Here is a 1,153,433-nt window from a genome sequence, read left to right as displayed (position 1 = left end):
GCTGTAACTTTCGATGCGTTGATCGCAGCGTATTGGGACTGCGCCCAATCGATTCCTCTCGCAAAATTACGTCAGAATAGTGCCTGAAAGAATTGATTCCAGCACTTTTCAAAATCGCGAAAATTTTCGCCAAAAATACAAAGGAGTTAACCTTCCTTTTTTTTTACCAAAAAATTTTTCGTCTCAGAATTGATTCGTATGACTCTTTCCCGACCAATTGGACCCCAAGGAACTCAGAAAACGCAGCGAAAAAAGCGTGAGATCGACAGAAGAGAAATGGCGAGCGAAAAAGCACCTGCTGAAAAATGTCGAAAATTCAGGTTTTCGTTTTTAGGCTGTAACTTTCGATGCGTTGATCGCAGCGTATTGGGACTGCGCCCAATCGATTCCTCTCGCTAAATTACGTCGGAATAGTGCCTGAAAGAATTGATTCCAGCACTTTTCGAAATCACGAAAATTTTAGCCAAAAATACAAAGGGGTTAACCTTCCTTTTTTTTTTACCAAAAAATTTTGAGTCTCAGAATTGATTCGTATGACTTTTTTCCGACCAATTGGACCCCAAGGAACTCAGAAAACGCAGCGAAAAGAGCGTGAGATCGACAGGAGAGAAGAAGCGAGCGAAAAAGCACCTGCTGAAAAATGTCGAAAATTTAGGTTTTCGTTTTTTGGCTGTAACTTTCGATGCGTTGATCGCAGCGTATTGGGACTGCGCCCAATCGATTTCTCTCGCAAAATTGCGTCCAAATAGTGCCTGAAAGAATTGATTCCAGCACTTTTCAAAATCGCGAAAATTTTCGCCAAAAATACAAAGGGGTTAACCTTCCTTTTTTTTTACCAAAAAATTTTTTGTCTCAGAATTGATTCGTATGACTCTTTCCCGACCAATTGGACCCCAAGGAACTCAGAAAACGCAGCGAAAAGAGCGGGAGATCGACAGGAGAGAAATGGCGAGCGAAAAAGCACCTGCTGAAAAATGTCGAAAATTCAGGTTTTCGTTTTAAGGCTGTAACTTTCGATGCGTTGATCGCAGCGTATTGGGACTGCGCCCAATCGATTCCTCTCGCAAAATTACGTCGGAATAGTGCCTGAAAGAATTGATTCCAGCACTTTTCAAAATCGCGAAAATTTTAGCCACAAATACAAAGGGGTTAACCTTCCTTTTTTTTTACCAAAAAATTTTGAGTCTCAGAATTGATTCGTATGACTTTTTTCCGACCAATTGGACCCCAAGGAACTCAGAAAACGCAGCGAAAAGAGCGTGAGATCGACAGGAGAGAAATGGCGAGCGAAAAAGCACCTGCTGAAAAATGTCGAAAATTCAGGTTTTCGTTTTTTGGCTGTAACTTTCGATGCGTTGATCGCAGCGTATTGGGACTGCGCCCAATCGATTTCTCTCGCAAAATTACGTCGGAATAGTGCCTGAAAGAATTGATTTCAGCACTTTTCAAAAACGCGGAAATTTTAGCCAAAAATACAAAGAAGTTAACCTTCCTTTTTTTTTCACCAAAAAATTTTTCGTCTCAGAATTGATTCGTATGACTCTTTCCCGACCAATTGGACCCCAAGGAACTCAGAAAACGCAGCGAAAAGAGCGTGAGATCGACAGGAGAGAAATGGCGAGCGAAAAAGCACCTGCTGAAAAATGTCGAAAATTCAGGTTTTCGTTTTTAGGCTGTAACTTTCGATGCGTTGATCGCAGCGTATTGGGACTGCGCCCAATCGATTCCTCTCGCAAAATTACGTCGGAGTAGTGCCTGAAAGAATTGATTCCAGCACTTTTCAAAATCACGAAAATTTTAGCCAAAAATACAAAGGGGTTAACCTTCCTTTTTTTTTTACCAAAAAACTTTTCGTCTCAGAATTGATTCGTATGACTCTTTCCCGACCAATTGGACCCCAAGGAACTCAGAAAACGCAGCGAAAAGAGCGTGAGATCGACAGGAGAGAAATGGCGAGCGAAAAAGCACCTGCTGAAAAATGTCGAAAATTCAGGTTTTCGTTTTAAGGCTGTAACTTTCGATGCGTTGATCGCAGCGTATTGGGACTGCGCCCAATCGATTCCTCTCGCAAAATTACGTCGGAATAGTGCCTGAAAGAATTGATTCCAGCACTTTTCAAAATCGCGAAAATTTTAGCCACAAATACAAAGGGGTTAACCTTCCTTTTTTTTTACCAAAAAATTTTGAGTCTCAGAATTGATTCGTATGACTTTTTTCCGACCAATTGGACCCCAAGGAACTCAGAAAACGCAGCGAAAAGAGCGTGAGATCGACAGGAGAGAAATGGCGAGCGAAAAAGCACCTGCTGAAAAATGTCGAAAATTCAGGTTTTCGTTTTTTGGCTGTAACTTTCGATGCGTTGATCGCAGCGTATTGGGACTGCGCCCAATCGATTTCTCTCGCAAAATTACGTCGGAATAGTGCCTGAAAGAATTGATTTCAGCACTTTTCAAAAACGCGGAAATTTTAGCCAAAAATACAAAGAAGTTAACCTTCCTTTTTTTTTCACCAAAAAATTTTTCGTCTCAGAATTGATTCGTATGACTCTTTCCCGACCAATTGGACCCCAAGGAACTCAGAAAACGCAGCGAAAAGAGCGTGAGATCGACAGGAGAGAAATGGCGAGCGAAAAAGCACCTGCTGAAAAATGTCGAAAATTCAGGTTTTCGTTTTTAGGCTGTAACTTTCGATGCGTTGATCGCAGCGTATTGGGACTGCGCCCAATCGATTCCTCTCGCAAAATTACGTCGGAGTAGTGCCTGAAAGAATTGATTCCAGCACTTTTCAAAATCACGAAAATTTTAGCCAAAAATACAAAGGGGTTAACCTTCCTTTTTTTTTTACCAAAAAACTTTTCGTCTCAGAATTGATTCGTATGACTCTTTCCCGACCAATTGGACCCCAAGGAACTCAGAAAACGCAGCGAAAAGAGCGTGAGATCGACAGGAGAGAAATGGCGAGCGAAAAAGCACCTGCTGAAAAATGTCGAAAATTCAGGTTTTCGTTTTTTGGCTGTAACTTTCGATGCGTTGATCGCAGCGTATTGGAACTGCGCCCAATCGATTTTTCTCGCAAAATTACGTCGGAATAGTGCCTGAAAGAATTGATTTCAGCACTTTTCAAAATCGCGGAAATTTTAGCCAAAAATACAAAGGGGTTAACCTTCCTTTTTTTTTCACCAAAAAATTTTTCGTCTCAGAATTGATTCGTATGACTCTTTCCCGACCAATTGGACCCCAAGGAACTCAGAAAACGCAGCGAAAAGAGCGTGAGATCGACAGGAGAGAAATGGCGAGCGAAAAAGCACCTGCTGAAAAATGTCGAAAATTCAGGTTTTCGTTTTTAGGCTGTAACTTTCGATGCGTTGATCGCAGCGTATTGGGACTGCGCCCAATCGATTCCTCTCGCAAAATTACGTCGGAATAGTGCCTGAAAGAATTGATTCCAGCACTTTTCAAAATCACGAAAATTTTAGCCAAAAATACAAAGGGGTTAACCTTCCTTTTTTTTTTACCAAAAAACTTTTCGTCTCAGAATTGATTCGTATGACTCTTTCCCGACCAATTGGACCCCAAGGAACTCAGAAAACGCAGCGAAAAGAGCGTGAGATCGACAGGAGAGAAATGGCGAGCGAAAAAGCACCTGCTGAAAAATGTCGAAAATTCAGGTTTTCGTTTTTTGGCTGTAACTTTCGATGCGTTGATCGCAGCGTATTGGAACTGCGCCCAATCGATTTTTCTCGCAAAATTACGTCGGAATAGTGCCTGAAAGAATTGATTTCAGCACTTTTCAAAATCGCGGAAATTTTAGCCAAAAATACAAAGGGGTTAACCTTCCTTTTTTTTTCACCAAAAAATTTTTCGTCTCAGAATTGATTCGTATGACTCTTTCCCGACCAATTGGACCCCAAGGAACTCAGAAAACGCAGCGAAAAGAGCGTGAGATCGACAGGAGAGAAATGGCGAGCGAAAAAGCACCTGCTGAAAAATGTCGAAAATTCAGGTTTTCGTTTTTTGGCTGTAACTTTCGATGCGTTGATCGCAGCGTATTGGGACTGCGCCCAATCGATTTCTCTCGCAAAATTACGTCGGAATAGTGCCTGAAAGAATTGATTCCAGCACTTTTCAAAATCGCGAAAATTTTAGCCAAAAATACAAAGGGGTTAACCTTCCTTTTTTTTTTACCAAAAAATTTTTCGTCTCAGAATTGATTCGTATGACACTTTCCCGACCAATTGGACCCCAAGGAACTCAGAAAACGCAGCGAAAAGAGCGTGAGATCGACAGGAGAGAAATGGCGAGCGAAAAAGCACCTGCTGAAAAATGTCGAAAATTCAGGTTTTCGTTTTTAGGCTGTAACTTTCGATGCGTTGATCGCAGCGTATTGGGACTGCGCCCAATCGATTCCTCTCGCAAAATTACGTCGGAATAGTGCCTGAAAGAATTGATTCCAGCACTTTTCAAAATCGCGAAAATTTTCGCCAAAAATACAAAGGGGTTAACCTTCCTTTTTTTTTACCAAAAAATTTTTCGTCTCAGAATTGATTCGTATGACTCTTTCCCGACCAATTGGACCCCAAGGAACTCAGAAAACGCAGCGAAAAGAGCGTGAGATCGACAGGAGAGAAATGGCGAGCGAAAAAGCACCTGCTGAAAAATGTCGAAAATTCAGGTTTTCGTTTTTAGGCTGTAACTTTCGATGCGTTGATCGCAGCGTATTGGGACTGCGCCCAATCGATTCCTCTCGCAAAATTACGTCGGAATAGTGCCTGAAAGAATTGATTCCAGCACTTTTCAAAATCACGAAAATTTTAGCCAAAAATACAAAGGGGTTAACCTTCCTTTTTTTTTTACCAAAAAATTTTGAGTCTCAGAATTGATTCGTATGACTTTTTTCCGACCAATTGGACCCCAAGGAACTCAGAAAACGCAGCGAAAAGAGCGTGAGATCGACAGGAGAGAAAAAGCGAGCGAAAAAGCACCTGCTGAAAAATGTCGAAAATTCAGGTTTTCGTTTTTTGGCTGTAACTTTCGATGCGTTGATCGCAGCGTATTGGGACTGCGCCCAATCGATTCCTCTTGCAAAATTACGTCGGAATAGTGCCTGAAAGAATTGATTCCAGCACTTTTCAAAATCGCGAAAATTTTCGCCAAAAATACAAAGGGGTTAACCTTCCTTTTTTTTTACCAAAAAATTTTGTGTCTCAGAATTGATTCGTATGACTCTTTCCCGACCAATTGGACCCCAAGGAACTCAGAAAACGCAGCGAAAAGAGCGTGAGATCGACAGGAGAGAAATGGCGAGCGAAAAAGCACCTGCTGGAAAATGTCGAAAATTCAGGTTTTCGTTTTTAGGCTGTAACTTTCGATGCGTTGATCGCAGCGTATTGGGACTGCGCCCAATCGATTCCTCTGGCAAAATTACGTCGGAATAGTGCCTGAAAGAATTGATTCCAGCACTTTTCAAAATCGCGAAAATTTTAGCCACAAATACAAAGGGGTTAACCTTCCTTTTTTTTTTACCAAAAAATTTTTCGTCTCAGAATTGATTCGTATGACACTTTCCCGACCAATTGGACCCCAAGGAACTCAGAAAACGCAGCGAAAAAAGCGTGAGATCGACAGGAGAGAAATGGCGAGCGAAAAAGCACCTGCTGAAAAATGTCGAAAATTCAGGTTTTCGTTTTTTGGCTGTAACTTTTGATGCGTTGATCGCAGCGTATTGGGACTGTGCACAACCGATTCCTCTCGCAAAATTACGTCGGAATAGTGCCTGAAAGAATTGATTCCAGCACTTTTCAAAATCGCGAAAATTTTCGCCAAAAATACAAAGGGGTTAACCTTCCTTTTTTTTTACCAAAAAATTTTTCGTCTCAGAATTGATTCGTATGACTGTTTCCCGACCAATTGGACCCCAAGGAACTCAGAAAACGCAGCGAAAAGAGCGTGAGATCGACAGGAGAGAAATGGCGAGCGAAAAAGCACCTGCTGAAAAATGTCGAAAATTCAGGTTTTCGTTTTCAGGCTGTAACTTTCGATGCGTTGATCGCAGCGTATTGGGACTGCGCCCAATCGATTCCTCTCGCAAAATTACGTCGGAATAGTGCCTGAAAGAATTGATTCCAGCACTTTTCAAAATCACGAAAATTTTAGCCAAAAATACAAAGGGTTTAACCTTCCTTTTTTTTTTACCAAAAAATTTTGAGTCTCAGAATTGATTCGTATGACTTTTTTCCGACCAATTGGACCCCAAGGAACTCAGAAAACGCAGCGAAAAGAGCGTGAGATCGACAGGAGAGAAATGGCGAGCGAAAAAGCACCTGCTGAAAAATGTCGAAAATTCAGGTTTTCGTTATTTGGCTGTAACTTTCGATGCGTTGATCGCAGCGTATTGGGACTGTGCCCAACCGATTCCTTTCGCAAAATTACGTCGGAATAGTGCCTGAAAGAATTGATTCCAGCACTTTTCAAAATCGCGAAAATTTTCGCCAATAATACAAAGGGGTTAACCTTCCTTTTTTTTTACCAAAAAATTTTTCGTCTCAGAATTGAAACCCTTTGTATTTTTGGCTAAAATTTTCGTGATTTTGAAAAGTGCTGGAATCAATTAACCTTCCTTTTTTTTTTACCAAAAAATTTTGAGTCTCAGAATTGATTCGTATGACTTTTTTCCGACCAATTGGACCCCAAGGAACTCAGAAAACGCAGCGAAAAGAGCGTGAGATCGACAGGAGAGAAATGGCGAGCGAAAAAGCACCTGCTGAAAAATGTCGAAAATTCAGGTTTTCGTTATTTGGCTGTAACTTTCGATGCGTTGATCGCAGCGTATTGGGACTGCGCCCAATCGATTTCTCTCGCAAAATTACGTCGGAATAGTGCCTGAAAGAATTGATTCCAGCACTTTTCAAAATCGCGAAAATTTTAGCCAAAAATACAAAGGGGTTAACCTTCCTTTTTTTTTTACCAAAAAATTTTGAGTCTCAGAATTGATTCGTATGACTTTTTTCCGACCAATTGGACCCCAAGGAACTCAGAAAACGCAGCGAAAAGAGCGTGAGATCGACAGGAGAGAAATGGCGAGCGAAAAAGCACCTGCTGAAAAATGTCGAAAATTCAGGTTTTCGTTTTTTGGCTGTAACTTTCGATGCGTTGATCGCAGCGTATTGGGACTGCGCCCAATCGATTTCTCTCGCAAAATTACGTCGGAATAGTGCCTGAAAGAATTGATTCCAGCACTTTTCAAAATCGCGAAAATTTTAGCCAAAAATACAAAGGGGTTAACCTTCCTTTTTTTTTTACCAAAAAATTTTTCGTCTCAGAATTGATTCGTATGACACTTTCCCGACCAATTGGACCCCAAGGAACTCAGAAAACGCAGCGAAAAGAGCGTGAGATCGACAGGAGAGAAATGGCGAGCGAAAAAGCACCTGCTGAAAAATGTCGAAAATTCAGGTTTTCGTTTTTAGGCTGTAACTTTCGATGCGTTGATCGCAGCGTATTGGGACTGCGCCCAATCGATTCCTCTCGCAAAATTACGTCGGAATAGTGCCTGAAAGAATTGATTCCAGCACTTTTCAAAATCGCGAAAATTTTCGCCAAAAATACAAAGGGGTTAACCTTCCTTTATTTTTACCAAAAAATTTTTCGTCTCAGAATTGATTCGTATGACTCTTTCCCGACCAATTGGACCCCAAGGAACTCAGAAAACGCAGCGAAAAGAGCGTGAGATCGACAGGAGAGAAATGGCGAGCGAAAAAGCACCTGCTGAAAAATGTCGAAAATTCAGGTTTTCGTTTTTAGGCTGTAACTTTCGATGCGTTGATCGCAGCGTATTGGGACTGCGCCCAATCGATTCCTCTCGCAAAATTACGTCGGAATAGTGCCTGAAAGAATTGATTCCAGCACTTTTCAAAATCGCGAAAATTTTAGCCAAAAATACAAAGGGGTTAACCTTCCTTTTTTTTTTACCAAAAAATTTTTCGTCTCAGAATTGATTCGTATGACTCTTTCCCGACCAATTGGACCCCAAGGAACTCAGAAAACGCAGCGAAAAGAGCGTGAGATCGACAGGAGAGAAATGGCGAGCGAAAAAGCACCTGCTGAAAAATGTCGAAAATTCAGGTTTTCGTTTTTAGGCTGTAACTTTCGATGCGTTGATCGCAGCGTATTGGGACTGCGCCCAATCGATTCCTCTCGCAAAATTACGTCGGAATAGTGCCTGAAAGAATGGATTCCAGCACTTTTCAAAATCGCGAAAATTTTAGCCAACAATACAAAGGGGTTAACCTTCCTTTTTTTTTTACCAAAAAATTTTGAGTCTCAGAATTGATTCGTATGACTTTTTTCCGACCAATTGGACCCCAAGGAACTCAGAAAACGCAGCGAAAAGAGCGTGAGATCGACAGGAGAGAAATGGCGAGCGAAAAAGCACCTGCTGAAAAATGTCTAAAATTCGGGTTTTCGTTTTTTGGCTGTAACTTTCGATGCGTTGATCGCAGCGTATTGGGACTGCGCCCAATCGATTTTTCTCGCAAAATTACTTCGGAATAGTGCCTGAAAGAATTGATTTCAGCACTTTTCAAAATCGCGGAAATTTTAGCCAAAAATACAAAGGGGTTAACCTTCCTTTTTTTTTCACCAAAAAATTTTTCGTCTCAGAATTGATTCGTATGACTCTTTCCCGACCAATTGGACCCCAAGGAACTCAGAAAACGCAGCAAAAAGAGCGTGAGATCGACAGGAGAGAAATGGCGAGCGAAAAAGCACCTGCTGAAAAATGTCGAAAATTCAGGTTTTCGTTTTTTGGCTGTAACTTTCGATGCGTTGATCGCAGCGTATTGGGACTGCGCCCAATCGATTTCTCTGGCAAAATTACGTCGGAATAGTGCCTGAAAGAATTGATTCCAGCACTTTTCAAAATCGCGAAAATTTTAGCCAAAAATACAAAGGGGTTAACCTTCCTTTTTTTTTTACCAAAAAATTTTTCGTCTCAGAATTGATTCGTATGACACTTTCCCGACCAATTGGACCCCAAGGAACTCAGAAAACGCAGCGAAAAGAGCGTGAGATCGACAGGAGAGAAATGGCGAGCGAAAAAGCACCTGCTGAAAAATGTCGAAAATTCAGGTTTTCGTTTTTAGGCTGTAACTTTCGATGCGTTGATCGCAGCGTATTGGGACTGCGCCCAATCGATTCCTCTCGCAAAATTACGTCGGAATAGTGCCTGAAAGAATTGATTCCAGCACTTTTCAAAATCGCGAAAATTTTCGCCAAAAATACAAAGGGGTTAACCTTCCTTTTTTTTTACCAAAAAATTTTTCGTCTCAGAATTGATTCGTATGACTCTTTCCCGACCAATTGGACCCCAAGGAACTCAGAAAACGCAGCGAAAAGAGCGTGAGATCGACAGGAGAGAAATGGCGAGCGAAAAAGCACCTGCTGAAAAATGTCGAAAATTCAGGTTTTCGTTTTTAGGCTGTAACTTTCGATGCGTTGATCGCAGCGTATTGGGACTGCGCCCAATCGATTTCTCTCGCAAAATTACGTCGGAATAGTGCCTGAAAGAATTGATTCCAGCACTTTTCAAAATCGCGAAAATTTTAGCCAAAAATACAAAGGGGTTAACCTTCCTTTTTTTTACCAAAAAATTTTTCGTCTCAGAATTGATTCGTATGACTCTTTCCCGACCAATTGGACCCCAAGGAACTCAGAAAACGCAGCGAAAAGAGCGTGAGATCGACAGGAGAGAAATGGCGAGCGAAAAAGCACCTGCTGAAAAATGTCGAAAATTCAGGTTTTCGTTTTTAGGCTGTAACTTTCGATGCGTTGATCGCAGCGTATTGGGACTGCGCCCAATCGATTCCTCTCGCAAAATTACGTCGGAATAGTGCCTGAAAGAATGGATTCCAGCACTTTTCAAAATCGCGAAAATTTTAGCCAACAATACAAAGGGGTTAACCTTCCTTTTTTTTTTACCAAAAAATTTTGAGTCTCAGAATTGATTCGTATGACTTTTTTCCGACCAATTGGACCCCAAGGAACTCAGAAAACGCAGCGAAAAGAGCGTGAGATCGACAGGAGAGAAATGGCGAGCGAAAAAGCACCTGCTGAAAAATGTCGAAAATTCAGGTTTTCGTTTTTAGGCTGTAACTTTCGATGCGTTGATCGCAGCGTATTGGGACTGCGCCCAATCGATTCCTCTCGCAAAATTACGTCGGAATAGTGCCTGAAAGAATGGATTCCAGCACTTTTCAAAATCGCGAAAATTTTAGCCAACAATACAAAGGGGTTAACCTTCCTTTTTTTTTTACCAAAAAATTTTGAGTCTCAGAATTGATTCGTATGACTTTTTTCCGACCAATTGGACCCCAAGGAACTCAGAAAACGCAGCGAAAAGAGCGTGAGATCGACAGGAGAGAAATGGCGAGCGAAAAAGCACCTGCTGAAAAATGTCGAAAATTCGGGTTTTCGTTTTTTGGCTGTAACTTTCGATGCGTTGATCGCAGCGTATTGGGACTGCGCCCAATCGATTTTTCTCGCAAAATTACTTCGGAATAGTGCCTGAAAGAATTGATTTCAGCACTTTTCAAAATCGCGGAAATTTTAGCCAAAAATACAAAGGGGTTAACCTTCCTTTTTTTTTCACCAAAAAATTTTTCGTCTCAGAATTGATTCGTATGACTCTTTCCCGACCAATTGGACCCCAAGGAACTCAGAAAACGCAGCAAAAAGAGCGTGAGATCGACAGGAGAGAAATGGCGAGCGAAAAAGCACCTGCTGAAAAATGTCGAAAATTCAGGTTTTCGTTTTTTGGCTGTAACTTTCGATGCGTTGATCGCAGCGTATTGGGACTGCGCCCAATCGATTTCTCTGGCAAAATTACGTCGGAATAGTGCCTGAAAGAATTGATTCCAGCACTTTTCAAAATCGCGAAAATTTTAGCCAAAAATACAAAGGGGTTAACCTTCCTTTTTTTTTTACCAAAAAATTTTTCGTCTCAGAATTGATTCGTATGACACTTTCCCGACCAATTGGACCCCAAGGAACTCAGAAAACGCAGCGAAAAGAGCGTGAGATCGACAGGAGAGAAATGGCGAGCGAAAAAGCACCTGCTGAAAAATGTCGAAAATTCAGGTTTTCGTTTTTAGGCTGTAACTTTCGATGCGTTGATCGCAGCGTATTGGGACTGCGCCCAATCGATTCCTCTCGCAAAATTACGTCGGAATAGTGCCTGAAAGAATTGATTCCAGCACTTTTCAAAATCGCGAAAATTTTCGCCAAAAATACAAAGGGGTTAACCTTCCTTTTTTTTTACCAAAAAATTTTTCGTCTCAGAATTGATTCGTATGACTCTTTCCCGACCAATTGGACCCCAAGGAACTCAGAAAACGCAGCGAAAAGAGCGTGAGATCGACAGGAGAGAAATGGCGAGCGAAAAAGCACCTGCTGAAAAATGTCGAAAATTCAGGTTTTCGTTTTTTGGCTGTAACTTTTGATGCGTTGATCGCAGCGTATTGGGACTGTGCACAACCGATTCCTCTCGCAAAATTACGTCGGAATAGTGCCTGAAAGAATTGATTCCAGCACTTTTCAAAATCGCGAAAATTTTCGCCAAAAATACAAAGGGGTTAACCTTCCTTTTTTTTTACCAAAAAATTTTTCGTCTCAGAATTGATTCGTATGACTGTTTCCCGACCAATTGGACCCCAAGGAACTCAGAAAACGCAGCGAAAAGAGCGTGAGATCGACAGGAGAGAAATGGCGAGCGAAAAAGCACCTGCTGAAAAATGTCGAAAATTCAGGTTTTCGTTTTCAGGCTGTAACTTTCGATGCGTTGATCGCAGCGTATTGGGACTGCGCCCAATCGATTCCTCTCGCAAAATTACGTCGGAATAGTGCCTGAAAGAATTGATTCCAGCACTTTTCAAAATCACGAAAATTTTAGCCAAAAATACAAAGGGTTTAACCTTCCTTTTTTTTTTACCAAAAAATTTTGAGTCTCAGAATTGATTCGTATGACTTTTTTCCGACCAATTGGACCCCAAGGAACTCAGAAAACGCAGCGAAAAGAGCGTGAGATCGACAGGAGAGAAATGGCGAGCGAAAAAGCACCTGCTGAAAAATGTCGAAAATTCAGGTTTTCGTTATTTGGCTGTAACTTTCGATGCGTTGATCGCAGCGTATTGGGACTGTGCCCAACCGATTCCTTTCGCAAAATTACGTCGGAATAGTGCCTGAAAGAATTGATTCCAGCACTTTTCAAAATCGCGAAAATTTTCGCCAATAATACAAAGGGGTTAACCTTCCTTTTTTTTTACCAAAAAATTTTTCGTCTCAGAATTGAAACCCTTTGTATTTTTGGCTAAAATTTTCGTGATTTTGAAAAGTGCTGGAATCAATTAACCTTCCTTTTTTTTTTACCAAAAAATTTTGAGTCTCAGAATTGATTCGTATGACTTTTTTCCGACCAATTGGACCCCAAGGAACTCAGAAAACGCAGCGAAAAGAGCGTGAGATCGACAGGAGAGAAATGGCGAGCGAAAAAGCACCTGCTGAAAAATGTCGAAAATTCAGGTTTTCGTTATTTGGCTGTAACTTTCGATGCGTTGATCGCAGCGTATTGGGACTGCGCCCAATCGATTTCTCTCGCAAAATTACGTCGGAATAGTGCCTGAAAGAATTGATTCCAGCACTTTTCAAAATCGCGAAAATTTTAGCCAAAAATACAAAGGGGTTAACCTTCCTTTTTTTTTTACCAAAAAATTTTGAGTCTCAGAATTGATTCGTATGACTTTTTTCCGACCAATTGGACCCCAAGGAACTCAGAAAACGCAGCGAAAAGAGCGTGAGATCGACAGGAGAGAAATGGCGAGCGAAAAAGCACCTGCTGAAAAATGTCGAAAATTCAGGTTTTCGTTTTTTGGCTGTAACTTTCGATGCGTTGATCGCAGCGTATTGGGACTGCGCCCATTCGATTTTTCTCGCAAAATTACTTCGGAATAGTGCCTGAAAGAATTGATTTCAGCACTTTTCAAAATCGCGGAAATTTTAGCCAAAAATACAAAGGGGTTAACCTTCCTTTTTTTTTCACCAAAAAATTTTTCGTCTCAGAATTGATTCGTATGACTCTTTCCCGACCAATTGGACCCCAAGGAACTCAGAAAACGCAGCGAAAAGAGCGTGAGATCGACAGGAGAGAAATGGCGAGCGAAAAAGCACCTGCTGAAAAATGTCGAAAATTCAGGTTTTCGTTTTTTGGCTGTAACTTTCGATGCGTTGATCGCAGCGTATTGGGACTGCGCCCAATCGATTTCTCTCGCAAAATTACGTCGGAATAGTGCCTGAAAGAATTGATTCCAGCACTTTTCAAAATCGCGAAAATTTTAGCCAAAAATACAAAGGGGTTAACCTTCCTTTTTTTTTTACCAAAAAATTTTTCGTCTCAGAATTGATTCGTATGACACTTTCCCGACCAATTGGACCCCAAGGAACTCAGAAAACGCAGCGAAAAGAGCGTGAGATCGACAGGAGAGAAATGGCGAGCGAAAAAGCACCTGCTGAAAAATGTCGAAAATTCAGGTTTTCGTTTTTAGGCTGTAACTTTCGATGCGTTGATCGCAGCGTATTGGGACTGCGCCCAATCGATTCCTCTCGCAAAATTACGTCGGAATAGTGCCTGAAAGAATTGATTCCAGCACTTTTCAAAATCGCGAAAATTTTCGCCAAAAATACAAAGGGGTTAACCTTCCTTTATTTTTACCAAAAAATTTTTCGTCTCAGAATTGATTCGTATGACTCTTTCCCGACCAATTGGACCCCAAGGAACTCAGAAAACGCAGCGAAAAGAGCGTGAGATCGACAGGAGAGAAATGGCGAGCGAAAAAGCACCTGCTGAAAAATGTCGAAAATTCAGGTTTTCGTTTTTAGGCTGTAACTTTCGATGCGTTGATCGCAGCGTATTGGGACTGCGCCCAATCGATTCCTCTCGCAAAATTACGTCGGAATAGTGCCTGAAAGAATTGATTCCAGCACTTTTCAAAATCGCGAAAATTTTAGCCAAAAATACAAAGGGGTTAACCTTCCTTTTTTTTTTACCAAAAAATTTTTCGTCTCAGAATTGATTCGTATGACTCTTTCCCGACCAATTGGACCCCAAGGAACTCAGAAAACGCAGCGAAAAGAGCGTGAGATCGACAGGAGAGAAATGGCGAGCGAAAAAGCACCTGCTGAAAAATGTCGAAAATTCAGGTTTTCGTTTTTAGGCTGTAACTTTCGATGCGTTGATCGCAGCGTATTGGGACTGCGCCCAATCGATTCCTCTCGCAAAATTACGTCGGAATAGTGCCTGAAAGAATGGATTCCAGCACTTTTCAAAATCGCGAAAATTTTAGCCAACAATACAAAGGGGTTAACCTTCCTTTTTTTTTTACCAAAAAATTTTGAGTCTCAGAATTGATTCGTATGACTTTTTTCCGACCAATTGGACCCCAAGGAACTCAGAAAACGCAGCGAAAAGAGCGTGAGATCGACAGGAGAGAAATGGCGAGCGAAAAAGCACCTGCTGAAAAATGTCGAAAATTCGGGTTTTCGTTTTTTGGCTGTAACTTTCGATGCGTTGATCGCAGCGTATTGGGACTGCGCCCAATCGATTTTTCTCGCAAAATTACTTCGGAATAGTGCCTGAAAGAATTGATTTCAGCACTTTTCAAAATCGCGGAAATTTTAGCCAAAAATACAAAGGGGTTAACCTTCCTTTTTTTTTCACCAAAAAATTTTTCGTCTCAGAATTGATTCGTATGACTCTTTCCCGACCAATTGGACCCCAAGGAACTCAGAAAACGCAGCAAAAAGAGCGTGAGATCGACAGGAGAGAAATGGCGAGCGAAAAAGCACCTGCTGAAAAATGTCGAAAATTCAGGTTTTCGTTTTTTGGCTGTAACTTTCGATGCGTTGATCGCAGCGTATTGGGACTGCGCCCAATCGATTTCTCTGGCAAAATTACGTCGGAATAGTGCCTGAAAGAATTGATTCCAGCACTTTTCAAAATCGCGAAAATTTTAGCCAAAAATACAAAGGGGTTAACCTTCCTTTTTTTTTTACCAAAAAATTTTTCGTCTCAGAATTGATTCGTATGACACTTTCCCGACCAATTGGACCCCAAGGAACTCAGAAAACGCAGCGAAAAGAGCGTGAGATCGACAGGAGAGAAATGGCGAGCGAAAAAGCACCTGCTGAAAAATGTCGAAAATTCAGGTTTTCGTTTTTAGGCTGTAACTTTCGATGCGTTGATCGCAGCGTATTGGGACTGCGCCCAATCGATTCCTCTCGCAAAATTACGTCGGAATAGTGCCTGAAAGAATTGATTCCAGCACTTTTCAAAATCGCGAAAATTTTCGCCAAAAATACAAAGGGGTTAACCTTCCTTTTTTTTTACCAAAAAATTTTTCGTCTCAGAATTGATTCGTATGACTCTTTCCCGACCAATTGGACCCCAAGGAACTCAGAAAACGCAGCGAAAAGAGCGTGAGATCGACAGGAGAGAAATGGCGAGCGAAAAAGCACCTGCTGAAAAATGTCGAAAATTCAGGTTTTCGTTTTTAGGCTGTAACTTTCGATGCGTTGATCGCAGCGTATTGGGACTGCGCCCAATCGATTTCTCTCGCAAAATTACGTCGGAATAGTGCCTGAAAGAATTGATTCCAGCACTTTTCAAAATCGCGAAAATTTTAGCCAAAAATACAAAGGGGTTAACCTTCCTTTTTTTTACCAAAAAATTTTTCGTCTCAGAATTGATTCGTATGACTCTTTCCCGACCAATTGGACCCCAAGGAACTCAGAAAACGCAGCGAAAAGAGCGTGAGATCGACAGGAGAGAAATGGCGAGCGAAAAAGCACCTGCTGAAAAATGTCGAAAATTCAGGTTTTCGTTTTTAGGCTGTAACTTTCGATGCGTTGATCGCAGCGTATTGGGACTGCGCCCAATCGATTCCTCTCGCAAAATTACGTCGGAATAGTGCCTGAAAGAATGGATTCCAGCACTTTTCAAAATCGCGAAAATTTTAGCCAACAATACAAAGGGGTTAACCTTCCTTTTTTTTTTACCAAAAAATTTTGAGTCTCAGAATTGATTCGTATGACTTTTTTCCGACCAATTGGACCCCAAGGAACTCAGAAAACGCAGCGAAAAGAGCGTGAGATCGACAGGAGAGAAATGGCGAGCGAAAAAGCACCTGCTGAAAAATGTCGAAAATTCAGGTTTTCGTTTTTTGGCTGTAACTTTCGATGCGTTGATCGCAGCGTATTGGGACTGCGCCCAATCGATTTTTCTCGCAAAATTACTTCGGAATAGTGCCTGAAAGAATTGATTTCAGCACTTTTCAAAATCGCGGAAATTTTAGCCAAAAATACAAAGGGGTTAACCTTCCTTTTTTTTTCACCAAAAAATTTTTCGTCTCAGAATTGATTCGTATGACTCTTTCCCGACCAATTGGACCCCAAGGAACTCAGAAAACGCAGCGAAAAGAGCGTGAGATCGACAGGAGAGAAATGGCGAGCGAAAAAGCACCTGCTGAAAAATGTCGAAAATTCAGGTTTTCGTTTTTTGGCTGTAACTTTCGATGCGTTGATCGCAGCGTATTGGGACTGCGCCCAATCGATTTCTCTGGCAAAATTACGTCGGAATAGTGCCTGAAAGAATTGATTCCAGCACTTTTCAAAATCGCGAAAATTTTAGCCAAAAATACAAAGGGGTTAACCTTCCTTTTTTTTTTACCAAAAAATTTTTCGTCTCAGAATTGATTCGTATGACACTTTCCCGACCAATTGGACCCCAAGGAACTCAGAAAACGCAGCGAAAAGAGCGTGAGATCGACAGGAGAGAAATGGCGAGCGAAAAAGCACCTGCTGAAAAATGTCGAAAATTCAGGTTTTCGTTTTTAGGCTGTAACTTTCGATGCGTTGATCGCAGCGTATTGGGACTGCGCCCAATCGATTCCTCTCGCAAAATTACGTCGGAATAGTGCCTGAAAGAATTGATTCCAGCACTTTTCAAAATCGCGAAAATTTTCGCCAAAAATACAAAGGGGTTAACCTTCCTTTTTTTTTACCAAAAAATTTTTCGTCTCAGAATTGATTCGTATGACTCTTTCCCGACCAATTGGACCCCAAGGAACTCAGAAAACGCAGCGAAAAGAGCGTGAGATCGACAGGAGAGAAATGGCGAGCGAAAAAGCACCTGCTGAAAAATGTCGAAAATTCAGGTTTTCGTTTTTAGGCTGTAACTTTCGATGCGTTGATCGCAGCGTATTGGGACTGCGCCCAATCGATTCCTCTCGCAAAATTACGTCGGAATAGTGCCTGAAAGAATTGATTCCAGCACTTTTCAAAATCACGAAAATTTTAGCCAAAAATACAAAGGGGTTAACCTTCCTTTTTTTTTTACCAAAAAATTTTGAGTCTCAGAATTGATTCGTATGACTTTTTTCCGACCAATTGGACCCCAAGGAACTCAGAAAACGCAGCGAAAAGAGCGTGAGATCGACAGGAGAGAAAAAGCGAGCGAAAAAGCACCTGCTGAAAAATGTCGAAAATTCAGGTTTTCGTTTTTTGGCTGTAACTTTCGATGCGTTGATCGCAGCGTATTGGGACTGCGCCCAATCGATTTCTCTCGCAAAATTACGTCGGAATAGTGCCTAAAAGAATTGATTCCAGCACTTTTCAAAATCGCGAAAATTTTAGCCAAAAATACAAAGGGGTTAACCTTCCTTTTTTTTTTACCAAAAAATTTTTCGTCTCAGAATTGATTCGTATGACTCTTTCCCGACCAATTGGACCCCAAGGAACTCAGAAAACGCAGCGAAAAGAGCGTGAGATCGACAGGAGAGAAATGGCGAGCGAAAAAGCACCTGCTGAAAAATGTCGAAAATTCAGGTTTTCGTTTTTTGACTGTAACTTTTGATGCGTTGATCGCAGCGTATTGGGACTGTGCCCAATCGATTCCTCTCGCAAAATTACGTCGGAATAATGCCTGAAAGAATTGATTCCAGCACTTTTCAAAATCGCGAAAATTTTAGCCAAAAATACAAAGGGGTTAACCTTCCTTTTTTTTTTACCAAAAAATTTTGAGTCTCAGAATTGATTCGTATGACTTTTTTCCGACCAATTGGACCCCAAGGAACTCAGAAAACGCAGCGAAAAGAGCGTGAGATCGACAGGAGAGAAATGGCGAGCGAAAAAGCACCTGCTGAAAAATGTCGAAAATTCAGGTTTTCGTTTTTTGGCTGTAACTTTCGATGCGTTGATCGCAGCGTATTGGGACTGCGCCCAATCGATTTTTCTCGCAAAATTACTTCGGAATAGTGCCTGAAAGAATTGATTTCAGCACTTTTCAAAATCGCGGAAATTTTAGCCAAAAATACAAAGGGGTTAACCTTCCTTTTTTTTTTACCAAAAAATTTTTCGTCTCAGAATTGATTCGTATGACTCTTTCCCGACCAATTGGACCCCAAGGAACTCAGAAAACGCAGCGAAAAGAGCGTGAGATCGACAGGAGAGAAATGGCGAGCGAAAAAGCACCTGCTGAAAAATGTCGAAAATTCAGGTTTTCGTTTTTTGACTGTAACTTTTGATGCGTTGATCGCAGCGTATTGGGACTGTGCCCAATCGATTCCTCTCGCAAAATTACGTCGGAATAGTGCCTGAAAGAATTGATTCCAGCACTTTTCAAAATCGCGAAAATTTTAGCCAAAAATACAAAGGGGTTAACCTTCCTTTTTTTTTTACCAAAAAATTTTGAGTCTCAGAATTGATTCGTATGACTTTTTTCCGACCAATTGGACCCCAAGGAACTCAGAAAACGCAGCGAAAAGAGCGTGAGATCGACAGGAGAGAAATGGCGAGCGAAAAAGCACCTGCTGAAAAATGTCGAAAATTCAGGTTTTCGTTTTTTGGCTGTAACTTTCGATGCGTTGATCGCAGCGTATTGGGACTGCGCCCATTCGATTTTTCTCGCAAAATTACTTCGGAATAGTGCCTGAAAGAATTGATTTCAGCACTTTTCAAAATCGCGGAAATTTTAGCCAAAAATACAAAGGGGTTAACCTTCCTTTTTTTTTCACCAAAAAATTTTTCGTCTCAGAATTGATTCGTATGACTCTTTCCCGACCAATTGGACCCCAAGGAACTCAGAAAACGCAGCGAAAAGAGCGTGAGATCGACAGGAGAGAAATGGCGAGCGAAAAAGCACCTGCTGAAAAATGTCGAAAATTCAGGTTTTCGTTTTTTGGCTGTAACTTTCGATGCGTTGATCGCAGCGTATTGGGACTGCGCCCAATCGATTTCTCTGGCAAAATTACGTCGGAATAGTGCCTGAAAGAATTGATTCCAGCACTTTTCAAAATCGCGAAAATTTTAGCCAAAAATACAAAGGGGTTAACCTTCCTTTTTTTTTTACCAAAAAATTTTTCGTCTCAGAATTGATTCGTATGACACTTTCCCGACCAATTGGACCCCAAGGAACTCAGAAAACGCAGCGAAAAGAGCGTGAGATCGACAGGAGAGAAATGGCGAGCGAAAAAGCACCTGCTGAAAAATGTCGAAAATTCAGGTTTTCGTTTTTTGGCTGTAACTTTCGATGCGTTGATCGCAGCGTATTGGGACTGCGCCCAATCGATTTCTCTCGCAAAATTACGTCGGAATAGTGCCTGAAAGAATTGATTCCAGCACTTTTCAAAATCGCGAAAATTTCCGCCAAAAATACAAAGGGGTTAACCTTTCTTTTTTTTTTACCAAAAAATTTTGAGTCTCAGAATTGATTGGTATGACTCTTTGCCGAACAATTGGACCCCAAGGAACTCAGAAAACGCAGCGAAAAGAGCGTGAGATCGACAGGAGAGAAATGGCGAGCGAAAAAGCACCTGCTGAAAAATGTCGAAAATTCAGGTTTTCGTTTTTTGGCTGTAACTTTCGATGCGTTGATCGCAGCGTATTGGGACTGCGCCCAATCGATTTCTCTCGCAAAATTACGTCGGAATAGTGCCTGAAAGAATTGATTCCAGCACTTTCCAAAATCGCGAAAAATTTCGCCAAAAATACAAAGGGGTTAACCTTCCTTTTTGTTTTACCAAAAAATTTTGAGTCTCAGAATTGATTCGTATGACTCTTTCCCGACCAATTGGACCCCAAGGAACTCAGAAAATGCAGCGAAAAGAGCGTGAGATCGACAGGAGAGAAATGGCGAGCGAAAAAGCACCTGCTGAAAAATGCCGAAAATTCAGGTTCTCGTTTTTTGGCTGTACGGGTAGGATAGGGTGGGGTGGGGTGGGGTGGGGTGGGGTGGGGTGGGGTGGGGCCGGGTTGGATGGGGTAGGGTAGGGTCCTACCCCACTCCATCACCCCACTGCCCCATGACCCGAACACCTTATAACCCCATCACCCCATCACCCCATCACCCCACTATCCCATCACCCCATTATGCCATAACCCCATCACCCCATGACCCCATGACCACTTCACACACCACCCCATCACCCCATCACCTCACCATGCGACTACCTTCTATCACCTCCGACTACCTCCAACTACCGCCAACCACCTCCAACAACCACCCGTAACCACCTCAGGTTATACCTTGAATAGTTATCAATATTTTCAGCATAAGAACACATCAAAAATATTGTGTAAGGATTGGTATAATCAATTAATTAATTAATAATATCAAATTTTATCAGCACATTTATAGCTACTGAATTTGTGCTTGCGCGAAAAATGAATTCAAATAATTTATTGTAAACCAGACAAGTTTGAAAAATTCCAGATGAAATATAATTACAATTGCCATTAAATATTATCAAAATGTTAAACTCAACGAGCACAAATCCTCGTTCTCCTCCTCGATAACCTCTGACCATCTCCAACCACCGCCAACCACCTTCAACAACCACCAATAATCACCTCGGGTTGTACCTTGCATAGTAATAAATATTTTTAGTATAAGAACACATTACGAATATTGTGTAAAGACTGGTATAATTATTTAATTAATTATTAATATAATAAATTTTATCAGTGCATTCATAGCCACTGAATTTGTGCTTGCGCGAATAATGAATTGAAATAATTGATTGTAAACATGACGAGTTTGAAAAATTTTAGATGAAATATAATTACAATTGCCATTAAATATTATCAAAAAGTTAAACTCACCGAGCACAAATCCTCATCCTCCCCCTCGTCCACCTCCGACCACCTCCAGCCACCGCCAACCACCTCCAACAACCACTGATAACCAGCTCGGGTTATACCTTGAATAATAATAAATTTTTCCAGCATAAGAACACATCAGAAATATCATGTAAGGATTGGTATAATTAATTAATTAATTAATTAATTAGCTAATAATATAATAAATTTTATCAGCGCATGTATAGCTACTGAATTTGTGCTTGCGCGAAAAATGAATTGAAATAATTCATTGTAAACATGATAAGTTTGAAAAATTTCAGATGAAATATAATTGCAATTGCCATTGAATATTATAAAAATATTTAACTCACCGAGCACAAATCCTCGTCCTCCTCGTCTTCTCCTTGAAGTCGAGTTTCGCTGGGTAGCGGACCTGGAGTGCAGGAACGATGGAGCGCTTGTCCCTGAAGTCGAGTTTCTCCAGGTAGTGGACCTTGAGCGCAGAAACTACGGAGCGCTGGGTCAAAAGTCACCAGATCAAAAACCTGGACACCCAGAACTACGGAGCGCTTGTCCTGGAACTCGAGTTTCACGAGGTAGTGGACCTGGAGCGCAGGAACCACGGAGCGTTTGTCCTGGAAGTCGAGTTCCTGCAGGTAGTGGAACTTGACCGCAGAAACTACGGAGCGCTTGTCGTGGAAGTCGAATTTCACCAGGTAGCGGACCTGGAGCTTAGAACTACGGAGCGCTTGCCCTGGAAGTCGAATTTCACCAGGTAGCGGACCTGGAGCGCAGAAACTACGGAACGCTCGTCCTGGAAGTCGAGCTTCACCAGGTAGTGAGCCTGGAGCGCAGAAACCACGGAGCGCGAGTTGCACCAGAAAGTGGACCCGGATCGCAGGATCCAGGAGGTTGAGAACCCGGTACTCGAAATTTCCGGAGCTCGATTTTCATATGTCCGCTCTACTGCGCGGTTGTTTCCAGACTGAGGAATTCGACTAGCTTATTTTCGTCTATACATATAGATTGATGACGTCAAGTGAAAAAAAATTTTGGGTGACGTCACTTTCTGAACATCCGACATCCAAACTCTGGTTTCGAACTTTAATACGATGTATGTATGATGATGTATGGATATATGATGTGTGATAATATGATATGATGTATAATGATTTCAGTTTTTACGTTTCAGACAAGAAATACGCACTATATCTTTCCTGCCGATTCCAGACTCAAGCGGCTACGCTATTGAAAACGGCAAGATTAGTTCAATTCAGTCTCTTTTATTGCCGCGTTTTTTTAACAGTTTTGTTCGGCGATTTTTAAGACGTACGTATACTTCCTGCTTCTATTCCGGAATATGTCAATATCTTATGTTTTACATTCTTTACCTGTTACTGTTTTCCTACCTATGAGATTTATTACCTTCACAAGGGCATGTTTACACATGACTCGCGCGTGAAGAGTGTTCGTTTGGTATTCACTGAATTCCCTGTATTTTTTGTAGTGTCTTTTTTTCCTGGTGTATTTGTGTTATTCTTTTCTGTGTCAGTAGTTGTTTTTCTTCATCTTCTTTACGTCCAAGTCTTCTGCATTGTTTTGTTATATTCTTTTCCTTGTTGAATTATCAACCTCTGAATTTTATTCTTTTCATTCTCTGTTGCGTTCTATACGTACTGTGTTCATCACATCTTCTCATCAAATATTACTCCAAGGTATTTCATGCTTGGTGTATTTCCTATTTTTGCCCATTGGCATTCGTCTGTCATCTTAACACTCTTATGCAGTCACAGATTCAAGTCCATCACTTCTTTCATTTCGCTTTTGATATTGCTTCCGGATCAGATGTATTATTAATTTTCCCAGAGAAGGAAGTATGTCAGCCTTTTTCACTCATCTTTCGAGTACCTTACCTTTATTGCTAGTTATCGAGACTGGCCACTAGTTTCTGACGTCTGTCTTTTCTTCGTCTTAGAGGAAAAGGAAAATCAAAGAAAGACCCTATGGATTTATACCGCGACTAAGTTTTGTCCCTAGGCAAAAAGGTAAAGACTAATTTCTCATTTCCATAAAAATGAGACACAAAAGCCATGACTACAAACGGTTTCTAATAATTTTCACTGGAAGCTCCATTACAGATTAATATTTTCATTCCAAACATAAGGTGAAAGATCGATTGCCATTGCGCACAAGGACCGAACAATAATCAATAAGTACTTGATAAGAAACCTAGTTATTTTACATTTTGTCAGTACTACAGAACGGAAAATCGATTTCAAACATTTGTTTTGTAAAAGTTTTATTCATGAGTAATGTCATTCTACTACGTATATACATATCTTGTTGTACCACTTTGTAAAATCATTGAATATATTCATGTATGATACCGATGCGTGTATAAGTTGATACATACATATACCTACATAAATGAACTATTTACGAAGTAATACCGTTTCATATGTACGATGCATCTCAAGTGTTTAATATCGGATTATGAGAGTTATACATATTGTAGCACGCTGCCGTTCTCAGATCTCACCGTCAATTTGAATCTAATATCATCGTCGTGATAAATCTTTCTTGGAGTACAGCGGGAACACCGAAATATTAGTCTATCGAGATATAAGTGTAATTGTAGCAAAACGAACTAACCACTATTTGAACAGCAATAAGCTTACGTATAATATGTATGTATATAATAATCAATTATTAAATATACAACAATTTAAAATATTACCAACTTCAAAATGGGAATTATATGAACGATATCGTAAATGAATTTGGCCAAATATTTGGACTTGGGTATGATGAGAGCGAAGAAAACAAACTCACAAATAATTAGCTAACAAATTGCATATCTTTGGATATATTAAATATACACACTACATAAATGCTATCCTCGGAAAGAAATCTCGCCGAAGCAATTCACGCAAACTGGCCAGTAGACGTTTTCGAGTATTCTCAATATTCGAATAATGGTAAGATTTGATGATGCAGCATGGGATCTGAGGTTGCTTGCGTTACAAGTTTCAGCTCACACTTTGGACTAGAACATTGTGACATCACAAGTCACCATAGAGACAAGGTATCCAGCAGTCTTGGCAGTACTCGCTAAACTAATTATGGTCTTTCATGCCAAAAATTTTTATCAATTAAACTATTAAAATAACAAATAAGTCCAGATTCTGGGCTGCCAGAAAAAAAATTAGAAAAAGAGTATACAATTGCGAACAAAACCAACATTCCATACATTCACAACTTTGTTAAATATTATACCTCCATTATTCTATATTCGGTAGCCTGCAGTGGTCAGCAGTGCGCCTGGTATCGGGTAGCTCGATGAAAATAACAATGCATGTACAGGTATTGCATTTAATCCAAGCTCTGCATATATGACCATGTCATGCAGACTCAAGCGACGGGCTATGAGGTGGTAATATATTTTACATGATAATGGGCACCATTTTTAACTCTAAATTTTCTAAATCGTAGGAATCTCTTCATCCGCTGAATAGACAACTGTCGATAAATAGAAAATAACACATAAAACACCGTTTGGAAATTAACTGAATAGTCAATAACCTTGTATAACTCCTTGTATAATAACAATATATTCAAAATCAACGTACGAAATAAACTACGGTTGTAAAATTAATATGCTAAATAAGAGGGACTTTCCACGGTTTCGTGCATCGGTGATACCGATATTTTGGTGAAATAATCAAGCAAATTTCAACACTTATAATTATTTAGTATTATATACAAGTCGAATCAGTTAATATACACTCGTACATGAACGTGATATCCAACGACTGGTTTACCATGACGAAAAATTTTGTTTATGTTTTCATCACCTTGCCAAGTCGATAATTAAACCACGTACATGGTGTTAACTTATGTGCGGTAAACGCAACTACAAGGTTGACGATGAGTCGATTTGAAAGTCAACTGACATTAATTTCGTAGAAATTGATAAGTCAACACTTCTAACGACTTTCGGAGTAATATAATAAGTATGGGTTATAATAATACCGGCAAATGCAAACAGATCGAATTCAAGAAAATAAAATTCTGATCCCATAGCATTTGAATTTTTTCAACATTAGAATTCTATGACATGTATATGCTTTAACATTCAATCACATTCTTCTGCAATATTTCATTAATTTCTCGATTAATATTGTAAAGTGATAAACGTATCGCCTATCCCCGTCGTAATAATTAACGGTGATAAAAGTGATGGACATTCATTTCACTGTACGAAAATCAAGAGAACATGCAATCCGCAATAAACCGCAGAATGAATCAGTTTATACTTCTTGAAATTCGTACTCGACCACTGGGGTATTCATAAAAATAGGTGCGGTACGATCTCATTTCGTCCGCAATCGATTTCAGGTAAAAATGAAATTATCTTATCGGATAACATTCTAGTCGTCACTGTCCACGTAATCATCGCTATCTCCGCTATCATAGGGCATTGTTTTCAAACCTTGACGGATCAAAGACGCCTGAATTTCGTCGGTGAATCCCTGGTGCCCGGTAACGTCAGAGACGAGAGAATCGACGTCTGCATCCACAGTTTCTCTGCCAAGTGTATCAAGATTCGGTGATGGCACATCTTCGTTTGAGGACTCATATAACCTGTAATAGGAGAAAAAGTCAGATTTGTTGCAAAAGTAGTATGTATGCATTTCACTGATAAGTCTATATAGAACAAGCGATGGGTTGATTTTGCTGGTAAAATAAATTCAATATTAAATAAATTAAAGTAATCTTTGAGTGAGATGTTTTATAAGCATCATTATTGAGTAATGTATTACAGAAGCTGAAAAACGAGGAACAACAAAACCAAAAAGAAATGCTAATAAAATGTCAACGTGCGGTTAGCGCTTTACATAATATATAGGATTGTATAACTGCGGCATTGCTATGTGTTTGATCACGTGCATCTTTTGCAAAAGAACATGCACATTTCGTTTACTTACTCAGCTGCAGATGATGGTTACATTTCATCATCACACAGCCTGGAACAAAGGCATCGCATATCGTCATCATAAAAGGTTAAAACCAATCCGATATCATGACATCCGTTTACAACATATTAACCAATCATATCCTCGCAAAAAAAACTACCATCATGCCCCAGGATAAAATCACTCGAAACAAAATATCGCGTACATTATACCTGTCTGTATAACGTTTATTTATTCGTATTGCGATCAAATAAAATTGAATAATCTGCCGAGTTGTACAGCAGGGGTTTTCTCTTTACGCCAAATAACAGTGGAACGGGATATAAACGGTTAACCCCGCTAGGTATACGATTACAAACATTGCAATCATCAAATGTATCAACAACACACATAGGTATGTGTAATATCACAGTTATACCTATGCATGTATAACACAAGTTGCGGGTACCAACAAAAATTGTTGCAACGATAAGCGAATCAAATACTCACATCTGTTCATTTTGGTCATTCCCACTTTCCTCGGCAACCAAAAGCTCGTACTCCTCGGCTGCGAATCGATCCCAATCGGACAGCTATTGTGGGGTAGTTGAATTTTATTAATAGAGTGGTAAAAAAATAAAGAAGCGATTTATTACAGCAAATGATACGTACCTCATGGCCGTCAGCATCGTGATCGCGAGTCGAGGCGAACGGATCCCTTTGTTCGTGATCCAAATATTTCTCCAGGTTGAAGAATGTGTCGAAAAATATTGACGTCATTTTACACCTCTTGAGATCACTCAGGGATATTTTACCAGGAATCGTAGGATGTATCATATCCAGCATCTGATTAAAGTAACGAATAAATAAACATGAGTACATAAGATGGGCACTTTCCGAATTACATTTATTTAGGAATATAGGATTTTTGCATATGCCTGTTTTTGTCACAAAATAATATGCGCTCACAATCGATGGTTCTGCAGAAAAAAAATGAATTTTCATTTATTTACCCATTTTGAACAGAACGCGAAATCTAAACCCATCGTACCTGGCAGAGACAATCTTCAAAGGGCAACGTTTCGATGCCGATTGCTTCCATCCGATGAAGCTGCTCTTCGTAAAAGTATTCTAATTCGTACATTGAGAGATATCCATCCCCGTCTAGATCCATACACCTGTGTGTCAAGTCAAGATTTTTATGGTTTCCAGTTACTGTTTTCTCCCGTTTTTCCATCAACAGGCGATCCATTTACGTATTGCATTTGTGACAAGAATTTACTCTATTAGGATACAAACGAATTACCTAAACCAATACTCTATCGCAGTCGGATGGTTCTTGTCCTCTTCGCTGAGCAAAAACCATACAAATTCCGTATAGCTCATCTTGTTTTCACCGGGCTGCTGCTGCGACTGTTGATAATTATGATGCTCATCATTCTCATCATCGTGGAGGTCATGGTTATGCTTATGATACTGTTGAATGTGCTGCGATCCAGAAGTCCGTACACCACCGCGAGTTACGGCACCGCTGAATATTCGTTCAATCATTCTCGTTGACAGAGCTAGAAAATTGGACAACGACATTAGAAATTGGCGGTTGAAGATAAATTAACTCGTAAGTTCGATACAACGATATAAAATCCTTTGACTCATGCCTTATGTGATACCGGTAAGCTGATGTAGAAAAAAAATTTTTGCAAGTTTGGATAAGAAAAAAGTCGAGCATAATAATTCACAATAGAAGATTTCCGAAACATCTTCATATGAAATAATATCACGCAAGTTTTACTTATTACTTATAAAAAAAGACCCGTTCGAATTGTAGTTCCTTTGCGCGATGCGAATAGTGGTCACAGAATTGCTCCAATACTTTTCTGCTCTTTGTCACGCAGCGAAGTGAAGCTGAATTTGGAAAAGAAAAAAATCGAACAAAAAACTATCGATTACGTTTAATCACGTCCGCGTATCTTGTGTGACAACTTTTTCACTCGATGAAGCAAAAAGCTTTCGCATGTGGTTCACTCGATGTGAAATTCTTTGGACTTTCGATAAGCTGTTTCACCCATGCTTGGAATACTTCTCTTTCTAAAGTTATACAAGTGGAAATTAACAGGTGACCTTTAATTTGCATCGATAATCGTGGCGACAATGATCAGTTCATTCGCTAATATGCTGTCACTTATGAAAGATCTTATCGCGTCCCTGCTCACACTCTCACCATTGTCGTTGTGCCTTGTAAGATCCAATTTGTCGATAAAGAGGTCATGGTCTCTATCAAGTTCCCAAAACTTGCAATATATAACGTAAAAATGCTCGTAGCTGAAGTACGCTGTGACGTGATTAATGTCCTCCTCGTGTTCCAGGACCGATATCACTGCCAGTAAATTACTTCGTCTCAGCTCAGAGACAGATATTTTTCCACTCCAACTTCGATTTACGGAATAAAAAATTCTGGCCACAACCTGCAACAAACAGAATCGATTTTTCATACTCGAAATATTGCAGTGAAACATTTACGCAATAAATCGTGAATACATTCGTCCACATAACTGATACTACAGTACAGATTGTCGGTCGTCGCGATTTTCAACATTTTCCGATCGAAAAATGTTCCGAATAACTCCTAGTTCAGCAAATTTCATTCCGTTCAGTTTTCTCTAAAATGAAACTTCGTACGATACTTTTTTCAATACATGCTGAAGTAACTTCTACGACAGTTTTATACGATTGGCAACGGTATATTTCTGACCCGATTTCTCGCCTGCGCGAAGACATTTCACCCAGACGATGGGTGTGTTGTAAAGTCAAAAGACGTCCAAAAGACTGTCTCTCGTGGTACAAAAATAGTTGTCCGTCCAGAAGATGCCTTTCAGTTCTAAATACGTCTTTTAGAGAATCATTTAACGATGCAAGAGAGGTCCCGACCAGCACGGCTTCGCTGGGGTCTGCAATTCTTTTGGAGTGTTCAACCGGTCGGTAAATTTCGAACTTATGGTAGGTGAGCTTCTCATTTCAAGAAAGTAATTGATAGATAAAAAAAATTGGAATCAATTTACTACGCTTCAAATCAAAATTGCTGAGAAATCACGTTGACCTGCAAGTGAAGTATCAACGCCGGTTAGCCCATAATTACCGTGTGAACGTATCGAGAATGAAATTCGGTGGCTTCCTTGAGGAACGTCAGTCCAGGATGCGTTTCAACGACGTCTTGAACCAGAGGTATCAAATCCTCAGGAATAATGGAATCCCTCAGTCCGCGTGTCGTCATTCTAACAAATCTACTAGCTGCGTCGTGATACGAGTTCGACCATCTGTGGAATCAGGATAAAATCGCCGTTTATAGAAATGTATAATTGTGACTTTTTATCTACGTGCGGTAATTACATCGAATCTGCAGGATGTTATTTAATTACAATGACATTGCGTCAACCCTTTTTTATACTCGTCGATATACATATTATAAGCTGTCGGTTTAGCATTTCGCAACTCACTCTTTCCAGAATTCTAAGAACATATTCTGGTCGACGTAGGCATTCTTATCACCCCCAGACGCAAGGAAGAGCGGCACTTTCCAATACAGAGGACAGTCGCAAGCCTGAAGCAAGTCGATAATATTTGTTATAACAAATACTGTACTGTTATAACAATACGATACAAATATTCGATTTTTTTATTGAAAATAATATCAATGCACTTCTGAGTGAAAAAACGTTTCTTCTGTATCGAAATCTGTGGAATGATTTCCTTCAGAGTACACTCTGTAAGGTGTACGTTAAAATATCGCACCTTGGTGATTATGTGAAACTGAGTTTTGGCAGCTCGGTGTCCAGGAAGACTCTGAAATGCGGCAGATATTCGAACTAGCGTAGCATCCAGCTGAGACGTCGGTATCGGTTTTCCACCAGGAAAGTAGAATCTAATCAAAATTAGTCGTGACAAGATTAAAGATAGATAAATAACCCTCAATAAATAGACAAATTTTGTACTTAAATTATATTGATGTATAGTGTTCGTAACGTAGACAGAAAGTCGCAATAAATTCTCCGAGCGACAAAAGTGAAGACGTAAGCGTGCAATCTTAACATCGCATAAAGCGAATAGTTCAAGACTTTCAAGCTGTAGGATACTAATTTATTGTGATTTCCATCAAATCTTCCGTTCCTCCTCTTGTCATTATTATACGATACACGTATCCAGGTAGGGAAAGAAGATGAGTCGACTGACACGAACGAGAAGCCCCGGGTATGTGCAAACTTATACGTTAGATATACGTATACCTATACGTGATTAAATATCTCATTACCTTGGTATGTGTACATTCCGATTTGCCTTAACGTGCCTCTGTAGCGTTGTGTGAGGCGGCAGGTTCTTCTGCGTCTGTGTCTTTTCCCTTGCGTAAGTCTGTAATTATGCAAAATACGTGAAAAACAAGGAAAAACAAAAGATAAAAAATAATGAACACAGATATTATAAGTAGACAGGTAGGTAGATATATAGATGAAACCAAAGCAGCCTACGAGCCATGATAGAATATGTTTATTCAAAGTTTTGTAATCGTCTATCATAGGAATCTCGTAACTTATTCGTGAATCCTTTTCTTTTTTTCTCCTTCTGTCTGAACGAGTGAATATTTGTCAAACTTTGACATGTTCTGTATAAAAACACACACACACATACACACATGAAACTTACGCTATTAAACGCGCATGAATTTCTTTCCTACTGTCAACCTATCGGATATGCAAAAAAGAAAAAAAAACAACTAATCATCCTAATATCTCGCTACCTAACCAGATGTAATTATACATTCCAAATCTTGTCGCGATAAATCAATCATCCACTTACACAACATACTAAGCCTATTGTAGTAATTTTGATAACAAAGCTCGAAAGCTATAGAATAATTTTTGTATTTAGGCATCGTCATATATGGATATAGGTATAATATATATTAGCAGTGTACCGCACCCACCGTAATATGATTATCGGAATTGAGTTATGAGATCGCGGTCCGCTTCCTGCGACCGCATGTAATGGCATAACGCGGCATTATGACGATACGTTGTTACTTGTATGTATGTCATAGGTATAATATCGTAGTGTAAACATATTACGGTCAAGGGTCAAGACCTGGCACGAGTTGCGAGTACAATTCATTCACGGCTGAACGAGCAGCGCAGCGCATGACAGCGCGGATACGCCAATCACATTGCCAATTGCCAATTGACATTGCGAATTTGACCGCGCCCTTATACACGGACGATTGTTCGAGGTTGCTGCTTATTACGATTCCGTTGCGTGAGGCACACCTAGGTGGGTGCGTATGCGGGTCCTTGATACACGCCGATGCACGCATACGCGTGTGAAGGAAAAAAGGATGAAGGGAAAGCGAATAGGTGGGAAAAAGATAAAACAGTCACGTAGGTATAGAAGAGGAGTCCGATTTAAGACGGTTTCTCGACCGCGTGCGTGGCCTGGCTGTAATGCCAAGCATATACGAGTACATATATTCAATCGTACCCAAAAATTATATTGCCAGTAATGAAACAACGTCGTAGCTTCCTCGCAATAATTTAACGTAATTTTATATTGAAGGTAAAGGTAATTCGCCAAGTGTTTAATTTGTATGATGACTTTGCACGTTGGCGCTTCGGATACGTAACAGGATTTTTTCAATCGATTAAAAATTGTCGAGCTCTGACAGCAAACTGGAGTTTCGGCTTTTAATGATTTTAAAACTCGCGATAGTTGGTACATCAACAACATAATAATGATGGTCGATTATATGTATATAACTACTCGAGAATAAAATTTTGCGTCCATAAAATATGCTAAAAAAGTAATCTTCTACTGCGGAACATGTACATATGGCACGTTGCGAATATCGTTAGGTAAGTGTTTTTTGGAAAGGTCATTTCTGTACATTTGACTGCAGTATATTATGCATAGTTATAATAGTGACAAGCGACGATTTCGCGAGTAAAAGATAGGCAGGTTAGAAACAATTTTTCTTATAAATACCCAAAGTTCACATTTAAAGAATGTCTTGCGTACAAACGTTCGATACGCGATTCGCCGGCTCGTTCTATTTTTTCACCGCAGCTTTCCGAAGAGTTTTCACTGTGAACTGTTCTCCATGCGTTGCTTGCCATGTACATGCTACCCGCTAACGATACTTTTGACCCGAGACACAGTTCTCAAGCTTTGTCATCGAGGTCGAATTTTATGATTACGCGTTCAATATTAATATTGATTTTAATATCCCCCCTTCGATATAAACATATCAACGTATAAATTTATCCAGAACTGACAATTTATAAAGACATTTGTTTTTGCTTCGAATTGTTCTCAAAAAAGCCTTCCGAAACAAAGTAAACAATTTTGATCGCAAGTCGCAACTTTGCCAAAATGGTATCGGTGGCCAGAAAAATCAACAAGTAACGCGTCGCGCAAGCACCGGATGATATCTAGTTATTTAGACTTTGTTGAATCTGATTGAAAAATTGCTTATGCGAACGGAGGTGTTCCTCTATAACGGAACAATGAAAGTAGTTGAACGTGTGTACGAGAATCCATAAATAAATTTATGTAACCATAGAGAGAAAAATATTTTGAAAAGCAGTGGAATTGATAAAACCAGGATCGAATATGGTAATTTGTACAAGCAAAAAGGTATAATTACAGTGTAAAATTGGAGCGTATTATCTGGCTGCATGATACCGTGATACTGTAGATGTTAAAGAAACTGATCTTATTTATTCATGGATGCAGTCGCATATCGTGTATCGATAATATACGTACACAGTCATCATCATTACTGATCGTGGGAGTCAGCGTAGCCGATTTTCCGTAATAACTTGCGAGCTTCGCGTGACGAATGAATCGAGTCTGTGTAAACTTTCGTTTTACAAAGAAAATTCGCTTTTGGCTCTCCGTGGAGAACTTGACGTAGGCATGCAGAGAAAGAACTGCACGAGTCGCGTTTTATAGTTGTTGTTGGTGCAAGTTAGCTTAACGGGGCAGAGAGTTGGAAGAAGGCAACGGAAGGCTGTCGAGCGAGGCTATATTTGGTGCATCCAGAAATATCGCCTATCTATACATATGCGCGTATGTGCATAGATGTAACCACGTCAGATGTGTACGTAGGTACATACATACGCGTATAACGTGTAACGTACACGCGGCCGATGTGGGAACGTCGTGTAAGCCCGACGCTTTCTTCATCGTTGCACCTTGTATAGTGTGAACCCGCCTCTTGAGCTGCAACACTGTTATACACGATTTTGGAATTCGATAACGGGAAATTATGTCGCGCTCGTCAAAGTTGGAATCAATTTATTTGAAATAAACGATCGTTGGTCAAGTTAATCCATGAAAATTGAAGTGCCGCTAAAAAGATCTCAAATTTACTACGAAATGTGTATATGAATTCAACTATCCCGAATTGTGTGTAAATTTTTTAAAAACGGCATCCGACAAAGAGTCGAAACATTTATACGGTTGAATGAACTTTCAAACGTTTCCTGGTCATCTACATACAATAATGACGATATGATTGAATCTCATTTGAATGGCACAAAAGTTCTGCATCAATTGCCCGAATTGACAATTGATTCGTAAAGTTTTCGAATATATTATAACAAGCTTATATAAATCATGTGTACGTATAGTTGATAATCCATAGCAGACTGTAATTTATTTTGTAAGTTCATTCGCACCAATAACACGTGCCGCGTGAACTTCCATACGTATGTACAGATATATCATGCAGGTTTCGGTAATTTGGCTGGCTCATACGTTGCACGCGATTGATTTTATGGTGGCAACAATATCGATAATATCTACAAACCACTTTTTTCATATCCGAAAATCCCGTTACAGCGTCGCAGATTATATCGCATCGAGTAACATTCTATGATTTTTAAACACAAGATCAAAATTACCATATATTTGAATAATACACCTGTAGCTGCTCATACTGGTACTGATATACACGCAAATTTTCTGCAAGCATAATTTAATTAATTTACCTAAAGCTTGAAACCGTCGTAAAATAACCATGATTTTGTTCCAAAACCATTCTCCGCGATATCTTCTCATAAGTTAGTCTGAATCCTAAAATCGATTACCTAAATTCAAATTTATCTCTGTAATAATTCCATTTTCGTATGAGCTCGAAAAATAAGTGTCAATATAAAAAACATTTTTCTCAGGCATATTAAGTAGAGAGGAGCAATTTTTACTACAGGATCTCTTTTTCCTTCAGGAATATCACATCCAGGGATTTTTCATCAATTACAACGTAAATCATCGGTAAATCTAAAAACCTGCTGTACACATATCTACACCATCATAGAAGTATGAGAAGACAAAATTCACTTGTATCTGATGTAACAATTTATCCAAAATCTTGAAGTGTCACAAAATCTTTGTATGATTAGCAATTGTTCTTGCATTGTCATCGTAAACAGAAAAGCTTCTAAACCATTATATCGGCCCAGTAACTCACTATGTCATTGTCGGTATGCGTTGAAAACAATAGAAGGTTTCACTACGAGTATACCTAGTACGTTAACATACGCAAGAAAGATACTACGCGGTGTATGAGCGTACACGTGGTAATTCACGGTGACGTGGAAAGTGCGACGAGACGTTACTATACAAGTCCATAAAACCTACACCGTCGTAGCCGTGCGTAGTCGACCTACATCCATGCATTACTCAGCGTAATACATACATACATACATGTATATATAATCGGTATATAAAGACGGCGTGACAATTATCGCGAGAAAACAAAGGGATCGAGAAAGAGAGATGAGATCTCGAAGGTAAAGATGAAGAGAAGAGAAGTGGAAACAAACCATCACAAGGTGGTACGTATTATAATACCAAACGTATGAGCAAACATGTACCTGCGCTTTGCTCTGGACCTCGTGCCCCGTTCGCCAAGTGACAATAGCCGGTTGTCTGGGTCCTCGTTTGTCCAGTAGCAGTTCGCTGGGGCATTTTTCGAATATGAGGACTCTCTCGGCGACCGAGCCCCTCGTTAAAAATGGCCGGACCGGGTTGTTTCCGGTCCCGGTTGCCGCGGCTCTGATGTGCTGCCTCTGTTGGGTGGTTAGCTCGGGATGAGGTACCAGTTGTTCAAGTCGAGGCCTAGATGGTGTGCCGACTCTAGGACCCCAACGCGACGTACTCGCGAGGTCCTTTTCGTCCTTGGACTCCCTGTCCTTCGCATCCTCGACGTCCCTCTCCTTACCGCCATCAACATCCTTGCCCTGTGCGGCAGGTTCGAACTTGGTCCTCGCCGCGGAAACCAGCTGTTCCGCATGGTTCGCCGCCGCACCGTCAATGTCGTCCTTGCTGCTGATGGTGTTGTTGTTGTTGTTGTTCGTATTTTCATTATTGTTGTTGTTATTCATACTGCGACGATGGTGATGATGGTGATGGTGGTGATGGTGGTGATGGTGGAGCGGATGACCCGCGTTGTTGTTCAAACTGCCAGCGTCCCGCTGTTCCTCGAGCCGTTTCTGAGTCGGTGGATTTTGCTGGGCTGCCCTGTACCTGACCTTCGCGTAATCCACCATCGACATTGTCGACAGGTCGTCCTTGCTGAGGGACTTAGGTTCCAGGGTAGCGTTGGCCTGGACAGGGACGCCGATCCCCGATGCTGCGAGACTCGAGCTGTGTGCCAGGATGATTGGCTTGATCGGGTCGACCTTCGGCTTCTCCTTCTTGATGGCCGGCTTCTGCTTGGCGACCGCATGATGTTCGACTGGCCGGAGTTCGAGGGGTTCCTCGGGGATGATGACGCCGGTCATCAGAGCGTTTATCAGCCGTTCTTCCTCCCTGGCAACCTCATCAGCGAGGCAGTTCTTCGCGTTGGAATCGCCGAGGGTTGGAACAGCGTCCGAAATAATGCTCGCCGATTCTCTGGGTGGTGACTTCGGAGATTTCTCATCCGCGACGGAGACCGCAGCCCGATTACCGCTTTCGAAGACCTTGGCGGAGGTCTTCGCACCCCTCTTCGCCTCGCCGTTCGAAATTTTATTCTTCAACGGCCAGGTGGTGAGTCCCGACATGTTGGCCGCGGCTGAGCCGGTCGATCCGTTGCCCAAGGCTCGGTCCTGCACCCTGCAGGACACTACGCTGGACGGCCTCTTCTGCTGGACGACGATCCTAGCGGGCGTCAAATCTGCCGGAAATGTCGTCTCGATGGTCTCGAGGAAAACCTCATTGTGATGTGCCGGGGTTGATTTTGTGCTCGGCGATGCCTGCGGCCGCGTTATCTCCGCGGGTTTGTTAGCGTAGGGTGCGGGCGACGGGGACGGCGACGCGGAGCCGCTCTTCGGCTGAACCTGAAGAGGTTTGACGGCCGGCGTGGTCGCTGCGGTTGCAATCTTGACGGGCGATGATTGGGACGTGGAACTGTTGCGTTCGAACTTCTGGAGTGCGAACTGAATCGAGGAGGGCAGCACCTTAGACGGTGATTTCTGCCGTGAGGCAGCCAGCCTCGCCTTGTCCTCCACGACGAAGTTGTTGACCAATTTTTCAAGCTTGTTATTGTCCAAGGTCGGAGCCTGGGCCAGCAGCTCAGCGGCTGTTGAGGGATTCTTATTCGGGTTATTCTGCACCCCGGGCGTCAGGACCGAGTCGAACTTATCAGCGGCGGTAGCGTTGCTGTGACAATTGAGAATCTCGGTTGGTGCAAGACCGCGGCTCTTCCAGGTCTGGTAAATCGCCTCGGCGTGGTCGCTTATCTGCTTTGCTATCGCCGCTATGTCCTCCTCGCCCGTTGAATCCGTCGGAAACTTTTGTCTCAGATCGTGTTTGGCTGTTGCCGCCATTATACAACCCGGTAAACCTCAGTGTTAAGTACTATACACTTCGCGTGCCTATGCATATACCTGGAATGCAATACTGTCGTTATCACGGGATGCGACTCCCAATCTGCAGTCGTCGTCTTCCTCGGTGTTCAGCCTGCGGGGCGTCGATGATGCCGTCCTCGGCATCGTTGCACCGCTGACACTTTCAGCCCTCGGCTAGTTTAATCTCCTCCGGTTATCCCCTTGCTCGGAAACACAAATTACTATTATCATCACTCGATATCACACTAAAAAATCACCCGACCTGCACACCGTCGATTATTACTGTTATTATATTTTTATGCGATTATCCGAACCAGCTGGTAGACCAGTCAATCGTGCACCCCTACATGTTCACTGTTTCCCAACGTAAGACGCGCACTTGAAGACTGTTTTTGTTTTCTTCAACACGAGGTGACTCTAGATGCACCGCAGTATCCCAGCTGGAAAAGTAATACAGCTGTTGGGGATTTTCTCAGCTTCGGTGTTCAATTCTCGACGAACGAACGACACCTGCAACGTGAGAAATGAAGAGAATTGGTACATAAACGTGACAAAGTGACGACGACAAACATGACTTCAGAATTACGTAACGACTGTAACCTTTTTATACGTGCTAGTATAACGGACTGAATAAATCCTCTTTCCTATAAATCAGCTGAAACAATAATTATAAAATTATTCCGGTAACTTTTCCCTGGTAACGGTGCTGTCTGTTTCATACTAGACTGCGTCAAAGCGCGACAGCTTATCGTTCGCGTACAACATTTTGGAAGTTTTCGTTGTGCGCAAGCAGTCATCGAGGTGCATTGACAGCAGCAGAGACAGTGAAGTTACGTGTATTTATAAATCGTATTGAAATTTATGCGGCAACTTCAAGTCACAAGTTCCCGACACGTGACTGTGCTGCATCTTTGGAGACTTTTGAAGATTAGTGATTACAATCACGTAAGTAACGACAGCGTTTCAAGTTGGGCTTAGAATTCTTATACTCAAGTATACGAAAGTGCATAAAGCGATATAAGAATCGCTTTATCTTTTCGCGTTTATCTTGTCAACCGAAATCTGACCGTAAAAATTTTTCAATTAGATAGAAAAACTGGGAACGTACACGTATAACAATTACTCACATGTGTATCGTAATTGAGTAAAGAATAAAAATGCTCATATATTCATCGCGCACTTGATCTACTGGTCGAATAGAGAAAAGCAATCAGCATATCCACGTACGCAATGAAGACGCATAATTATGGCTGATTATGATGGTGGAATTCACTAGATATAATTAATATGTACTTTCAACAGCCTATTAATTTTCCCACCGCGTGTATGAGAGTATCTATTATAATCGACACTCTTCCGTGAAGGCTAACTAACTATCTCGTCCCATATTTGAGGATTCGTGAAACACGACGAATCGAAAGCTATAATTGAAGTCAGTCAAGAATTGAGTTTAATCAAAACCATATCCCCTTGACGTAAAGAAAAAAAAATTTTTAACCCAGAAACCCTACTTAGAAAATAACGATTGTGAATAAATTTAGATCAATTTCGTTGTTGTATAATTATTTCATGTTAAAAATGCACGTCCGACCACTTTTTGTATGAATGAATGCTCCCACATGTTGACGACAGAAACGTTGTACGTATACAGAAATGTGTTAGGTTGTAACCTTGGTTGTACAAAAACAAAGCAGCTATATTAAAAGTTATTTTCAAGAAATAATTTCAAGATAATCAGTTTTAAATAGAAAGAGAAAATTAGTCAGATAATACGATTTTGACATTAAAAGAATGGAATAGTAGTCTGTTGGTTTTTGTAAAATGCTTAGCTAGAGAACTGTTGTTATTATAATTCCTGCTATTTACACGTAACCGATATCGTTGAGTAGAGATTTTTCTAAAAAATAACTGAACTTTTCATTGACAAGTAGCACCGTATAGCACAGTGGTAAATAATTTTCCAACATATCCTGGAGCAATGTTATGCGTTTAAAATTGAATGTGAGTAATCCTTGCTGCGTATAGACGTCGGTTTGCGTTGCGGATGCGTGGATGGACTAATTAAATCGGAAGCACGTGCGTGCGGGCACGTTTCTATATTCCATGCCGCGTTTAAACCACGCAGTCGTCTTCTCTTCCGTTCTGTGTCTTTCACTCGATCCTTATCCTAGTTTCCCTTTGGTGGACACTTCACAGATCCCGACACGCGTTGTGCGTTACAATTATACGTAGGTACCGAAGTTACAAGTCACATACCTGTACGGAACTCGGGTGTATTGTAATTACGACCAAGCATATATAACACCATCGCAACTCGAACTATAATATTCACGCATAGACGTGTCGCTGTCGTAGATATTGGTCACTGATTTCGCCCACGCGTAATTCCTATACCTGTCGAAAGCGTGCGGAACGTGAAACCTCCGCCCTCTTAGCTATGCATACCTGCAGCTACGCGAGACAAACAACTGGCACAACGGCACCGATTATTGCAAGTGAAACCGGCCACCGTTCGTCTGATACATGCGGACTTCTGCACGATGCTAATATGTATCAGAGTAGAATAATCCATCTGCGTTATTCCAGTGAACATTGAAATCGTGTATACGTATAATCGAAGGTCTGAACTGCAGCGAAAAGGAAGGAATTGAATAACTGCGCGTAATAATGTATGGTGGGTGTATCAATGTTGCGGATATTGAAAAGATAATTTGTGTTTTCTTTTTTTATTTTTTCTACTTTTTTTGCCCGTGCCCTTTTTTCACCGCGTGATTACGGATGTGTGGGTAAACTTGCATTATGATATATACCTGTCAACGTTTGCGAAAGAGATAGATACGGGGGCTTGGTTGGCCTACGCTGGCCTACGCTCGACAAATTGCTATATACATATATTATGCATATGGAAAGGAAGTAAAGCGTAGGCCAGATTTTAGCCAACGAGCAATAAACACACCAACACAAACAGCGAATGCTAATATACCCCTGTTGTACGTGATAATAATATCACAGATGTACAAAATTGATCGCGGTATGCGGATAGTTGGAAGATAATTACGGATGTAGGTGGAAAAAATATTCGCGTTACAAGTCATAATGTTTATAATCGTGAAGATATACCTCGTTGTGTATGTAATATATTTATCTCGTCATGCAAGTTTACAGTTGGATCCGCGAAATCAACCTACGACATGAATATATTCAGATGATTCTTGCGATTCTTGCATGTCTTACAACATTAAAGATTCAGACGACAACGGATTGTTTGTCAGATTTTGCACGTCTCACAAGATCGTCATAATCGTTATAACCGGTCAGCAGCAGCTTGATCATGCTGCAGGTTAGTTAAACTCAAATAAAAACGTCGTTGAATCGACCAAATTTACAGTCACGAGCGACGAAATGAATATTTTAATTGTGTAGTCAGTTCAAGATCTGTCGGTTTAACAAAATGTTTAATTGGACTATTTAGATCAACTAAACATTTTGTTACACTGCAACCGATCATGAATTGACATATATATATATATATTAAATTTGTAGCAAAGACTCGTAACTTGACGAGTCGCCGGTTCGACACCTTACGACGATATTTGAGAACACAAATTCCACACAAACTGAATCCCACGTATCTGGGACACACCCTGTACAAATGGTGCAGAGGCATAGAAGATTGCCAGCACCATCGTCATCTCGCTTTTCTGTCGTTGGAAGTTCGGGAGTTAAGCTGTATTTAGCTCCGACCGTTTCATTTCCCCCTGAATGTCTTAATATAGGTACGCAGGGGATGCCATGCCGCACGGTATGCCCTATGTATACAATGAGAGAGAGAGAGAGAGAGAGAGAGAGATGTGGTAGACACCACCAGGCGGTCGGATGAAGGAGAGAAATCTAAAGTGAAATGGATAGGAGAGAAGAGATGCGAATAGGAATAATAGCCGTACACTGTACAGGCGAACGGGATGCGGAAATAGGCGATGAGGAGGAAGAGAAAAGCGGAACCATCGCATGCCCCAGAATCTCGTATCACTGAACAAATCGTACATCCTTATATACTAGAGATAATCTCTGCTAGAGTTAAACGTATACTTTATATACTGTAATTTTCGTAATCACAAATGGTAATGCAAGCCGTGGGAAATATTATAGGTAGTATAAATAATTACATTTCATCGAAATAGTTTACGTAATAATATGTATTTTGTCGTCATTACGAATGACTCGTATTATGTAATTATTCGAAATGACCTGCGGTCACGACATCGGGAAATTCTATGTACATGGAATCATCGTTACGTCGTTTCTAAAATATAGATCACAACCAAGTCGAAGGATAACTTAATACCGAGATGTTGAAAAGAATATTTAATAACGTTTGAAATTTTTTCACAACATGCTGACATGCACTTTGCTTGAATCGCGAGAACACAGAGTAATAAAAAAATAAATGCAGTCCAATGCAAGGAGAAGTTTGTTTAGACAAGGACAAGTTTAATAGCACTATACTATGTTTCTAGGTTCCTTAAAATCATTTCATAGGTATATGTGCATGTATCAAGTTACGCACGTTATATCTATGCCTAAAATAAGGAGGTCGTGTTAATCGGGAAATTAACTGCAGATTAATATTGTCGGCTTACAGTTTTCGGACATATTCATCAAAAATCTTGATACAAATATTTTATAGTCTGAAACTCTAAACAATGTAAATACACACATACGTACATACACTCCGAATTTATCCGTAGTGAAAACAAATATTCTGCAGGAAATTAATCGTTCTTACGAGAAATCTTATTCCAAGTTATCCATGGTGCACAGATGCGGCATACATATACCTATGTAGTAAATACATGACGTATACATTCATATACGGCGTGCCTATAAAATGTTATACATGTATAGTCGTCGTCGTTCGACGAATTGGATAACGATTGTACTTTTAAAGACCTATATTATGCCATGTCTATTCGTGCGCGGACGAGTCTTGCAAAGGCAACCGCAACCTGAGTACACAATACATGACAATCACACAAGAACGTGGTTGTCGAATTGCGTCAGATAAATTTTTCACCGATGTCTCGCAAACGAGTTATGTTCTTTATTTGCTCTACTACACTTTGAACATCTCTTCTTCACTCCTTTGAGAAGTATCAAATTTATAGGCTGCGTTCCGAAACTAGATGGCAGTTCTAAAACACCGTAGGAGAGAGGAAGATCTGAAAAGATAAAATAATAATTTCTAAAGGCACCCTTAGTCGGCACAACTGCGAGAAATTCTCGTTGATAAGACACAATCTCTAGCAATTTGTTTGTTTTCCTTCCTTTTTTTATTCAAGTTGGTACGCGTATTAATATGCAATGCGCGTTTGTGCACAAGTGCAATGTACCCAATGCGGTGTGTGAACCCACTAGTGTTAAAGCACGTGATATGCAACGTCCAGGGGGTCAAAAGATGTTAAATATCGCGGTTACAGAATAAACGCGAAATTCACGAATGGTGTTAAACTGACGCGACGTTCTGACCTTAATTCAACGGAGTTTATATTAGGTACGGTACTAAATTAATTACAGCCGTAATTGATGTTAAGATGACATTAGACGTTCCCCAGTACCGCCTATATTCTATGTATATATGTATACGAGCCGGTGAATCCCGTTCGCTACGATGCAGGGTTTAATAATCTTTTCACGCCACGCCTCTGTCCGCATCCGGCCTGCATCGCTCATCCGCGCGTCTTAAAAATATCATATCACATATTTCAATTAATGCTTCGACATTTTTTTGCGCCTTTGAGGGCATTTAGAAATGGCGATAATACCACGATCAGCCTGAGGAATTTAAAGCTAGCAACCAGAATTGGCAGGCAAACGGTCTAATATTCATTCGCATAAGGCAATGAAGTTCGAAAATCAAAATTTTGTGAAATACCTTGAACCCCCGATACGTTTATACAATTATGAGAATAAAATTGAACTACATTTTTCTATTTCCAAAAAGTTTAACACGTTTTGCTGCTAACTCTGGCTGCTAGCTTCAGTTTCATGATAATTAACCGTATAAGACGATATTCCGATGAGCGAACAACTTCCCGTCGAGACAACTCGTTGTCAGATAAGTGCAAATGCAGTAATTGTTGTACAAATATGTTGATGTTCGTGAGGTCAACGCAATTATGTGGTTTTATGATAAATCGTTAAGTAAGAAGTCTAGGATTGTCTGAAGTTCGCTAAAGCGTAATGGAGCATCAATATAGTCGTAATTTGTAAAATTAACTACTTAAAAATTATTATAAAGTCGTAAAATAGTGATTTTTCTTGTAAAATTTTGATGTGAATTATAAATAAGATTCTGAATCATTAAATTGAAATTCATTTGTTTTTCAAAAGAGTTTATCTGCGTCAGATGAACGGTTCGATTTACACGTAACGCATATTGGCTAAAATTGCGAAACCCAATATCGTGAACATGGTGGGAAATAAAAAAAAAAAAAAAAGAAAATAAATAATCAAGATTATTTTTACAGCTTGAAAAAATGTTTATTGAAATACAGATATTGAAAGTTGTTAAAAATTCAAAACGATACAGCTGATAATTTACTTTCACGATTACTCGTGACGGGAAGCTATCAACTTTTCCTCTACAGTCAATGCGTATAACCTACTATTATTACACATATTTCATCGTGAATTTCAAACAAAATGCATTAAATCGAATTTCATCCATACGTACACCTAAGAGATTTTCGTGAATTTTTACGACCCGAATTTCGTCGGCTTACATTTGCGGGAGAGGTATTATGATCATAAAAATGAGTACAACAGTGAGTAAATCAGAAATGGGCGAAAGGGATGGGGGGGGGAGATAAAAATAAAGAACGGGATAGAAACGAAGGAATAAGATCCTTTGTTATACATTGTGGGGATTGGTGCCGGCTTCGCCATTGGTATTACATACGTATACATACAGTATATAATATGTATAATACAACGTGTGTACGAGAGAAGAAAATAACGGACGGTGAGGACAGAACGGAGGAAAGGCGCGTGGCTCATTCGGCGTCGTTCGGATAGACAAATGGATAGTGGGGCAAATAGACAGAGAGTCGCCGAGGTATATGTCTAATACGTGAAGGACCGCGGTGGAGGAGATGGTGAAGGAGAAAGAGCAGAATGAGAGGAAGAAGAAGATAGTGTCGCCCGGTCGAAATGATTTACCGTTTCTTCGGCCGATTCCGGCGGTATTCGGGTGCGTTCGGTTATCCAAGAATAACGCGAGCCGCCATATTTGGTAATGCAAGGCGAGCGGCGCTCGCGCTCGACAAAACGAACGCGCGGGAAATCGACGTAAAGATTTCGAATTTCAATTGAGAAAGGTTAAGAACACGCGCTGCTCTCCCACGCCCCCGTCTCACGTACGTGCGCCACACTCGTTATTACAACTCGTACATTCGCTCCTGCCAATTACACGTTTTTTCATCATCATTTTTATACATTAGGCTTGAAATCAAAGTCAATTATTCCGCATCTCAATTATTTTTATATATTCGCCAAGAGGTGAATTCTACAGAAATTTGCCAATTTATCAAATTACAACTTATATCTGGTGTCCGTTGTTTCATCGATATGATACTAAAACCATAATTTGCTACTGTTACGCCGGATGGCCACCAGATGCTGCTGCGCTCTGCGCGCTCCCACGGCAAAAGTAACGCGGCCGACCGGGTTGTCAAGATCACTAATTTTATAACTGATTAACGACTTTGTCGTATTCTTAGCGTCAGTTTAACGATAAATAAATTTTGTTCAATGTGTTTTGAATTTTGTTTTTTTTTACGTACTCACAGGCTCGACCCTAACACTCAATTTAATGCATTTCAATTTACGGAAATCTTTTTGACATTATTACAACGTTCAAATGTCAAAACAACTGCCACAATCTGAGTAACCAACGCGAACGAAGGAATTAAAAAGTTCGACGTGATAATTCATTTCTACTTTCCATGTCATCAAAAACTGTGAACACGTAATACAACAAAAATACTAACATGTAACTAAATACATTCATATATGCATATTGTTATAACGATGATTGTTATTTTGATGTATCGATTTAATGCATATGGGCTTGTCCCATTTGCTACTTAATAACTAAATTAATTAAAATTCTCTAAACATTTTCAGAATTTCTGCTGCCATGGCCACGCTGCGTGGCGAACGTAATGAATATTCGGAAGAACGGCGACAAATGACGATGCGATGACTGATAACGAAGTGGTCGTAAGCACAGAAAGCCACGATAAAACTTCGCAATTTAATTGTGAGAAAATCCTTGCAGGCAAGAATAAAACGCAAGGAACGCACCGCAAGTGAGAGTGACCGAGCGGATCAATGCAAGTAGTGAGCGTTGCGACGTCGCGACGCGATGTTTCTCTGGGCGCCGCGACGGTACAAAAACATCTCAGCCTAGGCTGTGCGCTCGTGCGTAAGGAACCAGCCTCACCAGCCGAATACCTAGTGCGAACATACATCGAACAGCGAAAGCGTTTCGCACAGATCATGTCTGAGCGAGCGAAGACGGTTGTTTGTCAAATCCGAAGCATCTGCGGCACGGAATCGATAATAATTTTTAAGGCTCATCAAATATGCGGTTTTTCTTATACCCATCAGGTTTCGATGTGAAATATGTAATGAAGATTCGTACCTAGACGCGAGGGCCGTTGAACCTCAAATTCCAGGGCCGGTTCTCTGCTCGCATGATTTGCATTGAGGACCGTCGAATACGATATTACAGGTGGTACGTTGTTGCATATTTAAATAAATTCTCAGTCTCTCGAATTACGTGTAAAATAAGCATACGGTATAAAATTGTACATGACTCGGGAATGTCATGAAGAAAATTATCGCGGTTTGCTCGAACCGTTTCGTGTATAAGTCTGTAAGCCCTCCACCGCATGCACACTTCGTCGAAAAGGTAGAGCATGAGAGAAAAGGCAACAGGAAAACGCATTCGGCTCGACGGTTAAAATCAAAGGCTGCAACTTGAGAAGTCTGTCTAACGAAAATCTCGTAAATATTTGCAGTGTCTCACTTTTGGAATTTTATAACAAGTGCTACTTTGTATACCTATATCTAAATTTCACACCATTGCAGACTGCACGAATGCAGCACATATTTTTGGAAGGGTGCGGTGTGCAGTTCCACGACGGACTACAACGCCGATAAAATAACTCTATAAAGTTTGGTTTTAAATGTTTATGAACTTTCCGTCTAGAGTTAGCGAGCAGCTGACCAAAGATGAAACGAAAATTCAATGAAAATTAACTGTGTTTTAGTCTATGACTCCGGCAAAGCTGCGTAAATCAAGTGGCTAAATTTAGTCTCGAATGTGGTTTACGATGCACTTTTCAAAATTGGCAAGGGGTTAAATTTAATGATGTTCCGTTACAGAGCACGATTAAACCAGCACTATTTATTGAGAAGTAATTATCCTCGAAATAATGTATTTTAAATCAAGCTGCAGAATGATATTTAATCGTGTTAATAATAGGTAATTACCAAATTAACTAACAAAACTTTGTGAAGGTTATACCTAAGGTTGAAATTTATAATCCTGATACTTGTTTTCGATTTTGCATTTATTCGATGTGATGTGTCTCATTGAACACTCACAAGAACCGTTTTTGGAGATTTTAACTATGTTATTGATGATATTTAATTTATTGACGCTCGATCAAAAGTATCATGTACAATACTGGCATTAAATATGTAAGATGATGCTGCAAAGCAGTAATGATCATTGGTTATTTGCCCGTCTCCTCGACTTTTTCACACAGGATAAATGAATTTCTAGATCTCGACTCTTGCGACTTTTTCTAGACTTCGCATCTCTTCGTGTAGAGCTCCTGATAAGAAAGGTATTATCTACAAACGGACTCCACACATCCGTTTCCCTGTTCGTGATAATTTCAAAATCGTGCCCTCATTTCTCTCGTTGTTTCACTGTCAACGAATTTCTTCAATTGTCACGTTGTGATCAGTAGAAATTCGAAAATTCGTCGAGTTTAGACAATTGGACATCCTGATATTCAAACATTCAACAATTAAAATTTTTTAAACATCATTTCTGCATATATATTTGGCCAAACTTCGACAAGAACGTTGGAGTCTACGTTGTACGCTGCATAGATACATGACATACATACATAAGGTACATGCACGTGAGTATATGACCAACGCGCCCGGTGGCTGGGTGATCCTAGAATAGCTAGTGACCTAAAGGAAAAAGAATATATACTTGGGGGACTGTACGAACAACGAGACGAATGAAAAAAGGGATCAAAGCGAGAGAAACGACGATGCCAGCTTTTGCTCGTAAGTTGTAGATAAAGGTGTAAGTATATTCCAGTAGGTATACGAATAATTCTATCTCGGATACCCAATGAGCACTGAATAGTACTCACATAAAGTATCCATGGTTAATTCCTCACTGATATCCTACGCATTCACCCTGTTCGACCTAAACGAATCGAATAATTCTAATCGATGCGAATTGATGGGCAAATCTTGATCTCTGACTTCGACGTCTTTAAGATCCCGAATCGACTGATTTATTTTTGTTTTGTATGTTATCTGATTAAATTAATTCATATTCGAGTAAGCCTATTATATGATTACCGCTATAGTTGAACAAGATGCCAGCCTGCAACATTAAAGCGATAAAAATGCGAACGTTTCACAATCGAGAAAATCGTTCCAAGCTATGTGCTTGGAATCTCCAAAATAATTACATGGTTGAAAAATTAACAAATTATAAACGGGATTTAGTAACGGGACAGTACCGCAACATTTGACCCTTGCCATGGAAAGAAGCTAAGGTGGGGATCACACGGAGACCAAACCTGTCAAGGGACCTAGACACAGCCAGTCAATGAAGGACATAAACGCACGCAATCATCGAGAACGATTGTATCGCAGACTGTCAGCTGCATATTTCTCTCCTTACGTAGGAGGTGTATTACACCGGCTGCACGCGAAACAACAAAGAAGTTCAATTAATCAGGAAAGCCTGTATGATAGGCAGTTGGCTCACGAACAGGGAAAGGCTACGAAACGTGCAAGCTGATTGTCAATCACGTTGTGAGAAATCATTTTTTTGTAAACTCCAATTTTCTTCAGACCAGACACAACAATTCATTCGTACAAATTAAAGGGCCACGTTTCGTGAAGGTTTTGGTTTATCGATCAAAGATAGCTGCGAGCAGTACACAGTTGCATCGAAATGACCAAATTCGCAGATTTTGTATTATATTAGCCACTCCGCTTGGGATGCACTGGAGACATTTTCGTCTTTGAGCGCCGAATCCTGTTACGAAAAATGGATTACAAAACACAGTCAGTGCAGCCGGTGTGTCTGAATAAAAAAGTCACCGCTTTAGTGGAGCGAATCTTGTGCCATGTTGGTATCAAGCGTGCATATCAGCTGTGATGAAAGTAACAGGTTAAAGATCCAAGATACCCGTTGACCAAATCCTGTATCACTTAATCGGATGAACGCAGCTCGTAACGCCCACGGAACGGACATTCGCTGACAAGGTAGAGACACGCGGTAACAAGAGCGTAAGCATGTAAAAATGTGAGTTATAATAAGCGCATTATACATAACATCGTATGTTGCATGAAATTAATAATGATATCATTCCCGCTCGAGGTTCGAAATCTCGGATGTATACGTATCAGGCGCTGCGTAGTGCAATTGCATCTTCAGCTAACGCGAACATTTCGATGATGTATGAAATTCAAACTTGCAGCTTGGCACGGAAGACAATCTGCAATATGCGTAGATATAAATTGAGAGTTTAGAGACACGGAATGGAAATGGGATTTAGCATGAAAACATGACCAATAGCATGTTTACATCTAAAGTAGCTACCTGCAGTTGTGGTTATATCGATTCTCCACGATTATAATAGGCGTGTATAAGCATATCGATCGCAGATGCAGCCCTCCGAGATATCGGGGATGAGTTATTTTAGTTTACCACGACGTGTCAGGCGCCGAGACTATCGATAAATAAATTATAATGAAAGGAACGGGGCAGGGCGAGACTCACCAGCTCGAGTTGCAGATCGGTGCACAGGAGGATTCACGCCTCCGGTCACGGACTCTGGATAAACTTCGGGTCACCCACTGCCGAAAACGAGCACCACACAGACAGCGAGAGCACCTTACGCGTTGTACGGGGAATAATAATAACGTTGACGGTGGATGTATCGTTCATCGAGGAGCCTAATTTTTAAGCAGCGAAATCGTGCGTTACCCGAAGACCGGTACGTTTACGGCTATAAATAATCCTGCAGCATCCGGCACCGTGACATATAAAAACATTCGGAACGATCTGGTTTCACGAGAATAAGAACGGGAGCGAGACCAGCGACAACGTCGACGGAGACGTGCATTGACGATAATCTCGCTCTTTTCCACCCTCCAAGAATCAATCTCCTGTCTTCTGTCTCTTCGGAGCACCAAATCGCGTCGAGCACAATTATAGGAATTCGGGGATTCCCGGTTACCGCGATATCGACGTCAGAGCCGTGTTTTCATTTATTCCGGTGTAAATAATAGCACCGACGGAATCGAGGAACGAACGACGAACCCCGCGAGTGGTAATGTCGTTCACTGAACACTCCTAATAGCACCCGACATTGTCGAAATGTCGACAACGACTGAGCTGGCGGCTGCGCAGTCAAAACATACTCGGCCGAAATGTCAAGACGGAACGACGAGGTCTGCGCGCGCCACCCCGAAGCCGTACGCCGAACCAATAAGCCAGTGTTTCTACACCTACTCGTAGCTTATAATTATTTTATTGCATGTTTTTTACTCATGATGTCTTCCTGCGTACCGATGACCCAGTCTATCTCTTCAATATGCTTACCGCTTTCCTCTAGTTTACAGCAATGATGTGTATTTGCGAGGAAAAGTTTACCAGCGCGACACAGATGTTACTTTGGTTGCTAGCCTTTAGGCGAAGGTGACGCTATCAATCGGGCCGAATTATCTAGCTTCAGTTTAAAAAAAATACTATTTCCACAATACTTAGGATGCATTCCGAAATTAGCTCCTAGTGCTGACAGCAAGATTTTATCACTTTTGCGCAGCCGAGTTCGTGACTAGCTCTGCTTGTGTCCTAGGGGGTTTTTAACACTGCTAGCCAGTTTCGGAACGCACCCTTAGCATTTTAAAGATTTTCTTAGTTTTCGAACTTCCATCGTCAAATCAAGTATATAGTTTCAACAACCGATCATTCACTTTAGTATGCGCGTGGGTGAGTAAATCACGATCTACCTTTGATTATTCGAATTTTATATGCGACGACTACGCGTTGCAGGAATACATAAAGCAGAAGGTAAATATTAATGTGTACCGCATAAAACTTATTGAATTGCGGTTAGTGATGAAAACAGAGGAGGTATCGTTTCTAATAATATATTTCAATAAAATCAAGTACTTATTGTTGTATGACGTACTAAACTAGATACGCCTTCGACTTACGTATATTTCTTTGAAACGCCTTTTGTCTCACGAATTTCATATAGATCCATGGCCACAGCTAATTGTACTGTTCACCTTGAAGGATATAGCAGGGATATGAGTAAAGTTTTTTTTTAAAGTCGACTATATACAGATTCGTGAACAACCATGGATGGTTTTATATCCCTCGTCTTTGCGCAACCTGAAATTTATATATAAATATAATTAATGGGATGGCAAAAAAAGAACAAAGTATTACAATCAAAGGACCCTGCGATATCGTACCTGAAAGCGCGTAGGCCTTATCGATTTCTGATCTAAGTATGTCTAGTACGGAACTCGCCCCTTCTTCGCCGTTACACGTAAGACCCCACAACATGGGACGACCGACGAATACCTGAAAACAACGCGAATGAAGCGATGATATGTATTTGTTAAAAATGCATTTTAGCCGGTGTCCTGGCGATTTAATTTACCATTTTAGCGCCGAGTGCGAGTGCTTTGAATACGTCGATTCCTTGCCTAACGCCGCCGTCCAAATACACCTCGGCTTTGCTTCCCACAGCTTTTACAATTTCCGGCAACGCCTCGATCTGTTGAAGATTACGATAACACTGTTATTATATTATTCATTTTTTAATGAGGTTAGCGGCAAATGTGAAATCGATTAGCTAACTCGTTGGTCGTTAATCGTGATTAAAGAAAAAGCATCAACACCGACCGATGCTGGAGCTCCGTCGATTTGCCGCGCCCCGTGATTAGAAACCAATATCGCGCTTGCTCCGTGTTCTAGTCCCAGAATTGCATCCTCGGCCGTGAGCACACCTTTCAACACAATTGGCAAATGGGTGATGCTAGAAATAAAGAAGAACGTCCATGAATAATTTACACGTCAAATGTATTAGGTATGTATGTACATGTATGCATTAGTACAGCAATAAATAGTTGAGATAATTGACTGTTGAGAAGCAAGCATAACGAATTCATGCGTCGACTAACTGACCTTCTTAACCAGTCAACATCTTCCCAAGATAATGAAGCATCAAACAGACTCAAGCTGTACTCAGATAGTCCTGATTCTTGGTCAGCAGAATTGATTTTATCTGATTTTATTCCTACGAAATTGGCCAGTCTGGAAAAGGAAAATGTGTTTTCAAAATGGGGATTAGTTAAGGCTCAAATAAAACTAATGTGACCCGAATATATATAGATATATCTCTCGATTTGGTAAAATTTTGCTGAGTACTCCAGATTTTTATTGTGCATACTTTGCCGTTTCAAAATACTTGTGTGGAGCTAATCTAGCTAATGAAATAGGATTACCAACTCCGGCGCTATATATTTATAACAAACTAAGGAAAATATCATATTCAACAATGCGATTTAAATTGAAATAAATTTAAAAATGAAAAAAGTTAAGACAAAGTTTGCCTACATTTCAATTGTGCATTGCTGATCACATCCATTCTTTTTCAGAAGAGATCAGCCAATATAGATCGAAAAGTATATGTGGTTGCTAATTATAGATTTTGTTCAAACTTATCGCTTGATTTTACGAGAAATCTCACTGAATAATCATCACATAACCTTAGATGATTAGGGAGAGAAAATTTGTTTCGACGATCAGCTCTTCTTTCACCAAACATTGGTGTGTCGACCGTAAGAACGAGGGCTTTGAATCCTGCAGCCTCAGCTCTTCGCACCAGATTAACAGTGACATTCCGATCTTTGTAAACGTAAAGCTGAAACCATTTTACTGCTTTCGGAGCTGCCTCTGCAACTTCTTCTATACTGCTCGTCGATAGAGTCGACAGAATGAATATTGTCCCCGCAGCAGCAGCGGCTACATGAAAAAAATAGACCAAACATTTCAAATTAGTAAAACATGTAAAATTACTAGCACGAAGTGTTGTGTGTTGACATTTCACACATCTTCCATCTCCCTAACCTCTCCTTACGTTTTTCCCCTTGCCGCACGGCCATATGATATCTAGGGTTTTTTTGTATGATTGTTTTGTCAAACTGCAAGCGACACGCGATGCCGAATATCGGCCAATCAGAGCGCTGCGTTTCGCTCGAGCATACTAGAAACCAGCTCGCTGATTGGCCAACCTTTGTCGATCATCGCGTGCGGTATTTTCATTATAAAGTGCGCCCATGGTTCAGAAAGAAACTCACGTCGTTGATCCTGCCAAATATGCCTCTTATAGGTTATGCGACCGACAATAGTGTACATTTATTTTAAATTTGCTGTAAACGAGCCTGAGCGTCTGTGGTACTAGTTTTGAGCCGAATAATTGACGCACAGTTCTTAAATATATGCGTATATGGTGTAAGCGAAATAAGATTGTTACGGAATTGCGGTACGTCGGTGACGGCCGGCAATTGACAACCAAAACGAAGAGGTCAACGACAGGGAGTTCCTTTGTCGAGATAGTGATTAGTATTTTCGGAGTGATAGGCCGAAGTAATAAGATATCGTAAGACCGCGAAGAGGCGCGAGTGGCTGGGTGGGGGAGGGGTGCGACGGGAGAGACACGTGGACCGCCTGACAGGAAGTTTATATCACCAAGTCGTATCTTGGAACATTTAAATAACGTTCAGAAACGGTTCGAACGACATGTCCGAGACACGATGCGACGCAACATAGTGAGTCTGGTTAAATTCCTCTTCCTTGCATTAGTCACGATCTTCCTCACCGTCGTCGTATTCCGATACGTACGACATCCACAGTTCCGCACCGAATCTTTACCCCTTGAGGACCTTGTTCACGATCGTAGGGTTGTAGGTAGTGATAAACGCGAATTTCTTCCCCATCCCGATGAACTTATTGGGGGTTCTGCACTCGCAGCTCGCGGCCAAAGCGATGACAACGAGCGAGGAATGGTGAGCATTATTACTTGTTATAATTTCATAATGCTTACAAAGTATCCATCAATTATATGATATTGAGACTAATTCTCATTTACAAGCTTAAAATTAGATACTTTATAAAAACTCGTAGTTTTGCTTGATATCTTACATTTACATATCATCATGAATTTTGGAAATTGAGTATAGAGACCGTAATAGAATGAATAAATGCAAACTTCCTTCGTGTTTGACTACGTTTACTCTGGCAATATAGAACCGAATTAGACCGGATGCAGAAAAATTGATAGTAAAAAAAGATTAGCGTATATAAAGTCAAATCAGAACTACTCTTTTCCCGTTTATCAATCCCTCCCAACATACGTACGAACCTAACATGTTGAATTTTTTTTTGTACTTTTTCCGCAGCAGGATGTTATCGAAGAGAACGTTAAGATCGACTGGCACGACTACGAGCAAATATTGCAAGAGAAGAAGAGGGTTGGCCTGGGAGAGCACGGGCTGCCCGCATTTCTATCGGGAAGCGACGACGTGGTGAAGGCATCGCTGTACAAAGTGAACGGATTCAACGCTGCACTAAGCGACAAAATATCGTTGAACCGTTCGGTCCCGGACATCCGGAACGCCGGATGCAAGGCGAAGAAGTACCTAAAGAATCTCGATCCAGTCTCGGTAATAGTCTCGTTCCACAACGAGCATCTCAGCACACTCATGCGAACCTGCTGGAGCGTCATAAATCGTTCGCCAGCCTCGCTTTTGCAGGAAATAATATTGGTCGACGACGCGAGCACGAAACCAGAGCTGGCCGGTGAACTGGACAGATATGTGGCCGCAAATCTGCCAAAGGTCAAAGTTATCAGACTGCCATCGAGGTCGGGTCTGATACGGGGCAGGCTGGCCGGTGCCAAGGCCGCGACGGCCAAGGTCCTCGTGTTCCTCGATTCCCACACCGAGGCCAACGTCAACTGGCTACCCCCGCTGCTCGAGCCCATCGCCCTCGACTATAGGGTTTGCGTCTGTCCGTTCATAGACGTGATCGCCTTCGAGACATTCGAGTACCGGGCCCAGGACGAGGGGGCCCGGGGCGCCTTCGACTGGGAGCTTTACTATAAGCGGCTACCACTGCTACCTGAGAGCGCGAAGCACCCGACCGAACCGTTCGAGAGCCCCGTGATGGCCGGGGGACTCTTCGCGATGAGTGCCAAGTTCTTCTGGGAACTTGGGGGGTACGATACCGGGCTCGATATTTGGGGCGGCGAACAATACGAGTTGTCCTTCAAGATCTGGCAATGCGGGGGACGGATGTACGACGCCCCGTGCTCGCGGGTAGGTCACATTTACCGCAAATTTCCACCCTTTCCGAATCCCGGTCGCGGTGACTTTCTGGGAAAGAATTACAAGCGCGTTGCCGAGGTTTGGATGGACGAGTACGCGGAGTATATATACCGCCGTAAGCCGCACCTGCGGTCCCTGGATCCCGGGAATTTGACCGAACAACGGGCTCTCAGATCTAAACTCGGCTGCAAGTCGTTCAAGTGGTTCATGGAGACGGTCGCGTTTGACCTCGCCGACGTCTATCCACCCATCGAACCTGATGATTTTGCCTACGGGGAGATAAGGAACATCGGAGCCCCGGAGTTGTGCCTCGATTCGAAGAACAAGCACCGGGACGAGGATATTGCCGTTGACTTTTGCAAAAAGGACAACGCCAAGTTGGCCGGTGAACAGGAGTTCCGGTTAACGTGGCACAAAGATATACGCCCGAAGGGGAAAACCGACTGTCTGGACGTTTCGCGGGGCGACGGAAAAGCCCCCGTTACTCTCTACCCTTGCCACGGGAAGCAAGGAAATCAATTGTGGCGTTACGACGTCGGGAAACAGTGGCTCGTCCACGGGTACAATAACAGGTGCATGGACCTGGACCCTGCCAGAAAAAAGGTGTTAGTTACAACGTGCGACGCTTCGGCATCGACCCAAAAGTGGCGAATTGAGACCGTCGATATGAAGGCTATGAACAATTGGGAAAATTCGGGTCCTAAAGGAAGCAATTGACGTTGATAACAATGAACAAGTTTCATGTTTGATACGAAGTTGAGAATCCTATACAATAGACCTTGGTGTCAAAATAGTCACACTGGTTTGTCGTAAAAATGATAATGTAGGAATGCGCAGTTGGCTATACATGGAACATAGACATTAGTATACTGACAATGAGCTGTATAAATACAGGCCACCTGCGTGTTTATATGTATATATAAACAGGTGAAATCTTTGAATACGTTTGCAACTACGTGACGTTCTATGCAAGAGATAAAGATAACACTTTTTTAATCTGCAAAACATTGCTTCATATTTTTCGCGTGACATTGTATTGGTTTACGAATCGTTTCATTTCCAAACAGTACAACAAATAACGCGATGACGAAGCATCGCGTTAGCGTTGAAATCGTTAAATGTAAAGTGATTTTGAATTTTATTAATCAATCACAATTATGTGTACATACGTATATAACACATGCTCAATTACCCCCAATTGTACCAGAGGTGCGCGGCTATATCGTTGATTTTTCACTAAATATTTATTGACAGTAGTTTCGCGCGGGTCAAGGGTATAATATGTATACTATATCTATTAATCAGTTAACCCCGTATCCTTACGAGTGGTTTTCCGTACGTATGTATTAGTAAAATTTTCACTGTAAGTTAACGTATGTATGACATTTCATAAAATTTCTACGTATCTATTACATATATAGGTATGTTGGAAATATGGTGCAATAAGGCGCAGAAAAAACATATCACCCTTCACAATTCTCGTGAAAACGATATATTGTTGAAGATGTAGATAGTTTTTGAATAGTGCCTTGCTATTTGATTTATCTTTGAGACTATGTAACAACGTAGAAAGTTCTTTGAGTGAACGAATTCAAGCTGTAAGTCTTGATAAACCAAATAAAAAAAAAAAAAATTGGATGGATGATAAATATGAGTTAGAAACCAAACGCGTTACAATCAGCTTAGGAAAATCGTATTATACATCTAGGTGTTCCTAAAAATACGTATGTATGTCATTATATTTAAATAAGAAAGTTTAACTTTCAATCCTGGTGAGTAAATTATGTCAATAAAGTAATTGCAATTATTTTTATATGTACACGATTGTCGTAAAGAGTCAATAGATTCTTACATGTTACGATTTAATAAAAATTTTACGTTTTGTGCCGATAGTGATGCATTTTCTTTTATCTTCCTATTACGTTACGGGTTTTTATGACACGCTTTCAAGATTACTGGAGACCCATTACTTTTCTTCGTATAATAAATATCGTTCAGGGTCACGAAAAAATTAAAACCCGTTATTTTCCGCGCCTTTGCTTTCAAGCAACTTAACCGAGGAGCTGACCAATATTTTTATACCTATAAGATCGCTTTGTTTACATCGAGATGAGAAAAATTAAATTGAACGAGTTATACAAGCATACCTCTATCAACAATGAAAGAAGATTATGATATATACAAAATTACCGATTATATTTCCATATCAAGAAATAAGGTTTCAGACTCAAATTGATTGCATAAGATTTGAAAATTGATCATTTTCTGCAGCAATTGCACCGATGGCGGTGCAGTGAGCACAATTTGAATTGACAGCTTTCAACGTCTTTCGTATAAAAATGCAACACTCGTTATCGAAGTCAGCGGTATCTAAATGTAAATAAATGAATGGATGGCACTTATTGGCACATAATAATAATTACGACTCATAGACACGGTTGCAGGACGATAAAACACAAGGCATATACAATGATCAATTACTGCCGTACCTGCAAATTGAACCAATAAAACTCACCCCTGACGTTTGCGCATTCTCCGTCTGGATGCGCCATCCGTTGCATAGCCGTTGGTGAAACCCCCAAAGGCATAGAAACCTTGTGTCCCAGTACCACAGTACTTATATCACGATTTGCGACATTCACCAATACTCTTGGCTTAATTCGGTACCTGCAGAAAATCGCGATGTATTACTGAAATATAGGTATGTACATCTACAGAAAAATATTACGTAAGATGCAGACGCGTGGCCGTATTGGCGAAATGAAATCAGTTGCACGGCTCGTGAAGCTTCGATCAACTATGTAGAATCTGGGGAAACCCAATAAGAATAAAATTTTCCTCCGATTCTTATTCAACATACTTCAAATAATCGTTCCAAAAAATTATGGCCTAATCCATCCGGTGTGTTATCATAATTTTCATCATGCGTAGTTACGACCAATGCAAGTGTACGTTGTACAGTGTGGATGAAATTTTACCACCATTTCATACATACGATCGGTACTTTGACAAAGATATACATAATCCAGTGACTTACTTTTGAAATGCGTCGACGTTCAACCTAAGGGTAAATTCTTCTCCAGCACCACTTTTGTAGTAGTCACGCACGATCGACGGCAATCTCTTCAAAGCTTCTCTCTCGTAGTCTTCAATGCATACCAGTTTCCCAGCCATTTTTTCCCACACTCTGTACACATTTAGGCATCCGTGAAATTAATTTTGTATAGTATTGTGAAATGTCAGTACTCAATGCGTCTCGTATATATCCTCTCAAATTCATCCGAATCTCGATGACCATGATTATGCAAGCAAGCGACAGATTATACTGCACATGTTACATTTATGCAGCGCAGTTCAGCACCCGGTACATAATAATACCTCAACGAATAAAAGATTACCTCACACAGAAACCATTAATAGTTAAGAACTTCATTACGCACACGGCGTCTTACATTATACAAACACAGGCGCGCGCGCGATCATCTCGGATTATCGAAGGAGGTGGAAAAAAAAATTTTGAAAGATTTTTATTCAACTACGCGACACACGGAATACCTGGATACATACATGTCACTGGATAATTCCGTGGCTTTCTTCTCCGTATCGTGATTTGATCCGACTGTGGTTCTACTCAATCGACGGTGCTGGCCGTTTGATTCTTTACAAGTAATTATATGACTATTATAATGCGTTTAAGACGTGCCATCCAACCACGGAAATCGGAGGGGAGCATGTTGCTTATCTATTACCAATAGTGTACGTACGCCGTTACAGGGAGGTCAACGATTATCGGGTAGAATGGATGACGGGTTGCAACATAGAATATACATAATGTCGCCGTTGCTGTGTAAACGTTTTCAAATATACCGGTGGGATGAAGGAGTATGACGACTTGTCGCAGCAATTGTGTAACAATCACGTAATGCGTGTATTCACTGTACATACATACATCGATTACATATGATACCAACAGTCATGTACGTACATGTGTGATAAAGTATGCTGCATAAAAATCTTGTCGCTCTTTCATATAACTAGTAGAAACGAAACGGTAAAATTTATCTGAACTATATTTTCCGCACCTGAATATTACATTTTTATTATATGAATACCAAATTGGTATTGTATTGTCGTTGAAAAAGATGAATGAAAAAATTTAAACAGATTAAGAGCATAATGTATGTACATTATAACAATGAAATAGTGCGACATGGGCTGATCAATTGACAATCGAAGATTGCAATAAAAAAAAAACAGCATTGTGTCGGACAAAAGTAAATTGATAATCGAAATAACTGCAAGAATTCCCGCCCGATGATGACCTTTTTAATTTGTTTACAATAGTTATAGGTTCGTATTTGAAAGCATGTGATAAACACGCATCAATTTTCATATAACGATATGTAAATGCCTGCGGTGAACCGTAAAATGTTGGTGAGGCCTATTCAACGTTGACGTAAGCAAAAAATACCAATTTCTCCAAAGAAAAGACACACCGCATCGGGACTGCAGCTACGCAAAAATATCAAAGTTCGAAGACTTGTATTATCAACAGAATTAAAAACGTCATCTACACGATCATGATCGATTGACCGAAAGATTGGAAGCATAAAGCAAAAAAAATTTATGATATATTTGGGAAAAATTGTTCCGATACTGCAGATGTATACATGTTTAAATATTCATTCGACTTGTTACGCCTGAAAATGCGACTATACCAATTGAATACAATATTTTCTTCGCTAGATAAATTTGTACCTTACATAGCTAAATTATCATTTCTCTCCTAATTGCTAACATTTTTTTTTTCTTTCCATGACATGCAAAATAAAGTTTAAAAATTTGTAATATTTAACATTTTATTACATTTGTTAGAAATAATACACAAACACTAAGGTTTTATTTCTATAAAATAAATATAGCCTTCCTTATCATATTTAGAAGTAAAACCTTGTTACATATGCCGACGCGCACAACCTCCACAATTCGTTTGCGATCATGGCACGCTGCCCACCGCGAGGGTAGCGTCGGTGCAAAAACTTCATGTTATAGGTATACCTACCCTAGATAAGTATGTAAATTATACTATTTATATGTATATTGGTTCATATGTATACCTATAATAGACATGAGTGTATACAGACAAATATACTGCAGGAGTTGTAACGTCGGGCGGCCATATAGGTAATTATATACGGGAAAATAAAATGCGTTGATAAATGCGCTATTAACAAATATTACACAAGTTACGTCACTGCTATCTTTACACATTTCTTTTTACTTGAGAGGAGAGGTAAAAGGCAAATGAGGAAGAGGTGAAGAAAAGAACAAGGAGAGGATTGAAAATCGAAGGTAGGATCAAAGTAATGTAAGAAAAATAGGGATGATACTAAATATGATTCGCACACAATTAATGATGGTATTCAAGTACACCTTGTAAATAAATACTTTCGATTCCGTTGCTTTCGGTTCAATTTCTCGGAGGTCCAGTGAACCGTTCATCTCAAATGAAGTTAGTTACATGAATAAAACGCACCACGATTCGAACAAATAAGTAGGTATGTCTTTCGCTTTACCGAATTATAATTGCCAGTTACAAGTTAGATAAGTCAACTATGATCAGTTTAACTTAGTCGTCTCGTTTGAAACGATCTCCAAAAATGACAGATATGACCCAGAATTACGATGTAATTTAGGTATATCATATTTCATACACTTTAATGCAGAAGATCGCGTCGCAAATGCACATTGAATTCTTTGTAAAATAGTAATTGTAAGCGCCGACATCACACTCACCGAATTGGTAATAGAAAATTATTACAATCACGTTCATCAGACACGCATCACACATCGCGTAAAGTAATTGTCCTTTATAAGAAAGTTTAAAAATAAATTAAAACAAAGAAAATATGAATTAATAAATAAAAACTCTGTCCACGTTCAAGTACCGTGATTTCTAGCAATTTAACCCGTTAATTTAAATTTTCATCGATCTTGATTTTATGACAAGGAATAAGTGCGCGTCCGTTTTTCAGTACTCCGTCTGTGCATGTATGCATAGGACCATCAAGGAGCCAATACGCGAATGTTCACTAACGAGCTTATAACTCACGCGTAGGTAATGTAGATGTGTATGTTCAATATGTGCTGCAGCAAAAGTGAGCGTGTAATTAATAAATGGTGAACTATGGTTTGCGCGGCTATATTTAATTTTTCCGCGTGTTTCGGTTATTCATTATTATTGTTATTATTATTCCGTTGTATTTCCAAGTGGAAAGGGTTACAATTACCTATGTGGCTTAAAAATCACATTTGAATCTTGAACTTCCCGAACTAATTATACAATTAAAACACGCGCTCATTAATAGTAATAATCATAGTAGTCGTCATAGTAGTATTAGGAGGAGAAGGAGGAGTAGTAGTTGTAGTTGTAGTTGTAGTTGTAGTACTAATAATCATAATAGTAATAATAATAATAATATTGATAACAACAATGACGGGATCATTGTCAGCAATAAATACAATAATGATAATAATAACTATAATAATTATAATAACGAGTAACAATAGTAATCAGTAAGACCACTCCATGCAATGACAACCATAATAACATATACGTAGATCAGTGAGAATAGTTATTGGTGCAACCTAAACACCACCATCATCATCATCATCATCATGGTTATCGTCGTTGTTCTCGTTATTATCATTACTATAATGCACGGTTATCATACTACATGTATTGTTAATCGGCGTTATCACAATATTAACGTGTATTCATATAATTATGTATTGATTTCAATATTTTCTTATTTCCTTTTTAAAAATGTCATATCTTCTATGTATGTACACATGTATTTGATTAGTTAGAAAAACGACACTCTTCCGGTGTTTCATAACAATACCTTATATAATTATTATATCATTGGTACAGGATTATAAACTGGTAAGCGCGCAATAATAATTTCTATTTTATTTTATACTTTTGTTTTTATTCTTTAATTTGTTTGTTTATTCGCCATCGGTTTTTTTCTATTCACACAGCAAAGTCTAGGTACCACGTAATCATGATGCACAATCCTTTACGCACTTACCTACCAGAATCAAACCCCTCCTAACTCTGTAACTGCGAGTGATTTTATATACACGTGTATATTTATACATATATGTATATATATAAACATAATATATGTATATATATAAACATAATATATGTATATCATACATACATACATATACATGTATAAATTTTACTGTATTACGAAAAGGAAGAAGTAGAGAGTAGTAAGTACGGTGTTCTTTGTTGATTTGCCGGGGTATGGTAAAAGTATATACATATATACTGTATATAATCGTATGTTTATACGATTACTATAAATAGCTACTGCAAAATTGGGTCCTTCGTCGGTAAGCAATGGGTGTGAGAATGCAAATTAATAATTATTACGCGTGTGTGACACCCCCACGAATAATACGTGTATATTATATTTTCACAAAAAATCGAAAAGCTAATCGAATCACGCAGCTTTTTCAGTGTTTGACGGTGTTGGAAATCATTTAATGCTCTTTCAGTCAATTTGTAACTTGGACATGTTCAATGAACACATGATAACGTGCGCCATTGGTCATAGAGAAATTTTTAAACTTTTGTTGAATTGAATCCTACGAATTCGTTTCGTTTTTTTTTTTAATCTCATACAGTACATAGGAATTATTCCACAGCAGGCCAACACTCTTGATTATTACCATCATTATACTCGATAATATGTATGTGATGGATATATGGATATCTCTGATGTAACACTACGTTTGAGACTGATATTTTGGTACATTCTATCCACCTGACACACCCTAGTTGCAATGTAGTCATTAAAAATATGGTGTCTCACATCACTTATGCAGCACACGGATTCTCGTATAATACTTACACCAATTAATTGAAGAATACTAAGAAGTCAATGTATCATAGAGCTCCAATGGAACATCTTGGAAATATATTCGTATGAAGACATATCATATAAATCAGTTTTGGTTGCAATTGTTAATCTTCGTTGGAGATAAAATTGAATAAAATGGTAATTACACCTATCTACGTAATATTCCAAACTACTTTAACGAGCTGCAGAATTGAATATCATTAACAACGATACTTTATAGCGGGACCAGGAGTTAAACAAAACATGACAGGAAAGAATCGAATGGGGGAGAGGGAACGTGGAATCGAAGAGAAAGTTAGGAGGTATGGAAATTGAAAATCTACGTAGCGTGCGAACTGTGTACGAAAACTGGCATTTACCACAATTCTTTCATTGTCAAGGCGAAACTGAAAACATAATAATATAATGACATTTACAGAAAGCAGTTGCGTATTTACATATCGTGAAAGATTTAGGTGTTATGCCACTCTTTACCTATAAACGATCCGGGTGGAACACATTATTTATTTACGTCGCATGTGTGCATACACCTGCGTCATTCAATGGCCGATTTGTCATTGGAGAGAAAAAAAAACAAATATTATTATTTGCTGGTAACTCGATGAAATAGATGAATTCTACACGCGCCTAGCATACAGCATAATGATGTATAGTCTGTAGTACACACGCACAGATTTTACACATATCCAAATACCTTGCGTGCAGCACATAGCTTGCCTCTCTGCATAGGTGTTGAGGTTTTACATCGTTGACCGTTTCATGGCGGCGGATGTAATGATTTGGTTAGATTCATAGTAATTAATAATATTATCTGTGCAATAATTATGTATAACGTATGCTGTTAATTCAGAACAGTTCCCGATATCTCCACGGCATTTATATATATATCTACCTATAACTCGGTATTTTTTCCCCGAGGCAGAGCCATGCAGCGATTGTCTCAAATCGTTTATCAATCCATTTGATTATACATTATATCCTGTATACATACATGTATGCAGGTGCTTACTATCTAATTCGAGTCAAGAGCGAGATCTGTGTACCAAACAAGGGATCGTGGAGACGAGAGACGAAAGCTCTGATAAAACCAATTCATGCTTTACAACAATACAACTACGCCTCATATATACTGGTTCAAAGTTCTTAAATTGCTACCACTGCAGCATTCCGTTTCAATTCCTTAATACAATAGTAGGAGACATTTTCCCTCTTGACCGTACTCATTTCATGACCTTCTATACCTTTTTTATATAATATTATTCTACAATAATCCGTGGGTTTTAGCGTTGTGTCATCTAATATTGATACCCCGCAGGGCATGAGTATTTCTGAAAAATTAAGGCTCGATGTCACATCGCTATACCGTACAAGCCGACAAATATATTCGCAACCGGCTATGTTATGTATTATCCTTAATGAATTTTTATGATTTACTAGTCTTTGACACAAAACCGACCTGTATAATAATATGGCAACAACATTTTACGGCAATGCTGTGTGTAGTGCAGCTGATTTAGCCTGATTATAGAACCGTTGTAAATTTAGTTTCAAAGTGTTTATTAATAAGTTGAAATATGTTCAAATTTACATCGTAGGTAAATATTACACTATATGGAAAATTGCGTTCGCTTACTTTCGTTTACATTTACTTTTGTTTTTGTTTGCTTGTCTGCTTTTGTATTCATATTTTTACTTTTTTTAAATTAATGAATTTTTCTAATTTTAATAACTTTTCCGCTCTTCGCCCTTTCTTCCTTTTTATCTCATTGTTACTATTTCTTTCGCTCCTTATTTCTGATTCTCGATATCTTCCTTTCCCTTTTTTCCTCCACATTCTCTTTCTGTTTTTTTTCCACTTGCCGTTTCATCATTCTATCATGTCTTTGTATTCTTGATGGTTAGAAACGGGATCCAACAATATTAACCGCACTATACATTTATACAAACTTGTCAATCTCTTGACCACGATACATCCCTCGTTTTTAACTACCAATGTATTGTAATTATTATTGGTATAGTTGATTACTGGAATCGGTCGTATTGTGGACTTGTCCCAGCTTGACATACGACGCTTTCCATGCACGTATCAAAATGTCCGAGAACAATGTAACTTGGTATAAACAACATCAACCAACACTCCATTCGGAAAAGCAGACTTATAAGGTTTGCTTCAACTATATGTAATAATGAAGTGATTCTATTCATTCGGCACTGTGCATCTGGTGCAAGATTAATGCAATATCGAAGCGTTCGTAAATGAATGGATCCACCGCCGTCACTAATGGTCCATTATGGATCCTGGCTTGAGCCTTGGGGAGGGTCACCATTCTGGGGGATCGGTGACGCCGACCTCACAATCGATACAGTACTTCGAAGTGAATGAGTTGGTGATGAAGATTCTGATTCTGGATGGAGTGGCTGAGGGTCATGTTGTGGCTGTTGCTGCTGCTGCTGCAGTAGTTGTTGTTGCTGGTCTTGTTGTGGTAGTTGTTGTTGCTGCTGTTGTTGTGGTTGTTGTTGCTGCAGTGGCTGCTGTTGTCGTTGTCGCAGAACACATTGCCTCAACTCATCATCCAGTTCACGTTCAGTTTCAGGTTCATAGTGACGGCTACACACACACACACACATATGCACATAAAGATATGAAATTGTAGTTCAAAACATTTGAAAAACGAATAAAGCATGCAAGTGTAAGTATGAAAGATGTATCGTATAGTGGAATGTGTATTGACATCTGTGTATATTTGGCTCTAGTCGAATGCAATCAGTAATGCAGGAATGCAATGGCTTTACATCAAAAGTTGAGTTAAAATTGTGCTGAAATCGAAGAACTAAGTGGTGAAATGATAAAGCCACATTTTCTTCAGTACACGTATCTGTATGTATTTACTATTCGAGTACTTATTCAGTTTTTAGCTCTACTAAGCTAGAATTTGCCTTTACAAAAAAATATGCAGCACAAGTAACTCCGCGTTAAGCAAGTTGTTTGCACCAGATGTAAAGTGGTTCTTAGGTGTTACACTACAAGTTGCCGTTCAAACAATGTTTAATAAACACATACGTCTCCTGAATACATCTTGAGATGCGAGTTTTGGTATGATAGATGAGACAATGAGGTTGCAAAAAGCGAGTACTTCCAGTTACTTGCTCATAGATGTATTGTGAAGTACTTTAAAAGTCGACTCACGCCCAATTCAATTTTTTTCCATGCCTCCTTCTAACAGCATTTCTTGGAGTTTGCAAGTCATGCGATAGTTGTGCCAGTTGTGATAGTTGCACGTACTGCTGTTGCTGTTGCTGCTGCTGTTGCTGCTGCTGTTGCTGCTGCTGTTGCTGCTGCTGCTGCTGCTGCTGCTGCTGCTGTTGCTGTTGCTGCTGCTGCTGCTGCTGCTGCTGTTGTGCATATCTTTCTGCATCATCAGTGGCTTCTTCGCTTGCATCTTCAACCTCTTGTCCGTCATCAGGGCACAATTCGTATGCTTGCTCAAGTGTCTTCTTAGCGCTATTGCTACGCTCCAAAAAGTAACCATTCGTTGATTCATTGGACTGGGCAGGTGGTGACCAATTATTATAAGCATACTGCGCATTTGATGTATACGGTCTCTGCGAAATTTCACAAGATAAAACGGGAAAAAATTAATTATAGTGAGCAACTTAATTGATAAGACCCACAAGTGAGCCAATAAGTGGAAAATGATATTGTGTCTACCATCATTTTTAACTGGTCTCACTGAGTGCGATTTTCCAAATTCAACCAGTAGAAAGGTTGAGGTATAATCAGTTGTACCTTCTTTCACACAAATTGAAGTTGTCAATATGACCCTTTGAGTTAGTCAGTTATGTACGTAAAGGACAACACGTATCTCTCGTGGATGCATAACCATGATTACCACGAATACAACTGAATGTACTCACATAACATTGTCATAGATTATATCCGAAATTCCTTACTTCTAGTAATCAGATAAAAAATAGAAATGTAATTATTTCAATCTATCAAAACCTTGTCAAGTTCTTCTTGTAACCATCTGATAGCAAGCGTCCACTTTCGTTTCAATTCTGGATTAAGGTGTAAGAGCTGATGTGCTGGTCCGCATTTACTGAACAACTGAACCATACATTTAATGCATTGGTAAGCTCGTTTTTGATAATGATTCTTGCTACGTTGTATGGTCTCGAAAAGGCCCTCTCTTTCTTCAGGTACTCCTGTAAGAAGTAATCTTTTACATACAAACTGTTTCGTGGATGTTGCACAAAAAAGTGTAAATGTTCACATGCATCAATGGTAGATCCTCATACTCAACCATGCTTTACATAGTTTTGTAGCTTGTTATTGACAGAAAAAATTGAGGATACCCTGACATAATTCTTGTCATAGTATAAATAAGCATTTCTGTAACTAACTCTCTATACATGGATAAATACCGTCAATACCTTTCAAAGCATTGTGAACACGATGAGTTTGCCATGAGTCTTCAATGAGTAACATGGCAAGTAAAAGATCTGTGTGATGCCTCAACTCGTGAGTGTAGGCAAAGCCAATTTGCCATAACAATTCGCTGAGTACAGTCCTAGAAAGATGTGGATTTTCCCAGCAACAGTACTGTAGAAGTTTTACTGTATCTTCGGTAACATTTGCATCCTCAATAAGTTTCTTCATGTAACTGTAAGGATGATGAATATCATAACACATGAAACATTTAAGTTGATATTTGTATGAAATCGGATAGTATTTTAACATTCAGAAAGAAAAACGTTCGTCGCTCATTACTTTGAACTCGTTAATTTGAAACAATTACTAATAATCATTAATTTTTCATAGAGTAATAATAGTTTCGATTTATTATTAACCAAGACAATGCTTCATTACCTTGTTCTGACGAAGAGTATCTCGGCCGCCTGTGGCTGTATTGGCATAAGGTAGTCTGGCTGGCACGATGGCTCACCATATGGATTTGGCAATGGAGCTGCAGTATAACTCGACTGCGTCCTGGATGATACATCACAGCATCGTAGTAACATACTTACAACTTGATGCAGCTTTGTCAGTTCGGGATACTGATATTTTATTGTAGGTCCAGGTCCTTCATCTATTGCCACCAACATGAACGTTACCGGCACGTTCAGCTATAATATATCAATAACAGATGCATCATTATTATGATTTAAAAATATAAGAGTAAACGCTAAGTTCAATCACTAAAGTGATCCTAAAATTATTACACACTGGAGTTGATCCCCATTTTCTTCAAGTCGTTTGTAAGTCAATTTTTTTCATAAATGCGGATAGTATTCTATAATTCAGTTAGGGATAAGATTTCTATTCCTAGTTTATGATTACCTTAAGCAGCTGTGCTTTTTCCGCAAGACCCAGGCTTGCATACATATGAAATAGAGAGAAATAATGGGGTAGATAACGGCCATGATCAGAGACCTCGCGATGAAGTAATGATAAAACTGCGTGTAAGAGGTGGTCGCTGAGAGTTGCCGTAGGATCCAACAGTATCGCTACAAATAAAATAGTGCATAAAATGGCGATACGTACTATTCATAAAGTTAAACACAAGATATAAAACGGAATAAAAGCTTACTTGGCGCATTAAGACTAGGTGGCACGCAGGGACCATCCTGCAGTGAAAAATGAGCGAGAAATACCAATATCTTCAGGAAAGCTGTTCGTACCTCAGTACTAGGACAGCTTAGAAGGTATTCACAGAATCTATAATTCAATTAAACGAAGACATTATTAAAGCTATCGATATATAGGTCAATGACTTGCATAACTGTATAAGTGTATGCATTGAATCATCAAATATAATATATTCAAAATCCTCATAAAGACGGTTAAAATCTTAAGTTGCCAAAGGAGCAAGACCAGAAGCAAAAATACACAGGGACAATATTGGTTTAGGAAATAGCTTTTGCATAGTAGTGGTGGAAAGAAAAACTTGTTTAAACCTGTGGGGGTGGTTGAAGAGGACGTTGTGGGCAAACCACGAACGAACTGCCTTACTACCACGCAGATGATGACAGAGAATGTCATACCAGTCCGTGGCAGCTCCTCTAAGAGTTTTCTTTGTGTGAAAACCGGTATAAAATAAAAATCGTGATGCTAACTGCACAGAGAGCATCGCCAGTTCCTCTGATTCAGGGCTCTGTAAAAAGCAACACATTTATCTTATTTGACAAGCACTGATGATATGCAGTATGTACATAACACACACGCACAGTCCTCATTGAACATTGCCACATGGCACTAGTAAAAACTTACAAGTCTGTCATTCATGTTCAGCCGATTTACTGTGTGTGGATTGCAGAATACCAACTTTCTTATGAATTGAAAATATTCAGCACTAAATTGATTCCGATTGTGCATGAACTTAATGTTCTGCTTCCTGACACTATATTCAATCGCAGGTGGCATCTTCATCACACCGAGCTTTGTATCTGTGAATAAAAAAAAAGTATTTGCACCACTGAAAAGGTTATTTATCCTTTCCCATATTTGTTATAACATCTGTGTCCTTGTGGACCAAAGGTAGGAATTTGACAAGGTGGACGAATATAGAATTATACAAACAGCGGACCACTCACAGAGGGACAACTCGTTGACGCTTTTCATCAGAGAATTTTCTTCAACATCCAGTCTTGTGTAAAAAAGCATATATGCATTCCACCATCGTTTTTGTCTTCTGTAACTCATTCGTTTGAGCATATGATCAAACACTTCACCCATGTAATCACCACCAAAACACTGAGTTTTCATCTCTTCTTCTTCTTCCATTTTGCATTCAGTTACTTCACCATCATCAAATTTGTACCATTTTGCAGTCCCATCATTTTGCCTGGATATGGAATCAAAATTATGCTCAGTATAAAATGACCACATTTACGATGCAGAAAAGAAAGATCTGTTTAATATTTCTTTGATATACGTAACTCAATAAAACACACCTGTGTAAAACGTATGAGTAGTAATGACCACCGCTTGCCTGCCCACTGTGAACAACTATTCCACTCAACTGATACTTGGTACAAGTTCCTCTATTTGCTTCCTCAAAGTCGCAATCAATTACCTCACCCTCTAACTTAGCAAGTCCCGAAACCGTATATGGCTCCATATCTAAATCTCTTGGGAACTCAAAGTAGTCGTTGAACTTGATCGCACAAACCCTTTCGAAGTCATATTCGAATCTCTTCAATTGAATTGCCAATATTGGTGGAAGCTTTTTTACGCATAACCGTTTGACAGTTACAACCTGCAACAGCAGTGATGGTTTTAGGTACTGAACTATGATATAACTGGAATGCTTACTGAGGTGGTAGGGTTTCAGCCGAAAATGATAACTCAGAGGTGAAGTGCTGTCTCTTTCTACTAGCTACTGTGCATGCATGGCATAGTCTAAACAAAAATGTTTTGTTGAAAGTTGAGACTGTACCGGAGCAAGAGAGACAGCACTTCTCCTCCGAGCGATCTCTGTCGGCTGAAAGTCAACCATATACCAAGCCATGCAGTGAGCGTTCTAGTTGAATTATAGTTCAATGGCTTTAGTAATGGGTATAAATGAGATGCATAGATCCGAATGGGACAAATGTGGAAGAGAAAAAACGTTTAAGTAAACCATAGGCACACGTTACAGAATATTCATCCAAAATGTACCTTTTTGTTGCATTTGTCACAATGGTATGCGTCAGCTCCCTCAAGAAGCTCACCTTTAACATACTGTTCTAAAGAGTCGAGCAAATTGCTATGATTTCTGATATCTACGCTAATCACACTGAACGGCTCCTCTTTTGAGTACCTTAAATAGAATTGTCCATATTCAATAGTTAGCGAGGATAATAAGAAACTGATGATATCAATTCATAGGATTGACACCATACCTGTGAGGACAACCCTTGCAGATCTTCTGATCACTGTACGAACCACCTAATATTTTGCCCATGATCTGTTCGTGTCCGAGTGCTTTAAGCGCTTCGTCTAAACTCTCTACTAAACTCATAAAGAACTCGACTGCATCTTGCTGTTCCCTCAGATTGACAGGCTCACCCTGAAGTCTAAAAATGTAGTGAAACTTAGAATATCTAAAATATGATATGACAACCAACAAAACTGATACAGTAATAAATAGTCACTATAGTGTACTGCACTTATAAGATTTATATATACAGTGCAACCTCCGAATAAGACCGGACTCGGGCGGTTAGGGGCATATAATTCCGAGAAATGAGTTACCCCCACCCGCGGACCGAATTCTGACCGAAAATTGAGACCAAAACACAATTTCCACGGGCGGACTTATTCAGAGGTTCGCCGCCGATTCTGCGATGTGCGACGATGCGTGAAGTAGTGGGGGCAACTCTCGAGCGAAGATTAGTGGAAGCGGACTTATTTGGAGAGGGATTATTCAGAGGTTGCACTGTATGTATATATGTGTATGTGTATGGTGTGTTTTACTTGAAATGTTTCCATAGGCCACGGGGTATATAGTACTGAAGTTTGCTGTAAGCCAGATGACCAAATATTGCTTGGACATGTTTGAGAATGCCAACGTTGTACTCTTTCCTGGACTCATCGGCACCGCATTTCTCCTCATTTGTGTCATTGTCATTTGCCTCAACAGTTTGTTCCCCTTCTGTCCTCTCCTCGCCAGAAAAGTCTTCATTTACGTCGGTCGCAGCGCCTTCAGCCGCCAAAAGACCCACCCTTATGCTTTCTACCATGTACAACTGTTGTAGCACTGAATTCATGTAGCATGTAGCCCCAGCGTTTTTCAAGCCTACAAACCCCTTAGTGGGCCTTGGCCCTACTGGTGGCAGGTAGTCCCATTCAACGAGTGGCTCGTCTCTTTCCGAATAAAACATGTCTGTAAGCATAGTGACTAGAAGTTTCATGTTTGGCACACAGCCTACACAGAGACCGACGAGCAGATCCAACGCAGCACTTGTAGACAGTGGACTTGAGCAAACAGGTGATGTCTGTGGTGAACAAAGTTCACCCGTACCGCAGAGCTGAAGCATCAGCCTTGAAGCCGGAAATACAAAGTCTTCCACCAACTCCTACGTTAAGGGTTAACAAATGAGTAAGTGTGAAATACACAAGTGTCAGGCATGATATGCAATAATTCAACATTTGACGAAGTGTCTAATGGCGAATTCGATTTGCAGAAAAAGTGCGCCCTAAGTGCAGTATTCTGAGATTTCTAACTTTTCTATTACCTGAAGAATAGGGAATTTGCACTCAGTATGCACTTTTTCTGAGAGTCAAGTTCGTCCTAAAATAAGAAAAATACCTTTATTAGATTAACGCCACGTTTCTCATCCGAGCCCAACTCGTACTTTTTACCTGGTGGTAAAAAAGACAGTAATTCCTTGGCCAGGCCAAGATGACCTTCAAGAACAGCTTCTTCAGTCTGACTTTCCCCGGTCTCCCTAACTTTGTCCCTTACTTTCTTTAACCAAGTAATTTCGTCATTCAGCAGGGTTTCGGCGGTAGCTAATGGACACCCCGCCACATGGGCATAGTTCAACAATCTGCAGAGAAGCTGAAAATGAAACAGGGAACAGATTATTTCAAATATATGTAACGTGATACCTGTGCAGATTCAAAATTTGTACCAACTCAATCAATTTGAAATACAGCAACATAAAATTTAAAAAAATGCCCATAAACTAATTGTTTCCTGTGATACCAGTCGCCCCACACGTACAGACTTACATAAGTGCAGAACACGAACAGATGTACACTTACGTTACCGGAATCTAACAATCTCTCAAATGGTAAACGCCAACTTTGGAGAGTTAGAACCCAGCAGCCGAAGTATGCATGATAAATATCACAATAACTACCTGAAAGTATTCGTGGCTTTGTTTTGCATATTCTACCACCGTTGTATTGAGAACACTAAAGAGGAGAGTGATGGTAAATTGGAGTTGTTGGTGACCAACGCTGCACCAGGTGGATATCAGTAGAAATTGATCAGCAGCAGCTACCCTCACTTCCCGCGATACGCTCAGCAGAACAAGATCTATCAAGAACGTTTGCCACATCTCATGTCTTGTGAGATTTTCGAGTGCACTGGGATTAAGCACCAACGCTATTGCTAATACTTCCAGTGCTTCCTTACATACTGTGGACAATTACTTAACGTTAATTAAAGATTATGATGCAGCTAGTTAGTTAGTACATGGTTTTTGTATGCAACATTAATTGAAGAAGAAGCAGATGACTTGGGAGGATAAGGTTTTTACCTAGTTCATCCTCAACATCTGGTTTCCTCTGCTCTTTCTGACAGGTCTCATGCACTGCATGTAATACCTCTGTGGAGGCATTAACATTGGTCAAATTTCCGGTAGACGAAGCCCAAGCCAACCGTACAATTGCACGTATAGTTGCAATGTCTGGTAAGTCCCAAGATAACGCCTGAACAAAAAGCTGCCGACACCTATCAGACTCAGTTCCCCCTGATAACATCTGGTCAGCGAGATGCTGAGCTAACTTTGCTGCAACACTTCGCAACATATGCTCTGTATTTTGATTTGGAACACTGTGCAGTGCCTGTTTCAGTACAGCTATTGGCCCGCGAACGCCACTGTTGTGATTATCGTTATTTTCATGATTTTCCGGGCTAGACGATTGTTGCTGCACTACTTCATCGATAACACGCACCATCACATTTCCTACTACAGTCAGTAATAACTTGCACAATTTCAAAACAGTGAGATATGCGGCTCGTTTCGTTGACTCATCAGCATTCGGAAGAAATTTGTTCTTGGTGAGCATGTCTAGAATGACGCTAGCTTCACCACTTTTAATGAAATTGTATTGAAATTCGAAAGCTCTATCCGACATTGGGTCTAGTGCAGGCATCAGAAGTGCGTACAGTACCTGAATAAAATTGATAATATTGATATACATACATTCATACATTTGTATTACTGTGCAGCACTGCCGTGAAGTATGATGTTATGAGACAAAATGCATACCATCATATTGTATAAGACTTGGCTAGGACTGGCAGCAAAAAATAGGCATTCAACATTGGTGTTTTCTTCATTGCAGTGTTGACTCTGAGAGACATCGTCTTCGGAGCCTCTGTAACGGCCGAAAAACCATTGAAGACGAGCTACTGTTAACGTGTCAGGGGGTACCAGTGCCAATATATTACGAGCACCATCACGAAGCTGGGGATATTGCAAGCTACACCCAAGGTCAGAAAGTTGGAAGAAAAATACAGCATGTTGAGGGCGCTGCGAGATTACCTACACAAATAGGGTAAAACCAAATTTTACATGAAATATCCAAATATGTGTATTCACTTATACATTTTTTCAGGACGAATATAAATACTCACCACACCAGGTAGATTATTTTCTGCTTCCAAATTTGGCCCATCATACGGATGATGAGGCGAACTGGTTGAGCTATCGGAACTACTTTCAGGGGAACTAGGTATGTTGCTATTGACCTGACTCAATTTAGCTGACAACAACTGTAATGATGAAAAACAGAGCTTACTTATGATATACGTCGCATATTGGGATCTAAAGTAGAAGCATGACTAGAGCAATGGCAACGTAACTGGGCTAACGGCTGATCAAATTAACTACAATATGCGAAAGGAAAGAGACAGAAAACTTCTTGTAAGTGATTCGACTTATGCTTAGGTATGTTGAGTTAACACAGAGTGAAATATACGTTGAAAAACGATTTTTATAAATAAATGCGATCCGGTTACTGTAGTATATTTTCTTGCCACAAGATAGCATTCTGCGAGATTTCCCCTCACGTAAAAAAAGCCCAAATTGGGTGTAAATTCGTACCCCTAACTTTTTTCTTATCGGAAATTAGCATTATCTATGAGTTGGGGGTATGAATTTACCCCACCCAAGTGGGGTTTTTTTTGCGTGAAGGTCAGATCCCAATTTCTTAACGAGTATTATTTCAATCAGAAATTTAATAGAATTTTAATCGATGAATTATACCAGTGACTATTTTACCAGACACTAAACTTTTTATGAAAATAAGTAAACAAAAAGGTTACAACAGTAAACAAATATAGTAGTTATAAAAAAAGTCATTATGTGCACACAAACCATTTTGTCTCTTAGCGGCAGTTGACAAAGTAATTTTCTGTCATCGGCTTGCTCAAGAGGTTCTCCGTTGATAAACAAATCTAGTTTAACGTTGGTACCACTAGCTTTGATTCTTCGTAGCACTTGGCGCCTTAAGGATGCAAGTGTATCTTTGGTATGTGTATAAATATCTATGTCATCAACATTACGACCAGGACTAGCGAATCGAATTACCAAAGATAAATGCTTCCCACGAACTGCTCTGTAAACATATATACAATAATTCGTGTATTCTCTGTTTCTCTGTAATGTTGAAAACTTTTTGCAACACAGAATACACAACTCGTATTCGAAACGCTTGTGTTTGATGGTGATGCAACAAATATACTTGTCATGTGGCTTATAAGCAGTCTGACTCAAAATTCAAGTGCTTCGCTTTAAACGTTGCTAATCGCTCAATTTTGCTTAGGCACGCAAAAATTGGCCTGAATAAACACTGAAGGTCTGATCATGACAATAAACGAACTGACAAGTATGATATTAAGACTGTATATTGGAGTGGAGTGCTTACGTTGATGCAAGGGTTGGGAATACCATATTGTTCGGAATATAACTCAAGGTTTCTGGTGCTGGATATGCTTAACTTGTGTACAGAATTGAGTTCACAGGTATGTTTAAAGAATAATTACTGAAATACAGTCAAACACTCAGAATTTGCCTTATTTTCAAGGTCCATTCATACTCAGAACAATACACTATCTAGTATGTGCAGTGACAAAAAAACAAGTACTCCGCTACCAACTGTTAGTTGGTATTTGAAAAATAACCAGACTCACCGATGCAGCGGTAGAATTTTCCTCTCCCCTGGAAAGGCGGCATCACACTCGTTTAGATACTCTTGAAGTACCATCATCACCCGGCACATTTTCACCGCTTCCATTTGTATTGTATTAGCCACTTGGTCTTCCCGTTCTTCTTTACTGTCAAGGTATACCTTACTTAATACAGATACGGTATCGTAATGAGCCTTTAACCTGTCTAAACACTCGGCGATGTAAGTTTCGTGAAATGCTAAAACAGAAGCTTGCAGCCGTGGCCCCAAATTCGTGTTTACTTCTTTGAGCAGTTCAATGCCACGATTTGCAATCTCGTCGGGACTGTTTGTAACTACCTGCAGATTAAGAATTTATCATGAGTATGTTCTGTGAATTTTCTATTGATTTGGTCGTTGAGTTAATTAGTAACAACAATATTGAAGTACAATGCATACTGTCAGTGTTGGGATGAAAAAGAAAGCATGAATCAATGATTATGTGCTTTTGATAATTGCAGGAATCGCAAATAAAAAGAGCTGAAATTCTCTTCAGAGTTTAACTTACCCGCCACAAATAATCTGTGCCGATGAGATCAACATCATCCATCAAAAATGTCCGCCTTTTTAGTTTCAATTTACCCTCCTTAGAGTTGACAGCTTTGAAAAATCTTTCGTAACACTTTATACCACTCTCTGTTAAGAGAGCAGGATCCAACTGAAGTATGTTGTTTTCAAAAAAGTCTTTGTTTATTGCTGGGTCAAGATCAGGCTCTTCACCCATTAACTTTGAAAACCATTTGAAACAAGCTTCCCGATCAGAAACAAATACTGCTTGCTCCGCCAAACATTGCCATATTTGCTTAGCCTGTTCCGCGCATAACCACAACTGGCCATCCTGTACAATGAACAGAATATTAGCACAGTCGTTCATCAATGAGTGTATTTAAGTGTTCACGATTCATTGATTACATACCTTAAGTAAGAACCTCAAAAAATTCAGTCTTTCTTGGACTTGAACAATATGATTGTAACGACGATCCGGCATAAACGTAGTGGCATCGATTTCTGAATTCTCCTTTACTATGCGCCGTACTTTGTCCATATAATTCGTTAAGCTATTTGTAACAAGTATCACAACGGAGTGTTGATTTTGCAAACGCTCTATAACTTCTTGTCTGGAGAGAAAATGTTATTATTATTCCATAATTTTTATAACGTCAGCAGTGTATATTATTGTATTGTTCCGAACATAAACCAAGGTTATTTGCCATTGACAGCCATCAAAATCGTCCTCGTCTTATACGCGGAACTGTCTTATGTGTAGATAACTAAGAAAACCACCCTAAAATACTGTCTCAGAATCAGGGGTCATCTTATATGCGAGTTTGGTTTATATTTGGAATATGATAATTCAAAAAACTTCCACCAAAACAGAAGTGACGGTTTCTCATATTTACTACGCATAATTGTATCATGTAATAATTATTTAGGTGTCAGCACATCCATAGTTACCTGTAATATACGTGGTGACTACGCTGACTAACGCCCATATTTGGGTTTGGCTCATAGAGACAACATATTTCACGTATCTGTTTTAAAGCAGGTAGAGCCCATTTGTCCCCGCTCTTTAACTCCTCAACACACTTGTCAAGCCATATTGTTTTTTGGGCATCCCGCTCTTGGGAGCAAGAGTAATCTAAAATTTTGACATGAGCATTCAATGCCTGGTCCATTATTTCCGTTGGTACCTCGTCAGAGTGCGCAAGGTTCCAGAAAAGAGTGAGCACCTAAAAATTTTTCAAAGAGCAAGGAGTTATAAGTAACAAAATGGTTTCATAATGACAAATCGAATATTTTCCATCGGGTTACTAAATACAGGCATCTAAGGCCAACAAAAAATTTAATTGATTCATATGTTATGTACTTCGAACCTTATGTGCCATTACGCCATCCTTGTCATCCTCAGCAAGTCGTCTTATTAGTTCTAATAGCTTTTCACGTTGCTTCTTGTTCGCGGTCTTCCAACTCGACTGAAAAATGTGTACATGCAATGTTCAGACAAGTTATTGAAGTCATGCGGTCACGTAAATGTAGATACATTATACATTATACTGTAAAATACCTAAAGTGAACGCTTGGAAATATGATTGTAATAGATAAATTCACCTACCTGAAAACACTCAAATAAGTGGTCCAGTTGATCAGCACTAAAGTCCCATGCCAATTTGGCAAGTAAATCATGAACATTTTTCACTATGGCCTCGTGCTTGCCAGCCTGAGCAGCCCATACTGCATCCAAATCTTGGACAGTCAATGCACGCTCCTTGATGATAAATCGAAGAATCTTTTCCAGTTTTTCTACATACTGAGGTTGATGGAGAGAATCTCTTAGAACAATTTCCAACACTCCGTTGTCTTTGATCCATTTCTGAAATTACGATAATTAAAACGAATAGGACAAATGCAGCTGTAATAACATGAAAATAGAATTCAGAGCAAATTGGGACTATAATTATATGATGCAAGGAAACCATATAGGATTAAGTAAGCAAATAAAGAGTAAAAACAAAACATACCGCCATTCTCTCTGCTGTAAGCCATTCTTCTTCGTCAAGGCCTGGATTCCGATGGGGATAGTAGCTTACACTGGCAATTACTTTATTAACCTCGTTTAAAGCGTTCATTTTTCCATTGAAGGAAGATATTTGCAGAAGTCTCAGTATCATCTTTAGTCTTAATATTTCTAAATTCTTTATCATTTCATCTGGCTGAGGCACACGTGACACCAAACACTTAGTGGCCTTGATTATTGCCGAGATGGCATCATTTTTTGATTCGTTCTTGGCTTCCTTTTTCAACTCTTCGTCTGTTAAATTATCCAATATAACTGGAACCATTTCCTGTGTAATTTACAGAAAACGTATTATAACATTTGGAGTAATAATTCCAGCGATTCAATTTTTCATGCAAAGAGGAGCAAGTATTTATTTATCTCAATATTGTGAATGAAGTTATATTAAAAACATTTACCCAAATGTAAGCACTATTTCAAGGTTTTTAGAATTTGATATTTTTCCAGTTGTACAATTATAGGTATACAAATTACATGTTGAAACGACCATCTAGATATTTTCCTTTTTCTCTATTTTAAAGCTGCAATATACAGAACTACGAATGTATTGCTCAGAACCATAAGGCATGCTCACCACTATGGGCATCAGGTACTTGATAATTGTATGAACAGTCAAAAGTTCGTAACATTGTCCGAAAGGTTTGATCAAAGCGTGGATCACAGGCACTGTCAAATTCCGCCCACTTTGAAACCTCGAGAGTAATATTTCAAATCCATTCAGGCTTCCAAACCTATGAAATATTTTCATTTTTTTTACGTATATACAAATTATCTGCTCAAAAACAGAGTGAACATCCAAGTTTTCAATTTATGAATGATCTGGTTTACTTTTTTTGATTAATTAGCAAGGAAATCAACAAATTAGATAGATGCACGATTCATTAAAATCAGTGAACAAGGAATACAATACTAAGGGATTCTTACTGTGAGGTGGCGTTAGATGGCCCAAACATTCTACTATTGCTTACAACATATAAAATGACAAAAACTGACATCTTTTCAGATCTATATAATCTTTCAAAAAGCGTAATATCTTGTGCAAGTTGGAATATGAAAAGGTTATCGATTAATATTTCAATAACAACTTACCTATTTATAAGATCTACAAGCCAACCACGAGGGCTTCTGGGGTCGGATGTAGGCCGAGCATATAGTTCTTCATCTGGGATATTACTACCTTGTGGTACAGTCTCAGAAGCTCTGGCTGCATTGAATGTGTGAAATCTGAAAATATCAATGCTACTATCAGCAACTCCACATTCAACATTTGAAATACCTCATATGTCCATGAGAATGTTTGATATTCAAAGCACAAACTACTCGCTAATTATGTGTTTAGTTTATTTTATAATGAAAGAATAACATACTTGTTGTTGGGATTAAACACCATTGCGAGTAAGTCCAGAAGAGGAAACCAGTCTTCGTCCAGCTTGAGAACACAAAGTTCCACCAGACGTTCGCAGCTCGCATTTATACAGTTATGTATATTCAGCTTCCAGCTATTCACAGCGTCGTCAGTCAAGATTTTGGTGAATGATATTGTCAAGCCTTCACGAAAAAAGCGCTGGCACGCTTCACTTTGGACATCTAATTCTAAAAATTACAAATAGCATCACAATGGTGACACAAAAGGCAAATATTAAATAAATTATAGTTAATCAATATTCGCATACTTTTGCGGCATAAATCAATGCTGGCTTGCATCAAGCATTCTAATTCTTGTTCGGGTAACACGGGAACCACCCAACGAGGGCTAGATATTTTCTCATCCAGCATTGCTAGCTTAGAACGGGGAAAGTCAGGCTCGCCGTTACGTCTTTCATTACTGTCATCTGCAGGGTTAAGAGGTTCGGTAGATATTTCACTCTGTCCGACATTCTCTGTCAACTGAAGCCCAGACATGGCATCGACCAATTGCTGAGGCCCTGGTGGGCTATGGATCTATCGGTAATATTCTCAGTTAAAATTTCCATATAAATATCACATCAACCAACTGCTTTCAAGCATCGTTTGTCAATTACTTGTAAAATTAGTATTTCTGATTAAACTCTGAACTGGAAGTCTGTATGAGGATGAAGTTATTAACGTTACTAAAACGATGCATGTTTAAAAAAATTCGATAATTCGCAGCTTTGTGACTTTCCAGAACTTAGTAAACCGTTATATACAAAATGTACACTGATCCTAAAAAACCAACGCCTTGACAGTCATCTTAAAATTGCCCAATAATAATTTTTTCTCCTGATGTGTCATTACATTAACGTTACTAACTTCAGCCTCGTAAATCGCAAAAAAAAAACATAAGAGTAATAATAGACAACATAATACTTTTTCTATACCCTTGTACATCATAGCCATATAGGATTGTGATTCAATGAGGCAATGAGGCTGGTTGATAAGATGAGGATGAAATTAGTAAAGTTACCGTAACGATGTATGTTTAGGAAAAATACCTATTCCGCATTTTTACAACATTCACAAATTTAGTACATCATGATGAACAAAATATACACTAATTCTGAAAAGTGAACTCCTTGAAAGTCATACTAAAATTTCCCAACAATAAATTTTTCTCCTGATGTATTGTTATGTTAACGTTATCAACGTCAGCCTTATGTGATGAGAACTTATGGAACGTATCAGCTCATTGGTCAATTAGCATACCTGAGCAGTTTGCTGCTGACCTTCGGGAGGGTCTACCCCGACTCCCTGTCCCCTTGTGGCAATCGTCATTTTGCAGCCTTTACTCTGCCCCAATTATTCTATGATCCTTTGGTCCTTTGGATGCCACCACGACAATGAGCATCCGACACATTCAATGGCATTAAATATTATTTCCTAAAGGCCTTGTTCCACTAGCTGTACATCTACATTATCTAAAATAAGATTACAAAGAAGGGGTGATTTTCAGTACTTTGAAAAGGTTCAAACAAACTTGTGGATCTCTGTGTGTACCTGAGAATCAATTGCATGCAATGCAATTGGTTACTACTCAATTAAATACGATACTTTTGAGTACCAAATGAGACACTGATCATTAAATGCACATTATGAAACCAGAGTTTACGAGTATATCAAGGGAAGAAAAAGGGTAGTAAGAACACATCCCCATCGTTATAGTGACCAAGAAGTCGTAGCAACTTGAGCCAGGAGTCTACGTACCCGGGCCCGTTGTGTGTCACCGCGACGCGGCTGTCACGCGAGGGTATGAACCGTGAAATCGTCGTGAAGTAAGATACTCTTCAACATCGTTACTGGGAACGTTAAAAGTCGGTGTCTACGTCAAACGGATGATTTAGATTATGGAAATCGAACTGGCGAATTGCGGAGACTGACCGTTCACTATGACGTTGCAAAAACATGAATATAGGATAGTATTATGAATTAACAAAGAAACTTTGTCAAAATTTGTTCGCCTAGCCTCGCCACCGGACGACTTCGCTCGCAACTTCTTCGTCAGGCTGTCGGGCCTCGTAACGCGTCACAGTAACATGAAACTAACCACTAACGCCTAGTGAAGCTATCTCAGAATCCCGACATTTCATCAATTCATCCGTGATGACAAACTTGCCGAGGGTGAACGGCGGTACAATATTTTTCGCCCTATTCACCCGACCGGGTATCCAGACAAAATGGCGACTTTCTTAATGATTGGCACTACGGTGATGAATATCAAACGTGGTATAACGCGTATCTTTTCACCCTTCTACTTCCAAGTTTCCGGATTACAATCACCCCCTGTATCGCGGACGGTTCACCGTACCATATTATGTGGTGATAACCAACCTTTACATAATAATTGTTGTATAAATTAGTCCTGGCAGTTTTGACGTGACGTTACGAACTCACTGCAAATCTGTAAACACTAAACACGACCGTAGCGCTGCGTTCGCCTTACCCCGCCCTGCCCCGACCCGCGGCGTCGTCGCTTGTCTAGCATTGGCGTCACAACTGCCGCCACCATCGCATTATCGCCGGCCGCAAGTCTGTTCTGTGCTAGATCTATTACTTGATGTTTCTGCTTTTCAGCAATATTTTGCCAAGTCCCGGAATTGCTAGAACTCACCCGTACGTCACCGATTAAATCTTTCAAGGTGTATGTACTTCCAAAGCAAGTATTTATCTACGAAAGACACGATTACATTTCTATCAATAACGCAATTTAAATTGCAGTCAGAGTCAAAGAGAATCTAAAGAGAGCTATCACCTGCGTACCTGCACAAGCAGCCCGCGAAACTTTAAATCATCTATTTCGAGCGACTTGGGACAATTTGCTTTCTCTCTCCGTTGACCGAAGATATTTCGGTTCTCTGCTCTCGTGGTTTGATATTCAAGGAACACATATACGTATACTACACGAAAAGATTTCTGTCAGCTGTAGATACTAGTCATACACATTGGACATCACCTTCAAAAATAACTGGACGAAATTAAATGTTCGATCCAAGGATTTTCCCGAATAATTTGCCACGTTTAGATGACGCTTAAAATAGTTTTAACAAATCAGGAAAATTTCACGATCGAAATGAGACATACGACGGTGCGAGATTCGGATGATCATGAAAAGAAAATGTTACCCTATTAACACAATACCTACTATTACGTATCTATGATAGGATTGCGTTTAATAATTTATTTCTGATAAATCTCATTAAACTGTACATAACATTATGAGCAATTGGTAGGCTCACAAGCATAGTATATATATTCGTGTGTATAAATGTGTGTGCACATTGTGTACAATATTTATTCTTCGGATTGATACATGCAATCCAACTGTTTTGTTGAGATACTTTTGGAAAAAGGTTGGCATCATAAAACAAGTTGTTCAAGTTCTTTTAAAAGCTCAGCTTCCTTTTTAATTTTATCCAACTGATTTATCTCCAAGTGCTTGCCTGCCTCCAACTGTTCTTTCAACTTTGTTATCTGATCCAGCTTCTGCAAAACAAAAGTACAAAAAATAAGTTTTTCTTCCTAAAAATAATTACATCCTCTCTATTCGCTGAATCACGCAATAGCATTGGTTTACTTACGCTTTTAACTTTCTTTATTTTTTTGTTTTTCTCTGGATCATCTGTGAGGCAAGAATCCGAGTCTACAACGTTATTGCACGAAGGTCCATTGAAACTCGAATTGCTCGGCCTAGTCTGTTGGCACGTTGTTGTTATACCTGTTATAGGCGCTGTCAACGTTGTTGTTGCCACAGCCTCCACTCCGGCTGCTGCCTCCAATTCTTTCTTTGCTTTCTTTGCTTCCCGCTTTTTTTTTAGCTTCAAAGCAGCTTTAGAGGGATTAGCTGTAAATTAGTCAAATTGCATTAGGTATCCAGATTTAGTTGTGACAAATATCACAGTCTGCAGCATTGAAAAATTCTCTACAGTTCGGTATTCTAATAATTGATTGTATGAAACAATAATTCAAGTCATAGTCCAAACCTAATACTTACATTCCGAACTGTACCTAGGGCCTGGTTCGTCTATATCATCATGTAGTTTGAAATTAATAATCTGCCCCCTCGCCGAAGGTGGCCGATATGCTTGTTTCGAAGCTGTTTATAATGGGCAGATAAAATAGAGTTAGTACATCGCTAACCACAAATTACCGTGATGTTATCGTCAGGGTAAAATTTCAAGTTTATTACCATATTCTGAGTATCAAATATATTAAGATATTTCTTTGAGATCTCTCTCTACCAACCTTGAGGTTGACTGGAGGTAATCCCTTCCACAGCCCGATAACTGATCGGTTTTTCCATAAACGTATTACGAGGGTAGGTCTGCCACAGTACCTCCCACAACTCTTCTTGCTTGTTCCATGGCCTCTCATAGAGCAGGGTTCCCGTATAGTGCCAAATCTTGAATCTGTGATAGGGTATATTATTTACTTACAATTACTTGATGGTTAATATGTGTTACAGTATGTCAGTTGTAGGGGAAAACTTCTTTGTCTGTATCTTACCCATTTCCCATACGAAGTCTTGGAGCGGTAGTTGCGGTCACAAAATGCTCACCGTCAGGTGACCAACGAAGCAAAGTCGTATCCGGAGCCTCAATTTTGGCAATAAGTTTCCTGCTTCCAACATCCCAGAGCTCGACACCACCATTCAGATTGCCGAACCCAGCCAAGATCAAAATTTCACAGCAGTCAAGGAATTTTGATTAGTTCATTGAACAAGATTGTACTTTATCATAAACGTGAAAAAGAATGGATTTTGTTTACACTGAAGCAATGTTAGTAAGTTTCTTGATTATATGTGAATTGTAGAGTCTCATTACAATCAGTCTAAACCACAGTGAAAATAGTTGCAAAAAGTTAGATTATTACATAGTCCTACAAGAAAAATCTGCAGATTATCTGACATTACCAGCAATTTTTCCTCAATTGCGTAGAAAAAAAAGGATATTGTTCCCCTGTGGATTGTAGTATATGCTGTTCCGGTGTTTTGTGCCAAATTCAAAGACTGGTTCACACTTGAGGTTGAACAAAGTAGTTTTAGCTGGCATGAATCCATAAATTACACAAAATTCCACATGCTTTGGTGACCATTCAACACTATGAATTGGACCTTCCTTCCCTGCAAATAATCTTATTGAATCAGGTTTTCAAATGAAAAAAAATCGTTACAGGAATCTAGTCATTTGGACTTGAAATTCGATAAAAGTGTTGCTTACCAAGCATTACCATTGCAGTTTGACCTTTGGTATCAAGGTAATGCAATGTTTGTTTCCCGTAGTATGACGCACCTGTTTTGTCTACCTCTGTGCTTGTCATCAATAGTGCACTAGTTCCTCGTTTGTTCCAATATATATCCACTCTATCAGACTGTAACACGGTAAAATGCAATTCACATGTAAGTAAATATTTACATTGTAGAAATGTCTACCTTGCAGGCACTGATATTTACCTGAAAAAAACTTTTATTAGCCAAAGACTGTGATGCTTCAAATTTAGGATATTGAAATAGTCTGCCAAAAGAGGGCTGGCCAGATGATCCTGCAAATATATGCATAAAATTACCAAAATTATTGCAGAGAAATTCGGACAATGGTTGGAAAATATCATGAATTTACGGTGAACAAGGAAGATCAAGTACACATATGTTAAGATGAGGACAGATTTTAGATGAATGAACACAGTACAGCGCATGCTATGAACTGTTGCCAATCTATTGAAAAAAATCATATCTAATCTCTTGTATGACATCTGTTATGCCGTTGATGAGCTATGGGCATGACTCCTTTTTTCCAAACATTATGTCCACAGCGATTTGTGGTGTGCACTGTGCTACATTCATTTATATAAAATCTATGCATGGGTTGAAGCATGTGCACTCAACCTTCCCTGTGTACCATAAACTCAGAGTATATGGAAATATAACTTATTTACCTGGCATGTTGCAAAGGATATGATAGGGGGGATTGCCTGTCGCTACACTAAATTTTGCAACCTTAGCCATGTTTATCCTATTCACAACCTTAGAAAAATCGGCATCTTCATAGAAGTTGACAGTGCTATTAACCAGCATACCACATATCCTTTCATCACTGGACCACTGAAGCTCCCTGGCATTATTTACAGCAATGAATTATCATCAAATCTTGAAATGTGTGGCAAACCAATTTGAAATTGTATGTATCTTCCCACCCTTACCAGTCCATTTGTTTCTTATGAATAAAATCCTTGACCAGCTCTCCATTTTCAGATTTCCATATACAGAGGTTTGGACAGCCCTGAGGATTAGCCTGCGATACTGAAACATGGATTTTGTGGTAGAGCAAAAGGGCCTTAAGCATTTGCTATAACATATCAGCGGAATGTCAAGTTTGCACATTAATTTGATCGAATCATATTTTCAAAGTATTTTAATCATTAATCATTAGAATTGCGGAATTTATGTCAATTTCTGAATAATCAATATCCTATACGCATGGAAATGAGAATTATGAAATATACAATGTACTTATAAATGGTTCCCAAGTTGCTAGGTAGGTTCCCTTGGGTGAAAAATCTATGGCAGAGATCTTAGGCCGTTTAATTTCAGCAACTATTTGCCAATTTTCGGTAGCAGCTATCTTCAACGATACTCCATTTGTCCAGACGTAGTATCTTCCCTCAGGGCTGAAAGCCATGAGTTTACAAGATCTACTGGCATCGCGGGGGAAACCACTGACTGGCTCATAGGTTGGTGGACCCTGGCCCAGACTCGTTCCTGTCGAACCTCGCACTGTAGATAAATACGTTTAACCATATAAATATTATGTATATATTAATTCATGACTCAGTGACTTCAATCTTTCCACCTTCTGCATTGCACGGTGAAATCTCTCGAGCAGTACGCTCGTGAACATGTTCTGCAGATATAGCCTTCGTACGTGTTACGCAGGATTATCTGGGGAAGCGTGAGCTGAAAACACTAACGAAACAACGGAAAACGCCGGCGAGAATTATCGTAAAAATTAACTGACTTACCAGCGATACAAGGAACGGTCGTGGCCATTTTGTAACTTATATTTCTGCCCCTTGCAGAATCCGAGTTAATCCGACATTTTCAGATATGAATTTGTGCTTGCAGAGGGTTCCTAAATTTTTGTAGATCTTTCTTCTTCCTATCCAATTTGATAAACAAGGATGCCACGATTACGTGCATTCATGTACGTACGATACACAATTCGTAGCTTCACAAATACTGTTGTACTCTACCGGGCTTGAATTATAACTGGAAATGCGATCGCAGCGATCGCAGCGGACAAGACTAGATACGTGTGCGTTTATACTAGCTGCTAGTGGCAGCTTCGCTCACATACTGGCATGTATGCAACGGTAGTGTGGTCAGGAGTGAGATATATATACATATATATATATATATATATATATATATATATATATCCGTATAATATAATGTTTTTGTCGTTGTACATTTGGTTAGGCGAAACGTATGGAAGATGAAACAACCATACCGAATATATATGTATTTTTCTCTCTCTCTCTCTCTCTCTCTCTCATCACTACGGCTTTAGTTTTCGCAGTTTTCGCGAGGTTGACAGAATGAGTAACTGCCTCCAGTAGTATACGCTCTAAAGTTTATATAGATTTGAGATAGCATAGCCATATATCTTTATACATAAGCCATTTTATACAAGATGCGCTTACCGGCCAAATACGTCACGAATCAGTTCTAAAATATATGGTTCTAAACCTCTATTTCGTGTCAAAGAGCGGTACTAAACCACGAACACGAAAACACGAGCGTGTAGGCTCGCTCTGGCTTCCCTCTAGTTACGGATTTCTATGTCATAGAGTGAGACCATACAGAGCGGGTGACTTTGGAACGTATATTGAGGGAATCCACTGGTGTTCGGTGGGAACTCCCACGACTATAAGAGAGCTAGTAAAGTGTTAATATAAAGTGAAAGAGATCATGAGCATTCTCAGTTCTGATTTTGATACTTACAGATACGTGAAGATAATTGTTACGTTGTGCTGTCTGGTACAGAAGAAAAGTGTTACTTAATTAAAAAGCATTGATGTATTAACATTTGAAATCTGGTAGAACTCTTCAATATTGAGCTAGATCACGAGACTGGACAGCTTAGAGCCCCCATAAACACGGTCCAACATCAACGTGCTGTACTGTACGCGTAGGTACTCAATGATGCAGTGAGCTATACCATCCTAAGCACTGCTGAGTATTTTATCAACCGTAATAATTAATTTCACAGAAGCAAATGAAGATATCAATATTTGCCATCGTAGCCGTAACAATGATCCTTATTTCGGCTGAGGTAATTAATGTTGAAGCTGGACTGGTGGGTGTTGGACTTTGCTACGCCGGCTGCGCGACGCTCGCCGTCGCATGCTTTAGTGCAGCTGGTGCCATATTCGGCGTCGCAAAAATTGCCCAGATCAATGCATCACCAGCCCTAGGAAAATGCAATTCGGCATTCAGTTCTTGCGAATCTGCCTGTGTTGGAGCATTTGGTTGATCTAGACGTGTCATCTAGATGTATCGTAGTCCGAAGGTCGTTGCTGACCAAATCATGAATGAAAGCTGCAATAAAAACTCGTAAAATATCTCACTGTTGAATGTATTTCACCGTTGTTTGCCGCCTTATCGATATTCACTTTTCACGCTCGATATCATTCACCACTTGCCGTCCTGTTCCGTTCCAAGTTCCATTTGTCCCGTTGTAACCTAACCTGATTCAACCCAATTCAACCTAGCTGATAATAATGTATGCCTATGCATAAGTATGTATGCACATGGTAATACGGAGAGTACCAATATAGACTTATTGTCAGTCAACTGAAGAACATAGTCTTTAATCAACACATCAGGATTTATGTACTAGGGTTATACACAATTACCATGTATGGCTTTATTCTGTTATTGGTTAATTATCACGTTTACTTATTAACATAAAATTAAGTAGCTGTGATTTAAAAATATCGAGACAAACAGTTTTCGATATGGATATCGGTGAACTATTATCATACAAGGTAATTATTCAAGTATTTTTAAAGGTTACCAAAGTTAGGTGATGTTTAGTTTTCAATCTGAACAGTAAAGTTTCTTACGCTTTTGTATTACTTTCGTTACTATACTTAAGCTACTTATTAACGATATTCACACCACAAGTGTGTGTCAGTAACATAACCTGCCAATCTCTGAGACACTGGTGGTTATTGTCGTTAGATAAGGGTGCGCTCACTGCATTACTGTCATTAGCTGATAAACCTGCAAGTTATGATGATTTCTGTTGGAGTAGGTTGGGTTTTATGTAAGGAATTAACTTTTAGCCACCCAATACACCGAAACGACCAGTACATGGAGATGAAGAAGATGAGGATAACTGGGAAAATGCTAAACGATCAAAGCGTGTGATTAAAACGCCATATCATCCTCGTCAGCGACAGATTAATGAGGGTGATCTCACTCCAGCTGTTAGCAAAGAACCTCCTACACCAATCAGAGCTGCACTTCCAGCTCCAGCCAATGATGTTGTCGAACCTCAGTTGACAGAAAAAGAAAAACAAGAGATTATCAAGTATGTAGAGACGGAAGCAGCAGAGGTTGAAGCTTTAGATGAAGCCACGCTAAAGCGAATGATTCTGTTGTTTGAAAAACGAGCTCTTCGGAATCAAGAGATGCGGGTGAAATTTCCAGATCAACCAGAAAAGTGAGTTAGCATTTACCCAATTATTTGTGAAAACAAACTACCAAATGTCATTTTACCATTCTGTCTTTTCTAGGTTCATGGAATCTGAGTTGGAGCTACATGAAACATTGCAAGAACTAAATGTAGTAGCAACAGCCCCAGATCTCTACCCGATAATGGTAGAACTTGGTGCTGTGGCTTCCATGCTAGAGCTTCTGTCTCATGAAAATACAGACATTGCTGTTGGGGTGGCTGATCTGCTGCAAGAGCTTACAGATGTTGATATTTTGCATGAAAGCCAGGAGGGTGCAGATATCCTTATAGATTCGTTGCTGGAACAGCAAGTATGTGCCCTTTTAGTGCAAAATTTAGAAAGGCTTGATGAGAGTGTAAAGGAAGAAAGCGACGGAGTTCACAATACTTTGGGTAATATTCAATAAGACAGCAAGATGATTATTACAATATGGACGTATAAAGTTGATCTAAGTTCAATTAGGACATGAAATTATTAGGGATATTTATTTTTGATCTTAGTTGTCACCTTTACCTAAAGGGTTATTCCTTAATTTTTTTCAAGCCATATTCGAAAATCTGCTCGAGTTCAGACCAGACCTCTGCGTAGATGCAGGTAAACAAGGACTCCTCCAGTGGCTACTACGAAGAATTAAGGTGAAGGCTCCATTTGATGGAAATAAGCTATATGCCAGTGAACTGCTGTCCATACTTGTTCAACAAACACCTGAGAATAGGTTGCTGCTTGGAGATTTGGATGGAATAGATGCTCTTTTACAACAACTCGCTGTAAGGGTTTTGCTGTTTTCTAACTATATTGGAATTAATCTCGATGAAAGAATAACAGATGCAAACCCGTTCACTGTAATCCTTTAGTTCTACAAGCGTCACGATCCTCGAACAGCGGAGGAACAAGAAATGATGGAGAATCTTTTCAATGTTTTGTGCTCCAGTCTAATGGCAACGATAAATCGAGAACGCTTCCTCCGTGGCGAAGGACTCCAGCTCATGAATCTAATGTTACGTGAGAAGAAAATGTCTCGTAATGGATCTCTAAAGGTACCACGTATATTGAGAAATTTATGGAAAGTTGTCACAGCCATTGACGTAGATTTCCGGTTTCTAGACAGGGGTTTATATTACAGGTACTGGACCACGCTATGAATGGGCCAGATGGAAAGGACAATTGCATGAAATTCGTAGATATACTGGGATTAAGAACAATTTTTCCATTGTTCATGAAAACACCAACTAAGAATCGAAAGAAAATACTCACAACGGAAGAGCATGAAGGTAGTTACATCATTTTTATTTACTACTGTTCCCCTCCTGCTGAACTCACCATTCTGTCTTGTTCCCACCACCATGTATTTATTCAGAGCACGTCGTTTCCATTATCGCAAGTATGCTGAGGAATTGTAAAGGAGCACAGAGACAGCGTCTGATAAGCAAATTCACAGAAAACGATTTTGAAAAAGTCGACAGACTGATGGAGCTTCATTTTAAATACCTAGAAAAAGTAGAGGAGGTCGAAAGAGATACAAAGGCAAGTCGTAACTATAACTAGCTATTAGTCACTTTTGTAATAATCTATAAATTAATATCAAAACTGACATTACTTACCGTGATTATACCAATTTTTAATCGCTACAAATTTGTGTATGTGTGGGATTTAATCAGTGGATATTTTCTATTCCTGATATTATTTAAAATTTCTAATTTACAGGATGACGAAGAAGAGGAAGAATCTTACATGAGGAGACTGGACGGAGGATTATTCATTCTCCAGTTAGTAGATTACGTTTTATTGGAAGCCTGTACTGGCTGTCCACCAACAGTGAAACAACGTGTAACGAGAATTCTCGCACAAAGACGAGCATCTCTCAAAACCATAAGGCACATTATGAGAGGTAGAATAGACAGCTCATATTGTGAATTCGCACTCCCAATACCCTTTTCTCTCTTTCTACAATATGAAGGAGACAACATAGAAATCGTTTCTTTTCTTAATTTCTACAGAATATGCGGGTAATCTTGGTGATGCTGGTGACAATGAGTGGAGAGAGGCGGAACAGCAACATATTTTGCAATTGATCGACAAGTTCTGATGTCTACCTGCCTCGCGATTTTCACCCTTTACATTCATCAGAGGATTCTCACACATTACCCAATCGTGTTCACACGTAATTAGAGATGTAGAAAAATCCACTGTACATCGGCTAAAATCGAAAAATTTACAGATTATTGCAATCACGTAGTATTAATCACATTTGCATTTAATTTACATTGTTAATAAGAATGAATTGTCAGTAAACGTGATGCGCTGTTTTTGTAGGTAGTTTTGTTGCGATTCTATCAGTGTAACTCCTACTGACCAGCTTATCTTGCATCTTAATGCCAATAAAATCGAAGTGAGTCATAATATGTCTACATACATAATCTTGCCATATATTATTCTTATAATTTTTACGTCATTTTCTGTTCCCTACAGTTCGTTACTTCATCATTAATCAGGATTAAAGAATGGTATGTATAACATACTTACATTTACAGCTTTGGTAGTTCTGTATTTTTCTCGAATAAGCCACAAAAATTGAAAAGAAGCGTCGCTTCATCAGTTGACAGTCATCCGTACTATGAGTTGTAGTCAACATTTGTTGTAATGCCTTTCTGCTTTGTTCTTCACTGTTGCTGCAACTTATATTTTTTAACATTTTGAATCATTATTTGTGAGAGGATGGATTTGGTTCGATGATGAAAGAATGACAAGGCTTCTATACAATTTAATTATAATTGTCTTCAGAAGGTCTGCAATTTGCTACTGCAAATCTACCGAGTGAAAAAAAAGTCGAAAATTTTCGTTAATCATATCAGACCATTTTTTAAAGTTTTAAACGAATATGATTTTATTTACATTTGAGCGGAGTACACAGTAGGTGCTATGCAATCACAACAATAATATTATCATTGTAAGATGATAAAAAATAAACAATTATGTATTACAATCTAATATGGATGAGTCGCGTCTTGTATTTTCCCTGATACGCTAAAATGTAAAGTCTCGTGCTCTGCAAACCTAATGGCGTAATGAGATAATGAAAATATGATTAAAAAAAAATTAAAAAACATGTTTTATGTACAATGTGAGAATTCGACGTAAAGTCAGTCACGCCTTTTTTGCGCCCCGTCAGTTCCGTCACTTTTCAGGATCAGTCCAGTTCGTTGACTCGATATAACGAACATCCGTCGCAGATTTATCTAACAATAAGCATTGGATCACAGCTAATCTACATGAAAATCTTACCTCTAATGATAATTAATATGTCGCTAATGCTAAATAGGTCACTCGTTAATGACTCGATAAGACATGCCTTAGACGAACGAGTTTCCTAAATACATCGCGTGTGAGGAGACGCGGCAGAATGATTCCAAGGCGTTAAACTGTATCGAAATACATGAGTCAAGCTCATTAAACTCTCTTCTCACTGTATGTTTTACGCTAATCTGTTGCCGCATCTCATCGCATTTTTTTCAATAAGAATGTCCTTTGCAATAACGTGGGTGATGAATTGAAAACTGTGGGAATAAATAAATAGCGATATCACGAACGATTGCGTGTGATGTTAGTGGAAGACAATAACGGTGTCGGACTGCAATGCAATTTTAGCCCTTATTTAACACTGAAAGTAATGGGGACTCAATAAATCACCAGGCCTGGATATGCCTCTGATTGTACGTAGCATTAAAAGTATCGAAATAAAATACACGAGATAACACGGATGATGGCAAGTTGCTTTGATTGTTTACGCTTCACGCGTTATTTTTCTTATTTATACTTTGTTTCATCACTCACCAGCCTTAGAGTGATGGTTATGGGAGGGTTTCACAAAGGAAGGTAGTTTTTTGAATGTCAAGTACATGTCAATTCAATAAACATAACAACGTCCCCACTACGCCCATGTTCATCTACTTGTAAGAATATTGAATGAACGATAACCGGGTGGATAATAAACAGGTACTGGCCGTGGTGAAAAAATTTCCAAAAATCTCATATTAAGGGAAGTTTTTTCAAAACAGTACCACCAAATTCACCAACAAATGAGCTAGCAGCAAAGAAACGATAGTTGAAACCTATTTCCGGCAATCAAAGATATGAAAACTATGTCAAGCCTAACAGCCGCTCAGCCTTCTCATGCTTTGTTATCCAACGCTAGCCCTCTCTAGCTTGATCTATGGGTTTCATCTATCTGGCTACTTGATTTATCATTAACCACCGATCAACGTATGAGGCAGGTGGCGCAAATCCGTTGAGGTCCAATACAGTCATCATGGCAAAAGGCTCCGCATTGACGACATATGACCATGGCACCTCTCATATTGCATTCACATGGTGGTGGAGGATCACCACCCATAATAACACCGGGAGCACCAGGCTCAGCACCACCACCACCTCTCCCATCTGAGGCACCCCTTGCCTTCAGAGTTACAGCTTGATGAGAACCCTCCCCGGCGCTCGCTGGCCTTCCTCTGACCAGATGAAGTCCCACTCCCATTCCAGCTATTTGGGGGGGTAGCGGCGGTGCCGATGAAGCCCGAGGTGCACTGTCACCAACTCCAGTTCTTTGTACCAAGATGTATTGCCCCAGGCCATTTGTTCCATTGGGACCCAGCTGAGCCACTGCCCCACTTTCAGTCACCTGAAACATAATTTATGTAAGTTATTTTAAACAAAAAGATCATAAAGTTCCTACAGAATAACCAAATCACATTTCACATTTACCTCTGCAGGTATGGCTTGCCGTGTGGTAGCAAATACGTGTCTAAGCATCACTGCTTGACCCTTATTCTGCGTATGTTTTACATGCTGCAAGGCTTGCTGAGCCTTCTGGGTTTTGACACTGGTTAGTGTACGTCCTCCAGGCTTGCTAGTGGTGAAAGTTCCATCAGCACGGGCTAGTAAACTTGGGGGTGGTTTCAAATGAGCCTTGAGTTGATCCCTATTCGGCGAGCTTTGAATCACCTGTAGATTGACAAAGGATTTAAACTATTTCAAACAATACTTCTTCCAAGAAATCCCTCTACAGTCCGTGTACTAATACTGAATTCGAGTCAAATTTTGAACCTTTCAGATGAAAAAAAAAAAGAAATCCTAAAGCATTCAACGTTTCAATTAAATCAACCAACCGCCTGGCAAATCTGGTAGCTTCGTTCCAAATTTACGGCACCAGGGGGTTCTTTTGTGGAACTCCTAGACCTTCCCCCGCCTTGTTCCTTATTGCCACTTCGTGAACCTCTCGGGCCACCTTGGCTGGTAGAACGGGCCAATCGCGAAGGAGCAGTAACGACACTTGTAGCATATTGTTGCTGGACAGTAGCAGTTACAATCTGTCGAGGTTGCGCAACAATTGGCGTCTGTTGCTGGACGACGATTGTGCTTTGACCTCGACCTTGATTCGGGGACGGAACACATATAGGGTTGCTCTGCGCCTGATTACGTGGAAGAACGTTGCTAGTTGCAACATTCGTTTGTCCAACAACATTTGCCGACGATATTTGAACAATGGTCTCTTCTTGAGTACTGACCACGCTGAGCTGGGGGGACGGATTGGGCTGGTTTTGAATCTGTATCGGGACAGAGTTTGAGTTTGTTTGTCCTGTGTGAAAATTCGTTTGTACAAATCTGATTGACTGTAATGGAGGAAATGCAATTATCGGTGGGCTATTCGACTGAATGTTGTTCAATAGGCAGCTTGTTACAGGGGTACCAACAGTCAATGTGTCAGCTCTTTCATAGGAAGGGCTTTGGTCAACGGGAATTTGCACAGAGTTCATCACTTCCGCAATACTAGTCTTTGTGTTGTTTTGTTTGGGAATGCTCTCAATTTCGTTGGATGTTGATGAATCATTGCAGTCATCCTGTGTCGTCACAGTTATGTTTGCGGCAACGGAACCATCTAAGGCTGCGGTTACTAGGGGCCAGGGTACTTGGAGCTCCTCATGTGTCTGCAAGTGGGAATTGATTATTAGACTATTATCTCAAAATAAAAATATTTTGAAAATAAATTAGATTCAAAGATCATGATTTTAAAGCATCCTATAAAAGTTGCCTGCAAAAACACATGTTACAGGTTTTAATCATTATCTACTCACACTGGTTACTCCAACATTATTTACTGTGGGATCAACGGTCCAGTTGCATTCGAGCATCCCGGTACTAATCTCTCGTGATTCGAGAACATAATTATTGGCGTCAATGAAAGCATCTTCTTCATTTCCAGTGGTCATCTCGCAAGAGGCCGCATTGACTGGCCCTTGTACAGGTACCACAGGATTGTCGTCCCCTCCTCCTGTACTTGAACCAATTTCTATATCCGCCAAAATAGGATAAATATTTTCTGGGCAACCTGATATCTCTTCATAAGCTTCTATCATTTCACCACGTACCTACGATCGTAAGAATTCATTTCATTGGAATATGTAAATACCAAATATCTGATGATTATTCAACAAATCTATGTAATGCTGATTATCAATATGATTCTTGAATTTTTTCACCTCTAATTCGTGTATGCGTTGTAATGTTTCACTATCTATCTCCATCTCTTCTGGAATCTGTGGTTCACCATCTACAGTTGTAGTTGTAGTTGATTCTTCTACTTCTGGTTGACTATTGATTATAGACTGATTCTCTGATATTGGTTCTGATAGAGGGGCACCATCACAAGATGACAAATTCTCTGTCGTTACATTACTTTCGATTTTACATATCTCGGAATCATGATTATCCGATTGACGGGAAATCTCTTCATCAGGTACATCGGAAACTGGTTCCTCAGATTTGTGTATTTCTTCGTTAATAATTTCAGCAGCTACTCCATTGGCTATTTCTAACATTAACTCTCCTGGAGTTTCAGACACACGAAGTTCCGATGACTTCGTGGTTTCATCATTAGTGACAATGACAGGTGTTTCTTCTATGAATGGATCAGGGTCAGACTTAATTATGACATTGGATGAATTTAGTTTTTGCTGTGTTAGTACTTCTTTGCAACTATTACTCGGCACCATTTCCTTATCATCCTCACATTCTTGCGTTGATTTAAGGGACACTGCTTGACTCTCCGTTGTCAAGCTTGACGCCATTATATGACCTTTAGAAACGTAACTTGCTATCGCCACTTTTTCTTCTGTGACTGCTGCTGAACAAGGTAAAAGATCAGGTGCTGTTTGATCGTGTATAGATTCTGAGCGCAATCGCAAACTTGAACGTGTGACTGCTCCAATCGGCCTTGGTTCCACTGCAGAGTGCGGTCCTGTAACAATACATTACTCATAATGGGAAAAAGCAAAACTGTATAGAAATGTTGTACATACGTTTTCGAGATGTTTGACTTACCGGATCTCAACTTAGGTTCTCGTTTCTCACCCCATATTGGTTCAAAATGCTTAAGCTTCCAAGGATCTAATTTATTCTTATCTCTCTCAGCTTCCATTTTCAGTCTCTGTTGATTTTCGGGGGTGAATTCACCCTCAGCCAGACGTTTTTTCCACTCAAGGCAGGCACGTGCAAAGAACTCATTGTTTAATCCAGACGTTGCAGCATCCTAAAAAAGCAATGATTACGCACAAGAGAAAACATACTACAATAAGTGTTAAGCTAAGAGATTAAATATTATTTGTTTTATAACAGGCTCTTGTATTCAAAGAGTCAAACTCTTGATCATACGAGGCTGAAGCTAGCTGGCAGAATGAGCAACCAAACGTTCTAATGTTCATTCAATTAAGATAGTAAAATCTGAAAATAAAGTTTTGTGAAATACCTTGAACCCCCAATACTTTTATAGAATTATGAAGATTTACCTAAACTGCATTTTTCTATTTCCAAAAAGTTCGAAACATCTGGGTATAAACTCTGGCTGCTAGCTTTAGCTTCATTTTTGTCATAACCAATGATCATTTGAATTTCCAATACGATCATCAATGGCATACCTGTCTATCAACAGCTGGTAAAAGCTGAGCGAGCTTCCTTTGATAAAGAGGAGGAAGTCCCTGGAAGGTGTACCGATTAAGTAAAGCCCTAAGACTGGTGCTGGCCAAAATGCTGGCTGGGGATTCCAAATCTACTAACCCAGCTTCTAACTGAGCAGCAGCTGAAAGCCTTTTCGTCGATCTTCTACGACTAGACTTCAAACTAAAACCAGGTAGACTTGCCAGCACTTCCCTCATTGTAGCTGCTGGTTCCTCGGCTATTATTATGGAAATATGATTACTTTCATTGGTATAGGAATAGTAACAATCCAAAAATAGTCCTGAACGTTAACAGATAGTATAAAATGCATTATAAATACATTTGAATCTTAAAAAAAAAATTATTGCCTTTCTGCATATCCTGCGCAATATGTGTGCCACAATTCTTGATATTACACATTGCTTATCCAAAGAGTCTCAGCAGACCTGTTAGTTACAAGTGGAAAAAAAACCTAAATGATTTTCATAATCAAATATGAAAACCAACATAGAAGCAACAATCCAACAATTTTGAGTCACAGATGACACAACTGAAAATAATCAAGATTTGTATACAGACAATGAAATTCGGAGCTGTTGATAGTTTAAAGAAGTTTTGCAAATTAATAAACTTACTTGTGGGAGTTCGTGGGACATTAGCAACATTCAAGGGAATATCATCCGGAGGAGGTGGCGGAAGAGGCTTCACAACAATCCTTGGAAGAGTGCGAGAGTTGCCAGCAGCTATCGTAGTGTTTTTTCTCCTCCTCTTGGCCTGCTGGCGAAGCGCGTGTTTGATAACTTTTTTACTGTGAACCATACTGGAGTAACCAGAACATCCAGGGCTGCTTTCTCCGCCTCCTTCGCACTTCGTGCCATCCAAATCCATCTCCATTGTCATACAAGTAGTGCCCTACCTCATTGCCACGATAAAACTACACGTGTACACATGGTTGAGTTGACAAGATACCACAAGTTCTTAAATATTAACATAACAATCGTTACATCTTTGATTGGTATATTATGCGAACTCCGACGAATGTCAACTGGGGTATAAAAAATAAAAACAACATTTCTTCAAACCGACTGACCAACCACTTCCTGCTAAATTAGGTTAAAATTTTTGACAATTTTCAGCACAAAATTGTTAATAAACTATTGTCACACGTTGCAAACGCGTTGTAACTATTAAAATAGAGAGTTTTCACTCAGTGAAGCATGAAATATCGAACAGAAAAACTCTGACGACGTTTCACTTCAACCAGCCATATTGTATTTACGTATTTATTCCGTCCAGGCTAGCCAACTGCAGCAAATTCTTTCAAATTCTTATATCTCTTCATACTATATTTTCATTCGCCGATTCACACATATCAATTTACGAAGAGAATCATTACGAATTCAAAATCATTAACATAATGTTCGTCTCGCTTTGAATGTAGCATTTCGAATTAGTTGTGACGCATTAAATTCATCAGCATGAAAGCGAAAAGAAACTATAAAAACCTCCCAGACCATAGAGCTTAAATGGAGCGGTCACGGTGTCTCATGGTCCCAAACGTGTCCCAAACAGATTGAGAAAGAAAGCTTACATCCTGTCCTAACTTGATAGCATACTTCTAATGCGATTGAGAGAGACGGCGATATGTATTTGTCTTAATTTTTTTGCGCAAAGCACAATGTAATCTGGGACCTGAAAGATCAGAGGAAAACATCGGCATGTCCACTCCACGTTTATAAGCTTATATTTCAGTGCTCTGTGCGCACGACCCTCTAGAAACGTATTACTCACAATTATATGGATATGTATCATATCTTTCCTTCATCTCTTGTGTATATTGAACGTATGATTGAACGCACGGACTTATAATGATAGACTGCACGACTGTGCACCGAGCTGAGGCCGTGATTAGAAAGAGAGAGTACAGCTGGAGCCAGACCTCTCTACTAAGATTCTGCATGCCTAGAATCCGTAGGGCTTGCGCGATCGCAGCGCTGGCTGATAGCGAAATAAACAGGGAGCGTTTGAGTAACGAAAGATTTCACTATCTAATCCTCCGTGACCGTGAGTCGACTGCACTCTCTGAGTTGACTATTGTCGTCCGTTGCCGAAATTTGCAAAACTGTCGCGTGAGCTCGTGAGAGGTTAACTTTATTGATTGTTGATTTACTTAGAAGTTAGCTTTATTATGTACGGTCTAAAGTTAGGTTTGTCGTGTCTGATAATAATCTGTGCCTTGAGTACACATGCAGGTGCAAACAGCGATGGCGATGGCGACATCCCGCTGTCCAGGATTCGGGGCAGCGCCGGACCAACGCTAAAATTTTTCTACTGGCAAGTCAAGTTCTTTTTGTGGAATGGTGAAATATTTTATCTGCTACCTTAATTGACAATGCATTCATGACGTAGATATGGTCTGAATTACAATGACGAACTGTTATTAGTTTTGTTACAATTCTTTCAGTTACTCATGTGGCTACAGAAAGGTGTTTGACGACTATGTCAATATTCTGCAACAGAAATATCCTGGGCTAAATATCGATGGAGAGAATTTCAATCCAGCTGGTTACAAGCTATTTTTGGCAAAATTTTTGGTTAGTCTAAAAGATCTGCTTCAATTTAAAGTAAAAGGCTCTCCCAAACAATGAAACCAGCATATCGAAATCATAAAAATCAGATTTTCTTTACAAACTTTCAATATGGAGATGATTAGTTTTTTCATCACTATGTAGTTGTAATATCGATCCTTCAACTTTACTATATAAATAATATATTTAATTTTTAGAGCGTTGAATCATTATTCCTAGTATTGATTAATTCTTTTTGCAGGGCATGTCTAAAATCCTGGTGATCATCATAATATTATGCGGCATAAACGTATTTGCCCCGTTAGGCATTCGTCAGCCATCTTGGTGGCAATGGTGCACTGATAATCGTCTCTATGCCTGCATGATGCTCTTCTTTCTCTGCAATGCAATTGAAGGACAGTTAATTGCATCTGGGGCTTTCGAGATCCTACTCAATGGTTACTAAACCCTTGCAAAATCAATCACCAGCATAAGCAAGCAGAACGAAATAACTCTTGAACCATTTCTATCACACTTTCATCTTACAGATGTTCCTGTATGGTCTAAGCTAGAAACTGGACGAATACCGCAGCCTCCAGAACTCTTTCAGATCATAGACAGTCACATGCAATTTGGAACAATGGATGTTGAACATGACGGGTTCGGTAAATAATGATAAGCCTGATAACCACTATTGTCAAAGAAAAACTAAAAATGTTTTTTATAATTACGTATCTAGATAATAATGGAAAGTACAACGTGTGCCGTTTGCTTTACCACATGTTATACTACTTTGCAGAAGCGATAGTGGAATATGTATGATTTATCTTTAAATGATTTTAATATCGTTGTGCGAATTGAAGTTCACTTTGCATTTACTGTTGTTCCGGAACAGTAATTCCTATTGAATCTAAAGACAGTTTATCGGTATGTCATTGACGGAATTTTTGATGTCTCGAGTGTATCAGGGCAGCCTTTTTTGGTTTAAAGATGATTTACCAGAGGTTTCAGGTGGTAGATGACTGTATTATATTTGTACTACAAGACAAATGAATTTGTAATTGTCATGTTGTAAATCTTGAGTAATTCATTTATGGTCTTTAGGTGGATAAGATTCCATGTACATATACGTATGTTCGTTAACGAACACTTGTCAAATGTTGTATTATATTTCTTATCAACTACGTGTTTGTTACCTTTTATTTATCGGCAAGGTGATAAGCTTGGAAGAATAGCACGCCAACTTATTGTCAGTACTGCAACAGTGCTTACAGTAGAAAATTAATCCTAAGACCCTCACATAGATGCCCCTAACCCAACATTCTTACGGCCTACTAAAATCAATTTTCTTACTTTGCCGAATCGCATTTTTTACAGTGAAAAATTCGTATTAGGTTTTTCTCGCATATACTATTCTATTCTTCAGTCTTTCAGCTTTCGAATGAAAAAACCCTTTTACGCCAAACAGTTCGTTAGTAGTGTTGATTAGAAGTTTATGGTTACGCATAACCCCTGGGTAGCTTATTTGTTTCATAAGGATGGAAATAATTTTCGCAGACATTTAGTTCAGGTACGTACTCCCATATTACACGTTTTCTTAACATTCATTTGATTGTGACTTCCCAACCAAAAATTTCTCCATCTTCGGCATGGTATCAAAAGTTTCATATTCTTACAAAAAAAAATTATGGTGAAAATTTTATGAAAATCGCGATTTTACTGTTAAAAAAAAAATAGTTGCCTTCAAAATCGGCAAAAAATATTTCCTTCCACATGTCATCGCGAAGATTTTCAGTATCAATGATTTTTTTGTACGACTGACGGATGTCGATATAAATTTGTGCGAAAATCAGACTGCTCTTTAACCAGTAGTTAATAAAATCTCAAATAGTTCAGGGGTTACTTTGTAACTCCCGAAATTTTACACTAACGTTCAAGCAAAATCTGAGATTGTGAGGATTGGCGACAGGTCAAGTTAGTATGAAAAGCCCCATATGCAGGAAAAAGACATACCGGAAGTACCCTTCTCTCTTTCAAACGCTGTGATGGTGGGAGACAAGGGAACAGTGGAAGTGTAATAACCATAGATGCAGAGATGTAAGCACATGATACGGTCATATCTTCGCTGCCGCCTCGATCGTCAACACAAATATCGTCATGCAAAGAGAGGAGTACTCTCGGCATATTTCGGTAAGAACGCTCAATCCATCTATGCAACGGTCTTCTACACAGATCTGGCCACTCCTGTCCCTTAATCGTAGAACGCCATATTGAAAACGCTGCAACATTTGTCTTTTTTAGTGCGCTGCAATCTTGGAGGCCGGTGTATAGCAAAGAGCTGCAATCTCGAAGGCGGGGGTGTGCAGGGTGTGCAACAAAGAGGAATATATAAAGGCCTCCCCCTCACTAGTATCGTCTGCCACATTTTTAGGTCACGTTTTTCGAGACGAAGTGCTCAGACCTGTGTAGAAGACTACGATCTATGCTTATATTATAAGTCTATGTTTACGATATCGCAACACCAACATGGTGAACTGACGTACCGACATCAATGTCTTTATTCTTACCCAGATAGCGCTTCAGCCACTACAAAACTTGGAGGCCCTTTAAAGCTCTTGCTGTAGATCATGGTGGAAGGAATAAAGGCTGCTGGCACTAATCTGCTGTGGGTCGTATGAATTGGTATGTGGTAGAGTTCCTGTAAAATATGTAAAACCCTAACCAAAGTGGCCCAGAAGTGCTTCACTCTCGCAATTAGTGAAGATTCGGCTGCGTGTTTGTAATTTAAAGAATCATCATTCATTATAAGTCTTACTGGGTCGTAAGGATAACAGCGAGGGTCTAACCAAATGCAACCAATAAATAAACCCTGCGATCTGAATTTAAAAGTAACTACCTCTCCAATTCCTCTAAAGTGGAGAAGTGTTCGTGACCTAAAGTCGAAATGATGGAAGTAATACTATTTCTTGCACGTGGTCAGTACTGGCCTGAAAAATACGGTCGACTTATGCAGGAGTGTCGACAATATTGGATACTGCAGGTGATTCCGTACTACCAGATCATCGGGCGTTCACCAAAACTATCATGTATTCTGCCTACAACAACACAACTAATACCGCAACAGTTGTCATGGTGGAATTCCTTCAGGAGACCTCGTCTTAGGTATCACGATCTTGTCGCTGTGAACATTCCATTGACAGTTGAAGCTAAGAGCCACCATAAAATCGTCAACACCTCTTGCGAAGTTGAGAATACTACTTTGGCTTTAAATGATAGCGACACCCACATTTTTGATTTTAAATGCAGAACAGCTAACGAGATCCGAGCCTCAAGCTGCCTCCAGAAACTACTCTGCATTGATATTGAAAAGGCTGATATTTGGGTCAAAGCTAATAGAAGTTTTAGTCTCATCAATCCAGCTGATATATCGCTTAATTATAAAGCATGCCTGGACGCTGACATATCTGAGGCAACTATCAGAGAAAATGCATGGTTACTGTCTTATCCACACAATATATTCAAGACAAAGATGAAGCTGATTAAGAACATGTTTTTTACTAACTTTCAAAATGGTATTCCACTCTTTCGCTTAGGCATATTCCGTTTGCTGGCACTTTCGAAACAGCTCATATACGATGTCAAATGGTATGGTGGAAGTAACAGAATACAGTATCTAGCTGAACAACTTCAGGTAATTTCTGTTTACTTATGCCTGTCAACACAAATATATGTTGTCGTGATGTATCTCTAATTAGATATTATATAATTCCAGTGTTCCATGTTTGAGGTGTGCCAACTTATAGTCAAGTACCAATTTATGCAGAATCATCCGTTCGATAAGCTCCGCGATACCTTGAAAATACTGCTACGTATGATCCATTCTGCATATCAATCTCATTGAGTTCTGTGATCGATTTAAACTGCCGATCAAGGTTGTCAATATTAACATCTCGATGTTGTAAAAATTTACAGACTACAGGATAGAACGGGAAGCTATTATGAACGACTGTTGGGCATTTAGACAGAATCCTGAAACCATTATTGACAGATTGGAGAGAATTAGAGAAGCTGGAATTTTTCCTGTCAAACCTTGGATGGTTCGTTGTATAGAACCTGTTATTGCCAGGTATATTTCATCACATATTCATTACTGCTTTCTTGCATTACTATAAAAACTTTTTTGACAAAACAAAGATGTGAACATATTTATATAGACTTAATATATCATTCTCCTTTCCAGGAGGATCAATAAAGAGTCTCATCGACGTGCAATACTAGGAGAAAATGGGACAATAATTTATTATCTTTCAGAAAGATTTCAATGTGATGAAAATAAAGTAGCTGTTATTCTCTCTAAGTTACCACAAATCAAGCATGTAAGTGGGCCCAAAACAAAGAAAGTTGTCGATTTTCTGATAGAAAACGAATATACCATAGAGCATGTGATACGGGTGCCACGAATTCTTTTTCATGGAGTAGAAAAAGCACAGAAACGACTGAATGAACTACTCGAATATGGACACAAGCCCAAAAGTCTCATAGTATTCTGTAAAACAGAAAAAGAATATAATGAATATTTGGAAAGAATTAAAAAGAAATGGCTGAAAAATGAGAAGAAGTGAATTATTGACCGGCTATTTATTCATTATTTATTTTCATAAACGAAAGAGTTAAAAGTTATTGCACGTCATCTTCATTTGACACAAAACGCAATATGTGAAGGCCTATACTTGAAGAAACTACTCCGCCATCTCACCATTTCTTATTTGTGTTGGAGTTGATGAATTAGTGCTACTCCTGAACGGTCAATATTAAAATTCACCAAAATATGTATATATATAAATAAATTTACAGAGAAGCTTTCTTGACACTGATCCTTCACACCAATGATGCAAGCAAACACGCAATAGTAAAAGCAAGGCATGAGGTCATGTCTATTGGTCAGAGAAACCTGATTCAAGGGATCATTGTTGTACGTGAAGTTGTTCATGAGTTTATTATCTCAAGAGTCGATAGCGGTATGGTAGTAACTATTAGCTCATTCACCCCAGCTTGGGTGACATCTAATCGACAAACTTTTGTTGTGTTTCAAGGGGGTGCTCTAGTCGATTTTCACGTTGTCTATATCGCCAAATATCAAAATCCAGGTATCTCAAATGCAAAAAAGGGCCCAACAGCCCCATTTTGTACGCAATTATGAACAAAAACGCTCAAATAGATTTTCATTTGACGCAGAAATAAAGAAATGACATGAATTATACGAAAATACAATTGCAATTTCGTAGAAACCATGCCATTTCTTTGTTGCTGCGTCAAATGAAATTTATTGGAGTGTTCTTGTTCAGAATTGCACATAGAATGGGGCTGTTAGGCTCTTTCTCGTGTTTGAGATACGTGGATTCCGATATTTGGAGATATATACATCAAGGTCAAAATCGATCAGAGCACCTCTTTGAAGAAATAATTAGAATGCACATGATACATCATAGAAAATACATGCCTGTACCATTGTTTTACTGTAAGGTATTTATTTTATCACGAATGATGAGTGATGGGTTTGAAGTTGCATTTGGTAACTTGGAATAAATACTACATACCTATCATGTATATACTCATTTATTTCTTACCCATGGAGCAAGATTGTTCAAATTACTAACTAAATTATATTATTAATTGCTTACTTCGCTAGTTCTACAAAGGGCGAGTAGATTCTTGATGTGCTCTTCATTCTTCATGGCGCACTTATTGCTAATCAATGTGTTTTTCAATGATGCATCAATTAAATCTGGATAACCATTGGCCAATTTATCCCTAACTTCTAAGGGATCGATCCATAGGATATGACTTAGGTGAAGCAATACCTGAAACGTTGAATAATTAACACACAATGATACTCAATCTTAACTGTGAGACATTGCTAAACAATTGCACAAGACTGACGGACCTTTCCAAAAACGGATGATGTCGAATGGGTCACCGTTTCATGTAGCCAAGTATAAGCCATTCGATCAGCGCATGGACTCCAAGTAGGCTCCTCATCGAATGGAATAATGCCTGTCAGATAGATGTCTACAAAATGAGATGGCCATTCCGCAAGTTCGTCTGGAACTTCGAGTAGCTGAGAGATCTGAAGCAAATAATTTTAATTCTGCAAGCTTGGCGGCAAGTGATTACCGTAAAATAACATACGCTTACTTTAACAAAAGATATGTCTCCATCATCTATGCAACGCACTTCCACATCTTGGATGTTGGATGATTCTTTGTCTACCAGCGACAAAACCTTCACTCTTTTGTAATTTCCTGGAGCCTCTTCCACAGCACAAATGTGACCAACACTCACCGTTCTAGCTGATCTCCTGCAAACGAAACAGACAACATTTTTATGAACATTAGCTACATGGAATTGGAAAGACTTTAATTCACTGCCAATTGTGAAGGATAAAGTTTTTCATGTAGGGGATTTTAGTATATGAATAGCTACAATGTAACACAGATTGTTCTCAACACCAGAGTTGGTTTCTCACCTTCTAGTTGGATCTGCATAATGATTCTGTAACTCAACTGAAAGTTTAGCAAGTTCCTCAAATGAAAATGTTACTTTTTCATTTGTGTTTGCCCTTGTGTATTCTACTACCCTGGCTGAATAGTGATTGGCACTATGGATAGATGTGATAACGAATTTTACATAATCGCCACTGAAAAACAAATAACAATGATTACATGTAACTATCTTAAGTGTACCTATACATGTTCAAAAACTCACGTTTTTATCTGTGTGGATGGTTGATCAATCTCAGGGATAATACAATGTCTACTTGTGCAGGCATCCCTGTAAGGGCAGCACCCAAAGGCTTTCAGATTTTCACATAATTGTCGATCAGTCTTAGCCATTTCCGTTGATATAAATATTTTCTGTGGATTAAAAATATACATTCAGCATCGTGAGAGAAAAACAGTATATGAGAATTTTACCTCGAAATAAGCTTTCATTTCTGGTCTTATTTTAGTTTTTAGCCTTCTCATAATAGTAATAATTCCGTATAACTGGGTGTCATTGCTTTCATCAGCAATCATAATGAACCTGGGCTTTGGTCGGTCCTGCAAACACGAAAAAACTTTTGAACAATATAGGAACAAGGTGAAATTGATCCAGCTTTATCTCACGACAAGATAAGATCTCACCTTTCCACGCGTTTGCGGAGAAAAATTATTAGCCAGTGTTGAAAACCTGTAGAAGAACTGAGTCTTCGTGTTTGAGGCAAGCGAATAGTGGATCAGTAATTCTGCATCCCTGATATTCAAGTCTGAGAGCACCTGGTCTGTGCAAACGAGCACAGAATACATACCTGATACTTTCACCATCCAGGACTCTCTGATGCCTATGCTAACAAATAGGTCGTGTTTATATTTCACATGATTTGTTAATTATTGCGAACAGGTATATTTGGTATTACATTCCAATACTTTGGGATTTAAAGTAGCAATATCATACCTCGTATATCAGTGAAAATCATCTCATCATGAGCGATAAGGGTATCTATAGAAGCTGATTTAAGAAATTCTGAGAGTTCCCTCGCTTCATGCGGAGTTGTGCATACTATTACTGTCTTGAGCATCGACCATTGCGATCCAAGTAACTCTATTATACGGGGAAAGATGTGATGTTAATAAATACAGTTGACAAATCCCTAAGCACATTTAAGCATCTAATGACGAGTGGGATTCAATAAAAATACAGTAGCATAACAATCTGGGCTTGCAAAAGGGGAAAAAATGACTAAATTATAATTTGTCAAACATTTAAACACATATGGCATCAACATGTTGTACTCATTTTGAACTCTTACCAACCACTTTCGCAGCCTTTTCTTGTTTGGGATTGATATAGAGCTTTGTTTTAAAAGATGCATACACCACTGCTTCCATATATGATCCAATACAGACATATGGGTCTTTGATGAATGCATCAACAAAGTTCCTCATCAAAGGTGTCCAGTGCTGTGCAATTGTTATCAATTGCAGTGGCATTGAGCCAGGTAACTTGCAATGTCCATGTTGGACTTCCTTTATAACTCTGAATATTTCTCCTAACTGATGAGCAGAAATGCAACCACCAGTATGAAACAGAAAATACATCATTTTCCATTTTACGGTGTTAGTGTAATTCATATAGCAATAAGACATGTTGACATACGTAAACTGGTCGTTTGCTGAAATTGATGCATGCAAGGTTGTTGATACATCTCTTACCGATTTGCGATACTTATCAAGTATCACGTCTGCTCCATCGAAGATCATGTGAAATAGTCGGTTCAAGTTTAACAGCTTCCTATTGTTCTTGATCAATCTCTTCAGGCACGGAGGTGTAGAAATGAGAATTTCACAACCATTGTATAGTTTCATCTGGTAAAAAGTTTGAGATTTTATTTCTGTAGCATCTTATAATTTTTTTAGTGACTTAGTTATATTAGTTATCGCATATGGATGTGGGAAAAAACTCATAAAGGTATCGGTAAGAACAGATATGAATTACCATAAGGTTTTTTTCTGGCATCCCATTAAAAGCCGTTAAAATTCGTATTTTGGGATACTCCTTTAATATTTGCTTACATTTCTCGTGGACATGAAAAACATCAGTGGAAGATACACATAGTATTATTACCAGTGGCCCATTGACTCCAGATGAGAACTATAACATGAATCACAAAAATAAAATCAGGCTTTAGTTTATTCAAATTTGGGTACAGCCAACACTAATACGATTATTTACTATTATTAAAGTATTGGTATGTATATAAGTTGAACCCCATTTGACCACTTAAGTTCAGGGATTATTTTTGATAAACCGAATAGAAGTTGAATTTTATGAGAAATTGATCTATCATTACAGGTGTATTTTCTGTTTATTGCATTTTTTTTCATACAGTGCATCAATAAGATTTCAGCTCTTTAGTGTGTTATATAAACACCTTACTTTTAATTTGTTTATACTTAAAATTGATGCTATTCGAAAAAATTGAAGTTTGAGATTTCAATATTTACCATTTCATTGGTCAAATCTCGCAACAATTGGTCGATAATAAAGTTTTTCTAGTTGATTAAGGGGATTTCTAAAAAAACCCAAGTATAAGTCGACCCCTTGTATAAGTCACGTACGGATTTTGAGAGGGAAATCGGCTAACAATATTATTATACGCTATTCGGATTAATAAGGTATTGATTTGCAGTAATACCTTTGGGTATATTTCGTTGGCAGCAACCAAGCTGGTTATTGGTATAAGATACGATAATGTTTTTCCAGATCTCGGAGAATTAACTGCTACCACATTCAAGCCTTTGCATATTGCAGGCCAGACATATCCTTGGAGGCGCATTGGCCTCACAAGTGTCATTGAGCGCAGTGTCTTATGTATTTTCTCAGGGAATCCAGCTTCAGCCACTGAGTTAAGTTGCTCACACAGAAGTTTGCTGCATACTAATATTTCATGACTGGAATTGACACAGGAATTGCCTTTTGGTGATCCATTGAATGCATGTGCATAAACAGCATTATTTTTGTTACGTCTGAAACGAAATCTTTCTGACTAATCTTAAAAATTGTTATTTACCTAACTAATATTTAGAACTGCAATTTTGGAAGAAAGACAAATAAGAAAAATTATACCCACCCTTTATTATAGTCAGTTGTATCTAAATTTTTTCTACTCAATTCCAATGTAGTTTCTTTGGTTGTTTTTATTGGAGAGTTCTCAACTGATACTCTACTAGATATATCGGTGTTTTCAATTATCTCGATCAAACCTATGTCATTATTGTCATTAGTTCAGCTATTGAAAGAATTGTTGCTGCAACCATTATTATTATTTACAGAACTACTTACTGGAATTTATAGCTGTTGCAAATTGATTGTAAATCAGTGCTTCGCTGAGAACAATGATCTCATTATCTACGATCAAATACAGCTCACCAAATTTATTTCCAGACTTATCAAAGGAGAGATAATCAAAGTATGTCTGAGTAGATGCACTCAAGATTTCTTTAGTAAATCGTATAGCACTGTTGCTCCAAAATTCTGAAATACTTTGCATCAATGTATAAGAAACACATGTCATGGATTGCTGCGTCAAACTCCAAACAATACATACAACTTTGAACAAATAAGAAGACATACCAGGCACTTTCATCTCCCGTAGTGATTGGCAATATATCGTGGATGCCAATGGATGATGTTAAAAAATCATCAGATATGGAAAAAGGCGGTAAGATTTTTAAATCTTCCATCCAGAATTCCAATGCTATACCATGATCAGGCAAGAATACTCTATATTTTGTATTGATGGTATTGAACAATCCAACAATTCCCCTACAACACCATCCTGGTAATTCAGCGTTGAAACTGCTCCTGTTGTCAATGATCACCATCTGTAGAAAAATTCCACGATGAAAAAAATTGTCCTTTTTAGGTTTCAAAGCAAATTTTTACACACAATAAAATAGTGAGCAAATAACAGTGTAATGCTTACATCTCCAATTTGGGGGTGCAAGTGGTCTCCATACTTCTGTAAATTGGTTTTGGCTATCCTGTGTAATTCTCCCTCTAGCCGAACAATCTCTGTGGCATAATTTTCTGTTCGACGAATCCTTATGTGAAAGGGATCGATGACATTCGTCACTTTAACCGATTCAGCAGTATTCGGAATGTAGATACTATCTTCTGAAAGTTAAAATCGAATTATCCATTGAAGAATTGTCAATCACCTGTGCAAATTATGAACATTGTACGTGCAAAAATATATCTTGAACACAGTTTAGCGATTGACTTACCCATGTCGAAGATTTAATTAGAAGAAAAAAATTATTTTGAAACATTAGATTTGTGTCATCACAACACAGTTTTCTTATGTTTTTATTCTATTTTGTTGTTCTATCACATTTATCTATCCGAAATTTTCCAACGAGTGGCCGACACATTCGCTGACCACGAGTGCCGCTGACTGAGCGTTGTCGGAAGAATGTATAGACGGTTCACTTCTGGGGGCCTGCTTCTGATTCGGCTTTCACGGTTCCAGCCAATGAGAGGCGAGATTGGACAAGAAATTATTTTTTTCCCATTGAATCTCGTTTCTCATTGGCTGTAATTTGAACCAAGCCGCCTCTCGTCGTTTTCACATGTGGAAAGCATAGAGATATTATACGTAGCGTAGGCAAGGTATAGGAATAAAGTATAAGTGGAAAGGTTAGACGGACAGAAACAGAATATTGCTGCATATGCTGAATTTTGCTTATGCGGAATCTTTTGTTGGTCATTGGTTGGTACTTATTAGTGCTTGTCCAACCTTTAATTGTCCGCCGATTATCTGTAAAATTTGAAAAACAAATACCCTCCCAAATAAAAAAAAAAGTAAGACTGTAGTTATGCGCTAGTCCCGTGAATTTGTTAATCCGTTCAATCCGAGCACATTTTAATTGCAATGTATGTACAATTCAATTTTCCGTGTTGACAGTTTGTGGGTCGTTTGAAGATGATTGATAACGCAATCCCGACATTTAATATATTAATCACCTATAAACGATCAACAAACAACTGCCAAGTACGGGTAATTGAATTTCATTGCAATTTACAGTTAAATGAGGAGCTGTCGTAGGTTAGATGCGCTGGAATTGGACAAATTCAAATGACTAACTACAGTCGTTTTAGTTTGATTTTTTTTTTTTTTTTGGAGAGTATTTTTTCTTTCAAATTTTACAGGTAATCGAGGAGTATTGAATGAAGGCTGGACAAGCGATTAAATACCAACAAACGATTCCGCGCAAGCAGAACTCAATTCGATCCTAAAGTACAAGTAAGGGGCTAACGTCACTTGAATTCCCTAGCAAATTTTGTTTTATTAGTAACGACCAAACTATTAACTATGAAACGTCGGGAATTCACTATCAAACACCAAACAATGATTTTAAAGCAATCAACTCATTCGGGTGTTAATGAGGGGCTATACTTTTTCCAACGGAGTAAAAAGTTACGAACATCCATCTAAGTTCTTCTTCTGGTACAACCCAAGTAGTCCGTGTCAAATTAGTTCTGATAAAGTGCGTGCAATAACGTAAACAGAGCAGAGGGCGAGGGTCAATGGGTGAGGTACTAGTAAGTGAAGTGCAGACAGAATCGGGCTTGCTGCCCGGGCGCGCATGTCGGTTTACTCGAGTGCGGCATTAGTGGTTATTTTTTTGTGTTTAGATGATATACGGATCAAGAAATAAATAATGATGTCGATTTTCAATGTGAAAAATATGATCGGGCAATTCAACTCCAAATTTGTCATTACTCTGCCGTCGATCAATTTATCTCGAACGCAAAAGGTGGGTGCGTGATCGTAGTCTGGCTCAAAGAGTTGGGTTAATTTTCTTGCGGTTGCTCGTTTTCTTACATAAGTATTGAAGTTGGGGCAATATAATTTTCAATTCTGCCAGTATGTTTAAATTATTGCTATTCTATTGCCTTTGCAGATTTTAATTATTTGCCTAACAAGTGGAACGCTCCTGTTGGGCGGGTTAGCCCAATTTTTGAAAAGGCGCAGACGACATCCAGCTTCTTTTGCTAGAAGATATCCCAGAGACGTGAGACATAAATACATAAATGGAAAGAGTTCAAACTTGGGTAAGATATTCAACCTTATTTCATTGAAATCACATTTGAATTACGACAGTCGGTTTATTTAAAAAATGCGTTATATATACTATTCTTCAAAGAATTTTCACCTTTGAATTTTACAAAGATGCTATATCCCAAGTATCCTGGGCAAGGCGAAGCGAAGCCAGTACTCGGAGTCACGTCAGTGACCGAGCCTCCCTGATCTCGTCAGTTCCAGGTGGCCCCGACGGTGATGTCAAGCTCACGCCACAACAATACGGAGTACTCGGTAAGTGGTACGCAATTGCAATATATAGAGTTGGAACAATTTTTTTCCCATTCAGGGATTTAAAATTAATTTCAGCATGAACAATGACTCTTAGAACAATTATCGTATTGGTCTGATTATAAGTCGACCCGCAAGTTTACGACATTGGGAATTTTTTTCTATAGATTAAATATAAGTCAAATCTTATGAGAAAATGAGCTATTATCACAGGTGTATTTGTTGATTAATATTGCATTTTTTTTGCCTACATTGCATCAATAAAACTTCAATGTATTGTATAAATGTCTCATTTTGATCGTGTTGATACTTCAGACTGATGCTATTCGAAAAAACTGCAGTTTGAATCTTCATGATTTGTGATTTTATTGGTCAAAATCCTCTACTTATATTCAGACCAGTATAGTATATCACTTATGCGAGTCAACCTTATCCTCTGAGAAACTACTTAGTATGGCACGATTCTACTTGAAAAATATACACTATATAGATGAAAGGCCATGGGCATGAGTCATTATGGAAAAATGAAAGATGTATTTTAAAATAGAATCTTCGGTGGGCAACATCCTAGTCGTTTCTCTTACTGAATTTATTGCAAAAACATAAAATCATAAACGCTGTACAGTCGTAAATCTTGCAAATATATTGACCCAAGTTGGAAGGAAATTAAAAAAAACCTTCGACTTTTTTGTATAGATATATACATTGCAATTATATATACACAGTAATGTACAATACAGCAAAGAAGCCGGGAACGATTACTTAAATAAATATACATAACTGAATACAAATCGCCCTTGGCGTTCTTATATGAAGCAGCACTTTTATTATTGATATTATTATTATTATAATATTATCAGATTGGTACTGCTGGTATTCCCATTTTTGATTGAAAATGAAATACAGAAAAGACGTTATGTTGGTTTCAAGATTCAGAGCCAACAATACTTAGAAATAAGTATGTGCGGTCACACCATACCTGCCATCAGGTATCCAATGCTTTGAGTATAATGCTTACACAAAAACTATATTAGCTGGATTTGACGCCACACACGCTGTACAAAAATGCTCACCAATATTAAACAAGTGATAACATAATAAATTACATCCTACCAAGCAGGGCTTGGCAGCTGAAAAGACAAGTATATATTACTACATGCTACAGATATATAGAATATCTCAGGTAAGTTCATTACACTCGAACTCACGTTGCTCTTTTACAAACCTTAGCTTAGAAACTTGTGTAAAATTATACGGCCATCTCAAAAATATAGCATAGCTGATTAAGATTTCTATTCATCTTTTCCTTTCTTCCTATCTTCAAATTATTATTATTTACGCCTTTTATTCGTACTCTCTCCCTCATTTACGAGCGTAGTGGGAGTAGTGGAATGTCAAGAATATTTGTCGGAAGTTGAACGGCACACGTTCATCTTTTCTTTTCTCCATTCCTCATCATTAACCGCTGTTGAAAGCTAATTTATACATAATCATAATCCATTGGACTGAAGTTGCTTGTACTTGGTAAACTATGAGGCTAGCTCATGATGGATATAGATAATCATTTTATCTTCCTAATAAGCTAAATAATGATGTATTATTATCATACATATTGAATATCAAGATTTTCTTTTCTTTGTGTTTTTTCTCTCTTTTTTTTTTTGAAGGCAAGCGTATGTCAGCACCGAGATCCCGTCATCAGAAGGAACCATCTTGTAACATAGCCAAATAGAATAATTTATTTTTAAGATTTTCATATTTTTTTTCTTTTTCTTACTCCCATTTTCCACGAAATTTCCGTCATCGTATGTATATTCGGTACACTTGGAGCGATATAAAATTAATTCGTTCCCACGTATTAACGAGTGATATATATACTACATATTGCGTTAACGAGAATTTAAATGGTATTTTATACTGACAATAAAGGTCGTCGCAATAATCATGTCGCCCATGTATGGGACCAGTCGCTGAGGGCGAACAGGATTCCTCCGGCGAGGATTAACAGCTCGGGATAAAGAATGCGAGGAGCGCTGCTTCCCTCCGCTGGACCGAGCTTATTTTTTAGGGATTGTGGGCTGCGGTCGTCGGCCTGCATCTCCGTTGTGCCTTTTCCGCCTGGTGGAATAACCAGATTAAAATTCGGGTCATCGGTATCTTTTTCACCGTGATTTCGTCGCCCCTCGGTATCGGATCGCGAACGCGGTCGTTCCGTTGTCGTCGTCGTCGTCGTTGTCGTTGTCGTAGTCGTCGTCGGGACCAGGGTATAGTTACTCAGATAGTAAATAGGTCCAAAATCAGGATTGACATCGATCATGCTTTCTTCGCGATAAAAACCGTTTATCGTGCGTGGTGTCTTGACTTTGTCCTTATAATGCGAGATCAACTGCGCCGTGTAGGAAAGTTCCTTGTCTGTGTAGTTCGCCCTGAGTGTCACGTTCACCGCGGTACCCGACTCGAGGTACATCTTCACTCTGTAAAATACAGAAACGTGTGTTAACTTGTTATATATTCCATTTGAGAAACTGAATAACTAATAGAGCCTTGAACCAGCGAGGTAGGTCGATTCCAGAAGGGGTTAAAAAAACTCACGTGTGAACGCTTTCGCGATGTTCGTTCACCTGGCTGCCCCATTGTACGTCTGGTAATTTCGTATTATTAGCAAGGGTGATCGTGGTATTCAGTCCTTTGAGCATCGCTTGTCCTTGTCCCCAGTATGCGGAATAGTTGTAAGAGTAGGCGAAAGCGTTTGCGACGGTCACCGCATACGAGCCAACGTTACTGAGAGTTGCCTCGCCGAGTACCCGAGACTGCCGTTTTATAATTCGGTCTTTGAACTTTTTGAACTTGACCGATTTCAGTTCGTAAGAAACTGGCTCCCATTCGACGAGGACCTCGCCGGAGTCTGCCGAGTCTTGGACACCGTTCTGAAATAAGAGTGACATGGATAATCGTGCTCGTTTCTTACAATCATACGCCTTCTTACCTCTTTTACGTAAGTGATGCTGCCGAGATTGTCGCTCGGGTCGTACGTCCCTATGTAGTGGGTATAGCCGACGATCTGTTCTGTAAGGTCGGTTTCTTGCTTTGGTCCCTCGTGCCGCGCTACGTAGGTTACTTCAGCTGAGGCATCCGCGGTTGCGACGGAACCTATCTCGGGTACCTGTTTGAATTTATCCCAGTAGCGCCAATCGAGGCGCGCTGCTTTCTCAACGTTTTGAAGAAGTTCGTACCGCTGGTATGAATGTACGTTGCCGAGAAGCGTGACGACGCACCGTTTCTCACCTTCAACCTGGCCTCCGGCCACCCAAATAGCGTTGTGAATTGCCCGACAGACAAATATCGGTCTCGATTCGGTTTGACTCGAGCCTGTGCTGGGATCAACTGTATGGAAAAATTCATATGAAAAAACGATGACTGACGATACACGGGACTTGAATATGTCGACGTTACAAAAGGCGCGTCGCACCTTCCAATCCAGAGACAAATTTGATGCCCCCGATAACGAGGTCGTTGTTCCCTTCGGTTTCGGCCTGGTTCTGAGGCAACCATCTGAGGATGCTAGAAGTGACAAGCTGGTTGAACGACGATAGAACGTGTACGCTATTGTCGCCGAGTGCGAGGGTGGCCAGGAATATCAGCTGTACTAGGGTAAACGCTACCGGTTTCACCGGTCCGCGTGTATTTCTGCATGTGATAATCATCTGCAAAATGGCAAGAATGAGCACACCGACACATATGACATTTGTGATGTGACACCGAGTGGAACGGCATTCACATCGAGTGGCATGTGTGTACCATACATATTCGCACGGTATAGGTATTGATATATACTCAGCTAACGCCGGACATGCGACATTGTGGCGCTAGGAGTTATCGATCGCCTGGCAACTTTTCAGTGCACCGCCATTGGCGTGGAGGTACGCGGGGCGCCCTGGCGTTACCATGATAACGCCCCGCACCTACCTTGGGAAGAAGGAGAAGTTGAAAAGATGCAGCCGGCGCTCTCTCGTCTTTACCCATGTCTTATACCACTCCAATCACCACGGGGTTCTCTCCCCTGAATGCACGCATGAACGACGGGTTGCAGTCTCGCGGTGCTTCAGGAGTAATCGCGGCGCGCTTAAGCGGATGTCGCGTATTTCTATAGAGCCATGGGTAGATTATATGCGTACACACGTACGCGATTGCAGGTTATTTACACGTATCTATAGGGCCGGTGGGTTACGACATTTGCGAAGCGAGGAGCCAATTTTGTCCAAACATTTCCTGCGATTACGTACGATTCTTATAGGGCATAAATAGGTATGCATAGGTATTAATGTATAACCGGTGGTCCGAGCGAAGTTGACTCACGTTATACGCCCTGCTTCTTAGAATTTGTCAGTGGTGTGGAAAAGAGATACGACATCATGCGCATTGCCTATAGATATAGATGTATGCGGTATAATACTACCAATTGTCGAAGAGAAAAAAATGTGGAGTACAGAAAGGCGAGAGATGCTGATAATTCCGTACGTCGCCTTGCTTATGCCCGGTGGCGCAGTGTTTTGAAACAAAACACGCCCGCTGGCAAAATTTACTCACTATATGCGCAGTCCTTTCGCATAGCTATGAGCAGCGTTTCTCACGACGTGCTGCAGCAGCAACTTTCTTCTTTATACAAACGCGTACCTACCTAAAATTCGTCATCGCACGATGTATGTACCTGATTCCGAAAATCTGTTATAATTCATCAAATTCACTAGCCCGTGACTTACCGCTTCCGGTGAAGCAAACTATACGCTCATATGACTCTCTTTCTTGCTCTATACCCCTCGCGTTCGCTCGAATATCGACCGAATCAAACCCCCGCACACACATACACGCACAGACGTCTACATGCTTGTAATACGAACAAGGTCGGCGACGGGTTAAATTATCAGTTGATTTGATAACTTTCTTCAAAAAGTCGAGTAATTCACCACGGAGCGAGCCGTCGCAACATTCAAGGGCGATGATGCAGCAGCCAATTGAATTATATTTATCTACCGCATAAATCGCTATGAGCACGAGTGGTCAGAGGGCAAATTGTGACTCTCCGGTATAGGCGTTAGGTGTACATAGATACGGACACGTTTAAAAGTGAACTTGTATAAATGCAGGTCCGTTCTCCTCCTCCTCCTCCCGCTCACTGGATTCACAGCTATGACGAAATAGAAAGTACATATATCGACTGACAGAGTTCTTCTGCACTAAACCGCGATTTTTTATCCAACTTTTAAACTGTCATCATTGAATATGGAGAATCGTTAACGCAGGTGTAATTCAAACTGAGGGCATTCTTCGCATGTAGGACGGCCCTGGATTTCGATGTTATTGACATACCCTGCAAGTATACGTCATCACCTTTTCAGACTAATTTAGAGCTGGCTCGCTACAAAATGCCATGGGTGATAGCCCTGCCTCGTTAATGCGGCAATTTGTGTTTAATTGCGTTTCAACTTTTTACCTATACGTATTAGACTATCACCTAACGAAGCACAGAGCTTTGCCCCGTACGATAGTCTTTACGAAACGGAGCTTCTAATTCTCTCACCCAGTCGTTTCTAACGCTACAATGGGGCTGATTTTTCGGAAGGCTACGAGTAATTAACTAATTAACGTTATACGTGGCTGAGCCGTTGTGGTATAGTATATACCCTCATCACGCAACCACGTCAACTACAAACGACAATAACCATGAGCCGAGCTCAACTCGTGATTAAAGTTTTACAGGAGCGGCCGCGAACTACAATCTGCGAATGACTCGGCCCTTAGGGACGGATTTTCCAAGTGAAGTATGACTGAATTATGGGAATGAAATGGTTCGAGTGCGAAGAGCAGGTCATCTAGGAAGGGTGATGGAATGAGAGCATTAATATATGAATTCCTTCTACCGCGAACGTGGACATTACAGTGATTAAGGTTGAACGTTAGCTGCCACGAATACCAATTTGTAAATGACTCGGTATTTAGTGGCGGATTTTCCCCCATTGAATTATGACCGCATTTTGAGGATGATAAATCAAACGGGGTTACCAATTCTGAAAACGGTGGTTGATTGAAACTATTAATGTTCTCCGTTTCCTACCGTGTACTACGCGGACATTACGTAGGCTGTGCTTAGAACCCGAATTTGTATCGAAACTGCGATTACGTAGTCCATCGATTCAAGGTCGGCGGCATACGCGAGGCTATAATGCGACGATAATTATTTTTTCTCCTCATTGGATTCCCTCGCTTAACCAACCGAAATTTCGAGATCTAAGTGTCGCCTTGAAGTTTCCATAATTCATGAGACGAAAGAGAACGCCGGCAGACCGAAGTCGCGCGGGCTCAGAAGAATTGAAGATGAAGGAGTACAAGAAGCGCGCAGGCGATTCCGATCTTCGCGTTACATTCGTTGTATACATACTTACTTTGAGTGATCCGTCGTCAGCATATGAGTTATAATCCGGATTGTTCTTCAGAGCCTAATGGGACACTGAAAGACTTCTTCGACGCGTTTCCTCTAAGCGGAAATGAACACAGCTCATAATTCGTCACTCCGCAATAACGTACCGGGTATTTTGGCAATTCCGCAAATTATTCCGAATTGAGGTACAAGTCAAGAGAGCCGTGTGGAAATAACGGTGTAACACAAACTGTGCCGATTGGCACTTGGCCCGGCGATTGGGTATGTAAGGTATGGCCGGGCAAAAAGTGCAACGAAAAAAAAAACAACGAAAACTCGAGAGTAGAACAACGCCGGGTGAAAAAGCGCAACTATTATTCTTGGTACAGTACGCACTGTACTGTTACAGCAAACGTCTTCGGGACCAGAAGCCAGTCGACTGAGGACCAAGGTGCACCACTCTGAAACAAACGGCTAGACCTCGACACTGCCACCGTCACCGCTATTCTCTCTCCCCCCCATTGGCCACTCTCTCTCTCTCTCTCTCTCGCTCTCTCCCTCTCTCCCTATACCTTCTTGCTCTCCTTCTCCCTCCGCGTTTCGGCTCTGGCCTCAGCTGCCGCCAACATCCCCTCTCCATTGGATGACACATCCTCCAATAACAAACCTGGGGAGGATTACGTCACGCGAACGCGCGTTATTGACGCAGATCGAGTTCCCCTGCAGCACCAGCATCAGCACTAGCATCAGCATCAGCAGCAGCAGGAGGGGGAGGAGAATGGGAAATGTTGGTCACAAAACCAGAACCAAGGAACAAGGGACAAGGGCGCACAGGCACACGGAATTCCCACCCTCTCCTACCCTCTCCTCCTGATTCAGCATCGAACGTTTTCACCTTCTTACCAGGTTCACGTGCACGAAAGGCATGCCAGAATATTTCTGCAGGGGATGCAACCCCCTGTCAGCCATACGTCTACACGTTGTTGCGTAGCTGCGTATACCGTATACATCATATACATGTGTAGTAATTCATCATGCGTATGGATGTAGCAGTAGCATGGGATGCATTCAATGCACTTATTGTTAGAACGTTGCATATAAGCTCCGCCGCACCCGCGGCGTCAATTGGATATTATGTTTCGGACGGTCTGATTGCCGCGAAGGATTCCGCATCCGGCCCGCGTGCCTTTAATTAGAGATTCAACGCCGTCGTTGTCTTACGTTACGTTGGACCTTGACGTCGATTCCCGATTCCCGATCTTCCCAATCAAGGTATTTTCCACGCATATATATATATATAGGTATGTATATATATATATACACGTATAAGGTATTCACGTGTACAGATTATAATGTGACACGGCGAGTTATACGCGAAACGGCGGAGAAGGAACGAGCGTTGAATACAACAGCGAACGGAATGCATCGTGTAACGTAACGTATAACATTCACAACCGGTTGGCGTCGACCTGCTAATAAAACGACAGCAGATAATACGCCGAGATGATTACGTCAGCTAGGTACATATGTACGTTTTGCCCTCCACGGATAGAATCGCGCACCGTTTCACGTTCGCACGCCGGAATAAATCCCTCTGTCTCTGGTTACCGTCATAGTTGTTACGGGAGTACGAGAGACGAGATTCACGGGTCACAGTAGTTGTAGCTATACCTATATATTGTACCGTTATAACTCTCATGACGAGTTTGTAAAAACTGTAATATTGTGTTCAACCATCGTCGACTGGTCCGCCGATCGCCTCTGCTTATTTCTTACACTTGTTCTTATGTACATACTTATATATACTACAGAGGCCCGGAACGCAAGTACACTTATCTTCCAGGGTATAACGGGACTGCAGGGAAACGAACTAGGTATACGTCGATGTGTAACACCGCAACTCCGCAAAGTGTTACGATCATCTCTGAAACAGTATCCCCGGTCCTGAAATCATTTTTCAGCATACCCGTATTAATATAACGCGTATCATGGCACATTGTGTAATAAGGGAATAATAGACTTTTATTCCCGTGTTGCATATTGGACTTTAGTCCAGAGTTTAGCTGTAGTCACTTTATTGACTTGAGAAGTGGGACCAATATGGAAAGAAACTGAAAGCTGCATTTGCTGAAGGCAAATGCTACTTATTCCCCGTTTTTCAGATCAATAAAATTGAGTAAATGATGGTTTAAGTTCGTGACTGTGTTTGGTGTATGATTAAATTTTCGTTGATTAAAGTTATTCTTGGATATGAAGGTCACAAATCAAAACACTTGTTATCGTGTTAACGTTTCGGCCCTGGTGGGGGCCCTCCTCAGAACAATTTTATTTAAATATCTGTCACGAACAAAATAAAAAATGATATACAAATAGGTTTGACAAAGTAAGACATATTGATGTAAATAATATGCAAGGTGTTGAAGCAAATATAAAAGAGAGATTACCTCATATGCGATAACACTTCCAATTACATAAATGCGTGTAGATGATTGAAGAATAAATAGAACAAAAAGGCAAAAACGACAAAATACGAAACACACTACGTTAGCGACACGTAACTCCCACGAATTCATAATTATAGTTGGTTTGTTAAAAGAATTAAAATACACAGCCGTTATGGTTGAGTCAGAGCACATGAGCACAGTGGAACGTCTAGTGTGTAGTGGGAAGAGGTCGAGCTCAATAGTTATCAGAGCAACGCAGAGTCAACGGGTTAAACGGAAAACAATTTTTTTTTTTTTTGATTAAATTTTCATTGGTTGAAACAGTCAATGATGACAAGATGCAATTCATAGAATGATGCTTTTATTACGACGTTTCGCAGGACCCCGTTAAGAAACCTGATGATGGCAGGCGGGGTCCTGCCGAAACGTCGTAATAAAAGCATCATTCTATGAATTGCATCTTGTCATCATTGACTGTTTCAACCAACGAAAATTTAATCAAAATTGAGTAAGGAATAAAGTACTTTGTACGAACGCTACATGAAGCGTGAACTTATGTCGGACGAAACAAACTTAAAATCAGAAAGGTTTAAGAGACGTTAAGCCCATTCGTGAAATCGAGTAGTGATTCGAAGTTTGCGGTCTTTCGACAACGCGTATGCGATTCGTGAGAAGAATGGTCGCCGAGCTTCACAACTATCCCATGGCACTCCAATTTAAGTAACGAATTGTCCCATTTTTCCCAGTTTATTCCCTATTGAGACTTGATACCTTGGCGCGTTTCCAGGACTCGAGGCACTCGAGCGCGCCATATACTGCTGGGAGGATGCCCTTACAGCTTTCAGCTCCTCATTGAATTGCGGAGACGCCCTTGCTCTACCCTCCAAGGCCGACGCCGCGTTCACTCACGATGTCCAGGAGCTGCTTGACCTCGGTTACCACATACAAAACACCGCCGAGCTCCTCTTTATAGATCAGGTGAGCTCGTCGTAATTCGAATTTCATTCAATCGGCACACTACACTACTCATTATGGGCACCTTGAGTGCAGTTGCTACTATCAGTTCACTGCGTCGTTACACATGGTCCTGTTTTGTATTCCACAGCACTCCGTACTATTCCGTAACGAAAGTGACGCGGGCAGCGAGGAGAGCCGGAAGCGCTCCGTATCAGGAACTCGAGCGTCTTCCACCCACAGGGATAAACAGGACGCGGCGTCATCCCCAGAGTCATTTGAATCGGCCCGCGACGGGGTAAGCGCCGCCCATCAGCGAAGATGTATACGTAAGAATTGTGCAGTTGATATTTGAATAATAGTTGTTTCATGTCCCTGCGACAAATTGCTCGGATTGTAGGTGGCCGATCTTCGGGAGTTTGAGGAGTTCTCGGAGTTTTTTCCGCACTTTGAAAAGCAGAAGTTGTACCATACGGCGCTGAAGCAACACGAGGACAAGGGCATACCTTGCAGGTAAATTAACGCTCTCACCTCGTCATGATGTCTCATTTCCGCCTTTCTGTAATCGTTTCGCGTTTTCACTCATCTCCGTCGCTGCCACATAGGAAGTTACACACGGAGTTGGTTAAGTGTGGTTCCGATGTCGAGTACCTGGCCAAGGTCCATTGCCTGCGGCAGGCTTTCTCCAGGTTATTCGCCTGGCCCGCCGCCGCCTCGTGGATAGCTGACATGGGAAGGCAGCTGATCAGTGATCTGATCGTATACGCGGATAGGGTCGGTATTGTTGTATATTCATGAAAGCCGCATATACCTACTTCCAGCCTCGAATATCAACGGAAAGCGTTTCTTTTTCTTGTTCCACAGGACCCTAAGGACTATCTAACGCACTACGAAGCCATGCTCGACTTTCTTCAGGATCCAAGTAAGCGTAGTATGATGCAGGAGGAACTTTCGGGGCGAAATGTAAAGTGCATCAATTTCTACGACGTGCTGATCGACTTTATACTACTTGATGCTTTCGACGAGGTCGAGAAACCACCGTCGTCGATAAAGGCGATACTCCAAAACCGATGGATTTCAGCGAGTTTCCGTGAAACGGTATAATACCTTCTAGCCACAGTTGATTACCCCGCGTTTCCCCATTAAAATAATTATTGTGTACGCGACGCGTAACGGCATCCGCCGAGCGAAAACCGAGGATGGAAACACTGTTCGAATACGATTGTGTATACGAGCGGTGCCTTTAATCTATCTGGATATGGTGCATCCATATTAACATTGTGCATTTACTAACGGGAAAATCAATTTACAGGCCATAGGTACAGCGGTGTGGTCCGTGCTAATGGGAAAGCGCCAGATGCTCAAATACAACAAGGGTTTTCTAGCGCATTTCTATTCTATTTCGGAACAAATATCACCGGTCTTGGTCTGGGGTTTCCTAGGACCCGAGGGAAGCCTTCGTGCTACTTGTTACTACTTCCGGGAGCAGGTCGTCGAATTTCTTGTTGATATATTCAATTTTTTCAAAGTTCGCTATACCACGGTCGATGAGCTGGCCGAGGACATCCTCAAGGAAATAAAAACTAGGGTGGGAAACATAAATCAAAGACTTTCACTGGAAGGTTGTTAAAAAATGCTGTATTATAGAAATTTAACATTTGTAATTGATTAGACTAACCGGAACGAGTTATCGTTCAAATAACTGGGCTGACCGCCTTAATAGTGAAGGTACAACGACTATACGATTAACGGGTAATTCGCTTTACCCGTAAACGTTTAACCGTGTGTTCAAATTTACGTACATCTAAGGTATAGACGAATTCGTAGACAGTGGTAGATATGATCTGTGCCGTTCTTCTCGTTAGCTTTATGTAGCAATAATTAATTCGACGGTGATTGCCGTTCGTTGCTGTGGGTACGCTAAAAGATTCACTATTTCAGAACGAAGGAAGAAAATTTCATTATCGTTTTATTCGTGATGTACAGAGTGCTGGTGAATTAAGCAAGGTGCCGACTAGTCTGCAGGTGATTTGTAAGACAAGTAAACTGCGTAGAGTTCGCTTTAATCTTGTAAATAATAGTCAAAAACGAAGCAGACGATATTCTGTAAAATACTAATAATATTTCACACAAAGCGCATCAAACTGATTAATATCTCAATTTCTATTCAACGCGTATAATTAATACGTGCATAGATGTATATAGGTCTGAGTAAATCGTATGTACATACGTAATTCGTACGAACATGATTGAATCACGCGTACGGCAAAATCTTGACTTTATATTACAAAATACACTTTTGTACTTTTTCCTTTTTTTTTAAACAAAGATCGCCCTAGGTTGATTTATTTTTCATCACTATTCTTTGCATGAGATTTCACATGCAATGACGTTAGATTTTAATCGAACAGACAATTTCAACATTCCAGATTTTATTTCTATTTGATGTAGTAGCAATGATACCTAAATACGTGTATCACCCAATATTTTAACCCTTTCGCCATCATGAGACTGAACAGATCAACGAGAACAGCAAATTAAGGGTTCTCTATAATTAGCGTTGCTTTCAGAGAATGCACAATATGCATCTAGTTCTACTGACAAAAGATTCAAATTATTGAAAAATCAAGCGTTCCTCGAGTTGTGCAAAAGGATGAAGGCAAAGAGTAAAGCGGGTGGTTCATGATGTGCAGTTCCGCCTGATATACAGGCATGTAAACATTTCAATCAAATCGATATTTAACCCCTTGCCCTACAATTTAAGTTCTGATCGCCTATGCTATAATAAACAGCAAGGTCGGTTGCACGTTGAGCCATTTTACAGTTTGGATAAATGTTCGAAGTTATGCCAATTGCATACGTCTCATGATATGTAAACATGTGTAAGATACAACCGGTTTAATTTCTTAAGGTGTTTGATAAATAATTACAAACAATTCATCAGTGAAAAAGAAAGATTAATAAATCAACAACATTTTATTTAAATTCCTGAATAAATGCTTATATTAAATTATAAACATTTTAAAAAACATGTAACAGAAAGTTATTAAGCTTCAATTGTATGGTAACTTTCGAAGCATATTGGTACATCCAATGTAACTTTAAATCTTTTGCACTCCTATGTTGTTTCGCTACGTTTTTTTACTTATATCTTGTACAAACTTTACAGGCTCTTTATGGCTTTGTTTTCGATGGTGTTGGGTCTATATTCTTGAAAAAATGACCCCAATGTTGCGTGTGGAGTCTCTGGGGTAAAACTCCATTCAAAAATCACCCTCATCGTTTATATTCTGGTAACGGCACATTTTTCATTAATGACTCGACTATTTCAATTTCATACTTAGCATGAGTGGCTCTGTTTTTCTCTAGTATTTACTTTGTTGGACAAAATGTAAGAGTTCAAAAGTTCAATATCAAGCATGTAAAAAAAAACTGTTCAGTATCCTTTTGCATATTCCTTCATAACAGAGAAGCACACTAGCATTTGGTCTTGTCGATCAAGTCCAATCATTCCTTTGTTGTACTCAATGACACCTTTTGGTTTTGAAGTAGGATTGAATTGATTTTTGCCTTATGCAGCCATTTCTGCTGTTTCGTGTTTCGTAGAAATAATATAAATGTCTCGTTTATATTTATATTTTTATGTCAGTATTCCATTGCAGCTTTTCGTTCTGCATTCTTCTTTTTTTAATTTTGCTTCAACCAAATCATTTGGCATATTCTTTCTGTTCAAATCTACTGTTCCGACAGCATTAGTTTTACTGTTAATTAGTTATAACCAGTTTTGGTGCAGTGTACCAATTGTCTAAGTATAAAATATGTCCTTTACGTAACACTGACTGTGATAGCTCTTTAACAACATTTTCAGAATCACTGTCATTAGAATTTATTTTATCACTACCTGAGTATTTTTTTAGAGTCACAGCAATAACCCGATTCTGAATCACATAATTTATAAAATTTAATACCATATCTAACTAGTTTTCTTGGATTAAATTGTTTATAAGATAAGCGTCTCTGGTATTATTGTCCCTTATCTGTTTTCTTAGTTATTTTCATTGTCGATTCACTGATAGCAATGTCTTCTTGCATCGATACACTTTTTTAGATCACAGATTAAAAACATTCGTCACAAGTTTTATTTTGCGTAATTTATCTGTAATGTAAGCCGTAATGTTCGTGATAACCGTATGATTCTATTTTTCTTTTTACCTTAATATTCCTGCCTTTAGATTTTTCGTTATTTTATTTCTTGTTACTGCTCTATATGAGGTATTCCACACCATTTCACCTAATCGGTGAAGGTCACCGACGCCGATCTTGGTGTCAATTTTTTTCTCAATTCGTCTATCGAAAAAAAAAGAACATGTGTTCAGCCGTTTTTCGATTAGGCCACCTGTGTCGATTTTATGAATTTTCCAATTTTTCGGCACTTATGATGGTGTAACTCCTGAACGAATCGGAAGTCCATAATTTCCTTTGGAGGAAAACTTGATTGTAACTGGTCGAATGCAAGTAAAAAGTTTCAGGAAAATCAAAGGTGTCGCAATTCAAAAAATTTTAGAATTGTGTGGTTGGAAAAATTTCCAATTTTTTTTTCAGAAAGCTTGGACTTATTGACACATTTTATACTTGTATCATTTTTTAAAAAGAATGAAAGCTCTTGAAGATAGAGCCAGTTGAAAAAAGTCTGTTTCGAAAAAGTTGAAAAATCGGAAAATTCATAAAATCGACACAGGTGGCCTAATCGAAAAACGGTCGAACACGTGTTCTTTTTTTTCGATAGACGAATTGAGAAAAAAATTGACACCAAGATCGGCGTCGGTGACCTTCACCGATTAGGTGAAATGGTGTGGAATACCTCATATGTTACTGATTCTTGTCCAACATTGCCATGAACATGATAAATCCTATCTATCTATGTACCTATCTATCTGTCTGTTTATGATTATTTGCAAAATGCAAACATCTACAGTGAAACTTCTCTTAACGGACGCCTGTTCATAACGGACAAGTTAAAAATCCCAGGCAGAAAAGCCTAATGGAAAATATATACCGCGTAGTAACAGACACTTCTCTATAAGGGAGAAGATTTCCAGTCCTGAAGATGTCCACTATTGGGAAGTTTCAGTGTAGTTATTTGCAGAAATCTTTTCATTCGCATTGTTCTCTCAATATTAGGCTTTCTGTCAAGGCCCATTTACAATTAGACCAGTTGATTTAAATTTTTGGTTTCCTAACTTGAGCCACCATTATACATAATACAAAATATATTTTTATTTCACCATAATCTACAGGAAACCAAGTTTCTTCTATTTTTCGTCTTTTTTTTTCATTGTTTATTCTTTATTGCTGTTACAATATTTTCCCAAAACATATTATCAAATATTATATTTCGAATTTCTATTTATTTTTTGTTTGCACCTAATTGCAGTAATATCGCCACTTTCATAAATATCACCACTGTTACTATTGCTATTAAAAATATCTATCAAATCATTATTCACAATGCTAGCACAACTATGACTGTCCTCATCAACACTAAATTTTCTTTCTAAAGACATCTGTTAATATGTTTAAGAAAACATATTTGAATGTTTGAAAGAGCACAAGAGTAACACATAACTGAGACTATATGACATGGGTGAAAATTATCCACGAACCTGACACGTTGTGTATCACATTTGGCCAGATCGACGTGCCACAGCTATTACACAATATTATAGGTGAACGGTCCAATAAAACTTTTCGTTCTGAAAACTCATGTGTGTGCTGATCATGTCACTGATATTACCACACATACACATGTTTCTTGTCTATAAAATCCATTAAAACTTCCAATTTCTCAACCTCCAATTATAATGATTTGAGATAAATTCTCCAATTTTGAACGGGCGAGGGGGGGGGGGGGGGGGGGGGTCGTAAAAACTCACATCACGTAATTTATGGGCAAGCCTACCATGCATACAGCTATTGATAATAATTTTCATTTATTCGTAGAAACAATGTAAAAAAAAAAAAAAAAAAAATACAACAGCTGGGCTGTATTCTTAACTTTTAACTAGGTAAAAAATCTTACTTACGGGATGAACAGAGAATATCACAAATTAACTCGGAGAAAAGAAAGGCCGAAAGTTGACCGAATCTACCTAATTTATAACGGTTTCAGAGTTTCACAATTCATCGGGCTGAAGCTGGTGGCCACAATTAATGAACAGCCACCCTAAGTTAATAAAGGTAAGGTATGACAATGTTGACAGGATAAGATTATAAGTGTTAAAATTTACCACATTATTCTATTTGAAAGAAGTTGAGTCCGCCGGCTACTAATTCCCCCCTAATAACCTCAGATCGATCAGAAAACGTATAGGTTAGATATAACTGTGAACTGTAAATAAAGCTTTGCTGTATTAGTAACAGCCGAACGTCATATACAAGTAAAAGAATTTAGCTAGGTAATTAATGAAACATTTCATTTACCCATGGAAATTCGTTAATTACACTTTGGTACCTTTTAATAGTTTGCTTCAATGAATCCAAGTAGATTGCTCTTCACACCTCATTAGAATGAGATTTGGAACCTAGTTCTATTAATCCACTTCAAGAGATGTTAAAAATCGAAAATCATATTGTTTTCCTCTCCAGCAGATTCATCTTCATCCGAAGATGGTACATCTGGCCTTATATAGGATATATTATGTCTTCGTTTGAAGGTAGCAAAGTCTTCTCTCTCTGGAAATATATTGAACAGTCAATTCTTGATCTTTGCAATGTATAGGGTTTTCTTTGTGCATATATATATATACTTGTGCATGTATAAAATTTGGTTATTTGCTAGGCTAAGAAAGATTGTTCATTAAATATAATATCGAATCAATCATACCATTCCAATCAATCTCTTTTTTGGGTTTGATTGAGGCAAGGTGATCAAGGTCCACAAAAATATGTGGACATGCTTTGCTTGAATAAATTAACCTTGGCCAGGGAGTCCCTGGAAACAGAATAAAATACTAGCTTTTAGATGATATCGACTCCGGAATAGCTACATTTAGTAATGGATTATGTACATGCTTACACTTTTGAACTTTTGGAAGGTAAACTGTGACTTCTCTTCCAGTTGTTTTATGGATAGTTTTCTCGGCAGTGATTGCACCAAAAAGATGCAGGTAAATATAGTAATCGACGCCGTCTACAGACGTGCTGAAAAGATCAAACATTGATCAATGCAATCCTGGCAATTATTAAGAGATGCACGGTAAACCCACCAAAATTGTTTAGCAGCGTTCATACCTGAATTCAAACTCGTCTGTTCTTACGCTAAGAAAGTAATCGTCCACGTCGTGAAGCATTATACGAATCACGATTTCCGCATCCGTCTGATACCAATAAATTCTTGGCTTTCTCAAATTGCCAATTAACATTGGACAATCCATCTAAATGCAACAAGGTTTGATCACGTGTCCCGTTATCCGCAGAAGCAGAACTGTCAATATATTTGAATTAAAAATGATGATGATGATGGTATCAGGGTATTGTTTACAATTCCCAACATCAATCACACTTGTTGACAGCCTGCGGCTGGGCTGATGTATCTAATATTTTTTGCTTTTTTTTGTCTATGATACTGATATCTATAAAGAGATGGACACACGATGGAAGTAGATAGGTGGAAACGTTGACCCGACCAGTAACTAAAAATTACATAAAGGACTGTCAACCATGGGGACAGTATGCCCCATACTTCCCGACTTACCGACTCGGCACTACACGCCGCTATCTGCATCGGTACCGGGGGTACCGGGTCTGCTTCCCCCTGCCGCCCCTGCCCATTCCAGAGAGAAGTGGGAGAAACATATATGGAAGCTACTTCTGTCCAGTCGTATATGAAGCCCCGACATTCCCTCGACACCATGAGCACATCTTGCGGCGTAAATCGATACTACGAGTTTTAGACACTAAGCGGGTCTACCCGCACCACCGTCTTTGCAAGACCTGTATGTAAGACCGTGGCCGTGACCAATATGGAAGAATGGTGCCCGCAGCTGTCAAGGCGTGTCTGAGGAACCCTAACCTAAACTGACCGCGAACGTTAACGTCGTGACTAATCGTGTACGAGTGACAGTTACAATGTCAAAAAACACTTCGAGCTCAGCTTTTCGAAAAATTGATGTCGACCAGTACAATGAAGATAATTTCAAAGAGGAAGAGGGTGACGGCGGAACTGCTGGCCCTGATGAGAATGAAATCATTACACTTCTTGGACAATATCCTTTACATCCACTTTAATCTGTGCTTAAATTTGCAATCTTTCAGTTCAAAAATAAATATTTTCCTTATCAAAGACTCAAGGGGAAAAACGTGGAAGCTCTGATATCCGTACTCAAGTCTGCACCTCTCGGATGCAAGAATCAACAAGTAAAGGTAAATTGCAAAGGGTTGCTACGTTTTTGACCAACCTATTGATTCTGATCAACAACGATTTTTATAGGACAATGCTTTGAACCTTACACTTAAGGTTCTATTGAGCATAAAATCAAATCAAATTGAAGACGCCGTAGCAAAATTGGACAGAGATCTGGTTGATGTATTGATGAAGTACATATATAGAGGTTTCGAAATTCCCTCTGAAGGGAGCAGCGGACATTTGTTGCTCTGGCATGAAAAAGTTTACAACGTTGGAGGTGTTGGAAGTATTGTCAGAGTTTTATCGGATAGCAAACAAGCGTAAATGGAACAAGATGGAAATGAATTGCAAGAAATATGTTATCAATAAACTGTTTTAAACTTGGTAAATGTGGCCAAGCAAATAGACAATTTCACCCTGTTAAACTAGTTTATTTTTATTTAAATCTATGATAAAGGGGAATGGGACAGTAATTCAGACAGGTAACATAGGTGGGTGTATACAATATTTGATTAGTCAACAACACGGTGCAGTTGGGCACTACGTAACATTAGTCGCGAGTTTGCAAGAAACTGCTTTGCCCCATCGATTTTCTGCTTATCTCAGTATTACATTAATCAATAACATTTTTCCCAAGAAAATCTGCCATTCTTCTTTGCACTAATTCATTCGCACTTATTCTTGACTGTAACCATTATCATATTCGTCTGATGAATCAAGTAGAGCGCACTCACAAAGACTGCGTTTGCTCTGAAAAGAATGTCGAAAACTGCAGGTAAAGATGGTAAATATTGCTCATTCCACGACTTGATTAGTAACAAAAAAAAAACACTTACTGCCCTTCCTTGAAATATTCTTTTAATGTGTTGCTGAATCTTTTACTGTACTTCACAAACTCTCGTTTGCGCTGTTCCAAAGCCTGCTTTCCTGCTGATCCTGGTATGAACCCAGCAACCTCATTTACAGCATCCAGGAGCTTCTTGATTGCGCTAGCAATCTCTCTGCACAGAAACGATTGAGCAACTAAGCACATATTTCTTGAATAATTTCCAGTTAATATACCTGGAGATCACTCACTTAATCGTTTCGAGAAATGTTTTCCGATCAGTTATTTCATCAGGGATCCTACTCAAAATTTTCTTCAGCGAAGCAGACTTCCGGTTTAATTCTTGGAAGGCATCCTCTGACCGAGCTAAGCGATACTCAACTACTGAAAACAATTTATAATATTGTGTATAATTAAGAATATATGGATGTGTCATGGCGAAGTTATAAATTTATTATGTTTATTCACACACCATCAATGTCAGAAGCAACCCCTTGTAGTCGTAGAATGCTTTCATTCATATTGAGGTTGAGATCAGCTCGGCGCACAATCCCCAAGACGAGATCATGCGTAATTCCAGGGTGTGAACTCTCTGCCTTTGAGAGAGCCGCACGTAAAGTCTGTGCAGCGCTTACATTTTGCCGTTCCAGCTGTACGTAAAAAAGTAATGCGATCACTTTGGAATCCCTTGATTAGAAATTGCAAAATAGATAGTCTTTGCAGGTATATCCAGACGCAATTGTGGCGAGAATGATTAACGTGTTATTATACGATTTAGAGGTTAACAGGTTGACCCTTGAAAGGCAAAAATAAAAAGGTCACAGTAAATACCTTCGATAATATCGGACGTAATATTACGGGAAGGACGAGTGATGTAACTGGGGTCTCATCGCCCATTGTCATCCTTCACAAATTTGAGGTTCTCAAGGATATACGGAAGGAAGGCTACGCGCACTACTTAGTCCTCTACCCGATTGCACCCAGGAGAGATATACATCAACAGCAAGACAGAGATTAGATAAAGTTTTCAAATTCTCATCGTGCAATAATTGCGCCCCGACTTATTCCGACAGCTGTCAACAAACTCTACGTTAAATAAAACAAGGTTAACGAGTCCAGGGAAGACTTGTCGGATTTGTGGCAATGAAAACGGACATGACACGGAGAGAGTTACCTTCTATGAATAAAACGGTATACAGCAGGCTCGTGGGTTTTGTCCAAGTGCTGCGGCCGACAAACTGAAAGAATACGAAGTCTCACTAATGGTTATATACTTATATCAATGGTCTCAGTGAGTTTCGTATCTCAATAGGTCATCATCCATGTTTATGCGGGAGCATTTATTTTACTCGTCACATGCCTTCTACTGGGCCAGGTGAGCTTGTGTTTTGTGACGAAAATCGATCGATCGTCGTCAAAACACAGATGAGTCGTTCACCCATCGACGTCGGCATGAATAAATTCATCCGGCATTAGTCCAGCCTGGTCGCGAGTACGCATAAAAATACCAGACGGACCTGTAGATAACTTGATAAAATCGCGACTCCTGTGTCCATCGTTACAATGCAGAGCGTTATCAATTCTGTCAAAGGAACAGCGCTCGGGGTTGCCGAGTATCTGACCCCGGTTCTAAAGGTACAATTGTCGTACTACAATGTCCCCTTTATTTCCACCTGCTCTGTTATACCTCTGTCCTTACTAATTCACAGTATGCAATTCGCAGGAGAGCAAGTTCCGAGAAACCGGAGTTTTAACTCCTGAAGAGTTTGTCGCTGCCGGTGATCACCTTGTTCATCATTGCCCTACGTGGCAATGGGCTACTGGAGACCAAGACAGGGTCAAATCATACCTACCAAAGAACAAACAGTTTTTATTGACTCGTAACGTGCCATGTTCACGGAGATGTAAACAAGTTAGTGAAACTTGGGCTATGCTCTGATATGAGTTGAACCGTCAAATTCTCGGTAAACATTTTACATTTGATATTTCTAGATAGAGTACTGTGAAGATCAGGAACGTGTTATTGAGGTTGATGATCCTGAAGGTGGATGGGTCGATACCCATCATTATGACTCAAGCATTGGAGGAATAGATGAGAAAGTTACAGAAATGACATTGGAGGAGGGACAGCCCAAGGGTGCTACGGGAGCTGCAGATACAGATGATGATGATGAGGATGATGAGGAGCCAGCAGATATGGAAGCGTTCGAGGTCAGCGGTCTTTTGGATGAAGATGACAAGGTACAGATGAAAATCTTGGTTGCACAATGATGCACAATCTGTTTTTTTTTTTTTTAATGATCTTGACCTTGTAGTATAAGTGATGTTGTGGATCTTGGAAATGTAAGTCATTATTTAACAACAAGTTTGTTTGTTTGATCTATTTCCCTTTAGTATACTTCGGAATCGACGCGAAAACCTGTTAATGAAGAACGCGATTCTTGTACCGATGGAGAAATTATACACACACGCACATACGATCTTCATATCACTTATGACAAATATTACCAAACCCCTCGGCTCTGGCTCTTTGGGTATGATGAGGTATGTAGTTTGAGGATAATGGGCTGCTGTCTAAATTGAAAGTTGGGAAAAGAAGAAAAACTGTTTAAAAAGTCTAGCAATATTATTTGCGCCAATGATAGTGAACTCGAATACAGCAACGTCCTTGCTATGTATATAATATAAATGATTCCAAACAAATTAGAGTACCTAAAGTTAGCATATCAATAATCGAAAAAAAAGTTCTATAAATAAGAATGTTTAAAACAAATGATCTCTGGCGTTTGTGACTCAATGGGCATTCGTTTGAGCTTATCTTGTTTATCATTGAGATTTTTAGAGATAGTCTGAAAAAATTTTACACATAATTATCTCCAGATTGGATAAAAATAGATTTGTGCAAGTACAGTAGGATGGATGATTGTCAACAATCATTATTGCACGTTATGACTATAGTGCAATGTAAGATTTCTTGAATGTTTTTTAACCAATTTGTGAAACAGGGCACTGAGCAAAATATGATCACAGATATTAGATTCGGATTGAAAACACCAGATTTTAGGCCGGGATTGATCAGGAAATTACGTTGTTTTACGGGAAAAAATGTATCATTTCCTCATTTTTTCTAAACATTATTTGAAGACCCCAACTGTGCTTCGTATACTCAGCCAAATTTACTTTTGAAATAGTACATTATGCAACTTGTGTGCAAATATTTGCATATACTATTTTTCCTAACGAGATGTGCACAATTTGACAGCATTAATAACTCGTACGTAATATTAATATATTAATAATATTATAGTTTGTGATTCATAACATTCTGTCGTTAGCCTTGTTAAGGAAATTTTACTTAAAAAATAATCGGTCCTTTTACAACTGTATTAATTGTATAATGTATGAGGCAGGTCGAAGGGGTAAGCCACAAATGCTCGTGACATGACCGAATCATTTATGACCGGTCGTTTTACATCACTAGTTGCACTACAAGAAAGGGACATTCCGATTGTCTTCCCACACTAGTGCGGGAATGTATTATCTCGTGTACCCATTTGAGTTTGAAAAATTGAATTCTGCACACTCAGTTAGGAAAATAGGATTATTCGATCTTCATTTCTCTTTGCCCATCTCATATATAATGTAGCGTACCATTCATTGTAAAAGCCATTCAACATTTTGCTAATTTGGTGGCAAAAGATGAGGGAATACTGAAATTTCTGCCAGGAAAAGTCAGGGGCTATTCAAATAGTATGTTATGCTTGGGGAAAAGGAGATACCTTAAAAATTGTTACGTTGCCTTTAATGGAGGCAGGAATGTATGTAAACGATTTTCAAATTTATTCATTCCCATCAGTTGTTTTGATTGGAACTTTTTTTTGTTAGGTAAAATGGGGGGAGAGAGGGGGTTTAAGTTTGTTATGTATCTTTTTGGGGCGAGTTGGAGATCATTAAAAGTTGTGTGGGGTGCAACAATTTTGAAATTTCACGTTATGTGTACCTATGGGAAAGTCAGGGAATTTTATTTCAATAAAAGTGTTGCCACCCTGTTGATATCATAGCTTGCGCTACTCGAATTTCATTTCTATTGTATAGTAGGAACATTGTTTCATTCATGTTTACCATCATTGGTACAAATAACACTGCTGATTTGTGGGCGGATTTTTCTTTTCGGCATTTTGATTCAGATAAAACGGCTCATCCATCCTTAAATTTTAGAGAAATCAAGTTTAAGCTGCTACCTTACAGATATATACAGTACCATTTTGTACATATAATACTTTCAGAGTCGCAAGCCACTGAGTGTTGAGGAGATGTATGAAGATGTAAGCCAGGACCACGCAAAAAAGACTGTCACAATGGAAACTCATCCACATCTTCCTGGTCCACCTATGGCATCTGTGCACCCTTGCAGGTATTAGACATGGGCTGGCACCCTATATGTATTTACTTTTACAGGCACAGTTTTTGTACTGAGAGATGAAATATTTTTTTAGGCATGCTGAGGTGATGAAGAAGATCATAGAGACAGTAATGGAGGGTGGGAGAGAGCTGGGCGTTCACATGTACCTAATTATATTTCTCAAGTTTGTTCAGTCTGTCATTCCCACAATTGAGTACGATTATACACAGAATTTTATGCTTACCACTTCTGGCTAGGTGGATGCAATAGTCAGGTGAAAGTAATGCTACTTAATAATTTAGCAATTTCATTTTTAATGGCGTGCACCATCCAGAAAACGCTAGGAAACAAATAGCGTGTTGCCATGAAAATGGAAACCAAGTCAACAAGCGTACCATGATAAGTTTACAATTACAATCCTGGAACCATAATCAGCTATATAAATCTAATTAATTAATACTCACAACGGTAATGCGACGCCTAAGTAATTAGCTTCTGATATATTGCCTACTGCAATGAGTTACTTCTTGCCATTTTTAGATTAAAAAAGGACAGATTCTTTTATCAAACTGATTTTTCCAAGCATAGCTAATTACTTATATTGCCTGTTATTATAAAGATGATGCCAATTTTTAAGAACATCATCGATACTACTGATTATTACCGGATGATTGTTATGAATACTCCGGTTTGTCTTCGCAGGTGGTAAAGTTCTGTTCAAAATCGATGTTTTGTAGTCTAACGAAAACTACACGCGCACTAACGAATATGTCGGATTTCAGTACTAGATTTATCTTCAGGTTTAATTAAATGTGCAGAAAACAACACAAAATAATATTAATCAATCTTTTGCATCTGCAAATAAACTGATTTAAAAATACTAACCCAAAAATGGATGTTTCATGTGCACTTCGAATTATCATGTAACGCATAATTCATCCCCGATCCTAATCAGATTTCTCAACTTGAAATAAGGAATTGTCAGTCACATAAAACACTGTGAAGTACATGGAACTTTTCTGTCAGCGTGTCGTTATTTATTTACTATCATCTTACACTGGTAAAGAATTGATACATTATTTCCACTCTATACATAGACAATTGGATACTTATAAACTGTAATTAGATACTCGAGGTAATGTGCTTGCCAAACACATCAGCTTGTGATTCGATTTTCATAATTTCTGCAAGTCACTATAATTATAAAGTAGAAAGGTACCGCTCCCAATTTTACAGGTTCATTGTAATGTGTTAATATTGCAGCATGCGAATGTATTTTTTTCGGCACCTTAAATTTGAACTTTGTCATCTACACAATAGTCAAGTATTCGGAGGCAAGTTGCATTGGGTCGACGTGGTAGGACGTTACAAGTCGCACTTTCTGACCATCTTGAGTTGTGAATTCTATCGTTTGCTCACCATCCATTATGTCTTCAGTCTGTTCCTCGGTTTCCATCTGATTAACGGCAGCAACAGCTGTCGCATCAGTATCCTCATCCTGGTATAAAAATTAATTGTTAACAAAAACAATTAAATCAATTTTTCATATAGGCACAACTGGAAGACAATACTGAAAGTATACCTCCAACGCCTTGACAATGTCTTCAGCGTCAGTGTGAGTTGTCGAAGTCAAGGCTACGGTGCTACTTGGATCCTCTGTTACGGTTTCGTTTGGATCCTCGATCGGCATGGAACCTTGATCTTCAACTTCTAGTTGTTGCGCCAATTCTTGAGTTAAGACTCCTGAGTGAACTCTAATTGTCTGACAGTCACCCAATTGACTGACAAACTGACCTTCTGACAGTAATTGTCGTGCATCTTGTATTGAAAGTGGAATAGGATTTCCTTCCTCATCGGTAATCTGAGACATGAAAGATTTGTAAGGGGGGTAAAATCACGCATACACGCCGCACCATGCATATTGAACATAATTTTAATCATTTCACACCTGCAGTTGTAAGTCAGACTCGGCTAATTCCATGTTAATTCTCTCATCTGGCTCGAGATTCTCTTCATCTTGTACAGGCTGTTGGGTTGTCTCATCTTCATCTTCGACGTCCAAAGACGGCAATGATTGGCTCCCTGCTACTGCAGCTACCTCCTTATTCTCCATCATTCCAGCATCAACTGCATGGCAAGATGTCAGAATATATTATTTTTTTCCTGGTGTAAATAAAACATTGTATAAATGCTCTTTCATTATGAATTTGCCTACCAAAGTGTAATGTTCTCGACTGATTCGGATCGTCTGGATCTTGATACGACACATATATAATTTGCTGTATGCCATCACCCGATGCCTCATCAGTTCCAATAACTTGAGTCACTTGATCTCCAAGTGAATTCTCGTCGCCCTGTTGTGCACCAGGTAATATCTGCCATACCTCGCCGATGGGAGAATTTTCTGCAAGCTCCCCGACATCAACCACTTTATTTTCTCTGTGCACCTGCCGAAAAATAAATGTTCAATTCCGTTCTATCATTTTTAATAATGGTCATTGTACACAGTACCTTTTTGTGTTTAGTGAGGTTCGAGCAATCAGCGAAAGCTTTACCACAGATATTACATGAGTATGGCTTTTCCCCTAAACAACATAAAGGCAAAAATCGGATTACTTATATATTGAAGATTCTTGTGACCTTCGACAACCCTTCTACACCAAAATGGCTCTTCAATAATGTGAATACCTGTGTGTAATCGTAGATGTTTTTTGAGAGCCCACTGCTCAGTAAACCCCCGATTGCAGTGGGCACATTGGAAGGGGCGTTCACCCTTATGCCGTCTGACGTGACACTTCCACGTATCCTTGTGCAGGAAGCATTTTGCGCAAAATTCACATTTCCAGGGACGCTCGCCCGTATGTCGTTTGACGTGAAGTTTGAACTGCGAGGAGGTGGTAAACTTTCGACCGCAGTAATCACAACAGTAAGGCTTTTCTCCTGTGTGAATTCTCATATGTTCCTGCAGATTGCCGTTCTGTGAAAAACTTTTACTACACACTTCACATGTGTAAGGTTTGTGACCTGTATGCCATCTGCAAATAAGAACAGGAAATCTTTAATAATCATAAGTAATCGTATATAAAATTTTTTCCTCAGCTATCTTAGAAAATATGAACCAGTACCTATAATGCAGGGTGAGACTGGTCTTGTGTGCAAATTGCTGTCCACATAATTCGCAGAAATACTTTTTCTCTCCAGTGTGGATGGATTGGTGATTTATCAGATTGGCTTTAGTCTTGAAAGTAGCACCACAAGACTTGCAAACATATGGGCGATCATCCGAGTGTACCAGCTGGTGACGCTGCAACAGCTGTTTGTGCTTGAAGCTTTTTCCACACTTATTGCATACGAAACGACGGCCATTATTGTGCTCAGCCTCCTTGTGGTACACAACTGAGCTAGGATGATTTAGAACCTTTCCACATATGTCACAAGGAAATCCCTTGTCAGATTTATTAGCCTGGAAAAAATGTCTTCTAAAGTAAGTAAGTAATTCAATAGCTCATTTTCCAGAACATTGAAATCCTCACCTCATGTGCAAGCATGTGCCCTTTTAGGCTTGTGTGATAGGCAAAGGTCTTGTTACATATGTTGCACGTATAAGGTTTTTCCCCTTGGTGAACAACCTTTGCATGAACCTCATAGCTCTGCTTTGACTGGAATTGTTTTTGGCAGAGTTCACACTCTATCATTTTTCCACCAACTTCACGCGGTTTTTCTTCTGCCACAGAAGCTTCTCCAGGTACATCTTGCGTCTCTTTGGGTGACGCAGCTGCTGCATTTTCCGTTCCCTGGATAAAAAAACTGGTGAAATGTTGCAAATAATACTAGCCTATAAGAAATGATTGAGTATACCTCAGTTGTTGGAGGCTCTTGATTGCGAACCTCGTTTTCCTCTGGATTTTCTATTATTCCTTCGCCAGTGTGTCCTGTAGTTTTCTGATGAAGACCAAAATTGTCTCTATTCGTAAACTGCTTCTTACACTCGAGGCATTCGTACTTGACGCCTTTGTGAAAGCTCCTAATATAAAAATGTCAAATAGATTCCATAACAGTGAAAATAGTGGGCCAAACATTTCTAGACGACCATACTAGTGCGGGATGTTTCGGAAACAAACATCACAGCAAATATTTTTATTTTATGTGCCTGGTCACAATGGCTATACCGAAATTACTCCTATCAAAACAGCTGCACTGAAACGTGCCGTGCCACTGAAAATATGATAACGTATGTTATAACTGTCAACTTACTTGTGCATAATATATCTGCTACGCTGCAGAAATCCTCGTCCACACAAATTACATGTGAATTTGGTCTTACGTCGCCGAAGCCGTGGCCTGCCTCTGCCTCTTCCACGATTTACTATCACTAGTTCACCAAGATCTTTCCCCTCTTGAGTCTCCAGATGCCCGATAATTTCTATTATTTGAAGTACATCAAGTAAAATTAATAATTCATTCTTGTTCCAAAAATCCAATAAGACCTTCGATTATTCCTGCTACCTCATTGGTACGAAATATTAAAGTAATAAATATTTTAATGGGGGACAAAATATTAAAATTAATCTTAGTCTAATGACCTATAGGTTGTTTACTCCTGAGGGGTAAGGAATAGACTGGTTTGGCTTCGCTGTTACGTTCTATGACAACCGGAGGTTAGGATGGTGGTTGAATAACTTTAGGTATGTTTAGAATATCAATTATATGTTTATTGTAAGTTAACGGAATAGTAGAAACGAAATGTGCAGTTCAGAGGGTAGGTGAATAGTGTCTTGGGACAAGCGGAATAAAGTTGGTGAGTGTAGAAAGCAGAGTGCAGGATCAGAGTTCTGGGAATAGAGGGCAATAGTCAGATGAAATGGAGAGTCCATTAGATAGGAGAGACGGAAAATGAGTCTTCAGTGTAAAGAAAGACTGAGCATGCAACATTAGCGATACTTTCAAACTTGCTGACAACAAGACAGTACAAACTACAAACCTTCATGACCGTCCGTTGTTGGCAAATTCAGTCGTTCTTCCGGATCATCAAAGTCATCTCCAGGCTCATCATCATCTTCTTCATCGATTACTCCTTCTTCTTTAAATATCCTCTCTAGTTCCTTTCCCTGCACAGCTTCCATGAATCTATAGAGGAATGTGTAGGTTGCAGTAGAGTAGCAATTTAAATTACGCTAAAACAAGTCGCTGAATACCAACAGCCGAATAACTGAAAACACATCTGGAAATCATCCAGCAAATTTTGTGATCACAATGCCTTTGCGACCACTCTTGCTTTTAGTTATACATTGTTGAAATTCAGTGGCTAGTTTCAGCATCATACAGTCTCAGTAATAAATTAATAATGCATAAAAAAATTAAGAAGAACATAATTCTGTTATGTATATCATCCTTACTGCAATGCTAGATCACCTAGTTAATTACCTTTTGGGCACTTTTCGTTTTCGGCGACGTCTACCATCACCATCTACTTCCTCAAGTTCCTCCTCTTGCTTATCTTCTTCCCCTTGACTGCCGACTTCTTGTTTCAATTCCTTTACATTCTCCTGCATGAATTCAATTGACTAAAATTATGCACAGTAGACAATGCATCTTTTGAGCTTGTGATGTTTACGTTTCACAAAGAAATGTAACCTGATTGGAAACAGAAAAAATTATATAAATCGCCAGCACATTACCTTAGTCTCAGCCTCAGTATGGGCCTTCGGGGGTCGGCCTCGTTTTCTTCTAGGCTTATCCAACCCTTCCATTTGTAAACTCATCTCATGTTCCGCCGTATACAGAGTTCCATCTGGCATGACTGAAAGATGCATAATATTTCAATTCCTTCATAACGAGGTTGGGGGTTCAATTGCAATAAGTATTAAACAAGGTAATGAATCAGAACCCCTGTTTGCTTGCGAATACAATTATGAAAAATTTACTAGACTTTCAAAACTTTTGTGATCAAGAGAAGAGATGCCAGGGTCGCCCCATTTACCAGCTTACTTTTAATAACAATTTGCCGTTCAATGTGATCGCCCTCAGCTTGTAATCCAAAATGATCAAGTTCAGGAGTGACAATTTCCAACTCAGTGTGTTCCCTTTCAGCACGAAGGCGCTCCCTCTCAGCCTTGCGATGTTGTTCGACTTGTGATTTCCACATCTCACGAATTTTCTTTTGCCCTTCGACGAGTAATTCGAAGAACTGTACAGTTGCCTCCAGCTGGATGTTGCATCCTGGGCAGATAGTGCGAGGTAGTTTACCGTCATCTCGTATCTATGGGGAGTGAGAAATTGGATTTTCAGAAACAAATCTTGATAAAAAAAAAGAAAAGTGAGTGTCTACAGAAAATATTCTATTATCATTACTTGCACCTATCAGCCAGCTTTTAGCTCTAGCAGGATTTAACGATTATTGTACTCGATCATATGTTTTTAATTGTTTGACGATGGTTGATATAATCGTGAGTAATTTTTTTGCTTGTGAAATAATCAGTGCCCTCGGGTTTGGCGGTGTCAGAGATGTTGAAGTAGAAGTAGAAAATAATATCTTGATTCGTGTAGTAGGTGAATTTGAGGTTGTGCAACGAAAATCAGTGGAGCCTCCATATTGGGGTAATAGGAAGTCAAGTTGCTGTCTGATATCAGAGGATAGCTTGCAAATTCTCATACCTTCAGTGGCAAGTAGCGGTTCACCATGGAGCTTAAATCCGACTCTTCGCCGTCGGCTGCGTACAAGAATTCTCCGTTGCCATTGTCTTCGGCACATAATCGACAAACCGCTGAATCATAAAGCGGGACCTCCATAATGGCGGCAAATATTATTAGAGGCCCTGCTTACGGCCCCTGCCCGCAGTACAACGGGTGACCGGTAACTAACTCGTTCCTGTAGCTTGTTAGTCCGGTCATCCACTCTCGTTTCACCGCAAGAGAATATTTTCATCCGTTGATCGAACTTCTATCCAGCGTTCTCGACAAAAGATTTTCCAAAGCTGCACTCAGTAATTTAAAAATGTCGGGACTACGTTGCTTCGCGTTAAGACATACATTCGTAGATCATAAGAAATTATTTACAACACCCTGTATGAGCTCCAGTTTGCAACGCTGCGATAGTGGAAAAGGAAGAGTCAGGTGCTACGACATTTTGGGTTAACCTCCAAAAACAGAAATTTCACGTTATATATTTGGTCTTAATTCCTTGGAATCTGAAGTAAGCCAGAAACCGATGATTTATTTGTCAAATCGTTTTTTATCTGTGGCCGTGTATACTCTTTTTTATAAATACTATTTTCAAATAGATCTAAAAGCGTACTGACAGGAATGCTGTTTACTACGTAAAATGAGGTTGTTTTGTTTCACTGTGATCAACGTCAAAAGTTGCGATGGTCGTATCAATTTCGTTTCGTTAATTAGCGGGTCCCCACAGCTTTCTTTATCTTACGGGATTCTTTTATTTGTTGGTTTTAACTAGACTGCGAACGGAACCAATATTATCGAATATGTACAAGCATAACTTGGTATAACCTGGCGGGCATAACCTTGATTAGACCGTGACGTGTGCGGCATCTGCGAAATCGTACGTATATGAACGTCATGGACGTACTTGCAGCAATCCATGTTAATAGAGTACTTGGTACTTACCGCGAAGGGATACGTCCAAAAGAGCAAATAAAAAATAAGAACAATCTATGTGAATAAAAGATGCTAATCGTAGCAAGTTTATTGTTAATTTTTATTGTGGCAAAAATGTGTTTAATTTCAAACAATTCCATTTCTATTCAATTGTGTACAATACTACAACCTTCCTAAAACTAAATTGAGGTCCTAGTTCTAGCTTCATGTATTCATTCAATCGTAGGTTGCTCCAAATGCTACAAAGTCAGGCTTTTTGAAAATGTTATCGCTCCATGCTGTTAATAGAAATAATATACTAGTGGTTCCAAAGCGCTGATTGAAATGAAACTGATACGTATCTGCCAGAAATCTTACAATGGCAAGGTAAGTGTTTGTTTATATATTCATCTTTTTGTTTTGATGTTTAATCACAAGGTTGATTTATAAAATTTCAGAAACAAATTGTATATAAATTGTGAATAGTATACCAAAATCTAGAAAAACTTAGTTGTAATGTATGTAATGTGTAACGTAACGTAACTGAGCTTTTTATTTTTCATTACAGTGGAGATGTGACTAATTATCTTAAGGAAACTGAATTGCTTGTCCGATTGGTTCGTGAAAGACCAGCACTCTATGATAGATCAAGAACAGACTTCAAAGATCCTGCGTATAAACAATTCATGTGGCAGGAAATTGGAGATCTAATGGGATGCACATGTAAATATGCTAGTTTTATATCACTCACATTAGCAATTCCAAAGTTACAGGGTGAATCAAGTTGAACAACAAAAAACTTTACGGATTAATTTTAACATATAGTGTGGCAAATATGTAATCACTTGTATATCAGCACAGGAAATTTATAAGAAATGGATAAGTTTGCGTGATCGTTACACAGCGGAACATCGGAAACTCAAAAAAAATCCTGGCCTTGCGCAGTCAGGCTGGCCTTTTTACGAATCTATGAGGTTCTTGGAAAAACATATCATAGAGCGAAGGTGAAACAGAGAATAAAACTAAGCTCATATTGAATGCTGAAGCCGGTTCAATCTTCATTCGTATCTTCTTTTATTTATAGAAGAATCCTTCCTCATATATATGGCTCACTGAGGGACACTGAGCTTATAAAAGAGACAACTAATGTCAAACTTGAATCTTTTGATTCTGGTGTGTTGGGCGACTCTCCGTGGGATGGGGGGATCGATAATTCTTTACCAGTAGAAATTGGTTACGTTGAAAACCCTGGAACAGATCAAGTTGTCACACCTGATGCTGTAACGATCGTTCCGCCGAGCAAGAGATACAGAAGCATATCTCCCAGTACTTCCCCAATCTCTATAAAGAGAGACAAGTTGAAACTAGAAGAAGGGCTTCTAGATAGTCTTCGTGATATAGGGAATGCTACCAAGCAGATAGCATCAGCAGTGTCAGATGCAGAAAACGCAGATAAACTGTTTGGAAAGATGGTTGGTGTGATGGTTGGAGAATTGAATAGTGATGATAAGAATAGAGCAAAAATCCATATAATGTCTTACCTATGCACGCACGGATATAAAAACAATGAATCGAATTGAATAGGTACAATTCTGGTGTCTAAATTCCAAAGTATGGTTTCACTCCTCTAAATTTGGAAACAATTAGTGTTACATTTGTCAACGTGTATTTATTTCTATTTAAATATATATACAACAACTAACGTTATTAATATGGAAGAGAACGTAGCTTTTTCCAGAACAGTATTATCGGTAATAGGGCACTCCTGTGTTGGAGGCTTGGATGATAGATATCAAAGTCCATTCGCCTGAGCCGTTCTAGATAGAAGTCAATTGTGATAGCTGGGAGGAAAATTGCACTTGCTTTCTTTGGCACGTCATTGCGCAGTGAACGAGCCTAAAAAAACAAAGTATAAAATATCTTAAGACGGAAAGGTCCGACATATTTTATATCTCGGCATGTACTTTATAAACACATTTACCTTTTCCAGGTGTAGCTTAGCTCTTGAGGAAACATCGAAAACAGCATCACCAATCTCTTTTCGTGACTTTCCTCGAAGTACCTCTTCTGTAGAAAGGTTATGCTTCATCATTATGTCCTGAGGAATAACGATAGACCGTCTCTGAGCATTGTAGAGAATCGAACGAATTAGATTTGTAATTCCGTGTGCTTTGCCTAAGTGACTGGCCGCATGATCGACACGGACATGTTTTATGTCGCTTGCTTCCAGTAGCAAGTAATAAACTGGTGAAGCTGTATTTTCGGCATATGCTTCCAGAGATTCAAGGCTCGGGAACACGGAGAGAGTTAGTTTTTCTGAACGGGCAACTATAAGGCGTTTCAAATAGTGTTTCGAAAGCTTATGCTTTCTAACAATCTGTAAAAATATTAACTTGTGTTAAATGCTTCAAATACTACGAGCCTAATATCAGATAGCTTTGTTATTTAGCCTTTAGTATAAGCACTTGATAGATCTTCATGCGATAGCCTGATACGTAATAGTTCTACCCGATGTAGCTCCAAGGCAACTGGATTTCTAGGTGGAGTGTCATTGTAGATTTTATCCACTGTATCCTCCCAAAATTTCAATCTCATCTTTCCAATGGTGGTGTCACTTGCTTGTTCCTCCACTCTTGCTACTTCGATGTTGAAAGCTCTGATAGCAAGTGCTGCGGACCGCACTGTGTTTGGAAGAAGTAAAGCACAGAGGTAATTCTCGTAGTCATATTTCCTAAAAAATGAAAGCTCCAGGACTAACAAATCGTGATGTGAGTTGGGTTTTCGGATTACACAGCATCGATAGGTACCTAACCAAATCCAAGCAGTACTCTGCCGGCGTTTGCTTTGCTGATGTAGCCTTAAAGCGCGTAAGTAGTGGAGTGCAGAAATGTTCGATAAGTAAGGAGCACTTGTTAATTGTCGCCGACCGGCTATTTACTAAGATCGATGCCATAATACTTTTACGGACTAAAATTCAGGGAATTTCAAGAATGTTCGTTTCATCCCGCGACAACCTGGCAATCATATCTAATAGTACTGTCATAACATTATCTGATATAAATTCGTAGACCTGCACAGTGTACTCGAGGTTTCAAATGATTTTTAGGTTATGTTGTAAGAGTTTGTAGGCTGCTGTAAGCCGCGGAGTATTAACGATAGTAGATGTGTGACCAGTGCATTGAGAATAGACATCAATCATTTTGTCCAATTGTGCATCGTGCAAGGCATCTCAGGATGACTGCCTAATCTTTCCGTTTGCTATACTCTTTGGTTCTGGCAAGAATCAAGAACCGAGCAGACGACGTGAAAATAGACCCAGCACAACCCGGGCTGTGTCAAAAGCAGAGTTAAACAGAGTTACGTTGGGGTCACCTAATTGTACATATTTGTCGTAACGTTGTCAGATTTGAAGATTTTTAGTCAAAATGTTGCGATTTTTGGTGGGTAGATTCAGTCGCTTTGCAGTCAATCCGATTTTAACTTTGAAATCGAAACCTTCTTTACAGGTTACTCTAGGGGTTGGTGTCTACGCGGGTATATACATAAGTCAGAATTATCAGGTATACTGTTTACACAGCATATAGTTATCTAGCAGTGAAATGTATGAGATATATCAATTGCATAAATGAAATATTTTCATACTTATATTTCAGGTGCCCCGAGTTGATGAGCCTGCACAAATACTTCAGAAATTGAAAGCATTTGCAGACGAGTATAAGAAAGATAAATGACGAATTATGCGACAATGAGATACATTTCTGCAATACTTGCAGTGATAATTCAACTGCATTATTTTAATCAATGATGATTTCGATCTATTAGTCTAATTGGAGGTTTTTATATATTAAGTTTAAATCTGAACGAGCCAACAAAGAGGCTTGGTTAAATAGTGTAATGATTTATTTGCCGCAAGTTTTTGCCCTGTAATAACAGTTAAATATAATTATACAATTACACGTATATAATTCCTCCACCGCCATATTCGACCCTTGTTTGTGGTTCGACAAATGCTAACCAGTCTGAGGCATGTGTCGGCAGCAGACCCATGGACTGGCATTTGTAAAGCGCCAGGGCAATGTTCACCAGTTGACCAAGGAAAAACACAAACTTCTGTCCAAAAGCATGTGTTCCTTCTATAACTTTGAAGGCTAAAAAGAGCACAAGAAAACGCAATGTCATTCTATGAAAAGAAAATGATAAAATGATAAGTATCTGGATAAGGTTACTAACTCTGTTGTAGTGTGAATAAGGCCTTTACGGGTCTTATGATCAGCATGCCAACCATCATTATTGGGAAAATCGATATCGAGTTACCAGCCATGTACATAATGAAGAGATTCATTGGAACCTGCTTCAGTGGACCAAGTGCCAGGTCCCATGATTTCTTTATTATCAGATGATTAGAGTCTGATTCTCTAAGGGCTTCTGTGTTATGTGCTAGGGCTACCGACGGATTGTAGCCTGGAGGTGCTGCCACATCCACGCTCTTTTCCTGTTTATTTCTGTTGAGAGAAATCGTTTTCTAGTTACACATTTGCGATATCATCAACCAAGAAGATCCAGGCATTATCTGGTTAATAGATAGCAGTTCTATTTCCGGGTGAATTGATTGCTCGGGATTAAAAGTAGGAGGTTGAATTTATGTAAACAAAAATGACGAAGCAGCTACAACCACGGACAGTGTCAAAAAGTTTAAAAAACGATTTTCAAAGGTTTGTCGTACTTGTGAGCGAAATCCAGGGACCACTTCAATTTCCTTGTATTTGGCTTCGATGTAGCCATCGCACTGCAGTGTAGTATTAAATTATCTAATTAAATAATTATATTTGGTAAATAAAGCAGACACCTCGGCCGGATTTCGTAGGTTAAAAATTGATAATTACTTCGTATCACTTTAGTCTTGCTAAATTATACAATATGTTGATACGCAAGCGTCGATGATTGACTCCAGCAACGTAGTGCTGCGATCTTTCGGTGAAATGTAGTAGTAGAATTGGACAATTTTGCATGTTCATTTTGTATCTGTAGCGATGTGAATGCGCCTAGATACTTTCTCGTCTTGAGGATTTTACTACTTCTCTGTACCGTAACCGGAATGATGAGAGTGCAGCAAAGTAGCCCGAAAAAGCTTGTCACCCAACCCGTTATCCAAATTTAGGATTAAGATTTCGAAGGATTTTCCGCTGTTTTACGTCTGGATTTGTGCTCTCTGAGAACTGCCATCTGAGAATATAAGGTATGCACAACTCCATCATTATCTCGCTCTTCATTTTAGTCCGTAAATCATACCAACGTTCATTTTTTGGTTATATTGCTCAGCTCGAGTCAGAACAATGGGAGTTCCTGGAGGTAGAGGTGTTGAGGCGATGGAAGTCGAAGTTCCTGGAGGTGCAGATGCGCCTGCTGGTGATGGGGACGTGGGTGAGAAAAAGGATGTAGATCTTCTGACAATCCATGACCTCCGTGAGCACACTAGGCAAATAGAAAAGGCTGTTCAAAACAAGGAGCCACGCTTCATTCTACGTGTTCTTCGGGCCCTTCCTAACACCAGGCGTAAACTAAATCCCGTTGTCCTGCGTGGTATAATTGGAGGCTTTTACACTCGTTCAGCAGTAGAAAAAGATGCTCTTCTTGCCTGGGTAGAGGAGCCGATGGACACTGAGGGTGCGCAGGCAGCCATTCAGCGATTCCGCAGCTCTGCTTTGCCGTTGCTACCTGAAATCGATGCATACGTTCATCTGCTAGTCCTTGTCAGGCTCATAGACACCCATAAACACGAGGATGCTGTGCGTTGTTCCGAGGCCCTCGTTCAGAAGATTACTGCGCAGAATCGAAGAACAATCGATCTCATCGCAGCAAAGTGTTACTTTTACCATACCAGAGCATACGAACTTACTAATCAACTGGACAAGATCAGAGGTTTTTTGCACTCAAGATTGAGGACTGCTACCCTGCGCAACGATTATGAGGGCCAAGCTGTACTGATAAACTGCCTGCTACGTAACTACTTACATTATAATTTGTACGACCAGGCAGACAAGCTGGTCCTTAAATCCACATTTCCAGAAACAGCTAGCAATAATGAATGGGCTAGATTTCTGTACTACTTAGGTAGAATAAAGGCTGCTCGGCTTGAGTACTCAGCTGCCCACAAGTATTTGGTACAGGCCATGCGAAAAGCACCTCAAACCACTGCTGTTGGATTTCGACAAACTGTTCAGAAGCTGGCCGTTACCGTCGAGCTTTTACTAGGAGATATTCCAGAACGGCAGATATTTAGGCAGGCAGCATTACGTCGCTCGCTTGCTCCTTACTTTCAGTTAACTCAGGCAGTTAGACTTGGAAACTTGCAACGCTTCGGGGAGGTGTTGGAAAATTTCGGTCCCCAGTTTCGCTCGGACCACACTTTCACTCTGATTCTCCGGCTGAGACACAACGTTATCAAGACTGCTATTCGATCCATAGGGTTGTCCTACTCCCGTATATCCCCTGCAGATATTGCCAGAAAACTTGGTCTTGATTCTGGTGTTGATGCAGAATTTATTGTGGCAAAGGCAATACGTGATGGAGTTATCGAGGCAACGCTTGATCCAGAGAATGGATACATGCGCAGCAAGGAAACGACTGATATATACTGTACTAGGGAGCCACTGCTCGCTTTCCATCAGCGTATCACCTTCTGCTTAGACCTACACAATCAGAGTGTTAAGGCAATGCGCTATCCTCCAAAATCGTATGGAAAAGATTTGGAGTCTGCGGAGGAACGTAGAGAGCGTGAACAGCAGGATTTGGAACTTGCCAAGGAAATGGCAGAAGAGGACGATGATGGATTCCCATAAATAATTTATCATCTTCGACAGTGTGCGCGATTATTATAAATAAAATTATTCATTTTCTGTAACGATTAAATTAATAAAACAATGTTTCGACAACTCATAATATCTCATAGTATGGAAGCACAACCGACGACATACTTTTATAATAAATTGAGATGTATTATCATCACAAAGTACCTGGTTTTCACATGGTGCTTAAGGAAAATATGAAGGAGTTTATTTAACGCCCCGTCGACCCCGTTTGCTTTAAGACAGCTGTAAGAAAACTGGCTCAAAGTGAGCCCTGAAAGTAGGTATTCGTAAAAAAAAAATTGCGACATTATTTATGTCATGACCGAGTCAAGAGCTTTTGAAATTTGAAATTTCGCGGTTGAGCGGCATTCGCTGAAATTGGACAGTTTCTATCGCCCACGTGGCAATAGTGGCAAAAGGTGGCGTGCGCATCGCCAACAGTCGAGCGCCAGAATATCGCGCGATGATTGCGGCATCGTAACCTTAAATAATGAAAAAGATGCACCGCGGCGACATAACCGTTCCAAACAATGACAACTGACAATAATACAGAGGTAAACAATAAAAGTTGCGGATGAAACCTACTCTCTTTAGAAACGTCTTTAGTCCGAGTGCGCAAATGGTTATAAACAAGCCCTTGAGTTTAACTGCATTAACGATGGCAAAAAGTAAGTACGAGTACGTTAAGGACTTCGAGGTAGAGGATAAGTGCTTGCCGAACTGTTGGATCGTCGTTCGTATTGATGGACGAGGCTTCTCCAAGTTTGCTGAAGCCCACCAGTTCGTCAAACCGAATGACATTGCTGCTTTGGAGCTGATGAACCGAGCCGCCGTTACTGTTATGGACGATTTCAGAGAGATCGTACTCTCTTACGGACAAAGTGACGAGTACTCCTTCGTTTTCAGAAAAGATACTCAACTCTTTAAGCGCAGAGGTATGTATACGCGGGTTCGCATGTTCCTTCCTACTACCACTCTACCACAAATCGTACCATTGCATAATAAGCCATTTGTATCATTTATCTCTTGCTGCTCTACTTAGGCTCCAAGCTGATGTCCAATGTCAACTCGCTTTTCACCTCTGCCTACGTCTATCACTGGCCAAGATTCTTTCGTGGCAGAGAACTCCACTACCCACCCTCTTTTGATGCCAGAGTTGTTCTTTATCCAACGGATAAAAATCTGCGGGATTATCTTGCTTGGCGCCAAGCTGATGTCCATGTCAACAATTTATACAATACCTGTTTCTGGAATCTTGTCCTGAAGAGAAAAATGACTGCAACTCAAGTGATTATTATCAAATCAATTTATCGTTGTATAAAATTGGTTTTGTAGCTCGGTTCTTAATGTATCTTTTTATTTATTCATCACAGGCGGAAGAAAAATTAAGAGGCACTTTAGCTGCTCATAAAAATGAATTACTTTTCCAAGAGTTTGGCATCAACTACAACAACGAACCACCCACATTCAGGAAAGGAACCACACTGGTCCGAAAGCTGGTTCCTGACGGTAATGGCAGACTGAAGCCCTTGGTCGTAGCCTTGGTTGATGACATTATTGGGGATCGATTTTGGAAGGAAAATCCAGAAGTTATAGGATTGAAAAGCTTGGCCACTTTTCAGCCCTCTGGTCTTCCAAGCAACCCCCCACTTCCTCAGCCTTCAGCAGTCCATGTGGTGCACCCAGGTCATGCCACTCATCACCAAGTAAACAATAAAACTCCGGCTGTAACTGGTCGTCCTAATACCCTAAATGCACTGAATACGTTGAATACGTCGAACGAGGATGGAAATACTGAGAGAAACCCAGAAGCGGACAAACACAAAATGCAGTGTGAACCATCTGAGAGTGATAGAGCCCGATGTAAGCCATAAGTTATTTAATCGAAAACAGGAAAATCTGCACTAATTTAAAACCAATGGAAGATGCTCTAGTTCTCTGTGAAAGGAAAACGATGTGGGACCCTCTATCTTTGCCTCACATAATGTTATTAGTAATTGAAATATTTTGCCAAGTTTTATAATTCAGTACCCTGCCAATGTCGAGTGACGGCTGGTGAGCCATTCGATAGGGGGACACATATTGCAGCTATATCTTTTGACTGGAGCACATTCCGTGAGTTAAAATTTAGTGGATATCTGTTCATATGCGTGGTGTGAGATTTTCATGAATGTTCCTCACCCTGTTCTCGAGCTAATGAATGAAACTGCAAATGCTGCACAATTTTGAGCTCAAGGCACACAGCTTACCATAAATTATTCAAAGCCGCAGATCTGTTCTTACTTACGTAGACGTAAAAAGTAAAGAATAATTGTGCGAGAGATTGGAGAGATATTTTCAACATTGACTAAGAAAACAAGAAGCAGAAATAAATTGGAAAAAAAAATCACAGTCTGAAGACTATTGACGTGGAATGCGTTACAATTTTATTACTTACGAGTTTATACAATATGTAGTTATTATTAAATTAACAATCACACCGTGAAATAATACTATATGTATAAGACAATGGTAAGTGGTTAATTTTATACCGATAAAATACACTATATACATGAAATAATTCTCTAACCAGAAGTAAATATTTGTTTATTCTAACTGAGAGGCACGGAAGTAATAACGAAATGATGCTGCAAACGAAATCATGGCATATTTCGTGTAATATCTAGGTCTAGTTGTTGGTTGCAAAGACTGTAGCGATGCAGTAAACTGATCAGAATTCAGAGTGTGTAAGTTGTGAAACTAGCTTGGAATTGAATTGCAGACTGAAGATTACATTGATCTGCCTCCATTGATTGGTATTTCGAAGATACGGAATATTACGTTTTCTTGGTGGCAGTTTGTGAATTAAAAAATTGGGATGTAATTGTCGATCTTAGCACGATGTTTCTGCGCTACGCACTCTGAAATCCACACAATGTTGCGGCATTCTTGCTCTTTCAGCTTCAAGTAGCTGTAGAACACTCCGAAGTGGAACTGCTGTAGAAATGCTTGCATGTTGAGGCGAACCTGTTGCACGAGGCAAAAGAAAAGCGAAGTGAAACACCCAGGAAAATCAAAAAATCCTAAAAATCTTACATATGACAAAACTGTTCCAGTACCTCATGTTCAAAGAACTTATCCTCCAAAGTCTTGTCTCCTGGATTGTTTCCGGCACCTTCAAACAATGCGCTGTACTCCTTTGGATACAACATTGTTGATTAAAGTCAATATTCTCAGGAAATTCCAATCAATGTGAGCAGGGAATTTATAGCACTTACCGCATAATATTCCGCAACTGCTTTAACCTGCTCATAATCATCTGCACGGGCCAGTGCAGCCAGTCCATCAGGGTTTAAACGACCACATCGTGGATACAGTTTAGCACGGTCATCCTTTCCTAACTCTGTGCCAAATGAGTTGATTGTTATGATAATGGCTCGGCGATCAGCTTCAAACTGTTGTAATCAGAAAACAACAGATTACTAATATGAAAAAGGGATTGAAGTAAAAGAAAGCGAGGAACGTACTGCTAGAATTTCGCACATGGTATCAGCAGTAGTTCCGCCAATGGCAAGGCAAAACTTGTAAAAAGCCTCCAAGTAAGCTTTGTAAAGTGTGTTCCTGATTATTTCAATGTTCATCTCATCAAGATCCTGCTCGGAGATACAGTCGACGAAGAATGGAGCTGTGGATGCAATAAAACCATTAAAAACACATCCTTTAATGGATCATAAATGCAAGTAGATCGCAAACTGACCTAGTGGCGTATCGACAAGCACGGCATTGTAAAGTTCAGCAGGAGTAGCTGCTACATGGATAGCTTCCATCTGTTCGAAGCTTCCCAAAGGATGACACTTGGGAATCAGCTCGGAAATGGGTCTTTGATGCAGGGTCCCAGTGATCAGGAGGATAATATTATCGATCATGTAGCTGTAGGTAATGAAATCCAGAAAAGTGGACAATGGCTGAACCGAATGATTCCTCAAATGCTGGAACTCAATGACCAATTTCTCTCGTAGCTTGTCGTCGATCACGCTCACTGATAGAGGGGATGGTTCATTGGCCAAGAAACTACCATAGTCAGTTCCAGCCAAGTGTAGCTTCAAATCTAAATACGAGCACATTAGGTGAATGAACAATTCATTCTCGTATTTACAAGAACATTGGAAAACAGGTCCAGTTATTGGGCAAAGTTCTCCTCAGAGATATATTTCGCCATTATTTTTTGCTCCAAGGTCGCGGGAGTGCCCAAGAGGTAAGAAGCAGAAGTAAAGGTGGGCGTAACCTTGATCAAGAGGGAATAGGGGTGCATCGGATCCCGTGGGACGTCAAATATCGCGGAAACCGGATCGATTTTGCCAGTGAATTTGGACTGCGCGTTTCAACATCGGAAAATATGCAACTATTACGATAGCCAGTCAGTTATTACGTACCCTCCAAGGTTTCGCATTGAATTAAGTTTAGGTAGTCACTCTGCTGGAGGATACCGCACTTGAAGCCGCGGCACAAGCCCTCCAAATATCCACCGTCGATGTTGAACATACACCCGTTCATTTTGGTGATTCTTCTTTTCCACGAATATATTAGATGGATATCGCGACTTAATCGGCGCGCGGAACTAATGAAACGACGTGATTATGGTAGCGACGTGAACGACACTTCGGAGCTCGGGCTAGACTCGCCCACTTTTTCTCTCGTCGATCATATGACCAGCTGATAACGTGACGTTGGCGACCGTACGCGAGTGTGCGAGTTACGAGGAGTCGCGGAACCAGCGAATCTTGTCCAACAGTCGATAAGACCGTTATTCAGACTGCTTACTTCATACGGTTCAAAGTTACTAACGCTATCGCAGCACTATGCCGACGTTCGGTTTATTTAGTTTAATGTCAAGTTGTGGAACTGGGCCTAAATGTTGACTTCAAGCGGCTGATAAGAGCGTTCCAACGATCTAAATATTTTATAAGGCTGGATTTTTACGGATGTCAAACTGACGCAGCCCCACGCCGCTGGCGGCAAAAAGACGTTCATGAAAATAGGTACCGGTGCAACGGCAAAATGCCACGCGTTGAAACTTGCGTGGTTAGGTCAGTGAATCCCAAATACATTCTCGTGCAACGGCAATTTTTCGAAAATCTGACGGCGCTGTGTGCAGCTCGCATTGCGTTTCCGACCGTTCGGGAATTGCTTCTGAGCGCAGTGCGGTGTCACTCGCTTCCGAGCAATCGTAGTGAAGTTACGTGAGCCGTATATCGAGAATTCAGATTGCTGTGTACAGGCTTTGACTATTCGGGACATAGTCAAGCACCGATATCTTATGGTTAAAAAAAGGCTGTGTAATGTAGTTTGATCATTGAACTTCCCCGAAACTCACTGTGAATAATGTGCGAATGACGTGCAGTGTATGGTCCATAAAAGAACCGAGTTACTAATTAAAAACAGCCGGGGACATCGAAGGTGAGTTTTGTGTATCAAATTTTCATTCTCTCGTGCAACTTCTTAACGATTTCAATTCTCGATTCTCTGCATCGGGTGTCGTTTGTTATTGTTTGTTATTGTTTGTGCCCCTGACTTTCGGTAAATGCGTAGTTTTATTGTTTAGCAAGTTTAACTCAGTCCGTTTATAAGCCAGCTACAACACAAAAAGTGTGAATGGGCTTGGAATCGAGTGCAATTATTACGCCGCATAGTCACAATCGTTTCATGACAAGAAAATTCCACGATAATCTTTCGTTGTGGTTTTGCTTTGAAAACTTTCAATTTGAAAAATTTGTCAGTTAGTTGAAATTGATTGGTATTCAGTCCTTCATTATATGTACAAAAATCAGTCATTTTTCCACATCTTATATATTAATTTTGCAAAACAAATACTAATAAAATGTTGTTATTTTTTACCTGTTAACAGGGGCACACTGTACTACAGCACTATCAACCACATTTAGTCATGATCTGAATGACGTAACCCAATCAATCTATCTCTGACAACAAACTAAAAATTAAGTCACACGCTATGCAGTGAATAAAACTGAAAGGTACATATTCAGTATGATTTTTAAATTCCATGTTCCGTTTTATCGTAAATAATTTTAACTGCTCCCTAATTTTATGCATTTATTCAATATCTGTGCTTACTTTATTAGCCCTCTAGTGTTAATTAATTTCTGCAGTTCATTTACAAATAAACCAGGAATCACTGAAATATCATGCAAATATCCTATTTCGACATAGTCTGTACTGACATGAAATTTGATCCAAACATATTGTGCAACTAATATTTTGTCATCTTCTTATTGTAGTGTAAAAAGTGTGTCACCACCATACAACGTGAGATGCTACGAGAACTACTACATTTAAAGTGTGGAGCAACCCGGAGGAGGTAAGACAACTTATTTTAATTATTGTTTGATAATTCAATGTGGTACATTTGAAATCTAATTTTTGTCACTGTGTAACACGCAGTGACTAAATATGGAAGTAGACCACAGTAATAATTTATCTGACAACTGAAAATCCAGCTTGCTAAATTAATTCGAGGTTCCTTTTTCGCTTTTTCAGAGTTAAGCAGAGACATCCGAGTAACTTCTCCATTACTCAGCAACGTTGGTGAGTTTGCATGTGTTAGGTTACGGGTATTTCCCTGGGACTCCTTTATCATGTGGCGTGGCGGTAACAATTGTTACACATATCTTCAATTTTTTAGCTGTATAGATAGGCTCATTTGTGATCACAACAGTGCTCGACTTTAAGTTGGACCGTTTCCTTTTTTTTTGTTACGGTTGACCTATTTTACTGTGTTTACTCAAAGTTAAAAATTTTGCATGTTGTTGAAAGTGGAATGAGCATCGCGACAGTTTATCATTACTTACTCGACAACAAATCGTGTTTAGCTACAGATATAATAATCTAACTATGTTTGAATCTTTGAATGATGTCGTTTAAGTGGTGGATCAATCAGAGGCTTAAACATATTCCAATGATTGTTTAATCGATAGTATTTCAAAGTTTGGTAGATCGTAACGTAATCAAATTATGTGATATATCTTGAATCATTTTCAATTTTTTTTATACCCAGCAACTATCGAACAACTGCAGGCTTAGCTCGCTTAGAAAAATGCTAATTAGCATTCAGGATGTTTTTAATTGATCTTACAAAAGGTTGATATACCGATAGTCAGGCAGCAATCACTAAAATATTATTTTCGCTGACTACGGTATAAAAACATTTTGGTCCCCACAGATAACCAATGAAAAAGTAAGTCACAGTGACCACGGCGCAAATGAAGAAGAATGATGTGTGTTGGAAAGAATGGAGAATCGTTTAGAGCGAATATAGGTAATCGGGTAGGTAGGTGGTCGTTTTGGGATCCGTCGCGGCGTTTAATGCAGATTGTACGTGTGAATCTCTTTTTAACATTTCCATTGGGTGGTTCCGTTGGGAATAAGGCGAGGTTAAGAAGGTCGCGATGTTACTAACTTTTGCAATCCACAGCGTCAAATGACCACAGTGATTTTCCTCCAGAAACACGTAAAAGACTTGAATATAAGAGTCTTCGAAGTATTAGTGAGCTTTCAAATTTTACCGAGGTTCAATTCCTCATTTCTGGTCGCTCTGCAATCATTTTCTAGCCGTCATTCAATTTAATTATTTAGTCATTATCGACAATTATTTCATTCAATTCATCTCTGTGATCGTCTGAATGGGCAAAACGCATCTCTCGACTATCTATCGCGTTCCGTGGTACGCCGGATGGGGAGAGATGCTGAGCTTGAAGACGTCGCGTCGAAGAGGACCACCGACTGTCACGCCACACAATAATGCATGTCCTCCAACCCCCCTCCCAGACTTGACTCGCATCTAAGAACAACAATTCGCATCGCAACGTGTCGCATTCAAAAAGACGCAGATGCGGATTGGATTTCTCCAGAATTTTGTGACAAGTCCTAGATACTTAAGGTTTTTTGACAGGTTAATCGGTCGCGCCAATTTACGCGTAGATTAATCACGGGAATCAGATACGCCTTTTGGGCGATGATTGATAATCAGGGTCGCGACAGACCGCGAAAACCGGGAAAACCGCGCAAATGTCAGGTAATTCTGAATTTTTTAACTGGAAAATTCACAAAAAAGTCAAGCAATTATATGTGAGCAAAATTGTTGCACCCTGATGACGCGAATCGATCGCTCATGCCTTTTGCTTAGCACTTTTGTTAATAATATATGAAAAAGTAAAGCACTCTCGATGTGTTAAGCCTCCAGCTTTTCAATCAATTTTCTCAACAACAATATTTTCAAATATAAATTGAACGCGCCTTTTGCGCGTTGACTTGCTACTGTATAGTTCTAAGAGAAAGCGCGGTATTCGCAAGCTGGCGGTCAATTCATGGGTGGTTCATGAATCTTTTCATAAGTATTTATAAAACATATCTGAAGTGTACAAAAGTATTTTTTAGTGATTGTATTGTCTTTTGTTTCATGACGACAAACTAATTGTTTTTACAAGCATACCGAGAAATATTGAATCTTAACTTGAACAAAATATTTATTTTAGGAATTCCAGGTAAAAAGTTAATTTTCATTCGAAAACTTCATAATTTTTTATCAATCATAGAAATGATAGAGTAGAAAACTGTTTTCGCGAATGTTGACTTTGAGCACGACATCGTTTTTGTCGGTGCACGCACTTTTGTCATTGTACTGATCGAACTTCGTCTGTTTTAGCTAGTCACATGTTTTGTCTGTTTCAGCTAACCAAACTTTTAAAATGTTTCAGTTAATCATGCCTTTTGTCTGTTTCAGTTAATCACACCTTTTAATGTTTCAGCAAATCAAAGCTTTTGTCTGTTTCAGCTAACCAAAACTTTTGTCTATTCCAGCTAATCAAATCTATCGTATTTTCGATGAAACTTTTTTCACCAACATCTGAAGCGATTTCTGCTATGATTTCCGAAATCTTCAATGAAGCCCTGATAAATTGTGCTAAAATCGAATTAAAATGTGTCAAATTTCTGATCAGAGAAGTATTTCATCTGAGGCAGCTTGGCAGAGTATCTTTTTTGAGGCAAGACATTTCTCCGATCAGTAATTTACAGAACTTATCAAGGGTCTGTTGACAATTATGAGGATTGTACCAGAAATTGATTTCGATGTTGGTAACAAAATTTACGTCGGAATTACTTCAGTTCGTATTTCCGATACTTGCCAAGTATTTCCGACGTAACTTCTGTTGCCAACATTAGTTTAAGTGTTTTGAGTATTATTGTATAAGAATAATGCGATTGTTTTATTCGTCGCATGTGAAAAAGCGTTTGTATGAATGTGTGCACACTGATAACCAATGAAAATTTTGCAGTTAAATTTGTTTTCCATCATTCTTGCTGCAATAACATCATATGTTAACATATTTGTAATTTATTTCGTTACTTCCAATTAACAATCCTAGGTTTTTTAATTCTTAGGATGAAAACGCAACTCAGAACCACTGATGCATCCACACGCAGTTTTGACATGCGGCAATTTGACGCCCTTGAAAATCCAGCCTAGTCTATTCAAGTCTGTGCTCTGGCCACCGTCAGTCACTGCCTCTAGCGGCGATACCTCGAATCGAGTTGACAAGTTATTAGTAATGGTGTTGATACGCATAGCTGCGCTGTTGTGAACGAGTTTTTGTCGGATTTTCTACCGTGTAAAGATTCGTAACAAGCTTGTAAAATGTTTGGTGCTAAGAAGGAAACTAAACGGAGAACGAGACCTGCCGGTCGTGACGGAGGCCTAGCTCAGGTAATTAAGTATTCCGAATTAAACCGCCTGAAACTCTGGCCGTTGTTTAGTAACGACGATTGTTGGAGTATTTTATGACTAATAAGTCATGTTTTGCGCGTAGTATGGACTTTTTGACGTGCCCGGTCAAATCGACAGCTTCGACGGTATGAATGACTTAGGCGACGACGATGACGAGGATTTTGAAGCAGAGTTGGCCGCTTTGACTTCAGGCAATGACAAAACACCAAAACGTCGCAAAGGTATGTATTTATTTGTCCAGTAACTCCATTTCGTGTGGAGTAATTTTTTCATTGATTTCATTAATGCCTGCAAAAATCACTTTCACATGTGTACGTGTATTGCTAAATAAACACGTTTAATTGCTATTTGTCAACAAGTTAATCTATTAGCGCCACGCCTCTGATTCGCTTTAAATTCTGTTGTTTTTTTTTTTTTCTACCACGAATCATGCTCTATTGTTCTTTTATTTCTCAGCACTAAATTTTTAAATGATATTTGCATTTGTTTGTCAACATGTCATTCATTTCCTCAGATGCGCCAAAAGTGCTACCAAGTGCACGGCTGGATGTCATGGTTGCAGAAAGTATGAAGGATATTGGTGATGATGAGGAGCTATCAGGAGATGATGATGACCCTGATCTTCTGGTAAATTTTCTTATACTTCTTAAATTATGTATAAACTTTTTTTTAACTGTAATTGGGCCTGGCAGTGTTCAGCCATCATCAATTTTTTTTTAAATCATTTTGGTACAGAACGAGTTGCACGAGCTGACAGGCGAAGACCCTACAGCACTATCAACCCCTGAGCATGAGCAGGAGCGCCCTGTTGCTGAGGCTAACGAGACAGAGACTGAAGCAACAGTGAAACTCCTAGAAGAGCGCTTAGCGAGTTACAAACTAGCTGTAATAAAGGCTAAAGCTGAAAATGAGCCTGGTCGTGTTCGAAGATTTAGTAGAGGGTTAAAAACCTTAGAGGAAATGCTCGTGGGTGCCAAACATGGACACCCAATTAACACTGCAGATGTACCACCGCTACTTCCTCCTTCCGCCACTGGCCCTATTACTAAAGGTAATTTTGTCAACCTGAATTTTTTTTAGATATACTTCTTATCCGTTCCCATTTTTACAGAGCTTAAACTTTATTTCTCTTTATATTGTAGAAGAACTGCCAGCTGATTCCACGCCTATTCCAGAAGCAACTCCTGTTGCACCTGATGCTGCACCTGCTGCTGTGCCCGCACCACCTGCTGAAAAAGCTGAGGAAACTTTGCGATTACTGAAAGAGCGCCAGCGCGAGTATCAGCTCGCTGCAGTTGCCTGGAAGAAAGCAGGCAACACTGATGAGGCTATCAAGCTAGTTCGTATCTCTAAACAATTTGATATTGTTGTCGAGGCTCTTGGCGCGGGGGATCCAATTGATTTGTCAGACATGCCACCTACCCCAACACTTCCTACAAAGACTGCTCCAGATAGTGCACCTCCTGCTACTGCTGGAAAGGAAGACAGCGAGGCCCAAAATGATCCTCCACCAAAGGCGTCCTCTCCTGGTATTTATATAGATGACTGTGTTTCCTATAAAAGATCTGAAGCTGCTTTTCCACGTACAGCAAACAGTTAGATACAGTAACAGCAAAATGCTCTCATTGGCTGCTTGCTACGTATGTACGTGGGAGGGGGCTTCTGCTGTATGCAGCAAAACCAAGTGCTGTAGACTGTCAGGTTATTACTACTATGAATATCAATTTTCATGTACAGCAAAATGCTAAAGAAAACACCAGAATTCATGACCGATCAGAGCATTTTTGCTGCTGCTGCATCCAGCTGTTTGCTGCATGAGAAAAAACAGCTTTACTGCTGTTCTGCCAGAATCAGGGTTTATTTATTAACTGAAAAAATTTCCGAAACAGTAAGTGTCTCAAGTGGTGGTGATGTCCTTGGCTCGGCTCTGAAAGAACGCTTGGAGGTCTACAGGCGCATGAAAGTTACAGCTGAAACAGATGGAAAGGGTGCAAAAGTACGAATGTATGGACGTCTGTGCAAGCAGTTTGAAGAAGCTATTAAGATACATGAGCGTGGAAAGCCAATCGATTTGGAAGACTTGCCCACACCTCCTGGTTTTCCCCCACTAGGTACTTTAGTAGGAAACACATCTCCACCCAAAGCAGCTGCTGAACCAGGACCAGGATCAGAACCGATTCCTGAGCCTGAGCCCTCTGAGGAGGCGGATCCCACATCTACACCACAGAGGAAAGCCCCAGCTCCACCCCCACGAACAAAGCCAGGTAAAATTTTTAAAGCACCAAGTTTAAAGATAAAACAGTTCATTTACTTCTACAGTCTTCATAAACTTTATTAGTTTCTCTATTCTTGTTGTAATACGAATAAACTATCGACAGCGATGCCGCAAAGGCAGGGTCGTACGCGAGCTGATAAGCAGTTATCAGAACTTCAAATGCGTCAGCACGAACTTAAACAAGCTGCACTAACTGCGAAAAAGGATGGAGATTTAGAATTGGCAAGAACATATTTAAGGCAGGCGAAAGGGATGGAGCCCTTAATACAGGCCAGTATAGGCGGTCTCCCAGTCGACATGAATTCTGTACCATTATCACCACTCGCAAAGCTGCGCTTGAATGAGCTTAATGATCCAGACAGCTTTGTCGTTGTCGCAAGCGAAGATTCCGTAGCCATTGAGGGAGATGGTGACGACCAGCAGATATACGAAAACATGGAAAAGCAGCTGGTGAAACATATAAAGGTACAGTGACAAAGATACAAGTTCAGATATGTTGAATAACCTTTGACAACGAAACTAGATAATTGTACCTGCTAATTTATGGAACGATTATTCGCAACTATTTACAGACTTGTCTAGCATCGCGAGATCATTCCAAAGCTATTGGTGATGTTGCCGGTTACAATAGGTGGGAGCGTATGGCTCTTGGCTATACCCGTGATCTCGACATGCTAAGGGTGAAACGTCGTGACGGTCTTCCACCTCCGGTGCATCATTACGAGACCAAGTCGTTTGCCATTGTGCAGTAAGTCATAGTCACTTATCTCGTTCACAATTACGTATCCTGGAATACTAGTATACAGATTTGTGGATCACGATAATTCATACTTATTTTTCTAAATGGCACTCATTGTGACGTAGGTGCTGTACAGACCTCGGTGACAACGACATAGAGATTACTATAGCGAGGGGGGTCAATTATCCACGTGAAGCGGATACCTATGTCATGTTTAAGTTCCCGTATCCCTCAGAAAATCCACCATCAGATAGAACATCGACTGTCAGGGATAGCAACAACCCGGAATATGAAGCAGTGTTTCCATTGAGCGGGGCTCTCGATCGTACGGCAAGACAATGCCAGCGAGTTTTCAAAAGACACAGTCTGAAATGCGAAGTCTGGGCGAAAGGGTAATTCAATGTTCAATTTGTACATTTATCTCTTTTTTCAGTCGTTGCCCTTTTTTTACTGTTGGATATTCTGTAACATTTGTAACCCTGTGTTACGTCAACGCAGTTCATAGTCTTGCATCGGAATCGTTAGATAAATTCCAGTTATATTAGTAAAGTTAAGTTACGAATGGAAAATTTTCCAACGTTAATGCAAATCAATTTAAACGTATACTTGAACCCTGGCGCATGACTTAATTCATTGTATATTGGGTTTTATTGAGTCGTTGATGACAATTTATTGATTCAAACTAGTAAAAGTAAATATTGTTTCTCACCTATAATAAACATTGCACATTCGGTTTAGAATTAGATTATCTTAGTAAATAGAATAGGATGTTGCTTGCAGATGCTCGTTGAATCCCGTCCTGTGTTGCACTCACCCAAGGTAGGAAATCTTCCTACATTATGTATGAAACAAGCTTTGTCGTATACATGTCGCATGTAACATAAAATGTCCAAATTCCAAATTCCAAGTTCTCCTCAAGCCTGCGAGATCGTCGTAAGAGCAACTTGTTTTTTTTTTTCTAAGTATCAGTTGAAATGTCATCTAAAGTTATGAAAGGAATATGATGAATGTAGAGCAGCCCAACCAAAATGTTGATTATGCTTTTACTTCTGATTTCAGAGGGTTTTTCCGAAGTGATAGTCTTTTGGGTACCGTGACGGTAAAGTTGCACCCTTTGGAAACAAAGTGCATTCTTCACGACACCTTTCCGGTAAGTTTCCAGAAGCAGTATCGCAGTGATACAATGAACATTTAACAAGCAAGATCGCGTAGGAAAAAGAATAAATATCAGAAATTTTTTCAAAACTTTATCTTGGCGACAACCGTAATGTTACCGTATGTATGTATAAAACTACCTTTATCAGGAGAGCACGAAAATTTGGTGGATTATTTTAACTGTTAGTCGAACATTTCTCACTCTATCGGTATTTGCTGATTTATTTCAGCTAATGGATGGAAGAAAACCTGCGGGAGGCAAGTTGGAAGTAAAGATACGGGTGAGAAATCCAATTCTCACAAAACAGGTCGAACAAGTTACAGACAAGTGGTTGGTGATCGATCATTAATCGATAAGTAAGTTTGGGATCAAAATGCCTTTGGGACTGGTGATAATCATTTGCAATGACAGACGAATTTTGGTAGTAGTAATAATGAATTGCACAACGTTTAATTACTAATTACTTATTGCCAATGCCACAAACTATTTCCTCCGCATACCGTGTCTCTTAGCATTACAAATTATATATTTTAATATCACTTATATAATATGTATTTATGTATATATGTATGTATATCTATGAGCAAAGTGATGTACCATGATATCTGGAGAGATTTTTATTTTTGCCGCAACGAATATTATATGTAATAGCTTACCGCTGAATATATTTAATAACAGAATGATTAAACCCGTTACTCGTTATCAACTCTACGCATATATAAATACAACAGTAACGTATTTTACGTGTACGGTCTATTTGCTATAATTACGTGTATGCACTACAGATACAGTGCAATCAATTGCATCCTGCCCGCTGCAGAGCGGGATAGATATATAAGCGCGATGTGATGTAGCTGTATCTACGATTCCTAGATAAGAACAATAGACGGGATGAATTCAGCTAACAACGCATTGTTCGATAATAGCTTCCCCCTCGTTCCTGGCGACCATACCAGACCGGGGTTGCCTTAAGCGCCTAGCCGGCTATGTTCGAATAAACGATTTCGGGAAGTTTTCAACCGCCGACAGGTGCTTCACTCGCACGGAGGAACTCAACTGAAATCGTACTTGAACCCGAATATCCTACCATTGAATTCTATGCCAATCAATGAATCACTGGACCATGAGTGCGACGAGGAGAGTAAATCATTCATCGCGCCTTGTTATCGTGTTATTGTTAAAATGATGATTGCGCAACTGTGATGTCGGATCTCCGTTAAATACTGTTAATCGTATTTTACAATTCTTACATATTCCAAATAATGAAATCTCTTTCAACTTCAGGACATGATAGCAACCACAAGCACAATCTTAAACCCTATCGCATCCCAAGTTCCGAAGAAACTTCATTACTTGATAAAAGAATGCAAAACTGCCGTGTCTGACGGCTGTCCGACATCCCATCAAGTCGATGCTTTGTGTTACCCTGAAATCCCTTCGGCCTGCTGTCGGTGAGATCGGAGCTGTGAAGAGCGATCGATTGCGCGACAGGTCAATATCGAGTCGAAAGTTGGTGCAGGTTGAATGCAGGCAAAACCGACCCCCGGTGACTCGAACACTCTATGCCAACTGGGCACAGCGGGTATCTCTTCGGTACCAGTTGAAAGAGAGTGAGAGATAGAGAGATAGAGGGGAAATGGTGCCGATCGCTGCACTTCCCCGTTAGTTTTCTATTGTGTGCGTAAACTCGTCTATGTGGACGCGTATACCCAAACCGCGGATCGGGACAGCCGAGATCGTCGGGAAACAAAGCGATTTATTTGCCAATTAGACAATTGGCGCTACGCGGTCCCTCGGAAAGGGCATCGAACAGCGAAGGGTTGCCTAAAGTGCGGCAGCTCCTACTGCCACACGTTCGTTGCAGGCCGATGTTCGCAAGAACGCGAATTACACGATTCGCCGACGAATATTTGCCGAGTTGCCGAGTAGTAGGTACGTACCACGTACCTACAACCCACCGACCCGGTGTTGACCTTTTGGTCCACGGGAGGCAGGCCGCGTGCAAATTAACGATGTTTACGCTCAACCCTTGCCCCCCCACCTCGCCCTTTTCGCCGTAACCCTTTTTACCCTCTTTCTACATCGCGGAGTATGAATATGTGCGTAAATGTACTATGTACGCGTTACGCATACACAGGCGTATCGTCGCATCAAGAGACTCTCGGTAGTCTCTCGTACGTATCAAGTAGTCGCAGTAAAATTATGTATACGGTACGTGAAACGCCGCGCGCTCACGCGCCTCTCGCATTTTAAAATATAAAATAAAGCGAGGGGAGAAATATGGATGGATGGACGGCAGAGAAAAAGGCGCCGATGAAAGTATAATATACATGCGAGTGTGCGTATGTATTATGTGTGTATATATATATATATATATATATATATATATATATATATATATATATATATCTCATACTGCCGCGGTCCGATCTTATTTCGCCTGTACTAAGTAAAATTTTTGCATCTCTCATATATCGTCGTTCGCAGCGATATTATTTCATATACGGTATAGGTATATTAGACTGGTCGTTCATGAAAATGTTTATGCTCCAAGTTGAAAAAGCTTAACTGTTAACATTGAAAAAAGAAGATCCTCAAAGTTACAATGTTGTTTTCTCACAATTAAGGGGTGCCGATAATTTAGTTTGAATTTTTTATTTTTTTTCTTATAAGCTTTTATTTGTTTTCAGAGCTTCATCTTTTTGAATTTTGTAACGATCCAAAAATAAAAAAAAAATCAAACTTTAAGACAGATAAATCTGGGATTGAAAATACTTTTTTACTCACATATTTTCAATTTTTCATGATGGAATATTCAACATGGCGTTAAAAAAAATATACCCTATAAATAAGTCTATGAGAAAAAAAAAAAAATTATAGGCGCCTCTCAATAGTGGGAAAAGAGCATCGAAACTTTGAGGATCTTTTTCTTTTTTCAAGCTTAACTCGATTTTTAACAAGATTTTTCAACTCGGAGAATAAACATTTTTTTCAACCGCCTGTCCAAGATATGTATATAAGATATGTGTAATGTGTGAATATTCTTAACGCGAGTCGTTGGACGAGGTTTCATCGATGCAAGGATCGGAAATATTGTTACAACTGCTAGGCGGAGAAATCGTAGGATGAGAATCGCGTAAATATTGACTAACCGCGTGTGTATATACTTATTAATGAGGTACCGAACGCGCAACAATTAGGGAGCAAGTACATGTATACCTACAATCATAACAGTGTATATTTTGATCGTCGAAGAGAGCATCGGCTCGGGGGGGTGGATGACGGGGTGGGAAAAGGTTAGCGGGTCCGACGTGTCTGATAACCTCATCTCGCGGCGAACGCGCGATTCGATATATTTTAATCTTTATCTTACTCGTACGTCCGTGCACTTGTTACAAAGTGCAACATTGTCGCGCAAGGGTCGCGACCACCGATGATCGTAAATCAGATCTAGTCGCATATGTTGTATCCATGTTAATTGAACGCGACAACAGCGTCCAAACTCCAAACACCATATTATATACGTACACAATTTTTAACTCATTCGGTCAAATACGATAAGCAAAATTCTTTACAATATTTCGATACGTATGTTCGCATAGCAACTATGTATTGTAATATTCAGGTTGAATTATATCCATAAATGAACCGTTTTTGTTCGACCCCGTTTGAAGAAACGCATTTTTGCGCATGTGAAGCGGGCCCGAAATTGTTGCTAAATTCGCATGAAAACAGAAATTTCTTGCATCAGCTTCATACTTGCGAAAGATGAAAAAAAATCGTACGGACGACGGGCGTATAATATTATATTCGACTTCGTATCACCCTTGATACACGTTGTACTATTTTCAATATTTTACCGCACTCCCGGCCATGCATAATGCACGAAAACAGAATCATCACGTCTATTGATACACGAGTAAAATCTTGGGAAATTAACCTGCGGTAAAATTCACGCTGAGAATAAAAATAGCCCCGCTTTATACCTCACGATTTCAATAATATTACAATCTTTGTTTGCAGCACCGATTATACACAAGTTGACGCAGGTTTGCGGCATAATTGTGTTACGTAAATTTCCGCATCGGACGTTGATTAAAAATTAATACCGGTCAGTCTAGGGAGGCGGAGAAGGAAGGGTGGAGGACGGGACGTCGGCGTCGACCGTGACTTTTCACATGATTTTCATTATAACGTTAATATACTTGATATGTAACTGCGAAGCGTGTATGCGACGCTCGACGCTCGACACCTCGGCGCAGTTTTTGCTAACGCGGCATTTCTCGGCCGGATGTGACGTCAGTGGTTGCAACGTGCCCGTGCAAATGGCAGATGGCTGGAGATGCGACCCGACACCGACTGCCCCCGTCGTCCCTCTCCACTTATCCTCGTCTTCGTCGCTGCCCAACTTATTATATACACGTAGGCAGTTCATGTGTACCGTGATGCGTGTCGTATATGTTAATCCTACTGCGGCTATACGATATTACGTATGTATGTACGATACTTTTATACCTTGTATCCCTAGAGTCGCGAAGTGCAGCAAGCTTCAAAAGGAGAGTCCAACCGCCGAGACGAGGAATCACGTTCAGACTCTACGCACGGTTTCAAAAAGGCCAGAGGGCATCCGCAGGCCCGATAGAGACAGTAAAATGCGGTTAACGTCTTATCGGCAATTAATTATTTACGCGATCGCAGCTGCAGTATTAACGAGTTCGAGGGTAGGTGCGTATTGCACATATGTTAGTCGTACTTGATTGCGCACCGCGAAATTCGTCCAAGTATAGTAATTGAGAAGAAATTTTCAGTAAATTACCGAAGTAGGTGTTTCTCTTCATTGTCAACGTGGAACTAAAACACTTTGCATTAGGTATTACGATCGAAATTATTATTTACATTTTACGATTCCAAATACATCCTAGGTCAATTGATACACTCACAATCAGCTGCGAGCAGCTAAACGCGATAAAAGGATTCAGTTTTCGTTACCGGGTCACGTACCTGTCGTTACTTTTATCCTTTTATATTGCTCGTGAATTTCGAATATTCTAATACCATTAAAAACGCGGGATAGCTGTTATCGCGACCGCAGACTGAACATCCGGCTAATTGGCCGCTTCCGGAGCTGATGCGAATTTTTGCAAGATCGTATGTTTCCGACTATTAGTTTAATTTGAAAGCAAATATTTGCGAAGGGTACACAAAACCCTCCGGATTACCACTTTTTAATAAATGAAAGAGAAACTTCAATTTTTTATTCTCAGCAGAATTCTTACCAGTACACGGCTCGTGTATGTGAACATAAACCATCTTACAAAGTAATACGCAAACGGTAAAGCGTGAAAAAAACATTCCGCAATCATTTTTCTACATCGCATTAAACATAGCACGTATTATGGTGGATTTCATGGAAATCCTGTTTGACACTTGGTTTTCTACTTGTATTCGATATCGTGTCTTCCGGTCGTCAGAAACAATGGATCCAGATATACGGCCGCTGATAAAGTACACGAGTGACAAATATGGCGGGACTTCCGTCATTGGCCGGAAACCGCAAAATACCCGATATCCGGAAGAGTCCTGCAGGACTCCTCCTTTTCGGCGGCCCTTCCATTTATATATCATTTCTTCCCTCCACTTTCCGCGATATTTCAAAGCTAGAGATGATTGCGTCCTGCGTTTCGCTCGCCCCTCGCTGCGGTCACTCGACACAGATTTTTATCTGCAATAATTCTAAGCCAGAATTGTACGAAAGCTATGTAAACTCGTCTAGGACCTCATGCCGTGCAAACGCTATTTGCATAATATATCGTGCAAATTATCGTACGTCTGCATATTGTTTGTTGTGCCACGTTTCATTCGGTACACGTATGGGTAGAATTTCATAATTTTTCACCGAAGTACTCCGTTGCAGTCAGGTACTATTTTACGAACGAATCAGATCGGATCAGAAGTCAGTGTTGACGGATGGCTGGGCGCACAAATGTCCCAGGGTAAATTTGACATCCTCCTAGATTCTCGTAATCCATAAAGAAAATCCTCATAAATTTCGTCCTAAAATTTTTAACTGACAAAACGATCTTGAACCAAGTTTGTACGATATTACGTATATAATTGACATGTAAAAATACAAGTCCACCTTTTAGAGTAAGCTGTCTCTATATTTGAAATGATCTATATTTCACCAGCAATTCAGGAACCTGGCTTACCGATAGAATCTCGAGCGAAGCGTAAATCATTGACAACTCCTGAAACTTCTCCTCAAAAAACTTGTGCATATTTTTTCTCCAGAAGCTTCAATTTCTTACTAAATTTATGAGGAACTCTCTTGATCCGGCAACACGGAGTATCAGAACACAGTTGCGTAACGTATAGAAATGTGTCGAAATCTTGAGGTAAACGTATACAACTGCACACAGCGATCGAATGACATCGCAGCCATATATCCCGTGGGTATATGTATACGTATAACGAACGAGAGAGAATGAGTCCGATTTAATTGTCATTTCTGGGAAATTAATTCGCAAGTCAAATGCACGAGTTATGAAATGTCCATTGTACACAGCACGTACACACGTAAAGAGGGACGTATTCCTATAGAGTCGATCAGCGACGACGATTGTTTCAATCCCTGCGACCGCGGTGATACAGAGATCATCCGAAGCCAATATTATACCGCATATCCGCGAATCCCCTCGAGGGTGAACCGAGGGTGAAACAGCAAACAGATCAGTCTCCGTGCGCCCGTTGTCATCCGTCGTTGCCCGAGTACCCGGACTACAATCGTGAACAATTGGACGTCTGAGCAGCTGACAAATAATTCGCGGCTCATCCGCGCCCCTCTTCGCTGATTGATATATGCGACGATTTCGCGGTCTTTTTACTATACCGATGGATTCTGCAGTTTCATGCGAAGTAGGTATACTTACGGTCAGAGGAAATCGATGTGTTATATTGTATGTAATAATATTTTCTGTTTGTACGAAACAGAATAGATTTTTCTGTGGTTATTAATGGGAATGGAAAAGTCGCGCGAGAAGTTGAAAGTCGGTTGTCAATGTTTCAACTTGCGAAATCGACAACAAGGGAAAGGAATTATCGAACCAACGAACTAGATTTTGTTGGGAGTCAATTCACTTGAATCTGGTATCCGTTATTTGTTGCAAATACGATGACTGCGATTCAACGATTTCTGTTTAGTTAGTTTGTCAAGATGATTTAGCCAAGCGAATTCGTTGATTCTACTGCAAAAGCTTCTCTTGTCGCGATCGAGCAAAGCCTTTCACGTATTTCCAAAATTTAGTCGACTAAATATCATTTTATTTGAAGTTTATGGATCGTACCTCCGAGTCCTATGTTCATTGACGGAAACGATTAGTTGCTATACAAATGTCCAAATTTCGCGTAGGTATATTAATAATACTATCAAAGTCCCTAAAATTAAGTTTCAATCGATATTATAAGTGCACCTTAATGTACGAACATGATTATTTTCATTATCGTTATTATTAATATTAATTGTCGTTATCCGAAAGACTTTGTAATTCATTCAAGAATCGTGCGGCGATGTATTCGATGTATTCGAGCGTGAAACAGGAGTCATCGAGTCATGTGACAGTCCGTTACAGGTCCACGTGTCACACACGTACGCACATCGCATCCACAGGTCCTACACAACGGCAGCTCGGCTTTATCCTGAATCTTGGATAGAATTAGGCTGGCTGGCGGCTGGCTGGTTGGTATCGATGCGGCTGGCACACGGCTCCTGGTTGCTGGCTCAGCGTTCTCGTAGTTTCCTCCGTCCTCTTTACTTCCCCAGCTCGCCCTGCGAGCCTAAAGCTGTCTGCATCGTCCACGAGGCCCGGGGAGAATTCGTCGGTACAAGTATCTACCTGGACCCCCTCATCTCACGGAGGAGAATGTGTGGGATCCTTTGTAATCGTCGACCTTGACCTACGCGGAAGTCGTTTGTAACCATAATGCAAATTGTTTTTCAGAAAAAACAGGTATCGGTAAAGAAACTGTTTGAATATTGTTGGAATTACGAAAAACGAGGTACGCCTAACCATTTTGCGTTATCGTCGATCAAGCATTAAATTTTCGCAACAGTTACAAGAAAATATAGCAACAGTGATCGTAACGAGAAAGAATAGCAACGGATACTAGACTTTCCGGTAACAGCTAGAAAACTAATTTTCATTTTCTACCTATAACTATATTTTTCGATTGTGGTAACAAATAAAAATAGTCAAGGACCGAGCGGTAACCGAAACAAAAAATTTCTCTCAGTGTACCGTGGAATTAAAAGTTGTGTACCCAATTCCTACAGAGAGCAGATCGCAGCTCTGTTCGGTTAGAAAATTTACTTCCCATTTGTCCGTTAATTGCGACTGACTGTTAATAAGGAATGAAATTGGGGGAGGGGGGATTGCGCGTAATTCAATAATAATAAATAATTATACGTTTCGTTCGCTTGGAATTAATATGTCGGCCGATGGGTATTGAAACAAGTATAACAACGGACGACGGGTGCACGTGGACGTGTGTAGGTGTAGTTCGTCGCGGATCGAGCAGCGTCTGCAAATTCCTTATACCTCGTCCCCCGCGCACCTTCCCCGGGCCTTTCCGAATCTACGAGACTCTCGACCTCGAGACGCGACCGACGTTGAGTCGTATCCACGTCCGGGCGGATAGACCTTAAAGCGCCCTGACATACCCTTCACGCGACTTCGTATTCAACAATTCACCGGAAGCTTGGTTAAATAAATATGGATTCGTTTGCGTAAAGGGCGCAGGTGAGATACCGCCTTCGGAATTTCAGGCGAGAACAACCGGGTATAAGGAATGTATATATTTCTGAAGGGTAGCTTGGGGGGTGAATTTCAACCCCGTGCGATTTTCAAATTCTTCGTAGAGTTTCTTAGTCGTGGAAACGGGCCTCGTGACCCCATTCTTGATATGCGAAACAGAGACCTTTTTTTTCAACATTTTTGGCATTTTCTTCAACTTTGCTGCCGGTGTTTTACGAATACTTGAAACAATCAATTTTGGTTACGAAAACTGGGAGAGATTTTTATGCGAACCTTAAATAATACCTGGATATTTTTATTTTTATTCTAGATTTTTAGTACTCATTTTTTTAAACTAAATATCACGTTTCGGGTGAATTTCACCACGCGTGACCGTTTCGCGATTCTGCTAAGATGTGACCAATGCTAAGGTTAATTGTTATTTTCCATATATCGCGTAAAACTGCGTTTTCAATTCCTGAAATTTTATCATATTCATTCCTGTCAGATTTATAGAGTGAAATGTAATAGTTTACTCGGTACATGGGTAAAACATTGATATAAACGCAAATTTGAAAATCGGTACAAACTGTAAACCGAATTTAATTTTACATCAATTTTTATTTAAACGGAGAACTTTTTTACTTTCCCCTGAGCTGCACCGAATTAAACACATATAAAATAAAGATTGATGCCGTGTGCAGTTGTTATACCGTACGTATATATACCCGCGGCAATTTACGCGGGGTGAAAAAAAAACGTGGAATTCCGGGAAATATACTATTTAGGTATATCTACAACGTACACGTATATGTAACACACCTACGCATACGTATACGCCAAATATGTATAAGCGAGTCGCGGGACAACTTTTCATATCTAGAATTGAGATCTACACATGGTCTATATATAGTAACACCCTGGATTTATATCTTTATTTTCTCGTCGAGCCTGCTGGCGCGCGATTTCACGCGACGAACAAATTTTAAATTACCTATTCCCTCTTTCGGGGACGAAATTCACGATTTTTTACGACCCCCTCCCCGCCCTCCGTACGATCCCGTTTTCCCATGGTGCCGAATTTCGCTTCATATATTCCCCGCCTCTTCCTATTGTATCCTCCATATCATGCACTGATAACGTTCAGACTTTCTTCCCGAATACGAAAGTTTCCGTCTACCTCGATTATACCCTCGTATCTTGCACCGCGTTGCTTGAGTTTAACTCCTTCGAAAGCCGTGCAGCCTTGCTGCTCAATAGAGGTCGATGACACGACGCGGCGATGGTATAATGTAAAAAGAAAATTTCCGCACAGTCGAAATTGGAGGAGAGACCTACCTTATCGTTTTCGCAGGTGCGGGTAAACCGTGTCTTAATATGTAGAGGCATATATTATGTGTACCGTAATAAGGATACGAACGTACGTCGGTTTGCACAGCTGCTTGTGCATATTTCAACAAATGATCCCGAGGCGTCGCGGGGATCAATTATTCATTACTTATAAATTATCCAAGTTTAATTTTTTCACCGATTGGTATTGCGGATAATTATCGCGCGGTGTGGCAGCCGAGTTATGAGAATTTTCGCGCCCGCTGAGCGTACAAGAATAGCGGTCTATATTCCTGTCCCCCTGTAAATTGAAATCCGTGCAGAAGAGAGCGAAGAGTAAAAAGAATAGGAAAGACAAAAGAAAAAAACAAGGAAGAGAGAGTGAGAAAAAAAAAAAAAAAAATAATAATAATAATAAAAATGCGAATCCAGGGAACGATGAGGGGGTTGGCACGGGTGAGGGGAAGGTTGAAGGGCGCGACGGGGTGAAAAATTATAATAACGACTTTAAATATTAATGCGTTTTTCACTCGCGGTCTGCACGGGCTCTCTCGAACCAATGGCGGACCAGTCGACTCTCCGCCAATCCTCGAACTCCCCGACGAAGGATTGGCCCGGGACGGCGACGCCCCCGCGCTACGTCACCGACGTCGTCGTCGTCCCTGCGCACCCCCGGATTCGGCGAGCGTCGCGGCGCCGTTCCCGCTCCCGCACACCCGCAACTGCGGCCCGTCGTACGTCCTCAGTCGGCGATAATACCGCGGGTCGCCCTGAGCTCGTGGCCGAGAAGTTCGCAGCGCCGTTCGTACCCCAGATAAGAGAACGAAGCGAGCGTCGACGATATTAAGCAGAACGCACCGACGTACGTAGTACATCGGAATTGCTAATCTGCATTCGAAGCGATTACACCGCGAAACGCGAGGCGCGAATTAAGTATATAACTATCATTATTGCAGACGATCTGCAACGCGGTGGGCTTCGGATGCTGGAGTAGCGCGAGAGCTGTATAATATTTAATAATTGAGTGTGCGGAACATCGCGCTCGGTGATTTATTGCAAATCCTCGATACGGTCGAGGCGAGGTTTTCTTTAGTGTGCCGCAGTGCTGTTGTGGATCGTATATGGGATCGTTGTGCGGGGTGCGGTGGCGTTTTTGGTTTTTTTTAAATACGGTATATGCAGAGTATATGTATACTTGTCGTTAAACCGTGTGATAAACACTGCAGTGGGAAATAATATTTTTATCGCACGTACATGTGGACACCCTTTGCACCGCTGCCGGAAGGAGTTGATCCCAATTCCTGGCCTTTCGCTAGGGCGGAATTATATCGTCGTCGCAACCCCCGCCGTCGGGGGAAAAACGGCCCCTTACACGCCGAAATACGCGACTCCTGAGGTCGCTCTTGAACAAGAACCGCGGCCTTCCGCATGCGGTCGAATCGCCAATAGCACCGCGGCGGTAACAGCGGCCGCTAATCCTGCACTGAGGTGGAGAGCCAGAGCAGGTACCTCGTTCCCAAGCCAAGGTGGAGTCCGAGGCCGACGGTGTCAAGATGGAAGCGGAGGACCACCTCGCCAGGGAATATGTCCAGGAGTTTGTTCTCGACCACTTGGACCCCGCCGACGTCAAGCGCGAGGTGAGACGCACTACGATTTTTCGCGACGATGATAATCTACGCGTTCGCCGATTCGTGAATCCGATACGTCTGCAACCGGATTGATTTTTTTTTTAGATACACTAACATTCCTAGGGAAAATTTACGCACGAACGAAAGTTCGATCTTTTTGTATAATATCGTGGTGAAAAATAGCTAAGGGTGGAATTCTGATTTACGAACGTGTCATTTTTTGCATAAATTTTTACCAAAAATTTTCCATCTACTTCCGATTTGTCCATGTGCACGTAAAAGAACGATTTCTCATCTGCGAGAAGAGAGGTGGTGATATATAAATATATAGATTAATTACGTGTGAAAAAATTTCTAGTATGATTCAATTGAATGTATTTCACTCTCGATTTTATACCTTGTACCTATATTGCCAATTACAAGACTACTTGGACTATTGCACTGGGAACGTTTGAATGATCGAAAGATCGCTGCAGGAAAAATCGGAGAAATCGACAATCCTGATCCTGGCTAAATACGATTTCAGTAGAGTTTTCAAAACGATTCTTGACGTCCAAAACGAGCAGTTCAATCGTCTTTAGTAGATTATCCGTAACCTATACTTTAATAGTTGTCCTCGACGTTATTTCCCGACTTTCATAACTAATCTAGCTGTAAAAGTCTTGCTAAAGCTGAAATTCAGTTGCGTCTTGCATCGCGATATTCTTCACGTGTTATCGTTATTCACCGCTGATTATTACAGCTGTAATAAGAAAGAATTAAAAGCCGAAAGAACGAGTGAAATTTATTCCAGATTAAATACATAATCTTCTTCTCACGCGAATACGAGCTGCAATATCGCTAACTTTATTCATAATGCCAACGCAGGCAGTGTCGCTATAACCTAAAAAAAAATTCTTCAAAAATCTCTTCAGCCTTGATCGATATTGAAGTAAACGAAACTGTGCACGTATGCAAACATCACGAATCATCGGTGTCTGATTATTACTCGTTAAAGATTCATTCGGAGGTTCTATAGTCCGGTGGCCGCCTTCTATAACTTGCGAAACGCGAATCGCGCGGATGTTGCAGGTGCGTTTGGGTTCGCCGACGGTGACGGTGAGCGGGAGCGTTCTCCAGCTCCAGGGTCAAGTGGGTCAGGGTATCGCGTTGGCCCCGCTCACCCCGCCGGCCCACGAACTAGAACAGCCCCATCCGCTCTACGGGCAGCCCCACATCCAGGTGCAGCACGGAGTCCTGGTCAAGGCGCCGCCGGGCGTCGCGCCCCAGCTGACGACGCTTTCGCACCCTGGAACGCCGCCGGACACGCCGCCGGTTTCGGCGTCGCCACCGCCGATTCACCTCCACCGCGTCGGCGATCGGGACCTCCGGGACCCGAGGGATACGCGGGACCGTTCGACCCTCGGGATCGGCCTTGGACTTCACCTCCCACAGGGTCCTGGGGGACCGCTGGGCCAGGAGGATATGCAGGTCGTAGGCGGGGGTGGAATGGGATGGCCCCCGCACTCGCTGAGACAGGAGCCCCTGGATCTGAGGCCCCACTGTCCCCAGGATCAGACCCCGGAACCTCCGCCCGAATCTTGGCCGTCGCATCACCACTTTCAGGAGCTTCAGCATATCCCGCGTCACGCGAGACATCCCGGTGAGTTTTACGAATATTGTTATAATTACCACGAGGAACTCGTTTTTGATTTTACAATAGTCGTTTCAGTATTTGTTGTTGTTTTTGTTGTTGTTGTATTGATTCTTGGCGCTATTTATACATCGTATGTTATTATAATAATATACACCGTCTTGCTGATCAAGGTGACGACGTGCTGAATTCCATCCGGATGATATTTTTGTGTATAGAATTGGCTTACGTATTTCTCGTATGTTAATGTAGTTTTCACGTTGTAAGTGTTGATTTCCTCTCTGTGTTTGCTATTTTCAGCTTGGAACATACTGGTGTTTTAGTTAACGAAGCTTTGCTGTTCGTTCTATTTTTTTTTACACCTGCATAACGCAGTCCAGTTTGTATTTTTATTTACCTGCTGCAACTGTGCATCTTTTGTACTTGGACATGATATTTCTGATAATTCTCTAGATATCAGATATTTTCATACTATTATACATACGTAACGAATATTATAAACTCTATAAACTACGATATTTTAAGAATAAAACATTTTGTGTATGAAATATTAAATATTCAATATTTTATAACCAAAGTGGAGAGCGGATTTTTCCTCTTTATTTTCCAATTGATCTTTTCATGAGTATCTTTTGATATATGAATGGTACTATTGTACGTACAAAATCAACGTATAGACCGGTTATTTTGAATATGTACGTTAAAGTAACAACATTTGTGGTCGAAAATGTTTCAATATTTCTTATGTGACTTTGTACCTATAACGTAAGGCTTTACGAATTTTACGTAAACTTAGACTGCTTGAAAAATGCTACTTTTGTATAATTTATATGAATTCTACACTGAGAAATGACAGCTTTATCATGCTATAGAAGATTACGTTGGTTGGAAATTCTTAAATTTTCGAAAGTATAAATCACACCTTGCAAGCTACTTTACCTTAATTGAATGTCTTTATAATTGTCAATATAATATTTATCGTGCAGGAAATACAAGTTCAAATACTTTGGTAAAAGAGTACACGCACCATTCTAGAAACAGAGCAAAGCAATAACTTGTATTAAAATTGGATTAACATTCACTCGAAAGCTTACCTAGGTTGAATAATTTTTCGTCAAATAGTTGAACTATTGGTATTCCGTACGATCAACCATTGTCACCCATTGTCTAGTAATCGGTTCAAGCTGATTCATTTCGTTAAAACCTATATTATCGCCACTGTCGTTTTCTACTAATTTTCGGCAATTGCAACAAATTGCAACGTTTCTTGACGAATCGTGCACGACGTACGAAGCATAGGACAATATCAAGGACACATACGAGAGCTGTTTATAAAACGCATTATTTCACATCATCGTTGCGTTTGACGGCTGCAAGTTCTGATAATTAAGCCGCACTGTTCCGAGGCTTGCGCATACACGTATGAACCAAGAAGGCTTATTTTTTTACAGACGACGAGGAGTGTGCAGGTGGTTGTCTGGTTGCAGGCGGCTACATCACGGTCTCCGGTCACATCGAGTACTACGGTGGTGTCGGAGGCGGTGGAGGCGGTGGTCCAGGAATGGGACTCGGCGGAGGTGGCGGCGTTATGCAGGGTATGGACGACAGCATGCAGGGGATGCCGATGCAGCCCGGTCGGCCGATGAGCGTCTGCTCCGTAAGTTCCTGCGGAGGGCCGAGTCCTCACCGAGGTCCCGGAGGACTTTATTCGAACTGCGGAAGCGGAACGGCCGACGAGCTGATGAACGACGAACTTCTGATGTCCCTCTCCGTCCGGGAATTGAACAAGCGCCTCCACGGCTGCCCCAGGGAGGAGGTGAGTCAGGTCTCTTCTTGCTACACGTATTGGTGAGGCGCGGGAGCGCGCCCGAGGCGACCATCTCCCGAAAAGATCATCAACGGGATGCGAGAACGGCCATTTCTCGATACGTTCGGACCTGGTGTACACGGCGAGCGATTTTCGACGGTGTTGGTAAAAATTTCGAATTTTCGAATCCTTCGGGCTTACCGTTACGGAGAATGACACTAGGTCGAATGGTCCAATTCCCCTATACGGTAAGTAATTTCGAAGCGTTAAAGAAGTGAGGAAGATCCGAATTATAGGCATTTCATCGAAACTTGAAACGGGCGAGTAGTCGAAGTACGTTATTTCCAGTTGCTCAAAACCCCGAATGGCGGTTGGTACAGCGAACATCTCCCAACAACGGATTCCTCTTTACAACGGACAGTCTAAACATCTCTAATGTTGTTCTGAATAGCGGAGACTCCTCAATAACGGACAATATTTTTAGTCCCGAAGATGTCCGCCATTGGGAAGTTTCACCGTATCGTTCGGAATTCTGAACTCTCGGAGATTCGTCGATTCGAAATAACGTATTTCGAATACTCGTACCAACTGCGCTGCAATGCCTCCTATGTTCGGATCTATTTCGAACACTCCCGAATTCAACATCTCGGAACCGCCTGCTTACCGTTCGAGAATTCGACCATTCGAACAGACGACATCCGACTTAACGGTCAGTCCGAACTTTGAGAATTGGGAATTTCAATCCACACCCATCGAGTGACCAGGCGCGTCGTTTTGCGGTTTGATTTTTGATTACACGAGGTGCGTCGCCTCGGGCGCGCGCTTTGCTCGCCCCCAGCTCTGCAGGTCGCGAGTCGGACGATTGACTTACGTAAGGCTCCCCGGGGTTCTTGTGTCTGTGCGAAGGTGGTGCGGCTCAAGCAGAAGCGTCGGACCCTGAAAAATCGCGGTTACGCGCAGAACTGCAGGAGTAAACGACTCCAGCAGCGACACGATCTCGAGACTACCAACAGAAATCTACAGAACGAAATGCAGCGGCTTAAAATCGAATTGTCGCGCGTTCAGCAGGAACGCGACGTGTACAAACAACGGTGCGAGATACTCAGGGCCAGGCAGCACCATCATCACCATCACCACCATCAACAGCAACAACAGCAACAGCAACAGCAACAGCAACAGCAACAGCAGCAGCAGCAGCAACCTCAACCCCCCTCACAGTCTCAACAGCAGCCACCCCCTCAGCAACCCCCCCAATCCCAACCTCAACCCCCTCCTCCTAATCAACCGACTCCAGGAGCGAGTCCCGAGGTATACCTGTGACATCGACAACGTCGCGGCGGAACCTGCTGGACTTAGAAGTCCGTACTGTCGGGGATCAAGACGCAGGTCCGTTCCGCCCTGAGACACGGTTTTTTTTTCGGTTCGATAATTAAACTTGTTACATTAGCGATCGCTTTGAATTGAAGAATGGTGTATAATGGTTCTGCGAGGCGGAGAGAGTTCCACATTCCTATACGTATGGGATGTAGGTGATCGAGACGAGGTCGATATATACCTGCATACATGTTTGTATTATATCTATATATACACGGGCGAAGTGCAAGTGGGTGGGCGAGTGAGTGGCGGCCATTTTGCGTCACCTGCTCGTTCGCCGCCATCGCGGAAAACACCCACGCAGGTAGACGTGCATTGTAACTATTATACTGCATAGGAGAAGCGAGACGTCTGTGGAACCCTGATTTTTTCATTTCAGCATCCATCGCGGTCGGCGATTTCGAGTTCACTTTTTGTTTTCTCGATTAGTTTGGTGCAAGCCCCGTTTTGAAAGGCAATCGTCTCTGGATTTCGATGATACTAAGCTTAAGCAACCTTTTATAAGGCACATCTTAATTTTACATGAAATATCTGGTGACACGAAAACTAATGAATGATTGCAATCAACAATAATTTCATAGTTGGACCCTGCTATTTTACATATTCAGAGTCGTGCAGATGTTGTTTGAATTTCAATGCTAATTATATAAATTCGAACCAAGCATTTTGACGTCGCGTTGTGCTGAAACAACCCATGAACTTTACATGATTTCATTGTGGATATTTGGTTCAATTTAGTTTTGTACAACTGTTTCAAGATTGTTATTTTGCTTTTCAGAATATTGCCTACACTTTAAAACATAGATGGATTTCTGACTATCCGACTGCAGATTTTTGTCGCAATTTCACTTTGATCAGTTCCATATTTGTCTCGTTTGGTGTATCATGTATATACGACAGATGCCCGTAGATAATTGGAAATGGATGGATGGAATGTTTTAGAGGGTAGATACGGAATTTTCATCAAAATCTTTATTCTTCCTTCTAATTCAGGTTTTGAGGTGTAACAGAATTGAGTTAACTATAGAAAGCTTAAGCATTTGAATGTTGGAAGTGAGAAAAATAAAAATTGAACTCAATAATGTTATACGAGTGAATGCAAAGAGTATACATGAATAAATGTTCCATCATATCTGCGTCACTTTGTGTATGGTATAACTTGTAGGTAGGTACATACATACATACGTAAGGGAGGGGTCTACAAGAATTTTCCTTTCGAACTGTACAAATATTAAAAATTTTATTCATTATTATCATGATACATATACATGGTATATACCTATATATATATATATATATATATCCAAACTTATATAGGTATATCGTTACGTGTACAAAAGTTGGTCGTCCTCCAATTTCTTTTATGTATAAAAGTTTTTTCTATACGCGTATATATAAATATAATAATATACTTGGTTTGTTAGGTATAGTTTGTTAGTCAATTAGCCTGTTGGTTTTTTTAGTTTATTATATAAGTTGGTTGGTTGGTTGGTTGGTTGGTTAGTTGAATTAATTCGTTATCAATACCATGAGTTTATACCTATATAACGTATATACGTATAGGTATATACCCGTAAGTGTTATAATATATACGTTAAAATAAAGTAAGGGTGCGACGCGTGATAGGCTGTGCGTTATTCAGAATAATCTGAATCAGATCATCTTTATAATTCCGCGATATTTCGTCGAATCAGGCTTTGAAATCACGTGCTATAAAACGATGAATTTTCATCACTGATATTCGCGATAAATTCACTATCGCTTGACGAAAAGAAACATTAAACATGCAGATATACGTTGCTAGTTAATTAATTATTTGCAGGAAAATTTGCTAAAAATAACTGAAAAAAATGACACAGATATAATTAGGGCTCAAGGTTCATTGGCTGAAAAATAAGATGATCGAAAAGTGTGAATTAAATAATATTTCAATTATAATTGGTGCAAATTTTCATATTATACATACCTAATAAATTTACGAAAAATTATTATGATTGCTGCTGCAGATTGATATTGTAATAATGTATAATTCATTATTTATAGAATTTGACTCGCACAATATAGATCCGCCGAACGTGGTCTAATTTGCGTTCATTTTGCGAATTGTAATTCATATGTGTATAGGTATACACCACACGGGTAAAAGTGCAGGTCGGGTATAAATTTCCTCGTGTCTGGTTGCCTCGATTCGCTTTGAGCCGCGGACTCTGAGGTCGTATTGAATTTTCTCTAAGGTATCACTAGATTAAGCGAGGGTAGGTTAAGGGTAGGTGCGTACGAGTGATTAGGCAGCGCTGCAGGTGAGAGGGACGCGGTAGATCGAACGAGATTTGAATACCACGTTGTAGGAAACAAAATTGAAATGTCGTATAGCACAAATTTTAACTATACATAATATGTATAGAGGTATATATGTATATATATGTGCGCGCGCGTGTCTGTATAAGTATAAAATATTAATTGCACACACTAGAGATCAGTGGCAAGAAATCATCCACGATATATAACAGGTTGATGTAAATGATCGAGGTTATTTCTTATAATACATGTATATATGTATTTATATATACCTATACGTATATCGAATTCTCTCGTCTGTTATTTAATTTTAGATCAGAGGCTTTAATTAAATTCATATTATACCATACGATATATTTTTCATGTATATATATATATATCTATATACACATCGTACCTATACATAGGTAATAATATACATATGCATAGATCATCGATATTGTGTGTTTATAATATTATAGGTATATATATATATTTTTGTTCCGATCAATCTCTGTACCTATACTATATACATATACACCTATTATATGTATACGGTTGCGACGATTATAGATATATAAAAATATATCTTTCCATGGATGTCATCTTACAGCGCATGCAGGTTTCGTACGGTTTCCCACGGTTTTTTTTATACCTGCACACCCGACGCACATCGTCGACGTACGTAATGTCTCTCCGGTGTCGCGCGCACAGACGCATAATACCACTCCACGGTTTCCTATACGGTTTCCCTCACACCGTATGTGCATGTATGCATGTACACACGTACATACCGTACACGTGAATACCAATAATATACCTATATCTCCGTTAGGGGTCCTTCTTTTCTCGTAAACTGGGTTTGATTTGTGGTTTTTTATAATTGTCCACTTCAATGTCAACATTGAAAAAACGTGCAGACTTGTATCTACGTAACGTACCTTATTACCCTAGATCTAACTAGCACGCATGAACCCTCGTACCTTGCAGGGAATGAAAAATTGTTATGCGCGTGACGCAATTATATGTATCAGTTTTTTTTTTTTTTTTCCTCTTTTTTGTGTAATTTTTTCATCATACACATTGAAATTATCCGATGGATGAGAATGACTACTACTACTACTACTACTACTACTACTATTATTATTATTATTATTATTATTATTATTATTATTATTATAACGCCGGCAGTGCAACGTGTACATAAAAATTATTATATAACTGATACACATACCTATAAAATAAACGTCGCTTGCAGCGACACTTTCGCATAATATCATAGCCTCTTTCTACATTTATTATTCGATTATAATTTCACAATTTATTATACCTATTCTACGTTTATATTATTATAGGATTTGGCATCCTATTTGTACAGTCTTCTCGTATGTGGTAAATCGGTCAACGCCGTTCGCTTGCACGTTGACAACCTGGGCAGTGAACAGCTAATTTCTGACCTGACGTATAACGACAGGTATGTAAATCGACTTTTGATGAAATTTTTCGGAATAAAAGAAAATTGCCGACGATCTCAACCTACGCGCTTGTTAAGATTTGTAAAAACGATCATATATGGTGTTTTAAACGTCATGAATTCAGCTAGTACGTTATACACATAATATAAACGAGATTTACTCAATTAACACTTCCCGGGTGAGGCTGGGCGTCGAGAGGTGTCGAGATAGTGAGACGTCGACGGGACATCGCGATCCTAATGAGAGTTTAACTGACTCGTTCTCCAGGGGTGGTTCTGACGCCGACGGAGGGTTCCTCCGGCACAGCTCGTCGACGCCAGCTTGCGACAGTTTGACTGATCGCCCCCGACCTTTCGCTGCCAGTACACGTTGCGGAGGGATGTTAGGGGAGAATTTTGGCGGGACGATCATATATCCAACAGGTATACCGGGTTGTTTACGAGGAGAGCCTCGTAGGCACCCCTAATTATAGGCAAATCAGGGTACGAGTCGATTCCGAGCGGTTACGATACTCATTTGTTCAGCACGAGGCTGAAACTCTGAGCTGCTCAGAGTCGACTTGTACCCCGATTTGCCTGTAATCAGGAGTACCCACGAGGGTGAATCGCGGAAATAACTCGGTATAATCGTCGCGCACTCGCATCCGCGGTCGTTAATTACCTTCATTCTCGTCATTTTCTATTTTTATAATAATTATTTTTTCTTCTTTCTTTATAATCAACTTTTCTATGGATTTCCTCCGCTATATCGATTCGCCGCCGGCGTATAAAAGTCGGTGGGGCCGAGAGGCGAACTTGAGGACGATCGGGGCCCCGGCCCCGCTCTCTGGGTCTAGTTTCGAGGCGTGGTGAGCCGTATTGTCGAGTCACGGTGCAGCCGTGTACTATCTCTTCTCATCACCCTCGTCGAGGCCTCGAGAATCGAGCACCGTTCACCCAGTCCACTTTACGCCTACGCGCGCCACCCCATCCGGCACGAAATTGTTACCCGTTCCTTTACCGCCCCCCTGCAGTTAGGTTCGTCAGATTCGAGGATTAGACGTCATCGATGTGATTTTAATTTTATTATAGGTGTATTCGATTCAACCTTACAATCATGCGGGTTTCGTAATACACGCTCGTGATGTTGCCTTTGTGGACTATTGTAACGGATATGTTATTGTACCAACGTGAATGTAATAGTGGATTTTTAACGTCAATATTCCCGTTCACCGTGGCGGTGCCGATCCGAATATTATAATAAAACTAACAACAAGAATAATGAAAATTGAACTGGCCTTCTTGCCTGCATGACGTCATGATCGTTCTTTAATACAGTAGAATTCAAATTGTTTTTATCGCGTCACCCGACTCCTGTATTATATGATATTATAACCAGTGCAACCGCTTGATTGTAAACGAGTAGCCACATCACATACAAAATATTATACAGTCTAATTGTATACAATGTGCGTATATAATATCAGTTACCGACTACTTACACGGTATTCGTACACCTTATGTGTACAACGAACCTCCTCGCAGCAGTTCCTAACTCTGTTCACAACGCATACGGCGTATTTACAGGGCTTGCCCTATCCGTCAATGCTTTTGTTGAATTTTACAACTGTATAAATTATTCTTTCTTCGCCGATACATAGACCCAAGTTGTGCGATATTTCGCCAGTGATCTTTGAAAGGGCCGACGCGACGGTCGCCTGTCGTCAACACTTGCGCTCTGCATCCAGCCGGCTCTATCTTTACCTGTACATCTAAATCCAGGCGTAGCCGACTCGGTCGTCGGGTCGTCCGTCCGAAGGATCGATGCTCCCTAATCAGATCAGCGGTTGTTATACCCGGAACCCCGACGCGTCCTTATCAGGGTGCAGTTTCGTCGCTTCGTGGCGTAACGCACGCTCGAACTGTCACCGATCGAACACTCGTCCCTGAGCATTCGGTTTCAAGGTCATTCCGATACTGCATTCCCGTAGGTGCAACGAAGCGTAAACATTATATTTGTGTACGTACAATAACGTAATTGTATGGACCGCGCACGAGGAAACATTGATTGCACTAACTGACCGTAAAGTACATTATGTACCACACGCTTAATTATCGCGTTAAACTTAAACGGTTATGTTCGTTTATTTGTTGCCACGGATAGCGATATTGACCGCGGAACAATAATAGGATTGTATCGGCGACCGATCGTTTAACGTGCACGTGTGGTTCTTGATGTGGATGTTTAATAATCACAATTTATGATAAGGTCATGCATGTCATGCATAGATTTTCGTAACGTTAATTACAATGCATATATCATTTCTGGTGTATAATCGAAACTGCTGCAATGTAACTGTGCGGTTTTAATTATACATACAAATCATTAATATCACCTTGTTATGTACGACAATGAATAGCGAGTAGAGAAAAAAAAATCAGTTGTTATTTCACTTGAAATTTTCGGGTGTAAAGTGGAACCGTATTTTAGTTTCATCCAAAAACCGGAAGTTTCAGGTATAAACAATGTTCGAGAGTGGAAATTCCCGAATTATACGTTACGCACAGCCGTCTGTAAACAGTACATGCACGTATGTATGTATGAAATAACTTTGAAGTCACGCGATCTGCAATTGATAAACAGGCAGTCATGCAATCGCGATCTTGCCTAACGTTGACGGCGCGTAACGAACCCAGCTGACTCGGGTTTTTCATTCATTGGCATATCTCCCGAAGTTGCATTGAAGAAGTTGAGTCATTAAGACCTTGGTGTATATAATATAAAACTCTGAATAAATAAGAGGAAGCTCATCAATATTAAGTGCGGTGACCTCGACGCATTGCATCTCTGGATGTTGAAACGAATCTTTGTTGATAATGATAAGATTCGTGATTTTGTTGCAATTGCGCGCCATGTCGGTAATAATTGTGACACGTACAGCGACGTTCAAGTCAGGCGTAACAAAAAGATCCTTCCAGGATTCACGTCCACGACACTAATTTTTCTTCACGTATATTTCATCGGAGCTATTGGAGAATCGAATTATCGAAGAGTGAAGAGAGGGGTGAAGTCACGGGTTGACTTGACCGAGCAATCGGAGAAATGTCATTTCGTACGCAAGACGTAATTCGGCCTATGGATGAACGTGAAGCCATGGGGGGGAGGGGGGTCGGAACGAGACGAGGGGATCGAATCGATTTTCGAAAATCAGCTGATGCGGTTCTCGACTGTATACAAGTTGTCCAGTCTCTGGAGTTTTTAACCACGTTTACGTGTGTTTCACAATGCCGATCGATGCGATGTTTGGTCCATTGTTATAATTATGGATTATGCGTAACTGGCGGACGAAAATTTAACGGTGATACGTATAACGCGGCCTCTGCGTAAAATTTATAACGGATACACACATGGCTACAAATACCCCGTAAAAATTTCGTTTTTCAGACGTTTTTACGGTACGGTTATCACCAGCCAATCACTTAACTCACCGCTAGTCCTGGGTATTGTTTTACCTATACATCAACTATCCGTAAATCTGTGTAGGTTTATATATAGATAGGTATACCTATAATGTAGAGGCAGGGATATCGGCCCGTGTTCTCCTGAGACCACAACTCACATCGATCGAATATATTTGGTCGCTGACACGTACAATATAATTCTCTCGTTTAATAGCGGATCCAGTCTCGTGTAATTAAGATCTTGATTTATTAATGAAATCGAGATAATGTCTATCGAATAAATATTATTGATCCTAAGGTGAATTTTTTATTGCAAGGCTCAAAGACCGGAAACAATTATTCATATACTTGTTCATAATTTTTCGACAAAAATGACATTATATTGATGAATTTTTAATTCAGAGCTCCGACTCGTCCGACAGCAGTCTCCTTTTTTTGTCTTCCGCTTTTCCAATGTCATTTTACAGTAGAATAGAAGCAGTGGGATATCGTTGCACTGCAGGCAGTTTGAATCGAGTCAGAGTGCTTCGTACGTATAGGTGGAGTTTCAAGGGTTATATGGTTCACAGTACTGGTGCAGGTCATATAATAGAAACAGGATATCCTCCGATTCCGCGGCGTAACCTCGGCGGGGAAGAGGGTACCTTGCGGCAGAAAGGCGGAGGGGAGTTTAACGTTTTTATTTCGCCGAGTTGAGAATTCGAGGGACTCGTCAACCGCGTAATTCAATCCCTTACAGCTCCTGGATAAAGGACTCGCTCGCATACCTCCTTCTTTCGCCTCTCTATGATACCTTCGCATATACGATAACGTACGTATGATGTCGCGTCATAACGTATATCTGTAAAAAAACATATACATATATATACATGCCAAGTAATTATACCGATTGGTCCATCTCTTATGGTATACTCGGACACCGCATTCGTTCATCCCTGTCCGTTACGTGTAAGTGGTATTATACTGTAACTCTCGGCGGAATTACGCAATGAAATGTGGGTTCTTGAGCTTATGAAGCAAGTATAAGTGGCGAAAATTAATATGCTGATAAAACAATGTTTTATTGCAAAATGTGGTGTTGTTCGTTTAAAGTCTGAAACAGGACTGTTTTTACGCAGCAACCTTGTTCATTTTTAAGACAGAAGAACTCTCAAGTTTCTCTTATCTATGTCGGCAACTAGATCTTTAGAAAAATGGGGTAGAACGGGTGATTTGACTCTTTGTAACAATATGTATCCGGCCATCCGGAGCCTCCTGTTCTTCCGTACAGACTTTTATAGCGGTTCTCGACTTTATAAAGGGATAATTTTTATCCGTTTTAAGGCTCGGCGGTAGATTCGCGTCCCCCCTCTTCTCCGCCCCATCACCGCGCCGGTCGGCAGCCACCATGCGCCCATCCTCGTCGTAAAATTAAGTCAAACAGTTCCCGAGCGTCGCGGTACTCACTCGCCTCTGCAGCATCCCGCGCGTTCACCCGGCTCGAGAACGAGATCTGGTTGAGGGTAGGGGGTGAACCATTTTATATATATCTGTATATATATATATATACACGGGACGAGATTGAGAGGGGTTGAAACTGCAGGGTGACGTTGACGACGCCTCACACTCCTCGCGGCGTTCTTGGTCGCGGAAGCTGCAAGGTGGAGCCGGTACACAGATTATACCTTATACGCGTCGCGCAACGCGGCGAGGATCAAGAGGCTTCGGTACGGGGGATAAATTAATTCACTTTTCTCGTCCCGCATATATACCGGAGCAGCCAAAGAGAGGGGGTTGATCGTTGGTGTAAAGCTGTAAGCGCGCGAGGCATTGAACCATCGAAAATCGGTTGATCGCGAAAGACTCTCAACTGCATCGCAGCCGCAACACACACACATATATATATATATATATATATATGACGGAGACAAATCTACTCCGAAAGAAGGGGCAACGAGCCGACGATAACTGACTTTGTTAGGACCCCCGCGGAGCAGCGACGATGATCTAGTTACCCACAGACCGGGGACCGACGACGGACCCACCCGCCCCTGTGGATGACGGGACCCGATGGACGGATCAATACTCCGCGACGACGACGACGACGACAGGATTCGAGGAGGCAGACAGCGCACGGAGGTACGTATCCAGCACCTTCAATCACTCTGTGCAGTGATCCTCGTTCTTTCTCTCTTTCCCTCTCTCTCTCTCTCTCTGTCTCTCGAGTGATCGGAAGTAGCGGGTATATTTGCACCTCGGAGAAGCGGTCGTCGAGTCTCCTTCGGTACCCGGAATCATCCCTCGACGGGCATATTGACGAGGATGGGGTTGCGTTCCTCCGCGTCAGGGGTGAGGAGCTACCGCTGCGGCGGCGGAGAGAGGACGAGAGAATGAGGGATGAGCCGAGGTGGATGTGGATGTGGATGAGGATGAGGAGGAGGGCCGTCTCGACGCCTCGCGCGCCGCGCCGTCGCGGTCCTCTCGAAAGTCGTCCTATAACGGAGAACCCGCTAGGCGCCGCCTACCGCGATACAATACCCCGCCAGTGGACGAACGTTATTAACCCTGTATCGCGGCCCTCGATTCGCCGCGTTATATGCCTACCTGCCGCGCGTCGTCTACCCGTCTTTAGACCCCCAACGCGCATCCGTGATCCCTCGAAAATTCTCTCTGGCTGATACAAGCGGTGATCAAGTACCCACACGCACGATATACGCGTGGCCCGCACGTTTAATCGCTAAGTCTGTACCGCACGTGTGATATTATGCGAAGGGAATTATTCTCCAGCTATTCAAAGCTCGCGCCGATTAATTGGCTCAATTTGTTGAACATCGAGGATTATTATACCGGCGTTCGACGATGTACGCTTGGACTCACAACTTTGCTTCAAAGCTCGTGTGTCTGTTCCTGGTAGCCGCGTATACTCGTTTTCGTTGATAACAGATTCCGTGTAGTTCTGCTTCGAGACGGGCGCTATGGTAGCGCGGTTTAATGTATCGGCAATGATTTACGCCGCTACCAAGATACGATCGGTTCGACTGGACACCGGCAGGTTCACTGTACTGATCCATCGAATGTTATACCGACTATGGGTTTGTCCTGGTCATTGCATGGTCACTGCGCCGTTATTCATGCCTTCTACCCCCGATTGTACAGCCCATGCAGTCAATCCGCATACCACAATACACTTTCAGACATTATACCTGAATGGTGGGTTATGGTAATGATGAAATATAAATAATGATTGACCTCGCCGACTTTTGTTTGCTGGAATAGTAGCTGCAACGGTTTTCCGGTGTCGGTTCTGAGTTTCCTCAATGTCTTAGACTTCGGTACTGTATGATACGGCATCGTGTGTCATTATACACTCTACGAAAAAGAAGATTTTCAAACAGAGCGCATGTGTGCTGAAATGCATCTCGTTACACATAGTATGTGAAAAAGTTCAGCGCACGCGGCATTGTAAGTTGACCTTCTGAAAAGTTTCAATATAAATTTCGCATAGCACTGGAGATTATGTGGAAACGAAACAGCTATCCGCCTCTGCCAAATGAAGGCAACCCAAGTGATAGCTCGTACAAGGGTCCCGAAAGATGCATTGCGTGGTATGGCTATTCGAGTACGAAGAAATATATGCATCGGCGCGCATGTAGTGATAGCGGGTATCAATAATATGCGGGTCCTGGGGCGGTCATCCCCGGTCGTAATCGTCCGATCCGGACGTAGGGCGCCCCCTTGAGTGGGGGCCCTCGGCACGTTATAACCTCCGCACGTACCCACACAACGCCGTTTCCGCACATGTGTTCACCACATATACAAATATAGCGCGGTCCAGTGAAGCCTGGCACAATACGGTCCACCGTCCAGCTTCTTAGCATTTTTATGCTCGCTGCCGCTGACAGTTTATTTTATTAGGTACGGGAGTCGATGCGCGGCTATTTCCCGTACTGAACACGCGGTCATCGCGTACCGATTCCCTCCGATTCACGAATTTCGCGCTAAATTCCGGAAGACCGGCGCCTGCAGGACGGCAACGTTTCGCCTTGGATACGGTGATTAACGCCTGCAGACAGGCAACAAAATATCACAGGTACGCGTCTAGGCTCTTCTTGGGTCAATCGCCCCATCATTAGGGTGATTAACGCCTCCGGGCAGGCGACAAAACGGCACGAGAACGCATCTTCGCGGGTCACTCGAGGAGGGGGACGTCCACGTTCCTCCCTGCGAATCGGTCAGGTTGTCGGCTCGATTAGCATGACAACGCGGGTGGCGCAGGGCTCTGCAAACGGGCTGAAGGGCGAACGGATGGACTACGGCCCTCGGAGACGGCAGTATTTTTTATCTAGTCACGGTCAACTGGCTTACGAGCCTCCCTCCCTGCCGTCCGTTATTAGCGCAGGCCGGTATAGTCACGGCCGTGATCGGGTATCGGGAAACTGACTGCGGCGTCGCGTGTATGCGGCCACATAGACACACGCGTGCAGGCGTGTCAGCCTCGCCAGAGGAAGCGGCGACGGTGCTGCAGGGGGAGTTGACTCGATCGGGTGGTTTTATCTTTTTAGTATTATTGCGTGCTGCTGGACGCTGCGGGCTGTAGCTCGACTGCCCTGCCCCAAAGGATTTCTTCGATACTACCCCCGATTCAACCCCCTAAGCCAAAAGACTCCACGGCTCGGGTTCGGCAGGGTGGAGATCTTGGCTTCGATCGCGGTACACACGTTCGCGTGTGTGTGTACATCGGGACTTTGTTATACATGCCTCGAAAATCGGGGAAATTGGGAACAGTTTGAGAACTTGTGAGCCATCCAACTCCGGTGCAAAGGCAAAGGCAGGCATTCTTATTGAGATTAATCTGGTGTTCAGGATTTTTTAGGTATGGCATGTTATGAATGATTAAAGTCCGAATTTACGTTTCGGGTCTTCTGTTTATGATTTTCGCACAGTTGGATTTATAAGTTGAATGATGAAGCGGAGGATTGAAAAAATTGATTTATGTGTGTACCTGCATATCGGACCGTACGTAAACGTCACGCTGTGTCTACTATGCAGTCGAACTCACAGATAGTCGTCGTATGTGACGAATTTCCATGTCTGCAACAAATACAAATGCATTGATATGTACGTGTATGTATGTGATTTGAGCAGCGCACGTAGCACTTTTCCGGTTTCGTCGTGGCTTCGGGACCGAGTAACCTACCTATACCGTTACCCACCTTCCTATCTATCATTTCCGGCTCACACTCATGCAGATTCGCCAAAATATTTACTTCTGGAGAATGCACACGAATACCAAATACCCACAATATACCTGCCAGTTAACTTTACTTTGCGAAAACCTCTTTCACCAGATTTTCTTAACGATGATTCAAATTCCACAAACATATACCTAGAATCGTTCGAAATATGGAATATTGAACAAACCCGTTACGCATACTCAAGAGATGATGTATTCCACGGGTATCAATATAGGCTTCGACAATATATCGGAATGATCTGATATACCTACTATAAGCATATATATGATACTGAAAGGGGTGCGCGTTTGTGATTTCACATCGTATAGGTACATCTATGGACTATGCGTCTTACGTATGTATATGTCGATCGCGTTCATGGCTCCTCCATAAAGATAACACGAAGCCATCAGATAAGTCTCATACGGAGAGACTAGAGGAAGTCAAAGACAAAGAGATAGAAAGAAAGAAAGCGATATACAAGATTGAATGTATAGGCATATACATACAACCATGTATCTTCGTGTATAAGGACATTGCAGAAATAATCGATGCTCCAGTTTTGCTTTTCTTTTCTACTTTTCCAATTTCCATTCGCAATTTCGCGTTTTGACACAAAGTCCGAAAATCTCGACATTGATCTTTAATCTACGTTCCACGTGCGTGTGAAACATCTCAAGTAGACGAGACTGACTCGATGAAAAAAAAAATTAGTGACTTGGTTGAATTTTTTTTCATGTGCATGTAACGTTCGATTGAACTTGATGCTTTTATTCAACGGGATGGATTTCAGCAATTCATTCTCAATGCTATGATGCAACTATCGCAAGTTATAAGTGGACTGATTGAAAGTCGGCAAAGAGAGAGTTCGTACCCTCATCACCTACAAGTGTGTTGCAAAATATTTAAAAAATGTTTATTCGCAATAAAAGCTGGTAGTAATGTGTTAAAAGCAAAATCACGGCTCAGAGTCTTTCTCACACTCTTGAGTTACTTGAAAATATAGCCGTTCTGTGACTTATCAGTCGATACTTGCTAATAGTGTGTATACACGCAGAAGCACAAGCAAATTCCCGAAGGCAGCGCATTGCCGATGGTCTCCTGGGTTTGCCCTTAAGTTTAGACACCAAGCTGCATAGAATCTTGAAGTCGTCAACAAAACTAGCCGGGCATCACGCGAGGGTAGTTTTAAGTCAGCACCATAAGGAGGATGTCTCAACTATTTTCTGCCAATCACAGACAGTTGTGTCATACCTTTCCTGAATCTCTGCCAATGGCAGTAGTTTCATTTTTATCAACCAATAAAAAGTAATCAGTAGCGAAATGATCGTCAAGACATTTAAGAAATTGAAGAAATTTAATACAATTTCGTCACGGCGGCAATACGTTTACAACTGCAAATCGTCAAGACGATTTATACGTAAAATATAAAAAGCTAAAAGGAACAAATTACCTCGACCAAATGTTACATACTGCGCGAGACGGCGCGTGCCACACTTACTAATTGGCGTATGAATGACCGTCGCCGGATCCACATGGACAATTTATATAATAATGCGGAGGGGTCTGTGTATTATGGTGTATATACGAAGTTGAGCGTTTACGCGATTCATAAAATAAAGTCACCCATGCAGCTTGGGCGGCCGCGTCGGAGGACCTTGTTCCGGGCAAGAAAGATGGTCCGGAGTTTTTATGGGTGTCGATGATGTTACAGATTCGGGCCGTAAAAGAAAATTTACTGTGACCCATCCTGGCTGCGCGGTGTCGCCCCCATCCTCCAAACCCTAACGCCCCTTCTCCACCCAGTCATCCACCCATCCATCCATCCATCCATCCATCCATCCGCTTCCCTTGATCGCGCATTGCGAGGCAGCTATAAGCCACGCCAGTGTCGAGGTCTGATATCGGCGACCCTGCGTGCAGGATCGTTTCTCGGACGAATTCTGTACGAACAACGTATGATATGTGATGATAGATGTATATCTAGACTTTGGAATATGTAAAACGAATGTGGAACTAAATTTTACTCTTTTATACCTACGTACGTCGAATACTCTTTTGTTGGCTTAAAGCAGAGTTCAAGACTGTGCCTACACAGTGACGTTCATTGATGATTATAAGCGTTATCCTTTTCTGTTTATTTGCAGGTTTCATTTTTATTTACAATAAGCTTAGATTTTTAATTTTTTCAATTGCGCCCAAATACCGAAATCAAATTTCATCCAGTATACATTTTTTATTGCAACTTATTTAACATTTGGCTGTGTTATTGCTGGCCTCGAAATTACAGTTACAGCGTTAGAATTCCTTTTCATTTTGTGTGATATATTGTATACCTCTTGCCAATATTTTCCAGTAAGCTTAAACCTCGCGATCTGCATATTTGTGCCAGTACAAGGGAAGTGTGAAAAGCAATTACGGGGATTCAGTTGTTGAACGAGGTCAACTAGCTGCATGCAAATACACGGACGTATGTATCGCCAACCGGAGTCCAGCCGAGCTTTATTTTCCATGTAACTACGCATAGTTTACGTGTAAAGCTCGCCGGAGATCAACCGTGTCTGTCCGTTTTGCCTCCTCGTTTTTCTTTTCTAATTCTTCTCGCTTCCTCTCGGTGTCTTAGTCCCTCGGGCAAACAAGTACAGAGATGAAGCCCCACACGCGTGAGCCTCGCGACTCCCAGAAGCCCCGGTGATGTGGTATTAGATCGCACCGATAGACATGTATATATAACCATACGTACAGACCTGACATACACAGCCTTGCGAACCGGACTGCACCGACCGTACGAGTATCGGTATTCATGTGCAAAAGTGACTGAGTAACACCTCGAAGAGTTTAGGAAAATCTCAGCAAAAAGTGTAATTTTCCATACACTATTACACATATATTATGAGCTGGTATAAGGGAAATGTATGGGGAGAGATGGTATAAAGTTTCATTATAAATGTATGAGAAAAAGGTGGAGCAAAATAAGTTGCTAAATCTGCAAGATAGAACTGCTTGACGGTAAGAAGCTAAAAAATGCGAAAGTTGTGAGAAGATTGGATTCTTCGTTTAAAATCGTGAAAACAGAGTGGAGGTCACGCTTTTCAAAAATTTAGTCGACACACCGGAGTTCGTGTCACTGTGTCGAGTACAGGGCTCGTGTCACGGAGTTGTAGAACCGGCGACGTTTAATTGGATCATACTTGACTCGAGTCTCGACAATAAGCTCTCCTCGCGCCTGCCTCCTCGATCGGGACACGCGCGAGGAGTTAGCAATCCCTGCAGCAGCTCCTGCGCCCTGGAGTGTGCGTGAAACTGCACGGCAAAGGACGGAGCGTTATGGATGGATACGGCGCGAGCGAGGGTCACGGGTCAGAAGCTCCGTCGCCTCAATAAATCGTCCCGTGCCTTATCACGAGAAAGAGAGAGAGAGAGAGAGAGGGAGAGGGTGAGAGGGAAAGGGGCGCGCTCGACGGAGGGTGGCTTAAAAATTGTTTAAAATAGGCAGTAAAGGGCATTTAAACGGTCCCAGGACGGCGAACGCCGAGGGGCACGTATAGAGATCTGGGCATCGGCGTCGGCGACGGGCGTACAAAGTGAATCGAATTCTCGGCGTGTATACGGGGTAACAAGAGGTCGGGGGTGAACCCGGCGTCCCGGTAACGACGCTAATCCGGTCGTCACCCGTCAACATCGGCCGCCCGTTAGCGCGAGAATCGGTCCAGCTCAACTGTTGAATGTCACGCCACCCGCGACCCGCCGTGTTACCAGAGAGCGACACCCCCTTATTTCCACCCCCGCCACCCTCCCTCCCTCAGAGAGGTGTAACCCGCGGAGTGTGCTGGTTGTAGAAACGCGATACATTCGGAGGCTGTAGGCGTCTGTACGAAGCCTGTTACGCGATCCCCAAATCCAGCTGCTGCGGGAACAAGGCTCGTTAGAACGGCACAATCGGACTGATGTAGCTCCTTTGAATTAAAATTTAATACAATATATATATATATATATATATATGTATGCGGTGTACCTACCTACGAGCTTGTTCCGAGGCCGGTTATCATCCGCGTGTGAGGGAGAGACTTGCAGTGTGATCTGTGAGGTTGATTTTTTATTTTACGGTGTGTGATAAGACCACACAATGCCAGCGCACCCGGGTGCAGGTTCAATAACAAGATTGGCCGCATGCAGATATATAACGGGGGGAATATCCACGCCTGCAATATCCACAAGGCATAAATGTTTTACATGCAATAAGGCGATCGGCCACCGGTGGACAGAACTGCCCGCAGGCCAGTTTTATTGCCCCACATTTATGCCGTCGGGGTGCAAGCGAGACGCCGCACGTCGTCGTCGAAATCTTTCTTCCCGATCAAAGAAAACCACCCTAAGGGGAGTGAAAAAAAAAAAAAAAAACGATCATATTAATTCCTCCACGTTCGAGCTGCACCTAATATATTAGTCTAGTATAGCGATAGTAAAAATACAAGAATGATATTTCAATTTTCGCGACAATTTTATTCACTCTTATTTTCTGAGCTTTTTGCCGATTTTGTTCAACGTAAATTTCTTCAACTATTCGATCCTTTTCCCTTGCGATATAATCTATACTCTTCAAAACTATTCGTTAATCATCTACAGGTGTGTTCAGAATATAATTTTGAAGAGATAGTATCAAATAATATAACATAAAACTTCACGTATTTCCGAAGTTTAAAATCCAATAAAAAAAAAAAAAAAATGAATAAATAAATAAATGAAATTGCTAACCCTGCAGTAAATACATTCTTAAAGTGTTTCTGTATATGTACAATCCCCATGCCTATATTATGTACGTTATTCCTCCTACACATAGTATTTCGGACATCGGAGACGTTCGCAGGATTTATGGCGGTCAATTTATTGAATTCGGGTATATATGTATATGTATAGCCGATGCGGAGTTGCTCCCGTAGGATTCATGGGACGAGGCCTGTTGTCTCCTGCTAAATCTTTGACATTCTATATATTTAATATGTGTCTGCTGTCCGGAGGGGGGGTCGAGGGCCCCCCTCGTATCCTCGCGACGCGCCGCGACGCGGTCCGGCGCCTCTCGGTGTAAATCAAACCAGAGATATTAGCCGTTTTTGTTGAGCGGGCAGCCACGCCGCGGGGACCGTAATTGTTTTTACGGATTATAAATTTCAATTTTGGAACACGCCCGCGTTTCTTGCCGGATATAAACTTTTTTCCTACTTTCACCATCCCCGTCTACCCGCGAACCGTGCAGTTCGATCTTATTCTCTCTCTCTCTCTCTCTCTCTCTCTTCGGCTCCTCGGATCCGAAAAATTTATTGTACATTAATACCGCGAGAACTGATTTAGATTAGTTGATGCGAGCGATGTTATTCACGTGCGGCGTGTATCAACGCGTAACTCTGTTACATTGTACACCGGCGGATGTATCGCGTGGGCGTATAGATAACGAGCTGGGTACGAGTGTACGGTTGAGCAGAATCAGAAGCAGCCGGCTAGAGGGGGGGGGGGGGGGGGGGGGGGGAACTTAAGCAGCGTGGCAACCACTTATCTCAGTTTGGCAACAAGGATGCAAGTCACCGCGTTACGGCCCTCACTACGCGATAGGAAGACGTTGACGTGAATTAATGGCAGCTTAAAGTCCTGGGTCGCCTTAAATATTAATTAAGTCGACCCCAAAATATCTTCTTAACCCGCCCTCGATTCACCCTCCCGCGAACTTCCCCGCCTTTCGACTTCCCTCCTTATATTCGATATTTCTCCCCCCACCGCAGCATCATTGCGATCCTCCGTCGAGCAATTATACAATATACTCCGATATTCGCGCCCCATCCTGCCTGGCAGTTCGTATCTGTGTGCCGGTGTATTAACACTACCGCAATCTCACCCCTCGTTCTTTATCGTATCTAATTCTCAAGGTATAGCAATCGTGTGCAATTACAGCTATGCGTCTGTGCGTATGCGCGAATGTATATTGTACGTATAGGGATTGCAGATTTTCATGTCAATTTAATCACGCGTTCCATGTTCCACGTACAATCTGTCGCAGGTCACCGTCAGCTCACAGCGTAGCTCTAATTAACAGATCAGTTTTTTTACTCCATTCATTGTAATATTGCTATGGTTATTCGACACGTGGTTGACTTGCGAGGAAAGATATGCTAGAGTATAATTGTTTTTGAGTTCTATACGGATATTTTTGCCACAAACTATATTTTATCCCTTTATAAGTATCGAAACTTTTCATTGAAAAAGATCGATTTTTCTCGTAGTTCTGACATTTTCAAATTATATGAGATCTTTCTTTTTCTGTAGTTTCTAAATTTGTACTAAAAAATTAGGGTGTCATTATGCGCTGGCGTTTAAAATTGATGCCAGTATAAAACACTTATCAAGTCATTTTCTATACCCCAGTCATAGAGAAATTTTGATTACAGTGTGGTTTGAAAGGTTATTTTCAATTCAGTAATTAGTTGATAAAATATGAAAAATGCAATAAATATTTGTCGATGAATTCAGTCAGAGAAAAATACCAAGTTTTTTTCTTTCTAATCTGTTTATTTATAAGAACGAATCGTTAGTCTACAAATGAATAAAAATTCGTGCGAAAAATGATGATAACAATAATAATAACAATTATCTCGCAATACTTAGTATTAATTTCATGTCTTTGTTTCTCCGAGTACCTATATATAATGTCCAGCCATGCCGCGGTACCTCCGTGTAGAACGTACATTATAATACGCGTCGTACACTACGTGTAACGTGCAAGAACCGAGATATCAAGAGTATGGAGTTACAGACGGATTCTGATGAACCGTCTGCATATTATTACACTGTTGTATAAAGTATAAGGTGCACAAGTGTAACGTATACATATACCTATAAGTATACAACACATCGGGAAGACCGGTACCCGGTAGCCGGAGGATTATCGGGTGAGGGTCGGTCTACGGTGCAGGGCAAACAGTGATCGTGGCACAGCAACGCGGCTGTGCGAATCAAGTTGCGGTCTGGGTCCCGTGTCGGGTCCCCGGGGATCGTTTCTCGAGGTTAAAAATACAGCGCGATAATGTCCGGTCGTCGAGGGCATCGGATTCCGATTCATCGCGTCTCTCCCGCGGGCTGCGGAGCGAGGGCGATGCGGGGGCTCCAGGCTGAATTGGGGATGAGGCGACCAGGGCGGGTCCGTCCGCGCCGAACGCACCGACCGACGGCATCCCCGAGGAGTAACTAACCGAATGAGAGTCGGGACGGCCGGACCGCGTTAAGGTAATGTCCCATTAGTATGTGGCCTTCGTCGCCACCCTGGACAACCCCCGTTCACGCACCCTGCCGACGACCTGTCAATAGACGGCTTGTTACCGCGACAATGATCGGATGGATACCCCGCCAACCCTCCAGGTACACGCTCTCGCCTATCTTCAGCTATACTTGTGTAGGTGTTTTTGTCCGTCGTGTGAGGTATGTATGAACCTCTCTTGCAGGACGAGGCGGGGATGAAGTATGAAACACGTTTCCAACGTCGCATGGTTGTAGGCTTGGTTTTTAGTGAAAGAAGGGTTATTATAGAAATGGATTGCGCGAGATTGTTGTTGGAAATTTACAGTTCGATATGATAACCAGTTATAGGCAATAACAATGCATGTGCGGTATAACATTTATTTCGACGAGTATTTCATTCGTTCCCTTTTCTGTACACTTTAGTGTCTGCGGGTCATTTCTTACGATTAGGATATGTCCAGCTTTGCGAGTTCATTACTGACAATGAACTCGGGTTCAAACCGATGAGTCACGAGTATCTGGGTACTCGTAAGCTGCTACTTTTTATTCAATGCAATTGAAGTTGAAGTCTAGTTCTAAACTTTAGAATTTCAAAGATTGGAATCTATAAAAATGGTCTAATGAACTGTATTTAGTTCCATAGTCTGTAGTATAAAGTAATTCGCAAAGATTGCACTACTGTCACGTGATCTTGTCGTAACTGGAACATCGAACTTAAATCCTCTTCGCACAAAGTTGATACTTGCCGCAGTCAGAAGCTGTAGTCAGTTCATCACAGTTTCATCTATACTTGACCTCATGTCTCGGGAAATTCAGACTGTCACCAAGTACGCCAGCTCTAAGTGAGCGCCATCGGTGAACAGAGAAAAAAAAAATCAGGAATGAATAAAGAGTTTAGTCACGCTGCAGAAAATTATCATACGACATAGAATAGAACGGGAAAAGATACGGATATTCAGTTTTCAATCCACCCTCGACATTCTACATTTCTGTCGGGTTATATCGACTTTTCACAAACTGTTCCATATTTATACTGTACTGCGCGGTTGTACCTGCATTTGACCAAATAATAATGTATTTTCTTGTACACTTATAGATGTGGATACAAGTTTACACGTTGGTGTTTAGCGACGGGTGGAATAGCCGCGGGGCGATCGCCGAGCATCTGAGTCTTATCGTACTCGCGGGGCTATCCAGAGATCTTCAAGTGTCGGCCGGATCGTGATCAAGTGGGCCGTCATGGCGACGACAATAAAGCCGAGCCTGACGAGCGACAATACATCGAACCCAAGTGAAGTAAGTAGCGCTGCGCTTTTGTCCGAGAACGCGCTCTGAGCCACCGACACCAGTGCACGTTCGTCCGGAGAATCGTGCTCGAGGTTAAGGTACGCTGTAATACACGTAGTCCTGGTTCGAGGACGATGAGGACCTGCAGGAGTGCGCACTATCCATTGGCATCGAACCAGCGGGTGAAACCCTCCGAATGCAGGTTTAATCCGTTTTCATTCGTTCCGGCTGAACAATCCAGGGTCAAAATTATGAAGACGTACCGGGTTATTTTCCTGATTATAGGCAAATCGGGGTACAAATCCACTCTGAGCAACTCCGAGTTTTATCCGCGTGCTAACAAAAGAAGAGCGGAGTTGCTCAGAGTGGACTTGTACCGTGATTTGCCTATAATTAGGGGTCCCTACGGAGCGCATCGAAGTTCATGTTCGCTGACTTCGATTACCTTCAAGACGCAACCTGTGTATAACGCTTATTATTATTAAAAAATTTCCATTCCAGGACGAACCGTACTATGATATACATCGGTCCCCTTGTAGGTAATATACCTATAATAAGACTGAGCGACACTCTCGGCTGCTTTGCCTCTATAGTTTCCTCGACGTAAAGTAGTCCTCGTAGTCGTCCATCTCACGTACATATAGCCCCTGCAATTGGGGGAGACGGAGGTAGAGTGGTTATGAGTTAGTGGCGGATCGGTGCGGATTGACTCCCGCCGTATTAAACCCGTCCGAAACTATATAATACTACGATCCGTAAATTTATACGGCGAAGTCTATCGCGCGTGTACGATATAACATGGTATACAGTTATACGGGCACGCGTGCAGTGAGCGAGAGTATATATAAAGTCCCCAAGCCGATCCCCGTGATCTCGATCCAGCGATTCCGCGCGGGGATTTACCACCCTCGACCTGCCTATCTCATATATTTCATAAACTGATAGATTGTTTCCGCGTTCCTCGCGTGGGCGACACTACCGCGGCACCCCGAACCGTTCGCTCACCGATATTCGATCCATTCTCAGCGTCTTCTATACCGGAGGCGCTGATCGTTAGCGGGACAATTAGGTGATGCACCTCTGGGATCCTGGGCCCCTAAAAAAATCGTGTTCCCTGAGACAAATGGCGCCAGGGATTCTGGAACCAATAACGCTTAACACGGGACGCGAGATGCCCAACGCCTGGGTTCATCGTTTGTTGATGGCCGAAGAAAAGTGCTGCAGGAACCGAGGTAGATGATGTGAACGCCGAGGAAGCGACCCGTTGCTGATTAATAACCCGAGCCTGAAAAATCACGAGGAGAATTCGGCGAGCGAGAAAATGGTGTCGGACCGAGATCTCGCCGAGATTGAATATCCCTAGAAATCAGTGGGCGATTGTCCGGGGCTACTAATCAGCCGGGCTCGTCCGCCCCCCGGTCCTCATCCTAGTCCTCGTCTTCGAGGCGGGGGCGGACAGACCGGCCGTTAGCTCGGAAGCGGCGCTAACTTGACTTCACTAACTGGCAATCAGATCGCCTCTGTTGGGACAACAAACCCCCCCCCCCCCCCCCTCCCGCGTTTCCACCGCGTCTTCCCGACCCGCAGTGAGCTCTTTATTTATCGAAGAACTTTCTCGGGGTTAAACAGCACTAAATCCTCCCGCCCCTTTGCTACGGCGACGCTTCTCGGGAGAGGAAAAAACAGAAGCTTAATTGCCTGAAGTTTGCTCGCTCGTGCCCTATTGATTGGATAACGATGTCGTATAAATTATATCGCGCACACGATTTCAGTCCGTGTTTTACACTGCGTGTTACTTCATGGGTATAATCGGTATATGGACGGGAAATTAAATTGGAGCTATTGTACAAGTGATACTCGAAAATGATGAAACTATCTTTTAAGCCTGTTTGCCGAAATGATTTCTTGATTCCAAACGTCTGGCTTGAAATAGTTATAAAATCTGCATTCTCAAGCTTTGCTAATATACAGTAACACAAGCTTGTGAAGTATTCGCAGAACTCCGAGTTCAAAGGCATGCACAGAATCGACATAGCCGTCATTGACACGCTTCAGATTGTATTTTGAGTAAAATATCGTATTGAGCAATAGTCAGCTATCAAGCGTGATTTCACGCCCAAGAAATTACAGCCAAGAATAGTTCAGCCGTGATTTTATCCTCAACAAATAACCAAGCACTGAAAATTTATCGTGTAAAATAAATTACCAAAAAAATGTAGCCACAGTCGCCTATACGCATCGGCGTATATGAGTAATCGAGATTTCGGTCAAATCTAATCTTAGTTCAAGAAATCTTCTATGACTCCGTACCACCGGTCCCGGGCAGAGTATGTTCGTTGATTCCCAGGGAAAAATTAGAGAAACTCGACACCGGACGGGGTGATATTACTATTCCAGAAACGTTCTAGGAAGGCGCGGCGGGGGGGAAATAAGGAAAGAAGGAAAGAACGGACGGTGTATCTGTCCATCTGATCGGAAGGCGAGGGTATCGAAGATGCGAATCGTACCGAATCGTCGTCGATGTATGCCTGTGTACGTCCGTAGCGTTTTCAGTAGTAAACAGAACGGCTGGGCCGCCACTCGCCTGTTCTCCGTCTTATGTCGTCCCATTTACACCGGGCGGTCGTTTCGTCACGGACTGTTCCGTATAGCGTAACCTAAGGGTAGATGCCTGTGTGGCGGGCGGCCAGCATGCCGGACAAAGAAAGCTCGGCCCTCCTTGTCCCCAGCAGTCCGGGGGAACCCCAGGGATGAGAATGGGATTCGGAATGGGAATCGGAACGCGGGGAACGGGGACGATTCTTTACGCGTCTAATTGACCGCGGAGATAACGGGCTCCCCGCGCTCTGCAGGTATAATAATACTTCTTTCGCCTTCCGCCGCTAATGACCCCACTAATCGCCGATCGCTGCTGGTATTTCTATGTCATAGGTACGTACGTACATACATGTAGGTATGTAGAGATGAACGAATAGCTTAAATTATACTTTTCATTACCGGAATCGGTTTTTTTAGTTTCACCCATGGATTTTTAAGTAACGGATCGACACATCGCATGTACGGTGTCATTCGATAGCATAAAAATAATATATATTTTTTTCATCGTGTGGATAAAATCGGTAAATCAGAAGTTATCGAATCAATGATAAACGGCAACCATAGATTTATTTATAGATATCCTGTAGAATATCGCATGCAGGGTCGTTACTGGATGATGAAAAAGGTTTGCGGTAGTTTGTTTCAGGGTGCAGAGACAATGGCCCTTCAGCGACTGAAGTGTGGCAGATGCGAGGATTGTGTTCCATACCGCCTGATGCATCAGAGACACACCAAAAAAGGAATATAAACGTAGGAAAAAAACGTGGACACAAAAAATAAGAGCATAACCACCCGCAGCGCGAGACCTAATCTAAACTGTCCCATAAAGTATCACCACTACAGCTTACGGGTGAGGGATATAACTGCAGCGAATCCTTACTGAATTGGAAAACTTTATAGCAGTTAGTCCAACCGGTCAATTCGAAGCGGGTAATCGGTCGAGGTTGCATCCGTCAATTACGATCGACTCCCACTTCTAGCAGGTGTATACGGTACACCTGCTTTATTATTACACGTACACACAAAACCTGGCGATGATGTCGCTGCTGTGTGATGCGGGAAGAGAGTTTCGGGAATCGGGGGGTAGCTGGGTGAAGAGTCCGATCGACGGTATACGAGTATAAGTATTCCCGAAGGCAAGGGGCAATTTGTCCCGGTCATTTGGCGAGTCCGCGGGGACTGCCCGACTGTAATCCAATCACTAGCCACACTATCCCTCCTTCTCTCTCTCTCTCTCTCGCTATCCTCTCCGCCGCTTCTTGCCCGGCGGGACGAGAGAACCAACGCGACCCTTCGTCAGTCGTCCTTGTCCTCGTCTTCGTCTTCGGACGCAACGTTCTTCAGGAGTCGGACTTCTCGCACTCAACGACCAATGCGAACCCCAATCAAGAAATCGTTCAAAGAATCTCTAGTAGATGTAGAAATTGCATAACCATGCGCAGACCACACTCACGTTTCTATTGGGTAGTTAGATAAGTAGGTAAATAGATAGATCGATCGACCAACCGATTGGGATTTTACTGACCATGAGCGAAAATTTGTTTTCAGTAAAGAATATTTTATTGGAATCCTCGTACTGTCCTGAGGTCCACACTTGCGGGGCTGTATTTTCATCAATTTTCTTTATACCCATAGGCGCCAGAAATCTGTACATGAAAAGATCATCAATTCATCAGAGACGGTCTCACGGTCAATGGACACTTTTACGGAAAAAGAATCGACTTGAATAACCATTGGTTTGGCTTACTTCATCCTCGAGGGAAGATACCGGTAACCAGAAATACATGAAGAGATCGAGTGAAGAGCGAATTTCGGAAAAAATTCTCAACCTCCTGCATCTGTTACGAAAGAAATTTGTTTCTTCGCTAACGGGTTTTAGCCACAAAATGGAAGCTATCGGTGGATAATTGAAAAACAGATATTCAAGAAATTTCTTTACTCGTCCGAATGCGGTATAATGTGATTTTGGCAGTGCTGACTTTGTAAAAGTATTCATGTTACAGGTATAGGTACGTACGTGTGTTTCTCTCGTCCGGATATATTTAAAAATTTTCCGATGGTGAAAATTGTGCCCCCAGGCAAAACGGCATACGTGATCTTTGAGCGCGTTGAGAGGGTCCATATTGGCCTAGTTGCAGTTCTCACCCTTGCTTCGTTCGCCTCGCTCCTTAAGCCTGCAGTGGCCTGGTTCCATCGTCGTTGCAGCATCCCGGAACCCAGGAATCCAGAGATCACGATCCGTCGATCGGAAAACGGTGAGTACGCTGCTGTTAATAATTACCGAGCGTAGAAATGATCGCAGTTATATCGGTTCTCGGGCGATTGTTTCGGTACGCGAGAACCGCGACACCCTACCGCGATCCATTATACACGTAACGCTGGTCTCGGGGCAATTACAAGCCTATGATTTAGGGCGCAACGCGACACGGTGCGCAGCACTGACTATATGTACGTGATATACGTATATAAGTTATACATGGGTGCAGGGGAGTTCTAGTCGTACGTATAACACTGCGTGAAGGTGGACAAGTCATGGTGCAAACCTCTTGATTTATTGCTCTGGCTACAAATTAATACAAAACCCTTATATGTAATTGTACGCGTTCTACACGATATTCCCGCGCTGTTGTTCATGGTGCACCGTGTTATTATACGCGTTTATTAAATCGGTCACGGGGATCTACTCGAATAATCGCCACCCCTGCGATGATCCATCCTTAACAAAGTCTCGAGAGCTCTCCCTTCGATTTCTATTGTTGTCGGCAATTAAGCGGCAGACTACGTGTGACAAATACAGAGCGCAGTCTTACCGTTTCTTTCCAGAGTCAGATGTTTCTTATTATGCCGTGCGGAAAGAAAAAACTCCGTTCACCCGAATAAAAATGAACCTTTAAAATCAGCGGAAAAGTTTCGGGATTCTCAATTCAGTCTCATTTCACTGTCATTCTGAAAATGTTACAAAGTGATCGAAGCTTAAAAAACAAACTTACTTATGATGTATAGGAATTATGTTTGAAGCTGAAAATCTGACGAAGATCCGTTTCCTCTAAATGTACAATACACGGTTTTGCGGGTGACTAAACAGGACGTCATGCGAGGTGCGTTCGTCTGATCCCTCGCTACCTATACCCGGGTACAATATAGAGCGTGAACAAATACTTACTAGAGTAAAATTAAAAACTGCGGGTTGCTCCTGTATCGATCGGCCCCGTCGGTGTTTGTACTTATCGGAGCTGCCCGCCACGCGAGGGCGCAAGCCGGGTTGCCTACCGGTTGGCGCCTTTCAAAAAATACGCAGCTCACGGTTCGGTTCGGAGTCCGAGCGGTCAATAACTGACGACGAGGGACACCTGAAATCCTCGAATTTGTTTATGTGGATTGTGGATAGACGGAATACGTCAAGTTTCCATCTGCGGGATTATAATTCTCTATAGAGGGTGAGCGAGACGGGGGTTGGCGATCATCAAACACGGAAAACATTTGAGGTATCTCTGTACAGCGGGATAGAAATTAATTTCAATTTCAAACGTTTCGGGTATAAGACGTACGTCACATGCTTCGACGATTTTGAATAGCGGCGAAGATTGACTCGAAGACGGGATACCCTCGTCCTTCTCAGCGCAACTCCGGTTCAGTTTTAACTCGGTATATTGGACAAGAAGTTGGAGGACTATACATCTATACACCCTCCAGAGCGGTGGGCCACCCCCACACATCCGAAGAATTATTCTCGAGTGTTATGCGGTATTCTTAATTGACCGAGCGTTAGCTCCGGGATTATTTTAAAACCTTTATTGTTACGTTTATGTACCTCTTAAGTTGAGCCCGAGTTAAGACCGCCGTGCCTATAAAGACCCCGCGAGCAGGGAGGGGGACGAACCGTCTCGCTATATTCACGTCTTTATCTTACATCGCCAGCGAGTTACCTGCCACCCGACGTTATAACTACATTGCAGCGTTTCGGGGAATTTTATATTATCTTCTTTGAGCCACGCCTCATCGTCATTCTCTCACTCCCTCCGACGTGCTTTACTGTACAGTGCGTATAGCTCTCCCTCTATTATACCTACCATTCGCGCAAAAGATGTTACGATCCGCGATTCTTTTACCCTCCGGGTGCTTTACGAAGCCGTTGCTTTTTACCTCGAATTCTGAAGTCATATTTTGAACTGACCTCCTCGGATGACCTTTACTATACTTACTACTTACATAACGGTTAATGCGATTGTTTTTATTAAGTCAACTGTCTATCGTTGTGTTTACAATTTGATATATTGTAACTAAACGCCTTGTGGAATTCAACTTTCATCCGAAAACCTATCCTGTCTTAGATTATTACGGGTCGGGTAGAAAAATGTGCAAAGTTTGGCTGGGAGAATGGGCTTACGAAAGTTTTACACTTTCTTATGTACGAACTTTTTCACGCCAACTTTTTAAAAAGACTTTTTGAATACGCTAACCGTGCGTTTTTGCTGCAATGGTATGACGGGTTTTAAAAATAAGTGAAACAATTGAAAATCGTACGACTGGTACCGGTTTTGACATAAAGAAACTAAATTCCATTGTTAAGAAAGTCTTCACGCTCAGATCGCGAGCTAATTCCGTTAATCGTGTTTCTCTCGCCCGCAGAGCTTTCTTAGCCAGCGACGGTCAAGTGATTTATCCACAGGGGTTCTCCTCCCTTCGGCAGATACACCAGGGGAAAATCGCTAATGAATTTTTACCCGCAAGGCGACTAACTAAGACCGAGATCGCGGTCGGCGGAGGGTGGGAAGAATGTAAAAGCCGTAGATGGAAAAAGTGAGAGGAGGAAAGCTCTCGATCAGCGTGCACGGAGAGCAGCTCACGTGTGCGATGGGGCTTGACTGCGTGCAGATGCGTGGAATATATGTATTCCCCGTTGAATTCAGGTGAAATTATGCGTGAAATACACCGCGAAAAATCGTTCGAATCTCCCCCTTATTTCGAAATTCGAACGAACACCTGATTTCGTATGCGCCAACCGTACCATGCCGCATCACGATATCTCCTCGTAAATTTCAACGCGCAGGGATGGGTATTCAGATAGACACTTGGCCAGCCCCGACGCCGCGTTTGATCGCCTTCGCATATAGCCTCCGATACCAGCCACGCTAACTGCCACTGACCGCTCAACGTTCGTCCAGGACGAGGAGCCACTTTACCCGTCAATCTCAATAAAACCTAGAACCGTGCCGGAAGAGTGAACCATAGACGATGCATGCAACGCTGTACACACGTACGAATTCCGCCAACTGAATTCTCAGTTCTCCTCCTTGCAGGATTTCGACAAAGGTGAAATCATACGTTAAAACTATTCTTGCCGTCATATTATTCGACGTGAAATATCGCCGAGTAACTCGATATCGTCGTACAGCTGAAATGAACTTCGAAGCGTAATACTCAATTCGGTGTCCATTTTGATTTTGTGCTAGATTCGCTGATAAATATGACATAGTGCTTGAAACTTAGAAAAAAAAAAAACAACGGGAAACTGTTCTATTTATTTTTGATTAGTATGCCATTATGTGAAACATGTAACAACAAAAATCAGTCAATACAAGCACGATGACCTAGCTGAGTCAACGATATGAGCTAAAAACTGCTCTTCGTAATCTTCTTCATCCCGGGCTCATAGTACCTTATACTTGTCGAATGTGTCGAAAAGGCCTCCCACGCTTATAGGGACAGGTACATGCAGTTATACGATATCTTATGTGGAAGGGCGTGTACGTGGGCGGTATTGCTACGATACCCAATCTGTGTTCCCACTGCACGTGTGTATGGGTGTCCGTTCAGCAGCGTTCCGCAGCTATCGCATTATTATAATTCGCGGTCTCGAGCGACGTGCTGTATCTGCGGTTCGGATGGCCGAGCGGCTCTCGCGGGGTCGAGATTACAAGCCCGCGAAGGTAAAGCGGGAGTAGAAAGCGCCGTTAGGTGCTTGACCAGTGTTATAGATATCATAAACAAGGACCCTCTGAGGTGACCAGGGTGCAGTCCCGCTCTCACGCCCCATGGCATCCGCTATCTGGAATCCGCACAAGTGACAACAACCCTATCCTGCCACCGAGTACCCGAGGTATATTTGCTGTTAATGAATATTCATACGGTGCTCGGCCCTCGACCGTAGCCACCGTAGAAAAGTCGACCGCTTAAAACGAGACCGACAACCGCGAACGTGCCTCCAATGTTAGCTCTTTCAACAAGACGGGGGAACGTGTCGCGGTGATCTACATTTTTTATCCAAAAATCAATCCCGTCAAATTTCGAGAAAAGTGAGTGAAATCGTGTGAAATTTACCGCCCAACACCTGCGGATGGACAACCGAAACTACACTTGAAATACGTAGCAATAAAAAGCGAAGTTGATAAAAAAAAGAGCTGACGTTGATCGGTAAGTTTCACAGAAAAACAACGCAAGTTTTACGAGCATGATTGTCGATTAACGAGTTATTCCTACTTTTCAGTGCCGTCAGAGGTCAGATAAATTTGACTTTGTATTCTATTACAATACAGCGCTACCGTGCGTTCCGAATTCGAAGTAGCGATTGTCCAAAGCTACGCTTTTTAGACCCAGTTTTGAAACGAAGTTCGGTCGTCGTTTCCTTCACGGTTTCCCAACACACACGTAGGCATGTATACCGTATTGGGCACATATACGCGGCAACGAATCGCGGATCTTGGAATCGGGGAATCGCGCGGTTCGGAGTCCGTAAATCTTACGGGGCGAGTACGTTTTCCGGGGAATACAGACGCGGGGCGAAGCGGCTCGCAGCTCCCTCCCGGCGAGTATCCGCAGCCGGAGTCCGATGTTTTGATTCTGGTTGTTATAGGGAACGCATAGATCACTTCCCCCCGAAGCTATAGACGGCAGCAGTTAGGGCGACGGCGACGGCGACGGCGACGGAGGCACCGAGGGTGACCCGGTGGACACAGACGATTTATTGGACGGTCAGATATATATGATTATTTAAATCTTCCGGCGAGGTTAGCGCCTCATCGTTCGCCGTTCGATTACTTGTACACGTAATACCATGCGGTTTTATAAGGGCTAGTCCCGAGACTCCTGAATACCGAGACTGAAATTCCGTCATTCCCTATTTCGCGAAGGAGTCGCACGATCGTAATTCGTGACGCTGGGGCAGGGCAGGCTTTCTAGGTATGTAAATACCGAGCAGTAAGACTTAGGACTCGTAGGAATCGACTTATATAGGGACGAGTCCGAGCCGCGACACGTCCTGGGCGGGGGCTGGTTTCATCTTATACGCGATCCTTGCGCGAATCGTAACTCTGCGGGCTCTTCCTCAGGGCCGCCAGTCGGTCCCAAGCCCATCTCGTATCTGTATCGTCGGAAGGATTTGCTTCACCCTGCACGAAACGAGTGAAACGAGTTCGCGAGATCAAACTGCGCCGTCTCTACGCAAGCTCATTTATTCCTTTTTACCTTCAATTTTCGAGGAAAATCACCGCCTCGTTATCACACTTGAAATTTCCATTACCTATGACCCAGGTATAATTTGACAACCCACATGCACCTCGTACGCTCAGCTGCACGGAGAGTGGAAATCCGATAGACTCGATAAGGTATTGCGCTTTACGTGCATGTGCAATAATATGGGAATGTGTCGGTGCAATGTGGGGATGTAGAATGCCCGTGAGTTCTGAGACGCGGCTAACAACTATGAAGGGAATCTTGGTTCCTCCCTTCCCGGAGCGATTCAACCTCGTCGATAAAACTCCTTTGCGTGGATTAGTTCGCTCAATCAGGAAATATACTCGGGGCCCCCATAAAATCTCTTCCGTCTCTTCTTCATCTCCTCCCGTAGTCTTTTTCTTCTTCTTCTCCTTCTTCTTCTTCTTCTTCTTCTTCTACTTCGCGTTCTGCCCTGCGATCGGAGCCCCTATCCCTCTGCAAGAGTATATCTGTGCATCAGCCAGCTCGCGTACTTCCCCCATTCCCAAACCGAGGCCGGAACATGTCTCACGTCCCACTACCCTCAAACCCTCGTCTCTATCAGGGAATATCCTGCACGCGTAACTCGCTTCGTAGGTATATATGAACGTAGACGCGCTTACGGCTTATACGCGATACTATTATATAATGCGGGAGAAACGGGGAACTTTTTTTTTTCAGCAAAATTGGATGTGGGTAGCACGTATTTAGAGGGTATTAATGCATAATATACCGCGCGTCGCAAGATTTATCTTGACCCTGGAGATAACAGAAAATTATGATATATATCTATTTATGTTTGTAGAATTCGAAAGCAATTGCGATGAGAATTTCCTTGAACTTGAACTTTTCGACTACTCAATTTATGCGGTTCATGGCTCTTCCGCAGTTCTCAATCATCCGATCGGAACTCGGGGTATCAAGCTTGAAATCTGCCTATAATTATTCGCACTTCACCTGAATGGTCATACTTGTATTGTATGAAATAAGTACTTTCTTTAAAACCAACGTCAACAGTTTTGCCAGAGATTTAGATTAAGCGAAAGACGCCTCCGTCACGCAATGAACACACCGATAAAGAATAATTCCTCTCGCTACGAGGGACGCTTCTCGACACGTACAAAGAGGAGGAAATTCTCAAATAGGTTCACAGAGAGGAGTAAGAGTAGGTATATGTATCAACGCGTATAAAGAGACGCACGTGAGTCGTAGTCAATTCTCCGGCAGTTAACAAATTGTTGCAGCAGGGTGCGGGGGTTGACGGGTACCTACGGGGGTGCTTGCGGTTGGCAGGATAATACGTCGTTACCCCACCCACGCTCCGTTTGCCCCGAATCCGGCGTGCCGCACGCGTCGGGGTGGCCGACCGAGTCGTTCCGTAATTAAAATCGTCCCATCATTACAATGCCCTGTGCGGTACGGGACTCGATCGTATAAACCGGGGTTGTTCTGCACCCGGGACGAATTCACTCGAAATTTCGCGTCTCGCCTGGACGCGGAAGTGACCCTTCCCTTCCGGTCGTCGGTCATTCCGTATATGTCAACATCCTGCACAGGTGGAAAAGATAAATAATTGTGTTTTTTATTTATATATTTGAATTGTTTATCTATCAAGTGTGTAGAAATATTGCTACGAGTTTCATCAGTTTTGTTTTAAAACACTTTGCAGTTAATAGATATTAGAATACTTGTATTCATATTAGAGAGGTTGGTGAGAATCAATACCTTTTCACTTATTTTATTTATATGAGATAGACGAAAATTAAGTATTCATCAAAATCGTCGTCAATATTTGTGAGCTCCGAATATTTTCCAAAAAAATACAAGAAACAGCAACAATTTATACATTCTAAACCGTATGCATAGAGCCCAAATATCGACTTTTCGGTTCAAATCACATTAAAATTGTAAAGACTATAATATAATCGTGAAGATTTCATTCCGTGATGGAACGTTTCGTCGAGAAGGTAATGATTCTATGTAATCCTACTACTACGCTTTTTCTTTCGTCACATTGTTATCGGCAAATATTAAACTTATCAAAACAGCACTGATATTGGATTTTGATAAAAACATAGTGGTCTTAAATTTACCCACCTATGTAAAATTGTATATAGCGTACTAAATAACAGTCTTCGCGAAAGAATGTAAAATGATAGTGGAGTGAGATCGAAGATTTAAAAAAATCGTAGCAATCCCACGCATGAATTTGACAAAATGTGACCAAGAATCAATTATGAACACATTAATTATTCCCAGTCGTGTAGCGTCGCACGTGTTTATTCGCCTGCGTGACATAGGTGGGTATATATATTATCGTACTTATAGGTGCGACGTTTTTCTCACGGCGCGGCGTTTCGCCCGACGCCGGTCGTCGGGGTGGGTAGAGGGCGAGCCGTTGGAACCCCACAGTCGTGATTTCACGCCGTTTAAAGTACAAAGCTGAACCTTGTCCGTACGCGGGGCGCTGCGCCATATATTCCCTCTTTAACCCCGGCGCGATCCTTCACCTCTAGCCCTCGCCCTCGGCCTGCCACCCCCGGGGGTTTGAGGACCGGATCGCGAAGGTCGCCGGACGTCGAGAGGCCGACGGCTTCTGTCTAATGACGTGTGCCGGAGGACGCCGCGGCACTTTGCTGGCCTATCTTACATGCCGTCGTGGTACTCGGGCGTTATTAATGACAAACGCCTGCTGAGTCAGTGAAGAGAGCGCCTCCGCGGCATCTTGAAACTTTAATATCGCGCGAGACCCAATAACGCGAGGCACGAGGATCCCGGACGAAAACCACCAGCTTGTACGTCTGCAAAGATAGTGCGTTGTGAACCCCCAACACTGTCTGGTGGATGAGCCTCTTCTCCTCGATACGAACCTCTTTTCACGCCCGTCAATTTAATGGAAATTCTATTCGTCGTGCACGATTTGCCGGATTTTGGTAGTATGCAAAGAAACTCGCAGGCATCTATGTTTACAGGTTTTTAAACCTAACTTAAATTCAATTTCGGTGCAATCTTGGGAAAATTTATAGAATTTGCGGTGAGATTTATCGAGCGGCGGTTTTCGAGAGTTTTGGAATGAGAAAATAATTTCGGTACTACTGAAATTGTTGAAGATGTATTTATGGAGTTGTATTACGAACTTTTTTTGCAATTTAAAGTCTGTCACATTTTCTCTTAAATCAAAACTGTTGGAGCTCTCGAATTTATGCAAACTTTCCCGAAAGTTCTGCATGCTGGGTAAAACTATATTCAATAGTGTAAGTTTCGAATTTTTATGATAATAATGCTCCAATATCGTCGATATAATCACGACCAGAATTGTACTAAACACGCACACAGCAGACTTGATTTTGTTTACACGTGTGTTATTTTGATAACATTATGAAGAAGAAGAAAACTTTTTTAAATATATCGCAGTCCCTGATAATAATTTGTCGACTGATCGAAGGCTACAATTTAACGAATGATGAAAAACGGCCGGTCGATGGAAAAATACCCCCTGTTGACAAAGTATATAGCTGTATTTAAGCTTTGCAGGAATCGTTAATCGCCGGCGAGTCAAGCGCACGCGGCGTGATTATAATCAGTGCGCGACGCAAACCGGAAGGCCGAGTGAATATTTAATAACGTGTGACAACGGGGGATGGAGGCGTTGGGTGGTGCTAGTATCGCCTCAAAGGTGTACCGTGCACAGTTACCAGATCGCCGGACATTACGATGGTCGAATTACAACGCGAGAAAACCCCGGCTCGAAGAAGCTCCGCGTGGCGACGCGTTCTCACGAAACAAGCACGGGAATTTTGTCTCTCAACCGGACTCCACGGCTACAAGTACATCGCTCAGAGTCAACGCTCCGTTTACGAGAGGTAAGGTGGGATGCGATTGGATGGCAGTACCAGCTGCTCAAGTTCTCCCTCGTCAAGTGCGCTTTTCTCCATCTCTCCGGTCCACACTGAGAGAAATTTTTAGTTCCGGTTACCGCTCAGTCCTTAACTATTTTCATTTTTCACCACAATCGAAAGATATAGTTACAGGTAGAAAATGAAAATTAGTTTTCTAGCTGTTACCGGAAAGTCTGGTATCCGTTACTATATTTTCTTGCAACTGTTGCGAAAATTTAATGCTTCTGCAACAATAAATTGACGTTAAAGCTTTATTTAACTAAAAAAGTACAGTAAACCGAACAAACTGATTTTGCATTGCAATTACCAAAAAATGATCGACGATAGTGCAAAATGGTTAGGCGTACCTCGTTTTTCGTGATTTCAACAATATCCAAACAGTTTTTTTTAACGATACCCGTTTTACTCAATTTTTCTAGTTACTATAACAAATGAAATTTTTACAGAAATTGCAAAATTTCGTATTGTTTCGTACTAAATTGTAAATGCGCATTGTTTTTTCACAAAGAATTGTTAATTTTCTTAAAAAATTGTAGCGTTTTGTAGATTTTTTACAGAAAAAATACAAAGTTTCACCCGAAATCTACAAGTTTTTTTACGAAAACGATTTGTCGTAAAAGATTGTACGAAATATCCCGATACGTAGAAAATCGTATAGAAATGATTTTTTTCGCCAGGGCTTCTAATATGGTAATTATATGTGTAATCTTGCACAGGGGGATTTGGGCCGTAGGCGTTGTCGTTTCTCTCTGCTGTGCCATTGCTCTGATGCAAATTGCATGGGAGTACAACGCGGCGCATCCAACTCTCACTGTGATCGAGTCCACTCATCACGGTATTTGGAACTACAGATTTCCCGCCGTCACCATCTGCGATCTCAACCGTGTATCGCTCCGCCGGGCTCAGGACTTGGTTAATTCTCTGCAGTAGGTTGCGTTGCGATGTACATCTCAATCGAGCGAACGATACACTATATGTACTTATAAATACACTTTTACTTTTTATTACGGGCATTACTTCGGTATGCATAGACATAAATCAAACACCCATTAAAATGCAGTCACATTGAACTGTTGCGAGGTGAAATACTAAATAATAGAGTTGAGGGTGAAGTAAGTCGAATTAGATGCGAAACGCTTCTATTATTGATCCTTTTTAATTAAAAATGCACATTGAGCGTACGCTCGCATTGTACGTTGTATAACTGATTCTTAGCGTACTTTACGAGTCGTCTGAGAACTGATTTATAATTGCAATATTTTTAATTACATACTTTTATATTTGATTTATTATATCGCAGTGGACCACGGTTGGCGAATGAATCTGAAACGGTTCTGTTAGCCGAGATGCGACTCCTGAACAAGCTTCTTGACCCAGATATTTCTAGCCAAAAAGTTTACACCAACCTGACCCGGCTACAGGAGATATTCGACGATAACGACTTGACGATTCCTGACGTCATGAAATTGGTATACAACGTTCACGTATCATATGAACAATACTTGCCGAAGGGACTCGCGATACTTTCTTGTTACTCAATGTGGTAAAAATAAAGTATGTCGACCATGCAGGTAACGAGAAACTGCTCCGAGATAACAGTGAGATGCAAATGGAAGGGAAACATCATCTCCTGTGACTCGATATTTGAGTCATCCCTGAGCCGTGATGGTATCTGCTGCAGTTTCAACTATATCGGAGTCCCAGATCGTGAAAAATCCCGGTAAGCATAATAAGATCAAAGTTAAGTACGCCCGAGGGTGATGTATACCTACCGAAAATACCCTGAGAATTATTGATATCATCGCAAAATTATCACGACCTCTTGCGCCCAGAAGCAATCAGTATTTTCAGCTTTGATTGAGAACCAAGGGTCCAACTGTGTTAGTACTAATTCAGGTACAATAATATTTCCAATGAGAAACTAGTCACTAGTATTTTTGATCTAGTATATCCAACGATTCATTCTTTGGTGATTTACTGTGTGATTTCTTATATATTTTACCAAATTCACAAAATAAATCACTTGACTTGTGATTGAAACCTGAAAAAAATTGTTAAAACTATTCGATACCGCAGGCGCATACCTAAGAGGGTGACGGCTTGTGGCTATCAGACCGGATTGACGGTGCTGTTAAACATGGCACCCTTAGATTACCACGCGGCACTTCTCGGAGGTTACGGTCTTAAGGTAAATTTACCTCCGCGTCTGTGAATATCGTGCATTCGGCTTTGTGCAACGGTGTGTAACTTACATTATATGATTGTTATTATACGCAGGTGATTCTTCACGATCCATACGACTATCCGGACCGTAACGCTAAGAACAAACTGATCCGCATCGACAAAGAAGTGTTCCTCAGCGTTACACCGGAAGTTACATACTCAACGGATGATGTGCGCAGTCTTCCCGTGTCGAAACGAAGTTGCATATTCTCGGACGAGGGGCAAGACCTGACAGCATTGATGGGAAATTACTCCTACAACAATTGCCTTGCCGTATGCCGTATGCAAACGATATTTGAGAAATGCGAATGCATTCCCTATTATCAGGAATACCTACGTTTTGCCTCTGTTGACCTTTCAGAAAACGGTATATGTATACGATGTTTGCATTTTTCTTACAATCATTCGTCAAGCGAATATGATTGCAATTTCTTCTCCCTATGCTTCCAAGATCCAGACACAAACACCAGCGTAAGAATCTGTAACCTTACCGACGTGAAGTGTGTCTACGATTTCCAGGGTTCGTAATCAGGATTTTTCATATCGTAAATAAAGTAACAATAAGATACGCGTGCTTTCGAGAATACTCACCGTAGGACAGTTAACACAGGCCCGTATAAGCAAATACGTCGAGACAAAAGTAGAACGATAAAAAATAGACCAAATTGACTACCTACTCGCAAACATGCTTATACATTCAAATTGGTATATTCATGTTTTAACAAAGAAAAAAGAACCGGTCGGATATCAATTATTTTTATTATTCAATTACCGTACAATATTTGCCGAGTGCATTAGTCAAGAAAACAATAAATGCATCAGGGAGAAACTTGACTGACAATGAGATGTTTAAATTCACGCTGATTCTCGAGTCACTCCTGTTAATATAATCGAAGGCAATTAGGGGATTTCCTAATATCAACGTTAAAATTATCTGCATAGATTGGTACGAAACTTCATGGCCGGGGACCAAGGTAACGAACAGACACCTGCCGTCGATAGAGGTGTTGGATTACGAAAGCGGACCGTGTAAATGCATTCCCGATTGCAGCCTCTTTCGCTACCCCCTTCAAAGCTCCGCTGGAATATTGGATCGCAGCAATGCCTATCACGATCTTGAATTCTAGCGAGTATCAATTGCTATACGTTATTTTGCCATCGTTTCTTTTTTTTTTTTTTATCAAGACTCCTGACTCTACCGCTGTCTATCCACCTCGTCTAATTACTCTCTTTATCTTCGCAGTAAGGGTGTTGACGTCAAGAATCATAGCCTTTTACACGTATTCTTCAGTGACCTGGTGTCAACTCAATACCGTCGCGATGTTTATTACGACTGGCACAACCTGTTCGGTAAAAATTTTTCCTCTACCTTGAAATGATCAAGAATATCGAATCTGACGGCTTAACAAAAATTGTTTCAGCCTCGTTCGGTGGACTGCTCGGGCTCTTCGCAGGATTCAGTCTGATGTCTGCGTTTGAACTGATATATTTCTTCTCCATTCGATTGATAGCGGACTTGTGGACTGGTAACAAAAAAGGGCGGATATGATCGAAGCACGAGTCATTTATTAATCGATCTTGTTAACATTGTCATGCTTGAAATTTTTAATTGCGGGCGTTTTGTTTCTTATCGCGACTTACACTACTATTTTACGTACATTATTAATTTGAAACACATACCTGTTTCTGGTAATCGTTACTGATCGAAGTCCTCCCTGTTTCAATATTGCTTGTCTACTTGTTCTTATCATACACACGTTCCGCCGAACAAATATTAGTATTTTTCACGGTACATTCCATCACTGAGAAAACCAGTTCAATTATTGGAAGTACCTTCAGGTGTGATGAAAATCTTTTGTCGCTAATACTCTTTTTTCTCATAAAAAGATCTCTTTTTCGTGAAATTGTTTACTATTACGCCGAAGAATAAACAAGACGTAGCAATTTTCCAAAACCATCATGATCTGCATGTAGGGTCGTGCAAAATTCAGATTTTTTCATCAAGTTGTTTCCGAGGTCATCACAGGAAGTTTGTAAAAAAATTGACTTATCAATTCTTTCCAATAGAAGCACATGTTAGAAAAAAATGGGACACGGCAATTTTTCGTACCCATCGTTTGGATGTGATGTCCTGTAAATTTCAGATTTTTTTCATCAAGCCGTTTATGAGATCATCATGGGAATTTGTCGAGACAGGTGAACGACCGGCAGACCAACAAATCGAGAGATCTGTTTTTCGGATACTAGAGGTCCAAAAATGTGAAGATTCATTTAAATTAGAAAAATTCATTTTTGACCGAAATCAATACTTTTCCTGTATCAATATAGTGATGTAACGTAATAAAAGTAGATCAAAATCGAATAGGGAACGTGACAAAAATATCTCGCGTGTTGAGTTTTACCATGCGGATTTATTGTTTAAAAACAGACGTTAACGATTCGTAAACATGCAAATAAATACTTAGTACGAAAACAAATGAAAACTTAATCGAATATATAAAATAACTTGAAATTCTTATTTGATCATGTCATCGTGTATAAGTATGATACACACGTTATCGCTATATCTAATTACGGACAGTTTAATTTCATCAATGCTTGAAAACGCTTGTCCTGTTTTTCAATTGCTGGGAGCTGTTGGATTATACGGGAGAATCAATTTTTTGCTGAGCGTCTGGCACATTATATTCGGTACCTGCCTGTACAAATTTTTATTAATAATACCCTCTTTTTCATCAAATCGTCTCTGCACTTCTATAGGGATTTCGCCTCCGATACATTTACCCCGCATATTTTCCAGTACGTCGCAGAGAACTTGAATGTACCAAGTGCCTACGTAAAGATACATTATGATCATTTTTGTGGAAAAAACCAGCTGTTTGAAGTATTCAGCCAGACTCACCGTCACGTGGGTGCCTGGCTGATGGTTGACCCGATATCGTTGAACATAATAGAATGAAGTCGCGATTGTTGTCAACCTCGTTTCGTGAATATGTTGGGCCATCGAGCTTGATATCTGTAAAAAGTAAAGTGTCATGCATTTATAAATTGGGGTTCAAAGAAGATCTACAAGTACTCAAAAAGTAAAATAAAGTTGTCACCTTCGATTGTTTGGCATGCCTGGATAACTAGAATTTTTGGTTTAGTTTGTAAAGCATCGATGCAAATGTGTTTTTTAATTTTTTCTATGGTACAGCTCTTACCATCAGATGCGATTATGTGTCCTGCAACAAGTGAATAATCGTAAATAAATTACCGGAGTACCCAAATATTTTTGATTTCATTTTTTAATTGCACTTTATCGGATAATCACAGAGACTTCATAAAACAAAGCTTACCAGATGTGCCATGAGACAAAATAAAGACTGCAACACAGTCATATTTTTCTTTGGCGTCACACAATTTCTCATCCAGGGTTTGGTAAATTTCGTCTCTGGACAAGTCAAGGTACACGTGTGTGTCAAATCCAAATGTATTTTTGAACACTTCTTCTATTCTGTCACAGTCCACCTGTGAGCCTTCTCTATACTCATACTTTAGAATAACGCATTCATAATTAAAATTATTTTTATCAAATTAGAAAATATATTATTAAATTCCTGGACATAATTACTTCTATAGGACCAGTGAACTGCATTTGGTTGAAAATTATGGCCAGGCCTTTATTTATTACATATGAATTCGTCTTTAGATTTGATGAACCACGATTGATATCTAATTGATCGTGAACACATAGGTTTTTTTTCCTTTCTCCCTCATACATTTGTAATGCTAGGTAGGCACTACTACTCGACATATTCAGCAGTTTTAAGATTTCTAATATCCGTAACAATTCCCAATTATCTGTGAAAATGATAGATCAATAAATTTATCACGAAATCAATAATCTGATTGATATTCTGGTTAAATTGAAAATTTCCGGATGCACCATTCTAGTAAGTTCTTGGCCTCAAGATTTTGTGTCTAGAACGATGCTAATTCAATTTGTAATTGTTTTGATTATTGACAGCTATGGTTTATTTGCACATTGTTCTAAGAAGTCACAGCTTGTTTTCTGTACTTCAATATCAAAAATAAGCCACTAGGTACCTCCTGAAATGGTGATTAACCCCTTTTTAATCCACCATAGCAAGTGTATTTCTAGAAAATTTTCATCCATCCAAGCACTGCACCTGGGTGGATCTATTTGTTGATATATGCGCTGCTGGAGTTTGACAGCATCGTCTTTTGAAAGATTTTCAAACAAGTTATAAAAAGTTTTAGCATACTTATTAATTTTACAAGACATTCTTGTTATGTTTGCATGAAAAAAAGTTTGCGCGTCGTCAGGATTCACGCCTAACTTTAAAAGAACTTCGTTATTCTGTAGAAGGCATAACGCTTCCATGACCTTGTCGGGCCAATCCGTCACGTTGTTTTCGACCACAAACCGTGATATGCTAGGAATTCTTTCATCCACAGCACCGAGAAGGGTTTGGTAACCCGTCTGGTAGTGTTCAATCATCAAAAACACACAATGGACTTTCTCGTAAATGTCTAAATCATTATCAATCCTCTTCAACACTTGTATATTAAGCAAGTTTTTTGTTATTATTGGCAGCCTATCTTTCCGTGCAGCATCAAGCGTTGTCATCTTGAACAGGGTAGGATTCCAGAAAACTCTGATCCTTGATTAAAGTCGCAATAATTTTAGAACGGAGTTGCGATCTTAAAAAAGAAGAGAATAGAGGTAAGAAAGTCGGGCTTAAAAATTCCTATGTGCATACCTTAGACGTTTTAGATCTCATTGTCAATAGCGACTTGACATACCATGACATTCAACTGACACGGAATTCCAGGAAATTTTATCAGAAATGACTCATGTTATGTACGCTGTGGTTTATGTTTAATATGTTACGTATCCTGCCGATGACGCCTTTTTCGAATAAGAACACAATACATCCATGGAGAACCGCTGCATATGTTGGAACAGAAGAGCAGAAATCTGCTATAAATGTTGGGCAACCCTTTATTGTTATCACTTTGTCATGAATGGATTTTCGGAATCAAAACAGTAGTTAGTACTCACCGGTAGATCGTACATTATACCATCGACATATAGTATGTCGATAACATATACCACGTACGCGTTGCTAATTGACCGCCAATTGTAGCAGATCAGAAAGTATATTGTACTACTAGAGATAGTTTCGCATGTACAAAAAGTGTAGTAGAGGAATGAGAGAGAGAGAGAGAGAGGTATATGTCCGTCGTAAGACGTCTCTCTTGCTCTACACCTGATTGGCCGATATGTTTCCTCTCAGCCAATCAAATGCAGAATAAGAGAAACTGAGTATCCCGGGTATATATTTCGCTCCTCATCACTTCGGCTGCAGTTTCGCGAGGGACACGGTACGGGTAGCTACTTCCAGTATTATACGCATGGAGTCTATATAAGAAGACTGAACTCTTGTGGTGAAATTTTAGTAAGCAGATTCTGTCAATTCACCTGTCTCCCTAGAATTACACTCCACTAGTATATGATCCAAGGAGATCATTGATTGGAGACCGTTAAAGAGCAGGGTTGCCAGATAGATGGTACCGCAAGTCGTCAAAAGAGGGCGTACAAGTAGCTAAATGTAGCTAGCCTTTTACAATTTTACTATTTTATTTACGGTTTTATTGGCGAAAGATAAATTTTATTCGAGATTTACTCGGGTTGTAAATATATTGTACAGAACAAAGATCAGAACGTCTTCGTGTAATTTTGAGGGAATGTCGGTAATAACTTAAGTACATTTAATTGGCATTCGTTATCAATGCTTTGTCAACGTCTTACTTCATGGCTAATGGATTTTGGCGGGATTCGTGCCTTATACAGTGGTATTCGGCTACAAACAACTGACGATCGGTAGCATATTTTTCTTCTTGCCTCCAATTGAACGGATGGATCTTGGCGTGTCGGTATCGTATGGTTTTTATTTCTCGTTATTGCAGTGAAAAAAATGTGAAAAGTAGCCGCGAATATTCTGTTTTACATCTGCAATTTGTCGTGGATAGGAATGCAGGCCGCAGAGGTATGAATATAGCAGTCAAGTGGCACCACAAAGTTGTTTAGGCTATGAAAAATTCACCGAGTCAATTTTTATTCGTTGCGAGCTAAAGTCAGGTAACATTCGAAATTATTCACACAAGTCCCAATCCTCTCTCTGTACTCAATTTTCTAATTAAAATGTAGTCACCTTGAATCTTAGCAAGTGCAGTGCGTATTTAAGAGAGGGAGTTTTCTATATTTCCGAGGTGAAAAATTATGATTGGTTCTCCATCGGTGTTATTCTTTGCCGTGACAAGCAGTGATCATCTTTTCAGTGAACAAGTGCCGTTAAGGATCAAGCAATTTTGGTTCTACGATAGTCATCAATACTGATCATGTTGCGAATCGTTTAGTGCTAAATTTGTTCAGTGATAATTCCGAACGGAATATAAAATTTGTTGAGTGTTCTTCACAGGTATTTAAAATTTATTCATTGTTCTCCAGAGGCATATAAAATTTATTCAGTGTTCTCCAGAGGAATATAAAATTTATTCAGTGTTCTCAAGAGGAATATAAAATTTATTCAGTGTTCTCCATAGGAATATTTAATTCACGACAGAAAGGATTCACTTTACATGGTGAGGCTGGATTGATTGTCAAGATGCAGCATGAGTAAGTCACATGAATTTAAAATCAGTGATTATTTCTGACTGTCCACTATTTGAAAATGTCCAGTTATACCATGATAAAAGTATTCAAAACTTATACTTGGAATTTAGTTACTAATGGTCAAATAGCTCAATCTCATTGGTCGGTGAAATCTTCCCACAGTGATATTTTTGTTTGCGATGCTGGGGGCCAATGGACACAAAATGTGTACGTTTGAATTTTCAAAGAGCACAAGCATTAAAATCCGACCGTTCTTTGAAGAATCAACTTTCCGACCCAATAACAAATGCTTTCGAAACCTTTCCGAGTCACTGTCTCGATTATATGAAGAGTCTAACCTCGAAAATTCGTATCAACTACATCGCCGCCAGAAACAGTGACAGCTGAAAACTCGGGATGGTCAGCCTGCGCGAATAGCCGCTAAAACTCGCGCGTGCGCAGTTAATTTTCAAGTTTCAAGAGATCGTCCCGGCATAGGTAACAGCAAAATGTATTTGACGAATGAAATTTTTCTATTTTCTTAAAAAACCAACAAAACCCTGTTTCTATAAAAACATTTACGTGCTGTAGTTCTGTCACTGCCACGTGACCCGTTAGTTCCATTTAAGCTATTGGGGCGCTAGTGTCGATTTCGTCTGCTTCTAATCGACTCGCCGAGGATGCTAGTCAGCCATCCAGTTTAGTCTATGACCGCCCGGCTAGCGAACTTGACGGTTGACGTATCGCTCTGGCTTGAACCACGTGACACTTATGCCAGCCAATCCTGGGACAAGTTTACGGTCTAAACCACGGTTTTCTAGACTTATGGTCTAATTGTAAGTCGAATTTGCTGTAATTGTTGAGCTGAAATCGGGGCACAATGATTGAAATTCACACAATCAGTGGCGCGAAGCGATATGCTAGTGTCGAATGAAGTAGAAGGAATTCATATTATTACTGATTGAAAAATAATTCACGCCTCGTCACGTGGTTTATTTGTTCATTATTATTTACAACTGCACATTTATATGTATAACTATAGGTATAATATATGTATGAATGTATATTCCTCATTATATTTACATCGTCATTTAAAGGTCATTATTATATGATTATAGATAGAAATTTTATTACCAATTACGATTATGGCGCGTTTATGAATGGTTTTAACAATAAAAGCTCGACCTATGTAAACTACCATTGATTATCACTCACTGGCACGTATAAAATATACAACTGTATATTATACGTAATCGCGATGCTTACAATGTAGTATGATATATTACCTGAAAATCTACTACGACGTATAACATTCTTTCGATAAAAAACGATCCAGTTAATAAAATTATCGAATTAACATGCGCGTGATTTATGCCCGATATTCCCGATTAATTAGTGACTTCAGTCTTGGACTATAATTCTATAAATGATTACACAGTATAACGTATTAGGGTCTTTTCAAGTAAAAATCGGAAATACTAATTTTTCCTTTTGACACGAGTACGAATAAAATTTCAAGCAAGTTATGTATTGTTAAGTCAAATCTACACTGGCTTGAAATACAATATTTTCATTCATTGCTTTCCTATTTTAATTTTCAATTAATTCTGACCGGAAGTTGATGTTTCAGATGACATACTTCTAATAATCTCGGCTTAAGCCCATGTTACGCATTAAAAGCATAATATCAGACTAAAAGGAAGAGATTTGGTGGATCACATGACGAAAAACTGATACCGATTTTTTTCATTAAAATACCCTAATTATATATATATCCTCCTATACTTATATATTACGTATAATATGGCAAAATGTAATATGTATAAATATTCTCATCGCGTGTATAGCAAGTTTAGAAGGTATATCGATAAACTCAACTATAGGTATAAAAACAGAAATTCTCTGAATCAATTCCTAAATTTGAACAAAGTTACATCTATTATATTAAAATTGTATATTTATTTACCTACGCGAACGAATGGTGTAGTATTCTGCGAAATCCGCCTATTGGCAACTTCAAATATATATATATACGATGATATCCCTGGCTGCTTTTATGGCAATTTGAGGAAAACACGTCGATAAATTACAAGTCAAAAAAAAAAAAAGAAAAATTGCCAACGTACGCGTCAATATTTAGCTTCTTAATTGCATGAATATAAATGAGAGGAGACGACAAAAAAAACAAAGTCTGTAAAAGAAGACACTATCAAAAGTATGTTTTTTATCATTTGATCGTGCGATTTGACGGGGTATAATGTGAAAGTTAGTGGCAACCGCAGCTTTTAACGACCATATTTTTATACTTCTTTAGGATGACGTTGTTGTCATCCAAAAAGTAGAGAACCGATATCGCCGAAAGTTTTGTCGGCGCGCAACACGGCTTTGGAACTTTTCCCGGGGTTACCAGATGCACCAGGGTCTGCACTATTGCATGGTTGGTTGCATTCATGTGGGCGTTTAAAGGAAAGTTACATTCACCGCTGCAGTAGTAGGCATCGTAGCCATCCGGCGCAATGATCCAATCCTAGAAGAAAAGGAAAAATAGAAAATAAATAAAATATCCCACCTCCGAACGCGATTAACTATCTTATCGTCACGTAGAATAACCACTTGCTTGAGGCTGATTTCTGATTAATTACATGTTGTTTACCTGCCACTTCAGATCTCTGAAGTTCACGTAAAGCGTCTGTATCTTGCACGTTCTCGCGTTCGATTGAATCGAAGGATCTGAAATCAACAAGCACAAAATGAGAGGCGTGTTTTTTCACAAATTTCCACTTTGGTTTCATTGCTTCTTTTTGATTTACCTCAAACCTTTCATACATGAAATGTAGCAGTAGAGGGTGAGCAGACTGTTTTACAATTTTCGTTGTTCGTATGGAAATTGATATTGGATAGAAATTATTTAAAACATGGTTGGTAGGTCATGATGAATCTTTAGTACCAGTGTAAGGGTTACTTCTGTAGTCAACACTCGATGTGTCACTCTTCTTTCGCCGTCGAGCATCTCGTTTCCGTCTTACTCTCGCCTCGCGGATGCCCGAGCTTTTGAAAAACGCAACCATGAAGGGCTGCTTGTCAACATCACCCCTCGAGCCAACGATCCCAACATCCTCAGGTCTCATTTCGTGCACTAAATGAAACGGTAACAATAAGTAAATTAATTATTGCGGTGTAATCGTGCAAAGTTCAGCATTGTTTTTCCCCTTCCTGATCCGAACATTTATCCTGTTCTTCCAGGTGTAATAGAGGATTCAAAATAATGACGCACCGCGGTTGCTCGCAGCTGCGGCTAGTGTGTTTATTGGAATGGCTTAGGCGAACTACTTGTCGTGGCAGAATTTATTAATAGCCCAACCTTCATGAATATTTACTATTTATGAATCTGTACGATCAGCGCAAGTTTATCGCATGTATCTATCATGCCATTCACTTCGGAGTTATAGACAGACAGCCTGGCCACAATTTTTCAAATAACTATAATTATCACGATGTCGTACACGAACAACAAGCTAATCGGACTTCGCGCTGTACGAGTAACAATTTAGTTTCGTGCAGATTCTTGCACCCTTTGAGAATCGAGCCTTTCCATCTACGTGAAAAAATTGAATCACTACTTTGTTCAACGAATAAAATAATTCTGACCACTTTTTTTCAACCATCAATCCGAATCCCTTGAGAAAAGGTGAGAAAACAAACGTACCTACTCATGCGCAATTAGGCCGGTGATCGGCGATCGGCAAACCTGTAAGATTGATCTGAATCTTTACACGCGAGTGGAACCAGTTGTGGCAATTTGAGAAAGCTGGTAAATTGAGCAGAGAGGAATGCACGTTAGCGGTTTAACGATCGTGTGCAATGTATTAAAACGACACCTGCGACAACGATCGGTATTCCCGCAATTTGAACGAATTCCAAGCCAAAGCCATGCAAACGATGTTTCACACGTTCTCGTCGGTTTTGTTATTAAATCGCAGAACGTGGCGATTAATGTCTTTCCGCTGTCTTTTCTCCGCACGAGTATGGTCGCGGATTTAATCTATATGTGCAGCGATGCTGCAGGATCCAGTGGTCGTTAAACGTGTGCGTGAATACAAGAGCGCATACAAGCAACAAGTTTGTCTTTGCGCCGCGCCTAGATCCAGGAGTTCGTCTCTCCGGCTCTTCGGCTCGTTCGTCGTCTCCTCTCCTCGCCGCTATCGCACAACCGGTTTACAACTTTGATCATTCAATATAAAACACAGGATCTCAGCTTTCCGCATCATGGCTATACACAGTATTATACCTACACCTTTATTAATGCACGCATGCAGCAACAGCTACGACGGTGCAGGATGTCGCTTATGCTTGAACATTAACGCTATTCGCGTCAAGATGCGCATGATTCCATTCGTCTCTATCTATGTTTCAAACCACGCGGCTTTAACTATTCGCAATGAAGTAAAAACCGAATCGTAGACCGATCATTACTCATTGGATGGAAATTGTTCTCTTTTTTAAAACTTCTTAATCGAATATTACGAACAATTTTTACCTTCAAATTCTTGACAACTGGACTATGCACTGGATCATATCGATTTGTAAAGGCAAAAAAACGTATCCAAAAACGATGCAAATATTGTGGGATTTTTTATTTTTGACCATTGTCTCCACGTAATTTCGTATGCATAAAAGCTACGCTGAAAAAACAAATTGAAAGACAAAACTGCGTTACGCGCAGAAGCTTTCGAGAGAATTTCGAGGTGGGTGCGAAGTGCAGTCGTTGTAAACTTATATTTGCCCGGCAGCTGGGAGGTGTGATCGGTTTTATATTTAGACATATCGATAGCAAGAATTTAAAGCCAATCGCCGTTGGCCATAATAATTCGACCGGCGTTACGTATACGTTAATATATCCAATGGGCTTATTACATGCCTTTGCATAATGATATACAACGCTCACGAATGGCGGTAAAAGACCGGGCCGGACTTCCATTGATCTCTTATTTAATACACGTATTTTTACTCACCGGATCGATCGGCTGGATGTACAGACAGGTACAGCCCTCGATTCGCCTCAGGATCGTTAACCCAGTGCTGGAGAGGCTCGCTAACGTTTAGAGTCAACCAGCCTTCACGACCGGTTGATGTATTCATCGCATCTACGTACTGCAATTCCCGTTCCCTGCAGCGTGCAAACCATCGATACGTGAAAAAAAGATGCGGTAAACACGCTTATGATAAACGTTTACTTTTCAAGAACAGTTTTTGGATTTTGTAACAAGAAAAAAACATGTCGGCCTCTTCTCGTTTTACCCTTGAATTAATCCGAACAAATAAAAGGTAGAAGGAAAAAAAGGTGGAATCAGGAAACCCGTAGTAAATTAGGAGAGAGTCAGAACTTTGTAATATCTGAAAATTAGAGATATTTTTTCAATACTTTGAAATTTTGTGAAATTTTATTTGTCCCAGATCGTCAGCAAGAAAATAAATAAATTTTTACCCGCCGAAAATATCGTAGCTGCCGTAGTTTTTGAAAATTAACTTGTTTTTACGTGTCAAGTGTTTGGATATTGAAACCGAGGATACGTAGGCTGCACGTTTCAATTGAGCCCTAGCGTCTCTAAAATACAGAGTGGCTGGTTCATCTCCTCGCGAGTAATTTGCCTCAATTACGGAATAGCGTTTCCTGTGTCTACCCGTAACTTACTGACCACCGTAGCTTTTCACCGAACACGATACAAGTGATAATACAAAGTAGACAACAAGAGACGGTCATCCGCTCGAAAAGTCGTGTTGAATCGTCCAGCTGTTTAAGTGAATAATTTCGTTATACTGGAATTAGCAAATGAATCGTGAAATATTGGAACCATCCAGACAAATTGCAGTGATTTCGAAACGACAATGAAATCCTGCAGGTAGGTAGACGAAGGCTCAAGGTATACCGAAGCGACTGTTGATGCCCTGTGTTTTCGGACCCAAAAATCTTCTGTTTTAAACCTCGGGTCCCCCTAATTAGGGTCAGAATGACGTGGCTTGGAGAAACGGTACGAATTCCACATTGCAAGGCCACACAGGTATAGGATAACAATGCGCGGGATCGGGAATACTCATCGTTAGCGCACAAATTACACTGGTACAATGTATGTCTAATGATAAAAATTTTTGCACTTTACCCGTCTTCGGTGCGCAGCACTCTGTACGCCGTCACAACGTAGGAACCTTGTTTTTTTTTATTTTTCAAATCCGGACTCTGGTAGAGCCTCAATTCAGCGCCTATTATGGATTCTCCCGGCGGTACTTCCGACACGTCGAACCACAGCCTCTTTCCACGCTCGTGACGAACCCCGGCCACGTGGTGATCTGCAAAATCGTTATTTATACAGGCGGTGTCGGATAATTGACGAGAAATTTTTACCTTTCAACGAACAAAACGCAGCTCGTCGTTCATCGGTTGCTTAATTTTCTCTTCATTTGCTCAAGCGGCACTGGGTATAATAAGTCAAAATACACTGGTCGGTTCTCTTTGTGAAAAGAGCATAACTGCCTCAAGATGTGCGAGATTGAAGTTAGTAATGTTGATAAAATCATCCATTATTACGAAAAATTTTGGGATTATCTGAAATTTAGTAAACTGCGTACTTCGTAAAGCAAAACGCGCTTAAATTTCGAAAGCTCGGTTACTCTGAAATGATTCCTTAGCTGCAAAGTGGTAATTTTTTTTTGTTTTTTTTTTTCTTTAATCAATTTTTTGTTACGTTAATTTTACCAACTTCAATCTCGTGACAAATCACCGTTTTACAATTTCATGAGATTTCGAGTTTGTAAAATATGAGTACGTTTCACTTTATCGCGATTCAATCGTGTATCTCAACGGATCCTCAAGTTGCCAAAGGACAATTTCTGTTAGACTAAAAATTTGTCAATTGTAAAAATCGTTCGTTAATTTAAGTGAGAAATACACTTCTATAACATTGTTATCTTCTGAAAATTTTCTCAATTCTTTCTTGTTTCTCTTCCATTTTTCCAATCCTACAACGGACAATATTTCCGTAGGGCATTAAAAATGTTTTTTATAAAAGCTGCATCTCCGACTGTGAGATGTTCATCTATCCACACGCTTATACCCGATTAACCCATAGAGATGGACTTACAGCCGATGGGATAGCGATGCAGGAGCGTTACTAACAAGCACCGTATCCACATAATACACACATCTACCAATTTCGTGCAGCGTATAACGCGAGGATTGTTTTAAGATGCTCCGGCAGCATTTTCCCGTTAATCTTGGTAGCCTGTTTCTCTTCTTTTTTTCTCTCCTTTTCCTCTCTCCGTTCGTCTTTCTCACAAGACAAGATGAGTCAATATAATCTAAATTCTAAGTAGGACAGCGGGAGGGACCGCAGGGGACCGAGGGCCGTACAGGGCCCAGGTAAGAAACCTCCCTCGAGGCCTCATCGACCCTCACCCTCCTCGGAATTGTTCGATGCCGCATGTTAAAAACAAGCGTTTCAACTCCCCCGTCTTTGCCGTCATTTACAAAATATTCGGACCACCCGGCCGGGACGACTCGATTACTAAAAGTTATATCGCTGCTCATTGTCTCAGAAATCTATTATTAGTAGGAGGCACGAGAGCGGTGAAAAAACAAGAGGAGTTACAAAAAGTAAGAAACGATGCGTAATAAACTGTCCGATATATTTACAAGCTACGATCAACTCGACGTCAGACTTCCAGTTCATGTTGCATAATTCATTGGGAAATTATTGTCAATGCATCGAGTATAGGTATAAGGCACAAGATTGCATGGTGATTATTTTTCAGGACCTACTTTCGAGGCACCTACGGTGTTAGATGAAATACTATTATTATTCCGCTGCTGCTGATAGTGGTCAGAATTCCCTTCCGGCGTTATTCTACGCTCAGGTATAACAAATTGTAACAAACACGTGAATACGTCGAATTAAACCGTTTCTAAGATTGCTGTTATACCAAACGTGAGAAATACTTTTGACTCGTCGCTGTTTTATCGTTTGAAAATTTTCATGCCTAGCTCACGATAGGGAACGTGACTACGTGCAGTGTGCGTGTAAAGTATAATGGTGAAAAATATCCTGTTAATCTATATTAAATGAACTATACGAGTATATTTCTATAACATTTTACTTTCTGTCTTCATTGATTTCTGGACGATATCGAATTTCTCAATGCGTACAAATCATAGGGCAGAAATTTTGCAAACAAGATTCAAAAGCTTTTTACTGATTTCGAGGAGAAACGATGTTTCAGCGCATCACGCGGAATGTCAATTATAAATTCTTACTCGGTGACGCGAAAAGAGACAGAAAGAGAGAGAGAGAGAGACAGATAGGAATGTGAAGACGGAGAGAAAAAAAAATTGACAAACATGGCCATCACGCGCTGACATTTTTTAAACGTAGGTACTGGACGACGATCTTTCCCATCATTCTCGTCTCGCCAGATTATCATAAATTGATGAATACTTCTTTTCGCATGGAATGAAGTTTACAGAAAAATCTGAACATTAAGTAGAAATCTGTTTATTAAATATTGCCGAGAGTCGAACAAGGCAGCCGGAGAGTTTGGTGTTAAAAATATGCAAATTCGTATTTCTCGCTAACGAAATGTCACAGGAGTGTTATGTATGATGTACGTCCATGATTGCGTATTTATCAGGGCCGTGAGCATCTGCATGATTTAAAAACACTTACTCGACGTGTACGGCGTAACCTAATGAACACGTCAAATTAACGGGGCTGTCGAACAATTTCGAAACGAAGAAACGCTACTTTTTATGTCTACAATATTGTTAAACTATCTCAAAAATCCCATAGGAACAAACTAGTTAGTTTAATGTTGTTATATTCGAATTTGGTCAATCATGTATTCAAGTTCAACGATGTTTCGACTGACAGGAAATTAATGTAACTTAGACCGTGTTCAAATCACTCAATGACCAGACCCATCATCATGTGCAATCTGCGTTGTAACGATTCTGAAGTAACGCAACTTTCTTCTATATATAATAATTTTCCCAGTTTTTGTTTTTCTCGCGTTGATTTTCGATTGTTGAAACATCCCCTAATATACGTAAAACACTTTCAGTATTCCGATTTTAATATCGGGTGCAATTGACGGACTAATCAAATCGACAAATCGTTGAAACTGATTGTAGGAAAATACAGAAACGCGGCGGGAAATACAAGTAATTTTAAATTTAAAATTAAACAAGGGCTTTGACGCGAATTGATTGACAAAAAAAAAAAAATTTCCTTCCTGCCAAATTTTGCCGCTGTTCCTGTTTTTTTTTTTTTTTTTTTTTCTTATACTCACTGTGCGCAGCAAAGCTCATTATAACATCGCTCTGGTCAATTGCTCTGAGGTCTTGTCCGCTGAGATCAAAGTGCCCGCGGTCTCCTTCGGGTTTTACGGTAGACGACAAGTCCTGATCCTCCCCCTCGCCGAGGGTGTTCCTGTATATGTCGAGGAGAAACTTGGGCGCCGATCGTTTCACCTGTGGCGGATGTCCACCGAGTCCTCTGGGCCGATCGGGTAGCCCCAGGAGGTTCAATATCTCGTGTTCAACTTCCTGTCTTTCGCGCTGCGTAACTACCCGATGTATAACCGTCTGGTCGAGACCATTGTCGACGTAAAGTCCGCTCAGACGTCCCTCCGAGTCGCCGATTTCGGTGAAGAACAACAACAACAACGACGAGTACAACGCGACGATTGACAATTTACCAAAACGGAGCATCTTCGATCTCGTATGAAGAAACAAGGTCGACTCCCTCGGCAGAGTTGCGCCCTGCGCCGGAATTTGAATTTCTCCCGCCAATTTTCACACCGCTAATCAGTATTATCACTCGATATTTTTCTCTCTCTTCTCTTATGCACTGCGGGAAACGTGCCGTTGATGTTTATGTTTATCTTTATCCGGTCCGTTTTACTGTCGTTTTATCCCCGTTGATTCGCTTTGTTTCTCAATGATTTTTCGCCTTTCGCTTTTATCGAACTTGTTATACTATAAACAATTTTTCCAACTCTCACTTGCACGTATTTATTTACTTAATTTCACGCGTCTCTTTTTTCCGTACAGAGCGAAAGCAGTGGTGCAGCGTTTCCTCGTTCGTTCGTTCACCATTTAATTCCTCGTGATCACTCCGCAGGCAATGCTAGTGCCAGTCTGCTTGTCTGGCCCGATCGCCAACCTGCCTCTCCGTATAACTTCTCGCAAGGCCTCGGGCTCAGGGACGAAATAAGAGGTGGGGTTCCCCCTACGCCTAATGCTCAATGGCGTTGCAGCTACCCTGGAACCCGACTTCGGTCTCAAGCGAACGAAAATGAATCACAGAAACTGACGAAAAAGACAAAAGACGTGTTGAATTTTTCAAATATTGAACGTGTTTGTCATTCGTTGACATTCGCAATCAGGTCGGTTTTTATAGGACCATTTTTCTTCAGTATCCGACGCTGGTAGACCAAGATTTAACTAATTTTTGACACCCGAGGTGCTTGCACGTCGATCATGTCCTTTCAAATCACGACAAATTATGCTTCTGGAAGCTTTCTGATTTTTCCTGAACGCAGATTCCGGTTCGCTCAAAGTTAATTATTACGCGTATACATTCAAATATCATATTCTCCGAAATGTAGAATACTAATCAAATTTGATTATAGCTGAAACACGCGCGCTTCTGAAACACCATTTTTATGTCTTAACGCTACATTTTGGACATCGGTGTTTTTCTTCTCCTTTTTTTTTAGCATAGTTCAGACCTGCTTCCGAACCTACTTTTACACCGCTCATCTTAAAGTTCAAATTTTCGTACGCTTATATTTCCGCATAAATTTGAATGGTTTCTATCTGGGTTTCTGTTTACTGTTTCATTATGAATAACGTGTAGCGCAAATCAGAGCAATTAGAGCTAAAAAGAGAGCTTTAAGATTATTTTGAACATGTTTCTGGTTGCATATTTACGCGTGTTTTGTTGTTGATGTTGTTGTTGTTGTTGTTATTGGTGTAGGACCGTTTCTCGAAGAGCAGGACGGAGAGCGAAAGATAGAGAGAGTAATGTTTGAGTGAAAGTATTTATTGCGGTACGGGATATGCCGGGGTTCGATCAAAAATTCAAGACATCGTGCAGAATGGCACAAAAACGGCGGTTATAATTGAAGCCATCAAATGGCACTGATCAGTTATAAAGCTGACAACTTCTTCGAATTCCATCTCGTAACTTGCTTATACCAGAAGTACAGTAGCGTATGCCGTAGTAGCGGAAATGTTGTGAAATATAATATCCTTTTAATGAAGAACGCATACAAATGCAATTTTTCAAATATTTGATGCTGAATTGGGACAATATATAGATAATTGATATTTATTCAGTCTCTTGTGAATCATCGTGTAAAAATTGATATGTATTTTTTACCAGAACGGTAGATCTAAAGAAGGCTGTTACCACCGATCGTTGAATGAATAACATTTTTACTGACGGGGACAACTAATTAGACTGATGTAGCCAAAGTGTGTGTATGTGAAAAAAGCGGACTCGATAAAATACATAAGCAACGTTTCATTATTAATTATGAAATGATTTATTGAGTCATCATTTAAATCGTTGGAAAACTTGCGATGGGGTCTAAAACCGTGATTGCTTTGGATTACTGAACCGTTCTAATGATCGCCGGAAGCGGCAAATTGAATGTAAATCACGAAAATATTGATTTGAACGATATTACGAGAAACGCGGGCTGTACAAGCTGTCGTCGGTGTTCAAACACCGTGATAACATTGTAAAAAACAATAATTGTACGGCCCTGTCGAGTCGACACCGACGTGGATGCTAGGTAATACGGGATGAGAAGATTCTCCTGCCGAAGAGGAGGCTCGCGGAGGAGAGAGAGAAAGAGCGAGAGGAGAGGGGCAGGAGGATGAGAACGGAGAAAAGAGAGGCGCGGAGAGGCAGGTAGGGAGGCACGAGGTAAAGCAGGGAGCACCGTCTGTTCACGTGTAAGAAATAACTAATAAGATAAACAAGTATGTACGTATATACATACGTACCTACGCACTTATACACGTAAGTATGCACGAGAGCTGGAGAAAAGCCCGCGGGCAAATTCCCGACTACGAGTATTACATACGTATGGAATTCCATGTCGCGTATATGCATGCGTGTATTCGGCATATTTGAACGAACGTTTCGTACATATGCGAGAAATCGACGTAACTGCTCTGCACGGTGCTGCACGTTCGCCTCGCCTTGGGGTGATCGTTATTAAATCTTGATTAACGATACTCGGAGTCACCGATTTTCCTCAGCGGCAGCGCGCCTGCTTGCGCACAAAAACGGTGCCGCAAAGTCTGCGCCAACCAACAATTCCCAACTCGCATGTCTCTTGTAATAAATTTCTCGCTCTTCGAACGGCCGCACCAGACTGCTTGCCTCTGCCGCAGCCCGACAACGGCGACGATGCACGTATAGTACGTACGTACACGTAACACCATACCAATGGTCATAACTCGGACCGGTTATACTTGACCCATGCGTTTGCTGGACCAACTCCTACCGAAATCAAGTCTTGACTCTCGTTCACGGCGATCTAGGCCCTCCTTTACCGCATTCTTTTCTCCGTGATTAATATTGGTTTTCTTATTGTAGCTGATGGGAAGCAAAGAATTCTTGTCCCGTACCTCTTACTCGTATGTCTTCGTTGTCTTCCATTAGAGATATCCTATCATCGTTCGAACAAATTCCAGGAAATATAACATTCGGCGTAGATAAGAATCGGTGAAACATTTCAACATTTTCCATAATTCCCGCGCTTTTCTTTTATTCATCTAGTTACATTGCATAAACTTCTTTACATACTATAAAAGAAAATGGAAAATAAATGGGCTGGTCACAATGCCAGATGACAAAAATTTCGGAATAGTTTCACAAAAAATCCAAGATATTTTTTTACTAAAAACAAGAAGAAACTTAAATTATTCGATTAGAACACTGTTTATCGTTTTCACTTTTTGTAAGTAGAAAATGTGTTTGGGTCAAGAAATATTTTTATACAAACACAACTTGGTTTACCTATATGTATAGTTTAATGAAAATAGTTTTTTTTTGCAATCGCAAACATTGTACAAGTTATACAATGAATCAACTTTAACATACTCCAGCTTCTTAATTTATAGTTGGAGAAGAACAAAGAATATGGCGATAGTTAACGAAAGTTTATAGCACTTACGCTAGTTTTATTCAAAATGAAATTGATTCGAATTATCAGATTGTAATTTGTCAAGTGCATATGATAACTGTAGTCTAGTTTGTTTATTACACAACACGAGATTGTCATCAATTCAAATTCTTCAGCTAGACACAACGTTCATTTCACATACTTTTCCATAAACTTTCGATGGAATTCACTTCTTAACGAGTCATTTATGAACACATCCCGCTTTTTCTCAGGTTCTGAGCGTGCACAATTCTTGAAAACCACATCATCGTCCCACCTCCTTCTCACTTTCATGTCTGTACGGCCAGGCTGAGCTGAATAATTGAGAAGTGGGTTACCGGAAAGGATGTTTTCCATGCGTATCCGCTCCTCCTCTTGTCTCTTTTCTATTTCCTGGTAAAAAAAAAAATGACAATTTATAAATCAACAAATCAGTGATCGCAGGGAGAGAGAATTTATCTCTATCCAGGTGCGTTACTTTTTTGGCTTGATCGGCGGCACGTTCTTTCTTTATGCGCTGAAGTTCAGCAAGTAATGCGACTGTGTCATCCTCATCGCTGTCAGAATCGGAATCGTCTTCGTCCAATGGATCGTCGGCATCCAAACTAGCTGCTGGTACTTGATCGATTTTCTGTCTTTTCGCTGCGACAGCCGAACCATCACGATTTGCAGGTTCAATCATGCGACGGTTCGACGCCTTCTCTTTTTCCCGCTCACGTTCATCCAACTCTTTGCGGAAATCACGGCTTCTCAACTCATCTGTTGTTCCCTGTCCGTACTCTCTGTGAAGACAATTTTTAGGTTATGTGAACTTTCTGGTTATGACGCGATATATTGAAAAAGCACACGAGGACAGAGATAAGACACGCGAAAATGGTATCTTTGCACTTGTACTGTTACCTGTATTTCAATTTCGTGTGAGACGGCAGATCTCTGCTCGAGTATTGTTTAGAAATTGCGCTCAAATCCTTCTCTCCGCGTCCCTGACCTCCGCGCGCTGGCTCGAACGTCGGCCTCGCAGCTGTAGTCATTTTGAAACCAGAGTATAACGAGCCTGCGAATCCCTCGGGACGATGATAAAAACTACTTTAAAACACTACTCAGATTCTAGTTTACACTTGGCTATTTTTTCGCATACGCTATTGACGTATGTACTTGCTGTGACGGGAGCAGTAAATTTTGGTTTGGATTTTGTGCCATGAACTATGAAAAACGACTAACGTAACACAGAGGGGGCAGTCAACAACCACCGTCTCCGCTACCTGCACTCGTGTGAAGTTGGCGCTGGTCAATTTGTCAGATATTACCATGGAGCATATACTACTGGAGATAGCTTCGCGTGTACAGAAAGTGTGGCGAAGGAGTGAGATAGAGCAGTTATGCCGTGTACAGCCTGTCTCTCTCGCTCTGCAACCTGGTAGGCCGATACGTGTCCTCTTGACCGAAATTCGAATTTTAAATTTATTTCTAGGTGACTGGTTGGACGGATCCCGAAAAATTTTTTATATCCGAACTCAGTAAATGGCGCATGTTCAGAAAATATGAACATTTATTTTGAGTCACGGACGCAAAATCGCTTGCTTTTATAAAAATTTCGTCCTCGCTATCGGACAGTTCGTCGTATTTCCTTCAGAAATCATGCAAAAAATTTCTCAGAACATCACGGGGCTGGATTTTGGAGGGGGGTGGCCACCTTATCATGGTCACCGAAAATACTTAGTAGTAGTCTTTTTCTTACTCCCTTTACAGTAAGTTTAATTGTGAATTTATCATACCTATGTTGACCGTGTCTTCAACTACTTGGTTTTACAAGTATCTCTGGTGTATGTGCATGTATATACGCAAACATATCTATAAGATATGTGATCAATGAACCAATGAATCGATAAAGAATATATCCCATGGTGAAATCATTGATAATGCATTTATTTAATTTTTATCGATAGACGGAAAAGGAAAGTGTTTTTGTTCATCCGGTGGACACAGATCGTATCTCGATTGTTTCTTCGTAAAATAAATGAATAAACAATCTTGTTCAGTAACGTTCACTGACAACTTACAGTGGTAACGTTCCGATACACGGATATACACCTCACCTATGCATTCACACGTTTATCTCGTCCGTACGGGAATGTGAATATAAACCATATGACACCGTTGTGACTGCTTGTAAACAAATGTCGTGACAAGGCAAGCAAAGGTGAAAAAATCAAACAATTTGGATGTCACGTGTCAAGTTGAGCGTACGCTATTGGCTAAAAGTTCTCGATTCAAACATTAAAATCCGTTGCCCGTTCAACACGAAACCGCAGCCAGTTGAGCACGAGTGATCAAGAGAAGTGGCGTTGGGTGTACTACGTGCCTTATAACTGTGATTTTAGGTGATTTCTAAGTGTTATAACTTTACCGGACTGTGGCTCGAATTACCCGGAACAATAGAGATGTCTAAACATGACAAAAACAACTTTACTCCCAATGTGATCTACGATGAAAATATGTACAGGAAGGAGCTACATAAAGGGTCGTTTCTTTGGGAAGGTGAGTCTCGATGAATATCAATCAACGTTTCTCTCTGCTCTCATATCTCTTGCATCCTTTGCAAGACGAAAAATAATTTAATCATCGATCGCCGACTTCGAAGGCGAAGTAAAAAATGGGTAGATCCTAAAGCCATTTTAAGTTATTGGGGATCAGTGGATTGAAGGCGAATTGATCAACCCAGGTTTTGAACAACCACTCTCGGCTGTTATTTGACCTAAGATTGACAGAAATTCTCATTAATTCTTTCGAACAGTATTGCGGGATAACCAATTTATCGTCATTTTTTTTCTAAACTGATCGTTCTTTCGTATTACACGTCAATTTAAATCTTGTGTTCATGCTTTCTCTGTTCCATACAGCTAATTACACTACGTTTTGTACGTACCGTCAATAGTCCTGATTCGGCATTTAGCAATGTCAAATTTTCGAACACAGTTGAGAGGTCATATGTCACCATAAAGTATGTTGTTGATTTTCTGATGTGCCCAGAAATAGACGCTCTAAGAAATTGATGTTATTGCCGGTGGATTAAGCCCCGCAAAAGGTGACTTATCATACAGCTCTCAGTCCAGCGCCGCGCTTTTACACGTGTGTGTGTCAGTGTGTGTGTGTGTGTGAAGACGGCATTCACATAAATTTTGTTTTTTTTTCGGAAAATCAAAAAATGTGGTATCTACAATAAACTTGAGAATGGTTCTCTTTGCGCATGTGTCATGGTTTCGCTGTCACGAGCGTAACAGAAATTTGTGTGAAAATGAAAATGCTAAATGTTTGTATACGTGTAATTATTTTTTTTCGATTTTGAAACAAATCAAGTCTTCAAATGTTAAGGCTCATTTTGATAAACCAATATTGCGACAAATATTCTTCTACTAATCTAATATTACCGAAAAATATTACTCGCCAATAAAATAACGGCCATATAGGGGGGATAAACAGGGTAGAAATGCATTTTACGAATATCTGAATGATATTTTATGGATAACTAGGTACGTATACGAAAATGCATGTATTACCTAATTTTTCACAAGAATATTAGATTTTTCATTTAAATAACTAATTAATTGAGTAAAATAAAACATTGCTTGTAATATACTGCTTTATAAAAACGAGCCTTCTGAAATTGATTTTATAAAATCGTTGTTCAATTTACATCACTTTGAAAAACTTTCACGAAATCAATAAGAACCTTGAATATTCGAAATTTGTTAACGGATTACGGAATTGCAATAATTTTTACTGTAAATTAGCGATGCTTAGTAATCTCACAAAGGCTAATTAAACAGTATCAAAGATTGAGGCGCACTCGAGGCGAGTTAGTACACAACGCATGTAATTAAACCGTGGTTTTCAGGAAAAACAAGTATCGGAGAAACTTTGTATCTTGATGTCCAGCGGTATCAGAATTCAAAATTCCCGTGTATGCACGGTTATTTTTTTCAAAACTCCCGTATATTCGTATATAATGATTTCTACGGCGTTAGTGTGTTCGGATGATATGATCAACATTCGACGGTGTGTAAAACTGATGAATTCAGGTAGAGTCAAAAATATAGAAAAATCAGAAAATAAAATATTCACAATATCGAATTTTTCAAATACGCGAAAATGTATTTCATAGAATTTCAAAATGTAGGAAGCCGAAGTACAGAAAAGTCAAAACGAAAAGTAAAGTATAGAAAATCAGAATACAGAACCGTCAGAATACGGATGTATTCTTATTCGTTGTGATAACTTTACCGTACAGCTCTCTATACTCTAACCTTCCTACATTTTGACTTTGCTTTGTGTCAACTTTCTATGTATTTTGAAAATTCTAAAACTGCAGTGATATTCCGAAGAAATATTCATTTTTAACACTTCGTTTTTCACCGAGTGAATATAGAAACGGCAATTTCGTTGCGAATTTCCGGCTGCTTTGGGAAATTCTCGTATTTTCAAGAGCCCTTCAAAATTCTCGTATAATTCCCGGTTTTCCAGGAATTTCATGCTGCCGTATGGGCCATTCCGCGTCAACCGGATCAGTCATCTCTCAGATATTTTTTTAATTTGGCATGTGGATTGTGTGGGAGGAGTTAGATTTTTGTGCCAAAGCGCGAATCTCATAATGCAAAATTCGATTTTTTATTAACAATAACAAATTAGACTCCCATTTTTTTCAAAAACTCATAACTTTGGCAAAAAATTAGATACAATATATTTTTTTTTTTCAAATTACGCGGAAAGCTCCATAGAATTTAAAAAAAAATACGAAATGGTAAAAAAACGTTGTTATCAATTGTTATCACATTCCTGAAACTTCACTTATCGCTTTGAGCAGGCCTTGTGAAGGTACAGTATTTTTTTCAGATTCTTCAATCATGTCCTACATCGTGAAAATGACTCTAAAATAACGCTGCGACGCCACCGCAGGGTAGCGGTGGACGGCAACCGGCCGCCCGCCATTACGTAGAGACTCGGCGCGCCGCAATTTCATGCGCATCGACACCTTTAATGATTTTTTACTCGAAAACGAAGAAAAACACCCCTCTGGAATTAATTCACAGGTTGTAGTACAGTTCAAGGAACATGTCAGAATTTAAAAAAAATTTTTGGATCGTGTCAGTCACTGTTTTAAAAATCTTTGAAAAATTAATTGTCAAATAAACAATTGATAACAACGTTTTTTTACCATTTCGTATTTTTTTTTAAATTCTATGGAGCTTTCCGCGTAATTTGAAAAAAAAAAATATATTGTATCTAATTTTTTGCCAAAGTTATGAGTTTTTGAAAAAAATGGGAGTCTAATTTGTTATTGTTAATAAAAAATCGAATTTTGCATTATGAGATTCGCGCTTTGGCACAAAAATCTAACTCCTCCCACACAATCCACATGCCAAATTAAAAAAATATCTGAGAGATGACTGATCCGGTTGACGCGGAATAGCCCGTATACTCTGATTTTGTGCGGCACTCCAAATTACATAACTTCAGAAATTCTGGCGAAATCTGGACATTCCTAACAAGTTGACATCTGGAGCATTGAATGTATAACACACGCTCTTCTGGAAATACCACCTTTCGAAACATCAAGCCTCAGGGAAACATATGCCAGGATAAAGCAAGCGCAATACTAAACTCGAGCTTTTATGAGCAAAATTGTACAGAATGTGCTATGATAATAATATGAAACACATCCTTGACGGCTTGGCATACAATGTGTTTGTGTTCATTAATCAATGCTTTTATTGCTGTCTCCCGTTATTAAACACACATTGTAGATTAATGTGTACGATACTAGATGTGTTCTTTTTTTTCCAATACCTTAGATGAGATGACAAATCCAGATGCACAACCGTTAGTTTGGATCAGTAAATGGGTGGACTACTGATGAAGGAGTTGGTGTGATGTACACCTACAGAATATAGCTAATGATGGTTGCGAATCATAAGAAATATTCTGTCGTCGTAAATCATACCAAATGTCAGTCAAGAAGGTGAAGCTGTTGAACTATTTCCAACGATACCTGAATGAACAGCAAATGAAAGCTGGCGGATCGGTGGCTGTTAAGTAAAGCGATCGCGTATAGTCAACGAATATCCACCTATATGTTGCCTTTTTCTTTCCTGTAGGATGGCTTAAAGAGGACTTTACGATACGCAGGTAACTGGACGTTGTCTTTAAATTGTGAGGTATTAGATGCGCGTTTTTTATATTTACATAGAACAATTTTCAAGCTCACAAGACAATTAAATCATACATATTAATTTGTAGTTAATGATGAACGGAACAATATTATGTCTTGTCTAAATATAAAATTCATTACCTTTTCATACTTCATCACAACATAAAGCTGTTATAACTTTAAACATATAAAATATACATCACTTTTTAATAATTCAATCTGTAAGCCATATCAATAATTAAAACTTATTATTAACATGAAGGTGAAGGAAGACAGGCGAGGACAGGCAGGAAAAGCAATACAAGCGGGGAGGTATATTTGTATACGGCTAGGGTTTCACGGGCAGCAAAAAGCATCAGCAGCAGCAGGAATTCATTGAAAATTTTGATGCTTGAAGGTCATTTATCCAAAGAGCAGAGCGACAAACGCAAGACATTTAATTAATGAGCAGCGCTGCTGTTGCGTCAAATCATTAGACAGATGTTACTAAGATCTAGTAAGTTACTAGACTGCTTTAAGCCTTCCGTGTGTTTCCCCCGCCAAGTCACCGATTAGAGTGAGAGATCGGTCTACTGCTGTTCCCTTTTCTTTCTAATCAGGGCTTCAGTTCGGTGCACGGACCGCGTAGCATATCTCTTCTATAAGTCTATGGTTTATTGAAGCCAAAGCATAAGACCACATAAGAACGACATGGCTCCCGTTGACAGTTCCCCGGCTAGTAACATGGCTGGTTTTGAGTTAATATGTTCATTGAAATCGAACGATTTAATACCCGTGCATAAATATAAATCGTCAAACACTGGACTCACCATTGTTATAGCGGAGGTGGACGGCCCCGTCGTCAACGGATACTTTTGTCTCGGTAAATACGCGTCATCAAACAACCTAACCCTACTTATGTTCAGCCATTATGGCCATCATTTGCTCCTCCGTTCGCCAATCAACGTTGGTGGACATAACAATTAATTAACCGAGCTGTGGGCGAGAATTAAAAATGCACGGAATGTACGGTTTGGTCGAAAATTTGTTGAATCAAAAACATGATAGAACAAACTTCCAAAAAGTCTAACTGAAGCTTATTAACATGTATTCAACTGTAAAAGTCCCTCTGATAGTGAAAGTACTGTTAAAGTATTAAATTTGAACCTTGAAAGACCTGATCACGCACATCAAGGGAATCACTTTATTTTACTCTTCTTTTATTGAAAAATTCGTATAGTTTTATGATTCTTAAAAAAAGAAAATAGCCCAACTTATTTACCAATAAATCTGATGATAATAGTTTGAGACTGATTTTATTATAAGTTAGAGATAATGAACTATTGATTTGGCATGAGAATACATTATTGTCATCCAAATTTTACTTGAACTATTTCTGAGGAATTCATTCGTAAATGAAATGAGTTATTCTTCATTGGAATCCGACAAATAAGACGAATTATTTTCGCAAAGCTATTTTTCAATTTAATTTCTCCAATGTTAATAATGGTGATTATAACGTGTTCTCAGTTGACATTCTGTATTTTAAAGCCTTTTCTAATATCACAGGACCTTTTCTCTGATAAGCTTCAGTTACACCTTTCAAACATTTATTTTCTCAAATTTTTGTTCAAATACTTGTTTTACCCACCTATACGTCTCATATACCTCAAACATTGCGTCACATCCCTGAAAAGATAACACGATCATCTGCTTCAATTTATTCAGAATCCATGTTCTATCAACTTGCACTACCCTTTTTTGCAGCCACTGAGGCCTACGACGATGACGGTCTCCCTCACACCTTGGAGCACCTGATTTTTTTAGGGAGTGAAAAATATCCTTACAAAGGTGTTCTAGACTTGTTAGCTAACAGATGTTTAGCATCAGGTACAAACGCATGGACGGATACCGACCATACTTGTTACACCATGACGACTGCTGGGAGCGAAGGATTTCTCTCACTGATGCCCATATTTCTTGAGCACATTCTGTATCCAACATTAACGGTAAAACTTAACAGTAGTTTCAATCAGCATCACAAATATCACAACATATACTAACATTAAGTAAGCTATCCTACAATCGTGTGCAGAGTATTGGTTTCATTCTTATTGAATTCAACAATATTCCACCATATTCGTATTCCGTATTGTTGAATTTCATACCATAGCGTACAGGGAACCTAAAAATTTATAGTATTAATTGTATTGAGTGAATTCAACCTTGGCGTCATGATCAGTTTGATCTCAGGAATAACTCAGCGATATATAGTAGTCTACTGATAGAGTTTGATGGAAACTCGAGAGTTCCAATCATATGCTCTATTAATTAATATAATGACGTCCAAAATTTTTGTCATAAATCATCATCAGGATTCTGGATTTATAACTGAAGTTCATCATGTAACTGGAGAAGGGGAAGACGCGGGTGTAGTCTATTGCGAAATGCAGGGAGGAGAAAATAGTGGAGAATCTTTGGTCCACAATGCTTTAACAAGAGCTATCTACCCGGGACGTTGTGGATATAAATCAGAAACTGGAGGTATTCAGTTATGCACTTGAAATCATCTGAAACTAGATTTAGAATTTATTCCAGATGCTTGCTTGTTGCTAATACAAAACTTTTTCTTCACTAATTATGATCAATTTAATCAGGTATGATGAAAAACTTGCGAGAAAGTACAAACAATGATAAAGTAAGAAAGTATCATAAGGAGTTTTACAGGCCGGAAAATTTGACCGTTATTATAACTGGGCAAGTGAAACATGCCGACGTTTTTAAAGCTGTGCAACCACTTGAACAAAAGATAATATCAAAGGTGACTGGATTCTCTTTAATATCTAAGCATGAAACAGAAATTGATACCTAACCTTATCATTTAAGTCAAATGGAAAGTTGACAATTGACTTCTACATAAATTCAGACTGTACATATATATGGTTATATCGCTTCTCTTTGATAATTCAGGGAGACAGAGGGCCATATGTAAGGCCTTGGCAAAGCCCAGTCCCGCCATTAACAGAGAGTATTGATTTGGATATACATTATCCTTGCGACGACGAGGATAACGGACTAATAAACATAGGTTGGCGTGGTCCGTCAGCAGTTACAGAACTGTACCAATTAACAGGGTGTTCGATACTACTTAAATATTTGACAGACAACTCAGTCAGTCCTTTACAGCGAGAGTTTGTTGAAATAAATGATCCTTATGCGAGTAAAGTCGCATATTCTCTTGCCGAAAATTCAGAAGCCATGTTGTACTTGATATTTGAAAATGTACCAAAGGCGAAGATACCGTTGGTAAAGGATCACCTAGTTAAAACGCTGAAAGATATAGCCGATGGAGAAAATGGTATTGATATGAAAAGATTGAACACAGTCATTCAAAGACACATATTAGAAACTTTGAGCAACTTGGAAAACAGTCCACATGATTCGGTAGCATTCATGGTAATTGGCGATATTCTTTACGGCCAGACTAAAGAAGATGTGAGTAAAATAATTTAATATTTTCATAATCAGTTGCCACTGCTGAGAAGATATTTTTTTATATGATACTTATGTTTTAAACACACTAGCTGGACCACAGATTAAACCAAGTAGAGGATTTGAAGAAGCTTGGTAAGGAACCAGCTTCATATTGGCATAATATTTTAAAGAAATACTTTATCGATGGACCTATGGTAGTTGTGAGAGGATTTCCTAGCCAGGAGAGGCAACGGGAGATAGGTAAAAGCGAACGGCAAAGAGTAGAGAAGCAAGTAGAAGCACTGGGAGCAGAGGGTCTTAAGAAAAAAGCACAAGAACTACAGGAAGCAATGATTTTGAATGAGGTTTGAGAATCTGTGAACAGATTTTTGGCTATCATAAGTACTCCCAATGCATTTTCTGGTTTTAATCTGGTCATTGAAAATTGTTTATTTTACTATCATAGAGACCAATTCCTGATGAGATGTTAACATGTGTCCCAATACCCAGCACAGATTCTATAAACTTTCACCATATTAAGAGTTTCACATCGGATATAGCTGAGCAGCATCCCAAATTGAATTTGAACAATTTGCCATTGTTCACGTATTTAGATCATGTCAATACAAACTTTGTCTATGTAAGTAAACGTTGATATAGAAGCCTTTTTCTGAACACGTCCACATTAGCCATGTAGGATGTAATAAATAATTCACTTTGTTCACTCAAGATGTCCGTTATTATGGACTCAGCTGGTATACCACAGGAGTTGAGGCCCTATCTTCCGCTTCTTCTCGAAGCAATATTGGAAAGCCCTGTCAAAAGAGGTGACACGTTGATACCGTATGAACAAGTTGTTGCCGAACTTGAAGCGGACACTGTAGCAACTAGCATTGGAATAGGATTCGATGGAACATCTAGGTTTTCATGTGGAGCTTACAGTCACAGTGTGAACTTCATGTTACAAGTATGAGATTCGTGTTGTCAAAATTCGGAATAATGATAACAGGATATTAGTTATAGAAACAGATTCATTGTTGTTTGGTATTTATGTAATCTAGCTTGAGCCGACTAAATATGAGAAAGGAATACAGTGGATCAGGGAACTTCTTTACGAGACTGAACTCACTCCTGAGAGACTAAGAATCATTGCTGCTAAAATAGTCAACGAAGTTGCTCAGGTTAAAAGAAAGGGAAATAAAGTCGTGGGTGATCTTATGAAAGGTCTTATATACAGTAAGGGTAAGTAGATGGGTGTTTCAACTTCCTTACAGTGACTACTATCAATAGTATCAAGAAGTTATTCGTTTACTAACGAAATAAATGAATTAATTGTCGTAATGGTCGGACCTGAAATATAATAAAAGATTATGATTATGTCTTTAGATGCATATAATTTATAAAATTTTATTTTATTACAGACAGCAATCACTTTTCATCTAGCATGTTGAGGCAGCATAAATTTTTGACTGAAATAATTGAACGTTTGAATAATAGTGCGACCCAAGATGAAGTATTGAAAGAGATTGAATCTGTTAGGAAAATGTTAACAACGTCTGAGAACATGGTCTTTCATATGGCGGTAAATGTTGATAAGTTGGCTGGTCAAATTTCCAACGTTTACCAACCTTGGGAAGTACTATTACCTCAAGGAAATAACCCTAACAAATCGAAGTGAGTAAAGTACAATAGAACCTCGATTATCCGGACTTTGTTTACCGATCAACGGATTATGTTATCCAAATTAAAGTTTAATATTTTGGAATGAATAAATAGTAAACACGCTGTTAGAAGAAAAGATATCAGAGAAGGTCTATTCACAGTCTTGCGTTAAAATTAATGATATATAACTTGACTTCACACATAAAGGCAGTTAAAATGAAACGTATCGTCTCTTAAAGTAACATATCATGTGTGTTAAAAAAACATAAAAATATGTGCATTATGTTATTAATATTTTTTATCATGCAGGACCGTTTTATCTACCGTTACTGTTTCATTATCCATATTAGCCAATGCGAATTAGGCCCAGTCTCAATTGATTCAAATAATCAAGGTTCTATTGTATGAATTTATCAGACTTCCCAGCGTAAAAACTTGAGCAATCAACGTTTAGATTGTTTTCTGGTATGGTAAACTCCATCTTTTTTTGAAAATGTTTTACAGATTACATGTTACACAGGATTGGGCGCTGATGATTCCGCCAGCTGATGAACCAGCTAACAGCTGTGTTACAGGTCTCGGGTGTATTGAGTCCGCATTTTTCTGTCAATGTAGTCCTTGTATAAAAGATTTCCTCAGTCCTGATTTAGTGCCGTTACTTGTATTTCTACAATATCTAACACAACTCGAGGTAATAAGTTCAGCAGACTTAAAACTGGCTTATATTTTACAAAGAATGTACAGCCTTATGGAGAACGGGGGATATTTTTTCATATGAAAAGATAAAAACTTGTTCGATTTAATTTATATGAACAGGGTCCAATGTGGAGACAGATCAGAGGTCAGGGCTTATCTTACGGATACAGTGTTCTCCCTCACCTAAACGAGGGCTTTTTGTACTTGACGTTTTACAGAGCAACGAACATCCTGGCTGCTTACAAGGAGGCTAAAACCATAATGGTAAAAAACTTCTGAATATGCATAAATGTACATCTGCTGGGCGCAATTTTTACTTCACTTTATATTTTTGATTCAGGAAAGTCATTTCGAGGGTGGGAAATGGGAACAGGCTCTGTTCGAATCAGCTAAGTCCTCTTTGATATTCGAAGTAATTGAGAGACATAAAAGTGTCGGTGATGTGGTAGCTCAGTCACTTTTTTCTTACCTAAAAAATGTTCCTCATGACTATGACAGACGCATGGTTCAACACATATCGGCAGTAACTATTGAGGATATAAATCGTGTCGGACCTAAATATGTAAAACAATTATTCGACCCCAAGGAATGCAAAACAACTATAGTTTGTCATCCCTCAAAGGCGACCGAAGTCGCTGAGGGTTTTGGAGAGTGAGTAGAACCGTAATATATGCGCACAAAATGAAATTGATTTTTTATCATATCTTCTGTATATGTTTCGTTTCAGGCTAGGCCATAATTTGAAAGTATACAATTCGTTGGAAGAAAGTTATCTAAATGTTTGGTAAATCGTTAATCATGTTTAAAAATGTATTATCGTTCCGCTTTGCGATGGCAACTAAAAGGATGAGTGACTGAAAAAAGAAGAGTTTTAATATACATTGCTACTATTAAAAAGGAAGCATACCGTCGTTGCAAAAAAAAAATTTACAAAATAACTACACTGTACGCGTTGATGATTGACTATGGACATTTGCTTTGATGTAATATTTTTTATATTCACTAAACTTTCTATTCATTGTTTTACTTTTCTTTTCATTTATCGTATTTATGCATTATTATTATTATTATTATTACTGGGAAATTGAAGATTGAAAAAAGAAAAAATAATCTATAAAAATGATCGCACTGCATTTTAAACTATTACATTACGACAGATAACAATAATGTATGAATATTGTGTCCTTAAATGAATTGCTCTTTACACATTTGCATTAATTATGTGACTCGGTTATCTTTTAATCTGTGTACACGTGCATAAATGTTAAATATATTTAAATATTAAGTATAAAGTTCAATAATAAATCAATTGGCACACCATTTTCGGGTTACTTTCAAGCAAAGAAACGGAAAACCTAATGATCGTCACAAAAAATTTCGCCAGTTTTTCTACGGAATATGATTCGACGAGATTACGAATGGAAAAAAAGTATTTAAACCAGTATTTTCACGTTATCTTGTCAGCAATATCTTCTGGATTACGAATACCGGATATTCTAATCGAATGTAAGTTCCTAACCTCGCAACACAGCTTCGTAGTCATAAACATACTACGAAGCTAGACGCAGAAATATTTCATAGATAGTGAAATGGCAACTAACGAACAGCGTCTCGAATTCGAATTCATGGAGAAGAAATCAAATCTGATGAGCATGGTACGTCAAATAAGCCTCAACTCCTTTTTTAATATGACACAATGTTACAGATATTTTCCAAGCTATTGAAAAGCTATAAATGTATCGACGGATACTTTATCATCGGAATTTTGCAGACACATTAAGACTGAGAAATAAAAAAAAAGAAAAAAACAACGTCAAAATTTGGATTAGTCTAATCATTACAGACTAATTGCTGATACCGTTCCATTTTAAAGAAGTTTAGTCGTCAATTGAATGAGCAGCAAATGATATACCAAATATACGATAAGCAATTATAATCAATTCTTTTATTTGATTCGCAGGCATACGAATTGTCGGTAATTGGAAACACCCAGGTTTTAGTTTTTGTGCATCACGATGGGGGGAAGTCGGCATGTTTTTGCACGATAGATTTCCAACCTGTTGTTACCAGTGACTCTGGAAAGCAATTAATTCAATCATGCCTCGATAATAACAAATTTACGTTATCGGAAAATGAGGGCTATACGGTTGTGAATAATATTTCAAACGGAACTAACTCGTCGTAAGTTTTCGATTCGATCGTCGGCTCAATACTACATAATTTGTAACAATGTTCATTAACCCTTTTCACTTTTGGTGACGGTTACGCACATTACAAAATTCTGAGTTAAAATTAACCGTCAATTGCAATAACGATAAGACTTAATTGAGATATCTAATGTAAAGGTATTGAATTTATAATACACGTGGATTTCAATCCAAAACTAAAAGTGAAAGGCATCGTAAAGAATATGTTAATGCCGTGATATTTATAGTCATTATATGGATATATTACATACAGGATATCTCAGGGCTATTATTCTTCGCAAAAATTTGCGACCGATACGTTTTTTACTTTTGATAGGGAATGTGTCGTTTGCGAATTACAGCCGTTTGAAATACAGCCGCTGATGGCTCGCAAACGACAAATGTCCAATGACAAATAACAAACGTGCAAATTTTCACGAGGAATATATTATAGTGGCCTATGGAGGTGTAGGTCTGAGTCACCCTATATTGTAGCGACTTATTTTCCCGATTTGATCATTACATCGAAATTGTTATAGAACACCAAATAGAGAAGAAGCTAATCCAGAATTTACGGAAAGGAAATCCCAATTACTGAGCGAGGTACGGAAAAAATTTCTGCAAAATTCTTGTCTCACTTACTCGGGAAAAGCGTAATAATAGCTAATGATAGAAGTTTGAAGATTATAAAATTTATTTATTCATTTAAACGGCCAATTACGCATTCCTATATTTATTCCTATTCCTTGCAAATTCGCAGGATACGACAAATAATATAAAACAACCTTTTTTATGGTAAATATGAATTGTAGGTTGAGGAGGTATCGGCTATCTGTAACACGCATGGTTTGGCACTTATAATGAATTACGATACCGGAGAATTGACGAGTTTTTTTACCAAAAGTTTTGAACCCGTAGTCGCAAGTGAAGCTGGAAAAAAATTACTCAAACTGTGTATAAAGGAAAAGAATTAGGAGTCAACGTGATTCGAAAAAAAAAATTGCAAGAAAAAGAAGAAGACCGTCAAACAGACGAGATTTGTGAAAAGTATATTAAAAAAATAATATGTCATGTTTGGAGATTATTGCTAAGCACGTCTTGACGTCCTATACATGTATACGCGCAAAAATATATAATTACGAGATGCGCGATACATTTGATTAAGTGAAGACTGTAAATTAGAATATTCGAAAATACGATGTAAACTGAAACGTGAAAGGTTCCCGACCGAAGCTTCGCGATGTATAATTTCGTATACTATTTATCCACAGTGTACAATACCGTCTAATAAATCGAGCTGAATAAGTATACGTGTATAAAAAAGAAAACAAAAGATGAAAAAAAATATATATATCCGGTTCCTGAAAATTTTTACATTTGTCAAAAATCTGTCATAAGCTTGGTTTCGTTAACCGCGACTGCTGCAGAGGTTGCAATTTTTTCGGCATAAATCCCCAATTAATCAAATTTCCATGCATACGCCGTCACATTGAACACTGTATCATCTGAATATCCGCGGACTTCATTATCAAGAACAAATATCCCAAGTAAACAAATAAATAAGAAACCTCGCAAAAATCATCGGCACATGGCGACGCAGCACTGCGCAGCGATGCAATCGTACAATTCGGAGCTGATGAAATGTTCGTTAATTTTGATTATCGTACGTAGTTTGAAAGAAAAGAAACACGTTAAATCCACGCAATAAAAATCACTTCTAAATTACTCGAAGGTGTGGAGGAATTGAAGGTGACTCGGAACAATATTCAATCACAAATCGAGGCTGAAGAGGAGGAAAAAAATAATCTGCAAAAGGAAGTTGAGAGAATGACATATCGCATAGGACAGCTGAACGAGAGTTTGACAAAAAAGGCTGCCGCGAGGACTGACTACGATAGAACAATTCAGGAAACCGAATCTGCGTACACCAAGGTGCAAATTGCACAAATTTTACATTACTATAAGTGAGCTTTGTAACTCGGAAAGGGTACAACGAACGAATATTTTCGAGTTTTCATTTCCTCCATCGTTGCCCATCCATCGGTCAGCCAGGCCGATACAATCGCGTGTAGTTATAATCCTTGCGTCTACGTTTTCTTCGGGGCTAGGACGAGTTTTACTTCCTGCGAGATGAAAGTTTGAGTCTCAAAACCTGTTTGATGTAGAAGGCTCACCTTGTATTGTAAGTAGGTGAGTATGTGCTGCGGTAATTAATGCTGCAAGTTGTCGTTCTCTCAAATTGGTAAAACAACGCATTTTTACGGAGAGTACCTTGGCGCTCTATGCCTTCCCTACATAGAAATTTTTTCCTCGTTGAAACGACCTGTCGAAAGAATTTATTTTCGACGGCAATTCATTAATCGTATATTTTCACACGTCGTTAGTGTATAAATTAATTCATTTCTTTTTTCTAACAAACGTTCTCTAAGTAATTAGAAATTTCGAAAAGTTGTGAAACTTCAACAATTGCAATCTGAAGCCTTCGGATCTTGAAGCGATTTCGTACCTATCATACAACAGTTTACATATTTCACTTGATCTTTCGTCCTGGAAAAAAAAATGATTCGATACATTCTTTATACATATCGTTACAAAAAAAAATAAAACATTATTTTTTTGGATAAACTTCTGAGCGTAGTCTCAGAAATTTAATTAGGTCCAGTGTATAATTTTTCCGAAAGTGAACGATCGCACTGCATAGTAAAGTATTGAATTTCATTATAAACTGTATTCCAGATTTTAGAGAGCTCTCAGCTTCTGTTGAACATGGTCAAGAGAGAAGCCACTTGCCTTGATCAAACGCTCCACGCAGTTCAGGAAAGAGCGGGCTCATAGAGAATGTATACCGTTATAACACAAAGGAATAATCACGAGCTTAAATAAAACGGCGAAGATTTCGAGAGATTGAAAAACATGATAAAAGTGAGACATCGATCATCGTATGTTATTCGCGTGTAACGAATGTGCTGCAGAATTGTTAAGTGGCGTAAAAAAAAACATGCAACTCACGTTTTACAAAAATTACATACATCACGTGAATCAAAACAAGATGCAAAACAAGCGTAAAATATGAACGATCCTGCGAAAAATATTAACACGAGTAGACGAAAGGAGAAAATAAAATAGAAAATTGTTTACGTCTGTGGAAATAATGCGAATGATAAATATTTTATCAAAACAAAAGTGAAATCTGTATGATGTACACACGAAAGTTATGACTAATCTATTTGCGCGTCGTACATATATGTTTATACTTTTTCTGAGATCGTGATTTCGTCTCGGTTCGTTCGTCGCTCTGTCTCCATATTCAGCGTGCAGCCTACTTATTGCAGACGGCAATACAGTTATAGCCAGGCGTGAGATAATCGTACGAGCACAAAGGTTTGAGGAGGTCTTAAATTAGGTGTGCAGATGCGACGAAGGATCGATCTGCTAAGCCGGCGACATTAATAATTCCCGAAATTTGTCCCTAGATGACTAAACAACTCGTTGATTAATTATACAACGGATTATCCACGAATAATTGAAATATTCTATCCGGTATCTGCATTCGTATACGTCTTCACCTGTTCGCAGTGATATCTACTACATCATGCATAGATGCAGTGTTAATTGAAGTTACGACAGTCGGATGGTGTACGTGAATAAATTGCGCTTGCTGCGTGAAAAAAATAAGCGGTATAATAAACGAGCAGACGTTAATTATCACACTTATTTAAAAAAAAAACCGAGTCCAACTCCGCACTTTGTACTCGCTTAGCCAAGACGCTAAATTCGGTTGAGGATTAATCTTAAGGATTGATTACGAGGGTCTTGTAAGGTAATTGCAGGTGCGATAGTTTGAACGAACGTTGGAGTTTTTAATTTTCAATTTTTTTTTTTTTTCCACACAACTTGGACCATAATTTCTCAACATTTCGGAACAATCGTAAAACAAGGATCAACGCCTTCTTTCCACAAATAGTACTATAGCAGTGTAGTGTATTTATATAGAAACGTTATTTTTATAAATGAAAATGACGGAACGATACATTGCTTCGTTTATTACTCATACACATGCGGATGAGGAAATAAGTGTGACTGTATAAATTAATTGCGTACAATTTGCAGAATGACCGTGAACCGAAGATACATACATATATATATACATAAATTATTTTTTGTACGTGAGTGTCTAACTCGACACGTGAGAAGCGTTACTGTTGTAATTATTTATATCTGTAGACGTCGTAAAACTAATAAGCGTGAAAAGCGTCGAAATAGTCACGGGATTACCGCAAGTAGATAAAAATTCTGTCTGTGATAGTTTGTTGGTACGGTGATGAGGAATTGCACAGTGTTGGAGAACCACAGAGAATCAGTCTTGACTCTTGGGTCATTCAACTGTCGCAGGTGTAATCATGAATGTCCTCGATATTCATCGTGCAAAGCCGCTACACTCACCTGCGTCTTGTTCTAGTTCTGCACTTTGAAAGCTTGAACATCGCCTGCAGCCGTGCAGCGTACTTCTGTTACACCTTGTCAGTTGAATCTCGAGCAACGCTGACAAAATAAAATTTGCTGACAAATTTTATGTCGAAATTATAAGATTCGACGTGATAATGAGAAACTTGGCCGAAACAAATTCGGTCCACTTTCTACAACCTTTATTTTATTTTTGCCTCTCTCCGCCTGTCAATCGCTGCTTTTAAGTAGAACGGAAGATGAATGAATACGAAGGGCAACGGGATTTTATTGTAACACGCCCTTTTTACTTTCGCCCAATTTTCATTTCGTTTTTCTTTTTCTTATTTCATTTGGGTCATGTAAAACAGTCTCCAACGCGCGCTATATACCTATAATATACAAAGTGCATTCCTAACGACTGCATGGCCCGTCGTCTTCTAAAATTTAATGCGTATGCGGTCGTTAGGAATTCACTCTGTACACATCATGTGGTTGAAAAAACTTGTTTGAAAGTACTTATCGCAAACTATAGCGTACCTGCGACTCAATATACATCGTATAATTTAGAATTTTTTAATCGCCGTATCGTAAACAAATTTTTTATATCGTTTAATACAGCAAGATCCTGTCATGCTGGGATTTCCTGTTCTCAGTTCAAGCTCATCGAATGTCCGTATAATAAATACTGCTATGTATAAAACGACCGGCACGGTTCAATAAATTATCATACTTTTCACGCAACGTTTTCATTCCGAAAAATTTCAAGTCATTGTGTTAATAAATGATTATACAAATCGGTTCGAGATCAATACAATCTTAAATTATGTAACTAAACCGTAATGCTGTATCATCGGCATTCGTGTGTTTCACGTATACGTTTAATGTTATTAAACGTAAATTACGTAGAAAATTTTTTATATCCTTGCGTTAATTGCTCTTGGGGGTTTCACGGAGTTCAACGTATGACTTTCAGGATTTTTTTTCTCCGATCCAAGACCTCCGTTCGTCGTATTAAAATTAATTGTTTATACGGTCTGTCAAGCTAATCGTAAGCCGCGAACTCGCCAATCGAAAACTGCTGATGCGATTCCCGCTCAATTGATTCGTGTGTAAATCATTTATTCTTCTCTATCGTTTTAAAATATGCCTTGGAAAAATTATCTTCTAATACCGATGAACACCCGGTTCACTCGCCGCAAGCCTGCAGAGCTACCTTTCACATCTTGTAACACATTCTTTGCGTACAATTAAGACGAGGGGATAGACCGTTAATGTTATTACCGTACTGACTACCAAGGCGCTTGCTTGTTTTCCAATTTTTTTTTTTCTCTTCTTTATCTTCTACTTTTACCATTCTTTCATTTTTCTCTCATACTTATCGGTCAGTGGGTCGCGTGAATTGTTAATGCACCGCCTGTGTACATACTCACTGCAATATGTGATCAGTAATGAACGGTATTATAGCGTGTTTCATATATTGCATGCGCGCATTTGTCACAGACTTATAGCAGAGAGGTTGACCTGGCTAAATAGAAACGGTCAGAAATTCGGTACAGACGCATGAGACGAAAATTAAATTCACATCACAAGAAAGTACGAAAGAAAAGGAACGAACGTATAACTTGAAAATTTACGAACACTCGATTCTTTCTCTATGTACATCACGTACGTCAAGATGTAAAATATGCAACGACTGAATTCGTTATATTTTGAGGAAAAATATGTTTAAAAGCAATGAAAACTGCTGCGGGGAATTTATTACATGGACATACGTGCCTGCAGGTGCATTTTGAATACGGCATGACTGCATCAGATTGCAGCTGCTGCGGTTGTAGATATTTTCTTTCGGTGATTAAGCAACCAATTAAATCGTGACAATGGGGGTACGTGCCTGGCGTACGTGTGAATTTCACATATACATACGTATATCCTTGGTCCATTTTTAAGCCAACCTTAATCCCACGTATGGTCTGGCAAAGTCGCGTTATAACAGCTTATTTGTATAGGTATGCGAACACGCAATTGACGGACTTGAAGACGTAGCTGCCATGCAGGGTACAACCGAAGAGGAGAATTATCCATTGCTATCCCACTTTTAAGGAGATTCAAAATTACCACAACACGATTATCATTCTACCGACGGTTTCCGAAATTGCACAACCGCCATGCCTCCGTAAATAAACGTAATGACGACGAACAATGAAGAGAGGAAAGCGATACTAATAACTAAATCTAATGCGGTTAATCTGCGGTAAGCGTATAACAAGCTGAAAGACTCGATTTGAATGGTAAAGTGGATCGGGTTTCTTTTGCAACTACGTGCGCGTTAAAGGAAGAACTTCTGCACGCTGGTAACAGCTTGTATTATGTAATAATCGTCAATATTGTTCGCTGCTCAATTATTTGCACTATTTTGTTATAAAACGGTGAAAATCTTATCGCATTATAGGAACAAATTTTTTACACATACTCATTGCACGTTATCTATCGCGTATCCTTTCCCTTTCGCATAACAGTGTTTATAAAGAATCAGAAGAAAAGTAGCCCACTTTTTCATCGATATTTGTTAGCGATCACGGTCGACCGTTTCGGTCTACTTAAGATCACTGTTTAGATCAATGTGCGTTGATTTCTTGCAATTTACAGTTACATACTTGGCAATTGTGATGAATAATTTTGTAAATAATCGTACGGGATAACTTGATCATACGTAGAAAAGTAAATGCTGCTGAATTAACTGCAGAAAAACAGGATTGGGATACAATAATATGACGCAAAACTTATTCGGAGAATAAAAAAGCGAGTTCCATGCTCTGTAGATTTCCTTCGTTGTAAACGGATCGGGAATACCGTGTGGTTTGTTCGAAACGCAAATAAAAACTTTCGTATTTTTGTGTTCCTGGATTTGCAGCCAAAAAAAAAAGAACGATGTACGTGCACGGAAAACAATTTCGCACAGGTATGCAAACTGGCGAATAAATATTCAAATCGCCATTTTTAAGGTCACGTATAACGATATCGTAATCAAGTTTGAGGAAAAGTAAAATGTTCTCTCAGGTTGATCTTCATTGACGGTAGTTTCAATATTTTTAAACCTGAATAATATCTTAATCATTCAAGATATCTATAATGAATAAATATCATCAGCTCGGTCATTTATCGGAAGACCCGTTAAAAGCATTAATTAAATTCTTTATTCCCATCTGAATTTTACAACGTTTCAGTAGCGTTCACTGCAAGCCTTTGCCTTCGTTACTGGCTTCGTGACCATGCATTTATTTACAACGTTTATAAAGGTGAATATCATTACTGGGATTCGCCATTATAAAATCTGGTTGAATCTACTCATATTTATACCCACGCGGGGGTTCATAATGAATGTTAGTTCGTTAGTGATCAGGTATATTAATAAATCGTACATATTTAATTATGTATGTGAATAGGATGTAAGTTACGTGTAGTTTATATAAGTACAAAAAAGAAAATCCGTAAGAACATACAAGTTTAAACTATTTTTGTCCGTGTATTTTGTTTTAGATTATTTATACATATGTATAGTAGTCGCAGAGAATGACTAGTCATTCGCACACAAGGTGATGCGAACGAATCGTTTTTATAGGCGAGGATTAGGCGACAAAATAAAAAATTTTACAAAAACGTTTCGATAATCAATACTAGAGAGGAAGGAAGGGAGAAACAGAGAGAGAGAGAGGAAAGAAAATAATTATTATAATTATGATGATGATGATGATTCTTGCGTGCATGAAGGAGAGAATTTTATAATCATATACAATTTGACAACTCGTCGTTAGGTTGGGAAAATCGTTCTAGTTTCTAATCTTTTACAATAAATCGTACGCGTATATTATCTCAAAGATACACGCTGTTCGCAGTATACGACAGAATTTTTTTTTTTTTCACTCTTTTTACAAGTCTTCTTGTTTGCATATAATGGCATTTCGATTTGAATTTCCAGTAAGAGAATGTAGTAAAACAGGTGATAATGAGACACCTATATTGCGAATTAATTATACGACGCTTGCAGATCGGTATATTCAATGAACGTCGTGCGAAGAAATTCGCACACAAGTATAATTATATCGTGCACGCAATGCCGGCGGATAAACCGGCAATTATGTTTTTCACCCGTCTACGAATAATGAGCATTTAGGTTTATACGTACATAAGTATATCCTTTTTATAATATATGCATAGATACTTCGCTGGGCGCGTTAACTAGGCGACAGTGACGTTCGGCATCGCTGATGACTTTTATCGTGACATTAAAACATGGCTCTACGGATTGCGAAAGGAAAAAACTATATAAACGCTCTCAACGTGTCAAGGCAGACCTAATGCTAAATACCAAGTTATACACGTACTTCCACTCAGTCTTCTTCTTCTCTCTCCCTCTCTCCCTCTCTCCGATTAATGATTTTCGAAATATTTCGAATACGAGTTAAACGAAAATTTGTCACAACTCGTTTTCAGCAATGCGATGCTGGTCAATCCAAGACGTTAAATTATTGCCCACCTAACAATGAGGGGAAAGAGTAAAGAATATATTTCATCCATGACAAGATGTGATTTCATTGACGATTTTTGTAGTAACGTTAAAAATACTAAGCAGCTAAAATTAGATATTCAAATGATAGCTGCTGATATTACAACGCTCCATTGAAAATGCGCCGTGATTTTATCACCCACAGTCGAAACTAATATCGCGGCAGGGTCTGGCTGATATTATACCGGATGTATTTGCAAGCCCTCGATTAATTTATATTAAAATGCTGCAGCTGCACTGTGTTCAAACGCAATTGCCACTCACACGGATTCAAATTTAATCTGGAACATATGTATATATAATAAGGAAAAATGAATGAGTTAAGGTATTGAAACGAAGTCGATATTTTTTGTAAAAACATCCGCTGACGTGACGTTAAAGATACAGTTACGAAATCAGATTAAATTTAATTTCAGATCGACTCATTTTTTATTACCATATAATACTCGGCTTCCTTGAAACCAAATTTTTGTTCATTTTGCACATCAAGTTTTTCGCCAAAATATATCTGTCCTCGTTAAGTTATCCTTACGTGATTGTTAGGAAATTAAATAAAAGTAAATAATTACAGCTATTAAAAACCAGCGTTTTGTGTGTAATTACATACGTTCTAACGACCACGAGTACAAGGATTTAGTGCAGATTTTGAAACCAGGATATACTCAGCTATGTAATTCAATAACTTACAAAAAAAAAATCATTTAAAAAAATTGTATTCGCGGTAAAGGTTGTCTAACATTAGATTTCATGTAGTTAAATTTGACTAATGACTTATACCTGAAAGGCAAAATTGTCGGAGCTGTGTCGGCAGGCATACGAATTTATATACGTCGAATAAAATATCGGATTTATTACAGATACATTCACGGCGCCGGATTACGCGTGTAATGCAATCATAACATAACAGATGAGCTTATTTTTATCGGTATCGCACCAACGATACTATATTTTCAAACCGATATACAATCGTAATGTAATGCTTTGTAATTTGGGAATCCATCATCAAGATGTCATGCAGTAATACCTTTGCCAAGGGTAATGAATCAACGGAATGTGAAAATATTCATGCACACGGATTCGCTTTCTTAGACACATTAAACTGAGCAGATCTATTGACTTACCTACTTACGAAACAGTATTTTTTTGTTTCCAAGGGTAAATCGAAATGAAATATAAGTGATATTGCCGCAGTGTGTGTGCGATGTTGTGATAAATCTTAACATATCGTTCTGTGTATTTGAACATCAATACACAAGTTCAAAGTTGATGACAAGATTTAAATAATAATCAACGAATTCATTTTCTGCATAATCACGATGTAATTTATAATTGCGGGTTAACTCTGCGCCGAAATAACATTTTTTTCAACCGTTCAAAAAAGTTCATGTTTGGTTAACCGCATCTCTTATTCATTTTATATAATTACCAATTTGTTTGAGTCGTGTATTCAGTGATTTCCCTTTTACAGAAGGCAAAGGTCAACTGTGCAATCAACTTAAAGTAGATACAAAATATCTAAATTGGTTAACCTTCCAGCTAACTTCTTTTCGGTCCGAAACAAAATGCGAGTCCAATTATATACGAATTACGTGACAATGAGTGGCGATGCAGCAGACGTGGGAAAACCGGATGCATTGTCACATGATTCGTATAGAATTGAAGTCGCATTTTGTTTCGGACCGAAAACAAGTTACGGAATTTATGCATTTTTCCAGGATGCTCATTTTTCAACTATTTTTTTTCAAGGTGCTACTCGAAAAATTTGTGAAAAATTTTGTGGAAAAAAAAAATTACCTTAAAACCTGGAGGAGGTAGGAAAATATTTAGAGGTCGTAACCAATTATTGAAATAGTTTTCATCTATTTTTATGTGTACGGACTCATTATATATATTAGTTTATGTTTTTCGTACCGTAGTCCAATTAATCATTATTCATAAAAATCAGTAGTGAAAACGAAATAGAGACATTAAGGTGATGCGATACTCTTCTTTCGAATAAATGACGAGAAGAGCCAACTACGGAATTGTTAGACTCATTTTGCCGTTGATTGCTGAATTATTAATCCGACCACGGTACGAAAAAAAATAATACATGTACAAGTCCGTAAGGTATAAACATAAAAACTGATAAATAATATTTCAACACTCGGTCGCGACGTATAAATATTTTCCTGCCTTCTCCAGGTTTGACGGCAATTTTCTTCCACTATTTATCACAAATTTTTCGAGCAGCACCTTAAAAAGAAAAAGTTCAAAAATCAGCCAACCCAATTTACATACATCAATTGTATGCTGTCCATATTTAATTATTCACCTTCTAACGCTTGAAATTACGTATTATCCAAGTTATACCGCAGCCTGCACGATTGTCGTTAACAGCTTGATCGTTGCGTGCATGGAAGCAGGACATGCGTGATCTTAGGGTCAAATAAAAGACCTTGTTACGTGTCATATATGTCTACGTAATTTCTGGTAAAGAAGCTCGGCGGCACATGAGAGGCAGCGAGTAGGTGAGCATTGCTCGCAGAAATGGGCTCCAGATGTGGTTACAAGGTAAGGATTGGGAGGGAGGTTTCGTTAAAGTCTTGCCTCGCCGATTCTGAGGTACATGGATGGAATCAGTTCTGTATAGTCCGTACCGAGAACTTGTACGAGCAAGAGGCTGCGGCAGCAACAACATCGCCATACCCTTCTAGTTTGAAAGTTTTTTATCGTCGAGGATGACTAGCGTGAAAATGTGAAACGATGTGATTGATTCAGATGTGCGAATAACTATTCTATCATTTTTAACGAATTTTTTGTTAATTGTCGATGGTTTATTTTGATGGTAAATTTATTTTTTCCCCTCGATATATTTATAGCTTGTAAATCAAGTATATTATTATATACGTTAGGTCAATTTTGATTCCTCAAGCATAATCAAATTACTTGTCTCTACTTATAGTAGGAAGCGATTGATTGTACTTCAGTTTTCAAAATGCTGCGATCTATAGACTCTCGGGAAATTTAAATCTAACCTCTTCCCAGTTTAAATTATTCCCTGCTTTCCATGCTCTCGGTTATTATACGTACATACATATGGTGTATATGAGGTGTATTCTTTTTACTTTACGATCACTGATCGAACTGACCACGGTCGAATAGTTCGAGTTTTTGAAACGCATGTACATGCTGTTAGAAAAAGTAGCTAGTGATCATAATCTTTACTTTTATCAGTAATCGCGAAACTTAAGAAATATTTCCCCTTTCAATAAGAAAATGAAAGTCTGCGGCCGATGAGCGGTATTATTATTATTATAAATCGTTTTGGTCGTGTCAAAAGACGTGATTTAACATCAGTTATAAAATGTGATCGGTCAAGTTGAATTTTCATTCTTTCGTTTACTTGCATTCCAGCCATCCCGCATATCGGTTCTCTTGCAATCAAAGTGGATGGGGAATAGTGAATGTCATTCAAATTCAGTCACTGCCAATCAGAGTTGTAACTTATACTCCTTGAGGAATAAAATGAAAGTTGCTGTAATAAGTATATAGCAATAACTTTGCAAAATCAGTGGTGAATTAATGCACGTATATGCAAATGTATACGCAGTGAGTTGAATTATATTTAAAACCTGTTTCATCGTAAACCATAAATCAGCACAACAGCATGTCGGATTCAATTTCGAAAAGTCCACCAACACACGGCACGATGAACGGTACCGCAATGGCAATTATTCCAAATTTGGTTCCAAACAAGGATAAGGTGAGTGCAAAAAAGACCACGTCTCTTTAAGACTATGCTCGAACGATTGATCCTTTTCAATATAATTCTTCGGTTATTGGAAGCTTCGATTTTCAAATATCCCTGTCTCTTCTACTTCTTCTTCTTCTTTAAGCGCTCAACTTTTTTCTCTGACCCTCTTCGTGTTTATTCGTACATCAATGACGTAACGTGAGTTTTTGAATAACGGGAAGAAGTGAATTCCAATGAACCAGATTTGAAAATAAATAACTAACTGTGCGCTCTTGAATAAAATATATTCTCCGGAAGTTTGACGGGGAAATTTCACTTCTTCTTTTTATACAACTTTCGATTTTCACGCGAACGCGTTCTGTTCTAATAATTCACACCGACGCTACGAGCCCGCCGGAAAAAGTTTCGATTTTATCCTAGAGAGAGCAGCACACGCGAAGTTATTGATCGAAAACATTTGAGCAGCCGGTTTTCCAGTCTTGCAAATCGCGTGGTTGATGACAATAGCGATGCGCTGCATTTCCGTATTTACAAACACACTGGCCTTGATACCTAAACTTGAGCGTTAATCGAGAGTCGCGTGGTTTTCATCCGCTTGTCGGAAATTCGGATCTGACAGAACTGACAATGAGAAAGCGATCGAGTGAGAAAGCCGAGAGGTAAAAAGTTGAAAAATAGTAACAATCACGAGGCCTGTAATATCTAGAGATACGTCTATTTTTATATCGCCTCTAAATTAGCCGCGTTACTTCACGCAACGATCATTGGCAAAATCTGAAAGTGACTCCGTGGAGATTGGACATTTGATTATTATAAAAAGACCCAACCGTGTTGCTAAAACGAAACTTCCTCAAACTATGCGTTGGTCGTCCGATTTACCGTTTTTTTAACGCACGTCGCCCACGGTTTTTTTTCAACAAGGTAAGTCGTAGCAATTATTTTACAAAAACTTACCTCTGCTGTATACGTAGAAGAATGATGACTACAGATGGCTTTCCAAATTTCTCAAACGATCAAACGCTTGCAAATTTTGATATTTTTTAATAAGCTGAGCTCATAGAAAGTTGTATACACTTATATTTATATCATTGCCAATTATTTTAACTTTCAAATACACTAATCTGAAATTTCTCGATCCGTTATTTATATTCTGACATCGAAAACTGACAGCGAAAGTCTCTAAAATTGTTTTTCAATCTTGTTTATGATTTAAAACGGCTTGTCACACGGCTACGGCTAACTAGCTATTATTGAATATACTTGTTTGCAATTTACGTTATTACACCTTCAAATTTACGACGCAAAGAGTTTACCAACAATAAAGTTTTCGGCACATCAGTTTATTTCCCATTCCAAGAATAAAACTTAGGATGATAATTTAAGACATTATATTATGTAGTTAATTGAATTGTTGGGCGTGTGATCGGTGATAAAAATTTTGTGAACTAATGTACCTACATGTAGTTTTAAGTTGTGAACGCGATTAATAACAAATATTATTTATTACATTACATATTAGTAATGATTATTGTACGTGTCTATGTATAACATGAGAGATGGGCTATGAAATCTAAAAACCCGATTGATGTATCCCGCGCATTTCTCTACAAATGAACAGGTATATGTATACGTATGCGAATTACAAGTAATAACTGCAATTAAATATATGAATATATTAAATTTTCGCAAGAGTTTTTTTCTACTTTATTTTGTTAATAAAAACAATTTCAAGTGCTGAAATGGTTCCGAATAATTTGAAAAAATTTTCAAAAATTCGACGTGACATAATATGAAAGTATTTCAGCGACCATCCATAGTAAAATGACTACCGCTTCTAATTTTTTAAACGTGTTTTTTTTCTGATAAAGCTCGAAAACAGTAAGAAGAAAAAATTAGCCCGCTCAGGCTCTAAGTTTAAAAATTTTGATATCCGTCACGCAATTTTTCAGATTTTTAAATTGTGCCGATCGGTAAAATTGTTTTAAAAGGTTTTAGAAAATTCAAATCGAGTCAAAGAAGTCTTTAAAAAAAAACCTAGTTCCTCTCAAAGTGAGAACAATCATATAAAAAATCGCGAACCCAATCCGAGAAGTCAAAGGTCAGATCCAGGTCGAAAAGGTATGGACTGCCATATATATATGTATATATACAGCTGGTTACAATTGCACAAGTAGCAACGCGATGTAACCGAATATCATCTAGGAACATAATTAAAAGCGTTAAATAAGAATAACGAGGCGAGAGGGAATTAATGAGTAGTTAAAAAGGAAAAGAAAATTGATGCACAAGAGTCGTTGCTAGCCTGAGTTGCGAGGACGTGCAGGTTCCAATTTAAACATTCGCATATTTGTGGAAACTTTTATTTCCAAAAAAGTAGGAGCATCAAAATCGTTGAGCATAAAGTACACCGAATTGTCTGACACGGCAATGACGCGGCGGTTTCAAATTTCTCCAGCAGAATTAACCCATTTTCAAGGCGTCACTCTCTTCCTCGTATAGTGAGCAGTCGGTGCTCTCAGCTGTCTTTAGTAATACACCCATTAAACTCGTCAAAATTCGACAAATCTAATGGTTTTGCGGTTTTAAACAATCACTAAATTAAAACTCATATCTCGTACCTATAACATGTTATGTCATTCGTCGAGGTTGATGGTTTTTCGAAAACGCTTACGAATACCTTTTGTAATTGTTACACCACACATGGGAATTCTGTCTAATCATTAAAATGATTAGATTGTCGTCACGCATCAATAATTTCCAATAGCTCATCTCGTGCTTTATTTAAAATGCCCCGATTTCTCATTCTTTTTACTACAGTTTGCAACATATGTAATATCATATTATATACACGCATCGCTGTGGGAGAAGAAACCGCGAAAGTTTTGTACGTCAAATCTGAATAGCGGAACGGTACACATTGTGTAGGTACGTAAACGTGGAGTACAGATAAGGATACTTGATTTACCTGTGTTATTTTTGTTATGATTCTTTCACCTACTTTTCACGCTTTCCACGTCTGAATATGCACGGTGCTGTATTAACTATGCAAGTATATGTAGGAACGTATCGCATCATACGCATGAAACTGCACAACATGATAGATAGCAGGCGGCGACGTGAAAGCACGCTTTTCTTACCACGCGGTTTTTTTTCTTTATTATTATTATTATTATTATTATTTTTATGCCATACATCGTTCAGAATCGGAATGAATATTCACAGTATACAAGGCTTCAGGCTAATTCATAATTTTGTGACTGGAATAGCGAATGTGAACTGATTAAATATATACAAAAGTTTAACGGATAATTTGAGTATACTATACTGATGAAAATTCGGCGTATAACGGAGATTAAAAAAAAGTGAGATTCTGTTTAAGGCATTGCTGTTGCTCTGGCTTATCTAATTCGTGATTTTTTTGTGTCTATGGGTAGCTGATATTACAGCCTTCCGCTGATATCCAACTTCCTCGAATATTCTTACGATGTGTTGTTCACATTTTTGGCGCCTGCTGTGAGTTTGATGATAATTGGTATCATTAACATTATGATTACTTAATGATTTAAAACTTTTGCTAACTTCTTAGTTTTTGCCTGCAAACCCGCTTAATTACCGGAGACAAATTTACGTGCATCTGTCGTATCGGTGCTCAAATATTCAAGTCTAGATATGTAACAGATATAAATTTACGTTCGACAAATTCTTGAGCTCGAATCGTTGCGCCAGACTCAACCTTTTTAAATTCCTAAGTGACATTCTTAGAGATTTATTGAACTGCAAGTAAAATCCCATTGTTTCAAATCGTCTCGTGATTATATCCATGTACGCATTGCAAAAATTAATGTATTACTGTTAGTCGGTGTAAGCACAGATTGTTTCTTTTTTTTTTTTTTTTGTTTTCCTCTGCTATCAAATTAGGTCAGTCAACAGAAGTTCACGATATATCCGCATTGACTCGTTTGTTCTTCGTCGTATTTTTCAGGCCGCTTTTTTTACGAGGATTCCCGTTTTCTGTTTATCCGACGAGTTTTCATACTCATCGACAAAAAACAAATGCACATCGAGATTGATTTATGGCCAGATCTAAATCCGGCAATGAGTCAAAGCTCCATATCAGCCTTAATTGCGTGTTCCAATTTATCGTAACAAATGACGATTAATATGAAATTTTATTACCTATTTTGACGTATAATTACCGGAGTCAAACTTGTGGAATCAAAAACGAATACTAAAGCATTGAAAGCCGCGGAATACCTCATTCATGAGCCAAAGTAAAATTATACCAGCTGAATAACAAGATATTGAGAAGCGATGATACGATGCGATAAGGTATATTTCTATTCATATCATTCCGATTTGACTCACATATTTGTGGCAGCTTCGTTTTAAGTTCAAAGACGTAAGCAGTCGCATGTTCGTAAGAAAAAACGAAAGGGAAAAAAATGACAGATCATGCTTTTCGTTATCGTTGATAACTGACGTGACTCCTAAATGAAAACAAGTTAAGCCCAATAAATAAAAAAGATATAAAATAACACGTATACAGGTTCAACATCCTCTTGTGACAGTTATTGATATGCTCAGCGATTAATCAAATGAGTTGCTCACTCAATGGAAAGTATGAAAAACAAGTAAATTTTCCTTCCGGCATCCAATAATTTACAACCATTAGAATGTCGCCTCTTTCGTACGATCGATCAAGATTTGAAAAAACCTGTTTGCCCTGTCGGTAAAATGACAAAAGAAGCAACTATTCACAGATTCTAATCGATATATAGCAAGAGTCATTGTATTTTAATTGTCGCGTCGTAAAAGGAAATTCTTAAGCTTAATCGGAAAAGCTGCATTCTATATTCAATGTAGCCTCGCTTTCAGGGAACGTCGAACCTCCTTCATTGTCCTATTCACTAGGTACTTATTTGATATAATAAATGAAAGGTAAATTAATATTTTTACCTGAAATTGAAAAATATTTTCAATGAAACCATAAGTTATGAAAAGGATTTCCGCTATTAAGACAACACGCTGAAATTTCCGAAATTTCTTTTTCAAATGCACCGTTCTAAAAATCTACAAAAAAATTGATTAATCGAGTAATTTTTACCAATTCAGTCAAGTCGTGTTCGATTATTTTATTGAACTCGATTAATCGATTCATTGATTATTTTTAGCTTACGATTAGCGGCCATCGTTATTTACAGATAATACCTAGAATTGCACTAGCTAAAGACTTTTTCGGTTCAACCATACACAGGCTCTGACAATAGCCGAACGTTTCACTCGGTCGGTAAAGCCTGACTACACACGCCCTCCAATCCCGTTTCCAGTCTTCCAGTCTCGTCTCTGATCTACAAGAAATCAGTGATTCTAGTCGGTCAGATTTCCTAACCGACGCGACGTCGTCGGGACGGGAAAAGTATGAGCACGGACGAGCGTAGAAATGAGTGAAAAAAACAAAGGAAAAACGAAATAAAAACACACAGCGGGTAAAGAAGGCACCGAAGTTACAGAGATTTTCGACATGTGCGCAGGACGTGGAACGCGGCGAGATCGAGGATCCGTCGGGACGGGGAGCCGAGGCCAACGAAGGTGGCGGGATAATCCCCCCTCCAGGGGCGCCCGACTCACGTGTCCGCGAGTTGGGGGGCCGACGGAGCCCAGTTGTGCGTCTGCTGGGTCGCCTGGCGCTAGCCACGATGATAGCAGCGATCCTGATCGTGCTCTCGGCAGCGGTATGGATGTTCATGGGGCCGATGTTCCTGCTTCAGCTCTTCCTCGTCGCCGTTGTCGCCTACTTCGCGTCCGGAGGAAGGCTCAGGTGGTTCTACGTCGCCGTAAGAACACTGCCGAGGGATATCACGTGAGTTGTTGTTGTTGTTCTTATTTTTCGTCACTAGAAGTAATTCGTTGTTGTTGGTGCCAGGTATATCTGGTCACTGACTCAAGGAGGCGTTTTCGGTCTCTGTAAGATTTAGAAAATTATATTGTTCACTTAACGCCACTGTTTGTTAACCTTCGTTTCGCAATCATTAGCGGCGGTCGCTTACTCCGGATCAAAAACACGCTAGACTGCTTTCTCTCTCTTTCTCGAGAGAGGGAGAGAGTTAAATTGTAACGGTTCGGATGCGTTAACTCTTGGTTGGTAAAACAATCATTCTTACGTGCTGTGGTGATCGGTACAACGGAAGCAAGCGTCATGTAAACTAACTCGTTATCTTTCTATATATTCGTTCCTTAGACATACTTCCTATTGTCAGAGGCTTGCCGGATGCTTCATAGCGGTAGTTTCTTCCGACGACATAAGAACACTGTCCGCCGGTATGCGGGTTAACGAAACTGCGCGTCCCTTGCACGCAAAGAGGGCAGTAAATAAAGATGAATCGATGTCGGGATCTTCTTGGATTCGATATTATGCTCCAGATTTTTTTACTCGATATATTTTTGCAGAATTATAGAAGGTGACGATCGTCTGACCAAAGTAACGATCGGTCGCCTAATGCAATAACGAAAATTCATAGACATTTGTAACGCAGATCACGCTGATCTGAGCTGTAATAAGTGCCGATAAATATTTAATGAATGCGTACCTCGGGCCCTTTGACCTCGTGACACGACCCTGAACATCCGGTGTATGATATACAGGGCGGGAGATTTCAATCGTCGATTCATTTTGGCCGCGTGAAAGAGTGAGAAAAAGCTTGAAATGGATGTGAGAGAATATTACCAATCTTCCAATTCACCGTTATGTTGATTACTTTTATTTACTATGGTTATGTGTAAGATCGGCGTGCAGTGGTCCGAAAGGTCGAGCTTAAACAGGTTGGACCAGGCTGTTGCTGTACGTGTGCACTGTCCTAGAATTGAGAGAAATCGCTTTCGAGTATCACTAAGAGAAATTCCACTTCGTTGTTTATTTTTCGGTTCTTCTTATTTGTTTGTTTGTCGTAGCGGTGACATTTGCGTTAACGCTATTGCCTTCCTTTCAACGTTTCGTGTTTTTCTTGACTTTTTTAGTACAATCTGATACGTTGTTTTGAAATAATCTTTAAACATATTGCCAATCTTTACATGGTGGATGCTTCAAATTGCGAATACCAAATTGTTAAAGAAAAACTTGAAAATACGAAAATTAATCTAGCAAGTTATACCGGTTTTAACATGATCACAAAAGGCCATGCGGCCATGCAAGGAAATCGCTGTTAGCTTGCGCCATAAAACGAGCCTCGAAATGATACAACGGTTGAAACGAGCGAAGACGGATAGCGTAATAATATAAATATCCGTATGGTGACATCCCTTTGCGCTTTTTTATTCATTTTTTTTCCACAAGGCTGAAGTTTGTCACGTTATTGTAATGATGCATCTTTAGAAAAACTCGTTATTTTGCATCTTTAGACGACTTTCGGAAATTCGAGAAACCGTTGATAAACCGTGAACAGACTCAGATCTTGTCAATTCAACTTCTTCAGTTATTCTAAAGGTACAAAATAGTAATTTTTGTTTCAACATTTCGATGCGGTTACATTAATATCTTCAGGCTCGCCTTTTTTCGTTATGCTCTTGGAATATAAGTATATAGGTATATATATATTACAAAGAGATATACCGTGATGTTTTTTTTGAGTTTCACAGCTGGATTTAGTGAAATTGTATATCATGACGAGTAACTGTAACACAGCTGCGTTAATTGTCCACACTGTAAAATCGTTTTACGCTTTTGAACGAGGGAAAGGTTTATCAAATCAGGCGCCAGTTTTTGTAACTTTCGCTATCTGCCAATAATGCGTGTTATGATCATCGTTTTTACTATTATTTACTACACAATATGTAGATCCCTGTTGCGTAATTACAACCGCACGGGGTTCACTCGCAATCCTTTTTAATTGGGTGCATAATGTTCGAGTGTAAAGCTCCTTATAACTTGTTTCAACGACTACCTTAGAATATCAACAAGCCGAGATTATATGATTATCTTGTTTGAAACATGGATAGGAGAGATTGCCGATGCGTGTTGATTTGATCTGTATAACGGCATCAAAACGCGTTTCTTGATATGGTACATTTATACCGTGTTTAACTAGGCTGCAATATATCGGTATACGTGTAAAATTTGTTTGTATTGCATGTAACGTGAGTAGCATATTTTATGACCGGCAAGTTACCGGTCAAACGTATAACGAGCACGGATTATTATATTATTATAGGTGTGTGTAATTATTAGACCACTCATGCGAGAATTAATTACGGTTAATGACTATTCAGATTTGATATAAAGTACTCCACGATTGTTATGGAAAATATCGGTGGCAAGAATGAATCATGGTTCGGACTTTACGAAACTCATTTTAACCAGGAAACCCATTTGATTTTTGAAAATCACTTTTCGTGGAATACGATTAGAAAATACGGCTGTATTGGAGCTTCTTTTCCGTTTGCAATTGAATTCAGATTAAGGATGAACTTGGAACTCTTATGCTTACGACAACTTGCGAACGATACGGTTGCTGAATAACGCTCATTTGCATTAATTTCTATGTAAATGTTTTTCAGAAAATAAGTTTAATCTTCGTCATTGCCTTATCTTATTAGTAGTCTTATTATCATACACGTGTCTTTTGTTATATTTTCTACAGGATATTCTTAACGCTTGCGTAATTTGTAACTTATTCAAACGGCCAGTTTTCATCTGATCATTAAATCAAACAGGAAGTGTTACATTGAGGAAAAACTGTTTTTCGTTTTTCTTTTGCCCTCTTATTATTACAACACTTTTTTACCCACATGCGAACAACCAAGCGATGTTGAAAAGTTTTGTTCCGCGGTTTAACAATGCAGCGTCGGTTAACGCGTGACCTCAGTTATCACCTTGAATTTTTAACGGCTTGATTTTGTATCCGATGATGACTCGGCACGGTTCAGCTGTATACCTGCATATGTAATATATTACATGTATAGCACTACAATGATCAAAGCACCGAATAATTAACGTCAACAACCTGATGTCGTGTCAATCCATGTAAAGTACTTGATGCGAAGTTATCGCATGTAAGTTCGATTTTCGTTTTGAGATGTAAAGCTATTAATGCTGGTTTTTCAAATATCATACGCAAAAAAGTAGGATTCCGACGACTTTTTTTTTTTATCGCAACGAGTAAATACACTTATAGATACCTCATAAAAAAGAACACACAACGTATTTAAAATTCTTCTCTCGCTAAGAGAATGCTAGATTTTTGCATACCTTGGCCACTTCTGTACACGGCAATTTAGGATGAAACTTTATTCAATATATGTATTCCTGCATGTAATGAATTTTCATAGTTAATTATTTCATTTGAAATTGATTTAAAATACAAAAAGTTAATCCTATTTCTGTAATTTTTTGATTGAACAGGGCAGTTTTGAGATACATAACTTTACTGTGGTCAATCCGATCACACGAGAAGAAGAATCGATGCGTCGCAGATATCTTCGCGCAATACGTGACGAAACATCCGAACAAAACTTGCTTCATTTACGAAGATCAAGAATGGACCTTCCAGCAGGTATATTATTTGCGCTTCATCGCCTTTAGTGTATAAAAATGTGAAGATTATAACGAGAACAGAGATTCTTACATTTCTTCTCTGTAAATTGCCGAGTTACCGCTAATACGCATTTGCCATTATTTGCAGATTGAGGATTTTAGTAATAAAGTAGCGACGGTGTTCAAGACGCATGGATATCACAAAGGAGACGCCGTTGCTCTGTTTTTGGAAAATCGGCCGGAGTTCGTTGGAATTTGGCTAGGGTTGAGCAAACTCGGTGTTATAGTACCGTTGATAAATACTAATCTCCGAAAAGCATCGCTTCTCCACAGCATCAACGTTGCCAATTGCCAAGCGATAATATACGGCGCTGATTTAGGCGACGGTAAGTTGCTTTGACTTTTGTAATTATAGACCGAGAGAAATGGAGGAGAATAACATGAAAAATGATTACTCATTCCTCCGTACTTTATGATGTATATGCGAAATTAAATTATGGTTTTTCTCCCTCCAGCCGTTAAAGATATATCTTCGTCTATAAACGCGAAGACAGCATTATACAGATTTTCGGAAACGACAAATTCACCTTCTAATGGACTGAAGGAAAAAGATCTCACCGCTATTCTCGTTGATGCCCCAACCACACCGCCTGTAATCAAAGACAAGGGCGGATACAGTGATAAACTCCTTTATATTTACACTAGCGGTACAACCGGCCTGCCAAAAGCTGCCGTGATCACAAACTCCAGGTGAGATGAGCAGTTTCCTCTCTTTTTTTTTCACTATATTCCTGACGTGGGAGTAAAAAAATTCGTTACAATTGAACATTGTATTCATTATATACAATACAATTACACTGAATAATTGAGTAATAAGGAAAATTGACAAAAAAAATTTATAAAGATTTGAAACTGTAATTTCCGTTCTTAATTCAACAATAACGGCCAAATGTTCGAAAAGCGTATTCGTCAACCAATTATATTCACAAATTAGGAACTTTAATTAATGTAAATGCATTTATATTTTTCAACGCCACATCGCGATCTGGTCAATTCTTCTTAAAAACTTTTTCTCTCTTTTTTATATTCGTTCATTCGTTTATTCGTTCATTCATTCATTTATTCATTTGACCAGTTTTACGTAATTGAATTTACAGCGGTTACAAACGTTGTATTTTATGCATGACTTCCGAAGTGATGAAAAGTATATTTAATTAATTACACGTATCATCTCGTCAAACGAAGTTTCAAAGTCGTCATGTACACTGTATATATAATAATGCTCTTTGCGGGACATAAACTATTCGATGTTTTTTTTTCTTCTTTTCGATAACAGTTTAAATGCCATAAATTTATCGAAAAATTATTTTTTATTATTTCTCAGCATTATATTACATGCGTATAGCTTATCTCACTATTTTCGTCAAATCGCGTCTAATCACAACCGGATATTCGACTCAGGTTGGCGCAGTAAAAGCGGTAACAAATTTTACGAAAAATTAAAAATCAAATCATGTATTATGTAAAATATCTATGTGTTAAGTACTTTGTACTTTGGCTTGAAATTTAAACCATTGCCTTTATCATTGAAGAACATGACATTTTTACATCATTTGATGAAAAGAATTTTGCAAAGGACCCTGCAGAATCCTTATGATAATTGGCTCTTGATTGAATTGCCTGAAATTTTAGTACTAGGTAGTATATACCCTCTCGATCAAAATTTTTCCACGGGCACAAGTCCCAAAGATCAGTAGTTTCAAAAATACAGGCCTTGAGAAGGGGGGCACGCAGATTTTTTGCTATCTTTGAATTACACGATTGTGACGAGTTACAAAGCTTCAAGGGGACTTGAAATGAAACAAATCACTCAAAAAACCGCACGGTCGATTCTCAAACATAGGCAGAAAGCTGCGATTGATTTCATCCATGAACTCGTTGGTATACTATAAGGAAGTGCAACGTCAGATTTCGCTTGAACGAGACCTTCCGATTCATGCAGCAATCGACTTGTCTTGTTTTTCACGCGCATGCGGAGTCTCTGCGAATTGGCTGTGCAGTTTTTGAGTGATATATTTCATTTCAAGCCCCCTTGAAGCTTTGTAATTCATCAAACTCGCGTAATCCAGAGATACTAAAAAATCTGCGCTCCCCCCTTCCGAAGCTTGTATCTTGGAAACCACTGATGTTTGACACTTGTGCCCGTGAGAACTTTTGATTGGGAGGGTATGTACTACAACATATGAAAATTTCAGTCAATTCGACCGAGAGTCAATTCCCATAAGGGTTCTGCGGATTCCTTTATTTGGTTACCAGAAAAATCGTCGCAAGTGTTGTAATAATAAAATGACGTTGCCGGAAAAGAGACAAGCGTGAAATTTTCTCTCGCCAATTATCTTAACGATTTTCTGGTTACAGGTACTTATTCATCGCTAGCGGTATCCACTATGTCGCAGGTTTTCGAAACAGTGATAGATTTTACACTCCACTACCATTGTACCACACGGCTGGCGGTATCATGTCGATAGGTCAAGCTTTACTACACGGTTCAACGGTTGTGATTAGGAAAAAGTTTTCGGCCAGCTCGTATTTTACCGATTGTGCTAAATACCAGTGTACTGTAAGTTGAAAAACAAGTTGTGTATTATATATTCTTATATTTGTTCCAACATGTTTTATTTTTATTCTCTTTGTGGTTATCGTTATTATTACTACTATCATATTATTTTCGAGATATCACAGGTCGTTAAATTTTCCCTACGTTAATCACATTCGTCCTTGTACCATATTCTATTTACTAAATGTCTGGTTCTACCTCTTTCCATAATTACACAGAAAGAAATTTGTATTACATTGTTTGAAATTGAAAACTTTTAAATGGCTTGATTCTTCCTGCAAATCTCACAGTTTTCAAATTATTAGGATACCGAATCCAACTACCTTTGTTATAACACGTTTGCATGTAATTCTACCTATATTACAGTGAACGAAAACAGGTTGAAACACCCATCATTTATCATATTGAAAATACTTTTAAAATATCGATCCTTCTGCAAAACAAATTCTTCGTCATGCGACGTAATTTACGATTGGTGCTACTACTGAACTCGTTTTAGCTGGCGGTGATGTAATATTTACAAATTTTTCTCATTCCAGATAGCTCAATATATTGGGGAAATGTGTCGCTATGTACTGGCAGTACCGCCAAAACCAGAAGACAAGCAACACAATGTTCGAATGATTTTTGGTAATGGGCTAAGGCCGCAAATTTGGAGTGATTTCGTTAATCGTTTCAAAATAGCAAAAGTTGCCGAATTTTACGGAGCTACCGAAGGAAATGCTAACATTGGTAGGCAAATTGTCGTACAAGAAATTTAATGCAATAGAGCGAACATAAGCATAATTATTTACTTTCCACAGTAAACATCGACAACACCGTTGGAGCTATCGGTTTCGTCTCAAGAATCATTCCAGCAGTGTACCCGATTTCTATAATTAAGGTAGATGCAAATGGAGAGCCAATCAGAAATTCTAAGGGACTTTGTATGACCTGCGAGCCAAGTAATTACGTTTCTTCAATCGTATATAATAATAATTCTTGATTCTAAAATTGTGTACGTTGAAAGCTGAACAAATTTGTTGCTAATTAGCAAAAACTACTCTAACTTGTCAAGTTCGTTTTCAGATGAACCTGGCGTTTTCATCGGTAAAATCATGCCGAATAATCCAACAAGAGCATTCCTGGGTTACGTCGACTCTAAGGCATCCAAAAGCAAAATCGTTCATGATGTCTTCGCCAAGGGTGATTCTGCCTTCATTTCTGGTGAGCAAAGCAAACACTAACCTGTAACGATTATCAAATGTCTCATGAGTGAATATTAAACAAGAAAAGTACTAAATTTTCAGAATATTCGATAACTGAAATAAAAACATCATTCCCATACGATATTTACAAATTAAGATATTCAAATTTTTTTAATTCAGTTGAACCACTTTTCGATCTATAACATGTCAAAAGAACAAAACAAAAGCAAAAAAACTAATGTATATAATTTAGGTTTAGAGCATTTCTTGATAACGAGCCCAAAACTACGTGTGAAATGCAGCATTAATTTCATATTATAGGTGACATCTTGGTAGCCGATGAGTTGGGATACCTGTTCTTTAAAGATCGCACCGGTGATACATACAGATGGAAAGGTGAAAATGTATCGACATCAGAAGTCGAGGCGATTGTCAGCAACCTTGCTAATTACAAGGATTGCGTCGTTTACGGTGTTGAGGTGATAAAGAGCATTAATTCATAGTTTAAAAGTAAAAATTTAAAGCATGAATTCCAAACCGATTCATAGCCCTAATTTGAAGTCATATCTCCAAGATAGTTGAGAAGAACCCACGAAATTATCAAAGGATACTAATAGATACGGTAACTAATGATTCAATATTTCTATAGATTCAAGGAGCTGAAGGAAGGGCTGGAATGGCAGCTATTTACGACCCAGATGACACACTAAACCTAGAGCAGCTAGTGTTGGGGATGAAAGAGCAACTGCCAACATATGCTATACCTCAATTCATCAGAGCTTTGAGAAAGATTGATATGACTGGTAAGTTATCATCACAGATATTGTACGTAAAATTTTTAAGAAATCGAATACCAGACAAAGCGAAATAAAAGTACACTGTCTATTGGGCCTGGAAATTCTGAAAGACTGAAATCGGCCTGAAGTCCTTCAACGGCTACCAGAGCCGGGAAATAATCTATGTTTTGGAATATGAAATTTAATACGAAACTGCACTCCCTTATTTTCGCTCCACTTCTTTCTTAGGTACATTCAAAATAAAGAAGAAAGATCTGCAGAACGAAGGTTACGATCCAACTAAGATTCAGGACAAATTATATTACTTGGATCCAAAGTCTGGCTACAACGTTTTAACACCTGAAGCGTTTGAACAGATACAACAAGGCAAGATTCGTTTGTAAATAGAAAAACGTTGGCATAAATCAATTGTCTAGGAGCAGTAAGAATGCTATTTTATTTGAACCGCGTGAGAAGCCGACGTGCAATATAAACACGGGTAAAAATAAAAAAACAACTTTCAAGTACCCTAACTAAAATATGAGAAGAATGTGTTGTAAAAGATGAAAGGGAAAAAAGTGATAATGATTTGAAGCCTCGGTGATCTGATTTAAGGCAGTCGACAATTTTTTTTTTCACTGCCGGAAGTGTAGCTTAATACCTATACGGATTTGTCACATGTGTTTAAACGCGCATAATTTTTTCCTCATATTTATTTATTTTTTATCCCCATGTGTGTTGTTTTTACCTACATACCTGATTCATTTTTTTTCAATTGGATAAAGCTATGATAATAATATAGCCTGATTGAATAAATAATTAAATGTAATAATTGATTAACTAAATCGGTGAAATACTCTATACGGCGGTAAACGTCAGGGTTGTGATTTGTAACCGGTTATTTTTTTACGGATATTACATGTAACGCACAATGAAGAATTCCGAATTGCATTGTTGTTGACATATGAATGATTGAGGTAACTCAAAACGCAATGTATTGCTACGACTGACTTGAACGGTGTCAATGTAAATGAAAGATTGATGAAAAAAAAATATATACATATAAGGAAAAAAATGACAACATTCAATCTTAATAAAGTGAAATTGTATAGATTTACCGAATGTAAAGTATCGATGCAACATCTACAGAATTCTTGTATTACTTGTTAATACGGCTCTGGATGACCCGGCTGCATCGATTTAGAACTTAACTATACGCTCGCGCTTCAATCATACAATAACAAATTTCGTGTACACGAGGTTTGTAAAGACGGAAACTTGACCTTACAAATAGATCGTGTGTACCATGCTCTGAAGTCATAATCTGTATAGAGATGAATTTTGTTTTATATTATAATTCTATAGCCCGAGATATAACGCAACTCTAGCTTTCGACTAAAGAATAAAGGAGACATCACCGTTATCATCCCAACCATTTCATGAGGTGTATGTTTTTATAATATTGCCACTAAAATTTAGCAAAGATTGTTACTTGTTATTTTTTTAGAATAAAAAAATGTTCATTATTTTCTAAATCGGGAGTACCTCACTCAACATCATTAACAATTCCTGGACTCATAATTTTCTAACATTATATATCACAAAGAAAAAAAAATGTCCGAAACAAAGAGATGATTCAAATTTCCCGGTAAGTTGAAAATCCGCACGTTGATTTCACTGCTACCAACGTTTCTGACGTGACTCCTAAATTCTGCCCCTCAGCATGGTTAATTTTTTTTATGGGAAATTCCCACGACTCTTAAATCGAGACACTAAAAGAAAGGGGAAAAAAACGAGCAGTCTCATACTACGAAAGGCGAGCAGTTGCCATAGCTTTCAATCGGCTTGAGATCGCGAATTGTGAAAACTGTTCGAAAATTTGAATCGCTAGTCGCGTCCGTTGAGAGAACGGAATGTGATTGAATGTTGCAGTTGAGACAAAGGCAAGCGAGCCGGGCAAGCAGCGGTACGCTTCCGGAATTTCTTTCTGCAGCTGGTTCGTTCCGGTTCGTTCATCACTGCCCGTGGCAGCTCGCTAATTTATATCGACCGTGTTTGTATCGTACTTCAACCGAAAACGGACCCACGTGTTACCTTCAAAATACAGTAACGCAGTCGCATGATATCACACATGTAACGCACGCGGAACGTAAAGCAGTTTACTAGCGCGGCAAATTAAATGTAGATAGAGCCAAATAAATCCGGTAGAACGTACCGAGTTCATGAATCACAGTATAGCCGCGTATCACGGCATTTCCTTCAAAAAAAAATGACGAGCATAGATACAAACAAATTGTCTAGACAGTAACAGCTGAGCAGTGAGTGAATACGAGATATTCACACCCGACACTTTTACCGCATAACGCGGAAATACCCATATTTTGTCAGCTATTCTACATGCGTACATGTAGAAAACTCTGTTTCTCGACACTGTGCGCACCAAACTCGAAACTCGCATAGTCGGTCGGTTTTGTTATCGGCGCGTTCAAATGCTGTGATTTCAATAAAAACAACGGATATATTGTGTGGACAGAAGACTATCGCATAAACCGTAGGTCTGTATAAGATAAATTTATTACTCATTTTATTTATTTTTAATCATTAGACCCATTTTTCCTTTAACCGCACAGGGTTGTGCGTAATCATGTGTGCATGGCTTTCGTATTTCTAAGGTGATTGTTTTAACATTTTACCGTTTCACGTGTGCGACTGTCGTAGCTTATGCGACTTTGTTAATGGAAGTCAACTTTAATGCGATACGCACGTGTTTCCAGCCGAATGATGATTCAATCATAACACAGCATTCTCGTTTCTTTCCTCGAAACATTTATAATATTCTTATTAAGATCACCATCTTTCAACGTATACTCAAACAAACAATAATTATTCTACAGAATACATTATTAACCCTGGGTTTTATTGTTGTAACTATTGCGCGATGCGTGTGTCCGTCTGTTACGTGCTTTTGTTGTTCCAATTGGCACAGATTGCACCGAGCTTATTTTATTTTATTTTATTTTTTTATGTTCATTCAGTGGACAACATGATAAAACAGTACAGTAATTTCATAATAATTGCAAAACAAATCGATCGAAAAATTTAAATCAATTCCCAGGAAATACTTACATCAGTTATACGCTTTACGGGGTTTTAACCAGTTTATGGAAAAATATATTGATTTTAAGCGAGTATATGATATACTGTTACATATATCATGCGTCATACTCATTGTTGAACATTGTGACGATATAGTCGGGAGAATCAACAATTCAATTGTTAATCAACAAGCAACAACATACTGACAATCAGTGAGCGGTGCAAAGTGCCTGCGAACGATGTATTTATGTATACAATTGTAGATAAATAAGAAGATATATGTATAGTTTGGACGCGTACGTTAAATCGTCATCTGAACAAAGTTCGAATTTACGCATGCGATACGTGTGCTTCATTTTTCAGTGGACTGAAAAAAGTTTGATGTATAACAGAAAGAAAAAAAAGTTGATGTTTATTGCCCTTGAGATATCCTTTTGTTTGTACGGTACACGGAAACTTGCGCAAATTTTTACCCGAATGAAAAGAAATGATACTTTTTCATGCGGATTTCGCAATAATTGAGATCGAATAATTCATTATTCGATGTATTATAGTTTCAATAGATGATATTTCACGGGGTGAAGAAGCGTCGACGTTTCAGTTTTCACAATTATTAACTATACTTGTATGCATCTATTATTATTGTGCAATTTAATTATTTTTTTGCACATATATGCTTAAATGCCACGTACGATAATAATCTTATTGTTTACGTTTGAATTTTTTTAATACGCCTGCTCTTAATTATCTCGCAATCATCGATGAACCGCTATAGTCGAATCTTATTCGCATCGGTTCCAGATCAAACAAATCAGAAACAACGCATATTTATTCACGAGTTAGCCAGTGGTCCCGAAAATTCATTATTCTGGGGAACGGTTAATTTCTGTCATCTATCTTTATACGTGTTCCAAAATCATCACGAACTGGTTCGACATTATAGGCACTCTGACCGTTGAAAAACGTGTGTTGATACGTAAAATGTATGGCAGTATAATTCGTATTACAGTATACAGTGCTCCCCCCCTAAGATTTCAGACTCGGGGCTCTGGTTCCAGGAAAAATATCTTAGAGAGGTATCCCCTCTACTCTTAAAAGGTGGGGTGTATATGTAGACAGCTGACTTATAGTAGCGGCTTACGCGCATGCGCAAGTAAACAACACTGAGTATAGTGGGGAAGCCGAATTGCGGGGAAATGATAGTAAAATGAGGGGAAGTAATATCTTACAGAGGGATATCTTAGGGGGGGAGCACTGTAATGAGATTTTGTCAACGCCAAAGGTCAATGCTCTACGATAGCCCTTACATTGGTATATAAATCGAGGGATAACCAATGGCACATAATAAAAAGTGGGAAACTCGAAGTAAACAGAATGATATGCTAAAACATGTTACAATTTTCTCTCAGGTTCTGGTTTATCCAGATAATTCAATGAGGCTGAAGTCAGTAACGTTAACGTGGCGAAACATCAGGGAAAAATTATTATTGCGCAATTTTAGAACGACGTTTGTAAGCAGTTAGCTTTTAAAAATAAAAATATCTCGCGATTATCACGGTTTACTAAATTTCAAATATCCCTAAAAGCCCGAAGTAATGATTTTTCCTAAACCGGCATTGTTACAGCAACGCAACGTGACCAACTTCATCCTCACACGTATTTGTAGCTCAGAACTATTTCTTCATGACTCGTCGTTTTTCATTTCGTACGATCGTCTCGGGGGTGAAAATAGGCGTTCCTTACACGTAACGTATGTACACACGAATCCAATATACGTGTGATATCGGAATCGATGTGTTACGACGGGAAGGGATGATAAGGAACAGAAAGATTGTCGTGGTGGTCGTTCGGTCGGTCGGCTAGTTGTGTCAGAGTCAGAGAAATTTCCATATTACTTACAGTAATTGTGCGACGCTCGAACAGCTCGAGTCGTTCAATGATATCTATCACCAACAGTTAAATTTTTGTTCATCTATTTTGCTTCATGCATGCATCGAAAGTGATAAGTTAGAAATAGCAATCAACTAGTGATACGGTTTTCCACGTTTCTCCAGGTTAGATTTTTTTATTTATTCTTATTGCTATTATAACGTAGGTGTTAAACTAATTGCATCTCCCTGTATTTCGGTTTTTTTTTTTCTTGAATTTTTACGTCCTAGAAATCGAAACTCTATTACTTATAAATAATATATTAATAATAAGTAAATTATACGCTCATTTCTAACACAGGGACTGAATATCATAGATCATATAGCAAAAAAGAAATATCCAACTTCACCTTCCGATTGTGAGAAACGTTTACGCTTGGAAAGCAAATAAAATTTAGTATTCGTAATGATTTGATTTTTTTCACGTGAGATTGTTTTCCACCGCGATGCAATATGCTAATAGATTCAGTACAATGTGTTATATTGACCAATTTATATCTTGATTTATACATGGCACACTATATTTTTTCGATTGCTGCAGTAATGTAAGTATACGTAGGAGTGTAACTAAACATAATCAGGTCTGAATATCGGTTCGAAAGTTAAATACGGAGAATTTTTGTCCCCGCGAAATCGGTACCTCTTATACGCACCTTCAGCTACGTAAGGTAAAATTAAAACGTTATAAACGCTCGAAAAAATTCCGATATTTCCTCCATCTTCGTAGAGGAGCAACACAAGGAATTAAAAAAATAATGTAAATATCTGTAATAATAATGAAGGCTAAGGCGCGTGTCATGTGACGAGAATGCAATTTGCATAAAGGGAATCGTCGACTTTTCGAATTGCCTATCCGTTGTAATTATCGTTTAATCGAAGATTCAATTTCTCAGATAAAATCAATCAGCCGCGCAGTGTACTAAGAAAAGTTGAGACTTTCTAAAATTCCCTTAACAAATATTGTAAAAACGATTTGTCAATTATTTTACATCATACAGTAAAACGTACATTATTGCAATCCCTTTAGTAGCAAAGTCTGTAATCCTTATCTAAAGCGACGAGTCAATTCCGCAGATCCCGACAATTGAAATCCGCCTCGAAATGGTCAAACGAAAACCGATCGGTACTCGAATTGCCCGACCTAATTATAACTACAACAGCCGTAAAGATGCAACGATCTTATTAAAAAAAAACGAGCGATAAAACGTGCAGAAACAACACCGTAAATATTAACTTAGCCTTGCGTTTTTCACACATTGCGTGCATAAAATTAAACTCAACCCTCGCATCGTGTTCGGGTATGAAATAGAGAGACACGTTTCATATACATCCGACACGCCGTTGTGTGTTCGTAAGGTAAAAGGAAAGCAAGCGTGTTGGTGCGACGATGTGCGGTAGTTGGTTTTTGGCGCGTGCGCGAATCGTTACGAATTACGCACCCTTGTCGGCAGGTCCGTCGTCATCCCCGTTCTTTCGGCGCAACTCTACGTCCACCTGGCAACCCCCGTTTTCTGTTGCTCGGTAGTGCAGGGTAGCCGTGCCGGGCCTCCGAAGCGAAGCGATGGACGTCAGATTCGTGGTTTTGGTCCTGGCGCTGGTTGGCCTGATGGCTGCGGGTGTTGGAACTCGGATCCAGGGTGCCGCTGCTCGGATCGCCCAGATAGCCTTCGCCGTTGCTCTTTTGCCCCTCGTTTATCGGTACCACAGGAGGATTTATGTTATCGTCAAGACGCTGCCTCGGGACGTCAAGTGAGTATGCCCAGGAAGTTATATTTTATCTCGTAAAATCGCGTGTCATCATCCGGAAACCAATATGACCCGCTGCGCGGATTTTCTTTCATTTCTTTTTTTTTTTTTTTATTTTTATTTTTTATTCTTATCCATTATTGTATGTTGTTTTTTGCAAAATATTATGTTCCACGCGTCGTCGCAGAGCGTACACAGCTGAAACTAGCAGCCAGAATTAACAGCCGAACGTTCCAACGAGGTAGCGAAGTCCCAAAATCAAAAGTTTGTGAAATACCTCGAACCCAAGATACTTTTATAGAATTACGACGATAAGATTGAACTGCATTTTTCTATTTCCAAAAAGGTTAAACACGTTTGCCTGCCAACTCCGGCTGCTAGTTTCAGCTTCATGCAGGTCATAGAAATCTTTTTTCGTCACCTCGTCGAGTTCGTGCATATTTTTTACTATGTTGAAGTTAGCAACGTTATCGTAACGAAACTATGGGGAAAAAATCACTATATTCTTAAATCTTAAAGGCAATGAGAGTATCGCTAACGATTTGATAGATAGCAGTATTCAAAATCTTAAGGAAAGATTAGAATACCGAAATTCTCCACTCAAGTTAACGATTCGTGTTCGTTTTTTCTTATCATTGTAGAAATAAATTTCGAGGAAAAGATTCTATTTTCCTTGTGGAAAACCTGACGGAAGGTCTTTGAAAACTTTCAACCTTCACCTTAACGGTCACACTGGAGAGCAACTAGTTTTCATCACGAATATTTTCCATCTTTTATTTTTCGTTAACGGTCATTTGAAAAGATCATTGGCGTAACTAGGACTTTACTTGGGGGGGGGGGGAGCTGACCTCCATCCTTCGCTTCGCTTCACGCAAGTATGCCATGTGCCTGAATGTTACGATGCATGAAACAAAAGTACATGCATATTATATTATATATGTTGAGAGAAAAAATCACCAGACTTTGCAAAAATATTTTTATTTTTTCTTCAAAGAACAAAAAAAAAAAAAAAGTATGTATTGGGACAAGTAATTTTTCATTAAATAACCAAGCATGATTACAGAAATTCTAATTTTCGGTCTTTTTTCCAAAAACATTTAACATATCATGGGCTGTAATTTCTTTTTTAAAGACAGAAAAGTAGGTATCTAAAACGATTTAATTTAAAAAAAAAATAATATTGTTCTATAATCATACGAATTTTGCGATCCATATCTACATGCATGAATATAATGTACATATAATGTACCACTTCGTATATATGTAGATGTATACGTAAGAGAAGTTATAGAAGTGCAGCATTTTCTATGTCCTATGATTATATAATGACCAGGGTGTACTGTATACACCATATACATTACGTATCCACTATTATACATACATACGTATTACGTATATTACAGTCCTCCACTGTTCTCATATATGTAGAATCGCTGATTATACATATACATAAAGGAAAGTATGAAAAGACGATATAATACATAATTACGTGTTCTTCGATGTACGGTGGAAATTTGTGTCTCCGTATATTTTTTGCATTCCCGCACATACGAGCAGTATAGGTATAGGTATCACATTTCGTTAACCCCTTGTCGCAATTTTGTCAGTACAATTTTTAGAATTAGCCATGAAATTTAAAAAACTTCCAGCGTGTTTTCAACAGACTTTGTACTCGAAAGTTTTGCATGAAAAAATACTATGCTAATCTAATTTCACGCTTGCATATTGCCCGATGTGAAAATCATTGGAGGAACGTATTACAGTAAAGAGTTTTGAAAAATTGTCTCGAATATCAAAAAATTTTATACGCGCCTATACGAATTGTACAATTATTTATTAATTTTTCATGAAAGTGTCACTTACCTGTATGTATAAGACAGCGGCTCTTGGCTTTCGGTAATTAAATATGTACAGCTTTCGATCCGCGTGATAGGGTATACTTATAGCTCGACATGCGTAAGACGGGAGAAAGGTCAGAGTTACGAGATATGGGTATGTGTAGAGCATTGTACAGTGCTTGTTCGTTGCGGACGACCCCCAAGTTTCAACTCTGATAAGGGTCCGACCAAAAGCCAGGAACATTAAACTTTCCATGAACCACAGCCTCGGAAAAATCTTCACTTTTCTCTGTATTTTTAACATTTTCTTTTTCACAATCATTAAACAAACGTTGAATTTCGTTCCATTAATATTTCTCGTACCGTTAGTATCATATAAATATCGCACGAGACGGTGTATATAACGTGAATGATGAGACTAAGATAAAAAGCAAAAAATGCATGTCGTGTAATTATACATAATAATTCAATTGATTATCAAAGTTGAATTCAGACGCCGTGTAATTGCGGCGATAATGAGCAAATTTACTGTATCATTCCTTGTAACAGTATAAATGATTATACCGAAATACAAGAACGGTATAATAATTAGAGAGAATGTTTATTGATCATCTGTATAATTGCTATAATTTTGGAGAAATTATTCTCATTATAATTTTCTCACACGTATAAGTTATATAAGACAGGTAATGATTGAGGAAATTGAATCGGAGTGGCGGTGGGGGGCATAAAATTTAATGAACCGATACGATCTCGTTTTCAACGATGGATGAGAGTTAATGGATAATTAATTAATTTTGTAGGCGATTTTGTCGTTTTAGAATAAAAAAATTTATGGGTATTCGGACAGTTTTTGTTGACTCCGAAGCGATGAGGTTTGTAATGCATTATTGATAAACCGTACGACCGATGCAGCTGACCTGGTTTCGTTTATTTAATACCGCGTCTCGTTTTCGATCCTTACGGATCGTAAGTAAAATCGAATACTTCTGGGGTGAAACTTGTAGTGAAATTATAATGAGAGCTGAAAAAATTAGTAGACTGAAGGAATATAATAAAAATAAAAATTATCGAATAACGCAGCACTAATCGTGTATAACAAATTTTATATCATAAACATGTATATTACATATATATAGCCGAGTTTTGCATATTACAGCTGATTTATTTATCGCTTCTCCTCGATCGTGAGAAAAGTTAGCACCGACGTAACGTTTCCGCGTTCAAAGAGTTCAAACTGCACAAATTGACTATATTTACGAATGCGCACTTTGCATTTATCGTAATAATAATGTTGGTCATTGGTAAAAGTTATAATGACGACAGTAGTTGTGCTGTACCAGACAAAAAAGAACTTCATCCATAATGAAGAAATCAGCATTTTTATATCGCTTGAAATTTTATATGTAAACCTTTATCATGACTGCAGAGAGAAAATAATTCTGTTGTTTCTTTCGTTCTTCCATATCGGGAGACTTACGATTAGTAAAGTGTCGTGCTAATCGGATTATTACGTTGCATATTGCTTTTTGTTAACTTTCTACACGTTATTTTTACACCAAGCGTATCACATTGACTTGGGGATTATAACCGAGAAATATTGTTCTAATCATAATTTGATGGAGGGCGTCATGATGCAAAATAAAAATTGTTTCAAATTTTGTAAACTTTATTCTTTTTTGTGAAAGATGAAAAATGTGACATTGATTACTAAATTATACAGCATGAAATCTCAGAGCCATATCCTTAATCGAGGAACATGTGAAGATTCAAATTATTAATAGGACACCAAAATCTCAGGCACATTTGAAAGAGACGTTTTACATCCGGCTACGATTAGAGTGTAAGGAATATTTTTATCATGTTATTCCATAAAGAGAGATACAGAGGAAGGAGAAAAAACTTCGAATACACAATGGAATTCATAATTAGCACCGTTTAACTGGACGATCGTACTCTGTTTTTAATTTCATCTCGTAAAGGTCAAAATAAATAACGGATAATGCCTGGCGTTATCAATGCCGCTAAAAACTGTCTGAGGGTAACGGTCATGTCTGATTTACTCTTTCATCCAACTCGTATTGTATTGAATAAATGCGACCCAACAATCGGAAAAGAATAGAAACGGAACGATTAGCAGAATTACGAATCCCATTTCTTTAAGTTTCCGAATTAAGCATCAGTTATTCCAATGAGACACTGTTCGTTTTAATCTGTTTATTCGTTTATATTCGATTTTATCTGTTCTTTCCTATCCAGTCATATTCGCAACAAGGCCACCTCTAATAGCTTGTTCGTTTCAATTATTTATTTAGAATAAGGGATGGCAATTATCAATCCGATTCAATTCTATCTATCCGAATTAATTCTTTTCATAGAATACGAAACATCCGTTTGGATAAAGAAATCGGAATAGATCGTATTGAAATTCTCAATCCATTTCTATTCTTTTCCGATTGCTGGGGACTTTATTATCGCACTTATAGATCGCTAGTATTGTTTTTATAAACAACGCAGAGTCTGCGTTTACTGGTAATTGTACGTAATTACGACATTCGCTTATCACTAATTTACTACGTACTTTGCAACCTACACTAATTATTTATACTTGCGCAAGTATGAGAAATAGATAAGCCAAAAGCTTCCTTATTACACGTATGCACTGTTCATTCAATACTCAACGGCAATCTACCCGCGTTTCTTACCTTATCTCCTGCGTGTTTTTCCGTTACATTATATGCTGAAACCGCACGTCAAGACCATTAATAGTAACTGCAATAGTTCATTCGATATTCATAGATCAACCTTATGACAATGGTTTTTACTCAAAGACAGATGCTCGGCTCGCACATAATATTCGGCTCATCTATTTTTCCCGGGGATTCGATTCTACCGCGCTATATCGGGAAACAATTTATGTGTCCTTTGGATCTTGAACTATTATAACAATATCTGTATATACTATGCGTTAAACATCTAAGAGACTCTTTTTGCTGATCAATAGTCAAATAAGTACTTTCTGAATGGTAGGGTAAGCTCACCCGAATGATCCATTCGCATTGACAACGCATTATATATTAACCAAGTGATTATCGCTTATTTTTTAATTTCTCTTTGCAGGTTTTTATACCGATACATCAACGCTGATATTGAGACAAAGGGTTTCGTACGTAACAACACAACGGTGATAAAAATCTTCACAGAACGTGCTCGAATTTACCCCAATAAACCATGCTTCATTTTCGAGGGTCGGATCTGGACAAACCTGGATGTAAGTGATTTATTTGTCAGTTTCAATGCAGAATGTATGACTTTTTATTATAAATAATAAATTACAAACTAATTTTCAATCGGTCACCCAGTTTTTCAACAGAAACAAGAAGATCCCTGATTTCACATAGCTGATTTGTTGTTTCACAGATAGAGAAACTTAGCAACCAAGTAGCCTCTGTCTTCCAGAAGGCTGGATACGTCAAAGGAGACGCGGTTGCATTGCTGATGCACAACAGGCCCGAATATATTGCGATATGGCTGGGACTAGGAAAGTTAGGGGTGGTAACAGCTCTGATCAACACCAATTTGCGTATGCAGCCTCTTGTGCATTGTTTACTTGCAGCAAAAGTGAAGGCAATTATTTATACACAAGAATTGGGTACAGGTACGTCGATTAAATAATTGTTGTGGTTGAAGGTTGTTGCTTTGTACTGATACGATTTTTGGATGAGTGCGCAAGTGATTTTCACTACTGTAATCTATTTATTTACAGCAATAAATGAGATCACAGATACTATACAAGGAATCGACAGATACGAGTGGGGCAGCCCTTTGGGAGAGGAATTAGACGATGCTAAAAACGTTGATCAGCTTCTCACTGAAGCTAGTACTGCGCCTCCAGTAGTTGACCATATTCCAGGTTACAGGGATAATTTACTCTATATCTACACAAGCGGCACGACTGGACTACCCAAAGCTGCTCTGATGCCACATTCGAGGTACAATTCTTTTTATTTTCCAGTTATAGGTTTTCAAATTTTGTCTAATTTTATGTTAACAATTATTTTCACCCCTCCTGAGGACTCTCTTGTAAGAACTATTACGTCGGTTGACATATTTTCCCAGTGGAAATAGAAGAATTGCAGTTTTTGAAGAATTTCAGACAAGCTTCATTAATAGATATGTACTTTATATCCCTGAAACGTGAGAAGCAGTGTTGCTTATTTTTTATTGCAAAAATGAGAACTGAGTCGTGCCTGCCTCAAGTCTAGGATTTCAAATAAGAGCGAGAAGCAATTGAATCACCAATTTCCATCCTTCTGTATTGATTATAATTCTATTCTTGTACTGTACATACATGTACCTGTCTGCAAGTAACGATGTTTCACCATCTATGTCCCTCTTAGTTGGTTGTTGCGGGATATGTGGGTTCAACGAATTATTAATGAGTATTGAGTGACAAAATGTAGGTCGTAGTCTAGTGTAGTAAGAAATATAGTGGATATGGTAGCAAGTTATATCTACAAATGTAATAATTCATAACGGGAAAGTTTACACCAGCTATTGGTGCGTTAGATCCTAATCAATTATGGTATATTACAAAGGAACAACGGCGCAAGTGCGTATGAATATCGGATTAAATTCTACGAATAAATAAAATTCCAATTTTTCACTCAAGAACCACACGTTACATATCACTACAAACATCATACTATTTGTCTACTACATTATATTATATACCTAATCTTGTCAGAGAGACCCTACAACTTTACCAGAATGAGATTAGTCGAACAATGACGCTGTATTTTACTGCTTTAAAGCAAAGGGGTCGTAAATCCCCTCCTGAAATGTGTCAGTCTCTGTATATTAACGCTAAAAATGAGGCGAATATTTTTTGATTAATGCAGTATAAAAATAAATTGCTTTATTCAATTGTCATACTAAAATTTTTTTTCATCTAATTGACGAAAAGTACGTTCAATACCTGATATTATTTCCAACGTTCCAACCGCACTGATTCGTCCTTTTTAGGTATCTGCTCATCACTATGGCCACTTATCATATGCTGGGTCTTCGAGCAAACAGTGATATTATGTACAATCCACTTCCGCTCTATCATACAGCTGGAGGTCTAGTTGGTACTGGTTGCGCTCTAGTGAAAGGAATCCCAAGCGTTTTGAGAACAAAATTCTCCGTGTCTGCCTACTGGACGGATTGCATAAAACACAATTGTACTGTAAGTTGGATAATGATTTTGTCAAGTAGAGATTAAGGACGTATGGAGTTACATACAAAATTCTTCTAACTCTCAACGAGCTCCTTAATTTACTCGAAATTGATTCATGCATATTTGCTTTCAGCTTGCCCAATATATTGGCGAAATGTGCCGGTATTTATTATCGGCACCACCTCGACCTGAAGATTCTGCCCACTCGGTTAGATTGATGGTTGGCAATGGTATGAGACCTCAGCTTTGGCAAGAGTTTGTTAATCGCTTTAAGATCGAACAGATAACAGAAGTTTATGGGTCTAGTGAAGGAAATGCCAACATTGGTAACTATCGTTAATTTTTAACTAATATTTTCCTAAGTTCGAAATGTAAGATTTAATTCTTTTCCTCCTGTTGTTTATAGTGAACGTTGATAATCAAGTTGGAGCTGTCGGTTTCATTCCATCGATAATACCAAAGTCTTTGCATCCAGTAGCTCTCATACGGGTTACTCCAGACACTTGCGAGCCCATCAGAGGACCAGACGGATTTTGTATAAGGGCAAAGACAAGTATGGCGATGAATTCTCCTATGTTATGGGTCATAACAGAATTAGCATATTGTTTGATAATTCAAAATGTCTTTTTTAATATCACTGTTACAGACGAGCCTGGAATGTTTATAGGACTAATAAAGCAGGGAAATGCTTCAAGAGAATTCAATGGATACTTGGACAAAGAAGCATCAAGGAGTAAAACAATACAAAACGTGTTTAGCAAAGGCGACAAAGCATTCTTATCTGGTGAGTTGAACATTGCCATAAATTCTTCACCACAGAAAATTCGGTTCCTCGATTGAGGAAAAATATGAGTGTCATCCACTTCTTCTCCAGGTGATATATTGGTCCAGGACGAATATGGATATTTTTACTTCAAGGACAGAACTGGCGACACTTACAGATGGAAAGGGGAAAATGTAGCGACTGCAGAAGTCGAAGGTGTCGTAAGCAACGTAGCTGGTCACAGAGACGCCACTGTCTATGGAGTACAGGTACGTGAAGATTCAAAAGTCGGGGAAAAATCAACGGGAACAGCCACTGAATTAGTCTATGCATATGTTTTATTTATAGGTACCTGGAATGGAGGGAAAGGCAGGAATGGCAGCTATAGTCGATCCCGATAGTCTGCTTGACTTTAAAGCGTTAGCTGAGGGCCTTGACAAAGCTCTTCCCTCTTATGCCAGGCCGATTTTCCTGCGCATTGTAAAAGAACTCGAAATGACGGGTACATTTAAATTGAAAAAAATAAATCTACAAAAGGAGGGATTTGATCCTAACAAAATTCAGGATAAAGTATACTTTAGGTCGGGTAATAAGGAATACGTACAAGTTACACCGGAGTTGTACGAAGAAATTATTTCTGGGACAGCAAAATTGTAAGGTGCGTAGTACACCAGGTCGCATATTTGCCCCTGTACAAAATAAGTAAAAAAAATTAACATCAAAATTTACTTGGCAAAGAATCTACCAAATCAGAAATCTTACAATCGAACAAAGGTAGAAGGGCAGTGAAATACAAGGAATAAATTAGTCCAAATATTCACTCAATGATACAAACATCGTAAAACGTTATGTGAAATCGAATACATTAACCCTTTGCGGTCACACTTATTTTTCATCCCATGAGAAATAAGTGGTTGCCGGGGATGAAATCGTGCTAGTGTAACCACTCAGGGTTAATTTCTACTAACATTTTCATTGAGTATTAAAACCAAAATATAAATGAATGGAAGATTAAAAAAAAGGGTCATAAAAAATGATTTTTTTTTAATTAACATTCCAATAACGATGGACTAAGAAATGTAAATTGAAAGTGAAAACGTTAGGAGAATATTATAATTCATGAGCAAATGTAAGGACAAATGATTGGGTTACAAAAATTTTGGCTCATCAAACTACTTTAGATATGAGCAATAGTATATGTAAATTAAGAACATTTTTAAAGTAGGTCTCATTCAGCTCAAACTGCACCCACCATCAGATTTCCTACTGAATTCAAAACCTATTACGTTGTTAATTGAAAGGTAGACGCTGGTGGAAGAGGTGAAACGACGATGTTAAGAAAGATGGTGTAATTATTTGGAGGTACCAAGAAATACCTCTAATTGAATAATTTAACTTGAATTTGTGTTACTAGTTAATTAATATAATATACGACCGTTGTTTCCTGGTTATTTGTAGTCAATTATACTTATTTGAGTGGCAGGTATCAATTTCTTCAAAGTATATCCGCTCCCTTGGATAATAAACGTAATATGATACATAATTCTAGTGCATGGTACAGGAATAATAGATACAATACCTGCATTCATTGCCTGCTGAGTATGAAGAAAGGAAACAATAAACCGATTCTGCAGATAAGGATCCCAATTCTTTTGGGAGTGTTCTTGGTATGTATGTATAAAATGCTAGTTTTTGATGCCATAACAATTTTTTACGATGCCATAACAAGCACTACAATATTCAAGTATACATGTATCATTACATACCTATGTAGTATGTACATTATATATATGTATAATACGATTAAAATGTAGTGCTATTACTTGGATTGGGATTTTTGAAAAATTATTCGACCATTCTTAGTGTATTTGGAAATGAATTTCATACAAAATCGATTATTGATACTGTAGTACAACGGTGGGGACAATTTTTCTCAACATGCAGCGAACTAAAATGCAGATTTATTTGTTTGGACTAAATATATTTATTTTGAAAAGTGTTTGTAAGAAACTGTTATTTTAAACATGGTGTACTTATCTTCGTTTCATTGCTATTGACCAATGTAAATGTTAATGTAGTGATTTTGAGTTTTTAAAATATTCAATCGAGCAGTTAAATTAGTGGCAATTTTTATACAACTCTTGATATTAAAGATGAAAAATATTCAAAATGATAATCAGGTATGTGTAACGCATGTAGCTAGAAAATTGGGGAAGCGTTTAAATTAATTTATCATGTGTTTGATCACATTATAAACATGGCTCAAAATCTTTCATCTTTGTTAAAAATAATTAATGCTATATTATAAATAACTGCACCACCAACTATCAAGTTACTGTAGATTTGAATTAGCTGGGTAAAGAATAATAATAATTAGACTGATAAACTCTACACATCATTTCTTTCTATTTTGAAATGTTTATAACTGATGGTTGAGGTAAGAAGGAATAGTTGTATATGTATATTTTAATTGAAGTGCATTTCGAACTGGACACTGTGGAAAGTTGAACATATAGTAATAATAATGATGATGATGATAATAATAATATTAATAACAACAATAATAATAACATAGTTCAAACGTACGATTTTTATTGTTTGCGCATTTTTAATAATCTGTATATTGCTCGGGGGTCACAATTATTATCATTCTCGTTACATTTTATAAGGTACAATAATGACAATTTGACAGTCTAGCATTTCTGCAGGATATCTGTTCATTGTTATTGGCATATTGAAGAATTATACGCGTAAATTAAAATCGTATACACATATAGGCATTTAATAATTTACAATTTTTTTCTATCATAAATCTTTAACTGTGGTAACATCACATGCTACACGCACGATTGAATATCACATTACATATTAAATAAACTACAAAATATAAACAGTGTAATGTGCCTTTTTCGCGATTACCTAAACTTAGTTGAAAACTGATAGTGGGATTCAATCAATTATTATGTGTATCTTATAATTTGTAAGTAGATAAAGAAAAGAGGGTGATAAAGATTTCTAAATTAACCGTATACCTAATTCCTCACCACACTGTACGCAAGGTAATTTGATCGAGAGTCAATGTTATGAATGAAGTATGTATCCGTAGTTTTGTTGGATGTAAATAAATAGAGCTGAAACACTAACTATTCGTATACAATATATACGTATAATTACTTATAATACTTGGTTATTTTCCACGACCAGATTTTCTTGATTCATTATGCGTAATACTATGATTGATTATTTTTAATATAATATCTTTACACACTTTTGAAACACTATCTTCAATTTTTTTTCTGTACAAAATTATTGAATGCAAGTTGCGCACCACGTGAGGTAACGTCAAGTACGGTTGATCGTGTAATTGTCTTTTTTTTTTTATTTAAGCTAAAGAACTGATTGTTTGCACAATCAAAATGAGAAAAATCGTAGTCTCCAGTTCTTATTATGTAATGCATACCAATTGTTATTCTAATTAATTAATAATACTCTTTTGACTCATTACGGTAGATCTGTATAAAAACGGGTTTTATTGCACATAAAATGAAATACAGCAAGGAATATGTGTTCATCGCAAATGTGTTGATAACAGTGGCTGCAACACAAATGGAGTGTCAAGACGCGTAGGAGTCAATGGCAAATAAAGACATGAATAATAAACTCTAGTATGGTATGGAATGTATTATTCTATCAACGATAATTCATTCATACTTCACATCGTAACTGGAAAAAGTTTTCTTGAACTAGCTAGGCACTGTCATAATCGCAAAAGTTATGAAAAGTTAGGCACGATCAGCGCACCTGCTCACTAATAATATATCAAATAATTGAAATGTTTCACATTAAGTGTTGAATGAAGTGATTGAAATTCATCATTGTGAACTTTAAACCAATTCATACTCAGCATATTAATGTCAATTATTTAATTTATAATTTACAAGCGTATTAAGTACCTAAATTCAAAACGTGAAGTCCCAAACACGCCTTCGTGAACTACAAAGATACAATTTAGAACAATATAATCCTTCGATTATAATTCGTTGTTTGAAATCCATGTTTTTCTACTTAAGCCTTTTGTTAATTTTTTGAGTGAATATTGTTGTCAAACAATATAATATCAGAATGAATGCACTTACAAAATGTAATGATATTCTTCTTTGAAGATTCTAGGTATCCACAATGACATTCACTATTTAAACAGTGCTTGAAGTTAAAAATTTTCCCTCAGTTCATCAACCATCTAGAAACCCTCAATTATTTAAAATTAACACAGGGTTGTGTGCCTCTTATAGTTCAACTGTGTTAAGGTGTGAGTGGCGATGGATGACAGGTCTTCATTTTGAATTGATTATACTAAAGAATTCTAACAAACTGATGTAATATGTAAGTAAAAATTCTCTACAATCACACATTTGCTAAAAATATTCTGGATTGAGATGTATAATACCGTCTTGACTAAGCTAGTGAAGGTAATTCTGTCCCATCGACATCTTGAGTTTCCTTTATTTTTAACGCAGCACCCCTTTATGTACCGTGAATAATTTTTAATTTGAATATATATAGAGCATTAGTGTCAGTGATTTGTTCAAGATAATATAATACCTATAATCATGCTGCATTGAGGTAAATTCTCGTTGACACTCTTTTTCTCAATTTATAAAACTAGTTACAATACATCGTAATTAAATGCATTTAAAGATAAATTACCCCTCCCTTTGTGTAATTTTATTACCATCAGTGTTGTTATTTCATGTTTTATATCGAGATCTGAGTAAATGTCACCGGGGTCTCATAATATTGTAGATTTTCAAGGATTTCTTGTATCGCTGTAGACGACATGAATAATTATAGATTTTCAACTATTCAGTCCAACTATCAACTTGGTGGTATCGCTTTTGCTGTTTGGCCGATCCCCAAGTTTGGACGATTTCCAAACCACGACATTTTCCATTCCAAAGTTTCCTGTAGCAGTTTTTCTTCCTCTGGAGAAAAATGGAGTAGAGTCGCAACTGCTCTTGTCAAGTGCAAAGCCTAAGGTAAATAAATAAATATTCAAATGTATTTCATCAGATCAAACTTAGTAAATCGACTTTCGTTCATTTACACATCTCGTTTTGAGACTCAAACAAGTCTTGCTATGTACCTCGTATTCCCGGCTTGTTAGGAACTTTATCAAAACGTGCTTCAGGTATTTGAAGTTCACATCTTCTTCCCTTGAATTATCTTGACGTGGTGTAACAGTTTTCGTAGAACTTGGATTTATCACTGCAGTTGCTGTTGCTGTAGGTTCTGCGTCGCTATCCAATGAAGAAGACGGAATTCTCAACTCCCGCTGAAGAGTTTTTTTCATATCTGCCAGCCGCTGTTGTAGAACTTTGATTGTCTGTAAGGTGAACTCAATTAGTCATTATATTAGTTGAATTATACTTATATTTACCTTCGATTTTTCACTGAGCTGATCTTCTAAGTCAAGTATACTATTCTTCAACATTTTTTCGTTACTCTCAGCCAATTCTCTACTGTGTTCCATTGTCTCCAGTTCTTCGAGCCTCAGTCTAGTCTCAGCGAGTTGCGTCTGGCATTTCTCGAATTCAGTGTTAGTTGTCTTTATTGTTTTTTCCAAGGTGTTAACACGACTTTGTAACTCATTGTTCTCAGTTTCTTGCTGTCTACATTCTTGCCTAACCATTTCAACATCTTGCGATACTTGTGCGTTCCTTAGTAAAGCTACATCCTTTTCTTCTCGTTCTTTTTCAAGAGTTATTCGTATCTTCGCTGTAGTAGTTCTTTCAGTTTCTAACGTTTCCCTCAACCGTGCTACTTCCAGATGTAGCGAAGCATTGCTTGTCTTTTCTCCATCCAATGATAACTTCAGTTGTGCTAGTTCCGTTGTTGCAAGAGAGTGCTTTGATGTTACTTCTTGCAAATCTTTTTTGAGTTGCTTGATTTCCTTCGAAGATGATTCCTAAAATTTTTCAAATATTCGATATCATTCTCAAAGACCTGTCATTCAAAAGCAATTAATAATATTTTGTTCCTTTTGTAAGCAATAAGGCATCAGTATTAAAGCATAAAGAAATAAATCTTTCACAAAGAAGTTGTGAGGACATAATCAATTAAAAATTTGTAAACATTCATATCCCAATTTACTAATTCCAATAACACTTAATAGTGAAATATAAATAAAAAATAGAAATAGGCCTGTAAAAATTTTAATAAATAACTGCGTGCAGAAAAAACGGATCACATAATTGAATAATTTGAAAATTAATTCAAAAGCTGTTTTCCACCACACATTTTTATGTATATATGTGGCACAGAAATTATACATACATATATATTATTACTTGTGAATTACTATGGGTTAGTGGTATTTACAGCTAAACGGAGGTGTAACAGTCTATTGACCATTACTTCTGAGAAAAATGTGTCTGTATGTGTGCAAAAATAAAAAAAAAATCCACGGGAAAACAGAGAAGTTGCCATAATGGAAGGAAAATTGGAATTCGGGGTTGTATAAAATCGAAAATAATAACGAGGGAAGTTGAATTTTTTTTTTCATAGTAGTTTTATTCCATAAATAAAGGTGTACATAATATTTCTTTCACACACAAAACGTAGTGTATAAGTCGCGTAATATAGGGTACAGGTGTATGTTTAATGTATGTATGTAAACAATACCAGATAGCTAAGATAAAATATATTTTGCTCCCACTGTTAATTGTCATGCAGCGAGAAAAATCTTCCCAAGTAACAATTACTTGAGTAATTAAACTATTGCAACGAAATTATAGATATAAATTGTCATGCATGCATGCTGGTAAAACTAGAGAAAAAAAATGAGATAATATTGAGAAACAGTTGTCAAAAATAATAATAAGACCTAAAGCTCGCGAGCGATTTACGATTATAAATGGTGCAAAAGCGATAAGCATATTTTTAACTAGAACATGCAAATAGTAGTAAAAAGTGCCCAAATACTTATTTAAATCTCTTAGCTGCCATTGAAATAATTTTTCTAGTTTCGATATTGATTACTTGTAAATCAGAGGGAGAAAATATTCTAGGATATTAATTTGCAAATCTAACATTTTCCATTGTCAGTAAAAATCACAATTTCAAATACTAAAATAAATGCAAGAATATTGGTGGTAAAGACCAGACTCAATGTTTTTGGTACAGCTAATTCTCTCGAACAATTGTTCCTAACACGTATGGAAATAATATTCTTATAGAAATTGTTTAGTTTATTTCTGAAAGGGGAGAATATTTTTCCAATTATCTACTGTGCTCGACTCTCGTGCATCATCACTGCGTATTGTGAAAACTCACAATCTGACGCTTAAACTCTTCAACCTCGTCATCGACATTGGCCCGAAGCTCTTTAAGTTCCGTGGCCATTTCATCGATGTCTTCGGCCATTCGCAGAAGTTTTGCATCTTTAGTTTGCATCACAACTTTGTTTACCTCTATTTCAGCTTCGAGCTGTTTCACTTTTTGATGAAGTTCTTCTTTCTCCTGTTCGACTCTCCTTCTTTCCAAACCTTCCTCACCAGCTTGTCTACTCAGTCTTCCGACCTGAGTTTCAAGACTTGAAATTTTTCCTGACCAGCTTGTTTTAATATCTGACAAATGGAGATGAGCTTCTTCAAGTTTTCTTTCAAGCAAAGTTCGTTCTCTCATCAAATCCGCTACTCGTTCATCTATAGTTTGATCATTTGTTTCCAAAGAAACTCTTTGCTCAAGTACAAAAACTTTGTCTTTCAGATGACGTACTACTTCTTCAGTTTGTGCCAGCTGACTTGACAGTTGAGCTCTCTCACGCTGTGTTGAATGTCTCAGTGTTTCCATTTCGTCCTGAAATTAATGTTACATTTATTAGAAGGTAGGAAAGTCTATACATTTACGATAATTTCACGTATTTTTCGTATCAAGGTACTTTAAGACACAGTTGTGTTTGTAGTAAAAAAAATATCCTCTTTCAACATGAATATTTATACTAAAAAACCCAAGTTCAGTGTAAAATCATACCCAGTATTTGTCAATTCTTTCTTGCTTACGATATTTCGGTTGTGACGAAAGAGCGAAAAACTAGTAGTGACAATATACTAAGAAGATCTTTCGGTTAGTACCCAGTTAATCTATATCACAACTTCAATATTATTAATGACCATAAATCCATAACCAATAGCAGGAAGATATAAAGAAGAAAGATTAATAAAACAGTTGAAGAATATAAGCTAAGCTGTAAGACGTACCTCTAGCAGCGACGGTAGCAGCAGGGATTAGCAGGTATACTGCATAATCTGTTCTCCATTGTGGTAGTGATTAAAGTTTGAATTCCTTGTTTTTTTTTTTTAACTCTATTTATTTTTAATACATTTTTACTCGAATAAATTTTTTATTCTTTCATTGGTAGAGTAATAAAAGACTTCACAGTTCACAATCAGGAGAAGATAGAATTACCACTGATCAATGTGTAGATAATAAGTTTTTAAAGAATTTTAGGAAAACATAATAGTTTCAAAATAATGTGTAAAACCAGTTGCATATACATACTTATGTATCTACACACATAAGTAAATATTTTTCAAACGGATGCAAACAAAGAAGAATATTATGACCGTAGGAGCAAAGCAAAACTTTTTTTTAACTTTGTATAAAATAAATGTATGTACCTAATTAAATCGTAAACAGCCCAGGCTTGAAACACTGGAAATTAACGGAACTAATTTAGCAGCAATAAAGATCCCATTTCTCGACAATCACACCGAGTATAAATAGGGCATGAACATAAATTTAACAAATGAATGAAAAACTAAAGATAAAAAATAGATTTAAATAAAGGGGAGAACAATAAAATGCAAAAATTATCACAAAACAAAAAGCAAAATCATTACAGTATAGAAGAATGCCTATGAACTGGCTGACTAAAAATTATAACTATTACTATCGATAGTAATAATGTGGAAAATTCCAGCTATTTGAGGAATCAGGTTTTAATAATTGAGGTTTAAGGTGCGAAAGAACTGTAAAACATACATATTTGTCGGATTATTATTATTTAAAACCTTGCGACTCGTTGTGCTGTTGAAATATATATCAAGACCGCAAGCACAAGATGGTAAGATTTTTACCTGATAAAATATTCAACAGTGTAAATCAGAGAACAATTAGCATTATGAATCGTCTGTGATATGTGTTAGACGATAATCTCCTTCTGTCGCAAGACATTAGGCAACACTTGTTAAATCGAATTGGCATACGGATATTAAAATTAGGTTCTTACAACTTATTCAGCTGTACAGAAGACACAGAATTTACACTGTTAATAAGACCGTGATAATTCTTTTCGAGTCATAGTAATATCGTGAACAATATCAATTTAGTGTAGTCAACTTTAATTACATTCGTTCCATCGATATTTCACATCATCGTGTTTACACGCTTTGAAAAGTTTGAAAAAGAAGTAGTTCAACATTTCTTTGTACTCACCTGTACGTTATTCAACTCGTCTTCGTAACGCCTGAGCCTCGATACCTCAGTTTTGAGACTCTCTACCTCAGCGGTTGCATGCTTCAGATGATGCACTTTTTCGTCTACCTCCTGCTCTTTAGCCAGTAGCTGTTAATCAGATGAATATGTTTTTGAGATAATTCTTTGATACTCCGAACACAGTTCCATTTAACACGATAATTAATATAAACTTACAAGATGTTTGATCTTTGCCATTTCTTGTGTTTGAAAACCTTCCAACTGTTCAGCATCTTCTTGAAAGCTGTACAGTTTTTTTTTGTACTCTGCCAAAGAAAATTACACAAGAAATTATAACTGAGCAAAATGTGAATTTTGATTACAATTCAAATTGCATATCGCATTTTTTAGAAAAAATTTCTTCTAGCACTGATATTACATCTGATTTTTTCGAAGTACTATTTGTTAGTCAATATTTCTGTACAGTGAGAATGAGAGTACTAAAAATTGACAAATTAATATATGACAAACACAAGAAAACATAATTTTTTTGCTATCAATCATTGCATGCCGGTTGCATTTGTACAGAACTATGTAATGGATTGTTCAGATTATCTCATATAAATATCAAAGTGACATTTTTCAACATATGTAACATCTTTCTCCACATACCTTCAGCATTTTTTAAAGCAAGTTCAGTCACTCGTCTGGCATCCTCGGCTTTTCTTCTTTCATCCTCAAGCTTTAATTTCTCCTTCTCCTGTTTATCCAATAATTTTTTCCACTCCTTCTCTCTCTCCTGCAGCCTGACTTTCCATTCTTCGTCTTTCTTTTCCAACTTTTTTACAAGCTCGCTTTCTCTCCTCGCCAGTCTTTTCCTCCACTCATCTTCTCTGCTCTCAATTCTTTTTATATCCTTAGATGATAATTGCATTCCATCACTTAGTTTATATTCAAAACTATTCTCTCTTTTCAGCTGTATCGGTGGCGTCGGCGAAACTGTATTCTCTTCTCTCGAACCATCCAGTGATACCATAGAGCCGCTAATACTGCTCGTTGAACCGGTCTGCAAGAAATAATCAGACAGAGGGTAAGAAAGATATAAAATTACAAAATTACAAAATTAGTTGGCAAGGTCATCATATGAGCCAAAAATTTTATAAATTCACTTGTTTTCTAAAATCTGATTTGGTTTTCTTTGAGATAATAAGGTGAGAGTACGATTGCGAAACATTTACCTGAGACGTGTGCCGTGTGCCAACGTTACGAACGTTTCCAGCTTTTCTGACAACCGTGGAAACGTCGCTGCCAGTTTCCTCGCGTATTTTGTTTTTCAAGCTCACAAACATCTTAACAAACTATATTTTCTTTGATTTTCCGGATATTGCTAAGAGGGTGGTATCAAAGTTGAAGTCTACGATATATCGTAGTTTTATACAAGCTGGTTGTCAACGTCACGTCACCTGCCTGCCGGCATCTACTGATAACGAATGATAACTACCTACTATTATTATTTCTGTTTTTTATTGTAGCTGCGATTTAATCATTTCTTCTATTAAGTTCCAATTAATTCCAGCTGACAAAAATCCATTACACATATCACTTTAGAATAAAAATGTAGTCTTTGATTTTTATATTATTACTAACACTGTTGCCGAGCGACGTTTAGTGAAAATATTTTGCATGACGGAGACCACTGTACGATTTCTACCACATTAAAAAAAAGCAAATAGTAAGAAAGAAAACAATACTTCCACAATTGCAACCCGCGACATATCTCTGGTCATAATTATTCACCGACGACACCGCTGTGATGACGTAATTCACAAAGCGCTTATAATCGAGTGAACCACTTCGGTGAAATTTTCTTCATGCAATAGCGGGACTTTTGAAATTTTAGGTTCGAGCGACTACACCATGTTCATGTTGCAAAAAAAGTTAGTTACGTAAAGGATAATTAACCCACAAATTATTAAATACATGCATTTGAATGCCAAGAGGTTTGACAGGCTAAAAATAACGAGCCCGAGGAAAATTTTAATAGCAACTTCGACTGACTCCTGCATGTTGGTAACCGTGAATTTTGTCGCCATTATTAAAATGCCCTATAGAGAGAACCAATAGAAATCGCGATGCGAGCGACCTCATGTTTGCATTCCGAACCACGTATCTTTCAAATGTTTCGGTAGAATTTTCGGTTAGACGAGTGCATTGTGAGTGGGTTGTAAGGGCGTGTGAATTCTGTCAAGTTTTTATCGGTGTTTTGAATGGAATAGTAATGCCGTAAGGAGTGACGTACCTTCTCAAACATGATTCGTACATCTCCAGACGATACAGAGGCATCGATCAACTATTTTGAGACGTAAGTTTTACACCCTTTATTCTACGCTACTTGTGTGTATATTTACGTAGTCGAGCACGGGTGTACGAAGCGTCAGTCAATGCTTGGCCGACCGGTTCGTTCGTCAGTAGACTGCAATGTTCGTTTACTTGCAGCCGGCAGCTTAGCTATTTTTAACTCACCCCGTTCGTTACTTGTAAATAAAGACAGGATTCTTTTGATAAGTAACCAAAAGTCAGATCGAAACTGGTAAACCACAGCATTTTGACACAATCTTTGTTCTAATGTTAAGCGTGTGTAATACACCGGAAAACTTGTAATAAATTATCATTATTGCTGTGGGATAAAAATACACTATCGGGTGTATGCGACGAGTCAATTAATTCCGGATCTGCCGATGCACTTAGGCTGAAGTGAAATATGACTCAGCCAATAATTGTATTATTTCGGGGTAAGGTTTTTGTTTCGTACCACAAGTTCAGCGCCTGATTTACGCAGTCCCGTGCTACACGTGTAGTGCGAATTGCAACTCTCGCAGGCGCTGTATGCTGTATTTTTCCCTATTTACAATATATCAACAGTCTATGATGGTATTATTAAAGAGGGACGATAGAATTGTTTCAAAAATATAGGAAGACCGATTCTAACTAAGCAGTCATTCTTTTTCACCAAATTCTCTGTTTTCGAAAACTCTCTACATCCTGTATGCAAGCTCGGAAAGGTTTCGATTTTGTCGCCCCAGATTTTCGTACTTCACAACTCTTTGTACGATCAAGTGGATATACGAAACTCCTTTCACAATTTTTTCTTAAGTATAGGGGTGCGTGCTGTGTAACGGAAGTATATGCCATGGTTTGGTATAAAATTTCATACTCATGAATGAAAAATTATCGGTGGATAAAACGAGCCACCCTCATCGTCTGTTATTCGACAACTTTCGTATGATTTGTACCTTATCTTTCTATATGTATACAAAAAGTGAGAAAAAACGATACACGTAACATGTAGAAATTTTCATATTTGTCGTCCAAATTACCGATATATCATGTATATAACTTACATTTGTTTTTAACAAATATACGGTAGAACGTTACCCGGTTCTACGCAGTTCGGATAATCCACGCTTTACTGTATTCAAATTTTATTACAATGGTACGGAGGTCAATTTCTTCTTGATTTTACCTGTTCGAGGATTTGCATGCAAATCTACACCCACCACTGAGGGGGAATCACGACCCCGTTTCCCGGTTCACAAATTTATGCCTGCAGGTATGAAAATTTACTACGTACAGGTATAATAGATCACCATTAATCTGGCAACACCGCGTGTTATACCGAATACGGCATTTATATCTACTCTGGAAACAATTGTCAGGGTAATAAATTTGCCGAGCGATACCATGGAAACCAAAGAACTCTAAAAATAGTGAGTAACGTGCAAAGCCGAGAAATTCCTGAACTTCAACAGAATGAAAGGAGAGAAATTAAAAGTGGAACCCAAACTGGCATCGCAATATGATGAAGTTCGCAACGAAAATGACAAAAATAATCAAGCATCACTCCTTCTTTTTTCTCTCATAACTGTGTAATTATAAATTAAAATACAGTTTCAACAATTCGACGTTACACAATTTCAGCTCAGTACATATCATCATTATTTAATTATATCATTCAGGTGTCGTTCAGAGAGTGCCGTTAAAATCAGGCAACTGCAGCCATAATCGACACGAGTTGAGAGGAGAAAAACGTGGGCGCAACGTTTCCTATGAAGATAAACATATGCAACGCACGTGTTGGTTTCTAGCCTTTATTCTAACGCCTTGCAGCCAATACGTGTGAGCGAGTGTGTCTATACGCACGCTTGCACGACAATCGGGACAGGAAGTGTTTCGTGGCCCTTAAGGGGAAACATGGGTTTTGAAGGGCAAAAAAAAGCCATATTTTCTCTAGTTTGTTTTTTTAATATACTAAATAATTTTATTCGAATTTGAAGCATGTAAAGAAACAACATTTGAATAATATTTTACAGAATTTTCTTGCTAAGATTTTGCAAGTTCGGCCGTTAAGAACTGGTTTATGGAAAAACAAGTATACTCGTGGTGGCAGGAATAACTCATGATAGCTTTAGCTGAAATAAAAAAACGATTTATATTCTCTCAGTAGGTGAGTATAGCTAGTGATTGAATAAAGGATTTTTTTTAAATTGAATATCGAATTTTTGGCAGAGATATATGCAAAACAGCACAACTTTCGGTAAAATCTAGACCACGTATTGCCCTGTAAAATAAATTGTGACCAAAGAAAAAAAATTTCTTACATATAATACATGTATGCACGATGCACATACATACGAGCAATCCATTTTGGACCATGCAGAATTGCGTTAGTAACGGTAAAAATGCGACACGATTTGATTTTTGAGACTTTCGTTTCCGCCGATTCAAAAACCGCAGATATCTTGTTTGTTTGCTAAAACAATTTTTACATTTCAACATTGTACAATTGTACAGTATGAAGATGTCGATTTCCAAGCTCGAGTTCAGCCGCTGTAGCAGCGCGCATCCTCTTTAAACCGCTGCAGCTCAACACTCGCATAATATAATCAGAGCACAAAGGTCACCGCGTCTTAATCGATGCCTCCCTAACTGCGGGCCTCAATATATGTACGATAACAGCGACGTTAAAAGTCATGTGCTCAAAACAGCCTGTCATTTTCCACACCACGAGAATCCATTCCCCTCAAAAGCGTAGCATCTTTTAAATCATTCTACAGTAACCAAATCCACCTTTTGTACACAGGTATACAAGGACCCAACTGATCTGTTACCAGATCAAACTTGAAAAATGAATAAAAAAAAAACGTCTCGAAAGTTTTTTCAAAACGTTTTATATCAGCTCTATCGATCCGCGGAAGTAAAACGCAAAATGCCGAAATGGCATGGAAATTTGTTAGTAAAACAGATTGGAGACAACTCCTGGTAGCGGTACGAGTTAGAGTTTATCCCTCATTACGTAGTTTACTCATCTTCTATGTGTAGAGTATTTTGTTTCTCGCTTTTGCACAGAGATAAACAACTGGTGGGATCAGCGGAGGATATCGACGTCTAAGCGTGTTTTTTTTTTTCTTCTTCTTTATTCCTAATCGTCATTTCTTCTCCGACTGCAGAAAACACGCGTAGAGTGTTCTCCGTTTCAACCAGATTTAACCATGCCGATTGCCGGGGGCGCGTCGACACGGCGCATTCTGACCAATGCGGAGCGTCAGCTCATCGTTCTCGTCAGTCTCGTCAGTTCTCGTCAGTTCTCGTCGAGACGGTAAGCGGTGAGGATGTAGTTGTGTCGGTGCTTGGTTAGTTACACACACGCGTCGATTTCGTATCGGAATATACCCTGTTCGTTGTAGTAATAAATAAAACAGAAAAAAGTACGATAATTTCAATGGAAATGAACGAGCAACGACGTCAAACGATTAGCGTTTGAGGAACGATCGGTGCGGAATATTATTTCCGGTAAAAACTCTGTGCGTTCGCTGTTTCGTCCGGCCCTTAAAGTGTTGTGGTTGGTTTTTAACTACAGGATAAATAATCGCAGACAAAATGGGATATATTGGACCGTTTGTGGCTAATAAGAGATTCATATTCCTCAAGACTGTGATTAGAAAGAATAAATTGCTTCTACAACGTCAATGACAAAGTCGTGACATATCTGCCCGCTACTTTCTGCTTGTTGAAGTTTTTTATCTTAAGAAAAATAGACTCATCGTGTGTTTTACGCAACGTGCATGCCTGCACGTTAGTTAGTTTGTTAACCATATTTTGTGATAATCCTGACAAGGATAATATCCGCCTTCGTAAACGTCTATATACTTTGTCTGACAAACAAAATTGGACAGACGTCAATCTGACCCCCGGACAATTGTTTGAATATAACTTAAACCTCGACCTCTGTTCCGTAATTTTATAAAATATCCATTAGTGCGTACAACAAGCTTTAAACTTTCTTAACACGGAATTTAACTGATAAATTGATTTTAACACCGGCAAGTGATCATAACAATTGCATTGATTGGTCGTGAACTGAATTGAACTATATGAACATTTTTTCCTCGGTTCTCAATCTGTACTAATAATATTAACCGAAAGTGGTTGGATGATTAAAGTTGGATATAAATGCGTAATACTTAATCGTGACAAAACAGGTTTTGAAACAAAAAACAAAAAATAGAACCTTAATATCCTTTTATAAGTAAAGTAATATTTTAATACATTGTTATCATCCGAGTTGTTTGAAGCGTATGTATAATAAAATAAAGTATAAATAATAAAGTCTGATACTTAGTGCCAAAGACTGCAGTGAAGCCAAAAAATATACACTATAATATTATGTAACCAAACAACGTATGTCTATATATATATACACGTATATATATTTCTTGTTATTAATGATAATTGACTATTGATACGAGGAGATACTTGGAACAGTATTAAAGACAAAACTATATACTCATCCACGCGTGATCGGGGAACAACGAAACAAACTCACACTGTGAAAAAAATACAAACATATATACATAGTTTTGTTTCTTTTTTTTTTTTATTTATTTTTTTGAATTTCAAACTGCTACGCGCTTTAACCAAAGAAGGAAGATGTCGTTTCTCAATGGATACTCAACGTACAATTCCCAGTCGCAGAGTGCTACCTCTCCACCGAGAACCAGTATCTGGGGTAGTTCTCACAGCCCATTTCGAAGGTAAGATAACGCTGTTGATAAAGGAAATCATTTGGGGTATCATCATTCGGCCAATTTTATCACGGGTTTCGCTTCGGTACTACAGCGACGAAGAAACGTTTCAATCTTTGACGCGAATTTTTTTTTACTTACAACTTCAAATGATCTTCGTTACTTCGTATGACTATTGAAATATGAACGTAACAAAAAAAAAAATAAAAGTTCGAAATTATCAAATTCCGACTACGGATTCGCGATCAGCGAGCCCAAAAACCCACGAGTAACGAAATCGAGGCGAAAATATTGAGTGGAAAAATGTATGACTGAAAGGGGATATCGTGTGGATTTTCTCCAATTTCGACATTCATCTCCTGATCGAATCATCTCCGTCACATCGTGAACCGATGATACCCTATGACGATATAAACAAAGCGGAGTTATACTCATCCACCCTTGAATATGTGCGCGAACATGTGACACGAACGTGTGACCGTAAAAGTTGCGCAGAGTGAGAAGAGAAGCAGAAGGTAATTGTTTATAACAGGCATTTAACGCAGTTAACAGCTGGTTAATTAATGCTGAGCCTCCTACGCCTGTAATTTACTGTTACAACTGCGACGTATTCCTTCTGCACAGTCCGCGTTCTCTATGTCGGAATCTGCTTTATGCATACGTGATGTAAAACGTCGCAGCGATGTCAGGGACCGATGAAAATTGGACAGCCCCGGTCGAAAATAACCGTAGCTACGCATTTTTATCCGCTAAAAATCCCGTCTGCGTACAAATTGGAATGTTTCAACCCTCCTTATATCCCAAATCAAAAAAACATGACACATCTCTTGTCTGACGGAATTACGCTTTGGATTCTATCTGGCTTTTAAGGAAGAACCGTTGAATTTTTGTCGGTAATCTGGCACGTAGATTAGCTCGTTGTCAAACCGCCTGGCGAGGTGTGGTGTTGTTTCATCGTCAAAAGTGAATCACGATGCATAAGTATTCCCTGAAGTTTCTTCCGCAGGTGTAAACAGGAACGCCTTATCTAAACTGACAAACGTTTACCTTGTTGGAATCATCGTCGTCGTCTGTTCCCCTTAATTGTACATTAATAGGTAATCACGTATTATTTTCTACATCCTGTATTCGAAGGCGCGTGCAGGACATTGACGAAAATGTTGTTGTTGTTGTTGTGTGGCGTTTTCTATTCACCGAATTTTCACCCAATTCTATTGTATACCTAGGTAGGAGTTGGAAATTCTTATTCGATCAACGTGTCGACGCATTTCTGACACCCTGTGTCTAGCTTCAATGCACTTACTCACCGTGATGATTCAGAACCCGAAACTCAATCTTTTACCCCACTGCAATGACAGTCGATTATTGCAAAGAACGTGACGGCGAGACACGCGAAATTGTTTATCGGAAGTGAATTTTAGTAACTCGTAAGCTTGAAATATTTTTGGCAGGATTTTCGATACTTGGAACTTGTCGGGTTCTCACGTCCCTCTTCATTAACGTTTTACGATATAATTGCTTGCTCGATGAACGCATTTTCAAACGAAACACACGTATTTCGTCACGTCTTTTTACATGTACTCGATATCACAAAGAATCCTTCGTCGTATGAAAAGAGAAAAAAATCTCTCGATGCGATGCTGTTGCTCATCAGCATATTATTGAAATTATTTCACGGCAAAATTTCCCACCGTTAGCTTCTACATTACAGAGGCAATACTTTCCCGATGAATCGAATAGGCTTACAATTGAAATCAGACCGACGAATTAACTACACGATGATAAATTGGTGTTACGACAAGGAATAGAATTGTTTCGTTGAAAAATAAATTTCTCATCAATCTCTTCTTTTTAAATCATTTCCACGTAGCTCTTGTCACTTGCTCGTAATCGGTGAATCAAGATAAGTTCCGGGGCATGGAACTCGGGATAAAATATTCGAAAAGATCAGATATCGTGTAGCGAAATTCGTTTCTTCGTTTATCACACGTATTCAATACATATACCTGTAATACTACAGCGCGACGGTGACGTAAGATAACGTGACGTCATTGACGTACGCGCAGAAAGAGGCTCGGAGCACAAACAGAGCAGAGTAAAAAGCAGAGCAGAGCAGAGCAGAGTAGAGACCCAGATCAATACTTGCCAAGGAGAGTTGATGCGGGGAGGAGGGAGCGATGGACCAATTTCTCCCAGCTGCTCTGCTCCGACATTTCACACGTCTTTGTTTTTTTTTTCTTTCTAACTCTGCTGATTATTTTGTGAAACCAATTGAATTTTCGCTTCTTTTTTTTTTTATTTTTTGTTACGTTTCTTTGTATTCGCATGCGCGATGAGGTTAGATTTAAACGTTTCTCGGTTGATCCCTCAACGTCATATGCCTGTCTTATCGATTCTAATTACATAAGTTCATCGCAGTATCGTTTGACGACAGTTCGCGACATAAATTATTGGATCGTTAAAAAATCGCCAACTGTGATGCGAGAGATCGCGTTACACGCTGTATCAAGCTTGGTTAGTGACGGAACAAGGCTAAACATTTTTTTTTTTTTTCGGGGGTAACCGAAACACAAATACGTCTTTGTATCATTACACTGGCGTCGATTACTCGGAATTAAGACGCATCGCAACTCAGCTCAATATTTACACAATGATACGTTACGCGTCTCTGGAGGTTTCGCCGAAAATCAATGCCCGATTTTTTGTTTTGATCTCAGCGATACGCGATTCTTGTTATATACGTTTTATACTCATTGTTAGTATAAGTAACCGTCAATATTCGACTCACGCTTATTTTAATAAGCTTGGATGTTACTGGATGGTGATTTTGGGTGGGTCGCATATATCGGGAGTGAAGAGCACGAGGGTTCTGAACATTGTATATATATATATATAAGTGGTTAAAATCAATGTTCGAATGTCGAACTAAGACTAAGCAAAAAGATCGGATGCGAGGGATGTGCGAACATCGTCGACTTTTACTCTTTCGCTTACAATTAGTATATGATAAGTAGTGAATTGAGTTGTCGATTTTAAAATTGTTCCGGACCATGAATGAACATGGATTAACTCGAATTACTCGTTAGGCGTGATGAGAGATATCGCCAGATTATTTTTTCAATAAATTTTCGGTGTTTTACGTTTCGGTAATTTGAGATTTCAACACTTGCCACTATAGCTGCGAAATATATTTTGCAATTTCAATACTTCATTTTTACGACCTCTTTGAACACCCGATTATTATGTGTGATCACGGATCTCCGGTATTTTTCCATTTTAAGAGATTCAATCACCGACGAAGGACATCATTAGCATGATACGTATGTGATGTACGGCGATCCGGAAATTCAGAGGCAGGATTTAACGAGCACAAAGAGCAAACTATGCGTTTTGATATAAACGATCATTGCTGGTTGCTGGCTTGCATCAACGGTCGGTCCTTTATATTCGTTGAAACTTGGCTGGGATCCGACGTTGGGAACAAGATTCATCAGAAGCCAAGAAACGCTCTCTCTTGCATATCTCTTCCTGGTTAGACTGCAGTTTGTTTCTCCGTAGTCAGAGATAATTATCGTTCGTGAATCTTTCAGCTGAACAATAAGGAAAATGCTAGTATAGCGTCAACTCGTCGAACGCTTCCCGGTTAATCGTTGGTCTCTATGTTCAATTTGTCGTCCAGGGTTGTGTATTTTCATCGTTGAGATAAAGGAAATTTACATGAAATACTTTTATCGCCCAATCGGGATGCTAAAAGCTTGGTTGAAAATTAACGAGGATGTAGAAGTTCGTAAAATAGTTCGATATTCCGTAATTTTACGATCCTTTGACATTCTATCAACCATAATAAAGCAAAATAGATTAATATTTTGCAAACTTGAACCATTCGGAGCCAACGTAAAGTTTTAAAGTAGTTTCTTTTTTTGTTTACAACGTTTCGTTAACATAAACTTTGGTGACTAAAACCTCACAATTACAATTTCCTCTGTTAATCGATGCAAATTACGTTTAAATATTTTCCGAATGGTAAGTTTGTTGGTTACTTTCGTATACATAACAATCTTGAATTAATCATAAATTCCCTATAAAAAATCGAAACGTTTATTGAAATCATTGAATATTTTTTTCATCTATCTAGAGCATAAAATTACAATCTGCATAACTGAAACCGTACAATTTTGCCGTGATAATTTTTCAAAGTTATAACTCGTTACGTTGACAAACCTCGAGTGAAGTAACGAACCCTTAAACGTGTCCGAAGATCGAAACAACATCGTCGATTCGTATTTATTGTTTCGTATGATGTTTGTAATAATCGTTGTTCACAATTTTTGTATTTACTCAATTTTTCAAAAGCACGTTTGTCAGGCGGACGTTTTACTATACGAAGGTTCCTCGTCTGTTGGTGTCTGTTTCTATTTTCGGTTTCCGAGCGTCGCGGCGCCCCCGTGTGTCTTTTAGTATCTCGTCGCTGCCGATGCTCACCTAAATAGAACCGGAGGAAGTTTCTCAGAACTCTCGATTGGGAAGGGATTAAAACGAAGTGAGAGTTGTCCCTGCACTCCGCCACGTCCATGCCCTATAATTAATTATCTTTGCTTCACCGCGAAAATTTCCGCACCCTTCCTCTTGCCCATTTTTTACGTACATCTATTTTGACTTATACCGATAGCTCGATCATTTCTATGGTTCCTATGTTTACTCGCGCTGACTTACGATCAGGCATCGTCGTCATCGTCATCCGCACGTTGACATAACGGGGGGTCAAACTTTTTCTGCCCATCTTATTTCCATTCGTTTATTTACAAAGATCGTACGGTCGTACTGCTGCTGTTTTCACTGGTACAATAAATAATTAAAACAACCGTTATTGTTAGACAACCGAGTGTTGGAATTACGTCAGCTGGGTCTCAGTGTTTACAAATTTCGAATTAAGCACCGAAAACACACGGCTACGACTCAACAAGTCATTTATACAGCTTCCACGAATAGATTTTGCAATAAAATTTTCAACCACACAACAATTCGAGATATAGAAATACAGAGAGAAAAATTTTTCCTCCATCTTCTCTACGCGCAGCTGCTGTTAGAAGTTTGAGAAACAGAGTTGATTTCGTTTCCGATGTTGCGAAACGCGATTAGTAGTTTATTAAAAGGAAAAAATAAATACAGAAAAAAAATTCCCCTATATCATTTGGGTTTTCTCGTTTTCCTGTAAAGAAAAATTAATCACTTCCTCTTGTTTCACAATATCTTGGTCGTGTAGTAAACTCCACTATATAATTATACCTATGTATACGTATAACCGTAGGTTTACGTTTCTGGCAGGTTTCCAATTTTTTAACGCGTCAAAATTAACCTGGCCAATCGCCAGGGCAGTAGTACACCTATAGGGAATAGGTATACAGTCGTATACTTTGTTTTCCTAAAATCGAAAATGAAAGCGGGCGATAAAAGGGCCCTCTGTATGCGCAAATTGCGCTGCGTATAATATTAATACGTGTAGGTAACGAACGAGCTCGAATGCGTTCAACGATTTTTTTTATTTCCCATCTCTTTCCCTTCACCTTCAAAGCTATCACGTGTCGCCGATGCGTCTAGCGCGGCATCTGCATAGCTGCATCTGTATCAGCTTGAGAAGCGAGCTTTCCACCGCTATCGTAACGAAATTATTTCAAGCTTGAAACGGCGGGATATTTTCAGTTTTAATCGTCACAGTCTGCAGTTGAGGGTAAAACCGGCGTTGATTTAACCTCGTTTTTAGCCAATTATTCCGCTTGTATAATCTAACGAGATTCCATCTTCGTTTATCGCTTTTCTTTTTCTTCTTTCTTTTCGCATCGCTTCGGATATGTATATACACGTATATAATATGTATATGTGTTTCAGAAAAGGGTGCGATTGTTTATTAGTTCGAAATCTGTTGATGAAAAATCTCCTCTGATTCTACCTGGCGTTAATAAATCTCATCCATTTGTTTACGCGTTTATAATACCGCCTATGTCGAGAGGGTCCAGCCAACCAGTCACGCAGTTAGCTTTTCTCGAGCTTGCGCGATGCTTTTTGGCACGGAGAGAGGCTGCACGGTTATATCTGTCTTACTTCAGGTATAATTTCACACGAAAAAACTGTGCCTCTGGCCCTTTTTTACACGAAGGAAAGAATCTCCCGTTTTTGAAAATACATATTCAAAATGCAGTAGGTGAAGAAAATTTTTACAATCTAAATGAAAGAGGAGGCCTTCCGTTTGACCCGTGATTAATTTCACAGTAATGATGATGACATCTGGTTAATGCTTTGAGTTACACGTTATTGTGCTGTGTCAATTTTTTTTTAACAAGTTAGTAATCTATAGTTTTCTTGGGATCGCTGATTACGAATCTGAAATCAGATTTCAAAAATTGAATATGCCGGACAAAAATTTGACACTTGATCGAATCTGGTACAAAAAACTCTATGCAGGGGTTTGCGGATTCGCTTATTGAATTCGCTACACTGAATTTTCAAAATCTGATTTCAGATTCGTAATCAGCGACCCAGAAAAATAATAATTTGTGTAAAACATATATACATATGCGTAGAGGGGTAACTTTCTCGGAAATGTATTATTCCTTCAATTTTCACGATTTTTTTCAATCAATTTCTTTCCAGCAACAATAACTCACATTATATCGCAATAATTACTCTCGAGTATTGAAAAGCTATTAGTGTACTGTCAGAAATAGCATAAAACCGCAAAGAATTATGTTTTCAAAGTTCTCTGAAAATACAAAAAATGGATATAAAATAGGTGGTAAGGATACTTACCGCTATGACTCAAAGGGTTAGTAACTTTTACGGTGAAATTGCTCCTAGTGCTAGACTTGATCGATCACACAGATCATTCCAAGCCTCGACTTCCCAGCCTGCAGTTCTGGCTATTGCTGGCTGTTACACCGACTTCCTTCCTTACAGGAGGGTGTTTGTTGTTGGCTATCGTGTTTGATAAATGACCACGATATCGTCGGCCATCAACGGGCTATTCCGCCTCCTTTTATACGTCCGTATCTGCTCTCTGACACGAATGAGTATCCTCGTATTATACACATGACACGCGATTATGCTCCTCCGGCAATCTCTCGTCGTTTCTCCCTATCGTGTGTATTCGTGTAGGTTTGGATGGGTATTTTTGTTTGTCGTGCGCGTTGAGCACAGTGTGTAAAAGTCGTAGAAAAGGGTTTCCTTTCCAACGGTATGATCAAAGCGTTTCCGCATTTCTTCAGTCTTGTTTTCCATCGAAAGCGCATTAGAGCCAAATTTACGACACTCGATTAATTCCTTCCTTCCTCACGTACCAGCCTTAACTTTCAGTTTATTCCATACCGTCTTCGCTCTCTTAGCAATTTTCCTACCGTTGCAACGATTGAAACTCGAAGATTGAACGGTAATCTAATTGTAAATGATTTTTCAATTGTTATATCTTTATATGTAAAACCGATTTCTTTCCTAGTTCCAAATATAATGTGTCGTTGATTTTGTGCTGATTGTGAATCCGCTGTAAATCAGTTACGAACTATGCAAAACAATGTTTTTTTTTTTTGATATTCTCCTATAAGAAAATTCCTTTTCCCCTAATTGTAAGCACAGTTCCAATTATCAGATCCAATTTTCGTTCAAACTGAGTTTGAACTCTGTACAGAAACGCAGCGATAGGTGTTCGTACCTGAAATTGAAGGCAGGATCGAAAATTTGCGTGACTGTAATTTATTTGTATTATTGTATTTGAAATTTTGACGGTAACATTTAGCTGCGATTCTCATTTCATCTACATGTGCTGTGCAAGGTACTGCACTACAGTCCACGGTGCACGCTTACGAAAATAACTTTTCGGACGTTTTTCTGGCCAGAAACTATTTTCAGGAGATACGCTTCCTGTGGCGGGTACCCTCAAAGGGTCGGCCCTTCTTTCTTTCTGTGCAGGGATTTTGTTTTGTCGCGTTTTCCTCGATTGTTTGGACTTTTCCACGAACTTGAGATGGAAGCAAGAAAAAGATATCTTTCTTTTTCGCGTCAAAAATGGTTTAATCTTGATATTACCTTGGATTTCTTACCGTTACATCCTTAAAAATTGTATACAAATTCAAGTTGCGCTATTTCCATTAATATTTTTTTACAACGATACGATATGAAAAATTACGATACCATTGTACACTTGTAACGCAGTTGATTAAATTGGTTGTGTCTTTTTTTTTTTGTTCCAGCACGAATTTGACCCTTCAGGATATCACGATAGATCACACGCTTCCTTGTATAAATGGTAAGTTATTATTTTAACCCGCGCCCAAGACGCGTTGATACTTATATTGAATCCACACTTTTTCTATGTGTGTTTGATGATTTCCGTGTGAAGTACCGATAAACTCCGCATACGGTTGAACGATGATGCAAGGTCGGGCGACATTATTGATACATAAATAAGTTATTTTCGCTCTCTCTTTCTCTCTCTCTCTCTCTCTCTCTCTTCCTCTTTTTTTCGACGTAACGTCGCTCATCTAGATCATTTATCGACTTACACGACCTCGCCGCGTAATTGAAGTCTGATGGAGACAATGAAACAACCATCCGCACCCTTATTGCTTCGTATATTCAATATAATTGGCTCGTTATTGACTATACGAACGGATCTCAGGGTGATATGTGATCCTCGATTTTATATACGCGTATACATGCAGCGCGATGCAATGTGTATGGTAATTTATTCTTGACCCGATAAAATTGCAAGTCACCGGAGGACGAATGAACCCCAAGCAATTCCAACGTATGTCGCGGGAATATTGAAAGGAAATATTCGTGTCCGGTGTAAAACCTTTATTACTTTTCACCTTCTTCTTTCGTTTATTGACTCATTCCTTATCCACAGAAATGTAGTCCACCCTTTAAATACAACTTGAATGAAACATCGACTACTCCATAAACTACGTACATTATACGTAACTCACCTACTCCATTGATGAGATGGCAAAAATCGTTTCGGATTTAAAACCGAGTTCACAGTTGCATCCACCTATGTGACTAACGAGTAACAACCTTATCTCACGCATGTCTGTGATCCCGTGCTTCACCTCTGCCCCTCTCTCTCTCTCTGTCTCTCTCTCTCTCTGTAACATCTCGTTCTAAATATACTGTAGAACCCATACATAGCTGTAGTATAACTACCAGTGAGACTTATACCGGTAAATGTTTGTTTTAACGCATCTAGACCATGCGAGATGGTGCAGGCGTAGAAGGATTTATGTCAGGATTTACGTTGGATGGTATAGTACGCACGGTTGTAGTATAACACCGCAGACAGTGAACTTCCGAGAAACATCCCATACTTTGCTAGTAGAATTTTTTCTTTTTTTTTTTTTTTTTACATTCATTTACTTCTTTTATGGCTGAGAGATTTTTTCTCGTAACAGCATGTGCGAAATCGTGATTTATAACACCCTAGTGCAAAGTCAGATTACGAAGGAATCTTTTTCTTTACTCTTTATAATCGAGTAATGTCATTTCGTTAATCAAGATGTATGTGAAGCTTTTTTTTTTTTTTTTTTAAGGAAGCGGGAATGTGTATTTTCTTATCGGTTGCCTCGAACTTTCAGAAATACGCAATTGTCCTCTTAAGATTGTCCCCGTAGAAAATTCGAACTCGCGTGATGTTTCACCAATCTCCGCTGGTACAGACGCTAGTGTGTTGTTTTACCTGTTGCATGTACATTACGGTGTTTCAGAAAATAATAATTTAGGATCTTCCACCGTAGCATTCCCTAAAACGTTTGATTAGGTCTGAAGAAGGATTCTGTTAAAAGATGAACGTTCTACGTTAGTGCAAGATATTTTTTTGAATTTATAAAGAAATACGTTGCAGCACTTCAATTATTATTTTTTTTTTCACGATCCATGACACAACAATATATCAAACATAATTTTATTCTCCTTAATTAAAAGTTCATATTAAATTATAACTATTTTATGAGATTGAATTAATGAAGAAAAACTCGTCGTCGGATACAATTGTCAAAACAGCAACCCGAGACTTAATATATCAAGTGTATTTCTTATTTGCGATGATAAATTGATACTATGATTGATGTAAGCAATGAAATAAAAAATTTGTCCACGATACTTGATAAATTTTTAAAAAAAATGTCAAATAGTGGAAAATCAACCGAACGCGATCTTCCACAAAGTTTAAAACGCTCATCTTTTAATTTGTAAATTCCTAATTATTTTTTTCTGAAACACCATGATGCACTAACGTGTTGAAGCTATTATGCGCGTGTGTGCAACTGCACGTATACTGCAGGGATATAGTTGCAGTCTATTGGCTCGCAGAGAGCTGAGTATTATTTATAGATGACACATTTAAGCGGTGGCGAAGGAGACTCGTCTCTTCGGTATACCTACTAGGTGTACCCTCTTCGTTTTGTTTTTTTTTTTTTTTTTGTTTTTTGTTTTACCGCATCTATGTACGTACCATGTGCCGTCGTGGCAGACTGTCTTCGTCTCGGTTATATATCTATGTATACTTATGTCTTATCTCTGTACCTTCTCTGCAGACTCGCGACACTCTGCCACGCCATTCGCCCTAGTCTCATGCACCGTAGCGACAGTATTATATTGCTAGGCTTCAAAATTAGCCTGTGGCTAATTGCTTTCGGGAAATCTCTAGCCTCACCTCTTGGGAGAATTTGAATACATATCACCTTCGTCACTACTCTGCTTTACGGTGTACTAGATCATCGTTCGCTGTTTCGGCGCAGCGTGACTTGGTTTGGTTCGATAAGGAAAGGAAAGGATGATAATATTGTACAAGGAAAGCGAGTGAGTCCTGAACGAATGGATATACGGTGATTGCAGACTAATTAATCAGGGGAAAATCATGGTCAAACGGTTCTTATTTTCCTTCGAAATAAAGAAACATTAACAAACACGTGTTATTGGAAAGTAAAAAATCTTTACTACCGGCATCGTCGACATCTACTAAGCGTCGTGGCGAGACGTTGGGGCTATTTTATAAATAGAAAAATATCTTGGACACAGAGACGAGGTTTTGGCTTTTGGGTTTTGGCAGTTATACCAGTTGCCACCAACCGTCGTATGGCTCCTCTACTAACACGAGGAGCAAGATATACTATCGCTTTTCTCAACGACGCTGAGAGTAGGTCTATATTCGTACCACCCTGCTGCTGCTGTTGCTGTTGCTGTTGTGTCGTACCTTATAACCAGGGACAACTGATGGCCAGACCGCCAACTCGAGTTTTGCAGAGCCGTCGTAGGGCCTTTAAATTATAACGCATCTTTCGTACCTTTTTCACTTTTGCATCCGGTGAATGGAAACTGCGATACGTACATGCTGGAGAGTCGTCTCGTGTAAAGTTATAAAACTTGGTTTGATCTTATTTCCAAATTTTTCAGTGGCTCATTATACGTGAGGACGTATTTTCGCGTGAGCTCATTTCTTCGATATTTGTAACCAGTATATCGGAACCAGCCACCATCTGGTGACAACGGAAAGTTTTACTATCTCTGGCGAGTCGTATTTCATCTTAAGAGTAGTTTTGTAGCCTGTTTTTTTCTGTACCATTCATGAAAACCGCAACCCTTGCAACTTGTGCAAAGTCTAGATTATCCTTTGATTTATTGAGAATTTTGCAAGTCTTGCGAAGTAAAAACTCTGTCATTCAGCATCTTGCAAAATAATGTCAATACTGAATACGTTTAAAAAAAAAAATGATAAACAATTTTATCCATCATTCAATTTAGTTTCATGTTATATTATGTCCGCAACGTGACATCTTATTACTACAATATACCGTTTCTCAATGTACATACATGACATGACAATCTGCTCACGTGTAGTTTTGAACATGTATGCGTAGCGAATAGTCAGACGAAGTTTCATACCTATACATCACGGGTAACTCTGCATGCAATAGCAATATTTTGCAACTCTAATTCGATCACAGCCAGAGATAGCGGCTGTTCACAGTTGCTTGCCTGAACTCAAGTGTCTAAGATCTGTTTAAGCGGAGTATAAAAACAAAAATGATATAATGTTAGACGAATTTTTTGAAACCGTTGCTTCTTTTTCCTCCTTTCTTCTCCTCTTCCATTCCATCGCTCCCAGTTCGTTCTCGCTTGTAAAAAATGTTCGATTGATTCGTGATATAATGCGGTATGGGATGTGCTAAATCGAGGATCGACCAACTAGGCATTACCGATAAGCCGATCCGAGTTGAAATAATGTTTGGTAATGTGGAGTAATGTGTTGCTGTAATAATGTATTTAAAATTTGGAATTTCTTCTCGCCCAGACTTCGGTCATAATCGCGATGATCAAGATCTCTTTTATAGCTCTTCTCTCCGCGTGATCGTATATCTTGCCCAGTTATTCTTCAGCCGATTGTTGGTTAAGTGGTAAATTAATGTATAAAGAAGTAGAGAAGCTACGGTTATTTGAATTTAAATTGATGTGGGCGCAATTTAAAAATCTCTCCAAATTTGTCGTTCATTGTGATAACCAACCTTCGTTTACAATCTAGCAAATTGCACTGTCCGCCTACAGGGATATTTCTTTTTCTCTTTCTTTAATCCCGTCTTGCGCTCATTGTCTCAATGATATTTATATATGACAATAAAATATCTGACTTGCGCTACAAGAATTTTTGGGTACCGGCTAAATTGTGGGTTTACCTATTACCTAAATTACTGAAGAACGACCGTGAAACTTTTCAAAACGTATCCTACGCAGCAGTGGAAAGTTGAAATAGAATCAAACAGAGAAAATTGTTTAAAATTGTCGTAATGCGCAGAAAACTTTTGGGCCTTTGCCAAAATTGTAAAATGTCACTCGTAATTATCCGAGGTTTTCTTTTTTCTTCTTCATTATTTACTCGTGTATTCTTTCACTTAACGCTGATCACTTCAGTCTGGACGTTTAATTTATTTTCGATCCTTTTAATTGTTATTCGCAGTAGAAACGGCATTAATTGTCACAATCATGATATTCATTCACGACCGATATTTATAGAACAACCTGCAGACAAAAATAATAATAACAATAGTTGATCAATTTCTTTGATGACAATAGAATAATGATGAGTTGCCAAGAGGGACGGTTTCTTTTGATTTATTTCCGCGCATGTAACATAAACAAATGGGTAATAAATATTGTTAAGGAAATAGGGTGAGTTAAACAAGGAGGCTTTGAGATTTCGAAAAGCCATTACATAAATCGTGTCATTTTACATAGGGGGATATGAAATTATGCAACTAAAGATTAAAACGAAACGTAGGGGGGATTCGGTAAAAATTTTTATCATCGCGGTCAAAAATTTATTCACAGACACTGCATGTATTTAACAAATCTCATAACTTGACGATAATAATTAACGCAAATAATTCACCACCTCAAAGCTTTGACGAATCAGAATGGAAATAAAATTATGATAAAAGTGGTAATGAAAATGTGATCAAGGAAAGTACCGGTGTACAGATAATGATATTGTGAAGAGATAGGGCTAAGCTTTCTCTCTACATTTTTTATAATCTCTCTTTTTCTTCCAATCGTTCGGAAACTCAGCCAAAAAGCATTCTCGCGGGTTATTATCGCGTCAGAGGACATGACTCAGAAATTTCGAAAATGGTCTAAAAGGGTATTCACTCTATTCAACAACCAAAACTGACAAACCAACATGCATAGTAAGATAAAGGCATACCACGTACTGCCTCCACTGCCTAAATTTATTACCGAAGGATTTGACATCTTCAATTTTAATCTTGCAGGCACACATGGAAGGTCTCCAGGTAAGGCGGCGACCACAGGGCCTGGACTCGGCGCAATCAGAGGCGTACCGGGCACCGTCCAAGGGACCGGAGGCAGAACAATGAAGGAATACGAGGATCAGCTTGGCATGCTGAAGAAGGAGAACTTCAACCTTAAGCTGCGGATATATTTTCTTGAGGAAAGGATGGGCATCACATCTGCGGATGAAGATGCGATCAAAAAAAATATCGAACTTAAGGTGAGGCGATCCTTTGTTCAAGACTGTTTCTGTATTCCTCTTTGCCACGATTATTGATAATTTCAACTTTGTTGTACATATCTCTTACTGTTTCGACATGTGGCTAATGACATTGTTTTTAGGTCGAGGTCGAGTCACTGAGAAAAGAACTGATTGAGAAGCAGGATCTTCTCAGCCAGGCAGCCAAGGCTTTTGAACTTATCGAAAAACAGAAAGAAACGTCATCGCGTAACCAGACTCAGTATCAACGGTCGCTTGATTTAGAAAGGGAGAGAATTGCCGAACTTGAAAAAGGTTGGGATAAATAAATATCATTTGTCCGATTATCCCTTAAACAAAGTACCAGAGAAAACTACTTACGTAAATCGGGACTTTTGGTTGGTCAGAATTTGTCGTCCTGGACAGTGAGACTGATGGATAATATTTTTCGTACAGAACTAAGTTAATAGGCTGCAATTTTTCTAATAAATAAAAATATTTATTTGCACCATCGTCGTTATAAATATCGTTTTTTTTTTTTTTACCCGTTTTACAGAACTTGAAGAGTACAAAGAAAAACTTGCCGATACCTCAGCATACTATAAAGAAGAATATGGCATCACGCCAGAAGAATCGATAGAGAATAAAGAAAAATTACACCAGATGGAAGAGCTTGTCGTGGCCTTGGAAGTGGAGGTAAAAACTAGTAATATACTCAATATCGTTAGACTTTTATTAGTTCTTTTGCAGTTAGTGGAAAAATATTGTGATTTCGGAATGTGAGACATGCTTAATATCTTTATCATCGTTACCATAATTTCTCAACTGACACACAATGGGTATTCACAATTTATTTTATATTGGCTTTTAGTTGCTGACATATATATTTCCTTTTTTTTTTTATCTGAATTGCTCATTTCCTTCACGCTGCCGGAAGCAAGTTGCCTTTATCAGATTTGTCACTGTTCAGTCAGTTAGTTTCTTATTATTCCAGCCGGGCGACGTGAGAGCTGTACTGGCGATGGTGGAGTGAATATTTGTTGAGACTTTAATCTTTAATTTTGGTATAGTACTATTTTCCAACTTCCTACTAGCGGCGTAAAATTCAGTTGAGAAATTTACACAATAGTTTTGATTATAAACAAGAGAATACTAGAGGGCGTACTCTAATGAACCAATTCTTGCAGCAGACAAATATTCTACTGTTTATTCAGGTTTGGCCCTTTAGATTTGTGCTCGTGTAAATAGACAGTTCTCTGTAGCCGGAATGTTTACAAAAGATAGCAGAACAGAGGTCAAAGGTGATTAGTAGTGGGGCTCCTTCCCTTACTGGTGAAGTTCTAACTGACACGCATTGTGTCAGTACAAATATGGAGTCTTGAAAGAAACATTACCTCATGTGCTTAAATAAACTTGTCTACATATTTATGTTTACTTGTAAATAGTAAAATATTTGTAATATCAGTAATGAAAATATCCAGTGAAATTAGGTGAAGATGTGATTGATATAAAAGCTGAAAATACTTAATTAATAATTAAGCATTTTAATATCCCACTCCAAACAATCAACGTCACCAGTCATTTCAATTGAAATAACTATAACTTGTTCTTTAATTTTCAAAAGGTGAAGCAAATAACTAGTAGCCTTGAAGAAGAACGTAATTGGGGTTTGGAATTGGAGAGTGAGAGAGATCAGTTGAAGGAGCGTCTTGAAGCTGAGGTTCAACTTAGGGAAGGTTCTATCGAACAGAGAAATCAGGAGATCGATCAACTGAGGGAAAGAGTCAAACAGTTGGAAGAGCAGATATTTAAGTGGGAAAGCCTGTCACAGCAACAGAAGAGTGAGTTGTTAGAAAAGGACAGAATCATTAAAGAAAAAAGTCTCCAGCTTGAGGAAAGACTTCGTTCGTGTGATGAGCTGACCAATGACTGCGAGAAGAGAAAGAAACAAGTTGATTCGTTGAGGGCTTCAGTCAAGACGAGAGACGATGCTCTGATAGAACTTACAAACAAGCACAAATCTCTTTTGTCGCAGGTGTGTTATCAGCTTTAAGGAATACTGGTTATCCAGATATCTAAGTCAACCATATTTTCATTGTTTTTTCAGTTTGAATGCAATTCCACAAAACTTAAAACTTGTTCGCCGCCAAGGAGCCCGACGACACCAAACTCTGTTGATGATTTTCATCTGCAAACGACGATGGGCCAAAGATTGAGCTGCGTACGGAGTCTAGATAAGAAAAACACTTCTGTCGACTGGGAGCCAAACAAAGAAAAGTCTTCGAGGCACAGTTCACAGGTATAGAAAACAGCTCTGCTGTCATAAACGATTCGTCTAAATTTAATGCTGGAGATTTTGCATCAACATGTGAGTACAATTTTCTACTTTTGGTGTTATTGAGTTATTTAATTTCTCAGGATTTGGAGGAACGTGATAGTGAGATGAAGCGACACCAAGAAGCCAACAAGCAGTTAACTTTGAAGCTTTGTAATACTCAGAAGACTGTTGAGGCTGCTGATCAAAAATACAAGAAGCTAACTATGGATCACGAAAAGGCACTTAAAACGATTCAAGGTTTTTTCGAAAGGCAACAGCAATTGGAGGACAAATTAGTGAAAAAAGATCGCAAACTTATGGAATTAGAAGTTGAACTGAGCAGACTGAGGAGTCAGGATTGCACAAAGTCTAATCGCAGAGTCCCATCAGCTAGACGTGATCTAACCAGTGAGATGTCTGACGACCCGGAACGGGACCCATGCAATCAGGTCTTTATGAAATCCTTTTATTATACTCTAGTCCAATATGTCTAGATTCGCGAGAGTAGGTTATCTTGTTTATTTTGATACATTTTTTCATTCATCAAGGATTGAATTAATCAATTGTGACTTATTGGTAGATTATGCCGTTTCGTCATTAATATCTTGACTTTTTCAATACTTCAAGTCTCGTATAATGTAGATATTGCGTGATGCACATACTTCATACAGAAAGATGATTTGTTAAAAAATGTTTTTCTAATTTATTAGCTGGTATATTTCGTTTTTTTTTTTTCTATTTCTTTCAGAAACACTGATTTCATTTCATCTCTTCTTCTTCACCGCTATCTTCTACCTCTTCCACCACTGCAAATATTTGCATGCTCTGTGCTTTTCTACTTTTGTGCTTCTTGCTGTTTACTTTTTTTTTTATGTCTATGATTCTAAGAAATCAGTTGTACAGCTATACACATAACTTGAAAGAGCGTATTGATGAAGGATTTATGTTCCTCAAACAAAGTGTTCAACCCCTCAATTTTATTACAGTTTTGTTTCTTCCCAGTATATGTATGCTGTTGAAAGTGAGACTCTGTGCCATTATGTAGATTCTTATAGCACAGTGGAAGTGAAAGCAACTGACATAAGCTGTAGGCTTGCCATTCATTGAATAACTTTGAAAACTGATACTATTTAATATTGTCTATAAAAATTTTATGACAAACATTTAATAAAAAGGTGCTTTCATTACATTCTTAGGCAGTGATGTTTATCACATTCTAGGCAATAGAATTTGGAACAATAGAATATTTTCATAAAGTATTTTTAGACAGTTTTTTGACGATATATTCAATGGGAATAGTGACGTTAGAAGTGGACTGAAGAGGGCAATGCTGTAGTTTTGTAAATGACATGGACAAGCATTGCGTTATTGTATTGCGTAGGGATCACTGAACTCTGAAATGACATCAAATGTTCTTTCTGAATACAATTTTCTTCCAGATTTTTGCAACAAAATGTTACATCTAGTGGCAGCACTTTTTAAATTGCACATAATGCCGTTTTGTCATCGGTATCGCCATCTCGAGATCGAAATAATACTACTGCTATTACAGCAACAATTTGCACTCATATTCCTCATTCAAATATCATAATTTTACTCTGACCTGATTTGCGTATGAGAAGTAACATTTCAAAGATCTTGAGCTTATAATCTTTTCAAGGATTAGACAAGTTTGGTAATGAGGTTCCGCTCGATCTCTCTTGTGAAAAAATTTGCTTGAGACAGATTAGTGTTAAATTAAAAATATGCCTTGCGAAAATATTTGCCCACTTGAGAAATATTGTCAGCACTACATGTCCTATTGCAGGAACGTGGCTCAATATTTATCTTTTAGCAGGCTACATGCAAATTGTTACTGAAAACTCTAATGAGGAGTAATTAATCTTTGAAAACAAATTATACTTTCTAAATAAAATTTATCGATCATAAAAATGAATACTAAATCAAAATGGGTAAAAAATCAATAAATATTTTATCAACTGTACAGTAGAATCTGTTGATGTACACTTTCTTTAAGGGGAGCTGTGTAATTGATAGTTGAATTGTATGAAGAATTAACGTTAGACTTTCCTCCATAGGGTAAAGTGCACTCTGCCTCGTTGCTGCGCAGTTTTGTCTACGGTATGAGTACAATAAAAACCCCGTGATGATCTAAATCATTTAGTTGTGATACAAATTTTATTAACGTGTTGATATAAATTGATAAAAATTGACTCATGCTTGGAATAAATTTTATTGTGTATATAGGTAATTTATTTCAATTAAAGTCAATTTAAATAAATTACATGTGTGTTGAATTTTTTTTTTTTGTTTTACCAAATATTACAACATCGTTTATGAATCGTAAGCAGAATGTGTTTTTTTTCTCTCTTGTCGCGTTAATTTATTTCTATTGATTTCGAGTCTGCATCTATGGTGTTTAAGTGTGTGTCTTTCTTTTCCTCTAATGATGTTTACTCAAAAATAATAAGTTTGGCGCAAAGCTATCAAATATCACCTTATATATTTTACTTTATTCGGATCAGATAGTGACACATTTTGATGAAGTCGCTAAATACTATTTTTAGATATTTTATTATAGCTTGCGAGATAAATTCCAGGATAATCTTCAACTGAATTATATCTAAATTGCAATTATTCTTTGTTTGCATCTGAGAAATATGCAAACTTAGCTGATATTACGTTAACTTAACAGAAGTTCGACTCTTGGAATCCGGAGATAGTTACAGCAAAGCTTAAAGAAGAGACGCCTTTTGTCTAATTATAGAATCCAACTGCTCATTCCCTGCAGTCCATGCCGCTGGCTTTTAAAGATCACTCTAGTCAGCCAGCAGCAGGCTACTCCTAGGTTTATACTCGTCCTATAAGAAAATCTCAGTGGCAGTTTCTCAACTAGAATGTACAAGTTTCAAATAATCACTGTTACAAAATTGTACAAATCTTGACAAGTTATTTCTACGTATTTTCTACGAGAAAATGCGTACCGAAGTAAATGAGAGAAAAAACAACTTGTAATAATGTATAACTTCTATATCAATTACCAATATTTATAATTATGGTGATTTCTTCACAAGTGCTACAATTCATTACTTTTTCGATTCCATATTTTAAACTTCGTATGTATTCCTCGATATACTAATATATACAAAGTTGTATTTGTATTTAATCTTTTGATTCGACCCAATAAGCAATAATGTTTTCCTGTTTGTGTGCCTCGGTCAGAATGGAGGTAGGTAATCAGCACCAAAAATTGCAGCATGTATAAAACGATGCGATGATATTTACTTTCTGCCAAGTTTCTGTCTATTAGGTTTTACGAAAATTTTGTTCTTGCTTTTTTGTCACCTGCAACAGCCTCTAACCCTGATCTTGATTGGTGGACATCTAAAATACTCTTATTCACTATATCCAACGTCCAGTCTATTTGTGTTCAAAATTGAATTTTTATTCCAAATTACTAAAGCAGACTTACATCAAAGTTTATTTATTCTCGCATGCTAACATGGAAATAGGACTATCACAACACAGCATAACTCGAGAGAATGAAAACTCACACAAAGGAGGGTAGCAAATCTTATTAAGTCAAATCTGATTTTGAAATACAAAAATCTTTCAGGAACCAGTTATTGTCACGCTTGTACCACCGAGACGTTGGCCAAAGAAAACTAAAAACTAGACTTGTTGACACACGAATAAATTCTTTAATTAGCCTTAGACCATTGCGCAGTATTCAAATCGTGCATGTTCTATTGTAATACATTTCTAGTATTGTAAATTGAATTTTCTGAATAAAGTTCGAATTATTTACATTTTATGAGAAATTACTTCCGAGTTTCATTTGATCAGGGAAAATACGTTTTTTCTTTTTTCTGTATTACAGCAACGCTTTGAGGAAATGGAGAGCAAGATTAACGACCTGAGAGTACAAATCGATACTATTAAGGCTGAGAAGAGTAAACTGGAAATGCAAATTCAAGCTGAATCCCAGGTAAATAGCAATACCAACAAATACAGAATTTATCATAGAGTAAAGCAGATTTATGGTCGTTTTTTTTCCACGTTAAGATAGGATAATTTTAAGTTTGAAATTGTGTAAGTAATGTTTGAAATAGAAGTTTTTTCACTTTATAGGAAGTACAAGAACAACTGAAAGATCGAGAACAGAAAATAGTGTCTTTAGAATCTGAGAAAAACACAATACGCGTTGAGTTAACAGAGAAAGTTGTCGAACTGGATAAATTAAAGGAAGCCTATAATCAGGCAAGTCTTAAAATCGAAGAAAGCTGCCGAACAAACGAGTTAGGCGACGAGTATAGTCTGCGAGAAGAGCTGCTGTTGAAAAATGCATTGATTGAGGAGAAGGATAAAAAAATTGAACAATTGAGCAAAGAGTTACAAATTCGAACGCAGAATCTACAAAAACTTGTCAACACAGAATTATGGAGCAAGAATAAAGAGATTGCCAAATTACATAATCACATGACTGCAACCCATAGTCATGAAAGGAGCAGAAACAGGTCTGAATCAGCCTTGGATAATTCTGGATTGCAAGTAACAACTTTGATCAAAGAACTGTCAGACCTTGGTATACAAGTCAAAATTGTAAATGACGCTGTACAATTGAATTACGTCAATGGAAATGAGTCAATAGACTTAAAAGTGACAAAAAATTACTTAGAAACCCTTTTAGAACAACGAAACGAGTTGGAAAAGGAAATAGATTACCTCAAATGGTTGAAGCTTATTACTAAACCTGATATAACTAATGAAATTGAAAGCTCTGGGTCAGAAACCGAGAGAGCTCGAAAGTATTGTGAATTATTGCGAACGCATCTTAAAGAGTTGGTCAGATTTATGAAAGAAATGTTGAGAAAAGCTAATCATTCGGAAATAATTAGTATGGAACATAAAAAAATAGTGCTGGACGTATTTTTGGATTCTAAAATTTTACCCGATGATTTTATACACTCTTTTGAAGAAATACCCGGTGGTGATGCAGTTGGAGATCACTCTTCTCGACGTCATTTCGCCGAAGAACATTTAGTTGATAGTGTTGGGAAGAAGAGTAACACCGAAAATTTACTGGGAGTGCGAAAGAATCAAAATTCGATTCACTCAGATTCAGAGGCATTTTCAGAGCCAGACAGAACAGTTTCGCTCGCTAGAATCGGACTACAAGAGCTGAATCATAAAACTAGCAACAAACATAGATTCTCTAAGTATACAAAGACGTTTAGTGACTCTGAGGATTCTATGGATTATGTTCCTTACCATAAGACTTACCAGAGCGACTTGAATGACACAGATGAGACAAGTAATATACAGGAGCTAAAAGAAACCAACAATCAGCTATACTCGGAACTGAATGCTCTCAGGAATGAGCTTGCAAGGAAAACTTTATTCGATGATGTGAGTTCTGTTGAAGTGTAAACAAAATTAAGACTTTCAGACTATTGCAAGTTTCGTAACTCTGACTCTGATTCCCATTTTGACCCAGTTTTTTTTCAGGCCTTTTCAACTTCTCTATTTTCAATTTGATTGCTCAATAAATTCATCTATATTTATCTCTACTTCCTGTAGATTAAGCACAGGGATGTTTTTCCCAATATATTTGAGGGAATATTAGGCGTTTTTGATAATTTACTTATAGAATTTGGCCATCCCTTGATTTTCGACATAATTTTCCTAACCAATAAAATAATATATTCCTTGTTTTTCAACAGAGATTCGACGAAAAATTGGCACCTTTAATCGCAAAGCTGGAACATTCACAGAGATTTTGTGAAAAATTGCAGGCGTCGCTAGAAAAAAGAATGAATGAATGCTACACACTGAAAAAAGAAAGCAAACAAAACAGCATACGAAAAGCACAGTTGGAGAAAAAGATATCGGAGGTTGAAGATATGGCTATTGAATTAACTAAACAAAAGGCGGATCTTTTACATTCTAAAGAAAGCGCTGAGAGACAAACCTGTGAAATGCTAACAGCGCTCAATAGAGAAAATGACACGGTAATAATTAAATATTATAAATAATGACTATTACCACTTAGTTGAGACAGTTCATTAATATAAGGTTTATTTTATCCTGAATATTTTTAATTGAACAGCTGCGAACAAAGATTAAAAAAATGGAAGATGAAATGGAGGTAACTAAAACGAATTTGGCAACAATAACGAAAGAAATCGATCAATTGACACTTTCTCACTCCCAAGTTCTTGTTGAAAATACAAAACTGATCAATGAAAAGCTGAGGCTGGAACAAGATGCGCGAAAAAACGACAGTCGATATGATATTGCACTACGGTCTCTGCACGAGAAATATACCAAAGAGGTATGTACACAAAAAATTTACTTTACGGTTTTTAAATATTTTAGTATGACAAGCGTTATTGTTTCCAAAAATTTTAGATAGCAGACCTGAATCAAGTCAACGATTCGCAGCGATCACGTATGCAGGAATTGGAAATGGTAAACAAAGAGTTACGAAGACATGTCGTAACTTGCGAGGCCAGTGATTCCGCGCCAAGTTCGAGTGGTATTTCATCCATTCCAACTGACACAACGATTAAACAAAGTTGTGACGATATAATCCAAGAATATCATTCCTACAACGTAAGTTTACATGTATTAATTAGATTAACCTCTCGTTTATTCAGTCATATTCCACGTTTGTAAAATTAATTCCTCTTTTTTTTGTATCAGGGCTCTCAGTATTGGTTGCCAATAAATTATCCGAATCTTACGGGTCGTAGTAAGTCTAGCTGTTCGCCTGACTTAGGAATCGAGAGCGATGCGGCACTAACGACTACAACACGACCTTTGAAAGATACTTTGAAAATAACCGAATCTATGACAAATCTTCTCAGCGAGGATGAGAATTGTAATACAAGCCGAGAACTCAGAGATTTAGACAGTGAAAGCCCGCTGCCTACAGAAGGTAGTCTAATTGTATTATTTATTAAAGTTCACAGATACATATGAGTTGATTCAATTTTTATCTCGCTTACATAATTATTACAATTCTTCATATAAATATGTAATTTAACTCTTTGACTACATGTGTGGATATAATATTTTATTACTGAAGTATGCCGCGGATTCATGTGTTAGACAGGTTAATAGATTTACATTTTTTATTGCATTGTTTAATTATTTTAATTTTAATTTTATAGGTGGGCATACATATAGTAGTATGTATTCTGAACAGTTAAGTTCAACGTTATGCTTTTGGCACTGATTATAACATATTTTATCCCTCCCAATTAATTGTGAATTACGTACACAATTCTTTTAACGTGAAACGTGCAATCAGAAACGTTAACGTTCATAGGTATCATTTTACACAAAATATTTCTTTGTTGATTGATCATCAGTGAAGAGGAGAGTAATAGACCGGTGGACCACCGATTCTGCTGAAACTTTTATGGATGTCGTAAAATATAGAGCTTTTAATGTGTAGTTGTATCCATTGGGTCTTCCTTCGTTTGGTTTGAATCAGATTGTACGAAAATCGGCAGTTCATACTTTGCTACGGCTCTGAATTCATAGTATATACATTTACACTTGTAAATCTATGAGAACCTGTTGACGAAACTTCAAGCAAGGACAATGGAAATTAATATATTGGGCAAAAATACACAACAGGATTTCTTTGTAAGGGCATTCCACTCATTAAACGGCTACTATAATGAATTTGAATTGGAGCGAAGAACGACCAAATGGATTAAGCTACACATAAGAAGCGCTATATTTTGGAACAAAGAAATACCTCTGGAAGTTCCAGCGAAATCCATGTTCCGGAGGTCTTATACCCTCCTTTCAAGTATACCCACACGTAATTTTTATTATTTATGTATTTATTATCGCCACTGGTCAACCATTACATACCTAATATTATAAAGCTTGCATCAATCATATATATTTTTCCATTACTAAGCATTCTGAAATCTCACTTGCAGTTGTGCATATAAAATTGCTTTATATGTATATAATATGCATGATAACTAATTAAAGATCACAAAAAATTTGTTAAATTTAGGAAAATCTCTTTGTAATAAGAACTAGTTCTCTGTATGTGGCTAGGTCAGAGAGCATTATTTTTTGCTTTTATGTCAACTAGGCTGCTTTCTTCTTTTCTCTTTTTCTTTTACTTCTTTACCACACGGTTATGATTTTCCTGAAACTCAAGTATGTTACAGAGATTTTTTTGTCAATCTACGTGATTGGGGAACCAATGCATCAGTTTTGATCCAAGCAAACTTATCTCGAGAATGGTTCATCTGACAACAAATATGCATATCAATGGTACTGTGGTGGTTTTCTACGATTCTCAAATCAACAATTTTTACTCTCAGAGAGGAGTTTTAAAGCAATTTCATGAAACGTACAATGTAAAACTGCTTTGTATATCTCATACAGTTCAGTGAATTCAACAATAGTCGTCGAGCTTTACAAGGCACTTACATTTTTCGATGACCAGGCAAGAAAGTAGCCGGGTTGACTTACAAAGCTTTATTTATTGATAAAAGTACTGAGAATTTGAATGAATACGGAAATGCCTGTTTAAATCGGTACTAACACTTTAAGTTAATACTTATTCATCTGAAATTGAAGTAGCCTGGTGATACTTGTATTTACAAAAATGAAAAAAGAAAACATTCCACAGTGATACTCTCTATAGCTTAGCCAGCCAAATATGAAGTAACCCATTAATGTTGAAAATATACGGATAGAATTGAGAATGAAACAAAATGAATGAACATTGTATTAATGCGCAGGTCTGAACGAAATGGAAGTGTTGAAGCAGGAAAACGAGGCACTGAAGCGACGACTGATGAAAACTAGAAGAGCTTTGGAAGATACATTTCAGCATCTTTCGGCATCGAATAAAAATAAAAAAAATGTTGAAAAGGCTATAACTAAGCAGCTCATGATAACAAAAACAATATTAAAAAAAACTAGGACTTACGAAGAGTCGTTTGAAAATTGAAAATTGAAAGTTGAATATCAAGTAATGAAAAATCTAACGAAGCGTGATGTTACTCGTATATTGTTGTTTGTTTGTTACTATACATACGTTGCATTGTTGCCTGCTAGAGCATGCAATGATCTCTTTTTTTTTTCATATCTAAACTGAAGCGACTGAGATGAATGATGATTATTACTACGTATTGTATTGTATGTAATGAAACATATTTTCTTATCGTGCCACTATTAGGCAATGTTTTTCCTTTTCTTTTTTGTAAAGAAGACATTTTTCTTCAATATATGTATGTGATGTGCGGTGTATGTATTGAGATTTGTAAATAGGTATTTTTTTCTAATTAGTTAAATTAGTAAGGATTCATAATAAAAGATTTTGAAAACATTGCGTGATTGCTTATAACTGCATCTCAGAGTTAAAAAATGTGAATAAATATATAACTGTATATATTACTACATCTATACATCTCATTATAGCATCTGTAAATAGCCCATGTAATAAAATATCTGACATTTGCATTTTATAATATATTTCTCCTATTATACTGCTTCATTTTGAAATATAAAATCAATTCTATAAGTATCAAGTACGAGAAAGGAACGAATTCGGTGTTGGAGCTCAAGAACTATCCGGAACATACCATCAAACTGTTCGTATTGAAATTCGATGAACAGCTAGGATTAAAATGAATGAAAATTTACTATGTTGGAAAATTAAACGGATTAAGAAGACTCGAAATCTCAGACAATAGAATCATCTAACTGACGCAGAACGGCAGCGTTATTAGCTGACCCGTTGACCGACGAATATATCTTCAGTCTGAAATGTAAAAACTGAAATAATTATATATCATATCATATCATACATCATATCATACATCATACATCATACATCATACATAGTATTAAAGGTCGAAACCAAAGTTTGGATGTTCAATTGTTCTGACGTTCAGAAAGTGACGTCACCCAAAATTTTTTTTCCCCTAACGGCACCAATCTAAAATCAGCTAGCCGAATTCCTAAGTCTGGAAACAACCGCGCAGTAGAGCGGACGTATGAAAATCGCGCTCCGGAAATTTCCAGTACCGGGTTCTCTACTTCATGGATCCTGCGCTCCGAGTCCGCTTCCTGGTGCAACTCGAGTTCCAGAACAAGAGGTCCGTAGTTTCTACGCTCTAGGTCCGCTACCTGGTGAAACTCGACTTCAGGAACAAGCGCTCCGTAGTTTATGCGCTCAAGGTCCGCTACCTCGTGAAGCTCAACTTCAGGAACAAGCGCTCCGTAATTTCTGCACTCCAGGTCCGCTACCTGATAAAGCTCGACATCCAGGACAAGCGCTCCGTAGTTTCTGCGTTCAAGGTCCGCTACGTGGTGAAACTTAACTTCCAGGACAAGCGCTCCGTGGTTCCTACGCTCCAGTTCCGCTACCTGGAGAAACGCCTCTTGAGGGACGAGCGCTCCTACCTCCTACCACCTTCAAACACCTCCTACCATCTCCGTCCACCTCCTACTACCTCCAAACATCCCTTAACATCTTCTACCAGCTCCTACCACGCCCTTTCTTGTACTGCCCAAATGTGAGTTGAAATACACTCGCAATTTCAAAAACTTCGTTAGTTATTTCCCATTCGAAAAATATAGCCGACAACCAAAAAAAAAAAATATATGTGTACTGTTCCCGATTTTTCATGTTGCAGCATTTAAAGAACCTGGTTTCCACTTTGAACCGACATGAAAGATATTTTTTCGCCATTATCTGATTTTGTTATTGAAGTTTTTTCCGTGTTACTTGAATATTTAGCTATATTATTATTCATTGCTTTCAGTTTTATATATAATCAACTATTTTCATGTGGACAAATAACAAAAAGCTATGTTACTATTCGTGCTCGGTGAGTATAACATTTTTATAATATTTAATGGGGATTGTAATTATATTTTATCTGAAATTTTTCAAACTTGTCATGTTTACAATAAATTATTTCGATTCATTTTTCGCGCACGCCCAAATTCAGCAGCTATCAATGCGCTAATATTATTGCTATAATATTTTACAATTTTTGGATAATCTTCTTGGTCAAATCTGTCAATAAAAAAATGACATTACTCCTCACATAATATTTTTGATGTGTTCTAATACTTGAATTATTTATTAGTATTCGAGGTATGACCCAAGGTGGTCAGCAGTGGTAGTTGGAGGTGGTCGAAGGTGATTGTGGGTGATCGAGGTGAACGACGAGGAGGACAAGAACTTCTGCACTGTGAGTATAAAATTTTTAAAATAGTTAATGGAGTAGCAGTAGGAGTGAAGGTAGGAATGGGAGTAGGAATAGGATCTCGAGTAGGACCAGAAGTGGAAGTAGGATCAGTAGGAGGAGTAGGATCAGGAGTAGCAGTAGGAGTAAAATCGGCCGTAGGATCAGGTGTAGAAGTGGTAGAATGAGAAGTAAAATCAGGAGTGCACGTAGAAGTAGGATCAGGCGTGGAAGTAAGAGAAAAAGTTGGAGTAGGATAAGAAGCAGAATCAGTACCCTACCCTACCCTACGCCTTTGTATTTTTGGCGAAAATTTTCGCGATTTTGAAGAGTGCTGGAATCGATTCTTTCAGGCTCTATTCCGACGTAATTTTGCGGAAAAAATCGATTGGGCGCAGTCCCAATAAGCTGCGATCAACGCATCGAAAGTTACGGCCAAAAAACGAAAACCTGAATTTTTGACATTTTTCAGCAGGTGCTTTTTCCTTCATAATTTCTCTCCTGTTGACCCCACGCTCTTTTCGCTGCGTTTTCTGAGTTCCTTGGGGTCCGATTGGTCGGGTAAGAGTCAAACGAATCAATTCTGAGACGAAAAATTTTTTGGTAAGAAAAAAAGGAAGGTTAACCCCTTTGTATTTTTGGCGAAAATTTTCGCGATTTTGAAAAGTGCTGGAATCGATTCTTTCAGGCACTATTCCGACGTAATTTTGCGAGTGAAATCGATTGGGTGCAGTCCCAATACGCTACGATCAACGCATCGAAAGTTACGGCCAAAAAACGAAAACCTGAATTTTAGTCATTTTTCAGCAGGTGCTTTTTCCTTCATAATTTCTCTTCTGTTGATCCCACGCTCTTTTCGCTGCGTTTTCTGAGTTCCTTGGGGTCCGATTGGTCGGGTAAGAGTCAAACAAATCAATTCTGAGACGGAAAATTTTTTGGTAAAAAAAAAAGGAAGGTTAACCCCTTTGTATTTTTGGCGAAAATTTTCGCGATTTTGAAAAGTGCTGGAATCGATTCTTTCAGGCACTATTCCGAAGTAATTTTGCGAGAGAAATCGATTGGGCGCAGTCCCAATACGCTGCGATCAACGCGTCGAAAGTTACGGCCAAAAAACGAAAACCTGAATTTTCGACATTTTTCAGCAGGTGCTTTTTCCTTCATAATTTCTCTTCTGTTGATCCCACGCTCTTTTCGCTGCGTTTTCTGAGTTCCTTGGGGTCCGATTGGTCGGGTAAGAGTCAAACAAATCAATTCTGAGACGAAAAATTTTTTGGTAAAAAAAAAAGGAAGGTTAACCCCTTTGTATTTTTGGCGAAAATTTTCGCGATTTTGAAAAGTGCTGGAATCAATTCTTTCAGGCACTATTCCGACGTAATTTTGCGAGTGAAATCGATTGGGTGCAGTCCCAATACGCTACGATCAACGCATCGAAAGTTACGGCCAAGAAACGAAAACCTGAATTTTAGTCATTTTTCAGCAGGTGCTTTTTCCTTCATAATTTCTCTTCTGTTGATCCCACGCTCTTTTCGCTGCGTTTTCTGAGTTCCTTGGGGTCCGATTGGTCGGGTAAGAGTCAAACAAATCAATTCTGAGACGAAAAATTTTTTGGTAAAAAAAAAAGGAAGGTTAACCCCTTTGTATTTTTGGCGAAAATTTTCGCGATTTTGAAAAGTGCTGGAATCGATTCTTTCAGGCACTATTCCGAAGTAATTTTGCGAGGGAAATCGATTGTGCGCAGTCCCAATACGCTGCGATCAACGCGTCGAAAGTTACGGCCAAAAAACGTAAACCTGAATTTTCGACATTTTTCAGCAGGTGCTTTTTCCTTCATAATTTCTCTTCTGTTGATCCCACGCTCTTTTCGCTGCGTTTTCTGAGTTCCTTGGGGTCCGATTGGTCGGGTAAGAGTCAAACAAATCAATTCTGAGACGAAAAATTTTTTGGTAAAAAAAAAAGGAAGGTTAACCCCTTTGTATTTTTGGCGAAAATTTTCGCGATTTTGAAAAGTGCTGGAATCGATTCTTTCAGGCACTATTCCGAAGTAATTTTGCGAGGGAAATCGATTGGGCGCAGTCCCAATACGCTGCGATCAACGCGTCGAAAGTTACGGCCAAAAAACGAAAACCTGAATTTTCGACATTTTTCAGCAGGTGCTTTTTCCTTCATAATTTCTCTCCTGTTGATCCCACGCTCTTTTCGCTGCGTTTTCTGAGTTCCTTGGGGTCCGATTGGTCGGGTAAGAGTCAAACAAATCAATTCTGAGACGAAAAATTTTTTGGTAAAAAAAAAAGGAAGGTTAACCCCTTTGTATTTTTGGCGAAAATTTTCGCGATTTTGAAAAGTGCTGGAATCGATTCTTTCAGGCACTATTCCGAAGTAATTTTGCGAGAGAAATCGATTGGGCGCAGTCCCAATACGCTGCGATCAACGCGTCGAAAGTTACGGCCAAAAAACGAAAACCTGAATTTTCGACATTTTTCAGCAGGTGCTTTTTCCTTCATAATTTCTCTTCTGTTGATCCCACGCTCTTTTCGCTGCGTTTTCTGAGTTCCTTGGGGTCCGATTGGTCGGGTAAGAGTCAAACAAATCAATTCTGAGACGAAAAATTTTTTGGTAAAAAAAAAAGGAAGGTTAACCCCTTTGTATTTTTGGCGAAAATTTTCGCGATTTTGAAAAGTGCTGGAATCGATTCTTTCAGGCACTATTCCGACGTAATTTTGCGAGTGAAATCGATTGGGTGCAGTCCCAATACGCTACGATCAACGCATCGAAAGTTACGGCCAAAAAACGAAAACCTGAATTTTAGTCATTTTTCAGCAGGTGCTTTTTCCTTCATAATTTCTCTTCTGTTGATCCCACGCTCTTTTCGCTGCGTTTTCTGAGTTCCTTGGGGTCCGATTGGTCGGGTAAGAGTCAAACGAATCAATTCTGAGACGAAAAATTTTTTGGTGAAAAAAAAGGAAGGTTAACCCCTTTGTATTTTTGGCGAAAATTTTCGCGATTTTGAAAAGTGCTGGAATCGATTCTTTCAGGCACTATTCCGAAGTAATTTTGCGAGAGAAATCGATTGGGCGCAGTCCCAATACGCTGCGATCAACGCGTCGAAAGTTACGGCCAAAAAACGGAAACCTGAATTTTCGACATTTTTCAGCAGGTGCTTTTTCCTTCATAATTTCTCTTCTGTTGATCCCACGCTCTTTTCGCTGCGTTTTCTGAGTTCCTTGGGGTCCGATTGGTCGGGTAAGAGTCAAACAAATCAATTCTGAGACGAAAAATTTTTTGGTAAAAAAAAAAGGAAGGTTAACCCCTTTGTATTTTTGGCGAAAATTTTCGCGATTTTGAAAAGTGCTGGAATCGATTCTTTCAGGCACTATTCCGAAGTAATTTTGCGAGAGAAATCGATTGGGCGCAGTCCCAATACGCTGCGATCAACGCGTCGAAAGTTACGGCCAAAAAACGAAAACCTGAATTTTCGACATTTTTCAGCAGGTGCTTTTTCCTTCATAATTTCTCTCCTGTTGATCCCACGCTCTTTTCGCTGCGTTTTCTGAGTTCCTTGGGGTCCGATTGGTCGGGTAAGAGTCAAACAAATCAATTCTGAGACGAAAAATTTTTTGGTAAAAAAAAAAGGAAGGTTAACCCCTTTGTATTTTTGGCGAAAATTTTCGCGATTTTGAAAAGTGCTGGAATCGATTCTTTCAGGCACTATTCCGAAGTAATTTTGCGAGAGAAATCGATTGGGCGCAGTCCCAATACGCTGCGATCAACGCGTCGAAAGTTACGGCCAAAAAACGAAAACCTGAATTTTCGACATTTTTCAGCAGGTGCTTTTTCCTTCATAATTTCTCTTCTGTTGATCCCACGCTCTTTTCGCTGCGTTTTCTGAGTTCCTTGGGGTCCGATTGGTCGGGTAAGAGTCAAACAAATCAATTCTGAGACGAAAAATTTTTTGGTAAAAAAAAAAGGAAGGTTAACCCCTTTGTATTTTTGGCGAAAATTTTCGCGATTTTGAAAAGTGCTGGAATCGATTCTTTCAGGCACTATTCCGACGTAATTTTGCGAGTGAAATCGATTGGGTGCAGTCCCAATACGCTACGATCAACGCATCGAAAGTTACGGCCAAAAAACGAAAACCTGAATTTTAGTCATTTTTCAGCAGGTGCTTTTTCCTTCATAATTTCTCTTCTGTTGATCCCACGCTCTTTTCGCTGCGTTTTCTGAGTTCCTTGGGGTCCGATTGGTCGGGTAAGAGTCAAACGAATCAATTCTGAGACGAAAAATTTTTTGGTGAAAAAAAAGGAAGGTTAACCCCTTTGTATTTTTGGCGAAAATTTTCGCGATTTTGAAAAGTGCTGGAATCGATTCTTTCAGGCACTATTCCGAAGTAATTTTGCGAGAGAAATCGATTGGGCGCAGTCCCAATACGCTGCGATCAACGCGTCGAAAGTTACGGCCAAAAAACGGAAACCTGAATTTTCGACATTTTTCAGCAGGTGCTTTTTCCTTCATAATTTCTCTTCTGTTGATCCCACGCTCTTTTCGCTGCGTTTTCTGAGTTCCTTGGGGTCCGATTGGTCGGGTAAGAGTCAAACAAATCAATTCTGAGACGAAAAATTTTTTGGTAAAAAAAAAAGGAAGGTTAACCCCTATGTATTTTTGGCGAAAATTTTCGCGATTTTGAAAAGTGCTGGAATCGATTCTTCCAGGCACTATTCCGAAGTAATTTTGCGAGAGAAATCGATTGGGCGCAGTCCCAATACGCTGCGATCAACGCGTCGAAAGTTACGGCCAAAAAACGAAAACCTGAATTTTTGACATTTTTCAGCCGGTGCTTTTTCCTTCATAATTTCTCTCCTGTTGATCCCACGTTCTTATCGCTGCGTTTTCTGAGTTCCTTGGGGTCCGATTGGTCGGGTAAGAGTCAAACGAATCAATTCTGAGACGAAAAATTTTTTGGCGAAAAAAAAAGGAAGGTTAACCCCTTTGTATTTTTGGCGAAAATTTTCGCGATTTTGAAAAATGCTGGAATCGATTCTTTCAGGCACTATTCCGACGTAATTTTGCGAGAGAAATCGATTGGGCGCAGTCCCAATACGCTGCGATCAACGCATCGAAAGTTACGGCCAAAAAACGAAAACCTGAATTTCAGACATTTTTCAGCAGGTGCTTTTTTCTTCATAATTTCTCTTCTGTTGATCCCACGCTCTTGTCGCTGCGTTTTCTGAGTTCCTTGGGGTCCGATTGGTCGGGTCAGAGTCAAACAAATCAATTCTGGGACGAAAAATTTTTTGGTAAAAAAAAAGGAAGGTTAACCCCTTTGTATTTTTGGCGAAAATTTTCGCGATTTTGAAAAGTGCTGGAATCGATTCTTTCAGGCACTATTCCGAAGTAATTTTGCGAGAGAAATCGATTGGGCGCAGTCCCAATACGCTGCGATCAACGCGTCGAAAGTTACGGCCAAAAAACGAAAACCTGAATTTTCGACATTTTTCAGCAGGTGCTTTTTCCTTCATAATTTCTCTTCTGTTGATCCCACGCTCTTTTCGCTGCGTTTTCTGAGTTCCTTGGGGTCCGATTGGTCGGGTAAGAGTCAAACAAATCAATTCTGAGACGAAAAATTTTTTGGTAAAAAAAAAAGGAAGGTTAACCCCTTTGTATTTTTGGCGAAAATTTTCGCGATTTTGAAAAGTGCTGGAATCGATTCTTTCAGGCACTATTCCGAAGTAATTTTGCGAGAGAAATCGATTGGGCGCAGTCTCAATACGCTGCGATCAACGCATCAAAAGTTACGGCCAAAAAACGAAAACCCGAATTTTTGATATGTTTCAGCAGGTGCTTTTTCCTTCATAATTTCTCTCCTGTTGATCCCACGCTCTTTTCGCTGCGTTTTTTGAGTTCCTTGGGGTCCGATTGGTCGGATAAGAGTCAAAGAAATCAATTCTGGGACGAAAAATTTTTTGGTGAAAAAAAAAGGAAGGTTAACCCCTTTGTATTTTTGGCGAAAATTTTCGCGATTTTGAAAAGTGCTGGAATCAATTCTTTCAGGCACTATTCCGACGTAATTTTGCGAGAGAAATCGATTGGGCGCAGTCCCAATACGCTGCGATCAACGCGTCGAAAGTTACGGCCAAAAAACGAAAACCTGAATTTCAGACATTTTTCAGCAGGTGCTTTTTTCTTCATAATTTCTCTTCTGTTGATCCCACGCTCTTGTCGCTGCGTTTTCTGAGTTCCTTGGGGTCCGATTGGTCGGGTCAGAGTCAAACAAATCAATTCTGGGACGAAAAATTTTTTGGTAAAAAAAAAGGAAGGTTAACCCCTTTGTATTTTTGGCGAAAATTTTCGCGATTTTGAAAAGTGCTGGAATCGATTCTTTCAGGCACTATTCCGAAGTAATATTGCGAGAGAAATCGATTGGGCGCAGTCCCAATACGCTGCGATCAACGCGTCGAAAGTTACGGCCAAAAAACGAAAACTTGAATTTTCGACATTTTTCAGCCGGTGCTTTTTCCTTCATAATTTCTCTCCTGTTGATCCCACGTTCTTATCGCTGCGTTTTCTGAGTTCCTTGGGGTCCGATTGGTCGGGTAAGAGTCAAACAAATCAATTCTGAGACGAAAAATTTTTTGGCGAAAAAAAAAGGAAGGTTAACCCCTTTGTATTTTTGGCGAAAATTTTCGCGATTTTGAAAAGTGCTGGAATCGATTCTTTCAGGCACTATTCCGAAGTAATTTTGCGAGAGAAATCGATTGGGCGCAGTCTCAATACGCTGCGATCAACGCATCAAAAGTTACGGCCAAAAAACGAAAACCTGAATTTTCGACATTTTTCAGCAGGTGCTTTTTCCTTCATAATTTCTCTCCTGTTGATCCCACGCTCTTTTCGCTACGTTTTCTGAGTTCCTAGGGGTTCGATTGGTCGGGTAAGAGTCAAACAAATCAATTCTGAGACGAAAAATTTTTTGGTAAAAAAAAAAGGAAGGTTAACCCCTTTGTATTTTTGGCGAAAATTTTCGCGATTTTGAAAAGTGCTGGAATCAATTCTTTCAGGCACTATTCCGACGTAATTTTGCGAGTGAAATCGATTGGGTGCAGTCCCAATACGCTACGATCAACGCATCGAAACTTACGGCCAAGAAACGAAAACCTGAATTTTAGTCATTTTTCAGCAGGTGCTTTTTCCTTCATAATTTCTCTTCTGTTGATCCCACGCTCTTTTCGCTGCGTTTTCTGAGTTCCTTGGGGTCCGATTGGTCGGGTAAGAGTCAAACAAATCAATTCTGAGACGAAAAATTTTTTGGTAAAAAAAAAAGGAAGGTTAACCCCTTTGTATTTTTGGCGAAAATTTTCGCGATTTTGAAAAGTGCTGGAATCGATTCTTTCAGGCACTATTCCGAAGTAATTTTGCGAGGGAAATCGATTGTGCGCAGTCCCAATACGCTGCGATCAACGCGTCGAAAGTTACGGCCAAAAAACGTAAACCTGAATTTTCGACATTTTTCAGCAGGTGCTTTGTCCTTCATAATTTCTCTTCTGTTGATCCCACGCTCTTTTCGCTGCGTTTTCTGAGTTCCTTGGGGTCCGATTGGTCGGGTAAGAGTCAAACAAATCAATTCTGAGACGAAAAATTTTTTGGTAAAAAAAAAAGGAAGGTTAACCCCTTTGTATTTTTGGCGAAAATTTTCGCGATTTTGAAAAGTGCTGGAATCGATTCTTTCAGGCACTATTCCGAAGTAATTTTGCGAGGGAAATCGATTGGGCGCAGTCCCAATACGCTGCGATCAACGCGTCGAAAGTTACGGCCAAAAAACGAAAACCTGAATTTTCGACATTTTTCAGCAGGTGCTTTTTCCTTCATAATTTCTCTCCTGTTGATCCCACGCTCTTTTCGCTGCGTTTTCTGAGTTCCTTGGGGTCCGATTGGTCGGGTAAGAGTCAAACAAATCAATTCTGAGACGAAAAATTTTTTGGTAAAAAAAAAAGGAAGGTTAACCCCTTTGTATTTTTGGCGAAAATTTTCGCGATTTTGAAAAGTGCTGGAATCGATTCTTTCAGGCACTATTCCGAAGTAATTTTGCGAGAGAAATCGATTGGGCGCAGTCCCAATACGCTGCGATCAACGCGTCGAAAGTTACGGCCAAAAAACGAAAACCTGAATTTTCGACATTTTTCAGCAGGTGCTTTTTCCTTCATAATTTCTCTTCTGTTGATCCCACGCTCTTTTCGCTGCGTTTTCTGAGTTCCTTGGGGTCCGATTGGTCGGGTAAGAGTCAAACAAATCAATTCTGAGACGAAAAATTTTTTGGTAAAAAAAAAAGGAAGGTTAACCCCTTTGTATTTTTGGCGAAAATTTTCGCGATTTTGAAAAGTGCTGGAATCGATTCTTTCAGGCACTATTCCGACGTAATTTTGCGAGTGAAATCGATTGGGTGCAGTCCCAATACGCTACGATCAACGCATCGAAAGTTACGGCCAAAAAACGAAAACCTGAATTTTAGTCATTTTTCAGCAGGTGCTTTTTCCTTCATAATTTCTCTTCTGTTGATCCCACGCTCTTTTCGCTGCGTTTTCTGAGTTCCTTGGGGTCCGATTGGTCGGGTAAGAGTCAAACGAATCAATTCTGAGACGAAAAATTTTTTGGTGAAAAAAAAGGAAGGTTAACCCCTTTGTATTTTTGGCGAAAATTTTCGCGATTTTGAAAAGTGCTGGAATCGATTCTTTCAGGCACTATTCCGAAGTAATTTTGCGAGAGAAATCGATTGGGCGCAGTCCCAATACGCTGCGATCAACGCGTCGAAAGTTACGGCCAAAAAACGGAAACCTGAATTTTCGACATTTTTCAGCAGGTGCTTTTTCCTTCATAATTTCTCTTCTGTTGATCCCACGCTCTTTTCGCTGCGTTTTCTGAGTTCCTTGGGGTCCGATTGGTCGGGTAAGAGTCAAACAAATCAATTCTGAGACGAAAAATTTTTTGGTAAAAAAAAAAGGAAGGTTAACCCCTATGTATTTTTGGCGAAAATTTTCGCGATTTTGAAAAGTGCTGGAATCGATTCTTCCAGGCACTATTCCGACGTAATTTTGCGAGAGAAATCGATTGGGCGCAGTCCCAATACGCTGCGATCAACGCATCGAAAGTTACGGCCAAAAAACGAAAACCTGAATTTCAGACATTTTTCAGCAGGTGCTTTTTTCTTCATAATTTCTCTTCTGTTGATCCCACGCTCTTGTCGCTGCGTTTTCTGAGTTCCTTGGGGTCCGATTGGTCGGGTCAGAGTCAAACAAATCAATTCTGGGACGAAAAATTTTTTGGTAAAAAAAAAGGAAGGTTAACCCCTTTGTATTTTTGGCGAAAATTTTCGCGATTTTGAAAAGTGCTGGAATCGATTCTTTCAGGCACTATTCCGAAGTAATTTTGCGAGAGAAATCGATTGGGCGCAGTCCCAATACGCTGCGATCAACGCGTCGAAAGTTACGGCCAAAAAACGAAAACCTGAATATTCGACATTTTTCAGCAGGTGCTTTTTTCCTTCATAATTTCTCTCCTGTTGATCCCACGCTCTTTTCGCTGCGTTTTCTGAGTTCCTAGGGGTCCGATTGGTCGGGTAAGAGTCAAACGAATCAATTCCGAGACGAAAAATTTTTTGGTAAAAAAAAAGGAAGGTTAACCCCTTTGTATTTTTGGCGAAAATTTTCGCGATTTTGAAAAGTGCTGGAATCAATTCTTTCAGGCACTATTCCGACGTAATTTTGCGAGAGAAATCGATTGGGCGCAGTCCCAATGCGCTGCGATTAACGCATCGAAAGTTACGGCCAAAAAACGAAAACCTGAATTTTAGACATTTTTCAGCAGGTGCTTTTTCCTTCATAATTTCTCTCCTGTTGATCCCACGCTCTTTTCGCTGCGTTTTCTGAGTTCCTTGGGGTCCGATTGGTCGGGTAAGAGTCAAACAAATCAATTCTGAGACGAAAAATTTTTTGGTAAAAAAAAAAGGAAGGTTAACCCCTTTGTATTTTTGGCGAAAATTTTCGCGATTTTGAAAAGTGCTGGAATCGATTCTTTCAGGCACTATTCCGAAGTAATTTTGCGAGAGAAATCGATTGGGCGCAGTCCCAATACGCTGCGATCAACGCGTCGAAAGTTACGGCCAAAAAACGAAAACCTGAATTTTCGACATTTTTCAGCAGGTGCTTTTTCCTTCATAATTTCTCTCCTGTTGATCCCACGCTCTTTTCGCTGCGTTTTTTGAGTTCCTTGGGGTCCGATTGGTCGGATAAGAGTCAAACAAATCAATTCTGGGACGAAAAATTTTTTGGTGAAAAAAAAAGGAAGGTTAACCCCTTTGTATTTTTGGCGAAAATTTTCGCGATTTTGAAAAGTGCTGGAATCGATTCTTTCAGGCACTATTCCGAAGTAATATTGCGAGAGAAATCGATTGGGCGCAGTCCCAATACGCTGCGATCAACGCGTCGAAAGTTACGGCCAAAAAACGAAAACTTGAATTTTCGACATTTTTCAGCCGGTGCTTTTTCCTTCATAATTTCTCTCCTGTTGATCCCACGTTCTTATCGCTGCGTTTTCTGAGTTCCTTGGGGTCCGATTGGTCGGGTAAGAGTCAAACAACCAATTCTGAGACGAAAAATTTTTTGGCGAAAAAAAAAGGAAGGTTAACCCCTTTGTATTTTTGGCGAAAATTTTCGCGATTTTGAAAAGTGCTGGAATCGATTCTTTCAGGCACTATTCCGAAGTAATTTTGCGAGAGAAATCGATTGGGCGCAGTCTCAATACGCTGCGATCAACGCATCAAAAGTTACGGCCAAAAAACGAAAACCTGAATTTTCGACATTTTTCAGCAGGTGCTTTTTCCTTCATAATTTCTCTCCTGTTGATCCCACGCTCTTTTCGCTGCGTTTTTTGAGTTCCTTGGGGTCCGATTGGTCGGATAAGAGTCAAACAAATCAATTCTGGGACGAAAAATTTTTTGGTGAAAAAAAAAGGAAGGTTAACCCCTTTGTATTTTTGGCGAAAATTTTCGCGATTTTGAAAAGTGCTGGAATCGATTCTTTCAGGCACTATTCCGAAGTAATATTGCGAGAGAAATCGATTGGGCGCAGTCCCAATACGCTGCGATCAACGCGTCGAAAGTTACGGCCAAAAAACGAAAACTTGAATTTTCGACATTTTTCAGCCGGTGCTTTTTCCTTCATAATTTCTCTCCTGTTGATCCCACGTTCTTATCGCTGCGTTTTCTGAGTTCCTTGGGGTCCGATTGGTCGGGTAAGAGTCAAACAACCAATTCTGAGACGAAAAATTTTTTGGCGAAAAAAAAAGGAAGGTTAACCCCTTTGTATTTTTGGCGAAAATTTTCGCGATTTTGAAAAGTGCTGGAATCGATTCTTTCAGGCACTATTCCGAAGTAATTTTGCGAGAGAAATCGATTGGGCGCAGTCTCAATACGCTGCGATCAACGCATCAAAAGTTACGGCCAAAAAACGAAAACCTGAATTTTCGACATTTTTCAGCAGGTGCTTTTTCCTTCATAATTTCTCTCCTGTTGATCCCACGCTCTTTTCGCTACGTTTTCTGAGTTCCTAGGGGTTCGATTGGTCGGGTAAGAGTCAAACAAATCAATTCTGAGACGAAAAATTTTTTGGTAAAAAAAAAAGGAAGGTTAACCCCTTTGTATTTTTGGCGAAAATTTTCGCGATTTTGAAAAGTGCTGGAATCGATTCTTTCAGGCACTATTCCGAAGTAATTTTGCGAGAGAAATCGATTGGGCGCAGTCCCAATACGCTGCGATCAACGCATCGAAAGTTACGGCCAAAAAACGAAAACCTGAATTTTAGTCATTTTTCAGCAGGTGCTTTTTCCTTCATAATTTCTCTTCTGTTGATCCCACGCTCTTTTCGCTGCGTTTTCTGAGTTCCTTGGGGTCCGATTGGTCGGGTAAGAGTCAAACAAATCAATTCTGAGACGAAAAATTTTTTGGTAAAAAAAAAAGGAAGGTTAACCCCTTTGTATTTTTGGCGAAAATTTTCGCGATTTTGAAAAGTGCTGGAATCGATTCTTTCAGGCACTATTCCGAAGTAATTCTGCGAGAGAAATCGATTGGGCGCAGTCCCAATACGCTGCGATCAACGCGTCGAAAGTTACGGCCAATAAACGAAAACCTGAATATTCGACATTTTTCAGCAGGTGCTTTTTTCCTTCATAATTTCTCTCCTGTTGATCCCACGCTCTTTTCGCTGCGTTTTCTGAGTTCCTAGGGGTCCGATTGGTCGGGTAAGAGTCAAACGAATCAATTCCGAGACGAAAAATTTTTTGGTAAAAAAAAAGGAAGGTTAACCCCTTTGTATTTTTGGCGAAAATTTTCGCGATTTTGAAAAGTGCTGGAATCAATTCTTTCAGGCACTATTCCGACGTAATTTTGCGAGAGAAATCGATTGGGCGCAGTCCCAATGCGCTGCGATTAACGCATCGAAAGTTACGGCCAAAAAACGAAAACCTGAATTTTAGACATTTTTCAGCAGGTGCTTTTTCCTTCATAATTTCTCTCCTGTTGATCCCACGCTCTTTTCGCTGCGTTTTCTGAGTTCCTTGGGGTCCGATTGGTCGGGTAAGAGTCAAACAAATCAATTCTGAGACGAAAAATTTTTTGGTAAAAAAAAAAGGAAGGTTAACCCCTTTGTATTTTTGGCGAAAATTTTCGCGATTTTGAAATGTGCTGGAATCGATTCTTTCAGGCACTATTCCGAAGTAATTTTGCGAGAGAAATCGATTGGGCGCGGTCCCAATGCGCTGCGATTAACGCATCGAAAGTTACGGCCAAAAAACGAAAACCTGAATTTCAGACATTTTTCAGCAGGTGCTTTTTTCTTCATAATTTCTCTTCTGTTGATCCCACGCTCTTGTCGCTGCGTTTTCTGAGTTCCTTGGGGTCCGATTGGTCGGGTCAGAGTCAAACAAATCAATTCTGGGACGAAAAATTTTTTGGTAAAAAAAAAGGAAGGTTAACCCCTTTGTATTTTTGGCGAAAATTTTCGCGATTTTGAAAAGTGCTGGAATCGATTCTTTCAGGCACTATTCCGAAGTAATTTTGCGAGAGAAATCGATTGGGCGCAGTCCCAATACGCTGCGATCAACGCGTCGAAAGTTACGGCCAAAAAACGAAAACTTGAATTTTCGACATTTTTCAGCAGGTGCTTTTTCCTTCATAATTTCTCTTCTGTTGATCCCACGCTCTTTTCGCTGCGTTTTCTGAGTTCCTTGGGGTCCGATTGGTCGGGTAAGAGTCAAACAAATCAATTCTGAGACGAAAAATTTTTTGGTAAAAAAAAAAGGAAGGTTAACCCCTTTGTATTTTTGGCGAAAATTTTCGCGATTTTGAAAAGTGCTGGAATCGATTCTTTCAGGCACTATTCCGAAGTAATTTCGCGAGAGAAATCGATTGGGCGCAGTCTCAATACGCTGCGATCAACGCATCAAAAGTTACGGCCAAAAAACGAAAACCTGAATTTTCGACATTTTTCAGCAGGTGCTTTTTCCTTCATAATTTCTCTCCTGTTGATCCCACGCTCTTTTCGCTACGTTTTCTGAGTTCCTAGGGGTTCGATTGGTCGGGTAAGAGTCAAACAAATCAATTCTGAGACGAAAAATTTTTTGGTAAAAAAAAAAGGAAGGTTAACCCCTTTGTATTTTTGGCGAAAATTTTCGCGATTTTGAAAAGTGCTGGAATCGATTCTTTTAGGCACTATTCCGAAGTAATTTTGCGAGAGAAATCGATTGGGCGCAGTCCCAATACGCTGCGATCAACGCGTCGAAAGTTACGGCCAAAAAACGAAAACCTGAATATTCGACATTTTTCAGCAGGTGCTTTTTTCCTTCATAATTTCTCTCCTGTTGATCCCACGCTCTTTTCGCTGCGTTTTCTGAGTTCCTAGGGGTCCGATTGGTCGGGTAAGAGTCAAACGAATCAATTCCGAGACGAAAAATTTTTTGGTAAAAAAAAAGGAAGGTTAACCCCTTTGTATTTTTGGCGAAAATTTTCGCGATTTTGAAAAGTGCTGGAATCAATTCTTTCAGGCACTATTCCGACGTAATTTTGCGAGAGAAATCGATTGGGCGCAGTCCCAATGCGCTGCGATTAACGCATCGAAAGTTACGGCCAAAAAACGAAAACCTGAATTTTAGACATTTTTCAGCAGGTGCTTTTTCCTTCATAATTTCTCTCCTGTTGATCCCACGCTCTTTTCGCTGCGTTTTCTGAGTTCCTAGGGGTCCGATTGGTCGGGTAAGCGTCAAACAAATCAATTCTGAGACGAAAAATTTTTTGGTGAAAAAAAAAGGAAGGTTAACCCCTTTGTATTTTTGGCGAAAATTTTCGCGATTTTGAAAAGTGCTGGAATCAATTCTTTCAGCCACTATTCCGACGTAATTATGCGAGAGAAATCGATTGGGCGCAGTCCCAATACGCTGCGATCAACGCGTCAAAAGTTACGGCCAAAAAACGAAAACCTGAATTTTCGACATTTTTCAGCAGGTGCTTTTTCCTTCATAATTTTTCTCCTGTTGATCCCACGCTCTTTTCGCTGCGTTTTCTGAGTTCCTAGGGGTCCGATTGGTCGGGTAAGAGTCAAACGAATCAATTCCGAGACGAAAAATTTTTTGGTAAAAAAAAAAGGAAGGTTAACCCCTTTGTATTTTTGGCGAAAATTTTCGCGATTTTTAAAAGTGCTGAAATCAATTCTGTCAGGCACTATTCCGACGTAATTTTGCGAGAAAAATCGATTGGGCGCAGTCCCAATACGCTGCGATCAACGCATCGAAAGTTACGGCCAAAAAACGAAAACCTGAATTTTAGACATTTTTCAGCAGGTGCTTTTTCCTTCATAATTTCTCTCCTGTTGATCCCACGCTCTTTTCGCTGCGTTTTCTGAGTTCCTTGGGGTCCGATTGGTCGGGTAAGAGTCAAACGAATCAATTCTGAGACGAAAAATTTTTTGGTAAAAAAAAAAGGAAGGTTAACCCCTTTGTATTTTTGGCGAAAATTTTCGCGATTTTGAAAAGTGCTGAAATCAATTCTTTCAGGCACTATTCCGACGTAATTTTGCGAGAGAAATCGATTGGGCGCAGTCCCAATACGCTGCGATCAACGCATCGAAAGTTACGGCCAAAAAACGAAAACCCGAATCTTAGACATTTTTCAGCAGGGGCTTTTTCCTTCATAATTTCTCTTCTGTTGATCCCACGCTCTTTTCGCTGCGTTTTCTGAGTTCCTTGGGGTCCGATTGGTCGGGTAAGAGTCAAACAAATCAATTCTGAGACGAAAAATTTTTTGGTAAAAAAAAAAGGAAGGTTAACCCCTTTGTATTTTTGGCGAAAATTTTCGCGATTTTGAAAAGTGCTGGAATCGATTCTTTCAGGCACTATTCCGAAGTAATTTTGCGAGAGAAATCGATTGGGCGCAGTCCCAATACGCTGCGATCAACGCGTCGAAAGTTACGGCCAAAAAACGAAAACCTGAATTTTCGACATTTTTCAGCAGGTGCTTTTTCCTTCATAATTTCTCTCCTGTTGAACCCACGCTCTTTTCGCTGCGTTTTCTGAGTTCCTTGGGGTCCGATTGGTCGGGTAAGAGTCAAACGAATCAATTCTGAGACGAAAAATTTTGCGGTAAAAAAAAAAGGAAGGTTAACCCCTTTGTATTTTTGGCGAAAATTTTCGCGATTTTGAAAAGTGCTGGAATCCATTCTTTCAGGCACTATTCCGACGTAATTTTGCGAGAGAAATCGATTGGGCGCAGTCCCAATACGCTGCGATCAACGCATCGAAAGTTACGGCCAAAAAACGAAAACCTGAATTTTTGACATTTTTCAGCCGGTGCTTTTTCCTTCATAATTTCTCTCCTGTTGATCCCACGTTCTTATCGCTGCGTTTTCTGAGTTCCTTGGGGTCCGATTGGTCGGGTAAGAGTCAAACGAATCAATTCTGAGACGAAAAATTTTTTGGCGAAAAAAAAAGGAAGGTTAACCCCTTTGTATTTTTGGTGAAAATTTTCGCGATTTTGAAAAGTGCTGGAATCGATTCTTTCAGGCACTATTCCGAAGTAATTTTGCGAGAGAAATCGATTGGGCGCAGTCTCAATACGCTGCGATCAACGCATCAAAAGTTACGGCCAAAAAACGAAAACCCGAATTTTTGATATTTTTCAGCGGGTGCTTTTTCCTTCATAATTTCTCTCCTGTTGATCCCACGCTCTTTTCGCTGCGTTTTTTGAGTTCCTTGGGGTCCGATTGGTCGGATAAGAGTCAAACAAATCAATTCTGAGACGAAAAATTTTTGGGTGAAAAAAAAAGGAAGGTTAACCCCTTTGTATTTTTGGCGAAAATTTTCGCGATTTTGAAAAGTGCTGAAATCAATTCTTTCAGGCACTATTCCGACGTAATTTTGCGAGAGAAATCGATTGGGCGCAGTCTCAATACGCTGCGATCAACGCATCAAAAGTTACGGCCAAAAAACGAAAACCTGAATTTTCGACATTTTTCAGCAGGTGCTTTTTCCTTCATAATTTCTCTCCTGTTGATCCCACGCTCTTTTCGCTACGTTTTCTGAGTTCCTAGGGGTTCGATTGGTCGGGTAAGAGTCAAACAAATCAATTCTGAGACGAAAAATTTTTTGGTAAAAAAAAAAGGAAGGTTAACCCCTTTGTATTTTTGGCGAAAATTTTCGCGATTTTGAAAAGTGCTGGAATCGATTCTTTCAGGCACTATTCCGAAGTAATTTTGCGAGAGAAATCGATTGGGCGCAGTCCCAATACGCTGCGATCAACGCGTCGAAAGTTACGGCCAAAAAACGAAAACCAGAATATTCGACATTTTTCAGCAGGTGCTTTTTTCCTTCATAATTTCTCTCCTGTTGATCCCACGCTCTTTTCGCTGCGTTTTCTGAGTTCCTTGGGGTCCGATTGGTCGGGTAAGAGTCAAACGAATCAATTCCGAGACGAAAAATTTTTTGGTAAAAAAAAAGGAAGGTTAACCCCTTTGTATTTTTGGCGAAAATTTTCGCGATTTTGAAAAGTGCTGGAATCAATTCTTTCAGGCACTATTCCGACGTAATTTTGCGAGAGAAATCGATTGGGCGCAGTCCCAATGCGCTGCGATTAACGCATCGAAAGTTACAGCCAAAAAACGAAAACCTGAATTTTAGACATTTTTCAGCAGGTGCTTTTTCCTTCATAATTTCTCTCCTGTTGATCCCACGCTCTTTTCGCTGCGTTTTCTGAGTTCCTTGGGGTCCGATTGGTCGGGTAAGAGTCAAACGAATCAATTCTGAGACGAAAAATTTTTTGGTAAAAAAAAAAGGAAGGTTAACCCCTTTGTATTTTTGGCGAAAATTTTCGCGATTTTGAAAAGTGCTGAAATCAATTCTTTCAGGCACTATTCCGACGTAATTTTGCGAGAGAAATCGATTGGGCGCAGTCCCAATACGCTGCGATCAACGCATCGAAAGTTACGGCCAAAAAACGAAAACCCGAATTTTAGACATTTTTCAGCAGGGGCTTTTTCCTTCATAATTTCTCTCCTGTTGATCCCACGCTCTTTTCGCTGCGTTTTTTGAGTTCCTTGGGGTCCGATTGGTCGGATAAGAGTCAAACAAATCAATTCTGAGACGAAAAATTTTTTGGCGAAAAAAAAAGGAAGGTTAACCCCTTTGTATTTTTGGCGAAAATTTTCGCGATTTTGAAAAGTGCTGGAATCAATTCTTTCAGGCACTATTCCGACGTAATTTTGCGAGAGAAATCGATTGGGCGCAGTCCCAATACGCTGCGATCAACGCATCGAAAGTTGCGGCCAAAAAACGAAAACCTGAATTTCAGACATTTTCCAGCAGGTGCTTTTTTCTTCATAATTTCTCTTCTGTTGATCCCACGCTCTTGTCGCTGCGTTTTCTGAGTTCCTTGGGGTCCGATTGGTCGGGTCAGAGTCAAACAAATCAATTCTGGGACGAAAAATTTTTTGGTAAAAAAAAAGGAAGGTTAACCCCTTTGTATTTTTGGCGAAAATTTTCGCGATTTTGAAAAGTGCTGGAATCGATTCTTTCAGGCACTATTCTGAAGTAATTTTGCGAGAGAAATCGATTGGGCGCAGTCTTAATACGCTGCGATCAACGCGTCGAAAGTTACGGCCAAAAAACGAAAACTTGAATTTTCGACATTTTTCAGCAGGTGCTTTTTCCTTCATAATTTCCCTCCTGTTGATCCCACGCTCTTTTCGCTGCGTTTTCTGAGTTCCTTGGGGTCCGATTGGTCGGGTAAGAGTCAATCGAATCACTTCTGAGACGAAAAATTTTTTGGAAAAAAAAAAGGAAGGTTATCCCCTCTGTATTTTTGGCGAAAATTTTCGCGATTTTGAAAAGTGCTGGAATCAATTCTTTCAGGCACTATTCCGACGTAATTTTGCGAGAGAAATCGATTGGGCGCAGTCCCAATACGCTGCGATCAACGCATCGAAAGTTACGGCCAAAAAACGAAAACCTGAATTTTAGACATTTTTCAGCAGGTGCTTTTTCCTTCATAATTTCTCTTCTGTTGATCCCACGCTCTTGTCGCTGCGTTTTCTGAGTTCCTTGGGGTCCGATTGGTCGGTTAAGAGTCAAACGAATCAATTCTGAGACGAAAAATTTTTTGGCGAAAAAAAAAGGAAGGTTAACCCCTTTGTATTTTTGGCGAAAATTTTCGCGATTTTGAAAAGTGCTGGAATCGATTCTTTCAGGCACTATTCCGAAGTAATTTTGCGAGAGAAATCGATTGGGCGCAGTCCCAATACGCTGCGATCGACGCATCGAAAGTTACGGCCAAAAAACGAAAACCTGAATCTGAAATCGATTAAGGGGGAAGTCCATGTAAAAGCCGCAAAATCGGTAATTTTATCAACATATTTTTCAAGGTGATTAAATAATACCATTGTTTTTAAACTTCAACATGACTTTATTAAAGCTTTTCAGAGTACATATGTAATTTTTTTTTTTCATCTAAAATGGCGGCTTAGCATAATGTTTTGTTTGCTGCCTCCGACGCGAGTTCCCAAACTGCTCTTTTCATCACCCATCAACCATTGATCTGAAACAAAAAAAATCAAAGTATCTTTTTTTAGGACATATCAACGGAATGGAGTAACCTATAAAATTAAAAAAAAGTATAAAATTCAGTGTAGAATAAGCCTATGAAAAAAAAGTCAGAATTTAGGGCTTTTTTTTGACGTATGTGACCCCAAAAAAGTATTTTATCAACGCGAAATATCTGAAATTTTAGCTTTATCCTTCCGATAGTAATGCAGAGAAAGGCCTTTCCAAATTCCAGACAAATCAGTCTATAACTTTTTGATTTACAACACGAGCAGTTTTTAAAAATCGAGATAATCGCGTTGAATTTTTCAGTACAAGAAAATGACCACTTTTAGTTACTTACCGATTAATCTGCAATCCCAGTTCCATACAATAGTCCTTCAGTCTTTCCATACTCTTCTCTCATATTTTCACTACAACTCAGGTAGACAACTCAGGTAGCATTCACTCAGTGGACCGACCCTCCTACTTACTTTGGCGCCGACCTTCAATGGGCTGTAAAACTTGAAATACTGTGAATATCATTAGCAAATTTTCACAGTATATTCTTAAGATACTGTACTTTCGAAATATGGAGAAAAAAAATTTTTTTTCAATCAATCAAAATACGATAAATTTTAAGCGAAACCTCGATTGTCGGCTATTGTTTTTAATGGGAGATAACTAACGAAGTTGTTAAAAATTTCAACTGTATTTTCACTCAGATTTGGGCAGTACAAAAAAGGGGGTGGTAGGAGCTGGTAGAAGGTGCTAGGGGGTGGTTGGAGGTGGTAGGAGGTGGTAGGAGGTAGGACCGCTTGTTCCTCAAGTGGCTGTCTTCCAGGTAGCTGAACTGAAGCATAGGAACCACGGAGCGCTTGTCCTGGCAGTTAAGTTTCACCACGTAGTGGACCTTGAACGCAGAATCTTCGGAGCGCTTGTCCCTGAAGTCGAGTTCTACCAGGCTGCGGACCTGGAGCGCAGGAACCACGAAGCTCTTTTCTCGAATGTCAAGATCCACCAGGTGGAGGACCTGGACAGCCAGAACTACGGAAAATTAATCCTGAAGGCCGAAAGTCACCAGAACAAAGACCTGGATAGCCAGAACTACGGAGCGCTTGTCTTGAAAGTTGATTTTCACCAGGTAGCGGACCTAGAGCGCAGAAATTACGGAGCGCTTGTCCCTGATGTCGAGTTTCAACAGGTAGCGGACCTGGAGCGCAGAAACTACGGAGCGCTTGTTCCTGAAGTCGAGTTTCACCAGGTAGCGGACCTGGAGCGTAGAAACTACGGAGCTCTTGTTCTGGAACTCGAGTCGCACCAGGAAGCGGACTCGGAGCGCAGGATCCATGAAGTAGAGAACCCGGTACTCAAAATTTCCGGAGCGCGATTTTCATACGTCCGCTCTACTGCGCGGTTGTTTCCAGACTGAGGAATTCGGCTAGCTGATTTTAGATTGGTGCCGTCAGGAGAAAAAAATTTTGGGTGACAACACTTTCTGAACGTCCGAACAATAGAACATCCAAACTTTGATTTCGACCTTTAATACTATGTATGATGTTTGAGGTATGATGTATGATGTAGGATGATATGATATGATGTATAATGATTGCAGTTTTTACATTTCAGACAAGAAATACGCACTTCATCTTTCCTGCCGATTTCAAACTCAATTGGCTAGGCCCTTCGATGGTCAGCCGTTGACCAAAGATATGTTCTCCAGTCAATGGGTCAGCCAATAACGCTGCCGTTCCGTGGCAGTTGGATGATAAAAATCCTTGCTTGTACCTTTCAAATGTGTTTTAAAATACACACGAAACTTCAAGAAGCTTCGTCCCAACTGTCCCTATCAAAAAATAAATAAAAATCGCCGACAATTAACTTTTCAGGTCTTCAAAGTAGGACACTGCGTTAAATACGGTCTCATATACGGAGCATCTGTTTCATCTCGACCAAAATTAGCGCATCCGCGATGTATTACAGGTACTCTGAATTTTTTTCCATACGCGCACGTTTCGAAACCAATTCTGCTTCTCTACCCAACGTCGATACTTCACTTGTGACTAGCTAAAACAGCGCTCCGATTCTATGCCTACGAAAATTCAAGATCGAGAGAGCAAATGAAAAGTTGTTGAAACAATTATGAATATTAATGTTATGGAATACATCAAGCGCGTGTCGAATAGAATCCCATTTCGAAATGTATAATTCTTATTTCATATTATAGCCGGTTATCGTAGAAAATCTCGTTTGTCTCCTGGAAAATCATGATATTTACAGTATGCATCACGTATTAATCGTAAATGGATCATATATATTCATACCGTACATGGAACGCTTATACATATATACTTTTTGGTCTCTGCATCATTATTACATCTGATCTATTATTACCTATGATCTATGTATACAATCTTTTCTCGGGTACCTACAATTCAATTAAATCACTGTTCATCTATGAATTTTGGAAGAATTTTATTCTCACTATTAATTTTTTGTATCGCCGACAAGTCGGTAAGTACACACAGGCTAAGTACTGGCTTGGGCTTACCATTGCAAAGACTGAGTTACTCGGAAGGTGAATGCAGCCAGCATCATGTCGAAATCGGTAACTCTGATGTTCTGCAACAAGCTCGCAACTTTACCGTAGGAACATCTGAGGAGGCGCAAGCGCACGATGGTTTTCGGTTGTCGTACCAAAAACCCATAAGGGCAACTGTCTTTATATTCTTCAGTCAACGACCTAATCCACTACGGTGTGGGTGTATACTATATAATACACATTACTCGAAAAGGTACCTTGGGTATTGGACTCGTAGTGATTTATCTTTATGATTCGACTGCAAATAAAGAAATGGCAAGGGATAGGGAAATTCCCCAAGCCGGTATACAATGGACACAGCGGTCAAGGGGACGACTACCTTACGCTCCCCAACGCACCGCTGTCTTAATGCCTCTGTGACCATTGGAGTTCTATGAATTTCAAATTATCCCAAACTATAAAGAAATGCAAGTGAACATCGAATTTCTGATGTTTCTAGATGTTAATACCCCCATAAGCCTATGATTTTCATGAGCGATATTACTTAATCGCCGACGCTTGTCTCTACCCAAAGGTCAAATCGTGACCGCGACCGCTAGAGGCCGCTACCATACACCGCATAAGCTATTCTTTGTCAATACCACGCTAATTCGCAACAATTCATTCGTGCTCAAGCGTTTGATAATAAAAGATAGTAATCATGTATTCCGAGACTGCGCAGCGGCGTGAGGCGTGTCGAACAAACGGCAGCGATCACATGGTTCCACTGGAAATTGCCACGTCCGTTTATCAAAAATATATTCATATTTCATTAGAAGATTGACGTGAACTGATAGGCGCGAGTCTGATGACTAGCCATCAGTTTGTCGATGATCCTCTGAGCGCGTTCATAACAGCTATTCGCTGCTATTGTTTTACTGGCAGGTGTTGATTTTACATTCGGCAGAAGTTGACAACAACTGCCAATGTGCGCCCTTACTGATCAAAATGTACGGTAGTTTAAGAATCAAATATTCTTGTACACCGTTACTTATACCTACTATCTACAGTTATGTTTACCCAAGGTTTATGATCTTACCCTCACCGCGTCACCGTCGGCTTAAGTATTTACGGAACAATAGAGTTCTAGATAATTACTTAACGGGATACTGCTTCGAAAAATAAAGTCTTTAGATCAATGTTATCAGTTCAAGCAGTATCAACTCCAACTTCAAATTTATACTTTTCTTGACACAGTGCTTCTCTGTTTGACATAATTACCAAATTGCGAGAATACGATAATCATCAAGATTTCATTACCAATCAAGTATCAGAGACTAATGGTATTGGAATAATGCATTAATTAAATTAGAATATTGCAATTAGAACACCTTTCATATTGTCATATAATGGCTTAGAAGCAATACATGTATACATTTATAATTTAGTGCACTAAGATTCTGTTTTAGATTCAATTTGAAGATGACTTATTGAAAAGAAATCATGAATATACACCTTATGTTATACATTATTCACGGAACTGTAATAAAAGATATTGTAACTACACGGTAATTGTTACACAAACAGTCTGATAGTGTTTTATAATCTATCATTATACATGTATATCAAGATATTGCATTGTTGTCATTACATAGTAGAGGTTGATCTAAATTTTACAGAATTCTACAAAATGCATGGTATAACACGAATTGTTATATTTTGCACACTGACTACTGTACTGCCCGTCATGTTACTGGTAATTCCGTTGTATCTGCGTCACAGCTTATATGCCAGCGTTGTGTACACAGTAGCAGAGTCCGATGTAATCGAAATTGAAGATGGAATTTCCACAATATTTTGCTCTGTAAGATGATGAAGAAGAATTGTTTCAGACAGTGAATATGTCATTTTATGAAATTGGAATAAATAGAAAATAAGACAAATATAGTTTTCTTTTTATGCAAACAGAATATTTTAATTACTCAGAGTTATTTTTTCACTTACAGGAGCACACTTTGACGATGAACACACCTTTTCATGCATTCCAAGTACCTGAGCGACCAGAGGTAACATCGTACCGAAAGCATTTGAGACTTAAAAAGAGCATGACATTGCCTGATGACACCTTGGAGTATTGGGGCTTCTATCTTCTCAAAGGAGCAACCGTAGTTCTATCTGTTTGTTCCAGGTACTATGAAAAAAAAAACAAAAAACTATCAACTTATATGATCACTTAATGTACATGCAATTAATAGTTTCGACATCATGAGAGCTTCCAGTTTTAATTTGTACCTAATTCTATCGTTTTCAGATTCCCAGGTGGATCTATACTTGTTGTCAAAGGAGAAAGAAGTCTGCGAACTTGTGGTGTGATGGAACACGCTGATCAAAAAGTTTTAAATGAAGAAAATTACTTAATCATGTCGAAACAAGTTCACGTTACGGTTGAATCAAATACTCAAAAAATGAGTAGGCAATCATCAATGAAGAATAAGAAACCTAATCAAACTGTATCAATACCTCATTCCAACAGTCTACTTGATTCAAAGAATGAAAATCAGTCAACATTTCGTGGAAAAACCAATATGGGCAAAAGTAATGATCATGACCAAATGAATCCAACGAATCATCCAATTCGCAATAGTGTCTCCAGCTTAAACTTATCTCAAATTTCAAACAATACAGATCTTCAAATAGCATTGTTACAAAAGGCAGCTATTAGTCATATACAAAAACATTCTACCGTTCGTGAAAGTTCAACCCAAAAAGGTATCGATAAGCTTAGGCACATGAGAAAAAAAATGAATTATAGCAACAGCAAGTGGGATAGCAAGAATGAAACTAAAATTTCAACTTCTGATGGTCAAAAAAGAAAAGAAAATGAATTACACCCAGTAGATATTGATCGCAAGAGTGTAGAGAAACGTGAAACCCATTCCCTTAATAAAGAATTGTTCTCAGAGCGTGAAGAACGTATACGCAAGCTGGAAACTGAGTTAAACTCTTATTCGCAAGGTATAAATATTGAGGATGATGGAATGGACATTGAAAACAATAATCATCATGTAAATAAAAGACAGCCAAAGGCCATCGAGCCTTCGGTATTATTAGATAGAGGAGTAGAACATGGTGGTAATGCTTTCAATTTTACGAGTACAGGCGAAGATTCATCCATTTCAAGTTTTGAAAATGATTTGCTAACGTGCTACAATGGACAAATATTGCTTACTCAGGAATTTGATCCCTCTGAATTATGTACGAACATCAGTTTCTTAGTGAACAGCAAACGGATCCATACTCAACACAATGTTGTAGAAAGTGGCTACTACTACTACATATTCTACAGTGACAATGATTATGTTTCGAACGATATGCATGCCATTTTTGATATATACAAGCCAACTTATCAATTCGAAAATGTCACTGAGTCATGTATTAACCAAACCGAATGTTCATTTAGCATTGAATTGCTTTCTGGAGATCGTGTTATTGTAGAAATACCAACTAGGAATGGAATCGATCGCGAAGACAACAACATGACGCTGCTCACTTCAACGTGTTACCCCAGAGTGGGCATGTATACCGTGTTTCCAATTGCTGTTCTACTGTTAATACTGGGGTGTGCTTTTCTATGAAACTGTATTCAAATCTTCTTTAAGGAGCTCAATACTTATGTTGATACAACAATTGACTAATTGTTAGTTTCTCGTGCCACGAGCATGTGAAAAATTTTTAAATCAATATTTTCTATGCAGTCTAAGGATAAAATATCTAGGAACAATATCTTTTCCTGAATTCAGCAATTTTCGTAAACATATTCGTATGTTGGTATTTATTTTTTGAAGTTGTAACTTTGCAGAGTCACTCTGTATTTTGATAGATTCACCAAAACTATTTTAATACAACGAATTTGATACATTTTTTCCATCACAAAGGTATGCAGTGATCAAAAAATGAGAACGAGAATTTATTAATTCTGAAACGATTGAAATCCAACAATATGTGTGTGGCAGGTTGTGATAAAAGCCGTGAGCAAAGACGATGTTATATTTATAAATATTTCTGTCATTTTTAAGCTATGTATACACTTGTTGAATAAAGATAATTATTTTACACACAGTCTCAAATCTATTGAAAATTTTCAGTCACACATTATCCATTAATTGTAAACTGCGAGATAAAAAGTCATTTGAATTCAAGTATACTATTCGACAAGAATCGGTATCATTAAATTCAGATTTGTTGAGTTGGAGCAGGGCAGCGATGGTTAAAAATATGTTTCTTCACATGTTGTACCCACAATAAAAACAAAACTGAATCTGTTGCCAAAGGCTTCTATGCCTAGCTTGTACCTCTTGAACGTAATCGATCGTTCCAGTTCTGTGACAAATAAATAAATATATAGTAGAACATTTTGGCCTCAATATTTACATCGTGAAATATCGTGTGATAATTAATTCATATACTAGCTAAAAACTGAAAAGTGAAACAAACATCTTTTAAAAGTGTACGAGTGATGTGTCTGTTGGTTTTGTGAAACGTTTAAGCATATTATTTATAAAGTGAAACAAATTATTATTCCGCATGTACGCATATATAACCATGACATCACGTAGGAAAGTTTACTGTGATATAACAACGAATGAATAACGCATAAAATGAAAATTTCTTTATCAAATTTAAAACCAACAGTTTCCGTCGAGTGAAATTGGTGGTGAGAAATTTTGAGTCTAGCGCTATTCGGTATCGTTCGTCCTCTCCCGCGCAAGGAGACCTGGGTAATGACGTATTTCCTTTTATGCGCAGAAACATTAAAGTATTATAAAAATAATCTAAAATAATAATACTCGGTATAACATATACTGAATATTTTTCAAAAATTAATCAATAAACAAATTTATTGAACCTCTAAACGGTACCACGAACGATTTTAAAGAAATTTATTAAACACAACATTGACTAGCTACAGTATCAGTACCGTTAGTTGGCGGACGGCGTGCGTGAGTAGGAAATTCCCTGTGACGCATTAAGCCTTCGTCCTTTCCGTCGCGCTACTGTGAGTGGAACATGTCGTATACGTCCGAAAGAAGGTAAGTTAAAGTTTTCAAACCGTTTCAACCCCCTGAAATCAGCACCGAATCGATTAACAATACGAAGCTAACGGGAGTGGATAAATATCTGGTTAAAATTAACACGATTCTAACCGTATTGTGCTCGATATTGTATTTTTGCAAAATGAAACTGGTGGCGGCGGCGATGATGATGCACGAGCGCAGGCCGCCTGACAACATGGCGTGCGATCAAGCTTTGGCATATTTGGATAATTTCGCTCATTAATGCCGCATTCTATTTCGACTATTTTCACAAAATATTATTTTCGTTCGCACCTTCAAATATCAAATCATTATAGTCGATCCACCGTGCTTCGAGTCACAACGATATCCCCGTTGTTAATTTCGACAATTGTCTTACTCACGTGTCAATCGTATTTTTCCCTGCCACTTCTTTTCGCATTTATTAACAAAAGACGGTTAGCCACGCTATTGCAGTTTACCTTTTAATTTATTCTTCTATTCGTATCTTGTCACTAAATCGCGTCTTAGTTGCACGACTTTTCCAATATCTTTCGAATACCTGCCGTTTTTCATCTGGCATACCTATGGATGAGTTTTCATTATCTGGGGTTCATGATTCATTTGACCTTAGGTAGCAGTTGTCTGCTAGACGTGACTAATTCTTTCTTTATGCACCATTGCTAAAGAGGAAAAATTATTTTATAGAAACGAGGATCAATGGTCGGGCGACTCTAAAAATGGTCCGAGCGAAAGCGAGCAGCCCGCCTATGATGGCCCTCCGGGAATGGATCCCGATGGCATTATTGAGTCAAACTGGGAAGTCGTAAGTTTATCAGTATTTGATTTATCTTGGAAAACTTTGTTAACAAGTTATTATTTTCATGAGCCTGTCATTTGACTATTATTTGGACAACTCAACAGGTTGTTGATAACTTTGATGACATGAATTTAAAAGAAGAGTTATTGCGTGGAATATATGCTTATGGATTCGAAAAACCATCCGCTATCCAACAGCGTGCTATCCTTCCTTGTGTTAAAGGTCATGATGTTATTGCCCAAGCCCAGTCTGGTAAGAACGAAAATTGCTTATCTGTCGAAGCAGGCGTTGGATTAATAAGTCACTGTTAAACTTGAGCATAGATAATCAAGGTCCAATCAATCAAAAATTTCAGAGCTCATTCTTTTGCAATTTTACTAACTCATTGTACCGAATTTATTCTCATTCCAAAAGCCATTGATAGGTGTACGAAATGAGTATATTCTTGCTAATTCAACATGGTTGTACAGTTAATTATGATGTCATGTTTGTGCATACAGATCAATTAGCCAAGTTGATAGAAACATGATCACTCGTTCATTTCTGACCTCTCGTATATCCTTTTGATTCATGATTGTTACTTTTTCATATCTTTTTACCAAGCAGTTGAATTTGGCCTTGCGATTCAAAAAATTGTGAATGTTGATAAACAAGATGAACACATTAATTACATCATATCTCATTTCACAGGAACTGGGAAAACGGCAACCTTTTCTATATCTATTTTACAGCAAATAGATACCAGTATTCGCGAATGCCAAGCTTTGATTCTGGCACCAACTCGAGAGCTTGCTCAACAGGTATGTAGATTTGGGAGGGTTTGTGGCCATATTCAACGTGTCGAATCTAATTACTCTATTTCATCATTGACATTTCATCATCTTTCGTTACAGATTCAGAAGGTAGTTATTGCCCTGGGCGATTTTATGCAAGCGCAATGCCATGCCTGTATTGGAGGAACGAATGTACGTGATGATATGCGTAAATTGGAGCAGGGCATTCACGTTGTTGTTGGCACTCCAGGTCGCGTCTACGACATGATCAGTCGACATTCATTGCGCGCAAACAGCATTAAGTTGTTCGTATTGGATGAAGCCGACGAGATGCTTTCCCGTGGGTTTAAAGATCAAATTCACGATGTATTCAAGCTACTCCCTACCGAAGTTCAGGTACATATTGAAAATATTTTGCTCCTTAGAAAATATCAAAGCTGTCCATAATAATCCACTCTTATTTCATTGAGTAAATATGAATAATATGTTATGCTTATCATTTCAAGTATTTTAGGATTTCTTTGATTTATATTTTCTTAGCCATTATTTCTGACAAAATTAAACGCTATCAAATCTGAAGCTCCAAACCTGTTTACACACGGATATCATGAACACAAAATGAATTCGTCATTTTTACTTATCATTCCAGGTGATACTGCTTTCGGCAACAATGCCTGCGGATGTGCTTGATGTGTCAAAGTGTTTCATGAGAAACCCAATTCGTATATTGGTGAAAAAGGAAGAATTAACACTGGAGGGTATTAAACAATTCTTCATTTATGTAGAGCGTGAAGATTGGAAATTGGAAACACTCTGCGATTTGTACGATACGTTAAGTATTACACAGGCCGTTATTTTCTGCAACACGCGGCGCAAGGTAGACTGGCTTACAGACAATATGCATCACCGTGATTTCACGGTATCTGCCATGCATGGCGATATGGAACAGAAAGAGCGTGACGTCATCATGAGACAATTCCGTACTGGATCTTCCAGAGTTCTCATTACCACTGATTTGCTAGCTCGTGGTATTGACGTCCAGCAAGTTTCCCTTGTCATTAACTACGATCTACCTTCCAACAGAGAAAACTATATTCACAGGTAATTTTGAATTCAAACATCAGTGTAAGACTTACAACCCCATATGAACTGTAACTTGATGTGCATAATTTGTTTAGTGATCAATCATATTGTTACTTGTTTCACGCATTTACAGAGTCTAAATAACTTCAAATATTTTATATACAAATAATTTTTCAGAAAAATCGGAATCCTCGAAGACTTATGTTTTACATTGAATATATTGATTCCAGAGTTTGAATATACACTAGAAAATTATTGTGGTGGTTTGAGTGTAATTGAGAATTTTAGCCAAATGCTGTCATAAGCATCAGTCACTAACAAAGTGACCGTTCAGTGTAACAACCAAAAGTTTCCTATGTCATCTACTGCAATTGAAATAATTTTCTTTTCTCATAGAATTGGACGCGGTGGACGATTTGGCCGTAAGGGAGTAGCTATAAACTTTGTCACAGAGGATGACAAGCGTACTCTAAAGGATATCGAGCAATTCTATAACACCCATATCGACGAGATGCCAATGAACGTTGCAGATTTGATCTAAAAAGAACAAAATCCGACTAATTATTGGCTATAATCAATAATAATTCATTATAATACAAATAAAAAGTGGCAAAATAAGAGCTCTCAACCTTGATCTCTCTGATGGTGTGAGTATTCAGAAGCGAGTGCTTGTCTACCTGTTCATTACGGGATTTCGAGCGACTTTACATATACATAATATTGATATTTATACATTGTACGGTTTGCCGGCATTGAAAAAATAATCAATTGCAAGTAATAATAATAATAATATTGATTTAAAAAAAGAAAGAAAGAAAGTGAATTAAAAGGAGAAGAGGGATTCTGTACGCGCGCGCGCATCCGACATCCCGGCATCTCGCGATTTTTACTTTAGGGTCTGAGATAAAGTCCAATAAATAATATTCAACGTTTGTTATCTGTAATAATTGTAGAATCGTTCTTCTATATCTAGAATAGCTCTGCCAATAACTTGTGTTCTTTAACCTATTATTGGTGAGTGAATAATAATATATAAAATAATTGTTGTTTGATTTTTTTTTTTCTTTTGTTTTTATTTTCTCTTACATTCTGATTCTATTATATGCGTTTAAAAAAAAAAAAAAAAAGAAACTTTCAACCTGCGCGCGTGATCTGCTTAACAGTGAATTGTTCTTCACTTAATTCTTATCATTGTTATAAATTTATTTCGAATAGTATCGTGAAAGGTTACCTAATTCTACACTTGTAAACTTTAAGGATATTGAATATTAGGTGTTCACAGTAATCGCTAAATTAATCGTTCTCGCAGTTATCAACGCTGAAGTAAAATTTTAGAGCATTCAATTTTACATAGGCCAAAAATATTTTGTTCGCTATTGTCGTTGGTCCTGCTCTTGTCACAAAGTGTTTTCACTGTATTTGTTGGAGTGAGATATTTGACGAAATGTTCCCTACCTCCGAAAACCGATTTTTTTCCAATGCTACCCCCATAAATCGATTCCTTCTAATTTTTCCGCTCTTCGTCTCTTCTGTCAAGCGATTCACTCGCTGCAATTGGGACGGCAGTTTATATTACTGTAAAATGATATCTTCCTATCACTACGTCATTTCAATGAACCTGCTACCGCGACTCCGACTTGTTTGTCTGGGCAGAGGTTTAGTTGGGTATTGGAAAGGCTATTTTAATCACAAACGCTGCAGAAGGAGAACTTTTTTTTGAGAATGCTTAGAATCGTATATGAATTTTTTGTATAATTCTATCTATATTAGCAATACGATATTTCAAATAAAGTACAATAAATACTTTAATCTGAATCTTTATTACGTTTACGGCAATTTTCTCATTTCTTATTTTGTGTCGTGGCTGTTCCAATAATACCATGATGAAACCCTGAATGGACAAACTGAAACTGCTGGGAATTTTTATTATATTACTCTACGATTTGTTACATATTACTATAAAACGCAAGAAGAAAACAAATTTCACAAATATTATTAACTGTATTTCCAGGCGGTTTTGGACAGTCCACCAGCGGAGAGATATTTTTGGAAATAAAGACCAAATTTCCAAATCAATATACTATTTATATTAAATTTTATTGTATTTGATACCTCCTAAACTTCCGCCCTCCATACAGATATCACACACTAATTTCTGTACATTTCAAATGAACTTATACGCGTCATTTTATTTTTCTATTATCAATTATGTTATATACAGTTTCTCTTATATTTGTACAAATTTAATTTTTTGTTCTTTGCTTGGTTAGATCAAGTTTTACCTTATCTCCTGACAATGTGTAAAAAAATTCTGCAGATCGTAATTATTTTATATTTTGTCAATAAAGTTTTGTGCAAATTCCTACATACTATATTCAATTCATTTTTCCTTTTTTCATTCTTGCGTAATATTTCTTTCATAGTATTTTCCTTTAGGAAAAAAGATTTAGAAATAAGTAAAACTGGCAGTCATTTCGATCTGATGTAAGCTACAGACTGCCTAAAACCGCCAACACTTATTTGTCAATTTGCAGGTCGCGTTCTACTATATTGTACTAAATTAGTGAATCATGTTGTTACAGTCAAGTTCAGAAATCATTTGCTTACTATCTGCAGGTTCGTCCAAGATGAATTGTTTCATTAATTTATCAGGAGATAGATTGCGAAACACACGGAGTAAAACTAGCATGCGTAACTTCTGATTTTTGTTTGAATCATATGGGTTGTAATTGAATGGAATTTAAATAAAATCGATACCGAATTCTAAAAGGTGTACAAATTGAATTCTATCAATTGGAGGATTGAATTCAACTGCGACTACACTCGGCGATCTTTCACGGGACCATCGGTCATGGTGATGATCTAAGCGTAAGTTACGGACAGTAAAAAAACTCAATTGACTGATCGGGGTCGTTCTATTTTTGGAAATTTTCTAAAACGATCGACCATCGTTGAAGAGAGCGACGTGTCCGACGGATCAGTTAGTCTACAGGAGCGCTCGGTTTTTAAAGAATGGTACGTACACATAACTTCCCTTCTGAGAAAGTCGATTTCATACGGCTATTCCGTAACATAAACGAGGCTTAACGAAACTGATGCGCCACCTGGCGTGTAGACGCGACGTGTCATGCCTGGAGGGAAGTAAGTCCGCGCAAAAAATCTAGTCCCCGGTATCGAACGTTAGGATATGAAAACCGTCCTTACAGGTGTGAATTGGTCACGAAGAGAAGCGATTTTTATACATCGATACGATAATCCAACCCCCGTGTCAGCAAATCCCGAATTGTACGGGCAAAAATCGAGGGTGAAACGAGCCGGCGGCATTGTGCTGCGGCCGCGTATGAATACAGATGTAAAAAGTACGCCGTTGGGGGACAAGGGCGTGAACGTGCGTGTGTGCGCGCATCCGAGTAAAGTGTGAGTCAGAAAGCCGCGTATCGCGACAAAGCTAGGGGAGGCCGTAGTCCGACTGCAAGGTCTGTACCGCACCAGCCAACGACAGAGTAGTCGAAGTTGAGTTTGAGTCAGTGACGGGTTGTGTCTCTCTAGTGACGTAGCGAATAGTTTTCTTTCCCCCCGTTGTGTTCAAAAATGAGCTGGCAGGATTACGTTGACAAGCAATTGCTCGCTTCGAGATGTGTTACGAAAGCAGCTATAGCTGGACACGATGGAAATCTATGGGCGAAATCGGAAGGTTTTGAAGTGAGTACAAAATTAATCCATCACATCGTTACCGCTCGTTGTCTCTCTCTCGCTCTCTCTCGTTTTTTTTTCTCTTTTCTATCTCCCTCTTTCCTTCTCTCTCTCTCCACAACCGCTGCATGATCATAGCCTGCGTGCGTGTACACGACTTTTTACTATACTCTAATAACACACGCTAATATTTACTGCCGCCGCTGGTACATCTGCGTCTTACATCCTTTGGGGTTAGTCCGTACAACAGAACTAAAATGATCAGGAATAAAAAATCCCGTTCCTTCTCGACGTTTCCAATTGATTTTCATTCAATCCCATCCCGGCTATCCCGAAGGCAGACAGTTTTATTCAAATTATTCCTACATTCTTGATGAAGTAGTCACAATCGATCCGTCGCGCCTTTAACCGTGTGCGAAAGAGAAATGAAACGATCCACGATTTACTGAGGTATTTTCAAGTTATCCTCGATACATCGGAACAAAGGGTGTGGACTCGGTTCTACCAATTTATATTTTCGTTAGTAACGATGTTGCCTGAGGTTACGATTTCGCCAGATAGTTATCCGTGCCTATCCTCTACATCTGAGTTTCGTAATCGACCGTTAACCGAACGCTTTTAAGTGAAAGCCCAAGTCGTGTTCCTCGGCCGAATCGTCCTCAGAGTCAGCCGACTGCTGCTGCACTTTCCCGTAACCGAATGTCAAAATGGCGACCGCCGGCTACGTGGGATTTGTGCACGGGCGAAAGCGCGAATTATCGTTTATACCTAAAGCCGTTTCAGCAATCGATCGACGTTAATTATCATTCCATTTTTTCGTTTCATTTTCAAACGTTATTAATCAACAGGAATATTTATTCATTAAAAACTTCCAATTTCTGGTAATCCATACCTGGTGTACGTGTTCTGTAACGCATAGTTCTTTGTATACCAGCAAATTCCTTAGATCGATCGTTCTTCGATTCACTACTGTTATAATTACTTCCAAACATGTTAAATAATCAAATCACCGTGGTAAAGCGAGTGCCTGTGCACGGCACGTGGATTATTTTCCACCACGATGATGCTGCATGGCCATGTGAATAGCATACGTGATCGAGAAGTCAAGATTCGAAATAAACGTTAGGTTGGTATTTTTCTCTCTTTGTATTCCACGTTTTATTTCAACGAAAAAACCTGCCACCCTTGCGGCAGCCAAAGTCATTCCCTTTCATGTCTTTTTACCTTTTGTTTCTCTTTCTTTTTCAAATATGCATCCACCCAGGTCGCAGGATAACGTCGACTCCCGATTTCCCGCATGGCGACAGTCGGGGGGGCGCCTTGAGCACCGGCCGGCAGGTTGGCTCGACGGCACTGTAGTCGGTTGGCTAGGCTCCCGGAGCTAGTGAGCGGGATGCCAGACAAGAGATTAGGGCGACTGAATGTGTGATTCATACAACACGGTCAGGACTGCACACCACTCGTCGCTCGGGTGACTCATTTTCCAGGCAGCTTACCCAGTTACCCCGGTCCTCGTATTATCACTTTCCAAGTATCTTCCGTATCGCGAAGACTTTACTCGAAATCAAAATTGTATGTTACTGGAATATTCCCCTTTTGAGTTACAGACACTCAATTTATTATCCAACCTTGAACGTGTAGTTCGGGAAAAATTATGTGGAAAATGGGTGCATCGGTTTCCAAGCCATTAAAGCAACAAACATTTCGTGTAGACACTCGTAATTTTTTTTAACTACCGGCATTCTAGATCTGCCGGTGACCGTTACGATAAACAAGTAGGAAATTATCATTATTCTCTGCAGTGAAACAATTTTTCTTATCGATCATTTATCACTCTTGCGCGGTATACGTACCTATATGTATGTATATATTACCGACTGTACAGGTGCAATCTCAGACTGCGCGAACAATGAGATCGTTTGACTAACTGTCCTTGAACCGTATATCAGAAAACGAACTATTGTACAAAGCTGAGACTGGGATAAATTTAAAACTAAGGCGATTACGTGTACAGGTATGTCACATTTTGGTGTCATGCGCAAAAAGTAAGAAATAATATTAAAAAAATTGAACATCATGCGCATAATTATAATTATTTTATATGTGAGGTATATTAACGTACTTGCTTTTGTCTTTGCCAAATCACATGGAGAGGACAAAAAGCTATCAATGTTGAAAAATCGCGGAAGGATAGGGACCTGGGCGGTTTTCCTCTTTCAGCGAATAGTAACAACATTGAGGAATTAAGATTACATACTTTCGCCGTATCTGTTTGATGATAAGAGAAAATAATTTAGCGCACACTTTTTTATCTGCGAAATCCGCGTCCATTAAACTGAGTATGTGTTTGTTCGATACGTTCTGCGAGGCACGTTCATGATTATTTCTACATAATTGTCTGTTAATCAGATGATTGAAAAGATTGCATTATATTTTTGAAGTTCTTTTACTACTCCATCCGCATTGAACGCGAATGCTTCTATAAAACCGATGGTAATCTTTGCAATGTATGTATCCTGCATGCATTAATTGAAGTGGTTTCCATGAGTTGTACGAAATAGGATAAAAAGATGGAACCGAATCCAATCGGCATCGTAAACGCGAAAGAAAAAACTCAGCGACTAACATCATATTGAAGATGAGAGTATAAGCGGTGGATGAGAGGACAAGGAACGTATGACGTACGTATGAAGGCGTAGAAATCGCCGAGGCTGAGTGACGAACGATACATCCTAACAGTCATTGCATATTTTGGTATATAATGCGCGTGTGACGCTACGCGCCTAACGACTCTGACAGTGAGATCACTTGGAAAAATGTGTACAAATTAGCTGTTCAGGTATGCCTTTTGGGTATTCGTGACTGACGTCACCTTATACCTACTAACGAGAAAGTAACAACGGTTCTTTGAAAGTGATAAATTATTCACCCGCGCGCGCCCCACACCGTGATGTTATACATGACGGAAAGTAAGTTGCGAGATTCCTGATGTCAGATGAAAAAAAAAAATGACAAATCAAAAATATGAATCGAAAGAGACAATTGGTATGAAATTCTTTTTTCTTATCCCTTTTTTTGTTTCAAACACCTATTCGCTCACGTATTTTAATTCGTATGTTAATTAATCCACATTCCCTTTGTAATGTTTTTCTATTTACGGGACGAGGAAATGAGAGACATTAGGTCGATCATAAGTTTTAATACAATTTAATAACCCAAGATTTTTCGCGCAAGTTGCGAATTAAGAAGAGACTGTATCTAAAATTAGTACCATATGTGAAAATCTTACAGTTGATAAAAGTGAAGGAACTTAACTTTGTTGCAAATAGAAGGGTACCTGCGATTATTTCCGCTGGGACTGAATGTTGTTGCCTGGTGATGGCATTGATGAACCACTCGCCTGATAAATTGACAAAGACGAAAATTACGTTAAATCGGGCCTGTTATTCAAAAATTACAAATTGAAATTGACCTCTGTGATATTCGGTTCGCTGCTTCTCGCGATTCGAAGTTAGATTCGGGTGTGGGGAGTGGGGTGAAAAATACTCTGTATGCTTATTAGAAGGTGGGATGACCTATACCTAACTGTAACAGCTGATGATCGTTCCGAGCTGACATTAATAAGCCGTATTCATATATACACGTGGAATAGGTTGTATCGCGCACCTTTGACAGATGTTACCGCACCATTATAATTCTGGCCAGATTTTTCATGGCAATCGAGAATGAAAACAAAACGCACGGTTCCCTCCTCGTATCAGTTCAAAACAGCTCTTCCTCTTCCTCTTCCTCTGAGTAATCGATTAATGCCGGCCTGTCTATCGTCTTTCAGTCAAGGCCAGCGGCTTACAGGGTCGAAATACACGCTGATAGTATAACAAGCGTAAATTATTACGTATAGGTATAGATGCTGCTCGGACGGCGGTCGGTTGTGGACTGATTTGTCAGACTGCTTTGACTAGATTACGATAGTTGGTGGTTCCGTTTGGCTCGTTGCATTATGTGCGCATACACACATACCTATAACGTACGAAAAAATATTGCAGATTTATCGGCCGACAAGTTGCCAGCACCGTTATAACCAAGTCCAAACAAATATTGAACCACGCGATAATCGCTTTGATCATATGCCATTTTTCAATCTTTAGTTTGTAATTATTGTACTTAAATTGTATCAATGATGTCGTTCACTTTTGGTGAATTTGGGCGCAATTGTAGATTGTTTACAATTTTCCGGTGATAAAAAGTACGAGGTCAGAAATTCTAAATTCATTATCAGTAAAAGGATGAAATATTATTTTCGTATGCGCGCGGTAGTCTGCATTCAATTCGAATGGTCGCGCTATTTTTGCGTATGTGATTCTTACATCCGGAGTCGTGATTTTACTTAATAGCCTTTGATGTCTTCCGAACTCAAATTACAAGCATACTAATATGCAGTTGCAGCACAGAAATAACGAGTTAGGTATAAAATTAGGCAAATACAATTCTTGCAAAATTGTTACGTATATCGAAGTTCATTTCTCAGCACGGTGGTTGTGTTCTGACTTATTGGACATACAGAGTCTTCGACTAACGGAATAATTCGTAGTTGCGAAAATGTTAATTAATCAGTTGATTGACTTTTTTCATTGGCATCGCCGTTATAATATCATGTAAATAATAATAATAATTATCATCATCATCATCGTCGTCGTCGTGGAGATATTTCCCTCATTTACTGGAGAGTATTTTTATAATACGGTTATTCCATCGACTCTCAGATAACGAATCTATTGTTTATATAAACTAAAGTATACGCGCTGTCTGATGAGATTGCTGTGATTAATTATAATTGATGGATTGCGCATTTATTTGTAATTTAAAGAATTGGTTGTAAATTCTTAAAATAGTCTGATCGGACAAACGAATAATTGTTATGAATAATGAAATTAAATGTGTATAAATTTCTTGTGTTCCAGGTGAGTAAAGACGAGCTGCTCAGGCTGGTTCAGGGCTTTGACAAACAAGACATTTTGACGTCATCGGGTGTTACCTTGGCGGGCAACAGATATATCTACTTGTCCGGCACGGACCGGGTGATCAGGGCGAAATTGAACAAGGTCGGTGTCCACTGCATGAAGACGACGCAGGCGGTTGTAGTTTCGCTATATGAAGATCCAATCCAGCCGCAACAAGCTGCCTCAGTCGTCGAGAAACTTGGCGACTACCTTGTGTCCTGTGGCTATTAGGTTCGTTGCTCTAATTAACATTTTTTTCGACGAGTGATTTTTGACAGTTATCGAAATCGAACGGAAGAAATGGCAAACATTTTTCATCAAAGTAATTAATAAACTACAGTAGTCGATGACTCAAGTTATGAAGTATATTATAAACTCACAGTCGGGGCGTAAAGCATTCGAAAATTTGAATTGTAACTTTAACCGAATTTTCCTTTTTGTACAGATGTGAAAATCGATTATTTCTGTCCACCGGAATATTTTCATCACATCGATTTAATACGTGCGGTTTCTATGTTAACTGAAAAATGAAAAGCAACATTTAAAATTAAATATTCAAGCGCCCTGTGAGGGTTGCTTGAATTTGTCTGTAACGTCCCTCACATGAAATAGATGTCTTTATAACACTTTGGTCGGTTATTAAATTCCAGAAACCGGAACCTGACGACTGGCGTCAGCTGTTCGCTCTATACGGATCTAGTTCTGCAATTTCTGTCAAATCAGCAGTGACGCGAGACACTTTAGATTTACGCGATGCACTTTATACTTAATGCAATAACGAAAAGAAATATAAATTGTGTTAGATTTTAGTTCTAACAGTTATAAATTAAAAGAACGCACACAACAATGATACAAATCAATTTCTTAAACTTACTCATAGTCGTCGGATAAACTCGCTAAATAAATTCACGCAATGCATAATTTCGTTCTTCAGTTTTATACGTATGTTGCATTGTAAGAAATTACAAGGAAAAAAAAAACGAAGAAAAAAACACCGATGAAACGTATGAGAAAATTTGTTGTATGTGTCTTTTTTTTTTGGTTTTATGTTTCAGTAACCTCTGGGACCCCAACAAAATATCTAATATTAATAATAATGATACGGTCGATTATTTTAATGACAGTGAATGAGATGCGCCAAAAGCCGTACGGTCCGCCACGAGACTGCTGCCCAGTCTGCCTCTTGATGTGACGAACAAACAGCGAGAAAAACAGCGCGAGAAAGGGGGAAAAAAAAAATCTAAGAAGAAGAAAAAGAAGAAAAATGAGTAGGAAAAAAGATGCTGCATTACGAACTGATAGCCAAAATAATAATATTAATATTAATAATAATAATAATGATGATGATGGAAAAAAAGTTTTTAATAAATAAATGATAAAAAAAAAATATGTAGAATAAAAGAAAATGCATCGCGAGTAATTTGCGTTAGCGAGTAATTACATTTTGGAGAAATATTGACGTACGCAAGCACACACGTGTCCGCGTCTGCTGCGGTATTCGGTGATTACTGTAGAAAACGTTAAGAGAAGAAGAGTCGAAGTCCCGAAATGGAAAGAGTAAAGAAAAAATTAAATGAAATGAATATGAATATCGTGTTAAGCTTGCCCTTGTTTGTATACTCCACACACCGACACATCCGGATCAAATGTCAAGCAGCAAAAGTTTATACATACCTATATAACAACACACGTATAAATGAATAAATAAATAAATGTATACTGAAACAGAAGAAGTAACAAGAACAGAAATCAATTTACCATCACTGCAATAATATTGCGACAGAATATGATGAGACACACACGACTGATTAACCGTAACCCCTTTCCCCATCCGGCCTCTTCGTATTATACACGTATAAGGTGGCAAATAATAATATCCACAGGTTTATACACGAAACTCGTAACTTTACACATGTAAGCGGCGCTTGTTTGTTGCTTTTCATTATATATATATAAGCGTGCGAATGAAGTTTAAATGCACAACGCAGAGACGAGAGAAAAGTTCTGCAATACAAATCTCCATTGCCGAGAGACATGTGCGCACTTACGTAAAATCCATACTCCGAATTTCATTCGTCTACTCCATCATTAAATAAAGTAACTAACAATCGCATACAGCTAAATCATCAATTTTACACCGCCTGTATTTTGTGCGTACGGCGCTTTTTTGCTAACCACATACACACACCTTAATTATAAACCTAATAATAACAATAATGATAAGTTAATGATGATAATAATAACAGTAATAACCACGATATTGAATAATGGTAATAATAATAATAATAATAATAATGTATTGCAGTCAGTCCGATAGAGTAGAGGATACGGAAAGAGAGAAAGAGAGAGCGAATGTATAGTGAATCGGGCGACTCGGTTAAAGGTACGTCGAATCCTGAATCCGTTTCCGCCGTTTCATCACCAATATCATCTGTTCCTCTCCTTCGATGGATTAATCATATTTGTTTATTTATTTATTTTTTTTTTTGGGGTAAGCGCTTTCGGATGCTTCAAAGTGATTATTACTATCATTATTATTATTATTATTAATAATAATTTTGATTTTATTACTACTATTATGATCGATATTTTATAATTATTCCATTATTATCATTATTAAGAAGGTTACAGATATGCTTGTGCTGCGATGGTTCTTTTAATATATACAATAGAATGAATTTCACCAAGAGCGTTATCGCGGCGCGGTAAGAGAGGATGTTGCGCAACGGGGATAAGCTTTGCGTGTGATTGTGGTTATTTTTGTTATTTATAACTTTTAATTTTAATTTTTAATCTTTAACTTTCAACTTTTCTTTAAATGTTCAATTTTATATAGATGAAAGAAAAGTAGAAGGAAAGAAATGAACAAAACTGACAATATGAGGCAGAAATTTACAAAGGAAACTGTTAATTATCAAACGAAAGAAAAGTGTCAAAGAGCTGCGCGCTATCCGATCGTGTCACGTGTGCGTATGTATGTGCATCTAGAGCGTCTTGAGTGGTCTTAAGAAAGGGTGGCGCGAAACAAGATAGACTGCGGAGATATTTTAAAATCTGCGCCGAGCGTGTAATAAAACAATGCTTATACGTATCCACGCTTTGATGTAGGGTTGCGAATGAAAAGCGATCGGACATAAGAGAAATTACGTCTTCGGAGTAAAGGGTAAGGGCAGGGAAGGCGAGCGAGCTTATTTTTAAGCTTGTTCGGAAAATCAATAAGTATATTATTATTCTCAAATGCTGAAATGAAAATAAGTTCACACGTATAACTTTTTTCACCCTAACCCTTGCAGCTTCGCTAAACCTCTCTTCACGCCTGCAATGCTTTGTTCTTTTTCTTCTCCTTTCTTCTTTTCTTCCTTTATTTCGTTCTTTCTTTCCCTCGAGCTGAACACGTAGTAGGGGGTTTTGGTATGTTATATACATATATTGTAATAATAATAATAACAATAATAATAATTGATTATAAATATACGAATCATTATGTATGTATAACAATGCCTCACTGCACTCTGTTTGTTTGATACGGTAAGCAAGAGGAGCAGCAGTACATTAGCGGTGAGAAAAATGAAAAGTGAAAAAAAAAAAGGAATAACATCAAAGCAGCAGCAGCAGCAGCAGCAGTAGCACCTCAACTATTATGTAACGATTTTTATTGATAATTGCTAATTAATGATAAATAAAAATAATTAATGATTGATGATTGCTAATACAAGGATTAATGAATGGAGAATAAAATTCAAGTAATTGTATAACTCTCGTTGTCAGGCAACCATTATTTGTCCCTTCGGATGCGCAATCTGTGTCTTGAACTTGAAACGTGGATATTAGATATATTAGCTTTGTAAAACGTATAATTCCTTTTAAGCGTAGTGTTGTTTCTTTTTTTTTCTTCTTTTTCTTTCTATTTCCTCGATTTGCATACATCAAAATTAAGAATGTGTTAAGAATAATAATAATAATAATAATAAATTTGTATAAAGTGGTGTACGTACGTGTGTTCATCATTCGATTCAATCCCCAGTTTCTTTTACTTTTTATCCTTGGGTAGAATAACAAAAGACTGAGATTGAAGGAGCAAGTCAGCGAAAATTCCGATTGCAAACTAGAATTCGGGGAAATTAGAGCGATTTTGGTTTCAATTTGTGGCGAATGTTTGAACAAAGAGTTATATTTGATTTTCACTCATGGCCATTTTGGCAATCATGAACAATATTGTTTCTTATGTTACTTGTTCCGTTAGAAAAAATCATTTGCACAGTCCCTGAAATGTTGGAAGTACGAAGCTAAATTTTGACTCGCTTTATTTTTTCGCAACCTGGACTAATGCTTCCGACGAATATCGTTGAAAGTATTCTGCTAATCAGACAAACACTGTGCGAAAACGTTTTTAATTTTCATATGTCGAGTAGAACTATGATGAAAAAGTTTTCATTTCACCGTGAGATGTATAATTGGTTCCCCATAATGGGGAAACGACTTGCTCCTATAGAACACAATCGACCTACGATAATACAAATCGAAGGTAAGTATCTGTAGTTTATCGTGAATTATTATTTGTCAAACTACGAAAATATTGGTGAATATTTATTTTAATATGGCAAAAAAAATTGATCGGTCAGCGAATATCATCGACGGTTTGATGCTGTACGGATTTAATGTACATACGTACCTCATTTCACGATCGGCACACTGAGATCATTGACCGATTTTAGAACGGGTAAACCGGTTGTATACTAAGCATACGCATAGGCATACGTACGTATGTGGAGATACTTATATAGGTTTTGTCTCGTCATATCGACTTCAATCGAGCTTGGCGCAGCCTTCTTTCAGACCAATCCGTGAAATTTAATATCGCAACGTTCACGGAACGATATAAAAGAACTGTTTTTTTAGATTTCCTAAAATTTATTCCAATTCATCGATCACGAGAAATTCATGGTGGTTACAGAGAAATCAACGAATACAACAATTTCTGATAAAACTACCTAATCGTCGTAAGATTCAGAAATGAGAATATGAGTTTCACTTCGATTGTAAGGCTCTCGTAACTTTTCACGAAAGAGAATTCTCGTGCAATGAACGGGGGACTGATTTTCACAAAGAGTTAGTTGCACCATGCACCGATTATTCTCAAAATGACACGATGTTCGACAAAATTTTCAAACTTTACAGATAACCAAGAATTTCACATCCGACAGAGTATAATTCGAAACAAGTCTCTCGATCTCGTTGATTGGTAAAAATAACAAGAAAAGAAATAAGGATCAAATCAAACACGAATAATTTTCATTCAAAAATCCGAAAAAATATTTATCAATAATTCGAGGAATTTTGATGTGCCGTGCGAGTATCTGTAAACATACAACGAATTAATTCCTTCATAGATTATTGATTTATTTATTTTATTTTTGTTTCATTCTTATAAAATATCTATGCAGCATTTTAACGGCTCTACTACGGTAGGTATACAAAATTGCATAATGTGCGTATGTATTTTTTTAAATGTCTTTTCTTTGTTAATAAAGTAGTATAATGAATCTATATATCGTCTGATTGTGTGTCTGCAGTGAATTATTATAATAATACGTATTTATGCACGTGTGTTATTACATAACTACCTAGATTTTCATGATAGAAAGTGTTATTATTTTAGTGTTAATACTTTGTCCCTAAACACCAAATATACATGCAAAAGTCTAGGTCCTACTTTTATAACAATTGATTGAGTTAACGATAATTATCAGTTATTAATATTAATATTATTATTATCATTATCGTTATAATTATTATCTTGACTATTACCTCATGGGAACTTAAAAATTGCAATCTACAAACTCGTTCGTCTTCTGTCCCGTACCTATGAAGTTACTTACGCCCAACGTATAATACTATACAACATTATATAATTATCAATGTTACTGTTATCATAATATTAGACAATAATTATACACATATATTTCTTCTTTTTTTTTTTTTTCACCTCCGATTCACAAACTCACTTGGGCAGTAGTAAAAACGGTGCTAAACATATTGATATACACGTGATGTAGTATGGCATATGAATTGTTTTTAGTTGTTCACTTCTCCCTTATATTTTTAAACTAGATCATTCGTTTTTTTTTTCAAATTAATCTCTTTATCCGTTGGATAATTTATTTTTAAATTCGAAGAAACGCAGCTATGCGCCCAAATTCACGAAACGCCGCAGCATAATGATATAACCGGATTAAAGTGGGCTTGTTGCAATTGTTAGATAAACGTCAATTAAAACTCGTAGGTTCCATATGAAGTTGACACTGCCCGATAATTTGACAGTTTTTGTAATATGTAATGATATTAATAATAATAGTAATAGTGACAATATCATAAAGGTATATCAATGGATTTTGTACTAAATTTTTCGCGTAAAATCAATTAAATCCACGAAAAAGTCATTTGGAATTGTTCATTTTTTTCAATCTTAGCACGTTTTATTCAAATTTTTTTTATCTTATGTCAAATGGTGCCGAGAACTAAATTCGAAACTTCGCAGTTCAATGGATAATTGACCATATATTCGTAAAAGTCACGTTTTCTAACTAAAAATATAATATATGCATATAAATGCGAAAAAACAGGTTACGTCGCGGTTTCAATATTGCTTCTGCCTGGTACGTATATTATTGTTATTATTAGTATCATTATTATTAGCATTATCATTATTATTGTCGATATCGTGGTAGTCGTTACTATTCTTTGTAAGCGAATGAACAGCCTTGCAATAATTTTCGCTACAACGTCACACATCAGTTTGCTGCATGTTAAACAAGCTTATAAAAAATGCAGATAAAGGATAATTACTGTAAAACAATATTACAAGAATTTTATACGCCTGGCTGTTGCTTTACTACATCTCGTATGATTCAATTCTTACGTTTTGTTATACTAAAGTTTGAAACTATTCGATGGTTGTTCGTTCGCGAGTTTGGGCACACGGTTTAATTTTTATTCTTTACGTCGTGCAAAGTAATTTTGTTTCTCTTCGAATTGTAAACAATGATTATACAAACTATTTTCGCATAATATTAAATATACATTAGAGTGGTTATCGCATGGTTTGTAAATGCCGATGATAAAGTTTAGCTACATGTGTGAAAAAAATTATTCGAATAACTTCGAAAATAAATTGTATGCATTCTATATTACAACCATAAATACCTAGGATCTATAATGATTAAGATTTGTTATGCAAGTATATCGTGTCAAGAATCATTGTGAATGATTTTCTTTCGTTTTTCCCCCCTCTCATCTAATGTTTCTTTCTTTATTTATTTATTTTTTTCATTTGATCTACAACCTGAGGCTGAAACGGTGTTTAGTATCTAGGAAGAATTATAGATGATGTCTATAGGTTATTCTAATGTATGATACGTGGATTAAATATATAGTATTTATTTATAAGGCATGTAGTGAAGGTGATTTTGAATTGGCTACTATTTGAGGTATTCTATATACTATAACACGACGATTGTGATTTTTTAAATAGGTAACAAGAATGAGCTCAATAAAATTTCTCTCTCTTTTGTTATCGTGTCGCCTGAAATCGGAGCAGCGTTTTTCAATGACAATTTTCCCCCCTGAAAATAAACAAGTCGTTTTTCAAGTTGTTGCTATTATTTTCTCTCTTCGCGTTTCGGCAGCCTTCAACATGTGTGTAATATTAAACTTTGCTTCTTATTTTGTTTGTTTGGATTTCATTTGGAAATTTGAATAGATGACAAAACTTCGCGAAAAATTCTATACTGTAATTCAATCTTAATAGAATACACGCAGCATATAAGTATACAATTCTTAAATGAAAATCTTTCGGCGTATTATGCAATTCACGTTTTACCTATTTGCATTTATATACTCGACTGAAGTTTACTCTAAAACTGATGTATCGATCTAGTACATCGTCAAAGTTGTAAGAGCTACTCCTCCAGTTTCCGGATAATTATCTCATTGTTGACAAAAAATAGTAAACTCGAAAAACTATTTAATCGTAATGCCCATTGGATAAATTCAACTGAATTTGGATTTAAAAAAGAACTTAATAAAGCATAACAGTAATTATAACGATTGGAATTAATTTAATGAAGTAAGAGTTGGCTGGCAACAACAATAGCGAAAAATGAACAAAAATAATAATATAATACTAATAGAATAAGTGTCAATAATTCATAAAAATAACTTTGGTATTTAGCTATTTACCTTGAATGTATAATGTTTAATTCCGAGACAGTATATTCGCAATTAGTGGAAGTAACGAATGTTACGAAAGTAAGCGTTGTGTTAATGAAAGTACGTGGCGCAGTACAAATTAAAATTTGAAAGCTGTTTTCAAGTTGACTACACAGTGAGTAGATTATGAGTTTGCAAAGTGCGCGGTAATTTATGAAAAAATTAAAAAAAAAAAAATACAAATATAACAACACATTTATTCTCATACGCGCGTAAAATATAAAATTGATCATTTGGAATTTTCGAAAATAGGTGGGTATATTTCACGTATTTCAATTGTTCGAAGTTCGTAATAACGTAATATGAATTGTAATATACGAAGTCTAATCTTCATCACGGTTGTTTTACTGCATTCGACCAATTAAAACGAAAATAATATAATATTACTGCGCGAAAGTTATGTATTGATGAGGATGCATGAAGAAAATTGAAGAGAAAAAAAAAAATCCAAAATTGAGAAATCGGGTCAAGGAATTATATACACAGACATAAATTACCATAAACGGGACGACGGAATGTTCAGATGATAATAATAGATAAATGTATTACAGTAAAAGTGTATGTATAATGTAACATACACACGTAATTCGCGGATAACATTTTGCAATGAGCGCGGTATAAATAACTAGACAAAATCGTAACTTACCTCCTATATACATACATATAATGCGTGGATGTGAAATTTTTCCGAATTATACATATCACGTGTTACATGTGACCGGTAATTTAATTTCATTTGAAATGTCTGATATACTTAAATGGTGCGACGAGAAATGATCCGGTAAAACAAATTCTATACTTGAACAAAAAAAAAAAAAAAAAGAAGATTTGAATTATCCGTTGTACACACGGGAAAAACAGAAAAAATGACACCAACTGGTTTCGCATAATTCTGAAGCACTCCGCAGCGTACATGCATTATACGTACACATATAATATGCACACATGTCTTATACGTATATATCGATTATCGATTAGTATTTGGTATTTAATATTTAATATTCAATGGTTTTTAGTATTCAAATTTGTATGTGTAATATGTATATATGTATGGTATGTAAATAAATATACCTACGATTTAGATTTTAGCGCGCGTGCTAAAAAGATATCAAGGTGATTGGTGCCAGCGTCACACCACCACCTCTATTCGTTCCTTCAGCAGTGCAGAGCCTATGTCAATGATTTAATGCAACATGATATACATCTCCTTAATACGCTTATACGAGCAATTTCACGAGCGTATGTATAATAGATAATCGATTAATTCAGCAATTAATTCATTAAATCTATATTAAGTATGTCGTTATGTAACGTTGTAACTTTAAATCTCGCACGTCATTGTATCGGTATATTTCATTGCGTTATACTGAATATTGTATTATAATTTATTATATAATGTACCATATTGTTCATTAGTAATATTACAACATGTCAATGATTCTATCAACTTATATATCATAGTAATATCAATATAGATATATATTATCGTTAATAACGCTCTCTTCATTCGTCCATATTCGTGTATATATATTAAATATTTCACGTATTCTACGTATAATATATATATACATGTATGTATGTATATATGTATATATATGTATATGTATGAATGTATATATATACACATATATATATACATTCACATATTATACGCGTCTATATCTCCGTTAAACATATCCTATACAAATATATATATAATACACCGCAAGTATATATTCACTTGTACGAGTTATTAATTACAAAGAAAGAAAAAAAAAATACGAAAATGAATAGAAATATCTTAGAAGAAATTTGGATTAGATTCTTTGCGAAAATTTCACCGCAACTTAGAGTGATTCAGAATCATTTTACACCAACTTTTTACTAGGTTCACGTAGGCGGTGAGTGTTGAGGAAAAAAGGTATTACACAACGGAAAACATTAAGTTGAAATTTGTATTAATACTTTTTTCCATCACACCGTATAATTTTTAGATCAATCGTTTGCTTTATTTTATTACAGTTTGAAAAAAAAAAAAAGATAGAAACGAGAATTCATTTATTCGTCAAAATCGGTCGATAAATTACCTGATCCAACTTTTTTTCTTCTCTAGCATGGTAACGATCTTTAATACGTGCGACATTTTTGTAGAAATTGTCGCAATCTTGTTAAATCTTTCGGTTTGTATACACGAAAAAGAAGGGGAGAAAAAACTGCAGTACATCGTGATTTAATATACAACATTATAACGCACTCGCGACATTTTATGCAAATGCGATATTAAATTCGATTTGCGTCAGTATAATTATGTAAGAAGGTGATTACTAACTTTGCAGTTTAGAACACTTTCAATTTTTTCTATTTCATCACATTACCATAGATACAATATATAATTCGGTATAGCGTTAATACTCACGTAAATGAAAACAAAATGTCATCCCAAAAGACAAAAATCTTTCCTTCACCCCCCCCCCCCCCCCCCCCCCCCCCCCCCGAATAACATAGCTTGGCATAAAAACCTTTGGCAATTCTAACTTTTCCTTTCATATTCTTCAAGCTTCGAATGATAAGATAGATTTCAAAGTTTTAACAATCATTAAATCTTTCAAATCCTTAATAATATCCAGCAGTAGGATTATTACGTAAAATAGAAGTCAATCGGATAAACAAACGACGAAAATATCTAAACAGTGTTGTATAATATAAAAAATCGTATCGATTCGTAAGATATTTGACGTTTGTTCGTGGTATAAAAAGGTATAAAAAAAACTCCCGTTCACTTGCACCGTTCGTCGTTTAGGGCACAACAAGAATACAATACGATATTTGTAAATTTCGCATATTCTGAGCCGATCTAATGATAAGTACAGATGGATCGATGGCGAGATAATAGAAGAGAAACGAAACTCAACATTTGTATCCACCGTATCTTGAAGAAGGTCCGATGTATAGACACCTTGCAAGTCACGTCAGTTTAAGATCGATCGAGTCCCTCCCTCATTTGTCCGATAATGCGATGTAGGTGCTTACAAGAAACTTCCTACGAGGAACGAAGGAGCTAGGAAATTTGAAAAGGCTGAAAGACGATTGCCAAAGTATATTATACGTAAAGTCGAGGAACCGGTTTACAATCGCAGACGCGATAAAAACCTAAATAAAACCTTTCTCCACAATCGCGTTCTTCGCGGGGACAAAAACAGGTACGTTACTTTCGCGTTAGAAAAAGCAAGATAAATTATTCCTATTACCACCAAGGCGCTCTTCTCTCTGACAAGAATTTAAAAATAAGAAGAAATAAAACAAACAACAATAGCCCTTACCAATACCGCGTGACGGTATAAATTGTTGTTGAAATTTGACGAAAGGGTGACATTTCGCTAAACTTGTGTTTCTGCGACGAGAAGGGACACAATTTCAACAACAACAACAATAATAATCATGATTATAATAATAACAACAACGGTAATTATGACAATATGAAATACCGTGGAATTGTCGTGGGAAATAACGTAATTCTGTACAGCGCGGGAAATTGGGCAACGTTTTTCATTCGAATCTTCTCGCCGCAATTCTCCTCTATGCCAGAGAGAAATTCTTTCCCCTTTACTGTACGATACAACAGCACGGATTCGAGAGAGTAGTTGCGGTATTGGCGACGTGTCCACTGCCGCGATGGTGATGATGAAGATTATTATTGGTTTGACGGCTCGTCAACCGGCCGCACCTGGGCTATTGGTTTTCAAGAGAATAATGCCTCGAACGTTTCCAGAAGCTTTTGAAAAAGCCTTTCTTTTTCGGCGCGTCGCTACTTTCGCCCCCTGGAACAAAGAAAGGGAAGAAAAAAAAGATGATAACAATCACACGCTTCAGGTTATAACGAGGACAATTGTCGTCGACGAGGATCGATCGCCAGACGTAAGGATTCGAAACTTTGAAACACTCCAGTGCGGTAATCTATCAGAATTATTCCAACTAACGAGAAGAGCAAATAAAAAAAAAAAAAAAAAAGAAACTTGTTTCGTTTCGTTGATAATAATCATTTATTTCCGACAATCGTTATTTAACTGTAAATATTAATACTCACAATCGGTGTCCGTCAAATTCGGAGATGATTAATTTTTCTCGCCAGTTCTCTGCGAGATTAAGTCTTTCTAATGGGATATTTAAACTACAATCGAATCTGTGTATTTTTCGTATTTTTCGTTATGACCGGTATGAGAAACTGGACTAGAAATTTTTCTGATTAAATGTGAAAAATTCTCCGACAGGAGTTTGTTCAAAATTGCAGCATCAGAGAATGAAAGCTCCGTGTAACGAAATTGCAGGGTGTGTGTGTTCGTGTGTGTGTGCCTATAGCCATCAAGTTCCTCCCTTCCGGTTTCGCGACACGTAAAAGTACAGGCATAAGTATGTTTGTGTGCAAATTTACCTGCCAGTGTGTAAGTATCGGATCAATACGCCTATAGGTTGGTAGTCTCTGGTGTGTATATAGGTGGCCGCACGGTATATACGTATACCTATAGTGAATGGGTAGGCAGTCTGAGCAGCCCTTGCGTCAAATTATCTCGTTTAAAAAGAAAGAAAGAAAGAAAGAAAGAAATAAAGAAAGAAAGAGGTAGCGCAACTAAAGCGGGGTCCACTTCTCCCTTGAATGCATCTTTCCCCGACTCGAATATTTAAGCTTATTTCACTTCCTCGTTATACTTTTTTACAGCCGTTCTTTACGTTCCTACGTTAACGAGGTACGATGATATTTTCACCAAGGCAGCGACCATTCAACGTCTCCGTGTGTTCGGAAATCGCGTTGCAGAGAGACTTGCATTTTTTTTCTTTCTTGCCAGAGAGGCAAGGTACTTTACGCCAGTGCATTCTTGTGATAAAGTAATTTTCTAATCTACTACGATTTCGGACTTTCGTCTTACGTGAAAAAAGCTGCGCGTGTATTGTTACGCTAATCGAGAATTGGCGTAGCGATAATTTCTACACACAAGTATATAAACGGTTACAATCTACACCATGACCGCAGGAAAATATCATGTCTTATCGTGTAAGGGAAACCACCGGTTTCCTTGAATGTGGTAAAAAAAATACTTTCCCTTCATCCTTGCAGCTCTCACATAATTGCAAAGAACCGTATCCTGGTTTTTAAAACCACCTATTGAGAAACGGCAAACAGTCCGGCCGCAGGAAAAAGTTTCCACCGGATATGAGTGGTCAGTTAGAAAAAAAAAAAAAAAAAAAATAGCCTTCCCGACGGTTTTGTTACTATTAAATGCAATAATCTGAAATTTTTCGTTTCAAATTGAATTTATATTGAAAATGTGTTTTATTCTTTTTTGTAACTTTTTCGTAACAGTAGGCGTAATATAAAAAATCAAACGAAAATCGTCGAATAGTCTAAACTTTGAAAGTCCGCAATTTTTACCATTAACATTATAGAGATACCGATTCTTTGACTATAACGAGTAAATTAGGGTAACCATTACGGTTACATCACATCACGCTATTGTGCAGTCATATTTTTCTTTGTTACATTGAAACGCGAGGTGCTTGATACATGGAATTGATACCGATAAAACGATATCAGAGCGGCTGCCATAATCATTGAATTTACGTCACTGCGATACATTCGCGTGGGGGGGGGGGGGGGGGGGGGGGGGGGAGGGGGGTGGTGATAAAAAAGTGAATAATACGGCACCAATAACATTGTTATTCACCGCTGTACATGTGTAATACTCACTGTTACGTCATTAGAGCACAATTCGTATCATTTGTCTTAATTGGAGTATGTATTATAAAATAAAGAAACGCCGAATTCTTTAAATCTATCCTTTACATAACTAGAACATTAATGATTTGGTTTGCTGTCACGTAAGAAAACGTATTTTCTCTCTATTATTTTTCTTCTCTTTTAGTCAAACTGTTGCGTTTTCACAAATACTTGAACTTTCGTTGAGACTGCTTTATATGTACATTTATAAATTCCGTCGAATAAAACATGAATAAAAATAACGAATGGTTAGAGCACTGTTATTTTCAATTAGACTTTCAATCGGCATAAGTGAGAAAATTTAGCATAGCAGCACCTCGAATAAACATGTACCGGTATAAATAAGTGAAAAAAAAAAAAAAAAACATTCATCTATGAAAAAAAAATTTTTCATCATTTTTCAATTTCGAAAGTATAATACCAAAAATTGGCCAACTTATGATAGTAGACGCGAGGTGCGAGCGCGTAAAGCTTGAAGGAACACGTTGGCGTTCCTAGTAAGAGGTCCGTTACAGAAATAACTATGTAATATTAATAGTTTAGGAATTTGAGGAGGCAACTCTGTGCAGCCGGCTTCTTACCGAGAGAGAACGACGGCGGCGTCGCGTCGCGTCGCAACATTCGAGAGAAGTCAGAGACGACCCCGAGGGGAGGATTTCAAAGATATTTTCAAACGCACCAATGCCTCGTCGTCCTCGCCTTAGATGTAAATCTAATCTCTCTAACACTTACCGAGAATATGCCATCGGATTAAGAAAAAACAACGTTTCTTTTTTTTTCTTTTCTTTTTTTGTTCTATCCTTTTTTTTTGTTTTTACAAGCACCCTCGTACATCCGTACGAGAAATTATAGAGTACCTACGTGCATACGAACAATGCAGGAGTAGTATATGTCGGAAGACGAAGAAGTACGATCGATATGAATTAATCGATGCGATATGTCTACGGAGCGAGATTTGAGTGAATGAAAATTGATTACACGCGAAAGAGAGAACCGTGAAATTATGTAGTGCCGACTAACGCCGAGAAAGATGCGTAGGCATTTAACGATCTTCCAAACGGATATAGAACGCCCCGCAAACATCGGAGAGGTTTTTAACATACTAATTTTAACTCACGCATTTTTATTCCACGAATGACGTAACGACGTTCTTTCGAATTTTCAATTCAAAACTAAATCACGTATTCGTAACGTCAATAATGAAACAATTATTTCGCACGATTAATGAGGATCGTTAGGAAGAAAATTAATCGTGTAGCACGAGAATGACACGATTTTGGTTCTTTTGTCTTCTTCAAACAACGCATACGCCATACGACTATGTCATTGACTCTTAGATCTCTGAGTGCAGGGTGTTGAGAATGTGAAAACTTTACCAAATTTCCACATCTCCCAAACATAAATAGATATATATATATACATATATACATATAATATATTAGGTTGATTCTCGTTCTCTCTCTGGGGTGCACTGGACTAAAAATACTAATATTATCACAGGAAATTCTCAAGGCACCGCACAGTCACCTTTATACAAACACGCACACGCGCACATATGCATATATATAGTGTTACGAAGTAGCGATAATAATTTCCGACGCAGTGCATAAATTCATAATGGTTTTTTTCCGTCCTGCAGTAACCGGGCGTGTCTTATCAAATGAATCCATATTAAACTTAAACTTACCAGGATAATGTCCCGACGGTGAGATATCCTTGGCTACCTTGTTGTCCTTGCTGTTACCTCCTGTAACATCGAAGAGAAAGAAACGTCGTGTTGTTCTGTAATACTTGTTACTTTTTTCAATTTTTTTTTTCTTCCTTCCATTCAAAGAAAACTATATAAACTTTTCTTTTGTTACGTGATAGAATGTTAGCTTATGGTTATTAGAGATAGTTGAAATCGAGCAATGCAATTTTATTATTAGACAGTATGCGAAGGAGAGAAGAACCTTGACTGAAAGACGCGATAAGAACAAGAGAGAGAAAAAAAGAATAATATGAAAATCACTGCATTAGATCGTAATTCTGCCGCACTCTCGATAACGTTATACATATGTCTACGAACTGTATACCTATATATAAACGAATGAGTAAATAATAATAAGGAGAGAATAAAATGAAATAAAAACAGACGGATAAGAAGGAGTAAAAAGATTAGACTCGGGGTCCGGCGATAAGGATCAGCTTTTCGCCCGATTAAGGTATGTATATGAATTATATCTAATCGTCAGTTAATCGTTACTCTTCGTTATCTTCACATACAGACATTCCGGTTTTCAAAGATTACATTTTTACGCCCGAACGTTTATCGAGTCCAAGTATTGAACTTTGGCGAAACTCTACGGCGATCTGACTCAACAATCGGGGCAATTCATATTTTGTCGCTGTTTGTTGTTTTCCGGAACGGTTCTGCGTTAATTTTTTCAACCGCGTATAGTCGTATGTACACAAAGTTACGTATGTACAAAACGTGCAACAAAACACTGGCTTGTTTTTATCATATCAGAGAGCTGCCTCAGCTGAAGCGTCTCGCGGAAGCTGGCAGCGCGTCCCCCCGACTCTGATAGCAACACCAAAGTGTAATTATTTATGAACATGTGTACGCATGACGTATGAGTATACATGTATAACCGCAACTGATAACGGTAAGAAAGAAAACATGTAAAAATGCGTCTAAACGAGAACACGCAACAGACGATCAGGCGTCACCGCGTTACCGATTACTGTATTGAAGCGTGTGTGTATATATATATATATATATATGATGTATATTATAAATGTGTACACACAGGCATGTACACATTGTGCATATTGATTTGAGGCGACGAAATTTCATTTCAATTGCAGCTTTATATACGTAGACGAAATCTAAATCAAGTATTTAAACGAGAAAAAGATAAGGATGTTCGTCATATTTATACCCGAGACGATATTTTTGGACGTCCAATTTTAGAATGTTACGGATCTGGTATGTCGGAGAGTTTTTTGAAAATGAGATGCTGATACTTGATTCATTTATTTATTTTTATTTTCTTTTTTTTTTTGTCGTTCGCCAACTTGGCAAGCGATACTGCTGTTTAATAGGACAATGATTGGACGTAGTTTAATTCGTGTAATCTTAATTAACCGTATTATAGTTGACCAATTTGTCGCCGCTATTCGTTCTTCGCTTTTAACTTTGTTTTTTGTCTTATTTTTTCTCCGCAGATGTAACCATTTACATTTTTTTTTACCCGCCAGTAAACGAATTATTTTCCAATATACGTAAGAGCCTGACGATTTTCAGCTAGTACGAAATTATAACAAGTCCTTTTTCATCTCTTTCCGCATCTTAATTATCGTGTTATAGCTTTGAAAAATGAATCACAGCAGTTTTGAATACGCTAAGTTATCGTTATTTCCGCTCTATCGCGGGACGATGCATCAACTGAGAATAATACATGTACTAGAAACTTAGCATCCGGTGTATTCGGGGAAGTACACTTGTATAACGAAATTACAACAACAACACGACCAGTAATTGTATACGGAATGATAAGAAAAGTAGATAATTGATAAAATGTCGTTATCCAAACGTTAAAACATCAATAGAAGCAGACGATATTACACAGTCATGCGATTAACGATGACAGTTTTTCAAACATTATTTTTAATATATCGTAAGAAAAAAATTATCTGCTAATTTTCTGAATTTTTTCACAATCTCATCTCGTTTGTATACCTTGGCTTATTGTTAGGTCATCGCCCGGCAGTCTGCAGTCAGTCGTTCGATTAAATGGTAATAAGCACCTTTCGATCTCACACGCTAAAACGTTGACCGTCAATTGTAAAGCCATTAATTTTCCATCGATATTACATGTATTTTCCCCGACGTGATATCGAATCGACGAAAAGTGCAATGCAGGGAACATTTGATTGATTGATGATCGGTAAAAAGGGAGAGAATTTGGCAAATTCGAAAGAAATTCCATAAGTATGAAATAACGAAGAGAAAATGCATTCCGGATCGGTTCTTTCTTTCGGCGTTAAACGGTTTGTTGAAATAATTTTTCAACCTTACGATTAACTTGTGTTCAATATTATATTCGGAGATTCATAATTCTTGATGTTTAACTAGCACGAATCATAGACTGCAACAGGTATAGAGATATACACATACAACCGGGGTACATATATACAGGTATATACGTATATCGTACACGAATGATGGAATCGTTTCAGTTACAAATACCGGTCTACCCGATTACCTACATAACGTTTTATGGAAGTATACCGAGTAACATTCATCCGCCATAAGTATGCCTATGTGTGTTCACAGTCCGTTGATCGTCGAAGAAAAAACTAAAGTCTTGATCGGTAAAACTTTTGATTCGAATATCGGATTTTGGAATTGAATGTAGAGAGCTGCTTTTACGAGTCAAGGTAAAAAAGTATTTCAATTCGTTCGCGCTGTAATTTAAATTGTATTTCAAGAATACAGAAGCATATTTTAGAAAGTAAAAAATCAATCAAAAAGTAAACCTAATATATAATCGTTGTAAAATTCGATCTAGTTTATCGCTTACTGCAGATAATTACGGATAAAATGTACATTATATAGAAATGGAAAAACTGCGTTTTTCCTGCTTGATTTCAACGGTTAAGAAATCGAATTATTTGAATTTGAGCGTGATGGGGAAATTGAAAAAAAATTTCACACCCATTGCACAACTGCGGTAACGAGATTCGCCTAATTTGGAAGGAAATGATTGACCGAATGACTGAATCATTGTCAGTTTAAAACGGAAAGCCCCGCAGCTATATTCGAATGTCTCTGACTTGCATACCTATTTATGTGTACATACGCATACATATACATATATACCTGTGTGCATAGCTGCGGATATCGCGAAACCGAACCATTTCTGTCAAGTCATTAGTATAGATGTGGAAAGAGATTGTTTTAGGCCAAGGACTCTACTATAGCCGAGAATACAACACGGTAGTAAACTCTTCGCGTTACTACAATATTTCTATGACCGGTTTTTCTTTTTTCGAATTTCCAAGTGGGCAGAAATTACAATTATATCACAGTTAATACAAAAAAGGGGTATATAAATCGATGTTTGTCGTGAATCGAGAAACTATACGCGGCTCTGCCACAAAGCAGACTCTGCCGAATTATATATGTATACGTATACGTATAATACAAATATTTTTAGATTACGGTAGAAACACGGGATTTCGAAGTCGTACCATTACGTTATACTCTCGACCTCACCTCTATTCATAGATTCGACAACGAAGCTGCCCCGAAACTTCTTCCGGAGGAACTTTATTCAAATCCCTGGAGCCGTGTAAAAACGAATTTCTACATCTTGCTGCACGCTTCGTTCATCCGTTGTGTATAATAAAAACACTAACAATAATACAAGTATTTAAATGATAATGCAGCGATTTGGGAAGTTAACGATTTAATCGACCGACGACATGCACGAATTTCCAACTTCCTGCGATACTTTCACCATTAATCGTATAGTATTATGAATAAATATGAGATAAAAAAAAAAAAAAAAAAAAAACATACTATTTTCGATTCAACACGGTGAATTTTCTACAGACATCCTTACGGATCGTTGGAGAAATAAAAATACCTATGTTTTATTTACGTCGAGGGTTCGGCGAAACCTTAACGCCACCCAAGGGCTGCTGGGGCTCCTGTTGCCCTCGACGCAAATCAATAAGATTTAACCCGGCAGCTCAACCACCAGAGGGTGTGGTTCGCCCTTAGAATAAGGGTGCCATCAAAAAGTAGGGAAATCTTGAAATTCTCACTGCTCGAAATCGTTATAGCGTATCGCAGACGTACATGTATACGTTCGATGGGTTATGCCGAATGAAAGAAACGTGAAATCATGATTTTATCTTCCACTTAATTACCCCGTGTCAAATTATTTTCGATAAAATTCAAGTATAGAAGAATTTTGTCCCGTGTCGAAAATTATATATTTCTCTTTTTGTCTTCCTCGATTTAACTTTGATACGAGATTGCGTGCAGTTGAAAAGAAAGATTTAAAAATGCTTCACTTATAGAAAGTGTGCTCGGAGCAAAACTCGACCTCCTTAAAACGTAGCGAAGAATTTTGTCGAAAGAATTGACCGAATTTGATTCATTCAGCTGAGTGAAATAGGAACGGCGGCAGGTGATGTGCGATAATGTGTATTTATGTACGTGTTCAAAGTGGAACAGTAAGTATCAGCGTCACTGATTCACGGTTCGAAAGAAGGACAAGGTCGGTGAACACGTTATGCTTATAAGTATGTGTTATGTGCCAAAGTAAGCAGATCCTTTGAAGCCATGATAAATTGATCGATTTCAAGATAGAGAGTTAGAGGAATTAAAAATCTCCAAGAGTGTGCACGGCGCGCGGATTCAACGCAACTCGAAAACCCGTAATTACCATTATAATGTCGCTGATACACGAACATGTGCGTTTAACAAAAATCCGCCCATTTTGGTAGATTTTAATCGAGCGAAAACACGCAAATTTCTCATGTGAAAGTATCAGTAGTAAATGGTTTTCTCAGATTTTTACTTTTCACTAACTCTTCGTCACAACTGCACTGAGAAAAATTTCATTTGCTATAGTAACTAGAAAAATTCTAGAATTACGAAAAACGAGGTACGCCTAACCATTTTGCGCTATCGTTGATCCTTATTTGGTAATTGCAACGCAAAATCAGTTTTTGTGGTTTACTCTACTTTTTTAGTTAAACAAGGCTTTAACGTCAATTTATTATTGCAAAAGCATAAAATTTTCGCAACGGTTGCAAGAAAATATAGCAACAGCGATCGTAATGAGAAAGAATAGTAACGGATACTAGAAGACTAATTTTCATTTTCTACCAAGAACTATATTTTTCAATTGTGGTAAGAAATAAAAATAGTCAAGGACTGAGCGGTAACCGGAACTAAAAATTTCTGTCAGTGTACCGTCCGTACATATTTGAATGTTTTTCAATTTTCCAAGTCATCGCCGCAGGTCGGAAACGCCCCCTTGCTTCATACACTATATATCGTTCAAAACTCTAATCGCTGTCCGTAGAATAACGGAAACTCGTTAAAAAAAAAAAAAAAATACGGTAAGAAATAAGTTGTCAGATAATCGTCAGTGTTTAACAGCTAACTGATTAAACGTTAGTCACGAGTCGAATCATTTCGAAACATTATTGTTTGTTCTCGACGATTCCGGGACATGGTTTCGGGACGCTAATGAATTCTACAAAAATCCTTATCTCTATTACACAGAGTTGTCCAAACTGTGAATAAATCTGTACGATTTCAGGAAGTTTCGTTCTCGTCATTTACTCCGAAGATTCCGGTGTTTCAGAAAATAATAATTTTCCAGCAGAAGCCGCACATGGTTCAGGACCGATAGTACATTCCCATTTACGCGTGATAATTTAACGTCGTCTGATCGGTCCAGACTGCGTATAACTGTAAACTTACAGACGTAAGTACGAGAGTGTGAGAATCGCGGAGACGTAAACTGGTGGTAAACGACGATTGCATCTCCTGGCCGTGTACAACACGTATACGAGGTTCTTATAACCGGCGGGCACTGGTCAGCCTTATCGAGGAGTGAACGGCTGCGGCACATATATCGCGTCATATGTAAACGTTCACCTCTCGCCGCCGACAAGAACAAACTATTTGCAATTGATGTTATTCGCATCGAGACGAGGAGGTTAACGTTATACGTATGATAAACACGTGCATCATGTGTCTGCAGGCACGCGTTATACGCGCGAACAAAGTGCAAAACGATTTGTAAAAATCATTTCAATCATTTCCCACGCCCTCATGTAAATTTGAATTTCATTGAAATTAATTCTCCGTCAGATGTACGTATACCCCCGTTGACACTGACGCGAGATTTGATTTTCGTCTCGTGCACACTGTTGAAAAAAGATTCTTATGATTGGTGAAAAAGTGTAGAATTCTTCGATCACCCTCGTCGAGGTGAAAAAATTTCATATCGAACAAAGCCTTCGAAGGAAATTTTCCATGTTGAAAAAAAACATCGATGCATTAAAGCGTTCGGCAATACGTAAAAATCAAAGTGTCGCGTTAGTTAATTGATGATTTCGATTTCGTGAAAAATGTCATATCATTTTCACGATAAAGACAAAATTGTTGATAATCTTCAAACCAGCTTGTAGCTCAGTATTTGTAAAAGCCTTCGTATTCCGGACTCTGTATGACACGTACTTTCTACATTCACGTGCCATATTAAATCTGTTTTCGGTAGGGTACAAAGTGCGCAGTAGCAGGACAGATACTTGAAAAGAACGATATCCAGGCTTATCCTTGCCTCTCTCCAAGAAACCTCCGGTATATAACGTACATTTCGCTTGGAAAATCCCTGCGTATCCGTAGACATCTGAGCACCGAGTATTCGTCGAGAGTTGGAATCCTCGAGAAAGATTGTGAGTTTGAAATCGAGTCTCCGAATGAACGCGCAAAAGCGAGAATCGGTCAGCACGGACGGCACGGACAGCCTTGTCGCCTGCATTTCGTCGTTTTAACGTCTGCTGCATGTAAGCGTCGTACGGCGCGAACAAGGAGACATATTAATGCATGCAGGAAACGTCCGCGTGTGTCGATTGCGGGTAAAACGCGTGGACGCATGCGTGTGCGTGTATGTACGTACAACGCGAGTTCCGAGAATCGATATCACGTACAACGCGGGAGAACCTAGCCCGTGACGTTGGAGACGCCGCGCCGGAGGCGTCGCGACGTCCGGAGCATCGTGAACTACGCCAAGCCGTCACCTGTTGTCGTAAAACGGATGTCCGAAGGGCAAAAAGACATGGACGAATACATGTAGATGATAAATGAATAAATGCGTTAGGGAAGGGAAGAATATCGAATATTAATTGGGACGTTAACGCTCCGAAGTTCGTTAAAATGTCGTCTTTAATCGGCGCTAATAGTTGACCGAGAATGGTTTTCAGAGAAAATGAAAATGACTGTTGATAGGGAAATGACATGGTATATAGAATAAGCTTTATAGAGAGCCCGAATCTCTTTTTTGTGTTTTCCACACAAAGAAAATAACAATATAGATATATCATATATCTATTATATTTAATGATATATTTGATTTGTCTGCAAACTGATTACAGTCAAGTTACAAGTACGTTAAACGTATATAATGCATAACGTTAATGCTTCTAACAATACTCAAGTAACAAAAATGATTGAAATTTGGAGAAATCAATGACGTGCCTTACGAAAATAAAAAATAAAAGATATCGTTTCAGATCAGTTAATCCATTGTCCGGAGGTGTTGATCGATTGCCGCGAATTAAAAAGAAATAAATGAACAAATCGAAGATTAGAAAAAGAAAGAGAAAAAAAAGAAAAACTAAAATTATGATGTGTCCGTAGGTGACCGCAAGATGGCAAGTTTCGAGAGCGAGTATTAGATATCGTTCTGACATTCTATAAATAAAACGTTGATAAGACAAGCGCATTGTGTGGTTGAAAAATATTGTTCGTACGAACAATTATGTATATAATAATACAATACGATACGATACATAGTGCAGCGGCGAACGGTATAAATCTACATATCGATAGTACAAAAGAGACACAGAGAATCCTCCGTCTATTCTTCGCGACGTAAATTTTATTGCTACTAATCCGTAGGGACTCGTCTTTCGGCGATTTTTGTACACGAACAAAAATACCCCTTACGTTACACGTTACACATTCGTATACGATTCGTTAGGTTTGTCGATCAAACGAGCCAAGAATCTAACGAATTCAAAAAATCTTCAAATCAAAATGGAAGCAGAAAAACCCACAATATACATTTCTATAAATTATTGTCAAACTTTACTTTTTTTTTCTCGTGATTATACACGTAGCCACAGTTATATTGGGGGAAAAAATAACGGAAATAACAAATCAAATACAAAGATAAAAAAGCACGATGCGTATTGCTTCGAACTAGGTTCAAAAACCTTGATTTGCACATGAGTACATACGACATAGGTATATTCATACACACAATCTAACGTAAGATGTTGTCAATATTTCTAAAGTCGTTTCAAAACACAGGTTCGTGTGGTGTTGTTTTTTCTACTTTTTCTTTTTTTGTGCTTCTACTTCGTAGCTTTTTTTTCCATCCGACGACCAACAAATATACCGGTATTTCAACTTGAGTGCCGCTATTCGCCGAAGTCGTCGTCAAGTCGGTACTTGCACAAAGTATAATACGCATACACACGGGGAGTGAGTACCTTGGCATGCAAGAGTAACGGAGGTACCATTAAAATACAATATACCATACCAATACCAATTCTCGTCGACGAGAAAAGGACAGTTATTTACACAGCGTATGGCTTGTGTTCAATGGATACCTCAGGAACCATAAAACCGTTGTAGATACTTTTAAACGTACAACGATAAAAAACATTCCCAACATTTTTCTACCGCGGCAGGCTCTCGTCAGGATGTGTTAACTTCCACCCGTTCCACGGGACCACGCGTTTTTCTTTCCCTTTCTGTTTTTTATCCGTTTTTATTTATTTATTTTTTTTTACTTCTCTACGACGACGCGTCAAGTACTTATTTTTCTCGTCTACTCTCTCGTGTTTTCTTCCTTTTCGTTTGCGTCGAGATAAAATTAATTCCATCGTACGGCGAGAGACCCTCGGCAGCAGCATACTGCGAAAGAGTCCTTGTCCGCTGTCGCTGTTTCAAGGTCGCTCACGGTCAGCGGAGGTTAGTTCAACAAACGATCGTCCAGATGTCACCACCCGACGGTGGTGATAATTTCACACTGACGTCACGATAACTGCATACAAGTTAGACATTCCTAGTATAGGAATTATGCGTCATGCGGGGGATTAGATGACAAAAGTCGAAGCGACGTGTTAAGCGTTGCAAAGGGTGATAACCTAAATCTAATTAGCAACGATTAATGAGTAGTGAAAAAGGTAAGAAGGACGTGTGGGTAGATCGTTGAAATACCGACTGAAAACTTGTGGCCCAGAGTAGTTTCAGGTAGATTCGTAGTACGGTGATAAGTCAGATCATTGAGTTCATTCTACGAGCTACTGTCGATAAAAAAGATTGTTACATCATTCTTGTAGACATCTATTGTTGATAATTGAAAAGAAAAAAACACATGCGGCAAGTAAGGAATTATTATCGTCATTACCTCACAAGATTTAAATATAATTCGAAAGGCCTTCTTCCGCTGTGAATCTCTTTTCAAGAAAAATAACCATCAAGTTATTAATCTTCACTTACTTTTACCAAAAATTTTACTTTTAGCATGCAAAGTCCCGAGACCGAGCGAAATTTCCTTTCATTGTAAATACAGAAAGAAAAAGGAGGGGAAACTTACTGAATAATCAGAGGTCATGATAGCTAGAAAACTTAGTAGAGGTGAAACTGTCAGAAATTTTATAGGATAGAAAGTTGCAAAAAATAATGTAGAAATGCTGTAGCGTCGTAAGTAGTCCCGAACTTATAATCGGTGTAATAAAGCTTCATGCAGTAAATTTGTGAGTAACTGGTCCGATTACTGATGCAGAACCTTGTTTCAAATTGAAAGTGAGAAGAGGCCTGTCATAGATGTTGTTAGCTCATTATCATGGGAGGCGAAAGTTCTTATTTGTTTACTGATAGTTAAATGAGTGAAGAATTAGTACAGTTATGTATACTATGCATATGCCTACATATCCGTATACGTAAAGTAAGATTATGCCACGAAAGGTCACATAGGAGATAGCGAGATAGACTTATTTGTTTTTACTCATTGTCAAGAATTTACATTACGATTTGAAAATGGTCGGAAAGAGAAAAAAAAGCACACGCGCATACACGCAAAGAAACAATTTATAGTTGGAATCGATATGTGACGGCTGGAATTTCGTCAGGGTCAATTTATTTCGCGGAATTGAATGTTCATATGGAAAATATGAAGTAAAGAGGAAAGCGCTGATTGAAAAAATCTTAATGTTTCGAGATATTACAGAATTACTTTTGTTTCGTAAGTAAGAATCCCATACGAAATACCCAATGATTACCTATTAAAAAAGAAGTGTTGGTAAGTTTTTTTCTTCATACTCGTATCTCTTCGAGAGCTTGTGAATGTTATACAATTTCCAAATGAATTCAGGTCCCGAACTGACTCTGGTGTCGTAAGAAATGATTGTATGACATTCAAGTATCTCGCTTACGGTTCAGTATTGCGAAATATCGATTAGCGGAAAACTGATACATTTCACCCTGTACGAATTTCCTCAACGTCGTGATACAAGAATTGAACGAACGAATAAACGAACGAACGAACGAGACACTCAATAATAGCGTAGACGTGTAAATAATTTCTTCGCTTTTCCTGTGTTGGGAAAGAGTTCAAAAATTTATTCTAACCCATATATTGAGAAAAAGTTTCTGATTTTCTTTGTTCAGTTCGTTTTCTTTTTCATTTTTTGCTTCTTTTTTCTTCTTGTGACGGAAAATGGAAACACTGATTCAGACTGAGAATTTACAATAGTTTAGGAATAACTATAGTCTTAAAATTCGTCGGAATACAGTGGTATTTGAATAAAATATTAAATCAAGGAGGAAGCCTTGATAAATCCAGAAAAATACTAGAAATCTCTGAGGATTGGTAGTAAAATCCTCGAAAATTGAAGTTTCAATATCAATACTTGTAAGATTCTGAAGAATTCAATCAACCGTCGACGTGATTCGTAGATCAAAAAAGATCAGACGCAATTCTGTAAACTTGAATAAAGTTTCATGTAAATTAAGGGAATTCGAAGTTAAACAAATCCTGTGATTTTATTGAAACAGGAAAAGGTTCACGAACTCACGGTGAGTTTTTTTCAACGAAAACATATCAGCGATATTGAATTTTTGAAATGCTCACCGACGAGAAGTTGAAAATTCCAGAAACTGTGGTTCAATGTGGCGGGTGTAAAATGATCGCCATGTAAAAGCATAGCTCTCCGATGTTTGAACAATTTCCGGATAAAGCGATACAAGCGAGAACAAGTCGTAACGTCTAAAATAATATTGAGTATCAGATAGTAGACACGAGTCGCGAAGTTCAAATATTACTTTATACTCTTCGACTCCCGTTGAATATTTGCAACGTATACAAGTATAAAAAGAAATCGATATGATGTTCGTAAATCTTCTTTGTTTCTTTCCGTATAACTTTGAAGAGCGCACAAATATCGGCGCTTACCTTTCTTGATGAGCAAGCTAGTGACCCTCCGTAAAGCTTCGCGGGTGCTGGAGGCAGAGCTGTGCTTACTTTGGCCGAAGTATTTATTTGGCGTAATGTTCGTCGGCAGAGTAAGAGGCTTCCTCTGCTGTTCTCCACCACCCGGCAAACGAGCGTCGTAGAGGTTGTTCAGCCTTTCGAGATGCTCGATGGACGCGGGTCGCGGCTGATTTCCCTTCCTCGTAGGATACCAGCCTCTGTTCGGTCCTCCGGCCAGTCTCAGCAGCTCCGTACCGATTATGGCCTGTTCGAGGCCAACGTTGTTTCTCCTGTACCTTAGAATCGAATTCCCCAATGAAATTTAGCTCACCTCTGCGTCGTAAATATAGTCAAAATCTTCGAATTTTTCCGCATCTCACCCAGTAGTCGCGGTCGTTGGGGCGTACCATCCGGGCTGACGACGCGTTTGTTGCCCAGGGTTTCCGGCGTGCTGCGGAGTCCGAGGAATGTCGCTGCCTCTGGCGAAAACCGGAGTTTCCGGGAGGGAGCACGACGTCTGCATACCGGAAACCGTCGTTCCGGCACTCGGGGAAGGACAAGACGGTTCCGCGGACGGTGAATGCCACTTTGCAAAGGGTCTCCGCCTCGACGGACCCGGCAAATCGGTGGGCAGAGTTCTCCGCTCCACAGGAACCTTCGTAAAGAAAGAAAGAAAAGGACGGAAATTAGTGAAGAAAATATCGAGCAAGTCATCTTTCGTATCTTCGTTGCGCTTATTTTCTTCCATTCGCAAGATAAATTCGATCGAACCGGCAAGAAAGAATAAGTCTCAATCATTCTAAATTCGTCCCCGATTCTAATACTATTTTTCACGGTAGTTAATACTGATTTACTTAAATTACTCACACCAGTATAATCTCGGTAATTACGTCGACGAGATAATTATTAAGTTAGAATAGTGAAAACAGACTTGAAGATTCTTATTCGATGAGTACAACAATTACTCCAAAATTTCGAATTTTCCAACAAATCTCAACGAATAAATTTTTGAATGATGGTAATAATGATAATATAGTCACGAGATCAGTTCGAAGGTAAAAAAGTAGAGAAATCCACAAGTTATCTTTTGGACGGAGAAAAAGGTGTACTCGATTCGAGTCGATTTTCCAAGTGAAATAACTCGGTGGAAATGCACAGCGGTGCGGCTTCAACTATCGACAAACTCTGGCTAGAGGTTCTGAGCCACGAAGCCGGTTTAATGTAAGCCCTGCAGTATAGTGGCTGATACAACCTCTTTCTGTAAATCTGCGACAGTTTAAACTATCAGTTTTTAACACGAGATTTTCCTCTCTTCGGTTTATTTATTCGTCCGCATCATTTCGCATAATGTACAGTATATTTGTATATCTTTATTCACGTGCCTACATTACTCGCTATTCGCGGCAAGGCAATCCCCACCTTTACGTTGCCATTAAAATTAGAAAAATAGAGCCATACTTCACGCGGATAAGCCAGGAAAATCCTCCACAGATGACAGTATTACAGCTATACATGCCCGGGCGTATCATTGCTCTTCCTCTTTATACGCGGGATGCAGAAATGCATTTCTACCGTATACACTGCACGTTGCGCGTATGGTCAATGGGCTATTCAATGTGTGTAATACGTATATGTATATATTACGTATATATACGTATATCAGTTTCATTTTGGCAAAGTTTTCCCCAGCTCGGACGGCTTTCCGTTTCTGTGTACAAGTATGGCTGTGCGTATAGCTCGTTCGCTCGCTCGGTTGGTTTAACATCAAGTTAGTACGAATTTGGTACGGGAAAAGCTTCGCCGCGCCTTGACGTAAGCGTAACTTCCATTATTGGATTAAAAATGTTAACCGAGCTCTTTGCAATATCCGATATTGCGAATGAAATAGGTGCAGCACTACCATCGCCGTCGGTAGTCGGTACGTGCATCAATATCGATTATGTATGGTTATAATGGATGGTGATGTATTATTTGCACGAGTGCGTGAGTGTGTGTGGAGGTGCAGAGGTCGAGTATAGTCAACCTATTTTTTCCATCGTTTTTCAATATTCTTTCCATTTCAATTGAACTACCATGTGCAGAGCTTTTATCCTTTTTTTTCCCTCCCGTTTCCTCGATGCTTCACGTTTCACTGAAATCAACAGATGTTATTTCTGTGCGTATGATATCTCTCTTTGAGAAAGAGATACAGTATACGAATTCTATATGTTGAAACGCGCTCTTACGCGTGAATTTGTTTTCTTTTTCTTTTTTGCACACTCGTAAATTATCATATGAAATGGCTTAATCCGGCGGTAAATCGTAAAAGACCAACAAAATTCTCACGGAGGTTTTATTCTTACTTGAACAATTTTCAGAAGTAGGAAAAATCCGCATTTCCATAGCAAGGTATCGTATAATAAGTACGCCAAATTTTGAAATCGATTTAACTCCAACCAAGAGAACATTTTTCTGTTTCCTTTTTCTTAAATGTTTTCCGTGTGTATTGAATGATACAATATTAGACTTCTACATGTAGCTAATAATTGTATTTTCAACAACACATATGTCGAAACTGAGTCAATATTACTTTCACATCTTCTAACTAATCTGCAACGCGATATCGAAATATAAATTTATACCCTTATACCCTTGAATAAACTACAAGGTAAATATCGCAAGTCAAATATCACTGGCAATTTTTCCAGACATCGAAAGAGAAAATGTAACTCCGTTTCCCGTTCCATAAGTTTTTTCTAAGGTAAACGTTTTGGACGCTCATAAAAGTGAAAAATATAATATTGAACGGGTAAAAAGAAATGAAAAAGAAAGAAACAATGTGCGCCGAAATAAAAAAAAACTTACTGCAGAGCTGTTAAACTTTTCAATACAACCAATCACTCGATTTGGTATTCGTCGCAGTATGGATAATCAATGAACAACTTATAGAACGATTTTATTCTTTGTTCCAATTTGCTCTCCCGAAATCTCCTACGTTTCATTTCATTGGATATATTAGTTATAATAATAATAATAACAATAATAATTTACTACAAATGAAACGAGCCATTTTAACGAACTTACGAAAGCTTTTATACCTTTCAATACATACTATACAAAAGGGTAGACAAGGATAAAAGTTTAGCAAAAAGGTAAAGTGGAATAGGTATAACGAGAATTGTATAATAAAAGTTTATCTTTGTTAATTTGATTCGAAGGTACGTACGAGTACGACGATCTCTTTACGTACATACCTATATGTGTACAGAGAGAGAGAGAGAGAGAGAGATATTCAATCTATTTAATTTTCTTTCGGCGCAATCTATATCTACTTATATATCTCACCCGTACACGTATAAAATCCGCTCAAGTTTACCCCCACGACAAACGATATGAATTTGATAGATTACTCAATAATTCCATCAATCTATAAAACAAACTTCAAGACATATTTAATCGAGTTTCCCAAATCTCGGGATTAAACTTGTACCTCGAGTTTCTGAACAGTTGTAACGTTATACCCCCAAGAAGTCGGGGTTTTTTCTTTCTTTATTCTTTTCATTGGAAAATTTTTATTCGACGAATCAATAAAATGCTTTAATATAAACGTAAAAACTCTGAAGATTACTCTCGGAGATATTTATACTGCACTTTTATATCTCTTTATACGCGAAAAATGAAGACAACAGGCGCGTCAAAACAGCAGCAGCAGCAGCAGCAGCAGCAACGACGACGACGCGATGGTGAAACATGGATAAGTATTACATGCGTGTAGAGGGTGTATCGTAGAGGTACGATGCTAATTCATAATTTAGAAGATAGGGTGGCGTGTAGACGCAGGGCAATGTTTTATTTATCATTACAGCCAAGCACACTCGTATCCCCCGCCCCGCTGTTTTTATCCCTCCCGAGACAATCAAGCACGCGAGCCTTCGATGCGATTTCATGTTACACGATAATGTTCGTGAATGCATTTCCCTACCGGCTAACTTGTTTTCGGGGTCCCGAACAATCAAAATGCGAGTTAAATTCTGTACGAATTGTGTGACGATGCATCCTACTCTCTCACGTCAGATGCATAGCCGGTCATTGTCACATAACTCGTATAGAATCGAACTCGCGTTTTGTTTCGTACCTAAAACAAGTTAGTCCGAAGGGGAGTGCATTAGTGAACAATACCGTACATAAATAGGTATATAAATCCGATCTAATACGACACGGGAATTTCCTAACGTCTTTCCAGGACATTTGTAGTTTATTTTTATTCTGATTTTTTCTTCACGTTAGAAAAATGAGAATGATAAGAAAAAGAAAAAGAAAATTAGATTTCCGAATGGGTCGATATATGCGACATCTTTTAGATGTGTTTTATTCAGTTGCGGACGTTTCCCTTGAGCCAGCACATACATACATATATCTCTCTTCCCCTTTCTTTTTCCCAGTGTCCTACTTTGAACGTCCCTTTTCCTTCCGACTTCTGATTTAGACTCCTGCACCGAATCTCTTTTTTTGTATTCATCTCTTTTTTTATTCCCTTTCCCATGTATACACGTATATTCTCGGGCGTGTAAAAGTGGATCGGGGAATTGGAGAGACGGCCGTTTTGTTGCTGTATCTAGATGGCAGATACCGAGAGAAGGATCCTTCGTCGTATATACGGTACGGGAAGACTATACCCGCCGTCACACATCCAAGGGGGACGAAAAATAAATTGCCGAGGAATGATTTCTGCCTTGGTATCTACACATACACACGTACGTACGTAGGTATGTACACAACTGTGCGTACACATAAATTTATTTATTTTTCAAAACAAATCTCACTCGGCGTCGTCTTTAATTCTCGGTATTTTTGTTCTCTGTCCATTCCCGTACAACGTACGATAAATCGGAATTTCAATTTCATCATAAATAACTATGACGGTATAATAAATTTTACGAAAATTTGCGACATCTGTCACGTTTATTAGATTCAATATTACCCACGCTGAAGAATATGATTGTTATCACAAAAAATTAATAATTTTGATAGATTTGGTGAAGAAAATCAATCGGTGTATAAATTTTCGAAAAACTATGTCGGATTCGGTATTCGGTTTATAACTTCGATCTCCCGCGAACTTCCAGACCTTGTATAATCGATCCGCGTGAATTTTTCACGACCGTAATAATCGCCGCGTTGAAATCGTGACTCACCTCTCTCCTCGATCCGCTACCGGCGGCAGTGCGTCTTCCTCTGGAGAATCCGGCGTCCATTGACCTGGTATTAAGGGACGAGACGTGGCCATCCTTAGCATCGATTGCGGCGCGATGAGGAGGAACTCTGGGTCGATAGTCGACCGTTTTGGTACCGTGGCTCTTGGCCTTGTTGATGTTGTTGTTGCTGCTGTTGCTGCTGCTACCGTTTCCGAGAGTTTTGCTGGACTTGGTTGTCACCGAGACGCCGACACCGACACCCACGTCGGAGCTCTCCTCGTCGGCTTCCTCGACCGGAGACGGAGGAAGCGGCGGAAATTCGAGAACTTCGACGCTGACCTGCGTGTCGAGGAAGAATTGATATGCAACATACGGGCGAGGAGGACGAAGGTTTAGGTGCTTCGAGGGTGAAAACATAATAATAATAAATATAAGTAACGAGTTGTAATAAAATCTTACCTGAAATTCAGGATTCTTGGAATCCTCGAGTATGGCGTCTATCACGTTCTCGATTTGTTTCTGATCGTTACCATTCTGCCTGATCCGTCTTCCGGCACTGTAAACATCGCTGCCATTTGTTTTTCGACGATCGAACTCCGCAGCTTCCGACGAGCTAGTCTTCGACGTCTCGGAATCGGAACTATTCTGTTTCCTCGGTCTATTATCGAAGGGATTGTCGATGACTTTCTTATCATCGTTACTGCTCTCGTAGCTGTTACGCTTCGAATTAGATTTAGTGTCTGAAGAAGCGGCGGCGTTTCTTCGCCTCTTTTCATACGACTCGCTGTTCCTAACATTTTCAATTTCCTTTATAGCATCGCTAACTTTTTCCAACTGTCTTCTATTCTCGTTCAGCGCCTTCTTCACTATCTGATCCTCAATAAGTAGATTCACCGGTATTTTGGCGTCCATACTTTTCGACATCGATATCGCGGATGCCGGACCGTTGCACCGTTGATCTGTTTCCAACGCGTCCAGGGTAACCAGAACGGGTCTGATTTCACCACCGAAATTACCGACGCCCAATGATTTCTTCTTAATCTCCGATTTATCCTTGTCCGATATATCGGACGACGTCTCCTCCTCCTCTACGGTCATTTCCAATTGTGCCCGACTTCCCGACTCGTTATTTATCACCGGCAATGAGACGACCCTAACTAATTCCGGGGGTAACGGCGGTGTGAAATCCGGCGGCGGTTCGTCCAGTCCTTCCAGTCTTCCTTCTATGAATAATGAAACAACAATGAACGTTAATAAAAAGGAGAAAAAGGGGCAAACAATGATCACGATGATAAAAATGCTCGGTAAGTACCCTTAAGGAGACTCTTGATGTTGTCGAAGGTACTGGAGTATCTTTTTGCGTCAGGAAGCCGAGCCTCCTCGCAGTTATCAAATGACAGACTCTTCGTTTTTGTCGGTGTTTTGGGCAAGAGTTTTCGTTCCTTTTTACGACCTCGTCTAATAACGTAAGTACCATTTTTGGTAAGATCCTGCGGGCGTATTTGATCGAGATCGTTTGTCGAAGAGTCGGAATACGGTGATACCAAATCATCCTCAGTCGCTGACAGCGGTGGGTCAGGCCAGTCGTCAAAATCACGCATTTTAGAAGCGGATCCGACGCCTGAAGCAAAGAAACTTCCGGTAAAGAACAAAGAATAAATAGCTGAGAAAAACACCAACGTTAATAAACAAAAAATACACCTAATGCATATCACGGAGCGCGAGGGCATAGAGTTTATCATAAATGAACATTTATGCGCAAAGTTTTCATACAACAATAATATTTTCGCTGGAAATTTTTTAAAACGTATAATCAAAATTGGCAAATACGTGTTAAAAATCGAATATTGCAAGTAATGAAACATGATATGTACCCAAATTACAGAATAAAATCAATTCCATTTGCAAATCTAAGTGATAGGTTGTTTCCCTTTGCCTTGAGGAGTGCGATAAAATGAGCGATAAAATTCAACGTCAACAGAGGCAATAAATAAGAGAGGACATCGCGGGAAGTATGTAGTAATAAATAAATAAATAAATTGAAGGTAACCATTTGACGAATGAAAGTGTGTAGAATCACGGTTTTACGTACTGGAGACGTCGCTGCTTTTTCTTCGTCTTCTACCAACGACCTTAGTGCTCCCCGGAGCGTAAAGAGGATCATCTTCGAGTGAGACCTCCCACGCGATGGAGTGTCTCTTACCGATCGGAGGTGGCGGTGGTAAAAGTTCCTCGAGCGAATCGTCGGAGAAATGTTCCTCCTCTGACTGAGTTCTAAAGTCGGTAGAATTCCTTGTCGAGAAGTCAGAGTTCCTTGTTGAGAACATGTCCGAGTATCTCTCCTGATCCGAGCATCGGTCCGATGTCCGTCCCGAGAACCTCTCGTCGCCGGCCGATTCGGCCCTTGGCAGGGAGAATGAGAAGTCCAAATTCCTAATGGAAAACGGATCCGACGTAGGTACGGACGCGTGATCGTTCGAACTTACGCTGGCAACGGCTATAGAGAAGTCGGAGTGAAACCGTTCGTTGGACGTCGAATTGGCGCGTGAAAAATCTGAGGAATCACAATTCGCCCTGACCGAGAACCTCTCTATGCTTACGGAACTTGATCTGGGTATCGAGGATCTCTCGGACTCCGAGTTCCTCGAAAATCTTCCCTCGCTCGAGTCCGAGTTGTTCCTGCGTCTCGCCTCGCTTTCCGATCTGTTCCGGTTCATCAGAAGTCTGTCCTCGACGCTGCTGGATTTCACTATCTCGTTTTGTCGTTGTTTCCGCAACATCGACGCCCGGTCCTTGTCCTGACTACCGTGGTGGATGTTGTGCCGATTGTTCGTCAGCTGCTGGTTCAGAACCTCCTCCGACGATCGACGCCTCACTTCCCGGTGCTTTTCTATCGCCCCGGGATTCGTCCGCGGTGGTATCCAGTTGAAGGACACTTTTCCGTCGTACGGAAGACTGGCGAATTTACTCGGCGGACTCGGCGGTTCCGCAAGACGAAACGGCTCCGCGATACCGTTTTCCCATCCGTATGGCCGCTGGTGACGAGTCTTTGGCTGAAAATATATCAAAATTCAAATACCGAGTGAAATTTCATTCTGAAATGATCCTTTCGCAAGGACGTACAACGAGGAAAACGTTGGAACTGCAGAAAAAGTTGCGGTAAAGTGATGTGAAAGAAAACTAGTACTGGGACCGGTACCTGGTATAAGGATAAACCAAGTCAAAATTTGACATTAAATTTTCGTCAAATTCGACATTTCCAAAGAATCAAACTTGCACCTAAACACTCTAAACCGCAATCACATGGCTAACGAGAATATTCAAATTTCAAACTAATGGTAGCCGGTTCGTATTCTCGAAGAGCGAGTAACTAAAAGGAATTAAGATCTCAAGCTCAAGGTATTTGTTCAATGGATGTGATGATCACTGTTATTATTCACTCCAACGACAAGAGAGAGACAGAGAGAGAGAGAGAGAGGGAGAGATCAAAATGCTCGGCAAATGTTTGAACGATTCAAGATGTGATTTCTGCAGTGGAGATACGGCTTCAGGATTCGAAGGTACGAATTTGGCGAGGGCGTGATGATGATGACGATGATAGTCCTGCGGATTGAAGAGATTGTTTTAGGAGAGATTTGCATGCATTTACTACATACCAGAGTAGTTTGCGTCGTAGCAACGTGTCCGTGCCGTTTGTGATCTTCCATGGCAGCCATCCATTGTTGTCTTCCGTTCTTCCGGGAAGACGACTGCGAGTTCCTCTTTGCCGAGTTACTCGGTGAAACCCTGGGGGCATGGAAATACCGCGCGCGGCATGAAAATCTAGCTAGGTATGCGTCAAAAAAAAAAAATTTAAGAAAGGGAAAGGGGCCGGGGAAGAAAAATCCTTTGAAATGTGTAAAGCAACATCCGCGACACACCCGAGTCTAGGAAGAAATAAAAAATAAACTCTTTTGACGTGACGCGTCGTACTTCGTTAAAATAATGACAAGTAGATAGTTATGTACAGGCAAGAAGAAGAAAAACAATATATTCATTGATTGTATTATGTATTAACATCCTGTATAACATGTTATAAAACATTGATTATTATTGAGTTTAACAATACAAACAGTTTCTTTTTAAATTTTCAGGAAAGATTATTCAAGTGAATAAACGTTACATGCCTACCCGCTTCCAAATATAGAATTTCGTTCGAGCGAAAAACTTATCAGAAGGATATAAGAGAGCAAAGTTTTCGGTCGCTATAAATACACGATGAGAAATATAATCGAAGTAGAAATTATCGGGATATCAAAGTTTCGTCGGATGAACATCCCCTTCACGCGTCAAAATTTTTTGCAGAGTCGATACGACGCTGACGTTCAAGTTTTCTGGTACATAAGAAATCGATGAGCTTTGGATTAATAATTGATGGATTACGGCATCACGGTATCTCTACTATACGCGGTGGTTTTGTGTATGAATAATCCAACATCCTCGAAACTCGAGTAACCGCAGACGCACGCTTTTCCCGGCAGAGAGACAATCAATACCCTGAAACTTATACAGAAGCAGAATATGTATCGCAAAATTTCATGCGGCAAGGAATAATTTGTTCCGATTCAACACCGCGAAGTGGTAGAAAAAAGTTACCCAGACTCGTTCTATCGGTGTTATAATATCGCAAGCGAGTAACTAGCATCGAATATTATTTACAAGTCACGATTCTGTGATCTGACAATGAAAGAGCATTCGACAAAAGCACGATTTCGTCTCTGCCAAATTTACACCGTTCGCATGTAAATCTCGTGTAAAAAAGAAAAGTGCTCCCGGCAGCGTCTCTTTTGCGTAATTGAAATAAGGAAATAACGAAAGGGGACACTTCCGATGGACTTGACTCTCGGCGTTTAAAGTGGAAAGAGGATCGAGCAGCAGAATTTGAACTTACATCGGAAGTAGAGTCGATATGAGACGTTCAGCTTCCTCCGGTGGTGGAGGAAATTCGGAAACGAACGATTCCCCGTTGTCCTGTGGTTCAGGGCAGTCCGGAACCGGACGCAGTGCTACAAGTGCCATTTTCGCCTTTCGTCCATTCATACTCATGTACCCGTCGTCCTCGGACTGATGCCCTGTTTCCATAGGTATACAATCCGGTTACAATTAATATATAGGTTAACTAGAGAAATTTCTCTAATAACACATTATTATTACTATTATTATTATTATATATAATCGCATTGCGTTTAACGTGCTGTTGGAGATAATTCTTCACGGAGTCGTGATTACAAGCAAGCAATTATAAAGCATACGTAGGTATATGTTTTACACACTAATTCGCAAGCCCGAGGAAAGACAATTTTTTTTACTTTTTTTTTTTTTTTTGTTCTAGAAGAGCTCGAAACAGTTTTTTCTTTGCAATATCGACTGAATGTTGACGACTTTTCTTTTCTTTCCAATTTATCTCATCGTCAGTGAAAATGAAAACTTCCAAGAAGATCTTGAAAAACAAACCGTGAGGAAAAAAAAAAAATTCATTTTAGACTAAATGTAATTATGCATCAAGATCTATTATAAACCAGGCAAACATACCATTGAAATGATTTTGCACAACAATTTGAAATTTGTTTTCAACAATAATGGTGTAGCAACAAAACGTTAGAAGTGAGTTCTTTTCCTGAAATATCACATTGTTCACATCGCGTTTAGAGAAAAGAAGAATGTGGTAGATTTGGAATACAAGACTGTCAAGGGTAAGGCAAGAATTTTTCATTTTCCGATAGCTTCTGATCTTAGAGCAGTAAAATCTTTATCATGTACCGGATCTACGGTGGTTATCGTTGTAATTATTATAAATCGTTCACCTCGATGTGTCGTATTGACATTAATAAATACAACGATATGACAGATCCTTCTCAATTCTCTCTCGTATTTATAAAGTCTTAGTGGAATAAATAAATTATTTACGATCAAACTTACACGTATAATATGAAAAGTATTCGTTCCAGGTTAATCGCAGAGAGAGAAAGACAGGGAGGGAGAAAAAGACAGACAGTGAAATAAAGCCAAAGTACTACTTGAGAATATGCATAAAAATTTCTCCATCATTCGTTGCGAGTTGTTGCGTTATTTTCGACACCCTTCGAATATTCATGGTATCGCACGTTTTCCAATGTACACCCTTCTACGTGAATAATTTCATATCAAAAAGTATGAAGTACCAATTCAAGATTCGATACATACAAGCTGACCTTGTTCGCGCGAATGTGGAATGGTAAAAGAAAGGTAAAAAACTAGAGAGAAAAAAAAAAAATGTTGAAGTAATTAAAATCAGGCGGAAAAAGATATTACGAATGAGGCTGGAGTTACTAACATTCACGTAACGATACGTCAGGATAAAAAAAAACAAAAATTTATTGGGTAATTTTAGGATGACTCTCAAGGAGTTGGCCTTTCCGAATCAGTGTATAACATATTTTGTTTACAATGATTGGCTAAATTTTGGAAAATCACAAAGGTGGAAATAAGCGATTTTTTCAAAACATGCATCGTTACGCTAACTTCATCCTCACTATTATGAAATACTAAGTTAAATTTTACAACAAATGTTAAAATGTCGAACCTAGAGATGGGCTTTCGTCGTCTGGTGTGAGGCCGATACTCGGTTCTGTGCTGCTTCCACAATTTCCTCCACCGCTCCCGGCGCCTCCGTCGCCCTCGGCCTCGTTCTCGTCGTACTCTGAGAGTACCTTGTCCAGCAGTTCAATCGACCGTTGAACATCGTCACCTCTGGAACAAACGCATTGTTCAATTCTATAGAGATTGCGGTACGATACTCCTCGTCCGAAACCGGCACGTCGTGAATAAAAGACACTCCCGCCTTCTCCAAAAATGCATCGAGCGCAGCAAACGTAACGAAAAAAAAAAAGAAAAGAAGAAGAAGGAACGAAAACAATAAAATGAACCGAAGGAGAATCTAATCGGGGAAAAAAGGAACAAGCCAAATATAGCAAAAAAGTGAATCGTGGGTCGAAAGCTCGCATATCGTAAAAGGGAATCAATCCGTAGAAGGTTCATTTTTATTTCCGTATTTTCTATTCCCGATGCTTCACAGGATCAAAGGAAGTAGCATGGGCATTAAATCGAGCGTGCATGGAAACCAATCGCGACTACTTTCTTTTATACCTTACAGGTAACGTCTTCTCACAGACACGCTTGTATATAAATACAGCTACGTTGTATATACATATGTGCATAGCTACGTTGATATACACATATCGTATACCTTGTGCCAAAGCCGAGACGTGTATTTGAACATCACGTAGAAAATCAATCCTGTAACCCATCAAATATCAATACGACCCTATACTCAATTCGAAGATCAATAGTTCGGTATTGGTTTTTTCCTACTGCCGCTGCAGATTCAATTTCTTCCGGATTATAACCGAAATATCAGATTACAAACAGATGGTGGGAATCCGGGTATAACCTACCTATGATATATACCCGGCAGCAGGTAAGGGATAATGAATATGATACGATTTTGGTGATCAAATTATCAGCGAAAATCAATTTGGTACCGGACGAGATAATACAATTTTTTACCAATTTCTAAATTCTTATAATCATAACGAGGATTAAGTACATTCCTTTTTCAACAAAAAATACCATTTTTTCAATTCATCCTTTAATAATAATAACAATAATTTCACAGGGTAGATTGAAATGCCCGGGAATGAGACTGAATTCGGTAGAGACATTTCAAAGCCGTAAGTATTTCATAATTTGATAAAAATCGTCGCCAGCCTAACTAACAATACACTGAAAAAAATTTCATTTGTTATAGTAACTAGAAAAATTCGGTAAGACAGGTATCGGTAAAAAAACTGTTTGAATATTGTTGGAATTAGGAAAAACGAGGTACGCCTAACCATTTTGCGCTATCGTCGATCCTTTTTTGGTAATTGCAAAGCAAAATCAATTTCTTCGGTTTACTCTACTTTTTTAGTTAAACAAGGCTTTAAGGTGAATTTATTCTTGCACAAGCATTAAATTTTCGCAAAAGTTACAAGAAAATATAGCAACAGTGATCGTAACGAGAAAGAATAGCAAGGGATACTAGACTTTCCGGTAACAGTTAGAAAACTAATCTTCATTTTCTGTCTAGAACAATATTTTTCGATTGTGGTAAAAATTGAAAATAGTCAAGGACTAAGCGGTAACCGGAACTAAAAATTTCTCTCAGTGTAAGACGGGGTCGCTCGAAACTTTACAATGAGCAAAAAGCAACAAATTAGAAACGGTGCTGACCACGTTTAATATCTTCGTGACCGTGAAGTCTTGTATAATTTCTATATTATACCAAGCGCGTTTTGATATTATCGTTACTATACTTACCATACACAGCTAGGTCAATATCAACGACAAATTCAACATCGCTTATTTTCATTTGTTTATTTTATTTGTCAACCTTGGTAGAATCTGGGTTAGTCCGCGGTGCTTGCCTAGCGTTAAGAAAACGTCACGTTACGCGACGAAAACTCTGCGAGGTGGAGAATTTTCAGCTTCCATCATCGGTGCGGTAAGACAACTGGAAAGGAAACTTGCTCACCCATTTTCAAACACGCTTATAACGCATACTTACGCGATCCTCCTTTAAACGGGTATCGATAATCGAATCGCTATCGACAATATTTCCCCAACGTGATCTCGATTTTCGCACAAGTCGGCTACACGGGATGCAGACCCGGGATTATCGCCTCATGCGTGTATTCCTCGTGACAATCTACGACTGGAACGTTTTAACAGGTTGAAGCTGGTAACGTTATCGTAACGAAATTTTGGGAAAAAAAATAACTATTTTCTTAATTTTACAACGATTGTAAAGGAACTAAAATTTCGAAATACGAGTGTGGTTTGGTTTATTACGATTTACCAAATTTCCGACAATTCCAAAATCACGAAACAACGATTTTTCCTCATCATGAATCGTTACGGTAATATTTCTAACTTCAATATGATAACGTTTTTATTACTTACTTTCCTCGCTCTGTTCTAAGCCAACAGCTGCTTAACGTATTGGCCAATTTCAAACGTCTATAATTCGCAAACGACAAATTTTTAATGAGAAATAAAAAAACGTTCCAGTTGCAGATATCGCGATAAATACCCTACCCTTGGGTAGCCTATGGAGTGACCCCACGTATAATTACAAATTCCGATACTTAGGATTGTTTATAAAATCACGAAAGGATCGAATTAAAGGTCGGTAAATGAGCGAATGAACGACGCTTTATAACGAGTTACAGTTACGAGAGGAACCCGTATTCGGTTTGCTTGATGGCCTGCCAGTCGGCATAGCGTGTTTTAGTCACGAGAGAATAAAATAAAGACGAAGAAAGAGTAAAAAAATAAAATAAAAAATATAAAGAAGAAGAAAACTCTGCTGCATGCCTCGAGGGTAATGATTAGCTCGCATCAAACTTCTTTTCTTCGTCTCGTCAGGTATAACTCGTCGGGTAAACGGCAGCGCAATAAGTACATACATATATGCATACATATATATATATATATATATATATATATATATATATATATATATATATATATGTACACACACACACACACACACACACACACACACAAAAACTGTTCCCATAATAGTCTCGGCTCTCATCGCCGGGATGAAAAGCTGCATCTTTTTGACCGAGGAAATCGACTAATCAACTGATAAGCTGATCTCTATTCCCGGGATTATATTTAGGTACCTACGTTATATGTACATAAGTATACAATATACATACATATAAATATATTCCTAACCATTTGCATTCTACGAATGAAACGTGCAAACGTCGGAATAATTTCCGTTCCAAATGGAATTGAGTCGCTGATTGGTAAGATTGCGTGGACGTGTGTATGTCAGACTGTTTTAAATTAATTTTCAATTAGTATCAATTAGGCAGTTGAATTAACAGAATACGTTTCTTGACTTTTGCACACGATTTAAATTTACTTGAAATTACTTGCCTTCTCATCTTCTCATCTCTGTAATATTACGAATATTTCCGTACAAATGATATCAAAATTTCACCGCGTAAATTGGAAGAAAAAACGAGAGAGAGAGAGAGAGAGAGAGGGAGAGAGGGAGAGAGAGAGAGAGAGAGAGAGAGAGAGAGAGAGAGAGAGAGAGAGAGAGAGAGAGAGAGAGAGAGAGAGAGAGAGAGAGAGAAAGTAAATATAAATCATTCAGCGCAGAAATGAAAATGTAAGAAAAAATCTGGAATGTATCGACAAACAAACACTGGTTTTTTTATTCTTCTTTCTCCTTTTTCTTTCAAACATTGAATTTCGCACTGGCAACTTTAAAAAATAAGTCGGTATTCCGTAATGAGAAAAAATAAAAAATAAAAAAATAAACAATCTCCGACTCCCATTATTATATCCTAATTACAGATCCTTGCGTAGGAAGCACTTGAGAAATAACTGTTACATCATACAAGTACAAGACAATAATATTCTTCCGGTGAGATTCAGTCACTGTTACACAGTTATGTCCGACGTACGCATACACGGTGTGTTGCAATAATTTCGCTGAATCGAGGCGCGTCTATACATGCTTATATATATATATATTATATATATATATTTTTTTTTTTCTTGGGTTAATTTTAGATTCAATATAAAATCGGATGCATATAGAATACGCTCGGAGGCACAGCGTTCACTATCTTCTTCGTGCATGTAGGACGTGGGATAGGCGAATATATATTATACATATATGCATACGCGCATGCTGGAATTAGATTTTAGCGGAGCTTTTACCGGGTCAGTTCAATTCATCAAATATCGGACGTATCCATCCCTCTATCCCAGTTCATCGGAGTTTCGCACGAATTGGGTCGTCGCCACTTCTGTTACCACCTCGAAACTATATATGCCGGAAATTGAGTTATAGTATATCGATCCTGATCAACGCCGAATACGTGTGCAGGTATACACTGTTAGAAATATTTGACTAAAAAAAATGTTTCAGTAGATCGATTTTATATTTGTGGTATTTTTTTTTTTTTTTTACACTTCTGTCAGTGAGTACGACGCAAATTTTTTCATTTTTAACAAACAACATGTCATATCAATATTTAATTTCTAGTATTTACTTAATAATATATGTAAAAAATTTTAAAAACGCTTCAAACGGAAAAATTTTAGCGTACTTGCCGGGGAACTTCGACCGGTTAATTATTTATAAATACTGAGATTGATTTTGAAGAGGACAATTTTTTTCTGGACCAGGCCCACAATGGCCGAATTTTCTTTCTATTCTTTTTCAGTACTTGTAATTTTTTTCATCGACTAAAAAATTGTTTAAACGGTCTGAAAATTTCCCAAAAGTTCTCGAAACTTTTATTTTTCACTTGGAACATTTCTAGACCGGTTTCATAATGATGAATGTATATGTACATCGTTTGCATATATATATATATATATATATATATATATATATATATATACATATATAGGTAACGCATACCGTATGCTTTTAATGACATGCGCCGTTCGCAAGGCAACCGATTCAACTGTGCATACACATGTATAACGCGTTTTCGGAAAGCTAATCGTGTAAATATAAACCGTTGACTCATTCTACGTTTTTTTCTCCCCCCCCCCTTCCTATTTTTCTTCTTCGATTTTTTTTTTCTTTCCTTTAAAGACACAGGCCGCATTAGCGCAGATATAAATATAGGGTATGACGCAATGAGCACGAATCTATGATGTGAGTAGTTTTTTGGTACCGTTGATAGTGCAATCGCACGATCGCGTCGCGGAAAAATACTACCCGAGTAAGTACAAGAGACCTTAGTTACGTGGTAAAAGAAGATAGAAAAAAAAAAGTTTCTCTACTATCTTTCGCTGATCGCTCTCTCGTGTCTCCGAATGATCAACCTCTCAAAATAATATACCTTTTTCTTTTCTTCGACGATAGCAACGATACGTTGCAACGGCACGAATTTCCGCACTGCGAGCCAACGATACCTGGTTATAATTACTCGCGTATCGTAAATTATAGGAAATAAAAATAAATTGCGGTATCTCTTTCTGTAAAAAAAAAAAGTAAAATAAAAACAAAAAAAAAAAAAGATTCTTAGTCACGATCAACGTTTCACGCTTATAGTTTTCAAATTCGTAAAGCTTGAAATCTCGGAATCTGGTATTGGAAGCAACGGTTGCTGGTTTGCATGCAGTTGTTCCGCTGAAAATTCGTGTGAAATTTCACGTCTCCGCGGGCGCACTTGAATCTCGAGTGTCAGACGTAAGGTAAATTTGGGTGAGTACCCAACCGGTCGTATCTATATGGTTCACAGAAGCTAATTGGACAAGGACAAATTGGCACGTTGTTTATACCGATGTGGAGAGATGGCCTTAATTTCACACCCCTGTTCCGGGGGGGCGGGTTTGAAGTTCCGAATTTGAAAAGTTCCGGAGGGGAATAACCCCGAATTATTTGATGGCGAAACTTGAAGTAAAGATATCAAACGTTGAAGAAACGACAATGTTTCGAATGGTCGGAAAAACCGACGGTTCAAAGATGATTCATTAAAGTTTGATTTCTTTATTTTAACTTTCGGTAGCGAAAAATTCGGAATTTCGTGCTTTCCCAACTTTTCACATTGGTAATTTCAACCCCACCTCCTGCTCTGCCGGGTTAACTCGATTCAAACGATAAAAGTGACGCGAGTATTACAAGGTATTGTAAATATATAGGAGGTGCGATAGCATGTGACAATAGTGACAACAATAACAATAACAATAGAACTACACATACATTCATACGACGCCTCTCGCGCATACAGTTTGTTTAAAGATGAGCGAGAAGAGAAAAAAAAATTTTTCACAACGACGAAAGAGAGAGTTTCCGCGATATTTAATCCGCGTTTTTGTAAATATATTTTGATAAATTACCCAGCGACTTTACTTTACGCGTACGACTAACGGGGGACAAAAGTTGTATGGAAACTCGGTGTGCAGGTTCCGTTTCTTTATACTCTGCAGCAGCTTTCTTCACGCTGCCGTCCGTGATGCGGAAGAAGAAGGTCGCCACTGTGCATGGTAGGGTATATAGTGGTATACAGGTATGTAGAAGAAGCAGCTCGGCGGCTTGGAAGCCTGCAACAATTTTCTTCTACTTCTTCTTCTTCTTCTTCTTCTTCGAGAGTTTTCCCGCGAAGATTTTTTGGCAGAAAAAAAAGGGGGGCGGGGGGGGAGAGGGACGGTGATTTATCATAAAATAAACTTTTCCCACGCCGCCTCTGCATCGGGTGGGGGTATGAAATCAGAAAAACCGAAAATCAGAATGGCCAGAATTCCGAATTTAATAAACTCGAATAACAAATATGAGGGAACAGATACTGTCAGACATTTCAAGTCCCGAATTGCGCCCAATAAAAAGCTGCAGTTTAACTAAAATGTATTTAGCAGAGGGTTCTATTATCCGAACCCACTTACTTCAGAAAACGTTGATCCAAGAATTCAGAGATGCGGAATTTAATAACGTACAGAGTCAATATTCTAGAGAATGAATTTGTAGAATGTTTCATATTCTCAAATGTCCAAATATTATAAAAATAAAAGTTAGAGCTTGATCGTGCTAGAAACGGCGGAAAACAGATATCCAGAATGTAGAAGGGTCATTATTCAGAATCGTACAATTTGGAAAGATCGGTATTCCGAAAGTAACCGTATGGATGGCTTAACACCAGAATTTCACATTCCGAGTCTATCCAACTAATCTATTTTGACTTGTAAAATGTTTTACATACAGAATCAAACAAATTTTGCAATATTTTTGTCTCATTAAATACCGCATCTCCGTAACGAGATCATCGTCGAAAAAATTACACGGACGAAAAAAAGAAACCAAAAAAAAAAAAATATATTTCAATTAAATTTCGTGAATTAACGGAGACAACTCGACTCTGTTCTCTGTACTTCAAGTTCAAATTTTCCTCGATTACGATTAATCGATGCTCATGTACATTGTGCATGTATAACAATGTGATTAAGATCGTCGTTAAGATTGAAATTATCTCATAGGTACAGAGTACGTGTCTCTAATTATATCCCGCCTCTCGACGCCAATAGCCAAGTAACGTACGAATGTCTGTGTCGTTATAATCAACGACTCGCGTATCTTGTACGCCGCAGACGCTAGGCTCGGATGCCTTTTACACGGGACAAGATAATAGAGTGTCTCAATTCACGGTTCACCCGGGCGCTTCCTACGGAAACAATACGAAGAAAGGATAGCGATAAGTCGAGTACGTTATACCTGCCGCACAATAGCCGTTACAACAAGGATCATTATTCGTAGTGCGGATACGGGGAGAGAATGAAAGAAAATGAAAGGAAAAGTAAGGCGAGATTGAAAAGATATTTTGCACCTTCTCACCCTGGTACAAATTCGTTCGAAAGCTTGAAAGAAATCGAGAAAAATCATCGACGATCGAAAGAGACACCTTGACTCTTCTACGCCGAGAGAACGTTTGTGCGAATAAAGAGTGCGATGAAAATGTAAAGATGTATCAAAGTTTGAAACTAAGGAAAACTAGATAAAAGTCATAATTGTTCGTACAGTTTTATCCAAGTTTGATATTGCCACGTTAGAATTTATCAAAACGATACGCAAAAAATTAGTACAGTGAATATGCGATACCATGATTCTTCGTTTGGTAAATTGATCGTAGAAAAAAAAAAAAAAAATGATATTCTCCTTAATAAATTTGAGAAAATATTATTATTTCAATAACGAGCACGGTGCATAATCGAAAAATTGACACGGTGCAACATCAACCGTTAGAGAAACTAGAAATTGAAGTCTGTGTAAGTCTCGGGTTCTTCGTACTCGCGGATTCTCTTCGAGTAAAATAATGCAGGGAAATTCTTGAAAAAAAAAAAAAAAAAAAAATGCAATTAAAAATATTTTCAACGTCAGTCACAACATATTAAACTTCGATGCATTTCTACCGTTTATTCCGTTGTCGGTATACCCAATTCCATTCCTGCACTATCGTCGATGCGATAAATAATCGAGACGTCTCCTCTCTCCGTGCGCGATTGCATCGATATTTCTTCGTTACTCCCCCGTCGAATGGCTAACTTAAGTGAGGAATATTAGTCTCTGTCCGTCCGAATCTCGCCCCGGGATCTTAGTTTGCTGCTTGCAGTTTGGCCGGCGCTTTTGGCAGGCCGTGCGGGAACTCGGGACGGCGGTATGCTTGTCGGTGCAATTTCGCAAGGTGGATGGATAGGGAACCCTTATCATCAGCGGCATTGTTTACCCACTCATTGAGACGCGCTAGCTGGCAATGCCGTTTTGTAATCAGATCATACACCATCGGTGAAACGAAGAGACGAGAAGATGGGAAGAGAGGGGGGAAGGGAAGGTTTCGTTCGTTCGCCAATTCTAGTTCGAAGCTAGTTAGCAGAGCTGCTGCCTCCCAAGCCTTGCTTCCGCATTTCGTCATTGTGCGTTTGACTAGCGCATTGCCTTTGCAGAGTGTCCCCCAATGTTTGTTCACTCTTTGGAACATGACGCGAGCTTTTCTCCTCTCCTCTCTCCTCGTCGCGCCACCGATCCATCCTGGTTGAATGAAAATTGGTTTAACGAAGCTCCGGGAAGATAATTACCCATCCACACATCTCGATTCGTTAGAAATTCATTCGCGCAGTCCCAACTTTCTATTTCCGTAACGTTGTATGAGGTGGAAAATTTATCTGTACACTTCGCATCTTGTCGAGGGTGTTCAAAGCTTTATTATAAAACACTGCGCGATGCCAGACTAATGAAAATGATCATTTTTCTTCGACATAATATATATAATATATATATATATATATAGATACGTATTCTTCCCACCCCGATTTGGGTGTAAGTTTAACGAATCATCTTATATATCGTAGCCCATCGCCCCTCTTAACTCGGTGAAGAATTTATGTATAAAGATCGTGAAAAGATCAAGACAAGAAGATTGCGTAACGTTGCCAACTTTTCGCCTTACGCATCCTGAAAGATAAAAGAGCAGGGGGGAGGCTTTATTAACGCTCTCCGATTTTCAGCGTTGCGAATTCATCTCCGCCCTCGACGCTCGAACCAGTTATTCGGTAAATCATTTCAGAGCAGACAAATGTAAATAAACGCAAATAAGATACGGATAAATAAATTGACGAATACAGACAAACGAGAGAGTAAAGTTTCCTTCTTTTCACATTAGGCGCGTCACACCCAACTCGTTGCACATTGTATACGTATATATATATATATACATATTATACATAGATATTGTATTTACAGTCGATATTCCGTTTAAAACAAGAATTCTTTCAAAGTTAAACGTTGCAAGAAAAAGAATAAGTTCGAGAGATATTTACGAGGCATTTCAATTTTTTTTTTTTTTTTACAAACTTTTCCAATATTTTTATACTGCCAGTATGAATTCTTGGCATCGGTATCTTTTATTCTCCGAATCGGAAGTATGAATAATTTTTACAGGCGCTATAAAACGAGGAGAATTTTTACATTTCTTGCGATCGTATCGAATAAAAATTAAACATCTGAAATAGAATCTTACCAGGTATAATATATATATATATATATAATTATGTTTAATTATATATATAACAAAGATCGATATTTAGATCCGGTTAAACGCCAAGTTTTCAACAAGTTTGATAAAAGAAAAAATCCTTTTGAATAGTCGATAAGTTCGGGAACGTTGTTATATAGCAAAAGAACGAGTGGCGTGGAACCCTTCATTTTCCCCAATAAGAAAAATGGTATTCCTCTCGACCCTGAGTCAACTTACGATGCTGCAACTCTTTTCGAGCAGATAGTGGAAATTCATTTTCTTTCTTACTTTTGCAGACGCGTCAAAACAATCAAACAATTTCCCCCCGAACAGAGAGAATAGAATGAAGCAGCGTGGGTAAGAAAAGGGAAGAAAACAAAAATAAACCGTGAAGGAAAGAAAGACAGGCGGAATGATTTGGTCCAGAGCCAAGCCAATTTCATTTTTGAAATAGATAAGAAATATTTACAACAAGTATATATATATAGCGACGTATATACATATATTACATATATATATATATATATATATATATACATGAGTGCCGGGAACGAAGAAGCGGAGGTTAGGTAAAGAGAGAAAGAGAGAGAGAAAGAGAGAGAGTGAAAAGAGGGACAAGAATAATAGGAGGGCGACGAGGGAGACAAACAGTATGAACAATTCCAGGAGGAATCTTCGAACTAAAAGTTTACCGAGGCCTCTCCCTTTCTTTCCATCTCACTCGTTTTCGGGGCTATTTGCAAGTCATAGTTTTGAAACTTGTACCACGGTCATAAAAGCTGAGGGTAAATTTTATTAATTAAATATGATACCTACACCAGGGCAAAAACTCCTCTCCCTTATCTATCTATCTATCTCTCTCTCACTCCCCTTATATTATACTATACATCAGACGCACCCGTATATAATATCCACGGTGGGTATTATTATACGCGAAAAGTTATTAAGAAAGTTTTCCTCCCCCCTCCCCCCCCCTAAGTTCATTCGTTGACGATACGCGATTATAAAAACAGAACGTTCGAATCCGACCCTCGAGCTGCACGCTCATCTCTCCCATACTCGTCGGGGCAAATTCTTCGATGCTGAGAATAATTCGTCCGAAAGATAATAATAAAATTTCTCCGCCTCCACCCCGTTCGGTTGCAAGAAAGAAAAAAAAAATAAATAAAAAATTCTTTTACCACGCCCCATCTTATTCTTCTTCACACATGATTATCAAATTGAGCAGGGAAAAAAAAAAAACAAAAAATTCCATTTCTTTCTACTATAACCGCGACTTTTTCTCGTATTGTTTAATCATCACGATTACAAGGGTGTTAAATTCCGTCGTCGTTCATTACCGTCAATCCGATTATCTTACAAATCAATTCCTTGCTGGTAAAGCAACAAGAACAAAAAAAAAAAAAAAACAAAGACACACGAAGATTATTCAAATACATACGCGAAAAGAAACTAAGCAATTTGTTAACACACTTTCATATTACAACGCTTCTTTAATATCATAATGCATATTACGAGCAAACGAAGATGAAACTTGAATTACCGGAGGATTTAGGAAAGCCGAGTTTATTTATCGAGGGTTGCACGCAGCAGGGAAAGCAGGAGAGCCGAGAAATGACGAAGCTGGGATTTGGATTGCTTCTTTTCATCGCTTATACAAATCTGATCTCCCATTCCTACCTCTATATTCCTATTCAATTTTCACGAGTTTACAGATAATCCGCGGGTGAAGAAAAAAAAAAAAAGAAAAAAGTTTATCGCGGGCCAAAGGATATATTTCATATAAATACCGTATACCTACGCGCGTGTGTGTGTGTGTGCGTGTGTGTATAGGTATACAGCTTTATATACACGTGTCATTACGTATTAGAGCGTTGAAGAGCAGCCGAAGGTTTTCAATGTAAATTCCTCCTCTCATCTCGCGCGCTTCGCTATCTCTTCAGGCTTTTGGTTCGTTAACTACGAACCATACGGGCTCGTTTGTATAAAGGTGAAATTTGTAACAAACACCCCTTCATTATAGTATCTATACCTATAACACATAACGTTGTGTGTATCTTTGATACTTTGATTCGCAGTGTCAAAATTCTACAAACGTATACGTTTGTAGAGATGAATCTTTAATTTTGTTTTTTTTTTTAGCGATCGTAAATTATTCGTTTCGTTCCGTAACTGTAAAGTAACGAATTATTGAACACAATTTTTTTTTATCGTGTCGCACGATATTGATTTTTCGTTTATATATCCAATTAAATAAACGTTCGGTTATACATTTACACGAAAAAAATGAGAAAACAATCCCTCTTGGAAGAAGCTTAAATGTTTTATTTTTACAAGTTACGTTATGTCAAGCGATCAAACAATATGAAAATTGGTCACGTGTTCGATTACATCGTGCAACGCAGGTATAACCGCATTTTAAATCCACATTCTTTCGACGATACTCACAATTATAATAGAATCATAGCGTGGGAGCAGAGTTTCGTAAAATGGGGCAAAAACTGAGAAGTAAATCGAATCAAGAAACGACTAAAGCGAAGTGGCAGCCGTGAAGCGGAGTAAAAAGTTTCATCGAAAGGTAAAACGTTGCGAGGTCCTTTTCCTCGATGGATAAAGGTCGACCAACCGAGCTTCAGTCTCATCCCAGTTCGTTCGGCTCGATTCTAAGATGACGGTTGTTCAATCTTATAAGCCGAGTAATGGATTTTCTCTGCTAATACCGGTATCAACGTAAATTAATATTAAAATGACTATACCGTCATTGCCTTGATTGTAATCACGGTAATTATTATGCTTGACAATTACTCGGTGTGTAGTTAATTGGAGAAAGAATTAATAAACATCTGAATACGAAATTAAAACAAGGCGTAGTACAGAGATTGTAAAAAGCGTTTCGAAAAGATCGCTGGGGAATTTGGTATTAACAATATTCGCAGCGATAGATTAACGTGAATAAGAAACGAGAAAAATTTCTGAATTCCGGTACTGCTGGTTTGCAGGCTGTGAGGAGCTCGTTAAACGATATAAATTTTTTATTTTTTTTTCTACCAAAATACCGTTAATGATTCAGATTGCTGTGCCGCGCTTAGCTCCAACCGTACATACATGAATTTAAGCATATTCAAAACCGTGTTGAAAAAAAAAATCATCACCGGTTTTCAAATCACCGCTAAAGCCGAAGTGAAGCTGACGGGAGGAAAAAAAGACGAAGAAAAAAAAAACTCTTTCGTATATTCGGATTTTAATTGGCATCTGTACGTGCTTATCTACGAGGTTGTTACCCGAGACTGCAATCGAGTAACGGAGAGAGAATGAAAAAAAAAAAAAACATAGTTTGCGATTTGCGATATGCTGCGGCAATCACATCTTATGTGATTTCACCGATATCGTCAATCTAAAGACGAATAATAAAAATCTCAAGTCTTCTTTGTAATTGTGTATTTACCTATTTATACATACGTTGAAACTTGTCTGTACATATACAGGATTTAAGAAAAATTTATATATTTCGATAAAAGTGTGAAGAAAAATCGAGTGCGCTTTCCAAGTATAACACGCATCAACCGTCAGCGTCGAAATACGGAATAATAGTGAAAGACAGGTGAAAAGAGTAAGTGAAAGGGGGATGGAAAGGCTGAAGGGTATAAGATTTTCTCAAGTCGTTGCTGGGGCGGTGGAGTTATACGCAATGTGTGTTGTGTGAAAGAATTCGCGATAACTCTAGAAGAGCTTTTCGACCTATAAGAGTGTAAAAGTGCAAAAGCAAAGTCGAACGAACCAACCAGGGTAGGTGGAAGAGAGGCGATAACAAAGTGAAAAAGACGAGACGTGATCGTTACTTCGACTATAAATTTCGACAATGTTTAAAAAAAAAACCAGTTTAGGCAACACAATTTCCGTATTTTTTTTTCTTTTCCAAGTATACGCGTAGCGACAAAATCCTCCCAAGAAAAACGAAACAAAAAAAAAAAAAAAGAAAAATTAATCACCCGACAAAGTTCAGTCAGAGTTCGGTGAACACAAGCATCCGGGAAACCGTGTCAGGGTCGTTCGGATCCTGTGTCCAGGGTTTTCGATCGCGCCCAACGGCGGTTGCGTGGTTATTAAGGTACGTGCGGTGAAGGACGCAAAGCTGCAAGGACCATGTGGAGGATGGCAGGCAGGCGGCAAGGAAGGAAGGAAGGAGGGAAGGAAGGAAGGAAGGAAGGAAGGACGGGATGAAACCAGGAACTGGGTCACGCTCAGCCAAATTCAAATTCATTGCAGTCGGGACCGCTGCTTGTCACGCCGCGACGTCCATGAGAGGAGAGGAGAGGAGAGGAGAGGAGGGCGCAGTTTAGGTTGGCGTGAAAGTGCACCATACCGAATTACGCGCGGAAACCAATTAACACTCGGCACAGTCGGCTATTTTAGATCCGTGTGTTGAAATACTGGGACAAAAAATGTGCACGGTGTGACATCCGATGCATCCTACACCTGCTTCACGGTGTGCAAGAACAGGAGGGTGACTTTCGGGGTTTCCGATGGGAAACTTTTTCAAGGGTTCCGTTCCTGCCTTTGTCCGACATGAGACCGAGTCTGTTGTTCTTTTTCCTTCTGTCGTGCAAGGAGAGAAAAAGCGAAAGAAAGCGAGAGAGAGAGAGAAAGAATTTTCAACTTACACAGCAAATTCGAGCCGCTCTTCAGGCGCACATCGAGTTTCAACTTTTAAGGTCACGCTTGGTCTGCAACCCGATGCTTGAACGCACTCAAACCGAGTGTATCAACTGGACCGTACTAGTTGAAAAAAAAAAAAAACGAGTCCGTTTTTCTTACACTATCGCAACGTCGAACGATTAATTTTCTTTTTTCACTCTCGACAACTAGGTCAATGGTTTTGACTATGTTATGGTTTTAGACTAGTGTCCCCCCGTACTCTCTAATTGGTAGATTTGATACTCCGTGTTCATAGTACAAGACCGAAGAAGAAACTATATCTACCTACACGTATACTTCGGTCAAAGTTTTTGATCTCTCTTCTGAAGAAAAAAAAAAAAAAAAAAACAACTTTGTATTACATTATTGTTATTATTATTATTATTATTATTTCGACGTCGAAACTTTTGCCTCGTATTATCCGAACGGCGTCTGATTCGCCCTCTAACCGACATAGTTAACATTCCTACGCACACACACCCTCGATGCTTCCTTCCTTCGTAAAAAGGAGGGGGAAACTAACTTCTCAAACTGAAAACACTTCCGCAATTCTAGGGTCAATCCTTATTTTTATTTTCTTTTTTCTTTTTTTTTTTTGCTTCCTTTTCCTACTCGGATAGATTAGATATATATATATATATATATATACATGCTCTTTATGATAAGACGCGCGCTGATCGTGAGCCACAATTTGAAAAGAAGTTAACGATTGAAAATTATTCGTCGTGATCGGTCAGTTTCTCATACGTGATATTTTGATTCGACAGACTCGTTCTGAACCACAATTTATTTTCATACGACGCGCGATGGAAAATATTCGTTCAATTTTCCATCCATACATATTATCTCGATCTGTCAATCGCTAGTTTACATTTATAAATAAAGGTACTTCTTTAATAATCATTGGACAACAGTTAGAAATCAGTTACTTTTTTTTTTTTTTTTAAACAAACAGCAATTTGCGATTGAAACTCGTTATCCATCAAACCATTATTTCTCTACAACCGTTGACTTCTGTAAACCTAAAAATAAAAACAATAACATTTTATGGAGCAGATAAAATACATTTTCGGCAAACAATTTACCCGTCTGACTATACGGTATGTATTTTGTAACATAGGATATGAAAATGTCCTGTTAGTTGCCAGCGCCGAAATCCCCTTTCGGACAATTTATCGTGTGGCCTAAATTCGCCCGCGGCACGATCGAGCGACGGTTTACAAATTGATTTTCGTTAAAAAGAAGCATAACAACAAGCATCTAGGCGTATATACGTTACAGACTATACACAGTAACACTGATATCGCATGAAAGTAAAGTACATTAGCGCCGCAAAACTGGGCTAGATTCCCATCTGCACGAGGCGTGTCTATTACGGACTACGTCTGCGGTTTTATACAAACATCTATGTATATCCATGTATATATGTACATATATATGTACACATGTTTATATACCTCTATATATTGGTATGTTCGAAGTTAAGATCGTCAGCGTGGAAAAAAGTCATCTTTTGCATCGCGAAAAAAAAAAAAAATATTCAATATTTATTGTTAATTGGAAACTTCTCGTCGAATGACCAAATAATTATTGCTGGTAATTGCTGGAAAAACAAAAAGAAAACAAACCTCGTGCTATAAAATTTAGGTTCACCGTTGCAATTTCGTTCTGCGTAATTAATATGCGTAAGAAAAAATACCATTGCAATTGCGATCGACAACAACTCTAAATGAGAATATATTTAAAAGCGATATTTTGAAAATTAATTAGACAGGAGTGCGTACGGTATAGCAGAAAAAGAATAATAAAGGGGGAAGAAAAACGAAAAACCAAAACGGTCAAGAGGTGCTTTTCATTACACGTTTTTTGTTCCAACAAAAATTTCATTCCTCCAGATTTCGTTCCTCGTACATGAATACATATATATATGTATATATGTATATACACACGCACGTTTATACATGTTTCATACACGATGAAATGGTATGAATTTTCGTGTATAAAAAGGCTCTAAGGAAGGCGCGTCATTCATAGTCGAGGGTCGGCGATGGCAAAAAAAAAGGAGAGAAGGTATATAAATATGTATACCTACGTGTACCTAAATATATATACATATATACATAAAGGGTTACGCGAAGCATTTCCCAGCTGTTTTTAGGTTTACACATAACACCCGTATACCGGTATAACATAAACACGTTATTACAGGGTTTACAAATTGCGGCGAGGCAGAGAAACGCCCCAATGAATTTAAATAGTCATCGTTGCGGGTGGGCGATTCCGATTTCCTAATTTTCCTTCCTCCTCAAGCACAAGCAAGAGGAAAAGAAGCAGCAGCGGCTGATTATGAGCTGAGTAATGGGCTCGCGGCGATCCAGATGCGATGTTTACTAAATAAACTCGGGGTTCGCAAATCAGCTGCTACCGTTAACCCTTTGAGTCATAGCGGTAATTATTCTTACCACCTATTTTATATCAATTTTTCGTATACTTGGAGAACTTTGAAAATATATTTGTTTGCGGTCTTGCGCTAGTTCCGATAGTATACTAATTCTTAGAGCTTTTCAATACTCGAGAGGAATTATTGCGATATAATGTGAGTTATTGTTGTCGGAAACAAACTGATTGACAAATATCGTGAAAATTGAAGGGATGATTCATTTCCGAGAAATTTACCCCTCTACGCGTATACATTTTTTACATAAATTATAAGTTTTCTGGGTGGCTGATTACGAGTCTAAAAGTGGAATTAAAAAATTCAAGTTGGCGGATCAAACACGATCGACGAAAATTTCAAATTCGATCGAATCCGAAGAACGAACTCTGTCCACTGGTTTTTGGGGACGCTGATTCCGAATCTGAAATCAGATTTTGATAATTCAGTACGAAGAATTCAATCATCAACCCCGCAAACATCTGCATAGAATTTTTTGACCGGATTCGATCCTCGAACTTTTCCTTCGTCACGTTGTATCCGTCGTGTTGAATTTTTGTAATCTGATATCAAATTCGTAATCAACGACCCCATAAACCATGGAATACTATCTTGTTGCAAAACTTGACTCAGCACAAAAATGTGTGACTCAAAGTGTTATGCCTCCCTCTGTGTCGTTCTCTGCGCAAATGCGTGTACCTGCAATAAAACATTCCTAATTTCGTTTAGTAATTTATACACAGCCAAAGGATATTGAACCTTGAAATCACAAAACCAGCGGCGAAAGTTAACTCGAAGCCCTTAAACGCGCGGGTAAAAACAAATTTCCGCAAGTCACTCGGCACGGAGTAACGCTGACGATGAGAGCTTTTTCTCGCGATCGTTTCCTCCTCCTCCTCCTCCTCCTCCTCCTCCTCCTCCTCCTCCTCCTCCTGCATCAATTTTCACACGCGTTTACATATTTTTTTGTGCATAGTTCTCTTGTTTTTCCGCGATTGCTGATTACACTATAGGTAGGTGGTACGTTCTACGATTAATGTCATCCTGCGTCACATTGCAGAATTATAACGAATCGATAACTTTTAAGGTACAAACTGTTTACACGCGGTGAAAACACAAAAATTTCATCCAATCGCAATCACGGTGAAATAATTCGTACCAAAGAATTGAGGAAATTTACTCTCTCAATTCTTAATTCTTCTGTGCAATGCGAAGCAGACTTTATATTTTGTATATATACATACATACATATATATATACGAGTATGCACACAGAAGAAATTATTCAAGCGCAAGTCGGCGAGACAAGAACCTATGGTTAAGAAATGAGAAAAGGAGCAAGAAAAGAAGAAAAAAAAAAAAGAAACTGAAGCCAGGAAGTAAAACTGCAGTCAGAATTCTCTGTCGCATTGTGCTCGATTTCTAGACGGAACAGGGTTTACTTTCATTACATCCTATAACTCTTCTGGTTGCAAAAATTGGGCACTCGAAAAATTGGCTAAATGGGTTGCAGAGAGAAAAAAAAAGAAAAAATATAATAAAAATAAAAAAAAAAAAAAACAACGAAGAGAAAAACACGACAGACAGAAAAGGAACTTGTAAAAAATAATGAAACGACCTGGAAGAATTTGAAAATAAGGGGCACAGTGTTTGAGAATAAGGTTTATTCAGTTCGACGTGAATATAAGCCATTAAATAAAGACCTCAGGGACCGGCAGCAGTTTACCGTGTTTATAGACGTTAATGAATAAAGTATACAGAGTGAAAAATAATGAGCGAATTTACAGCAGCCGAGCAGATACGATATATAATATACAATTAAATTACACGCACGCGCACGCACAAAACGGAAAATATTAATTTTACACCATGGTAACCGGATGATGTTGTTACATATCTAAAAATGATGTACGAAGACTAAGTGAGAGGGAGAAGAGAAATGAAGAGAAGATAAAAAGAGGTGCGAGTATACCTCACACACACACACATGCACACGCGCACACACACACACACACACACACACACACACACACACACACACACACACACACACACACACACACACACACACATATATATATATATATATATATATATACACACACATATATACACTACCCGAAAAGAGAAATAATATACAGAAAGAATTCGCTAGAGAGATGGAATAAGAACGGACAAAAGCAGATCATAAATCAGAACCGAAAATTTATTTTTCCCCAGCAAACCCTCTCGCGCGAAGGTATAGAGGGAGAAAAAATAAAATGGACATAGAGGGAGTAAGAGAGAAATGTAAAAGGGTTTATACGGCTGAAATTTCAGTTAACCCTGAGTCAGCTAATTAGGTAGAAGCAAAAGCGTATAAAAAGAATGCGAGAAAGCAGGAGACAAAAAAAAAAAACTAAATAAATAAATTAAAAAAAAAAATTAAAATAAATAAATAAACCTTGTTATTAATCCTCGGTTAAACACGAGCCATTATTTATTCATAAAAATCTTCCACCCTCATTAAGTCTGCAGTCATTTCCAGTCCTACGCGGTGTTTGCAACAAGTGAAAAACGTCTGATACACGATAGTTGCAATTACTGTGTCGGTTGAAAATTGCGGAACTTTTAAAAAGACGAGACGAAATTTAGATCGAGTGAAAATAATGAAATAAAAATTAAATTAAATTACCTAGCAGGAAGGTTTTTGAGTTTTTTCACCGTATTTGTATTCGTAGTTTTTGGGTCGCGGTAGAAGAGACGTGTGCGTTTTTATCAAGGGGAAAAAAAAAAAAAAAAAAAAAAAAAAAAAAAAAAAAAAAAAACAGCGAGAATGACGCTGGTTTTTTTACGATAACGATAGCTGCGAACTCGCCTCGCCTTGAAAGTTTACGGTTATAACCCTGTACACCAGCAACCAGATGATCCTCCTGCAGGCGACGTCTGCGAAAAGTCTTTTTCACGCATACACAGCGGGTGTTTACGAATTACACGCGACGTTTCACGGCTCCGCTTTGTTGCAGCAAAAATACAATCGCAATTTAAAGTCCGTAAATAACCTGTACCTTAAAACATCGTGGAAAAAAAAAACGTCGTCAAAGAATCGTTTTCACCCTTAGGTCAGGTAACCTAATTCACATTTTGCACGGATTTTCAACTTTGCGTAATAGCAATGTATACGTGGCTCGTTGAAGAACTTTTCTGCTTGTCCCTGTCTTCAATTCAGTCGAGGTTTAACGAAGTAATTATTATTTTTTAATCGCCTCTTCCTTCTCCTTTTTATATGCTAACAGACGTAAAAAAAAAAAAATAAAAAATAAAAAAAAATAAAAAAATTCGTGCTGTCGTCACACATGTTAAAAATGTACATACACGGAAATTATAACATCGATAGAATCATATATCTCTACGGAGCTTTACAGGCTGAACACTGCAATTTTCGAGAGAGTGTTCATACAATGGTTAAAATTGAAGAGAGCACGGAGTGCCGGAGTCCAGACAAACGTCGTCATCACAGATCGAAAGCCTGAGTGGCAAAAGGTGGATGGTGTCCAAGGTATACCCGGAGGTAGGTCGTATTATAGTACCTAGCAATTCAATAAGGGAGCTGGAGTCGAGGGGATGGCAAACAGTCCGGTCGGACTGTCGAGTACGAGACCTGCGGAACCGACTCGACGACGCCTCGAGGTTAACTGTAATTTTCGAGGGGGTAGGAAAACTCGGATGAGATTCGCGAAAACACTCACGCAAAATGGCGTGTGGCGGGGAAATGATTGACGATTGACCATTGACTGCGTCAGAGATAAGGGAAAAGTTGACGACGATGAGAAATATCGATATCGATCGGTATTGAGGACCAAATTTCAATCAATCGATTAAAAATAAATCATTGATTTCTAATTGAAAGGACAAATAATACGGTAATTTGTAAATCGCGTCATTTTCACCGTAATTGATAACGTAATTGCACGAAAATGAAACGTGGTTAATGAAAAATGGTTAATCAGTGCAGAAATCGATAGACGAAGATAACGCATTGCGTAAAAAATTAGAAAGTAACGAATACCGACAATTGAAAATTGAACAATTATTTCGTAGCCGCAATAACGTTTTTCTGTAATCCTGACTTATAAATATGTATAAACACGAAACGAAATAAACGACTGGATTGATGTCAAATATGTATATATTAATCAACCGTACCCCTGCGGGAACGACAATTTCCACGATATTTTTATTTTAATCGCAAAGGTAGACGAAACGGTTTTAACGAATCCTGCAGGCTTGATGGGATATTATAATTAATCTATCAAGTCTGGCGGGATTCTGGTGGTGGTGCACCACGAGGGAAATTACGAAGGGTGACTAATAATTTTCTCGCAAGCCGCGTTGACGTTCTGCTTTTACCCCGCGGAGTCGCAAGGTCCTCCTCTCTCTCGTTTCGCATGGGATTATAAAAATTGGAAACATTTCAAAATTAAAAATTTTTCCAAACGGGTGGTTTATTTGACTTTGGAGGTGGAGGAGATGCGTCGACGTTATTTGCGAAACACCCTCGTGATTCCACCCCCTACTCCTCCTCCTCCTCCTCATCCAGCTTCGCGTCTTCGTCGCCTCGTCGTCGGAAGGCGGGAAACGACGACGTCGACGACGGTGATTACGACACCCAACTCCTTGGAATATTGTTACCTACGAATGAGCGAGCTTTGCTCGGGTGTCGGGATTCGATGTCGCTGCACTCAATTCCTGCAGGCAGGGGATGACTAATTGACTGTCGTTTATACGCCCGAGGACGATTTTATAATTACAGTTAATTAACCTAATTTATAATTACCACCAGGCCGATAACAGCCGCCAGTCGTTCCCCGTATCCCGACTTATCAGCGATAAAGCCAAACTTGCTTTATCTGTGAAAATTCGTTTTTTACACGCCACCACAATTTTTTCAATAATCTTTACTCCGTACTTTGTAATGTATATCATTTATTTTTATATTTTTCAATTCTCAATTGATCTTGATCGCAACTTTTGCATATTCGACGTTTAATTTCTTCTGCACAATTCGACGAAACTTGTATTCTCAAAGTAAAGTAGTAATCTGTTTTTGTTTTTTTTTTTTTTTTATTAATTAACCAAGGATTTTTCTTTTCACAAGTTCTCGAAACTTGACATGTTTTTGCGGGAAGAACATGAATTGTGACGACGACGACGATGAAGAAAGAAAGAAAAACAAAACAGAGGTACGAATCAGTTGCCGTCGCAATTTCAATGTTTTGTTTAAAATACAAACTGCAAGAACGACAACGACAGCAAAAACAGAAATAATGTTATCAAAACTTGAGGAAGGCCAAAAAACTGTACCCATTGGAAAATTTGGATGTTTCGGTTTAGCAATGTTTTGAAAAATTCTCAACGTATCGTCAAGTCAAAGAGAAGTAAAGACAAATACATAATATAACGAAGGTTTAAAAGTACGACTGCAATTGATCGAGTTAAAAACTTGAAACAATACTCCCATATTCCTACAGCTTTGACAGAAAAATGATTGATTACTTCGAACGGGATCCCATTACAATGAACAAATCGCATGGTTTAATTGACGGTAAAATAATTTCTTACAAATCTGCAAAATCAGATTTTGGATAACGGTAGAGTATTTTATCTTTTTCTCAACTCATTAATTTACATCACTTGTAATGCTTATTCATGCTTTTTCGATCAACTGAGAAGCCAAATAAAAAATATGGTTTTCATGATTTGTAGAGAATTTATTCACGATCAAACTGACCCCTAATTTGTTCAAGTTGTTCAAGCAATGCGATTTTTTCACCGTAGGAAATATTTAATCCTAGGTGTATTTTTAAATTTATCGATAGTTACGTTATTGTTTCTAAAACGTATGATTTCCAAGAAAAAATTTGTTTAAATTCAGTAGCACTTTCATATCTTCGCTATACGAATATTTGGTAAATCTTTGTAACGCTGTTTCATACACAAAGATTTCGCCCAAGAAGTTGAAAAATTTTCTTTCCCGATACTTCTTCAAAGTATCTCAATTTTCAACAAAACTCTGAGAATCCCGTTAAAAACGACGATACTCAACGTCATGTTTTTTCGAATTATTTGAACCGGAACCAATTATATACGGTTACCACAATCTGAAAGATTCGAGTGTTGTTACGATAATACGGAAGAAAACTGAGAGAAGAGTCGTTGATTAACAAGATACTCACCGCAAAAGTTCGTTACACGATATATGTATAAAAAATTTTGATGACAATCTGGCTAAGAGATTCTGTGGACAATGCGACTTGAAAAGTAAGCCAAAGGGAGAACGCGGCGTACAAAACGCGGGGAAGACTTGCCAATTTGAAACGGTTGCCGATGAATTATACAGGGTTGCCCAAAAGTCAGCACCCAGTTTTTATATTCCCGCATCCCCGATATTTACTCCAGTCAAAATAGATCTAAATTAAAAACATTCGGAGTTATGGCTGTATTTTTGTACATAAAGATTTTTCGACCCTCGGAAACTCAAATCTGAAGTCATTTTTGAACCAACGCGACAGCGGTTCGATAAAACAGCAAAATTTGACGTTTTTTGCGTTTTCCTCAAAAACCGCTATCAATCGATGGATATATGACTCGACCATCGTCGTGTAGAGCGAAATAAATATTCTACATCAAATTATGTCGTCGTACGTCGGAAACAAAGTCGGGTTAACAAATTAAGAAATGATAAATTATTTCACAAAAATTCCTCACCAACCTAAGATATTAAAGTAAAATTTCTTTGTTCTTAATTTGTTGATCCGACTCCGTTACCGACATACGAGGACCATAATTCGATGTAAAATTTCCCGCTCTACTCGATCAAACTTTTCAACGAAAACGCAAAAACCGTCAATTTTTCATATTCCCTCGAAACGCGGTTCAAAAATGACACCAGACCTGAGTTCCTGAGGTTCGAAGACCCCTTTGCACGCAAAAATCCACCCGTATACCGAATATTTTTATTTCGTGTCTATTTCGACTCAACTAATTGTAAAGCGCAGGCGTCGGACAATGTCGGAACAATAATCAACTCGGCTGTAGCCTTCATAAACAGAACAGAGAGGTTGGGGGTTGGCGGCTCGACACTGTGTAACTGGGTAAAGCGTGTCCCCGCGTCACACGATTAATCACTCGTCCTTCTCACACCCCGTCAACCCCAAAATTCTGATCCATGGGAGGCAAGCCGCGTTAAAGGGTGGAGCATGTTTCCATTCTGTGCGTGCACGCGCGTTTTTTTTTCCGTGTTTCGTCCGTTTCGATGCGCATACCGAGTATTTTATTACCCTCATCAGCGCGCAACCGCGGCCGTTTATTCGTTATGGGTAGACCGTTTGTTGTAACAAAATATTAATTATAATACCGAATTTTTACCTAGTTATTCAGCGTTAAACTCGCTTTTGCGTCTGTCGTTACATATTTTTATATCCTATCTATCAGTTCGATATATTTTACGTTTCATTTTTTGTTGTTTCTTTGAGAATATCACGCACACATATATATATATTTTCGTAAGAAATCATTAACTTGAAATTGCATCAATAATACGGATAATCTTTCAATCCTTTTTATTGAAATGATATATTAATTTGCAATATCATATTTGTAAAAAAAAAAAAAAAAAAAAAAAAAAAAAAAAAAAAAAAAAAAAAAAAAAAAACAATCGAAACGATAGATTGTTTGAAATTTATACCATTCCCGTAAATCTTTTGTAAAAGTACTGTTTGTGAAAAATTGTTGTTATTCGAATGATGGAAAATTTTTAAAAATAAAAAAGAAACGAATCCGGCTTCTACAATTTAATTCCCCAGCCTTAACCAGGATTCGAGTGAACTCAACGGCGGTAACGCGATAGATATTCAATACAACGTTCGTCAGCGTTCCCACAATACAAGTATTGTACCAAAACCACGGAGATGCTAAGTTTTTTCATCCTCTCTCTCTCTCTCTCTCTCTCTCTGTATTTTTCCCTCTCTTTCCCTCCTCTATGATACACATATGAATGCACGTACAAAACCTACTGAAAGTTATTTTACAACGTCTATTCTGAACAGCTGTAGCCCGCCTCACCGCGCTTCTTCGCAGTGTTTATTCTCAGCATGGGTTTTAGACGTTGTCTGCACAGTGTTTTTCAGCCTGCAAGCAGGTGTTACGACGACCGCAGCACGAAGTTTGTCTTCGAGTATCGTGAAAAGTACACGAAGGTGAGAAATAAAAAGAATAGGGATAAAAAAAAAAAAAAAAAAAAAAAAAATAGAAATGAAAAACGTGATCAAACGACAGAAGAACGAATGAAATGACCTAATCTAATTGCATCGAAGGACACGTATTATTATACGTACGTACCGAAGGAATTGAAAAAGAAAAACAAAGGTACTGTAAAAAAATTGTTTCAAAATAATTTTCACCTGCAACTTTCTAGCGCGTAATTATCTATAGGTGTACACATATATATATATATATATACACACATATATATACCTTACTTAACTTACTTCTTGGCCCAAACTTTGATATGTGTGTAACATATTTTGTATCAAGAGTAGCGAGAGGAGTAATTAGCACATCATACAGGACGTTTCTTGACCCCAAGTATGTAACCAGAGTAACTAACAGCTTCGTATTGCGCAGAGAGACGGAAGAAGAAGAAGAAGAAGGAGGAGGAGGAGGAGGAGGAGGAGACAAGGCAGGTAGGTAGATAGGTGTGTAAAACAGCAGCGTCGAGGTGGGCAGACGGCGCGGCGAGGCCTTGCAAGATAAGTAATTCTACCGAAGAAGGCTTCTCCTTCTGTTGCGCTATGATACTTCAGGTAAGTGATCGTACCTAACTTGTACGCAGGAGAGAGTGAGAGAGTTAAAAATCATTCGGCCGTAAATTTCACATTAGATCGTGTAGACTTCGGTGCCTGTTAATAAGTACGTTTATGGTATACGTCGTGAAGTTAAGAAAACCTTGCGTGATCGTCCGCGTTCTCGCCTATTGAATAAATTGACCCACATTGTACAAAATTAGATTTTCATTTGAATTGAAGAGAGTGAGAGAGGGAGAGAGAGGGAAACGTGAAAAGGGAGAAAATAAACATTCGTAACATTAAATAATGATTCGCGGACTTGATTGATAATAAATTATAAGCAAAACGGTATGGTAATAAATAACCGTATTCAATTATACCTCGAATAAATTAGCATACATATATACCTATACATACGGGCTTTATTTCGTGTTTAAATTTTTAATTACACAGGTATAAAAACTTGTATAGTAATTAAATATGAATTAATTAAAACCTGTGGAAACACCGGCACCAGCGAGAAGAAGGATTGATTGGTTCAATTATAAGACGGACGGTTTATGTACAACAAAAGAATCGATACTGGTATGTAGATAGTTCCGTTGAACGAATCCTATGAGCGATCCGGACTGAGTAAGTAATAAAGAAACTAAAACAGAGGAAAAAAATAAATAAATAAAATAAATAACAAAACAACGGAAAAGAAAAGAATAAAAACCAATTAGGCAGCAATTGAAGTGAGCGTAACGCGATCGAACGAACAATTACATATCTCAATGACCGCGCAATGTGTTCGTCTGTCCGCATCTAGAGATTTGAATGCAACAGTTCAAATGCAGGTAATTAATCGCGTGTATTATATCTTCTAATTAAACTTTAACAAAAATTGAAGAACAAAAACAATTTACTTTGCTAGTGGTGCAATTACATCGCCAGCAATATCTTGATTGTAACAAAGTTTTATCAACGATTAAAAAGTATATTTATGTTTAAAAGTTCAATAAAAAATAAATAAATGAGTCAAAATTATACTCCATTGACGGATCCATTTTATAAACAACATTATTTCACACACCTCGTTTCATTTTAGTTCAAGTTGTTTCATTTAGCATGGATATTTTCAATCGTAGAGCCCTAAAACTGCATATATCTGCTTTTCTTCGACTTTCACGGCCCGTAAGTAGGCGAATTTTTGAGTCTAGAAAATCAACTCGCAGGTCTTATTTTTGGAGAATTTAACGCCCTGCAAGAATATGCCTTGACATTTTTTTTTATCTCGAACGGTTCAAAAGTTATACCATTTTTAATAAAAAATAAATTTGTTTGCTTGTTATTTAAATGGGAAATTTAAAATGGCCAGGGACACCTTTTAAAATTGAGTTAAAAATTTTTCCAAACGGGAGAATTTTATTCTCGGTAAACAGGCCCTTTTGAAACCATAGGTTCGATAGGTCAATTTATTTAGCTCACCCATGTATACCCATGTTCATGCGGTACTCGTATAATGCGACGTTTACGTTAAACTATAAAAGGTACATCGTAATGTATATATTGTATAATAAAAGAAGGAGAGCGTCCCGTTTCGTTGCCGCAACTTGCTACGAGGATAATACTACGCCGCTGTATTATACCTATACAGACACAGCGTATATACGTACAATCATGCACATACAATCCTTATTGCATGCTCGGGGTAATTAGAAATAATATATTTCCTATATTAAAAGACATTAATTATATCGTCCGCCTTTGCCAAGAAGGATCAACGTATAAATCTACGACTATATGAGGTAGGCGTAATACCGTTGCACATAGATATCGTACATATGTATGATATGTACGTATCTACGATACCAGGGCAGTATATCACTCGGCGCACTCTGCGAGCACCCCGCGCAACATTGCTTGCACCTTTCAACTTCAATTTGGATCGTGTAACAACATTAGTTACTTGGTTTAATTCGGGGAAGGTATTTACACAGACGCGCTACAAGGTACACACGCATACAAGTTATGCTCGACGTGAAAATCGTGGGTAAATTATACACACACCAAAGTGCAACGCATGCGTCGAATAATATCGTTTTATCGAACACAACCGAGGACTGTCGGGTGCGCATTGTCTGGTCAAAAGTTGAAATTAACGCGTCGAGTTGTTGCGTTCCGATCGAGAAAAGTGAGGGGAAAAATATGTTTAACAAATAATCGACTGTGCTGTTCGCGTCAATGATCGTGAAATCGAATGAGACAACATCCCTTACTTACATACGATGTGATGGAAAACGCGAAATTGCGTAAATTCGATTAACACAAGTTACGTGTTACCGACAATTTGAAAAATGCTTTTATAATTGAAACTTAGTGTTTTTGATCAGTTGGGTTTTTTTTTTTCCCCCCTTTTCAAGCAGAACTTTTAGATTCGACGGCCGATCAATTTTTAAGCGTAAAAAATCGAAAAGCGATATCACCAATCAGCAAATACGGATCCGATCGATCGAACGCAAAAATCGTACTTTAAGCTTGCTCGGTTCAGCTAATTCCTCGATAAATAAAAATTGAAAGAAAAGATTCAGCCTAACGGCAAACGTTTTTTGTCGTCAACAAAATTTTCGTTATATTACGTATAACAACAAGACATCATCAACGACTACACGTGACTATATATATATATATATAATAATCGACAAGCGTGCGACACTGATATCAACGGTATAAAAGCGACTCACGTTATTTTTTTTCTCGTTTTTTTGTCTTTTGTGTTCGTTTGTTTGTTTGTTTTTTTTTTTTCAAGTGATAGTGGATCCTAGATGGCAGACAACCAATTTTCCCGTATCCTGGCTTTCTTCGCTACAGGAGAACCGAGAGGCCGCAGGATCTCCAGCGAAGACATCCGGAACAGGTTACCACGAGAGCACGACGATCCTTTGGCAGGAAGCGTCCAGGACGATGACTCAATGCGCTGTTATGCAGGATCGATCTGACTAGTTTTCGGTGTACGTACAAAAAGACAAGAAGACAGTCCTACATAGGTTTAGTCGAAAAACCGCGAGTAACATTTTTTTTCTACCGTTGACATTCAGTGCCTCAAAATTTATCGACCAGTAGATTTGTTTAATTTATTTAATATATCGAAAGTCAATTTGTTCGATCACCTGCAGTTTTTTCTTTTTTCTTTTTTTTTTTTTTACGCTCTTGATTCAGCGCGACAGGCAGCAACAAATATTCGCCAAGGTTCCTGAAGATTTGTAAAATCAGATCTCTTCTTCTCACCGATTCCCCTGATAATAATTTACCTCGATGGATATTTTTTTTTATCCATATAACCATTCGTCTGTCTCTCGTCAGGCTTGTGCCAATAAATTTATTTTCACCGAACCGAGCAAGTTATACGAGATTTGTTTCTTTCTCGAATTCGTGATTCCTTTTTTCTTTTTTTTTTTAAATTAACGAATCATCGTCATTAATCTGTTATATACCTGCACACCGTCAATTGAATTAATAATGTTTGAATAAAAGTATGATTCTATACGCGTGTGTTTTATTATTAATATGGTGTGACGGTAAGAAACCCTATTCATGGCATTTTCAAATTCTAATCAACGAGTGATTGTAAATTTAAAGAAATTAAAATTACCACAGTGTTATTATCATCCACAATTGTAAGATATTCTACTTGCCAACGTAGGTATGAGTTTAATTTCGGTAAAACGTAAATTTGTTGAAAAGTAATGTTTCAACGGATGTGGGGACTAAAAAAAAAATAACCACAAAAAATTTGCGGTCAATGGTAGCACGTTTCATTTCCGGTGTATACTTTTTCTTTCTAAATCAATGTCGAGTATACAAATTTAAGTTAAAATTTATCCTGTCAATGTGTAGCCGTATACACTATAAAAATTGACCCGGTTATTAAACTTCCTGATACGTACGTAAAATCCGGCTTGAATTTATCGCTCGAAACGATAAATCTGTACAATAAATATCTATATTGTACTATATATGAAATTCGCAATGAAGGCAAGTTGAATAAATTGATTCGTGAAAGTTTCTCTCGGCATCGAACTCGTTCATTTCTATACCGTACCGACTACCTTGTTGTTCTTATTACGAATATTGATATTAGACACAGTGTGAATTCAGGTACAGTCTACGGTTTGTGCATGCGCAGCTGTTGTTGCAGTTATTATAAGAGTGTCGGCATAATTGCATCGGAAATGAAAGGGGAAAAAGAAAAATGAACACAAATTGGGGGGGGGGCCTCGAGAAGACGAGAATTATAAACGGGTTAGAATATTATTAAAAAACAAGGAGAGTTGCAAAAACTGTGCCAAAGTTTTTCCCCGTCATTCTCTCGCTGCTCTTTTACAATATTCAATCGGTGTGGTAACCTTACGAAGGCAATAACTAGCAAGATGGACGGAGATTTTCAAATTTCTAAAGAGACGAAGAAAAGGAGAAAAAAAAAAAGAAATCGAAACCCAAATCGTTGCAATACTTACTCCGATGTGGGATTTCTCCAACGCTGTGTTCCAGCACGCGCCATCAGGCATGAAAAATCCTGTCTGCAACAGTTACAATGAAAAACGAAAAATTAAAATCAGTCCGACTCATTACATAATTATACGAAGTGAAATTAAAGGAACTGAAATTTCACCTTTAATCGTAGATTTTTCAAGAGTTGTACAAAATTCATGAACGTTACGAAGATAATGGACGGTAAAATTTTTTTCTCATTCCATTTAATATTGAAACGATTATCTATATCAATTGCACATCGATAAGTAGATTACGATTGACATGAGTAGAAATTATTACAAAACGAATAAACTGTATCGCGCATGAATAATAAAAAAAAACAATAAATAAATAAATAAAAAAACAGAAACACTTGATAAATCACCGCGACATATCGATACCTATAAGTACACTCGGATTACAATATTCATAAATAATCCGTGTCTTAGAATTATTCCGGGGAGAGATCGTGGCAGAGCTGCTGCTGTTTGCGTAATAAGCTCGTTGATTCGTGTCAAGTATCGAGATCGAAAGACACGCATCGATAAGTCTGTTAACCATCGACTGTCCGTTCGTCCCCTCGAAGCTGCTGTCTTATGTATAAATAATAACCGATCGCTACTTCGTGAAACTAAATATATATGTACATCGATCTCTGAAATTTAACGATTATCTAACAGCCACCTATATACATATAATACATATACGTATGTACCTACTATATACATGGGAAAACCCTGAGGTGTAATAAAATTCCTGATAAAATAAGAGAAGAAAGACAGACCGGATAAATAAAACCACCACCACCACCACCATCGCCGATTTGGTAATACCAATCTGTAAAATTATATCTACGATCAGAGTTTACGTTTATTTCCGAGGAGGGGAAAAAGAAGATGAGGAGATGGAGAAATAGAGAGGGAGAAAGAGAAAAGAAACGATTCCGGCAAAGAAATGAAATGTGAATTATACCCACGCAAGCGTAGAAGAGATTTATTTGACACATGATTTCTGTGATCCTGTGACAAGGTAATTTTTTAAATTTATTTATTCACCGCCGACGAAAAATCTTTGTAATACAAAATAATCGTTGTTAATCGTTGTCTGACAAGCTTACATACATGTATATTACATTTCGTAAATTTTTGCATTAAGAAATCGCGTCTTCGCAATTGCGAATAATCACCTCGAATTTGGTGAATAATTCAACACCTCTTCAAGTTACGTTTCACGCGGCATCGAATAAGAGTTTCGAGTGACTGCTGCAGTACAAACACGTATATTTTGTATCTACTCTCACACTGTTCAATTTCCGCTGTAGTTGTACATAAATCATGAGATCGAGTGAAACGAAGCGCGTCCGGAAAGGTGTTCGGGGAATAAGCAGTGCGCACAAGCACCGTAGCCTGGTGGAATGAGAAAAAAAAAAAAAAAAAAAGAAAAGAGAGAGAAAAAACAAAAAGAAATGCATACTAGTTGGCGAAAATGTGGGAAAGATAAAGAAATGAGAAAGCGGAAAAAGAATCTTCCCCAGAGTATTCTTTTGCATGGATAACGACATGTAAACAGTGCGATTCAAGATACGACGTCATAAAATTTACGATACAAAGTTTTTTATTTTCACACGCAAAATGTTGGCAAAATTATAATATTTACACTGTTCTCATCGCTATACAAATCAATGCTTGTCGATGCAAAGAAAACAACAAACGAATTTTAATACCATCGAAACGACGAAAGTTGAAAGAAAAAATAAGCAAAACGAGTGTTTTTATTCCGCGGCAAATTACCTAAAAATGTTGAAATAAAATTTGTTGTAAAATCCCGAATGACATATAATCCGCGAGTTAGGACAGACAGAACGCCTGAAACTTACATTACACAACGATACTCGTATTATAACCTGACTGTAACATCCGTCGAGTTTTGACTTATTTTATTTTCTCCATTTTACTCGAGTGTGATAATAACGAACCCAAAGAGTCTCAAGGGATCGGCTAACAAACCCGTGCCCTGTAAAATATAAAACAGCAACAGCAGCACCGAGAGAAACGTAACTCAGTAGATATAGAGAGGTGAATGAGAAGAATAAGAATAAATGTTTAGCTGTATGTGACCAGGTATAACAATATCCCCGTACGTGCGGAAAAGTTTATGATTTTTTTCAATCCAGGTAAATCCCCACGTTGGCTTCTCTCTCTCTCTCTCTCTCTTTCTTTCTTTTTTTTTCTCTTCTCCACCACCGCGTAGACGTGAATTTTTCCCCCGTCGTCACCCTCGCTCGTTCCGCACCAGACCCTGTACAAATATAGACATCTATCTATGCGCGGAAATGGTGAGAAGGGGGGGTAGGGGGAAGAGAATTTATAGCGTAGCGTTGCGAAGCGTTGGCAATAGTACAGCTGGCAATGTCGACGTGCATTACGGGGGTGGCCAGAGCCAGAGGGATGCAGGGGAACGGAGTGGTAAGAGAGACGAGTTCTCCTATTGGTAGGTACGGAAGGTTTCCCGACCCCGGAGTCGAGAGGATTCCGTGTTCAAATACTCCAAAGTATAAACTCAAATTCAAGTATCGCAATTACTAATTTTTATCCGTTACGCAATGGCCAAGTTGAGACGTTTACGTTGTTGCACTGAATTTTTTAAAAGGTATCATACGTCATTGCTCAAGGTTTACGAGATAGCTGATGATTTGTCGTTGCGATTGAACCTGAGTCAAAAATTGATATTCTTTTTTACCGGTGACTCAACAGCACGACAAATAAATTCGATTCGTTTTCAAATCGTAGCAATTATTTAAAAATCGAATCATCGCTATTCGTAACTTTAATCCTTGCAGGTCGACATATTTCTGTAGAATCACACGCTTGACACACCGGGGTCGTTTTTACCCCAGCGACAAAAATCGTTGTAAAAAGTAAACTGTTCAATATTTTCACTTGAAATTTTTTTTCACGAAATTCTCAAAAGGTTACTTTTTGAAACTATTTTTTTTATATATACGGCAAAACATCAAACTACCAGATGGGGCCACAGACCAGATTGCTTTAGATTTAGGTGCCTTAAATTAACGTAGAAAAGGCTCGGGGTCTTGATTATTATACCTGTAGAAAAATTTGTTTAAATTGCGCCAACAAATAACGGCAAAAGGGTTGTTGTTCGTTCATCTATTTTTGAATCCTACGACCCCGCTTGTTATTCCCAGACGTTAATATCGTAATACCACCGAAAGTGAGACGCCTTGATTTAACGTGTCGACAAATACAGCTTGTCAACAATTTAGCAGCCTTGACAATGAGATCCCGAATAAGTGAGATGAAAGTATTCTCCAGCTTCAGTCAACTCGACGCCTGCCAGATGTCAAGGACAAGAGAGACTGGATGGGAGATTGTTACGTATGCAGGGTAATTAGGTGCGAGAGGGGAAACAAGGAAGGAGGCAAGGAGTATCAGCAACACGACTTGGGGCCCCAGGTTGTGTGACCAAGACGTCTTTGTTCCCGGCTTTTCGAGTCTCCGTTGCTAGGGTCGGGCTGGTTTGGGTATAAGATCGACCGAGTACCTAAGAGGCGTTAACGTTTCAAACTTACTTAGTACCCAACGGCTGTGGAAGCTCGTAAACCTGACTAATAAAGGCGAGGGAAAGGGAAACAGAGTCTGATAGTTTATTATTGCACACTCTCTCTCTCTCTCTATAAATTTCCCCAAAAACTATAAAAAAGGAACGACTGAACGGCGGCATTGGTTCTGGGTTATTTTAAATGAAGCCGAAGCTATATAGCAGCCAGAGTTAGCAGTCAAAAGTGTAAAATTTTTCGGAAATACAAAAATGCAGTTCAGTTTTATCCTTGTAATTCTATAAAAGTATCGAAGATTCGAGATATTTCACAAAATTTTAATTTTTCGACTTCATTACCTTCATGCGAATGAACATTACAACGTTTGACGTTGAAATCTCTAATGCGAACATTTCGAACGCGCTAGTTTTCGTTTCGTATCTTCATCTTGATTGCAAGTTGAATTTCAACCACATTCCTTGCTTTCGTTCAACCCTGCAATTACAAACCATCGATATGTAAAATAATCCTAGAGAAATTTCATCAAGTCAGAAGAAGGTGTGATATTTGTCTTTGATTTTTGTTCTGTACGGGCAATGGCAGAGGCATCAACAGCCGTGTGGCAGCCCTCTTCTTGCAGTGAGAAGAAGCGCGTCCAGATTCCAGATGTTGTAGTTTCTCATAAAATATGCGGGAGGCAATCACGTTTCGTAAATGACGAGAAGCAGAGAGAGTGAGAGAGAGAAGAGAAGATAGAGAGAGAGAGAGAGAGAGAGAGTGACCCGGGGGTAAAAGGGATAGACGAGGGGGTGGAAGATGATGGTGGGATAGTCACGCAAGCCTTGAATAATGCTGAATAGACATCAGAGAGAAGCTACTGTGATATTCGGCATGCTGAATTTGCAAAAAAAAAGTTCATAACTAGCTGACTACCGTATAACGTATAACGTATAAACCGGGCATTGCGGCGGTGTTTGGCAGGTATGTCTGCATATTCTGCTGAATACATCGCGCGCATAGTATTCCATACCACAAAAGTTGTAAACCTGTACACGCTCGTGGTGACCGGTGAAAAAAAAAAAAGTCGAAAAAAAAATTCCCTGACTAAAACGATAAGTAATATCGCCAATAGGAGTAACTAATTAATAAAGTTACAAATTGATCGGTATTTAAAAATATTGTCACAATCTATTCAATGGTGAGGGAAAGTAATTTGTATATACAAGGGTGTGTTCGGGTCGTCTAGTTTTGATTAGAAATTCTCCCTTCCTGCCCGCAAACACCGTCTTTAGACAGGCAGTTCGATGAATGTAAAATATGATGATCGTACAGATACTTGAATGTATTTTTATGGCTTTATGAGTATGAATTTATTTTACATCGCTTTGTATATTTGTTACCCCCGTATCGGACTTGCATTTTCCATAGATTTCGTAGGTCTTTTTTTTTTTTTTTTTTTGGCGTGGAATTTGGTTAACCCATACTTGCAGGGGATGCCTGAGAATTATTTTCTCATGACCACCACGTTCCCACGAGTCCCGCATCGCCGGCCGAACTCTTGGAAGGTACTCAAGAGTCGGTCTGGACAGTTTCTAGAAGGACAAATGGCAAATCCAAGAGGCCTCAGGTTTGCCTGTAACTTAGCCTAGGTCTGTAGAATCTCAAAAATAGCTTATGGTTAATATTATGTCAGAAGGGCAGGATTAGTCACATAAAAAAAAAAAATCGGGTTAAAATATAAAGAAACGTGACTTGACACGGAGCAGGGTGAACGATAATTTCTAATATATATATATATATACACATACTTCTCACCTCTGGAATCGATAGATGAGGACGAAAAAGCAGTGCGAATGATTTCAGATTTTTAGCTTGATTGCAAAGGGTGCTGAAATCGATTGGAAATTGAAAAAAAAAAGAGAAAAACTCATTCGCCGAGTAAACAAGAAGTGAGTTCAATTCATTTTCATCTGTAGTGCAAAAGTTAATTAAACATATCATACTACGCGCCATTGATAGGTTTAAAAATAGTTACGGTAAAATAAAAAAAAAAAGTAAATAAAAAATGCAGCATGGTGGGCTCCGGAACGCTTTTCGATAGTCAAATTGATTTCGACACACTTTTTAACGACCGCCCTACTTACATCCGATCTTAAGCACGGAAATATTTATTATTTCGTGACTTTTTTAACCAGCGCTGACAACGAAAATTCTCCAACTTATTATTTCCCTGACCAATTTTAGAATTCCTTCATTTTTTCCTGATTTCCAGATTTTCCCTGACGAGTGAGGGCCGTGTAAGTACATACTGATTGATTCGACATTCCATCGTTATTCATCATCTACTGTAAAATGGATTAGATGTTTGACTTGCTGAAAAGCATGGAAAACACGATAAAACTGAACATTTGTGAACAGAGTAATATTTAAAGGTGTGAAAATTAATTTCTTGTTTACTTTTCCGCCAATATAATCGACAACCATTTTGAATAGGAATGTCTGTAAGCGATACTTTTGTGATTTAACAATACTGAACCTCCAAACCAAGATTCATTATACAAGATGGCCTCTGGAAGAGCAGAGGAAGGTATTCGGCACTACAATCTTTTCACTACCCGGCTAAAAAATAATGGCCTCAACAACCAAAACGTCAATTTGTACCCCTAATATAACGATGAAAAATCTTCGACCGAGAGATTGATCGAATGATTGATTAATTGATTAATGGGAGAAAGAAAGATAGAGAGAGAAAGTGAAAATTTGAAACGGTTGATTAATTTTCCCCTCTTTTTTTCTCGCATATTCATAATTCGTGAAATGATTATAACAACGACAAGGTGTTTAAAATCTATACATCGATCCTCGACAACCCGACCACCGTCACGACACGAGCAGGGAGATGAGGGTGCGGAAGTCCGGCATCGTGCGACATGATGGATTTAAGCCCGAAGGTTATGCAAGGGATGAAGAGAGGAGAGACCCTCTTTCCCGGTCAGACCTTTACGCCCATCCGTGTGGCGACCACTTGCTAACAAGATTGCCCAGCAGCCAGCGGCCAACGGCCAACTTTGCAGGCAAGATGGACAAGAGACGGCGGAGCGTAGGGCAAAACCGTTGGACAGCAGGAGAGGCGTGAGTTTATATTATATGCGCGGATAGTTACATGTACGGACATACTACGGTGTCGCGTGTGTGTGCAACGATAGGATAGCGGCAGTCGCCCGTCAATGGTTCTGCAAATTTCACCTTCTTCGATTTTTACCTGCATAAATAATCTCGCAGGATTGATATAGGTATAAATTTTCAGATCGGATGTTATAATATAGCGTGTCTGATGGTACAAGAACGTTTGCGCCATTATAAGACCTTTTACCACGCGTAAAGGTGAAGAGGCGGATGTTTTTCCCCTTTGTATTTACGCGAAAGACGTGAGGATACGTTAGAAAACGTTGAAATTGAAAATTGGATCAATTAACGGTAAAAGGTGGCAAGTGTCGTCGATTATGCTCTTTCGTCGCGGATTTTTTGAAAAATAATCACGTTCAATAACGGTGTGTAAGGTCGCATGTACCGGGATACGAGCTTATACCCTTACGGTTCGTATTATTTTTTGCGAAAATAAACAAATTCTGAACATTATTCCCGAAATCGTCGAATATTTACGTTTCAAAGCTGTTTAAAGCGTTTGCGAAATAAAATAAAAATTGCCGGTTATGAAATACAAAACTTTGAAAATTCTTCTCGAAATCGATAAATCTTTACGTTTCGAAGGTATTGTGCGTCCTTTACGCAAAAACCAAAAAATAGCGGAAGCGACCTTATCTCATTTATAAATCTGACAAATAAAAATATATTTTGGTGCAGACAGGTAATTTCCACCAAAAGTCAGGCCTTTTCACCTTCGCTTATTTTATCGGCTAATTTAGTGTAGATATGCGATTAGAGCGCTTTTGTAGCGTTAGCCTAAAAAAAAAAAAAAAAAATTATACGCGTTTTACCCACCAAATTCGCCTTTTTGGCGTATAAGTCCTTATACCATCAGACAGGCGATTTATCGTCCCCGTTCTCAATAATCCAACTTGACGGGTAATAATTCCCTCATCTTGAACCAGATTCTTCTTCAATTCGTTTCAAATGCAGAACTTATCGTACGGTACGTACGTATCCAATAATCGTTAAAACGAAATAGTTGAAAGACGAGACAAAAAAAAGATTCTCCAATTCTGATTGTTTCAGCTAATACAATTTCGACGAGAAGAGGGATGTACATCAAATCCTTGTCACAAACTTCCTTTTGCCGAAACTTTCGAACTTAATTCGACTAACTGCAGCAGCTCGACGTGTACGAATTGGGTTTTTCTTTCATCTTCTCAACCTATAATTTGTTTCTTTCTGTATGCCTGTATATGTATATTGTACATGTATAGGTATACATACAGGCACGCAGTATTACATCAACAACACCGCACCTATCTATCTATTCCGTCTATTCGCGGACCGGCAAGATTGCAGTATAGCGTGGAGCTGAGGCTAAAAACAAGGCAATATCTTAAATTACACTTCCGGGTCGTTGATTTCATCGAGTCGAATGTGCTCACCGGCAGATGTATACCCCCCGCGAATGGATGGATGAACGGAAGCGAAAAGAGGGGGTGAAAAAACGAGGCACAAAGAAGACAGAGAGAGAGAGGAGAGAGAGAGAGAGAGAGAGAGAGAGAGAGAGAGAGAGAGAGAGAGAGAGAAGACAGAAGAGAAAAGAGAGAAAATGGACGTGAAAAGAAAGGAAAAGGAGGAGCGGATCTTTTACCGCCTTTCTACAAATGGAGCCGCCGACTGATTTCTCTTATTTGTTTCGAGTTCGCTATAAGTATCCTTCCCTCCCTCATCCCTCCCCCATCTTTGCGTTCTTTCAATTCTTCTCTCACATGTCATACGCTTTCTCATCTGTGTTCACAGTTCGGCTATGTAATCACAATATCTATGGTATTATACGTATTAATTACCCATTTCTTTCTAATAATAAAAACAAAAGAATTTCTTGTCACTTCGATGATGCGTTCAGAGTACATGATATTATACCTATGCTAAATAACGTTTCGATAAAAGAAATAACAATTTCTGCGGCACGAAGGGAAATTTATGAAAGAAAATAAAAAAGAATAGACAAAAATTCGCAAAGGTTTGCGATTTCTCACGAAAACTTTCGTGCCTCTGTATACACACACATATATATATATATATGTGTATATTATAGTATACTGTATAAAACGTGTTATTACGAGTATTATATCATCTTTCAAGCACGATTCACTGTGACGTCATCGGAATACCGTTAGAGTCGCTCACCTTTAAAGAGCTCGAGCAATAATCGATCGTCATTTATTCTCGAGGCAGGTAAGAAGGAAAAAAAAATAGAAAAAAAAAAAATAAATAAATAATTGAACAAAAAAATATAACGCCCAATTTATCGCTCCTCGAGGGCAAGCAAAAAAACTTGTGCGTATGCGTATATGTGTACGCATATACGTATATTATTCGTACAAACGTTCGTATAATTCGTGAAAAGACGGCAATATACTTTTGTCAAATTATTATTTTTCACTAATCGCAACGAAAACCTCGAAATTTTTGCAAATACGTTGTAAGCTTGGATATTCGAAGGACGAAGAGTATCGAGAAACGTGCCAAAAGAAACGAGATTTCAAATATCGACCTCAAAAGTTCTATCGGCATAATTTCCACGTTCAGAAGACGATCCGCGATTTTATCGTGCAACGATACATATTATCGGTGAAAAGCAAAACAATGTATGAAATCGTGAAAATCCTCATCGAAAGCACACCGTGATAAACGAAACTTTCCTCATCCAGAGTAACATTTTTATCATCCTACACGGTATACGTACACCGTTATACTTTCCCACGAATGATTTTCAGGACACAAATTGAGGGCTCCGCTGGTTTATCCCCGAAAAATTAATGCGACAAACGGCGCTCGTCGTCACGGCGGCGTGACGTATGGATATTATAAATGACCGAGGGGTGGCTGCAGCAAAAGCTTATTGGACGAACGTGTATAGAGGAGCCAAACAGGGACGTGGAGAATTTAAGAGTGGCCTCCACGGCACTCGGGTGAAAAGTTACAAACCCTGAACGCGTGTTATGCCTTTACCTACAAAATATAGGTGCGTATGTATATAACGCAAAGTCATGCATACCTATGCATTGTACACATACATGTTGTGTATATATAACAACACACACGCACATATGCATACATACACGTACAGACATGCGGGGTAAGGAAGGGATGCGTCCGTTTGTTACACCTACGCACACGCCGCGGATGAAAATAGAACTGATCTCGTAAGCACATACGGACAGATCACCGCCTAAATGCTATCGCCGTCAGCAGGGTGAAGGAAGAGCTTAGGGTACCCTGGGGGACACGCGTTGGCTGGCTGACGCCGTGGAGTCTTTGTAACTCGGGAAAATACACGGTGCGTAATATGCCCGCATGCATGGATATACAAACGCACGCACACACGCACACACGCGTGGAGGGGTGCGAGGAGAACAACGGGAATTCGACCCTGGAAAAGTGCAAGGAAACAGGGAGGGATTCGTACATCCCGTCGCGTCGTCGTCGTCGTCCTCGACGCCAAAAGCTGCTCGTGCGAAAAACGACTCTTTCAAATTTCCTCTCCCTCTTTTTATTTTTATTTTTATTTCGATCATTTATAATAATAACAACAACAACAGCTGTTGATATTATTATCATTATCGTTATTAACGAGAGAAAATCTCGACACTGATTTCCTTCAAGAGTGCAATGAGTAAAATTCTCATTAGAGTGGCAAAAATTGAACAAGTATGTTTTGTGTTTTCGTTCAATCGTAAGAATTAAATATTCTTAAATATATTTCGTAACACGGTAATTGAAGTTGATTTTGAGTAAAAGGTTTCCGTTATATAATTCGAGAGAAAACTTTTCTGCGGCTAACCTTCAGAGGGTCGACATTTTTCCCTTGATATTCGATATTTTTTACAGGCATGATTTATGTGTATAAATAGTCAAAACGTACAGTGGAGTTTCCGAGTTACCTGCCGACTGTCAAAGAGCCAGGACGGCCGGTTCTCTAAGGGTTGATTAAAATAAATCGTCGTTATTATTCCGATATACCACAATTGACATTTTTTGTTAGATTTTCTTCTTGTCTTCAGTTTGACTAAAAACAAAAGAAATTACTTGACAATTTTTTCAAAATTTCTCGACAAAGATAGTGTAATCAATGACGAGACTTTTTTAATCATTTAATCGTTATCAGCAATGTCTATATAGGAATAACGTAACAGGTGTGTCTAAATATTCCGTTGAATGATGTGTAAAAAATTGATTAAACAAGTTTTATTTCTATCCCTAAAATCTGGAAAGCAGACTTCAAGTTTCGACGATTGTTTCGCGAAATTACATGATTACGAGGGAGAAAAAGAAAACGATACATAAAACTTATAATTATCAAAATCATTATCCGCAACAACGTGTCAAAGTTTCTTATATAACGACGAAAATCTTCCGTATCCGTGACAAAAGAGAAGAGAAGAGAAGAGAAAAGAAACGAAAAGAAAAACGAAGAAATCTTGTCAGTGAACTGTAAACTGATTTGGGCACTGAACTCGTTATTTTATAACTGACAATTACAACTTTGTTTTTTTTCTTTTTTAATTTTATTTCACCACTTATTCCCTCGCAATAGCAATTACGCGCATGGCAGCAAAGAATCACTTACAATTAAGTAAACTCGTTATATGTATATATATATTAATATAGGTATTATATACAAATGTCTCAAAAGAAATTGTGGTTATTATTCTTCATTCTACCTAATATTATTTTTCATAATTTTTTTTCCTTTTCCTTTTCCTTTTCTTTTTTTTTTTATTTTTTGTTCCATGTCCGCCCCTAACCTCATTATCCGAACGTTGCGGACGGTTAAGTATTTTATTTATATTTTAAGATCGGAGAGGCGATTTCTTAGTGCATGCGCATATAATGGAGGGAGGGCGGAACGACGACGTCGACGCCAACGTGTTTATAACAAGCGTCACGTTTTTGACTCTTTTTAAGCATGATGTATACATCGTGTATATATATATATATATATATATATATATATAAAAGTATAGACGGGCCGACGCTGATGCAGATCGTTATAAATACGTTTGTCAGGCGAATATTCGTCAAGTGATGTGAAAAAATCGGATACAACTTAGCCCGTTGTACGTGAATAACACAAATTGACATATAATGACGGCATGAGAGAGGAGGTAAAAAGGAAGAAAGGAAACAAAATAAAAAATTAAAAAAAAAAAAAAAAAAGAAGCATACGTACGTATATGACATACACGTGTACCTGTATGCGTATAAAGGAAAGGAAATCGCGTGCTACGTCGAGATAATAATAATACGTGGGTACGACAATGAAACTCGACGTGCGCGCGAACGATTTCGCTGGTATTATATCTGTAATCTAAAGATCGCACCTCGCGGCATCCCCATTCTTTGTATTTTTTTTTTTTTGTTTTTTATTTCCGCCACGCTAACAGTCGTTGATCGAGACACGGAGAAAGGCGAGGAGAAGAAAGAAAGAGAGAGAGAGAGAGAGAGAAAGAATGGGAGGAAATAATAATTTTCAGATGTAAATCGGATGCGAAATAACGTTTTCGTAGGATACGAGAGAACGGCGCGATCCCTGAAATTTCCCGTTTCTCGAGAGCATCTAGCGAGGGGTAGAAAGAGAAAATGTAGGAAGCAGGATCAGGGGGAGAAGGACGACGAGTCATGGGATATGAAATGGGAACTAATTTCAACCCTGCATCGCATCCGCTGGGGTGGATATATTATATAATCTGTATATATATATATATATGTGTGTGTGCGTGTGTGTACGTATGTATATACAGACGATTCCCGAAGGCATATAAAAGACATTTTTCAAATTCTTTATCATCTTTCGTTGTTTCTATTACTGGGTATCAATCATTTTCTTTCTCGATGCTCGTTGTTTTTTTTTGTTTCGTTTTGGTTATTTTTTTTTTTTGACCTCGCAAGTCTCACGGTATTATATCAGACATCGTTTTCGAAGTCTCACGTTTTTCTTTTTTTACAAAAATTTATATACACATGGTAAAAATGTTATCGTTACCGAAAAAAAAAGGAAAAGAATCACGAAAATAAAAATTAATTGCACTTTTTCAGGCGAAGGTTGCAAAGATGAAAATAAAGGCAGAGATGAAAAAAAAAAAAAAAATAAAAAAAATAAATAAATAAAAATGACTTGAAAAATTGTCCTTGCCCTCGCGAATGGTGAAGAGACTTGTGAGGTTTGAGGATGAGACAGTTAAGCGCTTTCCCGTCTGACAGCCTCCGGAATGCCTTATCTCTTCTTTGCTCGGCGGTTTCTCTCTCAATTACCAAAAAATCGGCTTTTTTTTGTTTTTATTTTTTTAATCCCGACAATTTCTCTGCAGCGGCGAGATATTTCTTCAATGATCTGCAGTTTTTGTAAAGAAACCCGTCGTCGTGACGTATGGATAACCTTATACCACCTACGCAATTATTGTAAATTTTATACGCATATATTACCCACGTATGGATATCCGATTATGTGCATGCATAATTTGTCTGCTATTCGATTGGCGACTCGGTGGAAAGATAATTCGTGTATTGTTATACGTGTATGTAAATTCGAAACTTGACGCAGGTACGTATCGCATGCGTACTTTTTTTTTCATCACGATTATCAAAGTATTTTGCTTATCAGCTCCGTATAAATTTTATCGAACCCTTCATTCGGAACTTGAAATTTCGAATTTTAATCCATACCTCTATACCTGTAAGATTGAAAGAGATTACAAACGGCGTGTCTGATGGTACAAGGACGTTTGCGATATTACAATACCTTTCACCACGCGTAAAGGTGAAGAGGCGGATGTTTTTCCCCTTTGTATTTACGGGAAAGACGTGAGGATACGTTAGAAAACGTTGAAATTGAAAATTGGATCAATTAACGGTAAAAGGTCGCAAGTGTCGTCGATTATGCTCTTTCGTCGCGGATTTTTTGAAAAATAATCACGTTCAATAACGGTGTGTAAGGTCGCATGTACCGAGATACGAGCTTATACCCTTACGGTTCGTATTATTTTTTGCGAAAATAAACAAATTCTAAACATTATTCCCGAAATCGTCGAATATTTACGTTTCACGGCTGTTTAAAGCGTTTGCGAAATAAAATAAAAATTGCCGGTTATGAAATACAAAACTTTGAAAATTCTTCTCGAAATCGATAAATCTTTACGTTTCGAAGGTATTGTGCGTCCTTTACGCAAAAACCAAAAAATAGCGGAAGCGACCTTATCTCATTTATAAATCTGACAAATAAAAATATATTTCGGCGCCGACTGGTTCTATCCACCAAACGTCAGGCCTTTCACCTTCGATTATTTTTTCTACTAATTTTAGTGTAGACATGCGCCTTGAGTGCTTTTGTAGCAAATGCGGCAGAAAAAAAAATATATTATACGCGCTTTAACCTAGAAATTCGCCTTTTCGTTGAATACGTCCTCATATACCATCAGACACGCGATGATTTCAACATACAAAGTCAAGTTATAGACTCTCCTCTCTCAAATCGATTGAATTTCAAATGTAATATCTGTAGAATTGTGCCGTTCAGAGGACAGAGAGATTTTCGTCAAAGCGAACGAAGATTCCAAAAGTTCGACGCACGGATCACATCTGGTGGGGTTCAAAATTTTCGAGATGGCAAATACGTGGATTCATTATATCCCCGGACAACACACGAAACGATAGATCGAGTACGGTAACGAGTAAAAGAAAGATGATCCTAAACTCTTTTTCCTTCGACTCCGTCGTCGTATATCAAGCTTCGCAGTTCATCTCACGCCGCGGAAAATTGTGAGTGAGCGCAGGAAGAAGGAAGAAGGAAGAAGGAAGAAGGAGCGGCGTGGATGCAGACGGACGAGGATGGACGCGGCTAGGGTGAGACACGGATAGGTCAAGCACGAAATTGTCTAACGGTAACGTTCGAGTTAATCACGTACCGTAAAACTTGGAGAAAGTATGATTATACGAAACCGGAAACGAGAGTTCGGCCGGGTTGGGTGTCGGTGAGGATGCGATGGTATACGATAGGATAGGATAGGATGGGATAGGATAGAATGGGATGAGATGGGATATCGCACGTCCAGACGATGATTAAAGAGCTGGAACATCGCTGCCGCGTTCAATCGAGTTCCTCAAGCGATCACTGTAATTTAACAACGATGAACTTCACGGTACGAAAGAAGGCTAACTAATACTCGAGGAATTCATGGAAGTAAGTTCGACGGTTTGTTTAAATATAAACGTGACGTAACAAGGATTTAACAAGTGAAATTGAAGCTAATCCTGCAGTTAAATCTACCGTTGTAAGAAGACAAAAAAAAAATGTCACGCAACGATTTTAAAACATCAGGCTGGAGTTGGTAACGTAACCGTATCGAAACGTTGAAACAAATAATCCAGGAAATTGAATTGAAAAATTCCGAGTACTTACATGCTTTATTAACGATTTCCCTAATTTCACGTAATCCTCCACAGTTCCAAAATAACGACTTTTTCTAAAGCCGCATTATCACAATAACGTTTACAAACTTCAGCCTGATTTAAAAGAAAACACCAAATTTCAATTCCAGACACTTAATTGCTGTATATATATATTACCAACGTCGGAAAAATCATTACATTATTTTACTATTTATTCACCAAGATATGTAAACAAAGTTTGACCGAACTAAAACTATCTAGTTTACGAGACAAATATATAATAAAAAAAAAAAAAAAATCACCATCGAAATGTAAATTCCGCAGCTATAACGGTAAGCAATAAATCCAACCCCGAACGCGACATTTTTCACAGATTAATTATTTCGTCAATGAATTTCTCTCAGATTCTCGACGTGTTTCGACAGTAGCAAATGAAAAAAAAAAAAAAAAGAAAATGAAACCGGCGTACCTCTTTCGCTGCTCGTGTATCAGCGATACCTCACCATGCGACGTAATAGGAAAATATTTACTTTCCATGAAAGTCTGCACCATCTTAAACTGACTGCATAAGCGGTGCGATGCTGCAGATACGATGTCTTTGCAGCAGCAGCATCACGATTAGATGATACACGCGGCTATTGAATTATTCATCTAGGTGGCTACCTCTCGCTCTCAAAGTTGATATCCCCCCCCTTCTTTGGCGGGTACATTTAGCTTTGAGGTGAAAATTTATCGAAGGTACGCCGAAGGCGTGTATAACGTTACATACATTGAACAAAGTCCGCAACGTTTCGCGCCAATTTCTTACTTCGGTATTATATTATACTAGAATTACATGTCATTGTTGGTGCTATGTAGCAACCCTTTAAATTTATCATAATTAGAAATTTTTATACTATCCGGAATTTTACTATTTACTGCTAATTATTTCGGCGTTATGCAAGGTGTAATATTTATATGATTCAAAAAATAATTCCACGCACACATGCAACAGGTTGTGCAAAGCGTTATCGATTAATTTACAGCTGAGCTGAAATATAATATGATCGTAACCGTGGTCTCGCGTATAAATGACACGGAGTGAAAAATGAATTGATAAACCAGTTGTTATAAGTTTGTACCAATTTTCGAATTCTTTGACGAAACGTGTCACTAAAATGAATTTCTATAGTAGTTTAAAAAAACAAAACTGTCCATCGTTTGTGCCGCATAGTTGTACGAATAAAACAATATTTAATTAGGGCTGCTTACACGTATTTCCTTTTCTTTACGAAGGGAGATATTATTTACAGATTCATCGTCACACGATTAAAAGAATAATGGATCGTTACACCATTTTTACTCCAAATGACCATAAAAATGAGTTCCATGATAATGATAATAGCAACAACAAAAACAAGAATAAAACGCGACAAAATGAGATCAAACAAAAATAGGTCTCGAGTACAACGCGCTACTTAACGATCCTTTAGGTATGTGCATAATGCATCGTATACGTATAATGCGAGCGAACGTGCATCTCCTTGAGCACGTGTGCGTATAGAATGACGTACAGATTAAAAGTATAAAGTGTGTATGTACGATACAGGTGTGTGTGTGTGTATATATACATACAACATTGGAATAAAGAAGGGTTTTTTTTTTTTGAAGCGGTTCGTCGGAGATGCGATAGCTGCAGGAGCTTCAAGGAGTAAAATAATGGAAGAAAATGGAATAGAGAGCATCGCGTTCTCACCAAACCGCCGACATCCGCATTTCACCGAGTGAATAAGCGAGTGAGTGAGTAGAGTCTAGGTTAGTGTCTGTTTGTTACGGTCATAGACGTAGATTATACACAGAGATATAATACCGAGCTGAATATGCTGACATTACTGCCTGAGTAACGCGGATGTTTTTGCAATCCCTCTCCGATTTTCATGCTATTTATACTGCCGCACCAACTTTTCTCCCAGAAATTATATACACGCATACTTATGCAGATATTACATATATACATATATATATATATATATATATAGTTGTCTTTTTGATACTTTCTAACATATAACATATATATTAGGATATTTTAGAAAAAAACATGATTTGTCTGTTTTCTTCTGTGACACCCGCTAAAAAAATTGTCTAGGTTAAAAGAAACTTTCCGTCATATACATATGTATGGAAAATCGCGCTCAGTTGATTTTTCACTTTTTTACGTAAAAAAAAAATAAACAAATAAAAAATAATCATAATAATGATAATAATAATAAACAAAAAACAACTTCCGCGACCACTGCAACGGTTCAATATCCAAACTTGCGGCCCTCGAGTCGTAATGAAAAAAATTCTACCGCTCAAAAGTAAAACAAAAAGATGGGAGGTCGAGAAAAAAAACAAAAAAAAAAAGCCAAAAACAAAGTGACATACATTGCACGTATCGTCCGATGATACCTAAAAATTGCCAACATCTGGATTTGAAAACTTGCACACGATCCAGGGGTTCATCCATCCTGCGGTAGCTGACAAGTGAAATTTATACGACGCTACGCGCACTTTGCTCTGTACAAAAACTCATGTCGTGCGGTTATAGATTTGCAGAGGGAAAAAAAAGAAAAAAAAAAAAAAATTAAAAAAAAAAAGTAAATTTTATATATTATACAGATACCTGTCATACATTCTCACGTACACCAAAACGTGACGTATATATATACACACACACACGTGTACGTGGTGTTTTTATTTAACCCAAGTCGATGCAGCTGGGGGGGAATGTATATGTTACATAATATCGGTCAGCGTGGAACTACAGTCTAAAAATATATCGGGTTATTAACGAAGTCATACGTGCAGGGAGAAGCAAGCATTCGTAACCATAAATTGGTACGGATACATGTAAGCGGATACGTGCATTCCTTTGCGAATTTCAATTCCCTTCCTTACAACCTTTGTCGTTCGAAAAATTATAAAATTCTCCAATTATTCACCATCGCAGCCAGAGGGAATAATTACACAAACGATTTTACTTCTGCGGAAGGTATTCATTCATTTTTCTATTATTTTATTTTTTTTATTTTTTTTTTTTTCCTCTTCCAATGCTGGCAAAGTTCAAGTGGTCTTATTTTTTTATATTATTTTACGTACAACCGCTGGATACAGGGTAAATCTACATGTAAATAAACAAAGATTTATTTACACGCGATTTTTTTTTATTGCATATTATTACACTCCAACCGCAAGCGCGAATATCGTATTGTATAAAAAAAATTTTGCATCTCGTTATTCTTTATTATTACCAAGACTGTTTTTTAAGGCAGGAGCGTACTTTTACGTATAAATACATATCTTTGTTTAGATGTGAAAAAAACCGCGAAGAGCTCTTTACTGTATATATATAGTATTCAGAGCATGTTATTATAAAATAAATTTTTACCAAGATGAAAAGAAAGAGAGAGAGAGAGAGAGAGAGAGAGAGATATATACAAGAATGAAGCACAATTTTTTGCCGTCCCTTATACTACTTTTCATATTTCATTTCTTACTTGTATACGTGCAACGTAAAAAAGAATAAGACGTAAGTGGATAGAGAGAAAAAACATCATACCCCCCCCGGCACATATTGTTTCATTTTTCACACGCATACAAACTGCGCGGAAGAGAGAGAAAAAAAAATGAAAAAATGCAATAAAAAAAAATGCAAAAAAAAATCGTGATGAGATATATACACAAACGGTAATTTTTTGCAAATACACGGCAATACAATACCTGTCTTATATAATGAAAAAAAAATATGCATATACTTGTAAGAATTTTTCCCTCCCCCTTCTGCAGAGTATACGATGAAAAATGTCGCATGTACGTACCCAACTTGTCTTCTTTGGTTTTTTTTTTTTTTCTCACCCTCTTTCGATTATCAAACAAACAAATGCGTTAGTGCCTGCAGCGTATCATATAATATATATTTACTGGTATGATGCACAGAGTAGGTAATATACGAAGCAGTAAATTCAAATTTTTTCCCGAGCACACTTTAACAGCAAATAACTATAACCACGCACATGTTTCGCAAAACTTAAACATCTTAGAGTCAGGTGAGAGCGAAGCTGCGGCGTGTCGGTCGTATCTCATATTATATATATATGTATATAACATACACAAAAATGTACATTACATTATTGCATAATACAAAAAACACGGTAAAATTAGATACGTATACCTGTAACGTATGTTTTATGCGGATTAATGTATGTGTGTGTCAAACTATAAGATGAAATTGTGCAAATGAGATACAAAAAATATAGTCTATACATATTATCGAACAACGCTAGTAGACTTTAATCATTTTTAACCCTTACGCTATACAATGCATGTTCCTCGCAAATTCTATATAAAAAAAAAAACATCCCAACTAATTTGATTTTATCCACAATAAATAATGAAAGAAGTGAAAAGTTGTCGAAAAACATGCGACATAAAATGGAAGTGGAAAGCAAAAGAAAGAGTATAAAAATGAAGAGAGCCATACGCGACGACATTCATGTCCATTCCACTTGTGAGTGAAAATTTCGCAGATGTAGATTTTCGCGAGACGAGACAAGGTTTATAGGAGACTCTCTTGACTCTCACCGACCAGACATTACTCAGTCGGTTCTCTAGAGTCTGGACAACGAAAGGAAACAAAAGTCTAGAGGGAGAGAGAGAGAGAGAGAGAGAGTTTTGTTATATTTTATTTACGTTAATTTTGTACGAAGCATAAACGCTAACAATAAGTGAGACGACTTTGCTGGTGCTGTAACATCTCACTCGCGCTTCTGCGTCATCGTTATTTGGTCCGACCGAACGAAAGAATGAAAGAACGCATGAGATGACCGTGGGCAAAAAATGATTTGGAGAAAAAGAATAAAAAATAGCAGTAACAAAAAGAAGAGGAAAGAAGATAAGCGCGTAAAAAGTGTTATAACCTTGACCTTCAACCGAGCAACTGCGAAATAAAGATGGAGGTGAAAAGAGAAGAAGAAAAAAAAACACATACAAGCAAAAAAATTAAATTCGACACCGATGGTCAAGTGCGCAGGTTATGCGTAATTGGCTTAACGTTAAAGCCACGCAAGTCAAAGAGACAATTAACGAAAAACGACAAAGCAGAGATATAAAGAAATTGGGGATTTATGAGGCGTACAGTCGGATCAAAGAAGCTATGATTAAACGTAATCGTGATATAAAATTGTAATTGACAAAGTAAAACCGAAAGACCTCGTGGCAGAAGGAAAGAAATTTTGAAACATTGGACCAAATTAGATACGCTCGTAGATATGTCTAAAATTTTTCAGAGAGATGACGTTATTCTTTAAGTGAATATTTTTTTTCACCAAAAACTTTACGTTGCTTGTTCGATTTTTATTTCTTTACACCTCTCTTTTTACACCTTTTTACACCTCTCTTTTACACTATTTGTCTGACTGTACATTCTTAAGAATAATTATATTCGTTTAAATTAATATAAGAAGACAGAGAGAGAGAGAGAGAAAATACAAGGAAGTATATTAAATGAAACAGAGAGAGAATAGAAGACGATGTGTGATTTAATAATTTTCATTCATCTGTAATTGCTGCGCGTATAAATTCTATTCACGAATTTACACATCGTATTCACGTTTCGAAACAGTGTGAAATTGGGAAAGAGTTAGATGCGAGGAGGAAACATAAAAAGAACGAATCCAAAATAAATATTCCGTTTACGTACAGAATACATGAAATTATGAAAATAAATACTAAACAAAATTTCATACGATAACGATGATGATGGTTCAAATGGAGAGAAACGTTTTACGACATAACGATGAAGAGCGGAAACGAAGCGATGCGGTTACAACTACGCGCATCGAAGAGATGTGATATCTACATCGTTTAATTTCTTCAAACGTTTATTTTCGTAATAAATTTCGTTGAAATTGGACCGATCGTCCAACAGAACACAGGGAGTCCGACCTAAATTCTAAAAACCCTGTTTCTTCTCTCGCTTTCGGTTGCGAGAAAATTTACAATATTTGGAAGAATATATATATATATATATATAATATGTATTTATCGTATATATATCATGTAATATATCATACATTCATTCGGATTTATACAGGATTACGTAATAATCGCTTAAACTTTACATAGAACACGATTATGTACGATTTATGTACCTACCAAGCGTGCGTTCACAATAGTAGAAACGTATTTCAACACCGAGGTCGGGACGATATAAAAATATCCAATATCCGCTTTGCACCATTCGTATATATCTAATAAAACTACAAAAATTTATCGTCTTATCAATTTGGAATTCATATCGTGCTAATGTATTTTAATCCTTTTATCAAGCTTTGCAAAGTTCTTCACCCCGTACATAGTGAATTACTTTCACATCGCTACACCTTGTATGTTTTCATCAAATAAAAAATGTCGATTTTTCCTTCGGAAGAAAAAGATGACACATGTATACATATAACCGGAAACATTTCTTTAAACAATACGCGTCGTGTTAAAGCGACGTTGTGTAATAATAACGCGTACGTTAGTTTGAAAATTAACACGTTATCGAAACGAAATATTATAATATCGGGCGGAATAATAATGTTAAATACTTTTCAAGGTAGCTATGTGCAGATAAAAGAAAACAGTGGAATGGGTTAGAATAAATCTCGGTCATTTCTCACTTTTTTACATCTTCTTTCTCTATTCCTTTCGATTTTTTATCTTCTTTTCTTCTTCAAACAGGATACGTATTGGGTATAAGGTAAACCTGAAACGTATATTACCTTTGCGATAGTTCGGCCTCTTTTCGTTAAAGTAAAAAAAAAAAACTCCCTACTGTAACGAGCAAGCAAGTAGGCTGCAGGTAGCCATGCTTTTCTTATTTAAATCATTGTGTTTATAACAAACCGACACTATACGGTAAAAAATTTACACCGTAATTTGCACGAAAAAGGCAACAGCGGTTGGTACTGATTGATTTGGAACACGTGGGATCAATTTTTTCTATCCGAATAAATGGCATTTCACGCCAGAACGACATTCGTATGATTTTTCGGGCAAAGGATTTGATTTTCACTGCATTTTCAATTATCGAATCAACAGCCCTGGTCAATTGGCTTTAAATTTTTCTCATGAATTCTTTGTTAAACAATGAAAGTTTTGAGACCAAGATGAAAGTGGTCAAGCTTTTGGTTTAAAAGCTACAGGCGAGACAAGTAATTATAAAATGAGAGATATCGAATTAAATATAAATTTAAAACGTACAAATTTATATTTTACACATTGTTTCTCATTTTTCACTTACTTGTTTCACTTGTACCTTAGAAACCAAAAGCTTGCCCGCTTTCATCCTGGTCTCAAAATTTACATCTTTTAACAAAGATGTTCAGGACAAATAATTGAAGCCAACAATTTGGGGCTGTTGATTCATCGTATATCGCTATGACTTGATTATAATACACGTAGATAGATGCATACATATACATGTAGTAATGTTTGTGTATAAAAACCATTTATCACAGCAGTTTTGTTTCCCCGAAGAATATAATAGGTACGTACAAAAATCCACGTCAACTTTGGGACTGATGGAAAATAAAAAGAAAAAAAAAAAAAAAAAAAACAGGGAGAACCGTGACAATTTTTTACTCACTTCCAGGGGGCGGTTTTTCAGGTTGCGCGTTCACGATTTTATCACCCACGAACCCACGAAAGCTTTTTTTTCGGGTATCGCGAGCAGTTTGCAGTCGAATGAACATCGCACACTCCGTCTAACATACATGCATACATGCATACATAAATAACATACATAAATACTTTATACACCAAGAGTCGTTGCGTTTATGGGCGCCTAAATGTAAACGGGGTTTAAGGTCGTGAATAAGTGTTAATAAATAAATAAAAGCGTTACACCGGAAAAAGGAGTCGGTTGTTGTAACGCGGCTAAAAAAAATAAAACAAAAGAAAAAAGAAGCGATAAGTATGTATATGCATGGAGTGCGAGCGGCGTCGACGGCACGAGGAGAGAAAAGTAAGTGTGACCCAAAAGTCAATCTACGTTATATATATAAAAATAATAATAATAAAGTATGCAGAGTGAATTGTTACGACGGTTGACTAGTCCGTCGTCCGCTACAATTTATTACGCATGCGCTAAAATTCGAGCGCACTTGTTGTTTGGCAGGGCGACCAACCGTCGTGAACATAACCTGAAAAATTCTAAAAATTGACAACTCGCTCTTAACTTTCGACTGAATTGATAATGACGGTTGGTCGCCCTGCCTAGAATTTTTGCGCATGCGTATTAAATTTTAGCAGACGTCGGATCATTCAATCGTTACAAACTTACTCTGCGCAATTTGATGATAAGTGCATGCGATATGTGTAGACACGTTACGGTAAATGTGTAGAAGCAAGACAGTAGCTGTACATTGATTAACGATTATACATGCAGATATTCGCTTGTTGTTCACCTTGGGTTATAGATTTGCAGCATCTCTCTACGCTTACAGGAACGAAAGAATTTCGTACGCATACGTGTATATATATGTGTGTACGTGTTCATTGGCTCGTACAGAGGTGTACGGTACTACGTCTGTACAAGAAAATGACGAAAGACGTCTGTGCGACTACGGTATGACGCGGCATACGTTGACGGCTAAAAATAATACGAGAAATGGTAGGAAAATACGCAGCGAGAGGAGAAGGAGAGACAAGAGACGTCGCTTATAGATTCTCTGACAGAGGAATAAGAAGAAGAAGAAGAAGGAGAAGAAGAAGAAGAAGAAGAAGAAGAAGAAGAAGAAGAAGGAGAAGAGAGCGAGCAAAGCGAGCGAATGAACGCAGCAGGCAAGGCTGCTTGCTTCTTGGCTTTCCGATGTGAGGATGAGTCTCCTCTCCTCTCCTCTCCTCTCCACTCCACTCCACTCCACTCCTCTCCTCTCCTCTCCGCTGCTCTCCTCTCCCATCCGTCTCATCTCGTCTCGTCTCGTCACGCACGCAACGCTGATGCACGTACATAATCAAATTTAACAGATCCGTCTCGGCGTCGACGACGACGACACCACGCTTTTTCTCTCTCCTTCTTAAATTTTTTTTTCACTCACTTTAGAATCGCATCGTATCTGTACTCAAAGTAGGTGGGTTATAAATGTGTCTCGCCACTCCGAAAAGACACGAATACAACATGTCGTGTACAGTTTATCGCATGCTCAGCATTGCGAAATTCAAGGATTCCAACTTCAATCTCTGCGTTCGCACGACACTTGAATTATCGACAACGTAGAGGACGATTGTTCTACACACACGTATACATACATAAACACACATATATATTTACATATATATTTACATATATAAAAAATATGATTTTTGTCCTTACACTATAGAAACTTCCACGTTACTTAGACGGGATTACACAAAATCCAGCCAACTTTGGAACGTTATTACCGTACACAACATCACGTTATGCAGCAGTTACGACTTCAACAAAATTCCGAGTAAAAATTTAACAATTTCGAAATAGACTCCAATCTTAGTTTTGGAGAAAAACGATGGAGGATGTCGGAGAAATTCTTGAAGCAAAAAAAGTTAAATAATACGCAATGCGCACATGGGGTTTTTGAGGCCTTCATTTTGCTTGGAGAAACAACCCTGATTCAAGCACGCCTGACTTAAAAATCGTACGTGAAAGTCGGTTCTGGGGTCAACTGGACCCTGTGTTAGCAGCTAAGGTTAACTGCGTTGTTTTTTTTTTTATTCTTTCATATTTTTTTCATATAACATGCAATCGTTTGTCTCTCCAATTTTCGTAAAAGAAAAGCGGTCGCATTTAATAAACGAAACGGTCTAACCGCAGTGCTGATAGTCGTAAAGATTAGCCACATTCTACATATTGTTCCATGTGCCTATGCGTATATACTTGTATTTATAGTGTGACGGCTGGTACAATGTTGGTTTGGGTTTGGCGCGAATCGGGGTCATTACAAAACGCGGCTAACGCGTCTATAATAGTATAAGGAAGAGTAGTAAGCGTGGCCCAGCGACTCAGAGAGCTGTCTCAAAAACGAACTGATTTATTCATCCTTTCGTTTCTCTGTCATTCGTATCACTTGTAGAAAGGAACAAAAAAAAAACAGTCTAAGATCGATACGACGACGGTATTATTTTTCTAACAATAAGATAAATGGTAACCACGGACATTGCATGTGTTGTACGCTTATACGGAAGTTAAATAAACATGTAATATAATTCGTGTACGCTGTACACATATGCATTTATAAACGCGTCGTGACTAATTGAACAATTAAATTAGTCATCAACGTCCGCTCAATGCTCAATTCTTACTACCGCTGCAGGTGAAGAGGAGAAAAATGAACGAATAGTGTCTGGTGAAGTCGCAGGAGGATCTTCTGGCTGAATTTAGAAAACGAAACAACTAGTGTGAATAATTGTGACGTGTTGAGATTGATGAAAATAATGCGGAAGAGAAGGAAAGATTGTAATGTTACGTACGTTGTTTGATAAGTTATTTTATTTTCGTCGAAGAAAGAGCAAAGAACTACGCTATCGTGGTTGTAACTAATTGTGGTGAAGAACAATTTCGGCAAACGTAACAACATTATCTCGTCTCTCTTTCGATTAACGAGTCGAAATCTGACGCCAATATTTAAAAAAAACATCAAACAAATTATGTGAATTTGTCGGGAACTGAATTCCGAGATAAGAGTCAGTTTTATAATGAGAAAAAAATCTGCGTCATTTTGAAGTTACACCGTTTTTTTTTTTTTTTCGTGAATAAAATAATGAATGATTCTCTTTAAAGTCGAAAAAACTCAAGAGTCTATACTCGGTGTCAGGATTAAGTTGAAGTAAGTTTAGCAACTTTACGATCACTGCCTGACTTGAGATTCGTCAAGCGGTGCCGACAAATAAAAAGCAACATCTACCGATATTCTAAAACCTTTGGAAGTTTCAAGTTTGTTTTAGTACGCAATAAATGAGCGTGATTTGTTTGGTAAGTTACGTTGCGTTACGTTACGTGAACGTAGCTAACTGTCTTAACCTTAGTATCCAGGTAGTTGTAAGGTTCCGTTCGAAACAAATGAGAATCGGCGCAAAAAAATACACCGTGTTTTGTTTTTCGTTTCGTCTTGTTGCGCGGGCAGGCGAGAGGCGTAGGTCGGGCCTCGAGTACGCACGAAACTATACGCAGCTGCAAGACGTATGTATCAACAAACGAGAACAAGACGTGTACAATACGGAACACGTAAAACCTCAAGTTTACAGGAGCGAAAACACTCGGCTAACTTCGCGTGGGCGCGATTCTTAAAAATCGTGCGCAGTTGCTTACCGAGCGGAAAAGAAAAAGGAACGAGAGAAGAGAAGAATGAAAAAAAAAAGGAACCGAGTCCTCTTACCTGACAGACGAATCCCTCCTCGTCGAATAACGCTTCGCTGCTTTGAAAAAGAATCGTTTTCGTGCTCGTCGTCGTCGTCGTCGTCGTCGTTGTCCGGACGATGCGTTAGTAATCCAATATGGCGACGCTGCTGTTTACACATGTCAAAACAAAACACTGAATCCGAACACCGCGCGCGTTATTAGCATCGTCAAGGATAGCGATAACAACGAGAAACGTTTACAACAAATTGAATTTTTTTTTCACGAATAACAGTTAAAAGAAAAAAAAACCACCGACGCGTATCCGCCACGCACTTTCTGACAACAATCGTCGATGCGTACGAGTGCGGACCGTTGAGATTGCACCCGAATTCACTCGATGTCGACAATCGGCAGCAACGACACAAGATTCGCGTCCGCGAATCGAGTAAAACGTAAACCGACGCGAACTTGCCGACGGCCGGTGGCAGAAAAGCTGTGAGGAGGAACGACAGAAGCACACCTCCGTCGGATAAAAGCCCCGGGCGGGGTGGAGGGGGAGTGAATAAAAGGGAAGGAAAGGTTGAAAGTACAGAGAGAAAAAGAGAGAGTGAGAGACGGGAAATAAAAGAAGAAGAAATACAGGCCCACGCTACGTGCGACGGGCGAAAAAGAGCGACGCGGCGACTGTCGACGCGACGTACGAATGTCAACGTTCAAATCTGGCCAAACCACAAGAGATTCACGAAACGAACACCGCGAGCGTTCCTCGCCGACTGTCGCTGCCAGCCAACCGCCAGGCCAGCGCACGAGAGTCGTTTCGAGGTGGGGGAGGGGGGGGGGGATCACTGGCCGCAGGGGGGGGGATACGAGGGCGGGGGATCGAGCAGCGGTTCTCAACCGTGCGCCACGCGACTTTTCGATGTGACTCTCAATTCCGGAGACGCGTTCAACGCCACGGATATCGGTGTTTACCTGCCACGCCATGGGTGATAATAATTCATTATTCATATGGAGAATTTATATTTTCACACGATCGCAAGACAGTTTCGTTTCACAGATATAAAACGTGATATACGTGTATGTGTATTGCAATCGATTTTGATAAAACGTGAGATTGTGCAGTTGTAATAAACGAAATTCGTTTAGCTTACAGGGGAGATCAATTTTTTTTTTCAAATGATCTTTATCGTCTTCCCGGGAACTGTGGGTGAAAAGCGGATGAAAACGCCTTTTGAGTTTCGTGTGTATTGTACACACCTATACTGTTTTGTATTGCGCGTGCGGTTATGATTCGGTTTAAGAATGTGTTGTACTATGTGAATTAAGAGATCGTTTTTGATTGATGTATGGTTGAGTTTGTAAATTTGAGATTATGGATGCGCGATGGTTGAAATAAATTTATGCGATTTGACTACATTTACCAGATCATTACACCGGTCGACGAGAATTTTGAATCTGGTATGTAGATGTCAAATTTTGATTTCTTCCACGTAACTGGTAATAGAAAAAATAACTTTATTAGATTAAGTTTGATTATTATTTCAACGTGCTGCTACCTGCTGCTTATACTATATCAATCGAAAACTTCGATATTTATTTATCACGGTAAAAAAAGAGAAAAATAAACTTTATAGATCTCAAATGAAGATTTTGGTTATTATACGATACATAGAATGAAAATTTATTCATCTAAATATAAGCGCGAGTCATTTTTTGTTTTTTTTTTTTTTTAGTGATCCGTGTTATGTGTAATAACGGGGTATATCGAACCATACAAACCCATGTCTGTATACTTTCAGTGTATATAATCATAACGCATTTTGACCTCCGATGTACGTGTTTATAAAATTCAAATGCATCACGCGTGACGTGATTCGTGTCGGTGTCTCCCGAACGCGGCATGCGGCACACCATTAGATAACACACACCCCGTATAAATACCTGTGTGCATAATGTGATCACGTATCCTATAAAATGCTGCGAGCTGTGACGTTAGAAAATTACACGAATGGTATGGTCAGCGGTGCGTCCGTCAGCCGTCGGATCGATTTGTCCGACAAAGTGACATATATACCTACCAATCTTACAATAATTTCAAACCACGACGAGCCACTGCAATGATTCAGAATGATATCATAAGTATTGTGCAATAGGATTAAGAGTAACGTGACTCTAGTTAGACTCCTGGAAGGTTAGTCGGTGCGCTTGCTTATAATTATCCACTCGATAGCCTCTTGTGCCTGAGTGTGCCATGTGCATGTGTATCTGCACGTAATGTTCCGCACACATACATATATATGTCGGCTATATCACTTTATACGTGACGACGACGGCAATGAAGTCGAGTTAAAATGTGAGGAGGCGGTCCAGGCACAGGTACGATGCGGTTAGGTGCGGTACAACTTCCGACTCGTTAATACCTAGGTACAAAGTATAACAGTGCAGAACCATTGATGCCGGAGAGAGCCCAACGCCCTTCTACAAGATCTAAGTCACGCAGCCCGCGGGTGCGTTAGCTTTACTTTTAAAAACGTCGATATTTTCAACGCTTCTCTCGAGCGTTGCAGACAGACTCGCCTCCTCGCGTGGATTAAGAGAGAGAGAGATAAAGGGGGGATGAGGACGGGAGAGGGACAAAGGGAGAGATTGAGATTGAGAGAGAGAGAGGGAGAGAGAGAGAGAGCAACGCCAGACGGACACTGTCTCTTGTGTGGGTGCGTGTACGTATGTGTGCATAGACATCAAGTTTAAGGGTGATTTTAGCTGCCGTGCGATTCTCCAAGGTAAGAGGGTGACTCTGCACGTTACACGAGTACAAGTATGTGTGTGTGTGTACTAAACCACTTGGAAAAGCCGACGTGTGTATGAACTGTTGCTTTACGACGATTTAAATCTTTCATTAGGTACCTGCGGTATGTGTAAAGTATACGTATGCATGTATAACTTTTTATAGGATATATATATATATATATTCTTTGCATGAGGTACGATCGATGATGCACAACGTTAAATTAGCGATAGAGAAATATCGCGCGCCTTATTAATAAACTAGAATTTTTCATATCCATCACGTGGAATATCGAATCTGCAGCCTGATCGAAATACGATGATCGGTTGATTTTTTTGTACATCCGTGTATATACCTCTCTGTACCGGCCGTTTTTTATACGGCATTTCGAAACAACGCCTATTTTTAAATATGTCAATTTTTCGATTTACGGACGACAATGTTTCCCTATACGGCAATAAAAAAAAAAAAAAATCATTATACTTATACAGACTTAAATAGGAAATTAAACGAATACAATCCCATACGAATGACTAAAAACTATATTATACGATATTATAAATAATCGGTACAGATCCAATCGAATATCTATGCGTTTGTGTAAAAATGATTGATTCGTTACACGGCTTTTCGCTTTTGCGGCCAACTTTTCCGGAACGTATCCAGGCCGTAAATCGATGTATGGGAGTATTTCGTTTATTCCGGAAGCATAATGATAGATTGGATATGGATTGAATGAAAAATTTCCACTCGTACACAAATTGTGAGACGATGAATGTGTATTTAGAAATTAAAAGAGCGCAGCCTGAATGCAGGCAGAGGTACAGATATAAGCCTAGGTAACTGTGTAAAAGGGGCAGGAATCCCTTAACAGGGTTCTGATTAATGCAGCTACCTACCTAGCCGGGGATACAGCGGGCATGGAACTCGAGACAGATCGTTGCTCACCGCGCATTTGTCGTCCATTGAAACTCCCGGGGTTGCAGGCGCGTGCGTTCGAAATGAAAAACGAACTCGAGTGAGTTCAAGCAGTCTGCCGTGGCTTCGCTCCCTCGCTGACTCCATCGTCCTGCATCCCCCGCCGGCAGGGATTCTACAATAACGCACGTTTTGCGGAAAAGCCGATAAATTGCAGCGTATGCCAACCTGCGGCCTATATCCGTATATAATACCCACGCCATTGCCGCATTGCCGACTGAAATGCCAATAAAGGTGAGCGATACGTGCGGTATGTAACGCAAAAATTAATCCCCGTCCTACCCTAGAAAATGGAAAAGACAAAATCGTCAATTCAGACGTTTCTTCAATTCTTACTATATATATTGTACCCGATTTCTTTTTTTTTTTTTTGCGAAACTCACCGCTCAACGTTTTCAGCACTCGTATAGACAAGCGAATTTACATTCTACATCGTTGTGTTTAAATAAATATTCGTACATAAAAGAAAATAAATAAAAAATCAATTTTCTCACATCGCCTGTACCTATCGAAGTTTTTGAAAACATTTCGCAACGCAGTTTTATCCGAAATAAAGGGATTCAACTTTGTGATTCAAATAATCCTTGACCAATTTAGATTACAAAGGCAGCAAGGGTGTAACGAATACCTTACGGACGATGTACGGCATATGTCGTCGGTCGGCAGGGGATTCAAGTCACGAAGAATCGAATGTCGGCCACGCTGGCTCGGTTACGTATACAGGTTCGATTATTTCCCGTAAAGGGTGTTTTCGAAATAATAATAGTTAGGTGTACAGGCGGCACGGCATGCACCAGGTGCTCGGTAGGCCTCGTTCATTAATGGCTCGATATTATACGGCGAGGCCTCGCTTGGCTTTACGGAAACTCCTAATAACAATAAGCTTCGCGATTAACAATAAAAACAATCGGTAGGAAAACTCGAGCCTCCGCGTTTACACACCGATACTAAATACCCACGGCGTATTATACACGCAACGCGACCGTATGTACACGGGTGGATTACATAAACTACAATGCGGACCCTGAAACAAAAGAAATCCACGTAGGTTCGGATGATGAATTAATTTGTAAAGCGCGCCAATTGCACCCGTTACTGCAACCCCCTGACGCCGATCGTAACTTCACGAAGCACAGTTCTGTTCCTCGCATATTATACGGATGTACGCGTGATGCGTATGATCCGCGCGTTTGACGAGCCATATGGAGCAGAGCGAATACAAGGGAATAAAAGAAATCAATATACGATATGCGCGTGTAACACGTAGAGATGTGTACAAGGCGCGTTTGCGTGTAACGCGAGTTCTACATATACGTATGTGTAATGCATATGGAGAACCTAGGCAAGGCTACGTCACGGATATTTATGTGTAATTTATATATACCTCCGTTGCACACAACGAAATGCATGTATGCATGTATGTATGTACGTGTGAATGTTACACGTTGCAGACGTCGGGGTGTAGAGGGTATCCGGTTTGAATTTATTCCCTCGACGGTGAAAAATACGAGATCATTGTTTTTACCGTTATCGCATCGGTCAGATTTTTCGATCGATTCTCGTTTCATCCACGATCTAGTACATTTATTATTAAGAATTACGAAGATCGCATGGCGAAGTATGAAAGCGAGCTGCACGCGAACGGTATGTTTGAAATTGAAGTGACACGGCAAGTCGAAACAAACGAATCGAATTGGTATGTTCATCCTTCGTGTGCTTCGTTCTGTAAAAGTTGAGAACTGAGAAATCGAAAATTAATATCACTTTTTGGATTTGTATAAGATTATCCCTGAAACATATTTGCAAAGTGAAAATTTTCACTAAAAGGGGGATATGAAAATTTAGTCGAGGATCGCACGTTATTTTTACGACCGAATTCAATAATAAAATCGTGACACGTCGATGTGAATTGAATAAACAAAGTCCCGAGCTGTGTGCTCGACGCGTAGAATCGAGTCATTATCAGCGATATAACAGTTTGGGATGTGGAGAGATGAATGGTCTTACTGTTGGTAAATTACTTCGGGTCAGAGGGGGGTCGAGTCGTTTAGAATTCTCATCTACACGATCGATCAGGTTCACTGACAAGGTCAGGAAGAATCCGGAGCAGCCGATTGTGCCTCACCACATATTATATTATACTCGTACGTTGCGTGTAAGCGTGTAGAGGGACGTTAAATTGTTACACACATAGAATACGGGGTGATGCAGCTGTCGTCGAGTAAATGCGGCAAACGTTCGAAATCACAATCATAGAACAAAGACGGGCGACACGCGATCAGACCTGATGTGATATCGCTGGTAAAAAGAAGGAGAAGATAAGCTTTAAGGCGATGTAGCAGTCCTACCCTTACCGACCGAGCAAACTCACCCTATTTTCTTCCTAAATTGAATAAACAAATGAACCGGAAGAGTTCCAATTTTGTAATACCTGGTTCTTGTTTAGCAGCCTCACATATTGTACGAACAGAGTCTCACGATCGCTCATTTGACGCCTAATTCTTTCCGGAATTACGCAAAGTATCTCAACATTGCACTTTTTGGTCCCTGAAATGCGTGAAATTTGGGAATAGTAACACGTGTCAAAAACCGCACTGAATTCCTGTACGATGGAGCGACGCATCGTCGTAATATAGAGTGAAAAAGGGGTGAGTTTGCTCGGTCGATAAAGGTAGGACTACCGCGTGACCTTAACTTAACTACAAGATGAATCTCCTCCTCGAAAAGGGAAGTAAAAGCGTTAATTCTACTTGTCGTGTGACTTTTTTTTTCGCCAATTCACTCACACGATATTTCTCACCGAGTATCACGACCCTTTTTCCTCCGAATATATCACCGTGATCCGAATTATATCCTCCCGCATCCATTGACCCAGCTTTTTTTTTCAATTTTAACCTCCTGCCCCGGGTTATGCGGAATGAATTGTCGAGTTGCGGGACTCGGCAGTGTGTGGAAATGGGATTAAAGAGACGCGAAACTACGGTTAAGCCCATGGAGATGGGGCGTTGCAGACACCGAGGGAGGTCCGAGTTTTTAAAGGGTTAACGAACCTGGTGTTACTAACTACAGGTAATCGATTAACGAAGCCCCTCGAGCATCGCGCAGCGTCAGAAACCCAAGAAGGGAGGGTTTCACCCTCTCGCAAATTCGGCGCTGTTTCGGACACTGACTTTTTTTTTTTGTTTTTTTTTTGGCAATTCAGGCGCGTTCACTGACGTGCGCGGAATGTCGTCCGTGCTTCGAGCCGTCTGGTTTGAATGATTTTCGTTGATCCTAGTTCTGCAATTCTGCGCGATTTTGTATGACTCTCGTATTATGATGAAAATATAATGAAGAAAATCGAGACGATTTGAAGAGGCCACCTCTCCTCGTAGGTTCGATGCGTCGTCACTCGTTTCATGCACGAGGTTTCACTCTGCGTATATAATATTATACCTAGGCACACACGCATATATATATGGGGCATTCCATGACACCTCGATCAAGAATTCACGTCAATGTGTCAGATTGGCTTTATAATTTTTTGTATGATAGTACGTGACGAAAAAAGCAAACGCAATTTTTTTTAAATCTGATTCTGCTTACCAGCGTATCTCAAGTATGATTTAAAAACTGGAAAAAAAAAAACACTTTTTACAATCTGAAAAAATTCAGAAAATTCCTACAAAATATTTAAAAAAATGTTGACACCTATTAGAAGATGGAAATTTCATAACTTTAAAAAATAACTACATATATGCATTTTTGACATAAGAATGAACATAAAAGCTCACTGTAATATCTCGCCGAATGAATATTTATCGGTACGTATAATAATGAGCTTCGATGTTCATTCTTATGTCAAAAATACAACTAACTAATAATAATTTCTTTATTTTTTCATTTTTCTTAGTCATCTTTCGTAATTATGAAACCTCCATCTTCTAATGGGTGTAAAAAATTTCGATATATTTTATAAGATTTTTCGGAATTTGTTCAGATTTTAGAAAGTGGGTTCATTTGAAACTTTTCAAATCGTGCTTCGTATAAATTAGGTGGGAAAATTTTGAAAAAAATTGCGATTGCGTTTTTCGTCACGTACCTACTTTCATACAAAAAAAAAAAAAAAAAAAAAACTATAAAGCTAATCTGACAGATCGACGTAAAATCTTGATCGAGATGTCATGGAATGCCCCATATACGTGTATGCCTGCAATTGCAGATGCTTATTATATCTTCGTGCCACAGTCTCGCAATTCCGAGGACCGACTGATTGAAAGCTCGTGTTCAAGAGGTGTTCCGAGTTCGCGTCAATTCCCTCTCAAGCTTTCCTCCACCGGTGAATACCGTGAGACGGAAACGGAAGAGGAAAAATTATCGCATTTGACGAACAGAGGAAAGAAATGATATCACACTTATGCGGCTTGTATTATTAATCATATCACAGGTACAATAGCTTTAGAAACAAAAAATGAGATGATCGTACGTTACACGTTATCATATCTTACACAACGGGTTAATTCTGGGATTCGTCTGCAACTCGAATGTATGAAACAGAAATTCACGAGGGGTTTCGAGCATTAAACCGGTAGTGTATATTTGTTGTACACATGCTGATAATAATTCGCGGTTCCGTATCTGGATGAGCCGAGGAGAGGCAGCGCGGCTTGTTTGAGAGATAGAGAGAGAGATATAGCGTACGCAGGTATATAACACCGCACATACATATATGTATCAGGATTCGAGCGCACTAGGCAAGTAACGAGAGAGCCAAATTGACGACTAAAATCATAATAATTTCGCGTCGAGAGTAGGTAAACAGCTTGACTGAGAGAGGAAGGATTGCGTACCTTAAGACGTATAGACAAGCCTCCCTTCTCGCACTTGGCAATTTCAATCTCACCCGTTTGTTTTTCACTTCTGTTTGAAACAGAGAGTGAAATTTGAATGGAAATGGCAAGAAACAGGAATACGATTTATAAGAAAATTGAAATCTTGACCTCGCTGGTATCAGTGGAGTATGTAATTGATGTTGGAACCGTAGGCCGCTGAAGTACTACTGAAAGAAGATCATCGTGAGAGAAAAAATAAAAAAAATTGTTCGTGCTGTATCCATATATATCCAAAATTGGATTTTAGTTCCAACTTCATTCTGTCCCTGACAGCGTAACTCGGGTCGAAACGTAAACGACAAAAATCATGCGAGGTACTTCAACGACCTACAGTTCGAGTATCGATTACTTCTATCGAATTATAAGAGTTTAAGAAACTGGCTGACTGCGACGCGAGAGAAAGTGAGATTTTATTCGGACGTAGTTGACGATTTTTCATCTCTTTCCTGCGTATTGCGTATCGCATGTAAGACACATACATACGTACCTCTGCGTAGATACATGTTGAAAATAAACCGCAGTCCACGCGAATGCGGGCAAAGACTGTGTAATGCTGTACAAGCTGAGTATTATTGCGGGAATTAAGAAGTCTGTAGGAGAGCCGGCGACCGCGGATACCGGAGTAGCGAAATTAACCGCCAAGTCCGCAAACTTGCGGTTGCCGGAGGCCTGAAGTCGCGGGGGGTTGAAAGAGGCAGCGGTAATTCGCCTTTCGCCAACTTTCATCCGATCCGCGATATTCTACGTGCCAATTGGAGTTTTTATCGATCCAGCAGAACGCCCACTCGAATTCAATCCACTCGCAATTAGCTACTTCCTATTTGCATGATCAGTCTCTGCACAACGCTACCGTTGCACCATCGATGATGTCCATTTGCATGACCGTGATCCGATTCGAGGAGTAGGTTAAACTCGTTTGAATCATGTAGTTTGTAAGACGCGATTCGTAGGAAGCTTGTAGAAATTAAAAGTCTCCAACGATTGAACGAAAAACGTGAGGTTTTCCTTGTTAGTTTTTCAACTTTTACTCCAGATACGTATTTAAACGTTGATACCTTTGATACGAACTTGCAAGCTGCACAGCGGTGTGGGAAATTTTTTAACCGCTCGAATGAATAGCTGCATGAGAATTAGAACAAGGGTAAAATTGCATTTTTGACAGAAAAGAAGACAATGCGATTCGGGGGTGAGATATTTTTCGAAATCTGAAATTTTGTCACTTTTTCAGATGGTAGACGTAACCTTCAAAATGATACACCCCTGAATATAACAAATGATTTTTTTTACATGACAGTAATTTTAACACCGTCCAAAACGTTATGTTATATATTTATTATCGACGGAATATAATTCTCAATATACAAGCACCGAGAAGAAGTTTCGGTGTTAAATATACGTATAATATGTACATTCTATTCAAATTAACATAAAACTTGCAGCTGATCCATTTGTGCCAGGCTATAAAAGCAAGCAAACTTCCTTCCAAGGATACAAGATTCCGGTCTTATTTGCGAAATTCTTTAACTTTTCCAGGCTTTCCCTGCTCGTAATAACCACCCCTTAACCCCTTGAGCCACACATTATTATATTTTATTGTGCTGAGTAAATTTTAATCACAAGATGATATTCTATGCTTTTTTGGTTCACTGATTACAAATCCGTAATCAGATTTCATAAATTCCATATGGTGGATCCAAAATGGCGGACGAAAATTTCAAATTTGATCGAATCCGTTCAAAAAACTGTAGGCAGGGGTTTTCGAGGTCGCTCATTGAATTCGCCGTACTGAATTGTCAAAATATGATTTCGGATTCGTAATCGGCGACCTCAAAATCCCTGGACAGAGTTATTTCGATCAAAGTTGAAAGTTTCGTCCTTTATATTCGATCCGCCATCTTGAAATTTTTTAATCCGAATTTAAATTCGTAATCAGCGACTCGAAAAACATAACTTATGTAAAACGTGTGCAGCAGGATGAGCCAAAAAAACTAACCTATCGAATCTACGGTCTTAAAAGGACCTATTTACCGAGAAAAAAATTCTCCCGTTTGGAAAAATTTATGGCTCAATTTTAAAAGGTGTCGCTGGCCATTTGAAATTTGTCATTTAAATAACACGAAAAAAAAATTTGTTTTTTAACACCCTAACAACTTAATGTATAGGTATGCGTAGAGGGGTAACTTTTTCGGAAATGAATTGTTCCTACAATTTTCACGATTCTTGTCAATCAATTTGTTTCCAACAACAATAACTTACACTGTATCACAGTAATTACCCTCAAGTATAGAAAAGCTATTATCGTACCGTCAGAACTAGCGTAAAATGGCAAAGAAATATGTTTTCAAACTTCTCTAAGCATGCAAAAAATGGATATAAAATATGTGGTGAGGATACCTATCACTACGACTCAAAGGGTTGACACGCTGAGAGGGATGAATAAAAATCCAGTTTTATTTTCATCGGAGTGTGAATACGGGGGGAAGGGGGTTAACATTGATCATCCCCGTACACGTAGCGGAATCGGGGGAGTATAAAGGAATGGGGGGGGGGGGGTTCTCTCTGTGAAATTGGGACAAAGTTGTAATATAGTTGTATAAATAACTGGCGGCTCTCGAGCTAGACGCTGTCAGATATTGCGACAGGCGGGTATAGAAGAGGTACGAGGCGAGAAATAGGAAGGAGGCGAGGGAAGGAGCGTATAACGAGAGTAATGAGGCCTGGCAAAATGCGGAGTGGCAGGTGAGGCGGGGTATTTAAAATGACGAGGGAGGTCAAAGGGGAAACAAAGGACGGCATACTCTCCGTCTTTAACAATAAGATTAGAGGCAAACTCGAAACTCCTCCTCGAATGAAAATTCGGCTTGACGCTCTTTCAATTACAACCTCAGTAAAAGCACTTACGATCAATTAACGCTTCTAGAATCCCGTCGGATCCGATGAGGAAATACAATGAATTTTCATCGCGCCCGACGGGTTACTTTTTTCACGCCCGGTCGCTTTGCAGTTACGACGAAAAAAATTTAAACGACAAAAAAAAGTAAGGAGATACGATAAAAAACACGTTTGAAAAAGGCCCGATCAGAAATTTACGTCGATTCAGCACGGCTCGTGACTTATTGAGCATTGAGGAGGAAAATCGTGTTATCAGGTCGGCAGAGACTCGATATTTCACGTTCGTTACAACCGGCAGTTGCGTGTCATGCGACGCGTTTTGCAAATTCTTCGATATTTTCATTTCATATTTATACAAAATATTAATCTAGAAATACGATTAATGCACCGAGTTGAATATTTCACTGTGAACGTCGATCCTCGTGATTACACGAAACAATTCAATCGGATTACGGACAGAAATATCTTTATTAAAATCAAGCAAATCGTTTGTTTCTTCGATGCAGAAAGTATGCGCGGTGGATAATCTTATGAAATTAAATGGAGAATTCGATCAAATTATTTCGCGTTTAACGGTGCCAAAGTAATTGCGTTACTGTATAATACAGATATCATTTTAAACGCGTGACACAATTTTATAAAATCAGTATATCTACATGTATAAATTATACATACATATAAGAGTGATGTGAAGTACTTTTCACGTCAAACAAGACTAAACACTCGAGTAGATGTGCAATCAAAGAACGAGGGCCAAAACGGATAGTTTTTTCCTCATCTGTATGCAAAGAAAAAAGATGTTCAATCATCGCGTACGATTACAGAAAATATCCAATAATCATCACCAGCTCCCGTATCAACATGCAGACACATATTTTTTATTCAAATCATTTTCATTCCTCATTTGGTTTTCAACGTGAAGTATAATGTTTGAAGCCAGAAAATACAATTCCTATATTCCATATTTTAGATTTTTAAGTCACCAGTATACCTGAACATTTTATAATTTTTAACACACATTCATGCATCCCGTATTCGTACACAATATCGTTCGAAATGAAACATCGTCGTAAAGAGAATCGCCACATGGGCGGCTTTTATTCAACAAACGTTTTGTTTTTACTGCAACTTCTGGGATGGTGGGATGGCGGAGGGGAAGGGGGGGGGGGGGGGCGTTAATCGCGGCGTAAAAAGGTGGGGTGGATTAAATTCATCTGAAATCTCGCGCGTGTTCTTCTCCCCCCCAACCCCACCCCTTCGCCCTCAGATTTCGTTGTTACGCCCGCTCTTCTCGTACTTTTACTCCTGCAGAAAACGAGCCGCCGCCTCCTCCACGCTTCTCTGTGTGTTCACCCAGGGTTTTTATACCTACGGCAACCAAGTTCGCAGAAACAGTGATATCGACCCAACGACTCGACGCAGTCAGGCTCCACCTCCGGTATAACGTTCTCTACTCTATTCCTGCGTTCAGCCACCTTAGCGCAGTCATGTATTTTCCTCTTCTCTCCTCTGCTCTCTCTTCTCCCCTCTCACCTCTGTATCGTCGTTACAAATACGTAAACTCTCCGTTTGCACGATCATTTTTTCATCCGCTCCACTCTTTTCTTCCAGTTTGCCGCATGTCTGTTTTATTTTCTCCTTTCGTTCGTTCGTTTGTCGTCGTTGTTGTTGTTGTTGTCTTTTTTTTTTTTATTTTATTTTTTTAATTTTTGTTGCAATTTTCATTACAACCGCGATTACACGCTACGAGCTTTCGCGTTCTTAAGCAGCCCCTGGCAATCCGCGTACTTGATATACGTATGCATCGTCGTAGGTAGTCGACGTTCAATTACTCTCGATAACTCTCCTTGATTCCCCTTTAGATTTACCTACTTATATTTATCGGTATATTAGAGAGCTTGAAATAATATTGCAGAAAAGTGACGAGAAGGTAACAAGTCATTCCATTTACTCGATCCATCAGAGCTCTACCTTGTTTTGTTTAAAGTTGATGGAATCACCGGTGATTTAAACGTAGAACTTAATTTTAATAAATCAAATATTCAATTTCTCATGAACAACCATCTGTTATACATACCTAATTCAAGTTCTCGAATCAAAAAAGAATTTTCACTCGATTCATTGCGAAAGAAACGTTTCATAAGTATTGAAACTGCATTGGGAGTTCACAGATCGAATTAATTATTCGAATTATTTAACTAGTTATTCATGTCGGTCTGTCGGTTGATCGAAAGTAATATTTGATCGATCCAATTCCATTAGAAATGTATATAGGTAAGTTTTTAATGAATTCGCTTCAATCAAATAAACTTCACACGAATCGGAAATACTTGCAGCGGATAGTGAAATATGAAAGGAAAAGGAGACTGTATTTACTGTCGCGAGAACTTTTCAAAGCGCCACGAAATAAGTTTAAAAAATCAAACAATCCTCGCGTGTATACTTATAATTATACAAGTTATACCTATAACATAAAACATAAAACACTTGACAATCATCGAGATTTAATAAAACACGAACGTCTTGAGACGTCTCTGAGAATGTGCAAAATGTTGTCGTTCAGGGTGGCTCGGAAAATTCACTTCTTGGGAAAATTCCAAAACGCTACGCATTGGCGGTGAAAAAAATTTGAAACTTTGCAGTTGGATGGGTATGTGGTAAAGATACCGCGAGATTTTCATTCTTCCCAATGTATCGCAACGCATGTAGCTATCTGCATGAACACACAGATGCGGAATAAAGATATGTGAGAACTGTTGAAAGTTTATATCGAAGCGATTCGTTGCAGGAGTGGTTTTTGGCAAGGTTGATAGATACGAACATGCATATAGTGTGCCCATGAAATATGTATACATCGGTATGTATCGTTGCAGCGAATGCAGGCTGCAGCATACGTTTTTACATGTATATACCACAGTTGAAAGATTTTCGGTTATAAATATTTCCGCCACGAATCCCTCAAGTTCGGTATAAATAGTGATGAATAACATTGGTCAGCAAAATTTTGTAACAAGGAAGATGCTTACTAATTTTTAAATACCTATAATTTACGCTCGTTAAAAGACTTTATTTATTTTGATTCGATCGTGTCTAGTTTTTTGTTACAACTACTACAAGTAAAATTTAATGTTTATCGTTTTAGACTTGTCTTTTTTGATTCAGGGTGTTTTCTTATTTACAATTAATACCAGTTAGTTGATTACAATAAATAACAAAACGCTCCGAACCAAAAAAGGTAAGTCAAAACGACAAACATTTAATTTTACTCGCAGCGGTTGTAACGCAAAAACTAGACCTGATCGAATGGAAATAAATTTCGATTTATGATAACGGTAGACGGGTATTTGAAAATTAGTAAGCACCTTCGTTGCTGCAAAACTTTGTTGACCAGTGTACCGTAACATTGAATATAACCTCATTTTTGTTCATAAAAACTATATTTTTGGCAAAACTAAAAAAATCGTAGTACAACAAAGCTATTCGTATCTAAAATATTCCAATATTAATTCGATTATACTAAACCTTGTTCCTAACATAATCAGTTAAAAGTTTTTCACATTGTATACGAAAAGTGAACTTTTATTGACCAATGTAATTGGAAGAAAATTTGGAATCACGGAAAATGAGACTAGCCGCAGGCTCTGTGCGCTGTTCTTATTCATATTATTTAAATAATGGCGAATTACAGACAGGTATTTCGGGATTTAATACGTCAGCGTTATTGCCAAGAAGCAACAGCAGCATTTATCACGCATTCCTGAGATGTCCGCACACGTTATAGTCGTAACAAGAATTACTCCTGCATACATCCATGCTTGGTAGAAAATTCCTACATATTTTATTCTATGTTGTTTTTCTTTCTCTTCTTTGCCCTCTTCTTTTTTCTCTTCGTCTTATTCTTATTCTCCGTCTTTGCTACTTTCGAGGGAAATTCTTGCCGAAAAGAAGAAAATTGCGTACATTGAAGAAAAAAAAAAAAACAAAAAAAAACAAGAAAAATATGTACAAGAAGTTCGTAAAGTGAGTAGGTAAGGCGAGAGGTGTGTATACGTATAGCGTTACACGTTATAAGCCCGTGAAATAAATACATTTGAATAAAAGTAAAAGAAAGTTATGCATAATGTGTAATTACAAAAATCCCCATCGCCCAGGTATAAAAGCTAAGGGTAAAATACCTGCAGAAAAAAGTAGATGAAAATTCGAAATGGAAAATCCTATGAATGTAGAAAAGATATGCTAATACGGCACGTGTAAAAGCGTTTTCAGGGAAGGAAGAGGAAAAAATATTCAAGAATGCAGGCGGAAGTGCGTCGTAACAAAAATATGCTCTGACTTGGTTTGCAGATAATGGAAACCGCGATTGTTGCGCCGAGTGGTAACAATACTGAAACTGGAAAGTACGAAAATGGCAAATAAATGAACGGACAATTTATAGGGCTGTACAAATATATTTCATTATAAAAAGGTAAGTAATTTTTACGTCGCTCGGCATGGTTTTATGAAAACGTAAAAAAAAGAAAATACTAATAATAATAATGTAGGTATACCTTTATCTAGATCGCAACTTTCTCTTTTTCCTCTCCCTAGTTACGTTTCGCGTTATTTTTGAAAAATACACTCCGGGTCAGAATTGTATGTTAATTATCGCACAGTATTTTGTCACCTTCGATATATATATATTATATATACCATACCGTACGCAGATTGAATTTTTTGTTGAAATACTGACCGAACCGCGGCACAAAATGTCGCGTTGACATTTGGAAAAATATAAGATATACTTCATGGCTGTATTCGCGTGTAATAATATTTGGAATAATAATTATCCCATAAACTTTTTTTTTACGAGCCCGCAGCTATATTCGTTTTAAAATTTATGTCTGGGGTTATGGATTTTAATCGCCGAACTCATCGCGGAGCTTCATTAATTAGGAACATTATGAATCTATTAATTATGACGTTTTTATCAGGCGTGGGTCGTCGTGTACATAAATTGTGTTAACAAGGATTCAAATCAACAATCCGTGTTGTTTAATAATTTTTCACTCCCTCAGACGAGTGCAGGTACGATTATAGAATAAAAATTTTTTAAGCATCATCCTTTTTTTTTCCAAAACTTCGAGCTGCATTCTGAATTAACAAACAGACACGGCAATTAACGCTATTTCGGCATAGGAGGAATGCTCGTGCGTGAAATTTAAACCAGCGTGGGAGAACTGGCCACATTTATACACCATAACACAATTCTATTTACCTCGATAAATACATTTAGTGAAAGTAAACACATCGGGTTTGTTGCTGTCCCACAAGTCGGTCGTACGTTGACATTTAGAGCGCAATTTTTTACCTCCATCTATGCCTCAGCCAGCTCCATTATCACGTATGATACGATTCAGTCTTCGTTTACTCGCATGAAGTAGGTGTTTGTTTTTTTTTATACCAGGAATGAATTTCATGCGCAGACACCGGGGAAAAACGGCCTGTAGGTACAATAAATTATGCAACGATTTTTCACATCGTTCATTTTGTGAAGCTGGATGAAATGTTTGAAAAAATTTGAGAAGTGCATATCGCGAAATTTCAATTCCGTAATGCACAGACCATGAAGAAAGGAGAAATAAAAGTGACTGAAATTTTTCAACCGCCATAGCTTTTAATCACGCTGCAGCCGTTGCCCGGAAGCTGGATGTTTAATGCCGGTGCACAACAACGGTCTGCAATCAGCCAGGCCTGATCTAATCCACCCCGACCCGACAACTACTTGTTGGTTTAATTAATACAAATTGAACTTAGCGCCTAGTCCGCAAACCCCGTGCCGTTCACAGTGTACATAATACGGTATATTATTAACAGAACTGTCATTTATGTACCTACCGCGAGACGAAGCTTCGTGTATAACGATTATACGGATCCGTATATGGTTTGTCCCCGCTAATGGTGCACCACTCGCACAAACTTTCTATTTAGGTGCTTATAATACTAATAACAAGCGAAACGAACCTGTTTTAATGGGATACGCAGTGCCGTGGGTGAGTATCGTAATTAAAAATGTAAAAAAATAAATAAAAAATATGTAGTTATTCTGTGTGGGATAAAACGAATACAACGAACAAGTGAACAGACGGAATCTAGGCTGTCTAGACAAGTGCATATAGGTATGCGAAGGAAAGGAGATATCGCAGACTTGCGAAGGAATACGAGAGGCGAAAATTTTTTTATAAGAAAATGTGACAGGAAATTGAAAAAGTACGATTTATATCATATTTATCAAATTATTCTTCTATCGCTTTGAAGTGAATACAATCTTGATAAGACGGCGATGGCTTGCGCATGTATCTTCGTGACTTGGAAATCAGCTGAGTCTTTTTTTTTTTTTTTTATCAAGAAACAACTTTTCTCACTGGGTTTGATGTCGCTGATTATTTAGCCACAGGACACGATACCGAGTCGTTGTAACTGACGAATTCAATATGGTTGTAAGTATAGTATATAGAGAATAAGTGAAATAATGTAAAAAGTCTTTCGATTTTTTTCGAAGCGAAATTCAGCTTCTGGAATTATATAACAAGAAGTGGAATTGACCGACATTAATATCGAGACAACGTTGTACGATTAAACATCTAACGCGTTTATTATAAATATTTACTAATGGTCATAAAAACAAAGTGTATCGGTGAATTTGTTGACAATAGTCGTCTGAATAAAACGTATCCATCGCGGAATGGAATCTAACGAATATATGCAAGGTTCTCAGCTATTTTATGGGAATTTGAAACGAATCGTCGATATGTCTGAGTTTCTCTTTACACAATTCCGTTATTTCCTATTTTCCTGTATATAAACAGATCTTTACAGTTCACAAATATGATAATTTCATAAGTAACAAACGTGCGATTATCTTGTAACAAAATGAATGACAACTATCGACTATTGGTTAAAATTTTTTTTTAAATATCACACGAAGAGGAGAAACGTTTGCAAGTATCTTGATGCTGTTGAAAACTGACAAGGTCCAGTCTAATATCCCTAGTATACTGCTAGTTTTAAGTAATTAACTCATGGTCGTCGAGCCGAGAGTAACTTACAGAATACAAGACAGCGTCTCTAAAGGTTATCGGAAGACCTTTTCCTCTTTTCGAGAAGAGGGACGTACTTACGTCAACAGGGAGTGATCAAACAAACGTCGAGAGAATCGCAAGACTGCGGAGCAGACATGGATGCTTGCACTTGCAGAAAGACCGTGTGGATTCAGAAGTGCAGAGATCAATTGTCCCAGAAACCAGGCATGTGATCGTATTTATACCAGGCTTAACAGCGTGGCCACGAATTTGTGGGAGAGAAAAAAATCCATGACTTTTCCAGGATCAAAAACCTAGTTTCTCCTGACATTTTCCCAGTTCTATTAATTTACTAAAATCCTATGTAAATCTTTGAGCTTATTAACTCTATATTCGGTTCAAATTCGATTCGAGTTGTAGAAAATTATGACGTACAAAAACGTCAGCTTGAGCCGATTTCTATCCTCCACAAAAAAAAAAAAAAAAAAGAGTAAACTTGTTACCTCAAAAAATCACGTCTAATTCCCATGATAGAAAATTGATATCTTCACTTTTTTCCATGACCAAATTAAAAATCCCCCGACATTTCCAGATCTGTGACCACCCTGTTGTATCCACCTATCCACCCACACGTACCCTAAATCCGCATGGTGGACGACACCACGTCGTCTGTAGTTGAAAATGTAGCGTCAGTGCCACGCTTTGCCAATTTATTTACCGAGCGACCGACAGCAAAGAGATTTTTATCGCTAGCGTAGCGGATATGCGTACGTGGAACACATCGCAGAAGCATTAGTTTCGCTCTGTTTTATCGTAACACGAGTATGTGATAAGAGTGGAATTAACAGCGTTAACTGGCACGAAATTCGACTGATTCGAGTCATTCCTCCATCTCAGGCTAATTGTCTCGCCGGGCAATTAGCGACACGTGGAACAATCAAGAATCCGGAGAATAATTTCGCCGCTAGTTTAACCGCGTGCACTCGTTTCGTTCGCGACATGACACCTTCTGTTTATACCGAAGAAATTGTTACGGATATAATCACGGATAAAATTTTGTCGAAGAAAGAAAATTAATCGCTGCGCGTGCGATTTTTATTTTCTTTTTCCTTCTTTTTGTACCTTTTATTTCACACCGAGTACAATCGTCTATCCGTTACGGTTCTGCGGAGGTAAAATTGCAGCAGGTTATTTCCAGCAAGTAAACTGGAGTACTTGTTGAGAGATTGGTTAATTTATTATTCATTACCTGTGACACGCGTATCGTGTGTATACGACCTTGTACCTGATTACTTATGCAAAGATCATGAAAATATTTTACTACTTTTGTTTTACCGTCCCTTCGATAGAGACCGCAATCTTCTGCGCTCGCTTGGATTTAGGTGACACGTCTTCGTTCTGCTTAGACTTTATTATTACACCCAGCTGCGTAATTTAAGCCAAACGATTGGACGGGAAACTTTCGTCGTGTGGATACAGGCATTATAATAAAACACTAAGTTACAAGTTTTTGCAAACAGTTTTTAACTCACATCGTTTTTTGCACTAATTTTATGTGTGAAATTGCCAAAATTCTCTGTATTATATTTGTAAAAATATATAATTGGACGTCTAAAGCCATTCGGATGGATATACATTATGCTAGTTTTTTAAAAACTTTCTTGTTTTCCCACGTAACCTTCGAAAACTTAGTTTTTAGTTTCAAACGAAGTCTCGTAAAACCGGAACTCGGTAGTAAAGTTCTAAAAGGTGACTCAGCTGCTTTGAATTTTTCAAAGACTCTAACCGAAATACCTCGAAAACTGTACAAGTCGGGAAGCTGTTTTTGATTCAATTTTGTAGCTAATCAAATTTTTTATAAAAAAAAGGTCGAGACTACTATAGACCTAAATATTCATTTTGTATTCGATACAAACGTTTAGACTTGAATGCATTGAATAAATGAATGAAGACGCTCGTTGACTTGTCAATTTTTAACTCACCCGTGTTCTAGGCTGATACAAATAATATCACGTGGCAATGACGATCTTCATTAAATAAAATTTGACTGTCGACAAAATGAGACCATGTACAGCTTCCCAATTTGTATAGTTTTCGAAATATTTCGATTAGAGTGTTTGAAAAATCCAAATCGGCTGAGGTACCTTATAGAATTTCACTACCGAGTTCCGATTTCACGAGACTTTGTTTGAGGCTAAAAACTAAGTTTTCGAAAAAAATCCGTTCTAACATACATTGAATGAAAAATTGAAGCCAATGTATAAACGACATTCGTTAAGATTCTTTTCCTCGACTGGTGCTTGATTATAATCGTGACGAATACCTCAATGGAAGAAGGTTTTTCTATCTCTGTTGTGAAAATGATTTTCGTGTAAAATTATTCAGTCATTACGAAGTGCAAGAAGAAAAAAAGCAGAGTGATTCTCGGTGAAGACACCTTCGCAAAGCGGAGGCGAAGGTCTGTTTAACAGCGTCTGCACGTAGACCAAGGTGAAAAATAAAAGCGACGTGGAAATAGACGCAGGTACCCAGACTACCTGGGCTGCAAAAGCTGGGAGCTGCGGCGCGGCTGCAGCCAAGCGGTGAAAGTCATCCCAGGAGAAGACATCGCACGGACGTCAGCGTCTCTCCGCACCAGCACCGTGACGACGCCTCGTAGCGTAGGCGGCAGCCTGCACAGGATGCTTGGAGGAACGGACCGAGATATAACCAGAGCCCCTTGTGCTTGTATCCCCATAATCGTGTGGGCCTGGAGGCACCACGGGTACATATGCATATTGCATGTGTGACTCGCGTATAAGGCCACGTTCGATGCCCCGGCTCTAATCATCGTTTTGCGACAGTCGAGAGAGATTGCTACCATGACACGCCGACGAAGCGGACGAAGCGGACGAAGAGGAAGAGGCCGAGTCAATGATCATCGGGATCCTGTGATTAGTGCGTAGGAATTGCTCACGCGTTCACTGTGGACAATGCATGGTTGACCCTTTGAGTCACGGCGGTACGTTTTCTCAACAACTATTTTATATCCATTTTTTGTATGCTCAGAGAACTTTGAAAACATACTTCTTTGCGGTTTTTTACTATTTCTGATGGCATGCTTAGAGGTTTTCAATACGCGAGTGTAATTGTTGCGATATAACGTTAATTATTATTGTTAGAAACAAATTGATTGACAAAAATCGTGACAATTGAAGGAATAGTTCATCTCTACACGTATACATGTTTTGCACAAATCATAAGGTTTTAGGGTCACTGATCGTGAATCTGAAATTGGATTTCGAAAATTCAAGAAAATTTGAAATTTGATCGAATCCTGAGAAAAAAAACTCTGTACAGGGGTTTTTGGGTTCGACGATTACGAATCTGACATCAGATTATGAAAATTCAGTACGGCGAATTCCATTAGCGACCTTGAAAACCTTTGCGTAGAGTTTTGTGACCGGATGCGATTAAATTTGAAATTTTCGTCCGCTATTCTGGAACCACCGTATTGAACTTTTGAAATCTGATTTCAGATTCGTAATCAGCTAGCCCAAAAACCGTAGAGTACTATCTTGTAATAAAAATCGACTCAGCACAATAATTTGTGACTCAAAGGGTTAAAACGTTCACATCTGTTGCGAGTGCAGTTTTAAGTCGGCGCCGAATTAAGGAAAGACGTTTCTTCACAGTCTCGTTCGAATGTAATTTTTGCGATTAGCCCAAGATGTAGCAGTTTCAGTACACGACTTGTCGTCCGATGACGTCGACAAGTACTCGAACAAGTACAAGAAAAGATCGACTAACTGCAATCTGACGGGAACACTCCTAGAAATCCCAGTTATTTAAATACCAATATTGGGTAAAAAACAATTTCAGTTCCGCAAACAACTCGGAAGCGGTTACTAGTCAGGAATAACCGGATCAATTGAGACCACGATCATCGAAATCAGTTAATTCGTCCTCGAGATATCGTCTTACGACGAAAAATCGGTGAGGTACATAAAAATGGTCGGAGACGATTCCGTACATAGGCCTCGAAGCATCGAAATCCAGTGAAAAATTACCTTCCATTTCCCGGATCATTGATACATCAAGCCAACCTCTGCTAATATTTTCTACCGCGTGACTAACGGAGACTGAAACGCGTGCTGCGGAGATTCAAATGACCAAGTGTTAATACGTATGTGTTCAAGTATTACATATTGTGCAGGTGCTAAAAGGGAAGAGGAAGTTGTTCACTGATCTAAGAGCAGACCCGTGTGTTGGACAAGCTTCTACGTGTCACCGAGTATACGAGGTATACTTCTCGTGCCAGATCGATGATTCACCAACACTCAAGTGTGACGCAGTTATAAGTACTCCACGTGTATAATACCAACCGCGTCACGCCTAGTAGAGGAGCGTATTCGACGCACCTCTTAAAATTGGCACGAGCTCACCTTGGGCCATTACTCGAATCACGTATACGAGTATAAACGTACCTGGAACGTACGTTTCCAACGTTGTTCATATTCATCCAGGTGCAGATGTACCCGCGCGTGCAACGATCCAAGACCGATCGTCGTAACTGATTGCAGAACGGATATAAAGAAGCAGTGGTGGAATGAGAAAAGCAATATCCTCATACAGCTGCAGGCGTAGGAGATTGAGAAAAGCGTCTTTTTCTTCTACGGGTGGATTGATTTTTGTGCGATATTTTGGCGACATTCGAAACCCGCGAGGCGCCGGTTCCATCTTTTCATCGATTTCACTTAACGATTTTCAAACATCCACCAGCTAAGCACGTTTCTCGGTTCTCATTCACCGCCGTCGTAATCGGCTTCATTCGTTCCAACGCGTGATGTTGGATACGTGGATTAAGCCACGAGACCCGGGCTGCTCCGTATACCGGAACTGCCATAATCGAGTGTGAAATTGTCGTGGGTGGGCAGTTTAAGCGCGAGGATGAACTCTTGACTAATCGTAACCTGCACGACGTACCTTTTATCACACCGTGGCCATTAGCGTCGCGCTACGACGAAAGCTGGACGAGGAAACGAAATCCTCGGACTCGTTCCGCAAGTTAAAAACGTAACGCGATGTTATTGCAATCGTGACCAGAGCCTCCCAGTATTCATTCGCACTCTTCCGGTCCGCCTTACGCGTTTTATTCAAGCGCGGAATGGGAATGGATAATCGTCTTTTCATTGTCAGTTCGTGCCCCGTGACTGCTTCGGCACACTTCAGCTTTCCGGGCACGCGAGAATGCCGAGAGAAAATCATAGACTTGAACGTGTAAACAATAGGCCGAGTCATCTGCATGTGATACGGCAGTCCGCTGACATTGTTGTTCGCTCGGTAAAGAAGTTATTCCGCGTTATAGGCGACGGCGGCGGCTCGGAGTTTATAACACACTGTTAAAAATTTTTGTACGGAACTTCCTACACTGTATTGGAAGTTTTACCAGGATGCGGAACAGCGAATCCGCCCTACATTTACCGCTCATTCAATTTACAAATCACTTCTTTCTGTGTTTGCCATAAATTCTAGAAAAATTTCATTTCACTATTAAGACAAATATATTGTAACTTACCACGCTGCACCGAATTTTTTAATTTCTAGCCTGAATTCGTAAATTGACAACTCTTTTTTACAGTAAATATGTAGTAAATTGACAATCATATTTAACGGCGTATCGTTGGTGAATGTTACAGACGTCTCGAATGTTGCAGCGCCAGTGTTACACGTAAGTGCGGGTACGCGTCATTTTATACCCGTGTGTAGGTTCAGGGCGTGGTAGAACGGAGAGTTATTATCGAAGCGAATGGATTCGTTCTACCCTTGTTGTCGTAATTAGTAGATAATTATTAATCCGGCCAACTCCCTTCAGTCAGCGCAAACATCAATTAGGCGAAAATGTATGCGTGCAAAATATTTCCGCGCCACTCGAACCGGCGCTGCGACCGCCTCATTATCGATACACCTACTCGAATTAACACCGGCATGCCGCGAATGATGACCCGGATATAATACGCGCAGCAAGCAAGCCGATGTTTACGTATCAAATCCAATGCTGCGAATTGTGGGATTTAATGCGAACGCGAATTTTATACCTCGCCGACGCTATAGCGCAATTTTTGGCTCTATTTGTACGACCTCGATTTTCATCGCTAAATTACTCGCGCCGAAACAACAACGTTCGACGAATAAGCACAATCCATCCGACAGCTTTTACTTTTCAAAATAATATTTGTTAAACCTGCATAAAGATCGATTAACCACGTAAGTTTGAAGTTGGGGAAATGATTGTTGAAATCTTTCGCTTTCGATGGAGACGGTAGATTAGCATTTAAATAAGGCATGCCTGTGCCTTTTGTTCGTACAGTCTATCCGCGTCATGTATTTCCAGTTTCTTCAGTCGGATGGTTGGGAGGGTGCCGCCGGTACAGAGCGCGATTAAATCGAAACAATTCGCAACTCCGGGATAGGTGGAGTATTTCATCAGCAGCGTTTGAAATCGTAATTGAAATCAAAGTGTCTCGTTCCCTCCCTTTCCTGCAGCCTGCGTATTCCGGACAAACAAAGAGCGGATATCTCGAGATACAGCGATAAACCTCAAAGCTGTTCGTTTACTGACCGAATTAACGATTCATCTGTGGCAGGGTAATGATAATTGCGTTGAAAATTGAAACGGAGAAGCGTTGAATAAGAAATGACGGAAAGAACGAACTCGACGAATTAATCAACAAACAAAACGATTGTATAAATAAGCTTGAATCACATTAGCGAAAAGTAATACAAGTGGGTAATAATCTCGGTCAATATTCCCTTGGAAATTACTGTTATATTAAAATGTGGTCAAGACGAACCTAGCGAGGTTTCAATATCCGCCGGAAGAAGGTGACGTCGTGTCGTCAAGATGCCATAATTTCGTATCAGCTTCAGGGGTTGTCGGTCTGAAATTTAAAATGATTAGGAAAAATTTAATACAAAGATAAAAATCCTCATTAAGCATGGAACAAAACCGACATTAACATTGCCACACTTTGATAGGTATTCATTTATTTTTAACTTGAAAATCCGAAAATACCGTATAACGAGTGAAAGAATTTGAATCAAATTTAGAATCGTAGGCATAAAAAATTATGAGAGAATTTCAGAATGTTCTTAGGCTTGTAAGATTTTCCACTCCCGACATTCTAAGCCTCGGGGTTTTCGGTTCGTAGGTTTGAAATAGTGAAAAAAACATAAATAAAAATTCATTCGATGATAAGCTAGCTCAGATACACTTCGTGAAGTTTTAACTTTGAATAAGATATTTCCAAAAATTTCAGATTCGTTGATCCGTTCATTTTTAGAACTTTAAGTCCTACGTCAACTCGTCGTTGAAATTTCGAAACATCACCAGAGGCGTGCAATAAACGTTACAGAGGAATCGTTGACGATTTGAAAGCGACCCCACCCCCAAAAATAATCCCTATAAGGATTAATACCCCGGCAATCTCGAGTCCTGCAAGCACAGCCTGCGGTAACAGCTGGCAATTAGAACGAGAATCGTTCACATTTACGGTCCGACTAACGCGCCGTACTTTAGTCTAGACTCGAAAAGGTCTCGGAAATATTTGCAATAAACCCGACGCAGTGCAGCGTACCTCTAGAGTAATTTTCCAAGCCTACACGCATTTAGCGGGAAACAAAAGAGCCCATTGTCTCGATCCAACCCCTGCTTGTCGCAGAGTCCGCGTTCCTACATCGCGGGTTGCGGAAGACGCGGAGCTCGACCGGCCGATTCGACACGGATTTTATCACCGACTCGCAGTGAAAATGGAATACTGGGTTACAGTTAGGGCGTCGCAAAAGTCGGCGAAACAATTCGTCGCGCGGGGGAGTAAAAAAGACAACGCGGAATTTTTATTTCCGGATAGGAAAATGTCTCCTCGTTTGTGTGCGGCAAATACGATACAGGGTGAAAAAAATTATAAGTAAGATAAAGAAAAAAAAAAAAAAGAAAAAGCACGACTCGACAGAATTCTGCGGTGAAATTCTGTTTTGAGAAAGTCGATAATTTATAGAGAAAAAGGAGGGATCGCTCGGCGTTAAGAGTATCTGTGATCAAGATTCATACTTTTTTACACGTCTTCCGAAAATTTCCCGTTCTTTCGGATTCTGGTACCAAAAATGGGGGTACCCTACTGGAACAATCAAAATTCAAGTAAAAATGGCCTTGAATATGAGGTTCAAGATGAAATGAAAGGTCACTGTTGGAATACCTTGTTAAAAATTACCCAAGATTTTTTAATACCTTGATGATTTTTTTCATTTTTTTTTTTTTTCACCGAACTCCGCGAGATTCTTAGGGGTTTTTCATACGTTTTCCTCAGCCCGTGTAATACGCTTCGAGAAGAATTTGCGGAATGAGAGCGAAGTGGAATCGAGGGTTGAAATTTTTGCGAATCTAACCGCGATGTTTCTCGTTCGCTTTTGTAGGTAACAAACGGCGCGTGACGTTGCGAAATTGAAGAAATAAAAAAAAAATAAAAATAAAAACACAGGATATCTGGAGTGAGAGCGGAGGCTCGAAAAGATGTAAGAATCATACGATAGACTGGATTGGTATTCCGGAATGGTTGCTCGTGAGTTTGCTGAGGATAATTAATAAAGTTATACCGGATCAGTCCGTCGAAGGGGTTAGAGCAAGGCGAAACAGGGCGAATACGTGTAGGGGGGAAGAGAGGGAGCCGAGGGAGGATGAAAGAAACACTTGAGGCTGGAAGATCTAACGAAAGCGATTCTGTAGTTACCATGACGACGACCCACATTCCCGCCGAAACTTATCAAGTTCGTGCCGCGTTATTGGTCCGTGAGATTCACGTGTGAATTTCCGGAAATCGTTACGCAGATACACCGGAACTTCCCTCCTTCATTGAGCTCCGCGAGCTCCTTCGGTGACAAAAATATGAACGTGATAAATAAGCTCTCTAATCATTATTTCGGAGCTGTGTCAATCCAACCGTTTCACTAGTCACCGATCTGCGATCGAAATCAGAAACTTTAATATTTTCATAACCGTTTTTCCGCTTTCAACATGCAAGGTCCCAGCTTTGCAATTATACGCGTGGATCTTGAAACGTAACGAAAGATTTTGATAAAATTTCTTCGTTATAGATTTTAAGAGCGAGAATTATCAAATGATGTGATAAGAAACGAAACGTGTACAACTGTTTTTTTTTTTTTTTTTCAACACTTGATCGTACGAAAAATTGATGTATAAACCTCAAGGCAGGTAAAAATGGCTGCACCGAGTTTTGAATATTATAAGTTATACGTGTATACCGTATATCGATGATTCTAAAGCCGAAGATGCTTGAGAGAAGGACAAGACTGCTTACTGAGAAAATCTCAAGGGGATTCTCGTGGGTTCAGGACTCAGGAGGGTTTCGTGAGGTACGAAAAGATGCAAAAAAAAGAGGAAAAAAAAAAGAAGAAGAAGAAGAAGAAGAAAAGAATCCCACCCTGGTCAAAAAAAGGAGGGAAAAAAAGGGGTGGCGGGGTGGTGGGAGGAAAAAAAAAGCTACGAAGAAAAAGAGAGGCGAAGTAGCGGCGAGGGGGCGAGAGTGAAGACGAAGAGGGTGAAGAAGGAAGGAGAAAAGTAGATGGGAAAAGTTGGTGCCAAGGCTGCACGACACTCGACGGACGGTGAATCGCCTTAAAGATGCGTACAGGACCTGCAGGGATATCGATATTCCATTGCCTTTGCTGCGTTCAACGTGCTCTCCGTATTATGCATATGGGCTATTCCGCGTCAACCGGATCAGTCATCTCTCAGATATTTTTTTAATTTGGCATGTGGATTGTGTGGGACGAGTTAGATTTTTGTGCCAAAGCGCGAATCTCATAATGCAAAATTCGATTTTTTATTAACAATAACAAATTAGACTCCCATTTTTTTCAAAAATTCATAACTTCGGCAAAAAATTAGATACAATATATTTTTTTTTTTCAAATTACGCGGAAAGCTCCATAGAATTTAAAAAAAAATACGAAATGGTAAAAACAAGTTGTTATCAATTGTTTATTTAACAATTAATTTTTCAAAGATTTTCAAAACAGTGACTGACACGATCAAAAAATTTTTTTAAAATTCTGACATGTTCCTTGAACTGTACTACAACCTGTGAATTAATTCCAGAGGGGTGTTTTTCTTCGTTTTCGAGTAAAAAATCATTAAAGGTGTCGATGCGCATGAAATTGCGGCCCGCCGAGTCTCTACGTAATGGCGGGCGGCCGGTTGCCGTCCACCGCTACACCGCGGTGGCGTCGCAGCGTTATTTTAGAGTCATTTTCACGATGTAGGACATGATTGAAGAATCTGAAAAAAATACTGTACCTTCACAAGGCCTGCTCAAAGCGATAAGTGAAGTTTCAGGAATGTGTTTTTCACCGTTTTTTTATTACAGAGATTCAAAATAACGGTTACACACCATGAGAGTGCACATAAATGATAATAATTACATAACTTGCTACTTATTTTAAAATAAAAACACATTCTTGAAACTTCACTTATCGCTTTGAGCAGGCCTTGTGAAGGTACAGTATTTTTTTCAGATTCTTCAATCATGTCCTACATCGTGAAAATGACTCTAAAATAACGCTGCGACGCCACCGCGGTGTAGCGGTGGACGGCAACCGGCCGCCCGCCATTACGTAGAGACTCGGCGGGCCGCAATTTCATGCGCATCGACACCTTTAATGATTTTTTACTCGAAAACGAAGAAAAACACCCCTCTGGAATTAATTCACAGGTTGTAGTACAGTTCAAGGAACATGTCAGAATTTTAAAAAAATTTTTTGATCGTGTCAGTCACTGTTTTGAAAATCTTTGAAAAATTAATTGTTAAATAAACAATTGATAACAACTTGTTTTTACCATTTCGTATTTTTTTTTAAATTCTATGGAGCTTTCCGCGTAATTTGAAAAAAAAAAATATATTGTATCTAATTTTTTGCCGAAGTTATGAATTTTTGAAAAAAATGGGAGTCTAATTTGTTATTGTTAATAAAAAATCGAATTTTGCATTATGAGATTCGCGCTTTGGCACAAAAATCTAACTCGTCCCACACAATCCACATGCCAAATTAAAAAAATATCTGAGAGATGACTGATCCGGTTGACGCGGAATAGCCCATATACCTTACACCCACGCGCCTTTATCCGCAGAAGCGTACCGAAAAAGCATTGTGTCTACAGACACTGACGCGAGGGTACGGAAGAAGATACGAACCGTCAATTCCACAATTGAAATCGTTTCGATCGAATCACCGGGTATAATCCCTTTAACAATAAGTAGCCTTGAAGTGTCAGAGTCAAAAATTGAAAGTGATCTAAGATTTTGGCAAATTTCTTTATTTTATTTTTTTTCTCTTTCTTTTCTCAAAGACGGGGGAAGACCTTCCGTAAAGTGGTTAAAAGACGCGTTGCAATTCCCACGTTTTTCTTTCGTGAAATTGCAATTTTCCTCCTTTCGTTTTGCATTGTACGTAGACGTATGCTGGGGTGGTTATTAAGAAGGTTATTTTTCAATTTCACCCCCCAAATCGACCCCGAATAATTCAAAAATGACTGTTTAATTTTTCAGATTCTTATCTCAACTTTAACCTGTGCCGACAACAGGGTGGATTTCCTCACTTGATATCGCCACACTGGGCCCGTTATTTTAAATGAAAAAATTTCGAGTCCAGATTCGTAATCAGCGACCCAAGAATGGAATTGAAAAATCAACTGTTCGACGGCACGAGTTATGAGTCGAGATAAAAATCTGAAAAAATGTGGTATTTATTTTAGAATTATTTGAAGCCGAGTCGGGGGGTGAGAAATTCGAAATTGAAAAATAACATTTTCAAGATCCACCCTAACGTATACTCTGCCTATATTAGGAACTCGGGCGATATCTCCATCCGGCAAGTTTATCAGGCGTAGCTGCAGCGTGGCCACGGACGCCCTTCTACGCCGACGAAGGCACGAAACACAAACGAAGGAAGACCCTGTGCGAATTTCAATACATGCCTACGTGTAGGATGGGGTAGCGATACAGACGCGTGGAATAAATAGCAACGTATAACGCGGCAGACTGTCTGCCACCCCGAGTTCTCCCCTCTGTGTTCGCCCTCCTCGCAATCCCCATTGCCCAAACTATTCTCCGATCCTTTCCTTCAGCCCCGGCTGGCACATGCGGCGCTATAAGGGAACGCTGCTTTCTGCTTCGCAATCCTTTGTCGTATACTGTTAACAGCCATCCAGTCAGCCAGCCAGCCAGCCAGCCAGCCAGCCAGCCAAGCCCCTCTCGCAACTCCGAAGTTAGTTTTAAGTGAAATATGTCAAAAACGCAAATCCTGGGTCGTTCCGCGTAACGTACCTACTCGGTAGAAATGTGCTTAAGGTTGTTATGTCCTTGCTATACGCGGGGCGATCAACGTCTACGAAATCACGGCGGAGCTGCAATGCGAAAAACAATGTGGACCCTTGCTTGCCACACTGGGGTCCACTGGGTCCGTTTGAACGCCAGTGACAAATATCGTTGCAAAAAAAAAAAAAACCTATCGATCGTTTTTAATTGAAAATTTTTTGCAGAACTTATTAAAAGCTTACTTTGAAGGATCGTGTAGGTTATATAGTCAAAAATTAAATTCAAGTATACTATATAAATACAAAAATAAAAAAAATGAAAAAATGAGACCATTTTTAGAGAGAAATTCATAATGTTTTTATTTTTTTAATGTCAAGGGCTAAAATTTGAGCTGAGTCTTCTACCGACGTATCGCTACAAGTAAGAACACAGTAGTTAAGTGGCTTTTTAAAAAAAGCTATTTGTCTTGAGAAATAAAGAAGGAAATTTTGGGAAAAAATGTACCATGTGTTTATGTCAAAATGTTTTTTCTCATTAATTATTTGAAGGATATTTGTTTAAGACTTAATGAAAAAATTGGCCTGGGTTCCTTTGGACCCCAGTGTAGCAGGTAAGGGTTAATTGTTTATAGGAAAAGGGTCATAAATACTCTGCAAACTTGACGCTTTTCATGCGTGTTGCGAATATTTGTATAAGCGTATGATCAAGGGAAAATTGAGTTCTAAATGAATCACATACCTACATCTAATTGCAAACTGAATAAAAAATTTTCGCAGGAGTATTTGTTCCACCAACTAAAGAGTTTAATTATCGAGTTTGACTACCAACGCTGTGGTATATTTAGCCGATATTAAAAAGTCGAAATCGAACTATGGCAACTGTGGGTGGAAAAAAAAATTGGAAACATCGCATCGAGATGTTTTAAAGTTGAGTTATTAGCGTGGAAATTGGATCAAACTAATAAAACGTCCGGGAAAGTAACGTGAAAAGTTTCGATCACGTTTGATTTTTCAGTCCCGCATGCGGTGGATGAGGGGGAACTATTATCGGATATACAGATCTGGAGTTATCGAGCGATCTGTGATAAACTAGCGTGAAACGCGCTTAGAACGGGCGGTGCATGAATCCTGGAAATCAATCCTGTCCGCGTCGCGGGATATCCTATCCGACGAGGGAGGATTAAAAAATATAGACGCAGGTATTCCGAGGCCGCGGGATTATCAGGTCGGATGGAAATCGGGCGGAAAAATCTGATCGATAACGCGGGTGAATTCGAGTAGATACGTTGGAAAATATTGTGCGGTAAAAAGAGTCCGTCTGCGGTTGATTGGAAAGGCAGTGATCGAAATTTGAATCGACGCAGAGAGATTGCAGGAGTTGTTCACCTTTGCCGATACATTTCTCTCGCCGACTAACTTTTTCTCGCTTCCGAGTAGCCGCTTTGTCTAGCCAATTAAACGAGCATGCACCGCGGAACACTTCCACTGCCGAACATAAAAAGCTCGAGATCCAAGAACTCCGTGAATGACATCTAATTGTGAGACTTTCCGACTACCTACTACGGACTCGTTTGTGCCTTGGCTCTACGCCGTGTCTCGAGGAGTCGAGGCTAAGTGTTTGCAATTTCTTCCTGGAAAATTCTTACAATTAGTCGATAAGGAATTAGGAACGAGCTACACAATTTCGGAATTAACCACACCGAGTCTTTAAAAATTAGTTGAGAAATTCGAGATCGAAGAACGTTGCGAAGTGAAGAATCAACGTTATCAAAGAAATATATTATTTTTTAATCAGATCTGTAAAAACTTCAATATTATTATTACATTTTTTTATGGAATTTCGCCCCCCCCCCCCCCTAAAAGTGCAAATTTTTCACCACGTTTAACCCTTGGTTACTTACGATATTTCAAACGTTGTCCGTATGAAGACTCTTCAAATTTTGTACAAATTATTGGCAAGTTCATTTGGTTGAATAAAAATCAAAGATTTAGCACAAAGATATCAAGGTATATGGAATCCCCAATCATTTTCACTCCTCAGCCCACAAAATTAGAGAAATTTTTCTTTTTGTTCTAGAATCAATAATACAAGTAATATTGCGAAAAATCTCGAATGTGAATCGCTATAAACATTTTACTTCCCATGTAACATGTACCCTGTATATGTACTTGTACATTTTTTCCTCTGGTGGCAAAAAAATGAATCACATGTATCGAACGAGGAACTGACGGCAAAAAGAAAAAAAACTTGTGCAGAAACGCGCGAAAATAAAAATCGTTCCCGCGAGAGTAAAAAATTCTTGTCACCCACCTGCGGACCTTCGAAGAGGTGGTTATTTTCTTCTCTTCGCCCGTCTTGGAAAGAGATGTACTTCGGACATGCGTGCCGTGTATGGTACGTATGTGTGTGAATTGGTATACCCAACGTTACGACTAGAGTTAGCTGCGGTTGCCCTCGGCACGGTTCATGGTCCATGGTCGACGGGTTCAGGGGGAAAAAGCGAGGAGTAGGAAAAGAGCAGGCCAGAAGCCGCAATTTATGATTTGCTGTTATTACGAAAATGTCTGCGGCAACAACACCGGAAGACCTGCTACCACGGGAGTCCCTTAACCCTCCTGAAATTGTTATAGCAACGGTGTGATCCCTTACTTTTATTTATCACATGAAGTGAGACGTTACAGTACCTCCTCCTCCTCCTCTTCCTCCTCCTTCTCATTTTCCTCCATACAGACCGGCAGACATTTCACTCGGAAGGTACGAGGGTGTAACAATAAGCAAACTCAGAGTTATCCTGCAGTTTGACCAACAATCATATCCGGATAATAATAAAAATAATAATAAGAATGATAACGATGACGATGACCACAATAGGGAGAAAAGAAGTCGAGGAATAATGGAATCTTGTGTACTAATATGTCCCCCTTATTACCCCATTGACGTTGAAGTTCCTGCAGCGGCCCTGCGGATATATACAAGGGCGAGTGAAATAGTTGTTGTTTGTGGGTCACCATTAGGAAACGAGAAATATCGACGGATCGGGAGTTTCGAAAGAAAGATGGCTCAAAGTCATTCTTGAAGTATATTGTTAAACAGAATATCCTTAATCGTGACGTCGTTACAGCGATGAGATTTTTCATGACACTTTACTCGTAGTGATTTAGTCCAAACTCAGAAAAGTTCCGCGAAAATCAAAGTTCTTAGACAATTCTACTGTTTTGTTTAATTTGGACATTAAAGTCATCATTGGCACGAATGTTTTTTCATCATCGTTACCAGTAAAGACGGCACATCCTTGTTTCGTTACGTTTGTTCTTCGAAGAACTCTGAGTCGCGATAGATCCGTTCGTTCCCAATCAGACTCACGGCTAAAAATCGTAAGTATAATCTAGAGATCATATGAGCACGAAACGTTTTGTATCCAGAACGTCTTCCTAGCAGCGAACGTTCGACACGACTAAAACTGATCGACTTGGTGCTTGTACCTGGGGAGATCTGAAGAGCATCTGATGGTTTTTAGTACAGTCCGGAGTCGTATAAGGGGAGGTAACTGAAAATGGCAGCAGTTCGTGAAATGCGACCTTCGCAATCTCTCTGCAAGGGAAAAAGTTGAAGATTTATTGTGAGAGGGTCTTTCACTCCTGCTATACGATATCCCCGGACACAATGCGGAAGTCAATAATCGGAGTGAGCCTGCGGAGCTTTCGTTCAAATCTGGATCTCGCTACCCGAACCATGAAAAACTTCTAGCGAAGGTTAAGAAATGATTCCAAACTCACAAGAATCTCGTGTATAATCGTCTCGCCCATGACGGTGGTAGGACAATATGCAATGGATATATTGTACATGATACATATCGCGGATGAATGACACTCGTCAAACGTTCTCCAAAATTTCTTGAAACTTATCGAAGATCTATTCTCGAGGAATCTGCCAGGCACGTACAAGTGGGCAAATCTTTCGGGTGAAGTGCAGGTCTACGAAGTTCAGATTTAGGCGACGGGATCAAACTGTCGATTGTCTGCGTGACTAGCGGTGTGATAAGAGGAGGAGAATTGAGATTGATTAAACTAAGAATAAGCAGATGCGAGGAGAAGCTGCGATCGGAGAACAATCGAGGGATGTCGTGTCCACATCGCGTGGATTATCGAGGCGTGTGAGATAATCAAATCTAGCTTATGAATCGGCCTTCGATTCGAATCGAACACCGTGTGACCTCAACCCGAAACGATTACCATAATAATTAGCAGCTTCTATTACCACAAATTTGCAAACAGTTCCGTAGAACCATGGAGGTAAATTTGCGTAGGTCTAATTGCATAAGGTTACGCCGACCCTCGGTAAAAGGGACGGGTTATTTTTCAACACCTACGAATTGGAAGTTTGTTTTTAAGCGTTAGAAACCCAGAGGGATGAAAATTTAGGCATGTCGTTTAAAAATTTGAACTATTTAATTTATCAATACCGCGAACATCGCGATCGTTCGTCCTTTATTCTAATCCTCGTATGCTGAGTTTTTCACAGCAAGTTTGATAAAACGTTGAAATTGGTGCTTCGTCGTTTTCTTTTCTCCATTTTCATCCACTACGGCAAAAACGCAAGACGGACTCGGTGCGAAATTACGGCGAAGCTCGCGACCTTTCGCCAAAAATATCGGAAGCAATATGACAAGTGGAAAGAAAAAGTCGAGGGAAGAGTTCAGCGAGTTTGAGGAACGTGACGTGACTTAAGTCAGTGCCATTGAGAGTCTCGTCTGTGGCGACTGGCATTGCGGACTATGCGACGGTGACGAGGGGCAGACGAGAAACGTCGGTTGACAGTCTGGCGCTAGGCTCGGTAACGGCGTTAACGTAATGGAATTGCGTAGCGCTCGCTGATTGGTCCGGGTCAGATGGAGCGCGTAATAAGGACGCGGGCGCTTCCGGCATTTCCTGTTTACCCCCGCCACCCTTGCCGACCCGTTTAACCCCTACTTCGCATCCCCGGATCCGGCAGCAGCGAACCAACCGCGGCTGATCCTGCGTCGCGGAAAAAACCCCGCAGGAAGAGAAGCTCGGAGGGTATCGTCGGAGGCTGCGGAATCCTTGGAAAAGATGAATAGGACTTATTTCGGATGTAATCTGCCACTAGGTATCTCGGATGAGTGGTTTGAAAATGGCGTAGCTATTGTGCCGCGTGCGGTTACGGTGACCATTGATTCTCGAGGACGCGGCGAAGACACTCGTAATGAGAGAACGAGGAGATACGAGATGACAACCCTCTTACACCCTCGTTATCTGGTCTTGATTCAGGAAGCAATCTCACCCTCCGCACGCATATTGCTTCCCACCTCATTGCACCCTAATTACCTGTTCCCTCCTGCCGCATAACCGCCAAACCGCCCCCCCCCCCCCCCCCCCCCGCGTTATTACGTAACCGAAAATGTTATTACCTCGGTGAGTTGGGCGACCATGCCTGCAGTGCGCTCCGTACCTACCCCTGCAATTAAAATCTCAAAAATACGTACGTATAAAGGTAGAGGCAAGAAAAGAGGGAGAGGAGAATAAATTTCAGCATCGTAATAATTTCCCATTTGTTTCTCCCATTTTCTTTTCTTTACTTTCTTTTATACGACTTCGGCTCTGTTGAATGGGATTTAGTCATTTTTAACGCCTTCCCGATTTTCCAGAAGAGAAGTTCATTAGAAGAAAAACGATAAAGAAGAGGGAGGAAAAAAGGTGGGTTGTAAAGTTTTTCGCATTGCTTTTGGTAAATTCCTATCAACTCCGGTTACCGAACGGTGGTCTCGTGAAAGTTTTAAGAAAATAAACAATAACAACTCTTGGACAAATTTTTATACACCTTCGTAGAATATAGTTGAATTTCCACATTTTATCAATAGATTCCAAGTTATGTACAGAAATTTTCTTCATTCGTGGAATTCAGGGTGGCATATATACATGTATGTAATTCCGTAACTTGTGACACGAGCAAGCTTCGAAAACTTTCGTTACTGCGGATCTGAGAATTTCGACCCTTGAGAGTGAAAAAATTAATAACTTGTGCGATCTTGGGCGCAATGTTGGACGAGAACTTTCCGTTTCTCTTCACTCGTTAGTTTCTTTTCATTTTTGTCATTTTCAATTTTTTTTTTTTCCACAGCAGCTTGTAAAGTTTGTTTCAACCACGTCGACGGCTGTCTCGAGAGAATTCCTCCGTCGTAGATAGGATGCGAGGTCGGTTCAGAGGTCGACATTTGTTTCTTTAGCAGTCTCCGAGCGAGCAGCCAGCTTCTTAAGCGTTTGGTTAGATCAACTAAATCTCCCGGGCGGCCGAGCTCGCGGCTTTTATATATACGAGGATCAGTTATCGAGCGAATCTATTCTATAATACGGCCGCTGGAATCAATTGATCCAGGGTTAGATCTGCAGTCGCAGACTCACAGCTCGGTCCATCGATGGGTAGGTATAATAAGTGTGAAATTCAATGTCACGCAGATGAGCCGTAGGTATACAAGTAACAGTCCTTGCCTCGTCTCTGTTCTACGCATTGCGATAGGCGAATAATTTCAGGGTCGAAATATGAAAAATTTGTTGCCGATAAAAGGCGAGAGGCAAAACGCTGCAATAATAAACACAGTTTTCAGTATAAAGAGAGGAATCGGTGTAAAAAAAATTGGGCCAGTTAATTTATTATCGTCAATTATTTCACGCCGATCGGCTTGCCGCGCGGCGAAGGCGATAGTTTTTACACCCAGATGCTGATTACCTATCGATTGGCCGACGCGCGATGCAACCTCTTGACATCTTAATGACCCTTTTGAATTTTCCCGCCACGACACTATCGAGACGGTATAATATTACAAGCACCCTTGAAACCTAATTCAGTCGCGTCTTTCCTGCCGTCCCAAGTCTCGAGTTTTAAAGTTAACGACAAGTCTGCAACGACGATCATCTTGTACGTAATCGTTGCAGGTTTCTTTCCATTAATTCTCTGTAAAAGATACGGAACATTCAACGGACAAGGTTTCAACGATATCGATAAAAATCAGCCGAATTTACGTCTCCTTTCGGCCATCTGAATACCCGCCAGCTTTTCGTTCAATGGTTCTACAAAATCGTCGATCACTATTAGTGTCTGATCGTCCGCGCAGTGAGACGTGGTAATTAAGACAGCTATTAAATACAGAGATCCCCGCACAAAACTCACTCTTCTTCTCCTTCTTCTTCTCCTACTCTTTCTTCATTTCGACGTTTTTTGTTGCTTTTTTTTTTCCTTCGCAACCTTGTCCGAGATACGCTCCGTAGATTTCAGCCTCTCCGGTTAACTTCGAGTCATCTTTTAACTCGGTCCGCACCCCCTCGAAACGTCTACCGTCGTCTAGCCTTTCCCTCCGTCTCCTAATTCTCGGAGGTCTAATTATTGCCCGCGGTTAACTACCGTCACTCCGCTCCTGCTAATTCTTTAATATTTTTAGATTTGTGTTTTGCATACAGATAATATACGTCTGCGAGGAAAGTCAACTTTCATTTCGATAAATTATAACCCAAGCTTCACAGCAGCTTGCTATTTATCCCTTTTTTCTCTAACTTACATTTAATTTCATTATTTGTTAAAGAAGAAGAAGAAGAAGAAGAAAAAATTCGGGAATGAATTTACCCTCGCAGTCGTATCGTTAACCCCCGTGGACCCGGGGCGACAGCTAATTGCCCTGCGTTTGTACCTTCGCTAGTCACCGAGTGTGCGAAACTGGTCTCCGTTGTTGAGAAATCGGGTCCCCGATAGCCTCTCGTCGATCGACCTGTGCCTATACTCACGTGAAATATTTAATCGCTACGTCAAAGTCGAGATACGGGTCGACCTGAAAACCCTTTCACACAAAAACTTTCGACTGTCTGCGTATCTGCCCGTCTGTCTGGCTGTCTGTCTGCCCCTTTTTCTTCTATCGAACCATCCTGCTTCAATATTCCAACAGATATCATCAGTGCTGAATTTAGTTCACGTTATATAAATAAATCTTGAACTATATCAAACCTGAATTCTTACGGGTGCCGTAAGAATAATTTATATATACTAGGCCGGTATTTTTTAAAACTTTTCTTCTCCTTCTTACATACCTTTCGAAAAGTTAGTTTTTAGCCTCAAGCGAAGCCTCGTGAAACCGGAACTCGGTAGCGAAATTCTAAAAGGTGACTCTAATCGAAATATCTCGAAAACTATACAAGTTGGGGAGCTGTTTTTGGTTTCATTTTGTAGATAATCAAATTTTCTTCAATAAAGGTCCCGGCTATTACGATGATTCGATGTTCGGTGCAACGATGAGTTATTTCAATGAAAAAATGTGTCCAACTATTACAAACACATTAATATCGCAATTGGTATAAAAATTGCAATAGACAAGTATATAATTACACACACTAAATAGTTACTTGTACAATTGATTGTTCTCTTCGCGTAATCCCAATAAGTATACTTAAACGCTACTGTTGTAATATAATATTCATACTCTTGTACTGTGACTGACTAGCAACTATAATCGAAATGAACTCTGTATCTGCGTATTCAAACGGTAACAAACTTTGCTGTCCATCCTGGGATAGTCTCAATATTTCATTAATCACATCGACAATATTCTTTAATAAGGTTGTTACAAATTAGAAAAATTCAGTCGGCTCTGTTCTGACTCTTTTCGAATTTTATCCAAATAATCAATCGATTTGTGTACACAATTACGGTTAAAAAGTTAGCATTTTTCGAATGGGGGTGAAAGCTTAGAAGGGTCAATATTTCGGGTGGCCGATACAACGAAATTTCAATCATGCGAAAATCAACGTTTCGAACAATTCATCTTTCGTTATTTTATCGGCCACTCGAAATATTGACCGTTCCAATTTTTTTGACTCCCACCCCGTTTCTCAACACGCAGACGGAATTTACAAGCTGGTAAAGAGTGGCGGGTCCGTCTGACCGCGAGGTGTCTTTGACTACTTTGCGCCGTCTGACCCAACTCCCGGCGTTATCACCGACTGCGGTTTGAAATAGGTGTAAGCTCAACGTAGGTGGTCTGCAGTCGCAGCTCGTCGCGAAGCGAGGATTACCGGTGAAGGAAAAAAAGGAAAACAGTCCACAAAGCGAACGAAGCGTTAAGGCTTTGCAGATACTTGGGTAGGTGAAAAAAACATTGATATTTAAAAAAGGTGCTCATTCGAAAGTACCATCCTTTGAGTGCTTACCCTGACAATTTCATAAAGAAATTCGCAGTAATGACGAAGTCGTAGCGTTTTGTAACCGACCGTGTAAGCAACGACTAACGTTTGGTCCGACGAAGGTATCAAAAGAAGAAAGAATGAGGTTGACACGGCAAAAAAAAAAAAAAAAAGATTTAATGGAAGCGCCGACATCTCAGGAAGATCCGTCATATGGCCCAGGAATCAACGATTTCATCTAAGTTTGAAATAAACTCGTTATTTCAGGGTGAACTGTCCTTAAAACTTTAAACGCGTTTTTCTCGAAACGGTATTTTCAAAATCGATACCAGAAATATCTTCGCGACACGTTAAATGATGTGTAATGGTTGTTAAATGAAATTCAATTTTATACACGAAAGAAACTCTTAAACATAACCTTAGTTTCAGCCGTCCCAGGTATATCTAACCCTTTAATAAACAGTTTGAAATCAGGCTTATCGAAGAGCCATCCGGATGTAGCTGTACGAGAAACAATGGCGGCTGACTAGCCACGCGGAGAAAGTCGACTCGTACCCAACTGCATCCCTCCGAATAATTATCAAAGTTTAAAGGAAGAAGGACGGATAACGGGAGCGAGGAGAATTTAGATTTCCCGCAAGTTAATCTCGAGTCTGGAGCTTAACTTTTCACTCCGGTGTCATCCGCGAGCTGTCTGAATCGTAGGTAAGTATAATAAGAGAAGAGGAGATATCAGGCACTGATCTTGTCGCGTGTTTTGACGATAACTTTTATCCCACCACGAGCGGGATGATTAAGAGACCGCCGAATGAAGAACGGGAACTGAGAAGACGAAGAGATTGATGATAATCGATTCGAAACGCGTGATACAAAGTGACGATATCCAAACTACTTAGCAATGGAAAATGAGAGGGTGTAAATGTAGCTGAACAATTCGTATCGGGCTTAAGGATGTAGAAAATTTCGACACGCATCTCAATCCTACTGCAATAAAATTTCACGGCTGATTTCTCTCCGTTAGGATTTACGAATCGTTCTAAATCCGTCATATTTTGTGCCATTTTTCTTATTTTCCTCAGTTTTCCGTCGGGCTCGAGTCCGAGTGCGTCTCAGAGCCGCGTCTTCCGGTAACCATGGCAACCGGGCGGAAGCTACCCAGTCCCGGAATTGCTCGAGGGATAACAGGTTAGCCTCGATCCTTCAGGATTGAGGAGGCTGGCTCGAGCTGTTTCTCTCACTTTTTAACCATTTGTCCGGAGCTCTTGACTCTCGGTTTTAAATCGTGTCAACTTGTTGCCACGAATAAGAGACTCTTGACCGAGTGTCAAACACACGCGGCGCCCCGATTGAGACGAACGGAAATCATTCGGCGTAAAATCGATCCAGCGGTCCGATTGCAGAGTGAAGAAACAGGCAGAGAAACGCAGGGCAAGAATTTGCGGACACTCGACGAAACGGATAATTTGAACTTCAACGACCAGCGTTGCCAACCTATCAAATGAATATTTCTTTAAATGGCGCCAAAACAAATCTTTAAATTTTTCATTTACATCACAGCACGATAATTCTTTAGATGTTTCAATGGAGCCACAACAACTCTTCATATCTATTTCTTATTTTCGGAAGTAATCTATAAATACAGGAATACATGATATATTTCATTTTCATAGAAATATATAATGATAATTACCGAACGAGGTAACACAGACAGATTTATATCCTACAATCTGAAGTGTACGTACAGAGGTATTAGGAACTTGTACTTACACGTATATTATGCTTTTATTTTTAATATTTAAGAGAATCGACTTGTCACGCAAATTTCAGACACAATCTACTTGGTGCACATTTTCTCAGAAAACCTCATAATTGGTTGATTTTTGGTCCGTTGTATCGATTTCACAGACAATTTTCAAAGATTTGGTAATCAGTCTTGAGTATTCGTCTAAGATCTTCAGATTTTTATCAAATTTCCGCCTAAACGACAGTATTTCACTTTAAGAAAACTACATTTTTTTTTTTTTTTTTATTTCAACGGTCTCTAATTTTTTTAGGGTTGACAACATCGGAACTTTTATCTTCGTTTCAGGACGATTACAACCGCGTGAATTCCGTTCTCATTTACGTGCTGTCGGATGATTACTTACAAGTCGACTGCAGGGTCGCGAATTTAAGAGAAAATTGGTTAGAACGCGGTCTAGATACGAGACCCTCCGTGAATCCCGCGGAAGCCCGGTAAAATTATGAGACTTGATGGAAAACAAATTGAACGAAATAACGATATGAAATTCTACAGCGACATGATACATATCCATATGAATTGGGAATGGAATGATGAATTTATTGATGAAATAAAAAATGTCCAAGAGCTGATTGCGATGCGATTTCACTGTTCGGTTTATTGGAAGGAATAAAATCGAAGGCAGCGTCAATTACTTTCATACAAATCGACGTTCGAAACGTATTTTTTCATTTTTTTTTTCCCTTCCTTTCGTTGCATAAATTGTTTTTAATTCTGCAGAGCCGGCGGAACGGCGTCTCTTATACGCTCGACAAGGGAATTTCGAGGGCCGAGATCGCGATATGACGAAGCGGGTACTTTTCGGTTGTGAGACTCGGAAATGGGGGAGATCAGTATGCTGCGGCCCAAACTCGTAAATAATTTACCAGCCAACTTCCCGTTGGCAATAATTATTATAAATCACAAAATTTTTATCTACCGCATCGCATGTACGCGTCTACGCGTGGTGTGTTATCGTGTTTGGAAAAAAAAAAATAAAAAATGTCTTCCAAATAGGTTCGAAATTACCATTGCGTATAAAAATATGCCCGTTTAAATTTGAGCTCTTAATATTAACATTAAGAGGTTGCGCATCGCGGTTTTCTATTTTCCGTAAGAATAACATGGGAAAAATTGTTTTTACTCCTCCTAATTTTTATAACTAGGTAACGTACGTAATGCGACGTACAGAAAACTTACGGATATTTTGATGGGAAATTGAACACTCTATAAAAATGTCGCAAGAATAGCAAAAACCATTTTTCCCATGCATTATTCTTGCGGAAAATAGAAAAGTGCGACGATTAACCTTTAAATGTTAATATTAAGAGCTCAAATTTTAACGAGCGTATTTTTATACCTATTTTTATATAGAACTTTTGAACCTATTTGGAAGAGAAAAAATGATTATTTTTTGTTGGAAACAACCTAATGTGTATACCTACATGCATACATAAATACATGTCTAAAGTGAGTCAAGATTTTCAAGGCGAACCTCGTGTTTATAACTGCATCGTTTAACACTGGCGAAACCACCGAGGCTTCTTGCCCAGGATGAAGGTCGTCTTCATCGATCTTCCGGAATCTCTTTCTCTCTCTTCCTCTCTCTCTCTCTCTCTCTCTCTCTCTCTCACACGAATTCCCAGAGATCAGATTTCATGGTTCCCTTCCTGTGACAGAGCCTTCGAATCTCAATTTGCTTTACGATATGGCGATCGGAGCAAATTTTAAATAAATACACTATCAACCAGACGCCGTGTTCGTGCCTGGAACGGGCTCTCGTGGATATAGATTTTTATTTCTTTTTTTTCTTTCTCGTTATTTCCGTTCCCTCAAAAACATCATAGCCAAGAGGAAATTGAACAACTGGAAAATTTTACTTGCTAATTTTCCACAAAGTTGAATTAGAATTTTATGTATACATGAGAAATGAAACGGTCGATGAAAAAGTACATGATATCCTGTGAAGAAATAGGTCGACATATATGTACATGGACATATCGAACATTCGAACATACACAGGTATATAAATATCTGTAGAAGCTGTGTCGCGTAGCATAAAAGAATTTTCGGAGTGCGCGCGAGGGTGAAAGAAAAAATGAGAAAAATGGAGGGAAAAAAATACCTCCAATAATTTGCATCTCATTCGAAGACGCGAATTTCGGTGAAAAAGAAGAGAGAAAAACACACGCACACACGCGCGCGCGATAAATAAAACGAGAAAGAAAAATAAAATGGACGGGAAAATAAAAGTGAAAAAGAACGAAAAAGAATAAAGAAAAAAAAAACTTCAGGGCGAAGAGACGGAAAGGATGAAGAAGAAAGGAAAAGTGCGAGAAGGAGAAAACGATATGAAATAAAAGAGAGCTGTGGGATAAAACCGACTTCATCAGTACAAAAGCTGTTTATACCAGAGGAAAAAAGGTATAAAAAAAAAAAAAATTCCACCCCGATCTCTGAGCTTTCCGAACCGCTGCCATTCATCATCTCGGATTGATTTCGGCGAATTTTTCACGTACTTGAATAATTACCCGAGGGGTTGTTATTGACCTTGTATTTCGAATCGTGTTCAAGTCGTTGCGAATTATAAATTCGAGAACGAAGAGGAGGTGAAAAAAGTAAACGTGGATTGAAAACAGAGGGATTCTTTCTAGCGTCATTTCAATTTGGTAGTAACAAAGTGTCTGATTACGATGGCTTCAAGTTCGGAATCGGTCAGGCGAAAAGCCTTTTGGACTTTCGAAGACTTAGCAGATACTCGCTGGAACGTTACATTTATCGAATCGTCACGACTCGATCTCTCTGATCCAATTTCTGCTGATTTTCACTCCCTTTCCCCGTTTTTCTTCTCCGATTTTTTCCTTATCTTTTCTAATCCCGACTTTCTCACTTGTCTCGCGAAGAGTTGTTCATGTATCGGAAGATTTATCGATGCCGGCTACCCGGATCAGAGTCTAATTCCGTCTGGGAGCTATAAATAACAAATCAGAATCTTAATCGGACATTTCTAGATCCGCCGGCGCCATTTCACCCTGGCGTTTCTCACCCCCGCATAAACAAAATACTTTTCTCCCATGCAATTGCTGCAAGGAAAAACAGCGAGGTCGTTATATATTTCCAAACTCTACGTATATGTGTAACGATTTGACAAAATTCTCATCCGAGATTAATGTGCTGGATCAATTTATTCGGAGTACATTTCACTTATTACTGATTGCGAGCTAACGAATTGTCTTGAATTCAATTTACGCGGTGATCGCGAAGAAATTGAAATTTTTCATCAATTTTCAGCGTGATTCGTATAATACAGATTACCTACCGTCCCGGGATTAGAACGAGTATTCTCAAGGTGTGTGAAAGGATCAATGAACTCGGATGGCTGGTGCAAGAGAGAGAGAGAGAGAGAGAGAGAGAGAGAGAGAGAGAGAGAGAGAGAGAGAGAGAGAGAGAGAGAGAGAGAGAGAGAGAGAGAGAGAGAGAGAGAGAGAGAGAGAGAGAGAGAGAGAGAGAGAGAGAGAGAGAGAGAGAGAGAGAGAGAGAGAGAGAGAGAGAGAGCTTTTAACTTATAGATGCCGGTAGGTATGTAAGCCTCGATATAAAGCCTGCTGTAAACGCGGCAAGTTTCTATTTGTTGCTTAACATTTATCCCGGTGTATTCGACGGTTGAAATTGTCTTAGTTTGATGAATTAGATGTCTACAGAATATTTTAATCATACAGATTATAGGAGAAAGATGGCTTGTACTTAAAAAGTCGGAGCGGGATTTAAATTCCGAATTTCAAGAGTTCCGAAAGCGACTGATTCCGAATTTTTTGGTGGCGAAACTTAAAGTGGAGAAATGAAAATTTGACGAAACATCAAAGTTTCGAAAGGACAAAATCCAGAGAGGGGATAACTCCGATAGGTCAAAAATTCCGAAAATGCGAGTAAGTGAAAATTTAAAAATCTGAAACATCAAAATTCCGAATGACCCAAGATTTTCAGTCCTGTGAATTTTTGGCTTGATAAAATTTCACCACTTTGATCTTTCTTGGTTTCAGATTTTCGATATTTTTACGTTCGTCATTCCGATGGTTCTGATCTTCGGTTTTTCTGATTTTTCACACCCACTCGTTGAGTAAACTACGCTGTGTTGGTGTGTTTTAATTTTCGGAATTTTACTCTATCGTGAATTCAATTTTCGGAATCCTGCACTTCGGAACATTGAGCCGTCGGGTTTCCAGTCATTCCAAACTTTGCAGTTTCGTAAAAGTAGTATTTCGTTATATCTTTCAAACAATTTGAAATTAGGCGTTTTCGGAACTTCAACCCCGCCCCCAAAACGTCTGTATTGCCTTCTATCGCAGAGAGAAAATGACAGAATCTAATACTGATGCTGTTCAGTCATGTTTCGTTTAAAGATGGAGGAAGGCAAATGGAAAGAAAACAAGTGGACAACGTGCGATACGACGGAATTGTGCCGAACCAGGCCTCCTGGCGTAATTAAGAGAATCCCGCGGACTCTCGAGATGAATAAAATTGCCTGCGGATCAAAGATCTGGCAATTCCCGCAGAGCGTGTCTACGGATATAACGGACGTAATTTATTCCCAAGAAATTAGAAATCAGCCTCGGAGTCACTGCTCATCGGAACCGTGAAACGCGGATAGACGAGCGTAGACAATACGCTTCCAATTTCAACAACTTGAGAGCCGGCGAAGCTTAGTTGAATCCAATTTTACGCCAAACGAATGAAATCAGGTAAAAACAAAAATATACGTATATGTACGTATATTGCATGCGCATTGCCTCAAATCGGATAATTCTTTATTCTTTTCTGGTTTTTAGGATATTTTGCGTATCACGAGACATGATGTCGAATTTTTCATAACGTTAATGAAAAATTGTTATTTCACAAGTTCGGGGTGTTTAAAATGAATATTTTCAATGATTCATTTCAAATCCGATCACCATTTTTAGTTAAAAAATATAAAAAACATCCGCAGAACTTGAAACGATAGCCAATCGTCGCTTCAAAATTATCTTACAATTTTTATAAAATTTTTGTACAAGATTGCCCGTAAGTTTTCCCGTCGTCGATTTACAGATTTTTCAAGTATTCCACAGTTTTTCGATTTCCCAAATAGCAAAAATAACCTGATTTATTTCGGTAAAATTGGGACGAAAATTAAAGATGAGGATATAATCGAGATGAACACGTGATTAAAAAAAAGATTTCTCAAACCTAACAACAAGACACTTTGGGATTCAAGAAACTTTTCAGCCCGGGTATTTTAGTAACAAATTTACTAATGATTTCAATTATTTAGCCCGAATGATTCAGCTTGATCGATATCCCAGTTATAGCTACTGAATGCAAAAACCCGAATCTTTAATTACGTCACGATTTCAGAATTCTTACCTAGGCAATTCTTATCACAAAATATGTGATTCGTGATTTCATCCCTTGGCTCGTTCTCAGTTTATAATTTTTCGAGGAAAAACCGCGGGCATTTCCTTAACAATGGGGCGAACCTCTCTTCAGTTTTTCGCCTCCGCCCGATCAGCTGTGAAACCGAGTCACAAGGGGCGAGAATTTTTTGGTTTTTCGATAAAAATCCAATCCTGGTGAAAAAGTCCGGGGATCGGGTCGGCGAAACGCGTGCTAAGCATCCTCGAACCTCGAGGAGCGGCACTTCTTTTCTTCATCAGGGCCTTCCGGGCCAGTGAAAACGAGTCTTTGAACGGCTCCGAAGCGCTCCTCATCCCCCGCAACACGGGATATAAATCCCAACCCATTTCTGAGAATTAATTAATTAAAACTTAAAACCTGCTTCGTCAACTCGACGGAAACCGCGCTCCGATAGTTGCGACTGCGTTGAAGATATTTCGCTAGTTTTATCGGTGCGGGAAGGATTGTCGCGATTTATAGAAAAATTTCACAGTTTCAATGACTCGGTCATTTTTCAATCGGTCGTCGACTTTGCTCGGTCCGTAATCATCGATTTCAAATTATGTACATTGTGCAAAGATCTGATCAGACATAAGGATTTTCGTGAGACGAAATTGAATCGATACGAAAAAGATATTGTTTTATTTTCTCTGGTTAATAAATATTTCCTTTTGCTGCCATGGATATAATCGATATCGGTGCACTGTGGTAAGATTAAATATTCAACGATGATACCATGATTAAAATAAAGTGCATCACCGAATTTGCAGAAACAAGTATTCCGAATATAATAGAGCCGTCGTGGTGTTAAATCGAATGAATCCTCAAGATTTTTCAACAATTTCGAAGGGATTTTATCTCATTTTCATTTTTAACCATAACCGAAGAATACGTTAGTGCATAAAAAATGATAATAATTACTCTCGTATCTCCGGCCTGAAAATCTAATACGTATAACACAGCTTTATGAAATAAATACTCTTTTTTGTTGCTCTGATTTTTTCTGTGAATTCTGGTGTTTGAGTACGTAAAACTTACGAATATAATTATGATTATATTAGATTGGCTCTGGTTTTTATGTTATTGTAGTATTGTATTCGAGATGACTCATTGTTTATAGGCGAATTTCTCGTGAACGGTTGAAGTTAGGAAAATTCTATATCAGTAGTTTTTTATAGAGCGTGAAATTTCCTATAAGAATCTGTTAATACAGATAGTTTATTAGATGTACGTTTAGATGGTTTATACGTCAGATGTTTATGAGAAAAAAAAATTCAAAAATTTTCCTACATTTTTTTACGTGTTATTTAAATGGAAAATAGTAAAAAACCAATATTAAGAGCTCGTATTTGGCTGAGATATTCTATTTAAGATGCTCGACAGAAATTTTGGTGCGTGTTTGAGGGAAATTTTTTAATTTTCTAACACCCCAATACACCCCCTTTCGAAGAAACTTGTCGTGCCCTCTTTTTCATGGCGAGAACAACAAAGTATTATATTTCTTATATTTTTTATACTACTGTCCGAATAAAGTAAGTAGAAATAAAGTTATTGTTAGTATTTTTTTGATAAACTTTAGATATTAAAAAAAAGAAATCGAATTTTTCACCTAACATTGCTTTTTTGAGACACATATGAAAATGTCGATAAAATAAATAACTAGAGCCAATTTCGAAAGACTACGCATCCTCCTAAGGTCGTTGACATCGAATCTTTCTAAGTAGACGACTCAAATATCAAGAGCAACAAAACCGCCGTTGACCAGTGTAATGTATCAAAACTATTAATCCAACAATCACGCGTCAATAACGTGAATTCAATACTTTATCTCACTAAAAAAAAAAACATAATACACACATTGAACAAACAGATAAACAGTGTCCAAACGTTACAACGATAAATAATATAAAAACATTCCGATTTTATAATCCAATTTTAAATTCAACGACCGCAGCTTTTCCGACGAAAGTAGACTCGCCCTAATTATAATACCTATAGGTACAAGACTCGTCGGGTGTGTCACCGCATATTATCCGGAACGAACAAGAGAAGTGCAAATGAGAAAGAAGTATCAAGAATCAAGTCCCGGCGCTGTTCTCGAGTGCACGAAACCCACGAACCCCAAAGATCATGGTCTATCATTGGCTGGTCTTGCGATATTCGAGGGTGTCGAGGAAAGGGAGGCGGGGGCAGGGGGGCGGCAGGAGCTAAAGAAGGAAGAAGATACTCGCGTGTATACGCCTACGCACGCACATCCGCGATACTCGTGTCAGTATTGCACGCATAAGGGGGGGTGGGGGTGTGGAGGGCGCGTGACAAGCCGGGGAACACTCTCGAGGTGGAAGGGCCGGCGTCCTCCCACATCACCGTCTCGTTACTCAAATACCTCCCCCACCTCTCAGCGCACCCCCTTGCAGCATTCATCCTCCCCTACCACAGCCCTTAAGGCTTCGCGCTAAGGACGGAATTACTCGTTAGGTTACCGATGTTTTTGACTGCTTTTCTTCAACCCCTCTTCCCTATTCAACGCACCTACCTGTACATGGGTGGGCGTGTACAGAGAGAGAGAGAGAGAGTTTTTTGGTTGCCTGAAACACTCGCAACTCGTGTTCACTTATTGCATATTAATCACATATAATATATATATATATATTATATATATATATATATATAACTTGCAAACTTGACTATACCTATATTATACTTTATAAAGCAATTTTAAAGTTTCGAAATACTGATTTAAACAGAAAAATGTTACGTCACTTTATTGCGCATAATATTTACTTTTGTGCGGTGCGTTCAATTTTTTTTTTTTTTTTTCTGCTCCTCCATCTTCACAGCAGACTGCTTAATTTTTATTAATTCCGGAATCTCGAGCAATTGACAAAAACCTTACAACGGGAGACAAATTTCAGTGAAATAGGGTACCTCAGACGACTTACCGCGACGTTTTGCAATTTAAATAGCACGTGAAACGTCGCGCTGTTTTTTTCCCGCTTCAATCTCGCGTAACTTTAAGTGAGAAAAGAACCGTGAAGATATTTGAAAGTCGGAGCATTCGAAAAGTTCCAGATTTTACCTTGAAAATATAACCATTTTCATTCGTTGTATTTTCTCCCCCCTTGCTTCTTGCGTCAAAGTATTTTTACTCCCTTATCGTATATACTATAAGTATATAACATACGTAACTTTGTTGGGTGAATAATTCTTTCGGTAAGAAGAATTAAAACTTGCGGGGTAAGAACGGAAAAACTTGAAGATTCGAGTTTGCTCGCAATATCTTTGGATCAGCCTTCGTGATTTTTCGTCTCACACGTCGAAGATTAATAAAAAAAAAAAAACGAGGCAGATCGGATATTGAAAAATATTTTCACGACCAAGTTTGTCCGGTTGAAAGTTTGCAGTTAACGCTATCGAAGTTCAGCTAGACGTGCAGGCTGTTATATCCAACGCTAATTACCCCGTAGCTTAACGTACATAAATTATAAATTCACAGCATCAGTGGTACTGCGGTAGGTCGAGCGTAACTATAATCTAGACTCTAGACTCCAGACTTCCAGAGGCAGGTATACCAACCTGCCTTCGGTTAAATTAATGAATACAGTATACGAAAATGGAAAATAAAAATTACGGAGAAATGTTATTTCATTTTTACTTTCATTTCTAGCCTTCCAAATAAATCTCGTTGCGTTTATATACAATTGGTTCTAGTCACGTATATTTTTTGGAGTCTTACTATCGTCCAGTTTGAAAAACATGAACGACAATGTGACGATACGAAAAAACGAAATAACAAATTTTTTTATCACGTTCTTCCGCATTTAAGCATCGCTGGGACGATGACTAGCGATTTTTTCGTTCTGCCAACAAACGACGAAAACTTATAACCCGCAAACCGCAGCGCGGTATAATCGAGTGACCATGACGAAGGTAGAAACGGGTGTTAAAAACGAGATCAGGGGTGGAGAAAATCTGACGAAAGGGTGATAATTAACGTCAAATAACGAGAATTGATTCACGATCAATACCCGTCATTGCAGAGCCGCAGCCTCCGTCAGTTGTTGTCTTTCTCACATATTTGACGATGGTCTAGCCGTAATTTATAAGTACACCATACCATACGCGTGCAGGAATGAATATACCGCACATATACACCGGGGACCAGAACCAAATTCGCGAATCTGCCGCCCATCAAATCCGGCTCGCTGCGCGCGCAGACGCGGTTTTCCCATTGCGTTGAGTATCCCGGTATGTACGCATGCATGTACGCATGTATGGGTGCATGTACATAGTCACGTACACGCGCGACAAGGCAGGTAGTTACGGTTAAAACGTATACAAACGCAAAACTTTGTGTACAGAGCGACGCAATTATGAGGCGAGCCTTAACTGAATTTCACCCCGTGAGAGCACGCCGAGCGTGAAATGTTGGTTTTTGCTTTTTTTTTTTTTTTTTTTGTTTTTTTTTTTTAATAAAAATGACCAAATACGCGTCGATTGACGTGCGAAAACCGTGGGACGAAATTTCAGGACATCCGCGAGAGAGTGGCGGTCGCACAACACCCGCTAAAATACGTTTCGACGCGTTGTCACGCGAATGCAGTGATGTCAAGGTAACCGAAATCGCCCCGACCGCGGTTACTTTTTAACGAAATTTACGAGTACGCGAAGAGTCGCCTTTTCCTCCACCAAAAAAAATTCACTCATTTTCCCCACACGCTTCCTTCCCAATTCTCTGAATATATTCCAGGAATGAACGTAATAATAACGCGCGTTTATAGCTGTGCGTATACGTACGTATATCACTGCGGACGTCGATCGTGTTCGACGATTTTTCTTGACAGTTAGGCCGAGGGTTCCGGACTACCGAGTGTAGAAGTGGGTAATAATTGAGGGGCTCGATTTATGTACAACCGTGAAATTCTGAACACACCGAATACATGAATTGCTTACTGAACAAGGATTCGTTCGGATTTTGTATTTTGATTTGATATTTTGCAGATAGGGTCGCTGGTGAATGAAGGAATAAAAAATAAGTAAATAAAAAAGAAGAAATCAATGCACGCTATACTGATAAAAAAAAATCGTCTATCTTTAAAAGAAATTATGCTTCTCGGAATAAAAAAGGTGCTTTCAAAGTGGAATTACATACGTTACATATCGTTACTCGTAATAATTACAAAATAAATTTGCTCAAGTTGAAAATTAATTGAACGACATGATTTTATAGCGGTTGAAATGCCTTAGAAAAATAAACCGACAATATTTCGCGATAAGTCTCAGTAATTTCTCTGTTATTCTCGAAAAAAAATGAATTTTTACATGATCTCAACTTTAACCTACGAATAACTTTTGAACGAGTTTAGTTATCAAAAAATTATAAGAGACCTTTTTTGTAGAGCATCAGGTTTCGTACAACAATATGTGTCGGAAAAATTTATCTATACAGCCTTGTTACCGACACTGAGCTACAAAATTCAGAAATAACTAAACTTATTTTCTCGTGTTAATTAAATAAATGGAAAACGGAAAATTGAGTTTAGGAACCACTAAATATTAACATCAAGAGCTCAAATTATAAAAGGATTCTTATTTTCTCTTCCTGCAACTATTAACCATGTGACCTTGAAAAAAGTAAAAATAATCAATTTTCTTTGGACCAGTCCAACATGCCCCAGATAAAAAACCGAGTACACCCGTTATTTTCAGTCACCTACGCATGTCTTCGTAGCGCAGCAACGTGGCGTTAAATTCCTCGTCACTCTGGTAGAAAGATTTGGAATTGAAACGGACAAGCTTATACCAGCGGTGGCATCGGAGAACGGAGTGACAGCTCGCAGCGGAGCAAGGCACCATTATCTACTACCTTAACGCTCGAGTGTATCGAGTAGCTGTCACTGTCTATACAAATCGAACTTTTATGCCCGAAAAAATCCCGCGGCACGTCAGGTTTCCCAAACCGTTTTCGATAGCTGCAAGAATCGGCTAGAATGAATAGGAGAACGAGACGATGAAGAGGAGAGGGCGAATGTCGTTTCAAGATTTTCGACTCGGTGTTGGCGGGTACGGGGTTCGCCTTCCAAAAACCGGTGCCGAAGAGATCGAAGAAGGGAAACGTGAGCCAGAAAAAGAGAAACGATTACCCTCTGTCTACACCGCCGGCTGCGGCTTGTAATTGGCCAGAATGGTTCTTCGAATCGATCCTAGCTACAAGTTGCACCCCTGTAAGCCCAGGAGGTCTGGCTGGGGCTTCGCTTTGGGTTACAATTTGGTCGGCTTAGTTTCTCCCCCGCCAATATATATATACGATATATATACGAGTGTATACGATATATGTACATATACCCGTACCCAATACCCATACATGTGCAATTGTACGTACATGCACAGGAAAATTTCCAGAGAGTGTCCGGCTCGTTGAATAGATATTTTCTCCCTCTTCCTCGGATCCTGCATCTATCTGCAGATTTACTTTTAACGATTATTTAACCCTTTGATTTACGCCGAAAAGCTCAGCGTCCCATCTTTATTCCAGTTTTTTATTCATTCAACTAATTTTCTGGTACTAACCGCCGAGTTTTTTCGTTCCACATGATCTCTGATATAATTCTAAGTGTAAAAAGATTAGAAAATTTATTTATTCATTCGTTTATTGCAAAAATAGCAGTTGTAAACAAAGGGTTGAAATTCCTACTTTTTCACGAAAAAAAAACGATTTCTGCTAATCTATCGTGAAAATTCGAACGCCAATTTTTGCACAAACTTATTAGACACCGAAAAATTATTTTTCTTGTCGATTTTGTCTGTCCAGTATATTGGAATACTCGAATTGCGAGTTCAGATTCGTAATCGGTGATCCCAAAAGCCCATGTGTGGAAAATTTCAAGTGAATAATTTATGCACAAAAGGGTTTAATAATCATCGATATTCATCGTTTCTGGCCTTTTCCCTTTTCATATGTACAATGCAAACATGTTTCCGAATAACAAGATTTTATCTTCAAGAGAATAATAATTCTATATTGCAATTAAATACGAAGTAAAAATGTAACCTCCTGAAAACGGTGTTTCCATTTGTTTGCCCGTTTCTTCTCTTCTTTCCGAGCGAGAAGGAGCGCGTATCGAAAAATCCAGCAACGTACCGTCACTTTTTACAATATAAAAAATAAAATAAATAAAAAAGACTCCACAGCTCCTGTTCCTCTCTTACTTTTTTCGTCCTCTCGTGTATACGTATAGCGGAGCAGAGTTAAACGGCGGGTAAAATGAGGACCTGGGCTGAATTGAGACACTCTGTACGTTGGGTACAGAAGCGGGACGTGCCGCTTCTTAGCAGCTACGTGTAGTTGATCAATTATTTATACAGTTTTATCCACGTCGAGGAAAATACCGATTCACCTGGGCCTTCGAGGCGAGGGAAGCACGACGGCGGTGGAGGCGCCACCAGGTGCCTCGGTTATTCCTTCTTTCTTCGTCTCCTCCTTCCTCCTTCCTCCTTTCCCTTTATTCTTCATCCTCCTAAGTAAGGAAACGTGCTCGGCTCAAGACTACGTGCATCTTCCGATATTCCTATTCAATCGAAACGGCCAATTCTTCCTCACCCGAATCGACAAGATAAAATCTATCAACACCGAAGCGTCTGCACTTCAGGTTTATTCTCCTTTTACCTCGATTTTAAAAAATCTCGTTCCGTGCTTTACAGGGTAAACTATTTCTATACCTAATTTAAAGTTAAATTTTGACTTTGCGCCGTTCTGCGTGAATCACGGTAAATCGGATGAAAAAATATCGGTAGACGTATTACGTACGAAGTTGAGATATGCGGACGAACACGAAGGAGAAAACGACTACTGTAGCAATAATAATAACGCGAGAAGGAGAGAATGGAAAGAGATAGAAAAAAAAAGATACACCACGTAAACCGACCCTCGGTATCAAGTTTTTGTTTCCACAGATACAGACCCAGAGCCCTCGTTATCCGCTAGGTAGTTGTACAAATTAAAGCGAATTCCTCTCGACTCCGACCCTCGTGATAAAGTCTTTCAATCGATTTCTCCGTCCCTTTTCTATCGCAGAAGGCTCGTTGATACCTAGATTTGTTTTTTTTTTTTTGTTTTTTCCACTCCTTTCCATTTCACGCTATCAAAATAAGCGGGGAAAAAATTTCAACGACACATTTCCAACCGTAATTGGTTTCTTCGCGCACATAGACGTATGCCGACTACTACAGTCGGTGTGAGTTGAGAATTTCAAGTGCCTGTTACAGGTGTACGGTACGTAAACCACCGTTCATAGGTACAGTCGTTAATTATAGCCAAAAAGATTAATCTACAAGCCTCTGTGGTGGGCCAAAGCTAGTCGAGAGAAAATTAATTATTACTGGAACAGAAAGTGAATAGTGAAGTGAGTAGTTACGTACCCGTCGACGTAATAGAATCGAGTTTATAACCCGAGTCTCTGTCGGGAAATCCGTACCCGTGTATAACGTTAGTCCAGTAATAATATCCGCGCAGACACGAAGCTTGAGTTTTAATATCGTTTGTCAATCAATGAGAAGGTTCGTTACCCCCAAATTCACTCGTCCGACTTACTCCGAACCCAATAATTCTTCAGCGGTGGTAACGATCGGCTGTAATATCGTCACGCCGATTGAACTGCACTCGCCTTTCACAGAAAATTAGCAGTCCGATCTTACGTACCTGCAACAATTCCTGGTCAACTTTCGACCGATCGAGACGTTAAAAGTAAATAATATCACTGTACCCAGCTGACGTGATATTCCCAATTTAAGGTTAAAAAAATCCGTTTCACCATTGGAAGAAAAATAATGCCTTCCGTTCGTTTTCACGTTTATATTTCTTTGCAGCCTCTCGGCAAATTTCTTTGCCTTGTATTAGATCAAGTTTATTTTACTTTTTATTTTCGAAAAAATGACGAAGTAAAAAATCCACCCCACCTCCGTAAAAGTAAGCTCTGCTTTTCTTCGATTTTCACGGAACGTAAGTATACGAATATTTGAGTCAATCAACGTTGGGGTCTTTTTTTTTTGGAGAATTTAATGCCCTACAAGAATATGCCTTGAAAACTTTTTCATCTCAAACGGTTCAAAAGTCGGGCATTTTTGACGAAAGAAAAATTTTTTGCGTGTTATTTAAATGAGAAATTTCAAATGGCCAGCGACACCTTTTAAAATTAAGCTAAAAATTTTTCCAAACGGGAGAATTTTTTTTTCAGTAAATAGGTCCTTTTAAGATCATAGATTCGATAGGTTAGTTTTCTTGGCTCACCCTAATATATATATATATATATATATGTATGTATACAGAGTACAGATTAAACAAGTTGACTGATTAAAGTGAAATAAAGTCGGGAAAGCAATTCTCTCGCGTATTCGCGAATTGCTGTACGCAGTAGACGTTCGGATGAAAAAGAAAGAGAAAAGAATGAAATAAGAAAGAAACGTCATCGCTCACATTCGATTTTGAAAGGTGTTTACTTTCAGCAGAGGTATTTTCCTCCACATCCACCTGATCCCCTCCCCTTCATATCTCTCTCTCTCTCTCTCTCTCTCTCTCTCTCTCTCTCTCTCTCTCTCTCTCTCTCTCCGTTCTCAATTACCCCTGGTTCTGGTCTCAGGGATCGAGTGACGCCAATACATCACTCTCGACATTCTAAATATGATTTTGAAGCATACGTCGCAGCCGAGACTCGACGTCTAGCCGAGGGATACAGCAGCCAAGCCCTGATGCGGAGTGTCGTCGTACGGGGTTGAAGATGGTGGATGCCACCAGGTACCTACCCGTATACCCATGTTTACATACCCACGTAGCCGACATGACGCACGTATATGCGCGTTAGGTGTGGACGAAATTGCGGGTTGAATTCTGCAGGCCTCGGGGTCGGTTATTTCAAGGCGTTTCTACGGGGTAAACATCCCCGTATATACACATTGCCGTGTACACAGAGGCTAGGTACGTAATGTTACATACGCCAGGGGTTTCACCAATTTTTCCACATTCTATTCGTTTTCCATAACGTTCGCTTTTTTTACGATAGCAAATTATTACGATACAAGTTATACATTTCCTCGTTATTTCCGACGCGTCCGTGTTATTTTAATCAATTTGCAATGTTTATCACGATCGTCGAATAACGTTATAACGAAATATAGTGATAATAATAATAATAATAAAAAGGAGAAGAAGCCAAATTAGATTCGACGATAGTTTTACCTTCAAGCTTTGGATCGATACTCAATGAGAGTTCGGCTGTAGTAGAAGCGAAGCGTTTGTTTCTTATCGCATTTCAGTTTCTTCCTCAACCTTTTCTCTAGTTCTGTTCTTTATTTTTTTTTTTTTTTTTATTTTTTTCTTTTATTCGTCTTTTTCCCTGTTAGTTTTCTTACCTTCGCTTCGTTATTCGACTTCTTTAACTTTTTTCACATTACGCTTTGTTTTAATTAACGGTGCAGGTTCTTTTTAGTTGATTTTCCTAGAGCTCAAGATCCGTCGAATCAAAGTATCGAGCCGCGGTGGCAATTCGAGGCGACGAGTCATTGCGCTATGATTGTAAACACTGGATTCAAACGAGCAACGCACTGTAACATTTCAACCGTGCGGTATAGGAATAAAAAAAAAAAAAAAAAAATCAAGTTCAACTGTCGAAATATAACAGCTGCTATTATTAATTATAGTCCAACGGAAATTGTATCATCGGTACTTTTATCTATCTGCGGTTCGTCAGACAGACAGTGACGAAAATCCATACTGTGTTAAGCATGTGAAACGAACATCTTCAACGTTAGATTAGAAGAAACACGGTTCAGTTTTACACTATTTTTTTAACAACTGAATGCCGTTGTAATTTCTAATCTCCTGAGTGTGTCCATTTGCAGTAAAATCAATTTTTGAAAATCAAGAAACTATTACTAGTCTTGCGTACATATAACAGGCGACCATGTAAATCTTTCGAAACATTTCGATCTAGTACAGAACCATCTTCTGCAATAACCGTCCAATTAAAATTTCATTATAAAAATATGATTAATTTTAGGTTAATTTCCATGCAAGTATAACGTGAACATCGTTTACCTGTCCGCTGATTCAGCTGACTCCGTATTGAGACAGTGGTGGTATTCCAATGAACGAAAGTGCAGAAAAATTATTGCAGAATCTCATAGAAATTACAGTTCGTACACAAGTTGTGATCGATGAAGCGAAAAAATAAAAAAAAATAAAAATTATTCGAATTGTGAAAAAAGAAAAAAATAACAGCAACAAAAACACGTTTCTGAAACTGAAATTTGGCGTGCAATCGCTCCCGTTTTTACGCCGTTCACTTACACGCGAACTGCGCAGCAGTCTGAATTAAAATCGATTTGGCGTTTGCTTAAACGACGATTAAGCCAGGATCGAAAGCGCTTCGACACGCATCCTCCAGCTTCAAGGTTTTTCCTCCCGAATTCGCGTCTGCAGACGGAAACCTGCGACTGCGGCAAAGACTCTTCGCAGACTGAATAATGCGGGGGGTTTGAATCGAGGCGAAGAGGTTCACGGGGGTGACGGAGGTCGGGGGTGAAGAAGAGACGAGGGAGGGAGGGAGGGCACAAAGAGGGATGGACGGAGGGACGCAGCGCGCGCATTACTTCAAATAGTTGTACGGATACCCACCGAGATTAGACCTTTTGCAGGCCAATCGATACGTATTAACGATTAGATTAATTGGCTCGCGAGTTTGTCCGCAGGATTTTATTTACTTTAATTTACCCCGCGAATATCTCCGTCTGATCGTAAAATCCACGCGCTTCGAAATCCGCGTCACTGTGCGTATAAGTGCAATTTATTATTTCGAGAAATTGCCATTTTTCTCGCAACTTTTCCATTCCGGCATTTCCTCGAGACGTCAGATTTACGCGGATACCCATCAAATACCAATCTTTCACGTAGTTTTCGGTAACACGCTTACGTATATTTTATACATATATTTTATGCAACGTCTCGCGCATAATATCCTGAAAAGGTGTTTTTTCCGGGCGACAAGTTACGGGATCTCCTTTCACCCGATAAGATTTAAGCTAAACGAGCGTAAAACAAGTCTGACCTTTGACAGACGACAGTTTTTCACAAAACTCACTGCTATTTGAACGGACTTTGAACGCCGACGGGAAACGAATACCTACGTATAATATGTATGTTAATGCAGCTTTTATCTAATTACTTTGAGGAATGAGGTCGCACTGCAGAGGCTGGCGAAAGGAGGAATCGTTGTAAATTGAAGCAAAACACTGTGAAATGTGGAGTAATCGATTGTCTGAAAAGATAATAACGGAACGAATAATAAATTGATTGAAAACATTAAACATGCAGATATACGTACAGTGCCTCGTTACCTTTGAATCTATACTGTATATTCTGTTGTATAATCATGCTACGCTCTTAATCATTACACAACTAAACAATGGTGGGTATTGCGACCGAAAAGATGGTGGGGGGGGAATAGATTTATTTCAGTGTATGATGATTAATCCTTGAATCATTCTTTAACCGTGTTACGAAATGGAAATTATTTCTCACCAACTTTCATGTTTCACGAATGAGGTTGATGTGTTGTTCGCGTTTGTGTACATCGACTTGATTAGCTCTGAAGCTGGCGAGCCGATCAGAAGAAAGAAACGGGATGAAACGTCCTCCGCAAAAAGAAGAACAAAATTCATGTACGTATTCGAAATGTATATTACTAATTCGGTCGAGGGTTTCGACTCTGCCAAACGAAATCTCTGACAAATTTTTGAACAGTTCGAGTGTCTGATTTCTTCGTTTGAACTCTCTTGGTCTGAGTAGGCAAACTTCAAACTTTAGTATGATTAAAATCACGCTTGGTAAGATTTGATTACAGCAAGAATTGTCGTTCACTGAAGGATACGAGGAGCAGCTAAATATAGGAATTTCTGTGTTGTTGGTATGACAGTGAGCAAAGAGGAGGAGAACCGTGAAAGATAAATTGGCGAAAGGTAAGCCGCAAGAATATATGTATCGTTTTATTGTAGTTTTTTTTACTCAGCGTTGACAATTTTTTCCAACATTTCAAACCCCCGTCCAAGGAAGGAAAGAAAGGAAGGAAGAGGGTGTGAAAAATTGCCAAGATTTTCTCAACGACGAGAATGAAATTATTGTTGTTATACTTCAAAGTTGTTTTGCAACCGTACGTTCAAAATTGCCCCACTTCTTGCAACACTTATTCATATTTATCGCCGATATAAAACCCCATAAAACATACCAATAATCCAATCCCGTTATCCTTCAACATTCTCATTATGCATGCATGTACACATTTCAAACTTTGTGTTCCACAGCTTGTACAACGTACACGAAACGAAACTAAATAACCGTTCGTTCCACTTTTGTTTTGAATTTCGGCAACGGCTTAGGGAAGGATTTTATTTTAATTTTTTTAGGATACCAAAACAAGTTTGTTCCCTTCGACAAATAATGAGAAAAATGAACGTTCAAGGGCTGATGTAAATAATTATTTTCGCAAGTTTCTGTTACGTTATATCAACATGAAAGAATGATCGCAATGATCTTATTATCGCGACTAATGATTTTCACTCACTGAAATCATCGTCGCCAGTTTGAGCAAATCTGCATATAACACAGGACTGCAAAAACAAAAAAACATTTGCTTTCAGCTGCATGGCATGTTTTTGGTAAATATTATGTTTTCGAGCGTGCTGAATCCAAAAGTCACTTGAATTTCCCTCCATCGCGTACGGTATTTTTGCAAAAAAAAAAAAAAAAATACAAGGTGTTTGCGTAAAAAAAGCATAAGAATAATGAAAAGACCACCATTTTAATACAACGATCTAAACAATATTTCTTATAACATTAAGCAAACAATTTCTTTACGAAATGTATTTAACATTCCGTGTTCATTCTTTTCGCTTATGAAACCTTTTCCGCTTCTCTTTGATACAACTACGAACACGCTTCCGCTTTCCATTTTCAGTTACCCTGTTTGTATTTCTTCTCGAGTCTCACTCTAATACATATTAAATAAAAGTAAGAAATCACATTTGCATAAGATTTTTATAGTCAAAAATATGATACCAGATTTCTAATTAAACGAGATTTTCACTCTAAACGAAACCACGAACACGAATTCAAGAAAAAACCTGACGTGATGGAACTCTTCGAGTATTTTTCCCGGTCTCAGCGAGTGAAAATCAGTAAAAGACGGTACAAAAAACCTGAGCAGGTTTTTGATTGCAAACCTGTGTAATCGTCCGCGGTGGTAAGGTGAATTCATCCCGATTCCCCCCAAGACTGCAAAGACGAGAATTAATCGAATCACAAATCAGAACTCAAACATGATTGAGAAGTGGATAAAAAAAAAATACATATATATATCTCGAAGAAAATTCTGCGCCGCGAGACGGTTGAGAATTTCAATTCACTCATGCAGTCGAAAACTATAAACTCAAACAGCCGGCTGCCGAAGGTGAGTCGAACTTCATGGGTTTACTCAAGTTTATGTGCGAGTTTTATCGATTAGGCACAATATCTCCAGGGTGGCTACCAGTTCGTAGATTACAGTGTTCTGTGGGCTTGATTTTTCGGCTTTGTAACCGTCGAGTAGCCTTATTACTCCGTATTAGGAACAAGTGACTCTCCCGTGCCTTCCAATTATCGTTAGTACCATTTAATTAGGGAGAGTTTCGCCTTTCGGATAGTTTAACGATGAACATTGATGCCTAAAAGGTTCTTAATTAACCACCCTCACGACTCGTGACTGTAATATCATACCGTAGAAAATTTGAAGAGAAAAAATATCTAGATCAATGAAAAAAAAAAAAAGAAAACAAAGGTTAAACGATACAAGAGTCTGGGTTGAATATTTTTCGCACAAGTATGATTAGATTATCGAATTGCCGAACCATGACAGCCAAATTCAAATCATCGTTAAAGAAAAAAAAGGTTAATTGGTCTACGTAAAACTGAACGAAAATGTCAGCAAAGGTCAAGATTCGTCGAATATTCCGTCGAAAACTCGGACCAATTTTGTATGTAAGGAAACTTTTTATACACTGCTTTAACAATCCAATATTGGATTATTAACTGAAAGTATGTTACGGACAAACGTAAAGCATTGAATCAAAATGTTAACTGCCATGATTTCAAGCTGGAACTAAGACCTTTTTAAACAAGAATGACAATGAAAAAAATTGAGGGTAAAGTCTGCAATTGATGAGCACGTTTTCCACATTTTCTTTCTTATGCCGCCACCATTTCGGGCATGTGAAAACGCATAACTCGGAATTTTTTTTTCGATGTATCGCCCCGATTTTTGGAACAACGCTGAAAAGAGGATCAATGTTGTACATTCTCCCTTTCTAAAAAAGACGTGTGAAATATCTCTGACTCCAAGTCACTTTTCATCCTCGTATCGTACATCGAATATATCGAATATCGAATTCAATTAAAAAAACCGGCATCGTTGCTGTTTCATAAAACCTGACGGGTATGCAGCTATTTCAAATCATATCACAGACAATATTTACAAATTTCAGAACGTTGTGAACCACCGATAGATTCAGATATCGTATAATATACATATAAAAGAAGCTTTCAAAGATAAGCGATATAAAAAAAAAAAATTAACAAAGTTTCATTACTATGTTTGTTATCATTATAATCATTTGTAAAAAAGTAACGAATTATCGAATAGAAAGGAAGTCATTGAGGAAAATGACGAGAAGCATTCGTAAATTTTCCAAAGCAAGTACCCTCGTTGGTCTGTCTGCTATGAAATATTTCATCGAACCGAAAATGGTGGCCTGCAGGAATTATTCAATATCTCAGGAATTCTTTGAAGCTTCACTCCGACTCAGCCTCTTCAGGTGTATATATATATATATATATGTCTATTTCGCTCGTCTCAGCTCGGCACGGCGCGAATCCCATATTATCTTCACTTTTAACGGCTTGAGTGATTCCGTTTTATTAAAAAATGAAAAGTTATTCCAACCGATCCAGGCTGCACCGGCGGCTACCTCAGAAGACGAGCGAATATTTTCCCACCTGCACAGCGGAAACTTGCCGCGATTCGCAATCTCGATATTGAGTGGTCCACTTGTTTTTTTTTTTTTTTTTATTATTATTCTCATCATTTTCACAATTCCTTCGTTTTCCTCTGTCTTTACGTCTCTTCGTTTTCTTCCACCCGACATTATAACCGTTAGGTATTCCGTCAAGTTTGACAGTTATAACAAATTTCCTCGGCAAGCTCATCGCAATGAGATTATTAGCTAATTTATAACTCAAGCAAGACGTAACTTTTTAGCACTAGTTTCTCCGGGTGTGATGATTGTTGAATTTTTAATCCGCACACTGGTTAGAAATGAAATCTGCATCGTCTGTGAATATCCGTCGTCTCTAACCTCGGAAGGTGGATTTGAAATACATGTATCGAATCCGAGGAATCCTTTACCATCTATAAACAACCACTGCGAGGCAGATCTCTCATCGTCATGAAGTCCGGCTCAAACGCAACACCACAAATCCCGGCAACTTCAACCGACCAAGAGGATAATGAAGCAGGTCCAACCAGGTAACGAATTAACTTCGGTAAATCTTCATACGTTTCTTCTTCGACACAAAGGCTTCTAATTCGCAGGGATTTTTCTCTAGGAATTATAAATAACAACCCTCGAAACGAACGAATACGTATTCTGCTATGTATAAACTTTGTTCAGTTCGGAAATTAGCTACGAGGATTTGGCATGCTGCGGCAAGGCAACGTGCTGCGTTTGCTTCCGTGACGTATCGGTGACGTCGCCGTTGGTAAAAAGATGCGAGGCGGTAACGTGGGGCACGATATTCTGGTACGTAACGAACTCAGCAACGGTCCTTCTCTCCTGGGCACTCTTGTACTTCCTTACCGGGGACCTGGCCGTGCCAGGAGGTGCGATTTTCAATCTCCTGGTCCTCGTCGTCTGCGCCTACTGCTTGGGCTGGGGTTTGGCTTACATACCGCACCTTCACCTGCCACCGGTTTTCGGAATGCTCGTCGCCGGGGTGATCGCGCGGAACACTGGCGCCTACAACATCCGAGATACCATAAGCTCGAAGGCTATGAGCACCATAAGGAACTTCTGCCTGACCTTCGTAATGGTCAGATCCGGCGTTCAGATAAACACGACGCCCCTCCGCAATTATCCGTTATTCCTTTTGGTCCTCGCCTTGGTTCCCTGCACCGTGGAGATGGTCATCGTCACCTTGTGCTTCAAGGGATTCCTCGACTTTCCCTGGGACTGGGCCTTTCTGGGGGGGTAATATACCCGATTTCACATTTCCGAGCCACTTGATAAAAAAGTTACACGATTCGCAGGAGCGTCATTGCCTGCATGTCGCCGGTCGTTACGGTCAATTGCCTTTTGGCGCTCGCTGATCAGGGATTCGGCGAAGACAAGGACATTTCGGGGACATTGTGCGCGGCCTGTTCGATAGACGGTGTTCACATCGTGGCCATATTTTCAATAGCATTTTCGGTTGTTTTTGACGGTGAGTGGTTACCCTCGACAACGTTCGCAAGATCAAGGCGCTGACCGTACACTCGAGTTTTCAGTAGGTGATAAAATGATCGTCGAATCAACCTTCCGTTCCATTTTCATCGCAGATTTCGAAGGCGCCAAATGGTGGTCTTACCTGCCTCGGGGGCTTCGCGACATGGCCTTTGGAATTTTTGTCGGAAGCAGTTTGGGCCTGTTTTTGGTATTTTTTCCTCACCAAAGCCACGTGAGTACTTCACCACGAAACATTTTTTAAATTTCCGGTAAAATTATCAGCGGAAAATTAGCAATTTACGATAACGAGCTGACGATAATCTCACGAATAATACTCTGACGATTTTAATTGCGTTTAAATGAATGTTTTTAACAGAAATACGCGACGTTCTATCGCATATTGAATCTATCCCTCGGTGCGCTGTGCTTCAGCGTTGGAGCAAGCTCGTTCGTCATAACTGGCGGTGGATTTTTGGCCACGGTCATCATGAGCTTTATCGTATGCACTGGGTGGAAGATTATAGTTAATAAATTCGACGTGAGTCCCAAAAGAGATTGTATACCTGCTTAGCCCCCCTTTTCTTTTTCGTTTTATTATATTGTAGTTCGGCAAAGAGAATATCCGCATTTAAGGAACGAATGAACAAGGGGCAGGGATCAATGTTATAATCCTTTCAACGAAAGTGCAGGTTGCTCCGATACGGAAAGTGGTGGGAATTATTTGGCACATATTGCAGCCAGTGTTATGCGGCGTGATTGGAGCTGATGTGAATTTTTCACATTGGACGGCAATCCGAACTGGTCTCTACGCAGCCTGCATTTTAACGGGTCTTTTGGTAAGTCGATATAACGAATGGTCAGGGATAAAAAATAGCAACGAACTTTCCACGACGTTGAAAAAACTCCCGTTCATAACGGTTACTCATTTTTTCAGGCTCGCCTGACTTGCGCCATATTGTCAACTATCAAAATGCCGTTCACCATCGGCGAGAGGATTTTCGTCGCCGTATCTTGGCTGCCGAAGGGCACGGTTCAGGTAATTTTGCAATGTTCAGAGATTTTCAGGTTTCAATTAGGAACGAAAATTTCCAAGCTTCGCCCTCCTGCTCTATAAATATAATTCTCTAATACGAGTAAATGCATAGATCCAAGAAAGAAGAATCGAAATTTTTGCGTCATTTGACTGCCACAGTTCATTTTTTCGAATTTACAATCGATACTATCCACCTCAAATTAATTGATCAAGTATTTTCACTTCGGTTACCGTGATCTTCGTCTTCCCAGATCAAAATCCAAATTTAAGCCGCTTGAATTTTGGTATTTAGGCTGCCCTGGCTCCGATGGCTTACGAGCACGCTTTGGCGAAGAATAACACGAGGGAATTGGAGCTCGCTGAAGACGTTTTGAAGGTGTCCGTGCTGGCGATTTTGTTCTTGGCCCCGATCGGCGCGATGATTATGATGATGACCGGTCCTCACTTGCTCAGTCGAATTTCATCGGATGCAATGGAGGAGCGCAGATTACAGAGTTTGAGGACGTTGAGCATGAAAGTTAAAGTGAAAAAGCCGGACACTTGAAGCTCGTCGAGTGGTGCAAATAAGTTTTTTTTCTTTTTCTTTCTTTTTTTTTCTCAATCGCGTTCTCCAAAAAATGTACTGCTTCTTCGACTTCTTTCACGATTGGTCTACATAGATTCAATTTCTTACGTAACAATCGTGGCTTTTCTTTTTTTACCATTCAAGTTTCCCTCATAAAAATATCTCCGCATTTCCTGACGTACTATACCACATTATATCTGTAATGTGAAACACAAGAGCGGTTCTCAGGCATTGAGCCTTGGGTTTCCCTTGAACTACCCTGATGGTTTCGTTACACTCGGATATTCTCTTGACGTTTCAAAGGAAATCCTTAGCCCCGGCTTTAGCCCACTTTCAGCCGGAAGAGCAGCGAGTCTTGAAGCCAACCTCCTTTCCGCATTTTTGCATTCACATCTCGCCTGCACCTCAGCGCCGTTTCAGGTCTGCGTAATTCACAAAGCCCCTAGTCGGAACGGGAGAAAATTGATAACGGTGTATAAATCTTTTCTGGTCAAACCGAAGAAAAGAGAGGAAGGAAGCCACTTCAAGAAACACAGGAAATCCTTTGTACAACAAACAGCTTTCGATAAATTCCGTGCAACTCGACTGTATTACGTCATCGTTGTTCACCGCGATCCGCGTCGGGTGAAACAAGGTCAAAACTGGCGAACGAATCAGGAAAAAAAGAGACGAGAGAAACGTTTCGAAATAGAAAAAAAAAACAAAAAAAAAAATACACCCTCGAGTGGTACAAAGAGAGAAAATAAAAAATTTCTTCTCGCGCTATTGTCTCATCGATTTTTCGTTAGTCGATATAATTTCCCCGAGTTATTTTCGTATCGCGCCGCTGTATTATGTAAGGTAGAGAAATGGTGAAATGAATGGGAAGAGACAGGCAGCTACGTGTAATATGTACGAGGCGGAATAGACCGGTTGACGACGACGCCGAAAACTTGTCGCCCCGCGTATGAAATAATAATTATTGGTAAACTGAAACTGGGGCGCGTGTAATATAAAAGCAGGTTTGCCTCCTAGCGAGGTGCTGGCGGCATTGTGCTGAAATTGAATCGATATGTGTGAACATTGAACAAAGATAAGGAAATCGCATCGTCGCGTTCGTCTTCGCTACTTGCTGCGAGACGTCGCTATCGACGAGAAACAACTAATCGGAATTCTTATGCCAGTATAAACTGTGCGATTGTTACGGATAAATACGTCTGTTTCGCTCGAGTCACTGCAGTAAATTTGAAAAATTTCCTTAACAAAAATATCCATAAACGTATTTGAGGCATCCAATGTTATCTGATCCAAAATGCGTATAATCGGAAGGTGATAAAATCATGCGTCAAGAATGATAGTAGAGGTATACGGCCTTCGGCTGACCAAAAAAATAAAAAGATAACTCGAAAGCTTACGGAACGTCTACTGCGTGCAGAGTATTAACTAAACGGGAAGTGGAGAGAAAAAAATATTTGTACGGCATTCCATGCGAACCTGACCAATGTTTGACACTCGTCATTTCTGATTTTGTTTAGAAAATTTTCTGTGATCGTCCCAACTCTGAAACAGTACCCCGAATTTTTTCAGATTTCTTATTCGAGTGCTCAGTTATTCATAAATATTTAAAGTGATTTTAGAAAGATTTTTTTGACTGGGCCTACTTTCAATTTTTGTCGAAAACCAAAACATCGTTTGCACCGTCTGAAAATTCCCAAAAAATTCTCAATACTTCTATTTTTTTTGGCATATTCAACTTTTCTCATCAACTTCATAATGAAACTGGTCTATAAATATTCTAAGTGAAAAATATAAGGTTTGAGAATTTTTTGTAACTTTCAGACCGTTTAAACAATGTTTTAATTGATCAAAAAATTCAGTGCTAAAAAGAAATGAAAACAAAGATCGACCCATCATGGGCCAGGTTTCGAAATGTTTGGAACAGAAATTTCTGAGAAGTTTAAAAAGCGTCCTTTTCAAAGTCACTCTTAATATTTATAAATAATAAACCAGTTGGTTGAAAAATCTGAAAAAACTCAAGGTACTATTTCAGAGTTGGGACAATTGCAGAAAAAAAAATTCTGAACTTAAAAAATGGTGAGCGTCAGACGTTGGTTGGGTTTGCATGAAATTGGAGATAAAAGTGGAGATTTTTTGAATAGTATCCGTGCGCAAACATCTCCCGTAACACGTTCTCTGTAAATTTGATCACATCCGATCGCTGTCGAAATCGACCGATCTAATATTACACACTAGATTTAGCAACACGTTAAAATTTTTCCACGCTAAGGATTTTATCAGGGATTATTTTTTTTACCATAGTTTCAATTTCAGAAGGTTAGCAGAGTGGTAAAAAAGTGAAATCGCGATACCTACCGTACCAAATGGAGTTTTACGGCATGGATATAGGCGATAAAGACAAAGATTGAAAGTCTTATTTTCGTGCCGGACACGGAGATTGAATCTCGTACGTTCACGTCTACTTCGCAGGCATACGAGTAATATTTTATTAATCATTTTGCTAGCGGTGTTGATCAACACAAGGTTGTTAAAAGATGACGAGGTGCAGCGTACTTAGGCGAAAGAACAAAGCCCGGGTGAAGAAGGGTGGCTCACAAAGGATTAGTGAGAGGTTCTCGCTGGTTGGCCCTCGGGTTTGTTTCCCGTTGAGCTTTAGCCCTAACTAGTACATACCCACCTGCCTGCACGTGTGGATGTGCGATACGAAACATTCCTCCTTCGGCGAATCCCAGCGTCTCTACACACGTATGTTATACATACAATATAAGCTGAATGCGGCAGCTACCCTTCGCTGCAAATCTCACCCTTCCCGATCCCCGTTTTGCTAAAAGTGCTGCACCACTTCGGGAGGCGAACATTCTGCAGCCCTGATTCTTACGGAACAATGAAAGATCTGAATCAAAGGTCGGGGAGATTAGCGTTATGACTGGAAAACTTGTCCGGGAAATAAAGATGCCTGTTGGGAAAACCGGGTCTGAAAGTTTCCACTTGATTTCTTTGAGGAAAGGACATTTCGGCGTTCCGTACATAAATTTTTTCAATTAAATTTTACAGCGAAAGGCGAAGTGCTATCAATGGGACAGTTCAGACGGTAGAGACATTCTTACTGTGAAGAGGATTCGGAATGGCGGGTACATTTGAGGTGTCCACGGGGAGGAGGACTATCTTATCTCTGTCGTCAAGTTTCGTGTTACAGGATCGTAAAATCTCATAGCGGAACATTTATTTGCCATTCGGTGTCTCGAATGATTTATTCCGAGCGTTTTATCGCCCGGATTTGATCTAGCAAAGATGCGAACGTAAAGAAGTGCGCATCGTATTTACACGGCGTCATGTGCTCCTGTGCTTCGCATTATCTGTCTATGTATATGTATATGTTAAAGGTTGGAAGGCATCCAAGTCCGAAATCCCAACCATAGAAAACCTGTCGATGTCCTCTCGACTAAACATTTCCCCGAGGTCGAGAAAACTCCCGAGACTGATGCAGCGCACCGGAAGTCTACGTATAACAAAAGACAATCAGACCTGCGATTTTCCTGACACGTGACTGAATTTTTATTACTCACGAATTGCGTGAGCCAGACAGACGTGAAACGGAAAAGAGAAGAAAAAAAGTCAAAGGGAAGAATAAATAAACGAACGGAAGAACCTACAGAGAGCTTTTCCGTATGCAGCACGGTTTCTTGTCCGTTTCTTCTTGGCCTTTTCTCAGTTTCCGCAAAAATATTCCACGGTGCGAGTCTGGTGAAAAATCGAAACACACATATATAGGGTATGCATTACGGGTATGGCTGTAACACGCGTAAATACGCACACATATCTACGTAGGGAATTATCGGTTATTCGAAACAAGTTTTCTGCCGAGAAGATTTCCAATTTCAGAAAATGAGATTCGGGTTAAGCTTTTCCACGTAAATGCTCTGCATATCGCTTACGGTGCAGAAAATCCAACGCTGCGCGCACGTCGCGTACAAACGCACGAGCAAATTCGAATTGACCGAAGCTATTTTTGGAAGCCACGTCCCACTCATTCGTTATACAAAAGCTCGGGAGACTCGCCTTTTTGCTCTTTCAATTAATGAGTTATACGCTCGTAAACATTCTATTCGAATCAAAATGTCATCATGATTCTCAAGTCATTCAAATCGTTTCCAGATAATTTTTGGAATGCATAAGATTGATGAGAAAAATTGGTCATCCAAATTTCGTAAAGATTCATTAAAGATTGTATAAATTATGAATATGTCGTAATTTTGAAAAGCAAGGCTTTTCACGATGATTGCGCACACCTCAAATACGCTCGAGATTCGCGACATTTTAATTAAAAATCGTGGAATTAATTTGATAGTACTCAAATTAAATGGACACGGTGTGCCGCCGGAAAAGAAAAACAGACAGTTCTGTCAGTTTCCGGTTTTTGTTCTCTATATAATAATTTTTCAACGTCAAGTATGAAGAGGAAAAAGTTGCGAGAGAAAGGAATCGGTGTACATTTGCGATACAAAGATTTCATGACCGTGAAGAAGAGAATGGTGAAAGTAGGTACATGCAACTATATATGCGCTGGCAATGAGAATCGTAGAAATTCACATATTTCAGCACGGTATTATGGTTTAGGTCGATAAGTTGGCTCGTCGCCAGCCAGACGCCTATCGTTTGCGTTTCCCTTTAACCGTAGTACGAACCCGCTAGTCTCAGACTAGTTTACAATGCAGTATGTAAATAGAAGATAAACACAGCAGCATCCAATCGCAGCACTCGCAGAAAACATATATATTTACCGCTTTGTTCGAGGGATCTGTATCGCATGGTCAAATAAATCTCCGGTCAACAACGGATGCAATGAAATCAAACTCGCGTCAAAAACAGCCCATTATACCTATCTCGCCCTTGTTAATGCCCCATAATTATCTAATGGTTCCGCTAATTGTCGAATTTTTTGCTTTAGGGTTGCGCACCTTACTTGCTCTGCATTTAATTGTATAAATCGACAGGTTAGCACGTGAAACATGCAACCGAGTAAAAATAGTTCGAATCCTGTTATTGAACGGGCTTGACGGGTCGGTGTTCGATGCGCCGATGAGGTATGCAACCTGGCGTACATTCCAGCCTTGCGGTAGGCTGGTTGAGATGAAAAAGTGAAGCGCTCGCGTGAATCTATCGCGGAGCTTCGTTGTACTTAACCTAAATGTGCCAATCGAAGTCCTGCGATTTTGTAACGAACAAAGAGATGTGACTAGTGGCTTTGTTGGTCAAAATTACGAGACCTAGCTGCGATAGTGAGATGTAAGATTCAATACTCACCCCGACATCTGTTGTCGATAATGCGAAGCCCTCTTGTTGTTCCTGAAACATCGTCTACAACAATCTTCAGTCAGCTTCGATAACATTGTTAATGGCGTGACTTCCATCGGTAGAATAGATCGCGATATTTCAATGTGACACAGGTTTGGTTTGTTATCTGAAACTGAGATGACAATTTTTTTGATAATCTGAAACAGATTTATGCCGTTCGTTTTTTTTCTGGGGAAAATGCGACTTAAAGTAGGGTTGTTCGTCGAAGTACGAAATCGATTACTCTTATCACACTGCGATACCGGCAATTTACAATTTTTCGATACTGCGTCATTATATGCACGCGAATTATAGTGAAATGAATATTTCCATGTTGCAAAGGAAGCGCAGAGATGCTGAGCAATCGGCTTTTTTCGATTTAATAATCGTCAACGATCGTTTAGTAATGGGCGAAATATTTACCACGCCACGCAGCCGCCATGTTTGTGCTCGAGGCATTGCTGATATTTGGAAAATAATAATTTCTATTTCGGTCAACTTGTTCAACCCCTCGACGAGCTGCGGTAGTCCTACTCTTCATGGAGAATCTGGGCAAGGATAAACGTAAATTTCACATCTGTGTTTACAAGTTATTAGAAAACCTGTGACGAGGGTAATACCAGTCGGTCAAACGTAAGCGGGACATCGCTTTAATCGGTTCAGAAGATAGCCGAGAAGCTGTTCTGGTGACATCTGCGCGGTGCCGGAGGTACCAGTTGGAGTGAACGACTATCTCGCCTTGCCAAACAGTGACCGGCTGTTTGCCCGAAGCCCAAACGTGGATATCGTACGCGAGGAAACGTACGAGTCAAGAGCACGACACACAGCAAGGAACACGCAACACAGGGGCAGCCGAGCCGAGAGCAAAAAGTTTGCGGAATGGTTGCTAATACGATGCGTTAACTCGGACTAAACTTAATTGTAATGAAATATAACTGGCTGTTTAAAACCGTGGAACGAATTCACCTTGACCCAAAGAAGCAGGTAAAGAGTAGCTATAGATCGATCAGAAGCGGTTCTTCTGTCCTTCCCGTTTACCGATATTCCGCCGGGCACGTAATATCTCGCAAATCCAAACGTATTATGTATCTTTATAAGTCTATAACGCTCCGCGACGTCTCGCCCGTCTCTCTGCTGCCAATTTCACAACGCACGTAGGTGATAATAAAAATAAGGGACGTCGCAGCAGATCATTCGTCCATCGCGGCCAAACCTTCTACATTAACGGTCTGTCCGTTGGATTAAATAATTTGGATGACAAACCTCGTACGATACAACCGACACGACGTATATGTATGTAGTAGCCGCGGTGTCAAATTTACGTGTTATACGTTCACTATCGACGGACGAATGTCCGAATGTCTTTTATCACTTTCCCCCACTTACCCCGCCGCGCCTCACCGCAAAACGTTAAATCAGTCGTAGAACGGTGCACGCAATAGCTGAGAAAATTATCTAAAAATAATAAATAAATCAAACAAATTTCGGCAATGTGAATCGAATCGGTAAACCAGAAGAAAAAAAAGATGTGCGTGGAATTACGCTGGGGTATAATTTACGAATTGTCTCGTGCTAAAATCCCATTTCTCGACCTTTTCATCCCTCCCACGACAGCAGAGACCGTGCTAATAAAATATAAATCGAAATTTAGGTATGTAATTCACGTTTTACGCAACCAGATCTTATACAATCCCAACTGGCTATGTGACCTACGACAATTCGATTATTTGTTGCCGTCTTCGTTCGTCGATCCGTTAAAAATGCAATAACATTTTATTCTGGAATTCTAGAGCTAGATTGAACGGCCTTGATTTTCGTCAATAATCTTCGGTTTCTTCCCCCTTTTACTTTCATGCAGTGTAATAAGAAAACATCCCCTAAATGCAGGGTACCTCATAGTCCGAACACCACTTCAATTTGTTAACAAAGTGATATCTCTGATTTTTCATATTTATTCCCTCCTCGACACCAAGTACTTCCCTTCCAGGCATCAAAGCTTTTGTATGTATTTATATCTGCGTTCATATGCGTAAAAACTTTGAATTCGAAATTGAAATTTTTTGGTTCATTTTGTTCATTCATTGATACTCGTGGGCTATGAGCGGTTTCACGATCATGCGAACGCCATCTCATGAATCAGTCGAAGCACATCCGCATACGTGCATACACTCACTGTTCATTATTACTATTTTATGTCCACACTGAAAGCATTAATTATTATTATTTGACTCAAATCTAATGATGAATCTCTTTGAAACATTAATATGCCTGTTAATAAATACAAAAAATAAATCGTAATAGCAGTGACGAAGAGCTTGTTTTTTTGTCCAACAGAGAACCAGATAAATGGGGAAGATCAAGAAGAAACCTGACCTGGTTCATTGCAGCCAATCCCAGAATGTACTCAGAAATCTTATGCTGCGAGAGTTTGGCCTTCGTACAACTCACAAGACAAGTACGCGAGAATTGGAACCTAATGCAGAAACCAACCTCGTACTTAAAGATCACAAAGAGCTGGTACATAATTTTTCTTTCTCCATGTTTTATTTTATTTATTTTTCTATTCAAATCATACTTTATATTCCGCTTCTTTCTCTTATAGAAATGTGATGTTCCTGGTGTACCAAGAGCCACATTTTTAATGGTCTTTAGTCCTGACGGGTAAGTAGCTTCATTTTATTAGACAATTAGCAACAATCGAATCCTTGGATAGAATAAGTCTTTCCTAATGATTTTATAATTACTTTTTTCACTGGACTTATTTCTGTTGCAACAACGTTTGTAATCGCCGCTCTTGAGCAATGGATAACGAGTTATAAATGTTTGGAAAAATCTATGTCTAACTCGGCAATTTCCTTGAACTACGATTCTCGAGGTCGGTCTAGTTTATTATTAATTGAAGCTCTGCATAATCTGAGGAAAAAACGTAAAATTAATGGGACGTAGCATCTTGGGCTCGATCTAAATCTGTCCATAAAATTCAGTCTCTTGAAATTCAAATAGGCATGGAAACCAGGGAAGTTTTTCTGTTAGAATCATCTCACTCATGGAAATATAATTTTTAAACCTTTCTCAGCTCTAAAGTTGCGTCTACACATGGAAATCACAACGTTTACATAACGGATCTAACTTCAGGAAAAAATATTCGAACGTTAGCTGGTCATCCTCGTACACCATGGTGCATTGCTTTTCATCCTTCTTCGAATGAGATTCTAGCGTCCGGCTGTCTGGGTGGCCAAGTTCGTGTCTGGGACCTCAGTGTAAGTATTTAATTTGCAACTTTTGAGCTACCTAACTTGGTCCTGAATTTTTAAACATAATTTTTATTCTACATTTGCTAATCAGGGAGGTAGCGAAGTATGGAATGCTGACAGTGAAACTGTTATCGCGTCACTCGCTTTTCATCCATCGGAAAGATTACTTGTTATAGCAACTTACAATGAAGTCCATTTCTGGGATTGGAGTCAATCGGAACCTTTCGCTGTAGCTACAACGAGGAATTACAAAGAGAAAGTTAGGTAAGATCGCTCTTCTATCAGTGTTTCTACTATTCCAGTTTTGTGTTCACGCAAGTCCAATTCGAAACATGGTTTCTATTTCCCTGATAATCATTTTATTTTTTATATTTACGCTGGAAAAAATGATTGTTGTTGCCCTTGAAAACTTCCATATTAAATGAAAGAGTCTGTAACAGTGAACGTTTTGAAGGGTTTTTAGAATGTTGAATGAATCAACAATAGTAACAGTGATCAACATCGCATTTCAGGTACGTCGCCTTTGATAATTTAGGAAGAAAATTGATTACTGGTATCGCAAATGATCCTCAATTACAGTCACAGTGGGATCGTTCCCCAGCAGACAATGTACAGCACTCGAGATCCAATCTTCTAAGGTATGCAAGAGGCTTTGCATCATTACATAGATCAATAAAGATAAGCTACTGTTGATACTAAACGATCAAAGGTAGCTGAAAGTGATTTCTAATAACTTTTTTATTTGATTTTAGGCCATCGAGAGAGAGATCTCAAAATATGGATGGTTCGCCACCCTATCATTTATGGAATCAAGGAGTGTTTTATGGTGGAAGATGGAGGGATAATATTGGAGATCGTAATTCTCGAAATAATGACTTCAGGATGCAATATCGTAGGAATGCTGTACCTGAGGAAAATCCAGATACAAATAGAAGTAGCAGTAGCAGCAGCAGCAATAATAACACCACCACCAACACCGCAACACCAACCAGAAACAGTTATCGATACTTTGACGAGTACGTAAGAATGCGAAGAGAGCTAGAAGCTGACAGGCATCGCTTTGGTGATGAACAAATTCATAGATTACGCCTAAGTGATGAAGAACGAGATTTTCGTTTGCGTAGAAATCTTACAGATGAAGCAATTATTTTACTACGCAGCCAATACTTTCTTCACACAGTTTGCGAGAGGCTCGCCTCTTCACAACCCAGTAGTCCGCCTGATGACGGTGGTGCTGGTCCATCGCAGCCACGTGGACGCCAGTCACCACCGCCACAACTAGGAAATGTCACAATTGAAGTTCGAAGAAATAATTATCTAAATTTCGATTCCGATTCCAGACGAAATGCTATGAATGTTCTATTGGGGAATACAGACAGGACTGCCGGGAGTAACCAACAAGCTGGTGAAAGATCAAGCGAAAATAGCAATGATGAGGAGTTGACGTTTACTTTGACACGCGGAAATACCTACCCAAATTTAGCAAGCGTAGAACAGCGTCACAACAATTTAATTCGTAGATCCGAAAGCTTGGACCAACGCATAGACAATCTGTGGGAAGAAATCAATGAAAGACTTGAACGTGTGAATACCCAAGATACAGAACGACGAATAAATTTATGCTACAAGAATATCGTTGATCAGTATGAAACTCTTGCCCGAAGGTACCTCGATATCTCTAGAAATCGTGACACGGTATGTTTATTTTCATTCAATTTCGCTGAGTTTCAAATTACTGTAATTGAGATTAATTTTTTCTCATGCTGTAGTAGTGAAACTTGATTCGATGGAATTCTGCTGGAAAAATGAATATACATAATATATAGGATATAATAGCAAACATTGACGAATGATAGTTGGCATTATTTCAGATCGATCGAGGCACAGATCCGATGGATATGCCAGAAACATCGAGGGGTCGTTCATCGGAGGGGATGCAAGAATCTGATAGAAGCGAGCCAGCCACAGAAACATCTATACGAAGATTGAGAAATGAATTAAATAATAGCGCTCAAGCCAATAACAGCAGCCTGGAGAGACTCCAGAGGTACAGACGTCTACTTATGGAACGTTGGGAGCAAGAAAGAACAGAAGAGACAAGCATACAACAATCCCTTCAAAATTTGAGAGCGGGATTAAATGCTACAGCTGAAAATAATAACTCCTGTCTAGCGAGACTTCAGCAGCTGCGAGAAAGACTTCAGGCACATGCAGCAAAGCTTTTTGCAAATTCGAATAATCGAAATCCTATACTTCAGAGATTGAGGAATGTTTTAAATATTGAAATAGAAGCTCTTAATTATATGGAGGTCCAATTTACCAACACTAGTTCCAGGATTGAACGCCTAAGGGATGAATTTCCGATGTACAGACAACACCAAAGAAATCGTAATATCGTTTCTAATCCCAGTGAAATAACGTTGAATGAGGCAGAATTATTTGCTCATAGGCATAACGCTCGGCCATACAACAGAGATTTGCTCCCTACTATCGAAGGTTCATCGTCCGGGGGCCAACAGGATAGCGAAATATTTTCATCTGACTTATTGCCTGAAACCAGCAGCTATTTAGCTCCAAGTTCCATCCCAGTTTTTGATATGAGAAGCACTTCAGAAGGGACTCAGGCTGGGATAGACAATAATCCACCTCAGGAAACTTTGGACAGACAGAATTTAACTGCAGAAACCAGTACAGTTCGAGGACCTGTGCGACCCAATAGACGAAGACTGGGTACTAGTGCTACGGGAACTGACGGGGAACCACCCCGACTGCGCCGACGTCGTGAAGGACGTTACCTCTGGTATCCTCAGTATAATACGAACACTCGTACGTGGATGGAGATACATGGTGAGTCGAAGATTGATGTGGGTGACATTGTGCAATATTTTTCAACTTTGTTTGGAGTGAAATACACGTAGTTGAAATAGTGTTTGAAAGAGCGTTCAATAGATTGCAGATATTCATGCGAAATTCAATTTTTAATAGCAGGCCACTTATATTTTGAGGATCAGAAATAAGAGAATTATTTTATTAGAAATATAGTCTTATCTGACAGAAAATTAAAAATAGAGTTTATAAAGAATGATCTCACTGTAAGTACAAAGTAATGAAGCTTCGGTGGCTCCTTTCATGTAGAGAAAATTTATTTTCAGCATCAAAAAGTAGATACTGTTATCAAAACTAAATACCATAGGAGTTCTATGAGTAGGTCTCTGAACAATGTTCCAAACCCTTATCATGCATCTTATAACAGAAAATTGTATTATTCTTAACTGAACAAATTGAAGTTTGAAGTTGACAAATTCATTTTCGTAATTCATTTTTTCTGATACCATAGGAGATAGTTCTCAATCAAGCGATGAGGCACATTCGGCGACAAGTTCTCCAGCTACTTCAAACTTCACTGTTTCATCACGATCTGCTTTCCAACCTAGCATACCTAGGGTCTTGACTCAAGATCAGCGCAGCTCAAATCCGAGTGGTCCAGATCAAACATCCGTGAATCGAAGCGGACAAGCAGTTGATACGAATAGAAATGAACAGTCCAATGATTCAATAAATGAGTTGAATGAGTCCAATATCAACAACATGAGAAACAACATGAGAATAATAAGAAGCACCCAAGAGATTTCACAAGACCTACTCAGAGTATTAGACTCTTTCCAAAGAAATTTAAACACTGATCAGCCAGAGATCGAAAGAAATCCACTGGAGGAAAGTTTACCTGACGATAATGTGCGTGAACAATCAGAAAACGGTTATTGGCTTCTTGAAGAAAATAGCAACTCTGATTCAAACCATGATGAACCAGCTGAGAACTCAAATACAAATACAAATACTAATTCTAATGCAAATACAAGGCGATGGACCAGCCGGTGGATAAACTTAGAGCGTGGTTCAGAAACCGATTATTTGTTAGATCCAAACAGACCATCCACTTCCGCAAATGAACTTCCTCTGACACCCGGCACGAGGATGAGGACATTGAGTGAAAATTTAGAGCACAGAATGAATGATTTTCCTTCCTCAGAAGAAAGTGGAACTCGGAGCGTTAGGAATAGTAGAGACCAACTCTCGCCGGTTTCAATAAACTCAACCCGCTACGAGCAGCCACCGTTGTTCCCCTTTCGGAGTCTGCGAGAAAACCTTACGAGAAGATTAGAGATGAACCAAAGCGGGGTGGCCGAAGCGAGTCAGCAAACAAATCAAGATTCTCAAGTGTTGGAGGAACAAGCAATACACTTACCTATAGGGGTACCAGAATGTACAATTGAAGTTTCATCTGCAGACAATGATATTCCACTAGAAGAATTGAGGGCAAACATTGCAAATCCAACTGAACAAGAGTCGGCAGTCTCTAAGTTGCAAAGAAGGCTTGATTTGGAACGTGCTTTTTACAACCGGCGCTTAGCTTCCAGTGCCAGGAATTCAACCAATGCTGATGACAGGGCTGTAGATGGTAGTAGAGAAGAAGAGGGCTGGAGAGGCTGGAGAGTTTGTCCTCGCAGACAAAGTCCGGGGCAAACTGATGTTCTCGGTGTTCGTCAAGGAATACAATTACTAAGCCGGCATATAGATAACATGCAACGACTGTGCAGGTAATTAATTGATTTAAGTTTTGGGAATGATACGAATCTTATCTAGTTTAAGAACATTAACAGAATTACTGTCCAATTTCAGAGCAAGATTGGAAATTGTTCAGCTTCAACAGGTGCGCAGGATGTGGGAAGATCTGCAGCGAAAAATATATTCACTTCATGTGACAGTCAGAGTAGCTATGCAAAATAGTGATGACCAATCGCAGCCAAGTACCAGCGGAAGTAGATCAGCTACTCCGTCAACATCAACACAAAATCCTGCAGCATCCACTAGTGATTCGCAGAGTGAAACAGCGAAGAATTTCAAGAAAGCAATCCTTGAAAATTACAAGAGAGAGAAAAGTGAGACTGACAAAGATGCAGCGAGTACAACGGTAGACCAAAGTCAACCATCAACATCAAGAGGGGTATCGAACTTATCAACATCTACCATGAAAGATGAAAAATCAGATGACAGTGAGGCAACACGAATTAACTTGTCTAACTTATTGCCAAGCGAATCAGAATTGAGACTTTTGAACCTACATCCTCAAAGCTTCTCAGACATATTCGGATACCTGTATTCCCAAAACGCTCAGTCTGCGAATGAGTCTTTAAACCTTGACTCACAGTCTTCGAATGCGACAAACGCTGCCAATGATCATACATATTCCAATTTAGCTACACAAAGTGGCTCCACTCAACTTCCGAGCATCTCAAGTCTTGTTTCCAACATCGCAAGCAGTTTAAACTTGCCACCATTTTCAGCCGTCACGTCTTCGTCACACCAACCCAGTGCATCTAACATCATCGATTCTACTGCCCCTTTGCCAAGTATATCCAACCTTGTCTATGCTAATAGTAACACAGCGGTGCCAAGCACTTCAAGCCAGTCTGCAACTTCTAATTCAGGAACGTCGCCCGAGTTCCCACCAAGCGGCTCGAATCTTTCTGGTAGGCAATTCACTTACGAAAGAGTTTGGAGATGTGGACGTAGAATGTATTTGAGGTTTGCATACGTTTTTTAAAGTATTGAAGCTTATAATCACAATCTGTGTATTGTGTTGAATTAAAGTTTTATTCTTGCGTATTTTTCAGAAGGCCAAGGATGTTAAGTTTGGGGCTGCAAGGCATAAAGAGAAATGAGTCCAGACCTCATATTCCGAATAGTTTTTCCCGTCGTGAAGAACGTATTCACCTAAGACGCATAAGAAGATGCTTCCGTTCTATACATAGAAATAGAGAACAAACAACAACCGAATCCTTGCAAGCAATGATCGTCAGATTGGAATCTCTTGTTCAACAACAGCGTGCTTTAGCCAGAAATAGTAACGCTCTCAACAGAGGCTCGGATAGCGATAGCCAGCCAGAAAATATTAGAGATAACAATAACGGCAATCAAGAAATGGAACAAATCCGAGAAATTACTAGACTTCGTGCCAGGTAACGTTCATGTGTAAGAAAGTCAATACAATCGAACCACACTTACATAAAATAATTATGAATGAGCTACTTTGCCCATAGACAAAAATTAAAGGACTTACATATTTATACAAAGTAATCCTTGTAAATAGTAATTGTCTACACTAGGTGCAAGAATATTTGTGTGTATGAAACGCGACAACATGATGCATGTGAGATTTTAAATAAGCGGGGTTCGATTGTATTTTACTATTTCACAAACTTCTGATATAATACAATAAATTTGGGTAAAATTTTTTCACACTCACCCTAACAAAAGTGTTCGTATTTTCAGACAAGTACTTAGCTTGATGGTCGAAAGTCTAACGCAATTTTTTGAAGAAAATCGTTCATGGAACGGATCGCACAGCAATGTACTTTGTGAGCAAATTTATAGTGAGTAAATTGCACTGTAATACTTTCATATTATCGAATCGACCTATTTATTTATACTTCCAATCATAAATGCTTTGTTGCAGAAATGTATGTACTACTACATTTGGCATTGGAATTAACCGATCTTCTGTTAGTACAATTGGTTTCAACAAGGCGCGAACTCGAGTCAAGTCAATACGGCCCATTTAGCTCTGATTTGTCAGCTCCAAATCAAAATAGAACTGGTGAGCCCAGAATAAACAACAGCGCAGATAACAGTCTTCAAACGGAGAATAATCGAGAGAGTGCTCCTAGGGCCAGTACTAGTGGAACCACAACAGAAAGGCGTCGAACTTTGAGCTTTCTGCAAGATTATACAGATGATATTCTTTCAAGTTATACAAATCGAAATTATCACAATATGGCAGAAGGATTCAAAAGATTATTTAATATATCTCTTAGAGATGCGATTTCGTCACGCAGCGATAATGCAGAGGAATCCCAAAATCAAAACAATAGTCAAAGCATGTCGACCACCTCCAACGATGTAAGCGATAATCAGAGGAGCAACTCTAGAAGCCAAGCAGGTACGAATAATAACGCAAGTAACATATCAGCTGAGAATGCTTTATCTGCTGAAGTGCAGAGTATAGTAGAAAGAATTCATAGTGGCACAATCGATGATGGTGATAATAATGATCAACGTTTGCACGGAACAGCTCCAGTTGAACCTTCTCAACAGAGTAACAACAACAATTCTAGTAACAATAATAACGATGAGCAGGAACCGGTGCAAAATCCAAGAACAAACCAAAATATAACAGATAGGTTGGAACGGGTTAGAGATTCTGAGCGAAGCAGTAGGAGACCACTTTTATATCGTTGTAGTAGGCGTACGATGAGTCTGCTTAATCTTGGAAGGTCTCTAATGTCTCATCCAAGTATACGAGGGGCCGCATCGTCTCCACGGCAAGGACCTACCAGGAATTCGCCACTTCGGCGGGAGCGTCTTGTATCTGAACCCAATGACGGTAATTTCGGAAGTTCTGGTCACCATAGAGATAGAGGAGTCAGCAGACAAGAGTTCAACGTTCCTGTTGTTCAAGTGAACAACGTTCCAATCAACGATTTTTCTGCAGCGCATTACAGTCGTTCCATTAGACAAAACACACCACCTACTCCTCCGCACACTCCTCCACCGTATTTAATAAACAGCTACTTGAATAGCAGGGAAAGAGGAAGTACCAGCCATCCAAACGACTTCAACGATCAACCAGGTCCTAGCTCATCCCAACCAGGAAATAGTAGGAATCAGGTAAAACATCGTTCCCACGAAACCATAAATTTTATTGTCAAGCTATTGCCTGAAAAAATTTGTGCAAATCATCATTTGCACGTAGTGTATTGACCTTGAGATTTAATAATGAGTGATTTATAATTTGTTTCTTCTACAAAAATAATGCTTATATATTATTTGCCTTGAGTTTCAAGTCACCTTTTGCCACATTGGTATGTAATAATAGTAATAATATATCATAACTTTCTGGCAACAAAATAATTTTCAGAGAAACCTTCGGCAAGACAGAAATCATGTAGGTATGCGTTTGATAGATTTTTGCACGTGTTCCAAGTTTTTTCCCAGTTTTTTTATTATTCCTTTTGAGATTATTTCACTCCCGAATCAATATGCTCAACTGTTTCATCGTGGAATTCAGTGTTCTATTTATATTCACATTTGGAATCTAAGCTATAGATTAGGGTGTTGCAGAGATTTAACATGGATTTTATTCTTACAGTTTCGACGGTGGTTCATAGCACAAGCAACTTGGAGAGGATCTCGTTTCTTGCATCCCCGAGTACCATACGGTTATCCATCTAGCGGTGGTGGTGGAGGAGGTGGCGGGGGTGGGGGTGGGGGAGGAGGAAGTAATGGAGGTGGAATTGGTGGTGGAGGAGGCGTAGGTGGAGGAGGCGTAGGTGGAGGAGGCGGAGGACCAGGACCAGGACCAGGACCAGGACCAGGACCAGGACCAGGAAGACCTGGGGGACCAGGGGGACCAAGAGGACCTGGGAGAGGAAGTGGTGTAGGTGCTGACAGTGGACGAGGAGGAGGCGGACGAGGTGGTGGCGGAGGTGGAAGTGGAGGAAACGGGGGGACTGGACCAGACCCAGTAAACGACGATAGCGATGATTTAGATTTAAGGGGTAAGTTTACTGAAAGATGAAATGTGAAAATATGCGTGAAAATATAGAGATAGAAAGTAATTTGAGTTGCTCGACAATCTCATGTAGTGTATCTGTTATAAGTAGTTAAAAATATATATGTTTTACCAGATCATATACCAGTCAGCCCATTTATGGCAACATTTAATGGTTTAGAAGTGCAAAGCCACCGAGTACAAGCTTGGGATTTTTCTGATGGTGATATTCCTGATATTACAGATCGTAAGTAACAAAATCTTACTGTAAAATAATACAAGATTCTGTCTTTGCTTACTATTTTATTAATCAATATTCGAAATTCACAGCTGACAAAAATGTAGTTGTTAAAGAATGTAAGATTCATAATGATGCCAGCGTCGATATATCTTCTGATGGAAAATTACTTGCCACTCTGCTGCCATCAGGTCGTCTCAGTGTGACAACAATGCTAGGTAATACGTCTACAAATGTTACTTTATCTAGGATAATTTACTTCTTAACTGCTGTACCCACAAGTTTTGAAAATTACATAAATTTAAAAACCAATTTTTCAAACTATTCTGACACATCTCATGATATTTCAGGCGTGTATAGTCTTCAATGGGAAACGTTAGGAGAGAGAATTTATACAACGAAAATTGAGCAAACGGCAGTATCTGTCTCAATTTCGCCAACTCGACAGCACTTGCTCGTAGGTTTAGCATCTCGACGTATTTTAGCACCTGCTCGTCCTCTACCAATGGCTCTAATATTCAAGCTAGTCGATAAAGAACCGGACAATGACCCGAAAGATTCGTCCGGGAATTCGGACAGAGGATACTATGCCAATCACTACATACCAATTGATGCCTACCGACGTCCAGGTGGAATGATAGACAGTATAAACAACTATTTGAGTATCTTGAGACAGAACAGCTCTGAAGATGTTGTGCAAAATGATCCAGTTTGGAGAGAGGAACGTCTAAGAGCCGATCCAGATATTAAAGATAACAGAAAAAGCATGGTGCTCCTAAGAGAGTTGACGCGTAGCAATAGAGAAACAACGGGCTATATGAGCTTGAATTGTATAAGATGGGCACCAGAACCCGGGCAAGGAATGGTCTATGCTACTAACACTGGACAGCTAAATATTTTACATTGATCATCATTGATATTAATGAGATTTAAGATAAGCCAAAAAATATGATGATAGCTATCGAAGTAATCAAGTTTTGAACAATCAATCGAAAATGAAATATATACCTAAATATATATACATATAATATACAAACAAAAAGTAATTTCATTATCTGCATAACTGTTCAGTAACTATTTCTCTGCTCTGTAGGTTTTTAAGGCTTGAGACTTGTCAATAAGTTGTTTGAAATTTTCATATTTTTATTACAATCAATTGATTAATAAATTCAGCCCTAAGTCATCAATGCATCGCAACGCAATCCTAGATTCTGCACGATTCAAACATGGAGGGCTGTGCCTTAGGTTTCACTCTCTAAAAATATTGTTTATATGCTCTGATAAGCAATTGTAAAAAAAACATATATTAGTCTAATACGCGTTTATTTAATATATATACATATATATACACACGTATATATATATGTATATATATATACACATATATGCAGATATATATACATGTATATATATATAGGTGCGTGTGTATATATATTATATATATATATGTAGGATATGTGCATAGTTTGTAAGATTTCCTAATTGTATTATTTAAAACAAAGCAACTAAACAAAACGTAAACCAATTATCACCATATTTTTAATACCAGGCTGAATTATTTTTATTATGATCTGAGTATTATATTTTAGTCTCTTGAACGTTTTGAAGGAAAAAAAAACAGCTAATACTTACTTAATACAATTATACATACGTACATAAATACATGCAAACAAATGTGATAGAACCAAAATGATGGAATGTTTGTGCAAGGTCACTGCACTTTTTTTGTGATTTTAAAATTGAATTGTTTCAATGACGATCACGATCACGGTAATAATGATCTCGCGAGATATAAAGAAAGTTAAGGTAGAACGTGCCATTCATTGATTTCTTTTCGTTTTTGTGCTTTCTTCTCATACCAAATAAAAATCTCTGATTAAGACTTCGTGTTAATTGCAAATTGAAATATGCACGGAATTACTGTTAAGTTGATATCAATGTTGACTTACTTAAAAATAAAAATTTATTAATAACAAGCGCCTCCCCGCCTGCAGCATGAAACGAAAAGTAAAATAAAAATAAATATGCAAAGAATACGGTCAACTCTTGAATGTATTTCCATATATTATTAAATATTACATGTTTGTTATATCAATTGTTTATAGATTTTTCTTTATAGAAACAAAACTAAGATGTGCACTGAAACATCAAGTGATTTCCTGGTCGGTTGATTTTCGTTTTATTTTAGTCATAACATTAAGATGTAGCATCATTCTCTTGCGTATCAACAACTTGTAATATAATTACAGCAGTGAGATCAAAAGCATGTAATCATGGAAATAAAATTATTTCATGTCGATCTGAAAAAAATTTGCTTATTGAACTCTCACATGCACTGAGTGCAAATTTTAAATTAGAGTAATGTTACAGTATAACAACTCGTATTGAAACCAATCTATTCATCATACAACAAGCTGTGCAACAACTCAGGAGTTTCAGGCTGTTTTAAACAGAGAGAAACTTTCTCTTGTTCTGAGGACCGATACTTTGAACTGTCCAACTGTTCTAAATCTTGATCTAGCATCGTTTCAATTTCCTCATCTATGTATATGGGACTTGCAAAGGATTTGCTGAGATATGAACTACCTTGATCAGTAGAATTAATTGTCTCATTGATGGTTTTTTGTATCTCACTCTCTGTGATGTAGATAGATTGAAAGTTATTTAAGGGGACATTAGAAATTTCGCAATTTCCCTCACTGCTCAAGTGCTGATGAGAATTTGAAGTTTCCGATACAATGCAATTACTGTTATGGCACTTAACTTGATGCTGCTTAAGATTACCAGTCTGTGAAAATGTCCGATTGCAATATGAACATGTATAAGGTCTATCTCCCGAGTGAGATCTACAGTGACGTTGAAGCTTATACTTTGTTGCAAATATTTTTCCACATTCGAGGCATGTCGAAGATGTATTAACAACAGAGAAACCTCTATTGCACAACATGGAAGATGACGAGGAGTCTGTATCGGTATGAAATGTAACTAGATGAGACTGGAGCGATACTTTGTACCGAAAGGACTGATGACAATTTGCACATTGAAACTGCTTCTTGTTATCGTGAGTTTCTCTGTGCTTTGTTAAAATTTCTTGCTGATTAAAAGACATGTTGCAAATCTGAAAGTGAAGAAAAAATATTGTTATAATGCCTGACGCAAATGTACAAACATTTGTAACAGATCTAATCACACAAAAAGTGAGTTACAAAGAAAAGTAAAAACATCAACTCTTCAAACTTGGTGCATCATCGCGATATCGATAATTATTTTACCAAAGAAAAGTTTCATGCTTGGTTTGTCACAAAATTGTTTGCAATTCTCAGATCAAGTAATAAAATGATATTAATTGCCACTACATAATTATTGCAAACCTTGGTAATTTTTGTTTTTTTCAAATACCCTAAATTTTATTCAAAGATGTACGAACATTACAAATGAAGGGTCGAGCTCCCGTGTGAATACGTTTATGCCTATTAAGGTGTGCCTGACACCTGAAACTCTTTGAGCAAATATCACAAATAGATTTACGCTTTTCTCTATACGGTACGGTTGCTTTAGATAAAACATCATTTTCTTTCAAGTGGCACAGCATGTCCTGTAGAAATGAAAATAATTAATTTGTTAACAATAAGTTGCGTCAACTGCAATTGTACGACAATGAACATGATTAAATACAGTAAATATTAATGGGAAAAAAGGACCTCTGCAAAATCAATTTCTAAAGCAGGGGCTGTCAGCTGTTTTTGAACGTTCGCTACCATCAAACAGAATTCGTCAAACACGTATATCTTCTGTTCACATTCAACGCAGACAAATTTCGAAAATGCATCCGACACCAAAATATTTATCACCTGCAACGAAAGTAGATTAACGTTGAATTTTCATGCATCTCATACAATTTTTACTAGTCTTTGTTATGTCATTTTGTTCTTCAATATGCGTAATTACCTCTTTCGACAAGTACTTGTTGATTATTGATATCAAGACGGCACCCTTAACCTTATCTTTGAATACATCTGTACCTTGACGCGTTTCCTTCCCACATAACCGACACAATTTTAGAGGAACCTTATGAAACATCATCGCGCTATTAATATTGATATGCAGTCGTATGCTCGTTTCTGAAGTTGGGATAAGAAATGACAATTATTACTGCGATTACTGACGTCCATTGACTGCCACTGACTGCTCACCAGAGATTGTCAATGATCGCCGTGACAGCCGTGGGCCGGCTTGTGTTATTCGATAACATTGGTAACAAAGATGACGACCGAAATTCGGTCGATAAAGCAACGTTCTCTATCGTGCTCCGGTTACATACTCTAATAGATGTCGGTAACTAGTTAGTCAATTTGAATTCAGATTGCTCAAGACAGACAGTATTCTTTTGAAGCATGCAAGTCTTTTACATTTGTCGACTCACATATAATGGACTCCAATATTCATTGGGTCGGTAACAGTAGGAAATTTACGTACTAAAGCTTCCCGCCCTTAACGGAGAAAAATTATTTTTAAACTTTATATCGCTGTGGCGAACACCGCGAAACAAACGTAACGTTTGACGACCCTCGTGATAATTCCTATTGAGGATCAGTTATGATGTCGTTGTGGATTTATTTACTGTGCCCTGAAATGAAATCGGTTCATCGATATCGACAACCGCTATTTGACCAATGGAGAATGCGAGGAAGAATTTAGGACGATGATTAATCCACTTTGGATCGAGATCCCTGCATTTATAACAATTCAATAAGACTATCATTGTAACTGGACGATTTGAATACGTGAATTTTGATGGCTTAAACGCTTTAGCGATTTCAGTTGATCGATTATACATCACATCAACCTTACCACGAATTACAAATATAAATCAAAATACGCGCAGCTGCTTTACACATTCCGTTCACTAAGGATTCTAGGATCTTCGATTCTAGGATTCTAACCACCTGTCGTTGGCAAAATATTGATGACATATTAGATATTGATTAAAATTTTTTCATCATTTGCTTTCAAACCCGAGGAACGCAAGTTGTTACATAATTCTCTTGATGATGAGCCGATTTTCGCATCGAATAAGTCAATTATTTATAATCATCGTCAATTACTTCCCTAGTAGTGGAGAATACCCATGCGGGTTATTTAGACCAGCCCGTACAATATCTCGTCGTCAAAATATACTTACATTTGTCGCACGATTTTTTTCATAACTTCAGCCGAACTACCGTTGCAAAATATTGTGCACGACCCTCGGCGAGGGATTGAGATTTCTGAACCACAAAAACAGCTAAAGCTAACTTCTAATCGCTGTCGCGTGATACTACTGGTATGTAAACATACATTAATGATAAATGCCCTCACTTGAAAGTTGTTTTTCTTACCTAAAAGAAATCCAGATCGTTAGGGCGACCGTTTCAATTCCAAACCGCAAAAACGAAAGCTGAAGCATTAGGTAATCCTAGTGTATTAGTACTTTAGTTCAGTGTTTTACGATAGTCCGAGAGGCAAGGTAAGTAAAGTGCGAGTCGATAATTCGAGGAATTTGAGTTTACTGGTCGGTAAATTAAGACTTTATCGCCGGTTAAGCCCAGTTTCTTATGGGTTGCGATGCACATGCACCATTATCACAAGTAACTTTAAAGAACATCGCGTCGCTGTATACATGTGTGTTGTTGTCGATATGTAGTTGTATTATACTCACCGGTCGTTCTTGTGGATGTCAGAAACTCGCGATTCAAAATCGAAAATTCTGATTAAAGGTTTACACCACGCTGCAGCGATATACCAACTTCATTCAAGACGCTTCATCCGGTTATTCCACTGATCTGCATATAATGTTATTCCTACATCCACACTCTCCCCAGTCACTGCTGCTGTTTGGAATGAACATAATCACGCCTCACCTGACCTAATCTAACCTTACTCAACTTGACAAGCATTTGAAAAATGCGTGGAAGGAAAGCGTGATTTGCGAAGTCCGACGCATGCGCAGCAATAAAGTCATCACTCTATAAAACGCTGTGGCGAAACAAAAGAAGGAGCATATGCCACTGTAGTTTCGTGATCGTGGCGGTAGTGGGTATTGAAAGATGGCCGACGTAATTGATTGTAATTTTCCTGTATGGGGTCTTCTGCCTAAAAAAGAGACAGGTGTCACGCAGTTCTTAACCAAATATCCCGAATACGATGGTAGAGGAATTACAATTGCTATATTTGACTCTGGAGTTGATCCTGGCGCACCAGGACTACAGGTACATTTACAGATTAAAAATATTTTTGAGGCTAGATTTTCAAAGCTTCAAGTCATCATTATTCTTGTTGGATATTTTATCTGTTCATTGTGATCGGAATCGATTGCTTCATTTCCCTGGTTATCTTGTGAATTTATTTCCTTCTTACTCATATTTTCCTCTGTTGAAATTCACCCTAATGTTTTTAATTAATAATATCGAATTCATCTTTCATATGCATATATGTATCATAAACATCTTCCTTTTGAGCAGAAATTTATTTTAATCGAAGTGTTTGAAACTAAAATCTATGCTTCATAAACTCACGCGTACTTCAGAAATTGTTTGTAAAGTCAATTACAGTTTTTTAGTTAATCACCAGTATTGTTCATTCAAGTACGAAATATTGTATAATGTCACAAGAACAGAACACATGTCTGTCATTGAGCAATATTAGATCAAACATGTGCCAACTGAGAATGTTGTTTATATCGGAAGTTGAATGTAATCTCCACATGGCCAAACGGGTTTTCCCCTCTTATCAGTTCTGCGAATTATTTCCTTCATTTAGTTTTATACATTTACGTTTCATTCAGCAATTTTTATCAAGAAATATTGTGTAATAATGGTATCACAGTTCATAGACATCTTTTAACAATTAATACAGGTAACAAGCGATGGCAAACCAAAAGTCATTGAAAGGTTCGATTGTAGTGGAGCCGGTGATGTTGATACGAGCACCGTGGTTCAGAGCACGGATGGCTGTATCACTGGTCTTACTGGACGGAAATTAAAGGTAGCTTAGTAATTAATTTTTCAGCAATTTATTCATTTACTACTAACTTCATTTATTACTAAGTCTTTATAAGAAATTTGATACGGTAACAGAAATATTAGTAACCAGTCTGTGTTTTTTTTGTCATGAGTAACTAGAAAACAACGATTGTAACAATTATTTTCGTCCATCGGTTGTAAATTGTGACGATTTATCAGATAAAAGAAACCGTCGTTTTCGTTTTTCCCCTTTGAATTTGCTTGAATTAAAAACAAATTGCATAATTTCTGTTTTTCCTGTTTATTCTTTATCTTTACGCAACAAATTCAAACGTTCAAACATAACATAATATCTTGTAAACAAAATCTGATCTTATTTACAGATTCCTTCAAACTGGCATAATCCTACTGGAGATTATCACATAGGAGTGAAAAATGCGTTCTCTTTATACCCTAGTAAATTGCGAGAGAGGATCGAGGCTGATCGTAAAGGGCGACTTTGGGATAATGTTCAAAAATCAGCTCTTACCGAAGCTACGAGACAACTGCAGGTAACAAAGGTTTATTATTTCATTTTATAGCATATATCGTATTTTATGTAAAATTACAAGTATAATAGTGGTATTGATTTACTGGTATGGTAATATGGTTCAAGGAAATATTTGTAAGAATACTATATATTAATATTAATATTTTGTCGACTCCGTATATCTAATTGTCAGCTTGAATTGAAAATGGTTATGAATGTGACATATTGTTTTATGCAAGGTGTTCGTATCTTCTTTTAATGACCTTTCTCTACTATAATTAGATATAATTTTAGATCATGAGATCCAAATATAGTCTGTGAGTATTACAGCGGTCAAATTATGTCAGATGTTATCAAACCAGGCCGATTATTTAGCAATACTTTTTCATTGATCGGCATTTTATGCTATATTTATATTTGGCACATGGCAAAACAATTCAGTCAATCAATTGCTATGTGGCGTAACTTGTCGATGGATGTGACCTCATTACAAATTGAAGTATTCAGGTATAGAGAATATATGTATTGTAGAAACAAATTTAATGCGCTGCAATATGTTAACAGGAATTTGAAGCTAAGAACCCTCAGCCCACTACACCTGAGGATAAACAGCAGAAAGAAGAACTTGAAGCTAGAGTTGAGATTTTAAATAATCTGGAAAAAAAGTATCATGATCTTGGACCTACCTACGATTGTGTAGTTTTCAATGATGGAAAAATATGGAGGTACTACTTTAATTACAAAAATTATCCATAATAAACCAGCCAATTTCATTACTTATATTTGCGATAAGCTTCAAAATATTTAACATACCGGTATTGTTCAAGAACCAGTTAATTACCAAATACAATTTACAATTATTTGAACAGAGCTTGCATTGATACGTCGGAAGAGGGCAATTTACAAGCAGGTGTTTTCCTTGGAGAATACTCAATCACAAGAAATTATGCTCCTCTTACTCCAGAAGATCAGCTGAACATAACAATAAATGTCCACGACGATGGGAATACGCTAGAAATTGTATCTATGTGTTGTGAGTGTGCATTCTTTTCAACAATAATTTTCCCCCCGATCAAATTTTACATTTCATACATGGATATTGCATTTTGTGAACATTCATTATTCTTATTTTAATGATGTTCTAATCTCATTTCATTCATTAATTTAATTACAGCAAGCCATGGGACTCATGTAGCATCTATAGCCGCAGCTCACTTCCCTGAAAGTCCAGAATTGAACGGGGTAGCTCCCGGAGCTCAAATAGTTTCGTTAACAATTGGTGATGGTCGTCTGGAATCTATGGAAACTGGAACTGCTCTGGTAAGAGCAATGATTAGAGTGATGCAGCGGAAAGAAAAAATACACGTTATTAACACAAGCTATGGGGAACATGCTCATTGGTCAAGTGCCGGAAGAGTAGGGGAGCTCATGAATGAAGTCATTGACAAATACGGAGTTGTATGGGTGTCATCAGCTGGAAATCACGGTCCTGCATTGTGCACTATTGGTAAATTATAACGATTTTGTCTTCTTTCTATAAAAATTTAATCATAAAATTATTAACAGGTGTAACCCTGTCTAACACATTAATTTTACTTAGGATCTCCTCCTGACATAAGCTCAAATAACATAATCGGCGTTGGAGCTTACGTTTCCCCGGATATGATGGTTGCCGAATATTCACTGAGGCAGAAAATGCCTGGAATGCCATACACGTGGTCTTCCAGAGGACCAACAATTGACGGAGATGTCGGCATCACGGTTTGCGCTCCAGGAGGTGCCATTACGAGTGTGCCTAACTTTACCCTCAGAAAAAGTCAGCTCATGAATGGAACGAGCATGTCTAGTCCCCATGTTACTGGTGCTATAGGCAAGATTGTTTTCAAATGACATATCAGCCGTAATCTGTATCTCTTTCTTCACCTGCTTATGAATTCTTTTCATTTTTCAGCTATTTTGCTGTCAGGTCTTATAGCCAAGAAAATACCATTTTCACCATACAGTATGAAGAGGGCGCTTCAAAATTCTGCAATGTATGTAGACACTATGGATCATTTTGCTCAAGGCTCAGGTCTCTTGCAAGTAGAACGTGCGTTCGATCATTTAGTTGCCTACTCTGGTGCTCCCGAAAGAGACGTTAGATTCTCCATTACGTGCAGCTTAAATAATGCAAAAGGAATTCATCTTAGAGGTGGTGTTCTTGATCGGCCAAAAGATTGCCCAATCACTGTTGAGCCAATATTTTTGGACAGCGACAATGTTGGTATGTTCTAAATTTATTGAGCTAAATCTTATATAATAGTTCAATTTTTCAATTTGATTTATCGTTAAATTTTCATATTCCTGAACTTATGGACTGACAAAAAATTATGATTTCGGCCAGAATCACTTGCAAAAAATTAAAACCTCTTCTATACAATTCTGATTAGATGATTATAGATTCAGTACTTTATCACCAATTTTTCCTACAGAGCCAACTCGAAAGATAAACTTCAACCTGAGATTATCCCTGGTCTCCGATGCCTCTTGGATACAATTCCCAACTCATTTAGATCTCATGCATATGCCCCGTGCTTTTGCCGTCCGAGTGGAATCTGGTTTATTACCTGAAGGTGTGCACGCGACAAGGTTAGTAAAATCTGGTTAGAAGCTTTTGAAAATGTTTTATCTCACACCCAAAAGCAAATGTGCAGTCTCGTGCAACTAACATGTATCTATGTTTTTGTTTTGCAGCATTCGAGCCTATGATGTAACTTGTGTAGAGAAGGGACCAGTCTTCCAAGTCCCTGTGACCGTTGTCCAACCAATGGCACTACCAAAGACAGCTGTTCTTCCTGATGTTCATTTTACAAACGTTCTTTTCAAACCTAATACTATTCGTAGGCATTTCATACTTGTGCCTGATGATGCCACGTGGGCTGGTGAGATATCAAAACTAAATGAAAATATTCTATAATTATCATTCGGAATTGTCAAGTCTCGTAAATGGAGATCATGGATATATCAATTTATCATTCTGAAATGGTGTATAAAATGGTGAAATACCAATCAAAAACGTAAATTTGTCACGATTGTTGGATATAATCGTATTTCATACAAATCATGTTTTTTTTTAAGATTTTAAAATTGCTCTTCATGTGTACTTGTCTTTACAGTTCTCAGATTGAAAGGTACGGAGAAGGATAAAAATGGTAGATTTGTCATCCATACTGTTCAGCTAAAACCTAAATTAGTTTGCAAGACTCTTGAATCCAATAAAATGACGAATGTTACATCTCAGTCGGAAACGAGCCATGGATTTTCCGTCGAGGTAAGAACATTAAAATGAATAATTTTCTTTTATCCAAATAATGACATCATCTAATACTTGTATTCCTATAAATCCATATTTCTCTACATTTAGGGAAATATTATCCTGGAAGTTGTTGTCGCAAAGTATTGGGCAAATTTGGGTGACATGCTAGTTGATTATTCAATCGAATTCCACGGGGTACACATGATATCTGGAAACCTTACCATGCAGGCTGGCGATGGTATAAATCGCATGGAAGTACGTACTTCTCTAAGATATGAAGAGATCGTACCAGTTGTGTCTCTCAAATCTTCTGTTCAAGTTCTCAGGTAGATATTAATTTTTTATATCTGTGGTCCAGTTTTTAAAGTCAAGAGTAATGAAGAAATGACAACTTTCTTAGTGCATAATTTGGAAAAAATAAGAAACAAATTCAACAGTCGTAATTATTCTATTTCAATTATTTTGTTTATCCTTCATCCTAGACCTATCGAATCAAAGATAAGTCCGCTTCGATCACGCGACGTCATTCCCCCTGCCCGACAAATCTACGAACTGCAATTGTCTTACAATTTTCATGTTGCTAAAGCTACTGAAGTAACGCCAAATGCAGCGTTGCTTAGTGATTTGCTTTACGAAAGCGAATATGAGAGTCAGCTGTGGATGATATATGATTGCAACAAGCAACTCCTTAGTTGTGGAGATGCTTATCCGTCCAAGGTTAGCGGTTGTAGACATTTTGTTGGTTCAATTAATGTGCTCCCTAATCCCATCACTTTTGTTAAACAATTTAGTATCAGTGTTCTTCTAAAAATAATTACATTTGTAGTACACGATGCAAAAAATGGAAAAAGGTGACTATACCCTAAAGATGCATGTCCGACACGAAAAGAAAGAATTGTTGGAAAGGCTTTCAGACATGACTATATTATTAAACCAAAAACTCAGCTCTCCGATTACTTTGGACGTCTTTGCCAGCCAATCGCAGGCTATTACTGGTGGTAAAAAAATGATGGCAGCTACTGTACCACCGGGACTAACACTACCTTTGTACATAGCGCCTCTCGCGAATGAAAGCAAGTAAGTATCATTTCCTTTGATTCATGTATCAAATGCAGTGTAATTAAAACTTATTTTCGTAAGCTATTATACCTACTTTCAACTTTTAAGAGTATCGAAGTGTGCAACGCTTGGTACATATCTTCAAGGTACTTTGACCTTCTGCAAGGATGATATTGGCAAAAAAGTCAATAACCATCAGTTCAAATATGTTTTATCCGAACCTGCGAAAAAAGCTAATGGACCTTCAACTAAGCAAGAGAAAGACAAAGTTTCAAAATGGGATGAGTACAACGAAGCTGCTCGGGACCTTAAATGCAGTTGGCTAGCAAAATTAGGTAAGATCACATCATTTCCAAGATCAATCATAAATTTCTAATTCTTACTGCCATTGCTGCGGTTTATTTTAATTAAATTGCTACCAAATGCTCAGGCTTCCAAACATTTTTTTTTTTTGTCGCATAATGCTTTAAAGATGTTCACTTGCAAAATAATAATTACATTGTCTCAATTTGATCGATCAATTATTTTTCCATTCTGGGTACTCTGCAATCCAATAGCTCCATCCATAAGTAAGTTTGCTTCTAATTCTGGCTGCTGTATCATGGTATTGTAATTGTTTTGTCTATAGATGTTCCATTAAACACTATGAGATGTAATTTGCATACCTGTACGTTCGTTTCCCCCAAAACTTTTGTTTGTCTAATTGTTATAAAATAATCTTTGATGTCTTATGTCAAAAGTAACTAAAACTATGACTTTTCGTAATCTTTTCCAATCAGTCGTTTCAGGTATCAAATGTGTAGAACATCAATCAATTAGCCTAAATTTCTAACTATTGTCCTCGTTTTTTCGTCAATAAATTCAAACTAGTTTGAGATATCTGTGATTTAAGTATGTCGAATGCATGGAAATAGCAGTATCTTGTCGACTCTGTTTAATTGAGAGAGAAGTTTAAATGTAAACTAATTCTGTGTTCATTGGAATTTTTGTTCATCTATTTTAAAAATGAGAATTAACATTTTTTTAAATCGCATTTCCATTTCGGTTCAGTGGCATCTGAAATCTTTATTGTTTTCATTGCCACCCATGGCTGCAGGTTCCTCCTAGTACATTCGTGAACCATTATTATGTCGTATGCCCATTAGCTGTTTTTCGCTTCATATAAATCGTCTGTTTCTTTCAACAGAACCTGGTGAACATGCAGCTAGTTTATATGACGAGCTGAAGAGTGCCTTCCCAGATCATCTTCCTGTTCACACCGCCATGTTAGTTTCTCTCGACTCACCAGAGGCTCGTCATCATGTGCCGCACGACAACCTATCAGATAATGCAATTTTCCACGCAAACCAAATAGTTGCTGTGGCCGACCATGTCATTAACTCCATTGATCAAGAGAAGCTTTTAGCATACTATGGAATGAAAAGTGATCAGCGACCAGACGCAGCTAAAATCAAAATAACAATGGAAAAACAAAAGACTGGTTTAATCGAAGCTTTAGTAAAAAAAGGCTGTGCTTTAGGCAGGCTTTATGTTCACAGCATTAAAAATGGTGAAGGCGATGGACAGTACAAGAATTTACTTGACAGTATGGTGGCGACATGGAGAGATGTGCTAAAGTTTTCAGAAGCTACAGACAGCAAGGTAATAACGATTCTTGTTCTTAATTGTCATATTCCTATTCGATATATTATTTTACTATGATTTGATTTGTTTTTTAGGTCATCATCCTTTCCTTGTGGCATGCTCACGTTCATAAACACTACGGCCGATATTTGAAACTGTTGACACGTTACTACGAAGATAAACCATTGAAAGAAATAGACGAAAAATGTATAGATCTGGCTAAAACGTTGGGATGGAATCACTGGGCTTGTCATTTAAATACATTTATACCAACACGCTATCCTAATTCTTACAAACCATTTTGGTGAGTGAAAATATTGTAAAGTAGGTAGTTTGACTGCAGATGAGGTGTGTTTTTCATGGAGCGTGTCATTTCTTGAACTAACCATTCCAGATTTATACTGAAAAACTTTTAATACGCTTATACACCAATTTCTTATTATTTATTATTTTCCATTACAGATCTGCTGACATTTCTATGTAACGAAGATTGCTGACACCATGGTTGCTATTGCGCAACTTATCATCCCTGAACTATATATTTGAAAGAATAGCCCACCCCAAACGATATACACATCAATATAACAAGAAACGAATGGCTAACATGAATACAGGAAGTTAATAATTGAAGATTATTAAATGAAACAACTGGATGTCAAGTAGTTTCATCATTTGATTATAAGGGCACTCACACGGAAACAGCAGTATGCAACAATTAGAATTCATTTAATTTTATTTGTTCATTCTGATTATATCATGAGAATTACTTAGCTAAATATTATACATATTCTATTTATACAAATTTTAAATAATTTTATCGGACCAAGCACGAAAAGAAATTCACAGACAAGCGTTTGTTTTTATATTTTCTTCGCGCTAGGTCAAAATTAAAAAAATTAAATTTTAGTTCGAAACAACGTTCTCTTACAAAGTGGATTTCGTCGAATTAAGTATATGTTAGTTCTTTGTTTCGCCTCGTTTTTGTCCAATCTATTAATACTAAACCCTAATTACTAGAACGAATTGAAAAAATATCAATGATTCAAAATGCAAATGGAAAAATTTTAGCCATTTCGGCATCTTTTTGCGGCAAATGAAATTCGCAAAAATGTATTAAAATACAAAAATCTCTTAACAACAATTCGTAAGGTGATCATTATATTTGATTATTAATAACATTGTCGTTTTTATTTTAAAGACATCGCAAAAATCACAATCTAATATTTATTGTAATGCGTCTGCGTGATATATTTATACGTATAATAAATAATAAGATGCACAATCTACCAAGTTATACGTAATTACATAATATTTAAATAGGCTGCGTTCATTTTCACTAATTAATAATAACCATTATCGCGCGGCGTGTTGTATTATAAATATTACGCACTCGTATGCATGTTATTAAAACAATAGAGCTCATTATGAAGTTTATATTACTGAATTGTTTATTTTCTGCGATACAGTTGATTACGAATCTGTTACAACCCGTTCCACTATCTTGACAATCTCTTGTCTGCAATTTTAAATTAGCATTAGCTTATCTACATCTTGTGATGAGCTGAGCGAATATTTGTTCTTATTGCTCCAAATGACTGATAAATTGAAATATCGATAATAAAACTAATAAATGCAAAACTATTTTTGTATGTCAATGTTATTATTCTACTGCTCGTTCATACGGTGTGTGTTGCTTTCAAAAATAACGTATCTAACACTAATTTACATCGGTTTTATGTTTTACACAGCATTATGTAACGTAACTTTTTAATAATATGGATAAGGAAACGGTTAGTACACGATATATTGTAAAGAAACACATTTTCTACGTAAAATAGTTTTATTTTGTTATTTTTCTGTATTATGACATAACGTGATCGTGCATTTTTTGAAGACAGATTATACAAATGTCATGTTACAAATAACTTTTACAAATTATTCTATTTATTTTATGAATTTTCTTGAATATCTTATTTTTTTTCTTACTAAGATAAATTTATATATATTAGACTGCCTCGTAACACAACTTTTTTCCCATTCGCCCCTGAATTTGGTTCCGAATAAATATAAAAAAATTGTGAGCCCAACTGAAGCCACCCTCTATTCCAAGGGGAAGGAATGCCTGTAACCATGAACCTTTGCCCATTGGAATAACATTGAATTTCAGCATATTCTGGTTTCGAATTTTTTTTTTAATTGCAGAGACATTCAAAAAAATTTGGTAATCACAATCTATTCTGTGTTAGTAACAAACATGGGAAAAATTTTTGAGTGGCTCCTCGTGCAGTATTTCATATGATTTGACACGCATGTGTAAAATCGAAAAAAAATTTGGTCAAAAACAAGGTTTTTTCTGAACTGGGAAAAAATTTTTATTACGAAACTCAAGTAGTATAGGAATTTAGGAAAAAAAAGTCGTATCGGTTGAAAACGTTAAGGATATAATAAAAATTCTGCCCCAGTTAAGAAAAATCTTGATTTTGACCAAATTGTTTTTTTGATTTTATACACGCCTTTAGAATCATACAAAATATTACACGAGAGCCACTCAAAATTTTTTCCATGTCTATTACTAATATAGAGTAGATTGTGATGACAGATTTTTTTGGATGTCTCTGGGATACGTAAAAGAAATTGAAACTAGAATATGTCAAATTTCCATGGCGTTGTAATGGGCAAAGGTCATGCGAACAGGCACCCCTTATCCGTGGAATAGAGGACTCCGGTTGGGCTCATAATATTTTTCTATTCATTTGGAAACAAATTAGGGGGCGAATGAAAAATAAGTTTTGTTAAGGGGAAGTCTAATGTATATATACATATATATATATATATATATTTCTCTTAATAATCTTATCAGCTAACAAGACATGTTGCACAGAATTGTAGTAATAGATTACCCTTTGCAACTGCGTTAATGCCACTTATAATATTTTACTGCACCGTAAATTGGATATTTCATCCTACACGTTTAGGTGATTTTTGAATCACTTGGAGTTGATTAAAAGTGCAAGGTGTCCACGTCTTGTTAACAAATTGGTGTGAAGCATGCTACTTGCTACTACCACAGACCGGCTTTAAAAATTAATCAACTTTCTTAACATAAGGGACACAAGTTAACAATTTTCCTTAGCCCACTATACAAGGCACGATATGACACAAATTCCACATTAATTTGGCTTAGTTAATTAGAGTGATCGAAATATGTCGTTAGCTTTGAACATTGATTATAATGTAAAAAGCTGGATCTCTGAACTTGCTAAGTGTGTACTAATTTGTCCTATAAACGAACATATCTATAAGAAGAAAAACAGAATTGGAATTTTCTGAACTTTTAATTTCTTTTTATAATCATTATTAATTTTATATTCGGTGCCAATATCTTTCGTTTTATAGTGGACTATATTCTTATAGATGGTATCTTCTTGCTGTTGTCTTCCGGAGGACTATTCTTACAAACATACAACAACGCTATATTTTCATCATAGAAAAAAATTAATCCTTTAGATTGCAGATCTTGTAAATAGAGATGTAATTAAAGAATTGTTTCCTAATTGTATTTACTGTCCCGTCAATTAATTGCAACCGTATTTTCAACCTGACGCCTGGATGTAATTCTATTTTCAGGATGTCACATTGCAGTTTAGAAGCTTGTAAAAATCTATCATTGTGATGTTTCTAATTCAAACAAAAGTTGTGTTCTCTCAAAACATTTCATAATAACATACTCTACAATTACTAAAAACACCAATTGTTAGTGATTTTGTACTAATTCTTGAAAGAGATAATCTTATTTTTATGTTCTATTGAATTTTCATCAACTCAATTAGACAAGACAACACTTTTTAAAAACCGCGGGCATTCATCCATTGCTAAGATCTCAACAAATTTTACCCTAAAAATATAATCTACAAGTCTTTGATATAAAGTAGCGTTTTATACAATGATAAATCTAAATATTTTCATTATTTTTTATTTACAACAGGTATGTATAACTAAGATACCTAAACATTAGGTATAGTAGATGATTATTTTGGACCATGTAGAAAAATTGATTTACCAAATAATATTCCCGAGCCAACCATCATGTTTCTCCTCTTAACAAATCCTCAACTCCAGTTTCATTGTACTTCTTTCATTGAAAGTTAATCCCGAGGCTAAATTTCAATAAAAATTATCGATGAGTTATGAAGCTAATTGGCTATGACAGCTAAAGTTCATCCTTATATATATGTACACTATTATTTTCCTCTAATCAGCTACACCTGATTTTCATGTCGTCATTTCTAATTTTACATATTTCGCTAATATCATTATTTCGTATGTAATAGTTTATAATAACGTATAATATACACTTTCACTTTTTCATACTGATTTTTCTAAAAGCTTTGATGAAAGTAATGCTGGAGACTCTTGATTGCGCTATAAAAATTAGAGGATTGCACTTTATATTCAATGTTGTTGAAACACTTTCATCGATGTTCCAGAATTACTCAAAGATCGTAGAACCAAACGCTTCGACAGTTTCACTACAGTGTGCTCAAAATATTTTTACCTCCCATTTTCAACAGCATACTCATATTAAGTATAATGAATTAATTTAATAGAACGTAGTGTGTTCTATTTTTGATGAGATGACTTATTTGTTTACATAGTTGCGAAACTTCATTGCCAAATATTATTAATGGTTTTTTTTTTTTAATATAAAAGTTGGAAAGATACTTTGTCCGTTTTGCTTCAGTGCTTGTTTGATTTAGAAATCAATGATTATCAAAAAAGTTTAGTAATCCATAACATTTATTCCTTAAAAATGAAAATCTCGTGCTGTAAAATTTCTTGTATTCATTGATCGTAGAGAGGAATGTATGAAAAAGCAAGCTTTTTTCTGCAAACACTTTCATTTGAAACATGACAGTCACGAAGATAAATTTATTCACAGTATGACGATAGATGACTTAAAAACGGTGACTTACAATCCTACATGAAGCAAAATGGACGAGTTATTGAAAAATTTTTTTGATCCTTTTATTAGTTTCTGTTATTTTTTTTTTTCAAATTAAAATCCCTACTCATTTTGTCATATTTATCAAAACGTAATAATAGACTTTTTACAAAAGCGACTAACACGACGCCACCAATGCGTCTTCACATGTATCGTCACACATCGATTTGTACGTCGCTATCATCAGCTTCGCTTTCTGTACTGACCATCGCATCTTCTCCAACTAGGAGTGCAGCTGGTAAATTTTGAGGTACATTATCTATATCTAGTCTAGGCGTAGAATAAACATTCAATACTTGAATAGTCGTTGGAGAAGTAGAGAGACACTGCTGAACCGAACTCAATGGATCTGAGGATAAAGAATCACAATCTACAGGCGTTGATAACTGCAATTGAAGATTATGCAGCTCTGGTATATGAGGACGAATCTGTAAACATAGTGACAGTCGATTAGACAAATTAACAGTAATTGCAGCTTTATAGGATATTTTTTAGTTACGGTACCAACTTGAAAATATACCTTTAACCCGTCGGCTGTGTGAGGATTTCGACAACCTCTACACCTGCACTCGACACACGGTTTGCTTTCAACATAACATGGACATCTCTGTCCGCAACATGTTAATTTCCCAGGTATTGCGGTTGCATTGCCGCATCTGCATCCTTTTCTTTTACTCCGTGTTGAACTCGATCTTGGTTTTTTAAAATTACCTGCCGACTGAAATGAAATAGCAGCGGTATGAAAAAATTGTTCCATCTATTCCTTTCTCTTGTTCTTTTGTTCTCGTCGTAGATATGGTATATCTTACTTTGCTGATCTTCGATGACTTTTTCTGAGACGAAGTTCCATAGGTAAGGTGAGAGCTTGGAATGCATTTAACAGCCCCGATGGAGCTCTGCGATGTACCATCAACTTCTTGCTGGCCCAGTTCGACCTCATCCGCAGCCGCAGCCTTTCTTTTAATTGTTATTTTATTACCCGAGCCGGCATACATTACTGAATAAATTGAGGAGCCATTAGAGACGGTTCGTATCGCTGGGGACTCTGTAATTAACAGAAAGTGTATGTTTTTTCTTGCGTCGAAGAGTAGAAACTGCACTTCTGCAGAAGTTCTAAATAAGGAAACAAATATACTTGAAATAACTGACCAGGTATAACTGGGGATATACTCTCCGTAGTTTGTATTGAATTCCCTTGAGTCTGGGTCGACGTTGTACTTGTATAAATACAGGGCAGTATACTGTAAGCCGATTTAGAGAGTCCTGCATTGCTCTTGAATTCATCTTTGAATCCTGCACCTTCTTGAATTAATTCCATAAGACTAGACGCTCCCATTGTAGACGCTCCGTTGTTAGAATTGTTAGACGATATGGATATAATTAAGTTGCGGTATATGTTGGTGCTCGACAGATATTCGCATAGTTTCTTGTAACACTGTAACAGTATTCGGAGTTGAACGTTCTCCACGTACTTGTCGTAGTCCTTGCACCAACTGCACGATGGTTTTAATTTCTTACGACCACCCTTACAGCTCTTGCACACATGGTGCTGACAGTTTGTTTCGGTGGGTGTGTGCGGTTCGATTAATAAATTTGAGCATACCGTACAGCTTAAACTTTGCCTTAGGTAAGGAACTAGCCTATACAAATCTGTCCATGAATTAGCATCTTCAGCATCAGCTTGCAAAACTAATCTGCAGGTTGACACATATAAACTTGTAGCGTTCATTTTCTATTGTTGTACACCTTTCGCATTCACTCGCACCACGTTAAATATAAACGTGTAAACATTGCTATTTTAGCGGCAATACATCCCGAGTGCACACAAACAAAACATCCGCCATATTTCATGTCCTTCCCCTCTCGCTCTTTTCTTTTTCTTCACAAACCCATCTATCGCCCTTTCATTATTTTCAAGCTTCAAGCAATCTCCGTAAGCGATTGCAACGCTACTTCGGTAATTTAGTTGATCGCGCATCCGTTAGTAGCGCTGCTGACCCTCATCACCGTATTTTCAATTGTTTAATATCGTGATTCGTGATGAAATATTGATGAATTGTGTAAATTCAACGCCTCAAACTGCCTGAAACGCTACTATTGCTGTTATTTTTCTACCCGACTTATTGCCCGATCAAAAATTCAAACGAATCGAGTAGTTGGCCTCGATTCAGCTATATTCGTCGCATTCGGAATTGAAAAAACACCAAAAATTTTGATATAACAACTTTGCTTCTCTAATAACATGGCATTCGGTAACCTCAAATCTAATGATAACGTTTTAACTTATTTTAACATTGATTGTAATATATTTCCTACGCGTCGAAGTAATTTAAAACGAAATTGGTACAGTTTCTGTCTAAATTAAGAATGCGTTTGTGTTCAAGTTTATTCGATTCGAATTCGCGTCGAAACCGACGTGGTTAGATCAGCGGATCTCAATTACATTTTTCTTCGAAGAATTTAAAAATCTAGGATTGTTAATTGAAAGTGTGAAAAAATGAAGAAAATGAAGAAGCATAACGAAGTAGATGATAATGTATTCGGACTACGCGCAGTCGATTCCTCTCGCAAAATTACGTCGATATGCTGCATCAGAGAATTGATTCAAGTAGTTCTCAAAATCGGTCAATTTTCGATCAAAAAATTGCAAAGGGTTAACCTTCCTTTGTTTGCTATTTTCGGAGCTCGGAAACTTTTGGTCTCAGGCTCGTTTTTTCAGGACTCTTTCCACTAATTGGACTCTTAGGAATGTCAGAATCCATCTTCGGTCGACGTATTTTATTCGCCTGGAAGTCGCCAGAAAATTTCAATTGACGCCTGACGCCACGTGAAACGGCAATTTTTCAAACATCTGACCGCGTTCTACGCATCTCGCATGGAGTTTCCGTATCTGAGCGCAGTGCGGTGTCAGTCGCTTCCGAGCAGCCGTAGTGAAGCTACGCAAGCCGTATGTCGAGAATTCAGATCGCTATGTATGTAGATACAGACTTTGACTATGCGGGACATAACCTTATGGTAAAAAAAAAAGGCTGTGCAATCTTGTTCGATCAGTGTAGGTATTGCATGCAACGTATAGCCCATAAAAGAACCGAGTTACCGAAATAAAAACAGCCTACGACATCGAAGGTGAGTTTCGTGTATCAAATTTTCATCCTTTTGTACAGCTTCAGCTTTTAGCGAAATTAGTTCGGAAATTCGGGATCGCTTCGAATTTTCGATAAGTATCAAAAAGTTAGATATCTCAGCCAAAAAGGGGGTAGAGAAATGTTCCAGGTCGCATTTGAAAGTAGGAAGAATCGGCTTTGTTATCATTTTTCACCTAATTACAGAATTGAACTGCTGCGAGAATGAACGAGTATCCGCATCAAGGTGACTCCGGTAATACGATGTTGGAAAACAAATGCAGATGGTGAACAAGCCGCAATTTTGTGAAAGACTAGGAAACAGGTACACATTTGAGATCATTCTTGGTTATACTTTTGGGCTTGTTTTAATTTGAGAAATTTGCCAGTTAGTTGAAATTGATTGGTATTCGATCCTTCATTATATTTACAAAAAACAGAGTAATTTTTCGACGTATTATATATTAATTTTGCAAAACAAATACTAATAAAATGTTGATATTTCTTGCCTGTTCACAGGGGTATACTCTATTGCAGCACTATTAACCACATGCAGCGATGATCCGAAGGACGTGACCCAATCAATCTATCTCTGACAACAAACTAAAAATTAAATCACACGATATGCAGTGATTAAAACTGAAAGGTACATATTCGATATGATTTTTAATTACCATGTCCTTTTTCATCGTAAATGATTTTAGCTGCTCACTAATTTTATGCATTTATTCAATATCTGTGCTTATTTTCTTAGCCTTCTAGTATTAATTAATTTCTGCAGTTCATTTATAAATAAATCAGGAACCACTGAAATATCATGCAAGTAACTTATTTTGACACAACGGTCTGTAGTGACTTGAAATGTGATCCAAATACATTGTGCAAGTAATATTTTACTATGTTCTTGTTGCAGTGTGACAAGTTTATCACCATTGCTCCATACAACCGGAAATGCTACGAGAACTACTGCATGTAAAGGGTGGAGCAACCCGGAGGAGGTAAGAAAACATATTTTAATTATTGTTTGATAATTCAGCTAATTTTTGTCATCGAGTAACATGCGGCGAATAAATATAGAACTAGACTACTGTAATAATTTATCTGCGAACTGAAAATCCAATTTGCTAAATTAATTCGAGGTTCCTTTTTCGCTTTTTCAGAGTCAAGTTATATCCGCAGGAACTGCAGAACGAAACGCGATTTTTTACACGCTCAGGCCATACGTAAGTGCGAAACCCCTGAAATGAATTGAACATTTTTCGTTATGTGTAACAGTAGTCACTTTGGTGTACATCCAAAAGTTTTTAAAGTTGAATGAAAATGGGTTTTTGTTTAATTCGATACGATTGGGCGAAAGTTGGTAGATTATCCCATACACGAAAGAATGCACAAGGTCAGCCCTGGTCCACTGAGGGATTAGGTTTTTTTGCCTTATCATTAATTTCTTATTCTAAATTATGTGAAATCAAAGATGTTGCAGTAAATTGTGACGTAAACACTAAAAAATAAGAACAATCAAACGTTGTTTGAACAACCTCATCGTTTGAACAGCAAAAACCACTGGGAAAATTGCTTATAATGATCTTAGAATTTCCGATTGATGGTAACAACAAAGATACGAATAGTGTCATCTGATATGCGTACGGGTATGTGCATTACACATGTTCTTATGCCAGCATGCACTTAAAAAAATCATTGCATGATAGTCCCTTGGATTGGTACTGCAGATTATTTATGACTTGACTGATAGACTATTTTTCATTTCCACGGGATGGAATATTGGTTTAAATTACAGAATTTTACGCTATACAGCATAATCGATTCATTTTTTCTGACAAACTTTACATCTTCTGGTTAATATGATATCAACAACATTGTACCAACGACAATCCGAATGCAGTTTTAGATTTGACGACATTTGACAATTAATAACACATACACCGTTGATTATGAGTAGTCATCGGTTAATAGATCACGGGCGAAAGTCTAGAAAAAAATTAATTTTTTCAATGTTCTTCATTTCGCGTTGTGGCCGATAGAATAATTCAGGTAAATTGCGTTAGCTTGCAATTTGTACGCCCGTTCTTACATTTTATAACATGTCGTTGTCTACGCGCTTACGTAAACTAGCTCACCTATTATCCGATAGTAATTTGTGAGCGATGAGCGTTTTTGCCGTCTCTTGTAATTACACTTCATAATTTCGCAATACGCAATGATTGTACGTGTGATCCACTTTGTGAACGTCCGCGACAACCTGAAAATTGAAATAACTCCTATTCACAAACCTATTTAGATAAAATGAAACTTTAATTACATCGTGGCAAAAAGTCAAGAAACAGCTCTTGAATTTTCGGATGGATACTTTAATTTAGGCGACTCGATAGACACTTGATTTATAATCACCTACACCAACTCACATTAGCCTTCTTTTCAATTTGTTTGAGACTGGAGGTGATTGATATTAAACATTTTCTGTATATTTATTTCGTCTAAGCGAACAAACTTACAAGCATGAGAATTTCACGGTCAATTCGTTGAATGTTGCGAAAAAAATCGAGGAAAAAAAGTTTAGTTTCTAAATTATCAACTTTACAGCTCCCATTTGAAGTTATTCCGATTGTCAGAGTCGATTAACATTTTTCAGCTCTATTTAAAACACATTATTGTCTACTACTTTGGAAAACGTGTAGCTATATTCGTATAAATTATTCGTTTAGCTGCCTAGTTTGAATAGTGCGCTACATACAGTCCGATACCGGAAGTAAATGTCATTATGTATTGTATACCCATATTCGCGGTGGCAAAAAAAAAAATAAATAAATAAAAAAAAAATGACAGGTGAAATAGTGTCGCGCTATCTGCAAGTTCCGAGTGGATAACACAAACGTGCAATAAATTTCACGCCTTACGTGATGTTTTTGAACGAAATATTGCAACTTCGTGTAAAACATAAATACGAATGTAGTAAAAAATTCTCTCCAGATCAGAAAGCTCGATTTATTTTACCGACAGTCTCATCGTTGACTGTTTGGCTTCTGATCTCGACTCGCAATTGCGAGATCAGTGTTTCGCCGCGGAGCAATGATGCGGAATCAGCGGTCACGACAAGCGTGATATGGAAATTCACCAGACAGAGAGAAAGGTCTTCAACGACGATATTTGCGAAGCGTCAATGATCGAATTCACGGACGTGTGTAGGAAGGAATTGATTTTTGCCAAACGGATTTGAATCGCAATAATTACATAGGTGTGATTTAATGTAATACCGGCCGATTCGAGATTCGACACTGTACTATAACAAGGTGAAAGATCGTTAGCGGAGGATTTAGAAAGAGCTAAATACGTCGATCGCCTTTGAATCACCGAACACGTTTTGTAAATGTTGATTAGTTATGCACGTAATACTGTGAACGAGTGAAATAAAGTTGTTGTAAAAAATTAACGATCAACACCCACCGTGTCGATGTACACGTTACATACCGAAGCACGTACTTCGTACTTCGTGACTGTTATAAAAAATTTGAAATTCCGAAAAAATGTATTTACTCAAAGCGTGCTCCAAACAGAAACTAGATTGAAGATCGCGAATTCGCTTGCAAAGAACGTCGTCAAAATTTCTTCAACCGCATCGAGCCACAGAATTATACCGATTAGTAAAAAATTGGAAATCGTCATCGTTTTCCGCGCCACTGTCGAAATACGTCTCGCAGCCGATGATTGTACCTCCGAAGTCTCCAAAGAGGCCGCAATCCACTATTTACCGAGCATCCACGTATTCAAGCGTAACGCCGCATGTGTAGGTCGTAGTCGGCGTGTCAGCCGCAATTATCCACCTTGTACGTATATCAGAGCGAGCCTCGAGCCCGCGAAGCTCAGAATCGCGGCGAGACTCGAGCCGTCAGGGTATCGTGGTCAGGCGTTAAAAAGTATCGCGTATAGACCGACGGGCAAGTTTTTAAATAACATTCGGTATCCCGGATAACGATGCGCAGGGTGGAATCGAGCGCAACGCCTCTCCGAATTCCGAAATCACATTGCGTATACGTATATCGGTGACTAATATTATGGGAAGAAACTGCGGGCAACGAGATAAGCGGAAATATACGTTAAATACGAGGATTGAAAATCAAAGTGCCAAAGTACCAAAGTAGCTGTTCAAATTTCCCATATATTTTTGCTCCCCTTTCTTACCGGGAAGGTATTTTTCTGGTTGGAAAAATTGTGCAAGTGGATTGACGACGTGAATGTATTTATCTACAAGTAGTAAAAATCTCGCTTATTGTCCGAAGTCTACTATAAACGATAATTTTATTCAAACGAATATTTCTACGTGTCAAAAGTGCCGAGCTGCAATTCCAGTTATTAATACACACTGGTATTCGAAGATAGTTGAAGTGATACCGAAAGTTTTGACAATTGTCAATATCTCCAGTCATTTGCGCGCTTACTGCTCGACGCGTTGTATATAAATTCAGCAGAATACTTATCACGTTTAAAAATTGAAATCATTAGTGCAAACCGGCGCGCGAAGTTAATATTAATAAGAACAATGACAACGATAATAACAACAACAACAACAACAACAACAAAGTATTAAAAGTAAAACGCAGAGGCGATCCGATTGGGATCCGTCATAGCTTGAAAATAAACCCAGGGAAAGACGACGACGACGACGTCGGTTTGTCAACTGTCATAACGAAGGTGCGCACTTATGTGTAGGCGTGTGTATACGTTGTACGAATAAGCTGCGTTAAACCCCTGATCCAGCAATGATCACAGTGTCACCGAACACTTGAACGAGCAACAATTATCCGGGTATAATAATGCAAAGATTGAGTAAAGGTGAACACACCGAAGTAGCGTAATTTTCGGGTATTAAATTGAAACAAAACATCTGGAAGCAGTGGAAATCCGAGCTTTTCGAAAGCGCTAACCGACTTTGGATCCTGACCGTGAAAATCAGCGAGGCTACGGAGATCGAGATATCGTTCGGACGCAAGTGATAATGTCCGTTCACGGTGGGACCAACGTTACTCGGTTCGTAATGGAGAACGCAGATCGTCGCTCTTCGGCCCAGGACGCGTTCGATGAAAACCTGACCTTGGTTCAGGTCGTGTCGGAAGTCGTCCAGGAGCTCGAGAGCCAGAGGGAAATGAGCGAGACCGAATACGAGCAGTTTCTTGCCGATGTATGGATCGGCGTTGTACTCACCCTGATGGTCCTCAGCTGCGTCTGCTGCATGTGTTCCTGTCTGCTCTACCACAAGTTTCAGCAGTGGAAACGACACGGTGAGAGAAAAGGGAGAAACAAACGAACTCCAAGCGCCAGGTTTCACTCTATTTTTGGATGAAAATTAGACCGTCTTTCGCGTGGAGAAAAAAAAAGAGCAGATTTTACTGAAAACTGCAGGAAAAGTGGGGGAACTCGGGGTTTTTGGTAAAAAAAAAAAAAAAAAAAAAAAATACATAAAATGTACATGTCAACATTTTTTACCGTAAATGTAACCGATTTTACTCTGCATAACGATTCTACAGTAAATTCTTCATTTCACGAAGTATATTTTATCGAATAACCCGATGCCTCCCGTTTTTTCCTTGCAGTTTTATCTCTTACTCTCGCCTTGATGAGCTGTTCGAATTTCCAGAAAGACAAATTCTGTAAATACATTTTCAAGGAAACAGTAATTATCCAATTCTCTGCTGCGAAACAGTGATCGGACTTTATTTCTTCGTATTGTTTCGTAATAAATGTAACTTTCAAAAATCCAAGTTCGGCGTAATTTTACGTTTTGAAATTTTCGTAGAATAGCATTTACGTTTGTTTAAATTTTCTCACAACTCTTGGATGAATGTTTTCTGCTCTCGTGTTTCCGAGATATTCGATTTTTTCGGTTTGTTTTTTCTCTTTTTTTCTTCAACAGCAATGACTAGATCCTCTTCACTTGCGAGAATATTCATGGTGGTGGACTTACCGTTTTCGTCGTTTATTCGCACTGATGTAATTATTAGCGGTTTGTCAAGCGTGAAAGCAATTATAGCGGTGAGCCCCCAAGCTAGCAGTCGAATGACTGTAAGTTAACTGTATAGTGTCGTTCGTAATTAGTTCTAATTCCCCGCGTGTAAACCGTCTTCGGATATCCCGCCAATCTGATTACACGACCGTAGAATTTCGCGCGTGCGATCCTTTCGCGGACTTCCGGCGTAGGTGCGTCCGCCGAAGGACAACGAACTCCCGAAATTTATGCAATTTATGCGAATCAGGTTTGTCCAAGTAATATATTCCATATTATATGCGGCTTAGCGTCATTCGTAGACGCCCGATCCGACATAATTACGATTTAACGTCCACCCACTGCACTGGGAATGAGGAACAAAAAAAAAAAAGAAAAAAAAAAAGTGTCAAAAATCATTGGCAATTCTCGGCACGATCGAGTATATAGGTATATATTATATCGTATACGCAAAGCATCCGAAGATTCGCAGGTTCGTACTAATGACGTATAAAATTCCCTTTAATTAAACACCCGTCCCGTTTTATATTTATGAGACCGTTGGAGATTTTTTGTATGCTTAATTACTCGCGTTCCTATGCGAGGTAAAATTTATTGAAGTTAACAAAAGGGGTCACCGCCTATATAAATGACGTGTATTTATGTCAGTGGTTATAAGTAGCAACTTACTGACTCAGCTATATTGTGTATTTGCAAGTTCAATGCCGCAAGTATAAGGCATAATATACGCGGGGCGAGTAAACGAGCGTATAACGTATATCGTATGGCATATAAATTCGCGGGCGGACTTCTGAGCTGTTAGGAACATTTGCATCCGTTGCCTAAGTGAAATATTCGACAAAATTTGTACAATTTAAAAAGGAGACGACAACCATCCGCAGTCGCATATTCGTCTAACGATAGACAAATATTTCCTTGGTCGCGTGGGTGCAGCAAACGTCGTGAAGTTGATATGTAATAATATGCATATATGTACCGAAATGATTTAAACAATGTTTGTAACTTCGATTCTATGCTAAATGATACCATAAACACAGAATGTAGGTGTTATAGGTGTGTGACCTGATTTTACCGCTATCTGTGCACGTGCATTTTTCGGTTTATTTAATTTTGATCTTGGCAAATAGAGCGGGATTTATTGCGAGAAATTCTGCACCGAGTACACATGTGTTCTAATGTGTAATATGATTGTGCGAATGAAATCTGTACGGGTAGATGCGCGTTGCCACGAAACGTTCAACGATTGCTTGCATCCGAATTAAACAGCACAAATATTTGAGTGATCGTTTGGGGGGATTATTCGACCCAGTTATACTCAAAATGGGTATTTTCATTGTGCATTTAATTAATAAACGGAGAGAGAGAGAGAGAGAGAGAGAGAGAGAGCAATTTTGCGAAGGTATTTGAGACGCGATGATAGAAGGAATTTCGGGTATCTGACTATTCAAATATATAGTAGGAATTTGAACTGTGAAAATCGGTGACTTCACTATTCTCTACAACTGATTTTACCATTCCGAGCAGTTTAGTCAGCTATTTTTTTTTTGTGGATAATCGTATGTATGTTTTCCATGCATTCAGTCGTCGTTACCGTTGACACCGTTGATCCAACTTTACTCACATTTTTCTACAAGATAAAATATGACAGCATTAACCAAACAAAGTTCGTCGTTTAAGCTCATCGTCAGAGACGATTATAATTAGAGGCATTACAAGTAGTAGCAACTAGAATTAGATAGCTGACTGAAAGAATGCCCACGTGAAAATTCATCTGTAAAAAAATATACCAAACTGCTCTTGTACCATAGTTTACGCGATTAAGCAAGGTAATAATACAGATGATACCTAGTTGATCCAAATACGTTACACAGTTGTCGCGGAATCTGACTAAAGTGACCAACCAGTTGGGAAAGAGTCATTGGAACTAAATATTTTTCTCAATGTAGGTACAAAACGTTGACTATGTTAGTTCAGATCCACACTGGAACGAAAGACGTTTTAATTTTTTCACAATTTATTTTTTTTCAAAGTGAAATGAGAAAAAAAAAATACGAATATTTGTTACAAGCGAAAGAGTCTCGTTACTGAAAACGAGATTTAAGAAAAAGGCTGCTAACCAAGTAGCGAGATTCACTTCTCTTACAACGCGGACTTTAGCGCCCATCGGCGGAGCATTTCCACATCCATGAATAATTCCATAGCTGTTCGCATGGAAGCGAGGCCCAAGCCAGGCAAAGTCTACAGGGAATCTGCGACGACTCTTCCTGAAAACAGTAGTAGGCAATTAGCCCGCCCATGTTCGTATCGTCCGGTATGCTTCGGACCGATTGCACAATAACCGATCGAATGTCGCATGAACAAGAATCCAACATTTGTCGCTTAATCATCAATTTGTAATCGCAGGCTGCGTGCGGCGTTCTCGGCTTCACCGCCAAGCTTGGCTCGCAATCAGTGATTCACGAGGCAAGGTTTCTCTCCGGAGGATGGCCACAAAGGAACCTGAGAGAGGCTGACTGAGCGTTCATTATTTCTCACGATCGATCGAATGTAGATCGGATTGAACGTTCGCTGATTTATTTTGAGTTTCCGTCATTCGTTGCCAGTTTCTAGATACGAGACACGTATAATTCATCTCTTAAGGGTGTCTGGTACTCCTACCCTTACCGACTGAGCGAACGCAACACACTTTTTCTCCCTATATTAGTAACTTTCCCGAATTGTGCTACGAAAGAACGGTAAAACCGTCGAAATTTAAACTGTATTCATTCATTTTTTCACGTATTACAAGAAGAGCAAGAGAAGTATATTATTTTTGCTTGCAAGAAGAAGATATGAGCGCTATTGTTATCGCGTTAATCGAGATAAAGAGGAGCAGTGCTGGAAAACAAGGAAATAAAGAGAAAACCAATGTTTCCTTGCCTCTTACGTTGAAACGCGCAAATTTGGCCTGAAAGATTGAGTGAGTCTATTTGTTTGGAAAACAACTCATACGCGTGATCCGTACGCATGATTTTTCTGGGAAAACTGCTCCTGACTCAGATCAGAAACATGGAAACAACCGCGGGATTAAAACCTGTCCCTATTACTGAAAAAGCCTTAAGAGTAAAGGAGGATTCTCGCTGTTCGAGCCGACATCGCGACATGTTCAGTAAGCGGAAGTCACGACGCCGATACAGCCGCTCGTCAACGGCGCGTAAACCAACCTTGGAGTTTCTCGTCGTTCGTAAATCGGTATAAATATGTCGTGATCGGAATGCTAAATTCGCTCGCTACGCTCATATCGTCGAGTAATACGTAAACAGATTATTATTCTTTGTTTCGGAGATGAGGGGAAAACTAAAGAATTATTCCTTCTCGGTTGTGGACGGATTTTTCTACCGTATCTTCAATCGCACACCTTTTTCTCTCGTATGTACAATTATTTATTGGCATGAATTTAAATTCGTCAACGGAGTCACGGTTTGAACTAATTTTCAACCGAAATTGTTCTCAGTTAAATTTGAGTGACTTGCGCATGCTTACGAGTCGCATTGATCAAGTTAGAAAAATTGACGAATTATAACGATAACTTAAATTAGATTTAGGATCTACGAAATTAAATGTGACCGAAGCATTTCATGTCCCTACACACGTATACGTCTACATCTTACGCTTCCGGGTGAATTCGTCTTACGTAATGATTTTTTGCTAAATAATTATATCCCCAGACGCGCGTCTGTTCCTCCTCCATATTATCGGAATTCTCATTGAATGGTGGATAGGCATTCCTATACGCTTGCCTGCAGATACATTAATTTGATGTTATTTTTTATTGCTGTACTAACGTTATAAATAGCTGCCGAGTATTAAATCTACGTGAAATATTTCGATTCAAAGTATGTAAAAGTGCGTTGAGAATATTGCATAACATCACGCAACTAGGATGATGGACCGGTAACGTGGTTGAAAATTTATTGCGAGTTTTCAATTATTATACTTGGAAAATGAAATTCGTAATTTTCACGTATTGTATATTTTTACATCAATAGAAGACGTATGAGATTTGCACAAGTGGGTTTAACGGACCGGTTCGCACGACGCCCGATTGATCCTGTAATTTTCCATTCAAATTTCATTTCCGGTTTACACTGAACCTGGAGTTACGCGACAGCAACGTTCGCAGACTCTAGAACCAGTCGAAGACGACGGTAGAAGTAAATAAATTGAATAAATGAATAAATAATTTCGTTTTATTGACAAAGAATACGATGTTGCATGAGGTTTTGATAATAACGGCTATTTTCTTAACGGCAATAACAGTGTTTGATTAATATTTAGCTTAGAACTTTACACGGATAACGTCTGATATATTCTTGAAACATGTATTGGTCGATTGGTACAAGGAAAAGTAAAAGAGAAAATTTACGATCACTTCACAATCTCTGAATCTTTTCAGCTGCACTGGCATACGAATGTTTTTCACCCACTCAGGAGCCTCGATTCGATGTTTTTTAAATGGCAAATTTTGCGCATTTAGGACCGATATAATCCATGCATATATTATTTGTGTCTCGCGCTATCTCTAAAAGAAATTAAAATTCCAGGAGTTAAGATACAACTGTCCTCTTTACAGCTTATCAGTTAAGAGCATTTGCCAGAATTATTCCGATAGCGTGCTTTATCCGTTTAGTCAAGCCTACGTTGATATCTGTTGTGGATTTACAACTTATGAGTGACTTTATTTTCCAACGATTTGTCACGAAATTTTACTACATAGTTTCTAGCTCCACATTTAAATTCACACGGCACTTTGATCGGGGATTTTTTAGATTGTAAAAAAAAAAAAAAAAAAGAAAAACTACAAAAAACTGTTTGGCGTAAACGCTGCATTGCACCTGAAGAGTTTGATAAGGATTTATCAATTTAACAGGACTAAAGTTATAAAAAGTAATTCTGTATACGACGTATGTAATAATAATTTAGGAAGATAATATTTGTATGCGTTTGCAGGTAATCTTTTGTTTGCTTTTCTAATCTTTGTTTTATTCTACCGTGTGTTAACCCCAATTTCAAATCTCAGGATAACGTTCATATCATTAATACACATTCGGTGAAATAACAGGAACGGGATATTAAAATCTAAGGTCGAAATGCGTGATAATTAAACTGCAGGACAGTTGAAATTGAATCTGATCCGTGACTATGTGTCACGTTAATTACAATTGCTCTTGATTGTTATTTTTTCACTGTAAATTTCGTCAGCCGCAACGCGGTGAATTTAAATCTTCAACGAGACGCGGAGTGTTGTGTATTTTCTTCGTGTGATGCTGTACAAACCTGACGCGCAATTCTCAAATCTTGATTACAGAGTGCATCGCTCTCTTGAATCTCGACAAACACCATTTATTCACATCTCGGGAGTCTCGCAAGTATCTCTCATTCCTTATGCTTTTTCGCTCTATTTTATTATCCACCGATTCAAACGAAAATCTGATCAATTCACCCGCGCATATTCATATACAGCGGTATAGAAACTTTTACGCCTCGCTTGATTCGTGTAATCGAGCAGAGAAGAATCCGCAAGTTGAGGAAAGTAAAAAAAATGTTTTTTAACTTATCCATTGCGCTCCTCGTTCTCATTCCTATTCTTCTTTTTTTTTTTGTTTTTCTTTTCATATTGGTACAAGCTAATGCTCTCTTTGCCGTGGATCCCATTGGGTGGAAATGAATCTTATAAACTTACGGTGAAAATAGATCGTAAATCAATCGAATAAATGCGTGGTCATAGATTGTAACAATTATTTAACTTGTACCAGCGATTTTTTCTTCTCATTCGATACAATCCCGATCGAATTTAATGCAAAGTTGAAAAGCAAAATTTAATTTAAATCGACTATTGGACTCGTTGTCTGATTAATTCCTCTGCAATATGACATATTACTGATCGATTAAATTTGAATTAACAATAAATATATATAACTTTGGATACGGCTATTATTTCTCGATCGTCATATTCCGATCGATCTGTCGGCGAGTTTATTTAATTCTTATATATTCTCTTAATATTTTATGTAAGGTACCCGTATTTATTTTGCGATAAATTCAATTTTTCTTCGAGTCTACCTCAATAATTTTAAATGTTTTCAGTGTATTTGCACCCGCAGCCCATGTGTTGAGATGAGAAACAGCGAAAACACTTGTAGGGTGACGGAGAAATTCGTTTATTTCTATGTCTAGTAAAATAATTTTTTGTTTTCCTTCCAATACTTGCACAGCTATTTACATCGGCGATACGGGCGATACGAGGCGTTTTCTATATTAATCCAACGTCTCACCCAAGACGTTGAATTGTTTTATCCCCTCTAGATGCCTTGTACGAAATTCAACTGTAAAAGTCAGTAGTGACCAGTGACGGATGGAGAATTTGAAGAAATTTGTCACGGCTCTATGCTTTGAGCTGATTGTTTCGATCCTGTTTCGATGATCGTTAATTTATATATATTACTAGTAAGCACGTTGTAGCTTCTAGCACAGCACGTGATTTCACTGTACATTGACACAAAATTAAATTGACGGTTAGATTCGTGTGACGGCTATCGGTAATTGACGACACAGTATAACAATAGAATTGAACAGATAACTATTATTGGACGGTATGACTTTCGCGTAGTTCGTTACTCTGATTTCAATTTTCATCATCTCTTGCGTATCTTATAAGACCAGCAGGAACGTGAAGAGAAAAAAAAAAAAGAAAGAGTTTTGCATTTGACAAACTTGACTCGCCCTTGCGCCCTCGACTTAAATCTCTGCAGCTTATTTACATTTTAAAATGGGAAAATCGCCTCAACGGGGCCAGTAAGAATTACTGGGGACGTTAATGAAATGAGTCGCGAAGTTAAATCACCTTTTATTATTCGTTACGTCAGCGGTGGGCGCAAATCTTTCGTAATATCTACGTTTATATTAACAAGACGAAGGATTGCCGTTTTATTCTATTGCCAAATGTAATTGAAGTGAATACAGACACAATACGCGCCTTCATACACCTTAAACATATTACACGTGTGCATGATTTATTCATTATAATTTCTATTCTTCTTTTTCCGCTTCTCTCGTCTTCGTACGAATTTGTACATACAGTTAACTTAAATTATTATACTCCCGCGTTATATTTCGATCGGTATATACTTCTTTGTTGTACGCGTACAGAAGTTATTATCAGGTGAAAATCGAGCGCGATTGTCTGCAGGAAGTTGTTCGAACGTGTAACCTGGAACTTGTTTTCAATTATTCCCGCGATCAAGTCCTGCTACGTGTTGTATTATTATTTTCATTGAAAAAATATTACTTTGTTTAAAAGAAAAACATACGCTGCACACGTGTCTCAACTTTCACACACGCTATACATATACGTCGATTCTTTAAACAGGCCTGCTGCAGCCATGCGGTAGCGACGCAAGGTGGTATCAAATTATCGCATTTCGATCAAAAACAAAAATTTGTACGGTGGACGATACCGTTTATATACCGCATTGTTCCTTCTTTTCGAGAGATAATTAGTTATTTTCTTTACCCCCTCCCGTGTATGTAATTGTACGTGTAAAAATGGCAATAACTGAAATGACTAGGTGAATTTTTCAAGCAACTTTAACAAATAACTCGAAATCGGTAAAATGCTGGTCACATTTCTGGAGAAAATTCCGTTGCCTCCAGAACGTTATACTTCAAACGCATTTATAACAACGATACCTATTCGTAAGTGAAAACGAATCACGTTAAATTCTTGTTTACGAAAAAACAGTACAGTACACAGTCCGATAAGTGCAAAGTCCGATAGGGACACTCTAACTATTGATTTGTTGGCTGTATGTCCGATTGTGAGTAGGTACCTCGAAAATATCGGTCCTCGTTTCTGTCTGCGAATTTCTTATCTCTGAAATCACAATTGGTTTTCGTTACTTATCTTGAAATAATTCGAAAATATTCCAAGTCAATAATCCGTATTAAAATTATCCGACTTGCAGAGATATACGCGTCAAATGTATTTTCGTCGCTGATGTAAATAATTTTTTCTTCCATCGGTAGAGAAACAAATTATACAAACCGATTGATCCAGTCTTTTTTCGTTTTAGGTGGTCGATTTTTGACGATATCGGCGAAATTTTTAACTCGCAGTAAAACTTTGGATAGTTGAACCTGCCGTGTGTAAATATTTTTAAAGTAAATTTACAACGCGTGTTTGGATAAATATTTTGCCGTATAAACTGGAATCGGATAACCAATTAGTACCCAGTGACGTAGGCGGGCCGCTTTTACGTACCAAGGTCCTATTAACACAAACTGTCGTGTCAAGAGCGAGGATGCTAAGCTAGTCACGCAGTCGGCGGTGCTAAAAGATGACTGCAACAAAAGTGCTAACAGTTGGAACAACTGAACGTTTGGTACACGTTCGTATTCGCGTTTGTAACACTTTTCTAACGCGTCTATTGATGTCACGGATTATATCGGGATCCAAAACACAGGCGTAGCGTGACCGATATGGCGTCGAAAAGTGGACGAACGGATGATGGTTTTAGGCGAATTGCGTGAATACCGAGCTGCGGAAAACTATGTGCAAGCCGTCAGATTCTTGTTTTGCTACATCGAGTCGATGAAGAGCAAGAAATGCGACGAGAAGCGATTTTTGAAATTAAATACGCCGCTCGTGAAGCGTCGCGATTTTCGCCGCCAGTCGGTAAAGTCGACGGCTGTAAAATCCGACATCTCTGAAACGCGATAATTGAAAAATTCTACAGATAAATTTCTACTAGTTTATTTTTCTATCCTCTTGCGTAAAATTTTCTCTGCACGTTTTAGTTCGTTGCAACGCGGCAATGCAGTTGGTTGATATTTTCGTGTGTAATCAGCGCGGACCTTCTTTGTCAATATTCAGGCATAGACAGGGGATATGTGGATTGAGTTCAAAAGGAGAGAATCGTACCTTTGGACCACAGATTCTGATGAAGTTTGTATGGGTGTTTCTTCGGTCTAAGATACGGACTTTCCGTTACGTAGTTCCATCCATTGTGCCTTTCTTCGTTCGATTTACACTACGTCAGGTTGTCGAAAACTCACAGTTCATAAAATGAATCTGTAATGACCTGTTTAGCGAAACTTGAAGCGATGAGGATACAAGTTAATATAATAGGTAAAAATACACAACACGTTTCGTTTCACACGTAATCAATTTTAATCGGAGTGAAGAGCGACATAATGGATAAAGCTACGCGTCAGAATCGCCATATTTTGGGGCACTCCAAGAAGTTTCAGCAGAATCCATGATCCGGAGGTCTGATACTCTCCTTGTCGTAACGCTGCAGGGTCGGTATAATTAATTAACGGGGAAACTGCACCATCGGGAGAAATCGATCGACCTTCGAGAAATTATCAGATCGGAATTACCGCCGGATTTCTTCTTATAAAATATATCTCTAAATATTCGAGGACATAATCGCATGTTTGCTAAACCGATATCCCAGTCGTTGTCACCCTTCATGACCATTGAAACCCGTATTTACAAGTGTACGTATATAGGTACGATAATATACCCGGATAGATGTATGTATAGCTATTTATGGGATATTGCTTGTTCATTACGCACTGCAATCGTATCTCATTACTCGGCAATGCGCAAATGTATAATGTAGAAACTACACTGTCAACAATCGACGTTCCTTACGAGTACTTCTCTTCTCTGCACGTATTGCCCTGGTTGGAATTCCTGACTTAAATTCAGAATTAAATTTGAATCAACGACGATGTAGTCATAATAGATATATCGCAAGTCTGGATCCTCCGGCAGAGCGAGAAGCTCAGAAACTAGACCAACTTTTCAAAGGCATTCAGAGGAGTCGCGTATAGTTTGTCCTCAAAGTACAAAACTCACCCGAGGAGAACATCTCGTATTAATTCGTACGGAATCTCTCTGCATATTTTCACGATCAATCTCGGAAGGTTGATAATGGAAAATCAAACTCTTGAGAACCTCTCGTACCTTTCCACGTACAAAAATTTTGTTCTTAGAATTTTTTTTAGGCTTAAAGTACGTATAATTTGACCGGACTGTAAGTGTCTGGACAAGAGCTTGACGCTAAATGAATGCTTCCGGTACAAAAAGCTTCGAAAGTACATACGTAGTACGTAAATAAGGTTCCTTGAGCCCGCAACTCGGCCTCACAGTCGACCAAGAATAACATGTTCCTTTCTTTTTCTTCCCTATGCTTCTACAATCTGCAGTGCTGGAGCAAAGAGCTGCGGCATCGAGAGACCCGGACTGCCGAGGAGGAGACACGGAGAGTCTTCCTTCGTACACCCTAGTATCCGGTCTTCCGAGCTATGAGGAGGCTCTGCAGCAGCTTAAACAGGTTCAGGCCATGCGACGAGGGCTCGACTACGTGGTCGTCGATTGCGAAAAGCAGGTGGAAGCTCAGACACCGTCGCCAATCGGGTCGGCGTCTTTGAACCATACGAACTGCGCACAGACTAATCAGATGTCGAGGCTGTCAGTGGCGGAGTTGCTGCAGTTTTATAAAATCCAGCAGCAGCAACAGCAACAGCAACAGCCGCAGCAAGAGCCACAGCAACAGCCACAGCAACAGTCACAGCAACAGCTGCCTCCGTATCAGCAGCAGATTGAAGTTGACGTTCAGCAGCAGGTAATAGCCAAGATCTGACAAGTGATGGTAGTAAAAACGGCATAAATATTTGATGTAACAACAGAACCAGCTTTTCTATATTTGATAAGTATGAAACGTTCAGTTGTGGCAACATTGATGTAATATTTGGGAGAGCTGGATATGAGTCGGCCGATTTGGTATAAATATTAAGGACTCGATTGTGATAGACGTTGAAGCGACAAAAATTTACGTAAATGATAGTGGAATTGTAAATTAACAGTCGTTACTCACGCGCAAATGTAAGATAATCAACTAACGCGACAGGATTGTCAATTACGAATCGATTAAACTGTATTATTATCATCATTCGGGAAGAAAATTGTCCAAAAAACTTGCACATACGTTGGATTGTATTTTTTACACACGATATATCTCTACGCGTATCGATTTTGGACTTTTTCATCACCGAAATACGAGTCACGTTGTATAATTAATAGCAAATTACGTGAATAATCTTTCCCAAACAATTACAATTATCGTATAAGATTATGCTCGAGAAATTCATGCTGAACATTAATCCAAGCTCTGGCAATTTCTCGTAAAAAACAAAACTCGCTTCTATACTCTGTCTGTAGAATTTTTCTAGTTTCACACTCCGATTGTTTCTTACAAATTAAGTGTACCACCTATAACCATATCGGATATCATAAAGCAACACGCAATACACATTACGTCTTCGGCGTACGACTGACGATAATATTGAATTCTCGTTTCGCACTACCTCAATTATTGCTCTACATAGTTCAGGAAAAAGCGCTGTAGGCACATTCATGTTCCCTTCGGATGTTCGTTCTCTTTTTTTTTTTATTGACCAATTTTGGTAGGAATTACTCAGCTTGCCTTATATTTAAACATTCATCATCATAATATGTGTACACGGAAAATGCGGAGCTTTCATCGAATACAAGAAAAGAGAAAGAGAGAAAAAAAGAACAATCCATAAACAACACGTGGCTGTGCGATCAGTGATATAGTTTTGAAAAAAAATTTGCGAGAATGTAGAGAATTCTTTTTTTTGCGATAGTACGTAACTGTAACAACACTAATACTAGTGATATACAATGTTAATGACACATATCATAGAAAATGTATATGAATAATCGCGCAGAGACCGACGGCCGAGGGAATTGAATTTTCCTCTGTGATGACGAACAGGTAATCCTCAAAGTGTAAAAAACGACTTTTCGAATCTCTTATGCAATTTATTCATCGGATTATTTGGAGCAAAATATATGTATAATTATTTACTGCGACGAAGGATAGAAAAAAAATTGTATCGGAGAACCTACACGCATGGGCTGTAATATTAGGTAATAGGTATAGGTATACGTACATACATAATAATATACGATAATAATTGACAGAGCTAATATTATTGTTATACATGTAACAGTGTCAAGTGTCGTCTTATGGACGGAAAATTGTGATATTACCATGTATTTATGACATAAGTATAATACACGTTAGATGCAGTACATAGGTACGTACCTGCAGCATATTATTAATCGCCCATCAAAATAACCACAACAATTTGTTATGATTATTATACCAGATATAATTTATCCTATGACAGTATATTGTTTGTTGTAATACATGATATATCTACCTATACCTAAAATTTTTTACAGCAACAACAATAATAATGGTAACAATAATTATTGGAATAAAATCAATATGGAAAATGAAAAGACTTATATTTGTACGTAACTAACCACTGTTTCAGGTATAACCGACAGTTTGAAATATTATATATACTTATATACTTCGGCTTGATATGGTAATTCAGACGTCTGTCTAATTTACTCTAGACAGTTGAAAATTCTAAGATATCTGTTCATTTCATACAATATCTAGTCAAAGGTTTTAAAACATTACAATTTGTGAAACATCGCAGAAATAGTCTACAGTAAAAACTAAATCACAATCGAGTTCCGGGACAATTTGTTTTTCGTTTTCTATTAATTCTCAATTTCATATCCCACTCTTGTTACAACCGATGATGACAAGTAGTGCGTAAAATTGTAACAACTGCCAGAAGTGATAATCACCAGGGCACAACAGACGGCGAAACAAATGAAACTTAAGATACAAATGAATAAATTATTTCTCCGACGTAAGTTTCGCTTTGTGCCTCGAGTTTTCGTCGTGGTTAAATTGTCGAAAAATAAAAAGAAAATCGCCACGACAATAACATGTAGAACCCTGAAATCCAGCGCGCCGATTTATAATTGTATCTTCAAGGTTCGAAGTGGGCACGAGGACTGGACTAATTATATTCACGCCCCAATGACTGAGGTACTTATTACGCCTTTTGGAGCACCGGCAAATAATTTCAGTTTGTAAATCCTGGCAACGGAGCAACGAAAATTGTGCGACTTCATTACCATTCACTTTGTACCACGCGCCGCACAAGGACGAGATGATAATTGAAAATTATATTGCACGTTTATCCTCCATGTGTAAGTACAAGCATAATGCAACGTTTCTATCACCGCGGTTCGCCTTACTCTGGATATCGGTCAGTCCGGCCTCGGGATTGCCTTTGATTAAATCGTTCCACGGTACTCATTGTCTGTGGCTCAGTTGTCTACGACAGGCGAACCGCAGGTAGGTATATATTCATGAATTTGCCTACGGCGACTGCGCGTACGCGAATCAAAGATCATATGATCAATTATTATTATACACTTGCTGAGTCGCTACGTACGTACAATCGGACTTTTCAACCCCTTTAAAATATCGAACATGTCTTGTTCCATCACGGAAGACACATTCAGCGTGCTTATTTTAGTTTATCCATTCTTGAACTCGTTTCTCTCGATAGTGTCAAAGATTATAAAGATGAATGTGATCATTACTCAAGATCTGTTGGAAAATTATTATATTATTAGTAAAATATCTTGTGTGTAATTGAATTTCCATGATATTCGCGACATTGCGTTAACGGTGATGCGAATATCATAGTTATATCGACAAATTTTAATTGTATCAAGGTTTGTTAAGTTGATAAATTCCTCAGTCGTGAAATATAATTGATGCGATGTAAAATGTAGGATACGTCATTGCTTTAAATATGTACAGCAGTAAATAGTACCAAATATCTAGACATTTCAGTGTACAGAGTCTGTTTGTCTGTAAATAAACTGAAAGAAAAAAAAAGAGTTCACTTAACATGATGGCAGCTGTTGAAGTACGGGCAGTACATCAAAAGCTGGTCAAATAAATGATATCTGTCAGATGCTTGATAGATGGTATATTATTTGAAAATTCGAGCCGGCCTTGTCGAAAAGTGTGGAAACAATTGCCGTATGACGACTTGACATAAAAAAAAATTCAGAATTAATCGGTTTTCCAATTCCACTTTTATACTGCCTGACTTTCTTTACGCCTACGACTTGCACTCAAGTACAGTTGCCTAGATTCAGGCGCACTGCATAAAATCATCACAGAAATGCCCAGTTTAAATACAAACATACCTTCTCTAGATCTTTAATATTTTTATTACGCATGTATTTTCTTGCGATTTCTTGAAGTATAATTTGTGTTCCAAGACCATCTGTAACGAATATGCGATATTTAGACGGTAAAACTCAAAACCCTTGGTAAAAACTACAAGTTGCCACCCGCAATTTCTACATCATTTTTTTACCAGCATTGACTGAACATGTATAGGTATATAAACTCACAGCCCTGGGTTATTTTTCGTAACAGTTTGTCGGGTTTGGAGATATTAGCAGTTTGACGTATTATCAACCAAGCAGCTGACCACGCTGGTAATGGAAGTTCATCGTAACCAACATCTATCGCGTACAAAACGTTGGTAACATATCATCGTTACTGTGAAAGTCACCTCTGGGTTGTAAATATTTGATAAAAATTTTCAGCTACAACATTTTTAGTTCCAATTGTTGTGGGAATCTTCGTATGAAGAATTTTTTTCGATTTGTTGAGCAATTTTCAAATTATTCATTGAAAAAATTCAGTGATTCAAGTTTTGAAAATATCTGAAAAATTCTGAAATAGTTTTCTACAAGCGAGATAAGAAGCACGTTAAAGATATGTAGAAGGCTGAACTTATTTTCTGAACTTTTTCCAAGATTCCGAAGAGGGAACTGGATTTTAATTGAAGAAAATTACGGAAATTTTTGAATACCTGAAATTAAACTATATAAATAGATTTTCTCACATGGTATGTACAACGTGGGAAATTTTGAATGCCTACGCGCATGCGCTTCGTGAACAAAATTAATGTCTATGGCTCAAGAAGGTTGAAGGAGGCATCGTTCGTCTTTGCGTTAGTGCAAAAAATGGCCGTACCGACGAGGCCGGCAGCACCGTCTAGCGAGCGAGTAGCGGCGTATCTGCTGCTCTACTTTTACGGAACTCCGTTGAGACGTTCCATGGCGTCATAGTCGTCCAAGTCGTGAGAAATGTGACATTTAGGATCACCAAGAGATAATCGGAAAGTTTTTGAGCGTGATTCAAAAGTGTTGTGAACGAAAAGATTTGTGCGATAAATATTGCGGTGCCAAGTGGATCTCGACAAAGCTTTAACGAACATCAAATATAACCCCGCTGCGCAGACACTGTGAACTACTTGAATAACAAGCTGTTATGACAGAAAGCGATCTCTTTTGATTTGGCCTAATTTGTATTTGTTTCTTCTGATTTATCGACTTTCTCCGAAGGAATACAAACTCGTAAACAGCGAGGTAAGCCACCGACAATCAAAGCCTTCCCCCCTAACCCCATTCTCGTGCTTATCAAAATGACCAGTTATCCTCACATTTTTTACAAACATTTTATGAAACTTTGGTTAAGTAACACATGAATCAAATTTTCATCACTTCTTTCCTCCGTGTCTAGAATGGGCAGCAACCATCTCTACAGTTTATCATGGGGTGAGTTCGGCAGCTCTTTGGCATCGGCGGCGCAGTTATTACGAGGTCACGGCGAGCTAGTTGATGTCACTTTAGCTGCAGGTGGACGAAGCTTCGCTGCTCACAAAATTGTACTCTGTGCCGCCAGTCCCTTCCTCCTAGATTTGCTTAAGGTGAGACAACTTATGATTGCTGAATTACACTTGCCGCTATGATAATGTCTGGAACGATGCATCGTCAGTTATATTTCCATCTTCTCAATCATTTTTAGAGCACTCCGTGTCAACATCCTGTCATAATGCTTGCTGGAATCGGAGCCGAAGACTTAGAATCTCTTTTAGAATTTGTCTACAGAGGTGAAATCAGCGTCGAACCCTCTCAACTTCCGTCTCTTCTTCAGGCGGCTCACTGTCTAAATATTCATGGACTAACACCACCTACTGTTCTTACCGAAGTAAGTTCAGTGTGTTAATCAGTTCTGAAAAATGACATTTTTCAGAGATTTTACAAGCTTACAAGACTCAGGAAATTTGTAATCTATTTGAAAAAATGGAATTTTCATACACCAATATTGAGAAATTCAGAAGATATAAAAATTGAAATTATGCGTGTAACTCAAGTACGATTTATGTGTCCTTTTCTGTCTATGTTCCTTACTCAGAATGATAGCTTTTGCGGCAGTGCAAAAACACTTTTAAACCATACTTTGGTTGCATAAAGTTGAGTGTGCGCCACGTATGAAAATTCTTTTTATGCCCTGCATATTTACAATATTCGTCTTCGTGCTCGCCAACGACGTGTATTACAAACTTACGCTCAGGGTAAAAAGACCCACTTCACCTCCTTGATATCCAATCTTGTCTAAAATTGTAATCACTTTCCAATTTCCACTTCTATGTTTTGACTATTCTTCTTTCTTTTTTCTTCTAGAATGGCGAGGAAATTCCTCTGTCAGCAATCCCAGCAGCCAGTGAGGCCTTAGCTCGTGATGTTATCAACTCCTATCTACCGCTGAGGCGGAGAAAAAGACGAACGAAATCGTCTTCTTCGTCGTGCAAGTGGCCAAGAACTGACGACAATCACGACACTGAAAACAGACCGCTCGAAGCACACAATCAGGACAGTAGAACGACTATGGAATACGAACGTAGTAAACATGACGAGAGTGGCGGAAACCATGGTGATGAGTCAGGTAAATTTTATAATTAGTACTTTTCTATACCTGTTTTATTCCTTTGTTAAAATAAATTTTCTTAGTGATGGAATAACTGTTACTTGTGTTCTGTGTCCGATGAATCTGTCAATGTTGTTATGATATCTGTGAATTTGTTAATGGTTATTTAAGGCTGAGAGATCTATTCACTAGAATTGTCGCTTGGGAAACGGACACAAGCACAACCATCAATTGGGTTGAACTGCTTTTTAATTGGATACAAATACAATATTTTTGATGAGCGAAATTCTATCAACAATCAATACGCATAGCATTGTTTCAAGGCTGTTTACTGTTCCTATTTTTATTTCGTCGTGATCTAAAGTTATGTTCATACAATGAAAATTGCACTATTTCAAATATGATATCGACAAATACTGTGGCGTATTCAAGTGTTCAGTTTTAGGATATCAAGATATTTGTGTTTTACCACGGTTCTTTCCATCAAACATGTCATTTATTTACTATATTTCAATGGATGACGCTTCGAGTATGGATTTAAAAAAATCATGAAAAGTGCAACACTTGAAATGGATCAGGTAATAGACATGGAGTTTTGAATGATTTACTTATTATTCCTTTTCAAACATTTAGTTTGAACAGATACTTCTAGTAGTTTTTGCAACTATAACGCAATTAGTAAGAGATGTTTCATAGCAGCACAGCCCTAATGAAATAAAATTTATAAAAAAACAACTTGCCACACAAACCAATATCTCGAAAATATACAAATCTTGTTGCTTTTGCTACAAAGTACTCAAATAAGCCTGAAGAAAGGTGCAGTTTCTATTTTATTGATGAACTTATCTCTAGCTCTTCGGAATAATGAAATACAGTAACATATCAGCCAGCTAGTCACATTCAATGAATTCACTGTAATACTGTAAAGGTCAGTTCAGCCCTGAATGGTAACATTGTGTTTGTGTCTGTCAACAGTTAACGATCGTTCGGAATATTCTAACCGTCATGGGTCTCATTCACCTCCACTGCATCATTCGACACCTATATCCTGTGAAGATTCTCAAGGGACAGCAAACCAAGATCCACCGGATTCTGAGCCACACCTTCACACCCTGATGCCGATGCAGCAATACTCTCCGTTGCACATACCTTCTTTTCCAAACTCTTTAAATATTGGCTTACCTCCAAGTGTACCGATTCCAATCAACTCCTCAACCCCTGGTTGTACTTCCGTGAATGCCATGATGCTTGGAGCCTCAAAAATACGAGGCGCATCAGATTGTCCGGGTGTTTGTCCTTTGTGTGGAGCAACGTTGCGCCAAGCCAGAAATTTGCGACGACATCTTCTTTCGTCGTGCAAATACCGTTTTAACGCCAATTCTAGCCAGCACAGCTCTTCCGATCCAATGATTATTGAGATTAAACCCGAAGTTGAGATCCCTGGGTACACTGGGCAGTCTGTCAATTACGGAACTGATAGTGGAAGCAGTGGTTGTGAACAAATTGAGTGCAAACCGAGTCCTTTACCATCTTCATCGCCACACGGTTCTCTTGTATCGCCGCATGGATCGAACATGGTTTCACCGCGAAGTAATATATCATCGCCAACGATTGCCAGATGAAAAAAAAGTGCGCGATTAAAGCGAAAGCGAATCAAAGCGTACAGCAGAGATTAAACTCGTTTAATCTTAATATAATACTACTATTTTATAACATTCTTATCAGGTACTTAACGGAGAAAACGGGGCTTAGAGTTGACAACTCCTATTGTTGATCAAATTCTTCCATTTACTTTCGACTGCATGACACATTAATATTAGTAATTAGTTTTTAGAATAATATTTAGAGTGAGTTTTAGTTTTTAAATACTGCCCAATCGTGATACAATCCTGTACTGATTCCAAATTGTATAAACGGTAATAGGGCTATAATTTTTGAATCTTTTTTTCGAAACTTGCTTACCGTAAGAGATATATTTTAATACTCATTTCTGATTTATTCATTCGCATGTAGTTGATTCTAAGTAACTTCCGTCACGAAACCCTATGTGGCTGTTGACTATTGGGGAGTAAATATTACTATTATTATTATTATTATTATTATTTTGCAATCATTGTTTTATTTAAATATTCTCTTTTTTTACTTGGGCTTACACTCCTTTGCTAGAATTAGGTATTATTTTTCTCACACATTTCATTTCATTGACCTCCAAATTTGTCATTCAATATCACGAAACAATTACTAAGCTCAACGATGATAAATAGAAGGGTAACAGTAATTAAATACATATTTGTCCAGTGATTTGAGTCTTCGAAGAAAATACAAACAGATATTACTCTATAGGATATGAGAGCAATTTTAAGAAATGTACATTGTATTGTTAATCTCATAAAAATTTGTAAATAAAATTCCTATGAACACGAAACAACGACGAGAAAGTAATTTAATTCAGTACTTAATTCTCAGAACAGTTTTAAACTTTTTGTATGGATGCTTGCAAACGCCTGATTGCAGGTACAATGCGTCTCGAAGAAATGTATTGAACAAAAAAGAGCAAAGGCAGAAATACTCGATGTCAACTATTGGTCAATCTTTTCCATTACAGGAGATGGAAATTCAAAAGCCAGGAGTATGTCCGATCAGCCAGCAACTTGCCCATTGTGCGGGGCAATCTTACGTCAATCAAGAAACTTGAGAAGACACTTGGAGCTACTTCATTTTGGAAACGGTAAACCAAGCAAAGGCAGTGTCCGTGTTAAACACAGAAAAAATGAGCGTACAGACGATCTGCATCGTGCGTCACAAATACTGCTGAACAATCGAGAACCACATGCGACGGCTGCAGATTTGTCGAGTATGACGTCTTCGCGAGATCATCCTAACATGAGATTAACCGAAAGTTCTGACATGCAAACGGTCACTCCGTTATCGATGGTTTCTTCCACTGCCAGTGTTTCCAGTGTTTCAAATTTGAGCCTACCAGGTGAGTGGCAAGCTGCGGGTAAGTTAACATTGTCGAATTTTCAATTTCAATTGAATTTCTGCTTTCTCACGCATCTAGGAAACATAATGGTTCCGGGAAGCGTCGCAGGATCTGGAGAACAGCCTTGCCTTTCTGGAAGCATACCTGTAAGTTCTTGCGCCGGCCCGATGGGTCCACCCAACAACGGCATATACTCTTCGGATGGTACAGCTGGCATGTTGAGTTGTCTGCTTCCACCGTTGCCTTCGTTGCCATCGCTGCCTTCTTCCCACGATGTTTTCCGGCATGGAGAAATGTTGCGAGCTGGTGTTACATATTACGATACTTCAAGGCAACAATCTAGACACATTCATCGCGATGACGTAACGTAAAATCTTTACTGTTTGTTTTAGGAATTACAAAGAAAGCGTGTAATTATTGAAGATTATTGAAACTATTGTTATACCACATATTAGGCGGGACAACGATAGATCTAGCATACACTCTCGGCCAAAAGTTTGGGTCCACCAAGCGAAATTTCTTGCTGTACTAAAAATTAGATACCGGACTCAAATATAAAGATAATTAGACTTTCCAAAAAGTGTTTTGAAGAAGATAAATGTACCTTCATTTTGCTTTTTTGGAAAATTCTCTAGTATTTTTTTGGCCCTGCAAAGTATTTTTGAACATGGCCGTTATAGGCAATATTTTAGTCACCGGAAATTAATTCCGAATCTTGGGGAAAAATTTTCCTCGGTTTTTTGTATGAAAAACGTAAAAAGAATATCAAAACCTACATTTTTGTTTTTTAAAAAGTTTCGTACGATTTTTTTTCGCCCCAATATTGCATTTTTAGCTAAACAAGACATGTTTTAGACAAAAAGCTGTAATTCAATAGCTAGGGGGCTTTAGAGAAAATATCAGAAAGGTAAAACGTTGCATGGGTTCACACTGGAGTAGTCTGAATTTTTTCAGAATTAAAAAAAAATCATTTTTTTACTTAACTTTTTAACTTTGGATCAAGATTCTGGTGAGTGGAGGGGCAATACTTTCGGTTGGAATTTGGAGAATCATCGTCAGTTGAGTTGTTGTGTCTCGAAAACTATCAGATTTAAGGCAAAATATTAAAAAAAAAACTTTCAGCTTTTGAACTTGTTTTTTAGCGCAAAAAAAAAAAAAAGAAAGGCCAGCCCATATTTATAGATACATTCATTTTTTCGCGATAATTAGATATGACATGCCTTGATTACGTAAAGTAATAATCGTGCCTCGTTTTTCTGTACGAAGTTCTTTATATTCAGTCAATTTTACACCTTAAGACTTTGCAAAGCAGAAAAAATTCAAAAATATTTTAGAAAATTTTACAAAAACGCAAAACAAAGGTAAATATGTCTTTTAAAATGCCGTTGGAACGTTTGGTGATCTTTATTTTTGAGTCTGCTATCTATTAGTGCAGCAAGAAATTTTACCTGGTGTACCCAAATTTTTGGCCGGCCGGTTTTGTATATAAACGACGAATTATTCATAGGATTTTTTAAATGACGGTAACCGTACTTTTCTTGTGTCTCATACTAGTAATAACACTATTCAAGCAAACTTTCAGTCCTAGAGCTTTTACGTTGTAAGGGGAAAATCATAGCTTAAAGTAGAGAAATGTCTTTGTAGAGCACCTTTTACTTAATTTTAATGCTTGATTAGTGAATATAAATTAGTGATAACTTTCTTGTGCTTGTACAGATACTATGGAAATGTTGCTTGATGCGGGATTTAAGAACATTCAACAGGAATTTAAATATGTTTATGGTAAATAATTTACACAACGTCCAGGTATGGAAAATGAATTAGACAAGATGAATATTAAGAGGTATATTGTATTTAATTTTTTAACACTAAAAATTTGTTGACGTGCATACGAGAAGGCTGGAGCAGCCACTTTATTTCTACGTGAAATGATTGAAAAAAAATTTGTACTTTACCGAGTTCAATTATTGTTCATTGCTTCCGATATAAAGTTTCTTCTCTACGTAAGCACTAAGTACTAAACCTCAAATAATCATGCTACTATTTTTACATAAATGTTCGACATTGCATTTTTTAAAGTATTCGCACTGTTGTTGCAACGGTAAATCATGTGAATTGCTGTTATTTAGCGTGAATCTAAAAACGAAAATACCACTGCATAAATCATCGCTATACGATACGTATGCGGATTCAATATAATGATTAAATCTCAGAATCTGTGCAGTTGCTTATTACTCTACGAATCGTGACTAAGTCGTTGCTTTGAGAGAATTGTATTTTTGATTATATTACAGCTCTACGTAAATTAGAAAACCGTACTAAGGAAGGAAACTAACTTAAAATAATTCAATAATTGAGGATAATACAGGGACAGGCAAAAGTGAAATGTACTCCTAATGATAAATCATGGAGGAACAAAATGCTTATGGAACATAACTTGAGGTATTTGACTGTTTCACTAGAATAATGGCACTTTAGAAATTATAGCAGATCAGACGATCTATGTTCATCGTTTTTAATGTACTATTGATTTTTCTGGATGTGGGTATCTTTGAATATTCCTTTACTTGGTGCTTCAGGTTTCTCAGTATTAATAAATAAGCCGGTTGCAAAGTGTCTTTGAATTGAATGTAAATTATTACGATTACCATTCACTTCCACCAACAACAATAAAGTTTAAATTTTACATTGTCAATGTCTGAATAATCTGCACATCTTCATTGAGCAAAAAAATAAGAAATAAGATTAATACTTCATATGACTCATTTTGGCAGTTCAATTGCTGCTCAAATTTTTACAAATATCCGAAATGCTTGATAGTTCAATGAAACAAAAAAAAATCGGGACGCTTTTTGATTTGTAATCGTATAATAATATGCATATTATAAATATACCAATACATGAATAATATTTATATTAAATTTTGTAAAAGTATAAACATGTTTATGTTAACATTTGTCATATGAATTACTGTGACATTTACGTTTTTGTTTATGGTTATATGTTTATACAAACGAAAAATATGGAGTTTTCCAATAAATTGTACCTCTGAAAACGGTGTAAAGAAAAACGACATTGAAAATCTAGAATGAATAGAAAGTTGGGAAAAAAAAATCAACGTACAGTTGAGATGTAATTATGTATGATAAAAAGTGAAATTAGATCACGCCTTGATACATGCAACCCACGTGCGTGACGCATCATCTAATAAGCTGCATTGTTACTATGTATAGCTGGAAAGAAGCGCCGTTCTGGTGGCAAATTTACGTACTACTTTTGCCGCAAAGAGGTCAATTCGTCAAGTTTATTCCTTTCGTTTTTTGTTATTACAAAATTTTCCTCTTACGTTCAACAATATGGAATACTTGAACAGTAAATTCGGGTTCATATATTGATTAGACACTACTGGTTAATTCTGCAATACTATCTTACGGAGATAAGTTGCAGATGAAGAAATGGAACGTCGCAGTCATGGCATTACAATGATCGGTCAGTATCGGTGATTTTGAAATGCTAGTGAATTTAGATATGTTTTACTTCTAATATTTTTATATCTAATCTGCACGTACAAAATTTTATATTTGAAGCCAGTGGTATTTTGCAAATCTAATTGATCTGTTGTCCAAAGCTTCTCTTTATTGCTGCTCAGTTATAGAACGTCAAATTAACTACCATGACTACTTGTGAAAAAAGCTCGCGATTTGTGACGGGTCATATTTTAGTAGAAAACTCACACGGTAACTTGGCTATTTTAGACGCGAGCGGATCTCGAGACGCAGAAAGAGTAACACGTATTCATAATTTGTTGAATGCGTCTTCCAGTCATCGAAAGTGGTAATTATAACTCGTAAAAAAAAGAATAATAAACAAATGAATATAGCAGGGCAGTATTTTCAGCCGTCATACGTGTGGAGTCAACGATTATTCGCGCATGCTTATAGTACGTTATTTGCGTGATGCTGCAAGTTCTAAATTAATTTGCGCATGCAATATACAACTATTTACACGTTATATTGAGCGTCGTATTGAGTATTACGCGTTTTGAATATACGAATCTCTATGTTAGTTATGATAATGAATGTTATTTTTGGGACAAACCGCGAATACCAACACACCATTGTTTGCTGACACTAGTAATTGCCTATAATCACACCTGTGCAAATCCCAGAGAAGGGAAACAAATTGACCAATAACAGCGTATTTTAATTCATAGAAAAGAAATAACTAAAATTGGTCAATTGAATTCTAATAATAATTGGGACGCGTCAACTGACGAAAGCAATTATTCTTATCGCAAGGACAACCCGTTAGGAAATGTACAAATTAGCAACACATGTTATATTAGTTTATTTTCTTCTGACAGTTCGTGCACTAGTCAGTTTATCTAAAGCAACGTTTTGCAGTTTGTATCGTTGTCACATGTTCGTCAACTTCCGCTTGGCCTTCGTTCTGTAAAATAATTCCGAAATTCCTGCAGGAAAACAAAATAGAAACAACGGCGCGTCGTAGTGCGAAGTAATAATGAAAATCACAATTTCATACACGTCGCGAGACCGTTTCCCGAGTACTTGCAAATTCTGTTGGCCATGGAGTGAGGCGATAATAAAAGTTCGGAGTAAACTAGACCGGCGTAGTGCCTTTGTTGCAGAAGAGAGAAACGCCGGACTTTCGAGAGCTGCAGAGGGTTTTGATTTACAGTCGAGACTATGCAGGAAGCTTGAGATTTCGTTAAAAAGTTATAACATAACGATGGCGTGTACGCCATTTTAACTTTTCCGTCTCAAAACTTTTGGTCCAGCTCTAGCTCGAGTCGTTGCTTGCTGCGCTGGTTGTGCGCTCCCGCGTTTCACATTTTTATCACTCAATTTCAACATGCTTGAAAAGTTGGCGTGCTGCATAATATACCGACTCGTTTCAAGTTTCGTCCCTTATTATTATTTTCATCATCATCATTATTATTATCATGTCCGCCTCCGTGCAATGAGGGTTTTATTCCTATATACGTACGTACACGTACGTATTTCACCTGAGATGCATACAAGGTTACGTGGACGTTGACAATTGTGCATGTGGCACACGTGTATTGCAATCCGCTCCTTTTTCTCACAGGTGAAAATAGAGAGGAGGTATAATCAGCGAGAGAGTCGTAAAACGAGAGGCACCTAATTACACCAGCACATACCGCAATCATGTATGTATACTTGGGGACAATGAATCTGAGAAGGCTAATTTTTTACACTAGACAGTTATGTTGGCAGCGCCGGAAAACCTACAGCGCTATAGTCGGCCGAGTGCGAAACTAAGTCAATCTCAATAAACAAAACCTAACCGATGACCGTTGAATCTACCCCTAGAATACCGCGGGGATAATGATTTATTGGATTGACACATATGTATTTTGGTCAGTTACATCAAACATATGAACCTGATAACGTTATGCTGCGAAGGATGGAACACGGAGCTGAGCAGAAACTAAATTGTTTTATTGTGGTCAAGTGGGATGCTGCATGGCGAAGACTCGAGCAGAGAAGCGCAGAACAGTTCGCATTGCAGGAGATACTGGACATCGAAGCTCCGTGTGTTTTGTCTCGCGTTATAAATCACTCTACAAACGACGCACAGACGTAAAACCCGTAGTGAAATTAAACTTTCCTCCGATTTTTTTAACCGCTCAGATTGTTCTCACAACGATTCCAATCGCTTGCGCGTGTCACGCGGAATTTAGGTAGGCATTCAAATTTTCCCGCCCTCGACGTGTCTGGCAAACAATTGAGTGACGATTTTTTCTTTCGTATAATTATTCCGTCGAATTGGCCGACCGATGAAACATATTTATCGCCCGGAATATCCGTTTTCGGGATAGGCGTCTATGGTCGTAAAATTTTCCCGTTTGCTCTCGGGAGAGATGTTGCCGCGCGTCAAGGGAGTGTTTTTACGTTTGGCAGTTGAATGTTTTTACCCAAAACAGGGGAGATCCTCCTTCTCTCGGTGACTGCCTGATCCGCGAGCTTCTGGCCCTCGTTTCATTCCTAAGCGAGTTCTGGAGCCTCGCTCATTGTGCCCTGCGTCTGTGATAAATATCGTCAGGGTGAAAGGACCGGCCGGTGGGTATATATGTAGGTATATACAACCCTCGACGCCCGAGAGAAATATCCGAATTTCAAATGACAAGAAGTAGAACGGCAGCCGGCAGAGCCAGGAAGGCCGGGAACAACGGAGAGTTCAGCTGCGCCCGGGTCGATAAACAAAACGCTGTTTAAAGCAAGCGTAAACAATTAATTGAAAGCGTCTGGATGGAGGTGAAAGATTACAGAGCGACCTTTCCGACTGCTTGGAAAAGCTTCGTTCCAACGGTCAATGGACGATCCGTTGATCTCGTCGCCACCGAGGTACGCAAACGGTGTAACGAATTCTGAAATTTTTCACGTCGAATGTATCACCGATTTATTCATTTATTTACTTATTTATTGAACACAAAACGGGTAGTTACCCAATATAAAGTATATAAATCAATTTAGCATACTTATATGTGTAACAAAATATGTTGATAACCTTTATACAAACAAGTTTTTACTTAAATGAATGAAATTAGTTATATATTTGTTTATATTTACAAGATTCATTTCTCTTTGCAGTGAAGATATATCTCTGTCAAGTTAAAATTCGTATGGAATAATAGAATTTAATCTTACTCCATAATTCACTAATGTCCGAGTTATTATTCATGAGATTGAAGATGAAAATGAGATTATTCGTTACTCCAGTCAGCTTTAGTGTACGAATATGTGTTCCACCGGAATCCAGTGTATGATTGGATTTATTTATTTTTCAGATGAACTTTAAGCTCTCGGAAACGACAACGTGCAGCCTGCAGCTACGGTTTCACGATTGCATACCAGTTCAACATAGCGTCTGTACGGACATCGATACTGCCTATGCCTACCAAGTTACACGTTACAAAGGCTTATTGACGGTTACTACAGATTCTATGTATGTATTTTCGGAATTATCACTGCTTACAAGCTGCCGCAGCGTGTTAATCGACTCTGGCCAGTTATCTGTCCTGACGTTCAAGCAGTTCGTTAGAATCATCCGAGCAGACACGACGCGCGGTTAAACATTGGACCGTGTCGTCAGTTTTGTCGTATTTCACGGTTCTGTCGGCCTCGTTAAAGATGCGACGCGTTCGTTCTAAACAAGCCTGCAATTATTCATAAAGTACATTGCCCACGATATTTTTCGAAATAAAAATTCAAAGTTTTGCGATTTTGGTCATCTGCTGAAAATTAACAAAAGACGCTACTTCTCAACGAATGAAGCGCTAGTTGAGAACCGGCGGATCATTTTTCCACTATTAGTGAACAGTTTTTACCCATTAGCGGAAAAATGGTTCGCCATTCCCGAACTATGCACGTAAATCATTGAGACATAGCGTCCTTTGTTCATTTTCACCTGGCGGCCAAAATTGTCTATTTTTACATTTTACTTGTGAAAGAAATCATTTCACAAAACCCGCCGGAATAACATTAATTGTATAAATCAATCCAAATGTCAGTGATATTATCATGATATTATAACATTGTTTCGATTATACGGTGGATTATAAACGTTCATCCACCCTGTTTGTCATTCGAACGATCATTTCCTCCGAAGACCACAACCACAAGTTGTTGGCAACTTGTTGGTACGATTTTCATAGCTTCGTCTTCGATATCTCTATTTGTTATCGTCTTGTTGTACACATTCGCATAACAGGTAAAAGGCTCAATTTCTTTTCACCCACTAACGAAGTGCGATTGTCTCGTAGGTCTCTAAAGATGAACGAGGAAATACCCAAACGAGCCATTCATGCACCTGCAGTAATCTATTTATCCGTTCACCTCTCACCCTCTCCCCCCCTCTCTCTCTCTCTCTCTCTCTCTCTCTCTCTCTCTCTCTGTCGAAGACACGTGGACTGTAGTCGGAAGACGACCCAGTTCCGACGGTGAGACGTGAACCATACGTACCTACAGTGCTCGGAAAGGAATCGTAAAGATAGTAACCGGTTACTGTGGTACTTTGCATGAGTATTGGACACGTGTGTAACAGTCGCGACGGACTCGAACGGTTTCAACAAACACATAATCACATAGGAAATTATAGACCGAGCGTATGCCTGGGTGGGAATAATTTGTGGACGATTCAGTGTGCGAAAATTATTTTTCAAACTGTCGATTTCGATCAACTTTTACCGTGAGTATACACCGTAAAAGCTTCCTCTCTCTCTCTATTTATATATATTTCTTTGTTCAGTCTTTGTATACTGTTGCTTTTCCTCCCACTGCTCGTGGGAATTTTTCCATCGAAAGTTTTAACCGTAAGACAATTCGGGACTTTCCCGTAGTCTTTGCACCGCTGCAGCTGACCGATGGGACATTCGCAATCGCTTTGGTGACGTCAGTTCAACTTTTCTCGTATCTCTTGGCCGCCGTATTGCCAGCTGCAAGTATATGCCAGTAAAGAAAAACGGTAAACCTCATACGGTTGCGGACTGTTCTGTAAAAATAACCAACAACGATAAATTTCAGAACGTAGAAAAGGTCGCGTGTTTATATTTCACGCTGTTTATATATTGTACGTATGCATTTATAATATTTGCACACTTGAGTATGCATATGTTTGGATTCTGAAATTGTGGGCGTAAATTCACGTTCTTAAACGTTCAAATATTACTTACATACTAATTATTCGTGTTAAACGATTGCTTTTATAATATCGCTGTGTGTCGAGTGATAGAATGTACAGAGGAAAAACATGATGCCGAAAGACAAACCACGATTCATGCCTATGCGTACATCTGCCAAAGTGTTCGGTGGTTAAAAATTCACGTTTTACGAACCGCGCGGTATTCTGTCACTCTTTTAAAGTTTCCCCTTCGGAGCTTTTAAACTGGAGCTTTTATCCCCGGTTTCCAAGGCCGAGGTGATACATGGATTTTCGGGTTCTATTTCAAACGTACAGATATCTCGGATTGACGGATATTCCTGCCCCGACGGTCTCGTTCTTGCGACATTTAGAATCATTTATCAACTTTGCATAATATACAGCGAACACTCTTGTATTTAACCCAATCTGTGGCTGCGGATAAAAATTCGAAACCCGCGACATCGGGGTCCGATTGATGAAAATAAACCTCAGTAAAAAAAGCTCACGCAATTTTTTCATTCGAAACACTTGCGAGCGAAAAGACAATATTTGAATTCCAAGCCAGTTTTACCTGAGATAATGAAATCTTTTGCGGTTAGAGCTTTGGTAAAGTGTTACATGCATGGGTATCGGTTCATTTTTTGAACACTCTTATTTGACGAAATGAGTAATTTTTTGTACATATACGTATAGAAACGGCTCGATTGTGAACCTGTGTAGATTTTCAGATATTTTTTATCTTCTTCCAGAGCGTTAAAAATTGTCATATTATACATAAGCCGCTCATACATTCAATTGCTAGAATGACGAAATACTTCGGTATTCACAGTTCACTGTATTTTATGCACCGGAACGATGTTTTTCTTACACCGATGCATACATTCACAATGACGAAACAATATTTTGTAGTTGAACGGCACTTGTCATTATTGCAATCGCTGGTACGTAACATAAACAAAGCGTAAAAACTGCCGTCGATCAGACCACGGATACATATGTATACGTACTCCTGAAAAAATATCGGTTCCTTTTACGTTATTGGCGAGTTCTCGATGCACGTATACGCGTGTAGAATTGTTGCGCGCGTGTACCTTTCACGCGGACAACTGATAAGAGCGGCCCAAGTCAAACCTCGTTGTCAGTTAATTTATACGTAACAGTTTCGCGAAGTTTGCAGTCGCGTCGTACTTTCGTGCTAGATATACCTAGTTGAAAGATTATCCTCGCGGCGTGTAAAGTTCGGCAGAGTAGTTCCTTTGCTGTATGTATGTAACTACACACATACATGGATACGTACTCGAAAACTCTCTGCAGAGTCAAATCGAGCGCTGGAAATCCTCGCTCCGTGCCAAACATCGCGATATCCGTAAGTTTAGCCAATTTTATCACGACGAAATTTGCGGTAAATAAACAGCGAGTCAACCGTGAAAAGAGTGTTTGATGTTTGGATTCGTGTAAAACATGCATCGATTAATCGGTTAATTACAGTCGAACCGATTCAGCGTTGTCGGTAATAAAATCGATCGATTCTTCAACGTGGAAATCTGCCCGTTCACCTGGCATGTTAGAGAACGCGTTAATCGCGATGAAATTGCCTTAGCAGTCCATTGTGAGAAACTCATTTGAAACACACACTCACTGTGCGATTAAACGGTGCCTAATTATTCCAAGGCAACGATTGATTCAGCTTTCAGCACAAGTCGCGAAGACGCGGAATTCCGAACTCCCTCCGTTCAAGGAGAGTGCCGAACTGCGATCCAGCGATCGCGGAACAGACTCGGAGTGATTGCAGAGCCTCTGCAAATGCTGTTTCTGGATCGCGTCTGTGTCGTGGAAGTGATTGTGCACAACTGCAGGCTGCAGGCTGCGGTTTCCGAGTGTGCGATTGACTTTTTTCAAATAAAATGGAAGTCAAACGTCTCGGCCGAGAGTCCGAGAGTTCCGACGACAGCGATCTCGAGGTCGAACATCCACTGATTCGGGACGCCGTCGAGAAGCCGAAGTCCCGGAATCCTGACTTCGTCAAGCGGAACCGGCGGATGGACGTCGAGGGCGACCTCCGATTGGTGAGTGCCGCAAGCTTTCTCCTTTGTGACAAATTTCACTGTATTACGATGATATATTATCTTAGTCCGCTGCACGCGCGCTTATTCAGAGCCAAACGCAAAAGTGACGCGTCGTGATAGTTGAATTTTAATTTAATCTTCGCGTTACACCGGATGAGACGTATCAAAATTCTTGGATCTTTTTTTCAACTCTGTCCTACTTCGCGATCACCGAAGCGCGGCGGTAGAACATATTTCAGACGATTTTTCTTTATCTTTTTTATTTGTCTTTATGAGGGACATTTTTTTATCCAAGATACGCACAGAGAAACGGGAAGCCGGAAGACAAAGTCACGATAGACGGAAAACTAGATTGGGATTGGGATAATCGTAAATTAAACAACTTGGGACAGGGATATTTTACACGTATAGTTTGGTAATTGGAGTTTAAATTGGTTTGAAACTCCCCGGCTAGTCTTACCGCTGTGCATGTGTAATATACACGTACCAGTGCCTATATTTATATACTAATTGCTTCGCGGAATAAGTAACGAAAGAATTGAAAATGGAAGATTCCAGAGAGAAACTGAGACGAAAACAGAAATTTGTATGTTTAAAATTGTTGTGATTACGAAACTGTTTGTCTGTCAAAATTTCGACCAAGACGAAACATGTCACGTTTAAGCTTTCGTCTTCGCAGAATTAAAACCGTTTCGCAACGTTCCGCAGCGTCAATGATTTACTCGCATTATTTTTAATAATATTTGAGTGTCAATTATTTGTTCGACAAAAATGTTTAACCGCAGTTAGGAAGGTTTGTAAAATATGGGACTGTTGCGTTGGAATGAATACCGTTGTGAAGAAGAAAAATAAAATTCTGACAAATGCTGACAGGGGGTCAAATTGGAAGAAAATCGCGGTACGTGTAAAACCGTCTACCTATCGAACATGGTCAGGAAATAAAGTCTCGGCGCTCGTTCGACAGTCGTCGTTAAATCGAAGATATCGCGAAACGGGGAACCACCCGTGCCGCCTGAGTGTATTATTACTTGTTTCCGAAAGCGAACAGGCTGTTCAAACAAACATCGGCAAAACAGCCTTGAGCTATAATCTATTCCTCAAATATGATATGCCATATAATGCGACATATTCGCTGGGATTTTTATCATGTATAAAGCGTAATTCGATGCGCGTATATTATAATAATATTTCCCATTTTTATGCATGTCCTGGAATTCGGTGGATTCACATGCACATGAGGGTGAGCCAAAGAAACCAACCTATCGAATCGATGGTCTTGAAAAGGCCTATTTACTGAGAAAAAAATTGTTCCGTTTGGAAAAATTTTCAGCTCAATTTTAAAAGATGTCGCTGGCCATTTGAAATTTCCCATTTAAATGACACGCAAACAATTTGTTTTTCATTAAAAATGCTGTAACTACTGAACCGTTTGAATTAATAAAATTTTCAGAGCATATTTTTGCAGGGCATTAAATTCTCTCAAAAAAGACTCTGGAGCTGATTTTTTAGACTTGAAATTCGTATACTTACGGGCCGTGAAAGTCTAAGAAACGCGGAAATATGGAGTACAGCGATAATATAAAATAATAATCGAACTTTATCGAAAAATGGAAAACAAAAGCAATTTGTTTCGCAAGTGGTGCATCTACATCGCCAGCAATATCCTAATTGTAACAAACAAAGTTTTATCAACGGTTAAAAAGATTATTTACGTTTGAAAGTGCAATAAAAAATGGATAAACGAGTTGAAACTCTACTCCTTTGACGAATCTAGTTTCATTTTAGTTCAAGTTTTTTCATTTAGCATGGATATTTTCAATCGTAGAGCCCTAAAACTGCATGTATCTGCTTTTCTTCGACTTTCACGGCCCGTAAGTACGCGAATTTTTGAGTCTAGCAACTCGGAGGTCTTTTTTTAGAGAATTTGATGCCCTACAAGAATATGCCTTGACATTTTTTTTTATCTCGAACGGTTCGAAAGTTATACCATTTTTAATAAAAAATAAATTTTTCGCCTGTTATTTAAATGGGAAATTTCAAATGGCCAGCGACACCTATTAAAATTGACAATGAGTTGAAAATTTTTGCAAACTGGAGAATTTTATTCTGTCAGTAAATAGGTTAGTTTTTTTGATTCACCCTAACGCACATGTTTATATCAAAGTACCCTTATACACAGAGGTTATGTATGTTTACCTTACACCGTTATTAGGTAGCCATGCAGGTAAAAGGTAGACCCATGCAACTGCCTGCTATCGCCTACACCGCGATTCTCATTGCCATGCAAATCCTGAAAATGCTAATCGAGCCAGTTTTTGGTTTCGCCAATCGGGTGGCTTGGTCTAATTCGGAATTCGGTATAGTTATATATGTACATAGGTGAACACGAGGTAACGCAGAGCGTTGAATATACCTAATGAACGTTGCGGCGTCGACGCGTAATTACGCGTTGCAGCGTTGAATATTCTCTGCACTTGAATTATCTTCTCGAGGAGTTTCTTGGCTGTCCATATTTTCGTACGCGTAATTACGATTTTGGAGAAACGCGCGGAAGACACGCGTGGTTGACGATAAAATTTTAATGCTCGAAAAACGCAGAGACGGAATGTAAAGAAAATTCAAATATCCTAACGCACGAGATATGCGGGGTTTAAATATCAGGCAGAGATTGTCCCGATGAAGCTTGAAAACTGAACTCGATAAATTTTATCGCACACGCGCCATTCTTTCCTTTTTTCACGAGTGTATGTATACCGAAAACCGATCAAACTTCCCGGCCGATGAATCTTCCATTTGGGTAACGACCCGCGGTTGTTTTACGGTATAACTGATAACATATTCATAAGAAAAGATCGTAATGCGTTATTGAACGCTCACATGTACGAGGAGTTCTATCTCGATTCTTATACCAGCCGTCGACACTTGCCTCTTCGGATTCTTTGTTGGTTTTTTTTGTTTTTTCTTTTCTTGCTGCCTTCTTCTTTCTTTCTTATTCGAAACAAATATATGAGAAGAAAATTCACCAGGACTCAATGGGAGATAGAAAATCTTGCTTTCGAAATTTCGAACTCTTTGACTCGACGTTTTTCACCTTTGATATATGCTGAAAGAAAGAATTTTCTCAAACGATATTCGTATGCGCGTTTGACGCGACTCTTCGACATATCGATTTGAAAAATTTTATACACGTCTAACAATATTTATTGTCGGATACTAGAAGTAGATTTTAGTCAAAGAGCTCCGACATTCTTTGTTTGATGGTAAATTGTGAAAATTATTGTCTTTCGTACGTGTGATGCCGGCGTGTAAAAACGCTCACAGTAAGAAAAAAAATTGTACGATTTGTTGAAATTGAACCACAAATTGAATTTTACACGCTCTAAAATCAACGGCCGTTATTTGATGACGAAAACTTTTCATTCAATTTTTGGCACTCCGTCATCCTGGCGGCTTTACGGTAATAGAGAAAAAAGGTTGGGGGAAAAAAAAACATTAAAACGTAGAAAACGAAATACTTTACACGCCACAGCTGTGCACGTAATTGAGATGGAACACTCCACGTTTACGTGTCTGCACGCGTGTTCGCTAAAACTTCGCTCAAACTACGTGATTAAATATGATCTTGATATGATCGAATATCCCGGAACAAGCTCAGCTTGGAGATCGATCGGAAGTGCAAATCGACAAACTTCCCGGGCCGAACTCCTTCGTTCAGTTTCCGTTTACAACGGGGAATTGTTTTTGCCCCGTTGCGGTTCTGCAGTTCCGTTTGTGCCCGCAGAAAACGAGAGAATAAGTTCCGTCTTCGCTTCGCCGTGCAAGTTTGCAAGAGTTTCTTTCTTTTTCTTCGCTTATGGGATACTTTATTACGATCAAGGATCGATTTTTCATTCGACTTCGTTCGCGGGTTGCAATTATCGAGTCTTGGCCGAGGCGCACGAGCGATGAACGAACGAATAGCAAAAGGTGAAATAGAATATTAATTCGTTACAATATTTCAACCGAAGGGCTCAACTCGAGCTCCGAGGATAATCCCGCGATAAGCTGCATGGTTAAGGTGTATTTTTTAAATTGGTTAAGTACATATAATGCCTCGCGGGGTTTATTCAGCTTAATTATTAACCCCGTCCGGGGTTGAAACGGGTTGATGCATTAATTGCGCAGATTTTCGCGGTCAAAAATTTCAATTTAGAAAACAAACACCGGTCTGCTTAACTTGGATAAATTTTACCAGGGGAATTTATTTCACCCGCCGATATCCCGAGGCTCCGAGTTTCTTCCGAAAAATTTCCGAATCACGCCCCGGCAATTCGACTGACCAAATTATTTACCGCTATCTCGTTCGAAACTTGCTGCGAAAGACACGTCTGAAATTTTGCCGGATCTCGCATGGGACGAGCAAGGCTACGGATTAGAAAGTCGATAAGTCAAGTTCCGAGCGACGTGTCGGTGACCTAGAGTTGACGCGAATACTCCTTCAATCTTACACGTAGGTGTGCATCGCATAATCGTGAGCGATACGCACTGAGAAACATTTCATTTGTTACGGTAACTAGAAAGATTCAGTAGAACAGGTATCGTTAAAAAAAATGTTTAAAAAAAAACCGGAACTAAAAATTTCTCTCAGTTCGGTCATTTTCGTGACGAAACGAATAAAGTTGATTCAGTTAAATTATCGATTAATGAACCCTGAAATGGTGTCTAACATCCAAAATTGTTAATTAAAAATGAACCGGGAAATCCTGTTTCGCGATCATTTTATTATACCAATATTATTGGTATCTTCTTACCTACGAAGCAAAATACAGATTCGTACTTTTCAAATTTATATTCAATTCGATTTTTCTTACTCTCTAATTAGGTACTTCTTTCGCCCGTAGCTTGTAATCCAAAAGCTTGCCCATTTCCATCTTGCTCGAAAAATTTTCATTTTGTAACAAAGAATTGGTGAGAAAAATTTGAAACCAATCGACGAATCAAGGCTATTCGTACAAAAATTGAATTTCTGTGTTTTTTGATGCAATAAAAATCCAACCCGTGATCGAAAAAATCTAAAACTCAACGCGAGATGGTTTTTTTGGTAGACTGTAAATAAATAAAATCGCCGATGGTGAGGGTCAGACGTAGGTCGGTTAGGGGTGAAATGTCTCCCACACATCGCATCTTTATACGCGCATGCTTCGGGGCCCACAGGGCAGGAATATGCCAATAAAAGATTGTACTTTATCGGGCCTGACGTTTTTCCACATTCTATCGTAACAAATGAATTCATACGTCTGCAGATATCTGTTTATACCAACGCCTGAAGGCGCATTCCGAATTCGCCGAGGGGAATAGGCGCGGTAACTTCTCGTTTATCCGCGGGGAAGGCCTTTGGCTCTGGCCAACACCTTCTTGGACCATCCCGTGGTATAAATCGTCGTTGGCTTCGAAACGAGAGAACGAATTGGTTCTCAGCTACAAGTTAAACGTAATTTACCGCCCCGCGCCGAAAGGAATTTGAAGAAAACCACCCCTTCCTGCAGCCCGGAAGTCCTTCCTATAATTCATTCCCGACCTTCGCCCTCCCTCTTAATTATTTTAATCGCTACAGCGTTTAGCGCTCCTAATTTTTGTCGTCTTCTCTTTCCTCTTTTTTAGTCTTTTAATTTCTCCCCTTCCAGCTTTTCGTCTCATTTTCCGACGCAGCAAGGCGGTTCAATTTATTCCCATTCCGGTTCAAGACGTCTAAAACACGCACGGCGTGGTAAAAATCATACTTTTTTGTATTTCAAAACACTCGACGCTGTAATTTCGCGGGCTAGGTTTTCTTTTAATTAGTCTAGTGCAGCGCTCTCTTTTCGCTTTGAAATTCTCAGCTCGTTGAGACGATCGTGCAGCTTCAAGCTCAAAGTAAATTTTTCGATTCGCGACTAATTATTCAATTTATATCCATGCACCGAAGTAATTGAGCTTTGTAATCGTGTAGAAATGCAGTACTTGAAAGCTTGCAGAAAATCGTTTGATCTTTGTTCGATCCTCGTCTGCGTTATAACGAGTACCGGGAATTTTTAATTACCACCATCGCAGTTACATCTTTACTTTTCAAAGTATCCAATCAGGCTTATCAGATTCAGGACGATGAATATTAGGCACGGGACATTTGAAAAAGTCCCATCCTCATCCCGATTCTCTGTCCAGGCGGGGCGTTCTGAAATTATACGTCACATGCAGATCGACTCGCGAATGCCGACCACTCCGGTCACCCGCGAAACTTTTTTCGTTTCTTATAACCGGCACTTTTGCCTTGCCGCAGGGACTGAGGAATGAGAGAGCCTTTTTCAAAACTTTTCACGTCTCTGACCATGGGATTGATTGAAGTAGGGCTTCGCCCGTCGATGGATATAAAAAAGAAAGAGAAAATACGAAGCCCGTCTTTCCTCCGAACTTATCTACCTCCGGTTCACAAAACCAATAGATACACGGTATGCCGAGATCAACATTGTATCACGTTTCTACGTGGAATGACCCATACAACAGTGAATTCTTCTCCGTCCACCCGATGCCACCGAGCTGATAGAAGTGAAAGGATGCTAGATCGACCTTCTCTCCGTAGCTGAAATCAGTCGCGTATCAAGCGGGGCCCCCCGAGAGTCCCAATCCTGACTTCTCTCTACATTTTCGAGGCTAACAATAAGAAAACCCTCGAAGAAAAGATTCGATCCTTATTAGCTTTCGATTCCATGCTCAAGCCAAGCGTTAATGTCAAGATACGTGTATTTGTAGAAATAATTTTACAAGGTTCGTTCCGTTGTATGGAAAAAAGTTGCGATTATCGAATGCTTCAAACGATTTTCCGACTTCGTTTAACCTCAACAAATAATAATAATGCCCGTATATGCTTACATCATTTCGTACCGTTCTTCCGCGTGCAACCATAATCATTTCGTCGTTGCAAAATACGCGCCTGACGACCTGAGTATCTGCGGTTGTAAAATTGCAGGCAATGTCGCAGTGTGAGTTTGCATGTATGGGGTATGATACGCCGATTGCCACAATGCCGACGGAATAGAGCTGAAGACGACTCTCTATATCCCAAGGTATATAACCTACCGTGCTGCCGGGCATGCGACCTACTGCGCGGTCTTCGGAAGTTCTTTTTTATTCTCCTTTGTACTTTTCCCTAGTTTCTTTCTTTTCTTCATTTTTTCACCAACAGAGAGAGAGAGAGAGAGAGAGAGAGAGAGAGAGAGAGAGACAACTCTGTACGAGAGGCGTACAAGAACTGGTTTACCCACAACGATCAGCGGTGAGTGCCGGAGCTGAAGCGATGTTCTGTACGCTGCGCTGGCTTTTCTATAGCATAAGGTTACCTTCGCAGTGGAATCGTGAACGAAAAGTTTTTTTTTTTTCCACCGAGTACTCGGATAAAAAAAAGTCGGAGAATAAGTCAAATGCGAAGGTTTTTTTCGTATAACTGTTTATAACACATTTTCGAATCACGATTTAGACATTTTCCGATCAATCTGGGTATTAGAAGGAAATCATTTCTGAGGAAAGGGGCTGATGTTCACAAATTGTCGGGATTTCAACGAGTGGAGCGCGTTTTTTTCGCGAGAATTAATGCAAAGGAAAATTGGAAAATCGAGGACTTAGAATTTGGGCATGAATGACGTGTGCCGCGTTTTTTTTTTTTTTTTTTTTTCTCCCAGAAAGTTGGCGCAAAAATTAATCGCATTATAATTTGAGAACGCGTAATTTGTTTGCCAAAATTACGTTGACAGTTTTTCGAAATTGCTAACACAGAGGGGTAAATTTATCCGTTTTTTAAAATCGAGAGTGCAAAATTGCTCAGCCGCGTGATTCGAAAGTTGATATTGTAAAGTGGAAGACTTGACATATTTTTCACTTACTTATACGACACGTGCCGTGGGACTGCATTGCAGTTATTTGCCGGACATGTGCGACGGTACAAAAATGGAGGGAATTTTTCGAGTGGCGTAAAATCCGGTCGGCTGTAATAAAAATGGAATGAAAGGAAGAACGCGAAGCCGAGTTTGAATCGAAAATATCCAAGTACCGCAAATGTTTGTCGTGACCATACAACTCTGTTGCCTTTTACCTCCGCGCTATCCGCAATTCTTTACTCGCCCGCAGTCAGATTGAACTCTGACCGTTGACCCTTGATCCTCTTCGATTCTACGAGTAGTGCGGTAGAGATAGAGGGAGATGAAAAGAGGAAGAGATAAATAAAGGCGAGGAGTTCATATTGCTTTTAGCGGTAATCGAGGGAGGAAAGCGAAGCCCTCTGATCGACGTCGACCGGACTTGACGAGAGCTGAATTGCTGAATTATCGCAAACTCGAGTCTTGAAATTTGGCCGCAGGTGAAAAGATTTGAACGGGGATTGAAATAAGAGTGTCTGCATACTTATTATGAGCTTAAAGAAGGGGGGGGGGGGGGGGGGGGCAAGGGGTTTAAAAAAAAAATACAAGCATATACAAGTAGCGAACGACCACGCACTGAGAGAAATTTTTATTTCCGGTTACCGCTCAGTCCTTGACTATTTTCATATTTTACCACAATCGAAAAATATAGTTATAGGTAGAAAAGGGAAAATTAGTTTTCTAGTATCCGTTACTATTCTTTCTCATTACGATCACTGTTGCTATGTTTTCTTGCAACTGTTGCGAAAATTTAATGCTCGTGCAAGAATAAATTGACGTTAAAGCCTTGTTTAACTAAAAAAGTAGAGTAAACCTCACAAACTGATTTCGCGTTGCAGTTACCAAAAAAGGATCGACGATAGCGCAAAATGGTAACGCGTACCTCGTTTTTCGTAATTCCAACAATATTCAAACAGTTTTTTTTTTCAACGATACCTGTTTTACTCAATTTTTCTAGTTACTGTAATAAATAAAAATTTTCTCAGTGCGTTTTCGATCCGTCCAAGCTGTATCCCCCCTCCCTTAATGCGGGATAAAAAAAACGAAGAGGTCGTCGAAAGAAGGAACAAAGTATACCTTGTACCTTGTACCTCTCCTCTGTTCCAACTCTCGCAATTCCGTTATTCGGTACGAACTCGCGGTGTATCATCAGCGGGATTCTATGCGGTATAGAAAATAGTTCAGGGAGAGTGCACACCGATCGAGTTGCGGACGGAAGAGCGAAGGCACTTTCTACTGCAGTTGGAAGCGACCTCGGGTCGTGGGACTCCGGAGACCCGTGAACCGGTAGACGTATAAAACAGGATGTTCCAAGTGCCTCCGGCTCTTTTTGATTCGTCGGATACCGCGGCTAACGCCGAGCATATAATTGCGGTTCACCTCCTAATTTACGAGGGAGGTAAATCGGAGGGGGAAAAAATTACTCTTAATATTGTCGAGCGGAAGGGGCTTTCAGGGTTTTCCGAATTTCCCGTATTCACCGTTTATTGCTCGTTGGTATCTCGCCAAGAGCCGTGACAACCAAACCGAAGCACGATTCTCGGCCAAATTGATTGCCGCTTTTCCGAAGAACTCACAGCTCTTATCGCGAAACGGGGCTTTGCTGTATTTATTTTACACCGCCGGAGCACCGCGCAGCTTCGAGCTCTTCTTTTCCCCGATTTCTTCAAATCCATTTACGGGCATGTATGGCGTACGCGTGATTCGTCGATCCTTTTGTCCCTGCCCCCGTGACGAAAAATGGATCTTGGCTTGTGCGGATATTTTCCTCGGATATTATTCCAACGGTTTGAAAAAAAGCGGGGCAAAAAATAGTCTGTCTGAAATTTTTCGCGCAGGGTGTAGAATAAAGTGTCGGCGAAGCCTCGAATGGCTGTCGTCTGTATCAGGATTCAGACCCGCCTCGAAGGACACTGCTCGATTCCTTTGCCCGGGACGACGAAAGTGGGTAATTTTTTTTACCGAAATGAAATAAAATCCGAGAAAGGAATCGAGCGGTGGTCGTTATAGTCGATCGGTGCCTCGGCCCCATACGTATGTATGAGGAGTCAAACGATTCGCGGCGACAATGTGAAAACTTATTTTCGAACCACGGTATGGTTACGGATAAAATTCCAGGTTCCCGGAGTCTCTCTGTTCCTTCGGCACAACGTCTACGTACCTATTCGCGCGAACTGCGATTCGACATTTGCATCGTAGAAGAATAAGAATAAGCGTAAAATGAAAAGGAAAAGGACGAAGAAGAACCGCCTGCACCCTACTTTTAAGCAAAGATTTCCGCGCCCCTTTTTCTTCCGGCTATTTCGCTGTACGACAGAGTTTGCATCGACGGCTCAACCTTTCATCGGAATTGCTTTCAGCCAGTGTGCACACGTGCCTATCCGTTAGCGGTGGGCTGAAATGGTAAGAAAATCAGACCCGCCAAATTGCCCGTAACAATCGCGGATCCGCGAAGCATCTCTGGTTGTAATTATTAATCGTCGATTAATCGTTGAGGTCGCGAGTTGTGCTTGAAACGTCAACGTTTCCGGTATAATTATGCTGATAAAAATTCATCGCTCGTAGCGCGGCTCTTTTCTATGCATTTTTTAACCCGCTGCACGCCGTGCGATTTTAGCTCTCCCTATGCGTGGATATTGTGCCTTGTACGGGTTTACGGTCGACCCGAATTTGCTCTCGTTTGAGGTTTTTTTTCAGCCAATTTCGTACTGCAATTTATTAGGTAATATTTTATATTAGACTTTCCGCGAGGCTGAAGCAGGAGCTTCTGCACGATGTGCAAATAAGGGTGAGTACTCGCAGCCCTCGGCGTAAAGAATTTTTTCATTTACTTGATCCCGCGGCGGATCCTAATTAATTATAATTTGTCTCGACGCGTTGCAGCATTTCCGGTCAATGCGGCCCAATTAAAATTGGAAAATTTACCGAGTTTGGAGGATAACGGGTGAATTATAGATCTAGAGATTAAGGATACTATAAGTTCGTTTTTTTCTCGTTTAGATACATTCGCGGATTTAGTCACTCGTTAATCGATTCTTTCCTCCTGCGTTGAACCCTGCAACTTTTACAAACATTTAGAAAATGCGTTCGGTTGGTAAGAAAAGCGCACCGAGTACGTTTTTTTCTTCATCTTGATTTTTACAAATTTCTGTCAAATGACCATTTCAGTAAATCGCGTTAGCTTCGAGGAGAGGCAAAATGAGGTAATAAAAATTGACTACAATATCCGTCACGCACACGTTTTCCGGGTGAAATAATTAACGAACTAATATCGCGCATCCAAACTGCAGGCGTCTGTCTTATTAGAACGCTGGTTATTTAAGCACGTTACAGAGTGAAATATGCGCCGGGTTCTCATCGCCCCGTATCACGACTGAGGATGTATTGCGGGACTCGGGGTATTAAGCTTTAAGTCGAGGAGGATACTCAATAGTTTAGTGTCCAATATCCGGCAAATATTCCCATATAATATTAAAGCGCTTCATTTACCTACACTCAGTATTATAAAGCGCAGTTTTATCGCCGAAAGTTGGTGCAGCTGCAGTAACCTGCGGAGTTTCAGGTGCCCAAATATTCCCCTCCTTCTGACCTCAAAATTAATAAGCTCACGTCTCGAGGGAGGAATTTCATCGTACAATCAAGCGACGAGCTGAAACTCGGCGTCATATAAACGCTAGGCAAATATATGTATAGCAGAACTAGCAATAAATTGGGGAGTTTTTAAATTTCATTCCTCCTCCATCTTTTTTTAGTTGCTGAAAATGATTTTGGATCAACGAGATTCACTTTTTGACAATCGTCATCGCTGACATCGTAATTGTCAATTTTCTCTGTGGAACAAAAATGTGAAATAATCAGGGTGATAAATAACGCGCAGTTTTTAAATAATTCAAGCAACCTGTGACAAAAGTCTAAGTACAACTCGTCCGGAATCGGGAAATACTCCGAGACAATTAATTCTAAGGTGGATCGACGGTTCCATTGATTTCACATACGTACAAAAATTTTCCTTTATTTACGCGATTCTGTGTGCATTGAGAAAAATTTCATTTGTTACAGTAACTAGAAAAATTGAGTAAAACAGGTATCGTTAAAAAAAACTGTTTGAATATCGTTGGAATTACGAAAAACGAGGTACGCGTAACCATTTTGCGCTATCGTCGATCCATTTTTGGTAATTGCAACGCAAAATCAGTTTCTTAGGTTTGCTCTACTTTTTTAGTCAAACAAGGCTTTAACGTCAATTCATCGTTGCACAGGCATTAAATTTTCGCAACAGTTGCAAGAAAATATAGCAACAGTGATCGTAACGAGAAAGAACAATAACGGATACTAGACTTTCCGGTAAAAGCTAGAAAACTAATTTTCATTTTCTACCTAGAACTATATTTTTCGATTGTAGTAAAAAATGAAAATAGTTAAGGACTGAGCGATAACCGTAACTAATAATTTCTCTCAGTGTGTTTACTTTGTTTTGAAACGGTACCAAAACTTTTCAAAAAGTAGCAAAAAAAAAAACAAAAACAAAATGGTAGACCAAGCTTCGAATAACATATTTGAACACGAGTGTAACGCAAACGTTATTGTTGAAAGAACAACAAGATGAAAACACGATTAAAATTAGGTATAATGTATTTGTTACGTCGCAAAACCCTCGCTAGCTAAAAAGGGATAACTTACAGCCACACGTCTGTCTGGTTTTTTCTAACTTTCGCTAGGTCCTTGAGCGTCCGATCCTTCCTGCTATTCTCACCCTTCCAACTACCTAGCTGCATCTTTCCCACCGCATCCTGCAATTTTACGAGTTTTGTTCCGGTTTTTCTCTACCTTCTCCCACAATCCTGCCTCTCCCAAGCGCTCCTTCAATTTCAAAATGCAGTCGTCCACGCACCCTTCAATAGAACAGACGTGTGCGTAGCTCCACGATTAAATTTAACTTTATCCGTCAACTCGTGTAATCAGTCAACCATTCGATTTTATACAACCAATCTACCCATCGCACTTTATATTCTGTCAATTACTATCAACATCATTCAAACCTAATCACCTGTAACTCGTTAATTCGCGTTGTAGGAGTTCACGTGGTATCCGATACCAACGCACAATAGGGTTCGCGTGAACGATACTTCTACGAAGATATTAAGATTAATCAGTTTGAAAAACGAAAGTCGTTTTAGCTTTACATCAAAAATTCGGATAACAGCGGACTGCTCGAGGTGAGCTTCCGGTCTCTGGTAGGGCGTTGCCGTTATCATCCTTTGGTAAAAGTTGAAAGGAAAGTGGAAGAGGAGAAGGCGGGCCGTCGAGTGTTCCTAATCTGACAAGCACGCGTCGCTAATCCAGGTCGGCCGGCAGGTGCCCCGAGGGTTGATTCGCGGCCTGAATTCGAGGGGCCTCATCCTCGCCTCCTCCTCGAGATCCGCGTCATCCGCGTCATGTTCGCCCCGCGCTCGTCGGCGAGGCCTTTGCGCGGCTTACACGGCTCGCTTTGCTCATCGTCAGCTCGGGACGAGTCGCGAATTGGCTTCCGCTTCGCCATTCGCCTCGTCCCTTATTCCCCCGCTGGTCTTCCGTACCTCTTTGCGCCTCGAGGCAGTTTACGTCTAGGTGGGTGTAACGGCACGGGTGAAGTGTCTGCCGCCTTTGCCTGCCTCTCGCTACCCTCTTCCATTTCCCTTGAGCGTATATAAGATCCTCTCAAGTACAACTCGCGAAACGAAGATGAGCCGAACGAGGAAAACTTCCTTCCGAGTTCAAAGGTGTTGATAATTTTCCCTCTGACGTGGCCAGATTTTCGTTGTCCGATGAGGAAATAAATTGCAGGTTAATCGCAGGGCTGATTCGTCGAATTAAAGGAAGTAGCGCTAAAATCGGAGAATTTCATTCGGTTGATGATTTTTTTGTTCCGCGACACCCTGCAAGGAAACGATCATTCGTATGTAATACGAAATTCGTCTCGGGAAATTTGATTTTGAGGAATAAATCTATCATCGAGCGTATGCCTTCGGGTATTTTCGTTGTTAAAGACGCTTTAAGGATGTACTCGGCTGTACATTCTCAATCAAAAGTGAGTCTCGTCGATGGTATTGAATACTTTATGATAAGATAAAAATTGGGAAAAAAAATCGACGACGATAAAGGCGATAAGAAAATTTTATCTGAATAATAATAACGCCCGAAAGTTATCAACAAATTTTCAGGGAATGTTTTCCTCTCGGCATGTGAAATGAATTTTTTGATTTTTCCGAACACACATGAATTTCCTCGTTATTTCGAAATTTCAGTTTTCCAAAATTTGTCAAGGCTGTGTTCACGAAACTATTCGTTCAATGTCCCGTAAACTTTTTAATCGTAATGTACAATAATGAGAAAATTCTTTAAAAATTCATGTGCGTTGAGAAAAATCAACGAATTCATTTCACATGACAAAAAAAAAAAAACATTCCCCGCAAATTTGTTAAACAATGATTTGTTTAAACAATTGATTGACAAGTTTTGGGCATTAGTATTGTTCAAATTAAATCTTATTATCGTATTTATTGTGCTTGGTTTTTTCCCGATTTTCATCTTATCAAAAAATATTCAATATCGTCAACGAGACTCACTTTTGGTTGAGATTTTACATCGAGTACATCCTTAATATCGTAAATTCGTATAATCTGACCTTTGAACCGACGTACACGTGTATGTTTACACCCTACCAATGTCACGAGCATATCCCACGGGTCAGTTAAAAGTTGATCTGCGGCGTAGTTCGAGCGGCGAAAGTCCGATAAGCGGTTTACGAGCAGAAAGGACGTTTCTCTCGTTTCTCATAAGAAGTTGACAAATAAGAAGAAGAAAGAGAGAAAGAAAGAATAAAAAAAAATAAAATAAAATAAAAATAAAACAAGATAAAGTAAAAAATAAACCGGGAGTTAAAGTTGACCGTGCTCTGAAAACACTGGAGAATTGGAGGAAATTTTTATCAGAAACGCGTGATCGCGACCTGAACAGAGAGGAAAAAGAAAAAGTGGGAATTTTATTTCGACACGCAAGTAAAGCTCGGGACGTTGCTTAAATCAAATAATAAACAAACCGGGCAAATGGGGAAAAAAGGAACGAAGGAGTGAAAAAAAAGGAGGATAAAATAAAACATCACGTATCGGTAATAAATTTTTCCTCGCGAAATTGGAGTTGCCACAATTCTAAACGGGTTTCGCATTCCGGGCATCGAGAGTTCTGAAAGTCCGTCAAGTTTGAAATATATTAGACAGCTGGGATGTCCTTCCTTCCAATTTCGTTTTTTCTTCGGTTTCCGGTACGTCGGAGAATCTCCCCCGAGAAGGGTGGATGGCTTCCGTACTGATACCTACAACTTTTCAAATTCATCCCGTACTTGTCCCAACCTTATGTGCTTTCCATCGTTATTTTCCGGTAGGATGTGGAACACTCAGCTCGCATCAACTAAAGCTCAGGACTAAAAAATAATCGAACACGGCTCGATCGAATCGGTACAAATTAAATTCGTATTTTTTTTTTTTTTTTGAAACGGTGCATAAGAAACGAAAATTTGGTAAATTTCAGTACGTAATCTTAACAGCGGGACAGTTTTTTGATAATTTATAGTTTCAGGTGAAAATATTTATTTATCTTTCACTTATTACATCAAACAGGTACTTAGTAAGTAAGACAATGATAATAATTGACAATTTAATCACATATATTGATATTGTATTGCGTCGTTCGTGGGAGTAAAAAGCATAAATACCAATTGTGAGGAAGAACAATCGAGTCGGTTGATTAATAGAGTTTGAAAAATAATCGATTTAATCTAGAATCAACTATTTTTGGTCGATGTGCGAGATACGAAAGCGACGTGAAAGAAGTCGAGAGCTTCCTTACTACGCAGCCTCTTTTTCTCTCTTCGATATTTACCGAACTGCTTATCGGATTAACTTCGAAACTCCCTTCCTGTCTTCTCCTTAGTCTTAGCGAGTTTCTTTATACAGCCTCTTGTATACTTATTTTTCTTTTCTTTTCCCAAAAAAATTTATCCTCCCTTTTATCTCCTCTCGCCTTTCGCAAACACCGATAATAACCCTCACCGTTCGCATTCCCCCGACAAACAGAATCGTACGTTTTAACGCGGAGGTTATACTCGATAAACTGCTGCAGAAAATTCATATTTTTTTGAATATTGTAACTTCTTGAGGAGAAGAATTTTTCACGCGAGAATATAACAGAATCGTCATTAATTATGTTTCGCGCATAAGCGTAAAAAATTATTTGTTTCGGCTGAAAATTGCCTGTCGGTTCCGCCAAACTCCCGCGATGATCTCGAATCGGTCGAACGAAGAAACTTAAAGTTTACAGAACTTTCCATTCAAATAATGAGGGTGAAAAAATTGCCATGTTCCATTTTTCTTGATATGCTTCTATAAAAAAAAAAAAATCGAAATTTCAACGATTCGAAGCACTTTGACACAGTTTATGGAACGTTATTTGAACAAAAAACAAAAAAACACGATTCATACAAATTAGGTACTATAAAAACAAATAAAATAATGCAGTATTACAAGGAGATAGTTTTACGAAAAATAAAGAAACTATTTTTCTGCAAAGAGAGTATCAACGACAAAAGATTTTTATCGTTTCGTGATATTCTCATTCTACATCCGTTTGATTAAATTCGGTGAATCTGAAATTCGGCGAGTTCCTCGACTGGTGGAAATCGGAGATGCAGGATCAAGTCCTGAGAGCTCTCGGCGCAACGTTGCCGAAGCGATTCTAAGATCGTAAATTGCGGGTATAGACAGGGCGCAGTGCGGTTCGTCGGTGGGATAGGTAGGTGCCTACAATACCGTAGTAACAGCATAATCGAGGGGAAGCGAAATGCGAGGCGGTGCGTATTCAACGGCGCGGTTCAGCCGGAGGGATTCCGGGGCGAAACGCGGCGCATTGTGCTCGGCACAAAGCCAGAGACCCTGCGGAACTTATGCATGTGCGTGTAATGATCGCCTTGCGAACTCCGACCTCCCCCCTCTTTTGTCATAGGTATAAGTCGCGTACGACCCGCGACCATCCCCATACCGAAAAAGGGTCACTTTGCCGAGGATGAATATCAAAGGCAAATCGACGTGATTGAAAATTCCTCAACGATTTCAATGCCCTGCCATCGTATGCGTATAATGTTGTATTACTATTACACGGGTCAACAAACGAAAAGAATTTTTTTCCTTGCCGGAAGAATTTAACAATAAAATCATCATTGTATCACATTGCCTCGAGTTTTTATGTTATCGTAGTATTGTAAGGGAGGGGGATGGTTTCTAATAGGATAGGAATCCGAAAATCGATATTTAGATGAAATGTTCCATTTTTTTTCTTATTTTGTTTTTATATCTAAAGTTGTCAAAAAAATATTACACGGCTTGACTGGGAAAATTACTTTTCTTATAATAAAATTCTGATTTTTTTTCGATGAATTTTAATATCTGAGAACAAAGAATTTACGAATAAAATCATGATTACGTTAGAAACCGTCCCCCCTCCCTCCCTTACAATACTGCAATAACATGAAAACTCGAGGCAATGTAATACAATCATGATTTTATTCCGTTGAAATTAATTACCACGAGCAGATATTTGGAAAAGTTTTATCACCTGTTAATTCTGTAGCGTCAACCTCTCGAATAATACGGGCCTTTTGTTCGCCGAGAAATTTCTCGCTTTTTGAAAACAGTTTGATTTAAATTTGAATTAATCAAAGTTGGAGCAAACCAATTGACGAGAGTAAAGAATAGTAATTAAAATAAATGCAAATTGAAAAATTAATTAGACAAGTAGAAACTTTTGGTGGGCCGAGTTTTTCGAGAAATCTTTTCAATCTTGTACAAGTTAAGGGAGAATATAAAACGGTCGGGAGGTCTGGCAATAACTGACTTCGACGAAAACACAACTTTTCATATCAACGATTAGGAATAAATTCACCGATGCGAATGCAAACTCGGTAGTTTTCCAATTCATACGGTGTTCAACGTCCCAGAAAATGACCGCAATTTTTTCAATTTGAATTTTGATGATGTTTAAGGATAAATGGGACCCACAGGTTGGAGCAAAAGTTAGAAAATTTGAATAACATCTAGGCCACGATATCGACCGTTTGAGAAGAGGTTTTATAATGAGGACGTTCAAAATCATTAAACTCTGGTGTGTTTTATCCAATTGTAATATATTTCAGCTCGTCTTGATCACCGCAGAGAATTTTAGAGATCGGCGACAATTACATTTACGCGCTGCAACTAAATTATAATAATGTAAGATTTCTTGAACCTTTTTTTCAGAGAATTTGTCGGGTTCCAGGTCCAGGGATTAAAATGAGCTGACAAAGTCTACTAAGAATCGGATAAGAGACACCAGAATTTGATAAATTAGAAGGTCGTCATTATAAAACCTTCACTCAAGTATAAGTTGATATCTGATTGTGAGTTTGGGTTATTCGAATTTGCTCAGACTTTACTCTATCACATTTTAAATCTCGATTTTAATTTTGTCAATTTGATCAAATAATACTTTTTTGCGTGGTATCGTCAAAATATTAAATACCCTATGGTAAATTAAACTAAATCGCTTCGTACGGTTCACCGAATCTATTCGACGGATAAAGGTCGGTAAAATTTACGAAGTCATGAGAGCTACTAACCGATTACCGCTATCAAATAACACGTCGCATCGTAAATCCACAAAATTTTTGTTCAAGTGGCAAAATACTCTCCGTAACGCGTCGAAAATCCTGTCTCTCGAAAGAAGTAAGACGAGGAGTTGTTACGAGAGGCTTCGGGCGTCTGTCTAGTAAATCAGTAGAACTAACTCGTTCGTGGTTCAATGGGATTGAATCATCCAGTCGATTCACATTGGCACGTTTCTTCGTCATTGTTTGACGTGGCACTTAATTCCTGTATCACAAATTGCAATAAAACTATAATTTCTTCAGTTACGGTAACCAAAAAATCGTTTTTCAATCCTTGCGAAGTGATTTCGCTGTGTAGATCTGATTTCGCCACCGCAACAGAATCCATGGAATTGCGGCGCAGAACATTATCTCAGACGTAACCAAAACATCTACTTTTCTCGCACCGTAAAATCGACTAAACGTCGCAGTCGTGTGAAAATAATGTTTGGTCGGATGTACATTAACCCTGAAATTTCGTTGCCAGGCTCAAATCCTGATCGTTACGACGAAGTTTTGAAAAGAAATGGAAATAAATAAGTAATAAGTAAAAAACAAAATACAAAAAAAAAAGAAAACAACGACAACAAATGGTTTCAATTACGGCAACGCGTTCGTCTAAAATTTCCGGAATTCAAGAGGGCTCGGAGATCGTGCAGCTGATCGCAAGCCGCGTTGATAGAGTCATGCTCACCGAGGAAGGAAGACCCGCCGCAGCTGGTCGAGGGGCGAAAGCGACCCTCGGAGTCCTCGATGTGTTCCCGTCGACCGCAAATTGCAGTTCTCGAGCCTCGGGGAATCACATGCAAAGCGTGCGGTTTCGTACATGAAACGCCGCAGCATCGAAACGCCTAACTCGGTCTCGAATAACCGAACCTAGACACTCGGAACCGCTGCGATTCGCCTTATTTGTTTGTTCTCTCCGTGCGGCGGGTCGAATCGAATACTCACCCCCGATTTCCCTACCCTCGGGCAAGTTCTCCGATGATCGTCGAATTTACGGACGAATCATCCTCTGATTCAGCCGCGTTCAAAGAAAATCTCCGATCCAATTGGACCAGGGGATGCTCCGAGATACCCTTTAATTTTTCATACATCTCATTTTTTATCCCTGATAAAGATGCCGTGAAAACATTACGTCTACTTTTATGGTCGTAATTAAAAGTATAGGTATCAGCTATGCGATAATGTCGAAACGATGTACGGAACGGAGAATTACGAATATCGGAAGAGGATCGAAATCTTAAAAGTAATTTGGAAAAAAAAACCGAAATGAAAAAAAAACAATGTATTTATAAGGAAAGACCTGGGTTATTTTTTTAACAAAAAAAAAAAAAAAATCAACTGTAGATCATATCTGCCAATTTTAATTATAATCTGTCAATAATCTGCCAATTGCATAGCTCGTTTCGTTTGTAAACGGATTGTTCTATCGTACGAATCACCGGAACTTAAATTTATCTTTTAAAGATCTTGAATTGGCCAAAAAGACACGTATGAAATCATTACAGGTTGCGTATGATAAATATATTCATAAAACGTTATCAAAACGTCGTGCCATTATTCATTACTGAACTATTTTGGTAAAAAATTACGATTCTTAGTTGTTCTCCTGTGTTGAAGAGACAATTTTTCCGATAACGCCAATTATCAGAAATCAATTCATATCTCGATCTCAATTATTCTGTCTCTGCATTCTTTTCATCCATGAATAACGGATACTAGAAAACTAATTTTCATTTTCTACCTAGAACTATATTTTTCGATTGTGGTAATAAATGAAAATAGTTAGGGACTGAGCGGTAACCCGACATAAACATTTCTCTTAGTCTGGATTTAATAGAAAGATGAGAAGAAGCTTTTTCGCATGTTTTTCTCCGAAGGTGGGAGGCGGGAAAAATATACAATCGTGAAGAAAATTTCAAGCTCCTGATTTAAGCTCCGAACGACAACCGCATCGGAAGTATTGCCATCGAGACCGAAGTCGTTCGGACAAGCGAACTGCAGTTGTGAGACTCCCCCGCCTCCCTGCCAAGTTTCCAGGACCTCGTAGATTTTCATCCTGCCATGCAGGCGACTCGAGCTTCCAGCGCCAAGTCGGCAAACTTCTCTTGCACGCGAGCCTGTAACATCCGAGCTTGGCCGTGTAACTCGCGCGAACCGGAAGAGAGAAACGAATCGCAAATAAAGAAAGTGAAAATCTTCAACTTGAACCCTCTGCGTACCTAATACTGCAAAATCTCCTCGTATGAAATCCCGCGCGCCTTTTCTTCGCGCCAATGCAAATCAAATTCACGCGAACCTTTCAACCCTTGGGAATTCAGCGTCGAGGATATACTTGAAGATATTAGCTGCATCGTAATTTAGAAAAATATTATCAAGAATTTACCCCTACAAGGTTTTTGGAATCACTTGTTGTCAGTCTGCAGAATTCGAAGCATTGATATTGAGAATTGAATTTGAGGGGAAGCGGTGCGAAAAATATCGCGTAGAACGAAATTGGCAATTTTATTGGGTCGAATTCGAGTCGGTCACGTACGCGTTGTACGTGTACCGGAAGTTTTCTTCTGTGAAACGGTCAGTTTAATGCAGGAAAACTCTCGCGGTATGCTGTGTACGAATTTGCCCGTTTCGAGTTAAATTCGTTGCAATGTAGTTGGGCAGGGATATGAAGCTGTGAGATAAAAAGCGGGTTTGGACTGGCCATGAGCCAGCCCTCGAACTACCCGTTATCACACTGCAGGTTTCAAGTTTATAGAGAAAACAAGGAATGATATTACAAGAAAACATGACGAATTTTGTTCATTTTTAACAACTATAAGTAATTGACCTAGCGTTACAAATTTTGGAAATCTGACCTTGGCTTCGTTATCGGTTACCCAAAAAACCTCCGCTTACCAATCTCTACCAAAATCGGAATATTTTTAGATTCTGATCCACCTTATTGGATCGCCATTTTCGATTTCGCGATCTGACTTCAGATTCGTGATCAGCGATCCATAAAATCGGCGAGTACTAATTTTCAGCAATATAAAAATGTTCTTAGTTTTTTTTTTTTTTCTTTAGCTTATTCAATACGCAAAATTTAACTTTGGCAAATCTGACCTTAGATTCGTGATCAGTGACCCAAAAAACCTGATTATACCAATTTTCGTTTAATACCATTCATCCATTCTCAAGATATCATCGTGCTCACTTGACTCCTTGGAATTCTGTTCTTTAAATTATTGAAAACATACTGAACCGATCAAAGCCAAAGTCTAATCGGTTCTAAGTTTGGCAAAGCCGCGTCAATTCAGATGAAAATCACAATAAAAAATTGATCGCATACGTCACAGAGACGTTCGTCCGAAAATTATCGGAGAGTGTGATTCTCTGACCATGAAACGTCGAGATCTAGTGGAAAACTCAACTTCCCATTTGCGGGGTGATTACGATAACTTCTTTTTCTCATTGAAAACAGAGAAACGGGAAGTTGAAAAGAAAACAACAAAACCTAGACAAAATAACGATGCTCTCGCAGTATTCGCTGTTATTAATATTCGTGTTCGTTACAGTAATTATCATTTTTCAAGCTCCCCCCTAAATTCCAAGGATGACAAGGCTGCTCGTATCTGGTCTCGAATTAGAATTGCCGAGTGAAATTATTCCGTCCAGATGCTTACCGAACGGCAATTGCTTGCTAAGGAATCCGTTGAGAGCAGGACGGTATAAATTCCGGGCTTAATTAATCGAACTTATTCGCGGGTATGCCTCAAGTGTGTCGAGCTTGCGGTCGGATCGTCGCCGTCGCGTCGGTTTCGTTACACCTATTTTAATCTTTCGAGCTTTCTCGAACCTCTTTCCGTTTCGCGAACGGCCAAAGATAAGCCGATTCGCGGAGGCTGAAAAGGTGGTTTTCCGCCTCTCTTTTTCCTCCTCCACCACTTTTTTTTTTTTTTCTACTTCTTCGCGCCCATTATCGCGCGAAGGACGAACGTTACCCATCGCTGTCCCGTAATGGCCGTTTCAAAGCGAGCTTTTTGAGCTTTTTATAAGACGCGGAAATACCTCCACTCTCCTCTCTCCTTCCTCCGTCTTCTCGCCACTTCTCTCTCTCTCTCTCTGTCTCTTATCCTCCTCGTTCTCCATCGATTTTTTCCACCACTCCTCACCACCCTTTCCGCCTCACCTTTACACCCCCCCCCCCCCCCCCCCCCCTCAATCCTTATTTCGAACCGCCGGCTAGTCGACAACGCGAAACCAGGATCTGGTTCTCTTTTCCAATTGTATTATACCTGCAGCTTATGTATATCGGGAAAAGCTCGAGCGGTCCGCTCCGCCGCCTTAGACGAAGCTCTGCGGTATACCTACACTCTTCTTCATTCTGTTAGCCAGCTTTTCAAGCTTAACGGAGCGGAAAAATATTTACCCCAAACGGTATCGTAAACTTTCCTCTACCTGTTTTGAATAACTGCACCAACAAAAGCTCCGCATTCAATTTTCGTACCGACGGATATACATCTTTCACTTTCTTTGAGGCTGCCGTTGTTGCACAGACGTGTATATACGTATAATGTATATTTACAGAAATATTCCTTCCCCGACGTAATGTGGATTTAATATTCTCTTATGCAATTACAAATAATTCTACCAATCAGCGTAGCTTTGGAATAAACGAACCGCGATGTATCCTATCATTTATTTTTCCCCCCTCCAACGTTGAAGATTACCTTTTTTTTCCCCCTCCGCCTTCGTTGCCGCCCCGTTTACTTGTCGCAATATATTCATGGTTCAGAGCCTGCATAAATACGTCGTCTGCACGTGTCCGTTATACGTACCCGTCACGCCGTCGACGTAACGTTATACCGATATATACAAGTTGTCATTTCTCTTCAAATTTATTCCCGTTCGCCTAACGAATTTCGAACTCTCTGACCGAGAGATTGGCTCTGGTTTTTAAATTTTTCGATACAATTGTAATACATCCACGCGGATGATGCGTTCGTTAGATTTCGGGGGAAAAAAAATTTGTACACGCGAAACGCGTGCGAAATAACGATAGCGATGATAATAATAATAATAATGACGACAGTAATGAGAACGAAAAACGAATTGATATAAATAAATTTGCACGAATATAAGACTGATGAAAAATTCCATTACTTACGTATCGATCGAAACCTCGAACAGTGCAAACCTTTGCTCGAGGGTGCAATATTTATTTATTTATTTTCTCGCGTCGCATTTTTCGTTTATTATGATTTCTTCTTATTTACGTAAATCGAAGGAAAATAAGAAGCAGACGAAGAACGGAAATCGAGGAAGATATTTGTCGTGATGTTAAAAAATGATAACAGTATAGAAGAAGAAAAAGAAAAACTAAAAAGAGCGAGAGAGAAGTTTAAAATTATTCCGTTTCCGCAGGAATGTAGGCGTATTATAACTTACCGGATGTATCCGGCAAGAGGGTGAAATCTTTGGGTGATGATACGTTGTCCGCGAGACGAGAGGCCGGAACGAGGAGTGTACACTAAGAGAAATTTTTATTTCCGGTTACAGCTCAGTCCTTGACTATTTTCATATTTTACCACAATCGAACAATATAGTTATAGGTAGAAAGTGAAAATTAGTTTTCTAGCTGTTACCGGAAAGTCTAGTATCCGTTGCTATTCTTTCTCGTTACGATCACTGTTGCTATATTTTCTTGTAACTGTCGTTTGTGCAACAATAAATTGACGTTAAAGCCTTATTCAACTAAAAAAGTAGAGTAAATCTCAGAAACTGATTTTACGTTGCAATTACCAAAAAAGGATCGACGATAGCGCAAAATTGTTAAGCGTGCTTCGTTTCTCGTAATCCCAACAATATTTATACAGTTTCTTTTAACGATACCTGTTTTACTCAATTTTTCTAGTTATTGTAACAAATGAAATTTTTCTCAGTGCACGAGGGTGTAGCAGGTATGAACGAATAGGTAGGTAGGTTGCCAAGGTAAGGAGCCTTCCAAGATGGAAGGAAGGAGCGGTGGGAGGATTGGGAAATGTCGCTGATAAGGAGGGGTCCGCATGTTCTATGTATGAGGATGGGGATTAGCGTCGAGGCGCGTGTTGCCTGGGTATTTGCGATTTAAGAGCTTTGTCCTACGCCCTGCGGAATACGAAATAGGGTCGCGGATATCGGGAAGGCGACTCGACGTGGGCGAGAGGAGATCGAGAGGTCGGGACGAGCCGACGTACGTACAACAATGCCTTGTCTTTCCACGCGTACGTCTTGCAACCCTTCGCTTCGGCGATTCGTACACCCCCGGCGAATCCGCGAGCAACCCTCAAGATTCCTGAGCTTTCGAACGAGGGGCGAGGAGAAAAAGCGCGCGAGTCGAGATCTTTTATCTCGACGTTGCTCCGACGGCAAGTTATAATACACTGTGCATGACTGGTTATGGAAATGGAAGCTGTAGTGAGAGAAACTAGAGGTTTAATTATTGTTTGTTTGTTTTTTTGTTTTATACGAGTTTAATTTTTACATCTTGTGTAAGTCGATTGAAGTTCCGCATTATTTCCTGGCGAAACTTGAAGTAAGGAAATCAAACTTTGAAGAAACGACGAAGTTTAGAATGGTCGGAAAGCCGACGGCTCAAAGTTCCGAGATGCAAGAATCCGAAAATTTACTTTACGATGGAGCAAAGTTCCGAAAAACAAAGTTTCGATATAGTAAAATTTCGAAAATTAGAATGCTCTCACACAGCGAAGCTTACTGAATTACGAGTGGTTGTGAAAAATCAGAAAAATCAGAACGGACGGAATTCCGAACGTAAGAATATCGAAAATAAGACAAAGAAAGATTAAACTGGTGAAATTTTATCAAACCAGGAATCCGCAGAACTGAGAATCTTGGATCATTCGGAATTTCGATTTTTCCGATCTTAAAATTTTTTCATTCTTGCCCTTTCGGAACTCTGAGCGTCGAGTTTTGGGCCATCCAAAACTTTGATGTTTCGTCAAAATTTTATTTCTTCAAATTTTGAATTTTTCACCTTCGCGTCTTTTCACACTCGGGATTTCAACGCCGTCCCGACGAATTGGCCGCTTTAGGGATTAAATTATTAAACAAGTATACGTGATGAATTTGGCATTGAGAGATTAGGCGAGTGTCTGCGTTTAAATGAACTGGACGCGGCGAATCAACCGGATTAACGATACTTCGGCAATACATGTGTCACAATTACCGCGTGATTTCGTAACTGGGGAAATTTTTTTTTCCTCTCTGTGTAATACACAATTTTTTCCAACCGGCATGTTTTCAGCGGGTCTGCAGAGGAAGGACGGACTCTCTGACGGTTTCACATGTAACTGCGTAATCAGCTTTGTTATAACCGAGCCATGACTGTGGCTAATCTCCAGCCTGTAAGCTCGTTTAGCCATTCATCGCGCACTCTGGCGCCTCTGTGTCGTGTGTATTATACAATATCATACATATCAACACGTGCGGGAAAATAACCACTCTATAAAATGCCGCATGGCTACTCGACGTACCCAAACCGACGGTACAGCTCACTTCTTATTCGGAATTCCATCCAAAGCCGAAATCAGTTCTTTCCGGACGGCCGGCTTTTATGGCCTACACTGAGAGAAATTTTTATTTCCGGTTACCGCTCGGTCCTTAACTATTTTCATTTTTTACCACGAACGAAAAATATAGTTCTATAGGTAGAAAATGAAAATTAGTTTTCTAGTATCCGTTACTATTCTTTCTCGTTACGATCACTGTTGCTATATTTTCTTGCGACTGTTGCGAAAATTTAATGCTCGTGCAAGAATAAATTGACGTTAAAGCCTCGTTTAACTAAAAAAGTAGAGCAAACCTCGGAAACTGATTTTGCGTTGCAATAACCAAAAAAGGATCGACGATAGCGCAAAATGGTTAGGCGTACCTCGTTTTTCCCAATTCAAACAATATTCATACAGTTTTTTTTAACGATACCTGTTTTACTGAATTTTTCTAGTTACTGTAACATATGTAATTCTTCTCAGTGTAGTTAGAAAGCATGCCGGGAATTGAAACGAGTCATTTTTCAAGTAAATTTTACCTACCCCTAATCATAATCATCGTAGGTTATAATCCGTAAGTACAACGTAATTTTTTACGAGACCCGATATGCAGGAATTTTAAGAAATTGCAGCGAAACAATTCTCCAAATCTCGGAAAGTCATCGCAGCGGACAGATTCTTCTCGTAGTTGCACCGTCATTTAAAAATTCGACGAGTCATCGGAGTCGTTGATTTTTTTACGACTTTGTACCGAGTCTCCTCCACCACTGCCGAATATTTGTAAATCATTTCCGAATTCGCGTATATAAATTAGACGTTAAACTCTGCAGTAAAGTAAGTAAAAACTAACATTTCTATGTAAAACGAGAGTTGAGCGTTTTTGTTACCGATTTAATTTTCACACGTTTCGCGGCTATTATGAGAAACGCGTGCAGGCGTGCAGGCGTGCAGACGTGCTTAACCCGTTTTAAAACATCGCTCACGGCGTTCGTGTTTGTTATTATCTTTCCGAGTTCACGCAGCGTGCGTTTCGCATCGGCGAGAGTAAAGCTTGACCACCGTGGAACGTTTTGCTGGCTGATTAGCCGTCACGCGCACCGTTCCGCTCTGATTGAACTCGATAATTCGGCACATTTATTTACTCCGAAACACGGCTGACGAATAATATGTATTCGTCAAACGCACGCGTCGCAGCGTGGTTCGAGATTCTGTAAACATCGGAAAAACCGCTTTCCCTTTTTCTTTTTTTTTTTGCACCTCTCTTCGATCAAACTCGAACACGTATTTGTACGCAATCGAAACGTGAGCCCTTCTTCTGTTGCAGGGATAAATTTATTACAATTGTATAAACGAGCGCTTGTTTGTTCACGCGGAGTGAATTGAAGAGGAGAATTGAAATGTGCCGTGAGTGGCATCATTTTCAAACGAATTCAAGCGAGAAATAACTATGCGGCAAAAGAAAAAAAAAAAAAAAAAACTGATTTCATTCGTTTCTTTTTTTTACATCCTTTTTTAATTCTTCTTTTCAATTACAGGTTTATTTTACCGTAAATAAAATTCACGTGATTTTTTTTTTTTAATATAAATGGGATCGCTGTCGAATGTTTGAAAAATTATTTCGTTCAACTTGTTTAGGTGTGTATCTACATTGAATGCAGATCATGACGCGAATTCTTATCCATAATCTTATTTCCTTTTTGACGTATCCGTATCAAATCTTTCATCTATAATTAACGATATGTTATTGCATGATTGATGTTTTCCAAATTTGTTGAAAGATTTTATAAATACAATACGGCTAACACATTTTCACCAGAGATATAAGAAAAGCGGGGTGGGATTGAAGTTCCGAAATTGAAAGCTTTCGAAAACGCCAAATTCTGAATATGTTGGTGGCGAAACTTAACCTAACGAAACTTAACCTAACTTAACCTAACTCCGACAAGTCAAAGTTCCGAAAGTGCCAAGATGAGAAAATTTAGAAATCTGGAGCATCGAAATTCCGAATGATCAAATATTTCCAGCTCTGCGAATTTCCGGCTTGACGAAATTTCATCACTTCGATATTTCTGCATTTTGGATTTTCGATATATTCACGTTCGAAATTACGTTCCAAGTTTTTTCTGATTTTTCACACCCACTCGCTATCTGAGTATACATTAATTGTCCGAATATTACTCTATCGAAACTTTATTTTCCGGAATTTCGCCGCGTCGGAACTTTAGTCCGTTCGAAACTCTGTTCTTTCGTAAAAATTTAATACTTTACTTCAAGTTTCGCCATAAAATAATTTAGACTGAAGCACTTTCGCAAAATTTCAAATTCCGACCTTCAGCCCCGTCCCAAAAAAAACGCGAGGCATTATTACAGACGCAAATCGACGAAGGAATGAAAACGAATCGAAGACAATGATCAATTAATACAATTACGATGAAGCTGGATTATGCAAAAAGGTTCAAGTTCCGCAGCGGCGGGCAATCGCTGCGGGTGAACAAACAATGCTTAATTAATTCATCCATCGCCGTGGGGGAGGAGGATCACCTTTAATTAAATCTCTTGTCAGCGATTGCGAAGTGCAGCGAACCGCGCACCGAACGCCGCTGCAGCTCTAGGTATGACAATTGTTGCTAAATTGCACTCGTATTATATACGGGAGGGTCTACAATTAATTATTTCCGTCTGCATGGGAAACGGTTCAACGTTTTACCGGAACCTGAACTACTTCGTGTATATTTGATAATTCGTTTCATCGCGCGTTGTTCCATCGCCATGTTTTCTTTTCGTAAAAAATTTTTATCCCCGACCCGCGGTTTTATTTTCAGCTTCACGCGAGGCGGAACTAATCGAGACTCGTTATCTCGCGTTTTGTAAAATTAGATCTCCGTTCCGTATATTACATAAAAACTACAGGCGAAAATTCTTTCCTCGTTTTCCAAAGTATGTATGGTAATAATAATTCGCTACTGCTACGAATCAGCCGATAATATTCAAATGATTCCCACAAATTTGCTTGGTGTTTGTCCATGCCTTGAGTATTATTTGAACAAACTTCATATCCGCTCACATTTTGACTAACGGCGAGGCTTCGATATCCCGAGGGCAATTATCAGCCCTGAAATCGCCCGGTGCTTTGATTAAAAAAATAAAAACGAAGAATATTGAGCCGCTCTGCATCGGGTAGCTTGAAAATATGAAAAAAACAAGCTGTAGAATTATTAATTACCCATCAGAGTGAGTGACGTGTTGTAAAATCGCCGAGTTACATAACTTTTTCTTTTTTTTTTCTTTTTTCGTTATTTTTACAAGGTTCGAGCTTGACAAGACCGTAAAATGTTGAAGGAATGAATTACGAACGAGGGTAATAAGCGTTCTGATTAGTTCGTAATGTAAATATAGCGAAACGAAATGAGAGGGGAGGAGGGCAACTCGGAAGATCTTTTGGTAAATTGGCATGGTAAAGCAAAGTCGAAGATGGCGACGGGACTCGGTAACGCTGAAAGGTTTTCGCGCGAGCCAACGACTGCATCCTATTGCGATGAAAAGCTCCGACAATTCGCCATAAGTTCCAATTTCCTTTAAACGATTTCCCATTACGTCGTCCGGTTCCCTCGATTCGTTCTTTCTTTCTTTCTTTCTTTCTTTCTTCCTTTCCAACCTCGGCAAAGGGAAACGCTACATTTACCTTAATACCTATATATACCAATAACGTATGTACGGAATGGTCCTTTACTTGCGTACCCGACTCCATTTTTCATTCTTTTGTTTGTGATGGAAAAGAAAAAAATTTAATCGTAATAATAATAAAATTGAATTTTAGCAAAAGGTGTTTTGTTTAAATTTCGGTTCTGTTATAACTTTTAGCTCTTTAGCTCTTCGTATATACTTTTCTTATATTTTTCAATCTTTTATCCTTAATTATTTTTGTACGCGTGATCGGCCTCTTAACGACGACATCAATTATTTAATTGACAGGCTCGTTACAAAGTTTCCGGCAGCGTGTTCCTCGAAGTTACGTCATCAAAATTGCGCATAATTTTTGAAAACAAGCTTAATTATTGATCACCTATACAAGCACGATAAAATATACCTTCGTATATTGTACACTAACAATATACGTACGTACAAAATAAGTTTTAAAACAACTGACAAAGCTCTTCTTAAACTTGAACTGAAGTTTGCCTTGCACCTAATAGAAATTTACCGTAGAACACGCGCAAACATACTTGCAGGTCGGGGATACGTGAATATGTATACATAAGTATAGCAATAATATGTATATGATACTGTGAAATGCAAACACGTGTACAAAATCATGGATACCCTTCGTACTGGAAATTTACATCGAACTTCGCAGCGGGAGATTTCGCGTTTGCATTTTTTTTCTATTTCTGATATGAAGAAATTTGCTGCACTTTTCATGACTAGAGAGGTAACTTTATCGGAAATGAATTATTACTTCAATTTTCACGATTTTTTTTCAATCAATTTGCCTCTAACAACAAAAATCGCCATAATTACTCTCGAGTATTGAAAACCTGTTAGTTTGCTATCAGAACTAGCACAAAACCGCAAAGAAATATGTTTTCAAATTTCTCTAAACGTACAAAAATCGATATGAAATGGGTGGTTAGAATACTTTAAGTTATTAAATTCGCGACATTTGCCGGAAATTTTTTCGAAATATCTTGGCTAATATATACATTTTTTTTTAAATCCACACGCGGGCGCCTCCTTCAATGAACATAATTAAGAATGGCCTCGACTACGGACGACGACGCAGAGAAACGACGGAAAGCGTAAGAAGCGTCGTTAGCTTCGCAAGCAATGCCGCGGGAGATAATTAAAAAAAAAAGGAAAAAAAAAAGGAGAAGGCGCGAGGAGAGGAGAAAAAACCGAAGAAGGTACAAAACGAAAAACAGGGTAGAAAGTTGGGCACGGATGAGAGAGAGAGCGGGAGGCGAGAGGAATGATTTAGCACTCCGTAGAGGGCAGAGCCGGGAATTCCACCTAGCGGATTCCCTTTGATACAGTCTGCAGCCCCGGGCTATTTTCCTCATCCGTCGCCCAGCGCGCGAGGCCAAAGCTTTTGATATCTTGAATCATACCGCCGACACGACTAATTGAGAAAAGCTGCCCCCGACACGTCCTTTCCTGCCGCCTACACCTTTATAACCCCGCACACAAAACCGACGTGTACCTTTCGCTCGGATGAAATGCTTCGATTCGCGCGATTGCCGGCTTACGCGTTGAAAGTTTTGCGCGTTTTCTAGACAAATTTATAATAGGTACAATATTTTTTGATAAATTCACGTCGTACTTTATCTTATACATACACATATATGTTATACGATAAGGAAATATCACTTATTTTTTTACTCACACGTTTTTATTCTTGTTATCTTTTCGACTGTCACCGGTCAGCACGAATTTTCAGTTTGAATTCTACATTGCACTGAGAAAAATTTCATTTCTTATGGTGAGTAGAAATAATTGAGTAATTCAGGTGTCGTTGAAAAAAAACTGTTTGAATATTGTTGGGGTTACGAAAAACGAGATACACGTAACCATTTTGCGCTATCGTCGATCTTTTTTTGGTAATTGCAACGCAAAATCAGTTTCTGAGGTTTACTCTACTCTTTTAGTTAAATAAGGCTTTGACGTCAATTTATCGTTGCACAAGTATCAAATTTTCGCAACAGTTGCAAGAAAATATAGCAACAGCGATCGTAATGAGAAAGAATAGTAACGGATACCAGACTTTTGGTAACAGGTACAAAACTAATTCTCATTTTGTACCTGGAACTATATTTTTCGATCGTGGTAAAAAATGAAAATAGTTAAGGACTCAGCGGTAACCGGAAATAAAAATTTATCTCAGTGTATGATAAATAGGATTATACTAATTTATATAATATGATATATGTAGGTCAGCGGAAAGAAAATTTTCGAGTTTCTATCCGAATAGATAAATTTTGATTCTATACATTGAAGAATAACCAAAAGCTTTATTTATTACTTATAAAGTTTGTCTTCGTCTTTTTTACGTTGATAAATAAATCTTCTAATTTTTGGTTGATAGCTAATATGGGTGCCTATTCGGAAGAAAAAGGAAAACGTTTTGCGTCAAGATGTGACGGATTTTATCGTTATTAACGTTATCAGAGGCGGTATAGCGAAAGCACGATGGGAGATTACGTTAGGGGTTTGATTCGAAAAAAATCCGTACGAAAATAGAAGTACGAAAAATATTAACTTTTAAACTTTGTTCATCAATTCTTTTACATCTGTATTTTATTGATAATTACAATCTTTGTATTATAAAAGTGATTTAAATGCAGAACTGAATGTTTGTTCAATTGTTATTTACCATAAATGTTTGAGAAAATAGGTGATTTTTCTTGAAATCCGAAATATCATTCTGGTTTCTACAAAAACAAACTTTATATAATAATCAAAACTATTTTCTCAATCATTAGTTACGTAAAGGAAATCAGAATTAGATATCTATAGATATAATCACATGAGAAACAGTTATCCTTCGTATCGTCCAGATTCGACTGTCGTTAATGTACGCAAAAAACATCTAGATGACAACATGTCGCATAAGCGGGATCGATTTTCCCGGAAGTACAATCGGTGGGTAAATTAAGAGTGTTTCGGGCACTTCGCACGAAACGGCGTGCAACACGTGATTTGAAATTCCGTGTTTCCTCTCGTCCTGTCAAAGGCTTCCTGCCTTCTGGACCAGGGATAAAAGGGTCGGTAGTCACGTGCAGTTACTGCGACACGCGGCTTATGTCTGCCGGGAAACCCGAAGCTGGTTTCCCTCGCGATCGGCTTTACACCTACACACATGTGTCCGTGTGTCAGGTTACAGACATTCACCCCGCGCCCTCTCTGCACTCCGCGCACGTATTTTCTAAGCAATCACTGCTTCGATCTGAGCCTTTAAATTTATTTTTCCTCGGTTATTTTCTCCCTCATTACTGGTTTGTGACGGCAGGTGCACGTAAGGATTCGGAAAATAAGAAATCAAGCGAATCGAGAAAACGTCGTAACGCGGTCAGCCTCTCCAATTTTTCTCATTCATTCGCGGTGCCTTCCGCGCTCAATTTCCGCAGGAATATCAATCTCGTTATATCGCGGAATAAAATCCGGCTCATTATACAAAAGGCGGTAGGATTCGCGTATAAAATAGCAAGCTCGAAGCCTCTGACCGAGAGGAACGGGTTTGATTTGAGAGAAACAGAGAGAGAGAGAGAGAGAGAGAGAAATATATGATTATTTATTATGCCTTGGCAAGCCTTTGGCAAGATATGAATAAGATGAGATTACAATATATGGAATAAGTTTGAGTTTAAATTCTTTCCAGATACTTACATACTGATAAATATGTTCTAATTATTGTAATAAGTATAATTCATCTTGATTACGCTTTTGTCAATATAGTTCTTCATGAATACATTCTAATAAAAATAAAAATAACGTATAAAAGAGAGAGAGAGAGAGTGAGAGAGAGAGAGAGAGAGAGAGAGAGAGAGAGAGAGAGATAGACAGAACGAACCTGCAGCAACGTTTCAACGCATAATTTATGGAGTTACGTTTGAAAGAGCCACGAAAGAGGTTGAAATCGGTTCTGAAGTATGCCGACTTTATTAAGCCTCACAAAATGCCCCTTGAACTCTCTCGAAGCCTTACCGTAACGCCCTGGCGGTTAATGATTTCGACGACGGAATGAAAATTTAATTTCCACGTTTACGATCACGAGGCTTGAATATCTGGAATACACGTAAGCTGGGGTTAAACAGGGCCTACCGATATTTGCGCAGAATATTGTGTAACGCGATTTTCGGATAACAGAGAGCGACTTTAAAGTATCTAAATTATATCATCATTGTATTGTACGTGAAACGGCGGTATATTAAAAAACACCGCGAGAATGAGAGAAAATATTGTTCGCGTGTTTGTGAAAAATAATTTTTACCATTGAATATTTTTTCCACATTTCGCAGAGAAATAATTTATCGAATCGGCAATAGGTAATTCTGATTTATTTATCGATGGTTATTTCCCACATGTATCCTGTGTAACCAGTCTTATAATATTGTTAACATACTGAAACTATAAGAGACCGGAAGCGCTTAATAAATGCTGATCGATGCCAGTTTTCCGATGATTTTCCCTGTCCTAGATTAATCGACCTTCCAAAAAGTAATCAACTCTCCGTCGGGAAAAGAATTTTCATAAAAAGACGACTCAACGTTCAAAAACTTGGGGCGTAAATTAGAATAGCTCGGTATCCGACTCGAATGAAAAAAAAAAAAAAAAACAATATCATCAATACTTAGACCTCACCGAACACTTTTCCACGGAAAAAACCAAAAAATCTCTAGAACTTTCGGTTTGACCCGCGTTCAAAGGACCCGTATGCCGGCAACGTATTAGCGAAATTCGAAAAGGTCGCGTCCCCGGTAAAACGGTATGGTAATAAGAATATGTCCATCGAGAACGAGCTTTCCGTTTGACCGGAAGGTGAATAAGTAAAGGCTGAAAATGCATAGTAGGTGAAGCGGGTGTAGAAGGACGCGTTTGCTGTCACGCCGAAGGAGACTCCTGGATAAGTTAAGGCGCGGGCGGCGGTTCTTGCGTGAGATGAGATGAGCGTAGAGAGGGAGAGACAGAGAGAGAGAGAGAGAGAGAGAGAGAGAGCGAGAGAGGGAGGAGCGGAGAGGAGAAGGTGCGGGCATTCAACAGGTATTACCGTTCCACGACGGACGGCGGGGCCCCTCGCACCTTCGTTTTCACCCCCGGCGCCGTTTCATCCTCTCCAAAGATCACCACCCCGAGAACTAACTCCCGAACTCCTCGAGCATATCTCCCCCCTCCGTCCCTTCTTCGCCCGACGCTGGCCGCGCGAGTCTCGCGCCGTCGGTGCATCGGCGAGAGAGAGAGAGAGAGAGAGAGAGAGAGAGAGAGAGAGAGAGAGAGAGAGAGAGAGAGAGTGAGAGAGGGAGCGCGGGAGGGAGGGAGAGAGAGGTTCGCGGCCCGCGCTTGACAGCCAGCTGAGTTGCGCCCAGTGGCTTCAGTCCTCCGACGGCAGTCGCGCGACACACGTGAATTTAGCCGCGTCTTCTTTGCACCGCCGCCTGTCGTTTGTTCGTCACGTGCGGGCGCGAACTTTTCAAACTTTCTCCGTGTGTCGTCGTTTGTTTATCACCGACTGTTTACGATCGTTAGATTGACTCGGGTTAGTTTGCTTTCGTTTTTCGTTCTAATGGTATATGTATGCATAATAATGTATGTGCGATAAATGCAGTGCGTCAAATATCGATTTGTTATTATCCGTTTGTGACTTTGTTGGTTGGTTGTTTTCGTTTTTATTTTTTTGCCGTTTTGCTCTCAACTTCTCGCTCCTCTTTTTTCTTTCCTTTTTTTTTTCACGAGAGCGAATCAGTGATACCTAACCTGACTCGACGTAACCTAACCTAACCTAACCTAAACCGAACTACTTTCTCTCATTGTTAACGCGATTAGTTCGTTTTTATTATCGAGTGTGTCAAACCCATCGTACGATTAAAAAAACAAAAGGAACAGAAATAAAAAATATTCAATGAAGATCGGTGTTTACTTGTACACTTTTCTAAGTATTACTACCGATTGGAAAATAATGGTTATTTCTTATTCCTGTTCCTATTTTTCTTCATTGCGAAATGGGATTGTAGAGGGTTCGCTGGTCAATTTCGACGTTGTCGTATATATCACAACGTATCGAAGTTTACGCATCTGAAACGCGAAAAAGGGTCCAACAGTCCCAATCTATACGTAAATCTGAACAAAAACACTCCCAACACATTTTCAATAGATACAGAAATAGAGAAATGGCACGGATTCAACGAAATGGCAATAGTAAATTCATAGAATTCGTGCCATTTCTTTATTTCTGCGTCAAGTGAAAATGTGTTGGATTGTTTATGTTGAATATAGCGTATAAAATGGGGCCGTTAAAGCCTTTTACGCTTTTGTGATACGTACACTTTGATATTTAGCGATATATACATCAACGTCGACATTGACCAGTGAACCCTCTTAAGATTTCCGTGGGCGTCACACCGGCTTTTGTTTTTACCCGAAAAGAGCCGCGAGCGTAGGTGAATATTATGAAATCGTGTCGGTGGATTGACGGCGAGGTGTTTTTTTTTTTTTTTTTTTTTTCTCCGTTCAGTTTATTCTGCCCTTTTGACGTCGTAACATCGAACTCGAGGCGAATGGATTGGTATAAATCATCGTCGTCGATCTGTCGGTTTCACCACCGTCGTCTTGCGGTCGAGAGTGCAAACGACAAAAAGTGACGCATCGTCGTTCAGTACGTATAGTACAAGAAATCGAATCGGGGAAAGAAAGACACGTACAAATACGGGCGTACTCGCGATGTACGAGGAAGAAGAGATAATCTGAAGGAAGAAAAAGTAACAGCGCGAAAACTCGATTGAACGCGCGCGTTCATTTGTCTTCTCCGTCGATAATAACGACTCCGATATTACCGCGCATCTAAGACGTACGTTAGACTCGTACGAGCTTTTTGTTTTCACAGTCGACCTAGGATTTCGTTCAATCGCTAATCGGCAAATGTTGTATACATCGAAATAGCATTTCTTCGTCCGTTTCTATTCGTCGTACTTTCCTGATCCCCAATTTCGTGCAAACAGAAAGTGCAAGGACACTGCGCAGTGGGATTGATGGATTGAAATTGCATGCAAAGAGAAGTTGGGACGATCTCTGATTGGGAACTGGGTACCGGATTTGCGAATTGGAGTCACGACCTGCGGCAAACCCAGCAACAGCTATGACGGAGGGACGACTCGACGTTAGCGTAAGTCAATAATAATATTATAGTCGCAATTTAACTTATCGCCCGCGAATTGTCCCTTGTTTCAAATTTAATTTAACTTTGCCAAGCGTATTGCGTTATATACGTACGTGCGGTGCATTGTACACTTATATACGATGTACGATGTACGAAATACATTTGCCTGCGGAAATGATTGCGTGAAAAATTTTGTCACATGATGTTTACCAGGGAGAGAAAGCCTTCGGGTCATAATTTTGTTGTTGTCAATTTAACGGAAGTTTGAGCAGATATACACCGCGACATGTAAAAAATGAAACTCGTTTTATCTTTACGAGGGTGAAGTTAGCGACGTTAGTGCAACGTTGCATATGTTTGGGAAAAAATCGTTACTTCGCAACTTTACCACCGCCTGAAACCTGGTAAGCCGTGATAAACGAAACGTGCTTGTAGTTTGAATAAAAAAACAAACATCATTGTCAAATTGGGCGGTCACGATTTATTCCCTGATATTTCGTTACCTTAACGTTACCAACTTCAGCGTCGTCTGATTTTCGTAGTTTTTGTCTTTTTTATTCTATTCTGTTCATAACGAATCGTCGGTTATGGTAAAAGGTTAAACTAGGTAAAAAAGTGCGTTCTGACAAGTAAAAATATCTTTCGGTATGCTAACGTACCGCGTATAATCTGTACATATACACTGTAACAGTAATTTAAGTGTTACTAGTGCGGAAAGTGGGCGATTTTCAACTAGTGCGAAGCTTGCGGCAATCGTACGAGTCGCGATTAACTTTTGGCTCGAATCACGCAGTATAGTTTTTGTAACAAGCGAATGAAAAGTGGTGGAGCTTTGCGGGATGCGAGTGGTCAATTTATTTTCCCTAGGGACGAAAGTGATATTCCAGTGAAGCGATCGCGAACTTATCTTTACAACACTGGGATGAAATTGGTTTCTTTTGTCCCCGTTAAACTGCTACGTGAAGCCCCACTTTTCATGCACGATATTTTTTCTAGCACTTGTGAAGAAAAGTTTGATTTCAGAAGAAAACGAATGTAACGTAATAATTCAATAGCGGTAGATCAGGGACAATCCAGAGGCACAGAGACCCGGCTTCACGAAACCAAACCCAACTGCGTAAACTTCAGGTTGAACCCATTGTCGGCCCAATGACGTCACTAGCCATGCGTAAAATTCGTGCATAAAATTACTACGTCGAAAAATACGAATGCGCAAAGGAAGTCCGAGTGCGTAAGATTGCGAAATTTACGCACGCTTCACAGGATTCGGAAATCCAACTTTCCAAGCATGTGTCAGAAAAACGTGTTAATTTTAATTTCAAGCATAATATTGCCAATTGCGATGTTCTTCAACGAAAAAGACACGGACGTGACCTGATTATTTTACATTTCTCTCTGTTATTCACAGATACATAAAAAAGTGAAATTTTTATTCGCGCAGCAAGGACCCTGATTGATAATATACATATTATTAGCGCAATATCTGGTTCACCGTTTAGAGAATATATATATGTAATTACTATTGGTATTAGTTATATTATTTAACAAACTCTGGAAAGCTCGAAATTAATTCGGGATCCGATATACGGTAAAAATTTCTTTCAACGTACTCACCGTACACGTGCAAGTTGTTTTCTTGTGCGGCTGATAGACTTTTCGACGGTACGTAATAATCAAAACAAAAAACAAAACAACTAGATGTAGCCCACTAACCCTGATCCGCGGATAAGTTGTTGAAGGTTATGGGCGTGGAAACGGTTCGGCAAACCCGATGTCTGCCATTCGCTAGATCGGGCGATTCTTTGCATTCTATACTTTCAGAGAAGACATGGTTTTTTTTTAACGATTATTACAAGCTATGGATAGCTTCTTTTTTTTTTTTTTTTTTTTTATCTTTGGACAGATAACGATAATAATAGGAGTTTGAATATTTCGTGTCTAATTTACGTGTTTTTTTTTTGTTTCATTCTTGTACGATTCTAAACGCCTTGAATTAATGTTTCATCGATGAAAAATGTAATATACAGGTGTAAAGTAATGATGTTGTATAGAATTCATCAGATCCTTGGGCTATAATTATTATCTCTTATTTTTTCGCCATTCTCTTCTTTGCTCTCGTGTAATAATACCTATACAATATATGTATAAGACTCGGATTTGCCGCTACGTTTTTATTACGCTACGGCACGTCCGCATTCTTGATTGTAACACACACACACACACACGCGTGCCATTTGATTACGTAACGATATAAATTTACATCAGTCGAACGGAGGCACATGCACATGTATTTGTCTCAGAAACAACATTTCGTTAGTGAAATTTTGTAATCGCGCACGCTACTCTGCCAATTATCATCACTGTATAACGTACATATTCATGTTTCACTAAATGCACATACGTATAAATGCACACTCGTGCCATGCAAACACTTGCACGACTGCACGAGTATGCATACGTTGTTTTATATTAGGTACGAGATTCAACGCACACTTGAGAGAGTGACTTTTAAACGTCGAATTTGTCTCATTTTCTCGTATACTTTATCTTAGTTGCATACGTACACAATTGACACACGTATACAAGTACATACGTTGTACCAATCGCTGTTAAACAGGCAATGAACGAACGGTAACGTTGCAAACATTTGTTTGTCGTGATAATAATTCTAACAACAACAACAACAACAACAACAACAACAACAACAATAATAATAATAATAGCAATAACAATACCTGTAAATGTGTAGGATTCGTGTAGCTGCACAGGCTAAAATATTCCGGAAATGTACGGCACGGGGCGCGATTTCCTTCCCGGTGATTTTATGCCTCGTATAGTTTGACTGGATGTTTTTTTCCTGCCAAATTGGCTCCCTAACTTTTCCTCGCTGCCCCACGTCGCCTCTTGTTCATCGTATTTATATGGGTAAGAGGATGCCCGATTTTTCCTCGTCTCCTTTTTCCCTTCCCGAAATCCGTTCGGCTAGTCGCATACCGCCTGTGTTTAGCCAGCTCTGTTATGTATTACATACTGCTTTAGGTACGCACGTATCGTGTCTGTTACACCTACACGTTGTACAGAACGGAATAGTTACAGTTTGCAACTTCGTAGCGTGCAGTGATTGGGATCAAGATCTCGACGCGGAAGATTCCTGCCAAATTTTCATGCAACGTACGCGTATTCCGCTTGTTGAAACTTAGAGGCGAGTCGATGATGAGGCTGAAGTAACGTTAACGCGACGGAAACGTAAGCGGAAATATTGATTATTCCACAATTTTAGAACGACGTTTATACGGAGTTGGCTTTTCGAATTAAGAGTACGTTGCGTTTGTCATGGTTTAATAAATTTCGGACATCCCTGAAAGCGCGAAGTAATGATTTTTCTCACGCGAGTCGCTTAATTTAAAGGGAATCTTTTTTAAGATTCATATACTTGCGGTCGATATGCAATGCGATAAAAACTTTACATTCTCTTTTTTGGTTATTATCGTTCAGATATTTAAATACGTTTGACAGTGATAACGTCAAATTTTATCATCTGCCATTAATATCGTTGTAATTGTATATACGGTGAAAAAAGGTCAATTTCGGGGGGGAAAAGGATTGAGGTGATAAGATATTATATAATGGAAATTTGTGCGTCATATTATTATAGAAGAGTGCAAAAATTTCGATATATACATATATTAGAGTGGTTCTTATTATGGTCATGTCAGAATTTCGTCGCGCTCACCTCCCCCCCGAATGTAATCAAAATATATCGACAAAAATCTGGCTAAATCCTTGAATTTTTCCCGTAACTCTAACACGTGTCGCCAGGGAGTAGAATTTTTGCATGGAAAAATGCATGGAATTGAAATTTTTTTTCAAAGAAAACTGTTTATCGCTTCAAAACCATTTATCATAAAAACATTTCCTTTAGCTGATTTGTAGTAAATTGAATGCTCTACAAAAATGATCGGTTGTAAAATTTTCTTAAATCTAACATTTATCACGTTATTAGCGAAATTTCGTTGCTCAGCGTGGCGTTTTAGAGTATTGTCCGAAAAAATCGGGGATTTAGCCAGATTTTTTTCTCTTATATGTTGATTACTTTCTGAGGGGGAGTGCGAAGAAATTCCGACGTGACCAAAATAAGAACCACCCTAATATACGTATATATTTTATGAGTATAAGGGGTCTATCTTCAAACAGAGATGTATTCGATTTTGACATTGACACGCAGTGACGAAATTTTTACCTCACCTTATAACATATTCCGGCACGATTTTCTTCCAATATGTCGTTCGTGCCACTTGAGTAATTCCAGAGTCAAAAGACGACGCGACTTCGTCACCAGAGTTAGAGATTCTATGTACATACGTGCGTGTAGTATGTACTATATTATATATAATATTATACGAGTTTTCTCGAAGCAATCGTGAAAAGTGTGTTAGATATTTTCTGTTTGAACCCGTAGTAGGTGAAGTAGTTTTTCTGCTTTATTTATAATCCAAAGTTGTTTGTTTAACGTAGTTTTAACGACGTATGCAATGATCGTCAAAAACGAAAAGACCTTTGCAAGTTTTTTCGGAACGGTGAGTCGAACCAATTACCGCAAATACGTATTTTTTTTTTGACTGTAACTCATTCGAAGCAGATAATTGACGAATTGATGAATTTACTTTCGACGGGATTATTTTTTATAACGAGAATTGCCGAAGTGACGATAAAACTTCGCGATCGGATTTGATAATGTATTGTTTGAGTTATCGTTTCCACTCCGATCAACAATTGTCGAATCTTCACCTGCTCAAACAAAATTACGTATAATAGCATGTTATTTTAACGATACGTGCAAAGAATAATATAGTTGCAGGTACGTGCACGACGATAGCTCAACGAGTTTTGAAAAATGAATTTCTCGTACGAAATGACGCGTGTGTCACCGAGTAGAAAACTCGTTCGGTCCGCAGGTGTTGCCTTATCGAATCGTTCGCCATTCCACCCTCAACTTTTACGCGCCACGGTTTAGAATTTCCAAAACTTCTATTTCACGTTCAAAGAGAATTTTTTCCACTTTTATTTTCCATCTTATTCTTTTACATCCTCTTCCTATTCTTTTTTCTTTATCCCTGTTATATTATTTCTCTTTCTCTTTGTCTCCCTCTCGCGATCTCTTCTCTCCCTCCTCCCCCCCCCGCCGCCAGTCGTAAACGGATCGAAATTCCATATATCGAAATGCGAAATCCGATAAAATTCTACCCTTCGAATCCCCAGCAGGAATCCCCCGAATTCCTTGGCACGCGAATCGTCCGTTATTTACGCCGTTTCTCGCCGCCCCCTTACCGTGCAGCTATGGAAGAAACAGAAAAGAAGGGGATGATGAAAAATAGAGCGTCACAGCGGAAGAGGTAGAAGAAAAAAGAAAATTTAGAACTTTTCGTTATAATACTGTATACGGAGACAATTATTCTTCACGCGGGATTAAAACTATGCGTATTATAAAACCTTCGAGATTACCGCGTGATTGATTTTAATTTGCAGATGAACGTAGCTTTTTACATCCCCCCCCCCCCAAGTGTACAGGAGTTTAGATGATTTTTGTTATGCAAAAATGGTAACGCAGACAATTTTTGCAGGGCGCTTAACTTTACCCGATGGTGAACAAATGTCTTATACAGCATAATCGAACCATCGCAATTATATTACCTATCTAATTTGATATACATATATATATATATTCTTTTTACTATTATTACTTTTAACTGGGACGTATTACCGCGGTTGCGTAACATAGCTATCTTTTAGAAGCTTGCCCGTAAAACTGCAATGAAAATAAATATCGCTATCAAAGTCGGCGACATAAAGTTTTCTTAATCGATAAAAAAATAGGTAGATACGAAACTCTTTGACTCTTCGACTTGTATTCCGCTCGAGCTTCTTCTCCCTCGCTTATACTTTGGGGTGGGTGGGTGAAATGACGCGTGCACACCGAACCTTCATTTACAGTCCGGTGAAGTGAGGCGTAATCGAGCTGCGGCTTCGGGTCAACGTTGCAACGCAACGCCTGAAAGCTCCAGCAGCAGCTAATAAACCCTCGACTTACTCGGCCGAAAGCTTGCAAGCGCTGGCAGCGCCTCGCAGGGCGTCGTCGTTGGTGCCGCCGTTGGCTTTGCATACGACTCTTATGAATAGCAAATTGCTTTGAAACGGAGAGAAACAAGCACGGGCCTCGAACCACCTCGCCTCGCATTAAATTTTGATACTTTCGCTCTACCTCAACTTCACCTTTTACCCATATTTTATTTATGCACACACGCGTGCGCATACATCGCGGATATACGGATAGCCGTGCTGTCGGACTGCAATTGGTTACTGCGGGCTTTTCCGATTTCTCCGACTCCTCGAGTATCCAAATGTTACACCGCTTTAGGGAAAAGCTTTTTCTCTCTCTGATAATGCCGCAGGTTGTCAATTTGCAAACTTTTATTAAATAAGCTTCTGCTGTGCACTCGGACAAAAAATTTCGTCGTAACGACCAAAATTTGATCCTGACAACGAAATTTCAGGGTTAATGTACATCCGACCAAACATTATTTTCACACGACTGCGACGTTTAGTCGATTTTACGGTGCGAGAAAAGTAGATGTTTTGGTTACGTCTGAGATAATGTTCTGCGCCGCAATTCCATGGATTCTGTTGCGGTGGCGAAATCAGATCTACACAGCGAAATCACTTCGCAAGGATAGAAAAACGATTTTTTGGTTACCGTAACTGAAGAAATTATAGTTTTATTGCAATTTGTGATACAGGAATTAAGTGCCACGTCAAACAATGACGTAGAAACGTGCCAATGTGAATCGACGGGATGATTCAATCCCATTGAACCACGAACGAGTTAGTTCTACTGATTTACTAGACAGACGCCCGAAGCCTCTCGTAACAACTCCTCGTCTTACTTCTTTCGAGAGACAGGATTTTCGACGCGTTACGGAGAGTATTTTGCCACTTGAACAAAAATTTTGTGGATTTACGATGCGAGGTGTTATTTGATAGCGGTAATCGGTTAGTAGCTCTCATGACTTCGTAAATTTTACCGACCTTTATCCGTCGAATAGACTCGGTGAACCGTACGAAGCGATTTAGTTTAATTTACCATAGGGTATTTAATATTTTGACGATACCACGCAAAAAAGTATTATTTGATCAAATTGACAAAGTGAAAATTGAGATTTCTTATTGACAAGTATATTTTATTGAATTAAATTTGTATGCGATTTAGACACACTGATTTCAATAATTTTGTCATTTACATCATAATGTTGTGTTCCCACAAGTAAATTTTCTACAAAATGCGACTACAATTTAATTTTTACGATAGAAGCGGAAAATTTTTTCAGAGTCTAGATTGAGAAAATCGCGTTTAATATACAGTATCTAAACTTGTGGCAGCAATGATATCGTCAACATGATGTATAATTGCTTTTTACGACACTGATTTCAGTCTCAGCGAGGCTGTACGTTGATATTTGTTATAGGTACGTATATACGTGTAATATATAGTTTAATTTACGACCGCGGTGTTCGATCCGCTCCTCGTTTCGTCGAAACCACCCTTAACTCAACCCTCAATTCAACTTGGTCACAAAACCTTTCAACGCAGCACGGCTAATGATTTCGTCCTTTTCATCGACGGAGTGAAAATTCCATTTCCTCATTTTTGTCTATAACGCTCTGGAAGCTTTTCTCTGCTGCCGCAGCCAAGGATCGATCCGTTCTATAAATGCTAGCGTGCCGCAGTAACCGACTAAATGCATGCTTCAAAATTTACACCTTGCAATGCTGGACAAGATGATGAGAATTATTTCTTATACCTAGGTGAAAATATGACTATAAATACGCATCTAGATATTAGACGGAGGATAGTTTGTCATAAAAAATGTCCGTTCGTATATAAAAGCTAAGATTATCCTCAGTTTCAGTCTAGATAGTCGAAAAGATATGAAACATGAAAAATGGAGATTCTTACAATACGCTAAGAAAAAATGAATCGCCGATTCGGCAAAATATTTTGTTGCTGGAAATAATTTTTTTTCACGAAGATAATAGGGAGATAAGAGTGTAAAATTTACACCGAGCGACAAAATTTTCCTCTCCGCCACTTCCAAACAAATATTCATTGAGCTCAAATTATACGTTTTTTTTTTCCTTTTCGGTTTAGTAGATTGCGAAGAGTTTTTTTACCGTCAGAAAGTCGTTATCATTGGATTATTTGTATTGACAGAATTACATCAAAGACTCGACTCTGAATAACGTCGTTTATAATGTTCCGGTAAAAAGTTTATCTTATGTTCATACGGTGAGAAAAATATGAGAACAAAGGATAGAATTGTATGGAAGAAGATGAATCCAACTCGCATTATCTTTATCTCTAAAAATCATCTGCAAACAATCTTAAAAAAAAAAAACTGACACCCCGGAAGAGAATCTATTAAGAAAAAGTCCGATAGTCGTTGCATATCTGTAAACGGTACGAAAAATGGGGAGCAAAGAAAGAAAGAAGAAAAAGAAAAAAAAAAAAACAAAAATACCATCGTTTTTGCCGAGGAAAAATTTTCCGCACGAAGAGGCATAACTTGGAAAAACGGTATTCGCACACGCGAGCATAATTTTCGGCACGAATATCGTAGAAAAACCGGAACAATCGGAGAGTCCATCGATTCGATCGACCGGAGCCGTGGGTAAAACTCTGCGGGCACGTGGGGGGAAAAACCACGATGAACTTGGGGGGGGGGGGCAAACGATTTTCCATTTACTACCGTGGCAGAGACGCCTCTGGGTCGAGGGGAACGCTTAGGTGTCGTTTCCGGAGCGTTAATAAAATATCGAATATAAGTAGGCACCGGGGTCGCAAATAACGGAGGAGAGGAGAGACGATGAGTCTATGTGCAGCTAGCTCGTCGCTGGGAGGAGGATCGGTGGAATTCAATCCTGGAGACTTTCGGAATCTTACATTGCGCTGCATCGCCCTCCTCGCTTGTACCTAGGTGGTTACGTACCGCGGATTGAGTTGGCAGAGGATCAAAGTGCCGCCGTTTCGTCCAGGATACGCGTACGCATCCATCCGCCCTCGGAACTCGGAACTCCACGGCGTGGATATTCACTGGGAATATCGTTATTTCTCCGTGGCGTTTTATCCGCCGGAAGGGATATTGCGTATATAGTGTAACACTTGGCGTTGATTCTTACGGAGGGAGTCACAAGTTGCGAGGGTTGGGAAATCAGATTTTTGACCAAAGGGGGCGCGGTTCAAGTTACGAATTTGAAGAGGACCGAAAGCGAAGCAAAGAGTTCAAAATTTGAAGAAACGACGAAGCGAGAGCAAAGTTTCGATGTAGTAAAATTTCGAAAATCTAAACACACTCGCACAGCGAAGCTTAACGAATTGCGAGTGGTGGTGAAAAATCAGAAAAAGCGAAAATCGGAAGGATCACGATTCCCAACGTGAAAATATCGAAATTCCAAAACAAAGACGGATGAAAATCGTGAAAATTCACCCGGCCAAAAATTCACTGGAGTGAAAATCTTGGATCATTCGGAATTTCTATGATTTAGATTTTAAAATTTTTTCATTCTTTCACTTTCGGAACTACGATGTTTCGTCAAAGTTCGATTTCAATTTTCGCTACCGAAAAATTCGCAATTTCAATCCCGCCTCAACCAAAGGAGCTTGAATTTCCTAAATGCTCTTTGTAATCGCGAGGAGTCATTCAAGGTAAATGAAATCGTTGGAAAGTATAGCGAACCATTTTAAATTACACATTATTGTAACGACAGTTCTGAGAAAATCGCGCGTCGCGTAAAACAAAAATTTTCCAAGTGCTACGGCAAATGCCAAATCTGCGTAGTTTTCCATTCATCGACATTCTATTGATCTCTTATACACGTTATAACGCTTCATGCTTTCGTTGATTTTCACCTTACCAATTGATTCTCCTACGAATTTCTAGATCATTTTCTGTGACCGTTCCGATTTCACTAGTAGATTATACCAAATCCGAAATGCACCGAAAATCGATAAAAATCGCTAGAAACGAACGTTAATTAACGAATCAAAATCATCCATTTGCATTTCGAGCGAATGGATCCTCACATGAAATTGACGCTACTGATTTTCGAATAGCTGTACCAACAATTCGCACAATTCTTGATTATTTTTTTTTCCGACGTACTTTACGGGTGATTATCGCGCGACGTTCTTTATTCCGTGCTTTCCAAACAAGATTGCAGCTTCGTTGCACAGAGGTAGTCGAAATTTGCGGTAGATCAGCGTTACAAGTATTTATACAGATACATGCATCCTCAAAGTGAAACTACGAACAAGTTTTACCCTGAATCCCGACTATTATAACAAAGGGTATATAATTTATACTCTTCCAATTTTCCCCCTTCCGACCAATTGGCTCGTTCTCTTTTCTCGAGATCGTATAACTTCGGAGCCTTTTGGACCCGAGGAACTTTAACGGTAGCAACGAAGAGGAAGGAATTGATTCGCAAGCCTTGGGCTGTTTGCCCGTTCTGCTTAACGTGCCTTCGAGCCTCCTGGCTATTCTTAGGTGCATAATAGTTTACAAGCCCAACATGCCGGGATCCATTAAACGCCTTCTGCTCGTCCTCCGCTTCGCGATTCCATCTCAACCTACAAATATCCGTGCTCATCCCAACCCAGAAACGACGTATCTACGCGCATAATATTTTTATGTCGTTACATACGCTTGGGACATATCGCGATGTACGAATTCGATTCGCAAAATTCTCTCTCTGGACTCGGACCGGCAACAACTTTACGGAAAAATGTTTCTAAACATCGTTTAATTCGCCGCCTCGATGCAGACCTATTTTTGAAAATTTGCTACACCGTGTGTGAGTCTATGGCTATGTTACATGGCCATATAATACGTAGCGGCCGTGTATCACAGTTTCCGGTTCTTCTCCACTGCGTGTAATATCTGTCGTTGTTGAGCTTTTTTTATTTATTTTTTTAATTTTTATTATACAGTCTCATCTCCGTGCCAGTCGGAAGATATATATATATATAAAAAAAAAAAATCGTTTGAGAAAAGTTGAACAGTGCAGCGTTGTTTATAATTCGGTGTGTATTGTAACTTGCACATATGATTATACTGTGCATCTCGTAACTTTTTATACGACAACTTTATAGCCGTAATTCTTTTAATTATACCATTTATCGCTCTCTTGTTTGACATTTACTTGACACGTGTTTAATAGTTTGCCGTTACGTCTGGTACAGCGTGCTTTATGATCGAGTCGGTTACGTTTTCTCAAATTTTTTTTTTTATACCACAAGCAAAGCTGATTAAGCAAAAAAAAAAAATTCAGATATTGCAAAAGAAATTTCATCTTACTGCTGGAAATAGAATGTTTATCTTGTACTAAATGCTCGGGTTCATTTCGGTCAAGCTTCGTCGTGATTCCGATCCCAGAAAACTAACACGAATATAAATCAGGGGATAAAAGAAGTTTCCCATGATGATTTCGTATGCATTTTATAGCAATAATTTATTGACGATTTACTTACGATTTGTGTGATCCTGGTGGGATTTTTCTGCGAAATTTCATTACTTCCGGTCATCTATCGATTTAATTATCGATGAAAGACACGAATGTGAAAACACTCGACTATCGGTGCATCAAAGGACATGACATAGAACCGTATTGGTGCTTTTTATTATTCGTGTCATACTTTTACTGCTTTCGTTTTTTTCACCATTGTTTCTAATCTGTTCTACCTAATTTAAAAAAAAATGCTATTTGTTTTATTTTTTGTTCAAATCACATTCTCCAAGTTGTTCTCAATTCTCTGTTTTCATTCTTTTATTCCAAATCATTTCACCGCGAGCAGTGATTTTAAGTACCCGTTTTACCTAGTCTCGCGTTATCGTTTCTCATAATTTATACAAGGTATATTGTATAGAATAATGCAGAAGTTCACGCCTCGTATCTCCATCTTTATCTCTCGTATTGTATCTTTTATTCATATACTTACGTAACACACCTTTTGTGTAACCACACCGTATGGATATTATATACCCGTGTACAGGGTTTATACTCTGATTTTTGCAAACAAAGGGAATATCGCAAATAGAACGGCGTTGGGAAATGAAAAGGATAGGATGTGGAATTGGGGAAAACAAGTTATTTATTTATCTCTCTCGGTTTTGCATTGTCGTCGTCGTCAACCGCCCGTGCCTGTCGATAACTTCATGAATGAACCGGTTCTCGCGCTTTCAATCGTCCGCATAGCAGCCCTTCAGCTTCTCTCCTTCCGTATCACACGCCTATACCCATACATACTCGTACATACACACATACGTATAGTCAATTCTATATTTCATTTGCGTCCTTTCACGTCGGCTCTGAATTCGCTTATTCGGAAATAACCGAAGGAAAAACAACCCTGGGGAGGGAAAAAATATTAAAGAGAACTTGACAATGGCTCTGATTTGAAAAATAAATAATGGCTCCGGGTATTTTATATATTTTCGGATATAAGCACGTATTGTAGGTTGAACAGATTTTCTGCGAATCGCGAAACGAATTATGTATGTACCGTTACGTAATATACCATGATGATGTACATTGTGAGGATTTGAGAGGTAATGGAAATTAGACGAGAAAAAAATGAGCAGGACAAATTTATTTTGCGGTATGAATTTTTCAGCTTCTAATTATCGAATCAAATGAAAAATAAATCGAGTTTCTTTTCGATTCAACTTTATTATATGTATTTCGCGTATTTTCACACGCATTCCTTCGCATATTGTAATTTGATTTTGCACCGTATGTAATTGTTTTTTTTTCAACGTAGACGCAGTAAAGAAGAAAAATACACATCGTGTATTATATAAAGAGGTCAAATCTGTCTATTCAAATTGGCTGATGCATTTTTTCCTCATATTTTAAGGGGAACTTGAAGTGAACGTAACGGCAGCAAGTCGCATTGTTGTTAATTTCCAACCTATTTTCGATTACTATCGTTAAATTCAAGGCAAAACAATTACATTTTTAAACAAATACAAATTCGAGAGAAGAAACGAAGAAGCATTAGAGGTTATAATCAACGTAACATGGTACAAAATCATATGCAATGCGAAAAACTTCCTTTAAGAAACTTAACAAAGTTCACGAATCAATACTAAATAAAAACAATAGAACCAAAATGCCGCATGCTTACGCGACACGCATATACACCTACCAAAGCGGAGATCGGTCATTAGGAGTAAACCAGAAATCCCTCTTTGTCAGGCAACGTTGCAGAGACAATAGAGTAACGGCAGTTTGAGGAAAGGGCGAAGGGATCTCTCGTCGAGTGAAACGGGTCAAGTGGAAAATCATTACAGCTATTACAGGAGCAAATAAACCGTTTTCGCTTTTGCGGCGTTGCTGTTTATGCTCGCATGGAACGCGAGATTTCTCCTCACCTCTTGGATTTACACACGCACACACATCGCGCACCTGGAATGGAAACCGTGCTACGTATCCGCGTGAAACATCGGAAATTTTATCAATTTTTCATGCCACCCATCGGGAACCTGAGGAATAGAATTTTTTCTCAACCGGACAGTTTCTTTTTTCCTGTTTAGGTGTGTATATATAATATATATATATATATGTATATACTAGGCTGATTCAAAAAAAACGGCTAATTTTTTTTTTTCAAAATCCTCACATAAAAACTTCCGAGAAGGTGTGAAAAGACGCCTGTAAAAAGCAGAGCCCTCAATATTATTATTAAGAGGTCGCGCATCGGGAATTTCTACTTCCCGTTCAAATAACACAGGAATAAATTTTTTTAAATTTTGCAATTTCGTATTTTTGCAACGGCTCATTGAATTAGCGGACCAAAGCATATTTTTGTAGGAAATTTGACGCTCTACAAAAAAAGTCCTTACAAAGTTTTCGATAGTCACACTCCTTCAAAAGTTATTCGAGGTTAAAGTTGAACTTACAAAAAAATTCAATGTTTTTTTTTTTTTTCGGTGATACTATGAATCTTTCCTCATTATTTTGTTATAAAGATATATTTAATAAATACATCTTACTCTAATTGGGCTTTTTCAATCATTAATTTTCCCATCGAGTCAATATAAAGTTACCTTACGAAAATGCGATGTTAAGTAATAAACATGTTATCATGGAGAATCCATAACTGATGCACTTGACTATTTAAAAATGTAATTGTTCCGAAATCTATCCTCTTTATGACAAAATAATGAGAAAAGATTCATAGTATCATCGAAAAAAAAAAAAAACATTGAATTTTTTTGTAAGTTCAACTTTGACCTCGAATAACTTTTGAAGGAGTGTGACTATCGAAAACTTTGTAAGGACTTTTTTTGTAGAGCGTCAAATTTCCTACAAAAATATGCTTTGGTCCGCTAATTCAATTAGCCGTTACAAAAATACGAAATTGCAAAATTTAAAAAAATATATTCCTGTGTTATTTGAACGGGAAATAGAAATTCCCGATGCGCGACCTCTTAATAATAATATTAAGGGCTCTGCTTTTTACAGGCATCTTTTCACACCTTCTCGGAAGTTTTTGTGTGAGGATTTTGAAAAAAAAAAATTAGCCGTTTTTTTTGAATCAGCCTAGTATATACACGTACACCGGGTCTACGTATACATGCGTATTATATATACTCATACTGTAGTATCCCGTACACGCCCTTGGATACCGGGAAGAAACCTGAATTTTTAAACTTCTCTCTCCCGCTGTGGCTGTCCTTCAACTCTCGGGAGAAACCGAAGTCTAAATTTTCGGTCACTCGCTTTCCTCTTGTCATTTTCTTTACATATCTTGTGTACGGTGAACTTGTGAACGAGTCTGCAAAAATTTTTCACGCATAAATTTTTCTTATTATACAATTTCACTTTTGTTTTGTTATCTGATACATACGAGATAAAGAAAGAAGAAAGAGAAATTGGCAAGTGTGAAGTAGAATTTCGAAATAATGTTTTTTTTTTTTTTTTTTTTCATACCATATCAGATTCACGAACAAAATCAATAAAATTTACTTATATTATAAACTTGTACGAATAACTTTTTCGATCAATAAACACGGTCAAGTATTTAAAAATAATCGACGTTATATCGTTTATTTTCTCAAAATTCAACAAAGTCTCGAGAAAGATTCGACGACACGATAGAAGAGTGTGGAAAAATGATGTAAACTTATTGTTTGCGCAGCGAGAGATCGTCGTTTTTTTACGAGGCTGAAGTAAGTAACGTTAACGTCACGAAACATCGGGAAGATATTAATTTTTTTGCAATTTTAGAATAACTCTGAAGGAATTAATTGGCTTTTGAAAAATATTGGTATGTTTGATTCGGTACGATTTACTTAAACTAACTTTAATCCATCGTTTTTTATCATAAGCTCTACAGAGACTCCGTCTATACATGCGGGTATATAAGGCTTAGATATTTATACCGCATCTGTATATTCAGTTTTTCATTACTCGATGGGCGTTTGGGAGTTACAGACTATGAGTAGAACGAAAATATATCATGTATCCTGTACCATCTTTGACAGTCCCGTGGGATCTACATAAAATTCACCCAAGTATCCCGCGACACAGATGCTTCACAATGTGTGCGTCCTACCTCGAAAATGTTCCTCCTCGACGAGGTACTGCAAACATTTCTATACGCGTACACCCTTTTTTGAATTGTTATTTTATATTCATACATTCATATGTTTACCACCACGAACCCCGATAAAGATTCGATTTTGATCCACGCGGGAAAAACGGTATCGCTTTTTACAACCCACCTTCGAATAGAAATGTATCATACGTGTCAAAAACCTTGAAATCCTTTTTTGAAAAGGGGTGACGATGATAACATATTTCGCATCCTAATTTTATATTACGTATGGGAAATTTTATGCGAATCCGACCAACGTCCGAACCTCACCGTTTCTAATTTTGTTTAAACTTCTTTGTACAATTGTCCCAGCTCTGAAACAGTGTCCTAAAGTTCTTCAAATTTTTTATTCAACTGCTCAATTATTTATAAATATTTAAAGTTATTTTGAAAAGGACATTTTTTTTTAAATTCTAAACAATTCTCAGAAATTGTATTTTATATTCCAAACATTTCAAGACTGGGGCAACTTTTTTTTCTCAATTTATTTCAGCACTTTCAATTTTTTTTTGGTCCACTTAAACAAGAACAAGAAAATTAAGAGACTTAACGCAAAAAAAAAAAAAAAAAAAAAATACAAGAACAATTGGTCTTGATATATGTGTAAAAGAAGATACAAGTTTTGAGAATTTTTTAAAAAGCTTCTCTTCAAAATCACTCAATATTTATAAATAATCAACCATAGTTGACTGGAGTTGAATAAAAAATCTGGAAAAGTTCAGGGCAAAGTTTCAGAGTTGGGACAGTTGCAGAGAAAATTTTTCAACGAACTAAAAAATGACGAGGTTCAGACGTGCGTTGGTTGGGTTCGAAAAGAATTCCCCGCATGTAGTGCACAACAAATATATACATATTAGGGTCGTTCTTATTTAGGGTGTTGACGAATTTTCACCGCCCCATCACTGAAATCAATTACAAATCATTTAAAAAGAGCCGCCAAATTTTTTCAGATTCTTACAGCAAGTCTGAGATAGCACCCATTGTGATCGAAGTTTCTTATGGAATTGACATGAAAAAAACTTTTTTACGCACTATATATCTTATCGTGAAAGTAATAATGTTGCAAAAAATCTGTAACTGCGAGGTTTTAGTCGGCATTAGTGATGCTACATGAAAAAAAAAATACACATCATCGTGCGAGGCAATCTAGACGAATTGCATTTCCTCTAAATAAAAAAAAAAGTCAGGTTTCGAGGTTGTGCAATTCGTCTAGATTGCCTCGTACGATGATGTGTATTTTTTCCCAGATAGTAGCGCTAATTCTCACCAAAACCTCGCGGTTACAGATTATTTGGAACATTATTACTCTTGCAATAAAATATATACTGAGAAAAAAAGTTTTACCCATGTTAATTTCCATAAGAAACTTCGATCACAACGCGGACTATCTCGGATTCGATGTAAAAATCTGAAAAAATTAGGCGATTGTTTTCGAATTATTTGAAGTTGATTTGGGGGATGGTCTGGCAAAAATACGTCGACACCCTGAATAAGGACCACCCTAATATTTATACATACACGATTATACACCCACCGTAGGAAATATAAAGCACCGCTGCACCTGAGTGAATAAATGTACGTTCTATAGGAGACGTAAAATCCTCCCCGAAGAGGATGGGACGTTAATCGGTGAGTAGGGCGCTGGGTAATTATCGGGGAAAATCTCGCCCCTCGGGGTCGCGGCGTTTTACGCCTAACTCGCATCCCTCTCCCCGGTTATGCCTGGATATGGTGCGAAATTTGACAAGCGCTAGCGTCCTCGTCGCCCGCTTTCGAGTTCCTATCGGGACGTCAGGCTTCCCGGCGTCCTGCGGGGGGGGGGGGTCGTCCCCCTGTCCCGACGAAAAGGATGGAACGGAGCAAAGGGAAGGGAAAGGACGGGACGCGCCAAGTCGCCCTCAGAAATCTGCAGGATCCTCCCGCGTCTGGATCTCCTCCCGGGTATCCCGAGGGTTTAGGACGTCCATCGCTCGCTCGAAGATTAGCCTCGCCGGTCTGTCGTTCCCCTCTCCCCTTCCCCCCCTCTCCCCCCCGTTTCGCTTCAGGATCTACCGGGGAATGCACAGCGTTACGAAATCCTCGGACGGTTTTTTCGCTACGCCGTTTTTTTACTCTCCGTTTTTGCACCAGTTTATAATGTACAATAGAACGTCTGTTTTGCGAATGTTTTTTTTTGGGTTTTACATTTTCACTAATCTTTGTATTAAAAGGATTTTTGAGTTTGTGTATTGTTTTGTTGGATGAGGATGTTGGCTCGGTGTAAAACGATACTCTTTACCAATTTTGTTACTGGGTGTAGCCACTTTTCTAGGATAATAATTCTACGCGTGTATCTGTTTGACAAATTGTTATATCCGGTATTGGGTAACGAGATTTATTCGATATTACAAAAATTGGATGTGGTGGAATTGTGCACAATTAAAAGAATTGGATAATCGATGCTTCATTTAAAATTGATTCGTAATTTTTAATTTTTCGAATGCAATTTTTTTTTTCTTTTTTTCTTTCTTACCGAATCATTGTAACTGTTTTTTTTCCCCCCGGTGTAAGTCAATTTAATACATCGATTTATTGAACGTAATCGATACCAGTGCAAGGTTGTAGAATTAAATGTCAAATAATGCGAATATGTTGAAAAAAAAAACAATCAACTTTCCCAGTGAATTTGTACGTAACATATAGTCTTTTGAAAAAAATCAGCTATGGTAGAATGAAATCGAACTAATCTACTAGATTTTTAACAATTTTGAAGCGATTTGAAACGACCCAGATTTTTGTTACAATTCCATTATTTTCTACTATTTTTGCATATTTGCAGAGTTGTTTGTGACTCTTCAAATACAACTAGGTGTGATTTTGTTTAAATTGTATTATAAATAAAAAATTCTCGCGTTACTTTTTTATTCCCGGACTTACGCACGGGTTAAACTTATTTTCCTCTCTTAGCATTAGACTTTCATTTTCTCTCTCGTACTTTGGACTTCCATTAAAGGGTCATTAAATTTTCACTTGCGTATGAAGCTTGTTTTTACCACCGCGCCATGTAACGTGATGTTATAAAATACATGTATCACATATACCTATAGCCAATAACTACCAAGCATTTCACATTTCTTAAATTTAATTAACACAAATTTATTCTCATTTTTTTCCTATTTTTCTCTGGTTCTTTGTCGACGGATTTTTCATTAGCCGCGTGACACGACATTCGCGCGTTTTCTCTTTTTCTTTTTTGCACCGCGTTGCAGTTTCAACAACTCCGCGTATTTTTCTCTCCGTACTATTTTATACACATCTGTATGCGTACATCTGTGTATATACATATTCCTCCTGACAAGCACGGCGTAATAAACGCGGTGACTTATTAAAAAAGTAAAGACGCAACCGTATCCAGAGTTCTCTGTATATTATCAACGTTCCGCCCCTTCTATTAGCAATCAAATTACCTTGCGGTAATAACTTTTGGGATTTTCTCCGTAATAGAAGTATTTCACTAAGATTTCCCACCGGTGTTGGGATCTTGATTCTCGGCAAACCTTCCGGCTTCTTCTCGGACCAGCGGCAGAGTGAAAAAGTCGCTCTACGTATACACGTGTATAATACATATAAAACACGTGCCGAGTGTGGATCACCTCTACATATGAAATATACCTATATATGTATGTAGCTACGTACGTACGTACACCCTTACCTTCTTTCCTATCCTCGTGAAAAGCCAATAAATCTTGACGTCCTTGCACCGTGCGGAGAGAATTGATGTACATCGAACGTGCAGCTTATATTGAATTTTACAAAATTTGGAAATTTTTTTTACGTTCTAATACAGGTGAATTATCTCTGCCGTGATGTGGAAAAATTCACCCGTTGCACGTTAATCCGTTCATTTTAAAATGAAAATATTGAATAAAAATGCCTTTGTTGGAGTAATGAAAGACTTTTTCGAAGATTTTAAAATGTTTTGGACATGTTTCATTCGGTGTTTTTTTTTTTATCTGCCTTTTTCCCGCAAGATGAGAATAATTGTGCCAAATAAATATCGGCAATCGATTTGCTAGATAAATCTTACCCATATTTCATATACTTGATTATTATTTAATTATTTAATATGCGGTATATATCGAGGAAATCGTTGAAAACGAAAATCAAGACTGTACACCATGGTGTACAAAAAAGCGAATGCGTTAATCCTATCCATCTGTGTGTTACGTATTTTCGTTCGCCTTTAAGTATGTAATACGTAGAGTTTGAATCTTTTGGCAAAATTTCTTTCCAACCAGTTGATGAATCACACGGTAATTATTGCGAACAAATTCTAACGCTCACGATCATAGTTTGAACAATACCCGTAGATTATATACGTACCGGTATTATAGTTTCACCTCCTGTATTCTCTGTTGAATGTATCGCAGTAAGGTATGAGGTATACCTTACCTACACGTAAGCGGGCTTCGACTTCTAAAGCTCCTCTAATTGGGACTTGCGCCAACGAGAAGTTGTTTCGCTTCAACGAAGGTACAACGATAAAGTGAAATGAAATGATAATACGGAAATTGCGCTTTGTACGTATCCGCAACTGCGATTGAAAATTAAAATTTTGTCTCTTTTTTTTTGGCGCGGAGGCGACTAAATTAACAAAAACAGAAACAAAAACAAAAAACAAAAATTATAAAAAGTATACGAAGTTGTATGAAAAACGTATCTTCTTCCTCTCGATTATATTTTTCTCAATTCTCACGCACCTGCGTCATTACCAGGGTGGCCGTCCGTCTGGAAAACCGGGAAAATCGGGAAATGTCAGGGAATTTTGTATGTCAGGGAAAAGTCAGGGAATTTTTTGGTTGGTCAGGGACTTTTTACAGAACTCGCGGATTTCAAAAGCTTTGTCCATAAAATTGAGATGCTATCACCGCATCGTCACAATTTTTCTTCTCTTCTTATTGACGATTATAAGCTTAGTTGCTGATTGTCACATGAATTCAGTAGTACGAGCAGACATCGGTTTGATTTATCTATGGCCGTCACTGCGTGCGGAGACGCAAGTTCACCGACGCCTAATGGTCTAGAAAAAACGAAGCCTCAGGTTTTTGGCAATAACTCAAAAAGTAAAAGCGCTAGCGAAAATTTTAGAAAGATTCTTAAAGAGGAGGAAATTTCCAATAAAAAAGTAGAAGCACCTGGAATTCTATCTTCAGTATTAGTAATTTTAATTTAACGCTGAACACAGGGCTCTGCGCAACTGTTACGGCAAAGACGCGCCGCGTCCAGACGGTACACCGCATAAAATAATTGTTTTGCTGTGTTAAATATCGATTTAAAAATTTGGATAAATTGTGGTGTATTCTTGACGCTTAAAAGAAGAATGTCCCGTTGGAAAAAAATTCTTAAGTTTATTTTTCAAAAAGTTACACATTCGTTAATTAGTCATAATTCTTCGAACCTCGATTTTCGTTGCAAACAGCATAAATGTTCAAATAATAGCTCTAAAAATATTTCGCTTCTTGGAGCCCCTTCTTGAATATATACTTAACAAGACCAAGCAAATGGAAACTTTCATTTTTTGTCAACTTTCAAAAATCATAATGAACGGAATGAACAACTTTTAAAAACTTTTATAACTTTAATATATTTGGCCATACTGTACCTAGGTTAATATAGTTTTTAGTGATTTCTGCACAAATTGTGCATCAAAATGTTAGGGAAAAATAATGATTTTAGTCAGGGAATTCCGTGAGCGGAATTGAGTGGCCACCCTGTAAATTACGTCAATTTGTGCCAGATCGTTGTTGCATTATAATGTAGGTATACTTGATAAGAAGCGAAAGTCACGGCGCCGCTTTCAAATCCGTCCTTCGAACGATATTTCTACGGTTCAACGCGGAATGCGAACCTGGTAAGGCGGGCTGACCTTGTTCCAATTTTTGATCGGCCGGTTTACGAAGAGCACGAAAATCCACTGCGACAAGTTTCGCGAACAGGTTAATAATTTTGGGCAGCTGCGTACGAATGAGTTACATTTTCAAAATCCGTTTTTTCCATGTCAAATGTCGGAAGGGCATCGAAATCTACCGGCTCTTGAGATTATTTTCCTACTTTCCATTCCCTGCGATTTCCGGGCTCTTCGTTGAGGGAAAATATTGAATTTGAGGTAGAAGAAAAAATAATTTGTCGTACAAAAATTGAATGAAATACGGTTTTCTTTCGGCTTTACGTAGGTATAGTAAGTTACGTATCCAAATGCAGCTACGTAAATATGTCCGTTTGTCGTTTCTAGATGAAAAATTTCTCGACGAAACGCGGTTCCGGGGCACTCGATAATTATCGATTTTACAACAAATTTTTCTATATATACTACACGGTAAATATTACGTGATAAAAAAAAATATCGCGTGATCGGAATATAAAAACGTAATATTTCTTTCGATTGCGAGTCGCGGAAGGCTGAAAATTGATATTCAAATACGGAGAGTTATTGTCTTTCGAGTTGGCGAAAAGTAGAAGTGAAAATGTTCGGCTTATTTTTTCGTCTTCCATCAGAATATCTCGAGGGGTAAAATTCTCCATCATTATTACCAGTATAGGTAGAGAGGAAAATTTATTGCCCTTCTCCCATACGCATACCTATCACATATACGTATGTATACGATACCTCTGACGATCTTAAGAAGTGGGTGGATATATATCGTACGTATATAGGTATATATATATATGTATATATATGTACGAGGTATAAAGAAAGCGAAAGCTTCTTCTCGTCGCTGCGGCACGATGTTATAGCCATTATAGGTAATGTACCGTTTTTCTTTTTCGAACCGATGTGAATTAACTCTTAACAGCTAATGGACTTTTGACAACGCGACTGCAGCAAAGAAGATTAAAATAGTGAAAAAGAAATTTGCACTGGAACATAAAAGGACGAAAGAAGGCGATAAAAGAAATTTCATCCGTGTTCATTCTTCTATTTACAAGTAAAAATATCACAAGTTGTATAATGTTTATTTCGGAAATGACAAATTTACGGTTAATTAATTGAATATATATTATGTGCCTGCGCAGGAGAACCGATGTTGCACAAAAGAACGAATGACATTATTTTTGAATCAGCATTAATCGCGTACGTGTGACGTTTAACAGGATGTGAAAGTAAAAAAAAAAAATAAATAAATAAACAAATAATGCGTAATTTTTCGACGGATTCGAATATCTGTACGCGTACAAACATCGGGAGACTTCTTCCTTCTTCCTCAGGGACATTAATCACTTGTACGAATGCTTATTGGCTTGCCATTGTCACGTTTTACCTACCGGGTCCAGCAACGCGACGTGAATGCGAGCATTTAGTTGAGAGGTACAAACGACGACGACGACGACGACGACGACGATTCCCCCAGGGATTGACGTCCCCGGAAATTGAACTTTGTTTTCGAATCGAGTTTAAGGCAACCCGCCGCTTATTCGATATCGCCGGCAAGGTTGCGTATACGGGTACTTTGATGCGACCGATACATCGTGCATTTTAAACGGACCAGCGGATCCGTAACCCCCGTAAAATCCCGTATCCCATGCCGTACGATTTTTCATGCTGAGCTCAATATTATACACGTGTATTAGGTAGTAAATAATTTGTACACCGATGCGTTTCAGGAGGAACGAAATAAATAATCTCTGACGGAAATTACGCGGGTCTCTCTCTTTTTTTTTTCTTTGTTTTACATATTTTTTGATTTTTCGAAACAATATATAAATATCGATCTTGATAATCGATTGCAAAATTTGTATTCTTCCTTATTTTTATGTTATGCTTGATTCGTTGTCACGATATCGTGGAGCCCTATCCAGCAGCTGCAGCTTGAATAGTTTCGACAGTTTCACGTATACATATTTGTTTTACAGCGTTACTTGTCCGATAAAATAGGTATATAAAAATTGGTTTTTACGCACGCTCTGGAACGTACAGCCGAGTTATAAACTACCATTTTTAATTGATTTTTTATACACCGCGGCGCTTGTTTGAAATCACTTGATATTAATAGTCAGAGATATGTGTATACATACATATATATGTATATAGTCAATTGAAAATCGATGAGAACTCGCTGGTTTGACATGTGACGTCAAGTAACTTGAATTCAATTGAAAATGCAGGTGGAAATGATCGGTTACGACGAATTGAAACGGCCGTTCGAAATTATTTTGCTGAAAAATTCAACAATTATCGCGTTTAAAATAATTTATCCATTGTAGATGCATCATTGAAGGTATGAATGTAGATCGTTTTTAATTTTTTTAAAAATAAGTATCAGACCGATACTTGAAACCGATAAATAAAAAGCTTGGGTATCGAAATAAATCGCCTTTCCCCAGGGATTTCGGTGTGACAAAGCAAACGGGAAAATTGAATACAAATTACGCGCATTTGAGACTCGCTGTGGGTACGAATTCTAAATGAAATTCACCGTCGTCCAGCTTCGGTGAGTCTATCCTTGAAAAAGGAAACATTCCACTTCTCCCCTAATTTATTACACTCGATAAATCCGATGGTTTCGGGTCACTTAGACGGTGTTACTCGAACATGAGAAGACGAAGAAGGAAAGAATTCGAAACTCTGAGATTTACGAGACGTCACGTCGATCGGTATAATGTCCCTTAAATAACTTTCGAACGAGTGAATTTATCAGAACATAACGAGAGGCTTTTTTTCAAGAGCGTTCAATTCTTTATCAAAATATGTCTGTCAATTTTCTGTACTAATTTTGATAGGCATATTTTTATAACTTTTGTACCCATTTGGAAAAAAATGTTTTTCTTTCAACGTGCGAAGTATTCATCGCTTGATTCATTTTGAGGTTGCTCGAATCTATTCTTCTTTATCTGAGTTGTTTTTTTTTTTTATTCTTACCGTGGTCTCTACCGAGAGCTTATCGATAAAAAGTTTCAACAGATCGATGTATGAGATCTCTGATCTGAATCTAACATCTCGTCATGTTCGATGCTTACTGGATGTGTATATTTTTCAAATTTTACGCATAGGTACTCCATTAGTTCTGCAAGCTGTCTGCGAAACAGTAATTTGACTAGAAACAACTTTCTCTTCGCTGTTATGCATATTATATATACGAAATCTTGCAATTATGGATGATATTTATAATATATATATATATATATATATATTACAATTATCTTAGTATGAAAAAGTGTTGCGTTACAGATATTTGGGTGAAATCGCGCGACAACCGCGTGAAATATCGTTTTTGAGGTTGATCGAAACTCTGCGTGATTGGGAAATATCTCATGCAGAAAAAAATTAGTCGTAAAATATTCCCCGCAGGATATCAACGTAAAGCTGAAAAACACACACGTGCAGTACATAATCAAATAACGTGGGTGGCTGAACTTTGCAGAGGAAAAAAAGGTTTCAATTGAGACGATAAAAAAGACAAATAGAATAGAATAGGTATATTCCTGCATATATACTATATGCATTGCTTTATACTGTAGTCGAAAAATGAAAAATGGGAGGAAAAGGAAGAGATGATTACCACCGCAGAATATTAAAAGAAAATCTGCAAGCACGCGTTTTTCGTCTTTTTATTACTTTTCATCCTTTTCGTTTCTCCCCTAATTCCAGGGCCGCTTATCGTTCGAAAAAAGTGAGGCCGATATTTTCTATAAGCTTAAAGACTGGCTGTGTGAAGATACGATATACGTTCGTTAATAAATTTGGGATCACATTGTACTTATTAGTTTTTATAATTTACAAATATTTTATTATTCAAACGAGCACAATGTGCTCTTTAATAGAGGTTTCGCCAATTTCTAGATTAGGGTGTTACATAAGCTTTGAAAAAAAGTTTCAATTTTCCGTGACGAAAGTGTGTGCGTAAGGAATTTTTGGCAACCGGTGGGCAGAATATTCTTCGAAAGGTTTCTTGCTTATACATTTTCATCGCAGGGGATTGACAATATTATTTTCAAAGACCATACTACCATATCATAAAAATATTGTCGGAAAAAATTTACTCGTAATACTTTCTTTTAATCAAGGGAGAATTGAAAAACCGTTTTTTGGAGTCAAATCTATATCAATTCCGATAGATCTACTTAAGCATATTGTGACTGTCAGTATTGGTTTTGTAACTCTTGTTATCGGGTTTGTAAATCTTGCCATAATTGCTGTAGATTTAACTCTAAAAAAAGTGCTGTCCATATATTCGCTACAGGAGATGTAAAATCTAGGATATTTTTCTTTCCCTGCTCTTTTTCAAGTCGAAACCTTAAACCCTTGGACCCTCCAAGCCGCCAGCGGGTCCGAACAATTTTCAACCAACCAACCGAGATATTGCTTTCGCGCTTCTACTTACACATATTAGGGTCTTTCGAAGAAAAATAATGTGCGATTTTCCACCATGGCACCGCCTAAAAAGTTTGCTTAGGTTGAAAGAAAGGTTCTGTCAAAAAAAAGAGCTTTCTACGTTATGTGCAAGATCACTAATAATACATATGTATGTATTATAAATATTATTTACGCATAGTCTGACGTAATTTCGTTGAAACTAATCGTAAACACATCAAAGAAAGAGGTAACGAATGTTTTTCGGTCCTCGAATTTCATATTGACAATTACATAGCGTTTAATAAAGCATGCAAACACGTACCTTTATGTATGCGTATAGAACGTAGTTTCAATCAAAGCGTTAATCATATTTCCCATCCATAAACCCCTTTGAAAATAAATTCAAATGAATTGCGTACGTATGTAATACATACTGTTCTTTTTCAGACTCTCTTTTATAGTTTTTTTTTTTTTTTTCATTAAATTTTATTTTACATCCTTCGATACGAAGTAAAAACGTATACTGGCAGAAGTTTGGGAAAAATTTCTATCTATTTCTATATTTATATATATAAAGGATATTGCAAGCATGGTGTTTTTATTTTTATTTTTTTTCTTCTTCTTCTTCTTCTTCTTCTTCTTCTTCTTCACTTTCCAATGTTATTCAAGGTGTTTCTGCAACAAAACTCGTTTATACATAATATATACGTGTTTTATACATATTTCTGACATTCTTGGATAACGAGACAGACACTGACGTATGTACGCATATCCATCCTTACCGTCCATTCATCTCCCCTTCCTCTTCCTCTTCATCTTCATCCCTCCCGGGATCTTAGGCAACGGCGTTTCCACTCCTCCGCTTTCTGATGCTGCACTGCGGACCGGACGAAGAAGAAAAAAAGGGGGCTCAACCTTCGCCGTTAATCTTGGCCCAACCCGTAATCTATGTTACGTTAATGGTCGGCAGTCATCTGGCAATAATCCTTCGATAATCCCGAACACGTAACGCGTGGCCTACTGTAATTTATCAGACCCCCGGGTTGCCTTGCCCCCGCTTTTGATATAACGAGAGGCCGCGTGTATTGCCAACGGGTTGCCTGTCCCCCGGCTTTCTAAACCGTTGCTACACCAATCCATGCCTTGAACTTGAAAATAATTAATATATTTGTCGGTTTATCTTTTTCTCACGATCCTTGCAACATTTGTTGGGTACGGTGAACTTTGTTTCTTTTTTCACGTTTATCGATGCATCGTATGCGTGATTAATTTTTTTTATCTTCTCTCAATTCGTAATCGTCGAATATTTATCTGTACATAATTATCGAATTTGAAAAAGAGAAGGATAAAAAATTGTTTGAGAAGAAATTGATTTATCGTTTTTAATTTATTTCAACTTTTTTTTTTATTTCTTCATCTTTCTCATCACCATATCTTGATGGCTTAAATTGAGCTCCATAAATCGATGACCAATTTTTTTTTCGTTTCTAATCAAAGTAAGTACTTGTCACATCCATTAATACAACAAAACACTGCGATACGTTAAAATTTACAATTGCGAATAGATACTTACGGATCGTTGGGGGCTGCTGCCAGATATATATGGGGTATGAAGGGGGGGGGGGGGGGGGATGCTGCGGTTAGGGCGGAGAGGAGAGGAGAGAGAGAAGGTGCAGGTGCCTTCGTATTATGCTAACGATCCTGATTCGAGATTCTAGTCTTTGCCGGGCATTTTACACATATATAATATATATATATATATATAAAAGCGCGTATATACACGCCTATATATGTATGTATATATACATATACGTGTAGTATATGGAATACGGTCAAAGTGGCTATTTACGAGAAGTTTAAAATAATTTATTATTCAATTTTATAAATTTATTACACCCCTCCTCTACACTACTAAGCTGGCGGGGTATTTTGCGGGAAGCGATTATACAGCCGGGTTTCAACAGTTTTAGTGGTTATACGGGGGCTACACGAGGATTATGCTGCTGCTCGCAGGGGTTACTATTATAAAAGGCCTCTGCTTTTAATTCCTTTCTACTATAGGAAAGTGTGCGTGTGCATATATATAATTATATATATATATATATGTATATCCGCATATGTACGGATCATTCCAACGACAATCATACAGCCTGTGATCTTAAATATTTTCTATTTTTATTTTTATTTCTTCAAATGATTGCCTTCGCTCTAAAATCCAAAAAAAAAAATGAATAAAAAAAATCAAATTTTTTCTCCATATATTCCACCGTGAATAAAGAACATGGTAAGGTTTCGTTTCGGGTGCGATTTCCACGATGACCATTTTTTGAGAATGGTTTTGGTGTTGCACGTCTTAATCGGTTCAATACAAATTTGTGAAATTGGTTGTTTGTGGTTGATTTGTTCGTTCGAAAATTGTTGAAAATCGTGAGAAAGTGAGTCATTCTCTAACGAAAAATTGTACGTTATTATGTTGAATCGATTGTGATTCAACACTTGGTATCATTTTTGTTTTTAATTTTTTTTTTTCTCGTTTCTTGTCGATTTTAGGGCGAGGTTGAACAGGTACGAGAAAACACTAGAATTACCGATTGACAAAAGGACCAGAGTATCGAATTTTCATAAACCGGAAAATCATATAAATATATATAGAAAGGTTAAAACATGGAACAGTAAAATCGAAAATCTGTATACGATTCTATATCATCGAGAGAAATCCTGACGATTCTACAGTTTGGCATTCTATGGTACTGACCTTTCTGATCTTTTACTTTTCTGTACTTCGGCTTTCGACATGTTCAAACTTTACAAATTGAGTTTTCGCTTCTTCAAACATTCGATATTGCGGCCCTCCGATTTTTCGATCTCTATGCATTTTTACCCTCATCTGAAATAAAAATAAAATCGAAAATGGTCAGGGTCCCCGGGTGGATGATTTGGGACGGGATGTTCTATACATATGTATACGTAATATACCGCCACTTACCCAACAATAAGAATAATATGCGCGAGGCCTTGCCGTATATACGCACACGTACACACATATATACGATATTATACGTACGGTACATAATCCATTACACACGTACATACATAGGCTGCAACAAAAGAATCCAATGTACCCAGCTTCTCGTTATTATACCCATTACGTATCCGTCTTGCGAAATATTACCCCCGTGCCTTGCTCTTTCCCTCCTTTTCCGCCCTTCCACAAATTACCCCCCCCCCCCCCCCCCCCCCCCCCCCCCATTAGACAACTTAATGTGCTCAAAACTCAAGGAAGGATCTGCCCCTTATATCTGTCGAAACAGCTTGGTTTTATATCTTTACTCCAAAATCCCCGATACTTGGTCATTTTTCCGCTCTGAGATTCCACAGATAAGAAATTGAATTTGATTCCATTTTGAACTTTTTTTTCGAGGGTAATTTCTTTCTTTATTTTTATCTTTTTTGTTATTTACGTATATTACGTGGAACAGCATTTGTTTGGTTGAAATTTTTGTTTTTAAACTACCGTCGTATGGTACGAGCGAATATTAGGAAGTCGATCGTTTCTCACGATGATTTTTATCTCTCGTTGAGATGAAGGAGTGAGAGAGAAAGAGAGAGAGAGAGAGTGAGTGAGAGAAAAAAAAATAACAAGAGGGAAATTGAACGCAAGGCTTGTCGGCGGTACGAAAAATCTTCTTTCAGGAATTTTAAGTCGCTACATGTTTTCCTTTGCTTCGAAACATTTCATTTATATAGAAATGCTGTCGTCGTTTCGCCCGAGGCTGATGTCAAAATTTTTTTAAAATTTATTTCTTGTATATTAAAGATTTTTTTTACGCGCAGGTATTACGTAAGGTTTGTTTGTTCGTGTTTGTCGAGGAAGGAAATTGTTTTCCTTTTTGTTTGAAGTTTTGTTCAAGCATAAAATAGCATTTTTACTTCGTTACACGCAGCCCATTGATGCCAGTGATAAAACATTGGCTAGCTCTAACATCATAGCCAATTGTTGTTAATCGTTGTCAATAATCGAGAAATGAGAATTCGTTTTGTTTCAAATTATAGTATATTTTATTTTTCCGCAACAGCGTGAAAATCATCACTTTCAGTTTCTTCCTTCCGCGGTTTTGGCTCTCTTTACCTTTTTCCCGTTGGACTTGCCGCCACGACGGTAAAAAAAAAACTTTTTCCCTGCACCGGTAAAACTTTGCGCCCTTCGAACAGCAAAATTCCATTAGCTCGGAGCCAGCCATTGTGGCAAACTATAATAATTCACGTATACGTACGCGACGCGAGCGAAACACTTTATTGTCACAGCTCGGCGACGTCCTTAACGAGATATTAATTAGGCAAAAGTGTCTTTGGATTATTGCATGCAAGTTATGGCCGATCATCGGATCAACTATGTGCCAACAATAAGTTTCACCGCCGAACGGCTTGCTCGTAAATTTTGGCGTGATTTCCCGCTAGCTGTGTAGGAATGGGGACGAAACGAGGGGAAAATTGAAGGGAGGTTTCAAGTCGTATCGCGAAATAATCATCCGAGCTTCTCGGGGCGCCTAATTTGGTGTTTGCATTATTCACGCCCTTCTCCCCACCCTACCGACGACGTCTTACAATTCGTTAATGCGCATTTCTTTACACCGGCCTGATAGAGGGGTTTGAAAGGGGGCCGATAAGAGGGTTCCTCGAACGAGGAACTCTGCTAGAGGGTAAGATAAAGCGAGCTGAAGCTAGCTGGGAAGGAAGGAAGGAAGGAGGACGGAGGGGAGGAACGGAGAGAGAAGGACGACGAGGGAAAGAGAGAGAGAGAGAGAGAGAGAGAAAAGAGAGTAAGGAAAGGAAAAGGTAATTCCCTATTCCTACAAGATCATTATTCTCCATCAAGTTTTTCCACAGTTTAGCCGGTGTACCCCACTAACCCGGCTAAGTCCTCTTGGATGCTGCGGCCTCCTCCTCCTCCTCCTCCTCCTCCTCCTCCTTCTCCTCCTCCTCACCGACGTACTATTGATTGCTTTGCGTTTGCCTGCCCCTCTCCCAACCCTCTTCATTCCTTGCGTTTGCCGCTCACTCTGTAAGCCGTCCCTTTCCCTCTTGCCTTCTCTCTTTCTCTTACTTTTCGGATCTCTGACGTTATACATCGATGATCCCCATTACTTGGAAAATTGATGCTCACCCGCAGCTGATTGAACTTTGCCATTTTGATAAGAAAATGTACGAATTATAAGCGCGAGGAGAAGACGTTTCGTTGAAATGGTCAAAATCGCACGCGATATAAGTTTTATAATCCGGCTGATGAGTGGAGAAAATATCTTACACGTTGATTCAATCTACTGTATACGAAGAAAATAATTTTATTGCTGTCTGTGTGTATATATGTATATATATCGTTATTATTATATTGGAAATATTTATTGAAAAACCATTAAAATCAGTAGGCATTGGAATTCTACTGCGAATATCTTTTGAACGGCTAGAGTAATCGATTAACTACAAGAGACCTTTTTTGTAGAGCGTTCAATTTCCTAGAAATATTGACTTTGCGATTGGTTAAACGATCTATTGTTGATAAGATATGACCATTTTTATATGACACTAAATTGAAAATGGAAAACTATGATGAGCATAATCTTCCCGTTAATATTAAGAGCTCATACTCGGTGAGTACTTTCTAGAGGTACCTAGGAACTAGTTTTCGTGTGTCGGATACAAAAAAAAAAATATATGATTTTTTTTACCCACCCTGATATATATATAAGGTTGTTTTTTGAATTTTTATAGTCCCAGGGGCTTAAACGTTTTCAAATTGTCGAAAAAATAAATAAAAAAAAAAAAAATTACCCTGATAATTCAGTCCTCTGTAATCAACTCTGAGATAGTATAGAATGAACTACGTACACATAATGCTCACGCTTCCATCCTTCTCAGATGCACCTACTGACACTTGAGCTGATCGATAATCGGGCTATTTATGAGTCAAAGAGCGAACGATCGAATCATGAGGAGTCCCTTAACTCGGAAAAATTACAGGTGTTTTTCATGTTTGATGTAATAGAAATCGAGGATCGTTGTGTATGCGGCATAAATTGCTCTTGCGGTTACCGCTGTTTCTATTTCACCGCAGGTGGTTTCGCTTACTTCGTTATGTGTTTGGAAAGCATGATCTGTTCAGAAGGTGTACACAGGTGGATATGCCCTGTATAATGTATAATACTACATCGTGTATATAACGTACACTGACAATCCCGTTTTAGAGTAGATTCTATTTCTTCGGTTGGTATCGATACATCGAAGACTAGAGACCCTTAAGCTTCTTAAAGTATCAAGAGCTTCTTTCCCCGGCGTTTCATCGTATCTTTGCGAACGACAAAACTTGACAAGATTTACCAGGAAGAACCGATTGCCTTGCCGGTATATTTACAGCTACATGATACATTTGTAAGCTACCGTTGCTTGTCGTTGTTGTCAAATTGTTGTCAACTTTCTATATTGTGCCTCTTAATTTTTTTCGTTCGTTGGCAGTGCAGCTGTTATAGAAACTGGTCTTCTTGGTTTTTCTTTTTTTTTTCCAATTCTTCATTATCGGAAAATTTTAGGATGACTATCAAGGAGTCGGCTTCTCAGAATCAGTATGTATATTTTGTTTAAAATTTTTGACTAAATTTTGGAAAGTCACAGAGGTGCGAATTAACGATTTTTCCTATAACGGTGGCGTCGTTACGGTATAGTTACTAACTTGATCTTCGTTAAATGAAAACGTATTTTGCTTTTCTTTACAAACTTTGCCGTGAAAATCAGCTCTTCTTTCTCAAAAACTTCAGCTTCATATAAATACGTATGATTGAGGTCAGTAAGTGGAATGGCGACAAAATGAAAAAAACTTGTATCAACGAATTTTCAAAGGTCGGAAAATTTAATTGGCAAAATTTGATAATTTAAAATATCGATATGTATACCTATATTATACGTATATGTAATATAGGCAGTGAGACGATAAAAGTAAAATGTAAATATATATGTATAGAAAGCATGATGATTTTTCACACAACGAAATTTCAACCTCATCGCATAATTGGGTCATTGAATAAAAAATTCCGAAAAATTTCATCAAGTCCGTGAGATAGAATGACGAAAAATAATTGGCACACGTTTTTTCTTTTTTCAATTCAATGTTTATTAACAAAGATATAGCCGGTTGAATTTGCCTGACGTTATAATGTTCACATTGTAGTATAACTATATTTACACTGAGGAAAATTTCATTTGTCATAGTAACTAGAAAAATTCAGTAAAACAGGTATCGTTAAAAAAACTGTTTTGCGCCATTGTCGATCCTTTTTTGGTAATTGCAATGCAAAATCAGCTTCTGAGGTTTACTCTACTTTTTAGTTAAATAAGGCTTTGGCGTCAATTTATCGTTGCACAAGCATTAAATTTTCGCAACAGTCGCAAGAAAATCTAGCAACAGTGATCGTAATGCGAAAAGAATAGTAACGGATACTAGAGTTTCCGGTAACAGCTAGAAAACTAATTTTCATTTTCTTCCTAGAACTATACTTTCCGATTGTGGTAAAAAATGAAAATAGTCAAGGATTGAGCGGTAACCGGAACTGAAATTTTTTCTCAATATAGACATTGCGACCTCACGCGTCATTTTCAAACTCTTATGTATCTTTGTTAATAAACATTGAACTGAAAAAAGAAAATACACGTGTCAATTATTTTTCGACGCTTTATCCGATGGACCTAATGAAATTTTTTATTCAACGACCCAATTGCACGCACGGCCTTCCTACCTTTGATATCCTCCCCCATCCGACGTTTCATGCATTTCATTACACGCGCGTTACACGTCAACATAGAAAATACGAAATCTCGTACTCGGCGAAAAGGAGATTTTGAATCCCCGAATATCCGGGTACATCCAAACGTTGTACACCACAGGCATATACAGCAACAGAAGCAACCCGAGCCTAAATGCTCTTACATGCATAATAACAACTTCCGGTCGGCATGAAAGACGCGCGCCTACATACATATCCGTATACACACCGCAATCCTCTGAAACGTTCCGGTGGTTTTTGGTCAGCCACAATCTCCGCCGTGGCTGCTGCAGCTCTCTCATCCCCTTTTCCTCCCTCTCTTCCTCTCTCCTCGTCCGCTTCGTCGTCACCTTCAATCTTCCTCCGCCCCTTCATCCTTGTTTCATAGTTCTCGGTTCTGATCTACATTTTGGGAAAACCCCAAATTTAAGTCAGGTAACGTTGGATTAGGTTAGGATAGGTTAGGTTAGGTTGGGTTGGGTTTGAATCGGGTCGTCTTGGGTTCGATACTCTCACCCTGAAACAACGCCACGAGTTTCCTGATCACCCCGTGATTCAAATCTAACTATAATCAACGCTTTTACTCACGCGTTAGGTTTTCTAGTTCATTAAATTCTCACCATCCTCGCTGATCAACTTTGTACGGAAAGATGTTTGTAAATGTTCACGTACGATCGAACACCCGATTTGAGAATACATCTTTGGGGTCGAGTTGTTTACTTGTATATTTACGTAATGTTAATCAAATGTTGTCCGGTTGGTGAGAAACTAATTTCATTATCAATAAGTCATTGACTAAATGCTACGGCGATTTGTTTGTATATTACATAATATGATTAAATTTCGTAATTCAGGTATGAAGTTGCACATGCATAAAGTATACCTGCACCTATCGTGCAGAGTAAATTTACCAACCTGTGCCAACCCTAATTAATTGCAACATCGTCATGGGTATATATATGTGTATATGTATATATATATATATATATATACAAATATATATATATATATAATATACGTCTAATGCACATACATAATACATATACCCAGCCCGGTGATGTAGAGTAGAATACGACACGTACCTTGTTTACCGACTGTACATGTTTTGCCGTTGCAAAATACAAGAGAGATTGCGGTCCAGGCTGCAACCAAGCAGTGGGATGTGAGCCGTGTTACATGTACCGCAACATCTAGGTATCGGTGTGACCGAGGAAACCTCGCCGACGCGATACGGAAGTTACGCTCCTCCGCCGGAAATTAATACACCGGCAAATAGAACAACCTGGACAGGTGAATAGCAACGTATGGACTTCTAATTTACCTTAACCACCCCACCTTTACTCAGTTAAACGTGAATTTTTACCACACACTCGGTTTCTTGCCAAATGAGAATGAAGCTGGTAACGTTACTGTAACGATGCAGGTTTAGGGAAAAATCGTTACTTTGCATCTTTACGAATGTCTGAAATTTAGTAAAACACGATGAACAAAGCATAAGGGTAAGCGTACCACTTATTGACACGCTTAGACCCAATGATCGAACCTTTTATTTTATAAAATTATAAATTGACGGTACACCGAGAGAAATTTTTAGTTTCGGTTACCGCTCGGTCCTTGACTATTTTCATATTTAACCACAATCGAAAAATATTGTTCTAGGTAGAAAATGAAAATCAGTTTTCTAGCTGTTACTAGAAAGTCTAGTAACCGTTACTGTTCTTTCTCGTTACGATCATTGTTGCTGTATTTACTTGTAACCGTTGCGAAAATCTAACGCTTGTGCAACGATAAATTGCCGATAAAGCCTTGTTTAATTAAAAAAGTAGAGTAAACCGAAGAAACTGATTTTGCGTTGCAATAACCAAAAACGGATCGGCGATAGCGCAAAATGGTTAGGCGTACCTCGTTTTTCGTAATTCCAACAATATTCAAACAGTTTTTTTTCAACTATACCTGTTTTACTGAATTTTTCTAGTTACCGTAACAAATTAAATTTTTCTTAGTGTGCAAATAGTGAATTTATCGACGACTAAAACCAGTCGCTGGAAGGTTAGACACTAGAAATTTATTCTTTTGTAATCTTAGAACTAAGGATCACACAGATACAATCAAAAAAGGTCAATAACTCGTACGCTCACCTTGCTTTTATTTCGATAAGGGGCCATCCATAAATTAGGTCAAACGAATTTTAGAACTCTTAAACCCCCCTCCCCCCGTCCTTGTCGCAGGTTGTCACATTTTTAGAACCCCCTCCCCCCTGATGTGACGTCACAAATTTTTCAAACTTATGCATGTGTTTAAAAATAATCAAAAGAAAACAGTTGTTTTAATTTTTTTCTTATCCTTATTAAATAATCTTTATATATAAATTTCGTGTTTTAGTATGTTAAATTTTAAAATGTGACGTCACAAAGCTTTTGACCTCCCCCTGCCCCTTGTCTCACTATGTCACATTACGGTGACACCCTCCTCCCCCATTAACGCGTGACGTAAATTTATGGATGGCCCCTAAGCCAACTTATTCAAAGTCATTCTAAATTTGCGCAATAATGATTTTCCCCCTGATGTTTCGTTGCGTCAGCATTGCCAACTTTCAGCCTCGTCCACCGACGCCTTGTAACAATATTCTTCTCAAATCCATCGATGTCGTCGGTAAATTGTGCCGCTTTTGGGCATCCTCACGTGGAAGCGTCGCGTTACCCACAAGGTGTACGGTTACATCCATCCGTAGACGTGCAAAATTCTGGCTGTAAATTGAGGAGGGCACACTCGGCTTGCTTGATTCATGATCCGGTATATATCCAGAGATAAACCTCCTGGGCTCATGCACCAGCCGACGGGCTAAAACTTTAGAATGTAAATAACCGGGAATCTCTCTCACGTTTCGCGTCGTGATTTTATCACGAAATTTAGGTGTCACCTGCGATAAAACTCCCGGCTACCACTTCCAACCGGAGAGTTACACACGCTGGCGAAAACCGTTGGTCCCTACACTCGTTACACAAAACACACGATGCTGCTGCGGCATATCCGGCAATACGATTTAATCGTAAACACGTCACGGATCCGGTTCGCTGGCTCTTGTGCGAATTCGACGTGATTTTATTGTTAGTACAGGATATGCAGCTCTCCAGTCAAGACTCGAAACCGTTTCTGATTATGTTTAAAAATTCTCTTAACAAATCCGTTTAAATCGAAAAATGGAAAATACCTTTCGGAAACATCATTTAAATGGTTGCTTTGATTACGTTTTAAACGCCTATTTTAAACGAAACCATTTGAAATATTACCCAGCGGCGATTGCAGCGATCATCTCAAGAGTCGTGATGACCACCTGCGGGACTTGGGTATTATTTTTACGGTGCCGTTAAATTTCAATTATCTTTCGCCACCCGAGCGTAGATATACCTACCATCTCGACACGGACGGGACGAACTACGACTATGCGCGAAACGGTGAGCAACTTCTGTATTCCTCCACTCTCATATATACCTTGAACCGCAAAACTGCTGAGCGTCAAACTCCCAACTTCAAAACTGCGGCTTTACCAGGAGCGATGAAACTTTTGTAAAGGGGCCAGGGACCGGGGATTAGTAGTAGACGTTGTTGTAGTAATAGTGGTGGTGGTGGTGGTGGTGTTGGTAGGTGCCATCATAGCCGAAAACGAGGTGAAACTGCACTCCGGGATATTCCCACGACGACAGCCTGACCCTTGCGCAAAATTCAAGAATTTAATGCAAGAATTTATAACGTTCACTCGAGATTTGCAGAAGGCAAACCATTTTTTTTTATACTCAATTGTATATTGCAATTAGCTTCTTCAAAATCGCTGCAACGCGTATCTACCGTTTGGTTGATTTAAAATTTTCAAACGACTTTCAGTTTCATTTTTAGTACAAATTGTAACAATTGTAGTCGAGTTTATTTACAGCAACCTCGGCGGTTTGTTGTTCGTTTTCATTGTTCTTCGTGGTACGTGTGAATTTGTTTGATATCTTTTAACCGCGTGTTGTATAAATTACGAAATAATCGTTAGAATCGAGAGTTTTGGATTTGAAAGAAGAAAAGGTGAATACCACTCAATATTATCCTATTAATATAACGAAAGAATAATGAAAAAACTGAACTCCCGATATCGATCATCTGCCGAAGACTGGAAAAGTACGACATGGAAAGTTTTATAATCTCTCGAATGGATGGATAATATTTCGTCAAAGTCTTGCGGTGTATAACCGTACATAGTGAACTTACGGTACCTGTAAAAAGAATAAAAAGGCGGAGAGTGGGGCTGAGAGACCAACTTTGCGGTCATGTCTCCACCTACCGTTTTTCAGTCGAGTGTGTCAAGAGAAATTGATCGTACAGAAGTAGAGGTGAAAAAGAAGAAGATTAAAAAATACGAGATTAGGAAAGAAGACAAGAAGAAGGATGAGGAGGAGGTAAACGCGACCAATTTTATCTCACGTCGAAAATTTGCGAGTTTTCATTTTTTCCACCGTCATTCCTCAACGCGAAACATTAACAGTTCCTCTCGAGTATCCTTCTCGGACCGTTGATAGGGGGACTGGCGATATGGGTCCTTTACCGCAACTATCGCGAGAATGTGCGTCTTGGGGTGCTGAGGAAAGTAGGCAAACTTCCATAATCTACATAAGTACATACATTATTATACGAGTTTACTCCCGCAAAAATATGTGAATATGCTAACTTTATGCCGTGGTTCCAACACCCTGTCGGGGAATTTCCCCTCGGCTATATTATGCATGAAGGTGTACTTACACGCGACACCTGCGACAGGCTTACGAAAAGGGCGACGAATTTTCCTCACCCTTTCTCCCCCCTACGCACTTTCCTTAACCTTTTCTCTCGACAATTTTAACATCACCTGTTCACTTTCGTTTTTCTCTACGCACTTAGGGAAATTTTTAGTTCCGGTTACCGCTCACTACTTAATTATTTTATTTTTTTACCACAATCGGAAAGTATAGTTCTAGGAAGAAAATGAAAATTAGTTTTCTAGCTGTTACCGGAAAGTCACTATTCTTTCTCGTTACGATCGCTGTTGCGAAAATTTAATGCTTGTGCAACGATAAATTGACGTCAAAGCCTTGTTTAACTAAAAAAGTAGAGTAAACCTCGTAAACTGATTTCGCGTTGCAATTACCAAAAAAGGATGGACGATAGCGCAAAATGGTTAGGCGTGCCTCGTTTTTCCTAATTCCAACGATATTCAAACAGTTTTTTTAACGGTACCTGTTTTACTGATTTTTCTAGTTACTACACAAACGAAATTTTCCTCAGTGTGTATGTTCTTGCTGACGTTGTTGTTTTTTTCTCGCTTTTAGGGTGTTTCAAGAAAAAAAAATTCAAAACTTCCATTTAGGTATGAAAATGCGCATGTTAAAATTTCGACTCTTGATATTGACATTACGAGGTTGCGCATCGCACTTTTCTATTTTCCATAAGAATAACGTGAGAAAAATGGGTTTTGTAACTTCTGATTTTTATAACTAGACGACGATGCTTCGTACAGAATATTCGCAGCTATATTTTTGTAGAGAATTGAACACTGTTAGAAAAAGGTCTGTGATCATTTGATAATAAATTCACTATTGCAAAAGATGAGTGAATTTATCAGAAAATAATTTTTCTCTTTCGAAACACCTTGTTATACATACTTGTACGAACCTGTTTTACCGCGTTACGAATTTCTCTGAACACGTTGCATGTTTCGTTTGTTCTTTTTTCATTAAAAAAATTTTGTTTCGCTTTTGTTTATATTCTGTGGGAAAATTTCAGCAAACTTCTGAGTTTTTATTCCTCCCGCTTTCAACCGCCGAGCCTCGTTGCTACAAAATTGGTATTTGTCGTTTATGAAGTATTTGGTATTTTTATTTATTTTTTGTCTTTTTTTTCCATTCTCCCCTATAATCACAGAATTCCGTATAAACTGGAAAAGGTACAAACGCCCTCGGGGAAACGGTAGCTCTCGTAATTAATAAATTCTTTCTCCCTTTCACTTCCATTCTGGCTAATTCTCCCTGCAGGGCATTGCTGCTGATGCTGCTGATGTTTTCTCTCTCTTGCAGCAGCAGCAACAACAATATAGCAGCAGCAGCAGCAGCAGCTCCTTGCTCCGGTAGATCGTTTGTTTTCGAACTTTCGCGACAAACTTTATACTTTCTCTATTATTAGTTAGTCTATACTAAAATTAATTTATCACCTTAATTTAAGTTGTTAAATACCTCGTATACGTAGTTTGGTTTCGCGCGGGCGGTTTCTTGTTTTTTATTCTTCTTCTTCCTCTTCCTCTTCCTCTTCCTCCTCCTCCTCCTTCTTATTCTTAGCCTCTTTTTCTCTTACCCTGTTCAGTACGTTTAATATTATCCACATGATATACGCTGGAAATGTTATCAATCGGTCATTAACGTATTTTTGCCATCTTCGACATCACTTCCTACTTACTTCACAGACATGTATAATTTATGTGCTTTTTATACGTCTAGTTCAAGGGATCGATCATAATCGAATAAATATAATATATAAAAATAAAAAAAAAGATCCAATTTTATTTCCGTCGTTTATTACCTACGCACATATCGTTGAACATTATTATTGTTATCGCCGTAGGTTCAGGGGGGATGGTGTTGAAATTCCGAATTTCTTAGTGGCGAAACTTAAAGTAAAGAAGTCAAACTTTGACCAAACCATGAAAGTCTCTAATGGGCCGAAACCTAACGTTCAAAGTTCCGAAAGGGCGAAATTCCGGGAGGACAAAATGCCGAAAGGGCTTAACTTGGACAGGTCAAAGCTCCGAAAGTGCAAAAATGAGAAACTTAAAAACTTTGAAACATCGAAATTCCGAATGAGCGAAGATATTCAGTTCTGTGAATATCTGGCTCAATGAAATTTCACAACTTTGATCATTCTTTGTTTTGGATTTTCGATATTTTTACCTTCGGATCACCGGTCATTCTGATTTTCGGTTTTTCTAATTTTTCACATCCACTCGTTGAGTAAACTACGCTGTGTAAGTATATTTTAATATTCGAAATTTTACTCTATCGAAACATTACTTTTCGGACTTTTGCTCTATCGTAACTTGAATTATCGGAATCTTGCATTTCTTTCTGTCGTTTCTTCAAAGTTTGTTTTCTTTACTCCAAGTTTCGCCACCGAATAATTCGGAATTGCGCGCTTTCGTAACATTTCAAATTCGCAACTTCAACCCCGCCTCATGCAGGGCAGATATTAAACCTGGGATTTGTCTATGTTCCTTGGTCCGTGGCGTCGGCATCCGCATCGCGGGTGGTGGTTGGTTTGAGAGTTACGGCGAAACCCGGTCAAGAAAAAGGTTTTATAGCATCGACGAGCACACGGTATCCTTCTGCGTGAAATTGACCGGGCAAAAATATAGATTTTGTTGTGTATTTTTTTTTTTTTTTTTTTATATATATACTTTTTCTTTGCCTTCTTTTTATTCTGTAATATATAACTACACATATTATACATGTATACTGCAATTTTATGAATAATTCAACAGCACTTGTAACATTACCTATACCTATGTAGCAATATTTCCACCGCCGCTGCACACACGTATTATTACATCTATTTATTTACTTATCTCTTTCGACCTACCTAAGCTAGCTTGTCTAAGCTTGTATTTTCTCCGCCATTGCGTTTCACCAACTCTACTTTTCTCCGTATTTTCCGTTTCATTCGTTATTTATTTCTGAATTTACTTCAATTTTTTACTTTCACGGTTTTTTCTTTTTTTTTTTTTATCCTCACCCTCATTTTTCTTTCATACATAATATACCTGTACGTGTATTCCCTCTCCCCAATGCTTGTAATGTATAATATCGTATCACAGCACGTCACGTGTATCGATATTCTGTCATTTCCCTATATGTGAAAACTAATTTATATTTCGTTCGTGTGAAAAGAAAAAAAATAACAACCATAATAAAAAATAAACAAACAAAGAGGTAAAAAAGACGAACGTATACGCGCACGTGTCTATACATGTCGACACGTGTCTGTACGTATATGTTTTATACCATACACGTATAGTGTCTTGTACGCCTGTACCAAGCACGTATTCACGCTCGCTGAACCTCCGAGCAGTGCATGAAAATTGGAAATTATTATATGGAAAATGAAAAGGTACCAAAAAATGAGGAATCACGAGAAAGAAATAAAAATAAAGTAAAACAAACGCCCAGCTACTGGACGTATAAAACACAAATGATAATGAAAAATCCCATATATTGGAAAAATCAGGTCAAATACTGCGGCGCGTATTTTCATTTTGGTTGGAAACATTGTTATTCCAAATTATACGTACAATAACACTTCACCCCGTGAAGAAGTAATTAGAAATAATATTTCAGTCCGGCTGCGCGCCGAGTTTTTCATTTTTAATTTTTTAATATTTTTTTTTCTTTTTTTTTTTTCCTCTTACCCTTCCCTCCCTCTGAGTTTCATACCGAAGTTCGAAAAACCAATGTAAATTTATAATAATATTGATCAATGGCTATTACAAAAACAGGTTGACAAAAATTAGTTCTATATCGGTAAATATATGTGTAATAGAAATTGAACGTAATCGTTTCTGCTTGGGTGTGTGAAAAGAAGGATTATAAAAAAAAAGAAACGTCCTAAATATACGATTTAAACAGGGTTCATTTCGCGCAAGCACCGTAAAATATATAAACTTAGTACGAGAGTTCGCGATGCAATAATTTCTGAGTAACGTGTCGATAAATTATTTAATAATCGTATTCGTAAAGCTAGCTTTAGAAAATGCGCCCGTCTTCTTGTCCAACGATGACGTGGGCCACGCGACAGTCGAACCCTTCTACTCGGCTTCGTTTACATCTCGGCGATAAGGGGTGAGAGCTCTCTCGTACGCAACGGTTAAAATATTTCCTCTTCGGAAAATGAAACAAAAAAAAAATAGGTGTTTTATACCTAGCTCGCAGTCACTTTTCTTCTTGTTTTTTTCATATGGGCGCGTGTGTATCAGGGTGGCCCTTAATATTGGTAAAAAAAAAAAAATTCGTGGCACGGGTTGATATTAAAATTAAGAGCGGATTTCACTTTTAAAAATTAGTTTTCACTATTCCGAGTCAATTTGAGGGGTGAGAGAAACAAAATTTTTTTTAAAAACATCAAGGGCCACCCTGATACATGTATTATATTATACTATATCACAGCGACACTGACACGTATCACGTTTCGTGTAACATCCCGATGTTGGAGTACGATACGTGAGCTTAACGTGTATTCGGGTTGCGTCGTTGTTTTTGTGTGTACTTATGTTACACGTCTTTATACACGTATCAGAGTGGCACGTTTCATCCCCTTCCGGTAGCAACGACGACGACTCACGGGGTGCATGTCGGTGCGAGAGGACATAAAGCGTTATCCTGAAGGGAGTAAAACGCGAACGCTGCAAATGATCGCCACTAACGGCACCACGGATGGTCCTGCGAGGTAGATAGAGTAAGTAAAGTAACGGGCGAGAAAGGTGTTCTTGCGACAATTCTGCCAACCGATAGTTTTTACTGCCTATCCCTCGACTGTCGTTGTAACGTACCTGCAACTTACGTAGCAAGCGATCATCTGTTTCACACTGCAGATGGCTTCCTGTCTATAACTACTATTTTTACGCCCGCGCCAGTGAGACAGAAACGCGGTTTATCACTTACAAAGAAAGTAGTATCCCTGTAATATTTGTATCTATGATGTATTTGCATCGATTAAAATCGGTCTTATTCGCAATCTCTGCTGGACTTTAGTCGTTGAAGAATAAAAATTGCACACAATCAATTTGTTCATACCTAACACCGGTTATCGGTTATAATCATTATTATTTGTTATTGTTAGTAACGTGACTATTTCGATACATTAGAAAGGTTAAAGTAGATCAGACGCCTTATGGCGCTAAATTAAATTGTGCTTAATTTTTTTATTTATTTATTTTTTTTTTTTTACAGCCAATACGATCTGACGAAGAATAGTGAAATATTTGTCGATAATTCGTTAAAAATATACCCGATTCAAACTTTCCAAATTTATTCACTCGTCACTTTTATTTCTTCTCTATGCAGAGGTATAAATTTGTTTTCGATGTATGGAATCGAGGGTTCTTTGAACAGATCCGATTTATACGAAGGACAAAATACGCCTGATCAAACAGCTGAGAGTATAAAGCTCGACGTTTTCGTTAAAATTACTGAACTAAGTCGGGATGAAATAAATTGTACATTACACGAGGAACTATAAATTGCATAAATCGAACGATATCTCTAACGGACATTTAAATATACTTTTTTTTCCACTCCGCGTAACCAACGTCGAACTTTTCTTTTTTAATGGACTGCGTCTCACCGTGTGCATACAAACAACGTGTGTGTATGAGTACGTAGAATGAAAAGTTTCCTTTCCGGACTTTGGACGCGGACGAAAAACTTGGGATTGGTATTTCACGCCCGGAATTTTCCATTCCCATTTCCATTTCCAATTTCCCGAGTTGTAGCGGAATCGTGATCGAGCAGTGGACACCGGTATTGTACCTACGTCGGTATAATGCCGCAGATGTATGTATACGTCATACGGGGAATACGTCTAGGCTGAATCTCTGACAGGAATTGTACCCAAGGCGCGAATTTCTCTCCCCTCGAGCTAACAATCTTTTTCCATCTCTGCGATACGTATGAAACTTTTACCTTTTTTCACGCTTACTTTCTACATACGTACGTATAGGCGTGTGCAGATCTAAGTTCCGAAGAAAACTTGACCCCTTCCATTAACGATTTGACCCGTTTCGTAACTTTACCGTAGCGTGACGGAGTCATATTTGCATCGAGCCAAAATAGATTATCCATTGCATTCAGGTGCCTAGTATTTACAAAAGCTATTAGTCGAACCGGTAGTTCTGGTCCAAAGATTGTTCCAGCGGCGACGACGCAAGCATAGAATACGTTTGCGATTATTCTGATGAATAATAAATAGCGTTTTTGCCACTTTTACTGGACTGCAGGTATCAGTGTAACTTTCGTTTGTGTAACAAATTATTTCATTCCAATTTTGAATAAACAACTGTTTTCATCATTTTTCTATGGCTCCCCCTCTCACCCGAACGTTGTAGGGTAAAATTGGGATTTCCGCGGTCAGGGATAAAATTATTATTTCTTTTTTTTTTACTCTCTTTGCGTCCAATGATAGAAATATTCGAAATTTTCCTCTTGACGGTAGCCAGACGAACGTTCACAGATGACGGACACGAGTGGACGATGACCCATTCATCGAAACAGCCAAATTATATCGATTCTACCAGTAACGTCTCCGTTTTACCCGACTTGCCTCTCCGGAACTCCATGTATCGAAAGCTAAACGTTGAAGGACTTAGTTATTCCGCAAATTTCTATTCATCGCCGTACCGATAGTAATAACTTTTGATATCACGGCGATAAAACTAGCGCTTAAGTTGCAGTAAAAGTGGGAAGCTTTTAATTGTAAATTATTTTTTCTTTTTTTTTCTATCAAATTTTCGTCCATCGCAAAGTTTCAAACAATTCTTCACGAACAGTTTCTGCCCGCGCAACGTCGCCGCGTCGTTACGTTACAATCTTTGATTTGTTGGGATAATTTTTTACAAAATGTATGTAAGACAATCAACAATTATGTATTGTACTGGATTATTTGCTGGATTACGAGAAAATGAACAACTTATTTAACATCAGGTTAAATTTGAATGAATTGATGTGATTCAGGATAGATTTTAACGATCGACATTTTTCTTATGATCAACGATTAAAAGTTGAGAAACACAGAGAGAGAGAGAGAGAGAGAGAGAGAGAGAGAGAGAGAGAGAGGAATCGACAAATTGTCAACAACGAAATTTGTCCTCAATCGCATAAATGCAGGCAAATCTTAATCCATCGTACGTTTAATCGCATATAAACCGTGAAATTTCAACAAAACGACCCAAGTTTCGATTAATTTATCCACCGATATTGGAACCACATATCAATAAGTTTCGTTCGATTTTGCGATCGTTAATTTTTCCCTTGGAATAATTTTTTCCCGCATCTAGTGATTGTTTCAATTTATCCAACCCTGGTATACAATAACGCTCATCCCTTTCTCGCCGCAAATAAACAGCAGGTTATTGCGCACACGTCTACTTATGTACCTGTTGCTAACACCACTCGGGTCCTTCTGAATTTTATATACCTACCACTTTCCCCCCCTCCCCCTTTCTTCTTCACCCCTTTCCCTACGCCACGCCACGCCATTCCACCCTCGCCTATCTCCTCTCTTATTTCCTTCCATCCCCCCCTTTCTCCCCCGCATTAACTCCAGCCTGCCATCGGTGGTCTCGACTTCAGCCGCTACCGCCGACGGCCAGTTAACGTCAATTACAGGGTGCGAATAACTCCGCGATTCTGGGGGGAGGGGGAAGCCCGCCGGTCACCATCACGCTTCTCTGGCTCCTCTCCTCTCGTTGTTTTCTCCCTCTCTTTCCCTCTTCTCGGAACAACCAACCACCCCGGGTAGTTTGATATCGGAAAATTATACCACGCCGCAATGCAGTCGGGTAAACTTTGAACGTGTAGTTTGAACGTGTGGGAAAGTCGGTATTAGTTATTTCTACATCTCAGAGCCTGGCTGACAAAGGCATCGAAACAGTCTCGAGTGACGCGCCACTTGCCAGTATGCGATATTTACTTTTTTACTTTTTTTACTTTTATTAGTACTCCCAAGTCTTTGTGGACACATGTCTCGTTCATTTGGCACGTTCAATTTCTGGGGAAAATGATGTATGTAATTTGCTCGTAGTAAATTGTGTAATATTTGTTGTTAATAATAAATATTGGCGTACGTATTTGGAATATAATGTGACGAATAAGTATGACCGGGAGAAAATGCAATTCGTCAAACGTGTGTCGTCGATTCATCTTCTCCTCGAATTTTGTGGTATTTTCTCATTAATGGGTTCCCAGTGGCTCGATATGTTTTTGTTATGAATACTGAAACGAGTATATTTTCTACGTAAATGTTGAATGTCTGTAATCAACGCATCGTTTGTTTTTCCTTTCACTTGCGTCTCTAGTCATTAGCGCATAAAATTTGCTTACAGAGGGAACTCGTTCCAGTTTTCATTCCAAAAACATGGTGAGCTACCGACAACCCATTAACGAACGTGACTGCAGTGAAATTATCTACAACAAAAACGTGCGGGTGTGAAAACGAATTGAAAATTCTAAATTCGATTATTGGAAAATGTAAAATTCTCCTTCGTATAACGAGTATTCATGCGATACACTCATACCTACTTACTACATACCGATAAAGGTATACTTGAGGACCCGATATAGATACTTTAACGTGCCGTAATATCGTTCGGAACTTTTAGGCAAATTGAACATTTCTATAGGGTTTTTATACGTACCTAACTGTTAGGTATAAGATACAGAGTGGAACCGATACATGAAAGAAGGCATATCCATACGGTAACCCGCAGTAAAGACGACACCGGATGAATAATCCCGAATACAACGGGTTCAGTCCGGTTTAATAATACCTGTAAAACCCCTGAAAATTATACACCTTTTATCTCCCAATCACGAAGGCTTGGAATATTTAAGTATTTCCATCTTGACGTCATTCTCATTTATACGTCAGTATTTCCGTACCCCTTGATAAACGTGCAACCGAAGTAATTGAAGGTTCACTGTACTGCGATTCAAACATCGTTGAATCGCGTTACGTGCGTGCAATAATTTGCGAGAACAAAAAGAAAAGCGACCGAAGAAAGTCTCTTCGTTTCCTTTCCGTAATTTTCGATACAGTTTCTCGCATTGGCACGAAACACCTCGTCGTATAAATATATACATGCGGCTTTGCTCTTTGACCTCGATGTCGATGAATATCGATGAAAATGGAGGGAAAGCCGTTGCATAATTCCGTTCATCGTTGGTCAGCTCGCCGCTGCTTTTGCCCGATGCCCACGCAGCTCGAGCTAATAGAGCGTAAAATGACGTCCAACCCGTCGGCATTGTTTGCCACCGAAAGTAATTTGTTTTAATTTAAATTAATCGGTGCATAAAATCAGTCGATATTAGCCATTGTTCGAACAGGTGAAACGATTCACCGGCGGTAAACGCTGTCGGTGATACTTGTGTGACAAGTGGGTTGCACTGCACTGCAGTCCTCTCGTTAATTGCGTCATCGTTTTCGCCTCGGTTTTCGACGCGATTCTATCATTTCACTACCGCACAGTTGCGAATGTTATCGCGATCCTCGTGCAGTTTGGAATTTTCCGTACCATCGAGCAACCGGTTGATTTAAAAGCCTTTCAACTACTCGAATTCTTCGTCGTTCCTTCAGATCTTTGATCTTCCGAATCGCGTACGAACGATCTTTCTTGCGTATTTTATTCTTCTATCGAGAACGTTGAATAAGCTGAACAAACGTCGTACTTTATAAATCATCTCCGTGCCTCTTGGCTCTTTGCACTTGGTAACAAGTATCTCAGACTCCCTGCATTCGCCCTCGGCAGGTATATCTGCTCGCTCCGATGGCTGCGTGTATATGTGTGTGTGTGTGTGTGTGTGTGTGTGTGTGTGTGTGTGTGTGTGTGTGTAACGAATCCTTCGCATACATAATGTATCTGCAGCAGTAAGGGTTCGAGGTGGGCGGAGTGAGGAGTTGGATATACGCCCCGGGAATACCTCGGCGGGTGCTTAAAAGGAGCTTGATGAGAAAAATTAAAACGTAGTCACGGGACTCAAGTTTTTACACAATATCGATCGATGTTAATTACGTTGCTACGCAAAACCTCAGACGAATGGTCCGCGTAGATACCGAGTAATTAATAGTCGAAGTTGTACTTCTTAAAAAAATATGAAGTGTTTTGCATGAATTTGACAATTGTGTTTTCGAGCGAATTCTCGTAAGATACTTTTTCGTAATTGTATAAATAGCGAAACGCAATTGAGTTCGTTTGGAAAAAGTGATTGGATGACGAACGATGCATGTTGCGTTAGTAATTTGTCGAACACCTTGCACTTTGAAGATGTTTTTCTTTTTTTTTTTAAATTTTTATCATTACTTCATTGTAGTCTGGAACGACGTTGAGAACCATCACCCTCTCTCACCTCCTGCCCCCCTGAGAAGCGCTTACCAACCTCCTCAAACTCCGAGGGCGCATCTCGTTATACGCTCAATTCTTACTTTAGCCACTTGCAATCAAAGATGTGTTCGTTATACGTACCCCAGGCAAGTACTTTGCCCTCCTTCTCTTGGTGAAAAATGAAATAAATAATCCATTCCGTTTCACTCGAGGAGGTAAGGGTGCATCCTCTTTTCTCTCAGAGTTGGTATTTACGCCTTGTCTCAATTTGGACGCCATTATTCTTTCAATTTCTTCGTACACTCTTGTTCCTTTTTCGTTACGCAACGTGGCTCACTCACGTCGTCGAAGTGAGTGAAAAGTTTTCGCGGAGAATTGAAGCAATTGTTATTTGTTTATACAATTTTGGAGGTGTAAGGATACTACAAACACAAGATCTTAGGCCTGCATTATGACGATATCGTCGATTTAGTCCGGAGGTTTAAGCACCTCTAAGGTATTTCCAACTTCAGTTTGGTTCGTTGATAATTGTGATCGTTTCTTTGGTAACCAAACATCAACGGAAACTTTGTAATTCTTAACTCATACACTCTCACACCGTATCGTCGAGGTACGTTGGTATGTTAGCACATTCAACGTCAAAGCCTCGAGAGTGTCGGAAGTAATATAGCTGAGGTCGTCTTGTTAACCGACTTTAATTAACCCTGAGGAAATTATAATTCAGAGCACTAATGAGCACACCTTCCTCCCTCTTTCGAGTGATACTAGGTATATATGTGTATTACTTATACCGATGATTGCTGTCGTGTGAAATTGGAAAATTGTCGCGATTCGAAATTCGCGGTATCCGTTTTCGCGGCTGTCTTCTTTTCGACTCTTAAATGTCGAATCTTCAACTCGTATCACGGAAGATTTTCAACTTCTTTATGCCGTTCGAACGAAGAATCAGAAGAACTGCTCCCCAAGCTTTTCTCTGAGAATTTTTCGCCTCCGAGATTCCAGCCACGGTGATCTTTACTTAATACGCTCGGGCTGCAGGCAACCCTTTTTAGCATCGTAAAAAGGGGGTGAAATATTCGTTTTAACGTGGCTGGAATATCTTTAGATGTCCGCTGCTACGCTGCCGGAGAAAGACGAATAGCGGCAACAGGAAACCGCAGTAGATCGCCGACGTAGAGAAACCTGAAAGGGTGTGTATACATGCAGGATGTAATTGAGTGGGTTGACAACGCCTCTGTCCGCTTGATTTACCGCGGCGCTTCGTTTCATTGGAATCGTTACTTTTCGTCGGCAATAACTCTTGAATCTTGATACCATCAATTGTCTTCCTCCTCGGGACACGAGGTACTCTCACTTGGCTCTGCGACAATTCACCTTACGTCCCAGTTTCCCTCGCTGCAAAATCGCTTCTACCTCGGGATAAAAATAATTCCGATTTAAATCTCTTCCGTATTATTTTCCCGACTCCGGTTACTCCGTAATCCATGCAGGTATGCGTATCGATAGAAACGAAATCATCCTCGACGGCACGGAAGTAACAAAAAATGTTACAGACTTTTTGTTCTTCGTTGTTACAACTCCATTACACACCGGAGGTGAGAAACTCGAAGATTTTGAAAACCTGGAATCGTTGGGGTATTTTTCATTCGGTCATGGAAAAAAACTGAAAATATCGGTTTTCCATCGTGGGAATTAGAAATGATTTTTCGATGTAACAAGTTCACTTTTAATCGACGAAACAACAAATCGGCTTGAACTGACTTGTTTTTTTTTTGTACATTTTACATTCTTTTTCAATTCCAATTGAATTTGAACCGAATATGGAGTGTATAAACTGAACGATTAAGGTTTCAGCAACTTACCTACTAGAACTGGGAAAACATTGAGGGGAAAACTAGGTTTCAGGTCCTGGAAATGTCGTGGAATTTTTTTTTTTTTTTGTTCTCGAAAATTTCCAGCCACCCCGTATCGTCTTAGAGCGGCTTTAGCGATTGCTCCCGATTTCAAGAGTGAGACCTTTGCTCTCGAAACGAGTCTCGTACAGTGATTCGTTGAAATTCGGGAAAATCTCGTTGTTTAAAAGAGCGGATACGAACGGGGGTTCCTCGGGGAGCTGTAGACGACAGTTTTCTACCGTCTATAAAACGGTGATTCGGACGTCTTCGCCGTAAAACCGATCGTCGTTTTCACCTAATACCGGGAGAGCAAAGTGCCCCCCCCCCTGACTCTGGTCCAGGTATAGGTATACCACCCTCTAAGGCCGCGGCCTTTTACGCGTCTATACCAACTATTTTCAGCAGACAGCTCAACGTTTCGGTACACCAAAACGTCCACCTCCACTCGGCTGCTATCACATTCGCGTCCCTTCTAAACGGGGGAACGTGACTTATGAAATTGATATTACACAGGTTACGCCGGGTAGCAAAATGGGGGGAAGGGGGGGGGGGGGGGGGGGGCAAGTGTGCCAACCATTAATAGCGCGTCTTCCGACTGGTTCATGATTACGACCCCGCACCCTAATGGCGAGATACGCCGTGGGCCCCTTGAACATCCCTCAAGACCTTGTCGCCGCTGAGTGTGTACGCGTATCGTCGGTGTAAGTATCACGAAGCTCGATTCTCCCTTCGCACGATTGCCCGACGAACGAGAAAAGCCATTTGTACAAACTCAATGTTCAACTTATCTCTTTTATTTTGTCAAACTTTTCTCTCAAAGTGATCATATTTCCACGTCCCGATAAGTATAGGGACAAATTATTTGCCGACGAAGTTGTAACGGGGTTTGCGAATTTTACTTGGGGTCTCGGGGTTTGTTCCTGGATGAATCGAACGTATACTTTTTATTTTTGTCAAGTTTGTAAGTATTTGTTCGTAATTTTCTGGACTACGTTCCGTTTGTACTATTGTAACAGAGAAATGTTGTGTTGAAAAATCGTCGATTTCCAGTTCACGTATCGTGCGATAAGTTTATACGATCTAGGGAGATGAGCAGATAGCGATCGGGATCGAGTCTGAGATCGTTTTTCCGCTCGACGATACAGGTGAATGTATTTCCTCCGGTTTGATAAGCGATCGTCATCGATCGTCGTGGGGGAAATGGAGGGAATGAAAATTCATCATTTATGGATGAGCGAGTGTAACACGTATAAGAACAAGTGACGACGGGGTTCGTTGTTCGTTACAGATGATAAGAGAGCGATCCAAGTAGGTGGAGGAAGCAAGGGAGTCCCCTGGAGCCAGGATTCAGGTTATACCCCTCACCCTTCTCCCGTCGATTTCTGCCCCCCGTTCCTCCGCTTCCCGCCTATATCCGCGTTCCACGCGCTCGAATAATCCTGCCGAAAGGAAGGATCTCTATCAGGCTCATCCCTCAGCGAGGAGGGAGAAACCGGGAACTCAGGGAGCGAGGTCGAGGGAAAGGAGTTGGCGGTGAATGAGGTTCGGGTGAAGGAGGAGGCAGGGAATCACCGATATCCGTGACCTTTTCTCCCGAGGCAGCCTTCCTTCCTCTTCCAGCCCTCGATGTCAACTCTGAAGTGCCTAATCCTCGTCCCGGGTATTTGGGTACAGAGGCATTATTGGACAAGCGAGGCCTACGCACGATCCCATTGCTGCCCGTTCCCGCACGAGCTGCGGCTTCAACGCTAAATCATCGCGTCCAATATCACTCTCTCTCTCTCTCCCTTTCTCGAGCGTGTTTCAGGTCACGGGGTAAAAGGGAGCGTTCGAGCATACGCGTATTAACGATCCCTGGAAAACTGATGATCCGACTATAGCGATCCGAATTGCTTTTTGGAGGGGGTTAGAAATTGATTGAAAAGTCGGACTCTCTTTTATCTTCGTTTGAGGAAAACAAGAACCATTCTAAACGAAGAGAAATCTTGAAGGAAGAAGTTTTCCTTGTATTCGGAAAGGTGGTCCCGCACCCTTTAGGTACGTCAGCTGATCTCCCCGGTCCTTATTATCTTGTCGAGTTCAGGAAGGAAGTCGAATTAGCAGCGGTGTTGAGTGCTGGAAGGGAAGGGTTTTGATCTTATGCCGGAGCAAATGACTCTCGTATCCCCTTGATAATCACTGCTCTATGTACTTGCGTACGATCGTCTGGTTTACGAGAAATATGTACCGGAAACGATTATTTCCCACGGCGAAAGCGATGCCGCTCGGGTTACAATCATCGTATAAACTCAGAAAGAAAACCTACATTTTTCACTTCTCGCTTCCTGTTCGATCGTACTTTTCTTTTTTTTTTTTTTTTTTCTTTTTTTCTCCCTTAACTTAGGTACCTACTCATTTTATGGTAGGAAAGTATAATGTAATGAAACAGAGTTGTGGTCAAAAGTTTAGAATATAACGCGTCAAGTTTCATCTCTGTTTTTTTTTTTTGTTTTTGTTTTTTTTTCCGGAAACCGTGTGACATACGGTATTCGAGAACCGCGAAACCGTATCGTATCCGTTTGAAATTTTCACCGCTGTCAGTCATGACATCGATACTGTACGTCGTCCGTGTCACACGAAGACGGATTTGGATGCTTGCAAAGCTGTGTTTTCGGTGATAACCTGTGTATACATACATATATGTATACGGAAATCCGTGACACCCTTGCATGACATTTATTCAATATTGTGTTCAATCGTTTTTGATTTTTTTTCATCTTTTTTTTTCTTTTTCACCTCTACTTTTGCCACCCCTGTAAACGATAGGGAAAAATTCCCCATGGAAATTGGTATAATTTCCTACCGGCGTTGAAACTGATTTCTTACTTGAGAAACTCTGACGGATATTTTTCACCAACTTCGTTCCCGTTTCTCCCTCTCGCTTTGTTTAACCCCTGTATGTAAATTCGATCGTCGAGACACGGTTCAACGCGACTTTGCAGAGTACGGTGATCATAGTGTGAAAAACATGTGCTCCAATTTCTGCAACAAATGGGTACTTGGTTGCATTGATTGTAATTGCTCGGAGTGCAAGTGAGGCAGTTGGACGATAACAACGAGGACAAAGAGTAACAACGACGATGAACGTTGACGGGGTTTTTTTTGTTTTACACTTTCAAATCAATACCTTTAGCAAAATTCGCGATTCACGAACCAGTGGCAAAATGATCAGCCAGCTCTCTTCGATTCGGTTTCTAAAAAAATCTGCAAACATATGACGATGATGTTCATCTGTTTTCCTGGACACGTAGTATCGTCGCTTTTTTATTTTCCAAAAATCGGCTTAACTGTCCGATAATAATTATGTACGTTATGCATACAAAGCTACGTAGACAGAAGATGAACGGAAATTTAATTGGACCACGTGTGGAATTGATGTTGAAAATAATAACGCACAGAGGTATTTCATTTTCGATTTTAATTATTTACTTCATTCGTTTCACGTATTATTAAAGTTGACGATAGTGGTAAACATGAGAATTGAAATAATTGATAAGCACAGCCGATTTTCCGGTGCTCTCATTGTTATTCATGGACGTAGAATCGATCATTGTTCAGGTATGCAGAGAAATATTTCCGTTCGACTTTTTATGCAGTAACGTACGACTATCGTACTTCATTTGTCATTTATCTACACCTTGAACGTCTAATTATTACACGACCACAGTTCGTCACATCCATTATAATGCGTATAACCCGAGTCCGCCTGTAAATTATTATCGACATTTTCCTACGTAAAAGTTGAGCAATGTCTCCTCGTCGTTTTATCTAGAGTTTCGCGAAATGAATATTCCTTCTTCAAAGGCATTAAACTTCTTCGTTATTCCATTCCCATTGTACGTGGTACATACATATATACTCGTATATACCGCTTAATGTGTTCTTTCTTCCGTCATGCGTGATTTATTCTATTTCCTTTTCTCGTAACGTCGATCAGTCTTTTAACGTTTTTCATCGAGATCCCACCGATTGTTACAAAGTACCTCGTAGCTGCCAATTACTTGAAATTACGTAGCCAATTAGTCGCATCTTTTGTCTACACTTTATATAACGAAACCAATTGCATATTACAGAAATCTACGACGAAATTGTGATTTTCATAGGAATCTTATCCATCGTATATCGTAAATTCGTTCGACCGTAATCCAAAATATAGAATCCCTCGACTCCGCGCACGAGACGTTCTTTGCTAATTTTAATTTTCTCCTATTCTTCTCCACTCGTACGCAGCAGATCGATCGCTACGAGTTTATTCAAACTAAAACAACGTTCGTTGTTTCTGGACGAAAGGACGACGTCAACGATCCTCCGTAACTATCGGCTCTTTCCAAGAGCAGTAGCTAGCAGAAGCGTGTCGTCCGTTCGCCGTCGTCTTCGTCATTTCGAATCGAGCGTCGCGACGCTTCACGCCGCGTAAACACATCCTATAGACGTTAAACGAAACGACGCGACGCAGAGTTCACCCTGTGTTTACCAAAATCACTGTCTGTGTACTTGACGTCGTCTGAATCGAAATCCCTTGCCGATCGAGCGCACCCTAATCTAGATCTAATCCAGACCTTCTTAGAACGCTAAGGTTTTCACGGAGGGGGTGGTCGATTGTCGACCAGACGCCGCGACGCCTAGAATTACGGGATTTATCCATTCAGGCGTTAACGCGAGAGCCGCCGCCTTGCGCATCTTTCCCAACTCGAACTCTAAGGCTAAGGTACTTAAATGAACTTGTAAAGGATTACACCGCGATAAAGTAAAACAGCTCTCCGCGTCTGCTCCGGCGTCCCCTTAACATCTATCTTACACACGCTTTAGATACCGCGTAACATCGAATCTGCCGCCAGAGTCGCGATGCCAACTTTATCCCCACATTGCAATAATTCGGGCGCATGCCGTGCGGTTCGTATCAGCATCGTCATCATCGTCGTCGTCAATTTAGAATCGTGCAAGAGAATTTTTTTTTCGAATGCTAATGTCCTGAAAAACGTATGTGCAGATATTACGCATTATTATCTATATATGGGCCATTCCGCGTCAAATTAGCAGCCAACGTATCTCATTATGTTCGATTTTAATCAATTTTTAGTGTAATGTTCGTACCGGCTCAAATAGGTCCCGGAATTTTTTTCACATTTTTTACAAAAATCTTAACACGACCAATTCCGAAAACGCCTTTTTTAACGATCGGCAAAAATCCACACGGATTATATGATTTTCAAACACCACACGATAATAGGATTTCCATTTTTACTATTTTTTTGTTCGTAAGTTTCTAGCTTTTCCATGTCGGAATTGGAGTCTATTTCGGTTTTTGTGTTTTTTATTACCCCGATCTGAATAGATCACGGAATCATGAAAACAATGTGATTCTGTAATCTATTCAGATCGATGTATGTTCAAATTTGAAAAGAGCAATAACAATTCCGACATGAAAAAACTAAAAACTTGCGAAAACAATAGTAAATATTGAGATCAAAAATCACATTTTGAATCGTAGAATCAGCGTGAATCTTTCAAGGTTAAAAAAATGCAATTTTCGTCATTGATTTTGCGATTTTGTACGAATCTCACCAGTGGTTGAAGAAAATATGAAAAAATTCCCAAGACGTTTTTTGATTAGTAAGAAAATCGGACTAACCAATGATCCGAATCAAAGGGGGTGAGGTACATCATCCGCTGATTTGACGCGGAATGCTCCATATACCCACACTTTGCTTTGCCGGTATAACGAAACTCGAAAGTACTTCTGCATAAATAATATGTTTAATCCGTTTCTGAGTCGTCTGGGATTTATATAACATGTATATACCTGATATACGAATCGTCGTCGTCATCGTCGTCTCTTACGACAAAGTGATCATTGTAGGTAAACCACACCTGTCGCAATTGGATAATATGATTAATAAGATAGCGAGGAGAGATACGAATGTCGTTGCTGTTGTTGTTCGTTTCGCTGTGCCAGGGAATACAGATTGCGCTGCGTTGTCTCCGACTTGTTGTTAGTTCAACCCGGCTTCAGTCACAACTCGGATCTTTCAGCGAAACCATCGCGCGTGCTCCACTCATCAGGCATTGGTACCTCGTTATCGAATTTGGTAGGCTGACGTTGAGCGATTAGCTTTCTCTTGCCCGACTGCTGCTTCAATGACCGTGTATATTACAGATTCGTTTGAATTTTTTCAACTCTTGTAATTCCTTCCTTCGATTCGGTAATCGGTAGTTCGGAAACGGGAATAATTGCAAGTGAGCGAGCGAGCGATTTGGACGATTCGGAATTTTTAAGTATCTCTACCCAAACGCGGCATTTTTAATTTAGGGAGATATTGCAGGATACAGAGACCGGAATACACGATCACGTGCAATCTAAAGAGCTTGGTTTTTCTAAACGATAAATGGAAATGTGAAAAACGTGGAATCGAAAATCTGAAATCTTGAAACGAGTCGGGAAAGTTCAGCTACTGGGATCCGGAATCGAGGATCTGAAAATAGCGTGTAAAGTCCGGGAGCTAAATGCGAAAAATCTAGATATTTATAGGATCGCGAATCGTTTGCTGGAATTTAAAATCTTGAATCGAGAAATTTTAATCGAGAATTCAGAGTCTCGTGGTCAGAAACTGGTATCTTAAATTTGCGATCTAAATTCTGAACCGTCCAAATAGAACTGCGGCAAGTAATAAGCGAAGAAGAGAAAAGAGATTCTCGAATAAGATAGGAGTTTTCGAGATGGCTTCAGCGAATGGATCCGCAGCAACCGGTATCGAGATTGCAGACTCGAATCAGGTATAATATATCACCTTACAATATTGCTCTCGGTTTACTTACTTATATACTCAACGCCGTTTTATATTCGTTCGCATATGCGCACGGGTATGTCTCAAGATGTAAAAATTCACAGATGGTATTCAGCTTTGACGTTTGAATATTGCGAAAATCCGCACGTGCATACACGAATAAAATACGGATGTAGGTACACGATCGTACGAAGAATTTAATCGGTGTCTCTTGAACGGCGTAGAAATTCAAAATACTTTTTAACGATATATATATATATTACATGTGATATACAGGATGGAAAAATGATCGATAATGTAAATATATATATATATAGAGAGAGAGAGAAATAAAAAGGAAAGATGAGAGAAGGTCTGAAGGAAAAATTATTTAAAAAGTTTTCATCCGACGAATCGTTCCAGCGGAATTGAGAGTCAGCATCTTGTACCGAATTCCCTGGTGCCTTATAATACTCATATAATGATCTAGAGATCTGAGGGGATAAAAATATGGACTGATATATCGAGAGAGTTGTATAAGAAAAAGATAAAAAAAATAAATGAAAATTTCATTAGAAAAGGAGACGCGGATTACGCTCGTTGAATTAATGAAATCTGTACTTTATACTGTAGAATGATAAAGTACAAGTATTTCAGCTTTCGTTCATCTTTTGCTGTTACAGAATAAAAATCTGTATTAAACAGCAGCAGATTTTTCTTTACATGTTTAGTCTGTGTATTTAATGGCGATGAATTACAGTTTCTTTTTTTCTTCAATTTTTGTTTGCCGTTATTGTTTTTTTTTTTTTTGTTTGTTTGTCACTGTTTTTTTTTACCGAGGAGCAGAGACTGCTCGAAAACATTTTTTATCCCCCATTGTAGTACGACGGGTATTCCTTTCACCCGTAATAAAATTCTATAAACAAACTCAGTGAACTCATTAGTGTTTGACTGGTTTTTTTTTTTTTTTTTTTTTTAAACCCATACTCAGTTCCTTTCTTTTTCCATTTGCAGTGAGAAACTTTGATCGTTAGACGTTGTGAACAAAACGAAAATCCACTCAAACTTCCACGTTACGTATACATAATAATATGCGTCGAGCAGGGAATTGGTTTTATAAATTATAAACGAAATTCTCTGGAGAATCGAGACGATACTTAAAAATCTACAGGTGTTGTTACGGCCGTGCGGGATTTAATTACCGCACGGTTGTTTGACGACAGGAAATTTAAAAGGATCGTTATAATTATACGAACACACATATATTGCATTTTATATCCCTGTTCGGTTTACGGTCAAGTTAATGGTTGCATGAATTATTTCAACTTTCTACCTATACACTGAGAAAAATTTCGTTTGTCATAGCAAGTAGAATAATTCAGTAAACCACGTATTATTAAAAAAAACTGTTTGAATATTGTTGGGATTACGAAAAACGAGGTACGCGTAACCATTTTGCGCTATCGTCGATCCTTTTTTGGTTATTGCGACGCAAAATCAATTTCCTCGGTTTGCTCTACTTTTCAAGTTAAATAAGGCTTTAACGTCAATTTATCGTTGCACAGGCATTAAATTTTCGCAACAGTTGCAAGAAAATATAGCAACAGCGATCGTAACGAGAAAGAATAGTAACGGATACTAGAAAACTAATTTTCATTTTCTACCTAGAACTATATTTTTCGATTGTGATAAAAAATTAAAATAGTTAAGGACTGAGCGGTAACTTGAACAAAAAATTTCTCTCAGTGTACACACGTCCTTCCAACACGTCGTTTCTTGCAACTGAGCTGTAGAATTGAAATACGCAGGATTTGCTGCACCGGCAGAAAATTGAACGTAATCACGGCGAGGCTGCAATAATTTTCGGGATGATATTTTGAAATTTGGGTAAAGCCATTTGGAGGAAAGGTGGCCGCCGTCGTTGTAACTAAATTCACGGTTTCTCTCCTCCTCTTCGCCACCCCCCGTCGACGTCTCGCGCGGTAAGTTTATTCGCCGACTAGTCGACAATTGCGTTTCTCCCCCTTTTAATTTCCTCCCTCTTAATTCGGGGGTTAACGTTCGTCACGTGCCGCTACTGCAATTTTATCTCCGGAGAAAAACTTCCCTGCGGAATTTTCACCCTTTCTGGAAGAGAGCGGAGAGAGAGGAACGAAAGAAACAAAAAACAGATTAAAACGGTGTGAAGAAAAAAAAGGGTTACTGTGTATATACATATATAATGCGTGTGTCTGTGTGTATAGCGGAATTCTGTTATTACACAAAATTAAAAGAAATAAAGATAAGGTTTTTTTTTTCTTCATTATTATTTCTCTGTCTTTTTTTTTCGATCTTTCTCCTTCTCAAGTCCAACAATTCAGAGGAAAATGTCTCGCTGCTGCGTGTATAATGCGAATCGTGATACACGATATTGTTTCCGGTGTCGGAATTTATTACCACTCTGTAACGGAATATATATATATATCCATCTATGTGTGTGCGTATAATATTTATCCAGGTATGTATGCGTTCCTCAACGATTGTTACTCGCACACATTATATATGCCGGTTAAAATATTTCTCTCGAGAAAATCACGCTAATGGAAAAGTAAAAACGTCAACGACTTTCAGAATTGCAAATCAAGGGCAGGATTTTATTAAAATTGATATAATTTTTGGTAAATTCATCACGCTTCTCTTCTCATCGTTGCTTTCATCTCGGACACGGAATATTTGGCTAAGTAAGTTTTTTAACGAACAAACGTGTCATCGAATTGACAGATTCGCTAGTCGGTCCTGACGGAATTTCGGAAAGTAATGACTAATTGGAACACGATCGTTGGCTAATTATCCCGTCATCCAGAAGGCAGGGATTTAATTGCCGAAATAAATGTTCTCCGGAGGTGTAGGTACAGTGCCTATACGCTCGCAACCTTTGCCCGCCAACCCGACCTTCCCACCAGCCACAATCCTCTGCCCTATCATTATCGTCGAAAAGGCCGCAGCGTTGATTTGAGGTCAGGTTGACTCTGTATTCTCCCTCTCTGAATTCCGTCCCGCGGAATCGGAATGCGGAATCGCCTACACCCACTGTCCGCGACGTAATAAATTATCTTCAGAAATTACTCGAAACGTTTGCGCTACGAACGCGACGGATATGCGTTAAGTTTCGGGATGACGCACCCTGCGGGTGGAAAACTAATTCTTCGGCAATTAACGCCTGAGTGGTTTTTTTTTTTTTTTTTTTTGTCTTTCGAAAAATATTTTCACGATCGATCGACTGCCGGGGATCCGACTAATCATTCGGCAACGCTGTTACTTCGATGTATCGGAATTATTTCTGATAAGGTAATTCCACGCTTTAATCCGTCTGTCTTTCACACATATATCTACAGCTTAATCAGTAATTGCCCTGGACGTTATTAATCCGATTGCATGTACGACAACGTCATCGTCGTCGGTTGATTTACCTACGTCGAATGTTTTTTTTTTTTTTGTTTTTTTTCTTTAGTGGAGGAAAAGAGAGCGACGATAAATATTTAACAAACTCGTGACGGGGAGAGATTTGCATGATTTTGCAAGCGGGCGGATTTGATCAACCGTCATGCCATTATGCTCTTGGATATTCGGAACCTGTATGTGACACAATTAGTTGAATTAGCTAGAGCGTTTCTCTGCAGGTCTGCGTAATTAGTTATCAAACCAGACCAGGAATATCAAAAGCTTTTAGAGTAGTAATTAACCGTCGCTCACGGTGATAAATTATTATCATTATTATTGCTGCGTTTACGAACTAACCATTGAATCAATGCCATTGATCAAGGGATAATCGAGGAAAAAAATCATCAATTCGAAGCGGACTTGACGTGGATCAAAAGGTACTGCTGATTCCGTTTCTTTCTTTGGTTGAAATTTTTCTTCTCGAATCCCCAAAGGTTGACCTCGCTTGAATCGGTGCGGTAATTACTTGGTTATACTTACCCCATTACCTCACTCTGTATATCATCCTCGAATTCGGCTGTCATCAGCTCGCCAAGTTGGCTTAAGCTCTTGCCCTCTGAACCTTAACTAATGCAATTGAATTCACCCGTTATCTTCAATTTTCTCGTTTCAAAGGCTTTCCCCCGGCAAGCTTTAGAATTAATGAATCCTAAAACGTTGCGACGATCCTGATTATCGCTATTATACGAGTATTATACAGTATGCACACACACACACACATGTATAATAATGTATATATATATTTATATTATATATGTATAAAGGTATAACGGTACTTGGTTCAGAAGCTGATTCGACTTACCGATGATGTTATATGATGACGAACTTTTCTCATCCCCTAAACCGAATCTAATGAAAGAAGAAGAAGAAGTATAAAAAAAAAATAAAACAAAATGAAACTGAAATTTCAGTCACCGGGTGAAAAAAAAAAAAAAACACCAGAAACAATTCTACCGGAGGGTTTGTCGAGTGTATCGACGAGGAGAGAATGTCGTGCTGACAGGGAGAGGAAGAGGGAGGACAAGAACCAGAGGCGGCAGCTTTATTTCGTATGGCCGGTCCAACAGCTGATTCATGACGGCATCAGGTTGCGCCATAATATTTTACTGCCTACGAAATTTGACCAATATTTCTCTCTTGTAATATCACATTTACGATAGTCGTTTGTTTCTTTCGGAACAACCCTCTTCGTTCGTTTGTCTGGCTATCCGTCTTCCCTGCGTATCCGAATCACTACAGAGATTACTACCGTACGCGTGATGAAGAATAGATGATGGCCTGCGTCTGTCCGCTCTTGCCGCAGGGATGGACGAGTTATTGCTTTACCGATGTTGGACAGACACCTTTTCTTTTTCCATTCGAACGTTCGATCGATTCCTGAAACTCATCGTCCGTTAGATCATGAAAACGAAAAATTTGGAATCAAATATTACACGCGTCTGTTTGTGTTTCCACTTTTTCCCCCCATTCTCTTTATTTCGAGGATCGACATTTCTTATCCAGCGTTTCTTTCGGCTCGCAATTGCAGGTGAAAATTGAAACTCTTGTCGCTCAGGGTTTACATCAACGGTCGACATTCGATTTACGTTTACGCCAGCTACGCGGACGTCTGTTGCACGCAATTACACGGCTTCTTAACCGACTCGACGTTTTCTCTTTTTCCTCTCTTCAGAGATCCCTGCTGTACACGGAATGACGTAATACTTGGATTATTAGATTACGCTCCCTGCCTGCCTGCAATCTTGTACCTTGCGAATAAGGGAAAAGGACGGAGTTAGGCAGCAGACGTCGACACGTGACTCCGGACCGTTTTCACGACCGCAGATAACGGTGATGCCCTTTGGGACTCGGGCCGTGGCGGCGCTTGCTCGCGGATAAACCAGATAGAGGGAATATTAGACGCTATTATATTTAACGAGGCTAAAGTTTGCGACGTCGACTTGTAACGGAGCATTGAGAAAATAACGTCGCTCTATTTTCATATTTCGGAATCCAGGAGTGTTGTATTTTCGAAATATGAGTATGCTTCCACTATTACCACCACTACTACCACCACCACCGTTACTTCCGTCATCATAATATTTTCACCACTACCGCTAAATGCCAGAGAATTCTAGAACTGCGGTACACCGAGAAAAATTTCATTTGTACAGTAACTAGAAAAGTTCAGTAAAACAGGTGTCGTTTAAAAAACTGTGCGAATATTGTTGGAATTACGAAAAACGAGGTACGCGTTACCATTTTGCGCTATTGTCGGTCCTTTTTCGGTAATTGCAACGCAAAATCAGTTTGTGAGGTTTACTCTACTTTTACAGTTAAATAAGGCTTCAACGTCAATTTATTGTTGCACAAGCCTTAAATTTTCTTAACAGATACAAGAAAATATAGCAACAGTGATCGTAACGAGAAAGAATAGTAACGGACACTAGAAAACTAATTTTCATTTTCTACCTAGAACTATATTTTTCGATTCTGATGAAAAATGAAAATAGTTAATGACTGAGCGGTAACCGGAACTAAAAATTTCTCTGAATGTAGATTAACGATTTTTCTGAACATACATCATTAAAGTAACCTTACCGAACTTCGACTTCGCTATATCGACGCTTCTTCTCGCCCCTCTCGACTAATTTTGTACCCACAATTAAAAACTCGACTTTACTCACGGGGAATATTTTTAGTGATCATTGTCAAGGAGTGTGGTGAGAATTTTCGATTTCGTTGAAAGAGCGAAAAGACGAGGTCCTGCTACCTTTATTTCTTCGGCTGTTGCTCTCGTTTTACAAATTTCAGAGGATCGATAGGAAGTGTCGTCCTCATTGCGGGATGCTGCTGGAGCTTGTACAGCGTGCTGGAACAACTTGGTTAGAGTACGGGCAAAGATTAGGTTGTGGTTGACAAACTTGACAGGAAGTCGGTGCTGTACACACAGGTGTACTCGCCGTGTTCCAAGGGAAGTTGAGCGAAGAATGAGAAAGCTCGACGTTAACTGCGGCATGAACCTGAACTCTGGTTCAAAGGCACAAATGGACTCCGGGAGTCTTTGGAAACGGACGTCAAGTTTTTAGAGAAAATCTACCACGTGTCCGTGTATCGCAGACTCCTGTCTTCGAACGAACTCTCCTAGCGGACTTTGGTTCCTTCTTCTTTATTAACCGGCTTCGGTTTATTTCTCTTTGGTGTTCTATTCTATGCTTTATCGCACGTTCGATCGATTCGGTTCACGTGTCTTGTCCACCTGCATTTATCCGTTATTTGAAACGCGTCGAGTGCACCTGAACTCGAGTTACGTATTGGAATTCTTCATCGCGATAACGACTTAATATTGCCCATGTTACAGACATGTGCGAGCTGCCGCTGCTCCGATAAGATAAAAATTATAATTTTAAACGCTGAACTATCAATTTAAAATGTATTTATTTACAACTCGTTTTAATAACCTGCCACTCTCTTACTCGACGGCTGTAAAAATATGACAAATTGTTAGCTGGTTGGAACGTTGACTGTTGGCAAGTAATGGAATTGTTCAACAAAATCAATTTTCATTGCTGAGCTTCCGGTATCGTTGAGAATATAAAAAATTATTGTGAAACTGACAAGAAGAAATACGATCCAGTTTATTCAATTTTTTTTTTTTTTTTCGGAAAATTTCTTCGTTAAATAATTTCTCAAAGTTTCGTTTAATGCTGTTTATGAGTTTTCCGATTTGCATAATACATAACTATTTAATACACGCACGACCGTAAAGTTGTAATATTCTTCGTATTTCGTTGATTAAATTTCTTTAGCTGCGATAAAATTTACGATTTCAGTTATAGATCTTGACGCATTAAATTTGACGTTACACACCGATCGCAATGAGAAACAACAACGACGTTCGACCGAAGATTCTTTCTCATATTTATCGACTTGTGTGACTTTGGTCAGCGGGGGAATATTTAACGATTGGTACACAAGCACTCACATTGCAGGTATTATACTCGCTGTTCAGAGACAGCAATATTCCAGAATTCATAAGCGCCGTTGTAATTCAATAACACTAGTTATTACTCGATACGGTTTCTTTATTAAAAATTAACGCGCTTCTCAAGTTTCTCTTTTATTATCAAGCGAGAGTTCCTAGACGTTTACATCCGTGGAAAGTCTACTGCCTTGTAAATTGACGATAATAATTGTCGTTCGAAAATTCGTACAAGTGAAACGTCTATTTTCGCTTCGACCTTTCGCCGTTAAACAATCTCAGAAAATACCTGTCCACCCGACGTTTTAACGCCGGATTGATTGATAACGGAGAAATCACCCCGGGTCCCGAAGCCTTAGAGAGGGGGAAGAAAAAAAAGTGTGAGACATGGGGAAAGAAAGCGTTAAGGGTACATTCTTTCCGATCTTTATCCCACGCAAAAAGCAAGCGAAAAAGGGAAGCATTAGGAGTGAAAGGAAAAAAAAATACAATGCGGCGTTTACACATCCTTTTTTTATTTATTTTTTTTTTTTTCAAGGCCGCAGGTGAAAACAATTTTTCGACGTATCAAAAGAATTTTCACTTTTATTATTTTCACTGTTTCTTCGTTCACGACACCGAATACGACTAAAATATAAAATTCGTTAAAGTTGATTCGTTTCACCGTATACGTTGAACGAATATCAATGAGGCGTTCCAATTGTTTCGTTCACTTTCGTATTTGTTTGAGAGTGTCTTTTACTTATTATTTTTCGGTCGTTTTTATGTTTTCTTTACAAAATCAATTTGACGGTTATTATTAATATTATTGTTATTGTTATAATACATTGCACTTACGGCTACGGAATTTTGTATAATTGTCAATTTACCCGTGAAAAAGGAGAAAAATACCTGCAAAAATAAAAATACGTATAATTGAAAAAGTGGGGTATGTGGACGTTGAGTTTATCAAGTATCGAGACGTAGATTCTGCGATAACGGTTAGATCTTTGTTTGATCGTCTTACGGAACCGGGGAAGAGAAATCCCCCTCTTTCACGTCGGCTTTGTTTTCCCGTTTCTCCGCTTCCTCTTCTCTCGGCGGAAACAGAAATGGGAAGAGAGTATAAAAAATCTACCGCCAAGGAAAGACTTGCGGGGCACCCTTGCCTTTACAAATTACTCGAAATCTTCTCTCAGCCCAAAGGTTGTTTTTCACCCGGTTATATCTCTTCCCGCTAGAAGAGAAAGAGAGCGAAACTCCTTTCAATCTGAAGGACCGTATAATCATACGTACATTTCCGCTGAAAATTCATTTGGTTTACAATTTTCTTTCGTTTTATTTTTTTTTTTTCTTGGTATCTCAAAATTTCATCATTCTTCTAGTCTAACTTTCTATCGATATCAATCGATTCAAGCATCGCGTCAGATCATTCCAGCGCACAAAGTAATGAGGACCAAGTAAAATAAATAAAATACAACTTTATAACCCGTTAACTTTGTACTGAAAGTTGAGAAAAAATTATTCAAGTCTAACGCTTCGTTGAAAAAACCTAAATACACAGGGTCGCGTCGGCTTTACACAACTGTTAGGTACGCATTATCAGAGTCTTAGCAGAGTGTGAGATTATGGCGGTGGTGGCGTGGAAGAGGTATGATAGCGGAAATTGTTGGGTCGAAACGCCGGGAATTCAGTGGACGTTGGTCCACGGTTAACATCGCTGCCCGGTTTACCCGTCACGCAGAATGCCGAGTTCTTTGATAGTCTGCACCACCAGCAGCAGCAGCGGTGGTAGACCTGCACAGTCGAGGAGAATACCTAGCAAGGGGAAGCGTTTAATTCTTGCCAGAATTGCCACCCTTGAACCTGACTCGGCGTCGCTCTCTCCGTCCTCTCTTTCCCAAATTATCTCATCAGCTTCTTTGAAAAATTCTTGGGCAAGTTACAGTTTTCACCATCACGCGTGCGTGTCGCGTGATTCTCGTTTCTCGTTTAAATCGCGTCCCGAATATTTGCCGGCTTTATATATTAATTAGGTACGAAGAGAAAAGAATAATAATGATAATGTTAGTACGGTGGATAAGATTTTTTTTTTATTTCCTTCGTCTTTTTCTTCCTCCTCGCCTTGCCCTCTTTCTCTCCCTCTCTCTATTTCTTTCACTTGAAATTTCTTTTTATACCCACTTTTTTTCTACTTTATTTTCCATTTGCGAGTGTACTGCACCCTCTCTTCAATAAAATCACGTTTCATCGACAGCTATGTAATGAGAGAATTTGATTAAACTTTTTATTATTCCATCTTTGTCGAAAGCCCGCTCTCCGTTAAACCTCGTATTCCGACTGTGTAGCCAGGGCTCAACATTCGTGATGAATATCCGTTCAGTTTTCATTCCTCGGTAAACGTGTACTCCTCCATTTTAAAACACGGTTCTGTAACTCGTTGTCAGTCTATTTTAAAGATAGCTGGTTATGATGATTGAATGCTTAGCAATGGCAGCGAGTAATTACGAAATCGAAGGATTGTTTGCAGATGAAAATATTGTCGAGTCAATTAAATTGATGCATCGTTTCAAACAATTGCTGGATACTTTATTGTACACTTTATAGACATGTATTATATGGATTAAAAATTAAAGATAAGAGCAGACGTTCCACTCCACCGATATCTGATCCATGTATATTCACACGAATCTATAGATCAATTTTTCTCTATCAGACATTTGTCATTTGTATTGTTAACGTTCGATAATCGCTGATGGAGAGTTTTGATAGTCGGTTTGTAGTGCCGAAATTTTCGTTCACCGTCCTGTATGTATTATCGTTACAGTTTGGGATAATAATGATTTTCTTTTTGTTTGTTGTTTTTTTTTTTGTCATCGACAAGTAAGAACACTTTCGAGTAAAATTTTTCCAAGTTTATTATGTTCTGGTAGAAATTTTTTTCCCCCCCGCCTCATAAAAATTTCTTCATCAATTACCGCCCACAAGCATCGGTTATGTAAACTGAAACGAGTTTCAGAAATTTGGAGCCTCGATTTATCACACCGATAATTTTCGTTTATAGGCAAGGAGAAATTAAGTTGTTCGGAAGCAAAAGGAAGAAGAGAAAAAGAACACAAGAAAGAAAAGATGACAAAAACGTGACTAAATTTGTATATTATCACCATTCGTCAACGTTGTAATTTTAAACCCAGAAGCGGTATCCCCTTAATAAGATTTTGCCTGATGTATATATATAATATAAAAAAAGAATAAACGATCCATCATTCGACTTATAATGGATGCGAAATCAAGCCGTTCATTTCATACAATCCCTTTTAATTATTTTCAAACGGTTTTCCACTCCGACTATCAAGCGATCCTCCTGCACTCTATAATACCCGATTCATTGCCCCGTTTTGCGGAGAAGCTTCAATTTAAATGCGAAAACGAGGGAAGAAGAAGTCCGTCGCGAGAAAGGGCGGTTCTCGCAAATAATAAAAGATGGGGGGGAAAAAAGCGTAACGAAGATAACCAATAAATGTTATCAATTTTATTATTAAGGAAGGATGAATTTTACACGAACCACATTCCTACATTGTATGCGCCTACATATATCTCAACATTGTAAGTATATACATGCGCGTGCGTGTGTGTGCGAGCGAAGAAATGACAAAGTACAAGTTTCGTGGCTCTCAACCCTCTTTCCCTCCCTTCCTTTTCTCCCTCTACCCCGTCCATCTATCTTTCTTCGCGGTTGGAGAAGTTGAAGAGCACTCATTCTCGCGTAGTCGCGCAAGAAACCGACGAAAAGTCACGCAAAAATTACACCCCTCTCCTCCGCCCCTCTCTCTTCCCGTCAAACACAGCTGCAGCGGGTAAACGCTTTTTTCCCTCTCCCGTTTCCGTACTGTTGATTTATTCTGATTATTTTTTTTCTCATTTTTTTTCCTCCATTTTTTTTTTTTTCATTCGTTCCAACATTTTTATATCTCAACGATGACGATATTTCGAGGAGGAAGACTTGCAAATAATATTTTTGTTTGTCCCGATACCGCGGTTTTGGATTCGTTAATTTTATTTTCCCCTATCTCGGGAAAATTCTCATCCAGGTTTGTTTGGCGTCCGTTTCGCTGCGACTATCGAAAATTTCGTATTAGCCCTGTTTTTCGATTTTTCTACACCTCTGCCTCGCACCTCGTTACTCGTTGCGTTTCTTTACTTGTTTATACGTACGTCTCCTACTTCCACTTCTATTACACCCCCGCAGCCGGATATGCGGATGTTGTTGAAACAGGGATGAGGACGGTATCTGTGCGATATACAGGGTGTCCCATTTTAACTTACACAGCTGAATAACTAAAATTATTGCATGCCAATCAACATATTTTTCAAATAAAAATTGTCGGGCATCAAGGATCTGGCCCAACTATGACCTTAACTTTGGCATAATTTGAAGGTCAACTTGTGTATTTCAAATGCAAAACCCTTATTTTTTACTTCCGATACCGAAATAGCACGAAATTCCACGTTCGGATAGGTATCCGTGTTACGGGTCGGATTGACCTCTAGGGGTCATTTGAAGGTCAAATTTGGCTCTGGCGGTGCTTTCACGTGGCATGAAAATGTGCGCGAGTAAGCATCGAGGAAAAGCGCGAGTCGTGTAACAAGTCATTTAATGCATTAGTTTGGCTTTTAGGATCATTTCGACCCATGAAAAAAATACATGTCATTGGTCAAGGTCACCGATGTATGAAATTTTTTGAACCAAACAGCAATATCACGATTTACCAGCTTTCCTCCACCAAACGGAAGTTTCACCATCAAATGACCCCTAGTGGTCACTTTGATCCCTAACATGGATATCTATTTGAACGTAGAATTTTGTGCCCTTTCGGAATCCGAGGTCAAAGACAGCGGTATTGATTTGAAAAACACAAGTTGAACCTTCAAATAATGACAAAGTGAAGGTCATAGTTGGATCAGCACCTCGATACCCGACAACTTTTATTTGAAAGATTTTTTGATTGGCTTGAATTTTTTTTTTTTTTTGTGTGTTTTTTGATACCCTGTACATCATACGTACGCTTATTGTACAATAACACCACTTCTGCGACTTCGCGCAGGTTATGGTTCATTAAACCTATCGCCGGTTTCCGTTGTTTACTGCTGGTTTGTCGGTTCTCTAATAAATTATGTTACACAGGGTGTCCTAGTTTTCAATATATTTGAGCATGCCTTCTAAAATGGGACACTCTGTATACGTTACATACATATAAATGCAACACCGCATCCATTAAACAGGGATAGAAAAACCGTTTACGGTGAGAGTTATCAATTCGTTGATCATCCCGCTGAATTCGATAGAAAACACCTGCCAGGAACGAGATTACGGTGTTTGGACGTGAACTGCGATTGAGCATTTATCGGAATGCCTTGAAACGATCAGCGCGTAACTTTTATACTCCCAAACTATTCTTCATTCGATTGATTTTCTCTTCGTTTTTCTTTTCCTTCACTTATCTTACAGCCTTCTTACCTCTTTTCTTGGCATCTCGCATCTTGTTGTTATCATGAATTTGGAAGTGAAAAGATTTCGTCGTGAAACTTACCGTTTAATTTATAATATACCTACTCGAAAACACAAATATTTCCCCGTTTTGTCACAATTATACATGTGGTCATGTATGCAATAGGTAAATTATATACGTTTTAAAGCGTTGCAACTGATATTAACTTTCTCTTTATTATTTTCTGTTTCAGGTGAGTAAATTTCAACGCTTCTGTATCCTATGACGTGCAACGGTTAATATGCACGATGTCGAATGGCACCGTGTTTCGCAACACAGATATCCAAAGGGAAAGTCGGATAACGTGGGTACGTTTAATGGATTTTCACCAGTTTGATCAATGGAAACGGGATGATATTTATAAAATTATATTCACTATTCCGCAATCATCTGGAAGTTTAGTAAAATGACGGATAGGTTTTTCTTTCATTTCTATAACATTTTTTTTTTCTTTCTTTCTTTTTCTTCATTACCGTCATGAATTACACCGATTTTGAAACAAGGAAACAAACTGGTAAAAGTTGTTCATATTCATTTCAAAATCGCATTTTCAATATTCATGTAATTTATACAGCGATCATTTTTCCGGGTTAAATTTTACGGAAATCCGTTGTTCTATAGTGCTAGAAATTATCTAAGATGAACAAAGCGCAGAGAGATTCAGGAAGAAGATAGAATTTGTAACGGAGTTGCAATCACGCTCGGAAAGTGTAAACGCAATACATCTATCCGACCGAATATTGGAAACATGTGCGATAAATCAAGGCGAAAAATGAACGAATAAAATTTTCCGGATACTCTACCTGGAAAGCAACGAATACTCTCAGGGACAAGGGGTGCGAAGATCGAAGTCACATAGATAACCATTTTTTCCTATTCCTTTTGTTGCTTTTATTCGTGTCGATTTATCGCTGCGCTTTTACAAATTTACATACGATAGCGCAAAGTTTTGAAAAGTAAAGTTCCCATAGAGCAAAATTGCGAAAAATAAAGTCTCGATGAAGTAAAATTCCGAAAAGTAAATTATATTCACACAGGGTAGTTTACTCAACTAGCGGGTGGGAAAAATCAGAAAAAACGTAAATCAAAATCACCAGGATTCCGAGAGTAAAAATATCCAAAACTCAAAACACAGACAGATCAAACGTGTGAAATTTCACCAAGCCAGAAATACACTGAACTCAAAATTTTCGACCATTCGGAATTTCGATGTTTCCATATTTTTTAATTTTATCATATTTACACTTTGGAGCTTTGACGTTTCACCAAAGTTTGATTTCTTTGCTTTAAATTTCGGAATTTCAACTCCGCTCCAGCGAGTGCTAGGAGAACGTATTTCAGTAAATTGAAGAGAGTTGGAGAATTTTCCTGGAGAATTTTAAAGCCAGGCAAATTTGTATTTTAATTTTCTCAATCTCCGAGCTTTTCAAACCGTCAGACAAACGGCGCCAGCCGTGATAACCGCGTCATGGCAACGGATAAAAATTCCGTATCCGTTCCGGTTATAACCAATATTAGGATGATCCTTATTTTTCCTCTCCCTCTCTATATTGTATATGGCTCGGTGCTCTCGTGACGGGCGTTTCAATCAATCTCTTCAGAAGACTTTTCTCCAACGACGGCAGAGAAACGCAATGCGAAATAACTATCCTTCGTCCTCTTATCACTCCTCGCTTTTTCATCTTTCTCTCTCACTCGCGAGGCTTCCTCCGCCGCGTGTAGATCCATCAGCGAAGAGCTCAACCCGGGATCAAAATCCAAAATATAAGCCTGAGAAATGGGACGGGGTCCTCGCCTCGTATTCTCTCTCCTCAGATCCGGATAGGTGTACAACCTACCTGCAGACCCCCGACAGGATCGTGTAATATCCACCTGCCCGTCACACACACGCATATGTTATATTAGGGTGAGCCAAAAAAAAACAAACCTATCGAATCTATGGTCTTAAAAGGACCTGTTTACTGAGAAAGAAAATTCTCCCGTTTGAACAAATTTTTACCTCAATTTTAAAAGGTGTCGCTGCATGGCCATTTGAAATTTTCCCATTAAATAACGTGCAAACAAATTTTTTTTTTTTTCACTGAAACGATATAACTTCTGAACCGTTTGAAATAAAAAAAAAATTTCCAAGGCATATTTTGTAGGGCATTAAATTCTCTTGACAGCAAAATTGAAAATTGTTACCAAAACAGCCGTAGATTAGGATCTGAAATTTTCACGTTCCACTCGATCTACACCGTCCAATTGATCAGAGTCTTCCATTTTCAGCCTGATCTCACTGTCGGTCATCTATTTTGTGCTAAACGATTTTTATTAACTATTTTACACGAAAAGTTCCAGCCCTCAAGCCTGTTTGCCGCTTGGGTTTACGATTATTTCCATCTCTCCTCCATCATGTTCATTAACTCTTCCTCTAGACCCATATCACATACTTGCCTCATAGATCATTTATTTAATTAAACCCTCGAAATAAAACTGTTATGCACATTATACCCGTGAATCCTAATACAGCCATTTTTCAATTTTACTGATTCGCTTTTTTCATATTTCGCCGTGTAGTGTTGTATATGATATATAGGAAGAAACACGTGTGCCCAGGGTGAAAGAGGTGGGAAACGGCCGACGCAGCGTCGTAGCCATATATGTGTATAACTATATACATTTACATATTATATGTATATATATATATTATATATATGGGATGTACGAGTTACGCAGCATAATAAAAGGCATGGATGGTGATTCTGACCAAACGTGCAAAATCAATATTAACGGCCATACGTCATCGGTATGTAAATTGAACGGAGGTACGCCGACGCATGCATTCAGGGGTTGGCCAGGTTTCCATTTTCTTTTCTTTGCCAATATATTTTTATTTATTTATTTATTTATTTTTTTTTTTCTTTTACTATATATTATTTTCTTATCAAATTCTGCCGCCTTTTTACATCAGGAATTACTTTGCGATTAGACGCGACTGCCGCCGATTATTATACGCTGGGACAGCTGTAATATCGAGGCTGAAATTACAGCGTTCAGGGAATGAATTTACGACGAAACAATTCGCGATCAAAGCTTCTCCCGCCAAGTGTAACGTACAGGCGAATAACTGTTAATAGCTATTGTAGGACGATTAGTCCGATAAATTATGACCAGCCTATCTGTCAAAATTTATATCCGATCCGCGACGATGGAACTCTGATGTATAACCACGCTTTTGTTCGTCCGATGCTGATGATTTTTCTAATTGTTAATGCTAATTGACACGAGGGTTATATCTGTAATTCAACTGCAGTTATGCTCTGGATTGATACCGTAAGTGTTACTATTTCTTCCGTGATTTAAGAATCAAAAAAATTGGAAACTGATTTCAAAAAGGAAGGAAACACTGTACAGGTTTGCAAAAGCTTGAGGAATAAGCTTCATGGCTCTGTGCATGAATTGTAAAAATATTAAACAGCCTACGAGTATGTTGACATTTAACACGAAAAATGAAAATTTTCTCACGTCAAACGAGTGGGGAATGAAAATTGACGTAGCGACCTGTTAGACTTTAGTTAGAAAGCTCATCTTTTGTGAGGAGGCTGAACCTAGCTGCCAAACTTTTTAATATTCATTCGCATAAGTTAATTAAGTAATAAAATGTCTCGAGTCCCCGATACTTTTACGAAATAATGAGGATAAAACTGAACCGCGATTTTTCTATTTCCAAAAACTTTAACACGCTTCAGCCTCATTCTTTTGGGAGGATCTTTTTTCTATCAAAAACTCTTAACATTTTCGGGGGTAAGGCGAGAAGAAAGAAACTTTCTTTTATTTTTAACCACCCTAATGTATACGTATGCGTATGGCGAGGCCGGAATTATCGCGTCGCGTCGGGATAAAAACCTCTCGGGAAAATCGAGGGTCCTTCTTCCTTCGTCAATAGCTGCCGGGCGCAGGGGACGAAAGTCGCGCCGAAGTAGTAAGTAAAGTCAAGTCTAACGTAAACTCTCGCCCTTTTCCCTTTTCCCCCCTCTCCCTTTCCATTTTCTTTCCTTCCTTCTGTGTCTTACGCGTATAAGTGTTAACATGCACACGTATGTACAAAGATACGTGTTTATACCTCTGCGAGGACAAACTCATTTTCAGTCCTGTTTTCCTTTCGTGCATTCCCGACTTTGTCCCGGCGCTGCCTGGCTCTTGATTCTGGACAAGGATTGCTCGCGGTACTTTTTTCCATTCCATCGTCACGCGGAAGCGTTTTTTCTTTTTTTCTTTTCTTTGTTTTTCTTTCCTTCTCTTATTAGAATACGCTTTTTTCTCGTTACAATTGTTTTCTTTCTCATTTGCTACTTTTAGCCAAGTATCCCTCCGCGGGATATAATAATTTATGGAATTATATACAAGAGCCCTTAATTTTTCCTATAAGAATAACATGGGATTTTATGATCAATTCCTTTCTTTCTCCGTCAATTTTCATGGGTAAAATCTGCATTAAACTAGGGTTTGTTAAGTATAATTATAGATCTTTTTGATGATATGCTTTTTTTCCGAAAAAAAAAATAAATAAATAAAAAAAACAGACGTATAGTATACCTAACACGCAATTTTCAGAAATTTCGATTTCGTTTGATTAAAATTATTTCCTGTTAAAATTACCAGAGAAAAGAAATAAAGTGTGAAGGTAACATAAAATCCCACGTTTTATGGACCGTCAGAAGTTGAGATAAAAAACCGAAAAAATTTAAGAATTGTTTTTGAATAATTTGAAGTCGATTTGTGTGGCGGCACGGAAAAAATTCGTCGATACCCTAAATAAGGGCTACCCTAATACATATGTACAACATATTAATTACAACATGTATGAAGCATATAATATGTTGATTCCACTTCGATTAAAAAAATTCAACAAGCTCTGTGTTACAGATGATTCAAAATCATCAAATTACACTATAATTTATTCGTTATATTACAGCACATTTGTCAAATTGAAATTTTTAGATAGGTAGAATAATCTAACGGTCAATTGGTGAAAAAAAATTCTAATTACTAACGGTGTTCATATTTTATCTATTAAGTAATAATCATTAATTGCAGTATCGTTTCGACTCATCGTTAGTAAAATGAAAATCGTTGATCGAGACGATCTTGACTCACTCTCAAACGAACATTATTCCCATATAACTATTACACGGCGGCGTCGAGCGTGTAACGGAGCTTTTCATTCGCAGTTTCATTAATTTCCCAGAGCCACGAGCTAGCCTGCTAATAATACGCGCGCGTTTTGGTAAAAGAAAAAAAAAAAAAAAGAAAACAAAAACAATAACGTATAAAGAACAAGGCGCACAGTAAGCCCGGGTGATTGTACCCGCGGTACCTGCCGCGGTGTGCAGCAATAGTCGTCGTCGTCGTCGTCGCCATCTGTTCGAAAGTGTGTAGATTTTTATGTAAAACAGGGAATTACCATTCGTCGACATGCTTTGTTGCCGTCAGCCGATTTCGCCTCGCAAAACTCTGTCACACCCGTATGAGGGAGAACGACTGTCTCGTCGGGGGATGAAACGCCGCTGGGCTATGGGGGGGGGGGGGGGGAACCATAGGTCACCTCTCTTCCTCCGTAATCTCCATATAATTGATCGATCGATATTACCGCGTTCATGCCACACACCGTACATATACGCGTAACCCCGATAACTTTTCACCCTTCCATTTTCATCCCTCGTTATCTCTTTTTTCGTTACCACGGTATGTGTGCGTGTGCGTGTGTTTATTTTTCTACTTTTTACATTATTCTTTGACGTAATGGAAAAATGAGGATCAGACCGCCTTGAATGATCGAGTGTCCGATATGTATACAATAATACATATATATGCCGGATTTCGAAATACTTTCTTTACCGACGTCTTAAATACGTGTGTGTGTGATTAGTGCTAACTGCGTTCTATACATCGAGGAAGATTTTTAATTGTCGCCGATGCACGCGGCCCGCTAATATTTTATTTTTTTTTTTTTTTTTTAACATCGTTGAGTATGTTTCTGGGTAAAAATTGAAAACGAGTGTTTTTTGTTGGTCACTCGCGTGAAGTATATTTTATCCTGGCTGAACAAATACACATCGATGTTGAAATTACCAGAAAATTTATATTATTGCCAAGTAAAAGTAACACCGAATACAATAATTACTCGTACCACTGTTTATTGCAATTGCAACGATACTGACTTAAATTTTAATTTCCTATTAAATAACCGATACGGAAAAAGAAATTTCTTTCCGCGTATATATGCCAAAAATGTTGTACGTATAATAATTTATAATAGAATCAAGATCATCGTCTTGAAAATTTGACTCTTATACCTGTATTGTGTAAGTAATACTGTGATGAATTTTCTTTTAAACTTGCAAATTTTTTTCTCACAAGTATCCTGTCACGAAAGATGTGTCTGAATATATATTTTAAAACAAGAGAGAGAGAGAGAGAGAGAAGTAGAAGGAGCGCGTTTCTCCTTACGGCTGATACTCACGTGTATAGTTGACAATGAGTTACTTACACTTATTGCGTTAGTCGGTTGCTTTGCATGCAGCCCCGGTTCGGCCAGTCACTCTGTTGCCTAGAAACTCGGGTAACTCTAACTTTATTGGCCCATCTCCATAACCGTGCATTAGTCGCGGTACGAAGCTTGGTTATACTCGCTATAACGCTGCAGCTGAAATGTGTCGTATTGAAATTTCCGCTGGCGTTATACTTCGATCAAACGAAAATGCCACCCCGTCCTCTGCACTTGTCGTTAAACCCCCGTGGCTGTATGCGTTCTTGACAAATTTCGCCAATTTACCACTCAACTTTCCACATACGATCCGCACGGCAAACTCTGTCGAATTGTTATTTTGCGACTTTGGAATTGTTTGAAATTCAGCAAACCGTTATGATAAAAGACTGAAGGCTGATATTCTGAAATCTTGGTTCTTTCAAAATCGTTGCAAATATAAAAAAAATTGTCACGTTTTTCCTAATGTTTCGTTACGATAACGTTACCAACTTCAAAATCGTCCTCGAACTATAATTTCACTCTCTGTGTATTATCGCCAGTATATTACGTCGTAGCTGAGATGATTTTGGCTTGAAATGTAGAGAAATAAAAAATTTTTCAAACGAGCCGCAGTGTCGAATTCTTTAAGAAGCGAAAATTTAATTGATATAGAATTTTAAAATGTGGGAAATCAAAGTACGGAGAAGTAGAGAAATAGAAGGGTCAGACTAAAGAGTGCTGAAATGTAGAATCGTCAGAATTTCTCTCGATAATGTAGAATCGTATAAAGATTCTAAATTTCCTCTCAATACTTCATCTTTCGGTACCCCAACTTTCTATATTTTCAATTTTACGTACTTGTACTTTCTGCATTTTAATAATTAGACGAATTAGATTTTCGTGTCTTTGAAAATTCGATACTTTGATCCTTCCGTCAATCGGTCATTACAGTCTTTTACCTCCTCCCGTTTTTTACTTTCTCCGTTCCGAGAGCTTTACGGGATTTCTTTTTCATCAACGGTTAGAAATCGTTTCGAAAGACCAGCGGAAAAAATAATCTACCTATATGAGCATTCGAATATAATTTCACATTCATCGTGTAATATTATTTTATTCATTATGGAATGTTTGTATACGATGAATATATAACAAGCTGTGATTTCTCCTCAATTTGTATTATGCAATTCACTCACCGTTTTTCCTCGCTTCTCTTTTCACCGATATCCACCAACGAAATAATTATTTAACTATAACCGCGTGTTCGCTCACTCAAGATGCGAGTTCCTCATAATTGTACACGAGGCAATTCACTCGAGAGACAAAAACTTTTTCCGTTCTCGCTGTAATAACCTTTCCCGTTTCCAAATCTCTTACTTCCGGCGTTTGTTTTCCGAGCTCTTCTTTTATACACACTGATAAGAATCGAAGTAACAGGACTTCTGGATTCTTAACTGGGGCGGTGGGGGGTGGAAAAAAATAAACTTTCTCAATCCAAGCGATAAAGATCACGCAACTATTTAGGATAAACCATTTTTCCGAAATATATGTATATACATATATTCATTTGTATATCGTATGTCATGTCAATATTGTAACGAAATAAGTTAATATCTTAAAAAAAAAAAAAAAAAAAAACTATGAACGTAATTTTTCTCTTTCAAATAAATAGAGAGAAAAACCAACAGCAACAAACAACACTCTCCAACAAGTCATTTCAGACGACTTACAGAGCAAAGATGGGTAATTATTTCTTTGCACGTACGGAAAAATGAAGTCAAACTTCTTTGTCGCCGCTGACAGAAGCTGTTCGACGTCTTTGGATTCAATGGAATGAAGAAACTCGGTCGACTCGCGTAGTGGCGTGATATGCGTAAGAAGGTGTTTTCGGGTATAGACGCACCTTCACGCATAGACTCGAATATTGAACGTCCGTGGATGGACGGGCGGTTTGAAAGTCGGTCGGCGGCTGGTGAAACCGAGATTTTCGTCCCGACGGTCCTATGAATTTAAAGTTGGTCCTTCAAAATGGAGGCGTCTTGGGAAATTAAAATATCACGGTATAATACCCGCATCGCGGGTGTGTTTCGTTCTCGCCCTTCGCGCCCTTCGCGCCCTTCGCGCCCTTCGCTGTTGCAGCTGGCCCCGTTCTCAAGGGAGGCAAAACCCCTCCTCAACCAATTCAATCTTTCCACGGTATCTTTGTTACCGCTTTATTTCTCTTCCTCGCCATTTCTCTCTTGTTCAAAGCCCGTTCGAACCCTGCATTCGTTATCCTTTGCCGTGTACGATTTTTAATATGCGCGTGGTTTTTTTTTTTTTTTTTTATACCTCATCACTTCTCACACCAGGGTACGAAGACGTTAAGAGTGCGGTAAAAAAAAAATTTCTTTCTTCATATTTCAAGAGGTGATATGAATAATTTCAACTCAATCACGCTTTCGCGAAAAGACGCTTGGTTTAACGACGTATTCAAATCTTTCGTCTAGCGGATAAAATTACCAATTATTTAGTTGAATTAAGAAAATTTTCTTCAATTATCCGTGACGGTGAATTAATTGCGGAGGACGAAATAAAAAAAAAAAAAAAAAAAAAAAAAAAAACAAATACATTTGACGGAAAAAATTATCGTAAATTCTAGTCAAACAGGAACAAAAATTAATTTAAAACAATCAGCATTCACCGAAGCTAAGTAAATATTCTGCAAGACTTATCTTCGTTACAAGGTAAAATCGATTCAATGCTTCATCGTAAGTCAGTAGTAATAAATTAAATTCAGAAAAATCAATTGTAAGTTTCTAAATCCAATCGAGCGGTTCTTCATTTTATATAGTTACAAGTATGAAACATTTCTTTCGTTGGTACGAAATTTCTTTGAAAGTAGATAATTGCCTCTTTTAACTTTTAATCGCAGTTTGCAGTTTTCATGCATTTTTTCCTGCCATTGCGAATATTCTCTTGAAAGACATTTGAAAAAGCCTGAAATTATTGAGAAGTTCAATTGTATTTTGCATATCGGTACTCGCACTCCGTATACTGAGAATCGTGTAACAATAAGATCGTTTATTCAAGTACATGAATATTTGTCCGCCTGAAAACGAGCGATTCCTTTTACACCTCGCCTCCTGTAAAATTATAACGCACAGCTATGAAAAACGATACAATCCATCGACATCCCGTTAACCGTGCAGGTAATTAGCGACAGCCATCGTTGCAGAAATAGAGAAAAAATTCCCCTACCGATTAGCGAGAGGAGGGGTGGAAGAACGGGGTCACCCTATAGCCCTTTAAACGGTAACCAATATCCATTGTTAGCCCCAATCAACGCGGGAAGGGCTGGAGATAAAAGCGGATTTACCGGCGTGTATGACAAGCGATCGTCGCGATTATTTTCAGCCGAGATGTGCAAACGTTGATACTTCAAAGCCTCGCAGTTTCGATCCGACAGAGGCGTATTAAAAAAAGTGAAAACGGAAAAATGCAAAAAAAAAAAAAAAAAAAATAGTGGGCGAGGGAGAGATAATATTCATTTGTGAATCCCGCTTTTCAGGATCTCCCCAATTTGTTATATGCGTAACGTCGCGGCGAATTATGCCGGCAAAAACTTTAGGGACAGACGGACAGCTGTCTCGACTCGACGAATTAACCTCTCTCTCTTTTATCTTGTTTAAGGGGGTATTCTAGTGTAGAAATTTGAAAAAATCGATTTTTTTTTTTTTATATTTTCAAAGCTTAACCTTTCAAGAATGTGTCCTTAAAAGGACAAGTCAAAATTTCAATTATTTTCAGAGATATAGCTATTTTAGTGACACGTCTTCAATACTGGCTCGGCTGGAACGAATTTTACTCGAAACTTTAAACGTGTTTTTCTCAAAACTACATTTTTCAAAACGGTTGACATGATTTCTCAAGTTCTATTGAACCGATTTACTTGAAATTCGGTGAGAATCTTCTCAATACATGTCTCTATCGCACGAACTATTATTATAACGAAATAATAATTTTTACTATTTTTAAAAAATTCAGAAACGTCCAAAAAAGTTAAAAAAAACGTATTATTTTTTCGGACAGCCGTAATTTGGCAAAAAAAAATTTTTTTTCGACTTTTTTTTAGTTAGTACGATAGCTGCATTTATGTAGATTAATAAACTTTTTTCTTTTTTTTTTCTGATTTTGAAAATGCTTGCAATCGTGACAACATTGGCGCGCCATTTTTTTTGTACCCCCCACTTCAACAACTCATAGCACTTTCAATTTTGTATTTTTTGACTTGTTTTTTTTTTTTTTTTGTAATCGTGAAATAATAATAAACGCCTGATAAAAAAATGGATGGTAAAAATATTTTTTGTTTTTTGTTTATAGCACTTCAAAAAACACCTCAAATTCATGCCTCTACACTAGAATACCCCCTTAATGGCGAGTGAACGATCTCATCCCGCTTTTTTGGTCTATTATACCTGTGTATATGATAAACACGGTGTGGAAAATGACCGTTGACGAGGATGAAAAAAAAAATATCACACATTTTCGGCGCATGCTTTCGTGAATCCGGTTTAGTTAATTGAATCCTCGTTTTTTTTTAACTTCGTTTAACTTTAAGAGGGAAAAATCTGCGCGCGAGTTCGTGAAGCCACCTTTAAGGCCGGAATCGGTTTCCCGAAAATCTATAGTTTTTATTTATTTTACTACGAGATAGTCGCGTAATTTTTCATACAATTGTTATATTCGCAAGGTGAGATGGTCTCTTTAAAAAATATGAAAATAAAGAGTGCCGGAATCATGTACGAAAGCCTAGATTGTTAATGCTTCGTTTCGTAAGGATTATAGATTTTTTTTTAATCTAGTAAATTCCTTCGATTCCGTAGAGTATTTTCGAATTCAGTGGAATGGTTGTTTTTTTCTCTTCATTACGAAAGTTTCGTTGAACATTCACTTTTGCAACGTTGCATAGATATCGATTACTATCAAGAAATGGCATTGCTGAATTAACTGTTAATAGAAAAAAAAATCAATTTCAGCGACATCGCAGAAAATACAGTATTTTAAACAGAACGGGCCGTCGTGGAGTGAAATGGATACGAATAAATTAGGTGTTTGAAAATTTTGAAACTATTTAAAACCAAGCATTAGCAGCAAACGTTTATTTATTTTATTCACAATTCCAGTGTTTTCTATTTGCATGTCTTCAAGAGATCTTCTTAGCCCTTGTCAAATATTCAGCGTACGAAAAATCATGTAATAAAATTTTTTAAACAATGACGATTTTTGGCCAACCAACTTATTCGATAACTTGAAGCTATACGGAATCATTTCACTCACACGTTTCAAATAGCCTCCATGAATTTGACAACCCTGCAGATGCCTAAACGCCCAACTCTTCGTTTTCCCTTGACGTGCTGACGTATCAAATTTTCACTCAAGTCTCTCTCTCTCTCTTTCTCTCTCTGTTCATCCTCTTCACCGCTTCGGAAATGCTGCGTCTTCTTTTTGCCTTCCTTCCTTCCTGCCTTCCTTCCTTCCTTCCTTCAATGCACTAGACGGATTGCTGCTGAGCCAGCTTCGTGACTCGAGAATCTCTCGAATGCATCTCATGGACGAAACGCAGCTTTACTCGCGTCCTACGATTGCTTAGAGATTTCCCACCTCTCGCAGGTTTCATCTCATCTTGAGATCTATAATGTTGCATTTGCGATCCAGCTGTACGTGAAATTCGCTTAGAATTTAATCCAACCTCGTACCCTGCGTTCTTATTTATTTATTTATTAATTTTTTTTCGTTTCTTGCATTTTTTATTTATTTTATTTTGTTGTTCATCTGTCGTTTTTCTATATTAAGAAGAAACTATGCGCAAAGAAAGGATTCGGTATAATTTTAACAAATATATATTATAGCCATCGATCGAGATGAAAGAATTTTTTTTTAAATCGATTAACCAAACGTATCATCGTTACACGATTGATTTCTTTTGAAAACAATTGCGTTTTCAAGTGAAACGTCATTTGTTCAAATCGACAAAATATTTCTTTCACCAAAATAAGTTTCGGTAAGATTGACAAATTGTTATCCTGTACCGCGCAGGTGATAAATTTTCAAGAGAACAGATCATTTTCTGATTTTCATTCAATTGGTTTATCGACACTCAATCGTTGAATGCAATTTGGTACGTAATAACTACTTATCGCGCATAAATTTCCACAATCCATCCACGTAATTCAAAATGACGAAGAGTGCAGGAATCTTTCCATTCGACGACGAGTGAAATATTTATCAGATTTCGTTCCCAGCGTCCGAAGATCCTCGCTCATGGTTTTATCTTTTCGTAATTTTCATCTCTTTTCTTCTTTCCTTGTATCCTCCTCCTCTTCTCAAATATTATACATATTCAAGTTCGTTCTGATAATATGATCGTAAAAAAATTTCCCCCATTGTCGCGGAGTAGAGTATAGCTTAGATTATGTACCACCGAATGGAATAAACGAGAATAATGCAGTCGTAAGGAAAAAGTTTGAAAACAACTTGATACCGTGACGCGTTCGCACCGTCTTTCAGTTTCCGTGCAGCGTGTAAGCCGTAAGATACGTGTTACGGTTATTGACACGTTCAGACCCAATTATTAAACATTTTATTTACCAAAATTATAAGTTCACGGTAGAAATTGTGGATTTCTCGATGACTAAAACCAATTGCTAGAGGTTAAACGCTGCAAATTTATTTTTTGATAATTTTAGAACTAACGATCAAACGGATACAATCGACAAGATTAATAATTGGGACAGGGTCAATACATGGGACACTAACCAGAAGTAGCGGAACGAATTAGGCTAAAAGTTCGCCAATGCAACTGCATTTTTTTCCAATATGACCTGACGCGTTGAAATTATATCGCAGAAAAAAAAAGAAAAAAATTGGTTTGATTTTATTATCCGATTCGATGATTTTTTTCTCCCTCTTCTCTCCCTTCAATGAAATTCTCTTTATTCTTACACAAATATTAATAATAATTAAGGTAGATTATTCATGCACTAATATCCGGGCGTGCGAATATTATCTAGGTATAATATATAATAGTTGATGCGCATTTGATGGCATTGAATCGTTTTGACTGCAGCAGCAACAGCAGCGTTGATCCACCTGGCGTTTAATAAATGGTCGTATACCTGTAATTTAATTCATTTTTCCCCCTACCGCATATTTTATTTTCCACGATGACGGTGCGCTTTTTTCTCCTCACTCTCCCCCGTCATTCTGTTTGCGTGTTTTCCAATCTTTTCAAATCTTTTCAATCCATCAATTTGTTCAGTTTTTCTTTTCTTTCTTTTTCGAACTTATGGCCGTCAATTTTTCACTCCTCGCTTTTTCCCGCGTGCAGCTTGCAGCGCCGCTTTGCATGCCGCGCAAGACATACCGTTTTCAATTCTACCTCCACTATCATCCGCAACACGGGCTGGTGTGCAATTTATACACCGTCTAACCGGCTGCTACATGGAGAAGTGCACGTATTGTGTGTGTGTGTGTGTGTGTATTGATAAATTGCGGAAAACCGCGATCGTATATCACGCTCGCTAATGTTGCACCTCTTTAACGATATTCCTTAAACGAAGTGAAGAAAAATATTTGCTAAAATGAAGTAAAGAAAGAAGAATAAGAATATGAGAAAGTAATACACAGACATGATTAAACCCACAACGCGGTATTTTCGTTTTAACCAAGGTGTACGCGTTCACGACCTTATCCTGTTGCGCAAAGAATTTTTACAACTAGGTAGGTTGTTATTTACTCGATTCACTTGCTGCATTATTTCCTATTTTATTTTCACTACGGTGCAACTGGCGAAATGTGAGCATAACTGCCGAGGAAGAAATACCTCGTTACCAAGCTCGTATTTACCTACATGCACTCGGTAAATTTGGTCCGACAAAAAATAAAAATCACAGTGTGATAATGAGAATATCCCTTACGTTCGAAACTCGTTCTACACTGATTGTGAGAGAAATTTTTAGTTACGGTTACCGCTCAGTCCTTAACTATTTTCATTTTTTACAACAATCGAAAAATATAGTTCTAGGTAGAAAATGAAAATTAGTTTTCTAGTATCCGTTACTATTCTTTCTCATTACGATCGCTGTTGCTATATTTTCTTGCAACTGTTGCGAAAATTTAATGCTCGTGCAAGAATAAATTCACCTTAAAGCCTTGTTTAACTAAAAAAGTAGAGTAAACCTCAGAAACTGATTTTGCATTGCGATTACCAAAAAAGGATCGACGGTAGCGTAAAATGGTTACGTAAAACTTGGTTTTTCGTAATTCCAACAATATTCGACGAGTTTTTTTTAACGATACCTGTATTACTGAATTTTTCTAGTTACTGTACCAAACGTAATTTTTCTCAGCGTATTACACGAATTATACATATTATTACTGTCATATTAAGGAACGAATTCACTGCAGTCCGAACGCATCGCTCGATGATTATATGGCGTGTCGAAATAAATAAGGCAATAGCTGACAATGAGCCAAGCGAGCGCTGCGGGCGTTCGGACAACCGGAAATCGGGAAATACTTAGCGGAGAGCACCGTTTCTCGATCCTTGCACAGACTCCTTGGCGAGTTCTCCTATCTTTTACTTGTGCCCACTAGCGCGTGAAAGTTGCAATCGAATCGTAAAATGAACGAAGCATTTGCTAGGGAAACGACTGTTCCACCCCAACGTCTGTATATTACGTCCATGATGCCACTGCTATCTCTGAAATTGTCGACTCCTCGCGACCCTCGATCGACTCGCGATCGCCTCGAGTAATGATCGCATTTCGAGTTGCCTCGTGTAGAAAAAATCATCGTTTAAAGTTTACACGTGGAAAACCGCATTTGAAACGATCCGTCGATAGTCAGTGGGCCGATTTTTCAGCAATGCTGGTTGGCTGTTACGTAAGTGATCGTTTTCCCTTAACGTGATGGTCTCCTTAAATCCCCCTGCCGTAATTTTATGTTTTTCATGGAGCTGAGACGTGGAAGAGCCGTGGTTGTGAATAATTATAAACGATCAAAGGCAATATCTAATTTATACTGATAATGTAGGATGGGTTATCCGTTAAAATAAATGGTTGAATATGAATTAATCTGGTAAAAGATAACGTATATTCTCCGAACGATTTGCGAGTGAAACGTACGGTAGCAAATTGATGAAATGAAACCGGATGAAACATTATTATGGGTAAAATATGAATAAATTAGTAAATGAAAGTAACTTTGACGGGGGATTAATATTCAAATACAAGCTAACTGCAGAAAAGGTTAAATTCAACCGTTTACGCTCATCAACAAATGTAATATTAAACGAAATAAACTAGGTATGTGTACCTAATGTAGTCGTTACCAAGAAACGTATATCCTAAAGGATTATTATTAGTTCTACGGTTGGTCGGTTGATTATAATTGGTATAATATCTATGTTTTTAGATTAAAAGTAAACTATTGTATTTAATTTGCAATGAAACCAGTAATTAATTAAAATAATGAAAATGACATGACCGGGACGAGCTGAAAACAAAAGACTCTCTCGAAATATCTAAACGGATATTATTTACAGTACTCAGAGAATAAAATGTTTCATCTCTATTGCTGAAAAGAGAAGCTCGTCACCTTACGTTTGAAATACACAATTTTTATAAAATGGCGAAAACAATGATTCGCACAATATTGAAGAAAACTACTCGTATTAACTTATCTCTATATGGATGGATCGTAGAGACTGAAAGCCGTCAGGTGTTCGTAATCGGTCCGTGATCAGTTGTAATCTGGATCAGAGCCTAGCCTCGATATCGGAAGGGTTGATGAATTTAAAATGACGATAATGAACCACTTAGTCTTTATGAATGTGGAATTTTTATTTATGCGCCGAAAATTTATTTTTCAATATAACGGTTCAGTCCACTCACAAATTAGTTATAGTACAAAATGATTAAAGTATTATTAATTGAATGTGGTAGCGTAATTATTTGTTATTCTTATATTTTAATATTACTCGATTCTGCTGAGTCGCGGTAGAAGTTAAATTTAATTACGGAAATTGGAAAAATTACACACGTGTATTTATTGCAGTAAAATTGAATCGAAAGTGATTGCGAGTCCTTTTCGATTAATAAAATAAACTAAATGCCAGACGTTAACGAATTTCCACGAGACTTAGGTCGGTCGGAATTTAAATTTTCCAACGCTACTCTGCCCGCAAAGGCGAACCCGGGTTGACGTCAATTCTCTTAGCGACTTTACAAACGGAAGACAAACAGCTTCTTGGGCTTGATGATTCGAAAGCTCGCGGTTGCAACTTTGGTGAATTAATGCGCGCGGTAATTAGCCGATCAAATGCGAAATTGACCTGAAGTTGGACTTCTGAGTCAGCCTTTCTTGCTGGAGTTCGATTTGAGTAATCCATCGATTTTTAGTCTCGCCTATTGTGTAATTAAAATATTAACAACATTTATCCTGCTGCAACTTTCACCCACGCATTCAGACTGTTTACTAAGTATAATCTAATTTAATTCGATGCTTCTGACGTAAGCGATTTGTCCTGATTTATTGATTTGAAATACATTTTAAGAGAAAGAGAAATTTTTAAATTGAGAAACTGGTACTTAGCCCAGCGTTTCTTAGTTCGGTTCTCGGTACTGACCAACTTGAAGTCTTACGCCGTATAATATCGAGGACTGCTATCGGTCTCTGCGTGACTTTTACTATGGGGGATGGAACTAGTTGTCACTCAACGGGTTAGAGAAAAATCTCGAAGCGACAATAAAGGCGCGATTGTTTCAGATAAAATAGAATTTTTAAAAAAGTACGCCGGGGCGTAACGCATGCGTTTGGTAAAAAAACAAGAAACCCACAACGCGTTTGAGTTGCCCGATCTGCAGGATTGAAAAATGATATAAAAAATAAATAAAAGAACAGAGAAAAAGAGGGTAATTTGAAATCTGCGAGAATTGCCGCATGAACGAAAATGATAAAGATAAACGAACCGTGTACTTCTCGCACTGCGGGGCGAATAATGTAAGGGTGCGGAAGGGGCGAGACGGAGAGGCAATTTTTTCAGGAAAATTCCGGTCCTCGATAAGAAGAGGCTCGTGGAACTCTATCGTCTTATATCTAACAGCTCATTTCCCAAACTACGAACACTTTTCCTCGTACCCCTTGTTGCACAAAGTCCGACGCCTTTTGATTGAGCTGAGGAAAAGCTAACTCCGTCTGTATGTACGAGAAATCGGGGGTTTTTCAATTTTTCAAACACGCCGCTTCACCGTAGAAAGTCGGAAAGCGAATGTTCAAACTAATACGCACCTGTTAAAAGCCGTCTCGAAAATTCGGAGACGAGCTTGACCCGACTTAAATTTAAGAACAAATATATCCAAATCGCGTAGCGGCTACGCTGCGAATATCTAACAATAAGCTTCTCTTATACCTTAGCATCTGTTTTCCAGATGCGCGTGATTCGAATTTCGAACGAAATTTTCGTACGATGTGTGTCGAGGTTGATTCCGTTGTGTATGTGTAAACCGTATACCGCGTATCGGTGTGCATGCCGCGCGTGGATGGAAATGGATAGAATTGGCTTGTGACAGAACCGGCTGTCTCTGATTAATATGCATTACGCGGTTAGCAGCGATACGCGATTCTGTACACAGCGGTTCCGTTCGCGGGAGACAACAATTGGTAATTCGCAGTACGTATACAGGATCTATTGAAACACAAGCAGCCTGGTGCAATACGGCCAATTGCAAACCGAACTTAGGGTAAGAATGACCGAACATGAATCGATTACTTTTCAAACTCGATTGTTATTTCTCGTGATCGGTTTTTTTGTTTCTTTGCTCCCATGAACGACGCGATACGGTATCAATTTATATGATTAAAGTATCGATTATTATCATTGGCGTAGTCACCAAGTACCTATTTGATATAACAAGTGAAAGATAAATGAATATTTTCACCTGAAATAAAAAATACATTTTGAATAAAACTATAAATGATCAACAAACCTTTCCACTATTAAGACTACGTACTGAAATTTACGAAATTTTCGTTTCTTATGCGACGTTTCAAAAAAAGAAAAAAAAAAAAATACGAAACAATTGTTTAATCGATTAATTTTTACCGATTCAATTGAGTCGTGTTCGTTTTTTTTCTTTTTTTTTCGACTCGATTAATCGACGCAGCGATTAGTTTCAGCTTAGTGACTATCGGTACTTTAAGGATATCTTTTAGCCTTCTCTCACCGCGTCTTTGCCAGTTCTTTCTTCCTCTTTATTCCTCGCATTTCCTGATTTCATTGCGATCTTTTTCCACATCCCTCTGTGTGCAGTGTCTTGTTTACGCTATGACAAACTGCAAAGGAAGAATTCACCTTTTGAAACCGTTCCTCCTGCTTTGTCGGAAACGACGAGTGAAAGCCTTTCATTGGATTTCCTTTGTACGTACGTATTACGCTACGCGAGCTTCTCCATTTGCACGACTCTTTATCTTGTTCTTGTAATATGTGTAATGATTTTCTAACACATTGTTCCGCGATTATTAACAACCGTATAGAGAAGCTGATTATCATAATATAATTCAAATTTCAAACTTATTCTTGGGCGTTGTATGTGAGGCGATTTTTTTTAGTCTTAAGAATACCGTGGAGTGTACAAAAAAAAAAAAAAGAAACATCTTTTGCAGGGTTTTAGATTTGTTTGGACTATGAGTTCGATTTTTACTGCTCTCAAAAACACGAAAACCCAATTTTCGAATGAACAAATCCAATCGATTATCTTCAAATTTGACTTACGAAATCTCTGTTAGAAAACAAAAAGTTTCAGACCAAGATATAGGCGAAACAGGTAATTGAAAAGTGAGGGAAAACTTATGAAATATTGATTCGTATTTTTCAAATTTACACTCCATTAGATTTTTTTCACTTTCTAATTACTTGTTTCGCCTCTAACTGCTGAACCAAAAGCTTTCCATCTTGATCTCAAAATTTTCGTTTTCTAACAAAGAATTCATGAGAAAAATTTAGAGACTATGGAACAAAGCTATTCATTCGTAAAATAGGTTTTCCTATTTTTGGGATCAGTAAAAATAAAACTCGTGATTGAAAAAATCTACAACTCGGTGAAAATTGTTTTATTTTGTATACTCTACGCCGTACTACAAATAAAAAAAATTGCCGATGATGAGGATCATCAGACTTAGGTCGGTCTGGAGTTGAATGCCTCATACATAATAATATAAGTATAAAATGGATGGAATTGAATGAATTCCGTTACGTTTTGTTCGTTCGAAGAACGGTGTCATCCTCTTCTTCACCAGCGGTTCTTGGAACCTTACCAGGGCAATTCCGCGACCGCGCCAAGCTTGCAACTTTACATTTTACCTCTGGCTTTCTTGTGTCTGCAGTATACCTATAATATTCGTATCAAATATAGAAATAAAGATGACACGGAAATGATGAACTACAACTGGCGAAAAGAGCGAGGATCGCAAAAACACGCGGGGAAACTTTTATACCGTAATTTCATTCCTGATCGCTGAAAAATAATGCCGATCAACTTTGGGGAGGAACGATGCAGGAATTAGCAGTCGTCCAATCGAGTCTTCTCTCTCGCGAGAGGAGTAATCATACATCGTATCGTCATACATCATACATCGTACATAGTATTAAAGATCAAAACCAAAGTTTGGATGTTCGGATGTTCAGAAAGTGACGTCACCCAAAATTTTCTTTTCTCTTGACGTCATCGATATCTATAGACCAAAATCAGCTAACCGAATTCCTCAGTCTGGAAACAACCGCGCAGTAGAGCGGACGGATGAGAATCGGGCTCCGGAAATTTCGAGTACCGGCTTCTCAACCTCCTGGATCCTTCTGGCTGTCCAGGTCCTTGACCTGGTGACTTTTGACCTTCCGGGCTAATTTTCAAGTTTACAAGTATGATTATCGAACAGGTTATGTTTTGCACTGTGAAACCAATATGCATGCTTCAGATAACATTTTGAATCGGACAAAAAAAAACCGAAGGACCAGGATCAACATATTGAAATTGGTGAGTGTTTGGCATTATATAGGTACATAGGAATAGATGACAATAACGTCGTTCAATTAGAGCTAAAATTGCTGTGTTTCGTGTTTCAAATCTGTCAGAATTTGGCTGATTGTTCTGTGGTATTTTTTGACGAAATTTATTGTCATAAAATCACAATACGTTATACTTACATGCATGTGTAAACGTGATTTGTAGCATTATATAGAAAAGATCTTACGGGCAGATTCGGTTTGCGTCACATGCACAAAGACGGTGTTCATTCTGTATACTGTGAAGCAAATACCAGAATTTTTTGGGGAGTCATCGCACGCCAGTCTTCCCGACAACTGTGTCATCTGGTAAAACACTGACAACGAGTAAACGAGCGCACGAGCACAAAAACCAGTTACACTAGGCATCCGAGCCCGAGCGAACTTTAGCGAGCGAGTGTTTTAAAACTAGCGGTACATTACGTAACAAGGGAATAAAGTCGAGGATTATTCCCGCTGGCGGGTCTTGGCCTCGTATTTCTCGCACATGTGGGAGAAAAGTGCTAGTTTTTCTCGCTGATGAGGGAGAAAAGTTAAGAGGAAATAATATGCCACTCTTGTCCTACTTTTCAAGTAAAAAAAAAAAAAATTAACGTTACGGTTGAGTCGGCAATAAAAGTGCTTTTCATCCCCTGTGAGATTATCGTCCAGGTTTTCGACTCCTCGCCGCGTTATAACTTCTCTGATCCGATACGTTATAATAAGCTTGGGACTTATTTCGGGGCCCACTTACTATCTCCGAAGGCTCTATACATCCGTCGCGACGTTTGCCTAAATTTCGAATTCTTATTCGGGCTCGTTATGCCCGAACCGAGCGACCCGCGAGCTCGTCGCCACGACGCTTATTTGTATTCATGGGGTACGCTGCTTATGCATGTATACGGAGCCGAAGAGAATTCGCTACCCCCGAGCAAAAAGCTCCCAATCCAACAGCGGCGGCAGCGATCACTCCGGATGTCAATTCGCAATCGACGTCTCGAGGTTTTCATGCAATTTGCATCCACTGCATCGCCTGTTCGAGTTTCAGAAAATACACCGCAGAATATGAAATAATTGCTGTATAAAAGAAGAAAAAAATGCAATCGTTATTAGGGGGGAAAAGTTACTTTCATTGAAATTTTCCTCCAAATCGATAACTTTTCTAAAATTACATCAAACGTATATTACCGATGTAACAGGATAGTGTTTAAGCGGCTGAAACGCGTCCGGGTGTTAAATGCGCGTTGGTGGTTACGTGTCTTTCGGGTAGGTGCCGAAAATTTATCGAGGCGAACTAAGTTGAACGTATAAACGCGCTTCTCCTCCGCCTCCTACTTCTCTGATGACGACGAAGATGAAGGCTTCGGCAAACATTTTTATCGGACTTCCGTATCCGTTAATCAATATTATGCGCAAAATATGTACGTTTAACACTCTCTTCTTCCGACATTCGTTCACCACTCTCCAACGATCACCGTTTTTCATTCAACTGACAGCACCGTGAAATTTCCCTCATTTTAACGAGATTTTGACTCGAGTGGTTTAACGATCGCTAATTACGTGACGCATCTTGGCTCCGTTTTATACGGGTCGCTGATTGCTGGGTACAAATTAGCGCTCGAAAAGCTTACGTACCCAATTTATTGTCAATCCATCAAATATCACAGCTTGATTTTGTACAACTGAATTGATTGTTATTGAGGAGATTTGCAGGATGGCCAAATATTGATATTTTTTATTCATTTAATTACGAGACGATCGGACGACGAGTATTTATTATATTATTATATTCGTGTAAAACTACGAAGATGTTTACTAAAAATCGGGTGGGGTTGAAATTCCGAGTTTGAGAAACAAATTTTGCCACTAAACAATTCGGAATTAGGCCCTTTCGGAACTTTTCAAATTCAGAACTTTAATCCTGCCCCATAAAATAAAGAATATATAAAATATCCTCATTTCAAACAAAAGTTTGATGTCGACGCTTCATTTTGAATCGCTTTAAAATTGCAAAAAATGTAACAGATTCGTTCAACTTCGCTCTAAAATGAATCATTTTATTCGGTAAGCTATTTTCTACGGTGTCACTGGAACTGATTTTGTTTTTTTGTTTTTTTTTTTTGTGCTATAATTTATTTAATATCGCTATACATTGACGATTATTGACATCGGTGTAATGTTATAAAATTAAATATTTCACGACGCCAGCGTGTCGATAAAAAAAAAAGTGTTTCGGTGAATTTGTAGAAGATAAACTTTCGAATAAAATGAGCCATTGTAGAATGAAATCGAATGAATCTGCTGGATTTTCAACGATTTTGAAATGATTTAAAATAAATCATCAATATCTTACAAGGTTTTCTTCATAACTCCGATATCTTCCGTTTTTTTTTTTTTAGTATTTTTAAAAAGATCTTCGTATCTCACAAGTATAAAAATTTTATAAACGCAGAACGCACGTGTATCTCGTAGTGAAACTGAGAAAAAAGTGAAATCAAAATCGCAAACTTGGAACGGAATACTGCTTACAAGTTGAATGGAACGCAGAATTATAATTATGATCCTATGTTCTTCCCGGTATATGAAAAAATCTGATTAAATTTCACGCGTGCCGACACACGTTGAACCGTCTGGCTGTTCCCTGCAGACTGCTAGCGCTAAATGGGGAATAGTCAAAATCCAAAGGGAATAGGGAATAGAGGAACAGGCAATGAACGGGCGTAGCTGAAACCGCCGAATTTCACCCTGGAATAATTCACGGGATCCCGTACGAAAGGATTAACCATACACCTGCAATATGGATAAGCGTTTGATGTGACTATTGTAAACACGTTGCATACTACATGTGCCATAAATAAATCTGTCTCCGCGTACAATGCTTGAGTAGCCATTCCTTATACATCGATATTTGATCAGTCATTTGAAATTTTCCGTGGGGACTCCGAATCCTTGTGGAAAATTGGACTAAAGATCTTTTTCACTTGAACGAAAGTGCAGTTAGCGAAATTGGAATTGGCACATTGCCTGTCGCATCGTACGATAAAAATCTAAAAATCATGCTCACCCCAAGTAAATTATACGCTTGCATGTTTCACTGACTTTCGTGGTTCAATCCTGATTATCCGTAATTCCGGTTAGTAAATTATAATAATATTTTTATTGAAATTTAAATATATGTGAAAATGGTGTGAACAATTAATTCCGTCACTTTATCTACTGAATTTCGTGTGTAATTTAACCAAGTACTTGGAAAGAGATTTTCTTGTTTTCTTATTTTCAGCAAGTAATAAATATATCATTTTTCTCATGAGAATACATATGCATATATACTACATTTAATTTGAAATTGTGCTGTTTAGATAACAGTTATACTTTGCGTTAATTATCCAGCTGCTTAGAAAGGTGTTACGCAAATAGTTTTATCGTTTGGCACGAGGAAATGAAACTTGGAAAAGCGAGGCGATGGCTATTTAAACGAACACTTGTGTACCTACGACAGATGTAAATTTTTGCTTGAAGCGAACGGTCGTATAATTATTTTTTTTCACTCTTGGTTCCAGTTTTCTGATTGGCTTGCGCTGAAATCAATCCCGAACGATAATTGTATCAATTAAGTTTCCCCCCTCCCCGCCGTTTTCATTCATGATGAGCCAGGTAGTTTACGCGGCCTCGGATTACACGCTTCGACCTACGCTGGATGGAGAAACTTCAGCCAGTATAATTTTTCCTTCGTAACAATTACCGAGCCGAGCCTCGTGAAAGAGGATACTTAGGTATATAATGTATATACGTATATTTAGGCATATAATGTATAACGTTACGCCCACCGCCTGCTTACCGCCAACGCTAATTAAGGTATAAAATTTTAGTTACGTACACGAAAGAAACGAGCAGACAAGTTTAGCTGTCGTTACTGACGAGGCAACCGTGCAGCCTTAAGAGACATTCGTTTCGGGTCAAGTATTACCCCTTATGATTCACGATCAACAAGCGTGAGACGAGCAGTTTTCCATTTAACCTTCCTCTCGCGCTAACGAATAATTAATTAAGTAAAATGCCGACGTCGTCCAGGCTCGCTCCTTTCCTTTCCTTTCTTTTTTCTTCTTCTTCCCTCTTCCGTTTAAATCTCGCCAAGATGCATGAAGCTTATTTTGCTTCAAAAGTTGTAAGCAACGAAGAGGAAGAAGGGGAAGAAAAAGAAGAAGAAGACGAAGAAAATGAAGACGCGTAAATAAAGAGAAAAGAAAATTAACGTCCGTACTTTTTGAGGGTCGGTTTGAATTTAAGGAAAAAGACGAGGCGTTCGCAGAGTGGGTGAAAAAAAAAAAAAAAAGATAAAATATCAGACAAACAAACATGAATTTATTTCTCTTCCTTAGCGCCGACTGTATAATAACATTTACGTAATTCACTTAAGAATTCCGATCCGAGTTTTGTCAAGTTTTCTTCTTTTTTTTTTTCGTTTCAATTTTTTTTCCCTCCCCCTCTGTCTTATCCTCGGTTCAATTCATTTGCAGTTTAGACTCAACTTCCTGTCGAATTGTTTTTTTTTTTTTTTTTTTTCTCCTTTACCTCGAATTTACTTTCCCCACTCGGGCGACCGTGAGATCCTGATTTAGGGTTGGTAATTGAGAAACCCGGGCTTTTCCATTCGGGAAGATTTCGTATCGACCACGTCGCCTTGCCGAGGAAAACTTTGAAACAATAGACGCGAGGGGGGGGGGGGGGGGGGGGGGTGGCGGGACTCCCTCTGCTCAGCTTCTGAAAACAAATTATTTGGGCTCGACTAACGAGGCGTTGTTTGATCGCCCCGGGGTTGAATTCTGAACGCACCTGTGCTCCTTGTGTGTTTCTAACCTAACCTAACCTAACCTGACCCAACATTGGCTCATCTACCTAGCCGTGACTACCTTTGCTCACCCTCCTCGTCCCCGCCTCTCTCACCAAGGATAAACTTTACACGATGCCAATGCTGCTGCGGGTGGCGAAAACTTCAAATTTCATGTACGCGCCAACTTTGCGAAGGCTTGCGAATTCCTCTGTCTGTTCGTTCGCGGCGCAATTAACTAATTGCATCCCTTTTATCTCGCGATTTTTTATCTCAGATTCGTGCGTCATACGCGGATTAATTCATTAGTCGAGTTATTCATTATTCACGTTTTAGTCGGGAAGAGAAATTCTTTGAGAAAGAATAAAAAAAAAGAATCTTTCGTACCTCGAAAGGAAGAAACCGAACCCTTGTAGGATCGCTTGGTTGGCGGAATTCGTCCGTCGGTCAAGACCCTTTTTCTCAGGAACGGGTAGAGGTATCAAGTTGAAATAAATATGAAATACCAAGGTCTACGGTCCCTCGGAGGTGTTGAAAATTCGAGATTTTAATTGAACGTTGTCAAAAGATACGGCCATTTATGTCACAAATTTTGATACTCGCAAACTCACGCGTCAAAACCTATGGGGTTACTAATTTGGAGAGAAGCAAGCTCTCGCAAAAGTCTGAAAATGGTTAATTTGTAGTTATGACACAGTTTCTTTTCAAGATTGCAAACTTACATTTGCAATTGTTGTTTGTTTATTCTTACATACACTTTGTAAAATTTGAGATTTCCGGTTAAATGTGACGATACATCGTGACATTGGAGTTATCGATCATCTTAGACGACAAATTCGATTAACCTGCGGTAATAAAAAAAATCACGAGATAACTGTAAATGGTAACGAAAATATGTGAATCGTCACACTTGAGGAGGAAGTTTGATATTCGGATCAACGGGTAGAAAAATTAAACGGCAAAGATCCTGTAAAAGCGAATATTTTCAAATGAAATTTTTTCGAAATTTAGTATATACATATACATTGTATAATGAATTAAAAAAAAAAAAGAGAGAGAGAGAGAGAGAAATCTTTTTGCGCTTCCGTTACACCGTAGAAATTAATCGAATGACGAGAAGATGCGAGCAAGATTTTTTTACCACACCTAGTGGAAAAAAAGGCTATGTTTTTAGGAGGAGAAAAAAAAAAAAAGTAAGATATCATCTTATTCTTGCCTCCGTTTAGTTCTGTTCCGTATTCTTCTCCGTCCTCTCTCCTCGTTTGATTCATCCTTCTTTTTTTTTCCCCCCCATTCCTGTCTCTTCTTCCTTTTATACCTATCCTTAACTTTAACTTTTGCGGTAAATATATCGTCTCGCGGAACAGCGTTTAAACTTTTTTCGCCTTACGAGCGACGGCCCTACCAAATTTATAACGGGCATGAAACGAGCCCTGCAGAGCCTACTCATTCAGGATACGTACGTATACCCTGATATATGTATACACGGGTAGGCTTGCACACACACACACACATCTACTCACGCTGATACATACTTTTTATTTCACCGAGATAATCTGGAGTAGCCTCGGCGGGGATTCGCCAAAGTTTGAAATTCTTTGTTTTCGCCGTTCCGGTGGTTTGTTTTATTTTATTTTTTTTATTTCTTTCTTCTTTCTTCTCATTTCTTCATCTCGAATCTCTTTCGTGTTTACCTTCCGTAGGCCGACATTTATCCGCCGCACAGATTTAAACCACCCGTCCGTTAGCCAAACAGCTGGCGACACGTTTCGCGTGTATTAGAATTAAGTCCGATAGTCGTGGGAAAAAAAAATTTCAACGGAGAGAAAGAAAGGGGGAGGAAAGAAATGACAGGATGATGATATGGTTGATTGGACATCGCGTAAAAAGACTTTGATTTCATGCTGCACCTGATACTTTACGCAAAAAAGAAAGAAAAAAAAAAAAGAAGTGTTTTGCAATTATTTGATTTTTATTTTCCTTTCTCTTTTCGCCGAGTACAACAAAATTAACATCTTTTAAGCTCTTCGACGCAAAATCATTCTTTGTTCACAAACTGTCGCTGAAGCGATTATTTTTAAGTACGGAAAGCAGGTGGATAAAAACGCTGTCTGTTTCACATGAAAATAATTACTTGCCCTCTCATTCTTTACCATTGCGTATAGGTATAACGGCAATTTCAATCAATGACTTGCCAATTAGTGAGATTATCGAAAGCAAATCAATTTGAAATATTTAATACCGCCAGAGGTTGTCTGATAACGCACTATACATAACGTGTATATTAATACGGACGATTCCAGCTAGCCGGATTTTTTTTTCTACTCCTTTTTACTTGATACATATATGTATGTAAATACATTTATATATATATATATATATGTATATAGAGTATGTATACATAAGCCTAATTCGCTGCCAACGATTGAGAGAATGGACTGTAACCGAACGGAAGGGAAGGGAAGAAGAAGGGAGGCTGAAATTACAATTGCAGAAATTATGAAACAATTTGCATAGCTTTGCATAGGTATACCGTTTGCGCGATCTGTGCGAAAAGGAGGTGGGGATTTGAAAAAAAAAAAAGAAAAAAAAAATGGAAGAACATGGAAAATGAGGGTGAATAAAAAAGATACTCGTCGATTGGAGTTTCGTTACGTTGCGAAACGGATGTGGGATCGAAATGCGAGAGAATCACGATTCTAATATCGGTTTAATTAAGCTATACACGTACTTTATAATATTCCGAAGCTAATTCTATTGGGGATAAATTAATTTCTGACTCCGGAGAAATTAAATCCCGCACTCCTGCTGCCGCTGCTGCTGCACCTGAGATAACTAATTTTATTATTCTGCACCCACTGATGTACATTGTGTGTACCTAACGAAACTGTCGATCCTGGGATTAGATGAGAAAATAAGAAAGAAACAAAAGAGATCTAGAAGAAATTGCCTTGATTTGCTTCAAAATCACCGTCTAGTGTGTATTTCGTGAATTTTTGGCGAAAATTTTTCTATAACCGTTTTTAAAAATTTTTTTCTCTCTTCGTATCCTTTAATCTTTGCGTGTGGAAAAATTTTCGGTCTTGAGGGAATAATTATTGTTTTTCTCTTCATACCTCGGTCGAAAGTACGCAGACCATAGATTCGATAGGTTAGTTCTTTTGGCTCACCCTGTTAATGTATATGTATATTTTTATTTTTATTTTCGTCGAAAGATTGAAAATAATGAAAATAATGAAAATACATCGAAGCATGTGACAACCCTTCTTAATTAAAATTTCCAATACACGGTGTACAACGCCCCCCCCCCCCCCCTCCCCCACCCTTTTATCCTTCTCCTTTCTCTCAATTTTCAACTCTCGGCCAAAGTTTTCTTATAATCACCACCGAAGACGGCATTAATTTTAACGAATCGGAAGAAAATGATCAATTACTGTCGACTAAGCAATATATCGTTACCGTCGGGTATTTTTATTACCGTTTCCCCGTTCTGAAAATCATCAGCAACCACAGAAATATGCATAATAATTGCACCAAGGTAATAAATTTCATTTCTCCGTCGCTTGCTTACGCCCTCGTGGTAGAATTTAATACAAATTCTAAATTATAATACGTCATCCAAGTATTGTTCTTGGCTGCAATCTTGTGTTTTCTCAGGCGCTGCACCATGACCAATTTATTTTCAATTCTCCACTCCAATCTATTATTCGTTCTAGGGAAAATTCCAACCGCAATTCTCTCAAATCCCGTAATATGCATTCTGCGTTTCATAATGATATTCAAACGATACAATATATAAATATATGTATAATACATTCGTGCGTAAGGTTGTAGCGTAACGTTATTTCCTAACTTATCAGCAAACAGCAATTACATTGGTAATTTACGTAATTACTCGGCTTTTTTACGGTGAAAAACAAATTACAAAGCAATTAATTATTTTCGCTGTCAAAAATGGCAGGTAAGTATTTTTCGTCATTAAAGTCTAATTCGAGAATTTGTTTTTCACCGGGGAATTGCGTTAATTATCATACCGTGATGCAAATTAAATTTTGATTTAAACTTACTTTGGTAGAATGTAACTTCCCGCTTCCCCTCAACCTCTTTTCACCCCTCTTTTCACCGCGTTAAAGAAACTAACGACCGGACAGACGGACGAGCAAACAGAGGGTATATATTTATACAACGACTCGCTCAGACCAAGATACCATCCATGTTTTCTCTCACTCACTTATCTGTTTCCAGTCTGTGTCTGTCATTCTTTCCCACGTAATTTATCCCCCGGTATCTGTTTTCTTCCTTCTCTTTCTTTTTTCTTTTTCTTTTCTTTTTTTTTTTTATTATTTATTCAACTCATGTACAATAAATCGTAAATTTTCAGTTCGCATACGAATCAGAACAATCCTGCCGAGAAAATACGTTGCGGATAAAATTTGGCTGGATGTTGTATAACGTAAATTTTTTTTATCGATAACTTTTATCCCTCGGTGGGTCTTTATAGAGAAAATTAAATGAGGAAGAAATGGTACACGATAGGTGGAAAATGAAACTGAGAAATCGCAGCGCTGGTTTAAGCTGTTGTGTTATATAATAGAAAACCATTATTCAGGCCTTGATTATAAGCCGTGACGAAGAAAGAGGGAGAGGAGGAGATACTCCCGAGGGATAAATGACACAAGACCGGCTCCCCCCGGGTTCTTGAATTCGATGTACAAAATAGAGAGCCTGCAACGAACAGCAGTAACATTCGGAGGCGATTGGAATCGTCCTGCAGGAGTGCCTGCCGAGAATACCAACGAAGTTACAGAGTGGGTAATACCGGCAGGGGGGGGGGGGGGCGAAGGACTTTCTAAATTCCGCCATTTTCTTACCGGCTTTCCCGACTCTCGTCGGTATTCATAACTCGTTTTCCGCCAATGTTTTTCATTCTTTGCCCCAGCAACATGGGAATCTCCTCGTTTACCTTGTACATGACGAATTTTTCCACGTTTCCTCAACTTTTTACCCAGCTCTTCTTTAACAGAATTCTCCCGCAACCCGGAATCTTGAGATACTTCGTAGACTCCTATGTTTTTTTTTTTTTTTAATCTTTGGGGTTTCAAGATTAATACGATTTACACGACTGACTGACAACGAGTGCGTTAAAAAAAGAATACCGTGCCCCGATGTTTTACTTAATAATCTCACGGAGAGAAATTACGGGGATTTATTTTTTTTCCAATTTCGACTCAATCGTCATTGAACCTTCTCAGATATCATCGCGGATTTTACACCATGTCTGTTCTTACGTATACCCAACATATATGGGGGAAAATAATACTTTATACGAGGGATGGTTCGAGTCCCAAGAGTGACGGTTTTCCTCTTATAAAATGAATCACTTTTACGACTGTCGTTATGAGGTATAAGTCTGCAGTCTTGGGTAAAGCCAATTACCGAGCTGTCCTCTGTGTTCCAGGATTATCCGAACCTTATTACGACCCTCCTTATATCGGAGGGCGTGTACTTATATACACATGGAATATAACGTATCTGCTCACATTGACCCGTACATAAACCTGGTATATGGTGCAACGCTGCTCTTGTGTGATGAGGAGAGAAAAATTTCTTCCAATACCTTTTAATTACCTGCTAAAAGGATACCTTTTTCCTATATGAAATTGGATTCCTATATGGATGGATTCCTATAGGAAATATTACATAGTTTGATAACCATATTTCGAATAATTTATTTCCCATTTCTCACACTATGCCTGAAAATCTATCTAATTACGTGTGGAAATTTATATACATACACTGAGAGAAATTTTTAGTTCTTAACTATTTTCATTTTTTACCATAATCGAAAAATACAGTTCTAGGTGGAAAATGATAATTAGTTTTCTAGCTGTTACCGGAAAGTCTGGTATCCGTTACTATTCTTTCTCGTTACGATCACTGTTGCTATATTTTCTTGCAACTGTTGCGAAAATTTAATGCTTGTGCAAGAATAAATTGACGTTAAAGCCTTGTTTAACTTGAAAAGTAGAGCAAACCGAAGAAATTGATTTTGCTTTGCAATTACCAAAAGAGGATCGACGATAGCGCAAAATGGTTAGGCGTACCTCGTTTTTCGTAATTCCAACAATATTCAAACATTTTTCTGTAACGATACCTGTTTTACTGAATTTTTTTAGTTACCGTAACATATAAAATTTTTCTCAGTGTGACGAGAAAATGGTGTAAAAATGCATGCGATATACATGTGTATACGCATATGTCGGGAACAATTGTGGCAAAGTGGGGTAGGTAAAAAATGTAATGAAGAAAATTCAAATTTTCACCTTAATTAATTAAAACTTGCGTTCCGTTCCACTTTTTTTTTTTACCTTGTTCTCCCCTGTGTATAATATACATATCTATATATATATATATATCGTCTTCTTCATATATATACTATATATATATAGATACCTGATGTACATTGTGGGGGAAAAATTGTTTCAGCAATCGTTACAAACGTTGCATGAAATTCAGAAGTGGGAGAACGCAGAATGAAAAAGAAAAAAAAAATATGTATCAAAATTGTGTCATTTTTTTCAACGAGCTCTTTTATTCCGAAACGGCGGCGGGTGGGGGTGATTTTTTCCCCTCTTCGTCCCTCTCTCGCCATGATACGGTGAAAAATGTCTCTCAAGGGAACAACTGAGTGATGTAACAAATTACAATTTATTCCTCTGCACCGTTTTCATTTCGTTTTTCTTTTTTCTTTTACGTAATTCTTTCTCTTTTTTCTCTCTCTCTCTCTCTATCGCTGTTTTTCATTTTACTTTTTCTTTCATTATTCTTCCTCTAACCTACCTTTTACTTAGCGGCTCTATACCCGCAACCGCAAAAAACCACGTCTTTGCTTCTTCTTCGTCTTCTTCATATTCTTCTTGTTCCGAAAGCGACGGTGAATAATTTATAACCTCTTGGAGAAACGGATACTTTGTCATTTGTGAAAATTACCTGCATCATGGAGGATTCAACGAGATAAGGATTTACTTATTTTAACCGTTGTCGGCGGTCGACCGTGTTAAATCTTTTACGCGCACCGTGATTCTCGTCCAAGCTGGTGCAGATATTAAAAATTATCGTCGTTTATCTCGTAGATCGTGTTCCTAATTTCTGCAGTAATATAGTTGAAGTTAAGAGAAGCAATAATTTACAAAAAAAAAAAATAGAAAAGCACAAGAACAAAAACGAACATTCTGCACGAGAAAATAAAACAAATAGAAAATTTCCTTATAACACTGGAGGTTGATGTCTGTATTTTAATTATTTCATTTTTTCCGAAATTTTTTGTTGCAATAAAGATACGCGCTTTCTTGTAAGAAATGTAATATTCGAATACTCGAGGGATTGCGATGTTTTTTTTTTTTTTTTTTGGATTACTCGTAAATTTATTAGATATGTTTCATTGTCAATTTTATGTCAACATTGAAGTTTTGCGAAATTTCAAGCAATAACGTGCTTGCGTTGTTTTTCCCATCTCGCTTATTTGTTACTTCGGTAACAATATTTTCAAGAATTTTCATTTGCCGTAAGATCTTACCTACGCCGAATTTGTGAAACCTATTACGGAAAACCATACAAAAATATGCGGCCCCTCGGAAATTGTGTAATATAGAATCTCGATTAATTATCCGAACGCAGATTGCATATCATTGCAGCGATATTGCGATAATTTTCAATATAATTGATCCAGCGAACTCGCCCGTAATTTTGTTCGGAACACGCGATAAAATGGAAATTTATGATATTGCAATTTTGCAATTTTAAACGAGTCGGGAAAATTCACCCTCGCATTTCGTCGACCGTATGATCGGATTGACGTATGTCAACCCTGAAGGGACATCATCGTATCATATTCTCCATGGTATGTATCAAGATCACGACGTATTTACCCTACCAACGAATAATTCCCATGCTTCCCCCCCCCCCCCCCCCCTTTTTTTTCTTCTCATTTCGCCTCGACGATAAATTTATCGCTTCTTTTCACAATCAGCCTTCTCTTTACGCACACACACGCACAGCATGTATAATATACGAGACGTATAAAATACACATACCACCGATCTTCTTTCTGCAAACGTAAGAAGTGCGTCGTTCGAGTTGTCGTTGAGAAAAGACGCGAAGACGTTTCGTATATTTATCCTTTATATTTATTTTTCCTCTCCGTTTTACCTATCTTCAAAATATCCACACGGAGAGCACAAAGTACAGCGGCGTTATTCAGACATTTTTTGGCCGATTTCTACCATGTTTTATTCGTTCGTCATATATCGTCGGTCGTGTTTCGGATATATTACATTTTATATCACGGGATAAAAGATTACCCTGTAAGCGTTAGGGAGGTTAAGAAAATTGATATGGAAAATTTGAGTACAAGAAATATGAAAATATGAAGAAAATAAAAGTATGCATCGTCACATCTGCAAGAAACGTTGAAGAAAAATCTCGTATCGGATACGTAACTATTTACCTAATACATAGAGTCACACAAACTGCGTTTATACAATTCATATACCGACGTGAACACTGGGTGCAAAGATTTATTGCGATAAAGCCGAGGGAATTAATGCTTTTCCCTTACATGTATATATATATATATATATATACTTATACGTAAACATATACGTGTACATATGTACGATAGAATATAAACCGAGTTAGCAAGTTACCGACAAGGACGGGAAAAGAAGGAAGGAGAAAGAATCACGAGTAAAATAAAAGGAGTAGCTAAGAAACGAGAAAAACTGTATAAGGGATGGCAATTAATGGATCTACGGCGAAGATCGATGCGGCGATCTGATAATTGTGAGCTGCCGGAAGGATCGAGGCGTCGGGACGCCTGCGTCGACGGAAACAGCTTCCGGAATTCCACCTCGATGAGCGGCTGTGCGGCTGTGCGGCTGTGTACTGCGCCAAGTCCTCGATCCAATTTGGGAAATCCTAAATTGAATCTGTGTATTTAGCGGGACGAGGCGCAATGCTCGAGAAACTGCGCGTTGCCTCTCTCGGGCAAACGACAAACTGCCCCCTCTTCCCTCTTTCACCCCCGTCGGGCCAACTTCCGCCTCTTACCCACTCGTCTCTGTATTCCTACGGGTGCAAAAGTTATCCGGAAAGTTAACTTCGCAGAAACAATAAATCAGACGCCTCTCTCATTATTGTATACCTGTATAGATAATACATTGTGTATCGTATTGTGTATATATACATACATACATATATACATACATATATATATACATACATACACAGGTACAGCTTTGCCAGAATTGTCTGCGTCGATTATAATTGAGAAGCTTTATATTCGTTGAATCGGTGAGATTATATTATTACCGTTTGAATTTATTAGTTTTTCTTGAATTTTTGATAGCAACCAAAAAAAAAAAAAAAAGTATCTTTGCTATAAGAATTGTAATACAGGAGCTAGACGATAATTCGTCTCCATTATGATTTTTGACTTATTTTTCTTCATCGTTATATTCTACCGTGACAATATTGTTCGTGCATAACTATAAGCTGTTGCTAATGGTGATTGATGAACCGAGAAGTTTCTCATACAGCAAGTTCGACGTTGTGTAGTACTGGTGAAGTTCCTCGTTAATATATGCAAGCCTGGGTAAATTAACCGAATTCCAAACAGCTTGAATCTTGCATCGATAATTGTTGTAGTAAGAGTTCCGGTTACCGCTCAGTCCTTAACTATTTTCATTTTTTACCACAATCGAAAATATAGTTCTAGGTAGAAAATGAAAATTAGCCTTCTAGTATCCGTTACTATTCTTTCTCGTTACGATCACTGTTGCTAGATTTTCTTGCGACTGTTGCGAAAATTTAATGCTTGTGCAACGATAAATTGACGATAAAGCCTTGTTTAACTGAAAAAGTAGAGTAGATAAACCTGACAAATTGATTTTGCGTTGCCATTACCAAAAAGTGCAAATTTAGTTGAAAAAAAGAAAAAGAAATGGTAGCAAATAGGTGTTGAGTCGATGTTCGCCAGTGAGAGCGAAAGACACGTGCAGCTTTGAGGCGGAAAAGAAGTTTTAATAAGTTTCTCGCCCCGTGATCAGCAAGTCAGTCAGTCAGTCACTCCGAGAATCTTGTAGGGATGATGAGAGTTTGTTCTTGAATGTCACGTAGTCCTCTTAACCACGAGAAATACAAGTTCTTCTTCGCGTCTTACATTCCACGCTCGCTCATCGTCAGTCGGTATATGTATGTAACTATATCCTTGAGCTGAAATCCTCGCAGCTTCTTCTCCTCGTCCTTTTCCCGGTTCTTCTCGTTGTCCCGAGCAGTCGTTGCGCTCTAACACACAAGATTTTAGCTTCTGTCACCGGCACTAAATTACTTTCGGGAAACTCGACGGCCCTCTAAAAGCCCGAGAAACCGTCGCTTGTGTATATATAAATATATAAATATGTATAAATATGTATAAATATATATATAAATATATATATGTACACCTCGCGATATATGGAAAGGCGAAAACGTGTCATAGTTGTAACGGCTAAATTTGCTTTCCGAGAAGATTGTCGAGATTTTCTTCCCAACTCGTCCGAATTAATCGCGGCCATTTTAACTCCTTTCCGCATCATCTTACACGTGATATATACATACATGTATGTATGATTTTTTTATTATTTACAGGAAATATACGTAATATCAAACTGATTTTAAGATGGTACAAGGTGGTTCAGAAAACATACAAACATGTAAAAACGTAATTTAAAACCGTCTCCGTTTTTTAAAAACAAATTTTCTTTGACAAATTATCCTCGTACGTATAAAACTAGGGCGTTTGATACTAAAATATCACTTATAATATATATTTCTATCGTAAGAAAAAAATAAAAATAACGGCTAGCTTTGGCCGCTCGGTTATTAAAACAGCGAGCCTTAAATCCTTGGACATTTTAATTCCCGTAGAAGCCGGAGGCTGAGAACGATGACAGTTTAATACGAGGATATGATACGAGGCATAAAACAGCGACAGAGACGAAAATCCCGGAAGCTTCCATCATGCGGGGGGTTGATTTTCTTTTCCGTCGGTTATTTCTTTTTCGCTGTAGAACCGCGTTCGCGGTGTAAAGCCGTACCTACGCGATATAACACGGTGGACAAAGTATAGGTATTAGGAAGATCCTGCAGCCTTGGTCCTTTTCGTCCTTCCGTCGCCGAGTGTTAGCCGAGGCAAATGTCCTTGTCGCGGATCGCGTGAGAACGAGGAGGGAGCAGATCAGGCCAACGTGACCAGCCTCTCGATCCGGCTCTTTCGACGATCATCCCTCGCGGATTCGGGATACGCTAACGACCCTCCCCTTTTCCTCAACCCCCTCGATGTATTGCGGCACTAGGTATCAGTTTATCGGGACGACGGTTTGTTAGGCGGATCAGTTTTGTATGGATCAACGACGCATTATTGCGGGCGGCTGTAAAGAGATTCCAATTTATTCGTTGCGCATGTATCGATGTGCACTGAGAGAAATTTTCAGCTCCGGTTACCGCTCAGTCCTTGACTATTTTCGCGACGATTATCGCAAATACGCGAGGCGAAAAAACCGTTGTCTCTTTATTTCACAGGATTATTTATATAACAAGAACAAGGAGCTGTGAAAATATCTTTTTTAGGTCCTAGGAGTGAACAGTGGTCCTTTCCGTATTCCGCGCATGCGCATTCGTCGACTCACTCGACCGTCGTAGAAACGGGTACTTTGGGCACGGAAAAAACGGTTGGAAAAACGCGTAAAACATGCTCACGTTATTTAATAAAAGTTTTCGAAACAATCGGTACGATACTATAACTTTTCTTTTGCCCCGTGTCCGTTATATAAATTTTTATATTTTTCATAGCAAGAACGGCAAACTTTTGTTTGCTTGATCAGTTTTCTTTTTTCACTTTAAATTCGACATCGAACGATCGACTTGATTGTTCGTTGAGTTTAAATTTTAAACGAATTACTTATCATATTATTATAATTACCTATTATACGGATGATAGAATTTAACGCGAAAGCTTCTACTTTCGTCCCTTAGAATTTCACGGTAGAAATAACTTGCCAAATAACCTGCGACGTTAAGAGCGTGATGAACTTCCGAAACACACCGCAACAACCCCTCACTCTCTCGAATAACGTTTCCTTCATAAAACACGTATATTATACATGTACATATACATATATATATACACAGAAAGCACAACGCGTACAATTATTATTGCAGAGTACTAATTAACGTCGCTTTTACGCGGTTTCGCGAGACGCTCGCGCGTCACGTTGAAAGGGTAAATTTCGCATACTTGAGTATAATTCAGCGGAATGCAAAAGCCGGCAGCCACATACACACGTACAGGGTATCCCAATTCAAAAGAACCCCATTACGTTTTCAGCCGACCTAATGGTTCAATTTGAAAATGTTTCCTACAAAAGTTGTACGCTTCAAAAGTTGTACATTTTCGTGTAAAGAATAAGTAATTGAGTTGAAAAAATGCGCGATTCCATTTTTATTTTATTTTTTTTTCTAAACTGGTCCATCCTCCACAGCATCACCGATTACGATGCTGGATCGCATGAAAAATATTCTTCACGTGTCCCCCTATGATTACCAAACAAATTTTCCAGGACACATTTTCCAATTGAACCGTTTGGTCGGTTAAAAAGGCAATGCGTCTTTTGAATTGGGACACCCTGTGTATATTTTCTACATATATATAATATGCGCAGCTACCATACCTTAACGCGAAATTACGATGAGATGAGAAGAATGCTTTTAGACGCACCCGTTTTACCCGCGTGTTATCATTATTGTTGTCATTTATTACGATCGCAGTTATTATTGCCATTATTATTATTATTATTATCATCATCATTATCATTATTATTACTGCGGAGAACGGAGTGAAAATAGTTGTTTTGCTTTCTCTCCTTCTCTCTCTCTCTCTCTCTCTGCCTCTCCGTCTCTTTCTTCCATCGGAATCCCCTGTGATACAGCGGGTGTGGGGGTTTGATAGCATGCCTATTGGCTTTATTGGTACGAGAAGAATTTGTTATCCCGTTGGATCTGTCCCCCGGTGGTATATCTATATTCTATACGTATATTGATATGTAGATGTAGCATAACTCTGACCGTGACTAAGGGTCGACGGGCTTCGATTGTTCGACGGTCTTGACGCACCCCTGCGTAACCTACAATAGCCATTGTTCTATACCTACGGAACGACGATACTTCGGCCCCCCTCCAACCCCTCCCTTTTCACCCCGAAAATTTCGCCAATATTGATTTTATTAATTTTTTTTTTTTGTTTTTTTTTTCTCTTTTTTATCATCCCACTTTTCACTGTAGCAGGACTGGTATCGAGTCAATTTTTCTCACTAATAGTCTTTTTGTTAATTTTCTTTAAATTGTAATCGTTTTTAACACAGTCATTTTCTGTCACTTTTTTAAGAAATGCTGCCTTGAGTCACTTTTACGGTCACGATTGAGCTTCGTGCGTAAGAAATTTAGTCGCACGATGTTTTTCCGTTTTTTTTTTTTTTGATTTCTTTTTTCCACGCGATATTCACCGGACAAGATTTTGTTTGTCAAGTATTATTGTACTTTCAGTGCCAAAATCTTCTTCAGTTTTATTTTAGAAAGTCAACTGTGATCACATTGTTCATTGTTTCTGTATTGAAATGTTTCCCACGAAAGGACAATAAGTTCGTTAATCAGAGTTATTTGTTCAATTGTAAATTCATTTACTAAATAGCGTGTAGAGCGATACACTTTTGTAACGTGGAAAAAGAAGGAAAACCCGTGTATGCGGTGAAATAATCGAAAATAGTGCTATTTCTGATGAAATTAACAACACTGTGGTAGCACGTTTTGTTTTAATTACCGCGCAATAATTAATTCTAATCGCCAAAGCTAGAGTCAATTTTTTTTAAACTATTCGACTGCTACGAGCCCTGCTGTAGGCGAATAGAAAATCGGAGAACTTTTTGTGATGGTTATAGTGGACCACAACGATAAGAAAAATTTCTGGTCATTCAGGCTGCTGTACAGATTCGGACGTTGAAACTTTTTTCTATTTTTCACCTTAACCGTATAATACGGTTGTGGGTATGAAATGAAAATAAAGTTTCTAAATTTTGTTAGGAAAATATAGTTGTTTTCAATACTTAATTTATCTTTAGACACGGTCAGTCTTGTCATATTTTATTGTTTGATGCTTGTGACTCAATATCTGAAAGTCATGTTGACGTCCTGTTCGTCTGGAAAAAATATATTCGAGTTTACAAACCAGAGTTTATAACCAGAAAATTTTCATCCAGTCAACAATATTTCAACATTGCTGTAACGATATCCGATATCTACTATAATCGTTTAGTAATTATGTACAATAAATTATGATCACTCCGATGTCGCGATGTTTTTCTTTTTCTTTTTTTGAAACCATATCACGCGTCCGTAATTTATTTATCATAAATCGGTACGTCATCGTAAGTCGAGATAAAATTTACCCCGATCTGTCGGCTACAATTGATACTAATTTTAATTCACCGAGGCCTAAAAAGATGAGGGAGGGTGGAGAGAGAGGGAACAGACGGATTTAGTGTTATTAATGGACAGTCTTAGAAGAGCGGAGAGCTGAGAGCTGAGGCAAGGGTTAATTTTAGTGCGATTAAAGTAAATAACTATGAACGTTAAATAGAGGCTGGTTTATGACCCGGGATTGTCTGGTTAATGACTCGAGGTTAATTTCGTCTCGCTTCTGCACCCGGGGAACGGCTTTCCTCCAGCGGCGAGGAAACCCCCGAATCCCCCTGGGACGCTGGCCGAAAGAAGGTGGAAAGAATGAGAAAAGGGCGATCCCGCGAATTACCGAGACGTTATTTTAACCTTATTAACCTCCCCCTCCCTCCCTCCCTCCCTCCCTCACCCCCTACGTCCCTCTCCCCCTCCAATTCCCGCCAGAGATTCGAGCCGAGCACATAACTTCCGGAAGCTTTTTACGACGAGACGGTCAATGCTCCGAATGCGCTTTCTTACCGCTAACTCCTTATGCCTATTAGGGGATGGGCCCGTATTCTTTCTCCGGGGTAAATTTCGCCTCTTCTGCTTCTAAGGTAAAGTCACACGGTCAGGTCTAGAGAGAATATCGCGGTAACTGCGAGGCCGCATTAAGCTAAGAGCTTCTAGGCGAGCTTTGAGGCCGTGCAGTGGATAATTTAGCGCGCCTTAAGCATCGGCTCTGACCCACCGCAAGCCCCGAATCCCGTGTTAACCAACGAAAAGCAAAAAGGGTAAGGGAAGACATGGGGAAAGGTTATGGATAATGGAAGAGTCGCATTGTGCGAATATTGTAAACGACGCGGTAAAATCTTTCTTCGTTCGATTTCAAAATGTGAAAAATCGACGCGTAAAAAGTGTCGAAATGTCGAACGGTCAGAGTTTAAGAAAGCCAAAATATTCCGCGCGAAATATAAATCCGTTACAGCATTTTTACCGGATAGAAATTACATGATTTTCAGTATTCGTTGATTTTACTGCCGTCAAGGGCGTACGGAACGCAAATGCAGGGAACACAGATTTATCCCGGATATTCGAGATGGAAAAAAATAATAAAAAAAAAAAAATTATAATAATAACGATAGGATACGACCTTTTGGTTCTCAGGCCCCTGATATAATTTGATACGAACAGAATGAATAATTGCATTTCGGTTGATCCAAATGAGATCACGACTAGACAACGTGGTTATAGAGAGATATTAGAATAAGTCTGAAATGAATTTGAATGAAAATAAAAAGAAAAAAAATGATCGAGGAAAAATGTATATAAAAATATAGGGAGATAATTTTCGCTGATGTGACGCGAGAGTGAAAATCTTCAGCCTGCAGGGAAATTTATGTTCCCCGGTTACTTCGGAAGACCGGTAAATTTGTATAACGAAATTGAGTTATGGAAAAAAATTTTAATTTCAGCCCTCCAAAAATCGCTGTTGAACGAAAATTTTCAATCTTACAGGATGTTAACAGGGTGTGAAATAATGTTTCATACCATCGATTTACTTTTTTCTCTCTCTCCTTTTGCACAATAATTTTGTCAGTTATATTTATCTATTTATACATATAAACGTGGTTGTGAAAATACGGTTATTCCGTGACAATTTTTTTTTTTTTCCACCTCTTTACCGATGTTTCATTATCGATTGTGACGTTCGCTTCTACTTTTCCCGATAGTTGTTTTTCCTTTCTTTTCGTTTGTTTCCTTCTCACCCGATTATCTCTCGTCTGCGAAGCTTCCCGCGGACAGTTTTCCCTTCATCGTCGCGTCGGTCCCCTCGTACCTTCTTTTGTCTCAGCTGATTAACTTCCGTTTTGAATTTAATCCCATCCCCGCATAATTTAAGGCGCGATAATGAAAATCCACCGCTAATATTTCCCGCTTCGTTCACAGTTTATAACTAATTATACCATACCGCGTTATTTATACATAGCGAAGGCGTTTAAAAATTTATTTCAATCTCTACTGCGTAAACGCGTATTTCTGTGTTGTTGAAATTTTCCGTGTACTTTGTAACGCTGAAATTCAACTCGGCTTGAAATTTATCCATCGCGCGGAATGTCCCAGGGAATGAAAAAGAAAAAAAAAAAAAAAACAAATAGAAGAAACGAGCACGGTGTAACCTTACTTCGGGTTCCGGTTTCTTGTACGAGCAACCCGCCTCTCTCCGTATAAAGTAAATCCCTTCGATATATACCCACCACCTTCGTCAACGCCTTGGATCTCCGAATTTACTCTGAAAGATTCGCCTAGGGGTCGAATTTCGAAAAAAGCTCCCTCACCTTTCTTCCTCGTTGCACAGATTTCTCCTCGTTTCAAGTTTTAGTCATATATATTCTCTTTATTTTTGTTCAAATCCAAGTTTCCTATATTTTGACAAGTCAAAAATCTGAAAATCGAATTCATATTATCGACTTATCGTTTATACATTTTTCTTTAAATCTCTGCCACTTCATTCACCGGCATAATTATCACAGGATTTCATTAATTCACTAAGAATAAAAATTGACAATACTGCGGGGTTGAGAATACGTCGAGAATTATATATATATATATATACGTGAATTGTATACAATATATATGATATATCACATGGAACGGTATTCATTTCCAAAAGGTTTCCCCCGCGTCGTATAACACACAATATCGGATACGAGATATGACGTGTGTATAAAAATATGAATACGACCGGCGTCCATAAATCGGAGGCCGGTTGGTTGTATGCACCCAATATTTATGAATCTTCTTCGTCACAAATCAGATTTCATCCGTCTACTCTATCTATCCGTCCATCTATCTGCACAGTGTACCTATATACAGGCATATATACAGAGCTACATTGCGGAGGAAATGGGAAACGTGCCCTTCCACACGGGGTGCAGTAATTTCATTTGTCGAAGAGCAAAATGATTGCTCGGAGGGTTGGTATATCAGCAGGATGCGGTTAACCTCCGCACCCTGTTCAGCTCATCTAATTCAGCTCGGAAAAACCTAGTCCGTCGATGAGAAAAATCATTGGATCAAAAAAATCACCAATTATACGTACATACGTCGTAAACCGGAGTAACCAAAATTGAACAGCCGATCGTGAGGTTTGAAGCTCGAGTGGATTGCAGGGATGAAAAGGATCAGCTCTTAAATTATCGCTCGGCGAATTAGCCAGGGCTCTGCGTAACAGGATTGCTTATCCGGTGCAGGGTACGAAACAGATTATCGCCGAGGACGGAGTGAATTGACCGGGTGTCCCCGAGGAACGTGTCGAGAAATTTCTATTCGCCTTAGGGCGAGCTCTCTCTCTCTCTCTCTCTCTGCGTCCCTTCGTCGTGTCGCAGCGGTTTGACTGTGAAAACGGAGAGCCTTGTATCGTTTTGTCTAATCAGTTTTGCCGACCGCCTCGGCTTACCCGTGCTAATTAACAACTAAATTATTCAAGCAATCGCTCGCCGCGCCGAATTCCATTCTTCTCCAGAAACGCAGCGAAAGTCTCCGAGCAATACGTTCGGGAGAAGATAAAAGAAACATTTTCCTTCCGATATCGCTCGATGGATAACGTAGTATCTTTTCTTTTCTTTTCATTTTTTTTTCTTTTACACAGGTATAACCGATGTTCTTAATTTTCAAGTTTTCAAGGGAGATTTTCTGAACCCGTATAAAAACAACACGACGAAAATTGTACGTTCGTTTCAAATGACTGAATAAAAATTGCGCTTCCTTTTCCTCTTGCGCGTCAATCTGTGTTCTTCGAGTTGTGGCAAATTATTTCAATCGAGAGTCTCACGTTTGCGGCGATATCCGCATTCAGCGGTATATTAAGAAACGGCGCAGACCGGTGAGTGTTAGGAAAGTTGAGACTCTCGGGGGTAAAAACACCCCCGAGTCGAGAACTATCGGTATCTTTGAGGGTGTCGGGACTCGTTGTCAGAAGAGACGAAGTGTTTGTGGCGAATTAATGGAGTCGGATCATTATTGCCATTTCGTCAAGGCGGGCCTGTTTCCTGTCCCGTTGAACGCGGGGATGAGGACAATGAATGGGGGGAAGGAAACGGTGTCGTGGTACGGATTGCGAATTGATCGTAAGAGGATAAGTAGGATAAGGTAGTGACGGCTGAAGGATAACGTGACAATTAGGAAGCCACAGGTAACAAAGCAAAGCTTAAATCCAGCCAACCAGCGTCGTCGGTATCTTGGCTTCCGGAGTACGCGTTAATCTTACCAGAGTTTGGATTAAAGCATGGGTATAAGGGCGCTGGGTTTGATGGTGCCCCCCATATATATATAAATATATATGTACGTATTATATACTTATGTATTATACATATATATATATACGCAAATGTATATGTACATGTATAACCGAGCGACGAGGATTCCCCCTATACCCGATTTCCGTTGGCGTTGGGCGGCTCGTTCCCGTTTCCTTTCCATCCCCCTTTCCTCCCTGCCGCAGTTGGCTGAATCCCGAAACCCAAAATCCCGAATTTGCGGATATTCCCCGGCGCCTCGTTCGGCCTTACCGAGACACGGGGGTGGAGGAGGGGCGCGAAAGGTTCGATATAACTTTTAGGGTACAAAGTAGATACTAATGGTAGGGATATAGTTTATTACTTAGGTGAACGGGCGCACCAACTTAGATTGCTCGCAACACATTTTTGCTTTCAGGTTTCACCTTTTGCTCTTAGCTTTGCATTAGAACCTCGTACCGTGGGTGGGGGTAACTTTTTTTATTACCTTCAAATTGCTCGTTAACTCGCGAAAAGTTAAATGAGAACCGAGTTACCCGCTGCGAAGGGATAAGAGCGTCGTATTCATCCTCCTCTTACGCAGGCTCCGTAGCAAAGTCTACATTCCCTCGTTTCGTGTTCTTCCCTCTTCATATGTACCTAGTATCTTGTACCTGCACTCACCTTTCACGACTGCAACAACCAGCCTGGTTCATATGACTCCAAGGAACTTGACCTTAGCGGCTAAAAGTTAAACTTTGAAAACTTGTAGGTTAAACCGAGGTTGATCATTACTGTCGAATTTTTATAGAATTTCAAAGAGCAACGAAACTCTCTCTCTCTCTCTGTCGCTTTTATACAGCTCGTTCGCTTATTGTTTACGTTCTCTTTACCCTCGACTCACGATGGATTCTTCCTATTATAAAGTAATACCAAGATATTGTTAGTCTGACTGGTAAGTGGTTCTAGGTGCCTGAGCAAAAGCACGTACCTGCAAGTACTCTACACACCATGCTTGAACCTTTGTTCTCCGAACCGCGATTTATATCACGTTCGAAAGATTCGAACAATGCACCGACGTGCCGCCGTTGCTGCATTCGCCTGCAGAATTTCCTCAACGTGTAATTTTCAGCGGGTCAAAAGTAGTGAAAAGAAAAAAGAAAAGAAAAGAAAATGAAAAAAAAGAGAGCAAAACAATTAAAGGTTCTTTTTCTCTTCCTTTTATTGTTAGTTCCATACGCTAATCCAACTGTTATTTTATTATCTTGTGAAAACTTTTTACTTATAACGTCAAACATTCTGACAAGAAAAAATGTCGATGATACGAAGAGTACGCATGTTGTTTTTTTTTTTTTTTTTTGTTACATTAATATTACTCTGAGGAGATTGTATAATGCCAGGTGTGTAAATATATATTTTTATTTTTTCTTTGTTTCGGATTCTCGTTTCTTCGCATTATCGTTGGAGTCAGTTAACATTATTAATCTTCACTAAGATTGCAGTAGTTAATCAGCTACGAGCTAAGTAGAGAAAACAATTATACACTACGGTTTTTTCGATCCGAATTTCTTGAAAAGTTACTTGTAATGTAAACCATGAAAATGAGCTCAAATGTCAAAAATAAATCGAGCATAGGCAAAATTAGTAATTTATTTCCACCAACTAATAATTGAGAAGAGAAAGAAAATAAATTCGTACCGTGAAATAAAATCTCTATATAAATGTAAAGCAATTCTGTAATTTTTTCCTTTTTCATTTCAACTATTTTCACAGTCGTTTAATTACCGTAACAAGAGTTACAGTCGAGGATTCCTTTTACTTTATTATTTATTTTCTTTATCCTGTATACGAGCAATATACTGATCGAAGAAATATTCCGACCGTTGTTTAATAGAGTACGCAATTAGGCTACTCGGCTTTTGCCATTGTTATAATTTATTTGAGAATTTCCAGAGTAAGTTTCTACATTTCCTAAGCAAACAACCACGTCGCAGGCCACTGATTCAGACACTGACCTATTTAACAGGTCCGTGTGCCTCGTGCGAACGTGAGTTTCTGCAGATGGAGAGTTGAGTCGAGTCGAGTTTGGCGGATAACGACTCGGAGGAAAATCTCTGTATTTACTCGGTGAATCGAGTCCGATGAGGGAAGAAGAGCGTTACACGCCGGTAATTGCGGGGATGTGGCGAAACAATAGGGCGAGGTGGAAATGTCTACACGCACGTTATTCGCGCACCATTTTCGAGATAGAAATGCACGGTGCTGCACACACCTGCGAACCTAATATATAATATACCCTAGGGTGATCCTTACTTGGGGTGTTGATGATTTTTTTTCAGACCACCCCCCAAATCAACTATAAATAATTCAAAAACAATTTCCTAATTCTTTCAGATTTTTATATCAATACTAACCCGTGCCTGTAAATGGACGGATATCACCATTTAAAATACACCTGTTTCAGATACGTTCTCAGCATATAATTTATCGCGAGAGTGACGATGTTCGAATCAATCTGTAATTGCGAAGATTTAGCGAGTATTAGTACTACTGTCTGAGAAAAAATTCACATCATCGTACCAACCAATCTCGACGAATTGCACACCCTAGAAATTTAACTTTTTCTTTTTATTTACAAGAAATGCGATTGTCTATATTACCTGGTATGATGATGTGAATTTTTTCTCAGACAGTAGCACTAATGCTGATTAGAACCTCACATTCGTGAATTTTTTCGAACATTATCACTCTTACAGTAAAATATATACTAAGAACGTGTCCGAAACACGTGTATTTTAAATTGGGAAATCCTTCCTCTCACAGGCACGGGTTACAGTTGGTATTAAAAACTGAAAAAAATTGTGAATTGTTTTTCAATTATTTATAGTTGATTTGGTGGAGTGATCCGGAATAAATTCGTCAACATTCTAAATGAGGACCACCCTAATATACCTGCGTATAAAATTTTGTTTTCATTTCATTTTTACACTTGACGCGTACAACGTATACTCTACCCGTTGTACTCTTATATCTAACGCTTTGTTAACCTCCGTCTCTTCCCAAACAGCGCGGGTTGGGTGAAAACCTGTTGAAGTTTAATTACTTATACCGCGGTGTGAATTTTTTGTTGTTTTTTTTTTTTTACAACTCTTTTCTCCACGTTTTCAACCCGACATGATGGGGATATATGTACCTTGTCCATTTTTTCTCTTATTGTAATAATACGTACAGACATTACTGTAACTCCTCCGAGTATTTTCGGAGTTGTATCACTTGCTTTTTAGAATATCGTATACGTTAGACGGTAGCGCAATACGTAACACGTATCGGTTGAAATTTTCCACTTACATTCAAGTGCGATGTACAATTTTTGGGATTTTGCGCGCTTTGAAAATAAAAATGAAAATATTAAGAGAAAGTAAAGTACAAATAACTTGTATATAAATATGTATATGTATCGATTTATAGACCCCCAAGGGAATATGCCTCATAGAGTTTGAAACATACGATGTGTTATTAATTTCTGATCTATAAAACAGTTTCGTATCACTGATATCTACTGGACCATAAGTATTAACACTTGTTAATTAGCAGAAAATGTTGAATTTATGTTTCACTTTTTTTTCTTCTTTCCCTAAAGCCTTGATAAGCTTTCATCCGTGAGTTAAACTAGGATTCGAAGGTTACGTGGAAGAAATCAATTTCATTTCACAAATCGAAACAGGTCAAATTGAAAATCCGTTATAGCAGTTGCGAGATTATGATAATGGATATCTTGCCAACAAATTTCAGTCTTGTGCGTTCACACTTTGTACGCTGAAGTGTGAAATATAATTTTATAAAGTTTCGCGAAGTGGTCCACTTCGCCTCTGGCTCCCCTGTATGCGTTTACATAAAATGAAAAAATACTTTGATTCTTTAAATCGAAGAACAAACTGTGACGAAATTATCAAAAACGAAAACGAAGCTTATAATTATATACTGCAATCAAAGAAACGGACTTTACCAACCGATGAATTGTTTTCGAAAGTCCTGACAAACTTTTCCACGCAATGATCACGGTTACAACCCCTTTTAAAATGATGAGTCTTGTTTTTTTTTTTTTCTTTTTTCTTGCAATTATTTTTCAACTCCCTTTACAAGCCTTGACAAACTTTTCCACGCAAATGATAATAATTTTTATAACGCTTTAAAGTAATGAAATACTTTTTTTTTTTATTTCTTCTTCTTCTTTTTCGTAATAATTTGTCAACCCCATCCTTCATCCAACCCTCCTCGCTCTCTCAGGCATGCCCTGATTAAGTTTAACCTTTTTTCACGCCTCTCCCACAGTCGTCGACTTGATTTCAATTTAATCGAACGGCTGCGGCCGTTACGCAGATTCTTTGCTGTCAACTTTTTTCGTCGATATATTATACGCCGATCAATTTTCCGGCAAACGAATCGGCCGACTTGTTGCGATACGAGTAATCAAAAAATTCACACAATTTAGCCGACGTTTGCAATCCGTTCGAAATTGCAACGTCGTGTGTTTGGAAAAATATTTCGGATCAACGTCAGCTCGAATCTCCGGCGGTACATCAGCTCTTTGTACACCGACGTGAATGATTATATTATTATACGAAACTAGGAAGAATACTTTCCGATTGATTAACGTCACCTTTTCTTTCCCGTATAATTGCAGGAGTTAATGACGAAGAGTAAACGTCAAGGATGGCGTCGCTTGCTGATCGGTAGCATCGTCGCTATCGTCGTAATCGCTCTGATAATAGCGGCGGTGTTTCTCCTAACCGGCAGCCCCGCCGATTCTTCATCCGATTCGCCATCAGCCTCGGGAATCACTCTCGAAGAATGGCTCGGAGGATCCCTCGCTACGAAGAGTTTCAACGGCACCTGGCTAAGCGGTAAGTTAGTTACCTATTAATAAATATAGTCAAACTGTTACTCCAGGATCGAACGAAACTCGAGTGAAAAAATCGAGCGCAAACCGTTACTTATAATTGTGCGTTTTGTTTTTTATATGAAAAAAAAAAAAAAAAAAAATGTAGGAAAAACGCAGCTACAACGCAGGCTGCTGCACTCTCATCGAATATATATATATATATACATATATATGGATGGAAAATGGTCGGAGGTGAGCCTGCACGGGATCAATTATGGTAGTTGATGAGGTTCACGGTGGGCTGCACCCTTGCCTAATTGAGGTAATAGACTGTGCGGTTTCCATATGTGCGTTTACGTGATAAACCGCACGGTTCCATCGGATGCTGCAGGAACGACGACGAAATAGCGTGGCGATGGCGGATGAAGAGGAGGAGGAGAAGGGTTTGCAACCCAGGAAACCGGAGCCGAAGACTCGGCTTCTGCAACGCACCGGCACCAACGCCAGTCTGCGAAACCAATTTTGCCCGGTATTAACGCCCCCGCTTATGGGTATAATCGTGAGCTAAATCTGTGAGGCCACCTACCCTAATCGGCGTATGGATATGTCTATATATATATATATATACATACACACATGTATGTGCGTGTCATCGTGCTTATTCAGAAATTTATACAACGCCTCGCGTTGCCGGATTATACATGCCGAATGTACGCGTTGTGTATGCCTCGGTGAATTATATCCGTACAATGCGAAGCTACGGTATCGGTATTATCATATGCGTGATCCCATAGCCCTGAATATATTATACAATTATCTGTATCGTCGATTTGGCGACAAAATCATCACCGGTCACTTTCAGGATTATATTATAATTGCCGTTTAAAAGGAAAAAAAATAAAATTATTCTACAGTCAAGGACGGAAATCTATAATTCTTTTATTTATATTGTTCGGAGACGGTCGGACGTTGAGTATTTATCGAAGTATTATATTTGTTGGTTTACGAAGATCGTTTTGAAAATATAAATAAGGAAAATATCGGTATTGCAAATAATAAATTAGATGCCGATGCTTCGTTTGAAATCGATTTAAGATTGTTAAAAATCTTAATTTCACTCCGTGGTAGTATATTTTATTCAAAATATATTCTACTATTTAACTACAATAGATTGTTGTTTGTTTATTTATTTATTTATTTTGTTTCAATAATTCGTTTGATTTTGCCAATTTTTTGATGATAAACAATATCGGTGCAGTGTTAGAAAATTAAACATTTATCTATGCAAACGTAATGAAAAAAGGGTTTTAGCGAATTAAAAGAAAATTGTTTACTCAATGAAATTAGCGATCGCAGAACGAATTCGAACGAATACGCTGCATATATTTTTACCAATTTTGAAGCGATTTGAAACAGAGCATCGGTATCTCCGAGCTTCTGATTATAATTTCAGTATTTTCTATTTTTTTTTTATCTTTTAAGAGATTTTCGAAGCTTACCAACCACGTAAGCAAATCGTCTTTTACGCTATTTTTATTCTCCCGGGTAATAAAGTCAGTTCAAACTTTTTCATACCACAGAGTTTCGCAGTTGTGCTTGCGGACTCTTTAAGAAAAGCTCGGAAAATTGACAGAAGCACTCTGAGATTACGACTCGTTACTGCATAGCTGATTCCCATATTTCCGTTATTTTTTCGCCAACTTTTACGCAAACGCGGTCATAAACCGTATCTGTCCGTAAAGTTTGAAGCAATTTTGTCGCCTGGTAGAGAGGGAAAAAGTATAAAATACGATTTGTTGAATTTGTCTGTTATAAAACCGGAACTCCCGGTATTCTCTTATATAAGGTAATGAAACAAGGACGATAATTTCCTCCCCCTTGTTTTTCCCAAATACATATGCCAATTTCCCGGTTATACGATTCGGATGGATTTCAGTAACGAGATACCGTTTTACGAATCCGAAAAAAAAAGAAATTGAAACAAATTTTAAAGAAATAAAAAACAATCCTCGGAACAAAAAAAAAAAATTACGACGAATAAACGAACGAATCCTTCGTGTCCGCGGATTGAACGCGAAGCGAGGGAATAAATATCGCGATTCACGTGCCCGCAGACCTATTTCGCAGAGAATGAGACGAGGGTAGGTAGCGATTTTTTAAATAAACATTTACAAGGCGTCACCCTGGGTAATGGCAAGGATTAAACGAGGGACTGCAAGTACGAATGAATCGACTCGCGACCCCTGGGTTCTCATTACCGGATCTTTTCGAGACGATATATATTCGAAAAAAATGTGTGGGTATAATATTTAACGAACCCTGATTAAGCCCTCCGCCCGACCTGAGGTCGCCATTCATTCAGAGTCTCCGGCTAGATCCGTGATTTTTTTCTTCTCCATTCCTTTCTTTCTGTATCGTAGAAAAATCTTTTCTTATAAAAATTTCCCCTCGCCTCTGTTATTCATTCTTCATCTCTCACGGTATAAGGTATGTAACGTATTAGGGTGTAGCAGAAAAAATAATTGCGATTTTCCACCATGGCAACACCTAAAAAGTTCGTTTAGGTTAAAAGAAACGTTCTGTCAAAAGATGAGTTTTCTATGCGTTCAATTGATTTTTCACTTTTACATACATTTTTTTTTTTAATCTATGAAGCGTCGTGGATAAAAATTCTTTTTTATTGCTTACATCAATCATAAAATCAATTTAAGTCGCAAAAAAGACTCACACTTGTAATTTTTTGTCTCCAATTGATGTGTGAGGAGTGTATGTCAGAAATTTTTCATTATTAATTCAACTTCATAAAATAGTTATAATTTAATATGATCTTTTATGTTAGGAGAATAAGATTCCCGGTTGATGTATCGTTGTGCTATGGATCGTGATCTTTGGTTTGAATACAAATGTCAGGAGTGAAACAAATTCAAAAAGAAAAAAAGAAATACTGTTCAAAAATAAAGTGAAAAATCAAACGAAAGCAATCTTCCACATAACGTAGAAAACTCTTCTTTTGACGGAAATATTCTTTCAACCTGAGCAAACTTTTTAGGATGTGCCACGGTGGAAAATCGTAAATAATTTTTTTTTTGAAACACCCTAGTATGTATATTATATAATCTTGATGCATATTTCACCCTATGTTTAATACGGGCAGACGTTTAAATTTGCCGCAAAGTACAAACTGCGGTGTCTTAGTCCGGCTCTCTTAACGTCGGTGCGAAGAAAGGGTTGGTGTTCACCTCGGGAAAACTTTTGCCGACACCGCACTTCCATAAATATAATAAAGACACGGGGCTTTGCAGAGTTTCACCCCCCGGTGAACCACCCCCCTCCCCCAAGGTATAAACCAGCCGCGTCCCTGCTCCCTAGGCTTCGTCGTTTTCGTATAACAAAAGTGAAAACCGCTGCTTCGCGAGTATTTCTCCTTTCCGTGGAAGAGACGATGATGGGAGAGACGAGCAGCAGGTGAGTCGGGGTGAACTCGAGGGGAGAAAAAAAGAGCAACCTAAGAACCCGGTTACGCTCGATTGCGTGGGATCTCTTCCTAGATTTTTCGACAAAGTGAAACGGGCCGTGCAGGGAAAGTTCTAATTCTTATTGCATAATTTTCGCGTTCGAAACCGCCACCCCTTACTTTCTCTCACTTCCTTCTCCATCCGCCGGCAAGTTCACCGCGAATCGGGCGACGATCCCCAGGGGGAGATTTTCATTCCCAGGTTTCCCGAATTCCCTCTCCCCCCCTCTTTCTCTCTCTCTCTCTCCGCCCCCCCACCCCTTCAAGCCCCTTCAAGATGTATTCCCGTGGGGCTGGAGCCGCGACACTTGCCGATGATACGCCCAGATGCTCACGATTCTACGAACCATCTCTCTCTTTCTCTCTCTCTTTATCTCTCTCGCGATCTTCGACGACGACGGCGAGTTACTCCTTCCTCGGCGTCATTGTTATCTTTCGGTAACAGGTCCCTCTGGGTCTCAGCGACGATTCTTCTTCAACCTCATAGCCACGCGTCTCTTTTTAATGCCTGTATAGATTCGTACTGGTGTAGAAATTTTGGAGCTGTCGACACCTTCGAACGTTATATACCGCGAAATTTATCACCTTCTACGAATGAACGTATTTTTTTTTTTTTTTTATTTTTCCATGCTGTAGACTTTTCTGTCAAATCGGAACAAGCGTCTTTAAATCAAATACACATTTTTTTCGTTGTATTTTCACTTTTTATCGAATGAAAATTAATTCATGTCGTATAAGCGGTTGAATGAAACTTTAATACATGACGCGTTCGTTTTCTTTTTTTTTTTTTTTAATTGTAGTATGTCATTCAAATATTGAATTGAAAGATATGGCTGTTACAAGGGGGAAAAAAACAGTTAATAAAATCGAACCTGACGAATTGGACGAGAAAACTTTTAGTACGAAACAAAGCGCAGGATTTCGCGGTTATTCGAAGGCCGGGATTCGGCCGATCCGTAGGTTCGAAACTCCATTGACTGGTGTCTCGATTCTAATATTTATGGCACAAGTAGGCAGCATGTATGGCGGATCATCGAAGGGTAGAAACTACCCTGTTTCGTGGTTCGGACCCGTTTTGTCCCAGTTAATGAATTTTCAATTTCATTTCGGTCGAATCCTGGTTAAGTAAAAGGTTTCTCGTACTCTAGTTTTACCGAAACGCACACTTATCTTGAAATAATTTAAATTAACTAAAATATGAAACTGCGTGGATGTAGACGAATATATTGCTTGTTTAATAAGGGAACCCGAGTATCTAGGTAGCAATTTTTTGAAAGGAAACGTTTTTCTCTTCTTCGAAGCGAGGGTGAAACAATCCGCTGATAATCGAATTTACTCTTCTATTTCCCTTTTCACGAAAACCAAACTCGGTGAAATCAGTTTCGTGTCAAGTGCGGATGTTTTTGAATGTCTTGTTTACTAAGAATTACCAAAAATAATCGATTATTTTTCACTGCCACGAACGATGCGATACGATATCAATTAATGTGACTGAAGTATCGATTATTATTATTGTTTTACTTACCGAGTACCTATTTGATGTAACAAGCGAATGATAAATGAATATTTTCACCTGAAATAGAAAAACGTTACGAATGAAACTATAAATTATCAAAAAACATTTCCGCCATTAAGACTTTAAGAAATTTCGGTTCCATCGATTATTTTTAGCTCAGGGGCCATCGCTATCATTTATACGTACATCCTATTTTTGCCGTACGCTTTATTTCGAGATTCGAATAGGCTTAGAAAGAATGGAAATATGGAAAATCGGGGTTCTCAACGGTTGATTGATTTCTACCGAAGTGAAGTGCAGGAATATATATCTGCAGGCTACGGGTTTGCTCGATTCGGATCGTCGAATATTTGACAACGGAAGTGAGGAAGCTAATATCCGGCGAGCGTAGTGTTTTCCTGAATATTCGGTATGCGGCGGTCGGATTTTGTACGTCATGAATGCACGCCTATAATACGCGTATTTCCAGTCCACCGGTCATTCCTCAATCCGGCCGATGATTCGGCGACGCTGCATCATCCGAATCGCGCTGTCCTGTTCAGATTGCGAGTGAAATTCACCAATTTCCGGCCTATCTCGGCGACGTTGCGAAAGGATCGGCTGAACCTTTTACACAATATGCTTTGTTAATTTCAATCCATTTGTCCCAGGCGAGAGAGAAAATCCATTTATACATGGTACACGGAAGGCGAAAGAATGTAGGAATAACGTTATCCCTCCTCCTGTTACATTCATTCTCGTTCTTATTCTCGTTCTCTAACTTTTCAGGTAGTGAAATTCTATTCCAAGACGAAAGTGGAAACTTGGTGATTCGCAACGTGACCTCGGGTACTTCGAGGACAATACTAGAAGTAACAAACATGGTGAGTATATTTTTGCAGCAGGCCTTTCGCACAAAGAGACTCCTTTGAAGAAAACTCACCCTCCGGCTCCGGGATTCATTCTCTCCGGATGTCTGCGTATATAGACATATACATGCATGTGTGTACATACACAGGCACACCTCCGTATATGTACATATACTTAATAGATCCGAAGACTATGAGGAAAACTTGGCGTTAAAAATTCCTTTGTTGAATTTTCCGCTACGGTATTTCTGCAAGTCACTCCGTTCGCTATTTTCCCTTTAATGCCATCTCCTTCCTATCTTTCCTCGAAATTCTGAAAAACCTCTTTATCGCGCACCCACGTAATTTCGTGTAAAAATTGAAGAATCAAAACGCGACTGCAGTTATTACGTAAAATCGTTAATCTTAATCGCGATTTCCACGTCTGTCCGCGTCGCGTTCTTTGTATTCGGAAGTGAATTTCCAGTATGATTTCCGCCCTTCCGCGGTCACATTGCAGCTTTGCACGGAATCTGTCCGTGAGCCAATCCCCTCGGCTGAGATGAGTTCATTTCTTGCCTCGAAGTGGGTGAGCACGGGTTGCATGTTGCCGAGGGGTGAAGGGGGCGGGTATTTCGAGTCCCAGCTGAACCCGCACTGACGTGAGCCTTAAAATAACCCCCCCCCAACCTCTACGTACACCGACCATTTCGAAAAGTTCCCACTGAACGGCGGTGAGAATCATCGTCTCGTAAAACCACTCAGCGTTATACCCCCATCTCGTTCACCCTTCTTGCTGCTTGCTCGTTTCTTGCCTAAGAAACTCTCTCTCTCCCTCGCTCTCTCTCTCTCCGTTACTTTCCTTACTTACGCACATGGCTGGGTTAAGAGACTCGATAAAACGCATTTGCTCGTATATTGTCGGTTAATTTTTAGAAGGAAAAAAAAAAAAAAAAAAAAAAAATGACGGGTAATTCGGTATCTATAATACGAGTTTTCAAACTCGCGTCTTGAACCGATGTACATATTTTTTGACTCGTGAAAAGTTGCGGAACTTTCGATACCGCGTATTATAATAACTCTGGATGACGATGAGCATGGACTGAATTTCTTGACGTTTATACGATACGTTGGGGTGGATAATTGGATGAACATACATAAGCCGTGGTGCATAACTCGAGGTACGGGATGTGGAAAAGAAGGAGAGAGACGGCTGTCGTCCGACTTGAAATTGTCTGTAAACTTCCGTCTAAAATCCTGATCCTTAACTGTATACGCTTATTGTTTTAACGCCGAAAGTTGCAGAGTCCGGAGACCTCTGGCAGACTTTGCGGCACTTGGCCGTTCGCTACCGATGCATGTATCTCTAAAAACGTTGTACCGTGTGGTGACAAATTGAATCAGCACAGCTTGAGTAATTGCTAACGGGTTTAATCATCGGCCAAACGTACTTATACACTTGGTACGTAGTCTGGTTCATCCTACACTACTATAGGACTCGTATAAGTATGTATTAAAATTTTTTAAATATCTACGTATAATATAGACTCGTGGAAAAAAATATGGAGTGAAAAATAACAACAATTGTCGAATGGAATACACTTTATTTTGACAAAATGATTTAGAGTAGGGTATAAAAAATTAATATACTTGAAGTTAGATGATTTCGCTCTGTTTCCGCCTCGTTGTTTGAGTTTTTGGGATACACGGTAACATATTTTTTGGAATTTAAAAAAATAAAACTCCTGTTTGTTCGGAACAACGGTTTATATTTACTAAAAGATCTTTCTACATCACGGGATGTGATTAGGGCGAAATGAAATTTGCACCGCTCTGCAAGTGAACAGGAAACGTGAATTTTACATTATTGTTGTTTGCGTTTTTTGTGCAAGAAGTCTCCGTTCACGTTATGAAAGCAAAAAATTATATAGTTCCCTCCAGTTTTAATACCAAAAATTATGAACTATTGACTATTGCAATTTTCGTGTAAAAGTATGAAAAATATGAACTACATTTTCTGGCTCTAATCATCATACTTTATCTAGAAAACCAAATAACGAATGAAATCGATGTATTTACATATCAATCCGGGACCTAGTCGTAATTATAAAATTCCTACCGCTTATTATCGTTGCAATTTTGAGGATAAGCTTCACCTCTTCAATCATTTTCCCGGTTTCCGTATTTACAAACCCGCCTGGCGGTGAATTACTTCTGGGACCGGTTCCTCTCTTGCTGGCGGGAAGTCGGCACACCGTGACCCGAAGCTGCTCCGGCATTGTCATTACACATTACGATTATTGCCCTTCCTATTATGATTATTATCATTGTGATAAATTACTGCAGGAACGCACCGCCGCAACCATGCGTCGAGGAAATTGAAGAAATTTGATTACCATGATAGGAGATAGAAATAAAGAGATAGGGGCGTGGCAGGGAGGGGGAGCCGCCTTCCGCGATAAAGGTTGAGACGAAACCTTTTACCTTCTCGTAGTTATATTATATATTATCGTCATTTTGCCAAATTGCTGCGTACATTCAGCGAGCAATAAGGAAGCTCCGATAGTAACACGCCGCCTTGCAGGTATAACAATTTTCTCTACGCGCCAGACCGTCTCGAGAATTTCCCTCCCGCCTCTTTTATTTTCCTGTCTTCACTCGTGTCTCGCCTTCTAAGTTCACCTCAAAGTTGATAAATTTTTTCCCACCCCATCTCACACTCGTTCTTATTACCTGCGCAGTATCTACGTTGTATACTTTTTTTTTTTTTTTTTTTTCCTCAAGGATTTAAACAGAAGAAAATTTTATGGGTTTGGAAAAAGAAACATTTTTCTACGGAATATCGTCGAACGTTTTATAGGCATATACATATACCTAAGCGTTTTACCCTTCTCTCAAGACTCGAGGGAGACAATTAGTAGAAACGCGGAGAGATAACGGTTACTTAATTGCTTAAGTGGGTAACTAAATCTGAGCAAGACAAAGATTACGTGTGTATATATGTTTTCTCTGGAATTTTTTTTTATTTTTACTTGTTTTTTTTTCGCATTACGAGCTAAACGATATGGTCGATTAGCTAGCTGTGTTGTGATTTAATATTTACATGGAGAAAAATTAATGGCCGTTTAGTTTTTTCTTGTAATTAGGGTATTTCTTTTACCTTGAATTCATTTCGAGGACGTTTGCAAAAACGTCGGGAATCCAAGAACTGAAAAACAGGTTTCCTTTAACGAAGGAGCTTGTTGTAATTTATCAGAAAAGTCGTTCTTCTCGTATTCTTGTCGGAAAGTAAATCGCCATTATTTTTAACGACGGTAACGCGTTTGTCCTAAATCGTTAGTTAAGCTTCGTCTATCTCGAAGAAAATTTCTCTTATCGCCATCCAGACCCGTGGAAAAGATTTTATTTTTTTTTCATGTCAGACCGGATCCCACTCCTAAATTCTCCGCTGCAATTGGTTTTCGTTCAATCCCTTTTTCCAGAGACTTGACCACCCTTGAAATGTAACCGATTTCAGTCCGACCTTCAATTGTTCTGATAGTATTTCCTACGTCGTTTGCAGATCCTGGCTATCAGTTTCGACTACGAGATTTCGGCCGATCGTAACTACCTGCTGCTCGCTTCCAATTATCACAAGGTAAGAAATATCCCAAGTATTTTTAGTGTTAATATAAATAAACATATCTACGGAGAAAATCAGGATGCTTGTTTTATCGTCGGTATATCGAACGGGGAAAAACAAAAAATTTACATCAAGTATCGCTGTACCCCAATGTGGACTATAGTATTTTTTGGTATTATTGCAAAGTGGCTTACACGTTATGGAATTTCGATCCCCGGTCAAAAGTGGGTTGAATTTTTTTCAGCCCCGTATCGTTTATGGGCAACTATTTTCCACGGAATAGGTAGGCGGATATGATTCACCTGTTGGGCCGAGTTCTACCGACCGCGAATCCCAATAAGTGGCCAATAAACCGTGTTATACGATAAACGACTTCGTTGGAGCTAAGAATTTTCCAGAAAAGTATGAACGAACCGCGAATTCCTTCTTCTTTTATCCCTCGTACCGCGGTGAGAAATTGAATTTTCTTCTTTCACTTATCGTCGTTCGCGAAAATTCTGGCACAATTTATTTTCACTTTTCTATTTTCCATTTTCTCGCCTCTCGTCGTCGAGGTAATAGTGTGTTTATAAAATCGAATCGGATACTATTATACGTAGACAAACGTCAGCGAGTAAAGGAAGATAGATATGTATCGGTTTTATCATCCAAGTTCAAACGTCAAGAACTTTGGTAATATTTGCTTACGGTTTAGCGACGTAACGGCGTTCCTAGCTGCAGGCACATACTTTGGAAACGTGTTTCTCTTGGCTCAGGGGCAAATAGAGTTTTCACTTGGAAACTCCCAAGCTTTTAGTCAAGGAGGCAGGATTCCGTGTACCCAGCAACATCGAACGTAATTTCCAATCCTACTTTCAAACATTTTCTCTTCATACTCCAAACCATGATTGACGAAACATTTATTCCAAACATTTTCGAAGTCTTGAGATGACACTACCCGCAAGGCGAAACATCCAGTTTCGTCTCTTGTGTATCACGCAACAATCATTCTTGACTGCGACATGTCCCGGACGTTAAATCGAAAAAACCTTAATGTCGAGTATACTTCGGATCGATCATATTCCACCGCTTTGGCCACAATGAAACTAATATCCCCGAACAATGATCGCCCGTCGTAAATTACCGGCGTCTACGCAGCTACGGATAGGCCAAAATATCTTCTCCCAACTCTCCGAGAACTTGTCCCCCTAATTTGGCACTAACAATTGGAAGTACTCTGACCGAATAATAATAAGAGCCGAAACTCAGCCTCGACTCGGTAGCAGTTTCTATATACGACATCCGACTCACGGAAACGACAGTTGGAACAGTTGTGCTTTGATTGATTTCCCCGGCGAAACACGCTAATTACAAAATGGGTATTAAACACGTCGGTTAGAACGGGTAGACCTCAATTGTCCGGATCACGACCAATGGCGCGTCTTCCGGCTGGTTCGTAATTACACGCCTATCCCCATGTGCGTCCTGGTAGTCGAACATCACGGATCGATGAAAATCTCAAACTCCGGTCATGTTCTTCTTCGGCACTCGGTAAGTGGCCCGCAGACATTCGGATGTGTCGTTCTTTGACAAAGGAACAAATCGAAAGTCAGAGGCAAGCTCTCTGAGCTTCTTCTTCTACAAAAATTCTTGCCAATGTCATATTTACACCTAAGTATATACGAGCTGTTCACTCGAGTCAACCATCGTAACGTTCCATCGCATCCTTCGTTCTCGCAAAACCTGTAGCCAGTCGTTCTTCGACCATTGATCCCGCTTCGGCGCTTTGTCATACAGAATCTGATATAATTGACCCGCACGGCAAATATTCCCACAATATACACGACATTGGTCGTCTGTATATTCATCTATCTATCCGTCTGTCTATCTAACTGTCTATCTGTCGGTAATGAAGGTACGTCACAGGACCTGCAGGAACGGAACATGTGGGCACGACCGGATCGGGCTGTCGCCAGACATTGTCACTGCTCGATCCCTTTCCCATGGGCATGTATATGGGAGGGATTAGCCGTTTGACTGGCTCCACGCCGAAGGCGAAGCTTTCGCACCGCGGATTTGCCGCAGTGCTCTGTGGCAAACGGCAGTACGTTGGGTATTACCACTAGCAATTCCGCACCGTCTGACCAACACCGGCAGCCCGCCACTCTCCCACACCATATGCGGGTGTAGTGGGATATACGTGCCTGCATTACGGAGTCGGTGACCGTTCCGCAAGCTCTCTTCGTCTCCCTTCTGCTCGTGTGGACCAGTCGATACAAATTCGTTCAATCGGCCGAATCCTCGCCTGTGAAAAGCACCGGGATCTTTCAAGGAGACCATGGACGACGCGTTGGACTCCTGTCGGGTACGCCGAGTTCAGGACAATTATAACTTCGATCACTCCGTACTTTTAATCGTGTTGTATATAGAAATCGCTTTTCAACTTTTCAATTCTACGACCCGATACACGAGTATTAATTATAAAATGTTCTTTTCACCTTTCAAGTTTTCCTCCGTTGCTCGAGGGCTCTTGGAATCCTGCATGACGGAATTCTTGTAAACGTAGTTTTGAAAAGTGTTCGCTATTTATGAACTGTATCTGATTACTGATCTTTGTTAAACGCGAACAATTTTTTGATGCGTTGAGAACGCTCCGCCTTGGCTCGATTTCCGATTCGCAAAATGCATATTTACGCTTGTCGAGCACACGCTCGGCTGATTGAATTGCACTACGACGTGATAGATCGCGTTTACCGATGAGCGTAGTAAAAGTTTCCATCCACTTCGTAGAACGAGCAGCAAAAACAGCGCGACGTTCTGTTTGCCCGGGGTAGGTATAATCCTGGATTTCACGGAATGAGAGGAGCGTCGCGCGTCAAAGGACATTCGTGATCGTGCCAGGATCCTCCCGCGTTATAAATATTTCTTCGCCTTGGTTCTACCGGTCGGCACGAGTGTTCGTTTTTCGTAATTTCCTGGACTGTCTAGACTCCGGACTGCGATACGTTTTCCGGGACTCTTCGTGCGTTTGTCATCATTCAAGGCGGGGCGACACGATACGGATGAGATGTCGGAAGGATGTGGCGGGAATCGAGGATCTGGCTGGGGCTGTAGGGCATGGAGCTGTAAGGGTGGCTCATCGAATACGTGATGCTGTCGAACGGGGAACCGTTTCTGTTTATTTTCCTAACTGTACGAACCAGAATCTGGATTCTGACGGTGACACGGCGGAGGGCGAGAAGTGGCGTTGTTTGAATACCAACAAAGGTTTGAACCTCGAATAGACAATGGGGCTACCGCTTGCTAGGCCTGTAGCTGCAATTTAGATACGGTAATGATATTGCTCCATTAAGTACCTACCTTACCCGGACTACTCGCTCCCTCCGCTATCTTCAAAGACAATTATCGCGCATCCCTTCGATCCGATGCTTCTAAAGCCGAGCTTGCCCGATAACCGAATTCACGACGCTTCGCTCAGTGTTCATCGTGTTATATCCATCGAACGGCCATCCCTCAGGCTCGTGTCTCTCGGAAAAAAAAACATCTATGTTTATCCAACGAGTTTTAATATTGCTGAGAGTTTTTGCCTAGTAAGTGTACCGGGACAATCTCTTGAAACTTTAAAATCAGCCGCGCATTCGCGAGTTTTATCGGCTGTTCGCGCAGGCTGGCCATCCCGAGTTTCAGCTGTCAAACTGATTCCGGCGGCAATGTAGTCGATACGAATTTTCGAAGTTAGAATCTTAAATAATTGAGGTAGTGACTCGGAAAGGTTTGGGAAGCATTTGTTACTGGGTCGGAAAGTTGATTCTTCAGAGAACGGTCGGAATTCGATGCTTATTATGCTCTTTGAAAATTCAAACGTACACATTTTTCGTAGGTTGGCCCGCCTGCATTGCAGACAAGAATATCGCTGCGGAAAGATTTCGCCGACCAATGACATTGAATTATTTGGCGCATGCGCGGTTGATTTTCAAGTTTCAAGATATTGTCCCGGTATAATAATTTTCCAATAAATTTTGTAATTTTCTAACCGAACTACGTATGCAGTGTCGGGTCTTTGGACTAGATGGAAAAGAAACGAGGAAAAATGAAATGTGAATAAATCATCTCAATTTTCTACCAACACAAAGCTGTCTATTACCGGAGTTTGTGCACCGGGTACAAATCGATATTTTTACCAGTCATTGCTTCAACTGTATTGAATTTTTTATTTATTTTTTTTTTAATAATTCTGACGCTGATCAATCGACGCGGTGTATAAAATATTTTTCACCCACTTTCTCGCAATTTTTCGAGAATTGAAAATTCGGGGTAAAAGAGGCATCGCGAGAAATTCTCGCTGAGGGTTAGAGACGGTGAAAATGAAAAAAGTAAGGGTCTAAAGGGTGCCATCCTGTGCTGCAGATGTAAACGAGCGATAAAAGAGCGGGAAAGAGATTCAAGAGAGAGAGAGAGAGAGAGAGCGAGAGAGAGAGAGAGAGAGAGAGACGGCAGTCCGGAGGATTCCCACGTTCGAATTAGTGAAATTCTTTGAAAATATTTTTCGCCGTTATCTCCGGGACCTGTCGCTTCGTTTCGAGGAAAATGCGATTACTGTCAACTTCATATTACGCGTCAGGATAAAACGAGAAAGAGAAATGAGACTGTAGAAGGATTACCGCTGAATGTGTACGAATAATTTTAATCCCGGTGATCACTCGCGATTAAACGAAGTCACGTTTCCTATTGCCTGCATTTTTCCTTCACCACTCGCAACTTTGTTTTATTATTCATATTGTTTTTTCATCCTCCCTGGTCACCCCTCCCCCCCCCCTCCCCCCTCCCCCGACGTCGTCTTCTTTTTTTCACTCTCCGTTTCTTTTAACTTTGTTCAAAGCATTATAAATGCTTTTCCAATAATCCGTTGAAGCCAACAGCTGCGGGGATCTCGCTTTAGAGGCAACGTGTTAGAAAATTGAGCAAATCAATTTCAAAGTCAAAACTTTTCGCTTCGGATTCTGAAATGCGTACATACTCATATATACGCGCCTCCGCACACAAACACACACTGCATGTACATATATACAATGTATATGTGTGCACGTACATCCTTTTTCACTTTTATCTTTTTTCTTCGCGAAATGTTATATTACTCGAGGAGGATCCTCCCGCGTCCGGTAATTTTCTTCTTATACTTTTTAAAACTACCCTACACAGCACCGACTCGTTACCGCCAGCTGGATGTGGTACTTCCATTATTTATTTTCCTTTTCCTTCTGCTTTTTATTTATTTATTTTTTTTTTTTTTTTATTCCCACTCATTTGTTTCCGTACCTATCTCGAACTGCTTGCCCCGAAAAAATTTCACCCCGAAGACGAAAATTCGGTAAGGCAAACGAGGCTGGTGTTTCGTTATACTTTCGAAACAAGTTTCAATCGGTTTTTTTTATCACCGTTGTTACGGGTTTTCAGGTTCGCTGAAATCGCTTGAAATTTTCACCTATAAATCGCGCGGTATGCGCTTATAACTTTGGTATCAATCAATGCAGGCACTACGCTTCAGAGCCTCCGATGGCTGAGACCGCCCTCTTTTACATTGAAAACTTGATCGCGGACCCGGACCTATTCATTTGCCGGAATGCCCTTCGGGCGCGGTTTCGCACCGTCACCCTTTTTCTCTCTGTTCGTTTTCTTTTTTTCCATCACGTTCCGACAACGGAAACGGATTTTGAATAGTAGGAAACCTGTTACCGTGCGATTCGGTGCGGTCTATTTTCCTGGACAATCACCCTGCACTCAAACAGCGGTAGTGGTAGTAGTAAGTCGCCATCGACTTCCGTTTTCAACAACTTCCGATCAACCGCGATTACGAAGTTGCTGCGGGTACGAGGTGGGAAATAATAAGTTTAAAACTTGCCGCAGCGATTCTATATACCCGTAGAGTCCTCTCAATTTCTATCTGCCCATTTCCATTCAACTGAAATTCGACCAAAACCGAGAATCTCTTTCCTTCGTATTTCTCACTACCAGGTTTGATCGGCTCAAATAACATTTTACGAAAAAGTTAGTTTAACGCATCTTTGCCATATATATATATATTACACTCCGGAGATCAAATACGACTGTTTTTTCCTGCATGAAAAATCCATTAGCGGGTATAACCGCAAACATATCTCTGTTCCTTTTTTTTTTTTTTTTTCTTCACTCTCAACTGAATAATCATTTCAGGGTTTCACACATGACCGAGCCCAAAGTTTTTATACCATGTAACGTAGGAGTAGAATTCATTACGTTGAAAATACATATTTTTCTTTTACAGACGTTTGTACAGATATATTCGTTGAATTTTTTGAAATAATGCAAATCTCCAAATCCTGTAAGAAAATGAACAATTAATATTTAATAAATACAGCAGTGGTTCTCTTAGTTTCAGCAATTTCATCTTATATCTCTAACTTTCTTCTATTCTTCGCAAACTCGGTTTCATTGACTTCTCCCGTGTAATATCAAGTTTTCAATAAACAAGTTTATCCCATGCTACACCGGAGTTTTCTATACAGTTATACAGGGTTGAATTGAAAGTTGACATTCCACCGCGATGAACAAAGTTTTCATATCGCTTCGACACTGCAGAATTTAATGAAAATCTCCATAGCTTATATTTATATATCCACGCTATTTTTTTTCCTGAATACCTCTCTGATTATCGTATTTGTATAAAATGACAGCTGTCGGTGGTATCGTTTGACGACAAGGAAACAAAAAAATTTGTCATCAAGGAGAGAAGAAGGTACCTCAATGATACGAGCTCTTTGTCACACAGTTGCGAAACGATGCGCTCTTGTAAATGATCTCACAATTTATCGGACGTGTCTCGATCCGTTCTATTTGCCCGTTCGGCCGTTATTAGCCATAATACGGATGCAGGCATAATGTGTAACACACATGGCGTGACCTACTCGATAAACCGAATGGGCGTCGTTGGTTACGCGAGCCTTGGGTAAATGTCGTCGAATACAAATATATACGGGCCCATCTCGTTCAATTTCTCTCTCAGTGCATCTTCGATATTCCGTAATAATCCGTATTCCGCATCCTCTCGAACATAACCTTTCGACATGTCCAGCTTCCTGCTGCGCCCTCGAAAACGCCCAAAGGGTTTCCGGTCCGCGTCGCGAGTGATTTATGCAGTATCGTAGGACACGCGTGCACGCCCACCTTGTATACGTGCTTGCTTGTGTGTGTGTGTGTGTGTGTGTGTGTTTGTTTGTTTGCATGCTACCTCTGTCCCTACTCTAACTCCTCCGGGCACCACGGCAAATTTCCGATAGTTATACCTGTCCCACTGATACAAATCAAAACCCGGTTCGACACAGCCATACTTGTTAGGTCCGGCCCGTTCCATTCCATTTCGATGAATTGTTTGGCTTATGTGGTGTTGGAATTGGAATCGGTAAAAGGTTTGCTCCCGTCTAACGAAATTCAGTTTAATTTCAAGTTAGCGACCGTGAGGGATGTATGAAAGAAGAATTAGTCGATTTCGGTTGTTATAGAATTGTTCATTGGAAAAGTTGTGTCTTGCGAGCCTTTGACCGGGCCCAGCCGATCATCATCAGGTTACGGAACATAAATACAAACGAAAATTGTTTGACAGGTGTTTATTCTTCATCTCTTAACTCTGACTCGAAGCTAATTTCAAGATTGATGACTTATATTCCAAGTACCAACATGTTTGTAGACATGTGTTTGTACAATGGTTTCAAGGTTAAGTTGCGTATGTATTATATACGACTTTAAAATTACAAGTTGATATGATATATTCAATTTAACTAACCAAATTTCTCATTTAATACGTATGGTCAAGCAAAGATTTATTTGATCTCGGATACTTGTTTGATCGTTGACTTGCCATAAGCATCTAACAGACAGTAATAATTCTATATCCATTGGTTAATTTTCTTGTTTGAGTATTAGTGTGATTTCACAGAATCCGTCATTAAATATGAGGCTGTAAATTGAAATTTTACCTACAAATGTAAACGTATGATTTAATTGTTTTTGAGCTGTTATTTATCTCGGAAGGAGAATATCATGCCTCCGGATACAGATAGTCCGACCAGGAGGAATAAGAATGGAAAAAATCCTACGGAAAATTTAACGAGTGCTCAATGATGGATGCGAAAAGCTCGGTGTGTATATGCTCGTTTCGTTCGATGAAGAGGTAGGATGGTGGTTTTTACGATCGATTTTCAATTTTCCATGTATATGCAAAACGCGCGAGCTGGGACACAGCATTCCATTAATTAGGGAAAAATCGACAAGCTCCGATATGCTTTCACGTGGATCCTCGAAAGCTCCTCATTTTTCAAAGCTCCGAGGAGCCGGGGGCTTCGTACCGGTCCCCTTAATGGAACCGGAGTAGGTATAACGTGACTCCGCACGTTCGGGAGAGAAACGTTATTACGGACACGCAGGCACGTAGCCTCTGTCCAGTTGACCCAAACCTCGGCACGTTACACCACCTCGCATAAATCCGCTGACAGTACCAGAGAAATTATCGTCCCATTGTCCACCTTGGGACCCCGGGCTTTGCCGCGAGGACGACTTACGTCCCGCTCCGTTGGCCGCACGTTCCTTCGGGGGTCAATCCCGCCCCACGCACCCTGCGGAGGTAATTCACTCCTCGCTGCTCCTGCTGGATTAGCCTTCGCTCATGACATGAAAGTCGAAAGTCGAAAGTTCGAGAGCCGAACGCAAGACAGCGGATAACGCGATGAAGAAGAAGGTTGGCGAACGAATGGAAGATGAATATTTCATTTCGGACAGTTTTGTTATTGAGATATCGAGGAGGGGGATTACACGGTCGGAATTGACAAACGGGGGCCATTTGATCCAAGTCATTTTCGCAGAGTCCAACTTGGAGGATCGTCACCCGAAGCATACTGTCATAAACGAAGACTTTCACACTTGGCAACGAACGAATCGGTCAAATGATTATTATTCTATGGGTAGCGACGAGTTTTTCAATGAAAAACTAAAAAGGTAAAACATTCGTTCGTGGGCAGCGCAACGCAGCCGACTTGCAAAATTTCAGTCCACTCAGGGAAAATGCGTTGTTATTACCCTCAAAGTCTGAAAGCACTGCACGTTTAAGTGCGGTCTTTCTCAAGTTTGGCAAATTTCCAATGGAAATACCTGGTATCCAAGAGAGCTATTGGTATAAATCATGGGAGAACTGGCGGGTGGCGTGAACGCTCAAGTACCACAAAACCGCGCGCAGACTCTTCGCGGTCTATTGCTTTTGGTTTATAGGTACCCTATACGTCGATCGTTTTTCAACGACGGGGAGGGATGATCACGAGGAGATCGAACGATTAGATCGGATACCACAGCTTGGACCGGTCTGGGTATTAAAGGTACCACCGCCTGTATAGGTCGGCGTTGAAAAAGCTTAGTTTTTTTTTCATTCAATTTCTGAACTCGGTCCGCTTCCCTTATCGAGCATCCCTATCGGAACTTTGCCGGACTCGGTACAAGCACGCCACCTTTAAGGATATAGGGCCTCCATAACTTCCCCGAACTTTCCGGGGTCAGTGATTACCGATATCTGTTTGAAACTTACAGTAGTATTTTCTTTATCCGACGTGTATTGCCTACAGTGTCTAAATCTGCAGATTCCTTCTCTGAGCTTTCCTGAGAATAATCCGTAACTTTTTTCGGCTTCAGTTTCAGGGTGCGATGAAAGCTTTTGAAAATCTTTGTGGCAAGTTCGTCCTCCGATCGGAATCCTCCTCAAAATATTCCTCGAGTAAAATATCTGTAACAAGGTTAGCCGGGCTTGAATGCTTTTCGGCGAACGTTGGGATTAGTTTGAAAATCCTAGTTTGAAATGTACTTAAATATTTGAATATATCCAATCAGCATTTCACGACTTTCCGCGCGCAACTGCATCGCGAGAGTAGCTATGAATATTTTTTACTTTTAAAGTAGTCGTAAAAGAGGAATTCACCTCGGGATCTCGTATTCCAGACGCATATATCATTCATTCGTCGATCCATCCGTTCGTTCGTTCGTTCATTCATTCATTCATTCATTGATTCATTCATTCATTCATTCATTCATTCATTCATTCGGTCGTTCCGTTCGTCCGTTCGTCTTTCATCGATTCTAGACTCGTCGGAAACCAATCTCTAAATTGGTGCCAGTCAATACTGTGGAATAACGCGCAACTATTCTGGCTTTGATCGCGTACAAATTTCTCGGAAAAGAAGAGCTTTTGAAATTTGTCGTGAGAAATTGTTCGTTGCATAAAAAAGTAAAAAGACTAAAATGTTTCGCAACTGCGATGTATTATTCCATTCACGTTGCTAGATTCCAACGCGCGAATCCTTGGGAACACTTCACTTTGCAAGTAAATGCAGAGGATGTCAAATCTGTATGAATTTCCTTCCAACGCTTCCCTTCCCTTCCCATTTATTTTCCCCTTTATCTCAATGAAAGGTGGACCCCGGACAGAGAGAAGCCTGCCTACCTTATTTTGCCATCGAAAATGCCAATACAACGAAACCAATCACTCAGCTCTTCCCTCGGTATATAGCTGTAAGCGCGCACCCTTGACCTATCGCATAATATTTCATCACATCGGAGGAGGAGCACTTTCATTCGGCAATTTCCCCCCCCCCCCCCCCCCCCTCCCTCTCTTCCCCCCGAGATTAATTACCACACGCCTTTAATTACACTCCAGGGACGCGTCGTTTTTCTAATTAATTTTACCCCGAGCCCACTCTGTTTCACCAACGGTATCATTTATTAGCCACTTTGAACATTATCTCAAGACAATTGCTGGGCTGTTATTTTTTATTTTATTTTTTTTCCTATACTTTGTTATTTCTTCGCCAAAGTTTTTCTTTCCTTTTACTTTGTTTTTTCTGCTTCTTCGTTCATTTAAATCGCGAACATACGTTATAGGTATTGTTAAACGAAAAAGACTTATCGAACAACGGTTTATTATTGTTTTCCTGCTTCTGAATTCATACGAGGTTACCGTTACCGTTCTGTATTCCGCAGCTGTATGTCATATGTGGACCTGTTGTCGGAGTCTATGACTATCAGTTTTGACACGTTAATTGACACTTGCTGTCCGCGGTTGAAACATGGAGCAGCATATATATTGCGAAGCGGCGCGCTTTGCGGGGCCTGGGAATCGCCGATATTTCGTTATTTACACGAAACGATGAACCCCGATTTTACTTGGCTGCTATCGGTCGCCGCGTTAGCACATAAATTTGAATTCACCTGGATATAGAAGCATCGATACTGTCCATTATGCCCAATACCTAAACCGAAATCGGCGGCGCAGCCAGACTTTATACTATATACATGTATAAATATAAATATAAATATATATATATATTGTATATATATATACATATATATATATATATATACATACATATACACAATGTATATAGCTACCCTCGTTACATAGCAGGGTATAATAACGTGATTTATGACTCTCTGCACAGAAAGAGTTGATGGAGGTAAAATAGCGTCACAGAATATCACCCTCGAGTCGAGAATATTATACACACACACACACGCACACATATACATATATGCATGCATTTAATATGACATATAGATCGACGGTGATATTAAATTTGGCGTTTATCACTCCCCGGACAATCCGTAGAGATCCACGATTTAGATAAAGTGCATTTCGAAGTAGTCGCGAAACGGAGAAAAGACTTCCGTTATTCGCTACCACGGTGAGAAATAAATACGAGAACTTGGTTAACCTTTGATTTTAGGCTCGTGGGGGTCGTAGAGACCCCACGCATTTCATTCTTTTCTCAGCTGCTGGAGAAAAAAGCATCCACTGTTGCTATTTTAATCACCTCTCAGGAACCTTCCAACAAAGCTGTTGTCTATGTTCGCGCGTTGTTTTCTCCATTCAAATTTTCAGGGTTTCGACTTCTGGGATGAAAATATTGTTTATTTACGATAAATGATGAAATTGAAATTTGCAACCCATAAATCCTTATTGTCAGATGCAGAGACGACCATGATTTTCAGTACGAGATCTTTTATTTGTATGGCAGATGAAAATATTGCATTAACAAACGGGGCCTAACGAAGCGTTTAATATTGTGCGAATGAATTGAAAATTCGATGTATCTTCTCGAGAGAATTCATCAGTTATGAACGAAGTAGGTATCATTGATTAAATGTGCAGGTAATTTCAGTCGAAGGTCAAGTTTTTCGTATCAGGATTTTTTCCACGACGCGCTTGATACTGTTGGAATAAAAAGACAAAGGACGAAGCGATCCTGGAATTGGTTAATATACAAATTGTGAAATCCTAGCAAGTGGCCAAATCCTCTGCAGCTGGAATTTGGAAATTCCATTATAATGAATTCTGGCGTGACCTATAGTTTTACGAAATTTGACATCGACGTCGAACAAAGGGAACAAGTATTTGCAATTAGAAGACGTAATTAATTTCAGGTTGCCACAAAGTTATTACATCGTCGTCGTCGTCGCCGTCGTAGGTGGTGTAGGTTGCTCAGAATTCCGGGACCCTTATCGATTCCCCCTCCATTCATCCACACGTGGATAAAGGTATTGTACAACCTCGTTGTGTACACCGCGTCGACAGATGCCCGATAATTACCAACTCTCGTCGGTTCTTTCAATTACCCTCCGCACACCGGATTCGTGTAACGAATGGCGTGCGTCGCTTACGTCACGCGCTTTTAACACTCCCGTACGAGGAAGTAAACCCTCTCCTTGTTCTTCGCGCCGTTTTGATAAACCTGCGAGAAATTTTTCGTATACACAATTTTTTTTTTTTTAGCATTTAGGATAAGAACGCGTAATCATGAAAGCTTAATAATGCGAATTGAAATAAGCGTTTTGTAATGATTTAATTCATTTCTTTCGTTGCAGTTGTATCGTCACACTTACTTGGCCCACTACACGATCATCAATCTGCAAACTCTGTGAGTATACCGATGATTTAGATTTTCAGGGATAAAGGGGGGGGTGGAGAGATGGAGGAACGGAGGGACGTCACTGCGGTCTTGTCAAAATATATATATATATATAACGATATTTCAGACTTATTTCATATTAAGATTTAGATTTGCATTTTAATCTCGGCAAGAGCCTGCGTACAAATTACAAACTGTGCGCGGGGAATTTAATCCGGTGAGTTTCATCCGTAGATTTATACGCCAACTTAGCATTTAAGTGAGCTTACCTCTCGCGGTGCGATTAAAGTCGTCCGCGAGTTGAGACCGCGAATTTAGCTTACCTCGCATATTTGTCGCTCGTTAGAAAAATAATACTGCGCGCAGTGCGCGGACAGGAGAATTTAGGTACGTACGACGGGTTTGGGAAAGTCGTGGGGGAAATAAAGAGAGAGGGGAGAGAATGAGGAAAATTAGACGCCGCGTCGGACGATCGCAAAAACCCAACGGTTCCATCTTTCTCGTGCCGCATTTGCAGCCTCGCTTGGTTTTTCTTTTTCTTTTCTTTTCTGTTTCTTTTTTTTTTTCTTTTTCAACGTTATTTATTTCTAACCACTACTCTCCTCTTTCCCAATTTTCAAGTCTGCGGCACTTTGCACGTATACGCAGCTGTCTTGGCGAAGAAAATTAGCCGAGTCGTCTGCGGGGTGAAAACGAAAATGAAGGAGAATTCGGTGGAAAATCCCAAGGCGAGATACTCCCCGTGTACTGTATCAGTTTGTTTTTTGTTTTTTTTTTTTTTTACTTTGAACAACGTTTTAATTTTTTTATGATTCGTCACACCTACACTCCGGGGAAAAAAATTAATTGAATAATCAAAGAATAAAATCAAGGCTTGTAAAAGACACGCTGAAATTGAGTTGCAGATTTATACTGACGTAACTTTTTCCTCCGCGTGGAAAAATAATTAAAACCGTTAATTCTAATGAAGTAAGATCGATCGTTGATACATATTATAATAACTTTGACGGTTCTTAAAAATCTACGCGGTTTGCTTAAGTAAATGAATCGTTTGACATCAACATTTTATCTTGGTTAATTAATTTGCAGTTTGATAAAGGTCGAACTTTTAAAATAAAAAATTGATGATTTTTCAAGTTATCGCCGATTATCCGGAATAATTTCCAACCTCGTGTCGAAGTTCTCCGCGTATTTTGCGTTTGTCAATCCCACGGTCATATTTCTCACCCAGGCATTCTTAGTCCGAGGACAAGAACGGGGCTCCGGATCCTTCCTGATCCATCATCGCAGGGTGCGGATGACGGTGATACGTTGATACATAATAGCGTGCACACCTCGAGCGATCTTTGGGGATGTTGCGGGTGCTGAATCGTGCGTTGTTGTTTGTTTCGAGAATGCCCCGTCCTTGGTATCCATTTATCTTTCGTTACGGTAAGAAATTGCAGGGACCGCTTTGTTACTCGTGTATACCTAGGCTGTCTTCGCAATGCTGAGTACCGTCAGGCGACAATATAGACGCCCGGCAACATTTTCGCGAATCTTCCAAGACAAGCCAGAATTTCCCGTTACGTCCCAGATATTCGACCATTCGCTTCAACTGCGGAGCGAAAGCGAGTATCTTATTATTATTATTGCTATTATTATTATTATTGTTGTTGTTGTTGTTCTTGTTGTTATTATTATTATTATTTTACATCGGATCGTCGCAACGCCCGCAGGGCACCGATTCCTTAATCGTGGAATGTAAATGAAGGTAAAGATCTGGAGCTGCAGGGGTAGTAAAGTGGTATTTTATTCATTTTTATGTCTCTTCTTCTCGAGTGTACTCGTGCGGCGAAATGAAAAAGACGGGATGAGCCGAGAGTGTCAATTGACGATGAGAAAAAGAGAGTACCTGCTGCCGACGACGCGGAAATAATTTACATTGTACGCTTATTTTCATAAATTTCCTACCGTTTCTTAGTCGTTTCTCTTTCGGTATTAATTTATTTTCATTTTTATTTAAAGAAAAAAAGAATTTTCTTTCTTTTTTTTCGTTCGATGTTCTTTCTTTCACGTTGTTGCTTCTCTCGCAGCCATTCATTTTTCGCATCGCTGGAAGTAACGGACCGTGAGTAAGTGCTGCGAAAAAATTATTAAGATGTCGTTGATTCGCGGAGCCGCGAAGTAAAGCTCCGCCTTTCGGTCGCTCGCTAGTTCTCTCTGGTGTTTCGTCAAGCGGGTAAAGTCGCGTGGGTTTTCCTTTTCTTTTCGCCTTGCTGTGTAGTTTTTTTTTCAAATCTCAGCTCCTAAGAAATCTTAGGAAAGAAAACATCAAAGCAGCATCCTCTTTGTACACCGGGATTTCCGCTGGTAGGTACCGAGCGTAGAATGTCTTTGGCTCTCGGTGCTAAGACCTTTTTCAGATCCTTTCGTCCATTTCGTCGGTATATTTCACTCAGATCGCGACGACGAAAAGGTGGCGCTACTTCGCCATCGGAGGTTGACGGGGGAAGGTCAGGGAGTAGGTAAGTAAAGCAATAAGGCGGGAAAAAAAAGAAAAGAGGAAACCAAATAAAGAATGAAAATTCAGTCAATACTTTCGAAAATGAAGAGTGTGTAAGAGTAAAAAGAGAGAGGGTGAGAAAAAAAAAAAAAAAAAACAGATGAAAGAAAAAGCAGCAAGAAAAGGGAATTGAATTTTCGGGAATTTCAAAGGATCGACTGGAAAAAGGTGAAAAAAATAAAATGAAACAAAAAAAAAAAGAAGAAAAAAGAAAAATAGCAAACAGAACGAGGGAAGGACTTTGCTCGAAACGTTCCTTAGAAACGTGTCATCCTTCGGGATTCGGAGGTTTAGGGGCATCTCGGTAAATGTTCCAATGCGCGTGGCGGATGGGCGCGGATCTTATAGGCGCGTAGGTGCGCCGCAGCCTACAGATATGAAACTTTTTTACAGCTTTCCTTTTGAATTTTGCGGTGTATCTTTTATGAATTGTTATAAAACCCCGCGGGTCCGCTGACAGAGGATGACTGGCAGCGCGTAGCTACTTATACACCGAGACGACGCGCGTGTGTGTGTTTGTAGTGTGCTCAGGTTCGATATTGTTGTTTTTACGCGAGCAAAGAACTCGGCCGAGTTACTCGTGTGGAAGCCAGAAGACGATACCCTCTCCCGTACCAAGGAATTTAACGAATACCACGCAGAGAAACCCGGCCATCCTCGGGAGGAATATACTTCTGGAGATGATGCGAGAGCTCGGGCTGTAAATCCCACGAACGAAATATGCCAGGCACCCTATAAAAGTGACCAAATACGCTCGGGCACCTCTCGAAAATTGAAAATCCCGTCGCGACTTTTGCATAATAAATAAAGCTCCTCGCTCCTCTGCTTCGAATACCGCCCTGTTTACAATATACTCGAAAATATCTCGTCAGAGTCAATTTGGTAACGTTAACGGATCGCGGAACGTTGAGAGAAAAAATATTTTAGCCGAAGTACATTTTTTGATACAGAATTGAGTTTACCCAAGTACGAGTATGTATAATGATCGTAGTGTCCAACGGTGGTCAATTCAACCTTGGTAAATAAACTACGAGAGTTCTGGATACAGATTCCGTTACCGACATTTATCCTTATTCTTAGCCGAGACACAAACCCCTCAACCAGAACTTTCATAGATTATTTACTGATTTCACCTGCCGAAAAACGAGTTCCGATAAAAATTCGTTTTCACAATAACGTTACCTAATTCAACCTCTGTCTTCCTCTATTTCTCTCTGTCTCTCTCTCTCTCATCAAGTTCAGCCGTTACGCCTGTAGAAAAGAAGATGTCTTCAGAAAGCTTCGAGGAGGCTTACCCTTCATCTTTAAGAGTTAAAATGCTTAATCATCAGTTACCCGATGATTAATAATTAGTTACTCTAAATCACGACTAACAATCAATCGATTGTTTCGAAATGACGACTATGCTTAGAGTATCGCGCGCATATGACGAACTTTTATTCCGAAAAATTACAAAACCTAAACGTTGACCGCATTGTTGTTAAATAACTAGTTGAACAAATTTTTAAAGTCGAAACTACATTCCTTCTGGCGAAATCGTTTTTCTCGCAGAATGAATCAACCGCTCTTTTCTTAAATCTGTTCGCAGCGACCAGACAAGCCTCTCGCGAAACAACGTGAGCATTCTTCAACTGGCGACTTGGGGACCACAGGGAAACAGCTTGGTCTACGTGTTGCAGAACAACATCTACTACCGGCCACAGGCGGAAATAGAAACCGATTACGAGCTGACAACGGACGGAGTTTTCGGAACGATATACAACGGAGTACCGGACTGGGTTTACGAGGGTGAGTCTGCATATCGGAACAATTTCCTTCTCACTTTTAGCCTCTTGCGAAAATCCGACCAAACACCCGAGCGCAGTGAAATTAATATTCGTACGAATGGCCGCCCGCGCCTCGGCAGGCCGGTCAATCTAGTTTTATGCCCTTCCTCGAGATGATATGGCCGAAGTTTCAGCTCAGGTTCACTGTCAGGATTAAATATTACAAATTCATGAAATTATATCAGCTCAATCGAGGAGCCCGCATTTCTGCGGCACGGATGCAAGAACTTATTGGGCCAAAGACGAATCGCAAATAAAATGCGTGGAAAAACTCTCCGCATCTTCTACGCGTGCCTCGTTTCTGAACTGAAGTGGATTCAACTCGCTTTTGGATGGTTAATTGGAATCGTATCAATGAATTGAAGAAACATCGTCTGGCCGGATCGTTTGTTTTAAAAATAACCGCCTTGCTGTCGTAGGTCGACGTTTTATTCTTTAATCGGTACAAGGAACGTGGATGTACTTCTTTTTCTTTTATCAAGACGGAAAGTGTATGTATATCAGACCTCCGGATCACGGATTCTGCTGAAACTTCTGGAGGTGTTTCTTAAGTTTTACGTTTATGCAAATAATTCAGTATTCTCACCGCGGAGTGAGCGAAAATTCTATTAATTTACATATAGTTATCGGGAGTAACGGAGGTTGAGGACAAAAAGAAGAATCTAATGTAGAGGGAAAATTGACCGACTTATTATGGATGAATTTTTCTGCTCCGGTTGTTGCTCAGCACTTTATGTGATACGGCATCCGTGAGATAGGGGAAATGATTTAGGTTCAAGCTGGATTCTTTATCGCGATTTATTTCCACGACGGCAGAAGTAGAGAACGACGCTAGTTTTCTCCTAGTTTCAATTAATGCGATGAATCGGAGTCGCGTCACAGGTGTTTCAGGATCGTAAATTACGTCCTCCTTGTTCTCACGGCAATCCCTCTTTTCCCTCTTTTCCCTCTTTTCCCTCTCCCTTATTCTCGGCTGTATAGTGCGAATGTAACGCTGCAGGAAGGGAAGATTTCACGACGCGATGACAGAAGGCTGCGTTTCTTTTTGCCACCTTTTCATTAAAATTTTACTCCACCTTTTTACTTGGATTATTCATTTTATACCACGTGCGCAAGTACTGGAAGCTTGAAACTTCACGGTCTAATATTACAGTGAAAACTCTACATTCGTATCGCTCGCACAGTCCCGATGGCGAAAAATAATCGAGCAGTCGCTATTCGGCCGCAAAACTGACTCGATTCAATTCAAAGAAACAGGGAATATAGAGAGATATTTGAGAAACATAATCCTAGGAACAACTCGTTCAATTTTCACCGTGCTTCACTTTTACAATATTTTTCACTACACTTATAAAAATCTCTAGTACATTTCGCGTAAGATTTCACGCTTTCTGTTTAGTCAATTTTCTCATTCCGATTGAAATTCGCGTCAATTTTTATATGCCCGTACGGACCCGAGGCTACACGAAAATTTTTAACAGTGTAGAAATTTCCAGTAACTATTACTAGATATAAAGTGAAATTTTTATCTAGGTGCAAAGTTTATTATACGTTTGGATACGTGTAGTAATTGCAGCGTGATAAAAGCGTTAAATTGCGCAGCTACGACGCCTGCGGGAGTCCGGAGCTTTCGCATTTCCAATAGATTCGCTGCGGCGCCTTTTGTTCCGCAGGTACGTACGTACCTTGCTCACGTATGCGGCACAATGCTCATAGCTTTTGCCTTATAACTCTCGTACATACTGCATTGCGATTTTGCACGCAGGAATTTTCCTCCTTTTTCCTTTCCTCCCTTTGTCCAAAACGCTAGGCGTTGAATTACTTTTTATTTTATTTCTTTCGCGCTCAAAAAAATCCTATCTTTATTACAATCTTTTGTGAAAGAAAAAGCGTGCAAGGACACCGTTTAACCTACCATTTCTAAACGATGAAATTAAAAATTCGCCGACGTGCGTTCTCCTGAGATCAAAGCTCGGGAGAAGGAATTGGGCTAACTAGAAAAATTTTGTGTAACAAGATGATAAAAGTTTTTAAATTATCCTTATTCCAATATGCGATTATTAATTTTTGAACGAATCTTAAAAGCGAAATATTAAATTTCGTCATGTCTGGACACACTGGGAAAATTTTATTTGCTACGGTAACTAGAAGAATTGAGTAAAACAGGTATCGTTAAAAAAACTGTTTGAATATTGTTGGAATTAGGAAAAACGAGGTACGCGTAACCATTTCGCGCCATTGTCGATCCTTTTTTGGTATTTGCAACGGAAAATCGGTTTGTGAGATTTACTCTACTTTTTTATTTAAACGAGGCTTTAACGTCAATTTATTCTTGCACGAGCGTTAAATTTTTGCAACAGTTGCAAGAAAATCTAGTAAAAGTGATCGTAACGAGAAAAAATAGCAACGGATACCAGACTTTCCGGTAACAGCTATAAAACTAATTTTCATTTTCCACCTGGAACTATATTTTTCGATTGTGGTAAAAAATGATGAATAGTTAAGGACCGAGCGGTAACCGGAGCTAAAAATTTCTCTCACCATCAGCGTGCAACGAAGATAGATTTTTTCCCGCGAGTCTCATCGATCGCGATGGTGACAAAAAATGTCTAGTTATCTCATACCGGGAAACGGCGAGCCGTCCGAGATGAGCATATAAACGTATAATACGGGCGATATCTTCCAACAGAGGGAGTCTATTACCTTTGATTCTTGTACAGGAGGATCGTAGATTTAATCCGGGAAACGATCTTTGGTCTGCGGGAGTATAAGAGGCGCGGGAGGAAGGAGTCCAGGGGGGGATGTTCTTATTTCTCGCTTTATCGGAAAGTGTGACGTTAATAGAGCCGACCGGATTTAAAAGAATCCTCTGGGCAAATCCGCACCGCTAATGGAACTCCCAGGACTCTGTCGCTCTCCTTTTTCCTCAGGGATTCCGAACCCCTCTCCGCCATACGCAACCTGCGGAGTTCGGAGCGGTAGAACATCGCTTCTCCGCGTTTTCCACCGTCAATAAACCACTCGAATTACCACGCCACACTTGCGCCTACATCGAATCTTCTCCAGACCCATGTTTCTACACTCGGAATAAACACACATTTACGTTGTGTATCGTTCTCGTCCGGAACTATGTACGTACCTACGTCGGACGACACGACACGCGGTACTGACTGGAATTTGTAGTTTGATCGGTTTCTTTTTGTTCAGAAAAATTGAACCGAAACTCTTTTCCATTTTTTCACAGCGTCTCATTGATTTCTCATATTTATATTTGTGTTTGTACAAATGTTTGACTGCAGGTTTTCAGTGCCGAAAGTTTGAAAATTATCTAGAAAAAGACTGAAATCTACGTGTTGTTTGTTTTTACACAGAAATTGGGAATATGCAGTCACATTGTTTAGCAGAATTTTGAAATTAAATTAGGAACGCCTACAGCGCTAAATCTTATACGATTGGTTGGTCAATCGGAAATGTATTTTTCTTGTTCTATTTCTTCGATGTAAGTTGCACAAGCTTGTCGGAAATAGAGATTGATCAACCCAGCTCAATCAACTCTGGATAATATATATATAGTTACAGTCGGATCTTTTACGATTAAATTGCATATACTTTTCATATACAGGTAATTAAATATGACAAGTATCGTTCGAATAATCGGAATACCATTTTTATTCAATTAATTGAAATTAATTTAATATGTATAGGGGGCAGTAAATAGTAAAATTTATTAAAAGAATTTTTCTTATTCAGTTTTGAAGATATGAAATCTCCATCTTCTAATAGCTGTCAAAAATTTTGTTACATTATATATTATTTTTCTGAATTTTATCAGATTTTAGGAAGTAGGTTTTTGTTCAAACTTTTAATCATACTTCAGATACGCTGGGTCGAAAAATTCTGAAAAAATTGCAATTGCGTTTTTCGCCATGTACTTCCATAGAAAAAATTACATAGCTAATCTGAGAAGGCCCCATATACATATAATCTATATGTATACATATTGGGGTGATCCTCATTTTGAACTTTTTGGAATTTTGACTTGATTGCCCCCTCAGATCAGTTCCAAATAAATATATGAAAATCTTCTTCAAAGCACAGATCTCCAAGTCAACCCTTAACCCTCGCACAAGGTCTGTGAGGATTGCCATTTAAGATACACACATTTTTTTGAACAGATTTCTGTTTACTTTTTTTTTTTTTTTTGTACACTGACATTGTTGTAAATTTCTAAATAATTTCAAGCGATTGCCGGCGACTGCCTGTGATTGACTGTAATATCCAGGTTTTTTTGCATTTCGTTAGTTCGTTGAATTATTTGAAATTCAATCAATTATATCTTGTAATTTCTTACATTTCTCAAAATTGAATTTTAATCTATTTTTCATTCCGGCGAGCACAGCCTCTCGGTTAGGACACCGCTTGTGAAATTCAATCAACGCTCTTCTTCGCTCTCTATTTTCTCTCCTCGTTCTCTCTCGCTTTCTCCGTAAGTTTTCTCCCTGGATCCTCAAACTCCGGCTCCCTTCCACGTAAGCGAACAATGAAGATTTACTCAGTGCGAATTCACCCGCGTCGCGTTCTACTGGCTATTTTCCAAATGCTCTTAGTCTTATCGCGTAGCGACGATCACTCGATAATTCGGAGACGCGTTAGGTACAGCCGGTATTAAAAATAAGTTATACTATCGTATAACGGGTGAGGGTAAGAAATCAGAAAAACCGAAATCCATAATGCCCAGAATTCCGAATTTAATAAACTCGAATAAAAAATATGAGAGAACAGATACTATCAGAAATTTTAAGTCCCGAATGGTGCCCAATAAAAAGCTACAGCTTACCTAAAATTTATGTAACAGAGGGCTCTATTATCCGAAACCCATTTACTTCAGAAAACGTTAATCCAAGAATTCAGAGATGCGGAATTTAATAACGTACAGAGTCAATATTCTAGGGAATGAATTTTTAGAATGTTTCGTATTCTCAAATGTCCAAATATTATGAAAATAAAAGTTAGAACTTGATCGTCTAGAAACGGCGGAAAACAGATATCCAGAATGTAGAAGGGTCATTATTCAGAATCGTAAAATTCGGAAAGATCGGTATTCCGAAAGTAACCGTATGGATGACTTAACACCAGAATTTCACATTCCGAGTCTATCCAACTAATCTATTTTGACTTGTAAAATGTTTTATATACAGAGTCAAACAAATTCTGCAATATTTTTAGCTCGTTAAAAGATTGAATACGACTTTTGATACCACAAACTTATATTTCTTGGCTTCTAATATGATATCAGTTATCGATTCTTCCGATACATTACGATTCTTCATTCTGACGATTCTGATAAAGAGCAATTCTATATTCCAAGCCTTGTATGAGATTATTACTCGGAGTTATAATCGTTCTGATTCTTGATCCTTCGCATTTCTGAATTCGAATAGACGAAAATTCTACTTTACGATCCATCCGAAGGTTATTTATTTGCGTTTGTGAGCAATCGAATTTGCCTCATTCTACAAATTGCCCTTCGGAATTTTCACCAGTCGTGTATTCTAAATTGTATAACTTAAAATTTCGATACTTTTATGTTCTATTTCCATTATTTCTGGCTTAGCGAAGATTCGCCGCTTTGTTCTTTCCCGATTGTGAGGTCTCGATACATTTACGTTCGAAATTCTGACCATTCTGATTTTCGGTTTTTCTGATTTCTTACCCGCACCCTCGTATAACTGATAATATCCGCGAAGTAGGTACGTATAGTACAACAACCCGGACGCCATGCGGCTGGAGTAGCTTAATGAATTCCTATGCTCGAAGTACGCCGTCGGGCCGATCTCAACTACCGATGAGAAATGGGGGGAGGATGGGCGAAGAGAGGGTTGCTTCGTTCGCGTGGTTGATTAGGGCGTAGCTTTGTGCTCCTCAATCTGGGCTATACTCGAGCGAGCCTGGAAGATCCTATATAGAGAGTATAGAGTATCCTTCGCGTCGGCTGGTAACGTTCAACCTGAGACCTGACAGGCGGCCACGAGCCAACCGCTGCTGTTCCTATTTATACATACAGGGTGCTCTTCGCGGAGCCGAGATGTAGGGATAACGATCGACGCAGGCTTTTTGGCTTTACTTGCGGCCAGAAAAAAGGACAAGCGTCATTTTCTCACAATGTTCACCAGAGCGGCGCCGGCGACGTTGATGTCAGGTTCACGGGGTCCGTTTTTTATTGTTCGTATCAAGCGATGACGGGGTTCTCCTTGTAAACCAGACATCAGCAACGCCAGCGCCTCTGGTGTAGAAAAATCTTCGTCCAAATTTTCAGTCGTTTGTTAAACATCACGACCGTTTTCCTTGTATCCAGGCTCCGTGGTTGTCTCTATTTCGAGGACAATTTGACCGACGATTTTTAACGAATTTCTTTCGAATTATCTTTACACCGAAAGAACGGTCGGGGTGGATTTTTCAGGCTACGGAATATCGGCGCCTGTTTCGTGAAACGCGAAACCGATTCTCTCCGACACGTACGTGGGTGATTCATTTGGAACACCCGTTGGATACCAGCTGCAGACCGAACTACACGTACAGCTTATATCACTGCTGGCCGAATTAGCGAGGGTTGACGGTTGTCAGCCGGTGTGACGTCTCGACGTAACGGATGCCGTGTATCGAGAATACTGCACGCCAAATCCCAGCTCGGAGTACACAGGGAGGTGTGATTATATCATCCGTCCAGCATCTCGCGATCTCCTCCGTCGGATGCACAATGACGATGACGGAGATTGATCGGATTATTCGCCTCCTTGAAATATAAATTACCATCGGCATTTTCAAGATAACGAATTGATGCTAGATTAAGAACGGGCAGCGTGGCGTGGAGATAATCGTACCTCCGTATACCTGGGGGACATCGTAAGAGGTTTCTCTTCCGCAAGTGTCTGAAGTGCGTCGCGATACGGTATCGGCTGCGTCTCGATCACCCCATAAATCGGTTTGGTATACCGATATACGTTCTCTGTAAGGTACGTTCAGATAAAGAAGAGGAAGAAGTGTTTATATATACCCAGTATTGTACAGGGGGAGGGGGGGGGGGGGGCAACGCCGGGAAAGCCCGATATATTCGAAGACGAGAGTTTCCGAGAGTTGTTTGTCGCGGGAGATTTCCTCTGAGATATTTATATTGCATCACGCGTGTGGAAGGTGGATGAACAGGAGGGTGTATACGGTACGCCGTTATACCAAGATAAAATGGAGGGAAAGAGACGATCGTATCGGTCGGTCCCAATCACCTGTGGCAAAATACCTTATTTACTGTGAATTGCCGTGCACTATACATATTGTACGGGCGTATTTGTTTGAACGATACCGGAGGGGAATAACGCTCCGCTGATGTATGGATGTATGAGATATTCCCAAATAATGGCATCGGGAACGAGCGAAAGAACTTCCTCCGCATGCGGCCTTTTATAAGTGAACGTTCATATTGTACGAAGGGGTTGTACGTGCGGTATACATTGACAATCTGTTTTACTTTTACCGGAGAGTGAGCAGCGGTATTTTGCTTATACGCTGATGTACAGCTATCGTAGCTTTTAAACTTTATTCGAACCGCTCGACTTCTCGACTTTTATTTTTCTCGACAGACAAAAACGACGCTTCGCAAAACCTTTCACGGAAAGTATCGATACACGAGATACGTTCGAACTGCCGGCGGTACACATTTTTCTATCTTTCATTTTCAACGTACTTTACGTCGATGTGAAAAGAAACCTCGTTATAGAGTTGAAAAGCCAACTTAACCGGTACCCGTAATACGTCGGTCTCTGGTTTAATACGATTATAAAAGGACGTAAAATGCTCGCGAACGGATAGAAAAAAAAAGAAAAAGGTGAAACTCTCAAGGACACCCAATTAGTCAATATTTCATCCCTTGCCGCGAATATCCATAGCTCACCGTCTGCGAGGATGAATTAACTTTGGTGGTATATTTTTTTGTCATCAGTCTGATCGAATAATCGGTACGTAATGTTCTGTTTCAGAGGAAGTCTTCAGCTCTAACAAGGCCCTCTGGTTCTCCCCGAACGGTTCGGGGCTGGTATTCGGTCACTTCGACGACACGAGTACTCCGGTTATGCACATACCGTACTACGGTTACCCTGGGAGTCTTTCGTCGCAGTACACCTCCTCGATCCCGATCCACTATCCGAAGGTGAGTGAAACCTGCTGAACTAATTACGCCGCCTCCGCCTCTGCAGTTTTCCCTTAGTTACGGTTAATTAGACAAGTTCATCGAGCCGATCAGGGTTGTTCCGAAGGGCGAGGCGAAGGTGCGTGCAACAGATTGCGGATCATCGACCGCAACACGCCGAGGATAAGGGTCGGTCCCTCGGACTGGGTACCCACCCTTAGAATATAGACACCAGCCGCTTCCCATTGGGGTTAAAAAGGAAAATAACCAAGCGAGGGAAAACATCCTGCGGGATCAGGGAAAAATGGAAAAGTCAAGACCCGCCGCACTCGGGCTTCCGGTGCACGCGGTGCCCGCGATTTTCAACGAGTCTTGTGCAGCAGGCTCAACCCTCCGATCGGAGAGGAGGATCTACATATTTATGAGAGTCGATACGGTGCGCCTGCAGCGTCGTGTCAGCAGTTCGCCCTGGCTTTGTTCCCTGCGCCGGTGAACAAGCCGTTTTGATCAAGATCTCAGAGTCGAGAGAAAGACATGTGCAATATACGCGAATCGGGATGAGGAAGCAAGGCTGTATTAACCCAGTTTCGTTTTCGTTTTTACTTTTATTTATTCTTATCACTCCTTTTTTTCCCCCCACCACCATATTCTCCTATGTACGCTTATGCAGTGTTGACTTTGTTTTTTTTTTCCATCTCCTACAGCCTTTTCCGTTTGCGGCGAGGCGAAGGCCGGGGAAAAATTCTTACAGGGCTCTTCGTATCTGTGGGTTTTTCTTTTTTCTTTCTCTCTTTTGCATTTCCTCGACGATTCGGGGTATACCAAACCATCGACTTGAAACGTCGCTTTTTCACCTTCTTTGTACCCATGTTGAACGAAAGGGATAGGGCGAAGAATTCGAAATGATTTAACCACCTCTTCCATGGAGATAAGCCTAGTATCTTCTCTACGATATAAAAATACACACCTCGACTCCGTGGCCAGAATACTTCTGGATCATAAGTTTATACTTATTTAAGCTAACACTTGGATATAATTTTTTCCCCCGCACACGCGTTATTTTCTCGAGAGTTTCTCCGGCGCAGCAATCTAATATATTTTTCAATCATTGTTGATTTAGATTAGAAACCGAGTATACGCAGGTATATTGAATCGCAGTTTCTGATTTGCTGGAGATCAGTTGACTCTGAGGGGGGGAGGGAAACCCGAATTTAATACTACGCGTGTCGGCATCCTTTAGCTCAAATAACCAAATATTATGCATGGGTATGCATAGCGTTAATCCCACAACCGGCTGTTATAGGATTTCAAAGTCCAATGGCAAATTCGCGCCCGTGTATGCGCGTCGTTTGCGTGTGCGGGCGCCCGTGTCTTAAACGTAAATTTCCCAAGCGACATCGAGCCATTCGGTGAATTTACTCTGGCGGAGGCTTTGAAACTCGATAGGTATCTGCTTACAGGGAAATTACCACCTGGATGAACAATCGTAATTACGTGTGCGAGTCATCGGATGACTCTGAGCTCAACGTTCATGTCTGTATAATAACATACGCTCATGGGGTGAATTAAAAGGGTCAAAGGAAGTAACGGAGAGGCAAAGAAGAGAAAGAATAATAAAGTTGACAAAAATACGTAATTTAAAACCCTGCGAGGCAAGTTTGCTCTATTTTTTTTTTTGTTTTTTCATTTGACACGTTTCTTCGGAAGATTTGGAGTAAAATTACTGCATATTTATGATGTATGTATACCTTTGGACGTTTTTTTTTTTTTTTTATTGCATAAATTCACTCTTCGTCTGGACGAAACATTCGAACGTTGCGTTCGGCCAGTCGTCACGTATTCGATTAAAAGGGTAAAAGCATAGATGATATTTCTTTTTTCCTCGCCATTCTTTTTTTTTTTTTTTTCTTTCCAGAGCGGGACCACGAATCCGACCGTAAAACTGTTCTACGTCGATCTCGAGCTCGCCGCGGCCGGAAACGTAACGCTGGTGGAAATATCACATCCATCTCAGCTGGACAGCGACGAGCGGATTTTAGCCGCTGTCGCTTTCCCGACCAATAATCTGATTTCTGCTACCTGGATGAACCGCGTGCAGAACATTGCCTACGTACAGCTTTGCGAGCCATCGACGAACACCTGCACCACGGTATTTGATTTCTGAACCCGATATGTAGCTTACGAAGAGAAAAAAGGAACGGAACGAAAATTTTCATTTTATTTATCGTCCAGGGCTTGTCGCACGCGGAAACCGCCGGTTGGGTCGAACAATTCGAACCGCCGATATTCAGCAGCGACGGAACCGCATTTCTCCTGATTCTTCCCCAGGATCAGGGTGACTCCGGAGCCTGGCGACATCTCACGATGATAACAAACGCCACTTCCGGTTCACCGGTTTCCACGGCCCTGACATCCGGCACCCACGTCGTCACCGAGATACTTTCCTGGGACGAAGACAGCTCGTTGGTGTGAGTAACGATAAATCAGCCATCAATATTTCCTCCGTTTGTAAAAATGTTCAACTCGTATCATCAACTTTCCATCAATGCTTAATGTACGTGTTTCTCAGTGGCATACACCAAAAACGTTCGGCTTGAAGTGTTCTTCCGACTCCGGTTAGTCGGGCTTTAAGGTCAAGGAGCGGGGAGACCCTTTTTGATCCGCGGAGTCACGAATAATAGTTCCTGCAACTTGAACCTCTCGTCAATCTAGCCCTTCGCTCGTGTATACGTACGTATTCATACATGCTCGTGTACACGTACGTGCAGACCTAATTAGATTGCAGTTTGAGAGTATCAGCAGTTTAACTACTAATGCGTTGCGTAAACTTCAGCTTAATTGCATTCGAGGTGTGGCTCGGTAGCGGAACCGAGAGTCAGCAAATTGTCCTCCCCGTTCACCGCTCGGTTGCCAATATCCAGCTTCTTAGACCTCATCCTATACATATAATAATCCACCTTCGAATACCGACGAAGGTCTTCCTATCGGGACGAAACCGCGGCTGTGATATTCTATCTCATGTTTTGTTTTTGCCACTTTTTTTTTTTATTATGCAATCTGGTTTCAAATCTAAATGGTTTTACGTCCCGTAACACGTTTGACGGTTTGAAAGGGGTTTGCGGCCGAAATCCAGACGCAGAATTTCAGACCATTAACGAGTCCTGTATATACAAATGTATTTTGTAGAAGCGGTTCGTAGGAAATGTACAAATCTGTTAGAGTTACGAGTAATCCGTGGATTTAGTACGGATTTCGTGTTTTATATGTACGTATATACGTATACGTTATGTATATGTGTATACTATGTATGTTTATATAATGTATGTATACGCTTTTAGCAGACAAATTACGCATCGACTTTTGTTTTCATTCTATTTATTAGAACTCGTCCGTAATGTCTGCTGTTTAATTAAGCATCGAAGACCATATTTATCGTAATTTATTCATGAAAAGTACGCATAGGTCCATTATTCGGTAAAATCAGTTGGTTGTCGTAACGTCGAATCTGCACCGTTAGTCCGATTTGATTTCACAAGGTATCGTTTTTTTTTTTTTTTTTTTTTTTTTTTTATCGGAAAACGTGACATTTCTACAAATAAGTTTGGGAGTATGCAAGAAAAATATTCAATACATAAAATAACGTCACGTATTGACTAAACTTTCCGAAAAATCGTAATAAACGTGTGTCTTTATTTTGCTCGTAACTCAGCTGAAAATGAAAAACAAAAAAATCCTTGTCCTCGAGCGGAACTGGCTTGTCCTCCGAAGATAACGATGCCTTACGAAGTCAAATTTGACTAACTTTGTCTCTTTAATCTCACGACACCAAACTGATTTTGTTGAAAAAAATTTTAGCTGCGCGTTGACCTAGGAATTACACATGTATAAAAATTTGGTTATCAATGCTGAAATATGTACTTCTGAAAACCGCTAGAACAGGTAAAACTAGTTTCCGCGACACATCATGGTCCCCTTGATTTGATCTCACATGACAGTGAACATGTACCGCGAGAATAATCACATCTTGAAATGACTAAAGTGAAACGAACGCTTGATTGAACTTGGTAGGAAGCAAAATCGTTCTATTTATTTGCGGCATAACGTTATTACAGAAGGTATGCATATTGTTCCTCGGTGGGTTGAAACTATGCATAAAGTGCAGCGAGGCAGGCGGGTATTTCCATTCTGTAACACCTTCCGCAACGGCGAAGACGACGATAAACTTTTCGTCGTCGTGAAGTAGGAAAGTTTTCCTCGCTCCTTCGCACACCTGATACGGACTAAGCGTTTCGCGGTAACAGGGACGAGGATGATGGTTGATGAAAATTGCTGAAAAACGAGTCCTCGCGGTTGCGTATTACGAAGTGCCGCAAGAGTTTGCAAATTCCTGCACGGGTCGCCTCTCCAGGCTCGTCGTAATTCAATACATCTCAGGATTCGGGAGGATAATAGCCGCTACGCTCCATCAACGGATGTAGCGAACATGGATGAACATTGTTTCACCGGGTGAACCCGCGTCGGTTCGCCATGAACTAGCTGCGACGAGGTGGAGACTATCCCACGGGAAGATGGATCACGCGGCACGGTGTTCGGAATGGATTAATTTGAAGATCCGCTTCATTTAACCTATCGCATCCATCTCCGCTTTTGGGTGTATCTGAACCGCTGGTAACTCGTGCACGGCTCAACGTCCGACCTACCTCCTCCCCTTGCAGCGGGCGAGGAAATTAACACTTGCCAAATTTTTGACGGCTAGCACTTGCGGCGGAAGTATATTCGCACGGCGTGCGTGTGCGAATCTCGGTTTCTTATTTCCTACGGGAATTATTTATCGCCCTCGTGAACGCGGTTAGCCCGCATTACTCCCTGCCAGTTCGAGGTCCCTGAAGACCCGGACATCCGGGACCAATAGCCACCTCTCGGATATCTCTTTCAAACTTTTTCTCCGCTCCTCGAGCCGATTTCACGAGAGGCATAAATCACGAGAAAGTTGGATATGCGAACCCTTGTACGGGTACATTATCAGGGCTTGTTGTATTTTTCGCAAACGCCTTGCGATTTGAACACAGAGTGAAAAATTTTGTTGATTTAACCAAGTGAGCGGTTACGGGCGGTGAAACGAATGCTTACACTGAGAAAAAAAAACTTTTTTAATATCGTTGGAATTATTACAAAATCAGTTTTTTCGGTTTACTCTACTTTTTTAGTTAAATATCGTTGCACAGGCATTAAATTTTCGCAACAGTTGCAAGAAAATATAGCAACAGTGATCGTAACGAGAAAGAATAGCAACGGATTCTAGACTTTCCGGTAACAGCTAGAAAACTAATTTTCACTTTCTACCTAGAACTATATTGTTCGATTGTGGTAAAATATGAAAATAGTTAAGGACTGAGCGGTAACCGGAGCTAAAAATTTCTCTCGGTATATTATTGACAATAATTCAAGATCTATTGGTCTAACAAATTGTTTGCTATTTCATTTAATCGATTGGGTAAAACGAACGTTTGATTAGGCCAAGAGATCTCGAATTGACACAAATAAACGTCCGTTTCGCCACCCTTAACCGCGCGTTTGATTGTTTCGACAAGAATTTTGTTTCGGTGAGTTTTAAACAAGACGCGCAACGTCGACGAAATTCTCATTTCGTTCGTTTCTCTCGCAACTTGGACTACGCAGATACTACCTGGCTACCGCAACTTCAGACCCGGCTCAGCAGCACCTGTACAGAGTGAACATAACGACGACGGATTTCACGGAGGAATGTCTCAGCTGCGGGGTGAAGTCTTCGAACGAGGAAACTGACTGCCTTTACAATACGGCAAAACTATCTACCGACAATTCCCACTACATTCTCACCTGCGCGGGTCCGGGTGTACCGGAAATATCGGTTTACTCCAAGGTAAGCGACATTCGTTGTCACGATTTTTATCTCCTCTGTCTCTGCGTGTAACTTTTTTCCACCTTACCCTCATTTCTCTTCCTGGTCAACCACGTTTGTACCCTTGCGGTGTGAAATTGTTCCTCCGTTTTTGCTTTAGTAATTTATGGATTCGTTTTTTGTTATGTTACGTTGCGATGGTAATTTTTAATTTATGCCTATACAGCTGTTATATTACAAGCATTTAGTTGACGATAAATGACAACTCTCCGCGCTAAGATTAATTCATTTTAATTGTAAGAACGAATTTTGTTCCATAGTAAGTAAAGAAATTTTTTAAGATTCTCACCGATTGCTTTATAAAATTAACAACTTGCTCTTTTTCCCTCTCTGCTCACAATTAACGTTCGAGAAGTTGTGAAAATATATCCTCGACAATTTTTTTTTTTTTTTTTTTTTTTCTTTCCTCCATGCAAAGTTCAACTCTGTAGGTACATAAGATAAATAGTTTTTTTAATAATTAATAATTTAATAATAAATAGTAAATTGTCGAGTATTTGATAAACTTCGTTGCATCGTATGCGATATTTTCCTCCACTGTATTTAGTATCGTTCTATCTTCCTGACGTTTTTTTTCCTTTGTTTTCGTTCTTCCTTTTTCACTTCTCTTACCGCTGCGATTGAATGGCCAAAGTTTCCGACCCCGTTATTCAATTCGTAATTCAATTCAGACAGAATCAAAACACTTCCCATCTTAAATCCATTGACGAGCTTTTCTCGCCCACCTGTCCATTTTTTACAGTCTTCCTCATTGGCCACATTTATCATAATATTCAACATACTCGAATAAAAGATACACAGGCATTTCGATCAGAAGGCTGTGGAGAGAGAATTTTTCATTAATCAAGTGCACAGTACACATCTAATTGTGACATATTTTCATGGAAATCGCTTCTGTTGCCATTATTCTCCTCATACATTCATTTCATTTTTTTCCTGAAATGTACAATTTGGATTGGAAAATAAAAGATTGCAATCCTATACCCGCGTGCATAAAAACAACTCTTTGTCTGTTAATAAAACCTCTGTCGAAAAAAAAAAAAAAATAAAATCAAATAAAAATTCATTCCGATCGTGTGTATAATTCAACAGGCACAGAAACGCCGCGTATTATACACGGCTTTAAAGTAAACCAAACGCATAAAAATTCTCTTTTTTTCTGTATTCATTCGCGTTTGTTTATTCCCACGCATTCATTGCTTTTCATCCGTGTATCATACTGTGAAATTTTGCGAAATTCATACAATTTTGTTCGTAATTACGTTTCAGGTTGAAAGTTTGTTTTGTAATTCGCGCGGACGATTGAAAATTGCGGAGATACGATACGTGTTTCATAAATTTGAAAAATGTAAATACACAAATCTCGTTTCCAAGCCCAAGCATTGAGTGTACGATCTTTCGAGTCAAATTATGAACCAACTTTAATTATATATATATATATATATATATATATTAGTTTAGTTGAACATTTCCGTCATTTTTTTCTTCTCCTTTGCCTTTCATGCCTGACGTGCGCATTTGTCCCGCAAATCTCATTCTAGGTAGCAACCCGCTTATAATTAATATTTGTTTTAAACGTACCGTCAGGTGCTCACGACAATCAACGTTGTATTTGCAAGCAACGCAATTATCATCAAAGTCCTTGCGGGCGTGTATGACAGGAAACGAGGAATGATTCCCACTTGGAATTCACTTTAGGTAATACCCACCTACCCTGTGCCGGGCACCTGAGCGCTCGTCACAACCCTTATTAGATGTGTGTGCAGCCACCCCTTACAATTCCTTGATGACGCTTTTATATTACACCTTTATTTCCTCTTTCCTCGAGTTACAATTCCCACAATTCGTTATAAAGCGGTAAAATTCATTTCACGGTGTTTTAAACATCCTGTTATACACGTTTGTTTACTATACAGCGTTCACCAATAATTCCGAAACAAAGTTCTTATCACTTTTCTACTATATATTCAATTTTAATACATGTAGCAATGATAGTTTTTTTTTTTTTTTTTTTTTATTTTATCTTTTTTTTTTATTTTTATCTTCACTTTCTTCTCCCTTTACCGTTTATGAAACCGCGTATTCCGAAATGAGACTGTGGTGATGAGAGGGGTGAAGCTACATCCATATGTGGCACCCACGTAACAGGTGCTGCCCCGCGAAAAACGTCGTAATCAAATTTAACTGTTTGCGCAGATGCCGCGATTATTATTCGCAAAATCCCAGCTGCAACTTGTGCTGATACAAAACGACACCGCGTCGATTCCGGGATCGTTTTCCTTGCCGATACGCATTTGTACCAACTACCGCGTAAATATTTTAACTGCGAATGAACATGTGAAAAAGATGAACCCACGAAGATCTAATATTGTATTTCTTTCGTCTAAGTATGTACGTACGTAATAATAATGTGCGTTTTCACATCGTGAAAAGTACCGTTATTGACACTGTGAAGATACATTTTTGGTAACGGTGAACAAGCGATAACAGGGGGTGCAAAAATTGCGTCAATGCAGAGACGTTGCATACCTTGGTAGTTGTGTAAAAACCGCGTAAAAACGCGAAGTGTGTATTATACGAATAATAAAAATGTAAACCAAGGTGCTCGGGAGTTTTAAAAGCCTGCTGAATATTTCGAATATACCGCTTTTAAAAATTACGGCAGTACCGATACGGTGTTAACATTGTACGTGTGACGTGTTGCGAGCTCGGATATAAAACTGCAGCGGAAAAACTGCTCCCGATTATTGTTATTATTATATTCATTGTCGATGGTATTCATCGCGTTGTTTTTCTTTCCACTGTTTAAGGACACCACCATGATATACTCATGGGAAGACAACTCGGACGTGGCCGAAGTCGTAGCTGCGAAATCTCTGCCCGATGTCAAACGGTACACAGTTCCTGTTACCGGCGGCTTTGAAGCTCAGGTCCGACTTCTTATTCCGCCGAACGCCGATCTGACCGGCAACACGAAGTATCCGATGCTCGTCTATGTGTAAGTGCATTTTTATTTTTTTTATTTACCTCTGTCAGAATTTCTATATACATTATTCGAATTTTTATCCATCAAGTCGCCTTTTTCTTTTCCTCCACAGTTATTTTTATTTTTTTCTACGTAACTCACGTTTGGTTCTTCCGCTACCTTACGGTATAAACGGCTTCGGTAAGTAACTGCAATACGCGTACACACCTTAAACGTGTGATTTTCTTCTTCTTTGCCATTTTCCTGTTACGCTTTTATTTGGTTTTATTTTCTCTCTCTCTCCCTCGACATGTTTTCTTTTTTTCCCTCCTAGCAAAAGGTAGGGGTTTAAGAGTCTATACGTGAGTTCCTCTTAGTCGCGCCTATACGTACATACGTACATACATACATACATACATACATACATACATACGTAATGTGCCATGTGCTCTGCAGCGTTGACGTTGTTTCCAAGTGTTTTCAATGAAAGCACTCAACCCAAGCTTTGAAAGTTCACTATGTGCAGTTATTTTATTTTCTTTGTTTTTATTATATACATACATATACAGCATGTATCGTAAATTTTTTTATTCCCGTTTTACTTTCGCGCCGCTAAAAGCAGCTATAATTTTTTCACCCTACTACGAGCCGCGACTTTCGTGATATTGCTCGCGTCACAATAATCGTAATCTTTTAGGACTGATTTCACGCCAAGATGTGATATTGTGTAATATTATTACACACGTGTAACAACGCATATTATACCTTAACCTCTCTCGCTAATTGTCATTTTTATCAATATAACGTATAGTCTCGAATTGCAAAGTTTACTCTTGCATTGGGAAAATATTGAGAAATATGTTCGCATCACTTGTTTAAATATTCATTTACTTTTTTCTAGTCAAAATTTATCCAGACCGAATTCGAATTATAGATTTTTCAAACTGCTGAATTTACTCTACTCTCTCATTTTAAAATATCAAAAGTAATGCTTATCAATAATTCTTCACGCCAGTTACAATCACACATGGCTTCGTTTTCCAAAATTTTAACCCCTCGTACGCTTGTTTGTTCATCATCGTTTTACATAATATATAAGTACACGTACAGCTGATACAGATCGTGATATGGTCAGAATTTATCGCATTATATGATTTGTACTCGTGTTAAATGCACGTATGCAAACTATGCATATTGCGTGTCTAACCACGTTTGATATTTACTCTGCGCGATTCGGAGGTGAGCGTTGTTAATGTTTTCGTTCATATTGACTCAACATTCAGCTACCGTGGTAAATAATAAGTATGCAGCAGCAGCGAACGGATATACCAAATTGTAGATTTTCTACCTGTTATACAAGGCAGCGTGCACCATTAAACATATGTACGGGGCATTCCATGACATCTCGATCAAGATTCTGAGTCAATATAACAGGTTGGCTTCATAATTTTTTGTACGAAAGCACATGGCGAAAGACTCAATCGCAATCGCAAAAACTTGAGAAAATAAAAAACGCCCAACGTTGTAAAATTTGAAAAGGTTCAGAAAATTTTTATCTCATGTAACAAAATTTTTTCACCCAGACAAACTTGAAGTTATAAAATCTCCATCTTCTAAGGTGGTGTCAAAAATTTTGTTACATTACACAAGATTTTTCAAAAATTTTTTCAGATTTCAGAAAGTTGGGTTTTTTGGGGGGGTTTTTAAATTATACTTCAAATATGCTGGGTCGAAAAATTCTGAGAAAATTGAGATTGCGATTTTCGCCGTGTACTTTTGTAAAAATAATTATAAAACCAATCAGAGACATGGACTTAAAGTCTTGATCGAGATTTCACGGAATGCCCCATACGTATCTATGCCCATAAGCGTATAGTGCGTGGTGACGCATGTAGTAAAACATGATTAGCTGTAATGCAGCAGCGGTGTACGTATGTTTTCGGGCGAAACCTACGGCCGGCAAATTTACGCTAATCAGGTATATTTTTGTCACACTTATTTGTACGCGCATACGGCGAAAGAGTGAAAATCGTGAAAGGATGGAGTAACTACCATGCGTAAATTCTAATAACGCTATGATTCGCCGACAGAAGCAGATACGCCGCCAGCTGCTGCCGTGCATACACCCGGTAACGTTTTCTTTTTTTTTTTTTTTTTTACTTTTGAAATTTTTAAAGCTGTCGCGAGGAGGAAAAGCGCGCACAAATTAGAAAAATGATAAGGGAAAACCGAGGCGCTTGGAAGGCCACCGGTGATATATGCTGAAAATATATGAAATCGTATTTCACAATAATCACGTCGCTGCTCCGACGTTGACGATCGTTTCTGCCATATTGCTAAAAACTATGATATACGTAAATTTTCGTTTAACCTACGGTATATTCAAATACTTCCATTTTTATTCTACATTTTATCAAGTTTTTCACCACTACGCGTCTACGTTTGCTTTTTTTTTTCATCTGCGTCGCACGACATCTCCCGCAGTATTAATATATTATACTATACAGCGACTCTATCCGTATTTTTTAACTTGAACCTGATTCTGCATTTTTATATGCCGATATTTGCAGATGCGATTGCCCAGATTTTTTCTATACAGACACGAGTATACAAATAGCTGTGCAATGTATCGAACATCCATAGATAGAAAATCATATCGTAACGAAAACTGACGTTTACTTCGTCACGATGTATGCAATAAAAGTTGGAAATAATTGGCAAAATTGACACAAAATGAAATAAAAATCTCACGAAATTAACTACAACTCTCTGCATAACATGTAACCACTGATTTTCTCACACTTTTTAGTAATACAATTATCGATTTTATCCATTAGCAAATGAAAATGATATTTAGGGCAGAGTTCAATTACTCACTGGTTAAATATAATCCTGAAGTATTTTATTCATCCCAATTTTCAACTATAACATGCATGTATAAAACATTCCCAAAATCGTTTACCCGTTTCATTAATCAAGCTTTATTTTTCCATCATTTTTTCACTTTAACACTTGATATTTTTCTTCTAAAAATAACGGGACGAGAATAACCTACCATAAAAAAATGAGATAACGGTGGAATATTTTCACTATATGTACATATCCGTCTGAATTTAAAAGGCGATAAACGAGCCTCGTACTCAAACGATTATACTCTCGATATTAAATCGCGTGTACTGCGTAACGGCGATGTATAAAGCGTTTGATCAAGTGCCGAAAAAAAGAGGTAAATGATGTAATAAAAAAATAAAACTGGGAAAAAGGAGAACCGACTCGCTTCTCTTTATCGCTCGTATCCTCCGCGCCCGATAAGCCATGGCGTTTTGCATGGGTCTACCACTGCACACCGTTGTCTCATATATAATGCGAAAAAAAATTACCCCTTCATTGGGGCTGGTGCGAAACAATCGTGCGCTCAGTTTCATAACTGCACGAAACCAACAGCACCGCTAGTTATATATATATATATATATATACTGTCAAGAAACGGACACCGATGACGAAAAAAAGCGCAAAATAAGCAGCAGAGTAGTTCGACAGCGATCTTGATCATACAGTTAAAGTTTAATTATTCCATGTTCTCGCAGCAGTAGTTGAAGCAGCTTCAAGGTGGGGAAGCATTTCGCCTGTTCGTATACAATATTCCTATAATTATGTGATGTAAAAGTTTCCAGAATTTAAACATGCAAATATTAATGAACGCGATGAAAGAAACGGCATGAAAGCTTTCGTGGTAATTGGGAAAAGGCAAAGGCAAAGAAAAACGAGAAATTTTCTCTACATCCAACGATCCCGGAAACACGATCGAAGGGTGGAGCGATGATGAGTTTTTCAATGCTCAAATGGAAATGAAAGATGGAAAAAAAATGCGTCCGTAATACAGTACACGTTTATCTGATACGTTTGTACAAGTTTTTTTCATAACTGTGAATATTTGCACCAATTACAAAGGCAACCAAACCTTTGAATTAGCATGGATTTAAAAAAGGAACATTGAAATTCTAACGAATTCACGGACCTTATAACGGGCTGGTATTTATATATTGGATTGAAAGGGGCCGCTTTTGTGATACGTAATTTCGCTATTTTTCGACTTCATTAATTTCTACCCGTTTTATGCACAGCTATGTACTACAGTGGTATAGCTGATGACAATCTCTAACAAATGAGGCAATCTACAGTAATATAAACATTGTGAAGAGTTTCAGTGAGCAGAGATTTTTTTCTTTTTTTTTTTATTCTTTCCGTACGTCTTTGTACACAATTTTACTCATCGAGGGAAAAGCTGGAACCCTCGTTATGTAACATGTACGTTTTCCAGACTTTTCGTATCCGCGGTAGAACGGAGAAATTCTCCCTCCTCAGACGTTCTTGGAATTATTAACAAACCTTTTTCAATTCATGGAAGAATCTCGTCTTTCCTTATTTTCTCCGCCCCCTACTTTGTTCGCTTGCCAAAATTATGTATCATATATACGTGTGTGACTGTAACAGAAACTGTTTACATGCCTCTTGCGATCCGAACCGCTCGGGTTTAAGGAGGGGATAAAATTTTATCTCTGCGAAGTGTATAAACGTATGTTGAAAAAATGAAATTTAGTGGTACAGTAAAAAAAAAAAAGACAAATATGAGAATATTAAAACATTTAAAGCTTGACGAGTTCTCGTCCCGAGTCACCTTTAAAATTATACAGCTTAAGACCTAATAAGATGTGTCTATAGATATATGTATATATATATATCTTTTCTAGATACGGTGGTCCCGACTCTTATCAGGTCACGGAGAGGTTCAACGTTGACTGGGGTTCTTATCTAGTTACAAACAAGAGCATCATCCACGCTGCCATTGACGGCAGGGGTTCCGGATTAAAGGGAAACAGCATGTTGTTCGCCGGTTATCGCAACCTCGGGACAGTCGAGATCTACGACCAAATCAACGTTACGAAGTAAGTAAACGGTTGACTACCGTGCGATGCGCGATCAATTTGATCTTTAATCAAAATCCAGCTTTATCATTTACCGCGTGTTCCTCTTCGTTCCACCCCCTTCTTTTTCTTATAATCACTCTCTGATATTTTACCAATGTTTTCGGGTGGACAAGAATGGAGGAAACTAGCTTCGCGAGGGTTGTTCGTAGACAGTGAAATGTAATTTCTACCTCCTAACACCTAATTTCGTTTCGCTGTCCGTTAAATTAGCTTCCTTTTCTCAAGTTAACGCGGTAGGCCCACCTGGTGAATAAGTGAGAAAGTAAGTAAGTGGAAACCCGAACTTAATTTACCGCCGAGTTTTATGTACATATAAGGTAGCGATTATTAACGAGTTTCTGCCGACTTCGCCCTTTTCTCTCTGCTTTTTTTTTTTTTTTTTTTTTTTTTTTAATTTTTTTCTCTTTTTCTCTTCATTTTGGGAATTCAGTTCTCAACTCACCCTCCGTGACAATTCGTTTAAGCAGCTTTTCCACCGAATGGAATTGCAGCATGAACAAACGCGCAATTGAATTTACCTTCATCCACCGATTCTCCGCGAATCACGCGCATTCGAACTTCGATTTCCATTCATGCGGCTCTGCACCTTTCGATTCCCACCCAAATTTACCGACCAATCTTTCTTTTTTCTTTTTTTTTTTGTTCCGTAGTCTTTTTAGTTTTTTTCTTTACTTTATATCGCCAACTGCGAAAGTAAATCCTTGACCGGAATTCTTCCGCGTAAAACAGAAAAAGAATGATTCGAACATTTTTTGTGCCAGATAACGCCCAAAGCCAGGTAAAATAAATGAACATGGCCGCAATTTCAGGCATATTTCCAATTTTATTTCCGCTCCGCAATCACCTTCAACGTTCACCATTTATCGGTCGCTATTTCAAGCCGAACTATATCGTGGTAGAAATAATTTTACCACAATTCCACTTTCATGTATGTCCAAAAAACTTACAAGCATTGATCAGCTTGCGGAAGTTAATGTTCTACGTCATCGCTGATGGAGAAAAAAAAAAAATCCAAAAAGTTAGATCGAGTAAGTGAAATGTAACAAAAGGAGGAAAATGTGCGATGTCTTATCCGCCAACTTCTCTCCGTTACTTTGCCGTTCTTCCTTTTGGCCCTCCATTGTCCGGCTGTAACCCTTTCGTGACCTTCGAAAGTTTGCTAACACCGAGTATACATATACATAGGTGGATGTATCGTAGATAGGACCCCGTTGAAGTTTGACAGAGTCGTTTATTTCTATAGGAAATCTCCGTATCACCCCGGATATATCGGTGCGTCTCTCTTTTCGGTCGTTCGTTGCGCGGCTCCATCCTTCACGCTCTCTCCCTCTCTCTCTCTCTCTCTCTCTCTCTCTCCCCGTTTTCTCTCTTTACGTGTCCGCCCTTCCGCGACCTCCCATCGTGTCCAGTCGCATATAAAGTCGACCTCGAATTGGAGGCTCGCCAACTGATTGCAGATTTTTACTCTTCTATACGTGTGTGCTGTCGCGCAATTCTCTCTTCCACCGAGGTTGCCAATTTCCTGGGTATAACTGCATCATACCTAGATGCATATTATTATATTACTAGCAGTCCGTTGCGGCTCCGCCCGCTGATATTTTCAAATGCATCTTGTTGAAAAACAATGTAATGAGATATGGGATTTTGTTCCTTTTCCGACTTGGCTTACAAATATCGTTATATCTCGAAAACTATCGATCTGGTTAATTGTAACGAATTAGAGCCTAAAATCTAGCCACACGTTGTAGCTATCCACAGAAAAAAATAACAACAAAATTGGTTCATTAATTCTGGAGTTAAAAGCCAACATACGGACAAGCAGACTGAGAAATCTAGAGTATTATGGGTATAATATGTAGAGAAGAAGATAACTCGGTTTTAAAAATTTAATCGTGTTCCTACAGTGTGGTCGGAAAAACATCCCGTCCTGAATTTCATACCGCTACTTTGGAAATCTATCCATAATGATGAAAAATATTCCTTCAAGATGACACGAAAATTAATGTTTTTTGTCGTAGCGCAGACAGCCTGTAACTTAGAATAAAAATTATTCTCATAGACAAAGACACGTACACGCGAATGATTAATTGGAAAGCGATGCGCGGTGAAAGCTTCGGACATCCAAGAATTCACCGCGTTTCATACCCGTTACCTTTCGATCTTAATTACAGATATCTCCAAGATAATCTCCCCTTCATTGACTCGACCAGAACTGCAATTTGGGGATGGAGTTACGGCGGTTACGCGACCGGAATGAGCTTAGCGCTCGACTACGACGGTGTTTTCAAATGCGGGATGTCCGTAGCTCCGGTGACGGACTGGGCTTTGTATGGTAATCAACTATGCTCGTTTTCAACTTTAAATCACGTATTTCGCGATAAGTTATCATGGGAAAAAAAATAAATGGATGATCTTAATCCGTATCCTCTTCAGACTCGATCTACACCGAAAGATTTATGGGACTCCCTACGGTGGCTGACAATATTGTAGGATACGAAGGAGGGCAGCTCTTGAACAAGGCCGACAATATAAGAAACAAGGACTACTATCTCATCCACGGCACTCTCGACGACAACGTGCACTACCAGCAATCTTTGATGCTTGCCAAAGTACTCGAGCAAAAGGATATTCTCTTCAGACAGCAGGTATGGTATAAAGCTAAGGAGAGGCAAAGAAAACGAATGAAAAGAGGTAAGAGAAGCGATAAAAAAAAAAAAAAAAAATGAAATAAAATTAAAACGAAACACGAGAAAACAAAAAGTTTCCGAGCAACTTTTAGAAAAGTTTGTGTAACGATCTGCTTGCGGGATTTTTACTCGAGATTAAGCAAACGAGCTTAACTTCCCTAATTAACGCGTGCGCCAAGCGCATAATCAGCTACTCAGATATTACATATTATGTACCGTATCGTACTAACGAGTAACGATCGCTCTAATTGACTTTTCTCGTTCACTGTTTCAACTTGAAGTATTCTCCTTGACTGTTTGTCTAGCGAGTATACATATTTAGTTCGTCCATAACGATGAACTGTTTTTTCGATTATCCGCATCACTTTTCTTCGTTGTAATCCCCCAATCTCTTTTCATCGCAGATAGTTTAATTTGCAGTTTTGCTTTCAATAAGCGACCAATCATCACGGTGAAAATCAAAATTCATTTTGTTTCCGCAGACCTATACAGACGAAGATCACGGTATAGCCCAATCTAGGGCGCATCTTTACCACTCGTTGGAGAACTTTTTGGACGATTGTTTCGAGACGTCTTCATGATCAGGTAATCATCGTGTAATTGATCATCCGTATAACGTTGGGTGAAGTAATGAGATAAAGAATTTATACCGAATGAAAAGAGAATTTGTTTGTACATAAATACTTACATCACATATACCTATAAATATACATACCATACACAATTCTGGCTAGTATTGTACATATGATATAGTTAATGTATAACAAATAATCTTTGACACCTGTGGAAGTGTTCGCGTAAATTACGAGCCCAGATAGGAGGTAGAGGGGGGAAAGACTTACCGTTTTACATGTTATAGCTATAAAGTAATTCAGTATACACACTATAATATGCATACATATAATATACATAACATATAATTGTATATATGTATATTACAAATGGCGTATATTTCACTGACACAAGGCTGCAGTGATCAAGCCGATTCAATCAACTAATAAATAAAAACGATATACGTAACACACACAGACACACGCACACACACTAGCACACACGTACAATCGTCAAGGTCGAGTAAATTGAACAGAGAAAATAGAAATGTAGAAATAATATTAACATTGGTAAAAAAAAAAGATAAATCCAATAACCGTGTGGATACGAAGACGGAATTTCCGCAGTTTGTTATAACGTGAAACCGATTCCGCTACGGCCTTAGAACTTGAAACCTTCGTTTAACATTGAAGGTCGTCAAGTAGGTAATAAACTAAACGTTAACTAGGATAAATGATGATTAAGTGAATTTTTTGCGGTGCGTGTTTTAATATCTTAGGGCTGTGGGAAAGAGAGTAATTTTCTTATTACAAAATAATAAAATAAAATAAAATGAGCTAAAATTAATGAATGAATAAAATTTTATCAAATTTCATTGTATAGAGCGTGTTGTTTTACAAACAGCAAACGGGTAACTTTAATCTTTATATCAAAACTTTAATATATTATAGATATAAATAAATAAATATTGAAAGATAAAAATTATTATTAATAATAATAATAAAATAATAATATTATTGAAACATCGCCTCAACTCTACAGATAATTTTTCCCTATATTAAAATTGTCGGCACGATCGTGTGTACAAGAACGCTATGTAATGTACAATCATTTTTCAATTCTGAGAAAACTTTCTAGCAGCTATTTGTCTCGTTGACTACTTTTTTCATTCTATCTAACTTTTTTTCATTCTTATATGGTCCTGATCGACAAAACCGCATATCTATGGGCTAAAAATAAAAAAAAGTCGTCGACTTTGGATCGGCTGCAAAACTTTATATGTCGATCTAATCAAAATATACGTTACCGTGAATACTACTACTACTACTACTACTACTACTACTACTACTACTACTACTACTACTACTACTACTACTACTACTACTACTAATAATAATAATAATAATAATAATAATAGTAATAATAATAATAGGAATGATAATAATAATTGATAATAATTCATTGTTGTCAACTATATGAGGTTTTTATACAAAGGACCACTGAGCATTATCGTAAAAAAGGGTGAGATTTACATAGAAAATAAATAAACTATAATAGTAATAGTTGAAGTTTAGCTCGTTACCCAAACTTGTAAATACAAGAAGAGGTACTTAATTAAAGTACGAAAAGTGCTCTGAGCATTGTTAAAGTAACTTTAATGAATAAGAGTAAGAAAAAAAGGGAGAAGGAATAAGTAAAAAAATAAGAAAAACAAAAACAACCCTTTAGTATTATAAACAATTGCTTGTAATACCCATTATTAATTATTTGTTAAATGTAAAATAAATAAAGTTCTATGTTTTATTACACGCATGATATTTTTATTAAGTCAAAATATTAACGCTACATTTGTTGTTCGTGTATAAAACGAGGCATGTGGGTGAGTATAAATTGATGTTCGTATTGGGTACAAGTAAACGTAAATTACATATATAATTAACTATAAACTAAACCTTAATACGCAACGGTCACCTCGCAAGTAATTCGAGAATTTACGAGTTCTCAGTTTCCTTGAATCTGAAAGAAAAATAATTTCTGTTGAGTGACAAGTTTAACGCGTGTGAATGCCGTAAACAATAATTGAATACGAAATTTTTAAGTAACAAAACTCAAATCACTTACCTGCACTTGGTGCAAGTGTAGAAAACTGTCTGCCCTTCATCGGCTGACCTGAGTTGTAGCGTTGCGTAGGACATCTTGTCATTCTGACACTGAGGGCATCTCCTTTCGACGACCGGACCTTCGGCTTCGTCTTCATCGTCGGCGGCTTCTCCCTGCCTTGCCGACGAAGCATAGGCGTCCTTACTGTTGAAATTGAGGGTGTACGACACTGCCATATCCCCGAAAACTGTAAGAGCAAAACGAACGTACTTAAATAAATGTAAAATTATTACAAACACACATTATTATTTAAATCGAATAAGGAACCGATTTTTTATACGTTCATGATCCGCGATTGCAATCGGAAACCAGCTTAATAATTTTTTAATCCAACATCAAAATTCTATCTGGTGTTTATACTGTTCGATTTATTCAAAATACCATCTAGTTTCTCTCTGCATCTGGTACGTTCTAGGGAATTTGGATATTTGAGCTTGCACTCGAACCCCTCGAATCCCCATCGTCGTGCGTCACGTGGATTTGAATAATATCGTGCACCGTTAGATTGGACGAATTTACTCCGAAATTTAAGTAAGTACGAGATCCCGTGAATTTAGCCTGGTGCGTTGATCAAGATATTTCTATTTCGAATCCGACATTGGATATCCACCGTATTAACCTAGTCTAAACCAACCTAAGGTAATCCAACGCGAACGTGAATTTCAACCCTCGTGGCGATTCCAACGATTAGTGCTAGAGTAGTGTTGAAATTGTTTCTAACCTTCTATTCCCCAGTTCCGTTTACAGCTGTAGCAAGCAACACCGCCGACATTTACCAGCAGCGGTAATATCGATCCGCAGTCAGGGCAAAATCCGGGATCTGTCTTGAAGGTGACGGTTGACATTTTTCCTTACTTATTTGTAGCTTGCTCGTCGTCGACTCGTCAACACTTTGAGGTTAGGATCAAAACTGTCGAGTGTCATATACAACCTGCGTAACGCCGTGAAATTGCAACTTGTATTACTGATGCGTTTTGGTTGCATAGCCGCAGGCGCAATGGAACACTTGTTGCTCTTCGCAACTTGTAAGTCCCTGAAAAATAGCCAAATATTTTGCAAATTGCCTGTGACGTCACGAAAATTAAGATATCTGATGTGAAATTTCTGAGAGGATAAATGAAATAAGATTAAATGGAATATGTGAATAGATAATTGAAGATTCAACGATATCAATTTTCGTATAGGAGTCTCACATAACATATGTTATACTTATATTGTATTCTTTCACTTGTCCGAATACGATAACGATGCTTTCATGAGTTCGTAATCTCCAATACCACCTTTAGAATCTACAAAAACATATCATAATCTATCATGAGAGCTAATAAGTGTATTAATATTTGCATGTATTATATGTATAATTTCGATCAAATCGGTCCACGAATATTTTTCAAATTTCGTAGTAACATGCGGCTGAAAACTACTTCAACACGTCATGCTCATCCCTGTTGCGTCGGCGTACAAGCAAGAAACTAAACGTTTCCTTGTAGATAATTCGGAAAGGCAGCCGACAGGCGGTAGTTATGAAGTTCAATAAATCAACGAAGTAATTAGCGTCGGAAAAGAGTGATTCGTTCGCAAAAGATTTAACAATCTTGAAGCACAGACGTATTATAGTCATGAGGGAACTCTGATATTGTGGAATAAGGTAAAATGCAGTGACATCATACATATTAGAATCAATTAATTTCACTGTTTAATTTTAAACAAAAATTTGATGATAGTGGAATAGACCAATTCATTTTTATTTATCGGGTATCGGTAAGGAGGGACATACGCAGCAGAAAAATTTGTTCGCGGTATCTTTATATCAAGCCGCTGCTGGTATTGGCAATTAAAAATTTTATCTTCATCGTGTAGATCGTGAGGTTTTAGAAATTTAGTCGACGTCGTAAATGTTCCTGAGGATATGCAGATATACCAGTAATGGGATATTACAATAATATTACCGGATAATGACACAAAGTGAACAAGAAACAGAAGTATAACTACACAACACGATTAGATAGGAGATAGACGCTTAGAATTATATACATAAGAACCCGTCAGCTGACCTCATACATAGATTTCTTAGTTGCGTAACATCCTTCGCAGTCTAAATATAAATCGCTGCTCAAGTCAGGCTGTCGTAGATTACCGGTATTATTTCTCGTTGTAAATGTACCGGGAAAGTAGCAACTGGTCGTTAGTTTCACAGTCTTATTTCGTCTGTCAACGCGGTCAACTCGGCCCTTACCTTATCTTGCTTTCGCGTTTTTATCTGACGGAGATTAATTTACCAAAAATAAGTTCCCATCTCTTCGCATAAAAACCAGCCCGAGATGGCATTGAACACTTGCTTAATAATTACAGGCACTTTTCTAATCATGGGATCTGCTGTCACTTCACAGGACGAAAGGTAAGCTACTATTACACATTCCATGTCTATCATATCTCTTATCTAGCGTATGACCCATAATTAGAATATAATTTATATTTATTATTGAACTAGGCGAAGGTTTCGTTACAACATTGTTTCATACCAATCATCTTCAATCGACAATGTGCTTAATTAATGCCTAGTTATAGATGGTGGCTAATTATTAATTGATCTAAAAAAAATTTGAAATCACTGTTACCAAATATTTGATTCGTACATAAATCACAGGCTCCATTCGAAGCCCCAATCCTTCATACTGTCGAACATTCAAGCCCAGAACATCTTGAGAGGATTTTTGTTACACGCGCGGGATACTTCGGAAGAAGAAAAAATTAAATACACTCTGGAGTAAATAGATTTCGAATTACCTTCCGATGGTTCTGGAGTAGATAGATAGTCGTGGATAGATTATAGCCGCACATTCCGATCGCACCGAGCTGTTCGTCAAATCTCGCTATGTTTCTCCTAGTTTTTTATCATTTTCAATCATGATATTTGCTATTATTGAAAAAGACAATTCTCCGAGTTGCTAATGTCTTGTTTTTTATTTTTTACAAAGCATCAGTCTCTCATTGTTCGATTTTACATCGTCAGACAATGTCTCCGATTGGACGGAGCAATCAGACACGGTTAGAACTGTCGGCAAATCAAAGGCAGTGTTTGTAATGCAAGAAACGCAAGAGTTTCGAAGAGCAATATTATTCACGCTTCTCAACCCTCAGTCAAATGGAGCAGCATTTGCAGGCGTCAGAATCGAGACGGTCATGAATTTTGTCGGGCTTAGCACTATCCATATAAACTGCAGAGCTCAGGGCAACAGTACTGGCTACAAAATTGTTTTGCGTCATGATGGCGAGAACAACGAGCCCTATCCAACTTACGAGCAATTCTTTGAGGTAAGTAACCGACCAGCAATATACGTATTGCCATACGATTTTCATCATTTCTTGAATTGTATTTCAGGGACCAGATTTCAGCCGTAAATTTATTTATTCAGGGAAAATTCTACACTCTTATTTGCTGAATAATTACCTTCTGATTTTTAGGCCCCCATGTCGTCGGAAGTATTTTCCACGGTTTCCTTGCCTCTGGCAAATTTCACAGCTTACTACAGAGGCAAAGCTGTTCCCAACGCAAAACCTCTGGACATAACAAATATCACCAGCTTCGGGTTACAAGTATACGGGGGTGTTTACGGAGCCATTCATCAAAGTGGCGTTTCTTCGCTTGAAGTTAACACTATCGATGTTACGTCATAAAACGATACTCCTCTTAACAAGAAATCGATAAATATTTTTTGAGATACATAAACACTTGATAATGTGAAAAATATACGAGCCAGAAAGTGCATGCCAATATTAAAGCTCTATTTTTGTACTACTAGAATCGAAATATAAACCTCATTTAGGACAATTTTCTGTTCGAACTACTGTAACAACATACGTAATACGCATACTTGGAAAACCTGTTTGATCAATAAAATCTGTCCTCGAGGAGAAATCCCGATCAGATTCTACACTGTTTCGTATCACCGACAGTTGTAGCGCGTTTTCTTTACAAACATTATTTTACATGTAGAAATAAAAAGAACAACTTTGTTTCGCTGCAAACTTTTTAAAATACATTTTTGCCAAAATGTATCCTGACAAGTAATATCTATTGAAATACGAAAACTGTCGCGTTATGTGTATGTACAGTGAAAACCTGATGACAATGACGTCGTGTGAACGCACGTGTACCTCAGAATTTACCTTCACCTTATTTTCAAACGAGCCGGAATCCTCGACCGGACATACATTGTTTGACACGTACCTATAACACACACGTAGTACGCGAAAGCTAAATTGAGGACGAAATATTATCTACCCAGTACGTTAAAATTGATCAAACAATTTTTCCCAGTCGATCAGAGGTTCCGTCAAGCTAAGGAAGTCAAGCTTGGAACTCCTCAGGAGCGATAGATAGTTGAATTGAATCCAATCATCCACCGCGGTTGACGTTTACTAGCAATTCCCATTGTCGAATTATAGTTAATTAAGTGACAGCGTATGATCTCGCAACAACAATGTTTCACCACGCGCGTAACTTGCAAGCTGTAATTTCTGTTTTACCCTTAAATCCGTGGTGGAGAATTTTCGTCGTCAGCGATTAATGAGCCGTTTTAATAAATCAATCGTTGTTATGCTAATAAGAAAATCGAGCACCGGGAATTTGTCTGTGAATATCGTCGTTGCAAAGCTCTTCCCTGGAGACGTATACCGCCTACGAATCTATCGTGACTTTTGAATGTCAGCGCGACACGCAAAGACCCCGCTACCCTATTTCCACCCAAAACGGCACACAGTTCAAGAATCACGATTCCTACTAAAACGTCTCCGCTCCTCCCTTCTGTGGGGAGTAGAGCGAGAGCGCACAGCGAACTTCTGCCTCGTGCCTGTAAAAAGACGAGCAGCTCAGAGACCATTGCGACTTCGACCCGGACTCCAAGGAGATCGAGGAGACACCCGGTCTCTCGGAAATCATCAAACGACACCGGAAATGACATGGTCGCCACTGCCTCCGGGTAAGCATTGCCAATTTGGTAAATTTCTAAAGAGACGCAGCTTCGCGAAGTTATCGCTATTCCCCAGAACGGTGCAGATTTTGTTCGACTTCACGCGAGGCTCAGACCAGGCCGGAAGTTGGTCCGAACACTCGGACACCGTGAAACCATCCGGTATGTCGAAGGCGGTGATGGTTACGCAGAAGACGCAGCAGTTCCAGCGAGCGATACTTTTCACCCTGTTCAACCCACAGCCAAACGGATCCGGATTCGCGTCTGTCCGCTGTGACACCAGCTTTGATCTCTCGGAATTCAACAGCATCACCGTACGCTGCAGAGGCCAGGGAATCAACACCAAGTACAAAATGCTCCTCCGGCACAAAGGGCTCGATAAAGACTCTGCCGTCTACGGTCAAATATTCGCGGTAATTATCGGCGCCTCCCAATTGGTAATGGAAAAGGTCACGACACTTTCGTTCTTTCTTTATTTTTCAATGCAGGCCCCCGAGAAGGAGTTTGCAACAGTGAGATTGCCCCTGGCTGAATTCAAGCCGTACCATCGTGGGATGGAGCTGTCGTTGCAGACGAATCCGCTGGATGTAACATCGATCACCAACGTTGGATTGAAAGTGGATAACGGACAGTATCTCCCGGAGAATCAACCAGGTGTGGCAGCTCTTGAGATTGATTGGATCAAGGCCACAAAGTCAGCTGCAACTTGAGCTGCTCACAAAACGATCGTTAACTGAAATGAGAATTACCTTATTCGCTACATCAGATGAATGCGATTTCGAATGTGAGAAATTTCACGTGTTGGATAAATCGAGACGATAAATGCACAAGTGTTTTAGTTTTTAATTGCGATGCTGAGGTTCAATATTGTACACAACTGGGTGATTTTCACCTTCGCGTGCTAAAATGAAAACTAAATTTCAATTGGAACTCATACTGTTTATAGAATCAAATTGCCCTACAGTATACATAAAGTTTATACGTTTCATTTCAAGGGATCGCCATAACAAATTGTTAATTCCTCAGTGAAATCTTTGACGTGATCAATATTGATAACATGACAACTATTATATTATCCTTGCATGTGTGAATGAATTTGGTCTCTGTTACAATAAACATATCGTTGATGAATCGTTGATTCAGTCATGTACAGAACCGAACTTGACTGTTTCACTCGTTTCGCTATGATTTAGGCACAGTAAATCCTGTGAATGAATATTATACACGCAATATTTAAAGACCAGAAGTCGCAAGTTACAGAATTATAGGTATGTAAAGGAAACCAAAAATAAACATATATTATATTGGAGCGAACTGTAGAGAAGAAATATAAAATATTTTAAGATAATATCTGTATGATTATCGATGATGATTTTTCATTGACGAAATACTGTTGCGTCGATAGGTATTCCGTTTGACCAGAAAAGAGTTTGTACACCACTGAAAGAATCAGGTTAGCGAAAAATTTCATTCTTACAATTCGCACGACTGTCTATATCGTTGTATAGACAAAAGCATTCTGATGATTTATTCAGCTGATGGACCTCATTTATTTGGTACACACAATGAAATTTCAGTATCAGGATGATTTGGCAAACACGGCACCACGTGGGTTGATCCAACGGTTTTATAAACAGGTAAATCAGGCATACAAAGAAACAGTGGTGGCCCGTTCTAATTTTTCTGAAAATTTTATTAGTTGAAATTGTTGCTTGAATTCTTTCTTCGTTACGCTATATCGACGTGGGTATGCAAGTGCAATCGATTGCAGGCAATCCGGATACGAGCAATGCGAGCATGCGAGCGATGGATCACGAGTTAGAGCCAAAAAACGGAAATCTGTTTACTTGTCATATTTTAGCTGTTCATCGTTCCTTCGAAATTTCCGTGCTTGCATTTTTTGCGGAAGCTTTCGCGATTCTGGAAAGTGCTGGAATAAATTCTTTGATGCACTTTAACGACGTAATTTTGCGAAAGGAATCGATTGTGGAGAATCAAAAAACGCTGCAAGCAACGGATTGAGAGTTCCTAGCGAAAGACATAAAATTTGTTCCCGGTTTTCAGAACACAGCATATCTTTTGGCGAAAATTTAAGGGATTTTGAAAAGTGCTGAATTGATTCTTTTATGCACTATTCCGGCGTAATTTTGCGAGAGGGATCGTTGCTTCGTTACTTCTTTCGTGTTGATCCCACGCTCTTTTCGCTGCGTTTTCTAAGTTCCTGAGGGTCCAATTCGTCGGGACAGGGTCATACAAGTCGAATCTGAGACCAGAAATTTTTGGCTCCAAAAATAAAGAAAAACGTGAGGCTAACCCCTTTGCATTTTTGGCGAAAATTTTCGCGATTTTGAAAAGTGCTGGAATTAATTAATTGTGGGGCTATTCCGACGTAATTTTGCGAGAGAAAACGATTGGGCGCAGTCCCAATACGCTGCGATCAACGCATCAAAAGTTACAGCCAAAAAACGGAAACCTGAATTTTCGACATTTTTCAGCAGGTGCTTTTTCCTTCGTCATTTCTCTTCTGTTGATCCCACGCTCTTTTCGCTGCGTTTTCTGAGTTCCTTGGGGTCCAATTGGTCGGACAAGAGTCATACGAATCAATTCTGAGACGGAAAATTTTTTGATCAAAAAAAAAGGAAGGTTAACCCCTTTGTATTTTTGGCGAAAATTTTCGCGATTTTGAAAAGTGCTGGAATTATTTAATTGTGGCGCGATTCCGACGTAATTTTGCGAGAGAAATCGATTGGGCGCAGTCCCAATACGCTGCGATCAACGCATCGAAAGTTACAGCCAAAAAACAAAACCTGTGTTTTCGACATTTTTCGGCAGGTACATTTTCCTATATAATAAAATTGATCATATTATTAATTAATTCATTATTTATATTAATCCTTGAACAGTGTTTTTGATGTGTTCTTATACTAAAAATATTCATTACTATTCAAGGTATAACCCGAGGTAGTTCGCGGTGGTTGCGGGTGATCGAGGTGGGCGAGGAGGAGGACGAGGATGACGAGGACTTGTACACTGTGAGTATAACATTTTTATTATATTCATTAGAGTAGGAGTAGGATCAGGAGTAGGAGTAGTGGGAGTTGAAGTAGAAGTGGTAGAAGTCGGAGTAGGAATAGGAGTAGTCGTAGTAGTAGGAGTTGGAGTAGAGTAGGAGTAGAAGTAGATGTATGCGGGGAGGGGCGGGGAGGGGATATTATCATATCAAGTTATCAGTAATAAGCAATTGCGGGTAAAATATTAGCTTACTTTTGTAAGTATTTATGAATATAGCCTCTACGAATATTCATTGTTGGTATATAAGGTCTGGCAACGTACCTACTTTCTGTAAGAGATGTTAAAGATTTTCAACACAATTATGTTTCAGTTCTGTGCCCCACCTAGTGATCCACTAGTACATATCCTCCGACGTGACATCGCTCCGCTACGTACGATGAAGAAAAGATTTATTAGGATGCAAATTGCTCCTCTCTTCTTGCCATTGTGCTTTCAGCCATTGTTGTGCTGTGTGTTTAAAATTTAGGACAGTATATAATATAGAATAACAGGTACAGCTACGAATACAGCACTACAATAAATCTTATAGAAATGAGCTTTCATTGAGATTTCTCTGTATTTATAACTCGACGCGAGAAGGCAAAAATCAATGTAATGCCATCTGTAAGGTAATTGGACTCGTATTTGCACTACGAGAACTCGTTGGGCATTTTGCGGTGAAATTTGAAAAATTGTTGTACAAGAAATTAAATATGTAACTATAAAAATGGATAAAAAATATTATCTCTAATAGTGAATGTAGCTAATACAGCTTTAACCGTATATTGATTATGTTAATGATCTATTGTGACAAGATCGGAATTAGATAAGCTCTCTAAATACTCTTTTCTAGTCTATTAATTTATATCATGTATATGTAAATGTATATTTCTTCAGTTTGTACAATCACTGCACTAGGATTACCCTTGCCATGTTTTATGGTGCGCTTGTGTAATTTGTATATTATTAACCTTACGTTTTACTCCATTTGCGACAAGTTGTGAGTGTTTATAATTTCTTGGCAATTATTTATGTACATGTATGTGTATATATGTATACGTATACTTATGCATGTGTATATAAATATATACACATATTTAAAACTAGACTTTTACAATAAACACAGAGGCCTTAGTATATTCACATACGGATTTCTGTGTATAGGTGTACTTGAACTAAAATATCCTTACCTCTAATGCGGATTTCTTCGTAATTCGCATTTGTTTTTGTAACCCAATGTCCTACGTATAATGGCAAAAATCGAGATCCAACTTAACTGAGTCTCAAAGCCCAGTTGACATAAAAGCAGCTGTTTGATAGAAATTATAGTTTGTAGTTTACACAGCCCATTGCATGATATTTCATTATAAATACATATGTTTCAATGTATTTAGGAATAATTTATCAAATGTACAGAGGTCATGTGCAAATAATAAATGAATTCGACCGCAGTTTGATGTATTCATTGGAGCTTTAACAATAAATTTAAGCTTTGTTACTTCTTTTATTTTATTATGGATAATCAAAAACATTTCCGACTATTCGTGCTGTGGAAGCATGGGGATTAAACCAAATGTAGCAAAAGATTAGAAACAGTGTATGTAGAGTACGGGTATTTTTCTAATAATGCAAACACGTGCCGCTAGCTTAGTTTTGACATATCTAGAATACCACGCCTTGCGAATTAGCTTTCCAGACAGAGATGAATGATGAATTTTAAGGACTGCATTATCGTTGTTGAATACTCTATGCTTCATGGGAAAAGAAAATCTGTAACGATAAAATTGATGCACCGGATCGTCGTCGACTTTAACTTTTGAAATGTCCTACCATTTCCGAACACCTCCAACCATCCTATCTACCTATATTGCTAGATTAGCTATGATATGAAAAGAGAAGTATTTTTCATTTCGAAATGGGATTTTATTCGACGCGCGCTCGATGTATTCCATAACATTAGTATTCATAATTATTCCAACAACTTTTCATTTGCTCTCTCGATCTTGAATTTTCATAGGCATAGAATCGAAACGCTGTTTTAGCTGGTCGCAAGTGAAGCATCTGCGTTGGGTGGAGGAGCAGAATTGTTTTTCGAAAAGTATTCGGATGGAAAAAAATTCAGAGTAACTGTAATACATCACGGATGCGCTAATTTTGAACGAGATGAAATGGATGCTTCGTATATGAGACAGTATTTAACGCTGCGTAGTGGTTTAAAGACCTAGAAAGGTGATAGGGAGAGAAAGAACGACACTTCTTAACACTTCGAGTGTATTTTAACGCACATTTGAAAGATACGAGCGAAATTTTTCATCATCCAACTGTCGCAGAACGGCAGCGTTATTAGCCGACCCGTTCACTGAAGAATACATCTGCAGTCAACGGCTGACCATCGAAGGGACTGGTCGCTTGAGTCTGGAATCGGCAGGAGAGATAAAGTGTGTATTTCTTGTATGAAACGTGAAGACTAAAATCATTATACATCATATCATATCATCATACATCATACATCATACATCATACATCGTACATCGTACATCATACATCATACATCATCATACGTAGTATTACAGTTCGAAACCAAAGTTTGAATTTTCGGATGTTCGGAAAGTGACGTCACCAATCTAAAATCGGCTAGCCGAGTTCCTCAGTCGGGTAACAACCGCGCAGTAGAGCGGACGGATGAGAGTCGCGCTCCGCAAATTTCGAGTACCGGGTTCTCAACCTCACGGATCCCGCGCTTCGGGCCGCTACGTATTTCGAGTACCGGGTTCTCAACCTCCCGGATCCCGCGCTTCGGGTCCGCTACGCGGTGAAGCTCGACTTCCAGGATAAGCGCTCCGTGGTTCCTGGTTCATGTTTACAATAAATTATTTCAATTCGTTTTTCGCGCAAGCCGAAATTCAGTAGCTGTCAGTCCGCTAATAGAATTTCTCGACTTCCAGGATAAGCGCTCCGTGGTTCCTGGTTCATGTTTACAATAAATTATTTCAATTCGTTTTTCGCGCAAGCCGAAATTCAGTAGCTGTCAGTCCGCTAATAGAATTTCTCGACTTCCAGGATAAGCGCTCCGTGGTTCCTGGTTCATGTTTACAATAAATTATTTCAATTCGTTTTTCGCGCAAGCCGAAATTCAGTAACAGTCAGTCCGTTGATAAAATTTCTCGACTTCCAGGATAAGCGCTCCGTGGTTCCTGGTTCATGTTTACAATAAATTATTTCAATTCGTTTTTCGCGCAAGCCGAAATTCAGTAGCTGTCAGTCCGCTGATAAAATTTCTCGACTTCCAGGATAAGCGCTCCGTGGTTCCTGGTTCATGTTTACAATAAATTATTTCAATTCGTTTTTCGCGCAAGCCGAAATTCAGTAACAGTCAGTCCGTTGATAAAATTTCTCGACTTCCAGGATAAGCGCTCCGTGGTTCCTGGTTCATGTTTACAATAAATTATTTCAATTCGTTTTTCGCGCAAGCCGAAATTCAGTAGCTGTCAGTCCGCTGATAAAATTTCTCGACTTCCAGGATAAGCGCTCCGTGGTTCCCGGTTCATGTTTACAATAAATTATTTCAATTCGTTTTTCGCGCAAGCCGAAATTCAGTAGCTGTCAGTCCGCTAATAGAATTTCTCGACTTCCAGGATAAGCGCTCCGTGGTTCCTGGTTCATGTTTACAATAAATTATTTCAATTCGTTTTTCGCGCAAGCCGAAATTCAGTAACAGTCAGTCCGTTAATAAAATTTCTCGACTTCCAGGATAAGCGCTCCGTGGTTCCTGGTTCATGTTTACAATAAATTATTTCAATTCGTTTTTCGCGCAAGCCGAAATTCAGTAGCTGTCAGTCCGCTGATAGAATTTCTCGACTTCCAGGATAAGCGCTCCGTGGTTCCTGGTTCATGTTTACAATAAATTATTTCAATTCGTTTTTCGCGCAAGCCGAAATTCAGTAACAGTCAGTCCGTTAATAAAATTTCTCGACTTCCAGGATAAGCGCTCCGTGGTTCCTGGTTCATGTTTACAATAAATTATTTCAATTCGTTTTTCGCGCAAGCCGAAATTCAGTAACAGTCAGTCCGTTGATAAAATTTCTCGACTTCCAGGATAAGCGCTCCGTGGTTCCTGGTTCATGTTTACAATAAATTATTTCAATTCGTTTTTCGCGCAAGCCGAAATTCAGTAACAGTCAGTCCGTTGATAAAATTTCTCGACTTCCAGGATAAGCGCTCCGTGGTTCCTGGTTCATGTTTACAATAAATTATTTCAATTCGTTTTTCGCGCAAGCCGAAATTCAGTAACAGTCAGTACGCCAGTAAAATTTCTATAACTTTATAATTTTCTCATAATCTTTTTGGTAGAATATGTCGATAAAAAAATTATATTAAACCTCACACATTATTTTTGATTTGTTCTCATGCTGAAAATATTTATTAGTATTCGAGGTATAACTCGAGGTGGTTGGCGGTGGTCGTTGGAGGTGGTTGGGGGTAGTTGCGGGTAATCTCGGTGATTCAGGAGGAGGAGGACGAGGATTTGTGCTGGGTGAGTAAAACACTTTTATAACATTTGATGGCAATTGTAATTATATTTCATCTGAAATATTACAAACTTGTCGCGTTTACAATAAATTATTTCAATTCGTCTTTCGTGCAAGCACATATTCAGTAGCTATGAATAATCTTGTACAATTTATTATATTATTAATTAATTAATTAATATTCTTATAATTTTTAATGGCAATTGTAATTATATTTCATCTGAAATATTACAAACTTGTCACGTTTACAATAAATTATTTCAATTCATCTTTCGTGCAAGCACATATTCAGTAGCTATGAATAATCTTGTACAATTTATTATATTATTAATTAATTAATTAGTATTCTTCTAATATTTGATGGCAATTGTAATTATATTTCATCTGAAATATTACAAACTTGTCACGTTTACAATAAATCATTTCAATTCGTCTTTCGTGCAAGCACATATTCAGTAGCTATGAATAATCTTGTACAATTTATTATATTATTAATTAATTAATTAGTATTCTTCTAATATTTGATGGCAATTGTAATTATATTTCATCTGAAATATTACAAACTTGTCACGTTTACAATAAATCATTTCAATTCATCTTTCGTACAAGCACATATTCAGTAGCTATGAATGATCTTGTACAATTCATTATATTATTAATCAATTGATTAATTACATTAATCCTGACACAATATTTTTGATGTATTCCTATACTAAAATTATTCATTACTATTCCAGGTATTACCCGAGGTGGTCGGAGGTGGACGAGGAGGAGGACGAGCTGGACGAGGAGGAGGACCAGGTGGCCGAGGAGGAGGCGGGGTGGGTCGTGGGAGAGGACCTCTCCTCTCCTCAGAGGAGGGGAGGGGGAGGGGCGGTGAAGGGGGAGAGGTGGGCGGGGAGGGGGAAGGGAAGGGGAGGGAAGGGAAGGGTAGGGGGTGGGTGGAGGGGAGGGGCCGGGAGGGGGAGGGTGGAGGGGAGGGGCCGGGAGGGGGAGGGTGGAGGGGAGGGGCTGGGAGGGAAGGGTGGGAGGGAGGGAGGGAGGGAGGGCGGGCGGGAGGAAGGGAGGGAGGGAGGGAGGGCGCGGGGAGGGGGGGGGGGGTGTACTGCTCTATTAACTCTAACGGGCTCGCATCGACATCCGTCAGCCACTCTCTCTCTCTCTCCCTCCCTCCCTCCCGCCCTCCCGCCCTCCCTCCCGCCCGCCCGCCCTCCCGCCCTCCCACCCGCCCTCCCTCCCCTCCCCCTCCCTCCACCCTCCCCCTCCCGGCCCCTCCCCTCCACCCTCCCCCTCCCGGCCCCTCCCCGCCACCCTCCCCTCCCCGCCCCTTCCCTTCCCGCCCCTTCCCTTTCCCCTCCCCGCCCACCTCTTCCCCTTCACCGCCCCTCCCCCTCCCCTCCTCTGAGGAGAGGAGAGGTCCTCTCCAACGACCTACCCCGCCTCCTCCTCGGCCACCTCGTCCTCCTCCTCGTCCACCTGGTCCTCCTCCTCGTCCAGCTCGTCCTCCTCCTCGTCCACCTCCGACCACCTCGGGTAATACCTGGAATAGTAATGAATATTTTTAGTATAGGAACACATCAAAAATATTGTGTAAGGATTAATGTAATTAATCTATTGATTAATAATATAATGAATTGTACAAGATCATTCATAGCTACTGAATATGTGCTTGTACGAAAGATGAATTGAAATGATTTATTGTAAACGTGACAAGTTTGTAATATTTCAGATGAAATATAATTACAATTGCCATCAAATATTAGAAGAATACTAATTAATTAATTAATAATATAATAAATTGTACAAGATTATTCATAGCTACTGAATATGTGCTTGCACGAAAGACGAATTGAAATGATTTATTGTAAACGTGACAAGTTTGTAATATTTCAGATGAAATATAATTACAATTGCCATCAAATATTAGAAGAATACTAATTAATTAATTAATAATATAATAAATTGTACAAGATTATTCATAGCTACTGAATATGTGCTTGCACGAAAGATGAATTGAAATAATTTATTGTAAACGTGACAAGTTTGTAATATTTCAGATGAAATATAATTACAATTGCCATTAAAAATTATAAGAATATTAATTAATTAATTAATAATATAATAAATTGTACAAGATTATTCATAGCTACTGAATATGTGCTTGCACGAAAGACGAATTGAAATAATTTATTGTAAACGCGACAAGTTTGTAATATTTCAGATGAAATATAATTACAATTGCCATCAAATGTTATAAAAGTGTTTTACTCACCCAGCACAAATCCTCGTCCTCCTCCTCCTGAATCACCGAGATTACCCGCAACTACCCCCAACCACCTCCAACGACCACCGCCAACCACCTCGAGTTATACCTCGAATACTAATAAATATTTTCAGCATGAGAACAAATCAAAAATAATGTGTGAGGTTTAATATAATTTTTTTATCGACATATTCTACCAAAAAGATTATGAGAAAATTATAAAGTTATAGAAATTTTACTGGCGTACTGACTGTTACTGAATTTCGGCTTGCGCGAAAAACGAATTGAAATAATTTATTGTAAACATGAACCAGGAACCACGGAGCGCTTATCCTGGAAGTCGAGAAATTTTATCAACGGACTGACTGTTACTGAATTTCGGCTTGCGCGAAAAACGAATTGAAATAATTTATTGTAAACATGAACCAGGAACCACGGAGCGCTTATCCTGGAAGTCGAGAAATTTTATCAACGGACTGACTGTTACTGAATTTCGGCTTGCGCGAAAAACGAATTGAAATAATTTATTGTAAACATGAACCAGGAACCACGGAGCGCTTATCCTGGAAGTCGAGAAATTCTATCAGCGGACTGACAGCTACTGAATTTCGGCTTGCGCGAAAAACGAATTGAAATAATTTATTGTAAACATGAACCAGGAACCACGGAGCGCTTATCCTGGAAGTCGAGAAATTTTATTAACGGACTGACTGTTACTGAATTTCGGCTTGCGCGAAAAACGAATTGAAATAATTTATTGTAAACATGAACCAGGAACCACGGAGCGCTTATCCTGGAAGTCGAGAAATTCTATTAGCGGACTGACAGCTACTGAATTTCGGCTTGCGCGAAAAACGAATTGAAATAATTTATTGTAAACATGAACCGGGAACCACGGAGCGCTTATCCTGGAAGTCGAGAAATTTTATCAGCGGACTGACAGCTACTGAATTTCGGCTTGCGCGAAAAACGAATTGAAATAATTTATTGTAAACATGAACCAGGAACCACGGAGCGCTTATCCTGGAAGTCGAGAAATTTTATCAACGGACTGACTGTTACTGAATTTCGGCTTGCGCGAAAAACGAATTGAAATAATTTATTGTAAACATGAACCAGGAACCACGGAGCGCTTATCCTGGAAGTCGAGAAATTCTATTAGCGGACTGACAGCTACTGAATTTCGGCTTGCGCGAAAAACGAATTGAAATAATTTATTGTAAACATGAACCAGGAACCACGGAGCGCTTATCCTGGAAGTCGAGAAATTCTATTAGCGGACTGACAGCTACTGAATTTCGGCTTGCGCGAAAAACGAATTGAAATAATTTATTGTAAACATGAACCAGGAACCACGGAGCGCTTATCCTGGAAGTCGAGCTTCACCGCGTAGCGGACCCGAAGCGCGGGATCCGGGAGGTTGAGAACCCGGTACTCGAAATACGTAGCGGCCCGAAGCGCGGGATCCGTGAGGTTGAGAACCCGGTACTCGAAATTTGCGGAGCGCGACTCTCATCCGTCCGCTCTACTGCGCGGTTGTTACCCGACTGAGGAACTCGGCTAGCCGATTTTAGATTGGTGACGTCACTTTCCGAACATCCGAAAATTCAAACTTTGGTTTCGAACTGTAATACTACGTATGATGATGTATGATGTATGATGTACGATGTACGATGTATGATGTATGATGTATGATGTATGATGATATGATATGATGTATAATGATTTTAGTCTTCACGTTTCATACAAGAAATACACACTCTATCTCTCCTGCCGATTCCAGACTCAAGCGACCAGTCCCTTCGATGGTCAGCCGTTGACTGCAGATGTATTCTTCAGTGAACGGGTCGGCTAATAACGCTGCCGTTCTGCGACAGTTGGATGATGAAAAATTTCGCTCGTATCTTTCAAATGTGCGTTAAAATACACTCGAAGTGTTAAGAAGTGTCGTTCTTTCTCTCCCTATCACCTTTCTAGGTCTTTAAACCACTACGCAGCGTTAAATACTGTCTCATATACGAAGCATCCATTTCATCTCGTTCAAAATTAGCGCATCCGTGATGTATTACAGTTACTCTGAATTTTTTTCCATCCGAATACTTTTCGAAAAACAATTCTGCTCCTCCACCCAACGCAGATGCTTCACTTGCGACCAGCTAAAACAGCGTTTCGATTCTATGCCTATGAAAATTCAAGATCGAGAGAGCAAATGAAAAGTTGTTGGAATAATTATGAATACTAATGTTATGGAATACATCGAGCGCGCGTCGAATAAAATCCCATTTCGAAATGAAAAATACTTCTCTTTTCATATCATAGCTAATCTAGCAATATAGGTAGATAGGATGGTTGGAGGTGTTCGGAAATGGTAGGACATTTCAAAAGTTAAAGTCGACGACGATCCGGTGCATCAATTTTATCGTTACAGATTTTCTTTTCCCATGAAGCATAGAGTATTCAACAACGATAATGCAGTCCTTAAAATTCATCATTCATCTCTGTCTGGAAAGCTAATTCGCAAGGCGTGGTATTCTAGATATGTCAAAACTAAGCTAGCGGCACGTGTTTGCATTATTAGAAAAATACCCGTACTCTACATACACTGTTTCTAATCTTTTGCTACATTTGGTTTAATCCCCATGCTTCCACAGCACGAATAGTCGGAAATGTTTTTGATTATCCATAATAAAATAAAAGAAGTAACAAAGCTTAAATTTATTGTTAAAGCTCCAATGAATACATCAAACTGCGGTCGAATTCATTTATTATTTGCACATGACCTCTGTACATTTGATAAATTATTCCTAAATACATTGAAACATATGTATTTATAATGAAATATCATGCAATGGGCTGTGTAAACTACAAACTATAATTTCTATCAAACAGCTGCTTTTATGTCAACTGGGCTTTGAGACTCAGTTAAGTTGGATCTCGATTTTTGCCATTATACGTAGGACATTGGGTTACAAAAACAAATGCGAATTACGAAGAAATCCGCATTAGAGGTAAGGATATTTTAGTTCAAGTACACCTATACACAGAAATCCGTATGTGAATATACTAAGGCCTCTGTGTTTATTGTAAAAGTCTAGTTTTAAATATGTGTATATATTTATATACACATGCATAAGTATACGTATACATATATACACATACATGTACATAAATAATTGCCAAGAAATTATAAACACTCACAACTTGTCGCAAATGGAGTAAAACGTAAGGTTAATAATATACAAATTACACAAGCGCACCATAAAACATGGCAAGGGTAATCCTAGTGCAGTGATTGTACAAACTGAAGAAATATACATTTACATATACATGATATAAATTAATAGACTAGAAAAGAGTATTTAGAGAGCTTATCTAATTCCGATCTTGTCACAATAGATCATTAACATAATCAATATACGGTTAAAGCTGTATTAGCTACATTCACTATTAGAGATAATATTTTTTATCCATTTTTATAGTTACATATTTAATTTCTTGTACAACAATTTTTCAAATTTCACCGCAAAATGCCCAACGAGTTCTCGTAGTGCAAATACGAGTCCAATTACCTTACAGATGGCATTACATTGATTTTTGCCTTCTCGCGTCGAGTTATAAATACAGAGAAATCTCAATGAAAGCTCATTTCTATAAGATTTATTGTAGTGCTGTATTCGTAGCTGTACCTGTTATTCTATATTATATACTGTCCTAAATTTTAAACACACAGCACAACAATGGCTGAAAGCACAATGGCAAGAAGAGAGGAGCAATTTGCATCCTAATAAATCTTTTCTTCATCGTACGTAGCGGAGCGATGTCACGTCGGAGGATATGTACTAGTGGATCACTAGGTGGGGCACAGAACTGAAACATAATTGTGTTGAAAATCTTTAACATCTCTTACAGAAAGTAGGTACGTTGCCAGACCTTATATACCAACAATGAATATTCGTAGAGGCTATATTCATAAATACTTACAAAAGTAAGCTAATATTTTACCCGCAATTGCTTATTACTGATAACTTGATATGATAATATCCCCTACCCGCCCCTCCCCGCATACATCTACTTCTACTCCTACTCTACTCCAACTCCTACTCCTACTTCTACTCCTGATTCTACTCCTACTCCTACTCCGGATCCTACTCTTACTTCTACTCCTGATTCTACTCTAACTCCTGATTCCACTCCTAGTCCTGATCCTACTCTTACTCCTGATCCTACTCCTACCCCTGATTCTACTCCTGCTCCTCATCCCATTCCCACTTCTACTCTTGCTTCCACTCCTGATCCTACTCCTACTCCTGATTCCACTTCTACTCCTGATCTTACTCCTACTCCTGATGCTACTCCTATTCCTACTTCTACTCCTACTCCTACTCCATTAAATATTATAAAAATGTTATACTTACAGTGCACAAGTTGTCGTCCTCCTTGTCGTCCACCTGGATCACCCGCAACCATCTCCGACCACCTCCAATGACCACTGCTGACCCCCTCGGGTCATACCTCGAATACTAATAAATATTTGAAGTATTAGAACTCATCAAAAATATTGTGCAATGACTAATATGATTTTTTCATTGTCACATTTTACCAAGAAGTTTATGAGAAAATTATAAGAAATTATTGAAATTTTATTACCGCATTGATAGCTACTGAATTTGGGATTGCGCGAAAAATGAATTGAAATAATTCATTGTAAACGTGACAAGTTTGAAAAATTGTGGAAAAAATGTAATATCAATTGTCATTAAATATTATAAAAATGTTATACTCACTGTGCACGAATCCTCGTCGTCCTCCTCCTAGTCCTCCTCCTCGTCCACCTCATTCACCCGCAACCACTCCTAACCACCTCCAACCACGACCAACCACCTCCAACGACCACCGGTAATCGCCTCGAATTCTAATAAATATTTTTAGTATCAGAACACATCAAAAATAATGTGTAAGGATTGATATAGTTTTTTTATTGACAGCTTTGAACAAGAACATTATGAGAAAATTATGAAAATTGTAGAAATTTGATTAGCGCATTGATAGCTACTGAATTTGGGCTTGCGCTAAAACTGAATTGAAATAATTCATTGTAAACATGACAAGTTTTCATAAATATTAGATCAAATATAATTACAATTGCCAACAAATATTTTATGACAATAAATTTCGTCAATAAATACCACAGAACAATCATCCAAGTGCTAACAGATTTGAAACAAGACACACAGCAATTTTAGCTCTAATTGAACGACGATTTTGTCATGTATTCCTATTTATACTATGCCAACTACACACCAACTGCAATTTCTTGATCCTGGTCGTTCGGTTTTTTTTCCGATTCAAAATGTTATCTGAAGCATGCATATTGGTTTGATTGTACAAAACATAACGTTTTCAATAATCAAACTTGTAAACTTGAGAATTAGTCCGGAAGGTCAACATTCATCACGTCAAGGACCTGGACAGCCAGAACTACGGAGCACTCGTCCTGCAAGTCGAGTTCCACCAGGAAGCGGACCAGCAGCGTAAAAACTACGGAGCGCTTGTCCTGTAAGTCTAGTTTCAACAGGTAGTGGACTTGGATCGCAGGGTCCAGGAAGTAGAGAACGCGGTACTCGAAATCCGCGGAGCGCGATTCTGATACGTCCGCTCTACTGCGCGGTTGTTTCCAGACTAAGGAATTTGGCTAGTTGATTTTAGATCGATGACGTCAAGAGAAAAAAATTTTTTGATGACGTCACTTCCTGAACATCCGAACATCCGAACATCGAAACTTTGGTTTCGAACTCTAATACTGTGTATGATAATACTATGTATGATGTATGATGTACGATGATGTGATATGATGTATAATGATTTTAGTTCTTACATGTCAGACAGCAAATACGCACTTTATCTTTCCTACCGATTCCAGACTCACGCGGCTAGGCCCTTCGATGGTCAGCCGTTGAATGAAGATATATCCTTCAGTCAACGTGTCAGCTAATAATGCTGCCGTTTTGCGACAGTTGGATGATAAAAAGTTTTGCCTGCACCTTTCAAATGCGTGTTAAAATACACTCAAAGTTTCAAGGAGCTTCGTTCCATCTCTCCCTATTAAGAAAAAATAAAAATCCCCGACAATTACCTTTTCAGGTCTTCAAATTAGGACACTGCGTTAAATACGGTCTCATATACGGAGCATCTATTTCATCTCGACCAAAATTAGCGCATCCGCGATGTATTACAGTTACTCTAAATTTTTCCCCATACGAGCACTTTTCGAAACCAATTCTGCTTCTCTACCCAACGTCGATACTTCACTTGCGACTAGCTAAAACAGCGTTTCGATTCTATGCCTACGATAATTCAACAAATACATTTTTTAGGTGGGGATTTTAAAGGATTTAAAAGCCGGTTATGTTACAGGAATTGAATATACAAAAAGAATAAACAACATTGAATCGGACAACGATGATAACTGAATTCCGAACCTGTTTTCAGCAACAAGTTCTCAGTTCGGCAACAGTGATAAAAAATAAAATCCCATAATCTAGTACATACGTTCCCTGTGTACGTAGCTGAGAATCAGGTAGAGAGGGAAGAGCTCGGAACTCGGGATCGCGCAGCAACTTTAGTAGTTTTTCTCACGAGATCAGTCTTCACATGCCGGCTGAGCGTCCTCCGGTGTGTGATCAGCACGTCCGTGAATTGAGGCGCGCTTACCATAACTAATTCGATCCTAACGTGTAAAAAAACGGTTCAATAATATTGTAAAGTGGTTTGCGAGTTTTTAAATTAACATGAGACAACAGTGAATGATGCTATTCATCGTCGTGGAAATTCGTAAAAACCTGCCGCTCTGCTGGGATGAGGTAATATCGTAATTCTACCGAGTTCTAGCCTCCGCGAGCAGCTGATCGGGCTGAGTCATTCTGCGTTCGCCCAGTGCTGCCAACGGTATGGTGTCGCTCACGTGTTGCTTGGCAGCACGGCTTGGCAGTCTCAGTTTTGTAACGACCACTGAACTCTGTATAACTTAGAGTTCAGTGCGTGTAACAAATGCAATGAAAATGGATTCTGACCGATTCGCGGTTACTGGTGTCATCCGCTGGCATTTATTTGTACTACAAAGCATGTCGGACACCGGTGGCTTTGAGTTGGTAAGAATCAACGCGTGCAGCCACTACCCTAGTCATCCACTGGCGCGAAGTTGGCGCGCAATAGGAACAATCGAGTCCACTCTACTAGAATAATTCCCGTTTACAATGAGCCTTGTAAGCAAGGATACTAAGTTAAATATCCTTGCCTTGTAAGGACTTCTACCCAGCGTTGCCAACCTATCGGATAGATATTCGTTTAAATGGCGCCAAAACGAGTCTTTCGATTTCTTGCTTAGATGGCAGTACAATAATTCTTCAGATGTATTAATGGCGCCATAATAATTCTTCATATTTATCATTTTCGCGAGTGATGCTTTACGGCATCGGAACTCAATAAATACAGGAATACATAATATATTTCAGTTTTTAGCTTTATAACATGGACAATTTTCCTCGAAATATATAATGATGATTACCGAACGAGGTAACACAGATCTACATCCTACAATCTGAATTATAAGTATAAAGCTGTTAGGAGTTTTTACTTATATAATATGTTTTTATTTTTAATATTCAGGTTCACCAACTTGTCAAATAAGGGTGTTTGAAAATTGCAGACGCCATCTACTTGATGTATATTTTCTCAGGAACCTCGCAATTGTTTTATGTTTTGTCTGTTACTTCGATTTCAGAGACCATTTTTAGAGACTTTCCTATCAGTTTGAGATCTTCAGATTATCTTCAGATTTTGGCCTAAACGACAATATTTCTCAATATAAGAAAACCATTTTTGCTTTTTCTTTCATCGGACTCTAATTTCTTAAGATCCAAAGAAATTTCTTTACTTTTCCGACACTGCTTCTACCCTGCCGGTGAACTTATTCGTACTGTCGAAGATTTATTAATCGGGTTACCCCCGAAATGATCGTACCTATACCTGTATGACGAACATCGATCGGTATGTCCGAATGAGAAAGAAACGAGAATGGCATTTGCTTGAAATATCTGTTAAATAATTCGTCTCTAGGTCACGTAATATCCTTCACGCAGCAGTCGTTCGACGAAGTTCCAGACGATAATTACCGGCGAATATTCAATTGAGTATTGACCTGTATCGGAGCACGTACTTTTGAATTTCTTGCAGTAAGCCACAACCGGTGGCTTGTTTCAATTCGTTGCAGTACTTTTTTGTCGACTGATAATTGCACTTGCAGCCAATACGTAACAGGCACTAATTGTGTTTTTCGTGACAATTAACTCAATCTGCAAAGAAACTTGCATACGGTTTTCTGACGACCAGAATTTTATTTGGCGTCCAAAAATCTATCCCCAGGTTAGTGCAGGGACTCGTAGAAAAATAAGTATTAAAAATAAGAACATGATGGATGAATAGAAAAAAGGTGGTATTCTCAGTTAAAAACTATCCCCTTTTTCAATCGGTCACATGCGTCGGCGGGAAAACAACAAGGCTGTACAAACTCGAGCATCGAATCTAACTGGTTTCTACCAACCGCATAAACAGCATTCGGGGTTTCATCGATCGGTCCTCGGTACTTCGAAGGGTTGATACTCCGCCCTGTCTCTGTAGAACGCTTGGGGAAGCACTGGCGAAGACTGATAATTCAGTCTGAAAAACATCTGTACTAAGAGAATTTCCAGATGTTGAAAATGTGCGATGATGTTCAACCCAGTGCCATTTCGCCAACTTTCAAGTTTCTCGCCCTGCTCCACCTTATTCTTCGTAATTCTCACCTCTTGGCCTGAGTTGACGTCGTCAAACGAGCCGACGATCACGACGACGGCGCACTGAAGGTTTCCGAGCGGTCCAATCATCGGCGATAAGTTTCTCCCAGTTTCCATCCCCGTCTGCAACGGGGAAACGGTAGACATGTTAATTGTTCATATTCGGTGCAGTGCAGCTAGTTAGTCCACGCAATTTGTCATCTAGTGTATGTACGCCATCTGTTACTAAAAAGTCATCCAGAAATTGACTTGTTCTCGAGTTACTGGTCAGTTGGTCGTCGACTCCACATCCTATCACTCTTTACTTGTGGTCACTTGATAAAATGTACGACACGGCCTCTTGAAACGCCGCAATAACTTCAGATTATAACCAAACCTTTGTCAGGATCTGCCCATGTTCGCGTTATTTATTCAGCTTTGCTCTCCTTCGAATAAATGTCGTGAATATACTTGATTATTACATTTTCTGCTGCGTCGACGAAACGACATGTTAGTGCATCAATTTTCCACATTGTAATTGATGATCGAATGTTCGTGATAATTAATGGTGATTAATAATCTTTATACAATGATTATAAACTTTATTATAATATGTATGTTGCCAACGTTTGCTGATATGGGTGAATCTTATCTACGTCCGCTTACAGTTTCACTTCGTTTACATAGGAATTGTTCATATCGTGATAATACTTAAATAATTTGATTGAAAAAAAAAAAATCGACGATGATACGTGTAATCGAAATTAACGGTTGCTGTGTATACGCTGTATGTATATTGGAAATATTTAATATAATTAACAGGCATGTTGCAAGTATTTCAAATGTTCCGAAAAATATTCAATATAATATTAATTCATTTATTTTTAAACTTTGATGATCGTGTTTCACTGTAATTATACTTCTTACAGTATTAATAACGATCCAAACAAATATAACAGTTTTTATTTAAGCTAATTTAACATCTATATTATCGCCTTCGATGATGATGTTTGAAGAACTTAACTTTCACGATGTTAAAGGAGTTAAGGAGTTATTGCATCACACTTGACTGTCAATTTCTTTTCAACTAGCAGCGGAAAAGTTGATAGGACTGTCGCTTATAAGCTAACAAAACGTTCATTTGTTATCGGTGTTACGATAGCACAAAGTTTCCTCCTTCATTCTTTACATAGACGTTGATTAAAATTGCTACAAAACTCTTTTTTCCGTATAATAAATGTATTATATATAGTATATATTGTTTTGATCACGATGATAATCATTTATTCTTCGTGAGGTTAGGTCCAAAATTATAAACAAATGTAAACGTTTAAGAGTTCTGATTATAACTGGCCCCGATCTGTCAAAACGTTACGAAAAATAAATACGTTTGTACTAAAAAATGGTTAGCACTGTGCTTATACGTACGTCAACAAATAAATTTCATCATTTTAACATCTCAAGATTAACCATGAATGTATTCTTAAAGTGTGTAAATATGGATATGAGATCATTGTGAACATTCGCAGTTCACTTGAAAGCTTAGGAGTCCATGTCCCTATCTAAAGACTTCAAGATTGAAAGAATTATCCATTAATTGTGTCAATGAAATAAATAAGACATATTCATCGTGATGTTCACTAATAAAAATTGTTGAATCCTATAATTATAAATTTATTAAATTATTTAGTACGGAAGAAAAACGGGTCTAAATAACTGATTGGAGATTGCTCATTCATTTGCTTGTTTTACCGTGTATAAAAATGAAGGAAAAATTTTCAAGGTTTGACGTTTGAGCTTTTCTCTCCTGACAACACGCCGTTTTATCGAAGTTTGAGCCATAAACCTTCGCTGTAGTGATCGTTGCGGGGACAGTTTTCCAAATTCCGATCGGGATAAAAAGTTAGATGTCATTTGCAAATAAAAAATACCAGCTTCGCTACGTGGTTTTTCAAAAATCTCTCCGACTCTTTTTGCACTCATTAAGTGATATTGAACATGATTCTTTTTTTTATTTTATGACTGTCATAAAGGCCAATGTAATTTTTTGGGGAAATTGTAAAAGGAATTATTTCTCAGAGGGAATTCAGAGTTATTCAGTTGCTGCTCCGGAATTCTTTGCCTACATCACAATAACGACGAATTGCTTCTACAGTTATTTATTGCAGGGGTGAGTGTGTTATTGATGTTTCAATCGGTTCAATATTAGCATTATCAGATGAATCTGTTCCAAATAAAAATTTTCGAGAAAATTCCGAAACAATTTTAAATTGTTTAAATTTACCAAACAGTGAACTTCTGTAAACAAAAGTTGCACAACTTTTAGAAGAAAATCACTAAAATATTTTCAGGAAACCGAATTAAAGCACAATCGTCTCTTTCGAATCCTTCTGAGAAGAAATGCCTATTCCTGTTCCACAAAAAATTATACGCGCCTTTATCAGAGTATGGGAATCGAAATAATCCACCATAATCAACACTCTCGGGTGCTTGGCACAGAAGTAATCGAGAATTTTAAAGAAAGCATCATGAAGCTGTTTCTTTTTCATCTTTTAAATTTTATCCGAATGATTCAGTCACGTCTTTGTTTCACCAAGAGATCTGATTTTTAATCCCGACAGAAAATTGGAATGGTGATCCGGAACTTTTGCACGGTACTACATGGAGTATACTGTACAATTCGTGATGATTTGTTAATTTGTATCACGTGAACACGAAACTCAGTATAAGCTTTACGTATGGTGTATAATTGTTCACCCAAATCGATCGACCAATTTTCATTACCATGTGTAATAATTATTAAACGAATAATAATAAAATTTTCACCTACTTACAGATTTAATGCGTGTAGGTAGATAGCTGCAAAATGAGAGTTGCTTTGTTCTACCCTCGGCGCTTCGCAGTCGCTCTGTTTCTGGTAGCACTCGTCTATTGCGTAATCCAGGCCTTACGATCGGAACTGGGATTCAACGACGTAGATCCTTCAAATACAGATAAACTGTGAGTTACGGTTATTATTTTTTTTTTTTTTTAATATATCTGCCAATAATGGTAAATATGTTTTGCTCCTCAGCTTTGCATTTAATTCACCATTGTACCAATATTAATCATCACGCGTTGCAGGCTGTACCGTAATAAAATGCAGATTAGATACCGCGTTCAAGCGTGAAGATACTGCGAGTGACCAACGCATGCCAACGAATTGATCGACGTTGAATAAAGTTTTTACAATGGAGAACAATAGTGGAAACATGGCCCTTATGCGAATTTGAGTTTTTATAAAATCACAAACAATTGCCGTTTAACAAATAAACTGAATCGCGACCATATCAGCCACTCGTTAATTTCATTCAACTTCAAGTAGAGAATTGGCACGTATCGTCATAAAACTAGAAATTTGTAGAATTACTCATGGAATTATAGCTGTAATACTATTCAGCTCGTTATAAAAATTTTAAAAATATTCATTATTTAGTACTCAATGTGCGTTTCATTTCAGCGCTTACATATCACAATTGATCAAAACTTCGGCGGAAAATTCGCCGTATATCGGGTAAGCTGGTATTAAAAATGACAAACCAAAATTTCTTTGTATCTCTGTAGTGAGCACTGAAATCCTCGTACAAAAACGAACAAAGTTATGAGACACCTAACAGAACTGCTGTTTCATTGCATGATGTGTACAATATATAACATTATCAATTAACGCTTATCTCTACGACCAGTTTGGACGGTCGATTATTCGGCACTCGGAAGTTAGCCAATGTACTCTTCAAATTTGATTTCGCTTTGAATATACCATTCTAAAAAGAAATTGCTAGAATAAATTCTTAACAATTTCAGGGATACTTGCCTGGGTTTAATATTCAATCTCCGATGCTGTCTATACGGATGGGCTTCAACCTTTCTGATCGCTGACTGCTTATAGTTACACTTTCCGCATGCATGGGGTTTATGTTTGGGGTCTGATTCTTTTAAATTTTTCGTCAAAAAATTGATCCGAATATTTTTATTTATATTTATCTATGAAACGATACGCAGCATTTTGCTGATCTGTACGTGAAAAAATATTACTAATGCATTGAATAACAAATTACTTTAACACGAATTATCCTCGATCTTCTAACTTCCCACTGGTTTTGAAAATAGATGGTTATTGCGCAGTGATGGGGTTGCGGCGTGCAGGCACCCTGACTTGGAGCTATTGAATCCAGAAATAATGAAATTCATAAAAGATGTTCCTCCCCTAGAATGCACTCCAGAGGACTGGGTTATAGCAAATCGTTCGACCCTGGTCGTTACAGAGAAAGCCAGGCAGCGATTTGGCCCCATAACTTGTGCTTTCAAGGGTACGTCATTAAAGCTATTTCGACACCTGTATCTACGCAATAGAATCAACGAGCAAGCTTCATCCATCAACCAGTTGTGATTTTTATTTGCAGAAATCATCCGCGTTGACGACTACACAAATAGAATTACCAAACCCGTGGAATCGGATGTTTCCTACACTTTGAAAGACAGTGATTACGCCGAAGTTAACTGCCAATCTCAAACTGGAAAACAGTTAGTAAAATAACAGTATAACAGTTCGATCGATTTCTTGAAAAAAAAAAAAAAAAAAACAGTTTTCCATGAAACTATCGTATTAAATGAATTTATAAAAATGTGATTTCTCTTAAAAATCTTTCCCGCAATGTTGCGTAGATGGCACAGCGTTTTGGCAGGCGTGCAAAGCGACCCATTGGCGAAAACGAAATGGGACTGGGCCAAAGTGCCGAACGAGGGCCTGAAGTTGAACGTGCTGATGTTCGGGTTCGACTCGCTGTCGCGAAACACGTTTATAAGGAAGCTGCCGAAGTCTTACAGATATCTGAAGCAGAATTTGAACGCGTTGGTTCTCGAGGGTTACAACATCGTGGGCGACGGAACGCCGCAAGCCTTGATACCAATTCTGACGGGAAAGATAGAGCTGGAATTGCCGGAAACGAGGAAGCGGATGGGCAGCAAAGCGAACTACGTCGACGTTTATCCGTTCGTTTGGAACGAGTATAAAAAGAGCGGATACATGACCGGGTTCCTCGAGGACGTTCCTAATATCGGAACATTCACGTATCGCCTCAAGGGTTTCAAAGACCAACCGACTGATCACTACATGAGAACATATTACCTCAACGCTAATCCTCACTTTAAATATCAGAAGAAGTTCTGCATGGGCGGGCTGCCCCGGCATTCGGTAATAATAAACGCAAATTCGGTCTTCATCTGACATGTTATAAACAAGTAATACCAGTTTCCTCAATTTTTTTTTTTTTTTTCTTTTTTTTTACCTCATTACTTACAGTTAATGATGAATCACATCAAAGAGGTCTTTGACACTTATCCAAATCAGCCGAAATTCGTTTTCGGTTTTCACGGCGAACTTTCGCACGATTCCTACAACGACATTGGAGCCGCTGACGATGACGTGTACCAGTGGATAAAATCACTCAACGATTCTGGCCACCTGAATAACACGGTGCTAATCATGATGAGCGATCACGGGCATAGGTGAACAATTTTTTTTATTCTTATTTACTCACGTGTGTTTCGCTGTGCAGGATTGTCAAATGATGATTTTGAAAATTCTCATTTTTCCGCAAGTTTTATCATTCACTCGGTGCTCTGGAAAATTGGATTAGTACAAAGTTTAAAATGTGAACAATTTTTCGAGAAAATTTGATGAAAAAAAAAAAAAAAAAAACATAATCGTAGCGTTTAAATAACTTCACCGATTGTGTGTCACGTTTGTGACGATGTGGGCGTTACAGATTTGCCGAGATTCGCAACACTCTTCAAGGTAAACAGGAGGAGAGGCTGCCGTTTTTTTCATTCACGTTTCCAAGTTGGTTTAAGCAGGCACATCCGCATGCATATGCCAATTTTGTTTACAATACTCAACATTTAACGACACCGTTTGACGTCCACAAAACGTTGCAGAGTATACTGAAATTTGAAACCCCGAAAGAAGGAGATCGCACTCAACGAGCCATAAGCTTGTTCAACAAGGTATTTGAAACGAAAAATTGCTAGAGCTCGTGTGAGATTTTCATCCGACGGATATTGCTAAAATAATAATGAGCAATAATAATTTTACTTTCTATCGTTCGAAAAAGAAAAGCTTTGAAGATTTTACTTACTTTTCTGTGATCTAATCATGCTTGTTAAAAAAATAAAATTCACGCAGTATTCAATTCTTGCCTTGCATCACATCGAAACTTTTGTACGTGTTCAGATTCCACTGGAAAGGACCTGTGCAGATGCCTTCATTGAGCCTCACTGGTGTGCTTGTCTGGGATGGGAAGAAGTTGACAAAAATAACGCGAGCGTAGTTGAGGCTGCAAAATACTTCGTCAAGTTCCTGAATGATTATCTGTCGCCTTATCAAAATACCTGCGAAATTTTGAAACTGAATAAAATTCTGTGGGCGGCGAAACTGATTCCAACAAAAGGTGCCGATAGTGCAAACTTAACAGCATGGGTATTTTAATTCACATATCTGATTTCCGACTTACGCTTGCTTTTCTTTTTACCACCCAATTACAGGGCTGCTAAAATTCGAAAAATCTGGTGATGCGGACGGTTTTCTCGGAGATTTTAGTGCTAAGACGAAAGTAACCAAAGAACTGTATCAGCTCAAAGTCAGTACGGAACCAGGGAATGGGCTGTTCGAAGTGAGCATAAACCACAGTCTGGATAACAATTCGTTCATGACGCGGGTACGTACGAAACGACAATATTTTCATACACCTTTACTTGATTCTCTAAATTAAATCGAATTAACAACTTAGTTGAATCAGCAGGGGTGGAAAAGTTCTCGAACCCTGGCGTACGATGAATGAAGAATCTTTCGAATTCTCTCAGAGTCGCGTCTATTCCATTAAAGTCGCGAAAAATGACTTGATGTTTGTACTCGAAATCACACAGAGATATTAAAAATCTTTGAAACCCTTTAAAATCATTTTACAGTCACATTAAATCGTACAAAGTCATCGGAAATTATTCAACATCATTTACAGTAATTTGTTATGACTTGTACTCAACCAATCTCTTGTAGTCCTTCGGCAGTATTCAAAATCTCGACATTTTTCGAAGACATCTAAAGTGATTTTGAGGTCATGTGAGAAATCTCCAAGCAGTTCTTTGTGTTAACGATGTCAATCGATATCTCACGTCTTCGTCGGCACATAGATTTTCACTTCCTTTTCATCTGCAAAACATTATACCAATAATTAAATGTGATAGAATTTATATTTACATCTTTTTGTAAGATATTTTTTTAATCTAGTTTTAATAAAATACTTATGCATTTTTATAAATATGTTAGAAATGGTTTTCAATAATTTCGCATTAATTCCAGATTACCGACATCAGCAGAATAAACAAATATGGATCCCAGGCTAGATGTATAGAAAACAGTCAATATCATCTCCGGAAATATTGTTACTGCAAGGATTCATAACTACGTACCAATGAACAGTTTTCCAGTAACAGTAAACCTCAGTAGGCGAAACACTTAACTTTCGATATATATCATATGAATTCGAGCTGAAAGAATGATCAATAAATTACGACAGTGATATTAATTTCTTAGTCTCGTAAGTATTAGGCTGATGATAACTCATAAAATAATAGCAGTTAGAACAAATATACCTTAACTTACTATAAGGCATATGTAAAAACGTATTTTTCTGACGACTGATGTGTAATAATTAAATTAGAGACAAGTGTTGGGTATAAATCAATGGATTACATCGATATTTCAAAAATTAATGTTAGCATTATACGTATGAGAATAAGTTGTATATTATACAACAGCTGGAAGAAAACTTTTTTTGATTCTATACACGTACAAATATACCGTTTAAAAAATAATCTTCCTCTCGGTTGAGAATAGCTTGTTGTTACATCATTTTATTATGTAGAAATTAATGTATAATAATATATCGTATTTCGGCCGTACTTTAACCCTACGCTTTTTTGTATACACCGTTGGCCAACGTGTACGAACTTGTCCACAGCTGTTTTTTACCCACTTAAAAGCAAACAAATACCTCCCTAACCATTTAGATACTTACTTCGAGGTTTGTTTTTAATATTTCGACAGACGGATTAAGAAAGTATTTAGCAATTTAATAATTAAAAATTAATTAGGAATGAAAAATCGTGTCAAGCGACCATTTTCAGTCAAGTCAGACTGGACGAATTCGTATGCGTTGGCCAACGGAGGGTTAATATATTATAATTGAAAATATTAAACAAGTCATAACGACTACATCATGAAAAATACTTAATGTAATTGTGAGGTAATGCGTTGCATATTGTCATCTTAAATATTTAATGTTAGTCACATAACAAAGACAAAACAGCATACGCGTAAGATCGTGAATCTCGTATAATAGTATAAAAAATGCCAAAGTTATTTTTGATGCTATAGTTGTATTCGATTTATAATTTTCATTAAATTTTTTCTATAGAAACCCATGAAATCCGTACGACGTATTTTTTATGTCTACCGTTCATTGGGAACTTTAATGTATAATGTATTTTGTAAGGGTTTTAAATCAACTGCTTATCGAAACTAACAATTCAAGAGAACACGCGAACAATCTGCCGTTTAAGTTAATTACATTCTACATACTCCTTCAAGTTTACGAAAATACTTATAACTGTTTCTGCGAAATTATTTTCATCAATTTTGTGATTATTATATAAGTGTTTTTCCAATTAAAAATATTTACAACAAATGATATTGATCCCTGTTATACTCACAATCACTTCATTAGTATTGTGAGTGAATGCACGTTAAATAAAATTTTGAAAAATCGAATCTTCCTCACATCTTTTTCACATCAGTTTTGACCGCAAACTGTATCATTGGGTCCTAATTTTAGGTGGAATATGCGAAAATACGTCAAGTATACTGATTGAATGTTCGGCGTGTATACGAATTCTTTTACTCAGATTTCACTCATAACTAATACCGTAAAAAAACTCCTTTTCTTAAATACAAAGAGAAAATTAGATAACTTGTCAAAATGATCATCAATAAGCACCGTGATTTAAAAACTGTGAAACTTTCCCGTACAAACAAGATCGCCATAATTTTCCGCCAACAACGTTATCGAATGTTGAAAATTTATGAATCATTACGAAAGATTGTACTCGTGCGCTCGCATACTCGTTGTCAGATCAGGTCAAGGACCTGGACAGCCAGAACCACGGAGCGCTTGTCCTGGAACTCGAGTTGCACCAGAAATCGGCAGGATCCAGAAGATAGAGAACCCGGTACTCGAAATCTGCGGAGCGCGATTCTCATACGTCCGCTCTACCGCGCGGTTGTTTCTGAACTGAGTAATTCGGCTAGCTGATTTTAGATCGATGACGTCAAGAGGTAAAAAAAAATTGGGTGACGTCACTTTTTGAACATCCGAGCATCCGAACATCCATAATTTGGTTTCGGACTTTAATGCTATGTATGATTGGCATCTCTGTACAACATGTTTGATACCCCTACGGTTTTACGACTCTGAGGAAAAATGATGACTCGATTAATGCAAAGCACTTTCGATACGTTGGGTTTTGCATATAATTATACGCGCGTGCACGCTGAACGTATATCACTCTTATGATTAATAAAAATTTTATTCTCAGACGTCACTCTTGCGAATCCGTCCAGCATCTTACTCTTAACGAAGAAATCGATAGTGATAAATTATAAAAATTTCTGACAATAAGTGAGACGATAAAAATAAATAATAATAAGTTGGAATAATCAAGTGTATTACGAATGAAATTTTACGGTGAAAATAGTATAAAAATTTAATTTCCAAAACAGTAGAGAAAATTTTCTGATATGAAGATTACACGGTGATACATCTATGAGCAAATCGGGTGAGCCAATTCATAATAAGGTAGACCGTGACGAACCATTGCGATCATACATTTCTTGAACAGTATTTCGAATTACGAAAGTCGGGCGTGAATTTATACTAGGATACGAACGATTTAACGGGATTGAAATAATGGAAGGCAGTAAAGTTCGTTAATCGTAAAAACCGAACCGATATATCGGATTCGCATACATCAGACAAGTAACACAAAAGAGTAGACTAAGTAAGTGCCAGGAAAGTTCTGAAGGCCCAAAATGAGCACCTTCAATCTTCTTCGAACACTCGTTTCCATTTACGCCGTGGTGAGTTTTCATATTACCTCCGATCCTTCGCGATTCAAGAAGATTATTTTTTAGCTTTTACTAGTTCAACCCAGCGATACGACAGTGTTGACCCGTTTGCGATTGTCGGACAACCTGAAAGATCTCCGAAACCGCTTGAGAGATTGCGAGCGTAACTCATTCCCGAAAATGGTAGCTCCGGTTAATGTTTTTCACAGCGTGATTGGAAAGTTCCGAGGTTTGGTTCCAAGATCGAATTACGGGAATGGAATTTCAGCCGTGAGTATAAAATATGCACTTTTTTTAAAATCGGTGCTAAATAATTGTATGGTTCGGTCATTACGATGATTGATCGATTGATTGTCCATAAATTTACATCAAACTAAACAAATCACAAATTTTCACCAAAATGAATCTGTTATCCTAGTCGTAGGTTTAAACCGGATCGTTCTGTCTGATTTTGGTTGTTACAGTCTCCGATTCTTTGGAAAGAAGCTTAGATTATATAAGAGGAAAAAAGAGAATGAAATATGCATTCGAAACCGGTAATATAATTCTGTTTTAAAATTTGAAAACGACAGTAAGATTTTTTTTAAATTCAGGCGAACTTTCTGCGTCCATGCGACATAAGCTTCATTTCCAAAAAGTAAAAGACTCTAACGTTTGGAATTAGGATCAATTTCTTAACTTACGGTACCTTACGATAATCTAGTCGTTTTTTCAGAAAATAATAAATTGCTGATTATCGTCTAAAATTGGTTTACCGATGAACCGAAATAAATTTTCAAACTTTAAACTTTTCTCGATACAAGTACAATTTTTAAAAATACAACTCAGTGTAAAACGTGCGACTAGATCACAACGTTTTCGTAGTGAATACCGAGATAAAATTTGAAGTTTGTAATTAACACAAAAGACTCAGATTCAAAACTAGCAGATGTCACAGTAGCACACGTTTAAAATAGTAAAATCTCAATTTCACGTTTAGAGAACGAAAATATCATTGCGAGGGCTGTCGATAGCTAATTTTAATTATACTACTTAATGGACCGTTGTAATAAACTGGTGAGCCGAGAACCAACGCAGTTTGTTTCCGATGTACGAGACGACCCTGTAATTTGATTGCTGCACAGCTTGCTATGGACAGTAACATTTAAATTACGCGCCACATTATACGTGAAGATCACCATAAAATATTTCTAATCATAATCTTCAGGTGATATGTTATCGACCATTTTTTTTTTCATCGGATACTTCGTATTAGGCTTCTTCACTTTGTTAGTAATAGATACTTATAAAGTAGGCACTTTTTGTAAGACAGTATTAGAGGACAGCTGCTATTCGACTCGAAAAAGAATTTTGTATTGTTTATATTAAGGAAACTTCGTGGAAAGTCAAACTAGGCGAGCGATATAAATTGACGACAAGTTTAAGCATGTGAATTCTACGCCGCCTTTAATTAAGATTACGATACAAATCAGCCTTGCCGATGTGTGACGGGCTAGTATTGCCAATTGTTGATTTAATGGTCGGCGGACCTTATTGATATGCGATTATTTTCCGGAATCGGTTTGCGTCTATAAACACATATCCCGACCGGAAAATTTCTCATTGTTAGAACTGTATCGGCAAGAGTGCCCGAGAGTCGCTAAAGAAGAAAATCATGTCTCACCCGTCGATTTTGGTAGCCTTAGTGCTATTCAGCGTTATTGCTTGCACCCAGGTAACCCGGAAGGCTGACAAAAATAAGTCTGTCGAACGTTATCTGCGCAAAGTGCCAGTTTACCTAATTTTTTAAACAAAGTTTTTTGATTACATAATCCGCTCATTGTCAGTGAAAATATGGCTCATTTTACGATCGCAATAACATTGATGTATAAAACTGCTGCGATAGCTTGATATATTATATATTTTTGGCAACAGGGAAGATCTAAGGGGTATGATGCCGTGAACAAAAACACGAATGCGAACGAGTTTGGACGACGAAGTTATAGTAATGTCAATTCGAACACGAATGCGTTTTCCTTACAACCGAACAAGCTTTACAGATCCGAACACCGCGGCCCAAAAGTAAGTAGTTATCGTCCGAGATTTCTGCTATATGTTCCCGCTTATCTATCCCTCGCTAGAATGATTTGTAAAAAAACAGAAAAAAAAAATAAAATCGTCAGATCGACAAATCGTCAACCATGCGGACAAAGCGGGCGATTCGTGGAACTAGGTCCGAATTGGCGACGGCCGACGAAACGATGAATAAAGCCCAGACCCTGATAACTACTTTGGTTGGGGCCGATGAGGTGCAAAAAGTCAAGGAAATAATAAAGATTTTAACCGAGGCGTACGAAGATAAACTGAACCACGAGGCTCTGGAAGCCATAGTCAGAGCTGTACGCTCTTTAGGGAAGGATAATGACCGGGCTGGAAGTACCGGGAAATTAGAGAGGCGTAATTACAACGAGAACACCAACAGAAATATCTTCAGATCGGAAAAGCAGAAACAATCCGTGAGACCGCTGCCTGTGGGAGTTAGCGACAGCGACTGTGAGTTTGCCTGAGAGTATTGCAGGACTTATGTTTAATATCGTTAATTTGCACTCGCCTCCAACTGAAAAAATAAGTAAGGATATGTGCACAGGGTAAAATCAATTTTGAGTAATAATGTATTTTGTAGTTAATCGTCGACTATTTAACCAACGGCAAGCCGCGGAACACAATTCCAACGAAAGTGGTTCTGACGATCATTACGATGATGATCATAGTCAGGATCATAGCGAGGGTCATGACGATGATAATCATAGTGAGGAACATTACGATGGTGATCACAGTGAGGATCATTACGACGATGATCATAGTAAGGATCATAGCGAGGGTCATGACGACGATGATCATAGTGAGGGTCATTATGATGGTGATCATAGTGAGGATCATAGCGAGGGTCATGACGATGATGATCATAGTGAGGGTCATTACGATCGTGATCATAGTGAAGATCATTACGACGATGATCATAGTAGGGATCATAGCGAGAGTCATGAGGATGATGATCATAGTGAGGGTCATTACGATGGTGATCATAGTGAGGATCATTACGACGATGATCACAGTAAGGATCATAGCGAGAGTCATGACGATGATGATCATAGTGAGGGTCATTACGATGGTGATCATAGTGAGGATCATAGCGAGGGTCATGACGACGATGATCATAGTAAGGATCATAGCGAGGGTCATGACGATGATAATCATAGTGAGGGTCATTACGATGGTGATCATAGTGAGGATCATAGCGAGGGTCATGACGACGATGATCATAGTGAGGATCATTACGACGATGATCATAGTAAGGATCATAGCGAGGGTCATGACGATGATGATCATAGTGAGGATCATTACGACGATGATCATAGTAAGGATCGTAGTTATGAGGGCGTATATAGTTCTCGGGAGCATGAAGACCATTATGAGGAAGACAATGAGGACGACGATTCATATAAGTATAGCACCGTATCTCGCGAATGGCAAAAGGATATCACGAAATTAAGACCGTATGGAAACGTCAACTATAACAAGAACGTCAACCAATTTGGCCCCAGAAGGAACAGGGATGATTATGACAATGCTCCATTCCGGCGACGACTGATTACTAATCGAAAGGTCAGTACCGCACGCACAGCGTTTATCTAGAACGAACAAACTCATCCGATTCTTCGTTTAATTTCTTCCAGGGTATGGATTTGTCAAAAAAGGACACGAATCAAATCGGAAAAAGCGTTAACATCAACTCGAACAAGAACGATTTCCGGAACTGGGAGTCAAGACGCAATACGAACGGCGACGAAAAAAGCAGTGGAAACCTGTCCGGAAGGGATGGCTACGATGATAAAGATTCTATCAAAATGATAAACACGAAGAAAGACGGAAATTTCAACTATAACGAGAACTCGAATATCTTCAGGCGTGACAATTCAGGCCTTATGCGCCATCGGCATAATTGAAAATTACCGACTAATCATCAGGCGCGGGAGATTTATTGATTTATAGACCGAGAAACAACCTGAAAGATGAAGCGATCAGCAGGTTGATCGCTTTTTTGTATAATACAATAAAGATTGCGTGTTATCGTATTACCGTACGACTCTATAAAAACTGTTTAAATTACGAGACACAGCCTTCTTTCTAAAATACGAATTGTATAAATATTCATCCCTGAATCTTTGAGTACGTTTGAGGGTTTTTACAGCAATTCACGTTCTCGCCGATCTTATCGCCATCTCAAATGTTAGAAGCTTTGATTTTGAGCTTGTGGGACTTAAAGAGGCTTCCAATGCGCTTCTTGCTGAGCTTGCAAGAAAATAACGGAAAGCTTTTGGTGCTGTCTGGGTACCCATAGAGAATTGTAGTTGATCATTTCTACGTCATCTTTTCTTCTACACCTAAGAGTGTAAGGTTGGATACTTTTTAGATATTCATTATCAGATTAGGGTCAATCAAGGAGTAATTTAACTTTCGGTACTCTGTTCATATTGCGAAAGAATTAAGCTTGTAGCAATGAGAGTTGTAATAAATTATTTAAGAAATGTTATAGGCGCCGACCTTGCTTGTCAAAAACATGACAGCAAGCTTGCCTTGTAAAGAACAAGAAAAAAGCAGAATGAATGTATTTCACTGTCAGGAAATAGTATTTCATCATGAAGATGCAAACGATCACTAATAATTGTTGATCTTAGGATCCGTACAAAACTCTCGAGAAGTTTAGCACCGTCAATGATCCGTACCTTACACCTTCTGAAACCAGAATGATCCAATTAGATTACCCCGACTTGCTGCGGTGTTTGAGGCAGTAATTTCGTGGCGCTAAAAAAAAAAAAAAAAATTCAACAAATTATTGTATAATGATCGAGCGACGACTGTATATCGACTGTTCTACGTAGAAGGATAAGCCAAGTATTTAGCAGATTCGACTTCTTGATTACAAAATTGTAAACTACTCCTATTCACCGTAAGTTGATCTGCTGCATTACATTTTGATAAAAAAAAAAAAACAAACAAACTACAAGTAGTTCTAGTATGGTAGTTGATCGTGAAATTAGTGGTGATAGAACTAACCTTGAACTCTCTAGTAGAAACGGTCCCACCAACTTCGATGGCAGTAAGCAACATTATAATGAATAGCAATAAAAATAGCACCTTCAGCGTATCCACAGAATTTCTTCCCGTGTTCGCAAGCACTCCAAAACGATATTTTCATTGCTGAAAACACCACAAAGTAAAGTGAATATGACCGTGACTAAAACTATCGCTGAACGCAACACTTGGTTGAACATTCGAATTCGCATTCACTAAAATTCACTGCACTTGAAATACGATACTCATTTGCACCAGAAAGGTTCAAGTATTGTTTAAAAGACGCTTGATGATGGTATTAAGAAAATTTTAGGCGTCTTTCTGTAGATTTCTCTACCGAATGAACAATCATTCGAAATTTTATAGAGTCTCCAAGTTTTCAAGTTTTCGAAATAATGACGAATTCCCCAAAATGTTCTGAAATTTTTCATCATGTTTCAGGCTCTGTAACAGGGCACCACTATGTTATCAATACATGCAAAACAATTACACTCTCGGGGCTGTTCTTATTGTCATCATTCTCGTATCCGTATTACTATTACTATGTAACTAATGCTATCATTATCATTATTATTACTATTGTTGTTGTTGTTGTTGTTGTTATTATTAGTACTAGTATTATTATTATTATTAGCTAAATTGGCTCTGTACCATCACGACAATACGACTTTATGTCGACGTATCTTCAAAGATTTACTGTAATAATGATAAATGGCGTAGTAATGTGAGCTACATTGGGTAAAGCTAAATCGATTAGATCAATTCAGTAAAATGAAACGCCGAGTTACCCGGCATTTTCGTTTTTTCAAATTAATTAATTTTCAGTCGAAACTGATCGTAAGTTCCGTCTTTGCGTTACACTCAACTTGTCATTTCTGTCTAGGAAATTAACTCAACGTTGTTCGCGTGCTTTTTTCAATACACCGTTTGCAAACGTATCCGAATTCGTCCACGGCTGTTTATAACCCCTTGAAAGCAAAAAAAAAAAATACCTTCATAACCATTTAAGTACTTATTTCGAGGTTTCTTTCTGATATTTCGAAAGTTGGATTAAGAAGATATTTAACAATTTAATAATTGCAATTTAATGAAGAATAAGAAATCGAATCGAGCGACCGTTTAGCAGAAAGCACGAATCCGTATACGCTGGCCAACGGAGGGTTAATTGCCACGATCTGTTTGTGTTAATGAGTTATCGCTAAATTATATTTTCATCATTTTTTTTTTTTTTTTTTGTTGATGTGGTCTCAGTAAGCAGCTTTGTGATACACATTAACTGTACGGCTAGATAATACTACGAAATTTCCATACTTATATAATATTATATGTAGGTATATAATATTACAGGTGTGTAGATATCTGTCAGCGGTTTTCAATCCTTACACTGAAACCGGAAATTGTAGACCATAATTGATTGAAACATGTGAGGGAATAGACTTTCACAGACTGAAATCTCAGTTTTCAGATTTTCATTCGCGATACAATCATGGCCATAAGCCTCGGTATAAGTTAATCGATGATCAGTGTTTTCACTTCGCGTAACATTTACTGTTTAAGAAATAATATATATATATAAATATATATATATACATTTTTTAAATTACCGCTTTAAATTGCCTTTTATTGAAAAAAAATTCGTTAATTATAATTAGAAACAACGTGTGTGTATGTGTGTGTGTCTTTGTTTATGTTGAAATTGTATTTTGTATACGATTAATATTAATTGAAAAATATGTAGTAGTACATTGGCTTCTTTTTACGCGCGTTGCTCAATCAGTTTTCGCTTTATACGTATATAACGTATATGTATAATTAAAACAATAACGTGAGAGGTATAATTGTGATGTAACATTTACGTAACGGATCGGGACGTGTCTAATGTAAAAACAAGATTTTCGTAATGTAGCACATACATACATATATGTGAATTCGGAAGAAAAATATGTAAGGAGTAGTCGAGTACAAGAATAATCATGCCCGAGTAACTAAGGTGATCAGTTAAAAAATATGCTGGATGCTTTGAGTGAACGAGAACAATAAAATGATTTCTACGTTAGCGGAAGAAAAAAAAAAGATCCGTAACATAAGTCGAAAATTTTTCGATGCACACACCCTTCTTCTATTTACAAAATTCATTTTTCAAATTTGTAATATGGATCTCACCATAGCTCTCAAACACGTATAATATTATCAAATGTACAAAACATGAATACCACGACAATAGTGATAATAATGGCCTGATCAGACTATTTTATAATTCATTTCTATCGTACTTTTTATAAAGTAAAATAATAAAGACCAAGAAAAAAGTTGAAAATCATTCGCCAAATGTCTGTACAGCGCTTGGATTACATACAGACAGCTGATTAAAATTTTTCATGCCGATATATCCAAGTTTCACGTCACATGCACACGTACATTATATTAATATAATTAGAATAACGTTTCTTAATTTAAGAAAGAAAAAAGAAAAACGAATAAATTTTATATATAAAACATATGTATAAGAATCAAAACATTTATAAATCATCAACTATATCGTATATGTATATACGTGTAATAATAATAAGATATAATATTCGATCATATGATTTTATCTAGATCTAGGTATGGTAATAACAATCATTATAACATATGGCAATTATGATTTCGTATTTGTCTGCATGTAGGTACATGTATTATATATTTAGTTTTATATATCTTATATACGCACATTCGCCAACGCTAATTGTGAAAATGTTTACGTATATAATGCTATGTATTATTTAAAGACTAGCACTTATGTTTCAGTTGCAAGACCGAAAGCTACACTATATCATACTTATTTGTACGTACTATATTACTATTGGGGGGTAGAACTCTTTTGAGTTTTGATATTATTCTTATCCTACGTATATTACGCTAGATCCTTATTCAAAAACTTTGTTTATTGAAAATATAAAATCCTGGTACCAACAATTATTACTCATCATTCAACGAGTACAACACGTGTAAAATTAGATCCTTAACGTACATGTGTTTAATGCCATAATGTGATAATTTCATCATTGTATAATTACATTACATATAATTATATGTACATGCGTTCGTTTGTCAGAAAAACCACGTTTTCGCATTTTTTCAACTTTGTCTCTAAATTAAAAACAGGCCAATTTGTTTCATAATATCACGATATACCGATTTCAAAATTTGAATAAATACACGTGTTTGCAGCTTTGATGATGAGATAATGACAGAGTTCAAAAATCGTTATGGGCTGTACTACTAACTCTTAATCTATCGACGATAATCGGGATCATTACTGTACGTAATATACTTTTCTGCATACTCACTACTATTTATTACGCTCCTAAAGTCCTGCTTCCTCAATTATTAAATTCATTCGTTTTCCTTCGCTTTTTCAATATCCCATATTTCTTTTCGACTATATCCATATTATTCACTACCTGAGCAGCAATAAGATATTGTTAATTATTCTAGCATCGTAATCATTGTAATGGTATATATAATATTATAACGGCATTTGTGTTTACTAGGATGTATGTATGTATGTATGTATGTATGTATGTATGTATGTATGTGTATGCGTATGTATATATATATATATATATATAGTAATGTAACAGTAAACGCTATAAACGTGATCACAATTGAATTAATAGAATTACAAAAAAAGAAGAAAAAAAAAGGAAAAAAAAGGGCATGAAAATTTGAAGAAAACAAAACATCATTATTAAATGGAAAAATTGTATACGTAACTCCGCAAGTGAGTGAACCTGACAATGAGAAGATTTTCATAGATGGTATTTGTTCGTTGATCAGGCTGCTTTCGCACTCGTTTTACACGGCGAAATATAAATATATTGGCAATTACTCAGTGTGGGAAATTGATTGACAGTGGAGGAATAAAAAAAAGAGTAATTGGAACAACACAATTCACAATATATTAAGTAATCAACAGCCAAAATAGCGCCGCTCCAAAAACGCGGATCTGTACTGATTACATCTTACACATTATATTGTTACTATTCATATTTAGGTGTAATTTTGTAACGTTATCCTACGTTATTCTATATGCGTGCGTGTGTGTATGTTTGTGTTTTACCTTTGTTCGTCAATATAGTGATGCGTGATTTGAGATAAAATGAAATATGTAAGTATGACAGTGCGTACCTTAATATCATATACATATTATATTGTATCATGTATAATATATTATACAGTTACGGTAATGGTTAGATATAAAAATATGATTTCTGAGGAAGATTATTGTTACTATTATTGTTAATAATATTATCATATCAGTTTCATAATGAATGATGTTAATCTTGACTTTATTTCATGGTCGTCATCAAGTCTTTTGTATTATATTATATAGATATAGTTAATTACGTCTATTAATGAATGTTACATTAACCCGCTATACCTATATAGGTATATATCTATGTATATATGTAGATGCATGTATGGATGTCAAATGATGATTAGTGCCAGATTAAAATATGCGTCGCGGCAGTAAAAAAAATATTTATTTCGCCTTCTTTCCTGCTTCTTTCCTCTAATAATTTTCAAAACGTTATACATATAATTATAAACTTTTTTCATTATATACATATATATATACAGGCTTTCTAAACCAACTTGACAAACTTCCGACTCTCATCCCATTCGATTTCGTTGCTGATATGTTATCACATTCCTTAGGACAACTCGAGTTTTCCAAATTTGATAATCCGATTTGGCATTCAGAAGTTATAGTCAATTAAAAATATCGTTGATTGCGGAAAATGTCTAAATTGAAAATTTCGGTTCTCCAAAGACTTTGTAATAAAAAAACATCTGAAAGAATATCTAGTATATAATTTGTCGTAAGGAAGGGACTAAAAAAATTAGCAAGGAAATTCGAAAATTGTTAGGGTCGAACTTTTGTCTAGTTCGATATACTTCCTCTGTATGTGTGTATGTATTCGACGTCCAAGCATGCTATGTCTGTCATAGATGCATGCTAAACAACGTGTTATTGATTTAATATTGCAAGTATACATGCACGTGTGTTCGTATGTATGTATGTATTTATGCATGACTTTATTTAGAAAATTCTCCATTTTTTGTCCATTCTTCGTTACCGTTTCTTCGTAACGCGTATAATAAAGTATGTTCGTATCGATATAATCACGCTAATCGTACCGCTACACTCAATTCTGAAAATTCATCCTATTAAAAATATTATTCAAAAGACGATTAAAGTGTAATAACGATTTTTCTAATGAATATCTTGTATTATTGTGTATTGTGAATGAGATATATTTATGGTTTAACATTATTTAGCAATTTAAAATAACATCAGTCAGTTTTTTCGTTCCAATAAAATAAATTGTGAAAGAATTGTTCTTATTACGGTTTCAAGATGTTCAAATAATTTTTTGTAAGTCGATCGCTGTGTATTCTATGTAAGCCTTTTCGTTGATTATATTCCTGTAAAGTCGATAGCAAATAATGCAACATATTTTTCTTAGTTCAAGACAGAATCACATACAAATTTTGGTATTTAATATGAATCGGGAGAGGGGAAAAAAATCTCGTAGAATAATTCGTAGTGTTGCCTAACAGGGTCTATTCCCAGAATATTTCGTAGAAAAGAGTATTACTTCAGCATACGCAAACTTTAAGTTAGAATCGACTTACATTCGAAGCAATACGGTAATAAAATACCTTACATTTTTCAATAATTCGCGACCATACATCCAAAGGAAATTTTTTTTAAATACATTATTAATCTGTAAAATTGCGCTTTAAGGTATATTCCTGACTCATCACATATTGGTAAGTTTTTATTTTATATGCACGATACTCTGTCACCGAGTCTTCATCAAAATGAGTTACGAAGAAGGTTAAACCATGTAGAACACGTGTGTCATGCGTATTTTGCGTGTGTAAAGTGCACCATATTAAAATACGTTTTTTTTTTCATTTCTAAATTCTCTTTTTCTCTTTTATTATACATGTGCTTCCTCAAAATTATTTCTCTCCCGCTTCTAACGTCACGGTAATATTTATGCTATATTATTAATACAATTTTTTGTTTAATATTCATCAAATTTCGTTTAAAAAAATATCTCGTGTATTTTTTGTATGTATGGTTGTGTTTGCATAGGTATTTATGTAGTTGTTGGTTTTTGTTTTTTTTGTTTTTCTTTTTTTGTCAAGACTTTTCTTTGATTTTAATTTTTTTACGAATTCGTAACTTCTAGACCTCTCTTCCTCCCCTCACCTATTTCTATATCGCCCCTCGGATGGTTATAAATTTAATCAATATAATAAACTCTCATCTCTTCTATGTACATACGATACGTAAAAGTAATAAAATAAAAATATATATATATATATATGTATATGTATTTATGTGTGTATATATGTATATATATATATTTTTTTTTGTTAAATATATAAAATTGAACTACTAAAACACTGCATCCCGATTAACATAAATAATATAAATAATCGGGAAGAGAAGTGATAAAATTTAATGTGATTCTTTCTTCACAGCAGAACGTGTCAATCAATCTAAAACTTCCTATATGCCGTAGACAAATATACGGCAATAGAAATAAAAATATGATGCTCTTCAACTGAGCATGGATCAATAATATTTGATACGGTAACCTTGTGATCCTAATCCAGCTGATGTGCTGTAAGAATACTTGTAAAAATAATTATCGTAATTGTAACTACAGAGCTCAGCTCAATCATCAAACAATTAATTAATTACAATTGAAATTTGTATAATTATATATATATGCATGTATACATATTGTATGTATATACAGAGTGAATTGCTGACGACCAAATGGGTTAATTCGCATGCGCGCAAATTAGAAAGCAAGAACAGTTGTTTTAACAGGGTGACCAATATTTATATATTCAGATGACACGTTGCCGCGACGCATGTAACGTCAAAAATGTTGGTCACCTTGACAAAACAGATGCTCTTGCTCTCAAATTTTAGCGCATGCGCGTCAAACCACTCAGTCGTTAGCAATGCATTTTGTACAAAATTGCAAATGTAAAATGCACAGTATCACATTTTTACCGTATATATATATATTACGATGTAAAAATACGGCACCCAGCATAATCCCAATTAGGCACGAAAGTCGCAATAACTTAGGTACACATGATTGAAAAAGACATGAAAAAAAAAATTAAACAAAATTAAACAAGCAAAATATAAATTCCTCTTAGCAATACTCAAAACGCATTTGTTATAGCTACCTATATCCACTGAGATTAAATCAATCCTAGAACAGGTGTATAACATTCTCGCGCTCTCTTTCGCTCACTCTTACTCTATTTCCTCTTTCTCTCTCTCATACTTTTATACTTCGATTCTGCACTTTCAGTCAGTCAGTTTTGTTTTTACTTTTTTTTTTCGTACCCGTGTGAAGTAAATGTGTGATGTAATTGGTATAATTACTCCCAAATATCTTCTCATGTGTAATATGCGTATAGATATATATCCCCTTTGCATGAGTTCAATAATTAGTTTGTTGCATTTTTTTTTTTTTTAGTCTTCTGTTTTACGCCTGTAGTATCTCCTATTTTCATTCGAAAACAACACGTCAGTCGTAGGCAGTCAACACCACGCACGCGTTTAAAAATTATTTACAAATATGGCATTTTTTCCGCGCTGAGCATCATAGTAGTACACAACATTACCTATACACATGCGATCTCGTATATAATATTATCATGTACTCGAATAAAGATCTATCGTTTGGATACGTTTCTTCCTTTCATTTTTTTTTTTTTTTTTTTTTCCTTTTTAGTAAACCAAATGAGACTCGTATAACAGGTTGTTAAAATGTCGTTGTAGTAACCGTCGATAGGCGTGATTGATGCAAATATATCATTTAAATGAAAATAACGGTTGGCCGTCATTCACTCGACTACCCGAAGTGCAGTTCCAACGTTTAAAAACACAAGTTCTCACGTAGAAAATGAATCGTACGACGAGTACAATACCATTTTATAAGCACCTTTGTCTTTGATTCATGTATATATATATATGTAATTAAAAAAAAGTAACAAGAAATGCAATCTCTGCCTTGTGTCTTCCATCGCCTCGCCGGAGGGATTTTTCTTTGTCGTTTTTTTCCGTTTACAGGTAATCGTTGTCGGGTGCCCGTTGTCGATCCGACCTCTTCAAATTCACCATTTCCTCCGCCGTTCCTTCCTCGTTCTCATCCGCAAAGTTTATACTACCTGCTTTGTACCATACCACAAGGTCAGTAATGAATGCGCAGAGCAAAATACCGCCCGTAGTACCTGAATAACGAATGAAAAATAGGTGTTGCTTCTTTCCTACCTTTGGTTAGATCTATCATACATTGTATTACCACATACGGTGTATATCATTGTAAAACTAAGCGTGAAATTCTTTCTCTAATGTTTGATGCTGAAACAAAAGCGACGAATATTTTATTGTTACGTTTTTAACTTACCATGATAAAACATTCGGAATATGTTAGAATCGTAGAGCCAGCAGGCACCGCGTTCACCGCACGCAACGTCCCACACAAGACAGGCCGAGTCTACAACAGCACCGTAAACTATGGGGCAAGGAACGTTACCTAAAAAAATAATATACAGTGATTTATACAATTAAACAACAGAAACAAATAAGGAAAAAAGAGAATGCTTATTATTGAACGTTTTCAAAGCTTTATACAAGGACAATACATTTGAAACCGTTCAGTTGAACTCTGTACATATTGTTTGGAATCGCATGTTGAAAAATCGTCAATTCGCAATTTCCTTTTACAAACTTTTGTTTCTAAAACACCCACAACGAAATGGTCAAGATGATTCTTTTTCTTTCTCTGCATTGAAGAATTATTTCTAAGGAAATTGAAGGAAGAATTTCGTTGCCTCCGCTCACCGAAAAGGCCAATTGCAAATTGTATCAGCCCCAAAGCCATGGCCTTGTCCCTAGGGTCGACACATCGGAGTATCAGTAGCATGGAGCCAACTTCACTCGTAGAATGAATGAAAACAAAGACTGAGAATAGAATCATATAGACCCAGAAGTTGTTGCAGTCTAAATCGCAGTAACCAATTGTTGCAGTGTCCAATGGATCGGAGTGTGTAGAATTCTGATCAATACACTGACAGTCCGAATACTAAAATGTGATAGCAAAAATTTCTTGTCAGTAGTGAAAAATAACAATTACACATTGATATTTGAGCCATAAATATGAAATCTTGATAGAATAGAGAAAGACCATAAGTGAGAATACGCTACGACATTGACATATTTGTACAAATATGTTTTTTTAATGAATTTAAATAAATAACTTGGTACTTACGGAAACTACCTTGTCGTTTTCAACAACGTAGTTGGAACAGCCTGCGTGACAAGCCGAGTAGTAAGTTTTACCATCGGATCCACAGATCGGACTAAATTTGTTGTAATCACATTCGCAATCTGTTTCACACGTCAGCGCAAAACTAGACATACTGAAGACGTTCTTATCTTCAACTTTCCTGTAATCATGTTAAGTAATAGTCAAGATTACAATATTTTAAGGTCGTGATATTGGCTTGACAAGAAAAAAAATCAAACACGTTATAAAATTGCTTGCACACGTATTTGACAAATAACCTGATATACTGACTGTTCAGGATGTAACACAAGCCCTGCAAAATCATCCATCGGACATCCAATGAACATCAAAATCCCCATGCCAACGGCATAGACGATAGCTGTGAAGGCGATCCAGGCAGCGACTAGCCTGGCATTGGGTTTCATTTTCAGAATAAATACCCCACTGAGCACTATACCGAGGCCCATTACAAGGATACCTCCGACTCCTGGTTAAAAATGTATTATGTTTACTTTTAAACAAATCAGTTCATTACTTAGCCATATTTTCGATTTCAGACCACCCGAAAGTCGGGATGAGTCTAATTTTTATAACTGTTTTCCATGCCAACCTGAAATCATGTTAGCATGATGAGCTGGAAGTCGGAATTGGCTCTCCAGATACTTTGGTAGAAAAGTGTAGAGGCCGGCGATAGGCAAGATGTGCAGGACGCTGCTCGCAGTTCGAAACATGAGTATATCATTTTTGAGTAACCTTTTGACGGCTTTTGGAAAATCTAAAACAAAAGATATTTAAAATTAAATTAGAAACTTTACGAATATGATGAAAAATTACGTTTAATGCGTTGTAAGTTGTTACAATGAATGAATGACGGTTGAGGATTGACAACTACAGTTGTGAGGTATTACGAGCAACTTCAATAAACACCGACTTCAAAAGACCGTTTAATCGTTAATAAAAAATTGGCAAGATTAATTTCGTTAACAAGTTTAATCCAGAAAAACTAAGGCTCATTGACCTGCAGTAACTCGTGTCGCGCGTCGTTACACGCATGTATATAATAATACCAGCATACCTCAATATGGAGCTTATTAACAAAAGCACTACCGTTCAGAGTTATATGAGATCAGAAGAATGTACCAGTACAATATACATTCACACTATAGATATACACAAGAATAGTAACAGAAGGAAAGAAATACATATGAGACATACAAGCTATTTAAATGCGAGGCATTATTTTTTTATCACAAAGAAAATTAAATCATTTTCAAAGCGGAAAATATATTATGTGTAATCATCATTTGTATTCATGAAAATTTGTCGTATATGTATTTCGAATAAAATTCTATTTGTCAAAGATTTCGTATGAAAAGAGTGAAAAAAAAAAAAAATTAAACAATTATTGCAGTACTGTATCAATGTCAATTGTTTGTAATTCAAATGCGCGTATATTATACTGAATTGAAATACGAAACAATTTTTTGAATTTATTCTTTTTAAATGAAAGAGTTGAAATGATTAGTTTTTTGGGGCTTTGCATATACAGGACTGGAAATATCAACACAAGAAAGTATTTCATTTTGTAAGTTTTTTGAGTATGTAGATTGAAATGAATTTCATATTTGAATAATTCAGACATTTTTGCACACAAAATGTATCAGGTGTTATTTCTTTCCCCCACGACCAGAAGTGCTAAAAATTCGTGACAAGGTTTCAATTTGAAAAGCATGATAAAGTTGATCAGCTTGTTTCTTACAAATAGTAATGCGTGAAAACCAAAGAATTGAAGTATTTCCACATTTCAGTGTACACTATAAAAAATCCGAATTGCAGTCAGATCAAAATGTTGAGCTTCAAAAAAAAAGAAAAAAAATTCTACCCGCAAGTTGGCGGATCGGCCCACATAACATCTACGTTACGGGATCATTCACAGTAGGATCTTGCGACATATTCCGTTTTTCTTTCCCAATATCTCAATGCCCACGCATATTGTTAAAAATCCGCGAGATGTCGTTGCAGACATTCGAATTGCAGGATCGTGATTAGCAGTGAATTGTGGATGCAGGTCGCGTCTCAAGATTCGGCAACAGTGGAATGGTGGGTGTGCGGTAGGGGGGGGAGGCCCCTCAAATTATTGAGAGATTTGCTTTATTGTTAGCCTCAGAGTTGGCCTCTCTGCTTACTCGCTCGCTGCAAGCCTCTATTATACATACGTATGCTACGCGTATTTTTGCACATACGTATGTACACTTGGGGCAATGAATCTGAGACGGTTAGTTTTTTACACTAGACAGTTATGTTGGCAACACAGAGACACCTACAGCGCCACAGTCGGCCGAGCGGAAACAAACTCAATCTCAATAAACAAAACATAACTCATGACCGTCGAAGCTATCCTCAGAATACCGCGGGTATAATGACTTATCAGATTGTCAGAACATCAATTTAAGGTTAGATTCGACGGTCATGGGTTATGTTACGTTTATTGAGATTGCGTTAGTTTCGCGCTCGGCTGACTGTGGCGCTGTAGATTTCTCTGTGTTACCAACGTAACTGTCTAGTGTAAAAAATTAGCAGTCTCAGATTCATTGTCCCCAAGTGTACGTACAGTATTCCCAGCTAATGCCTACTCGCTCGGTCGTTTCGCCGCGGCCGCGGCCGCAAGTCAAGTCGAGTCGTACATGCACACAAGTCACAAGCAACAACTTGTATACGTGTGTTTTCATACACGGTTAATGTCCGCCGTGTATATATGTATAAATGCGCGCGTGTACGTGCATGAGGTACACGTACGTGAAAACGACCCTGAACTTGCCCCACCTAACAGACGGCTGTATATGTATACCATACGCGTTCATTATGTTATTATGTATAAACGCATGCCATTTCGTGGTCAGGCAATGCGTCACGACGATAAGACAACGATCAGAGTCCCGAAATCACTGAGTTTTTGCTATCTATTTTATGCATACACACGCACGCATACATTTGTACGTTTGGAATTTTTTACATGCATGGATTAATTATTATTAAAGCTGTGTGCACAATAAATGGAAGGTGATAAAAATAACAATAACGAATCGATAATACTCTGGGCATTGAAGTTGCAGATATGGAAATTATCGTCCGAGCATGAAATTTTTTCATTTATTTTTTTACACTCACCGTCATAGGATGTATGTCTGAATAATTATACATTTTCGGGTAGATGGAAAATACAAATTGTTGATCGAACCTGCGTGATAAGCTGTTCAATTTCGCCGCAAAAAACAAGTAACACCCGCAGTGTGATTTGCCTAATGAACCAGTTATTTTTTTTCTTTTGATTTTTTCGCGACACACGCTTAAAAATACTCTAAAAGCTTCGTCTCTCCTGAAGTTTGCTCTATATCGATAACCCCGCAAGCGCTTTTACAAATATCCGATTCAAATCTGATTGTAGTAATAAGTATCTTTCACACTACCGTCATGATATAACGCATTTAAAATAGCCCGATTTCTAAACAGATTCGTTCGCCCGGCATTGGAAACAACTTGTGTAAATTTCGAATCATTACCGTACGTTCAGATCGTTGTGTTGAAAATTAGCATGTCGTTTTAAAGTTGATTCTATACGTGTCATACGTCTCCGTGTAAATACTCTGAAACGTCTGTTGAACGGCAAATTTAACAGAAGCTTGATAAATCCACACGATTATGATCAGGTGTAGACAGACTTTTCACACATTCCGAATAAAAATTTTAAGTTTCTGTGTTATTTTATTGCGAAGCAACGGAAGATGTGCAAGTCATGCAAGAAAAGACACGTGATTACTGTCTTGACTTTACCTCGCGTTAAACTTTGCGGTAAATACATACGCGAGAAATTTTTAGGGGGCAGTCTTTATTGGTGTGTATTTTTAGACACCTCAGGTTCGCTAGTATATTTATAGAACGTATCGACAGCCTTTCACCAATATTTAATAGTATGAAATATGTATCACAGTTCCAACTAGAAAGTAGTAAGCATATAATTCATAACGATATTACAAACAACAGGAAAAAAAGAAAAAAAACAACAAACAATCCAGCCGCGACACTTTCTTATTTACAATCATTTCCACAATCGTTATCATCGGCAGCCGTTATGCGTAATTATGCTTAATCATTTTTAATCATCGTAACACGTAGAAGTACAGTAAAATAAAAACGAAAGTATCAGCTTATAAAATGCGAACTTGTTCGCTCACCTTTGAGACTCGGCTTGTTCGCATCATCGCGCCGAAGCGGTGCTTTGCTAGATGGCAAACGCCGAGGAAATGCGAACATGGCGACGCTGGCCAACAGTAGCATCGCCGAAACGAGTACCAAACCTGTAGAGGATGAAAACGTGCCGTCGTTAATCGTCGATATTACGTGTTTCGTATTATCTAGATAATTTTATTTAACAAATACCATAATCGTAAATAAATTCAATCTATCTCTTATGTAATAGAAATAACATCGGTCGAGTTCAACTTTCATATTCACTTAGGTTAATCTGATATTTGTCTTTACCTTTATTTACGGTATAAAAATTAGGTAAAGTGCTCACTGAAACGTAGGCGGCGCTAATCGGAGTCAAGATACTAATGTAATTATTTAAAAATAAATAGTTTCAGAAGAACATGTTTCCGAAAGGAACTACGTTGAAACAAAGGATCGGTGAAAGATATTTCCTCTAGGTGAATAAATATTATTTAGTCTCACGGAAGATTTAAACGTTTTAACACACCTACAATTTCAGGGTGATTCAACGAAACCTTGAATAGATTCGACAAGAAAATTTTTTTTTTCGCCTTCAACAAGAAAATACCTTGCTAAAACATCCCGTTTCTCTCATTAAAATCTCCCGTTTTTACGTTTATATTTTTGATCATGTAAATTAAACTAATGATAATGTTATATTTTACCAGAGAAATTATTTTACACGTTACCTAAACTCAATTTGTATAATGGAAAATCTCATTTTTATATAGCAAATAATAGCCGTAACTTTGTACAACTCTGTCGATAAATTACTAGGAAACTTGCGAAACTTTCGCTGTACCATTAAAATCAAATACTTGGAGTTAAGAACAGAGAAAACTTTCGTATTTTTACCTATATATACATGCAGTACTTTACGAAGCTTTCGCATTATATACTATATACTTAAATGAATATAAGAAGGCGAGGAATTGTTCGCTGAAACGCTAAATGCAGCTCGTAATAAAAGAGGAATAAACTTACCGAGCCACCAGGCACCCACCCATCGAGGATCTGAAGGCGTAATTTCCGGAGTTACGGACAAATCTGCGTACAACATTGTGCAGAGCGATCCAAGTATAAAACCGAGAGCTGGTCCGAGTATTCTCACGCCGATTGTAATTGCTGGAATTTTAGTAGAAAATCATAAATTTTACCTTTTGAAAATTAGTAAAAAAAGACACGCGACAAAAATTTCCAAATCAAGAGACACTCGCTGACACTGAAACGTATATTACAATTACATACTACAAATACATATAAATCTTCTGCATGACAAGAGAAACAATTTTCAGACAATATTCGACAATCTTGAGGTAAAATAATGATGAACAATAAGGATACAAATAATTAAAGAAGCAAAAAGGGGTGTCAAATTACCAAAATAGAGAGGACTCTCTCTGCTAGCAACGTTGTCGTCAATATAAGGAATCCCAAGAGTGTAAACGGCCGTCTGGCCCATTCCAACACCGAGTAAAGAGACGAAGAATATAGCCAAAACTATCGTTGTGATTTTGCTCTGTATCCTCCGTTCCTCTAAGAAAGCTTCCTTGCAGTAAGTTGAGGACAGATTCCGCAACACAGGCGTGGTATCCCTCGTCCTGCGAACGTGTAATTATTTTAGTATAAATATAAAATGATCACTTTTTTTGTTTCAATGTTTCTAAGCGGTGCCGTTGCGCTAGTTTTTAATTAAAATTCGGAATCCTTTGCGACGGAAGAAAAGTTGAAAATCAAAGATCACAAGGCAATTAGAACTTGGATGACAGTTACACGTGGAGGTATATCCATACGTGCGCACGTATAAAACATCCACAGTTATAACTGCGAGGGTCGGAAATATTAATTAAAATTAGAAGCCAGACGGTCGGTCAAAGGACGGTCAAATAATGGTCAGACGGGTGTATTATTAACTGTTATGCTTAAACGACGTATTAAATGTACCTTATACACAGACATAATATGTATACAAGCGAGGTCAGAATTGTTCAGAATGCGCATCCCGGGCAGCATTTCTGCATATCTTTTATACCCGTCTCCGTGTTTGTCTTACTACATGGGTAAACTTTTATCAATCGTTTCATTGTGTATTATATGTAAATATATACCAAAAAATATTCCACATTATTATTATTCATACGGTAAAAGTTCGTTGTTAATAAAGTTGACGCTCGTCTTCACGATTTGACTTGCAGTTAATTGCATAACATATTCGTCAATTTTTGCTTCTCTTGCATATTATATGTAAACAGATTATCGTACCAGTTTGCCTCATTTTCGTATTTTACTCCGATAATGTTAACGTAATGATCTCATGCTGTAAAAATGTTGTCCGGGATTACGAGAAAAAAATCTAATGACTTGTATCTCTTTTTCCACTTTGCATCTCGTAGAAAAAAAAAAAATATCAAATATGCTTAAAACAATAACACATACATGTATATTTACGTCAGTTATTCTAGGAGGAAAAGTATGAATGACGTTCTTTCCGTATTTTACTCACGTGTTTGTATCCCATGGCTCCTCAAGCTTGCATAAGTTTGGTGGAACGGGGCCGGTCGTGTGAAGCATTTCATTTTGCCGCATGAGTTTATCGCCGAATATGAAGTGCGGCATGGAACAGGAGAAGGAACTTACAGCGAACAAGATCATCCCCCACGCTATCCATTTAGGCCTGTGACCTTGACCCCCGTAATAGGTCAGAAGAAGCGACGAACCGATTTGCCCGATCTCGGTTGCCGACATTATTATACCCGTAGTTTTCGACTGTATTTGGAACAACTTCTCTATTGTCGTTATTACAGATACGAAGTAGGTGTAATACATACCCTGGAGGACCTGAAAATTTTACAATTACACCGATTTTAGATAGTTGAGAAAATCGAAGGTCGACATTTTTTCCTCAAACTTCGCTTGCGCATCTCTTTTTACCAATTTAAATATGAATTGGTAAACATAAGTTCAAAATCGTATTTTCGTTCGGCTCGTTGATTAGTTGAAACAATTTAGAATTTTTTAAGAGAAATCGACATCATTGTTTACGTAAATATTATACTGACAATTCATACCATCAAAAATCAATTTGCCCAAGAACAGAACGTAACGAATGTAATGAAATAATATTTAGTCAGACCGTACAATGCTTCCAGGATGCTAAATATACCCAACTTATCCTCGTATAATTTTCAACACAGAAGCTTCTATATACGTATACGTATGTGGTTCAAGTTTGACCCGAATAACTTTTTCGTTAAAGGCTGCTGAACTTTCTAAATCACTATTATTTCACAATTTTTTCTGTTTCGCAATTGCGTTGAGATTGAAAGGTCACATGTAGCAACTTTTTGAGTATATTGACAAATGTCAATGAACCTGCGTTTTGATTATGCAGGCAACACGAAATAGGATTCATGACACAAGATCGGCTTTAAGGTTGCGTGTTTGCTATCCGGTTTCTTAAGATGTCAACATATTTCATCTATTCAATAACCGCCTTCCTGCGTAAGGGTACCCGATTTTCATATTCCCTTTCAAAACCCTAATTTTCAATATCATTCCAACAATCATAACCAATGATTGGAAATTTTGAAACACAATTCGTCGCGTTTAAAAGCAGAACGTAACAAAAACAATTGGTCAACATATTACACAGACGTGTTTGTCTACGTCTAAGGGTACAGTAAGAGAAAAAACAAGCCCAAAACTTTTGAAAATTGCATCATGCAACATATTAAAACCTCAGCAATTAACCCCTAGTTTCTGTGAATTCAATACAGTAAAAAGCGTGGTCTAAACTTGTTTTAATTTCTCCAATTTTTACTATCACCGATGTTACATTGATGCCATTACACTTACCCAGGTGATACAAAAGATGACTAAGAATGCTTGTTTCGAAGCGAAGCACTGCATCCACTTAGGTGTAACGAGACTTCCCCATCCGCAGCTGACATCTTCGTCAGAAAATTCTACGGTGTTTGTGCCATTTGAATTTTTATCACCAGCCTCTGGTTTGCCGTTAGAAACAATTTCGATCGGTTTTCCATTCGGCATAAGTCCGTTGTTGTTGTGCTTCGGTATCGCGTTGCATATAACACCGTTACCCGGTCCACTCAACAGTTTTGAACTCGGTGATATTATCGTCAGCGAATCCACCGCCTCGTTCCCCAGTATCTGCCCGTCCCCGACCGCCATTTTCGTTATCCCCTTTTGTAAAATTTTGCTTTTCTTTTCTTCTTTCGTTCCTCTCCTTATTCTCCTTCCCCCTTCTCTTCTCTTCGCCTGTCTCAACTACGGACCTTGGTAAGGGTCCACACGCTAACCGGCTCGTCTCTTCAGTCTGCAAAAGATAAAAAAAAAGATTGCAGATGTTAAGAATTTATCAACCGCCACATGGTCGTACAATCAATAAAAACATTTTACAGGTCTCGTATGCCAGAGAGGTTGTAAAATTGCGTTTGAATATTTTAATATAAAGAGAAAAACAATTGAAGTGAACTGAACAAAGATGAATAAAAAAAAAAATTGCAAATATCCACCAGTACAAGAATCACTCTTCCGGATCTCTGTGTTTGTGTCGCGAAGATAAACCGTAAGAAAGGACGCGATGGGAAACCAGTTCACTTTCATTACTACGGGTAAGAATGACCACTTTCCTGTTTTCTACGCAGCGAAACTCTATATCACATACATACGCATCGATCGGATAGATCATGGAACAGGACTGCCTGCAATTGGAAAAGATAGCAATTTTACGCATTCACATTACGTATAATGCAAGGGAAAAAACCGAAATTAGTTTGAATAAATTTAATTGCTATTAACAGCAAAAGAAAAAAAAACAGTCATCGATTTATACTATTTTCAGTACACGATACATGCACGTCAATTTATTCAAAAGCATTACTGACAGTTCGTTCCAATTTTTCGTATTACCGCGTTTTCGTTACATCTATATACCATTAGGGGAGTCGTTTTTGCATCAAGGAGGGGAGATAGAGAAAAAAAAAAAAAAATGGTAAAAGAAATCGGCAGGAACTAATTCCGTAACGGTGTAACAGGTCGTATTGTCATCGTCGTTATTCCATCAGCTGTAAGCCAAGTGGTGTAAGTATGCAGAGTAAAAAGCGCAGGCAGCGAACGTCCATCTGTCTCTCTGGAAACAGTCTGAAAGAGTTGGTCTAGGTCGCTCCTTTCACTGTCCTACTAGCGTCTCCTGGTTAGCGGCAGCAACAGCAATAGCAACAGCTGGTTACCCTGCCTCGTGTACCGTCGCTGATCCCCTCCCCCGCACCAAACGTCCCAATTCTATGAGTTTATACTATCAATTAATAGGAATCGATCCCCGTAGTTGGATTCTGTATTGATTGGTAAGTGATTGGATTGTTTATCGGGGGAATCTGATATTGTTGAGTCGCAAAATCAAGATGTCAGCACCAAAAGTGTGAAAACAACAAACCGTGAGATATTATTCCCCTGAAGAACAACTTCGTCGTGAAGAGGAAACTTCGAAAGTGGTTATGCGTGTGGAAAGGTGGTTTGACTGGAGAAATTAACGATTATTGTAATTGAAAATATGACAGGGGTTATAGAAAATCTAATTACGCGCAGATATTTGTTGCGGATAACGTGAACAACGGTTTTGAATGGTTTCGAACGGTTTTAAATCCACCTCGAACTACTTCGAACTGATTTCAAGGAAGTTAAAAACGATTCCGAATGGTTTCAAGGGGATTTCAAACGATTTCAAGCGGTTTGAAAATTAATCAAAGCTGTTTGAAACTGTTTCAAGCAGTTTCAAACGATTTTGAATTGATTCCCAGTGGTTTTAATTGGTTTCAAATCAATCTCAAAAGATTTTAAATTGGTTTCAAATGATTCCAAACGGTTTCGTGTGATTTCAAACGGTTTCAAGCAGTTTGAAAATTATTCGAAGCTGCTGTAAACTATTTCAAGAAGTTTCAAGCGATTTTGAATTGATTTTGAGAAATTCCAACCGTTTCATGTGATTTCCGAGAGATTTTAATTAACATTGATTCTCGAATTCAACGGACGAACAACTTTTCGGGAAATTCTAGTCAACTCACCTCGCGTTTTGTCGAATTCTTAACTCCTTCGTCCGAAGGAAGATCCTAGTTTTTCTAACAGATCACTCAGCCTAGTTTCCTATAGATTAGTTTCCGACCTCGTAACTTTCGCGAGAATTTTATAACATAATGCAACCCTACGAAAATGAATGAAAACATAAGGGAATAAATATGGCGTCCACCTGATATCCGGTATATCGCAGCCTGATACAGCGAACCTGCAACTCTGCAAAATTGTGTGTCAAGTGATCGCCAAGTAGGAGTACAAGTAGCGCCGCAGAGCGAAGGCGAAGGCGAAAAACGTGCGCGGTAAAAGTCCATAGTTCAAAGATAGGAGGAGGCTAGCTCATGCAGCTGCTGGGTCGTTCGCATACGTAACTGCAGTAGCAACGACAACTAATAACATCGCGGTGGGGCAAGGGTGACCCAGTTAGTAGTGCAGAGAAGAAAATTCCTACTCGTAAATGGTATAAACGATCATACGTTTTAAACGACGACAATCGCTACGGTAGAAGTATTACGAAATGGAATGTGATCGAGTAACAACATATTAATCGGCCGCATTCGTAGCTGCCGAAATGTATCGTTCAGCCGAGTCGTATTTGACGCGTATTTTTTCTTTTTTCGATTCAACGTTTGTTAGCAAAGATATAGCCAGTCGAATTTTCACGACGTCACAATGTCCACGTTGCGGTATAACTATATCTATAAAAAGAAAAAATACGTCTCAATTGTTTTCCGACACTTGGTCCGACGGACCTGACGGAGAATTTTTGATTTAACAAGTCATTTTGCAGGTTAAAAGATTTAAAAAAAAAAATTACCCAAATTTCCCGGTTATTGCAAAAAAAAAATAATCCCTGACCTTTTCACAACTTTTGTTTACGTGTAAAGAAATTCCCTGATTATTTCATGATTGCCAGGTCACGCAATAAACTCTGATAAACAGAGCAGAGTTCAATGTTTTCGGCATGATATTGAAAATTTCAAGTTGCCCCCTCCAAAAAAAAAAAAAAATAAATAAATAAATGAATGAATAAATAAAAAACCTTGCGACGAGCGACTGGTACTAAACCGAATATAGAGAAACGGTAAAGGAACCTCTTGCGTTGCATCGTTGCTTGGTTAAAAAAAAAAAATAAAAAAATAAACAAAAAAAAACATATACAACCGCACCCACACAACATGTGAAAGCAATTATTATTATTCCTCTCGAATATGGTTCGGTCAGAGAGGGCTGAATAATCGTAGAGAACAGCATTGGTAGTAATTTTCAACTAAATCTGCAAATAGCTCCAAGTCACGGCCTATAAAATTGTCCTTTAAATAACCTGCATAGCTTGCTGTGCAGCAGCATCAGTAGTGACGGCAGCAGCAGCAACGGCATCAGCGAAAGCTTCCAGTCGTCTTTTAGCTACGCCGTTTGCAGATGCAACGCTCGCCTCGTCGACCGAACTCGGAGACGGTCGGTCTGCCTCCCCTCGCCCCCCCCCCCCCCCCCCCCCGCCTCGACCCTCTTTTCGTCGCCACCGGATCGACGAGCAGCTTCGGTTTCGACCTGCCGCAGCTCGTCGTGTGGTGCACATCGCCACATACGCACGTGGGGCACGTGTGCATCGCGACGGTATGAATGTGAACGGAAGAGAGATTGAACTGGGTCAACGAGACACGCTGCCGGCGCTTTTACGTACATATCTGACGGTATGAAATGCATTTATACAAGACGCGCGTGCGTAACAAGCCTGACAATTATATGCGTGGGTCTTTGAATAATCATATCGTATACGCATACCCTATATTTAAATATGAAACGAGTGAAAAAAAATAACTCGCCATACGCGTAGTTTCGATTCAATGCCCAACCAGTTATTTAAATCATTCTTATTGTTGTAGGTATAGGTTAAATACGAGAATCGTAAACAGAGTTTCGGTATTCGGTGGTTCACCCTGCCGCCGATAGGCGGTTCGCTCTCTCGCGGTCGAATCGAGTTGACGAGAGGCTGGGTTAGCTTGAATTCTGGCTCTTTACAGTCGGTAACTTACCGACGCATTTCATCAAACGGAGCGAGATGTGAAAACAGATTTTTGAGATGACTTTGTAAGATGTACGTTTTGAGAGTTCGAGACCAGACTGAGAAATGCGAAACCTTTTTGGTGATTAAAGAATCCGTAGTTTATTAGTTTACTGATCATGTCAGATGTGTTGTAATGGTATAATACGATTGAGGAATGGATTTATGATTCTTCATGATTAGCTATGACAAGAGCGAAACGATTTATTTCTAAACGCAAACGAATCTTCGCTATTTTCTTTTCTTTCGTTTTAATCTTTACCGAATCGCAACATCCACCAACATAAGGCAAAATAAATTTTTCATCAACTCGCCCGAACTCGACGAGTATAATAAAATTAAAAATACATAAACAATTGAAAATTGTACGTATCAGTTGATCGTGTGACCACAATACACTAAGAAACTTCAGCACATCGTAATTTGTACCTGTCGCGAGCGTGTTGAAATTATCTAATTAAACAGCTGCCCGGTGATATAACAATCGAACAAATTCGAAGGTCTTTAAACCTCCAACAGTAGTTACACAGTTCTGGCGAATCACGGAAGTAGCAATATCGGGGTCCCGACTCCTGTGACGAGGCGGATTTACAGAGTGTGCAAGCCAGTTTTTCGACCGAGCTAAGACAACGAGAATAAAAAAAAAAAAAAAAAAGAGCAACGAACAAAACCAAAACGACCAAAGAGAATTGGAAAGAAAAGGATCTCGCAAAAATTTGGCACCCGGGGGGGGGGCTCTCTTACAGCTTTGCAGATAGTCATCGAATAATGATTCCGGTTGCTTTCATACACACACATACCGGCCCAGAGGTAGACAAAAAATTGCCTGCAGTCATCACGCATGCAGTGAATAAATATATCTGTATACGTGTTTTACAACAGACATGTATTATACACGTAAATACGTATTACGTTATACACATACCTATGCATACGTATATTCGGCAAGAGCGTTTTTACTTTTGACGGGAGGATGACTAACAACAGAGCCTTGGGCGTTTGCCATTTTTCTGTCTAGTCACCGGTCGCCTCGCCGCCTTCTTGCTGCACGCTCCGATGGGTTATAATACATACGTATATGTACGTATAACAGCCTCCGATCTCTGAAAATTGGCCAGGTGTTCCGCTCTGTTCGAAACCGGGTGACCCTGATTATGGTCGGTGAATAAAAGAGGTAAAAGTAAATTGAGAATTGAAGAGAGAACCAAAAAGACAACGTAGTTTTAATGCTTTTATTTTCTTGTCTTTTTTCGCATTTTTTTTTTTTTTTTTTTATTTTTTTAATTTTTTTATTTGCTTATTTTTATTTATTTATTTATTTTTTTTCTTACCCCACTCAACTCCCCTTCTCAACTCGGTTCGCGCCCGCATGATCGACGCGAAACAAATAACTACACACATGCACGTTACATGGGAATATGTGCGCACAGTATTTTACAGTGTTTCGTGAGTGTATTGTACATATAGATATTATAGACGCGAGAGTGTTAAAATCCGCCATTTTTAAACCGCGAGAAGAAAGTTTCGTATTTCACGATACATATGGTATACTATACGCTGCATGTAGGTACGATATATAACCTATATGTTATTGATGAGGCGAGAAAAATAAGAGATAAGAAAAGGAGGAAAAAGATTTATAAGAAAAAAAAAAAAAATACATGTCGTTCTGCCGTCTCCGTACCAAAATAGGTAACTACATACCCACACACGACGATTCGTCGCGCGATTGAGAGTCATCAGTTTTTAACCGGCCGTATCCAGATATGAAAGATTTTTATTTTCATTTTTTATTATCTTCTTTTTACACCGAGTCCGCCCGACCGATCGGGGCTGCGGTCCTCGATCTGCAAAACTTTTAGCCGCAAGCCTTTTTGTTTTTTTTTTTTCATTTGTTCATTCTTTCGCGATCCGAGAAATATTCGCAACGCACCGCGGAATTCGCCACATTATGCATACACTGAGAAAAGTTTAATTAATTACGAGTTATTAGAGAATTGTAGTAAAATCTATACCGTTACAATAAATCGTTTGAAACGTGTGGTCAGAATTATCGTAAAATATTGTACGAGCGGTTAAAAAAATTTGTTCTCCACTTTGTATCCAGAATTATGTTATTCGGTTACGGTATAAAAAAAAAAAGGAAATATTCAAGTACCGTTGAAGTTAAAATGAAATGTATACAACTTTTTTTTCCTCGTGATTCGTATGTTACAAGTAAAGTTTACCCACACTACCCATAAAAATTAGATAGTGAAACAAGTACAAATAAGAATAACACACGTGCAGTTAGTATAACCCGAAAAAAATAACGCGTAATAGAGTTGATGTGGAAATTTTTATCTATCTGTATCAAATCGAATGACGAAACGCTCGTAGTAGCCTCGGGGTGATCGAATACCGCTATAGACACCCGGTACACCTAAGACGATCAACGGAACGGAGAAAGTACGAAAGTGTATCGCCGTCGTCGTCATCGTTTGTTGTTTTATCGGCACGTAGAGTATGTACCGGGAGCACGTGAAGTTGCAGCCGACGGACGACTTATCTCGTATCTTGTTATTAATACGGACCTACGCATATAAATATTCTTGTTTCGATTTTAAACGGTTCTTCGTATCCCGTTACAGGGTTCGTACGGTCGTTTGGTATCTGAAATACCCTGAATTTTCCAAGATTTTTCCAGTAACTTTCCAAAGAATATGCAGAGGCTGATTAGTGACACTATTATCAATACGTTTAATATTATCTAGTAACTATCGTACCGTCTGATTATCGATTTACAAACAATAGCCTGTGATTGCCTTTTTTTTTTTTTCTTTTCGTTAAGATCGACGGTACTTTTGTAAAAACGAGTTCACTTCTACGACAGACCCAAAATTCCAGTCTTACGTTTGAAATTCCCTGACTTTTCTCCTTTTTCCAAATTTTCCCTGTGCGCACGAACCCTGCAGTGATTACAACTCTGTCCGACCATCGTCAATTGTTTTCAACAATTTCGGTCTCACTTACCGATCGATCGTTTTATTCATCGTCCAACGATACGCTTTGCCGCGTATACATTTTATACACCATCGGCTTAACATTGATTCCCTGAATATAGACCTCAGTGTTGATTAGTTTCGATCGATCGAACTTTATTATTATAGAGTTCCATTTACTCATCAAAAACGTATCGTTAAATCTTTTAATATTAACAGGGTAAACCGAGTTATTGACAATGCTCGATCGATAGGAGCTTGAGGTGAATAGTTCTAGTCTCTGTATACTCGTAAAATGATGATTCTTGACAGTATGATTTTAGCAGTTGCACGTATAGTCAAGAAATTTCGCCATATGAGATGCAGCTGCAGTTTGTTAAGAGGTACGGTCATTTTTTTTCATTTCTTCTTCTTCTTCTTCTTCTTATTATTATTATTATTATTATTATTATTATTATTATTATTCCCTCAGTTAGCAACACAGTAAATATAAAGTGGCGAGTCGGGTTTGCGCCGTTGCGCGTTCATTGCCGTACATGCATCGGCGTTGTCGCACGTCGGTGTAAAAACAGCCGGTCTTTTCCTAACGCTTCGCAGCATCTTCGCGACAGTTGCCCTTGTCGGTATAGACAGATGCATATAATCTCTCGAAGTCGTTGCTCCGCCGACGCGAGATGAGATAGAAGCGAGTGACGCGTGTAGGTAAACGTAATAAATGTGTGGGTGCGAATGTAGGTTTAACAAATAATAGTGGCTCGGCACACGAGATAGATTAAGATAGTGCCGGCGGTGCGCGTACGTTACGAAACTTTAAGGGCAGAGCCGAGTATCGAGGCGAGAGCGAGGAGTAGGAACGTGATATATTTTCGGTGGCAGCCGGGCGATTTCACAATGTTTATCAAAACGTTGTGGATATGTTCCGATTAACGAGCTGATCTATTGATTGGGAGAACTGAAAGTGTGGAGTACAATTAATACCACGTCGTTAAAGAAGCTGGTACAAGTGAGCGATCGGTACATCTTTTTCGCTAATTTCATTGCGAAATAGTCGGATCTCGAGGATTCATCGGATTAATCGTTAGCAACAACCTTACCACATCTAGAAATAATATGTTTTGGAATCTGGTAACCGGAGGAAAAAAAGAAGAATTTTGTTGGATATTCGGTACGTTACAGTACATATCCTCCGGATCAAAATTCTTACGGACGCAAGTCTCAAAAATTAGTAGTTTCCGAGATACAGGCTTCGAAGGAAAGGAGTCCAGATTTTTTCGTGACTTTCATGAATTGTAAAGCATCAAGGGGATTCGAAATCAAAAAAATCACTCAACAAACCGCACGTTTGATTCTCGAGAACAGGCAGGAAGCTGTCTGTGATCGATTCCATCCGTGAACTCGCCGTTTTATCGAAAGAAGGGTCAAAGTGAGATTTCGTGTAATAATCGACTAGTCCTGTTTTTCACGCGTGTGCGGAGTCTGCGAATCGTTTGTGATGTGAAAATAGGATAGAAAATATATCTATCGGAACACAACCCAACGATTGAACCGTGTTCGCACACTCTTACACATGGGGGAAAAACGAAGGGGTATAAATAAACGGAAACCGCATTATTGACAGAGTATCACCCTCGTGGCTGTTGCAGTATTAAATGAACTTGCTTGCATGGCCGAGTATGAGAAAGTTCGTTGGACGAACAGAGTTTATACAAGAGTAGACGGGTTGTAAATGTTTCATTACACTTGTGCTTGTATTTTGGTCCGTTGAAAGCTTCGGAGACACTAAAAAAAAAAAAAAAAGAATAAGAATAACTCTAATAAAGAAAGAAGATTCAGAAAAAACACTATTAGTCACAGGTATTATTTTTGTCACCCGTACTGCACATATTATTTTGATAATACAAAATCGCTATCCTGCGATAGCTTTCAGGCATGCAGCGCAATGCAGTGATCGAGTCATGTTGCGGGGGGCAGGCGGGGTTATCGTAATATAAACAAAATTCTAGAGATACGGTGGCCGATGATACGAGAAGGATAAAATAACGAGCGTGCACAACCGCGTGATTTTGTTATTAAGGCCACGTAGTATTCCTACCTTTACCGACCGAGCAAACTCACCCTCACGTTTCGTTTGTCGAGTAAAAAAATCAACGAGATCGGTTTAAATTCCGACAATGCATCGTTCTTTCGCGGTAGAATTTAAAAAAAGTTACTCGTGTTCCAAAAATTATGAAAAAAATGTCACGTTTTCTGACAGGTATCGCTATTTTCGCATTTTTCGGGAGATAATGTACACGGAAGAGAAATCACGTAACTGTAATACGTTCCTGGACGAACTGCCGTCAGTCGCCGGGTATAAGTTACCGAAGTGCTACTTTGTGCTGCGGCAACTGAGTGAAGTAAGGAACAAGCTAGCCGAGCATATTTTGTTAGCTAAATTATTGTAAATAGTATTTCTCGTTTGCTGTACTGAAATATTGCATAAAAATATTCGCACGATGGCTAATTGTACTCTCGGTTGTTTTCAGAATTACGAAAATTCGCTCGACCGTGAACTTCGTGGCCCCAGATATGCGGGAAACGCAAATACAGTAAGACGTGGTCAGAAAACCACAAATCGTTTTGTTGATTTTTGGTATATCAGTAACGTTACCGAGTTCTGTTATAACAGAGCGCTGCACTGTCAATATTTGAACCGATTCCGCCCATTTATTTATTTATTGATTAAACGAAAAATAAGTTTACTCGGTCGATAAGAGTAGGAGTAATTCATGGCCTTAACAACAATTCTTATTTTGGACAGGCTTTGAAGAAGAGAAGAATTAAGAAATGTGTGCACGCACCGCTGCCGAAAACAATTTACCGTGTGAGCACGAACCATATTTAGGCTTTTCATAAATCTTCCAAGATTTTTATCTCAACTTTAACCCGTGCCGACAACAGGGTGAATTTTTCCCGTTTGAAATACACATGTTTCGGACACGTTATAAAAGTAAAAAGCTTCAAAAAATAATCTAAACTGAGAGAAATTTTTAGTTCCGGTTACCGCTCAGTCCTTAACAACTTTCATTTCTTACCACAATCGAAAAATACAGTTCTAAGTACAAAATGAAAATTAGTTTTCTAGCTGTTACCGGAAAGTCTAGTATCCGTTGCTGTTATTTCTCGTTACGATCACTGTTACTAGATTTTCCTGCAACCGTTGCGAAAATTTAATGCTCGTCCAACAACAAATTGACGGGCCTCGTTTAACTAAAAAAGTAGAGTGAACCTCACAAACTGATTTTGCGTTGCAATTACCAAAAAAGGATCGGTAATACCTCGTTTTTCGTAATTCCAACAATATTCAAACAGTTTTTTTAACGATACCTGTTTTACTGAATTTTTCTAGTTACTGTAACAAATGAAATTTTTCTCCGTGTACCTTGTTTTATTTTTTCTACAATTCATACCACCATCATCATCATCATACCATGGAATCTCCGTTAAGAAATAAATTAAAAAAGAAAAAGGTAAAATAAAAAAAAATAAAAAAATCGACATTAGGACTGTACGATAACGGCAAATAAGAAGATTCCGCGCCTGTGCCAAGTGCCGAGGAGCAAGGTGACGGACATGAAACACCGCTCAAGTAGGTATAGTCAGTAAGGATCAGCTGTTTCCACGCATCGTCGGCGAACGATGGAGGGCGAAAGTAGTCTTAATTGTAAGTTATAGTGGTAAAACGACACCGCGGCGTGTTATATAGTTACCAGCAGAAAACACGCGCTCTATTGCGCACGCCTTTAAAGGTATAATCCAAAAACGGAGACTCCAATGCGAGAAGAAAAGACCGATCGCCGATATAAGATACATGACGTATCCCTTTCGTCGTTTCGTCTAGTTTTTCTTTTTTTTTTTTTTCTTTTATCCCCCTTCTCGCTCTTCTCAAGCTTCTTTTGTACATTTTTCACCGCAGTTGCTGTGTGTTGCTCCGTTTAAATCGCGATCGATTATATATTGTTATGTAGATATGTACACACGCACGCACGCACGCACGCCCTTTCTATCAGAAAAGAAATCACCTCAAGGGCCGGTGCCGATAGTGAAAGTTATAAAAAAAAAAAAAAACAGCTAACCGAAATAATAATCATCAACATCAATTCGTGGTACAATAACACTTTTTGACATCATAAGGATTTTCTACTTGACTTTCAACTTTCAAACGATTTCTTCCTGTTTATTATAATGTGTATTATACATATCGCGTGTCTAATGGCATAAGGTCGTAACCTTACTTTGTGACAATTTTAGTTGCCAAAGGGTGTATAATTCTTTTTTTTTCTTACTAATCGAAATCAAGCATTTGAACATACAAAGGCAAAAGGTCGTATGTTAGGCAGATACAACCGTTTTCTATCAATAAGTAGATGAAAAAAAAGATGAAAACAGAAGATCGTAACGACTATGATTTTTTTTATTTATACAATCGTTCTAGAAACCATTGAAATGCATAGATGAATCGAAATCTGCAAAGATTCAAAAATAATAATAATAAAAAAAAATAATAATATAAAAAAACTAGAACATAAAAACAGAAAGTTGTAACCGCCAATTTCTTTTCTTTTTTTTTTTTTTGGTAGGCACAACTTGATGGAATTAATCGACTCAGGTTTTTATGGTTGAATCGGTAGCAGAATGTAGTATTTACCAGTACATACGACCTTTTGCTATTAATTAAGCTCTTGTTTAATTTCACCGTTTCTGACCGTGTTTTCACGATTTAAGCTTAGATGCGATAAAATAAAATATTCACGCCTTTTCGGTTTTTTTAAAAGTAAAAGGTCGTAAGGCGGCGCTTACGACCTTATGCCATTAGACACACGATACAGTTGATCGTATGATAATTCTGCATGCCTGTATCGTAATTGTCCGAAATTGTCTGTCGACCATCGCGGTACAGGCATGGTCTTAAAATAAACTCTATTGAAAAATCCGCACGCACAACAACTGTTGTCAGGGATAAATATAATACCAGACAAAGGTAGTTACGACAGTAAGAAATACAAGAATGCAAAACGATACACTCGAGCATACAACAGTTTTTGCATATTGTAATTGTTGTCTATAAGACAAAATCGGGTAATTTATATTTCATCATTTCATTCTCAATTCCATAAAAAGAACGCAGGCCATAATTAAAATGTTAATAAGATCGCGACGCGTGTTCGCTCTCATCCGATTCGCGAGTTCCGATATCTTTATACTCGAGACAAAATATACCTAGGTATTTTTCATTGTCATTCGAAGCAATTTCGAAAGCTCCTTTTACAATTTTTCGCAATTCAAACGCCAAACTTTCGGAAAACTATTATAAAAAACTGGTAATCTTCATCTGTTTTCGCTGTCACATACATTTCAAAAATTTTCATTCAAAATTCTACAGAAAACAAAACGCGAATCGCGAATAAAACGAAAACAAAAGAAGCGGACACCGGAACAAACCCTCGGTTTTATCTAACATATCATCACGGTTCAAAGATTCCCGTATTATATACGTTGTAGGCATCACCTGCATATGCGCACGTATAGATACAGTATACATGCGTACATATCCGGTGTAAATGGATCCCGAGAGAGGCACAAGTCAGATGCAGCTGTCCGTATGATAATCCTTTTCGTTTTGTCGAATGGGTAAATTCTCAAAAACTGGTTTACTGGTTGCAGGAGTCGAGCCATTTAATACTCTCCGAGGTCTTACACATCTTTGACCCTTTCAAGTCCGATCCACGAAACTTCTCGGATCCCCCGATAATTTACTATATCTAAGTAAGTGTGCGTGTATATATATATATATATACTTCGCGTGTAGAGAAAGAGAGGGAGATCTAGAATCAAATTTCAAAAATTAAAGATAGTGGATCCAATATGGCGGACGAAAATTTCAAATCAGATCGAAGCCGGTGAAAAAAAAACCCTATGCAGGGATTTTCGGGGTCACTGATTGGATTCGCTGTACTGAATTTTCAAAATCTAATATCAGATTCGTAATCAGCGACCCCAAAAGCCTCTGGACGGAATTTCATCTCCGGATTCGATCGAATTTGAAATTTTCATCCGCCATATTGGGTCCACCATTTCGAATTTTTTAACATCCGATTTCAGGTCCGTGATCAGCGACCCCAAGAATTTACAATTTATGTAAAACATGTATGATATATATGTGTGTAGAGGGTTAATTTTTTCGGAAATGAATTATTCCTCCGATATTCACGTTATTTTTCAATCAATTTGTTTCTAGCAATAATAATTCACATTATATCGCGACAAACGCTCTCGAGTATTGAAAACCTATTATCTATACTGTCAGAAATAGCGAAAATTCGCAAAAAAGTATGCCGAAAAGTTCTCTAATATAAAAAAAAAAAAAATTAATTAAATAAAAAATAATTTAACAAGCCGTTATAAATTGATACGCATATAACACAGTTTCTCTTACGGGAATTACATAATAAGGATGTTGAACTTGGTTTTTTTTTTTTTTTTTTTCCAGACCACAGATCTGACGCAAATAGGTGTAATAACGTAATCCACTACGTCGAGAGGAATCAAATACGAAGATAATCATTCCGCCGGTGATTTGAAAGTTGCTAGTTAAGTTTTGTCGCCTCTTAAACATGCATACTTATATATTATACCTTCTACACCGTACATCCGTACGATACGTGTGACACCACCTAAGAATAAACCTATGTTAACGCATACACGGAGGTCTATGAGAATAAATTAGTCATCGGAGGATGGATACGCGCATCGTTGGGACTGCCTCTCATTCATGGTTTTCTCTTCGTTTCTTCGCCGCTCCGAACAAACAGTCATAAGCACATGCGACGTAGCGAGGAACTTGTACAATTGTACCTTGGGCAACAGCAGCGCCTTCGTAAAATCTGTGGGCGGACCGGCGATTTAGTTGAACTGGCGAGGATGACGCGCGGAGGAAGGAGAAAGATGAAGGAGAAGGAGATGGGAGATAATGCGCGTGTTTGTGCGACTGTATGTTTGTTCGAAGAGACAACCGTTTCTGTAATGTAAATGTACACGGATAGTTATTTGAACTAGATTTTGTCATCGCGGTGTAAGTAACGCGTTCCTATTAACGATGACAAAATGTTTCTGGTATATTTGATAGCCAAGTCGTGTTGAAACAGCGTATCACAGAATGGAATGAACAAATTGTCGTTGCAATCATCGGATGATATAAATCGATCAAACGACGAGGTAGAAATTCGTAACGTTGATGTAACGATGCGTTTTTCGCGGAGTTAAAAAAAAAAAGCATTTTAGGATTGCATGAAATTTAGTTAACCGTATTACAGCATCAACGTACTCATATTTCGCAAAATCTTAACAGTTCTTTCATAATTATTCTCAAGCAGACTAAAATGTGAGGAGCAACTTTACAAATATACTGCTTTCGGCAAAAGAAAATGAATTAATAATCATTTACATTAAATGTTCAAGTAACTGCGATTAATTACTGTGAAAAAATATTTCCTGATAAAGGTATATTATGTATGTATACATTAGGGTGGTCCTTATTTGGGGGTCGGAAAAATTTTCTATGGGACGGCCCACAGATCTGTTCTAAATCATTAAAAAAAATCTGTGCAAAGTTTCAAGCCCTTGCTTCAACTAGAACACTTGCTTCTAGTCTCCGCAAGTTTAAACGTAAGATGCAAGTAGTTTTTACAACGAGTTGTTTCGTTCGGTATGACTTTGGTATAAATCAAGGGACCGATTTGAAACTTGGCAGGGTTGTTGCTTATATGATGACAGAGAGAAGCCGAAGAAATTAAAAAATTTCATCATAATTTTATAATGTATTTATTTTTCCACACGATGTCATTATAAGCAACAATCTGCGAAGTTTCAAATCGGGTCATTAATTTATACCAAAGTCCGACAAAACGAAATAACTGATTTAATGTAAATATATTATACATTGTACATAATATGTATAATTATATGTGTGTAATTGTTGGATAAATTGCACGGATGTGAAATAAAATTTTCTAGTTGAAACAGATACGTTCTGTAGTAGTAATTTTGACCGAAGACGACTTCTTCTTCTTTCAATCTACGACAAGTGTCCGTAACTTAATATTGCTAGTTTAACAAGTTTTACAATTAGTCGTTAGACTTAGCGCATATATTCTTGCATTTAGCTTTCTGACGCTTGTTTTGAGAATTTCATTACGAGGTGTACTCAATTTATTGAAAATTGACGGTTGTTAGAGCGTGTAGAGAAACGGGGCGAAGATAATCGCATCGCTGAAACGTATGTGTCGTAGATATACATCGCATTAACGCTGCGCAATTGGGTAGTTTGAAAAGAAGTAAGAGAAAAAAATTTGTTCAAAGTGCTTGAAAATTGTCTGACGAGTCAATGACCTGGCAAATATTATTTTTCTCTCTTTTTGTTTTTTTTTTTTCATCTCGTTAGGTCAATTTAGATTTGCGGTGAACGGGCGTTACACGCGATGCTGCGACGACGAACGACGTGCACAAATCTACAGAGGTGAATTACGGGTAATTTTGTAGATTCAAAAATTGGTCTAGCAGCTTTATATATACATCGTCTATGATACGTAGACACTTGAGCGAAATGAAATAACTTTCCATAGCCGAAGTAGGTATGATATGTAACGCTTGCTCGAATATTCTACAAGCTCCCGCCATTTGTAGAGCTTGAAAGTAACTTGCGATGAAAATTTTATAAGATCTAATAATTTTCGAATCGGTTTAAACGGATGTTCTATTATCGCACTTCCTCAGCATAAAAAGTCAATTAAAATATGCATTAAGAGTCTTTCGATTCTTGAATAAATTCCATTCCTCGGTTTTCAGGGTCGCTGATCGTGAACTTTACGCCTAAAATAATTCCGAAGGTAGTATAACTTCCGGAATGGTTAAAACTTCGTTCAGATAGATAGGTCCATTGAATTTCATTTCAAACGGTTCTCTCTTCCGTCTCATTGTCTCACATCTGAAATAAGCGTTATCTAAATTACACATTTATCTCTACCTCTACAATTTTTTATTCAAAATTCGATCATCACCACGTATCATCGTGCTATTTGCCACGCCAATAAGGAGACACGTTTTCGTAGAATAAGAAAAGTGATGGATGTAAGTCATAAGCCAGACTGAGGAGTAGCGGATTTTTCCGATCAATCTTTCTCTCTCTCTCTCTTTGTCTTACTGCAAAATACTGTTGTTTTAGGCACGATTGTAAAGCTGAGTGCCTATTAGATTTGTCACGAGGAAAAATGTGTCTTCGAAGAAACGAATAAAACAAATAAATAAAAATTCTCTTCGTCAACTTGCAAACATGTTTCCACCGCCACGGGCTGCACACTTGTTTGCTTTCTAGCGCATTATTTCAGACATTCGTAGAGTCGGTTGATTTACATCGCTTGAGAATTCTGTGAATATGAAACTTGACAAATTTCCAAAATCTCGGGTTTCTCGTCTTTCACTTACATACGTTAAACTTCTGGTTTGTCACGGCGATACGGAACTATCGAAAGATCGATAATTTCCAATGTGTATATTTACAAAAATGGATCTTGGTAAAAGCATTCGGTATCGATTTAGTATGACGTTAAAGCTTATACCGTTAATCAGGAGATTGGTGAGTTTCAAAACCAATACTTTTTCGTTCATTTTATTACGAGATATCAAATTCATTTATTAAATTTATCAACTTCCCATATTCGTAGGCTGAAAAGAAATTCTTAAAAATCGAAGAAAAAGAATACCAGAATTATATAAAACAGTCTAGATATCGACTTTTCATTTTAAATCACTTTGAAATATTGTTTTATTACTTTGGTATTGGTGAATAGTTAATTTTCTTCATAATTGTACCGATATTGATTTTACACAGCGATATTGAAATTACTATTTTCAGATAGAGACTAATCTGTTTCAGTGAGTGTGTAAAAAAAAAAAAAATCATCAGCCCAACTAACTAAATCGCTGTGGGATGAAATTAGATAATGAACCATTTTAAAACGATTTAAAATGAAACATCAATATCCAAGCTTCGTTATACAATTTCATTGTAATTTTTCTTCAATTCTGAGAAAATTCATTTTAGATTACGATCATATAAATATAATGAGTTCCTAAGGTTTGCCCATCTCGTAATCAAATTAACGAAAAGTTATTTCAGGATTGTCTGATATTCGATAAACCATAAAATGCTATTTAAGTATAAATGCTATTTAATACTATTTAAGTGATATCAGTCAGTTTTGTAGCATTTATAAATTAATAACATCATTATTTCAAACGGTTCGATGTTTGAGGCCTGATAACTCCGAAACGACTTACCTTACGCAAATCTTTATTCGGATCTTTTTTGTAGAGCGTAAAATTTCCTACAAGAATATGTTTTGTTTATATCTTCACACTGATTCGTTTTCAAGCAATAAAATTCTAAATTTAAAAAAAAAATTTTCCGATGTTATTTAAATGGGAAATAGAAAATTGAGAATCGCCACCTCTAAATATCAATATTAAGAGCTCATATTTTACCGAGGTCATTTTTGAGGGACACTCGGAAGATTTTTCAATGTTCTTCGAAAAAAAAAAAAAATAGTCGGTTTTTTTGAAACACTCCAATATATACTTGTATTTTACAATGTCGAGTAGTTATATACACCGAGAAAATAAATTTTCAAAATGAGCCAATAGTTTCAAACATACATTGCGTCGTAATGCTGTTAAAAATTCGGAAAATAAAAAATGACGTGTACCTTAACACTAGTTGCGGTAGAAAGCAAAACTTTTGTAGACCAGCGAATATTACATAATATTTAAGAATCGCCGTTCCAGCCACGCGCACACGCGAAATTCGATCGTCTCCTACAAGTGGTTCGTACATGTTTCAAATATTTTTCATCCAATTTTCATCGGCAGGTGTTTTTTTTTTTTCGCGCGTATTAAAACAAAGCCAAGATATGAAATGCGCGCGCATGCGCAGCTGGCGAATCGGGATCAGCACACATCGGACGTCGCGCGGCGATTTCGCGCCTAAATAACAAACGACGGAGGTACAAACAAACGACGAGGTGGATGCAGACACGCACACCTGGTTCTCAGCCGCCGTTTGTTAAAAAAAATACGAATCGTAAGACGTGAAAGAAGGAACGATTTGAACATACCCACGTTATACGTAGGCAGATACTACGTGCACACGATGCGCGGCGACGAGAAATAGATGCACGCGTGCGTTCGTGAAACCGCGGAGTGTCGAGCTAAGCGGCCGTAGCCGCAGCGAGACTATTACAGAGTTTAAAAAACAAGCGAGATCACCTTGAGACGCCTTTCTAAAAATGTCAGGACGGGTCATCGCGCGCGCGCTCGCCGTCGGAATCGCTCTCACGTGTGTTTGCAATATAACGTGTGTGTCGGTGGGTCCAAAGGTGTAATAAAGAGAGCCGAACGACAAACGCCCCCCGATTCGCATCGTCGGCATGCGGCGACAAAATTTCAATCTGCGCGCACCTTTCGACGAAGCAAGTACGAAGAACGGAGGGAGGAAATTCGAAACAAAATTCGATCCCGCCGTTCGATTCTCCCTCACGTGTCTTCGATTCGGGAGTTCCCCCGCAGACGCAGGCGAAATATGCAATCGCTCCTCGCTTGTTTCGGGGAATATCTTGAGATATACGCGTCAACGAACACGCGTGTTTCGTTGTTACCATCCACCGGTAACGTCGGTCCGAAAGGGTTGACCGTAATGACAATTCGTTGCATCCGGTAAAACAACTTTCGGTTTTTGTTTACCGTCCGGCTGCGCGTGAGATGCAAAGAAATTTCAACTTACTTGACTTATCGTCGTATTCATATGCATACCTTTGGCGTACATGAGCTATGTGGACACACACACCAATTGTACGAAATTGGATTGTTTTCCTCCCGTCCCGCGTCGCAATTTATTACAACCGTCCAGATTGTTCCTCGCGTATTATTAACACAACGGATAACGTTTCTCTCTCTTCTTTTCTCGTTGATCTCACTTGCTGCTCACTTTGCGTTGACCATACCCTTTACATTACATTAATGCATATGTGATAACACTTGACACACACACACATACACATCACAGACACAATTACGCACTGTTCACTGCGGTAAAAGCGTAGACAAGCACCTATTTACGATATTAAACTCTCCGCCTTACTGTTGTTTTACATACGCATGTACGTACTGACCGAACGAGAGCTCGTTGTAATTAAGTACACGATTAGAGAATCGATTCCGGAAAACGAGCAAAATCTTTGAAATACGATAACCAACGACCTATTGAATCGGTACCTTCTCGCATCAGTGTTAACCGAACAAACAAATTCCCTGCAAGTTTCCAACGGAACGAGATTTCAGTTCGTGCTACGCAGAACGGAATAACGTGGCTCTCGTCGCCCTTCGCGGAGTACGTCCACCCCCGTCGATTCGCGGTGAAAATGACGGTGTTGTTATTATTATTATTATTACTACCTTAATACTCCTTTCTGACGTGGTAGAAACGCGGTTAATCAATTTTTCATCAATACAACATAAAGAGTCACAGATTTGTAGACGAATGCAATACCCGCAGGCACATGTTTGTTAACAAGTTTTGTTTTCAAACGAAATTGCAACGAAACCGAAGCAAGCAAAAACGGCAATTCAACGATTAAAAAAACTAATAGAAAGACGGCACGAAGAGAGCGAGAGTGTAACAGCAAAGATCTCGAGCAGCGTAGGAACCCTCGCTTTTTCTATTCTGGCATCGGTCAGTCGTACGTAGATTAAAAACTCTCGCTTGTCGTCTTTCGGGTCGAGGGATAGCAGAACGAGAGGCCGCGAAAGCGCGGGCAGAAAAGCAGATACTCTCCGTTCCGCGGTCCGCGCGCGACTGCTCGATCGGCTCGATGCGATCAACGATGCGCCTCGGGAGTCGAGACTCGAGTCGGAGGCGTCGCGACGCAGTTCGCGGCTTGCCGCTCCGAATTCCCGACAACGAGACTCCGCCGCGGCTATGCGGGCCACTCTTCGAACCTCGGGGATTGACGTCTGCCGCTGCCGCTGCATCGTTGGCCCATCGGCGGCGCCCACAGCTGACCTCACTCACTGGAACCAGAGGCTTCTTCTTCGAGTCGACGCATTTGCCTCCCTCGTCGTTTTCTTTCCATTCTCGCGTACACTTGGTACCGGTGATTCGACCGGTCGGTTGCGTTGGCAACGCGGAATTAGCCCGCGGCGACACCGCCGGCGAGTCGCGGAAAAGGGTCGATCTCTTGTAAACGTAACATTACCCACGGACGTAGAATGTAAATTGAGAATACGAAGTTCGTGAGTCACGGGTTGTGTCGTGTTTACAATGATTGAGCCTGTTCGAACCACTGATCCCTGTACCAACTGGATGGGTGGACTCCTATGCTTCCGGCACACGGAAGATTGTGCCGACTAGAAAGCCCATAAATCGACACTAGCGCTGCAATACCCGAAGTCAAACTGACTGGTTACGTGGGTGATAGGTTATCGGCAAAAGATTTAGTCACGTTAACCAATTACGCACACAATGAACCACGTGATTAGTTAGATCCAGTCAGGCTATCGGAGCGCTGGTGCCAATTTCGTCTGCTTCTGATCGACTCGCGCCAAGGATACCGAGGATATCAGTAGTTTGAACCCATGACCATTAAATCTAACCAAAAAAAAATAAAAAATATATGAAACTCTACCGTCGTCGGTTGTCTAACGTTCGTAAAGATGAGGCAGTTTCGCGGTCGGCCGGCGCTGCTGCTGCGGCTTGATTTTACGTTGCCAAACTTACCGAGTGATTGAAAAAAATATCTATCTCGGAATCACTGCGACCTAGTGTACGTATTAAATATACGTACAAGCTTGTCGTGTGCTCACGAGTAATGATGTACGTTAGCGCGTTTCACTTCCGGTTTTGCCCGAGAAATTTTTATTTTATTTAATTTTTTCTTACTTTCAAGATAACAACTCGAGCGTGATTCAATGGCCCCTCGAGTCTCGTGTAGGTACGAAGAAAACGGATTGACGGATTTTTACCTACGGAGTATGGTACCGCACAAGTATTGTTAGATATTTGCAGCCTTTCGAGGTTTTTTTTTTTTTTTTAATTTTGATTTTAGAAGAAAAGCCGGAAGTTGGCGGTAGAGTTAATTGTATAGGCGCAAAGATTCGTTCACTTTTTTCGACCTACAGTTTCGGCCGGAACTGAGCTGCAGTGGGTTTCTTATTTATAGCCTAACGTGTCGAATGCATTTCGTACCCATTATCCTTTTACGCAATCTTCCAGTGCATACGGTGCATACCGTAGTTACATATTTCAATGGATCAAGTTTATTGTAGACTTTCTGCAATTTTCTGTTCAGTTGACGTTACACCATAATTTTACGTTGGTAATTTTTTTTTTTTTTTTTTTCAATTTTATTTTTCGACGTACGAATTTCTCTCACGTTTCGACGGATGCTACGACGTGACGGTGCGGTAAAAATCCCAAATCACGCTATAAATGATGGATACACCTCTTTTATTGACAAAAAGTCGAAAGTGATATTAACTATAGAATGCGAAATAAATAAATAAAAAAGCGTCACAAACAATAACCACGTATCAATTTATTCACTTTCAATACAATTTCAAAGTCTCCGTTTATTCATTTCTTCATATAAATACACACACACACGCACACAATTTTTACGCAAAAATCAAAAACAAAAACAGCAAAATGAAATACACAACACAATATCGTCAAGAACATATGCATATATACAAGAAACCTATTTACGATGATTATTATTCCTAGTATTTGTTATGCCTATCTGTATGGACATGCACAATAAAGAGAATATTGATCGTAAATATTTGTCGTTTTACTATTTTTTCATCCGTTTATTTTTGTTTGTCTTTGTTATCAGTGATAACAGTTAAACAATTCGACAAATCTCATACACTTTGTGCCAACAATTTTATCTCGAAGATTGTTAGACCATTGTAAAGAAAGTTATCCTACAACAAATTTTCCAATTTTCAACGATCTTTGATCTGTCAATAAGACGACCAATATTATACCTTAATACATGGTAGAAAAACAACTTTTACTTCGAATGCACGCAGATATACATATGTGTAAATTTCAAGCCACGTATAATGTACATGTATACATATATATGTATACATATAACGTATAACCGACGAATTGATTTAACATCAGCGCATAAACGAAACTGCGTTTATCAAAGAGAGGGAGAGAGAGAGAGAGAGAGAGACAAATGAAAAAAAAGAAAAAATTTTCTCAAGATAAACCAGTCCTTCGAATATACGTGTATAATACCTTCGGATAAAAACCGGTTATTAGGGCAATTGAATTTACACGGTGTAGAGACAGACGCGTTCTCCGCTACGCAGTTACATATGTGCATACATGCATACATACATATATGCATAGATATAACGTTCACGTACGTGCCTAACAGATGGCGCGGTTGCGTGAACTGATCGATCGCAGTTTGTCGATTTTTTCTTACTTTTTCGCCTCGTTTTCTTTTCATTTTTTCTTTTTTTTTTTATTTCCCCACGTCTTTCGTCAATTATTATTAATGCATCGAAGCTGCGAGACAGGCAACGTTGTGCTATATAACATACGTAAGACCCGTGTTGCAGGTATAGGAATCGTTTGCACAACAGGTGCGGGTGGGCAAATTGATGTTTAATCAAAGCGGGTGGCGCGGAAACGAGCAGAACATTGACTCGGATTATTATTACGAAAGATGAGAAGGGGATTCGAATAAATCACGAGGCGTCTTGCGTGACTTTTCAACACCGCGGCGAAACAATTTTGTTCTCCTCGTCTTTCGACTTTTTCTCATACCGATAAACCGCGTCGTTTTGAATTTCTTCCTCGCCAAATTCATGCTAGAAATTTCAACCTCCTGGACAGAATTGATACCCTGATTTGCATGAAGTTTTTTTTTTTTTTTTTTTTTTTTATTTTCGACTGTTTTACCGTTCAATAAAATGCAACGCACTAGTTACCATCACGAAACGTACAACAATCGAATACTTAATATACCCGTTTCAAAATGACGGAAACAAAAAAATTCTTCCAACAGCTAAGATGAGTCTGTTTTTAGTGAAAAGCTTCTTCAGGCTTGAGAGTATCATACACGTTATAACTCTTGAACTTTGGAAGATGAGGGCAAAAAAAAAGTTGCAGTATCAAGGCCAGCTATACGATCTTATTCCAAAAAAAAAAACTAATTTTAAGGTTATGCTGACCTCTCCTGACTATTATAATTGTTGAGGAAATTTTTGGCAGCACCGTTTCATCTCTATCTCAAAACCGTAAAACTTTCATCCGTAACAAATTTTCCTGTGAAACCTGTAAAATTTACCGAAACATTCAACGATTTGACTCAAAACGGTACACCCTGAACATATACCAGCTGTGTATGTCATGTTTGTACTAGCAAACCGTCGCTGCTCCGCCCGCATCCAAATTTGACGTAATAAAATCGAAATTCTATTCAGATAAAAACAATCTTACTTAACGATGAGAATATTTGAATGTAAATTGACATCACCTAACCTAACCTAACCTAACTTAACCTAACATAACGTAACCTAACATAACCTAAGTCAACCCTTTATCTGTAAGAGTTCCAAGTTGGGTTAAAAACATCGTTACATTTCCAAAATCATTGTTCCGATTGTGATGAAATAAAGTCTAAGCTCTGGACATACGTTGTAGCTATCCACAGAAATAAGAATAATCAAAATCGGTTCGGTTGTTTTGATGTTATAAGCTAACATACGTGAGAAGAACATCGGGTTTTATATACATATATCGCACTCCCGGAACAATACTGAATTAAGTCTAAAAATCCCAAAATATGACCGTGTTTGCGGTATATGCGGAAAAAAATTCTCTATTGAACTGAATAAAAAAGTCGGTTTTGGGATTTTTAGACTTAATTCAGTATTGTTCCGGGAGTGCGATACGTAGAGGTGGACATGTATCGTGGAAACTATTAAGACGCCGGTTTTAGGTATTGATCGGGGCGTAAAATAACGCGTGTACGACACCGCGGAGAAGGTAGTCGGTAGGTGGTGGGTGGGTGAGGTTGCGTAGAGGGAAAGGCTATGCGATTTTCCCGGTCAGGTAGTAGCTGCTGCTGTTGTAAACTACGTTTATAGATATTCCGTAGCCGCTCGTCGGGCGTTTATAATGTGGTTATACCGCCTTCCTCGTTCGCTGTCACGACTCGACGACGTAAGTAAGTAAGCAAGTAAGTATTATACGGGCCGAGTCGAAGCTCGGACTTGGGAGCCAGGACACGTGCTGTGTCGAACATCCTAGTACACGTTTCACCTCCGCAAACCTCCGACGAGCCGAAGAGCCACGCCTACAGGTGTCGCGATCAGCGCCGAGCGAACTTTGGATGAATGAGCTTACACCGTCCGAATAGAAAGTTGGAACGCGGGAACGGAACCGATTGAAGAAGCAAAGCAATGTCTGATCTGCGCTGGTTGAAGCAAAAATTTGAAAAAATTGTGGTTTTTTAATTTTTTTTTTTTTTTTTTTTATGAGAACGTGGTAAATAATTCAACTCTGGTGATTTTTCATTCTTTTCTACCAAATCAGAATGTTTTCACCGCTCATTTCTTCTCTCTATGCCAAATCCCCACAATTTATTTGACAATCGTTCAACGAAACTTGCAATTACATATCGGAGATGTTGATTCATTCGCGTTCATCGTCACTGGCGTGGGTATAAAATGGAGTGGAGATTTTTTCAACGGTTTCTCATCTTCTCCTAACTTTTGATACGGACGGTCCAGCCGATTGATCGGCCTTAACGCGTGTCGCATGCCTGCGAATATGCAGACGTACTTTCTTTCGCACACTTAAATGTATCCACCGCGACCCGCGAACTTGCGACGTTCGCGAATTCAGTTTCGCGGCGATGTGAGCTTCATGTCAATGTTCTACAGTAGAAGCTCGGCGGCTCTCCGCCCTACGGAATAATACGGAGACGGGAATTCTTGGGAATCGTTTCATGCACGAAACGGACTCGATCGATGTGATCGAGGTTCCGAACGTTCGTAAGTTAAACGATAAATCAAACAAATTCCAGGACAAAATTTTCTTCAACAAACTTTGCACAAATTGATCTACGTACGAATTTAACGATTCGTACTAATTTTGTACAAAATTATCTTACATGGTATTGGCATCTTATATATATATATAGTCTATGAAAATTACAAGTGAATTTATTGTTGTTTTATTCAGTCAGTGCCGAAGAAAAAAAAATTTTCTTTTTTCAAAATTCAAAAATTTATATCTTTTGAAAGAAAAAAAACCCCATCTCAAAAATTTCAGATTCTTTTGAGATCAGTTAGAGCTACTCCAGAAAAAAATTGGCGGGAAAAATTTAATGGCGGTCGTCGATTTTTACAATGTTGTAAATTTCAAAATTCTGCAAAAAAACGATTTTTTGAAACATTTTTTCAAAAAAATTTTTTTTGGTAGCTTCGAGTATCCCTTTGAAAATCTATCTCAGATCATTGGAGTAATTATAATAGTTTTTGAGATCTTTGAAGTATAAGTTTAAAAAACAGGAAAAATAGTGGAATTTTAAAAGTTGCATAACTTTTGAAAAAAAAATTTTTAATTATTTTCCTTTGGCAGAGCTTCTTTGTATGATGAATGAAAACTTGTGACCAAATTTCATCCAAAACAAAAGGGGTCGAGTACAACCATTGGTCGATTTGACATGGACTGACCCATATATATAGCATATCGCGATCGAACTTCGAACAAAAAGATCGCTTGAAAAGTTTTTCGTGATAAGATTAACGAGTTTTCCGTTCTAGAACAATATTCGAGAAGTTTAGGCGCCGGATGCTGATGGAACGCATGCCGTAATTAAGATAATGATATAATCATGGTTGCTGGATTTCAGATCACTGTAGAAAATGCTGATGAAACGTAATTTTCTATCGTAATTCAACAATTTAGATACCTACCGTATAATTACGCTTCTCAAGTACATTATTTAGAATAATTACCAACAAGTTACTTTTTTTTTATTATTTTACCGAGAGTAGCGAGCAATGTTTGTCAAACTATGATCAATTTCTGTTTAGAGCTTCGGGTTATTTTATAATCCGTAAGTAATTTCCGAATGCATGCAGGCACAAAATCACTTCGTTACATACGAGTTAACACGAGCATAGATCCACACTTTAATGTTTGTGGTGTATACCTATAAGCAATATCTATTCGTAAGTGCGATAGATTTCTTCAATAAATATTAGTAACAAAGATTAAGATTTTTATACAAACGATTAAATTTCTTTTCAAAAAGTTGAATGACCGAAGAAACCAAAAAAAAAAAATTAATAATTAAAAATTGCGAGAAAAGAAGGTAAGTATTGTCTTTCAAGAAAGAGAAAGAAAAAAAAGGTAGATCACGTCCGTAAAAGTTGGATATATGGTTGAATTTCAGTCCGCTACAAAAGTGCAATATACATATACATTACATATATATATGTATACGTATGTATCAAGATATAATACATAAGACCCGATTGCGCGTCACACGTCTCATTAATTAAACATATATGTGGACCGCATACGATAGGTTCATACATAGAACATATCATATGCGAGCGATTTACTGCATCAATCAGCACATGTGTATAAAGGTATGTACCTAAACTGTATGTATACATACGTATATACGCAGGTATACATAGTTGGAGCATTAAGCGTATTTGCCAGAGTCCCGTTACGGTACAGGTTCACCGTCAGAATGTTCTATTGACCGAACGGTAGATTAGAATACGTACCTATCGCGTGCAAGAGTGTATTTTACACGCATGTCGAGCTGTACCCGCAGCGTGACACACGCGGAGAGAGAGAGAGAGAATTAAAATGGAGCAATATGCCCCCTCAGGACAACACAAATGCGCTGACCATGTGCGGCTCTCGGTGAAAGAAGAAAAATAAATAAAATAAAATGAAATAAAATAAAAATAAAATAAAATGAAATAAGAATAAAATAAAATAAAAATAAAAATAAAAAATAAACATATTGCAATATATAAAAAATATTTAAATTAAATCTGCGCTTGTTAAATAGAATACGCTAATCAGAGGAACCTTACCAAAACTAGTCAGCTAAAAGCTAATCCTACAAAGCATATATATTATATATATGTATGAGTTATGCATTAAGTATCAACATATTAAATTACATTAAATTAGGCAAAGGTGGCATCAGTTAGCAATTAAACAGTATTGCTGGCCAAATATTCCCTAAGTTTTAGCCTAAGGACATTTACGGAAGATGATTCGCGAATTGAGGTAGGCAATGAGTTCCAGAGGACACAAGCCGATACAAGAAACGATCTTTGGTATACGGTTGTTCGGTGTAAAGGAACAAAGAGAGAGAGAGAGAGAGTGAAGCTGGATGGCGTCTGTTTCTCAATGCAACGGTGTCTGGGAAAATCGATCGATCCCCGGGACACGTACGTGACTACATACCGACGGAGCTTGCCCCCATAACTCATCCCCCATTCCCGAAAGACGAGGACTCTGCGACGACGCGTTTCAACCCCAGTAGCAGAGCCTGTTTTCCCGGCAACGAAGGACCGAGCTTCTAACTCTGGGACACATTGAAGTGGATTGGAGAGATGGGCAGAAAAAAAAAACGTGCTGGGAAGAAAAACGAGAAAAGAGTAAGAAAACGAGAAGTATAGTCCCAGGGAGAGACAAAGAGAGGTAGAGAGAGAGAGGGAGGGTGGCTGCGCGTATTAGAGGAGAAATTTGATAGGGTGAAGTACAAATGGAAAAACGTTTCGATGGAAAAAAGAAAAAAGAAAAAAAAATAAATAAATAACAAAAGAAAGAACGAATAGAAGAATACGAAAATGTGTCGGGTGAATCTCGAGAAGGGTAAAGAAGACGACGAGGTCTGATATCTAGTATGCGTATGCGCGGCATGGGAATAAAATAGAAAGAGAAACGACCAAGTATTCCGACCTGCACCAACAACTCGACTCGACTCGACTCGACTCTCGTCCACATTCAAGCAGCGGTACAGACAGGCGGTAGGGATGATGCTTGGGCTGAAATTAATGTCATTATAACCCTTCTTTCTCTTTCCGTTCTCGTCTGCGTCGCCATTCAAATTTCTCTCTTTTGTTCGAATCCAAAACACCAGTCCTATGTTATGATGTATTAACGATATCTAGACATTCTTGCATGCACGTATGTATGTACATATACTTACATCTACATAAGGAACGGGAACGGTGCAGCTGGGTTGCATACGTCAAGAGAGAAAGAGATAAGAAAACTTGGTAATGAAAGGAAGAGAAAAAAATAGAAAAATTAAAAAAAAAAATACAGAGAAAGTGAAGAAGAAGAAAAACAAAGCAGAGAAAGCAATTAGAACACGTAAATCCCGATGACGAAATTTTGAACGATGATACTTCAGGAAAGTTGAACAGTTGTTGGAACTTCACTAATTCATTATCGTACGAAGAGAGAAAAATGGGCGGTTGGGCGATTTTATGACGTTATAGGAGAACGTTTTACCCGTAAGACGGAGGTGATGCTGGTTCGAAGTCGCGCAGCGAACTGACAGCCGAGCTTCCCCCACCCCGTCGACACTCGCTTACCCCCACCGCCCGCTTTCCCAATTGCATTGAATCACGAAGCACTTTACTCTGTGCAACGAGAGAAAGTTTCTGAAAAACCGACCACAAAATGTAAACATTCCGACTTCATGTCGGAACCCATTTTTACACTATGCATTTATATTCATTTCGAGAGAATAAAATATCGAATATATCGAACGCAAAAACGTTCCCGAGTGATAAGAGATTCTGTTTTGAAATATACAACTGACTTGAACGAACAAACAAAAATCGCACAATTTATCTTCCTTTATTCTTCATTGAAACGTATAGCCCATTCAATTTTCGTCCTATATATAATACATCATTGAACGAACAACGCTATTGTTGGAAAAAAGAAAGTACATGCACAATACGATATACGATATAGAGAATACGGCTGACGGTTGATTGCCAAGTATTTTGTTATCGAGTGTAATTAAGTCTAATCAAATCCTCTCTGCAAACGCCGCGTTTATTAAATTGGTAATAATAAGGCTCTCTCTTAGGCACTCGGCAAGTTCATGCACATCTGTATACTATTATACGTTTGTACAACACGTGCACGAGTACTTTTGCATACGTACAGGGTGATCTGGATGTTTCGATCGCAGAAATTTCAAACCCGATATGAATATGTGAAACGTATTTTGCGTGACGCAGAAAGAACCAAAGGCACGAAGAAAAGAGACGAGATTGAAGCGGAAAAAAAAAAGAAACGATATGCAAGAGAGAACACTGCGATATTTTAATAATTGACTAGTTACATACGAAACGAGTATTAAAGGAAATATGCTTTGTATACGAACCGATCGAGATAAACGACGGGATATAGACCCCGAGACATTCCTGCAGCTAACCCGGTTTTATCGCTGCTTCACGGCCGCTGAAACAGTGTAATTTAGACAGAGTGTAAAAACAGTTAGCAAATTGCAGTAAAAATTGAATGCAGCATGCATGTGTGAAAATATGACAGAGAAATGAATTGACAGAGTAGAAAATGGAATAAACTGATATTGGCACAAATTTAACGTTTTGTTTAGTCTCTTTGTTTCGAATGGTGACACATGTACGTATATATTTGCGAATTGTTTTGACAGGTTGATGGATGCGGCGTAACTAGTAAATTATGACCAAGCTAATCGCAAAATGAATAAAATCGAGTGACAATGATTCACCTATCAATTATTACAAGTCAAAGACCGTGTTTAATATTATTAATTGATTAATATTAATACAACAATTGGTCGATTTATAATCGTTTGAGGTATAATAATTCGTACTCGAGACGCACGAGAGATCAAAATTCATTCAATACCAATCTGACATTGAAAAAAAGCACCTGCTGCTCTATTCCGGATGAAATTTTACGCTGATTTGGTCGATCGGCTTGCACTTCTAATGCTTTTTACATTTTAAATTTCGTCCGAAAGTTGAGCGCTCAGCGACATCTTGTGACAAAATTATGTCGTGTTTCAAATAATTAAGATATAAACTAGACATTATATTTTCCGACGTACGGAATATCTACTGAAAATCCAATCGCCATAGAATTCGGTACAATTTAAAACTCGTTAAAGCATTCAGGATTCCAGAGACAACAAATTTTAAGGAATCTAAAATTTGTCGAAGAAATGAATATAGAAATTTTGTATAAATTTTGCGGTAACTTTTCGCGGGTTTCTAATAACTTTCAAATAATTTCAGTAAGAACGATACAACAATTTTTTGTTTGCACTTATTCGACACTAAAGATGCGAAAGTTAAAAAAAAAAAAAAAAAATCTTGTCCAATTCCGATGAACAATAGCATACACTTTATCCATGATTGAATTTTCCACGAATCGTATGATAAATTAAACTTCAGGCAATCATAATATATCTTTTGTCGATTCGTTGTTTAATTACTCTTAAATTATAACGATTGTATAACGTATCAGATTTGTTTTTATCGACTAACGAACCCGAAAAAAAAAAAATCCGTCTCACAATCAGAAGATATACGGATGAAGGGAACTTATTTCTTATCAGAATGGGACGAACTATACACGAATTTTACGGTGATGTAATAACGTAACGTATTTTCTTCGACACTGTTGATGATAACGTGTTTAAAATTGAAATTCGGTGTTTTAAATTTTTTTTTTTTTTTTTGTTCGCATTTTTTGAAACTCCGTTTCACGCATTTCACTCGTCAAATTTTCGACGCGACTGTACATCCATCCCATAGATCCCTGGGGTTTTGATGGAGTCACATGACTGCCGTTCGTCGCAGACATGGTAATAAACAGGTTGCAACAGCACGTTGCAGTTTTTCGCACTGTTTATGCACAAGCTGCTGGCATTACATACTCCATTATATACACATATACCTACCATCAAGTTCATTCAACTTTCATTAGATCTAATACACGCGCTCTCGAGAACACCCTTCGTTTCCGACGAGATGCAGCGGCAGCAGTAGCAGCGTTATTGATTCATTTGTTTGAATTTTTTTAACATTTATTTCTCTCGTGTACGATTATTTTTTACTTTCTTCATTTTTATTCAAACACTACATTATTCTCATCAAGTCACAACCTAAGTTTTCAGCTTCTATCCGCTTTCAGCCGTATTTTTTTCTACTTCTTCGCTAAAACATTGCCTCAGTTACAGGGAATACGCAAACGGTGAAATAAACGTCCGATCTATTCTACACTTTCCTTTCTCTCTGTAAGGACGAAGTAAGTCACGTTACTGTAACAATGCGTGTTCAAGAGAAATCGTCACCTCGCACCTTTGAAATCGTCTGAAATTTAGTAAGCCATGATAAACGAATCAGACCAGACTCATATTTATAAAAGCCAACTTCTTGAAAGTCATTCACACGTTGCACAGTAGCGATTTTTTCCTCATGTTTCGTTACCTCAACGTTACTAACTTCAGTCTCGTTTCTCTCTGCACGCACCACGTTTTTGTTTTTTTTTTTTTTTTTTTTTCCTACATTCCTAACGAGAATCGAAAGTAAAATTTCGATCTCCAGCTAAGAAACAGTTCCGGCAATTGTAATGACCGAATGAACAAAATGTTAGAAAAAAAATTACCCAGTATAATTTTTCTTTTTTTTTTTTTTTTCTAAATTAGAAGCAAGTTCTTAACGAGAATTAAAGGCGTCGTCACCCCGCTTACAGTGCAGATAAGTGCAAGTGCGCGAAGTGCAGGTATTGCGGCGTATTTAAACGCAGCGCACGCCTGCAGGGAGAAATGCTAAACATAGCACGGCCGATAAGAAAACAGAATTTGCGACGGCGGTGCTTCTGTGTGCCAATTTAAACGTATTACGAACGCATGCGCCGTTCTTCTGCGGTACAACGTACATAAGGGGCATTCCAGGCCAACTCGGTAAACGGTTGACCATAAAATTATTTTGTTTTACCCAAGATTTTTTTTTATGTTGTTTCAATCTTGGACAATCGTCCATAGAAATTTTCAATCCGTTTCAAAAAACCTTAAAATTGATTTCTGTAAGCCTGTGAAAAAAACAAAAACAATCCCGTTTCCGAAACAACATATTTTCACGGAATATTCAGAGTGGTAGAAAATTTTTTTCAATGTTTTTAACCGTGTTGTTTTCTTCTTCTATTTTCATACCCGTTCAAAATCTATTACAGCAAACCAAAGGACGGGAGAAACAATTAGAAAAACAGTAATCGAAACGGAAATGCGGTATGTGTTATAATATATTTGAAACAGGATTGAAAATAGTAAAAACGATTCAAAAAATACAAAAGGTAATTTGAAAAAAAAAATCTTTCCACCCTGAATCTTGCCTGAAAATGTTATACATATTTCGAAAATGTTGTGTGTGTGTGTTTTTTTTTTCCCCTGCTTCATAGAAAATCAATTTGGTTGTATTTGAGAAGGGTTTTACAAAATCATTGGGCAAAGACGAGTGATTAAAAAAAAAATTTACATCATTTTCACAAGTTTTTCAGGGATCGTAATAACCTGGGATAAAATCCTCGGTGAAATGACAAAAAACGTCATGGTCAAAAGTTTACTGACTTAGCGCGGAATGTCCCATATTATATAACAATACGCACCTACATTCGTCTTACGAAACGTGCGATGCACGTGGACGCGGATTATACGTATAAGGTAAGTGTTTGTTACATAAATTATTCACATGCATACGTACATGTACTCATATATATATATATATATATAATAATGTGTATTAACAATAAACACAGACAGTTGTATTATGGTACGTACGCTTTGGGCGTAACGCTGCTGCAGTTGCATTATTATTATTATTATTATTATTATTATTATTATTATTATTATTATTATTGTTGTTGTTGTTGTTGTTGTTGCTGTTGTTATTAATCTTACTATTACTGTTGTGGTTGTTGTTATTGTTATTATTATAGGTACACGTCGAACGGCGCAAACAGGCAACGCTAAACTAACGTCTGGCCCACATTGGCATCCTCGCCCCCTTGCGTGTGCGCTCATTGTCGACTTTAATCAATCCCATGTAACACATGCTGTCTCGGCAATTGTTCCGCGTGTTGTTTTTCTTTTAAGGATGCATCGGACGTTGGTACAGACAGGTCGGAAATTTGCAGACGAGAGAAAAGAAGACGACGAAAGTCCTGCAAGTACAGCAGCTAATCGACTCGAATCTACGTGTTCGATTTAGGGTGTGTCAGTTTGACGATTCTTTTTTTCACACAACGCGAGCGTGTTCTACGCGTTCTTCCACGATGCGTGTTTTTCAAGCCCTAGGGGTTGAAAGTAGTCTTTTCTGCACTGCGCGCATGCGCTGTCGCGAACAAATCTGATATTGAGCGATTGCGTTTGGTCCGAAAAAACTGAGTTAGTCTCCTCGTTACACAATATAGTATTTTCTTACGACACCTCAAATTGTTCGTATTCAAGAACGTTGCGAGAAATAATTGAAAATTGTGAGTGAGTTTCAACTTTGAACAAATCAGTACCTACCGTCACTGTATTATTCTAATAATTTTAAAGTTTGATTCTAATTAAAAGTAATTCATTCTATTCCTAATTGGAATTCCTTAAGGATCGTCTGAAGTAGATTTTTTTTCTACGACCGTCGGTTGGTAATATAGTGAAAAAATCTCGACCGTAACGTTTCGTTTAGATTTCAAGAGAGCATAGAAAAAACAAATAAAAAAAGTATAAAAAAAAAACAGAGTTTAGTCGCGTGAAAAAAAAAAATATTATTTATTTGTTCAAAATTTTATATCGTTTAATTTTACAGTAAAAAGAAAAAATAAATATCTCAACTCGTTGCAAGCAAGCAAACTTGGCTCGACGGTTTAACACATTTAACATAAATGGACAGCACGCAGTGTATAAAATAAAAAATATAACTGAATTTCAAACAGGCCGGAAAATAGTGTGAATAGGAATAAAAGATATAATACATGAAAGTGACGGTTAAAATGATTATCTAGTTTGTTAATGTTAACTTATTAAAAATTGATTATCAAATCAGGATTCGGTTATTTGAGTACACTTTACGGAATTTTGTAGTTTTGTACAAATTTAAAATCCATACGTCTCCTTCGACGTATCGTTAGTTTTTTTTTTTTTTTCTATTTCCACAAGGAATTTTCTTATCCAGATGAATTTATCCGTACAGATTAGCTTCGGCGGCACTTTTTGAACCTTTGCTTTTCGAACGTTGCCGAAAATGTCGCACAACTCGGTCACGTTGCAACGCGGTATTAATTTAAAGAGATCCGCTTTACTGTTCTTGGAGGGGATATAAAATCCACACCAATCCTCGCGATTTTTGTCATTCATCGTTTTTCCCCCGTATATCCGTGAATCATCGTATCGTTGACGAAATCGTTGGCAAAAATGACCGCAACGAAAATCCGTCTACGACGCAATATTGCGTTTATAGACACGATCGTTTACCGCCTGCGGAACAAACAAACAAATAACTCGGCGCAACTTCTCGTCTACGTCAACGTCTCATTTCGAAGTGGACAAACTGCAGCCAAAGGATCTAATCAATTTGTTTATCATTTAGAACGACATTCGATCAAGTCTCTTCGGTACGTCTACGCGCCGCTAAGTCCTGACCTTTAATTTGGCCCAATTAACGATTCCCATCGATGAAAATATGCTATCTTATAATAACGCGATGATTCACGTAACTCGAGTTCCGTATAGATAAATGTAGAAATTGTATTTCTTTGGTGCAGTTCTGCCCCCTCCCCCTTTGAATTTATCTACAGACCATAGTTTCCGTTTGTTGGAAATTTGGCGATTCATCGGGTATAAATGAAATTCGCAGAGCGATGAATTGATATTATCATACGACTATATTTGAATGTCAATCACGTTATTCCGCTGTATACGCTCAGTGAATTTATACGGGGCACGTTTTTGCATTGCGCGATAGTTCTCGCAAATAGAAAATACATGTACGCGTGTATCAATAATGTATAACATTTATTTTTTCTTACTCCGTATTTCGAACGTTATGCGGGATTCGGATCGGCAGGAGAGTAGGAAAAAGATAGAAGCAGGAGAGAAATGTTAAAGTCAAGATTGAACTGCGCTTCGACTTCGCATAATACATATATTTTTAAACATGCATTATTCAAAATTTACTTGTGACGTCATTTATCACGCTCAGGTTAAAAAAATGCTGTACCGTTCCGTGTTTGTAAACTGCCGGAATGATTGGACCGACGGTTTTTTCATAAATTCTGTATTGTTTGTCAAACCTCTTGATTTTTTTTATTAATTCATCCGGAATTAAATACATCCTAACCGGATGAAAAATTTCTATCGATTGCTGTCGTGTGTTATTAATTTTTTCTAATTTTTGTGTTTCACCTGTTTTGTAGTTTTAATTCGTTCTATTGACCATAGCGCTGTGATAAATCGACACAATTTATAACTGATCGTGAGTAGTTCATAAATATCCTGAGTTTTTTAGGTAAATTTAACACATGTAGATTCTCGATAAAGTTTGGTAAAAATATTTTCTTTACAAAAGCTCGAATTACAGATCTGTTAAAATTATATAAAATAAGATTATTTACGAAAAATCAAGAAAATTCAACGTCGATTTTATTTATACTATGTATATATATATTTCATTATGTATGACATTAAAAAATTACATAAATAAATATGAAATTTGGCGCAGAACCATCTTGATTCACATTCTTTCACCTATCTCAGTAATCTACCTTCGGCATTCAAAGTTATTTAAAATTTACAATTAACCTCAATGTCAATTTGACGTTTTTGGTCTAGTTTCCGCTTCTTCCCATCCACCTGCTGTAGTTTTTGCCAACTTTTTTCAGAGAGCTGTATATATATATCGTATCAAGATACGCGGCAAGGATAGTTTCGAATACAGATGGCTTAAGCCTTAGCCAGAAACGGGGTAAATTAGAACGGCCGTGAACTTGAAACTGAGCTGAGTTAAATCCGAGGTATATAATCCGCTGTGGATATTCGCCTCGTTTCTACGAGATCTTTCGATCTTCGATCTCGTCCGGCGGTTGCTGCAATACTTCTACGTATTTTCGTCTCTCTGGTACGGATACGTTTGACATACAGTTGAATAGATAAGATCGGAGGATATAATAAATAATCAATTTTATTCCGATTTTTTATCGCAGAGAATCCGAACTTTCGTATTCATAGGATCAACGCTCCGCGTTCGCGGATATGAAGAAATACGATTTTTGTTCTATATCCCGATATTTGAATCTTTCATCGAGCCTTGTTCCACGTAGAAAAAAAAAAAAAATAAAATAAAATGTAATTTAAATATTGCATGTCCTGTTGTGAATATATGGACAGCACTTTTGTTTTTGTAAGTCGAATCTGCATCGATTATTGTGCTCTACCTATAAACATATTGTAATTCTTACCATCGGTTTCGTAACTCCTATTATCGGAATTGTAAATCTCGCCACAATTGCTGTAGATTTAATTCCAAAAAAGTGCCGTCTGCGCATATTCGTTCAGTACCTGTAACGTTATAGAATCCAACGATTTTTTCCGTTTTTCTTCCAACTCTTCTCAGATTTTTTTCGTGCCAATCTTTTTTGCAGGTCGCATTGTTTGCACGTATCATTATCACCGTGATATGATATTAACCTCGTTCTTTTTTCCGTTTTATCTCTTTTGATATTCAAATATTCATGTTTTTTCCTTTACAACGTCCTCGTTATTGCAACTTTCATTCCTTCATCCGTATAATATACATAACACATATAATTCGATTTTATCAGTGATCTCGCGTGAATATTAATTTAATTTCAGGCATGCGAGAATGAAACACGCGAAGGTTCTTTGCTCCTTTATACATTGAAACGTACATATGCGGTTGGCATAATATACATCAAGGTATACGTACAGATTACTCGCACGAGTAAATGTTATTTTAAATGTACGACGAACTTTTGAATTATTGATAACGCGGCAAGACCGATCAGCGACTTTATATTCGGGAATTGGAATAAATAAGCTTTTGCGTCGTAACTCGATATGCAAATTTTCATCTTATTCCTTCTCTCGTCCGTCTCCCTCTCTCTTTCTCTCTCCTTGTATCTACTAACCCATGCATGTAATATACAGGTATGTACTTACGTACCAAAAGTAAACGTTACTCTCTTCACGTGTATCTATGTACTTGGTAAATTATACTCTAATTTGGTTTTTTTTTTTTTTGTTTTGTTTTGTTGTTTCTACAATTTATGTAAATATATGTCGTATACAATATATGTTACATATTAAACTCGCGTTCTAGTTGTTATACTTTGAAACTGCTTACGTAAGGTGGGTTTAAATTAAAGGTAATTAATACCCTTGAGGATAACGCTATGTGTAACCTATATATGAATAACGAATATGTATATGAGAAGAAAAGCACATCGAAGAAAAAAAAAACGAATCCCTCCTCCACGGCTGAGATGAAAAAAGAAAGAAAATATTAGAAATAAACTAAAATAAAAAAAGTACACCGAGCATCGCGTCAATTCTACTATAGATCGAGACACGTTGCGGGGGAATTTGGGATACATATGTTCAGTCTAGACGCGAATGGTACATATGTAGGTATACATGTGCAACAAGATCAACGAAAGAATCCCATTGCAGTGTCAAGAGAAAGATGACCGAGTCTGCTGCATGCGTCGCGTCGTTCGTACTAATAAAAGAAGAATTAACCGAACCGATCCGAGGACGGGGAGACGAAGTGAGAAGAATACGAGCAAATAAAAATTAGGTAAAAATGACGTCAAAAATGTATAAGCGTATCGGTTGTATACATATTTCAACGAGACGTTCCACGACAAATCGCCGACGTTTCGAACCTCGCTTGTATTTCAAATTCGAAAGTTTGAAATTTCAACTTGGTGCCTGTCAAATATTTGCCATCGTGTGACTGGTCTCAAACGATCGGCAAACGAAATGGAATTTTAAAAAGTGATGATATTAAAAAAATATTCTAAAATTTCCTCAATTTCTCCTGTAATTTGTTAAATCGAAAATTGTCATTTTCCTGGCGTCTTTTAGAATTGAAATAATCAACTATAATGTTTCATCCATCGTTGTAAATTATTTTTTATTTATTTTCAAGTCCACTCATCGTCTATGTTAATTATATTGAAATTTTTCATTCGAAACTGCATAATCACGTGTTATATTAGGTATATATCTAGGTATGCTAAGCAAGTGTTTCGACGAAACTGTAAAAATTGGAACGCAAATAAATCTTCGAGTCATCGGAATTGAAAGTTTTCCAGAAACTCGACAAAATTTCCTTACTTCCATATTCTTTTCCCGTTGAATAAGAGAAAAAAACCCCGACTACAATATTCTACATTTTCAGTCGGTGCAATTCTGTGTTATAATTTTGGTAAAAAAATATACTTTTTTGGCAAAATTTTTTTGCCAAACGTAGATACTCGACCCAATATAAAATTAGTTCCATTATTAATGCCGCGACACAAAGACACGTTTCGCGTGAAGGGAAAAAAAAACAATGGAATAAAAAAAAAAAAAAAATTTCGAAGTAGCCGTACTTATAATGTGAAAAATTTATCGGTGAGATTAAAAATTGCGCGAGGTACAATAAAATCATACCCATAGATTTGGCGTGGAATGGCCTGCCCCCACGTGTTTGTACGCGGTGACGAAGATTCGCGTCGAAGGTGGAGAATCGGGCGCGACGAGTCGGCGAAAAAAAAAGGAAAGAGAAAAAAAGAAGAAAAAAAAAAAAAAATCGAACAATACAGGGAGAGAGGTAGGGGATGCCTGGGGGAAAATGGAAAGAGGGGAGGATACCTTATACGCCGGGCGTTTCGGGCGGTGTTTCAACGTTTGAACATGTCCCGAGGTCCCCACCCACACCGGGATAACAGTAGGAATAGGATTATGGGACGGGACAGGTTAGAGAAGAAGCAAGAATCACTTGATCTCGTCCCGGGTTCCTGGGTTACACGGAGAGGAAGTCGGGGGACGACGAAAGTGAGAAGAGGGAGGTACGGGGATGGGGATGGGGATGGGGTGGGGGGGTGGTGGGAGAGAAAGGAGAGACGGGAGGCGGCAGACGGCCTTGTCGCGTGACGTCACCCCGCCGTCTAGACAGGGCCCCCGCAACTATAGGTATACCTATGTATATAACGCAAGCGAATACCCAGGACTGTGCAACGACGAGATCGCTTCGGAACGCCGGCGTACGTACGAACTTTTCGATAATACGAAGAATCGGCGAAGAAGGAGGGGGAGGAGGAGGAGAGGCGGCGAAGAAGAAGAAGAAGAAGAAGAAGAAGAAGAAGAAGAAGAAGAAGAAGGAGGAGGAGGAGAAGAAGAAGAAGATGAAAACAAGGACTAATCTACGTGACGAACGAGACGGCGCATACTTCACGCCGTTTCACACCTCGTGCTCCCCTATCGCGAACCTTCAAATTTTCACGCTTCGATTCATAGATATATATATATATACTATACATGTATATATATATCACCGCAGTAATCCGGGATGCACGCTTGCGATGTCACGTCGTATTATATTAGAACCAAATAATTCGCAAATCGTGATGCAAAGAAATAAAAAGAAAAAATAACCCGTAACAAGATTAGTCCACATAAGAATAACAAAAAATGACCCATAATGAGAATAATCCGTACAAAAATAACCCGTAACAAGAATAGTCCACCTAAAAAAAAAAAAAAAAAATACATAGCAAAAGTAACCCGTGACAATAATAAGCCACACAAAAATAACCCACAAAAAGAATAGTCTGCACAAAAATAATCCACACAAAAATAACCCAAGACAAAAGTAACCCGTGAGAAGAAGAACCCCTCACAAAATTTAACACCTGACTAAAATAACCCGTAACAATAATAAGCCACACAAAAATGATCCATAACAAGAATAGCCCACATAAAAATAACCCGTGAGAAGAATAACTCTGACAAAAAATAACACGTGTGAAATTGGATTAAATAAAGTTAAATTGTTTGCGAATTTTTTATCATGGGTTATTTATGACGGGTTATTTTTGTACGCATTATTTTTAGGCGGGTTGTTAAGGTCGGTCACGATGTCGTTGGTACACCTTAGCTAACGAATTATAGGTACTTGCGAATTTTCTGTGAGAAAAAAGGACAAGAAAAGTTATTACAGTCATTCCGAAAATGAAAAATTTGACTTTTCACTAGATCTCGGTGTTTCAAGGACGAGAGAATCACCTCCAACAATTTTCGAAAGGACGTCTGGATGTGCTCGAGCAATGTTTTGCCCGACTACGTCTCGACGACAGATGGAATTTTAATGGTTTTGGTTTTAATTGACTCTCCATTTGAAACCGATTATCTTTTAGATCTAATCGGTTCAGCAGTTTTAGACTTATTCCAAGAACAAGATCAAGTAAAATATAAAAATAACAATACCTCAAGAATGGATCAACTAATATTCGTGATTATTTTGGTCTCAAACGACGCTTAGTTTGAAACGAAACTTAGTTTGAAGCTCATTAAATTTTGAAATCGATCGTTTCGACAATTTTCGAGTTATTCAAATGACAGAAATGAAAAAAAAAATTAATTTCTGATGTTTATGAGCTCGAAACGCATTCAAGTGGAAACTTCTTCTTTGGCTGGCACGTCAAGATCGGCCAGATTATCCACTTGCGTATTCGGCTTAGTAAAAATGCTCTCTCCGCAAAGATTCTTGGGTAATTCAAAATTGTTTCAAATTCTCAATATCGTACTGTAAACATTGAATCTAACTACACCCGGTAACCAGAAAACTATTGAAAACAATCGACAGCGAGAAAATATTTGAATCCGGTTGAATTCGTTTTATCAATCCTAAATGTACAAATTCAAACAATAGCTTGGACGTCTAGTTGAATCTGCTTTCCATACCAATCGGTGGCTAACCGTTACAATGGATTGGCTGCAGGTATTATTGTTCCAGTTTTTACAGGATCGCGCAATTATAAATATATCCTACAGAGTATGAATCGAAGTGTTTGAATAATTATATTTCAAACCGTAAAAAACCGTTGGATTATTTTGTCTGAGATTGAACTAGATTAAAAAATATAAGATACCATTATAAAACGATGAAAGCGCTGATGTTTTTCACCAATTTACACGAATTTAAATCGTTGCAGTGTTAGAACAGAAACGAATGGACATTGAATTGTCCACAACGTATTGGACTTTATTTCAGATAATTTCCAATTCATGGAAAAGAATCGAATAGGAACATGTATAGATATGGAATTGTACAGTACAAATTGGATAGAAATGAAATTGCGTTGCAGTTCAAGCATTTAAAAAATGTAGTGAAAAAAGAACAAAAACTACTTCGTTGTAAAAAACATTCGAAAAAATAAAACGATTAATTAAGATCATGCGATCAGTTTCCTTGCGTCGAATTCGGATTGGTGGATATGAAAACGAGTATGTTTTTACACTTTTCAATCTTTTTCCGATTACTGGTTTTATACCTATTATATGTTATATTATACACTCTAATAATTACTAATGAGACATAAAATTAAATCTTTTTACATGAGAACTTATTTTCTATATGAGATCATTTTCTGTGGCTTAGGATGCGACTGAACATAATAGTCAAACTGTAAGTATAACAGTGTAGATTTGACGTGTAACGATGCCTTCGTCTTTCACACTATTGTATAACGTATATTTATAATGCAACCTCCACGTCAAAAAAATATCAGTAAAAATTCACTCGGATTTTATCATACAATTCTGCAGTTGGTAAAGTTTGTCTAGTTACATGGAGTAAATTATTTAGAGAACTTGGTGTTATGAATAATTGTTAGTAATTTCGTAATTAGACTGGAAATGATCAGAAATGCAGTATCCTTGGATTAAAATGACAGGCTGAGGAAAAATCTTTGAAAAATTTCATTACTCTTATTGGATTTTTTGTTTTTTCAGAAGCAGAGGGATTGTAATTTCTAAGCGTACACATGGTGTACACGAGTTTATTGAAAAATCGAGCAATTGTTTGAACGTAGACATTGCCTTCGAGTTTGCAAGCAAACATAATACGAGATGTGGTTCCCATGTAAATGTACGAATCGCGCAATTGCAGCTGGATACTTTTTCCAAGTATATCACATATCCGTCCGCAGTGACGGAGTGATAATACAAAGTAAGAGAGAGAGAGAAAAAGCGGGATGAATAACGTTATTTGTCACAGGTCAATAACATTAGGAAGGTGGTGAAAGTCTGATTGACAAAGATGTAATCTGTCATGTATGCATAATATTATACCTATATCGATATGTGCGTGACGCAGGTAAAAGGAGACGATTTATTCAAAATTATACACATACTCGTGTCGTCGAAACGCACTACTTACTTATACATGCTTTCGAACGGATAACGGATAAACGTTAAAGATCACGCTACATGCAGAAGATGTTGCGAAAAACGAAACGGATGTTGCGTACGCGTTCATTTTTTGACATTCACACACCGTATAATTTGTAATTGCGTGATTCTTCGGATTATTTCGGAATTTAATCGCGCTCACTCCCAAAAAGTAATAATAATAATTTTTTTTTACAATATATAATTTTGAAGTAATTAACAGTTTACCTAAAACAAAAAAAAATCAAAAAAATGCACGCATTTTTCCATAATATAAAATTCGACTGTTTGGGGGAAAATTTTTTTTTGGGTTTAGCTTGATTTTTCCTGCGTACAACATGATTACTTTTTAGGGATGAGTGCGACATCGCCTAAATAAGAACCACCCTAACAACAAGTCAGGCATTTAGACGGTCTTATCACCTTTTTGAAATGAATTTGTAATCAAAGATGAAAAATAATCTCAATCACCAACGATCATTACAAAGTAAAAAGATATTATTTGTGAAAAGGAAATACATTCGAATATATAAAAAGAACAACTCTATCATCATCACGATGTTCGCTATGAAGATTTTAATAATATGACGTCAGATTTGGGATTTTAGTTACAGCATCTACCAGCTTTCACATTTTCTTCGTGAATTGACAGAGATGATTGATCTTCTGCAACTCCGTAATTATTGGGTATATATATATATACATACATATACATATATATATATATACATATTATACATATGCTCGATACTTACGTATGCAAGGCTACCCGAGGCCAGTAATAAGTATAACAGGCATGATATAAAATAATAATATAATCAATTTGTCGCAATTTGAGGGCCAAGGGCAAAACTCTTTAAAACGTTTACAACGGTCATCCACCTTATGCAGACAAGGAGGAGTAATTCGTGTGTCGCGGGAATATCGCGAAGAGCCGTTGCAGCAGCCAGCAGTCGTACGTCAACAACCCTTTCACTTGCGAATTAATATACCTACGTCCATTAGGCATGCGTGATACATATATGCGGATATGTGTGCAACTTAAACATGGAGGGAGACACCGCACCTACTTATATTACAAATTGCGCCAAGTGTAGACGTGTATCGGCGCCTAGGGACTGCACTCTCTATTTCAAAGTGTAAGTAGTGTAGGTACCTCGGAGTACTAGGTACACCCGAAGCGTTGGAATCCGAACCCCGCATCTATTCGTACAACTTTCAACTATCGGGTTGGCGGGATGGAAAAATTCACCGTCGATTTAATAAAAAAATAAAAAACTGTGAAAAAAGAAAAATGCCACATTGTTAATCAGCTCGACACTGTTGTGATCTGCGAAGGAAGAAGCGAAAGAAACTCGCGCAGCTTGGAGCAACTGCGCAGACTCGAAGTCGGTGACGTCACAGGACACTAGCCAACGAGGAGAAACGTGTGGAATAATTTTTATTTTGACATTCGACGAGTCTCTCCGGAATAGAGAATAAAAGGAGTGTGAAGTTAAAATAAAACCGATTCTTCTTCAGATTTCTTCTTTACCAGTTCCATTAATTTCCACAACATTTTGGGATGCATTTCAGACGTTATTTTTCACACGGTTGGATAAACAGAGTCTTCGGAATTATATACAAGGGCCATTCAAATGATAGTCGTTTCTATTCAAAGTCCACCATTTATTGACGCAATAGATATCGGATATCGTAGTAAATTTCCGATGACGAGGTTTCAAATTTTCTGTAACCTCAATTTCGACAATTCAACTGCATAATTCATCCCAGTTGGTATTTATGGGAATACTGACTGATGGCATTTCGCAATCGTTCAGAATGCACGCCTAAACCGACGAGAATAAAGACGTTACATAATCAACGGTCATATTTTCGTTTTTTTTTTTTTTTTTTTTGTTTTTTTCATCCTGTTTTGTCATCTCCTCAACCCGAAACGTCAAAAGGAACGAAAAACTTGCGAAACACAAACATCGTCTTATTTTTCATAAGAATCTATACACGCAGAGACTTACACGCGCATCGAGTTGAGCGATACCAAATTGGAAAGATTAATAACGACTCGCGTTACATGTAATAAAATTTGACCGAGGTGCAGCCGAATTGAAAGAGAACTCGAATCATTTGACAGATGACGAATCGTCGGGTATATTTCAAGGATCGATCAATCTCCAGCTGCAGCGCACAAACGGTGCCGAAGTTGACGATACTCTTTGCTCACGGTTTGATACTTTTTCGATAAGACTTACGTAATCGCGTACGTACAACGTTATATTATGTGTACGAGCGTAGATAAATGAAAGAGCAGCAGTCATCCACGTGATTGTATACCGCACGACACATCTGCATGTAATATCGATACGCATCTGCAGCGTTCGTTAATCCCAAGAGTTCCCGATGCAAACACGTGTGTACATATGTGCACAGCCGCGTCGACAACGGCGATATTTTCCACGTGTGTACGCTTGTGTATGTGGGTGCTTTTCGAAAGTTAATCAATAAAATTCCTCCATCGAATTCAAATTTCACCGTACAAGGTGACACCGATCTCTCAGGGATCGCCAAAACCTAGTTGTAGTCGTCGTCGGTCGCTTCGGGCTTGTGAAATTCACCATCGAAAGTATTCGCGTCTTGGCTCAACCTGAGCAACGACCTGGACACCATCCCACACCCAACGTCTAGCCTCACTCGCCTAGAATCCAGGGGCGTACCAACGGTAATATAAAGACCGACCTCCAGCACCGTGTTTTCTCCACCCCCTCTCCCCCTGATTATCCGATCAATCCGAATCACGGGTCGGATTTCTCAGTCCGGCAACACTCGAACGCGTCCACCGTCAATCGGTGAGGTGAGAGTTTCGCGGATCGAATACAAATCCGATCGTTAAACAGCAAAACGTCAATTTCAATTGGCGGCGAGTATGCATTCTGCAGGCAATGATGATCGTTTGTGTAAATTCGCGACGGCCTGCATGTAACGTACAAAGTGAAACGGCAGTCCGAATACCGTGGCTGCAACAACGTCGTTTTATTCCGTCCCACAAGCCGAATCTTTGCACGAGTCTTGCCTCTAACAACAAGACAAAATGGCCCTGGCATCATACACGAAGCTAAGAACATCGGCCAAACGTGTTCAATTTTATCCTCATAACTCTATACGAATGTATACACTGTTAGAAAATTCACGGTGTAAATAAAAGTCATCGTCGGTGTAAGTCGATCGATTCTTGACACCAATTGCATGGTTCTCGAACCAGCACCAAAACGGTACGTTCAACCACCGCATTTCCAACAGTGATATCGATGGTCCAAGATGATCAGACAAAATTTTGACGTCCAGATTTCGCTATCCAGTTCGAACGAACGTTGGAACCTTTGGCTTCTGGTTCTGAGTTCTGGCTTCAGCCTCGTGTGTTATACGACATACCGGAGTGAATAGAACGCCGCGTGTAAGAGGCTACTTACTAGTAACCCAGTCTTTAGTATTCTTCGTACATTCGTCAGAGCCCGGTGTACGTAGCTATGTGCTTCCTCGTTCTACGTAGAGTCCTACCCACGATCAGCTATCCCTGGTTATCGAGTGTTAAACAGCGGTGCTCTCTCTGTGTGTGTGTGTGTGGTAGACATCTTGAAACCAGGGAGAAGGGTGAACCGTGTATTATACGCGGCTATTCTCTCGCGAGCATCGCGTTTCAAACTCTCTGCGAAATCTCCGTGCGTTGACGATAACGCGGTTTTATTGTACCCGCCGCCCTCTTTGCGCCAGACTTTTCAAGTGTAATCGCTTCGCCTACAGCGTGCATCGTCACTCGGTTGGAAACGCGCAGTATCCGTGGAAAAATGAAATGGTTCAACGAGTATAAGCGGGATGAAATTTTTCGTACATTCATGTTTCAGGAAAAAACTTATCTTGACCTCTTGTACACTTAGGTATACCGTCAATGACGTATAAGATTCTTTCAGGACTCATTTCAACCTAACTTTAATAACAAATTCACCTTCTTTCGTGAAAATTAGTCAAAAATTAGACAGATGTTTACGTCGTGAGTTAAAATAGTCCAATTTTTCTTTGAGTTCAGTTTTGCTCAAGCACAATTATCAAATATGTCAATAAACAATTCAATTTTAAGAAACTAACGGAGGTTTAGGATTAGCCATTCTGTCTCAGCGTGAAAGTAGAAGCATCAATTTGAAAGAATCAACTGTTTCTCTATTATAGTACTTGTTTATATTTTTCATAAATTTTACACAAAATTAAAAATCCTCTATAAAACATATTCTTCGTCACTTACATTCTTTTCTCACCGACATTTTAAAGAATCGTACGCTAGTGAGGAATAAAATTCCCGGTTTGCCTCAGCTAGACACAAATGATAAGAAAAGATTTCCACTTATCGTCACGGCTTTCCCGAAAATTTATGATGCAGAATTACTTGCGTAATTCTTCCAAGATTTCAGGATTCCCAAATTGCAATACCGTGTTTTCAGCGTCACATTGGTAAAACGAATATAATCTTTATCTTCAAGTGCAAGACGTGCAGCTACTTTGAACTTTTAACGAAACTTAAACAAAAAGGCTGTCAAGTTAAAATTGCGGAATGCAGGAAGTAAACAGGTGTTTAGCTTTCAAACCGAACTGCACAAAGTACGATAAGAATTCTCAAGCATGTATTTCCGTATAAACTATTTCCTATAAACTTCAGCAATTAATTTCCAGGTGAAATATTTCGAAAGTGCCGCAGACCAACGAAGTTTGGTGTTTAACGTACAACGTAACCAGAAATTGCTTCAGAAAAAAAAAAAACGAAGAAATTAGGAAAAATACAAAGCACCAATTACAAATACGCGAATTTATTTGCTTACTTCTTCGTGCAGCGATTATACAAACGCAGAAACAGTGGTGTAACTAACAACCGGGTTACCTGATGTGAATTTTATCGATCAAGTTATCTTTACCGGGAAAAAGAAACATGCGAAAAATGTTTCATCCTACTGTGATAAATTTAGGTGGCGGGGAGTGTTTGAAACGTGTAATTGACGAATAAAAATGATTGAAAACGGGTGAACAGAGTCAAGTTTTAAACTCTTGGCATTCTCGTGACGTCATCACACGGTATTTAATGATAAAAAAGTGTCAAATCTGGTTTTAGTAATGTGAGAGAATACAATATCGCATATACATTTTACAAATTGTTGTTTACGAAGCAAGTTATCCTTTTGAAAACATACGTAAAAACGTCACGCGACAACCCCAATTAGTTCAAATCATACGTATGCTGTTTAAGTTTAAATAAATTTTGCAGATCCGTTACGCGTCCGAAAGGTGGATTATTTCTTCGAATGGTCGACGAATCCTCTCAGCTGCTTACGGGCGAAAAATTTGCGAATCGTTAATGCGAGAGATGCAGATGTCGGGTGAAAATGGGGCCTGGAGGGCGTCGCACCTCAAATCCGAATGGCGCACGCGACCGGCTCGGGCGACGTGACACCGATTTTTTTAATTTACCGTACACACCTGATACAGAACTTGCGCAACGCGTTAACCGGTATCTTCTTCTCTCCTCACCTCTCCTCTTTTCATCTCTTCTCGGCAGTGCGACGATGGACCAATCGACGCCATTTGCACTCACGTCGCGTATCCACGCGTGTCTCTTTTCCCCTGCGTGTACGCGATAGGCAGAGATACGCTTTTATCGTGCTCGTGTATACATATATATATCCATTTGGATATGGGCATGTGTGGATATTATCTATACGCGCATACCTCGATACCTTGAGCATATATGCAGCGTGCTACACGTGTGTACTTTGGCGGTATTCCCTTTGACCGTGATGCTGATGCTGAATACTTATAACTGTAACTAATAGACGATCGATAATCTTTATTAATAATCAATCCTTCGGGCGACGTCGGTTACTCAACGAAAAATTTTCGACCCGAACTAACGAGAAATGACGTACTCCGTATAAGAAAGAGTGTTTTTATCTCTCCTTATAACTCTTTAAGGATGCATTTGAAAATTGCAGATGAAATCAAGGTTTCGTTAGTCAAAAACATTTATCGACGAGCATGACTAGGGGAACAGAAATTTAAAATCGCTGAGCAAACAGCTTGGTTGTTTAGCATTTTAATTGAAAGATTGCATAATTTTTTTCGTATCTTTTAATTTGCAAATCGCATTGTTCGTCTAGATTCAATAGATCGGAACGTACTCTGAGAAAAATTTTTAGTTCCGGTTACCGCTCAGTTCTCAACTATTTTCATTTTTTACCACAATCGAAAAATATAGTTCTAGGTAGAAAATGAAAATTAGTTTTCTAGTATCCGTTACTATTCTTTCTCACTACAATCACCGTTACTATATTTTCTTGCAATTGTTGCCAAAATTTAATACTTGCGCAACGATAAATTGGAGTTAAAGCCTTATTTAACTAAAAAAGTAGAGTAAACCGAACAAACTGATTTTGTGTTGTGATTCCCAAAAAATGATCGACAATAGCGCAAAATGGTTAGGCGTACCTCGTTTTTTGTAATCCCAACAATATTCAAACAGTTTTTTTTAACGATACCTGTTTTAATGAATTTTTATAGTTACTATAATAAATGAAATTTTTCTCAGTGTATATCCAATTTTTTTGCGAGTCAATCAACTCAAAATGAAAAGATTAAAAAAAAAATTGTTAATCAAAACTTCTAGGGAGCAATATACTTGAATTCAAATTGATAGAGGTAAATTTGATACAAACGTTTAATAAATAAGTTGACAACGAAAAAAATGATTATCGAAAATTTCGTCTAGAACATTTCCTAATTATCAACTAATTTGTTTTTATTTTCATTTTTTTTTCTCAATCATTTCAGTTTATCCGCAATTATTACAAACTCTGGTGAATTTTTTTCAAGCCTGATTCAATTTTTCAAGATCGTACCAACGTTCATTTTTATTGAAAAGTAGCAATATTGAATTTTTATTTCCGTATTTTTAATTCCCGTTTTCGTTACTTCTTTACGCAATATACGATCACCGATGAATTATTCGGAAATTAGTTTTCTCCCTTTGGCACGAATCGGTCTAGCAAAAGCTATAAAGCTTCGATTGCACGCACCGAGGCTGCAGCCGCTGATAACTCAAGCAGATTGTTATTAATTACGTGTTGAACGTGCGTGCATCGAGTAAGTGGCCGATACGCATTAATTAAACGTCGCGGCGGTGTACATTACACGTAGAACGTGCAGCTGTAAGTAGGCTCGAACCACGCTGCTGGCATAACTTATAAAGCAGGCAATCAATCGTTGCGTCTACTAATCGTAGCGAGCCAATCTGTAGTACGAATCGATTAACCCTTACACCGCACGCCGGAGTCAAAATGACCAAGCGAGATTCCATATAAATAACATAAAAAATAATCCGATTTTGATCCGAGATAAATAACGAAGTATCTTAAAAATCGTTGATTCATTCTTTTTCCAAAAATTCAACTTCAATCACTCAATTAAATACCTTTTTTCGTCGCGCAGTATCTCCGTATATTTTTTCTCAAAATATCTTTGTCTTCGGAGTTATTTGGTCAATTTTCAGCTTAAAATATTGAAAATTTAGTGAGTTATGATCTTTCGAATGAAATTACTAATTTTCCGACGTTTGAATGTTTCATCATACATTTTTTTTCTTGTTTTTTTTTTTTTTTTTATCATAATCAAAAGTTCATTTTGCTAAAGATAACTAATTTCCCTTGAAATATAATAGCTAACGCAATGATTATTGCAAATTTCAGTTCGGCTGACTATTGCGCAATTGAAATTGAGAATAATAAAAGTTTTTTTACGTTGCATTTTTCTTAAATTTACTTTCCTAACAATAAATAACACTCGAAGCATTTTGTAATTCTCCTCTTCGAAAAGAAAAAAAAGTAAAGAAATGCCACTTACAGCCTTTTTTTAATTCTCCCCTTCAATCACTTAATTTTAAATTGTAGTTAAATATCAATGGCATATATTTGATTCCTGTTTTGTGAACTTTGAATGAGTCATAAAACAATTTCCTTGATAATTTTTGAATTTTGATCGAAGTGCAATCGGGTGAAAAAATATGTCTAAACAAATACATGACGAAAATAAGGTTTGAAATTTCAGCGAAGGCTAATTAAGTTGAATCTAATTGAAAACTGCCTCGTAGTCTAGTGAAAAGAAGTTTTAAACTCTGAATTGACTGTGAATAATTTGTCGTTATAAACAAGGACTGCGGAGATATTACATTATTGTATTTTTGTCCAAAATATCAACATGAAATTTAACCGATTCTAACGAACAAAGTTTATTTTACTCATTACTGAATTTTCTAAATATCGTCTGAGCGAAATTTCATTACGCTTTTGTGAATTGGTAAAGAAAATCTGACATATAATATAAAATGTTGATAAATTATTTTTATCTTAATCAAATCGTAGGATAATTGATACATTATTACCATCAAATTGCGAATAAACCTTTTTTTCACTTCTAAAAATTAGAAAAATAAAAAAATTTAATTACAAAAGCTGTTATTACGTATAACTGTATAATACTACGTATAATTTGGAATTGTTATTACGCATAAGAAGAAGAAAACAAAACACGGATACGGAGAAGATATTCATCAAGTTAAATAATATTTATTCGACTGAGTAGCCAAGAATTTTAAAACGTGTTTTCTCAAACAGTTGAAAAGAATTTAATCTGAGATAGTAGATCAGTGACGGTCGTTTCCATCAGCTGAAACGATACATCAATTTCATTTAACAGAAAAATATACTTAAAGCACCAGGAAAATTCCGAACTAGTTCATCACATCCTTCATTGCTGTTAATTATAGGTACAAATTTAACGTTAATAGTTGATTTTAATCAGCTTCGTGGAATTGTTTTTCCACTATTTAGGATGACCAAAGAAAAATCGTTACACAAATGAGAAAAATAAAATCTGATTGAAATCAAACGACGCCAAATGAAATCAAATTACTGGAGGAAAAAAATGTCCGTTCTATGAATGACGACAAGAATTGCGCGTAATTTTTTGATTTATGATTAACGTATCTAATCTTTGCATTCGACCTGCATTATCGCCACAAGAGTGTAATCTACCTATAAAACTCGTTCAACCATGAATGATATTTCAAATTCATCACGTTGAAGTTAGTAACGTTATCGCACCGCTTTATGCTGAGGAAAAACCGTTATTTCGGGATTTTGGAATTGTCTGAAATTCGGTAAACCGTATTAAAACAAAACACGCTCATATTTCCAAATCTTGGTTCCTTAAAAATCATTGTAAAATTAAAAAAAAAAAAACAAAATAAGGATTTTTTCACTTTTTGTCCAATTTTTTGGAATTCGATACAAGCATTTTTGGGCTAGATCAATCACATCTTTATTCTCTAAAAACGCGGAAAAGAGTCTATCGATCTAGCCCAAAAATGCTTGTATCGAATTCCAAAAAATTGGACAAAAAGGTAACATAACTGTCAACATTTTCTGACAATTTCCGATTTTTCAGCTGATAATTACGGCAGCGGTAAAAAAACGGTTAAAAATTTTTTTTAAATTCGGACATTTTTTTTTAATTATTTCGAACCAAGACCATTAAAATTCGATTTTGCCCTTCTTAAGGACAGGTCTAATATACATATAGTGGAATTGAACTAGGTACACATAGAATAGCTGCGTGGGAGGATGACAATGCACCCGCGGCCTCGTACTCGATATCAACATGACGCGCCTGTTCATTTTCACGCACGCGCTTCAACGCGAATATATATAAATACATACCTATATTGTACAGGTATGTATGGGAGATTTCCATGCCAAATTGGCGAGACTTTGAAAGTTGACATTTTTGATTAGGCTGAAACTTGGCTATCTTTTTGGATTCTGTGAAAAAAGATTTCTAGATTTTTTTCAAACTTTTCTTTATCCCGGCACATTCTGTGACGAAAAATGAACATTTCGAGGTTTCATTTGGAATGGAATTCGTATTTTTACTATTTTTTTTAGAAAAAATTATTGTTCTTATGATATTTTGTTTTTTGTATAATTGATTTCGTTGAAAGTCACGAGAAAATGTACCATTCCACAGTCTTATGTTAAAAACTAAATCTGAAACAAATAGATGTTTATTAATTTTTTTTGTGGTTTTTAGGGTCGAGTCGATCATATGAGAAATTACGAATAAAGTCGAGTGTGGTCAGGGTCAGAAGCTTGCGTAATTTGGCGCGGAATGCCCCATACTGTTACACAAATCCACCTGTATAATTACACACCTAAAACGTCCATTTGTGTCTCTTTTAAAAATACTCCTTCAATTTCGTCCTCTTTTATACATACAGGGCATCCCGCGTCAAGTCAACCAGAGTCGAACCCTCTTGAATTTATTTCGCAATTTTTTACATCGTCCTTCCAAGTCTAAAAAGTACCGAAACTTCGTTTCAAATTTACCCCACCAAATTTTTTCTACTTCTGATTTTTAAAAGCAAACATTTTTAAAAGTAACAGATTGTCAAAAAATCTGACAAAAGATTTAGTACTTTTTGGTATTGCAACAACGATATCAAAAGAGGTCGAGGGTCGTAGCCTGGTCGATTTGGAATGTCCCATATGCATGTGAAATGGGATGAAATTGGGAGAAAAATTTTGGATAAAGAAAAACGAACGTACATTCTCGCTTATACCTACATGTGTTATATTATTATAGAGGCAGATTTGGAAGTATGTAATATACAAGGAAAGCAGCGACGTCAGCGGCTGCAGCATAGGCTGGAAAGCCCTGCTGCTGAATCCGGTATCCAGAAGGTTAACAAAATCAATAACATGGCGGACGTACAGGCCGAGCTGTGGGGGTTGGGCTTTTGGGGCCGGGGGTAAGTCGGGCATTGACCTTTGACCGGGGCAACTGCATTTCTCCCAGCCCCATTTCTCCCGCAAATCTAGCATACAAGGTGTGTGCGATATGGATATACCTTGGATGCTTACCGAAGTTGTTTCGTATTAAGGAAATGTTTTCCTCTCTTCCTTTTTTTGCTGGAACAAGGTCCGAAGATCAGTTTCAGCCGAGTTACTGGATTTCCACCTCAAGTCTAACAATAAGGTATTAATGTTACTCGTTTAAGGAGGTGCTTTACAATTAGTCCGTTACGACTCCCACATCTTCAAATATCGAAGTCCACGGTATCTCAAACGTGAAAAATGGCTTAACAGCCCTATTCTAGACGCAATTTTCCAACAAAAATACATTCACATTACGTACATTTTCATTTGATGCAGAAATAACGAAATGGCATGAATTCGACGATTTTCCTATTGCCATTTCGGAGAATCCCTGCGATTTTTTTATTTCTCCATCAAATTAATATGTATTGAAGTGTTTTTCTTCAGGTTTGCGTATCGGATGGGGCTGTTAAGCCCGTTTTTTTTGCGCCTGAGATACGTGTACTTGGATTTTTGAAGATATGTACTGCAACTTCAATATCTACCCGAACATCTCCTTCAGTAACGTGTGAAAATAAATATTGGTACACTCGTTCCAAATTCTTTACCGAGTTTTTCAAAACAATCGTGTAGTACGGTTTTATAGTTGGACTGGATACGTTCTAATGTAGGTAATAAATAACATTTTTATTTTCCCAGATATTGGAAGATCGGCTTCAGTCCACCATTTTGGCCAAAAGTTAAAAAATGTCCCCATTCTTCTGATATCTGGTTTTTGTTTGCTCGAACGTAAGAAGAAGCTACCGTGATTTTTCAAGATATATTTCATTATCCTCGCTTTATTTTTTTATTATTTTGAAAAATTATAAGAAAAATGGGATGATGGGCAATAAAAATTATAATAAAAAGTATATGGTTTTATTTTACAGTAAAAATTAATTTTGGACTGTATAACATGAAAAACAAAAAAATACTGTCCCCATTTTTTTAAACATTCCACTATACGTACACACATTATACACATTCAAAAAATTCTTTCGCATATAACATATAAAAAAAATACAAAGAATTCTTAATAAGCCTGGCGCAGTTGTAAATTTTCTAAAAATTACGTCTACTTTCGGGTATTTCCAATCTGCTCATTCTACCGGGAATTAATTCTTCCGCACATCGGTCTAATAAAAAACAACGAAATTGCCGCAGGATATTATATATAATAAACAAATTTGAAAATTTCCACCAAGTTATCATACCTACACGATGCATCGTACAGGTATTCATACACATTAAGATCGGATCGGTAAATTGTCAATCCATACACCTTGAATTATACACAAGGGTGTGTACAGAGTGAATCGCTGAGGATTGAATAGTTAAACGCGCATGCGCTAAAAATTCAACAGCAATATCAGTTGTTTCGTCATGGCGACCAACATTTTTGAGGTTACATGCATCGTGGCGACCCCTGTAATCTGATTTAACGAATGTTGGTCAACCTGAAAAAACAACTGCTATTGCTCTAGAATTCTGGCGCATGCGCATTATGGTAAACCATTCAGTTGACGTGAATTTCATTGAAAAAATACAATAGAATTCGACAATACTATCGCATTGTACGGCCAATTCCCGCCGTTACCTCAGATATTCGTTAATTCAATCGATATATATTGAAGACAGGCGATATTTTGTTTGCGCGCATGACACGCGCACACACATGCGGTCGTAATATCGTATGCTTGCAGAGTATGTATGTATTCTCTTCTAAGAGGGTATGATATTGGCTGTGCGTAAATAATTGAGGATGTCTCTCACGTCTAAGTCACAGTTAGAATATTAATTATACGAATCCATCTTTCTCTCCCCCCCCCCCCCCCTCACTCTCTCACTCTCTCTCTCTCTCTCTGTCTCTATCTCTTTCTCTCCGCCGTTACATTTCTGTGCAACGTATCCGTCTGTCTATCCGTGTTCTCTCGTTGCTCGCCAATTTGCGATGTATTACACAAATACACACTCGCACGTACAGAGAATATGCCAATACGCAGTTTCAACGATTGCGTAACTCGCAATGCGCCTCGTCCTCTCGCCTTCGCGTTATCTAGAATCCACCGTGTGTCGGTTTATCAATTAGAAATACACCATACTATACGTGCGCGATGACGATTGAAGAATGAGACGAATGGAATTGCGAAAAAAGCATTATACGATTAGGATCGAGAAGCGGGTTGATTTAAATAATACGTAGCAGGAAAAAATCAACAATTAAAAATATTCAAACGTAAAACAAAACTGTAACGAAACCAATCACGATTTCAACTGTAATTAAATCTATGATACGAATGATGTATTGAATTACATAACTGGCTTGATATTACGCGGCATATGTAATATATTACGTCCTTTGTTGACCTTTGACCTTGAATAACTTTTGAAATTGTAGATTTATCGTAAAATGATAAAAGATCTTCTTTCTAGACCTTTCAATTCCCTACAAAAATACCCTCCGGTCTTATCGGTCCACTAATGCGTTGACGAGTTATAAAATTACATAGTTAAAAAAGAAAAAATTTCACATGTTAATGAAATGGGAAATAGGAAAGACCCATGGCGCACCTTTGAATACAAATATCGAGAGCTCAAACTTGGTCAGCATTCTTTTTTTGTCAGTTGGAACAATGTTTTCGGCTTGAATTTTGAAAAAAAAAGATGGTCGATTATTTTGACAGAGTAATATATATATACAAATGGGTGAATAATAATTTTTCATTCCCGGATTTTGTCCAATCATTGTTACATCGTGAGTATGACGACCATGAATTGATTGTTAATTTTCTGAATTCCCCGAGTGTAAATTACGTACCATACAAGTTTTACGTATACAGATATTTATACATAATGCATATTAAGTTTGTATACGTAAATAAATTGTTTGGTCAATGATCTCTGCAGTAAGATGCGAGCAAAATTTTGTATACTATTCGGTACATTGAACTGTGTACGATATTTAATAATTTATGCATGACATCGGAAATTTTTAATATCCTTTATAATATTATAGCAGTGGTGTATTACAGGAGATCGGCGTTTATAACCGAACGTGTTAAGCCCCGTACCATTAAAAATAATTAAACACATTTCTTAGAGAATAAATCCGGAGTAAAGAATGATTTGGTGAATATTTGAAAACTTAATTGCACACTAAATTCGATCGAGAATACGGAATAAAAAGTCGGTATATGATTGAATTTGGCAGCATATAAAATCGTTTTACAAAAAACAATTTTGCAACCGATTTAACTGAACGTTAACTAATTTCGTCGTGGCGTAGAATTTTCTGTACAACCCGATGCTATAATAATTCATGCACTAAAAATAATGAGTAGCAAAGGTAATACAATAATGTGTCAAAATGCCGATTTTTGAACGAACCTTTTCTAAAAAGAAATTAAAAAAAAAAAAAATGGTGCTACCAAAAACCGTGTGAATAAACGGTTACTAGCTAATCGTAACACGTAGGACAATATCCGTTGTACAACGTGCAACAAGGTTACTTGTACACGTATTTTCTTTGTTGCCAAAATCAATGAATACATATATACGTATGTATAATATACCTATACGTATACAATACGGATATGATTGACGACACGTGTTGGATGCTAAGTACTTTGTCTTTTTATTGGTACATTTTTTTCTCCATTTTTTCACCTTTAATAATCTAACGAACAGACGCGATAAACTAGAGTTTAATTATATAAAATCCGAGTACCGTGACCGTGAAACGGAAAATACTATAAAGAAGGGAAAAAAAGTAATAAAACTATTGGAAAAAAAAACAAAGAAGAAACAGAAATAAAATAAAATAACAGTCCAAAACCTCGCCGTCGCTTTTACGCTATGATAGTTTTTACACGGCACGTATACATAACGCGTGTATACTATACATATAATAGATAGTAGTAAATCCTTGCATTATACAGGTTGGACTAGGCTAGAGATAGATAGAACGTGTGCCGTTCACCACAGCTGACGATCATCACTGGCTAGCCGAGAGTATTTTAACAGGCGTAAATTGCATATGACTCAAAACTGAATTAGATGTATTTTTCCACTCGTGTGTAACGCTGTACATACATAGATGTAATATATACATATACATATATAAGCCTGTAAATGTGTATAGATATTAAAATATATATATACCTACATGGTAATCAAAAACAAGAAGTGATAAGAGAGAGAGAGAGAGAGAGAGAGATAACGATCGCAGCTATTTTTGGATTTTCGCAACTGACGTCCGATTTTCGACAGGGAAACGCGTGTTTTTTATATGAGCAGGTGATAACGAGATGATGAACAAATCATCGATTAAAAATGTAAGGTAATTTTTTTAAAACTATTTCTCCTAATCCTGGCTGAAAAGTTTTCTTGCGGATTCGAAATTAGGCGAGTTCGAAACGATATGATATTTTTTTTTATTATTTTGGTTTGGATTTTAAATTGTAATCGAAATTTTTTAACGAGACAATGAAATGCGGTAGTTGAAGTGAAAGAGAAATAATCGAAATAATTTTTCTTCTTTTTTTTGACGTCTTTGATCTCGCTTATATCCAAAATATGTGTTCTCTGTCTAAAATCAGACGCTGCTTGCAAAATCAGAGAAAAAAAAAAAAAAGAATGGCAAACTTAAATAGTCGACCAATATCAATTCATCTTAAAAAACCCTGCTTGAAAAACTCCCCAAATTTTTTATAAAACTTTATCTCGTATCTCTTTTCGTTGCCAAAAAATATTCGCGTAGGACGATTATTAAATGAATCACGATAATGACGATTACGTTGACGGTCGGTAATTCAATAAATAACAGTCAGGTATAATAAACAGATAAATATAGGGAAATTTAAAATTTTTATAACAAAATTAGAGGACCACGTATTTCAATTAAAAAATTCATAGCTAAAATCCACGTTGTAATAGTATAATAATAATATCCCTGTATTCGCATACTGGATCTTGAAAGATAATTTACGTCAAATTAAGAATCAAACGTTTGTTTTTGTCTATTATTTTCGTCATTAAAATTGACTCGTTTTTTCTGTATTTAGAAACAACCTATACATTGTGTATATATATATATATACGTATACCTATATACATAATAACAGAATGAGAATCTCCTGAAGTTGAACTACCATAACGCGTTAAACGGTAAATTTGATTAATTAAATTATCGACGAATCCCGGCTGGTTAATAAATTTGTAATCAAATACTTCAGAACACAGTGTATGCGGTTGAAAAAGTTTTAACAGAAAAACATTATGAAATAGAGATTTGACATAAGTATTAAGGCAATTGAAGTTAATCGAGTTTAATCATCTAATAATTAAAACGATATTTATACCTACCTAAGTAGATCGCCGTGATGAAGAAAAAGTTTAAGACCTAATTTACTTTAGTCAAAGAAAAATACGTATCATACAAATTATTATTGAACCTGAGGAAGTCGCGTAATCGTTTTACACAATGTTTTCTTCTTCTCTGTCACGTCAGTAAAAAATTATTTGAACAAATTTGCAGATCTTGTTAGCGAATAAAATAACGGGAAAATAATTTACCTGATATGTGAATGTTACACTTTGTGTGAGCATGTCAGGATTGAAAAAACAAAACATGTAGCGTTTTCGAAAGTTTAAAAAATATAAATCTCCCAGATAACAGTTTAGTCATTTTTATCGATTTTCCAGAATTCCTAATCGAAATTTGTCCATATAACAGTCATTAGCATACGTCGATTATTCTAGACAAATTACGATTGCATGTAGGATAAAATTCCAAATAAACGAAAATATTGACCGTCGTTTAGAGTGTAAAAATTTTTGGTGCATAATCGTACAATTCAGAAAGGTTACATGTATCATGTATTGTTCTTCAAAATCTAAAAAGTATTCCAAATTTTTTGCAAATCTTTCCAACCCTCTTGACGCCCCCATAACTCCTCAAATCATGATATGTTGACAGTGAATGCGCAATTTACGAATATTCTGAAATAAAATTATATATATTCTCGGGCTAAAATCAAAATCAAAGTGAATGGGCGAAACGGTAATTTTTTTTATCAATTTTTCAAACAATTAATAATTTAGAGAAAATTAATTTTGCTGTTTCTTTTGAATTTTCAGGGTTCAGTATATCTTTCCTGATACAACAACTATCAAAATTCAATCAGAATTCAAAAATGAAAAATCAAAATAATTGAAAATAATTATTCACAATTAAAATTTTTATTTCGAACTTTAATAACAATGTCAAGATAGTTGTTATATTTGGAAAGATATATCGAATCCTAAAAATTGGAAAAAAAAATAAAATTACTAAAAGAAAATAAATAAATTATTAATTGGTGCAAATCCCAGCGGTTGAAGGTCAGGCCCTAGTCGAATTGTCGTGGAATGCTCCATACACACAATAAATCACACTCGAAACAAAAATGGATGATTGATAAAATGAAAATATTTTTAATAGGTATTTATTTAATAGGTTGGCTGCAAGACGTACATCATGCTGATTCAGCGAAACGATTCCTCACACACGATGTGCATGGCAATTATACGTATTACAGGCGGCAAGGTAGAAGGAAAAAAGGACAGAGATGTCGGATGGAAAAAAGATGGCAAAAGAAATATACTGTCAGTAATACATGTTATATAAAGCGTATATATAAAAATACTGCATGTTGAACACAAATTTTTGTGTAAAATTATATGGGGGATTCCGTGACATCTCGATCAACATTCTACGTCGATGTATCAGATTGGCTTTACAATTTTTTCTAATTTTTTCATGGAATGCCTCATATACACAATATACAATCCACATTAGAATATATATACACGGATGTAGCGCGGCATGATGCAGGTATCGTTTAAACACACGACAGGTTGTGTTTAGTGTGTAAAGGCAGTCAGGCAGCAAGTAGGTATAATACATAACGAAATCGTTAAAATCTTGGGTGCGGCATTGAATCAACTGTATGCTAAAATCGGTATAGTGCGAAGGGAACGCGCCGCCAATTCCGCGTGCGCTAGAAATCCGCTATTATTGTCATCGCCGCAACGTTGTACGAATAGTTAGTCGCTATTTACATAAACTTCTATGCCTATATTTTTATATATATAGGCATCTTTCAACTTATATATAATACCATACATGAATACTTTTACACTCGATATCGCGGCTCAGTTTTCGCTGTTTCTTTTATTTTCCCTCGTGTTTCTTTCGCTTTATTCCCGGCTATGTTGGTCTTCTAATGATAGATCAAAACTATACATGTAAAATAGATCGATAAACAATTTAATTACACCATCAGATTTTTTCACTTACACGGTTTGTACCTATAGGTTTAAATTGAATTGTGTATAAATATATGATACGTCGATTGACTGACAAATTGACAAAATAATATTCTTCATTTAGAAACTGCACTTCGGCAAAGTTTGATTGATAATTAATTTCACTAGGTTTGGAAACTTTCCTACAGGAATAATGAACATACACTAGAACGCATCCAATTTTGGTAAAAAAAAAAAACGTTCTCAATTAGATAATACAATGTATATTCTAAAATCTGATTTTACGATTTTGTACGCTGTGTTTACGCTGTATATTTTTGGTCAAATTTTTCAAACCATACGAAAAAAATCTATAAAAACGATAAATTGAGTCGTAACGAGCGTGAATCATTCATAACTCCCAAGCCAATGATATTATAAATACCACTTTCTGCAAGGTCTTGAAAATTTTGTGTGATCTTAGTTCGGATTCTCACAAGCTGACAAAAAAATCAAACATTAACGGCTTTGAATTTCAAAACGGCGAGATATCAGGAAACATAAAAAAAAAAAAAAACGAGCGGAGTTAATCGAAGAGAATAAAAAAAAAGTTGCAAGTGTCAAATGGTTAAAAAAAAAACATTTTTTTTTATAAAATATTGACTTTGGCGCGTAAATACTTGAAGAGGTATTTATTTATTTTTTTTTTTGTTTTATTTTTTTTTAACGTGGCACCTACATGGCCTTTTTCAATTCTCCTCTTCAATTGTATTTGGGATTACTGCGTGCAACCACCAAATATTGAAGAGGAAACAAAATTGGCGATGGTGCATGACCGTTCGACGCTCTTATAAATAAAGCCGCAGGGAATTTCCCACATACGTTATTTACATATTACATACTTTCTTGACTATCCGTTAATGTACCTGCATACGTATACGTACCGTACATACACGAAGCGAAACAAAGACGAATACGCTGGCAAAAAATTGAGAAGAGAGAGAGAGAGAAAAGAATCAAGTGTAGTTTAGATTCTCGGTCACGGATCGGGATAATCGCGGACATAATAAACGCGAAGACGAAGAACGGAACCCGAACGGCGTTTTCACCAAGTTGCGAAAGGCGGTGGCGTCTGCAAGTTGTATGATACATCACACGCCCGTATACGTAAACTCGAATTTGCCGTTCGCGCGTACGCCTATGTATTGTGTGTACATGAGTGGTGTTTTTTTACCTACGTACAGCTGAATCGGAAAAATTTGAATATAGAAAGCTATTGGGCACGTTGACAGCTGCCATTTGTATAATAATACCGCGTCGAATCGACTGTTTAAACGTAGTCCGTACTTCCATATATCCCGTATGCACAGACCTGTCACATACACTTGGCCGCGGTGATTCCGAGACGGATAATTTATCCGACTACTCGGTTACGTTGGCAATGCAGAATCAACCCGCAGCGCCACCGCCGGCCGATCGTGGCACAAGCTTAATCTTTGTAAACGTTACATAACCTATAACCGCAGAATTTTGCATTATTGAGTTAGATTCTACGGCCTTGGGTCAAACGGGTTCAAGTTTTGTAAACATTGCGCAACCCACGACCGACGAATTTCGTATTTTCGGGTTAGATTATACGGTCATGGGTTACGTAATATTTACGAAGATTGACGCTTTTCGCGGTCGGCCGGCGGTGGCGCTGCGGGCTGATTCTGCGTTGCCAACGTAACCGAGTAGTCGAAAAAATGATCCCTTTCACTGTCAGAATCACTTTGGCCTAGTATACATATGTGCGTATTAGGGTGGTCCTTATTCAGGGTGTTGACGAATTTTTGCCAGACCATCCCTCAAATCAACTTCAAATAATTCGAAAACAATCGCCTAATTTTTTCAAATTTTTACATCGAATCTAAGATAGTCCGCATTGTGATCGAAGTTTCTCATGGAAATTAACATGCGTAAAACTTTTTTTCTCAGTATATATTTTATTGCAAGAGTAATAATGTTCCAAATAATCTGTAACCGCGAGGTTTTGGTGAGAATTAGTGCTACTATCTGGGAAAAAATACACATCATCGTACGAGGCAATCTAGACGAATTGCACAACCTCGAAACATGACTTTTTTTTTTTTTATTTAGAGGAAGTGCAATTCGTCTAGATTGCCTCGTACGATGATGTGTATTTTTTTTCACATAGTATCACTAATGCCGACTAAAACCTCGCAGTTACAGATTTTTTGGAACATTATTACCTTCACGACAAAATATATAGTGCGAAAAAAAGTTCTTCTCATGTCATTTCCACAAGAAACTTCGATCACAATGCGGGCTATCTCAGACTTGCTGTAAGAAACTGAAAAAATTTGGCGACTCTTTTTAAATGATTTAAAATTGATTTCAGTGTTGGGGCGGTAAAAATTCGTCAACACCCTAAACAAGGACGACCCTAGTGCGTATAATATGTACAACTAGTACCGGGACAATCTCTTAAAACTTGAAAATCAACCGCACATGCGTCGAATAATTCAATCTCATTGGTAGGCGAAATCTTCCCGCAGCGATATTCTTGTCTGCGACGCAGGCGGGCCAACCTACGCAAAATGTGTACGTTTGAATTTTCAAAGAGCATAAGCATTAAATTCTGACCGTTCTTTGAAGAATCAACTTTCCGACCTAATAAGAAATGCTTCCCGAACCTTTCCGAGTCACTACTTTAATTATTTGAAATTCTAACCTCGAAAATTCGTATCAACTACATCGCTGCCAGAAATAGTTTGACAGCTGAAACTCGGGATGGCCAGCCTGCTCGAACAGCCGATAAAACTCAGGCATGCACGGTTGTTTTTCAAGTTTCAACAGATTGTCCCGGTATGTATTACGTGTAAGCAAACGTGGACAAACAGAGCTTACCTGTATAATAGCTGCATGCGTACAAAACCGCTTGCTTGGCGTTCCAAATTGATTCCGATCAACCGATCGATAGATCGATGGACGGATTCGAAACCTCGCGCGAAAATAACGGCCGATTATATAGCTACAGAAATTGGAATACGCATCACGTTCGTATGATACGATATATATATATATAACTATAATACATGCGACATTATACGCGCCGGCGCTTTCTTCAATTCTTATATACCGATGTTTTTTACCGCGTGATCATTGTCGCGTATATTTCAATATAAAATAGCTCTTTTAACCTCGCTTCGCTTATTCGTCCGCGTCGTTTCGTGCATATGCGAGGTGAGAGTTTTTTTTATATCTCGTTTAGTCGTATTTTTTTTTTTTTTTTTGTCTCTTTCCTACGGCGCACCATTAACGGGATGCCGCTTTTAGCCTACATATTCTCACTCGCAAAATTTCCCATACCTGCTGTCACCGTTTCTATATATGGGGCATTCCGTGACACCGCGATTAAGATTCTACGCCATTTCTCAGATTGGCTTTATAATTTTTTGTACGAAAGTACATGACGAAAAACGCAATCGTAATTTTTTTTATAATTTTTCGAACCAGCGTATCTGAATTATGATTTAGAAACGAAATATAAACCCATTTTCTAAACTCAGAATAAATTCAGAAAATTTTTATAAAATATAACGTTATTTTTGACACCTATTAAAAGATCTAATAGGTGTCAAAAACTTTATTATACTTTATAAGATTTTTTAAATTTTTTTTTCAGATTTTAGTAAGTGGGTTTTTTTTCAAATTTTTAAATCACACTTCAGATACGCAGGGCCGAAAAATTGGGGAAAAAATTGCGATTGCGTTTTTCGCCATGTACTTTCGTACAAAAAATTGTAAAGCCTATCCGAGACATCGGTGTAAAATCTTGTTCGAGATGTCGTGGAATGCCCTATATACGTATATGCCTATCATACAATATGTATTTGGGTTTCACCCGCCTAAACACGAATACAAATTGGAATGCAAACACTGCGGGAATAAGTGCGGAACTATGAAATAATTTGGCCAAGAAACGAGTACAGAAACAATCACACAATTAAGCGGTTAATTCAATTCCTTATTCATTCATTCGAAGATATTTGAAAACCAAAAATGCTATTTGTATTTGTATTATAATTATGCAGCACGAATAATCGTTTATAAGTACAGTTTCCTTCCTTGTTTTAACACTTGTTTCGGAAATAGTCGATCGGACGAATCTGTCTGTTCTTTTTCATTATCATATTATACGAGATAAAACTGAAACGAATCGGTATAATAATTCATTGAAATGTTCTTGAAAATATTTCAGGAATATTAAATTTATAGAGTTTTAGAGATAATTGTTATAATCCCTCTTCATTAAACCCAAAGAAAAATTCCTCAAAATCTGAACATACGATTCGGAAATTAAAAAAATCAATTCATTCTGCATTAAAAACCGATCAAAAGAAATATCATTTGTTCGAGTATGTACTTTGCATCCGCGTTTGAACCGAATGAGATAAAAACAGTTAATGGCAAAATCCGTTACGTTTATAATAATTATAATGAAAAATGAAATCAAAAGACTGATTATTCTGCGAAAAACTGGTAGCAAATATTCGTAATATTTTCCAAGAATTGTGAGAAGACGAAGAGGAATAAAATCATTGCGGTCGTTTTAGCGAGAAAAAAGCATACCTATACGCGTAAACCTGTAAAGCGACCGTAATAATAATAAGCATGCTAATTTATACCGCATCTAAGGCTGAATTTCTTTCTGTCTGTCCGTATATTCGCTTACAATTACAGAACTACTGAACCGATTTTGATCAATTTTTTTCTGTTAACAGCTACAACGTCTAGCCAGGTTTTAGGCTATATTTCGTTACAACCAGATCGATACTTTAGAATATATAACGATATTTGTAGGCCAAGTCGGAACGGGATCAAACGCTTACGCGAACGCTGACTAAACTCTTACAAATAGATAGAGTAAGGTTGAGTTCAAGAGTTTTCAAGGTTTCGACGAGCTGTAAAAAAAAGATCACATGTCTACGTCTAATAGTTTTGCGACGAGAAGCAATTTGGAAATAATATCTAGCGGAGCATAAGTCAAAGATACGTCAAAGGTCAACAAAGGGCCTTAAATAACAATTTTTGAAAGACTAGATTTATCATAAAATGACAAAGGACCTTTTTTGTAGAACGTTCAGTTGACGAGTACAGGCTTAAAATTTGACACCGATTTTTTTCTAATTCATCGCAATGAAAATTTTTCCGACCCCTAAATAAGGATCACCCTGTAACATACATATAGCATATACATACGTACAGGTTAGCAAAAAGCGCGTCGATACATCGATTACACGTTGAATAAAATAATTGGTTTATATACAGGTACTGTAAACCCGTTGTGCGTCTATAAATAGTTCGGCAAAGCCACGACGGAGTGGTGGATAGGTGGATAAATATCGTGTTTAGAAGTGGAGATAAACTTTGGTTAACTTCAGACTTCTGGCCCGCTATCAGATTAACATAAGCTTGGCGCTAAAACGCGGCACGCGTTCTCGGGCCTGGCGAACATCTCTCGTGCGTGTCTGCGGCCGCTACTACGCAGCAAATCGACGATGTATAATTCGAGCCGTAACGACACTCGAAAAAACGCGAACAGTGTACACCTATAATAGATTGAAACAAAATCCTGCGATACAGAGTAAAAAACGATCATCATCATCATCATCATCATCATCATCATCGTCGTCGTCATCGTCGTCATCATCGTCATCATCATCATCGGCGAGGGTCTCCCATATACTCGTATACGTAATATCGCAATCAGGTTCTCGCGTGGCGAATGAAGTCCTGTTTCAAGAGCGCGGCTGAAAAGATGAGCCGAATTTCTCATTGCAAAATGCGACACAACCGCAAGTGCTCCTTAAACGCAGTCCCAATACCGCAAGTTTCCTTAGACGATTCTTGGCAGTCTGTTAGCTGTGCTAAATACACGCGTTGTTGTTACGTAACTGCACGTTGTAGTATGATCATAATGAGGGACTCTTTTCGTGCGAAATTTGGCTCGTTCAACGATTCACTTGTACATATAACGTATATGAATATTTAATATTCTACTACAGAGCAATCAGACAGATTTATCAACATTGTTACTAGTATTATTATTAGGTTATTGTATGACAGCAGTATTAATTTAGGATCGATATAGCGTCACTCGATCTATTATTATACCTATAATGTACAGTTCATCGTGGATAACTTCAGGAAATAGTCAGAGATCTGTGTGTATAACAATGTGCAATACATCTCTGCAGAATGAAAACGTTTCGATATTAAATAGGTAATATGATACTTTCGAAATGATTAAGTGAACTCTAAAGATTCTTTAAGAATTGTACGTATCGAAATGATTCATGAAATTTTATTGAATACCGTGCGTGAAAACTTTCATCTCTTAGTTATATTAGATCTTTTGAAAACTCAATAATACGAAATCTGACGAAACTTTATATTTGAAATCTCATTAACAAAATGCGTTGAATCAACAGTATGAAAGTCCTATTGACATCCCCTCAAATTTGATTCCTCATCTGTCACGATTACAGTAACTATAAACTGTTTAATTCAAGTCTTCCCTGTTAAATTCATGCATGTATAACATTGATAATCATACGTGTGTTATGAGTCGCAGAACGGCTATCAAAGAAAATCGTTACAAACAAGAACACATGTTGCATGCAAAGATTCCGATAAGCTGTGTAACGGTTTGTAGTAAGTACTGCATGCAGTTCCCTTAGCAGTCTACAGGGCTAATTTCTGTCGATTCAAATATCAAATATCTTGAGTTTGAAGCTCGAAACTCGAGATGCAAATATGAAGGTAAAACGGCAACTCGTGGTAACCGGTATGGACAAATAAGACTTTCGTCACGGGTTCGCGACGTTATTGTAACGAAGCATTTTCGGAATGGTTCGTTATTTACCAACCTTAGAATAGTCTGATAATCGATAAATCGCAACATAAAATTAGCGAACGCATACATTTCGCCAATTCAACCCCTTCGAAGTTGTTCCGAAGTTCCAAATAGTACAATTCGCGTTATTATCTTTCATCCGTGCGAGTCAACGAAAAATAATCATATTGAAGTTATCGTAACGATTCATGCTGAGGAGGTAAAAGCGTTACTTGTCGATTTTGAATTGTCTGAAATTCAGTAAGCCGTAACGATACGAAATATACTCATACTTTGTAAACATAGTTCCTTAAAAATCATTTTAAAATTAAGAAGACAGTGATTTTTTCCCGAACGTTTCGTTACGATAACGTTACCAACTTCAACCTCGTGTAAAAATAATAATAATTGCTATCTTGTGCAATTTTCCCGTGTGCTTTCCCGGACACCGGTAAACCGTGGCAGTTTTATTATTTCAACAGCACGTAATCAATTGTGCTTACAGGCACACATGCGCGATAAGGCAAGATTGCGATAAGTTGCGGACATGCGTATCATCGCATGCGGTTGTATGTTTACGCCGGCGTTCGACTTAGCCACCGAAGCTACGAACACAAACGTCAATCGCAGCGTATCAAATTGCAGCTCATCCAACAACAACAACACAACAACAACAACAACGACGCGAGGAGTCTCAGTTGTTTAGCTCCATTCAGGTACAAAAACGAATATTAATTTCGACCTACGAACCAAAAGTCTCGGCTCCGATCTAGGGCAACAAGCATGCATATACGTTACATATGATTAAAACATACATATACTCACGCAATTAGTTTTTATTATATCCCGGGTCTCCGTCGGTCCCGAGAAGGTGTCCGGACGGGGGAAACCTCGTCGGGGATTCCAGGGGCTCGCTCATTCACTAGTCGTCATCGTCATCGTCGGTCCAGCTTCCTTTCTAGGTGGTCATACGACGCGAGGAGACCGTATCATTCCCCTGAAGTTTCGCGCGACAGGATCGACGGCGAACGGCGGTTACCTTCAGAGCGTTCGGTTCGAGCCGTCGCGCGTCGTACTAGCCAATAACTGAGCGCAGCAGATGCGGCCGCGAGGGCGAAATATTGTAAACAAATGACGAAAGGGGGGAGAAGATTATCCCTCAGATCGTTAAGCGCCGTCAGAGTATCCGAGAAGGTTCTGCCAGCGGCTCGGCCGTCGCCGCAGCACTCGTATGACATCTGATCCGGAGAGCCAGGTGCTCGACGTTCGACGAGCCGAGTATTTCTGATAACAGTTTCTTATCCGGACGGCTCGGCTTCCCCCCCCCCCCCCCTCCCCCCCCTCCTCGTCCACCTACCTCGCGATTCTCTCAGGCTTTGCTGCCGGCCGGCTATTAGGCCTCGTGACGTATGACTGACGACTCTGCCTTTCGGCCTGACGTAGAATTGATCGGACAAACACGCGACGGCGATACGGCCGACATTGATCCTCTGCGTCCCTCTTTTTTTTTTTTGCGCTCGTCCGATCGGAGAAAACTGCCTAAGGCTCGAGGCTGCTCTGCGAGTTTTCCCTTTCGACTGAGAGAGGTGAAATAGAATCTTGTTGATTCGCCGTTTCGCCGCTACGCGCCGCCACTCGACGGTCTTTGGTGGTCTCTGGTCCCGTTGAGAATGTTGGAACATTTGACATTGCAATTTTTACATACTATGATTTTCTTTTTCTAATCGTCGGTGTGGGGGCTTATTAGTAACCTAAATTCAGAATTTTTTACTAGATTCCACAGTAGCTTCGTTATCCATCTCGAATTTGTGGCAATAGTGGAATAGTATTGGCAAATGTGATTCGTACATTTTCAACCTTCGATTAAAAATGGTCATAACTAATCCCGAAGGATATATATTCAATTCTCTACAGCTTTGGTTGTGACAATTTTTTTTTTTTTACAACGATCGATATCTACTGACTTGAACCGTAAATTCAAGACGGCATGCTGGAGCTGCTGTAGAATTCTGGATTTAAACCATCAACAACCCCCCCCCCCCCCCCCCCCTCCCTCTCCGTCCCTCCCTCACCGCCGAACGATGATTAGAAATACAAAATTGCGGCATCTAAAAATTGGAATTTCAGGTTTTCTTTTTCACATTCCGACTCGGCCAGGTCGAGACACACACATTCTACGTCTCCCACTTTCGAAATGATGGATCGTCTGAATCAGAAAATTAAAAAACAGGAAAAAATCTGTTTAAAAAATGTCCAGCAATGTTATTTGCGCCAATGATGGTGAACGGGATCGATATAATGTTCCTGTTATTTAATATAAATCCGAGAAAATTCGAATAACACAAGCCAACAATAGGATCGACAACTTAAGAAAACGCTTGATAATTAGAACGTTCGGAATGATTGAACTTTGGCGTTTTTTGGCTGATTACAATTTTTTCGGGCCCATTTCTGCTTCTGGCCAGATTTCCATAAATTGTCTGAATTATATTCACGAACATCTGTTGTAGCCTCGGTTGTACCGTGCTTACACAAATCTATTTTCATTCGCTCTGGAGGTAACAGATTGTAAAATTATTTCAATCTCTGGAGGTCTGTACAGTGAAAAAATTTATCTTAAAGACATTAGAATCTTGTTAAAAACATCAGGGTACAATCATGATAAAACCTTTCTCAAATTGTTTATATCTTATTGTTAGCTTGTGTTGCTCGAATTCGCTCAGATTTATTTCTATCACATATTTACAGATGCTATTGCATTCGTGTTCAATATCATTGGGAAAAATAATATTGCCGGAGATCTTTCAAGCGGCTTTTTTCTCTTTTTCCAACTTTTGATTGAGATCGATTTACCGTTAATTTACGAAAGTAGTCGATCGGTCAAGATTTATTCTTAACTTTCAAATCAAATAAAGAACAATTGAATGCGACTCAATTCGACGGGACGTTTTTTTATACCGAGATGCGTCTTGAATTATCTATAAACCAAGAAGGTCATTTTCATGTTGTCTAAAATTGAATATATCAAAGGCTAAGCAGAATAACGTCGTATTTCAGAATTTGTTTCGTAATCGTATTTCAAGGTAAAATTAGGTTCGTGAAATTTTCCGAGGTTACACCACTGCTGGGTACTTATGATTTTTAAAGGAATAGAGGTGCTAGTTAACTTATATAATTACTGATTATAAAATCCAAAGAAGCTGAACTGGTTTCTTTCCAGAAACCAACCAAATCGTAAACCTTATTAAGGGTGACATGCGTTATTACATTAAAAAGAGACGATGATAATCATTCAGTAAAAAAAAGTTATTGAAATTGTTTTTGTTTGACGTTAGTTTTTAACATAATTAATTAATAAAGTCATTTTATCACAAAACTGCTATTTATAATTTGATGAATGTAATCATTTAAAATCACAGTTAATAACTAATTCATAAAACAGAATGAATATTACCCATAAAAATAAAAGCAATTTTTCACTGCGGAATTGAATTATAATTTAGTAACGTAATGTTAATTCTCGAATACGATGTCGTTTAAACAAATCCTGAGGTACGATGTTGTTCTGCTCAGCCGTTGAATAATGATGCAGAGAACATATTTTGCGGCATAATCATGATTTCCAGATCCGAAGATCTAAATGTTAATCGTTTGACTATAAGTATGCGGCGAGTTACAGCGGAGTGTTTTACACGAGAAGAAGATTGTTTTTACTACTCGCATGTGACGAACCTGGCCTAAAATTTTGTTTCTTCCAGGTCGCTGATCGCGCTTCTGATCTCAATGTTCTTGTAAAAATAATTACTTTGCTGTAAGCTTCCGATCGATGAAGAACTGTGCATTGCTATATTTCCCAGTCCCCCTCCTTGCGGAAAATACTTTCTAAAGTTGCACTTTCTAGCACAAAAAATCGACCGATTCTACAGCTCGTTCTTTATCGTAGCCAAATCCCTTAGCGGGATTTTTTATAAACATGGGATATTGCAACTTTGCTTGAAATAACTCAGTTCCGTGTGAAAAAGTCGTATCAATTGACGTATTTTGTGATCCTAACGTACTTTTGAATGTTCTAATTATTTTTTGTAGCTGATTTTGCTTCGTCGTTTTCGGAATTGCTGGCAAAAGAACTTGTTACTCCTAATTTATGCGATTTCGCTATACACTGATTGTAAACAATCTTTTACGGTCATAAGTTCATAGAATATAATTAAATGAAGCAGAAAAATATTTTCTGTTGATTTGCAATAGTTTCAATCTTGCTACTTCATTTAAAAAATGTCTGTCTTCATTTTTGTTATTAAGATTTTTAAATTGCTTCGACATTAGCGTTCTGTTTTTTATTCTAAATTTTCGATCATACCCGGTAGCATTAATTTGAATTCAATGCGTAAACTAAGTAATTGATATGCACAGACTTTTCTCTGTCTAATTTTAATCCCTTGAAATTTATTCGCATTCAATTTATGTTCAGCAAAATGAGAGATGGATCGTTTGGGGGTGCGTAATTCTCAATTATTAATGAGAAAAATCATATTGAACGGCATTTTTCGTTTTTATTTCGATATTGATACCACTAAATAGTAGTTACGAATTACAACATCAAAAAACTTTTATTTTTCAACTGGATGAAGAAATGACAAACTACCTTATTTGGACTCAAACACTTGAAATTCACAAGTTAAATTCGCAATTTGAAAATTAATAGAAAATGAAACAGCAGTTCATTTTGTTTCGTGATTGAAATTTTCATCGTCATTAAATATCACGTCGATTTTACTGGTTCAATGCCACTTGTTTCAAAAACCTGTAGCAATCTACTAAAAATAAACACACTTACTGTTTACTAATGCTAGAAACTAGGTTATAAAAGTGGTTTTTTTTCTACACTGTTCTTGGGCGTGATGCATTAAATGTAACACGAATTAGGAGATGATTTATAAATATGCAATATAAAATCATTTTATATTTACAACAAACTTGCAAACAGTGCAGTAGAGAATAGGATCGGGCTTATCATACCTCTCGCTTTGATAGGAAATAACTTCACACAAGTCAGGCAGACACTTACATTTGCCACATAATTGAACCACTCATGATTATGCAGCAACTGCCGCATTCACAGTAGCGATACTTTGTAATTGTTCAAAATATCACTTAAATTTCTTAACATTACGGTTTCTTTTCTTCGTTGAGGTTGTACTTCGTTTTCAACTTATCGATTTCCTCCATCTTCTTATCAACGTCGACGCGTTTAAACGCCTTGTTACTTTGGTAATACAGTACCACTAGGTAACGGTTACAGACATTGAAACCACTCAGGTGATCGCAGGCGTTTTTTGCATCAAAGATATCTTCATAAACCACAAATGCTGTTCCTCTCGTCTCTGCCGTATTTCCTCTGCAATCAAAGAAACTCAAATTTTTACACTCGTGTCCAAATTGCTCTGCATAATAAATGCACGTATATTTCAAGCTCATTTTCAAAGACTGAAGTTATTGCCACATGATAAACAAATTCGTAGTTCCACTAGTTCCAGCGAGTACGGTAGTAGCAGTGAATTTCGTTCTACCCCGGTATTGATAATAGCTCATCGCCATGAATTAACAGAAGCAGAATAACGTGGATAGTATAATTTTTTGAATATAAGAATGCAGAACTTTTTAGAACAAGTAGAATTAACATTAAATGAGGTTAACTTACACTCTGATCTGCCGTATTGCTCCGTATTTACCAAATATGTCATACATTTCTTCAGCGGTGATTTTGTACGGCAGGTTTCTTATATACAAAACTCTGTTGACCTCTGGGGGGAGCCGAACCTTATAAATTTGAAAAAATAGTTTAAAACAAACACTTAATACTGTCAAGGTAAACGTATAAATGTAAGAGAATAAACGTAGGGATTGATTCGGAGTGAAAGTGAGGTTAGGAGTCGAAGAAACGGAAGGTTAGAATTATTCAGACGGTTATAATTACGAATTTCCTCAACAAGCGTTGTATACTCACGTTGGCTCGCCGTTGTAACATTGCCATCGTCATGATTGCGGTGTACTTGAGTCAGGTTCAGAGATCAAATTAACAAAACTCAATAATTCAACTCACAGAGCTTCGAGATCAACGACTTGTCAGAGCGCTGCCCAAATGAACACTGATGAACACTGTCGCCGAACGCAAGCGCTTCGGTCAGCGGTGAGTCGGCGTTGCCAGCCCTCTGGTGGCAACACGTCGTACTCGAAGTGAACCCTTGTAATTTGCTGCGCGCGCAACAAAGTACAGAAGCATAAAGAAGCAAGTCAAATACTCGAGATTTGTGAAATATACAGGGTGTCCCTAAATTGCCTCCCACGGACTAGCCAGCATGATACCTCGTTAAAATCCAACCGAGAATTTCTTTTCCGGAAGCTCGTCCGACGCATAGTTTTTGAATTATAAGCGATAGCGCTAGGCCAATCAGAGTGCACCATTTCATCTAGATTTGCCGCCACGGAAATTGCTGTTTTGTTCGGCTGGGTGAATTATTATTATTCGTTTACGAATTAAATATCGGCACCTCCCCTCTCTCCCTGTTGTACCCCTTCTCGGGCGCTGACCTCGGTATTGTTGCCGCGGACACGCTGCCGGCCGCACATTCATGGGCGCACACTTGTGTGAGTAAACAGAAGCGCATCCTCAAGCATAAGGGGTACAGCAGCGAGAGAGGGGAGGTGCCGATATTTAATTCGTAAACGAATAATAATAATTTACCCAGTCGAACAAAACAGCAATTTCCGTGGCGGCAAATCTAGATGAAATGGTGCACTCTGATTGGCCTAGCGCTATCGCTTATAATTCAAAAACTATGCGTCGGACGAGCTTCAGAAAAAGAAATTCTCGGTTGGATTTTAACGAGGTATCATGCTGGCTAGTCCGTGGGAGGCAATTTAGGGACACCCTGTATAACAAGATGCGCCATAATTTTTAGAGGAATAATTTCAATTAGAGTTCAACCAATGCCTGTATCAGCGCCGGCAATTTTTGTGGGGATGGTGTGGCGGAACTCGACACCTAGATCTTGCACCATGTGGAAATTCCACACCCTCAACGTAGCGATTTTTTTTTTCAGAAAAATACATAATCAAGTATCACACGATACTTATTTCAGATAATTAAAAATCCAAATGCGATATGCATTTATCCTCAATATATTCGAGTTCCAATTTTTACACCTACCATACTTGGGCCAGTCAAATAGGGCTCGATTTTCATAAAGAGCCTAAAAAAATTTCCCACAGCTAGCAATTTTCAGGGTAGACGCGTTACATTATTCCAATAAACTTATCTTGTTGAAATTTTGAAATCTGAGTGCTACAGGGGGTGGAAAAATTGTTTAACCGGCAAAAACGGCAAAAAATCGAGACGTCGAAACGGTTTCTCGCTTACGGTTTGAACGAATTTGAAAATTTCTAAAAACCGAAAACACGATTTTTTAGAGGATATTTATTTCAATACGTCCAAACGAATTTTTTTATTCTATGTTGACTACAATTTTGTCATCTTACCCCCCCCCCCCCCCCAACCGCCGTTCTAGCCGCGTTAATTAAGGGGGGAAACCAGTTTAGACCGATCGTAAAATCGTCTTTTTGTTTATTGCATGAATCGTTAGTATAACTATTCAAGAATATGTGGTCAAAATTTCAAAGCAAAATTCCCATTAGTTCGAATGCAATAAGTGAACTTAAGTGACCGCCCGTCGGTTCCGTGAAGAAGCGCACGGTAATTATAACGGAGCGGTCGCCCAGGCCCTTCTTTTCCAGCTACCTGCCTCAATACCGCTGTGCTATTGAATAATAGAATGACGCATATGAGCAAGAAGAGGGATTGCTATCTGGTGCTGGAATAGCTGATTAACCGGTGAGCATTTTTTATAATTAATTACTGCCTTGAATTTCTCGTTTTCGCTACATTTTATTTCAAACGCGTTTTTCTCGAAACGACTTTTTTTCGACTTGCGTACATTCTAGCTCAAAAAGTTATTGATCAATCGTTCTGAAATTTGGTGTAGATATTCTTTATTCAATTCCACGTAACATGAACCAAATTCGGGGATTATATTGTTATTAAAAATATATGTTTTTATGCAAGAAAGATGAAAAAATATAGTATAAAAACATGACATTGTGTTCAAACACCTCAAAAACATGCAATTTTCAATTTGTTTGATCAAAATTAGGTTCATATTCTTAGAAAATATGTTTTTAATGAAAAAAAAATCCTGCTGATTACGGATAAAAATTGCGACGTCAGGGATGTACGCCAGCCAAATGCTCGGATGGCAATCGCCCATGGACTGCACGCGGTAACTCCACTATTTCCGGCGGAAATCGTTTGAAAAAATTTTTAAAGTGTACTTGAAAACATAAATAAAATATCCTCCAAGTTTAAACAATTTGTGATTATTCCTTCCTGGTTAAAAAAAATCATGAAAAACAGCAAAATTTCGACCTCATAAACCGGTTTCCCCCCTTAAAAAGTTCACACCCTCCGCGACGACAAGTTTGCCGACGCTGACTTGTATTTCACATCATCTGTGATACATTTCTACGCTTGAATTCGATCTAATGTGCTCTTCAATCGATGGTTTTGAGTAGGTGTGCGCGGTATTTCGGTAAATCGAATTTTTTTCGGTATCTCCTTCCTCGAAATGTATCGGTATGGGAACCTTCTATCAATACCAATACCGAAATATCGAAATTTCGGTAAATACCGAAGTACTGAAATTTCTGATAATCTAAATAAATATTCACATTATTCGTATTTAATACAGTTCAATACAGATTTTTCTTATTCTTTTTCCGACGATATTTGTAGATTAAAGTCTACCGAAATTTCGGTACTTCGGTATTTACGGAACTTTCGATATCTCGGTTAACCGAAACTACCGAATACGAAACCCGTACCGAAAATCGGTATCTAATTTCCAATACCGAGCACTCCTAGTTTTGAGACACGGATTTATATTTGTAGGTGGCTGTAGATCGAGAGTGGGTTGAGTAATGGAACGCTTTTTGACAGGTGACGCCGTGTTACCAATTATTATTCTTACCATACATGTAGAGGTTCTCATTGCGAAGATCATTCGGAATTACAGACGTACGGTATCAATGAGTTTCGTGTTTATGTAATAGAATAATAATAACTACAATAATATGGGCACGTAAAATTAAACGATGTATAGAATATAGATATGTATACACACGATATTATAACGTGTATGGCATTTGCGCATGAGTTAAAAGACGGCTAAAACAGAATTATTATCAATATAATTATTAACAGAGTCTAAAATAACAATAAAAACAAGTACACTGAATATAACTGAATCCGGACAGCAACCGAAATGGTCAATGTTCTGGAATACAATTAAAAACATTTTTTCATTATTTTTTTTTCTCGTTGATATTCAATCAAGTCGATCGACAACTTGAAGTTTCTGAACAATGCTTCTGATTTTCTATACATCCCATGCAAACAGGTTTGATGACTAATAGTCTAAGCAGGTAACTAATAGTCAAAGCACGTTGACGCCCCTCTCAGCCCATAAAAATGAGTCATCAAGCGCCGCTCTAAAGCCTGAAGAACCATTAGTTGCTGTAATTACGCACCGTATTGGTGTCCCTGATTCCAAGGATATATTCAATACAACCACAAACGACGTGTAAAATTCAGCTAATTCACCAAAGACATCTGCCGTAAATTGACAAGTTTGTATAGAGTAATATTTAAATTCTACCAACATTGTCATTGTCATTATTATTATTATCATCATCAGCATTATTATTATTGTATAATTTCTATTTGCTCTTTTAAAATCCTGAATGTAGATATTGCTAGTGGAATGAGAAAACGGCGGCATATTTAATATTTCATCTGTACACTCGGCTATTTCTTTGACCAAATGCCGAAAAGTAGATGGTCAACAATTTGGGTCGGCCGATATTGATTTAAATTTTGTTAAAAGCAGCTATATCAACACTTTGAACATAATCTTCGATAGCCTCGATCTGTTCTGTCAGCCAGTCAACTGAGACCTTCTCATCCTCGACTACAGAAGATATTTGCAGCTTTTGGATACCGTAGGCGAGTGGAACAAGTTTGGCTAGAAATCGAAAATTGTTATCTGTTTACTTTGATCCTATCACTGGAAACTATTTTCACAGTTCCAGTAATGATATACAAGCAAAAATCCTTATTTTATTTTACGTGGTTGTGTGAGAGGAAAGTAAAACATACCAGCACCCCAGAGAAGACCCTCTGTTTCAATTTTTCTAACTTCAGTTTCCATGACTTTCATATCAGTTTCGTCATCCCATGGTTTGACATCTAAGATGATATTTGATTTTGCAATGAGTGCGGGTTCTGAAACAAAAGTGTGTTATGAAATACCACTGCCACGGAAAAATTCAAACATGACAAGTATCGTTAAATTTCCGATGACTTACTTTTTGATTTCTTAGCAGCGTAAGCAGCGAGACGTTCTTCTCTTACTTTAGCAGCTTCCTCATCTTCACCCTGTGATTAATTTTAAATAAAATAATAACAGCGGGAAAGAAATGGGAATCCTATTTAGTAAAAATTAGTGCCAACAAATGCAGTGCACAATGATGAGCTAGATGAAAAGCTTCTAGGTATTCAATGGTGAGGTATATATTTTGCTACAACGTAATGGGGAATATCTGGTGTACAATTTCCGAAGTGTGAGTACATTTACAAATATTGATTGAAATGTAAACAGTGACATACTGAATTCAGTTAATTTTGTTTTTCTGTAACGAAAAATTTGACAATTTTGCTCAATGACAGAAAACAACATTTATTAAAAGAGAAAATCTAAACTTGGCAGAGAGGGTGAAGATAAAAATTATAAAAAGAAACTGTGAATAACACTCAGACAATTATAGAATTCATTTCTCGAATTGTCAGCAGTTTCCTTACCTCTGAATCTGAGCCAAAGAGATCAACATCGTCGTCATCATCAGCCTTAGCAGTTGGTTTTGCAGGTGTCGGCGATGGCGGTTTCGCTGGGCAAATTGCAATCCTCATTGGATCAATGCCTGGTAGTCGCTCCTCCAGAATTTTGACACGCTCCTCTAGTTGTCGAGTGATGTTCTTAAGCTCAGCAACGACTGTTGATAAGACAAAGTCAGTTCAATATCCTTTCAAACGGATGGGATTTAGGGGAATGATGAGAAATATCAGTACCTGCACATGATTCTGTAACTGTAATATGACTTCAAAATATATGTTTTTTCTACTCACTGTTTTTGTATTCCTGGTTTTCTTTTTCCAAGGCAACAATGCGCGACCCATATTCCGAGCCAGATCCGCTTGTCCTTGAAAAAGTGTCAATGGTATCTACCTGTAATTGACAATAAAACTGAGTAATTGAAGGTTTTGTTCAAATGAAATGCAAGGATGATTTGAAAATTAGTAAAGTGTCGTGAAGTTTGTTCAGATTTTATACCGTGAGAATTTGATCAACCTAAACATCGCGAGGAGCTAAGAGAATAAGTGAGTAAGTATAGTGAAAATAAGCCTCTGATCAATTATTCATAGTTTAAAGTTTACTGATCGCCGTCAGAATCATGTGTTTTTATCATAAATGTAATACTTGATACTTCGATCTATGATTCTTAGTGAGCAAGAAATAAAGTACTCACACACTGCAAAGACTGTTTAATGTGTTGACGAATCTTGGCTACCTCATTGGCCAAACTTCCGCGCGCAGATACGTTTGGAGAAGATAATTGTGGCCCTCCCTGCATCGACGGATAAAAAAGATCAGCTCGAAATGCTAAACTACTGTTAGGGCGCAAACCAGAGCCAAATAATGAAACGTGAAATAGTAAAACAATCATCTACAGCATTCTACAGTGCTTGGTTCTAGTATTTCAAATAAATAATTTCACTATACATGTACTGTGACATTACAGGACAAACAACTGATCAACTTGAATTAATTTTGAATACATCTCATATTAATTTTAATTTATCGAGATACATAAATTATTCCGTTAAGTTTGAGTAAGTGATAAGAAGAATTTGGCAAGTATGAAGAATAAATACCGCTTTCTCAACTTTAGTATCATAAAACATTGATATTCAATTCAGAAATAGTTAATGATACTCAACCCATTTACACAGAAAACAATATGAAAACATGCTACCATAATTTTGACATATTGTAAATTTTAAATGTACAGTTGCCATTCAAACTCAATAACTTTTTGGTCGAAATAGTTTTTATTTTGCTTTACAGTGAGAGGGTTGATGTTTCAAGCACTGCATGCAAACAGGACTCCGAAACTAATACAAATCTAATATCATGTTACCTAAAATAGAACTAATAACATAAGGACAATAATCTCTATTTCACCCACGGCACAACGAAAAAATTGGACAAAAAACACTTTTTGGAAAAACTGAATTCTGAAATGGACCATCTACTATCTGCTTAAAACTTCAATTGTGTTAATAAGTGTTGAAAAGAACTGCATTGTAATACACAATATATAATCACAATAAAAAATTTGGAATCAAAGAAAAAGTTTTCAAAGAATTTGTGTCGATCATTTTTCCCAGACCTCCAACGTACTTGATGTTTTTTTTTCCCCAAGTAAGCAGGGATTGAGACAATAAGTAAAACATTAACAGAAATTATCCCTTGTATTTGACGATATGAAACATTGATTCTCTAGGATTGAAATATCTTTAGAAATGAGAATTCCTAATAAGTTGAATTATCACGTGAAAATGTAAGGAACAGACAAGGAATCGTAGTTTTCAAAGGTGTCTTCAGCAAAGGAGAAAACAATCGTATGCAAAAATGTCAAAATCAAATTTTAAAGGCGCAACTAAAGATAAATAATAATACGAACCAAAAAGTTGACTGTTATCTAAGATTTATCATGAATAGTCTAAGCTCAGGATAATACCTTGTTCGTTAATGTTGGACTATCTGGTTTTTTATCTTGGGTACTTTTTTCTTGGTCTTTTTTATTTGCATGTTTTTTATCAGCTTTATTTTTTTTTTCTTTGGCCTCCTTTGGCTTGAATTTGCTCAAGTCCTCTGCCTTTAAAACAGCATCGTCGATAGATTCTATTTTATCGAAATTCGTCGTATTCTCCATCCCCTTGACAGGCGATTTGTTCTTTTTAGACTTTTTCGATACCGTGTTTGATGGTAGATTTGGATTAATTTGATTTTGGACATTTTCAACCAGTGTATTATTGCAGTTAGTCCGAATTCCAGTACCGTTGTTAGTTAGTAGTTCGTTAGATTGCGCAGGCTATGATGTTAGCAAAACAAAACAAGACATTTACCATAAAAATGAAATTTTGTGAAACCTGTCGCTATTCAAAAAACATCCGCAGATTTTATCTCAGCTTGCGGAATAAATTTTTCTTCACCAGTAAATGTTTGAATAATAGCGATAAATTTCTCAAAATTAGTTTTCTACATATGCCGAAACACAATTTTGTTAGTTTTGTCATTGAGTTGCACCCAATGATCATCGATTGAAGCTGAATGAATTATTCTGTTCACACATCTCACCACCAGATATTCCCTAAAGTGTGTTTAGGAGGAAATGAGATGAAAGTATGTATGAAGTAATGAAAGCACGGATTACATACACAGGAGCAGAGATTTTGGTTTCATGTAACATGACATGGCAAAGGATGAAAGAATCGCGATTCCTAATGTCTCACAAATATGTGACAGACACTAGAGTCGTACAAAACTGAAAATCCAAAACAACTAGAAAATAAATGAAGGAAGAACATGAAAATGAAGATGAAACTAAAATGATAGTAACCATGACAACGAAATCATCAAAACTGCTATCGAGCTCACAGTTGATAATACTTCATCTCGATTCTATATTATTAAACATCATTTATCCTAAGCCATCCCTGTTATGCTATTGTTAAACAAAAAGTAAACATGGATATAAACACGTGAGAATATTACATTTGGGAATAAGTAGTTAGAGAGGCGTTACTTGTTGGATTGTAGCTGATTAAAATCTTGTTACCTTAGCCAGCCGTTCAAAATGAAGGCACTCGGCTTTATCGTACATCGGCTTCTCGAACCACACTTTCTCCTGGGCTAGAGGGGTTGTTGCCATTTTTATTCGATCCTAATCAAGATGATGGTAAGTTGCAAGATGTGAATGCTGGAACAAGATTGAATCCCATTCAATGTAAGAGACGCAATATTTTCAGTGTTACTTTCAATTGCACTGGAGAGTAAATCGTTTGAATTAATGAATTTCTAATTTGCCCCTACAACATAGTTTGCCGGAGAAGATTTGAGAAGCGAGGATAAGAACTTGATGAATTGATTAGGGGAAAACGTGAAGAGTAATACAGATAATGGACTAGCATGTCAAAAGTGTGAGAGAGTGGGCTGAACAATTTTTAACACAAAAAATAGAGGCAAACAATAATAGTACAATAGTATTTATTGAAAAAACTATTGGACCAATATATAAACATACATGTCAGATGTCGCAACTTGTACAACAGTATTTTAAAACATTACCAATTTAATTGAAAATTGTATATACACGTATTTGTGACAAAAACATTGTCATATTAAAAATATAAAATTGAAACATATCTTAAAACTATGCATGTCATAACTGTATTAAGACTAATTCATCACTGACTGTGGTGAAATTCTTGTAAATCATAAAATGTATATATTCATCAAGCGCATGTTACAATTCGTCATCTTCATCGTCATCATCGGCAAAGTACTTGGAGGCAAACGGTTTCTTAGAAACCCTAGTAAAGGGTACCCGAAAATTAAGAGATTCAGAAACTTGATCAGATTCATCGAGTTTCATTTGATACGACATGAACTCGCCTAGCAATTTATTAATTTTGGTCGCTGATTCGCTCGGACAGACGCAAGGAACTATTTTATCTGGTTTAAAGTAATTGACAAAAGCTCTGAGCTCCTCGTAAGACGAGTGAGTCGAGTAGCAAACATACAATCGTTGTCTATTTCTTGTATCGTATTCGCTAATGCAGGAAGTATTTTTGCCCTTCCATCTCATGACCGAAGGCACGATAGTGAGTATATTTTCGTAATCAACATCCGATCTACAAAGGAGATTCTTTGTAGAGAACAGTTTCGAAGTGCAGGCATGAATTCTCGAATCTCTTCCATCTATAGTAACGATTTCGGCGAGCTCGGGTATCCTTATATAATTAGAATGAACCTTATCTTTGATGTGAATTTTTAAATTCAAAAGTTTGAACATTTCCATGAAGAGATACTCTACGCCGTATAAAGCTGAGCACTCGATAATTACCACATTTTTCGAATTTGGCTCAAGCCATTGTTTAACTGCATCGCAAATTGCCTCGCAACTTTCTAATCTGGATGGAAAACGAGGAAAATCTAAACTAAGAAAAGTTGTGTCCAAATAAATAGTGTCAAATTTTTTCGCCCGATTTTTTCCATCAATTTTATCATTCAACGGATTCAACTTCGGCAAGTCTTTTGGATTTATTCTAAAATCACCGCTGTATAATATTGTTTTTTCGTCTTTGCTGAAAATGAACATTACTGAACCTGGACAATGTCCAGCTGGCGAAGTTGATACAGTGAGAGAAGTTGCTAGACTTTCTCCACCTTCTGGTACCGTATATCGGATTATTTTCGGTATCGAAAGTTCTATTTCTAATATTCTATCTTCTGGCAAGCCAACAAATATACCCATCAAAAACGCCTTGCTTATTGGACTACAGTAAAGGTATGTATCGGAATTGATCAAATAATTGAAGAAACTGCTGCTCAAGCCTTTCATATGGTCGCTGTGACAATGGCTTAGAAAAAATGCCGATGACTTTAAGTTTTCTCCGTCAAAACGGTCCACAGAAATCCCTGGGATCTCAGATATCTGACCAAGAAAAGTTGACATTTTATCTGCCTGATGCTCGGCATCAACTAGAACAAAAACCAAGCATCCAGTCAGCGTGATTTATTACTGACGTTTAATTCTCAAGCAGAGCGAGGGTGAATTCATCGTTTTTTTTTTGCATATGAAGATAAAAACTTGGTCATCGGTTCAATGGAATCAGCGCTCTTTCATCTTTAATTCAATTAAGACGGCAAATGCTTGTTGTTCAGTGTTTTGCATGATTACAGGTACGAATATGAATTATAAAATTTATGTCTCATAAAGAATCAATTTAATTTTCATATTTCTAATCAAATTCCCTAACTTCATCTTACCGAATCTGATCACTTGGAAATATCACATTTTTTCACGGACGGTTTAGAAAAGTTAGCGGAAAAATTATTACCTGCACTTTATGGGTTCGATCATTGAGCAGTCCAGAGCCATACGCACTTGAATCGCAACAGAATTTAATGACAGGTTCAATTCTAATCGGAATAGAGGCTTTTATGTGAAATTATAAGCCCTCTTAAACGTTCGTATGGTCTCAACGCACGGTTTACAGGTTATGTTTGATTGTTCGTCTCGCAAAAACAACGTTGACGAGAATAAGTGCAGTAAACTATTGAGAACGGAGTTGTTGTTGGATAAATCGCAGGCGACGATGATCTGTGCTAAATATCATTGAGTCATGTGATATCGATTCCACGGTTGACATATTGGGTAGGCATGCTATTCATCGAATCGTGTCATTTACGGATGTGCGACGCATCGTAGAAATTAAATACCAAATTCGGAACGTATGCTGGTTAAATTACACGCTCCTTGTATTCGTGTACAGACGATCTACAGATGCGGCGAATCCATAAACGTACGGTATAAAATAAATACCTTTTAACAGATGTTCGGAAAGCGTGCAGTCGATGAGATGTACCGGACCGGTTCGGGATGAGAGCGCCGACAGAGAGCAGCCGGAAAACCGAGAAGACAGAAATGATGCTAGACCGAGAATGAGTCAAGTTATCTTCAAATTATGAATAACGGGTTAGCAGTTTCAGGCTGAATTTCAGCCAATACGGCATGTCTCAATTTGAAAAAATTTGACTGAGGTGAAAATCCGGAACATTTTTAATCTCTTGGCATTGGCGCAAAATCCGAACAAATCTGTTGATTAGGGCCTGATTTGTTTACCATAGACTAACTATATTGAAGAGAGTTAGCCTAACGGAGATTTTTCGACCAGAAAAATTGAATGGTAACTAGCCGACATGACTGATTCAATCAGCGACGGATTATAACCGCTTAGCATGCGATCTGTAGCTTTGAATATATCATTTGCATACAAGTTTTGGGAAAGGTCTCTTAAGTCCTCGACGCGCTGTACATTTGAATGCATTTTCAGTACAAATTTTCGAAGTATCTGAAAGTTAAACGCGTGTCGGTAACTGACCGATACTCTGCTGTATTTAGCATCAACACAACAGTGGATAATGCAAGGCCCATTTACCATAGCGAAGTGCGACCGTAGCGGTCGAAACTGAACTGATCGATAACGTTAACAAATTATATTACTCCAGCACGTATGAATAATTTATTTTCGAATTCCTTGGTCATTTTTCCCCCTATTATGCATTATGCTATATTTAATATCAAACTATGTAGTAAGATGAAACAATTTAAGCGAAGAAACCATCCGCGTAATTAATAAATCTCATACCATGCTGTTTTCTGGAAGTACTTTTATCATTAGTGGAACTGACGTAGGAATTGATTATATAGTACAGCGGCTGTAAACGTATATAAGTCGATTACAATGGATAAATACACGTCAATTTTTTTCAAACCAAACCGATTACATAATTACAATCAAGCGATACAATTCTTTTAATTTTGCCGTGCAGTAACGACTGATAATTTTATTAAAAAATTAACATATGTTACTGTGGAATTTAAGTTTCAAAGGTATGAAAAATCTTGACTTTAAAATTTTCAAAACTCTCTGATGTACAACACTTAATATTTATTATGTTTGAGGGAACACATTCAAGTATGTAGATAAAACAAAATCATTCCTAAAGTGGCGAGAGTTCCATAACAAAGAACTTCGTGTCCTTATCTTGTAAATTCGGTAGAATATATAAGAAATCAAATAATAAATTACAAAAGCACGAATCATCAGATATACTAGATAATGATTCATATAGTTACAGTTGATGCATGATTTAGATATACCGCATTAGTTCATTATATGATATTTGATCATTCGCGATTTTTTAATTTCTTATATAATTTCTAATATGTTTTTTCCGAATGGACGGAAATAAACCATGTAATAAATTAGACACTAAGTTCCTTCAAAATATTAGGTATATGTATAATTCGACTAATGAACATTTTCAGTAGGGCAAGCTGTGGAAATCTAGACTTTGTGACACGAATGTACCGTATATAATAATGAGGTAAAAATTTATCAAATTCAAACTGTTCCAGTTTCACCCGACACGATGATATTTGACGAACAATGCCACCGATACTGCACTGAGCAATGGGTATTGTCTGAAACTGAAACACACTTTCGGTAACGAATCATTGTTGAAATGGCGTCATCAAACTCATTTAATACTACGGATGGCTGCACCTCAAGTACTCGTGACGTCAAACGCGGCCTTAAAGTAAACCAACTTTCCATCATCTCACTCCAATCCTTATCATCGTTATTGTTATTATGTTTATCACGGTAGGCTTGCTTCTTCTTGTATAAATATACCGATACCAGACAAGCCACGTTCTCTGCTTATAACAATAATTCTGCTACAATATAGCTCGGTAGCTAGTATTATAAAGGATATGTAAACGTGTTACAGCTAATTTTGAGTCGATACACTGATTGTGAGAGAAATTTTTAGTTCCAGTTACCGCTCAGTCCTTAACTATCTTCATTGTTTACCACAATCGAAAAATATAGTTATATGTAGAAAATGAAAATTAGTTTTCTAGCTGTTACCGGAAAGTCTAGTATTTGTTATTATTCTTTCTCATTACGGTCACTGTTGCTATATTTTCTTGTAACTGTTGTGAAAATTTAATGCTTATGCAACAATAAATTGACTTAAAGCCTTGTTTAACTGAAAAAGTAGAGTAAACCTCAGAAACTGATTTTGCGTTGCAATTACCAAAAAAGGATCGACAATAGCGCAAAATGGTTAAGCGTACCTCGTTTTTCGTAATTTCAACGATATTCAAACAGTTTTTTTCAACGATGCCTGTTTTACTGAATTCTTCTAGTCACTGTAACAAATGAAATTTTTCTCAGCGTACGGATTCGAGTATAACAATTCATGAATTTAAAATATTCAATTCACATAAAGTACACTCAGAAAATTCAATCGACTAGATTAAATTCAATTTACATGTCTACGCTTGACCTAAAGTACTGTCAAAGTATATCCGCACTTCGTCACACATCACAAAACAAAAAACCAAATAACTTTCCTCAAAATAAGTCAATGTGCAATAAAAATGCGATAAGTTGAAAAAATCGTGACAAGATCCTCGACTCGAATTATATGGTAAACACGTGTTGTTCCTTGGTACTTATAACCGCGTAAATTCAATTTACTTCCTTCAATTTGACAGCACAATTTTCCATCACAGGTCCGATCACGAAGCGTATAAATGTCCCGTCATCCTTGAAGCATATCAACATGTCCACAGTCTGATCAATGATTAAACCCGGTCCTCGAACGAGCCATCGACTTTGAGGCTCGGCTTTCGTGCGGCCGATGCGATGCTTTAGAATCGTAGGAACCGAACCGCAGCCCTGGAATCACTGTCGAGTGTCGAGGTATCTCGAGTGCGATTGTGCACTCGCGTAATGCGAATATGTAACAGATAGGAGAGGCATTCCGGCGGGATGGGAAGCTTGAGGTTCACTTTGGTTCCTATCCCGTCGCTCCATCGTTTCATCCCCCATTCACAATCGGTCGCTCTGTTCTCGTTTCTGAAGCCTTACGCTCCTACGAGCAGCTTCGCACTCGGAAATAAGCCCCGTAGCGACTCGGGTACATTCAGTCCTAGTTTTGAAAGGGCGATCATTCTTTCGGTGCGAAGGGCTGCGCGCGGGTACGGATATAACATGTGGATTTCATCTGGCTTTCCGGCTGCAGATATACCCGCAGGCGTTGCGCGAATCTAATCGGGCTGAAGGGAATTTGCCAAGACTCTGGGCTCAACCACGCGCAGAATTCTCAATATATCCTCGCGACATTGCCGGTGAATAACTTGCGGCGGGTTGGAACTTCTCATGAAGAATTCCGCCGACTCACCGGCAGTCCGTTGATCGGCTCTGGTATTCGTTCCGCGGGCCTGATGCCAGTTGCAAATTGCGTTGAGAAAAACACGGTTTTCGACACTTGAGCTTTTCATTTCCCATCTTAGAAGTGGCTTGTGCTTGAGTCGTTACATTACATGATCGCCAATTCCACAACGATCGATCAATAATAGAAAAGCTAAATCGAGAATAAGAAATTTTCGGAACCCGTTTCATCACCAAGTAACTTTACGCGTAGGAGCTTAATCGACTTTCAGCTTAGGTGAAGCTTATAGGTATTATACGTACAGGTCAACCTAATAATCCTGGAGGCGGGCGCCGGTTTCGCTGGCTCTTGGAAAAGATGTTTTTGACAGGTTCCATTTGGAAGTATGTATACCCACACACGCACGCGCGCGCAAAGGTATACCAGCATGTCTGTGTATTGGTACATAGAAACATTGACCTTTGATCTTTCTCGGTTCGCAGAAGCGTGGAAGATGAAGAATCAGCGAGGGTTTATACGGTAAAGCGTGAGGAGAAGCCTGGCTTCTGACGTTTTGAAATTAGTTGTAGGTATAAGATATTTTGAACAAAGCATATATTGTGATCCTTTTTACTCGTCGTGTTGCGCTTGAGTTGGGTAATTGGAAAATAACCGTCTCGTAGAATTCTGAAAGGTACTTATTTGAGTTTGCCGCGTTATAACTCATCGCACAGACTTTAGACTGTATATCCCTGTGAAACTTTGGGGGCAATAAATAACGCCGAATTTTATGTTCAGGCTACTACGAGAAATAACGGTTATTGGTGCGCGTTACATTCGGCTCAGGAAATTGAACGGAAATGAAATTTGCGTGTTTCGAACGCCGCGCCATCCACGTTATGCTGATCAATTTCAAACCTTGCGGTTAATTCGATACAGCACTTCGCTTTGTTGTTCTGTCATAATCTTTCATCTTTCATTATACCTTCCTGTACTTTTTTAACTTGCCGCCTCTGTGTTTTCAGAGAAAAAAAGAAGTTATTGTAATCACCCCGAATGAATGTATATATGTATTTATGTATATGAATGTGTCTGATCAATTTTTTTGTCCGACGATATCCGAATAACGAGTTACCAGACTTCAATGATTTCGGTCTCAATCGACGCGGCTTTTCCAAACTCGGAGATGATTAGATTTTGGCTTTGATCGGTGCGGTACTTTTTGAATTATTTCAATAACAAGTTTCCATAAAAACAAAATAGAAATGATGATAATTTGAAAAGAAATGAACGGATTCGAATGAAAATTGGTACCTTCCGGTTTTTGGGATCGTTAATCACAAATCTGAGATCAGATTTAAAAAATCCAAAATGTAGAATCCGATATGACAGAATTTTTATGTTTAATATTCTGATTTTGGTAGAAATTAGTAGACGGTGGTTTTTTTGGGTCACTGATAACGAGTTCAAGGTCAGACTTCCAAAATTTGTAATGTTGAATCCATAACAACGGTTAAAAATAAAAAAAAATCGTAATATTTTCATGTAATACGGTATCCAAGGGCTTTTGAATCATTAATCACGAACCTAAATTCGCAGTTCGAAATTCGGATCTGATATTAATGCTTTTTTGATTCGTAAACTTTGAACCTGCACAGTGTGAAAACGGGAAGTTCGAGGGCTGGTTTACGGTCAGCACAAAGCCGCTTGTTATTTGTTTATTATACGTCGCGCCTTTGAACCAAGCACACAGCTCTATAAGACTAGAAATATAGCGGATAGGGTATTTTTTTTTTCCTTTCAATTTCCCCGCCTCTTTCTTCAATTCTTCGGAGCACCCGAGCAGCGGTAAAACAAACCCTTTGAAAACTCACGGATAATCGGGAATGCCCAAGAGGCGTTTCTTCTGCTCCGAAGCGTACCTACTTTAAACCGTTCGTTATAACGTTAGAAAAGGACGAAAACGAACTTCAAGATTGTCCCGAAATACCCGGCATTCCCTCGCCTCACGCTATACGAATCGCCGAACCCTTTTCCTTTTATTCTTTTCCCATTTTTCACTTGTCGATATATCGTTCAATCGACGTGCAAAGTTTTCTCATCGTGTGTGAGATAAATATGAATAAATTTTTCGATTGTGGTAAAAAATGAAAATAGTCAAGGACTGAGCGGTAAACGGAAGTAAAAATTTCTCTGTGTACAGAGTTCAGCAATTGATTATTCTCGCTTCCACGATACAGCATTTTTTTTTTCTCGTTGTTAAAACTGTCAAACATACAAGCGATTACAGCTGTTTAATTGATATCTTATCACGAAATATTACAAACAGTCAGAGACTTGTTGCAGTTGGACGATGAGCAATTATGCATGTATCATATACTCTGTGTACTCGTATATGTGTAGAGTTATTATTCAATCACCCCTGCGTGGACGGCAAGGCAAGCGAACCGCTCTGTGAAAGTGGATTCTTTATTGACGATTGAGTTGTCGGGGATGCTGAACGTGTAGGCAATAACTGAAACAGCTCACCCTTGACGCTTTGATGTTCGATATAGTGGCGTAGGGTGCAGGAAAAGCACGGTGGAAATGGCAGGGTGCCGAAAGTGCCGCGACCGCGTCATTAATTAACTAATTGCTAGGAGGAGCCGGCGAGGCTTGAGCCTTGTGACATAAAACAGGCACGCGGATGATGCACCGCGTCCTGTAATTACTGTAATTACCCGTATAGACTTTTAAACAGGAAATGCGGCACGTGTAATTCGATTCGCAGCATTGCAAAAAGAAAGTTACAACTATGGAAATTTATGAAATAAACTGGAAAAAGTTTTACGGAGAAAAAATTCTAGTAGTGATTTTTATCCCGCAGTCCTCAACTATTTACAGTTTTCACTTGCAATCAAGAAATACGGTTCTGGGTGCAAAGGAAAAATTACTTTTGTAGCTGTAAAAAGATAGTCTAGTATTTCGAAAGTTACATTTATTTTTTATTATTATCAATTGTACTACATTTTCTTGTAAGTATTGCGACGATGAATCGACGGTGAGGCTACTGAATTGAAAAAATTTAATTAACTAAACAAGCAGATTTAATATTGCGATAATCAGCAAATGTAGTATTGACAACTATAATTATACCAAATAGTTTCTGGTAATAAATTTTCTTTTGATTTCAACAATATACAAACCGTTATTGTTATAATGATACCCATTTTACAAAAATTTTCAAGTAACTATAACATGAAGTTTCTTCCACAATCAGTGTAGGATTAATTTTCGAGTGTAATTTCATTTTTTAGACAAGTGTTTGAACGAAACTTAAGGAGTGAAAAGACTTTTCGAAACCGTACAAATCTATCAGAATCGAAAGTAGGTGTATGGAAATCTTTGAAACTTTTTCTATCGGATTTCAAATTTCAAAACATAACGCCTTGTAAAGTTTTCCATCTTATTTCTGTTATTTTCGGTTGTTTAAAATTTTTCAATTCCACCGATAACCGTACACGTCTACCCTTTAATCTATAAATTTTCAAATGTTAGATCTGATCTTGTAGGCGTTATCTTGAACTTTTGGAATTCTCGAGTCCATCTGCGAGTCGAATAATTCTTAAATCTGCCGGTTCTTTTGTAACGAAAAATTTTCTGAATTAGAATAAATGTTACGAATCCTGCTATTCGCATCCGTACAATAACGGATCGTTATTGGATTTCCCGAAGTCCCGAGTGAATACATTCAGTTTCCGAATTTCCCGATTTCCGAAAAACAAAACAACTCAATCCTCACCTTGAACACCTATATTTTTTGGGTGAAATCCGCACGTGTCCCATCAATCTACGCGTTACGCTATTTATTACCGACTAAGCTGTCCACGCTCGCTCGTTAATCGCGAAACTGGGATTCACGTTCGTACATATCCATCCCAGATTCCCAGTCACCCGAGGCATGGATACGAGTATTTATTCAACCGGGATAAATTCCCTCTCACTACCCTCACGCAACCAGGCTGAACACACGCGTGATGCGCGTAGGGGTAATAATGAAAACGGGAAAAGGGCGGAGGGCCTAAAAATCCTTGTTTCGATCCAGATTAAATGTCTCTTTGAAAACCCCTAACAGCCACTCAAAATTACCCAACAAATAGCTGAGCTAATCGTTCGGAGAATGTTTACTCATTTTTTGCAAGAGAAATCTTGCTAACGGAAATTAAAACGAACCGGTAAATACGAAATAAATTTATCTTTCAAAATTTGATTAGGTATGATAAATCCCAAGGTCTCAAGATGATCGTGCAAATAGCACGATCCGTGCATAAATATTACTCGAACATCCTTTCTGACGATTTATGAAATTTTTATTTTTTTTTCTAACTTGACTTTGAAAAAATTGGCACCTTACATGTATAGAATTGAATTTCCGACAAGTTGTAAAGATTTTCTCAAGCCTAAGTTGAATTGCTCAGAATTAGCATTCTTTATTTTAGAACATTAACGATCTGCTCTTGATTGAAAGACGACTTTATATATTGAACTTGATAACGTATTGGGCTAAGAAGTAAAGCTTCGTACAGTGGGAAATGATTTCTAATTAAACCGATAAACGAAAAAATAATTCATACGATCCCGCTACGAATATTTGATTTGCATACTTCCCGCGGGGTAAAAAGCGGTAAAAGAAAAAAAAGTTAAGTTTAGTCATGCAGAAACTAAAACCGAAGGGGAAAAAGAAGGAAGTTAAAACGTTCCGAAGCCCTCGCGTTTTCGTGTAACCCTCGCCGCGAATTCGGTGTGGTGAAAGTCTGGCGGTCCTCGGGATAGTGTTTTCGCACGATAATAGGGAAAACGAGGATGGCTGGAAATGGTACTGGAGCAAGAATGGGCGAAGAGGAGAGTAGAGGTAGTCCATTAACTCGCCGAGAGTTGGTCCAACTCTGACAGCCACACTGGCCGCGGCAGCATCAGCGCAGAGCCACCTGAGCTGATGAGAGAGGGTGGCGGGGGTGAAGTTGGTTGGATGGTATGGACGAGGTTAAGTTTCTTCTTCCCATGAAAGTTCCAAGTGGTTGCAGTACCTACTTCCATTTAACTATAACAATAAGGTAAACGGAATGCGTTGTACGGAGAGACTGCATATTAGACGCTTTCAAATTAGAGGAAAATTTTTTACACAACGCGAGCATGATTTACGCGGTTTTTCACGCGTGTTTTCTGTGCACGAAGTACCCGTTTCTATGACGGTCGAGTGAGTCTGCAAATGCGCGTGCGGGGAGTAATGAAAATACCACTTTTCAGTCCTAGGAGTCGAAAGTGGTATTTTCTGTACTGCGCGCATGCGCTGTTGCGAACAAATCTGACGTTACGCGACCATAACCTCAATTTCATGCTTCGTGAAAAAACGCCTAATATACTCTTGGTATGTAAAGAATCGTGTGCAACAAGGAGGAAACGGTCTTTTCGCCTCGCGGATTTGCAATATTCGTCTTCTGCTCACCCACGACTCAATTGCAAGCTTACGCTCGACCCGAAAAGACCGATTTTGCCTCCTTGTTACACGATATATTATTTTCTTGACGGAACAAGGTCTAAACATGCGTGTTGGCGGTAAGAAAAAACCTATTTGAAAGTAGGATTTCTTACTCAAGTCTTAAGAGGTGTCTCATCACAGTATGTGATTTGTTTTTGTTCAAATTATACGTATATCGTATATAATATGCACAAGAAGTTCTTATCTCAGTTTTTACGCAAAATTTTTAACAATACTTGCGAGTACGTTCCGATGTGAATACATCCGCTAGATAATTGAATTATTTCCAAAAATGTTATCACCTTTTTTTGCGTCTACAAAAACAAACATGTTATTTTTTGGGCTAAAATAAAGCTAGTCCACAGCCAAACGGCACTAAGGTAAACTGTAAGGTAGCTTTTAACTTGAGCTGAAAATCATGTATTTCAGAGGGATAGTTAATTCGGCGAAATCATTGTTTTAACAAAAAAGTATTGCTCCAATCTGAATCTGTTTGAACAGCTTTTTTTAAAAAATATTAATGGGTTTCACTGTTACGTGTGCAGTCGGTTAGTCGAATAGAAAATTTATTTCTTTCAAAATTCGACACGTGTTCACGTCGTCTCAACCGCCGAAATCGCCGAAATCGCCGAAGAGACAGGCGTCGCGATACTGCATCACGTATGTGCTCAAACGTTGTAGACGCGTGTGCGACGGTCGTGTTTTATTACAGACCTCAATATTTCATGGCCGGGTTTGATACGAGGACACGAAATATCTTGCCGTCGGAAATAGAGGGCTTGGGGTGTTCGCTGCTCTAATTTCCGCTTGGGTTGTGGAACAAGGAGAAGAATAAGGAAAAAGGGGAGAATAATGAAAGATAAAAAAACCGCGTGAAGAGAGGGGGAAAACAAACAACACCGAAAACGTCAACAGCGGCACGTCAAGACGACGAAAGATGAAGAAACCGGAAACGTGCGTCTTGTCTCGACGGAATGAAATGTGATGAACGGGAAGGAGGGTGTGTGCTCAGCCTATGCCGGAGAGTTACAAGGTGTATTTTGGCCGTCTTTGTACGAGGATTGAGGATACGATAAAGAAAGCCCTGGTATGCAAAATATAGCATTTCAGCTGTGCCCACGCGTATGTTGGTAAAAAAGCTTTTTTACACCTACCTGGAGAGCTCGTTTTTCGTAGCCTCTGAAGTAAACTGCTCCATTTCTGCACAGCGTGGTAAAACGACGTTGCCGCATGCGCACAGTTAAAGTACTCGATTTTAGACACTAGGGCTTTATTTGGCGAATGCGCACTTTGGAATAACTCAAGTTTACGTACTGTATCGTTGATTGGAGATACCTAACCCCAATTTCACGTAGTGTCAGAGGTACCGCCGGTGTTTCTGTAATCAAACTTTTCTTCACACGTGTTAGAAAAATAGCGTATTTTATACGTGTGGATGACTATATCTGACTCGTGTGATTGCAATACTCGCTTCTACGGCTTACGCTGCAAACTTAACACTCGTTGGAAATCATCCACTTTCCGCACTTGTGACACAATACAGTTTTATTTTACGAACAGCGAGAGAATTAAGATACCAATTTTAACTGACACCGAACATCGGTTTATTCTCGTGGCAAGTTAGGAAGCTTAATCTTTTCTGGCATGCATCAGACGTCCATAATTGAAGATAGCCGGACTTTTTATATCCCCACGTCAATCGCTGCAGTTGATGATTAATAACTCCAATTGAGTTTCTTTGGAAAGCAATTGTTCTAACGCCAGTGAATCGGCATTTTTCCAATCATTTGTCCAAGTCGTTTTGCACTGTTACCTTTATTTTGAAATTCGCGAAGAACGCTTCCTCTAGACTTTTCTCACCAGTGTTTCAAGTTTTCATCAACTTTTCTGAGATGCCTTGACTTTCAATAAGCAACGCATAGAAGCGTGCTATGGAGTGAATATAACAAGTCTACAGAATACAGTCCGCACCCAATGTTATAACTAAAAAAATATTAATGTATGGGACAGTCAAGCTCATGTGAGAGGCTTTTCTACGTATGAAGTAAGTATACATCACTGACTTCAACGCGTTCCGAGATTTTGGTTCCCACGACTTAAGCTCTGAGTTTATACGTAATCCTGAATTGTGTCCCACGTGAAAATGTTCGCTACTAAGAAAGTATGAAAATCAAAAGAAAACAATGTTCGGGTGTTGAGTGTTATTCCTGCAAAATGTATCTATCGACGTGTCATTTCATTGCTGACATTTTTTCATTGGTTATAATTATAACATAGAAAATTTTACAACAGTAAGATCGATGACGTCACAATTACGGTTTACTTATTGTTGGAATTGAAAGTAAAATGTGCTGGATTAAACTATTTAATATGAGTATAATTGTCGATACTGTATTTTCTGGTTATTGTAATATTAAATTTGATAGTTTACTTGTCTACATATTTTCAATCAAGTTTAAAGGTCTTAACATGAATTTACAGCAGCACTAGTAACACATAGGTATTAGATTTCGGTTATAGCTACAAATCTTATTTTCACGTTGTAGCCAAAACTAAATTTTTCGGTTATAGTAAAAAATGAAAATAGTTAATACTGTATAGTAACTAGAACTAGAAACTTGTTTCGGTGCACGGTGTTGTATAAAAAAAAGGAGTTTACTTCGAACTAGAAGAACTTCATTTTCAGAAATGAGTTTCCTCGAAAATATCTATCGCTTTGTAAACGCGAGTGATGTTTTAATTTCGTCAATCAAACTCCGTGAAAAACAGCCGAATCCGTGATCGAACGTTTACGACCAAAAATTATGTTGGTCTTAGCGCCGATTCTCCCAAGTTATTAAACATTGAGATTAGTAAAAACTTCAATCACCTCTGCAACGCACCATCTTTATACACAAAACAAAAGCATGACATAGCTGAATAAGGAGCATAGGCCGTTATCATTACGTATGAACATTACGAACGTTCCTAGGCTTTACATTCCGCCTACCTGTATCGATGTTTCTTTTAAACCTTCGAGTTATAGCATCGCCGCCCATCAAACCTACAAGCTTAACTCACCCGTCCAATTAGTCCAAAAAGCCCGGCGAGTTGGACCCAAAAAAAGCCCGGGTTCTTCCAGCCTTGAAAGAAAAACCGATCGAGCCACGAACGAACCGGGTGTGTCTGAGTCAGTGAGTGAGGGAGAGCGCGAAGCGGCTCCGCCATAATAAGATCATATATATTCGCCGAGAAATATTAGATGGAGGCGGTGTGTACAGATGTACAGGGTGTCCTGTAAGGGCTTTTCGTTTTTCGATAAAATGTGAAACTCTGGGCTGCACCGGGGGTTTTTGAACGCGTAGGATCAATCCAAAGTTTGCCAATTGTGACTCGCTGCAAAGACATCGGCAGTTGAGCAACAGTGGCGAACCCCGCAAAGTTTTCGACAGTTGAGTTAAGTGATTGGTAAACTTTTAGATCGGTCTGCCGTTTGAAAACTGTCGAAGAGACGACCTTTTTCCCGGGGACGAATTCCGTGGACATGAGACGGACTGTAACGACCCTTCGAGGGGAAGCGGTCGGTAAGAAGATTACGTAATTGCCGGCCGAGGTTCTTTCTTACGACTGACGTCATGGCAGCTGAACGTTAATCTGGGTCGGTGATACAAGACTCGTTTCTTCAAGCCCGTTCAATCCGCGATCAGATAGGAAAGCGTCTAGTCGAGCGGTCAATTTTGTTCTACCCGAGTGAGCTTTCTTTGCTTCCTCGGGTTTACAACCATCGCAACTTTTCACCCCGGTGGCTTCGCTTCTTGCTGTGAGGAGAAGTTATAGGTATTATATAATTACACGTGTCAGAGATCCGATGCCGAGAACGATCCGCAGATCGATCACTCGAAGCCTTGGAAATAAGGTGAAATAAATATGTTTACCATTTACATGGAGCCCCGGGCTCGGGCGTCAAGGGAAACCATTAAATTCCTTTCAGACAGGACCTGCCTGCTACAGCCTCTGAAGCGAACTCCACCGGGAAGAGACGCGCCATCATCAAACGGCAATTTGACCAATACGTTCGGCTCTTGTATTGACACGACATATCGACAAATAAAAAGCCATCAGAGCCTCCCTGACCGGCACCTGTTTGAACACAGAATGTTGGAGCCGATGGGACCACCTTCCGACTTCAGACAGTCACAATGCCTGTTCGCATCGTGCTCGACGTCAACGTATAATCGTCACAATATTCTTTCAGCGAGATACAGACGGTGACGGTGCTTACCTTACCAAATATACCGTGCAGGATTACCAATTATTTCATTCGTCTCGAAAGACGAAATGGTTTCGTATTACCATATATCCTACTTTCTCCACTCTGGCGGTATCGTTAATGTTCAAATATCGCAAACAATTTTTGCTGTGTGCGTGGATTTGACTGGCTTGGGAGTTTGATACACTTTTAGCTGGACTAAATTTTAACAGGAGTAGAATCATTGGCAAACAACAAAGTGAAAGCCTGGTTTTAAGACAAAGACTGATCCCGGGATCGATAGCGATCGACGCTGAGTAATACCTGCGTCTTGGGAAGCCGGAGGCGCAATGGAGAGTACAGAATGCGCTGTGCACGATAAATGATAAGAATATACCTATGTATGCTTATATAGGTATGTAAGCGGATATGCGTTCCATTTTCGTGAAAAGCTCCGATTCGCGGCATTTGAAAATTTTCGTTCCACACGCTCTCTTCAAGTGTTTAGCAATTCAACAGTAACTTCGAGCAAGTAATGAAAAGTTATTTGAAATCATGTGAGATCATAAATCGTGAATGAATGTAACAGTCGAGGTGATACAAAGTGATTTACACTCATACAGAGTTATTTCAATTCCCGAGTAGAGTTTACTCGAAGTCACGTGAAGTCAATCGAATATTCGTCAAGATTTTCGCAACATTAAAGCAAAGCATGGTTAACCCCACGATGTGTCGGCAGCACGATGCATGCAAGACGTAACCCAGGTCATAAGTCAAAAGGTTACAATGTAAGATCGAGAGGAGGGCGCAAAGCTGAGCGAAAAGAGATTGGTTTTCTCTCCCGATTCACCAACCGAAGGAAAGTCGTTAAAACCGTTTTTAAACCCGCAGGCGTAACTTACCGAAGGCCGAAACTTTTGACCGTGGAACGAGGTTCAGGCTTCGGAGTTTAGTTCATCCCTCTCGGAATATCTCTCCAAGCAGTTTGACGTAGCTTGAGCTAGGGTCACGGGGTCAGGCAAGAGTACAGAGGGAGAAAAAGCGAGCTAGTGAATAAACTACGAGGACACTGACTCGGGCAAAGAGAAAGAAGTGGCGAAGTGAACTTGAGCTCAGCCCGGCTCCACGATGTGCGATATGCAACGGCTCCGCCGTTTAACTCTCGAGATCTCGAGATTCAACCGGGCGAAATCGCTACTCGCACACCTTTTCATTTCTTCCAGCCTGTCTCCTCGGCTGTAGTTTCGCTTGTCCTCTCCCTTGACTCTTTGACACCCAAGTTTTCCGCACCTATTCACGTCCCGGAAACACAGTTCGCGTGTCGTCGTTTCTGAGATGGGTCGGGTCGGAACGGCTGCGAGAGAAAATTATCCTTCGTAGCATTGAAAACGGAGAATCCCAAGATCGGTAAGGATATATTCGAATGCTTTCAATTCGCGCAAAATTCACAAACTTTGGAACCTCTGTCCCGATTGGATAACTCTGCGTGTCCTGGAAGCTCTAGAAGTCGTTAGGCGTACCAATCAACGTTAAGAGCTGGTCAAATTAACTCGTACTCGGATTGTCGTCAGCAAAAAACAAAGTCAACCGATCGGAGACTGATGAAAATCGCGTCACCGAGGCCAATATTGCACTGCGTAATCAACAGTGTACAAGTTGACTGTTATAAACTGACGTTTCATCGTCAGAAAAATAATCGAACGACGCTTTAAAATTTCAACAACTACCGTGTATGTTATTCATTCTATCAATTAACTACTGCTAAAAGTTCCGTACGCGATATCTAGTATTCTGTTTTTCGTGGGTTGATTGTCAGTCATTCAGGTTACCGGTGTTTAATTAGTTAAACAACAGTCGGTGTCTCAAAGATTTCTACTTTTGACAGTAATCGTGCGTTCGTCGAATAACCTTCATTCGCTTGGCTCGCGGCGTTAATTTTTCATGGTAAAACACGGCGTCCCTCTTTCCAGTTGACCCTGTTGGCTCGCCCGCCATCGGAGAGCCGTGGATATTTACGTCCCGGGTGAATTTGATTTTGGAAAAGCTTTGAGACAAAGGACGCGGGGAAAGGGGTTGGTAATAATTAGGGAGTCCTGCGCGTGATTATGTGGCGTTAAAATGATCGGCGGTGGGGGTGAAGTAACGTTGCACAGGCGAGAATTTGTGTCCCTTGCACGGTTAACGAGGTCGCGGTTTATCAGCGGCGCTTATTACGCTCTCGCTCTTTAAACTTTGGGCCAACTCTCGTTACACCGGTACCACATCTCTCCATTTCGCCCTTTTAAACTGCCTTTTAGACGTCGTCGTTTCATCCTTCTCCTTTTTCCTTTCGGTCCGATTTTCCTAATCTCCTTTAGACCTTGTTCTGGGTCATACCCAAAATACCGAATCGCTTCGTTAAGTTTAACACTCTTAACGCCTCTGTATATTTTTTTCAAATTGGACTTTTGCTGCGCTAAACGGTTATTCAGCGAATTCCGCATCCAACCAACCAATATCGGCCTGTCTGTACGATCGCCTGTTCTCTCGTGTTCCCTCAATCGTCGACGCGAAACGTTATCCGAACGAATTATATCTATACACGAGTGTATAATACCCTGCAGTATTTTTATGCATCCTTTAAACTCCGTTCCATAAACTCGTATCCATCTTCTACAGGAAATTGCGTCCGCGAAGGTGTGGAGAATTATTATCACGTTTGGCTATTTTACGTTATAACCTTGGTGGAACTTTATTTATTTTTTGCTTCTTTGTGCTAGGCTACAAAAATTTCGTAGACTAACACGTTTTCATAAAATTATACTACCTTGAGTACAAATTTTCAAGAAAAAAAAATTTTCTCACTTTTGTTTCTGAGACGAATCATTCAAATCTACAAACAAACAACAACTACGAACAAACAGATTTACGAAATGTTATTCATCGATTTCATACACTTTCAAGTATAGGTACCTGTACCAACCAGAAGCTAATCATGTCCTCGAATTCTTGTAAAAATTTCAGAAGCTGTCCACACGGAATAAAATATGCCTCTACAATCATATCGAAAACCGTATAATATGCCTACGAGTTTGATTAATCAGTCGATCGCGCTGATAATGAACACCTTTGCTCTGTAAACTTGCGAAGATCATCGTCTTCGCACCGTGTAACATATACACTGAGAAAAATTCTATTTGCTACAGTAACCAGAAAAATTAAGTAAAGCAGATATCGTTGAAAAAACTGTTCGAATGTTGTTGGAATTACGAAAAACGAGGTACGCCTAACCATTTTGCGCTATCGTCGATCCTTTTTTGGTAATTGCAACGCAAAATCATTTTCTTCGATTTACTCTACTTTTTTGGTCAAATAAGGCTTTAACGTCAATTTATCGTCGCTCAAGCATTAAATTTTCCCAACAGTTGCAAGAAAATACAGCAGCAGCGATCGCAATGAGAAAGAACAGTAACGGATACTAGACTTTCCGGTAACAGCTAGAAAACTAATTTTCATTTTCTACCTAGAACTATACTTTTCGGTTGTGGTAAAAAATGAAAATAGTCAAGGACCGAGCGGTAACCGGAACTCAAAATTTCTCTCAGTGTATCAATGCAGCTAATCGAAGAGAAGAAAACAATGAAAGAAAAACCGAGACAACCGAAACGAAGCGTGTGTCTAAAGCGTTGGATAAATTTCCGTTTTCTCAAGTATGTATAACTTTCTTCTCCACCGTCTGGAAATCATTCGGCGGCAACTCGCGTTTCGAATTTGGTATTTCGAACCTCTCTCACGCAACCCTCGACCCCTGCCCCTTTATTTACCTCGGAGAGCATCTCGTCCTCGTCCTCGTCCTCGTCCTCGTCGTCTTTCTCAACCCACGCATATCCGCCACCCCACGTTTCGCGGAGAGAAGAAACTGGGCGGCTGGGGGGTGGGGACGGGGGTTCGGGGTTCGGGGGTGTTCGCCCCCTTCGACCCTCTTCGCTCACCCAGTTCCACCCTCTGTCGCGCAACGCGAGGCTGCCGCCGGAGCAGCTACACCCTCCGGAGTTCCAGAGTTCGCTAGGCCGGCAGCATCAGTCGGTCTTGCGCCCTCTGACGGCGAGGGTGGCTAGCTGTAAACGAGAGCGAGGGAGATAGATAGGTAGCGAGAGAGAGAAATAGAGAGAGATAGAGAAACGCCCGTGGAATAAAACCGCAGTGCGTTTAGGGCAACGTCAAAAGCAGACGACGCGATTCGCGGCTCGGCACGCGTTAAGAAATGTTCGCCGAAACCACCAGCAGCCTGGTTCTCCACCCACTCGGAGAGCCGCGATTCCGATCGCACTGATCGAGCCACCGCCGAATGCGGATCGTCCTGCAGCCTCGCAGCCGGTGAGTAACGCCGTTCGTTTCTCCTCCGGGACGACTCTCGATCATTTTTTCATCTCCATCGAGGTGAAATAACAGTCCGACGATTTGACGGACGCTCGGTAATCGCGACGAGAGAGAAGGGAAAACACGCGGAAGAAATTACGCGGCTTACCCTTGTTTTTTACAGGGGTAGTTTTTCACGCTTCGCTCTTCGTCGCGGCTTCTATCGGCATTCTTCGTCCGCGTACAATGCGATCGTTGCCAGGCCGGTTGTTTACGGTAAGACCGGACCTCGAGGAGCACGGAACGTGTGATGAAAACATGTGCGGATGGGTTAAGAGTCGTGTGTTTCGTTTTTATAAACGCCGTCCCTCGTCTTTTGAACACTCTTTTTGCAGGATGAGAAGCATCGTGGTTCTCGCTGGCGTTAATTCGTTGTCTCATTTTTACTCGGCCCACTTTTTACCCGTCCCTGGTTTTCTCTTACTTTGCAGCTCCTTTGCCCTTTACACGTGGATTCGCCGTGCTTCGGTGCTCGCGATTAGCTTTATACTGATGAAAACGGGCCGGCTTTTCATCGGCCTGTCCGGATACGCCTTTTGTCGTTTCTCTGACACAGAGGTCTCGACGTTTTCGATTATACTCGAATTTTTCATCTTCCAAACGAAACATCCGATCCGGTTTGCCCTTTGAAGATCTTCGTCGCGAAGCTGCCGTGAAAAAGCTTCGGAAAAATAATGATGTGAAAATTCCTGTGTTCCGAGACGTTTTTTTTTTTCATTAAATTTATTCACCGTATTTTGTTAGGATGTTGCGGTAATTCTTTGACTCATTGAACAATAATCTACTCCTTCTTTTATAACGTACTTATACTTTAGCACGTAATTTCTTGTAAAAAGAATAAACGATGTTTGTTGGTAGTGGTAAATACCATAAATAACAAACGTTGCTCAGAGTATTGCTCAAAGATCAAAGAACAGAGAATAAAAAACGAATAGTCTATACGGTACGCGTGAATTAAGATAATCTTCAGTAAATTTCTGTGAAAACATTAAGCGGTTTAAACCTGTAGTATGGAAATAATGTAACATTTACCACACATTCCAACGTTTGAATGACTAAATCCTCCGGCAGAGTTACACACTCAAAATTAACGTACGTGAAGTAAATTATAACCTTGCAGCGTTTAAACACACAATTTCGGCTGTAAATTAAAGCCTTGTGATTTTCACCAAAGCCGCAAATTAATTTATTTATATAGTTATAATTGGGTAACGCAAGATTTTAATAAAGTTGGTTTATTACACCGCCTGGTAATAAACACTCATTACTGGGTGTAACAAAACAGAAAATTACGTTGCGCTGAGTTTCCTGCACTGCAGCAATTACCGAAATGTTGTAAGTAAAGGTTACGGTGTACTGAGGAAAATTTCATTTTTAAAATTGACTAGAAAATTATAGTGAAACAGGTATGGTTAAAATGATGGTTGAAATATTTTTAGAACTACATGTAATAATATTTTTCAGTTCGTTCAGTTTAATGCATCATTTTCAATTAAACGCGCCCTCAATATCAATTTATTGCCGCGTCAGCGTCAAATTATCGCAATAGTTACAAGAAAATATATTACAAGCGACGATAATCAGGGGAAACAGCAGCATCAAACAGATTTTTCCATTACAGCTGCACAACTCATTTCCATTTTGTACGCACAGCTATATTTCTCGGTTATACCGAAAAGTAAAAATATTTAATTACCGTAAAGTAACCAAAATTCGAAACTTCTCTCGGTGTGAAATTCAATATTTGTGTACATTCCCTCTTAATTATGCACCTGTTATACATATACAAAAAAAAAAAAAATAAATCGATTAATTTCGTCAGTTTGTTTCGTTCGTATTTCACGTCTTCTTTTTTTCATCCAATTTATGCAATTGCGTGCATTTGAAATTCTGACAGCCCACCAGACGAGTGAGTTATAATTATTAGCCAAAGGATATTTCACAGCACCCATCGGCGATGGTTAGCGGAAAATTACGCAAACAATATCTCGAGGGATAGGCAGGTACTTCGGATCAAAGTAACGAGATGGATCGAGATTCGGATCGTGCAGGACGACTGGCTTTCCGCACTGCTGATCCAGATCGCATCGATCATCAGAGGCGAGGCTTTGATCCGGTCAGTTTCTGGGAGCTCCTTTCCTCCCCGCGAATTTCCCACTTCTGAGATTACGTGGCTTCTCTTCTCTGATCCCAAGCCGAAACTCTCGAGTCCCCTCGCAATTCCCTTGCGGCATCGATTACGTCGTCGGAAAATTATACTTGCATTATAAACAGCGAGTTTCCACATTCCGGTGTGTCAACACGCTTTTCAGGGAGTCCGTATTACCGAATGGATGCTTTTGGAAGTAGGAAAAAAAATTAGAAAAAAATAAAATAAAATTATGCATAGAAATGTTATCACCGATTTTCTCAGTCGGGAAATCTGTTGGCTTTCATTTTCGATCACGTAATTCTGGAAGCTCGAAAGGAGTGAAAAGTCGGGAAATCTCGACGAAAACATATAAATAACATATACGACAAAGTATATATTTAACTTTAATCTATTGGAAAATAAATGTTCTTGCTAGTCGATGATTTTCAGCAACCTTTCCAGGCAACGATTACGTTTTTTCAGAAATCTTCGAGAGTATTTTGCTCGGTCGATCTTGAAGAGAACTTTGATGCAATCGTAAAAAAGAGACGCGTCTTGAATCAAAGAGTAGGTAAACACTTTTTAGTTAAAAGAAAATCGTAGAAACGGGAATGTGGAATGGGGTTGTATAAAATTGAGCGAAAATTTCAACTTGTACTGGATTTGAAAGAGAATCTTGAATCGTCTGTTTGGAAGTCGCTAGATATTGAATCGACTTGTTACAAGGTAATACGTAATAAAAATCAAATGCATCGACAAATATGAAGGATGTTGATTTTTCTTCCTTCGGGATTTATTCTTCATCTTTTTCTACAACCCTTACGCTGTATACCAAGGACAAAATACCTCCAGGCAATGTTCACCGTAAGTTCCATACGAAAAACATAAAAAATGACCTGATTTGATGAAACGTAAATAATGAAATATCGACAAAACCATTGTTTTATTCTTGTTCCAAATATTCAACTTCAGTTACTCGAATAAACACCTTTTTTTATCAAACATCTGTGTCTTGAAAATTACTCGGTCAATTTTCAGCTCAAAACATTTGAAATGCAACAAGTTACGAACGATGAATACAAAATCCATTTTCGGGTATTTTATTGTTTGATGAATTTTAAAGATAACTAATCCACCTAAAAATATAACAGTTGAAGAGTATCCCAAATTTTTTTCAATTTATTCGAATCGATATCCCCACTTCTACACAATAATTTTCAACGCGTTATAGACATGAGTTGCTGCAGCGTAAGGGTTAATATACCTACTTCCCTTACACGACGAGCATTACGACTAGTCAGACGAACCGGCGGGTTAACCACCTACGAAATCTTGATTCTAATCTCGCTAACCAATTCGCAGTGAGTACAAAGCGCGAGGCCCTTTTTGGTCAATATATGTCTCGTGGATGTTTGTATATGTAGACCACGATGGTGAATTTTCAGGGGGGAGGGGGGGGGGAGGGAGCAGGACGGAGGATAGAAGAAAAAAAACAAAAAAGAAAGAAAAAAAGAAAATAAAAATGGAAAATAATATAAAAAATAAAACGTCGTTGGGATTTACTTGGCGATATATGGGAGTATGGAGAAAACGACGTACTAGAGTTATATACGAAGGTGTATGCTCGTATAAGGAAGAAAAATGAGACGCAAATGAAAATTAAAAAAGGTTAATTAACAGCGCGTTGTCCAACGGTCAGGGAAAAACCGGGACTCCCGGGAATTTCAGTGGCCATCCAGTCACCTCCAGAGACATTTCTCAGCGACATATTGCTTGGTCAAAGGGGGCAGCTGACGCTCGTTTATATTCTCGTCGAATTTAATATGCACTGCCATGCACTTTTTGCCGAGGGATCAACGGATGCGCGCGGACTTTCAATCAAATCCGAGTTTTTATACATGCGTAATGATAATACTCGCTGTTGAGGTAAAAAAAAATGGGAACAAATGACCGATAAATGATCGGTAGGTATATGCTTTTGATCGTTTGACAGAGAGAACTCCTCGGGTCATTTGAATTCCAAATCTATGTCGAAGGAAGGTTGGCCATATTTAAAAAATTCACGAAAAATTTTCACGACTCACGACCAAGTTTTTCACAATTATTCCACAATCGAAGATCTAACCATCCCGGCATTGATTGGACAATTTACTTATATTTACACGCGGCGTTTCGCAGCTCGATTTTCAGAGGGTGCCGATCAACCGCAGACGAATAATTGGCTGATAGAGGATGCAGCAAACAGCTTCGCAATTTACAGGGAAGTTAATTTTTCCTCTGCATTCTTCACTTTGTTTTGTTTTTTTTTTTCTTTCTTCTTCTTCTTTTGCACTCTCAGGTTACGTTGCGCCTGTTTTCGATTTTTTTTTCCCCCACACTTGCGCGAATAAATTGCAGGCTAATACGTCCGACATCTTCTGTTTCAATGTCCATACTTGAAAATTTGCGTGAATGTGTTGTATCAATTTTTCTTTTCGCTTCTACTTTATTTCTGTGCTTTTGGCGAAAATCCTGTAAGGTCCGCACAAATCCAAGGTCATTCGCATTCGCGCAATCAGTTTTCAGCCGCAGATTGAATCAGCGAAAAATTCCCTCGCCTTTCCTCTTTGTCGCGCGCATTGTTTATCACATTCGTTAATTCTCCAATTCAACGCCGTTTTCCGCCCCACGTACTTTGATAACCGCGAGTCTACGCGTCGAGAAATTTCCTCGTTTAACATGTGCGGCTCGTTTCGTATGCCCACCCAGGGGTTGAAAAAAAATTGCGTATTTCATCTGGTTGGAGGAAAAGTATTGGCGCTGAAGAGCAAAAAATGTGCAAGAATTTTGAATTTTCTATTATAATAAAGACACAGCGCTTGCGATGTATTCTTTGCGTTTCTTACCTCGACGACATTTTCCCCTCGTTTTTATACAAAGTCGCGAAATTATGCGGGCTGAAAAATGCGTGTACGCGATGATTATCACTCTTTTGTTAAGCTTGGGGGAAATTTTTCAGAGACGTGACTGGAGGAGAGAAAAAAACTGGAAAGAATTTTTCCCGCAGAGCCGTACAAGTGACGAAGCTTTCGCTGACAGATTTCCACGTTCTCTTTTTTTCTTCGCTTACCTTTTTCCAAATAATTTTCGTTACGTGGGAAAACAGTTAAGATAAAAATTTTGTCGCTGGGATAAGAACCTGGTGCAAAAAAAAAAAAAAAAAAAAAAAAAAAAGAGAAAAGAGAACCAACACTCGAGCTTTGATATAAGAGAAAAATGTAAAAGAAACTTCGAAGCGTTTTTGAGCATCCGCCATCTTCGAAAACGAAAAGATTGTGATTGGTCCAAAGTATTTCTACGTAACGAAAGTCGCGCTAAAATCAAACTTCGCGTATCGAACACGCGGGACATTCTCTGGTTCCGTTAATGAGATTTCAAATCCAATTACAAGGCAAGAGGGAGACTGTGAATTTTGCCTGGAATATCCGCAGATCCTTTGAAAAAATCCGTAAAAAATACCCTCAGGTCTGCCATGCAGCTGCTCGAAAATTGTTAAATGAATTCCGCAGTTTTTTTTTTTTCCCCCTCTTTGTTCCTGTTTGCGACAGTTTTTGGTTTATGTTCAGCCGAATCGTATAGCAAAGTGGTGGAAGAGAATTCTTTCTTCTTTTACGTGTGTCACAGGATTAATATATCCTTTGTAAAAAAAATATCGCCGTGTGCGAGGACAGGTCCAACATCAACGTTCAACGTTAATAGTACAGGACGGAAACTGGGAGAGACGGATGATGATGGAAGAGATATGAAGAGAGAGAGAGAGAGAGAGAGAGAGAGAGATGGAGCGGATGAGATATTATTTATTTGGTAAGCTTTTTGCTCTGCTAAGGAGAATCATATCCGTTAAAATACGCAGAATCTGATATTGTGGAAAATTTTAAGGTACAGTCACTTTTTGTGAAAGATATTTGAATTGCTGTGAGGAAAAAAAAATTTGATTCGCGCTTTGGCAAATTTTCGTGTAAATTAAGAAACGATATTTATACCGAGAATTTTTCTCGCTTCATACATCGTTTCAAAATTTTACATTTTTTGATTTCCAACAAAGAGAAATCTTCCAGTCGCTGGTTTATTTATCCGATCATAAAGCTGACGAATTTACGAACATGAATATGGATGAAATGCCCGTGAAGCGAGCCTTGTTGCTTAAATTTTTACTTTCGTATCCCATTCGGGTTTATCACATCTGCATTGATGCCCGCTAGGGTGAAAAGCTTACTCGAGTGACGCGCCTTGCGTTGGATTGAAAATTTGGATAACGTGACAAATCCGATCACATCCGAAGCGCATAAATTACCGCCTCGGCTCCGTATTTCGCAATCCCGCATCCCATGCCGCTGGGAAACAAAATATGCTAATTTTAAGATTTTCCCAAATATCCTAGAAGATAAGTAGAGTCAAGAATTTATTTATTCATGCTAATTCGAAATTTAAATTTCAACCGTAACTCTTTTTCCCCTCTTTTTTACCACTCCTTTTCTCACAGCCTGGCTTCGTAATAATTCTTATCTAAAACGATCGGTACATGGTCTTGCTTGGGTTGTGTAAAAAAGAACGAAAAATTTTCATTTTACAATCGGTTTCAGTTTGAAATGAAAGAGAAAGAAAGGAGAAGCATTTTCGGCAGGATGTTCACGTTCGCGTACCAATGAATAATGACTTAAAAAAAAACGACCGAGTAACGAAAACTCGATAGTTGAAAAATGCGCGGCACGTTTCATTTCAATATGGATTTTCATTTTGTCTTTTGTAAGAACAAGGCACAAACCTGCTGTAATTGAATTCGATAATTTTGATATTTGCATTTGAAATTGGACGTCAGTCGGTATGGAACGAATTGTCGTCGTTCCGATGACGCGTGATTTACATAATTAGTTTGGAAAATTGTCAGCTCTCCTGATATTTACGTCGGTGTAAATCAGTCACGATACGTGTCCGATTATCGTGGAAAGTACAGCGCGGTTTTACTTTTTCCAATTTTCTCTCAGCCGGATGAAGAAATCAAAGAAGACATTCGCACGCGTTCGATGATCGAATTTATTCCCTATAATAAACAATCCGCTGGCAAAGAGAAAACGAGGCACACACGTGATTTCGTATTACATATATATATATATATATAAGAAAAGCAGAAAGAAAGCACGTCGGGAGCTTCCCTTCGATCCCTTCGTTGTTTGTTGTGATTTAGTTTCGAGAAGAGCGTGGGTACACCAGTTCCAATGTATATTTTATTTCTTCTCAATTTCTTACTTTCCTTCTTCGAATTTTCAATCCCTCTACACGATGTCCAAATTTTTCTTGAAAGAAAAAAAAATGCCCAAAGGGCAAACGAGCTCCCTTCTTGCATGTATAACATCAATCGGAATTGTTTTTCCGTTTTATTGTCGTCCCGCGCAAGCTTTTTGTCTCAAGAACCGAGAGAAAAAAGACAAGGGAAAATGTCGGGGTAAGGGGGAAAAAAAAAAAAAATAAAAAATAAAAAGAATCATCGAGTCCCTTTTTCTTCACTCTCCCCGAGATAGGTAGGTACGTGATGTTAGTCGTCGTTTTCACAAAGGCCACGGATTCTGTCCCTCATACAGGTCTCATGGGAACCCCGTAGATTGCCCATACACTGCGGGATCAAATTTTCCATATTTATTCCAGAAGACAAATGATTCCTTCATCCCCTTGCTCCTTTTCTTCTTTCCCCTTTAGGTTTCCCATTTATTTTCCTTTTCCTTATTTTTTTTTTTTTATTATTTAACGCTCGTCTCGCGGCTTCTCCGCTCTCATTTTCGTAAATTCTACTCTGCAACGTATAAGTTATACCTATATACGTTGGATTCGCAGTCGATTAAAATTCCGCCCTTGCCACCTTGCGCTGGACCTCCGAATCAATCATTCTATTTTTTGTCCGCGCATTATCTAAATTTGGTTGAAAATTCCTCTCCCTTTTATCCTTCGTCCAGTGGGGCAAACCTATTCATTACAAACTGATACAATTCATCGTTCTACGTGTATACGATTATACCTGTATACAGTATACGGTAAAAGGCACGTGTATTGTGTGTGCCTGACGAATAGGCTTTATTCGAAGGGTAGTGAAGCCACCCCGCGCATCACGTCGTTTATTCGTTCGATTTCCCCCGCTTGATTTTGTCCGGTTATCGTAAAATTGCTATTCCCTCGTTATTCTTTTTTGACGTTCATATTTTCGCAACGTTTCTTGCAATTCTTTTCTGATTATTTTCACTTTTTTGTGTGATTTTTAATTTTACAGGTAGGTGATTAAAACACGCAACTAAATCTAATCTAAATCAACCAGGATAACTTGGGAGCTTATTACGTGATTATATTTATTGAGTTGTCACTTTTAAAAATGGTGATTTCTTTGTTTTTGTGTTAAATATCAATCCAAACAAAGTGATTTCGACAAAGCTTACTAGTATAGGTTTGGGCTTTTGAAAAAATGAAATTCGTCAGGAAATGACTACGTCGTACAATTTAATGCAGGATCCACGTTTCTTCCATTTTTTTTCACATCAATTGAACGCTATTGAAATTTGATCAACGTGAGAATTGAATTGTATACCTATATCTTCTGTACGAGAATCGTCAAGTATCAGCCAGTGACTGTAAAGAACTTTTCCACTTTATATCAATAGAACGTGTCCGTCATAAATATATATGGCATTTCACTCGAAACTCGAAAGTCAACTTCCATATATACAGGTATACGCGTTATTCAATTACGTCCAGAAAAACATATTTGAGTCCTGAGGGACGAAATGGGGAGTATAAAATGGGAAGGATGTGACGGTTTATTGACGACGAGGTCAAACTAACGTGGAGGCCGGAAAGACGTGCCTCGGCCTTCCGTCTTTGTTTTTCTCCTCTTTCCCGTTTCCTATCCCCTTTCCCTTCCGCTCGTCGTCCTCCTTTTGCCCTCCGCCGACGGATTTCTCAACGCTGCTTTCTTAAGCGGCAATAAATTCGGCTTATGGAAATTCTTAGGGGGATGGTACCGGAGGGTGTTGGAAAACGGCAACAGTGGGTAGTGGAGTCACCCGGATTTTGTTTGCTGGTTATTTCGGATTTGTAATACCCGCACGTATCCATTCGGCCTCCGTGTCGGGTTGCAGACACGTTTGGGTTCCTGCACCTTCCTGAATACGTCCTCCTCTCACATCGCGAGATACATATATATATGTATATATAATATGTATACGTATATATATATGTGTTATTGCAGCTCCTGCACGGTGGCGGATTAAAATTAACCTCTGCCCTGCACGGAACAATTTTAACCGGTTCGCTTCACTCGTTGATTCGGAATTCCCACCGACGGAGTCGGCCGCCATATTGAATTTCACCGCTGAAATATGGGGAGGCATTTCGATCTTCGAAACAATTTCACGGCTGTGATATCCGTTTAAATCATACCGACTGACGGGCGATCGCTTCCTTATTCTTCGTAGAATTCAATTCGATTTCGTTTTGAATAAATCAATGCGTAGAAGCCGTTGAACCCTCGCCGAAATATGAGCCGCCCGTCAGCATATGGTTATATGCGATAACGCGTGCCAATACGGCGAATTGTGTCGGTGTTGGTTATTAAATTTCAGTGTGAAACTTTCGCCTTTTAATAAGACTTTTAAAACATTTTCCCGGACTATCGAGAATCTGAAAGAATTAGAATCGGGTGCTCGAACAGTATATAACTTCGATAAACGAGGTGAATTTCCCATCGTGAATGTCGCAACTCGACCGTCAAATTCCTGCGGCGTAAGAGTGCAAAGAGGACGAGAAAAAAAAAAAGACAACACGACGGGCTCGAAAAACGTTTTCCGTTTTTCGATCGCGTGCGAGGGCCCTGAACCTAACCTAACCTCAACCCCGAGACCTTTTGCGCGCGCTCCCGTGACTAACGGGAAGATAAAGATGGCGTCAATTCCGGGGATCGGGGTACATAAATTCTCGGACAATATTGGCAATGGGCCGGGGAACCGGAGGTGAGCGGAAGGTCAGGCGTGGCTCCATATTGTCTAAAATATCCAGCCGCGCGCAGTTGCGCCTCCATAAACTTTATCAATTCCTCACACCTCGTGAACGCTACGACTTGTATACCCACGCCTCTGTACACGGATCTACGCCCCCGTCCCGCACGAGCATAAACTACGCTACTCGACGACGGAGGGAACGGGCCGAGTAATCAAATGCAGATCATTTCCCTGGTAAACTGCAGCGCCTGCCGAGTACAGGTTCGTTCTACAGGATGATTCATGCCCGAGTGACGGCTTGGATGGTGAATCGAAAGTAGATTCCTCGAGAAATCTTTGCACACCAAACTTATTTTTCGGCAGGTTCAACGACCCAGCGATATTCGAGATACGCACGCATCTTTGAGGTTAACCAATCGGAGCGCGCCTCGCTGAGTCACGTGACCGATGAAGCGTCACGTGACCGATCAAGCGTCACGTGACAGGGTCACGATTGGTTGACTCCGAAATCGTCTTGCTCCTAAACGGCGCTATCCTCGAAGCTCGCGCAAAGGAATTTAACTTCAGCCTCGATATTTTTTGGGAAAGGCACGAACGGTGGAATTTTTCGAATAAATCCAAGATTGAATACGACAGCATTGCTGTTCGGTGGGGAAAGTTTTCAGAGGCATTTTTTATCCCGATAAAAAAGTCACTTTCATCACTTTCCCGAGATGAGATGCCCGTCACCAGTCTTGGATTCTGGATCCCAGAGGACCGGATGCTCTGTGGATACACGTCGAGTGACACAAACGAATCACTCGTGAAATTTTTATCAAGACCTTGCAGGCTTTGCTTGGACGTCGTCTGCTCTGCAGTTTAGCCGGATACTTATTCAGCGACGAAATAATGTTCGAGTTCTATCTTCCCTTAATATCCGTTTCTCGTGACGATTTTTCGCTTTCGTTATTTGAAACGTTTTGACGTGCTCTAACGTCAGCTGTTGAAAAAGCTCTCTTGAAACAAGACGGGATTCTGGTATTAGCTTTTCACTGCCTTTCTCCTGCACATTGGGTAATGTATTACATGAAATTTGCAGACAAATGACGTTTCCAACGCTCGGATCTGCGTGTGAGTCTTGTTTCACTGGACCGTTTTAGTCAAGTATTAGCGAACTTCGGAGGTTCGAATATGATCAACAGAAGTCGTATGAATAGTACAATCGACTCTTGATAAACGAATTTGAAGTTTTTCGGCGAATTTTGTTTGGAGATAATTTGCATAAAAATGACCATTTTTTTTTTTTCGTTGAACAATTATTTTTATTTTTATTTTTTTTTGCCGTAAAAACTTTCGCAAGCAAGTTGTTGATACAAGAATCGAAATTTACCAATTACCTACAAAAATTAATTTCTTGAAAATCTTACAGACTCATTGTTTCGTCGTTCAAATTGAAAATTGAATTGAAAAGTTTTCACGTATTTCGTATTCAGTGCCTGTTTTCTTTTCATTTGGCAAAAACAACTTTCGACAACATCTCAACGCACACAGCCTGGTAATTGCTAAATCGACTTGAGTCAAAACTTCGTGAATTATCGAACATCAATTAACCCCAAAACAAGTCAACTTTTCATAATACAAGCTCGCCGTGTTCGGCGCCGTTTTATTCCCGTTCCCAATGCCTCGGCGTTATTTTTCTCCTTTTCTCATTCTCCGTTCACTCGTCTCCGTTTCCGCCGTCGCGTCGGGAGCTTTGTTACTCTCGAACGACTCACGGCGACAGTCTTTCAGTCATCCCCCGACCCGAAAACGAGACGGAAAATGGAGGAAAGAAGGCGGCCAGAGCTAAAGGTGAGAAATAAAAGGCGCATCTCTACAGCTTGAGCTTTTATCTTTTAAGCTCTGTAAAGTATAGCTGGAGACTGGGACAAAGGCGTCACTGACTAAGTGTTCCTGCCTCTCGTTCTCCTTCCTCTTTTCTGCGCCCGGATATATGCGAGCCAAAACACGCATAGGGTCTCAACTGGATTCTCTCGAATTCAGCGTTATTATTTTTAATTTTTGAAAAAATGTAACGCGGGAACATTGGCGTAGGCATCGAAAACAACTGCGACCCGTATAACCGATTGATTAAAAATTGAGGATGTAAAATACAACGCAAAGGGTGAAAGCTTTTGTTAGGTATATAGCAAAGCTTATACCTTTCCCCCTTATAAGAGGTTTATAAATTTGCATCCGGAGTAAATGAACGTCGTGACTGTCGAGATTTTTTTTCCTTACTTCCCCCTCTCCCCCCTCTAGCTCTTTTCATCGCGTTTCTTTCTCTCCGTTTCACTCGTTTTTTCCATTATTTTCTCCGAGTTTGCAGGAGCTGAGCAACGCGGAGGAAAAAGAGAAAGAAAGAAGGGAAGAGAGAGAGAGAGAGAGAGAGAGAGCGAGAGTCAGGAAGTGACAAGCATCTGTTTAGACAGGTTTCCCCGCCCTCGCAACCCCCTTTAACGAAGCAAACGTCGTGCCACTTTTACTTTGCGTCGAGAATACTAGGGGAAAATATTATTGCTCGGCACCCCAACGGCAAGCAACCACTTCGTTTCGACTTTGAGAGAAGGACGTTTAAACGCGCACTTGTAGTCAACAATGCAGAAATCGTGTTAAACCTGGCTAGTCGCGGGTGACAAGGGGACCAACCACCGACGTACGCGATGAGGGGTGATTTCCAACATGTATATGTGTGTGTGTATTATATGCCGGAAGAAGAGAGAGAGAGAGAGAGAGAGAAAGGACGAAAAAAATCTCAACCGAGGGCAGCGCAGAGAGTAAAATTCGACAGTTAAACTTCAACTCGTCGTTTTATTCCCCTCACGGTACAAATTTAGTCGGTATTCAATTTTATTCTCCGTGACTGCAAATTTTTTCGTCATCTCTTTTCTGCGGTGTATAAATCCTGCTGCTTATTTTATCAGAGACTCGCAAGATGTAACATCAGGCATTTAATTTCCTATAACGCGACGAGCAGTATTCGTTGATATATTCAATTGCAGGAAACGAACTTTATTCTACTATTTTTTAGTCATCGTTGACAAAAGCTTCGCTCGTCGAAGGGTGAAGGAGAGATTAAATGAATGTAAAAATAAAATAACGTAACAAATGATTAAAACGTGACCTAAGTTCATTTATATTTCGTACGAAAAATAAATTACAATTTAGCCACCCTGTTGCGCGCGTAATACCGTTTCAGAAATATTTAACGAAATTTTTAGGTTGTTTTGGCTACAAAAGCTCGCTACGTGCCAAGCAAATTCTGTTGAAAGTCGTTAAATTCTGTTCTGCATAAAAGTAATTGTTGTACATATGATAACAACTACATTATCAAATTGAAAATTCTCGAAAATCGGGTTTTACCCAATCCCGCATCCCCATCAACGGTTGTCCAATTTACTCCATCGGAATAACGTATAACGAAAATAAATTTCATTCAACGTATCAAGTATAACGGGAGAGATGTTTTATCAATGCGAATAAACGCGGTTTTGCTTGATAATACGAATTATTTCTCCGAGTAAAAAGACCATTTATTTTGTATAATGTTACATAAAATTGAGTAAAACAGGTATCGTTAAAAAAAAACTGTTTGAATATTGCAACAGTTGCAAGAAAATATAGCAACAGCGATCGTAATGAGAAAGAATAGTAACGGATACCAGACTTTCCGGTAACAGCTAGAAAACTAATTTTCATTTTCTGCCTAGAACTGTATTTTTCGATTGTGGTAAAAAATGAAAATAGTTAAGGACTGAGCGGTAACCGGAGTTAAAAATTTCTCTCAGTGTACGTCCACCGGTACAACATCAGCTATTCGGTATCTTTTCTCATCGTTTGACATTAATATCTATCTTCCCACGAAGGGTTCACCATGTTTCGCATCTGAAAAGCAGCTAGGCGGGTTATTGTTACACAGTGAATTAGGCAGATGTACGGAGACATTACTCATTGTCAGTCATAAGACGACAGGAGAGTAGTTGAATTGTTATACCCTAGTCGGCATTTCGTTGCTGCGTTAGCGAAATACCGAGGCGCTGTATTATCGCTGCTTTTTCACCTTCCCGGAAGGGGGAGCGTAGGCCGGATGTCTTGTTTTCCGCCACGTTTCGCAGAGTTTCCGCAGCGGGTTTAATCTGCGCTTCGATGTCTAGCCTGCAGCTTCGAAATCGCGACACACGCGTCACAAGGAGAAGTACAAACACGTAGCGCTGTTCCAGATTCTCGTTAGTATTTACGCGGGGATGATTTAATTAAATACGTGCTTGAGAATTCTGCACGGCTATGCTCGGCAACCTCTCGCAGCCACCATCGTGTCATGATACCTCCGCACAATAGCTGTATACGTATAATACCTGGATATGAATACAGGATAACAATTTGACGGCGTAAAGGGATGTCATACCCGATATTATGACAAAGGGGCAAAGCGTATCGGAAACAATGATTATTATTCGTCGATAATGCAGTTTCGTTGTGCTTGAACGCACGGAGAAAGGGGTCGTTGAATTTGTCAGATATGAGGGAAGATATGTTTTTCAATTCGAAGTATAACCGCCCTGACCGATTCAACGTAAAAGAGATCGAAAGAATAATTTGCGTCAATGTTTGAGACCGCATTTATTGAAATCAACAAAATTCACCACCTTCAAGAACTTTTGCAAATTTTTGTGCCTGTTGCTTTACGCTTTGAACTTGGAATTATTTCCGTTAACCGTGCTTCGCAGAACAGAATATAACGTGTACACAAGCAGACTGGAGTATTTAATATTTTCAAATATTCAGTACTTCATTTACCTGTTTCCCTTCTCTCACCTACATCAGCTATTTGCTCTACATAGCTTCGCCGGGAACCTCACAAATATTCTAACGTCGTTCGAGATAATTAGACTCGGAGGAAGTTAAGGGGATGAAAAGTAGCTAGAGCTACTCCGGGGCTTTAAATATATATTATCAAGGTTGGTTAACGGAAGTGAATTGCAATTTTATTATTATTATCGTTTGAATTTCTTCTCGCTAAAAGGTTTAACTGTCCGATCATACGACCGTTTATTTGATCTGAGAAAATTGTCAAGTCACTGACTGTTGGCTGATCAATTAATAACAAAATCGTTAAATATAATGATTCGATAAGAGTTCATTTAAACATCCGTTTTTCATAAAACTGTACTTACAACCAAATCATTCACTCGCGTCAGTCACTAGATTAACGTATTCGAGTTGTTGTTCATTTGAGTAACCGTATGGTATAACATTGTAATAAAAAATGGTCAATTTTTTTCATCCACTTAACGCTGAATTTCATGAAAAACAGCATTCTTCTCACGTACACATATTCTAACGTTAAAACACCATTGCCTCCGAGTGTAAGAGTCGAAACTTGATTAAACCGTTAGAACAATAACAAAAGTTTCCGCGTAACGTACGGGAAACCTCTGATAACGTTATTATCTCACAGAATTAAGAAACCGTTGACGGGTGTGCTTTTGCACGCCAACTGTAACGCCAAGCGGCAGAGGCGACGCGAGTGCGTCCGAGTTGAAGTGTAACAGGATTAAAAAAAAATAGAAAAAAAAAACTCAATAAAAAGTAAATGAAAAAATGAAAATAGAAAGGAGCGGAGCAAAGCAGGATATTTAATTGCGCGAATTTATCCAACTCGTTGCAGCGGGTGGGTATATATAAGGTATAATAAGAGGCCCGGCAGCGATAATGCAAATTCCGCCCGCGAACGCTCGGCAAACATTTTTGCATATTCATCCAGTCAAGTGCCTCCGGCTGCAGGCTGCCGTTGCTGCTGCTGCTGCTGCTGCTGTTCCTAGTGCGGCCACACAGGCGCCGTATAATTTCCGTCCCCGTTGGGCGGCGCCGGTCGATTTCGCCACTCTTATTGCTATCGCTTCGTGCACCCGTGTTATATTCGCGACTAGGACCTGCACCCCTCGAACCGCGATTAGCTTACCCTCAAACGGGCCTTCCCCTTTCCCCCTTCTTCCGCCTTGCCGCCCCTTTCTTCCCCCTGGACAACCGCCGACATTCAATTCCCGCGTAATTGCAAGCCGCTTCAACCCCAACCCAACAGTCACCGTTTCTTCCCGTTCCCGATTTTGCGACAGGCGTAATCTGCTGCCGGAATCGCGATTGTCGAGTCGCGGGTTTAACTTGTTTTATATGACGCGAGCGCGCTTAACCCGGTTTTTTTACACAAAATAACTGTTTCTACGACGGTCGACAATGCGCGTGCGCGGAGTATACTGGTAAAAATACTTTCAAGTCCTAGGAACTGAAAGTGGTATTTTCTGTACTGCGCGCATGCGCTGTCGCGAGCAAGTCTGACGTTAAGCGAATCTAACCTCAATTTTGTGCTTCGTGAAAAAACGCGTAACATATTCTTGTTGTACAAAGAATTGTTATATTCGTCTTCGGCTCACCTACGACTAGTATTGCAAACTTGAGCTCGTCCCGAAAAGATCGAGGCAAACCTCCTTGTTATACGATATCGTATTTTTGCCCGAGTTACGAACTCCGCAATTTTGCGTTGTTTCAACATCGCGCTCACGGGGGAAAGCAAATATCGGGATTAACTATGCAATAGGCCTTGGAAAGTACCCTGAAATATTGACGGAGGCGGAAAAGAATGATAAAAAAAGATTGTGAAATGATACCGCTGAACGGGCATCGAGCTTCAAATTGACGTGTCGAGCTCAAGAAAATTAAAAATATAGAAACCCATTGAAGATAAAAATAATCATTTATTCAGAACTACGATATTATACACCGTCACACTTTTTTTGTGTTGTTTGTAATTGAAATTACCACAGGTTTCGTATTTCTGTTCTCTATACCAGAGAGAAGTTGTTTTTAATTGAATCAAACTGTTGGATCAACTTTCTCCGAGTTACCGAGTTTTTGTTACGCATGATAACTTGTGTCATAGGATGCTCGTCAACGTTAAAAAACACATTTTAATAGCAATGTGGTACAGAGTTAAACACGGATTTTTCGATCATGGTTACTCGTACCATATTTCCTTGTAAACATTACGATAATTTGATTTTGGTACAAGAATAAATTGGCATTAAGGCGTTATTTAATCCAGAGAAAATTTAGGCAAGTACTTGTATCGTATTTTTTAAATTAATTTTAACAATATTCGTCCCATTGTTTCAACGATATCAAGTTTACTGGAATTTTCTACCAACTATAACAAATGAAATTTTTCTGAGTGTAACCAAACGTAAGGGTGGATGGATACAAGATGCACGTTTATTGGATACTTCGCGTCGTACGATACGTGTAACTTTAATCATGTCATATATTTCGAGACATTCTTATTCCGGTCTATATAGATTCATTCGAGAGTAGGCGACGGGGAATCCCGAGGGGGCTTTATTCACTCGAAAATATCATATTCGAAGGGTATATTACCGGAGGGTGCAGAGAGGGGAATTTTAGAAGCCTGCCGCAGGATTCGCGTAATAGTGACGTATTAACCGACCGTGACTAGAATATCGCATTAAAATACATGTAAAACGAAGACAACGCGAGAGTTCGCGGCTCGAAATTTTTCACGACCGTCTCCTTCGCCTTTCGTAGGTGTCCGAATCTGACGGAACATTTCAAACTAATATCTATTTCATATTGTATAATAATAAACCAGGTCTGTTAATTTTATCACGTTTTACGCGTTGACGGGTAAAAATTGATTCATTGTCGGTGTAATTATGCAACTGAACTAAATTCGGTTTGATCGAAAGAGTGTCAAAACAAAGTAAAACTGGAAATTGAGTTATTCGTATTTTGTGAATTATACTTGAGTGTCTTTTGGTAAAACAGTCATGTATTGATAAACAGATTTATAATACAATTCAGTTCTATGGATTGTAATAAATTCTACAAACGTACCGGGAGAGTCTCTTGAAACTTGAAAATCAACCGCGCATGCGCCAAATAATTCAATCTCATTGGTCGGTGAAATCTTCCCGCAGCGATATTCTTGTCTGCGATGCAGGCGGGCCAACGTACGAAAAATGTGTACGTTTGAATTTTCAAAGAGCATAATAAGCATTGAATTCCGACCGTTCTTTAAAGAATCAACTTTCCGACCCAATAACAAATGCTTCTCAAACCTTTCCGAGTCACCACCACAATTATTTGAGATTCTAACCTCGAAAATTCGTATCGACTACATTGCCGCCAGAATCAGTTTGACAGCTGAAACTCGGGATGGCCAGCCTGCGCGAACAGCCGATAAAACTCGCGCATGCGCGGTTGATTTTCTAGTTTCAAGAGATTGTCCCGGTATATTCTCGCGATTAGGAGTTTTTTTAAGTTTAAGAAGAAGAGGAACAAGTTGAAAATAGATGTATACCATGGTCGAATTGTTCCTCCTCCTACACCGGCGAACCAAAAACCACTTGATGTGTATTAATTTAGTTTTACATTTTTACGAGCTGTTTCTAATTCCGGGATGAGGAAAACGCGCGTGTCCACCTGCCTGCGGCGACGCGAACTACTTGATACGCAAATCGCATGGTAATCCCGAGGAGCTTGGAATTATGGAGAACAGGGTGTTCGCTGATCATGGAAATTCTGAAATCATGGAATTATGACGAGGTTCGGTCGAGTATATGAGGATATAACAGAATCTGCATTGCGGTAATAATAAACTTGGAAATGGCAAGGAATTTTCCCCGTCTCGATGTACGACATATTTGAAACTTACCAAATATCGAATCTTGACACAAATTCGTACAATAGCTGCGAAAATTCGACGAAATTTCATTGAAATTCTACCTTCATTTACTATCTTCATTTAATAATATATAGGTCAGATTTTGCACAATTTTTACATTCTAATAACAAGAACAAAAAACTTCAAACTTATTTGACAGAATTATCACAGAATTTTTCCACGTCATAATTGGAAACGACAATAATTTATGAGAAACAAAAAAATGTTCAATTTTATTCTACGTCTTTGTTGAAAAAGCAGATCAAGAATGAAAATAATAAAAAGACAGTATTTGCAAAAAAGCGGTTGCAAGCATTGCTTTCTGATTTTTCCACTATGTTACTGTACTGCAGCGTCAACACTCTCATTCTTTGAATCATCGTTAGATTTTTGTTTTAACCGACGCGACGGCTGAAGAAAATGAACAAGATAAAACGATAATGTAGATTTATAGAAAAAAAAAAAGAAAAAAAAAAACAGATTGCACAATTTTAGGGGGTTAGGAGGCAACGAAGCGTGCGTGATACGTAAAATATACGCAAATATAGCCATACCTCTTCGGTAAACGGACGCGTGTTGGTGCTCCGACTTTTTGGAGCACATTAATTAGTTTCACGGAAACGGGGTTTCCGGCATAAAGCGGCGTAAGCTCTTGAAGCTCCTGCAGGCTGTGCAGTAGATAGCTGTAGGTCGGGATCCAGGACACAGTTGGTAGCGGACATTCGTTTTTCTTCAGGGATTTATAACAATGCGGTAATAAGTCAGACGGCGGCGTGCAAAATATAAAGCCATATTTGTCCGCGGGATATCAATTGTCAAAATGAATAGGAGTTTGAGACAGAGACGGAAGAACGTTTTTTATTTATTGATTTTTTCATTCTCAGGTTCTACTCGGTAATAGTAATAGTAATTATTATTATTCACCGAATTCTAATCGTATTTTATTAGTTTATTTACTATTTCAAACTACTCTGTTAACCGTGACGTTAAATTTCAAGCCGAGCTGCAAGCTTCCAAGCGTAAATAGGCGCGCTTATATCTTCCCAAATCTCCCTGCACTAGGTACGAAGCACGAGTGCAGGATAAAACGTAAAAAAAAAAAAAAAACATTACTCGCAATCTACAAAGAATAGTCTGCCGCTCAGTAATTGCAGGTTAAAGTCCAACTACACCAAGTGGCTGGGTGGTAATTAAAATTTCATTTCGCCTTGCTGTGGCATCACGGGTGCAATTCTCATAGATCGAGGGACGTTTGTAACGTTCTTCGTGCTGATCGTTACTTATTCCCTGTGCATTGTTGAATTTAGGAGTTTTCTTTTTTTTTTTCATATTCTTTGTTTTCCCTTTGTTTCCACACGTGTTCAATTTTCGTTATTAAATTTCAGGCACAAAGTGAAAGTGACAATATAGAACAAACTGACAAGTTTAAGCCACAAAGTATTACTGCAATATTCACCTTTGTCTTTTCTCTTTTTTTCTGACACACGGTATAAGGGAATATTGGCAGCGTTGTGCAGATTTTTTTATACACTATAATTTTGGAAGAATTATCGATCTACGGAAAAAAAAATAAAAAAAAGAAAAGGATATCGCACCTTCCCGTCTTATTTATATTTCAGTCGCTGGATCATCGGCAACCCTGATAATTCATCTGCAGAACTATACCCGTTTTAAAACTACTGTAATTACAGTTAGCTAGTTAGCTAGCTAGTTAGTTAGTTAGCTAGTTAGTTAGTTAGCTGGCTCCTGCCTTCTCACAGTGATAATAACAATAGCGTAAACATCAGTCGGAATGATAGTAATAGTGGTAGTACAGCACGCTCGGTATAATTGTTCAAGTTGAGAGAAGATATTTTGGTGAAATTATTTCACGATGGGTTGTGTAACGCTTTCACCCCCTTCCTGGATTACTCCCCGCGCCCCGGGTTAATTAGTCTTGACGAGATACTCGCCATTCGAAATCGTCACGCTTGACGTGCCTCACAATCTATGCAAACGTAAGCGTAATAATTAGAAATGAAAAATTGAACCGAATAAACTTAAATTCTATTTATTTCTATAAATATGTTTATTAACGATTTTAATCAACGAACGTTTTAATTTCTTCAAACTGAGACGAATCGATTATTTTTCAAACAAAGAATAGATTCTTAAGTTTCGATTTGTTTCAATACGAAATCTTTTGGAACTCGGATCCGCTGATGTGTGATTTGAGTTTTTTTCTTTGGAAAAACGGTATGTAGATAGTTGATTGGAAAACAGTGAAAAAGTTCTTTGCATATTTATGTTCTTCCTTTACGGCACGTATTAGAAACTTTACACCGACTGTTGATGAGATAAATTACAAGCATCGCACGGGTGGAATTCAATATCTTTGATAATACTGATTAAAGAAAATCTGAGAGCAGCAGGATATGAAATTCAACCCCAAAGGAGGAATGTTCCCAATTCTTGTTCTTGTGTAAGCCTTCGTATGTATTTAAATAATTATCGCAGGTACATTCAAAATCGTGATTATATTCATTCTTCACTTAGGAAGTTCGAGTTTCAAATTTCTAAAGCAACGACAGCGTCAATTTCGGTGTTATCCTGTAAATTGTGTCGAAAATATCGTTTCGAGTACAACGAACGTGGTGAAAGAATTGTGGATTATTTTTCATACTTCAAAGTTTGAAAGAATCGTGATAATAGTATCTTTTGATCGGTCAACCGTTGAAGTTGTTTTAAAAATCACTGAAAAATCGAAACTTATTAATAACTTTACTACCAGATAGTCGTACGTTGAGTATTTATCAAACTGTTATATTCCTGAGCTGCGAAGATATCTTAAAAAAAAAAAAAAAATGAAATCGACAATACGAGAATTATAAACAAAAGCTCAGATATCGATGGTCCGTTTCAAATTACCGTAAAATTGTAAAGCGTCGAGTCAACTCGTTCGATTCCATACTACGACAGCTTATATTATTCAAAGGACTTTGTTATCTACAAATTCACCTGAACACATTTTCTCATCACATTGGCATAGTAAAACACTTCATTTTAGAAAATTACGCAGATATTGATTATGATAAATAAATATCATCGACATCGAATTGACAGCCGAAGAAAAAAAGAAAATCTGTTTCAGTGACTTGGTGGAAAATATACTTCCGAATAAAATAAATCGAACGAGTATTCCGAGTATCCAACAATTTTAAAACGACTTGAACCGAAAGAGAACTCGAGTATTAAATATTTTTTCATTTCAAAAGAAATCCTCGTCGCTCACAAGTACAATAATTTCATAAATACCATACTGTGCACACATCTCGTGTCAATCAGGATCGATAAAAATTATGTATTTCTGTCCAATCACCGTCATTAAAAAAAAATAAAATTCAGCACGATGAAAAAAACCTCTCGATGCCCCGTCAATATCATACTTGTTCACCGATTTTCAAACTCGGGGGTACGAATGAGGGGCTGTTGTTTCGAGTCGACGATCGGCCAGCGATCCTCCCTGCGGCAATACCGTGGAAATCAGTCGTTGGTTTTTTGTCCCGATTTTCGTAGACTAGACGCGTCCCGGCCAACATCTTGCGCCGACGGTCGTTGATGACGGTAAAGGTTCACTGGCTCTGCCCCGGTCGAGGTTGACGCAAGTTTTGGCAATTTAACCAATTACCGAAGCAAGGGTTGGTTTAACCCTGTGCCGACGGTGAAGGTGTGCAATACCGCCTGGAAACCAGGGTTATACGTATACCTACCAGCTTTTGGGATCGCTAATTGTAGATAGACGTTCCCGATTTACCGGAGATCGTTCCGATGATATAATTCCTCTAGTTTCTTACCCTGATCAATGTCCAATTATCTAATATCGTTTCATGTTTTTTTTTTTACTTTCCCGTTATTGTTAGTTTCATGGATTTCTACATTATACACCGCGAACGATCGTAATACGAACGCGGTTACAAATCTTGTGCCACAAATCGCATTACTGCTGCCCCTTGAGGGTAGTCATCAGTCTATTTTGCATACCAAATACATTTTCCGGATAAGAGTAATTTTTCCTCAAGGGTTTCTCCAAAGTACCTTGGAACAATCGGATTTCATCGAGAGAAATTCACTCATAGATATCGGGTGTGAAGCGATTGTAATAATTTCATCTGATTAAAAGTGATTTCAAGCAATTTTTCAAGAAACCTCGCGTAATTTCATACGATTTCAAGCGAATTTTAAAGTAATTTTATCCAGAGTAATTCGCTCATAGATCGGGTGAGAAGCGATTACAATAATTTGAACTGATTTCAAATGATAGTAAATGATTTCAAACGATTTTTCAAGTAATTCCAAATGATTTCAAGTGATTTTTCAGGAAATTTTAAGTGATTTGAAACGATTTTAAAATGACTGCTTTCCAAAGTGTTTTGCGATTTAAACAAGTGAATATCGCCTCAGATTTCATGCAAATTGAAAAAAAAATTTCTCAACATAAACAACAAAGAAATTCTTCGTTTTCGGTTCACCTGCAAAGTTCTGCAATCATTTTGATACGCACAATATATTTCTTTGATTAGAAATAACGTTTATCTTCTCTCTGAGAATAGTGAAAAGAAAAATTTAATTAATTTGTCCAAATCGAATTCAGGTAAGACACGGAGATTTGTTTCAACAATTTCCAATCTTCTACCAAAGTTTCGCGTTGCACCCGTATTGAAATTGAAAGAAATTTTTTTCTACTCTTTGGTACATTTCTTGCGACGTGACGGGAGGAAAGCAAATTTTGTTCAAACTTTCCCAAGAAATCATGGCGAGCAAGTAATAATATATTATTTCCTGGTAAAGAAAGATTCGCGTTGGTTGTTATACTGCAGTACACTGGGAGAAGGAAAGTTTGAGTTCGTTAAATTTGTGAACGGTGAAGAGACGGGCTGTGCTGCGAGAGAAAAGTGTTGAAAAATTAATACCTTATGAAAAATTAATATTAATGGCCTCAAAGAAACGAATATTTTTTCATTTTTTCGTTCTCGCATAAAAATATGTTGATTTAATATGTTTTAAAAATGTTCATCAAAAATCAGCTCGATTAAAAAATTTCAAGAGGTCGCTCAAGACGACAATTTGAAGACAGAAGAAAGCAAATTATTGATATAAATTTATGTAAATGAACTTTTATTCTTTATTAGAACTATTTCTTACATATTATTGTCGATTCGATTTTATTACTTTTTTTTTTGTTTTTTTTTTCGAAGGTGACATCTTAAAGAATAGAAACGAAGCGCGAGGCACGAAGAAAAAACACAAAGGCAATTGTTTACATAAATTTATATTAATAATTTACTTTCTTCCGTCTTCAAACTTAATTAGAATTCTATAAAGATGACAAATAAACGATAACCGGTAAAAATTAAATAAATTTAGAGAAAATTTGAAGTTATGAATATTCATTAATTAAAGCACAGTAGTGATAATTGTCTTTGTGGTTTTTCTTCGTGTCTCGTGCTTCACTTCTGTTCTTCAAGATGTCAACTTCAAGATAAAAATTTAAAAAATCTTGATCTACCTGTATAAATTGATATATCGAGTTGAAATTTTCATAATATTTATAATTTCAAACGTTGAAAATAATAACATGACGAGAATAAAAATTGAAAAAAAAACAAATTCCATTTTTAACTATTTTGGAAATTTTTTTTTTAAATCTCGAGCGACCTTTTAAAATCTTCTAATCGAGTTGATTTTTGGTGAAGATTGTTGAAACATGTTAAATCAGTATAGTTTCATCCGAGAACGTAGAAAATAAAATAATCGTTTCTTTGGTATCACCAAAGTATGAAGACAGAAGAAAGCAAATTATTGATATAAATTTATGTAAATGAACTTTTATTCTTATTACATCCACACACCATTAAAGCACAAAGCTCGAATATGTTCCAGATTTTCTTCATACCCGCGCTTACTTTCGTTACTTCGACGTCTTGGTATCTGTAGCCCTAATCTCAATCGCGTGAGGAAGTAAAGCGGATAAAAGCGCGTGGAAAGCGGAGAGAAAGGGGGAAAAAAAAAATAAAAAATTGTGAAAATCGTAATACAGATTCATCCGTGACTCGGTGCAGTACACGGGTGTCCTTACCAAGGGTTCGTTGAAAGAACGAGCATGTCAGTTTCTCAGATCCCCCTGAATCCAGATATATCCGAAGAATAATTGTCAAGGTTTCCTTTAAAACCAGAGATGCTCAAAGCGGCTACGGCAGAACCGGGAATCACTTCTACCGGCAAAAAGCGTGCCTTATACTTACGCCGGCTTCGTTCTTACCCTCCGGCGGTGTTGCATGGAGAAAAATGAGCGAGAGAGAAAGGGAGAATCTACGCAAAGATCGGGAGGGAGATAGAGAGAAGAGAAGAAATAGTACCATTCGTTATTTTTTACCCGTAACAGAGAGACGATATCATTCTTCTCTGACTGAGAAAATAACCTTTCCATTGTTGCCGAAGCCCCGTGCAAGCCGCGGCATTCCACCGATTCGCAAAAATATTTTATCTGGTTTTTTTTTTTTCTATGATTATTATTGTTGTTGTTGTTGTTGTTGTTGTTGTTATTTTTTACATCCTCTGTAGAAGTTTCTTCGTTCATTTCTTTCGAATCTCGTTTATATTTCAGCGATTACTCGTGTCCGAATAAGTTGTAACTTTTTCCGAGGATTTTTGGTCCTTTTGTTACTGCACCTGAAAATATCTCCATTATTTCACTATCGAAATTTTCGTTGACGTATTTATTGAACACAGGCTTGATATTTGTATCGAGAAAATCCTCCTCTCGTAAGATTGCTCTTTTCTTTCGCGTAATTATGCGAATCTTTGAAACGTTGATCGCGATTACCGCGGAATCGGGGTCACCAAAAAATACGATTAAGACTGATTTGTTTTTTTTTTTTTTTCGACAATTAGGTTGGTCTTGTATTTTGTATAAATGGGAAAGGAATCCACGGATAGGGAACTGAGTTTTCGTAGTAGCAATGAAAAAAATGAATCGTTAAAAAAAATGCAGGTATAAAAAATGGTGTAAATTGTGAAATTCTATAAAACAAAATTCTATCTTCTCTGAAAATTTATAAACATTCATTATCCAGCATGCTTACGACATTTTTGTCCTTTGCGACCCTTTTGCGATTCTTTCCCGACCACCAATGCAACGATCATCATCATCATGATCATAATCATCATCATCATCATCGACAAGTATCAAGATCCCTTCGTAACTCGCATATTCACGCAACGTGCTGCACGCATACGCACACACACCTACATCCACCAATTAGAAGTTCTTGGTCGTCGATCCCTTCCCGGGGGATCCTCCCAGTAATTAAGTTAACATTGAATTGTACCCCTTGAGGGAATAGAAACCCGTCTGGGAGACATTGGTCAGTCTCTCCTCACGCGCCTCTCTATTTCTCACAATGCAGTGCTAATTCGATCAACGATTTCGCCTCGCGGTTTAAATCTACCTCCTCCCCCTCCCTCTCTCACTCCAGGGGTGAGGGTTAAAATCAGAATGGTCAGAATTCCGAACGTAAATGTACCGAAAACTCGCAATCACGAAAGAAAAAAGTGGTGAATCTTCATTAGGCCAGAAATAATGGAAATAGAACATAAAAGTATCGAAATTTGAAGTTTTAGAATTTAGATTACACAACTGGTGAAAATTCCGAAAGGCCATTAGCAGAATGAGGCAAATGCGATTGATCACAAACGCAAATAAATATCCTTCGGATGGTTCGTAAAGTAGAATTTTCATCTATTCGAATTCATAAATGCGAAGGATCAGAACGGTTAGAACTCCGAGTAGTGATCTCAAATAAGGCTCGAAATATAGAATTGCTGTATATCAGAATCGTCAGAATAAAGAATCGCAATATATCGGAAAAGTCGATAACTCATATCATATTAGACGCCAAGAAATATAAGTTTGTGGTATCAAAAGTCGTATTCAATCTTTGAAAGAGCTAAAAATATTGCAGAATTTGTTTGACTCTGTATATAAAATATTTTACAAGTCAAAATAGATTAGTTGGTTAGACTCGGAATGTGAAATTCTGGTGTTAAGCCATCCATACGGTTACTTTCGGAATACCGATCTTTCCGAATTTTACGATTCTGAATAATGACCCTTCTACATTCTGGATATCTGTTTTCCGCCGTTTCTAGACGATCAAGTTCTAGCTTTTATTTTTATAACATTTGGACATTTGAGAATATGAAAATTTTCTAAAAATTCAGTCTCTAGAATATTGACTCTGTACGTTATTAAATTCCGCAACTCTGAATTCTTGGATCAACGTTTTCTGAAGTAAGTGGGTTCAGATAATAGAGCCCTCTGCTAAATACATTTTAGGTAAGCTGCAGCTTTTTATTGGGAGCCATTCGGGACTTAAAATTTCTGATAGTATCTGTTCTCTCATACTTGTTATTCGAGTTTATTAAATTCCGAATTCCGACCGTTCTGACTTAAGGTTTTTCTGATTTTTCACCCCCACCCCCACTCCACATCAGGAAAGCTCGATAACTTACCGCCGGCAGGGATGCGGATGGAAAATTTCTTGGAAACGTAAAGTTAGAAAGAGTGGCGGAGCATTCGCAAGTCGTCCCGACGCTGCTTGCAAGGAAAGCACGCGGCTTGCGACGGGTTATCGGGCGTATAGCTACACTCTGCAGCTATTCAGGCGAATAGGACGTGCATACAGGTGGCCTATTCGGAGAACGCGGCGCTTGGGAGTTCTGAAATTTCCCGAGAAACCGTGGACGTCGATGTACATCCGCAGTCTCGTCTTATACAAGCCGCTCTTCGTTGCTGGCTGTTAATTGGTTCGTTTGCTCCGCGTCCCAATGGTCGAGATTCCGATATGACGCCTGATTGTCAGTTTCCTGGCCTCCGATAAGAGACAGTGAGACGTGATATCTTCGATCAACGGAATCTCAATTAGCGGGGACTTATTGCGTCTCGATTTGCTTCAACCATCTTACGGTATGTTGAAACAACTTTATTCGACGTGATTCGTTAGGTTTCTACGAGTATTTCTCTGCGTGGAGACATTCGCGTTCATTCAATGCTCGATCTTCGTTCGAATGAACATTTCTTAAACCGTCTGTCAACGATGTTCGTCGATTCTTCAAATTCATTTATATTATACACACACAGATGTATACAGCTTTATTTGACTTCGTAAAACTTTCTACGACTCGGATACTTCATTCTTTATTACTTTCGCGAAGCGGTTATATCACAGGTCACTCATTTCGTCAAGTTGAACAGAGTTTTATTGAATTTATGAAATTATTTGCCAAATATATCGTATCTTATACACGATATACGTAATAATGGTATAATGAAATTAGTGAAGTTTTCTTCCATTTAATAAGATTATTTTTCGTTTCGCAGAAGCAATTATGAGCAACAAAGTTTTTCCAAGTCATGTGACACAAAATTATAATCATGTTCAATGAATCTTTTTATTTTCACCTGCTGAGTCGACGAGGACAAAAATTTTCCTTTCAAAAATAACTTTTGATCGTCCGTTGTTTTTTTTTTTTTTTTAATTTTAGAAAACTTTCTCTAGTCACGATTCGACGTGACGTTGTTTTAAAACAAACGATCGAGCTGTTTTTAATTTCTTTCTTGGTATTTTACTGCAAATATTAGATAAAATATCGTTCATATTGCAGCTTGCTTGTTTTCACAAACACTTACGTGAATTGAATTCATCGGTGAGGTGTTGGTATGAATAATAATATCCATTAGCGGTTATAACCGGGGTGGCTACAGATCTTTGGGAAAAAAATTCCATGACATTTCCAGGTTTTCCCTGGACCTAAATCCTGGCTTTCCCTGACATTTTCGCAATTCTAGTAATTTACTAAAACCTAAATCGGTCAGCTCATCAAGTCTATTATATTCGATTCAAATTCAATTCGAATTGAAAAAAAATATGATGTATGAAAAAATCAGTTCAAGCCAATTTGTTTTCTCAACGATAAAAAGTATTCTCGTTACCTCAAAAAATGATTTCTAATTCCCATTATAGAAAACTGATATTTTCAGTTTTTTCAACGTCCAAATTAAAAGTCCCCTGACATTTCCAGGTTTTCCGGGTTTTCGAAACGTGCGGTCACCCTGCATAACGAATGTCTAAGAATAACAGGTAGCCGGACGAACACACCGTTCGGTGAAATTACCAACGATGATACAAAAATCCGGAATTAAAATATACCAAGAAAAGACGAAAAATAAAGAAGAGATACCGCGGATGAGCGAGGGAACAAAATTCGATGCTTGAAAGCCGCGCTCCCTTGGCGCCTGTGATACACGCGGTAATTTGCGCCGAAGCTTGCGGCTATAAGCTCGGCTGAGAGGGGGGCGAAAGCTCTGTTCTCTGTTCTCCCCTGAAACGCAAAACGCCGTGGGTGATTCTGGGTGCCTGGTATCATTCGCTATCCCGAAACCCACCGCGGCCCGTGAGAAAGGTGAATGGGTGTGTGTACCTGTCCGAGAAATGACTGCGGGGCAGAGTGGGTTAAGCGCCGGAGGCGGGCTTATTGTTCGCGTTTCTAGCCTCTTGTTCAATTACCCATTTCCGCCGCCTCTCCGCGCCGCGTTTTGCGATCTCTCATGGTTATTCGAAATTTCGCGTGAGGTTTGGAAATAAAAATGAGCGCCCCGGGCAGCAAACGAGAAGAATAAAGTAGAGTACCACGTTCTTCGGTTAGATTGCTCCGGTGAACGCTAACTGACAATAGTATATTATCTAACAAGGAGGAAAACTCGGTCTTTTCGCATCGAGCGTAAGTTTGCAATACGGGCCGTAAATGAGCCGAAGGCGAATATTGCATATCCACGATGCGAAAAGGGCGTTGCCTGCTTGATGTACACTGTTAAAAAGTTTTTCTACGGAACTTCTTACACTGTGTTAGAAGTTTTATTCGGATACGGAAGAGCGAACTCACCACACATTTACCGTGTATTCGATTTACGAACGCAATAAATTCACTACAAAATTTAGTGAAATCAAATTACTTTTTTTTGTCTTTTTTCTATAAATTTTAGTAAAATCAAAAAATTTTCATTGTAAATTTCAGACATGTGCGTAGTAATCTACGTTGCTGCACTGAATTTGTAAATTCACACCTCTTTTGTGCAGTAAATGTGTGGTAAATTCACAATCATTTTTAACAGTGTACACGATTTTTTATGTAACCAGAGTATGAGGGATAATCTGTGTACGGAAAACACGAATGGAAAATAAGTATAAATTCATTTTATCCCCGACTCGACCATAAAGTTAAATTTTTTTACCTCAAAGGCGGGACAAAAGTGACATATTTTTCCCCAAAACGCATTTGCGGCAAATATGAGACCAATTTAAAAGTCTGAATTTTCGAATAAATATTGCGGCCGGAATTGAGTCGGAAATGAAGTCCTGTATGTAACACAGGAATAAAAGTTGACTATTCCCTTGGGTGATCACTAACCTTGCAACCGATACGCGGGAATAAGCTTCGACTTTATTCCCTTGTTACATAATGTACTGTTATCTTCAGATTCTATTTTTGCATATGCCAAACAGAGATCGTGAAACAGAAGGTGAAATTTCCTTTTCACAAAAAAAAAAAAAATAAATAAAATAATAGCCACGGTCTTGTAAGAGAAAATATAATTTCACTCAACATGGAGAACATATTTTGTTGCCCCTATTTTTGGCGAAAGAAATTAATTATTTTCTATTATTGTTTTCCGGATAAATGCTAATCGCATTATGTTAGCATAAAAGTTTAGGTACGCATCGGAAAGTGGAATATTAAGGACGAGACGGCCGGATTTCATACCAAAATACGTATACAAGTATATTATATATAGGCGAAACCCGCATTGTTGCCCTGGTGAAGTAATTTCCAATATTGCGGCCGATAAAAACTTCCCCTTGATGCCTCTGTTGTCGGGGTGGTAAAGAGAGACCCGTCAAATTCAACGTCATTCAAATGGAAGTGCGGGAAAATGAAGATAATAAAATACACCGGGAGAGAAATAGAGGGATAGAGAGAGAGAGAGAGGGATGAAAGAGCGGATAAGCAAAATCAAGTTTCGAAAGGTTTAATGGGATTTTAATTGGTTTGAACTTTAGTCAAAGATTATCTTCTTGATTGAGGGAAAAAAATTCAATCCCACGAATATCGAAGCGAAAGCTGAATTATTATTATTAAAAAGTCAATACTGTCCGTCCAATTTCAGTCAATTACCGGTAATCTTATTCGTCAGAGTCAATTTTCAAGTATATCTCAAGAATTTCCGTGCGTTGATTCATAAATTTTTACGTGCAATGTAAAAATCATACTTTATAAGCAAACAAGGAAACAAAAAATTTCTATCGTTATCAATGTGATTACATCTGATCCATGATAATTAGCCGAACAATACGATTTTGGCTATCATCAAGGAGAAAAATAAAACAATTTACAAAAGTATCGTAAAAACGAATACCAGTATTAAAATTCATGGCAACAACTTCAGTAATTTCGCTTTCGTAACCCCGGTTACATCGTCAATTTGTTTTGTCAACTTCTTTTAAAAATTTGGGCCATAAAAACATTGCACCAGAAACATAAAACGGAAAAACGCGTTACCCTCGTTACGAAAGTATTAAAATAGGTGAAAAAAAAATTGGGGGTGAGGTGTGCTTTGGCAAGGGTGCTTCAAGACTCGCCGTGCTACGTTGATTATCTCTGATGTTCTTGTATACATGTATACGTGTATTAAGCATAGTTATATAGCTAGGTCTATGCGGGGGAAAGAGGTAAAAGATAGTAGGTAAAAGTTTGGCGTGACTTAAGTTCGGGATTTTGGAAAGCTTTAAGCTCGAAACCTCGGCCGCGAGAAACTGTGTCGGCTAGGAGGCTGTACAGCTGCTCGTTTATCCGTAGGTATATATCCCTATGTATGCGTGTACATACATACACACACACACACACACACACACGTACCTGTATAACGTATCTGTGCTCCCTCGTTCAGCAAGGGCGGTATTTTATAATACAAGGAGCGAGTCTTTAATATTCATTCACCATATCTCGAACTTTCCTCAATTCCTGAGGAAGCATCAGCGGATCCTCGTTATTTCTTTTGTGTCTTTATGGAAAGTGGGAAATATATGCGGAGAAGAGAAACTGGAGCCAGCTGCAGCGAGTTGAAAGAGTCCGAGTAACGATTATAAGCGATTTTGGGAAATGGGGCGAAACTTGGTCGTTTTGCATTATTTAAATTGATATTCGTCGGCGGTCCTTTTTAATGCCGTCTAATTTTTATCTCCCGCGTAGGGGCGAGAGGGAGGAGTGAAGGAGATGAAGGCCGGAAGGGGAGGAGAGAGGAAGTCGACCCGGCCTGTCGTAGATCAGAAGGCAGTGCCTTTGCTCCGGAGTGAAGGGTGGAAATAGGATTAATTTCCCTCTTTCTTTGTCGGACCCGAGCGGCATTGGGGTCTCGGAGAAAAACTTTATTGCCCAGAACGCGAGCACCGAGGGGAGAAACCGCGGCGAGGCGGGAAGAGACGTGAAAATAATCAATCAGAGAATCAAAGAAAATGATGTAAGGAGTCCCCGCGAGGTCAGAGGGAAGGGTATTACAGTTCGACATAAAGAAATCTTGAGGAAATATTACCCCCGTCTCTTTACGATCTTGAGCAAAAAGTATGTCAAAGTCCCTGCAGAGCGGGGCCGAAAGAAAGGCGGTCGAAATTTGCTGGCCAAAAATCAATGCCTTTTATGTATTTTAAAATTTCACTATTAGAGATGGCTATGCATCGAGTGAGTGTCGAATTACCGAATTCGAAAATTAGTAGAGTTATGGAGAGAAAATCTTATAGATTTAAATCACTTTGAAACGGTCAAAAATATAGTGGATTAGTTCCATTTCACCCTACGATGGCTCATTTACTTGGAAGACATTTATCCAGTGACTGTATTGAATGAAATTTTTCTCAATGCAACCTTTTCAAACGAATTTCTAACCGAAAAGGAAAAGTTGTCGACTAAAATTACCCGAATTACATTCGGTAGACCTACGATAACTGTAACTAGGGTAGTTTCGTAACAGAGTTTCCTGATCTTTTACCTGCGGGATGAAAGTTGCGGCAAACTTTTTATTGCGATTGTCGTATATGGTATGAGCTTTTTTACCCTCAAGTAGTCAGGCAGGATCGGCAGTTTAGACTTTGGTCAGAAAGAAGTGAGCGCAGGATGACGTCATATGGAGAAAGACGTTCGCCATCACCAAAACTCGGACAGGGTGCGACGGTATAACCGGAAACAGTTTTACCCGAATTATGCAGAATTCTCGCCTAGAGAGAACTTGCGGCAAATTCATTCGCGAACTTCCGATATTGCGTCTAGCTTAATTTCAAGCCGATTTTTTCCGACCTTTCGCAAGCTTGTCCGCAGGAAAGTGGGTACATTTTTTCCACAAATCACATATCCAACTGGCTACACACGATCTTTGGGCTCGTTTTTAACCGAAAATTTAGCTTACGCGTTGAAAGTCACAAGGGACCAAAATTTGGTACCCTAAAGTGTGTCAGTTAGTGATCGAATGCTCGGGTATAAAGTACGTCGGTTTAGCGCCCATCACTCGTATTTCAGTCACCGTCGCAGGTGAGCTTCGAAACTGTACGAACCTGTCCAAGTCGTCCTGTTATTTGTGGTGAACCGATAAATTGAGTAGGTGATTTGTCGGGGGCGAAGGACGATAGCTGGAAGAGAGACAAGGTAGGAGCAGCACCCAAGGGAAGATCCGGTGTGGTTTGTTATTTGTTGGCCGAGGGAAACTCTTGTTTTCGGAATAGGTATTTGGATCAGCCAGACTTTTAGTGGCTCGTAAATATGTCCCTAACCAGTGACCACACTCTGCCCGAGAATCCCTGGATCCTGAAACTAGTTTTGAGCTGACACAGGAGTGTCGCATCACATCTCCAGACTTCGGCAGTTTCGAGTATTATACTCTCATTAACGAGCAAAACGTTCGGCTGTTACTCGCTAACGATTTGCCGCGTGAAGGGTATACGTGTAATTCATTGTGGTACAGCAATTGCCTGCGATTGGAATGCAGGACTCACACCTTGGGCATTAACGACCCCCCCACGTGTAGGCGCGCCTCAATTTTCTCATGTCGCAACCTGCGGTACGTAGATCAATATTTAACTCCAAGAAACGGCTTTCCAATTGTCTCCGATGTTTTGACCTACGAGGTTTTCTCGATTCATCAGTTCTCTGACATACTTGAGTCTCTCAACGTCTATCGAGTACCTCCTTAACCCTGTTCGGCCACAGTCGATGACATCGGAGTTTCACTGCCGGTTACCAACGACTTTCGCGCCATCATTGAGACCAGGATCTCGGTTCCAACTTGATGATTTTCGGAACTGCGTCAACGGAGTGAAAGGCCGTTAAAGAAACGTCAGTTCCTCAATCCCGCAATCCCCGAAGTGCCTACATTCCTTTTCAGACGTGTGGGACTTCCCAACTTGGCTTGTCTGCAGGTTTATGGCATACGTCAAGGGAGGCCGTATAAAAAAAGTTAGACTCCCGTTCCACCAATTTCTACGCGCCTTTCTGCCCACCCGCTAATGCTCGGAGCTTTCGTTCCCCAACTTGACGAGTTGTTAAGTGTTGCTAACTGCACTTGTACTCCGGTAAAAGACATAAACCACCAGAATTTCCGCCTTGTATTACACTGTAACAAATGTCGTGTTGAAATTTGCTCAGTGTGGTCTGATATGGAACAATTGTCGTGGTAAATTTGGAAATATAACACTAGGCAGTGTCATATTGACTTGACATGAAACAGTGTTGGATCGACGTCGAATGACGATGGTCTGTAGAAGTCGTCGTGTATCGCGATGAACGTTTCAGTAACGGATTTGGGGAAACATCGGGCTTTACTCGCGCGTATCCATGTCCGAATGTACGCGTCTAATCGGAGAGAATGGGGAGCATGTAAGTTCTTGGGAAAAGTGGCCCCGGGTATGGAAGCCGGCTGTACGATTTTACCGGATAAACGGATGGAGCTGGGCTCGCGGCTTGTACCACGGAAATAAAGTTGGGTCTCCAATCGGGTTCTTTCGAATTGCAAGTCAACCAAAGAAAGTGACAATCCGGGCGGCCATCTCCCATTTTCCGACAATCTCCCCCCTATTTCTGCAATCTACTTCCCGGAGCTTGTTCCCTCGGGATATCCTTCTGTCCCCGTTCACCCTCCTCGATTTTCTTCAACCACAGACTGTGACCGCGAAGGACTGCACGGTTTTATCGCGCCGAGGAACAGGACGTCCAACCTTTCAGTCCCGAGATCAAACCCGGCCGAATTTCATCCCTGTACTCGGGGATTGTCAATTATTTGATCGAATCATCTTTCAGCTTCGAGATTATATCCACCTTCTTTATTCACTCCATGGAAAGTGAAGTCGTTCCGTCATCGACAATATTTCATCGAAGGAAAAATTTTCCTTACAATCGTTTATAGATTTTTTTTTTTATTATTATTGTCTATACAACGTGTGGAAATAATTATTCATCGAACATCATTGGAAACAAAATGTATCAGATCGATACGTCGGGTGAACTCCAAACTTTTTCTAAAAGACCCAACGTTTCAACTGTGATCAAAATTTGTTATTGCCTATTTCGTTGTGTAAAAGTCTTACGAAAATTGTGACCTTACGAGTTTTCTCGAAGAGTAGCAATTTTTTCACGTTATGTGAACCAATATCTAGGAACTTACCGAATGCGAAAAGTTGAAACAGGTTGAAAATGCTTGTTTTATAAAACTTTGTTGATATAAAAAATTTCGTGTCAATTAAAAAAATCTAGAGTTTCATCGATGAGTTACCTTAAAAAAATGTTGAAGCGTCAATATCATTGATAGAATTTTTAAAGATCGCTATGGAATCTCGTAACGCGATATTTACTCGTCTATAGGATATTTTCTATTTCGGAATCGCTTTATTGCCAATTCGGATTTGAAAGAAACATAATTTGAATTTTTTTGCAAAATATCTTTCTCAGGACTAATAACCAACTTTTATCAGAAGGTAGATGGTTGATTGGAATTTCCACAGCTGATATATGTTGAATAAGGGGATTACAGCGAATAACATGGGACGAGAAATAAATGACAAGTAAGATGAAGAGGCGTGGTCTGAGCTTACCAAATTTGCGAGGTAAAAATCGATACAGCTTGTGACTGACGCGAAAAAGGAAAACTGTTTCTGGCCAATCCGACGAGTTTCGTTTTCTCCGTCTCAGTTTTTTGCATTTTATTTGTTGTAGCGAGACATTTCGTGAAACGGTTAAATCAATGTACACGTATACAAAGGTGCGGTGAACGAAGCAGAAGGGTTCACGATGTAGAATTATAATTTCAACGGCTGAGGGGTCAAAGCCTGATTAAATTAGGGGTATCTTGGTCACGCGTTAGTCGGTATTTACCGTATTTCAATTCAAACTCACTCGGACGTTTCGAACGAGCTGGCGTACCCAACGTTTGGTTTCTGCTACAACAGACACAATATCCGTGGTGCCTGAACGTATCGCGTCGGTGTACCTACCTAAAACACGATGAATACCCCTACAAATGTAATTCAGCTTCCGGCAAATAACGCCTACCATTTACGGTAGACTTGACCCTCGCGTTTTTGGCTCCCCCAAAAGCTCCCCATTCCCTGCAACCCCCCCGGAAAAAGTAAACAAAGATGAAAACGATAAAAAAAAAAAAAAAATTAAGGATATAAAAACTGACCAACTCCCAGTTACCACTCGCGTGCCCTTCAATGGGTACGAAATAATCCAGATCTGACCATATCGACCACGTATTACTCTCCCCGATATGCGAGGGTCCCACTATTTCCACCCCTCAATTATTCACTTGTGCAGCTCGGTTTTGCAAAACGTCCTTCACGATTTTATTTTTATTTACGAGAAACTGAGACACGGTGAAATTTTTTTTACAGTCATGTTCGGATCGTTTGAAAATGGATACGAAAGACATTTTACGAGATATGGATTGAAAACGGAAATTTAGATTTTAAACTTGTTCGAGAATTCCTTACGTTCCTATCGAAAAATAGGGCCCGATTTTTTTTTTTCATTTTAATTATTCTCAATCGCGTCTACGTGAGACATGAATTAATTTGATATTTCCGGAGCGTCCGTTTTCTAAACTCCGACAAAACAATCAGATAAATCCAGCAAAATATCACATACTTCTTCGGCCATTGTCGAAAATGGGGTTTTCAAAAAAAGTTTTTAAAAATAATAACTGAAATGAATTTCAGATATTAAAATGAAGAAAAAAAATGTCCAACAATGTGAGTCGAAAGTATTTGGGAATTAAAAAAGTACCGAACCACCAACGAAACAATTTTTCAAAATTTCGCTCCCGGTATTGGGGGAAGAGGAAAAAAAAAAACGGACGAGAAGATCGACATTTCGATAAAGTCCGAACCGATCGGAGCCCCTCGAGCCTTATTCGAGTATTTCAGAACCCGACATTCCAATTTTGCGGAAAGCGTAACTCCGCGATAAAATAAAAAGTTCCCCCTTGCAATATGAGGAGAAGAAAAATACAAAAAAAAAAAATTGAAAATTCGAGTACAAGCCTAAGAATTTGAATATATGATCTACGATAGTGCGGAGCCTGGCACAAACACATCTAGGTAAAAAGGGAAAATAAGGTAGAGGAGGAACGGTTTCCTGGGCCCCGAGGTACTCGGATTTCGGTCAACTCTTACGACCTTTACACGGCTACAACTTTTCGCCATGAGGGAGATGTTATCGCGCCTGAAAACGTCTCGAGGATGCGCAGCAACACCGGCGGAAGATCGACGCGGGAGTTGAAATAGTTGCGAAAGTGTTCTTTGGCCGGAGAAAGAGAGAGCGAAGGAGAGAGAGACGAATAGATATGGTTTATTTTATCCATGACAATATTGGACAAGCTTGTTGCACTGAGAGAAATTTTTTGTTTCGGTTGCCGCTCGGTCCTTGACTATTTTCATTTTTTACCACAATCGAAAAATGTAGTTCTAGGTAAATAATGAAAACTAGTTTTCTAGCTGTTACCGGAAAATTTAGTATCCGGTACTATTCTTTCTCATTACGATCACTGTTGCTATATTTTCTTGTAACTGTTGCGAAAATTTAATGCTTGCGAAACAATAGATTAACGTTAAAGCCTTATTTAACTGAAAAAGTAGAGTAAACCGAACAAACTGATTTTGCGTTGCAATTACCAAAAAAGAATTGACAATAGCGCAAAATGGTTACGTGTGCTTCGTTTTTCGTAATTCCAACAATATTAAAACAGTTCTTTTTAACGATACCTGCCTTACTGAATTTTTCTAGTTACTGTAACAAATGGACATTTACAAAGAAGGCATATAAGTAAGGAAATAAAAAGTAAGTCAAGTAAAAGACAGAAGGCAGGCTTAAATTAATTAAATTAGAGACAAAAAAATAAACTAAAAGAATAAAAATGATGGTTGTAGGTCGTACACTGACGATGACGGAAATTTCTAGTTATGGCGATTATACCCTTCTTACAATTAGCCACGATTCTTATTTCTCAACATAATCGAAACACGTGGTTCTAGGTCCAAAATTAATATGAATTTTCTACCGGTAACCAAAAAATCTATTACTGTTGCTATTCTTTTCGATCACAGTCACTCGTACTATCTTTTTCTCATATATCGCGATAATTTGATACTGGAGCAACACTAAATCAATGACAAAATAATAATAGGTTGAAGAATAACGCAAGTATCTAAACAAACAGATTTGATGTTGTAACAAGCAGAAAACATATAATACAGTATCGACAACTATATTGGGATTGACCGTTTTTTTTTCACTTGTGGATTGTAGAAGCGTATACATATTATTGAATATGTTTAATTAATTTACGTTACACGAGTAATTTTAAACCCCAATAATTACGATTTAGTTTCATTAAAATTAAAAACTTGGGTCACGCGGTGATAAAATGGCGTCGACAACCATGCTCTGACGTCATGAAGACATTTTACCCGATAATCAGACCGAACGTTCACTTTCACCACATCTTCTTCTAATTCAAACCATATTCACATTCAGAGCGTTGTTATACGCCGATAACCATTTTACTCGGATTCTCTGCTACATTGATAAAAAATGAAATTTCTCGGGGTGAAAACATGACCAGAAAGGAGCGGAAGCGTGGCGCCGGCCTTTCGCTCTTATACCTTTGCTCGTTCAGATAAAACCTGCAGAGCCTAGTCGTCCCGCGGTATAGGCAGTAAACTTTAACGATATTGAATTCGTACGACTCACCGACTGGGCTGCGCCATGGGCGCTATTTATACGGGAATAACAGCCGGGTTGTCTCTTCGTCGTTTCTGGTACGCCTCACGCGTGCTTGTCCCTCTTTCCTTTTCTTTTTTTAATCGTTATTTCTCCATTTTTCATATTTATTTTATTCCTTTTATGTATCGTACGAACATTTTTACACCCCTTTGCGGCAGATAAAGCCGATATTTATTTGTTTCCTGTTGTTTGAGTCGTTCTCTTTTACATATATTTTTAGTAGGCACAGTGTTCGAATTATTTTACTAATTCGAATAGTTTGGATTATTCAAATATCGAATTTTTTACTTTTTTAATGCCTATCGAGAAAATACAATTAGCCGAATCAAAGATGTGACTGTTGGATATCTTTTTCGATGCAAAATGGAACGATTCAATCAAAAAATTGCACTTACTCCAAAACTCGAATTATTTCAAACGATTTGTCTGGAATTATATACGTTTTCCATTTATTCGACAATCTTAATTTACCGACCCCTTCCTCGATCAGGTTCTTCCTTTCATACCGATGTAAAATCGAAGCTCGTTTTAAGGTCGAAATTTGGTCTGTAGAGGGAAGATTTCAAAAAAACATCACACTTTATAAGCACTAGACTGTATCAAAAAGATCGACTATTCGTTTTTTCAAAATTCAATATGCAAATAACTTTCTAAAGAATAAATTTATCATAAAATGATAGAAGGCTTTTTGTGTAAAGCATTTAATTGCCTACAAAAATACGTTCTGGTCTTATTATTGCACCAATGAGTTGACGAGTTATAAAATTCCAGATTTTAAAACAAATTTTTCCCATGTTATTGAAATGGGAAATAGAAAATCGCGATGAGGCATCTCTAAATATTAATATTAAAAGCTGAAACTTTGACAAGATCCTTTTTTCCTCGTTTCAAGTGATATTTTCGACTTGAATTTTGAAAAAAAAAGTTGTTGATTTTTTTTATACAGTCTAATGAGCAGGAATATTGAATCAAGCGTGTTACAATTGTCTGTACGCAATTTGGAAAAACCGCACTTTCCCTGGAAATAAACGAATTTAGCTTTAATGAGAAAATCGATATAGTGTGTTCTTTATTTCTGATGTTAAGGAGAGTATCGAAGTGCCATCGGAGTCTTGGAGTGGCCTGGATTACGGATTGAATTTCAGATAAGGGAATAAGAAGCGGAGAGTCTTTGGTCCGGTGGATTTCGAGGGCGAATAGCGGCTTCCCTTCCTAATTCCGTAATTATTTTTAATTGAATGTCGAGTAAACCTTTGATTATATCCTTCCTAAACATTATACATTAATTCGAGGATTCAATTAACTACGGTCGGTTAAACAACTCGTCCTCTTAAATCAAATTATAGTCACTTATACGCATATATTTGCTCAGCCGTTTCGTTCATATTCATTATTTTGCCGCGTTGTTGCGACTGCAGGGGAAATTTTCACGAGAGGTTTGAAAGGGATCGTCGCGAGGAGGGAAAAAGAACAATGATCGTTTGTTTTTATCAGCAGCTATCCAGACGAAACGGAGCAGCGTTTCTACCTTTGACCGTATCTCTCTCATGGAGAATCGTATTACCACCATAATTCAAAATTATATCACATTTATCGGCGCACGTGATAAATGTTATAGGAAATTGTACATCCACATAATTATCGGGTGGAAACAAATCGCAAAAAATTTAACAATTGGTAGTTTTCAAATTGACGTTCCACGCACTGGGAAAATTTTCATTTGTTACAGTCACTAGAGAAATTCAGTAAAACAGGCATCGTTAAAAAAACTGTTCAAATATTGTTGGAATTATGAAAAACGAGGTACGCGTAACCATTTTGCGCTATCGTCGATCCTTTTTTGGTAATTGCAACGCGAAATCAGTTTGTTCGGTTTACTCTACTTTTTTAGTTGAATAAGGCTGTAACGTCAATTTATTGTTGCACGAGCATTAAATCTTCGCAACAGTTGCAAGAAAATCTAGCAACAGTGATCGTAACGAGAAAGAACAGCAACGGATACTAGACTTTCCGGTAACAGCTAGAAAACTAATTTTCATTTTCTACCTAGAACTATATTTTTCGATTCTGGTAAAAAGTGAAAATATTTAAGGACTGAGCGGTAACCGAAACTAAAAATTTCTCTCAATGCATCATTATTAGTTGGCATTAATTTTTTTCACCAATTTTTGCGATTAATCACGCGGCGAAAGTTTGTTTGGACCATAAATGGATGCATTTAAACGCAAAGTCGCTCCATGTATTCCCCCTCCTTTTCCGTTTATGAGCAAAACTTTTTTCCCACTCGATATGATTAGTCACCGAATCAGTGATTATATCCACCTTCAGAGATTGACAGAGCTTTTTGTTTATACCGTTATTTGTGTTCTTTCTATGTTTTTGTAAGTCGATTTCAGAAGGAGTTATTTGTTGGCCCGTTTTTCTTTCCCTCTTTCCATTCAACTGGAAACTGGTTATGATGGATTCGAGGGCTCAAGATACTATTCTCGGCACCTCGTTTGAGAGGGAATTATGAGACAGTAAAGCTCAGGCTTGCAGACGCGACTTAGGAAAACGGTTTTTAATGGCATTTTATCTGCAGCCAGAATAAGAGAAGAAAGCTTTTCTCTGGAAAAATAAATTTCCAAAACAATGGTATCGAAAGCTCAGAGATTGACTTGAAAATATTTTTAGAGTTAAAAATAATTCTCCTACCAACATATTACCTTTGCATCATTATATTTGACAATTCTCTGCGTCTCTTTGTTTTATCTTCAAACATAGATTTTGTTTTCGCATACGTTTAAACACTGTAAACCGCTTTCAAATGATTTTCTGACGTTGTTAGTTATTGGTCGCAATCAGTGAACCGAAATAACAAACGCTTGGTGTCGGATTTCCCGAAACTGATTCGTTTCTGAAAAGCGGTTTGCTTCAGGCTTAGCGTAATCTTTTTCCGTCCCTTCGTAAGCAAGCTTTCCTCAAATTGTTCCCGGAAATCTCATTCCTCCTGTACTTCCCGACTACTTTTTCTCGTTGCTGGGTAGAGAAGTAAAAAGTGAAAAGGGAGATGAGGGGAAGGAGAAAAAAAAAAAAAAAAAACAACACCGATGGAAACAAAGACAGAGAAAAGGAAACGGCGGAAAAATAGAAACACGGTAAGAAAGAGAGGAAAAGTAAAGCTGCCGCCAAGAGCTTCGCTCCAAGCGATATTAAGCTCTGAACGCAAACTCGGCTACCGGGTCTGAGTCACCTACTTTAATTTTCACTGGCTGATTAATCATTCCTTATTCTGCTGAACCCGCAGACGGTGAAGCGTCGTCGAGTATAATTATACGTAGTACGTACACCAGTACGATAGCGGTTACTGAGAAGAACAAAAAAAAGAAGAAGAAGAAGAAGGAAAGAAAAGAAATAAATGTAAAGAAAGAAAAAGCTTTCGCTTTAAACTGCGTGCAGCAATTACCACAGCCTCGTTTGTTTCCACAATGAAAAGACAAATTTTTATCTGCTTTAGTCACAAGAAAAAGGAACAAAAAAAAAAAAAAAATCGAAAAAATCTTGAGATTGAATGAAAATATAGATGCAGTATTTTTTGTAACAGAATAATTACGATGAAAGTAACTTTTGCTATATAAGACTGTTACTAGATTTTCTTGTAACTGTTGCGAAAATTTAATGCTTGGGCAAGAATAAATTGACGTTAAAGCCTCGTTTAACTAAAAAAGTAGAGTAAACCTCGTAAACTGATTTTGCGTTGCAGTTACCAAAAAAGGATCGACGATAGCGCAAAATGGTTGCCCGTACCTCGTTTTTCGTAATTCCAACAATATTGAAACAGGTTTTTTAACGATGCCTGTTCTACTGATTTTTTCTAAATACGGTAACAAATGAAATTTTTCTCAGTGCAAAGTCAATGTTATTATATCCGTTTTTCCGCTTCGACACACGTGGCTTGAGCTTTTTCCGCGACATTTGTCGGCGTGTTAAGTTTCGCACGCGAGCAACAAAATCACTTACAAATCGCGTGCATGCAGCGCGGTTCTACACAACATACCTTGTGGGTATAGATATATAATGGGTTTGCGGTGGAGTTTGGTTGAACCCGGTAAATTCTCGTTAAAGGGATTGAAACTCGGTTCACGGGACGTTTCTTGCTAGCAGTTCACTAGGAATAAGGGGAAGACGAGGTCAGGCACCGCGTGTATTCTCCGCAAACAAGGAGCAGGACGCAGAGATCCGAGAAATTTCATCCCCTTCCACCAAACTTTCCATGGACAAGGGATGCGACGTATCGGGATGGCGGCGGGATTCGGATTCCTCAAATGTAAGACGAACATTCGCCCCACCAACCTCAATTAGCGATCTAATTACCGGCACATTGTTAATCCTTAGCAAATGATTAAGAGCGGGTGATTTGTTTTTTCCATAAAACAAAACAAGAGTTTTAACGTGTATTTACCAACGGATTTTTTTTCATCGAAAAGAATCAGGTACGTAAGAAACTGAGAAACCTGAAATTCTGCGACACATTTTACTTCGATATCGTTCTTCAAAAAACGGACAATTAATTGTAAATGTTACATGGAATTGAATTTCTCTGGGATTCGTGATTACGGACAGATTTCAGGCTAATTTTTATTTGTCGTGTATGTAACTAATAAAAAAAAATTCGGATCTCAACCAACCCCAAGTTCAAATTATTCGAAGTGGGATTTAAAAGTGTTACAGTACTGCGAGTATACGAAATATAAGAATGATTAGAGAAGCGTGAAGAAGCTGAAACAAGAGCGACGAACGAAAAGAAGAGAAAAACATTAAAAAAAAAAAAAAAAAAAATGAGAGAGAGAAAAAGTTGCAGGGCGTAGCTGAGTGCTCGTGGGTGTTTGTGGTGTCGGCCACGGTTAAACAAGTCCGGCAGAGTGACGTTGGACGTAGGGGGATGATTGAGTAATTCGAACCAATGTGGATAAGCTTTTCGCGTTTTCTTTTTCACCTCCCCTCAACCAACCCCTGCGTCAATTTATTTCTATTTTCTGTCCATTCTATTTCGACGATGCCTCCGAAGGGCGCAAGACGTGACTCTCGAATCAATTGTAGCATACAGGCTTTATCCCGTGTTTGTGTTCTATCATCCCCTCTTGTTCTATTCATAGCATAGGTGTACGTACAGCAGGTATATACTACATCAGGCTGTATACGGGCGGACAAACCCGTTTGTTTTCCGCCCCTCTTACCTAGTTTACTCATCTCTCGAGAAGAAATATTTGTTCTCACCCTTGGCTCAATCTCTCTCTCTCTTTTTCTCTCTATTTTTTATTTTAAGTTTAAAATTTGTATTTCTACGCTATTGGGCTGTTAATTTATACTTCTGGGTTCGCTACCCTAGTATAATAAAATTTGTTCTATTCTATTCTATTCTCTCTCTCTCTCTCACTTTCAATCGTTTTTCTCGGGTTTAAAATCTGTCCTTTGTACGGACGAAGGGAAACGAGAGAGCAAGTTCGGGATAAATAAGCTCGAAGTAAGGGTGGACGAGGTGAATTAGAAATGGAATTGGAGGTATAGGCCAAAAAACAAACCTTTTATGCATCATGTTTTTCTATTCAAATTAAAGTGAAACTCGAGTTTACGGCTCACTTCAATTATAACTCGTCATATATAAGGCGATATTCAATTCGTCCCTGTCTTCTCCCTCTCTTCTCTCTCTTCTCCTCGTTCCGCGTCTTGGACCTGATCTGTTTATGGAACCCTCGCGCTTTCCATGTCCTACGGAAACCTCCCTCATCTCCGAGGATCCCCCGACCATTGTCCTCAGGAAATGCTCTTTCCGCTTGAGTTGTTCACCCTTTGCACCAATTTTTGTATCACGCATATGCGACGTAACGATATACAAACGTTGTCAATAATTTTCGGAGGATCATATACGGGGTGAGGCATTTAAAGTCTTACAGAGCAACAGCAATCGAACTATTGATCATTTTCAAAAAAATTGTCGATAGTGGCGCTGAAGCTACGATAAGGTCAACTCAACTTTTTTTGAATGGAACCATGTATTTTTTTGTTCAATGACATTATTACTGACTTTAAGACGAATTCAATAATCCGCAATACAAAGTCATTCTAGTCTCGCAAAGTATGAAAATAGTCGAAAAATCGAATCGAATCGAACCGGAATAATCGTTTTCAGAGAATTCACTAACATTCGTTTGGGTCAACCTACGGAAGATGCTCGAGTGGTGACCTTCGACTTGTAAGCACTCGTTTATTCGCTATTTTCACTTCTTACGACACCCGTGATAACACACATCCACCGGCTGCTCTGTAAACACTTTAAATGCCGCACCCTGTACGGTTATTACATGGTTTATCCAATTTTCATAGAGCATAAGTGTAATTTTTTTTAATTTTTAATCATTGCACCGATCCGGATTTACATTTAGTCGAAAATTTGGGGTTTCGAGTCAAAGTTGAATTTTCTATATTTTTCCTTCGTCGCTTCTTCAAAGATATGAATTTTCCGCGCTCGTGAAATCAATTCATCGGTGTATAGAGTTTGCGGGATAAAAGGGAGATGTAATTTCGAGGGATGAATATTCACAATGGCAATTCAATTCACGATCGTCATTGGGGCCGAGGTTATTGTACATTCTGTGTATATACCTATGTACGTACGTACAACGTACATATGTACACGCGGATAGGTATTTACTCAGTTGAGATTCGCCCGAGGGTGACAGGATTGGAAAAAGTTAATAATTGGAGTTATGCTCGAAATTTTATAGTGAATACCAAAGGGCCCGTCGAAGTACATAGCGTTCATACTTACACGCACATTCACGCCGCAGCCTCGAGTCGTAACTTTTGTTCAATTTATTACTAAATCGAAGATCCGAGCCTCTCCTTGTTACACTCTTCGCGGGTACCAGGAAATTCACACCGACTCCGGCAACCCTTCGCGAATAAGTTTTTCTTTATTATGTTTTTTCTACGTGTAAACCGTGGGGGCTGCCTTCGGAGCGAACCGTCAAAGTTAAATAACCGCCGTAAAGCACAGCTGTCTGGAAATCCTGTTTTCATATTTTTCAAATTTCATTTCATCGATTTTTTCTTTTACGACGCATCCCGATTAATCGTCTACGCTTCGAACCGATCCAATTTTTTCCCCTTGCTACACATCCGAATTCATTACTCGCCGTTTCGAATTTTTTTATACAGATTACACACATGATACTATTCTTTCTCATTACGATCACTGTTACTAGATTTTCTTGCAACTGTTGCGAAAATTTAATGCTTGTGCAACGATAAATTGACGTTAAAGCCTTGTTTAGCGAAAAAAGTAGAGTAAACCGAACAAACTGATTTTGCGTCGCAATTACCAAAAAAGGATCGACGACAGCGCAAAATGGTTACGCGTACCTCGTTTTTCCTAATTCAAACAATATTCAAACAGTTTTTTAACGATACCTGTTTTACTGAATTTTTCTAGTTACTGTAACAAATAAAATGTTGACAGTGTATGGAGTTTTCAATATTTTGAATAATAAATTTAAGGAATAGTTTCTTTGATCATCATATAATTGCAAGCCAAACGAGTTTCAGATAATCACTTGTATTCAAATATTTCAAAGACCTCGCTGTTATGGAGATTAATGAGTTGATATTTGATACCTTCTTATTTCATTTGTTTATACCGTATAGTTTAATAATTAGACTTTATCAAATTTTTATATTCGAAAGCTACTTTGATTGCCCAAAAAATTCAAGAAAAAAAGAATTCTAAAACTGTAAACAAAAGAATAGTTATCGATTTCCGATAATTGAAAATCACTTTAAAATTCTTAAAAATCAAGTAGATTCGATCGATTTCACTCTACAATGGCGTAATTATTTCGTTTCGTCATCTGTATTTCACATATTCACTGTAACAGCTGTTTTTTCATCAGTGGGTGGATTTAACAGGGGTGCTTTAAACAATTTATTAAATACTGACATCAGCGGCATAAAAACTGTTGTAGTGGAATTGTAGAAATTCGTATTCTGAACGCAATAAGTCATCGTCAAATAAAATCTAACAAATCCATCAGATTTTAAACCATCTCAAACTGATCCGACATAAAAAATCGAGATACGTAGGCGACCGCTTATAATTTGCATATTTTCTTTACTCGCCGTTTCTATAAAAATCCACCTATCCTTTGGACATGACAATTTGATAAATTCTTAACGGGTGACTAGTGAAAACAGCAAGGAAAAAAGTATCGACTCTTGACTCGCCAAGTTTTCTAAGCTGTCTTTTTTACTCTGTGTGCAGAATGCTTGCACCATCGTTGTAATAAAAAATTTCTCTGTAGTTTCTATTACTGATTCGTTTGTTTCTCTCTCGCTCTCTCTCTCTCTCTTTCGAAAAAAGGTTTTTGCTGGAACTGCAGGGTTGGCCATTTTCGTCAATCTCAAGTTTAGATCTCCTCGAGTCAGGTGGAATTCAGGCGAAACGTGCATAATGCATATCTGCATTTCAAAGGACAATCAGCAGTGCTATTCAGAGCTAGTTGGGCCGAATGCTCGACTGACATAGTTGAGCTCTCCATCGTGCCTTTGCCGTGTCTCGGTGTATCTCTGTTTCCACGGTACTCGAGAATATAGAGACATAGAGACACAGATTGGTTGCGAGTTCGAGGGAGATTTCAGAGGGTCAAACATTTCCATTATACAAATATGGAGCGCAGACGTGGTCCTTGAGGGATGAAACCTTGATGGCAACAGACCCAGGAATAGGTTAGGTACGTGCTTTACATCGCTTCTGTATTATGCAGCAGGTACATGTCCGTGCTTTTATCACAACACAAGTCCGCGTCGCGTACGGATGAAAAGATTGGTGTAAGCTCACCAACTGCATGACATTCACCCAGCCTCAAATAAAATCCGCCCCTTTGTTTTTCCGGCTAGCATTATCACCGTGGGGTGAGTTGATCCGGTTTTGTACGGACAACACTTTCGGAAAAATTATATGCCGAGTTTCGAATACCGGAATCGCGATTTGCGCGAAACTCTCCCGAGCTCCCTGACAATAAAAATAATCAACGTATAGCCAGCAATAAATACATGCGTATGATCATTTAAAGCATGCATTTTTCCATTTTTCAGTACCATTTTTCACAACCCTTAATTTTTATTATATCCCAATTTTTCGTCGTAAGTCTGATAAACAATCTTAGAATGAAGAGAAGACGAGGATTCGGTTCAGTTTTTACACAATCAAAAGGCAATAAAAACGTAGAATATAATTAGATATAAAATGCCGGTTCTGGATACAGATTCATTTACCGACATTTAGCCAAGACACAAACCCATTTCTAGAATGTTCGTGTAAAGTGTCGGTAATGAAATCTGTATCCACAATCGGCACTGTACCATATATGTTTACTGAAATACCGGGGAAAATTTATCCTCTGTTTTTGAGCAAGAGTCTTTCGATTACTCGCCTGAATTGGAGGAAATGTTTTATAAAAATCCTCTACCTTTCGACGACTCTTTGTCTACAAGTGTATACGTATTACACTGGACAAGTATACATTCTACGTGTATACAGTCGACGTATCAAGAGGGTATTTTCCAATCGGTTAACCCCGACGCAGCCTTGCGCGAGTAGACATCTGAAGTTGAAATTTTAAGCACACTTTAACCTGGATCTCCACGACGTACCGGCTGCCTTATAGTCGAGGGATTTTCCGCGAAGTTGCCCCTTTCTAAACTGGCATTAATTTCGGACGAATGTAAAATACAGATAGGTATTAGACTTACGTAACAGTGGACCGGTGTGAAAGAAAATCACCTTGCCTGACCTTCGACGCCTTTACTCCAATTCAATTTACAGAGTGAGCAATTGAAGTAGGAACGATTTTTTTTTTCTTTTATTTCTACCAATTTCCACTCCGATTAATATTTGCAATTGGCTGTAAGTACTGAACGCAAAACCGGATCTTCAAGGTAAAAACTGAAATATTTCGTATTGAAATGCACATATCGAAAATGAATACACAAAAAATGTACATCTTGAGAAGTGCGAAATCATCTTTAAGATGCATGTCGCAGCATAAAAACGAACCATTTAGACTTTGTCCATTCTCTCTAAATTTTATGAAGCGGAAATGTAATCGGTTTGACGAAAGTGAGACTTGTTATAGAAAATTTCGAAAAAACATTTAGAAAGTAAGGCATTTCCGACGTTTTTATTTTTTTAACGAGCATCATAAAAAGATCACTCCCGTACCTCGGTTTTCACTCCAAAAGAGTCTTTTCCCTCCGTAAAATTTAAAGAGATGATGGTTATCTTTTATTTTTTGAGCATAAAGAAAAAACAAAAGACAAAAAAAAAAACTAGCGAATAAATCGAAAAGAGCGATGTTCGGATGTTTATCGAGTTGGCATGGAAAGCCCGACGATGTAAAACTATCGCTATCGAAATTTAAATTATCTTCCAGCATCTTGAAACTCCGTTTCAAAGTTTTTGTCGAGTCAGTCAGTCAGTCAGTAAATCAGCAAGTTCCGGCACTCGGGAACAAATAACGGAAGTGACTTTAGCCTGTATAACCGATGCTTGTGCGCCGCGGTTCTCTTCGAGAGAACGATAGATGGCGTAGTAAAATTTGTGCGAAATTCACTTGGCTCGACTATCATTCCAGTGGCGGAGAAACTTTCGCGAGTAGGTACATGGAGCGGAGCAAATAGCGTAATTGCAACTAGCGAACCAAAACTGAAATCCCACCGCGCGTTGTCTGAGACTCCGAGAAGAACAAGCGCCAGTCTCGTCTCATCTCATCACATCTCATCTCATCTCATCTCCACTTGCCAGACGTATACAAGAGGATCCGGAGCCAGCTGTCAAGATAATCGACCCGAATGATTTAGCCGCCGGAAGCGGCAGACCAGGCATAATTTAACGAGGTCTAGCTTTCTGCTGCTGTACCTTGCGTATATGTCTAATCGCCTTCCCCGATCTCCAACTATTTTCCTGCCCTTCCCTCTTGTTATATCGAATTTGTGATTGGGAAAGAGAGCGCGAAAGGAGCCGAGGATCGTACGATAAGGTCTCGGTCCTGTGCTGTGGAAGTATAAAGTCTCGTGATTCCGCTACGATTTTTTCAGAGAGATGTGAAAAGTGTTTGCCGAAAAGTAAATGAAAAGTATGTCCCATTCAAATGAGTATGGAATACTAAATTCAAATGCTCAATGATGTTCTTCAATTAACTTAACAAGTACATTTTTCTTCTGTCAAATTCGAATCACCGGTTTTATTTTCAATCTTTGTTTCTTTTTGTTCTATTATCTTTTTTTCAAAAAACCGATTGAATTGTGTATAATAATAAGGAATCTGGTAATGGTGACCGGAGATAGACTTCTAAAAGCGTCAGATCATCTTATTCAGACGGAAAATAATTTTTGTGACGAAAGATTATGATAATAAATGTACGAAAGAAATAATTCGATTTTAATCTTGCAAATACAAATCGTTCAATCAATTCTTAGCACATGTTAGAAATAACCGAATTAAAATACCCATAAGAAAAGAAAAAAATCGAACTGTCAAACACGAAAGAAGAAATAAAAATAAAAAGAGAAATAGAATTTGAAATTGAATTTGTCATAACTCACAATAATTACAAGAATTTTCCGTTTGAATTGAATTCATCGTGATTCCGAATTTAATAAATTCATAAGCCTCATCAGTTTTTATAATTAGTGTCATTTTATTATGTATATATTTTTTTTCAATGAACAAATAATCGTTGTTTATACGAATCATTATTTTAACTGAAACACATCAATAAAGGTGAAATGTCTTTATTCGGTGCATTGGAAATAACATGTGGCTTCATTTTGGAGTATTTTATTATGTTCCAGCTAATCCACTCGTTGTGAAAAGTTGTAGCGACACCGAGACAAAATTTCCAGTTACAGTTACCATACAATTCTCGACTGTTTTTACTTTGATCGCAACAGAGAAAGAATGAAAAAAAAAAAATACAAATCTGCGTGGCATATGAAAACGAGTTTCGTAGCTTTAACCATGCAGAAAATGTAGTACACATTGGAAATTACGATAACTCCACCAAACAGTAACTTATACCAGATTCTCTTGTAATTCAAACGACATTCAAACCGTTGTTATAACTTTATCAATTCGACTAGAATTTTCTAGTGACTATAACGAATGAAATTTGTCTGACTACAGGAAGAGAGAACGATTTGAATACTTTTCTTACCGCTCGAATGAAAAACTTGGGAAGTCCATTCGCGAAACTCGAAGAAATCGAGGTCGATATCTAATTTCGATAGGGGCGAATTTCCGTCCCCACTTTCCGCACGTTTTTTGTAATATGAAACCGAAGACACAGGGTTTAGTATCCGGCTGCCGTCTCGGCTCGACTTTCAAAACTTGGAGGGGATTATTCGGGGTCGAAAAAGCTCGCGATGCATAATAACCTCGGTTGGGTTGAGCTCAAGGCGACTCAAAGGGTTTTTGGCTCATCCCTTATCCGTCTGCCTGCCCCGCACAATTTTCCCACGACACGCGACGGAATCGAAGAAGAAGTCGGCCTCTCACCGCCACGAATGTCTAAACCTCGAATTCGAAACAAGGTCTTTCTGTCGTTATTTCTGGCCCTTTTTTACTCGAAAGAGAACCGTGGAAATAAAATTTTATCCGCAGAAACGAAAGAAGGATGAAAAATGGAGAGAAGAAAACTACGATGCCTCAGACATTCATTTCTTATTCAAGATTAAGAATAAAATCCAGCTTCGATTATGGTTGAAAAAAAAAAAAAAAAAGAAAAAGAAAAAAAAAAAAACGAAATCGGATGAAATTCGTGTTTCGCTTTTTTCTCCAAGTTATCCCCTAAATCTCATCAAATACCAAATTCTCTCATCTTCGCGGATTTTTTCGCCGCATTGTCAAGTCCCGCGATGTTTCCTCGATTCGGTAATTTTCATAATCACCTGATCGACATCCGCTTATACTTCGCACGTCAGCGACGCGTGGAAAATGGACAACGGTCAACAGAATCACACGAGCTACTGGCCACTGTGCAAATAGAGGGCGCGTCAACTTGTGACGGGGATTTCGGATAATTAAATACGGATTGGAATTAATGATGAAATAAGAGAGCCGCGCGTTCTTCTCCCTCCCTCTCTCAGGACTAACAGCCACAATTGATGGGGAAATAAATAAGCCCCGGTAAATATAAACCGTTTAATGCATCCAGCGAACAGCAATTCTTACGTTTTTTCCCTTTGTTTGTTTATTTTTATGTTTTTCATGTTTTTTTTTTTTTTTTGATGGTATTGCAAAGAAACTTTTCCACGAAATTTCGAGGTTTACTGAGATTTAGTTTTGTAAAACGCCCGACTAACGTGTTTCGAAATCAATATTATCCCTGGATAGGTATTATATTCGCTGTTTTTTTTTCTTCACGCTGATAGTTCCTTCTTATTCCCTCTTTTTAAACATTATTATACGGATCCTCGAATACCATAGGCATAAATTTAACATACTTTGAGTCTGGCATTATCATACATACATACATATATTCATGCATGGCGGAGCGTCTGAAGTCGGTTGTTTATTGCGCTCATAATCTTCGGTCACTCTCTTCCCTTCTTTTTCATCGTCTATCTTCTCTCGTCACGCGTAGTTTTCTTGTTTCTTTTTTCTTTTTTTTTTTTTTTTTTTCATGAAAAACTGCGAATTCCGTCGATAAATTTAACCGACTCGAGCGTCAATCTGTCAAATATTCGCATCTTATATCGGATCTCTTCATCGCTGCGAAAACTCGGAACGCTGCTGAAGATGCTGCGACATCCGGCGCTGGAAATCGGCGTTACGATCGTCGGAAATCCTAGCTTTAAAACGGATGAAACGGTCCTACGAATCGGTAATAAATGGCAACCAGATTCCGGGGAGTTTTTCGCCAACGTGAGTTGTAAAAAGTTTTCCTTTTCGCTCGTCGATGTAACGGAAAATTCGATTATCGGTATAACGAATATCGTGTTCTCAGGTTAAAAATATCTGCAACGATCTACCCCACAGAATTTACTGGCGAGTAACTCGGACGGGATTTCTAATCGTGAAAGATTATCTTCGGCTGAAGAGTGCCCTCAACTCGATGCTCGTCCCGAGGTAAACTGGATTCCCACAGCCTATTTCCCTTTCCTTCCCTTCCCTTTCCTAGCTAATCCCTCCGGTTCTTCGATATTACGCGATCGGCTCAGTGACGACCAGCGAAAACTAATCAGCGTTAGTGGGTGGGCAGATAGGCAGATAGGCGGGTTACTTCACCGGGTGATTACTTCCTGAGCTGGGTAATAAAAAGGGCGTTTACTTATCCCACGAAGATAATCTTGTTAGGGATAATCCCGAGTTTTATTACCTAGTTAAGGCAGCAAATTTATCCACACACACACACACACACACAAATAGGTATATATATTAGATCGTTTGAAATTAAGGCAATCTATCCGTACGTAGGTGAATAATTTTCTTGTACTTGGAACGAGACTTGAGCGGTAGTTTTTCACCGTAAAAAAAAACAATTCCCTCCAAGTAATGGGTTCTTGGCTCAAGACTCAGATGTGGGGGAGAAGATTTTTGCACAATTTCGATAGCATTGAAAAACAATTTTGCAGATGGTTTTTTAATGGCAATCAAGCATCTCTTAGACTCGATACTTCGCGAGGATTTTTAATTCAGCAAACGAGGCGGTGCAAAACTTGTTTTGTCAAAAAAAAAAAAGAAAGAAAAACCATAGTCCTTATGTGTGACCCTCAACATCGGTGATTTTATTTATTTTTAAGCATGGAGTAGAGGGTGAAAAAAATACCCTGATACGTATTTTTCAAATTCATATTCAATTCGATTTTTCTTACAGTAACTAGAAAAATTCAGTAAAACAGGTATCGTTAAAAAAACTGTTCGAATATTTTTGGGATTACGAAAAACGAGGTACGCGTAACCGTTTTGCGCTATCGTCGATCCTTTTTTCGTAATTGCAACGCAAAATCAGTTTGTGAGGTTTACTCTACTTTTATAGTTAAATAAGGCTTCAACGTCGATTTATTCTTGCACAAGCCTTAAATTTTCGCAACAGTTGCAAGAAAATATAGCAACAGCGATCGTAATGAGAAAGAATAGTAACGGATACTAGACTTTCCGGTAACAGCTAGAAAACTAATTTTCGTTTTCTACCTAGAACTATATTTTTCGATTGTGAAAAAAAAATGAAAATAGTTAAGGACTGAGCGGTATATAACCGAAACTAAAAATTTCTCTCATTGTACTTTTCAATTGCTTGTTTCGCCAGTAGCTTCTGAACCACAAACTTGTCCATTTTCATCTTGGTCTCAAAGTCGTCGTTTTTTAACAAAGAATTCATGAAAAAATTTAAAACCAATCGATCGGGGCTGTTCATTCGAAAAGTTGGGTTTTCGTGTTTTTTGAGAGTAGCAAAAATCGAACCCATGGTCGAAAAATTTTTAAACTCGGTGAAAGACGATTTTTTTTCACCCTCTAAAATCTACATCACAGTTGGAAAAAATTTTAAATACATTATGCGAATTATTTTTGTGCATTCTCTTGCGACGGCAGTCGACGATATCTTATAAGCTATTTGTCTGTAGGATATACGTGGTAGCAGACGAGCCGAGTTTGATAACAGTTGAGAAAATTCTCGAAGCAATAACGATCAGCGATTCCGAGGAAAACAACCCCTCGGATAACCAGGACAGCAGTGTTCCCTCGGATTTAGTAATCGACGAACCGCCATCAACCGAAAGTCGTTATTCGACAGAACCCCTGATTTTGTCCGACCTCGATATTCTTCGGGTATACGTTATTATGTACCTAACATATTCACTCGTAACAGAAACCTTGACTGTTTTGCACTGCATTGAATTCAAGTCTTTGAAATTCGACGCTGTGACAAATTTTCACGGTTAAACGCAGCGTAAGATTTGGTTTCTTCATTTTTTCTTCAAGTCATCTCTCCCAATGTATCAAAACACATAAAATAGGTCTGAAAAAAAAAAAAAAACAAGCCGGAAGAAAACTTTTTTCGCGATACTATTTATCGCCATGAAAAGGAAAGAGTCTGTCAATCTGTCGGAGTGAAATATTCGAAACTGACACGACTTGACAGCCGAGTGAAATAATTGAAAAAGAAAAAATAGCAAATTAAAAAAAAAATACATACATAAACTAGGAAAAGCAGAATTGCTTATTTAAAAAAAAGTAATAATGACGAAAAAGTATATGTTTGTCGGTAAAACATTGAAAATGGATTTATTTCCGGCAGAACCGGAAACTCAAATTGAACGGGGCATGATAATTTTTCACGCCCATCACTTAATTGTAAAATCCTATCAGTTTCAAATATTTTCATCCAGCCTTTTCCGAGATCATCGCGAAAGTTTGTCGGACAGACCGACGGACTTTTCACTTTTCACGGCGATGAAAAGTACCTTGAAAAAACTGTTCTTTCGGATTATTATTTTTGATTGAATTCAAATTTTTTTTTGCCACCCCATTCCGTACGTTCGCAAAAAAAAAAAAAAAAAAAAAAAAAAACAAATTCAGGTGTAGATATTTCTTAACTTCCAAGCAATTGGAAAATCTGAGACTCGAAAGAAAACGGCTAAAATTCTTAGGATCGACAGTTTCAAACCATTATTTGTTTATGATACACGAAAATTGGCAATATCGTCCCAAATCATGAATCATATTACCAATAATTGTTAATCGTGCTTCTCACCAAGCATCAACTTTCGTCTGCGATACTTTAAACCTTGCCGTCTCGTACCAGCTTGCATAAAAAATCGATCAAACCCTGATGGAATTAAACGAAGAAGCTTTGTGCTTGTACAGGTAGAGGAACGTAGTTTGCAGTTTCTATGGGAATTACGTCGCGCAGCCTTACTCGCAATTATCGTTAGTTGACGCCGTTTTCCCAGTGCATACATGCATACCCATAATAGCGTCAATATTCGTCCTCATTAGTGCCTCGTGTCTACAGCATCTATTCCTGATCGTTCCACCCCGTTCAGCTCCTCGGTTTACAGCAAGACGCCCGAGGCTGTGTACACACGCGAATACGAGGACGTCGACAGGAAACTGAAAATTCTCACGAAAGGTACCCAACTGCTAACGTATATATGGGTAATTCCGCGCCGAATCAACCAAGGTTTGACTATTGACATCTTGGACTTGGTCCGCGATTTTTTTCAATGTTGTCCCAAGTCTAAAAAGCACACGAATCGTTTTTGCCACATTTTTTCCGAGTAAATTTTGCAGGAGTAATTTAAAAATCAGGCGTCAGATAACAATTTTGAAAAAATCTCACGCGTAGAAACAAATACTTTCAATTCCAATTTCTCCGTTCACACATATATTGTCATAACGGTGATGTTTTCACTACATTTTCGCATCATTCGACCGTCATATGTTATACGAATTGCAATTTGCGAAACAAGTTTTCATCTAGAGTACGTGAAAAAATTTCGATTTATGATTTGGCGGAGTAAAAAACACGAAAGTATGAAGAAATAAGGAAAATTTTTTTTACGTAGGTATAAATAAAAACGCGAACTGCCCGACAAGTTGGAAATCGATGGAAATTTAGCTACCTATTCATAATCAAATGGGGAACCGAAATTCTCTATCTGCCTAACGTTGCGTAAATTGCACAGAAATTGTACACACAGATACGGTGTATATATATATATATATGCGGACGACACACGGGTTGAATTTAAGCGTGCGTGGGTGTAAATTATGTACGTTATTCCACGCAGCCGGGCAAAACTTTGCCGCCGCATTGGGATCAGAGAGAATTCGCGATCCATTAGCCGAATCGATTTATGCGCCGCAAAAGTGTAAGAAAGAAAGAAAGAAAGAAGAAAAAATAAAGAATTAAAAACACATAGACGGAACAATCGAAAATGAAAGAAAAAGTAATGGATGAAAAAAAAATTGATTAAATATACGCCATAAGTTGAAGAAAATTCATTTATTGATCAAATATTCGACGGGATGAACGCGGAGTTTCGTTAGCTTTCGGTTGTTAAAAATTAAAGCCGTTCGCGATTTGAGTAGCATAACACCTTCGGAAGGAGGTAAATTGGAAAAGTTTTTTTTTACATTGGTTATATTTTTCATTTTTGATACGAAGGGAAGTTGTGAACTGATTAAAGCCTTCTCTTTTCGAGTTCTCTTCCTTTCTTGTGTAAGGAGAATAATGTTCGTCAAACTTCCCGAAACCCTGTCGTCAGGTTCGCAATTATTATCGCAAGCAGTAAAGTATACAATGTTCGTCTTGCCGATTCAGCGATACATCGAAAATTGTTTTCTTGAGAAATATATGCTTGCAAAGTTCGAGAAAATTGATACGAATGTTGGGTAAGAAATGTTTATACATTATTTTAGGCTTTCCTGAAACAAAGAAAAAACCCGATCCGGAACCCTTCGTCGAACTCCCGAACCTCGAAAAAATGGAAACCCGGTCCACGAAGGCCAAAAAAACCCAATGATTGCCAATTGTCGTTATCAAGCCAGCTCTGACTGTATTTCTGTTTATTCATATTGTCGTAAATAAACTTTCATCAGTGTTTGAAGTAATTGTTAATTCCGTAATTTAATGTACCTGTTAATACGGTCAACTTATAGGCTATCAACTCGGTGAAAGTTCCAACTACTTTTAATCACAATCGCTCAGAAATCGCATGGAATCTCATCAATTTGTTTAAAATCATTTTTAAACTGGTTGGTATTGATTGAAAACACACCTTGAAACCCTTTGAATCACCTTTGAATTAGTTTGAAATCAGTTTGAATGAGCCTCGAATCAGAACAAACGTTTAGAAATCGTTTAAGCCTCTGTGAACGGGTTCAAAGCTGCTTGAAACTACTTTGAAATCGTTTAAAACTCCTTAAAACCGGTTTGAAACACCTTCGACTCATTTAAAAATCACCTGAAACAGTTTGAAATCCATTTTCAATGTAACGAAATATTTCGTCACTTGATCCGCGAGTGAACAGCACCTCGTAGATAAAATTCAGCGGTATTTTTTTAATCTCGGTAATTGGGATAAATTTTCGTTTATTGCTAATATTGCGATAAAATTTTACTCCGTGCTTTAGCGCAAGATAATAAATTAATAATTTCTGTTTCAACGTACCATAGAGTGAAGATGTTTTCTCTCAATTTCATCCATCTTATGAACAAACAAATTATACTCGAAGTTATGCGTGGGTGTAATTAAGATGAATTTTAATGGCACGATAAGAAAAGTGAGAAAAACGCGCCTCGAAAACAAGGTAAAAGCAAAAACGCTTTCATCGGGATTACTTTTCCTTATCCGTTTTCATCCGCTCTATTTCCCAGCGTGAAAATATTCAATCATCACCGGATTATAGGAAAAAATCTCCTTATCAATTTCCAATGTTGGTACTATAATAATTTTATTCAATCTGTTCTCCCGGCTGAGCGAGCCGGATGAGATATTAAATGTACGGGTGTTACACACGCCTCTGTGTACATATTTGCACTGGCCTGCCCGTGGGGGTGAACCGAAAATAAATAATTATCCCCGACTCAAAGTTTGTTCAAATACGGAGAGAGTATGTACGACGGGTGGTTGCAGGGTGGATATGTATGTACATTTGTTTCAAGTGTTTGTTGCTACCCGCCTGAGTGCAGCTGGTTAATTTACCCGTATATATAATAAATATATATGTATATATATACATATCTATGTATGTATACGTATAATGTATGTATTTACATTCAGAGACTTGTATATTGTTGTTATTATTATCATCAAAGCAGAGGCAGAGAGACCGGTGCTGCAATTTTAATCTCGAATCTTAATTGCAAAACGTCTCGATAATAATTGCGCCTTCGCTCTTAGTGGTAAATTTGGCGGAACCTTGTACAAAACATTTACATAGAGGGTGGGCGGAAGAAAAAAAAAAACAACGGGACTGATTTGAAACGTGAATTAAAACCGAAGTCGTTGACGGATTTCGAGAAACGTTATTTTGCTTAAGACTAGAAGAATGAATCTTTCATGTCGCGTTTGAAAATCTGAAAAATATTTAATCGTTCCTGAGATACACGAGTTTTGAAAAAGTCGCTGGGAGACTGAAAAAAATTCATTTCAAAGAATGTTCAACTTAATTTCGATCATAAATTATGATTCGAGGAATAATTTATTTTGGTTCGATTGATTAAAAGAAAAAACAAAAAAAAAAAAAAAAAAACAACGTACAAGACTGTGCCTTTCGTTTATTTCGTTGATTTTTAATACATATTTCAAAGTTTTCTAATAATCCATGTCATCAACGCGAAAAAGCAAAGGGTGAGTCGGATTCAGTTCTAAGGTTCAACGTGTCCATCATTTACGGTTATTACTGCCAGAAACGAGGTTGAAGTTAGTAACTTTATCGCAACGAAACATTCTTAATTTTACAATGATTTTTAAGGAACTAAGATTTCGAAATACGAGTATGTCTTGTATTATTAATTCAGAAACGGTTAAATAACGGTTTATCCTCAGCATGAATCGTTACTATAACCTTGCTAACTTCGGTACGATTTCCAGAACTCTCCTACGCAAGGATGCAATATCTTGTGCACTGAAGAGTAAAAGAACAGGCCACGTAACTTGAACTTCCACGGATCAGTGGAAAATTCTCTCCCACGACTGAAAATATGATAGGTTGGTTGGTTGAATCAATTTTGGTTCTCGACATCATTTACATGACTGACTCTATTGATAGTGGACTTTCTTGACAATGTCCCGAAAACGGAATTTTCAGTTCGAATCCCGCGTTTTAATTCTAATCTTATGAGAATCGTTTCGTGTCACGTGAATAAAATTTTGGAGAATTTGTAATATGCAAGAATTAATATTCGAATCACGATTTCAGATGGAAATTCAGTTCGATATTCTTTAATATTCGTTTTTTTCAGTCTCCCAGCGACTTTTTCAAAACTCGTGTGTCTCAGCAAGGAATAAAGAATTTCCAGATTTTCAAACGTGAAATGAAAGATTTGTTCTTCTATTGTCGAGAAAAAAAAAACGCGTTTAGATTTTATTGACGTTTCAAATCGGTGCCATTTCTTTCGTCCCATCCTGTATATGACACGCTTTACGTGTGTAAGAATTTCTTTAAAACTACTCACTCAAGTGTTGATCGCGTTCAATTTTTTCATCCTTCGTATTTCATTCTTTATTTCTCAAAATGCCGACAGTTGCGTAGAGCATAAAAAATAAGAAACAAAGTCTCTCCCAAGGTATATGAAAAATTCTAGCAAACTAACTGCGATCTAAATTTATATTCCGTACTGCACTCGGTCTTGTGTTTAAAAAACCGGCGGTAATTTAGAATTTTCAGTACAAACAAGTCTAATTTTATTCATTGGCTGAACAAATTCGTGCTCAGACATTGTTCTGAACATTTTTCTCACCTAGTATAAAAACATTCAATCACTTTCTTCCACAATGTTTTAGATCCCGATCGTAATATTTTCCACGATGATTACGGCTGTAGCATTTCCAAAAATAACTCGTCTGTTACGTTTCGTCGGAATTAGTGTAAACCAAGCTTGAACCCTGTCTGTTATTAATTAATCAACTAGCGTTAGGCAATAACGATGTTTAATTGGTTAATTTTCAGATATACCGAGGAAGCGATGAAACGGTAGAGCTGAAATGGACAAGCCGAGTAAAGAGTAAGTGAGCTTTGGCAAAAAGATAAACACCTTGGTCTGAAATGCCCCTTGATATATCGGGATTCCGAAGGGGCGAAGGCGTGAATGAATCACCTCATTAGGCTCGACTCTCTCCCCGCGCCTATACCTGCAGTTCTACTAATTGTAAGCGACAGATTTATACAGCCGGGGGAGTGGGGGTTGAAGTAGAATAGAGCTTCGAGAATTAGGGGTTGACCGATGAAATCACCGGGACCGTGAAACGTGGCGATGATCACCGATCGTTAAGCGGGTGTCTAGCCATTATCACCGCCGAAAATAACCGTTTCATATAATACTAGGAAAGAAATAAGGGGTAAAAACTGTCGAGTAAATCGGTGCAATTTTGCGAAATTGAAACACCCAACGGTTACGGCGAATTTATAGTTCGCGTATAACGGTTTGATAACATCGCATCGTCTTGAGCAACGAGGTGTGAGAAGAGAAAAACGATCGCTGTCAACGCGCAGTCTAGACCGTAACAAGTGCTCGTCAAATTTTTGTTGGTTTGTTTCTGTTTTGTGCGTGTGTGTTTGTGGGTTTTCTTTTTTTTTTTTTTTTTTTCGTTTGTTTCTTGTTACTTATCATACCGCGATTATACAAGAAGAAAGACCCCGAAAGTTAGACTCACTAAATTAAATTACACCGAATTATATCGCGCCGTGAACTAGAAGTTGAATTCAACGTCCCGAGGGTTTATAAAGGGTGTAAAAACAATAAAGTGCCGCGCGAAATTTTGTTCTGGAATTTTGGAGGCAAAAAATATCGGTTTCTTTTTCTATGTATAGATAGATAAAGGATCGCTCTTTTTCTCTCTTTCAATGAAAAAAATTATTATTTGTCCTTGACGGTGAATTTGTTGAAGAAATAGGTATAATTAAATTGAAAATGAGAAGGGGGAAATTATTGCGAATGTTTATCGTAAGGAAATTTAGAGTGGATACGGTTCGTGAAAATTTTCAGTATCCCTACGTGGAAGAATTCTGGAATGGACGGGACTCTGAAAAATCACCCACACGGATTTTATTTACCGCTTCTGCTACGTATACGCGTTTTTCGTCCCGTTTCGATGTATTTACTGCATCAATCTCTTTACTCAGAATCACTAGATAAAAATCCAGCTCAATATATTTTAAGAAAATCATCAACAAAAAAGAAAAAGAGCAAAATTCAACATCTTCGGATGGGAAAACTTTAGGTTGCCTTTGTGTATAGATTCTTTCCACTATTCTTACGATTTCGATAAAAAATCGGATAAAAAATCACTCTCCTTGTTCGCGTTATCAACTCTAGTGATCCTTGAAAAGAATACACAAGGTCGAATAGGAGGGTAAGGTAGAAAAATTAGATGGTAGAAATGTTACGATACAGAATTTTAAAAAACGCGATGAGCCAATTCATACAATTTTCATACGTAAAAAAGCCCGAGTGTAGAAAACGAACGAATATGAAATTGTAAGAATTCTTTCCACTCACTGTTTCGGATATTTTCATCATTCTCACGATTATAGAGCTTTTGAATTTTGTACGACTTTTTTACTTTTCAATCGTGCATACTAAGGTTGTTCTTTTTTTTTTTCTCTTCTTTTATAAAAATCCAACATCGCGACCCTTCCATTTCCCAATCTTTCCACACTCTTACCTCCGGCGGCTATTTCATTCGTCCAAAGCTCGAGTAAATCCATCAACATCGTAAAATAAGAATAATCTGCAATCTCCGTGAGCGGGTCCGCCGATGTTTCTTCCCCGCGCATTCATCGGCATCGCCGTCCTTATCCCCGGTGATAATCTTTGCGATCCGTTACGGGTTCTCAGACAGTATCCTTATACGCCCGACTCGAGACCAGAAGGAACCTATCAGCTCCTATTATTATGATAATCGTTTAACGGAAAGCGGGGGTGGATTTGACGCGGGTCAAGCTCCTGTCATTCCCCGGCCCGTTAATGTCCTCCAGGATTCGTACCGCTCATTGCTTTTCCTTCCAACGTACGGATCGCGCTTTCCGCACCGAGATTAATGTTTGTTTTTATTTGTTCAATTTTTCATTCCGCATCGTAACCAAAGAATGTATTTTTCTACCCTAAAAAAGGTATTGCTGAGACATGACAAGCTTATGCCTGAATATTATGCATCGTGATTTCAATAATATTTAAACGTGTATGTTCTAAAGATAACCATCTTTTTTTTTAATTCTCTGGTTACCTTAACGAATGAAATTCTTCTACGTGTACTTTTCGCAACAAACTGACCGGGGTGAATTTACTAGAAGAAATCAGGGAGGCTCGATTGCCTGAGTGCTTGACGAGACGAGAACCTGAGGTTTTAGGCTTTCCGCCCGTCAAGATGCGGCGCATTTTTAAATTCAGTTCAGAAGCCCGAGCCGTTCTGTACTTGAGTTATTTTTGAAGCGAGTGGAGCCCTTCGCAATAGACTTTTCAGGGTAATTATTTCGCTTTGTTGTGTTCTTCGGGGCCGTTTTTATCTTGAAGTATTTCTTTCTTTCATCCAAATCTGGCCCGCTGACCGTTTGAATAGTTCATTATTCTCCGCGATGGATTTATTTCAGTTTACAAGTATCAGCGATTCATGCTATAAATTGTTAACTGAAAATAAACAGATGGCCAGTTTTAAATTGTTTAACTCCTGACAGGCAATGAAGGTAAAATTTCCCCTCAAAATATCTTGTACTATTGAAACAGACTGTAAGGATTGAACCCCTTTCACGTGAATTTTTATTTGTTTAGTTCGACTTAATTACTATCGTAATAAAACCATTATATGCAGAATTGTTTAAACTTTAACGTCAAAAAAAAAAAAAAAAAAAAAAAAAAACTCCTCAACTTTATTAGAAGCTGAGATTTTTGAAATTAATTTCTACTGTATATTATTTACACTCATTGCCACGAGAGAAATACGGTTTGGATGTTTGCCTGTCAGTTGTTAATTCTAATCGTAAGTAAATCGGTTGTTAGAAGGTTAGAAGCTCGCACGATGGTTTTCCGCGATAATTTGTTGCATCAGCTTAACCTCACACTATTCGTTTATATTAATCCTCAAATATCGAGGCGAAGAATCCTTAAAACCGTGTAAAAATTGTAACTACATATATCTGGGTCCACTTCTATGAAATTTACTGACTTCATTCGCTAAAAACTTCGATAACAGTTCAATTGAACTCAATGTACGTACCTCAGAACATCTCGGAAGCAATTGTCAAGATGATTTTTACACAGACGGTTGCTAAATCAACAATCAATACCAACTTTTTCATTAATTTCACGAAAATATATTCGCACATTGGTCATTGAGTATTGATCACATTCCGATTCCAATTTTACGAATCTCTTAACGCGAGACTGTCTCGTAATAAAATTGCGAAGTTTGTACAATCCCTAAAACTTTCGCAAAACGAAGAATAAAAAAGTCAAATCCAGTCCAAACGCGAATCGGACAAAGCACAAGAGCACAACAATATCGCGGATGGAATAATCGCAGTAAACAACTAACGCAAAGTTCAATTCAACGACGTGAAAAACTCACCAAAGCTCATCTTCGATGCCGTGTAACCGAAACCATCGGACAGTTAAGCACGAGTCAACGACGACGTCACACTTGTCATCGCGTATCGTATCATCAGACTTCACAGAGCAGACGCGTAGGTACTAATTGTTTCCACTCGTTGTACAAGCGATGTTTCGCATCAGCCGAGTGTTGTTAACCCGAGGGAGTGTGTAGGACGTTGCACAGTCTCGCACACCGACACAAGGTACAAGCAGGAACCGGAAATGGTATTGACGCCTTTGTAGCCACGGTGTGGAATGGCCCACTCGACGGTCTGGAGTCTAGACCCGATACTCGGGCACTTGAGACTCTAGACTCTGGAGCGAACTGAAAGGTGTTGTCAAGTGTCATTGGGTTTGTAAGCTCCGTCAACATCCGTTATCGACAACGACGCGCGACGTTGTCCTCGTCGTTTTTTACTTGGGGCCGAGTCGCGGGCTCCTTTCCGTTCTTCTCCTTACTTTGCTCAGACGAGTGTCCTCCTCGCTTGATCAAGCGGTCTTGGCTTGTTTTCTTCACCTTTTCACCCGTTACTTATCCAGCGAGGAAGAACGATTTTCGAAAAGTGTACATCGAGCGAACGGACCTTGAAAAATGACCGTTGACGGGAAATTATACGGAATGGGTTATTGATTCGAGATTATTGCCAAGGTCCTACTTCTACGAAGTATTCGACAAGACTGACGAACTGAGGCGCTGAACAAGAATCGGTTATACATTCGTACGCGTACACGTAAGAGCGTTGTACAAACATAAACAGTCCAGGTTCGATGAATCGTCCTTGAGCTGAGAGAAATTTTAGTTTAGACATCGTTTATCGTAATTCCAACAATATTCGAACAGTTTTTTTAACGATACCTGTTTTACTGAATTTATCTAGTTACTGTAACAAATGAAATTTTTCTCAGTGAGTATGCAACAGGGATTAGTGTTTCTACACACACCTTTGAAGTAACCATTCCTATACGGAATTGCTTTTGGAATTGATTCGCTGCCCGGTATAACAGTCATTGGAGAGAAATTAGCTATCCAGCTACAACTTTCGACAATTTTAAACATCATCCTTTTCAAGCTGACGTTAGGTATACCAAACGCGATTGGTTTCGGACACGTTTTGTGTCAGCTCGATACCTCGTTGTGTCTCCGAGTATAGAACACAGTGTTGCAAGACTCGTTCATCTCCTTTCCCATTCCCTTTCTCCGCGCCATGCTGTGCCAATTTTCAGGATTAACGAAAGTGCCGTCAGCTATATGTGTACGTATACCTACGCGGGCAAAACATCCGGCGAGAAAGCTCAGGCTGCTTTTCGTTTGTTCGTACAGTCAGGGCTGAGAGAACACGTGTGTGTGGGTGTTTCCCCCTTTCTCCCTCTCTCTCTCTCTCTCTGTCCCTGGAAAGGCTTCTTTTTGTGGATTTCCGTGCAGCCCGGAGGCATTCAACGCGTTTTCTCGTTGATTGCGATCACGCGGCGTGAAGCTTCAGGAGATCAATTTCACCCTCTCTCCCTAGCGATTCTTCTCAAAATCCCATCGCTGCTTCGAATTTCACTATTTCACCCACTGTATTGAATGGCGCAGTTTTAAAGAATCTTGTGAGAGAGGGTTGAAAAAAGTTGGATTTAGTAACAAAGAAAATCGTGAAGGGGGCCATTCAAATATCATGTCACCCTATTTTCCGTCATCTTAGACCCCCTCCCCATCGTCACGGAATTTTTTACCCCCCTCTCAACACGATGTGATCTACTTTGTTCTCGCACTTCCTCCTCTCCTTCGTACAAATCAAAATTTGTTAACAATACGACGGCTAACGTTAATTGTCCGTTCAAAAAACAAATAAATGCATGTGAAAAAAGCGTGACGTGACACTACGAGGGTATTCCCCCCCCCCTCAACACTAGCCCCCAGAGAGCGTGACGTAATATTTGAACAGTCCGAACCACGCTCAGTTGATGAATCGGATTTAATAAGCAAAGTAAGCAACATCGAGTTGGTATAGCCATCTGGAAGGAGAATAATGAAGTATAAAGAAGTAAGAAAAAGGAAAAGCAAAAAGCAAGAAACCGGGTGAATAATTTTTATCCGCGAAGAAAATTCTCGCAGGATAATTTGGGGCTGGAGGCGCAACGGCTGACAGGCATGAGTAATTAAAAGCTCAACTCGTGGAAGAGTTCGGGGATAGACGCCGGTGTATAGAAATGTATATAGTTATAGAAAGTCGAGGTGTGGGCTTGCAGCTGTGTCTGGTGAATTTTGGATCTTCTCCACTTCTGGAGGCATACCGGAGGCCAGGAAGAAGGCCGAGGGGCGTCGCCGATGCGAAAACTTTCTCTCATCCGAAAGCATTTTACCTACTCGGTGCTTCAAAGGGCTTTATCCGAAAGCGCTTTTAACCAAGCTCTCTAGTTCACCGATAAACTGGCTCTCGCAAATCCTGCGAACCTGCTGAGACGACGTATTCTTCTCCTTCGCATGTCCCCGAAGGCTTCTTTTTCCACTCTCGTTTTCATCCCTCCGTGTCCATTGTCCGAGAATATCGTTGCAGCCTCGCGCGTTTTACATGTTGTAATGAAAGACATTATTCTCGATCGATCTATTCGATCGGAAACCCATTGTTGAATTTTTTTTTTGAAAAATTACTAAGATGTTTTACGAAAATCGCGTTGACGATGTTTTAAATGATTTCCGAAGGTTCGCAAACAACCAATGATTCTACGACTGAAATACGGGAGGCATAGCTTTTTTAAGGCTTAACTTTCAAACTCAGTGATCTAGAATTCTATTCAACATTTTTCACACGATAACTTCGAAACTGTTTGTACGTTTTTGAAGAAATTGGGTGAATATTTTATTTTGATACGTGGTTTTTCAGTACATAACTAAAATGCTGGAATGTCCGAACTAGACTACCTCGATTGTAAATTGAGAACGTGCTGAGATTCGATGAAACTACGAAAAACGTACTTGAAAAAGAAAGTAATCGGACGATATTATGAGTTTTTAATTCCGAGGATACGTATAAATGTCTCGAACCCGTAAAAAAAAAACACCCAATTCTTTTGTTTAAATGAATCTGTCACTGTTTGTTTTCTCGAAACTCGTAAATTCACTCAATTAGTAAAAATACCTATAAAGTATGAGAAGATTGAAGTCTGCTAATTGGCGATTAATTACTGGTACATGGATGTACCGGTCTAAAGAAAAAAAAAACAAGTATTCAGAAGATTTCTTCTCTTCATATAAAAGTATCCCAATTGTTGTACACTTAAAAGAAAACGAAAGTCGAAAAGATAAAAGATATGTGATCGTATTTAAAGAGTAAGAAGAATCAAAGTTGAACGAAAATGCGAAGAATAAGAGTGAACTAAATTACCAGAGAAATCCAAAAACTGGATGCTGACATGGGAACAATGAGAAAAATTCACTAAAACCGGTATCGTTAAAAAAAACTGTTTGAATATTGTTGGAATTAGAAAAAACGAGGTACGCGTAACCATTTTGCACTATCGTCGATCCTTTTTTGGTAACAGCAACGCAAAATCAGTGTCTTCGGTTTACTCTACTTTTTTAGTTAAATGAGGTTTTAGCGTCAATTTATCGTTGCACGAGCGTTAAATTTTCGCAGCAGCTGCAAGAAAATCTAGCAACAGTGATCGTGATGAGAAAGAACAGTAACGGACACTAGAGAACTAATTTTCACTTTCTACCTAGAACTATATTTTTCGATTGTTGTAAAAAATGAAAATAGTCAATAACTGAGCGGAAACCGGAACTAAAAATTTCTCTCAGCGAATAAGGTATAAAGAAGAGTTGGAATCGAAGTTGAAAAATTATAGAGAATGAAAATAAAACAGCGACCCACCTCATTTCGGAACGACTTTCGGGCGCGAGAAGTTGAAATAAACGAGGATAGCCACGCGGTGCGAATGGCAAGGATCGGTCGAAGCAGTTTTTGAGTGACCCCCACGTGATGGAGGGTATAAATCACTGCAGGCCACAACCGCCATTGCTCCGGTTTTATACGCCGCCTGTATGGGGTTATATGGGTGTCTCGGGATTATAGATCGTCCGATTTACAGCTGCCCCGCAGCAGCGAGGAAACGGGAGAAGACAACAGAAATAATTACGATCCAGATAATATAACTGGGCCTCCGTGGCCTGTAACAGGCATCCCCGTTTCGCCGTGTTGCTCCGTCTCTACCCATCTTGAACGAGGCGACCCGGCTAGTTTGTGGCCTCGAATTATTCCGTACGCGTTCAACGTTGAGGAGGGGTGGAAACCCCGTAGCGACGGGTTCGCCAACATTTCCTATCTGTCGATATACTTCCGCAACCCACTGGCGAAATATTTCCTGCAATTTTTTTCCCCCCCTCCCGCCCCTTGGCTATTCGTCCGGCATTGATTGATAATCGAAGAATCGAACGGGGTGCGCTGTGGATTTGATCGCTTGGTGATATTGATGAGTTTGGAAAGAAGAGCCGGAACAACGTGCGGGTAATTGTTAATTTTGTGATATATTTCTGTTTAACGACATTGCGTAACGGGTGCTGGTCATTTTTTTCTTTCATTTGTTCGTGGTATGGAAAATAAGGAATCGACTACGAATACAATTTTCACGTCAAGCAAGTGTAAGATTTGCTGTGGAATATATCGTGACAACTTTTTGAAACTTGAGAAACCGATCGCTTCGACTCGTACAGAAATTTGCGCGTATGGATCGAAGGGTGCAAAAATAAGTAATTATCAGTGTACCGAAATTGTGTTTTTCGATAAGTCACCACGTAGAATAACTGTTTGCTTGAAAATTCGTTTGACCGAACAATCTTTCATCCGTAAGTTTATTTTTGCCGAAAAGTAGAAATTCCGCATGAATGAAGCCAAGAAACGAAAAAAATTATTTGTCCGAAATCGAAGATCAGAAGGTGCCAAATCTCGATCCGCAGAATGCAGAAGGACCTGAATCCCAAAAGGACGAAATGCCGAATATCCTGAGAATTTGGAATTTGTAAAATTTGTCAACTCGACGCTAGTTTTATAAAAATTGTGTCATTGTGTTAGACCGTCGTCTATGTCATCAAAGAAAAAAAGAAGGCAAAGGAACGTTAAGCGTAACGCCGTCTATAAACTGCAAATGGTGATGCTGAAAAGAATAAATTTCTTTCTCACATCTGGCAGCCTTTCGGTATTTTGTCGATTCTGTCTCATTGGGTTTCGGGATTTCAACCTTGTATTATTTGGTCAGTCGTTATTGATAATTCCGGATTGGTAAATTATCGAAAAAGGCACGAGTCCGACATCGAAAAGTCAACTTTGGACTCTCCGGTATCCTCGCAACTCAATATTTTGCCCTTCGTAATCTTGCCGATTCTTAAAAATACATTTCGATATAAATTTGTTTATACATTTTAGCGTTCTTGATTTTTATTTTTCTACGAGACGACTTTTCGTATCCATGGTCTTTCTACGTTCTTAACTGTCGGTAATTTGACTCTCGGGGATTTCGTCCCGTCAACTTTTTCCTCTGTCGCATTTTCTTATACCGCCCTGAAAAATGCGGCGGTATCGCGCCGATCGAACGATTTCTCATCTGACAATGACTCGGGGACTCGGGTTGTGGGAAAATAGGTAATCATGATATTTACGTCTTCCTTATCTGGGGCTTCGGGTCAACGGGCCAACGGCGGAGCTCGTAATCTGAACATCCTTCCTTTTCCACCGTAAACAACGAGTCTGGAATCTGTATTGCATCCGTTTTCATTTCCACTCATAAACTCTGTACTATGTCAATCCACCGTGGTCGTATAGCTATTTGCGCATTCTTATATCCACCCGACAGTAAACCCTTATTCCGAGGAATTATAGTAGCAGTTTTACGTTTCAGAAATTGGATGGATATTTTAAAGGATCGCTTGCACGTTCGATTCTAAACAGTTTTCAAAAATTTTATTCATTTTTACGTATGGCGTGGAGTGTAGAAAAAAATCATCATTCGCCGAGTTACAAATTTTTTGACAACACAGGCTTGCAGTAAAAGTCAAACCCGGTGAAAGATGTTTTTTTTTGTACACTCTACACCATAATTAAAAATAAAATGAATAGTCGATGGTGAGGGTCGTAAATAGGTCGGTTTGGTGCAGTAGTCCTGGTATACTCTGATTCAAAAATTTAAAGTCTCCCGTTGCCGTCTTGATTACTTTCCAGTAATTCGTAAGGAGATGGGAATAAAATAAAAATGAAGAGCTCATCAATTAGAAAGTTACGTCAAAGTTATGAAGTTACGAATTTATCAGGTTCAACGAGGTTCCAATCTGAGATCAAAAAAGAGAAGAAAATGAGAGAGACAAGAAGAAAAAAGAAAAAAAAAAACAAAAGAAAGAAAAAAAAAAAAAAAACACCGCAAGAAATCTTCTTCGTCGGGGTGTAAAATTAATTATTCAATATATCAAGGATCCCTCGCAGATCGATATCATTCACGCTCGTTTATTACACGATATCAGCTTCCCCGATTCGATAACTTTTCAAAGAGATAGAATTACATTCAGTGCGAAGGGTGTACGGTTCGGAAAAACAATGGTAACTTTACCCCTTAGACGTATAAGTTGGGGGCGGGCAACCGCGCCAGATCTTATCGAGAGATTGAAGATACGAGAACGCGGAGTGCGTCAAGTTGATCCCTCTCATAAATTTTACATTCTCCCTTTTTCACCTGCTCACGATCATTTCCGAGTTCCTTGGTTTTTCCTCGTTCTTAAAACCGGGAATTCCGGCTTCTCGTTTCGATCCATCGCGTGGCACAAGTACGGACAGAACTATGAAAGTTGAATTGGTCCGATAAGAAAGTTAGGAAATGAGAGATATGTGGTTGAATATTTTTTAGAAATGTCATTTGCGCCAGTGATGATAAACACGAATGAAACATTATCCCTGCTATGTGATGGAAATGAATTTGAAAAGAGGGCTTAAAATTATTGCGTTAAAAATGCTTCAACTCTGGTCGTTTTGATCCGTTTTTCATGTTTTTTTCAATTTATTCTCGCTTGCAAAGAATTTTATAAACAGTTTTTTCCAGAGCGGATAAAAGTGGGTTTCTGTTAATACGGTGCAACAAATGTTGGTCAACAACTGAATTTGCGCGTTATAACTAGACTGTAATGTAAGATTTCTTGAATGTTTTTTAAACAAATTGCGGGGATTTGTTCATGGAGCAAACTGAGCTCAAAAACATTACGATTGGATAAAAAAACACTGAAACTTAATTACTTCAAACGTATATAATTGGAATACTTTCTCTTGAATTGTTGATGTCTTATTGTTAGCTTATGTTGGTTGAATTTTCTCTGCAGATTCTGCATTTCATTGTCAGTCATATTTCAGAGATATCGTGCCATTCGTAATCACCGTATAATTTATAATCTAAATAAAATATCGACACTGATAACATAGCTCTTAATCTTTCGAACTATTTTTTTGCTTCTTCGCCTGACTTTTGATTCAGATTGTGGACCTCATTGACCCTTAAGGATGTACAGTTTTGAAACAAAAACGTGATGAAACAGAGCTTTAAACAGTGTCGTTGAAGCTGATCTGGTTAAATTCAACTGTAAGAGTTCGGAGGAGAAAATGTGAAAACACTGAAGTTAAACTATGAACACTTAATCTCATTATTACATGATTTTTCACCAAAACAATTCGTATCGTTCGTCTGCTTTTAACGAAGAATAATTGATTTTATCCGTGAATGAATTATCCATATACCGTCTAAGTTAAATTGTGATTAACAGTAACTAAAGTATTTCTCGTTGAATCGCAAGTTTAAACTCTGGAAATAATTACGATTGCATAAATCCGAACACTTCGCCAATTGTTTGTCGTACAAATTTGTACGGAATTTGTTATGGAACAAAATGAGCTATGTTTTAATAAAATCGTTTAAAATCTAAGTATTTATCGTTAAAAAAAATAGTGGAACAACGTTATTTTACAGACGTTGTTAACAACGAGGCTTTCACAATAGAAAATCAGCGTCGAAACGGTTTCATCTGCATCGCGGAGAGTCTGTCTTGATCTCGGAGGCAGACTGGCGAAAAGGGGCCGGTGAGTTTTAGGAGGAAAGCTTATCTCCAGTGCAAAGATCGCCCCATGGCTGGTCGGATATGATGATGGCTCGTCAGGCGCGAGTGTAGATGCTAATGATAAGCAGTCGTCGGGGGCGAGGAAGCGAGGCGTCGAAAGACGGAGATGGCTGCCTCGAATTAGATCCTCCCTTGGCGCTGCTGGACCGTTAATAACAATCATTCCTTTGATCCGATCCCGCCTCTGCGCTCGTCCGGCGCTAATTTCCCCCGCGCCTTCGCCTCTTGCCCCCACACGTTCGTCATGTCGAGTTTTTGCTCAAAAAAAGCAGCAGACTCCCGGCTAATTTTCCACGTTCAAAGTGTCGAGATGTTCGGGGGCCAGCGGACGGAAAAAAAATCATACTCGAGCTTTGAACGTGAAAAGTCAAGTACCAGAGAGAGAGAGAGAGACAGAGAGAGAGGCGAGGATTTTTTCTCAGCATTTAACATCGAAACCAAATTATTAAATGATCACTTTTTCAATTGAATTTCTAAAATTACACGCTGCAATTATTTCACGATCTCATTTTTACCGTGGGCAACTTGTTTTTTACCATTCGACCAATGCTTTTCTCCCAGCGATGAAAAATTTATCAGCTTCGAGAACATTTAATTGATTCCGTAGATCGTTGATAATTTATAGATTTCGGTGTCGAGGCCAGTAATATCTGTAATTTCTTGGTTCGACCTGACATATATTTGATAGATTGTACGAAATTAGGGTATCAGATTTCTGATTATTATTACAAGCCTTTTCTGTATATATTCAAATTAAAATACATTCATACCACTTGGAGTGTTCTAAGTTTGGAAGAAATTCTCAACGGAAAAACAGCCCGGAGTTACGAGTGCGTGTGGAGAAAGAGAGAGAGAGAGAGAGAGAGAGAGAGAGAGAAAGAGAGGGAAAATACTCTCACCTCGAACGAGAATTGAGATATACCCGAAAGGTCGGACACTGACGATTCTGAAATTCCGGCAAAACCGCGCCCTCCAAAATATGGTCCCATCAAGCGAAACAACTTGATCCTAGCACGGTTTTACTTTATAGCCATAGGACGTAAGCTACTTTTATGGAATTTGGCCGGATGGGCGGATTCACTTTATGGATTTCGGGTGGCGTAACAGCCTCCCTCCTCCCACCCCCTCCTCCCCCACCCCCCCTTCCCCTCATCCCGCGCCAAAACAGTAATCGTTGCACGCCGAAACGAGGCGTCGGGGATGAGCTGTTTTTGACGCGTTTCAAACACGGCGGGGTGACGCCCCTGCAGGCGGGTGTATTGTCGGTTAAATTGACCGAGGGAACAAAATCCAGGATCCGTAGGTATACGTATAGAGAGCGTTGTCAGCGTCGCGCGGCTCACACGTGCGTGAATGTAGTTATTTACGGCGTTATATACGGTTTAACCTGCGAATTTGGCGGCCTCCTGTATCACCTTCCGGTCTCATTAATCATTCTCATCTTGCTCCGAGTGCGGCCTACTCGCAACACTCTCGCAACTAGAAACTCGCAACTCGAGACTCGCTACTCCTCGGCTTTCCCCGTGACTATCAGTTAGCCTCCAAGCCTCCGAGATATAACAGGTACGTACCTTAACAGGTGCCGGAGACAAATTGGCTTCGTCAATTCTGCAGCACGTGCGGCTACCGCGCGCTACGCGACATCTACAAATCAAGTTAGCCGGAGAGACTTGACTCTCGGATGTACGTACACTTGGGGTCAATGAATCTGAGACGGCTCATTTTTTACACTAAACGGTTACGTTGGCAACACGGACACAACTTAGAACACAGCGGGGATAATGACTTATCATATTGACACGTCAATTTTAAGGTTAGATTCGACGGTCACGGGTTACGTTACGTTTATTGAGATTGAGTTTGTTTCGCGCTCGGCCGACTGTGGCGCTGTAGGTTTCTCCGTGCTGCCAACGTAACCGTCTAGTGTAAAAAATGAACCGTCTCAGATTCATTGTCCCCAAGTGTACCCGTACTAAGAGACGCACCTACCTTGCAGCTTGTGCCTGACCTTTGCTAGCCAGTCGGTACATACTTATTTATATACATATACATGTATGTATACATATTGCGAGGGAACGAGGGGAATAAGTGAGCGGAGCCTGAATTGGCAACTTTGTTAGCGCGGTTTATCGCGCGCCCTTTTATTGCGTAAAATTTTTTTCCTATTTCTTCGTACGTACTTTACCGTTCATTTTCAGGCTGCGTTATTGCGTCCTTCTTTATTCATGCTTCGCGTCTTAGGCCGGAAAAGTCTGAGCCGAGAAACGTGTTTTTGACATAAAGGAAAAAAATGAAAAATTTTCCAATATCATTTTACCGGAGCATCGCCACCTCGTGCTCTTTTGTTGTCAGCTCGTGTAGCCAACGAGGATGGAACGAGACTTGCAACTCCTTGCGAGACGGGAAACTGCTCTGTAGATAATACATACTTTTAAAACTCGTCGCACTTGCAGGATGGAAAAGCAATTTGACGATAATGATTGCTCGTAATGATTCCCGGGATCGATCCTCTCACACTTTTGATCGAGCCTTGCTCTAAGATTGCAAGACAAAATTATAATAACGTTAGAGGGACGGTTCCTCGTTTCATAGCCACGGTAGATGGGAATTTTTGGAGAGATCAGAATTCCACAGGGTTTTGGGTTATAGTTTAGGATTTTTGGAATCGTTAACCAGCATTTCTATCGGATCACTGCAGGGGTTTTGGATTTTTTATGGGTTTTCGAAAAATTTTATGGGAAATTCCATGGGGTTCTGAGAATTTTTATGGGGTTTCAAGAAATCTAATGGGGAATTCTATGGGGGTTTGATAATTTCACCTGTTATTGATATTCAGACCCCATGGGGAATGATGACTGGCGGGGGTTGGGAATATTTTCATAGACGTCACGGAAACCCATAAAATATTGTATGAACACGAGATAACTCACCTCGACGATAAATTCTCTTACCAAAGCTTGCAATACCTTGGGTTTTTTCGGTTTCGCGGTATAATCGAGAGGTCAACAAAATGTGCAAACGAAGTCAGTGATAATGGGAATTCCAACCGAGTGAACAATGCGACGAGTGTTAAAAATTCTCGCGATTAATCGAGGTTCGACACATTTTCAAAACCTTATATCGTCCGAAACTATATTCATCTATAATTCAGTCCATCGGTGCGTTGGGTGGGCAAAGAAGTTGATTATACCGCGTAAAATTCTACGTATTTGACAAGAATCGCCTATTTATGTACGTGAGTAAGCCGAGTCTCCATTATCCAGCAACTTACCGGTGCTCCCGTTCCACTTTGTCAACACTAAATAAATCTAGCACCCTCGCCGTGTTGTTAGACAGAATGAGAGACTTTTACAGTCTCGTGCTGTAGCGAATTTAAAAGGTTGAAATATACGTTGCCCGGTTTCTGAACGTACATCGTGATTACCTGTCCAAATTTCTCCCCCGTAGTTAATGTTAGTACAACGCGTCAACGGTGTGCAGTATTCCTATTTTTCACGTGAATATTTTAACAGAGATGTAGAGAACGGCAGGGAAGGGAGACGGGATTATAGCTTTCTATTTTTCTTGGTTGAAAATGAGTCTTCCTCTTTATTTGGACGGGGTGAAAATCGCTTGCTTGATGAATTGATTGCAAGTCAATTTCGCTGTCTCTTTTTTTACCAGCCAAAGCAATTTGAAGGTTTGATAGATTTTTAAAAAACACGCATTTTTCAATTTTACGCGGAAAAAAAACAATAACACCATTTAGACAATTAGTTGGAACAAATATTGCCACAATTGTTGAACTGAAACATGTTTGTATGCAGTATTTTCGTTGTTTCTGTACAGAAATAAGTTATTGAAAGTAAAAATATTTCATTTCAAACTCGAATTTCATCACAGCGGATAAATATCGCGTGCGAATTGGATGTATACGCTGCAGCGGGGTGAGAAAGTGTTAATTCTTTTCTCTTTCACTCTCATTTTATCATTATTATTTTATTTCATTTTTTCCATTCTTCTTTGCAATTGATGAAATGCGATGAAATTTCCATACCTATCCATACAGAGGCGTGAGGTGTTTTTATATCCTTGTGTGAGGCATGCGGCAACATCAGCAACACCCGATACGCTCTATTTTTTAAGTTATTTGAGGTCAAAGGTCAACAAAAGACCTTAAATAACTTTTGAAATAGTAGATTCATCACAAAATGACAACGGACCTTTTTTATAGAGCGTTCAAATCCCTGCAAGAATATATCTGCGAATTTACTGCACGACGCATCGTTAGTCAGTTATAAAAATCAGAAGGATCAAAAATCATTTTTCCCACGTATTATTCTTACGGAAATTGCAAAAGTCCGATGAGCAACCTTTAAATGTTAATATTAAGAGTTCAAATTTTAACAGACGTATTTTTATACTTAAATCAAAAAAACTTTTGATCCTCTTTCGACAAACAGAATTTTTTTTTCTGTTTTCTGAACCACCCAGGAGGTGAGGGACGAAAATATCGCCACAAGATCGAATCTGTATGTTTGTTCACGTTATTGACCAGTCGTGGAAAAAAAATAAATAAAATAAAAAAAAAAAACAGTACACCTTTGGGTAAACAATTTTCATTCAAAACACTTATACCTTATTTTATTCAAATTTATCCACCGTACGAATACTTTAGTCCCTCAGTGTACGTACGTGACGCGCTTATCGATGTGTAGTTTGATTAAAAAAAAATTCACACCCTCGTGCGTTTCGCTTTGAGAATGACGATCGTATCGGGTCGGCAAAGCCTGGACCATAGCCGTCCGTGTCGTCGTCGCTGCACGTTGGCATGCATCCCTCTGTTCACACCCCCCACCCCCTTTAAAACTATCACACAAACGCTGTATCGGCTCACCCACGCTCCTCTCCACACTTTTCCGCCATATATTAGTAAAATTTTTCAATTTCCCACAGCGCGACGGAAGAAATTTTTTTCCCCACGACAAGCGCGGCGTGCATGTCACGTATCTCCGATGGGGTATTAAAGTGGGCTGCAGATCTCTCCTGCAGCAGAAGGCCAGTCAAACCCGTTCTCGCACTTCTGTATATCACCTCATTTCCGTACGACTTGTGTACGCTGTATATATGTATACACCATGTATTTACATCTGTGTGCGTATGTACAATATAGATTTTCACTGCAATATCCCCGGCACGACCGCACGATATAACCACGCGAATTTGCGTTCAATCATAAATAACTCGGAATCGTTGTCCGTGCAGGGTGAGAATCGGTATTCTCGCATAGCCGCGTCGTCGGCTATATAATAGGTGAAATTCCAAAAAAATCCACCAACGCGAGATGAAAAAACAAAAAAAAAAAAAAAAAAAACATGTCTTGTTTCGTTGCATGTTCGATTTTTCGTTTCAAATTTGAGAATTTCGATTCAACTTTTCCACCATGCAGATCTGTGTGAAATATTATGAGTTTCCTGTCCCCGTTTCCTATTTCCGTATCCTCTTGTTTCGCTTCGCGTACGTGTGCGAAGAGAGCGGGATTAGTATTCGCGATTTATCATCCCGAATGAAGCTTGGTGAAATATCACATGTCCCGCTTTTCCTGCAGATCGAGCGAGTAGGGAGGAAGAGTTTAATTTATTAAAGAAAATTGTAGTGTGGGATGGGAGAAGAGTGAGAGAGAGAGAGAGAGAGAGAGAGAGAGAGAGAGAGAGAGAGAGAGAGAGAGAGAGAGAGAGAGAGAGAGAGATGCTAAATTAAAGGGCGTCGAAGAGTCGGTGGAGAGAAAAAGAAAAATTTCTACCTGTCTTGTCTTTAATTCTCAACACCGAACTACGCAATTGCGCGCGTAAATTTATCTGTAACGTACATGTAATACACGTATATATACGTATATTCATCCGTGACTGTATCCACGTAGGACGTTTTATTCCTCACGGAATACGAACATTCCATCCATTTTAATTCCAACGGATATTGGCACCGAGTCCCAGTCGGCCGTATATAACGTATCCGTTTCACCTGTATAGGTATATAAACGTAACTTGTATACATCTCAATACACACATGTGCGCAGATACAGTGCACTGCACGAGTGTGGTCGAGGTGCTTCGTAAAGTTTAGACAGTTGGATGGATAGACCGGTATTTCTCATTGTAAGCAAAAAGTGTACCGAATTAAAACGGAAAATTATCTTTGGCCATATCAGTGATGATCACGAAAATAATTGATTCCTCAATTTTTATTTTCATCCTTTTTCCCGGTTGACCGGATTTCGTGCAAAAATTACGTCGCGTTAAAAATCCAGGGCCAAAAATTAATTGATCTTTTTTTTTTGATGTTTCACCGTTCGCCAGAGTCTCGAATTTGAACTTCTTAGTGATAATCGGTATTGAAACGAAGCTTTTTCAATAATCGTATAACAGAATAAAATAATCCCGACACAGCTTTTGTAACATCTATACTTATTGGCATATTAAAAATTATTATATTCAGTGATTAAGGATGCATCATTGGTGTGTATAATGATAACAGTAAAGTTGAAACAAATAATTGTGAAAATATAATATTAGTTAATCGAATCGAGTTGAATTTAAACAATATTTCATTGGCACAAAGGAAATAGAAAAAAATAGCTAAATAAATTCTCTACATATCGCTTGGATTTGATTATGCTTAGCCACGATGAATTTTTATTAATTCTTCTACTTTTTTTTTTTAATAAATCGTCGGTTTATCGCAATTTTAAACTAATGACAATTTCATGTACCTGCGTACCGTATTTTTGTGATTCACTAACGAGTTCCATGAAAATATCTGCCTCAGGCGATTTGTACGGAATTTATGTACCCATATAATGAGTTGCGAATCCACAGCGATTGGATGAATAACATGCTTTCGGCGTAATGACGTTATTATGATTGCGCTCTGTTGGTTGAAAATTGCGCTGTTCTTTCATTTTTTATTTTTTTTTTAAATCCGTTTTCAGTCACGTGAAATGACTGTTTTAATCAAATACGGCCTACAGATATGAGCCGAAGTTGGAAAACTTTTATTCGGTTATTATCGTTTTTTCGTTTCAAGGCTTTTCTAACCAGACGACGAGTAAAAATACGAGAACAACAAACAATAGAGTTGATTGAAAAATTCCAGTCAGCCAATTGGGTATTTTCACATTTGAAGGAGGTCTTTTTTCGTTACCATCGCATCTCTAACGTATCTCAAGTCACGAATTCCTGCAAGACAAACGATTTTACAATTCATTGGAAATTTCAATTTTCGAGTAATTCCACCGTCACCCCACCGGCTGGAAACGTTCAAACAATTTACGTACAAACAATCGAATGAAAATTGTTTTCATCAGCTGTTTCCCAGAGCTTGCCGATGTTTCAATTTGAAATTCCATAAGCCACGTACCTACTCCATGGGTGTTTACGGGTTAGCAGCGAGAGTATGGCGAACGTGTAAGCTGTCCCCTTTCTCCTCTTCTTTTTTTTTTTTTTTCCATCTTTAATACATGTGTAAATAATGCACGGCTCTAGATGAGCGATAGTTACGCACGAGGGGAGGATTTTGAGTGGCAACAAAATCCACCGTCTATCAGCGGATGTGTTTCAAGTGATTTTTCCCGAACGCGGAGGATGCAGGCAGAGGTTTACCACCATCACCCCCTCTGGTTTATTCATTCCACTAGATTTGTCATCCCCGACGCCGAAGGCGGACGGTTATTTATTTTTATGTATATATATATATATATATATATTTGTGTGTGTGCGGGCTGTTTTAACAATGCGTCAAAAACAACCTTCCGCGATATTGCGTACATAGAAGGAGAGACACTCCCGGGTTTCGCGTGATAACGGGCACCGGGACCGATATGAATATTGATTTCCTGTTTCTCACGCCGTTTCCCACCCCCCGTGACGTCCCTTTGCTCTCGCCGTAAGCCTGAGAATACCTACGCATAATATTTCTTCGCCCGGCGACGTTACTCACACTTCGAGATATCCCGGAGTTAATTTACAGCTTATTCCGCAGAGCTCAAACACGCGGACAAAGTAACGAAGAAACCTGCCGAGCCACCCTGATTTCTATTTCATTTTATTCCGCATATATTTACCCTACGAAGTATGTTGTACGTGTATTTGTTATTTACTCGGGAGTCTTTGATGTAGGTACGGAAATTGTACACGTGCTCAGAGATTTCGCTCATTACACAGATTTGAATCATTCTATCGGCAAGAACTCGTAATGAATACAAAGTTTAAGGAATACTGGAATTATAGGAAAGAGCTCAGAGATGTCGATGCTTGATTTTAAATCGCATGAAAAGTGTTATAAATCTGACGGATTCGTTAGATTTCAATCCACGATGGCTAATTTTTTTACAAAACTAACAACTATCGTCTACAAGGTTACTGAAATAGATTTTCTTTTCTTTCGCCAGTCTGTTTAACATTTCCATTTAATATTCAACAATGCCAGAATAATGAAAATAAAAAAATCCTTACAACAGATTCGTACAAATTAATCAACTGAATAATAGAATCCGTGTTAGAATGACTTCGAAGAAATTAACTAGGTTATCAACAATTTTTAATCGATTTGTCATAAATCATCGACATCCAAGCCTTCCGGTATTTCAGATTTTTACTTTTTTAAATAGCACTTCACACCTCACGAATATAACAATTTGACGTATACTCAAAGCGAGTCCATCCGGTAATAAAATAAAAAAGAAGTATCGATTTTCAGAGATACGAACCTCCTTAAATCGAAGATCGTCACACTTTTATACTCAAACTGTCTCCAATTTGCTGCAAATTACGACGCACGGCTATCTATACGGCAATAACTTTGTACAGAGTCGTTTAGGGGGATGAAATTCTGTTTTATGTGAGAAAGTACAATCTGAGGAAATGAAAAAAAAAGGAGAAAAGAAAAAAAAAAAAAGAAAAAGATAAAGAAAAGGAAAATGAACGAAGAGAAAAGGGAAGAATAAGCACGCTACGGCTACACCGTATAGTTCTATATTTCCCGGGTTATGGCACCCCCGGCCATCCCTACTTGAATCGTGCAATTTTTATACACCCTGCGTACAAGAATGCCTCCGCCTGATCGCTTACGCAGGCTGGTCAGGCGTCAGGATGGGTATAATGGGATCGGCTGGAGTCCGCGGGTTTTTCTTCCGCGGGTATCGAAGAGTGATACCGAAAGAGCCGCGGGGTGAGGGGGGTGTATTTTTAATATTTAACGAGATGCGGATATCGTCGAATTTCCTTTTCAGGTACGATATGCAGCATTATTGCGCACCGTTAAAATTAACGAATTCACATCTCATTTTACGTTTCAGGCTTTCCAAATAGCCGGCGTTATTCTCAAGCCAGGTCATTCACGCCGAAGATCCAACGCCGTTCGAGGGGTGGCAACGAAATCACGATCACGTGGCGGGAACTGAAGCGGGGTGAGTTTGATAAACGCTTTTTCCCACTAACGCAAAACAGTTGATCTTCGACCCAATTGAAAAGGTGCCAACTTGTGGATATATTTTTTTTTTCTCCTTCTCTTTTTTTTATCACAATTTATACGAGACTTCAATATGGGTGTTGAAACATTTTATCCAGCAATTAATGGAGCTAACGTAAAGGATTTGGAATTTTTTTTTTTTGATATTCGAAAACGTGCCATGAGATTCGCAGAAAAATATTTTTAAAGATTTTTTATCATCACTTTCTACGATGTCTTAAAGAGCAAATTTTTTTTTTATCAAATTTCTAAGAACTTGGACAAGATTTTAATGATTATCGAAGAATTTCAAAAGATTCGAACAAATTGTATAATTTAATAGATTATACTTTGATGTCGAATTATTTCGACGGATCTCAGATTAATTTAACAAGCATAAATGATCTCATGAAATTTCAAACCGTTCGGAAAAATTTAACTGTTCAATGTACTAGACATTTCATGCACTGTTTAAAAATTTTATATACGTCGATGTTAATTCATTTTTAATCGCTTTAAAATGACGGAAAATTTGGTATATAAGATTGATTTCCTTTCACGATGGCTTATTTTATTTGGAAAATTATTGAAACACCTTTTTCTTATCACGTAGTACTTGATTTTACAAAATTCCACTGATATCGATTGTGATCATCAGATGACAATATCGAATTGACTGCTGAATGCGACTTTTAAACAACAGTACTTTGAATGACACGAGCAAACGAAGAGTTAAACCGATTAGATTCTCAAGTTTTTCAATGATTTTCCAGCAATTTGGAACGGAGTATCGATATTTAAGCTTTTGTTTATAATTCCAATATCTTTTATTTTCATATTTCGAAAGAGTTTCTCATATTTCCCGGAAACGACAGTATTTCTTGATAAAATCGTCAAACATTCATCCGATCCATTTCACGTCCTACGATTATCGCGGGTAAAACCTGCAGATGCGTTATCATCTGCCCGGATTAACGTGAGGAAATGCAAGCTAACGCTGGTCGGTAGATGTAAAGAAAATTACGCCCCCCATAGATCGCATTTAAATTGGAGAGGGTGATTAAAGTACCAACCCTTCTCTCTCCGAGCTTCAGGAGCGAGTTTTGGTCCTGCAGTATTCGGATGAGAATGGACGCGAGTTCCGGCAGCGACCCTCCCGCCCATTCAAATTAAGTTACTCATTTATACCGGGCACTTTGTTAAAATCCGAAACGGTCTGCTACATGCACGTGCTCGAACGGCCGAGAGAGATAAGCGAACCTCCGCCGGGTCAATCCTGATCCGAAATCCTCGGAATGAAACTTTTCGCAGCGGCAAATTCTCGCCTCGGGGGAAATAAAGTAAATCTGATTAATTTCACCTTGGTTGGAAAGACTTTTTATCAACTCTTTCAGTCACAGAGGGATGCTCAGTGTCCTACCTCAAAAATTTACGTATTCTTGTCACCGTTTATCGTTAATTCTGCCTTCAGATTTGCGATCAGCGGCTCCAAAAACCCTCGTGTAACAAGTTTCGGCCAGAATCATCAAATTTTTCTAGCTTTTTTGATTTTACGTCCGCCATGTTGGATCCGGCATCTTGGATTTAGTGATAATTAAATTCTGACTTCGGATTCGTGATCCGCGATCGCAAAAACCCTCGAGTAACAAAACTCAGGCCAAAATATTGAGTGGAAAAATGTGCGAGTGAAAAGGTTCGAAAGGAAAAGATCAGAGTTACGAAGATCGAAACATAGGATTCTCAATTAGTATAAATAACGGGCACAATATCTACGTATCATAATGACGCGGAAATCGATGTTTTCCCAATTTTTGTATTCTCAAAGATTTTTATTCTCCGTAAATGGATTGGGCGGAACGTCGTGCGCGGTAAATATATAAGTAGAAAATTTATATTTCTTCGTAAATTGTTGCAGTCAATCGAAATCAGAACTTTTGAATCAGAATTTCAAATGAGCGTAACGAAGATTTTTCGACAGAAGAGAGGGGCTAAAATATAGACATTCGAAATATACAGCAATCAGAACGTAAGGGTCGATAATGCAGAAAAGTTCAAAGTGTACAAAGTCAGAATATGTAAAGAATTGTCAAAATGTGTGAAAATTGTGAAATCGTGATTGAACTTGCAATTATCATCAATGCACACTTTGGTTTTCTCAATCTTGAGCGAATTACGATTTTTATCACTCCTTTAAAAAAGATAATAAACTATAAACTTCTATATGTCTTGACGATTGTCACACGGTTGATAATTTTACAGACCGTTGTAACATCATCCTAATCTCTTCACTTGAAGAGCTTCTATTTTGCGATTTATCTACATTTCTACCCTCACCCCGTAACCGGTTACCTTTTGGGTAAAAAAAAAAACGGCGAATGATTCGAAAAATATGAAATCACGAAGCGACTTGAACCCCTCAAAGTTTTCAAACATATCTTGCGATAAAAATTCTCGCTCACCTAGAGTTGAAATCTCGTAGGCCATATTATTGAAGTTGATTCGAGGACTTCTCGAGTGCCTTTTGGTTCGGTTTGAAAGATGCGGGGTGAGTAAGTCAGTCCCTTAAGCAGTAATCGATTTGTGGATTTTGAAAGCCATTCCGGTAGACAGGCATGTATATATCAGAGAAGATTTGAAGATCTTTCGCCCGAGCGGAGACAATCAAGGGCGGTAGAGAGTGACGCGATCTGCCCTGATGATACAAAGTCGTTGGAATCGTGGATAACTTCAACCCCTACATAGAAAATCAGACACACCGCATTACCCAGCCGCTCTTCTACGCTTGTCTGATTTTTTTTCTTCTTTCCTTTTTCTTCTGTCTTCTCGTCAAAGAGCGAAAACGAAGAGAACGAACGAATGGAGGAGGGTGAAATAAAACCCAAACGATCGGATCGAAAAATGACGGATTACCGCCCCCCCCTCCCCGTCAGTCAGAGATAAAAGCTTCCGGTTATCCAATTCCCCGTGAAAGTCACCTGCGCTCAACTGTCGCTTCGATTACAGAGATATGTGTCTGGCCTCCCCTGCGTCCTTTATTCGCTTCGCGTGATTATTTAAAATTGGACACAACAGAGGGATCACGTGTGTTTTTTTTTTTATGGTTGACAATTTTTTCATACATCAAAAAAGAACCGAAACGAACAACGAACGAAAGAGCGTAGAATCGAGGTGCAATATTTTGCCACTTTTTCAATATTTAAAGCTCGATTATTCGCGACACTTTCCTTCGGAATGAGCAATGAAACGGAATAAAAATATTAGAGAAGTTTCGACGAGCGGATAGTGATTGTAATCGTTGAAAGTGTGCAATAACAATTTTTTGACACAATCAGTACAGATATTCGATTTTTCATCTGTTAGTATCTTAAACTGTGAATTAGAATTTTATTTCGACTGGTTTTTCGGAAAAATCGCCCTGAAATATGCCTTTTCGAGGTTTTTTTGTTTTATTTTTGGAAATCTTATCAACACGTGTAACCATATCAAGGATTTTCTTTCAATGGTGAAATTTTCTCGTTCCTTTCATATTTTCTCGCTAGTAATACATTCTGCAAAATACGACCCATAATAATTAGCATTAACGGTCTTTTCACGATTCAGTCGATCGTGGCTGCGGTTTAAATTTTTACACCAACTTATTCTACTCGTAACTTTCTTACGACTGCATGTAAAATAGTCTGATGTTTGCGATGAAATTTTTCTCAACAATTGAGTAGTTAAAGAAGAATCAAACGAAAATATGCAATTTGTCAAGACGCGTGCATTCAAAAGTTGTGAAAAAGCGGTTATTACGAATCGAATAGTCAAATTCTATTCAAAATAGAATCAAACATTCGGAATAGCTTGAATAATTCGAATAGCTCAAATGATTCGAATAATCATAATAGCGAGAATTATTCGAATTGTTTGGTTATTCGACGATTTACGGACCTCAAAAATCACTGAACGTTATTTTACACTGAACACGAAAATAGCACAGGTAATTTAATAACGATTTCGTAATTAGACAATGAAATCGGTAAACAGTTGAACTGTGAGCCAAGTTATTCGAAAAATTTGAATTACTTGAAGAATTCGGATCGTTTGAAGACTCGAATTATGCAAAAAGTTCGATTTATTCAGCAAAGTCGAGTTATTCGAAGACTCAAATTATTCGTCGTTTCGAATGATTCGCACACCCCTACTGGAAATTTCTTACAAGATTTCTGGTATTTTAATTCATCCTTAATAAAGTTTGAAAATCATGGATAGAAATGATATAAGTATCAAGGACTAGTGTCGAAGTAACGATAAATTTGAGGGTCACTTCCAGGACTCCGTAGGATTATTGCGAAGGAGGACTGGACACCCTGATCATCTACGTACAATGCAATGACGTAACTTGGGGTAATTAATTACGGTGAAAACGTGTTTGCTCCCGTGTACCGTATAAAGTGTAGACCATCTAACCGTATACTTACGGCATAGCGTAATCAAAATTCCTCGAGTTCCGCACTGTACGCTGTCGTCAAAGGATAATTACAGCAGTCTGAGTGTACGCGCATCCTGCCTGCTGCGTGAAATATTTATAGTCGTACAAAAGCACACCGGCGGGTAAACCGTCGGTATTACATCCACAGTCTTGCCACAAGACGAGCATAAATCGTTGGAAGAAAAAAACGTATTGTTGCCGGTTATTGTTGTTATTTTTATTAGATTTACCAAGAATTCCTCGTGACTCGTCCGGCAATTCCGTTGCGAGCATCTCGGACTCGCGGCCTTTAATCCCGATTCACTTCTCATCGTCATTAATTTCTGCGTCCCCGTAAGCTTGCGGAACGGACGGAAGAGACGTCGCATAATTCATCTCGAAAATGACGCTCGTTCAACGTATTTAATCCGAGAGTCGTGTTTTCACGTGTAGAATAATTTCTCGAATCGTGAAAAAGGCTCGTCGAAAAAATACAAATTCAGCATCGAAAATTACTCTCTTTCGAACAATAAGTAGAAAAAGTCGGTCAGCGTCATTTCCTCGATCTGAATTCATCGGCAATTTTTTCCCAATTATATCCGCATCGATCGCTCGCTGACTCACGACGAAACTGCGGTAACAATAATAGGCACCAACGATTGTTTCCCTCCGGAGAATAATTGGTTGATTTGGGTACGGAATCAGCCGGGCATACACGAGAGCCACATACTGTGCGGTAATCTCGGGTGTACAAGGTACGTAAATCCGAGGGGTGAATATTCGAGAAATTCGTTAATTTCCTCACTGGTGTGAGATGCTACGATGGCTCCCGTTAGGGATCGTCTCGATCGATTAACTCCGAAGCGGATCCTGGAGAGCAGACCGAAAGTTGAATCCTTATCGTTAGTCAGGCATCCTGCTAAAATCTATGGCTTTCGCCGCTTTCCTGCAGCCTCATGTGCTGCCGTAGACTCTATAAAGGGATTTATCCTCCAGCACTTCGCCCCGCCCAAAACCCTTTCCATGTAAGTACGGATTTGCGAGATCCTATTTCAATAATGCATCCCTCAATTCCCCGCTACGAATAATTGATCAGAGAAGAATTTCGGAAATTAGAATCACACGGATGATTCGCGCCCTCAAAGCTTATCGCAAAATTCACTGTCCGGCGGAACTTGGTTTTGTCTAATCAATATTTAAAAAAATTTTCAGCCTCATTCGAACAAAATTTCAACCGAGTATCGTGAATTTATCAGAAATGCCTTTCGCTGCGGTCGGTATTCCAAAATGGCGACAAACCAAAGTCTTTCAAGGCGATTACTTTGTACCGGGACCGAAATCTTGGGAAAAAATTTACGGACTGATTTTTTGCCATTGTACCACGTATGCGAGAATTTTTTCAGAATTTTTCGTCAACGGAGTTAAAATTTATGCGGTTTCAAAATCGCGAGGTGGAACAACGCTCACCGTGAATCCGGAAATATATCCGATCAGTTTCTGACGAAGAAGTCGAAACCTTGGAAGATGTTTGACACTGATACGCGACTGGAAACGTCTGAGAAAAGCCGAGTAACATATTTTAGTGAAAAATGTCCTGTTTCAGCGTTGAGCCTGCTCTGCGTGAGGTCGTCGTCGGGCAGCACCGCGATGCTGGAGGCCCCACCGGGCAGCCACGAGGACCTGGTCGAGGCTGCTAGGATACCGTGCACACAGCAATCGGGTGAGTACATCAATTTGGATTATTTGTCTAGTAAAAAACCGATTCGAACATGGCAGCGATAAAAAGTGAAACAATGAAAACCGGGCGAAACTTGACCCGGGACGGCTTTTAATCCGGATAAACAAGCGTCCGTCTACTCGTGTCGCAGCCGTTTTTAAACGGATCAGCTTATAAAATGAACTTTCGAGCTTTTGACAGTGAAGTTCGAGTCGCGTACCTGCAACGCTGTGTAGTTAAATCCGGTACACAATTTGCGGCTTTGGAAAGACTTTAGCATCCACCTATACGTCCGTGTTCTCGCGTATATAGAGTGCATACACACGGCACAAACGACGCGAAAATCTACTCGCGGATTACGCCGCAAGCACTGCGAATCCAGAAGCGGTATATCTGCTCAGGCGAGGCTAGCTGGAGCAACGAAGCGAGGCTTTGCTAGCTGTGTGTTTAAATGCGAGATTAGCCAAAACGCCTATAAACTTTACTATCAACGCTAATTCATCGCGCGAATAACTCGCCTCCTGTTATCCTTCGAAAAACTGTCCATCAAAATATTCGAATTCCGTATTTATTTCCATTCTATTACATCCGTCAACGTTTCGGACTGTAAACTTACTTACGTGTTTCAAATAATCAAGCCTGTACCATTATCTAATCAGTCATAAATTCGCTCCAACTTGACATTCCCGCAAGGTTCAATTAACAAATTATGGATCCTGAGTTCAACTCTTAATTTAAATCAGTTTCAGTCTGATTACAACCAAGTTAATGAAATAAGTCGAAACAATTCTGAATTTCATTCCTCTTCCGGAGAGACAAGCCCCGCAGCTCGAGTCTTGGTCCTTCTCTTCCTCAAGTATTACAGTTACTTTTTCAAACAGGTCACAATTGAAAGAGTAACCTACAAATTTGTTTTTCATACGTGAAAAAACATCGTCAAACGGTAGAAAATTCTAAGAAAGCGATTTTCGAATTGTGCGTTCAGAATGCCGATCTCCGATTGTGTAAAAAATTATCCAATAATCTCACCTCCACTCTGATATTAAAACTTCGAATTTATTCCCACCATTTGTCCCGATGCTTTGGGTTAGAAAGAAATGGCAACCAGCCAACGCCTCGCAGTCGTAATTCACCAACGACGTGTGTACACCACATACGTATCTACGAATACACACCTATACAGTAAATACCCATTGTATAGGTATACATATATGTGGAGAACACCGGCCCTATTGATTTTTAAACAATTTATAAGCTTGCTCCAGGAAAGGTACCAATTTTCATTTCTTCCTCTCTTTCATTCGATACCTAGATTTATTGTCCGAATAATTAAAATACACATATTTCCTCGGTATGCAATCAACGTCTTTTTTCAATAATTTATTTTACCAAATTCAAATCAATTACATAAATCAGGGGTAAAATTCTTTCATATCTGTTGAGCTTGTACGCAAAAAAAAAAAAAAAATCCTGTATTTTCATCGTTTTTTTATCCTGACCGTTGAAGATTTACGATATTTAATCACATATTTCGAGGTTCGTATAATTTCGGGCAATGAAAAAGGAATGAAAACGAACAAAAATAAAACAGAACAAGAAAGAGAAGAGGAGGACAGTGCGATAATAATAATCACAAGGGTGTGTATTGTAGTAGCGGAGAGAAAAAAAAAAAGATGGCAAAAAAATGAAAAGCAAATAAATGAATGACATAAATGGGGGGGGGGGGAGGACCAGTAGCCTCCGATTCTAATTGAAACGTCACTTGAGACTGTATGGAAGGATTCGGGGATCGTTAGGCCTTAAATTACCGTAGAAATTAACCTGCAGCTCGCCTTCACGATGAGCGCGTGGCGATGAATATTCATATCGCATGAACCGTTCGAGGAGGGGGTTGAAAATGTGTCGAGAGTGGAGAAACAGGGTCGAAGGAAGTGCGCGAGGTTTGACGTAACGAGAGAGAAAAGAGAACGGGTAAAAATTTTTCCTTCTTCTTCTTTTTTTTTCCTTTTATTATTTATTTTTTCTCTTCTCTCTCTTTGGCAGAACCGGAAGGTAAAAAGACAAAATTCATTCTCCCCGCCTCTGGTGCAGAATCACTTTACGCGGACGTAGCTTGAAAAATGCAGAGCTCCGTTCTAGTCGCGATGCAACCATAATGTAGTATATTATAACGTATACACGTATGTACATATAATATCGTATGCATATGCATTTGCGTAGGTGGTTACCCGTGTACCACCTTCTACTTTATACCTTGGAGGGGGCGGGAGGTGAGGGAGGTGAAGGGGGGGGGGGGGGAGTGTCTCGCGAAAGTAAAAACTTTTCCTTCGCCAGCGAGAGGATTTATCGGACGGACGGTGAGGCGCAGGGATGGAAATCATGTCGCCTTACCCCGAAGCTCAAAGTCGATGCTGTGTAGAAAAAAAAAAAAAAGATCGGGTGAAATAATAAAAAATCTTCGTGTATTTTTCACCCGCCTTTTTTTCTTCTTCTTCTTCTCCCTCCATTCTGCTCGTTCTTCTTCTTTCTTTTTATTATATTACTATTCTTATCATACGAAAAGGGGGAAGAAAGTTTGGTCATTAAAACGCCCTGAGCGGAGTTTCCGTGACGACGATACAAGGTGCAAGTCCAGAGGAAAGGATTCTTTTATTCTATTTTTCACTTCTTTTAAACACCGCGAAACTTGCGTCCAGATTTCAAAAGTTTCACTTCTGTTCACCGGATCGTTCGTTTTAATCAGCAAATCATCCGTGCGACTCTCTTTCTCTCTCTCTCTCTCTCTCTCGCCATCTCTGTCACTCGCTATCTCTATTTCCATCCCAATGCGCGTCGTAATAATTAGCACACGAATACACCTATATATATTCGTAGGCATATAGCCCACCGCAGCGGTTTATTTCAACGAGGAAATTCGCCCTTTCCGGTTCCCTTCGTCATTAGGCTTATAAATTTCAAACTATTTAATTCTTCGGAACTACCCAAGTTCCGTCTAACTTGTCTTGTATATATACACAAGTATACAAATATGTATATGCCTGCCCTGAGATGGAAGGGAAAAGTTTTTATTGGCTCTAGGAAACCGCTTCTTGAGTTTACTGCTGGGTCGGAAAGAGAAAAAGAGAGAGAAGGCGAACGACAAAATTCACTGTTCAATTTCGCTATAATTTCTAATCCCATCTTGAGTATCTCATAAATCAATCGAATTTCGAAAATCTCGCATACATGAGGCTGATTCCGGTGTAAAGTAAATTTTTGAAATATTTTTCCATGAAAATATGAATATGAAATACAAATTTACATATTCTGAATATATTTCACCGTATCACGGTATTTTATAACCGAGACATCGATTCTCTGAAATTAGAAATAGTGAAACGAATAAAAGTTTCTAAACGTCTCGCAATTCGGCATTTCTCGCACTTCCAAGTTTCTACTAATTTCAATAACATCTGTAAGTGAACAAAAAAAAGAAAAAAAAAAAAAACTTATCGACCTAAGAACGTGAAAATTGAGTATTGCCTTCACGAATAAAAAAATAGTCATCAAAGTATTTTCTATATCTTGTTACAACGTCACGATTCGCGATTAAAATATCAAAAGTTAGTCTTGCGAATCTAGAGCGGATACGAAAATGGGAAGAAAATTGACGATCTTATTCAAATTGCGCACAACAGCGCGATGTCGAAGAGCGATAATTTCCGCAGGTCGAAAATGGGCAATAGCCTCGAATCTAATGGCCTGAGGAGATGAGAACGAGGGCAGACGGGAGGGGGGGGGGGAAGATGGCGACAATAACTCTTGGACCGTTCTTCGTTCGATGGTCATTGACCCAGGAACGATATACATACAGTTTGTCGTCGTTTCATGAATTATTTAACGACAGTTAAGTACCTCTCGGTGTATTTGCTTCCAAACCGAGCCGAACTCTGCGACCGTCTCACTCGATTTCACCCCTATCGACCTGAAACTCGCGCTGAGCTCAGCTACGCCAGCTGCGATCAACCGAAACCTATCAAATTGTCCCTCGGACCGGTCTCTTTCACTCACGGTACGGTATAATCGCGATTTTTCTCTCTTTCTTGACAGTGCGATATTAGAAAAACGGTCTAGAAAAGGAACTCCGGGTTCGGTCAGGTTGAAGCTGTTATCTCGGAGCTTTTCAAAATTCATTGAACAACCCAAGGAAAGAGAAACGAAAAAATCGCTACCATTTTTACAAATGGATATTAGTCTTTGAGAACAAAACTGACAGATCGATCGCTTAAACGTTACAACCGGACAAATGTCATATTTCAAAACACTAGAAGAAAAACCAATCGGTCAATTTGATAATAAAAATTCATTCCGTCCACAAATTTTTTTTTTTTTTTTTTCTCGTTATACAAAGTTAGCTGAGTCTTGTGATGGATAATTATTGAATTATGAATCGGGTCCAAATCTTTCCCGTATTGGCAGGAATAAGCTCTGCGTTAAAAAAAAAAAGAAATAAATAAGAAAATAAAGATTACATAAAAGCGAAGAAATTCATTCTGATTTCAGATCTCGACGCTATGTTGTACGGCTACACAAACAGTATTTACGTGCTGGACCATGCGCAGGAATCGTTGCCGGTAGGTGATCAGAATTTCTTAAACAATGTACATATTCTGTAACAATAAACTGTGTTGAAATATGATTTCTAAATTATATCAAATCGTCGGGATCGGTAATTTTTTTATTACAAATTTTCTCCACGTCAGGCATTTGCTTTCACGCTTTGACGGTTAAAATAAGAACACCAAGCTAGGGATGTACGTCTGTTTATGTATATAGGTAGTACGATCATATCTCGGTAATTGCTATTAAATTGGTAATAATTACAATTGAAATTAATTATTCCGACGCGGATATCACGGATTCTCAGTTAAAACTGTAGATATGCGTTTATACGCGAAATATATACCAGTGCAAATTGGAAATCAATTTGCGTTTGCATACTACATTACATAACTGTATGCGTGCGAGTGTATACAGACATATTTGTATCGCTATTAGCCGTGCGCTGGGTTTTAATTGAATGAAATTCAATTATAAATTTAATTGAAACTCGTAAAATCTGTGTATGTAACGCAGAATATTAGGATGGGAATATAACAACACGATGGCAAATGCAGGATTGTATCAATTTCACCGAAACACAATGCGCGGCTTGACAATATAATGCAGTTGTACGTAATAACCAGCCTCGAGTTTACGCCGACGATAATTAATACACGCTTTTATTAAACCGGTTCTTGACGGACGTAATTTTTGATAAAATTGCCAATTACACACGTGGTGTGAAATTTTTGAAAAATTGAAACAGCTGCACAATGAATTTCGGAAAAATTTAACTCGCGAAAAATGTGCCAATTATGTATATAATGATTGATTCTCTAGCAAAACTTATACCCGATTTATACTGTTAAATTTTAATGATATCGTAAAAAGTTATAGAAAAGTAGACATTTGAATTTCAGAAATCTGATATACCAATTAACGCCTGAATGGTGGCAGTTGAAAAGAAAATTTGTACTTGCGAATCAAAATCGTTTATACTCATTCATTTTCTACCTCGCGTAAAGAAGCAGCAATTAATTAACTTTTTAATAATTCAAATCAGCGACGTCTGTCAAATATGAATAAAACGCGACAAAACGGTAATACTTATAATTTACATCAGCTTAAACTTGCAATAATCGGTACTTCACAAGTTTGCCGTTAGGCATATTAAATTCAAATTTATATTTTCACGTATTTTCCGAACTTAATGTATGTTCAAATCTTTCTCGAACGACTTCAATATTCTCACAATATCTCCGATCGTCGTTCAGGAATCCAATTTTCATTAAAATCCAGGGGCGGGGTTGAAGTGCCGAAGGAGCTTAATTCCGAATTATTCGGTGACGAAACAAGTGAAAAAATAAAGTATTTACGAAACAACAAAGTTTCGAATGGTTGGAAAGCCGATGGCTCAAAGTTCCAAAATGCAAGATGCCGAAAATTCAAGTTCCGATAAAGTAAAATTCAGAAAGTCAATATACTCACGCAACGTCGTTTACTTAACGAGTTGGTGTAAAAAATCAGAAAAACTAAAAATCAGAATGACCAGAATTCCGAACGTAAGAATATCGAAAATCCAATACAAAAAAAGATCAAACTTGTGAAATTTTACCAAGTCATAAATTCACAGAACTGAAAATATTCGCTTAGTCGGAATTACGATGTTCAAGATTTTAAAATTTTCTCATTTTCGCAGTTTCGGAACTTGAGCGTCGGTTTTCGTACCGTTCGAAACTCTGCTGTTTCGTCCAAGTTCGATTTCTGTACTTCAAGTTTCGCCACCAAAAAATTCAGAGTTTGGTGCTTTCGGAACTATTGAAATTCGCAATTTCAACCCCGCTCGAAAATCGATTTTCTTCGACTAAAGACCTCCTTTTCAAACAACAAGGTAACGCAGAGGCTGCGTCATCGCGAAACTGCATGGCCTGCTTTTTGCGGGAAGCGTCGATTAGTTGGCCGTAACAATTAGCCCTGGAATCCCAGGATCATTCGTTTATCTTGAATCAACGTCCGGGGTCGCAGCGATCACTTGCCGGTTGGAATTCGCGCATCCGTTATTATGCAAATAGCGTGACATTAGCGCAAGAAATACAAGTGTTCATCGAGCTAGCAATCGCTTTAATTACCAATTAAACAGCTAACCGCTTCTCGTTATTTCAAACTGTGAGGGAATCGCCGAATTTCGTTGCCCAAACTAACGGCCGCGATTAATAATCCAACTACTTCCTACAAGCGCACACTGTGAAAAATTTCATTTGTAGTAACTGGAAAAATTCAGTAACACAGGTATCGTTAAAAAAAAACTGTTTGAATATTGTTGGAATTACGGAAAACGAGGCACGCCTAACCATTTTGCGCTATCGTCGATCCTTTTTTGGTTATTGCAACGCAAAATCAGTTTCCGAGGTTTACTCTATTTTTTTTAGTTAAATAAGGCTTTAACGTCAATTTATTCTTGCACAAGCATTAAATTTTCGCAACAAATACAAGAAAATCTAACAACAGTGATCGTAATGAGAAAGAATAGTAACGGATAAGAGACTTTCCGGTAACAGCTAGAAAACTAATTTTCATTTTCTATCTAGAACTATATTTTTCGATTGTAGTAAAAAATGAAAATATTTAAGGACTGAGCGGTAACCGGAATTAAAAATTTCTGTCGATGCGGGAAAAATTGCTTTAGCACAAAAAAATTTCACAAATTTCGAGGTAACTTTTTTCTACGTGTTTATCAAAAATTACGATACGATAAATTAATGAAATTTACATTCATTATAGAAAACTGTCAAAAAATGATTTTACTTGTCACAAAAATACTCATAACTAACAATTACATTATTAGTTCTAGATCATTTCATCATTTTTCTCAAAACTTTTGATGAACAATCAATCCCAATTTTTATTACAGATTTGAAACGATATGCATCGATGAAATTCATTTCTATATTCCTTCATCAATGAACGAAAAGTTTGCACATCTTATTGCATAAAAACTGTTTATTTATTTATTTATTTATTAATTTTTTTATTCTTTGTAAATATTTCAAAATCATCCCGTCACAGAATTTCTCTTCATAATATTTGTCTTCAAGGAGTAATTTTTCTGGTCGCGTAGCGTCTGGGCTTCCGGAAACCGAACAAAGTGGATATAAAGAGAAGTTGTGAAAGAATGAAAACCTCTCTGGAAAATTACTTCTAGGACAGAAAGGCAGGGATAGGTATACAGTTTGACGGACACAGCAGAGAGTTAGTACAAACTCTTTTCGCGTTTTTCCTTTCACACGTGCGGTCCTTTTTTTTTTTTTTTTTATATTCTTTTCCCTGCACCAATCCTTGCACGCTTTTACTCGTAGCTCCGTTATAGTTTTCACATCTGAAAAAAACCACTCTATCTCTCTCTCTCTCTCTCTCTCTCTTTCTCTCTGTTCTTCGGCAAACATTTTTTCCATCGTTATTAAAACCCATCACGGTCTATTTTCACTTCGAAATTGAAAAAAACTGTTTCCAAAAGCGAGTACGAATTTGTTAGAAAAAAACTTTCAACCTTTGATCATTTTAATTCGAAGTCCTGCGTCGTGTCGGAATTTTTTTCGAAACTCCTTAATTTCTCCACGACTGCTGGACAATTCATTAAATTATTAAATTTAGTTTTCGACGTTGCGGAAAAAATTGTCGGGATATTGGAACACTTTTGATTTATTATAAAGAGAATAGAAGTGAAGATTATTCTTGGAATTTGACAGTCGAAAAAGATGTTAATGGATGATCAATGTGGAAAGAATTTTTTATGATCCGTCACAACATTCCAATTTACACAATGATTTGCTAATTCGAAAGAATAGGTATTACAGTGAATGGGGAATTTTTTTGTTGAATGGTTTTCACACTGCATCCTTAAAAGTAACGATCCGAATAATTTCATTTTAATTCATGTATCATGCATCACCTGATTCTGTCTTACCTTGGAAGGAAATTTTTTTTTTTAGAATATTTGATAAACGGATAGATCAGTGAAATTTCAGAAGAAAAATAAATCGTCATAACAGAAGAAATGTGACTAAAGTTCGGGGCGTTAATTTAAACGGAAATTTATAAATTATTACCATTAAATCACAAATTTTTTAACTCGTAGTTTCGTTGAAACGGACATTCGTAAATCGAAGCAAAAAGTACGAAAAAATATAGATACAAGCACAATGAAACAACGAGTTTCTTTTTCGTTGTCACCGTCGCGAAATTAATGAAAAGTTGTTTCTCGCACAGGTGCAAGAAAGTCGTAGACGTGAAAAATGGAGGAAATAAGAGAAATGATGGAAATTAGCGGTTAAGCTTGAGTTGACTGTAAATTGGATGGGAAAAATAATGAACATTGTTAATTACCGATCGCAGGACATGGACATGCTGCAGCTATTCGCCTCGCCGGCGGGAAGAGCGTTGGTGGTGAACGAAAGCCAGCCGAAAGGTTCGATGCTGACTTCCTGCCTGTCGCGAGAATCGTCGTCGAGGTCGAAGAACAGCTGCAGACGAGCTTCGGGAACGGGAACCGCGAGTGCCCCGGCATCGCCTCCTCGACACCGGAAGTCCAGCGCCGAACTTTACAAGGAAGCGGCGGAGATACTCGGACTCACGTGCTCGATGACTGACAGCTGTCGATGCATCGACTGCCAGGTGAAAATGAGGGGATGTAAATTTTGGAAAACGCTTAGCGACAATTTTTGGGTGCAGGGTGAAGAAATTTGGATAGAATAATCAGGTTTCAGAAGGTCATTGTAATAGCGGATTTCCAAATGTTTAACAGTTGGTCCAGATTTCACGGTATTTTGAGTTTTAGAAAGACGAAGGATAGACAACCGAAATAGAAAATCAACGTATCGAATAATTTTGGTGGGGTGGATGTAAAAAAGTGGAATGATCAGAAAATAGCAGAGTTGCAATATCGACGGTTTGAAAACTTGAATATCTGGATCAGAGAATTTTTTAAATTTTGAAAATCCGCCAGGTAAAAATGACGGGACAAAACGTGTTGAAAACTTTAAACGACAATTTTTGGATGCAGGGTGTGCAAATGAAGAAGATTTAATTCAATTTTGAACATTTGTCAAAATATACGAAACCAAAATAGAAAATCAACGTATTGAGTAATTTTAATGGGGTGGAGGTCAGAATGTAGTAAGATCAGAAAATGATAAAGTTACAATATCGAATGTTTAAAGACTTGAAAATCTCTTTGATACAATTTTTAAAAATTTCGAAAGTTAAAATATAGAGCAGTCAAATGATAGAAAGCTAATTTATATTAAATCGTCAAAATGAATACGTGTTTGGTTTTCTATACTTTACATTCCCGGTTTTGATTTTTCCGTCTCTCGACTTTCTACATCTCGAAATCTTATGAAATTGATTTTCGCGACGTTGAAAATTCGATATTCGGCACTTCTACTGTCTTATGCTTGTATGCATCAGGTGGTTGTGAAAAACGAGGATAGCCGATTGACAGAAGAACCAAAGTATCAAATTTTCAGAGAGGCAAAAATTTGATTCGCCGAGTGATCGGAATGTAGAAATTCCAAATATAGAAAATTGAAAATAGAGAAATTGAAATAGAAAAACACAAAATGTGGAAATGTCAAAAAACATAAAGCAGCAAAATCTATAATATTCCATAAAAGTTAATAATATAAAGTAATATAAAGTTCCATATTCCAACCTTTCTATAATTTTGGTTCTTTACACTTCGACCTTCTACATTTTTGGATTCAGCAAATCGGACTTTCGCTTCTTTAAAAGTTCTACATTCACAGCCTACTGACTTTTTGATCCTTCTATACTTTTCCCCCCACCTGTTATCTTCCTCATTTCTCCGTTTCTCATCGTCTTTCATTCGCAGAGCAACTACTTTGACTGCGAGGAGGATTACGGCGACACGAGAACGGAAGTCGCCGCAGGCACGCCGATTCTTCACGCTCTTTCGCATCCGCTTACTTGTACCATTCAGTAGCCTCTATATGTACATATTTATATTACATTACGTAGTAAATTTATTATTGCAATTTACCCACATTACGATGTACCGTTTATCCCGATTATCTTCACGGCGAAAGCTGCAGCTTTACAGAAGTATTAACGAGAAACTGAATCGAGCCGTTTATGAAATGGGAAAAAATAAATTAACATTCCATTGGCCTAAGGAGATTATTCACGGAAATTTGTGCGATTAGTTACCGATTTTCTTTCTTTCTTTTTGTTTTCGAAATTAAAACCAACAAAAAAATTCACCATCTTCCATAGGACACATTTTTTATTAGTAATTTTTCTTAATTTTATTCAGCAATTCGTTGGACTAGATATCTAATACTTACTGGTTTCAACGACGTAAATTATTTACGATTATGAGTGAAAAGGAGAAATGAAATACTCAGCTTTTACGGTGAACCTGATCGAATGGAATCTTTCACAGTTTATATACCTACTTATACATACACGTACGTATTAATCTATAACCGCAACAGACTTGAGGCGAATGAATAATTAATTAATCAAATTATAACTACGTTACGTATTTCCAGTCAATGTTAATGTTGATATTACGAGAAAAATTGCCGGAGGTGTATGACTAGGGTAAAACAAACGTGCGCATAAACTGTAGGTAAACGAAACCTGCGTTATTGTGTACTAGATAGATTAAACTTGTACGGTAAAAAGAGGAAACAAAAAAAAAAAAAAAAAAAAAAGTACGTTTTACATTTCGAAAAGAATAATAATATTAGTAATAATGAGAAAGCAAGAGAAAAAAGAAGGGAAGAAAAACAGCCGAGGTCTGTTTCGTATTATTATGTTAGAGATTAAAAAATTATAACGATAATGTTAACGATAAACGTAACGTGAAAAACGCTTGGCTCAAATCGGACGAATTTACCCCAATCACAGATATGCCAAATTACGCCAAAATTCTTTTTTTTTTTCCATTTCACTAATATTACATACAATAAAATAGTATTATATAATATACACATATATATACGTACCTACCTACGATATTATAGACATACTTACAATGTACTGTATACTTGTGTATAATAGTTCTAATGTTGATAAGCAGAAGTGGAATAAGGAAGAGAAAAACGATGCCGTATATAATATAATATATATATATATATGTATGTATGTTATACATATATGAATTTACAAGTGAATATAACGTAATGATATACATGATATTGAATGTATGTTTTACTATAACAATAATAATAATAATAATATTAATAATAATAACGACGATGATAATGATAACAATAATAGAAATTATTTTATCCACATAAACCTGGATAATTGCAAATACTTGTGTGTGAAAAAAATTCTGTTCTTTCGATAAACATGCGATTAAAAATGTTCGGTTATTTACCAAAACTTGATGCGTTTAGAAATATGGTAATAATTTCGAATGAGGAGAATTGAAAATTTCATAAAATTGTAAAACTCAACGATTTTTCCAACGCACTTTACAAAGTTACTGAAAATTCTTGAGATGTTTAAGAAATTCATTTTCGCTTCTTGATCAGGTCTGTAAAGTCAGCAGCGATTCTTTGAAAATCGATAAGGACTTAAAAATCAGCATGCGAATAGACGAGTAATATAAAAATAATGTTATAATTGAGCAGAGAATATTGAAAAAGAAATAACAACTCGTGAACGGCAATATTCGCACGGTGTTATTATGCAATGTATAAAATACATTTTTCGTTTTGTTAAAAATTGAAAAAAAGAAATTCATAACATTTTCTCAGGCCTCGTTTTTATGTGTACAATACATCAAAGTGTTTTCCGTAAACTTGGAGATGACTTTGCACACGAAAATTGCAAGGTCCGCAAATAAATATTCCAATATTAGGTGACAATTAATTACCACTGCCAAAACAAACTCAATATTAATCGGTACTTGAAATTTCCAACATTTCTCTCTCTCCCTTTTGCCTTCCAGATTTCTCTTCTTAATGTTGAACGCGTTGAATGTAGATTCAATATTTCAATTTGCAAAGAAGTAATAATACTTGGTACGATCTTGTATTCTTATATCTTAATGATTATGCAGATCTCGCGATTCCGTGAAATGAGACCAATTGAACACACAGTCGAATTGAGAAATTGATCAAGTAAAGGGAGCAAGAATAATAGGCGAAAAATTATTCAGAAAACTAAGAATTTTAAAAGAATAATTAAACAAATTGTATACTACGTATCTACGTAAGTGGAACATTGTATCACCTCGACGGTTAGTTAAAATTAACTTCATCGGATACCATAGACAAATGATGCGTCGAAAAAAAAAACAAGAATGGTCTTTAAAGAAACGCAAAGAAAATGGAATGATTTGAAATAAGAACTCTGCCTTCCGCCACCCTGAATGTTGAATATAAAATATGACACAAAGAAACAGAAAATCAAGGAAAAAAGGCGATCCAAAGCGAGAAGATAATAATAAAGATAGTGAAATATTAATCACAATTGTTATATGATAACTCTGAATGTAATTATTATTATTAATATTACTATCGATTATAACGACAAATAAACTTGATTTGTTTCGAAAATTGAATAATTTATGCGTGTTTGTTTTCGTCCCGCGAGTGTAACCGTAGTAAAAACAGTTTCATCGGAAAATAAATAAATGAATCCCAATTCCTTGAAAATAAAATTCTTGGCTTTTATGTTTATTTTCTTTTAATGGTTGTTTGTCTTCGAACTTTCGTGATTAGGTTTAATGTGAGGGACGACACAATTTCACTACAAATGGTGCAAAGTAGTTCGAAATCGCAATACATAGAAATACAACGGTATAATAAATACGATAGTACACAAAGGGAAAGGAATTCTTGATACAACAAAACAGATTTTGTCGGAGTCCATTCGCTTCAGTCTAGTATCCCTTATTCGTTCCAAATACGATCACTTCAATTCAACAATTTCGATTTAATTAGTTTCTCAAAATGATTTAATCAAGCGAATTCCTTGATTCAAGAAAAGCTCTTCGTGTCACGATCGAGTGAAGTATCGCTTCGAGCGAACCTTTTCACGTGTTTCCGACATTGAGTCGACTGAATATCATTTCATTTGAAGTTCATGCATTGTTCCTCGAAGTCGCACGTTCGTTGACAGAAGCAGTTGGTTACTTCAAATGTAATAAGTACATGAATCCAGCCAGCAATGAATTCACATCGGTCGAATTCCATACTTTGTTGATCTAACCGGAGCTTGTTTCGCGTAACTGGTTGAATCGGTTACACTTATTTGTTAACAAGGTAAAAGAAACACCGCACGGCGTGCTTTGAAACAGGTAGAGAACGTATTCATCGTGAACATCGGTATGCTGGTACTGAAAACGGCCACTAGGCGGCGAACGTTCTCGCTACGGAAGTAGGTTCGGAGATACATATAAAGCCGGGCTGTCAACCGGCAAGACCAGTCACGGATAACGTTGAGCGTATATTATCAATCAGACCTGGTACAACCGAAGAAAGCATAACGTCAAGTTTCGAGTGACCGAGAGTGATATTGACTACGAATAAACAAAACTGTTGACGCATATTCGATTAATATTTCTGCACATACAACAATCAGTTTGCCGGTTTTAACCCAATTAATATCGGGTGACTCTCGCGAAATTTAAAATTAACAGAATTGCAAGTGACACAGTTCGTTCAATACGTGCGGTTAAATAACCCTAATGTTCAGTTAATGCAAAAAATTATTTTAACGTCAAATTTCATTGCCTGTTTCAACCATTGAACTTTCGTGTTAACTAAACGTGTAATAAAACAAGCTGAATTTGTTTTAGTACAAAAATTTAATATCGTTGAAAGAAAACGATTACGGATTAGTCATCTCGGTAACACATTGTTTTTTTACACAAAACTCACATTGTTTCAAGGAATTCGCGTTGTGTTATCTCGAATAAATTTACAGTCAGCATGATCATTCAAAGGCTTTGATTCAATTCTATATTGTTGTCGCAAGTATTTCGTCCGAGAAAAAGTGTTTCACAGACAACGCATATACATTTAGGCCATGTTTATTGGTGCTGTTCTTTAGGGTTTACATCGATTTTTTGAATAATAATACTTATTTTCTACAATAACAGACCGGTTGCCAAACAATTTTTTAGATCAAACTTCTACTAATACAGCAAAAACACACACACACATACACATCAGCGTACGAACACATTTAACATTTCAACGCGTGTAGTTGTTTTTTTTTTTTTTTTTCTTCCAATGTTCGAAAAATAGAATATAGTAATGGTCGTTTGATTTTTAAAAAAAAATCGCCATTAGTGATATCATCGCAAAGGCAAACATAGAAGAACAACTTTTCGATAGAAATTTGGGTGAACCGTGTTAAATTTGAATATAAAATCATATAAATAAACTATATTTTCAAACAATCAATTTCTTTGTCAATTGTAATTCGGATATTTCGTGTAACTGACACATCGGGCTGATTTATATCTTACGCGCACACATATATCATATAAATACATAATGCAATAACGACGACAATAATGATAATAATAATACTTATTACTGCAAATAGTTCATACTCGCAATAATTTCGTTACTTTGCCACAAATTCGTGTCAAACGTGTCGTGATAAAAATACAAGAATAACGCTCGAGGAGCCCACCGATCGTCGCAAGCACGGTACGTGGGTGAGTAAATTCAATCATTTACGTTGAATATTGTATATATGTATGTATGTATATAACACAAGACGAAGAAAACGAATAAATTGACTTGCAAACATTGCACTTTTTCATCTGAATAAAAATTGATACGACACAGATTTAACGTCTACAAATTTATTGTTATTATTATACACAATATTCAAATTCTTTCGTATCGTTCTATTTTATATATTACATATATATTTATACGTTATCGTAATAGTTTTCATAACTCTAAAGAATGCATAGTTGATATATAATATATATACACACGAATGTTAACTCGCATATGTGTATATATATATATGTATATATCTTAAGTCTTAAGTCGTTAGTATATAAAACTAACCGCGCGCACATCAAGATTATTTTTATTCTCATTTTTAGTATAATATTGATTTTTTTTTTTTTCTTTGTCTTAAATCGTTTCTTTGTTATTTTATTTCCCCTTGTTTATTTTGTTTCATTTGTTTATTCACCTATTTAGTTAGTTTTTTTTTTTTTTTTTCTCTCTTCCATCGAAGTAGGTACAATTATATATAATATGTATATCCCGAAGTGATGACATAAAACGAGCGACTCTCGCCTATCTCGATATCTCTATTTTTGTCTTTTTCTTATTTTTTTTTTTTTTTGTTTATTCTGCTTTCTCTCAATCCTTCGTACAATTATTAATCAGTCTATTATAATTAGGCGGCATAAAATTCATACCGCGAAATCTCTTACAATACTAAAATTTTTATTCTCTGAAGATGTCGATGTGTCGGATTCGCAGTTTTAGATCAAATGTCCGATACGAATGATTTTTAATTGGCAAAAAGTAAGTAGTGTAATTAAACCAAGTAAACTTTGAGACGTACTTGATCGTTTTGTTTTTAATCGGTTTCGGTGAACAAATGACAAACGATCCGAAAAATCAAGAAAAAACGTACGTCATTTGAATTGGTTTTCGGAATATGGTAAAGGACTTGACATCTTCGTACTTTTTTTCTTTTCCATGAACATGCTGGTTCAGTGTATAGAAATACATTATTATATACCGTGTGTGCGTGACTTAACAGTAATTTGGAGACTTCCTATTCGAGTAGTTTAAATTAGGTTTCTAATAATCCCCCTCACCCCCCCCCCCCCCCCCCCCACGTTTCTTCTCTCTTTCTCGTTTGTTCTAGTTTTGTTTTTATATTTCCCGTTTGCTTGATGAACCGATATACGCATTATTACATATAATATTCTGCATATACATATGTATGTACAAGTTCAGGCAGCTCAGATGGAGATACTTTCATTTGTTTCGAGTTTGATTTCCCCAATAACAATTTATATTCTTGGAAAATCTGACTTTATAAATACCGACTGTTTTATACGTATAGTACGTATACGTACGTTATAGGGCATTTATTAAACACTTTGTATTTTATTATAGAATAGTAATACCCGTTATATGTGTATATCCATACACGTAATAATAAGCAACACGTTTGAAAAAAACAACACGTTAATATTTCAAAAAAAATTATTTTCCTAAAAACGCAGAACAGCTGGACTTCTCCAAAAACATCGTCAGGCGTTATAATTTTGCATCTATGTTTAGGCATGAATAAAAAAAAAAATAAAAAATTAAGAAAGTTCGATGAAAGCCGTTCAAAAATTTTTCCCTTTGTTTCTTTTTTCCCCCGCAGTTTCATTTCTCTTTTTTTTTTTTTTTTTTTCTTCTCAACTCTGTCAATTTTTGACCTTCCTCTTCGTGTAGCCCGATAATCGAATGGAAAAATTTAGGCCGTAATAATAGCTGATCCAGAAAGTGGAACAACGATGCGACGAGGACGCCGGTATAATTGCTAATCAAAAAAAAAAAAATAATAATTTACCGTATCCTTATTTTTTTTTTTTTTAAATTTTTAATCCGACGTTTAGTCGAACGGCTTTATACACCTATAGCGAAATTATTCAAAAAGTCGCTGCTGCACGCGTAAAAAATTAAACAAAACCACACATTTAATAAGAGAATTTAAAGAAAAAAAAAAACCATGTGGTATAATGTTATACGTATAATACATGCATACTTTTACAAACTTATATTTGCGAACCTCTGAACAGATGAATTTGAGATAAGTATAAACATTAAATGGTTCTCCTTATGTCATCATCTCATTTAAAAACCTTTGAATCGCAGCCTATTTTTACGCGTAAAAAATTTTCAAAATCCAAGAGTTCGTGTACAATATTGTCGATCTTAATCCCATTTCCACTGTAATCAATTCAATTTCATTCGAGTTACTTTCAAACATACATCTGTCCAAGAGTTTCGTGGCAGCCTGTCGCAAAGGTGTGTAGATAAATTATCAATACGATGTCCGTGTAGAATTTAAAGCTTGATAATAATTTCAGATTTATAATTAACAACGCTATTACTGTTACCTGCAGTGATGCGCGTGATCCCATTTTCAGAAATTCATCATTTTCATTAGGTATTAGGTAATGCTTATGTTTATAAATTTATACCGACGGAGATATTTTACAATCTTTACCTGCACATACGATTTCCATGCACGCGTACATAGATATTTTTATTAGATTACACAATATATATATATACATATATAAATAGGTATATGTATACATATATATATATTATATGTTTCAATATGTAGGCCTATGGTTGAATTAAAATATGATGAATATTATTCCACAGTCGAAAAATTGACAAATATTTTCAATATAATTGTTGACTCGTTTGTTTTTTTTTTTTTTTTTTTTTTTTCGTACGTACGTATAATTTATTACATAGTTATATTCGTCGTTTATAATTTTTCTCGATATTAATCTTTTTGTTTCTTTTGTTTAATTTGGTTCGTGTCTTTGCGATTGTTAATACGTGTATGTTTCTATTTCTTATCGCACACGTGAGTATAATTCTAATGAATGGCAAAATGAATCAATCTTTCGAAAATTACACATCTAAAATCATTCTTTGTTAATTACCCAAGATCGTGAAAATTTTTTTTAAATCCCGATGTTTCTTTTACCTTAAACTCCTATCGTCTTTCAACCGCGAACATATTGAACGATTGTTTTAAAAACAAATCCAATCCATCCAAACGCAGTGTCCAAATATTGCATGTAACTGAAAAAATTGTTGGACGACAAAAAGTATACAGAAAAGAAAATAACAAATTGACAAGTTAGTATCCGATAGAGGAGTAATCCTTTCATTCAGTCATTCAGGTGCGAATTGCAAGATCAGATCAATAAATTCGGGAATGAATGACGACACGATTAGAAATCGCAACCTAATCAAGGATTTCAGAACGATTTCATTTCATTTGGCTATTTTTAGTTTACAATCATACTACGTTGTTTAAAAAGATGAAAATAATAGTAATAATAATAATTGGCTAGTTACTATATAATCGTCGTCATTGTAGTTGTTGTTAATATTACTAATTAATTAATATTATCATTATTATTACTCTTATTCGTACTGCAGCCTCATACCAAAAATATCCATCTCACTCCTCGGGCGTTTCTATTTCATTCGTGAACCGAATTACAGAGATCTCGAGGATTCAATCTACGCCGTATCGATCGATTAATAAGCTGTCGATATCGCGGTATGAATATCCCATTTATATAATCGTACAGGCTGTACCATGCATCACTTCCGAAAGGAACATCGGCGTCCCGGCGCCTAAACCTCCGTCCGTTTTCTCCTGCTCGTCTCTCTCGTATTCACAATCGAAGTAATGGCTCTGGAAGAGAAAAAGTTTACTTAAAATTCAGGCGTGCGTTCTCGGGCTGACGATAAAATGGGTTGAGAAGAAAAATAAATTTACAATTTCAAAATTTTGCGTTCTCGAAATGAAGAACGTTTTACAGGTACCGTGTTGTACGTACATAAACTGAGAAAAATTTCATTTGTTACAGTAGCTAGAAAAATTTAGTAAAACAGGTATCGTTAAAAAAACTGTTTGAATAGTGTTGGAATTACGGAAAACGAGGTACGCCTAACCATTTTGCGCTAACGTCGATCCTTTTTTTGGTAATTGCAACGCAAAATCAGTTTGTGAGGTTTACTCTACTTTTTTAGTTGAATAAGGCTTCAACGTCAATTTATCCTTGCACAAGCATTAAATTTTTGCAACAGTTGCAAGAAAATCTAGCAACAGTGATCGTAATGAGAAAGAATAGTAACGGATACTAGAAAACTAATTTTCATTTTCTACCTCGAACTATATTTTTCGATTGTGGTAAAAAATGAAAATAGTTAAGAACTAAAAATTTCTCTCAGTGTGTATTAATTGGCAAAGAAATACAATTATTCGAAGAAATTTTTCATTCGGAAGATCGCTGACAGCGAAAAATATCCGTCAACTTTTATTTCGTGGATTATAATTTTAGCCTGTTTTTAATATTTTAACTAATTATTTTTACTATCAATTTTTTTCTTTTTCTCATCATTTCGTTTTTCTTTTTTCTTCCACTCGAACACTTATTGCAGCGTTCTACAGCTTACCTGGCAATCAAAACACCGGCACTGATCGCTCATCTTGCACGTAATACCCCATTGCTTGGCCACAGCTCTGTACAACTCTTTACTCGACTTGTGCAATATTTCTGGACCCTTTATCGGTGTTCTTCCACCCCGATCTGTATAATAAAAATTCATACTCTCTTTTCACTGTTTTTCTAAATGATTCCGAGTTTGGAATAAGAACGCATTCGCATAAATTTTACGATTGGCTGGTTAAAATATTAATAATAATAATAACAATAATAACAATAATAATAATACTTGACGTTTTCAAGAAACCCATTAGAAAGTTTTTCGATTAAAAAAAAAAAAAAAATAAACAAACAAATAAAACAAAGTGCGTGGTGAAAACATTTCTAGAACTTTATGGTTTGGTGGTAAGAAAAAATAAAAAAAAAATCAATAAACTTTGAAACTTTTCATTCAGAGACGTTAAATTCCGGGAGTAATCAATTCGGGCGGTTAAATTTATAAAAATACTGATTATCTCCGAAACAACAAAGACTTTCCCTGATTAGTTCATTATCTTAAAGTTCTTCAAAAAATCTCGAGAGATAAAAATTTTCGGTGGTTATAATAATTGAAAACAGGCGGACGGTAAGAATTTTACTAAACAATTTTCCGTACTTGATTATAACGAGAAGAGCTTGAGTAAACTTCAAACAAGTTATATCGATACATTCAGCGGCAGGTAATTAATTATCGATACAAAAAAAAAAAAACCATTCCTCAACTGTTACGATGAAAATAACTTTCACGCTAATCAAAATTAAGCATCCACTTGAAACGATGATATATGTCAGAAATCAGCTGTCAGCTGTCTGATTTTCGATTATATTATCAAATCTCAAACCGTACCTGTACCGCCATCCGGTATTTCCTCTCTCTCCCTGTTATTTGCTGCAGGGCGAATTTCATCTTCCGCATTATTTGCCGGCTGTCCAACGGCCATTCTCGTCTGAAATGTTAGAAACAATTTTTGTACCTTTTTCATTCCCTTTTAATTTTTTTTTTTTTTTTTTTCGAAATCACGTCAAATGCCGCGGACTCCGCAGATAATACAGAATTATTTTTTTTCACCGGTGGGTCTCGGACTCAACGCTTCGTTATTCGTGCCACGTTAAGACGTGTTAACATCTTACACGCGCGATACATGCATGGTATAATATGTGTGAATATAATTACTTCTTCGAGAACGTGCTCGTAAGACGGAGGCGGCGAGTTTGGCACAAGAGGTTCGTTCCTGGAGCAGAGAGCGTTTTCATCGGCGGAGCCGGGCGTCTCGTCTATTCTCCCGTTGGAGTTTACCAGCGCCTGAATGTTGATTGGCTGCTGATTATTCGCGTCATCGCACTCGACGCTGCTGCTCCGACTTCCGTCGTTTCCCCCGCTCGACGACTTCGACATCTTTGAAAATCTTAGCTTGAAGGGCGCCAGTTTTGATGATTTCCGGTCTCGGCCAGGGGAGAACAATTACACGTCTAATTCCTGCGTCCAAGAGGTTTTTCTTTTTATCTTCCACTCGTCTCCCCCGATTTTCAACACGAGCAAATACCTCCAACGTTCGCTGTTCGAGACATTAGTCTGGGCAAATATTTGTACGTTGTATATATGTATACATATATATATGTATATATATGTATATATGTATATATCGTTACATATATACGTAACGCTATTGAGATAATATTGATCGAATAAAGGTGGATTTTCGTATTGTGTATAATGTATATATATATGTATATGTATGTACGTATGTATAAATGAGACGGTAATAAACTGACGAAGGTGGTAAAAACGACGAGTCCTATTTGAGCTTACTACCGACTTAGGATCAAGTGTGGTTTCTGCTTTGCCTTTTCCTACATGTATATATATACATATAGTATGTATATACCATATATGCGTGTAAAGAAACCGTAGAATCTGAAACAAATAACGAGATCACGTGAAATTTATTACACCATACGGATTTTGACGTCGTTAAATGGGGTAAATTAATTTTTTTCCAATCACTGCACGTTCCTCCCGATGAAATCAATTCGGATGAGAAAAAAATCATCACGCGACAGATTGTTGGAAGAATTAATTTCGCATAAAACGATTTCGAGTCATTTAATTTGAACGGTGAGGAATAAATTGTTCTTAAAATAGGGTTAAAAATGGTTGAAACGACATTTGCAACGCCTACTTTAGATCTGTACGTAAGTGGACCCAGTAACGCAATAAATTTGTTAAATAGCATGAAATAAACGCGGTATCGAGTAGTCAATATCCTGTCCCGGAACTCGGTTTTGTCGTATAGACCGGAAGCTTCTACGTCGATATTTCAATAATAAACAACGACTTCCGGGAGGTAAATCTGAGCGTAAAACATTCTCCTGCAACGAACGAATAAATCTGATTACGATTCGAATTTACTGCCATTCCGATTCTCACCGTTTTCGATTCACCCTCCGTCGTTATAAGCGGTGAAAAAAGTGAATGAAAATTATCAGAAGGGTGTGGGAGCGGTGTATATATGTATATAGATGAGAAACAGAGGACGTGACGAGCGGTCGAAAACATTATCCAAACATTCGAGTATCGAGTGGATGAAATAAAAAAAAATTGAAAAATACTTTCAACCGAACGACGAGCCGGATTTTTTACTGTTTATAATCTTTGGATATCGGATGAAGTTGAAGCGGAATCGGGACGCGACTCAAAGACGAAGCTGGGGCAGCATCAAAACAGACGAGGCGATTACCTTATTGATCGCGAGGTGTAACACATGTTTCACAGCCCAGCACGCACTAGGCTGAAATTTTTCCTAAGGGGTTTCGGCTGAATAGGGTGAATAACGAAAACGTGGGGTGTAAATATTTTCACCCGAGGTTGCGGAGGGCCTTGATTTAAATCAGCTACTTACGATATCGGTCGACTAGGTTCCTCGGCCGGCTTTTTCTTCGGTGCTTTGGTTCGATGACGATCCTGAGGAGCGTTGCTGCGCGGCTCTACCAACTCTGCAGGGCGGCTGCCATATTAAAACTACACCAGCGCTCGTCGCGGAGCTTTTTCACAACCGCGGAAGGGTGCCCAACCCCCGAATTCACTCCCTTACTTCGTTTCCCGGTTCCCGGATTAAGGAACGTTTCCGATTCCACGAGTAGGCGGCATCTTCGTGGCAAAAATTTACGCGATTTCATTGTATTCGGATGGATCTACATGTTTTATTCGTCGTGTGAAAAAAAAAAATATCTCATCTTTCCGAATATTGAATCCATTTTTAAATGTACGTCACATATACCGCGGGTACTGCCGAAAACACTTTGTTTTTCATTTGCAGGACAGTATGCATGCAAGGGTTCAAAAAAAATTTTTTTTTTTTGTGTAAAAATTAGTACGACCCCTGAAATATAATTGAATCAGTACAAATATTTGAAGAATATACCTGGAATGTATGCTAATTGTCAGAAAATTCAAAATTATTCTGGAATATTCTGGGAATATGCATTTTTATTCTTTTTTTTTATCTATTTTTTGAAACTGGCTCTTTTTTTTCCAACTGGAGTGATGATATGTAGAATCAATTTGAAGAAAATTTAATACTGTCACGTGATTCGTTTTATTTGCGTAATGTAAAATTGCACATGCCTACAATTTACATGTTTCATCGTTATCGAAGGTAAGATTATTCTGATTGAATCGTGTCGACTGCGAAAAAAAAACTTCAACGCATATAAAAATGGGAATTTTTTTCAACCAACTTTTTTGATCACTATCGTTTTTTCGCCGTAAAATTTCCGATCGTGCTTGATTGTAAGGATCGTGTTATAGAAATAGAAGTTGAGATAATTTTTCTATAATTATACCTCTGTTTAAAATTTTTTTTTTTCCGATATTCTTATACCTATTGGAGAACCTAGAGAAGTAAGAATAAAATGAAAAATTATTTCGAAAAGTAATACATTATAAAGTTGTTGATGAAAAAACAGAAGCTTAATGATTTTTACCGAGATACTTCGTCGATATCACAATATGCAAAGCTATTTGCAAGAGACTCGAATGGCGGCAATTTATGTAAACGGATTGGCGTACTTAAAATACATTTTTCATACCATAAACTTAGACCAAGATAAATCCAACGTGATCAATAAAAATAATTTATTACCCGTCGTTCGCAAAATATTGCTTATGATAAGTATCAGTTCGGCAGGCAGGATCTCATACGCTTGATATGAAATCGGGACGTGAACTATATTCCTCTTTCGTCCACATATTTCTCTTGCATTTTTCTCATATTTTTTTCGTTGCCATTCTTTTTTTTTTCTACACGAAACAACCTCGCAGATTTTGTTTTTCACAAAAAAATAAAAGTAAAATTACTCTGCATTCAGCAAATAAATCACTATATTTATGCCACATTATAATTTCTTGGGGACTTTTCTTTCTGTTCGCGATGATGAATTCTAAGTAACAATCGAAAGAACGTTTTCATTCAATTCAAAAACTTGCCTCGTTGGGATTAATATCTCAAAAATTAAATTACGTAAAGTCCTTTTTGTTTCGTCGTCTCGTTTTTCTTTTTTTTTTTTCCTATTTCCGAAACACGCGATTGTGAAATTACTTCCAGGTTTACTTGCCAAAGATTCTTGATTACCGTACTTGAAATTGTGAAACGGATGGATCGAGTTACGAGCACGAAATTTTCGTCTAATTAATGCAGTTTCATCAATCTTCGGCAGCTCCGTCATCTCGAGTGCTGTTCTAGACTCAGTGAGTCTTGTGAACTAATGTTATTTAATAACTCAAAATTCGTTCCGAAATCCCCTCGACGCTTTTTGGAACGATCGTAACAAAAGAAACAATGAAATTCACGAAACCTCAGATACCAGTGGCAATTATTCACCGGCTATTCCGAGCCGATCACGCACCGAGTTTATAATGAACGACGAAGTCTGGATTAATCTCATCCCACCGCTGGCACCGATCGTTACGGCTATCCGAGAGTGATAAAAGTAAGACGCTCGTTTGCAATCGAATATGAAAATGTTTATTCCATCACGCCGATTTTAAAGAAACAAAATTTTTTTCTTCACGGATCATCAATCATCCCGAGACTGGACGCGTCTTCGTTTAGATGAAATAAACGTCACACATGATTAGATATAATTTTGTGAAATTTACAACAATGCTTGTTTACATGTAGTCAATTTTATTCGACAATAGCACCAAATCAATGATACTCAATCGTCAAGATAGAGACATACGTTTCAGGAAAGTTTTGGGTCTGTTGAAAGTTCCGGACCATAACTGTATTTATAAAACAAAAGTTGAGGTATCGATGCTTCGTTTCAAATCCCGTCAAAATTTTTGAAAATCTAGTAGATTCGATTGATTTTATTCTAGAATGGCTGATTTTATTAATATGGATTTTCACCCAACCAATCGCCTCAAACAGGAGAAAAATATGTTATATATACATATTACGGAAAGCCTCTAAGGAAATATGAGAAATTATAAAGCTTAGATTATAATTACCAGACCAGATCGTTGGCGATTTTTCATTTTAATTATCCCTGTATAACTCCAGGGTGGCTATCCGTCTGGAAAACCGGGAAAACCGGGAAATGTCAGGGAATTTTGTATGTCAGGGAATTTTTTGGTTGGTCAGGGACTTTTTACAGAACTCACGGATTTCAAAAGCTTTGTCCATAAAATTGAGATGCTATCACCGCATCGTCACAATTTTTCTTCTCTTCTTATTGACGATTATAAGCTTAGTTGCTGATTGTCACATGAATTCAGTAGTACGAGCAGACATCGGTTTGATTTATCTATGGCCGTCACTGCGTGCGGAGACGCAAGTTCACCGACGCCTAATGGTCTAGAAAAAACGAAGCCTCAGATTTTTGGCAATAACTCAAAAAGTAAAAGCGCTAGCGAAAATTTTAGAAAGATTCTTAAAGAGGAGGAAATTTCCAATAAAAAAGTAGAAGCACCCGGAATTCTATCTTCAGTATTAGTAATTTTAATTTAACGCTGAACACAGGGCTCTGCGCAACTGTTACGGCAAAGACGCGCCGCGTCCAGACGGTACACCGCATAAAATAATTGTTTTGCTGTGTTAAATATCAATTTAAAAATTTGGATGAATTGTGGTGTATTCTTAACGCTTAAAAGAAAAATGTCCCGTTGGAAAAAAATTTTTAAGTTTATTTCTCAAAAAGTTACACATTCGTTAATTAGTCATAATTCTTCGAACCTCGATTTTCATTGCAAACAGCATAAATGTTCAAATAATAGCTCTAAAAATATTTCGCTTCTTGGAGCCCCTTCTTGAATATATACTTAACAAGACCAAGCAAATGGAAATTTTCATTTTTTGTCAACTTTCAAAAATCATAATGAACGGAATGAACAACTTTTAAAAACTTTTATAACTTTAATATATTTGGCCATACTGTACCTAGGTTACTATAGTTTTTAGTGATTTCTGCACAAATTGTGCATCGAAATGTTAGGGAAAAATAATGATTTTAGTCAGGGAATTCCGTGAGCGGAATCGAGTGGCGACCCTGAACTCGCTTATACTTACATACAGATATTATGAAAATTTTTAAATCAACTACATTTTTTCGAATTCCTCAAAAAGGCTGTTGGTATCTTGCGTCTAATACCGGAAACACATAAAAAAGTTTAGAAGAAATTGAATAATAAATTCACTTGTTAGCTGAAGCTCAATTTTTATACGTACATAAAATATGAAAGAGGGGTAAATCTTTCACAATAATAAATAAATAAATAAAAAAACCGGTAATATTTGAGGCAAAAAATGAGAATATTCTGTTAAATTTTTGTCACTGATATAATCGCAGAAATGGATTATTTTGCAGTACCTAGCACTTTGTTAGTTATTTCCCGTTTGCACACGTATAAGAGATTCGATTGCGGCACTGATCAGCGTTGCGGGGTGTGCTGAAACGAGATGGCTGGGAATCAAGCTGATTATTAGCGAGCATAGGATTCATTGACAAATGATTTAAGCTCTAATCTCCCACACCGCAAACACATTCTACAGAGACAAAATCCGCACGGACAATAAGAGAACAGAAAATAATTGTCAATATTGTTCACCGAGGGCTCAGCACGCAGCTTTGTATAAATTTTGTATGCGGTTGCAGAATACTGATCGAGTGAATCGATCGCGATGAAAAACATTTGTCGCATCGTGGTGAATAAAAGATTTTTTATACACTATATAGATCCAAATTATAGCCGCATACTGGTATTTGGGAAAATTTGATGAAAGCTCAAAGCTGAACTAATCAAAATGCAGGTATAAACATATTTTTTCACTTTGGCAAAAAGTTTTCCAAATTTTTAGAATTATTCGTCGTATTTTTAAACCTAACCCTTCTTCCACTTTACCTTGTAATTTATATTCTCAGTAATAAAGTAGAAGGCAAATATTTCTACATGGGGATGATAAAGTATAAAAAACCAAAGATAGTCACTCACGATTGGAATACAGCTGACATCTGAACGATGTTTATGAAAAATCGTTTCGAACGACTCGCAGGTGAAATTTGAGGCACGGAAATTTCCGCCGTGGTAAAGAAACCGTAACTGAAACGCTGCAGCATCGATTTCTGTACGAGGCCCCAAACCCTTCCAGACTAATGTCCGAGGCAAAAATCGAGGTAAAAGAAGACAGAGGGGGGTAGAAGAAAAAATGGCAAAAAATGAAAAAGAGGAGCGCTGTTGCGCCTGTATAGTGCGGGTGCTCATTATTCAAGCTTCGGTGAGCCCGGGTCTTCGTCTTACCGATTCATGAATTTGAAAAGTCCATTTAAACGCCGAGCCACCTTGTTTCGCTGCAAGCTGTTCAGATATGACAATAATTAGCCGGGAGCTTTGCGGCCAATATAATATAACATTATAATCCTCTTCCCCCTACAGGGTACCGATTATGCAATAATTCATTTAACGTTAAGTGCGGGATAATCTCAATTACGTAGACCGGGAGAAATTTTCGGTTTTTGTTACTGTACAATCCAGACAACCAAATCGATTTTTTGCCATAACGGAAAAATATATTTCTGGATAATAATTTGGAAATCAATTTTGTGGGGTTGATACGGAAGATACAGAAGACACATGTCGATGTTTTTGTTCATTGCGGTCACTCGGATTATATATTTTCTGTCAATTATCAACGATTTAATGATATCATTGACTCAAGACAGTGAAAAGAAATTTCCCCGACCTCTTTCACCGTAATTGGTCTGATGAAACACTTCTTTGGGTCTTGATTAAATTTATCAAAGACCAAAAGATGACGAAGATGAAGTTACGACAGATGTTATAAGGAGAAGAAAAAAATGTTTTCGTAATTGAATAATTGATCGAATTAATCAAGGAAAATTTTGAGGATAGTTGCGGTTTGGGTAAACAATTTGTGATACAGTCTATCTCATTTCAGGCATTTATTTCGCTCAATGTAATGCGCAAATTAGGGGATACAATCACGACTCTTGAATACCTCATCGTGTATCTGGAGACACGTAATGGTCGACTCGAGATAACACGCTTATTTTCATAATATACATAACATGCGATTGCAATTATTGCACAACTTCTTTAAATCAGCGAAACGCTGTTGCGGGAATATCAAGGAAAAAATCAGAAGTATTCGTGTACCCATTTGTTATGTATTTAATTAGAAAATAATAGAATCTTGATTGCTATTTAAGAGATTTCACTCTATGACAAAACGAAAAGGTGAAGATGGAATAATAAAATAGAATTAAATTTTTGCGAAAGTTTGCGGTTTCTAATTTTCGAATCGATTTTTATATATTTATTTATTTTTTTTTTCATTCAATCATCTTGATCCACTTTCATTTCTCTCAAATTTGTTATATCTTTTTCCATGTCTGTAATGAAAATTTTCGAAGCACGCTTGATCGACTTATCGTTCCACCATCGAAATACGACACGTTAAACGATGCGTTGCTTTTCTTTTCAGCCCTGTAAATACGTTGAAAATTTAAACTTTGCGAGAACGATCAGAGGAAATCGTGCGCGAAGAGTTTGAAAAGAAAATATGTCAGACGGCTTAAAGATATCCTCTTTGAAACGTCCTTCGTGAAAATTTTATCATTTATTTCGTGAGGGCTCTAAAAAATAAAATGACCGAAAATAATAATGATAATAATAATCGACATTGCGTAAATTCTTCACAAAGAATCGAAAAGTAGGGCAAAGTTTTGTAGGAAAAAAAAAAAAAATGATATTTTTGGCAGCTCAACTTTGTTTACTTGTCAGTTAGAAGTGAAATATTCACCAGCAATAAAATACATTTGGAAGAAGCAACGCATCGAAGCTTTCAAGTAACCTGTACAGACGTTTCACTGCAAACGGTGATTCAGATTTATCGCCCGAGACTACGTGAGATGGAAAAATCAGCGAGTTGTTCACTTCCATTTTTTATTCGAATGGTTTAAACCGGACGAGTCAATTTACCCGAGACATGTTGCATGCAGAGATTTTTACGGGTTCGGGAATTTCGTTCTGTATTCCGGAAACAGGAATTTTTTTTTGCAATTTTCTTGTTTGCTATGAAAACTACACGGAGGGAAAGGAGTTCTTCAACCAACAAAAAATTGATTTTGTCGGAGTCCATACACTTGAATCTAGTATCACTGATTTGTTCCAAATACGATCACTTCAATTCAACAATTTCGATTTAATTAGTTTCTCAAAATGATTTAATCAAGCGAATTCCTTGATTCAACAAAAGCTCTTCGTGTCACGATCGAGTGAAGTATCGCTTCGAGCGAACCTTTTCACGTGTTTCCGACATTGAGTCGACTGAATATCATTTCATTTGAAGTTCATGCATTGTTCCTCGAAGTCGCACGTTCGTTGACAGAAGCAGTTGGTTACTTCAAATATAATAAGTACATGAATCCAGCCAGCAATGAATTCACATCGGTCGAATTCCATACTTTGTTGATCTAACCGGAGCTTGTTTCGCGTAATGGTTGAATCAGTTACACTTATTTGTTAACAAGGTAAAAGAAACACCGCACGGCGTGCTTTGAAACAGGTAGAGAACATATTCATCGTGAACATCGGTATGCTGGTACTGAAAACGGCCACTAGGAAGCGAACTTTCTCGCTACGGAAGTAGGTTCGGAGATACATATAAAGCTGGGCTGTCACCCGGCAAAATCAGCTACGGGTAACGTTAAACGTATACTATCAATCAGACCTGGTACAACCGAAGAAACCATAACGTCAAGTTTCGAGTGACCGAGAGTGATAACATATCTATTTTGGAAAGTCTTGGAAAGTCGGCTTCTGTCCGTCATTTTGAACAAATGGTACAAGAATTTCTGATTTTGCAAATATCTATATTCTTGCTCCAACGTAAAGAAAGCCGTGATTACTTTCGAAGATAATTTGATTATATTATTAATTAAAGTATATTAATAATTGAATAAAATTACAGTATTAATTCAAGACCGAACTTAATAAGTTATTTCTGAAAGTTCCGTGACAAAACGGTAATACGTATATTTCCTTACATCTAATTTGAACTTACAAAAATCGTATGCTGTGAACCGCCTCTTAATACTTGAGTAAAAAATCCTATGACCGATAAGAATATTTTGAAAATAGACGCTTTCATATCAATGAAAATAGACGTTCTTCCACCAAAGAAGAAGAAACACCTTCCTAATTCAAAGCAGTCTAACCGTATCATCTTTCAGGTCTCCGATACCGTCTATTCCGGATTTTTCGAGTGATTTGAGCATCTCATTTCTCAATTTCCACTGCAAAGTGAAGAAAAACTCGCGTGTAAAAAGTCTTGAAAGAGATCCAAGAGCTGAAGGGTGTTGAAGCGAACCCAGCGGAACGTCGGAAAAAAAGGTATGAAGAAGGAAAATGTTGAAAGACTGGAAAATAAAATCATCGCCTGTCGTGAAAACGGATCCCACGGAAAACGATGAACATGAAATATTATCACTGTCGCGATTTAGCTGTTGTTGTTGCTGCTGTTGTTGTTGTTGTTGCTGTTGTAATACAGGCACGCATGTACCGCTCCTACGTACACACGTACGTCTCCAAATATACCTGAGGACACACGAGTCTTGGATTTTCTCTATTTGCGGGGATGTTTCGCCCTCCTCGAAGGGCGGCGAGGGGGTGAAAGAGGGTGAGAACCGGTAGCCACCGAGCGGAGCGCTAACGTTGGTAAAATCGATGTGAAACGGCGGGCGCGCAGTTCTCTCACCTCGGTTTTCTCCACTGGAGTCAGAGCCGTCATTCCACCGTTCGGTTCGGTCGGGTTCGGGTTATTTTCACCCTTAACGTGCTTTCGCCCCGACCGATACACGCTCAGTTCGCGCCCGAACAAATCACGTGCTCCTCACGCCCCCGAAATTCAAAATAGCAAGCTTTGAAAAGCGGTAAAAATTGCCACGTTGATGCCGATGCACCTCGACGTACTTGAATAATCTCCCACACAGGTAAAATCAATGAAATTTTACACTTGTAGTCGTTATTTCATCCCGCAATTTTTCTGATTTCCCGTGTTGGTTTTTTCTTTATTTTTTTTCATTTTTTTTTTTGCTTTTTTTTTTTTTCTTTCTCATTCTCGCACGAAGAGTTTGGACGCGAATATCGTTTCGTTCCGGGTAGTCAGAAATCAGCGTACCGATCGAATTGGAAATAAAACGTGCACTGGTTCCTTTTTTTTTTTTCTTTTTTTTTTTTTCCTTCACAGTGACGAGGTAACGCAGTTACACGTTGATTTGATGAACGATGTAACGATTTGTAGAAGGGTCGTTTTTCGATTGACTCGCACGAACCGGGAATTTTATTACCCCATCATTGCAGCCGCGGGGGATTTACTCGACCTGCAACGTTTGATTGTAATTTTCACCACTTACGTAAAAAACATAATACGTAGATCGAACGTCTAGGCATTGAAGTGAATCGAATTTTATCTTGATGAGGATGATAATTAAGTTGTACGAGAAAAACAAGAAGAGACAATAAATTTGAATTCGAAACAAAAGTTACCTTTCACTTGTAACTAAACGACTTTACAGAAATCAATCGAAATGATAAAAACGCCTTCACTTTTTCACGCCAGATGCAAACCAAGCAAATATAATAAAACAAAAAGCTAAAAAACACAAGTAATTCGCTGCACAAATCACGTATTTTATAATCGTTGAAGACTCGAAAGTTTGTTGTTAATCACAATCAGGACTTTAACTATCTTACGCGACGCGGTTAAACGTTTTTCGCTTTCTTTTTTTTTTCGTCATCGTTTCGTTCGAAAGGGGTTGAAGGAAAAAAAGTACCTAATTCGTGCAGTCGGACGATACGCAGAGAATTTTTCACCACCGCGGCATCTTTTTAAGTTCCCTGATCATATGTATACGTGAACCTTTACAGTTCAAATTCGAGTTACTGATTTACTTATTTTACAACTGTCACTAAAGCTTTTTCCCCCGTTAAAACAAACCGTAAGGTAGAATAATTTCAATACAATTACTGCACACATACACGCAGTTTTATTCAACACCGTATGAATTCGCAACGTCTTCTTTTCCCCTCTCGCTTTGACACGATGTTCCGACTATAATCTACCGATGAATACATCCTTAATTAAAATTCATCGAGGTCACAAGCTTTCGCTCGAGATAGAAAGAGAGAAAGAAAGGAAGAAAGAAAAAACAGAGGGAACAAAAAAATTCGTCTCGGTACAACCTGTAAATACGTTTACGACGTTAAGAAAAGTTATCGAAGCTGCGACAACAGGGATAAATTTTAGAAAATATATTCAGTCATTCCCACTCACGCGTTTTTATTATTACAATCTACTCACAACTCACTCCTTATATACTTATGCTTTTATATATTTTGAATTAATTTTATTCATTACGACGAAAACTTTTTTCTATGCATGAAAAAGTAACACTTTGTGTATTACCACATTTACATACTACGATATAGATATAATAGATTCAGGTACATTTTTAAATCACTCCATAATGATTATCATAATGTCTTAATAATATTAATGATAATATTATTATTATTTTCATTGCTGTTGTGATTATCAATCTTGCGGTAAAAAAGCCGTTATAATTATAATACACGTTTGTAAAGCTGCGGTGAAAAAAAGCTCGCTGTCTAGTGGGGAGAGCAGGAGAGAACGTGTTATAATGATGATGATGATAATAATAATGACGTTTATAATGATAATGATGACGATGTCAAGGGAAGATTAAAAAGAGTGAAGAAAAAAAAAAAAAAAAAACACGAGGCGAGGGGAAAAAGCGAGAAGACATTTTTTTCGCGTTTTTTTTTTTTTTTCCTTCATCTCATACCGCGCAAAGCAAAAACGAAACAAGTGATTGATTAGCAATTAAAGTGCTCTCACTGATTGCGAGATCTTCGGGTGTCGCGGTGTAATTATAATTGCAATTAAGTTTCCGCGTCTTGTTTATGAGAGAGGCGCTTTGACATTTTACACGTGTAACTTGTCAATGCATGTGTGCAAAGTTATTTCCGCAGCTCAAACAGATACGTATACAACACCGAGGTAAAAACGAACAAACAAACAAACAAACAAGCAAGCAACAAAACAGAAAAATAAAAAGAATAATAAAAAGAAAAAAAAAAAAAAAAAAAGACACCTCGCAACGTCCCCGGGTGACCCAGATTCCAGTTGTTTTTTAATTGTGAAACCTAGTGCATCACGAAGCTGTCCATTTTTTTTTTTTTTCTTTTTTTTTCTTTTGATCCCACACCTCTCACGATTTTCGACTTTCCAGTATTTTCTCCGCGTTATTTCTGCGGCTTTGCATTTCATTATTCCACGTGCAACGCATGTCTGAATTTATCACGCGTGAATCGGCGGTTCGAAATACCCGAATTATCATTACCACGGTTAAAGTTCCCAGCCACCTTGTTGCCTCCTTGTTGCCAACCGTTGCCTTTCGGTATTTCGCTGATTCAAACTCGTTTGTTATACGACTCGTCCGGCAATCATAAATTTCTGCATTTACATGGCTCGCGTAATTCGAGCTTTATTCTACACGTGTAGATGGGCGGGCACTAGAATTTTACAACCGTTATATAATCTAGCTCGTTTATTTTCATGCGCACATCTCGAGATTCTCTTAATTTATCATTTCTTTTATACAGCCGTACAAGATACTGCATACTACGCGTTAGGTTGGCGATACTGCGGTATAAAAGCTCTCGGAGTTGGTAAAGAGGCGGTTAGAGAATTCGGAATTGAGCTTCCATTTCCTGACTTTAACGAACTTCTCTACCTCTCTTCTTTGGTTTATTGAAATTCTCGTTCCTCACCTTTCCCTCGCCGACTGATGAAAGAAAAAACATTTCTGCTTTATGAAAGTTCAAAATATCGGTTACTATTCGTGTATTGCATGACATTGTGTACGGAATAAATTGCGTAATATTGAAATTTTATACACAAGTCGCAAATTGATTTTGCAAACTAAACTCATACGTATGCTTGACAATTTTACGAATTCTTTCTTCGCTATTTTATTCTCCATTTTCCTTTGGAAATGCCGTTTTTTCACCATTTTCAACTGTTTATCCGCAATATTTTTCGTATTTTCAACATATTTCTACCTAGCTATGAATTTCGCTTATGCGCTGCTGACCTGCGTAGCTTGTTTTTATTGCCGTGGAAGAGAATGCTTAACGGACTTCATTGTGAATTCATGGCTTGGGGAATGAATTGATTAGATAGGACCAAACCCAATTTGAATGAAGCGTGATGTGGGTATAACTAATTCAAGTGAAAACAGAACAACTAGGTTTTAGAATCATTTTCTCAAATCGTTGACTTATATTCGAAGTATAAAGATTTCACTTTTAGGTAATGAAAAATTAAAGTGTTTAATCAATGCCTTAATGGCAATATGGATGAAAATTTCTTGGAACTCGATAAAAAATTTCGTTGTAACAAAGATAAACGATAAAAATTTCACAGCAAATAATGTGTTTATTTTGTTTCACAAACAGAATCACGAAACAGTTTCAGAAAATCAACGATCGATGTATGAAATTATTACGAGAAAATGAAAAAACGTAGTCTACTACAATCGAGCTTGCAAAAAATTTTGCGGCAGAAAACTGTTGAATTGGAGGAAAAAGCTTTGAATCGAATTTAATATTCCTCAAATAGAAAAGTCCATCATACAGTTCCGTTGAAAAACAACAGTGCAACATTTTTTTCTAAGTAAAATGTATGTGTGACCCAGACTACACGATTTATGCGACGGGTACGTGAGGAGCTTTCGATTTGTGCCCCAGACGTTAAGCTCTGGTTTAACTCCTCGCCAAACTTGTCCAGTCATGCAGAGTTATCATTCAATTGTTCATTCGGGTTGTGCAAAGGTCTGCACCCAACCATCTAAACCCAATCTCTTCGACTTATCCGCGAAGTCGGTTGAATAGTCGAAAGATCGAATCCCAAGTCAAGAAAACTTTATATTTTCTTCTTCCTTCTTTAGTTGCGAATTTAATTTAGGGGAAATATTGGATGTATAATCAATCAGCGAATAACTGTGAGAAAAAAAAAATGTACAATTATCTTACGAAATAATGTAAATGATATATAAACAAAAATAAGTAAACAAATCGAATCCGAAATTGATGAAATCGAGAAATCGACCAGACTTGCAATCTGGTGTAAAAGAAACGCCCGAAAGTTTGAGAAATCTTTCGAATATTTGGGAAATCAATGAAACCAAGTACCGAAAATGTCCGCCAATGTTGTAAGAATATTTAAAAACTTATATGAAATATTTTGGTTTGATGTTAAATTATGTAAAAATTTTCACTAATCCAGTGAAATCATTTTGAGTCCCTGAAATTCTCCTCAAGTTTTATATAACCTTGCAATATAATATTTACAATTAGAGAAAAATTTCCGGTTATTTTCATCCTTTATTTCGAATTCCTGCAAATGTTGCGAAACGTTTTAAATCGCGTCACTGGTTTACTTGATACAGAAATAACGTTTCCATCACGTAGGTACTCGAGTATTGGTTTAGACACGTTTTTTCCTCACTCTCTTCTTTCTTTCACTTTCCTTTTTCACTTTATTTTCTCTTCATCGATTACGACCCGTCCGACAGAAAGATTTTTGCTATATTCTATTGCATCTGGTGGCATCTAAAATCAAGCGAGCTTTCATCAGAACGTACAACTTCAACGGTTTTTTACCGCCAAGTCGAAGTTGACCGCTGTGGCTATGCAGAATGGGCAGTTGAATCGAATTTAGAAGGCAGAGAGTGCCTACGAATATTTTAAGAAATTTCGAAACAAGTTCGCTCGGCTACGATTCGACTCTTCCAACCGCGAATCTTTTTCTATCGCACGATTTCATTCAATCATGGTTTACAGTTTCTTGATACATTTTATTATGCGAAACCGCCCCCCTTACGGAAAAAACTCAAAACCGAGAATTTGGGGGTGAATTCGTACCCTAAAATTTTTTCTTATGGGAATTTAGCCTTATACATGAGTTGGGGATTCGAATTCACCCCCAGGTTGAGAATTTTTTTTCATACGTGTCCTCGCCTTTCAATCCGAGGTCGACGCAGTTAACTTTAAACAATTTAAAACGTAATTTCCAATCTGATTGACCTAGATTTAAGAAACAACAAAGATTTGGCCACAATGGTTTCTTTCTTGGACTCGTGATATTTTGGCACAAATAATATTGGTCGAAGCGACCAAAACAAGTGGGAGAAAAAGCTCTGACGAATAACAGTTCGCAAAACAAACAAATCCGTAAATTTTCGGTTAGACGGCGATAGCAGCGTACAGTATAGTCTAAATTGAAATCGATTTAAAGAAATCGAATGTTGGCTTTTTTAAAACTCTTCAGTAGCTCGAAGAGGGTTTAACATTGAAAATGAAGTTGTCGTTATGGTTTTTAGATGGGTACAATCTGTACGATGAATGTTTTAAGAATCCAGCCGCGTTTGAAAATTTATCTCGAATTATACAATTTAAAATATGTTGCAACGATGATAAAAAGCGAGAATGAGAAGAAAGTGAGTGTCGCATATGGGGTTTGATCAATAATACGAAAGTTGGTTGACCAAAAATTCATCCTTGTTATTAATTTTGTTACGCACCAAGAGAAATTTGCAGTTTCGGTTACTTTTCTCAGTGCGTGATTGCTGTGCATTGATTATTTATTAAATTGTTGTGTCTGTGAGCTACGAAGATAACCTCGTTAAAAAATACAGAAATAGAGAATACTGGTATTAGAAACAAAAATGGTTGAAAATCTAATATATTCGTTAGATTTTACCGTACGATGGCATATTTTATCCGTCAGAGTATTTTCAATTCTTGAGCATAATCAATATTGGCGCAAGGTTGTACAACTAAAAACCTAAATGTTAAAAAAAAAAAAAGAAAATTAATTTCACAATAAATAAATTTGTAGAAAATAGTCTTCCGAATAAAATATACTATCGTAGAGTGAAGTTAAATGTCGTCTATACTATATTTTTAACAATTTTGAGCGTCAATATCTGAGCTTTTTTTAATAATTTCTGTATTTTCTACTTTTGTATTTTAAAATAAATCTTTGCAGCTTAACAATATAGTAATCGGGCAAATACTCAGTCTACGATCAACTCCCAATGAATTGAATGAAAATTATCGATTTTTCATCTACGAAACTTCTTACTAATTTTGCACGTAATTCGAACCACGAATGATTCGAACCGAAATGATTATGTGCAACTTTTTTGATTACCAATTGCTTAGAAATTATACTCGTATTTCAACTCTCGAAGTGAAAAATGGTGGTCCAAGTGGCCACCGTAGCGGAACAATACAACTGATGAGAATATAGCTGATTATTAGTTGGTACAAGCGAACGATCCGTTGACCTAGTTTGAGGTCTTCGCCTCAACAACGCAACCTAAATTCGCGATTTCCCGCATCCCGCAAACCGCCCGTCACATTTCCTGCGCTGACAATGAGAAAAATTTCATTTAGTACAATAGTTAGAAAAATTTAGTAAAACAGGTATCGTTAGAAAAATTGTTTGAATATTGTTGAAATTACGAAAAACGAGGTACGCTTAACCATTTTGCGCTATCGTCGATCCTTTTTTGGTAATTGCAACGCAAAATCAGTTTATTCGGTTTACTCTACTTTTTTAGTCCAACAAGGCTTTAACGTCAATTTATTGTTGCACAAGCATTAAATTTTCGCAACAGTTGCAAAAAAATCTAGCAACAGCGATCGTAACGAGAAAGAATAGTAACGGATACCAGACTTTCCGGTAACGGCTGGAAAACTAATTTTCATTTTCTACCTAGAACTGTATTTTTCGATTGTGGTAAAAAATGAAAATAGTTAAGAACTAAAAATTTCTCTCAGTGTGGTCCGCCATTTTATTTATTTATTTACATTTCAATTCGTATTCCAGCGATTACTTTTTCTTTCATCGATCGCATAATCAATATCAATGCTATCGTTTAATAAAATGTTTAAAGAACAACCTTGCGAGGTTTGAATTCCCTAGGAAACTTTCCTCCTACGTTACCGCTGCATCTTCTCCGTCTTCTGATTTTTATCCCCGCGGTAAACACGCCAGTCACGTAAATATCCACATCTATGCGAGGTATAAGCGTGGTTGATACGGTCTCCTCGGTTTTTTTCCTCTAAAACTGTGAATAATAAAATATCCGCGGATCATATCAGCAGCGTAAGTGTTGGAGGGCGTATCGCACCAGCGGGGGTGAAAAATATCCAAGCGCATGTATGCAGGGAGGGTTGAAAATTTTACGAGACCTGAGAAGCGTAAGAACAAAACCGCACACTCTGCATGAATCCGCACGCAAAAATTGTACATTTCGCAGCGTAAATTTTGTTTCTTCGTTCTTTTTCTCTGGTTTTTCTTTTCCTTTTTTTTTTTTTTTTTTCTTTTACGTTTCATCATGAGTAGAAAGGGTGGAGTCGTATATGTATATGTATATATATATATATATATATATGTATAAAACAAGTAGATTTTCAGTGAATAATAAAATAAATCGTCGAAAATCAAGTGTTATTTTATTCAGAATACTCACCACCGACGTCTATGCATTCACTATCTATGTACGCATGTGTGTACAATTGTACATACCTACACCCATATACAGTTATCGTAAATTCTCGTTCGAACATTTCGTTCCAATTCAGTTATATTATACAGACGGACAGATAAACATCTATACATATATATTATATACGCTATGAAGGTGTTGCGTAAGTGGGTGAAAAAGTTTCGTCTGTGTAAGTAAGTAGTTTTTCCCATCCGAGGATTCCGAAAGCGAGATATTTCCTACTTTTCTTATCTTCGACGACTATTCGTCTTCCCGCAGTATTAGTTTATATTCTTGCGTGGTAGTGACTATGTTTTATACACTTTCGCTGTGTAACCTGATTCTACTGTTTATTACAGTCAATCTAATTATAACAGGGGAATTTTTTCTCCCTCCCTTACGTATTTCATTCGTTCATTGAGTCGTTCGTTCTTTCATTTATTCATTTGTATTTTCACCGCTTTCCTTTCATCCACTATTCGTTCGACTTTCCAGCCTCTTTGCGAAAAACTAATCAAAACTCTCGCTATTTTTCATCGCGTCGTACGAAAGATTGTTATTTTTTAGCACGTCGTATTTATCACGCAGAATCCCAAACATGTATTCGTTTTTTTTTTTTTTTTTCTTTTTTCGAACTGATATATATATTGACAGGTTCACCAATTAATTGTGTAAACGATCTGGGGACAAAGTTTCGATTTTTCGATATTTTTTGCAACGTACGTAAGATTCTGAAATCCTGCAAGCTTTTGATATCTAGCTATCACGATTTAGGAAAAAAAGATCGATCAACTTTTCGCCTTTAAACAAATTGATTCTCACTATCGAATTTTCACCGTAACATTATTGGGAAAAAATAAATATAATCCAAGGTATTTTCAACGCAGAGAAATCTAATCTTTTTGACTATGGAAGCCGTTTCAACAAAAATTCACAGTAATCGTAAAAAACACAGTGTTTCATAAGAAACAACTTTTTTCAAAGTCCTCTAACCCTTATCTGAAATTTTTTAAGTTTCAGCGAAAATTTTTCATTCTATCTACATTTCTGTGCGGAAACATGCGCGTTTGTCGGTCTCGTAAAAACTGACTACGATTAATAAAATTTAAGTCGAGTGAGTAACCGTCAAAAAAATGACAAAGATAATCTTCTGGAGCAGATTTTCGACGAAACAAGTTATGCGGTATCGATTTCTTGCTCCGCTTCTCCTTCTTCTTATGTTTTTTCTCTTTATTTCTTTTCCAGTAAAAAATTCCGGAGCTTTCGCGTCCCGACTGGTTTCAATTGCTCCATATTGTATATATACCAATTATTTAAAGCGCATTGTGCCGTCAAGTTGCTACTCCCTTTTTCTTCCTTTTTTTTTTCATCCCTCACGCGGTCCCTTCTCGCTCGAAGAATTCTCAACTCGACGAAAGTAAAAATAACATTTCTTATTCTCCTTATTCTTCTCCTTGTTTATCTACTTGTTATTTCCTCCGCCGCTCTGTGCAGTCGTTACGTTTCTCCATATTATTATTGTTGTTATTCCGTCTATTTTCCTCATATATTTTATTATACGATATACTTCAAGAAGCCGAGCGAACTTGCAGCGTAAGTTACAAGTCCGAAATGAATTGGAGCTGGAAAATATAACGCATATAATTCAGGTTTCGAAAATTGTTTACTTCTTTGTTATCAGCCGGGCTCGACTGGTGGAATAATTTTTTTAACTAACCGAACAGCGTCAAACTTCATTTTCTCCCTTGATGCTCCATCCTCAGCTCCGATTCGAAAATATTCCGATCAAACGGCGATAAAATATTACGGTTTATCCAAAATTGTTAATAATAATTGATCGGTACGTTGGTTGAAACTTGCGATGAAAACATGTTTTTTTTTTTTTTTTTATCCAAGTCAAAAAATGACAGTTATTGTTTGGATAAAATTTCCCTCGACAAAATTCAATAGCTTGTTTGAGTTTTTGATTCGGCATTTTTTGTGTCGAGACTTTTTTTTGACCAATCGCGATGACAGAGTGGCAATATATATGTAAATTGTAAAGGGGTTAGAAAAACCTTATAAAAACGTGATTGTAGGGGCTCGTGTGTTGTAATATAATATGGTAGTAGCTCAGTTCCGTTACAGCAGCCTATCTCACTCTGAAAATATACATTTTTCTCTCGAAGAAAAAAATTTGCCTAATAATATACCCATTAGAGATTAAATTGCAACTGGTGAGATTATTTTTTGAATCAACCTTTTGAATCTTAGTGATAAGTATTTTCACCACTTATTTTATATCCATTTTTTGTATATTTGGAGAACCTTTCACCATATTTCTTTGCGGTTTTTTGCTATTTCTCATAGTACACCAATAGGCTTTGATTGCTCGAGAGTATTTATTCCGATATAATGTAAATTATTATTGTTACATACAAATTGATTGAAAAAAATCGTGAAAATTGAAGGAATAATTCGTTTCTGTGATGGTTACCCTTCTACACGTACACATGTTTTACATGAATCATAAATTTTTGGGGTCGCTGATTATGAATCTGAAATAAGATTTTGAAAATTCAGTATGGCGAATCCAATCGGCGACCCCGAAAACCCCTGAATAGAGTTTTCTTTGACCGGATTCAGTCAAATATGAAATTTTTGTCCACCATATTGGATCTGCTACCTTGAATTTTATAAATCTGATTTCAGATTCGTAAACAGCGACCCAAAAATCGTAGAGTACCATCTTTTTATAAAAGTTGACTCAACACAATGATGTGTGACTCAAAGGGTTGAATTAATTATGGTAAAGATTCCAAAATAATGTCTAAATGTTTCCGAATCATCCAGCGAAAAATGACAATCAATTCACGCGACTTTAACGGCTCAGAAATTCATCGAGATATTCGTAGACTGCAATATCGGAATGTTCGGCAGATTGAATTTGGTAAAAATATTTAAATATCCAAAAGTTGGGATTTAAAGTCGACAAAAGCTTTTGCGAATTTATTTCAAGACTTACAACAGCCGACAATTACCAAATAAGAAAAGACCGTGGAATTGCTTGATTGAAATCGGGTGAAAATGGTCGTAACGGGAATTATGAACGACGAATTTTACGCAACAACAATTCCCACGCGATTCTGCCTGAAGTCAAGTAACGAATTGCGTATTTAATAACCGAACAAGCATTGAGCGGAGTAATTATTACCATATAATGGTGTACGATTTATTAAATTTTCAACTCTTATTAAGATAATTAATATTAAATTGTCGTTGGAACTTCATTACACAAAATGTCTCTTTTTTTCTTCGTCTCGCATTATTAAACATCCGCGAAATCGTACCTGTGACCGTATTTTTCGTTCTGAATTTTCGAACCTGTCAAAATTACAATAGCCTACAACTAATTCCAGTGACTGAAAATCCATATTTTCCATATCAGATTTTTCTGTATAACACTTATTTTAATGCCGCCGTATCTTCTACACGGCAAATAGTTCAATTATTATAACAAAAAAAAAACGTCGAACCGTTGAGAATTTGAATATTTTTTCACACGAAGGAGAAAAATTCTGAATCGTAAAAACGGTATTTTACTTTTCAAGCGTTTAAAATAACAATTATCACCGCGCGTCGCTTAAAGGGTTGTCGAAGCATAACGAATACTCGTGAATTTTCAAGTGCACCGGGGGTTTAAATAGCCCGGAGAATAAATATCATCTCATCGTGGTTTGGGGTAGACGATTCAATATACTGTACATATTATATGTATACATACGTATATAATGCATCACGTACATACATACTTAGAGCGGGGGAGTAAAACCAACCCGTTGTATAAGGCAGGTCTTTTGTTAAAGCCGGTAACGGCAAGCAATTATTTGACGTACGGTCGTAAGAAAATACCTTTTGTATAATGCATACTTAATACAGACGTATATATGTTTCACTCCATGGCAATGGCCGTTGCATAATCCAGAACCACAATGTAAAACCTTGCGAACCTTCGGCACTGATGTGGAAAATGAAAATCTTTGCAATACATTAATTCGCGACTCTCGATTTACCATTTTTTCTTAAACCGTAGCTCCAAACTAATATCAAAATGATAATAGCAATATGAAACATAATGACAGTGTAACGGCTCGGCGGTGAAAACGCAAAATAAATAAGATAATTAAGGTATATGTATATATATATGAATAATTTTCAGATAATTAGTTGTCCGAATAAGAGATACAAGGATATCAGGCGTCAATTTTTTTTTTTTTTTTTTTTTTTTACGAAACGAGTTTATAATTTGAACAGAAATATTTTAACCGGTATAAAATTGGTTTGCTTGAAAAATCCTGTTTTTGATATATATATATATATATAATATATATATATGATATATATATATATGTTATTCACAAAACATGTGAAAAGTTAAAAACGTCAAGAAAACAATGGGGATGGGCATGAAGAATTTGTTTTGAACACACGAGAAAGAAATAAAATTTCCTACTTCTTCAAACATGATTTTCTGAACTTTTTCAACTTTTCACATATTATCAATGGTACATTAAAAAAAAAAAAAAAAAAAATCAAGAATTTTGTATAATTTTCTTGTCATTCAACGAATGAGGTTGATGTAATAATCGCGCACGCTTTCGTGACATATTACCGGTTTTTCTTTACACGTATTAGAAATATCTAATTTTCCGCACAAATTTCATTCATCGCAGATTTCATTCGCTACAAATCGTCTAGTATTAATATACTGTGTTTGTTATATACAACGTTGAAAAATCAGTGTTGAAATTGATCAAATTTTATACTCTTCAATCATATATTGTTTTTTTATCGTTAAACGAGCGAGGCCTGCTTTTCAAAGTTTTTTTAAAGGTGTTATTGCACTCGTGCAACCGTTCATCAATTATCAAGTTCCGTTCGTTACGGATTTTCTACCGTGTTTACATACGCAAAGGTAAAATGCGCTTAATATTTCCAACCGGTAGTCTATGTACGTAGATAGGAAGGGTACAACCTCCGGTTCCACGCTGTGCATATATATATATATATAAAATTATATATAGATGTAAATTTTATATATATATATATATATATATATATGTGCGTAAGCACTAAAATCGGAAATTGTTTTGAAAACAGAGCTTACGCCAAGTTTACTTTCGCATTACGCGCGAGGAGCTGATTCCCTGAAAGCGACGGTGGGGGTGGAGAGGCCTAATGTTATAAGCCACTGTAATATTCCGTAATCAAAATATACCCTATAGATAGGCTATACAGATGCCCCACGTTGATAGCTTGTTATCCAGATATATATGCCAAGTTCCGCTGAATCAGCGCGGGTTCTATGGTAATCAAATTTACCGGTACGTGATATCTTGTCGTCGATAAAAAAAGAAAAGGAGACATAAAAAAAAAAGAAGGGAAACCCGTATATGTACTTACAAACCTACCGTTGAGCCATATAACTTTGTTTTATTAGTTTTATCTTGTTAAGTTTCTTTCATATCTGATCCTTTCGTGGTATAGAATGGTAAAATTTGTTGAATTTTTCAGCCAGAGTAATGAGAGAAACAGCGCATAGAAAACGGCAGTTTGGTAATGTTTTAACGATCTGGATTGAATATTTGGTATTATATAGCTGGGTATTCGTTCATACCCATGGCTTCCTTTTTTAATTACTTTTTCTTTAACTTTTAATTGCGGTAAAAGTATTCGAAAGACCATCAAACTTTTTATATACAAGTTTAGATTGCCGAGATGGTTGATGCCTGTATATTTCATTTCAATCAAATGTTGCCGAGTCTTGAACGTTGTAAAGACGTTGATGAAAGGCCTCAAAATTACGTCGAAATTTAATTACGACGATTCTCACGATCTTCAATTCTGTTCCATGTATATAATAGATAATGCGACAAGATAGACAATATTTACTTTCATATTTTACAACGTCAACCATGTACGATAAAAATCAACTGTTGCGGTGAGAGAAATATTGAAATCATTCGAAAAATCGTATTATATGTATATTATAAAGTGCCTATCTGAATTATGGTGAATTTTTCGTAGGTATATTATATGACGGGTTATTGCGTAGAAAAGTGTGTTGCAGGCGATTTGGTACCCTAGAATGATAGAAGCGGTAAAAAGTTACGTACAGCTGTATGGAACTCAACAATGGCACAAAACTGTACGACGACAGATACGTATGATTTTAATAAGATCAATTTTATAAAATTTTATAAAGTTAGGTCAAAAAGTAACAAAATTACTCAAAATAATGCACACATTCATTTGATTCTTTACATGTTATTTTTCACTATCCTTATCAATAGCATAAATACGTGAGAATCTTTCTTAATGACTGCACAAAATATATTTTAATTTATGTGATTACGAATTATATTGGAACAGAATGATTTGCGACTTGTTGCATTCAAAATTACCAAATTAGCGCAAGTCTATGTCTCGTCTTCGATTAGATGGATCAAAATTTTCATCTTCATCTATTATAGTGACTTCCTGAATATAAGTAACGAATATGTTGGAATTAAAGGTGGAATTATAGCCATCAGATAATTCTAAATACCATTCAGCATCATTCAAATTCGGACCGCTTTGACAGACTTCAGTAGCACCAGCATCGTTTAAAATCGCATTGAATATGATTCAGACGTTTTAAATGTCAGCTACCGAAGACGAACTGTCACATCCAAGTCACAAATCACAATTATGCGAGCTTTTCACTCGCAATGAGCTTGCAGAATAACTACGTGAGTGACAACATTTATTCCCTAGCTAATTAATTTTGGGATATCATCTCGAGTCAGTCAGCTATTAAATAAGATAAATTGAAATAAACACGTTTTCAATGAGCAAACTCAATCAAACTGCCCGTGCTGTCGTCTCGGATCACTATTTCAATTTGATGCGTTTTCACAAAATGAAGTTGCCCGCAACTGAAGCTATCGGTGTGCTTCTATCAACCAGCCAGTTATATATCAGTGCACCAGTTGAGAATTAGCTTTCTCAGTCAGATATTAATAACGACCTGTCACATTATCAGTTTGCAAATTGATACGTTCTCTGATTGTGAGTAAAAACCGGGCATTCAGCCAATCAGCAGCCGAATACGCAATAATTCGTGCAAAATTCTCCATATAATAGAAAAGGATTTTTAAAAATGTGGGCGGAAAAGCGTAAATCCACGGAAATAAATCTGTCTGAATTTATGCAATTCAGAATACGTTTTATCGATCGATATTTGTCTCCTAGTTCAACATTGTAGGTATTTAGGAGTGCGACCATCGCGAACGAGATAAATGACGATTAATAATACATCTTAAGACATACTTTCGATTCTCGAAATGCCGTTGGATTTCGGTCATGTGTATCTTGAATTGCATAAATGCAGGCGAATTTCAGTCACGTGTATCATGAATTGCATAGCTGCAGGCGTATTGCGTTTATGTGTACCCTGAATTGCGTAAATGCAGGCGTATTTCGATCACGTGTATCTTAAATTGCATAAATTCAGGCGACTTTGAGTAAAATTCACCCCGAATCGGATAAATGCAGGCGAGAATTTACCTTTACGAGTCAAATTCCCGATGTAGCAGTTCCACGAAATAATTCTAGGTATAATTCGCATGTATATTATAAGAAATCTGCATCTATGACTACTTGTATATATATATATATATAAATACGCGCGTAGGAAGGTTGCGGCAGGTAGATTTTTACTTCAAGTATCTATGTATTACAAAAACTGCAAACTCGCCCGAGGGTTTGATATACAAGGCTTGTCGTTCGCGGGAACAATAACGCCGTCTAAAAACATGGAACCCTCTTCCCGCCGTCCCTCTTTCTCTCACCCCCCTGCCTCTCACTTTCTGCACCTCTTTTCTCGAGCAATTTTCCCTCATTCCATCCCACCCTTATCCTTACCCTTTTTTCCCCCCTCCTTGGAATTAGCCCGCAAAGGCTTAAAACTCCGTCGGTAGCCCACAGGTAGTATGCATGGTGCATGTTACACGGGTCGTGACTCTTTGTTGTACACCTGGCGACGCTACGTGCAGTAAATTCCACTATTATCGATCTCAACTCCTCCACGGATAGACGGAGGGGATGTTGGGAGTACACTTCAACCCTTCCGACTCTCGACGCCCCAAAGAAAAACTGAAAGAGAATATACGACTTATAATATAACTATGTGTGCTAGACTGTTTCAGATTAGGGCAATGTATATTGTTTTTTTTTTTTTTTTCCCCCTCCTGGAACGGGGTATAAACGTTAGTTTTTGCAAAACTAAAAATCCTCCCGAAGTGGAGGCAGTATTACAGGCAAAAACTAATGTTCAGACTTTATTCCACAAAAACAAATAGAAAAAATGTTACCCTAACTTGAAACAGTCTCATATATATAACGAGAAGGTTTCAAAATCTGCTCTAAAAATCGTTCAAAAATAAAGTTCTTATTCAAACTCTTCAAATGAATCGAAATTCGTGCACGGCCAAGTTTCGATTAAAAGTTCAGGTAAAAATAAAAAAATTTTCCTAATAAAAATCTGAATTTTTCTCAAAATCTAAAATTCAAACTCTCCACTGAAAAGCATCGACGGTGTAAAAAAAAAAAAAAAGAAGTATTCTCCAGCTAACAATTTGAATCTCGCGATGAGAAATATCTTTTCTATTCTCGAGAATCAACCCCGAATGGTTAGAATTTCAAGTTTGTTTCAGTGATGCACAGGCTTCCCATGGATGTGCGACGATTGAATTTTGACAAACGTTATGTTTTCACGATAAAAGTTTCTCCGTACTGAAATTATACCTATAAAAAGAGTTATCACAAATTATCGTCAACCAAAAACAATGTCCGACAAACGTATAAAAAAAAAAGAAAATTGTTTTCCCCACTTTTATTTTTTACAGTTCCTTTCATTCCAATTTCTTTCTTTCGTTTTTTTTTTTTTCTTTTTCTTATCCAAATTCCGAAAGTTTCTTCGATTAGATTTTCCACCCATTTTCCTTTCGCTCTGCTTCACCGCGACTGCGTTGCAACCTCCGTACCCAGGCAACGGAGGTAAGAGAATTCCGCTACCCTGGGTGAAGTATCTGTCGACATGGACCGCGACCCGGGGCCGGGAGGAAAAGGTAGAAGGGAGGGTGCTACGGAGTTTGACCCAGATCTGCCATCGGGTGGATGCCCTAGCGTCACTGGACCAGCATGACCTCAATAGATCCACGCCCGGTTACCGAACTACCTATATGTGCCAAATCTCCGATAGGTATACCGCTAAGTAAACTCTGTCCCCGATTCGCTTTTAGGGTAAAATATACCTACTCCGGGTATTTCCCTATACCAACGACGTTATTAGTTTCTGCAACCTTGCAGATATACCGGCGGCCAAGCTATTCGTTTCATATAATTTGACACGGTAAGAGGAAAAGATTTAAAGGATCGATATGTATCACGTTGCACAAGACATTATTTCAGTTCTTTTTTTGATTCTTTTCTTTCTTTCCCACGTGTTTTTACAATTTTTTAAACAAATCGCAGCAGGAAAGAATAGAAATATATTTAAACTGTTTGAAATCCGTCAGATTTAATTAGATTTGAGTAGATTAATCGAAGTCTATTATTGATAATCTTTTGTTCATTTTTTCAGATTTTCCAAATTCTCAAAAGGTTGTCATAATTTTTTTGTTCGTATTTGAATACGTCTAAATGTTCGAACTTGAAGCTGAAATGTCAGAGAAGGTTTCAGTTTTTTTATTAATCACTGTATTTCGCTTCCTTTGTCAAGAAACTTGGTCCGTTCGTTCTCACATCAGCGGTCATAAGGTCGAATTTATACATATCTTCGTCTACTTGTTTAATTCGTTTATGTGACAAATATTGCTGATCATTACTTGTCAATAGCAGGATTTATGCGAAAATAACAAATAAGAATAAAATAATTATCTCATTCAATCTCGCGAGTTCGATAAAATAAAATATAGAACGGTTCCCTAGTTGCGTTTTTCTCGCGATATGTGATTAAATTTGCCGAACCTGTTAATGCGGTAGGGTTCTTCTGTATTTGTTCAATTCATTTCTGACTCAAACAGACTTGACGCGCCCGAAGTTAAGTCAAGTCAATATCTACCCCCAAGAGAATCGGGAAAACTTGTTTTTTCTCAGGAGCAAGGGCAGAACTCAATAGGCGTCGAAAGTATTTTTATTTGATATATAAAACCGTCTGTTGCCATTTGTCTCTTCGATATTTATCCCTATTTTCCGCACCCGGTGTCACTGTTGGATTTATTCCGCATACCCTGAAATCAGAAAAATTATCCTCACGATAAATCGTAGCGGAAGTTTACAGTGAGTTTCACAGAGAACGGAAAGTAAAAGAGAGAGAGAGAGTGAGTTTTTCGAATTATTTACCTTGACTTGTAACAAGTCGTACGATACAAAAACATACAAGTATCATACATCAAAAATTAAATTAAAAATAAGCACATACACTGTTCGTGAAGTTGAAACCGAAAGATAGAGTGGAGCTGCAATTAATAGTAATTAGCACGTTCAGATCGTTATCACATTCTACATACCAACAAATTTTAACAATACCGTAAATGTTCACAAACAATTGTCTGAATGCGGGTGCAGTTAGAATTTTCCGACTGGCTTGAATCCATGCTTACAATCTAGATAGTAATTCTATCTAAATGAAAACCAGAGAGAGAGAGAGAGAGAGAGAGAGAGAGAGAGAGAGAGAGAGAGAGAGAGAGAGAGAGGTGCAGATGTTACCCTCAAAGTGGCACCGAAATCACGGCAGAACAGCAATGAGGGTAATTCGAACACAATTATCCCCTCGGTATAATATATATACACACCTATACAAATAAGGCGTGCGTACGTGCAGCCAAATTAACATCTCACCGGTTTTCCCAACGCCTCGCGGCTGCGTTAATACCTGTAATTTAAATTAAACCGTACGACTGGGTAACCCCTGTCCTTTTGCCTATAGATTGCATAAAATTACCAGCACGTCATACGTATATGATGAGTAGATAACTCGACAGGTGCCAAAAGCCTGACGTGTATCCAGAGAGCGAGATTCGGCTACCTTAAATCTTGTATTTCCTGGCGTTATTCGGAAGATAACGAAACGAAGCCTCATTTTTCAATTAACGTAAGACCAAAACAATTTCATTCGTCCATTCCAAACTCATAGATATTTATGGATTCTTCGTCGATCGAGTGAATTAATGCACCTAATTGAATGGATTGGTTAATTTTTTTTTTTTTAAATTCGAATAGTTTCACGTATTAGAGAATAAATCCTTTTCCCAGGGGCCAGTATAAACAATGCAGCTTTATGCCGGCTCACAGAGGATGAGATGTTATAAGAAAGAAAAATGAGAAAGGACTTAGAGAAAGAGACGAATATTCGTCTTCGCGAAAATCTGGAGATCCGGTAAAGCCGATTTGTCTGGCGGAGAAGATCGCCGGCATAATCTATGCCAAAAGTCGCGTAGACGGTTGGCAAGCAGCGAGGGTTGGACCTGAGGGAGTTATCTGGGTGAGGAAGGGTGAGAACTCGATTAATGGATTCCGTCGCTCCCAGTTCCTGATTGTCGTTGTCAGAGACTTCGAAGTTTTTTTTTTTTTTTCTTTTCAAAAAAAAAAAAAACCGTAGGAAAAATCTTATCCCTCGCCTCTTCTTTACCCTCAAGGGATAAAGTTTCCACCACCGACACGTCAAACTTTCATCCGATGTCGAGGGTGTCTTTCAGGTATCTGCCACGCAGATGAAAAACACTGGTCATGGCTTCACTCGCAACGTTTACCATTATATTATCCTTTTTCTTTCTCTCTCTCTCTCTCTCTTTCTCCCCTCTTTCTCCCTCTTTACGTTTTTCTTTCATTCCACAAGAATCGAAGTATTCACGGAAAGTAAAGCATTCGGAATGAAGATCATAGAAATGAGTACCACTGAAATTTGTATATCTAGCTTACTGACGAAGCACCCTAAAGATGGTTATTCATTTATTTGGAAAATAAATTATCCCTCACCTCACATTGATGAGAAATTTGAAAAACCGGGGACTTTGGGATCATTATTTCTGAATCTGAATTCAGAATTTTGATATTTCAAATTCCGGACACAATTTTTACGCAAATGCGAGAAATTGTTGTATTCTGATGAAATCGACTCGTTGAATCGGTTAATTACCATTTGTTAATCTCGAGCGCAGATACATAAGTAGCGTTCATTTTCAACTCTCGAATGTTGAGTTGAAACCCGTAAATATCAGCCACTTCAAAAGCCGAAAATTTCTGTTAATCGCGAATCTGACGGCAAAATTACGAAACTCGGAATAGTGGATCCAATGTTATTGCGAAGGATCGTCGTACAGTGCGTAAAAAAATCGATATCACAAATCTAACTTGATTTCAACGAAAATTGTAAAACAACTTCGAATGATCAAAGAATCTATAAGTATGTTAAATTTTTATTGATCCGCCAAGTTTATAAAGAACATTTTTTCTTTTCATAAAAAATAACTCTGCCCAAAACCCCTTAAAATGATCTCTCACGAAAAATTTTACGGTCAATTCTCAATACGGCAAATTTGTTGTTAAGCAATCGTGATGCAAAAAAAAAAAACGAGGAGATAGTTTTATTTTTCTGCAAGAGCTAACCTGCTGGTTTCTCATCACGATTTTTAACCAGCGTGTAATTTGTCGAGGAAAAATGAAAATCCCTTTTTCACCTTTCAGATTTTCACTGCTTCAATAATGCCGAATGAAAGTGTTCCAATCTGCGGATGCGGAGTGGCGTTGCAGGAGCTGCCAAAGGGTCGAAACGGGAACATGATCCCAAGTAAATCGTGCGGGACGAGTCTGCAGGCTCCGAAGACATCGACGAGCGTCCCGAAGTGGAAGAATAGGGGCGAAGAGGGACAACAGGGCCCAGCATCGGGGCCCGGAAGTGAGAGCGGAGGGACGAGTTCGGTCGGCGATCAGCAATGGCGAACGAAAAAGCACAACGCGAAACAGGGAAAACGGCTGAACTCGTCGAGGAGAACTCGAAGCGCTGAGAGACCGGACTCCCACTATACTTACATAGGTAATTCAACCCTGGCTCGATTAGCCGCCATTGCAATTAGGGCCGAGTGGCTGAGCTGTTGCGCTTAAACCTCAGGGATTTAACATGTATATCTATTCTTGTACAAGTTTCACCGTGAAGAACGGTTTAGGGATGAATGGGCCGTCGTATCGTCTTAAATACAAGTTAGGAGGAGAGAAGAAACCGCTTGATAAATCTTCAGCGGTGTTATTTGCGCCAGCAATTGTGAACACAAATTAAATAACTTTTCGTCTGTTTAACCGTAGAACTGCAACGCTATTTTTTTTTTTTTTCTTTTTTTTGTTTATTCCGATAACTGTGGGTAAAAAACATCCCAATTTCGTGAGTTCCATCTCTCGGGTACGTCGTACAGTTAAGGGTCCTATAGGATCTCATTTTCTTCGTTTTTTAATGAAGAATCACGTGGACGAAAAAACATTTTGCACGAGTTCCAAAAAATTAGTTAAACGTCAGTTAGAAAGGGTTACAAAAACGAAAGCTGTTCTCTTCGGCAGAGAATTTAAATGAGATTTGGATGTTTTTTAACCCCACGTTACCGTTCTGGGGTTAATATTGACGAACCTCAATATATTCGAATAACACAAGCTATGACATCAACGCGTCGGGAAACAGTTTTAAAATTAAGACGATCAGAATTATTGAACTCTGGGACATGTTTTTTTTTTTTTTTTTTTTATCAATTCTGAGGGTTTTTCAACCTACTTTCTTCGCGAAAAAGATTTCCGGAGATCAACTGAAATTTGTTTCTTACAGATGGTTACCTTCGTAGTCAATAAAAATGAATTCGTCTTTGTATGGTGTAACAAAAGTTCGTTAACAATTACATTCGCGGGTTATAATTATACTGTAACTTAGAATTTCTTGAATAACTTTCAAGACAATTTGTGAGGATCTGGTTAGCGAGTAAAATAATCCCATATATACGTTAGCATCGGATTAAGACGCCAGAGTCTAATCATTTTGAATGTTTAAATTATAAAACCTTTCTTAAAATTACATTATTTTATATCACATAACTCATGATATTTGAATTTGCTCAAAATCATGTTTATCACATAACAAGGATGTTATTCCGTGCATCATTGGCCCAAATCACATTACTGAGGATTTTTTGAAACCTTTTTTTTCTTCTAGGTGATCCTTCAATTGCAGTAAAAAAAATTATTTCTAACAATTTTAGATTTTCCCATTCGGATGAAGCTGACTTTTTAAACACATCACGTTGCATGTAATATTCATATTGATCATTTTTTTATGACCATCAATTTAATCAGTATAACGCGATGGTAAATAGGAAAAACTCTCAGTTCATAGTCGAAACAGAAGTTAAAATATTCTAAAAACCAGGTGTCATATGATTTTCAAACTTCCAGCGCACGTTTCAATTTTATTTTTCACCTTTGTTTTTTTTTTTGGTTTTTTTTTCATCTCTCTTCTACACGTGTCGGAAAGTAATTAATTACTATCCTCTCGCTCTGGGACACGTTGTTACGTGCTCTATGCATACTGAACGTGTTTTCTTACATATTAATCACGGTTCAGGACCGCAAAGATATATGTAACTAGATACGAGGAATTCCATACGAATCCGACCAACGTCTGACCCTCACCATTTTCGATTTTGTTCAAACATTGTCATGCAAGTGTCCCAACTCTGCAGCAGTACCCTGAATTTTTTCAAACTTTTCATTCAACCAGTCAATTATTAATAAATATTGAAAGTGAATTGAAATATTCAAACGACCATTTGTAAATTCTCGGAAGATTCTCAAAAACTGTACTTTCTATCCTGAATATTTCAATACTGGGACAATTTTTTTTTCTCTTTCTTTTACTATTTTAATGTTTTGACTATCTAAAAATTGTTTAAACGGTCTGGAAATTTACAAAAATTTCTCAAATTTTTAGTCCTTTACTTTGAACATTTCTAGACCGATTTCATCATAAAGCGATTTGAAAGATGAGAGTTTGAAAATTTTCCAAGAATATTTAGACAATTTACGCAATGTTTAATTGATCAAAAAAAGTGAAAGTAGTGAAAAAAAAAAATAAAAATTAGAACAAAAACCGGCCCATCATGGCTGAAATGTTGGGAATAGAAAATACAGTTCTTGACAATTTTAAAAATGATCGTTTTTAAAATCACTTTAAATATTTATAAAAAATTGACCGGTTGAATGAAAAATCTGAAAAAATTCAGGGTATTGTTTCAAATTTAAAAATTGTTCTCATCGTCAGGAGTGATTGATTTTTTCTCCGTCTTTCCAAATCTTCTCTATTTCGATCGTAATCCAACTTTTGTTCTGGTAAATTTTCCTTCCCTCATTTTCCCCCGTGTAGTTACGACAGGTTTCTTTCTATGTCGATTTCGGAATTAGATTCGATCGAATGTTGCGTGAGAGTTGGTGTCTGCAACAATGCGTGATAAATTGTCGCTGAAAGAATCGGGCAGCGTCGATCTCTTTCCTCCGAACGGAGGGAAAATAAAGAACGCTGAGGTTCTACGGAGGGTGGATTCGTCGGTTTATCTCAGGTCGGAACGAAACGTTTTCAGACTCAGGTTCCAGCATCGTCGGCGCTGGAATCCGCGAGGATGTTATTCCCGAGGCTTTGTACGCCAGCATCAATGGATCCCCAAACAGAACTGCCAATCTCAGCTCATTGTCGGCCAATAATCAAACCAACGGACAGAATAATCACTCACAGCCAGTTTACGCAATTCCCTCGATGACGTCACCGCCGCCTACTTACGACGTCGCAATGTGGCAGGTCAGTGTGGTTTTGAAATTTAATCGATTCGTTAATCAAGAGAGGCGAGAGAAGGAAGAAGGTAGAAATCCACCCCTGCATCCGAGAAAAGAGTTTACTTACTTTTGACAAACGTACAAGTAGCGCTCGGAAGTATTTTTACAAAGATAGTAATTGGGTTGATTGGATACAACAATATAAAATACAAGAATCAATGATATTTTTTATTGAAAGATACTCGATGTTCTACATAATTGCAGAAATTTAACTCTCGTTAGTTGAAAAATAACGTTGAAACAAAGAAAAACGAGAAGAATTATGGATCGAAATAATAACGAATTTCATATTGTTGAGATACTTTTGAGCGCTACCGTGTATTTGACTATGGCGAAATAAATGTTTCGTTATTATTATCAGATTTTAGTTACGCCAAATACGACTTGTTAACTGTTAACAAATTTCTATCGATCATTATTTGGTACAACTGAAATTTTTAAATAATAACAAAACATTGATTGTCGACGTGTCCAAATATATGTTTGTTAACAGTAAATAAACTCTTTTCCGAGTGTACAGCTTTTATACGCATGGGAAATTTTGTCTCATTATGCGATGATTATTAATTGTTCTATTAGACACGTAACTTAAATATACAGTATCATACAATTTGATTTCAGAAAGTATATTAAACACATAAATGATTACGAAAAGATGCCCAACATTTTTTACTTCCAACGAAATCATATTTCGCTAACGAATTTTCTTCCCACTGTGTGAATTAATTGTTTTTTCCATTATTACAAAGTTCCGTAGTTGGAGGAAAAAAACGTTGTTGAGTAAATGTGACTGATTCGCTAATAAATTATACCTCTGTTGTATTTTTTTTTATTTTTCTTTTTTTTTTTGCCAGTTTTTAAATTTGTACGTATAATGTCTAAAAAAAAATGTAATGTTTCATCCTATAACGCGACTTATACGTGAAATTTTTATGCAAATTAAATATACCTATGAAATCATAGCAAGAACTCATTATATTCAAAATCATTCATTGCTTTGATTTGGTCGGATTGAGGATATCTCAAAATTGATTCGAATCCGCATTTTTCAAAATTTTGTAGAACCCAATTATAAATTTGTCTTTAATTTTAATTATTTCGTCAAATCATCTGCACCGTGTCAATTGACAAAACAGGATAACTATCCAACGAAGACTGAACTACGATGTCAGGTTATACATGAAAAGTTGAAAACTATCGAAAAATGCTGTCAAGTATTTCGATGGTGCAGATTTTTATTCTACAAATGATCAAACGAGACAGGAACCAAAAACTGGGAAAGTTAATTCTGCGCTTGAACTTGATTCATTAGCTCGATAATAAACCACGTTGCCAAAGAAATTTATATTTTATTCCACTCGGTTCACTCCGGGATTAAGAGATAAGCTGAACCCATCCTGCGTTTATCTTCACGAAAATCGGCGAATTCTGCGGGTCTGTAAAATAAAAACTATACCCATCCTATTTGGCCTTAAGGAGGTGCCCTTGTCGATTTCGGCGGTCTCGTATATATCTTCAATTATCGAAGTTCACGTATCTCGAACGCAAAAAAGAACTTAACAACCCTGAACAAAAACATTCAAATATATTTTCACTTAACGCAGCATTAAAAAAATCGCATCAATGCAACGAATTTACTATTACGATTTCGTAGATTCCATGCCGGCTTTTTTTCCTACGTCAAATGAAAATGTATTTGAGTGTTTTTGGTCAGAATTGCGTATAGAATGGAGCTGTTGAGTCTTTTTTCGCGTTTGAGATACGTGAACTGCGATATTTAGAATATATGCATGAACGTCGAAATCGACCAAAGCACCTCCTTAAGAAGTTTGACTGGCCAAAAATTGAAAGACACTTGAATTTTTATCAATTTTATTACAAGATGATACAACATCGAATATTCTTCAGATTATTGTAATCGTAAGATACGAAGATCCTTAAAATCCAAAAATAGAATATACCGGAATTGGAAAACAACTGCAGGATTCGATACCGACGCTTTATTTCGAATCGTTTCGAATTGTTTGAAAATCTAATAGATTTGATCGACATCCCTTTGCGATGGTTAATTTTAATCAAACGACTAATATCTCCAAAGTCACTGGAACACAATTTCTTTTTTTTCAGCACTCAATTCTATTCTGTTATTTATTATTCATAATAATAAGTAAAAAAAAAGTATTCCAGTCAATATGTGGCAAATAGTCTTGCGATTAAAATGACAAATCGTAGAGTGAAAACGAAAAAGTTCACTACATTATTAATCGTTTTGATGCTGTTTGAAATGAAGCATCGATATCTCAAGGAAATTTTTCGCTTACAATGACAGTATTTTTGAACAGATCTTTGTGGATCACGATTATAATTATTCGATATTTATACGACGTTATGACTATGTAGTGATAAAATTAATAAAAAGTATCGATTTTCGTCCCACCAACTTCCTCAACACACGTATCCGAAGTTTTTCTCGAGTTCTACAGTTATTTCATAGTGCTTCACCCTGCAGTTTTTCCCTCATTAGAATTCACACCCAATCTTGAATCACGCTATTTCTGATCTCGCAACTTCGCTACTAAAAGCTAATTTATTTTATGTTATTTCGTCATTAACGCGGTGTTTGTACAGGTCTGGAGAAATATTTTTGTTGAGATATCAAACTGTTAATTCAACACAAATGTAGATGACATATTTTGTTCAATTTACAACCAACGGTATAATAAATTTTTCTTTCTTTCTTGTCATCAATCATCATACACTGAATTTCTATTATTCTAACGAAAAAATTTCGACTAACGCAATTTTCTATGTCAACGGTAAATTAAAATGACTAAAATTTCAAAGCTTTTCTTTAAAATTTGAACCATCAGCCAATTGAAATAGCTTGTAATACATTTTGCTCACTTTATTTCGATCGTGGCGACAGAAATTGTAACTTATAATTCTAAAAGTTGGGCATTTTTTCTTTCTGGATTTCTTTACATTTTCGTACCAAGGGTGTAAGAGAAAGTATACAAAGCCAGTTTGAATTCCGAAATCGTCTGAAGGAGAAAAAAAAAACCATAACGCGATTTATTCAACTCTTACAACGTATACTTGATCCTCGGAAAAAAAGAAATACCAGCGAAAAATGAGCGAATAGGGTAAAACGAAAACACATGACATGCAGACACGAAAAGCAAACGTAAAAGTGCGTATAATTGTGTACATAGCGTATTCTTCGCCAATCTCCATTCTCTCCACGTCTGTTTTTCAAACCTGTCAAACACACTCGCATTTTTTTTCACCAACTGTCGATTGTTCGCAACTTTTTTCAGTGCTTCGAATAAACATTCGTTTTTCAAGGTTATCAGTAACTATTCTCAATGGTGGAATTGAATTACTTTTTTTTTTTTTTCAAAACTGATTGCAAGAAACTTGTGATGAATCGTATAAAGAACATTATCCGGTGGTAAAACGACAATGAAAATTCTTAACCTTTAATATATTATGTTTCATTCAAAAGTATATTCTGGAACAATTCAATTTTTATAATCAATGCTTTTCCCAAACACTGTTTATCATAAATCATTACCGAATCGAAAAACCGTATAAGCATCTACATCGGTATAACCAATTCTAAAATGTACCACCAAACTGAATCATATTTCTCGAAACCGATATTAAGTTAAACAAGACAAAATGTAATTTCTTTTTCAATTTGATAACAGCACAAAACTATTGTTATTTAACGAAAAATTTTATAATCCCTCCCGCAAAACGTTTCAAACAGTTACTTTATTCATATCTTCCTCAAGTCTAAAAAGTCCTACACAAAGAACCGATCTGAAATGAATCTGAAATCCACGAACGAAACAACTTTGTTTCTGACCTTGGAATTGGATAAATGAATGGTATGAAAAATGTAAAAAAAAAAAAGAAAAAGAAACGAGAATGAAATGGAAGATGATTTGAAGGGTTAAACACATCGACTGACTCTGTAGGGAATGCCCGATAGGCGCGTAAAATGCCTCTCGAATCGTTTTCACCCTCTGTAAAATACATACCTATACATATATACCTGTTCCGAATATAAAATAAATATACATGTAATACATATACGTATGCATGTGTATATATATACATACATATGTACACGTATATATCAAATTATACACGAAGCTCGTATAAGAACAGCGTCACTTAATGGCTATACGGGAATATATCTGTTGGAATATTACAACGCGGAGGGACACTTACGAAGGGCAGAAATGCCCTGAGGATATGTCAGACTAAAAAGGAAATATCTCTTCTCCGTTTTCTTTTCAACATTTTCTTTTTTTTATTTTTATCTTTCTCACCCTCCCACTCGCCTCTCTTTTTCTTTTATCGCTCCACCTTTTTTTCTTCTTTTCTCTTACTCTTTTATATATATATATATATATATATTTATCTTATTTTATTTTATTTTTTTTTTTTTTTTTTTTTGCCACGCAGCGACGGCTGGGCTCCCTTATTGCTGTCCCCGTATCTTGTGTACAGGACGAGGACAAAAATGGGCGGTCAGATTCAATTCGGTTACATTACATCGCCGGGGTTGAGAGAGAAAATTTCATTTCACTGAACGGGGAAGATTCTGGCTTGGTGTATATATATATATATATACACAAACCTATATGTGTATGAATCTATATGCTCAGTGCTCCACATACATATATGTATTTCATTCGCGGTTTGCCTTCAGGCTACGCTTATACTTCTACACGGCATACACGCGATGTAATATACAAGCTGCATCTTATAAATAATAGAATTTTCGATTTTTCAAAGAAATGAAAATCGTATAACTAGGTGTATTCGATTCTTTTTTTATTTTTTGTTTTGTCTTTTTGCGTTCTTGCTCGTCTGGACCTTCATCTCGTTACCGAATATGTCGTTCTCTTTTAACCTTATAGTCCGCCGATCGGATTAAACAGTCGAGAATTTTATCGTAGAAATGAAATCATCCGTACGCCTAAGATTGACCGGAGAGCTAGACGTTTTTTTTTTCATCAATCGACACCCTAAACACGAGTTCGAGAATTGATCGTACCGATTATATTCTGAATTGCGTACTTTCCAATCGATTCGAGTAAGCAAAACTTCACTTCTTCTAACAACAAGTCGCGTGTTACACTCACTTTGAGGAGGGTAGGAATTGTTCAGAGTTTTAGCGCCCGTTGAAGTACTTTCGTGAGGCAAAGTTAAGTTTATAAATGTCCTTTTGAATTTGAACAAGTTGTATGCCAATTAGATTGTTAATGCCGACGGTTTTGTGGGGTTTTGTATAAATGAATTTCCAAGGACTTGAGAAGAAAAAGCAAAGCGCGATGATTAGACTGTTCCAGTTCAGGGCAATGTTTTTTTTTTTTTTTGTCTCAAACAAGATCCAAGTTAGTTTTGCCTAATTAAAAGTCCTGCCGAAGTATCAGATTTTCAATTCAAGTCTAAGAGGAGCCTCAAGGAATTTCGTTTTTTTCTTGTTCAAATGATATGTGAAAAAAAAATCGTACTTATCCTCCCTTAGAACTTGTTTTAGCAAAAGAAAGAAGAATATCGCCCTAATACGAAACGGTCTGATGAACCTTTCATCGGACTTTGAGGCGATATTGTAAAATTGCATGTAAGACTATTGAAAGTGAAAATATTGCGCGTAATTTACGAATTTGTACTTACGATAACGATCATAATGTTCAAGTTCATAAATTTACCGTAACGAAACGTTAAATTCCACAGAAATAAGCATCCAGCAATACCTGAAAGGTATTTCGTAGAAGTTAAAGTTGAAAAACGTGTATAACCTAAATTTTAATAGAAAGTTAACTGTCTTTGAGATGATTAAAAAATCTCAACGTAGATATTAATTGTCACAAAAAGTTTTGTTAGATTGGGTGGGGTACAAAAATGTGAAAAACCAAAACATTCGACGGGCCGAAATCCTGAAAGTCAAATTACCGACAGTTAAAAACGTAGAAAGATCATAAACACGTAACGTGTTTGCAAGTAAAAGTAAAAATTGAGAACCCAACAACGTATAAATAAATATCTAGAAAAATTTTTTTTTGCGAGTGGACAAGATTACGAAGGACAAAATATGGAATTAAGAGAATACCGGAACTTAGATTTTTCCATATCTTGACAGTCTGTGCTTTGTTCACTCATAATGCGGACTGTTCTGAAAACACATTTTCATATAAGATAGCGTTGAGTTAAAAATGAATTTTTAGGAAAAAATTTATTCTACCGAACAATTTATCTGAAATCCCAGCTTCGTTCCACTGATAATTAGTTGCTTCAAAAATTTGCCTCGCAAAAATTTGGGGTTTCAGATCAGTCGACTTTTTAGTCTTTCGGGATTTTGGCATTATCCGCCGTCATTGACTCGACAATTGTCTCCCCAAAGTGAGCTTGGACACCGTAATAACGAGCTTTTTTTCCCACCAGTCGGGACTCCCGCCATCCTACGAGGAGTACCTCAGCCACAATTACCCTATAAATTCGCGTTCCCACACGCCGCCACCGCCGTGGTCAGACTCGGGAAACGGTCATCAGCAATCTCGTCGAAATATTTTAGCGAGCCAGCCGGATCTTCGAGAGTACTTGAACCAGCTCGCCAAGGCTCACGCCCAAGTAAAAGCTCAAGCTCTGCAAGCACAGGCGCAAAATAATAATCATACATCCGGACGGCTCCATCAGCAAAGGGTTCAACGCGAGTCGACAACCTCGGCCTCAAACCTCCAAGTATCGCGGGATCAGGCGGTTGTCTCCAACCGAGCTCGAACCAGGGTTTCTAGGTGAGCTCATTATTCCACTTGATTAACAAAGTCCACAGAGCCTCGTTAAGCGAGAGCTGCGACCGTGTTTTTTTTTTTTTTTTTTTTTTTTTTTTTTTTTTTTTTTTTTTTTTTTTTTTTTTTTTCTTCACAACTTGTTAAAATATAACATAAGTTTTTCGGCATGATTGGCGAAAAGATAATTCGGCTCGTTAAAAATTTAAGAGAGCTGTCTAACTGAGATAATTAGACAGATATCGGTTGGAATAATTCGAAAGCAATTAGCACGAGTGGTATCGAAATTTATTCAAAATTGTTGCAGAGTTTATGTAAGATAACTGATCACATTTAGGTATTATGTGTTAAACTCGCTCCGAACCATTTCCGTTGTAAATAGTCGTTTTAATTTAGATGTCACACTTTATCGTTAAGCTGTCTTTAAATAGCTGATTCATTTGTACGAAAGGGTTCGAAAATAACCAATGATTGCACGTACTAAATATGACAGTCTCGTCGCAATTTTAAGCTTTGAAATTTAAAAAATGGTCTTCAATTGTTCAAGTTTATGGCACACTCAGAGAAAAGTTTTCGCTTTTTTGAAGAAAATTAATTTCTAGAGGCAATTTGTAGAATGTGGAAACACAATTCCGTTTTTGTAAGTACCAAAATTAATGAAATAATTGATCAAATAATACTTTTTTCGTGGTATTATCAAAATATTGAATGTGATCTGGGAAGTTCAACCAAATCTCTCCATACAGTTCGCTAAATCTATTCGGTGGATAAAGATTAGTAAAATTTATCAAATCATGAGAGCTACTAATTGATTACCGCTATCAAATAATATTTCACATCGTCAATCTGTAAAAATTTGTGCTCAGGTGAGAAAATGTTCTTTTTAACGCGTTAAAAATCCTTTCTCGCACGGGAAGTAAGATGAACAGTTATTAATAAGGGCTCCAGAAATTTGTCTGTTAATCTAAATAATTCGTGGTCTAATACCACTGAATCAGTCCACCAATTCACAACAGCATATTTCTTTTTCGTTATTTGATGTGGCACTTAATTCGTATAGCATAAATCGCAATCAAACGATCATTTTTTCACTTAAAAATAGATCCGATTTCGCAATCGCAACAGAACGCTGCCAAACCTTACCTTGCGCATTGCTAAAACATATAATTTTCTGCGCGCTATAAGATCAGCCAAACTTTTTGATTACGTGAAGACGATGATTGGTCGCATGTATATTCGCCCTGAAATTTATTTGCAAAGACCAAATTTTGATCTGATGTCGACCGCACGTTAATCTGAAAGTCTAAGTATCAGAATAAAATAAAAAAAGGTGAAAAATGCGATCGTTTCCAATAAAATAAATCCAGTTCAACAACGACTCAACATTTTCAAAATTGTGCAATCGTTGCTGCGAAGATGAAACTGCAGCATCTTTCATGTTTTACCTTTTACGTTGTACGTAGGTACACCATAATTTCGATAATCGATCGGTCGATATTAATTTCAGATCTCAGAGTGAGAGTCGTGCGCGACAACAACGTGTCACAACAATGTACGCGGATGCTGCATTTTGTATGGAAACAACGGCGATCCAATCGGCTTTCGAACACGGCGTCGCATTTTGCAGCTTAATGTAAATTGATCCACACCGGTGGCGGATGCAAGCCTAAAAGCTGTCCGTGCAATTCTACAATTATTATACAATGCGCAACTTTTTCTTTGTTTTACATTGTACGACGAAATCGCTGTATACAGTATATATTATACACAATATGCGTAATATAAAAAACGGGCTAATCTGATCGATAAATCGATTTGGGGGGGGGGGGGGGGGGGGTGAATTGCTTCCTTTCGAAAATTCGTTAATCTTCCTTTCTGTTTCTTACACCTCACCTGGAAAGTGTAACAGCATAAAAAAAAATCTCACAAATCCGATACGTTTGCTATATATTTTATACAACTTGTATGACTTTTTCCCCCAGAATTTGATTCTCGACGTCTTTAATAATTGTCCGATTAGATTTACAACACACAATGGTACTTTCGGAATATCGTGCCATGATTTTTTTCCCTGTTTTTACTCACGATAATCGTAGAGTCGTTTTTTATCTCCTACAAGTGTTCCTTTTAAACGTTGAGATTTGTGAATGATTTTTTACAACATACGCCCCTTCTGCCTCCAAGATTCATGGATGGAAATAACGATTATACCGAAACAATTATATCCGATAATCCATGATGTATAACACAATTACACCTACGTTATGATACCTATAAAATTATATTATATAAATGTTAATCGAGTAAGCATATTATAATTATATAATTATATTTGATATAGAAATTTACATAAACGTTCTAGACGTGAAACATAGACTGTCCTAACGACATACAAAACATACAGTAGCGTGTAAATTTGATGTTGACAAAAATATTGAAGATATGAAAAATTAAATAAATGAAAAAAGAAAAACAGACAAAAATATTAGATCGAGTAATACACACAGTATTCGTATAATTACGAACGCAGATTCATCCATTCACGATTAGAAATATCAATTATTATTTGACCCACCAATTTCGCTTCGGTTAATTAAAAATCAAAATCGTTAAGTGAAGAAGAGTGGAAAAGAAATTACTGAAATTTGTGCACACGGAGATAAAGGAAAGTAAATATCCATACATGTTTCAGTTCAAGCCTATTTATTGTGAACTGTAATACAAAGAAAATATACTATACCATATTAGAATGTAAATAGAATTTAAGCAGTATTGTGACGAGTGTCGCTGATAGAGATACATACTGAAATACTGACGATGAGATACGTGTAGCTGCTTTTTCTTGTTTTATCTGTTACGTGAATAAATGCATATTATTCGTTTGCAGAAGGTGCATTGAAAACTTACCAAGCAAGCTTGACAAAATTTAACATAAATAATCAAATGACGAGAATGGATACGTATGTATTTCTGTAAGCGACATTCTAAAGCGTAGAACTTTCTTTGGAATGAAATGAAAAATTCAATTAAAGACCGTCAAAGAATGATGACATCGAAAAGCAATAAGAGAAACATACATAGTAAGTTGAATATACGCAGCGTATATAAGAATTAAGTTGTATAAAGATATAAGAGCGCGGATTATGATACGCGGTGGCAAAATGTTTACTTAACCCGTTTTAGAACGTGAAGAAAAACGGTCTTTCTCGGGTATAATAAAAGTTGTATATATTTAAGTATACACTGAGAACGGATTTGTTGAATTTGCCAAATACGACGAAAGAAATGTGTTGTTAAATAAAATATACTTAGTTTCACTTGATAAACACGAGTCATTGTTCTGACCATTTTTTTTTTTTTTTGTTGGATCAAACAGCATTTCTTCGAATCAAAAAAATGTTTCTTCCGCCATATTTGGTATAAGCGTTCATCAAATTATTTATACCGTACTTTGTAAATATTCAACCGTGCCAATTGACAGAGGTTCATTTCAAGCAAAAGTTCAACGCCATGATTATATTATACTCCTCTGATATTCTGAGGCTTGAAAAATAAAATATTATGTAATCAACGGAACTTTGTTGAAACAAATGTTTCAAACATGTGACTGAAGTTAGTCAATTAGGCTTCAATAAGTACAAAGGCCTCCTTTACGTGAATAATTTTTTTCAACCAGATAAAGTTCGACAAATAAAAGAATTACGAGTCAAAAAGCCTTTTTATCTATTACTTCGGACTTTAATATGAAAGTCAATCGTCGGATATGAGAAACGGTTTCAATTTTAAAAGAAATATTCAAATTTGAAGAATGCCTCAGATGAAAAAAAAAAAAAAATTACTCTTAGTTACGTAATTGCGTCTACTGTCGTTTGATGCAAAGTTGGAAATTTACAAGTGAGACAAGTATCTCAATGTATAAGTACGATATTTTTCGACATGAAAAAGATTGAGGTATACAACCGAGCGGTGAGAGTTGATACATCTTCAAAAGTTGATTTCTTGGCACTAACATGTAACGAAGTTATGTAATGTATACAGAGAATAGCGGCGCGTTTTAGAATATCGTATAATTATACAAATTACTAAATTTAAGGATATACTGCATAAATATTATCGTGAACTCATTGTACTTCATAAACTACGAAGCAAAATACCGACACAATTAGCACTGCGTCGTTATAACTACACGTTATACCTACGAATTTACGTTTACGTATTTGTACGTTCTTGAAAAAATCTTGACGTACAAAAATATGTTATCAGTCCTTTATAATCTCTGATAATTTCAAATTTGTAAACTATGACGCGGATAAGAATGTCAAGGCTTTCTTTAATTGCTGCAGTAAAATTGCTGATTATTTTCAGTTCTGTTCATTCAAATTTGTTACATGAAAACCGTCAGTATTAATTACAGATTTTTCCTAAATATATAGTTAAGTACCTGCATACAAATGCGAGCAAGAAACATAATTAAACAGTAAATGTATAAGTATTATATTACACACGTATAATATATAATTATATAAACATATGAAGAGATAAATGTCGTGAATTATTATTCTTAATATACATGTTGAACATTTCAATGGAATATCTGACGATATGTTATTATTACTATTACTAAATAGTGAGAAAACTTATTATATGTTGTGTAAAGATTCTAATGCGGACCATGATCAGATAGACTTATGCTATACAAATACGAATATAAGATATATGTAATCGCGAAAGTAAATATACGGATATATAAAGCATTCGCGACGGTATGGCATCTTCTTTTCATTTTCGCCTGCATCGTCTTTGCGGCGTGCAGAAGTAGGGAATCCGCGATTTTAAAGAGAAAAAAAATTATCTCACGTACGATAATTTTAAACAAAGTTAGAAAGAAAATCTTACAAGGAAGGTATCCGAGATCGATCTTTCCGATTTTAATTCTTTTGTAATATGTTATAGTAGACATAAAATTGAGAGACGCGTATTTTTTTTTTTTTTTTTTTTTTATCCGCCACTCAACACTTTAGGGGGATGAAACCACCCTCTTGAAGTGTTTAATGCCGGATAAAAAAAAAAAAAAAATAAGTGTCGATTAGTTTTTAGTCTATTATGAAATATTACAAAAGAAATCAAATCTGAGAGATCGACCTGGTGTACCTTCCATGTTAGTTCCGTAACGATTATATATTCCTCATAATTTTTTAAAAATTTTTTTTCCTACCTGGCACTTTTTACGACATGATGTCAAATTATACGTGCATATATAGAAGTGTTCCATGTTAAAATTAACGAAAGTAAATATGTGCGATTGCATATTTGCAGCCGCGAGCAGTTCAGAAGAAATTAAGCCACTTCCGATAATATTTACGCGATTCTGCACAAATTTCAATTAATAATAAACACTAATGCTCTAACTATTGACGCAGACGTACGCAGCACATGTAAGCCACGTAATAGAGATAAAATTATCCTTTAATGTGATATACAAATGTTTAGTGATTTAGAAAAATATTGTATGTTGTCTGTATGATACATGTTTAGAGGACCAAATACATAATCTTCCAGTGTGATTTTTGAATTAGCCATTTTTTGTTCCGCGTTCCTTTTTTATTTACCCATTTTATCTTCAAATGCACTTTGAATATTTCAACTCCATTTCTCACGGATCTTTGAAAATGTTGTAATCGATCAATCCATTCTGTATCTCGACGCAATTTTGCGGGCGGACTTTATTTCGCACAGTCATTCTCCGAGCAACGAACCAAAATCCACGGCTTGAAAAATATTAAATTTTCACCGGGGTGTCAAAGAGGTGGATGAATAAAATAACAAACTCTTAGCTGCAAGGTTTGAGTTTCAGTTTATTCAATATGCCTTATTTCTAATACAAGTGTTCGTGTGTTAGTGTATTACTTCTACTCATACACATACATTATACTACTAATGACATAATGTATCAAATTGCATAAATAGTGTATTATTTCCGCTAGTATCGGAGTTAAAAAAAATATTGTTCCACAACGAACGAATATTATTGGCAAAGCCGAAAATTGTCGTGCGCTTGCGCTCCCTCAGATGTTCCAATGGTAGAGTTGAGAACTTATTGCAGAGCATCGGAGAGTTACCCATTTCAACATGATGCTGGCTGCATTCACGTTCCGAGTAACTCAGTCTTCGCAATGGTAAGCCCAAGCCAGTACTTAGCCTGTGTGTACTTACCGACTTGTAGGCGATCCAAGAAATTAATAATGAGAATGAAATTCTTCCAAAATTCGTAGCAATACAGTGATTTAATTGAAGTGTAGGTACCCGAAAAAAGAATGTATGCATAGATCATAAATAATAATAGATCAGATGTAATAACGATACAGAGACCAAAAAGTATATATATGTATACCTATGCGGTCCGTGTACGATATGAATATATATAATCCATTTACGATTAATACGTGATGCATACTATAAATTTTATAATTTTCCAAGAGAAAACTAGATTATCTACAATGAGACGGCTATAATATAGAAATTTAAGAATTATTCATTTTGAGATGGGTTTCTATTCGACACGCGCTCGATGAATTCCATAACATTAATATTCATAATGATTGCAACAAGTTTCATTTGCTCTCTCGATCTTGTTTTTTCGTAGGCATAGAATCGAAACGTTGTTTTAGCTAGTCGCAAGTGAAGTATCGACGTTGGGTACAGCAGCGGAATTGCTTTTCGAAAACTGTTCGTATGGAAGAAAATGCACAGTAACTGCAATACATCACGGATCCGCTAATTTTGATCGAAATGAAATGGATGCTCTGTGTATGAGACAGTATTCAACGCAGTGTCCTGATATAAAGACCTGAAAAAGTGACTGTCGGCAATATTTTTTTTTTTTTTTGATAGGAAAAGAAAGAACGAAACTTCTTCATACTTCGAGTGGATTTGATTACACATCTGGGAGATACGAGCAAAAAATTTTATCATCCAACTGTCGCAGAACGGCAGCGTTAGGAGCTGACGCGTTAACTGGAGAATATATCTTTAGACAACGGCTGACCATCAAAGGTCCTAGCCACTTGAGTCTGGAATCGGCGAGGAAGGTAAAGTGCGTATTTCTTGTCTGAAATGTAAGAACTAAAATCATTATACATCATATCTTATCATCATACGTCATACATCATACATCATACATAGTATTGAAGTTCGAAACCAAAGTTTGGATGTTCGGATGTTCAGAAAGTCAACATTTTTTTTCTCTTGACGTCTTCAATCTGTAGTGATCAGCTAGCCAAATTCCTCAGTCTGGAAACAACCGCGCGGTAGAGAGGACGTACGAGAATCGCGCTCCGCAGATTTCGAGTACCGGGTTCTCTACCTCCTGGATTCTGCGCTCCGGGTCCGTTTCGTGGTGCAACTCGAGTTCCAGTAGTAGCGCTCGGTAGTTTCTGCGCTCCAGGTCCACTACCTGTTGAAACTCGACTTCCAGGACAAGCGCTACGTAATTCTGGCTGTCCAGGTTCTTGACCTGGTGATTTTTGACCTTCCGGACTAATTTTCAAGTTTACAAGTTTGATTATTGAAAACGTCATGTTTTGTACCATCAAACCAAAATGCATGTTTCAGATAACACTTTGAATCGGAAAAAACCGAGCGACCAGGACCAACAAATTGCAATTGGTGAGTGTTTGGCATTATATAGGTACATAGGAATAGATGACAATAACGTCGTTCAATTAGAGCTAAAATTGCTGTGGTTAGTGTATCAGATCTGTTAGCACTTAGCTGGTTGTTCTGTGGTATTTTTTGTGGAAATTTATTATCATAAAATCACAATACGTTATACTTACATGCATCTGTAAGCGTGATTTGTAGTATTATATAGAAAAAATCTTACGAGCAGATTCGGTTTACGTCACATGCACAAAGACGGTGTTCATTCTGTATACTGTGAAGCCAATACCAGAATTGTTTGGGGAGTCATCGTATCCCAGTCTCCCCTACAACTGTGTTATGTGTTAAAACACTGACAACGAGTAAGCGAGCGCACGAGCAGAAAAATCAGTTACACTAGGCATCCGACCACGAGCGAGCTTTAGCGAGCGAGTGTTTTAAAACTTGTTATTTTTAATTCGCGCACCATTCTATTATCGATGTACCAAAATAACCCAAAAGGCAGTGATCTCGTGTTAATTGTCGAGCTAAAAGGTAAAACTTAACGATTTTTTTCTTCTGAACGGATATGAATGTGATTTAACGTATTTTATGAGTTTCTTAGTTCATCGATGATGAAAATATATGTCAATTCGAAGTAATTTTAGTTTTTACGTTTCAGACAAAAATTACGCACTCCATCTTTCCGGCCAATTCGAGATTCCAGCGACGAGGTGTTTCGATGACCAACTAATGACTTCGCCATTTTGCGACAATTGATGGTAAATAAATTTTTCTTGTACTGTCCAAATGTGAGTTGAACTACACTCGAAATTTTAAAAAGCTTCGTTAGTTATCTCCCTATAAAAAAAATAGCCGACAATCAACGTTTCGCTTGGAACTTATCGTATTTGATTGATTAAAAAAAAAAATATATGTACTTTTACCGATTTTTCATATGGCAGCATTTGAAGAATCCGGTTTCCTCTTTGAACCGACATGAAAGATAGTTTTTCTCCATTATCTGATTTCATTATTGACCTTTTTTCGGTGTTACTTGAAATTTAGCTATATAATTATTGATTGCTTTCAGCTTTTAACCATTTGTATGCTATAATAGTACAAAATTAATAATTATAATCAACTATTTTCGTGTCAACCAATAAGAAAAAGCTATGTTACTATTTGTGCACGGTGAGCATAACATTTTTATGATATTTAATGGCAATTGTAATTATATTTCATCTTGAAATTTTTCAAACTTGTCATGTTTACAGTAAATTATTTCAATCCATTTTTCGCGGAAGCCCACATTTCGTAGCTATCAATGCGCTAGAGAAATTTCTATAATTTCTTATAATTTTCTCATAATCTTCTTAGTCAAACCTGTATATGAAAAAAATATATTGATCCTCAGACAATATTTTCCACGTGTTGTAATACTGAAATTATTTATTAGTATTCGAGGTATGACCCGAGGTGGTTGGAGGTGGTCGGAAGTGTTTAAGGGAGGTTGCGGGGGATCGAGGTGGATGAGGAGAAGGACGGAAAGGAGGAGGAGGAGATAGATGAGGAGAAAAAAGTGGACGAGGAGGACGAGGATAACGAGGATTTCTGCACTGTGAGTATAACATTTTTATAATATTTCATGGCTATTGTAATTATATTTCATCTGAAATTTTTTACACTTGTCATGTTTACAATGAATTATTTAAACTCATTTCCCGCGCAAGTCCAAATTCCGTATCTATCAATGCGCTAATAAAATTTCTACAATGTTTTATAATTTTTCCATAATTTTCGTACAATGTGTCTATGCAAAAATTACATTAATGCTTACACAATATTTTTAATGTGTTCTAATACTGAAAACATTTATCAGTGATCGAGGTATAACCCGAGGTGGTTAGCCGTGGTCGTTAGAGGTGGTTGGCAGCGGTTGGAGGTGATCGGAGGTGGACGAGGAGGAGGACGAGGAAGACGAGGATTTGTGCTCGGTGAGTAAAACATTTTTATAATATTTGATGGCAATTGTAATTATATTTTATCAAAAATATTTCAAACTAGTCATGTTTACATTAAATTATTTCAATTCATTTTTCGCGCAAGCACATATTCAGTAGCTATGAATGAGCTCATATAATTTAATATATTATTAATTACTTAATTAATATTCTTATAATATTTGATGGCAATTGTAATTATGTTGTATCTGAAATTTTTCAAACTTATCATGCTTACATTAAATTATTTCAATTCATTTTTTGCGCAAGCACATATTCAGTAGCTATGAATAAGCTCATATAATTTATTATATTATTAATTAATTAATTAATATTCTTATAATATTTAATGACAATTGTCATTATATTTTATTTTAAATTTTTCAAACTTGTCACGTTTACAACAAATTATTTCAATTCATTTCTCGCGCAAGCACATGTTCAGTAGCTTCAAATGCGCTAATAAACTTGATTATATTATTAATTAATTAATTAATTATATTAATCCTTGAACAGTGTTTTTGATGTGTTCTTATACTAAAAATATTCATTACTATTCAAGGTATAACCCGAGGTAGTTCGCGGTGGTTGCGGGTGATCGAGGTGGGCGAGGAGGAGGACGAGGATGACGAGGACTTGTACACTGTGAGTATAACATTTTTATTATATTCATTAGAGTAGGAGTAGGATCAGGAGTAGGAGTAGTGGGAGTTGAAGTAGAAGTGGTAGAAGTCGGAGTAGGAATAGGAGTAGTCGTAGTAGTAGGAGTTGGAGTAGAGTAGGAGTAGAAGTAGATGTATGCGGGGAGGGGCGGGGAGGGGATATTATCATATCAAGTTATCAGTAATAAGCAATTGCGGGTAAAATATTAGCTTACTTTTGTAAGTATTTATGAATATAGCCTCTACGAATATTCATTGTTGGTATATAAGGTCTGGCAACGTACCTACTTTCTGTAAGAGATGTTGAAGATTTTCAACACAATTATGTTTCAGTTCTGTGCCCCACCTAGTGATCCACTAGTACATATCCTCCGACGTGACATCGCTCCGCTACGTACGAAGAAGAAAAGATTTATTAGGATGCAAATTGCTCCTCTCTTCTTGCCATTGTGCTTTCAGCCATTGTTGTGCTGTGTGTTTAAAATTTAGGACAGTATATAATATAGAATAACAGGTACAGCTACGAATACAGCACTACAATAAATCTTATAGAAATGAGCTTTCATTGAGATTTCTCTGTATTTAAAACTCGACGCGAGAAGGCAAAAATCAATGTAATGCCATCTGTAAGGTAATTGGACTCGTATTTGCACTACGAGAACTCGTTGGGCATTTTGCGGTGAAATTTGAAAAATTGTTGTACAAGAAATTAAATATGTAACTATAAAAATGGATAAAAAATATTATCTCTAATAGTGAATGTAGCTAATACAGCTTTAACCGTATATTGATTATGTTAATGATCTATTGTGACAAGATCGGAATTAGATAAGCTCTCTAAATACTCTTTTCTAGTCTATTAATTTATATCATGTATATGTAAATGTATATTTCTTCAGTTTGTACAATCACTGCACTAGGATTACCCTTGCCATGTTTTATGGTGCGCTTGTGTAATTTGTATATTATTAACCTTACGTTTTACTCCATTTGCGACAAGTTGTGAGTGTTTATAATTTCTTGGCAATTATTTATGTACATGTATGTGTGTATATATGTATACGTATACTTATGCATGTGTATATAAATATATACACATATTTAAAACTAGACTTTTACAATAAACACAGAGGTCTTAGTATATTCACATACGGATTTCTGTGTATAGGTATACTTGAACTAAAATATCCTTATCTCTAATACGGAGTTCTTCGTAATTCGCATTTGTTCTTGTAACCCAATGTCCTACATACAATGGCAAAAATCGAGATCCAACTTAACTGAGTCTCAAAGCCCAGTTGACATAAAAGCAGCTATTTGATAGAAATTATAGTTTGTAGTTTACACAGCCCATTGCATGATATTTCATTATAAATACATATGTTTCAATGTATTTAGGAATAATTTATCAAATGTACAGAGGTCATGTGCAAATAATAAATGAATTCGACCGCAGTTTGATGTATTCATTGGAGCTTTAACAATAAATTTAAGCTTTGTTACTTCTCTTGTTTTATTATGGATAATCAAAAACATTTCCGACTATTCGTGCTGTGGAAGCATGGGGATTAAACCAAATGTAGCAAAAGATTAGAAACAGTGTATGTAGAGTACGGGTATTTTTCTAATAATGCAAACACGTGCCGCTAGCTTAGTTTTGACATATCTAGAATACCACACCTTGCGAATTAGCTTTCCAGACAGAGATGAATGATGAATTTTAAGGACTGCATTATCGTTGTTGAATACTCTATGCCTCATGGGAAAAGAAAATCTGTAACGATAAAATTGATGCACCGGATCGTCGTCGACTTTAACTTTTGAAATGTCCTACCATTTCCGAACACCTCCAACCATCCTATCTACCTATATTGCTAGATTAGCTATGATATGAAAAGAGAAGTATTTTTCATTTCGAAATGGGATTTTATTCGACGCGCGCTCGATGTATTCCATAACATTAGTATTCATAATTATTCCAACAACTTTTCATTTGCTCTCTCGATCTTGAATTTTCATAGGCATAGAATCGAAACGCTGTTTTAGCTGGTCGCAAGTGAAGCATCTGCGTTGGGTGGAGGAGCAGAATTGTTTTTCGAAAAGTATTCGGATGGAAAAAAATTCAGAGTAACTGTAATACATCACGGATGCGCTAATTTTGAACGAGATGAAATGGATGCTTCGTATATGAGACAGTATTTAACGCTGCGTAGTGGTTTAAAGACCTAGAAAGGTGATAGGGAGAGAAAGAACGACGCTTCTTAACACTTCGAGTGTATTTTAACGCACATTTGAAAGATACGAGCGAAATTTTTCATCATCCAACTGTCGCAGAACGGCAGCGTTATTAGCCGGCCCGTTCACTGAAGAATATATCTGCAGTCAACGGCTGACCATCGAAGGGACTGGTCGCTTGAGTCTGGAATCGGCAGGAGAGATAACGTGTGTATTTCTTGTATGAAACGTGAAAACTAAAATCATTATACATCATATCATATAATCATACATCATACATCATACATCATACATCGTACATCGTACATCATACATCATACATCATCATACGTAGTATTACAGTTCGAAACCAAAGTTTGAATTTTCGGATGTTCGGAAAGTGACGTCACCAATCTAGAATCGGCTAGCCGAGTTCCTCAGTCGGGTAACAACCGCGCAGTAGAGCGGACGGATGAGAGTCGCGCTCCGCAAATTTCGAGTACCGGGTTCTCAACCTCACGGATCCCGCGCTTCGGGCCGCTACGTATTTCGAGTACCGGGTTCTCAACCTCCCGGATCCCGCGCTTCGGGTCCGCTACGCGGTGAAGCTCGACTTCCAGGATAAGCGCTCCGTGGTTCCTGGTTCATGTTTACAATAAATTATTTCAATTCGTTTTTCGCGCAAGCCGAAATTCAGTAGCTGTCAGTCCGCTGATAAAATTTCTCGACTTCCAGGATAAGCGCTCCGTGGTTCCTGGTTCATGTTTACAATAAATTATTTCAATTCGTTTTTCGCGCAAGCCGAAATTCAGTAGCTGTCAGTCCGCTGATAAAATTTCTCGACTTCCAGGATAAGCGCTCCGTGGTTCCTGGTTCATGTTTACAATGAATTATTTCAATTCGTTTTTCGCGCAAGCCGAAATTCAGTAGCTGTCAGTCCGCTGATAAAATTTCTCGACTTCCAGGATAAGCGCTCCGTGGTTCCTGGTTCATGTTTACAATAAATTATTTCAATTCGTTTTTCGCGCAAGCCGAAATTCAGTAACTGTCAGTCCGCTAATAAAATTTCTCGACTTCCAGGATAAGCGCTCCGTGGTTCCTGGTTCATGTTTACAATAAATTATTTCAATTCGTTTTTCGCGCAAGCCAAAATTCAGTAGCTGTCAGTCCGCTAATAGAATTTCTCGACTTCCAGGATAAGCGCTCCGTGGTTCCTGGTTCATGTTTACAATAAATTATTTCAATTCGTTTTTCGCGCAAGCCGAAATTCAGTAACTGTCAGTCCGCTGATAAAATTTCTCGACTTCCAGGATAAGCGCTCCGTGGTTCCTGGTTCATGTTTACAATAAATTATTTCAATTCGTTTTTCGCGCAAGCCGAAATTCAGTAGCTGTCAGTCCGCTGATAAAATTTCTCGACTTCCAGGATAAGCGCTCCGTGGTTCCTGGTTCATGTTTACAATAAATTATTTCAATTCGTTTTTCGCGCAAGCCGAAATTCAGTAGCTGTCAGTCCGCTGATAAAATTTCTCGACTTCCAGGATAAGCGCTCCGTGGTTCCTGGTTCATGTTTACAATGAATTATTTCAATTCGTTTTTCGCGCAAGCCGAAATTCAGTAGCTGTCAGTCCGCTGATAAAATTTCTCGACTTCCAGGATAAGCGCTCCGTGGTTCCTGGTTCATGTTTACAATAAATTATTTCAATTCGTTTTTCGCGCAAGCCGAAATTCAGTAACTGTCAGTCCGCTAATAAAATTTCTCGACTTCCAGGATAAGCGCTCCGTGGTTCCTGGTTCATGTTTACAATAAATTATTTCAATTCGTTTTTCGCGCAAGCCAAAATTCAGTAGCTGTCAGTCCGCTAATAGAATTTCTCGACTTCCAGGATAAGCGCTCCGTGGTTCCTGGTTCATGTTTACAATAAATTATTTCAATTCGTTTTTCGCGCAAGCCGAAATTCAGTAACTGTCAGTCCGCTGATAAAATTTCTCGACTTCCAGGATAAGCGCTCCGTGGTTCCTGGTTCATGTTTACAATAAATTATTTCAATTCGTTTTTCGCGCAAGCCGAAATTCAGTAACTGTCAGTCCGCTGATAAAATTTCTCGACTTCCAGGATAAGCGCTCCGTGGTTCCTGGTTCATGTTTACAATAAATTATTTCAATTCGTTTTTCGCGCAAGCCGAAATTCAGTAGCTGTCAGTCCGCTGATAAAATTTCTCGACTTCCAGGATAAGCGCTCCGTGGTTCCTGGTTCATGTTTACAATAAATTATTTCAATTCGTTTTTCGCGCAAGCCGAAATTCAGTAACTGTCAGTCCGCTAATAAAATTTCTCGACTTCCAGGATAAGCGCTCCGTGGTTCCTGGTTCATGTTTACAATAAATTATTTCAATTCGTTTTTCGCGCAAGCCGAAATTCAGTAGCTGTCAGTCCGCTGATAAAATTTCGCGACTTCCAGGATAAGCGCTCCGTGGTTCCTGGTTCATGTTTACAATAAATTATTTCAATTCGTTTTTCGCGCAAGCCGAAATTCAGTAACTGTCAGTCCGCTAATAAAATTTCTCGACTTCCAGGATAAGCGCTCCGTGGTTCCTGGTTCATGTTTATAATAAATTATTTCAATTCGTTTTTCGCGCAAGCCGAAATTCAGTAGCTGTCAGTACGCTAATAAAATTTCTATAACTACATCATTTTCTCATAATCTTTTTGGTAAAATATGTCGATAAAAAAATTATATTAAACCTCACACATTATTTTTGATTCGTTCTCATGCTGAAAATATTTATTAGTATTCGAGGTATAACTCGAGGTGGTTGGCGGTGGTCGTTGGAGGTGGTTGGGGGTGGTTGCGGGTAATCTTGGTGATTCAGGAGGAGGAGGACGAGGATTTGTGCTGGGTGAGTAAAACACTTTTATAACATTTGATGGCAATTGTAATTTTATTTCATCTGAAATATTACAAACTTGTCGCGTTTACAATAAATTATTTCAATTCATCTTTCGTGCAAGCACATATTCAGTAGCTATGAATAATCTTGTACAATTTATTATATTATTAATTAATTAATTAGTATTCTTCTAATATTTAATGGCAATTGTAATTATATTTCATCTGAAATATTACAAACTTGTCGCGTTTACAATAAATTATTTCAATTCATCTTTCGTGCAAGCACATATTCAGTAGCTATGAATAATCTTGTACAATTTATTATATTATTAATTAATTAATTAGTATTCTTCTAATATTTAATGGCAATTGTAATTATATTTCATCTGAAATATTACAAACTTGTCACGTTTACAATAAATCATTTCAATTCATTTTTCGTGCAAGCACATATTCAGTAGCTATGAATGATCTTGTACAATTCATTATATTATTAATCAATTGATTAATTACATTAATCCTTACACAATATTTTTGATGTGTTCCTATACTAAAAATATTCATTACTATTCCAGGTATTACCCGAGGTGGTCGGAGGTGGACGAGGAGGAGGACGAGCTGGACGAGGAGGAGGACCAGGTGGACGAGGAGGAGGACGTGGTGGCCGAGGAGGAGGCGGGGTGGGTCGTGGGAGAGGACCTCTCCTCTCCTCAGAGGAGGGGAGGGGGAGGGGCAGTGAAGGGGGAGCGGTGGGCGGGGAGGGGAAAGGGACGGGAAGGGAAGGGAAGGGAAGGGAAGGGAAGGGAAGGGGTGGGGAGGGGAGGGCGGCGGGGGGCGGGGGGGGGGGGGGGGGGGGGAGGGCGGGGGGGGCGGGAGGGCGGGAGGGTGGGAGGGCGAGAGGGAGGGAGGGAGGGCGGGAGGGAGAGAGTGGAGGACGGATGTCGATGCGAGCCCGTTTGAGTTAATGGAGCAGTACACCCCCCCACCCCACGCCCCGCGCCCTCCCTCCCGCCCTCCCTCCCTCCCTCCCTCCCTCCCGCCCTCCCTCCCTCCCTCCCTCCCTCCCTTCCCTCCCCCTCCCGGCCCCTCCCCGCCGCCCGCCCCTCCCCTTCCCTTCCCTTCCCTTCCCTTCCCTTCCCTTCCCCCTCCCCGCCCGCCGCTCCCCCTTCACTGCCCCTCCCCCTCCCCTCCTCTGAGGAGAGGAGAGGTCCTCTCCCACGACCCACCCCGCCTCCTCCTCGGCCACCTCGTCCTCCTCCTCGTCCACCTGGTCCTCCTCCTCGTCCAGCTCGTCCTCCTCCTCGTCCACCTCCGACCACCTCGGGTAATACCTGGAATAGTAATGAATATTTTTAGTATAGGAACACATCAAAAATATTGTGTAAGGATTAATGTAATTAATCAATTGATTAATAATATAATGAATTGTACAAGATCATTCATAGCTACTGAATATGTGCTTGCACGAAAAATGAATTGAAATGATTTATTGTAAACGTGACAAGTTTGTAATATTTCAGATGAAATATAATTACAATTGCCATTAAAAATTATAAGAATATTAATTAATTAATTAATAATATAATAAATTGTACAAGATTATTCATAGCTACTGAATATGTGCTTGCACGAAAGATGAATTGAAATAATTTATTGTAAACGCGACAAGTTTGTAATATTTCAGATGAAATATAATTACAATTGCCATCAAATGTTATAAAAGTGTTTTACTCACCCAGCACAAATCCTCGTCCTCCTCCTCCTGAATCACCGAGATCACCCGCAACCACCCCCAACCACCTCCAACGACCACCGCCAACCACCTCGAGTTATACCTCGAATACTAATAAATATTTTCAGCATGAGAACGAATCAAAAATAATGTGTGAGGTTTAATATAATTTTTTTATCGACATATTTTACCAAAAAGATTATGAGAAAATTATAAAGTTATAGAAATTTTATTAGCGTACTGACAGTTACTGAATTTCGGCTTGCGCGAAAAACGAATTGAAATAATTTATTGTAAACATGAACCAGGAACCACGGAGCGCTTATCCTGGAAGTCGAGAAATTCTATTAGCGGACTGACAGATACTGAATTTCGGCTTGCGCGAAAAACGAATTGAAATAATTTATTGTAAACATGAACCAGGAACCACGGAGCGCTTATCCTGGAAGTCGAGAAATTCTATTAGCGGACTGACAGCTACTGAATTTCGGCTTGCGCGAAAAACGAATTGAAATAATTTATTGTAAACATGAACCAGGAACCACGGAGCGCTTATCCTGGAAGTCGAGAAATTTTATTAGCGGACTGACAGTTACTGAATTTCGGCTTGCGCGAAAAACGAATTGAAATAATTTATTGTAAACATGAACCAGGAACCACGGAGCGCTTATCCTGGAAGTCGAGAAATTTTATTAGCGGACTGACAGTTACTGAATTTCGGCTTGCGCGAAAAACGAATTGAAATAATTTATTGTAAACATGAACCAGGAACCACGGAGCGCTTATCCTGGAAGTCGAGAAATTTTATCAGCGGACTGACAGCTACTGAATTTCGGCTTGCGCGAAAAACGAATTGAAATAATTTATTGTAAACATGAACCAGGAACCACGGAGCGCTTATCCTGGAAGTCGAGAAATTTTATCAGCGGACTGACAGCTACTGAATTTCGGCTTGCGCGAAAAACGAATTGAAATAATTTATTGTAAACATGAACCAGGAACCACGGAGCGCTTATCCTGGAAGTCGAGAAATTTCATCAGCGGACTGACAGTTACTGAATTTCGGCTTGCGCGAAAAACGAATTGAAATAATTTATTGTAAACATGAACCAGGAACCACGGAGCGCTTATCCTGGAAGTCGAGAAATTTTATCAGCGGACTGACAGCTACTGAATTTCGGCTTGCGCGAAAAACGAATTGAAATAATTTATTGTAAACATGAACCAGGAACCACGGAGCGCTTATCCTGGAAGTCGAGCTTCACCGCGTAGCGGACCCGAAGCGCGGGATCCGGGAGGTTGAGAACCCGGTACTCGAAATACGTAGCGGCCCGAAGCGCGGGATCCGTGAGGTTGAGAACCCGGTACTCGAAATTTGCGGAGCGCGACTCTCATCCGTCCGCTCTACTGCGCGGTTGTTACCCGACTGAGGAACTCGGCTAGCCGATTCTAGATTGGTGACGTCACTTTCCGAACATCCGAAAATTCAAACTTTGGTTTCGAACTGTAATACTACGTATGATGATGTATGATGTATGATGTACGATGTACGATGTATGATGTATGATGTATGATGTATGATTATATGATATGATGTATAATGATTTTAGTTTTCACGTTTCATACAAGAAATACACACGTTATCTCTCCTGCCGATTCCAGACTCAAGCGACCAGTCCCTTCGATGGTCAGCCGTTGACTGCAGATATATTCTTCAGTGAACGG

At 38.6% G+C, this 1,153,433-nt stretch overlaps 59 protein-coding genes and 5 long non-coding RNA genes across 182 annotated transcripts; 37 read left to right on the top strand and 27 right to left on the bottom strand.

The window, feature by feature from the left end:
* Positions 1 to 20,753: 20,753 nt before the first annotated feature.
* Positions 20,754 to 22,132, bottom strand: LOC138190443 (uncharacterized). The gene is made up of 3 exons (XR_011176404.1): positions 21,551 to 22,132; positions 21,201 to 21,298; positions 20,754 to 20,960 (listed from the first exon to the last, which is right to left on the bottom strand). It is a non-coding gene; the product is annotated as an uncharacterized lncRNA (long non-coding RNA).
* Positions 22,133 to 23,461: 1,329 nt separating this feature from the next.
* On the bottom strand, positions 23,462 to 49,732 carry LOC124211488 (uncharacterized). Of its 3 annotated transcripts, XM_046610583.1 has the most exons (13): positions 49,121 to 49,732; positions 35,053 to 37,518; positions 30,441 to 30,538; positions 29,924 to 30,053; positions 29,629 to 29,732; positions 29,271 to 29,448; positions 28,356 to 28,599; positions 27,441 to 27,699; positions 27,186 to 27,312; positions 26,807 to 26,980; positions 26,645 to 26,727; positions 26,168 to 26,206; positions 25,682 to 25,823 (listed from the first exon to the last, which is right to left on the bottom strand). In XM_046610583.1, the coding sequence occupies exons 2-12, from the start codon at positions 36,985 to 36,987 to the stop codon at positions 26,185 to 26,187; spliced, it is 3,354 nt and encodes a 1,117-aa protein (XP_046466539.1). In that variant the 5' UTR covers positions 36,988 to 37,518; positions 49,121 to 49,732; the 3' UTR covers positions 25,682 to 25,823; positions 26,168 to 26,184. The 3 variants fall into 3 exon arrangements, with proteins under 3 accessions (XP_046466538.1, XP_046466539.1, XP_046466540.1); XM_046610582.1 differs by lacking the exon at positions 26,168 to 26,206 and having other exon boundaries at positions 23,462 to 25,823; XM_046610584.2 differs by lacking the exons at positions 25,682 to 25,823; positions 26,168 to 26,206; positions 26,645 to 26,727; positions 27,186 to 27,312 and having other exon boundaries at positions 26,833 to 26,980.
* A 748-nt stretch (positions 49,733 to 50,480) lies between these two features.
* On the bottom strand, positions 50,481 to 58,470 carry Hao (Hydroxyacid oxidase). Its single transcript, XM_046612289.2, has 9 exons — positions 58,315 to 58,470; positions 57,785 to 57,934; positions 57,263 to 57,414; positions 52,129 to 52,384; positions 51,545 to 51,673; positions 51,263 to 51,395; positions 51,018 to 51,134; positions 50,827 to 50,938; positions 50,481 to 50,743 (listed from the first exon to the last, which is right to left on the bottom strand). Exons 2-9 carry the CDS (start codon positions 57,919 to 57,921, stop codon positions 50,676 to 50,678), a joined length of 1,104 nt encoding a protein of 367 aa, XP_046468245.1. The 5' UTR covers positions 57,922 to 57,934; positions 58,315 to 58,470; the 3' UTR covers positions 50,481 to 50,675.
* LOC124212359 (N-acetylgalactosaminyltransferase 6) lies at positions 52,698 to 56,429 on the top strand. Of its 2 annotated transcripts, none has more exons than XM_046612282.2 (2): positions 52,698 to 53,427; positions 53,824 to 56,429. In XM_046612282.2, exons 1-2 carry the CDS (start codon positions 53,176 to 53,178, stop codon positions 55,462 to 55,464), a joined length of 1,893 nt encoding a protein of 630 aa, XP_046468238.1. In that variant the 5' UTR covers positions 52,698 to 53,175; the 3' UTR covers positions 55,465 to 56,429. The 2 variants fall into 2 exon arrangements, with proteins under 2 accessions (XP_046468238.1, XP_046468237.1); XM_046612281.2 differs by having other exon boundaries at positions 53,821 to 56,429.
* On the top strand, positions 58,258 to 59,381 carry LOC124212366 (uncharacterized). Its single transcript, XR_006881612.2, has 2 exons — positions 58,258 to 58,413; positions 58,522 to 59,381. It is a non-coding gene; the product is annotated as an uncharacterized lncRNA (long non-coding RNA).
* A 5,050-nt stretch (positions 59,382 to 64,431) lies between these two features.
* faf (ubiquitin carboxyl-terminal hydrolase-like faf) lies at positions 64,432 to 82,067 on the bottom strand. 2 transcript variants are annotated; one of them, XM_046612270.2, is made up of 33 exons: positions 81,992 to 82,067; positions 80,870 to 81,081; positions 79,879 to 80,146; positions 79,573 to 79,798; positions 79,295 to 79,429; positions 78,780 to 78,936; positions 78,150 to 78,473; positions 77,744 to 78,001; positions 77,505 to 77,603; positions 77,086 to 77,360; positions 76,547 to 76,748; positions 76,139 to 76,468; positions 75,596 to 75,930; positions 74,781 to 75,021; positions 74,039 to 74,176; positions 73,671 to 73,946; positions 72,936 to 73,572; positions 72,534 to 72,814; positions 71,978 to 72,229; positions 71,143 to 71,744; positions 70,569 to 70,742; positions 70,345 to 70,486; positions 69,639 to 69,943; positions 69,279 to 69,529; positions 68,956 to 69,131; positions 68,643 to 68,839; positions 68,276 to 68,403; positions 68,026 to 68,192; positions 67,555 to 67,811; positions 67,119 to 67,348; positions 66,688 to 66,890; positions 65,872 to 66,287; positions 64,432 to 65,292 (listed from the first exon to the last, which is right to left on the bottom strand). In XM_046612270.2, exons 2-33 carry the CDS (start codon positions 80,936 to 80,938, stop codon positions 64,974 to 64,976), a joined length of 8,070 nt encoding a protein of 2,689 aa, XP_046468226.1. In that variant the 5' UTR covers positions 80,939 to 81,081; positions 81,992 to 82,067; the 3' UTR covers positions 64,432 to 64,973. The 2 variants fall into 2 exon arrangements, with proteins under 2 accessions (XP_046468226.1, XP_046468227.1); XM_046612271.2 differs by lacking the exon at positions 81,992 to 82,067 and adding an exon at positions 81,368 to 81,954.
* A 756-nt stretch (positions 82,068 to 82,823) lies between these two features.
* eIF2A (eukaryotic translation initiation factor 2A) lies at positions 82,824 to 86,929 on the bottom strand. 2 transcript variants are annotated; one of them, XM_069133889.1, is made up of 12 exons: positions 86,675 to 86,929; positions 86,166 to 86,429; positions 85,856 to 85,955; positions 85,592 to 85,767; positions 85,110 to 85,198; positions 84,877 to 85,027; positions 84,610 to 84,779; positions 84,164 to 84,339; positions 83,903 to 84,066; positions 83,652 to 83,753; positions 83,239 to 83,501; positions 82,824 to 83,143 (listed from the first exon to the last, which is right to left on the bottom strand). In XM_069133889.1, exons 1-12 carry the CDS (start codon positions 86,700 to 86,702, stop codon positions 83,018 to 83,020), a joined length of 1,809 nt encoding a protein of 602 aa, XP_068989990.1. In that variant the 5' UTR covers positions 86,703 to 86,929; the 3' UTR covers positions 82,824 to 83,017. The 2 variants fall into 2 exon arrangements, with proteins under 2 accessions (XP_068989990.1, XP_068989991.1); XM_069133890.1 differs by lacking the exon at positions 86,675 to 86,929 and adding an exon at positions 86,506 to 86,645.
* Positions 86,930 to 88,416: 1,487 nt separating this feature from the next.
* On the top strand, positions 88,417 to 92,659 carry LOC124212361 (beta-catenin-like protein 1). Of its 2 annotated transcripts, XR_011176495.1 has the most exons (10): positions 88,417 to 88,702; positions 89,003 to 89,382; positions 89,456 to 89,787; positions 89,939 to 90,162; positions 90,250 to 90,432; positions 90,519 to 90,666; positions 90,753 to 90,919; positions 91,100 to 91,283; positions 91,393 to 91,784; positions 91,865 to 92,659. XR_011176495.1 is itself a non-coding variant. In XM_046612284.2 (9 exons), exons 1-9 carry the CDS (start codon positions 88,673 to 88,675, stop codon positions 91,479 to 91,481), a joined length of 1,737 nt encoding a protein of 578 aa, XP_046468240.1. In that variant the 5' UTR covers positions 88,417 to 88,672; the 3' UTR covers positions 91,482 to 91,795. The 2 variants fall into 2 exon arrangements, 1 of the variants encoding a protein (XP_046468240.1); XM_046612284.2 differs by lacking the exon at positions 91,865 to 92,659 and having other exon boundaries at positions 91,393 to 91,795.
* Positions 91,148 to 99,186, bottom strand: Asx (Additional sex combs). 4 transcript variants are annotated; one of them, XM_046612274.2, is made up of 10 exons: positions 98,017 to 99,186; positions 97,363 to 97,619; positions 96,770 to 96,977; positions 95,929 to 96,686; positions 95,524 to 95,817; positions 94,558 to 95,376; positions 94,154 to 94,393; positions 93,648 to 94,070; positions 91,919 to 92,070; positions 91,148 to 91,592 (listed from the first exon to the last, which is right to left on the bottom strand). In XM_046612274.2, the coding sequence occupies exons 1-8, from the start codon at positions 98,279 to 98,281 to the stop codon at positions 93,651 to 93,653; spliced, it is 3,261 nt and encodes a 1,086-aa protein (XP_046468230.1). In that variant the 5' UTR covers positions 98,282 to 99,186; the 3' UTR covers positions 91,148 to 91,592; positions 91,919 to 92,070; positions 93,648 to 93,650. The 4 variants fall into 4 exon arrangements, with proteins under 4 accessions (XP_046468230.1, XP_046468231.1, XP_068989988.1 ...); XM_046612275.2 differs by having other exon boundaries at positions 91,919 to 94,070; positions 94,558 to 94,995; positions 95,143 to 95,376; XM_069133887.1 differs by having other exon boundaries at positions 92,514 to 94,070; positions 98,017 to 99,185.
* A 250-nt stretch (positions 99,187 to 99,436) lies between these two features.
* Positions 99,437 to 101,132, top strand: SelT (selenoprotein T). The gene is made up of 4 exons (XM_046612290.2): positions 99,437 to 99,715; positions 99,846 to 99,975; positions 100,211 to 100,406; positions 100,497 to 101,132. Exons 1-4 carry the CDS (start codon positions 99,570 to 99,572, stop codon positions 100,619 to 100,621), a joined length of 597 nt encoding a protein of 198 aa, XP_046468246.1. The 5' UTR covers positions 99,437 to 99,569; the 3' UTR covers positions 100,622 to 101,132.
* An 847-nt stretch (positions 101,133 to 101,979) lies between these two features.
* LOC124212362 (mitochondrial transcription termination factor) lies at positions 101,980 to 105,552 on the top strand. 4 transcript variants are annotated; one of them, XM_046612286.2, is made up of 6 exons: positions 101,984 to 102,138; positions 102,250 to 102,630; positions 102,864 to 103,639; positions 103,721 to 103,817; positions 103,921 to 104,074; positions 104,189 to 105,552. In XM_046612286.2, the coding sequence occupies exons 3-6, from the start codon at positions 102,893 to 102,895 to the stop codon at positions 104,568 to 104,570; spliced, it is 1,380 nt and encodes a 459-aa protein (XP_046468242.1). In that variant the 5' UTR covers positions 101,984 to 102,138; positions 102,250 to 102,630; positions 102,864 to 102,892; the 3' UTR covers positions 104,571 to 105,552. The 4 variants fall into 4 exon arrangements, with proteins under 4 accessions (XP_046468241.1, XP_046468242.1, XP_068989992.1 ...); XM_046612285.2 differs by having other exon boundaries at positions 101,980 to 102,138; positions 102,520 to 103,639; XM_069133891.1 differs by having other exon boundaries at positions 101,985 to 102,138; positions 102,250 to 103,639.
* On the bottom strand, positions 105,549 to 110,932 carry LOC124212358 (putative ATP-dependent RNA helicase TDRD12). Of its 3 annotated transcripts, none has more exons than XM_046612279.1 (17): positions 110,775 to 110,932; positions 110,474 to 110,664; positions 110,122 to 110,372; positions 109,831 to 110,030; positions 109,619 to 109,751; positions 109,184 to 109,514; positions 108,484 to 108,639; positions 108,201 to 108,353; positions 107,798 to 108,041; positions 107,443 to 107,589; positions 107,133 to 107,329; positions 106,923 to 107,048; positions 106,714 to 106,862; positions 106,475 to 106,645; positions 106,144 to 106,306; positions 105,893 to 106,075; positions 105,549 to 105,809 (listed from the first exon to the last, which is right to left on the bottom strand). In XM_046612279.1, the coding sequence occupies exons 1-17, from the start codon at positions 110,776 to 110,778 to the stop codon at positions 105,618 to 105,620; spliced, it is 2,991 nt and encodes a 996-aa protein (XP_046468235.1). In that variant the 5' UTR covers positions 110,779 to 110,932; the 3' UTR covers positions 105,549 to 105,617. The 3 variants fall into 3 exon arrangements, with proteins under 3 accessions (XP_046468235.1, XP_068989989.1, XP_046468236.1); XM_069133888.1 differs by having other exon boundaries at positions 110,474 to 110,661; XM_046612280.2 differs by lacking the exons at positions 110,474 to 110,664; positions 110,775 to 110,932 and having other exon boundaries at positions 109,831 to 110,022; positions 110,122 to 110,283.
* Positions 110,933 to 111,747: 815 nt separating this feature from the next.
* Miga (mitoguardin) lies at positions 111,748 to 127,239 on the top strand. 2 transcript variants are annotated; one of them, XM_046611421.2, is made up of 9 exons: positions 111,748 to 112,307; positions 112,455 to 112,605; positions 112,739 to 112,867; positions 122,511 to 122,701; positions 122,829 to 122,975; positions 123,078 to 123,190; positions 123,283 to 123,451; positions 123,542 to 123,775; positions 123,990 to 127,239. In XM_046611421.2, exons 1-9 carry the CDS (start codon positions 112,212 to 112,214, stop codon positions 124,305 to 124,307), a joined length of 1,548 nt encoding a protein of 515 aa, XP_046467377.1. In that variant the 5' UTR covers positions 111,748 to 112,211; the 3' UTR covers positions 124,308 to 127,239. The 2 variants fall into 2 exon arrangements, with proteins under 2 accessions (XP_046467377.1, XP_046467375.1); XM_046611419.2 differs by having other exon boundaries at positions 111,750 to 112,307; positions 112,724 to 112,867.
* On the bottom strand, positions 114,490 to 119,732 carry LOC124211898 (beta-pore-forming protein unzipped). 2 transcript variants are annotated; one of them, XM_046611424.2, is made up of 5 exons: positions 119,301 to 119,732; positions 116,334 to 116,568; positions 115,851 to 116,248; positions 115,457 to 115,791; positions 114,490 to 115,338 (listed from the first exon to the last, which is right to left on the bottom strand). In XM_046611424.2, exons 2-5 carry the CDS (start codon positions 116,566 to 116,568, stop codon positions 114,807 to 114,809), a joined length of 1,500 nt encoding a protein of 499 aa, XP_046467380.1. In that variant the 5' UTR covers positions 119,301 to 119,732; the 3' UTR covers positions 114,490 to 114,806. The 2 variants fall into 2 exon arrangements, with proteins under 2 accessions (XP_046467380.1, XP_046467379.1); XM_046611423.2 differs by having other exon boundaries at positions 119,305 to 119,731.
* Positions 125,635 to 130,460, bottom strand: LOC124211906 (putative ATP-dependent RNA helicase TDRD12). 4 transcript variants are annotated; one of them, XR_006881536.2, is made up of 5 exons: positions 129,968 to 130,460; positions 129,753 to 129,877; positions 129,561 to 129,668; positions 128,341 to 129,409; positions 125,635 to 126,833 (listed from the first exon to the last, which is right to left on the bottom strand). XR_006881536.2 is itself a non-coding variant. In XM_046611437.2 (4 exons), exons 1-4 carry the CDS (start codon positions 130,108 to 130,110, stop codon positions 129,288 to 129,290), a joined length of 498 nt encoding a protein of 165 aa, XP_046467393.1. In that variant the 5' UTR covers positions 130,111 to 130,460; the 3' UTR covers positions 127,332 to 129,287. The 4 variants fall into 4 exon arrangements, 1 of the variants encoding a protein (XP_046467393.1); XR_006881538.2 differs by having other exon boundaries at positions 129,189 to 129,409; XR_006881535.2 differs by lacking the exon at positions 125,635 to 126,833 and having other exon boundaries at positions 127,332 to 128,900; positions 129,189 to 129,409.
* Positions 130,461 to 130,584: 124 nt separating this feature from the next.
* Arpc5 (Actin-related protein 2/3 complex, subunit 5) lies at positions 130,585 to 131,506 on the top strand. The gene is made up of 3 exons (XM_046611438.2): positions 130,585 to 130,941; positions 131,026 to 131,098; positions 131,166 to 131,506. The coding sequence occupies exons 1-3, from the start codon at positions 130,805 to 130,807 to the stop codon at positions 131,403 to 131,405; spliced, it is 450 nt and encodes a 149-aa protein (XP_046467394.1). The 5' UTR covers positions 130,585 to 130,804; the 3' UTR covers positions 131,406 to 131,506.
* On the bottom strand, positions 131,492 to 133,111 carry Ccm3 (programmed cell death protein 10 Ccm3). 4 transcript variants are annotated; one of them, XM_046611431.2, is made up of 5 exons: positions 132,739 to 133,111; positions 132,380 to 132,557; positions 132,159 to 132,291; positions 131,918 to 132,082; positions 131,492 to 131,850 (listed from the first exon to the last, which is right to left on the bottom strand). In XM_046611431.2, the coding sequence occupies exons 1-5, from the start codon at positions 132,808 to 132,810 to the stop codon at positions 131,757 to 131,759; spliced, it is 642 nt and encodes a 213-aa protein (XP_046467387.1). In that variant the 5' UTR covers positions 132,811 to 133,111; the 3' UTR covers positions 131,492 to 131,756. The 4 variants fall into 4 exon arrangements, with proteins under 4 accessions (XP_046467387.1, XP_046467388.1, XP_046467389.1 ...); XM_046611432.2 differs by having other exon boundaries at positions 132,159 to 132,288; positions 132,739 to 133,107; XM_046611433.2 differs by having other exon boundaries at positions 131,492 to 131,831; positions 132,739 to 133,103.
* Positions 133,112 to 133,238: 127 nt separating this feature from the next.
* Positions 133,239 to 137,189, top strand: Atg3 (Autophagy-related protein 3). The gene is made up of 6 exons (XM_046611429.2): positions 133,239 to 133,542; positions 133,631 to 133,819; positions 133,900 to 134,148; positions 134,302 to 134,451; positions 136,194 to 136,321; positions 136,404 to 137,189. The coding sequence occupies exons 1-6, from the start codon at positions 133,471 to 133,473 to the stop codon at positions 136,564 to 136,566; spliced, it is 951 nt and encodes a 316-aa protein (XP_046467385.1). The 5' UTR covers positions 133,239 to 133,470; the 3' UTR covers positions 136,567 to 137,189.
* A 125-nt stretch (positions 137,190 to 137,314) lies between these two features.
* LOC124211893 (zinc finger protein 567) lies at positions 137,315 to 143,251 on the bottom strand. Of its 3 annotated transcripts, none has more exons than XM_046611412.2 (15): positions 142,964 to 143,251; positions 142,298 to 142,568; positions 141,988 to 142,109; positions 141,734 to 141,855; positions 141,291 to 141,436; positions 140,564 to 140,732; positions 140,168 to 140,333; positions 139,843 to 140,103; positions 139,435 to 139,772; positions 138,998 to 139,344; positions 138,821 to 138,894; positions 138,525 to 138,756; positions 138,258 to 138,436; positions 137,892 to 138,170; positions 137,315 to 137,807 (listed from the first exon to the last, which is right to left on the bottom strand). In XM_046611412.2, the coding sequence occupies exons 1-15, from the start codon at positions 143,096 to 143,098 to the stop codon at positions 137,619 to 137,621; spliced, it is 3,030 nt and encodes a 1,009-aa protein (XP_046467368.1). In that variant the 5' UTR covers positions 143,099 to 143,251; the 3' UTR covers positions 137,315 to 137,618. The 3 variants fall into 3 exon arrangements, with proteins under 3 accessions (XP_046467368.1, XP_046467369.1, XP_046467370.1); XM_046611413.2 differs by lacking the exon at positions 142,964 to 143,251 and adding an exon at positions 142,661 to 142,865; XM_046611414.2 differs by lacking the exon at positions 142,964 to 143,251 and adding an exon at positions 142,665 to 142,865.
* Positions 143,252 to 144,149: 898 nt separating this feature from the next.
* LOC124211903 (transcription factor Adf-1-like) lies at positions 144,150 to 148,759 on the top strand. The gene is made up of 7 exons (XM_046611430.2): positions 144,150 to 144,289; positions 144,471 to 144,625; positions 144,759 to 144,906; positions 144,987 to 145,811; positions 145,893 to 147,342; positions 147,409 to 147,462; positions 147,556 to 148,759. The coding sequence occupies exons 1-4, from the start codon at positions 144,282 to 144,284 to the stop codon at positions 145,480 to 145,482; spliced, it is 807 nt and encodes a 268-aa protein (XP_046467386.1). The 5' UTR covers positions 144,150 to 144,281; the 3' UTR covers positions 145,483 to 145,811; positions 145,893 to 147,342; positions 147,409 to 147,462; positions 147,556 to 148,759.
* sicily (NADH dehydrogenase (ubiquinone) complex I, assembly factor 6 homolog sicily) lies at positions 145,546 to 146,855 on the bottom strand. Its single transcript, XM_046611428.2, has 4 exons — positions 146,710 to 146,855; positions 146,411 to 146,633; positions 145,884 to 146,279; positions 145,546 to 145,798 (listed from the first exon to the last, which is right to left on the bottom strand). The coding sequence occupies exons 1-4, from the start codon at positions 146,853 to 146,855 to the stop codon at positions 145,610 to 145,612; spliced, it is 954 nt and encodes a 317-aa protein (XP_046467384.1). The 3' UTR covers positions 145,546 to 145,609.
* Positions 147,781 to 148,825, bottom strand: EMC4 (ER membrane protein complex subunit 4). Its single transcript, XM_046611436.2, has 3 exons — positions 148,626 to 148,825; positions 148,133 to 148,404; positions 147,781 to 148,050 (listed from the first exon to the last, which is right to left on the bottom strand). The coding sequence occupies exons 1-3, from the start codon at positions 148,682 to 148,684 to the stop codon at positions 147,854 to 147,856; spliced, it is 528 nt and encodes a 175-aa protein (XP_046467392.1). The 5' UTR covers positions 148,685 to 148,825; the 3' UTR covers positions 147,781 to 147,853.
* A 151-nt stretch (positions 148,826 to 148,976) lies between these two features.
* On the top strand, positions 148,977 to 150,834 carry Rpn3 (regulatory particle non-ATPase 3). Its single transcript, XM_046611422.1, has 2 exons — positions 148,977 to 149,138; positions 149,222 to 150,834. Exon 2 carries the CDS (start codon positions 149,236 to 149,238, stop codon positions 150,739 to 150,741), a length of 1,506 nt encoding a protein of 501 aa, XP_046467378.1. The 5' UTR covers positions 148,977 to 149,138; positions 149,222 to 149,235; the 3' UTR covers positions 150,742 to 150,834.
* A 356-nt stretch (positions 150,835 to 151,190) lies between these two features.
* THG (tRNA-histidine guanylyltransferase) lies at positions 151,191 to 153,586 on the top strand. The gene is made up of 3 exons (XM_046611425.2): positions 151,191 to 151,685; positions 151,793 to 152,037; positions 152,124 to 153,586. The coding sequence occupies exons 1-3, from the start codon at positions 151,325 to 151,327 to the stop codon at positions 152,622 to 152,624; spliced, it is 1,107 nt and encodes a 368-aa protein (XP_046467381.1). The 5' UTR covers positions 151,191 to 151,324; the 3' UTR covers positions 152,625 to 153,586.
* On the bottom strand, positions 153,154 to 155,437 carry VhaAC39-1 (V-type proton ATPase subunit VhaAC39-1). Its single transcript, XM_046611427.2, has 6 exons — positions 155,163 to 155,437; positions 154,487 to 154,837; positions 154,257 to 154,414; positions 154,008 to 154,184; positions 153,849 to 153,926; positions 153,154 to 153,756 (listed from the first exon to the last, which is right to left on the bottom strand). The coding sequence occupies exons 1-6, from the start codon at positions 155,281 to 155,283 to the stop codon at positions 153,595 to 153,597; spliced, it is 1,047 nt and encodes a 348-aa protein (XP_046467383.1). The 5' UTR covers positions 155,284 to 155,437; the 3' UTR covers positions 153,154 to 153,594.
* Positions 155,438 to 160,330: 4,893 nt separating this feature from the next.
* Positions 160,331 to 165,300, top strand: l(2)gd1 (lethal (2) giant discs 1). 3 transcript variants are annotated; one of them, XR_011176312.1, is made up of 12 exons: positions 160,331 to 160,507; positions 160,611 to 160,749; positions 161,043 to 161,155; positions 161,264 to 161,579; positions 161,671 to 162,057; positions 162,418 to 162,792; positions 162,907 to 163,268; positions 163,376 to 163,551; positions 163,668 to 163,934; positions 164,309 to 164,361; positions 164,602 to 164,692; positions 164,928 to 164,945. XR_011176312.1 is itself a non-coding variant. In XM_046611415.1 (12 exons), exons 1-12 carry the CDS (start codon positions 160,439 to 160,441, stop codon positions 165,045 to 165,047), a joined length of 2,454 nt encoding a protein of 817 aa, XP_046467371.1. In that variant the 5' UTR covers positions 160,331 to 160,438; the 3' UTR covers positions 165,048 to 165,300. The 3 variants fall into 3 exon arrangements, 2 of the variants coding, with proteins under 2 accessions (XP_046467371.1, XP_046467372.1); XM_046611415.1 differs by having other exon boundaries at positions 164,323 to 164,361; positions 164,928 to 165,300; XM_046611416.1 differs by lacking the exon at positions 164,309 to 164,361 and having other exon boundaries at positions 160,332 to 160,507; positions 164,928 to 165,300.
* A 10,265-nt stretch (positions 165,301 to 175,565) lies between these two features.
* tj (traffic jam) lies at positions 175,566 to 184,787 on the top strand. Of its 3 annotated transcripts, none has more exons than XM_046614426.2 (4): positions 175,566 to 176,453; positions 177,516 to 178,086; positions 179,565 to 179,902; positions 180,791 to 184,787. In XM_046614426.2, exons 1-4 carry the CDS (start codon positions 176,370 to 176,372, stop codon positions 181,202 to 181,204), a joined length of 1,407 nt encoding a protein of 468 aa, XP_046470382.1. In that variant the 5' UTR covers positions 175,566 to 176,369; the 3' UTR covers positions 181,205 to 184,787. The 3 variants fall into 3 exon arrangements, with proteins under 3 accessions (XP_046470382.1, XP_068989357.1, XP_046470380.1); XM_069133256.1 differs by having other exon boundaries at positions 179,529 to 179,893; XM_046614424.2 differs by having other exon boundaries at positions 179,529 to 179,902.
* A 22,035-nt stretch (positions 184,788 to 206,822) lies between these two features.
* On the top strand, positions 206,823 to 245,105 carry LOC124213273 (sodium channel protein Nach). The gene is made up of 13 exons (XM_046614419.2): positions 206,823 to 207,087; positions 215,997 to 216,168; positions 216,921 to 217,130; positions 217,505 to 217,673; positions 217,776 to 217,924; positions 218,281 to 218,392; positions 218,482 to 218,794; positions 218,879 to 218,947; positions 219,370 to 219,553; positions 219,671 to 219,777; positions 219,849 to 219,953; positions 244,168 to 244,501; positions 244,786 to 245,105. The coding sequence occupies exons 1-12, from the start codon at positions 206,889 to 206,891 to the stop codon at positions 244,227 to 244,229; spliced, it is 1,851 nt and encodes a 616-aa protein (XP_046470375.2). The 5' UTR covers positions 206,823 to 206,888; the 3' UTR covers positions 244,230 to 244,501; positions 244,786 to 245,105.
* On the bottom strand, positions 220,819 to 223,614 carry Dredd (Caspase-8 Dredd). Of its 5 annotated transcripts, XM_046614432.2 has the most exons (9): positions 223,496 to 223,598; positions 223,237 to 223,414; positions 222,517 to 223,134; positions 222,041 to 222,270; positions 221,766 to 221,961; positions 221,631 to 221,651; positions 221,529 to 221,555; positions 221,330 to 221,443; positions 220,819 to 221,259 (listed from the first exon to the last, which is right to left on the bottom strand). In XM_046614432.2, exons 3-9 carry the CDS (start codon positions 223,058 to 223,060, stop codon positions 221,048 to 221,050), a joined length of 1,344 nt encoding a protein of 447 aa, XP_046470388.1. In that variant the 5' UTR covers positions 223,061 to 223,134; positions 223,237 to 223,414; positions 223,496 to 223,598; the 3' UTR covers positions 220,819 to 221,047. The 5 variants fall into 5 exon arrangements, with proteins under 5 accessions (XP_046470388.1, XP_046470384.1, XP_046470387.1 ...); XM_046614428.1 differs by having other exon boundaries at positions 221,529 to 221,651; positions 223,237 to 223,381; positions 223,496 to 223,614; XM_046614431.2 differs by having other exon boundaries at positions 221,529 to 221,651; positions 222,517 to 223,094; positions 223,194 to 223,414; positions 223,496 to 223,597.
* Positions 226,050 to 235,394, bottom strand: gbb (glass bottom boat). Its single transcript, XM_046614433.2, has 6 exons — positions 234,425 to 235,394; positions 231,247 to 231,433; positions 230,101 to 230,255; positions 228,036 to 228,224; positions 227,742 to 227,818; positions 226,050 to 227,615 (listed from the first exon to the last, which is right to left on the bottom strand). Exons 1-6 carry the CDS (start codon positions 234,843 to 234,845, stop codon positions 227,355 to 227,357), a joined length of 1,290 nt encoding a protein of 429 aa, XP_046470389.1. The 5' UTR covers positions 234,846 to 235,394; the 3' UTR covers positions 226,050 to 227,354.
* On the bottom strand, positions 238,399 to 239,573 carry c12.1 (spliceosome-associated protein CWC15). The gene is made up of 3 exons (XM_046614434.2): positions 239,219 to 239,573; positions 238,797 to 239,100; positions 238,399 to 238,711 (listed from the first exon to the last, which is right to left on the bottom strand). Exons 1-3 carry the CDS (start codon positions 239,347 to 239,349, stop codon positions 238,469 to 238,471), a joined length of 678 nt encoding a protein of 225 aa, XP_046470390.1. The 5' UTR covers positions 239,350 to 239,573; the 3' UTR covers positions 238,399 to 238,468.
* Positions 245,106 to 245,170: 65 nt separating the features above from the next.
* Positions 245,171 to 251,360, top strand: LOC124213272 (uncharacterized protein C05D11.1). The gene is made up of 14 exons (XM_046614416.2): positions 245,171 to 245,385; positions 246,270 to 246,511; positions 246,878 to 247,046; positions 247,160 to 247,323; positions 247,473 to 247,997; positions 248,087 to 248,341; positions 248,443 to 248,616; positions 248,707 to 248,943; positions 249,038 to 249,218; positions 249,398 to 249,650; positions 250,143 to 250,329; positions 250,455 to 250,598; positions 250,675 to 250,985; positions 251,062 to 251,360. Exons 1-14 carry the CDS (start codon positions 245,214 to 245,216, stop codon positions 251,120 to 251,122), a joined length of 3,075 nt encoding a protein of 1,024 aa, XP_046470372.1. The 5' UTR covers positions 245,171 to 245,213; the 3' UTR covers positions 251,123 to 251,360.
* Positions 251,361 to 251,510: 150 nt separating this feature from the next.
* Positions 251,511 to 253,892, top strand: LOC124213279 (serum response factor homolog B-like). The gene is made up of 4 exons (XM_046614435.2): positions 251,511 to 251,989; positions 252,295 to 252,515; positions 253,060 to 253,123; positions 253,333 to 253,892. Exons 1-4 carry the CDS (start codon positions 251,924 to 251,926, stop codon positions 253,492 to 253,494), a joined length of 513 nt encoding a protein of 170 aa, XP_046470391.1. The 5' UTR covers positions 251,511 to 251,923; the 3' UTR covers positions 253,495 to 253,892.
* A 151-nt stretch (positions 253,893 to 254,043) lies between these two features.
* LOC124212285 (microtubule nucleation factor SSNA1-like) lies at positions 254,044 to 255,435 on the top strand. Its single transcript, XM_046612175.2, has 3 exons — positions 254,044 to 254,163; positions 254,253 to 254,452; positions 255,257 to 255,435. The coding sequence occupies exons 1-3, from the start codon at positions 254,109 to 254,111 to the stop codon at positions 255,353 to 255,355; spliced, it is 354 nt and encodes a 117-aa protein (XP_046468131.1). The 5' UTR covers positions 254,044 to 254,108; the 3' UTR covers positions 255,356 to 255,435.
* Positions 255,436 to 264,153: 8,718 nt separating this feature from the next.
* Fatp1 (Fatty acid transport protein 1) lies at positions 264,154 to 280,907 on the top strand. Of its 2 annotated transcripts, XM_046612009.2 has the most exons (13): positions 264,154 to 264,357; positions 264,927 to 265,275; positions 270,798 to 271,126; positions 274,661 to 274,811; positions 274,941 to 275,178; positions 275,308 to 275,542; positions 277,211 to 277,412; positions 277,949 to 278,141; positions 278,213 to 278,353; positions 278,478 to 278,615; positions 278,918 to 279,075; positions 279,246 to 279,399; positions 279,622 to 280,907. In XM_046612009.2, exons 2-13 carry the CDS (start codon positions 265,180 to 265,182, stop codon positions 279,774 to 279,776), a joined length of 2,190 nt encoding a protein of 729 aa, XP_046467965.1. In that variant the 5' UTR covers positions 264,154 to 264,357; positions 264,927 to 265,179; the 3' UTR covers positions 279,777 to 280,907. The 2 variants fall into 2 exon arrangements, with proteins under 2 accessions (XP_046467965.1, XP_046467966.1); XM_046612010.2 differs by lacking the exons at positions 264,154 to 264,357; positions 264,927 to 265,275 and adding an exon at positions 265,821 to 266,187.
* Positions 278,049 to 288,371, bottom strand: LOC124212180 (uncharacterized). Of its 2 annotated transcripts, none has more exons than XR_011176393.1 (2): positions 288,006 to 288,371; positions 278,049 to 278,636 (listed from the first exon to the last, which is right to left on the bottom strand). It is a non-coding gene; the product is annotated as an uncharacterized lncRNA (long non-coding RNA). The 2 variants fall into 2 exon arrangements; XR_006881600.1 differs by lacking the exon at positions 288,006 to 288,371 and adding an exon at positions 282,137 to 282,847.
* LOC124212179 (long-chain fatty acid transport protein 1) lies at positions 281,784 to 297,107 on the top strand. 4 transcript variants are annotated; one of them, XM_046612012.2, is made up of 11 exons: positions 281,784 to 281,927; positions 285,848 to 286,145; positions 291,101 to 291,251; positions 291,401 to 291,638; positions 291,747 to 291,972; positions 293,006 to 293,210; positions 293,335 to 293,527; positions 293,608 to 293,754; positions 293,848 to 293,985; positions 294,076 to 294,233; positions 294,313 to 297,107. In XM_046612012.2, the coding sequence occupies exons 2-11, from the start codon at positions 285,958 to 285,960 to the stop codon at positions 294,619 to 294,621; spliced, it is 1,953 nt and encodes a 650-aa protein (XP_046467968.1). In that variant the 5' UTR covers positions 281,784 to 281,927; positions 285,848 to 285,957; the 3' UTR covers positions 294,622 to 297,107. The 4 variants fall into 4 exon arrangements, with proteins under 4 accessions (XP_046467968.1, XP_046467972.1, XP_046467969.1 ...); XM_046612016.2 differs by lacking the exon at positions 281,784 to 281,927 and adding an exon at positions 284,355 to 284,522 and having other exon boundaries at positions 285,922 to 286,145; XM_046612013.2 differs by lacking the exon at positions 281,784 to 281,927 and adding an exon at positions 284,355 to 284,522.
* On the bottom strand, positions 296,885 to 305,245 carry LOC124212178 (golgin subfamily A member 1). Its single transcript, XM_046612011.2, has 8 exons — positions 304,677 to 305,245; positions 304,111 to 304,504; positions 303,676 to 303,764; positions 303,460 to 303,588; positions 301,297 to 301,821; positions 299,402 to 299,929; positions 299,108 to 299,347; positions 296,885 to 298,995 (listed from the first exon to the last, which is right to left on the bottom strand). Exons 1-8 carry the CDS (start codon positions 304,785 to 304,787, stop codon positions 298,840 to 298,842), a joined length of 2,172 nt encoding a protein of 723 aa, XP_046467967.1. The 5' UTR covers positions 304,788 to 305,245; the 3' UTR covers positions 296,885 to 298,839.
* A 384-nt stretch (positions 305,246 to 305,629) lies between these two features.
* cnn (phosphodiesterase 4D interacting protein centrosomin) lies at positions 305,630 to 336,374 on the top strand. 11 transcript variants are annotated; one of them, XR_006881597.2, is made up of 17 exons: positions 309,081 to 310,529; positions 318,758 to 318,813; positions 324,326 to 324,564; positions 324,687 to 324,858; positions 325,100 to 325,239; positions 326,168 to 326,578; positions 326,651 to 326,842; positions 326,962 to 327,309; positions 330,741 to 330,848; positions 330,992 to 332,269; positions 332,584 to 332,871; positions 332,970 to 333,194; positions 333,272 to 333,475; positions 333,566 to 333,800; positions 334,036 to 334,053; positions 335,062 to 335,167; positions 335,641 to 335,778. XR_006881597.2 is itself a non-coding variant. In XM_046612001.2 (16 exons), the coding sequence occupies exons 1-16, from the start codon at positions 305,748 to 305,750 to the stop codon at positions 335,850 to 335,852; spliced, it is 4,179 nt and encodes a 1,392-aa protein (XP_046467957.1). In that variant the 5' UTR covers positions 305,630 to 305,747; the 3' UTR covers positions 335,853 to 336,374. The 11 variants fall into 11 exon arrangements, 9 of the variants coding, with proteins under 9 accessions (XP_046467957.1, XP_046467955.1, XP_046467960.1 ...); XM_046612001.2 differs by lacking the exons at positions 309,081 to 310,529; positions 335,062 to 335,167 and adding an exon at positions 305,630 to 305,800 and having other exon boundaries at positions 335,641 to 336,374; XR_006881598.2 differs by lacking the exon at positions 334,036 to 334,053.
* A 23,893-nt stretch (positions 336,375 to 360,267) lies between these two features.
* LOC124211533 (uncharacterized) lies at positions 360,268 to 363,846 on the top strand. Of its 10 annotated transcripts, XM_069133270.1 has the most exons (5): positions 360,528 to 361,062; positions 361,189 to 361,287; positions 361,399 to 361,583; positions 361,726 to 361,907; positions 362,031 to 363,846. In XM_069133270.1, exons 3-5 carry the CDS (start codon positions 361,410 to 361,412, stop codon positions 363,352 to 363,354), a joined length of 1,680 nt encoding a protein of 559 aa, XP_068989371.1. In that variant the 5' UTR covers positions 360,528 to 361,062; positions 361,189 to 361,287; positions 361,399 to 361,409; the 3' UTR covers positions 363,355 to 363,846. The 10 variants fall into 10 exon arrangements, with proteins under 10 accessions (XP_068989372.1, XP_068989374.1, XP_068989371.1 ...); XM_069133271.1 differs by lacking the exons at positions 360,528 to 361,062; positions 361,189 to 361,287 and adding an exon at positions 360,268 to 360,520; XM_069133269.1 differs by lacking the exon at positions 361,189 to 361,287 and having other exon boundaries at positions 360,528 to 360,729.
* On the bottom strand, positions 361,434 to 544,618 carry LOC124211531 (uncharacterized protein DDB_G0287625). 10 transcript variants are annotated; one of them, XR_011176305.1, is made up of 15 exons: positions 544,505 to 544,618; positions 544,052 to 544,214; positions 445,688 to 445,750; positions 415,233 to 415,399; positions 413,562 to 413,742; positions 412,288 to 412,417; positions 410,724 to 411,684; positions 409,944 to 410,252; positions 409,091 to 409,854; positions 408,632 to 408,970; positions 403,838 to 404,112; positions 403,509 to 403,753; positions 391,865 to 391,924; positions 361,724 to 361,910; positions 361,434 to 361,581 (listed from the first exon to the last, which is right to left on the bottom strand). XR_011176305.1 is itself a non-coding variant. In XM_046610675.2 (15 exons), exons 4-15 carry the CDS (start codon positions 445,729 to 445,731, stop codon positions 388,137 to 388,139), a joined length of 3,633 nt encoding a protein of 1,210 aa, XP_046466631.1. In that variant the 5' UTR covers positions 445,732 to 445,750; positions 497,667 to 497,753; positions 544,052 to 544,214; positions 544,505 to 544,616; the 3' UTR covers positions 379,447 to 388,136. The 10 variants fall into 10 exon arrangements, 8 of the variants coding, with proteins under 8 accessions (XP_046466631.1, XP_068989367.1, XP_068989363.1 ...); XR_011176304.1 differs by having other exon boundaries at positions 361,436 to 361,581; positions 403,440 to 403,753; positions 544,505 to 544,617; XM_046610675.2 differs by lacking the exons at positions 361,434 to 361,581; positions 361,724 to 361,910 and adding exons at positions 379,447 to 388,225; positions 497,667 to 497,753 and having other exon boundaries at positions 403,440 to 403,753; positions 544,505 to 544,616.
* On the top strand, positions 364,698 to 369,543 carry eIF4A (eukaryotic translation initiation factor 4A). Of its 2 annotated transcripts, XR_006881473.2 has the most exons (8): positions 364,698 to 364,809; positions 365,500 to 365,617; positions 365,716 to 365,863; positions 366,302 to 366,411; positions 366,505 to 366,780; positions 367,034 to 367,485; positions 367,864 to 368,114; positions 369,479 to 369,543. XR_006881473.2 is itself a non-coding variant. In XM_046610690.2 (7 exons), exons 1-7 carry the CDS (start codon positions 364,787 to 364,789, stop codon positions 368,006 to 368,008), a joined length of 1,272 nt encoding a protein of 423 aa, XP_046466646.1. In that variant the 5' UTR covers positions 364,698 to 364,786; the 3' UTR covers positions 368,009 to 369,543. The 2 variants fall into 2 exon arrangements, 1 of the variants encoding a protein (XP_046466646.1); XM_046610690.2 differs by having other exon boundaries at positions 367,864 to 369,543.
* Positions 370,878 to 377,425, top strand: LOC124211538 (profilin). 3 transcript variants are annotated; one of them, XM_046610697.2, is made up of 3 exons: positions 370,878 to 371,169; positions 376,122 to 376,391; positions 376,811 to 377,314. In XM_046610697.2, the coding sequence occupies exons 1-2, from the start codon at positions 371,059 to 371,061 to the stop codon at positions 376,389 to 376,391; spliced, it is 381 nt and encodes a 126-aa protein (XP_046466653.1). In that variant the 5' UTR covers positions 370,878 to 371,058; the 3' UTR covers positions 376,811 to 377,314. The 3 variants fall into 3 exon arrangements, with proteins under 3 accessions (XP_046466653.1, XP_046466652.1, XP_046466651.1); XM_046610696.2 differs by having other exon boundaries at positions 370,919 to 371,169; positions 377,285 to 377,425; XM_046610695.2 differs by having other exon boundaries at positions 370,921 to 371,169; positions 377,216 to 377,425.
* LOC124211539 (uncharacterized) lies at positions 493,538 to 504,517 on the top strand. The gene is made up of 3 exons (XR_006881475.2): positions 493,538 to 493,834; positions 502,434 to 502,626; positions 502,732 to 504,517. It is a non-coding gene; the product is annotated as an uncharacterized lncRNA (long non-coding RNA).
* LOC124212284 (putative SLC9B1-like protein SLC9B1P1) lies at positions 536,073 to 538,729 on the top strand. Its single transcript, XM_069133714.1, has 8 exons — positions 536,073 to 536,197; positions 536,343 to 536,471; positions 536,978 to 537,150; positions 537,266 to 537,384; positions 537,529 to 537,616; positions 537,786 to 537,988; positions 538,087 to 538,188; positions 538,478 to 538,729. Exons 1-8 carry the CDS (start codon positions 536,118 to 536,120, stop codon positions 538,727 to 538,729), a joined length of 1,146 nt encoding a protein of 381 aa, XP_068989815.1. The 5' UTR covers positions 536,073 to 536,117.
* A 671-nt stretch (positions 544,619 to 545,289) lies between the features above and the next one.
* On the top strand, positions 545,290 to 558,479 carry LOC124211529 (uncharacterized). The gene is made up of 18 exons (XM_069133184.1): positions 545,290 to 545,732; positions 546,416 to 546,598; positions 546,684 to 546,742; positions 547,158 to 547,341; positions 547,427 to 547,599; positions 547,848 to 547,973; positions 548,088 to 549,030; positions 549,207 to 550,182; positions 550,673 to 551,933; positions 552,016 to 552,921; positions 553,011 to 553,355; positions 553,669 to 553,769; positions 553,853 to 555,063; positions 555,545 to 555,710; positions 555,759 to 555,953; positions 556,083 to 556,193; positions 556,277 to 556,402; positions 556,535 to 558,479. The coding sequence occupies exons 2-18, from the start codon at positions 546,428 to 546,430 to the stop codon at positions 557,089 to 557,091; spliced, it is 7,611 nt and encodes a 2,536-aa protein (XP_068989285.1). The 5' UTR covers positions 545,290 to 545,732; positions 546,416 to 546,427; the 3' UTR covers positions 557,092 to 558,479.
* Positions 556,082 to 562,090, bottom strand: LOC124211536 (zinc finger protein 471). Of its 4 annotated transcripts, none has more exons than XM_046610692.2 (5): positions 561,883 to 562,090; positions 560,133 to 560,252; positions 559,886 to 560,035; positions 559,612 to 559,779; positions 556,082 to 559,302 (listed from the first exon to the last, which is right to left on the bottom strand). In XM_046610692.2, exons 3-5 carry the CDS (start codon positions 559,943 to 559,945, stop codon positions 558,580 to 558,582), a joined length of 951 nt encoding a protein of 316 aa, XP_046466648.1. In that variant the 5' UTR covers positions 559,946 to 560,035; positions 560,133 to 560,252; positions 561,883 to 562,090; the 3' UTR covers positions 556,082 to 558,579. The 4 variants fall into 4 exon arrangements, with proteins under 4 accessions (XP_046466648.1, XP_046466650.1, XP_068989375.1 ...); XM_046610694.2 differs by lacking the exon at positions 561,883 to 562,090 and adding an exon at positions 561,563 to 561,577; XM_069133274.1 differs by lacking the exon at positions 561,883 to 562,090 and adding an exon at positions 560,338 to 560,460.
* A 124-nt stretch (positions 562,091 to 562,214) lies between these two features.
* On the top strand, positions 562,215 to 571,330 carry LOC124211530 (tripeptidyl-peptidase 2). The gene is made up of 18 exons (XM_046610673.2): positions 562,215 to 562,432; positions 563,079 to 563,207; positions 563,569 to 563,736; positions 564,279 to 564,439; positions 564,584 to 564,747; positions 564,889 to 565,221; positions 565,315 to 565,584; positions 565,666 to 565,977; positions 566,186 to 566,342; positions 566,448 to 566,635; positions 566,870 to 567,024; positions 567,118 to 567,335; positions 567,492 to 567,726; positions 567,836 to 568,086; positions 568,177 to 568,403; positions 569,255 to 569,709; positions 569,787 to 569,995; positions 570,154 to 571,330. Coding segments are annotated over exons 1-18 (3,795 nt in total). The 5' UTR covers positions 562,215 to 562,270; the 3' UTR covers positions 570,155 to 571,330.
* On the bottom strand, positions 570,685 to 576,549 carry msl-2 (male-specific lethal 2). The gene is made up of 4 exons (XM_046610689.2): positions 575,843 to 576,549; positions 575,503 to 575,738; positions 575,214 to 575,411; positions 570,685 to 575,121 (listed from the first exon to the last, which is right to left on the bottom strand). The coding sequence occupies exons 1-4, from the start codon at positions 576,420 to 576,422 to the stop codon at positions 574,849 to 574,851; spliced, it is 1,287 nt and encodes a 428-aa protein (XP_046466645.1). The 5' UTR covers positions 576,423 to 576,549; the 3' UTR covers positions 570,685 to 574,848.
* A 1,045-nt stretch (positions 576,550 to 577,594) lies between these two features.
* Positions 577,595 to 597,039, top strand: LOC124211709 (uncharacterized). 3 transcript variants are annotated; one of them, XR_006881502.2, is made up of 7 exons: positions 577,614 to 577,665; positions 577,750 to 577,819; positions 578,023 to 578,140; positions 578,335 to 578,461; positions 578,729 to 578,813; positions 578,976 to 579,038; positions 594,083 to 594,222. XR_006881502.2 is itself a non-coding variant. In XM_046611047.2 (2 exons), the coding sequence occupies exons 1-2, from the start codon at positions 582,824 to 582,826 to the stop codon at positions 594,517 to 594,519; spliced, it is 720 nt and encodes a 239-aa protein (XP_046467003.1). In that variant the 5' UTR covers positions 582,304 to 582,823; the 3' UTR covers positions 594,520 to 597,039. The 3 variants fall into 3 exon arrangements, 1 of the variants encoding a protein (XP_046467003.1); XR_006881501.2 differs by having other exon boundaries at positions 577,595 to 577,819; XM_046611047.2 differs by lacking the exons at positions 577,614 to 577,665; positions 577,750 to 577,819; positions 578,023 to 578,140; ... (1 more) ...; positions 578,729 to 578,813; positions 578,976 to 579,038 and adding an exon at positions 582,304 to 583,106 and having other exon boundaries at positions 594,083 to 597,039.
* Positions 597,040 to 598,886: 1,847 nt separating this feature from the next.
* LOC124211830 (transcription activator GAGA) lies at positions 598,887 to 606,608 on the top strand. 2 transcript variants are annotated; one of them, XM_046611301.2, is made up of 7 exons: positions 598,887 to 599,234; positions 599,389 to 599,575; positions 599,674 to 599,856; positions 600,333 to 600,594; positions 603,182 to 603,559; positions 603,638 to 603,921; positions 605,276 to 606,608. In XM_046611301.2, the coding sequence occupies exons 2-7, from the start codon at positions 599,390 to 599,392 to the stop codon at positions 605,381 to 605,383; spliced, it is 1,401 nt and encodes a 466-aa protein (XP_046467257.1). In that variant the 5' UTR covers positions 598,887 to 599,234; position 599,389; the 3' UTR covers positions 605,384 to 606,608. The 2 variants fall into 2 exon arrangements, with proteins under 2 accessions (XP_046467257.1, XP_046467259.1); XM_046611303.2 differs by lacking the exons at positions 603,182 to 603,559; positions 603,638 to 603,921; positions 605,276 to 606,608 and adding an exon at positions 601,552 to 603,014.
* A 3,869-nt stretch (positions 606,609 to 610,477) lies between these two features.
* LOC124211297 (dipeptidyl peptidase 4 omega) lies at positions 610,478 to 823,872 on the top strand. 11 transcript variants are annotated; one of them, XM_046610205.2, is made up of 16 exons: positions 610,478 to 610,549; positions 613,932 to 614,310; positions 770,911 to 771,130; positions 776,907 to 777,001; positions 780,528 to 780,602; positions 793,497 to 793,549; positions 797,674 to 797,873; positions 805,942 to 806,111; positions 808,006 to 808,239; positions 808,323 to 808,558; positions 811,770 to 811,992; positions 814,842 to 815,029; positions 819,748 to 819,942; positions 822,156 to 822,316; positions 822,418 to 822,629; positions 823,154 to 823,872. In XM_046610205.2, exons 2-16 carry the CDS (start codon positions 614,149 to 614,151, stop codon positions 823,250 to 823,252), a joined length of 2,523 nt encoding a protein of 840 aa, XP_046466161.1. In that variant the 5' UTR covers positions 610,478 to 610,549; positions 613,932 to 614,148; the 3' UTR covers positions 823,253 to 823,872. The 11 variants fall into 11 exon arrangements, with proteins under 11 accessions (XP_046466161.1, XP_046466164.1, XP_046466162.1 ...); XM_046610208.1 differs by lacking the exon at positions 610,478 to 610,549 and adding an exon at positions 610,661 to 610,777; XM_046610206.2 differs by lacking the exon at positions 610,478 to 610,549 and adding an exon at positions 611,551 to 611,791.
* A 1,148-nt stretch (positions 823,873 to 825,020) lies between these two features.
* Positions 825,021 to 826,433, bottom strand: RpI12 (RNA polymerase I subunit RpI12). Its single transcript, XM_046610226.2, has 3 exons — positions 826,105 to 826,433; positions 825,345 to 825,570; positions 825,021 to 825,239 (listed from the first exon to the last, which is right to left on the bottom strand). Exons 1-3 carry the CDS (start codon positions 826,226 to 826,228, stop codon positions 825,215 to 825,217), a joined length of 375 nt encoding a protein of 124 aa, XP_046466182.1. The 5' UTR covers positions 826,229 to 826,433; the 3' UTR covers positions 825,021 to 825,214.
* LOC124211298 (uncharacterized) lies at positions 825,815 to 829,215 on the top strand. Of its 8 annotated transcripts, none has more exons than XM_046610218.2 (4): positions 825,815 to 825,914; positions 827,736 to 827,781; positions 828,362 to 828,698; positions 828,849 to 829,215. In XM_046610218.2, the coding sequence occupies exons 2-4, from the start codon at positions 827,750 to 827,752 to the stop codon at positions 829,059 to 829,061; spliced, it is 582 nt and encodes a 193-aa protein (XP_046466174.1). In that variant the 5' UTR covers positions 825,815 to 825,914; positions 827,736 to 827,749; the 3' UTR covers positions 829,062 to 829,215. The 8 variants fall into 8 exon arrangements, with proteins under 8 accessions (XP_046466174.1, XP_046466180.1, XP_046466176.1 ...); XM_046610224.1 differs by lacking the exon at positions 825,815 to 825,914 and adding an exon at positions 825,922 to 825,944; XM_046610220.2 differs by lacking the exon at positions 825,815 to 825,914 and adding an exon at positions 825,928 to 826,022.
* A 149-nt stretch (positions 829,216 to 829,364) lies between these two features.
* On the top strand, positions 829,365 to 831,675 carry LOC124211300 (uncharacterized). Its single transcript, XM_046610225.2, has 3 exons — positions 829,365 to 830,365; positions 830,433 to 830,769; positions 830,845 to 831,675. The coding sequence occupies exons 1-3, from the start codon at positions 830,346 to 830,348 to the stop codon at positions 831,064 to 831,066; spliced, it is 579 nt and encodes a 192-aa protein (XP_046466181.1). The 5' UTR covers positions 829,365 to 830,345; the 3' UTR covers positions 831,067 to 831,675.
* A 15,159-nt stretch (positions 831,676 to 846,834) lies between these two features.
* Positions 846,835 to 857,875, top strand: LOC124212612 (uncharacterized). Of its 7 annotated transcripts, none has more exons than XM_046612845.2 (11): positions 846,835 to 847,059; positions 851,846 to 852,009; positions 852,509 to 852,562; positions 853,159 to 853,358; positions 853,452 to 853,572; positions 853,714 to 854,242; positions 854,351 to 854,556; positions 854,817 to 855,054; positions 855,281 to 855,497; positions 855,592 to 855,764; positions 856,406 to 857,875. In XM_046612845.2, the coding sequence occupies exons 2-11, from the start codon at positions 851,876 to 851,878 to the stop codon at positions 856,505 to 856,507; spliced, it is 1,974 nt and encodes a 657-aa protein (XP_046468801.1). In that variant the 5' UTR covers positions 846,835 to 847,059; positions 851,846 to 851,875; the 3' UTR covers positions 856,508 to 857,875. The 7 variants fall into 7 exon arrangements, with proteins under 7 accessions (XP_046468801.1, XP_046468802.1, XP_046468803.1 ...); XM_046612846.2 differs by having other exon boundaries at positions 846,836 to 847,059; positions 853,174 to 853,358; XM_069133671.1 differs by lacking the exon at positions 846,835 to 847,059 and adding an exon at positions 849,146 to 849,236.
* Oatp74D (Organic anion transporting polypeptide 74D) lies at positions 848,153 to 951,260 on the bottom strand. 14 transcript variants are annotated; one of them, XR_011176458.1, is made up of 20 exons: positions 901,033 to 902,173; positions 881,851 to 882,331; positions 880,499 to 880,833; positions 879,376 to 879,596; positions 878,980 to 879,120; positions 877,959 to 878,081; positions 874,337 to 874,501; positions 874,018 to 874,213; positions 873,709 to 873,886; positions 873,282 to 873,522; positions 872,845 to 872,973; positions 863,995 to 864,073; positions 856,090 to 856,255; positions 855,186 to 855,438; positions 854,778 to 855,111; positions 854,589 to 854,670; positions 854,349 to 854,512; positions 851,844 to 851,990; positions 849,040 to 849,153; positions 848,153 to 848,930 (listed from the first exon to the last, which is right to left on the bottom strand). XR_011176458.1 is itself a non-coding variant. In XM_046612837.2 (13 exons), exons 3-13 carry the CDS (start codon positions 882,184 to 882,186, stop codon positions 872,502 to 872,504), a joined length of 2,232 nt encoding a protein of 743 aa, XP_046468793.1. In that variant the 5' UTR covers positions 882,187 to 882,331; positions 911,694 to 911,770; positions 950,808 to 951,260; the 3' UTR covers positions 871,865 to 872,501. The 14 variants fall into 14 exon arrangements, 7 of the variants coding, with proteins under 7 accessions (XP_046468793.1, XP_046468792.1, XP_046468797.1 ...); XR_011176459.1 differs by having other exon boundaries at positions 848,153 to 848,925; XR_011176461.1 differs by having other exon boundaries at positions 848,153 to 848,914.
* On the top strand, positions 859,139 to 863,377 carry LOC124212611 (dentin sialophosphoprotein-like). 2 transcript variants are annotated; one of them, XM_046612843.2, is made up of 6 exons: positions 859,139 to 859,240; positions 859,295 to 859,498; positions 861,143 to 861,289; positions 861,391 to 861,760; positions 861,891 to 862,873; positions 862,945 to 863,377. In XM_046612843.2, the coding sequence occupies exons 1-6, from the start codon at positions 859,193 to 859,195 to the stop codon at positions 863,212 to 863,214; spliced, it is 2,022 nt and encodes a 673-aa protein (XP_046468799.1). In that variant the 5' UTR covers positions 859,139 to 859,192; the 3' UTR covers positions 863,215 to 863,377. The 2 variants fall into 2 exon arrangements, with proteins under 2 accessions (XP_046468799.1, XP_046468800.1); XM_046612844.2 differs by lacking the exons at positions 859,139 to 859,240; positions 859,295 to 859,498 and adding an exon at positions 860,786 to 860,942.
* A 3,255-nt stretch (positions 951,261 to 954,515) lies between the features above and the next one.
* Sf3b6 (splicing factor 3B subunit 6) lies at positions 954,516 to 956,163 on the bottom strand. The gene is made up of 3 exons (XM_046612854.1): positions 955,990 to 956,163; positions 955,684 to 955,802; positions 954,516 to 955,380 (listed from the first exon to the last, which is right to left on the bottom strand). The coding sequence occupies exons 1-3, from the start codon at positions 956,020 to 956,022 to the stop codon at positions 955,152 to 955,154; spliced, it is 381 nt and encodes a 126-aa protein (XP_046468810.1). The 5' UTR covers positions 956,023 to 956,163; the 3' UTR covers positions 954,516 to 955,151.
* Positions 956,164 to 959,024: 2,861 nt separating this feature from the next.
* Positions 959,025 to 967,101, bottom strand: eEF1delta (elongation factor 1-delta). Of its 3 annotated transcripts, XM_046612852.1 has the most exons (9): positions 966,825 to 966,976; positions 964,056 to 964,196; positions 962,955 to 963,308; positions 961,680 to 961,778; positions 961,279 to 961,378; positions 960,955 to 961,145; positions 960,462 to 960,531; positions 960,253 to 960,378; positions 959,025 to 960,118 (listed from the first exon to the last, which is right to left on the bottom strand). In XM_046612852.1, the coding sequence occupies exons 2-9, from the start codon at positions 964,146 to 964,148 to the stop codon at positions 959,964 to 959,966; spliced, it is 1,188 nt and encodes a 395-aa protein (XP_046468808.1). In that variant the 5' UTR covers positions 964,149 to 964,196; positions 966,825 to 966,976; the 3' UTR covers positions 959,025 to 959,963. The 3 variants fall into 3 exon arrangements, with proteins under 3 accessions (XP_046468808.1, XP_046468809.1, XP_046468807.1); XM_046612853.1 differs by lacking the exon at positions 962,955 to 963,308; XM_046612851.2 differs by lacking the exons at positions 959,025 to 960,118; positions 960,253 to 960,378; positions 960,462 to 960,531; ... (3 more) ...; positions 962,955 to 963,308; positions 964,056 to 964,196 and adding an exon at positions 964,467 to 965,980 and having other exon boundaries at positions 966,825 to 967,101.
* Positions 967,102 to 983,985: 16,884 nt separating this feature from the next.
* On the top strand, positions 983,986 to 1,085,794 carry LOC124211705 (uncharacterized). Of its 2 annotated transcripts, XM_046611040.2 has the most exons (7): positions 983,986 to 984,330; positions 1,045,401 to 1,045,455; positions 1,066,497 to 1,066,607; positions 1,072,702 to 1,072,818; positions 1,077,358 to 1,077,428; positions 1,081,789 to 1,082,067; positions 1,083,287 to 1,085,794. In XM_046611040.2, the coding sequence occupies exons 4-7, from the start codon at positions 1,072,746 to 1,072,748 to the stop codon at positions 1,083,395 to 1,083,397; spliced, it is 534 nt and encodes a 177-aa protein (XP_046466996.1). In that variant the 5' UTR covers positions 983,986 to 984,330; positions 1,045,401 to 1,045,455; positions 1,066,497 to 1,066,607; positions 1,072,702 to 1,072,745; the 3' UTR covers positions 1,083,398 to 1,085,794. The 2 variants fall into 2 exon arrangements, with proteins under 2 accessions (XP_046466996.1, XP_046466997.1); XM_046611041.2 differs by lacking the exon at positions 1,045,401 to 1,045,455.
* Positions 1,085,795 to 1,087,641: 1,847 nt separating this feature from the next.
* Positions 1,087,642 to 1,095,732, bottom strand: LOC124211704 (uncharacterized). 2 transcript variants are annotated; one of them, XM_069133536.1, is made up of 6 exons: positions 1,095,559 to 1,095,732; positions 1,094,504 to 1,094,573; positions 1,093,833 to 1,094,231; positions 1,093,506 to 1,093,605; positions 1,092,630 to 1,092,763; positions 1,087,642 to 1,091,865 (listed from the first exon to the last, which is right to left on the bottom strand). In XM_069133536.1, exons 3-6 carry the CDS (start codon positions 1,094,052 to 1,094,054, stop codon positions 1,091,743 to 1,091,745), a joined length of 579 nt encoding a protein of 192 aa, XP_068989637.1. In that variant the 5' UTR covers positions 1,094,055 to 1,094,231; positions 1,094,504 to 1,094,573; positions 1,095,559 to 1,095,732; the 3' UTR covers positions 1,087,642 to 1,091,742. The 2 variants fall into 2 exon arrangements, with proteins under 2 accessions (XP_068989637.1, XP_046466995.1); XM_046611039.2 differs by having other exon boundaries at positions 1,094,545 to 1,094,573.
* Positions 1,095,733 to 1,103,945: 8,213 nt separating this feature from the next.
* LOC124211996 (uncharacterized) lies at positions 1,103,946 to 1,140,131 on the top strand. 2 transcript variants are annotated; one of them, XM_046611642.1, is made up of 5 exons: positions 1,103,946 to 1,104,169; positions 1,124,588 to 1,124,936; positions 1,127,512 to 1,127,726; positions 1,134,224 to 1,134,573; positions 1,136,075 to 1,140,131. In XM_046611642.1, exons 2-5 carry the CDS (start codon positions 1,124,606 to 1,124,608, stop codon positions 1,136,202 to 1,136,204), a joined length of 1,026 nt encoding a protein of 341 aa, XP_046467598.1. In that variant the 5' UTR covers positions 1,103,946 to 1,104,169; positions 1,124,588 to 1,124,605; the 3' UTR covers positions 1,136,205 to 1,140,131. The 2 variants fall into 2 exon arrangements, with proteins under 2 accessions (XP_046467598.1, XP_046467599.1); XM_046611643.2 differs by lacking the exon at positions 1,103,946 to 1,104,169 and adding an exon at positions 1,120,994 to 1,121,102.
* A 1,903-nt stretch (positions 1,140,132 to 1,142,034) lies between these two features.
* On the top strand, positions 1,142,035 to 1,146,338 carry LOC124211260 (uncharacterized). 3 transcript variants are annotated; one of them, XR_011176453.1, is made up of 7 exons: positions 1,142,035 to 1,142,083; positions 1,142,179 to 1,142,232; positions 1,142,888 to 1,142,987; positions 1,143,665 to 1,143,826; positions 1,144,088 to 1,144,202; positions 1,144,771 to 1,144,853; positions 1,145,204 to 1,146,338. It is a non-coding gene; the product is annotated as an uncharacterized lncRNA (long non-coding RNA). The 3 variants fall into 3 exon arrangements; XR_006881431.2 differs by lacking the exon at positions 1,142,035 to 1,142,083 and having other exon boundaries at positions 1,142,102 to 1,142,232; XR_006881432.2 differs by lacking the exons at positions 1,142,035 to 1,142,083; positions 1,142,179 to 1,142,232 and adding an exon at positions 1,142,493 to 1,142,760.
* Positions 1,146,339 to 1,153,433: the final 7,095 nt, after the last annotated feature.

This window comes from Neodiprion pinetum, chromosome 2 (assembly GCF_021155775.2).
Source record: "Neodiprion pinetum isolate iyNeoPine1 chromosome 2, iyNeoPine1.2, whole genome shotgun sequence".
NCBI lineage: Eukaryota > Metazoa > Arthropoda > Insecta > Hymenoptera > Diprionidae > Neodiprion > Neodiprion pinetum.
Note: the sequence above shows the minus strand (reverse complement) of the source record. Positions and strands in the feature narration are given on the sequence as shown.

What these genes read in the sequence shown, in the direction of transcription:
- LOC124211488 (XM_046610582.1), bottom strand. Translation starts at nt 36,987, where the DNA reads ATGGCGGCAACAGCCAAACACGATCTGAGACAAAAGTTTCCGACGGAT. An exon ending in TACAAGGCACAACGACAATG is followed by an intron (nt 27,700 to 28,355) that starts GTGAGAGTGTGA and finishes CCAATTTTCTAG; the next exon opens with CTCTGTCAACGAGAATGATT. An exon ending in TTGAAGATTGTCTCTGCCAG is followed by an intron (nt 26,981 to 27,185) that starts GTACGATGGGTT and finishes TACTTTAATCAG; the next exon opens with ATGCTGGATATGATACATCC.
- LOC124212359 (XM_046612281.2), top strand. Translation starts at nt 53,176, where the DNA reads ATGCGACGCAACATAGTGAGTCTGGTTAAATTCCTCTTCCTTGCATTA. An exon ending in ATGACAACGAGCGAGGAATG is followed by an intron (nt 53,428 to 53,820) that starts GTGAGCATTATT and finishes CTTTTTCCGCAG; the next exon opens with CAGGATGTTATCGAAGAGAA.
- Hao (XM_046612289.2), bottom strand. Translation starts at nt 57,921, where the DNA reads ATGGCTGGGAAACTGGTATGCATTGAAGACTACGAGAGAGAAGCTTTG. An exon ending in AGAATGCGCAAACGTCAGGG is followed by an intron (nt 52,385 to 57,262) that starts GTGAGTTTTATT and finishes TTTTTCATGTAG; the next exon opens with CCGCTGCTGCTGCGGGGACA. An exon ending in TCGCACTCGGCGCTAAAATG is followed by an intron (nt 50,939 to 51,017) that starts GTAAATTAAATC and finishes CGTTGTTTTCAG; the next exon opens with GTATTCGTCGGTCGTCCCAT.
- faf (XM_046612270.2), bottom strand. Translation starts at nt 80,938, where the DNA reads ATGACGATTGCCACAAGGGGACAGGGAGTCGGGGTAGACCCTCCCGAA. An exon ending in TGAACATGAATGACAGACTT is followed by an intron (nt 68,840 to 68,955) that starts GTAAGTTTTTAC and finishes TGCTTTTTACAG; the next exon opens with AGCCCTGAATCAGAGGAACT. An exon ending in TGTTCACAATGCTTTGAAAG is followed by an intron (nt 66,891 to 67,118) that starts GTATTGACGGTA and finishes TACTTCTTACAG; the next exon opens with GAGTACCTGAAGAAAGAGAG.
- eIF2A (XM_069133889.1), bottom strand. Translation starts at nt 86,702, where the DNA reads ATGGCCACGACCGTTCCTTGTATCGCTG. An exon ending in CTAATAAAAGTTTTTTTCAG is followed by an intron (nt 85,028 to 85,109) that starts GTAAATATCAGT and finishes ACCGTGTTACAG; the next exon opens with TCTGATAGAGTGGATATATA. An exon ending in CCCTAGGTACAGTTCGGAAT is followed by an intron (nt 83,502 to 83,651) that starts GTAAGTATTAGG and finishes ACTAATTTACAG; the next exon opens with CTAATCCCTCTAAAGCTGCT.
- LOC124212361 (XM_046612284.2), top strand. Translation starts at nt 88,673, where the DNA reads ATGGATATCGGTGAACTATTATCATACAAG. An exon ending in TTTCCAGATCAACCAGAAAA is followed by an intron (nt 89,383 to 89,455) that starts GTGAGTTAGCAT and finishes TGTCTTTTCTAG; the next exon opens with GTTCATGGAATCTGAGTTGG. An exon ending in CGGAGTTCACAATACTTTGG is followed by an intron (nt 89,788 to 89,938) that starts GTAATATTCAAT and finishes ATTTTTTTCAAG; the next exon opens with CCATATTCGAAAATCTGCTC.
- Asx (XM_046612274.2), bottom strand. Translation starts at nt 98,281, where the DNA reads ATGACAATGGAGATGGATTTGGATGGCACGAAGTGCGAAGGAGGCGGA. An exon ending in TGTCCCACGAACTCCCACAA is followed by an intron (nt 97,620 to 98,016) that starts GTAAGTTTATTA and finishes CCATAATAATAG; the next exon opens with CCGAGGAACCAGCAGCTACA. An exon ending in AACGCATACACGAATTAGAG is followed by an intron (nt 95,818 to 95,928) that starts GTGAAAAAATTC and finishes TTACGATCGTAG; the next exon opens with GTACGTGGTGAAATGATAGA.
- SelT (XM_046612290.2), top strand. Translation starts at nt 99,570, where the DNA reads ATGTACGGTCTAAAGTTAGGTTTGTCGTGTCTGATAATAATCTGTGCC. An exon ending in TATTTTTGGCAAAATTTTTG is followed by an intron (nt 99,976 to 100,210) that starts GTTAGTCTAAAA and finishes TTCTTTTTGCAG; the next exon opens with GGCATGTCTAAAATCCTGGT. An exon ending in TTTCGAGATCCTACTCAATG is followed by an intron (nt 100,407 to 100,496) that starts GTTACTAAACCC and finishes TTCATCTTACAG; the next exon opens with ATGTTCCTGTATGGTCTAAG.
- LOC124212362 (XM_046612285.2), top strand. Translation starts at nt 102,893, where the DNA reads ATGATGGAAGTAATACTATTTCTTGCACGTGGTCAGTACTGGCCTGAA. An exon ending in TACCTTGAAAATACTGCTAC is followed by an intron (nt 103,818 to 103,920) that starts GTATGATCCATT and finishes AAAAATTTACAG; the next exon opens with ACTACAGGATAGAACGGGAA. An exon ending in ATAGAACCTGTTATTGCCAG is followed by an intron (nt 104,075 to 104,188) that starts GTATATTTCATC and finishes TCTCCTTTCCAG; the next exon opens with GAGGATCAATAAAGAGTCTC.
- LOC124212358 (XM_046612279.1), bottom strand. An exon ending in TGCACCCCCAAATTGGAGAT is followed by an intron (nt 110,373 to 110,473) that starts GTAAGCATTACA and finishes ATTTTTCTACAG; the next exon opens with ATGGTGATCATTGACAACAG. An exon ending in TATGCAGATCCAACTAGAAG is followed by an intron (nt 106,307 to 106,474) that starts GTGAGAAACCAA and finishes TTTCGTTTGCAG; the next exon opens with GAGATCAGCTAGAACGGTGA.
- Miga (XM_046611419.2), top strand. Translation starts at nt 112,212, where the DNA reads ATGATGTCGATTTTCAATGTGAAAAATATGATCGGGCAATTCAACTCC. An exon ending in TTGAATCGGCCCGCGACGGG is followed by an intron (nt 122,976 to 123,077) that starts GTAAGCGCCGCC and finishes CTCGGATTGTAG; the next exon opens with GTGGCCGATCTTCGGGAGTT. An exon ending in CAGCGAGTTTCCGTGAAACG is followed by an intron (nt 123,776 to 123,989) that starts GTATAATACCTT and finishes ATCAATTTACAG; the next exon opens with GCCATAGGTACAGCGGTGTG.
- LOC124211898 (XM_046611424.2), bottom strand. Translation starts at nt 116,568, where the DNA reads ATGATTATCACATGCAGAAATACACGCGGACCGGTGAAACCGGTAGCG. An exon ending in ATTTGTCTCTGGATTGGAAG is followed by an intron (nt 116,249 to 116,333) that starts GTGCGACGCGCC and finishes TTTTCCATACAG; the next exon opens with TTGATCCCAGCACAGGCTCG. An exon ending in GCATCACTTACGTAAAAGAG is followed by an intron (nt 115,792 to 115,850) that starts GTAAGAAGGCGT and finishes CTCTTATTTCAG; the next exon opens with AACGGTGTCCAAGACTCGGC.
- LOC124211906 (XM_046611437.2), bottom strand. Translation starts at nt 130,110, where the DNA reads ATGGATTGTCCAATGTTAATTGGCAATTTGAGAAAGCCAAGAATTTAT. An exon ending in ACAGACGAGTTTGAATTCAG is followed by an intron (nt 129,878 to 129,967) that starts GTATGAACGCTG and finishes TGATCTTTTCAG; the next exon opens with CACGTCTGTAGACGGCGTCG. An exon ending in CCTTCCAAAAGTTCAAAAGT is followed by an intron (nt 129,669 to 129,752) that starts GTAAGCATGTAC and finishes TTCTGTTTCCAG; the next exon opens with GGACTCCCTGGCCAAGGTTA.
- Arpc5 (XM_046611438.2), top strand. Translation starts at nt 130,805, where the DNA reads ATGTCAAAAAACACTTCGAGCTCAGCTTTTCGAAAAATTGATGTCGAC. An exon ending in ATCATTACACTTCTTGGACA is followed by an intron (nt 130,942 to 131,025) that starts ATATCCTTTACA and finishes TCAAAGACTCAA; the next exon opens with GGGGAAAAACGTGGAAGCTC. An exon ending in GCAAGAATCAACAAGTAAAG is followed by an intron (nt 131,099 to 131,165) that starts GTAAATTGCAAA and finishes CGATTTTTATAG; the next exon opens with GACAATGCTTTGAACCTTAC.
- Ccm3 (XM_046611431.2), bottom strand. Translation starts at nt 132,810, where the DNA reads ATGACAATGGGCGATGAGACCCCAGTTACATCACTCGTCCTTCCCGTA. An exon ending in GGTTGCTTCTGACATTGATG is followed by an intron (nt 132,292 to 132,379) that starts GTGTGTGAATAA and finishes AATTGTTTTCAG; the next exon opens with TAGTTGAGTATCGCTTAGCT. An exon ending in ACATTTCTCGAAACGATTAA is followed by an intron (nt 132,083 to 132,158) that starts GTGAGTGATCTC and finishes GTTTCTGTGCAG; the next exon opens with AGAGATTGCTAGCGCAATCA.
- Atg3 (XM_046611429.2), top strand. Translation starts at nt 133,471, where the DNA reads ATGCAGAGCGTTATCAATTCTGTCAAAGGAACAGCGCTCGGGGTTGCC. An exon ending in GTTCACGGAGATGTAAACAA is followed by an intron (nt 133,820 to 133,899) that starts GTTAGTGAAACT and finishes TGATATTTCTAG; the next exon opens with ATAGAGTACTGTGAAGATCA. An exon ending in TTTTGGATGAAGATGACAAG is followed by an intron (nt 134,149 to 134,301) that starts GTACAGATGAAA and finishes ATTTCCCTTTAG; the next exon opens with TATACTTCGGAATCGACGCG.
- LOC124211893 (XM_046611412.2), bottom strand. Translation starts at nt 143,098, where the DNA reads ATGGAGGTCCCGCTTTATGATTCAGCGGTTTGTCGATTATGTGCCGAA. An exon ending in GTCGAGAACATTACACTTTG is followed by an intron (nt 138,437 to 138,524) that starts GTAGGCAAATTC and finishes CTTGCCATGCAG; the next exon opens with TTGATGCTGGAATGATGGAG. An exon ending in ACATTGTCAAGGCGTTGGAG is followed by an intron (nt 137,808 to 137,891) that starts GTATACTTTCAG and finishes TTTTTATACCAG; the next exon opens with GATGAGGATACTGATGCGAC.
- LOC124211903 (XM_046611430.2), top strand. An exon ending in AGATCTAATGGGATGCACAT is followed by an intron (nt 144,626 to 144,758) that starts GTAAATATGCTA and finishes CTTGTATATCAG; the next exon opens with CACAGGAAATTTATAAGAAA. An exon ending in AAACATATCATAGAGCGAAG is followed by an intron (nt 144,907 to 144,986) that starts GTGAAACAGAGA and finishes TTTTATTTATAG; the next exon opens with AAGAATCCTTCCTCATATAT.
- sicily (XM_046611428.2), bottom strand. Translation starts at nt 146,855, where the DNA reads ATGGCATCGATCTTAGTAAATAGCCGGTCGGCGACAATTAACAAGTGC. An exon ending in TTGCCTTGGAGCTACATCGG is followed by an intron (nt 146,280 to 146,410) that starts GTAGAACTATTA and finishes ATATTTTTACAG; the next exon opens with ATTGTTAGAAAGCATAAGCT. An exon ending in CTAAGCTACACCTGGAAAAG is followed by an intron (nt 145,799 to 145,883) that starts GTAAATGTGTTT and finishes TTGTTTTTTTAG; the next exon opens with GCTCGTTCACTGCGCAATGA.
- EMC4 (XM_046611436.2), bottom strand. Translation starts at nt 148,684, where the DNA reads ATGGCTACATCGAAGCCAAATACAAGGAAATTGAAGTGGTCCCTGGAT. An exon ending in TCCCTGGATTTCGCTCACAA is followed by an intron (nt 148,405 to 148,625) that starts GTACGACAAACC and finishes TTCTCTCAACAG; the next exon opens with AAATAAACAGGAAAAGAGCG. An exon ending in CTTATTCACACTACAACAGA is followed by an intron (nt 148,051 to 148,132) that starts GTTAGTAACCTT and finishes TGCTCTTTTTAG; the next exon opens with CCTTCAAAGTTATAGAAGGA.
- Rpn3 (XM_046611422.1), top strand. Translation starts at nt 149,236, where the DNA reads ATGGGAGTTCCTGGAGGTAGAGGTGTTGAGGCGATGGAAGTCGAAGTT.
- THG (XM_046611425.2), top strand. Translation starts at nt 151,325, where the DNA reads ATGAAACCTACTCTCTTTAGAAACGTCTTTAGTCCGAGTGCGCAAATG. An exon ending in TCAACTCTTTAAGCGCAGAG is followed by an intron (nt 151,686 to 151,792) that starts GTATGTATACGC and finishes TGCTCTACTTAG; the next exon opens with GCTCCAAGCTGATGTCCAAT. An exon ending in GAAAAATGACTGCAACTCAA is followed by an intron (nt 152,038 to 152,123) that starts GTGATTATTATC and finishes TATTCATCACAG; the next exon opens with GCGGAAGAAAAATTAAGAGG.
- VhaAC39-1 (XM_046611427.2), bottom strand. Translation starts at nt 155,283, where the DNA reads ATGAACGGGTGTATGTTCAACATCGACGGTGGATATTTGGAGGGCTTG. An exon ending in GCTTGTCGATACGCCACTAG is followed by an intron (nt 154,415 to 154,486) that starts GTCAGTTTGCGA and finishes TTGCATCCACAG; the next exon opens with CTCCATTCTTCGTCGACTGT. An exon ending in ATAAGTTCTTTGAACATGAG is followed by an intron (nt 153,757 to 153,848) that starts GTACTGGAACAG and finishes CTCGTGCAACAG; the next exon opens with GTTCGCCTCAACATGCAAGC.
- tj (XM_046614424.2), top strand. Translation starts at nt 176,370, where the DNA reads ATGGAAGCGGAGGACCACCTCGCCAGGGAATATGTCCAGGAGTTTGTT. An exon ending in CCGCCGACGTCAAGCGCGAG is followed by an intron (nt 176,454 to 177,515) that starts GTGAGACGCACT and finishes CGGATGTTGCAG; the next exon opens with GTGCGTTTGGGTTCGCCGAC. An exon ending in GCGTCACGCGAGACATCCCG is followed by an intron (nt 178,087 to 179,528) that starts GTGAGTTTTACG and finishes ATTTTTTTACAG; the next exon opens with ACGACGAGGAGTGTGCAGGT.
- LOC124213273 (XM_046614419.2), top strand. Translation starts at nt 206,889, where the DNA reads ATGGTGAAAATTGTGCCCCCAGGCAAAACGGCATACGTGATCTTTGAG. An exon ending in GTGTGTCTACGATTTCCAGG is followed by an intron (nt 218,948 to 219,369) that starts GTTCGTAATCAG and finishes TTATCTGCATAG; the next exon opens with ATTGGTACGAAACTTCATGG. An exon ending in TATCACGATCTTGAATTCTA is followed by an intron (nt 219,554 to 219,670) that starts GCGAGTATCAAT and finishes TTATCTTCGCAG; the next exon opens with TAAGGGTGTTGACGTCAAGA.
- Dredd (XM_046614428.1), bottom strand. Translation starts at nt 223,060, where the DNA reads ATGACAACGCTTGATGCTGCACGGAAAGATAGGCTGCCAATAATAACA. An exon ending in TTTGTCTCATGGCACATCTG is followed by an intron (nt 221,652 to 221,765) that starts GTAAGCTTTGTT and finishes CACTTGTTGCAG; the next exon opens with GACACATAATCGCATCTGAT. An exon ending in GGCATGCCAAACAATCGAAG is followed by an intron (nt 221,444 to 221,528) that starts GTGACAACTTTA and finishes TACTTTTTACAG; the next exon opens with ATATCAAGCTCGATGGCCCA.
- gbb (XM_046614433.2), bottom strand. Translation starts at nt 234,845, where the DNA reads ATGCTCCGTTTTGGTAAATTGTCAATCGTCGCGTTGTACTCGTCGTTG. An exon ending in CAGAAGTAACCCTTACACTG is followed by an intron (nt 227,819 to 228,035) that starts GTACTAAAGATT and finishes TGTTGATTTCAG; the next exon opens with ATCCTTCGATTCAATCGAAC. An exon ending in TCAGAGATCTGAAGTGGCAG is followed by an intron (nt 227,616 to 227,741) that starts GTAAACAACATG and finishes CTTTTCTTCTAG; the next exon opens with GATTGGATCATTGCGCCGGA.
- c12.1 (XM_046614434.2), bottom strand. Translation starts at nt 239,349, where the DNA reads ATGACTACAGCTGCGAGGCCGACGTTCGAGCCAGCGCGCGGAGGTCAG. An exon ending in CACACGAAATTGAAATACAG is followed by an intron (nt 239,101 to 239,218) that starts GTAACAGTACAA and finishes TTGTCTTCACAG; the next exon opens with AGAGTACGGACAGGGAACAA. An exon ending in CCGCCGATCAAGCCAAAAAA is followed by an intron (nt 238,712 to 238,796) that starts GTAACGCACCTG and finishes TTTTTTTACCAG; the next exon opens with GAAATAGAAAAGAGACAAGA.
- LOC124213272 (XM_046614416.2), top strand. Translation starts at nt 245,214, where the DNA reads ATGGCTCCCGTTGACAGTTCCCCGGCTAGTAACATGGCTGGTTTTGAG. An exon ending in CAACGGATACTTTTGTCTCG is followed by an intron (nt 245,386 to 246,269) that starts GTAAATACGCGT and finishes CCTTTTTTGCAG; the next exon opens with CCACTGAGGCCTACGACGAT. An exon ending in GTCGCTGAGGGTTTTGGAGA is followed by an intron (nt 250,986 to 251,061) that starts GTGAGTAGAACC and finishes GTTTCGTTTCAG; the next exon opens with GCTAGGCCATAATTTGAAAG.
- LOC124213279 (XM_046614435.2), top strand. Translation starts at nt 251,924, where the DNA reads ATGGCAACTAACGAACAGCGTCTCGAATTCGAATTCATGGAGAAGAAA. An exon ending in AATCAAATCTGATGAGCATG is followed by an intron (nt 251,990 to 252,294) that starts GTACGTCAAATA and finishes TTTGATTCGCAG; the next exon opens with GCATACGAATTGTCGGTAAT. An exon ending in AATCCCAATTACTGAGCGAG is followed by an intron (nt 253,124 to 253,332) that starts GTACGGAAAAAA and finishes TATGAATTGTAG; the next exon opens with GTTGAGGAGGTATCGGCTAT.
- LOC124212285 (XM_046612175.2), top strand. Translation starts at nt 254,109, where the DNA reads ATGGCGACGCAGCACTGCGCAGCGATGCAATCGTACAATTCGGAGCTG. An exon ending in CAATTCGGAGCTGATGAAAT is followed by an intron (nt 254,164 to 254,252) that starts GTTCGTTAATTT and finishes AATTACTCGAAG; the next exon opens with GTGTGGAGGAATTGAAGGTG. An exon ending in CCGAATCTGCGTACACCAAG is followed by an intron (nt 254,453 to 255,256) that starts GTGCAAATTGCA and finishes ACTGTATTCCAG; the next exon opens with ATTTTAGAGAGCTCTCAGCT.
- Fatp1 (XM_046612009.2), top strand. Translation starts at nt 265,180, where the DNA reads ATGTCGGATTCAATTTCGAAAAGTCCACCAACACACGGCACGATGAAC. An exon ending in GTGCTAAATACCAGTGTACT is followed by an intron (nt 277,413 to 277,948) that starts GTAAGTTGAAAA and finishes TTCTCATTCCAG; the next exon opens with ATAGCTCAATATATTGGGGA. An exon ending in CGAAGGAAATGCTAACATTG is followed by an intron (nt 278,142 to 278,212) that starts GTAGGCAAATTG and finishes TACTTTCCACAG; the next exon opens with TAAACATCGACAACACCGTT.
- LOC124212179 (XM_046612012.2), top strand. Translation starts at nt 285,958, where the DNA reads ATGGACGTCAGATTCGTGGTTTTGGTCCTGGCGCTGGTTGGCCTGATG. An exon ending in GCTCTGATGCCACATTCGAG is followed by an intron (nt 291,973 to 293,005) that starts GTACAATTCTTT and finishes CGTCCTTTTTAG; the next exon opens with GTATCTGCTCATCACTATGG. An exon ending in TGAAGGAAATGCCAACATTG is followed by an intron (nt 293,528 to 293,607) that starts GTAACTATCGTT and finishes TGTTGTTTATAG; the next exon opens with TGAACGTTGATAATCAAGTT.
- LOC124212178 (XM_046612011.2), bottom strand. Translation starts at nt 304,787, where the DNA reads ATGTTTGTGAGCTTGAAAAACAAAATACGCGAGGAAACTGGCAGCGAC. An exon ending in AAGAGTTTAAGCGTCAGATT is followed by an intron (nt 299,930 to 301,296) that starts GTGAGTTTTCAC and finishes GAAAAATTTTAG; the next exon opens with GAATCATCTTCGAAGGAAAT. An exon ending in AGCTCAGTGAAAAATCGAAG is followed by an intron (nt 299,348 to 299,401) that starts GTAAATATAAGT and finishes TTCACCTTACAG; the next exon opens with ACAATCAAAGTTCTACAACA.
- cnn (XM_046611999.2), top strand. Translation starts at nt 310,426, where the DNA reads ATGTCGTTTCTCAATGGATACTCAACGTACAATTCCCAGTCGCAGAGT. An exon ending in TCTCACAGCCCATTTCGAAG is followed by an intron (nt 310,530 to 318,757) that starts GTAAGATAACGC and finishes TTTTTGTTCCAG; the next exon opens with CACGAATTTGACCCTTCAGG. An exon ending in CTTCGAGGCACAGTTCACAG is followed by an intron (nt 326,843 to 326,961) that starts GTATAGAAAACA and finishes TTAATTTCTCAG; the next exon opens with GATTTGGAGGAACGTGATAG.
- LOC124211533 (XM_069133267.1), top strand. Translation starts at nt 361,338, where the DNA reads ATGTATATCAAGATATTGCATTGTTGTCATTACATAGTAGAGGTTGAT. An exon ending in TTTCCACAATATTTTGCTCT is followed by an intron (nt 361,584 to 361,725) that starts GTAAGATGATGA and finishes TTTCACTTACAG; the next exon opens with GAGCACACTTTGACGATGAA. An exon ending in GTTCTATCTGTTTGTTCCAG is followed by an intron (nt 361,908 to 362,030) that starts GTACTATGAAAA and finishes TATCGTTTTCAG; the next exon opens with ATTCCCAGGTGGATCTATAC.
- eIF4A (XM_046610690.2), top strand. Translation starts at nt 364,787, where the DNA reads ATGTCGTATACGTCCGAAAGAAG. An exon ending in TCGTATACGTCCGAAAGAAG is followed by an intron (nt 364,810 to 365,499) that starts GTAAGTTAAAGT and finishes ATTATTTTATAG; the next exon opens with AAACGAGGATCAATGGTCGG. An exon ending in TACTCCCTACCGAAGTTCAG is followed by an intron (nt 366,781 to 367,033) that starts GTACATATTGAA and finishes TTATCATTCCAG; the next exon opens with GTGATACTGCTTTCGGCAAC.
- LOC124211538 (XM_046610696.2), top strand. Translation starts at nt 371,059, where the DNA reads ATGAGCTGGCAGGATTACGTTGACAAGCAATTGCTCGCTTCGAGATGT. An exon ending in CGAAATCGGAAGGTTTTGAA is followed by an intron (nt 371,170 to 376,121) that starts GTGAGTACAAAA and finishes CTTGTGTTCCAG; the next exon opens with GTGAGTAAAGACGAGCTGCT.
- LOC124212284 (XM_069133714.1), top strand. Translation starts at nt 536,118, where the DNA reads ATGAAGTCCGGCTCAAACGCAACACCACAAATCCCGGCAACTTCAACC. An exon ending in AATGAAGCAGGTCCAACCAG is followed by an intron (nt 536,198 to 536,342) that starts GTAACGAATTAA and finishes AACTTTGTTCAG; the next exon opens with TTCGGAAATTAGCTACGAGG. An exon ending in ATTTTCGGTTGTTTTTGACG is followed by an intron (nt 537,151 to 537,265) that starts GTGAGTGGTTAC and finishes TTTTCATCGCAG; the next exon opens with ATTTCGAAGGCGCCAAATGG.
- LOC124211531 (XM_069133261.1), bottom strand. An exon ending in ATATCGACTCTACTTCCGAT is followed by an intron (nt 412,418 to 413,561) that starts GTAAGTTCAAAT and finishes CCATGCCCCCAG; the next exon opens with GGTTTCACCGAGTAACTCGG. An exon ending in GTAGCGGATCGAGGAGAGAG is followed by an intron (nt 404,113 to 408,631) that starts GTGAGTCACGAT and finishes TTCTTTACGAAG; the next exon opens with GTTCCTGTGGAGCGGAGAAC.
- LOC124211529 (XM_069133184.1), top strand. Translation starts at nt 546,428, where the DNA reads ATGGGGAAGATCAAGAAGAAACCTGACCTGGTTCATTGCAGCCAATCC. An exon ending in ATGGTCTTTAGTCCTGACGG is followed by an intron (nt 546,743 to 547,157) that starts GTAAGTAGCTTC and finishes AACCTTTCTCAG; the next exon opens with CTCTAAAGTTGCGTCTACAC. An exon ending in TCTCTAGAAATCGTGACACG is followed by an intron (nt 549,031 to 549,206) that starts GTATGTTTATTT and finishes GCATTATTTCAG; the next exon opens with ATCGATCGAGGCACAGATCC.
- LOC124211536 (XM_046610691.2), bottom strand. Translation starts at nt 560,267, where the DNA reads ATGATGTTTCATAAGGTTCCTCTAAAATTGTGTCGGTTATGTGGGAAG. An exon ending in ACAAGTACTTGTCGAAAGAG is followed by an intron (nt 560,036 to 560,132) that starts GTAATTACGCAT and finishes CTTTCGTTGCAG; the next exon opens with GTGATAAATATTTTGGTGTC. An exon ending in CTCGACCCTTCATTTGTAAT is followed by an intron (nt 559,303 to 559,611) that starts GTTCGTACATCT and finishes CTTCACTTTCAG; the next exon opens with ATTTGCAACATGTCTTTTAA.
- LOC124211530 (XM_046610673.2), top strand. Translation starts at nt 562,271, where the DNA reads ATGGCCGACGTAATTGATTGTAATTTTCCTGTATGGGGTCTTCTGCCT. An exon ending in TTTGGACAGCGACAATGTTG is followed by an intron (nt 565,978 to 566,185) that starts GTATGTTCTAAA and finishes TTTTTCCTACAG; the next exon opens with AGCCAACTCGAAAGATAAAC. An exon ending in TCTTCTGTTCAAGTTCTCAG is followed by an intron (nt 567,336 to 567,491) that starts GTAGATATTAAT and finishes CCTTCATCCTAG; the next exon opens with ACCTATCGAATCAAAGATAA.
- msl-2 (XM_046610689.2), bottom strand. Translation starts at nt 576,422, where the DNA reads ATGAACGCTACAAGTTTATATGTGTCAACCTGCAGATTAGTTTTGCAA. An exon ending in TATATCCCCAGTTATACCTG is followed by an intron (nt 575,739 to 575,842) that starts GTCAGTTATTTC and finishes TGTTAATTACAG; the next exon opens with AGTCCCCAGCGATACGAACC. An exon ending in AGTCATCGAAGATCAGCAAA is followed by an intron (nt 575,412 to 575,502) that starts GTAAGATATACC and finishes ATTTCATTTCAG; the next exon opens with TCGGCAGGTAATTTTAAAAA.
- LOC124211709 (XM_046611047.2), top strand. Translation starts at nt 582,824, where the DNA reads ATGTCCGTTCACGGTGGGACCAACGTTACTCGGTTCGTAATGGAGAAC. An exon ending in TCAGCAGTGGAAACGACACG is followed by an intron (nt 583,107 to 594,082) that starts GTGAGAGAAAAG and finishes TACAATCTGCAG; the next exon opens with TGCTGGAGCAAAGAGCTGCG.
- LOC124211830 (XM_046611301.2), top strand. Translation starts at nt 599,390, where the DNA reads ATGGGCAGCAACCATCTCTACAGTTTATCATGGGGTGAGTTCGGCAGC. An exon ending in TCCTCCTAGATTTGCTTAAG is followed by an intron (nt 599,576 to 599,673) that starts GTGAGACAACTT and finishes AATCATTTTTAG; the next exon opens with AGCACTCCGTGTCAACATCC. An exon ending in TTCAAATTTGAGCCTACCAG is followed by an intron (nt 603,560 to 603,637) that starts GTGAGTGGCAAG and finishes TCACGCATCTAG; the next exon opens with GAAACATAATGGTTCCGGGA.
- LOC124211297 (XM_046610205.2), top strand. Translation starts at nt 614,149, where the DNA reads ATGGAAGTCAAACGTCTCGGCCGAGAGTCCGAGAGTTCCGACGACAGC. An exon ending in TACTAGAAGTAACAAACATG is followed by an intron (nt 777,002 to 780,527) that starts GTGAGTATATTT and finishes CGTCGTTTGCAG; the next exon opens with ATCCTGGCTATCAGTTTCGA. An exon ending in CGACGAACACCTGCACCACG is followed by an intron (nt 808,240 to 808,322) that starts GTATTTGATTTC and finishes TTTATCGTCCAG; the next exon opens with GGCTTGTCGCACGCGGAAAC.
- RpI12 (XM_046610226.2), bottom strand. Translation starts at nt 826,228, where the DNA reads ATGTCAACCGTCACCTTCAAGACAGATCCCGGATTTTGCCCTGACTGC. An exon ending in ACGGAACTGGGGAATAGAAG is followed by an intron (nt 825,571 to 826,104) that starts GTTAGAAACAAT and finishes TTGCTCTTACAG; the next exon opens with TTTTCGGGGATATGGCAGTG. An exon ending in TACACTTGCACCAAGTGCAG is followed by an intron (nt 825,240 to 825,344) that starts GTAAGTGATTTG and finishes TTTTTCTTTCAG; the next exon opens with ATTCAAGGAAACTGAGAACT.
- LOC124211298 (XM_046610216.2), top strand. Translation starts at nt 827,705, where the DNA reads ATGGCATTGAACACTTGCTTAATAATTACAGGCACTTTTCTAATCATG. An exon ending in GTCACTTCACAGGACGAAAG is followed by an intron (nt 827,782 to 828,361) that starts GTAAGCTACTAT and finishes TTTTTTACAAAG; the next exon opens with CATCAGTCTCTCATTGTTCG. An exon ending in CTTACGAGCAATTCTTTGAG is followed by an intron (nt 828,699 to 828,848) that starts GTAAGTAACCGA and finishes TCTGATTTTTAG; the next exon opens with GCCCCCATGTCGTCGGAAGT.
- LOC124211300 (XM_046610225.2), top strand. Translation starts at nt 830,346, where the DNA reads ATGGTCGCCACTGCCTCCGG. An exon ending in ATGGTCGCCACTGCCTCCGG is followed by an intron (nt 830,366 to 830,432) that starts GTAAGCATTGCC and finishes GCTATTCCCCAG; the next exon opens with AACGGTGCAGATTTTGTTCG. An exon ending in TCTACGGTCAAATATTCGCG is followed by an intron (nt 830,770 to 830,844) that starts GTAATTATCGGC and finishes TTTTCAATGCAG; the next exon opens with GCCCCCGAGAAGGAGTTTGC.
- LOC124212612 (XM_046612845.2), top strand. Translation starts at nt 851,876, where the DNA reads ATGAGAGTTGCTTTGTTCTACCCTCGGCGCTTCGCAGTCGCTCTGTTT. An exon ending in GCGGGCTGCCCCGGCATTCG is followed by an intron (nt 854,243 to 854,350) that starts GTAATAATAAAC and finishes CATTACTTACAG; the next exon opens with TTAATGATGAATCACATCAA. An exon ending in ATGAGCGATCACGGGCATAG is followed by an intron (nt 854,557 to 854,816) that starts GTGAACAATTTT and finishes TGGGCGTTACAG; the next exon opens with ATTTGCCGAGATTCGCAACA.
- LOC124212611 (XM_046612843.2), top strand. Translation starts at nt 859,193, where the DNA reads ATGAGCACCTTCAATCTTCTTCGAACACTCGTTTCCATTTACGCCGTG. An exon ending in ACGGGAATGGAATTTCAGCC is followed by an intron (nt 859,499 to 861,142) that starts GTGAGTATAAAA and finishes TTTTGGCAACAG; the next exon opens with GGAAGATCTAAGGGGTATGA. An exon ending in CCGAACACCGCGGCCCAAAA is followed by an intron (nt 861,290 to 861,390) that starts GTAAGTAGTTAT and finishes TAAAATCGTCAG; the next exon opens with ATCGACAAATCGTCAACCAT.
- Oatp74D (XM_046612837.2), bottom strand. Translation starts at nt 882,186, where the DNA reads ATGGCGGTCGGGGACGGGCAGATACTGGGGAACGAGGCGGTGGATTCG. An exon ending in AGAGAGTCCTCTCTATTTTG is followed by an intron (nt 879,121 to 879,375) that starts GTAATTTGACAC and finishes CTAAAATTCCAG; the next exon opens with CAATTACAATCGGCGTGAGA. An exon ending in CTTGTGTTACATCCTGAACA is followed by an intron (nt 873,887 to 874,017) that starts GTCAGTATATCA and finishes ACATGATTACAG; the next exon opens with GAAAGTTGAAGATAAGAACG.
- Sf3b6 (XM_046612854.1), bottom strand. Translation starts at nt 956,022, where the DNA reads ATGACGATGGCAATGTTACAACGGCGAGCCAAC. An exon ending in TGTTACAACGGCGAGCCAAC is followed by an intron (nt 955,803 to 955,989) that starts GTGAGTATACAA and finishes CAAATTTATAAG; the next exon opens with GTTCGGCTCCCCCCAGAGGT. An exon ending in GCAATACGGCAGATCAGAGT is followed by an intron (nt 955,381 to 955,683) that starts GTAAGTTAACCT and finishes CTTTGATTGCAG; the next exon opens with AGGAAATACGGCAGAGACGA.
- eEF1delta (XM_046612851.2), bottom strand. Translation starts at nt 965,954, where the DNA reads ATGTCAACTTTTCTTGGTCAGATATCTGAGATCCCAGGGATTTCTGTG.
- LOC124211705 (XM_046611041.2), top strand. Translation starts at nt 1,072,746, where the DNA reads ATGCTGGAGGCCCCACCGGGCAGCCACGAGGACCTGGTCGAGGCTGCT. An exon ending in ACCGTGCACACAGCAATCGG is followed by an intron (nt 1,072,819 to 1,077,357) that starts GTGAGTACATCA and finishes TTCTGATTTCAG; the next exon opens with ATCTCGACGCTATGTTGTAC. An exon ending in ATGCGCAGGAATCGTTGCCG is followed by an intron (nt 1,077,429 to 1,081,788) that starts GTAGGTGATCAG and finishes TACCGATCGCAG; the next exon opens with GACATGGACATGCTGCAGCT.
- LOC124211704 (XM_069133536.1), bottom strand. Translation starts at nt 1,094,054, where the DNA reads ATGTCGAAGTCGTCGAGCGGGGGAAACGACGGAAGTCGGAGCAGCAGC. An exon ending in ACGAGCACGTTCTCGAAGAA is followed by an intron (nt 1,093,606 to 1,093,832) that starts GTAATTATATTC and finishes CTAACATTTCAG; the next exon opens with ACGAGAATGGCCGTTGGACA. An exon ending in GCCGGTGTTTTGATTGCCAG is followed by an intron (nt 1,091,866 to 1,092,629) that starts GTAAGCTGTAGA and finishes TTTCTCTTCCAG; the next exon opens with AGCCATTACTTCGATTGTGA.
- LOC124211996 (XM_046611642.1), top strand. Translation starts at nt 1,124,606, where the DNA reads ATGCCGAATGAAAGTGTTCCAATCTGCGGATGCGGAGTGGCGTTGCAG. An exon ending in ACGACGTCGCAATGTGGCAG is followed by an intron (nt 1,127,727 to 1,134,223) that starts GTCAGTGTGGTT and finishes TTTTCCCACCAG; the next exon opens with TCGGGACTCCCGCCATCCTA. An exon ending in GCTCGAACCAGGGTTTCTAG is followed by an intron (nt 1,134,574 to 1,136,074) that starts GTGAGCTCATTA and finishes TATTAATTTCAG; the next exon opens with ATCTCAGAGTGAGAGTCGTG.